The sequence below is a fragment of the Phaenicophaeus curvirostris genome, chromosome 1, assembly GCF_032191515.1.
Source record: "Phaenicophaeus curvirostris isolate KB17595 chromosome 1, BPBGC_Pcur_1.0, whole genome shotgun sequence".
In the NCBI taxonomy this organism is placed as follows: domain Eukaryota; kingdom Metazoa; phylum Chordata; class Aves; order Cuculiformes; family Cuculidae; genus Phaenicophaeus; species Phaenicophaeus curvirostris.
Genome location: NC_091392.1, coordinates 80,069,102 through 81,222,534, shown reverse-complemented (window position 1 = coordinate 81,222,534; position 1,153,433 = coordinate 80,069,102). Strand labels below are relative to the sequence as shown.

The window sequence follows — 1,153,433 nt, the reverse complement described above, 5'->3', positions numbered from 1 at the left end:
GAAGGTGCAAGGAAATGTGATGCGGGTGCTGTTTACCAGGTGCAGTAATGACAAAAGAATGGAAGTGTGAAACCAGATATAGACTACCAAACAATGTAGTCTTTATCTTTTTCTTTCCTAACAGCAAGGAAAACAGCTATTATTGCAATTCCCTAAGGCTCCTGACATAAAGGAAGTGGAAGTGACAATATCCAAAATGTTCTGGGCAAGAGAGACTGCAAAAAAATGTAATTAATACTTAGTGACGGACAGTTATTGTGATCAGCCTCTTGAATGAAGGAAACTGGAGATTTTGCACCTGTGCAAACTTGTTACAAAGGCAGTGATAACCAGGCTTGCACTATGCTCATCAATTTGGTGACAAATGAGCAAAATAAGATCGGTTTTGAAATGTTAGTTTTGTGATACAAACTAGAAGTTTCACTGCAGCAGAACAGTGGCTTTGTACTTTGTCACTACTGATGAAGATAAAAATTAGCAAGTATATTTTTCTTACGTTAATTGTGGTGATTTTTAACTTGTTGCTTTTGATAGATCCATTAAACGGGTGGCCACAATGCAGAAAGAGTAAAAATGTATATAATATTTTAATAAAAGCTCAGGAGGGGCCAGCTTACTGCAAATTATCATGAACGAGTTAACTTGTTTCTCTGTGCAGAACACCTACTATAGGGTTGTTGATGGATGGACGTTAGGCACTAATAAGGATGAGTCTGTGGCTTGTCTTCAAATGAATGTGAAGGAGAGGGAGTATTGTTTGGATTTAGGATGGGGATATCACTTCTTCTGCACTTTCTTCTGTCCACATTACTTCTTCCTTCTGTTGTCTCCTGGAGGTACAAAAGTTCTGACCAAAAATCTAGCAGGGCTCATTAATAGAGCTTTAAACTAGATGTAAAGGGCAAGGAGGATGAAGCCAGGCTAGACAGGAATTATCCTGGAAATGGCACTCCTTTCTATCATCTACCAGAAGTCCTGGCTGACTGTGGAAGTTCCACTTGACTAGAGGCTGGCTGATGTTGAATGGCCTCAAGCTGCGCCAGAGGAGGTTCAGACTGGATGTCAGGAAAAAAGTTTTCATGGAAAGGGCCATCAGACACTGGAATAGGCTGCCCAGGGAGGTGGTAGAGTCTCCATCCTTGGAAGTATTTAAAAGATGGATAGACGAGGTGCTCAGGGACATGGTTTAGTGGCAGACAGGAATGGTTGGACTTAATGATCCAAGAGTTCTTTTCCAACCTCGTGATTCTATCATTCTATCATGCTAGTACCTGAGGTAGAATGCTTATTAGAGGACTGAAGGCACTGTCATAAAAGGAAGTGGGAGATGTATTGGGTTTGACAAACAAAGACCACTAAAAAGCCGGTATAGAAAGATTTCCTTTAGTGTTTTATAAGTTCTGAACTTCAAGGTAAAAGAAAGATTATGCACTAATTTCAAGAGGTATGTGATCAAAACCCCTAAATGTTTTTCTTGAATGATGTGGCTGTGTATTGAAGACATTTTTAAGCCTTGCGCTTTCATGCATTTTTTGATGAAGTATTAATTTTGAAAGCAAGCTAGTGTATTTAGAAGGAGAAAACCAGCATCTATTATTATTCCTTTATATACATATATGTACACACACACGCATACAAACACACACAAATATAGATACATATTCTTTGCATTATTCCTAGAAAGGAAGGGATTTTTCTATCAGATATTCTTTTTCTCAACTTCCTCAATGTGACCCATGAAAAATGAATCAACTTAGAATCTGATAACAGTACAATGTAGCTGGTTTCCTTAACTCTATGTCAATTTGATAATATTGTAGTTAATTGACAAGAGATTGTTGGTCTGGCCTAGGGAAGACCTCACTAATTCCTTTTTTCATAATAAGTATAGACTCATAGAACGCAGTTCTGTTGTCGTGGTTTGTCTATCAGTTGAGATTCCAAATTTGCCCAAGGCCACTATTTTTTATTTTTTTTAATCTGCGTTAAACAAAGAAGCTTTTGAGGCACATTTGTAAGTCTGAGACCTCACTTGCCTGACCAAGTAAACAATGTCATATGTGCACTTTGCCCTCCTGACAAAGTAGGGGAATATCTCATTGCTGTGCTACAACCTATTTAGCTCCTTCCTGTGGGATGTAAGACTACACAACTTTTCCTCTTATGAAAATCCATTGTACCATACAGCCAGAGGTGGACTCTTTTTCTATTGCCCCATGCAGTAACCTTAGATATCTCTTCCTGATGGGTCTCCAGCATTTACATGTTTGGCCTCCATGCCTTCATATTTGCTGTGGATTCGATTTATTTCATTGGAACTAAAACTTTTGGACTATCTTCTCAAGTTGTGTGCTATGAAGAAGCCTTCTAAAGGAGTTTATTTTTTTCTGATTTTGCACAGGACATTGCAGAACAGTTCAGGATTTAGGGTATTGTTGCTATTTGATTTCAATATAAATTCCTAAGCCCCACAGGAGAGGAAGGGAGTAAAGGCAAGGTAATTATGCTTACAGTACTTTGAGACATGTGACTTGTTTAATTCAAATCCCATAGTATGAAACCAGAGAGTCCTATGCAAAGGCATGGTTTCATTGCAGTAGAAAAAAGAGTTACACTAGATCTTTATGCGAAAAGGCAGCATTTCAGTTTTAGCTGAGGAAACCTCTTTCCATCGGGGTTAAATTTCTGAGTGTATATATTCTATCTCTCCCCTTCACCTTTATTGTAATGTCTAAATATTTCTAGACAAACCCTTTTTTTTACAGTGTAATGTGCAGTTTAGATAAGAACTCAGGCTTATCTGGGCAATTCCTATCCATGCATTCTCTTCCCAATTACAGAAATCAACAAACAATAAATACTTGCCATCCATAAAAATAAAAAAAATAAAAGAGCCTGAATTGGTTATAAAGGTGATTAGAAGTCATCCAAACAAACTCTGGACCTCTGTCATTATCTCTTCAGAAAACATATTTGATTCTGAGATAGCATAAGTGAATTTCTTATATAATAAACCTCATGATCCCTTCCTTATTTGAAGTAGTCTTTTATTTAGGGCTGTGAGCTTAGTATTTGATTTTTCTCTCTTTATTTCTCCTTCCTTTCTCTGCTAGAAGGTAGCTATTGACAATTCTGTATCCACATACATCCTGGAGCTTTGTTAAAGCTTTTATGTAATATACAGAATGTATAATGTATTACAGCTGTCTTTGTAAAGAAGTTGCAAAGTACCTTGTTACAGCAGAATGTATTTTACCTGAAAAACCTCTTGCAGTGTGGTTACCCACATAACAACTGCCTAAGTTCTCCATGGTTATAGCTCTTTCAGCTTGCAGTCTCTGACAAGCAAAGGGAGATGTGACTGCTCTAGGAAGGCAGCTACAACTTCAGGTCCTTTTAAGATATGTTTTAATACTCAGGTGGTGTTTCTTGTTTATTGATTGCATCCATAGAGAAATTAAATTCTCTCAGGACTTGTGAGGCCCAGGTCACATTGAAGGCCCACCCAACATAACTTATCTCATAGTGTAGAAGCAAATATATCTCTTCATTACCCCACAAACTTTAACGAATAATTAAGCAAAAAATTGCCATGTGCAGTGGTGCAACCTGACTCAGATTCACTTATCACTTTTATATCAAATTGCTCAGACAGCAGAACATGGAGGTTATGCTGCCTTTTGATTTTGAGCCAGCGTAGTGCTAATTGGAGGACCACAGAAGATGCCTGACCCAGCCTAATGTTAGAGTGGCATGAACAGGTAACTGATCTGGCAACTAATGCTGAGTTGATACATCAGCATTTTGGGAACTAATTTGAACTGGCGAAGCATGCATAAGAAACAAATGCATTATGTCATGCAGGATGTGGCATTTTTTTATCTGACAAAAGAAGCCCTAAAGCCAGAATTGTTTTATTGTCAGATCCTAGTCTGAGGGTGTGAGTAGATAGATGGACCATGCTTCTATTTCATAATTACCAGCACACACAACTCCTGTGAATTCTTATTTACCAGGTTTGTCCTGGTCACCAGTGTTCATGTGCTAGCACAAATGCCTTGTGTAGAAAGCCAAAATTGTCTTATTCTTGAGCTATTTACTTGTGTTTCAGGAAGCACAAGTTTTACCACATCTCGGTGATTCACAACTGAACTTTACACTAGAATAGGTATAGGTATATGAGTATTCCCCAGACTGTGCACAAATCCATTTATCACTTCTAACTGATTTGACTGGTAAGAGTGGAAAGAAGGTGGCTTCACAGGGAATTTAGACTCAATTTGTTTTTCCTCTAGGACTCCTTGAATTTTGCTAGCGAAGATCCTCATAGACCATATTAGGTAATAATTCCCTTATCAACATTTGGCCAGAAGCTATTGTAATTTGTATTATACCATTATGTAAGACTTACCACTGCTATTTTTTTTAATTGTTTGTTTTCAGGAGCTTGGTTTCCAATTGAGAAAATATAAACTAGACATATAGAGGAATTCTAGACATAAGGAGGAATTTCTTCACTATGAGAGCGGTGAGGCACTGGCACAGGTTGCCCCCGAAGCTGTGGATGCCCCATCCCTGGAGGTGTTCAAGGCCAGGTTGGATGGGACTTGGGCAGCCTGATCTAGTGGGACATGTCCCTGCCCATGGCAGGGGGGTAGAACTGGATGATCTTTAAGGTCCCTCCCAACCCAAACTATTCCAAGGAGAAGCAGCTGATGAGCTCTTTTATAAACAGCTGGGATTAATCTCTAGATCAATGCCTCTCATTCTTCTGGGAGACTTCAATCTTCCTGATATCTGCTGGAAGTACAATAGAGCAGAAAGGAAGAAGTCTAGGAGGTTCCTGGAGTGTGTGGAAGACTACTTCCTTGCACAGCTGGTGAATGAACCCACAAGGGAGGGTGCCCTCCTGGACCTGCTGTTTGTGAACAGAGAGGGCCTTGTGGGGGATGTGGCAGTAGGAGGACGCCTAGGACTAAGTGACCATGAGATGATAGGGTTTTCTGTTCTAGGACAAGTGAAGAGGGTGGTTAGTAGGACAGTAGCATTAAATTTCCAGAGGGCAGACTTTGAACTCTTCAGAAGGCTGGTTGGCAAAGTCTCATGGGAGACAGTACTTAAGGGCAAGGGAGCCCACAAGGGCTGGGAGCTCTTCAAAAAGGAAGTCCTAGCAGCTCAGGAGAAAGCCATCCCCATGTTCCGGAAAAAAAGCCGGCAGGGGAGAAAACCAGCTTGGTTGAATAGAGAGATCTTGAGGGATATCAAGAGGAAGAGAAATGTTTATGGGCTCTGGAAGAGGGGACAGGCCTCTTGGGAGGACTACAGGAGGGAAGTGAGATTGTGTAGGTAAAAAATAAGAAGGGCTAAGGCTCAACTTGAAATCAGATTGGCCAAGTCTGTGAAAGATAACAAAAAATCTTTCTACAAATATATAAATAATAAAAGGAGGACTAGGGAGACCATACAGTCCCTATTGGACGCAGAAGGAACAACAGTGACAGGGGATGAGGAAAAGGCTGAGGTACTTAATGTCTTCTTTGCCTCAGTCTTTAATTGTAAGGAGGGTTGTTCCGTCTGTGTACAAACCCAGGAGCCAGAGGAGCAAAATGAGGCTCCCATGATCCAAGAGGAGGTGGTCAGAGCCTTGCTAGCCCGACTAGACACCCACAAGTCTATGGGGCCGGATGGGATTCATCCAAGGGTATTGAAGGAGCTGGCGGATGTGCTGGCCAAACCCCTTTCCATCATCTTCCAACAGTCCTGGAAGACTGGGGAAGTCCCACTGGACTGGAGGCTGGCTGATGTTGTGCCCATCTACAAGAAGGGTCGCAGGGAGGACCCAGGGAACTACAGGCCTGTCAGTCTGACCTCAGTGCCAGGGAAAGTCATGGAGCAGGTGATCTTGAGTGCTATCATGAAGCACATGCAAGAGAACCGGGTGATCAGGCCCAGTCAACATGGGTTCACAAAAGGCAGGTCTTGCCAGACTAACCTGATCACCTTCTATGACAAAGTGACTTGACTGCTGGATGAGGGGAAGGCTGTGGATGTGGTCTTCGTGGACTTCAGTAAAGCCTTTGATACAGTTTCTCACAGCATTCTGCTTGAGAAACTGTCAGCCACTGGCCTGGACAGGCGTACACTCTCCTGGGTGGAAAACTGGTTGGATGGCCGGGCCCAGAGAGTGGTGGGAAATGGTGTGAAATCCAGCTGGAGGCCAGTGACAAGTGGGGTTCCCCAGGGCTCAGTGCTGGGTCCAGCCCTGTTCAATGTCTTTATCAATGACCTGGATGAAGGCATCGAGTGCACCCTTAGCAAGTTTGCGGACGACACTAAGCTGGGTGGGAGTGTCGATCTGCTGGAGGGTAGCGAGGCTCTGCAAAGGGATCTGAACAGGCTGGACAGTTGGGCAGAGACCAATGGCATGAGGTTTAACAAGGCCAAATGCTGGGTCCTGCACTTGGGGCACAACAACCCTATGCAGTGCTACAGACTAGGAGAAGTCTGTCTAGAAAGCTGCCTGGGGGAGAGGGACCTGGGGGTGTTGGTTGACAACCGACTGAATATGAGCCAGCAGTGTGCCCAGGTGGCCAAGAAGGCCAATGGCATCTTGGCTTGGATCAGAAACGGTGTGACCAGCATGTCCAAGGAGGTTATTCTCCCTCTGTACTCGGCACTGGTGAGACCGCTGCTCGAATCCTGTGTTCAGTTCTGGGCCCCTCACCACAAGAAGGATGTTGAGTCTCTGGAACGAGTCCAGAGAAGAGCAACAAAGCTGGTGAGGGGGCTGGAGAACAGGCCTTATGAGGAACGGCTGAGAGAGCTGGGGTTGTTTAGCCTGGAGAAGAGGAGGCTGAGGGGAGACCTCATTGCTCTCTACAACTACCTGAAAGGAGGTTGTGGAGAGGAGGGTGCTGGCCTCTTCTCCCAAGTGACAGGGGACAGGACAAGAGGGAATGGCCTCAAGCTCCGCCAGGGGAGGTTTAGGCTAGACATTAGGAAAAAAATTTTCACAGAAAGGGTCATTGGGCACTGGAACAGGCTGCCCAAGGAGGTGGTTGATTCACCTTCCCTGGAGGTGTTTAAGGCACGGGTGGGCGAGGTGCTGAGGGGCATGATTTAGTGATTGATAGGAATGGTTGGACTCGATGATCCGGTGGGTCTCTTCCAACCTGGTTGTTCTATGATTTTATGATTCTATGATTCTATGATTTGCAAATCAAAATTCATCACATGTTATACTATTGTATAAATCTTTTCCTATAATTTCAAACACAAATATATTGTATTGCCATATCAAACATGTAAATTGTGGACCAAAGACCGAAGCAGCAAAATGAAGTGAAATCCCACACGTCCCTCATCAGTCTGAATGCAGAAGTGTGATTTGGTGGAAGTGATAGCAAGATATTAATCATCCTGGCACTGGAAAGTATTTTAATAGAAAACAAACATTTTGGAAAAAAAAGAAAAAGTTTTCTCTTGCCACTCACTAGATCTCCAGTATTGCTTGTGTAGTACACACAAGTGGTCCTTAAGGGAACAGGAAGTTTTTTTTTATGGACAAAAATTCACATCACGGGCTTGGACACATGTACTTTTCAGATATGCTCCATAATTCTTCCAGCACTCTGAAATCTGTTTTTTAAATGGCACTTGAAACTTAATTTAGTGTCTGTGGCTACAGAGGTATTAGATTTGTTTTTCAGATTTTCAGAAAATGAATGCCTAGTTTTCGTGTAAGAAACTTTCTGAATCTGAGTCTTTTCAACTCCAGAGCATACAGATTTTTATGATAACTCTTCCTCATAAGAATATTCTAAAATGAAAAGGAAAAAAGAACATTTCTTCTGTTCAGAAGAGTAATGTTCGAGCTTTAAAAATCAAAGATAGAAGTTGGCACCAACAATTCATAATATTTTTTGAGTATTCCCTGAATACATTTATCTTCTAATAAATTTATTTAGTTTTTCTTTTCTTTCAAGCTTTGTCCTCTTTTTTTTTTCCTTTTTTTTTTGCTTAATGTTGGAGAAACACCACTATATGTTAAAGGCAAAGGAGCAATCCAAGTAGTAAAACCAACTCCGAACAGAACCTCTATGACTTCTTTGGGGCCAAAATGTCCATTACAGCTCTGGAACTAGTGGTGAAATAACTCTTTATGTTGCACTATTCTTGCGCAGCTACTAAAATTCTTGTTCATTTTAAGAGCTTAACACCTGCTCCACCTTCCGCAAGCTTCCAAAATGGTTTGGCAGACTTATGTGCTCAAACATAGTCAAGGGATGTACTGAACTGACTGGAGAGCCATACATTGGCTCTGTAACAATAGCAGTCAGGTCAATGTGAGGTTCAAAGTCCTCAAGAAATACCTCCTTTTCTGTCTTTCTTCCCTATATAAATTGCTTGTCAGTTTACTTAAGGTTTGTGGCAACTCTCTCTTGTTTATACAGCTGGATGGATCACTACATGAAAGAGGCTTTTTCTTCTGGAGGTGGAAAGAAGGGGAGGAATGAAAGACGTTCAAAGATGATTAAGATCAATATTTTTGAACTTAGATATTTAAATTTTGGCTACCATGTTTTACATCAGGTTTGGTGAATACCTGCCAAATTTATCAAAAGATGACATGATTTATTTTATTTGAAAAACATCCCTATGCTTTGATTTTTATCTTTTGCTATAAAAACCTTGCTCTATGTGCTAGCACTTTTCTTTGAGGTGTCAGAAATGGCTGACATAGGCTCAAGCTGCTTGATTGGTTTAGGATTGGAACAAGCTTTAAGGTTCCTCAGGAACAGTGCTGTCTTAACACTTTTTGAACACAAGGATATGCGCACACATGGTGGGTAAGACAGCTCTAGAAGTTAACCTAAGGAAATATTGCTGAATTTCTGCAAGGGTCTGAATGTCCCTGCTCTGGTATGTGGCTGGAACATCACTTGCTCAGCAACCACCCTCTTCCTACCTCCTTTACTATGTTGGTAAGTGCAGGATGAAGACAAATTACAGCCTTGACTTCTGCAAGACATTGTAATAGACCCTCTGCAAACTACTTCTTCACAGAAAGGGTCATTGGGCACTGGAACAGGCTGCCCAGGGAGGTGGTTTGGTCACCTTCCCTGGAGGTGTTTAAGGCACGGGTGGAAGAGGTGCTAAGGGGCATGGTTTAGTGTTTGATAGGAATGGTTGGACTTGATGATCCGGTGGGTCTCTTCCAACCTGGTTATTCTATGATTCTATGATTCTATACTTATGAGGCAGAGAAGAGGTGGGCAACATGAGGAGGAGCAGTGTAGTCAGTCTTTGCTTGTTATCCTGCCTTCACCACCAGAAACTGCAGTTTGATATTGGTTCCAGGACTTGAACAATGTGATTCTGGAGGATAATCTCACCTGCAGTGCTAAGGAAGAGATCCTTATCTCGTTCAGAGAAAGCTGCTAATGCTGAGGAGGGTCTTCCTATCCCAGGAGCCAGGCAAATCCTAGTCCTGGAGCAACAAGAAGGTCCTTGACTGAGTCCAAAGGCCTTTCTTCAGCTGAGGATGCAGAGAACATACGGCAGGTCCATAAAGATACACCCAAAAAGGTCCTAAGGAGACTCAAAAGCTTAATAGACAGAAGGAGATAACATGAAGTATTGTTCACAATGGGAAACCAGAGTATGGACACATTGCAAAGATGAGGTATGTAGATAACTTGAAAGTAGAAATTAATGGTAAGTCTCCTGCTTGATCTCATATGTATCAGAGGTGAATAATTGTTAGTGGGTTTTTTGATAAATGTCAATAGCAGAATATTGTTGTCACTGGCTGTGTTCAGTCTCCTGATCACAACTATGTGGAACAATATGGCAGTGGAAGTATTTGCAGCTGAGAACAGGATGTACGCAGGGAGGTGTCATGCCACAGAAGCAATTCTGTGACAGCAGATGTGCATAGCTTGAGGTGTATAGCATTGACATTTGATGCTAGCATGAATTCACATTTTGCTTGACAACTGTCAACCAGCTTCATAAGCTGTCTTGACATTGATTTCTTAAAGAAAAAAAAGGTAAATGGAAATATAGAGGAGGGTAAGGTAGAGGGACCTAAGTGGCTAAAAAAAAGAATAAGCTAATGAGTCATACGAATGAGTTAAATGATGTGCCAGAACTCCTGGAAAAAAGTAGAGAAGGCCTTGAATAGGAATTGGAAAAGCTGAGGTTGAAAAATGCCCAGTTGTATAAACAGGCTGCCCGTGAGTCTGAAGACATGCAACCTTTCAAATCTGGTAGCTCAAGGCTGATGACAAACTCAATATTGGATTACTTGATTTAAGAATAAGAATCACTGATAAATGCAAGGGGGGAAAATGTTGCTATTAAAAATAAAGTCAGCATTATTATTTTTTAAGCAGACATTGGTAGAAGGGGATGCACAAAAAGGTTCTGTGAACTGTTTCTTCTGGTGTTTCTTGAAATACAGTGTAAATGACAATCAGGTAATGCAACTTAAGGGCTAGTGGCATAATGTCTTGTTTGGGATATTGTGAAGTGTCAGTGAATTGAGCTTGAAGATTGGGATCTCCAGTTTGTTAATAAAATAAATTAATCTATATCTATACAATGCTAAAGCATTCAGAGCTCTCCAAAGAAATCTTAAACAAGGACAAGTAGGAGCTCACGTTTGTTCAGATGTGTTCTAACTCTGCTCAGAGAAGAAAACTTCTCTGGTGCTGCTGAGGGTGAAAATGGATGCAAATGAACTGCTTCATGGTGAAGTATTTCTTAAGAGGCAATAAAATATAAGTGACCCACCATTCCCATTTTGTGAGGTGAATGGTGTCCTGGCAAGATGAGCAAAGATTCTTGGGGTCACGCTGTCACACGAAGTGGGGTATGAACTGTTTGAGAACTGTACAGAGTTCACTGGGTATTTGAAGAGCTATGGAAATGATCTAGTAGAGTGTCAGAGCCTTTTTTTTTTTCTATTGCAAATGGTGAATTGCTATGCTGAGACTCATTTCAGAACAGTTCCATCTTAAAGATTCTTGGTAAAATGGACAGTTAAAAGCTTTTTTTTCATGCTAAGGAATTACTAAGGATGTACTTCACCATGTGTGCTGTAATTCTTTTAATAGCTTCATTCCATTATCAACTATTTATTGAAAAGATTTCACCACAGATACAGGCTTTATGGAGATTACTGTGCACTGTACTTAATTAACAGATGTTCGGTATGTTTACAGTATATCTGGTATTCAAGTAAACTTCCCTGTGTGAAAACCATTTAAAATGAACAGTTAAAATACCACTGTAAAGCTCTGTATTATAATAACTTGAAATGGAAATTCCAGCTGGGCAGTGTTATGAAACTAAAACTATTAAGAATTTCAGCCTTACTCCAAAACAACATTATTAAACTCCAGTGAAAATGTGTTTTGCTCTCTGAATTTACCTTGTATGTTCAATCCATCAGATAAATAATCACTCACGTGCTTTTCATATCCTTTTAGTTAGTTTATTGCTGTCTTTTTTCAAAACTATGTTAACTCAACTATATGCCTAAATTTGTAACCAAACATCAGACTTTCATGGTCAGGGACTTTAAAATTGAGATGTGCCAAAGCCAACGGGAAGTGTACATTGTCTCAGTTCCATTATATAGCTTCCTTAAAATTCTGATTTTCATACAATTTTTTATAACTCATTAACTTGGACCTCTTCAAATTTATCCCTTTTATGAACATGTGACTAGCAAAGATCTGCAAGCGTAAAGCCAGCCTGTCGTAAGCTCACCTTAGCACCCTAGAAGTGGAGAGATATTTTGCTGGCTGATCTATAATCTTTCTTTCTTTTTCTAATTTTAAGCTTAGTTTTATTCATATTTTATATCTCTTTGTACTGGGCTTTTTTTTTTTCATTGAAATTATCCTTCTCTTTCTCTGTTATTGATCTTGAGCAATTGTAGTCTTGTAGACTGCCTATTGTGCCTTATTTAATTCTGGGCTAAACAAGTCAAGCTGTTTTCCAGTCTACTTTCTATTCCTCTGCTAACACGTTTTTCTGTTTCTCATCTTCATATGACCAGAAGAGCACACAGATTTTCTGCATGAAGTCTTGTGAGTGCTCTTGGAATAAATTTCATAATACTTTTTCAGGGAAACATTAATGAATCTCAATTTATCTTTCCATAGCTGCATCATATCAGCAATTCATAGTCAACTTGTGGTCAATTAAAATAATCAGATGACTCTGCTCTCCTCATTTCCACCTTAAGACCCCCCAGTCTGAATCCAAAATACTTGTCCATACACTCTCTAGAGATGATACAGCGCTCTGACTTTCATCCCCTTGCTCTGATGCCACCAAACACAGCTCAGCGTATACTCCAATTTCTCCCATCCCAGATGTGCAGCTGTGTGTCAAATTGTCATTAACATTAAATTTATTTTTCTGCAATTATCTTTCTATCACACTTGCACAATTTACCAGAGCTAAGCCTGAAATTTCAATGACTGCTTGGAAAATACATCTGTTATTCATGTGCTGGAATAATTGAATCCTACCTGCAGTACTGGCGTTTTCCTCCTACTTTTATCTGCTGCAAGAAGGCCTGGAAGGATCCATTTCTTAATGGATCTTAATATAACCTAATTCTGTAATAATAGTAATGTGTATTTGTACCTATATTCAGCTCCATGTTTCTGTCTATGCTTGCTACTTGCAGTAGCAGATCCACCCCATTGCTTCAGTGAAACTTTTTTTAAAGATCTCTTCCAGGCTGAACCTCAACTGGTTTACGTTTAATGTTGCCTCTACTCACTTCTTTCAAGCCCAACACATACAAGTAGCACACACTGCTATTTAACCTCTCTTTACTTTCATTTCTGATTCCTGTGAACTTAAGGGGCCTGATCTGCTCTCAATGACACCCAGGGATGTTTTACTGTTGACTTTAAAAAGAACTGAACCGGGACCTAAAAAGAACTCAACCAGGACCTAGGTTAGCAGTGGCCCATGGCTGATACCCACACCTCAGTCCTTTCAGCTCTGGGTGTTAACAATCCTGGAAGACCAGCACGATAGGGACATAATGGTGAAAGCTGGGGCAGTGCATTTCATCATTTTTATGTAGGCTTCTCATTCATATAATAGGTTTCATCCCTTGTCATAACTTTATTAAAAAGCATATCACCATAGATACAGCATCTAAAGGGATTATCACATAGTAAATGTAATTACAAATTTCTCAGCATGTTGCCAGTATTTGGCAGTGAAACATAATAGATTTGATCCTTGTTGTATCTTCCTATGTGCCTGCTACAAGTCTCAAAAGCATCAAATTACGTGAAACAAAAAAATTATAAAGAAATTAAGATATAGAGGCGCACTTGTGTTTCAAATATTTTAGCTTAAGGTTTTATATTTTCTTTGCAATGGATGTGGAAGCAGTATAAACACCCTTTGGAGGAATTATTTGTCTATATCACAATAGGATAATTTTTGATTGCGTGTGAATTGTGTCAGAACAATTATTTTAGTAGTGTAGCAATAAAAATAACCAAAAATGCTATGCCTCTCTACTTATGTTGTTCTCTCTGGTTCTTGCCAATAACTAGTTCTTGGGACTAATTTGCTACTTTTGGTCTTCTGAATTAGGATAATCCAAAATGTTCACTATGCTTTGTTATAGTTAAAACAGCTGAAGTCATCATCATAGGATTGTTCATCTGAACTTCAAGACACAATTTAACCACGATTTAAGGCACTTTGCAAGAAATCAAAGCCAAGTGACAGTGTTAGTCCAACATCTGTACTAATATTGTTGGCAGGACTGAAGCAATTTCTGTTCCTGAAAGGTTAGGACTTGTAACATTTTTGGTTATCTTTCATAGTAGTACTGGCGATGCCAATTACAACACTGTTTGAAAAAAAATCAATCACATTTGAAAATAAAAGTAAAAGCATTTTAATACTTATGTGTTCTGGAGAAAGTTTGAAATTTCCAAGACAGGCTCAAAAAACCCCAGTAAAAAAATATAAAATTAGTCTACAGTGGCTTTTTGTTTGTTTTCTGGAAAATCTCTGTAATGCAAGTTACTATGTGCATCACTTAATGTCTAGGATTGGCAAGACTATGTTGTTTCTAACAGGATGCAGGTGAGCTGTTGTTGAGAAATGAGGTAGCATGCTACTCGTGACAGGGGGCCAGGCAGGGTGGTGTGGATGTGGAATTATTAGGATACTGGCAGGAGCAGTAAGGAGAAGTAGTGTTTTGAGAAGTTATCCAGAACGTTATAAGAAATTTGGAAATGCAGCAGGAGGGGAGGAATGTACGTGCTGGAGGATGTTAAGAAGAAGCAACATAATGCTGAAGAACATGACAAGGCACAAAAGGAAAATGTGAAGTGTAGGAAACTGAAGAGAGGAAAATGTGAAAGGGGGCTGTCAGGGGAGAGCACAAGAGAAATAAACTGGGCAGCTGCCTATTTAAACTAGCTGAGGAGGGGGGCCACAAGCGGTGCAATACTCAACCCTCTACCCTGAAAGGATGAAGTGCAGGAGAGTTTATATTTACCTAAGTTATGGCAGCCAGCTGTGTGACGGGATATGTAACACAGAAATGATCGTCTTAGAGTTTGTCTTGTAAAGCTTCTCTTTGCAATGCTCTCAGATGAACATGGAATGAAGCGTGGTAATGTTTTGCACGGGGTGGGAGAACATAAGCTTTTTCAGTAAGAATGGCTATAATTAGTTCATTTGGGAAAAAGACTGTTCTGAGAGGCAACTTCCTCTCTGCCTAACTAAGAAATAGCGTGAGATTTGCTCACTTCTACATAAACTGGGAGTGACGCGGTGACTCATGCTGTACGTGACACACAAAGCCAAGCTGCATGTGGCATAAATGACAGCAGAACAGGCCCCGTAGTGTTTTAGGCTTCATGAGCTGGGAGAGCCTGACAGCTTTCTCTAAAACTAATTCAGCAGTTTCCTTCCAAACTGTCAAGTTTACATTTGTATCTATGACTCTCCATTTCCAAGGCTTATGATGGGGTATTTTAGGTGTCTGTAGGAGGCTGCATGGAATAGAAATTCTTTTGTACCACTGGTACCTTGTGGCTAGTTTTTTTTCCTACCTTTCTATCTTCTTTGTGTTTAAGCTCCAGTTACCACTCCTAAAATCTGAGACTTCAGCTGTATTAACATGGCCACTAACTGGAATTATGAAGATTTTAATTTAGATTTGTCAGCATAGGTTTAACTAAATTGGAAGTACTAAACATGCTCATCTTATCATTTCATAGTTAATTGTCCTTAAGCCCTCACTCAAAACTAGAGTGTATTGAAAGAAGGTTACCCACTTCCACACCACTTCATTTCACAGCCTCTTTTTGGCATGACAAACAAACCCAAGAGATACTTTTCTCTTTTCATTTGCTTTTTTTCCACCCCTTCTAAGTGCAAAGGAGCAGTCAGCACTTCTTTAAGTGAAAAGGCAGGATATCAGCCTTTCTTCATTTGCTTTCCACAAAGAAAACATTATTTTTCCATCACTTTTTCACTACTTCAGAAACAACAAGCAAACCAGAACAAGGGACACTGGATTTCATTGTCTGATGGTTTGGTGACTTTTTTTAGGGGGTCACTTTTGTTATCTTTGCATGTTTGGAAGAACTGCCTCTTCAGGGTAGTGTATTTAGAAACCTTGTATTCAAACATTACCTTTTTAATGCAACTTCTACTTGCTTGTTAGCCAGGCTGACAGAAGTGTTTCTGCTCTATGTTCAGTGAAATGTATCTCAGCTGAGTAGAGATGCCTTTGCAAGCTTAGAGAATAAGATGCTTTGTTCAGAGTTTTCCTGGAAATGTCTGCAGTTGATGTCCTGCCTTATCTTTGCACACTACCAAGAAACACTGAAAAAATCCTGTCTTACTTGCTACTATTTGTTTGTATTTCTTGTCAAATACCTCACAACTTTAAAAAGTTTTTTTAACTTTAAAAAAAAGACAAGCATTTGAGAGTATATATAATACGCATGAAACCCCAATTTCATTGAAATGAATGCAAAAAATCCCTTTAACTTCTGCAGTAGGATCTTGCATCAAAAATGTGGCAACAATTAGAAAGAACCACATCCTTCTTACCACCTTACAGCTCTTCTTAACATTACATCTCAAAACAAAGTTTAATGCAATTAATCTGATGCGAGCCTGAACTAAACTATTTTATTGAATTACTTTCTATCAGACTTTTAGAAGCCTTCTAGAACCAATTCTTGTCTTGGATTTAGATACTAAACAAACTACTTACATTTTTCCCTGTAGCTTGAAAAGGAGAAAGCTTCCATTTACCCTGGTATCCTCTCACATTGAATAGCTCAGTTATTTACATAAGGAGGTTTCTCAAAAAGGAAATTGCATGAGCTCTGGAGTGACTTTTCCACCCTATGTTACAACGAATCTTCCAACTATTCAGTAACTCAGAGGTGTCATTCCTATAGCAACATAAAATACATGTATTCTAAGAAAGCATAGCAAAATAAATCTGATTAATCCAGTGACACTGTATTTCTTGAAATATTTTCCATTTTGCTTTATATGACAAGATAAAAGAAAATTATGCCACTAGGTGCTTCCTAAACAGAATTGTTCGTGAACAAATTTTTAATGCCTCAAATCCACATACACATTCAACACAACATCAGTCAAATGTCAAAACAGCTCAAAACAGCTTAATTGCTTTTTTCACAGCTTTGATCATACTTGTGTTTTACTGTACTGTTCACATTTTCTCTTATAATAACTTGTTATCTTTCCATACAGTTCTGACATGTACCAGCTTCATCAAGATTTTTGTCATTCAACTTCCCTATTTAATTTTTAATCTGCTAAATGAGCATTTCCTTCCTTTAGAAAAACAAATAAATCAAAAGGGTCAATTTGCTTTTGTGTCCTGAAACAAAGCTCTTTTTGTTTTATTACTGCCTTGTCATTTATTATCCACAGCATGTTCGATATATGTGATAATGATTTTTACATGGAACAAATTACATGTGCATCCTGATGAATAAAGCCCCTGTTACTGTGCAGCTAATGCTGGTTGCAAACTTTGTTAATATCTTACAAATATTTTCAGTAATAACACGTCATGCCTTATTTATATTTCCTAGAGGATTAGGAAGGGCCATGACTGGTGTTATGCAAAGAGATGCTAAACTTAAAATTTCCTACTCTCAATTAAAAGGTATGAAATAATTCTTTGTTCAGCTTGGCTCCTATTTACAGCATTTACATGAAAGACAGCATATTGTTTAAAGCAAACACTATAATTATGTATGCTTCATCAAATCAGAAGACAATAATGTATAAGCAGTGTTCAAGACATAATTTGCTTTTCAGATTCATTATAACCTCTTTGGCTTGTTTTTTCCCCCATTGTATATATTAATGGCCAATAAAGGCCCTGATCCAGGAAAGTTTTTAAACACACACCTGCTTAAAATGCAGGTGATCAGATGCCTGAAACTTGCTGTTCTTTGCTGGTTTGCGCTTTAAACAAACAAGCACTTCACTGTTCAGCACTGCAAATCACTTTCCTGACCTGATCTCCCTTGTCTGGAAGATCAGCAAAGGTCCAGCAGAGCATTTCTTTGCATTGGGTCCTCAGTCCCCTGTATCAAGGAGCTGTTGACGCACTCCAGAAACCTCCTGGATTGCCTGTGTCCTGTTGTGTTGCCTTTTAGCAGGCATTGGGGGTGGTTCAAGCTTCTCATGAGGACAAGGGCATGTGAATGTGAGATTTCTTCTTCCAGTAATCTGAAAACGGCTGCTTCTTGGCCAGGCAGATTATAGCAGAAACCCACCACCACAGCTTCTATATTCATCTGCCCTCTAATCTTGACCCTTAAGCTCTCAGCCAGCTCATCATCTGTTCCAGGCAGAGCTCCATGCATTCCTGCTGCTTTCTCACATACTGAGCAAATCCCCCCTCCTTCCCTTCCCAGCCTGCCCTTCCTAAAAAAACCTCTGTATCTAGCCATCGCTGCACTCCTGTTGTTTAAGTTACACCACCACATCTTTATTATCTCACTGAGACAGTAGCCCTGCAATGGCACACAGACCTCCAGTTTCTCCTGTTTATTACCCATGCCATATGTGTTAGTGCTCAGGCAGTAGCCACAGTCTATCTATAGAGCTTGCTTTTAGCGTGGTTGCAGATACACATATACACGTAAATATACGTATCTACACATACAAAAAGATCTATGAGTTGCTTTACCAGATGAAGTGATTTCTCTGTTAGGTTCCTGTATCAGTTACTTTACTGCCTGTTGAAAATAGCACTTGATAGGGTCTAAAGCCTAAACTAGAAATTTAAGCTAGATTAGAGTGTCACTCAAGTATAAACAGCTAATGGGAGGGTTCCAAGGTAGGTTGCAGATCACGTAGTAAAATTAATCCAAGATGCAATACCTCAGTTAAGGCAATACCACAATTCCTTAAATTTGCCCTGATTTCTTCTTGTATTCTAATTAAACAAAGAAAATTGTCAGTTAAAAAGTATCCCCTGCAAGTACTGGTGTCACGTTCTTTTCATATGAATATGGTCTAATTTCTGTGGTTTACAAATACCATATATGCAATTCCGAAAACTTTTTTCAGGCCTGAGGTTATATTCTCAGGATGTTGGACTCAATCCTTACGGGTCCCTTCTATCTTGAGATATTCAAGCTGACAAGGATCAGTGACTAGGTGCTCATTTGACTCTTGCCACTAATTTTCTCTAGTTTGTTTCCTAGTTGCTCAAAATTCCAAGTTTTTTTTGGGAAATTTTTTCTCATATATATAATTGTCTCCATGGTTCTCTGTGACTAAAATACCCAGTGGACAGAGAGCATGAGCCTGTTTTGTGCTGTATGTTATTTGGCTAGGCAGTGAGCCAAATAACTTGTCCAGTCTGAGAGAAATTTTGAAAGTAAAAGGCAGAAGAGGACAGCTGAAGTCAATAAAAGTCTGATATGAAGTGTTCATCTCCCAGATGTATTTTTGCTTCATGAGATAATTTTACATTTACACTTAAGCTGTTCAGGTAGCCAGTGCAGAAATTCCACTGGTTAGATACGAAAGGTTTGTAACCTTGATATGATCTCAGGTTCAGTTCACCATCCATCAACTGAGTTTGGAAATTAAATAGAAATATCTCCTATACTTTTAAACTGGGGCGCACGATAAACACAGTTTTAAACATGACATTTTAATATGATCAAATCCTATACTTGGATGTTCATAGCGGCGCTGAAGATAGTCTCCTGATTGTAATAAAACTAAGTGTGCATTGCAACATCCAGAGGTGGGATATAAACATGTACACATGAAAACTGCCCATGTAACAAGTGAGGGCAGTCCATTGTTGTCTATGTTTTTTCTATGCGTTTCCTGCAAAAAGAAAAGTTGACTCGGTGGATTTCATTTTTTTTTTTAATATTTACTTGTTTCCTTAATGCCTAGAGTGCATAGATCTAGGTGCCTAGATCCTCCCCAAATAGTAGAAATATACAACTCTGATTCCTTCAGCACCTGGGTCTATAGGAAATAAGAAGGGTATTCTCTTTCAGATCCTCTTTATTAGTATTCTGCATCTGTCTGGAAATTGTGCATATGTTTAAATAGTACTTGTAGTCGAAATACAACTTCTATCCTGAAAAGCACTATTATAAACCAAATGTTCCTTAGGGCAATGGCTGATTTATTTATTTTTTTTAAATCATTATTTATTTACTTACACTTTACTTCTGGCCTTCTTGCCACACTGTCAGAAATAAGCAGACCAGCTGAAACAATTGGGAGGAGGGGGTATCCCACCATAAACACTCCTCAGTATGATACAGATGATAGTGCAAAGATGTGACTGAGACAAGCTTTACAATTAAAATAATCTCTTTTACTGTATCCCAATCAATGTGGTTGGGGAAAAAAAACCAGATACACTTCCAGACATACAATTTCTTTCCCAGGTCTGAGGACATATGAGAGCCTAAGTACATAAAAGCATAAAATCTGTTGCATTGGAAAAGAAATTACTGTGCTCTGGTGTAAAAAAGTCAAATGTTCATAAGTTCAGTTCTGCTCTAGTTAACTGTTCTGCAGCTGTCCTAGAAGTTCAGGTATGCAGATGGATGCAGGTGCTTGGATTCGTTGGTTAAGGTCCCCATGCAAGGACATCCTGCTCCTTGGCTCAGTGGAGTGAGGTATGGAGTAAGATAGTGCTCTTCAGGATCCTGGAAATAGAGGCCCTGAGATAAGGAAGTGTTCTAAGAATGCACACAATGTTTGTTATTATAGTAGGGTAGTTTTTTTTGAAAGACTGTCTTAATATTGCTATATGGCTTGGAAATGGAGGCCCCTGCATCCAGTCTATGTGGGAAAGCAATACCAATGTCATTACCATTGTGGTTTGGTTTTTTTTCACAATATGGCCATGTATGTGCTGTAATTCATCCTGAAAGGTCACACAACCTCTTTACAGGTAAAAATAGGTCCCCATTTTAGAAAAAAATCCCTTTCTCTTTCTGCTTTGGCAGCCACATGGAGGCAGCAGTGGAAATTGCATCTGGCAGATGTAAATACAGGGCCACAAAAGCATATGTTATGAACAGCATGCCTAAACGTACAACGTTTCTTACAGTCCTGGCAGTTCCTCTGAAGCAAAGACAGTGGCAACAGAATTATTCACTGTATGAGTTGATGATGTCAGTGGAACTAATCTATTTCAGTCTGTTTAATTATTATTTTCAGCCGTTATACAGTAAATCCTTCCAGTATCAAAAACATAGATAAAAGAAGGCCAACAGCTAATTAAACTTTACCTACTTTAACATATTTTCTTAAAATAAGTAATACTGTGGATTTTTTAAAGTCAGCAATTTAAGACAGTTAATACATAGACTATATAAAATATCAGGATGCAGAAGAAAGAAGTCAGAACCCAGAGTAAATTTGGGTTCACAACAGCCTTTGTTCCAGGTACTGAACAGACATGCTGCAAAAAAAAAAATCAACTATTTCTTGAGGATATCTGGAATACCTAAGCACAAAGGAAAAGAGCTAAATATAGACTTGTGGTTTTAATTTTGCCTTCTTTGGCTCTCCCCTGTTGCCTCATTTTATAAGATTCGCTTTTAAAAAAATTAAACTTAGTTTAAAAATTACTAGAAGTGATGTGTAGCACCAGTCCAGAGGATGACTTGGTTGTTTTTTGTTTACCCACCTGTTTTCTGACTCCTTGAATAATTTATCTTTCTTTTATTTAAAAAAAAAAAAAAAAAAAAGCCTGCTGTTACTGAAACAAATAGGTACTGTAGGGCACTTGAGTCCCAGTCTTTGTTTTGCTGCCTGCATTAGGTGGGTTTAGGGGCCAGATGCACTGAACTTTGCAACAGACAGTCCTGGGACCATCTGTGCAGAGTTGGGGGGTGTCAAAGAAAGGCTGTTTGTGTAAGTCGTGGGAAACGTAGTGGCCTGCCTGCCAGTGTGCTACATGAATTGAACTAATTGAAGATTATACTCTAGAGCTTGCCGTAGCTGAGTGAGAGGATAATCCTTCATCAGCTGCAGTCGCAGCCAGTAATTGGAGCTTATTACAGGGAGGAGTTCCCCTGCAGTGCTGCAGAAACTGAGAGGCCTTAGTGTTTAATTACTATCTTTCAATAGAGATGGGAGGAAGGAAAAAAAAAAGGCCAGGGCAAGAAAGTCCAGGAATAAGGGGAGGGGCAGCAAATGTAATGCAATTTCTGATAGTCTAGGCTAGACATTTAACAAGTGAGAGCGCCTTTTGTGAGAGAGAACAACATTCTGGAATGTATAATGAATCTCTGTTGTTTGTAATTAACCCCCGCATCACCACAAAGCCTTTGTTTGGGATATTGTCTTAAATGGATTGTTTTCCACACCTCCAGTGCAGTTGAAAGACTATAAAGGTCTAATAATGTGCCACATTAAAGACAACCTCACTTTTGAAAAGGTGTTTTGTGTGAGGTTTGTTTTTTTTCTTTTAGTTTATTGCAGCCCTGACTGGAGGCTTTTGTGTCCAGCTCTATATTCATACTGGACACGGATGAAGCAGAATATAAGGCCATATGCATATACATCTTCGTAAAGTCAGTTGAATGATCCTGGACTTCTGGAAGTGAAAATACTGTTTATTTAGCTAAACAGAGATGGTATTAGTATTTTATTACTGGGATTTGGATGTTCCTGGTATATAATCCTTCTTTAGGTTAAAATCAGTGTGATGTGATACATGTGAGCCTTCATGTGCAATTTCTTCCTCTCCAGACACAGCTTTTCCTCACCCCGACTTCTTCAATACTGGTGTTAAGTAAATGAGTCTTATTCAGGGAACTAAGATTAGTCACTTTGTTCCATAATCTTCTGGATTATGGTTTGTGTAACAGTTTCCAAACATTAATGATACTGAAAAACAGGGTAAAGAAGCAAAACAATCTGAATCCGTTTCACCAGTTTAAGGCTTAGGGACCTAATGGACAGATCTGTCCATCTCACAGGTTGCTTGTGTTGATGTGATGGGGTGAAAGAGGGTTCTATCTATCTTGCCCCTCAGCTGCAAGCTACAGGACAAAAGCAAGCTGGGGCAGACCAACAACAGGTTGAGGCAGAGAAGTGGGTTAGAGTCCAGACAGCACTCCGCATAAGTAAACATCATTTCTTTTCAGCTTTTTTTCAACCATATTTGTCTGCATGTTGGCCACCTAAAGGCAGCTCTCTTGGCTTGATTATGACAGAAAGCAAGGGAGACACATTCCAGCGGACACAGCAATGTACTGCACTGTACTGCTATGATTTATTTGCTATAGAACTCTTGAATAGGTGTGATACAACTTACTTGTTTTAACAACAGTGCAAGCTTTTATAATTAGGTAGATTTGTGTTTTCCTTGTGCAGATTGAACAAATGGAAGTTTATTTCTTCAACATAAATCTGCTAGAAAAAAATATTGTTGTGATACTACAGAAGCTACAAAGCATGCCTGCTCCTAGAAAAGTATTGCAAGCCTCATTATATTTGTTTGTCTCTCACAGGCCTTATGAGGAATGACTGAGAGAGCTGGGGTTGTTTAGCCTGGAGAAGAGGAGGTTGAGGGGAGACCTCATTGCTCTCTATAACTGCCTGAAAGGAGGTTGTAGAGAGGAGGGTGCTGGCCTCTTCTCCCAAGTGACAGGGGACAGGACGAGAGGAAATGGCCTCAAGCTCCGCCAGGGGAGGTTTAGGCTGGACATTAGGAAAAAATTCTTCACAGCAAGGGTCATTGGGCACTGGAACAGGTTGCCCAGGAAGGTGGTTGAGTCACCTTCCCTGGAGGTGTTTAAGGGACGGGTGGACGAGGCACTGTGGGGCATGGTTTAGAGTTTTATAGGAATGGTTGGACTCGATGATCCAGTGGGTCTCTTCCAACCTGATGATTCTATGATTCTATGATTCTATGAACAGATTATTCCCTCTCCACACATAGAATGGGGCAGAGAAGAAGGCATGACAATAATTCTGCAATATTTCACAAGCACATACATTCAATACTAAATACAACTATTAAGTAAAGACAATATGCCTTGAAAAATATATACATCTTTCCAGTGGTTACATCTGAAAACAGGTATTGTGAACATATTTAAGTTTTAAGTTTGCATTCTTTTCTTAATTGTGGATTTCCTTTTATTTAGATGCACAGTTAAGTACCCAGCTGTGTGCCGAAGACCTATAGACTTCATTAGAATGTAAGTATGCACTCAAATTCATTAGATCTCCAAATTATTCAGTAATTATTTTCCTTGTCACACCAGATTCCTAGCAAATAGCTGGGAAAAGTGACTATGCCATGAAATACCTCCCCCTTTATTTTATAAATAATGAAACAGATCAAGAATTTACAGTACAGATTTTCCTATCAGAAGTAGAAACACAACCAGTGACTTTTTTGAAATGAAGCTCTTTATTTGTCTCTTCTTACTAAACACAGGCAACAATAATGACCTAAATGAGACCTGCTGAGCACAAAGAGAAAACAAATGCATAGTGGGTTTCTAGCAAAAACTACTCTATCATATTTAATTGGAAATTGTTAAATGCAGAGAGTTACCAATTTATTTGAACAAAATAGCATTCACAGCCTCTTACTAGCTTCAGCGTAGGCACCTGTTGAGTAGTTGTTATCGTGGAACAACTAATTTGGCATCAATACTGACTGAGTAAATATCAGGCCACAATCTTTTTGTTAACTACAAATATCCAAAACCATCAGTGTTTATTATACAAACACAGTATCTGATATATCTGAGAGATATTATTCCTTTGGTACAATGAGGTGAAAGGAAATGAAAAGATTCCAGTGTACAAGGATCTGTTAATCTCCAATACAGAATCATAGAATCACTTGGTTGGAAAAGACCTTTGAAATCATTAAGTCAAACCATACCTGTCCACTACTAAATCAGATCCCTCAGCACTTCATCTACCTGTCTTTTAAACACCTCCAGGGATGGGGACACAACCATATCCCTGGACAGCCTGTTCCAGTGCCTGAGAACCCTTTCCATGAAGAATTTTTTCTTGATGCCTAATCTGAATCTCCCCCGGGGCAAACTGAAGCAATTTCTTCTTGGTCTATCACCTGTCACTTGGGAGAAGAGATCAATACCCAGCTCATTACAACCTTATCACCTAAGTGGTCAGCCTCCTTTTCCCAAGGCTAAACAACCCCAGTTCCCTCAGCCGCTACTCATAAGGCTTATTCTCCAGCCCCTTTACCAGCTTTGTTGACCTCTGGACTCACTCTGGCACCTCAAAGTCTTTCTTGTAGCAAGCGGCCCAGAACTGAACACAGGACTTGAGGTGCAGTCTCACCAGTGCCAAGTACAGGGGGAGAATCACTTCCCTGGTCCTGCTGGCCACACCATTTCTGATACAGGACAAGATGCCATTGGTCTTCTTGGCCACATGGGCACACTGCTGGCTCATGTTCATTGGCTGTCAACCAGTACCTAGGTTTTTCTCTGCCAGGCAGGTTTCCAGCGAGTCTTCCCCAACCCTGTAGCACTGCACAGGGTTGTTGCATCCCAAGTGCAGGACTCTGCACTTGACCTTGTTAAACCTCATCCCGTTGGCCTCAGCCCATTGGTCCAGCCTGTTCAGATCTCTCTGTAGAGTCTCCCTACCCTCCAGCAGATCAACACTTCCTTCCAGCTAGGTGTCATCCATGAACTTACTTAAAGTACACTCAATCCCTTCATCCAGGTCATTGATAAAGCTATTGAACAGGACTAGACCCAGCATTGAGCACTGGGGACACCACTTGTGACTGGCCTCCAGCTGGATTTAACTCCACTTACCACCACTCTTCGGGCCTGGCCATCTAGCCAGTTTTTAACCCAGCAGAGGATGCACCTGTCCAGGCCAGTGGAAGCCAGTTTCTCAAGTAGGATACTGTGAGATACTGTGTCAAAGGCTTTAATGAAGTCCTTACACACTATATTCACAGCCTTTCCCTCAGCCATTAACCGGGTCACCTTGTCATGGAAGGCAATCAGGTTAGTTTGGCAGGACCTGCCTTTCATAAACCCATGGTGAGTGGGCTGGATCACCCAGTTGTTCTGTATGTGCTGTGTGATAGCACTCAAGATGTTCCGTTACATGACCTTCCCTGGCACTGAGGGCAGACCAACAGTCTTATAGTTTCCTAGATCCTCCCTTCAACCCTTCTTGCAAATGGGCATAACATTAACCAACCTCCAGTCAAGTGGAACTTCTTCAGTCAGCCAGGACTGCTGGGAGATGATGGAAAGGGGGTTGGCGAGCACCTCTGCCAGTTCCCTTAATATCCTCGGGTAAAACCCCCCCATCTCACAGACTTGTGAATATCTAAACGGCTGAGCAGATCTCTAAACATTTCCTCTTGGATCACCGCAGCTTTGATCTACTCCCCCTCCCTGTTTTCTGACTTAGAAGGCTAAGTACCCAGAGAACATCTTACCTCACTATTGAAGACTGAGGCAAAGAAGGCATTAAGTACCTCAGCCTTATCCTCATCCTTTGTCACTATTGCTCCCCCTCCATCCAGTGAAGGATGGAGAATTTACCTGGCCCTCCTTTTGCTGTTAATATATTTGTAGAAGCATTTTTTACTATCTTTCACAGAATTGGACAATTTAAGTTCTAGCTGGGATTTAGCCCTTCTGTTTTTCTCTCTACATGATCTCACTTCATCCTTGTAGTCCTCCTGAGATGTCTGCCTCTTCTTACGAAGCTCATATACTTTCCTCTTTTTTTCTGAGATCTACCTAAAGCTCTCTGCTCAGCCAAGCTGGTTTTCTTCCCTGCTGGTTTATTTTTTGGCACATGGGGACAATCTGTGCCACCAGAATATCCTTCTCATAGAGCATCCAGCCCTCTTGAGACTTTCTTCCAGAGCTTTAGGACACTGTAATAGTTGCAATTGATAATTGATAGCCCTAGACTCCATACTGATGATAAGCACATAGAAAGTAAAGTAATCAGAAATGTGGCTTAAAATTAATACCATGAGGAACAAAAAGAAAAAAGAAAATAAATCCCTGAGTGGCTTGGATTAATCCAGCCTTAGAAAGGCAAGAATTCAGCTAAACCATAACATGTCCAAATTGACTAGAAAGAATTAGCTAAAAGGAATCTGAGCCATACTCAAACCAAACAGCTGGAATAAAGCTAAGCAAAACCTTCCTAGGTTTGCTAGGAAAGGTGGCTGAGTAGCTGAAAGGCTCAGATAATTTCTCACTACAGACAATAATTTTACCAGTCCATTCTCTGTAATTTTCCTTATGCCAACCAAAAGAATCTTGAAATATATTGAGATACATATCTGTGTGTATGTGACATTCAAATATATTATACATATAACCTAAATAACTTCAGTTTTATAAACAATTAAATTAATAAAGGATGGGAAAATTATTCTATTCTCATACAAAGGATGGAAAAATTGTTCTATTCTCATACAAAAAAGCGTATTATCTACAAATAGCAAAAATAAGCACCATATTTAGAAAGAACTAGATGCAAATAACCTTTTTTCCCCCAAATGAACTTAACCTGTTTAACACAGAATTTGCTTTGCAGTTTTTAAATATCTAAATGTTTTTATTCAAAATCCAAGAAACTTGTAATAAGTAGGTATTTTATAACTTACAATGCTTTCTTAGATTTCAATAGCTTTTAGGAATTATAAGTTGCTAGATGAAAAGAAACAATATTCTAGTTATGAATTATGAGTATAATAAAAAGTAGTAATGATTCTTCTCTTGCCTCAGGTAGGTCTGAGACCAGTCACGTTTGAGCAGTAGTGATTTTATAGATACATGGCTATTGCACTGCTAAGATGAGTTACACTCAGGCAAGAGCAAACATTAAATGAAGGACATAATTATAGTTTGACTAATGTAGGAAGAAGATGGGCAGATTAGTTCATAGGCATGGAAGTGGCATGTTTGTTCCAGCCCTTAAACTTATGTGACAGAAAACATAAATGTTATTTCCTTGAAAAATATATATTTTAATTACTGTTTGTAGGTTTTGTGGTTGTAGAGAGAAAAGCTGAACCCAACTTTGACTTGTTTCTGAACATACAGATACTAATAAAAAAATCCTACATAAGATATTTATTTTTAAAAATCTAATTATTTTTAGTTCATCGTATTTTGAAGACTGACTGAGACTTTTGAGTACGTACAGCTGGTAACACCAGAAAACTCTGAGGCCATGTGGAGCCACTTCAGTAAGTCAAAAACATGTGAAACTCAAGAATGTCTCAACCAGGATGTTAAATCTTCAGTTACTGGCCTCCTTATCTTCCTCTCCCATTGTGGCCTTTGATGTAGCTCCAGAACCAGATTCTTTTCTTGGGACACACTTTTGTTTGCTTGCCCCTGTACCTCACAGCTCTCTAGCTGAGAATTGCCTTAAACAGCACTAATGTTACAAGGTTTCTTTTTATCCCTGTTTGTTTTTTTCTGGTAAGGCCTTAAAATCATGTAGTCCATCTTCTTTTGGCACTGCAGAAACTGTGTAACTGTCATCATAAATGACCTGGATGCAAGAATTGAAGGTTTACTAACTGAGTTCACTGATAACATGGAACTAGGGGGGTGCTGTTGACACTCTTGAGGGAAAAGAAGCCCTGCAGAGGGATCTAGACAAATTGGAGAGCCGGACAACCATCAACCATGTGAAGTTTAACAAGGACAAGTGCCAGGTTTTGCACGTGGGACATGGCGACCCTGGATATACATACAGACTGGGGAGTGAGAGGCTGGATAGCAGCCCTGAGAAAAGGGATCTGGGGCTTCTGGTTGACGGCAAGTTGAACATGAGCCAGCAGTGTGCCCTGGCAGCCAAGAGGGTCAACTGTGTCCTGGGGTGCATCAAGCACAGCATCGCTAGCCAGTTCAGGGAAGTGATTGACCTGCTCTACTCTTACGCAGGTGCAGCCCCTTCTCAAGTACTGTGTGCAGTTTTGGGTCCCACAGTAAAAAAGGACATCAAGCTACTGGAGAGTGTCTGGAGGTGAAGGGTTTGGATGGAAAGTCATATGAGGAGCAGCTGAAGTCACTTGGTCTGTTGAGCCTGGAGGAGACTGAGAGGAGACCTAATAGCAGTTGACTGCTTCCTCACAAGGGAAGGAGGAGGAGCTGGCACTAATCTCTTCTGCCAATGATGGGACCGAAGGAAATGTAAGGAACGTGTGCCAGGGGAGGCTTAGGTTGGATATTAGGAAAAGGTTCTTAACTCAGAGGGTGGCGGAGCACTGGAAGAGCTCCCCCAGGGAAGCAGTCATGGTGCCAAGCCTGACAGTATTCAAGAAGCTGTTGGACAATGCACTCGGGCACAGGGTGTAAATTTTGGGGTTGTTCTATGCAGGGGCAGGAGTTGGACTTGATGATCCTTGTGGGTCCCTTCCAACTCAGGTCATTCTGTGATTCTGTTATTCTGTGATTCTGTGCTACCTACTGTGTTCTTTTGTGCATTCTTTTTGTTCCCCTGCATTATGCCACACCAAACATCTGAACTAGGCTTTACATCTAGCTATGAGCTGCTGCTTAAAGTGATTCCATAGACAAACAAATACAAAGAAAAAAAACCCTCAAACCTGCTTTAGTGGTTCATAAGAACCATAACTGCACTTCAGTAATGTCCCCTGATACATTCCAAGACTGTGAAAATGCAGTTTAACATTTCACTGACAATACAGCCATAGTTCTTCTGAAATATTCTTCTATTCTACAAATTTAGGGCGTTGCTATAAAAAGCCCTTCTACATCAAGGAGCCAGTAGGAATCCAATTGATGAGTAGTGCCCCAAAAGTACTACCTATTTGTAAGGATCTCTTATTGCTCATAAACTAGTTTTCTGTGAGAAGTCAGAAAATATATAATCATCACATTGCCACTAATAAAATATTGATGTATGTGAGGGGATCTTCTTCTGTCTGTATGATTTAAAAGCAGCAGTCTATAGGATCAGTATGCCCAAATTCATTAGGTGTTTTTATGCTTGCTGCATTTTTCTACTTTCTCATTCTTTTGCCTAGGAAGTACTGGAATTTCTTGTGTTTTCTCAATAAGATGATTCAATTTTACTTATAAAAAGATTCCAGCCAGACAACCAACTTTTTAATCTTTCTGACAGACTTCCTGGGTCACAGAACATGTCACTAGTTAGGTACTGGCTTGCGAACTAAGAGTCTGCCAGGAAGCTCAGGGGTTGATTGCAGGTTTGTTGCCTGAGCTTAAGTAAATACATTACTGAGTACCACAGAAGGCTTGGGGCAGAATTCAGATAACTTTTCAGTTATTCAGTATTTAGGACTGAGCTCTTAGTTCAAATTCATCTAAATGGCAATGAGACATTAATTCAGAGGACGCTGAGCTCACTGACCACTGAAGATTTGTTTGAACATGGATTGCAGACTTTGGACGCAGACTTAGGATCAGCAATACAAAGGAAAATTATGAGGTACAACACACACAAAAAAGAGGCTAAGCTTACAGCTTGGGAAGCAAGAGTGGAAGGGGAGAGGCAAAGAAATTCTAACCTGTCACAGTGCAACAAGGCTCAACTCGATTGCTTCGCCCAGTACGAGTGGATGCGTCTTCAAAGACAGACGTTTTCTAACCCTCAGCTAGAAAATGTCAGTGTGCACCAGCTCACAATGCTTTGTCTGTGAAGCAGTTTTTAGCTAATAACAACATAATTGTGCTTAAGCATCCACCTGACCTGTCTCTCTCTTCCCAAAGATCAAGTCATTGCTCAAAGGAACCCATTTTTTGCCAGTAGAAGTTGTGAAAGCAAAAATTATGGAGACCCTAACAGCCTTTCAGAAAATGATCTGCTGAATTGCTTTAAACATTAGAAGCATTGTATACAGCAATGCTGTATACAGCACATCAACTTAGAAGGGAACTATTTTGAATGTGATCATAGTTGATTTTCTTAATTTGTTAAATAAATAGAGTTACAGGCACAGTCCCGGGTTTTTTGTGTCGGATCTTGTATACTGAACTTCAGAGGCTTACAGTTTTGACCTCTTTGATTGTTTTGACTGGATAAAAGAACCAAGCATTTTGGATTACAGCACTTAACTCTTTTAAGATTGGTTAATAATTTATGGCTTATTAACCAACTAAAATTTCTTTAAGCTCTTACAGTGTCCTAGCATGGCTGGGATACTCTAAACTCCTAAGGAGAATTTAAGCATTTATGGTGTCTTAGCGTAGTTAAGATTGTTTCTCTCATTAACTGTTAACCATGCTAAAGTTCCTTACACAGATTGTAGTTGTTCCTCATTTCCTTCTTAATTTCTAAACAAGGAACATCAATGCAAAGAGTTGTGCAACATGCATTTGAAAGATCAAGCTCTTACTTGAGGAATTCAAGAAGTGGTTAGCCTCAAAGTTAGCTCAGGCATGATGACTGCATGTAGCGTTTTCTTTGGAGAATAGAAACCTTCATCAAGTGGTTCAGAGTATGCTACAAGAGGTAACTTCTGCACCAACAAATCACCATTGCACTGAATTACCTAATTTTTTAGAAATTCCTGATGAGAGTGCCACTCATTTTTTTAACTTATAACAACTATTTTGGTTTTCTTGTGTTTATACATGTACCTAAATTATGAAAATATTCATTAGTTTGCAAACACATCAGTCCTATAGAGTCAAGCACATGCTGACTTTTGCATGAGCAAATAAACCCTTCGGATGAGAGAGACCTAAGTTAGGACAGATTGCTAAGTGGCACTTAGTCCTTTCTCCTCAAGTTCAGGGCATTTTGTTAAGTTTCTGATAAAATTTTATTTCAATTCGTTCATATGCAAAACCAAAGACCATGCAATGCTTGATGTGCATAGAACTTTCATGCAGTGATGAGGAGAAAAACAAGCAAAGAATAAAACTAAGACATTACTCATCCCTAGATGAAACCGGATTTGTAATTCCTATACTGTTCCCCAATTTCATTTCTCTTCAAGCATTCTCTGGTTTCAATGCAGATTGCTGCTAGTGGCAGGTTCACAAACCAAACGAAGGTCCTCATTCTTCAACTGTTCTTTCCTGAAAGAAGATCTCTTAGAGTTTGTAAGTGTCCAGTACGGGTAAGAATGGAACAAAATAGGATCCAATAAAAAGCAGGCTTGGAGGTGAAAGAAGCAAAGTATGTTATGAAGTCTCTTGCCCTTTCCATCCTGAATGAAATACTTTGACTCAAAGTAAAATCACATTAGAGATTTAATAAAAATAGAGGTCATATAGATATGGCAGCATAATGTAGATGTATGATGAGAATGTTAGTTATACGTGTTACTAAAGGGATGGCTTTGTGGTACCAGTGTTATAATTTAATGTTGATTTGGTGCCCATTCAGACCTCACAGTATGTCCATCTATAACATAAAGGATGTATGAAGGGCACTACATTTTTCTGAACTCTAAAAAAATTTCTTCTCAGGTTGACGTTTCATAAAAATGTTTGGTTGTGCTAGTTGAGCAAGGAAGAAAGCCACTTTATTGTTGAGATTGCTGCCGTGACGAGCTTATGCTTGACTGTTTCTTTGAAGCATCAAATTTGATATGACTGAGAATTGTATTTGTTCAATTAAAAAAATCAGGTTCTGTGCCTAGTGGATGAAACAGAAGTGCAATTACCAACATGATTCTCTGGCAGTTCTTTTGGGTCTCTCAGAGTAAAAGAGCTACTTGTCTCATAATGCAAAGTAACTTCAGGATGATTTTCAAAGGTGCTTCAGTATGTGCAAACACTATTACAGTTGCCACAAACTAAAAAGCCTACATTCTTTCCTCTTTGTCCAAGATAGCCTTTGTAGGAAGAGAGAACAAATAATTATTTCTGAAGCACCATTTTGTGGAAGATGCAGTAAAATAACTTTTCTGCTTTTCTTTGACTTATTATTTTGTGGGGTTTTGTAATATATGATGTTACTTTGAGAAAATAATTTGTAATATGTTTTCAGCCACATAGTCAGAGAATCATAGAATCATAGCGTCATAGAACAATTTGGATTGGAAGGGACCTTAAAGATCATCTAATTCCATCCCCCCTGCCGGGGGGGGATGACATCCCACTAGATCAGGCTGGCCAAGGCCCATCCAACCTGGCCTTGAACACCTTCAGGGATGGGGCAGCCGAAAGTTTCATATAAATACAAATACACATACTCGTAAATGACTGACTAACTACACAGGATGACAGTCATAGGTAAAAAAGAGTACCCGTCTTTTACAACAAAGTCACCCTTCCATGATCCTTCTTAAACTACTTGGTTTGCCAAACACTTGTCTTGTCTTTCATAGGAATTATCTGAGGTTAAAAGCATTCACGAGTGTCAGATGTTGAATTCAAGGTTCCTGAGCTTCAGAAGTTCATCGCATTATTATTGCAATTCATATGCCTATGCTGCAATTCTCAATTACTTTAGCTCTAGCTGTGACAGCTTTGTATTTCCCTCAGATCATGTTCTTGAATCTCCAGTCAGAAAAGAAGCACTATATGATTAAGTGTCTAGCTGCAGAAAATATTATTAATATTATATCTCCACCATATAAGATCTCTACAGCAGAAACAGATGTAGTTTGTTATCCTCTAATTTCCATCACTTCTACAGCACTTCTACACAGAAAATAAACTCCAAGGCTCTATTCTGAATGCAAGGCCTACAAACTACCCCTCTCCATTCACAATTTTCTGTTACCACAACATACCAGACATCTTCAGTTTCTGAATACTTGTGGGTGATGCTAAAGCACACAGGAATATATCCCAGCTGTCCTAATGCATCCAAAGTCGAATCTGAATAAGCACTGACATGTGGTACACTGTCTGTCTTTAATGGCTCAGCAGGATGCTCATTTTTATCTACTTGTGGCAGAATGAAACAGCTGTGAATCTATCAGAGGAGCATTTTGTCCTTGCACCACAAGTGTTCATGATGGGCAGTTGCTCGGTGCTGTAAAGCTTTGAATCTGGAGAAAATACAAGCACGCGGCTGATATGATTCATGCTATAATCTTATCTCTCTTTAAATGCACATGGCATTTCTCTAGGAGGGATACGAGGGGAAAACATAATGCATTTATATAACTTTTCAGTTTGACCAGCAATAGTTCCAGAATTTCCAAATGCAAAAGTACATTTTCACGAGCTTATGTCAGAACTCATACCAAATCTTTCAAACCACAGTATTTGTTGTGATACCTATGATTACTACTTAGAAGTTGGTTCTCACAGTCTTGTCCAGATCTGCAACTAGTTCATTTGTTGCTTGCAAGGTTGCTCAAAGGTTGAGCCGATGGCAGCTGTATATTTACGGCACTCTGACAACACAAGCCTTTCATTTGCATCAGGTACCTTTGTAAAATAACACAGTAATGCTCTGGACTCTGTTGGATTGATTGTGTCTCTATGTTGCCTCTATGAAGAAACCAGAGGTTGTTAATCACAAAAGGTACTAAAAAGCATAATGACTGTGCCAAGGATTCATGGAACGCGGGGGCAAAATAATCTAAGAATACCAAAATAGGGAGCAATTGCAAGTTATACAATTTCAAAACCAAGTTCACATAAGCTGGGACTTCATTCACTCTTTATGAGCAACCTTTAGAAGAACTTTGGCACCCATCATGATTCTGGGGATCCTGCCTGTCTTTGTTGTTATGACTTATGAAGCTAAATATCCCAGGGAAGTCACAGTCATAGCAAACTTCTATTTTGTGGCTGCAGAAAATTGATGGCCTTTATATTTGAAAGCCTGGTGGCAGGACAGCCTGGCCTCTTGAAATAAGCTGGATATCAAAGTTGAAAATGCCATGTGTGTGCCATATGTGGATTGTTGAGTACAGCAGTCTTCCCTTGCCCCTACAGGCTCAACCAATATCAGTCCAATACAGGTTTCTCTTCCCAGTTGACTCCCTTTGGCTGTAGGCATTGCAGCTTCTGCTGCAGACTAGTCTTTTCTCCTGATTTCTGAATTAATCAGCTTCTTCCTCTGTGTCAGCAGCAGTAGGTCACTAAATGTACCGGAGAGACAGATACACTATATTTTCTGTTCACAGACACCAGTAATGCCGAGACCAGAGATGGAAGTCTTGTCAGTGTGGATATAACTGCCAGTGATGGTTACTGCTGGCACTGAAATCCAGACCTGGGGTCAAGAGGAATCTTCCTCTCACATCAGATTGCAAAGGACCATCGCCTTTCCCCATAGTCTGTAGTTTGCCCAGCAGTCTGGTCCTTAGGTCACCCTGAAATTTTATTCAATGACTATAATGTTCTAACCAATTCCTTCTCACTTTTTTCTCCAGCTTCTACTGCTTTCTTCCTGTACCAAACTGACAGACTTTAATCTCGTCCTTAATGTTTTCAGTATGTTGTAATAGAGTGGTTTGAGGCCAAGGGCTTGCAGGAGCACATGCCAAGATTGTCTGTGAAGCCATTGGACCTGGACATCTACTGTACATTGGTCATGATTGCATGGGACTGAATTCAGTGCATTACACAGCTCTTTAGGCTAACAGTATTCTAGAGGCTTTTGGACAATGCCCTCAGACACACGATGGAAATTTTGAGGTTGTCGTATGCAGGGATAGGAGTTGAACTCGATGATCCTTGTGGGTCCCTTCCAGCTCAGGTTATTCTGTGATTCTGTGATTTCCAGTCCCAGCTTGTAGTAAATTCATGTAGGCCACAATTTTTTCAAAGGCTTATAAGTAGCCTGTCTTGGGTTGATTTTCACAGGGAAAGTAAAAAAAAGTGTAATTCCTAACAAAATTATTCCTCCCTGCCTATTTCAGGGCAGTGCAAGAGCACAAGTGAGCTTTGCAGTGAAAATGTCTCTGATTTTATCTTTTTTTTTTTCTGTTTTCCTTTATTTTTTTTTCCCATGAGTGAAACAGAATGTTTTCCCCCTACCCTCATTCTTGGAAACAGTCGTATTTTTTTAGCTGAAATTTTCCAACACATCTCAGCTTGAGGCACAGACATTGCATGGAAAATTTCAGCCCAAGTATTTAATGTTTGGCAAACTTATAAGCAACGGGGACTTAAAATGGGAAGAGGCTGGCAATCTAGGATGTGCTAACAGCCTTCTTTCTAATGAACATGCTTGTACAAAGGCTATTAATATCCTCAAAAACTAGTTTGAAAGTTAGAATAGATCAAAACCAATGTTGGTGTTCTGTCTGAACTTCCCAGTCTTTATGGAAAAGTACTTTGAAAGATGATTGGAAAGCAAAGTTGTATGACTAAAACAGATATAAATCTAACTATAATTTTCTGGTAGGCTTAATAGTTGAAATATTGTCTTCAGCTTCAGTGGTGATATTACCAAAATGCAGTGTAGCGCTAGAAAAGCTACAGAAAAGGAAATTGAGAATGATCCCCAGAGATAAAGGAATGTGCAAGATAGAGTAAAGTAATCTGCATGAAAATTGTTAAATTGTTATTTAATTGAATTATATTGGGTCTTACACTTTATAGATAATGTCAGTTTGAGTTACTATTGTAGATTATTATAGACTACTGTATTATTAAAAACAAATATATTATTGAAACAAGTTTTGACAATGTGCTTACCTGGTAAAGTCATCTTCTTAAAACACTCATGCTTTCTAGTGCAGTGAAATATGATAGCACTAAATAAAACCTGTTAAACTTGTGGTTTCCATCATTCTCATTATAGATCTCTCTCACAGGTGCCAAGAACGTGTTTCCAGCTGATTCAGTCTTGTGCAGCAGGCCAATTAATGTTACAATTTCGTGGATATTGTTGATTGATGGTATATAACTATAGTACCGTCAGTCCTTTCTTTTTTTCCCCTGTCTTCTTGTTCAGCCATTAAACTAATTCTGCCAGGTTAAAAATACCTTGTTTTTAAAGCTTTTGGCATGTGTGTTAGTAGCACTGCTCTGCCACGTTCAAATGGAAAAATGCTAAATAATGTAAAACACATCCCTGTGCTTATGCAGTTTCTGTTTGTGGAGGTGATTAATTAGAAAACTGAAAATACAGTATCTGCCACAACATGGTACAGATTTGGTCCACCAAATAAGAAATGCTGCCTTATGAGACAGTACTTTACTGTGTCACATCTAGACAATTGTACAATGCTCCGTTTGAGGCTGACCTGAATTCTGTGATGATTGGTTTAAGCCACGGTGTAGAAGAAAAAAAAATAACTCCCATTTTAATATGTATAATTGTGTGTTATTTGCTGAAAAACTAACTAGTGTTTTGTTTCTTAATCTAGCTGTAGATTTTGACATTCTGTTCTCTAAGTAGTGATTTTATCAGTCTCCTATTCATCTGCGAAATCCTGAAGAGTTGAATGTTGTACTTGAGCTGGACATGTAAGATACTAAATTAATACAGAAATGTCAATATTTCTGTATGCTGTAGGATTATTAGCCACTAGTCACTATATTAATGTCCTCTTGCATTATAAATAAAAAAGCATTGTCATACTTTTCCATGGGTTTAATCTTCTGGGTCCCTTTGATTCCACTTCAGCACTGACAAAAATTGTACATATCCTTACTAATGCAACAGTTAGAAAATATGATACTTCTGGCATACTCTTAATCTCTGTACTCCCAAACAGTGACCTTCCTATGGTTCACAATATTCTAGTCCCTCCTGTGCTGACACACTATATGTTGAAGTGGATCCAGTTATAATCAGTTTAGCAGTGTGCTGGCTGTTGTGAACCATGCCAAATACATAATAATTAGCAACTGTAGTAGTCACAGAACACCGATGTTCCCGATTTTTAGTTTTTGGCAACTTCTCTTTAATATTTCCATTTACTTGCTTGCCATTGAAGGTGTTTTTTAAATAAAAGTTTTTCAGTTCTAGCTTTGTCTCCAAGAATCCAGATAGATTGTGAGCTCTATTGGGACATTTTGCTGTGCAGCTTATCGACATAGTGAGGTCAGGGTGGGGGTAGGATTAAAAAGGCTGAGCATGGGGCTTATTATAAGCCTACCATGATATCAGATGGAGATTTTGCCATTATTTGCATTACTAGGTTTCAAAGTGATACAACACTTTGAGGCTAAATCAAAGCAGTGCTAGAGAAGTCTAGATAGTCAGGCCTGACCTACGACCCCAACTGTGCAGTCAGATCTACTCAGGTGGACCTCTATAGCCCCTTGATATCTGTGCATTTTCACAGAGGTGTAGAAATTCACTTGCCTGGCTCAGTTTGCCATTGGCCGTAAAAGAGTTGCAAAGTGTCCACGTGCACACATATACACAGAAATGCTTAGGAAATTAGGAAATGGTATAAACATGTTCTGCTTCATCATTTTTGGGATTAAGAACCGATCCTTTAAAAAAAATGCATAGATAAGGACTCTCATGCTACTTTTGAAATGAGCAGCAAGTTAGGAAGAATAAAAGGCAGAAACTAAAAGAATCTTCTGGGGTCTTTTGCATAGTGTCAGGTGACACTAGGTTAAGTGGAAAACAAATGTAGAAATTGCTCTGATTGCTACTTCAGAAATTAGCAGTATTTCACTTGCTTAGTTGCTTCAAAACTGTGATGGGTACATGGAGGATTAGGGGCTCCCTGGAACAGAGCTGGAAAAAACAAGACTGAGAATGACCTCATAACATGGTGTTTAAGGCACCAAGGGGCAGGCCCGTATTCCAGCTGCTGGTCAGAGTGCAAGCTTCTGTTTTCTTCTATATGAACATGTGATAAAATATTCTGCTATCTGCAGGACTGGGTTAAAAGGTCTTTTTCTCTCTTGCCTTACTTTTTTTAAAAAACATACTTTTTTTTTTTTTAAAGAAAACATCGATGCCCATACTCTTGGAAAAGCCAGTGACTTTTCTCTTGCAAATTGTAAGGCATCTGAGTCTTCAGTATATCCACCTTTCCAGTCAGTATTTCTTACATCAGCCAGTTAATATAGATCCTATTCAGCTGGAACTTAATTATTAGTCCCATTCTGAGTTGGCCTGAACTGTGTACAGTGCTTAATTGCTCAAGTACTGTCACAGACTCTTGTGTAGCCAGGTGTCAAAAAATTAAAAATAAGTGGCATGTAATCCAGAATTGCAACACATTTTTCCTTTGTCGCCAGCTACCAATTCCAATGTGAGGTGCTGAAGTCTGTATGAATACATTTTTTTTAATCAACAAAAACTACACGTGATGAGCTGTTAATTGTAGATGACATAGGGTGTCAGATCTCATTATTATCTGTTTTAACTTTAGATCTGTTGTTGTGTTTTGCAAGTTTTTTTTTTTAAATTTGAAAGAAAAAGAACTAATGAAAAATGATCTCACCTATGTAATTCTCCTTGCCAAAATTATTGATTTTTGAATAGCAAATTTTCTTTAAGTATAGCAGTGGGGTTTTGGCATGACAAAATGCATGATTCTTATGTTTCTCCCAGTAAAATTCCAATTTGTTCATAATTTCCAGTTGATCTTTTAAAGAAATTCCAACCGTGGGAAATGACTGAAACAATATTGATTTCCTCAAAGGCAGTCAGTTTAACAGGTACCACTAGTCAAGATTTTGTTTTGGGGTTCAGGTTTTAGTATTTTTTTCCCACTTTATCTGCCATGTATGTAACTTTATAAAAAAAAAATAAAAGGGAAAGCAAGATATGCCTCTTAAATATTCTTTCATACACAGGCTTACAGAAAGGAAAATTTGGAGTTGCCATGCCCTGAATCCACAAGCTAAACACTCGTGTCTGGGCTTCTTTCGACCTGCACAGTCAAAGAAGGCGGTTCATTTATCTGTGCAGTGATCCGGAGGCCAACAAGGTCACCGCCCCCAAGGGTGAAATCAAAAGCAAAATTTATTCTGGCTTCGACCAAAATAAGCAGACCAAAATACTCAGGTTCACGGTCTAGATGTGGAAGTGCAACTTCCCAAAGTTGTAGAAAACATATTTCAATCTGTTCAGATTACAGTCTGATCCCTGGGTGCAGCCAAGATCACTTGGATTTGATCCAACATGCACAGATGCCAGTCAAGAAAACACAGTAAGATAAGTGAGAGAGAGCTGGGACAGGGGGAGGAGAGAGAGAGAAGGCAAAAGGAAGGGATCAGCACTTCAGTGGGTATCCAGCAGTTCCCTGGGAACATGTGGTTGCTGCAGCAGCAGCTTCTTCCATTCCACATGGTCCAGGCTGGTCCAACTGGAGTGCATGGCTCCTCGCAAGTGCTTTTATAAAGCCAGTCTGTGCACCATCAGCATGGTGGCCTCACCATGCATGTGCAGAAGCTCCTTAGGGAGGGTGCATCCAGGGCAGTCAGGTGGGTGTGGGGGGACTGCACCCACCGCTGCATCTTCTCCCCCATTGCAGCCAGGTCAGGACTGGGAGCTCAGCCAGGAGAACGGGAGTAGTGCTTGCTCCTGCACCTCCCCTCACATTGAACCCGGGGCCATAGACAAGGCCCTCAGATGATACAAATGTTTAAGGCGGATAAAACAGTAAAGTCAATCTTCACAGGAGCTGTTATCATCGTCAACTATTTCACATATTTTAAGAAATATTTTCACATATTTTAAGAAATAGCACGGTTATCTTCTGTTTCCTGAGACAGTGGCTTAGCCACTGCAGTTTCCACAGTCAGATAAATGCAGCAGTTTTTCTCCATTATTTAATGTCATTTCTATGTAATACAGAGCCCCTTGACTTAGTTTGATTTGGAAGTGACCTGTAGCAAGTGAATAAATATGGAGTGGAAGTTACTAAAGGAAATTTTTGACAGAACTGCAGGCTGCATCTGCACACGTGACTTCTACACGGCTTGTTCCGACTGCTGATCAGGAGGAGGGGCTGATGATACAGAATGGCAGTACGGATCTTTAAGGCAGCCTTAACAGCTCTTCAGACTCGAGCTCCACATTTTAATCTCTAAGCTGCCTAAGGATGGCTCAGCTCTTAAGGACTTGCAAAAATGAAAACAGCTTAACACTAAAGATAATCACTGCTACCCAAATTCATCCATTTGAGCTCTCATGTAACCCATTGGTGGAAAAATGAATGCTCCAGCATTGGTTATGAAGCCATGCTGTACTGAAAAAATTCTCTCCTAAATTAGAGGTGGCATTTTCTTCCCACACTACCGATAAAAACATGTAATGCACATTAGATCTAACTTCGAGATATGAAAGTGCAAGCCACCAAGGTGTATCATTCAACTAAAGCTATACTGAACCCATGCTAACATTTGAAAAAAACTGCAGACTCAAAAAGAAATCCTTTATATGGGATATTAATACAGAAAAAGTCAAGATGAAAAAATGTTAGAAAGTAGTGAGCAAACGATAAATAGAACTGAAATTTTATTTTAACAATGCCATTTTCTATTTGCTGCAATACATGGATAAATATATAGAACAATTTTCAAGAAAGTAGCAATTAGCGTGGTATGTGCGCTCATAGTTTAATATGTTACTAAGAAATTCCAACTACACTCTTTGTCTATAAATAAATAATGATTCAGCTAAACCAGGATTAAAGGTGCTCCACAACTCTTGCTAAAATAGATTGTACTTCACTATTTGAATGCTGTTAGCAGAGTTTTGCTGTTTACTATATTAATTTCTTCAAACAAATGATTAATGTCACATTTCTGCAATCATGAAAAGACTTCCAGAGGCTTTATGTACATACTGCTGTCAACAGGCAAAAAGTCTGCAGACAAACTTAGTTTGAATAATGAAGATACTTATACAAATGACAATGAACATGACTTTTAAAATATTAGGCCTTTCTGTACCATGTGGTAGAGCAAAATACTGTTGATACCTAGGTTAAAAAAAGGCAGTGTGGAAAACATACTAACTTAACATCTCTAATGCTTTCAAGTTTCTTGTTTGGTAAAGATAAAAATATCCTTGAATATAACAATGAATACCTTAGGTTTTAAGATTGATGTACCAATGGTGACTAATTCTTGTCTTTTGTCTATATCCATGACATCCACAAATGCATCTAATCAACAAAAAGTAAATACTACTAGCTTCAATACAAAACATTGTTAATTTATTTAAAAAATTTATGAGACTTCAATTATAGCTATGCCTTAAAAAATGTCCAGTGTATCTGTATTTCCCAGTCAGAAGTGAAAGCTTCCTTTATACTGTTCTGTCCATGTGTAGACATCTAAATCCGCTTGAACATTTTGCCTTGTGAATTAAGCTTTCCCTATACACTGAATGGTCTTACTCCTAGCATTTGATCACTCCAGATTAGATGTTGAGAGAAAAGTTGCATAAATTATGTATTTAATAAATGAAATAGGAAATAAAATAATCTGATTGAAAACAGAGACTGAAGCTCAATTAGAGGGGCAAGAGCTACATTTCACCCAGACCATCATATTTTGGAAGACTGTAGAGTATTTAAAGGATGCCATACTGGCAAGCTACAATTGGGCCCAAATTTATGAACTTAACATCCACATTCTTTTAAAGACTTTTTAAAAATTCATTTATGTTTCAGTTAGCTTACAAGTTTAGCAAATATTAAAAATCACTGTAAAATGTATTATAGTCTTTTTTCTTTTATTCAGAATAGACTTTTTTTAAAAACAATACCTTTTAAAAAAAATTATTGCTATATGGGTTTCATTCCAAGTACAAAGGCCTTGACCTAAGTTTTTGAAGATTTAGTGAAAAGCTCTATTGACAGATGTGTCAAGTTGAAAATGAAAGGACAACCACTGGATGTAAAAGGTGAATGAAATACACAGGAAAATACCACCACTTGACGTCATTATGGAGCTCTGCATAAACTGATTTGACTAATCCTTTAATATGATGCATTCAGAATTGAGGTATCAAATATTTTCTTGTTTTTTTCTTCTCTTGAATTCTGTCTTTCCAGGTTAGAGCTGGGCTCCCTGATCAACCCCCCTCCATTCCAGTATGTCAGGGTGTGCTTGTCCCTGTTGGGCTGCCTTTCTTCACACTGAAGTGGCTGTTATCTTGGAGGGGGCACACTTGGTCATATAGAATCCCAGATCCTGTAATAGACACCTAGGGAACTGCACCGAATCACAACCCAAAGTCACGACCACGCCTTGTAAACTGGTCTAGGAATAGATGTGCTGCATAAATGTAAGAAGATTGTTTTTCAGATGAGTTTTATTTCTCTAACAGGAAATATAGTAGAGAGCCTTTCCGAGTCACTTCAGCACAATAAGAAAACCCCAAACTATCCTTTAAGTGGAAAAAAGATTCACAAAAATCAGTGTTCTGCCGTGGTGACAGCCTTTGTACACTACCTCCCCAGCTCCCCAGCTGAAACCCATGTGGATGCCTCTGCCGCGCAATCGGAACCCCACTTCCATGGGGAATCCTGCTTCCCATGGGGAACCCTGCTCCCACGAGGAGAACCTGCTCCCTGAGGGGAACCCTGCTTCCCACAGGGAACCTCGCTCCCCGAGGGGAACCCAGCTCCCACAAGGAGAAACCTGCTTCTTGAGGGGAACCATGCTCCCATGAGGGGAACCCTACTCCTGGAGGAGAACCCCGCTCCCACAAGGGGAACCCCACTCCCACGAAGGGAACCTTGCTCCTCGAGGGGAATCCCACTCCCTGAGGGGGACCCCGTTTCCCACAGAGGGAACCCCGCTGAGGGGAACCCTGGTCCTCGAGGTGAACCCTGCTTCCCAAGGGAAACCATGCTCCCACAGAGGACTCTGCTCCTCCAGGGGAACCCTGTTTCCCACAAAGGGAACCCCGCTCCTTGCAGAGGAACCCTGCTCCTACGGGGAGCACTGCTTCCCACAAAGTGAACCCTTCTTCCCACGAGGAAAGCCCCGCTGCCTAAGGGGGAGCCCTGCTCCTCGAGGGGAACCCCGCTTCCACTGAGGAGGACCCTGCTCCCACGGGGAGACCCGCTTCCCACGAAGGGAACCCCTCTCCCAGGGGGGAACCCCACTCCTCGAGGGGAACCCCGCTTCCCACGAGGAGACTGGATTCCCACGAGGGGAGTCCCTCTCCCTAAGGGGGACCCCGCTCCTCGAAGGGAACCCCTCTACCACGGGGAAACCTCGCTCCCCGAGGGGAGCCCCACTCCCACGAGTGAAAGCGGCGCCGCCGGCACCACCAAGTTTCTCGTGCGGGCGCTCGGGATAGCGCTGACCCGCCGCATTACAGCTCCCTCCGCTCCAATCCCGCTCTCCCCTCCCCTGCGCCGCCGTCCCCGCCGCCCGCGGCAGGTGCCGCTCCCGCCGCCCGGACCCGGGGCTGAGCCGGCGGGCTCGGGCGCCCCCGGCACCGCGGCCGGGGCAAAGGCGAGTGGGGCGCCGGCGGGACCGGGACCAGGGGGGGGCAGCCCGCACACCGGGGACCGTGCGGGTCTGAGCGGGGAGCGGAGCGGGAGGCGGTGGGCGAGGGAGAGGAGCTGCGAGGGCCGGGACGGAGCGAGGGGGCGCGCGGAGCCCCCCGAGTCCGGGCTGAGGGTCTCCCCGGGAGTCGCGGGGGCGGCGGCTGCCGGCCCGCAGGGGAGGCTGAGGAGGGAGGCGGCGGGGACAGTAGCTCCCGACCCTCAAAGGAGGCTCGGGCAGGGATGATGGGAGGACAGCAGCTCCCAGTTCTAAAGGGAGGCTGGCGAGGGAGGCTGGGGCAGGGATGTGGGGTGACAGCAGCTCCCAGTCCTCCAAGGAGGCTGTGGCAGGGATGATGGGGGCACAGCAGCACCCAGCCCTCAAATGAGCCTGGGGCAGGGATGATGAGGGGACAGCAGCTCCCAGCCCTCAGAGCAGGGTGGTGCGGGGCACGGGGGTGACGGCCGCCCCCAGCCCTCAACAGACGCTGGGGCAGGAATGTGGGGACAGGGGGAACGGCAGCTCCCAGTCCTCAAAGGAGGCTGAGGAGGGAGGCTGGAGTGACAGCAGCCCCGAGTCCTCAAAGGAGGCTGGGGCAGGGATGATGGCGGGACAGCAGCTCCCAGCTCCAAGGAGAGGCTGAGGAGGGAGGCTGGGGCAGGGACGTAGGTTTGTGGGGTGGGGGTGGTGGTGACAGCAGCTCCCAGCCCTCAAATGAGGCTGGGGCAGGGATGCTGGGGTGACAGCAAAATACTGTTGATATCTAGGTTAAAAAAAGGCAGTGTGGAAAACACACTGACTTTACATCTCTAATGCTTTCAAGTTTCTTGTTTGGTAAAGATAAAAATATCTTTGGATATAACAATGAGTATCTTGAGTTTTGAGATTAATATACAAGTAATGACTAATTCTTCTATGACAAAGTGACTCGGCTGCTGGATGAGGGAAAGGCTGTGGATGTGGTCTTCCTGGACTTCAGCAAAGCCTTTGACACAGTTTCTCACAGCGTTCTGCTTGAGAAACTGTCAGCCTCTGGCCTGGACAGGCGCACACTCTCCTGGGTGGAAAACTGGTTGAATGGCCGGGCCCAGAGAGTGGTGGGAAATGGTGTGAAATCCACCTGGAGGCCAGTGACAAGTGGGGTTCCCCAGGGCTCGGTGCTGGGTCCAGCCCTGTTCAATGTCTTCATCAATGATCTGGATGAGGACATCGAGTGCACCCTTAGCAAGTTTGCAGACAACACTAAGCTGGGTGGAAGTGTTGATCTGCTGGAGGGTAGGGAGGCTCTGCAAAGGGATCTGGACAGGCTGGACCGCTGGGCTGAGACCAATGGCATGAGGTTTAACAAGGCCAAATGCCGGGTCCTGCACTTGGGGCACAACAACCCTATGCAGTGCTACAGACTAGGAGAAGTCTGTCTAGAAAGCTGCCTGGAGGAGAGGGACCTGGGCGTGTTGGTTGACAGCCGACTGAATATGAGCCAGCAGTGTGCCCAGGTGGCCAAGAAGGCCAATGGCATCTTGGCTTGGATCAGAAATGGCGTGACCAGCAGGTCCAGGGAGGTTATTCTCCCTCTGTACTCGGCACTGGTGAGACCGCTCCTTGAATCCTGTGTTCAGTTCTGGGCCCCTCACCATAAGAAGGATGTTGAGGCTCTGGAGCAAGTCCAGAGAAGAGCAACAAAGCTGGTGAAGGGGCTGGAGAACAGGCCTTATGAGGAGCGGCTGAGAGAGCTGGGGTTGTTTAGCCTGGAGAAGAGGAGGCTGAGGGGAGACCTCATTGCTCTCTACAACTACCTGAAAGGAGGTTGTAGAGAGGAGGGTGCTGGCCTCTTCTCCCAAGTGACAGGGGACAGGACAAGAGGGAATGGCCTCAAGCTCCACCAGGGGAGGTTTAGGCTAGACGTTAGGAAAAAATTTTTCACAGAAAGGGTCATTGGGCACTGGCACAGGCTGCCCAGGGAGGTGGTTGATTCACCTTCCCTGGAGGTGTTTAAGGCACGGGTGGATGAGGTGCTGAGGGATATGGTTTAGTGTTTGATGGGAACGGTTGGACTCGATGATCCGGTGGGTCTCTTCCAACTTGGTTATTCTGTGATTCTGTGATTCTGTAATTCTTGTCTTTTGTCTATATCCATAACACGCACAAAAGCATCTAATCAACAATAACTAAATACAAGTATCTTCAATGCAAAACATTGCCCATTTATTTATAAAATTTATAAGATTTCAATTATAGCTAAGCCTCAAAAAATTTTCAGTGTATCCGTATTTCCCAGTCAGAAGTGAAAGCTTCCTTTATACAGTTCTGTCCACGTGTAGACACCTAAATCCACTTGAACATTTTTGCCTTGTGAACTGGGAATTAAGCTCTCAATGGAGTCTGAGGAGGGAGGCTGGAACAGGGATGCGGGGGTGACAGCAGCTCCCAGCTCTCCAAGGAGGCTGGCACAGGGATGCAGGGGTGACATCAGCTCCCAGCCCTCCAAGGAGGCTGGGGCAGGGATGCAGCAGGAGGGTGACAGCAGCTCCCGGCCCTCAAAGGAGGCTGAGGAGGAAGGCTGGGACAGGGGAGTGACAGCAGCTCCCAGACCTCAAATGAGGCTGGGACAGGGATGCAGGGGTGACAGCAGCTCCCAGCTCTCCAAGGAGGCTGGCACAGGGATGCAGGGGTGACAGCAGCTCCCAGCCCTCCAAGGAGGCTGAGGAGGAAGGCTGGGACAGGGGAGCGACAGCAGCTCCCAGCCTTCAAATGAGGCTGGGTTAGGGATGCGGGGGTGACAGCAGCTACAGCTCTCCAAGGAGGCTGGCACAGGGATGCAGGGGTGACAGCAGCTCCCAGCCCTCCAAGGAGGCTGGGGCAGGGATGCAGCAGGAGGGTGACAGCAGCTCCCAGCCCTCAAATGAGGCTGGGGTAGGGATGTGGGTGTGACAGCAGCTCCTAGTTAGGGTGGGAGGGAGACTGTGTCCTCAGGTGTCCCCTCTCCCTGGGAAGGGGGATAAAGTGACTGGGAAGAAGGGTGGGGAAGGCTTGAGGAAGCTTCTTTGCTGGAGGAAGAGGAAAGGATGGTGGGAGAGAGCTGCGTGGTGATGAGAGTGTGTGAAAAAGCCGTTTGGGAGAGGGGGTATGTGTAGGAGTGTAGGCTGACTGAGCTGGGCGAGGAGAGAGAAGTGCCTGGCATCCCTTGAGAGGGAAATTAGGGAGTGACAAAGTCGACAACTAGGAGTCACTTTTCCCTTCTGAATGACCTAGTTACCTGCTTTGGATAAGTTAAAATTGTCATATACTAGTTGATCAGAAGTAGGACTTTCTTTCTGTGCTTTAACTTGGCCAGGTGGGGCAGAGAGGGAAAAGGAAGAGGAATTAATTGTCAGTGACACTAAACTTTCCCTTTTTTTCTTAATCTCTCTGTCTTCATGCAGCCCGATGAAGTAATAAATCTGAACGCATTTGTAACTCCCAAGTAGCTGCTAGCAGTGTAGGAGTAATTATTTTTTTATTCGTTCGTTCATTCATTCATTCAATTTTTTCTTTCTTTTTTCTTTTTTTTTCTTTTAATGGGACTTCACTTTGCATTTTGGACCCTGGTTTTGATCTGGTTTTCCTTCTTACAGAACAGGTTCAATAATGAAAACCACTCATTCGTTTCTGTAGGGCTCAGTAATAAGGTCTCTCTCAAGCTGTGGTTAAGACCTGTTGCTAAACTAGCCTGTGTGAACAGTGTATGATTTATATCCCTCTTTGGATGACCATTCTTTTTTTATGTAGTCACGTGTAATGAAGAAATGGATATAAAGTAAGGACAACTTAGTAGTTTGTGCAACTTTATGAGCCCCTCGATATTTGGTCCCTTACACAGGACCCAATGCTGGTGAGCCTATGTTCATATGCATTGCAATAGCAGTAGTGATGTATTTGTTTTGCATGTACAACTTGAAAACATGTTTGCTTTAGTGCTAATTTTTTAATGACTTTAAATGTGACTGAGAATTAATCTCGAACTGCTTTGCAGACATTTTCTATATCTCCTGATAAAACATTCCTGGTTCAGTTAACTAGAGTTTTAATTTGCATATTGTCTCTGACTCAATCACAGATAAACACGTTATGGCCTGTAACACCTTTAATTTGAGTTGACTGTCCCCTGTAAATTGTAAATTACAGCTGCTTAACAGAGTACATGTTAGCTATCCTTTCACAAAACAGTGGACACAAGACAGTCTTACTCTCTAGCTGGTGGGAGGTAATTTAATGAAACCTTGCCTCTCTGTAGGTTTTTACAACAATATGACTGTTTAAAAACATAACTACGTGCCAGTGAAGGTAAGGGATGGTGAGACCTGCAGTGGTTAAGGGGTTGTAGTGGTCAGGTGCCTCCCTGTCCCATGACAGCTGGAGGACAGGACTGCTTGTGAGGAATGTGGTATTACAGCCTCTGCTACATCAACATCCACTCTGCAGTAGTTAGGTTTATGCAATTATCCACTGAAAAGTACAATAATTGTACAGTCTCTTGCAATGTAAGAAGAATAACAAAGCAAATTTTAATTGTGACATGAACTACTTGAAATTTAAAAATAAGTTAGGAGAAGGTTTAGACTTTGAGATTATTTTTAGTTTTATTTCTGGCACCTAGCTGGCTATGATTTTAAGTATATATAAACTGGAAGCTGTGATGTTGTCTGTCTTTTGAAATCTATAGGTTATCCAAAAGCAATAGGTGAAGTTGTAAAATTCAATGACCTGAAAATATCTATTGATTTTTAAAAATAAGACCATGCTGCCATTATTCTTTTGATTGGAATTTCAGAATGTTCATACTGAGACAGTACATGGGTGATGCTTTCTTTTAAATGTTCTGTTTTATAGTATACAATTCATGTAAAATTCAGAGAAGAACTGGAAATTGTCACACTAATGCTGTGTTTCCTCACTCATAGAAAAAAACAAGTCCAAAACCCTAGGATAGTGGTATACACCTTTGCCCACCACATGATTGATGGAAAATGTCTCATTTTTCAGTTAAAAGAATGCATGAGAAGGATGGAACTGGAAGAAAATTGCTTGCATAGTTAAGGAGAGAAAAAAAGTTCTTAGTCAACGTTCTGAAACTAATTATGATGAATATACTTCTGTTATGAAGGGATTTTTTTGTTCCATCTTACATAATGTGTAGTGTATTTGAGGCTTATTCTGGCAAATCAACTATAATGCAGAGGCTACAGTTAATATTGTGTTCTGCGTCAGAAATAAATGTTTTAATTTTTTAGAAAAATAAATGTCAGTCTTAAGGAAGATGTGTAACTTCTCTTGGGCAGAGAGGAAGAAGAATCTACAGTTATATAGAGTGATACCTTGATAAATTCATAGCATGAAAATAGGATGTACAGCATTGCCAGACAGCATAAAACTGCCCACACCCCCCAAAGTGGCTTACTGCTACATTTAATTTATTATATTAAGGTAGGGATATTATGATTTACAAATGGGAAGGATTACCCCTTACATAACTGCACCATCTGAAAATTTACCACTCTACGTGATAAAGCAGGCAGCAGCCAGCACAGAATATTTTTCCATTTCAATAAGCTAAGCCAAATTTTAGCGTGAATGAAGACCACATGTTTAGAAGCTTGACGATGTTTCTAATCTTATGACCTGTGTGCCTCTAGGGAAGTCTTCCAGGAATGCCCCATGTACCTGCTGTGAGGCTATATTCTACCACCTTTGTAATTTGAATGGTTTCTTGGAGATAATGATGGCTTCAGAGAGAGACATAGTGTTTTTACTAGATCACATGCTCAGGTAGAAAGAAGTAAAACAGTCCAACATCAAAGTCTTCTGTAACTAATGTTTGAATATCTCTGTGGTTTCTGGCCCTGAATTACTGCATGCCTCTGTTCCATCCAGATAGAAATGTTTTTTATAAAACTTGAAAAATAGCATGGTCCTAGTTTCAGACATATTTAATTCAACTGATCAACATAGATTTTCTTCAATGATGAATTAAGGAATAGGGTAGATGAATGTTTCCCAAACTTTTTGCAAATGCGAACAGTGTTTGGGCTCATCTGCTTTTCTGCAATCTCCAAGGAAATTTTACTACTATACTACCTTAATTGCTGGCAGCAGCTAAGTTCCTCGGGGTGCTGGGGAGAAAAAGGCATGAAAATCAGCCGTAATTACCAACTGCAGGTGTAAATACTCTTTATATTGCCTGGGAGGAAGTGAGCTACTGCCAGCAGTTTAAGAGTGGCGTAGTTCCCTAGGTAGTGTAAATGCATACAGATAATAATTATAGTTGCTTCTGACTCCCCTGGAGGAAATGAGCTGCTTCCAGCTGTAAATCAGGGTAATTTGGTTTTATTGTTTTCATGTTATTTTTTAATAGATTAATTTTTAAATTAAGTTTTCCCCTACCTATTTATGACTCCCACCCTTTGAATTTTCCTGTTACTTCATTGAGAGTTGCAGCTCAGATACGAGAAACGCTGATCTAGGTTATTACTTCTGTTAAAAAAAACCCAACAGTAACTTATGGTCAGACAGCAACATTGCCAGAACCTCCATTGTGGCTTGTTACCTTACTCTACCAAATAATAGCTTGTCTTGCATAAAGCAACTGATTTGCAAGTCCTATTTTTTTTGGCTTAGTGTATGTTGACTATATGATTACTAGCATGAGTCAATGCTGTTGTTAGGGAGATCTCTACAGCTGAACAGGACTTGAGGATGTGAGATTCCCATTGTAAATAATTCTTACTGTCTGCTAATATCTTCCCAATGCTTCCAGTAAGAGAAACTTTAAAACTTTTATCCAAGGTTCTTTAATATGATGAGGGTAGAGGCAATGCTAAAAGTTTTAACTTTTAAATTAAATTTCAAAATGCAAAGATCCAGCTAGTCTCTTTATATTAGTCATATAACTCCATTTGTTTAGTTCCTACAAATCAGAAGGGCTAAGGCTCAGCTAGAAATCAGATTGGCCAAGTCTGTGAAAGATGACAAAAAATCCTTCTACAAATATATAAATAATAAAAGGAGGACTAGGGAGACCATACAGTCCCTATTGGACGCAGAAGGAACAACAGTGACAGGGGATGAGGAAAAGGCTGAGGTACTTAATGCCTTCTTTGCCTCAGTCTTTAATTGTAAGGAGGGTCGTTCCATCTGTGTACAAACCCAGGAGCTAGAGGAGCAAAATGAGGCTCCCGTGATCCAAGAGGAGGTGGTCAGAGCCTTGCTAACCCGACTAGACACCCACAAGTCTATGGGGCCGGATGGGATTCACCCTAGGGTATTGAAGGAGCTGGCGGATGTGCTGGCCAAACCCCTTTCCATCATCTTCCAACAGTCCTGGAAGACTGGGGAAGTCCCACTGGACTGGAGGCTGGCTGATGTTGTGCCCATCTACAAGAAGGGTCGCAGGGAGGACCCAGGAAACTACAGGCCTGTCAGTCTGACCTCAGTGCCAGGGAAAGTCATGGAGCAGGTGATCTTGAGTGCTATCATGAAGCACATGCAAGAGAACTGGGTGATCAGGCCCTGTCAACATGGGTTCACAAAAGGCAGGTCTTGCCAGACTAACCTGATCGCCTTCTATGACAAAGTGACTCGGCTGCTGGATGAGGGAAGGGCTGTGGATGTGGTCTTCCTGGACTTCAGCAAAGCCTTTGACACAGTTTCTCACAGCATTCTGCTTTGGAAACTGCGAGGGCCGGGACGGAGCGAGGGGGCGCGCGGAGCCCCCCGAGTCCGGGCTGAGGGTCTCCCCGGGAGTCGCGGGGGCGGCGGCTGCCGGCCCGCAGGGGAGGCTGAGGAGGGAGGCGGCGGGGACAGTAGCTCCCGACCCTCAAAGGAGGCTCGGGCAGGGATGATGGGAGGACAGCAGCTCCCAGTTCTAAAGGGAGGCTGGCGAGGGAGGCTGGGGCAGGGATGTGGGGTGACAGCAGCTCCCAGTCCTCCAAGGAGGCTGTGGCAGGGATGATGGGGGCACAGCAGCTCCCAGCCCTCAAATGAGCCTGGGGCAGGGATGATGAGGGGACAGCAGCTCCCAGCCCTCAGAGCAGGGTGGTGCGGGGCACGGGGGTGACGGCCGCCCCCAGCCCTCAACAGACGCTGGGGCAGGAATGTGGGGACAGGGGGAACGGCAGCTCCCAGTCCTCAAAGGAGGCTGAGGAGGGAGGCTGGAGTGACAGCAGCCCCGAGTCCTCAAAGGAGGCTGGGGCAGGGATGATGGCGGGACAGCAGCTCCCAGCTCCAAGGAGAGGCTGAGGAGGGAGGCTGGGGCAGGGACGTAGGTTTGTGGGGTGGGGGTGGTGGTGACAGCAGCTCCCAGCCCTCAAATGAGGCTGGGGCAGGGATGCTGGGGTGACAGCAAAATACTGTTGATATCTAGGTTAAAAAAAGGCAGTGTGGAAAACACACTGACTTTACATCTCTAATGCTTTCAAGTTTCTTGTTTGGTAAAGATAAAAATATCTTTGGATATAACAATGAGTATCTTGAGTTTTGAGATTAATATACAAGTAATGACTAATTCTTCTATGACAAAGTGACTCGGCTGCGGGATGAGGGAAAGGCTGTGGATGTGGTCTTCCTGGACTTCAGCAAAGCCTTTGACACAGTTTCTCACAGCGTTCTGCTTTGGAAACTGTCAGCCTCTGGCCTGGACAGGCGCACACTCTCCTGGGTGGAAAACTGGTTGGATGGCCGGGCCCAGAGAGTGGTGGGAAATGGTGTGAAATCCACCTGGAGGCCAGTGACAAGTGGGGTTCCCCAGGGCTCAGTGCTGGGTCCAGCCCTGTTCAATGTCTTCATCAATGATCTGGATGAGGGCATCGAGTGCACCCTTAGCAAGTTTGCAGACAACGCTAAGCTGGGTGGAAGTGTCGATCTGCTGGAGGGTAGGGAGGCTCTGCAAAGGGATCTGGACAGGCTGGACCGCTGGGCTGAGTCCAATGGCATGAGGTTTAACAAGGCCAAATGCCGGGTCCTGCACTTGGGGCACAACAACCCTATGCAGTGCTACAGACTAGGAGAAGTCTGTCTAGAAAGCTGCTTGGAGGAGAGGGACCTTATGAGGAGCGGCTGAGAGAGCTGGGGTTGTTTAGCCTGTAGAAGAGGAGGCTGAGGGGAGACCTCATTGCTCTCTACAACTACCTGAAAGGAGGTTGTGGAGAGGAGGGAGCTGGCCTCTTCTTCCAAGTGACAGGGGACAGGACAAGAGGGAATGGCCTCAAGCTCCACCAGGGGAGGTTTAGGCTGGACATTAGGAAAAAATTCTTCACAGAAAGGGTCATTGGGCACTGGAACAGGCTGCCCAGGGAGGTGGTTGATTCACCTTCCCTGGAGGTGTTCAAGACACGGGTGGGCGAGGTGCTAAGGGGCATGGTTTAGTGTTTGATGGGAATGGTTGGACTTGATGAGCCGGTGGGTCTCTTCCAACCTGGTTATTCTGTTCTATGATTCTAAGGAAAATGTCTGTATCTGCATTAAGAATGGAACTAAGTATTTGCTAATAAATGAGGAAAAATCACCCAGGCAAGTGTTGATTTTTCTTGCTGGGACTTGTCATTGTCTTCCTTCAGATTATAGCCAGATTATCAGTTTCTGTAGTGGAATAAATGTAAAGGGGAGGCTTCACTCATCACGCTTTTTGTTCTGTTTTGTTTTATTCTAACTTCACCAAAGGCTACTACCCTTCTGTTCTGCTAACATAATACCAGGTGTCACTGCAAAATTGTCTTGTCTAGCTTAAATGTTTTTAGTAAGGCTTTTTAAAAAACAGATACTTATCATTAGTTTACAGAGTTTTGCCATAATCAAGACATAGGCAGTGTCTCTCTTTTGCAGTATGTTGATAATGAATAGTATTTTAATGCATGTTCTTAAGCCTGAATCCTATAATTTTTTTCTGAGACCAAGATGTGTTAATTTATTGCTGCTTTACTTGCGTAACAATAAAATTATCCTCAAAGTTGACTTTAAATACCAATAGAAGTGTACTGATGCTTTTCATAAGCTAGTTCAGCCAACATGCTTTGGCTGTACATGTTGGTTATTTGAAGCCTATGTGTGGAAGTGTTGCCACGTTCTTAGGTGCAAAGCCACTCTGTGTAAAAGCAAGTGACAAATACCTCTTGATTTCCGCATGGTACAGTAGAAGCTGTTCTTGCATTCCAGGATTAAGTTAAGAAAAGTTCTTTTAATTTTTTTCAGAATTGTCACTTTGATGAGCTCAAATAGTTGCTTTCATTGTACATTGTTCCTCTTTTAAGCAGTCATTGCCCCATCCTTCTCAGTGGAAGCCAGTGTTGATAATTTCCTTTTCTCTGTGTACCCTTAAAATAAACTGAAAAAATCCTTTCAGTAGGAATGTCATGTCTAGAGATGAATGATTGCTTAGCTATATATATACTCACAAAGTTATGCTGTAATCCAGCACTCAGTTGTCTTATTTATATAACATTTTTCACTTTCAAGAAGTGTGACAGCTAATGGAGGTTATAAAAACATTGGACTTGAATAATGTGCCAGAAGTGAAGGCTCTCATCTGCTTAGATAACTTGGACAGAAGCTGAGTTATCTATACCCCACTGGTGACAGTGGGAAGAAGCATACAAAGAGAGGTGAAGTGGGTACACAGACTCTGTTCACAGGCCCATTTTTTTGTTTTGCAACAACAAAAGCCAAGTGTTGAAATAATGTAGAGAAGCCGAGGGTGTGTTGGCTTCTTAGGAATAAAGTGTGAATACAGAAATACAGCTTCTGTATTTTTGCTGTCATCCTGTAACTTTTCAGAAGTATTAAAATAACGTTAAGATACTGATATAGCAGACAGCACTGGTCTTGTGCAAGGAGAAGTTAGAACTGTATTTTATTTAACTGGTCTCTACCCACAAGTCGTTAGAATAACTCATGAAATAGACATATAAGCATTCCAAGGGGGCAGCAGAACCTGTTTGCAGAGATTTCCTGCTGCATCAAAACTTGTGCTATCTATAGCTGTACGATGTAATGTCTACATGTAAACTTGTTCATACACTGCCATACTATAATGAAGACGAAACCAGCACAGCGTGAGGTATTTTAAGTGGCACCTAATAAATATGGCATATGCTTTAGTCACAAGCTATATAGAATACAGTCCTAACAGTGGGCAACACAGTTTGTTAATGTCTTCTATGGTGTGCTTTTCAATGCTTGGGAGAGTGAGGGAGAGTTCAGAGAAATTTCTTTTCTCTTTAGCAAAAAAACTATGCTGAAATCCTATACTTTCTCTTTAATTCCAGACACATGAATCCTGTAAGCTGGATTTAATAGCTTTCCCTTTTGAGCTATGTGTACTGGTCATCCCCCGCGCCTCCTCCTCTTTCCCTAGCAAATCTTTGTACATTAGTCCTAATTTTCTGCTTCTGCAGTACTTACGTTTGCAATGTATTGTGCTTCTCTTAAAATAAATGAAGGGAAAATAATATGGCTGTGTTTTCCAATTTGAATGGTATCATCTGTTATAAAACTGAATGTTTCACTCTCTCATTTGACCTATGCATTGTTCAAATTTTAAATTAATCTTGTTGTTGGCCTAAGATCAGGGCTTTTCATCAAATGCTGGAGGTTGAGAAGACAGAAAAACTAATGATGTTGGGTTTTTACATAAGAGAAGTTAATAGGGTTTTTTTGTGGATTTTGCTAAAACATGTGATAGTTTTATGAGATTATGAAATATGACATTAAGTTATTTAGTTACAGTTGCCACCTGGTCTTCTAATTCTCCAATTTCTGTACAGTTCTGGTTGTAGATGTATTGTATGACCCAGAAGTGATATATTAAGGAATCCTCCAGGAATATGCAAGATGGCATTCAACTCTATTGTTTAAGATGATATTAATTCTTTTTCCTCCACTAGGAAGAAGCATAAGAATCCCATGGCTAAGTAAATACCATGAAAACAAAAACATTGATGTGCATGAGTAAAAAAGGCTGAAGCAGTTAAGCATGGAAAGAATTGTACAAATCGGTGCTGAGGACGAGCAGAGTGTGAGGCAACCAGACTGTGTGATAGAACCAAACAACTGAGTTCTGTAGTTCAATGTGCCTGCAGGATTGCTTATGCTTTCTGAGGGAGATGGCGTGGAGCAGTAGAGCATTGGTTTGTATGTTATAAAACGTAATGTCTATTCCCACCTCAGTTGTGAACTTACTATGACATTTTCTGCTATCAGTTTCTATTTTCAGTCTGGGCAAACCCTGTTTGTCTTTCACCTTTCTGTATAGTGCTTATTTATGCTATAAGCTAGTCTGATGTATTTTTTAATTTTATGTCACTGCTTTTATTTATACAGCTAATAATTTTCTCTTTGTAGTTTATCCAAACTTTAAGTGTGCGCAAGTACAATAAGAAAAAGGACACAGTAAAGAAAAGCATTGAGGAGTGGAAGAGAGGGAGAGCACTACAAATAAGGTGAAAACATGGGATACCTTGCAGGCTGTAGAATTTGAAGAAGGACAGTGGTTTGTAGGCAGGAAGAAGTGGTGTATTAAGAAGAAAAGATGGCTATGTGAGTGGAATAGAAGTCCTGAGATAACAGACAACCTAATAGCATCCCTGGGTGGAGAGGGCTAGCATATATATTCCATGATATGGACACTTTGGAAAGCATGGAATATCATTACCTGCAACCACTTCGAGTTGTGAGGCCATGCTTGAAACTACTTTGAGAGCTGCTGCTTTCTTATTATGTCACAAGACAGAGCAAGTTCCTTGTGAATCTCTCTTGGTACTCAGCTGCAGGTTTGTGAACCCACAGGTCTTTCTGCTTTAAGGGTCATAAAAGGCAGTTTTAAAAGCTTTATGGCTATGGGGTCAGTGTGGTTATCCATTTTTAGTTATATATAATGCATGTTCAGATGAATAGGTATTTTGGAACTCTAGGTGCTAACTTCTGTAGCACAACCGAGTAAATCTGATCATACTAGAAGTCCTTTTAAAATTAATTATGCAATCTCATAAAACAGGATTACAATCTTAAGAAATAAAATCCAAATGAGGCAATGTGACTGTATAAAATAGCACAAAACTGTTGACTACACTTGAAAAACTTCCTGAAAGTGCACATTGCTATAGTGAACTAGAAGAACTAATGCTCTAATCTGAATTTCATAGTAGGCATGTTTCACAATTTATGTTGCTGTTTTGCAGTTTTTTACTGTGGAAAGACTTGCTGATTTGTAAGTTTGAGGAGAGGAGAAAGAAAAAGTAAAATATTTCTACTCCATGTATTTTTCATGTAAAAAGAAATTGTATATAACAGATACAAAGTACTTATGATGAATGCATTTCTAAAGTTAATCTTGGGAATCTCTTGTTCATTGTCTTGAAATTATTCTCCAAGGGAGAAAATTAACCTAATTATCCCTAAAATTAGTTAAATCAAGAATGTCTAGCATTTATGGGCTGCTTATTTCCTTAAACATGTATAAAAAGAGAAAAATCATTACTTTAAAAAGTCAGTTGTTAAATGTAACACAGCCTGTTTCTGATGTAACATGGCCTGCTTCTTATGTAGCATTGAATCTTGCTGTTTATGTAAAAGGTTTAAAAGAAAATTTATTTATTAGATGCAGACTTTTTAGGCACTGATTTTCTTCAGCAATTTGCTTGGTTCTAAGTTACTTTTTTCATATTGCTACAGAGCAGTCTGTGGCAGCACTTCGGTTGTTCGACACTTCTTTACGGGGATGATTTAGCACTTTTCCCATAAAGCTCTGATTGTACATTGGTACTGTGGTTTCTGTCTAGGAGCACTTGTTTCCTGCTGAAATAGTGAAAAGTAAGCTTTTAAAAAGCTTGGCAGGTCAAAAGACCATAATTTCAGATTTTCTTTATTGTGAAAGTGGAGAGATTAATCAGTAGTAACATTTATTCTTTATTTTAACTATTATCTATTTTTAATTGGAAAGAAATTAAACTGTAATGAGGTTCTGGTACACTGCTTTTAAACATTAGGTTATGAAATACAATAATGGCAGACAAGAAGGTGTCTGAGGTACTCAACAACCTTTTTGCCTCAGTCTACTGGCAATCTCGCTTCTCATACCTCTCTGGTAGGTGGACTGGAAGATGGAGACTGAGGGAGCAAAGTCCTTCCCGAAATAAGAGAAGATCAGGCTCATGACTGCCTGAGGAACCTGAACATATTTAAGTCTATGTGACCTGATGAGATGCGTCCCAGAGTCCTGAAGGAATTGGCGGAAGTGGTTGCCAAGCCATTCTTCATGGTATATGAAAAATCATGATAGTCAGGTGGAGACCCTGGTGACTGGAAAAAGGAAGGATTGCACCCATTTTTAGAAAGAGTAGAAAGGATGACACTGGGAACTGCCAACCTGTCAGCCTCACTTCTGTGCCTGGGAACAGATCTTCCTAGAAGCTATGTTAAGGCACATGGAGAACAGGGAAGTGATTCCAAAAAGGCAGAATGGCTTCCCCAAGGGCAAGTCCTGGCTGACCAGCCTAGTGGCCTTCTACAATGGAGTGACTACATCAGTGGACAAAGGAAGAGCTATGTATGTTTTCTGTCTGGATGTCTGTAAGACTTTGACGTGGTCCCCCACAACATATTTCTTTCTAAATTTGAGAGATATGGGTTTGATGGGTAGACTGTTTGGCACACAAGGAATTGGTTGGATGGTTGCATCCAGAGGGTAGAGATCAGAAACAAGTAGTGTCCCTCAGGGGTCTATATTGGGACCAGTACTGTTTAATAATTTTATCAATGGCATAGACAGTGGGATTGAGTGCATCCTTAGCAAATTTGCAGATGACACCAAGCTGAGTGGTGTGGTTGACAGTTCTGAGAGACAGGATCTGGACGAGCTTGAGAAGTGGGACCATGTTGAACATCTGATCATGATGTTCAACAAGGTCAAGTGCAAGGTCCTGCACCTGGATTGGGGCAAACCCTGGTATCAATATGGCTAGAGGATGAAGGGATTGAGAGCAGCCTTGCCAAGAAGGCCTTGGGGGTCCTGGTGGTTGAAAACCTGGACATGAGCCAACAATGTGCGCTTGCAGCCCCAGAAGGCCAACCGTATCCTGGTGCGCATCAAAAGGAGCGTGGCCAGCAGGTCGAGGGAGATGATTCTGCCCATCTACTCTGCTCTGGTGAGACTTCACCTGGAGTAATGCATCCCGCTCTGGAGCCTTCAGCACAAGAAATTTATGGACGTGTTGGAGGAGGTCCAGAGGAGAGCCACAAAAATGATCAGAGGGATGGAAGACCTCTCCTATGAAGGTGGGCTGGGGTTGTTCAGCCTGGACAAGAGAAGGCTCTGGGGAGATGTTATTGAGGCCTTTCAGTATTAAAAGGGGGCCTACAAGAACAAAAAAGAAATAAAAAGTGGGGACAAACTTTTTAGCAGGGCCATTTCCAATAGGACAAAGGGTAATGGTTTTAAACTAAAAGAAAGTAGATTTAGACTAGCTATATGGAAGCAATGTTTTACAGTGAGGGTGGTGAAAGCATGGAGCAGGTGGCCCAGAGAGGTGGTTGATGCCTCATCATTGGAAACATTCAAGGTCTGGCTGGCTGGCTGGGTCTCTGAGCAACTTAATCTGGTTGAAGATTAAGTTGCTCAGACACCTCTGCTCACTGCAGGGGACTAGATAACCTTTGAGAGTCCCTTCTAACCCAAAATATCCTATCATTCTATGATTCTAAATCATTGTCCAATTTCCATTACATTCAGTTGGAGAAAGTTGTAGAATTACAGAAAGCACAGCTGAGGAATTGCCTAAACTGTCATTTAAATTGTCACCCAGAGCGGGATCAGCTTCAGTAGTAAGTTTATCCCTGTTTTCTTGGAACACCTAGTGGTAAAAAGTCTTAAGGCCTTCCTGGCAATCAATCCCAGAGTTTAACTGCCTTTACAGTTAAAATTATTAAACCAGTGTATCAATCAAAGCTCTTTTTTGCAGGTTTTTTGTTGGTTCATTAAGCCAGTTGGGAGGGGAAGACAGGGTGGTCCCATATTCAAAAAAACACAGGGGTCTAAGCTCTCATTGAGCTCCCTTTGAACAGGAAGGCCAATGATTGGTGCTGCAGGTTTGCAAATACTAAGCATACATAGCTCTGCACAAGGTCAGAATAGACTGTGATCTCATATGATAAGTATTTTTCTGCAGATTCTACTTAATGGAAAACTTACACTGGACAAAGGATGGTTTACACCTGTAAAATCTAAATTTAAGTGCTAAAATGTATGAATATTAAGGAATTCTGAAGGGATTCTCTGAATTGAAATGCTGAAAAAAAGAGGTCTCACCAGGAAAGCGTTTCTACCAGGCAGAATTACAACTTTAAAATGAAAACCTGAAAACTTCAGATTTTGATTATAAAACCCAGTTTACTTGCTCTAGGGTCCTGGTATCTTAGCTGGATTACATCTTGGAAAAGCACCCAAAAGCAGATACTTTTCACACAAAGAAAAAAGTTTTATCGAAAACCTGTTTCACTGCTGAAGGACAGATTCCATGAAAAAAATTTGATGATGTCTATCTCAAGTGTAAGAGAATAGAAACTTATTCATGTTTATTCCTGAGGCATCCAGAGGTAGGCATTTGATCTTTCTGAAATAGTCGATAAACATAAGTGGAGAGCAGTCAGTATAATAGATTTTCTGTAGAGAATCCAACCTCTGTATGTTAATCTTGGATCCATTGGATAACACAAAGTGTATTTAGTAATAAAGTCTGCCAAGTCTTCCCCTCTGTTCTTCCCCTCTTGGCAGATTACCAGATTAATGTTTGATTTCTTGGATCTTTTGTTAAATTGTTTTGCCAAAGAATTTGCTCTGATTGAACTTGCTGGATAGAAGAAAAAGCTGAAGAACAAGTTTCATTCTCCTTTTTTTTTGTGATTACTAGTACTGGTATTGTCTACTTAAGGCAGTAACCACTATGTGCCATTGCATTACTCGTACTGAACACTGGCTGTTCCAGAGGGGGATGCAATGTTCCAGAGACAGCCCTGGTATGGATGACAGGGAACATCAGGCTGTAGCAGGTTCCAGTAGCAGCAATGCCTTCTTCCTATCTGTCTTTCTCTGTTAATTCCAAGTATGTGATTATAATTCTGTCCAAAGAGAGTGTGTTATACAGTCCTGTAGGTAAAGGGTGAGACATCTCTGTGAAAAGAAAGTACAACAAATTATGGCACAAGTGTAAAAGCAAGAACTAATGATGTGCTTACTGCTCAGTTTTGAAGCCTTATCTAGATTTCCAAATGTAAATTAAATGTATAGATATAATTTAAAACATCTTTTGTTCAGAAAAGTTTGAGAGGAGTAATCCCTTGCAGTAGATCTGCTGTGGTAAGACTGCAAAAAGCGAGTGAGGTCTCAGACACACCATCTTTCCTTCAGGTCTGAAATATAATAGAAGTGATTGTGTGCCTGAAATATTGGTTCCTTTTCCCAGTTGTATCTGTTTGCCTAGTAAGAGTTGTCATTTTCTCTGCAAATTGTCTGCCCTGTGTTCTTAGACTGCACTGGTTACAGTAATGCTATTGCTGCAATGCGTGCCGAGAGGATCTCCAGCTAGGCTTGCCTGCATTGAAATTCTGCAGGAGGTGCCCCTCTCCCCGCTTCTTTGCCTCTTTGAATAGGAATCTTTTCTTGTAAACTTAAAAACAACAACAAAAAAAACAGACAAAAGAGGACTTTTGAGACAATCAGCAGGCCTGTACACTTCACAGAGTTGCAGGAGGGTCATTGCCAGATGTGAGTTGCTCCTTTGTGCTGTCTTTAAAGCAGGGTACACATGCTCTACTTCACCAGACTTCTGTTTGGGAAGCAGAAAGATAATTTGTGTCAGTGCTGTACTTTCCAGTGCTGAAACTAGAGCTTGCCTGTCTTTCCTATTATAACAAGGAATGGAAGAACATGTTTTGCCTAATTTCAAATCCACTTAAAGTTCATGCATTTGAAATTAAAAACAGAACTCAAATTTTAGAGTTTTGTGCTCTCTTAGGAGCTGGCCTTTTGCCAGCTTTAATTTAACTTTTATTCCTGGAATCAAATATGTATCAGTTTGCTACAGTAGGTCATTTGTATTTCTTTGTATTCTCTTTCCTACCTTTTTTATATCCATGTCATTGGCATGAAATTATTAGAAGTTATTAGAAAATTACTAGCATAGGTGTTGGCTCTCTTGTGAGTGCAAGACTTTTGCTTTGCCTCTTCATTTTGTTTTTCATTGTTTTGGTGTTCACAATGTGTGCCTTCTGGCTTGCTCTTCCATATGAGTAAACAAAGGATGAAACCCACTCTATGTGAAAACTGTATTTTGGATGCTGTATGCTTTGAGTATGGAATGAAATAAAACATTGATGACCTGTAGTGAAGGCTAGTTTATCCACCATGGTAGATGTTAGAATGAAAGGTGAAGTGGTCCTGGAAGCTGCACAGAACATTGACGAACAGGATCTTTTCTAATGCAACCATAGGGTTCCTTTTTTTATCTTAAGCCTTTCTTGCCCCTAGCGTAGTTCTCGTCCATGCTGGCTTGCATTATGCAGGTGCATGGAACCCCTGCAGCCCTGATGCAGAAGAGAAAGCCTGCAGATTGATCCCAAATAATCTTTAGTATTGTATTTTACAGGTGAACTTAGTAGTAGTCTGTTGATTCCATATTGTTTTGCTTAATGATGGTTTTCTTTTTTCCTTTTGATATTTACAGCTATTAAAAAAATTAAACTGGGGGGTTGTGTGTATGTACAAACAATACATATATTTGTTGTTGTTGGCATATTGTGTAGTTGCATGTTGGCAGGCATTTTTAAGGGGTAATATATTGATTTAATAAGTTATATCCATGCTTTCCTTTGTGAACAGAAAAGTTTATTTTTCAGTATTTTATATTGTGAGGTGATTATGGGAACCTGCTGTGATTGTAACAGTTCACTTAAATGTAATCTCTTTGATCAAATTTATCTGTGAAGCAGATAGAATTTTCTGAAATTTATTTGTGGGTTTTTTTTTTACAGACATCTAATAAAAAGCCTCTAAATAGTCACTTCTTTAGATATTATGTGAAATAGAGATTCTTTGAATTGCAGAGTGAATTTTGTGATAAATATGTTCTTTGAGTGTAGAAGATAAGATTTTTAACATCAGTCCTTGCGATTGTGAACTTTGAATATTTTTCCATGTGTATTCTGTATTGTTTACTTAGCTATTGCTCTTTGAATAAATAAGCGTACTATAACTCACTGGAATTTCTCAGAAAATGGCACAAGCATGTAGGTACACTTTTTAAACGGGTGTTATAATTATAAATATGTTTTAGGGATAGTTTTCCAGATTAAAAAAACAAACAAACAAACTGTAATGCTGCAGTTTATGGTTGAAAAAGGCATCATGAAGCAGTATTTTTCTTCACCTGAGAAGCTAATGAAAGGCAATTCTCCTTTTCTTTTAATAACCAGAAAAATTACAAAAGATGCAATTACTTTTCCAAGGTTGACACTTTCAGTATTAAATGTTTCATTTTAATACTCTTTTCAATAGATTTAAGCAAAACTTTGTCAGTTCTGTGTACAACTGCTTCAGGGATTTTTTTTACTGCCTTAAGCAGCAGGAGCAGCAAAGTATATGAAGACCTGAGGTTTTAAACAACAGAATTGGGCAGTGTTCAAATGTTCATTAAAATTTCTGCTGGGGTTTTCAGTTGCTGTGTTACAGATGAAAAATATACTAATTGAGATAATCTTACCAACTTATCTTGATTTTTCTCAAAAAGTCAATATTTTAAGACACAGAAATTGGTGACGAAAGAGGCAACTTAAAAAATTACATCAACACTTCTGTTTTAGCTGCAACTGTTACTAATGTCCCACTTATTTTTTTTTCTGCTTTCCTTCGCACTGAGTGATGTATAGCATGAGGTCTGTAATTACAAATTCCACCTTAAATTTTACAGAAGGGTTAAACTGAATGTTAATATACATCTGTACCACCAAAGGCAGATTTTTTTTTTATTTCCTTCCCCCACAAACATTTTAGAATTTCACTGCATTTCTTCTAAGGCCTTTGGATAAAAATTTGCATACAGTTTCTGAGTTTAAATAGCAGATCTTTAATAAGAACTATTCTTCACTGTCCTGCCAGCTGTTCTGTACTGCAGTCTGTGCAACTGATTGTAGTCTGTAGATGCTATAAATCATGTTGTTTGTCCTTTGCCAACTTTGCACCCTTCTTAAGAAAGAAGCTGCCAGTCTGAATCTTAAAAGACCCTCTGTGGAGAGCAGAGAACTTATGGTAGCCTGGAAAAGGGCTTCTTTTTCTCTTTTGGGGCAAGTAAGGGGATCAGCCAGAAAGTCTATTAAGATAGGGAGAGTGTAGAGCTGCTGCTGAAGTTGGAAGCTTTCAACAGCTGCTGTTTATTTTGAAGATGGTTCTTGGTTTGATGTACAAGTATGAGAATGATGGATATGGTACTGGGATGAAGTTCATCTCTTTTTAAATTACAATTAAACAAGGAATTTCAATCACAAATTATGTGTCACCCTGGCTATAATCTACCCATTCACTTTACAAAATAAAGGAGGCAGCTGATTAAATTTAGCCAGTGTGTTTTTTTGCCTGCTGTCTAGACAATTGGCTTGGTTCCCATTCCTCCGGTTTTAGCTTGTTTTCTTGGTTGTAGGCCCACTAGGCCACTTAACCATTCTGCTGTCATTTGAACAGTGTGTTTATGAGGTTGTTAAAGAGTATACAGGGATGGCCTTTTTTTTTAACTCTGAGGTCTGTAACTGAGAATGTGATACTACCAAATAAGCTCACAGGTTTCTCCTAATGCTGAAGGAGTCCTGTTAGAAGGGTAAATAATCAGCTCTAGAATCACCTCTCTTTCTGCTTTGGTGTTCCTAGAACTCAGATGAGCCCTTTCACTTTACACTAGTGCATAAGTGGTGTATGTATTCTTCTCTCCCCAGCTGTGGTTTGTATGTACAGTAGAAGTCAGGGAAACAAAGAAAGCCCCTGAAAACAAAACCAAGAAACGACCCCTCTCCCAACCCCAAACTCAAACTACAAATAGAGATCTCACTTTGAGCATCTATCTCTGGGTTCTTTGCATATGATTGTCCTTTGCATTTACAGATCCTAAGGGTATAGACATTATTTGTTGGAGTATATTGCAGTGGTATTCTCCCACTCTAAAAGTGCGTATACCCTGGTCTTAATACTGGATTTACAGTACCTTGAAGATTCAAGCTGTTTCTATTGGACTGACTATTGTTATTTCTTGTACATAATTTCCAGGTTAGAGATGAGGAGTAATGTATTTAGCCACGGGCTAAATTGGAGTTTAATTCTGAGTAATGTTTGAGAGGTAAGCTGACAATTTAACAAACAAAACCAGCTTTGGAATATTAAATGTTCCTATATGCAGTCTTCTGTAAATGAGGTTAGCCTTATGGTTGGAGATGACTGAATGCAAAACTTTCAAGATATGCCTCAAAGCAGTACGTCTTTGTTAGCACAGCACCAAGCTCGAGCTGCATACAGGCTTTACTTGCAGCCGCCAGCCTGGAGAGCAGGGAGGGTATGCATGCGTTTGCTTACAGAAGTCTGAGCTGAAATGCATTTAACAACCTCTTCTAACTGGGGTGGCCGCAGCAGACTTAGTAATTGTGCTGCTTGGTGCATTTTCATAAGACAGATTTCATTAATGCAAGTTACAGTCCAGCCAGGAAGCAGGGCTTCCTTTGTAGGATGGATCCATGAGGGACTTGAAATTGAAGTTTCAGGAGATACTGTGATGATTCAAATGAAGCAGAGGTTTGTGTACAACCCATCCATAATCAAAAGCCTCTTTTTTCCTCTGAAACCTAAGCATCCCAGTGGATAACTTTTTACCAACTTCATTGTTGGTTTCCATTGTGACTTTTTAACTTTTTTTTTCCCCCTTTAATAGTCCACATTAGTCCAAAATGCTAGATAATCTTTGCCTTTGTAGCTTAAGATGTTTTTTGACATGGCACCAGTAAGATGTATCTCTCATGTGAATACTGGGTTCTCCTTTTCTAGTTATCTGCCTGGTCTGATAAGGTTTTGGGAGTTTTTGTTTTAACTGATGGGCTTTTTGTTTTGTTTTGCCTTTGCACAAGGCTGGGCTGATGCCATCTGGTTTGAATTGAAATTTACTGTATGTACTACTTTTTTTTTTTCTGAACCTGTCAACCCAAAATGTTGATGTCATTAAACTTTTATCAGAATTATGTTTTTCCTTTCTACCCACCTTTTGTTATTTTGTGGTGTTTTGGTTTTTTTAATTATTTTTTGCTAGGCTCCTTCTAATCCTGCTGGATGATCTGTATTTTCACTAGCTCAGGCTAGTCTGCCATTTTGGCCCACCTGTTTCAAAGCGTGAGTTCATACCACAGTTCCTCTGAAAACCAGGTGTTTAAATCCTCAGTGATTTGATGGTCTTTCCTGTGTTTTCCTTAGAGTTACACAGATTACCAATGTCTGGCCTCACAGATGGTTTGCAAAAATACTTTGGACCCTCCCAAGTAGTCCACCATTTTCTTCTTGTTTTAATTGGTTTAATTTTTTTTTTAATGCAAATGTAACAGTAATTCTTTGTTTTCTTTCTTCAGAAAGCAAGTTAGTTAATACTTTTCAGGCACGCTTTGCAATTCTTACATAAAGGAGCTAGCCTCGATTTTGCCATTTTTTGGTTTCGGAGTTGGACATGTGATTCTGCAGAGGTAGTTCTTTGACTCTTATTAAGAAATAAGAAGCATTATGTGGCTTCTGGATATTTTCTGCAAATTATATATGTTCATTTTTATACGATGGAAAGGAAATACTGAATAGTTAGCTTCTAATTCCAAACAAGGATTAATGCAGTAAGGAAGACAATATCCTCTTTAAAATCTATTTTTGTCTTTCCCTCCACTTCTGCAACACAGTTTCCAGACCTTCCCCCAGACCCATCCTGCCTGGCTTCCTGTTACAAATGTGAGGAAACATTTGCACGTATCCTCTCAGGGCAGCTTTACTTACTTCTTGGTCACTGCACATAATTTTCGTGATTTGCAGGTTAGACCTCCCCTAAAAAAGTAAAAATTGGTTTCTCTGCAACAAAATAAGAGTTAATTGGAACTTCTTTTTGGCTTAGAGGCTAGCACAGGCTTACTGCCAGGGGCAATAATGTTTAAAACTGTATCACGTGGAAGGGGGAGAAAAGGCTACTCTTGAACAAAATTTTGTATTGTGTTGTGTGAGAGATTCCACATGTTGTTACTTCATACAAATGTTTTCTTCCAAGAAGCAGAACAAAGTAAGTTATTCAAAAGAACATAACAATGAAACATATGGATTAAAAAAAAAACCCGACAACCCAACTGTCAGCCTCAATGAGCAGTATCATTCTTTAGCTTGCCTCCAGTGGGTTTGAGATGTTCATCGGCTGTTTTAAAATATGAGAAGTTCATCCTAGGACAAAAAGAGTTTTCTGTTTTTTACGTTTTCCTGTGTAAATCATTGAGGGGAGGGGAGAGAAAAAAGGGTGGAATTATGCTCTGGACGCTGATGCCTTTGCATTTTTGGCGTTCTGCCTTGTTACTGTTTTATTGTCTATTTTGGCTGAACTTGAAGTTCCAACTATGCTCCCTGCCAAAAAGAAAAAAAGAAAAAAGTTAGGTCTTTTAAGGATACTGAAAAATGAAGCCAGTTTTTGAATCTGCCACATCCTGTAAGCAAATAAAAATGAATCTCTATGGAACTCAGACGTTACTTCCTGTTCTCCTTTGGATTCCAAGCAGGAATGGAGCAATTTTTCTCTGCATGCAAAAAAAGGAGGGGGGAGGGAATAGAAGGCTTCAAAGCAATAAAGGAGAAGGCTTCGAGAGGCTTCTATGCAACTAACTTTTAAAGTATGTGTAAAATGTTGAACACCTTAAGTAACATATGTCTGTTGGAAAAACGTGCAGCAATGTACATGCACCTGAGGCACTTGTATTTTGTAAGACAATGGACATATTAAAAAATAAAATGCACTTTTTTTTTTTGTACATTTCCCTTTGCTGCTGGTTTTATAACCATGACTTCCTAAGCTTGCAAAGATTGTGGTATCAATAGCATATACTAATTTCTTAAGGCATGTGAAAGTGATCACGAAGATCCTACTTGAGGTTTCCTCAGGAAACCAAAATGAGAGGAGAAAGGGTGGGGGGGAGGGGAGAGAGAGATGCTCTTTGCAGATAAACTAACTAGGATTTTGGTGTAGTAGTTTGTATAGTGTGATAACCAGTTCCATGGGTAAAGATTTCAGTTTTTAGGTGCCGCTACTTTCCCAGTATTTGAATGAATGAATAAAATACTCCGACATAAAAGATAAACTGCTAACACAAAGTAGACTTCTGGATTTTTGCCACTGTAAAATTAGGAGTAACTGTAACCCAAGCAGACTAGCCAAGCTTGAAATTCACTGTGGACAAATGTTCTTTGTGCATAATTCTAGAGGAAACTATTTTTGGTAGTGAATGAATATAAGTAATCATTAACACATGACGGGGCTGCTGTAAAGGCATAAGGCTGAAGCATGAGTGCTTCCAGCACCCAAGAGGTGCCTTTGCATTTTATTTAATAAACTGTCTGGAAAGTGCTAGTACTTATGCGTTTTTGCTTTCTTACTTCTTAAATTTACATTAATAAATTAATTTTAAAGTCATTTATAGGAGAAGATGATTTCTTTTCTCCATAAGAGACAAACTGGTGTAGTTCAAAAAAGTCAGTTAATTACTTTGTTGCAATGAAACAGAGGAAAGAAGGCAAAGAAGAATCTACTGAGATCCCTGAACTTTCTTTCAGAGGCAGTTTTCAATGGGTATACTTACGTGTGCTTGTCTGGGAAAGGCAAATTATCTGAGAGGCAGTTTGGTTTTCTGGGTAGTAGTAGAATTTATTATTACTGGTTTTGCAGAGTTAAGTCTTTGAGATCCCATCATCTTTCTTGCCAACGTTTAAAGGCTTCATTTGATTTCTTATCTTGGTGTACAAAGTGACACAGAAGCCCTGTCATCATTGTAGACACGATTACAGTAGTTTTATGAAAGTAGCTTTTAGCACTACTGTGGCTGTGATCTTGCTCAGTTTCTGGCCTGAGTTTCAAGGAAGGGTTAGAAGAGATAAAAAATAACAAAACAAACACACCAGAAAAGACTGAATTGATGCCCGAAAGATTGCTAGATGGCATGGGAAGCAGTCTGCTGTACTGTACGCTGCTGAGGGCTAGCTCCACTTGTTGGCTAATGAAAGAATGCTGTTGATAACCTAAGTGCTCTCCTATTTCTGTTGCATGCACAATTGGGTATGAGCTTTATTCTATACTTTAATGAGTCTTGTGGGCTATTTACTATGTTTACAATAGGATGTCAAGTAAAGCACAGTGACATGTATTAAACATGTGAGCATACACTATTTCTGTAGAGGACTGGGAAGATTTAGGAGATTGTTGCTCTCTACCTCACACTCCACTTCTCGGTTTGTCCTGTGTCAGATAGTCAATAACCTGGGTGAGATCCCAAGTTCCAATGAAGTCAGTAGGAATTTTACCTTCCTGAAACAGATGATCTGCATACCTTGATTGATTGCCTAGGCCTATGTTCCTTTATGTCTGACAGGGAATAAGGAAGTTAATAGCTTTCTAATGGATGTGGACTTTTTTTTTTTAACACTGAACTCGGAAGGGTTATGCAAACAGTGGGAATAAGATTTACTTCTAGGTGGAGTATTAGATATGAGCTTTACATCTGGAAACATTTACTGTATCAAACCCTATCTGGGATTGTGAGTCAACCAAGGAACACAACAGGAAACAAAGAAAATGGCACCAGTAACTCAGAATATTTTTTTTTAAAATAAGTAGTTCTAAATTTCGTTCATGCAGGTTAATACTTTGCATGATTTTCCACATTAGGGTTTGTGTAACATTTTCACTTGTAACGTTCATTTTAGCTGTTCTGTTGTCTGAGGCTTGTCTTTAATCTTTAGAGCCATTTTGGCCAATGACTCTTGACTGCTTTCAGAAGCGCATAAAACTGGAATGTTAACATGTGCCATCTTCCACGCACCACTGAAATTTTGTGGTAGTTCTATTTTATTTTTAAACTCAAGCTTTTAGACTGCAAATAGTAGTGTTGATGTGTTGGACTTCTGACTTAGTTTTGTAATTTCAGAGAAAAATGTCTTTGAAACAAGTAGTACCCCAAACTTCTATTTAAACCTGATTTTCTAAGGAGATAACAATTACACAGTTGTGCAATGTATGTCTTTCAGGTCTCTGTTAGTAACTTCTGAACTGCTCACCAAATTTGACTGAGATGGTGGTTTTGATACCGCATTTTCACATAAGACCTGCTTAATATACTGTCTAAGACTTGGTGCAGCTCTGCGGCATCAGAAATGTGAAACGCTGCTTTGTCTCCTGTGCAGAACAAGTACAGCTATCAGCAATTCTTCACTTTTAGCCTTAACAACTGATTAGCAATGTTACAGCTACAGCATAGGCTGGTGCTTGTCCAGCAGGGAAGTGAGACAAAAGTATTTTTTGATGGTAAGAATAAGGACTGTTGGAAAGATTTGTGGAATATTGTACTTGGGGGAAAGAAAAGCATAATCCATCACTGATAAGTTAGAAGTATTAGAGGACTATCCATACACTTTAATTAGGCAAGCTTTCAATAGAAGTTTGGAAAAAGGAAGTGCTTGACTAAAGGTAAGAATGTTGTTTTCTTCATTGGGGATGAGTTCAGCCCTTACTGGATGCCAAAAAAAAATATCTTTCTCGTAGATGTACTGTCTCTCCCAGAGACTCTTTGGTGTCTTTTCATGCTGCAACCTTACTGTGCATTGGGCAAAAATGTCCACCTGCTAGCACAGGTTGGAATGTCTTCAGCTCAGGTGCTAGGATAGCTTTTCTGGTTTTATAGATCTTTAACCTAGACATTGTTTAACTAATCTTTTTGACTGTATCTTTCAAAGTTAAAATACACCTATCTAAAAATAAGTGCCAAGTTCCATTCCAGATCACATGTTTGCGGGCAGGTTCCACAACCTATGTTGTTGGACAAATTTTACTGGAATGTCTTAAATAAAGTTACAGATTTTGTAAGGGTGTTCTTGAGTAATATTAAATTTTAAAAAAATGCAAATCCTGCTTTCTTGAAAATATGGGACACTCTTAACACTAACTAAAATTATTTTCCTTTTTATATGCTACCACATGTGATCCACCTGATTTTATAATTCTTTATTTTGGAAAACTAGCAATTGAGAGTGGAAAAAAAAGTGCTTTTAATGATAGCTTACTGATTTTTTAATGATAGCTGTGACCCTGTGTGTAGTTACAGAACTGATTCTGTTGTAACCCCTTATATACATTTCTATTATCTCTCCCCTTGAGTCCATATTTTAACCGAAGTGTTAGGAATGGAGCGCATCTTGGCTCATTTAAATGAGCCTTCCTTCTGAGGAGGGCAGATTGTCTCATAGAGAACAAGGTGCATCTGGCATGTCAAAAGGTGCATCCTTTATGGACCTACACAACAATCTTCCTAGAGGCAGAACAGTCCTCCCTCAAAGAGATTTTATGTTGTCTTGCTCACATATCCATTGAGGTGATTAAATCCTGGTTTTGCAGAGTGAGAGGTTGTGTAATTGTAGTGCTGCTGTGTGAGGTGTGGAGAGAAGGAAAAAAAAAATCAGTGAAAATTATTGGGAAAGGGAAAGAAATGACACAGGATGCAGGAACAGCTCTGAATCACTGCACCAGATTCTGTCAAAAAAAGATATTTTAGAGGTATCTGTTGAAGAACTGTGTGCTTTGGCCATACTGAGGATGGATGTTTGATGGCAAGCTGAGGGAAAGTAAAGCATGCTTTTGAGTTTGGCATTCAGAAAGGTTTATGGTTTCAGCTGTGATCTACACCTTTCAACAAAAAGTTCATATTTCATTATTGGTGTCACCAGTGCAAGCTCCCTGCCTTTAATTAAAGAGGCGCATTAACTTAACCAAACTAGTCCAGCAGCAGCCAAACACCCTGCTCATTTGTACTGCTGATTCTGACTCAGATCTGAAAAGATAAAATCTGTTCTTAAAATCATCAAAATCTTTCACAAAGTAAATGTTTGATGCAATCCAAGAAACAAGCATTGCATAAGATCATTGGGCTTTGCTTAGATCTAACAGAGCAAGTGACTGGAATTCCAGTCCTTATAGTTGCAGATATCTCACCTATTTCTGTTTTCTCCTTCCTTAGGAGTAAAAGTAGTAGCGTTGAAACAGCGTTGGTATGTGAAGAGCTCATGCAATGGATTTGGTAAGTGTGTTTTTTCTGTGGTTTACATGTGAGTAGAGACATTGCATTTCATATTCTTTTTATGCTGGACTTGCAGTTTTTGAACAAACTAAAGTGTGTCTATAGTGTCTCGCATTCCAGATTTTATTTAAAACTTGTCTGATACAGTTTTCCTTCTGCTGCATACATTCTGAAACAATAGGCAGTGCTTCACTGGAATCTTTATTTTGATTAGCCAGCAGATTCACCATGGTAGCTGTTCTGCTGAGGCAGATCTTGAGGGAAGGAAATTTTATTTATTTACTTAGAGGCTGCAGTCAATGGTAGAAGCTTCTGTGAAGAAATACTTGAAAATACAGGATAAAGTGAACTGATAAAGGACACAACAGTCTCCAATAGTTAGAGAAAATTGCATCAATTGCTCTGAAGCAATATAAATTTGTTCCTAGTCCAGGGGCAATACATACGAGTTGTCTGCCTTGGACACAATGAAAGTTTGCTTCTGCCCTGACGTCTCAAGTGTTTCTTATTTTGCAGAATTATTAATGTAATTAGTAAGATAATTAATGCAGTCTGTTAATAATGGGTGATCTTCCTTACCTGCAAGTCTAATATTTCTTATTGTGTACATGGAGGCAAAGTGAAACAAGGAATTTATTTGTATGGGAGAGCTGTATCTCTAATATTAGAAGTATTCTATTGAAACAGTAAGTGGTATGTTCATGTGTGAAAGTTTTCTAATGGCAGGAATTTTGGGTTATTACAGCTTAAGATCTTCAATGAAATATTTGATGGTGCCCTTGGGAAGGGTGTCAGCTGTGATATTTAGTATTCTGTTTCTCTTGTACCCAAGTGGGAATATGATACTCTTATAAATCAGGTTAACTACATCGAGAGGTTTGGAATTAACCATGATGTCATAACATGTAAAAAGTGGTAAACTGGAACAAATTATGCATAAATCCTTATCATAAATCCTACTTAATCCTTTTTATGGTGCTTGTTATAAACAGGCATGTATCATCATATACAGAGATTATACATAATATATATATTCCCCTACAGAGAAAACGTAGTCAGCAGGAGATTCAGTGTGACCTTTGCCACAGATATTTTTAATTACAACTGGGTGAATATGACATGAAGAATCGGCCAATGTTTGCTTAAGTAAAGACTGAAAATTTGCTTTGATGTGCATAACCATTTATATTCATTTTCTGAATATATCTATAAAATCGATATTGTGATTATGAAAACACTGATGAAGGATAACTTTGATGGTATTTGAGTTGCTCTGCATTTTGCACAAAGGTTTTTGTCTGAAGAGTTTGGTGTCACTATGAAACCTTTACTCATGTGTTAAATTGCTTTACATTTTAATTAAAATTTGGCATAAAATCAGAGAATAAGAAATATGAGGTATCAGAGTTTACCAATCCTTGCAAGCAGCAATAAGCATAATCAAGACTGATAGTTAACAAAACCGAAAACCTGGAAACCCAAGATGAAACAAGAAGAGAGGTGTCACTTTTCCTTTTTAGCAAACAAGTTCTTCAGTCATTTTGGATTAATAAAATAATGTTGCCAGCATAATGCTTTGGGGATTTTGCCTTCTATTTATGTACAAACCTTACTGCAATCTCTTATCAAATCATCATTCTGTTTCTGGGATGCCTTTCCTACTAGCAAGTACCTAATTGACCTTTCTGAGACAAGTGAGTTGTGAAGAATAGAGTTCCTCATCTCTACCTACTAATATCTACTAATATCTTGGAATCTTTCAGTCCATGTTTCACTACGTACTCCATAAGGTTTCTTAGGGAAAAAAAATTACACAACAGTTACTATGAAGTGGCTTCCTGGGGCTGTATGTTTTGCTTTATTTTTCTAAGAAATAATAGGTACTAACTCCTGGTGTGCAATACTCATGCAAAATAGGAAAAACTCAGTCTGTGCACTATGCATTTTGGAGGATAACTTATTTGCAGCTCGTGTTTTTCTCAGACTGGGGACTATACTCCAGTTTAAAAACTAGGTATAGTCTACAAAACACTAGGTTTATTTTGTGCTGGAGTCTGCTGGAAATTATTGCATATTTTGTAACATTTTTTAAATGTTAATTTTTACTTTTGCAAAATCGGCTAAAGTACCCAATAACAGTCTCATTAGTTGTGTTAGTATTGGTCACGTATGTTTAATATCCTAACACAAACACTTCCATACGTTGCATTCAAACTAAATGACTAATGCTATCTCATTTGCTATCTCCTATATCCTTTCTTCCTGTCCTGGCTTGATAATATAAATGCATATGAGAGGTGTCTCATTTTCAGCTGAGCCATGGAGAAGAAGGGTATTCACATGACCACTCAAAAATGCTAATACTGGCCCAAAGAAGTTGTGCTGCTGTTAGATAATCAATTTGATTTTCTTCATTTCATTTTATATGCAGGCGTTGCTAAGTTAGCAGTACTAACATTTGCTGCTAATTTTGAAATTGACGTCCATTAAGAATTGATGAAACCAGTGATTTGTTTCATTCTTTAGTTAAAAGCAGAATTGTTCTCGGCAACCCTGCCAGTTTAAGATCAGAGAGTAGTATTTTGACAGATGCTCTTTTGTGTTTTGTATGTCAGTAGCAGGTTTTCATGCTCCTCTTGTCCAAGAAAGCAGAAAATCAGCATGGAATTCCAGTGGCTGAATTGCTTTTTGTAGTTGCAGCCAAATGGTTTATTTGCTTCACATTTTGTTCAGTTGCAATCACGTCTATGCCAGTGCTGTCTTCCCCCATCCCCCAATATGTTACTTTAATGATGTTGAAAATCCATGCTTTCAAAATGTGCTTTTTCAATTGATATGGCATGTCGTAGACAGAAGCAGATGCACTTGATCATTTAATGTTACTCTGTAATAAAAAAAAAATCAGGTAAGAATTGTCGCAGTTTCCTTAAAAATAATCTCTAAATCTTGCATATCAGGCAGCAAGCAGCGTTAAGACCTCTATAATTCCTAATCAAGATTTGGCATAGAACTGCTTACCTGATGTGATTTCCTGAATTCCTTTCCTGCATCATTTCCCATTTCTTTTCCCTGTCTGTGTTATGAGATGCCTCTGTCTCTTTGGTTTGCCTGAACATTCTCCTGGTCCCTTTATTTACTTTTTGCCTTGCTATTTAATTGCTTGTTTCTTGTGCCATCTGACTTTCCTCCTTAGGAAATTCACAGCAGCTATATCTAGTATCTTGTTTTCACTCAGCCTGTAATTATTCTCTGTACTTTTCAATAATCTACTCTGCAATGAAGCCTTCCCCCCCCCGCCGCCTCCCCATGGATGATGGTAAAGAATTAGAATAAGTCTTTGCCAGGGATCTACTCAGCTTACCATCTTTTTCTTTGCATTTCTTGAAGGCACAGTTCTGTTCTTCTTCCAGCAGTAGGAAGAGAGACTTGCTTCCTTTAATAGAATCCTCATTGAAAAGAGTTGTAGGTAAAGGCAGGCTTTGTGGTTGTAGGCAAAGGCAGATTTTGTTTGAAAAATCACAGAAATAATAGGCAAAATAAATGCATGTGATCGCTTACTGCTGCGGTAAAGAAATCATAAAAGCAGACAAAGCATAGGACTGCTATCTCTACCCATATCTGAATCTGTATGGCACCCAATGGATTTGTAGTAGCAAAGTTTACTCTTCTCTCTGCCGGTCTCCCTCTGCCTCCCACCCTTTTTTAAGAAGCAGACTTATTAAAACTTATTGAAAGAGTTGGTAAATTGCGTATTACATCCTGAATTTACCATAACTGAAACAATAAGGGCTGTAAAAGGCAGATAGGAAAATTAGAAAAACTATAATGGTTTTGAGACTTCTAGCTCACTGAGAATATGAGTCTCAGAAACCCTACTGAAGAGGAGAGGACAACACCTATGAATTGTCTTCTCTCTTCAGGCAGTGAAGTGTCCCATTATGTTTCTTGAAATCAGACCAGTATCACAGAAACATGAGTCAAACTTCTGTGGTAGAACATATTCTTACTAAGTTAAGTTAAAATCTTTGTTCACTGATGTCAGATTATACTGATAGATATGCTCTTTGCAGCATATACATTAACACTTAAAGCAAAGTTCTTTTAAATGTGCTGTGTGCGCCTCCTTGGCCATCTTTTTTTTCAATTGAACAGCTATGCATTTTTTTAAAAGCATCTTTTGGGTAATTCTTGTCAAGCTACATGTATAATGTATATACTTTCACTGCCTTGTATGCATCTGAAAAATAAAAAGATTCTTTGGGTTTATTAAGTTATAAAGTTATATGAACTTCCCTCAGACTATGCAGTTTTCTCCACTTATTTTGTAACTAATAGGTCTATTCTTCCCATTGCAGAACAGAGAACGTTCTGTGTTTGTAGTTGATGTTATTGCAACTCACAGCCTTCTATAATATGAGACTTCTCTACAGCCTGCAGATGAACTTCTAAATTGTCTAACCAAGTCACTTAAGCTGCTGGAACCACATAGTGTCTCCTAGTTGCACTAGATGGGGTTACAGTCTGAGCTCTGAGGAGCTGGAGCTCGCAGTCACTTTGAGCCTGAGGGGCCCCTCAAGCACGAATTAAATGATGATACTGAATTCTTCCTCTTGTGGCTGCACATGCATAAGGCACACATTGTTATACCTATTAGATATAACAGTATAGTAGTTCATTTTGTTAGAGGACACTAAGCTCACAGCCATCTATCTGATAACTCACAATCTATGAACAACACTTAAGAGAACCATATGTAAGATTTTGCAAATTTTTAGATTTTACCTTAATGCAGCAGCATTAAAACTAAGTAATGATAATGGAGAGTTCAGAATTCCTGGGTTTGTCACAGATTTAAAGTTAAACCACAATCAAGTCATTTTACTTTGAACCGTTCTGTTTTCCGTGACTAAAAGTGAAGTCAAAGTATTACTGAATGTTGAGGATTTACTTAAATATAGGTGGGTACATGTGGTGTATTTATGCTGTGAAGATTTGTAAACCTCAATTAAAAAAAACCCAACACACTACAAATGCAAAGCTTATCTAGTATTTGGAGATGTAGTGATTCTTACTTTGACTTTAATACTATTTTTAATAAAGGTATTTTCAAAGCGCTTACATGTCCTCTTCCAGTTTGCTATTTTGGGTTAAGTTCAGGTCTAGAGTGGGCAGGTGCAGCACTATTGACTTGGGGTCTGTATGTGGCCTTTCCCCTTTGAATAGCTGTCACTCTTTCACTTTGGAATAGTTACTTTTCCCCCCCTTTATGTGAATGAAAGAATGGTATTGAAACAGCACTTAATGGGTTAGATTATGTAAATAGTAGTTGAAAAGCATATTGATGTTGTATTTTACTACTGCATAGGAAAGCCAGGAATATTATTTTTGTCTCAGAGTGATTATATGTCCAAACATGCTCCAGGGAGTTAGCAATTCTTCCTAAGCACACATAGGCTATACATAGCAAAAGAGAGTCTTTATGGCTAATTGGAGATTAGCTAGACTCCTTTCTACCTTGGTCTTTCTGTGTTTTGCTGCCATTGACTTTCCTGCTTAATGTGAACAGCAAGATTTTCAGTTCTCTTTGTTTATTCTCCAAGGTTATTGCCGTCTGCTTGGTGATTGTGTTCTGGCTATGTCTGTCTAGCTTTTTCCAGTATGATCCTTCCATTATGTCAGTAAACTTGGAGTTTCCTTGCCAAACAGGGCTAACGAAACAGATGTACCTATATGGCAGGTTTTATCTGAGACGATAAATTCAGAATAATTGTGGAAATCTGTGCAAATTGTGATGAAAAATTGCTACTGTCATTTAATTTTGTAATTTAGGTTTGCTTAGACCACCCATTTATTACCTGGCTGAGTATTTGTTAGTGGCCTTTTAAGACTCATAAAAAACATTAAAGGAAAAATCAACGGAAGAAGCAAATGTTGGTATCTGGTTCTTTGTCTTTGGAATTGATACAAAATGCAAACAAGTGTATGGAATAAGTCATTTTATGATGTAAGAAAAAAATTTTTTTTTCTCTGTAGATACTTGTTGATTAATGACAAAATTCTGAATTTTTAGGTTAAGAACACTGAAGTAAACACTTGTCACAAAATTGGAATGTAGAGGCTTTCAGCAAAAAACACAGAAGAAACTATTTCCTTAACCGCAGCATCACTATGATAGTAACACTTCTGGGTGGTAAACATCTTATAGCTACAAATGAGCTTCTGGGACAGTTATTTAGTCATGCTAGACTTCTTGATGTTCTGGAGGGCTCCTTATAGAATTGTGCTGATTATTGAGATCTGGGGGAGGAAGAGAGAGTTGGAACCTATATAATACTAAAAAAATATTAAATTGCAGTTATTAGTTTGGTTCTCTGCATACTGAGAAATAATTCCATTAAATGTGCTGATTTTTGTAAACTTAATTTTCTTGTCACTTCCATAATAGGCCTGTTACATTTTTGGGGTCTCCTCTGCTTCCACAGTAGGTCATGGAATTGGCTATTTCCAGCTGTTGCTAGGAAAAAAACTTTGCTTCTCATTGAGATACCTGTTGGCTTGTTGCAGCTGGTCACTGAGTGGATTTGGTTTCTTTTTTTTTTGTTTGAGTTTTTGGTTTAGTTTGTGGGGTATTTTTCTTCTCTCCATACTTTGTTTTTTTTGTCTCTGCAGTTTTACAGCATATCTGGCACCCAGATTTTGGATCTATACTTTCTTTTGGCCTCAACAGATAGTAGTTTTCCATGTGCGAAAGAACATTCGATACTTTCGATGCATGTCTGCAATTTGCTGCAGCCTTCTTGCATATGCAACAAAGGTTCCTGATTTCAACATTTGTCCTTAATCAACATCTGGCACAAAAGAAGTCTGTTTCTTCCTGATTATTAGGCATGTTATCATGATCTTCCAGAGTCACTGTCAGAATCTTACCTGGCATTTTCCCAACATTCATCGGAAATTATTTCAGTGACCACAGAGTCTGGAAGTGCATATATCTGTTTATCATGTATTTATACTTCCACCTCATTGTTACATTAAATGATATTCTATAAAATTGCTATAGGATCTCCTTGGAGCCTTCTCTTCTCCAGGCTGACCAACCCCAACTTTCTCAGCCCATCCTCATATGGGAGGTGCTCCGGTTCTCTTCCAGTGCCTGAAGGGGCTACAAGAAAGCTGGGGAGGGACTGTTCACAAAGGCTTGTAGTGATAGGACTAGGGCCAATGGGGATAAACTGGAGAGGGGCAGATTTAGACTAGGCATAAAGAAGAATTTCTTCACCATGAGGGTGGTGAGGCCCTGGCACAGGTTGCCCAGGGAAGTTGTGGTTTCCCCATCCCTTGAGGTGTTCAAGGCCAGGTTGGATGAGGCCTTCGGCAGCCTGACCTAGCAGGATGTCCCTGCCCATGACAGGGGAGTTGGAATTGTATGATCTTTAAGGTCCCTTCCAACCCAAACTATTCTATGATTCTATGATATTCACCGGAAGGCACTGTGAAAAGCATTCATTTGCAGTATTGATAGAATCAGTCCTTCACGCTGTTGCTATGTACTGTTCCCATTCGTCCAAATTTTCTTATGTATTTATTTCCTCTCTGTCCTCTGTGTGAATAGCAACAGTTGCCACGTGCAATTTTAAACCCAGGTCATCTGTTATGTAGTTTTGCAGTTGCGTGGTTGAGAAAAGTATCTCCATTTTGGAGCTCCTTTTGGAACAAATTTATCAATGAAATGTACCACAACTCCCAACAGATTTGGAGGAGAGGAGGATGGCATGAAAACAGACCTGTATAAAGGCTTGACTTATTATGTTTACATTAATGAACTTGGTTGAACTGGATTGACCTCAAGGGCGCAGATTTTACTGTGCCATTTGACAGAGTGGTTTTTTTATGGGCTTCACGTGAGACTCACTGCAGCTGCATTTTTTGAGATGTTTCTGGTTTTCGTCTTTAAATTACTTTGAATCTGTTTGTGGCATTCATTCCACCTTAGGAAAAAGCCTTATACAAAAGTGAAAAAACCTCACGTGCAATGATAGTGTTTCTCTGCATCGCTATTAAGAGTAACTGGTATAGTTAACTACTCTAAACTTTGTATAAAATCAATATAAGTTTTCCTGTAACATAAGGTTTCTTTGTCTTCTGTTTTAAGCTGGAATTGGTTTTGTTTGTTTCTATTTGTCAATAGTTCAGTTAATGGAATTGCTGTTCTGTAAACTTCCCTTTGATTTCAGAGGTTTTAGGATTACAACACTTGTGCTGAGAATTTTGGAGGCATAGAATCATAGAATGGTTTGGGTTGGAAGGGACTTTTAAAAATCATGTTGTCCTTTTGTCAACTTCTAATGCTACTTGGTAATTGCACTGCTTTTTCAAGTATTTCTAACCATGGTACTGATGTATTCCAAATTGTGAATTTAGGAATTACAGAAAAGTAGCATATAATGTGACATAATTTTGTGTTATTTCAGTGACTTAGGAGGTGTAAATCTTGTTCTTAGCAGGTAGCCAAGTAAATGAGTTGAAATAGATATCTGTGATAGCTCGACAAGGCATCTTTTTACAAGGAAAGTAGTATCATATGTGATGTGCAGAGAATACTATGTACACTTTTCTGCAGCAAAATAAATAGAATATTGGGCTGATTTGTTTTCCTAGATCAAAGCTGTAAAAGGTCACACTCAGAAACTTCCTTTTTGTTTTCCTGCATTTATGATAAGCTTAGTGTAGTCTCAAAGTTGTTTTCTTAACTACGGGTGTGAAGGAAAAGAAAGAAAGAAGGTGAGTTAAGTGATGTGGTGGTTTTTTGTTGTTGTTTTTGTTGTTGTGTTTGGTTTTAGTTTAAGTATCTTTAAAGAATAGTGTTTTCTGGTTTGGTTAATGAACTGTGTCAGGTTTGTTCTGTTAGTATTGCAGATCACTTTCATCATAGAACTGTGCCAAGTGAGTTTAAGGAGGTGTTAAGTAGGAATGGTAAATAAAGCCTACATATGGGTCAAAATTCAGCATTGCAGGTATCTATCATTTCACTACCAATGCAGCCTTGTTACTGGAATCCTTTGGGAACACATTCCCATCTAACCTAAATAAATCTGCTTTCTCTTAGCAGCATTTTGTTAACAGATGTAGCCCAGAAACTGCACTTTGCAGGTTGAGTAACGCAACTGCGATGTTTCAGTTAAATTCAATAAATGTTAACAGCAGTTAACTAATTGCACAAAAATATATCCCCAAATTGTGAGGAAATAAAGTTACCATTTATGGTTCTGCTTTTTTGTCCTTTTCAACCTTGGATTATCTTGATGTTGATGTTTGAAAGGGAACGTGATGCCATTTGGCTTTAATTTTGGTTACTCGAATCCACAATTCTTCTAACTCCTGCTATTAATGGTTGCAAAAAAGGCAATGTACATATTTGAAAGCAGAAACTGTTGTCAAGTAGACTTGCATGCTAACTTTATTTTTTCAAAATAACCATATTTTTTTAAAACTGTAGTGTTTTAATAAACATTAAACAGGTTGGAAAAAAAAAAGAAAATTCATGTTAAAATTGCTCCAGACTGATGTAAATTAGATGTCCAGCACTTAAGCACTTACCCTGTTCTCATTGACCTTGACAGCAATTACAGAGGCTGTATTTCTCTGTAGGGAACTGGAGTCTGAACAATTTATCCACTATACTAGCAGCAAAGAGACTTCACTTGTTCATGCATGCAACTAGGAGTTTTCGTTTTTAAAATAAAACTGTCTGTGACCATTGCAAATAAAACCAATTTTCATTTATCTTGAGTTCTTTCAAGTCTCATGAAAGAAAATGCCTAAACTAGGATGTACAGTGTTGGTTTTTTTAATTTAACATGAATCTTGTTGAAGGCAGTATTCTGTTGTGTGTCATAGACACTACTCTTCAGTGCGCTGAGGAAAGATAAACAGCTACCCAGCTAAATAGTCCTACTGGAGAATGGGCAAAGAGTATTCCTAGAGCAATAGCAATGTTGAGTATTTAATGGCTGCTTTTAGGCAAGTATGGTTGTAGTTCAGGAAATGTTTCTTTAATACAGGATTATTAAAGGTTAGATATGGTAAAGCAAATGTAGGACCAACCAGGATTTATGGCTTTGTATTTTAACTGTATCCAATTTGTATTGTTGAACATATGCTTTTACGTACAGATTGATTTAAAATAATGAACCTTTACCAACGCCTCAAATTCATATTTAAACAGGCCATGTGAATTGCCCCTTATTAAGCTTAGACACCATCTTTCAGTACTATGTTTTTGACAATATTGATTCTCTTTATTCCTCATTCACTTTTTGCTATTTCACTTTTTAATTAAATTAAATTTATTCTGTCCTTTTCACACCAAAAGTATAACATGAAGAAATGATGGCATGTTTTACAGAGGCCTCTTCCACCCATTTTCATGGAAGTAATACAGTGATGGAGGAATGTTTTGAGTGCCAAAGTAAGGATTTTCATTAGATAGGTGAAAACAAATGGAATTTAACTTTACCTTCAACTATTGTATTTGGAACATCTCCATTGCCAAAGGGGAATAGCTACCCAGTATATTTTCCGTAGCAGCAAGTTGAACCAGTAATGTTTTTTTCAGTGTAGTATGTCTAACTGTAGAAAGTTAAACTCAAAATGCATAAAGATAACTTCCTTCACTTTTTATAGGGTCCTTTATATAGTTTCTTCCTTGAGAAATGCCCAGACTTACTTCCAAATGGCTTGAAAGCTGTAGGCACTTCTCTCACTGACATTTGGGACATTTTTGAGTGTTCTGTCAAAGGGTTTAAGTTAGTATTGACCATCTCTTACCAGTCCTCTGCATGAAGCAGGATTCCTCCTGAAGAACATACTTTTTTTTTCAACCATTTATTTGCCCTTCATTTTTAATAAAATCATGCTTAAGAGTAATGAGAATATCTATCTTCTTTTGGGAGAGTAAGTCTGTATACACTTGCAATTCAGATAAAGAAGAGCCGAAAGCATTTAGTAATACATAGTTTATTTATTTATTTATTTTAATTAAGCTTTCCTTCTTCAAGATAATAATCTGTAGAACATACAGGACAACAACAGTCAATTCCCACACATACGTAGTTAAGATCCTCTTTCTTTCCTAAGATAACTTCCTGAAGACACCAGTTGTGGTGATTAGTTTCTGAGACGTATCTGTTGACAGCAAGGATTCAGCTACAAAATCCATCAAAGTTTTTAGTTTTATTTTATACAGTTTGTGTAGCACTAGTAACTCAATGGATTTCTGCAGATACCCTGGAGACATGTGGATCCTAGCTCCATTAGCATTCCCATGGTTTATTCATGATATATAGATGTCTTAGTTTGTCAAGTAGTATGAAATAGATATCCAAAGGAGGTGTTTTGCCATTACAAAGTAATTTTGGTTGGCAGGTTAAGCTATAATAGCTAATAATGTGAAGGTTTTAATTTCTTCTATGTTGACCTGCTGAGGAAATAACATTTTTTTTTTTTAATTAAAAAGGAGGGAAATGTAAGCTAGCACTTCCTAATTAACTTTGTGCTGGAGAGTGACTGAAAGTGACAACGAGAAATTCCTAAAGATTTTTAGTACAGTAAAAATGTATTTCACAGTTCATGTTCTGTATCTTATAGCATCCAAAAGAGATTAGTTAGTCTGCTGCATTTTAGTGGCTTATACTGAAAAGAACTCATTATCCTGTAAATATTTCAGTAGTTTGTACAAAGTTGAAATAGGCCATGTATTTTTTATGACTTATAATAGTATAAATGTTTACCAAGGTTTTCATTCAGACCTAGTATCATTTTAATATAAACTGTTAAGCTCTTATTATTTAAGATCAATATTTAAGAATTGGATTTAGATATTTAATTTTACAAGATACATAGCTTTACCAAATAGAAAAATATTCCTTCAGTGTGTAGTTTTCACCTTTAAATTGAGTACAAGTTATCTGTTTCTTCGAAGACAAAGTAATAATTTAATATGGGCTCACAATACTTTCCACAGGTTACAACTATGTGCTTTTTGACAGCCCAAGCATGTGCTCTGTAACCAAACCATTTTGGTTTGGAGCTTGAATTCAGTAAAATATCAGAACTTTGAGTGAGCATAGACGTCTTCAGTGTTCATGTTATAAACTGAATTTGAGTTGTCTTCCCATTATTTTTAAATATTGGTGGAGTAAGTATTGTTTAAATATGCAGAAGCATGAGGTCCAAGTTAAGAATAAACAGTTGCCAATGCATTCAGTAGTGGAGAAGGAAGCTGTTTATAGCAAATTAGTTCTGTCACTGTCATGAGTAGATTGCCCCATCCCTAAACATTGTCTTTTGTTCTACTCCATTGACTGTGAGCAACTCTAACTTTGGTTCTGAAGATTTATTGCCACAGATAAATTTTGTGGCAATAGCCTTTTGATCTCCTAAATCAGGATTGAATTATGATGCATACCAGGCTTTTTCAAGGTTTGAGTTCTCAGCTTTAGAGATTATTTTCTTTTTAAAATAACTACCATCACTGTATCTTTATTTTAAAATTACTTAAACTTTGCATAATTTTCTCTAGTCTTTAGGTAGACTGAAGATAAGATTTTTTCACAACCAACTTCTTATTAAATATTTACTTTTAATTGATAATGCGTAACAAGAAGTTGGGTTTAGGTTAGGCATTCATAAAATTTGAAATATTCATGGTTACAGAAAACCAAATTTTTTGTAGCCTTACAAGCATATTTTCCTTGTTTTATTTGTATGGTATTATTTTCACTTACATGACAGATGGATGTATTGGCTAGAAATTCTTTATCAAGCAGTATACAAAAATATGTGGCAATGTACAGTGCCAGGATGATAGATGTTGTTTGGCAAAATGCTTATGACAGTATGTTTCAATCATATGCAGACTTAATTCTTCTCTTCATATCTTACCATTGAACTGGATAAGCCTAAATGAGATGTGCATGTGTTTTGCCCTTTCTCTCACAGCAAAATTAAATGATAAACAGCATGCAAGGGCCAGGTGATTGATAGCATGACGTAAAAGACATCTTTGTTTTCAAACGTCGTGAATGCGGATGCTGGTGGATTTTTTTTCTCTCTTTGGTTCTATTTCTTAGGCCTTGCATTAGGACTGGTAAGACGCCTGACTCGGATCACTGTCTGGAGCCCAAGCAAGCTGTACCAGGATTTCAGCATGATGTCAGGTGTGTGACAAACCCTATGTACTTATGAGAGAACCTCCTCTCGGTGCTGTACTGTTTTTTTTAGAGTAGATGCAACATGCCACCACAATTTCTTCCATATAGGTGGCTTTCAGTACTTGCTTGATCTGGAAGTCTTAGAGCAGTACTTGCTTGATCTGGAAGTCTTAGAGCAGTGCTTCTTGCTGAGCAGACCCGGTATCACTTGTTGGTTTGAATCCACTAAAGTTGGTTTGAATGACCTTTCCTATAGCTGCTGGTTTTATCTGGTTATATTCAGAACTTTTCTTGTTAACACATTATTATTTGTCTTCAAAAAGATGTATTTAGTTACTTAGAAAACTAGGAGAGAATCTAGTTTTAAAAAAGTAATCTACTACAATTTAATTCACCTGATACAAGAAATAAAAACAACAGAAAGGTGCCTAAACCACTTTTTTTTAGAGAAAAAAGTCAGCACAAACTTGTATAAAGAGTAAATACATATTTGAGCTAGCTGAAGGAATGTTTTATCATTCATGCACACGTTTACAGATTTTTTTTTCATTTTCCTCTTTTGCCTTTATTTTGAAATTCATGGCTTGTTGCCTTTCCTTCTAATTACACACCAGCTTTTGATGGAATGGCAGTGAAGTATGAGCAGTATCTCTTTTTTTGTCTTTTTTTTAATGCCTCATTTAACAGAAATATTTCTCATGCAGCTTAATGTAAAATTTAAAGTAATATAAAAATTCTGTCTTTTTTGTGGATCAGTTAATTTGCCTTGTAAAGAAGACACTAAACATCTTTTTCACAAACTACATTTTTCTCTGAATATTTTTAGTCATGTTCTTTCCTTAGTTGATTTTTTTTCCATAAATATCACTTTCTGAAATTATGTGCCTCAACAAAAAATGAAACAAATTTGATTATCATCCTAGAATACCTTCAGAGGGGTTTTTTGCAGACTCTCATATACCTTTTTGTTCTTCATTTTTATACTGGATGAAAAACATTAAAACTTTTAATGTTAAGGCAGAATAAAACATTAATTAATTAAACATTACTCATCTTTGTTACAAAGTGACCTGTTTCATATTCTAGAGTGCTGTAAAGATCAGTATTATGTGCTTTTTGTGATTTTTTTTTTTAATGTAAGATTTCGGAATAAATGTTGGATCTGTTCCAAAAGTAAGATTTCAGAATCTGGCCACCTCTGATACCTCAGACTGGATGTAGATTTTTCCTGTGTCTTTGCAGTGATCTGCAGAAATTAAGATAGTGATAAACAGTCACAGTAACAGAAAACCAGATTTCTGCCACATGGTTTTAGCCATCTGAAAGTTTTTGGTGCCTTCCTCTGCAGTCTGGGCAAATGGTGAGCCATGCCATCATAAAGCAGGTGCCCTCAATAGGCAGAATGAGTTTGCCTTACAGAAAAAGTGCAATGACTACCTTGAAATAGATTCCTTTATAGTTACAGAGAGTTATATATATATATAACTATAACTATATATAACTATATATATATACTATATATATATATACACTATATATATATAGTTATAGTTATATATAGAGTTTGTTCCGAATGTTTTGACTGATCCAGGTGAAATCCCCCTTTGACTGTTCAGGCTCTCAATTATGCTTTCACTGTGTTGTTTTAATAAAAGGTTAATCTCGATTAAATTGTATTTATATCATATAATCCAACAACATTATTCTTCCCTATTTTTTCCTCTTTATTCTCCAATCTCTTGTGGTTTATACTTACTTATTTTCCCCAGCTGAAAAAATAACAATACAAAATGCAGCTTTATTTTTACTTGAAATCTACTGATGTATGCTTATAAGATTAAGTAAATGTTTGGACAAGTTTCACACATCAAAGGTGCATTGTTTCCTTGGTGATGTAATTCCTATTGATTGTCTGCTCAGTTTGGTGGTATGTAGCCAGCCTTGAAGTGTAGACATCCTTGTATTCAAAGCTGCATTGCAAGCCTTAACTGATTTCAAAGTTGCATTCATACGATGAAGTTGCATTTACACTATCAATTGCCGACTGGTATTAAAGGGGTTCTGGAAGTGGTTTGATGATCATATGCTGATTCCATCACCAAGATTAAGTTATTCTTTTTATCCCAGGAGATGACAACCTGTTCACAAAAGTAGAATGCATGCTGTCTTGGTGCAGAAGGTGGTATCATGGATAGTATAGTTGATAGTTTATGGTTTCTGTTACTTGAACTGAGTAAATCAGGGAGCATCGTGACCCCCTGAGTTCATGGGTTTTATGCTATTTGGTATTCTAGCTCAGTAACCAGGATATTGACAAAGGTTTAAAATACGCCCCACATCTGTTTGCAGTTGCCTAATTTTGATGGTGGATTTCCTGGACAGAATTATGGTAATATAAAGAATTGTGAGAGGATTAAAAGATTGTTGAAATTTCCAGCTAGCCTTCTCTTTCTGTGCTTTCTTTTGGATTCCTACTCACTTGCATTAAGGTCAGCTGTTCTTAAAGTACTTACAGGAACAGATTTTTTTGAGTTACAAGAGTCTTTTGTGATGACTCTGCATGTCAATAATTCACTTGTTTAGCATTAAACGATCAGCAAATACAAAGGTTCCCAGGCTAGCTAACTAGCTAGAATGCAGAAATGGATTAGATTTTGTGACTGTAGAACAAATAATTTAAGAATGACAAGCAATTACTTACGCATTTCAGCACTATAAATTTGAAGAGATGTAGCTAATAGATTGCAGTTAACAAACGTATCGGTAGTGTTGACACCTAGGGACTAATGAAATGATAAATTGAAGATTATCTGTTTTTTCTCAACCTCTCATCATTTACTCAGCAACCTACACTTTACTCTTTTTTTACAAGACAAGAGAAAGACTGCAAAATGCTTCTGATGGCCTTTTTTTCAGGCTGTTGATTAAAACCAATTGTAAATTATTGGGATAATAGTTATGATGTTGATCCTGTCACTTGTTGAGGGAGTCTCTCGCATCTACCATGTGTTGTACTGGCAGACTCAAAGAATTTGAAGAATTCTTTTACAACCAATGAGAAAATATTAAAATGTTCACATCAGTGGTAGAACTGTAAACCTAGCCTAATTACATTTTGTGCTTTTTCACATACCTTTTTCCAGCATTTTTTGCTAGTGTGTTCCCTTGCTTCCTCCCCCTCCATCTTGTATAATCTTCTCCTTCCTGAGGAACTTTATATTTTCTTTTTCAGCACATTCATAATAGTTTCCTTGTCTCATTCCCATCTCCTTGCTTTAATTCTTTCCCTGTTCCTGAGACGTTTAAGCTAATTTTCTTATTAAAATTAGCTCCCTACTTTTTTCAAATGAACTTCAAGGCATTTGTTCTGTCCACCAATCTGAAACCCAGAGCTATCTACTCGCTGATGGCCAGTGGTGGTAAGAGTTTCAGACCAGAGGGCAGGGTCAGTTTCTTTGGTTAGTCAAGGGAATTAGCGAAGTTCAAAACCTGCACCTTCTTTCTTGGAGGAGAATGAGTGTGAGAGGCCTCCTTATTATTCTTTATTTGTTCCGGTTGTATGGACTTCAACTTCTGACATCTTCCTATTGCTTCTTTGAAAAAGGTGTCATGGGCTGTATTCTTCAGGGGCTAGGTAAATACATATAAAAGAATTCAGCAATTAACAAAACTGCAGTATCCTGTCTTGTGACATAAATGAATGTAATAAAAGAATATTCCTAGTTAAATAAGAGATCTGTAACTGCTGTCTCAAGAAAACAAAGGTGGTGTTCATTATCCCAGCAAGTGAATTACCTATCTTGTTTTTGCGATTGTTAAAACTTCCTTAAGGGGCTTCAACTTGGGTGTAAACAAGGTAATTGACAGCTTTCTCAAGGAGCACTAGGAAACAATCTTTTGGATAACCAGAATTTTTAAAACCAAGGATCCTTTCCTCAGTTTTGGATGTGAGAGTATGACGTTATATATGCTATTTGGAAAACCTTGCTCCTGGTGCTTAGGAAGTTCTTGAAGAAGGCAATTTTAACACAATTTTCTAGTAAGGCAGCAGCAGTGGTGGTGGGGAATTAAGTAACATACGCTTTGTCTAAATAATACTACTTGCTAATGACTTTATCCTGTTAGTAAACAAAACACAGTTTTGGACTATGAAGCCTTTTTTTTTTTAGAGTTTATCTTCATTCTTAGTTTTTTTTCAGTATTTGTATGATTTGCCTGTCCAGGTCAGAGCTGGTTTTACAGACTGGTTGGAAGAGAAACTAGAACTGCCTCTTTTGGCGCTATTTTTTAACTTTTAAAGAAGTGGCATATATTTTGCCATGCTTTTCCTTCTGCCTGCTTTTCCACACACTGTGACTGAATTAAACCACCATAGCTGTAGAAAAAAACAACACGCTAATGCCTAAGTTAGTGCACAGTATTCCTAAATAACTACAGAGCAGCTCCAAATCTGCCACATGGCCCACAGAGAAAGAAATTTAGGATGGAGCCTGCAACGTCTGCCATCCTGTCTGCCTCTCTGGTAACAATTTCCTGTCTGCGTTCGCCCAGTTGCTGTCTACCACCAGCTGTCATATCTGAGAGTCAGTCTCATTGGTTTGTACACTTGGTTTTATGCTCATCTCGGCCACCAGACAGGTAGGATTGGAAATGAGAAGAACATGGAGTTTGTTCGTAATTGTGAAGCTTCTTGTCTGTCTCTGGAATTTTGGAATTAGAAAGCCAAATCTTCATTTTGGTGGTTGATTTCCCATCTTTGAAGTAAGAGCTGTTGAAAGCTCAGATCAGAAGGCTAGCGCTGAATCTTTTTTCTGATCCCTTCCTGCCCTGCTGCACCCTGTGTGGGACAATCCAGACTGGCAGAATTACACTTGTTTTCATATTTAGCTGTAATTGTCTTAAATGAACATTTTGCTTAGTCAAAGCCCAAGAATAATCAATTGCTCTCTTGGAAATGCCTGTGAAAGACTGAGAATAAGACTTAGATTCCTGATGAACTTTTTTTATAGCATTGGGTGTGTAAGACATCTGCCGATCATAAACAGACTTAAAAGTGCTCTGTCAGGGTATACTGAGGTTTTAAAAATGGCAATAGACACATATTTCAGCACCTGAATCACATTTCCCTTATCACTCTGTCAGGTTCATATTCTCTTTTCTGCCACTTGCAAAGGTTAACTCACAAATCTTTGCAAACACTTGTAGCACTGCCAACAAGGCCCCTTTTAGCCCAGGGTATGCTTGACTTTGCTGTATCAAACACCCCCAGCCTCAGACACAGCCTAATGTAGACCATGTGTAAGTTCACTAGGCAGATGTCCAGGTCAAGCTCTCAGCAGAGTTGCCATCCCTTTTACATATCACCATTACAGAGGTCACAGGTAGCAGCAAGAGACTTCTCATAAAATAGATGAGGCAGAAGGCAAACCTGACTTGATGTTCCCAGCGTCTTGTGTGCATAGTAACATAGTTGGCAGCTGTCACAGGGAAGATGGGAATGTGTGTTTCAGGTTTAGCCCACAGGTGAGACCTTTCTGTGGTTGCTGTACAAGACTCCCAGCAGTGGAGCCTTCAATTGTTCCCCTGGAGCACCACCTAAGGATTGACTGCCATTTCCATTTGAGGAAGTGTAGAGGAAAACTTATGTCGGCCAGAGCTTTGAAGCATACTTTCCTGCATCTTTCTTTTAAAATGTGGTTACAGAAAAGACAGAGCAGCCTAGAGTCTGAATACTGTCCGAGTCCTGTATTGTTTGTAGACAAACTAGAACAAGTAAGTTCTTTATATATAAAAACAGAAAATCACTGTGTTCTCCTGGCTGAGGTTGCATTAAAAAAATGGTTTGAAAACAAATCTCCACTTAACCTGGTGTGTCAGTGAAGGACAGATATGCCTCAGTCTTGTTCTTCATCTAGCAACTTTTCAATGGCTTTTTTTTGGGGGGGGGGAGGTTGCAGTGATTTTTGGTACTGACTGTGCTGGGTCTTAGAGGAAAGTCAGACTTATTTTTATTTAGGGATCTGAATAGGCTGAACTGCTGGGCTAAGACCAGTGACATGAGGTTTAACAAGGCCACATGCCGGGTCCTGCACTTGGGGTGCAACAACTCTGTGCAGTGCTACAGGCTAGGAGAAGAGTGACTAGAAAGCTGCCCGGAGGAGAAGGACCTGGGGGTGTTGGTTGACAACATACTGACCATGAGCCAGCAGTGTGCCCAGGTGGCCAAGAAGGCCAATGGCCAATGGTCCAGGGAGGTTATTCTGCCCCTGCACTCAGCACTGGTGAGACCAGTGTTCAGTTCTAGGCCCCTCGCTGCAAGAAGGATGTTGAGGCTCTGGAGCGAGTCCAGAGAAGAGTGACGAAGCTGGTGAGGGGGCTGGAGAACAAGTCTTGTGGGGAGCGGCTGAGGGAACTGGGGCTGTTTAGCCTTGAGAAGAGGAGATGGAGGGGAGACTTTATTGCTCTCTACAACTACCTGAAAGGAGGTTGTGGAGAGGAAGGTACTGGCCTCTTCTCCCAAGTGACATGGGACAGGATGAGGGAATGGCCTCAAGCTACGTCAGGGGAGGTTCAGACTGGACATCAGAAAAAAAAATTTCACGGGAAGGGTTATGGGGCACTGGAACAGGCTGCCCAGAGAGGTGGTTGAGTCACCGTCCCTGGAGGTGTTGAAAGGACGGGTGGATGAGGTGCTGAGGTTTAGTGTTTGATAGGAATGGTTGGACTCGATGATCCTGTAGGTCTTTTCCAACCTTGTGATTCTCATATCTGATGCCTGGAGATCTTCCTGTTTCCTTTTGTACTGCAAGTTGTCTGTATGCTGCATATGCTCCTACTCACTCCTATTTCATCTGCACTCTGCAGCCTTTCAGCAGCTGAACAGTCTGTGCAACACTCAGAAAAGGAGAAATTCCTACACTTTCCACCTTTCTCCAGAGGTATCCATGTGACCCAAACTGCAGTATCTGGTACAAAGCAAACAGAAATTTCTACCTCTGCCAGCTATATCCCTCAAACAAAATGTAATATTCAATAATGAACAATATATTTTGAACAAATGAAGCAGATACCTCTGCCATCATCAGCTGATTTTAGGAGCCAAAATTATTTTTTTTGTTTGTTTACATTTAGTAGGTAACTCCTGACATCAAACACTGTGCATTTTAGTTCTACCAGAAGTCAAAGGCTTACTGAGTATAAAATATATTTTCTATTTTCAAAAAAATCCATATGCAAAAACTTTCCTGCATACATTGCTCCTAAAAATCAATATTCCAAGGCCTCTGTGGTGTATCTGTTCAAAACTCTTTATGGAGACACTATGTGTTGGCCCATCTTGAAAGAAGTTTAGGTGGTTGCACACAGAAACTTAATGACAGAAAAGCAAATATGAGAGAAAATTCTCCAAGTCTAACAGTCCAAGAAGTCCCCATCCCTTCCTCTGCAGTGTGGGGGCTGTGGTAGAAGTGTTCCACTGAAATATTGTTGATAAAGGTGGGCACTGACAGCCTCCCTGCTCTTCTCTTGCTTTAAAGTGTATACTCAGGCTGGTTTCTGGAGATTCTGTGGGAGGGAAAAGTGCTGTATGACAGACATGCATGGCCTTTTCAGTCCTAGAGAAGTTAAGGGAAGTCAGAAAAGTTGTTTAAGATCAAACTTCACTATTATTATGTCTACTGCACAATTTGCTATGTTGTAAATCATGAAACAGGAAGAAAAAAAGATGAGAAGTCTATGAGAGATTGCATAGACTTAGTCTGGCCTTTTTTTTTATTCCTTAGAGACGATTCTATGCCACATTCTGCTTGCTCTTGTTAAAGACTATTTCTACTTTTTTTTCTCTTTTTTTTTGGCAGTGTCAGCATTGTCAGGAAAAAATAATCCACCAGTAAACGAAGCTGCTCTGTATTTGAGTGCTTTGCTGTCATAAAGAAATTCAGGAAGACTTCTCTCTGTGTATCACTTAATTTTATCCTGCAAAGAACATCGCTGATATTACTGTAGTGGTTCCTGTGAAAAGGAGTTACGCTTTCTTTTTACAGACTGACTTTGATCAGGACTGTTGCCTGTTCAAAAAAATAGAGGTGCCACCATGACGAGCTCTGCTGATTTGCAGGTGATGGGAGAAAGGGGCACGCAAAGCAGGTAATTAACACAGCTGGGGTTTGTGCCTGCCTGCTAGAAACAAATTATAGTCAGATACATGCATGTAAAGCTGGTTTATACAGCACATGGAGCTCTTTTTGTTGTTGTGAGCTCAGGCATAGGGGTATGCAGGCAGACTGATGTTGTGTGGCAGTACCAGATTCCATGTTCAGCCAGTAGTTTTGAGACAAGAAGGCCAAGGCAGCTGTTTCCCTAAGAAAAAGAAAGTTGTGTGTATGTGCGTGCTTGTGCACAAGGGAGAGTCTATGTGCAGTAGCGTAATACTTTGATAAGCTCTCTTCTAATGGGAAGAACAAGGCATGCTCCAGTTTGACTAGTCACGTTTTCCATATTCTTTTCCCTGGTATCTTATGGGATTTCTTTGTTGTGAGTGGTATTTTCCTCTGGTAGAAGAAATGGTCTAATAAATTGAATATGTTTCCTGTACTGTGATGTTCTTGGAGATGCATAGGTTATGGATTGCTGAAACGTGCCTTGAAGGATGTGATAATATTGGTTATGTCTGAGAACTGCAGGAGTGGACATAAGTAACTCCAGGTAAAGGTGTTCCTGGCTTTAGGGTCACCTGGAAGGTTTTGGCAGTTAGGCTAATCCTGCAACATCTCCTAAAGGCCAGTGCAAGAACTGGCAGTGATGGCACTGCGGGGCTACCTATTAATCTATTTGTAAAGTGGGACTAGCCCCTAAGTTGCAGACGGAAGAGCTGGATAAATAAGGGGCAGTTGGTTAAGTGTCCTTAGGCTACAGAGCTCAGAAAAAGTAAGGAGACAATGAGTCTTATGGTAAGAAGTAATGAAATTTTCCCCAGGACAACAGTAGCTTTATGACTTGTCTTAGAAAGCACCCCCTTTAAACAGGGTTTACATACAATAGACATTAAACTCAACTTCTGGATAATATAGTAGTTCTGAAAAGCTAAACATCATCCCTACACATCTAGAAAATGCTACATCTTACTATATCTCTACAACCTTGTGTTTACTTGTCCAAAGGTACACATTAAAAAAGAAGTATTACAGTTTGACAACAGAAACTTTTAACAGCTTTTCAGTATGATAGTATTGGGGTCTTTTTATGAGCATTATTTAAATATATGAGATTGGTATTATGAATCTAAGACCTCTACCTTTTTAAAAATGATTTTTGATGTTGATCAGCAACTGGTTGATCTAAATTTAAACTAAATTAGAAAATCCTTATTCATGAATGGATATTGTTAAGTACTTTCATTCAGTATTATCTTTTATTTGATTCTAAAAAACAGCATGTAGTTTTCTTGCGTATTTCAATGACTGTTCTGTTATGAATGAAATGCAGCATGGTTCTGCATACGTACCTTCACGGAGATAAGATTTTTGAAATATAGTGGTAGCAGCTAGAGAACTCAAGGACTATTGGGTTACCTTGCAGAAGAGAAAATGGTGAGAGCTCTGGCAAGTGTGTGGCACCAAGGAGAACTGCAAACTCAAGATGTAGCAGATTTATAGTTAGATATTACTTTGGTCATGAAAGGCACAATTCTCATTTAGTCCAAGTGTTACTAGTTGGGTTACATTGAAAAATTAAATTTTAAAGAAGCTATGAAGCAAACCAAAGTGAGAAACATTTGCTATCTATTTTTTATTTTTGAAGCAATGTAAATACAGATTTGTGAACCGTGCTATAAAAAATAGAAGAATAAATGTCAGCCTTCTAATGTTTCTTTTTAATTTTGCAAGTTTGAAATATTAATGTTTCCAGGATCATTTAAGGTACATATTTGTGAATTCCTACCCATGTTGCCAACCCTTCCATGCAGTGTTTGTACTGGGTGCTGTTTTGCAAATGTTTCTAATGCGTTCAATGCTGAATAGTACCAGAGTTGTTAGCAGAGGATTACTTAACTGTATAAACATACCATTTGCTGTGTGTAACCTGATAAAGTTAACAATTTTTTTTTAAGTTCAGATAAAGACACAATATATGAAGATTAAATAGTTGACCATTCAAGCTGAGAATAAAATAAATGTAGAGGTTTAATTTTCCTAGAATGGAGCATTATGATATAGAATTTTGCCATGAAAGGAGAAGCTGTAATATGACAGTAGTAGTATGTGGTTAATACATCCAAGGCTATGCAACTAAACTAACTAAATTAGGGTATTTAATATCCTGCCTTGGCATAATTCCAGTGCCTGTTATGTGTTTTGGTACAAATTGTTCATATATATTCACTTTAAGCCTATTCCCCACTGTTTTGTAATACTCTCCCTCTCTTCTTCCATTTAACTAAAGTTACATGAAAACACTATACGTGAAACTGAGAAAGACAGCTGTAATGATATTCCTGGTGATTTAATAAACAGCACAGCTATCAAACACTGATGCCCAAGGCTAGAATTTGCAACTAAATCTGCTAATTAGGTTAAGAGCTAAAATACCAGTAGGTGCCTATCTGCATCTTTAGGCACCTAAGTACTTTTAAAATATGGCCCCTTAGTTTCTCTTTCATTTGTAGGATGGTAATTATAATAATTCCTCACTTAGCAATTATACTATGAAGACAAAGGTTGTGAGATGCCTAAATAACACTATAAAAAAGGGAAGCAAACAAGATCCTAAATCCCAATATCCTTCTTGGTGAAGCCATCCTGTCTTGCTGACATTATGGTGTTTGTACAAACAACTTCATTACTGGTGAACTACTTTATCTTTTAAAGCATAATCTGTGTAGCAAGAAGTGCTGAGATTCAGAGAAGGCTTGTGGGAACAGCTTGCTGTGGTTTTCAATTGGATATTCTTAAATGGTCAATATTTCTTGCTGCCTTTTAAGCCACCATTTTAGGTTGGGGTGGAAAATTTGCAAATCTAATAATACTCTTAAACCAGCTGTGAGTCAAAGCATTTTTTGTACTGTGCTGTCTCTCTAAGCATAATTTTATATGGACTTTCATTGGGATTTCAGCATGCTCTTACTTATTCCACAACACCAACAACTGCTAGCCTTGTGGCTTTCTTGTCTGTCACATAACTTTTTCATGGTCAAGAGATACCAGGTTTTTTTCATTTAATGACTGTTTGCATGGCAAAGCTGTAAGGAATACCTGCTTTATGTATGACTCTTCTGCAATGACAGGCTCTTTTCCACAGTAACTCATGAGCCTGTATCAAAGAAATATGGTTTAAAACTAAACTAAATGGATAACTAACTAAATGGATAAGTGCAGTAATAAGCAAAAGATGAGAATAATCTAAAAAGATGTCCTGAAGAATTTATGAATGTTTCCATGTCTGTGTCTCATACAGGAGGATTTTCTTTATAAAAGAAATAAATTTAGACTGCAGATTTTTATAGTAACTGTGTGAAATTAATGGTTTATTTCATGGAGAAATTTAACCAAATTCTCCTTGTCACACTGATATATACCTAGAATGATAAATGTAGAAGTACTGTTTTGGAGATAGTGTTTACTTCAGATTAATTCTAGCATAATTAATCTCTATCTGGAGACAGAATGTGGATGGTTGTTTTCACTATAAGAAATATTTTTTTCCTCTATAGTCGTAAGGCCTTTACTCAAAGAAAGAACTTATTTTGATGGTGCTACATTGTTTCCCATGTTTAATCATGGCATTTGAAGGGGATAATTAGGTCATTTTATATACAGAAGGACCCAGGACAGATTCAGTTAACTTTATGGAAGAACTAGTAATTATTTTTGTTACAGCAGCTATACTATAAATGACAATAAAGAAGTAGTACTTAGTCCCTTACAGATTTATATGCAAATACCTGCATTTTAGAACATACTTCTGCACATTAATCGTTTGGTTATTAATAGGAATAAAAAAATATATTCACAGCTTTTAAAAGTTGATGCTAAACTTCAAAGTAGGAGTTAAATTTTTAAAAATTTTGCTAGCAGCAGCTCTATAGTTGAAAGAAATAAAAAGATTTTCAGTTTTGCAAAGTTGAAATTAAACTCTTAAATAGAAAAAGAATACTGTGTGAAAAAGTCACTAAGATGACTATTGTCTCCTGCTATGCCCAGACAGAAAACTAGTTCCCAAAGGTTTGCAGATTGAAAACTATTTGTGTTTGACATCTTCAGTCTACATGGTGAACATGAAAAGCAGGATGGATTCCTACTTATCATGACAGACTCTACCTTTGAAATATGAGATGACAAATCATTTAATTAAACCAATTAGTTGGTACAGCTTGGAAAATAAATTTAAAAGTGCATGTAATAAAATCTACTCTAGAAGTTACCCAAGTAGGTTCCTGCCTGCAGAGCTTTGGTAGAGGGGGAGACAGACTAAGTAGAACTGGAAGGGAAAGGATGACATTATTCCCAGACACTGAAAAAGGAGGCAGCAATATGTGGTTGGGGCTGAGGTTGAAATAAGAAAAGCAACCATTTTTTTTCATAAGAAATTTGAAGAAATACTTTAATATGGTTCTGTAAATAACTTGATTCATCTAATGCATGATACTCCATTAACAATAGTTACTTTGTCAGAAGGTTGCCTAGAAACAGAAAAAACAAATGTTAATTTTGCAAACATAAAAATTAATTGGAAGTGCAGAGAATCTCCGAAGTGAAGACATGGGAATGAAAGAGGTTAGTTATGTGAGGGTGGACATGAATAAGGACAGACTTGATAAGAAATATAGAAATAAATTAGTGATGTACAGGTGGACTGACAGGTTTTTCCCCCATCTTCCGTATAAGAATTTAGCAACATTCATAACACAATAAAATGTTACAAACAAAATATTTTACTTTCTTCCTCTAAATCATAGTCTGTAGTTGATCTGAAGTTATTTTTGAGTCTGGTTGTGCACAGAATATTGTTAAAACACAGAATGAAGTTATGACAATGTTATTGGACAGTGGTTTGCTGGTTTTCAGTGCCATACCTCTGCTTTTTTTTAAGATGAGGATGTGTCTTATAGTGCTTAAACATGTAGTCACTTAATAAAACAAGGGAAATTATATGGGATGCATGCATTATAAAAGCTCGCTACTGGAGGTCTAGATCAGATTTAAAATCTTAAAATAAAAAAATCTACTAAGGGTAATAGATTGTACCCTCTTTGGATGTTGCTTTTGACTCTAAAACACGGGGCTGGGGATGGTGTTGAAAGAGCATGGCAGTGCCACAGTGCCAAGGTCTGTGACAGTTTCCCACTTAGGACTGCGAAACGTCAGGTTGTGGCCGGGTCAGAGGGGCGATGCGGCCGTGTAACACGCCTGCGCCAGCCTGCCGTACCCCGTGGGATAATGGAGAGCAGTGGCTCACATCTGCTGCTCTGTTTGCAGCCAGTACCTTGCAGAAATAGCAGCTGCGGCTGAACGGAAGCCAGTTTCTACAGGGCGGGGTGAGCCTTTTGAATGCATTTGTCTAATCATGCAGTCCATTTACTCGGGCTGTGAGCTTCTTCCCAGGGCTAGATTCTGAGAGAAGTTTTTCCCCTTTTGTTTTCATGTTCAGTGTTTTGCAGCCAATTCAGCTTTGGCTACTCCAAAGCCCCTAAAAAATCACTTGAATCTAACAATGGCCCTGGCAGAAACTTCTCAGAGTCCACTTTTCCCCTTATGGTTCACGTAGCGTGAGGCTGACCTATTTACACCCCACCTCTAAGTCTGTATTTGAGTTGGGCTTTTGTTCTCACTGAACAGAGGGAAACAGGGCTTAAAATAAAAATTTTGAGCAAAATATGTCAAAATCAAGATCAGAGTCAGCCCTCTTGTAAATTACAGCTCCATCAATTCCAGTGAGTAAGTGCTTCTCCTGGGTTGACCCCTCTTCTTTGCTATCCTGTTAGGCATATTGGCTATAATCACTCTTTTTTTGCCCAGAGAGGATTTTCCCATACATATACACGTGTGCGTGTACATAAATAAAATTAGGATTGTTATCTTAAGTATCAAGTGACAGCATATATCCACCCAGCTCAAGATGTACCTACTTAGAGTAGTGATAAAAGGTCAGTGTTGATAAAGAGTATTACCTGACCATAAGAAAATTGTTTAGGGAGATTTACAAGGTGATGATGGGTAGGCGACAGATCAGTTCAAAGTTGATACACTGTTTTGAAATATGTGTTAATGTGTGTGTGTAACCTTAAAGAGAACAAAAGAATATCCTTTGCTGGTAAAAGGGGAAGAAAAAAAAAAAAAAGAGTATAGCTTCCAGAGAATTCATAGTAGGAAGAATTTTATATCTGTCATCAGGGGTCATGTTTGGAGATTTAACAAGAAATCCGTGAAATAACTTTCATTGGGCTAGTGAACAGCAATAACTAGTAGAGAACATCCTGCTTAAAGCTTTGACTGCCTGTTTTTCTTGTCAAAGCATGCTTCTTAACACTATAGCAAAACTTTAATGTTGTTTAAAAAGTATTTTCATGTTCCCTTTTTGCAGAGTGTAGCATCCTAGAAAGTAGGATTGAAAGAGACTCCCAGATATTCTGTTCACTCTTTTGCCTGTAGAGAGGTTAATCCGTACATACTTCATTCCCAACAGATGTCTGTCTAACCTGTTTGTAAAACCTTCTAATGAATAAGATCCCACGATCTCCCTGGAAAATTCACAATGATGTTTCATTCCATTCATCTTTAATTTTTCCTTTTTCTGTTCTGTTTTTTTTATTATTATTATTTTTTAATATTCCCCCACCCTGTAGTAGCATATATCTCCCTACATTCATTTTGTGCCAATCTGGAATGCAGCGTGATTTGCTTTTAGAAAACTGTATGAGCAACTTGGCTGCTAGATAATTGTTCAGTTACTTTGGCAGTCTCATACTTCAATAGGAAGTTCTTGCCAGTTCTTTGTGATTTTCATGTCTGTCTTATGATACTTAGTGTTTTTCCCGAAGCTTCAGTTACTGAGTCAGAGACATTCACTTTCATTTCAGAAGAAAAAAAAATTCAAGTGCCTCCCCAATTGCCTCACGAGGAAAATGCTTGCAAAGGCTTTTAAAAAAACCTAGAAGACAAAGAAAAGGAATTGGTAACCAATTTTTTTTTCAAGTTTGCTTTATAAATTTTTGGGCTTTTAAAATACTTAGGCTGCTCATTATTAGAAGTTTTGATCCCACGCTTTTGTGCGGGTCAGCTAGCTTGCCTGGGTTCTGTGCAAGCACCGTAATCAGCCCACAGAAATGAATCCTGGACCTTGGTAATTTATAACTGCAGAAATATTTTTCTATTGCTTGCAGATTCAGCATTGAGTAGAATAATATACTATCATGTAGAGCCTAAGATTAACGGTTAATAAACTGTATTTATGAAACAATGGGAAATACTGTTTGCAATCATAGCATCATAGCAGTATCAAAATGTGATGAGCAGTGTGGTGTTTACTTTAAAAGCATTGAAGGCTGAAGTGGTTCAGAAAGTTTACTAAACAGGGAACTGTACTACAAGAAGGAAAATAGTGAGATAAAATGTTCAGATGTGACAGATCACGCGAATCTTTCAAACTCATTTTCAGGAGGTATATGGGAGGCATTTTTGTGCTTTGTCACATTTACACACTTATATTTAAATATGTGTAACGTCATTTTCAGACATTTTCCCTGTAAACACTGATTTTAATGGCAAATAAAATAACCTCATGTACACGTAAGAAATCTTTAGTTATAAGGATCTATGACCTAAAAGTAACATTAGGGATTTTATAGATCTGCAATGAACTGGATTTGCTTGTTCAGGAAGAGTTTTGTAAAGATCTTCAGAAAATATCTTTAAAGAAGGGGTCGAGAGGAGAGAAATTCCAACTGTCCACTACATATCACATATCTCTTTTATAGGATAGATTGAGTTGTGACCACATGAATTTTAGTACAAAAGTGGAACTTTCCAAGCTAGTGAAATATTAAATGCTGTATGTGCTTTGTCCGTGTATCACTTGTGGATTGTTGCAATGCTTAAAATAGGTTACCCCTCCACCCCAACTGAAATACATCTGGTGTTGGCTTTCTTCAAACGATAGCTGAATTTAGTGCCTTTGACCCTGTTTCATTGTGATTAAGACTGTTAAGATTTTATGGTTTTAGTGTCTGTTTTACAACATTTTCATTACTGTGTATTTTATTAAGGTTCAAGTGGTTTTTATTTCTATGGTTGCATCTGGTCTGTACAAATCCTGCACCAGTTTAAGAAGCTACTTGTCTCAGTACTGGCCATGAGGGAATTTTGGAGTATAGTGGGATGCATATGCGTCAGTTTTATGTTAGTACCTAGAAAGCTCTTTCTCCTGGACTAGCTCATAGTAATCTTCCTAACTAAAGCATGGAAAAGAGTGTGTCTTTGTGTTTGTTCATGCTTGCATGGATATCTTTCATATTTCTACAGTTAAATATTTTGCAATGGTTGTCTTGAAAACAAGAATAGTTATTCTTGAAAGGTCATTCAAAATGCCATCAAGGGTAATTATGTAATGCAAATACACTATTGGATTAATGGATTTTTTAGTAAGTGTTGAAGAAGAAATCCTATCTATATCAAGTCATGGACTCCAGAGTTTAATTTACTATGAAGAAGATACAAGTTTTTTTCCTCAATTATCATAGAAGTTACTGATTTGCTTTGGTGTTTAACTGGCTACATGCTGTATAAACGTTACCTGTATATTTGATTTGATTTATGTTTAAACAGGGAGGAAAAAACCCTCCTATTTTAGTCCTACAGGTTATTATATGTCTAAAATGTTAAATAGGAGAACTATAAATGTAAATCAAAATATTACTGTGTTAAATAACTAGTCTCTGAGACTGTAAATGCACTGAAAAGAATTTTTCCCAGGTCTGTCTTGTTTTTATTATTGTATGCATTTTCAGCTGTTTGTTCCAGACCCCTGAGAATTTGATGGCAACCCTTACCTTAACCAAGAGCTGACTTTCTTTAGAGGTATTGGTCCTGTAAAGAATTTAGTGAAGTATTGAAATATTTCTAATGCAAAAGGATGACAGTTTGCATAAATGTACAAACTTTAAACAAGATGAAACCTTCAGCATTCCATCTGGTAATGTACTTGAGGATGCAGTCGAGACTTCGCTGTGAGTTCTGATGTAGCCTCATCATTAAGTGCTGTATCTGAACTTCATATCCTTTGGTTTGTTCTGCTGTGGCTCCTATGCATCAAAAATAGCCATTCTGAATCAGCTTTTCAAAGAACAGATTGTGCAAATCTTGTTGCTGTTAAATTCTCTTGAAAATTATAACACTTGCTCTTAGTGTACCTCACAACTCCACCACAATTCTTAGTTTATTATTTCATAATTTTTTCCTTTTGCTCCTCTAGCGCTGCCCACCTGTTCGTACCAATAGTCCTTTTCCTGTCCTCCTAAAAGTAAATCTTGTTAATGACTTGAAAGTATTTCAGTATGCCCTATGAATATAAACACATATATATGAACATATATATTTTGTGCACACAGATAAGCATGCAAAATTTTCACAAACTGTAAAATGGAAGTAAAACTTATTAATTGGTGCTGTTAAGGGAACTGGATTCATAAGGCTCTGGTGGTTTCTCATTTCTGCTTTATTTGGTTCTTCAGGTCAGTAAATGCACTCAAGATTTGGAAGTGATTTGTACCAGCAAAGTCTCTATCAGCCTCACAACTTGAAAAAGGCCCTTTTCTGAAAAGCCTCCTGACTTTTTAGTGGAGCAGTGTTTCCAGTGTTGAGGCAGCAGAAACACTTCCATGCAGTCATGCTGGTGTAGTTCAGCATGTACTAGGGGATGGAAAGAACTGATAGAACAGCTGAATTGGAAGAAGTCACAGAATGTGTGTTTTGTTTTGCATATAGAGCTGTACAGATGCTCCACGTATATTAAGATCTACTTGCTTTTAGATTTCTTCAGTTCTTTTCCAAGAGAAGGTACAACATCGGTAAGAAAAACTTTTGTGGATTTTTGCTGGAAAAAGTTATAGCTTAATTACCTGATGTCTCACTTAGGTCCATAGAGTAGGAGAGAACTCAGTTTCTCTTGTGGTCAGCCAAATTAGTGAGACTAAGAAAGGGCTAGTTCGATGCCTTGAAACTGCGAGATTATTTTCCCAGTACGAGGTATGGCAGTTCATTTATGTGCACCTGTAGTTTGAAAATAACAAGTTTATGTCTGCAAAGTTTAGATCTTGTTGACACAGGACAGACCTGACAATGAAAAATATAAAGCCAAGGCTAAATGAACACATGCAGGCCCCTTGAAGAACTCTGCCAGCATCATCCCTGGGACAGATCTGCATATATTGAACTTTAGCTAGTGGCTACTGAAAAGTATGCCCATCTTCCCCAGAAAAATTTAACATGTGCCTTTGCAGGCAGGGGGATGAAACAAAGGTTGCCTGCATAAAGCTTGAAGATAGTTTTAATAATTTGTTTTGGTTTGTGATTGTCCCTAGAACTTAAGGAAAACCAGGTGTGCTGTCCCCTGTCACTAGTGAGCTATGTGCAACTATAGTCCAGGGGCTAATATGAAATGTTAAGATCACTTAATTTTTCTTCTTAGAAAAGGCTTCGTTTACTTTTAGAATACTGGTGCTATTTCAAAGATTTTGCCTACATAAAACTCTTTTCCAGTTTTTGCATTGCTTGTGCCTTACCTATTGTATAAGCATGGTATTTCATGATTTATTAGATTGATAATAATGAAATACTTTATTACTTCTTTCTTAGAGTTTTAATTAAAAACTACGTAGCATATAAAGTAATGCACATTGCACAACTTACTAAACCTTCCTTTTTTGAAACTATATTGGGTTGCATTTTATTTATTATGCTTTTAAGTTGCAGGATAACATTTTACTACTCTTGTGAGTTTTATCAGAAAATTCTCAAAAACCTCAAGAGGAAGTGGTTGCACGTAAACTTCAAGATACAGTGTTGTACTTTGACAGGAATGAATATGAGATTCAGAAAGTTTTATTAGTGCTTGAAAATGTTTTTACATTCTCAATGACCTGGAAAAAAAATGTAATTTTTTAAAACATAAAAATATTAAATGCCTTATTGATATGGCATTTTAGGGGCAGAATTTTTCCGAGCCAAGAAAAGTTATGTTGGTCTCTAAGTACAGGTAGTTGATGATGAAAATTTTTGACTTGGAAGTGTAACAGCACCTGATTGGTTGGCCAGGAAACATGGAAAATAAAGTTCATGTAACAGTAAGTGATATAGCAGAAGACTATCAAATGTAGAATAAGTTTGCTGCCAGCAGATGGCAGCAGAATGGAAAAAAGGAAAAAAAAGCACATAAATAGGAGATAGTGGACAAAAGAACTCAGACTTCTAACAGCTTAGTTTCAGTAGCTGATTTTGACTATGCAAGGTAAGTTAAGGTTGAATTGCAAAGGGGAACTGTCCAAGGCATGCTGATTTTTGATATATAACCTTGGACTGCAGACAAATCTACTGTACTTGTGTAAACACTGATTTCTGGTGGAAGCTTTAAGAAAAGGTTAAGTCTGAATATGTTTACACTAGTGTTTGTCTATGAAACTTCTAATGTTTCACTAGCCACAAAATGTGAAGAATTATTAATTCTGATGTACTGTTGAAAAAACTCATTATAGCAAAGTGGAGAAATATTAATTTTAATTGGGGCTGTCAACATATCCAGTTCAGAAAAGAAATAAAGCCTTTAAGCTGGTTCTCTCTGCACGTATCTTGATTAACATTTGATCACTCAGTGTGAGAAAATGCAAATAACTTATATGCTGTGGATACATTTGGCAATTATTTTTCTGTGGTGGTGGGGTGTGTGTGTGTGTGTGTATGTTCCCAGAAGAGGAACAAGGAGGAGTAACTGAAGTTTATTTTTCGTCTTTATCTTACAATCTGCCTCAGTACCATCTGCACTTTAGGGAGAATATGCAGCACTGTCATTGTTCTGCATGCTTTATGGTGTTCTCTACTGTGAACTTTTACTCTCATTAGAGAAGACACAGGATTGAAATTATAAGTATGTGCCTTTTCATTGTTGGTGTGTATACAGTTATTTATACTGTATTTGTGATTTCTAGTGTTGCCAGGCATGCCATTCCAAAGTTACATTTAAAAAATTGTTTGTAAATAGCATTTTAAGCATAGACAAAAAATTACCAGTGACCCACCAAAGATAAAGAAGGTAAGGGAGAATGTTATTACTTTTGTTTTCTTTTGGAATTTGACGTGGCTGTTTTTAGGAAAAAAATGTATGACTTTAAAATTGAAAGAACTCTGCCAAAGGTAAACTGAAGTCTCAGGAATTGTTTTAACTCTCAAAATCTGCATTGCATAGCCTTCTACTAGTTAGCTGGTGATTTTCTGTATTGCTTTGTGCAAAGAGAACAAAGTGGGAAACTTTTCTCTATCGACCTAGATATCTGTGTATATAGAAAGAGCTGTGCAAATTGCTCATGTGTATCTTGATAATGTGGCACAAGCTTATGCCCTATTGATTTTTTGCCTACTAGGAGTTCAGTTTTATGGGGATTTAGAAGCTTAGCATGACGCATTTGTAGAGTAAATAGCCTGAGAGATACCAAACCCCCTCTGTCTTACTTACACATGCTCATCTTTTGCATGTATTATATTAACACTTGCATTGGTCATACTGCTATTCTAGAGATTTTAAAATATGGAATTTTTTTTTCAACATGTCAAATCACATAGAACGTGTTTTTTTCACAACTTCATTTGGTTCTAAAGGTATGCAATGAAGTAGTTTGGTTTTAATTGACCCCAGAGTCGTTTTAAACAAGTTGTTATCCTGTGCTTCAGACAGATTCCATTGTTTAAAGCACTTTTAAAAAGAAATATCATTTGGTAATTAAAAACATTACTTGCAGTTGGGTGGCTGTCTTATTGATGTGGTGAAACAGAAAGGGCCTGCCCTTACCATAATACAGTAAGCAAGGCACAGGGAATATCCCATTGCAGTTTACCAGCCACGGTGCAGATGAGCAGCCCAAATCTGAGTTTCTTGCAGTTGAATGTTTTTGTAGTGTTAATTTGAAATACTGTCTATTAGTTTATTATCCATATGGAGCTGGCACTCCTTAAATCTAGAAGCAGAGAAAAAAAGAAGTGGAAGTTGAGAAATTCCATTGACCCAGTTAAATATAATTACTGGAGCCAGGATATTTGAGTTCTGCATGTAACGTTTCACTGCTCAGCCCCTTTTGAATGGCATTACCTCATCTTGTATCCATTCAGGAAAAGAGTTGCAAATCCCACAAGAGCAGATCTAAGTTATCCAAGGTCATTGTATGAGCAGAATGTGGACAGTTCTTTTCACATTTTTGTTTGGAGAGGGATCTTAAAAATGCATATGATGCATTATTTTTTCTATTAATATTAGTCTGGGCAAAATATACTTGTCAGACTCAATGCTTTTGCATTGTCTTTCCCATGTGCTTCATGTGTCAGGTGCAAGTGAGCCTGATCGGTGTGTTAGGAGGAAGGAAAGTATAAATACACTAAGGTGCTTTGTAAAATAATGGCTTTATGTGAGCAAATGACATCAATTGGAACAAATTACATACTGCTTCCAATGATGTAATCCAGAAAGTTTGAATTGCTTTTAATGCTTTCAGTCTGAATAAATTCCTTTTCTTTTGAGTTCTTCAGCTTTTATATTGCAAGTACCAGGCTCGACCTCTTGTTTGTTCCTTCATTTTGTAAATTTTGTGATAGAAAAGACAAGTAGGACACCCCTCACCTTGTATAGAATAATTAGTAATTCAGAAATATTTGAAGGTTTAGAATTTTTTAAACCATTAATGACTGAGCTGGAGCAGTATTCTTTTTTTATGTGTGTATTTTTATACTTCCTGCAAGTAGTGATAGAGATAATAGGCTAAGTATACAACTGAAAAAAAAAGCCAGGATTATTATAACATCCATATTCATTTTTCTGTATATAGACTTAAGCATCAATGTAATGAAATGAGGCAGTGAAATGACACATTGTGTAAAATTATAAATGAATGTCAAAATACAGATTTTTAGTATATGTAACATGTGATAATGTGATTAGAAATAAAAAACATGGAATTTTAAAGTGCTTGCTAAAAATTAAATGGAAGCTTTGATCTTTCTTGGATACCTTTTAGATCTTGAAATAACACGCAATGCCATTAATAAAATCTCATAGTTGTAAAGTCAACGTTTAGAAGACTCTCTGCTTTATGCAAGACTTCTCTGAAAATTATGTTACATTCCGTTGTTTTATTTTATAAATTTTGCCCTGTAAAATGCAACTTCAGCTGAGGGATTGGATCAGTTGCTGGGACACCAGCTGTGTCTTTTGAACTGCATTCGTCCAGTAAGGGCTTCAAATTGTAAGTGTATTGATTAACATTTGTAATTTCATGATATACACAACAGAAAAATATTACTAAAATTGCATCCAATTACTTAGATTGAAATTAAAAATAAAATCTCATAAAGACTGCTATTAACATTCCAAGGGCTTTTCTCCCATCTCCAGAGAACCAGATAATTTACTTGTAACCTTCTTGAGTAGCATCTCACATCAGAAGTCATGCCATTGACTCCCCTAGAATATTTCATGAAGATAATGTGATTACATAGGGGTGAAGGCAGCAGAATATAGCTTCAGAAATATATATTTTTAGAGTTTGAAAGGAGAAGCTGTCACAAATCTTTTGTTATTTAATCTTAATTAGTATGGTGGGTTTTTTTTAAATTGAACCCTGTCATCTATTTTAATATTAATTATTTTTGTATGTGCGTAATAGTCTCTGATAGCTTTTCCTAAAACTTGATGATATCTTTATAGGTGTAACAGTCTGCTGTAGTGTGAAAAGTTTCATATACACTTCTTATATCATGTATACATCTATTGAAGATTCTCAATAGCATCATCTTTCCTTGAGTGAGCTTGTTACATTTTCATCATTTTTATCAGAATAGAATGAGTAAAGTTGCATATTTCCTTGTATTTATCTTGAAAGTAATCAATAATAAAAATACATAAGCAACACAGAAAATGCCTATAATTCTGCAGGTGTTATGAAATATATTTCTGAAATTATTCAATTAGATTCTTTCTGGAATGCATTCTATAGGTATGGCTTCTGAAGAAATTTATCTCAAACTTTTTTTAACAGACCACACAAAAGTCTTCCAGTTTTTGTTTTTTCCATAGTTAGACAACTAGACTAGTATAAAAACACAAGATTTGATACATTAGAGATATTGTATAATGTCACTTAGATTTCCAGTACAATATGTTTTATGATACAAGAGATTAAGCAATTTGCTAGAAGGCAAAATATAGTAAAACTGTTACGTTCTTACCAGAAGAGTCTCCCCATATAATCTAAAGGATTAACTGAGATTGAAAAGAGAGAGCATTATCTTTAAAAGAAAATCAGTCTAAGGGATGAATCCTGAAACTGAATCCCTGCTGGCAGATAATTTTTCCTGAATGGATACTTTTCCAAGTCCCTAATTTCAGGTGCGTAAGCTGTAGAGGTCCCAAGGAGAGCAGACACTGAAAAGGTACTGCTTGGTGTGCTGGCAGAGCTGGAGTTTTGTAGAGTTGTCTGTCTGCCAGTGAATGTATGCACACAGACATAGACACAGGTAAAGATGTATTTCACTTTCTCATTTTCTGTCAATTACAATTCAACAGCCTAACATTTACTCCATGATTTCAGCTTCCTGAGTTTCAAACAGCTGCCACTGCAGAAGGGGGTGGAGAGAAAGCTAAAAAAACAATGCTAAAATGTTTTATCCTCCCTCAGTGGACTATGGAATTTCCTGCATTGTTCTCTGTATGTCCAGGGTCTGGGATAAGCAAAATTCACACGTGGTTCAGTAACACATTTTGAATAAATATTTGTGTCAGAGTTTTAGAACCTCATTTTTTTTCTCCTATTTCAGTGCTAGAAAAAAATAGGAGCTTCGCATTGCTGAAAGAATATCGCTCAGTTCCCTTTGGTTTCAAGTCCCATTGTGTTATATTTTTAAGTTACCATGTTTTCAGCATACACACTACATTGTGTCTCTCTATTACTTATTTTACATGTTATTAATTTTAATGTTTCTTCCCTTATGATCCGGTTTTGATCAAATCAGTTTTTGAGGTAGCAGAAACTGTGGCATCTGGTATAATACATGTGACTTGATGGACAAAATGGTAAATTCAGGTGAACCTGTAGGGCTTGTTACTCTAAATGTTGTAAGAATAGGCACACTTAAAGAGTGAGTTATGCCATTTTAACTGCTTGTATTTGGCTACTAAGTCTATAAATTAGCCCTTATCTGATAGTAGAAGTGTCCGTATGGGGGGAACCAGTTGTGTTGTGTCAGTACCATGCTCTTGTTGACGTTCTGTTCCAGGTGATAGGTGTTATAATTGTCATCGTGTCTTCTGCACTGATTTGAACATGTCTCTTCCAAATAGAAAGCCTACAAGAACTGATTGTTCCCATTGTTCTGGTTTTCTGCACCACTTTTGCTTTGTTTCGACTTTCTCCTTCTAGGGAATTTTAGGGGAAACAGTACATGAAGGAAGTTGGTTATAATTATCTGGTAACTTCTTGCTGCCTAAATCTCAGTGACTTAGGTAATTGCTAATTACTGTTAGCTGTTGGAAAAAAAACAACCCACCTTTAAAACTGTATGCACAAGACAATTGGCAGAAATAAGCTGAGCATCCTTGAGTTTAATTTAGACCATGTTGCTATTCTGAGCTTTATGGTTTGGGGTAAAACAAGACCAGATTAAAAGAACTTAAAGATTATTTAGGCTATTTCTGCCCCTTATTGCTCTCTGAACAATGTTTTCCTCAACTTTCTTCCTCATCTTCACCTGTTTCTTCTACTTTTTTTCAGATCAGCTTAGACACTTTGTCAATATTTTCAAAAGCTACTAGCCAGTTACCATGTGCATGAACTTTCATTCAGATCTAGTATTTGGGATTCAGTGTTACCTAGTTCTCAGAAGCCTTATTCCTAAGTAATAGACACACATAAATGCAACTAAAACATCTATACGACAAAGAAACCTTTACTTCTATGAAACTGCTGTGTTTTATCAAATAAATTTGTCACACAAACTGACTGTGTAGCTTTAAAGCTGTGAAATCAAGCTTTTCTCATACGTAGTTTGTTGGTTGGATTTATGTCCCTGCGTAGAAAGAAATTCTGGCAAAAAAGAATTTTCTTTGGCTCGGACAGGCCTGTGCACTTCCTAAACCTCCAGTTAGCTGCTCTTATTTGTTACTGCAGTCAGGTTGTCTCTTTATTTTTGATCCTTTTCAATCTCCACATCTGGCAGGCAGTGAGGCCTGATCAGCAAAGCAGATGACCTGGTTCTGTTCCTGGGATTGTTGCTACCTTGATGGTAAAACATCAACTCAATTCTCTTCTCTCTACTTCCTTTTCCTCTTCCTTGCAATGGGCATAATGATAATGACTTGCTGTACTATGTCTATGTGTACCTGTATATAAGGATTTATTAAAGATTTTGTAGTTTTTGAAAACAAACCATTTTGAAACACAAGAAGTCAAAACACAGAAAAAGCACTCAGTAAAACCTTAAGGACATGCATCTGTCACCCGGCATCCTGTTTGTCTCTCAAATAAGACTGCCTATCAAATACAATTTTGGGCAATGGACTGCGGTTTCAGACATAGAAATTATTTGCCTGGACTTTTTCAGTCAACAGATGTTTACACTGCAGTTCTGCCTCAGTGTCTCTAGTCTGGATGTAATCAGTGATCTCATTCGCACTTAAGTCTCCAGAGAAGGAATAAACTGTACATCATGTCCTCATCCATCTATGTCCTCAATGATGTAATGAAATTGTTGGTTGAGTGCAGTCTAGTTCCTCTGGTTGACTTGCATGGCATCAGTATCAGTGCTAAATCCACTTCATTGCCACTGCTATATTGGCATCCCCCTATGGAAATGTTTTGCAATGTGTTCTGTGTTTTGTCAAGGGACGTGTGGACTGCACTTATGTCAGCTGTCAGGCTTATAGACATAGCCTCTGTATTTTCCTTTACTTTTTGGAGATTATGGTTCTGTTTCCTGAGCCATCTAAACTCTCCAAATGTTTCTTTCAATAGGGATTTTGATGTGCTAGAGTGTAGCCCTTAGTCGTCAGGGTCTTGAATAACTAGTAACTTCAATAACTAGTCATTGGAGCAACAAGTAAATGCAGAGTTGATGAAAGGCAAATCTGTTTCCCAAAACCAATCTTTTCAGTGGCTCAATAGTCATTATTGATGTCTGCCAACAGGCTCATACAGTTTTCGACACACAACTCCACAATATAAACAGCACACCTACTGCTTCCTAGTCTAGTCATTTGAAGACAATTTTTCATAACTGTTCAGTTGTATCATGTGGGAAAATTAAATGCTGTAGAAGATCTAGAACAGGATAATGTACCATTTTTACAGAGCTAAGGAATGGGAGATTACTTGAACAGAGGATTGTCAAGAATTGCACCTGTGCTCTGTTACCCCTATTCAGGGTTTACCTTAAGATCACAGATATTTCAAGGTAAAGTATCTGATCTAATTGTAAGACAGCTAACAGTCATCCTGTCTTCTCTCCTCCCTTATTCAGATAATAATTTATGACCTGGAGCTTGCTGTTCTAGAAACGCTTTTAAGCTTTGGAGCAGATATAATCCAGGGATGAAGGCATGGAATAAACATGCTGACAACTGTTCCTATTCTCTTAACTTTCTTTGCTGACCCCCAGATCATTTCAGCCTGGTGCAAAGCAAACAGAAAAGACTGAAGCAGTGCAAGTATACTGGAAAATGATGGACTACAATCATAAACTATTAGTGAAGCACACTATCGGGTGAGTATGTATTTCAATGAAATGTCTACATAAGAGGACATTGAAAAGAAGTATTAAGATAGGGATCAGTGTTCTTTTGCTCTTTAAATGTTGAGTAAAACTCAGAAAGGTGGACATGGGCTGTGGGCTGTCAGAATTTACGGGCATAAATATTAACTTCACACTTACCTTGTGTAAGAGGCTCAAACTTGTGGACATTACTCCTAAACATCAATCTGAAATCTTGCCAAAATCTGAGAGGTGTCTCAGTGCAATATTGAATCAGCCCTTTCATGCTTTAACCACAACATTGCAAAATCTGGTCTCCTTTCTCATTTCATCAAGGTTGCAAAGATCAGCCAGGTGTGGAACACCACAAAATTGTGTTACTTTCTTTATTTCCATATCACAGGCATAGTAAAATTCTCAGTTGTGTTAACTGTTTCAAGGTAGCACCAGTTTAAAGACATCTATCCTAATCTCTTACCATGCCATCAGGATCTTGTTGTAGTCATATATAGGGCGATAATTTTCAGTTCTCCTGACTTGGCCAGTTCCTCTTAGCATGTAAGATCCATAGTGTTGTAACAATAAAAAAAAAAAAAAAAAAAAAAGTACAAAACTGTTAAGCAATCATCTCTGGTTAAAAGAAACAAATATCAGAAGCAAAGCTTCCTTGCAAATAATACAATAAATTAACCTACTTTACAGAAGTATTGAAGGCAAGGTACTGAGCTTCATACTTCCCTCCCCCTCTTTAGAGAAAATTGTTTTTTCAACACCTACAGAGGAGATTAATTAATTAATTTAAAAGTACTCCTAAAAGTATTGAACAATTGGGTTTTGTGCATTGAGGGAGGGGTTGGCGGTGGAAGTTTGTGGAAATGTGTCTTTGCAAAGACAAGGGTAACGACTGCTTTCTCCTTATGGAAGAAGAACAGAAATTAGACTAGTATCAGATATTGAGTGAAAGGACTATCAAGGGCAAGAATAGTGATTTTGAGAGAGGGATTTTCCCATGATAGAGTGTACCTTCTGTTTTATGGCATAGTCCTGGTGCAGAAAGACATGATGATATGCGAAGATTTTATCAACTGTGGTTTGAAATAGCCTGTATAACTACTTATGATTTTATCACTTGTGAATAATATGGAACGCCCATTCTCATGCCAGGAAAACTTGTGTGGCACCACAAAATGTCTTTTCTTCCAGTGCCTCATTTCTAGAGTAGTAGTAGCATTTAATGATGTACTGTGACTCAGCTAGATGACCTGAGGTGGTGAGTCTGCTCTGTTTTCCTCCAAATATGGCAATGTGAAAATCTTATTAAGCAAAAAGTTCCTAACTTTCCCCAGGAAAACAACAGTTTCCTTAGGAAAGAGTAAAGATTTATCAGAGCTTTTTTTCTTCTTCTTATCTTCATCTTCTGTCTGTACAGACACATGAGCACATTAGGAGTGTAGCTGGGGAAAGGAAGGAGTTGTTCTGCAGAGAATATATCCACATGAACATGCCAGTTAGCATGCTTTCAAATTCTAGTGCAGATGAAGGATGTTGTAATTTAAATATGTGTAGTTGATGAAGATAAAAATGAGTTAGAATGTTAGTTAGAAGAGAGAATGCATCATCCTACTTAACTTGAGGCACTTAAGCGAGAACTCACTTGTATCATCGATGAAGAGGATTAAGCACTATCAGGAAGTTATTCACAGCTATTAGAAATGTATGTCTCTCGACTGCAGGGAATTACAGAGAACCCACTGGGAAGTATGCTCTTAGTTCAGAGGCCTTCTTTAGGTGGGATGATTGTGAGAGTCTGAGGTTTCTTCTCTGCCCATTAACACTTCCTAAAAGTTGACTGTCTTGTTCATGCTGGATTCTTATGCTCTGTTTAACGCATTATTAAAAAGCATCCCTTTTTCTAGTATAGAAGTGTTATTAAAAATGCACAATTATTTCCGCAGGCCTTCCCCCTCTCACATATTAAGTTAACAATTGAACACAGAGAAGAAACTAACAGAAGTTTGTAATATGTCCTCATGGAAACATGAATTAATTTTTTTCCTGTTTGAATTTTTCTGCTGATCCATAGAGACAATATATGATAGATTAACAAAATATCACATTTTAGGACTATGTTTGCTTTTTATGTAAAGTTTTTATTTTTTTTTATATAAAAATCCAATCCATATCTGTCTCAGACAGCAAACTAATTTCTGCTCTGTTAGTATGGATTACGTACAAACTAATGCCATTCTTTAATCAGGGTGGAACAGAGGAGAAAAATAAACTCTGTCCTATTCTGTTCTTTCTCAGCCTTCCTACTTGCATAAATTTGAGTATCTTCTGAACATCTACATAGGTGATTGTCCACTCTGCCGCAAAACGCTGGTAGGATATAATTAAACAGCTGTTTGAAAAATTGCAATGTAATTTTGGTTTGGCATTTTTTTCTGGTATCTAGCAGGTTTACAGTATGTTTGAGATGCACTGCTTACTTGTGCAAGGTTGTAATCAGCAAATCAGTCTTTACTAAAAAGCTTTTGTAACTTAACAAAGTTCAGCAGAAGTTGACAGCTTAATAGAAAAGGTACTGCTCTGTTTTCTTCTTTAAATTGTACATCGGATACAAACCATTTACACTGGGATTCCAGCAATACAGCTTAGGGATCTGAGAAGGCCTTTTCAAAACTGTCCAAGTGGCTGTGCACAGTATTCCTGTGCTTATTTCAGACTCGTGGCAAAGATCTTGCAAGAATGCAGAACATGAAATATTAATAAAGATTTACTATAGCTTTTTCTCCTTCTTCAGAGATTCTTAGAATATTTTACAAGACTCTTGTCAGTGTCTTTTGAAAGCAATAGTATACAACTTGTACGTACAATGAGACTGAAGTGCACAATTCCTTTCACCTGCCACAGAAATACAATGAATCTACAGCGAGGTACAGCAGCTGTTTAAGATCACACAGCCAATCTGCACAAATTACACTCTCTGGGACAGAAAGTGAGGAGTGCAATATCCAGCTGAAATTGCAGGGGAAGAGTTGGGGGATTTTGCACTGGTACTTGGCCACAGCACCACTGTGACTTGTATGCACATTGGATCAAAGAGGATTGCAATTCTCTGCGTTACCCAGATTATGAGTTTTCTAGATAGAAAGGCTGTTGCCCAATACCACCTTTTGGGTTTCTCCAAGAGTGAAAACAGTTCATATATCACCATGTTATACATAAACAGTGTTATATCCTTAATACTCTGTAGCTGTGACAGCTGCAGCACCTTGTGATTACCTAAGGCCAAGCACTGTGTTTCAAGAAGTAATTTCCCCTGAAGTGATTGGTTTAACAGTTTTCTAATGAGCTGGCTCATATTCTTGGCAAAACCTGCATTAAAAGAGAATTTAAATTGAGAATAAATAGCAATGGCTCCAGGCCACAAAACATTACAGAACTATTTTAAGACCTGAATTTACAGAACTGAGGGATTTTAGAATTGTAATGAAACTCTTAAGAAATCTGAGCGAGTCAAAAGATAAATAAAAGTTGATGACATGGCCTCCTCTGTCTCATATTGTCCTTTACATGTTCTTCTGAACACTGCATACAAGTTTCATGTAGACTTTCTTCAGAACCTCTAGCCTCCCACTGTCTTGACATATCTCTCAATGTCCTTTCCTCTGTAGCATGGATTATTGTTCCACCTGTTGGCCATGTCCTCTTCTCCTCTATTCTTCTTCAGTTCTATGCAACCATATGTTTTAAAAATTGTTTTTCTCATTAGATCTATGAATCAGTTATTTTGTCTTGATAATAATAAATTTTGGGTGTTTTTTTCTCTTAAATGGATTTTTTTCAAAAAGCTTTTTGTCCACTGCATCTTCTCCATATCTACAGTGTTGGGGTTTACCTTTGCTTAGAATTAAAACCTTGATATAAGCAGTCCCTGGCATTTTTCACACAAACATTGACTCTAAAATGTTGTCCGTGTAGATTGACTTGTCATGAGGTGGAGGTGGACACAGGGAAGGAAGCTTGTTTACAGTCAGTTTGCACCCCATTTCTGTTGTGGCTACGGAACTTTGCTTTTTGGAAAAATGTTTTAATTGAAGGCAATGTCTTGGTATCTTGAAAGTCCATAGAAGAAACAGCCATTTCAACAGCTCCCATTTTTAAAGGAAAGTCTCTACAGAAGAACAATTCAGCTGAATGAGGAAAAAAAAGCAGTTATTTTTAAAGAATAGTATCAAAACACACAAAACCTACTCCTACAATTTGAGTAAAGCTTGTATATAGGATTTCAATAAGTTTTAACTTCACTAGTCTAATGAGCCTGTTTTGTTCTGCCAACAGTCTTGGAAAAGTGTTGGGTTTCTTCAAGAACCAATTTTACATTTACTTTAGTTTGTAGACAAATTAATTTACTTCTGAGATGGAAAAAATAAATGGCCTCTGGACATGTGTATTGCTTTCCTGTTCTAAGAGGGAAATTTGAATTAGCCACAGCTGGTATTTTTAAATTCCCAAACAGTAAAAAAAGAAGGTGCACCAAGGAAAGAAAAGAAAAAAAAATCTTCAGAAGGAAAAATACCTAGCAACGTTAACAGCCATACCTGATCATTTTGACTCTTCCTGCCTTCTGCTCTGACTGGACATTAAGTACACAACACATTTCTCATTCCTGAGCGATTCTTATTTATACCGTTCTTTAAAGATTTCAATAATGTGAATTCCACAACCTTATTAGGTAACCTATTCTAGTGCATACCTTTATGCTTAGCAAGCTTTTCTAAGACCTAACCAACCAAACGCTCCCGTTCTGTAAATGAATCCTATTACCTCCATGGGGCAGAACTCTGCCGCATCCTGCCATGTGTACATGGCAAAATTGGACAACTGCAAATATATATGCAGTTGTGATAATGTATCCCTTATCTTTTCTTCTTAGAATAAAGATGCCCAGTTCACTGAATTTCAGTCCTGTTTTGTCAGATCCTTATCATTCTTCACATCTTCTGGATTCTATCATTTGTCTGAATCTGTCTGTCATTGTGTGCATTTCCAGGCACAGCGTTTCAGTTGAACTTCTCCAACTTGGTTGAAAGAACCATCCCACTTTGGTAAGGACAAAGTCAACTTGAGTTAACTTTGTGCTTTAAGAAATAGAACAGCAGCTCTCAATATGGTTACTTAATTGCATCCATGTTCTATGTGATGAATAACATTTCCCAAGTACAGAGCAAAGTTAGACAAATGACCTTCTTCCTCGGATGTGGGGGCAGGGGAGAATGTAAGAAGATGTTATAGCTATAAAAGCAGATGTGTTAGTTATTTAAATGGTGCAAGCTAAACAAGGAACAATTAAGGTTAACTTGCAGTGATTTGAGTTCTGAAAACCACATATGAGAACAATGTCTTACACAGAAGGGTCTGATTTAAGTTCAATTGTTACTCTCTAAACTTGTCTGACTTAATGGAAAATAATTTGGTTGGTTGTTCTTTAAGGTGGTAGGTTTAAATAGATATATCTTTTCTATGCCATCTTGTTTCTGTTTTCAATGCAGGCTTTTAAAAATACAGATTCTTGTGAGTATAAACACTAACACATTTATACTAGAATTGTGAGTGATCAAATCCTCTGAAAACTAGGCACCATATATAACTGTCATTTCTAGAAGAATCTCATCCAGTTGCAAATCTTAATCCTAAGTTTTACTTCTGAAAGTTACACATTTTTAGTATTAAAGGTGGTTCTAGAAAGTGAACCCTCTGTGAATGTAGTAGACTTGTAAATGTTAAAACTAGAGTTTCTGAGGCTGATTTTTCATTGGGGCAGAAATGACTGGCAAGTATGATGAGCAATCTGTACATTTATATGTATCTGTAAATCTTGTTTTTCACATACCCCATCTTTAAAGAAGTCAATGAGAGCTGAATGTCTTGGTGAAGATGCTTAATGCGTCCATTAGAATTCATATGCCTCAGATGAATTGTGTTGGTTGGAATTGCATGAGAAATGGGATGTAAGTACTCATCTAACCTACCTTACTGCGTTTGGGTACTTCATTCAGCAAAGAGTGGAAATTCTTTTTGTTGCTACACTATGCAGGGCTCTTCTGGTGATGTGAATGCCTCTTTCCATTGCATACCTCTGCCAAACTAAGCAGTGAGAGAGATGTGGGTGTAGAGTTTGTTCTACACGGAAGGGTGGTTTATGGTGGTTGGGTTCTTTTCTTCTTCCTATGAGAGACCTATTCCATATCTATGAACAGATGTGAAGAAGGCTAGTAATATAAACAAAGCTTGCAAAATACAGTATCTATATAGTTCATGTATGTAAATGTCGTATTTTATACATGCAGTCTGTATTCCAAGTTTAATTTTGCAAAGGTAAAAATGAGGCATGGCATTGAAACAAGTAAAGCAAGGTCATTTAGCAAGAGAGCAACGTATAAGAACAGAATCAAAGTTATCCTGTCCAGCACTCTGTCTGCTAAGATTATCTACTTATTCACCTTTAACTTATGTTACAGGGATATAGTCATGGAGCAAATTTCCTAATGATACCATAACTGATACAGGTATTTATCTTTTAGTTTTCTTTGGGATCAGAGCCTTGTCTAGCAGAAGTCTTCCCCTTCTTGTAGCAAAACACCATTTCACTATGTGAATTTTACATTTCTTTTCTCTATTTATCATAAGAAGAGGTCTAAATATGCAGTATATGCTGCTTTTTGTCAGTTCAAACTCTAACTGCATTCAAATAATACAGAGAATAGATATTTTCCTTACAATACAGTAATATGGAAAAAACAGAAAATATACATGGGGGGAAATCCACCACCAAGGAGAACTTACTAAGAGTTCTAAAAATATGGGAAATGTTTATAAATAAAAATACAATTTCAAGCTGGAACTGTGAATATATTTATTACTTAGGTAGTAATAATGAATACATTTTGATTAACACCTTTAAACATACAGAATTCTGCAGAAGTAAAAAAGAAAAGAAGACAGAAGCTGCTAGAAAAAAAAGAGTTAATTTTTTTGTATATTTGACTCCAGGATTGCAAGGACCTTTGCATGCCCGCATTTTCAGTTCGTTTCCCAGGCAAAATTCTTGTCTGTTCTACACTGACTTTATAAGAAAGGCCAATTTACACATTGATAATGTAGATGTATACTTGTAGAGCCAGTGTCTAGATTTATGTGATGAATACATAATTCTCTGTTTTAATTAGAAATACCTGCGTATTATATTTCTTTTTTTAAAAAAAGAGCTTGAAAACATCAACCAGATAAAAATAATTTTTAAAAATGCAGTAGTACTTCCCACATATCTGCTGACATCCCTGAAACAGAAACTCTGAGAGTCATGAACTTAAAGGTGCATCAAAATGAAGTTTGAGACCATGTGGCAAAGTGTCTTAGCCCATGCTGTTAGGGACAAAGAAACCCAAAGATCTCTCTTACTTTTCAAGGATTGGGAAAAAGTAAGGAAAGTGGAGAATTTCTGGCCTCAACCTTGAGGAGGTACAAGAGGGTATTGTATCTACTAGGTCGAAGGAGAAAGAAAAGCATGTGTTTCTGGTGTTCCAAGTGGATTTGTAGAGCCGTGGAAATTTGTTAGACCAAATGCATAATGTGCTGAAGATTTGAGACTCCTTAATCATTTATATCCTGTCTTGAATTAGGTTCCTGAAAGTGAGATTGCATGTGGCTTTGCTGTTTCACGGTGGTGGTGCTGTGCAGTGTTTCATATGGCACTAGACTGCAGAGGAGGCTTCTGTCCAAAATAAGCTTCAAGTTTTGGCATTTGGATTGTCTGAATATCTGTGTGTAAGAAGGAATTTATGAAAATTTGCTACAGGAAAAGAAGAGAAAGTAGCATCTATGCATAAAGAGCATGTTGGTCAATGCATTCACAAAGGTATTGAACCAGCTTGAAGTCATTCTGAAGAACTGGACATAATGAAGACTTTCACCTGGGTCTTTTACTTTCTAGGCAAGTGCCTAAATCATCAGACTTTGAAAATGCAGGCCAATTAACATGTAATTAAGTATGCAAACTATAACATAAATAGAAAAGAACATCAGGCTCAACACAGCATTTTGAAGCTGCATCTCCCACAGTGCAGACGAGTGCCCTAATGACTGAGCTACTCTCTAGCTAGAATTTTTACCTGATACATGAAAAACCTTCAGAGTGACCTGGTATTTCCAAATGAAACAATGTCACTAGAAAATTCCCAGTCTTGTAGATTTCTGAATTACATGGATGCACATACCCTGAGACCCTTCATAATAGATTGTATGCATTATAAGATACTATAACTGGTTATTACATTAGGTCTAATTCTTCAAGTCCTTGTTAGTGCTCAGTTCTCTTTAAGTCACTTCAACTTTACCTTAGAAATTACAAAACTTTACAGGACTACAGGCTTCAAGGTAAGACCCATTATAGTCTGATTATACTTTTATGGGAAATAACTTTATTTTAAATACTTTGCATGCACTAGGACTCAGTTATTTCATTTAGTACAGTTTCACGTTTTCTTTGAATGTAGAAAGGGAAACGATGACAAAACAGTGGAACACTTTTGAGTTCCTCAGCAATTCTGCTGGCTTGTGCACTGAGAGAAAGAACAGGGAAAAAGTTTTATTTACTGCAATGGGTACTGTCACCTGTCTTTTGTGATCGGGAACAGAGGAAAGAGAGGCCTTTCCTGTGTAGGAGATTCTGTCCAAAGATTCTTTAATGCGTTCAGCAATAATTTGTTGATCAGTTCAAATAATGCATCACATTAAAAATTTTGAAGGTAATTTTCCTATCTGCTTGTTTTCTTGTATTCAGGAGTCATGGTTTCCTCATTCAGAAATACTTTCTCTCCTTCTCACTCCCTTTCCCCTCCTCCATTCAAAACTTTCTGATTTTTCCATCATGTAGTTTGAAGTAACTTATGTTACAGAAGTCAGATGATTTTATGTGAAAACTTTTACTGTTAGACTATAACAATGCATGTTCTGCAAGACTGATCCTTTGACAAGAGGAAGCATTTAGTAAAATCACTAATGAGATCTTTGATAAAGAAAATGCACTAGCAACGAAGTATTCAGTAAGGTCACTCATATCTTTATCAATCCAAATTATGTAATTGAAATCGGGGTTATGTTGTCAATGATGTGTCTTCCTGACTCTGAGTATATGTGAGTCTTGAAGGACTGGCAAAAATTAAGGTAGACTGGACTTAATTCAAGATGCAAAAAAATGTATTTTTCATCTCTGCTTTCCTGACTATTGATATAGTGCTACACTGTGTCAGTATTTGTTCCATGAACTCAGAAGATTCTCTTATGGAAGTAGTGTTTCCATATGAGGAAAAGCAAATTAATAGTACTACTTTGTATGTAATTCATGTAAAATGACATCAGTTTTTCAGAGGTAGGGAAGACACTAGTTTAGAAGCTTGGTATGACAAAGATTGGCCCACTGACTTTAGATTTATGGAATCCTTCAGGAAGTTTGAAATGGACAGTGAGTCATTAGGTTAACTCGGATGTAAAACAAGATTCAACTTTTATCTTTTTCCCTAGTTTTCTTAAAGGGAATCTAAGGTGTCAGGGGCTCTCATCTGGCAAACTAAGGAAGAGATTGATGTCACTGTACTACCTGGAAGTCACAATCACTTACTTGCTCAGCCTCCAACATATATAAGCATGTTTCTTATTTTGCACTGTTACCAGAAATAATTTGACATATACTAAAAAGAATCAAGTAGAGTGATCTAGGAAGTCCTTCTAATTGGATGAAATTATTCTCTACTTCATGTTCTAGATTTGTTCTTGGAAGAGTTTTGGTGTTTCTAATGTATTGAAGAGAGGGAATCCATATGTAGATAAAGACTTTCATCATCCCAGTAGAGGAAGGCAAAAGTTTTTGAAGATACTGCAGGGAAGGGAATTGCAAAGTCACCATTCTTCATTTGTCAAGTACTAAAATTGCTTGGGCTTTTGGTGATGTGAAAAAGTGCAACTTAATCTGTCTCCATTTTTTTATGGCAGTGGGTCTGCAAGGAACACTATGGATGTGAATGAACAGATTTCTTGTACAGTTTGAGTATACAGGTTTTGTGTAAACTCAGGTAACATTTTGCACAGTTTTCTGTGGAGCTAGGCTTAAACATTTCATTTAGTATGTATGAGGTCACCTAACTTCTTGGCTAACTGGACTGAGCTAGAACAGGAAGAACAATATTGACTTGAATGAATCATTCCCATTAGTGGTGGAGTACTCTAGCTGATGAGCTGAAGTTACAAAATGCAGGGAAAGCTGAAAAAAAAACTGGTAGCATCTAAGTGGCAGCTCTTCATATGTTGTGCTGTTTTCAGTAAAAAGAAATTGTATTATTTGTGCTGTAAAACAGTTGGCTGTGTACTCCAAGAATGCTTATATAGTACTTACGGGATCTCACAGAAAACAGAGGTAAAGTATCTGCTCATAGAAAGCTTTGTTCCTCATCAATCTGTTTCCCACCTTAGGGCAGCAACAAAGGTAAGAGCAGTGGACACACAGCCAGGAGTTCAGACATGAATGTCAGGTCAGATTTGCCATGTAATCATGGCCCTGGACTTGAATGGAAGTGTCTCAGATACCTAGGAACAAAACAAACAAACTAATGAAATAAACCCCCCTGAAACACCAAATCCCCTCTTTATTGTAACAAATTAACTAGGGAAGGAAAAGGATAAAGAATATATATACATGTTACACCATATATTGTTAATAACAGCTACTACTAGAAGTTCAGGTTGAGAGAATCACATAAAGGCTAAGATATGTTAGTATATGGCTGCTGTAACAATATTCAGTTTCTTGAACTTGATTCTTCAGTCAGATACTATTCTTTTTGTATCTAACATGCTTCCTTGTATGAACACATACTGCCACTCTCAGTGTTGAAATATAAAAGACAATTTTGAAGGAGAATGTCAGTCAGACAACATTAAAATCACTCATAAAGCTGAAGCCCATTAGCTGAAATGTAATGATTAGTGGAGTAAAGGTAACAGGAGAGTAGAAATAAGGAAGAAGGAAGATGGTTGGTGAATGGACATATGTTCATGGATTCACTTGGTAAAATAGATCCACTTTTTAAAGCAAGCTTCTGCTTTTAATGGATGATATTTCTGGATTTCCAACTAGCTTTTATTTTGTAACTGTACTCTTACTATTTACATGTCTAAGAATAAAAATGAGTCTTAGGCTGCTGGTTGATACACTGTGCCACAACTTTTTATCAGGGGTTCATTAGGTGCATGTTTCCTTTTCTTCTCCTTTGCATGCATTCAGAATGTTACACTTGGATATTAGGTGCCAGATGGACTTCTCTGATGAAACATATCATGCGTTTTCTTTCTTTTCATCCCAGCAGCTGCCGATATCCCTTTAACCCTGTTTGTTGCAGCCAGAGAGAAAGAGTGATAGTACTTAACTAATCTTTCAGGGTATGAGCCAAAGCTGAAATATCTACCAACCAATCAACTCAAACTCTCTTCTTTCTTCCTCCTGCCCAAGAAGACAAGGAAACTGAAAATGGAAAGGAAAAACAGAAAATTGGAAATAGCCTTTAGTAGCTTGCAAGGACTGGCTTTACTCTTAGAAATGCATGTGAGTGAAAAGCAGAAGCTGTAATTTTTAACTGATATTGGCTTTAGCAGGTGGGAATGGACAAAGAGAAGAAGGACAAAGTATTACAAGAATGAAGGCTGAAGCAGTGTAGGACAGTAAAATGGCTGTCCATGTAGATGGTCAGATTCATGTCTTGAAAATCCTGGTGCACTTTCCCCTGGTAAGAAGCATTATAAATCTGAATGCATATTATCTGATTAAACATTCATCAAAGGTTTTAACAGACCTGATTTACTTTTGTGCTACCCCCATATAACAGGTAATTCCCAGTCTTCTATAATTGAAGTCCTTAAAAATACTCCAAACATAATTATTTTCATTATTAAAAAAATTCTAACAAATGAATACTTCACTAGAGTCATTTTTTGACAGCTTGTTTCATGTGAAAACAAAAGCTGTTATTACTGTGAGGTCATTGTGAAAGAGAGGTTAGTGAGGTAAACTAAACATCAGCATCACATGGTATATCTAATGCTACTTGGTAGACAGAAGGCCTATTTACATGACAAGCAAAGGATGGGAGAAAACGAAGGTATTCAGTGATTCTGTAGGCAAAATAGATCACCAGACCACTAAATAGCTAAACTGTCTCACTCCTAAACAGTTATATTAATTCAATAAGTTTGTGAGTTTTTGCATTTGCTCTGTAGAAAGCAGAAGTCAGGAGAGGATAAACAGATTTGTTTGTCTGACTCAAGAGGAAGAACTTGAGCATCTGCCCAAGAATCCTTTATTCATGTTCCTGAAAATAGTTTGCATTTTTTCTTTACTGATAACTAATAACAAAATGATCTGCTTACAAATCGATAAATAATAAGTATACAAACTTTAAAGGAGACATAGCAATAGATCTATGTGTGCCTTAATCCAGTGCCTATTATTTTAGATGTTTGATTTGGGTTTAAAATTCCAGTTCAGTGGACTTGCTCCTTGTACTCTTACAGAGGGAGTAAGGGATAGCAGGAAGCTGAATAATGTTTGATTGGATGCCAGCAGTCTGAGAAAAAAAAAATCAAAGCTTTTAGGCCATTAAATCATGATTTTGGCTTACTTCACGTGACAGCTTTTCAGAATTATTGATCCTGGTTTTCAAAAGTGCAGAGTGAAGTCCTGGGCCTTCATTAAATATGTATGTGTATGTACAGGGATAGTAAAAGCCATAAAACAATGAAGTATTTCTACACAGAAGTGATTATTTTTTCCCCCTTTTTGAATATTAAACTTGAGGAGTAAGATAAGCTTTGTTACAAGTTCTTGACTTCTGTTCCTTTTGCACCTTGGCTTTTCTGGTTTAGGCACCACTGCAGTGAGACAGATATTTAAAGATACTGGCTGGGTAGACACATGTTTAAATTTACTTACAGACTAGCAGCATTTCTTTTGAAATGTAATTACTCTCTTATACTATACTCCATTTCTTAAGAAGAATTTTTTCTTCCCAGGAAATGAAATGAATTCTTAAATTAATGAGGACTTCGCTTTAGTACAGCTTAGGTCACTTACTTGACATAATCTAAACATAACAAACACAATTTCAGCTAAATCAAGACTATCTGGACAGACCTTAGCAGAAATTGTGCTCACATTGTTCGAAACATTGTTGGTAGAAGTGGGAGTATGGACAAGCCAGCTCGCTTTCATCCTAGTCCTCATGAATGGAAAGGCAAATCATCCACTAATTTTGATGAGACCTAGATTGGGCTTTACATCTGTTTACTGACAGTAAACTAGCATCCCATTTTGGTTATGATTCTGTCATTTATTTTTACCATTGAGATACATGGATTTAAAAAAAAATCATTGCTACTTGTTTCAACCTCTCTGATCTTTATACTAATACTGATTTTCTCTGAATGTACTAAATATGAATTGTAATGCTACAGTGAAGAATACACATTCACAAAGGTTTGTTTGTGTTGGGACACGGTCATCTAGATTTAAGAGTTAGATCTCATGTCTTCATTACTTCCTATCTGTTTTCTTGTGCTTGCATTTACTGTACTTAAAACCTTGAACTGCAGTAAAGGCTTTGTTTAATGCTGAAGAAATGAGTCCATTCTTAGCAGAACCACCTGCATCTTGCATCACTTTCCTTAACAAGACACAGGAACCTTTTGGAATTAAACAGAGATTGTGAAAATTACAACAGCGTTTGCATCATAGGATGTAGTTGAATAATTTTATGACAACTTATCATCAAATTGTTTCATTCAGGTCAAGTGATAGTCATCTGTGGTAAGCCATCAAAAAGACAAAAAAAGAGAAGTGGGTGAGGAGAACTGTCAACAGTCTTTAGAATGTTTATCTAAGTGAATGGGGAAACTGGAAAAGAGAGGGTTTATTTTTTATTTTTCTGTTGGCTTGATTGTAATCTTTTTGTACATTCATTTTATTTATGCTTCTTTTTGTATCTCATGCAGTGATGCTTTTGTTTTTCAGTGCCAATAAATGAAAGGAATTGGTTGTTTACATAGGAGGGGAAATGGTAACAAATCAGCGTATCTGTTAGAGACACCAACTGGCACAGTTTGCAGGAGGTGGTAGTGTGACTGCAAGTTTTCATTTTAGAAGTTACTACTAATTTTCTGTCATGTTTTTAATAGCTTTTGTGGCAGTCAGAATGACAATTGTTTTATTTAAGTGTTTAGTGAATGGATTGTATACATCCTGTTTCTTCTGCACAAGCATCTGTATTGCAAAAATCCCCACACAAATCAGTATGACTTGATCCATTTGTTGGCAACCTCACAGCAACTGAGCAGATATGGAGATTGTATAAACTTTATACATTATATGTAGAGAGAAAGCGCGCAATTTTGCAGTATTAAGAAATGATTTCCATACTTCTGGATGGGTTGAGTTGCTTCCCACAGGTCAGGTTTAATAGATGTAAAGAAGAATACATGAATAGAAGGGCAGATCTAGTAAGACATTTTAAATAGTTTATGACTAGAACTGAGGTTTCAGTTCTGCTCACTAAATTCATTACTAAATTCTTTTGGTTTTCTTTTTTTTTGTTTTGGGGTTTTTTTCCCTTTTTGAAAGAGAAGGAGAGAGAACTCCATTTGTTTATATCTCTTTGAAAAGGACCAAAAGGGAAAAAACCCTCTCAATTAGTATGGATATTTTTATTTTCCATAGAGAAAATTTCTTTATATTCAGAAGAGAGCAGTAAAAACCATGGCAAAATCTCTCTCTCTCCTTCTCCACTAAGTTTAGAGATTCTAGTGACTCTTTAGCTACTGAAGACTGTAGTAACCTGGGATAACGAGTTCTGTCTATTATACCTAAAGCTACATGGCTTTGATCCCTGGTTGTGGCAGGTAAGTACTACTGCCAAATAAATTGTAAGGCACAGCTTCCCCCCACAGTCTAGCATTGATTTGTTTGTTTGTTTCCTGGGTAAAATTTCCAGTCACATTATTCCTTGGCTTTAGGATTTCCCATTTTAAATTCGATATGGATATGTAGCATTTTATTTTAAACTTAGTCTTATGGGTAATTTTTGTACCTCTTGGTAGACTTAAAAATCTGAAGTAAGTTTCAGCAATGTAGTAATTCAGTTGGTTTTACAGTGCAGTCCCTGTAATACTTCACATTTTTTCTCAGTAATTATTTTTTGCATTTAGTAAAGCATGAACTCAAGAGTTGAGAGGTATTCCTTTTTCTGTGAGACTCTAGTGAGTTATTGTCCTGCAGAAAGGCAGTAACTACAAAGCTATTTCTCTACCATGCATGAGAGTATTAATTCTTTCCAAAGTGTGTTAATAGTTGGAAGAATGACTAAAAATGGCATCCTGGGAATTTTGTGTTTAATTCATTCCTTTCCTTGCATCTATCTTCGTTCCGTTCTCTCAATGACTTACAGATTCACGTTCTGATAGGTCAGAGAAAAGTTCAATTTGAAAACCACTCTGTGTGCTCTCAGTGCCGCTTTAAGATTCCCTTGTTGGAATTTAGCTGACTCCTTGTAGCTAATGCACACAGCAGAACACGATTCAAGTGCTTTCACAGTCTTGCTGTTGATCCTGTGGTAACTAATGAAACTTTGGGGTTTTTCTTTTTAGTTATAAAATAAGCAGCTGTGACACAGAAATGCTTTAGTATCCTAAGTGCTGAATACCAATATTTATATACTCAGTCATCACATCTGAACAGATATAGGAAGACACTTTAGGAAAACAGATAGGAGGCTTTTTACTGCTCAGCTAACCAGGAATATCTTGGAGATGATAAAAGTCCAAAGTTCTCATCAGGTATCCATTCAATTAACCTTTGTTATTCAGACAGGAAAACAGAAGTTTACAATATTAGGTGGCATTGGGCTGTCTCAGTTTTTAGGAGGTTGCAGTGGTGACTTCTCCAAAGTTCTGGTTTTACCTCAATAACCTGCCTTACTTACCTTCCTTCCACCTTCATGGGTCTGAAGAGAGATGATATTTGTACTGTGCAAGGTACTTGCACATCCCCTGTAAGCCGTTCACTCTCTGAAAAGAAAAACAAGCTCTGTTTTCACCTGAGAAAACCCATGGGGTGCCTTCTGCATCTCAGAATGTATAACTCTGGCAAAGAACAGGGTACCATTCATACCCAAGAACTCATTTTCTCTTGAAACTAGGTGTACAGACATACACCGTCTCTTGAATTGCCTTTGGATTCCCTAAAGAAATACTTTTTTCTTTTCTTCTTTGAGACTTCATGGACTCTGTGACCTGCAGCAGACCCTAGTACAGATGACTATGTACAATTTTCTGAGGTGCCCATTAGCGTTCTGCTGCACTGCTGATACTCAACTCCTGCACCACTGATTCTCCAACACCAACTTCCTCTACTGCACTGAGGAGCCAGGTGCCAGTATCCAAATGCATCTGGAAAACAAAACATCTATCCTAGCAAACTAAATGAGGCTGCAATATGGGTGACTCGAACAGTAGATATTTATATAATGTTTTTAAATTGTAAGTGTGCTCCCTGGCACAGTATTAGTCCACACAATCTCTCTCCTAAACAGTGCTTAAGAATATTTATCCTTCCAAAGTTCAATCTGTAGCCTTTAAAATCAACTGGTCTGCATGTAGGGAGCCTACTGGAGCTCTTCTGCTGACTGTTTTACAGACTTCAGGTCCTAATGGTAACCTCATTTCTTTCATCCAGCTGTCCCTGTTCACAGTTTTTAGGTCTACTTTTCTTTGAATTATAAAGTCAATGGAAGGTGGTGTTGGGGAGGGGCTGTTCCTCCCACCACCGGTATGTCATGCCACTCTAATTGGTGACCAATTTACTAATTGCAAAATTTACATTTAAGAAAAATAATCAGTACTATTTAAGTATTTAGCATATAGTGCTACTTATCTTTTTAGTAATAAAAGGAGAGAAGTGCTTTTCATTCATCTATGCTTGCCCGGTATGATTACCCATTTTAACTTTGTTGGCCTTGTTGACTTTCTTTTGAGACCTTGGAAAGAATTTGGGGTATACTAAAATTGTCAGGTAAATGCTGTATTTGTCCTCAAGACCTAGGCCTCAAGAACCAACTTTATGCCCTAGTGTTATTTCTGAGTTTAGAAAATACAGCATCTTTGATATATGCTTAGCAAGTCTCCCAGCAGAGATAGGTCAGTCGGCAATGACACCTATCAGAAGAGTTTGTAGCCGATGTGCTACCTGACAAAACTGAGGGACTTTGCTGCTCTCTGCCTCTTTTAAAGTATTATAAAGCTTATAGGAAAGAAACTGAAAGTTGCGTACTTTTATCCTGCCAGACTGTAGCTTTACTAAATTTGGTGGGGTTTTTCACTGTCCCTATAAGCTAAAGTATTTAGGTTTGCTCAAGTCACTTATGGCGCATTGACTTAGCCCATAAAATAAGAAGAGGAATGGTAAGCTCTTGTACTTCCATTCTTGTAGCTGAGATAACTCGGTGTAAATTTATTGAATTAACATTTTTTTCACATTTCTTACAGTTTTATTGTTTCAGACTATATCAGAACTGCATGGCTGCACGTATGGTTAGATGATTTGGCTAATGCTTTTATAAGGAGGTCATAGTGAGGAAAAGCACCATTAAGCTGTCCAGCTAAGGATTTGGATTAGTCACTGAACCTTACATTGCCTTTGGACTACGTTCATACAGGCTTCTGTTGAGCCAACCTGATTCCTTAGGCATGATTTTAGTCTTAGGTCTTTGGGGAAAAGGAAAAGTTTGCAGGAGTGTTAATTATATCTGTATTTCTAAGCCATCTGTTGTGCTGGTGATGTTTGTCTCTTCTAAAATTTAGATTTTTTTTCTTTATAGAGGGCTTGCAAATTTTCCCGTATGTTTTCCTTTATTTACATTTAGTCTAGGTTACTTTAAGAAAGGAAATCACTTTCTGCATTTGTAGAATCTTTGGAAGAAATGACCATTTTTGGTGAGGCAGTGCACAGTTTTTCTATGACTGCCTTCACAACTTTGCAGTCAGACTTTAATGGCTCCTGTGACATAAGCTGTCTAATGCTAAAGCAAAAGTTATATTCTACTTTAGAAGTTAGCAGCATAAATTGTGAGTTCAGAGATGCCAAATTCACACCTACTTATAACACAATCAATGCTAAGAAAGCATATAGATACTTACATGGCTGATGAGACTGTATAAGCATGTTTTACCTACATCTGTGCTAACTTATGAAAATTAGCAGTTGGTACTTCAGGTCACACTTATAAGCTTTCCTTCTACCTTAGTGGGACATTTGTTAGTGGTTTTCAATAGTACATGCAGATATTTGAGTGAAACAAATTTGTAATGAGGAGTCCATGGTAAATGCTTCTTCAGTGAAGCTAAAAGTGCTTGTTCATATTTTTAAAACCTATCAAACCAGACTAAATTGTCTGTTTGAGTTCTGCTATACATGAAGATGTCTAGAGGCAGAAGACCTCCACGACTGCTTTCCCATAAAGGCTCTATAGGTGATTCTTTCTGTTTACAAGATTTCTGAAGGTTTAAATTCTTGGCTAACATTGGTAATGACTGCAGTGCCAATTGAGAGAGAGAAGAGTGTTGGAGGAGTGGAAAAACAATGATACCCTGGGGTTGTAGAAAGATGAGATCATTCATGGATATGTTGAATGCTAATATTATGTGACTGCCGATGACCACATCTTCCCAGGGGCAGAATCACTCACTCAGTTTTCAGTGGCTAAAGGGAAAAGTTTCTGGATACAACCTCTAAAGTTGCAAGAATAATTTGTCCAGAGGCAGGTTCATTCTTGTTTGACAGATTTTTTTTTCAGTGCTCAGCTTGAAGAGCAATAGAGTCTAGGAGTTTCAGTATTTAGTAAAACGAAGGAATAAAAGTACATAAAAATAAAAATTAAAAAAAAACCCAACAACCAAAGCATAAAGCTACAAAAGAATGAAAACATAACAGAACAAAAGAAGCTTGAGGAAAAAACCCTTCCTTGTGTATTACAAGTTACTTGCCTGTGCAGCATTTCTTTTGTCTTCCTCCAAAACTGTAAGTTTATATACTGCTGTGTGACCTAGAGGCTGTTTGGGATTTGCCTTTCTCGAATCATTGCAGGTGATGTTGTACAGAAGTGGAGACAATAGAACTTCTGTAGAACACTTCCACAGTGATCAGTGGTAAAACATCTGAGCAAAAGGTGTCAGCTTGCATGAGTGCTCCTCAAATCTCTTCTCTATCATTTGCACATGTGCTTGTTTCCTTGAGGATCTTCACTGCACACAGAGAGCTACTGAATCGTTCAGTTTAAGTCTTCCTGAATAGCATTTTCCTCTTTTCTTTCCAGTACTAACTGTATAACTAGTAGCTGAAGACTTTGGATGGCTTAAAAGACTAACAATTGTTAGTCTACAGTTTTCTTTTGTGGATGACTTCTTAAGTAGTCTCTCTTTTCTCCTAGAAACAATACTATTGATTTGGTTGAAAACAATGGTTAAATGCTAATAGATTATAGTGGACAACTACTTATCAGTCTGGGCAGAAATTATACAATATTCACTTTTATTTATTTTTAGATGTATATTGCTTTCTAGATAAAACTTAACGGTCTTGTAGTGAGGCAAATAACAATGTCTGTTAGAGCTGCAAGTAGAAATGCCAATGAGAAATAATATTACATATGAATGTAGTAGGAGGGACATTTGTAGAAAAAGATATACATGGGTTTTGTTTTCATTTTAGATGGATATCATAATAAAATACAGGCATAAAAGGTAGTTTTTAGGAACTAAGACTTTGATTAAAGAGATGCCCTTTATTTTACCCTATGGTGAATTTATACAGTGGCTTGAACTCAACACTAAATGTACATTGGGCCAGAAGATTGCATAGAAGGGACTGAAATCTGAGTTGAGGGAGGGAAAGGAAAAATTTTTGCTGCTGTGTTCAGAGGGACTGCAGTGTAGGAGTTTAGACCCTATGTCATGATTTCCTAATGAGCAATTTAATAAAACACAAGCACACAATTTAGCTTGTAAAACATAAATGTAGAACTAGAAATACATCAAAAAGCCAAGGAAAAAAAAGCTAAGTTACTGACATCCATTATGTGTAGGGAGAGGATGAAGAGGAATCAAATGTGTGAGTGAAGTGGCAGTTTGGTGGCATCACTGGGAGAGAAGAATATTGATGCAGGTGAACTCACCACACTGAGTTGTCCTTTAACATGTAGAAGTTACATGAGCATCCAGGATGATAAGATGGAAAGACAATATAGAACTGAATGAAGACTGTAGGAGAAAGGCATGAAAAGCTATAGGTTGTGAACCCGTGGTATATATAGATGAACAGAAATTGAGGCAGTAGATATGAATGCTGAGGTATAAACGAAGGAAGAATAAAGCCAAAGATGTTGCTCAGTGACACCATTATCATTATCAGAAGAGAGAGTTCGATGCAGAAATACAAGAAGAACAATCTTTTTAGGCATACAAGCAGTTTTAAGTGATAGGAACAGATTTTTATTGGCTTTACTCTATTTAAAACTAATTTGTGATAGCAGTTACATAAAACAGTATAGAATCTATTTCACACAGATAGTAGTTCATCAAATTACCATTACCTTTCAGCTGAAGTGCAGCGACTCTGTTCCAGCTAGTTCAGTTTTAAAAGTCTTTTCTGAGGCATAAGCAGTAAAGGTTTCTCCCAAATGAATACATTCCTCCTTTTTACCAGTTCTTTAAAATATATTTAAAGAGCTGCAGGCAGTACTTTTCTTGCATTAAATAAAATGTATTTACTAGCTTGAAGAAAAGTACAACCTGGTCCCATGAAAATCATTATTTCCCTGTTTCTGTCTCATTAAATACTGTGGTTCATTTCATGGTAACTTTTAGCTGCTGAAAATTTTGAAAGATAACATGAAACATAACAGGAAGCAAGAGTTTGCCTTTTTTTTTCCCTCTTTGACTTTTTTTCCCCCTCAGAAGTAGAGTTTATACTTTACTGCTCTAGTAAAGCCATGTTTGTTTGGGGAAATTTACAGTTTGACCAACACAAAAGTCTACCCTACTCCTTGTCCACATGCAGTCTATGAGACTTGGGTAATTACTCAGTTAAATACCATATTTAAGGAGAAGACAAAAATGAGCTGTGATTTTGCAATGCCTCAGCAAGTGGGCTATGCTTTTGAAAATAAAATGTCTTTCTTTTATTCTATGATTCTTTTTTCCAACATAGGATACGTTTAGTTCAGGAAATTTGAAGTTAATATTATGGTTCATGTTTGTCGAAGAGTTTTAGGACTCACTCATGTTCTGTGCATTCTGAAATCCCCAAACTGTTTCCTAGTTCACTTTCATTTTCTCTAGTAAGTCCTTGAATGATAGAAATAAACGCCTACGTACGTAGAGAGGGCTTGAAGTAAGGCATGAGGACAGCAACTACTAGATGAATTTCTTCTTGGAGAGTTTCTTATTCTTACTGAGCAGTAATCTCATGTTTTCATAGTAATCTCCTTATGCCCTCTTCCATGACTCTCACATCTTTTTCTGAAGAGCAGAGTGACTTCCAACAACCTTGCTAGTATCCTGGCATCCTGTGGATTAAAGCTGCTATACTGGTGGGTACAACGTAGCCCTGTGCAAGCTGCGGAGAGAACAGAACCTGCTTTCCCACTTAGGGTGTACATAGTGAGGTGCTAACATATTATATAAAGATATGTGGCACAACAGATCATGTTTAATACTGATAATATGTGAGGCTGTTGTGCTTAATGCTCGACTCAATGTGGGCAGTGAACACTGCTTCATGAATTGGCTGCCTCTATGTTAAACATGAGATGAGAGCCAAGATGCTCTCCTTGGCCGAAGTGGTGGTGATTCTGGGAACAACAAAACATCCAGAAAAATAAATAACTAAATGAGCAGACAAGAAGGTGCTTATGGGACTGTTGATATTAAGATGTATGCATAATACCAAAATAGGTAAATAATACCAAAGAGGAACTTTACATGCTGAGTGCTCTTTCTGGGATCAATTTTAGTTATTCCTAAAGATGTGAGGAAAACATCATACTAAAGGTATGATAATAAAAGATGAAAGGAAAAGAATGTTCAATTCTGCTCTATACTCGTAGGTATATCTGAGTCTGTAACTCTTACATAAAATTTCTCAGACAGAAAATGGCTTCCAATATGGGATAGCATTCAAAACACTTAATGTAACTGAGGTTTTAGATCTAATATTTACAGCTGCACTTTCTTATTTACTGCCTGACAATGTTTAAGTAAATACAGCAATGTAGAATAAAACCAGTCACCTCTGAAAAGATAAAGGTAGAGCTCTTCTTCACCTCTTCCTCTTTGAAACAATCCCTTGTGTTATTGAGCAAGTGATGCTAAGAGTAACTAAGCCCACAGAATTCTGGTGTAGCATTAAAGATACTGTTAATTTCAGCTGAATGTATACTTTGATTAAATGTATCGACCCTTCCTCCTAGATCATTGCATTCTGGCAGAATAGAACACCATATCTTTTGGAAGTAGAAAAGTTGCTAGATACATACTGCCAAAACTTGATGGTGAAGAGTTTTTGCAAAGGGCAGTTAGAGTTTCTCTGTCCACTTGGGACAAATCTGTGTGGTGAACGTTTCTAGTTTTAAAAGATACAGAATATGACTGACATTGGGCGACAAGTGACCATCTATTTATGTGGCATACATGGCATGTTGGAAACCAGCAATGGAAATTTTAAGTTAAACTGTTCTGTACTTTAAAAGGCCACAACTTTAAATATGTGTATTAGAATGTTCTGCAGTTTCATATACAGATTTATGTTGTATGGTATTAGCTGATGCATATTTACACTGAGAACAGGCCTGAATTCTGATCACTGAGAAATTACTTGACCTGCAGTCAGTCTCCTCTGTGTATTTACACACTTTCTCTTGTATATTCAAAAGTTTACAATTCCAGTTTTCAAATACCCGATCAGTTCTTTCTGGTGGCCATTTCCAGGTGAAGGGCACTAATTGAATCCAGTGTTACAGCTGTCTCAAAAGGGGAGAGGATTTTTTAATAACCAGTTTATACCCATTTGAACCTTGTAGCAAGAAGTGCTGAGGCAGTTTAGGATGAAGTTGCAGTATTACGTGACGGTGTTATGTGCAACTCACCGTATCTTGTTTGAATTCCCCGTGGACAAACAGGACTTTTACTAGGCCTGCACTCTCAACATTAACTGACATAAGAGTTTCTAGGTATATGCAAGCAGTTATCAGAATTTTCAAATGAATTTACCTCCTGTTTGTAAACTTTAATCTTCCATGTAATTTTAATCTGAAATCTGCATTTGCATCTTTTGTGCTAAAGCATGTACTAGCACTCAAGGGAAAATTATGACAGTCATTGTTATGCTAGAAAATAAACCATATTAATTCCCTTCGGGATGCAATATAGTTGGAAGTGTAGGAGACATGCTGTGATGTGTTAGAATGAGATTTTTATGCACCACTGGTAACTAATAAAGATACAAAGCAAATAACTGCTTGTGATAAACTCACTGAAAGGGTGCAGCATGTGGAATTGTGAGAATACTGCCTGCATTCAGTTGAAGTGAACATGTCCTGCATGGTTCTCCTCTTACTGTAGATGACTAAGAAGGATAGGCCTTCTAATTGAGAGTGACTATGAAGTTTACTTCAGATTTTAAGTATCGTACAGTTACATGTGCTATCTTGAGGCCATGCATAAATTGTGATTTGTTAACTGCATTAATCACTTGTGAGACTAAAGCCAATTCTTAATCCAAAATTACAGCCAATCTGAAACCAGAATCCTTTTAATAACCTTATACTCTTTTCTGAAAAAAAAAATGTGGTCTGGTCAGCACAAGCAGAGGCTTCTGCAGTGTCCCAAGAGTTAAACAGTTTCCTGGCTTTCCCATATGTGAAAGATTCCATGTAGTCATGGGTAAAGACTTTGAAAACTCACTTAATTGTGTTTCCTTCTCAGTGGTCCTGCTATGATTCTGGTCCGTAAGAAAGTAGAGTCACTGAAATGGAGTTGATGTCTCACAGGGAAGGGGGGTAAACAGAGTACCTTTAAGTGAAGAATTCTGCTGTGTACCAGTAAATAGAAACAAAGATCAGTACGTTAGAAGGAGAAATTATGGTCCTGACAATATATTTCTTAATCTTGCAGCATGTCTTTGTAGTTAATTAATGGATACAGGTTTGATGCTGTTGTAGCTGCCTATAGTCTAGTTTCCAGTCTTTTTTTTTGTTCTTCCTACACACTGCTCCTCTACATCAGTGCTTTTTTATTGCTGATCCTTCCACCTCTTTTAGTGCTAATGGAATGAAGTTTGTATTGTGCCCTTTACTTAACTCTTTTGCAGACTTACCTTTTCTAACCAGACCACTTTTGACTTTAGAAAGGAGTAATACCAGTTACTCAAATAAAAGTGCTGCGAGTAGGAGGTGTGCCTATAAACAGAGATTTACTTTTTAAGACAGGTTTGACTTCAGAAAGGACTATTTTACCTAATAATCCCTTGTCTGTACATCATACTTTAAAAATCAAGAGCTATGAGATATTAAACTAACTGTGGTGTAATAGATTGCTTTGGTAAATGATCTTCTATAGTCTGCTTTAGATCTTCTTCCTTACTCACAGCAAAGGTTGGGAAATGTTATAGCAGGTTTCTGTGAAATGTTGATTAGAAAGGCTATCCATGGAGATACTTTAGCAATTCAGGATCTCAGAAACTTCCTCCAAATTGGAATGGATGGAGGTTTTATGAGTGTTTAGAACAAAAAATACTGGCTGTTGAAAGTGTACTATTTCATGAAAACAGAAGGGCCCCTGTTAAACTTATTTTGTTCTTGTGTCATTTACACTGTACTTTAAAAATCCCTAAATCATACCATTCTTTATTTATCATTTGCTTTTATTTCCTGTTTTCCTTTCCCATTTTGAAGTTTCTCAAACATTAAATAAATGTTTTAAAAGCTTACAAATTGAAATACTTCGTCATTTTTGAAATAAACTTTTTACTGAGATCTGTTAACAAACTTCTGAAAGGCATTCTTGTCAAATTGCAGTATAAAAGATTTTGCTTAAAGTTATAGGTAAAATATTTATTCATGTAGTTATTTTCCAGATCTTCCTATTGCCAATTTCTGTGAAGTTAATGGAAACATACCTTCAGTACACAGTAGAGGAGGGCTTCTGATAATACAATGTGTTTAAATAGTACATGTTTTTCCAAATATAACTTTGTCTGAAGTTGAGTTCTGAGTGGAGTAAGTGGAATTTAATAACATGTTGCTTTTAAAAAGAAATTGTGGAAAAACTAAGCAAACAACAGTTTATTCTGCTATGTCTTGTCTATATTAACTCTTTCAATTACATCATAAAAACTTAATGTTATATATCAGTAGAGGACATTGTGTGTTTAGTTATGTCAGCTTTTTCTTGCTTTAATATTACATTTCTTATAGTACAGTCAGTTTATCACTTCTGGCAGCAGTTCTTCTCCTAGTCAGATGTGGTATAGGGTGCTATAGAGCTGTATGCTTCTGCCTAAGATTTCCATTACGCTTATGCTGCTTCTAGATAGTTTACCATACATCTAAGCGTGGTTTTCAATTACTGCCTTTACGCTCTGACATACAGGTGCTGAGAATTTATTTCCATTCATGTGGACAAAGCAGTACTGGAAAATGCTTATCAGATGGTCTGTATTACAAATTTATATAACACCTACCAGCAGAAACAAAAATGTAGTCTCAAGAGCCTGCAGGTATGAGACTTGCTAAAAGAAAGTTGAACATGTTATTTTTCATTTCAGGCAATATTCCTCTGTGGAAAAGGGCTGTAGAAATCCATTGGGATTAAACAAATATCTGTTTTCTACTGAAATTATGCTAAAAGCATATATGCCTAATTACTATGCTTTTTATTTTTGAGAGACTTAATTGATCCTCTGTAATTCTGTGCAGGAACACCACATTTAACTGTTGGTTGTTAACATCATACTCAATGAATATTTTCATAAGCAGTATGTACCTGCTAGACTCAGTTATTAATATTTATTTATTTTGAAAGCAAAAACAGTTTATTTGTCTTTTTCTAGTTAAAATTCACAGTGTGGTCGTATTTGTAAAATACCTCAGCTAAACAGAATTGACCAGCAATCTAAAAGGCACGTGAGTGAATAATGAATTTTGACAACTCCTTAAGAAGAAAATTGAGGATTAAAATTGGCTGAATGATTCATCTGTATACATACATCCATAAATACTTTCATATGTGCATATAAATATATATACATGTATGCATATACGCTCTTCTTTATGGCTGAAGTTGAATGCTGTAACAAACACTGTGCAGCAAAGTTTTATATGGTGCAACGGAAGAGGCTTTGTTTGGAGTGTGTACAGCAGAGATAACATTTCTCGAAGTAACCTTTGTGCTGCTAGTATCAGTGATAAAGTCTGTGGACCGGTATCTTCTAAATATATATATAGCCTATGGGTAGCACTTTGGGGCACTGAGTAAATAATAAACATAAATATATCCTTTTGAGGGAGAAGGTGGTGATTGTAAACAATCAGCATGAATTTACCAAGGTTATTCTTATTGCCTTCTATGGTAAGACAGCTGGATGAGGCTGTGGATGAGGGACAGCAGTAGATGTCATTTATCGTAACTTCAGCAAGGCTTTTTGGACAATGCCTCCAAATATTCTTCTGTCCAATTTAGAATGTTATGATCTGGATGAGTGGACAAATAAATGCATAAAAAATAGTTGGATGATCAGGCTTAAGAGGGTAGTGATTAATGGATCGTACTCAAGTAAGAGGTCAATGACAAAGGGAGCACCACAGGGTTTCTTATGGGACTTGGTCTGTTTAACACTTTCAGCAATGACCTGGAGGAGTCATAAGCATGAATCGCATGCTTATGAAGTTTGCCGATGACACCAAATTGTAGAGACAGTCCTGGGGGTAAAAGTATCACCCGGAATTACTTAGACAGGCTGGAGGAGTTGGCCAACAGGAACACGACAAAAATTCAACAGGAACAAATGACAAGTCCTGTATTTGGGAAGGAAGGATCCTCTTGCAATGATGCAGGTCTGGGGAGAAGCTCTGCAGGAACGGTCCTGGGGGTCTTGGCAGACAGCAAGCTGAACATGAGCCAGTCCAGTGCCCTGGCACTGATGATGACAAACAGCGTCCTTGGCTGTACTAAGAAGAGAACAGTCAGTAAGTTAAGGAAAGCGATTATCCCACTTACACAGTATTCTGTAGTCCTCATCTAAAAAAACTCCATCCAGTTTAGGGCCCTTCATTATGAGAAAGGCATTGGTAAACTGTAGAGAGTACAGCTAAGGGTCACCGCAATGATCAGGAGACGCTTTTGTCCTGGAAGGGGAAGCTGAGGAAACTGGGTCTGTTAACCCTAAATAAGAGGTCAGTCAGATAATAGAACACGTTTCCCAGAGCGGCTGGGGAGTCTCCACATTTTCAAGATTTCAAGACCCAGCTGGATGAAGCCCTGTCACAGTTTAGCCGACCCAGCTAATTTCAGCAGTTAAAACCGCGCAGTTGAATTCCCAAATCCGTCCCCCACCCAGGGAAAGGGGAGAGGAAAATGAGAGGAAAAAGAATTGCAGGTTGGAAACTAAAACTACAGCTTTAATGAAACAATATTAATAATAAAAATAATGATGAAAATAATTAGAAAGTAATAAAATATATACAAATATATGAGACGGCAGTTCCAGCCCACCCCTTGATAACTATACGGCACCACAAATGCTGCAGAGCAGACATGAGGGAATGGGCCCATGGCTAGGAGGGAGTTGAGGTCAAGAACTGGATTCAGGAACGCACGGATCTGGGATCAGGAGCAACAGACAAGGTCCTCACTGGACATTGGCCATCGGAGAAGAGGGCCAAGATCCTCACGGTCTCTCATTTCATAACAGGTATGACATATATGGGCTGGAATACTCTGTTGGTCAGTTTATGGTCACCTGTCCTGTCTGTACCTTCCCGCAGATACAGCCTTTTTCCACCAGCTCGAGGATGGCCTCGGTTACTATAGGGATAAGTATAAGCATTGGCCTTTTTACATACCAATGTCCTGTGTTGTCACTTCTAGCAAGAAACACTGCAGTTAGCTTTTAAAAAAATGAAGTTACTTAGTGAGACTGAGTTAGAGACCAAAAACTTACTCTAATTCAGTTCAAACCACAACAAGCCCTGAGCAACCTGGTCTAACCTAGTAGCTGTTCCTACATGGAGCAAGAGGTGGGACTTGAGACCTCCTGAGTTCCTTCCAAACTCAATTATTGTTTGATTATGTAATAATTGGCTGAAATATGCACAGCTGTACACAGCTGGAGAGGAATTATACTTTATGATTCTTTCTCGGTAGTGGGGTAGGTGTTGCTTCTGAAGCCATCTGAGTTGTTGCTTAACATATGAGCTTACTAACAATGCTTTAACAAAGAGGTTAAATATGGTAGAGAGTTAAAACCTGGAACCTAGTTGTGCAGCACTTTGCAAGCTCAGTACAAATCCATGCCTTGGGCACAAGCTTCAGCAACTTTCTCATGTGGGACAAAAATTGAGCCCATCTTACCATGAGGCTAAAGAGCATCCTTCCTTCCAGTAAAGCTGCAGGGGCTGTGACCTAGTCTGTCCTCAGTTATTCCATCTGTCTTCGGGACATTGTAAAATGCCTGAAGTTGTGCCAAAGAGGCAGGCTTTTTGAAAAAGAGCCCCAAATTCATGTGTATGGAGTGCAGCTGACACTGTAAGGAGCTCCAGCTAAGGCTGCACTTTCATCTCTAGGTATGTGCTGCAAAGTTGTGACACAGTCTTACAGAGCTGGGTCTAAGCGCATGTCAGCTTTTAAGCAGTTTCCTGTCTCTCTTTCGATACTCAAATTGCTCTCCCAATTTCTATACTTTGACTTGTGCTTCTTTATCAAAATATGCCTATTTTCATAATTTTAAATATTTCTAAATTTAGAAATTCATATATAGAGATTGATGGCTATAAAAGTTTAGCAAAAAATGCCCTTTTGCCAGTATAGAACAGAAAATGACAGCATGTTTGGCATATGAAATTACTGTGATCTAGTAATGCATATAGAATTTGGTTTAGTTCAGATATAGTTTCTTTAATTTTAGGTGTATTTTTTTCAGTATCTGCTTAAAATGAAAGTTACACAGATCTTCTGGGCTTCAGCTTCCATCTTTTTATTTGTTCAAGTGCATTGTTAAATGCTCCTTACAACTACCTGAAAGGAGGTTGTGGAGAGGAGGGTGCTGGCCTCCTCTTCCAAGTGACAGGGGACAGGACAAGGGGGAATGGCCTCAAGCTCCGCCAGGGGAGGTTCAGGCTGGTTATCAGGAAAAAATTTTTCACAGAAAAGGTCATCGGGCACTGGCAGAGGCTGCCCAGGGAGGTAGTTGAGTCACCATCCCTGGAGGTGTTTAAAAGATGGGTAGACAAGGTGCTCAGGGCAATGATTTAGTGGCAGATAGGAATGGTTGGACTCGATGATCCAAGAGGTCTTTTCCAACCTAGTGATTCTACGATTCTATGACTTTCTGTAGCTAAAAGTTGTCAGTGTGTTATTTAACTCACAGCTTATCTTTTTTCACAAGAGAAATACCAGCTTGTAAGTTTCTGGTTTCATTTGCCACTTTGGAAGGCCTCTAGCACCTGATTCAAGGCTCACTGAATCCTCTGCAATTTATTTTTATCATTAACTTCAGTGAAAGCAAGCTAAGCAATCCAGAATGAAGCATCTTCAATTTTTCTTCTGTGGAAATAAACGCAAACCATTTTTTGGGCATAAATCAGGATAGTCTTCATTTTTTCTACCCAAGAAAATTAAAGTAGCAGAAAGCAACACAGTCAGGTTACTCAGACCAGTGTTGCCAAATTCTTGTCGGACTTATGCTAGAGGATGGGAGTGAAACCATGTCCAGATAACTCATCACAGACATCACAAACTCTTTAGGTGGTTGTCCAAGGAAACATCTGATGGACTCTTTGGAAACACCAAGAGACTGCTAAGCCCCACTTAGCATTCCTCCATTTGTCTGTAATGCAGTTAGAAAAAGCAGTGATCCCTCCACAATATTTGTGTCATCTTTTCATCTGTGTGAGTTGACCATTTAGAAGACAATGGAAAGTTTATTAAAATTTGCGGCAGTAAAAAAGGAGTTCTTTATTTTTTCCATATGGACAGAACTAGAGTACCTAAACATATGGGTATGGGGTCATGAGAATATATGTGATATATTTTAACTTCCTAGGTAGTAGATGTGAAGCTGTTAATATCATGATTTGCCTGATGGATTTTTTTTCATTGCTTTTACTGAATTTACAGTAAAGCTTACGTTATGGCAATTACTTGTAGTTTGGGTTTGGTATGATTTCCTTTGCTTAAGAGCTTTTCTGAACAAGTCTGAACAATAGCACATGTATGAAGTTGTAAAGAAGGAGCAATTTTCACCTTTTTATTGAATCTCCTTTTTCTGCATTGAACAGCAACAGTGATTTTCTGTCATAGCATTACTGGTTCTGTGCAAGCTTCTAGATGACAATGTTTACCTAATTGAAAAAATCAAATTGCATGTCTTGCCTAGTACTGTTTAATTCTTTGATCCAAGAATATTGATTGTGAATGTCTAACATCTTAACTAATTGTATTAAAAGTTTGCCTTTTGCAGTAGAAAGAGTAGCATTCTTAAAATTTCTTTTAATGCCATATCTGTGCATCATGCTAGCAGAAATGCACCAAATCCTACCTGATGACTGGAGCGTGCATTTTGAAGGAGTTATACACATTTAGATAAGGCCTAACCCTGGTCTTTGGGAGTCTGTGATGGCTGGAGGACCTGAATTTAAGACAGTAAGAGAAAATGATTCCATTCCCAGGTCTGTCACAAACCTCTGCGTGCCTAACACTGGTGAAATTACTTATTTGTAGATCACTTTCCGAGTCTGTAAAACATATATGAAGCTCTTTGTAAGACAATAAGTATTCTGGTGCAGAATTAAAGCCTGTTCTGGAGTCCACCTAGGGAAAGCCCTGTGAACTGCCACAGACTGATCAGGAGGACTCTCCACCAACATCTTCTTAGTGTGGTTTATATCTTCCCACACATGCTCTGTCCTGCTCAGTGTGGGGCTACATCTGCTTTCAATAGGAAGACATAGAATATTACTCGCTTCTGTAAATAACTGCTCCAGAGGAACACTGTGGAGCACAGGCAGGACTTTAATGGTAACCAGCAAGGAAGATTTAAGAGTAGACAGGTGTACTCTCCATGCTACTACAAGTGCAAGTCTGCTCTTTATCAGTATTTCCATAATGGTGGTTTCTATGCTGCTGAAGAAAAATTTTTAAATGAGATTTCTAAGTCTTTGGTGAATAAAACACTTCTTAGACTACCTGTCAAACACTCTATCAGGCAGAAGTAATTGTTTTATTGTGGGACTTTGCATCTTGGATTAGGAAGTCATATCTGACTGGGCATGGTTGTCTCAAGATATTTATGGAGTCCTTTGATTTCAGGTCAGTACCTAGTTCTAAAAAGAAAAATATAGTCATGTTTAAAAGTGACTGTATGGTATTTTGGTTTGCAACCAGTATATGATGTGTCCTTTCTAGTAATTTAAGGTAGAAATTAATGTAGTGTTATTATTTAACACATTAAACATAGAAAAAAATGCATCCAACTTGGAATTATTTTCAATACTTCAAGACAATGACAACAACAAACACATCCCTTTTGAAATGGATTAGGAGCAAGAGATTTCAGCAGGGAAAAGTCAAAACACCTGTCTCAGCAGAGAGTGCTCTGGATGTCTGGTAAGCAGGTGGTGTGATGTGTGGGGAAGAAGGAACCAGAAAGGAATTCTTCATTCTTACCCTCCTCCTTCCCTTACTCTCCCAGCAGTCCGGCTTTCTGAGACTGCATTGGAAAAAGCTGAGGTCTGTGGAACAATGTCCAGCTTCTGCAGACACTCAACCAGCTTGTTACTATTTTACTATTTCACCTGGCCCCAAGAAAGCTTGGCAGCACAGCCTTCCATGTAACAGGAGGTGGAACAGAAAACTGCATCAGCCCCTGAAAAACAGACGCTTGATTTAAATGTAGGATCACCATATGCAAGGATTTTGAATTGGGAAGTTAGCATCCTGTATTAATGTAAGGTTAAGAAAAGCTCTCAAAATGCCCTAGGGGCTTTTGACTGCCTGTGTGACTTGGTTTGGGAGCATTTCTGTGCAATAGATTGAACTGAAGGACTCTAAAATGAGTGGGTCACCCTTGTGCAAGCCTTCAAATATTTCATATGACCAATTACACTGGAGAGATTTAGGGGGGACTGCTATGGTTTTTTTCTTTCCACCATTCTGTATGGGAAAAGTTTCAGTGAAATCAGAACAAGAGAATAAAATGCCAAAAATTCTGAATGTTGGAAATAAGAATCTATTAGTTCACTTTCTGAAGTTTTTATTATTAAAAGCAAACAGAGATCTGATTTTCAAGATCCACAAATCAATTTTAACTTCTGCTGGCTTGACTAGCTATGTAACTTTGAGAATCAGCCCAAGAATCTTCTTCTACACAGCATGCCCTGTACTTAATCTGAGATGACAAATAATACATATTGAGTGTATGCAAAGGCTGGTTTAGGGAGTGCAGAAGAAATGAGGTATCTCAGAAGCCCAGAGAGCTCACACTGAAGTCAGCAGGGTCTCTGTATCTTTGGCCTTTTCTACTTTAATGAAAATGCTTTCTTTGTAGTTTTATGAAATTAGGAATTTATGCTTTTAATCTGGTCCACTTGTGGGTTGAGGGCAGTTTCTGCTGTAGTCACAAAATTAAATAGATGAAGTCATGAAGCTGAATCTTCAGAGAAGCAGAGCTTTGCAGTTTGACTCAGTTTCTTGCAAGGAAAATGTGCTTGTTATAAGTCTCAGGCTAAGTTTAAAATGTATGTTGCAACATGGACCCTTTGCAAAAAGCTTTTTCACAGAAGGAGATTTCAAGTGTGCTCCTTCCATTTTAATGCTTATTTTGGGAAGCAAAATGGTAAAAGAATCCTATCAATCTTTCCATTAGACCTGCTTATTGTAAAACGCAGATTTAGCTCAAAATTTAAATTTGTGTCAGATTTGTCTGTATTTTGTCCTTTTTAAAGCATTTGTAATGATTTACTTTATGCTGCGATTTGCATCTGCTTTCATATGGCAAAGAAGAAACTTACTATGGCATCTGGAGGTCCATTGGAAAAAAGAATGTCCCTGTCAGTCTACTTGTTGGTGTAGTATCTGGGACTAATTCAGTTTCTTGACTCCCAATACTAGTAAAGCCTTTATCATTGAACAACTGAGGAGTTCACAGTTACTCAAGCAGTATGATATTGTAGATCTGGGCTCTACCGATGACAGCAGTCCCAATACCTGTCTCATACCATGTTACTTCACATTAACTTTCAAGTTGCTGTTTCAGGAGTTGCAGGGAGTTCCAGTATGGAACTTTGGTGCAGGGTGAAATGGGAGCTCTGGTAAATTATCTTTTTTCTTCCAAGGTTAGTCGGCCCTTTCAGTGCTTATGTTGACATTGTTTGGTTATAAAAGCTTCCAACTAGAAAATTTTGGTTTTTTGCCTAAAAATACATTAATCTTGCTCTCATCTGTTTTAAAAGGCCACCTCTTGCCTGTATAATAGTTAATACAGCTAATGCCAATTTTTATAATGTCTGACTTCATCACTCATAACATTAAAGATTACATCACTGGAGGGTTTTTTTGTTTCAGTAGTAAAATATTTTTGATTAATAAGAACACTATGGTACAAATAATTTTGCAAATGTGGATATATGATGTTGGTTCTCTTATGCCTCAAACTGAAACAAAAAATATCTGCTAAGTGTCTGGGATTTTGCCCTGCATAAGTAGTAAACTTACTATTTCATTTTAGGGACAGAGCATTCTCCAACTGTTTTATTTTATGGCTGAGAATTTTCTCAAGATTTTCAAGATTTTAAAAGCTTATTTTTACACCATCTTGCTTTCCAGAAGTCATAATTTTAGTCTTTAAACACTGGAAGTTGTGCCTGCCCTCTCCTTGTCACCTTCCCAGTGCACCTTTTAATACTCTAATCTATGGTAAATTTGTCGGAGAGGAGACTAGGGGGCCTATTTTGTGGAATCTGAAATGCTGACAAGTCTGTCGACACTACATGTGCAATTGTCCCTTGGAGCTTACATCCAAGTTTGTTGTACTGAGCAGAGAATAGAATGTGGGAGAAGTTATTCTGAGTGTGTGTGCATGTGATTGCAGTTTCCAAGGAGACCACCTTCTTTGTCTGAACATGTCCAAAGTGATTGCCTAATTGATCTCATCATGTGGGACACTCTGTCTGTCTTTCTGTCTGCTGCTCTTGTGTGTTCTTTCCTCCACATTGTTAATCAGAAAGTAAAAAAATTAGAAGTTACATTCTCAAAAAGAGCCAAACAAAGCTATTAGCCTGCCCAAACAACGAGTTTGGACCGTCCTTTAGTCAAAACCAATTGCTAGTGTGTCAGCAGTAGGGATGTGAAACATGTTGTTGTTAGTATTTCTTCCCTATCTGTGCTAAAACTCATGCATAGATGATGATAAGCATTTCTTTGAAAGAGACAGCTGTTAATGCTACTACTGAATTTCCACTAATTATAAAATGAAAGCACCGGCTCTCTTTTCCTTCTCAAAGCTCAGTATTCTGGTTTCACTGATTAAAAAAAAACAACAACAAAATATCCCCCAAAACACAAAAAGCTCAGGGAAGGAGAAGATGTCATTTAGCTACAGTGTTGAAAAGCATGCCAATGTCCTTTTTTTGTTGCTTGTGGTTTTGTTGGTACTGATGATTTGCTAATGAAAGCCAAAGCTCTTTCAAATTTAGTCCCTTGACACTGAATCTGGAAATGAAGAGCTCAAGTTTAAAAACATTCTTGTTAAAGAGAGGAGAAGATTGTAGAAGGCAGTAAGAATAAGGTGCTGGGGCAAAACTGGAGGTCACTGAATACTGCTATTCATATCACTTGGGATACAGGGGACTTAGGCCAATTGTCACTTCTTTGCTAAGGAAATACATCTATTTACCTCAGGAAAAATTTAACCTCAACTATGGGAAGAGAATATTACTGAGATGGAAACTGAAATTACATCACAATTCAGTATGTAAAAAAACATATTAAAAACATATTATTGAATAAATTAGTAGCTACTGAAAGAAATGCATTTTTAAATCCTCTCCATTTTAAAAAATATTTCTTTTCCCTGAAATTTCAGCCCTAAAAAAATAAAATATGAACATCAGTTGCATAGCATGGGTTTGTTTGTTTATTTGTAATAAGTGTCTGTAATCTGTGTAAAACTGGGGAAGGGGCATAGTGTGTGTCAGTTTATCTGCAATGTGTCACACTGGGGGTAAATACCAGCTGGTACATGAAAAAGGTCCAGGCAAATGTAAGCCAACGGAAGTAAGCACGGACAGCTTGAGGAGCAGAGTCTGAGAAAATGAGTGGAGTTTGCAGCAGCCTCAGCGCTCAACTTTCCTGGTGGCATTTGTTGGATAGAATACAATTAATCTGTCTCTTCACGAAAAGATTTCAGTGATTGTTAGAAGCCAGTCCCTCCCTGCCTTAACTGTAAGCACAAACGAAGATAATAGTATCATGCGCCTTTCATCTAGCCAACTCTTACTCCTGCCTCTCTTTGCTCATATGTGCAGTCCTGTTGAGCTGGTGGGTACAATTAAACATGTAGGCACACCATCAGAGTCTTTGCAATTATACATGACCTTAGCATATGAGGATATCAAAGTAGTAATTTGCACGGTTTACAAGTCTTTTTGTCAGAAAATATTTTCTCTGTGTTTCATAAAGATGAATATTTAGGCCATAAGCAGCTTGAGGACAACTTAAACACCGAGAATTCCAGGACAGAGCATATATTATTTTGTGGACTGAGAACATTAGGTGGGACAGAGCAGGATGCTGCATACGGGGGTATAACAGTCATGGTTAGCTCTCAGCTTAATTGAGAATGGTCTTTTCACAGTATGGTGTGTCTACACGAAGATGCAGTACTGTGGCTATGAGTCCTGAATGTCTTTCACAAGCTCTGTGATTCTCCCTCTAAAACTCTGGGGAAATTCCTAAGCTGTATTTAATTAAAGCATGATAAATGGTGCATTTGAAAAACTAAGTCTTTTTCCCCCTTTCTTTCTTTCCCCTCAAGTTCTGGCCAAAGCCTGAGGACACTTAATATCTCTACTGTTTTGCAAGAGCGAAATAGAGAAGAGCTAGGAGAACTCATGTCCTTTTAATTTTAATGATTTCTGTTTTAGCTTAGATGGAAATCAAATTTGTAGGTACACTGGATTTTTTTGTTTTTAAATAATTTCTGTTTGAACTTACTTGGTTTCCATGCAAACATGGTACTGTTGAACATAGTTCATCTTAGAAAGGCTGAGCCGCAAGGCAGCACTTCACTAAGTTTTCTAGAGAGACCCATTTCCTCTGGGAATCTGACCACATGCATCACAGTGATGATAAGGACAGTGCTTACAGAGTAGCAGAGGTGCTTCTCCCTCCTGAAAGTGAAGCTAAGAAGTAGCTCTCACATCTAGTGCACGCACGTGCACCTACCTGACCTGACCTCAACGAACAAGCCTCCCAAATGATGTGGGCCTATACTTGGAATATTGCATGTTTGGAGCGCTGCACAAACAGAACTGCCTTTATTTGACAGGAAGGTATTTAAACATTGAAAATAGACTTTTCTGACTTTCTTGATACAATAGGTCTTCTAAGCAAAAGGTTGAGACCTGACAATTGGCTTTTAAAGTACACATGAAGAAATCTGATTTCTCTATTTAATCTGTATGAGATTCAGCTGGTTTTGAAACATGAAGACGATGCATCAGTGTATTGTACAGACCACTAAGTCCGGAGTCACAGCAATGCATTGGCACAACTTCCCTGTCACTTGTCCACAAAACACCTGAGCCTTCCAAACATAGCTGCCTGACTTTTGCCCTTTTTCAGTAGCTGCCAGAATAGACAGGCTTAAACTTTTCTTCTCTCCTGTACCCTTGCCTCCCAATCATTATCCTCCCTTCTCTTAGCTCCTCCTGCAGCAAACTACCAAACGATGTTGAACAAGGTCAAGCTCTTCAAGGGTGCTTCTGACTCTCAGAAATTGTATTTATTCAACCAGAGTACCACATGAAAAATCTTTAGTTAATATACCTCCTAATGTGTCTATGCTTTCCAACTTTTAGATTCTTTAGTACAATATTCTGTGATGAACTTAGGCAGAGCCAGTCCAGCAAAGCCTTTCTTGCATAAGTGGTTATTAAACTGAAGTTAGTAAGAATAATAAGAACTTTCAGCCTAAGGAAAAATATTTTTATTGCTGGTTTGTTTTTTTTTAAGTTATACGACTTTGAAAAACAGAATCCTTTTTAGGAACCTATTTAAACTAAAGAAAAGATTACAACAGCACCTCTTTTTTCAATTTACATATAGAATCATAGAATCATAGACTCACCAGGTTGGAAAAGACCCACTGGATCATCGAGTCCGACCATTCCTATCAAGCACTAAACTATGCCGCTCTGCGCCTCATCCACCCGTCCCTTAAACACCTCCAGGGAAGGTGAATCAACCACCTCCCTGGGCAGCCTGTTCCAGTGCCCAATGACCCTTTCTGTGAAAAGTTTTTTCCTGATGTCCAGCCTGAACCTCCCCTGGTGGGTCTTGAGACCATTCCCTCTCGCCCTGTCACTTGGGAGAAGAGGCCAGATCCTTCCTCTCCACAACTTCCTTTTAGGTAGTTGTAGAGAGCAATGAGGTCTCCCCTCAGCCTCCTCTTCTCCAGGCTAAACAACCCCAGCTCTCTCAGCTGTTCCTCATAAGGCCTGTTCTCCAGCCCCCTCACCAGCTTTGTTGCTCTTCTCTGGACTCACTTCAGAGCCTCAACATCCTTCTTGTGGTGAGGGGCCCAGAACTGAACACAGGATTCAAGGAGCAGTCTCATCAGTGCCGAGAACAGAGGGAGAACAACCTCCCTGGACCTGCTGGTCACGCCGTTTCTGATACAAGCCAAGATGCCATTGGCCTTCTTGGCCACCTGGGCACACTGCTGGTTCATATAGTTAATATATGTATTTTGTATTTGACACATACCCTTCCCAGAACATGATTTCCATTGGGATGATAATCAAAAAGAGTTGATATTTTTTTTTCAGTATTAGGAAATACTTTTTAGGACAGAACAACTTACCACAGTATCAGGCAAGTTAAGAAATTGAAGTATTGATATTTGACATGGTCCCATGTCTTCCAGAAGACAAGCAAGGTATGTGCAAACATATAACAAACGCAAAGCAAGAAGGTACCAATGAGATTTTCATTCTTCTTCATACACTGGAAGTAGGAAAGCTTTTGAAGAGGTAAATTTGAATTAGGTAACTCATGCTTTTTGTGTGCATGTGTTTCCACTTCTGTATATGTAATTCTTCCTGTAACTGATTTAATAGGTCTTTTACTTTCTTCTATAACAGCGTAGGCTATTCAGTTTAAATATGTGGTCTGTAAGGGTATGTAGAGCTGAAAGATAGTAGCAAATACCTTAGTCATTTTACTCTATTTGAGTATTTGTCAGCTTTTTCTCTCTCACTCACTGTCTTTCCTAGAACATTTTCTTACATTTGAATGTCAAAGGACAGCACTTCCTGACTGAGGCAAAATCAGAGATGTACATTCAAACCTTTTTGGCCCCTCTTAAAGCTATCTTCCACTGTCCTGAGAGTGTAAGTGCTAGGGGCAGGAGAGCAGATCAACCACACTACTCAGACACAGACAAGAATCTGTATATTAAGGTAGTTTTTTCTTGCTCTCAATTCTTAGTATGTAAACTTTTCCAATCTCAGAATGGAGTTGAAGGGTATAACTTTTGCAAAATCAGAGTTGTGTAAACTTTTCATAACGAGAAGAATTTGGTTAGCCTTGTGGAGTATTAGGAGCCAGAGATGTGTTTTCTGAGACCTACTTACAGTGGTATTAGCACTGTATGATCTTCTGCTTATCTAACAGAGAACTACTACCCCTGTTGATGATGATTAATTTAATTACAACACCTATGGCATCACTTGTTAGATTTCCTTTGCAAATCAGGTATGAAAGTAATACTACTTCATAGATATTTAGAAAGTTTGAAGAAAAATTTTAGTCTCAAAATTATTCCTTCTCTGTTTCCCTTATGTTTTTGTAATTTAAATACTTCTAAAGAAATATAGGAAAAAAAGCATTCATAATGCATAACATATATGTACAAAGAGAAAAAGTGATGATCACTAAAGCTTTTACTTCTGGTAAAAAGTTCCTTCCTTCCTTCTGGTACTTGTCTAAGTTTTGTGGCTGATACGATCCTTATGGCAAATTCACATTGTATATCCTTGTGATCATGACTTCGACTGAATCTTCCTCTTAGGTATCCTTTAGCTCACTCAAGTCTGTGTGGAAGTGGATGTTATGGGCATAGTGATGGTAGCAATTAATTAAGAAATATAATGTCTATCTCCACTGCAACCAAGTCTGTTGTCAGCTGTTGCCAACAGATCTGTGCAGGTGATCTGTGTAAGGGCAGATGTCCTTTGCTTTGTATTCCAGAATCTTGGTCCTGTATCTTGCAAGCTTACTACTTGTCATGACCGTAATCCTGGCAGACCCTACTTTCCTTCTGATGAAAATCCTGAGCATGCAAGTGGAGAGGGAGCTGCAGAGCACATCAGTGAGGTACCTCAGACTTGGATGATCAGGAAACTAGGACTGTCCCTCAATATGGATGGGGTGTGTGAGACTGGCCAACTACACCTAGGACTGTTGCCTATACTTTTCAGTCTAAGCACAGCTGCTTTTTGGCATCTAAGGCTCTGAAGGATAACTTTTTTGCCATGTAGCATCAAGCTTGCTTTGTCCCAGAGTTAAGGCTTTCACTGTCAGTAGAAGGAAACACCACTTTCCTGAGCCATAGTAACGCGATAATTGATTTTTCTCAGTAGTTCTGTAATGACAGTTTATTCTCATGTGTGAGTATGCAATGTTCTCATGTTCATATGTACACACCTATGGACAACATCCATAAATAAACCATTATAGGTCACAGACCTTTGACTGTGTAGCTGGTTCATCAATACATGATCTCTGGAAGAGCTTTCATAATGTCTGCTAGTAACTTAAAGCTACTCTTAACAAGAAATGCATGCATATGCACACATCTCTCTCTGACAGGGAGTTATTTCATTTTCCCCCTGCTTGCATATGTGGAATTTCTCCCCAGAATTATTTTGGCCCAATGCCCAGGAGTCCACAACAATCAATGGTTCAGTGGCATGTTTAAGATCTGCATGAAATAAGCCTTTATGCTGTTGGAAAGGAGAAAGTCACAGTTTTGGGGACACATGGCACTTGTTACTAGTACTCTCTAGGGAAATAATTTTAAAATCATGAGTTTTGCACATTAAAAAGAGCTATACTTGGTTATAGTTAGTGATTTTTCTACTATGTTATTTCTATTTTTCCTTTCATCTCTGAGGGTTTTAAAGGCAGACATACCATATTGCAGGAAAATGGAGAAAAAATAACAACACTCATGCTATTTTCATTGTATGTGCAGAAGATATAATGATGTTGTCTGTGGTGTTACCGTTTTATCGACATTAATTTTTGCAGATCTGTATTGCTCTTGGCTTTCCAGTTTAGGAGTCTTGTGGTTAGCAGGATAACAGAGATAAAGCTGCTATACCACAGCATTTCCATTCTGTGTAACTTCTGCAGTATACTTGAAATGTGTGGATAGAATGTACTGTATAAATTACATCTCTTCTATCTTTAAGCACAAAGAGCAATGAAAAAGATTTATTTATAAACTGGATTATAAATATGCACAACATTTTTTCATGAAGGCAGCTTTTCTATCCACTTAAGTGGAAGCAAAGGGATAAAAATTAATAATTGAAATATGGATGACAATCCAATGCAGATGGTGATTGTTTTCCTAAATGCCTTAACTAAGAAGTCAATTTTATGCAGAGGAATAGGCGGGAATGAGATAGCTTTTCTTGTAAATGTCTGTGTCTTGTATCAGCTTTTCTTCCTCATTACACAGCAGGGGATTTTGGCCTATGGAACTCCTTTTAGAAATGCACTGCAAGCTATCCCAAAGTTTTAATGGACAGAAAAACACTCTGAAGTCTCTACCTTGAAATGACAATCATAGGGCACAAGGGAACTGCCACTAGAGAAGTAATGACCTCGTAATTTTATTTTATTTTATTTTATTTTATTTTATTTTATTTTATTTTATTTAGTGAACTCTGCCTGTAGTGAAATAATCTAGGAAGAATAAGCTAGTGAATAAACTAGGAAGACCATGAAACTAACTTTTCATTACAGATAATCTGAAACAATGGTCTCCCCCATCCTCAGATGTCTGCATTTTAAAACTGAGGAGGAAAACCCAAGGTAAAGGGACACTCATGTGGTGACTGCTCCAGTCAAGTATCAGAATACAAATATTGTACTATAAACACTAGAGTGTTTATATATATATTGTGCCTGAAGTACTTTAATACCTTTTTTCCTGTATAGGAATTATTTTATAAGAGGCAATTTCAGAGGAATAAGTATGAAGAATTTGTCTTTTTCTCATAACAGTACATCTTCGTATTTTTCCAAGACACCACAATACTTACATTAACTAAATTTTTTTGTACTTTCTTACTGTGGCCTGAACAGAAATTCCATGTAAGTACTGAATAACCCACCATCTATCAAGTATTTTTGGGATTTGATGGTGTCTTTTTCTTCTACAAAACATAAGGAGCATAAGTGTTCCAGTTGTGATCTTCTCCAAGTCAAAACAAATTCCAGTAAGATCCAATGACAGTCTGTTAAATACATTAATGCATGTTACTTAAATATAGTGAAGGTATTTGTTGTGGCTACTTATCAAAACTGGAACAGAAGTCACAGATTAATACAGATCCTTGAAATCTGCTTTATGACTTTTTTTTTCATATGACAGTAATAAATACAAAGAAATATGTGTCTAAGAAGGCTGTTGTTATATTTAATACAGAATTCCCCTTTGCATCAGGCAATGCAGGAGTTGTCCTTGGAGGATTTTGCAAAACTTGTAAATAATTTGTGCCACTACAAAAATAAGTTTGTGTTGCATGTAGATGTATGCTCATCTGATAGTGATGGCTATACCCTTGATGCTCTAGCTCACCAAGGGGCCAGTTCCTCCTGTTTTTCCCAGTGTTGTGTTTAGTCCCAGTTCATCCGTCCTCATCTACATTGCAGACTTCTAAAGTTTGATCATATGCTAAAGCCGACAAACTACAGCTAAGTATCTACAGTATTCAAAATCTAGAGCAGAAGCAGGATTTGCAAAACAGATCAACACACAGAAGTTCAGTGCTTTTAAAAATCTGGCCACTCTGTTTCGTGTGTGTGTGAGCTCTGGGTGCTTCTGCCTTGACTAAGAAAGATTCTCTCCTTGAAAAAATGTGACCCTAAAGGGCTTGGCAATATCTATTCCACTTACAGCGTAGAGCTCCAAATTCTTGAGTTGGCTGTTCGTGTTAGGAACAGCCCCTCCTACCCAAGGGAGTGTGGTCTGACAAAAAGAGCATTGAGATAATAAAAATAAAGTGCATTCCATGATCCAAAAATGGGCAGATAGAAATAGTTGTAGGATAAATTAATGCTGCTTTTTTCTGGTAGAGAACATGCTGTGGAAGGATGTTAGACTTTTACCTTGTTTGTGTTGCTTTTTCTCATCTGTTTTAGACCAAAGAAGTTTATAAGTAGCATGACTGAACCTGTAATTCATTAATAGAATCATACTTGTCCCGTGACACACTGTAATATTGTTATATGAGGTAAAGTTAGCCATCCTTCTTTATCTCAGATCAATACCATCAGCATTCCGACATTGAAGGCAGAATACTATGGTAGTTTATAATAAATTCTTACTTTCACAGTAAACAGAATTATTTCCTTTTTTTTCTGTAGGCTTTCACTATTAAACTATTGTTATCAAGGTATCTGATATGCAGTCTAGATAAATAAGACATATGGAAAACTCTTACCAGCACACATGGACCTGACATCCATATGCAGTGATTTCAGCCTTGTAAACAAAGAGTCTGATCCAAAGCCATTTTGATGTTCCTGAAGCACAACTTTGACTTGTCTCATATATCCATGTGTTTTCTACATTTGTGCTAGAAATGAAAGCATGACAAAGCATAAATGTAGTAGTATGAAATCAACCCACAAAAAGCAGAATGGATAGTTAATGAATAGACCTCAGTAAGAAGGCAATGCTGCGTTGCTATTCAGTTAGATTAAAACAAAAAAAAAAACCCAAAAAAATAAAGGATGAATAAACTTTCCAGAACAGAATGTTGTTGAAGAGAGTATGTTCACACCAACGTAGAATGATTTTTGAGACTACTGCATTTTTTTGAGAGTACTGACATATTTAACCTAGAAGATCTCTGACCACTCCTGTAGTTCCCAGTTTAGGTAATGCCTTTTTTAAAATGGTCTTAGCGTAGTATACAGAAATATTTATTTAAAAGACAGGTAGAAGAAGTCATCAGTTAAAACCATCCATAAGATTGTCTACAGCTAGAAAGCATACCATTAGTTCAGTTTCCCAAATAAATGAAATACGTAGATTCATTTTTGGAATAAATAAGGGTATGAATGTTTGCAAGTCTGCATGTAAAACAATAAAGATGATCGTCTGGAGCATGGGCATATTATTGTGCTAGCTTTTCCTGTTGATGGCAATAACTAAACAAATTCGTTCTTGAAATCAGCAGGGGTGTAACTCTGTGTATTTACTCTGCAATTCAGTTTGAGACAGTACGTGATTTTTTTTTTTTTTTGCTTTTCTCCTGATTCAGTTGTTTCTAGTGTGGTTTACCACAATCTCAGAGAACGTAATTTAATTTTATTCTACATTATCATCTGTGAGTGAACAGCCTAAAAATGAAAATGCTTCTCTTCAATGTGAGATTAATTTACAGTATTTTGTTAATGGCCATCTCTGTCAGGGAAATGAGGCATATCAAATGCATGCTCCCTCCTCCTTCTCCCATCATGACATCTACAGTACACTGTGACAAACTGTAAGCTCACAATGTTGTGGAACAGCCTAGGTGATTTACCGCAGCCTAAAGCAGGCGTGGGAAATGCCTTCCACTTCACAGGCATGCAACAAACTGCCTCAGTGCAGAACAATTGATGTAATTGTATTGCTGTTCAAGACAGCATTTGGAGACTTCCTAATGATCCATTCCAAATGTTTTGGCCAGGCACCCTTTTTGTAGAATGAGGTATATAACCCTGTGTTGCTTCCCATTTTGTGGTATTACAGATAGTATCCGTTATGCCTGTTTTGACTGTATTTCTAAAAATAAGAAAGAGCTGTCTTTTACCTCAATCATGAACTTACTTAAGGGAATATTAGAGAAACTATCCAAGCAGAAGAAAGCATCTTAAATTAACAGAATGAATAATCAGAAAGTCTTGGCTCCCTAGTCACACATGTGTGAGTCTCATGCTAATTGTGCAAATCTCTTAACATTTACCCATAAGTTCCTAAAACTCTAATCTATAATTCATGGCAACAACCTGATTTACAGCAAAGACCAGAAATTAAGAGGATGGATCTTTCTTTCATCAGCGGCAACAGCAGAATTTGAACTGACTTCACTGTAGTAGGACAACATGCTATTCCTCAAGATCCATCAATATTTTCAGCATAAACCATTTATCATATCTTTTCCTCCAACATACTGTGATTCAAGTAGTGAACTGTATCAGTGGTGGCATCGGTGTACTATTATTTGTTAAATACATTTGGTAAGTTATTGTAATAGGTCTGGGGCCTGCATGGATCCTAGGTCCAGCACACGCAAGTCTACACTGTGTTACCATTCCCAAAATTGACCTTTGGGTTTACTAATTAAGGATGCTTAGGTTACATTTGTAGTGGAAGAAAGTATAGTCAAGAAGAGGATCCTTTAGATCTTTTGTGATTTTATTGGAGTGGCATAGGATTTCTGTGCTGCTGCCCATGCTGCTGTGTTGAAAATAAGAAAATAAGCTGTAAAATCATTTTGGGGAGATGTTACAATTCATTTTTTGACGAATTATATTGTCCCCTTTGCCTTTCCAAATAAGGACAAACAGCCCAAGGGAAATCCTGTGTATAATTCCATAGAGAATAAATACATTCTTAGAAAAATATTAGCAAAAGTAACTGGGAAAAGCATTTCCTGGAAATTAATACACTCAAACTAGACATTGACCAATTTATATTTTGTTGAAAGAAAATACTGACTGTAGCAAAAGCCATTGCATCAAATGGCTACCAAAAAGAAGTCCAAACAAGACTTCTTACTAAAACACATAAGAACTATTAAAGGTTTAAATTTTGATGATCTGATCAGGCCTGTTAACATTAATTTTATCCCCCTTAGGTTTTATTGTTTAAGTTCATGGGAAATTATTGCTTTTAAGTCCTGAATTAAAAGTAGCCTGAGAGAGTTCGGCTTGTTTAGCTGGAGAAGCAAATGCTCCATGGAGACCTTATAGTGGCTTTCCAGTACTTCACGGGGCCCTAGGAAAGCTGGCGAGGGGTTTTTTATCAGGGTGTGCAGTGACAGGATGAGGGGGAACAGTTTTATTCTGAAAGAAGGGAGATTTAGATTAGATATTAGGAAGAAGTTTTTTACTGTAGGGGTGGCAAGGCACTGGAACAAGCTGTCCGAAGAAGTCATGGGTGCCCCATTCCTGGATGCATTCAAGGCCAGGCTGGATAAGGTTTTAAGCAACCTTACCCAGTGGAAGATGTTCCTGTCCATGGCAGGGAGGTTGGAACTAGATGATCTTTTAAAGTCCCTTCCAACTCAAACCATTCTATGATTCTATGAACATCTGGGTTTTTTCTATATAGAACTCTGGTTTTATGTCTGTTAACATGAGTGACTTGAACTGACAGAACTTCACTAACACTGCTTGTTCCAGAACACCTGCACATCCCAAATCTTGTAGCAAAAGCCTTCCATGACACTCATCCTGGAAGAAAGCCTATCTCACTATCCTTCTAAAACCAAACAGTCACTTCTATCTGTTGCTGGTTCATAAAATCCTGAGAAACACAGTGTCAATATGAGATGTCCCTTTTATGAAAACATTTGCATCTTTCATGTAAATCTCAAGAAAGATTTACCAGATGTAGACAATTTTTTATGGGGAGGTGACCTCTCTCCAGTTATTCACACAAGTAGCCTGCAGTTTTTAGATTGAGAAATGAAACCAAACCCTGTTATTGCTAACAACCCAATCAAAAGCATTGCCTCCAAGTTCTGGGTGATTTCTGGGGCTGAGTCTATACAAAATCTTGTCTATGGTCCCGATTTGTTTTTTACACCTTGTTTCAGCAAGCCCATCTGCACAGATTTAAACGCAGAATTCAAATCTTCTCTGTTGCAAGCAGAAATATCAGAATATTAGTTCCTCATTTCAGAAATGTACTATTTGAACCTTTTTATCCTGGAACAAAATATTGTGTTGAGAGCAAGATTTGCTTTTTCTGTCCTAATGTAGTGTAATGTTCTTCTGTTCAAATAATGATGAGTTAAACTAAAACTAAACAGTGCATGGGAAAATTTGCCAGCCCACTGCAACACAAGAAAAGGGATATTTTCTCACATTATCTAATCAGATGTACTTGAATTGTTTAGTAGTGATAACTGTCTTTGTAAAGAAAGGATACTTCCATACCTGCAGCCTAGAAAATTCTAAAAGGAAAGATCAGTGCATACCTACCATGTATTATGTATCACTTTAATGGTGTAAGGAAGGCAAGATAATAAAATACAGAGACAGAGGTGAGCAGGTAGGTAGTTTAAAAGGAACTTTGTGCATATTCTATCCTTGTTCTGATTATACTAAGGTACAAAAACCTAGTGATCAGAAATTACATAATAAGGCCAAAGTTGTGTCTGGCTATTTCATGGAAAGCAAAGAGAAGCTTATTACCATTCATGTGAAATCTGCCTTGGCAGCAGAGATCACACCTTACTGATGCAGACTGCTATTGCCTTAAAGAGGTTAAAGACAACTGAGCCATAAGATGCTTTGGGTTGGAAGGGACCTTAAAAGATTATCTAGTCCAGCTCCCCGACCATGGGCAGGGTCATTTTCCATGAGACCAGGTTGCTCAAAGCCCAATCCAACCTGACACTGGAAACTTCCAGGGATAGGGCAACTTCTCTGGGCACTCTGTTCCACTGTCTCACCACCCTCAATGTAAAAAATGTCTTCCCTTTGTTCCATCTAAACCTACCTTCTTTTGGTTTAAAGTTGTTGCCCCTTTTCCTGTCACTACAGACCCTGGTAAAAGTCTCTCTCTATATATTTCTTATAAGCCCCCTTTACATATTGACAGGCAGCCATAATGTCTCCCTGGAGCTTTCTCTTCTCCAGGCTGAACAACCCCAATTCTTTCAGCCTTTCTTCATAGGAGACATCTTCCAGTCTTCTGACCGTTTTCATGTGCCTCCTTGGACTTCCTCAAGCAGATTGATGTCTTTCTCATACCGCAGACCCCAGAACAGGACATAGTCCTCCGGGGAAGTACAGGCACAGCAGAGCTGACAGCTGTGCATTTGCCCCTCTTGCTTCAGAAAATATGAAGCTCTCCCACTTGGCAGTGCAGTTTGTTGGTCAACGCCACCAGATCTGTATTTTGCACCACTGACAAACGGGGGCTTAACTGGTGTATCTGGTTACATGGGAACATCATTTCATCCTTAAGTATGTAACAGCAGAGCTGGCTGGATCCATTTTGGGTGGTATTATGGGTTGGGGTCAGTGTCAATGAACAGACTTGGAAAACGGAAGCCTGGAAGCAGCAGCATTCCCATTTTAGGTCTTGGGAACAGTTATCTTGGTTTTCAAGGACCATCTGAAAGCAAGGCCAGGAACTGAATTAAAGTCTTTGGGCCTGTTCATCTGTCTTTAAGAAATGGTAGTATTGTTGTAGCTGTGAAGTCAGGAAAAGAGCTTATATGTCAAAACACAAGTTCTCCATTTTTGCTTTGGTCTCATCTGCAGTCTTCTTAGCTTGTTGAGGTTTTAATACTCTTCAAAGCATTCTGATTAATATCCTTTTTATTTTATATCTCATCTCTGGTGTTGATGATTTCCCCATCTGATATGAAGCAATTTCTTTAAAGAACCCTTGGGCTGAAAAGACAATTTAGTCTGGATTCAAAGTTAGATTGACTGAAACACCTACTCAGGTATTCTTCTTGCAGAATGGCAAATGGGATCACTGAAAAATCTGCTGTTTACGGAAGTGCTATGAAACTTTCTTCCCTCTCTTGAGCTTTGTGTAAGACATGATGTTTGTGAAGTGTCACGTAAGTCACACTCCTCTGGCTGTGCGTTGTTAGCAACCAACTTGTGGGTGTACAAGTCTGTCTTACCACCATCCATGAAAGCCTAAATGGATGTGTCATATCTTTCTTTGCCAGCCGTAAGAGGTTTTGGTGCTTTTTAAAAAGAACAGGGACAGGAAAAACAGAATGGAGAGATTTGTGTTGTTGACAGCTACCAAATTAGCAGCTTTACTCATAATTAGCTGGCTGGTGGAACTTGATGTAGCAGACCTTTTGGAAAACATATTGTACGCCACGGTTTATAGTCAACTATAATATGAATAAATAGCTGAAGGTTAAGTGAGCTTAAAGCCAGGAGGTTGTGCATTATATTAACTGTGCAGTACCCTGAACCGAGGAGGATGAAGGGAGGCTTTTCTATATCTGATTTGATTGGTTTGGGTAGACAGGGTCTCTGTATTTACAACAGGCATTTAAGAAATAATGCGAGACAGCCCTGTGTACCAGAGCAACATCAAAGATAGAGACCAGAGCTGCAAGTTCAGCTTTCAGTTATATACATGTTTTGCCTGCTTTAATATTTTCAGAACTTAGCAGCATAGGATGAGAGTTTTAGAGAAGTTATGTACTTCTAAAACCCAATTGACCCTTTAAGTTCTTGAATGTTAGCAGGAAAATTCTTTTTTAAAAAGCCCACTGCTGTTTTTCACATTGATGCCAGCCCATGAAATTTTCACTGCATTTTAATGTAAACTTCTTTTAATCCGTAGAATAATTTTGCTGCATTATATTAAATCTAAAAAAGACCTTTTACACACCTTTATAATTCTGCATAACTATCTGCTAGTTGTTTCTAAGGAAGAATATTGGTAATTTGGATTCATTCTTCGTCCTTGATTTCATCACATGGAAGGCTATTGCCAACCTTCTGCAACACTAACACTTTTAGGAAACATTGATATAGAAAGCCAAAGGAAGCTAGTCAGTGTCTTTCCTATTCTCATCTTTGCCTTTCTACAAGTCTTAGCCATGCAATATCTATAATACTGCAAATCCTGACAAATTAAAATCAATACCAATGCCACTGAAAAAGTATTTTAAAACAAAATAAAATTAGAAAATATAAACTTTATGCAGTAGTGCGATGAAGAGGCGAGCATCAGTGAGTTTTAATGAAATACCTTTTTTGTTTAACCATTTATAATTTCAGCATAGTGGAATTTATTTTTGGGATGCTTTGTTCCATTAGAACAGAAGGCTAAGGTTAGAAAACTCAGCCTGTATATGTTAAATATCTTTTCTCTTGAGGTCATCAAGGACACTGTTTAATAACTGTGGAGGTAGAGAATGCCTTCTGTCACATCAGAAGACAACTCCTAGCACCCTGCCTTGTTCTGCTGGCTGTACAGGCAGCCCCAAAAGCAAGTCGCACTTGGTACCTAACACAGGCAGCTGCAACTTGTGGGATGAATTCCAGCCTGAATACCCTGTAGGCTGCCACAGGCCAAAATCTTCCAAATGTCCAAGAGAGCTGAGGGATATGTATCTCCTTCCTTAAAGAACAATGACAGATATTCAGTTCATCACTGGGAATCCCTCAGATATGTTACTTTTGCATCTGTCACTGCATATAAATCAGTTATTCTGAAGTGATTCCACATGTGGATAAACTCCATTTTAAACTTCCTAGTGTACACTTACAGAGCAGTTTGGTCCAGAAGGGACCTGCCCCTTCCTGTTCAAATTCAGTAGCCTCTTACAAGGATTATGCCTTACCTTTTGCTGTTAGGTGTTGGAAATGCACGCTTCTTTTGTGCTCTCTCTTAAGCTGTTCCCAGAGTTGCCTCTGCATTTTTTTGTGAACACAGGGGAATGTTTATGAAATGGCTGTATATCATACGCAATTTAATGGAAACTTGAGACAAATCAACTCAACTTTCCTTAACACACTGTCCTTAAAGGCCAGATGTTGAAAAGGTTTCAAAAATGGGTCTACCATGCTCAGAATCTAAGAACTTACACACAATCAATTTTATACACACAAATAGTTTGCTGAATGCAAAAAAACTAATGGCAGCTGCTTGTACAACTAGTGCTGTGGCCCGGATTCTTTCTTCTTTAGGAAGATTAGATTTGGGAACTAAATTAAAGTACCAGATTAGGAGTTTGCTCAGACTAGGCTTCCAGAACAGTCAGTCAGTGATGTGAATGCTCATGAGGAGCATTGCCCCTTTTTCTCCATTGCTTACATATGCATCTGCAGAAAATCAGATGCCTCGGTACCTGAATTTAGGTGGGATAAATTAAATACCTAAATTTATCTGATAGTTTTAAGATGAAAATGATATGGCTTATCTAATGAGTGTTCAAGCAGTGCCAGCACAGGATGAAGTCTAGGGTCAGACTTAATCACTAATGACTCTACCTAACAAACAGCAGGAGCACTGAGATAGCACCACATTTTCCCCTGTGTTACTTTGCTCTTGTTCATCCCTTTCTTTCTGCACAGGGAGTGAGGCTGCTTTAATTGGCCTTCGATGGAAGCAGACTAAGGGATGGCGACTCGGGCCCTTTCAGTCACAAGCCTACGCAGAGTCGAATAAAAGGATAGCAAGGGCATGCAGATACTCAAGAAAAGAGCCATCCACTTTCCTATTCTATCACCCTCACAAAAAGATATTATTTGTTTCACTGAATAAATGTGCTACCGTGGTGCCTTATTTCCTTTCTCTGATAGAAAAGGATTTTGCTGTATTACTATTTGAGTTTGATCTTCCTCATCTGTAGCTATTTTGGGGGCCATATGAAAGCTGGAGAGGTCAATACCTTCAAATATCAACCTTCCCCAACTAAAAATGCAAGAATAATGATCATTCAAAGAGAAGTGTAATGCAGGGATTTTGAGCAGACCTTTTACTCTGGATATGCTCTTTCTCAAAGTGTAATTTAGTTCAGTGCTAGTACATAATTTGTTAGCACACAACCATTTTTCAGACTTTACTATATTGACCTATTGACCATAGATTTGCTTTTAAGGCATGAAATTTGATGGCTAAAGCCTGATCTGACTTCAGATGACACAGTCCCTGATTTTTTCAGTTGCTAATTCCCAGCCTGTTTTTAAAATTGTGCACTCTTCATTTTAATACTTAGATAATTTTAATCCAAATTATTTTTTATTATGCCTTTTTAGGTGAAGAAGTATGAAGAAAGATGGCTCTTTTTTTCTGGCGTGGTCTGCATTTTATGTCTCCGTCAAGTGCTTTTCTAAAGCTGTTTTTCCCAGACTGTGTGTTTTGCATGGGTGGGACAGTGGGTTATTGTTAGCCTGTTAGACACAACTCGGTTTGAATACCCCTCAGTAGTTTGTGAGGCAAGTCAGCTCTATTTGCATTTGTTCCAGTCACAAAGGTTTATAGGTCAGCAAAGGCTGGCTGGAAAAATTCAACATGCCAATGCACTATTCTTCTATGGTTGTCAGGAATTCAAACGTGCTGGTTTTTATATTTCTTCTTGGTCATGAATATATGATAGCACAGTCTGAAGTCGCTTTGTCTCTTTGGAGCTTGGTACCAGCTGGGACTAAGATGGAGGACGTGACTTGATGCCAGCTTTTTTCTCCCCCCCTCTTCTCTTGCCCATACTAATCAGCAGCAAATCAAATGTCAGTACATCTGGAGGCAGTGAGAGGGCAGTGCTCACCAGTGCACTGTATTGCTGCTATTTTTTCCTCTTCTATGAAAAAGAGACCAGCTGAATAAAAGATGACATTTGTCCTTTCGTAGAAAACATTGCATTAGCTTAATCTCCCTCTGGTTTGGGTTTCGGTTTTCTTTTTATGTAGATACATTTGGGTTACATCCTGAAATGTTTCCTGCTTAGCTGCATGCAAAGACTATGCAGAGATCTTCATTTATGCATAGACTGACAAAGAATAGGCATCTTTTAGAATTCAAGACTTTGGAAGCCATTCATATAGCTTTAATGGTGCCATATAAAGATATCCAATGAAAATAATCTTGAAATATCACTGATAACCTGGTCTTTCAATAAATATACAAACGTATATATATAAAGAATATTAAAATATACATAAAAAAGAATGTCTTTCCCGAAGAAAGCATTTCCTTAGCTTTGTTTTTCATCTTCCAGTTTTAGAAGAGGTTTGGCCTTTTGCAGTTCTTAAAATGAAATATAGATTTATCCACTGTAATTTGATTCCTTCAAACTGCATTTTGAATTTTAAATGGTGTGTCTGAATACATTGTGAGGGATACTATTGCAGGTTTGTTAGGAGCTGACATCTCATTTCTAGGCTAGCTTACTGTAGCCCCATTACTCTGAAACCAGTCAGCCCTTCTTGAATTTGATTTATTTAAAACTCAGTTACAAAAATTGTTTGCCTTTAGAGTTGTATCTTGAGTTCTGAGATTTTTCTTATAGAAGCAATAAAATATGCCAGATCTCCGTTTAATATGCTTATTGAAATGCAAACTGTGACCTTTCTTGGTCTGTTTTAAACAGACTTTCTGCAAATAGGGACTGTTTTGAGTAAAAGGCAACATAGGCAAGGAAGGTTGCATCTGTAAACTAGAGAGGCAGCAGCTAAACCTCGTATTGATGCCTCCATTTGAAGCAGCCAGGGAGACCCGTTTACTTTTGAATGCGTGACTCGCTGCCAAGTTGGCACCATCTTTCATGTTTATAGATTTAAATTCAGCACATGGCTTTAACTCTTCAGCTGCACTAGCTGCAAACAATTACCCCAAAACAAATGCTTAGGTATAATCAGTTCATTGTCTTACCCATGCCAAGTTGCATCTGACCCTTTAGAAATACAGTTGAGAACGTTATTTTAAAATGCCTTATTGGGTAAGACACATGCAAATAGCAAAAGCATCTTTTAAATGGAATTGTTTACAAATATTAAACCTTACTGTGAAAAAGCATCCCATACAATAAACATTTTAAAAATCATGTAATCTATTAAAGGGAAGATACAGGGTTTAACAGATGAATCATTGAAAAAGACATGACAGAATAATAGTAATAAGCACAAAAAATGTTGTTTATGAACCTCCTTTCTTAACCTACATAACTACTAATATGCTGTGAACAGCATAAAATGGTCAGTAGTTGGAAATTCATCTGGGAAGAACATTTCATATTTAGTTAGGGTATTTTTTTTTTAATTTTAACTCTTAAAAAATCAGTTCTGTCACAAGAGTGCACTAGTAAATAAAATATTTCAGTCAGTTTTTACTATTTTAATAGGCAAAATATTTTACCATACATAGAAATGAATTTTAAAAACACAGTCATGATTGATTTGCTAAGAATGTTTTCAGCAATTATTGCCTCATGGCTTTAATGGAGTAGTAGTAAGCTATCTGCATGTGTAGTCATGCTCTGAAGTAAAACTAGAATCTTAGCTTCAAAATGGACAAATAAGCATTTAATACAGTGATACGAGTGACTGCCATCCACACAATGAAAGCGTAGGCTGAATCCCATCAACTCCAGTCACTGCTAAGGTTTGGGTATGGACAAAGGAACAAATAAATGCAATTCTGAAGTTTTTATCTGCAGCCATTTATCCTCATCAAACAATTTTTCTAACTTGCTTGTATGCTTCATACTTACAAGCATCTTGGTTATGGCTCTATAGGATACATAGATAATATGTTTGTTCATAGCTGTATTAAGTTGCACAGTAATTACAACAGTCCTTTTTTTGTTACTACCCTTACCTATTTTTTCCCAAAAGTTTGCAAGGCATAAAGCAATTTGCATGTGACAAAACAGTGCTTTCATTCACTAATTATTTCATTCAGGATTAACTTGTGGATGCATGCAAGTAGTGACCTATCTGTAAAGAATACAGCGTAATCAAAAGGTAGCTTGACAAGTCAGAAAGCATGTCTGCACAGTCATATATCCTTTCTGTGGTTTTAAGTATTTTCATAATCAGGGATGCAACTGAGCACTGGGAAGATCCTTGTAGCTAGTTCTGAAAAGAGAGATCAACAAAACATCTAGACTACAGTACAAACATATAAATATATCCTGGTTCTGGATGAAGAAAAAAATCCTCATATTTTTTCTCAAATCCTGTTGAGTGTACTGGAACAGTATAGACTTTCAGAGTAGATTTCTTTTTCTCGGCAGTTATTTTACTCTTAAAAACTCAGTAATTCTCTCCTAGTGTGTCAGATTTACCAAATAATTAATTTCTTGGCATTATTCTTTCAATCCACACACATGTGTGTGTATACATACATATATACTCTTTCATTGTTTCTGGAATTTTAGGGAGGTGAGAAGCACACAGACTGAATAGCTTTATATTCTGTAATGGTTCACTCACTGTAGGATAGAGATTTATTTTATAAAAATACATGCTGCTTTCTGGCCTAGTGTGAAACGCGCGTTCTTTCTACAAATGCTAATGTAGGAAAAGCAGCTGTTATGCCAGTTCCTGCTTCTATTCAGGTGGGTTCCTTCACCTCCTAGACCCCTTGGATTACTAGTAAGTGAAAACAAAAGTTGCAGGCACAGTTTGGATGTTGTTTGGCATCCTGGACCGCAACTGATTCTGTGAGGGTCGCAGCCCTGACCAGCAGAGGAATTTGGTTGTTTGGTTTTATGGAATTGGTTGTGAATAGAGGAGGGAAGAGACAGAAATTGCTTATTGACATTTCTGTGCCACAGAAAATGGGCAAGAAGCCTACTGACGTATCCCAGTAATTTTGGATGAAGACAAATCCTTTAATTAGGTGTGTGCAGTGTGAGGACATTTGCAGAGATCCCATAGATAAGGTTCTTGTGAGCTTTCAGTTTTCCAGAGAGAAAAAATTTAAAATCTTAATAAATCAACTTTTGAGAATTGCTTTATTTTAAGATGGGAAAAGAAGAGGAGATGGGATTTTCTTATCTGGTTCTTTGGTTTTCTTCTACTTGGTCTCTTTTTTTCTTTTTCTTTTTTTTTTTGGACACTGGTTTTATCTCTAAAAATCTTTCAGCTTGTGTTTTTTCTCTCCTGTTAGCTCTGCAAAGGGACTGCTGGCTGCGTTCAGACTCCACAAATCTGCATACTCTAGCTTTGAAGAGGTAGGATGCTTTTGATATTTTACCATTAGAACAAATGGCTATTTTCCTCATTATGTCATTATTCAATTTATAGACATTAAGAAAAGCCTGTGAACATGACAAGTATTTACATGCCCTGATACTGCCAAGAGCCTACTGAGCTTCATTTTCTTCAGGCATGTTACCCCTGTCTCGGGAGAGGCCCTTATCCCCACCACAGCTTGTCCTTCTTCCGCAGCTGTGTATGCAACCCCTCCCCAGTTCCCCTGTAGAGCTCTGACAGCCCATCATTGTCTGCCTCTCTGGATATTACAGAGGCAATTTGCTCACATGGATGCTAAATGATCCCAAGATCTCTTTTTTACTCTGTTTACTTTGCATCTCTCCCAAACTCAAGTCCAAACCAGAACAGTACTGATCATGACCAGGCACTACAGTTTGCAAAGGCTGATCATTGCTAGAATTTTTCTGTGGTGGATGGCAGAGGAGCTAATGACAGATTTTAGTTGTCAGTTCTTCGACAAAAGAATTGACAGGAAATCTCATCTTCTCCATTCACCTCTAGCTATGACTAAGGGAGCACAGTGGGAAAGTTAAAGGACAAATTCAGGTGAAAACCAGAACTTGGATCCCTTCAAAGGAAACATATTCTCTTCTTGTCAAATCTTTGACAGATGAGAAAAAAACTCTTGCTTTGATTAACTTCAGTGTACCCTCTTACATACCTGCTTCAGGACACACTGAGAGCAACCTTCAGTCAGACTGGGAAAATTAGGTCAAATAAGCAAGTAACATGCCAGAAGTTAATGAAGGTTCTAAATTTAATGGTGATCGTTTCCCATTATGAAAAGTTTTTGCGATGCTTCTGTGCATGTGGGCCTCTGTACAAAAATGTACTGTACAGCTAAGCATAGCTTTACTCCCCATCTTACCCCACACTAGTATTTTATCTCAGTATTTTTTCATTAATCTATTAGAACAGGAAATACTCCTGAACACTTGCTCTCATAGAATTCAAGTGCCGAAGAAAGTGGATATTGATTTTAGGGTTTTTGCAATTGAAGTTTTTCAGTTTTTGAAGTTTTTCATAATCAGTTAAGTTAGAAATTAAATTATTTTTAGAAAGTGTTAATCTCAATTTTTTGCACTCTAAAACCTAAAAGATATAATTTTTCATAGTACTTTACTCTTTGATGCATGTCTATGTGGCACACTTGCATTGTTAAATGCGACCTCTAAGAAGATAGGTAATCAACACAACTGAACACTACTGTAAATATATTTAATTATATTAAAGAAATAATCATGGTACAGCTTAATCATCCTTTTTTATTTCTGCTATGTACAGTAGAAGTTTAAGAGTATTTCTTGTGCAGACACAAATAATTAAATGCAAGAGTTCTTTGAGGAATTGGTGTTGAGAACAGTCTCCTTTTGGGTGCCTATATGTGAGACCTCCATTTGTTTGTGCATTTTGATGTAGTTCAAGTCTGAACCGTATACAGTAACAGTTAAGTCTGACAAAGGATATCTTGAATTACCTGGCCATGACAGAGGTAATGAAAGGAGCACAGGAGCCCTGACCCTGTCCCATATAAGAAATTCCTCCCTTGCTAATATTATTGCTGTGCAGTATTTCTTGAGTGATATCAAGAAGAAGAGAAACGTTTATGGGCTCTGGAAGAGGGGACAGGCCTCTTGGGGGGACTACAGGAGGGAAGTGAGATTGTGTAGAGAAAAAATCAGAAGGGCTAAGGCTCAGCTAGAAATCAGACTGGCGAAGTCTGTGAAAGATAGCAAAAAATCCTTCTATAAATATATAAATAATAAAAGGAGGACTAGGGAGACCATACAGTCCCTATTGGATGCAAAAGGAACAACAGTGACAGGGGATGAGGAAAAGGCTGAGGTACTTAATGCCTTCTTTGCCTCAGTCTTTAATTGTAAAGAAAGTTGTTCCGTCTGTGTATGGAGCTAGAGGAGCAAAATGAGGCTCCCATGATCCAAGAGGAGGTGGTCAGAGCCTTGCTAGATCAACTAGACAGTCACAAGTCTATGGGGCCGGATGGGATTCATCCAAGGGTATTGAAGGAGCTGGCGGATGTGCTGGCCAAACCCCTTTCCATCATCTTCCAACAGTCCTGGAAGAGTGGGGAAGTCCCACTGGACTGGAGGCTGGCTGATGTTGTGCCCATCTACAAGAAGGGTCGCAGGGAGGACCCAGGGAACTACAGGCCTGTCAGTCTGACCTCAGTGCCAGGGAAAGTCGTGGAACAGGTGATCTTGAGTGCTATCATGAAGCACATGCAAGAGAATCGGGTGATCAGGCCCAGTCAACACGGGTTCACAAAAGGCAGGTCTTGCCAAACTAACCTGATCGCCTTCTATGACAAAGTGACTCGGCTGCTGGATGAGGGGAAGGCTGTGGATGTGGTCTTCGTGGACTTCAGTAAAGCCTTTGACACAGTTTCTCACAGCATTCTGCTTCAGAAACTGTCAGCCTCTGGCCTGGACAGGCGCACACTCTCCTGGGTGGAAAACTGGTTGGATGGCCGGGCCCAGAGAGTGGTGGTAAATGGTGTGAAATCCAGCTGGAGGCCAGTTACAAGCGGGGTTCCCCAGGGCTCAGTGCTGGGTCCAGCCCTGTTCAATGTCTTTTATCAATGACCTGGATGAAGGCATTGAGTGCACCCTTAGCAAGTTTGCGGACGACACTAAGCTGGGTGGAAGCGTTGATCTGCTGGAGGGTAGGGAGGCTCTGCAAAGGGATCGGAACAGGCTGGACCGCTGGGCTGAGACCAATGGCATGAGGTTTAACAAGGCCAAATGCCAGGTCCTGCACTTGGGGCACAACAACCCTGTGCAGTGCTACAGACTAGGAGAAGTCTGTCTAGAAAGCTGCCTGGAGGAGAGGGACCCGGGGGTGTTGGTTGACAGCCGACTGAACATGAGCCGGCAGTGTGCCCAGGTGGCCAAGAAGGCCAATGGCATCTTGGCTTGTATCAGAAACAGTGTGACCAGCAGGTCCAGGGAGGTTATTCTCCCTCTGTACTCGGCACTGGTGAGACTGCTCCTCAAATACTGTGTTCAGTTCTGGGCCCCTCACCACAAGAAGGATGTTGAGGCTCTGGAGCGAGTCCAGAGAAGAGCAACAAAACTGGTGAAGGGTCGGGAGAACAAGTCTTACGAGGAGCGGCTGAGAGAGCTGGGGTTGTTTAGCCTGGAGAAGAGGAGGCTGAGGGGAGACCTCATTGCTCTCTACAACTACCTGAAAGGAGGTTGTAGAGAGGAGGGTGCTGGTCTCTTCTCCCAAGTGACGGGGGACAAGAGGGAATGACCTCAAGCTCCGCCAGGGGAGATTTAGGCTGGACACTAGGAAAAAATTTTTCACAGAAAGGGTCATTGGACAATGGAACAGGCTGCCCAGGGAGGTGGTTGAGTCACCTTCCCTGGAGGTGTTTAAGGGATGGGTGGACGAGGTGCTAAGGGGCATGGTTTAGTGATTGATCGGAATGGTTGTACTCGATGATCCGGTGGGTCTCTTCCAACCTGGTTATTCTATGATTCTATGATTTCACACCGGATTTCCTTCAGTAATAAGGAAAAGTGCTGTACCCTTAACAATGATAAAAAAATTAAATGTAATGTGTTTTAACTGTGAAGATAGTCCTTCTGTCCCAGAACACTATTTTGTGACACTCGAATGGGGGCACGATTGTGTGCAAAAGGTGGAAGCCACTGGGGAGTGGTTAGGATGCTTAGCAATATAAATTTCATTTCTTTTTTCTTACAAAAAGAGGGATTTGCACTTGTTGCATTTAGCAGACTTGTATTTGCCAGAAATGAAACTGAGTTAGGTATTGTATATAGTACCTCTGGGATTTTGTTTGACATAACCAAAGGATTTTCACTTTACAGGGAATGTTGGCCTGGAATGTGGCCAGCTCTGACCGCTTTGTGTAACTTTTGGGTGTCTGTGAAAAGGAAGATGCAATGCTTGGTTGGGGCTCCTTCTGGCACACTTCGCAAGGAGTGCTTTTCTTCCCTTGGTGGGGTTAGAGTGCTGTTGCTGGAGGGAAAGCTCTAGCTATCCGCTTCTTATAATTTGGAGGGGCTATTAAAAGAATAATTACCATTAAATATTAAAACTGCATTTTAATTACTTTAATGATGGTGAGTCTAATTCTGCAGCCATTTTGTTTCATTGTGTGTATGCATGCATTGCTATAAAATTTTAAATTGCATGAGAGATAGAGGTGAACTAAACAGTTTACTCTCAAAGGCATTTTATAACGCTTTGCTTAAAAAAGAGTACTTCTAAACAAAGTGAAAATGGACAAAAGAAACCCATCCAGAACCAGTTTAGTTAGCTCTTTTCTAGCAGTATGGTGATAACAACCAGATAAACTGCTTTTCATGCATTTTTATTATTAATCCAGCTCTTTCATGACTTCCTCTAAAATCCAAAATTTTCTGTTACCCCAGAAAGGCAGAAATCTAACAGAAAAATCAACTTCTATCACAAATATGATTTATTACCTAAGAATTACGGTAGCTGCAATATTTAGGCTCAGGTCAGTGGCCCAGTTTTAGAGTCCGGTAATTAGGTGGAATAGAAATATTGAGTTTTATTCCTCAAATGACACTCATTTTAGAGCAAATTACAACTTGAGATATCAGACTTTGGAAAATTCTAGCATTCCATTCCATAAGAAGCATCTAAAATATTTTTAGGGAATTTAACGCTTGCTAGCACTCTGATCTTAATGTAGCAAAACTTTTGGTAACTGGTTTTAAAATGCAAAGATTCAAGTATTGCCCAGGAAAAATGTAGAATGCCCTAATGGTTTCTTAAAACAGATTTCTTTTTCCACATTAGGAAGATATGGCTTTACATTAGTTTGTATCATTGTTTCTGTCAGCATTATATGACTCACTTAAGGAGACTCATATCCATAAATCTGGTTGTGCCACAAATATCTTGTTAAATATACTGTGGTTTTAATTATCTGAAAGATGATTTCACAGTTGTAACTCCCACTGTTAGTGAGGGCTAGTTGCCTGGTGCCTCTGAGTTACACACCTGAAAGTCCTGTTTAATGTGCATACCTGGTGATGGTAGAGAAAAACTGTAAGGACTCTGTGATTCTGTTTCTGCAAGGAAGTTCTTTGCCTGCCTCTACAGCACAGCATTTTAACCTCATGCAGTTCCTGACTGCAGGGAAATGCTGTATAATTTTACAGCATTGGCTGATGATAGATGTTATCATACTTCACTCTAGCATGTCAGATGTCCAAACATTTGTTTAAGTAAAATTGTTAAAGATTCTATTGTTATTGTGGCTTATTCATTTCTTGAAAGTATTTTAAAAGTGAAAAATTAATTCACTTACTAACTGCTGGCACATTCTCTGAACACTTCTGAATAGCTGCTGGCTACTGTCTTTGCATACGAAGTCCAACACAAAAAAACCAAGACTATGTCTGTAACTCTTTATTTAACTAATTAAGAAAATCAACTATGATTGCCTTTAAAATAGTTCCCTTGTGAGCTGCCACACACCCGCATATGATGCTGCCAATGTTCAAAGCAACTGCACAGATCATTTCCTGAAAGGCTGTTAGGGTCTTCATTGTTTTTGCTTTCACACCTTCTACCAACAAAAACTGTGCTCCTTTGAGCACCGATTTCATCTTTGGGAAGAGGCAGAAATCACAGGGAGCCACATCTGGTGAACAGGGCAGGTGCTCAAGCACAACTGCTTCACAGACAAAGGGTTTTGGGCTGGCACACACCAACATTTTCCAACTGAGAGTAAGAACACGTCTATATTTGAACACACGTCCACTTGTATGAGTGAAGCAATCAAGTTGAGCCTTGTCTCACTGTGACAGGTTAGAACATGTTCTATAATCATCTTTTTGCCTCTCCCCTCCCACTCTTGGTTCCCAAGCTATAGAGTTCGTCTTGAGGTTTTTTGACCTCTTATAATAATATCTTGGAGTTCAGACAAAATCATCAATGACTCTATTGGAAATTATTGTACTATAAATCTTTATGGGTTTATGCAGGTAATCTTTATATAAGCGGGCTAGACTCTGTTGACGGTGTGTCCCAGGCTTTGCAGCCTTCTAAAGTCCGAAGATACTTTAGGATGTCATTTTACAGATAATGTACACAATAAAGCATCCTTTGGAACTTCAAAATTGGTAAACAGACCCCCTGGATGAAAAGTTATAAATACAACTGTATGCTTTTAGCCCTATGATGTGCCTTAAAGCTTCTCTATCTTAGCTAAATTTTACCTTCTAACTAGTAGTTAGTTGGCAGGAAGGACAAAAGGCCACTAAACCTCTTCAGAGGAAAGGCCTGATGGTTCCTTCACTACCGGGCTGCTCTGCAAAAGCTCTGTATGAATCAGGCATGCAGGTTGCCATCATTTGACATGTTTGAGTTCTGCTTAGAAAAAGACAGGTGGAAAATGAGGAAAAAATGACTCAAATATAAAGGCACAACCCCAGGTTCAGCCTCCAAATAAGTTAAAGAAACCTCAGACTTGCAGAACTCTGCTTTGTGGAGTTTACTGCCATCTCAGGAGAGACTCTTCTGCTGTAAAATTGTGCAAGCAGACACTGTAGATAAGTTGTAACCTAGACAAAACATAACACCTGTTAAGGTAATGTATTTGAACAGTACTTGAACACAAGGACCAGCATAGAAATTTACTTAAGTTCCATGGTTTGGAGGGCATCAGAGAGAAAAGAGAATGTATCTCAATTGACCAAAAAGTGAGATGGGAGGAAAGCTTAACTAATATTCAGGTGGTCTAGGAGAAAAGCAGACAGAGCAGACATCATATAACATTATTATCTGTGTAAAGCATTTTATACTGACAGTTGAGTTCTTCTGGTTGAAGATACTCTTAGCCAAGGCCTTCTGATCTATAACGATCCTGAGGCGGTGAGGAAAGCTGGTGATTCAGGATAGGACTTCTATATAGCATATTTACAGGCAGAAGATGGAGGTGTTTGCAGGTTTATCATCATAACTTCCCCATGTGAAATAGTATGATTTATTTATGTTTGATGGCATAATGCATTTTTTTCAGGCACATTCTGTAACTTGGAAAATACTGTAATATGTTTCAAAAGCTATTTTTGACCATTTATAAATGGTTATATTTAGCCCTTAAAGAGAAGGAAATAGTCTCACATATGGAGGAAAATACTGCACTGCATTTTCCTTTCTAAATAATAGATGAACATTTATAGATCAGTGGCCCTCCCATTAGTTAAATAATAAATAAAGAGATGCATGAGTTTTCTTTCAAATGAATCATTCTTAGTTGCTCCTGATAATCCCAAGCAAACTCAGTTGTTGTGGTGATGGTTGCAAATCTCAACATTGGTATCACTTGACCTCACAATCAACACACAAGGGTGTTATTTGCCCAGCTGTGCTGGAAGTGCCATATGTCATGGTCTCATGATTAGTTTTGACTTACATTTTAAAATGAAAAGGCCCCATGTAATGGGGGAGCACTCTTCGATTAGCTGCATAATTTTTAACTCTCCTTTCCCTCCTCCCCCATTTTTATTTGTATTTACCAATATTTGGATACCTTAACCTTGAAAGAACAACAGACAACACTAAATCATAACATACAGCTCTGGAATTAAAGGGAGCCCTGCTGCTACTTGATTTCCATATTGTGTTCCTGGATTACTGATCTTATTCTAAAGACGGAATTTTCATTTGTTTATCTCTTCATCTTTCTTTCTTCCCCATTTTGCTCATGCAAAAACACTGAATCTGTATGATCACACCACCCTTCGTCACATCCTTAATTCAGTCTTGTCATCATTAATCAGGCTGTTGTCCCTGGTGTTTACCAGCGTGAGCATGGCAAAATGTAAAATAATTGCAGTAACACAGACAAATAAATACAAGAAATTCAATCTGCGTATAAACACAAGCCCACCTGAATGGGTATTGCTCCATCAGAGAAGAGTCAGTTACATCCTTCTGCCCCATTATGTCCATTGGTACTAAATATGTTCAGGGAAAACAAGAGGGAAGATGACTAGTTCCCTGCGAAGTCGAGCGTACTGCTCAAATATGCAGGTAGGTAGCACTGGATGACCATGTTCTTGATCTCACAGACATAATTGCTGATAAAATATGGGCAAGTAGATTTGTCCTAGGCCTGTGCACTTAAATCCTGGACCTAGAACATAAAGGTCTCTCACCTTCTCATCAGCTCCTACACAGAAGAGATAAAACCACAGCAAATTAGGACTGTGCTTTTTATTATCTACGTGAAGAGCTTTTACATGAATTCTACCTTGTGGATGAATGGATTACTTTCTTTGACCTCATCCACAATGACAATCCAGTTTTTCCCTCCTCTTTTTATCCCTGCCCCTCTGTGCTCCCTGCGGACAGGGTTCTAGTCCCATGTGCAGCGGTTAGCGCTTCCTGGGACTCAGCATGAACTGCGACACATCCCCAAATCACTGTTCTTGCTCGCAGACTTTCCCTGCATCGTATTCCTCCTCATTAGTATCTGTATTTCTATCAGCTTCCCAAAGCATGCTCTACCATGTCAGTGCCCTAATATTAAGAATGGAACTGAAGTACCTGTGTAGAGCTAATTAGTATCAACAGTAAATTCTGGACAGCAGTTAACAAATACTTAGTGCCAACAAAACCCATTTATTTCAAAAGGTCACCAGAAGTTGAAAAAACTCTGTAAAGTACTGCAATTTGCAGTCCTGTCTGCCATAGCGCTCTCTTTGCCAATTATTTTTTATAAACAGTGACACAATGTGAAAATGTTTAACCCACAATTGATACACAGTCATTTTTCCATTAAACAGTTCCCTTTCTTTTTTGCACATGGTCTGTGTAGGTGTTCAAATATTCAGTCATGGAGCCTGAATCTAGGCACTAGCCAGAGATGACTTAGAAAGTATGAGCTTGCATTCCTGAACCACATGCTCTCTCCTCCACACCACAGAAATGAACTGAATGACATCTTGAGCTCACTTTCTTCAGCATGATAATCAAACTACATCTAACCTGCCCTCACAGTGATATTTTACTCCAGCCTTGTTCACGCATGGCCCAAGTCGCAGGCTGGTGTGAGACAACCTCACTCTAGTTGAGTTACAGGTGTTCACACCAGCCAAGCAAGCGATCCCCTCTGAAGTCTGGAAAGAGAGGAGCAGGGAAGCTCCTTTCTATACCTCGCTTCATACAGACACGGTTTCTGCTTTGTCATTTTTGTAGCCTTTCCCTTTGCAGTTGAACAAGTGCTTCATTGTGTGAAATCCTGAGTCCTTTCAAGTCCTAGGGAGTAAGACCATTGAATGGAGGGGAGAATGGGACCTCTAGGTCCTGTGACAGTTACATACTGGCAACCATTTGCTTTGCATCCTGTTTGCAACCTTCATTACTCTTCTGAGTCTCAGCAGATAAATGGTCTGTGCGGTGTCCTCTAAGGCTAGCGGCTTCTGGCTGAGTGTTTGGGCAGTTTTGGCAGGAGGCCTCCTCATGGAGAGCTCAGTGCCAGCAACTCTCTTTCCTCTCTGCTAGTAAGCCCGAGCTTTCACACCCCCACTCCCTGGCGCTGGAGTGGTGTGGCGAAGGGAAAGAAGTGATTTCTCAAGTGCTGCTTAAGCCATTTAGCTCGCTCCAGGTGAAATATAACGTCTTTAACAACATCCATGCACCACGCAGTAGCTAGTACCAGTGAGAAAGAATCCCAGTGAGGCTCACGGTAGAAAGGAAACTGTATGAAACTCCCATGTGAGTCATGCACGCATCATTTACCTGAGGTTTTTTCATGCATTTTACTGGGGAAGGGTGCTGAGGGAGAGTGGAAAATATTTTAGACTCTTTTAATTTTAGATTTCTCTATGCCTGGTTTTTTCACCATATGTAACTTTTCACCTTTTTGTAATAAAGCATACATGAAGAGCTGATCAGATGAAAAAGTGATTACACCGTGCTGTAATGTTGAAAATATGCTTATTCAGCTAAACATGTTTTGAAATACTGGCAGAAAAAGGAGCCTGCTAAGTTCAGGCTGGAAGCAGTTTACATAGTTTCTGAGACTATTTCCTCTACTCTTCAATATATCAAGAACTCTTAGTGCTACAGCAACTAATATTTTTCTGCCTTTAAAATATATCTGAAGAACAAAAGTTGTTTCCAAGTAATATGAACTATAAACAAACCTCACACGTGGAATTTTTTTTAATCTTAAGTTTTTCCATTTAAAAAACACTGAACTAAGTACGGTGAGTGTGAGAATACAAAATAAAAGCACCAACTTATTCTTTTCTTTAATTTTTTGCAGTTACCACTGCAAGAAATCATACTTCTAGATAATTCTATGCTTTAAACATTTTTATTGCAGAAAAGGCATATGAGATTTTCCATTACAAGTAATAATGCACTAACTCAGTCAGAATTTGGGAAGGAGGGAAGATTTTAGAGTAACCTATTATATATTTTGAAAAAGGAAAATGTTTAGATTAGTAAATAAAGTGCTGAAGTTCATAGTGGATTTTTAATTAATACTTCATTGCTTGTAGCTGCTCTTTTAACATCTCTGAACTACTGGGGAATACCCTTAAAATGTTACTTCTTCAACTAAAAATAGAGATGGTAGATTACAAATGTGTAAGATTGGTTTTTTATTTATTTTATAAGATGGGCCATTGCCCTAAAGGCTTAAGAATCAAAGTCTTTGTCTTTGCTCTGCACTCAACACAGTGAGGCCCACAGTCACAGTCCTTGCACACTACTGCATTATAAATATTCAGTAATTCTGATCACTTCAAACTCCAGTTTCCTTTAAATGACAAAGGAAAAAAATTCTTTTAGGTTTTAAATGGTGAGTGGTGTTGTATCTTAAGTGAACAGAAAGTACTGAATATAAGAGCTTCAACTTACTTTTTAAAATAATTGCCCTGGTCTTTCCCAAATAATTGCAATTTTCTGTTCATTTTCTGCTAATTGCATGTGCAGACAGATTCAGGCAAAACATCTGTGGTGGCTCTACATAGGATATTTTCCTACATAGCAGTCAAGTTCCAGATGAGTTTTGTCCTGTTTTAAGCTCTGAGATTTTAATCCCTGTTAGCATCTTTCTACAGAAACTGCATACCATTTCATAGGTTGTTCCCATAATGCAAATAATACATGACTATATGAAAGCTGTACAACATTCTGCTGTGAAGAACAAGCTGAACAAAATTCAATGTATCTTGTATTATTTTTGCTCAGTGAAGAAAAAAAAATATTCAGATTTTGTAGCTTTAAATCTTGATATTAAAAAAATTAAAGGTGGATAAGCCATTTCTGGGCTATGCTGTGCTGTGGTTGGTACATTCCCTCAGACTGCACTGGGAAAGATCCATAATTCTCACTAATCTTCACTCAATGAGATTTCATCATAGAACATTCTAAGTAGGTTTAGGTAGGATGGCAGTTTTTGGATTAAAGATAATACATCTTAAAATAGTGAGGTGGAAATATAAAAGCAAATCTAGAAAAGCCAATAAGGCATGAATCATTCAATAAAATAAGATCTAAAGGTAGAATTGTATTATAGTAGAGTTGAAGTAATCTTTGATATAATTTTTTTCATTGCCTGTTAGGTTTTGTATATAAATTCAATAAGTTACAGCTCATGGAAACAGATTTTGATTTGCTAGATTTATATCTGCATGTGAGAGCTTTAGTCATGAGTATATTTAGATTGGGAGCAGAGCAATATAGATTTATTTTACAACACACAATACCAGGAGTCCCATACAAGCTTGTGCATGAATTTCTGACAGATGTATCTGTATAAAAGCAAGCAGGCAGAATGTGCTTGGCCACTTTTTCAAATGTCAGAATCACCTTCAAAATGCAATTAACACTGATTTCACTACTCCACCCCATTTTTAATCATTTATTTTATTTTAAAATAATTCCAAAATTAATCTATTTAAACAAAAAAACACGTGGAAGATATTTTTCAGTGCCAGCATGCATAGTTATGTGGAAGAAACTAATGTGACAAAATGCATAAACATTGTTTATCAAGCAGTCCTATGCTACAATTAAATTCATAAACAAAAAACCATGTTTCAATAGCAATGAATGTTGTGGAAAAAAGAAACAAAAGCTAGGAAAGAAGTTAACACTTAACTAGATAAGTCTAAATTTCTGGTTGGTAGATTTTGACTTTTTTTTTAATTCATTCAATAGAGGACTGTTCAGGGGAGAAAGTGGTGGTGTTCCACTTCCACTATTTTTCTATTTAGGCATCAGCCTGACTTCCCAGGAGCGTGTCTCTTGAACCAGAATGAATACTGCTCTTAGATGGTTTAGATAAGAATATTATGACTTTTATTCAGAGTATAAACCACACTTGAGTAGCTGGGAACCACATTAAGAAGGAAGCTCCAGTACTTTCTCATCTCCTATGCACTTTTTTTTCACTTGCCTTTTCACCCTTCAGAATTAACAGTGTGGATCGTAAATATAGCAACTTTAACTCTTAGTTTTCCTACTTTTCCTTCATTAGATCACTTACCAAAATATCTTTCCCTAATTAGAGAGTGCAGAGAGGTGAATCTTTACCAAAGAAACAGATTTTTAAAAACAAAACATTTTATCAGAACTAAATTAACATCCTGTATGAAAATGAAAGAGCTGCTTTCACATTCAGGTTGTTTGGGTTTTTTCACTGAAAATGTTTGCATGCTAGCCAACAATTCAAGTTGTTTTGGAACATTTCTTCCGTGTAAGTCAGCTCTTCTGACCTATGACTGTGAGGACTTCAGAATGTGATTTTAACATAGTTTTTTTATCAGTGCATTTCTTGAGAACTTTTATAGGAGTCATGAGATGAGGAAAGAATGAGAAAAATAATTTTGCAGGGATTGGAATATCTGGACTGCTTCTCTCCTGGAACAGTTTTTTTCAGTCTTGGTCAAGCTTGCTGTGAGCAAGGTTGGTTTCAGATTATAATACATCGTATGAAGGGCATTCCACCCCAAACCGTCATCACTATTCCACTGAGAAGATGCTGGTCCTCATATTGGGAACTATGTTATCAACATTTTGCCTATTATTATCATAGTTTGAGAGTAATTTGTATCTAGTGTATATTCAGGCAACCGTTTGGTGCTTCACTGAAGTATACTACATCTGCTGCTGGAAACTGTCATCTGACCATGCTTTAGTTCAAGATCTTTGCTGTCTGCATCATTAAGCTATGATGTAGAAGCTTATTCTTCAATCAGTGGCATCCTGCCTTTCTGTTTGATTACCTCAAGGTTTGCTGTTGAAATTAAGAAGGTTCTTACAGTTACATCTCTTTGCAGTGAGTTCTTACAAAATCATTCACCTTGAAAAACAATCTTCTTTTCAAATACACTCACATTTAACTTCACAAATCATATTTGCCATGATTTTTGGATTTATCCCACTTAAGAGTTTTGCTTCCATAGCTAGGCTAAAGCTGTACTGCAGTTGGAGTGTCTCAAAGATGCCTGTAAAAATAATGTTGGCATTCATGTTAATACAGGTTTCTTTGAGTAATGATTTTCAGCTCCAGGCAGTCTTCAAAACTCTTAAAATATTTAAGAAACAAGGATGAAAGTTCAGAAGATGCAGAGGAAATTGCTACTAGAATAACAGTCATCTGAAATAACAACAAATATCTATAGATATCTATAGACTTTCCAGAAAGAGCACTATGGCCTCCCCCTGCTGCCCTGACATGTATCCTCCCACCTCTGGCAGTGTAAAAGAAATGTGCATTCTCTATGACCGTTTAGTCTTCCTTTGGGAAAAAATAACTAGGGAAGTTGATGGTACTTTGGCCTGGCAAGTGTTTCTGATGGTCATTTGGCAGCGTGAGTGCTTGCCCTCAGTACAGAACACCTGAGTTGGTCCATGCAACCACTGAGCAGTCATCAGTTACAGCAGCTGTGAATCATAACCCAGGTGTACTGTATTCCACTTGCAGACAAAAAAGGAAGACTCAGAAGCCCGTTACACCTCTCCCTAAGGCATTACTGCTATTGCCAACTCTACGGTTCAAAACTTATGAGTCAAACCTCTCTCAAATCTTAAGATTTACTTAAAAGAAATATGTTAAGGGATAGAAAACAGTTTTTAAAACTGAGTTTATTTTGTATTGTGTTCTGACACTACAATGCCATAAACCCAAGATTTATTAAACTGGGGTGATGGGAAACATTCCATAACCCCCCTAGCACGTGGTATTTCTTGCTTTAAAACTCTGCCTTGTAAAGAAGGAGGAGTTGTGTGTATTTAGCAGGAATACATTAGGCCAGTTATTTTACTTTTGTTTTATTAACGCACTTGGATTCTAAATCTGTTAATTTTGATTCCTCCTATTCCCATTTGGTTGTGATGGCAAGCATTTGACACTGCCAGTGAAATCTAGGGGAAAGGTGCTTTCAACGTACATTGCCAATATATGCAGCACATTGTAAAGCTGAGTAACTGGAAAAGCCAGGTTCTTCATCTCTCAGTTTGGGCACCCACTATGGATGGGGTGCTTGAGCCAAATTCTTAGTCTTTAAAATGTGGGTAGTATCGCTCCTTCAGCTCACTGTATTTTCGTGAAGATAAATAAGTGGATATCTGAGTAGCGTTCAAGGACCACAATGTTAAGAAGTGCCACAGCAAAACCTTGTAATTCAGGCTCTAGTGGGCAGTTTGAGAAGCATCCAGTTAATAAGACGTGGAGCTGCACCTTGTTCAGCAAGGAGACTACAAAATAGAGTAACTGCTAATAATGGCATTGTTTCGCTCCATCTGTTCAATGAAGGTGGGACCCAGAAAAGACGGAAAACAGGCCTTTGAGTGAGAATTGTATCATACAAGGGCAGTATCCGAGAAATGCTGCTGCACAGTAGATTTTATTCATATTTTTTTCTGTTTTATTCTATACCCTTTAATCATGTTTTAACAGAACTTTAAAACATATGTGTATGTGTGTGTGAATATGTGTGGTTGTGCACATCATTTCTGGAAGTTGGGAGGGAAGTTAAAAGCAAATTGCATAAACAGAGATTTTATCTTGCAGCAGTCTGCTAACATCCAAATGAGTCATCAGAAGGAGTGGAATATTCTGAGCCATCCCACAGTGTCCTGCTACTTGAGCCAACTGATGGCAATAAGAAGATAATTCTCTATTTAAAGCACCTCCATAGAGAAACAACGTAGAGTTGTTGGTGATTCCCTCTTTTCCCTTGCCAATGTCCTGGCTTCTCATCACTGTCTCTTTTCTACCTGCTTCTACTAGCTCCCCCAGCCAAGAAGTCCAGTTTACTTTTGCAAATAGTCTACACGTTTTTTGAACACCTCCAGGGATGGTTGACTCCACCACTTGCCTGGACAGCTTGTTCCAGTGCTTGACCACTCTTTCAGTAAAGAATTTTTTTTCTAAACCTCCCCTGGTGCAACTTGAGGCCATTTCCTCTCATCCTATCATTTGTTACTTGAAAGAAGAGACCAATACCCACATCGCTACAACCTCTTTTCAGGTAGAGAGCAATAAGATCTCCTCCCAGCTTCCTCTTCTCCAGGCTAAACATTCCTGGTTCTCTCAAACGAATTTTTCCTATTGAACTTCAGCAAGTCCCTAGCAAGCGTACATGAACTGAAGTTTTGAAATGTTTACATCCTGGCTATAATGAAGCTTTGAGCCCACTTCCCAAACAAGCTACCTCCCGTTGTAGTTCCTACTCCAAATGTGGGGATGCAGGAGCTTCTCAGAGAAAAGGTTTCTGTAATCTGGCAGCATGCACCAAACAACTAATGCTTTGATAGGCTCATACTTGGAAAGGTCTAAGCCATTTGGCTGCAGATTTTCAAATAAGTTATCCCTGAGGTACACACCTGGTGACGGAAATTTTCAGCCAAACAGTTTAAGTTTGGCAAAGTTTTTAAGCAACTGAAAATGCAGTCTTGTAATAGGAGGTATCTGGCAACCGTAACTGTTGGCAGTTGTGCTAGCCCCACCTATAATATTTTTGGATCATTTAATAATGTGGTGAAGCTTGTGAAGGGGGTATTTTTTCCGTTAGAAATCAGTAAGGTACAACTGTGTAGCTTCTTCACACTCCTTCAAGCTACAAAGCACTGAAAGATCATTTGAAGTAAAGTTGAGTTTGGAAACACTAGCCAGTTCCCATAAGCTTCCTGTTACTGGGAAGCCTTAATTGTAAGAAATGAGGAAAAAATATACTAAAATTGTTACTGACTTTTCCAGTTTTAACATCCTAAATTATTTTTAAAACATATTTTCACATGTTCTATAATTAATTCAAGTCGTACTGATATGTTTCATCCACTCATGTCTGACTGGCCAGTCTTAGCTCCAACAATGTCAGGCTACTTTAAACAAGAGAAAAACAAATATACAGGAAGCTGATGATGAGCATTTTGACATATGCAACTTTCACTTGTTTTAACAAAATATTTGGTATTTGTTCTCATGACTACACTTAGCAAACTTCATAAGAGAGAACAACAACATTTTTATTCATTTTAAACCAAGTATTTATTAACATTTTTATAGCTAAAAAACTACATTCTCTGAAGAATTCTTTAGCCTCTAAAACCAAATACAATGTTTAAATAGCTTGTGCCCACCTTTGTTAACCCTTTATGGGCTAGGATTTGCTCAGTTTTCACTTGTTTGTTTCTTTGTTTACTTTTCGATGCCAACGCAGATGCAAATCATTTGGGTATAACAACTTACTCCTCATACTGCACGGCAGAACATATTTTATTCTGATCTGTCAATGAGGTGAAGATTTTCTTGTTGGTGGTAATTGTAGAATGATTTTTGGTAAATTGCCCAGTGTGGCTTCACCTATTACAAGGCTAAACAGATTACACCCAGTAAAAACTATAATAGAATGTTGATAGCAGTAAGTAAAACACAAGAACTTGTAATCTCTGATCAGACCACTGGTGTTTCAGCTTTCTCCCCAGTCTGTCACTGGAGCAGTTACTATACGCTTAGGAGGAAACTGAGGGACTCCAGTGGAACAGGCTGCCTAGGGAAGTGGTGGAGTTGTTCAAAAAGTGCGTAGGCATGGCAGTGGGACATGGTTTAGCAGGCACGGTGATGTTGGGCTGATGTTTGATGATCCTAGATGATCGTACGTTTCTATGCATATATTAATATATAGGTGGGAGAAATTGTTTTCTAATACCAACCATCTAGTATATGGCATTAGGGTCCTAAAATGGGGGTCTTATAAATGTATTTGTTTCATTTTGCAGACTTTCCTTTCTGTCCTTGCTCAGAACAATAACGTGCTGAATAATACCAGTGTGATTACACCTCATCAGGGAAACTTAGTACCAGGATGCAAAATGAGCATACTAAGGAGATAAAGCATAACCAGCCTAATTCATACCTGGATAAACTCAAGCTTGTTGGAGCTGCCTAGCAAGTAATATCCAAAATTCATATTCTCCACAAAAAAAAAGGCTTTTTGTAAGTCAATTAAAGTGTTCTTGGCTTAACAAGAAAAAGTGATAGCTTTAGTTTAGTGCACCATCTATCTATTTTGCACATCCCTGCTCATCTGCAGAAAAAAAAAGTTGCCAGTGTTTGCTTCTGCTGTATAATACTACATCTTAACCAAGGGGATTGGAACTAGGTGATCTTCAAGGTCCCTTCCAACCCAAACCATTCTACGAAATTGAAGATGAAAAGAGGATAAATAACCAAACAGAGCTTTTGTGAGACCCCACCTGGAGTATTGTGTCCAGTCCTCAAATCCCCAACATAAGAAGGGTCTGGAACTGTTGGAATGGGTCCAGAGGAGGGCTACAAGGATGATCAGAGGGCTGCAGCACCTCCCATATGAGGACAGAGAGTTGGGGTTGTTGAGCCTGGAGAAGAGAAGGCTCCAGGGAGAACTTATAGTGACCTTCCAGTACAGAAAGGGGCTACAGGAAAGCTGGGGAGTCACTTTTCACACAATCACAGAATAACCAGGTTGGAAGAGACCCACCGGATCATCGAGTCCAACCATTCCTTTTACAAGGGCATAGAATGATGAGTGGGAATGGCTTTAAATTGGAGGGGGGGAAGATGTAGATTAGACATTAAGAAGAAATTCTTCTCGATGAGGAGGGTGAGGCACTGGCACAGGTTGCTCAGGGAAGTTGTGGCTGCCCCATCCCTGGAGGTGTTGAATACCAGGTTGGATGGGGCCTTGGGCAGCCTGGTCTGGTGGGACGTGTCCCTGCCCATGGCAGGGGGGTGGAACTGGATGGGCTTTATTGTCCCTTCCAACCCAAACCATTCTATGATGCTACGATTTTATGAAATCCTGGAGTAACCGAATGCAAAAAAAAAAAAAAACCAAAACCAAAAAACCAAACAACTAAACAAAACAACAAGGATCCCAGAACTCAGAAGGGTTAAGCAGGGCAGCCGGGGCGCCAGCGACGCTCCCAGACTGCTGAATCACGCCGGTCACGTGACCTCCCGCCGCGCCGGACCCGCCCGCGCCCGCGCGCGCCCCCGCACCGCGCGCTCCTCCCCCCACCCTCCTCCGCCTTCCCGTCCGTCCCGCACGCTGCCAGGGGCGCGTGCACGAGGCATGCGGAGGGGGGGGGAGGGGGGGGGAGGGGGGGAAGGGGAGCTTGAGAGCGCGCAACCCGCGGCGGTCACGTGACCTCGCGGCGGGCGGGGAGGGGCTGGGGCTGCGCTGCTTGGGGGCGAGGTGGGGGGACAGGCAGAAATCCACAGCCCTTCCCTTGGAGACACGGAATGGACCCCGGCGTGTGTTACGGCTCGGCCTGCAAACTCAGTACTCGTGTTGGGGGGGGGGGAACAATAATCTGAAGTTTAAAGATCTCTGATAAATTATTGTTAAATATTTTGATTGCTGTATACAGCGCGTTTATTACTCGCCTTCATTTATGTATGAAGATCCGAGGCGCTGCGTGCGAGTTAATCACAGCGTTGCAACGCGAAATATTTTCATAGTTTGGAGCACTCGGATGAGTTCAAATTACACATTTTACTGGATTTTAATTGCAATATTTATTTATATAAATAACTTCGTAAATATTCTTTTAACCTCGCTGCATGAAAATACATTAATTTACAATCACGCTAAAATTTATAAGCAATTTTTTTTTTTTTCCAAATGAAAAGCTAATGATGAGTGGATTGCAGCGAATTCTCTTCATTAGTTCGTGGCTATTCAGAGCCTTGCAAAAGGGCTCACGTGGTTGCCAAACTACACAAAAATAGCAGAATTAACATTCACTCCGAGTTCCCAGGCATCAGCCGGGGTGGGGAGGCACCCGGCCAGCCCCGAGGGGCACCCTGCGAACCCCGAGGGGCACCCTGCGAACCCCGAGGGGCAGGGTGGCTTGTGAGCCCCAGGGGAGGCTCCCTGCCACCCCAGGGAAAGGCACCCCCTAAACCCCCAGGAAAGGGCACCCTGAGACCCCAGGGAAAGGCATCCCCTAAACCCCCGGGGGAGGCATCCCGTGGCCCCAGGGAAGGGCACCCTGTGAGCCCCAGGAGAAACGCCCTGAGACTCCAGGGAAGGGCATCCTGAGTACCCCAGGGGGAGGCATCCTGTGGCCCCAGGGAAGGGCACCCTGAGACTCCAGGGAAAGGCATCCCCTAAACCCCCAGAGTAGGGCACCTTGTGAGCCCCAGGGGGAAGCATCCCGCGACCCCAGGGAAGGGCATCCTTCGAGCCCCATTCTGGCCCGGTGGCAGGTGGGAAAGGAGGAGTTAAAGCGGGCAGCCCTTCTGGCGCAGGCCTTTCCCTCTTTCGCCTCTTTCTTCTTAATTAATCATACGCTGCTTCGCAATTTAAATATGGAAATGGCGAGCCGTACGCAATTATTAATGAGCCTCCAGGCTGTCCTGTGGCGCTTCAAGACAAGCTGTGTCAGCCCGCGGGAAACAGCATGGCATCTCCTTTCTTGATGTGTGTGAAATTTATGTGCACAAAGGCTCCTCCTTTATCTATGCGCAAGCTAAATAAATAAATAAAGGCTTTTGTTTGCCAGGCTACTTGCACATGACTGTTTTGACTAAACCGCTCCACGTTTTTGTACTATCTAGTGCCTAGAGAGAAAAAAAAAAGGGTGGATGGGGGAGGAAGGAGGGGGCGGGGGGGGAGGGGGGAGGAGGTGGGCACAGTCCCTGGGGCTGCGTTACCTGCTGGAGCACGATGCTCATGGGGATGGGGAAAGATGGGGAAGGATGGGGATGGATGGGGAAAGATGGGGATGGATGGGGAAGTGCCTGGGGCTGTATTAGCTGATGGACCACTGTGCTCATTGGGATGGGAAAGGATGTGGGGCAAAATCCCCGGGGCTGTGCCACCTGCTGGACCGCGAAGCTCATGGGGATAGTGAAGGATGGGGATGGGGCGGGGGGGTGGTGTGGAGGTCTCTTTAACAAAAATGAAAACACGCACCCGCAGATCTCGCCCCTAGGAGATACCAATATAACATCACCGAACACTAAACTTTGCCCTCGGCTGACCCCCCCCAGCCCCGCGGCGGGCGGCGTGTCGCGCTGCCAGCGCCTGCACCCGGTGAGACGGGGCGGCGAGGACAACATGGCCGGTGCCTTCTAAGCCTCAGCCGCTCCCCGGCCCGTGGCGGGACGGAACGGCTCGGCTCGGCTCTCCCGCACCCACTAACACCTCCAGCCCGGCACACAAGCCCGGGGGGGTGGCTCGGAGGCTGGGCTTGGAGGATTCGGCAGCGGTATCCCTCTATTTGTGTATTTTTAAGCGCCCCCTCCTCCCCTTTAATCTCCTTTTTCTGCCGGTGTGTCAGCAACCCATTCAGTGCAGCGCGCGACTAGGTAAAAAGCAGTAACCGGCAACTAGTTTAATTAATCTGGGGCGGGTTGTTTTTTTTTCTGTAGAGCCTTTATAAATGAGGAGCAGTCCAAGGTGGGAGGAGGAAGCGAGGAGCGGAAGGGACAGGGACGGGGAATGAATGAACGAACGGTGGGGGATAACAAAGAGTCAGGTGCAGGGCTGCATGTGCGTTGCTGACAGATGGGTTTGGGTGTTTGTTTTTTTTTTTTCAAACGCTCCTGTAGCCATTACATAAGCAAATGGAAAAGCTGTGGAAGCAAAAGCCAGCTTTCTGGCGGCAGCTGTGGAAGAGGCGTGTGCGTTGCATAGGGAAGAGCCCGTGCCTCTAGTGATGGAGAAGGTGGTACCAGGCAGTTCTGCGGGGCAGCAGATACCTTTGACTTTGCTTTTCCCGCTGCAAAACAGCCTGCTGCTTCCCTGGGTGAAGGTAACATCCCTCTTAACGCGTTTTTGGTTGCTTGGGTTGGGGTTTTTCGTTTTGTTTTTTTTTTTTTTTGCTAGTTTGCCATGTTAGATAAGAGCGCGACTTTGATGTCTTCTTGATGCAGTTGCAAAGCGAAACAAACCAGGGCAAAGACAGGGATTTCATCTACAGCCGGGATGGGGAGGGGGGGTGGTGGGGGTAAGATCAGGATATGATCAACACCGCTGAAAAAATGGTAGGAGAATAATGTTTACTTTTGAATATATGGCCTGCTGCCAGGTTGGCGCTGCTTTTTAGGTTAGCAGAGGTTGGAGGAAGGGCCAGACTGAGGCGTGGCTAGCTGCTGTCAAGGAAAAAAAAAAAAGAAAGAAAAAGGGCTGCAAATTGCTGTTCTCAGCTTTTTTTTTTTTTTTTTTTTCCCCCCCTCTCTTCTCCCCCCCCCCTCCTCCCGCCCTCCCCTGGAAAAAGGCAGTGCTGTCTCTTAAGGCTATTAAAAATGATGCAGAATTTTAACCATCTGCTGTACCGGGTACTCTTTGCTGGTGCTGCAAAGCTGTGTTTTTGTAAAGGGAAGAAATTGCAAAGCTTTCCTAATTAAAAAAAAAAACCACAAAAACAAAAACCTGCTTTTTTAAAGCACGTAAATATTCATAAAATTGTATCTTTAAAGAAAGATTCTTTTAAATTGTGAATTGACAGATGGGTATTACCAGAACTGAAATGTTTTTAGCCTGTAGTGAAGGGTTTTTTCACCCAAAGGGACACAGGTGTGCGGCTACAGCATGTACCGCTGCTTGGGAGATGTGCGAGCAATGCAAGAGTCAAGACGGGGACAGTGATATAAGCAGATGTATTTATAGACTTGTGATATTTTTGTTTTCAAGGCTGTGGAAGCGCATGAGGTGTAGCCAAATGCAGCAAAGTCATGGCTTGTGCTAGACCATCTGCATATATGCAGACAGGAGTGAAATTATTTAATGAGTAGCACGGAGACTGGCAAATGACCTATGGTATTGATACGGCCTCCTGAATTGTGTGTCCAGTACACAAAGGAAGAGTAGTTTTAAATAATAATAGATGGGGAAAATGCTTTTGAAGTGATGCAGCTTAAAGAAGAAAATATCAGGAGTCTTTAATGTGGTATGCTTAATGTCTCATAAATTAGATTAACTATTTAAGTGCCACGACCAGCAAATTAAATTTCAAATAATCATAAATCAGAATGTAATGTTTGTCTGGAGGAAGAGCTAAGAAAATTGGAGGTTATTGCCTCAGAATTCATTAATGAATTTACGATCAGTTAGCAAGTTATTGGAAAAAGAGATTGTAGTGAAGTATTTGAGACATACATTTCCCTTGAAAATGCAGTTTGGGTTTTCTCTTTTAAGATCTTTCAATACTAGATAGTTATCTAAAGCCACTGGTTATTATTTGTAACTGGGAGGGCTGTATTTTCTTTAAACAAAACATCTACAATTTATAAATGGATGTTAAGAAAGGCATTTACTTTCTGAAGCCAATGTAGAGGCCCAGTTAAACCTCTTCATTCCATTTTAATTGAAAAAATAATAATAAAATTATATTTTAGATGACTTGTCGACCAAGTAAATTTTCTTATTCTTAAAGCTGGAGGTCAGAGGCTGAATTTTGTCACCTGTTGCCTACAACAGAAAGAAAAAGGGGAGGGGGAACAGTTACTGATCATGCGAGTTTTTGCACAGAACTAGCTGTTTGTCATTTTATTGCTGCTCAGTAGAGAAAAGAGCCTCTTTTTTTCCTTTTGCTTGTAGGTGCCGCATAAAATTGTACACACTATGTTTGCTTCAAATAGTGCCCAAGAAGCATTATGAGGTGTTTAGTCACAGTTTGGATGTGGTATTGGGAGAAAACAGTGCGGGAACTGTGGGGTTAGATTTTCAAGGGAATAGACGATGTAATCCAAGGCTGCCTAAATCCCAAACTGGTATCCAGGCAATGCTGAAACACTAAATTCTCTGTTCGTTTTTGGTTTGGGTGTTATCTACTGAACATTTTCCTTTCTTTAAAGGTCTTCACTATGGCTGGGGATTTTGGTGTTGTGGTTTGTTGTTTTGGTTTGGGTGTTTTTCTTCTGTTAACTCTAGTTTGTTCCTCTTCGTGCAGAACACTTTGATAAATACAAATGCAAACAGTCTGGTTTTTCTGACATGGAATACGTGTATGGCAGGGCTTTGCAGGGGGCTGTTACAGACCAGTAAAATAAGCATGTGCTAATATTTTCTTCTACTATGTATTTGGATTTAAAAGTCAGTGTTGTGTATCAGAGCACTCCAGTATGGTGAGAGGTACACATATCATCTACTATTCTGCAGAGAAAAGAGATTTCTGAATTAATAAACGTGTCTACAAATACTATGCTAGTGTCGTTATTCCGCAAGTGAATTGTATTTTGCTGTATGTGCAAAATACAGCACATGTACTTTATCTAACCCTGCATTATTTGGGCTTTAGGATTTCAAAATTGTATATTGGAAATCTATTCGGATGTAACATTAGAGGAAACTGTGAACACCTCTACTAATAGTGAAAGTGGATCATTTGTTTATAAGAGTGGTTTTCTCTGGGTGTGGAATTGTACATGAATAAATATATAGTAGTTGCTGGATAACATTATTTTGGATTTGGTATTATTTAATACGCTACCTGTAATATATGTTGTCGTCCCCTAACACGCATCTCAATGTAACATTAATGTTTTTATTTTAGTATCTGTTTGCTGTTTCAGCAAACATAGTAGCATGAAGCTGTGGATTGAGGTTATGTATTTAGTTCCAAATTTAAATAAACAAGCAACGTATTTCAATATTAATTCCACAGTGCTAATGATAGCTGAACAATAACATCTTTGTGCACTAGTTTGCAAAAAATTGAGCTTGAGTTGCTGAACTCTAAATGCTGTATTTTTGCTTTGTTGTTGAATGCTACAGCTGATTATTTGAAAAGAAGTGAGTATTTTTTTAGATACTGGGAAAAGTTGATTTTATCACTTTGTGTTCGGATTCAATATTCTCTGGTGAAATGGAATATGAAATGTATTGTAATTACAGTGTCATTTAAATAATGAATTAAAGCCAGCAGATGATACGATATGCAAAACAGCTTATAACAACAATCAATTTCCATATAATTCCATCTACTGCCAAATTGTTGATAAAATAAATTTGATTAAATATAAGAATAAGGACATGTTGGATACTATTTATTATGCAGTATCATTAACTGTGTTGAAGATACTGTGATCCAAATCGTGATAGTCTGGGTGAGGTTATGAGGGATACATAAGTCGAGAAAGTTTTACTCAAGGGATTTTTTTTTTTTCTTCTTCTTCATTTTTTAAAAAAAAAAAACAAAACGCAGGGTCAGAGTTAACCAGAACTGCCTGAGTTTCAAATCCACTAAAGAGAGAAGCCCTGGAAGGTTTTTCTAAGCTTGTCTCATGTTGTAATACTGTTACAAAATACATAGGCTTGTCCAAAGGTACTCTGAAAAGCCCCCAGTTTGTGAATTTTTTCAGTACCAGTGTAAAATATGTTATGTTAAATTCTGGAAGGAGATAGAGGGCTTAGTTCTGTTGTCAGTATCGAACACTTCTAATGATGTTTCCTGTGATTTGAATAGAGAGCCATATCAGGCCTACCAAATCTGTTTGACATAAAACAGAAAATACAGATAGATGTGTGCAAATAATTTATTTGTTTCTAATCTGCCTAATTAAATCAGCAATGCAGTATCTGGCGTCCATTAAAAATGTGGTGGGTTTTTTGTTTGGTTTTTTTTTCCCCAGGGTCTGGCTTAGAAAGGATTTTGTGGTCAGTGGAAAAAAATGAGGAAGAGGAGGGTGTGGCTGCCACTCAGAGGACCTGGCCCTGCACAGGGGCACTTGCTTGTGGAGATGCGGTCCTTCATCGTGACAAAATGAAGACTTCTTTTAGGTAAAACAAAAATACTTTATTGTTTTTTAATAAGAAATCAAGTAAGAATGTAATCCTATTATTTCTTAATGCATATTTCTGAAGCATGGTCAGTTATCCTCACTTGGGTTCACTGGCTTTATTCACATCTTGTTTTGCCATAGATTTCTCAGATATTTCACTAATCATGACAAAACCCACAAAAACTCGTTCCTGGAAAGTGGTTTGTTTTGTTTATTCTGAAAATCCAAGAAGGGACTGGTCCTGTAGGCTCTAGAATGTAGCTGTACCCACTTCTGGATTTTTATTTCCATGCAGTTTCCTACAGCATGAGCCCCTGTACCGGCACATATGTGTGTGTATATATATGCGCACACATGTGCACAAACACACACACGCACATTTTTGTCTATCGTTCCTTATATTATGACAGCAATTACAGGATCACAAAAGGCTGGAATGAGCCTTTGAGAATATTTTCACATAACAGTTCGAGGGATGAGATTTTGACTATTTCTAGTAAAACTATATGTATTTTTTTAAGACATAGTCCACGCTTGTTACAAGAGCTTTTTGTTAATCATTCTCATTTACAATCTTGATTCTGTGTAACTTGCATTAATGCTGGGGTTTTTTTCTTCTGCTGCTGCAACAAATATACTTGGTAAAAGTGTGATTTTTACTGATACTGTGAGTGCAGATGGAGCTGATGAAACTTCTTCAGTAGTATAACCACTTAGAGGTGTGGTTATAGAATCTGCTTTCTCATCTCCTGTCTTATATTTGAGCTCATCATCTCTTAATTAAGGCTCCTTGTTTTCCTTTGAAGAGCAGCAGTGTGTGGGTTGTGGTGAGGTATTATCACAGTTTGGATGAATTGTTAGCCACAAGACTGAAGGCCAAGTGTAGCAAACCACCATACAAGTGGCAATAGCCCAGCATCTGACACACATCTTGGAATCTCTTATAATTATTAAATCGGTTTTGCAAACAATGACGTATGGATGGAAAAAAAGATAATAAAATAAACTAAACAAGGAAAGGGGGGGGAGTGAAATAAACAAGGAAACATATTTGTATCATAAAACAATATCTTATAATTTAGGTTCTTGCTAAATATGGGAAGAGGAAGAGCAGGTGGCAAAGTAAGCATATATGGGTTTAAGTATTTTTGTAAAAATTGAGCAAAGCATTAATAGTGTTGTATCAGGCACAGGGGCTAGCTTAGATGATGAACAATTTCACTTTAACTGAAGTGAGCTTTTCTATTCCCTGTTCGTTGCTTTTGACCAACAGGAAACATTTAAAAGTAGAAATTACTGCATTGGATCAAATCCACCATCTAATTAATACTAGGTCTACCCTGACAGTTCTTACAAAGGGTTTATTGGTGAGGGAACGGAGGGAGAATACAACCAACATTTGATCCTTTTGGAATACCCTGTCCTTGTCTTAAAGTGGGCCAGCTAGATCCCTTGGCCATTCCTTTATCATGCCTTTGTGCAAAGGTCTTCATGGTCTTTCAAGTAAACGCTATTTTTGTAGGCTATGAATAGAACTGCGTTCTTTCAGAAACCCACTGATGTTGCTTAATGTTGAATGTGGCACTGATTTTCACATGCTCTGGCTGCACTTTGCGAACTAATGTATTCCCATACTTTGAACTTACCTTACTTAAATTAACTGAATAATCCCCCATTCAAGAATGGAAATAGGTGAGAAAGTCAAACTGATTCCTGACTTTCAACGTATGGATCTCTGTTGTGTTCCCTGTTGCTCATGTGCTTGGTAGCATAAATAGTTTAATCACTTTATGTCTTCATATATGGCAGGTTTTTTGTAAGCCAAATAATTCGGGTCACCTGCCCTTGCACTCCTGTTACTTCTGTAGTTATAATAAGGTAAGGTAAAAAGAACCGTAGATAGCATATACCTGCCAGGGAAATACCTTCACGGAGAGTATTAGAAGGGTAATGTTTTTAATACAGTATTCTGTGGGGTTTTAAGCACGCATCATAAGACTTGGCTTATTTGACATTGCTGCATGTACGTGAGAGCTTATTACGATGGAGCCTAGGTATTTTCTCTTTGCTGAGAATGTCGCAATAGGATTTCCTTAGCAATTACCAAAAAAATATTTACCGTCTTTCACATTCACTCAACTTTTTTAAACCCTTCAGTAACACAAATACATTCCCCTCACTTGTCAATTTTGCCACTCTGTTTTACAGCTGATCTTTCCAGACTATTCACTAAAATTCAAAGCTGATAACAACAGCATAATATCTGCAGGCGACAACTATTAACCTTTTTCTTCTTAAAATGTCTTTTTAGTCCTACATTTTACTTTTGCCTGCTTAACTCATTTTTAATCATGACTCCAACTTTCTGTTACTCCTACTCTGTTTTCTTTATGGTCTTTATGAGTCACATTATCAAAGCCCTTTTGAAAGGCCAAATAAATAATAATTTTTCCTGTGGATGCACTCAAAATTAAAAAAGACATTTTTTTCACTGTTTTAGCAGTGTTATTTTTTTCTCTCCATTATGTAATCTTACATTAAAGTAATAATCTTTTAAAGTAGCTTTTCAGATGGTTTACTGAATGCAAGAATTCATTGGCATGTAATGCCAATAGCATGTGCCTGTTTTTAAGAAGTCCTACCCTTTCATTCCTGATAGGAGAGTGTATTTTTGTGGGAAAACACTGCATCCAGCCTTGAGCTGCTGCAGAACTCCGGCCTGTGTATGTAGAGCTCACTATGGCTTGCCTTTTAATTTATCCAGTTATTTCAGCACTTTCTGGTTTTGTATCTGCTGTTCTTTCAGTATATTTGCAAAAGAATTGATTAATGGGATTTGCTGTCTAGATTGACCAGGCAATTTGATCACCTTGGTATCATAGATTTTTCTACGTGTATTAAGTCAGGTAGCTTCTTTTTAAGCTCAAAGGTACCTTTGGGTCTGTTTGGATTTGTGAGCATCGGAAAAGAATAAGGTGTTATCCAGGAGTACAACATAGGGTCAACATTTCTCCACCTCCAAAACCACCCAAACTATACAAGAATTTTGTGTCACAAGGTCATGTTTCCTCTGTTGTAGTGTTCAAGAGAAGGAACATCTTATTCCATAACTTCTAGGAGTGTGGTTTTTAATTCCCATTTAATTCTTGGAGGGAGAGTACTGCTGGTTGGTATGAAGGTGAAAGAGAACTGGTAAATGAAAGACTAAGAGGTATAATCCAGAATTTCTGCTGGAAGAAGTAGTGGGTGTACAGCTTTATTTTTCTTTCATACACCAGATCAGGAACGCAGCTGACATGAAACGCTAATACGGTCGTACAGGGTGAGAAAGGGTGAGTTTACTCTTTTGCATGACTAAATATCTCAAGGTCATAATCAGCAGTTATCTTTTCTCTAATGTTTTTCCTCCTCTTTATTCAATCCCTTTTTCCCAGTACTATTTCAGACTTGTCAGACAATTGTTGTTCAGTCTTCATGTTTCTAATATATGTCAATAAATTGTCCTTATGTCTTTGGTTCAACCCTTACATTCGCAATCTCCATTTTAAATATTACTTTGTAAGTATATTCTTTTTTCTAGTTGTTTGAGTTCAATGCTTTTGTTTGTACCTCCTTGCCTCAACCTATTACAAAGCTTTCCTCAGTACTCAGACTGCCCTGTCCACCTATTTCTGTGTCTAGAGATTTTGTTACTATTGGTTTTTCCCCCAGTGGATGTACTATGCCTGCCTAATCATTCATGCACAAAAGCAGAGTGTTCCCTTTGAAGTCAATGGGAAGATTCAGTAAACATATAACATGACAGTATGGTACTCTCTTTCCAGGTAGCTTATTTTAAATACCTGCTGTACATCTTATGGTTTTCCCCGAGTGCTTGTGTTGCACTAGATACAGGCTTTTCTAAACTGTCAAGGTTTTCTGACTCCACTGTTCATTTTTTGACTCTTGGTATGTAATAAAAAGCCTACTATATTCATATTAGATTTTGGGAAGCAACAGTCACTGGAAATAATATTGTTAGATTCGGCGGTTCCAGGCACAGAAATGGACAGGTAAGAAAATGTATATGGCCATTATACTGAGTGCCAGCTTTTCACCCACCTGCAGTGGGAGCACCACCCATCATGGTGTGAACACATGGTTTGGAACTTTCTTCTTTACGCTTGGCCGTGTTGGAATCTGTTGTGAGCCATCTGGGCTAAACCCTGTGTTCCCCAGTGGGACATGTATGCTAAGAAGGCTTTCTCCTTTTTGTTTTCCCGATGACAGTAAGTTTTTCTCTCTTTGTGCTGGAGTAAGGAAAGATCAGAAACTGTAGGAGTAAGGAACAGCCGTGGTGGGTGAAGAAGGAAGCAGTTATGTTATTATTGGATTTTTTTTCACTTATGTGTTCAGATCCGTTTAAAAACACTTGAAATGCATGTGTTTCTGCTGTTAAGAAGCCTACAAAGAGGGAAAGTGACTGCTTGAATGTCCTGAACAGGAGTGCAAAGAGTCTTCCTTTCTTTTCCACTCTGATGCTTGAGGATGCAGGGCTAGCAGAAGAGATGAAGGGGCAGAGCATACCAGCGTGCATGCAGGCTAGCTATAATGACACCCCAGCTTGCCACATTTTATGCATTAATTAAATGTTGCTAGAGACTAGAAAGCTAAGTATCTAAGAATTGAAGGACACCCTCTCTCCCCTCCCCCATATAATCCGTAGAACGAACTATATTGTGCTGCTCTAGAACCTTGGTTTTTGGAGTCTGGCACTTCTGGTCCTCCTTTCAAAGTTGCTGGCATGATGGGTGAGCTGGTGCTAATTACAACTGCGTTTAGCCCCTGTGGGGTTTGTCTGTGGTGCTGAGTGCCCTGTGTCAAAACTTTGATCAGCTTGGAACCTGTTTGGTCTTATTCCTGTTATTTTCTTCTGGAACCTTTAGCAATGTTCAGCTTCATCAAAAATACTTCTGCCTGAGGGTGGAGAAGGAAAAATGTCTTAGTCTAGGCCGCTCCCTACCACATGCTCTTCTTCTCCCATCCTGGCTCAATAACTGATGGTAACATCTGCATCCCAGTGAGCGATGTCATCACAGATGAGGAAACCAAGGCATGAAACAAAAATTGGGATCAACCAGCAGGCCAGTGGCTTAGAGGCGAGAATGGAAGGGATACAATCCAGCATGCTGTCTCATTGGCCACCCTGCCTCCTGTATGTTACGAATGCAGCTTTAGATGTTTCAAGAGATGCTTCTGTTAATACATTTCACACTAATAATGATGTTGTATTATAAAAAAGCTGGTAACAGAAAGCTTAAACACCAAAAGAAGTGCTTATTTAGCGTGATTAAGCCTAGCTATCAGCATACATGAATTCTCATAGGCACCGTATTTTCCGCTTAGTTTTTCCTTGTTTCTTTGCAGGCAAACCATTCTGGAGGTAACAGTTGTGTGCAGCAATAGGCAACTTTTCTGCCTATCCATGTACTACAGGATACTTTTAAGATTCGCATATATAATCACTGCAAAGGATTTTACTTTATAATAACAGTTTTAATACCCAAACAATTTTATAAATCAACTCAGAACTTTTCAGAAGTTGATAAAAAAAATTGTAGTGAGGTGGTAGCATTCACTTAAAATATTTTTATAACTTTAAAAATAACTCCAAACCAGCTGGCTAGGTGGGCAGAAATTAACCTGGTATCAGGCCACATGGAGCTCACTCATACTTTTGCTCGGGAGTTAATGTGCCATTGAACCTTGGCAGCTTAAGGTGTCTCTATTTTCAAGGGGGGGTAGGGAGGGAAGTCAAATGATTTAGTGACTGAAGAGAGTTGCCACTTGCGTGAGCTCCATCCCTAGGGATATGACCTTTTTAATCCTCTTTAGTTAATGTATTGGTGATCTTTACTTAGGCAGAGTAAACAGTGCTGTTCTGAACAAAGGGGAGGTCATGCTTCCTGCATTACACTCTGACCCCGGGGTCGCGGCCTTTGTTCACTTCTCAATGGGAATTGCTCTCTGAGGGCCACCACAAAATGGAGAACTAATTTAGGCACGTGCTGGCAGAGAATGGCAGAGTATCAGGTTTGCCTGCCCCAGCCTCCAAGCGCGCAGCAGTCACGGCGAGAGTAAAAGTCAAACTGCTTCAAAGAGGATGTGTTAGCTCTTTACTTACCCATGCCTGTGGCGCTTAATCCCTCGTTGGACTAAATATATTGCTCGGGTCTTCCCCCTGTGCTGACAGTAATCCATTTTCTCTGTTCACAGTCTTGAAATGTTTCTTTTCCCCTCGCTGGACTTTTCCAAATGAAGAAGCTTAGACTAGTGAAAATCAGAGAATTTTTCTCTTCAAAGAAAGAGAGAAACCTCATGAAAATTGCAGCATTAAGCTTGGGCCTCAGAGGTCTCAAAATAAGCATTGTTTCTCAGCCTGTAAGGAAATACGATGCTGTGTCCCAGCAGATCGTATTCATCACCTTTTTCATAACATTTTCTCTGTGTTGCACCAAGTAAATATACACACATTCACGCAGAGTCCTGCAAAGCTGAGCATGGTAAGCGTGGGGTACTAAGCCAAAGTGAACTAGGATGTCCTTACATTTATCACTAATTTTATGCAAAAATGCTGATTTTTTTTGGCTTCAGAAGCAACTGGTGGCAGAATGTGATGCATCTCATTCTTTAGTTGCTGTAACCAGGGAACGTATATAAACATGGTAGCTGAGATAAATCACCTGGAAAGCTAGTGTATAGAAAATCATCACCTTTCACTGAAAGGTGTTTATTGTGGTTTTTTATCTATATACTGTTCTTCACCCAGCAGTAAAATCTGTGAAATACAAGAATGGATCATAAAATAAACTGTAAACACCTCTTCAGTCAAAACACTGCTTCTCCACATTTCTTCCTTCTATCAAAAAAAAAAAAGCCCTTAATTGCTGATGACAGCCAAGTCGTGTAAAACAGCAGGGTTAAAACAGCACAAGGGTTGTGTGTGTATTGGGGTGAACTTAAAGTGTTGGCATTACAAAAAAAAGTAACGCTATGATAGCAAGCTTTGAGGCTTCTGTGGCTGTCAACATGAATAGGATCAAAGTAAAAAATGTGTATGACGGTGGATTTTAGCTCTCAGACTTGGGTATTTCTGGGCTTACTGGTTCTTTTTTTCATGTTTTATGCCACTATTACTGCCTGGAAGACTCTACCGTATTGGTATAATGGAGTAACTTCATGTTACTGCTGATTTAGGGAACAATCCTGCAAATACTAGTTTCTGTGCTGTTTACAGTTGTGTTCCCCTTGACTCCTTTTAGACTGCTCCCATAAACCATCTGATCGATGCTTCTCAGCCTGTCTCCTCTGTACACCTGTGGGTGCCTCTTGTGTCCAGCCCTCCCCTGTGGAGTGGAAGGCTTAACCAATGTTGGAAGTGGCTCAGTTGTGCCCGGGGGTCGGGAGGAGTGCATGGGCAAGAGATCCCCACAACCTCCACCTTGCCCGGAGCATCCTTCTTTCGAGGCTTTGCCAAGGCACAGGGCAGGGCTGGACAGAGAGCCAGAGGTGGTGTTGCTGCATTCGCTATGCAGATTTGCCTTCTGTACTAGCCTTTTCTCTCTGGAGAAGACAGCATGCCACTTAACTGTTGCAGGCTTCCAAGCATTGTTTTTTTCTTCTTCCTCCTTCAGATTATGTGTTTTAATATGGATTTGCTTGATCTAGAATAATGTCACTCTCTTGTGCGTAAGATAGAAAAATGTTCGATTTTTCTCCTCTTTACTCATTTTAATTTGTTTTCTTTGCATTCAAGTAATTTAAAATGTTACACCTTTGCCTTATTTTCTCTGGAGTTGTACTACTTAAACAAACACTTCCAATCACCTTCTCTTAAAGTGCATTCTGCAATACAGCAAAAAGAACCTCTTTGAACAAAAGAAGTGGCCAAGCAACTCATATATCATTCCAGTCTAATGAAAACTTGCATTCGAAGCTGTGCCAAATGTGAGCTGCAGAGAGTTAGTATGTGAGCAGCAAGTGACACTGACTACAGCAGTACTGAAATCAACCCTTCTGTGTCCTTTATTCGTTACTCAAAATTTCCGAAGTCCACAAAGTTTAGATTTTAATGGAAGCCAGTGGGGAAAGGTTTACCTGCTATACTCATTATCCAATAAAAATAATGTTGTTAGGTTAGCATATGTATAATCCTACATGTGTTAATTAGTTATAATGAATACATCTACTAATGAAAATACAAAGTCTATCCCCTTTCACCATGTGTTCTTCAGTAGTATTTCGTTTCTGTTATCTATAGGATTTTAAAGACTAAGGGGAGCGTCAAGGCAATGCCAGTTGTGTTCATTTTTGTTTGGTTTTTTTTTCCCTTAAAGCATTGATACAGTCGTGCTTTGTTTAGAGGTGATGAGCTGCAAGAGAATTTTAAAATGTGGACAGCTGCTCAGAGAAAGAAAAAAAAGAAAGAGAAAAATAGTGAATACTCAGTCAATATTAGTATTCTAAAAGATTGCTTTTCCCAAAAAAAGATATTGGAACTTTGCGATAAATAGGTTTTGCAATAAATAATAATGACTACTTGAAAGGAAACCTAATTTTTCCTGAGTGTGCATGTCAACTATTTCAATATACAATATGATAATCTAAGATGATGTGGTTAGAAGTGCTTCTTCTGAAAGCTTCTTAGTAAGTGGGGCCTTTTAGAGATTTTTTACTTTGCATGTTTCCAACTCAAAAAAAACCCAATTGTTTGGGGTTTTTTGTTTTGTTTTGTTTTGGGTTTTTTGCTTTACTGTTTAAGAGAGATCTTTATCCCTGGCAAAGTTTGGATTAATAGAATGGACGGACAGTAGTCTACTCTGTGAACTTAATTCCTCAGCATTACTATTCCAGTGTTTTCTCTAGCAAGTGTACCTAGTAAAGCTTAACGGTGGTTAAGAATTTTTTCTGATTTTCTAGACCAAGTTGTTACTGAAATTAGAAATATGAATTATTGTATTATTTTTCTAAATTTGCTTTATTAAAAATTGTTTCCAAATTTTCACCCCTGCTGTGAAAACTAAATAAGAACCATTCATAATTAACAACCTCTTCTGTTAATCAACTGTTGTACACCTGTCTATTCTGCTTTTAGTATTAAGCCATTTCTATTAGCCCATTTATTTCCTTGATCCTTTGGATAATGATTTGCAATACATCAGTTTATCTAAGGAGAGAAAAAATGAAAAATTAAAATATAGTCTTATAGAACATGGGTTTATTCAGGCTTCAGATGTACTATGGAAATTACTGAGTCTATTCCTTACTTTTTGAGGATAAACATTTTCCTAAGCACCAGAATGCTGCATATATATTTAAGCCCAGTGTAACTCAGCAAAATTCATTTGAAGCAAATGCTTATTTACCCAATTTGCCTTCTGGTAAAATCTCTTCTGCCTCTTTCCATTGAATACTTGAATAAAAAGAAATATGGGATAGCTTCAAAATGCTGCATGGATACAGCATTTTGGATACAGCATTCCGTACATTTGTGTGTGTGTGATTTTTACATTAATACGAGGATAAGTAGGCAATACAAAACAGACTTCAGTTGCACCTGTAAAAATAAAAATGCTACTTCTCCGTGAAACAGCATTGCTGTATTTTTCTGCAGTACATCAACACCTTCCCTATGTTTTCCACTAGCATTATCTGCTTTGGAAAAAAAAAATGCAGAACAGCCTCAAAATGGCGTTCTCTGTTAGGGAAAGGCAAAGACGAAAGCTGGAATAACACAGTAGTTCCAGCACAAAATTACCTTTTCCAGTAAATATCCAATAAATTTCTTAGACCGATTAAGGTTTTGGCCATTAACTGGCCAGTAAAAGCCAAGCAATAATACATTAAATCTGCTATTCCTGTAAAAATCTTCTCTTGTATGTATGGGATACGCACATGCTCGTATAGCAAAAGGATAAGTACGTTAATAAAGCAAAATTGTGTTTTACATGTCCCCACAATGAATCTAAAGTATCTCTTTTCCTTTCCCCTCTGTGCTGAAAACCCAGAGCATTGCCAGCTCAGTGCTGGCACAACGTTTTGCTGTACGAGTACTTTATTAGCCAAAATCCCTGATCTTTCTGTCAGTCTCCCTAATTGTTTCAGGTCTCATGCAGGAATGAGGTCTTACATTGAGGTAGTCAGAGAGCTGTTAGTTGTGTGTGTTCTCTGAATGTGGAGATGAGTTGTTACGATAATGTTGGAAGATCTAAAATTACTGCTGGTGTAGTGCTGTTATGATCAACTTCTTTTGTATATTTCTTGCTCTATATTTTATATATATTAAGATGCTCTAGATGACATGTTTATTTGTATCACCAAAAAAAAAAAAAACCCGAACCATGCCTTCTATAATTTTTCCCGTTACAGTTCAAATGTAACCCTTTGTTAGTTACCTTCAGGCTGCATTATTAAAATATTGTGATTCCTATTAAGCCATATTATACAAAGAGAATATTAATTTAAAGTCTTACTCTAATAGTATCCAGACTTACTGGGCAGTTATAACCTAAGACCATAAATGCATACACACACGTACATGTCTGTCTCGTGTACAGCTCTGTCCTGTTGCACACAGCACACACGTGTGCAAGCACACGTGTGGAAGAGATGAAGCCTGCGATCGTGTTAAAGCGGGTGTTGGGGGAAGGAGGAATTGTTTAATTTTCTAACAAATAAATGGTGGTATTAATGTGGGCTTTAGATGACAACTTTGATTTTGGTATTTGGCTTCAAAAGTTTTTGAAAAGCAGATGCATTTCTGATTGAGTCAGGGAGAGTTCTCTATTTCAAACCAAGTCTCACTGTCCTGTTGCCAAGAGGCAAAAGCCTCTTTGTCTTCCCTCCACACAATTTTCTTACTAAGTTACTTGTTTGTCCGAGAAAAAACGCTACGCAGTTTTCTTGAAATTTTTGATGGACCAAGAAAAATTAATTGCATTATGTTTCCGTTGATAACATTTTTGAGAAATATAAATTTAATAATTGCTCTTTTAACATTTCAGTGTTTTTATCCTCCATCTCCAGTAAAATGCATTTATGCCCTGGAAAAAACGGTTAAATTTGAAACTTGAAATTTCCACAGACTAGTCACTAGTACCTCTTGGGAATTCTCAGCATTCTGAAAAGGAAGTTTTTTTAAACAACTGAAAAACATAGTTCACTGAAATAGTCTAGAAGCAGCTTTTCACATTCAGCCATTCCCCCCCCCCCCCTTTTTTTTAAGGTGATGCCAGTGTTATCATTCATGTTGCACTTTATTAGTGTACACAGCATAGTAACAACTCCATTGAATAGCTTCCTTATGAGAGTGTTTGCATTGGTTCCATCAGGTTGTAACAAACCTCATTAAAATAAGCTTTATTAAATTATGGGATACACTTACTCTTCATCTTTTAAAAAGCAAAATGAGAAATTATGTAGAATTTTTTGCAGTAAATTTCTGCATTGCTGGCAACACCAGAATGAGCCTCTCTTTAAAGACAATTTCACATGCCACATAACGTAAAGGTACTCTAATGTAAAGGTCTGTTCTTTCTGTATGAACAGAAACAGTTCCTTTCAGAATGCGATGCTGAGTTGAGGCCTTGCTGCTGCTGCATCTGCCTGGGAGTCCCAGAAATGTCCCTCCACCGCTGCAGCTGCGGATAGTGCAGTGAGTTTGAACTTCCGAGGCACACATCCTAATGTCATGCCTCAGTCCCAGCCTGCGTTTGGGAGCGGGGCAGTTGTCCCTTCAGATTTGCTAACATCCTTTCTCTGTATACTCTGTTGGTTTTGTCAAATGTGAAATGTGTGTGTACAGATCATGGAATGCTTAACTGGATCTCTCTGTGGGAATGCATCTTTCTGGACAGAGGAAATACAGGATCACATGTGTGTGTGACATTTTGTTTACTGGAACTGAAAAGTAGCAGAATACTGTTAAAGCCGAATTTGTAAATTTAGACATCCATTCAAAATGTAAGAAATTTAATAATGCAAGTGTGACAACTTTAGCAAGTATAACATGACAGATGGGAAGAAAAAACCCAAATGATTCCCAGGAAGACTCTCCATGGAACGCAAATTCTGTGAAGTATTGAATTGAAGATGGTTTTCTTTTTTTCACAAATATAATTTATACCTACAACTGATATAAGAATGTAGAAGCCTGAATTAACTGTTGAGGCAAAAATGACTTTTCTCAATAAGATTATTCTTCTCTCAACATATTTTATTTTAATGACAATAATGGGTCAATATTATTCCTGTTAGGATTTTTTTTTTCAAGAAGAGGGCTTTTAAATTTACTAGTGCCAATACACACTGTTACAGTTGTGTGTATATATATACAGACTAGTGCTTTAGTTAACCGAGATAGACAGATGAATCTAGGGTCATCTTATGTACCATATATTTTAGTTTTAATAGGCTAAAGAAAAATATTTAATTGAACCATAAAGCTGAAGTTGGCTATATAAAATAGATATGATAGTCAGCTTATAAACAGATTGTGTCCGTATGAATTCTGTACCTACAACCATTTTGCATTAGGTAGCTCCGTGTACCAAATAACTGCAACTATGCTATGAACGTGTTGCCGTAATGGCCATCCCTTTTTATTTTCATATAATTTAGGCATTTTTTTTTTGTCTTTAGTAGCATCTCGCTACCAAAAAAGCCATGGAGGAATTTCTGTTGTCTGTCAGTCTTGTTCCCATTACAATTAATTTTGTTCAGGGTTAGAGCACTCTATTGTAATTAAAAAAAAAAAAAAGAAAAGAAATTCTTGGTATCACAGAACTTGATCACGGGACAATTACTGACTAGTTTAAAATCCTTTAAGTAATTTAAAATATAAAGGTATTTTAATCCCCTTTTTAGACCTAAGAAATTTTTAGTTTTCATCATGTAGATTTGCTTACTTTTTGCGGCTTAGCATTTTCTAGAAATTATTTATTTTTTTTTTTAACAACGTGTTATTTACCTTTCTTTTTGCTCCTTTATTTTTATTTTTATTTTTCCTTTCAAATTCTCTCAACTCCTCCCCCGCCACAGTAGCTATTCCTGCAGGGTTAAGCAGAGGTGTGCACTTAAATAAACGGAGGGCAGCGAGTTTTACAATCCCCTGCCTTGTGGATCCTGGGAGATAACTATTGCCAGGACAGAACAGAACTAGACTCGCCAGTCCCTGCTGAAGGCAGAGCGGCATCGGACGTTCAGAGCCTCGCAGGCTGCAGGCTTGGCACGGGGAGCCCGGCGTTTGCCCTGGGCAGAGGAGGGGTGGGCATGGGGGAAGGGGCTGGATGGGGTGCTGGGCAGGGGGAGCGGCGTTGGACAGCCGGGAAGAGCCCCGGAGAGCGACCCGGAGCGCGGAGCTGCCTCCTCTGCCCCGTAAGTGACATCTCAGAGCCAGGCTGCCTGCGCGGCCAAGTTCAGCTGCGTTTCCAATAAAGCAGAAGTGAGCTGCACGGTAGCCGAGGAGCTCTCTGCTCAGCTGGGCACCAAACTCTGCCACTGCCTAGTTTGCAGCTTGCACCTCCTTCGCAAACATGGATTTGCAGCTGGGTTTGCCTCCAGGAACTTTGCGGCGTGCTCACGGTAAAGGAGCAGAAGCCAGTAAATAAAACTCTGTCCTAGGCTTTGATTTGCTGCTGCTGATGTGAGTTTTCATGAGTAAGCGTGGCATATAAGCAAAACATTAATACCATCAGTTTCGAGTGTACATCTGTACGGTAAAAAAGAAGGAGAAAAAAAATAGCTGCAAGTTAAAATTGTGTTGGTAACACCCTTTAAAAAACTGCTAATGCCATGCACTGTTTAATGCCTCCTTTCTTTAAAAGAAAAAAAATAAATAAAAACCAAAACACTTGTCCTACTGCCAGACTTTCATTCGTGTTAATACCAGTTTAATGCCAAGTTTGCTATAAAACATTACTGCTAAAATACAGCGTATTGAAGGAAAGGTTTTTGCTAAATGCTTCATTGTGTGTCAAAGGGAAGAATGTGGAAATACATCCTTGTTTAGCTTGGAATCACTTATTTCAGGATTGTCTTTGTTTGGAATTTGAACGTTCTCCCCCCATAATTTAATACACTACTGATCCATTGCAATTAACATGAATTATTCAACAGTAGAATAGAACTTTCTGAAGTGACCTGTGCGATGTGTAGTTACTCTCCTTTCTATTAAGTGTACACCAGCTTAAACCCAAAGATCATCTTTGGGCCCTTTAGAGAAAGATTTCAAGACTGTTTTGCTATTATAATTATTATAATTATTATTATTATTATTATTATTATTATTATTATTATTCCCTGGAGAGTGTTTTTAAAAGAAAAACCTCTTTAAATATTAAGTAAAGCTATTCATGGTGTGTTTTTTATAACATGTACTGGAATAATTGATACAAATTTAAAAAAAAACACACCAAAATGCAAATTTATACTTTTCTGGATAGCTTAATCTTAAAAAATTAATATGTTTGATTGGATTATTTTTTAATTATTTATGTACCTGATCATTCTTTTTTTTTAACATTTCTGGAGGTTGTCATATTGGAGACAACCCTCTATTGAAAACGAGCCATAATATTTAGAAAGAAAAAAATAAATCTGCTTAGAGCTGACCTTAGTTTTGATGCTGGTATCACATAAAACTGAGATGAAAGAATAAGACATATCACTCTGAGTTAAAATATAAGCAAATTAACTTGTGCATAGCAGGAGTACCTGTAATGAGTTTTGAATAGACAGAACTTGTGATAAGGGGAAAGAGGTTATAAAATTATGTAATAGTATAAATTGCGGTGTGAAAATATTGGCTTATTACTGTTTACATAACTTGAACTTACATGGGCACGGTGAATCTTAAAAAAATTCTTCCACTTCCCTTTTTGGAATTCCATTTTTATTAAGTGAAGCTTACAAGTTGTACTTAACTTAATTGTTTTCCTCTTTCTTTATTTTTTAGTACTGCGGTAACCTAAACTTAGATGACTTTCAATCTTATTTTACAACCGTGGTGACAGATATAATGCAGTATATATCTCCTTGAAGAATGATAACTTTCAGTGAATGAATCTGAGCCATAATTCTGTAAAAGCGATGCACTTTTAACCCTCCAACTGCACAAGAATTATCTTAGTTATGAGACCAGCAAAATCAGAGATGAAACTTGGCTGTTTTCACATTCATACAAAAAGTGAGAAAGGAAAAGATAGATATGGAGAGTAAAGTACAAGGAGTTCTGTATTTTCACACAGAATGTACAAAAATAAACAAGGAGCTAAAAATAGCATCTGGGGGAAAAAAGAGGGAAAATCATTCAGAAAACCTATTAAATACAATAAAATGCTATCAACTAAGCTATTCATATACTTGAGTCTGATCCTTCCCTAATACACAGATCTGTCTTTTGTATTACAGTGGCTTTAAAAGTTGTTGAATGCAGTATCGCGTATAATCTCTTTTTTTCTGTGTAGGGTTAACAGTCTCATCTGTGCGTATTCTGTTAAAATAAATACTATCATGAGTGTCATGCCATTATTTTTAAACAAAACTGATAAGAGTTTTAGCTGGACATTGTGGCTGACTGCTGCAAAGTCTGTTATCCATAAATTTTGCTTTTGCTTTTTAACCACCTAGAATTTATGCATATACGTCCTCTGCATCCACAGTCTGTATGCAGTAGATACCGAAGTTATTGGAAGAGGTCATAATTACTAGGTGTCATTTTAATCAAATAAAAATTTGTGGGAAAGTTACTGTTTAAATATCTTGTCAGCTATGTCCTGATAATACCTAGTATGCTTTTACTATAAATCCCTAAAAATAAATATTAAAAACATTTTGTGGTTTCACACCATTACAAAAACAAAAAAAAGTCGATAAGGGTAAACCATAAAATATATATTTGGCTCACAAAAGAAATGTTTATTCTCCTCAGAAAGCCAGTGCTTGAACATTGTCTTGAGATCTGAGGCTGGATAAAAATGTGTAGCAGAGGTTCTTTAAATATGCCACTGCCGTAGTCGTTCAAGAAGTGGCAAAGCCAGCCAGTTCGGAGAAACCCACGTGTGCTACCTTGTGCTTTTCTAGACGTGGCTAATAGTGGGCATTTTAACAGAGAAAATAGGATTAAAGTCAGGCCTGAAAACAATGAGATGATGTATAGGTATAAAGTATTTTCTATCAAATACAGTATGTATTCTTAGTAGAGCTTGCTTTTGGCAGCCTTACCAATTAGGCAGAGCATGCAATTGCTTTTAATATTACAAGCTATAATATATTTTAAATAGTCTTAAGTCTTTGCCACTGTCTGTACCACAGCTGAACATTTAAATCCTGCATTTTTTAAAACTACCTGGGTTTATTTAAGGAGGAAATGCATGTTGGAAAAAAAAAAACTATGACTCGACAGACCTCTCTGCTCCATTTTACGGGACAGTGCATTTTTAAGCAGAAGGTTGGAGAGCAGCCTCTTCGGATGGGATCTGAGAGTTGCAAGGGACAGAAACTCACATCTACCGGTTTACATTTTCCATTGCTTTTTTTTTTTTAACTTTTACCTCATGATCAATATTTAGAGGAAAAAAATCAATAAATATCCTTTTCCCTGAAGAATATTTTACAAAGTCTTAGAAACACATGGTATCGACTTTCCCAGTTAGTTGGAACTGCCTAGCTGGTTTGAAAGTACATCAGAAAAGCAGTGATAGCATAAGCAAAACAAATATTAAATGAGAGGGACAACTATGACTTTCCTTAAGTAACCATGTAATCCCTGTTTTCTTATGGTAACATATTTTCCACAAAGAAGACTCTTCAAGGTTGAATCCTGTACAGTCTCCTCCTCCCTCCCCCCCCTCATCCCCCCCATTTAGAGCAAATCAAATGCTTGACATCGTTTTTTGTTAAGAAATCAAGTAAAAAAAAAATTTGAATATACCAATAACAGAAAAAGTATATATATTTTTATTGCAACAAGGAGATTTCATTGGTTGAGTGAAATGGCGAGATGTGACGCAAAAGGACACTTGGACGGGTAGAAATGCTGATGTATGCCAAAGCAGGCGTACCAAGAAATGCTGTTGCTATGAGAGAAACAGAAGGAGAGAGAGGGAGATCGTGAGAGAGCAAGTTGTGGAGGCCTTATTTTTTTTCCTTTTTGGCTTAGAGCAGAGAGGCTGCAACACCTCCCGTTTCTAGGAGGGAGGGTTTAAAAGCTTTCGGTGGGTATTTTCATGAGACTGAGCGTTTAGAGGAGGGGAGGAAGGCGAGAGAGATGCAGGTCACCTTAGAGTACAAAAGCAATTGGAAAGTAGGAGGCTGTATGCACTAAGCCAATGATCTGTGCTATGATAGATATACAAATTAGTATGACAGATGAATCAGCTTAGCTCATTATCCACCTGATAGTATTAAGACTTAGAATTCAAAATTACAAAATTAAAATGCACATAGACACAGACAGACATATATTTATAATGACCCCACCTTTTCAGCTTATGAATTATCCAGCTGGGATACTGACGTCTCTCGTGTAACATTCCTAAAGAGCTGTAATAAATTCACCTTGTGAGTCCATTAGCCAGAAAAGGGGGGAAATAATTTGCAGGATTTTTTTTATTATTTTCTTTTGACTCTCTTCTTCAGCAAGAGGGAAGAAAGTTTGTGCTATGAACTTAGCCTAGCAGCTTCTGGAACGTGAGCCAAGAGGGGCAGGAAGTTGTTTTACAATAGCGTTACAGTGATCCGCCACAAATGGAAAAAGCCAAATGTTGGACTCTGCAAAGAGAAAAAATATCCTTCTTCCCCCTCCTTTCCCTCCTTTTGCCCTTGAAGAGAGAAAAAGAGAAAGGCACGTCGAACTAGAGGGTCTTATTCTTTTTTTGTTTAATTACTTCTTGGAAGTAATGGAAAAATTATCTGACTTGCATATTCCATGGCAAGCACGAGGGAAAGAAGTATCAAAGGGACGTTTAAAAAAACGCACTTGGTAACTAGCAACGGGACTTTTGGCACAATTCCTTGAGTTTGCTTGAGGTTATGGAGGGGGGATGGGAAGAAGAAAAGCAAGTCGACGCAGTACGTTTTCTTTAAAAAAAAAAGGGGAGGGGGAACGGAGGAGAAACTATATAAAACTTTTTTTTAAAAGGAAATGTGTGTTGATCCTCTGTAGCTGAATCCTCAGGCATTCGTGGCCTGTCTTTGCAGCCCGATATGTTTTTTTGCGAGTGTGTGTAAGCGCTCTCAATCCAACAGCAATCATGGCAGCTGTTTTTCTTCCAGCACAGCAGTTGAGCTGTCTCGCCCAAATGCTTATCAGCTTTTGACTCGGTGCCAAGAGAGTTATAAGGGCCAAGCAGCCTGAGCTGGGTTGTGCAGCTGGCTTAGAAGTAAGGGCATGAGAAAAACACAATCAACGATGGTGGGGGGGGGGTTGGTTCTTTTTTTTTTTTTTTTTGTCACATACTGTATTTTACTTTTGCAGGCTTTGAGGAGGGAGAGGTTTTTTTATGTGCGTGCTGTTTCATGGTCCTTGCGGACTGCTGAGCTACAGAGAGACACCGAGGTGCGTGTGAATATAAAGAGAAGCCCTTTTCTCTCCCGTTTTAACCTCGGGAGATGTTTCTGTAGGACCTGCCCCCCCCCCAGTGAAAAGCTCCCTTAGCCCCATGGCCAAGCATTATTGCAATTCCCATTCTCAGCTCCATCCTCCCCACTCTTAATTGCCTTTTTTCTCCCAAACCCCAACTGCACTTTTTCTCCCAACCCCCCTAAACTGCTCCTTTTCTCCTAAACCCCCCAACTGCTCCTTTTTCTCCTAGACCCCCGCAACTGCTCCCTTTTCCTCCCAAGCCCCCCAGTTGCCCTTTTTCCTTTCAAACTCCCCGATTACCCTTTTTCTTCTAACCCCCCAATTGCTCTTTTTATCCTAAACCCCCTCAACTGCTTTTTCTCCTAAACCTCCCCAACTGCCCTTTGTCTCCCAAACCCCCTCCTTTTTCTTCCTAAACCCCCCCTTTTTCTTCCTAAACCCCCCCAACTCCTCCTTTTCCTCCCAACCCCCCCAAATGCCCTTTTTCCTCCCAACCCCCCAACTACTTTTTCTCCCTAACCCAACTCCATTCTCCTAACCTCCCAACTGCTTTTTCTCCTGTCCCCCTCAACTGCTTTTTCTCCCTAACCCCTCAATTCCTTTCTCCTGTCCCAACTGCTTTTTCTCCTAACCCCCACAACTGCTCTTTTTCTCCTAAACCCCCCCAACTGCTCTTTTTCTCCCTAACCCCTCAATTGCTTCTTTTTCTTCTTTTTCTCCCTAGCCCCTCAGTTGCTTTTTCTCACAACCCCCACAACTCCTCCTTTTCCTCCCAAACCCCCTAACTGCTCTTTTTCTCCTATCCCCCAACTGCTCTTCTTCTCCTAACCCCCCCCAACTGCTCTTTTTCTCCTACCCCCCCCGCCCCCGTTCTTTCTCTCCTCCCCCCCGCCGCAGGGCTGTCCCCACGGCGACCCCCGGGCTGCCCGCGGCGCAGGGAGCGGGGGGGACGCTGGGGCTCCGCTCGGTGCCTGCGTGCGACGGGGACGAGCCCGCTCACGCAGGGGCCGTGCCTTCTCTTTCATCATCAGCTCTAACCCTCTGCGTTTCGCTAGCTCACGTCCTCCTCCTCTTCCTTAGCCAGATTGCTCCAGTCGCTCACAAGGGGGAGGCCGGACTCTGGGAAAAGGAGGAGGGGAAAAAAAAAAAAAAAAAATGAGAGAGAGCGCGAAGGTTGCTGCTGCTCGCATTCCTGCTACAAGGGCCTCCCCTTCAGACGGCCTTTGCCAGAGCAGAACTTTTAAAAATGCTGCAAATAAGATCTTCTTTTCCCTCTGCTTTATTTAACCCTCCTCTCCCAGCGCTCCTTTCCCATCTCTCCTGCGCTCGGCTCTACTGTAACATCGCAATGGGGAGGTTAAAGCTCCAAGTATTTTCCCCTCCACTGAGCCTTTTCTCTCTCTCTCTCTCTCCCCTCTCTCTCTTTTTCCCTCCGTTAAAGAAATTGATTTCTTTGAGCGATGAATCGGGGTTTGCTAGTTTGTATGCTGCGAGGATGAAGGCTTTTATTTGTGGGTTTTGGGTTTTTTTTTCCCCTCTCCCGTGTATCACCGCACAGTGCTGCTTATGGAACAAGCCTCTCTCCCTGGCTTTCTCTTCCGTAGGAATATATCTTTCAATGGCTTATTTTTAATGGCTTTAGGTATCTGCGCCATGTGAAATGGGGCGGGTGAGCCCCCCCCCACCCCTCAAACCCCTTGTAGTTTGACCATGGCTGAAATGGAAATATTGGGGGGTGGGGGGTGCAGGGGCTGGGGGGGGTGTAGGGGCTGCACAGGCTGTTTTTCGTCCTTGCAAACCTCTCCCCCCATTCTTTCTCTGCGAGGAGGGAAAAGGGGATGTGCAGTAAAATGCCGTCTCTGGGACAGGTGCCAGCTCCTAGACAAAAGAAGTAAAATAGGCGGTAAAGGGGGGGGGTGTGGGGTGTGGAGAGGAAATTAATAGCCAACAAAAATAGGAATCGAAAATCTCCGAGAGGCAGCGCTGGCGAAAGTGATGGTGCCTAACAGGCCCCTTTTTTCCCCCGAATATTTTCTTAGCGATGGGTGGAAACGAGAAAGTTGCGGCATACTTTTTATTTTCCTCTTCTCTGCAGACGTTTGGAAGCGTGAAGGGAGGGAGGGAGGGTGCCTTTTTCTTTTTTTTTCTTTTTTTTTTTCCCCCTCCCTTCTTTTCCCTCCTTTCTACTGAATTATTCATAGTGTCAGTGGTGAAGCCAGGACTATTAGCATGCATCAGACATGCTGTTTGTCTGTTTGCTAACATTCTTCATTCAAGACTTGTTAACTACCAGACGAGCTTAACGCTTCTCTCTCTCTCTTTTTTTTTTTTCTCTCTCTTTTCCCTCCTCCCCTCCTCTCTCCCTCCGTCTCTCCTCTCCTCTCCCCTCCCTCCCCTCCTTTCCCCTTCCCTCCCGTTCCTGCCACCCCTCGCCGCCGCCCATTGTTGCTGCCGGGCGCTGGCAGCCGGGGGGCACTTTGTGGCAGGGGAGCGGGCGGAGGAGCAGCCGCAGCCGGTTGCTAAGGTAAGGACCGCCTTCCCTCCTCTCTCCCAGGCCTTGCATGCACTTGCGAGGGCGAGGAATGCCACAGCGGATCGCTCAGCGCCTTCTTCTTCCAGGAGACTGCGGAGCTGCAAGGTGAACACCAGCCACCACCGCCGCCCCGGGGGCGGCTGCCCGAGCCTGGGGTAAGATGCTTCGCCACCCGCTCCCCTGCTCCCCTGCCTTTCGGGTTTGCCTGCCGGGCCGCGAATTGCCAAGTAGGAAAATTAAGTTTCGGAAAACTACGTGGGTATCGGCAAATTGGCTCGCTTCTGCCTATTAATTCATTATTAACCGGTACCACGTTACAAGTCCGGCTCGCCCAGGATGCTGGCTACCAGGGATGGGATATCCTAATATTTGCTATTGTTGCTAGGGTTTTTTTTAGGTTTTCTTCTCCCTCTCTATCAAGTCTGCCCCTCCCTTCGCTAGTCTGTTTAAAACCAGCAAGCTTCATTCTCTTAGCAGACAAAGGTCGATCACAGCTTTTATTTCTGAATGCAAATGTTCTAGGACTTGTGCCAGTCTTGCCTTCATTGATTACACTATAGCTCCGTTCTTGAATGGCGCTCCCCACCTTCCCTGTTTTAAAAAGAAAAAAAAAAAATTGAAGGAAGCTCAAGAAAAGAAACAAACAAAGTTGGGCGGTGTGAGGTTTTATATTTATTTAATATTTTAGTCCATTGGGAACATTATTAAACATCCCTGTGCCCAGCAGTTCTAACGCAGCTGCTAACAAGTACGTAAGGTTTAATGCTGTTGGCGTGTGCACGCGTGAGGGTACGTGTTCACCTTTCTCAACTAGTATTTTTTTAAGGTAACTCTGTGACCATCTTCAGGAATTGTGTATCATTACAATTACATTTCCTGATTGTCTCAGCAACGTGAATTTGGACATAAATATTTCCAGGGTTTATATTTAAATTTTATAGCACCCTGAATTGTTCAGGATTAGTTTATAATTACTATTTTTACTATATATTTTTAAAATACTATTTTTTCGTGGCCTTCAAAGGTCCATAAGTGCCATAAGTGTATTTTTGTCTTTATCTTTTACGTGCGCTCACGGGCACATTCTAACGCATACTCACTCTCTTTCTCTTGCTCTTTGGTTCTTAATGAAGGAAATTATTTTAGGTATAATTCTTAAATAGATCAAAGTAGCATGTGAATATAGAGGTACTCAGTTAGGCAGAGTTTGGCAGACGGTTATACCCTTAAGATTTATTACTTCTATGAAATTGCCAGATCTATTAAAATACTTACTTTGTGTTCTTTATATAGACAAGTGCATGTGCAATTCAAAGTATCTGCAAATAAATATATTTTAAATATACTTTATGAGGAAACTAATCCTCTCGTATATGTTTGTGAACCAAAATGCTTTCCTCTGCACTGAAAAAAATGGGGTGATTATCTGAAATGTTTGAGTATTTTCCCTTTAATTTTATTTATATTTATGAATTAAAGTAAACAACAAAAAACCCAAATAAATTTAGGGGTTTTTTTTCCTCCACCAAAAAATATCCTACAAAATAATTAGAATATACCTTATACAAAACTAGTTTTAAATTCAGGCCACTGACAGCATTTTATCACAACCATCTCTGTGTTGGCATTGCATTTGAACTGTTTTATGGCAACATAAACTGAAAAACAACTCATAACTTTTAGTAGTAAAGCACTATTTATTGGCCGATCAAGCTCAAAGTAGAGAATGTTTTAGTGAACTGTGTAGATTAAGAAAGGAATTTAGGAACGTATGGCCTGGTGATAGCTTAAATTAATTTCTTCAAAGTATTTTTAGAGGCCTGTAGTAGCTGCACAGTACAATGCAAATAAAATATTAGTTGAGGGTTTTAACTTATAGTCGTTGTTATAAAATCACGAAGTGCCTAACGCTCCTTACTGAGAAATTTTGGAGCACTCAGTGATATTGCTCCTAATGATGCTGCTTAGATGAAGAGGAATTTTTTTTTCCTTAGGTTCTAATAATTGTTGGGGTTGTTTTGTTGCTGAGGTTGAGCACTTAGGAATATAAAATTGCTTCTGGTTTATTAGTTCATTATTTTGTGGTGGCTTGCTAGAAGTGATTGCTGTGAAAGTAAAAGAAGCAGAATTGTCTTATTACTGATTTATTTCACAGGGAGGATTTCTGTAAGCGTGCCGAAAATGAACATAGCAGTCCGTAAAGATCATGTGTGTGTTAATTGAAGAAGGATTAAAAATCTCTTTGCTAGATTGGTGAATTCCGGGTTTCAAATTTAAAATTATTTTTTGTCTGTAACTTGAAATATAGCCGTTGATAGAGATATTCAGCCCTTCAGATGCATGCCTGCAGGAATTGTGCACAGGAGCTAGGGCATTTACGTTTTGAGTGTTTTGTGTTGGGCTGCCAAGATTCTTGTACAAGATGTTTAATGCCTGGAATAAAAAAAATTAAAAGCATAGACAATAGTTTGCTTAATTAAAAGAATTTTTTTGTAGCTCATTAGGATGAAGTTTTGCATATTTTCAGATAATAATTGAGTGAAACACTGTGAAAATAATCTGAGATGCACTGGTTTTGCTCCAGACTCGGTCGTTCTCCCCCCACCCCCATCCTCCAAGTGGATTTTTATCCTCCAAAAGGATATGTAAGGTGTTGCCGTTAAATGAACAGTCTATTCTTAAACTCCCACCTATTCTGACTAAAAATATGGCTTTTAACAAATGATTCTAACGCCAAGAAAGCAGGGAACGCGAGGGAAAGGTACATATGTTCTAGGCCTATGAGTAATGCAAAGTGCTCAACAGGGAGCACTGTTACGTGCAAGGCAGAGAGCAGCCTGCGATGAAACAAGAGGAGCGTAGTGCTCAGCATTTATTACATATAGGTGGGTTACGATGTGACGGTTGCTTTCTCAGATAATAAATGGGACCTGTGGCATCCTTATTCAGGCTGAACTTTTTTAAATTAATTGGGGTTTTGTCTGGATGAACACTGCCAGGTTTGGATTAGGTTGAGTGAGATTTTATTGTGGGCAACGGAGAGGGAAAAGGGAGGAGGTAGAGAGAAGAAAGGGAATAGAGCAGGAGTTAGCACTTTCAGGTGTGGATACAGTCCAGAGTTCTCATCTCGTTGACCATAGAAAATAATATAAGACTGTGAGGCTGGATTATATTTTGTATGGCTGTATTGGTATAGCACTGCCTTGTAGTACATGCCAAGTATTCATAAACGTTCAGTAGCAGCTAAGGAGAAATAAAAGGAGGGGTGGAAGGAATGCTGTGTTTCATCCGGTTTCCTTTTGAAAATTAATTTCTGGGGGGGGAGGGAGGGAGATAGGTGGAGGCAGGGAGGAGGTACTTCACATCCACTTGGTGTTTCAGCAGCTCCCTTTGCAGGTGGAACCGTTTCACTGTAATCGGCCTTCTTCCAGGTGCCACATATCATGTGGCGTGATAAACCTCAGCCCAGCCTTCTGCCTGGGAGGGCAGCGTTCCAGCTATCCTGTGCTCGTGGGTGCTCAGGGAATGGGCAGGCCTATGTTCGTCACACCTTCCCTCAAGAAAATGGAAATTGTGCCCTGATTAGGCATTTTCTCTTCGAACTGCATCAGTCTCAGCTTGAAACAGGTGCAGGTAATCAGCCCGCCCTCCCTCCTCCTCCCCCTCCTCCCCCCGCAGTGGTGGTGGTTGGGGAGGTCTAATGTATACAACAAAGCAATACTGCCATACGGTTTTAATTTTGATTTATGGTGTCTGTACCTGTCTGAGAAGGAAGGGAAAATAATCTAGAGAGGTGATTGCATGTCTTTGCTTCTCAAATAAGATATACAACACATTTCTTTGTAGCTACATACGTGTTCATACAGCGTACGTGCTAGTACAATGTGTTTGATTTTTTTCAGTGCGCATGCAGCTAGCTAGACTTAGGTTTGCAGCCAGAAGACAAAAAGTTGAAATCCCTGCAGCCAGCACAATAGACGTTCATGAGCAGAGCAATCCCAGCAGATATAAAATGGTGGTGTAGGTGTTTTCAAGTGCACACACAAGTCCTGAGTTTATCCTCCTGTAAGCTGTACTGACTGTGCAACTCTGTACTTGTCTGTGTGCTTGAGTCCATGCCTCATGCACGGCAGGATGAATTCAGTTGAGCTGGAGGAGTTTTGGAGCAATCCTCCTCTACCCAGGTATTCACTAACATAGTACGTATGCACGTTTGTGGAATCGCTGATAAATCTGGCCTATGACTTCTCACTAGCGAGCAAACCAACTTGCGATTTTCCTAGGAATGATGCAGGAATACGTCCACCGATATTCCTGCACTCACATAGAATATTTTCAATTTCCTAGTGACCCCAGTACTAGTAGGATTTCATTAAAATTTGACTCATGATCTCCAAAATAGAACATAATTCTTTTTAAGATGCCTTGATTCATAGGTGGACATGAAGGAATAAAATGCCCAGAATCAGGCCCTTTGCAGCCTGTTGTTTAAAAATATATGCAGGCAAATACAACACCTCATAGTTTTGAGTTGCCCTTTGTGAAAACGATCTTCTTTTCAACAGAAGATTAGTGTTACCAGTTGTTTAGTAGTTGTACATTCTTCCCAGTTGCACACATTTGAAATTTGCAATGCCGTACCTCTGGAAACAAAGGATCTGATCCAAAGGCCTCTGAAGGCGACAGGGGTTTTTCCATTGACTTCAAATGGGATTTGGACGAAGCGTACATACATAATAGTTTGCAATATGACCTGACTGGTATGGTTGTTTTCAGGGTCTTCCACAAAACTTTTAAAAAATTCTAATAAAAATTGTTTAGGCATGAGACTCCAAAATACTCGTCTAAGCTTTGATCGTGTTGTGTTGTTTTGTTTTAAAAAAAGAGGGGGGCCTCCAAGGAGCTTTGTCTTGCTGATGCTCCAAATAAGAGTTTAATGAATAAAAAAGAGTGAATGTTGGTTCCATATATGATGTAGTAGGTGCATTACCTTTTGCATCCTTTATTTAAATCAGGGGAGTCTTTGTGGAAGGAGTCTGTAGATTTGAGGTGGCAATGTACTAATTTATTTTTTTATGCACGGAAGTTTAAATTAACCTCAACCGTCGTATTCTGTTATCTGCCAAGGAAAACGTTTAGCTTCTGTCCAGTCTCTCTGGAGTTTCAAAGTGACTTGCTCTTTTCAAACTTATTAACACACAAATAGAAAAGTAAATTACTTTGGCTACCGATTGAAGATTTTGCAAAGGGGAAGGAAGACGAGCTAAGGAACAATGAATTTATTATTATAATTACCAATATGCCTTTATTAAATATTAATTAAGTCATCATTTTCTGTACCCTTTGATTGATGGTGTTTAAATTGCTGACTGATGTTTTGCAGTGCTTTAAATCTAAGGTACGCATAGCATGTTGCCCATATATTCAGATACCTGCATACAGATATGTTTACTGCGGCATTCATTCAGCTCATGAAATTCTTTTGTCAGTGTAAGCTGATGTTTCCAGAAGAAGGCTGCTTCAGTTTTAATAATAACAGAGTTCATGTGCTTTTATAACTACAGACACAAGTATTTTTAGAATGCCAGATTAGGAAAAAAACCATTATCTGCAACTGGTCTTGTTTTCTTTATTTTTCTCTATTTTATTTTTTTTTGATTGTTTTAGATAATCTCAGAAATAGAAAAGTGCACTGAAAACAGTTGATCTCAGGAGCTGGAAAGCAAGCAGCAGCACCACCAGCTCTTATTCATTTTAATGTTGGAGTGGGGAGCAGCCAGTGGCACTGAGTAGCTTAGAGAAATACGTGTTAGTGATTCTGTTTTACCACCCTGGTAGGCCAAGATACTTCACACTGAAGTTAATTCATCAGAGAGAGAGGTCAGTTAGGAGTTTCTGGGAAGGTGATACACCTAATACTGATTTTTCAACACAAGTTATATTATTCCTGCTAATACATTGCTCATGGAAACTGGGTCTAGAGAGTCACAATATGATAGGTTTTCAAAAAGGCTTTGTTCCGGCCAGAAGATAGAACTACAGAAAAATTCATTTACGTTTTCATCTGCAAGATGTAATAATCATAAAAAAGTTGCAAGTATTTACAGTGTTTTAGATGGACAGTTACTTTTTCAGTTCAGGAGGTACTGAGTTGGTGAACACAAAGCTTTGACATGGACTTTAAGTGCATTGTGAATCTTTTCAGAATTACTCTTGAGTTTTATGGGAATGCATTGTGCAGAAGGGTAGGAAAGCTACTTGGTTGTATCCAAGAGATTTTGATCACTATGTTTGTTTTGCTACCCATAAACAAAGAGCTCTGGTATATTTACTTCTACTTTTGTATATACAGCAAGTATTATTTCAAAAGATTTTACCCTTTGATAAATAATTTTTTTTCTCTTTTTTTGGTATTTATTTTTGTCTTTGGTTGCAGCCTTTTTCTTTTTTTTCTTTTTCTTTTTTTTTTTTTTTTTAAGAAAGGAGAGTTCTCATGGTATTTTTGTTACTTTTGGCAGATGGGATGTATTGTCTTTTTTGTCTATAGGAAACAAAATAGTATATCCAGTCCTGAGTCAGTGGAAAGTCTCCCACAGATATCAGAGAGTTTTGGATTGTACTCTCAAACCACAGTAACACTAATTTAAAAACCTGATACAGGAAGCCTGAACTTAAATGACTCTTAAGTGCGTTTAAAGAACGCTACGTTCTGCGTGACCTTATGGACTTAAGCAGTCAGCTTTTTCACTTTCTTACTTGTCCAATTTAAACCAAGGAATCTTACTTTCTTGTTTTAAGCGACAAAGCAGTGGTATTCTTCCTACTCCAGCATGCATTTATGAATTGCGGAGTGCATGGGAAGGAATTGATCATGTTATCCTGAAATGGATGGAAACTGTGTAACAAGCCCAAAGGGGGTGCACATATAAATTTTGCTGCAGGGGTTCATTATGGGATTTGGTTTTGTTTTTAGTGCTGTGTGGAAGATAGGTGGGGGGGGGTTGTTGCTTGGCTATTATGTGAATAAATCATTTACATCTTTAAATCTATTTTTATTAGTAACCATTTTTTTTAAATGGTTTTCCAACTCAGTCTGCTATGAAGATAGTTGGTTACTTTTTTTAATGGAAGGTTATACGTTTCTCATTCTATAATTATTATAGAAGGAGGAATTAGCATGATCACATGGAAATTTTGTTTCCTAAATGGAGATTTACATTGACGGATTGAAGGTTTAAGGTGCAGATTTACATTTAAATTACATATTATATGACATTTACATTTTAAATTATACTAAAACAATTATTTCTACTGTCTTCTTGGTGCCTCTGAATGTCTCTATAAAATTATTTCATTTAAAGTATAACCCATTCTACAATATATGTTTCACGTATGAGATCAGGGTATTTTTTTGTATAGATGTGTTCCTACTTGGTATAAAAACTGAAGTTGAAGAGGTAGTATTCACGTATACACATTTAAGATGCTATTTAATAGTTTATTTAGGGTGGCAATTACGTTCTGCTCTAGAACATAAAATGCTCTTAGGGAGTTGTGTTTAACAGCATGAACATGGTATCCATCAAATTTTTTGTATTTTTTCCCCAAAATGCTTTCAGGATTCAAAATGTAGTTTCGCTTAAGGCAGCCGGCATGGGGTAGCACTTAGCTGCAGATACAGCCAGCAGAGAGCAAGGTGGTTTAGAGTCTCTAGAAGAACAGAACTGATGTGAGAAAGAAGAGCAAACTGAAAGGTGGTTGTGCCCGTTGTAAGGAGCAGATCAGTATGTAAGTGGGGATTGACAACATAGTATTATGAAGGTACTTCCATGCTTATGGAAGGTACTGTACGTGCATATACATATGTGTTTGCTGGTGAGTATTTCTTCAGTCTATGACACTGCAGTCCACATCTTGCTATCACTTTTTAGCAAGCTGAAGGAACTTAAAGTATGAACTTAATTCTCTTCCCAAAATAGATTTCTTCACATTGTCAGTTGGATGTGCCAGATTTGCACCCATATAAGGTTCAGGGTTGTACACAGAAGCACTAAAATTCCATTATTGTCAAAATAATTGCTGCAAGCCTTTTAACTTTTGATGCCTGCCGAGCTGAATACTTGAAGGAATACACACCCGCCCGGTGGTGATTAGAACTTCACGTGGAAAAGGAGGGCGGTGAGTGAGCCAGTACAAATCCCTGAACTTTGTAACTTCTTGTCATCCCTGTGTTCCTTGTGATATACAATCTAAGCCAAGATACAGATTCATTGAAGGTTCAGCAGGAAGAGCTAACCAGATTTTCAGTCTGTGAAAAAACAGGCCTATGCCTTAACCGTGTGCATTAGTTTTAAAGTTGCAAGTAGTGGGAGAACAAATAGAAAAGTATCACAATTCAGTTAACATTGAGAGATCAAGCTGAAAAAGTACTTTGCCAGTGCACTTGGAGACCTTGTTATAGGACTCTGTATGAGTGTTTTTGAAAAATGCTTATAATGAAATGGTTTACCCAGGTGATCAATGGCAGTGTTTCACATTGCTGTCTAGTGGGTATTGCTTCTAATGGCTACTAAAAAAAACCCTAAAACCATTCTTCACAGAGTGAATTTCACCTCTTTACAGATGACTAGTTCAAGGCCTGCATAGAGTTTAAGTCCCACTCAAACCACTTCAGATAACACCCAGCTTTTTTTATGTCCTTTATGTAGTGAACTACTGCTGCAGAAGCCACTGGGAGAAACACTGCACGCAAAGAACAATTTTTATTGTGCTGTTGAAGTCAATGATGTTAACTCTTTCTGATCAATATAGTCCTTAGTCCCAAGAGTTTGTCTAGTTACCTTTAATATAATATCCTTTAATTTGTAAATTATGTGTCTTAGACATGCTATTATCCAGAAATTAAACCTTGATGTATTCGTATGTGGGAGTTGTGGTGCCCTCATCTGGAAAAATTGGTAAGAAGTTGGGAGATTGTTTTACGCTAAGCCTGGGCTGTAACAGAGCCTCTTCAAGTTTCCTCCTCCTTCTCTGTCTTTGTAAGTTGGAGATAACTCTGATGTTGCCTGCAGTATTTCTTCTGTGAGAAACAGTTGATGTCTGAATAAACCACTTCCAACATATTTGTGGAGAGCACTGAGCTGAGAAGTTGTGAACAGTTTTGAAATGCAGTGCCTGCAGAATTGGAGGGGTTAAATACTGCTTTGCACAAGGCCGCATTTCATAGTTCATATCTGTGTTGCAGCTGCTGTTCTGGTCCTTGGCTTCCTTTGAATGGAGACTTTCGCTCATGGCTTTAGGAGGCGACTCCTCTGGCTCCCAAAATTTGGTAGTGTTCTCTACCAAAGCGGAAGGTTCTGTACTCTCACTTACTTGCTGTGAGGTTCCTTTCATCACCACCATCTTGTAAATTGGTCGCTCTGTTTTATGAATTTATAAGTAGTAGGAGAGATTGCAACACACAGCATGTGCATGGATATAACCCAAATCAAAGTCTAAGTCTGCTCAGAACAGCTCACTAGAAAGGTGCTGTGAAATTGCCTTGTCTGTTGCCCTTCCAGTTTAGGATTCTGCTGTACAAGTAATTAATTAAGATCTGGTATGTTGATAGCATCTTAAGAATGTATGGGGAAATTAATTAGGTCATTGACTGAAAAAAAAAAATGAGTCAACCCCCCCCCAAAATCTCTACAGAATACTAAACAATGACCATGGGAACTACAACTTACAAATCATAACATTTTATGTGCTTGTAGAACAGACAGCTGGGAGGGGACTTTTTAAAATAAAGACACTGGCATATTTTAAATTTTTTTTGTTTGCTGACTTTTTTTATTTCCCTGATAATTGTATTCTTTTTATCCTACTGCTTTCCCGAATGTAGTTGAGTTTATTGTCTGTTTCTTGTTACAGCAGTCTGTCCTCTGTTTGTATTAAAAGTTTAGTTTCTAGAAGACAGTCAAGTGTGCCTGGTTCGTGCAGGATTGGCATTGTGTAGCAAATTGCAGTCAGCTCAAGTGAGCAGGCTTTCTCAGTCACCCTGTCTACAGTTTTCTTTCTCAACAAGGGTACAGCTACACTGGAGAGTGCCCCAGACACACACGTGATGCACAAAGTTGGGAAGCAGACAAGGATTTGACTGAGCGCAGAGAGCCACACTGGTTCCACCATGTGGACAGCTGCAAGCCAGCTAAAGCTGTACTGCTTTGATTACTGCAGAAAGCTGATGGTATTTAAATGAATATTGTAAAAAATTAGGTTCCCCCCACCCCCACCTTTTCTAATAAGTGTGTCTATGACAATCAAATCTTGTATGTGCTGATGCATAGAACTTACTTTTATACCCACTAGTTGTCCCAGACTGCGTTCCTTCCATGTCCTCTCCCTCTTGTACCACTGCTTCTCTTCTCCTCTCATCTGCAGGTGGTAAGGGCTGCATGAAAAATAGTGCTTTGAACCAAAAGTGAAAATACAGGAGACCTATAGCCTGAGTTTCCTGCAATGTTTCATAGTAATGCTCTGCCAAATTTGAGAGCTTTATAGCGTGATTATTGATGGTGCTGAAAATCTTTGGGTGAGTGCTGCCAGTCCCCAAGTCTGTTCTAGTGCTTGAATTTGGGTGTCTCCAGCTGGCTTGTGAGTGCTTCTATAACCTGTCTTCTTGCATTCTCAATATCTGTGGTGTGAGAACACTTGCAATCCAAGCTGTGTGTAGACATCCTGAGCACCAAGGAGGGTAAGCTAGTCAGGGCAGGCAGTATCCCTCTTCAGTTTACTGTATTGTTAGAGGTCAAATGTGAGAAATTAGTGTGATAAATCTGAGGTGAAAAAGAGGTAGGAAAGATTTTCCAGTTTGGACTGTTAAGTTGGGCGGGGTTTGTAACTGCTGAAATAGAGCAAGTGCTCTATTTTTTTCATGCTGTTTGCACAAGATTTCAAAACTTCTGTGTTTGATTTTTGGGTTTTCACCACTTTCTCTTTCTTTGGATGTGAATTGACCTAAAGAATAGTCTTTCTAAAATTATTGGTAGGCAATGCTGTGGTTGTAGGAATTGTTTTGGCTTGTGCATCTCCTGTGTAGTCAGTGCTTGCCTTTGCCTGATACTCAGATCAGAGAAGAAATAAAATGCAAAGTTCCCCTTCCTGTCATCTCAGTAAATGTTACACTCAAAATGATGACCAAGATTGAGCAAACTGAAGCAAAGATGTGCGAACACTCATGGTGTCACAGACATGCTTTGAATACACTTTTTAAGCAACAGAGGTGTTCATTGCTCCAGGAGCTCATTGTCAGAGATCGGCAAGTACATTAGGAATCGTCATTAGGAAGAAGATCAATAGTAAAACAGTGTTTCAGTCTGTAGTCTTGGTATGTCATATCCTTCCTTAAAATCTAATTCTTTTCAGAGGTGGAAACTTCTGCTGGCATTTTATTGAAATGCAGTACTTGAATCGGTGTTGGGAAGATTTTTGTTTAATTTGTGTAAGAAGCCCTTCCAGTAACTCCCAGAACTCTTCACAGCTATTTTCTTTGTGTCTAATTTTTTAAAAAAAGGAAATTTTTACAAGATATATTTTGATTTTATCTCATAGTCAGTAAAACGTTCCTCTTCAGCATGAAATTTACACGTTACAGACTGTTTAACTGGAAGCCAATTTTTATTTTGAGTATCTATTTTATGATTAAATTATTGTTATTGATTATTACTGTGGATGTACTGCTGCAAATAATGCAGTGACCTGTATCTCTGTAGGGGTTTTGCAAAGAGTAACACCATCTAAAAATATCTGGGCACTGAAAAATGGTAAAGACAAAACAATTTTTTTACAAAACCAAGAGGAAAAAAAATCAGGACAGCTGAGCGCAACATATCTTTCTGTTGATTTAAGATTTCATACTTTTATTTTGTCTACTGATTAAGATTCATTTTTTTCTTTTTAGGAAATAAAAATGCATAATTTTGAGTTCCAATTTGAAAAAAAAAAGGAAGCCCTAGGTTTACATATTCCACGTGGTTTCTTTTTTCACTAGTAGTCAATTTTGCACTTGTATGTCATATTTTAAATATAAATTTTTATTTTGAAATCCGTTGCTGTTGTAAATTATCCTTTAAAAAGGAGAAAAAGGTACATTTCAGTTCAAAATACATAAAGAAAATGACATGACTCTGTGGCTGCTTCTAGTGAAAGAAACAGCACGATACCTTTTGTAACTGCAGCATCAGACCCTAAGTAGTTGTATCTCTAGTAGCACCACGTTAGTGCAAACATTGCCAGTGCTGTACTTTTTAGCAGGCTTCTGTTGTGTCAAAAGGTGAGGGAGGCTGCTATAAATAGCCATGATTAATTGTATTGTAGCTAGTGACTTATTTTTTTTTATTACTACAGAAGTTGATATGCTTTGGGTTTTGGTGTTTTTTTTTTCTTCCATCTTAAATAGCATGCAATGCTACACCATTTAGTATACCTTTATTTAATTTGTCTCATCTGTGACACAGTCTCTTCTAAAGAGCTCGTGCTTTAGATTAAAATATAGTTCTCAGGCAGAAAGAAACTGCAGTAAAAGTAGTTGTACTACTAGTTCATCCTATGATTAATAGCAAGACTTTCTTAGAAGTTAGTCTTTGATTTCCTCTGTTTAATTGTAGCCCTAAGTGCAATGGGTTTTTGATTTATAGAAAATGCAAAATTGGGTACAGAAAGTTTTAAATTACAGTAACAGTAAAAAATTTCCCACAATAATCATCCCATATTGTTTCAATTCAAAAGAGCTAAGGCTTGATTTGTGTGGGAAAGAGCCCATAGCAGCCAAGTTCCACATTTGAAACTGGGGAGAGGGGAGGATCACTTACCCTCTTTCAAGGGGATAAAAGTATGCTTGAACTGCCCTGCGTAATACTTCTATCATATATTCCCTCTCTGGAAGAGTGGATGCCAATTAATTGATTTTGAATAGGTATTCTCTTACATGGATACAATGTGAAAGTAAGTAGAAAAATTGTGTTCGTATATACAAGAATGTGGGCAAAAAAGCAGAAGCTTTAGGAAAAGTTACGGCTTATAGTCATGATTGAAAACAAATCTATTTTTCGTTAATAATATTTGCATTATACAGAATGGTTCAGTATACTGTTAAAGCTTTAACAACCACTTTTTTGTAGCAATAGCTTTGTTAACGATAGTTTTAATTCCTAAACTACTTCTTTGGAAGTTTTGCATGGCTGATGAAGTTTTTGCTTCACTATGTTTGTGATGAATTTAACTTTCATTAGACCACAATCACTGTGTATGTTTACAGCGCTAATCCTAGATGTTGAAATTCTAGATAGTTCAAATATGTTCAGTATCTATCATTGAAGCTATTCTGTGGAAAAGAACATCCACTTTAGCAGGGTGAGAACAAATTCTATTCTGTTTACAGGGGTAAATGCTGAAAAAATACTGCTCTGACCCCATGGAGATCTACATCTGTGTTCCTGAGAATGGGAGTTTTGGTCTTTCATGTTTGGGTTATTTTGTGTACCAAAATACAGTTGAAAATAATTTCAAAAATAATAATACATTTATTCTCTGGGCCAACTTGCCAATTTTCAAAATCCTGTTTCACAGTCTCTCCTCACATACAGTTTTTATTTGGAACATACTGAGTTTACAGTTTGAATATAAAGCGCTGCTTCTAGTCTGTTTTATCTAACACGACCAACATTTAAAACCTGAACGTAAAGCATAATATTGATCCATTTATAAATGTTTTCAAACCATACTGCACTTCTTGGATAATTTATTATAGTAGCATTTTACAGTCAGGTAAGCTCTGCTTTTGTGCTAGAGTCTGACAGTTTAATCAAGATACAAATTTAGAAACAAATTAGTGCTGTCTTTTATATAGTGCCTCTAAATCCATGGTAATTGGTACCAGACCTTGGTAAAAGGCAAGGATTGCTGTTTCATGCTACCAGTACCAGTGGGTGTTGCTCCACAGCTGCATCATATAAGAAGAGACGATGCAAGGAAAATTAAAGGATCCCCACATACATTTTTCTGTAATATACCTTTTCCAGAGTATGAGGTTGGTGGAAAATTCCCTTGAATTCAGTATGTTGATCTGCTGTAAATAGTGCCACATGTTCTGCATGCTCTTAAGTCTTACTTTTTGATAGTGCTGGGCTATTTTTAAGTCATCTGTCTTTACCTGGTAGTTTTGAAACACGTAAAAAACTCTAAAAAGATTGTACATAATAAAACTGGAATGAGGAACGTAGAATAAAAGTGCTGGTGGTGCATTTGGGTTATATAGAGGTAACAAATCCTTTTTTTGGGTAGTTTTGTCACATCAGAGCATACCTTGCCATACGAGCTGCAGTGCAGGTTATGTTTCTGCTCTCTCTGTGTTTCGAGGACTCATGCTCAGCTAGAGCATATACGAGCTATAGACTGAAGCTGTACGCTCTGGCAGCACAGATGGAGTATTCTGTCATTAGGACTGTTTGTTGCCTGTTGGAACACACAGCATATTTCTACCGTGGCATCAACAGTTTCTAAGAACTGAGGTCAAAATAAACAGGTTGCAGTTGGATACAGGAACAGTCTGGGGAAACAACTTAAAATTCCCTGCTCAGGCGTAAGCATATTCCTAGATACATGGATAAAAAGCCATTTTTATAGCAAGGGCTTAATTCACACTAATATATACAGATCAGCACAGAGTTGCAGGGGTACAATTAGTAAGTTTTTGTGGATATTGTCATATGTGAAATTGACCTTATTTTAAATAAATAAGCAAATTTAAGCATAGTAATCTTGCACTAGTTCTCCTAGTACCTGTAGTACTTCAGCAAACTGAAAGTGATGTCATTGTGCATGTTTAAAGAAGTACACATTTTAATTAGGCTTCAGTCTTGTCTGCAGCTATGAACGTCACTAATTGTACTGGTTCCCGCATTCCTTTTGAAGTCAATAGGATTCTTTACAGAAGCACAGCTCAAGCGCTGACAGACAAGCTCTGGCAAACCTCCTTGAAGTGGTTTAAGTTGCTACTGCCCCAAACTCCCTGCTCCACCTTTTTACCAGGGATTAGCGCTTCCTCAGCAGAATTTGCAGAAGAAAATGTATGCCTGCACCTTAGCTGCTTCATTGCAAAACTCACAGGTTCAGCTCGAACCCTTCGAAATGCAGGAGTTTCTACTAAGCTGCTGGAGCATGCTTCAGGTCTGCATTTGTCGATTCAGCAGGGAGAGCTGTAATCTCCAGCTGCTAGGTGGAGCAGGCCGCTGGGTAAAGGGACTTTGATGTGTGATGTCAGTGCCTTTTCCATCATGGGATGGTATTTACAGAATCAGCCCATATATAGGCTCAAATTCCAGGTGAAATTTTGGCCCCAGAGAAATGAGTGGGATTTTAGCCAGGGATATCTGGCCAAACCTGTAGTGTTTTAAAAGTCAGCAAATTTCTACATAAGAGTACAAATACTTGTGATGATTTTGGCTTGAACAGAGATGTAAATAGATATGCTTCCTGACAGACCAGCAACAGTCACTTTGAAAGGTTTACTCATATTTCCCTAGTCCCAGTTCATTTACAGTTAACGTAACTCTCCTGTTTGTTGAACGGCAAATACATAAACGCATAACAAGCTGCCAGAAGTTAGATGATGTTCTCATGGGGCTTTTTTTTCAGTGGGAGGGTTAAATGTAACTTGGGTTTCGGTGGTTAAAATTAAAAAAAACAAGGTTATTCTTTCTCAATTTCAGAAATGAAAGGTTATTGAGCTGTATGGCATTCATAATAGTAAATAGCTAATACGGGTATGTGTAGTGGCAGTAGTGAAAAGAGGTGTTGAGAGAATTAAGAGAATTTATGACACTAATCTGGAAAGATGTGTTTAATTCTTTAAAAGAAAGAGTTAAAAAGAAAGCCTCCTCACATTCTTCATTGCTACCAGTTTACTGCCATTGCAATTCTTTCTTCCCATGTCAGGAGGAGTCTAGTGGTCCTTATTACAATGAGACTGACATTGTCATCCCTTCTTACCTTCTGTGTGCTCCTTCCACTATTGTGACAGGGAGAAAGCTCTTCTAGAAAACTTCTTTTTTATGGGCTGATCTTTTTATCTTCACCATGTTTTCTTTGTTCTTGTTGCTCTTCTCCACATAAGGTGCATAACAATGGGTTTCTTCTGTCCTTTACAATGACAAGTCTACATCCTTCTTTATCCTCATCCACCATCTCAGTCCTACTCACAACAGCTTCTAGTCCCACGTTCTTTGCTGACTATGAATGTAGCAGGGAACACTGCCCTCCCCCCCCTCTTCTTTTAAGTTGGCTCTCGAAGCCCACCACAGATGGTCTGTACCTCATACATAATAAGATTTTTTTTTTTTTCTTGTGAGGCAAGTTTCTATGGGTGTAAGAGGCAGACACTCTGGCAAGCTTAGAACTGTGTTTTTATATTTTTTTTCCTAAGTGAGCCTTGAGAGACTTGTTTGTCATAGATTGGAACTTCTTAATAGCTTATGGAGCTCAGTAATACCTTGAAGCCAGAATTAGGAACCTGCTTTGTTAGCTTGATCTTTTCTTAAGGACGTCAACAAAATGAAGTTAGGGCACAGCTGGACAAAAGAAATTAAGCAGAAGCACTCCAGGAATTGATGAAAATTGGTTGCTTTAGGAAGATGATCTTCTAATGAAAATATAGCAGTTTTGTGCTGTGTTTAGAAGTACTTTGGGGTGGCCTATTATATCTGTCTATTCCTTACTACTCACAGAATCACAGAATAACCAGGTTGGAAGAGACCCACCGGATCATCGAGTCCAACCGTTCCCATCAAACACTAAACCATATCCCTCAGCACCTCATCCACCCGTGCCTTAAACACTTCCAGGGAAGGGGACTCAACCACCTCCCTGGGCAGCCTGTTCCAGTGCCCAATGACCCTTTCTGTAAAGAATTTTTTCCTAATGTCCACCCTAAACCTCCCCTGGCGGAGCTTGAGGCCATTCCCTCTTGTCCTGTCCCCTGTCACTTGGGAGAAGAGGCCAGCACCCTCCTCTCTACAACGTCCTTTCAGGTAGTTGTAGAGAGCAATGAGGTCTCCCCTCAGCCTCCTCTTCTCCAGGCTAAACAACCCCAGCTCTCTCAGCCATTCCTCATAAGGCCTGTTCTCCAGCCCTTTCACCAGCTTTGTTGCTCTTCTCTGGACTCTCTCCAGAGCCTCAACATCCTTCTTGTGTTGAGGGGCCCAGAACTGAACACAGTATTCGAGGAGTGGTCTCACCAGTGCCGAGTACAGAGGGAGAATAACCTCCCTGGACCTGCTGGTCACGCCGTTTCTGCTACAAGCCAAGATGCCGTTGGCCTTCTTGGCCACCTGGGCACACTGCTGGCTCACGTTCAGTCGGCTGTCAACCAACACCCCCAGGTCCCTCTCCTCCAGGCAGCTTTCTAGACAGACTTCTCCTAGTCTGTAGCACTGCATAGGGTTGTTGTGCCCCAAGTGCAGGACCCGGCATTTGGCCTTGTTAAACCTCATGCCATTGGACTCTGCCCAGCGGTCCAGCCTGTTCAGATCCCTTTGCAGAGCCTCCATAGTCTCCATCAGATCGACATTTCCACCCAGCTTAGTGTCGTCCGCAAACTTGCTCAGGGTGCACTCGATGCCTTCATCCAGATCATTGATGAAGACATTGAACAGGGCTGGACCCAGCACTGAGCCCTGGGGAACCCCACTTGTCACTGGCCTCCAGCTGGATTTCCCACCATTTCCCACCACTCTCTGGGCCTGGCCATCCAACCAGTTTTCCACCCAGGAGAGTGTGCGCCTGTCCAGGCCAGAGGCTGACAGTTTCTCAAGCAGAATGCTGTGAGAAACTGTGTCAAAGGCTTTGCTGAAGTCCAGGAAGACCACATCCACAGCCTTTCCCTCATCCAGCAGCCAAGTCACTTTGTCATAGAAGGCGATCAGGTTAGTCTGGCAAGACCTGCCTTTTGTGAACCCATGTTGACTGGGCCTGATCACCCGATTCTCTTGCATGTGCTTCATGATAGCACTCAAGATCACCTGTTCCATGACTTTCCCTGGCACTGAGGTCAGACTGAGAGGCCTGTAGTTCCCTGGATCCTCCCTGCGACCCTTCTTGTAGATGGGCACAACATCAGCCAGCCTCCAGTCCAGTGGGACTTCCCCAGTCTTCCAGGACTGTTGGCAGATGATGGAAAGGGGTATGGCCAGCACAAGTTGTTGGTTTTTTTCAGTGAGTTCACTCTGCACTATTTTTAGACTTGAATAATAAACTCTCTGTATCAAAATGTGCCCAGGACCTCACACAAGAGCCAAATGAGCACTTTCAAATGACAGACGGTTTAAGTTCTAGGTAGCTCAACACCATCGCTTCCCAGTTTCTTTGTATATTTTTGCATTTATGTTTTTACACTCTGTGCTGTAGCAGTCATAAGAACAGGTACATGTGTGGAGCTCTATTTCACGGGTCTTGCTCTGTGTGTGCTTTGATTTTCTGCTATGTGTGGAAGCTGCCTGCCTGCACAGGGCTGTTCTTGATCTCAGCAGTGCGCTTTGGGAGCTGAAAAAGTAGAACATACACAGGAAAAAGTAATGGAAATGCATTATACCAGCAGTATTAGCAGCTAAGTTGACCTTCATAAGAAAGGATATGTCAAGGTCACATAGATGATTGCATTTCTTGAAAATACAAGGGAAAGATATCCTAAACTAAGTTGGATTTTGTTCGTGATGAGGAAAATTTTTTACAGCTATTTGTTCATTCTCTGGTTTGCATGTTGATGATATAGGAGGGTCACTCATTACCTAGTCACTGTTACAGTCCAGAATCAACTTGTGGATTTCAGAATATTTGCTAAAATACTTTGCGATTCAAGTGCCTTAAAAAATAGTTGGCTCAGAGAATAAAACAACCACTTGTGTCAGTTAAGACGCTCTTTTGGAGCCTGATGGTTGTCAGAGTAAGGGCTCTAAGGAGTTAACAGAACACATAAAATCCTCTGAAAATACTAGCTCCAGAAAACATGCCAGTTAAGCAGCAATGATCAGCAACACATAATGGTCATCTGTCAGGTTGGAAGGATGTCAGGAGGTGTCTAGTTCAACCTCCTGATCAAAGCAGGGCCAGCTGTGAGGTTAGACCAAACTACTTAGGGTTTCATCCAGTTGGGTTGTGAAAGTCTCCAAGCATGGAGACTGTACGACCTCTTCCATTGTTTGATTGACCTCATGGTGGAAAAGTTTGTCCTCATTTCCAGCCTGAACCTCTCATATTAGAACTTACATCTGTCATCTCATGTTCTCCCACCACTGTCTTGGCTGTCTTGGGGATCTTCCTCCTGTAACTAACTACATTGCAGTAACGCTCAGCAACCTGATGGTGTGATGCAGGAGGCATTGCCGAGGTTATCATTTGCAGGTTCACATGATGGTCACAGCCAGGATAGGGCTGGTGGCTGCGCGTAAGTCATACTGCTCTTGCCAAGCACATCTAAGACAAATGCATATTTTTACTGACCATCAGCTAGAAGCATTGCCAGTTGTTGATGCTGTTGGCTGGCCTGGCCTTGGCCTTCACAGCAGGTTCCTGGGATAATGGTGTGGTGTTACTAATTTCAGGTATTAATTTAGGAAAATATTAGCCTGTATTCGAAAATTCTGAGGTAGTTTAAATGCTAAAAGATGTTAAATGCTGTGGAGTTTCTTTTACTTTGCTGGGTATTTTTTGAGCTGCTGAGATACACAATTTAAACATTAAAACATGAGGGTTAGAGATATACCTAGTCTTAAAAATTATTAAGTGTCATGTAATTGCATAACTGCAGGAGCCAGGACTTTTAGAACAATACTGAATATCATGAAATTTTTGATTTGATTTTAAAATTAAGCAACATGGATAACATCAAGAGTCTGTTGCTTTTGTAAAGCAAATGTTCATCTTAACAAGGATTTTTTCAAATAGCGAACCATGTCTGTGAAGTTCTAAAATGATAGCTGCTATTATGTGCTCATCTGTTTGGCACAGTAATTAAAGTATACATTAATGCTCCAAGACATGCATTTAGAAGTATGAATTGAAATTAATCATCCTGCCACTACATAAATTACTTGCTGAATACAACGGCATATGTTTCCAGAGAAAGTTGTATGATTGTGTATTCTATGTCAGTTCAGTTAAATTTAATGTTTCATATATTTATTTTTATAAAATAGGTTTTAGATGTAAAAATAAATGTAACTTTATATATCTGGCTGTATTTACATATTTCACCTGTCTGGGATAAGCCTTTTTAAAAGTAAATCTTGAACTGGCAATAACAACTAAAGTTAAATTGTCAGGGTAGGCAAATATTGCTCAAGGAACCTTTGAGCCCACCTCAAGCATCTCTGTGAGCAGGGCAGTGGGAATTCTTGTCTCTGCAAGATCTGAATCCTCTGAGATGACTGATTTCCACATTCACACTGCAGGTGGGGATGAGTCTCTTGCAGCACATCAGGCCTGGACCCTCTCTTGCAGAATGGATTTTTACAGAGAGATGAGCTTTTTGGAGGAGACCCTTCTGTGGTCAAAAAGCATGATAATTCTTCAGCCATTAAATAGTTTTATCTTAGATTTAAGCATGTGATGTTGATTCCATCTCTGGCTTCCTGAACGCTACACGCTGAGCTTAGGAAGTCTCCAGTGAGAATTTACAGGCTGTTCAGTTAGGAAGCGAGGTTCTGCCGCTGTTAATAGCACAGTTGCTCTTTGTGCTTGAAAACTTTTGTAATAAATAATCCGCAAGATATTTGAGAAACTGTTTTGTTACTCCTATACTGGACAATTCATCAGATCAGGTTTACTCTGTTATTTTACAGACTACGTGACTTGTGAGTAAAAAAGCAGGTGTCTGTCCTTTTCACATTGCCGAAATGCAGGCGGCATACAGTTCAAAACAATACCGCTGTCCTGCTTTACAATGCAGATAACTTCTTTTCTTTTACAGTTTGTCTCAATGCATAGAGAGCAGTTGGAAACATACATGCACACTGCTCGATCTGTTGCTTTTTCTTCGTGGTACAGTGCAGTCTCCTGACAGTGTTGTTCTGTGCAGTGCAGTCATGAAGTGAATAGATTAAGATAGAGAAGTATCTAACAGCTTGATGATAAAAAGGACATGAAAAGAAGAAAATTGTTTGAGAATTTCTGCCCTTGCAAAGTTAAAGTGTGTGCGCTAAAAAATGTCTTGTTTTTCTCCTCCCTACACTCTGATGTAGGACCCAATTTTGAAAAATGGATGGTTCTGTAAAACTTTGATTTTTAGACTTGTGCCCGTCTACATACCTCTTTGTGTGTTTGAGATCTAAATGCAGCATTCGGGCATCCTTGTTTTTACAGCTGATATTGATGATTCTGCCCAAGAGTTACTAGAACAGAAAAAAAAGAAAACCCTTATAGACGTTTGCTGCTTCAGTTGATACATGTTTATATATTACTGCATGATGAAAGACTTCCTCTTCCTTTTTTTTTTTTAATATTATTTTTTCAGTGTACCAACCTGGATGTCGTCTCCCTGTAAGGCATGTGACATTTACAGCAGAAGAATTACAATTCTACACTGAAAAACCTCTTTCTCATCTTAACTGTCATTCAAAATGCATGGTGAAAGTAGCTGAAGAGAAGTTTTCTATCGTGTCATCTGCAGGACTCCTAGAAGATTCTTCTGAAATCTGGGGTAAGATTTAAAAAACCCTAAGTAACTTAGTTGTAAAGTAGAAACTGATGTGAAGTCTGAAGGCATAATTCTAGGGCAGAGTAGAAAATACTGTTTGTGGATTGGCCTCTGTGCTGAAATGTCTACAGAGGCAGTTTCATGTAAGAAATTTTAATGCAGTATTTGTTCAAATGATGAAAACAAACGATAATAAGACCAAGCTTATTACTAGGGTTAAATATAGATATGTGAATAATTATTTGCTATTCAAAAATGAAAACATGTACTATGTTTTTAAAGATTTTTTAATAATGTGTGCCAAAGTACAGAAATGTTTAACTATGAAAAACAAGTTTTTGAGTAAGAGTGGAAAGTATAAATTGCTAATAAGTATAATATATTTTAGATTGCTTAGCTCCTGAGAAAATCATGAAATATTTGCACTGTGTACAGTTAATGTTGTGCCTTGTTCTTAGTATTTTTGTTTTGCACTCGATAGTGGTATCCATTATCTAACATTTGGTGAATTAAGTTTGTTTACTTATTTATTGCTATATAAATTTAGTGCGGTTACTAGGGGTATTATCAGTATACCTTCTTGGTGACTGTAGTTGTAGTATTTTATATACAGAGGATATTCCGAAGGATATCAGTACTTTCTTGTATACATGAATCTTTTTCTTCTGCTTCTATTTCAGGTCATATAGATATAACTAAAATTTGTGCTAAAAAGACCTTGTTGTCTAAATGTGTATTCAATACAGTTCTTAGTATCGTAGGTGTTTACATTCATGGTACTATAAAATGCTTCTGATGGCAAATAATGACATGCTCACTTTATAGCGTGAGGAATTTTGCCAGGTAATACGAACAATTCATTTTCATTTGTTTACATTCAGACAAGTTTATAATTAAGACAGTAACGGGCATAAGCAGCAGCTTTTGCATCTCATCTTTCTTGTTGACATCAAAGAGAAAATTTGTGGTAGAAAACGTAGAAGCTGGTAGTAGGTGTGGGAGAATCAATAGCATGTGGATTTTTATTTTTTCAAATCTGGTTACCCCCTACCCTCCTATCATTTGAATATCTACAATAAAAGAAAAGCACGCACACTTTTTTCTTATCATTCCAAACACTGTAGATAAAAAGGATAGCTATACACTGATACCATGTTCTGTGCACACACTAGGCCACCAGAGATATTAATGAAAATGTGCAAAAGACTTATATAACCATGACATCAGTGTCTTATTTCTGGAAATGTCTTGTATAAATTCCCCTTTGCTGATGAATCCGTTGAACTGATCTGTAGCCTGCATGGTCTAACTATGGATTAAATCAAGAATGTGATAAAACTGAACAGGAATCCTGGCATAGGATATTTGATTTGCATAGGAAACATATATGTGGGCAGATATATCCGTGTTCATGCATACATGTATATAAACTGTTTTGGATTTACTGTGTCTGAGGACCAAGCTGGATATCTGATGGACCTTTTAGCTTAAAGGGTTGTGCATCTTTTTTGAGACCTCTGAGACAGTTGAGATCAGCTGAAGTATAAGTCCTGGGGGTAACTGGCATGTAAGAAAGTGAGTTGCGAGCAACAGTTTCTCTAAGGGCTCTTTGAGACTATAATTTGATTCCTCTCACAGCTTGGACCAAAATAGCGTGTATTTGTTGGCTGTAAAGCCCATTTATCTCTGCAACAACTAGGGATGGATTTTTGGGACTGTACCTATCTTCTGAAAAGGTACTGGGTGTGTGAGTTTCTAAGCCTTTAAAATAATTATGTAAAGTAATGACTTTGTGATGAAATGTTACCAGTTTACTGATTTTTGTTTAGGTTTATGTCTTGAATTATGTGCCAGTGGTGTTAAAAAGCTGAGATTTGGGTGTCCATTTATTTTACACTGAGTTTAAAACATAAATAACTTGTCATAAGAATCCTCTTATAAAAAGTGGAGAGAGGAAAAAATCGGTCTGGTTAAGAAGTGATTGTTCTAGCTGAGAAAATAGTGAGTTACTATTGCTACATCTGATGTACATAACTCTAGAAATACATATTTCTCTTTAGGACTAGACCTCAGAATAAATTGTAAGATCAGAGACTAATTAAGATCTTCTAAAACTTCATCCTCATGTATTTTTAAGGCAGTAGTCTATTCCTCTAATGTATGATGTCTTATTAAAGTTAAAGTCTCTGCAGGTTGAAGTTCAGTTTTTGAGGAAGAAACACAGTAACGATAAAATCAGGTAATGCCTAATGATATTGTTACAAATAGTTAGTAAAAATAAATTTGTAGTCAGATCTTCAATGTATATGATAAACACTAGCCTCTCTTTGTTGCTATGTTGCTTTGCAGTTTTCTCAGTAATAATGTCATATATTTTGCGAAAACTAACCTTTGTAACTTGGGTTAGCTGGCATTCCATACTCTTCTTACTGTTTTCTCATTCTGTTGATTTTCACTTATGTATTCATAGGAGGTTTGTTTTGAACATTCATTAAAGGCCTTTTAATGCCCAATAAGCCCTCTTCCAAATATGCTTGCTCTGGATACTCTCACAGGAAGTAGAAACTATTGTCCCATGCTTCCCATGTCCTGGATATGTGCAGTTGACTTTGTCAGCTGATGCTGCATTGCTCCATGTATAAATAGAAAGAGAAATCAGTAAATCAGGCCTCAACTTACCTGTTGCAAAATGAGAAATGAAGCATTTTGAAAACAGATGCAAAAACAGATTAAAAGTAAGTTTGCTTATTTTGGTTTCTCAATTTCTGGCCCAAGGAACACAATGTTCTTCAAACCAACAGAGAGGAAAGGCTGACCTGCTGCTTGTTTCGTTTCTTGGGAGTTAATTTATGTGTGTTCAGATGAAGAAAGGTGTTTAGTTGTGTGTTGGGGTTTTTTTGTTGTTTTTTTTCTCAGCCGCAGTTTTCTTTGTAAAACCACAAGAAATTTGCATAATTTGGACTTTTCCTACCAAAAGCTTCAGATCCGCTTGTGGAAAGTAGATTCATTTGTACACAAGAGATATTAACTCGGCTGGTGACGAATGAACACAGAAAATGGACAGCACAGTTGCTCCAATATTAAATGGCTCTTGCAAGCTTTTCAAGGCTGGATTTCTTTCCAGTCCACAGGAAATGACTGATAATCCTTTTTTATGAAACATAAAAGTGGCATGTCCTCAAATTCGTTAATTCATTAGAAAGATATTGACTCCATCCAACTAAAATTAGAATAGTAAAGCAGGGAATGTTAATTGTTGGAGAAGCTGGTTGCTTCATATTTGCACGATTATCAGTTCCTCAGATTATTGCGAAACTCAAAGTATTTGGGATCAGCTTGCAGTGCTGAGCATATTGTTCACATTTACCATGATAGAGCACTTTCAGTCAAAACAGTTTGCTTTTTCTGAGCAGACAGCAGTCTTACCTTTGTTTTTTTTCTGAATTTTGATGACTTTATGCTTTAACTACAGCCTTTTTCTATTCAGTCCTCTAAATATAAATCTTTGTTCGTGTACTCAGTTGACTGCTTGAATCTCCAGCTGAAAAGTGATTGTGAGATCACAGAATCATAGAATAACCAGGTTGGAAGAGACCCACCGGATCATTGAGTCCAACCATTCCTATCAAACACTAAACCATGCCCCTCAGCACCTCGTCCATCCGTGCCTTAAACACCTCCAGGGAAGGTGACTCAACCACCTCCCTGGGGCAGCCTGTTCCAGTGCCCAGTGACCCATTCTGTGAAAAATTTTTTCCTAACGTCCAGCCTAAATCTCCCCTGGTGGAGCTTGAGGCCATTTGCTCTTGTCCTGTCCCCTGTCACTTGGGAGAAGAGGCCATCACCCTCCTCTCTACAACGTCCTTTCAGGTAGTTATAGAGAGCAATGAGGTCTCCCCTCAGCCTCCTCTTCTCCAGGCTAAACAACCCCAGCTCTCTCAGCCATTCCTCATAAGGCCTGTTCTCCAGCCCCTTCACCAGCCTCGTTGCTCTTCTCTGGACTTGCTCCAGAGCCTCAACGTCCTTCTTGTGTTGAGGGGCCCAGAACTGAACACAGTATTCGAGGAGCAGTCTCACCAGTGCTGAGTACAGAGGGAGAATAACCTCCCTGGACCTGCTGGTCACGCCGTTTCTGCTACAAGCCAAGATGCCGTTGGCCTTCTTGGCCACCTGGGCACACTGCTGGCTCATGTTCAGCCAGCTGTCAACCAACACTCCCAGGTCTTTCTCCTCCAGGCAGCTTTCTAGACAGACTTCTCCTAGTCTGTAGCACTGCACAGGGTTGTTGTGTCCCAAGTGCAGGACCCGGCATTTGGCCTTGTTAAACCTCATGCCAAACTGATAATGCAAATATGAAGCAACCAGCTTCTCCAACAATTAACATTCCCTGCTTTACTATTCTAATTTTAGTTGGATGGAGTCAATATCTTTCCGATGAATTAACTAATTTGAGGACATGCCATTTTTATGTTACATACAAAAAGGATTATCAGTCATTTCCTGTGGAGATGAGTGTATGTTCCTTATAATTCAAAGCCTTTTCTGCTAGGTTCTAAAAAATGTCTACAGGCTTAATAAGTATAGCAGTGGTCTTCAGTATGTAGCTCTTTTTTCTCTCTACATAATTCCTGTGCAAGAGGTCCTGTTAGAAAAAGTAGCTCAGCTCTAGCTAACATTGAAAAAATAAATTTTATTTTGAAGATTTAAGGAACAAAAGGAGCTTGCAAGGAATAGTGTAAGAAGGTAATTAAATTCCCTGGGTAACCGGGAGAAAGGCAGTAATGTTATTTTATAGAGTTACTTTATTTCAGGTAAGACGTGATCTTCTGTTATTTCGGCATAAGTAATATTCTTTATTTTCCATATTATGGAAAATATTGTGTTTTTACAGATTATCAAAAAGGTTACTGAATATTTTTAAAGTCTCATAATATTACTTGAATAATTCCAGTACCTTGATTATTTTATTGGTCAGTGAAACTGAATTTTTAAATAAACAGTGATTAGCATATATGAATTCTCATCACTGGAAGCTACATTCCCAGCTAAAGCAAGATCTGAGACAGACAGACATCAAATGAGTTGATAGTTCCTCTGTTTAAAGCACTAGGAACATTATTTTTCTGTAGGTGATCAAATGAGGTGGGTGATTTTTCCCACCTACTTTAAAAACCTGTTCTGGATGGAAAGGTTGTTTCTGTAAGGGCCTGTATCTTCTTCATCAGGTATGGTGAGTGCCTGCTCCTGGGCACTCAGTCTCCAGCAGGTTGAAGTCACAGGAGATGATCCATATTGCTTGGGACGGGAACTAGTGCCTGTAAAATTGACTGGGAAGAGGCATGCTGCTTTTAACAGGAGAAATCGTGACATCTCTGTCACATGCATAAGTGTTCTTGCTTTGGAAAATGCATCAGGAATTATTCTTTCTAATAAAAAATGTTTCTTCATTTCACTGTCAGAAGTAAGAATGGCATCATTATTAAAAATTATTAAATATATGCAAGCAGAAAAATAAAAATTAAACCTGATCATTGAGGTTCTACCAAAAATGTTGACACTGAAAGAAAGAAAATAAAGTCATTATATGCTCCAGATTCATTATTCAGTGCTGAATTTTGAAAAGTCTTGGTGATGAAACTCTGTGTTTTTATTTACACCAGCAGCCTAGTCACTGCAGATCAGAAGAGCATTAGCAATGTGTGGCTCTTCCTGACAGATGCCGCACTGGAGATCAAATTACTTGGGTGATGGCCTATAATGTTTTGTATGTGTATATGCAATTGATGGCAAAGCACCCTCAATTAACTCTAGTGGAAGCAGAGCTGTATAAATCCAAAGCATAGAGTCATTCTTGTGTTTTGGGACCTAAAGCTTTTTCACCATGGGCATATATATAATTTCTATATTAGATGCATTTCAGGTTTTTCCTCTTCGAGCAAGTCTTGAAATAGCAGGATGGCAGATTGGCTGCTGTTGCAAATTTTTCTTTTTTTTTTAAATTCTGTCTGCTATAAAAGCTGATTAAAAACTGGAACTCAGTTGTCTCTTTTTGAGGAAGTAGCAGACTCTACCATCATTTTTCATGCATATGTGTTTGTGTGTTACAGCGAGTGGTTGAAATCCAGGTAGAAAGGGAATGTAAAAAAGATGCCAGTATTCTAAGTTGAATGTTAGGATGTCATTGCAGTTCGCCAGCAACAGACAAATCTGTTATGACAAAAAAACAGAGTTGTATTATCAGACGTTGTTACTCAGTCCTTGGGCTTCTGTGTGGTTTTGAGACTTTCAGGAAAATGAATTTGAGAAGCGTTGCTTTTTTTAGTAAATTAAATGCACCTCAGGGAATCAATAAATGGCTCTTAAAGGCACCTGCTGTCTGCTTCCCTAAGAAGTAGCCACAATTTGAAATGCAGTCATTCTGAACTTTGTTTTGTGGTGAGGAGTTCCTCTGTTAGGCAAATACCAGTATGCCAAATACGTATCTTGTAGCTCAAAGTAACTTATACTCTGCCTCAGTGTACTTGAGATGTATTAGCACTAAACTGGCCTTGGGTACATCTGGTTAAATGTACTGCACAACTTTCATTAATAGATCAGTCTCTCATCTAATGATTCTTACGCTCCCAGTGTTTTCTCCACCCACGCCCCAGTAGGCACGCTCTGTGATAAGTCAGGTTTTCTTCTCTGTGAACGTGTAACAGGTATGAAACCAGATCCCAACATACATGCTACCACAGAACACAGATCAAGTGAACTATTAAAGCTGATTTAAAACTCACCATTAAATCTCACTGCTTTCTAGAGGTCTAAAAGAGTGCTCTCAGATAGTACCTTTAGCACTTGGAGCAACCCACAGGCTGGTTGGAGTGTGGCTGTAGCATCCGTGCAGCCATGGAGGTGTTTGATTAACAACCTTATCTTTGCTCTCATTTACCAGTTGATGCCTAGCACTAACACTTTCTTCAGGTAATCTGGCTCATAAGAAGTGCTTAGTGGCCAGTCTTTAATTTTTCCCCTACACTGGACTTTGAATGAAGAAAAATATCTCTCTTCAGGTGGCATGAGAGGTGAAATATTTTGGGTATGCTTTTAAGAAATTAGGTTTAGATGCTGGGTAAAACCCTACCAGGTTTGAGATCTTTATCTTTTGTCTCATGTTTTTGAAGACTTGAGACAGTTCCGGCCTGATGCGCCTATCAGAGGACTGTACCGATTCTTGAGATTAGTAGAGAATAGAAGGTGGTTTGTAAAGATATTGGAGCCCTTTTACAGATATATCTGGTATTCTTCTATTAAATCTAAGCATGTGATATTCAGGATATGATTCTTATATTTTGTTGGGGTTTCTTTGAAATTAGTTAGGTTTTTTATGGGAGAGAACTGCTCCTGCTATTTGAAGACTCCAAAGCACACGCTGTTGTTCAAAAGTAAATTTAAGAGCATGTTATTTTGAATGTAAATGTGGAACTGCTGTACTCACGGCCCCACAGGCTGCTCTGAATTCATAGGTTCATGCAGCACTACTGCTCTGACTACAAATACCGATTATAGGATAATACTATAAAGAAAGAGCAATATGTCCTTTTCCCATTTTTAGGCACAGTTTAGCAGCTAGACATGAAATTAATCAATGCCATTTCACAACTCGGCTCTCTGTGGAAGAGCTCCTCAAATCACAAGTGAATCTAAGGCTGCTAAGGTGGTTGACTTAATCAGAAGGTACATCTATAAAACCGATATTATACAACCTGAGTTCAGGCAATTATCTAGTCTCTCTACTCTTTTTCTTTTTTTAATTCAATTCTGTTGAGGATTATTGGACAACAAAATTGGGTGTCCAAAAAATTCAGATTTAGTAAATTTCCACAAAAGCCAATTATTTATTAAAAAAGTATGAAAGAATAAATAATTTAAAGTGTATGTTAGATTTAGTTGTAACAGCTGAGTGGTGTACTATTCTCAGACTCTGGAATGAGGCGCTGGGACTGACATAAGTTGCTCTGAGTATTCCCTTTGTGCTGTTTGGATTCTGTTATGAAATGATTGGCATCCCAACAACCATGACGAGTGTATATATTGGCAAGGAATTAGAACTCATGGTGCCTCTGAAGTTTTGCGGGAGGTTTACTGCCTAGGGATGGTAGGCAGTTGTAGCAGTTACTGATGCCGTTCTGTTGCCTGTGTTGCAGCTAATTTCTAAAACAAAGCAAGATTGGTTGCGTGTTCCATTTGGTAATAGAAACTGCTACATTTGGTTTTCTTTGAGTGTTTTCTGACAGTGGAGTTTTCATGTGCTCACTTCTTTTCTTGCTGTTGTTTTGATAATAAATTAAATCTGACTACAAGATCTCTCTGCCTTTAAACCACAGTAAGAGCTGGTTGAAAATGCGTGACCCTCCTAAAATTTTTACCCTCAAGAGGAAATATCTTATTTTTCATTTGTCTTTGATCAGGTTTCATCAATGCAGTTTTACTTCTTCAAACAATTGAGCCTGCAGTTCATTATAGTGCAAGACCCAGAACCCTTCTATTACCTTATTTTTAGCAACAATTACATGGAACCTTAAAATCGCATTGGAAAAAGAAAGGCTTACACCAATCTCAGATCTACACCATTAAAATTTCCTGTCATTTATGCTTCCAAGAGGAGCACCAAAGATGGAATTCAAGGACCTTTTTTCCTCCTGAGAGGAGTTGGATGTGAGATGTTGTTTGGTGGGGTGGCTTGATGCTATTTCGCTGTGGCCAAGTCAAATTAAGCACGCAGTAGCCTTGCAAAACAATTTCAATTCTCACCTCTTTGTTTGCAGTACTTTTACTTACTCTCCTAAAGTGCATTAAACAATGAGTTTACTTCTTTGAAGTGTTATCATTGTTTGGCTGGTGTACTTGACCTAAGGATGCTGTGTCGGTGCCTCTGAGGGTGGTTGTGTGTGACCCATTTTGAAGCGCTGGCTGTCATGTGGATGTTAATGGACACCTCCACCTACAAATTGAGTGTGTATGGTCAGAGAATGCTTTGAGGCTGTGCTTCAGGCAGGAACACCCCAAGGTAGCAAGGCAGTCTGCATCTGCAAAGCAACTTGGACCCACAGGAAGAACTAAAGGAAAGCTCTGGTCCTATGGGTTTTAGCATCTTCCTGGAGCAGATCCTCTGACTATTTTTCAGAACGTATGTATTTGATTAAAACATAGTTTCCCTTCAGCTTGTGGAGCTGAGAAGCTCTTAGACGCGTGAATTAAATGGGAGGTAGGTTGTGGCTGCTACAGAGCAGAGGAGCTGTGCTGCAGAAGAGAAAAATCATTCTGCTAGGTGATTTGTTAGGTTCAAGCAATGCTTCCAGAAATTTTCAAGCAAGACTGTTTGCCCGCAACTGGGACTGACTGATACTGTCGCTTTTTTTTTAGAAACTCGCCATTAGAGAATGTTGTAGTTTTCTTAAATATGGCAGTTTGAAATCCAAGAAAAGAAATGTAATGCTTTACTTAGGCAGGAGGGAGTTGAGAGAGAATACTTAAGGAGGTTTGGAGGTGTCTGCCAAGCTTGTCAGAACAACCTTGTGTCACTATGCCTGTGGGAACCCAACCAGAACTTCAGAAGAGAAGCATAGTTTGCCAGTTTGAAAAACCGAATGTTTTATTCTTCTTTATTCTTATTGCACCTGACTGAAATATCCACATATTGACTATAATAGAGTTATCCAAATAACTGTATTAAAGTTGGCTACAAAAAAATACGGAGCCCTCATGTCATTTCCCTAGCATGGAAACATGGTTAGTATCAGACAGGCTGAGAGAGACCCACAGAGAGAAAAAAATCTGATTAACAGCACCTAGAAATGGGCCAGTTAATCCCCTGCAAGGAACCAGACCACTAGGAATTCAAAAATTCCGGGCCCAGATGATTTCACACATATGTGGAAGAATTGTGTCTGTATATGAACCTGACAAAGGAAATAAAAATGAAGGTACAGCTTTTTTACATTTTCATAGGGCAAAATAAAAGAATGAAATAAAATTGCCAGGAATGAATGCACAAACCCTGGAACGGCCGAGGAAGATATTTGAGGATAATGCACATAAGGTAGCAGGGGGATACTTTCTCTAAATCCAAAAAGCAAGAAGCAGAGAAAGAGGATAGATACTTGTATCATGTTGCTGAGAATTCTGGCATGCACATGTGCTTTGGAAACATGAAAGATCTCCTAATTAGAGACAGGATCATTTGTGGGACATGTGATTTCAGTTTATAGGAGGAATTGCTGAGAAAAAGACATGTAACCGTAAAGGAATGAATCAAAGAACAGGAGCAGCTGAACTGTCCAGGGAAAGGAGCAAAACGATGACTTCTCTTGCAATATGCAGGCTACGCTTAAAATAAATCCAGGAGATAGGGCAGAGCCAGGCTTATGAAGGATGCCACTGTGGTAGGGTGCTGGTACGCTTCTCTGAAAACATGCTGGAAGAGATGTGGAAGTCGTCATGACTGAAGTCTCAGTGCTGTGTGCAGCCTGTTTTGTGAAAAAAAAAGGAGCTGTCTTTAAAGTTGCAGAGAAATTTCCACGATACAGGAAGAAATTTACAGCAAGACTTAAGCAAATTCAACATCTTGAAGCACTTGTCTGTTGCAGAAAGTGGTCACCACATACGTTTTCAGCTACTGATTGCAGCAACTGTATTTGCACTACACTTGTGGATCAGCAGCAACTGGGGTGGTGGTGGGGACATGGGGCCAGGCAGTAGCACTGCTGTGGTGAGTGACACCAAGTTACCACTGGGAAGCAGAGAGCCGGATGAGTGCGACGGGGTTGTGGAGAGGCAGCTATCTGGGAGCAGTGGTGAAATGAAGTCTGTGAGCGATGTGCAAAAACAAAGTAATGTTTGGCGCCAGCAGGGATGGAGTCACAAGAGTGTAACTCAGTAGTGAGCAGTAGGGTTGTGCAGTTTGTGCCTGGCTGACGTCTGCTGGCTCTCCCATCCTTAGCCAGAGATGGAGGAGGCAAAAGGATGACTGGACTTCTGCAAGGTTGAAAGCAAGTTCTGGGTCATCAGGAAATGAGGCTGTTGTGGAGCTCAACGTGTATGAAGGAGTATGAAATCTAACTGGTCCAAGTGGGCTGGCAGTGAAGGCAAGCCCTTTAGGTGTCTTTGGGTTTGCAACCTCTAGTAGGTCTCCAAATGTCTGCATGAAAGCACAACAGCTGTTAAAAGGAAAGTTGTGATGACCCATCTGTAGTTTAGAGAGAGGAGAAGTAGGAAGATAATGTTTGAAAGAGGCACCAGGAAGTTAATTTATCTGAGTATGACCTGAATGTTACCTCCATTTTTTGTGTTTCTGTACACCATTCTCTAAAGAAAAGCCAATTATATTTTAGAAGAATAGGGGCCTCTCATGTTGTTATTCATCATGTGGTACATGAAACACTGACACTGACTCAGAAATTGTAAGTTAACCTTGTCCTTTCATTACGTGTGATCATCTCATCACTAGACTGGTGACTGCTCAAAGCTGCATGAAAATGTTTGGGCCCCAGACAACTAAACTTTTATACATCAGTACAAAAGCAGCAAAGAAGATGAGAAGGAAAACTGATTGTCTCAAGGGACACAGCATAGTGGTTTGGGTAGTTCTGCTTAGAAAGTCACTTGTGGCTTTTATAATGAGGAACTTAAGGTTTGAATTTTCAGACTTATTAGCTGTACTTTTGTTTGGTTTTTATTGACTTAATATACTATGTGCCACATTTTCTTTGGGGTATTGAGTCAAGTGATGGATTAATCCAGTTTGACTCTAAATGCATGGGCTTTCTTTTTCATAGAACTTTGACAAGTTTGGGGTCTCAAATTTCCTGAATTATTTTATTTTATGCCTTTATATTTTTGGTACCGCAGTTAATGTTTTCTGTGCTGTTTCCTTTCTGAGAATATGTATTTCTGGCTAGTGTAGAAAGGTAATGTAATCTTTGTTTGTTCTCATTCTGGACCTGTGAGAGAGTCAGAGTTGTTTTCTTATGTGTGCAGACACAGTTAAACCACTTCAGTCTACAAAAGAATCTCTGGAAGTTGCCAATCCCATAGCTCTCTGCTCCAGTAGAAAAGAAAAACAGGTTTTTAAAAGTCTGAGAAAGTCATGGCTATTAAGCTAATACAATATACTTTATCTAGCTGCTAAAAGTCTTGACTTTTAACAGTGATTAAATAAAATTGAATCAGTAAAGACAGTGTTAAAAAAAAATAAAAGCAACCAACTTTCATCAGAAGTTGTCTTTAGGAAATGCTGATTCCTTGAGTTAAGAAGTTACATGTAACATTGCTGTTTTATTTTGTGCGGTGCTTTGAAAGTTTAAGCGCAGCAATATGTAGAAAGAATAAATAAACCATAGCAGAACAATTACACAGTTCTGAAATATTCTGCTAGGTTTCATTATGTATCTGCAGTATATGTTGGTTTATTCCAAAAGAAAATTGGACATAAAACTGAAAGGTAATGGAAAGATATTCAACCATCTTAAAGATCTGACCAAATTATAAAGATATTTGCAAGAACAAAGCAAATTAATAAACCACCAGCTATGTGGCAGAGAAATTTTTCATTACATGGAATGGAAGGAAGGACTCCTAGTAATTTCAGTTAAAGCTATTGAATTAAAATTTTTTTCCTAGTTTTAAATTTGGAAGGAAAATCTGTTCATTATTTTAAAAGCTGAAAAATGAAGTCGCTAAACATTTTCTCTTATTTTTGTACATTTAAAATCTGATCTATGTCATGTCCTGAACACCATGCAATCTTTATAGAGGTTTTAAAATTTTTCCAAGTTATGTGATCTAAGAAGTTCTTAGACTGTAAGATGATAAGAAATTGAGCAGTGTTGGTATAATGCAGAATACCACGTGCTGTTCTGAATCCTTGGAGCTGAACTGGATATTTGCAGATTTGGTTTTATTCTGTAGATTATGATAAATAATGTAAACTGAAAGAGGACTGTAAAACATTCTTCTGAAATGCTGAAAACTAAGAAACAATCTAGTTCTTGCATAGCTTTGTCACTGCCAATGTTAAATATTACTGCAAATATTTATTGCAAGAGTCTCAGACAAAAGTGTAACACTGAACCCTGTTTGCTTAAAGAATTCATGTACCCCAAATGTGTTTCAGAGGAACAATCATGTATTTTTTAGTGAGTATTCAAGAGAAATGATGATTCTGAAGCAGGGCATGGTATTGATAATAATTCCACTGGGAAACACAGTAAAAAAGTATTTAGCTGTTCCCTTAAACGAAGTGTAGGCACAGTTCAAGTCTAGACATTGAGGTGGCCTGTGGTAAGGTTCTGAACTAAACTTAATGCTGATGTGTCTTCGCATATGGGTACTTTCTGCTTTTTAGTTATTAAAGATACCAAACCCATGAAAATGGGTTGATATTTAGGGCATTTAATGAGATATTAAAACAATATATGTGTAGGTACAAGGTAGATATGCTTTCTACAAAACAGAGATAGCGTGGATGATGAAAAAGAAGTCCCTTGTGAATCTGTTATTCCTATTCTGCTTAACTGTTTGCCTTTTATTCTGAGAATCCCAGTGTGGAAGAATATTTTTATAATCTGTTTGGCATTTTTGGCCCTCATGCGATTTTGATTCACGAGCTGAAATCCTGTTTCCATGGAAATCAGCTGAATTGTTGATCAGCTATGAATTTCTCCCACAAATTAAGGCAACTGGAGGACATCATTTAGGCTGATTCTGTCCATAATATTGGCCATAGCATTTCCCCTTTTATCCCATATGGATGGGAGCTGTATTCTGATGATGATTTAAGTCAAGATTCCCAAATGTAACTATAGCAAACTTTTGTATCAAGAGAAATGCAAATGTACCAAAATAAAAAATAATAAAAAGAAAAATAGTATGATGTTTATATGCATACTCTACACCCTCACAACGTGCAGACAGTTAAGAAAAAAAAATAAAACCCAGGGACAGCTGCAGCCTTCGTTAAGTTTTAGAACCAACCCATCTCATTTCTAGTGAGGTTGGGTTGCAGCTGTAAAGCTTTCATTCATAACCTGTTTCTCTTCCAGTTACTGCTAGGGTATTTGACAAATGTGTTTGAGTACTGAGCATCATCCACAGAAATGCCACTGGATGTAAACCTCACTCGCTACCTTTTGGACATACTGAGCTGGCGGAAAAGCAACATGTGACCAGGTCTTGTCAAAGAGAATAGTAGTTTTTTTCCCAGATTTCTAGAAGACAAATAAGTCAGCAACTCTCAGATTTGTAGAGGACAGAACAGTGTCTGCAGTGTCTACTGATGACCAGTGTTAAAAGCTTATAGATGCGCTACAATCACATATTGTGTGACCATCAGAAGTTCTCAGGAGGATACCCGGGTAATAACAACAGAGCGCTGTGATCTCACCATGTCTGTCCTTTGATCTGCTTGGGCAAATAGAGATACTCTGTTCAGATGGCTCAACCTGACGGCATTCTCAGTAATTTTGTCCAGAAGTGGAAGTTCAGTCTGTGGGTGGTTATTGTCCGGTTGTCAGCATCAAGTGACTTCTTGTGTGACAGCTGTCAACAACTTACTCAGCAGGAGCCAGCAGATCTGCCCCTGCTCCCTACTGTCATTGCTAGTAATGGCCGTAGTTTTTCTCTGATGATTTTCAGAACAGCTGAAATAAAAATAAGCACTTCATCTTTTAAAGAGTAAAAAAAAAAAAAGTAGTGCTTGGTACCTAGCTTGGGAAAAGGGGTTTAAGCTAAGCTTATTTTAATTAGAATAGTAAAGAGTAAAGGGGGAGTAAAACTCAGAATTCCAGCTCAGTTGTTTCTTTAGCTCTAGCTCAAAGAAATGACTGTGGCAGGAATTGGCTGCTGCAGGGAGAGCGGAACATATATATGATTGATTGCTGCTTTGAAAGTGTTTGTTTGTCAGACATGCGGGTGGGAGGGTGGCAGTGAAAACAGACCCTTCCCCGCACTGGAAATGCCAAGTGCAGTACTTGAGCAATATTCAGATTCTGCGTGTATTTCTGGCTTTCCGAATCTTTGATCCTGCCATTGAATCCGCGGGGGTGCAAAAAAATCCACCCACGCAGATCCGATTTCAAAATCCTGGCCTTACTTATTTATGATTTGGTTTGGACAAATTGCTGTTCTCTGTGCAACAACCACAGTCATTACCAGATATATAGAACTATCTAAGACATGCATGTATACATTATGTATGTATGTACATATTTTTTAAGATGTTGCATTTGATATGTTTTGAGGCCTAACTGAAATTCTCATTACTGTGTCTTGCCCTGTGCTGCTTTTCACCTGACCACACGGGCCTGGATCCATAGCAATGCGTTTTCAGAAAAAAATCTCCTCATAATATTTATAACCTGAAAGCAGTCTTATGGCTGAAAGAAGAACATCTAGCTTTATACACCTTGCAACAAGATCCTAGTGTTTTGTTAAACTACAAATGGACCATACTAGCACAAAACAGGCCTTGCTTATTTTTTTAATATCTCTGGGTCTTATTCATAAGGCTAATCCATCTCAAGTTAGGTCATTTTTATCTGCATATAAATAGGCAGTGAATCCTTTATGAAAAAAACCACTTTTAACTGAGGGCAGTAGATTTCAAGAAACAAAAATAAAGCCAGAGTTTTACAGCAAAATAGGATGTGTCAGTGCCATTACAGAGCCTGGAAATGCCAGCCAGGGCCATTCTTTAATTAGAGTAAGACAAGCTTTGTGGCTTTTATGTGTTCCCCAAAGTAATTTTTTTCCTGCTTTTCACCTTTATTTTTCCTGAATTTTAAATCATAAATTGATGCTGGTGTCTTTGCTGTCATAACATTTACAAATGTGTTCCCAGCACTTGAATGTTGCTTTAAATTTGGATTCTTGTCTTAATTTTTGTCCTGTAATAGACCCGTGTCAGAGAAATATACTGCCTTCAAATGTTCATAAGTAGGATATGGCAAGCTCAGTAATTTCAGTTAACACATGTTCTCAGTTGGAAGTCAACTGAAAATTAACAGAAGTGTTCAGGTAATTCCTGTGCCTGCTTAGAATGGTGTAAAAATGAGTTTTATTTGAAGTTAGAAACCCCAGCTTTCAATGAGGTGCTATCCAGGTACGCTAAAACACATTCCTAAATCTCAACTGGCTTATCAGGTCTCAGATTGGCAACAAAATCTGATAACCGCTGGATGTATTTTTCTCAAATAGTTTTCTTCCTAAAAGGTGAGGTAGAAGACTTTCTCACACCTTCCACGTGTTTCTCCAGCCAGGGAGACTGACCTTGTGCTTAAAGCCGGGGGCTTGGGCTGGGGCAGTGAGGGCTGAGCTCTCAGCTGTGCCACAGCCCTCTCTCACGGGTGCTGTAGGTCACTTAGCTCTCTGTATGTTCCTTTCATCATCACGTAATACACTGCTAACTTGTGAAAGGTCTCTTTGTTAATGTTTGTTGTGGACACAGATGTTTCAGGTGGAAGATGATGGAAATATAAAATGCCACTTCCAAATGTACATTCCTGCCAGCAGTGCTTTGAGAAATGGCATGCAAGAAGGCTGTTGCATTTTGTCTAATGAGAGAGTAGCACTAGTTTTGATTTTTGTCAGGTTAACGTATGCTTTAGGATCTGAGATTTCAGTCCAGTGTGCTATGGATGTGGATTGCAATCTTGGTCTCAATGTCCAAACCAGTTCCTAGAGTCACAAGCAATATTCGTTTTCCACTTGCTATTATTGAGGAAAATTAAAAGGCAATAAAAGTATTCTAGAATGAAGGAAAAAACCTTTCTAATAAAAATTGTGTTTATACAAGCGACCTATATGAAAATTACAGAACCTCACAAAGCACCGCATACTTGTCTCCTAGGAAATAATATACTTGCCTTTCAATAAATAGTATCTATAATTTTTAAAAATAAATCAGAGCATTAGCATTTTGCCATGTTATTAAATAATGCAGAAGACTTTTTAGTTCAGTACAGTTAGTTTGTATTTCCAAGTCCTGGTTGTGTTTAGTGCTTATTCAAAAAGAAAAAATCTCTCTCAAGCTTTCGGAATAACATTTTCCAGAGCTTTGGTCCTCTGTTGCAGCCTGTGTTGGGACTAACAGTTTTCTTAGCCTGAAATAAACCTCTTGAAGGGATCCTCGATCTTCTCCTGATGGAAAGTAATAATAAGCTAAAGCAGAGGATCTGTTTAAGGCCTTTAAAGCCAATTATACAGTAGGGAAGAATTTTTCCCTTAATATTATTTTTTCTCCATAGAGTTACCAGATTCTATCATGGATTTTATGATTATTTTAAGACCTGTTTTTAAAGACTGTGAGGCAAGGTTTAGGAAAACAGTAGTAACTCTGGAAATGTCAGTGTTGGAGAACCAAACTGGAGACCTTGCTGATACCCTTTCCAAAGATTTCGCAGCATTTGGCTATGCGCAGGTGATCTACCTATGACGTATCTGAGGTTGGGATACAGAAGTCCAAACTTGTTACATTTAAGCCTTTGGCCTACCTTTTTTTTTTTTTTAAAAAAAAAGAAAATACTATAAATATTCTATATACTTGGCCATTAATACAAAGTGATATCTTCTATATTAAAGAGTTTCCCACAGTAAAAACATTACCTGCACCTATTTCTATATGGGAAATGAAGGGAATGTTATAAAAACAAGAAATGTGTTTCATTCTTTCAAACCACAAGTAGATTGTAGCTTTTTAAAATCTGCAGACTTTCTCTGTAAATTAATCTTCGGGTATCTTTTGTTGGTGTCTCAAATTCTGTCAGCTTCCAGATAGAAAGCTAATGATAATTCATCAGAATTGCACCCTTTTAAAAGAACAAAAGCAGAGTACGCATCTGTACTAATAGTATAATGACACTAAATCAGTTACATGTATGGTGTAGTATTATTTACCTAAATGCTCATTCATTGGCACATAGACAATTTCTTCAATACTTTACCAGTCTGGCGTCATTAGACATCCACCCGCAAGCGTTTTAAAGATTTTTCCACACAGCCATAAAATTGCACCTTCCCTGTTGAATTTAAAATCAAGTACACCTGTAATAACAAAGCAGTGGAATAGTATGCATCTCTTCCTGGATGTTTAACTGCATTGCAGTAGAGCTGTGGTGGTTTGCCTTCACAGACTCGGTGAAATTAAAGGTCGTGTCCTAATGTTATGTCTTCCTGTTTAAAATTAATAGCTTGTAAATGTTTGTCTCAACTAGAAGTGAAAACGTGGTCTACGTTTGTGCTCTCCAGTTCCCATTTTGAAAAAACATGGAGCAAAACAGCTGCATATCCTTTCATGTCCTTCTTTTGCTGTTAAACATTTACGTCTTTGATTTCGGTTCTTTGCCAGGTTTCCCCCTTCCTTGCATTTGGATTTCTAGTTGAAGCTTGCAGTAATGTGTTCTAGATTTATAGTGGGTTACATTGTTTTCTACAGAAAAGAGCAAAAGAAAGAAAGAAATCCAGTGCAGAAGTACTGAGAATTCATGTACAGCACCATACAGTATATAATTTCTTTGTGTTCCACCAATATGTATTTCAATTTGAAATGTATTGAGGCTGGATGGGACTATTTCTATAGAGAGAGAGGACCAAAGTATACAGTATATTGGCTTCCATTTTGCTGGTTTTGGACAGTCAGGGCTGCTTTCCATTTCCTACAATGTTCCAATATAACTAAATCACATATACTCTGTAATGGAGGCTTCTGAGACCTAGGGCTTCTATAAAATGTAACAGAGCAAAGTAGTATTTATACAGTATAATATTTTGATTCGCTAATGAGCTGTGAGGTGGATGTTATCATGAACTACTGTGCAGCAAGAAAGGTTCCTAAAACATGCATCAACTTACTCCATCTACAAATCATTGCAGATAACGCAGTGTTCAGTTTATAATTAAAGTTGTGTTGTGCTAATCCTCGGGAGTGGTGTAAGTGATTGACATTCTGCATTTTCGTGGCAAGTACCAGAGCAGCTGATTCCAGCTCCATGATGAAGCCAGCGTGCAGCTGCTGAGAAAAGCAAAGCTGTTCAGAGAAACTGATTTGCAAGATTAACGCACGCTGATTGGTATGGCCTTGTTCTGGGGGAGAAAGAGGAAATAAGCACACAGTCTTGAATTGGACTAATGATATTCTAGTCCTAAAAGGATTAGGAAAGAAATGTTTTACTGAAAAAAAAACACCTATGCATAATAGTTCACAAATTAATTATTTACTTTGGATAGGCTTTTGCACTATTTCTGATGAGAAGATGAACAGTATTCCTCCATGCCTCAGTTCTCTGTACTTAAAATAGAGACAATTTGTCTCAAGTCCTGTTTTATGTGCATACGGGTGATAAGTGTAACCTCCACTGCAAAATCTTGTGAAATGTTTATTGATGGAACATGCCAAAGCAGCATAGGTATTTTACATGGCTAAACTTATTTCTGAGTAATTTTTGCTGCAAATTTTCTTTGTGGCCGGTATTTTTGGTAGCACAGTTCCACTGTGGAAATAAAAATAACAGTATGATTTTGATATAGACTGTTGCATTGAACTAGATTATGTTATTATAAGGCACCTCTGCTAACTTGTACTCTCCAGTCAGGTCCAAATCCCTTCAGTCAGATTCTAAATGTTAAATTTGGCTTTTTCAAATCATCATCATAATTGCATTCAGCACTAATAAAGACTGTGCTTGTGGCTCTTGGATGTTATTTGTGTAGCATCTGAGTTTTTCACAGTCTTTAAAGCCTTTCAACAATTGAAAGTATCCTGTGGGGTAGAGCAGTACTCTTATGCTCTTTTACGGACTGGAGACAAATGGCTACGGTGAGGTCCCTTGTATGTGTTGTTACAGGCACAGGGCTGACTAAGGAGTGGCGTTTCCTCAGGATGATCAAGCTGTGGCTTGCTGCAAATCCCATCTGCCCTCTCTGCATGCAGTGTTAGAGGCCCTTCCTGGAACAAGCTCCTCGGGTGATTTATCTGCATGAGGTTGCCTGTACAGGATCGTTGGAAAGGCAGATGGGATGCGTGATGGCAGACTTGGACTAGCTACGTTTGGCAGAGAAGAGATCTATGGAGTATGGAAGTCACTTTATGGGTCAGAATTTCTATTTAAATGTTATTCCTTGTGGGTTTCATCTCCTAGTCTAGTGTAAATATTAGTGGTACCGTGCAGCTGGTGGATTTTCAGAGTTGCTAGGTGTGCTCTGGAAGCTGCAAAAGATATGCTTGTACAAATTAAGAAATAAACAAAGGTATTCACTTTTATCTGTGTGCCCGCTAATACTGTTTTGCAGGCTATGTAAATAGAAGTCTGATTTTGCTTTGTCAGTTGATGTTAGGGTGATGAAGGGTAACCCAAACCTGCCATTTACTTCCGCTCTGATATTGTTTCTTTTTTATCTCTCCCAGAAAATGCAGAAAGCAAACTCTGAACTCTGTGAGAGCATTAGGAAACCTGAAAAAAAGTCCTGTAGCATAACCACTCACTTGACCCAATATATTTTAACTGTCTGAAATTGCAAACTACTCATACTGTATTATACTGAGTAACGATTTTTTTCTGCTTCTTTCTTTGAGGATGAAACTTGTCTTGGACTTCACTGGCAGTAAAATCAGGCTTGCTATAGATCTGTATTGTAGAATGTGTCATTTACTTATATTGCAGTTACAGTGCTTTTTTTCCAGTTTCTCTGCCACTGCTGTTCTGGCTAGTCTGTAGGCATTGAAAGGGCTGGAGCATTAAAAATAGAAGGTTTGGGTCCTTTTTCATAGTCAAACAAAATTTGCCATCCCCAGTGGAGTATTTTGTGCTGCCCAAGGAAAAGGATATTGTTTGCTGAACTTTCAAATAACTCAAAAGCTATTCCAGCTCTCCTTGAAGCCACTGGCAAAATTCTGATTGCTTTCAGTGGGAATTTGCAAAAGACCCAGTGTGCCATTTCTGTCATAGCAGAAGCCATCTGTAAGTCCATAGTACCATGCAAATGTAAAACACGTACATTCCCTTTTGGTTTTAGTATAACTAATTCTTTGATTATTTTCTGCAGAGAATATGGAAGTGGTTGGTCACAGAAAATAGCTGTAACAAAGACTGCTGAAACAATTCCTCCAGACAGATGAAGGGGTGGCCTGTAAAACAGGGATTTGCTGTCTGTAGAAAACCAGCCTAGTGGCTGCGTAGGACGTTGCAGTCAGGACTCACTGTTAAAGCATTTGCCCTACCTGTTCAGCAAAACCTGGATGCAAAAAGTGAGCATCTGTGAACATAATGAAGAAACAGTCCTATGTCTATTCTAGTTGCCACCATGTCTTAAAATAGAAGGATGATGAAACCTTGATTTTACAGATACATGTTCCCTATAAACTTGGTGCCATATCATTTGCATGTTTTGGAGAGAACCTGCTCTGGTTTTGGAAGAAGAGTCCAATAAACCTGTTACTCGGGCACTTTTGTGTCATCTAGAGAAAGACAGTGTGTTACTGTGTTCCTACCTGGTAGTATTTTGTTTCAGCTTGTTTTAGAGTGTAGGGAAGGAAGGACTACCTTCTTTTCCTGGATGTTTTCTTCAGTTTGGAAGGTCAGCTACTGTTTGAATGTGTAATAGTCACCAATAAGTCTCTAAATCTAAATATTTACATTAATGAATGGAAGTATCCTGAATAAGTCTTGTGCAAAGCAGAGATTGAAATGTAAACACTTCAAGGAAGATGTCTCTCTCTTTGAAGTGAGTTTTCCCTTGGGCTTCTCCACCACAAGACAGCAGAAGCTTGGCCACAACAGAGGCTGTTCTTTGTGTGCCTATTGCTCACACTGCCTAAGCAGCCGTGTAAAGGGGAACCCAACAGTGAACCATCAGCATTGCTGTGGCCTGTTTGAAGGGAAAAGAAATTTTTCACGTTCACTCCACATGAGACCGTCCTTAAAATTCTCCAGAACAATGAAGCTACTCTGCAGCTGTGAAGAGCCCTAGGACTTTGTCAGGCATTCTTGCCCTTCTCAGCTTATTCTATTTTACCTTGATAGATATAAGATTAATTATTAGATCCTCAGCTTTAGACTCCCTGCAGTTACTCAGTGCACAGAGTCGTCTTTATCTATCCTTTTCCACTCTAGCCTTACAGTTTACTTTAGTGAGATTATGCATTTGCTGCTAATGGCAGAATTTGACTACCAGGAAAGGACATGGTTTTGAACTCCATGGGATATTACTGATGGTGTAAATCTTCCGATCTCTTTCAAGTAGCGGCCACTCTATCACTTTTTACAATATACCTTCCCTTAAGATTCAAAAATAATTGGTGATTTTGGGTGGTCAGCTTCGGGAATCTTCAAAGGGTCCCAAGACCTTCAGAAATTGCTGTTAGGGAAGATTGCATCTTCTAACATCATATTGCCCCAAGTTTTGAAAATTTCAGACTTGCATCAATATTCATGAGAGATCCAAGCTCAGTGATATTTAATGAAAGAATATCTTCATGGGAAGTACTTTATATGCACAGTAGATGCATTTTAGAAACCATTTGGAATGTATGTGCAGATTCTGATTTTACCAGGAAGGTAAAACTAAGCAAACATAAGCATTTGAAACTGGGGACTAACATTTCGGTCTTCTGCTACTGGAACTGGCTTTGAATTAGACCTGTATGCTGCTGTGTGACTTTAGATCACGTAACACATCAGTCTGCCTTACGCTGTAATCACTATCTAGTGATAAGGAGGGGTAGAGACCTGAAGAAGGAGGAGACAGTGGAGACTTGTACTTGTGCCTTTAACAGGCATCTGATGAATAGGGCTGCTTCCTTTTGATGACCGCTGACTTTCATCCAGATGTTTTTTGAAGATAGAAACATTACCACAGGCTAGCAGGATTTGGAAGAAGCAGTGAGGAGGAGAATGCATTTTATTTGATGTTCAGAATTTTGTTTTGAGGAGGCCATATCCAGGTTGCTTCAGCCAGGGAAAGGCTCACATTGCGCTGGGGTCTAAGGATGTCAGGGGGAGGACAGGTTTTGGTCTTGATTTTTGAAAGATGAGGGGAATCGAGGATAATACAGAAAAAGAAGAGCTGAGGTATACTTTGGAAATTTTGTAGCATTTTCAAGCTCATCCAGATTTATGTGTAGCTGTAATATTTGTGTGTGTTGATTTGTCTTTATGTTAATGTTGGTGAGCTGAATCATGAAAATAGAACAAATATTTTATTACTGGTCTGGAGAGAAAAGTGTTCTCTGGTGTTTATTCTAGTGAATCTAAAGATACTTCATGGAGGTTTTCACACAGGCAGCAACCAAATTCTCTGCTTGTATGAACTGGCACAGCATCACTCTACTCATTGCAAGCTTATACCTGTTTATGTGGCAGATAATTTGGCCTCAGTGTACAACAAATGGTTTGTTTCTCATTCTCCCAATTCCTGAGTAACCAATAGAGGTGAAGTTTTCATTAGGTTTTGAGTGTAGTCTTGCTGTAATGTGTATACTCTGAGTGAGTAGTCTCAAGCCAGTGAGGTGACAGTATATCATAATGGAGATGAGGAACTCAAGCTAATACGTTTTTCTAGTTCAACTGAAGAATGGGAAAAGGGAGAAAGGTTGGCAAAGAAGCCACTAAATCCAGCAAAGTGTTGAGCACTGCCAGTAGTCATGAGTGCAGCTCAGTTCAGAAAGTTAAAAAACACTGCTTAAAGGAACAGTGGAAATATTTTTCCATCCTTTTTTGTGAATTTGCCTGGTTTGTTTACTGTTTTTTGTTTATCTGCTCTGCATGATATGTCACGTATATCGGTAAAACAAACTGTAGGGGGTAACAGTACTTAAATGTTTATTTTATGATGGTTTGGTGTTTGCCGTGTTTATTCTGCATTTTCTGACTAAATTCATGCTCAGATAGCTTTTTCTTCTGTTGTTACAGTGCATCTGTCTCAGGCTGTTCCTAAAGCGGTGAAGTAGTAATCTGGCAAAATGAACTCAAGGCACACAAAGAGAAGACATCTGAGACTAATCTGCAAGTTGTTCAGGTATTTGTGCTTTCTGTTATGTGTACCAGTAATTGGTACGTGATTTGGGGTACTCTGTAGTTTAAGCACTTCCAGGAAAATTTTCTTGTCAGCTCTCTCAAGGTGGTGATAAAACCACATAAGATAAATGAAGAAGTCACAAGAAGGATTCAAACTGTGCAGTCAGAATGCCCCCATGCAATTTAAAGATAGAGGTAAGGTTTAAAAAGTAGTGTGTCAGAGTTGCAGCTCAAAGTTCAACACACGCTGATGCTTCTGGATGTTCCATCCCATCTTCTAGCTAAGACAGATTTTACCATCTATTACTACCCAGAGCATTGATGACCATCTGAGGAACAGTGGAGAAAGCTGATGCTTTTCTGATGTTCACTGGAGTAAAGTGAATGGACTGTCCTCTGCTTATGGTCTAAGACGTTATAAAACTCCCAGTGACCTCAGGAATTAGATCCTGGGAACTCTGTAAGCCCTGGGTCTTGCCAGGCCTCAAGGGTTTTTGTCAGATTTAAATAGTGTATATATCCTGTATATATCTGAAAGGAAATAAGGTATTTGCAGTTCTTCCCAGTGTAGAAACGGAACTTCTAGTTGGATAGCAAGGACAGCATAGAGAAAGGTTGTAAATGTCTAGATTATAGGTAAGTAGATCTTTTTTCTACAAGTACGTAAGGGGAAAGTACAGGTCTGGTTAGTCTATGTTATGCATCTGTGAAGCAAGAACAATTGTGTGATTACTCCTCAAAGCTCCTTGTGCGGAGCAGGTGATGACAGACGTGCTATAGATGTGCGTACTGATAACTTAATAGCAACAAGTAATTACATATATTTTATGTATTATGATAATAGTGTAGAGATATTGACTATATTCAGCTTGATCCATTTATAGTTGATTAATTCAGTGAAGCAAATGGGATTGCTAGCAGGCGTAAAGGTAAGAGTTGTGTTTGCGGGATGCATCAATACAAAGTGCTTTTAGAGAAAACGTTTTTCTTATGTAGTCATTACAGTCCTCTGCTATCTTGTTACAATCATTAAGATGTTATAATTAACATTACAAACTACTGTTCGGAATTAAAAATTTTAAACAAAACCAGAAAAGCAGGGTAACCTCTTCAGGGTATATATGTGTAATAGTTATGTTACTAACATGCGAAAAATCACTCCTGTTAAATGTTATACCATCTGTGCCATATGTGACTGTCTGAAAAGCAAATATGAGTAAACATCAGAGTCAGTCAGTATTTTTTTAGTTCCTGAACTGTATCAGCTTCCATATATTTATTCAAGTTCATATTTCATTATGTGTGCATTCCCCTGGTTTTGGCAGTGTGTTCATGGACAGCATTGGTGCACTTTTGGGGATTTTTCTACTAAACTGCTGTTTTGACTTTCTGCAGGTTGCTTCACCTGAGTGAGCCTCAGGTAACTCATATGCAAAATTGATATTAAATCCCAGAGCACCAGGTTTTGCTACACATAATACAGATATAAAACGTGGGGCCAGTGAAAGAAGGTGCAGCATTAGTAGTACTTCCAATTTTGCTGTTTTGTCTTCACTGGCTGCTTTTTCTGACATTGATCTTCCCACACAAGTAGTTGCTACCAACAGCATGGCGAAATGTAAAGTTAGTGGTGAAAACTCCACTTCCAAGTTTTCTTCCAAGTGTTTTTGAACCTTAGAAGAATAAGTCAGATCATTGGCCTTCAGAAATATCCTCAGTCTCTCTTTGGAATTACAGTTTTCTCTGTAAGAGCAGGAAGCTGCTGTCAGAATCTCGTAATGTAGATTTAGAAAAGGTTTCTCTTCAACTTTGTAGAGTGATACTATTTTCCTGTAAGAAGATTAATTGTATTTAAATCATTTTAACTTTTAAGCCTTTTTGAAAGTAAGTACACTTGAGATTAAAAGTGTTTAACTACTCTGTTATGCAGTTCCTTCTGAAGAGTTAACACTCTTAAGACGGGAGAAATGAGCCTTAGACAAATTTTATTGACAATAGCGAGGAAGAATAGTGCGTGAGAACATTCTATAACCTGAAATTAAGCACTAGTTCTGTACCTAAAGATGGAGATCATATCAAACATCCAGTATTTTAGATATGAATTTCTGGTCTTACTTAAACGTTCTAAAACTCTTATTTAAGGGGAGAGTAGGCTTAACTTCAAATTTCAGGTTGTGATCATTCCAGTACTTACAATTTCCTCGAAATAAGAAAAATCTAAAAGTCAGATTTGCTTTTTAGAAATTTCAAGCTATATATGATTTGAATAACTATGAGCAACAGGTTACTTTAGAAAGGCAGATATTTTTCCTTCTTTGGGGAAAAAATTACACTTACTACTCATTGCAAACCTTTCATGTTTCTGACATTACCATGATATGCAATTTTCTAAATAAATTGCAATTGCAATATAACAAAGCTACTTACAAGCCTTACTGTATTTGAGATTTTAATTCATTTTGATTTTCACAGGAGTACTTCTGTTTCACAAATTTTCTGTAATTTGGGAATCTGAAAAACTCCAAATCTGTATATTATCACAGTCAGAATTTCTAGAAGATGGTGACATTTTAAAAGGAACTTTTCCAACTGGAAAACTTTGTACAACTCAGAACCCTTGTCCTTCTTATTCCAAAATACTCTGCATTAACTATTGGAAGCATTAGTATAAAAATACTAATAAAGACTGTGATATAGGATTATTCCAGTTAATTGTGATAACTAATTCTTTCATTCCTATTTGCTGCATCTTGTAACCAAGGCAGTGGTTTCAGAAAGTGTGGGAGTATCAGTTACTGTTTTTGAACATTGATTCTGCACTGAGTGGTGATAGATGTGTCTGGTGCTGTTAAGTTAGTAGTGATGTTTGGATGCCTTTTTTTCAGAATGACAGCTTTGCACCTATTATGTGGCCTAGGCATGAGCAGCTCCTGCTGCAAAGCAAATACAAGACAGCAGTGGTTAGTTGAACATCAGCTGTAACATCTAAACGCAATGAAGACGCTGGGAAGAAAGAAAACTAAAAAATAAAGATGTAACAATGATTTAGTTGACAGCCTTCATGTTGGAACTTGTGGTCTAGAAGTTTGGTTTGTTGGATAATGCTCAAAAATGTGACTTGGTTGGGGTTTTTTTTCTTTTTTTTCTGGAGGCAAGGCATTCATTGGACTCAAGTAGCACATATTTAACAGTAATATGAAGAGGGAAAAAGGTTTCATATGTGAATTAAGCCTGACTTATAATGACTCATAACTGATAACAAAACACTCAAGAAGAGGCTTTGAGACAGGATGAGATGAAATGAGACAAACCATGAAAGAAGTTATCATGAGAGTTTCATGAGTTATCAGCCTACAGATGGAATGTGAAGATATATGAGTGGAGAATGAGATCACCACAGAGAAGTATGCTAGGGAAAAAGGAGGGGGCTCACAGGACAGATCCTAGTAGCCTCTTGTGGGTAGTGGGAGGATTGATTTAAGCCACAGGAAAATTAGTATTAAGAAGTATATAAAGATGGCTTAGATCCCGAACCTCATAGGGGCTTGATTTTTCTCTCACTACACTTAAAAACCCAAAGAAATGACAATTAGGATGACTCTGTGCCTCCAGTAGTTTGTGCTGTGCACCTTGATGGTAATCTCACCTAGCTGAAATCACAGAAAAATGCTTTCAATTTTGATAATGCAAGGCAATATTCAGCGTTTTAAGGGAACTACTGCATTGCTTAGAATAAAGACAGGAGGCGAAATTCTCACCTTTGATCTAAACAATGCAGTAGTTTCCTTAAAACGATGAAATTTGCCTTTCATTCCTGAAACTGAAAGAATGTTTCCAAGTAACTACATTCTTTGTGCTACAGTGCCGCCACAGCATTTCTTTTGGATTATAAATGGTGGAATTGATTGCCAAGTCTACTTGAATGAAATTTCGGTTGGCACAATTATAATCCATTTCAAGATTCGGCATCTTAAAATTTCTGCCTAGAAGATGAAAATAAATACTTGGCTGCTCACAAAGTATGGAATGGCACATACAGAGCTGTGAAGTTTCTGCCTTACTTTAGTCACGTCCACCACCCCTTTTCTAATTTTGTTCTCTTATCCTATAAAGAGTGATTAGGAGGATCTGTTCAGGGAAGTGCACAGAATTCTGTTATTTAGCTGAATCTGGCAGAATCAGTTGGCAGTCTCATGAGAAAAAACTTTCCTGGGGGAATTCCTTCTTACATCTTGTTCTGATAGGAACTGGGAAGAGGCAAAAGAGTGTTTCTCACAGGTTCAATCATTTTTGCTCTGTCTCTTAGCTAAGAATATTAGGGGATATCTGTGCTGCTGGTCAAATTGAATTAGAAGTCATTAAACTTGGTAAATGATGAGTAGATCTTGAGGTAATCAATAAAGCAGTTTAGATTTTGTTGAATGTCATTAACTGCTTGAAATTTAATTTTGAATATACAAGTGAACCACATTAAAAATTCATTAATTCTCTTATTCTAAAAGTGTATCTGCAGCTATTTTGTTTTGGGTGGAACTGAAAAAGTTATCTTTTTTTTCTTAAAACAGAAAAATTAAAAAATGCTGAAAAAGCTTCTGCTCGGTTTGAACCAGTAAGCTGAAGCAGGAATTGGTTAAGCCTCAGTCTGCAAGATGCTACATTTTATTTAACTATTGCTGATGGTGCACTCAACAGCATTGTGCGAGGAGTAGGAGTTCCCTTTAGGAAAGGCTGGAACATCTGAGTGTAAGAATGAACACGTAAGCTTAGTCTCGGGTCTTGTCCAGCAGTGGGTGGATTGTCCAGCCGCTCATACTGTCACCTGTCCTCAGCGCTGGCCAAAACCAAATGCCTAAGGAAGCGTGTAAGAACAAGGAAATTGTATATCATATTTCGAACAAGTAATCCCTTGGTGTTGAGCCATCCCAGAGATGTACACAGTCAGGCATAGTTTCTTTCTATTTAATAACTGCAGTGGATTTCTGGTCTGTAAATGTGCGTGGTCTTCCTCTGAACTCTGCAAACTCCAAGCATCCACATTGTTCTGTAGCAAGGAGTCCCACACAGCCTAACATGCATGTTACGAAGAGCTGATCCCTTTTTGTTTGTTTTGAAACCAGCTCCTGCTAGTTTGAGATGGAAGGATGTTTTATGGAATCTGACAGCAAAGCTGGTAAAGGATTACTGAGATTGTATTTTTTAAATGTGATTGATTTTTAGAATTGAGATTAGTGTGGTAGATAGAACACAGTTAAGTAATCCATAACAGGTTAGCCTTCTGAGTTAAATAACTACTAATCTAAAAGTTCTGTACTTCAAGAGAACTTATGTCTTACCAACTATATCAATTATAAGCATGGCCATATTTGATAACAGCAGAAAAACTCACTATAGGTTCCAGTTAAAGGAAGCATTTAAACATATGTTTAACTCCACTGCTATGTTTCAGACTAGGTATGTGCTAGGGTACTTTACTGAGTCTTTGTGTTATTCTCAAGGTACCTCTCTGCTTCTAAAATTAATGTTTCTGGAACATGTTTCTTGGTTTGTTTGGTTTTTTTAATATTTGCTTGATCAACATCTTATGCTTTTGACTGTGCTATTATTTGATGCGTTCATTTTTGGAGCACTGATTGGGATCTCATTGATATCAACTTGTTCAGTGATTTTCAGCTTTCCAGTGATAATGGTAAAGAAAAGTGGGAAGAGGAGAGGAAAGATGCATGAGGAACTCTGCAGAAGAATATAAATCCTCGGTCTGTTACATATTGAGACACAAGATCTCCTTAGAATGGGCTAATAAATACTTAAATAGACAAAGGAGATTGGAAAGACCTTAAGGATTAAATTTCCTGCTTTTGAAGAGTTTGATGGTACCTTTTGTTTCCTGGTAGAACCAGTGTTTTATAAAAACACCCATGGTTAATGAGTTAGGACGTTACTGGAAGTCACAAAGTGTGCTTAAGGTTAGACTGTTCTTAAACTCTTCGGGGAGTAACAATAAAACACATACAGTGTACTGCAGGTTCCGTGTTGCCTCTACCTGTCACCAAACCCTTGGGCAATGGGATGAAAAGAATGAGCAGATTTAACTGTCCTCCAGAATGGGCATAGCACAGAGTTGGAAATGAGGAAGCTGTAACTGCCTGAGTTGCCTTTTGTCCTCAGACATAGTAGCCCTTTTGTAGCATCTACTGTTAAATAAAAAGAGGTCTTTGCTATGCTTATAAAACACATTAAGAGTTTCAAATAGAAAGCAATGGAAAAAAAGGAAGTATTAAGATTATTTTTTACTCACCGAGTTTTGCCGACTGCTAGGGTTACTCCTGCAAAACCAAATGACCAGCCAAACAGGATACAAAATCATTATACTGTGAGACTGGTTTTAACTAAATCACCATAAAGTCTTGCTGCCTGTGAGGGTTTTTCCTTACTAGATTCAATTTTGAGAAGGATTCTTAATGGAAACAGGCTTGGAATGTTTTAGTCCACTGAAACTGAATCGTATAGCAACACAGAATCATTTGGTTGGAAAAGACCTTTGAGATCATGGAGTCAAGCTGTCTTTAGTGTCAAATCTTCTTTTTGGCAAATTATTATGGCAAATATAACGTATGAGCTTACATTTCATAACAGTGGTATTCATAATTGAGTCTTATAGTAGAGTTCCAGGTTAAAATTCAGGCTCTGTATAGTACGATATTTGGTCGTGTATATCCTAAATTCCTTTTATGCAAAGATAAAACTTGGGAGAAGACAAATAGCTTTTATATATGTACTTATATGGGCATTCTGAACACTGAAAGATTAGGGCCAGAATGTTATGTGAAGTCCTTTTCAGACATCATAACTAAAGGCTGGACTTGAAAAATGCTGACCTCTATTGGTCCTGAGCTATTCCAGATATCTGATTATTAGAATTGAAGCAGAAACTAATTGATGCTCAGCTCACTTGAAAATCTGACGTCAGTGGTGGACTTTCAACCACTGGAAAACAGAGAAGCTGTTTTGAAGATACATCAGTGCAGGAGATAAACCTGGAAGTTCAAGGTTAATCCAGTGTTTTAAACAAAACAAGTCTCTGGGTTTTGATAAGTTTTTTTAAGAGGCAAACAGTAAAGGGATAGGAAACAGAAAGAATAGAAAGCCATTATAATGATAGAGAGAAATAAAAGCAACAGGAGACATGGTGTAAGAAAATGCCACGGACAGTACATTGCTGGCAGTGATATAACCCATCAAAAGAAATGTCAAAAGTAGCTTAAGATGCCAGAAGAGGTAAAAAATGGGAAATGTCATTCCCACAATGTGTTCCTGTTGAGCAGAAATTAGAAGGAAACTATGAGGACCAATGCATTCAGAAAACGGTGCTGCTCATCAAGCCATCATAAAAGGACCCCATGAAACCCCGTTTACGAGATTGGTGTGAGCTGGCAATGACCAGCTTTGTTGTATTAGGAAGATCAGAGATAGTTGTATTTTTTTTGATGAGGTAAGAAATCAGTTTATTTCTAAATTGGCTGGGTACTATTTATAATCAATATAAATGCAGCCTAAGAAAAAAATCTCAACTATAAACTTCTACAGTCAGTGATTTTATGCATCTTCCAGAGGGCACATGTGTCTCGTGTATACTTAAGGTTCATACTGATGCAATAGAAGTATCTCAGCATAGAGTACTTAAGTAATTCTATCTGTTGATTTTCTTTCTTGAAGCTGTGTGCTGCCTTTCAGACAGATTAAAATTAAGTGTTTTTCTGACTCTTCCGACTAACATTCAGCTTTCCTATTATGTCTTATTAAAGGTGCTCTCAAGTTTGAAAATCAATAATGTTAAAATAAAAACAGTGTTTAGAGAGAGACACAATATGATTTGGTTTTCCAGGCTGTTAAGGAGTGAAGAGTGGGAGGGAAGGCAGAGTTCACCACAGGACTGAAGACTGCTTTAGTCCCCTTCTTTATTTGGAAAGGGGGAAAAGTTGTTTATTTTATAGAGAACAAGCTGTATTTGTATTTACTCAAAATATTGATTGGTTTACTGATATTATTGACAGGCACTGGCATGCATTTCAAATCCTTGAACAACAATTTGCAGTAATTCTTTTTTCCTTTGTGGAGATAATTAAGCCACACAGCAGCTGTCTGGCAAACATTAGCACTCTACTACCTGGTCCCAGGAGAGCAGAGGCAAAGCAGGAGTGATTTGACCAAGTGACTGCAGTTACTAGATGGCAGAACTGGGATGAGAATAAAACTTACCAGCCCCTTCAGGGTAAGGTGATGTATGTTATGACTGAGGAGGACAGACTGATAGTGCTTAAAACATTTCATACAGTGTGCTATGCAAATGCAGAAGAGAAAGTAATTTCATGTGTAGGCATAATAATACAGCTGTCCAAAACACTCTACAAACACAGAATAAGAGGAATCTTCATCTTAGTGCTGCTCAGTGTGTCTAAAATTAAAGACCAAAGGCTCCTTTAGATGTCTTTTAAACCATAAAACAAGGTAAACTCTGTCCCAACTGAGCAAGATTTAAGCACATCTTGATTTTCTTCTTGAATCAAGACTGTATAATAGTTAAAGAGGACATCTATTTTTCAATTATAGGTGTAATTTAATGCCATTTCTCAAAGTGTGATGTACGTTGCATTATTTCACAGAATCACAGAGTCATTTTGGTTAGAAGTACAAGCTTCCTAAAACCTCATTTGGTTTGTACAGTATCCTCCTCTATAAATAAATGATATGTGACCTTTGTACTCTAGAAGCCTAGTAAAGACCCTGGCAGGACATCACACAACCTCTTAATATAACTGCCCAGCTATTTATGGAACTCTGCCTCTGTGTCACTGAGAAACAGAGTTGGAGGTGATGGTTCAGACTCTGCATCCTCCTTCCGGAGACTGTTTCAGTCGTACAGCCAGTTATGTATCTTAATGTGCATTTATAGCTTAAGGATTCATTTGCAGTTGAAAATAGTCCTGGACACAGTGAAGATGGACATAGAATGCAGGCAAAGGTACAGCTCTGTTATTGCTTTAAGGTGCTGAAATTAAATGTAAGTTTACTAGGTTTCTCTTTTGGTGAAATTGATAAAAATAATAAATGTGATTATGTACAGTTCAGTAAAGATGCAATTTAGAATGTTAAAATATTTATGTGAGCTCTCAAATGCCATCCTAAGTAGGTGTTGTATTAAAAATGCATGTTAAAACAAAATACGAATTTCCCTTCCCTACTTAATGTCAGTTACTTCATTTTAATTACTGAAAATATTTTTCAGTTTGCTGATTTTTCTCTGCTAAGATGAATAAACTTAGAAGTTTAATGAATTTAAACTTACAACATTTGGTACTTAGACTGCTTTCTGCTTTGATAATTAAAACGTAAAATAAAAATGTGTAAAATGCAGGCATACCGTTTTCAGATGTTCATCCATTTTTCACTGTTCTGGAATAATGCATTAATATTGGAAGATAATTTGCATCCAATTCTAGGTGGGCTTTTTTAAGTCTTTAGTTACAGGGATCCAGTAAGATGTTTAGCCTGGGAGTATGAAATGAGGAAACCTGAGCATTATATTGCACGTACCAGTGGGTTAGCTTTTGTGTAAAGGAGTGGGTTTCAGACATTATAGTTTTCTGACTGCTGAACAAATTCCAAAAGAAGAGCCGCTATTTAGAACCTCTTAAGTCTTTAGAATTCATTCCTGTGTCCTCCTTGGGCCATGTAGTGCGGGTTGTGAGAAGCAGATCTCATGCCACCCATCTTTTTCAGCAGAGTGCCAATAACCTGCAATCTTTGAGAGAAATAGAGGCAAAGGGGATGTGGTTTTTCTAGGCTCTTACGTATAGATCTGCATGTAGGTCACCACATCTAGCTTTTCTGGGTGATGGAAGTGGAAACTGGATTTGGGCGACAGATATACTCATTGCAAGGCTGTTTTTCTCTTCACTGTGCTGCGGTGTTTTTTCGGTGACTGGTCATCACAGGCTTCTCCAAGGCATGGAGAGCCATTCACATGCATAATTTTAGTCATGCGCCTAATCTTCTCAGGTAATTTCTGTATTGTGTTACTGGTGAAAAGTGCAAAGAGCATTTAATTTGTTAGGTACATTCTGCTTTTTCAGGGCAGGAGTACAATTTAGAAGCAGAGATGAGAATACAAGTTCTGGTTGCATTGCACTACTCCAGCGACACTTGCTGAAATGGTGTCAGTTCATGTGCGTGTGGTAAAGCAGCCACTTAATTCAATACAGGATCTTGAAAAATGCAGTAATATTTCAAGTGAAAGCAGTGTATACTACTGGCTAGTAAAAAGCAGAGATCGTAATCTATTTGTAAACTGCTTTTTCCTGAATTTCAGACCGAATTTGTGTTTGAGGTTATGTCTGTGTTAGTGGTATGTATTAGTTGGTGCATCCTTTAGTTTACTTATGTCGTTTACATCCTTGGAGCAAGACACAAGTCTGTTAGTGTCAAGTGTCTACTTTGAGGGTATTTTCATCAGTGATTATAAAAAGAAAACTGAAATTAAAGACTGCCTCTTAAACTTCGTGTTTCTTCGTTATTTTGCTGTTGAATTAATGAATACACAGTGCAGTAGTGCAACTGAAAAATTCAGTTCTATTGAAAGGGAAACTTAAATGTGTTTTGTGGATACTTTGGTTTTCTTCCTTCCTTGTGATTACACAAATAGTGTAATTTGGGCAGCGTGAGAGAAAATTTTAAGGATGGGTCTCCAAACCAGGACGAAGACTTGGTTTAGTAACCAGTCTTCACACAAATTGACTTCTCTTTACTTTCCTCCTTCCCTGCTGTTGGAACTAAAAATGGTTTGCATCTTTTTGGAGTCCCAGACCTTACGACCTCAGTTATGTGGGTATATTCTGTGAGAAATAATAGCATCAGTGGAATTCGGAATTGATAAATGCTACTATTATTTTAGAATTATATATTAAATGTTACCTGTATGACCCTCTCAGGACAACACACTGCACTTCCAGGGAAGAAACATATGAAGAAAATGAGAGCGTATTTAAATAGAATGTTTCCAGGATAGTCTAGGGAGAGATTAAACTGGAATTCAGCTGAAGTCTTTTCTAGGTATGTGCACTAGTGAAGAATTAACAAAATTGGATTGCTAAAGCGATAAGCTTAGCTTGCTGTTTTTCCCCTAGCTGGTAAAATTTGGTGTATAATTTCTAATACAATGTTATTTGAATATTATGCCCTGTTGTGGTCTGCTTTTAGTTTCATTGAGAAAATAATTCCAAGGCTTCTTTTCTTTTCCTGCATTGTGGGACAAGGTTTCTTTCAGCAATGCCTAACTGGTTGACTTACAGGAAAAAATGCTGTGAAATACAGTGTATAAATAAAAAAAAACCAGAAAGGCTTTTCATGTGTTTGTTCCATGCTAACTTCTTTCTGTGATGATAATCCTGGTGATTATTTTTAACTGTATGAAAACAGTGTCTATCTCACTGAATACTGAGAAGATACGCCTGATTTGGTTGTGCATATGAAGAAAGGGAACTACGTAAAATATTTTTCATTCCTCTTGTTAATGCTTGATTGAAATCCATTGAGCATTGTTATTCTTTTGCTGGTAATGCACAGACAAACGAGCCGACTGTCACCAAAGACAATTCCTTAATTCATATTTCAGAGGATAAAATTGTAGAACATATTATCTTATTTCATGGATATATATGTGTGTAGATAAATGTATATTTATAATGGATATAATGGATAGTGCTACTCTGGATAGAGTGAGGCAGAAAAATCCCTTGTGATGTTGCAATACACGGATTGTAGTTACAGTTAGAAAAAATCTGTTTAATCTATGAAATTAGCACTTGCTGTTTGTAGGCATACAAAATATAATAAGAGTGCTGACACTGCCTTTTCTCAGGGAGGCAAGACGTTCTGGTACTGAACGCACAGTAGGACATACGTGGAGGAGATAACCATAAAATAGCTGGCTTTGAGAGTTTGGAGCAAAAGCAACACATTTTATGTGCAAAGGATCAGGCTCGTATTGGATTCTCAGTACCAGCGGCATAAAACTTTAATTTCCCTATAGAACCAGAGCAGTTTGAAGTGATAGGTTTGATGGTGAAAGCCAAGTGTTGGTTTTCTTTTTAATCTATTATTTATAATTTAGAAAGTTGGTATTTATTTTATTTTATTCTACATTATATTTTTAAATATTATTTATTATTTTAAATAGTAGAGCCACGTTTGCAGTACAGATTTACACAAATACATATATATCCATTGTAAAAAAAATCTGTGAAGAAAAGAAAATAGATTAGATTTTGATCTATTCGATTTGACATTGTATGTGTAAGAAAACATTCTATTCTTGGAAGCCTAATTTGAACTGGTGATCATAAAAATAATTTTGGGGAGGCAAAAGACTGTATTCAAAGCAGTTTCTGGAAAATGTCATTAGCAAGACTAAATACTACTCCTCCCTTAAAAATAAAATCACAGTAAAGCACCCTGCAGAGAGTTTTGTTCTTTGTAGCCAAACCGTAACTGTTTATAGGTAACTGTCAGAGTCCAGGAGAGGAATATACTAATCTGTCTCTGCATGGGGGCAAGCCTAGTTAGGCACATGCACAACTTTGCATGATTCGTTAATTCATATGTGCATTTTCTGTGCAGCGTTTGAGGGATAACAAATGTTCAGTACCTGCAGTAGCAGGTGCTTAATGAAAACTGTATCATGAATTATACCTTAGAGCTCAGCTTCTTGGTTTCCTTCCTTTGATTAGAAGGACATAACCAGGCTGATTGTGAATGGGTTTAATACATTTTAAGATGTATCAGAACATTTTTTTCCTAGTGTTATGGTGAATAATTAGTTGCTATTGAGAGTATTTTAGTAATACTACTTTATGTCTTTGGAAATGCAGAAGTACGAGATAAGTTGTATTTTGCAGTTTTCTTTTTGATGACCTGTACCTTGGGGATGGTAAAATAATATGTGAACCGAACAGCAACTACTGCTGGCTGATGATACATTAAAAAGCTGGTGCTTCCTTACCAAAATGGTAGGCACATCACTACTTGGAATTAGTAAGTTGTGAACTCCTAAAAGCGGTAAAACACAAATCAGATGCTTTCATGGCTGTGCCTGCCTTCTTAATTAAAAGATATTTTGCCAATGACATTTACAGGCATTTTCACTGTTGGATACACTGCTGGGTGTGCCAGCAATAGATCTTTGCACAGCTGTCACAGGGGAAGAATGAGGAAACATAAAGTTCTGAAGAGGTATAAAGTGAGAGTTTAGCCACTGAAAAATGAAGGTATCCTACACTGAATAGAACTTAATCTGTACAGAGGATGGTTAGACTTTTTCAGTGTAGATTTTGGCTTCCTTAAAGCAAGATTTGTGGAGTTTTTTTTCCTAACAAGTTTGCAAACCTGACGATGACAGAAAAGATGATAATGTGTCCTCCTTAACAAGAGTGGTCCTAGTTTCCTGAAGCTAAATCTATGTTGTCAACAACTTTCTAACACAAGAAGATGGAGTATTTTTGCTTTTGATACTGGGATGCTTGGAGTAATTACAAACATAGTAAACACTATTCTCTCCATGACTGGATTTTGAAGCTCAGTGATGTAATATTAAATGCACTGAATGGCTCTGGTACAACCTTTAACAGTCCGGAGGGACAGTTTGGGATTGTTTATAGATAACAAAGTATAGTATAAAAGATAGATGATTTTTTTCCACAAGTTAGTTTTTTGCATTCAACGCAACAGGATTTCTTTGGTTCGCTGACTTTTGTTGGATCTTATGGCAACTGAGAAAACAGTCAATGCTGAAAAACAGATGTTATAAGATAAATAATTGTTGCAGAGATCATTGGAATACTATATTCTTTCAATCTGTAGCTACAGTCTGATGTTGCTGTGCAGTGACGGAGATTAATTTTTTGCATTAGCAACTCATATGGACTCTTTCTTAATTTCAATAAAAATGGAGATCAGATTATTAATGCAGAAAATCAAGGCCATGGACCATAATTATATTGATTCTTGGGGTTACTGTGTTGCTTGCTCGCAAGATTCAGTTACAAAAAGCTAAAGTTTTTGCTTTTATTGAAGTATTCCAATCAGTATGAAAGTGCATGAGCCATGCTGTTCATAAATACAAAAGTGACATTCTTTCACAAGGGAGAGTTTATGAAATGGTTGCTGTGAAAATCCACTCAGAAGCAGAGAAAATTCCAGTCTGTTTGAGCAGCATGCCACTGAAAACAGACCTAGCAAGAAAAAACTAAGTGAGCTTCAGACTTTTGGACATCAGCTGAACAATAAGTGTTATGGGTAAGAAGCTTTTGTAGATGAGACCTTCACTTAGATCCACCTGGTGTCTGCTGAGTCGGGATATTGTTTTTGAGAGATCAGTGGGATTTTCAGATATGTCAGTGCTGAAGCTTGTGTTCCTTGAGGCATGGAGAATAAAAGTAATTCTGAAACAAAATTATTGTCTTTCAGATTCACTAATAACACACAAACCAGAGTCTCCTTACCGTTGTCCATTCCAAATACGATGTCAAAGCAAACAAGGAAGATTTGGAAGTAGTGTAACTTGGAAGTAGTGTGACTGTAAAAAGAAGTATTTTGGTAAGTCACCTAATGTGCATTAAGAAGGTGATGAAATGATCTTTCACTTGAACAGGGATTTTTTTCTGCTTCTTCATAGTTAAAATATGTTTTTAAAAATACTGCTAAAAACACCGTAGGCTGTCCACGTTTTGGAAAGTGTTCATGCTTTCAAATCAAAAGCAACACCTCCTTGCAAGGTATACTTAGTTAGAACGTCCCACCACAGCCTAAACTTCTGGAAAACTTCGCAGCCCTTCAGCATTTCATTCTGGTTTTGGTTAAGTGTAACACAGTGCTTTTCCTATCTATGCAGCTTCCACATTCTTTCAGAGTTAATTATTCACATTTCAGTTTCACATTTTTCTTGGTAAGCCTGCATTCACTCAACATGTCAGAAAGAATACTCTCATATTGGAACTCTATTAAATAACATCTGCTTGAGGAGTTTCTCTTTGCCTTCCTAAATATGTATAGATTACAGAAGAATTTAAATAAGTCCCAAAACGCACACCTAATTCTTGTGTATTCAGTATCTAAATATGCTATACAGGCTTTTAATATCTTTCCTGAACTCTTGAAACTTTGGGTTTTTAATGTGGTAGCCGTATGGCTTTAATACTATTAGTTTGTAAATTTACTGATTTAAGAAATAAGACGTATGTACATATATGTACAATATGTACAATTCTCTTATAACTCAAGGGCTGTTTCTCTGTGCTAAGATAACTAACAATATTTCTTGAATTTATTAAAACCTAATAGTGTGTTTAAATGGGATTGAGAGGCCACATCGTTTCCCTTCACATTAGTAGCTGTTGGTTCTGATCTGTATTTTTACATACTTGCACTAACGTACATTACAGCACATACAACTGATACTGCAGGTAATTAAATGAAAAAGCCACGTAGCTCTGTTGTGTCACTAGGAAGTGTAGTACAGGTGTATTACCTTACTCGGGTTAGACTGCGTCTGAGCACATAGATATCACCTAAAGGTAAATTGCGTATACAGCTACAGGACAATTTCTGAAGAGAAAATGATCTTATATTGTCATGGGTTCCTATCCCATTTTAATTAATGTCCCAAATTTGAGAATCCTAACTGAACCAAAAAATGGTTTGTTACTATAATGCCTGGGCATGAGACACGGCACACCCTTTCTGAGTCAAAATAACAGCGTCTAAGAATAATTTGGATAAATTCTTCCTCATTTTTCCATTTTGTAGAACTCTTCTGTCTACACCACCTTCACCCCCTTTTTTTATTGTTTTGTATAATTTGCTATTTTGGTGATTGCTGCACTTGGTGTTATTTATCACTGTTGGGCCCAAGTAATGAGTAGAGACTGGAGACTTGCCCTTAATCATTATGTCTTGTTGCTGACATCTTTGTAAGTAAGGAACAGGTTATGTCTAGTGTTGTACCATTCTTAAGGCATGTGAGTGTCTTACTTCACTTTCTAGCCTTCTTGATGCTGTTCTAGTCACACTGTTCCCTAAGCAATTCTAGTTGATATTACATGTCCTCTGGACTGGTGTGTGCACGTGCTATTCCCTGCCTGTACATGCTTTATGTGTTTAATCAGAACCATAGAAGTCGCCTTGTGCACAATACTTATTGGCACTAGGGTTGGAGAAACACACCTGACATCTGCCATAATCTGGGGTACAGCAAGAAGAGCAGAGGCTAGCCGAAAGGAGGGATTCCCAAAATCTCGGTGCATTTATCATGGTTTGCACATGAGAAAAAAACATCTGAAGAATGCATCCAAACACATTTCTCTTCTGCAAATGCAGAGCCTGGGACAGAATTGGAAACAGCTGTAACCCCTGCCTTAGTGAGGTACAATACAGCTCTATTTCTACAGGGATGCTGTCCCAGCAAAAAAAATTGGGCAACTCCTGATTTAAGGTATTGAACATTTACATTACCAGCACGTTAAAAAAGGTCATGGTTGCTTAAATAAATAACATTGGTATTTTGCAGAAAAGCAATTAAGTTATGAAAGAAGCCTCTTTTCATATAGCTGCTAGCTTTGATCCTTCTTTGCATTATTTAACACCTGAGACTCCGAAGTGAATTCCTGTTGTCACAGGAATTGGAATGTAGCTTTACTGTGGTAAGATCTCGTGTGACCTCCTCGAGCAAGGACAGAGCAGACTGCAGGATGATTGGTGTAGGTGCTGTACTTCCCTATGGTCAAATCCTGTTGGTTGTCTTCATAGCTTCTCTGTTCACTCTCTCCTGTCCTGTCCTGCACTGTTCCTTCACTGGATTCTTCTGGTTCCTGGCAAAGAAGTCTGTGGTTTCAGCTTAATATGTGCCCTCTGCAGAAGCTGATTTCTGTCTCAGTTGGCTTTTCCAAGGCTCTTGGAGCATTTGCTATCTTCCCTGCACCTCCTTATTCTTATCTTCAAATCAGAACAGCACAAAATACTTGGCTTGACATAGGTTCAGTTACATAAATGACCACAGACAGGAGAGTGGGAAGCCTCTAAAGTTGTCAAAGCCAATGAAGAAGTGATAATGTCCCTTTATATTGCAGCTCATCAGAGGAGACTCCAGAAGGGGAAAAGTTACAAAAGAATTCCTTTGGAATTCAGAATTACGTTAATTTTTTTTAAAAATAACAGTTAATGTTTACTGTAAAGTTCTTTTTTTACTACAGACTTAACAAGGAAGGAAACAGAACGCTTGAGTTCTGTAAGGCAGCTACTTTCTCTGTGCCTTTTTCCCCTTCTGTTTAATTCTCAATACCCTAGAGAAACAGTTTTCTCCCTTAGCAGGGACTGTGACCTTAAAAATAGGCAGCTCCAAAGTAAACACAGAAAAAAACTACTTCAGTTGTTTCAAGTATGTGGTAGGTAACAAAACTGCATCCATGCTAAAGCTGAAATTCATAATCTTTGGAGCTGCAAATGAGGTTTTTGGTTTTTTAAGAGTGAGCATTAATTTTTTTGTCTTCACGCTGCATGCCTGCCTCTCTCTCCAAAGTGTTTTATTAAAACTTAGGATGCCATTTGTAAGTAATCCATCACTGCTTCCACCGCTTTTACAAAACTTTCAGAGGGGACACTTCCACATTGGATGAGGGCCAGATAAGGCACCAGACACCTCAGGAAGTGATGATCCCAGGCTGTTTTCATGACACTCTTCTGATGGGCTCTTTTAGTGCTGGTAAACATCATAGCCGCCTGGGGCCAGCTGGAAGAGTTGACCATTTATTGAACAGAAAGCTTTTTTCTGCCACTTTTGCTTCCAGTTTTAAGACTCCATTCTCTGATTTAGCTGGATGAAGGAAGAAGCAGTCCAGCCTGGACCTTGCCTTTGCGTTGAGGCCACTGTATGACCCCATACATAGGCTGTCTCATTGCCACCACTGCCACTGCTGCCTTCATGTCCTTCTGCAGCTGGACCAGAGTTTGTAGTTTTCACAAAAGCTTTTTTCCACAAAAGGGCTTCCCATCAAACACATTTAATGGGGTATCAACCATGCCTCAACCCTAGTACATTAACAGAAAGTTTGTGTCCATATTTAAAGCAGTTGTTAACAGCTGCACTCTATGCTTTATTGAGGAGCCCTTGGTCATACATAACCAGTAAGGACAGAGGGACAGGAGAAGGGATATTCAAGTCTGCAAATTAAATTGCCTCTGACAAGCAAGTATTAACAGAGGAATGTTTTCAGAGTCTGGTCAATGCCCTTGCATGGAAAAGTTAGTCTGGTTGTACAAATACCTCTCACTGGGCAGTAGTGTCTTCTAACCTTGGTTAAGAAGATGTAAAACGGGTACAGATACAAGAGTAACAGTCCATTGGGTCTTCAAACAAATTTCAAACCCTTCTCCCACAAACAAGTAGTGCCTGCACAGAATGCACAGAGATATTCCCTCTGCTTTTCAGGGGCTGAGTTCATACTGCAAGGAGGAATTTTCTACCTCTTCCCAAATGAATATGTCAGCTATATCCATATCATGTAGCAAATATACAAGCGCTTGAGTATCTTCCTCTGAATATAGTCTAAAATCCTTCATTTATTTAAGAAAATGTAAGTTATAGTTTTCTGAAGTCTTACAGTAGGACTGTGAAAGTTTCTCGATTAATGTAGCTTGGTCTTAGGTGTAGGGGAAGCAGGTACAGATAGAAAATGAGCAGAGGGAAATAAGTTAAGGATGTTTCGTGTATTTTTCCATCGAAGATATAGCAGGGTCTGGGAAGGTTTTTTTTTTAATCCTTCATGTTAGCCTAATCCACAGGGAACATTTTGAAATTAAATATACCAACACATTTATGATTTACAAGGAGGGAAAAAATAAAAGCCTTAAAAATTATCTTGCATTTGATCTATTTGTTGCTATGAAAATACTGACAAAAGGCAAAAGAATGGTCTTCATTTAGCTTATTATTGTTGGCTTGCTTTAATGCTTTCTTATTAAGGGTAAATTCCCATTAAGATCTGAGATTAACTCACAGTTGCAAAGGAATAGAAGATGGAAACTTTGAACATAAACTTTGAACATAAAACTCCTGTAAAGAACTACTCTGAATCAGGTAATCTGTATGTGATTCCTACTCAGAAATATTTAACATGACAGAGAGAAGCTTTTAAAGGTAAAAAACATATATGGAATAGTTTCTGCAGGATTTATGCTTCAAAATACTCTTAAAAAGCAGCCTCCTGTGTAGAATCCGGAGCATGGTATTAATTACACAGTTCTCAAAGTATCAGATATGGCAGAGGGGGATGGATGGTGAAGAACATAAAAATCTTACAAACTCTGAGTGTGCATGTATAAAATAAGGGTCTGTCTTCACTGAAGTGTTAACTACAGATCCAACTCAAGTGTTACTGGGTTCTTAACTTCATTCACCCTAGTTTTGTAGAGTGGTGCTTTTCACTTGAATAAGCTAGTCCTCTGGGAGCCTATTTTGAAGAACAAGTGCTACCGACGTTTAAATTGGTAATGCAATAGAGCAGTGGTGAGAGACTTTAGACTTGAGTTAAGACAGTGCATCAGCTGCTAATCCAATCATGCTGTGCCGCTAATCGAATCATCCTGGTAGTCCAAACACTGAGTTTTGGTGTAGTCACTGTCACACAAGTAAGAGTTAGCTTGAAGCCCATGCCAGAACTGCCTCTTAGCAGAACGTATCCAAACCAGCTTTTGGCTGGCTGGTCTGGGTCCCAGGCACTGTCTGGGTATGGCTGTACAAGAGATCAGCTTCGTGCTGCAGTGGCTGCACTGCTGCTAATGCTACCTATGCTCATTAGTTTGAAGTCTGCTTAGGTAGCTGAAAACTCATTAAAGTTGGCAGGAGAAGGATTACCTAGCTCTGGGTTAGTAATGTGATGCCTAATGTTGCAAAGGAAGCAGACTTGAAGTTTAAGCTCTCTGTTGTCGCTTTTTAGAGAGATAGATGTTACTGTTGCCAGCCCAGAATTCCTAAAAGAAATCGCTAATTTGAACTATTTGTTCCATTAAGTACCCATTGAATTATCATTAATAATGAAGCTAATAGTATTGTTATCTCTGCAGTATCTGAGGAAGCCTGTTGGCCAGAATGTCATATGAACAGGAATGTCTGTTGGGATATTTAATTTCATCTCCCTTGACAATGTGTGATTGTTCTCTTTTGTACATTTTCTGTTAACTGTTAGTGGTCTGGATAATTTTGTGCAGCAGGTTGAAGTCACTGCAGGCCAGCAAAAAGCACATGGAAGTCCCTTTCTAAGGATTGCGCAGCATGTAGGGAGAATTTAGAGAGTTAGCATTTCACTCCAGTGAACTAAGATGCTCACATTTTCCTTCCCAGAATTTCCCCAGCAGGCTTTGATTATTTGTACTGACCAATACGCTTCCATGTCTCTGTAATTAAGAGTAAACTTCAGGATTGCTACTTGCACTTCAAGGACCTGATCCTGCAAAGACATATGTCCTTTGGGCCATCTGTGTAGTCTTGTTTGAAGACTGTTTGCTCAGATGTACAAGATCTGCTCTCCCTTGGCACTTCATGAGCCTTTTATCACTACTTCATGTCAGATTTTAACTGATGCCTTGGTGTCAGTAGGTACAGAGCTCTTAGCATTTAAGACTGTATCCTCACAATACTTGTATTGTGTGTTGTGTTATGCTTATTTTATTGGAGTCCAATTAAGAGACACAGGTTTTGATCAGTTTGCCACGGGGACACAGAAGGAAGTTACAAATGTAGGAGATAACGGTAATAAAGCTTGTAATAAGCTGTAAGCTTGTGCTTGGAGTTGTGGACCAGAAATATCACTTCCACGCAAAATTCATTTTGTGTGCAGGGTTCTCATTTTTTAACCTCGGCTTGTTTCTGCATTGTATTATCTTGTATCTTTGGAGTTGTGGGGTGGATTTCTTTGTATCAGGAACCTGCAGGATTTGAAATAGAGGGGGACTTTGCTTTATTAAAACAATTCTTTTAGTTGTCATGGCAACTGGTCTTACGTAAATGATAAAGAGAGGAGGAATGCATATGAAAAGATACATTATGTCATAACGGTAAATCCAGTACTTTTTAAATTAATACAAAGCACTCTGGGGTTTGTTGTTGCTGCAGTTCATTTTATTCCAGATGATTTTTACAACTTCAGTATTATCCAGCTTCACAATCAAAACCCACAGTACTTGTGTGCTCACAGCTGTATCAATTTCATACTTTCTTGTCTATATAACTATTAAGCTCCTCCACTTGGAAACAGATTTGTCAAAAACGGATTTAGAACTATATAATAAAAAGCCAGATGTGGTACTTCGGGACTCTCTGCAAAATATGTTTCTGCTCTTCATTTGCAAAACCACTAAATTAGATGGGCAGAAACTACAGCACTAGGGAGAACGCTGCAGAGCCCATGAGGTGAACTGATCAACCATTTAATGCAAATGGTTAGATTTCTTGCAGCTTTGCTGTGTTAAAGGATAGTTGGAGACTATGGGGGTGGAGCAGGGGATATTATTCTAGGATAAGCATATATAATTTCCAGCATTTAAAAGTGGTTAAGGAATAGTTCACCAAAGAAGTGGAACCCCAAAGACCAAAATTGTGCTAACAGAATTTAAGATTTTTTCTCTAGTGATTTAACAGTAGAATCAAAATTAAACAGTACTGCTGTTTGTTTACTGCTCAAAAAGTTTGCTACACTTGAGAAAAAAATGTGCCAAAGAAATAAGCCATAATTAACATGCTTAGTCTTCTTATCTACATTACCTCTTTTTCGGTATGATTTCTCCCAATTTCGCCAGTCTTTACTCTTTATTCTTATCTGTCTGTAATCATCTCACTTTTCCTTTCCTATTTTACCTTTCTCTTTTTTCCGCTTACAGTCCTTTATTCTTCATTTCTTTCCTGCATGCCTAAATTAACTTTCATTTATTTCCCTTACAAATGTATGTGCTGCGTGTAGATTCTCCCATTGTTGCTGCTTTTAAGAAAAGCACTTTCAAAATCTATAAATTCCCTGCAGAATATGATTATTCCTATTCTAACATATAACAGACCAAGGCTAGTAAATGATACAGATGTGGACCGCTGGTGCCCAAGCGAATGGTGTTCTTCCACACTGATTTCCCTCACTTGCTTACAAGCTGCTCTTTATTGTGACTGGAGCTGCTCAAAGTATTCTGCATCAACAAACTAACAGTCCCCAAATAGCACAGATTCGCACTGTCCTGAACTAATATAATACCCCTCATGGAAGTGACTCCAAGCCATTTCTTTCATCAGCCTTGAAAGCTTACTGTTGTAGAGGAGATGGCTGAAAAGAGCTACTTGAAGAGAAGTACTTCTTCAGAACTTAAATCCATGTGATTGTTTTGTCTTTGACTCCAGTTCTCTCAGTTTAAGGGGAAGAACCAACTTCTCTTTCATTCCCTCCCGACTGTTGAAAGTAAGCCTTGGTAGCTTTGGTGGTTCTAGAAAAGGAGCTGAGATACAGCCTGTGGTGATGGCACTGCATAACTTCTAGAAATCAGTGTGAGTAGTTGCAAGAACAGTAGTGGGCAGGAATATTAACTCAGCAGTCCACTCACAGGTACCTCACTTACGTAAGTCAAAAGTGTAATGCAACTGTGCCTCTACCGTACGTCCCAAATGTTTTTATTTAAAGTGAAGTTGAACATTAGGCTGTCTAGATTTTTGCTTTTTCCAATATCAGCAGGTGAAACCCCGTATATTCTTCGCAGGAGTGCAGGCAAACATTTTTTTCTTAATCTTTGTCTTGCTGTGTTTAAGTTTGCAGCTGCTGGATTCTGCTTTGAGTCTCAAGTTCAAAGGCACCCAGACATTCTTTGTGAAATATCACAGAAACCACTGAACTTCACCTGGCTTTGCAAGGGAATCTTGTCAAACCACGAGTTTCACACACTTCCAGTGTGAAACCTTGTCTGTTAACTCAGAGCTTTTTTCTCCCAGCTCAGACTGAAGCTAGCTTAACTGTGAAAGGTCGTGACCCTTGGGGGACTTCCTCATGAACTTTGGCCTGTTTCCAAGTTTGTGACAAAACTCAGAATTCCTTCCACGATTTTGGGGGTTTCTAACAAAAGCAAAGGACAACTGTAATGAACTGGGGGTGGGGGGGACACCGGTTTGTGACTAGCTGATGTTTAAGGTCCATTCCAAACCAAATCATTCTGTGAAGGCTGCTTTTAAAGTAATGGTTTTAGAGATGGGTTGTAACCTTTGAACACACTGTCTGTGTAGTAAGTTTGGCAGACATCTGGATTTTGGCAGTTTTTTTCGAGTTCTGAAAGAGCTGTCCCACCTGTTGTCACAGCAGTGCAGCAGATTGCTAGCCTTACTGCAAAGATATGGGACACTGCAAAATATGTCTCAGAGAAATAACATCTCCTGTACAACACAGAGGGCTATATTGTGTTGTAAGAGACAGCCTTCATGCGAGCGCTGGAGGGGGGCGTTTAGCAGCTGGACTCTACAGACACGTCTCTCTCAGCGCTTGCTGCAACACAGTCTGGAGTGAGACCTCCACCATATGTTAACAGCATTGCACGTGTGCCTGCCCTGGGCAGCTCTGGCTTCACTAAGGGTGCAGGCTGTGTTAATAATTCTACTCCTGTCCTTTTATATATACTACAGGTCTAGGTGGCACAAACAAATCACCTTACACTTGCTGGATATCTTGCTTGCTCGTAAAGGAAGAGACTGTGCGCAGCTTGGAGCTTTCTCACATGTAAAACCATGGAGAGATACAGTGCTACTGACAAACGCGTCACCCTCTTACATAAATTACAGGCTAAATTCTTCCGTTTTCTGAGAGCATTTTACCCTGCACTCTCTGAGGGCTCACAAGTAGTTTTCTTTCAACACAGTCAGGCACACCAGCTTTCTTCCATTTACCACCAAGGATAAAGTTTCAAAATAAGCTTCTCCAGACTGTCTTTTCCAAGTAGCTGGATCACTTTGCCACCTGCACAGTGGGAAGGGTTACTTGTCTTTGGATTTTGAGTGCCAGCCATTTCTTCCTATTCAATTGCCTGTTTCATGACCTAGTTTATTGAATACTGAGTAGCAGCATCACACTGGAGTGCTAGTCTTCATTAGAAAAGACAAGCAGGAACAGAGATGCATTGCTTTAGCCTAATCTCTTCTAACCTTAATGTATTTCTGTAATGCCTGTGTTTTCAGCATGCCTATGTAATTCTTCCTTACCTGTTACGGTGGTTTAAGTTCTATATTACAAATCCGTCAAAACCAGAGATGCATTAAAATTAATAAGGACTATATTTTTCAATATTGAATTCCAGGGTGTTTGTGGATTCTTTTAAACCTATGTTCCCCTTTTCAAAAATAACATCAGCCCAGCTTCTTAGGTCATTTTGAATCATTAAAAACTATAATCAAAATTCCCTCAGCCATTTTTTGTTTATAAGAGGGTAGCAAAAGTATATGTTTTCTGTCTTAAAAAGCTATGGTATGTTTGGGAGTTGAGTATTTTGATTTTTTGTTGTTTATTTTGTTTTGTATTTCCTCAGGGAACAGTGTAAAAATGTTTGAATCTTTAAACCTGAAATTTGGCAGATACCTAAATCTTTATTGAGTAATATGTGCTTTGCAGTTTTTTGTCTAAAAAATTGCATATTTGCTTCTTAGGATGTGTCAGTTGCTAGTACTTCTAAGAGCAATCTGGTGGTCACACAATTAAAAAAAAGGGGGGACATGTTTAGTGATTCTTGTGGTTTTTTGCTTTTATCATCTATGGTGTTAATTTGTTCTACTTCTGCTGTCCCTAGCTTATTTCACTTTAGATAGTTAAATTTGAGTAAAAAGTTATCTGCAGAGGTGGAGGTGGGTTTCATTCTTTAAATGTTCGTTTGCTAATTGTGTTGCAAGTGCTTTAAAGGCTGTGCTGAAGACTGTAAAGTTCCTGGAGCTGTAATAGGAAACATTAGGGTCTGGACTTTCAAGGAAAGAATGTGGTTAATATTATAGCGACTGAGTCACTGTCAATGGGTGGTCTTGAGTCCATATGGCACACAGTAGACAGGGGCACGGAAGAGCCTTTGCTCAGATAGGTGGTGAACTGCACTCGCCAAGGTGAAAGTGTTTGAAAAGGTCTGTGCCAGACTCTATTTTCCCTGCACGGGGGTAGAATGCGGTCAGGTTGCTTCTCAGTGCGGCTTTGTTTTAACTTTGCTACAAAAATAAGATAAAGGATTTGCTTTAAGGCTCAGCCATCGCAATGCTACACGCTCCTTTTGGCTCTTCGGATTGCTTCTTTTCATTTGGTGCATTTTCATTGTTCTCTTAGGCTTTTAATGAGACAGTTACAAAATGTCTGCCTCTCTCTGACCGCCATTTTGTAGCCTCATTGTTGGATAATGAAGACTGTGAGAAACAGAAAATAAACAGCGTGGCGTGGAGGAGATTTCAAAAGGACTACAAAATCTGCATGTTTTATTTAGATGCTTAATTGTTGCCGACTGGCTGCATTTAAACAAGCGACTTTACAGTGTCTGGAAGAAAACCAGCTCCTGAATTTGAGGAGCTGACCTTGGGTAGATGCCATCAACTGTTCTTTTCTATTGGCACAAACGTGCTGCTGGCAGGGTCTCCCTGTAGCTGCCGTGTCTCACCCAGCTCTGAATCAGAACCTGCTTATGCTGTACTGGGCCACCAAATTATACCACTCATACCGAGTATTATTTGCGACCCCTTCAAGATTTGATCTAGGCTATCTAGAATATTTTTTTTTAAAAAAAAAAAAAAGGACCTTCAAAATAGCCTGACTAAGCTTCTCACACAGAGCAACACATGATGTTGTTCAGAAGAAAAAGGGGGGGAGGGACTGCAAATTTGCTGAAAGCAAAATAAAAATGCATGATGGGAATTGAAAGGACACTATGGAGTTGTTGGTGTGGTCCTCTGGATACAGTACTCACTGCGTGAGGAGTGAAGCTAGTCACATTTACTTGCTTCCTTTATGAAAAACTCTGTTTTGTGTGTATAATGTGGGTAAGGGGGGGATGGGGAAGGACGCTTTACATTCACAGTAGGGTGCAGCTTCAAAGCTGTTTAAAATTCTGCCATATCTTAATGATAATAGTTAATCCCGGTATCAGAACAGTACTTCTATTTTTAAAATGCAATCAATCAATCATTTTAATACATTGCACCCTTAGTGCCAAACACCTCAGAAACGGTGTGTATGGCAGTAAAAATAAAGCATCTGAAACTCCTTCTGTAGAGTCATTCTTTCTTTCTCTCTCACCCATACAAGTACAGCAAAATCTGGAATTACATATCAGGGAGTAGGTCCTCCGAACTAAACCAGGTGGGGAATGCTGAACGAGGACAAGTGGAGAAACTGCCACAGGAGACTAAAGTTTTCTCTAGGAATGCAGCATGTGCTCTTTTGGGTTTTGTTGGGTTTTAGTTTTGGCTTTTGAGGTAGGAGTTGCATATGGATGCTAGATTTTCTTTTCAGAAGGTTACACTTAAAACTGCTTCTTACTCTGTTCTCAGGACAGCTTCGTATGTATACTATAACCTTTCAGAAAGCTGTTCGTAGAAGCATAATAGAGGTTGTAGGGAACTGAAGTTCAGTTTCTGCCTCTGCCGCAGTGATTCACTCAAGTGCACTGAACTGTCTTGTACATACGTTCTTCACCTGCAAAATAAGGATTAATGTTTCCTTATCGTTAGTGCTGATAAATTACTTTGAAGTTCCTCTAATATGCTGCAAATGTACCTATCAGTGTTGTTAGTGATAAAAATGTGTCAATCATGTTAACGATGTGTTAACTCGGGATTTTTAGCACAACTCAGATATAAAAGTACCAGCGCCGTATTCCACCAAATAACCAACTACAGTGAAGCGCATATCTCTACAAACATATTACCTATGTTTTCAAGTCCATGTGGATTTTATCAAGAGTGAGCTGCTTAGGTCAGTCATTTTCTGAGACTGATCCTCACCCATTGTGTTCACAGAAGCCATTGCTTTCCTTAAAGGATCGGCAAGAAATAGTGATGTTTTCAGTCACCAAACTGGTAGAACCATGGCATTGAACCAAAAACGATGCAAATCATCTTACATGAATTATGAATTGATTTCAAACATTCTTGTTGCCCTAACAATAAAGAAAATCATGATGTTCTGGAAGAGATGTTTAGTTTCAGTCAAACAGCAGCCTCCACAAATAGGTATTAACGTAACAAAAAATAACTCGGTGCAAAGCAAGTTTGGATGAGGTGAAAATGGAGGTAAGGGCGCAAATGATCTGAACTCAGATCATAGGTTACAGGCATAAGACATCTGAATTTCCAGTCAATTCTCTGAAGGTGTAAGAAGGAATTAATAAGGTTTACTTTCTTCTTGCAGAAGAGCATTTTTTGCTCAGTGTCTGAAATCTAGGTTCCCTGTGGGATTAGTAAGTGTTTTGCCAGTAATTCAAAATAACCAGCTTGAAACTACGAGGCAGCTTATGGTAGTACTTCCTAGCCTTATGCATTCATAACTGTAATAGCATATTTTTGTGATTTTTATGTATAAATACATCCTTCCTAGGGACAGCTGCCTCAGCAAGCAGAATACAAGCATTCATGCCAAAACTTCTTTAAAATGTTTGCCACCTTGATAGGCTATATCTTAGGCAATATACTAAAGAATTTATTTTTAAAGTAGCAATAACAAGGGCTTATATTTTGTGTTTTTCTGGTCTGCTATGTCCCTTCCTGTACATGTTTCATTTTAACTTCCTGTCTAGATTGATCACTTTCGGATAACAGACCATTCTGAGAGCACTTGTGTTGCTAGAGAAGATATAAATTATTTATTTGTGTATTCTCATACACCTGATTGCATATTGCTTTAAAGATATCCTAGACATTATGTTCCCTTCTTACTCTAGATAATGCAAAATACTTAGTTTATATACTCTATCATTGATCATGCAGCATGGATAGCTGAAGTCATGACAATCCTACTCATCCTTTCTACAGTAGTATTTGGTAGTAGGTTACATTTACATTAGAAAGATCATAGTTTTTCTTACATGAATTAGCAAGTAGGTGAGTGTTACAATTGTTATTCAGAGCTTAGATGATTCATTGTTGATAGAAGGTGGTGTTTCTTCTTAAATGAATAGGCTGTTTATTTGGAACATGCAGTGTTGCAGTTGTCTTTCCAATGGCGACGATTTGGGATTTGGTTTCTTTTTTAGCAACTAAGAATCATTCTAGAAAAAAATATTGGTAATCCACCACCAAACCTTGCAGATTCCTAGTCTTCTACCAGCGCGATCTTTTATATGGACAATATCAGCTATCTTTGGAGGAGGCAGATTAGCATAAGGCAAAAGACAAAAAGGCTGAAATGTCATTAAAGAATTCAGCAAGTCTTGAGAGACTTTTCTGCTGTATCTTTGCATTTGCAAATTCTCATTCACACGAACATTTTGTGTGAAAGTTTGTTTACAATTGTAATTAAAGTACTGTGCATTCAAAACATCTCTTACTGGACAGGCTCACTCTGCCTTCACTGAGATAAATCAGCCACACAGTCCAGCTGACAACGGTGTGCTTTCAGTGTCCAGCAACTAGATGAGCATTCTGGGATTATAGTACCCCAAATGCATTGATCCTAATGTTCTTAGGAAAAAAGATTACTCTAGACTTCTTGTGTCCCAGTCCGTCATCCCCATCTCCATTTTATTTAAGAATGTGTGGCCTTTTTGTTTGTTTTTGCAAAAGTGCCTTTTGTGCACTGTTGATGCCGCAAGACAATGAAATTAGGAAACTTCTATGTTAACATTTCCACAGCACCATAAAAGACAGTGGAAAATCTGTATTTGCCAACATAACTAGTGTCCAAAAAAGATGTATGTACAATATATGGACAAGGAAATATTTAAATATTGGTAGGGAAAGTTAAGCTTTTAGATTTCTTAGGTGTTGTGTGTTTAAATATTTGACTTTTATGTTGTATAAATCTTAGATTTTTCTGTCGGTGGATTTTTTTTTCTCTCCTTGCTTGCTTTTGTATTTTACAGGCTCTGATTTTCTGGCCACAATAGAGCAGACAGAATTACTTGATGTTGAGAACCTTGTTAATTTTATGGCCCATTCTCACATGGAGATCAGCTTTTATTTCCCCTATCACTCTTTATTCTTGATTCAATTGTTAGTCAGGTTTACTGAGCAAAACCACTGGATGTATTGTGGGAAGAAATCTAATCAATGCAGCACCAAGGGACAGTCCTTCAGAGTCCTCCCTGGTGGCTGTGAGCCAGACTAGAGGTTACTACGAGGTTACTCTGTCTGACTTTAACCAAAATACTCATCTACTTCTGAAAAGATTGCTGGCAGCCTTGTACATGTGTAACAGAAGCCTCATTAATATAAGTTCCCAATATATATACACCTGTTATACTAGCCCCTAGCACAGAGCCTGTGTTTCCTATTTTAAACACTTTGCATGTCTGTCTACATTCCCTTCTGTCTGCAGTTGCTCTAGTGTGGTACTGCAGAGCAACTCGTATGTAGTACCTCCAGGGAATGTAGAAGGCTAAATAAAGTTGTGGCAGATGTCAGCGGACTTTGCCAAATGCTATTTTGCAAGTTAGATAGTTTGAAAGATTCATTTGCTAATCCAGACTTTGTGATACAGAAGTAACCTCATTAGTAGCCTCTTTAAGTGTGCATATCTTTACTGCCTGCTCCTTTTTCAGGTATTGGTGCAGATAATTGCATTGACATATATGTAGGAAATCTTTATTTAATTGAAAGAAAACTCCGCTCCTCACTTTCCTCACAAAACCCAACCCTCCTGTTCGTGTATAGAGCTTAATTCTTCTTAGAGTTGAATTATTTGAAAGATACAGCACTTCCTTAGGGCTTTTACCTGTTTTAGCTCTGAGTTGTCATAAATCATTTGACAGCAAAATGACTTTTAAGATAAACTTTCCCCTTTTATGAAATATTTGTTCAGCACATTCCAGAGTATGAGTTTACCTCAGAAGTTACCTATCTTCTTTGTTCAAGACAAAAAAAGGATTAAAGGCAGTAGCAGATACAAATGCTGATTCAGCACAGGAACGAAACCTTAGCCTACCCACTGAGCTGTGTACTTTCTGGCTACCTACCTAGATTTTCCTGACCAATGCACAGGAGTCGTGTGTCAGTACTTCTTCTGGGTCCTTGCCTTATTTTGCAGTAAGTTTGCTTCACATAGGTCTCAAGAAAAGTATCCTTTAAGCAGATCCAAAGATGCTGCAAAATGTTGATGTTCTGAGGCTTTCACCCAGCAGCCAACAACACGCTCTAAGCTGCACACAGGTCGGTCCCAGGGGACACCCTTCTGGTAGTTGTGTGGCTCCTGTTACATCGCTCATGGAGCGAAATTTCTGTAAGCAGGCACATCTGCTGTTGCATTCACAGTTTTCATAATCGTTTTCACAATGCATCATTGACAATGTCTGTGTTTTATTTTTGTTTCCAAAGCTTTTTCCTTGGAAATCTTCGGTAAGGTATGAATTCCGGCACTAGATATTGATGGCTAGCATTAGCCAGCAGTCCTAGTACTGCGCTGTCCTGCAGTGAATCAGAGAGACACTGGAGGAACTGAATTAGCTGTACTTAAGTTTCAGCAGTTCTCCATCTGCAGTCATGTTCCTCCTGCTCATACTATGTTGCGGCGTTCAGTTATGAATTATTATAGCCTGAGAAGTATGTGGCAATTTCACTTTCCATGTATATTAAATAGAAGTTTGAGAAACACAGTCTACTTGATAAAAGTTCTTAAAAATTTAAGAATTAACAGTCTGGACCACACCAAGGATCTGTCTGGATTACTGTCTTGTTTCCAGCAGTGATCAGGAAACTGTAGTTTTAAAATACGAATATACAAGTGGTATGTATGTGAAATAAATAGGCAGGAGTGCTATGGTTATCCAAGTTAGTTACACTGCATGTAGAAAATAACCCTGGGCTATGGTTACCATAAGCCAGAGCATTCTTGAAACCTGCCATTTGTATGGTTGAATTCACAGTAACATATTTTAGTATACAGGCCTGCACAGTGCATCTTCTCAAGTACCAGACAAGTCTGGGGTTAAGTCCACGTATTACAACCATTTGCAAATGATCTAATTGTATTAGCGTTCATCTTCTATGAGAGTAAATACAAGACTGTTCAAATACGATCAATAACTAACTTACTCTTAATTAATTTAGTAACGTACTTCTTTACATAATGAATTTGAGTTGCCTTGATTGTTTCCATATTACGTAAGCATAATCGCCACTCTTTTAGTGTTTGCAGGTATCTTGAGGACTTTGTAGAAGCAATTTTCTATTTTTGGTTGAAGTGGCATCATGTCACAAAAATTTGCTGGAAGTGAAGTTGTGGTCAGGCTGTGGAGTTCATGGGCATAGGAAGCAGCTGTAGTTACCACACCTCAGATGTCCTCTGACAAATATGAATATTTCTAAAACAGATTCATAGCCAACACTTTCCTGAAATGGGAGTAGCAGTGCCACTTCACGGAGATGCTACTTCAGCCTTATCCATGGTGTTTTAGTAGGGTTCTCCTATGAAGCACTGATCATGTAACTGCATTTGACCATAAATGCTATTTTATACTTTTCATATGTTCTTGTAGTTCCACCAAGATTATTTTGAACAAGTGAAGCAGAAATAAGTTACAATGTTCCAAGATGTATTTAGGAGATACTCACTTCTTTTCTCAAAATTTAAAGTTCCATAAAATTAAACATTAAAAATACCAGACCCAGCAAGCTAACACTGAGGACTCTAGATTGTTCGAGGACCATTTAGAGCTTAAATCAGTTTTTGTTCAGTCAGATTCCTACTTCGAGGCAGCAGGTATTAGTTAACCATTTCAGGGGAATAAAACTCTGGTCATGATGGTAGAAGTGATATTTCTGTAATGGGCAACATAGACCTGTACTTCAAGTTGTGATTAGGTTGCTGCTTAACAGTGTGTCTCAGTGAACCAATGCTTTAGTTCACGTGAAACAGAAACGAGCAGTTGTTTCTTTTATATAAGTGCTATTAGTTGAGTAAGTTCAGGATTTTAATTTTTTTGAATATTCTTAGTAGTAATTAGTTGTAACAACACTTTTTCAATGGGAAGCCAGTCAACAAGGAAGTGACACTTTGAAAGTTTCATGTAATACATTAGATTATTGAAACCTAGTTGCTGTAAGTTATGCTAGTATCGTGAATATGCTTCTGAAAGGAAACATTTCCCTAAAGAGAACCACTCAGAGCAATTGCTTCTAATTCTTTGTAGGAATTCACTGCTAATTTCAGATCTCACATTTTCCAGTTAAGAAAAGCAAATATTTTCAGTCCATGAATCAGATAGCGTACACAGGAATCTTTGAGGAGAGGAAAAAAATGTTAAAGCTCCATGAGAAAGATTAGTCAGCAGTCTGACCAGTACAAGGAGGAAGAGGAGGAAAGGAGATCCTCTAAAATTAGCACAGTTGTGAAAATTAGCACAGTAGTCCAGTTGGGGCTCACTGTAAATTACAGCTGACTAGTGTTTTGCAGCGTGGAGGAAATAATCCGTGTAGAAGTGGGGCAATTAAGTTCCACGTTCTGGAAATCAGCTAAGGGTTCATGTAGATTCAAACCTACTCCTCTTTGTGGCAAGTCCTCAAAAAAAGACTTGAATGCTGTTGTTCAAGTGGTCAAAAAAGCCTCTGCAATGAGGTTCCAGTCAGTCATGTTATTTTGGGGGGATGTAATCAATTAGAAGGAAAATTTCTCCTTTCTTTCCCTATAAGCATGCTGCATGGCTATACAGTGAACTGTGGCTTTTCCATTTTAGTGGACCCTATGTCAGTTATACAGTACTTCACATTTTGCACTGCACTCCTGTCATTATGCATAAGAAGTACATTTTTTAAGTCATGTGTTAAAACAATGATCCTGTTGTATTAGAATCATAGAATTATAGAAGAACCAGGTTGGAAGAGACCCACTGGATCATCGAGTCCAACCATTCCTATCAAACACTAAACCATACCCCCCCAGCACCTCGTCCACCTGTACCTTAAACACCTCCAGGGAAGGTGACTCAACCACCTCCCTGGGCAGCCTGTTCCAGTGCCCAGTGACCCTTTCTGTGAAAAGTTTTTTCCTAATGTCCAGCCTAAACCTCCCCTGGTGGAGCTTGAGGCCATTCCCTCTTGTCCTGTCCCCTGTCACTTGGGAGAAGAGGCCAGCACCCTCCTCTCTACAACGTCCTTTCAGGTAGTTGTAGAGAGCAATGAGGTCACCCCTCAGCCTCCTCTTCTCCAGGCTAAACACCCCCAGCTCTCTCAGCCGTTCCTCATAAGGCCTGTTCTCCAGCCCCTTCACCAGCCTCGTTGCTCTTCTCTGGACTCGCTCCAGAGCCTCAACATCCTTCTTGTGGTGAGGGGCCCAGAACTGAACACAGTATTTGAGGAGCAGTCTCACCAGTGCCGAGTACAGAGGGAGAATAACCTCCCTGGACCTGCTGGTCACGCCGTTTCTGCTACAAGCCAAGATGCCATTGGCCTTCTTGGCCACCTGGGCACACTGCTGGCTCATGTTCAGTCGGCTGTCAACCAACACGCCCAGGTCCCTCTCCTCCAGGCAGCTTTCTAGACAGACTTCTCCTAGTCTGTAGCACTGCACAGGGTTGTTGTGCCCCAAGTGCAGGACCCGGCATTTGGCCTTGTTAAACCTCATGCCATTGGACTCTGCCCAGCGGTCCAGCCTGTTCAGATCCATTTGCAGACCCTCCCTAACCTCCAGCAGATCAACGCTTCCTCCCAGCTTAGTGTCGTCTGCAAACTTGATAAGGGTGCACTCGATGCCTTCATCCAGGTCACTGATAAAGACATTGAACAGGGCTGGAGCCAGCACTGGGCCCTGGGGAACCCCACTTGTCACTGGCCTCCAGCTGGATTTCACACCATTTCCCACCACTCTCTGGGCCCGGCCATCCAACCAGTTTCCCACCCAGGAGAGTGTGCGCCTGTCCAGGCCAGAGGCTGACAGTTTCCAAAGCAGAATGCTGTGAGAAACTGTGTCAAAGGCTTTGCTGAAGTCCAGGAAGACCACATCCACAGCCTTCCCCTCATCCAGCAGCCGAGTCACTTTGTCATAGAAGACGATCAGGTTAGTTTGACAAGATCTGCCTTTTGTGAACCCATGTTGACTGGGCCTGATCACCAGGATCATGAAGCATGTGCTTCATGATAGCACTCAAGATCACCTGCTCCATGACTTTCCCTGGGACTGAGGTCAGACTGACAGGCCTGTAGTTCCCTGGATCCTCCCTGCGACCCTTCTTGTAGATGGGCAGAACATCAGCCAGCCTCCAGTCCAGTGGAACTTCCCCAGTCTTCCAGGACTGTTGGAAGATGATGGAAAGGGGTTTGGCCAGCACATCCGCCAGCTCCTTCAATACCCTTGGATGAATCCCATCCAGCCCCGTAGACTTGTGGGTGTCTAGTTGGTCTAGCAAGGCTCTGACCACCTCCTCTTGGATCATGGGAGCCTCATTTTGCTCCTCTAGCTCCTGGGTTTGTACACAGACGGAACAACTTTCTTTACAATTAAAGACTGAGGCAAAGAAGACATTAAGTACCTCAGCCTTTTCCTCATCCCCTGGTACTGTTGTTCCCTCTGCGTCCAATAGGGACTGTATGGTCTCCCTAGTCCTCCTTTTGTTATTTATATGTTTGTAGAAGGATTTTTTGTTATCTTTCACAGACTTTGCCGATCTGATTTCTAGTTGAGCCTTAGCCCTTCTGATTTTTTCTCTACACAATCTCACTTCCCTCCTGTAGTCCACCCGAGAGGCCTGTCCCCTCTTCCAGAGCCCATAAACGTTTCTCTTCTTCTTGATATCGCTCAAGATCTCTCTGTTCAACCAAGCTGGTTTGCTCCCCTGCCAGCTTTCTTTCCGGAACATGGGGATGGCTTTCTCCTGTGCTGCTAGGATTTCCTTTTTGAAGAGCTCCCAGCCCTCATGGACTCCCTTGCCCTCAAGTACTGTCTCCCATGAGACTTTGCCAACCAGCCTTCTGAAGAGTTCAAAGTCTGCCCTCTGGAAATTTAATGCTACTGTCAATTAAAGCCTTCCATGGTAAAAGGGTGGCTTATCCCACTGGCCTTCAGAAGTATTTAGTTAGGTTAAGCTAAAACAGATACAGTGATTTCCACTGTCACGTACTAATCCTTGAGCACCCTTTTAGCACCCATTTTTGGTGCACTGGATTAGTGAGGAGCCACCAGCTCTGTGACTTCAGCTGAAACTCTATGTAGACTCACTTAACTATCTCAGTGTGTAGATACTAAGTGTAAAGGACAATTTTACTCTCTGTTCTAGAGGTGCGTTATCGTTAGCTCACTACGCTCTCAGGCTGTATCACTTAGCTGTCTCAAATGCTGTAGTTAACATACTCCTGCTATTAGCCTTCACTTTTTGCTTTTACTCACAATGTTAAAATAACAGTTCTTGCTAAAGAAGGTCATATTTATTGCTCAAGGAACAATATATCTGATGTTCAGTAGCATCCCAGTTCAGAACAATACATAAACACATCTTTGATTTGAATTCTATATTTAAGTAAGTCATTGAAGCATAGTCATAGTGCATTTCAGAAAACAGACACAAGTTTAATACACATTTCTTCTTGTACTTCCTTATGTTTTAATGGGAATATATCTGGCAACTGCTGCCCTTCTATGATAAATCTTAAGAGTGAGGGGTTTTTTTATTGCCTCTGGAGAAGAAATTCAAGACCCAGTCATGAATGCATGACTGAGTAAAGTTCTTTGTGTCTAAACATCTGCAGGATTGTAGCCCACTGTAATAATGGAATAGTCTGAAAGCCATGTCTATAAAATCTCAATATTGCACTGTATCAACAGATAATCTTCATACAGCAGTCAAGTTTGAAGAGTATCTGTGGCATTTCTATCCCATCTTCTGTCTGGACTATCTTCTGCCTGTGGGTTCCCATTGACCACATGTCTGACTGAGGCTAAAGTTTATTTTTGAGTGCATTTTTGTGCAGTACCTATGTTCTATTTTAAGGAAAAATGTACACATGCATTTTTCTTCTTTATTAATAAACTGAGTGACAATTTAAAATAATTTCTTTCAGCTGTTCAGAATGGTACACAGATGTACTGGCACGTTTCAAAGTAAGTTAAATAGAGAACAAAGTCACCAGTGGAGCAGGAGAAGAGGAGCTGGTCTCTGACCACTAAAGCAAAATAAAGCGGTGCTAAGATGACAGCTTTGAGGGGAAAAAAAGCCAGACTATTCTAGTATTTGGATGAACTATGGAAACAGTAACAAAAGAGAAAAATCTTACAATAGGAAGAATGTGAGAAAAGTATAAAGGTATACTGTGGAGTGAAAGAGCAATACTGAAACAGGTGGGAAAAAAGTAGAAAATCTGTTTGGAGCATAAAGCAAAAAAGGGAAAAAAAGAAGCTAATAAAAGCTGTAACATTAACATGGTTAGTATCTTCCCAGAAAGAGGGGGTTGGAATGAAGGGTGAATAGGTGTTGGTATGAAGACCTGTTTGATATCCAAGCACAGGAGCACCAATCTGAAGTCTTTAGCTCCTTGCAGATTGTGTGTGGAACTCTGATGTCTTACTGTATTTCATTCCAAGGCCAGGTATCTCACAGTGGGTAAGCCAAACCTAAATTTTAGGATTCTTCAGTCTTTATAGGACTTCGCTCTTAGACTTCACAATGAAGAGACTATTCACTTGTGTTTAGATTTAATTTAGGCACATGTATAGGTAATTATTATTCCTAAACTGCTGCTATAAACAGAGAAAAAAGATAAAGGATTGAATCTGGGTACCTGTATTAGGTGTGTACTGCAGATTTATCTATGAAGGACCCCATATCTACTGATACTTTATATGATTGTGTCATCTTAATTCAGACAGTTAATGTGAGCTATATTCTCTCTCTGTCTCTCTGTCTTCCTGTTCTGTAAACAGAAGCAATAATTTTTCTGCTGTGAGGTGCAGCAGCATTCAATAGAAGTTGTGAAGTGCTTGCATAATGTGGTGGTCACAGATTGAGAAATGCCAAAATGGAAGGTGTTTTTTGCTGGAGGAAAAGAGCATTCCAAGGAGATTTGATGGGCTGTTTCATGTATACAAATTTTGAGGACATTGGGGGAAAAAATAACCTTTTTTCAAAAAACAGCAGCAGAATTAGCTGAAGAAAACAAGAAGCGTAAGAAGTGAAAAGATTCAGCATGCAGTCTGATAACAGGCAGAGAACAGTCATAGCATCGCTTCTTTGGAATGATCCAAAATAATTTATCTAGAGTTGCTTCATGTTCTGCATAGTTCTATTACTATCACAGTACAAGAAAACAAAAATTATTTCACCATGTTGTATATAGTTTTATATGTGTTTTTTCTATATTTGACTATGATTACACAGCATATGCAAATGTATTACTGACACAAATGCATTATCAAAAAATCTTAGTGTCACTGGCTACTGAGACTAAGCTGCTGAATACTAAATTTTATTATTAATTTATACCTGATGTATTGATGTCCCTGATTGGTTCATTAGTCTGAGCACAGTTAATCTTTCTACTACTAATCAGTGTAGTAATTTTAAAGGACTGAAAGCAAAGCTGATGTTCAGGAGTAAAAGTTGAAATCTTTTTATCTGATAACTTTTCTTTAAAATTGCTTGGCTATAATAGTAGAGGAGACTGTTGTACTTGAAGCTTTCAAGGTTTCTGGCAGCTAAATTGAGTAGTCTTAGAAATCTTAAGTCATATTAACTTCCCTGAGAGTAAAATCATCCCTCTACAAAGTGCCATTCATGCCCCACTTACTCTCAATTAAGGCTTTCAAAATAAGTTTGAAGTGGGATATTGCCCTTCTACTGAAGTTCATTCGTCACCTGCAGAAAAGACTGTGGAAGGGCTACATTTAATATCTCTATGTCTTTTTCTCATTTTTTTCCCTCATAATGTTAACATATAAATTTTATTCTTTTTCTTCATTCTTTTTTGAAACAGAAAGAATGACTTTCTGGGGAGACAAGTTAGAAGATGAAAGAAGTAAAGATTGGTCATCTATGCAGAGGAAATAACAAGGTATGCATAGCAATCGCACTAGAGATTAATTTCTTGCTGGTACTTAGGTTTTCATGGTAGATTACTTCTGGCAATAAAGTTTAAAAATAGTCCTCAGAAACCTTGAAAAAGATATTTTGAAAAGAACTTTTTTTTCTTCTGTTTGATTGGGGAGTAGGCAAAGTAAGTATTTTTATCTTTATAAATATCTTTAAATACACCTTTAAACTCCAACGGCAGTTGCAGTCATGAAGTGTTTTTTTGGCAGAGACCAGTAAAAACAACCATTCTCTCCACGCCAAACTTAAATCTCTCCAGACACTGTCAGTAGTCATTCCTGAGGCTTTAAAATAATCCTTTCATGGATTCATTTAAATCACTGTACACACAGTGCAGGAGTTATACTATTTTCTCTTTTCTTTGTCATTTATAACCATTACAAGGAGATGTGCTAGTACCTGTTTTGCACTGCATTTAAAGAATTTTTTCTTTTACATTTGTCATCCTGTAGATTTGCAACGTGAGGAATGCAAAATCAGCACTACTAACAACTCATGTCTCTCGAATATTTTCAGTAATGTGAATGTATAATATTCATGCAATGACTGCTAGGAGACTGACACAAGACTATAGGCCACTTAAGTTCTGATGTTAAATGTTACTTCAGTGATGCATAAAATTTGTATTGACCATCTGCCCAGCATTGAACTGAACCCATTAATGAATAAGCCTCACAGTATCACTGTTAGATAGGGAATTATGATCTCCATTTAACAAGTGATAAAACTGAGCCCCAAAGGGCTCATGTAATCATTTCAAGTCATACAGGAAGTATATAATAGAGCCAGCAATGAAAGCCAGCTCACCTGACCTGCTGTCTTTCCTGTTTGGACTTCCCTGAGTTTTATATCCTTTTCCCTATGTTGCGTCACATGTGCAACATGTACATCAACAGCTATGCATCCTTTATGCGCAGTTCTAACCATCAAGTTCTCATGCGAAGTAACTTAAAACACACAGTTTATGTGAACTGTGAATCATGCTCATCCATAAAGAAGAACATGAGACACAATACAAAAAGGCCAGCATAGACAGCAGCAGATGGCCTTCCTAAATTGAGCAAGTTAGCAAAAAATGCCAAAAGGGAGATCTGTTATTGTGACCTCTCTTTCAATTTTTTTCCATGATGTTGAGAGGAAGACTATGCAGATCTTTCTGTAGTGCCGAGAGGAATTGAATTGTTGGTATAGGACGATTAATGCTTTTCCTTTTGTAATCTTGCTGAATATCTCTTCATTTTCCTTTAGTAAATGTCAGGTCACATGTTGGCTGCTTGGATTCTAAAACTGAAGTATAAATCATCTTCTCAAGTGACAGAAACTGTCATTTCTCCTTGCAAAATATTTTTCTAACTATATCTTATATAACTGTTACAGTTGTTGACATTCTTCTTAGAAGCCCTGTTCATTTGACACTCGAGATTCAGAATAAAGCTATAGACTGGAATAGAGGGTTCTTTTGCATTTCCTTGTATCTCTTCCCTTTGCCATGAGTTGAAGAAAGGAATATTATGCATTTCTGACTCCTGCAGTAGAAAAGTATTTTATTTTTAATAGCATTAAAATGTTTAAAGAAGGGGAAAGATAAACCATAGGTGAAACCAAGAGTTAATACACTTCAGTTACAGAAAGCGGCTATTAAATTTTGATGGGATGTTATCACTGATACTTCAAATAAAATGTTGATGTGGTGATTTAGGGAGTGTGGATAATGAGTTGAATGCTAGAGAAAGGCTGTTCATTTTTATGGAAAATATGTATAAAAAATACATGATTCACCCAAAGATGTTCATGTGGATATACCCATAGGAACAAATCAGACAACTTATGTCTGTCTTGGGTTATGCAGCCCTATATAGCTGTGTTTTAGCATAGATAAAGACTTGAAATACTTGCCCACACCTTATGGTTTATTGCACCCAATTCCTGCCTAGCTTAAGGGTGATACTCTAGCGTTAATAGTCTACTTTCCCTCCACTCTTACATGTCTGCATAAAATCATCGATACATCTTCTTGATGGGTCTTTTAATCAAACTTTTCAAATGTAACAATTTCTTAGGAAAAGTGGCTAAAGAATGGGGAGTCAGTGTGAAATCCCTGTTGGCAAGGTCTTTAACTTGCAGCTTCTGCTGGACCAAGCTGAGGGATGAAAGAGAGAACTTTTGTAGGCATTTTGGGCCATTACCTGTGCCAGTCTCACCCTAATGAGCAGTGGATTGAAGTGTTTCCAAATTGTTCTAGAAAAATAAGTTCAAGAAACACTGTGTTGCTTCTGACAGAATGCGACAAGGGTGATACAGAATGCCAGGAGTTTGGTCTTGAGAGTGGGTCTATTAATCCTAGTGCATCCAAGTCCAAATGTTTTAGTTAATTTTTAATCAAACCAGAGACCTTTACAGTAGATGCAGGATATTTTGAGACAACTCTAGAAGTTTGAAGATAGATTAAGATGTCTGTATTGACATAGTCTTAATTTCTCAAAACCAGGATCTAAATTGTTTGTTTAAGTATTCTGTTGTTGTTAAAGAACATTGCTGAGTTTAGGAAGGGAAGTCAGATCTTGATGTTGATATCCCTACTTTATAACAAGATACTGTAGAATAATAACTTACACAGCTAACAACTGAACTCAACACAGACACGTGTTAGAGGGCACACTCGTCACAGTGAGAGGAAGGACTGAAAAGTGCCCTCCCCATTATTGTGACTCGCCAGTCTCTCTACAGCAATTAAACCAACATACCCTGGTATCTATGGTGTCTCATGACAATGAGTTTGGGCTTTGTAGAATCACAATTCCCTTCTTGTCAAAGCTAGAAGTAGGACATGGGTCCCCAGGAGATAGGTTCACTGTATCAGTTTACATACTTAAATGATCTTATCACTGAAGACCCTTTAAGCTGTTTCATGGACATTACAAATTTGTTCTCAGCTCATAGCAGTAGGAACATAATAATATTTTACAGGTGTGGAAGTGAAGCACAGATGTGATGCTTTAAGATGTATGTCCTCAACAGTTGTGGCCAGATATTTAAGAGCATTCAGCATGGGTCAGCTCATCTTGTAACGTTTTCAGGGAGACCAACATCTAGGTTGCAGTTTGCCTCTATAAGTCTGGCTAGTTATTTTAGCATCTAAAGAAGCCAGGAGAACTGAACTTATTTTTCTGAAAACCTGACCTGAATATTTGTCCAAGATCACAAAGGAAATATGTGGCACAGTTGTGAAATGAATCCAGCTCTCTCAAATTTCTGCATATCCAAAGGACCTTTCTCCCTCCCACCTTACTCTCTTCTCCCAAAGATTTCTTCTGCTGAGTTTTTAGAAGGCAACGCAGCTTTTCTGTGGACTGCTCTCGTTAAATCTTTCTTTCTTGTGCTGCAAGCTGTAATAGAGTCGGACTCCCAACAGTACTCTCAGAAAGTCCCGAAATGTGCATTAGACTATACTAGGCCCTGAACATTAAAGTCTCCAAAGGCTTACTGGATGATCTCTTCTTAAGACCCCTGTTGATACCAGTTATCTCAAATTACAAACCATTGCAGGGCTCAGAAATCTGCAAGAGTAGGTCTCCCCAGTTGTTATATATCCCAGGATATCGGCAAAGAAAAGGAAGGTGGTTAAAGTTTATGGCTTGAGTCAGAGGGAACATTTCCCAGTGTTCTTATTATGAGTTTTTTTAAAGGAAAAATATTTGTCACTGACAAGCCTTTCTAATGATTGAATACACTCTGAGTTATGTGTTTGCAAGAAGGCCTAGAGAAACCAGCTTTTTCTTTCTGCTGGAAGACTGCAATCTTTAGCACTCTCAATATTAAGGTCATTGAAGCCAGGGTTCCCTGCTGATGTTACTAAAATGAACTTTAATCAATCTTGAAAAAAGACTTTAGTGACCTGAATTATGTCCCCCAGTGCTAGATCTTCGATAGGAGAGTGAGCCTAGCAGTACTGATTTTCTCATGCTCAGCAGTTCTTCTGATATTTTGCCACTTGTTAGCGATGTATATTTTAATAAAACCTCTGTTTATGATGTGCCTTTTCCTAGCAATCTTTCTGTGTTTAAGTGGAACATTTTCCCATCATTCCCATATATTTTTACTCATTTTAAAGCAAAAGCATTTTTTGAGGAATAGTCTGGATTCCAAAACTAGTCTAAAAATGCTAACTTCCTTCCCTCTCTCAATTAAAACATAGGTCTTGTCAGTCCCACTGGAGGGGGAAGATAAACTAGAAAATAGCATGGATAGTCAACCAAGTTTATTCTTTCATTTTCACTTTTTTCTGTGATGAGGCAAATATTTTTTTTTTTCTTCAATAATGGCATTTTAAGTGCTAGCCTGTGTGTTTAGAAGAACTTAGAGCTGGTTTTAATAAAACAGCTTGGATAGGTTTAGAGAGTTTGCAGCCTTCCTGAAAGAACTGCAAATATATGAAAGGGGCTGCTTTTGGTTTTGGCCAGGAAATCAGATGGGGAGTCCACAGGAGCAGTTTACTGTTCATATGTGAAGAAATATGTTGCTTTGGGCAGGGGGGGGTGGTGGCAGGGAAGCTGAAACAAATTATATTGCTAATATTTCTCTAGGCTTCTGTTCTAACAATGTAAATTACAGCAAAGTCCAATGGTGGCATCTTGTATGTGGCCTGCAGCCTTCTGACCTCCTTCTGAAAGGTGACCTTGTGGTTTGATAGGTTGGCTTTCCATGAGTAAGTTGTTAGTGAGCAGACCACTAATGCTTCTCCGCAGCACTATTGCTGTACCTTTACAGGGACTGCTAAATGATGTGGTATGTACCACAGAGACCACTGTCCAGAGCAGAGTGCTGTCAAGGAGTGAGAGGGGGTTAACCACAAAATATTTAATGTCTTAGTCTGCACTTAAAAAAAAACATAGCTGAAAATAGTATTTTCCTTTAGGGCTCTTTGTGCATTGTGGTTTTAGATCAGCTGCAGAAAAGGTTCCGGACAGTGTTGATTCTCCAAAGCAGATGGCAAACAATGATTAACCGGTTCCTTCCAACTGCTCATTAATGAACAGAAACCAAGTTGAACCAGTTATTCCTATTGAATTAAACTTAAAAAAAGTCATGTAGTTACGAGCATAAATAGTCTCATCTAAATCTAAACTTTCCCAGAATAGTGCGGTTGGGGCTGGACGTCTTTCTTCAAGCTTATTTCTGATGGCAGGGGATATGAAGAAGAAATTATAGAATATTACTCTAGTTCTTAATGTAATTTCAAATTATTCCATTGTAAGTGAAATACTGATGTATAAGGGCAAGACCTCTGAACCACATGCATTTACCAGCCTGTCCTACGCAAAAGCGTCTTGAATGCTGCTGTTGAGAATTACTGTCTTTTCTAAAGCTTCTTTAAGGTTTGAGCGGAAGCACTGCTTTAGCAGTAGTATGAAGGATTTTAGATTTATGGCATTAAGAGCTAATGGGAAGCACATTTGCTCTACATTCACATTCCTAAGCTGTTTTACTCATGGCACTTCAAGGCCAAGTGAGGCCTAGGATAGATGGGCTTTCAAATAAAAAAAATAAATGTTTTAATATTGATAATTTGTGAAAAGGTGTAAAAACCGCCATCAGTAAGAAGATACTGAAACAGGCTGGGGGCCGACTGTGTAGGAAGTAGCTCTGTAGAAAAGGATCAGTGGATCCTGGTGCACAAAATGACGGCAGCCAGTCATGTGCCCTTCCAGCAAAGAGCCAACTGCATCCAGGGCTGCATTAGCAAAACAATAGCCAGCAGCTCTAGAGAAGTGATCCTCCCCTCTTTATAGCGTGAGATTGCATTCAGAATATTGTGTCCAGGTTTGGGCACCCTAGTACAAGAAAGATAGAACCGTACTGGCATGAGCCTGGTGCAGGGCCACCAATCCAGCCGGGGCTGGAGCGCATGGTAAGCAAGGTTTAGCTGAAAGAACTGAAGTCTGTTCATGTAAAAGGACAAAGAGGAGGCCTTATTGCTGTCTGCAATTACCTGATCACAGGGTAAGGAGAAAATGGAGCTTAACTCTTCTCAGATGTACACAGCAATAAAACGAGGACCAATGGCCCCATGTTGGAACATGAGAAGTTGTAGTCAGATACAAGGAAAATAATTTTACCACAGAGTGGTTGAACATTGGAACAGGTGTCCAGAGAGGTTGAGAGTTCTCTGTCCTTGGTGCAGGACAAGGTTCGATGGGATACATGCCTGAGCAACCTGATCCAATTAGATCCTTCTCCATTGAGCAGAAGGTTGGGCTAGATGCTTCCAGAGGTCCCTTGCAAACAGAATTATTCTGTGGTTCTATGATTCGTTCAAGAACAATATTGCAGACTTGGACCAACAACTTGTTGAAAATCAGAGTGGAATTAATAGTATTGTACATCTGGTCACTTCACCTTCTGACATCAAAAGAGTCAGGGGTTTATTTAATGAATTGTTACCTCAGCATTTCTTCTATGTGGTTCTGCCTGAAGTGAAATCACAGCTTTATTCAAGTCAGACAATGAAATTCTCATTGGCTTCATGAGGATCTGAATTCTGTCAGGCTAAATGGAGACTTTAGGAATTTTTTTTTAAAAGTCAAATAATAACAGTTTTAATGTAGGGAGAACTTTAGACAGTATTTTTTAGTTTTTCTGAAACTACATTTCACAACCACCAGATTCCTTTATCCTTATGGATAAAGTTACACTAGTGTTCGAAGCAAAAATATGGTATTTCTCTCTAAGATTTATACTTGTGTTCCTGTAAGCACAAGTATTTAATTGAGTTGCGCTGAAAAAGGAGGAAAAATTGGATGGAGGAAAAGCATCCTTCCCATAGTCTCCAGGTTAGACAGTATTTCAAAGCTTTGAAAACTGCTGACCAGCTCTGACATTTACAAAATACATCTTATAAAGAAAGACTCTGTAAAGAAGTTCAAACCCTATCGCGCAAGCTTAATTACACCCCGACAATGCTTGCTCTTTTGCAACCAGCTGTGATAGAACACATACAACACAGTCTTAACATGTAGTGCAGTATTAGGACATATGTTCATTCATTACGTTTCTGAAGGGGGAAGAGTTTTTAACATTGCTAAGTCTGGCTTTAAGAAATGACACTTTTCAGAAGTGAGTGAATAGCACTGTTACTGCTATGTTTATATGATAAAAAATGTCAAGAGTGTGTTTCCTCGTCTTATCTAACCAACCTCTTCTGCATTATGTTGTTGTATATACTGTAGATTACAATATCTTTAATTGTGTGGATTATGAGTGAAGTACAGATAGTGATAAATTCACAGTGGAGTCTACTTGGCCCATAAAAATTATATGCAGCTCTGAGAAACAGTTACTGTTATTAAGGAACTATTTTGGAAATGAAAGTACCTGTTTCAGCACCCCAGCCTTGATCCTTTAATGCAGTTAGTGTTTTGGGTTTTGCAGGTGTGCATGTAATTATTAATTTAGAATGGTCCAGGAATATTTAAGAACAAAAGTACCTCCAATTTAGGGGTTAATTTATTGTGAATAATGGCTACAGAACAATTTAGTCATTTTCTAACCCAGCCTTCATAATATATGCACTTCCATAAGAACAGCCTGGATTTAAGGAGCATCTGTCATTCTGTTATTACTAATTCCAATATTTGGAATTTGTTGTGATTTTATAGTAATATTAATAACATATTTTTCTTTCTTTTCCTTATAGATTTTATCCTTCAGAACTTGTTTTCTTTGCAGTCTTTCCCTGTAGTCACAAGGGATTTTTACACACTTGTAGAGAATTAACATAACACGTTAGTCCAGTAGCTGGAGCATTAAAAAGCAAGAACATTAAGACTTGAAGTTCTGAGAACTGGTAATACTGCGTTTATGATTTAGGAACTTTTTTTTTTAATGGAACATTTATGTGCTTGCATATGAATCCATTGCATGACATACACCGTGGTTAGCAATAGCTTTTGTGTATCATAGCTCAGGTTCCCATACACTCCTGAAAGTATGTATATTCATGAGATTCATGACATTTTCCTGCATCTGCTCTTATAACAGATTTCATTTCAAAGCAGCACTTCATTGATGTAGTATGCTGACGCATTTTATGTGTGATTGCTTTTCATCTGGTTGTATGATTATTTTGTGACACCTAGTGGATAAATTGATAGAAGTACCAATTTGAGTTCCCTTTGTTTTTTTTAAGATTCTCTTGATAGACTTTCTGGCCTGGAAACTCAAGGTACATTACAAACATGTAGACTCTCTTGCTTTCTTATTTTCTCTCTTTTCTTTTTTTTTTTTGTTTTGTCTCTTAACTTTGCTCATGGAATATCTTGCTCATAGCCAGGGTAAACAAATACTCAACACCAGTCTTGTGGAAATTCCAAGAGTCCCAAAATAATACAAGGTAGTAAACATTTGAAATTTTCATGATATTGTTTAGTCAAGATGCCTACATGTACAGTGTGTGATCTTCACATATCAGATTTTTCTACTGCACCAGCTTTTCTATAGTGTGCTTCAAATAGGCAGTTCCCTTAGGCATAAAGTTATAAAAGGTTACAGAGAAATACTTATTAAGCTGTGAGGACTCTTAGAAATACTCGTTCCCTTACTGTTCTTAGAGAATGTAATCTGATAAATAATTAAAATATTATTCTATACACACAAGAATGTTTTCAGAATATTTACATCAAGAAACAGTCGAGAAATGCCTTAAATACATGACCTACTTTCATAACTAAGATATATCTTGTGAAGTATATCTTAATTTACATGTCATGGATTCTGTGCCTGAAGCTTATTTCAAAGTCATTTCTCCTACAGGAAAATGTTGAAATACTGTCCAGTATGTTTGCTATAAATGCTGTGAGATAGAAAGTAGGTATTTTGATATGACACTATTTTTTTATGTTGATAAGGGAGGGGGAATTAATCAATTCAGTTGCCCCAAGTCTACTTGCTGTGTTGCTGGGTTGATACTATTAGTCTGCATGGTTCTGTCTTCAGAGAAAATACAAAATGATCTTTGCACAACAGATTTTAAATTCTGAAATCTTCTGGCATCCCAGAACAATAGCTTACATGATAGCTAAGATTAGATTTTAGTATTTTTTAAATAGAAGCCCAAAGGATCTGCTAGGCGCTTGAATTTAGAGATATGAGGCTATGTATTTTTCATATGTGGGGAATTGGAATTGAGTTGTGCAGAGTACATCAAGAAATTGATTTTAAAGACCATCTTCGAGATTTTAGGTTTTAGCTTGTCATTCTTCAGAGAAAACATGTTTCATATTTCTACTCCCAAGAGGCTTCAAAATCAGAAAACGTCATACTAAACTGTGTCTTTAATACCGACTTATGAGGTGTTCTTTTCCTGTGCTCTTACTAGTTGCTTATCCTAACATTTCTCTTGTGACTTTCATTTATGTAAAATTAGGGCCTGTAGCAACAGCATCATGAATAATGGACACACAAAGTCTGACACCGTTGAGCTCTGGCAAAGATATGCTCACTCTTCACCACCTGAAGCCGTGCTGAAAGTCCATTAATGAATGTTTAACCAGTGAAAGCTTTAGTCTTGGGTAAAAAGACACAAGAGTAAATCCACAGAGAGCACCGATCACCTGAGAAAACACAAGGTGTTACAGAGGGAGCCAAAAAAGGCAGCACTGTGCATCTGGCCACCCAAGCCCCTCACCTGTACTTCATGAGGAGCACCATATTGGTGCCAGGAAGTGCCATATCAGCGTCACTGGTGCAGTCACTCCTGGTACTCTAAAAGCCTTTCCCCTCTCAGTGCAGGTGGTCACATTGGGCTGTCACAGTGGAAGCAGCAGTTTTCAGTAGTTGCTCCCCTCACTTTTTTAAGACTTGTGGGTCTTGGATTGGGCTAATGAGGCTCGTAATCTTATTAGCTCATGCAGTGAGTGTATGTATAAGACTTCTTTTTGGTGTCTTTCTTGTGCCGGCAGCATGGAGTGCTCTGAGTGGAAAATTACTGATCAGAGCAGAGGCAAAGTGATCATGACAAAAGCGCATGTGTGTATTTTTTTAATCATAACACAACTTGAGACAATATCAAAGGATGGTAACCAAGCTTTTACTGTGCACAGAGATCATCTGCTGGTAGCCAAAGAAAAACAATAACCAAAAGGAAAAAGGGATCTCAATAATTAGCAGTGGTTTTAGTGGCAAGTTCGTGAAGATCCTTGAAAGGTGCAAGCATGCAAGAGACAGGGCTCAGCTCAGGCTCCGGAAGAACAGCACAGGAAGGGGATGCAAGGCAAGATATGGATCTAGGGCAGGCATTTCACTTCAAGAGGCAGGGACACCACCCCAGCTGCGTTCAGCAGAGGCCTTTGCTGCAGCATGCCTCTTGGCTGGTGGAGCCCTCTCACTGTGAGCTGGTGTCCCATGGCCACGTAAAGCTGTGTCCTAACAGGGACATGAAAACGTCTAACAGGGTCTATGAAAATACTTACTGTTGCAAAAGGGCTTTTTTGAACAGGTCTGTAGCCTTCCCTGCAAAACAAAATTCTAACCAGAAAAAAACAGCCTGCTGCAGTTCTGGTTTGCAAGGTCTGTACAGGTATTTTCCTTGTGTTAATGTATGTTAACGTCCAGTCTTCTGCTTCTTTACTATCAGGTTGAACCAAGTCCAGTGGCCTGACCCAAAATACAGTCCAGTCCTTAGAAAATTGTTCTAAAATGGAAATTAGTTTTAAAGTGTTAACAATATTTTAAAACAAACATCCTGCATAGATTCGTGGGTTTATGCCAGCTTTTCAAATAATACCATGAATGATTGTGAATGCTATGGGTCTAAAAGGATAACGACAACTGTAAATTTGTAAAGGATGGATTTTACTTGTCTGCTGTAATGTAAAGCTTATTCATTGTTTGCACTCCAGTAACTTGATCCTCTTCGTTTTCAAGATGTAAATCCATTTTAGAATGAAAATTTCAGTTTTCCAAAAAAGGGTTTTGTTGGGTGAGATTGAAGATGGCATTTTTTTTAAGAAGATGTAAGATGAGTATTGTTTTCACAGTCTTGTGACTCTGGTTAGTGTTATTTTCCTACATAAGGACCTGAAATAAATGACATTAGGGTTCCTGACAGCAGTATTACCTAGGTCAGCTGTGATACCCCACGAATCGCAGATACTCAAATGCCAAATCTAGTTGACTTGAAAGTCAAATGCCTTATTTAGGATTCTCTGTGTAGTAGTTGGGGTTCTATCCAAAAATGCTTAAAAACATTGCTCAAGTAATTGCTTGGGGGATTGCTGAGTATTTAACTAGAGAGATTGGATGGCTGTGATCCTGACTGTTCTCTGCGTCAGTGGGTGTGCCGAGTTGCATTTTTTATTTACATAGGGCTTGAGGGGAAGTGGAAAAGCTGTGGTTTTCAAGAGTTGGACATCATATACCTAGTGAAAGATAAGGGTGCTCAATTTAAGCATGCAGTTTTCTGTTCCAAAATGTTAAGCAAATCCAGGTAATGTCAGCTGAGTTATGTGTGTTCAGCTCTTCCAGAAATAAAGTCCAATCTCCAGCATCCTGAAATAAGCGAATAGTTGGAGGGGGTAACATTAATGTTTCATTTTTGTGTCATCTGCATTAGAGAGTAGAGATGAATTACTAATGTTTAGGAAATGTTTACTGTAAGAAAGGTGTTATGTGCCCCTTTCATTCTTAGCTATCTCTGATAGGATAAAATAAAACTGACACATTTTCTTAGCTCTTTTCTTAACAAGAAACAATCCCCAGTCTGTCACAGCTTCATCTTCTCTTGCTGCAGACATTTGTCTCCTAGATAATCCAGCCCTTGCTTTTGTGTTTCTAGGCTTGGTAAGATACCAAGAGTACCTGTAACATTTCTTTTTCATAAGACACACCTCACTTGCCCTTGGTGGATTTGTCATCTCCACACAGGTTTCATCTTCCCTGAGTGCTGGCCTTACCCTGATTTCTGGCCATGAGGGTCTGGTAAACGTCATTTCTGTCATGGAGAGCTCAGAAATGCAGCCCAGCATGAGTTCCTTTGCTGCTGCTTTTGCAGCCGTCCATGTCGTGCCTGGCAACCATCTTAGACCTGGGCAAAAAGCCCATCGGGGCAAACACAACAACGTGGCTGGGAAGTTAGTAGACGGAAAGATTATGCTAGGAAAACACGGAAGGTGAATATTTTAAGCCTTACAAAACAAATAGCTCATAGTACACTGAACAGTTCTTCGTTCCTTTTGGAATTTATTTTTAAAAAATCTATCTCCTTAAATATTTATTTGCTGAAGAATACAAGTGTAACATACAGAACAGCCAGTGATTAGCCCTGGTTTATTTTCTCTTTCTTGTGGAAGCTTTGAGAGATTCTGTGTGTTTTCATCATTCTCTTGAACAGTAGCCTTTGTGGTTTTCTTGTGTTCAGATATTACCTAAACAAAACTCAGAAATAAATGTGCTAGAGAAATAAAAATTTTGTCAGTGTAGGTACTGCAGTGTGCATGAAAACATGATCCCACATCCAAGAAAAATGAGGTGATGTTCAGATGAAAAGCTGCCTTTTTCCTAATACATTCTGTTTTGAAGCATCTGGTTAACATTCAAGGCATTTTGGAGCATTAATGCTGTGGCATGACTAACATAGATGTACAGGACATGTCTGTGAAGGTGCAGAATGCCTTTGATGCATACCCAGCCCTGGCTCCTTGTCTTTACTGCTAGTCAGTTCTCTGTACACTCATTCAGTAGGTTAAAAGAGCTTTCATTAAGCATATCGTGGGTTTTGATGCCACTGTAAACTTTTTCTGAAACATGCTACATGAATGGCCATTTCTATGGAGGAATTTCCTTGAGTGTTTCATGGATCTACAGGAGAGTAAGGAAGCTTCTGTGTAGGTCTGGGCTGGTAGTCAGGCTACAGTATGTAAGATGCAATTATATAAGCTAATGTACATGCGTGTTTGTGTGTTCTGTTGCCTTTTTGTTTCCTCATACATAAAATGTTCAGGATTTTAGGAGCACCCATAAACTGCTGCAGAGCTCAGAGACGTTTAGCCAGAGTTCTGCCTCATTTCATAGCTGCTCCCTTCCCCCAAATATTTGCAAACAGATAGATACAGACAATGAATTCAGTGAATATGTAAAATTACGTATTAAATAGAACCATGTTACAGTATTTATGATGAAATAAAACAGTAGACAAAAATTATATAACAGATTTTTAATAGAATTAATTGCTCAGTGCAAGTAGTCATTGGCTCGTAAATTCTTTTCTGATGTGCAAGATTTCTGAGGATCCAGAAGCGTTGACTTTAACTTCTGTGCCCAAGGGTTTGTGCTGTACTGGATCATCAGGGCTTTCTTCAAAGCCACTGAGGCCAAGTGAAGGTATACCGTCGATTTCAATAGTGTGTGAATTGCTCTCCTTCTTAAAAGATGTCTCCTGATGACTTTGAGGAAAAAATTCCTGTGCAGAACTGTGAATAGAGTTTGTAGAAACCAGAACAGCGCACTTGAATGTTTTACAGTAGAACCAGGTAGCCTCATTGATGAGCAGATATCACAACCATCATCCATTTGGATGTTATCACAAAGATAAAGAATCATGCATTTGATCTCCTAGTTGCAGTCTGGCTATACTAATGCCTAGTTAAACATATTTTAAAGTTAATGCATGCAGGCTAATGTTCTTCTGAAGCCAGCTGAGAAAGACAAACACTTACACAGAGAACTGTCTAAAGCAGGAGCCAAACTGAATCAAATTTTATAAAAAAAACTGTGCCTGTCCACTAAATGCAGGAAGAGGCTGTGGAGGGTTGGTCCTGTGAGTATTTCACATTGTGCCTGCCTGAAGTTCCAGCAGAACCTGTCATGTATTATTAAACTGCAGTAAAATTTCACAACTGGGAATAGAGCTGTCATTTACCATTTTAGAAGCGGCTGTGTTTCAGTAGTGGGTAAGATCACAGTATGCATCATACTTCACAGGAGTCACAGAATCCGTGTTTGTAGAATACTTCTTGAAGGATACAAGCTGTATGAAGGCAGTGTGTCATTTTTGTTGTAGTTATTTAAACATATATTTGAAAATATTGTCTGTCAAGTTTGCCACATGTAGGCCTCAGGAAACTGTATCCTTCCGTCCGCTGAATAATTTCTGTCTGATATCTGCAGAAGAACTTACCTGCCATAGTACTGCTCTATCACAACCCTGTCCTGGAAGGATGTTGTAGCAGTTCAAATTCCTGTCCAGGCTCTGATCCAGGGCTTTTTGAATCCAGTCAGAAAGCCTCCGTTGGCCTCAGCATCCACCATAGCAGAACCTCAGCCATTTACCCCACAACCGCTCTTGCCAGATAATGTTTGTGACGTTTTAATACTGAATAGTCTGTAAGAGCAGAGCAGTGACTGTGCATCCCTTTGGAAGCTATAAGATAATAATTATATGGAGACGTGTTGGAAACCTTTCTCCTGGGAGCCCAGTGAGGTTTGCCTCTGTAAATCATTCTGAGTTTTGGGTAGAAGGTGCTCAAGCACTCGGTCTGTGTTGTCCCAGAGCCTGTTAATTAGTGAGGCTTTTAATTGTATAACAACCCTACTTTAACACTGTGCTCTTTCCTATTACATCATAGAAATAGCAAGTTTGGCCCTGTGCCTTTTTGAAAGTGACTGCTGAGGTGTTTATTACCATCAGTTCCAAGACATTTTTCAGTGAGCAGTGAGAGTTGGAATATGGAAATGTCATATTTTTCCTAGTATTAAACAGTTGTTAAACTAGAAACATCACTCTTGCCAGATAGTTATTTTGTATGCATGTCTTCTTTGTAGAAGGAAAATGAACATGCATTTTTCTTTAATTAAGTATTTTAAAGTTCATGCTTGTTTAGTGATCTAGTCAATTAAAATAAGTTTGCGAGCAGCTTGTAAGAGCAGAAGACTAATTAATTTTAGGTGTTGGATAAGGCACATTCTTTTCCATTTTTGTCTGCTAATGAGTACTGCTAATACTGATAATAACAGATCGTATATAAAATAGTATTACACAAAGTTTGTGATACTGTACAAATAATTATCTCAATATCTTTGTGAATTAACAAACTACTCTTGGTTTTGTGGGAATATACACATTAAGGCAATGTTATATCACAGCTGCACATAAAGAAAAGTCTTTAACCTTTTATGATAATCGAAAATAAGAGAACCTTTTGAAATAATTAATAAAAGCACACCTATTTTTTTCAACATGGGCAAACGATTTCCATTCTCTTACCTAGCATTGCATCTGAAAGTGAAAGTGAACTTCCTTACTCATTGGTATCAGCCATAAGTGTATGATTGCGATCTGAAATTTCCAGTGAGGGGAGGTATTTGAGTCTGTGGGGTATTTTGGGCTTCTCAATACTGTGGGCACATCCTTTCAATGCTAGATTGGTCCTTTGAACTGTTTTTACTGGACCATCCAGCATAAAGAACTGCTACAAAGAAAGCCTACGTTGTTTTTATTCATCCACTCTAAAGCAAATGCTTATGCAGAAGTATCACTTTGAAGTAAATCAGGCAATACACAGTTTTCCTCCGATTATGTTGTGTAACACTGTTATATTTATATAACGATAGGGTTTGTTTTATACTGAAAGCATTTTCTGTGACTGCACAATTCACAGGTACCCACCCAGCACTGCTAAAATTCATTGCCTTCTGCACAGATTCTTAGCCAAAGCTCCAATACAAATTTTTGGCTCTTAAGAAAAATACCAAGATCTCTGACCATGCATGTGAAGATGATGTTTGTTTTTAAATACTTTATCTAAGAAACACAGGGTTTTTCCCAGGGAATTACTTAGAGAGTAGTTGACTTCGCAGAAAAGCTGACCCTCAGAAAACACAGACGTTTAAAACCCTTAAGTGCATAGAGAAAAATAGCATTCATTCTGGTGCAGAACTTTCCAAATGTGCTTCTTTGACAGTGGCTAGAGAGCAATTTCTGCTACCAATTTTTACTATTTACATTAATGAGATACTGAAATCTTTCATGCTACTCTTTGTGTATAATATATAGAGTATATTTTATATCCTTTTTGGCCTGCAAGGGCATTGACGTTACAAGACATGAAATCCAGGATTGTACAGTATTCCCTCCAGTACAGTGGTCTCAGAGTAGATGGAATTTTACCATTCCTGTTCTCTTCAATGAAGATGAACCGTATATGGCTCACCACAACCAGTAACCTCTTTCTGCATGTGGTCTGAGTCCACTACAGTTAAATGATCTTTGCAGTTGACAGAATATAACATTGCCTTTTATGCATTAACACATTGCTATCTAATTTGTTTAGGTATCTGCGTTCTCCTTATTTTTCTATTTCATTTAATAGTGTATTTGTTTCTTGAAGATGAAGTAGCTGATACCTCTCTCTGCCAGTCTCTGCAATGCTCTTCACATTTAAGTCAATCTAAAAAAATACCTTTTCTATTTTTTTATCACTATACTTTGTTTCTTCCTGTGGTTTAATCATGGTAGTTACAACTGAGTGAGAAAGCTGATGCTGTGCATGGTTCTTCTTGAGAAATTGTAGAAAGAAGCTAATCTTTGCTTTTGCACATGGTCTCACTGACCTTATAATTGTTTCAATGTTCAGTGAAATTAATTTGATATTTGTGTGTTTTCTCTTGCTCTTCTCTTTTTAGTTCCCCATTATGCTGAAAGCAGTAGCAGATCACTTCAGTTACCCTGAAATGTGACCTGCCACCTTTGGGGTGAGATCTGCTTTATAATGAAACATCACTTTAGTTTGTCCATGTGGCTGATGTATGTATCATTTATTGTTTTCTTTAGTTAACTGTTAAGAAAAATTAAGTTAGTTGATTAAGCTAGGGGTTTTGCTTTAAAAGTTTGCTTATTAATTAAAGCAGTATTTATATTACACTATGGACTGGTATCTCAGTTATTTCCACTTTTTAGATCTGCCCTGAATGAGAAGTGTAGTGGCCCTTTAAACCAGGTGGTGGGGCAAAACTACCCCCTCAAACTCTAGCCTAAGTGTAAGAGTAGGTTATACTATAGAGGCAATTTTGCTAGTCATGTCAATCAAAGTCTGTGTAGTATGGTAGGATATATCTGGTTTGGCCATTGATTCAGAGCAGGATTACTGTTTATTGAGGAATAGAATATTGTCTGAGTAGTCCGTAGCTTTTCCTCGTAATCTTGACAAATTCTTTGTTCAGTCTCATGGATTTACCCATGCAGAACTTGGGAAGTGCAGTTACAGAAACCCAGCTCTTCCCCATTAGGATAATAGAGGAATGTCTAGAAGCATGTTAAACAATCTCTCTTAAGTCACTATCTGCTCTCTTACGTCATAGTGATGCCTTTCTTGAAGTGACAAAACTGGTTTGATAAGATGCAGTCATGTCAGACCTGGAAGTACAAAAGTGCATTTATTAAAAATGAATGCTGTATCCTCTTTCCCCTCATGTAACTTGTCACTGACATGACTTCACAAGCTGCAAATCTATTAAATGTTTCAAACATGAAACTAGAGCTCATTAAGCAAAATGTCGACTGGTACATGGCAAACTGTTTCAGACTCAAGACTGTTAATATTTGTCCCCAGAGTTTTTTGTCTTCTAGGTTGTCACCAAGCAATCCAGTTGTCTGGGAGTACAGCTTGTGTTTCATCTGATCAGAGTCTGACTGTCCTTTGGGGTGAGGTAGTAGGTTGTATAGTTTTAGGGTTATGCCCTGCCTGTCAGATAACTATACAATCTACTGTCTTTCCTGAAGTGGCTGTGATATCATCGCTGGATAAGTCTTCAAAGGACAAAGCAAATATTTTTCAACTGTAACGTTCTCTGTCTCTGTCTACATGTTGGATTTGGTTCTTATAGCAGGGTTGTGAAAAAACACAAATCTCCTTGTAGTTTTTAGATTCCTGTATTTCTCCCTCGGGTTCAAAAACAATATCCTTTCCGTCATTTTGTCAGAGAAGGTGGGATGCAAGTTACAGGGCACAGAGGTACAACCCAGTCTGCAATGGGCTTGCTCACGCTTAGTTTTCTCAGACTGCCATGAGAGTGACTGTTTAGAAACAGCTGACCCGTTTCCCCATTACTTGTGGCACTTGTGTTTATATTCAGTGGAAAATGCCACTTTTGATTCAGCAACTGTTGAAATGCATTTTGCATAGACTGTTTGAGAAACTATCAAGTGATGAGTTGGACAAAAAGCAAAGATGATGTCTTCCAGTTGCTCATTGTTCTGCCCTGGAACTGTTAAATGCTTGAGCCCTAGGTGAGGAGGTTTCGTAAGTCATTGTACAAAAACTGATTAAACTTGCCTTTTTATTACATAATGATTGTCTGGGAGGGACAGTGCTTGCTGCTGTGGTCTCTGGAGTCACCCCATCAATTCAGACTGACTTCCAGGAAGAACTGTGAAGGAGGGCCAGCAGGAAATAATTATAGTCATTATGGTCCTTTTAAAGCTAAAAAATATATAGCTAGGAAATGTTCAGAGAATCCTACTTGTAGATGGTGAAATGTTAATTTTCTTCAGAATATACACTTGATGCTCTAACAGGATGAGGTAGTAGGTTGTGTGGTTTCAGGGTAGTGATTTTGCCCCAATCAGGAGATAACTATACAACCTACTGCCTTCCCTGATAAGCAGCATAACAACATCAGTGTCTTAATTCACAGAAAAACAGGGGCTAGAATATACTTCTGTGACCAGCAAAGTAAGTCTACATATTGTTGTTGTAACCCCATGCCTCATAGCTCTAAGATAGGTGTCTTCTATTATTTTTAATAACATCCTACAAATAATTGTCTTTTAAAATTCTTTATCTTGAAAAATTTAATTAAAGAGGTTTTGCTTATTTCTGAGTTTGTCTGCTCTTGATCTATTTCATTTCAGTGGAATTACGTTATCATGGGAAATGATTCCAAATGCTGTGAACTTGCATTTGACATCTAAGTTTGAGTGCCACAAATTTTACTAGCAATGTGCTGGTTTTTGTTCTACCTTACCTCTCCCTCAGGAATCTTCCAGTGTTTTACAGATAATACTAGATCATGTCACACAATGTTCTTCAGCAAGTCGACTTTATATTAAAAATAAAAAGCTGTAGCGGTGAAAATCCAGGCCTAGATTTAAAAAACAAAACAAAAAAAAACCCCACAAAACTAGACATTTATTTTGTACCCCCAGTTTCTCATAAATAGGCTCATTTCATGACTTTTAAATGTCCCCAAAAGAGAATTCTCTGCAATCTAAGAGGTATAAATTGCACCTGGAAAGCCATAGACAGAAAATGCTAAGTCCATTGAAGACATTTTGAGAATAGAGTCTTATGCTAAAAAACTGTGGGGGAAAAAGGGAAACTAACAACAAGGTGCTGGTGTTGGTTGTGTACATAGAAATCATTTTCCCACAAACAAAATACACCAGGAAATAGGAGTCATGTAAGACTTAAGGTTAGCTTCAAGACCAGCAGTGTTGAACTGGTTACGTATAACCATTTAATTTTACAGCATCTCCTTACTGTAGATTGGTGTGAAAATTTTTGTCAGACTTCTCTATCCCTATCTTACATGCTTCACAAAAGAGAGCCTTGCTCACATAAAAAGCATTGCCTTCGTATCAGTAGTCTGGCATGCTGAGACATCCACAGTGAGAGCAAATGAAAAAACTGATGTTACGTTTGACAGCACAACTGGGTATTTTATGGCTTCTCTGGTCTAAAAATATCTCACATATCTGGGTTTGGATGGTATTTCAGGTCATTCAACACCTAAAAACGGGGCCTTTTGTTAATATCTTTAATGAAAGTTTAGGAACATTATTTGATTCATGTTCATAAAGAAGGGATCATGGCTGTTGGTAGAAGAGGAAAAATTGCTGAGTGTCTGAAAGACATAGGAGCACAGGCAATACTGTGGCTGGTTTTAATCTTCTCTTTTCTTCTTGCTGTTTAAAGAGGATCTCTTAATTTGAAACTGCTGTAAGGATACTTACCATTCTGGCCATGTTCAAGGGCTGCGAGACATGCATTGAAGATTGTAAACTCTTCTGCTGAAAATGCAGACTCACAGCTGCAGTGTAGATATCTTAGATGAGCGTGAGTAGTGATTGCATTGTGTATAGCTTAAAATGTCCTTCTCCTCTCCAGGGTACAGAATGGGCTGGAAATATCTAGCTTAGTCTTGCATTCAGTAAATACATAGCAAATGTTCTGTATGGAATAAAGGGGTGACAAGAGGAAAAATCCTCTCCACGTTCTACAACAGCCTGTTAGACCTTGTCTCTGAAGTTGTTTTAAAATCTTTTGGCTCTGCCTGGGTCAGCATTTTGTTCTTGTTAATGAGCTGTGAGTTTTCAGATTCTAGTCATTCTGGCAATCCCATTGAAACAAAGGGCCAAAAAAATCCATAGTGTTCTCATCGCTAGGATCTACAGTAAATGCAAAAACATGTGCCTATATTTAGCAGCGTGCAAGCCTGCAGTTAATCAGGTCTGTCCTTAGCAGTAGGTGTCATTACAGCCAATAGGAACTCCAATAGAAACTTTAAAACAACTCTGTGGTGCCAAATACTTTCCAGAACTGTATACTGAAAATGTTTGTATTGAATTGTAAGTAAGTAGCTTGGGCTGCTGGAATCATGATGAAAAACAAGCTGTTTTTTAAAACTCAAGTCAGCGTTACTTCTTGAGGTCACGCGCTGTTGTGTGGCACACATTAGGTGTAAGGAAAAAGCATAAACATGAGTATGCATAATATAGCATATGATAACTGGATATCATAACATACACTTTATTATAATCTGTGTCTGCTTAAACATCTTTTTTGATTTTTTTTTAGTGTAACAACAGCATTAACCAGTGAGCAAAAGCTTAATACATCTTGCTGGAACAAAGCCTGTGCATTTGCTTATAACAGACCAGAAGAAAAGAAGGGGAAAGGAGAGGGGGAGGTTTCTGTGAGTTCTAGATTTCAGTTTTTAATTTCCCTTTTGTGCCCTGGAGAAAGTACCTGGTGTTTTGACACAAGGTATGAAAAAGACATCAAGCAGATCCCTAACATTAAAGCCATTGTTGTTCAGTTTTAGATCTCTGCTGCATGGATTTGTGGAGCTTTCTACCTCTTCTTCCATGAGCCTCTTCAAGGCTGTTAATGTTTTTGATGGGTTTTTTTAGAGTGAGCAAACCTCCATATCCTCACAAGCCAGATGCCCAGCATGAAAAGTTTGACTTAATTCAAAACACTGAAGCAAAGGTAAATGCTTTTAGCCAATCCTAACTAAAGGCTGTGCTACCAGTCCCACTTGTGAAAAATCTGGTTTTTGAACTGTGCTTAGGTACCGTGAAGTGCCAGCTGCTGGGGCTGTGTCTCCGTGGCTGCTCTTGAGAGGGCAAAGGCGTTGAACACAAGTAGTTCTTGGGCACTCTGCTGAAAGGGCAAATTACAAAGGGGGATTTGTACTGGGAGGGAATCCAAAAATGCAGTCAGACTGTAGCTGGCATGCCAATCCCTGCTGGTACAGATTCAACGTGAGGCACTGCATATTGCTAAATAAGAGTCACACTTGTGGTTGCAGTGAAGTTGCTGGTGTGCATCAGGAAAGAAAAAATGCCTGCCTTTCCTAGTGCTCAGAGAGGTTCCCAGGATTGTGCTCATAATGGGAGACAAATACTAAATGAGAACAAAATAAAACATTAGCAGAAGTCTTCTGTGGTAAAACAGCATGCACCATTCAGAGAATGAGAGGTCTGAGCATATTGCTAACTGCCATGAATGTGATTGTGCACAGTAGTTACCTAGAGGTGGTGTAGCTAAAACCTGGTCGGGCTTGGAGGGGAATTTTGTAACTAATGCTATGCAGTTCCCACAATATGAATGCATATCAGTTATGGCAGAAATGGTTATCGGGATTACTGGTGAAAGAAGGTAATTTCTGTCATGAAATACAGCAGCAAATTGAAGATGGAAAGGGAGGGAGGGGACAGAATTGTATTAGAACTCAAAAGGGACTGGTAAATGGTGGTTATACAAACTGGAAATTGTCCAGGACTCCATGGTTAAGCTACATATGCTTAGGGGAAAAAAGCAACCAGGAATGCCAACAAATGACCATCCAAGCAGGAAGATGCCACCTCTCATAATCTTTCCACCAGGCAAACAGATGGAAGAAGCCCGGTTGTATGGCTTGGCAGGAGTGCAGGAAGCAGCTTCCCACACATGCTGCATCACTGCACACGGAGCAGAGCAACGTCAAAGTACTGAAGGAGTTACCAACACCAAGAAGTGTTTCTATCTTCAAGTCTCTCTGTGTGAGGTGTTTGCTCTACTGGGATTTTCCCCTGTTGCTCTCTACGTTGATCTGAATTACTGTGTGAATTAATACACTCAATGGAAGTGCAAGAGCTGAAGCCCATCTAGATGCATATGGGGGTCAGTCAATAACAGGATGCACTAAATTGCCCCATCCTTGCGGGGAATGTTTAAAAGATTTTTCATAGAATCATAGAATCACCAGGTTGGAAGAGACCCACCGGATCATCAAGCCCAACCATTCCTATCAATCACTAAATCATGCCCTTTAGCACCTCATCCACCCGTGCCTTAAACACCTCCAGGGAAGGGGACTCAACCACCTCCCTGGGCAGCCTGTTCCAGTGCCCAATGACTCTTTCTGTGAAAAATTTTTTCCTAGTGTCCAGCCTAAACCTCCCGTGGCGGAGCTTGAGGCCATTTCCTCTCGTCCTGTCCCCTGTCACTTGGGAGAAGAGGCCAGCTCCCTCCTCTCTACAACCTCCTTTCAGGTAGTTATAGAGAGCAATGAGGTCTCCCCTCAGCCTCCTCTTCTCCAGGCAAAAAGAATGGCACCAACTTCACAAAATTTTACTAGGAAAAAATCCCAAATAATTTGCTCTTGAGTTTCAGAGACTTCATAAGGCTGTTAACTCTAAAATGGCAGTGACCTGTCTGTTTGCCCCAAGAAAGTCCTGCTGATGCCATTGATTTTACACAGGTGCAACTAAGGCAGGGGTGGGGAGAGATGCCCCATACACTGACAAAGTCTGTTTAGCTATATGTAATATCCGCTTAGGGAGTGTGTATGCTCATATGCCCTCCCTTAGAACCCTCAGCCCAACAGCCTTTTGGAACAGTTGCACTGACCTCAAGATGGTAGTGCCTGTTCTTGGCAGAGGCATTTTCCCTAGGACTACCCAGGAAATGCTTCAGGGCCTTCACGCACAGCTTCTAGCCCCAATTAAATACATCCGCAGCTGTCTTCCATAGAGCTTGAGTCTAATATTGTGCTCAGCTTTGGGCAGTAGCACAGCTCAGCTCCTTTATTCTGGGCTCATAGGTACATCTGCTTGCAGCAATGCTGAAGCCTGAAGTCATGCCTGCCTGGCTTATTCTCCTAGTGTCTTGCTGGAGTTTCACTGAGCCAACGTCAAGGAAGCAAATCTGCCCTCCTGCTAAATGGTCTGCAGAGTCATGGGCTTTGCAGAACTGGTAGAGCTGTGAGCCACTGAGCTGCTGATATCCTTGCTGCTGCAATGCAAATGCGAGAAGTGGAATTGGTGTAAAGAACTAAAACTTAGCCCAGTCCCAAGAGCAGCACACCAAGAATGACATGAGTAAAACAAAACCTTTTAAAGCCATCTTGGCATAGCTCTGATCCATGTGATTCAAAACCATCAATGAAGGTTTCTAGGTATTAACTTCCATTACAAAAACTATGTGAGATGGGTGCCTTCGAAGATGTCTGTGAGGATCTGGGATTCAGTGACTTGGATGCCGACATCTCGCCAAAAATCACAGCGCCAGCACTGCTTAACAGAGCAAGACAAAGACATCAAAAATCCTAGGCCAAATACCCACTGATTTTCAAATAAATCTGTGTTCCTAAGTCACTTTGGCACTAATTGTTTCACAATTAACAGTAATGATTACCAGTCATGCTAAGCACTTGATGGTACAAAGGCTTTTGTCTGGTTGTGGAATACAGTTCTTGCCGAGTCTCCAACACAAATCAAAACCATATGAGTAACCAGGTTAAGACACAACGAAGTTCCCTGATGTGGCTTATGTTTGTATTCCAGCCAGGGCCTGAGGCTCTTACTCAAGATTTTCCCTGTCCAGCTTGCATATGCAAATGTAAACAATAATATTTCCATTCTTGAGGAGCCCAAGTGAGCTTCTATAATGCAGACAAAGGCATTAGTGTGTTAAAAAGGTCTCTCAATCCGCTGAAAAAGGGCAGCAGTTTATGTATTAGTATTTGGTTTTAATTAACACTTGGAAGAGAGCAAGAAACACTTGATGCACTTAAAACTAAGACAAATAGAAGTGTCTTTCTTACATGTTTCTCAATATAAACATCTAAACTGAAAATAAAATAATTCCTGATAAGGTAAATAGGCATTTACCACTTGTGAAAGATGGCAGCTTAATCCTTGTCCCTTTACACAGCAAGATGGGTTTTTCGAACATCTCACTTTTGGTGATGAAAACATCACCCTTTCTGTGGAACTGAAGAGTAAAATACAGCTTGCAGCACTCAAGGGTCTAGGAGGTTTCAACCTAATCTCGGTCTTTGCAGTCCTTCCTGAGCAGATTATTCCCATGCTGGCGCGTACACGCTCTTTCTAGATTTAACCTGAATTTGGTACTGTCTCTCTTACATCTGCTAAAAAGCTACTTTGGAAGCTTGACAAATGGTGCTGCAGCAGTGCCTGTTTGAAAATCAGATGGGGAATCCTATTTTTATTTAGGCTTGGCTTGCTGGCTCATTTCAGTGACCTCCACTGAGGTTAGGCATGGTTACAATATAAAAACTTCTTCCCCCGCCCCTTCTAAAATTTAAACATGTCCAAAACTTTCATTGTATTTTATTGTTCTCTCCCTTGTTTGCTGTTTAACATGGGTGAAATAAAATGTTTGATGGCCTAGGATTTAATGATTTACCGTTTATCTCCCCATCCGAGTTGCTTTGGAAGTTCAAATGGACGAATTAGTTTCTATTTCATTCTCCTTTGCAATTCAGCAGATTTTCCAGAGCTTAAGAAGTTGCAACAGTAGCAAAATAACCCTTACAAAGTACATTGCATTTGAGACATTCATCCTATTGTGCTACCCGACAGAAAAAAGAAAGAGTGAACATTCTCAAATTTTACTAAAATTTAAGCAAAATGAGAATTAGGAAAATCTCCCTCAGAAAATTCACACACTTGAAAGATTTTTCACACTGGAGTAAAAAGAAAAGAGATTGTATTACCTAGTGTATGGGAGTGTATCCATAGCTCAAGCTCCTTCCAGATTTCTGACGGAGGAGCTACATCTACATTGGTTTGGGTAAGTGAACACACAATGAGAAACGGTTGTCGCTCACATAAAGCTAAAACAGCTACAAAAGGAAACCTCCCTCAGCCGATGATGGCGTATTTCTGCTACTTGAATCACACTCAGCATCTGCAGCTGGAAGCCAAGATGTGGTTTGACCGTATGCGAGGCAAAACATGTGGTGACTTAGTTTTTATGGATGATAGAGAGTGGAGGTAAACACACACGACGTGACTAGCATCTGAGTTTGCTTCAACCTGTTGATACACAGCTGCATGTGGCATTCAGCAGGTTATTTTCCCCACAGGTAGTAAGGCGCGCTTTTTCCCCAAGAAATGTTTAAAGCATTTCTATCACTATCCAAGCCTGGAGAACGCAAGGAACTTTTTAGTGTGCTCTGGGTTGATTGCAGACCATGCTTTTAATCGTCAGAAATAACAGAGGATGTGTTACTTGTTAGATACTTACAGTTTCTTCCTTAATTTAGATAGCCTGGTGGCTGAGGGAGGGAGAAAACTGGGCGTGCAGAAGGGGCCAGGGCAGCCTATGGGGGTACCTGCTGGCAGTGGATGCGGACTTTTGGACACAGGTCTCTACTAATGGGGAAGAGGGCAGGGTGAAGCCTCTCCATAGCAGTATGGGAGGAGAAAGGCTGTTTCCCCCACCGTGGAAAGGAAATGCCACAACAGGTGGGCTTACCTCAGCCTGAGGGAGGCTAGGGTCTGCGGCTGGCAGGGGCCAGGCTGCTGACACCTTCCCAGCCTCAGCCCCTGCTTCTCCTAGCTAAAACTTTGCCACACTGATTTATGACCCCATCCAAGTGCCTGGGATGGAGTTATAGCCCCTTGTATTACATGGTGCCTTCTCTGTTATTCTTACTGCACGCCACAGATTTATGACGGCTTTTAAGCCAGGCAGCACGTGAAGAAATATGATCTTAACAAAATATAGAAGGGACCAAAGGAGGTCAAAGTGTGGGAACTGAACACTACACAGTGATCCAGGATTTCCTTTTATTTACTGCTCACACCTTTTCAATCTCAAGTGGATTTCGGCTGTCTTGGGCGACTCTTAACCAACAGCTGGGGTGGAGTCTGTAAGTGAGCTGAGTGACTGAGACACTCCTCCATCAGCGGATGTCTTTTATTATGATTCAGCACACACAGGAAATCCCAAAATACCATTGGTGAATTAAATTAATTTTAGACGCAGTGTGGCAGAAAGACGCATAGTATCAGGGTGGTTAGAAGTCTCACATTCATCCAAAAAGGCTTTCTATCTCATGCCATCTCTTACTGTTGCACTGACTTATGCTTGTCTAGGTTAATGACATCCTGCAGAGCTCCTCTGCTTTTGATGCTGAAGCAGAATAATTTATTATTGTCTCTCATAGAGAAGTGGAGCAAAAGCTGTGCCCGATTTCATCAATATGATGGTGTGACAAGAAAAATAATGCTGTAAGTAGTTCTATTTTATAGCATTATTTACACATGTTCATCAATTATTGAAAATGGTCGTGCATAGGAAAAGAAGTGAGACCTTGCAGCACTCACAAGATGACACAAGCACAAGGGCAGAGCAGAGCTGCAGAGAGTCACCTGAGGGACTATGGCCTGCATTAAACACTCTGTGTCAAGATGCAAAGTGAAACAGCTGGCAAGAGGGAGGAAAGCTGTAATTACGGCCAATAAATGACTCCTGAGCCAACACCTACTGTTGATTCCCGGGTCTTGAAACAGAAACAAGAAATAGGAGCTTTTCTCCTCCTAGGTGAGTGCCACAATCCCCTCCAGCTACAGTGTCATTCCCTTCATTAATAAGACAAGCACTGGTCTGCTCCTTTTCACTCAGATTTATTATTGTTATTTCTCTATCTGAGGAAAGAAATTTGTCTGCCTTCTGGTTACAGCCTAGGGCCATAGCACAGCTCCCATGGCATGTGGTTTTTTGTGGGGTTTTTTTGTTTGGTTTTTTTTTTGAGAGGCATCCAACTGTCCATTTAATAGTCCACTTGCTCCTCTAAGCTTCCAGATGAACATACTCTCCGATTCTCCAGCTGCGTAATGCTGGTAAAGCTGTAAGCCCTTTCTAAAGCAAGGAAAGTTAAAACAGGTTGTGCCTTGGATTACTCTTTGATAATTACACTAGCCCCTAGTCCACATCTGGGGCATGTTTTCTTTGGAAGTTTGGACTCTTACAAGATGTAAGATAGACATCAGAACTTATAGTCAACACAAAACTGCCACCCTGGGGTCTTCAGCTGACACTAGTTTACCTGAGTCCAGAAGTGATTCAAGTTAATGAAGTTAGCAGCATGTCTTTAGTTTTCCACACAGAATATAATTAAAGACAAGCAAACCATTTATTGGAAATAATAGGTTTGTTACACTGCGAGAGGTTTGTTACACTACTCAGTTACCCACCACTGCTGCCATTCCTTCCCCAGATGCAGCGCCTCAAAGCCTGGGTCTTAGCCCTAGAAGTTAGCAGCTGTGGATCTTCTTCTTAGATGCATGGTCTCCTCCGAAATGGCATCCAAAGAAGGGGGAGTAATGCAAATTTGCCAGAAGGGGAGATCTTTGTCTTCCTACTAAGCCTGGGATCCTCATCTTCCACAGCTCTCTGTTTTCCAAGTGATTACTGAATTTCTCATGCTTGTTTCCTCACAGTATGTGTTGTTTGTGATGACATCAAAACGAATCTCTTTTTGAAACATTAACACTACAGTGCATGTGCAAGTGTAATATCTAGATCAGTCTTTATGTATTTTAGAGATGGTGTATCACTGACACATGGTAAGACTTGTGCAATATGAACATGGTACTTCTTTTATTTTTTCAATGTTATTTTGATGATCTACCTCGTCAGAAGGTCCTGTGTATTTGCTAAGTGGTTTTCCTCAGCTTAGTCTTTGATTTTTAATGATATGGAGAAGGTGAGCAGGGAACAATTGCATCCTGCCTCGTGCAGTAAGATACCTAGGGAATGGCAAATTCAAATGGATGAAAAAGAGATGTTTTTCCCCAAGCTGTTATGGTTAACCAGTGGAGTTCTTTTCTGTTGAGTATATCATGGTGCCCTTGGCAGCTCACAGAGCAATGGGAGTGAGGGGTGTATGTGGATGATCACAGCAGATGTAGCACTCCTGTCTCAGCTAAGGATGGATCCTTGGAAGGACAGAATCTGATTTTATGATGGGACTTTTTCACTTTAGTTTCAAAGTTGTGAAAGGCTTTTCTTATGGTGGGAGCACCAGCTCAAAAGAGTTTCAGCAAGAAGCTGCCACAGTATTAAACTTGCTTTCGTGTTGACGGCTTTCTTTTTGATACATTTGCCTTGCAGTAGTGACTTGGCTTCAAAAGAACATTGCAGAGATAAACGTGGTGAAGATAAATCACAAAGCCATTGTATTTGTGTGGGCTTCCCCACTTTGGCCAGGGGTAGACTTCTAGCTGAACACAGTCTTGAGTTGACAGCAGACTTTGCTAGGAGTGAAAGTTAGTAATTTTTTGAGTTATGCTTTATTACCTTCATAATGTAAAGTACTTGACCTATGTAAGTGTCACGAAGATGTTCCTCAGATTCTGTTCTTACTGTCAGGAGCCTCTTGCCCTTGCACTTGATTTACAGGCTCAATTATAACCTTTTCAGTGGGACACATAACTCAGATTCTGTGACAGAATGAAAGTATAAAGTCATAGCTTAAACTGTAGTGTGTGTCTCAACAAAGGAAAATGAAAATACTGTACCACCACAGAACAGGGCACATGATGTCTTTATCTGTAGAACAGGGATAACGCTGTATGCTTATACACCAAGATTTACTGTAAGTTTAAGGGCACAAAAACTGAAGTTTTTATTTATCTTGGCTAGGATATGTTGCAACAACTGTCAGATGCTGGTTAACTGTCAAACGGGAGCTGGGGGGACTGAACCTTTCACACTTGCTCTTGCTTTATGCTTAACAGTTTCAGGTGAACACAGCCTCTTATTTCTTATGCAACCGAAGACTCAAATATAGAACCTACTGCTGATAAACTAATTACAGTAATTACCAATCAATTCTAAACTTTGAAAATGTTATTTTTGCTTTTGGTGGCAAACCTAGATCCAGCTTCTGTACGTGGAAGAAACAAAAAGTCCTAAATACAGCTTTAGTTTTCTACTTCATAGCTACAAGCAGAAAACGCCCATGAATCAATAATGTAGGCCTGTAAACACTCTCCTGGCTCTATAGCATATTTAATCTCTACCAGGGGCTGTAGTATACCACAATTCCCTAGCTGCAATAAATGCTGCAGACTCTATAGCCAAGCAAAAAGTTTAATTAAAAGCAAAATGATATGTATAAATCTGCTGACACAATCTCTCACTCTTGCATCTGAAATATATATAGGCCTCTTCCTGGAGACACTGGATGATTTAGACCTCAATTTCCCTTAAGAAGCTTCTCAACTAATACCATCTAGCAAGTGTCTGTTCATGCACTACAGGAAGACTACCTGTTAACTAAATGTATTGATCCCCCATTGCTTTACATGCCTGGCATATCAGCTGATGAGTTATTTGCCTAATTTAAGAGTCTGGGAAATATTTTCTTGTGCTCTCAACAGCCAGGCATCACTGAACTTCTAGGAGAAACTACGTTTGACAGTTAGTGGATATGACAACACAATAAATTACATTTTGGCTTTAAGTAAGCTTTGAAACTTTGAGGAGATGTCTCACTGGTGCTTTAGCACCAGACAAGCTCTGTTCATGTTAGCAACATTTGACAAGCTGTTCTATAAACATTTAATGAAATCCATTTTCTTGTTGATTTGTGTCCTAAGTCTATCCTAGCACTACAAGCTTGAGCTTGAACTCACCTCTTGTCCCTCCATACCCCCATGCACTGTAGCTGTTTGCTGGACACAGTGCTGTAAGCCCTGTAGATGAATCACAGCGAAGTCTAGGGTTAGATGGTAACTCTGGAGATCATGTGGACCAAACCGCTGTTGAAAGCAGCACTTTTAATTAGAATATCCAGGATATCACCAAGCACAGTGTTTACTACTTCCATCAAGAAAGGTGTCACTACTTCTCTGGGAAGCCTATTGCAGTGCTCAGTTGTTCTTTGGCTGAAGAATGACTTTTTTTCTTTTACTCAGAAGGAAATTCTCCTAAAGCAACTTGTGCCCATGGCCTCCTGTCCTGCCACCAGGAATCCTTTTGAAGAAAGAGTATATCCATCTTCTCTTGAGTTGCCTTCTTAGGGTGTTAGAGACACTGAGTAGATCCACCCTGAGCCTTTTCTTCTCTAGGCTGAACAAAAATTCTCTTCCTTTACCCTTTCTTTATATGCCAGGTTCTCCAAGCCTCTAATCATCTTGGTGGCCCTCCAATGGACCCTCTCCACTCTTTCAGTGTCTTGAGCTGGGAAGCCAAAAGTGGACAGTGAATTCCAGGTGTAGCCTAACAAGTCCTGACTAGAGTTACATGTACATTGGCTGCTCCAATTAGTCTGTCCAGGCAGATGCTGGCAGTTTGTGTGGCTTTGGACTGACAATATTTTGATGCTGATTTTTCTGAACAGGGAAAAGGAGGAACACAAGTGTTACAGAACTTGGGAATAATACAGGCTTTGTTGGTTTTGCTTTCTCAGAAAATAAAAATACTTCTTCCTGAGAAAATAAAAATATGTGAAAAGTATACATTATGCTAATGAGTTCTGACATAAAATATATTGAAGCAATATTTGAGAGGCAAAAACAGCTTCTGGCACAATATGAAGTAATCGGTTCTAACTAGCTCTCAAAAGTTAGAGGTCATGTACACTGGAGACCAAATCACAATGCCTTGTATCTTTGAGCAAAATTTAATCTATTCATCTCATTTGGTGGTCTTTGTTGATCTACATCCACATGGTGCTTCGGTTGTTATGCGCTATATTGATGTATCACTAAATGATAGTCAACTATGGAGTCTTCATAGCCAAATCTTTTCTTGCATTCTTGAGGAAACAAGAATATACAAGTAATGTATCTGAAACAAGAAAGAGAGTAATGTATCTGTAACCCATGTGTATGCAGCTAGATTAATAAAGAAAAATCTTGCATTCAAAGATGTATTAGAAGACTTTCAGAAGATTATTGAATAAGAGTTATCCTAATCAGCTATTCTTAAATGAGACAACTGTGTTTTGTATTGCATGGAGGGTTTTAAAACAAACAAACAAAAAAACCACCACAAAACAAAAAACCACTAGGATATCTGTTCATTAACTGAAGCTCTATTTACTGCAGTAGTGATCACACAAATCAAAGCAACCAGGGATACAGCCCACAGTTAAAAGATTTAACTTTACATGTGCTTCAAGTTTGTTTTCATATGGAACAGTGAAATTCCAAATGTGTGGCCTAAGAGAACAGAGGATTAAATCTAAAACTTCTAAAACTCAGCTTAGAAATACAGAATTAATTTCTTTCTGTACCAAACCAAGTTCAGAACCACAGATTAACTCACACCTGCTGCAAGATATTAATACAAAGATGAGACCTCAGAAAAAAACCAGACCAAAAACAAAACAGAAAAAACTACTAATAGCAGTTATTTGATCAAAACATAGGCCTTGAAGCAAATTTTGCTTTTTTCATCTTACTTATTTTGTCTGTTTCCTCTATTCATAGCAGTTGTCCTTCCACAAGCAGAGTGGCAAGGAGAGTGAAGGAGGACGAAATGAGTTCAAGTCATGTAATAAGAAATCCTTGTATTCAAAGCTGTAATATGCTGTAAAATACAAAATTTAATGGAAATTTTTGGCAGAAGATTCTGCCTGTCTCTTCTTACATGCCTTCTGATTCAACAATGGAGTCGATATACTGAAGTCTTTTATTCAGTCGTTTATTTTTAAATTTGCATCATCTAATGTAGACTACCTACTGAACAGTTGTTCCTGAAAAGCAGAATAAAGTTTGGATATGCACTATTGGATTGACATTTATTATTAATGTCTTGATGCCAAATCAAATGTTTAATGGGCTAAAAGTGCTAAAAGCCAAGAAAAGGTTGAAAGCCAATATGATGATACTTGTCCATTTTCTCCTAAAGGAGGAAGGAATCCTGAAAATGGAAAATTAGAAGCAGGAGCAGGGGAGGACATAGGGAGTGACTCAAAAAGTGACAAAAACACAAGTGAGATTGCATATGTGCAACATGATCAGGTTGGAAAAATAATTGAGCTGGGAAAATGGCAAAATGAACCTGTAGTGGAAGAAGGTGGCTTAGTCAGGAGATAGAAATCTGATGCTGGAGAGAGTCTGAAGCTGAGCCTGACCAATCTGATTTGAGCTTTTCAAAATGAAAATTCCTCCTGCTCAACAGGACATCATCTAGTGAACAGAGTATATATTAGATTAAAATAAATCCATTTGAATTGGTCTTCAAACTGAGAGTTTGTCTCAAACAATATCTGAACTCTTGTGTGTGTGAAATTCTGCAAGCCAAGAGAGAGAGGGAGGATCCTCTGCTATTCAATATTCAGCAGCTGTTGAAGCTTTTAAGTTCCTAGTGTGCAAGAGGGAGTCATGGAAAAAATACTCAGGGGAAAAGAGATTTTAGAATCCCTAGTTTTGATTTGCAGGTATAAATGTCCTGAAGACTGGAGTAGAGGGGAACTAGCAGAGCGGAATTGGAGAGAAACATGCAAGCTGCTGAGAACAGTAATGTCAAAATTGTCAATATCTGTATTAAAGATGGTGAGGATGAAAAATTAAATACTGGATTAACATAACACATCAAGCTGAAATAAAAACAATCTGAAGAGAGGCTGGAGAAAGATCAGACTGGGGCATCAGTATTCACAAGTGGGGCTGTAGAAGTATTATATCTAGAGATCCATCAGTTGTATAAAATGAGGACTTCAGCTTCCAAACATTGGGAATTTGGGTACAGCTTCAGCTGCTAGGCTCCTCTGAGATTCTGGAAGATCCATGTGTAGTTCTCTGGCAAAACACCTAAAATATTAGGAAATTTTATTTAGGAAAATCCATAAAGAAGCAGTAGAAATTATGAAGAAAAGCATTTAAACTTCAGTTATGACTTACAAACCCCCAATATGAAACTGTCTTAACATCTTCCTTCCTCACTTTTTATTTATTTAATGTGTTTTCTACTTACAATAGTGCCTTTATACGAAGTTTCAACCCTTTTGCAGCAAGTGTTACTGACTTAATATAAAGCTGCTCTTTGAAAGAAGAGTTACTTTCCCTTTTGGCACTTCTAAATATTTCTGTTTCAACTTTGTGCTCCTATCCCCGCAAGATCCGAGTTGCAGAGCTGCTTCCTTCAGTCCCCGGTGGAGGCCCATTTGTATTGGCTTTGATGTGAGCAGTGAGCTGCTTGGTTTAATTTTAACTTTTCTGTGGAAGAGCTTATTCACAAACAAATTACACAGCATGAAATCTTAAAAGCTACAGTTAGATGCTCGTGATAAAAATGTATAACAGGTTTGGCTGGGAAAAAAATGTTACAGAACTGACATTTTCCTCATCTAAAAAGACAATGTGCTTTCTTGAAGAGAGAAAGGGCAAGATGGAGCAGACAGGCTTCAACACTGACAATGAAGGGGCTGCAGGGTGACATTTGATGTGCCTGGTGGGTGAACTACATGTGCAGGCTGGAATGAGAAACGCTGCACGGGGAGAACAAAAATTCCTGATTTCTAAATAACACATACAGAACCTGGTAAGCTGGACTGGCCACCTTGCTTTTGGGACACTTGGCAATACTCTGCATGGCAACATGATACTGAGTACCTTGTAAGCTTTACAGTGTATTTTTGTCATATCTTTTAACTTTCTGTGGGCATTTGTTTAGTACAAAAAGTGTGCATTGTATTTTAAAGTGGTAATAAATTGTTATGCTTGAGGCTGGGTAGCTCCTACAAGTACTATCTTGGATCCTTAGGCAGCCACAAACCTTACTGAAACTTGTAGACATCACAGCTGCTTTTATCCTTTTCTCTTTATTGAAAGCTGAAGTAGTAGATGCTACCATGACAGTTGCAAATCATCATTTCAAAACTGAGCTGAAGACTCAAAAATAGACCTTGGACTCTGAAAGCAAATGTGGGAGCCAATGGAAATACCATGCAAGATTTTGGAAACTGATTAACAGCCCAGCCTAAAGACAGTCTCACAAAAAAAAAAAAAAAAAAGAACAAAATAATCTTAAATAAGAGCTAGATGTCTTCTAAAAATATTTGAAGTATCATCAGGTGGCTTCCCAAGATGAGCTTATGAGTGACATAGAATGAGGAGATAAAACCTTTGGGGCAGCTACAGAGTGTCTGGGCAAATTAGGAAGCTCAGCTGCAGAGCTGCCAGTTCAGAAGGGCAAGATAGATAGATAGATAGATAGATAGATAGATAGATAGATAGATAGATAGATAGATAGATAGATATAGCCACCAACCAGCTGTCTGCCACTGATCAGAAAATGTCCTACGACATATGACAGAACAGAAAAGCTTGGCTGCTTTGGCTCATATTGGCAGAGAGAAACTGCAGCTGCAAGAAACTTGCAAGAGGAAATAAAAAGATTGTCAAGAAATTAAAAGCTGTCAAGATTCCTTCACATGGAGCCACGAGTCCTTCCAGTATTTCAAATTTTCTTTTACTTTGGATAGAGATGCTAATGTTTGTAAACCCAAAAATGAGTGCCATAAGAGAGAGTGGAAGGTTATTACTATCAAAGTCTAAATTTTCTAGGAACACAGCATCACTTAAGACTGTGTAGAACAATTCTGCTGCTCTTGGCTTGGGAACAATAAACTTGAATAGACTTAAAATATAAAGAGTTGGGGTGGGGATAGGAAGGCTGGAAGTGACTGCTTTACCTTAAAATAACTGGAAAAGGGAAATACTAGCTGTGGAGGAAAATGTTTTATTTCAGCACATAGGTAGAAACCTTCCCTGAAGTTACAAATCCTGTCTCTCTATCAGCCTGATCTTCTCCATAAAGGAAAACTCACCAGCAATTCAAGTACTGCAGGTGTATGAAAAAATGTCACCAATTACATATTGAGTGATTATTTCAAAATTGTCCCGTAAAGTCACTGTAATTAAGCTCATCAATGCTCTGCATACCTGAGATGATTAGGAGTACCAACGCCACATAAAATCCAACAAGAAGGATGGAGATATTGCATTTCTGCGCTTGCAAAACCCAGCCCCAACCCAGCAGGTGGTGGCAGGAGAAGCTTCTGTGGCTGGTCACTAAGTACAATTTTTTTTTACTCTCTTATAGGGTGTAGAGCAACAAGTGATGATGTATTAGGTTCCTTAGAGGCATATATGAAGAGAAATTACATTGGACCTTTAACTAACAATGAGAATTTGCATAATGTCTATGTGGGTCACAAGAAAGCATGGAAGAAAGAAAAATTTTTGGGAGCAGCAATAATGAGTCAGCTTTTCCTGGGAAGGCTGCAGAGACATATAAAATACAGCAATGCAAACAAAGACATTATAATTAATTTGCTTAACAGCAAATTGCCCCATCCCTGGAGGTGCTTAAGGCCAGGTTGGATGGGGCCTTGGGCAGCCTGATCTAGTGAGGTGTCCCTGCCCATGGCAGGGGGGTTGGAACTGGATGATCTTTAAGGTCCCCTGAAACCCTAACGATTGTATGATTCTATGATTAGACACCAGAAAGCAACACAAGATAAGCAAACCAGATAGCTTGATGTGGTGCAAGGAGGGAGATTTGACAGCCTGAGAAGTAAGAATTAATCTCTCAAATTGTGGTGGCTTATTTTTGTGAAAATCATAGAATCACTGGGTTGGAAAAGACCTTTGAGATCATCAAGCCCAACCATACTTGTCCACTATTAAATCATATCCCTAAGCACTTCATCTACCCTTCTTTTAAATACCTCCTGGGATGGTGACACATCCACCTTCCTGGGCAGCCTCTGCCAGTGCCTGAGAAACCTTTCGGTGAAGAAATTTTTTCCTGATGTCCAGACTGAGCCTCCCCTGGCGAAACTTGAGGCCATTCCCTCTCGTCCTGTCACTTGGTAAAAGAGACCAGCACCCACCTCTCTACAACCTCCTTTCAGACAGTTTCAGACAGCAGTAAGGTCTCCCCTCAGCCTCCTCTTCTCAAGCCTAAACAACTCTAGTTCAGTCAGCTGCTCCTCATTTGTTCTCCAGCCCCTTCACCAGCTTTGTCGCTCTTCTCTGGACTCACTCCAGGACCTCAACGTCTTTCTTTGTAGTGAGGGGCCCAAAACTGAGCCCAGTATTCGAGGTGCAGCCTCACCAATGCTGAATTCAGGGGCAGAATCACTTCCTTGGTCAAGCTATGCTTGAAGGAAGTTCTCAGAAATGGCTAAATCAAAGCATTAGGAAATAAGTCCATTAAAAAAACCCCATGATTTATGATTATCGAACAGGGTTAGTAATCTGTTGCAATGAGGTAGAGGAGACAAATTAATGCATGTGCCCAGAAAGCAGCTTTCAGAAGATTGCGTGGGATGCGAGGACTGCATTTCTGCTTGAGGAGCCAGCAGACACCAACTGAGGTGTGTGGAGATGGCTCTTCTGCCAGACTGCACGAGGGGAAACTTGTGGTGTGGGCAGCTGACAGAAGGGCTGCTTACCTATTGGTCCCATTTAAGATTTTGAGGTCTTCAGTGAGACATGCATAGGATGCCAACCACAGGCTGGCCAAGGACACAGGAATTCGCTTCACCCACCATGCAGACATTTGGTCTGACAGTGACACAAGAGCTCGAAACGCTGTGGACTCCCAGACCTCAGCTGATGCCGTCACTTCTGCCTGCTGTGTTGCCTCTCTTTCCACATCCCTTAAAAAAAAAAAAAAAGAACCAAATACGCCTGCAGCTGCAAGGGTTTCTCAACATTACCCTACCAGTAACACACAAGAGGCATCCTCATCCACCATAAATCATGCTCAATCTAATATAAATATTTGTTAATCTAAGGCCCTTTTAAAGCTGTGTTACAGCTTTACTTGTAATTCTCATTAGGCAACACTGCAGCTTGTACCTGCAGTAACATCTAAACCAGTTGTTTTTCTGCAACATCTGTGTTCAGCTGGAGGAGGAGGGAGGCGTACAGTCTTACTGGTATAACCATGCAGCTAAAACATGTTTCTGACTCGGAAAGTTAGAGAAATGACAGCCCTCCGCCAGCCATGACCTCTGAATTGGTGTGTATGGACTTTATCACGTGGAAAAGTTATCTACAAATTATTAGATAAAAACCAAATATTTTTTGTCTGTGAACCACGTTAGCCACAGAATTGCACCATTATTTCTTTCTTCAACTACTTTTCTGGTTCAGTTCCAGTTCAACTCTGCCTTGGCATAATCCCAGCCAGGCTGCACGTGAATTTCAGCTGAACCAAAATCTCTGTTGGTTCAATGCTCCTTTCTTTTTGTGGTACACACATTGTCTAGGAATCAGAGCACAGTGAAGATTGATGAGTAGGGAGATTGTTTTCTGACTTCTTTTGTGTCTCTTGTAGTTGTATCTGTTCCAACCTCTAAGTCTTCATGGCTGTTGGAGCAAGAATGAGGGAAGATCAGAGTGAGTTCTGCATAAGCAAGATAGGACATCAGAAAGACACTAAACAACCCCTGCAAGCACCACTTACAAATGTGGGAGCATATATTAGCAATATCAGAGGCTTATATAGAGATAAAACAAAAATAGACTATCAGTTTTGGAAGTTTTGAAGTCAAAATGCTCCGATCTGGACTGAAACTCTGTGACTCGAACCTCCCTCTGCTGAGGTGAGGATGTATTTTGAAATTCCAAGACAAGATGAACCCCAATTTCAGCTTACAAAAAATAAATCTTTTTTTCAATCAACATCCTGTCATGTCAACAAAACTGGGAACAAATTAACGGTTATTAAAACACATAAAGGAGTGTCTTTTTAACTGGAAGAGGCCAACTCGTGCTTGCTGAAGGATCATTATACAAATTTGCAGTACTAGACTGTATATGATTTGAACACTGTATCTCTAAATAGTTTCAAAGTGCTCGCTTTTCATATCCATGTTTTGCTTCAAGCTAAAATTAACTGTAATGTTCATTTCCTCTCAGCCATCTCAGTTTCTGATATATGTGTACATGTATATACGTATATACATAGTGGAGCATAAATTCTTTATGCATTAATGAAATGCTTAATTTGTAACAACCTAATTGTGTAAGTTTGACCACCGAGACAACAGCAGAGAATCTCTTCCTCATAACAGTACTTAGTGTTTAACACTGCTTGCAAGTCTAGTGAATACAGTGTCCCAAAATACTGTGCTGAAAATGTAGGTTTTATTACTACTGTTATTAATATGCTTTTGCTTATACAGTGAAGCAAGACAGAAAAAAATCAGTCCAATTGAACCTATATTACAGGTGTTATAGCATAGAGAGCGCTGACCTAAATTTCTGCCCTTCTCCCCCATCCTTTGGACCTTGAAGCCTTTCTGCATACGGCAATATTTAGCAAAGGCTACGATTTTGTGCTATCATCTGACTTCTGGGTTGCCTATACTGTTGACATAGTGAGCATCTTGGTGGGCTGAGAAACAAATAGCCAATGGTGTCACCATATTTTTAGTGTGAATCGTTATGTGGAGCATCCCTGTTACTTTGGGAGGACTGCAGACTATTTTGGACTTAGGCAAATTACAACCGTGAACTTTTTGTGTGCCAACTAAAACAGCATAAACGTATATTCCCTCCGTGCCCGGGCGTTGCAAGGCTTTCACGAGGGAAAATGCAGCGATCTAACTATAAATAGCAACTTCACTAAAATTAGATAGAACTGGCAGGCTCTCGTCTATGAATGGGAGCACTGTTAATATGCTCATCAGGTACTGGAAGAGCTCCAAATCTGACAAGGCAGGCTACGGCACAAACTTTCTGTGCCTGGAAAAATGAGCAGAAATAGCTGAATGAATAAGGCTGGGGGTGTTTTCATAACTGGATAATAATGTCAGAGACTGCCTGACAATGCTGATTAAATTTAAAGGGAGTACTGCAAGTAGGGGTATTTCTCCATATTCCTTATTGCATTGCTTTGTTTATGCTAACAGAAAATGTCATTAAATCTAATGAATAAGGAAATGTGGGAAATCATTTAGGGGAAAATTGATACCGAGATCGTTAAAGGGCTTAAACCAAGCCAGGTAACAGTGTAAATTTAAAGTACGTAGCTGATTTTGGATGGTTTCATTCAGAAATGGTTAAGGCTTCTTTACTTTCCTACATGGTGAAGTAATTGGACAGTGAATAATTGGTGGTAGACCAGGTTTTTGGTACTAATCTGCTGCCTGTTCCTCTGCCATGGAAACACCAAAGTGCCATTTGACTTTCGCCCGTTCCAAATACACCCTATAGCATAGAAAGTGCCATTAGAGTCACAAAATGTTAGAGAAACTTGTACTGCACAGTTGATACACTCTGACCTTCTTTCTGCACGTAGCACCATTGAAATACAATCACTTCTGCACCTGCTGTCAATCATCCTATGCTTCCATATATAGCCTTTTTTTGCCCTAAAAAAATTAAGTTACCTCATACAAAAGCACCTTGAGGGCATGCTGTATTTCCACAAGGGGAGTCAGAGCAAAGTAGCTGATGAATTGTGAATTTACACTGAGCTTATTGTACAGTGTCTCTCCCATGTTGATAAACCATTAGTTTACTTCAGTTTAATTCATTTTGAGTATGAATTAAGTCATGGTAATTATGGCCAGCCGCCTCCTAAATGAATGTCCATGGAGAAATTATATGTGCTCGAGTTACATTCACTTTAAATTCGCATCTTTTTTTGTTAATTCACATTGATATCTTGTGTAGGACAAGCCATTAGGTGTCTTGGGCTGATGCCAAAGCACCTTGAAGATAAGGAAGGAGATTTTGAACTCGTCTCAATAGACAGAAGAAAAATCTGGTTATCGGGTGAAAAAACATTGCAGAAACATTTCCATTAATAGAAAATATATAAATGGCTCAAACAGAAAAGGATGTTTGGAAATAACTATGATAATTTAATGTTCTTTTTACTAAGGAACATTAAAATAAAACAAAATAGCACTTGTTCTATGGCCTTCTCTAATTAGTGCTCCTCAACCATAAGGAAAACACAAATTTACTTCTATTATGTCCCAATTAATGTGATCATTTAAATGGACTAAATATTTGCTGTCACAACTGTTTTTACAGAAATGTTTGTGTACCAAACTGTTTTAAATGTACAAAATTATTTGAATCATATGTAATTTAGTTTTAATTCTGGCTTTATGAAATAAATGTAAATTATTCTAACTCTAACCCTTTGAAAGTGATATCGGTCCAAGCCTCCTGCAGATTTGTCACCATCATATTAAAAAGACTGCCTCAGTGGTCTGAAGGCTTCACAAAGTGGTAATGAAAAGTAGGTTTAACCTTAGCTTGCAGATAATGTTTTTGGCTTAGGAGAAAGTTGTGTAAACCAGCACTTTGAAATTTAATCCTACAGTGTTTAAAAATAAGACTGTTGTTTCTCATGAAGCGGATTTAATACTTAGATTAACCACTTGATTACAAAGTTTATGACCTTTGTTTATGGAATACCTTCTGTATTTTTAGCCCAATAGAACTGAAAGCCTGGATGTACGGAGTGCTGGTAGTGAAGTATGTATTTTCACTGGGGAAATGTTATGTGTCAGTTGAAGAGAAGGAATGAAGTCTAATGCGGATCCCAATGTGCTTGTTGAACAACCATGTTTACATCTACAAACTTACCAAAAACTTCCTACATGAAGATATAAAACCTGTTAGAGTGCTGCTGTATTTCTTTTGGAAAAACCTCTTTATGGAAGACCACCCGCAAGGTTCTTAAACAAGAGTAAAAGTTTCAGAAGCAAAAATATCCTGGATTCTGAACTGGGGTCTTGATGGAACAGGTAATAAAAGACTTGACAACGTAACTAATGAAATTTCTGACTTCCCTTCACAATTCCAGCTTACTCTATAACAACTTTTTTTCTTACTTTCCTACTCCCTCACTTCCTCCACATCAAGTATGCTTTCCAGTTATCTGTGAGATAGCTGCCACTAGAGGTCAGATGTTTATCGTTCTCTTTAGCGTCATTAATAACCATAAGTGCTGTATGGTTTGAAAACAGCATCACTGCAACCTGCCTAAAATTATTCTCTCTTATTTATTTATATGTACATATAAATACAAATTAGAGACCAGAGCCAAGACGAATTGTGAATTTACACTGAGCTTATGTGTTCTTTAGAAACCAGAACACTTAAAATTTAGTTTGAATTGCATGTAAGACGCGTAGGTTTTTTAGTGTGCTACATACAAAAATTAGATTTTCCAATATACAAAAAAAATTAATTGATTTGATTTATTGTTGTACCAAAAATAAAAGAAAAGCTATATTTCGCACATTAGTAATGGCAATGACAATAATAGTTAGATGCAGTACTTGTAATTTTTCAGTTGTGTACCGCACTTTAACAGTACTTTATATCATCCCAAAGCAGATGAATATGCTTCTCATTTGGTAACAGATACTCTTGTCCCTTGCATTTAATCTGGGTTCTGGTAGGTGAACAGTGAGATGAAGAGAACCTAGCAACGAAGGCCCCACAGTCTGACTTAAACCAAAATTGCCAGAGGAATGTTAGATTTAATGCAATCTAACCAGTGACAAAGCTGGTGAAGGGGCAGGAGAACAGGCCTTATGAGGAACGGCTGAGAGAGCTGGGGTTGTTTAGCCTGGAGAAGAGGAGGCTGAGAGGAGACCTCATCGCTCTCTACAACTACCTGAAAGGAGGTTGTAGAGAGGAGGGTGCCGGCCTCTTCTCCCAAGTGACAGGGGACAGGACAAGAGGGAATGGCCTCAAGCTCCGCCAGGGGAGGTTTAGGCTGAACATTAGGAAAAAAATTTTCACAGAAAAGGGTCATTGGGCACTGGAACAGGCTGCCCAGGGAGGTAGTTGAGTCCCCTTCCCTGGAGGTGTTTAAGGCACGGGTGGACGAGGTGCTAAGGGGCATGGTTTAGTGTTTGATAGGAATGGTTGGACTTGATGATCCGGTGGGTCTCTTCCAACCTGGTGATTCTATGATTCTATGAAATCAGATCCTCACAAATGACATACAAATTGGCAATTGAATAGTCAAAAGCAACACAGGTTAGTGTTTGCCACTGCAAAAGTGAGCAACCAGCTGGGCAGGCAGCACAAGCATAGGAAGAAAACAGCTACTTTCCCACAAAATGAGGGATGCTGGAAAAGTACCGCTCAGTATAGGACTGAATACAGAAGACACACTGCCAACAGAACTAGAGAAGAGGTGCCTAGCTGATGTTTTCATCACACAAAATGCATGAGAAATCAGGCTTTGTTCATTTTCCAGCACACATGCAATGTTTGTATGTACAGAAATAATTCTACTGAAGTAAGTCCTCAATCTTTCCAGCTTGATCTTGAGCACTTTATTAGACAATTTGTAATACTACCTTGTGTAAAAATACAAAGAATGTAGAAAGTTTATTGTGTTTGGCATTTCCCAATGAATGCAGTGAATATTCTTACAGACTAACACAAACAGAACAATTATTCCAGGTGCAAATCTATAATCTTTTCACAGATCATATTTTCACACAGGATCATAACGTAATGATTTGCTGAGCAAGGCTCAGAAGTGCCTAAGAAAAATAAATTAATTTGTTAAATTAAGATCTTACTTAAATCAATTAATTAAAACAGCACAAGGAGGTGACATCACTGCAATTGTATCTAACTGCAGCACTCCACCTATGTTATTGCACTCCCAACACCAGGTCTCCATAGGAATACTCATTAAATGATCGTATAGTGATGCCATCTATAGGCCAATGGCATGCAACAGCCTGTGCAACAGGTATTTAGTAAGCGGCTTGACAGTCACTGGAAAACACGTGCAGACTATATCCAACTGATTAATGGTGTTTCTTAAAGGACCATAACAACTCAGCAAAAGGAAAGAAACTCCCAACCCAGCCTGTTTCATGAAACTGTTCTCGTTGCACGCCGCTGTTCCACAGCTCTAAGCAAGAGCAGGTCTTTTTGCTTTTTATAGAAGAGATAAAAACCAATCTTTGTTAACCTTCCCTTGTTAAATAAAACAGTCGGGTTCAACGTTTAGTCAGAAACCATTCAGCAGCAAAAACAGAGCTCTAGGCTTTCTGAATGCAGCCTTTTAGATGCTTGTAATCTGCCTCAAGCAATGCTACCATTCCAGCATTTTAAACTTCTGGGTTTGCTAGCTTTTCACTGGAGGAACTCTTCCCCAGGAATATCTGGAGAGAATCCAGCTTCTCTTTGAAATGTTTTCCACTGGATATGCAGAATGTCTCATGTAAACTGCTCGGAAATTATCTTCAAAGCTTACTCTTCCCTTCACTGCCTTTTTCAGAATGCGGTAAATTCTCTTACAAAGATTCCTGTGACAGGAACAGCAACCATTAGACATGTCCCAGAGCACAGCCTTTTATTTACTGTCATCACTGTGTTTTTAAAACGTTTTCCAGGTGTGTTTGAAATGCATAATTTGAATTTGTGATTCAACCTCGTACCTCCATGCAAAATTGCCAGAGACCTTCAGTGCAATGTTTTAGAATCCTGCCAATTTGAGGGTTGCCATCACTGAAAAACTCAAGGCGCACTGATTTGGAATTGTTGAGAGATTCAACTTTATTATCAATTAGATGGACACAATAATGGATTAAACAGTCAACTTCTAAAGGGCCTTACGCTCTTCTCGAGGCAGTTACCCTCTTCTCTTTCTCCTGTTTGATGTTCATTTTTGTCAATAGAGAATCAAGCTCCAGAACAATGAAAGACATATTGAAATTACTGTGGAAAGCCACAGGCCAGAAATTAAACCCCACTTTTCTCATTTTCAAGACCATTGTTCCAAAAATTGCACTTTTCTTTTCAGAAATGCAGGCCACTTCATAATATATCTGTAAACCCATTTTATATATATATATATTTATTTTTTTTTTATCACAGTACCTGACTAACTTCAGGGCTGCTTGAGAGCTCATGGGAGGTCTGCAATATATTGTTCGGGTATAACAGTAGTTAAAAGCTACGCTTGTAATTGTGTTGGTAGCCATCATGACACAAGGGAACATAGAGAAGCAGAAGTCTGTTTCCTTTGATAGCTTAAGTCTCTTCTAAGTTACCTGTTTATATTTTAAAACTTACTTTTCACTCTGTAAAAGGAATCCTGTAACTTCATTAATGTTTCACAGCAAGGAAGAAAGTGTTCTAAGAACATGGCTCTGCAAAAAGATAAGGTCCTCTGCTATTATTTGATTCAGTACTGCATCAATGAGAAAATATGGCTTTTCTTTTTGAGCTTTATATGAAACTTCACTCTTTAAAGAAAGAACATTGGAAATATTTAGAGAAACTTTATATTTGCCAAATGAAACAGCTATAAGATCAACCATGTTCACAGGTGAATCATGAGTTTTGTTAGACAGTTGAAGAATTTTTCATTTAAAAAATAAATTAAAAACAGAAAAGACTTCCGAAGATGGTCATTTCCTGGAGTTACAATTCCAGAAATGCCAGTAAGAGTAATTTTTAAATTGCAGAAACTGAAACAAGACATTGAATTCATATGACGCCAACTTCAAGGTCTAGACATGGGAGGACTGTATCCTACTGGTTTTTGTGCTGGAGCGTTTTATTCTCCTCTGTCTTCAAGAAAAAGATATGCTCAATTTTGTTTCCAAGAATTATGATTCAGGAAAATTTATCATAGGTTCAGATATCTTTCAGAATCTGGCCCTATACAAAAAAAAGCAAACAATATCAGAGATGGATTGATGCTTTTTTTCTGCTGTGAAAGCCTCTTAGGTGATTTCAGAAGAAAGAATAAAAATTGCAAATCTTGGAGGACCGGTCAGATGGATTAGGAATAAAGACTAACTGTGTTTATTGGAGGTTTGAGGAGTTGGATAGTGGGGAGGGGAGGTTGGTAGTAGAAGCAAGTCTTTTTGCCTTTATTCAAAGCACAAATGGATATTCTTATAAGGAGCAGAACAGAAAAAGGTTGCAAGTCATTTTACATCGATTTTTTTCTGAGTGTCTCCATCTTGTTTTTAACATGACTTGATGCAAGGTAACCACTGGTACCAAAGTCCATATTACTCAATGTCCATTTACTTCATGCAAATATTTTTGTGATGATAAAACCATTATTTTAGAAGATGGCACAATTATCCTGTTACTATTTTAAACCAGCTGCTGGTAATACAAAACTATTCACAGTGTACTGTAGAATACTACTTTATGGTTAGCTAAAACTAGATTTAGGGTTTTCTTTAGTGGTTTTGATGACTAAGTTGCTCAGATTCTGCTGTCTGTGCTATAAATCTTTATCTGCTTCTGAGAATGCCTTCAGAAGAGAGACTGCAAAGTTTGTTCCAACCAGAGAGTAATTTAAACAGAAAATATTTCATTTTTAGGTCTAAATAATTTCCAGGGAGGTGTTCTTCGTTATTTGCAGAGAAAAAGTTTTATTGGGATTTAAAAAAAAGAAAAAATAGTTTATGGGAAATCACGTGTTTGTGCTGTAAGACAAATGCAAGGAGAAATACTTTTAAAAGAGGGAAAATGGGTTTTATTAAATCTAAAAATCGTGGCGTGCTTTCCAGCAAATCTGAATCTAATTTTGGTAGACAGTCACGCACCTTCATTTTGTGCAGGTGGTGCTTGTGGAAAAGCCATGTAAACATGTTGAATGTTAAAAGGTCATCCTAAAATATCACCTGTTCTATCAAGCTCCTACTAATTTCTCATCAGGCCTGACATCTCTATAATATATACTGTGCATGGGTTTTACTGATTTCATTAAATAAAAAATTTTCCTAGCACCTTGGTGTATCCTGAATTGTTATACTAAGAAATGTTTATCTGCATGGACAATTTTTCCGCTTGTTTCTTTATAGTACCAACATCATCTCTGCATCCAAGCAGAAGGGCAGTAAGGACAAGAATGTCACTTTTCTTTCTGTACTATGAGCTTAACAAATAGCCGCCTTATTTATGGTGTCAGGACAAGGAAAATAGTGGCAATACAGAGATGAATATGAAAGAATTGCTGTTGTTACAATGCAGTTAAATCCAGCCCATGAAACATCATTATAGATGTCTAGATAGATAGACAGCACAACAAATTCAGCTGTCAAGAGGCAAAGCTGTGTTTCTGAAAACAACAGAAACTATAAATCCTTGTGAATATTGGTTAAATAGAAGTTATATATCCTAATTAATTCAGCATTCGTAGCTTCTGTTTTGCGCAGCTGCTAGATGCGGTGGAGAGTACAGTGATGTGCTTACAGCAGTAAGTTATGATACCGTTTCTTTTGGTGCGGTAGAGGTGTTATTTCCATCCACGCTGTACAGCCAAAAAAGTTCCTACAGAGCCATTTGTGCTTCAGTGTGTGCCATCTCATATGGGGTCTAAAAATGTGTTTTGCTTGAGGTAAACACAATTTTTTTTAGGCTTTTTAACTACATGCAGTCCTTGTAAAACATGCAGTAGGTAAATTCATTTTGACTAGTATCTAGAGGGATGGCTTAAAGAACTCGTAAGCATGACCCGTCGGCCTTCTCAATGAGCTCTGCTGTTTCCTGCAGCACCGAGTTCTTAAAAGTGATTTTATGATGATGACTACACAGACGATACACTTCCGAGTGTAAGCAGTGCAACGTTTCTGTATGTACTAGCAAACAGGAAGAATGACTTTGTTAACACCGGATGATTGCACTTTGTATCGGTGAGCCACGGCCAGTAGTTATTACTCTTTTGTGTGTCTGAAAACAATGCTTTTTAAATCTATTTAATGCTAGCAAGGTTAGTATAAAGCAACATGTTCTCTGCTTCTGCCTCTATCTCCCTATGAGTTCTGGCACAGTTTTCTGGAGGTGAATATATACAAGAGATATATGCATCCATACACACTACCCCGAGAGAGGAATTATGATTTTGTCTTTGTTATGCACTCTGCATGACAATGACCTCCCATCAGCTATCTTACAGGCTGTAATTTTGCTGTGTTGGCCACTGATACTTTTTTTGGTAATGATATGATAAGAAGACAAGAATGTAATTTTGCCATTTGCTGGGTATTTCTAAATAGCTTTCTGGTTTTGTCTCTTTTCCGCACTGGTGAATCTGGCAGGGCAAAAATAATCACCACACTTTGCTCTCACAGAACCCCTGAAGAAAGAGATAAAACTTAGTCCTTTTGTTCAAGTGCTCACAGGATATAGGATGGACGGGTTGCGTGGTGCTAACAGAGACTAAAGGGCAGATAGGTTGATAGCTGTCCTGCCCATAGGCTCCACTGAAAGTTCTTCACTGCTAACAAAGTACAATTTGAACATCTTCATTTCTTTCCTCCATGATATCTCTGCATTTGGTACATCTCAACAGTGGCATTAACAAAATATAAATCATAGAATCATAGAATCACCAGGTTGGAAGAGACCCACCAGATCATCGAGTCCAACCATTCCTATCAAACACTAAACCATGCCCCTCAGTGCCTCGTCCACCCATGCCTTAAACACCTCCAGGAAGGTGAATCAACCACCTTCTTGCACAGCCTGTTCCAGTGCCCAATGACCCTTTCTGTGAAAAATTTTTTCCTAATGTTCAGCCTAAATCTCCCCTAGCGGAGCTTGAAGCCATTCCCTCTTGTCCTGTCCCCTGTCACTTGGGAGAAGAGGCCAGCACCCTCCTCTCCACAACTTCCTTTTAGGTAGTTGTAGAGAGCAATGAGGTCTCCCCACATCAAGCTTTCATTAGGGCTTTATTGTGACCCCTGTGATCCCCCACCTCTTCCTGGGTGCTATCTCCTGCTGTAGCATAAGCTCCTCCGGAAAGGAGCTATCCCTTTATTTGCTGTAAGGCACTCTGCTCTCCCGTGATGAATAAAAAATAACAACAGTGGGTTACAGTATGCACGGCATGAAGGTTGTGGCTGCCAAGAATGAAGGCTTGATCCTTGTGTTCCACAAAAAGAACAGCTCAGTGTATTTAGCACATTGCTCTAAGTGATTAACCCAGCAAATAAAGATGGTGTTTTTTTCCTAAGGCACATGAATAATTTTTAAAAGTAAGTTTTAATTCTGCTGGAGCAACAAAGCCTTAGGATTTAATTACCTTTGAGTTTAATTACTAGCCCTAACTATGATGATTTGTGATCATAAATGGAAAAATTAATATAAAATAGTGGACTACTGTAGCAAATATATTTACTCAATAATCTTTTTTGGTATCCAGGAGCTTATCAGAACCCTCGTGTCAGGTACGGGCTGCTCTGGGTACAGCCTGTTGTTTTTTCGCTGGAGCAGTATCCAGTTCAGCTCTCCAAGTTCAGAAAGCTGCAGACAGGTGTCTATTGCAAGAACCATTCAATATTGATTTTCATATATCTATATTCTCAAACTCCTCTTTTAATGTAGGATTTGTCTGTTCTCCATAGAGGAGGAGGCTACCTACTGAACAACTTCACTGGGTTCAGGCCCACTGGACACTATTTAACGTTGTTTACAGAAGAGAAAAGCAGGGTGTCAGATTAGCAAGCAAATCTGAAACTGATTTCAAAGTACTTTCTCCAGTAGTGCAATACATAACTTTTAAGTTTATGGACATGAGTGGATATTAGAGAAAAACATGAGATCAGCCATAATATTTCCAAAGACAGCTGGACATTCATGAACCACAGGGACAAATAAAATGTGAATATGTTCCTGAAGGAAACTCTGTACCTAGGTCCCAAACGTAACTAAAATCTAACTAGATTAATTTAACATCTGTAGGTGTATTTCTAAATCAGAGCATCATTACTGTAATACATATACCAGCTGTAAAGTTTCTGTACCTGGAGTGGAAAAAAAAAAACCAATGTAAGACCTGGAAACAGAAAATCAAAAAACAATGAAAAAGCATTAATTATTAGTTGTTGAGCCTTTCCAGGAATTACAGAGTTTTTTAAAAAAAAATCATCATCATATTAATAATTTATAATTTATTTTTAATCAGAGATTAATTGGGTTTGGGTTAAATACATTTTGATTCCAATATTATACTCTCATTTCCTTGAATGTATAGCTCACCCTTATTTACTTACTAATACATATTTTCCTATATTTAGTACATGGTATTGATTGTAGGATAATGACTGATTTGAGTCTTTGCTTTTATGAGCAAATGAAAGTTGTTAAACTGTCTTAGGCTCTTTAGGTATGAATAGGAAAGATTTTGACCCAAAGAGCAGAATACTCAGGCAGCAGGAGCAAGAATTCTAGTATAATTATCTTTGTTGCAGTCAGTGAAAGAGTCAATTAATTAAAAAAAATTTTTTGAAAAATAAATAGGACTTTAAGGACTGGCATAAAGATGACAGGGAAGGACAGTGGGTGCTTGTTAAGGGGGAGATTGCCCCAGACAGGGTGTTTGAAGGTGGGGGAAAAAAGAGGAATAATATTAATAGTGGCGCTATGGGAAACCAAATGACCCAATAGTGATTTCAACCACTCCTTGATCTACTTCCAAACAGCCACAGCATGTGGCCTTTACCACCTTCTTCCAAGGTGTGGTTTAACAAAAAACTAAATTGATGTAATACCTTACTTCCTCCAGCCCTCTTCCGAGGTCCTCTCCTTGCCCTTGTGCCTGCTCTGGTGTTCAGTGGCTCCTGGCTGAGTCAACTTGGCTCACCTCATTAACCTATCGAACACTATCCAGTCTTTTGGGCAGGTTATTGAGTCAAATTTTGACTCACTAAGGGGTTTGAAAAATACCAAAGCCCAGAGCTGGTAAGTAATGGAGCCCATGCCTACAGGAAGGGGTAGGAAGAGGGAGTGGAATCTTCCATTTTCAGGAATGCCAAACAGCTACATTGATATTATCTCAAAAGATTACTGTCCTGCCAGAACACTATAAAATGCCATTCTGTAGCCTGAGACACTTCGATTTGAGGATTACTTCCTGATTCAATTTCCAGTCCTAAAAATTAGCCACTGGCACTACCCTTAGTAAGAAAAAAGACACATTTTGACTTTGTGTTGTAGTTAGAGCTTTAATAGGTCGGAAAAAAAGGCTTGGGTTTGTTTTTACTTAGACTGAAGCACTCATCTTATGGCACAGTAATATGTAATAGTTAATCTAACTGTAAAATCTGAAGTGGAGAGACAGCACTTGTAATTCTACCACCAAGTAATTAGGTGATGTCAGCACACTCACACCCTTGGTTGATCCAGCCTCATTTACCCTATAATGACATAACAGTGCCTTGCCTTCACCCCATTTTTTCAGTGGAACAGGTAGCTTGCTTTATGTATATTGCGTTAAAGGCATTAAGTGTGTGTGCCTCTGTGTGCATGATGACAAACCTGCTGACATGCTGGAGAGTGACAGAGCACTTAATCTTTTACAGAACTTCAACAGGTAAACTCCCAGAATGTAAACATTTCAAAATGCAACATATTTGACAGGTATACAGATAGATTTTTTTTTCTCTCCAGGTTAACTAGAAATAAAGTGGAGGTGCACTAAGCTATCAGATACATTTGAAAATTGCAGTCTGGACATCAAACAAACATTTGTAATGCTGAACCCCATGATAAACAGCAAATATTTTGTGTTCTTTAACAAATATTTGCAGTTACACACAGATGAATTAGGTAATCAAAGAAACTGGAATCAGGCAGTGTGACTCAAAATGGATACAAAACTTTAAGACATAGCTCCAATTAAACACTTTTGTATGATGCCTCTTGCACTTAGCTTCTTCTGGAACAGCATTGGTGATCCCCTTGCTGCAGTCTCCTGTCCTATCAATAGCATTATCTAGTGGCTTGGAAACCTTTGGGGTCTCCAGCTACGGCTATTGAAAAAGACAGCCCAGACAACAAGTGTATGCGAACCCTGAGAGGTAGGCAGCTGGCAGGAGACCAGCTTTTGAGTATTTGCTGCTTTATTTTTCCAACATAATGAATTTTATCTGCCAGTTTCTAGAGCCAAATGCACCTCAAACCATAAACAGGAGGTAAAAAGGGAGAATGGAAGAGAATTATATTAATATATGCAAAAGTTAATAACAGTTAAAAAATGAGGGAAGCCCTTTAAATAACTCAGTTAAAAACTAAACATCTGCTGACACTAGAATGCAGAAAAGCAGACCTCAAAGGCCTGCTGCTTATAGAAGTCCTTGTTGCCTTTTTTGAACCGCATATCCAGAATTTTATTCTGGCTTTCGCTGCATTTGGAGTGAATGAAATCGTCTGAGAAAAGGTTTCTTTGTGTGTGAACTTTTTTTAACTGGCAAGGCATTAGCACAGAGATTACTATGAAAAAAACCCCAAACCCTGTTTGAAAAATACACTGAATACTGCAAATGTTATAGGAAAGCTTTGGAAAGCATGCTGGGTTTACACCTAGCTCTGAATGCAACAATATTTATTTCATGCAGGTTCAGTATCAAATTATTTCCATGAGGCTTCCAGAAGTGAATGGAACATTTGAGGCACAGTTTCACTAGAGAGAGCTAGGTCCAGCGCACAAGGATCTGTCATGTGTGACTTTTGTTTACTTCTGCCTGTTTGCTAACCTCCAACTTCAGTGAGTCATGCTATTTTTACTATTGTGCTATCCATTCCATAGGCTTTAACACACTCCTCCACTTAATTATTAACAAAGTCCAAAGGTATATGCACCTCTCCCACACAGATCTTCCAGCTAAACACAGCTCTGAAAACTCTTCTTATTTGAAATTGTTCTTTATGGTTAGAATAAATACAGTGTTAGTAGCTGATGCTTTTGTATCGCTGAAATGACGTGCTTCCCCAGTTCTCCAAGCTCAGAAGGCTTTCAATGTTAAGGCTCCTGCCACTGCTTACATTCCTTCTGTCCAAACAACCAGGACTTGCCTGCGCTCTGGTCCTACAGACATATGCAGGCTTGGGTCCACACGATCCAACTGAAAATCACCTTCTCCAGGATTCCTCATAGCCTCCTTCTAACTAAGGCAAGCCCTTTCCTCTCTTTCCTTATACCTCAGATCACTCGCTACAGTCATCTTCTCTGTTTCTTCGGCCAGGCTCGACTGTGGTTTGATGCCAGCCTGATTTCAGAGGCAATGCAGATAGAAGGAATTCAGCCAGCACTCCTCCATGGCGACACACCACCTCTCTAGGACACAAGAGGTGTGCTGGGAATTAGATCAGGAAAACATTTTTATTTCCTGTTGCTCTTTTTCATTATGTTTCAGCAGAACAGGTCCCCAGATATGGTTCACAGTACGGCCTTGCAAAGAGCTGGAGGTGGGAAAACTGAGGGGTGGTGCAGTATAGCACCAGGACATAAAAGGTGGAACTGAATGTTGGGGAGTTTCTGAGGCCAAGGGATCAGAAAACTGTGGCTTTTGTGCTACCAGCCTGAGCTGAGCCTTTCCTCAATTTCTAGCAAACTTGTTAATATGTCTTATAGCCCAGTAAATCTGTATGTGTTTTCAAATCTCATATGCCACCCTCTCCTGCTTACTTTCTGTGTTATATAATGTCCTGTTTGCAAATTATTTTGTTAAATAATTCTAGAAGAGTTTGCTTTAAAAAAATCTAGCTAGGACTTGGTCATGAGCAGTTCATATTCACATAACAAAGCTGAGCAGCGTGAAGACTGGGGAGAAATATTTGAATGTGAACATAAAGGGGCAAAGTGTGAAGGAAAAACTGGTACCTGAAAAGCACCAGCCCAACTGTCTGTGTGCTGCTTCTTTTGTAAATATGACTTTTAGAAAGGCAGTGATTGAGCAAAGAGCCCAGAAATGAAATATATGATTGTTCTTAATAAAAGGCAGTTCACACGTACGCTCAGTGTATCAGTTGTGAATGCTGGAAAAGATTGGGTGTAGCACAGAGAGTGTTAGTCATGGCCGGGAAACAGAGTAGGAAAACAGTTTGAGCTGAATAGATACTCAGCTGGTTGCTTCGAGTAAGTGTCAGACTCACACACTCTAGAACCCAAACTCAAAATTTTTACCTGATAGCATGAGTCAAATACTTGCCCTTTCTCCAGAGGTGGGGGTGAGGGGTAGGGGGGTAGGAGTGGGGTGGAAATACTAGGGGCTTTCTAAAACTGCCTTTGCAGTCGGACAACAGAACAGGGAAAGAAAATGCTTGCATTAAGGATCCTGGAGGGCTGCAAAATTGTAATTTGGAAAATTGTGCTCTAGAAAATGCTCCGGAGTGGACACAAAGCAGCAGTGCTGCCCAGTGTGTATCCTACCTGCTCACCACGTGCTACCACTCTGAATGCAGCATGCAACCTGTACTTTCCCCTTAATTGCCTCACTAAAACACAACAAAACAGCCTAGCTTTAAACTCACCTGCAAAAGCCACTGGACTTTGCACCAAAACAAATGCACACGCACATGATTCACACTGACTCTACTTGGATGCTCTGGGAATAATACAACTTTTTAAATTACTGCATTGTCTCGCTAAAGAAACCTTTGCTTACGCCTTTGGTGCATGAAGAACTTGGCCTGAACTGGACATATCTAGCAGGCAGGCAAACAGAAGTTCCAGCTTCAGTTTTAATTTCTGCACTTAGACTGAATTCTTTACAAAGAATGAGATCACAGCAAGCTGACATTTACATGGTAATTCCTTCTTGAAAGCTGCATAAAACATGAACAAAGACACAGAGGCTACTGAAGCTTAGATTAAGGCTACAACTAAAGCCAGATAACAATAAATAAGTATTGATTGAAATGTGGTGGGAGAATTTACAAGTTACAGCGTAAACTAATCTAGGCATGCAAGGGAATACATAGATGTTGCAGAAGTATATAGGAGGACGCATTTTAAAGAAAACCAAGCAGAAGTTGCTAATAATTGCATTGAGAAACGCGTTCCACCATACATTCTTTCTTGCTTTTTTGTTCTAGTATGTCTTGGTAACACACAAGCTCTTCAGGAAAAGGGCAGATTTTTTGCATGATTATTAAAGGACAGTGGGAGAGCACAGAGTATTACAGGAAAGAAGAGTTGGAAACTGGAAGAAGATGTCAGAGTGGGGTATGGGGCTGACGTAATAAGACTTGAGAGGGACGGTAAAAGATAACTTTAGCTAGAGAGGGGGAAGCATGTAGGCCAGAAAAGATGTTGCAATAATCAACAAATGATTAAGATATGAATCACAGTATGATGGTGATGACAAGGAGAGACTGATTTAAAGATGTCGCCCAAGAAGAGAATCTCAGTGAGACGGAAAAAACACCAAATGTGAAACTGAGATTGGGGACATGAGGGCAACAAAGACTTCATCGAGGCAACACAGAAAAAGTAGGAAGAAGTGAGAAGCCTGGATAAGAAAAAAACCCCTTTCTTTGAAATCAGAAACATTCAAAGAGTATTCATTGGAAATAGTATCTCAGTAGAAATTGTATTTCAACAGAAATATAGGTATCAATAAATTAAAATGCATGAAACAAATTAATTAAATTAAGAATACATCTGTTTCCAAGGATAACAGGAAAAAACTTACAAATGGCAGGAAACTGTTATCCTCTTAGCAACACATCATGGCAAGTGCCATGTGCATCAAAGCAAGGAGGAAAAAAAAAAACAACCCAGCAACAGAATAACAAAACTTCTCCCTAGCTCAAGATAACTGAGCAGTGATTTTTTTTCTAAAACTGTGTAATTATATTGTAGTAAATCTGATTTTTTAGCAGTTCTAAAGAGACTGTCCTCTGAGGCTGTTTTTCCCCTGTCTTTCAGTTCACCCTTAATGTGTGCATCCTGCATTACTGTAAGAAATGTGCTTGCTCACTGCTAACAGCTTTTTCTTTAAAGAAGAACGTTTTTATTACAACGGAGAAATGAAACAGACTGACATTAATAATGAGGGGAGGGAGAACTTTTAAATTAAAAAAAAAAGTTAATTTGACACTTCTCAACATTGCTGTGAATACTATAGCTATCCGTACCAATGATAACAGCACCAGCATAAAAAGAATATCGGTTATTAGAGAAATCTAAACATTTTGAGGTTCAGAAGGATTAATTGATAAGTTTAAAGCATTATCATTATTTTATGCAACTGTTCATAGCCTTTTTGACAGGGGAAGAGATGTACGGATATCTGGAATGTTTGATCTTGACACTCGGACAAATAAGGAATTATTTCACTTGTAAGTAAGGAGTAATAAGCAAAGTCACATTCAAATATAAATAGAAATTATCTGAATGACTGAGTACATAGCTTACATTGATGGGATGGCATGGTAAACCTCCCTAACAAAAATTAAATATAAATAACAACTTTAATCACTTACTGTGTTGGAAATAAAATCTCAGTTTTTATTAAAAAAATTTTTTTATAAATAATCCAATGTCTGAATAGTGTTATAGATCATTAGACTTGTGTAAACCTGTAACCTGCATTCTGGTTCCATCCAAACACCACCATATTAAAATAAGGCAGATGAGCCTCAATGGATTTATCTTAAAACATTTTCATTTATCACCCTTAGTCTTAGAGCTTTGTTCTAATCCAGCAGAGAGACACGCATCTAAAACCAACCAACACTCAAAACCAATCTGCCCTAAAACCAACCACAAAGCAAAGTAGCACAGGCATTTCCGTAAGAAGACTGCTGTGCTGGCACAGAGCTTCATAATGAGAGGTCAGGATGGATAAATCCCACAGGTCTCTTCTGTTTCACCAGTCTGCTTGTTGGTTGCTGTTTTGTTTTTTTAATGGTGTTGGTTTGGTAGGAGAGAACTGCTCTCTTAAGAATAGTTTGCATACTGGGTACACACGTAATCCACGTATTACCTGAAATAAATCAGATGTAATCCTTTCCTGTTCATTATCACATGAGACTTCTGGCTTCATCTTATTTTGACCAGGCACAAATGGGCAGGATTCAGCATGCACAAAATTATACTCAAAAAGCCTTAAATTACACTCAAATAGTTTTCTATACTTCCGTTAGTCACCTCTGTTCATAAAAACTTGTTGTCTTGTGATGGTCCACCATTTCTTTTCCTTTAGGAAGAGTAATTCAATAATATTGAAATGGTTTTCATCTAGTACATGTTAGTTCAGTAAAACTTCAACAATTATACAAAGAGAAACAGAACTGTAAGTACAAAGTTTAAGCTTATAAAATGCTATCTATGATTCTTGGTCTCTGCAATTCCAGTTCAAATAAATACCCAAATAGGAGGCTCTATTTTACTCATTAAATAGACTTTGTCAGGAAAGTCTTTCATGATGACCCAGCAAAACCGAGGCACATTGTCTGTTAAAACCTCTGTCATCAGATCAGCAAGAGAAACCACAGCAAATATTTGAGCATGGGGTTAGCCCACTTCCTGCATTTTACCCGTAGTTGGAGGAGGTGGCAAAGGCGCTGCCAATTTTTGCTGTTATGGTCTGTTTCCCAAACTTCTGAATGAGTCTGTGCTGGCTTGGATCTGCTTCCACAGAATTGTTAGAGACTCTGTATCTGGCCTTTAAATAAACGGGAAGGTCTTTTTTGTTCTGCAAATGAAAGCATTTTGTGACAGAAAGGCTGCGCATGACCACGGAAAACTCTGACAAAGCCAGCTGGCTACTGGAAAGATGGAAAATCAATGACTGCATAAGTCTGGCTGCTTGTTTCACAAATGTTGAGCAGTTAGGCAATAGTAACATGGTTATTACAAATTAATATAAGACTATTTAAAGCTTATTCCAGCTAAAAGCTAGCAAATAATCTAATTTCTGATTTCTAAAAGCTTGCATATTTAAACAGCTAATAGATGCTTCTAATATTTAGTATGTTATTAAGATTTGAACTGTGATACAAATTTATGCAATCCAATCAGTAATCTACACTTTAAAAGTGCGTTTGGTACAAAAGGAGTCACTATGGTCTCTAGGGTAAATATCTGAAACACAGGCTACATTCTCCTCTTTCACTACAGATGTCTCTGCAGCACTAGGCACTTTTATGGACAAAATGCATGCAACTTCTTTAGAAGAAAATACTTCCAAAGTGAGGATTAAGAGAATTCTTCTCCATCTGTGGGATAGGATAGTCCTTTTTGCTGAGCACGCTGTAGATCGAGGCTTCTAGGAGTCTGGTTATCAACGAGCGTGGGATGGGAACCCACAGCTCATAAACAGGAAACCGCCCACAATTCCTTTTAAAGTCCAATAAATATTTCGTGGCTTTACTGCCTTTGGGACAGCATTAGTGCGTGAGCCAGGAAAAAAATGTATGGAACATGTATTTGCCCCTCAGGAAAGCTGGTCAAACTCGATAGCTAGGACAAAGCCTAGACAGCCTGGCATGCCTCTCACTGGCAACAGCAAAGCCCTGATGTGGTGAACCCCTCCAAATGTGTGAATTCCAGTAACTGTACCAAGGCAAAATCCAGCAACCACAGCAAGATCTTTTGAGAACTGTACTGCAGTGCTTTTACAATGTCACCTCAGGGACCTGCAATACAAGTACGCATGTAAACAGCTGTTCTAAATCCTGTCTGAAAGTTCAACATGGAAACTCAAACACGAGCGTCTTCCCTCTCCAACTTCCTTGTCAAGCAAGAGAGTTTAAAAAGCTGATCACACACCTGAAGAAAACTGATATATATTTGCAGCTGCACAGAAGGTTATTCAGTTTGGATCTTTTTTTCGGGAGGAGGGGGAGGGGGGGGCGGGGAAGGGGAGGGAAGAAAAAAACCCAAACTGAATTAAAAGCTCATCTGCTTAGTTAACATCTTTTATAGAAAGAGTCCCCGATCCTTGGGCTGTGTTACACAGAGGCTGTGGGGAAATATGTAGGTGTTAAAATTGGGAATTAACTTTCTAAATAGCTGATTCTTGCAGCACCTGGTGTTGGCCTGGCCTGGGACAGCCCTCAGATCAGCACTAGGGCTTGGGAAGTCAGGCTGTGACTGGAACCAGCTTGAAATAGTCTGAAAACCCCTTAAATTACTGTAAAAGTGGGGGCCTTTGCTAGCTTCTGTTTACTGCTGTTATTGCTGCATTTATTGGTTCACAGTGATGCATGCTTTCTGGTGGATTTTCAGCCTCTGCTGTTACTGTTGTCTCTGTATGGAGAGCTCTGGACTCCAGGCCCACGTGCTCAACTCAAAGGTTGAGAAACTTGCGGTGTTAGCTACGGTGCTCGCTGCAGCAGCAGCTGAGCCTCCCGATCCGCACTCTCCCTTCCTTCCTTCCCTCCTGGCCCCGCACTTCTATTTTCTGAACTGCCACAAACGATGTTTCCATTGAGTAAAAATAAGCAGAAGCCGCACGTGTCTTTGCGCTCGGTACACGTGAAATAACATCTGAAATAGGTCGTAGTGGTTGCTTTTCCTGGCACAAATGTTATGGACTGCTCGGGTCAGTAATAAAGTGTCTTTTTTGTTGTTGTTGTTTATTTTTTTTAATCTCTCTCCCCCAAATGGAGTAGGAACATGAAAATGAAAATGCAACTATTTGATTAAAAGAAAAAGTGGTACTTTTTGCGCAGCCGTGAGGATCATAAAACACGGAGCAGCCAAAGAGCAGAAATCGGGGTGTGAGGTTGGTGGAGCGGCGGGACCTCATTTTATAACCAGTTTATCGATGCTCCTGCCCCCTCTTCCAAGACTCCAGAGGCTCGGGAAGACGCAGCCTTGTCCATTCGGCCGTTTTGCTGGATGTCAACCTGGATTTCAGGCTTCGCTTGGCAGAGGTGACCCCCCAGCGCCGGGCATCCCTTTATTTCGCCCCTGACGGAAGGAAAGCCTGGGCGGTTCAAGCTTCCAATCTCCCTTCAACCCTTCCCTCCCTCCCCCCGGCGGCTCCGGGGCGGGATGAATGAATGGGCGGCGCAGGGGGAGCTGCGGCGGGGCCGGGGGTGGGATGGGTGGCCGGGGCGCCTCCCCCGGCAGCCAATGGCGCTGCCCCCGCGGGAGGTGTGTGTGTCACCACCTCACATCCGGTACCTGTCACCCCGCCGCTCCACGGGCTCACGCACCGGGTACTGCCGCCCTCCTCCTTCTCCTCCTCCTCCTTCTCCCCCCCCGAACCCTCCGTCCCATCCTTCACCGCCCGCCACTCCCGGGAGCCTTGGCTGCCTGCCCGGCCCCGTCCCGCTGCTCCCATGCGGGCCGGGAGCGACACCGGCATCCCCTCCCGCATCCCTCCCTGCGCCTGCATCCCTCCCTCCCCCTGGTACCCGGGAGCGCGGCCGGGTGATGCCCCCGCCTCGCTAACGCCGTGGCCCTTTCGCGAATGACCTTTTGCTCCTCCTTCCCCCACCCCCCTATTTTTTATATTTTTTTTTTTGATTTTTTTCTCTATCTATTTCGTATCCGGCGTCGGCGAAGGAGGCGTTAGGCAGCCAGGGAGATGCTGTAGCCCATCCCGCTCCTCTGCTGGGGAGGCGGCGGCCCCGAGGGGCGAAAGGACGAGCCTGGGAAGCTGGTGCTGGTAGGTGAAGAGCGGTCGTGGAGGTTTTGTGGGGAGGCTTCGGGGCGCTGGGGGCTGTGGAAGAGGGAAGACGATGTCCTGTCATATATAAAGTGCTGTTCTGTCTTCTGTCTCAAATGCAGCGCGTTTGAGTTGCCGTAGAAAGTTGTCCCGAGTTGGAAGGGACCCATGAGTAGTACAAGAAGTGTTTGCTATTACAAAAAGTGGAATATTTTTAATTTAAGCTAAAGTAGAGTTAAGTTTCATCTTAAGCAATTGTAGTTTTTGAAGGTTAGGCAGAATGTCCCTCTGACTGCGTGGTTTCTTCCTCGGGTAGCATGTTTTCTTTCTCTAGTGGCTGGTTTCTTTCAAGCAGTGTTTTTCCAGACACGGTTCATTCTTTGGAGATGATAATGCCTTGTGTTCTAGTATGGCCTGTGCTGAACAGACGTGTCTTCTGCAATCCCCTCTGTTTGCAGCCTTTCCCTCTCTCAAATGCAAGGTCAAGCGGAGAGCTGGCTCCAAAGCTCCAAATTAGCAAGAGTTTTGACTGTTGTGGAGTTCATAATAACATTAAATTTAGACCTTGGAAAGTGATAGAATATGCATAAGATTTCTGGAAAAATGTAAGTGGGAATACATTCTGTCCCAGCTCTTGTCTCACTGCACGTAATTGATGGAGATCACTCCCTCATGTTGCCCAGGCCTGATAAAGGATGCTTGCTTTCTAAAACTCCAGAATGAATCTTAGAGAGGTTATTTGCCAGCATTTGGGGTATCGCAAGGATCAAGTCCAACTCCTGTCCCTGTGTGGGACAACCCCAACATTCACACCATGTGTCAGCAGGCATTGTCCAAATGCTTGGTGCCTGACAATATTCAGTTAATTAATTATCTTTAATCTGGTTTAAGAAATAAACTCAGATGCTAGGCAGAAAATACGTGCTTGGAAGTTACCTTGATTGGCTTGGTTTGGCTTGGCTTGTTCAGGAAGGTTGTGCTTTCACTGGTCAGCTGGCTCGAGTAGAGTCCTCTGTCCTTGGAGTGAGGAGTAGGTCACTGGGAGCTTCCCAGGTGCTTGCTCTTGTGGTTTGGTGAGAAAAACCTGTTCTTGATTGTCCCTATGGTGCTGTCAGCGTGCTTTCTGAAAAGCAAGTGAAAAAAAGCATTCAAAAAGTAATGGAAAGGAGTGCTGAAAGACATTGCCTTGTATTCATATTAAGACTAAGGCAGCCTCACTGACAGGAGTAGCTGTTCCTAAGCTCTCCGATTGAAGAAGTGTGAGTACAGGATTCGTCGGACAGGATTATCTGGAATAATGACGTGTGGCATTTTGGTGGCATGGGATGCCTTAGTAGTACTGCAAGAATAAAGAGATTGCATAAGTTTTATTGGGAAAGAATGTTTCAATCAAACTGTGCCTGTATGGTAGAACATACAGACTTACTGGCATCTACCACTGATTACTGAGTTTAAAGTCACATGGTCTCTGCAGGTAGGAAATCTGATAAGCTATAAAAAGTGTCTCCTTTATAAATTCTGAATCACTGACTTAATGCTGAGACTACCTGGTCTCATGCTGAAACTGATGGCAGTTGGGGTTCATGTGATGTGGTCACAAGTCTAACTCCAGGCTAAACCAGTATCGTAACCTTTGTTATTTGGCAGGAGCTACCAAGCAGCCATTGGGTCTTAGTTACTTTTAGCGGTAACTTTTTGGATTTTAAGTAACAGGATGTCATGTTTCAAAGGATGAGAGTGTGCACAGACCTTATCAGGGGGTTGTAGAACTGTGTAGCCAGCATGCTCTGTTTCTTTTCCCATGTTTGGAAGGAACACTTGGCATGGTCCAAAAAAAAGTTCTTATCAATCTTCTGATGCCTTATATTGACTCTCATCCTCTGCAATCAGGTGGCATGGAGTGTTTTGGCTACCTATTATAAACCAGTATGTCCTGAAAACTGTGCTGTTTTCTCACTTGCTTGTCAGTAGTTCTTTAGTGTCTTCATTTCCTCTTCATACCCCTCAGTACAGTAGTCCTCTTAAAGGGCATTGGGAATTTTCAACTGTGGAAAAATGGTTGTATTTCAGGTGTGATTTTGTGTCTTTATGCTTTTAATATTTTATTTGTTGAATGTTATAAAAATATTAGCGAAGGTAATGTCCTATGGGAGAGTAGGATACATGGCCTAGGATATTCATCTTGGTCTACAAAATAGGTTATAGTGCTCACTGTTGACCCAAACTAGCCAGGGAGGGCAATGGAAATTTTCTTAGTATTTTTTCTAGATGCAGCTCTTGCTTCAAAATTGAAAACAGCACTTTTTGTTTAGCTTGCCTGTTGAGATTTGAGTTCTGAGTTCTGGTTTTCTTGTAAATCATGTGTTTGTTGCAAGCAGGGGGGAAAAGAAAACACCATCCTTGTCTTGGAAAATAAATGAAGTTGAATTCATATTTATTAGAAGTAAAAACATATTTTCTTACAGTCTTTTGGATTTTTTTCTTTTGCAAAATCTTCCTGGATATTTGATTTGTTTTTCAGTTGAGTGGACAGGGGAGTCAATTTAGTTGAACCATTTCTTATTTTTATAGCTATGTGTGTGTGGGGGGTGTATATCAAAGTAAAATCTCTACCTTTGGAGTTTAAATGGTAATTAAGAGGCCAATTGCAAAGACATCTGGTGGGACAGTTGTGTGTGTGCGCCTTGGAAACCATAACTACTCTAACAGTTTGTCCACATAAAGACTTGGATGCCTGTGAAAATGCTTTTTATGAGTAAAAGTATTTTCCTTTATGACAGATAATTAAAATAGCACAAAGGTTTCACTGTTGTGGTCTTGGTTGAGTGCTTTTGATTTTTTCTAGCATGTAGAAAAAAGATCAGAATTATACTGGGATATACTAGTCATATGTTAGCTAGATGTCAGTGTAGATCTGCTGTAAAACTAGGTGTTGTGTTAAAAGCCTCAGTCATTTAAAAAATAATTTTAGCCCAAGTGAAATTACAGTGAGGGTGGGTTTTTTTCTGTAGAATCATAAAGAATTGTTATAAAAAGCATTGTATTACATTATATCAATATAAAATTAAACTATTAAGTTCTGGGAAATTGTGTTGATGCTTTATTTTTATTTCTTTTAAGAAAGGATATCAGCAGCTTTTTATTAATGAAGAGCCACTTGTTATAACCAATGTGCATGTGAAATGGAAAGGGAAAAGATTCTGGAAAACAACTTCTGTTTCAGCCTTGCAAGATGCTGCATGAAGTGGTGAGTACATACATGGACTGGGAGGCATCTTGGTATCTCGGTTTTTATGAACAAATAGAGAAAAAAAAACATTGCAAGTAGAATTTCTGTGAAGAGTGATTAATGTATTGTCAAATTACAAGGAAAGAAATCCGAGCAGGTAGTGCAAGCAAGTAATTGATAAGTGGAAAGCAGTAGCACAGTCAGAAGAACAAAGTAAGTAAAATTTCCTTATGTTGTGATACCTATTGCTGTGTTAGACTTCTACGTAAAAGTTGTATAAAGGGAGAATTCTGAATTCTTAATATTCTAGAAGTTGATTGCTCAGCATTTCACAGGACCAGGTCTGTAAAATTAAATATTGAATGACTTTTTATGAAGTAGAGTGCTGTATATTTGCTGAATGAAAATGTAGTTATCCAATAGGGTTAGGCTCCAAGTCATCACTAGAATCTCTCAATCTCAAAAGAGTGTAGTTTTCAGCATGTTTTAAAAGCATTAAATTGATATGAGCAGATTGTTGTGTGACCAGATTGCATGTGGCATCAAGATGTTGCCAAATATCATTCCACTTCCTCATACCAGCTCTAATAGTTTCTGCTTATGAAACAATATTTATTTATAAGTACATTGCATGTGTCTTCTAAGTATCTAGAAAGTACAATTTCTGTGCCCAGTGAAGGGCTTCTCATGCACAGATTAATACAAATTATAAAATATAATTCATTGGTATTCTAGGCTTAGTTTGTTAGATGACTGGTTTGTGTGCTTGTTTGCTATATTTCAAAAAGCTGCAAGCATCAGCTGTAGCAGACTGAAAAGTAAGAACTACCAGTCAGGGATATTTTGTTCTGTGGTACTATGTTCATCTATATTAATTGTTTTAAGTTCAAGTTACCTTCTGCCTGTGGAAACACAAGCAGTATGAGATAATTTGGCAAGCATTTGGCAAATTAAATATCCTTTTCTAGAAATGCTGATATATGTATCATGGTTTTTTTTTAAAAAAAACAAACTGAAAGATTATTCACTTAATCATTTTGAATAGTAAACGAAACTTGTTCCTAAGAGTGTCTGCCTCAAGAAACTCAAGAGTAGTTAGCAGCTGCTGAAGTAGTAAGATTCTTTGGCATTTGATTCCAGGTGGCTGAAATAAAAGTGAGTTAGTCCAATATTTTTGTATTTCATATTTTCGTATCTCATTAGTCTGTTTTCAGTTTGTTGATAATTATGTAAAAGGAAACCAGAGCTGCTATTTGGTGTGCAAATTAATTGCTGGTGGAGTAACTTCTTACTCATCTGAGTGTATAAAACACTCAGTGGAGCTGAGACCAGTTATTGTTGTGAATAGTCTATAGACTTGGATGTATTTTGCATGGAAAAATGATACCGCAATCTGTCCTAATGCTATTTAGATTTAACAAAAAAAAAGGATTATTTGAAACTATTCTACAACCTATGATTAAGATTTGGAGGCAGGGCTTACTGTCTTCTTCTTGGTGTATCCATGCATCCAGCACAGTTATGCTGTCTGTTATCTGCCATTCATTTTGTTTTGTTACACAAATAAGAGTTCTATATGCCTGTTTTGTTTTAAATAGTTATTTACTGCAAATGATTGATATCACAATTCACGTAAGAAAACACAAAATATAAATCAGAATGCGAGTGTTCAGCTGGAAAGAAGAACATTTGTCTATTTTCAAAAATCTGAATTACTGTCGACATTTCTTAGCCCCCTATTTGTTAGTGTTACTGCTTCAGCAAGAATGTTATTAAGTACATGGGGCATCGGAGTCTTGGTGCACGTGTGTATTAAACAAAACCAAACCTTCTTGCATCTTTATTCAATGTGTGTGGAAAATGTTCTCTAGAGTAGACTAGTAAGGCTGAAAAATCCAATATGGAACCATTTGTATTTGATGGGGAAGGAAAGGGAGAAGGTGGATGTTTTGTCAAGAGACTGCTTTGGAGAATCCTGGGCTTATTATCAGGCAGTGCTAATGGCAGTCTGTACCACAGGGCTGATAGGTGCTCCATTGCAACGGTCAATGAATTCACCTACTTTGATGTTAAAATAAAATTCATGGCAACCTGCAGGTCATTGTGAATATTGTTGTATTGTTGGCAATGCTCAGGAGAAGCTTACAAGAAGTATGCATTACTAGCATAAAAATTGTATTTATAATGAGGTTAGAAGATGAAGATTAGGAGTCCTAAGAATTATTTGAAAAACTACACAATGTGGCTGTACACAGAATAGTGGATATTGAAGTTTACTCAGCAATGCTGAGTGGCTTTTCACATCTTTTTTCTTAGCCTGTAGGTAAGCATTCTATTTGGAGTAAGTGTGCTGCATTGTGAGGAGGTTTTGGGTTGGTTTATTGTCAGTTAAGGTGCTGTATGGATGCGGTTTCACTATAAGAGAGCTATGTCAACAGGAGAATGTTCTGTGTGCGGTTGTTTCCAACCATTCGGTTGTTGGAAATTTCACTCTGTGAGCATAAGGTAGACTTGTGTTGTTAGGTGGTGTATATATATGTGAAATTAAAAATGGTGTAATGTGCATATTCATATTTCACATAGGTAACCACAGAGAAGAGCACATAAGAAATATGAACTGGTTTTTATCTCTGAAATGAATTATTTTATTTTTCTAGTTATTCTTATCCACCTGAGGACAAAAGACCACTGTGTGCAGTTAAGCAAGCCAGTCTGATTAGAAGCAAATCAAGTAGCAGCTTTAGAATATATGTAACTAGGAGACAAGCTGCACAGCATGCCCAGGATGCTGTCTGTGGAAAAAAACCAGCAGCTGTACATTTTGTGTACCATGCTTCCGCAGAGATGGAACTGTACATAAATAGGCTAATATTTTCAGACAGGTATTAAATGTTCGACTTAAATGTATGTTTTGGGCACCTGATTTTCAGCATACTGAGCTGCTCCTGTTCTAACCAAATATACAAGGAGCTGAAACTTCTCAAGTTTATAAGTACTATAATAAATCCCATCGAAACATAATTGTGATTATCCCTTAAGGATATAGAATTGTTCAGTTTGCAGCTATCATTAATTTTATATCTTTTCTGTGCGGTACATGTGTGTGTCCATGTGTGTGTGTATATATATGAACATACAAATATGAATAAAAAAATATTAGAAAAGGATGTCCCCTCTCTGTGTTGTTCCTGATCCCTGCAAATAGGAGGCTTGTAGCAAGAGGTGTGGTTACACGGCATGGCCTGATCTGATTTAGGAAGGCTTCCTCTTTATACTTCTTTCCTTTTGCTAGCATTCATGCGTTTCTATCCATCCTTTCTGCTGTCCCTTACTGAGTCTGTTCAGCTGTCTTCAGCAACGTTTCGCCTGTGCTACATCTCTCCCAGCTTTATGAGCAGAATTGTTTCACTGCAGCTGTGCCAGCATTGGAGAATGAACGTTGTCAGGGACTTTTCCCTGGGCCTGGAACAAAGTGGCAAGACGACACACACACCTAACCGTCATCATCCCAAAACAGCGTTGTTGTATCCAAACTGCTGGTGGAGAGCAGTTTGCTGCCCCCTTTAACTGGGCCAGTGCATTTTGGTAGAGTGCCGAGCTGGTATGGGCTTAAATGGTGCCAAAGAGGACACTAAATGCGTGGCTCGAGCCTGTGCTCTGGTCCTGGTTTATTTACTATTTTAGATGTGGCCAGAGAGGTCAGACAAGTGCGTGAGCCAGCACAGGCAGCATGGAACTGTGTGTCTGGAAATGAAGAAGTGAGAGGGAACGTGCAGGGCTGACAATGTCAGGGAGCCACTGAAAGGATGTCCTTTTGCTGTCAGGGAGCTACTGTTTTACTTAAACTGGCTTGTGTAACTGTACCCTTAATGTGACTTCATTTTGCAACCAGCAACTTCAAGTTTGGCTCTGCAGAGGGCTGTGAGTGCTGTCTCTCTATAACTGCTTTTTTGAAGTCTGATTCAGTCAGCTAAAATGCCTTACAAAGTGAATTTAAACCTGCTATGTGAAAGTACATATCTGGCTTTTTAAACAGGTTTTCTTTCCTGGCTATTTCATTGGACTGCTGTATTGCTTCCACCTTTCTGTAATTCAGGTGCTTTCTTAGTTAAAAGAAATGGGGAGGAGAAGTGAGGTGGCAGACAGGTGATACTATTGTCAATATGGGGCTGTTAAACTGGTGAGTAGATACTCTTCATGTCACATGAAAGGTGAGCAGAGAGATAAGGTGTCAGGAAAGCAATTCGTTATATTCTGACATTTTTTGATGGTGCAGGATTATGAGGCTTGTGATTTCTATACTGTAGCAAGTGACCTGATTTAGAACTATGAAGTCATGTGTCCTAAGTATATCCTCTATCTGATGTGTCAGTAGCTTGTGAGTACAAGTACTTGATGTCCATTTGCAAAAAAATACAGGTTAGCAGTGCTAATTCCATGTAAACTTTGGTTTTGTGTGAACTTTTTAAGGCAGGAATTTTTAAAACACCAGAACAAAACTGAAAGCCTTTTTCTTAAAACAACAGCAACCAAAAGTGAAAGAATTTTATTTCACATTCCACTCTGCTTACTCTGAGTTGTAGCATGCCATTAAATCAAAGCAGGTTTATTTTTAGCAGTATTTATTTGTTTGTTTGTCGGTTTATTTATTTAAATGTGATAGCTGAGTAACGAGAGCCTGTGAAAATACTTTGAAGGACTGACTAAAATTGTAGTACACTGAAGACTAAGTAAACTGCACAACTCCAGGTGCCATTTATAGAAGACATTAGATTTTGTCTACTGGTAGAAGACTATGCAAGCTAGCCCATTGGCGTTACTCAATTAGTTTTCAAGAAGACACTTGCAAGCAAAAGGGGCTTGAATTTGTAATATCTTGTCTAAGAGTCGTTCTTTTTTATAGGATATAGATCCTTCTGTTAATTTAGGTTATCAAGTATGTCTTGTTATGATGTGTGGGCAAGGGAGTAAAGTTTATCAGTGAAATAAACCTGCCAAAAATACACAGTGGTGGTGTTCTCTGCTAAGAAAGCGGATTCAGGCTTCTTGAAACTCTTCCAGAAACTATTCAAATAGTGAATAATCATGGTCTGTTATGTTTGGTGATGAATCATGCAAAGGGTTGCAGATGGTGAAGGGAGTGCAGCTGTGCAGATACTGGAGGGGTGGAGATAGAAGGCTTAGAGAACCTGAGGGGATGCAGGAGATGATTTGAGGATGGCTTGACATGGCTTATGAAAGAAAGGGATACGACAGCTGAAAGAGTATTGAAGCTGTGTGTGCCAGGATAAAGCCAAAACTGAAGCCTGAGATTTGGGGATGGGGAGAGTGACGGAGTCTGAAAAGGAGGTATAGTTGAGGCAGAAAGGTATTTTTTATTGTTTTCGATCTTTGAAGCAAAAGTTGCAGTGTCAGGTGCCAAAGTAACAGGACTTTGCCCCAAGCCAAAAGAAGGTCTGAGCCTAGATGTGGAAGTTTAAGCTGTAAATGAAATGAGAAAACTAAGAGGTTTCCTTTTAAAGGAATGCTGGTTGTATGTAGGAGAGCTGTTGTAGTAACAGATACAGATGCAAAGTTGTGGGGTTTATTTCAATTGTTCTGAGCAGGACCTGTGTAGTGAGACCAAGGTGGCAAAATTTGGGAGTTTGCCAGGTAAAGAAGTTATGTACTAAAGAAGAGGGGTTGCAAAGCCTAGGTTGTGACTAAAGGTAAGATTCAAGTGAAGCTTTTCACAGTCTCAATCCAATACGCTAAAAGGTCCAAACTATCTTTCAACTTTTTGCATTAAATACTTCTGGTTTAAGATATCTTTGTCCCCTCCCTCCCCTTTTTAAATAAAAAGTATTGTTCAAAAACAATAGGTCTTTATTCAGGAAGAATGTTGTCATTAAGATGTCTGTAAGAATGAGTATTTTTGCCCACAGGTCAGAAATCCTCAGCCAAAGTGAATATTTAACCACTATTTCAAGGACAGCCAATTATCTTTTTCTTAATAAAGGATGCAATTACGAGTCAAAGTGAGGGACCCTGGAAAACTGTAGAATACTTCAAGTGCTGACATAACTTCAGGCATCCATTGTACTGTTTGTGTGTTCTACAAATCTTAGTAAATATAAAACAAATGCTGAAAGCAAACTGGGGAAAAAAACAAAACAAAACAAAACAAACAAAAAAAACCCCAAAACACAACAAGAAGAGGGCAGAAGTCCAGATCTGTCTTTGAAGAGTGTTATGCTCCAAAACTGCTATACTGAAAGCTGTTTTCAGGATTGTTTTCTCTTCTCTGTTAGTCTAGTTACCTAAGAAAGTCAGGTATATGCAGTATGGCCTGCTGTCGTCTCCTTCCACCCAACAACTTTGAACCGACAGGTCTTGTCAAATTTGACAGAGCAGTGGTAGTTGCAAAGGCATTAAAGCTCTGTAATGTTTATGAAAGATGATAACTGGGAAGAAGAAAGGAAAACATATTATTGACCCTACTGAGGCTATGATGCAATGAGAATTCAACAATTATCTGTTCTGTTTGGCCTGTGGGTTGCCAATCACCATAGGAGCACCAGGAGTCGGTTGCAACACATCGCTCTCAACCAGCTACAGCATGTTTGCTGTTTGCATAGCCAGTAGTTCAGGGTCGGCCTGTGGGAAGGGGGAACTGATTGTAGTGAGAAGGGGAAAGAGCAGGGAGACGTGATAGGACAGTGTGGGGTGACAATGGTATGACAATGCCATGTCTTTGGGGGCAAATTGATACAAACGAAAGTTTTTTTTATTTCTTCTCCCTGAAGTTTCCCTTTTCCCGGTGTTTTAATTCTGGTAGTAGTAAAAACTGAGAGGAATTCTACCTTTTGAATCTGTGTAATGTCACAACTTAATGCTTTCATGTTGTTATCATGTAGTTTATCATGTTGTTTAAACTAACAAGATTGGGTACAACTTCAAAAATTTCATTACCAGTCAAAAAACTCAGAACTACTTGGTATTGGTAAAATATTGGTATTGGTAAAACATTATATGGCATAACAATAACATATTATTATTATATATTGTATGAGGCCTCTGATTAGATTGTATTCGGTTGAAGTATTTATGTCACAGAACATTCCTTTGCTTTTCTTGATGGCTGCATCAAAAGAAGCGTGGCCAGCAGGTCGAGGGAGGTGATTCTGCCCCTCTGTTCCTCTCTTGTGAGACCTCATCTGGAGTATTGCGTCCAATTCTGGAATCCCCAACATAAAAAGGATATAGAGCTGCTGGGATGGGTCCAGAGGAGGCTATGGAGATGATCAGAGGGCTGGAGCACCTCCCATACGAGGGCAGGCTGAGAGAGTTGGAGTTGTTCAGCCTGGAGAAGAGAAGGCTCCAAGGAGATCTTATAGCAACCTGCCAGTACCTGAAGGGGCTACAAGAAAGCTGAGGAGGGGCTTGTCACAGGGGCTTGTAGTGATAGGACTAGGGACAATGGCTATGAACTGGAGAGGGGCAGATTTAGACTAGACATAAGGAGGAATTTCTTCACGATGAGGGTGGTGAGGCACAGGCGCAGGTTGCCCAGGGAAGCTGTGTCTGCCCCATCCCTGGAGGTGTTCAAGGCCAGGTTGGATGGTGCCTTGGGCAGCCTGAACCTGTGGGAGGTGTCCCTGCCCATGGCAGGGGGGTTGGAACTGGATGATCTTTCGGGTCCCTTCCAACAGAACTATTCTATGATTTTATGATTCTGTCAAGTAAGCAAGGTTGTCACAGGAATAATTAGTATGCTTACAGAACAAAAGATTACTTAATTATTTCTTATGGTTGATTTTATAAATTTAAATATATGGCAGGTGTTTTTACTTACAACACAGCAAGGACCCAAAGTTCAAAAAAAGTATGTTGCTATCTTAATCCTGCCACTAAGGAATTATCAACAGTATATACCAATTGCTGTCACACATAAAGGTCTGTGGATATAAACCAAAGGGGATTCTTTCATCCTAGTTTATAGGAACACATTTTAAGCCATCCATGCATAGATATGAACACTAAAGATCATTAGAGTGTTACAAAGTGCATCAGTCTTTGCTTGACTCTGTAAGTTAGCAGACATTAGTTTTTTATTCCTTTTCATAAATATTGTATGTCTAAAATTTCAGATTTCTTACTAAGAGTTGCTAGACAGATTTGCTTGTAAAAGTTATGGTGTCTTTCTGGATAGAACAGTCATGTATGTTGTATGTGTGTTTGTTTTTTTTTTATCAAGCACATGAGCAAGTAAAACTCTTGAGTTATAGAGTTTTATTTAATAGCACAGTCAGTTCCAGTTTAATGGAAAATGGCCAAAAATGTTGCCTGGCACTACCTCTGTGTGTATTAGATTATAATTTTAATTGTCAATTTTAGTTGCACAGATGTCTTGAATTTGTTACCCTCTGAAGTTTATTTTTTCCATATGTAGTGAAAATGTACTCCACGGGAGGCTTAGCAGGGGGCTTACATTTTATTTACTTCAAAAATTGATTATATTAGAGACAATCATTTAGTCACCACACTAAAATGCAATTTGTATTTGCCTTCTACCCTCGGATATCTTTATCCTTCAACAAATGAAGTCCCTGTAGATTATCAGGTTATAGTTAAAAAGTTGTTGAGAAGCCATTTTGCATAATCTGAGATGCTGTAGTCGCATGAGTAAGGAAACAATGGCAACATTCCAATTTAGACTTAAGGATCTAGTTTCCAGTAAGCAGCATGTTAGGACAGATGTGTAGGCTGTTTGTAAACACAGTCTATGTTGGAATCAACTTTGACTTCACCACTCAAGCATATTTTTATGTGTTATTTTTAGAAAAAAAAATGATAATAGTTTAGGATATCTAATATGTGCATACAGTTCATAAGATAGTTTTTGTGGGATTTTTGGTTTGTTCTTTTAGCTTCAGATTAGTTTCAATCTGAGCACTAAAATTCTGAAGTTTAATTAATTAAAAATCTCAGCATATCATACAGTATTGCAAAACTTACAAAAACCAGATGACTTCCAAATAAATGGATAGGGAGTTTTGGGACATGTAGGGAAAGTAAGAAAGGTTTGAGTTTATCAATGTGGTAATAAAAATACAGCAAATACCGGGATGACACGTCTGTGTTAACGTGACTTTGGATCAAATAGCAAACACAGAAATGTCATGTTTGAATGTGACCTTGTATTGGTTCAAATATCAATCATAAATCAAATCCTAACTTTTACTATACATATAAAGAAAATCATAAACGATACATGTGATCTTTGTTTCTCAGTAGTTATGGTCTTCACCTGTAACTGTTCAGCAAACACACAGAGCATCCATGTGATAAACACTATATTATTTCAGCTTCATTGCCTGCAAGATGTTGTCATGAATGATTTAGAATCTATAAAAGTCTGAAGCACAAATATGGAGTAATTTGGGGGGAATATAGCAGTGACTTGAAGAGATATTAACATTGAAACACATTGGATAAAGAGCAAAACCTGGAGATTCTTTGGAGAGGGGAAGAGAAAAAGTGGGAGTGTGTTGCAAGCATAAAGGTATATATAACAGTGAAGTGAGGTTTTTATTAGAAACTGGCAAACTGTAAGTAGTATTTGAACTTGAAAGAGAGCATGTATCATAAAATACAGAGTGCTGTATAATGTAATGGTTACTAAGATGTTGCCATAGTTTCTTGCAGAAAAAAAATCCTATTGCTCTTCTGAACCTCTTGTTAAAAAAATATACTTGCTTCAATGATCATGCCTCAAAAATACTGGATATTATTAACTCCAATCTGAATATTTGCTTTACATTCATTAATAACTAATGTCATAAACTGAATAAACTTCCCTCATACAGTTTTCCAGGCTAATGTTTTTGTTAAAATCTCATGTTGTAATGGTATATTTATTCCATAGATTAAGCTTGTGGTAGATTCTCAATCATGTGTCAGAGTTCATTATTTACTATAAAAGTCAAAACAGACAGGATAAATAGAGAAAGAAAAAAAAGAAAAATTGCCATTTTATCAGGATTTCTAGGCATCCTGACAATAAAAGCTGAATAAGAACATTAACACAGTTTTCCATGTAAGTCTTTGACAGGGCTTGCTTAGTTTGGAGTCAGGAATCATGTAGACATCAGGCTGGATTATAACATAATTTTAAAAAACAAAACCAAAAACAAACAAAAAAACTCCAAAAAAGCCCAACCCAACCAACCAATGAAAAAAAACTAAGCAAAGGGAAGACACCACCAAAAACATTGCTTGAAGAAAATAGTGAAGTGAAGGGAACATTATAGGTTACCAATAACTCTGATATAATATAATATAGTTTGCTAACTAGTATTACTGATAGTGAAGTCCTGACTAGACAACTCTTATAGGAATTTAAAGGTTTCAGGAGAGGTTTGAAAGCTTAACTTTGACATATAGCTACTTCTGACTTTAGTTGCAGTTCAGGTTTCACTAGAATGAAAATCATGTCTTCCTATTCCCAATTACAGGAAACACCAAAGCATTCACTTTTTGGATATGAAAACTCACATTTAGAGGATTAAAAAAAATAGATGTAAACTTGAGGTGATAGACCTCTAATTCTTATCTCTGGAGCCTGAAGGCAAAGGTTGCAAAACCTTGATGTCTCGTTACTGATGAGGTCAAATCTGGCTCCTGTTGTTCCAGGAGTTAGCAGTGGCTAATTTAAAGATGAGCTTCAGATCTCATTGTACTGATAACCTAGAACTGTGGTATTCACATGTTAAAGTAATCTCTATCTGCTAGAGGTATACTAAGTCTAATATTGTGGATCAAATACAAATATGTTTTCTGGTCTAATATAAAGTCAGTGTAAAACTGATGTATGTAAATGTAAAGTGTTCTCAACTGAGTTACTTTTTACGACGTTCTTGAGGGTCTTGTTTAATTTAAAATTTCCCATTAGAAAGTAATTTGATTCTAGGTAGGATTTTGTTTTATTTCTTACAAGCTGCTTAAATCTCTCTTTGAGCTAAACTCTCCTCTCAGCTTGAGTTTTCAGCATTGGAATTATAATTTTATTTTGTTTATTTATTGCAACACATTGCTTAAACTTGGAGTAAATGCAGAGTATCTTCCATTTTCTGGGTTACCGTGGGACTTCTACTGCTGGAAGGATAGTGAAAAACTGTGGGATGTGCATGATCTCCCCAGCTTATATGACAGCTCCGTAGCCATATCAAAAGATGATGCTGCTTAAACTAACAGAGATGCTGTCTCATCTGTAGAGCAGTTTTGAGAAGCCTCATCAGAGGCTTAAGAGGCATGGCTGCTTTACTTCAGGCAATGCAAGTGCCTGGTTAACAAGTCTGGCCTGTTGATACAATCATTGAATTCTTCAGAGAGGTTATAGGCGGCACTTACACGTTTGTTGGCCGTGCAGCACATGTATCCCTCCCCCAACTGTTTATTTCTGCTCCTTCCATTGAGCCAGCACAAATGTTTGTAAGGCAGTGAACTGGATCAGGTAAGTGATATAATCAAAAAGTATTACTTTTTATTTGCGGTCATGGCCTCAAATAACAGTCATGGCTCTGGAAAGTCCAATGAGTTCTGCTGAACCCAAACATGTAAGTGAGTTGCTTAACATTAGGTGAGATGAATACCCCTGTGATGTCTGTTTGCTGAAAATCAGTTTCTTCTTTGCAGGTTTTTGTCTCCGTTAATAATTGCATCTGTTCTGTGAAAATGAGAGGGCATGGTATTGGGAAGAAATAGTTTAATTGCCTCCAGAATGGCTTTAGAGCAGAAACGTATTTAAAAGGGGGATGAGTGTCCCTGTTCTGAGACATTTATCTTTCTTTAGTATATTCTAAGCAAAGAGACTCCACTTCAGAGAGTCGGGACCTGTAAAGTAGCTTCTACCCTGTGCCACTAAATCTTGGAAAGAAGCTACAGGGAGATGCCAACAAGGATTGAAGCTGGCTCAGTAACTGCAAAGTAGTTAAATAGTGACTGTTAATGGTTATTTCATTGTTCTCTGTACTTTGTCAGTCTGTGCTTTCCACTCTTTCCTTGGCTGATTAGTTGCATTTTTTCCTATTTTTTTCTGTTTGTTCCTGTGTAGAGTCTACCCAGATTTTCATAGCTGAGCAGTGTTAAGCAATCGTTTTAATAAGTACTCTGGGCTTTTTGGTATTTGTAGGTTGTGATATTGGTGGAAATGCTACATTTTTAACTGTATCTTTGTATATACTGCAATTACAAGCAAGTCAAAAGTCTCTTTCATAAGGAGATACAGTAACATTTTGTCTAGCAATCCAAGATGACTTTGTCTGTCTTGCCTTTAGCCAGGTGTTTTTATAGTCAACCAGCTTGAGGTTTTAGATTTTTGCTTGGGAGGGACATAAATGTTAAACAGATGTTTCTAGAGTCTTACATTTCTATTAATACAGATTTTGCTTTTTGCCTGCTTTGCACTTGAATATTCTGTAAGGAGTCATAGAATCATAGAACCATAGAATGGTTTGTTTTGGAAGGGACCTTAAAGATCATCCATTTCTAAACCCCCTGCCATGCACAGGGACACCTCCCACCAGACCAGGCTGCTCAAAGCCCCATCCAGCCTAGCCCTGAACACCTCCCGGGATGGGGCAGCCACAGCTTCCCTGGACAACCTGTGCCAGTGCCTCACCACCCTCATCGTGAAGAATTTCTTCCTAATGTCTAATCTAAATCCTCCCACTTCCAATTTAAAGCCATTCTCCCGTGTCCTGTCAATACATGCCCTTGTAAAAAGTCCTTCCCCAGCTTTCTTGTACATTCTTTCCAGGTTCCTGTCATTCATGTTTAGTACGGCTACCTCCTCTTTGACAACCGTTATTTGTTTTCTCTGCAGAACCATATTCTGATGTTACATTTTACTGTTGGTAATACTCTTCTTGCTGCAGGACAGGTGTTGCTTATGCCAGTATGGCATTACACATGTTCTTACTTTTAAAAGTGGTTTGCACCAGGGAAAGTGTGAATTTGTAGCACTAACTTGGAAATTATATTTCATAATTTTATTAAGTCATTTTGTTATTTTTACTTTGAAAAGTGTTGGACAACTAGTAGTGGCATCCTAAGAACTGAGATTTCTGTTCAACTAGCAGGAACCTGTGTGCCCAATATCATGTATATTGTATGATCTGACAGGTTGTGGCAACGTCGCTGTGCCTTTCTATATAGCTGGATAGAATCGGTTCCGCATGTGCCACAAAATAAAATTAATTTTAAAATTTCAGCACTTTACCTAAATTAGCCATGTTATCATTACAATTTCATTGACTTGTGGTGGGCTAATAACAGGTGGTGCTGCGACATAGAAGAGTCATATATACTCCTGACAGTCTGACAGAGTGCATCTAGCTGAGGAATGCTTCTGCTTAGTGTCATGTACAAAGTCAGTTGCTGATGTGGTACTATTTGCGCCTGACCTGTCATTAATCAGCACTGCTCTTGTGTGCATCTTCTTACTGATGTCTTACTTGTATAGCATGTTAATTCGTCTGTTTTAGTCCTGTGTTGGCTAATTACTTGTATGGTAAAGTTGATAAGAATTGCTAATTTTCAATACGAAAATCTTGCCTTTAACTCGCTTTTTTGGGATCATGTCTTTTAAAATCCAACGGGGCAGAAAATCCTGGGACCAAAGAAATGCTGCTGCCTGGCTCAGTAAGTTCGGCTTGGGTTTGGCTGAGTAATAGCAAACCAAAATATATTCCAATGTTCGTTTTGCCGCTTTTAGTATCAACCGGGAAAGTATTTGCGGTGTTTCAAACCTTTATCAACTCTTCCCATGTGAGATTAGAAGTGTGTTGTATCTGTGTCTTCTCATGCAATTAGAGAAATATGTTCAGGGGAGAAGAGTAAAACTCATCATGGTCCTCACTTTCTGAAGCCAGTAGATTTTCTTCTGTGACCTGTATTCTTCCTTCAAGAAACTCTCTAATATTCCTCCAGTTCTATAAGTACTTATGAAAGAGGTTTGCCTTTTCTCCTTTTTTTCGTAAGGAAAGATTATTCTTACTTTTTGATCAATCAATAAATTAACAGGTGTTTTCATGCTGCAGACTGATACAGACTAGGTTGCCTTGCAAGCTGTGTCATTCCACTTCTGTTTAATGCACTGACCAATTTTAAGGGGAGTGATTTGGGGAAAGAAGAACATTGTGCAGTATATATGCACATTCTACCACAGTGCATAAAAATATAAGGTAGCATAATCAAGGTCACAAAGAATTTCGTTACATAACTCCTTTTAAGAGCTTAACCTTGCAATTTCAGTATAGTTTTCCAAAACTAAATTATGTGAATTTTGATTTGTTTTAATGAAGAGGTTGCTTATAAGTTGTGTATGATATCTTGGGGTACAACTGCAGAGAGGAAAAATACAAAGTCTTTCTATTTCAGTTTTATCTCGGCAGAATGCAAGTGGCAGTTGTGATGAAGAGGTGGCTCATGAAAAATTTTCATGTCATTCATAGTAAATTCTCTTTGTATTACGTTCCTAATATGTTGTAAAATATAAAATATTACTAGTGCGTAAGGTTACAAAGTATGAAAACTGAATCAAATGTCACAGTATAGAGGAGAAAATATGCATGTTTTTTCGCATAGGAGACTGGACTTAATATTTCAGGTGCCAAATTTTATTTTCAGTTGTATTTTTATGTTCAGTCAGGATATTGCAATTAACCTATAGCTTACATATTTCAGGCTTTTCTTATTCACCTAAGTTTTCTAAAAGTATCTAGTGCAGACACTAGTTTTAAATGTGCTATGCTCAGCCACAACATTTCAAAGTGACCTAGAGGTGATGGTTGTTTCAACTTTAACCTTGGTATTTGCAAGCAAGCCCTTTACACGATCAATTTGTTTATGCAGTAAATCCAGACTTTGTTACTGCTTCTCAGAGACCTTTGCATCTCAGAGACCTGTTTCTTTACAGGGATTATCCCTAGAGTGGCAGATACCAAATGTGGAAGGGCCAGGGGTTGAGTTATCCACAACCCCTTCCCAAAAATGAAGCAAATAATTGATCACTGCATGATTAGGTGGTTTTGTTTGATAAACCAGCTGCGATTTCTTTAAGACCTGTTTCAAGCTCATAGGTGAGTGAGTTACTGGGTGCTTGCAGTGTGGTGGTGGGAAAGGAGACCTTCTGAAAACAGACATGTTTCAGAGAAAACAGGCTGTGAGAGAGCACCAGTAAAACCTGTTTATCCTTAAAAACATAGTTTCTTGAAATTGTGTTCTTATTTTTATATGTCATACTGTCTTGTTTTCAGTTTATTTTGCATGTGCTTGTATGTGGGTGTAGGAAAGGGAGAACGGAGACTAAAATATTGTATGGGAAACTGAGAAAATGCTCTGCCAATGTCTTTGTGGCACAGAATTCTTCTGAAGCCTTAAGAGTAAGTAGAAATCTTGCTTATACAGATGCTTCAGTGGAATCATCATGCTGCCGCTACCACATCTACTGTTGTAACACGTACAGCTTTTTTATAAAGTAAAATACTCTCTGTAAATAATACTTAAGTGAGCTTCATACTCATTACCCTTTTATTTTAAAAGCTTTATTTTCATACAAGCAGGGTTCAATGCATAGTAAGTGAAGCCTGCCAATGAAAGCGTACGCTTGTGTAAACGTGCACAAAAAACATGAGACAGAAGGCAAATGAATTGCATGAATACTAGACATTTTATTTAAAGGTTTTCTGTGCATAGCAAAGAAAATCAATTATAACTTTAAAAGTAATGAAAATATTAGTATATTTTGTCAGTTTTTAGAAACGATTATGTAATGGCTCTGCTTGCTGAGGCAGCTGGTTAATCATCGACAAGAGTCATAATGATTAAGCAGCTGTAATTTGCTAATGGTGTTTGAAGTATTAAAGGGTATGTAACTTAACAGTTAAAACAATAAGCTTCCTTTATGTTGCACTAGCTTTTAGATTGTTCTTGTATAAATTCAGCAAAAAAAGACTGCTGAATTTTAAGTATTTACTTTAGATGTGGAAGAATCTGGTGCAATTTGGACAATATTGGGCTGAAAGAGTTGTCACTGTGTTCTGAGTTCAGTTATCAAGCTTTTCATTTGTTTTCCTGTCAAATTCTGCCTATTTGGTTTCAAGGTAGACTTTAGTGTTCATTTAGTCTTTTAAAAATACTTGTGCTGGACAAAGCAATCATACTTGGAGAGATGAACACGATTTAGTAGGGAACTTGGAGTAGTGTTGGGTACAAGGAGCCCCACGCTTCCTGAGACCTTCCCAGCTGTCCTGGGGCAGAGTACCCTTGCTACGTATCTGCAGAGAAATATAATCTTTCTGAGCCACGAACAACTGTTTTAGCCTGTGAGAATCTCATGTAGAGCACGCTGGAGGAGCAGTGCTGATCATATGCCATTCCTTTCTTCCTTTTTTGTGGATGGCTCCTTAGGGAGACAAATTTGATAGTCTCTTTAGGATTGCTGCAGACTGGTTGTAGGTATTCTCAGCTATCATTACTAGAACAAGTTACGTCAAGGTTTCTTTACACTTTTCCCTCCCCACAAAATAACCATGCCACAGGCATAGCAATTTAACTTTGTTTTCACAAATAAAATACATAAAGCTGATTTCTCCTTTTTGGACTGGAGTATATTATCTTCCAGTTGTAGAAGTAATGGTTTTAAACTAATGGAGGGCAGATTTAAATTAGGAAGAAATTTTTTTCACTGAGGGTGGTGAGACACTGAGACAGGTCAGGTTGCCCAGGGAGGTAGCAGAGGTCCCATCCCAGGAAGCATTCAGAATCAGGTTGAATGGGTCTCTGAGCAACCTGATCTAGTTCAAGATGTCCCTGTTCCTGCAAGGGGGGTTGTACTAGATAACCCACAGAGATCCCTTCTAACCCAAAGCATTCTATGATTCTATCAGGGTATCAGGTACATAATGTAATGTTTTGGACTCCGTTAGATAACTAACAGCAAACCACAGTTAGTTCTAGGTGATAGGTCCTCCCTGGACCTGCTGGTCACGCTGTTTCTGATACAAGCCAAGATGCCATTGGCCTTCTTGGCCACCTGGGCACACTGCTGGCTCACGTTCAGTCGGCTGTCAACCAACACCCCAGGTCCCTCTCCTCCAGGCAGCTTTCTAGCCAGACTTCTCCTAGTCTGTAGCACTGCACAGGGTTGTTGTGCCCCAAGTGCAGGACCCGGCATTTGGCCTTGTTAAACATCATGCCATTGGACTCAGCCCAGCGGTCCAGCCTGTTCAGATCCCTTTGCAGAGCCTCCCTACCCTCCAGCAGATCAACACTTCCTCCCAGCTTAGTGTCATCTGCAAGCTTGCTAAGGGTGCACTCAATGCCTTCATCCAGGTCATTGATAAAGACATTGAACAGGGCTGGACCCAGCACTGAGCCCTGGGTATCCCCACTTGTAACTGGCCTTCAGTTGGATTTAACACATTTACCACCACTCTCTGGGCCCGGCCATCCAACCAGTTTTCCACTTTTTGTAAATGCATGCTGTACCTGCAAAATTACTTGAGTATTCATGAGATTGGAAGTGTTACTTTGAATAAATGCAGATGGTTTAGAGATAAAACCTATGTCAGATACTCTACAATAATCTGTGCTGTTTTCCTTTGGTGTGCAACAATACATTCTTAAGGTAATAGGCTAATTGTTTTATTTTTAAGTAGTCTTTTATTTCTTTATTACTTCATATTATTTCTGGGTTTGTTTTTTCCTTCATAACTGTGGTTGTGTATGTATTTTAATTTCTATTTATGTCTTCTGACAGGCTTATGAGTATCAAATGTAGATATTTCTTAATATTTTGTCAGATTACAAGCTGGCAGGAATTAGAAGAGAAACAAAGGTGGGTTTTGGAGATAGGACTATTGTTGAGCTATAAAAGAAAGTGACAATTGGAATTTATTTTACTAAATAGTTTCAGATTATGGAAATTCTGTAGGGACTATAACTAATAGCAATTGCACTTCAGTCCTTTATGTAAAAGAAGTTATTTTGTTTTGGTTTTCAAATATAATGTTTTGTTAGGTTGTGAAATAGTCAGGCATCATAATCAGTATTGCTTGGACGCTCTTAAAATAAAAGCTGCAGCCTTTCAACTGATCCTTTCAGAAGGAAGTTGAGATGTGCATGAAAACTTTTGTATTGCTTATAAATATTCTATTACAGTGTTGGCAATCCAGCACAGTGTCCTAATGAGTATTTGATGTATCAAATTGGAAAACTTAATTTGACTGTTATTTTTAGATACAGCCAAGCTGTGCATAGTGATAGAGTAGCAATGTGACACATCCAAGTAAAATCAACAGTAACATATCTATTGTCTGTAGCCGGTGTTAGAAATCATGGATAAATTCCTATTCTTAGTCTCGTACATATTCTTATCACCATGTGATATAGACCATAGTTTTCTTTTCTAGTTAATATCCTGTTTCAAAGAAATGGAGCAAACAGATCTTTTCTAAGGGTCCTTGTAGTATGAGTTAGGAAGTTAGTCATAATGACAATATCTGGGGTTTTTCTTACTTAAGGAAGAGTGGAATTCTATCTCGTTAGGTTTATAAAATCAGATATTTATAAATCTGATTCTTATAATATTGTGATTCTTTCCAGTCTTCAGCCTTCAGAACTGTCTATTGTATTTGGCTTCATTTTAATAGTTAAAATAGAGTAAATCTTCTGAAAACTTTGTCCTCTCAGTTGTGCCAAACAGATCCTGAAATCTTCAGTGTTTACTCTCATAAAGAACTCCCATTTTAGTGTGTAAACTGAGTAAAATGAGCACAAGCTCTGCATTTTGCTATGTGTTTGTGTCTGCTGCTCCTTTATTTCTCTTCTTCCTGGTACACGGTAAGCCATTACACTGGGAAAAAGAAAATATGTATCTTTTGTCTACATTGGTATTTAGGCTGGAAAAAAGCGTGCCACAAGCTAAATACCGTAACAGTATTTTTTTTGTGAATTGCAGGAAAGATAATCTAACTGGACACTACTTAAGTAAATTTTTTTAGTCTCAACATAGTTTCTTTCAGAGACGGGTACAATGGTGCACAGAGCTGTAATAAATTACCCAAGGATATATAAAACATATTGTTTTGTTCTAATCATCGGAGTTTATGATTACACTACAATTTCAATCTCCCCTTGTGCCTGAGAGGTTAACATTTTTATGTCTATTCACTTGGCTGAGAATGAATAAGGGGTCCATAGGATGCGCCACTACAGCCATTTGGTATCATGATTAAAAAATTTGGGTACTCTGAAAATCAAAGGAAAATTTTGCCAAGTCTAATGTATATACATTAAATAATGATTAGTTGGTAGAATTCAAATAGTGAAATAAAAAGCCTTAAGTAGTACAGATTTTTTTTAAAAAGCTGTTTTGCCTTACAGTTATCTGATGAACACATAAAAAAACCGCTGTAGGAGTGATACATATGCACCACTGGTTTTCCATAAGTAGCAGGAAAAAGTAGCAGTGTGCATTGGTAAGTGTGCCTGAAAAAACAAATCATTTAAAAGCTGTGTGTTCCTTGCTGGTCGTTACCTAACTTTTAGTCTTGTTTAGAGCAGATTATTCTGCCCTCAGTTATATCTGTGTAATACCTAGTGAAGTTATGCAGATACAATTGAAGGCAGCATTTTGCCATCAGCCTGGACATAAAAGGCTTGATTGTATATATCTTGCTTTGAAATAGTTTGGAGGGTTTTTTGTATAACTGAATAAAAGTGATGGGTGTTTTTTTTCATTAGTATGTAAAGCAGTAGTCAGCACTTCATATTACTTTTAAGTGTACCCTTTTGGTTAATTACATAGCCAAAACCCATGGTTTTTTTCAGAATAAATGTCTGATTTTCATAAGGTGAATCTGCCACAGATTATCAAAGAAAAGTATTATTTATTAATATAAAATGTTTAGTGCCGTATGAATCAAACTAGTTGCTATTTGAAACTTTAAATAACATAAAGGAATAGTTTTTTTAATCGTAATGTAGCACTTTTATTGCAAAATCAGCATTTGTATATCCCCAATAGCCAGTTATTGGCAGTTCCGAGTGTCACAATAAACTGCCATGAACACGTGTTCTTCACAAAGGCCAGCGTTGAGCGGTAACCACAGTAACAGTCAGAGCTTCCCGAAATGCCCATGCATATGGACAAGGCTGCAGCAGTATATGTTTGTGTGCATGCCGAGTATAACACAAGTGGTAGTTACTCAGCATAAAAGATGAGATTCTTTTAGCACCAGTAGTAAAATTCTTGAGTACATGTAATAATTCCTTACCTGACAAGTCAATAGAAAAAGAATTAAAATTTGGTGCTGTTAATCAAAGTTGATGACACTAGTGACTACTTTGGGGGCAACTTTGAAACTTACGTCACTGTAGAAAACAAAACTAATTCTAGGAATTACAGATATTTTGGACTATATAAGTGGGAGCACTCTTGCTGAAGGTATTCTTTGACCAAAATAGGTTAAAAAGTATTGGTTTGGCCCACTTCTATGAAGATTTTGGTATAAGAACTATTTTGTTCTCCATTGTGTCATAAGACCTATTGAAAAATTTAAGAGAGTTGAGAACAAAGGACCAAATCAACATATCTAAACCTCTTAGATAAGGCGAGAAAAGACTTGCCTTAAACATAACATTTATGCATATTGATATTTGTTGTTTTTCTATAAATTTTGGTGGGAAGTGCCTGATGCATGCAATAGGAACGCAATATGTAACTTTTATCAACAAGAGAGAGAAAAACGGCAATCTACAGATTGGTCTTGTTATAGCTTTAATTCATATTGAAGTATCTTGGGGATGGGGTTTTGTTTTGCCCTGTGCTGTTGCTAATTAATGTTGCATAAAGCTTCTGGAGCTACAGAATGTTGTGCAATAGTTTGCTATTGGATTATAATTCATGTATTCAGTGTGCTACAACTGATTCAAATGTTTTAAAAGAATATTCTAATACTGTAATACAGGATTTTTTTAATTATTATTTTTTCATCAGCATAAGGAAGTTTAAGTGACTGCTGTACTTCATCAAAATGGTGGACACTGAAAACCAGCTCTATCCTCTTACTCCCTTGGAGGAGGATGATATAGGCAGCCCTTTATCTGGAGAGTTCCTACAAGATATGGAGAACATTCAAGATCTCTCTCAGTCTCTAGGTGATGACAGCTCTGGAGCTTTAAGTTTAACAGAGTTCCAGTCACTTGGAAACGGTCCAGGATCTGATGGATCAGTTATAACAGGTAAGAAAGTTTTGATTTACCGTAAAGCTTTATTTTATAAATACATACTGATAGAAATTAAAAACTTTTAAAATGTAATAATTGTTGTTTAAATGTAATAATTAAGTGGCACTAGAAATACATAAACTGGTTATAGCATCGTCTTAAAATATTTAAGGCTGAAGCTAAATTATTAGACAAATGTCACTGAAAGATTGCTGTAATGTAAAGTTGCTGGTTTAAATTATCATTAATTCACAGTTTCAATACAGGATAGGGGATGATGTGATTGATAGCAGCCCTGCGGAGAAGTACTTGGGGGTGCTAGTTGATGAGAAGCTCAGCATGAGCCGGCAATGTGCGCTCGCAGCCCAGAAGGCCAAATTGTCTGGGGCTGCATCAAAAGAAGCATGGCCAGCAGGTCAAGAGAGGTGATTCTCCCCCTCTATTCCTCTCTTGTGAGACCTCATCTGGAGTATTGTGTTCATTTCTGGAATCTTCAACATTAGAAGGATATGGAACTGTTGGAGCAGGTCCAGAGGAGGGCTACAAAGATGATCAGAGGGCTAGGGCACCTCCCATAAGAGGACAGGCTGAGACAGTTTGGATCATTCATCCTGGAGAAGAGAAGGCTCCAAGGAGACCTTATAGTGACCTTCCAGTAACTGAAGGGGCTGCAAGAAAGCTGTGGAGGGACTTTTTACAAAGGCCTGTAGTGATAGGACTAGGGGCAATGGGTATAAACTGGAGAGGGGCAGATTTAGGCTAGACATAAGGAGGAATTTCTTCACTATGAGAGTGGTGAGGCACAGGCCCAGGTTGCCCAGGGAAGCTGTGGCTGCCCCATCCCTGGAGGTGTTCAAGGCCGGGTTGGATGGTGCCTTGGGCAGCCTGAACCTGTGGGAGGTGTCCCTGTGCATGGCAGGGTGTTTGGAACTGGATGATCTTTAATGTCCCTTCCAATCCAAACTGTACTATGATTCTACTATCAACATCTTTTTCAAAATAACTTTTAGAAATCACTGTTACTATCAAAGAAGTTACTGTGCATTGTAGTCATAAGAATTCACAATATTGCACTAAAGGAATTCCCCATTTGTAAAGGTTTCTTCAAACCACATATATCTGAAAAGTATTGTGAAGTTTTTGCCAAAGAAAATATAGTCTAACCCTTACGAGCTCACCTAGAATTCCAAAACGTTTTAGTGTACTGATGTCTTGAACATGCTGTTTTCTGCCTCTTCTCAAGAGTAGCATTGTTCAGCTAATGGCTTCTAGCCTGGTTAAAGTAACAATCTTGGAGTGCGAAGACATTACAGTCTTTAGTCAACAGATTTTTGTGAGAGGCTTTGTCTGAGAGATCACAATGGAAATCATTGAAGTGGTACGGGACACTGCAGTAACGTCAGTAAGGTTTTTCCATTTGAAATTGTGGTTTTACAAATCTTTTAGCAGTGGGGCCATTTTAAGCAGTTTGATTAACTTTCTGCTTGGTTTACATTATGTTTTGTTTTGATCATTTCTTACTTTAAATCGATTCACAGGCTGTGATTGCTATTTTACATTACAAAAACTGCATTGATACGACTGAGGTGTGCTGAAATGGTTGAAATGAATAGTATGAGTTTTGAAGGAAGCTGTGAGAGCCACCTCTTGGCACTGCTGCCCAAAGGAACGTCTGTAGAAATATGATTTGGGTTTCTTTTGGTTGCAGACCTTCATTAGAGAGATGCTTTCTACAGGAAAAATTATGTGCTGGGTTTATAATGTAGTCCTGCTGAGACATGAGGGATATTTTATTATTGGTGTGTATGTGTGTGCAAGTCCTACAGTTAATTTAGATCAGCTTCTACTGTTGCCTTCTAATTGGAATATTCAGTATTCACTGCAAAATGTACTAGTTTTGCTGTTAGAGAAGATGGAAAATATAAACTTTGAAGACTTAAATTCTGTAAGGCAAATAAAAAGAAATGAAAAATCTCACTTATAAAAGAATACTGGGTTTTAGGCTGTTCTTGATGACTCTGATGCCTGTGGGCTTGGCAGTGTTGGCAATGCAGACTGGGTGCTATGCCAAGGGGTTTTTTTCCAACATAATACTTGCTGACCTACATTCACGAGTGTTTCTTAATCTTGCTGTTAAAATAACACACCCTTTAATTTGCTAAAGTCTTGTGATGCAAGTTGCAAGATGGAAGATAAAAAGAAATTCTGGCCTCAGAAAATATTTTCCTCAGACAAAGTGGAAATATTATTTCAAATACTTAGGGTTGGAATGTGTTAGTTTTGTAACATATTCATCTACTACAAAAATGTATTTCAGAATGTTTTTTTCCATTATACTCAAAAGGTAAAATATCTGATCAAGGCTTCTACTGCTGGATTATCTTAGAAGCAGACATTCATGTCACCTTGGCTGCCCAGGGAAGTGCGGAGCCTTCATCCCTGGAGGTGTTAAAAAAATGTGCAGATACAGCATTTCGTGACTTGACTTAGTAGAATCATAGAATAGTTCGGGTTGGAAGGGACATTGAAGATCATCCGGTTCCAACCCGCCTGCAATGGGCAGGGACACCTCCCACTAGATCAGGCTTCCCAAGGGCCCATCCAACCTGGCCTTGAACACCTCCAGGGATGGGGCAGCCACAACTTCCCTGGGCAACCTGTTCCAGTGCCTCACCGCTCTCATGGTAAAGAAATTCCTCCTTATGTCTAGTCTAGTAGGCATGGTAGTGTTGGGCTGACAGTTGGACTAGTTCATCTTAGAGGTCTCTTTCAACCTTAATGATTCAGTGATTCCTTGTAATACCTTTTGGCCCTTCCTACTGATGTGAAGGAGTATGCTTTTACTTGGAGAAAATCTTTTCTTTAGAAAGAGAAGTTGTCTAACTGCTTTTTAGGCCTCAGCTTAGATCACTGTTTAAACCTGTAAGTAGCTCTTCAGCGAGACTTTAAGCACATCATCTGGCACTGGACTAAGTCAGCGCAAGACAGGAGCGTGTCTCTTGTCATATCATAGCAATACATCTGATGCTCAGCACTACAGCACAAGAGATGGAAGATGTAATGGCAAGATGAGCTATTAATAATTTTTCTAGAACGAGCAATTGACAGGTTGAACGAATATTGTGATAGAAACTTGAAGTCACAAGGGATTTTGATTCATTGTGGGCCTTTGTTTCTTTCTTTTTATACTTCGTACTGCTTGTCTTGAGTAGTAGATACATGTTGAATACTGCTTTTCAGTTTCAAATTTACATTATTTATGAAGGTGGTGAATTTGTGGTTTCATGGTTAGGAGACTTTTCTTGATTTAGATGAAGTATTAATTCAGGGTTTTTTTGGTTACTTATTCTAAGTTATAGGATAAAAATATTTCATGCTTACATCAAATTGAGAAACCTTTGAAAATTCAAAGTGAAAAATGGAACACAAGGAAATTATTTTGTCATGCATATTTATTAAATCCTCAAGAAACATTATATACCTTCTAGTTCTTGTTATCAGAATAACTTCAGTGAGACATTTTGTTTGTTGACATTGTATGTCTCATCAAAATTAGCAAGGTATACCCTGTATTTTTTGTGTGTTGGCACTGTTAATATAAATACTAATTATTTTTCAAATACTTATGGCCAAATTATTAGTTTGCTTAATGACTATTAACTCATGATTATTTTTTAGAATAAGGTCAATTTTGTGTGTGTAGTTTTAGTATAGAAATTGTATCAATCTTGATAGTATAGTATTTATGAAGTGTTCCTTTTTCTTTTAGACACCCTTTCACCAGCATCCAGTCCTTCATCCATTAATTTTGCCACAGCTCCAGGTAGCATAGATGAATCACGCAGTGGAGCATTAAACATTGAATGTAGAATTTGTGGGGATAAAGCCTCAGGCTACCATTATGGAGTACATGCTTGTGAAGGTTGTAAGGTACAGTCATAATTTTCTTTTTAAGAACCTAAATCATGTTGCTTTATTTACAGGGTTATATGAAGATAAACATTTGTTACATGAATGTTTAATTAATATAATTCTTGCCATTACAATTATTTATTGAATAAACATGTCTGTGATCTTTTTTCTGAAATAAATTGTTCAGATGACTTAACTAGATGCCATAACTCAATACCAGACCTTCATCAAGCAGGGACAATTCGCAATGATAATTTTAATGCAGCTTTTCTGGATATAGTTTGTTACATACTAAAACAATTTGAAACACTAAACTGTAACCAAAAATCAAAGCCTACTTGCTCCACTAGTGTTTTATTTGTGTTGGGAGTATAGCTGTGAGAAGCATGCTAGTTTGCTACGTTTCCATTATAACAGTAACAAATCCTGAATTTCTCATCTCCACCATATTCTGCCTGAATGACCTCTTGTAGTCTTGGGGCCAGTGCACATCTCTGGGGAAAATTAATGCTACCATTAATATATAATTTGGGAGATTATATGGCCCATGAATTACAAGAGTCTTTTCTTTTTCCTTCTAATGTTTTGCTTTTCCATTTTTTTTTAGATTATAATGTGAGGGAAATAATTGTATATGTGTACATTTTTCTTTCATGCACAATGTCAGATTATGATAATTGGAATATAAATATTGTGGAACAATGCTAGAATATCTACTACAGATAGGGAGACAGTTCATAGTCAGGTGTGTCCCACAATCTAAATGACATGTTTTTGTGTCATGTTAAGCAAAACGTTGCAATGTCTTTAAATTTGCTTACCCAATGATTTTGTAGTATGAGACTAACCTTACTTTACAGTATGAAAACATCATGGTAAGATCTGTTGAGTTATAGGCTTTTCTGTAATGCTCATTGTTGTGTCTTTGGCTTTTTCTGTCCTCTGTTGTCATACCCCTCATGTTTGCTGGATGAAGAAAAGATGTGTTAAATCGTGTGTTTGTGGGACTTATCTATATGAATGATGAAAGTTATTTCTGATGGAAGGCACTGAGACAATGCACACAAAAGCCACATGTTACTATTTTGCTTAATCCTTAAGAACAAATCTGCTCAAATACTCTGGGCTTTTCATCCTCTCCTGAGAAAGAGGGCTGAGAGCTGCTTCCTCCTTTCATCTTTTCCATTCTATACATGCCTTTGCACAAAGCACTTCACTGCATAGATTCTTGCCTTTGGACAAGTTATACTTTGTGTATTGTATTACTAGTGACATTGATAAATAATAAAAGAAGAAAGTACACGTAAATTGAATAGTCAACATTCATTAACATTACATTCTGTTTTCTCAAATTTTTATAGGGTTTTTTTAGAAGAACAATTCGTTTAAAACTCATCTATGATAAATGTGATCGCAACTGCAAAATTCAGAAAAAAAATCGTAACAAGTGCCAATACTGTCGTTTTCAAAAGTGCCTTTCAGTTGGAATGTCACATAATGGTAGGTAAGAATGCCCTTAATAATTTGTTTGTTCCTACCCAGAGTCTCCTTTGGGAAGCAGGCACTTGGATAGGATTTTTTACTTATACATGAGTTGAACCTCAGATTGTTATGCTATAGATTGTGTCAGGGTACACCAGTTTCCCTAATGAGTAGCTGATGTAATTGATACACAGCTGCTGAATGTACTCCTATGAGCATTACACAATTGTGCTGGATGTCTGTTTGTCCATATGAATGTTCATTTATTTGCTTTCTTCACCCAGAACTTTGGCACCGTTACTCCCATTGAAACAAATTTCAGTACTAGAAAAACTCTGATCCTAGGACATTGTAGAGGAGTAGGAGAACAACTAGGTCATTGTGGGAGGCAGTGACACAGGATAGGAATCTGTAGGAAAGCAGACTTCATTATTTTTCAGGTTACAGTGCAACAGCTCTTGGGCAGATGGTTCAGAGAGTTGTGCTGAAGAGCTGAAGAGCTGTGCTGACTGTGGAACAGGAATCCGATAGACTGTTTGTTAAATGGAATGGTAAAACATTCAGAGTGTTTAGATAGTTTAAAAATCATGTTGCTGTTTGTGTTAACGATTTGAGATAAAGCTGTTAAGTGTGTGGCTTACAGGCTGATTTCAACCCACCACAAGGCAGTTTTATGCACAGCAGGTAGCTTGCTAGGCAACTTCGGTAAAGACGGAGAGGCTGTGGCATGAGAAAGCACATTTTGGTTTGCCAGATGACAGTGGTTTGCTCTCCCTACATAAGTCTGATAGTGTCAAGGCTGAACTTGGAAGCAGGTGCAGTTAGGGAGTAGGTGAAAAGTAGGTAAAAATGCAGGGCTAAGTGAAAATGCTGGTCTAGGTGAAATGCTGTGGATTAGGGGATGAGCTGCCAAAGGAAACTATGCAGCCAAGACAGCTAGGGTGGGGACATAGCTGGGGAAGCTGACTATGGCATTGTAGTCTAGACTCCTAGCCAGAGACATGGGAAGAGTTGACTTTCTGGTTCTGGGGAAATCTGGCTCCCTCGTGGTGAGCCTTGACTGAGATTAAGGTCCATCAGGAAAGAATTGATAGTGTCTGCAAGACTGGTAACGTCCTTCCTGAAGCAGCAGACTTGAGAGGAGTTTGCCAGCCAACAACATAACAACTCGCAGGCAGGATTTGAGCAAGTAGCTGTGTGGGTTGACAGGAATTAACAAACAGTTGGAGCTGTTTCATCCTACTAAAAACACTAGGCACCTGTGCTTCAGCTGAAGGGAGTAGTAGCAGTTTTGCTTCAGCAAACACATGGGAGGCAGTGGGAGATGACTGCTAACTTGCAGGTGATACTTCTCAGAAAAAGAGCTAGAACTAGATCTACAGCCATAACCTTAAAACTTTTCAGTTTGGAGCAGGTATTCTTCCACTTTTCCAACAGACCCAAGGCCAGATTCCAAACAGGCCTTCCATACTGGACTTCCACTGAAGTCCAAAACTGTATTTCCAATTACGTGTAGAGCGACCTCCTTCTGTCATGTGACACCTCATGTAAAAGTCCCTGGGCATGTTGAGTGGCTAATTCTGCACATGCTTTGAATTGCGCAGTCTCAGCAGTGAGGTTCTGTCCTCTTACTCTTTAGATGCTGAAATACAGTAAGATTAACCAGCTATATTAGCCTTGAACACCGTCAGAGGGTAAGGCCCCTTTTTAAATGGAGCTGGTTTAGTTTTAAATAGAAAAAGGAGGAGGATGTGGACATGTCCATTTTATTGCTAAATGGCATGACCACTTGCCCAACAACTGGGAAATCTCCATACCCAATGGTGTTTCAGACTTGCATCTCCTGTCTCTCAAAGGAATAGCCTAGTGACGAGATTGGATGCTCAAACTCTATTCTCATCTTCTCTTGAAAGTCTAATTTATTGAAAAAAACAAGAAGCATAAAATGCTGGGTCTAGGAGGAGGTTTCGTTGTCTATAGCCTTTGAATATAGATCTGAGCCTTTGGTCTGTTTTGTTCTTACAAGATGGTACAGATATGTTGAAATGAACACTCAGCGCCTACAGAAGTGAATGCCCCAGCAGGTTTACAATCGGCAATGAGATTAGGGCCCAACTCCATTGAAGCATTCCCCGTGGAGTAACTCCTCAGGCAGCTTTCCAGCTGACGTGTGTTCCCTGCTAAGCTCCTGACAGGAGTTTACTCAGTTTTTTAGAATTCCCAAGGTGGACTTTGAGTCTTACATTGGGAGTTGTAGAACAAATAAGGAGAAAACAAGATACGAGACCTTAAGTAGTGTTGAAGGAAAAGTCACGTGTTCTACCTCATTGCAGGTACCAGTTTGTGTTTTGAAATATCTGATTACCTTTAGTTTAGCATATTGTCTTGATAATTACTCACTGACTATGTAAGAGAGGATGAGATTTTTTTTCACTCATGAATTTATCATAATAAACATACTACCATTTGCCTCAGTTTTTCTACACCAAAAGTCTTACTGCTGTAATCAGCAATGGTAAAAGGCATAGGTTTTTGTATAACTTACATTTGTTTTATAATTATGTCTTCTCATCAGCAATACGTTTTGGACGAATGCCAAGGTCTGAGAAGGCCAAGTTGAAAGCAGAAATTCTAACAGGTGAAAATTACATAGAAGATTCAGAAATGGCAGATCTTAAATCACTCGCCAAAAGAATTCATGATGCTTACCTGAAAAACTTCAATATGAACAAGGTTAAAGCCCGAATCATCCTTGCAGGGAAAACTAATAACAATCCAGTAAGTACTTTTGCTATAACTTTATAGTAAAGCTGGCAGGCACATAAGTTGATTATAATAATTTGTTATACTCTTAAGTGTATCTTTTTAGAAAGTAATACAGACATGAAATATGAAAAAAGAATGCCTGTAGTAAATACAGTTACTTTTTCAGGTTTTACTTTTTCTACTATTATCAGAATAATAGGAAGATTTAGGAAAACCAGATGAAACTTGTAAATGGAAGCTTATAACCTTATATTATAGGAGACACAGAAGTGAAAGAAAATAAATTCTTAATTAAAAAAAGTGATGTCTGAATGTGAATACCTCTTGGTATGGGTGGGGGAAATTGTTCCAAAATAATTTCTTATGACAGTGAAAAGAAAAAAAATTATGTTTTTATACCTCAGATGCCAGGATAAATACTGTTATCTTTTAGGGTGTACAGGAGCACTGTATGACTTTTATTTTAATCACAACAATATTAATGACAGGAGGGGAAAGAAAACTTGAGTTTGTAATTCTTTGCGTATGTTTCTGGCCATTTTCTCATCTGACCTTCCTGGTCTTTATTGTATGGTTCCTTTGAAAGGGAGAAGCAAGCAAGGCTGTGAAGATACATATGCTGTAGAGGTTATTTTTCTTTCAGGGTTGTTTAGCCAAGGTCTGACTAACACAATCAACTGCTTTTTGTTTTGTAGCACATGAGATTGTATAACCATTTTAAGGACTGACTTGTTTCACCTTATACATATTTCTTTTAAATTCTGTTCATTTCTATGTTATTTATACATAGAAGTATCATTTTGCCAACATTTTTAATTTCCGTAAAAATTTGCAGGGAAGAGGTTTTACATATGCCATACTAACAACCATGTGACCGTGAGGATGAGAATTATAAAAATTGTAAGGAACCTGTCTACTAAATTATGGAATTTGGCAGATTATAGTCTAGTTTAGCCAAGCATGAAGGCTTCTGCATTAGAAGAGAAACATATGAATAATCTCAGTCTTCTTCATTGGATTAGAGAGATGCCCAGGCTTCAACTTTTTTGGGGGTACGAGCTGAAAGAAGTCTCCAGTAAATACCATGCTTTAACACTTTACCAAGTAGGAATCTGCATAAAGCCCTTTTTAAGCTTGTTACTACATGTCAGAATCACAAGTCACAATATGTAATGTGCATGAGGGATTCTGGATCACCGCATCTTAATTTCTGTGTTTGCATTTGTGCAAGCTAGGCTCTCAGATTATAGTCATCTGATTGATGAGCTAATAGCAGCTTGCATGTGTCTTGGTGAATTTACAAGTAAAAAATAATGAGGAATCAGACCTAGTATGTTATAAACAGGCTGCTTCTTCATTTTACAATATGCGGGGAAGCGAGATGTTTTTTGGCGTGTTTCGTCATCTCTTGGGAAAACAAACATTTTAATTTTCTTTTGACTTTTTAACAGAAAAATAAAAAAATAATCATGGGTTTGTTGTTGGTAATTCATTATCCACCTGTTTCTGAGCAGTACATTAACAGTTGATTTCAGTGAATCTGAATTTTTGGCACCACTATAATTCAATTCAGAATGAATTAGTGTTTTTCATGATGACAAGTTATCATTTTTAAATTTACTTCTGAAGACCTTGGCCGTAGCTATTTTGTGCATAGTGAAATGATGATGAATTCCAAAAAGATTTACAAGAGGGTCTATATCTTTCAAATGCCTTAGTAACATGGTGGGTTTATTGCTTTACTGCTTTCCACTCATATCCACACGCGCATAGAAAGTTCTGTTCTATATAACTGGAAGTACTGAAGTGAGATGGAATGTGTAGTTGTCACAAGCATTTAAAAAGTGAACAACTGTGGGGAATTAGCATGTTTGAGGGTTTTCTAAGTGAACTAACTGAATTCTATGAGTTTATAACAGAAATTGTTCCTCTTTGATATTTAATCTGAGACGAGCAAAAAGTGCACATAAGAAGTACTTTGCTTAGCACTTATGGAACTAGATTTATGTTCAAGGTCAATTGCCATGAGTTTGGTAGGCTGGGAAGCATTGGATTTTGTTGCATTTCTTTCATGAATTATCCTCTGTTTGCTGGCTGCTACTCAAATATGTATCAAAATATTTTTGAGTCCTGATTGTTCTAAATGCTGGGGGTTTTATATGATGTTTTGACTGGCCCATCAGTTTGTAATGCATGTACCTTTTTAAACTACAGAAATTACGGAAAAGGCCATAATCAAGACTGAAATTTGGTGTTCTCTGACATTCTAGTGGGATTCTGGGTTTAGAGATGACTTAGCACTATCTGTAGCTAGAAAGATGAGCTGAATTTCTGTGGAAGATCAGCTTGGACATAATCTAGGAAAATCTGGTAATAACATATAAGAATAGTGCAGGTGCCTTTGTGTGTCATGGTTTAGCCCCACCTGGCCAAACTCTGCAGCTAAAACGGTGCAGTTTAGCCTCCAAATTCCCTTTCCCCCCACCTCACAGGAAAAGGGGAGAAGAAAATGAGAGGAAAAAACCTTACAGGTGGGAAACCAGAACTACAGCTTTAATTAAATTATAATGACAATTAAAATAATCAGAAAGTGATAAAATATATACAAATATATAAGATCGTGCCCCTAGCCTACCTCATGATGACTATACGTCACCACAAATACCACAGAGCAGACACAAGGGATTGGGTCCATGGCTAGGAGGGAGCTGGACTCTGGAACTGGATTCAGGAACACACAAATTGAGTATCAGGAGCAACCAGACGGAAGAAGTCCTCACTGAATGTCAGCCATCGCAGAAGAGAGCAAGACCCTCGTGATCCCTCAATTTATACCAAGTATGATGTATATACGCTGGAATCCTCTGTTGGTCAGTTTAGGGTCACCTGCCCTATCTGCCTCTCCTCACAGGTGCGGCTCCTTTTCCACCAGTTTGAGGATGGCCTTGGTTAAGTAGAAGTGTTGGCCTTTTTGCATACTAGTGCAATTAGCTTCCAGAGAAATGAAGTTACTTACAGCAACTCAGTCACAAAACTGACTCTAATTTACCTCAGACTACAACATTGTGCAAATATGCTGATTTCTATTTAAATGACTGTCTGTATTCCCCTAGGATACTTCAAGAAAGCATCGTGATGTGCATCAAGTGTAGCTAGTTTAGGAATCAATAGGAATGTAGGCAGAATAACTTGGACTTCTGGAGAAGGTAATACAAGTCTTTTGTGAAACTTCTGGGACTTGCTCAAATATGGATACATGCATACTAAGCACAGTACTTCTGGATCTTCACTGTAACAACTACATAAAACTAGATTAAAGATACATCATGCGTATTTACATTTTACTATTTGCACTGTTGTTTGCAGAGCAGACTTGTTCTTAGGTATTGCAGTTTTTAGTTCTGTAATACATGGTTTCTCTTCATGCAGAAATATGAAAGAACTCATGTTTACTGATAGGTGAAGAGTGATGAGCTTGAAAGTTGAAGTTTATCAAAATTCATATTCTTCAGGAAACCAATGGTTAATAACTGAATTGTAACTGAATTGGTATTTTGTTCTCTGTAGCCGTTTGTTATACACGATATGAATACCTTGTGTATGGCAGAGAAGACCCTAGTCGCAAAATTGGTAGCCAATGGAATTCAGAACAAGGAAGCAGAAGTTCGGATTTTCCACTGCTGCCAGTGTACGTCTGTAGAGACTGTCACAGAACTTACTGAATTTGCCAAATCTATCCCTGGCTTCTCCAATCTTGACTTGAATGATCAAGTGACGCTGTTAAAATATGGAGTTTATGAAGCCATATTTGCCATGTTAGCATCTGTGATGAACAAGGATGGGATGCTGGTAGCCTATGGAAATGGTTTTATAACCCGAGAGTTTCTGAAAAGCCTGAGAAAGCCATTCTGTGATATAATGGAGCCAAAATTTGATTTTGCAATGAAATTCAATGCACTGGAATTGGATGACAGCGATATATCCCTTTTTGTTGCTGCCATCATTTGCTGCGGAGGTAAGCACTCCATATTTGTCCTTTAAGGTAGTAAATTTTAAGTTTTTCTTCATCTGAATTAATAGTTTTAATGGAAAACCTTACGTATTTCTTGAAGATTCAGTTCTACCACTAACAATGTCATTTTCCCCGTTAGTGTGTTTCATGGAAGATACTGTGTAACTGTTAACAGTCCTGATCCTGTATTTTCCTCTACAGACTTGTAGACGTGCTTGGAATTACTGTTTAGCCTCACATATAAGAGGGATCTAGTTACTCTGTATTTAAAGGTGGGATGTGAAGAGTGGTAGTGGTTTTTTGTTTGGTGGATGTTTTTCTTCTACATTTAAGGCTGGTTTGAAAACAGTATTTATATCTGCCAGATGGGCAGAAAAATGCTGTATAATGAGACTGGAGACAGGTACAGATTATAGTTTTGCTCATCTTTGGCACTCACTGATTGCATTATGTAATGAGTTCTGCACAAATGCACAGCCCTGTTGATGCACTTCTGGTATTCTGATTTTAATATCACAGGCTCATATAAAAAACCCCAACACCTTACTTATCTAATGAAAAAAAAAATAGTTGATGGTATTTTTAAAAAGTATTTCATACTACTGAGGATACGGGGTTTGTTGTTTGGTTGGTTGGTTTTAAATGCCCATCATTTGAATTCTCTGTGAGTGAAGGAACACAAAAGTCATCCTTTCTTTCCTCCATAAATTGAGGACATCCATATTCAAGGTTAAATTCAAAACTATTGATAAGCATTTTGCAAATGGGAAATTAAAGATCAAGAAAGTCCCAACAACTATTCCCATCTGCCTTTTCTGCATTCTGCCAAGCTCATAGGATGTTTCATTGCCCTGGTTCCATCCTCAGTTACAAGAAAAGAGATACAATCTATAGACTTTCAAAAGCTTCATGTGTTAGTTTAGACAGCAAATTCCCATCAAATCTTGAATTACTTTTGACCAATATGATGGTATTTTGATATTTTCAAAAGTCAAGAGTTCTTCGCAGGCGAAGAACTGTCTATCCTTCTCTTTGGAACTAGCTTAAATTTTCAAGAAAAATACTTAGTCTGTTGCCCCAAACTCCTTATAGAGAAGTTTGATCTGGAGAGTGAAAGTATTTCAGGACTGTCAGTAGCTGAAAATGAGGTTATAAACTAGAAAGTGTGAAACATCCTTAATAGGTGCTCCTCTGCTTCCTGTCAATACCTTGTGCTATGGCAATATGCATTTGGGAACCTAGACTGAAAGCCTAGTGCTGTATTGCTAGCAAACTTCAAGAACTCTCTAGAAATAGCCACATGCCTTTTCCTCAATCCTTTCTGTTTGAATTCTGTTATTAGGACATACTGATATAGAACTGGATTCCTAGGCTGGATACTTCTGCTGTTTTGGGGATGAGAGGGTAGTGTACATCTTTCTTTTGCAGCACGGGTTGTATTTAGTCATATGAAATCTCTCTTCAAATGACTGGGCATTGAAAAGTATTTGGCCTAAGGAATAAGGAAGACTACTGCTTTTTTTTTCTTCTTTTCTTTTAATTTTTCTTTTTTCTTTTCTTTTTTCCTTCTTTTTTTCTTTTCCTTTTCTGCCTTTCCCTCACCTTTCTCTTTCCTTTCTCTCCCCTTTCCTTTTTTCTCTTTTCCTTCTTTTTTTTTTCTTCTTTTTTTTAATGTACATATACACACTAGCCTGCAATATGGAATCTATACAGTAGCTTACTTTAAGGAATAATTATAAAATTATGTTTCTTTTTGTTTGTTTTGACAACAGATCGTCCTGGTCTTGTAAATGTCGGACACATAGAAAAAATGCAGGAGAGCATTGTACATGTACTGAAACTTCACTTGCAAACTAACCATCCTGATGACATCTTCCTCTTCCCAAAACTTCTCCAAAAAATGGCTGACCTCCGGCAACTGGTCACAGAGCATGCACAGCTTGTTCAGATAATTAAGAAGACTGAATCGGATGCACATTTACACCCTTTACTACAGGAAATCTACAGGGATATGTATTAAGGATTTTTAGTATTTTTTTTCCACTATATTTAAAGACGAGCAATACTGATAACAGATGGGAGCAAAACTAGTTGCACACTTATCTGCTGTTCACTCAGTCCAGAGCATGAAAAATCAAAAAGCTGGGCAACTGGAGCGTTACACTTCCTTTGGTTTGGGATCTTTTGTCTTCTTTTGAAAGAGTTCTGCAGAAAAACACTGATCATACTGCTCATGAAGTGTTTTACAATGGTTCTTTTATTTGGAGATCTGAAGATGGGTGAGGAATAAATAAATCAGAAGGTTAAGTAATAGAAATGAACAAAATTGTAGTTCCTCTTGGCTAAGTCACTTTAGAATTAATATAACAAGTTCAGTAAATTCTGTCCAGGTATATGCACAATCATAAAGATTATGCACTTTCAGCTAATGGTAATTACTGAGAACCAACTAACACTTTTTCTTGCAGCAGTCCATCTAGGTGTATCAAATAGCTGAATATTAGGGTACATACAATACAAACTTGAAAGACCTTTGACTGCTGCTGCTTTACTTCAATGAAATGCAGTACAGCTTTCTATAGTGTTACATTGGTATACCTTAGGATTAGCATGTTTGAAAGATGGTTCTTTTATGAAATGAAATGAAATGAAATGTAATCTGAAGAGTTAGCTAAAATACAGCAGAGATGCTCAGGTGCTTCTTGAAGAAAAAATGTGATAAAGTGATGGAACCCTTTCCAAAAAGTGTTCTAAGGAAATATGAAGATGTCCCTGAGGAAATTATATCATGCAATTTGTATTTTGGAGAACTTGTCATAGTTCAGGATGTGGCTTTGACTTAAAAAAGTAGTATTTGGAATTAGCAAGAGTTTTGGAGAGACTGAAAAATTTGATCTTGGCCTAGAAAAAAAGAATTTCAGCTGCGCAGCGTTCTAGTGCAGTGATTACTCTAGTGTAGAGTTACTCTGAAGAAATGATTGTATAGGAAAGGCACCTTCTTTTTTTAACAGTATCTTGGCAATTCGGAGCTGTTTGGACCCATTTACTTCTCTGATGAGTACATTGTTTTTTTCCAGTTATACACTTGGATATATTTCTTTCTATTTCTTCATAGGCCTTGTTGATAGAACAATAGAACAAATCAATAGCTAGATTATTTCACTAAATTTTGTCCTTGTTGATACAGCCATAGTGGCTAAGGTTACAATATTAACAAGAACAGCATTCGTAGGTGTCAATTCTGTAACAAATATGAAGGAGAGCATAGGTGAGAATATGTTTGTAATTTTCTTCAAAGCAGACTCTTGATTTTACACTAGTGCTTAGTCCTACTGCAAAATAAGCCATAAGGAAACTGCTTGATACTGCCATTTTACAGCATCTTTTATCAGAGAGTACTACACAAAAGTGCTATAGTTCAATGGAAGACACTGTCCTATTTCTTATTCTTTTCCTTTTTTTTTTTTTTTACTACAGTAACTTCACCTTATTGTTTCCTTACTGTACTATTTGTTTCATAACACAAAGATCTCAGGAGCCAGTCCTAGCATTTTCACAGTAGTTCAGCTTTCAGTGGGGCAGAAGGACACTTTGTTTTATTGTAGCATGTTTGAAGACTTGAGAATCTTAAACCTTCACTGCAGGAATTAGGTATGATTTACACAGTGAGAACATCACACTATGATTCATATTTTAGTCACAACGTTTGTTTTTTTCTCCTGGCATGGTTAGATACTGGATAAATTACAGGTTTAAAAGCAATTTGGTATTTATCCAGGTGTGGTCATTAGCACAGGTTTTCGTGTCAGATGTATTGAGTGTAACATATTAAAGCACAGGCCTCAAGTCTGATGACCATCTAGGGCCAGATACAAACAATAATGCATGTGCACAAAACTTTCACCCTTTCCTGTTGCCAGTCAGCAACAGGGAGAACAGGCCTTTCGTTAGAGCTATTTCTAGTGCTGCCTTAAGAGAAGGTCGTTTGGTCTTACCAGGAAACAGTGGATGAGAAATAGGTTGTCTTTTGTGTCTTGCAGCAGTACATAGTCTGCCCTCAGAAATAATAAGAGGGTTTTATCAATGATGCTGCTTTATTCTTCCTGTCAGCTGTGTTCCACTAAGGAAATACGGGCTTTAGGTTTAAGACATTGAGCATTGAAATAATTGATATGCAATATTTTTTTACTCAAGAAAGTGTCAAAATACCAGTCGTTCTGTGATAGCATACTGAAACTCTTAATAGCCAACTGCTTTTTATCATCTAAAAAAAAAAAAAGTATAAGCTGATATTCAAAGCTCAGATTTATGCAAAGGGCAAATTTCAGAGTTGTGTTCCATAGTTTGAGTGTACTGAGGTTTCTTGGAAAAATCAGACGCAGTCTATGTAGACAAAAACTGTTTTTCCTGCTCTTGTTCTCAAAGTGGCTAAAACACTTTACTGAAACTTTTAAAAAACAATGATTTATTATTAAGTTTTCAATAAGTCTCAGCAAAACTATAAAGAATTGAAAATTCAGTGGAAGGTATAACATTTAGCAATATTAGCAACTGCTTGTAATGAGTTCCTCTTACCAGCATTAGAAAAGTGTGTAATTTGCATTTTTCCTGTTCCAGATCCATTTTATTTTGTCATTGGAAAACCAGCAAGCATTTTTTGACTATTTCTTTGGACACTAAAGTTTTTACAGGGATACAAACAAGATGTTAACATAGCCTAAAATTCTGGATGGATTCCTCATCCATTCCAATTCATTCTGGATGCCCACAATGCTGCACCATGCACATACCCACAGCCCCTTCAAAGGGTGATGCAAGGCAGACAATTCACTTCTTGAGTGTTAATGAGCAAAAGAAGCTCTTAATTTCTACATTGCCCTTTTAACAAAGTGCATTCACTCCTTCAGTAGGTGACTGCAGCAGGCTTTTGCCAATTAGATTTCAAAACGACTCAATTTGTGTTCAGTTTTTTGAAGTTTGGAATCTGAAGTAGTTTGAGATATGTTATGGAGGAGACTTCAGCATCTCCACCTTGTAGAGATGATGTAGTACTATAGAATACCCATTCTATGGAGGGAAATAAAGTGATCAGATTTTAGGATTAAAAATTTATTAAATATTTAATGGGCTTTTAGGTGTAGTTTTGCTCTGATTCTTATCAACATAACTTATTTTACCGCCATAGCACTGAGGAACCACAGACAGCTTAAGACAAGAGAAGGATAGAGAAAAATCCTAGGAAACAATGGTACAACTTAAATTTTCAGCAAACCTGCAGCTTATTCATTTGGGAGACTTGTTTTGAGGGATGGTTTTTATTTAGTTTTTGGGATGCCCTAGGTACTTTGACAAACAAAGGAGAAAACCCCCAAAGGTTTTGTGTCAAGTGGTAGGGAAATCTATGTTCATTTTCATTTCCTTCTTAAATATTTGTCTTTAAAGGTGCACTGTCTTCAGTGTAACAGCACACAACTGCCATTTTAAAGAAACTGGTTGCTTTGTACCTTTTTCAATTTCAGAATCCCACTTTTATTTTTAAAATGCAAATTGACAGACAATAGATAGGAATGTTTTCCATGTACAGAAATGGAATTTTTCTTTATATTTAAAGAAATATTTTTATTTAATTGCCGTTTCCATGTGCCTTTGTGCTTTGGTTCTAGCCAGCTGCTAGAAGGCCTCACTGTTGCCAAAGAGCGTATTTTATAGAAGTGTATTTTTCCATTATTTCTGGCCCACACAGATTTAGGAAATACCAGCAGTTGCACTAAGTCCATTCTCATGAGAGAGCAAGCACAAGTTTGCAAATTAAAGAGCTTATAATAAGCATCTAAACATTTGTTTGTTTGTTCAAACTGCTAAAACTTGAGGAGATTTAACAATCACACGAGCTGGGTCACAAACTATTCAATTTGAATTTCTTCCTTGTTTCTAATGGAAAGCCTGGATGACTTTCACACCATCTCAGACAAAGCGGTTGAAGATGACACTGTAGCTGTGCTGTGTCTGAAGAGGAATGATTTCAGCTCGGTCTCTCTGTAAAAGCCTCCCTCTTACTTAGTAAAAAATCTGCAACTACATTTAAGAAATACATTTGCAGCTGTTTGATATTGCTGAAGCATAAGGTCTTCAAAAATGCAATCCTTCCTGAGAACCCTAATCCTTTAATAAAGTGTTGAAATGTAAGGTGTAGCGTGGTGTCTGGCACTTGCTTGTATCTCAAGTGCTTTCTTGATAATCAGCTGCATATCATTTTTTATCTAGGTTTAATCAGTTTTATTATTCTTCTTTTACTAGAGATTTAAATTATATGTGGGTTTGATCTAAGTTTATTGATATTGTTATGTATTGTGGGATTTTTTTTAATTTAATGTAATGCCATTTCTTCATGTTTCAATCTGTAAAATACAAGAATATAATTGCAAGGTACAAACTTTCACTAAATTATATTACAGAGGTGCTTTAAGAAAAATATGTAAATTATTTAATTTAAATATTTGTTTCATACTTTATCTTGTGAACCCTTTTGTACAGTGAGGAAAGATTTGCTTTTACGGGGTAAGGATGATGGGCCTGAAGTCAAAGAGAAACTACTATTTATTTTTTGTCTGGTCTTTATTACTGTATCATTTGTGAAGAATTATCAAAAATTTTGCAGCTTATCAGTGTTTGGTATTGACAACTGTAACCACATTTTAAAATATATTTTCACATAGAACATAGACTTCCTTTTATTTAATTTTCATTAAAGTAAGCCTAGGTGAGGAAGAGCTGTAATCCCAAAACTGAGCACGTATCTTTAATGTTTTAAAGTTCACTAATATGATAGTTTATAGAACTATGTTCCTGTTTGCTTTACAGCACAGTAGTTCATTTTCCTTGGAAGTCTGAAAAAGAGAGTAAAGAAGAGCTATGTTCTTAGTTTTCCATTACTGATACTTTCTGAGGAACTGACTTGTGGCTCACTAGAAATAACAAAGTGTATCCAGGATTATTTCCTGCTACCTGCACTGAGGTTGGGCTGCAGTTTTTATAGAAGTAAAATATGAAATTTGGCAGTGCGTAACAAAATGTTGGAATGCCATTATTTGCTTTACTCTAGGAGTGTTCCCTTTATGATTTTAAGTAGAGATGAATTCAGAATCCATTCGTAGGGATCCTGTGATTCAGGTGTGACAATCTTTGCCTACAGCATTCCTGCTAATGAATCCTGGTATAGAACAAAGTTACCTTTTTAGAAGTGCACCTTTTAATTTACTGTAGTCAAAACATAGCATCTGGTAGGAACACAGTATGTTACAAATGTTCCAGCAATTATTTATACTTACTGCATTTTATTTGAAACAGGCAAGATTTTATTTCCCCAAATCACTACAATTTGAAATTTTCACTTGATTGGTGTCACTGTAAAGGTTCATTGCCTACTAAAATGTTTGTGTCATATTTGTAAAAGCTCTACTGGACTTTCTCGTGGTAAACTACAGCTACTTCTCTTCTCAATTTCATAGGCAGCAGTGAATAAAACCTGCAAAAGGTATTACCAGCAATCTCACTTTACACTGTAAATACATGATACAAATTAATTGTTAACTAAACCGATCCTAGGGCAAGGGTGTTTCCTTTTTCTTTTATTTTCTCTAACGTGCTTACAGGGTTTTTTAAAATATTTTTCAGCTACTGTAGCTGGTTTGGATTTTTTCTTGAACTCTTTATTGTATTAGAGGATCTTGTTAGATCCCTTTGCAAGGATTTTTCCAAACAGAATTCCTTTTACAAGGACCTCAATTTCAGATGAGTTGCGTCTGCCCAGGGGATAGGCTGCACGCACAAAAAGAGATTAATCTGATTACAGGCTGGGCCTTAAATAAGGACTGCAAGCTCAAGCAGAAGGTACTTAAAGATGTTTTTAAGTATTTTGGTATATTTTCTCAGGTTGGATATGCAGGTACAGTAATCCCTATTGTGGAAAAGACACCAGCCTTATGATCAATGCAAGAAGCTTCAGGGCATTCTTTACACTTGAAAGAAAAAAAATGTGGTGGTATGGGAAAACTTTAACCAGCCGAAATATTGGCAACATTCAAGTCCTGTGTTCTACTCCTACTGTGTAGGAGTGCTGTATAATCATTCAAAATCTGTTTGTGATGTGCAACGGGAATTGTAAGAAGGTTAACAAATCTTCTGGTGGATGATTCATATGCTAATAACCACACAGAGTGCTGTTCCAAGTCCACCCTTGGTTACCTCTGGCTCATTCGGATACTCTAGGTCTACTTTGCCGCACAGCAGCCTAGGATTGCCTTCATGGACACATGGTGCCTTTGCCTTCCTGGTCCTAGGAGTTGTTCACGGTGCCAGGTATCCACAGGCACTCACAGGTATCCACAGGCACTCCACAGGTATCCAGCAGTGCCCTTCAGCAGAGGGTTCCTGATCAGACCGCTGCTGTTCTTCTGCCGGTAGCATCTTGCACAGATAGCGCAAGGGCACTGCTTCTGATCAAATCATCCCTCTCCCCTGGGAAATGAGTCCCATGGGAGAGGTGGATATGTGATGCCATGGCTCCATCTCAGTAGCCGCAAACACTTTTCCTCTCGTTTCAGAAGTGGAAGAACATTTATGGCTTTAGTTGTTTCTTTAGTAATAACAAATCTAATTAAAGTTTTAATGTTATGGATTTTAACAAGAACAACCCTCAACTGTTTGACAACATTGGTTTTATCAGCTTCTCATTTCATATTGCTCCTGCTATTTCACAGCTTTTATAAACAATTGCTCTGAATTTTCATTAGGAATGTGACATGAGGTTTAATTACATCATGATGTTAAAACCGTTTATCATGTCTCAAATTGTCTGTTATCTGATAGGACACAAAAAGAGCACATTTTTGTTAACGTTGCCAAACCCTAATCACTAGAGCTAACAAGTGTTTAATTAAATCGAGATATCAATATTAAAGAGGAAAAAAAACCCAGATCATTGTTTCCAGTCACCTGTGTTTTTAGGAGGGTTTGGGTATGTTTTATTACAGTGAATACAGAACTTACAAAGAGCAGACATTTCTTGCAGGGAGTAGTCAAACCTAATTCTCATGGAATGCTTGTTTCCTAGTAAAATGCGACTAATTCAAGCCAAGTTCCCAAGTTTCTTTCTGTCAGAGCAATGCAAATGACATTTTCAAGAAAGAATGAAAGCCCTGGTCTCACAGGGATTTATGGGAAAGACAAAATCTCTTGCACTTGTGAATGTAAAAATTACCTATGGCTAAATAAGATGATGGGTTAAAATGTTACCAGCCTACTGATCTGGCATGAAAAATCTTGAACTAAACATTTTTCTTCTTTTTTTACACTGATTTTTTTCTTTTCTGTCTCCTTTAAAAATAAGAGGTCAAATTTATAGTGTTTGTATACAGACCAGTAGGAACCTATGTGCTTTAAAAAAAAAAAGGTCATCCTTTAAGACTGAATGTAAACACAGCTAATTTGAAATATGGTTCTGCCTTAATGGTTTTAAAAAAATAAAGTATTTTTAAAAGTTCATTTAATGACTTGTGCTGATCCTTTATTTCCAGGAAAGTAACTCATTGTAATGTTACAGTTCTGAGACAAACAGACTTCTTACCCTGTTCAGGCTCTTTCTCGTACGTTACCCAAAGCAGCTGCCAAGTCTTAACCGAGTCCCTCATTCAATGACCATGCACGCATGAATAAGTTTTACGCACATGACAGTAGTTCTGTTCGGTGCTCTTGTACAACCACTTAAGATCTCAGCTATCGCTTGTGTAAATGTTTGCAGAATCAGGACTTGGGGACAGCAGAGAGGTGGCACACCTGGAAATGGTGAAGACCGTTGCTCCTTCTGTGATAGTACCAGTGGCATGAATGTGGGTTTTGCAGCTGCATTAAGAACCTCAGTGATTTTGCCTTAACCTCATTTGCCTTAATTTGATATTCAAGGCCCTGCTTCAGAGAACACTTAGCTGCTTGATTTTATACCAGGGAGTAATCACACTCATTTTCAGTAGTGAACAACAGTGGATAACCAACCTGGGTGGGACTGGTGCCCAGATTTTTTGGGTTAGCGTCAAATATCTGTTTACAAATTGCACGAACTATGTTTACTACATAACAAGATGCGTGCATTACAAGGATCTTTTAAAGGTGGAATGATATTTGAAGCACCTTTAAAGTGATGATGCTTACAAATTAACTGTTAGGCACACCTTTTAAATTAGGAATGCGTTTATAACATACATACAGACATTGCATATATAATACATACATTTTTATTTCACTAGTTTGTCTGCTGACTCAGTCCTGTTGTGCCCTTCCATTCTCATTGACTGTGACCAGCCTGAGACATCTGTTGAATTCAACAAGCATTGAATGCACGTCTATGTGAAGTGTAGCATACTAACTAATCTGATGAACATGGCTTCGATTAAATCATTTGGGAGGATATGTCACAGATTATTGTTTCCCTTCGAGAACTTGGGATTCATTAAGCTGGTAAAAGAGCAGTGAAGTGAAAATTAGAGAAGAGGGTAAAGAAACACATTTCTTCATCAGCTGTGCTCATGAGCATTGAAGGTTTGATTTTGAGCAACAGAAAGTACTCAGAGAACCTGATGAAACCTAAATGTAAAGGTTCTGTGTATCTTGACAAGTAGGCCTCATGGCTACTAAGTTTGTGAAATCACATATATATACCAAAACCATTATGAAACACAAAGCATTATGCCCATGTTCAACGGGAATACGAGAGTGTGTAATATGTGGTGATGAAGGAGATGCAGACCTCACAGCATTCTTTAAGCAAATTCTTTTTAATCAGCACGGCATACAGAAGTCACATTAAGAAAGTACTACTACTGTTTCTTCTCCTCACTTCTCTCATTCAGGCAGATCTTTATACAGTTCCTAGGTTTTCCAACCTTCAGACAAACAGGATGTTCTTGGTTTAGTCTATTCCACACTCTTGTTACTGTTCTCAGCTATATCTCCAATTCACTTGTTCCCAGGCAGATTTTTCCAGCCTGGCCTCACACATTCCAGATGTGTCATCCTGTGTGTCTAGTTCAGAACACTTGCTCTTTTTAATAATGTTTATTCTAATATGCTTGGTATCAGCTTCATGCTTTATTTTAGTTCCAATTAATCTTCCATATACTTGGTGTTGCTCCCACAGAAACACATACATTTTAACAGCTGGGCACAGGTAATACTCCTTTGTCATTCCAAGAGATACCAAACTGCACGTAGGTCAGAGTTCCTTCCCTGAAGCATGGATCAAGATGACAGAACGCCTCTGATGACCCTGGGCTAGCGAACCACTTTGTGGCAGTTGCGGGCAGTATGCGTTTCTTCACCTAAGAAGTACGAGTAACCAGGTGACTGGGAAACATACGTAACCTTAACTTGGCATTTTGCATTGCGCTCAAGATAAATGAGCTGTTCTGGGCCAAATTAAAAATCCTGTACTTATAGATTCCACTTGCTCTTAATACTGAACCTACTCCTCCTCCAGTTCAACTTAACAAGTACTTAAAGTAGAGTCATTTCTGAGAGCTTTTAATGATTCTTCTATCATTATGAATAAATGAATTAACTGCATTTTTCTTGAAGGGCACAGAGGAGGCTGAACAGGATGGAAAACAGTTCAGAGACACTAGATCTTTCCCAGCACTTGAGTGGGTGCATCTCTCAATCCCAGGATAGGCCTACATGTCATATAACCCAAAGATACATTCTCATTTTTATTATACTGGTATTTTACTCTAAGAGCATCTACCTTCATAAGTCTGAATGCTGTGATAGTACTGAGATTATAATCTTGAAGAATCTAGGTATTTATGTGGGTATCCGACATTTTCTCATAACAGTTTTATTTTATACTTAAAAATGAAGCTTTTAATTCCTTGCCTACTGTAATCTTATCAGGACAGCACTGTCAGGATAACAATTCATGTATAGTGACTTTCTTGAACGCACCTTGAATTAAGGCAGATAAGTCTATCTCAGATTTTCATAACGCTGCAGGAGTGTCAAGAAAAATATAAATCATTAAAATGTAAAAATTTGGATGTGGTTCCTATGCTATTCAATGCTTAATTTTTTTACTACCAGGGTTTTATGTGGTCACACCAGGTTTGCCTGCCTTTCTTTCTGGCTCTTCAACGCCTTCAGGCCATACTGCTGGCACTGCAATCATTGCATCATGACATTTGAAACCAAGCCAATTGCAAGGCAATGTGTTATTGCATTCTGTAGTAGTGAGCTGATCAAGGTCACTTTAAAAGGAGCAACGTGATAGTCTCCAAAAGCAGAGAGGAGAAATCTCAGCCAAAGAACAGCCTCTCTTGGTCCTTTATGTTCTTGTATCCCTTTTTTCACAGGGAGGCTTCCTTTTATCAATATCTTCTTGTATTTCCAAAGGGAAGGCCTTTAGGTTTTCTTTCACACAGGGGAGGCAGAACCTTTTGGAGTAGAACAGACTGCATTCCTATAAAGAAAATAACATTATTATGTTAGTAGGATACACAAAATGCAACTGCTTAATTCCAGTCTCGCTAAACCTCATTTATATTTAGAATTCTTCTAAATTTAATTCTATAGGTTTAAGTATTCCAGCAATTTTGCTTATTTCTATTCAATAAATCTAACATCTGGTTAAAGCTAACTGGGTCAAAACCAAAAACCGGATCTCTAACAATCACTAACGAAATCAACTACCACATTGTTCTTTTTAAAGCAGTCACTGCTACAGAGAACAGAAACACATTTCCTTACAATTACCTTGTCCTTCAAGCATCATTCATGATTCTCCTGGTGCAATCACTAAATTCCAAACCGGATTTAATGGGTAAGCTGGAGCTGGTGCTGCTGATGGATTATTCTTGGGGATTTAAGTACAAATAAAGACATCGGTTCAGATGGATCAGGACATCATCTTGAGAGTAATAGATTCAATGCATTTTTACTTAAATAGCAAAGTTTTCTTCTGAAGCTAAATCTTCATTGAACTTATGCAGATTTCTCTCTCTTGGGAGGATCTTTCCAGTTCCTGCACTGGCATGCGACACTTGAAGTGCTCTTCCTCACCAGTCTCCACAAAACTGGCCTAAAGGCCAACACAAGCACAAAGACAGCAGGCAGGGGCTGTAGGCTGTCACAGACTTCAGCTGCATCTTTTCCCACAACTCCCCAAAAGCTTACTCTTCTTTTTATAATCTGTGTACTTGTATTGCCCTAGGAGGATACTTAATATTATATCAATAGCAGATAAGTGTCCAATAACCAAAACAGCTAAAAGAATTCAATTGAGCAGAGACAACTGAGATTTCATCCATTTAATCACCTTTACCTTGAATAAATGTACTTGCTGATTGAAAACTAAATCCAAACCTGATGTCTATTCTCCAAATTCTTGATGGGAAAGTATAAAAGCTGTTTTGCACAAAGAAAGTATTTCCCGTGCTCTTGAAATATAACGACACTGATTTGAAATGTTTCATTCACAGCTGATTTTGTCAGCAAGTAAAAGATGCAATGTTTATTTTTTACCCAGTTAGCCTTAAACAGATGTTAGTTATTGACTAGGAAGAAGCAAAAGCGATGGAATATTTTAAACTATTTGCAGCACAGAGTTTGGACAACTGGAAGAGAAGCTTATTAATGCTATATTTCTTCGCCCTGCTGTGTGACTGAAGCCCATGTTTCTCCTGAAGTGCTGATCACTGAATTCCAAATAGGATTTAATGGGTAAGCTGAAGCTGGTGTTGCTGATGGATTATTCTTGGGGATTTAAGTACAAATAAACACATCGGTTCAAATGGATCAGGTCATCTTCTTGAGAGTAATAGATTCAATGCATTTTTACTTAAATAGCAAAGTTTTGCTCTTGCCAGGGTCATTTGTGGCTGGCTTTTCTCTGGGGGCTTGGCTTCGATATTTCCATATTTCTGTTCTTGCTTTTTTTTCCCATGTCACTATTTGGAGTTCAACAGTAGATTCAGCAGATGATTGTATCAAAATCACTGTCAGACTGCCTCTGTGCAACTTTAAGGGCCAAGGAAGAACTTCATCTATTGTCCTTTGCTGCACCGACTGCCAGACACCTTCATATTCAGAGGTATATGAGGTCTTGGTCTCTGAAAGGCCCTGAAACTGGATTGCAGTTGCATAACCTCCAGAGCCGATTGTTTTTTGTCACTTGGTATCCTTAATACTTTAAGCTGCCAATTAAAAATGGAAGATTAGTGTTTAAGTTTGCCCTGCTCCTCTTGTTTGTATTGCAAAATGACACACAGCTCCCCCCTGCCTCCAGGTTAAGTTTATGGCTCCACAGTGATGGATGCTGCACCACTGGTTGCTACTGGGCGATGGAAAGGAAGGGAGAGGGTTTTTTCCCATTCTTCAGATGGCAACTCTGATGTTAAGATGCATCTCCTTACAGATAATACAGGTGCTCAACCTACATTCCTTTAGCTGAAACGGGTTGCCAACTTTTGCTGCTTTTAGCCGATGTAGCTTACGCAAATCATGAATATGAGCCGCTGCACATCTGGATGCTGGGTCCAAGTACCCTTAGTCCTACTCTCCGTCATAGGATTATTCAGCCTAGCTGTTGCTTTAAAGCCCTATGAATTATGCTTATTGTGTGTAGTCAAACACTCTGACCATTATCCTGATAGGGTTCTGGGTTTAATCGGATAATTCTTCAATATGTTTACCCCTTCCATGACCTAGGCAGGAGGGGGCATTTCAATTTCAAACTCAACAGTCCAAGTCAGGCAAAACTAAGCTGCCAAAGCATATTGCCAGAGTTTCTTTCTGTTTTCATACAGATCATATCTGAAATAAATACTCACAGGGATATTATCTTTATCACGCTTGTAAAAGAAACTCTATATAAATAAAAGTTTCTGCCTGTGTCCAGGATTGACCTTATGTGACTGAAAGTTGAATGGAAAGTAGCTGTGGTATTAGATTTATCAATTCATGCCTACAATCATGTTCAAGGTCAGTGTTTAGTCATCTTCTGCTGACGAGAGCAATAAAGGGTGAAACTTGCTCCCTTTCCTCTCCAAAAGCCATGACTTTTTTTCCCTATGCTTAGTAAGCGTTGCAATTAAAAATAAATAACTTTTAAATGACTAACGTGGTCAGATTGTATCATTTCCTCTCCCCTTTTCTGAAAGGGAAACAGGAAGAAAACAACTTGACTTTCCTAAAGACTTTTAAAAACATTTTTATTATCTTACTTACTGAGGGGTTTCGACGTGTTGGATGTTGCAGATCATGACTAGAATTTTTTTCCTGTTGAACTGGAAATAATGGCACTTACCAATACACTGGGCTAAAGATTGGTTCATTAGGGTGACGGGAGCAAATGAAATGAGTGAGACTTTTAAAAGAGTATTTGAAGAAGTGAGTTTATGAACATTATACAGAACAGTGGCGAAGTCTTAACTTTCATTGGCCCAGCAACTCTAAGGAAAGACACTTCAGCTAGCATGGGTGGTCTCATGAATAGCCTAACATTTGATCTGCAGCCAAGCCTCCTTACATACAAAAGCTAGCAAATTATATTAAATCCCTTTGCCAAATTTAAGGTCTGAAAAGTCTTAAATTTGCCACAGGTTAAACTAGCACTATTTTAAATTAACATTAAAATGATAGCAAACTGTCACTGAAAACTTTCCATCAAATTGGTCCAGCTTCTTTTCTAAAGAGGCCCAAAAAAGCACGTTTTTCTTCAGCTTCAATACTTATGTTATAACATTACGGAAACACTCACTGTAGCGATGAGTTGATCTACTTGGGCCAAGCACAAGCAGGAATCAAACCCAGTCCACAGAGATGTTGTCCTACCTTTGGCTCTCTCTACCACCTTGGATAAGGTTTTACTTCTCTGGACTTTTCTCTACATGAAAAAGGAATAGTATGTGTTTACCTACTTTGTAGTGTGGGTGTTTAAAGCACTAATTATAGTTTCTGCAGATGTCTTTCAATGTTACCTAAGCAGTATTGCTTAAATACATTTTGAAACTATAGTCATTTGTATGATTCACTATCTGGCCTGGCCAGTTTGGTAAGAAATCTATTCTCAATTATTTACAATCAAGGTTTTGCTTTGAGTGATACCATTGGGGAAATCTTGAAGACTCAGATAACAACAAGTAAATGATTGACGTATTTCCACAATAGCCAAAGTAGGGAGGAACGTCAAAAAGATTAGAAGAAGCTTCTATTAGCTCGCTGCTAATATCCTCTTACATTGTTATGCCCTAGATTAACTGAAATAATTATTAAATCTTTTGAAAGAAAAGCTCCACCTTCATTCAGAAACGCACATTGTGTGGAAAGATACCAAGGCTGAAATGCTGTATTTCTGACAGATTTAACTGTCAAGACTTGGAAGTACCCGTTAAATCCTTCATACATTCAAGACACTTTGTTAGGGAATGAAAATAGCTAAATGTGTTCAAGTTTGTCCACAATGTGTCTGAGTTGCTAATCTTCTGCTCTTAAAAAGTGGGGATAAATCTGACATGTCAGGACAGGAATCAAGCTCATAAGCCCAGACTATCTGACTAGCTGCACTTGCCTCTTCCTCTGGCTGTGTGTGGGAGGGAATTAACTACCAGCCAAGACAGGGCCATTGCCACTAGGAAGATCTTGCTGACATGTGAGCTTTACCTCCACATAACTGCCTTGAGCTACTTGGCCCTGGAAATTTGAGCCCAGCTATCAAAGACATAACCAGAGAGCACTGGTGCTTCATCTGACTCCCCACATAGTCCTCACGTAGCTCCACAAAAGGAAAAAAGGATCTCAGTTGCAATCTCTATTCTGACCTTTTGGTGATTTTCATGCATTTAAACGACAGAACAGACTTCAGAAATAGGAAACAAACCTTACCAGGAGAAAGGTGTTCTTGCATACTTCTCTTAAGACAGTGGACCAAATCCATCGTGGTGCTAACTCCCTGCAAGCCAGAATAGCAGCTAAACTTGTCCAAGCACGCGAGTTTCCTTGTGGCTCTATCTGTGCAACCCTCTAAATTTTGTCAGTGTAATTTCACCTTTTGTCTTGCTCAAGAGAACTTCAAGTCCTCACACAGAAACTGTCAGGCACTGGCACACAAGCTGTCTCAAATTATCTCAACTCTTAAGTATGGCAGAAGTGTTACTTTGTCCCACTAGAACTGTAACTGGCTACGAAACACCGTGGAAAAAGAATTCTAAATTTTCACAGAGTCTTTAACAGGCCTGTCTGTTTAAGTCTCCTGCTATTAGCCCCTTTTAGTAAAGATCATGCCAATGGAGCTGGCCCCTAACCACTGCAATTAGAGAATGGACTGAAAAGGTTGAATTTGAAAACTGCTAAAGACAACACTTAAGAGTGAGGTGTGCTCTCACACATGCTATTAGCTGCACTCTAGATTTAATCACATTACTATACAATAGCAAATGATTATTTCGAAACAGAAGGCTGCTATTAGGACAATGCTGTCTGTTATAACATGCCATTTTCCATGTAAACAATTTGGTGATGTTTCCTCACAGGCCAAGTCATACATGAGTCTTCATTACTGCATGAGTCCCAATTCTCTTTCAGCCACAGAACTGGCTTGCTGAGGGAAAGGAGTGAAACCTGTCTTCTCAACTCATTGTACTGCCTCAAAGAAGCACGGCACAGCCTCCAGACACTGATAATTCTGTAATAACTTGTCTTCATTTTTGCTTTGAACTCGCAGCAAACAAAGGGACCAGTTATGCACAGAGGAGAAGGAATTGAAGCAACTGTAATTTTACACCCTCTTTCTGGACCTTACTCAGATTTCATAGCCTTAAGGTTGCCTACCAGCTGCTACTCAAATTCTGTCTTCTTCAGAGAGCTATCATAGCATTGGACAACTCCCCTCCCTGCCCACTTTCTACATTACCTTTTGCAAACACGATGGCAGTCTTGTGCTGTGGATGCAAACCTAACAATCCATCAACATTTATATTCCCTTTATGGGAAAAAAAAATAAATCTGTTGTTTATATAGTACAGAACCTTAAATGTTTTGAAGTGATATGTGATCTCCCTTGCATTTTCTTCTGCTGAGAAAATGGGAAAGAGCACTCATTGTGTTTGTGAGGCTGGACTGTGCTCATCTGTAAATAGAACACTTAAAGTTGCTGATCATTTTCATTTAATACAAAGAGCTTTTTCTGGCGGAATGCACAAGAGCATACAATTTGCTTCCACAAAAACATACAATTTGCTTGCCTTAAAAATAGGTTGTTCAGTCTCTCTCTAACAGGTTACTAGGAGTGGAACAAAAAGGAATTATTGAAGAAGCTTTTTTTGCTTGTTACTTACTGTAGCAACACACACTGATCTGTTACACAAACTGCAATGAGACCCAAGGATGAGGAATTTGTCTTTGTCAGGGGTGAAAGGATCCTTCATGACATAGCCTTCTTCCAGAAGTCTATAAGAGAATAATTTCAGGCTTTTAAGGTCAGATTCCACAGCAGGGGAGAGACAAAATGAGGAGATTGTGGAAGTTGAAAACTTTCTACTTGATTTGCTCAACCTGGTGTTGCACATGAGGCAATGTTACAGCTATACACCTCCCTTCCTCTTCAAAACCAACATTGTGGTTGCCTTTAGTCCTATTCTGCACTTTGTCTCCAAAATGAGGACAACTGGTGATACTCTCAACATACATTGAAGTATTTTTTAATCTTCCATTTTTTAAGATAAACACTTCTTAACACAGCCAACTTCAGGACCTTGTCAAGTTATCATTTCAATTGCACAAGTTTTGATTAGTTCTCTCCTTAAGCTGTCTGCATGTGAGTGTAAAATAAAAAGATTTAACTGCTCTCAGCTACGTCCCTCCTGTAAAGCTAAAGTTCGCACCTCTTGCAAGCAGGAATTACTAGCACAGAGCATTACGATGACCTGAAATACGCTTACTTTATGTCAGAGACTGTGCTGTTTGCTTCAGGGTATTAAGGGAGTGGATTTATTAATAATTTGGCAACCTGCTTGGGAAAGACTAAAGCCTTATTCCTGTGAGCTCCAGGCAAAATATTACAGAAGTCAGCTGGGTGTCTGCCTGCACAGGGCACCCTGCAAGGCTGGCGTATTCTTGGACCTAAATCAAGCTTGGATTCTGTAGTAACACTGAGTACAATAAAACTTAAAAGGTATTCTGTTAACTCATACTGCCTTCTCCTTGTCTACATACATATGTGCATCTGTATGCATGTGAATGTATTCCTTTTCCCCTTTCCTCTTTACTCAAATGAAATGGTATGGCCCAAGTCTTCCACTGTTAGGAAGCATGAGGCATCTTAACACAGCAGATCACCTTGTCAACAAGTCTGCTAGTGTACAAAGACTGGATTACTTTTGCAAAGCTCGCTTTGCAATATTCACAGTCTTAATGCAGTCATCATCAGTGCAGCGACCTGGCCATTGTACAAGCCTTCATATCTGGCATATGTTTCCTGCCGCACTGGATTTAGAATATGTGAGTAGACCAGAAAGTAAGTCCATAAAGACAGCATGTAAAGTTATTTCTTATATGCTGGTAAAGAACTGTTATGCTTCAGAATTATTATTTTGCTTTTTGAATCTCAGTAATTCAAATGAAGCTGAGATGTTTACACTGAGCTTGGATAGCCTAAAGTTAAGATTCATGTCCAGCTTTGATTCAGACTCTTTATGAATGGACGTGATGAACAGGTGGGCCATTGCTTCTCTGAGCAGAAGAGGGAAAACCAGTACCACTGTGGGACTTGGAATGATAAAAATACAGCTGTACAAAGAAAAAAGATCTGATCTTGGCCTAAGCAGGTGGTGAACCACACCTGTTCCCACTTCATAAGAAACTGAGTGGTCTTAGTGTGGTGAAATGCTGAGTACCTGCCTGACTACCACTTCCAGTGAGCTCCTGACCATGTTTGCCTGACGGGTTGATTGACCGGGATGGTCTCAAGGGAGCTACTCGTATGTTTAAAGCTAAGTGCTTTGCTTTATGTGGAGTTAGTTTAACGTCTGCAAACAAAGTCATAACAGCATAGTTTCTGGTCAACTATCCCTACTTGGCAGAGATGGAAAAGGCTCCAGTCTCCTAAAATGTAAATATGTACTAAATTTCCACAGACTTTCCTGTCATATAGTCTGCCAAAGAATTGTCTAATTCATGCAAAAAAGCATTGTTGTTCAAAACTCCACATCATGTCAAACAGCTCTTAAAAAGTGTTTTTACCATATGTATGTAATTCATACGGGTTTTATGTGCTGCCCAGCTCACACAGCTGCAAGGGAAGGGCCATTCCCAGAAATGCTAGGCTGACAGTCTAGTAAGAAAAATTATTCTAGTAAGAAAATAACAGCATAGGTAAAAAGTAGGCTGGCCAGTGGGGCTAAGTAATAGGTCAAACAGCAAACCTTTGTATAGTATTGAACCAGGATGGGAAAATTGAATTTTTTTCTTTGCTATCAATGCTGACAATTTTTCAGTATTTCTTCCCTTGGGAAGAAGAAGGTCTTTTAAGTACCAAGCCTCATATTCAGGGGACATACGGCATGTTATTTGGTTCATACAGCGCATCTCATTCCACAGTACAAGACTTCTAACGGTCACAGCAGAAATTAAGTATGTAATATGAAAGATTGTACTTACACAATAGAGCGTCTGTTTGGTGGCTTCTGCCCGAAGTATGTGTAAGGAGCTGTTAAGCCACACAGCTGACAGGTGAACTCTCCAGTAGGCTGAACTTCTTTAGGAACATCCATCTTCAGGCTACCTACAAGAAACACAACAATCTTTCAGCTCCAAAATGCAGTACTGGGAACAGGCCTACAAGAAGATTAAACTGATGTGGGGCATCTGCCTATAGAAATTCAAATCCAATGGAAAACTGACTATTGCAAACCTTGATGAGTATATCTTTTCTCCCAAATCTATTTGGTTTCCCATACCCAGTTAAATGTCAAAATTCCTTAGATAGGTTTAGAAATTGCAGCTCAGGAGCCTAAGTATAAAATATTAATGTAGAACCTGATACACAAAAGCATGCAGATAACAAAGTGTATGGCTGTGCCTGGAAAAGCCTTTGGTCAACCAAGGCCTATGCTCACAAAGTACTTCCCAGGGAAAAAAAACTCCCTGCCTACAGAATCCCAGTTTAATTCTGAAATGCTTGCCTCTTCCCACAAACTGCAAACGGAGATGTGAACAGTCTTGGAACCACTGTTCAGGAGGCAGGTACCAGAAAGGTGGGTGCTGTGATGATTTACTATGTCTTTTTCTCTGCTTCTCATTTACCTTCAAACAGAGCTTTGGGAGCTTAATCGTAGCTCCATGTTCATATTTGACTTTCCATGGAAATACGGCTGATGTAATCAACCTGTGCTTAGACAGAGCGTTGCCCCATTCAAGCCACGCAGGACAGAGGAAGAGGTGCTATCAAAAACATTTAGGCCCTATAACTTCCATAAAAATAAGCAGAAATGCGAGACTTGGCTTTGTTCTCATGGAGGATACCCATATATTTCTATACATCACAGAACCTGCACATAGGAAAGCTACTGTCAATCTGTCTGAAGACTTTAGCTACCCATTACAAAGGTGCAGCTATCAGTTATGAGATATAAAACATCGTAAGCCATGTTTCATCAGCTTTGGTGCTTACAAGATAGCTTGTTTAAACCCTGGGCCACTGATTTACATTTGGGAGCTTATCTTTCGCTGTTACATGAGTAGAGAGACACACTCTGAGGTTTTAAAAAAGCATGGTGTGGCAAGCGTGCTTTTAGGACTGCTTTTGGAATGTATGCATGATCAAATCAAATACAGGTAACCATGGGTGTGCCCAAAAATTGCACCAATACATGAATGAAATGTGATCGCTTGATTGCAAATTGGATACCTTTGCTCACCTGCACCACTTTCTTGAACAGACACATTCACCTTGGAGTCAGCAAGAAAACTCAAGCTTTTTAGCTACAAGCCCTCACCCTTTTTAAGGCATGCAGTTTTCTGCAGCAAACCAGGCATTTTTTTAAGCAAAGCAGAGTTGGCATCAAGCTGTTAGGAAGGTGAGCGCTAGGAACTCTGACTTGGGCAGTATCTCAGCAGTTGGGTTGTGTGTGTTAGCAGGTGAGCAGACACACAGCCTGCCAAAGGACAACACACCATTCCCGCTCTTCTGGATTTGCAGCCATACCCTTCCCCCGCAGAGCTAATTCGGTTCACTAAGACCATGTCTCCATGTTTTAGCTCAGCTCAGGGGTTGTCTTTGGGAAGAAATTGCCTGAATGTCCCTGCTTATCACACTTAGTTTGCATTGTGGAGCAGTCTTACAGCACACAAACTGGACAGTTTCAGACGAAACTAAACTGAGAGATGTTCTCCAGAAGCACACCGAATACCCTCCAACCTGAATGGCCAACTAATGGCCATTCAGTTTCCAGGCTAGGACCTGAAATACAGAGAGTGGGCAGCTGGTATCCAGTATCAAACACCTTGGTTTATGGTTTCAACTCTTACTGCATCACACTAGCTACTGATGTGGTAACAAGGAAAAGAGCGAGCTACTTCTTTTTTTTCCTTCCAACATCTATTTTTCTCTTGTTTCAAGGAACTAAATTAGCTTGCAGAGGAATCCAACAACTGCTAACAGCAGTATGAGATAAGAGGCAAAACTGCACAGCCAGTATTTCCCTCTTTCAATGACAGTGAGCTGCTATTTCTGCTCACTCTGTGTGGTGAAACTGAATCCCTAGAGACACATGCTTCAAAGGTGAACTAGGGGCAAGGTAAAGCAGAGCTCCAACAACTTGTCATCTAACATTCCAGAAGAACAAGGAGCCCAAGATCCTCAAAGGTTACAGAGGCATCATGACAGACACTCAGCTCAGAAAATCCTATCCTATTAAAACCTGAAACTTAATTTTGGGAATTAATCTCCCTTACCCCACTATTCCTTCAACACCAGCTATTCCATTGCCATTCCTGGCATTTCAGTAGTGCAGTAAGCTCTTCAAACGTAACACAAATGGGGCTGGGTACTGATTTAACAAATAAATCCAACTCATAAACACCTTAGGCAACTACATTTTTTCAAAAATGACGTAATCTTTGGATATCATGCGTTTTCCCTACCTCGCAAGGATGCTTGAGGGAATGTAATTAACTGAAGTCTTTCAGATTTTTCAGTTAGATATAAGGCACGTATATGCTAACTGTTTCTCCCTGTATATTAAAACTGGGATTCTTCAAACCATACACAAACTCAACTAAAAAGTCCCCTTTTCGAACCCCGCATTTTAGGTTTATCAGGTAAGTCTCCCAAATATACTCACATTTACCTTTTCTGTAAGTATTCAGTAGTGATACCAAGACACCCACCTGCCTGAATGAGATTCACTCCCTAACATTATATACAACTTTTTCTCATCAACCTTTTTTAAATAAGGGAAATAATTAACCCCACAAAGGTAAGTATGGAAAGTCACTTGAATCAAATACAGATGACCATCACGGTGAGCTTTTTTTCAAAATAAAGCAAAAAAACCCCAACCTAACAACAACAACAAAAAAAGAGTATTTATGGCAGAGATGATCACAGATTATAGAATGAATGTGTCCTGATTCCATGTCAAAATAACAGCCCTGGATTCAGAGCTGAAGTACGTTAGATACAGAAACACCTGCTCTCTTATAGACCATTGGCATGTAGGACAGAATCTGTTCAGTGACTACCACTGGGAAGGAATGGTATCTATGTACAAACAGATATTTGGCTATGCCCGTTGAAAAGCATATGATCCTGCCTGCAAGGAACAGATGAATTTATGATGCTTTCCATTTTACTCTCAGCATACAAGTCACTGGTATCAGCTACACCAAGTTTTATTTCACTGGGAACATCATTTGTCCTGAGCACTTGTCTACACAGCAGCACTTGGGAAAGTTAAGGTCACTAACTCAAGGTGCGACATTAATAGACATGCAGATTTCAGGGTGAATGCTCCCATTCAGAAGTAAAGCTTGCTATATAACAAAATAAAGCCATTTTCCTTCTGAAGAAATTTAATAGCCGATGTAATAAACTTTTAGCTTATGCATGTGCTTCATGCCTTTAGTCTAAACCACCAAGCAGACAAGTCCTAAGATGCATTCTCTCACAAAGCTTCTAGTACTTCCAAAAAGCTCATCTGCAATTAAAAAAACTATATCCTTATGTCAGATAGCAAATACACAGAAGTAGTTTTGATATAAAATCAGATTCAAGACATACACTGGTTTATCAAAAAGCTAGCTCATTGGTTTGGCTGTATACACGACCTTGGCAAGATGCCCGATATGCCAACTATGACAAGGTGTCTGCCTCCCCTCCAAGCAAACACATGAAGCATGAGTGAGAACTCATTTCTCTCTTGGATACCAACAACAGGATGAAGGATCCCTTGAGGAGATAAAAGCTAGGCACTAATCCCTTCATAATCATAAACCATTTGTGATGGTTTGAGTCACTTAGGGTCACCAGTGCTAACACTGGCTTTTTCTCTTTTCCTTCAAAATTTTTGAAGTGGCACCATGTCCCAGTAACATGTCAAATATGTAGCTGGTTAGAACATACTGAAGAAGTCTTTTAAAACAGCTTCTTTAGAACCAAATTCTGTGCAAGCATTTGCCATTTTGGCTGGAAGCCGCAAGGAACTTAAATACATACTTACTTCAAGCACGTGCATAGCTGTCCTGAAAAGAACACAGCTACCCACACATGCTCGATTATGAAGCAGACTCTGAACTAGCACGCTCAGCACAAACCTGCCAAGTCAAGCCCAGAATGCTGCAGGACGTGAGCGAGGCTGGCTCGTGTGTCATGGTGAAAGATAAAACACACAGATTTGAATGCCATACTAAGGAAATAATTGCAGTACAAGGAAGGCGCAGGTTAGACAGCAGTGCTCTAAGAGTGTTTCTCCGTGCTGTGACTGATAGATTATATGAAGGTGGGGAAATGGCTCCCAGTGCAGCTCTCTAGGGACTCCTAAAAACTTCAGGGCAGTTCTGCTCAGAGCATTCTGCTAACAGGCCTGGAAGGCATGCCAGAAATAATAAATCACCATTAAATTGTCAGGGTCAGTGGCAAAGTAGTGGCACAGATAAGCAATCTGATTTTCTTTGCTTCAAAACCTCATTAGCACAAGTCTTTACAATGCATAGGTTAAGCCCCTCTTAATACTCCACAGGAGACTCATGTGTTTCTGAGTCACTGATAAACTAGAGAAACTATACTAGAAACAAACTGCCTACAAACAGATAAGAGCTTTGATTTGAAATTGCGTCAGATAAAACCAACATTGACACATCTTTAATCCTCTCCAATTAAACCCTTGTTTCTTTTCCCTGCCAAGACTTTCCTGCCGTAGCCACTGTTGATGACCATGGCCTCTTAAAATATTCACAGCTTGGTTCCCTATGTGAAGGAGTGCTCTTAAATAGAAGGGTAGGAGCCACCAAGTTCATAACCTGGTAAATGTCAAGTTCTTTTGTAGCGTTTGGTGTGACATAAGATTAAATACACTTCAGCACCAGGAACGCACACACCTCTTTCAAAAATTGATCTGTTGCCTAAGTGCTCACGTAATAGACAAAACAGCAGAAGCCTCTTACTTGCTAGTTAAACCCCAGGTGAACAACTCTCTCCCTTCCATTACTCCATGCTACTGTCCTGAAGGCATGTTTAGGTCACCTGTCGGCTGCCTCCCTGCTCTTCTTTTGAGGTGACTTACCTTGAGTTCAGCATAGCAAATTAGCCCAGGAATGCAATTTCACAAAGCATGGCCATTTGGAACTTGTACCCTTATTACCTCTCCCAAAGATCACTTGATTGAACTCAAACCTTGACTTGTTGCAGCAGTTCCTCCCTTCAGGCCAGGAGGGTTGTGATGGTTTTGCTATGGTTTCTCTGCTCTGAAGGAACAGAGACCACTGCAGCACACAGGCTTCCCACTAGGTGTGGGTCGCATAGCAGCCCCCAAGGCCTGCTTTTTAACAACAGCTTGTGTGGACTCCCTGTGACTGTATGATAAACAGCCCAGGTGGTCATAGATGTGAAATCGAGTTGTAAGGAATGTTTGAACAGGGTGTGTCAGCAGAAAGAGAGAAGACAAGCAAATCAAAGCCATTCCTTGGTAAAAAGGCTTTATGAACACAAGACGAGTCTCAAAAAGCCATCTATCGACACATGATCTAACAAAGCTAAGAAACCAACACTTAAAAAAACCTAGCCCAACTACTCCTTACTTGAATATGGCAGGCAGCCAGCTCTGGATTAGACAGCATTTAATAAAGAAGAATCTCCAATTAGATGAGAATTTAACAGCATCACAGAGGAAGGCTGTGATTAACTGGTATATACCACTGTCCTCTAGTGGACATACTGCCACCGTACAGCCCGCGTATCCCTGTCACCAGCTGCAGGGAATTCTCAGTTCAACTCCTCAGCTGTTTAGTGTCTCAGCTGTAAACGCCCAACTAAGTGCATCACAGAGGAAGAGCGAATGGCAGAATAAAATAAAAGCAAGTTGCCCAAGCATTTACGGTTGAGGCCATCTCCATGTCTGGCTGCAGAGCCACTGCTAATGGTGGATCTCTTTGCTGTATAATAGAACAATCCTGACAGAGGATGGAGAACCAGAGCATTATTAGTCCTTCCTTTCCTCACCTACCCACCCCAAATTAATCTATGATCACAGCTGGTTTTCTGCTCAATTCCGCTTATACCCGTTTCTTCTCCTTCTCTTCCAGCAGGTTTTCCTAAGTAGAGTGCAACACTTATCGCATCATCATACACGATGCCATTTTAACATTCTATATATAAAATGGCCTAGAAATTAACGGAAGACAAAGCAAGTTTGTCACTCTTCCCACAGCACAGTTATAGGCACTTACTGGAGGGGAGGTAACACAAGAGAATCAAACGTTGAAGTGTTCACTGAACATCAGTTCTGGATACAGCTGTTCCTTGCCAAAATGGGGAAACCAGGCCTGAAGTCCACTTTCATTAAATATCCCTTCTGCTATAGCCACAATAATTAAGCATGCTAAGGCCACAGGTTACCCCCTGTCCTGAACTGATTTTGTCTTCCTTGCAAACTGTGGCTCCCTATTATGGCTTTGTTGGATTAATATCCATAGTGGGGAAAAATAAGATGGTAAGGCTCTATTAATATATCAGTGATGACGATTCCTTTCAAGTTGTCCTTTAAGAGAAGTTAAGGAGGGCCACACATGTACCATTGACAGTATCAGCTTGCTAAGCACAGTCTAAACTTAGTGCAACACTTTCCAACAGAGTCTAAAAATAGGAACACCAAGATTTTGTGGAAATACAGGAGGAGAGGCTAATACACTGTTTCAGGAAATAAGACACTGCAACCTGACAAAATGCAGAAAGAAATTAATATAGCTTCAGTGATTTATCTACTGTAGAACACAAAGTTGGTACTGGAAGGAAATACAACCCTTCACTGCGTGGGGTTGCACGTTACAATGCTAAGATTCTGTAATGTGCTTGTTGTGACAGCCAGGGCCCACCTTCCCCGGTGACCAGTAAGATGTTCAGTGCTAACATACTTGGGGAAGAGAATTCTTTCCCATAAAATGTGATTGAGGCTCTTGGTTTGTTAAGACTGAGTTCAAGTTGAGGACTGCATAATGAAGTAAAGCCCTTCAAAAAGAACACACAAAACTACTTGGGGAGGGGGCAGGGTGGTATGGGCTAAGAATTGACAGCTTCAAGAAAGCCTGAGAATAAAGACCTGTACATGCTGTATGTATATGTTCTTATTCACATAGCCCCCACCCACCTCCTTCTGGGTATGCCCATTTCCTCTGAAAGCCGGATTTCTCAAGTTTTGTTACGCCAGTAGCAAAGAAGTCCCCTGTCACTCAACTCTTAGAAAGCTTTTTCTTCCAGGGCAGTTTCTGGGAGTTCTGTCACAGGACTTTACAAATAGGTGCCTTGTTCCACACCTTTACATGGAGGTGGCTTTGGTTTTGCCCCTTTGATTACCGTCTGCAGTGGAAACTACTCCTCCAGTCAGGGGCTAGCAGCTTACACACATGGTGAATTCCTCTTTCTAGCCATGTAGCAATATAAATATGCTATGTGACTTCAGCCAGGCACAAACACCATGAATTTTTAGCATGTTTCCAGATTAGTCTGTCTGCTCCATGGGCAGGGACACCTCCCACGAGACCAGGCTGACCAAGTCCCATCCAGCCTGGCCTTGAACACCTCCAGGGATGGTGCAGCCACAGCTTCCCTGGGCAACCTGTGCCAGTGCCTCATTTATGCATATTCCATTACTTTCCAAGGCCTAATTTTAATGTTACGAAACTTCGCAACAGTCAAAATTCTTGCACATTTGGAGCTGGCTCCATCTCTATGCCTAACCTTGACTTTCAGGTTAGTAAGGATTCCAAACAGAGGCGATTATGTAAGAAGAGACATCCGTTCAGCACGGATCGCAGGGAAAACAAGTCCTTATCGTTTTCAAAGAACAGACAGCGTCTGAAAAACACCCTTTTAAGGAAAACATGCTAAAGAAAACACATTATCAGAGGGCCATCTTTCAAAAACCACCACTTAGTCGAAACTTAACTGTACTTCAGCTTAAATCAAAATAGCCCACTTTGAAATATTCCACGTATTGTATCATAAGGAGAAAGGAAAAAGACCTTTTTCAGATCCCAGGCGCGCCGCCCGCAGAAGGGAGACTAAAGCCTCATCCCATTCATTTTTAAGAACAGCCGCTAATGGCGGCCCCCGCTCCCGAGGGGCTCGGGTGCCCTGCGCAGCGGGTGCCCTGCCGCCTGGCTACCGAGAGGGCCCGGCGGCCCTCAGCCGCCGCCGCCTCCTCCTCCTCCTCCTCCTGCTGCTCCGGAGAGGAGAGGAGAGGGGAGCGGCTCGGCACGGCCCGGCCCGGCCCGGCCACAGCGCGGAGCCCCCCGAGCCGCGCGGAGCCCCAGCCAACACAGCCGCACGTGGCCGCCGCGCGCCACCGCCCCACCCCTCCTTAAAGGGACCGCGGGCACCACGGGCAGCAGGAGCCACCGGAAAAGGGAAAAGGGAGTGGAGGGAAGGGGAGAGGGGAGGGGAAGAGGAGAGGGAATGGGAGACAAAAGGAAATGAAAGGGGAAGAGAAGAGGGAAGGGGAGGGAAGAGGGAAGGAGAGGGAAGAGGGGAGGGGAGGGGAGGGGAGGGGAGGGGAGGGGAGGGGAGGGGAGGGGAGGGGAGGGGAGGGGAGGGGAGGGGAGGGGAGGGGAGGGGAGGGGAGGGGAGGGGAGGGGAGAGGGGAGGGGAGGGGAGACAAAAGGAAATGAAACGGGAAGGGAAGAGAAAAGAAAAGGGGAAGGGAAGGGAAGGGAAGGGAAGGGAAGGGAAGGGAAGGGAAGGGAAGGGAAGGGAAGGGAAGGGAAGGGAAGGGAAGGGAAGGGAAGGGAAGGGAAGGGAAGGGAAGGGAAGGGAAGGGAAGGGAAGGGAAGGGAAGGGAAGGGAAGGGAAGGGGAAGGAAAGGGGAGGGGGAGGGGGAGGGGGAGGGGGAGGGGTAAGGGAAGAGGAGGAGAGAGGGAAAGGAAAGGGGAGGGGAAGAAGAAGGTGGTTGGTTGTGTGCACAGTGAGGGGCGCCTGGTGCAGGGGGGTCTGGGGCACCAGAGCTGCAAATGGGGACTGGGGCTGTTGAGCCTGGAGAAAAGGAGGCTTGGGGGAGACCTTATCCCTCTCTACAACTGCCTGAGAGGAGGTTGTAGCAAGGCAAGTGCTGGTCTCTTCTCCCATCATGGGATGATCGGGAATAGCCTCGACTTGCACCAGGGCAGGTTCAGATTGGACATCATGACACATTTCTTCACTCAAAGGGTTCTCATGCAGTGGTACAGCTGCCCAGTGAGGTGGTCGGGTCACCATCCCTGGAAGCGTTTAAAAGACAGGTAGAGGAGGTGCTCAGGGATACGATTTAGTAGTGGACAGGAATGGTTGGCCTCAACGACCTCCAAGGTCTTTTACAACTGCTGATTCTTTGAAACAGCAGGGTATGCCTAGCCATGCCTGATGCAGGCAGGAATGAGTGACTGAGGGCCAGTGGGCAGCACTGTCCCATCAGCCCTAATGCTGCCCATGCACTCATTGCATGGTGTGGGGCGTGCCCGATTCTAAAGGGTCTGGAGCACAAGTCCTGTGAGGAGCAGCTCAGGGGACTGGGGTTGTTGAGCCTAGAGAAAAGGAGGCTTGGGGGAGACTTTATCGCTGTCTACAACTGCCTGAAAGGAAGTTGTAGTGAGGTGGCTGTTGGTCTCTTTTCCCCAGTGATAGGAAGAGAGGGAGTGGCCTCAAAATGCACCAGAGCAGGTTAAGATTGGACATCAGGAAAAATTTCTTCACCAAAAGGGTTATCAGGCACTGGCAGAGACTGCCTAGGGAGGTGGTTGTGTCACCATCACTGGAGGTATTTAAAAGACAGGTAGAGGAGGTGCTCAGGGATACGGTTTGGTATTCCTGTGCAGGCAGGAGCCTGCACCCTGACTCAGGGCCAATGGGCAGCGCTGTCCCATTAGCTCTAATGCTGCCCATGCACTCATTGCATGGCGTGCCTGGTTCTAAAAAGGCCTGGTGTGGAAGTAACTCCAAGTATATGGAAGATTAATTTGGATTAAGCTAAAGCATGAAGCTTGTACCAAGCATATCAGAAAAAACATGATTAAAAGATCAAGTGCTCCAAACAAGAATCTTTGTTGAGAAATGGCTAAACGAGCAAGGACATATTCCTTTGGAGGAATTGTATAAACAAGCTCCTAGCTGAACAATAGTTGGGAGCGGTTGGCTGTACAAGCAATTCCCTGGTAGAACATTAAGTTTAGCTATAGATAAGGTAGTGTGTTTATGGATGCAGAAACCATAACAGAATGCTGTGTTCTTGAGCATAGTGGTCGCGCAAGATGTTAAGAGCAAAATAGCGTATGACAGGTAGTGATATATTAGTTTAAGGGGGGAAGGATATTCAATATGCATGTAAGCAATGAAATTATAATACGATGATGTAATCAAGTAGAAGAAAAGTATATAACCTGACTCGTTTTGAATAAAGACGGCCTTGCTTTATCAATCACATTGATTTGATCGCTTGGTCCCTCCCGCCGGGGCAAATCTTGAGTGCACGAGAATGCCAGGCTGGAAAAAAAACACCTGGGAATGAGAGTGTGGGTGTGAAACAGGCAAAACAAAGTGTCCTCGTTTTTTCTTAGTTCCAGAATCGAAGAACTGTATAAATCTGCTTGAAAGAGAGAAGCCAGTGTACTTTCTTAACTTGATTTCTGTATGCTGTGCTGATTAAAAGAGGTTACTTAGAGAAAACTGTGAGGTCTGTGTCTCCCTCTTCACCACAGTCTGGAGAACAAACCTTGTGAGGAGTGGCTGAGGGGACTGGGGTTGTTGAGCCTGGAGAATAGGAGGCTTGGGGGAGACCTTATCACTCTCTCCAACTGCCTGAAAGAAGATTGTAGCAAGGTGGTTGTTGGTCTTTTTTTCCCAAGTGATAGGACAAGAGAAAATTACCTCAAATTGCACCAGGGAAGGTTTAGATTGGGTATTATGAATAATTTCTTTACTAAAAGAGTGGTGAAGTATTGCAACAGGCTGCCCAGGGCAGTGGTGGAATCACCATCCCTGGAGATGTTCAAAAAACATGTAGGTGTTACACTTCAGGACACGGTTTAGCAGGCACGGTGATGTTGGGCTGATGGTTGGACTCAATGATCCTAGAGGTCTTTTCCAACATTTGTGATTCTAAATCAATCGATAAAGAAAAATCTGATGGTCTGTTTGTATTCCAAGTGAACTGCCTGAAGAATGCCCCCAGCTTTACGAATAAGAATTAAGGGGTTTGTCCAAGTTTACTGGTCTTCCCAGTTGACTCGGGCAGTTTTCCCTTACAGGAGGTCGGTCACAGAGTAACTAGTGCACAGGCATGGTTTTATGATACAAAAGTCTACTAACCTCTGCACAGGCTATATAATGGGATCTTATAGCTGGTGGTTAATGGCTTCCAAAGTGACACTGTAACCAAGTCTTATGCATACAAGTGCAATGCAGTGATATAAAGCTTTACTTTTAATTGCTGGGTCACACCCTGCTAACTCCTACTCTCTTTTTCTATTCCTTATGCTCTGAAAAGTAAGGGTTTATCTGTGTTTTCAGATCTTAGGCCATTTTCAAAGAATCACAGAAGAGTTTGAGTTGGAAAGGACCTTAAAGATCATGTAGTTGCAACCCCCCTGCCATGGGCAGGGACACATCCCACTAGATAGGCTGTCGGATTTTTTTCTCTTATATTAGCCTATGCTCAGCCAGAGGCAAGAGTCCCACTCAGTCTCCTGAGCTGCATCCTTATGCAGCACTGCACCCGAGTTAAATATAGTTAGTTCTACAAAAACAGCCAACTCTCAATACCTTTAGCCCGCACTTGCCTCATCCTAGGCAAACCAATGATTTGGGACCAGCTTTCAGGAAAGCTGATTGGCTGAATGTCGTTGTGGATCAAAGGCTAGAATGAGTCTTTCGCCCACAAGTAGATATGTTCTAGCTTGTCTACACTGGAGAGCACTGGAAAGAATTACTTCTGGATGAATTGGTTGTAGTGGAAACTGCTGGGATTCTTAGTTCAAAAAGACAAGGTGACTGATGAAATCTTTTGTGAAAATAAAAGCCTTGACTTCAATTTTTGCCCTTTTCAACAAGTTTGCAATTTCATCAGCTTCTAAAGGCTTATTCTGCCTGGTGCCTCTGACTTCAGCAAGTTTCAAGTGCATCTCTCTCATCTCTTCAGCACTCATTGTTTCTTCAGCCAGCTTAATCTCTGAATACTTTTCCTGAGTTAACCATGTAATACTTTTGTGGTGTTTTGGACAAATTGTTCTCATAGCTGAGAAAAAAATGATTTTTAGAATTGGAAGGAAAAACATGTTCTCAGTAAAGGAGGTTACAGATACTAAAAGCCACTCTAGTGAAGTTTGATAGCCATAAGACAAACCACATAATACAATGAAAGGTGATAATATCACAGCAACAGCTATAAGTTGTATCCACAAGAGAGAGATGCACCACCAGCAAAAACCTATATGTGTTGTCTCTTATGAAAGAGTGGGGAGGTAAAGCTAACTGATTTCCTTTCTTTCTGAAAGATGCTTCCTTCTCTGTGTAATTATTACTAAAATTGTAATTTTATGGTGGCCATCTTTGTCAGGCCTTAGCCATTGGAGGGGAATTCACAATTATCATCTGCTCTTCAATTACATTTGCATCACTTTCAGGAACTGTGCAAGCATTCCACTTTTGGGGACCTCCCTTGTTTCTTGTCTTTCTGAAACATGGCAGGCTCTGTGAGTTGCTGGGACCAGGAAGGTTCTCCAAGGGACTAATATTCCTCAATTGTACTGAAGTTTCTGAAAGGCAGAATTTTTGCAAGTGTTCCTTCCAGTCCTTAAGTGAACACACAGAAGGGGTTAACGTACCTTTGGGTCCATCTGAGCCACACCAGGAGGAGAAAGTTCCTTCTGGGAACACTTAAACAAGACAATTGTAATCATTTCCACTGATACAATAACCAAATCACATTGAATTCCTACTGTTAATGATCTCAAATACCTCAAGTGTATTAGAGATTCTTTATTCTTGTCAGCATTAAAGAACATAGTGTTGGCAAGCAAGTTTAATAATAATACTGCTAAACAAGAAAACAACCTTTGGAACCTGCTGAAAGTCAGAATGCAAGCAAAAATCAAGAGCCATAGATGGCCCTTGGTTGGGCTGCTGGTGAGATTAATCAAAAAGCAATCAATTCTGGGCAGAGGTGTCTTAGGGTTTGTAACAGAAAATGTCCTTTCTAGTAAGTATTACCCCTTTTCAAGAGAAAGCCATTTCCTGCATGTAAAGAACTAGATCTTCCCTGTGGTTGTATTCTCAACTTTGACTTTGCTTAAGGACCATCTTGGACATGGGACCTTGTTATTGTGCCCGGACCCCAAAGGAACAAATGTCTCCCGAATCTTTCTTAGTAGTTAAGGGAAAGCTTAGAAAGACAGAAAGCGTGGGTGCTGTAAACAATGGATGTAGCTTGTGCCACTCTGTCCGATGAGCTGAAGAAAGACATCTGCTTTAGTTCCAGCTCCCCAGTGACTATTTGTGTACAAAGTGACCAAAAAGCTCACTTTATCAAAGGGGTTCTTGTCTGGCAGAACTATAATCTTGTCTTTGCTGTCTCTGTCAGCCCTGTCTTTTCTCATGGACCCGAGGGACAAAAAAAATTGACAAAAATTACAAGTATTGTTAAGAGGGTCACTGGGTTTTTAGGTACGTCTGCTATCAAGGTTTTTCCCAGATCTCTTGTGTTGGGAATAACTATTACTTTGGCTGCCAGAAACCCGATGTTGAATGTGGATGCATTTGGCCCAATGTGGACTGATAGACTTCTGCGACTGTGTTTTATACTGCAGATACAGTGTACCCTCTGCCAGTCAAGGAGCCAAGGCTGCTCATGTTGTCTTTCCATAGGCTTTGAGCCACATCCAGAAATAAGATCACTAAGAATGTGTATGGTCAGTAATCGGTGGGTTTGATACCTTAGGACATAGAGTTTCAGCAAGACAATGGAGGTGTTATGGGTGTCTGTACCGCCTCATTGAGCTGTGGCTGTCAGCAATGACTCGGGGAGACAGATAATATCAGGAGACCTAATGTTACAGTCAGCAGTATCTGTCTTATTTTTGCTTGCAGCTGTTGGCATGTTGTGAAAAGCAACACACAAGGCTATGGAATGAGTATGAATGATTCACCATACCTTCGGGATGGGGAGCTTAGTACGTGCTTTCAGGGGTGGTTCTGTTCTGAAGCAATATCAGGCTTTGAGGACTCCGCCTCACTCCAGGTGCCACGCAGCTGATTTGGGGCGTTAAACCTAACATCTGTCGTAAAGGTGTTTATTGAACTGCTCTCTTTTGCAAACCACTCCCTTTTCCAAAATTACAGTGAGTTTGGTATTTGTCATCCACAAGGCCTACCAAGTCCATTTTACAACACTAAGTAAACGTGATTCCCTTTGGTCCTTCCTGTGAATCAGGATCATAGGATGCAGAGCCATCAAAAGCCCAGTTATCAGAAAAACCATCTCTGCAGAACATGCCTCCTGCAATATTTGCCACTACATTGCTGCTCTCATTCTGAACATAAACTTTATCTGAGCCCAAGAACTGTTGTGGTCCTAATCGGGGTTATCACAACAGGGAAATAAAACGGATAAAACCCATAATCTAAAGTAAAACTGGGAATGGTTAAGTGTATAATTTCTACACCATGCATCAAATAAGTTTTTATTGGTTTTGTCCAGGCTGGAATAGTTGTTATGTTCTGTCTAGGATAGATTCTCCACAAGGGCTGGATAGATAAACTGATATTGATGTCTGCTAGCAATCTGACAAAGAGGTAGAAAGATGTCCCCTTTTTCTGGCACAGGACAGAGCTGTGAGGAGCAGGCTTCTGAATCTGCGTGGTGTCTACTTAATAGGCTTCTTTCTGTCAAGAGTTTGGTGTTTCTGTGGTTTTTGCATTATAGTTATCAACTCTGACTCTTAGAAGAGCCAGTGTAAGTGCATTTCTGGTACATTTTGCTCATGTATTTCTCTGGATCAAAGGGTAAAGCAGAGTAACAGACAAATCATAGAATCATAGAATGTCCTGAGTTGGAAGGGACCCACAAGGATCATTGAGTCCATCTCCTGTCCCTGCACATGACAACCCCAAAATTCACACCATATGTCTGAGTGCATTGTCCAGATGCTTCTTGAATATCGTCAGGCTTGGCGCTACAACTGCTTCCCTGGGGAGCTGTTCCAGTGCTCCACCACCTTCTGAGTGAAGAACCTTTTCTTAACACCCAAGCTAACCCTCCCTATGATACTGAAAATGGTGTAAAATAAGACTCTCCAAGACTCGTTTTGGAGTTTTAGAAAACAAGCATCCTTTACCAGGCCTGGGGAACACAAGGGAATGATCTCCATCAATCATGTGCAGTGAGACAAGAGCTGGTTGCTGAACGTATTTCCCACTTACATGCATATGTATAAATTTTCCCAGAAATCTTATGCATATTTTATTACTTTCCAAAGTCTAATTTTAGTGTTGTGATGAAACCACAATAGTCAAAACTCTTGCTAATTAGGAGCTTTGGAGCCAGCTCTGCCTGACCTTGCCTTTAAGATAGGATACTTGAAACAGAGGTGACTACAGAAGAGGAGACATCTATTCAGCACAGATGAAGTGTCTGGAAAAGCACTGTATGAAAGAAAACACGCTATCAGAGGGACATTCTGTCTTTCAAAAGATGCAGTTACTTGGATGAAAGGAGGTCGTAGAGAGGAGGGTGCTGGCCTCTTCTCCCATGTGACAGGGGACAGGACAAGAGGGAATGGCCTCAAGCTCCGCCAGGGGAGGTTTAGGCTAGACGTTAGGAAAAAATTCTTTACAGAAAGGGTCATTGGGCACTGGAACAGGCTGCCCAGGGAGGTGGTTGAGTCACCTTCCCTGGAGGTGTTTAAGGCACGGGTGGATGAGGTGCTGAGGGATATGGTTTAGTGTTTGATAGGAACGGTTGGACTCAATGATCCGGTGGGTCTCTTCCAACCTGGTTATTCTGTGATTCTGTGATTCTGTGACTCTACTTTAGCCTAAATCAAAATATTCCGCTTTTTGTAGCAGTAATCGTGTATCACTGGCTGCAGCTCTGCCTGACCTTGTGTTTGAGATGGGGAGAGACTACAAACAGAGGTGATTACAGAAGAAGAGACATCTGTTCAGCACGGATAGTACTGAACACGAGACTTTATCACCTCCGAAGAATGAACAGTGCCTGGAAAAACACTGTCTGGAAGAAAATGTGCTCCCAGAGCGACATTCTGTCTAACTTTGAAAACCCACAATTACTTAGATGAAACTTTACTTTAGCCTAAATCAAAAATATTCCACTTTTTGTAATAGTATCCACTTCTTGTATCACTCTGGTGCATCTCCTTTAATACTGTGTTCAGTTTTGGGCCCCACCACAAGAAGGATTTTGAGGCTCTAGAGCGAGTCCAGAGAAGAGCAACGAGGTTGGTGAAGGGGCTGGAGAACAAGTTTTATGAGGAGCGGCTGAGAAAGCTGGGGTGGTTTAGCCTTGAGGAGGCTGAGGGGAGACCTCATTGCTCTCTATAACTACCTAAAAAGAAGATTGTAGGGGTGTGCTGGCCTCTTCTGCCAGGGAGGTGGTTGAGTCCCCTTCCCTGGAGGTGTTTAAGGCACGGGTGGACGAGGTGCTGAGGGGCATGGTTTAGTGATTGATAGGAATGGTTGGACTCGATGATCCGGTGGGTCTCTTCCAACCTGGTGATTCTATGATTCTATGATCTTCCTGACCTTCCCTCGGATCCTAAAACGTGCAGGGCTCCTGATGTTGTAAATGTACGTGCTCTTCGGGGAGAAGGGGGCCTCTCCGTGTTCCAAAGAAGGGCAGACGCGGCCCGCGCAGCCTCTGGGGCAGAAGCCGCAGTCGGGATCCGCTCCCCAACCCGCACGAGGCCACGCCCACAGCCACGCGGCGACGGTTGTGGAGACCGCGCCCACTGGAGGCAAGACCACGCCCACCGCCGCCAGCCGCGCCGGCTGCTGTAGGCCACGCCTACTGGCGCACGGCCACGCCCCGCAGGTAAAACCACGCCCACCGCGACGTGACCACGCCCCTTGCTCACGGTCCCGCCCCCCGGCCCCTCCTCCTCGCGGGGTTGCGGGTTGCGCAGCCGGCGGGCGGAAGCAGAGGAGGCGCGGCGCGAGGCGATGGCACCGCTGAGGGACTGCAAGGTGCGAGGCGGAGCGGGCAGGGAGCGTCCCATGGAATGTCCCGTGGAATAACCGGGGCAGGGAGAGCCCCCCCCACCCCGGGACGGAGAGGGGCTGGGATAGATCCCCAGGATGGAGCAGGGGAGGGATCGTCTCCCTGGACTCGGTGCTGGGGATGGAACAGGCTGCCCCGGGATGTGGTTGAGTCACCTTCCCTGGAGGCGTTTAAAAGACGAGTGGATGAGGTGCTGAGGGGCATGGTGTAGTGGTTGATGGGAATGGTTGGACTCGATGATCCAGTGGGTCCTTTCCAACCCAGTGATTCTATGGTTCTATTCTGTGATTCTATGCTACGTCTCAAATCCTGGGTTCATTCTGGGCCCCCCACTCCAAGTGAGGCATCGAAGGGCTGGAACGCACCCAGAGAAGGGGAATGGAGCTGGAGCACAGAGGTTCTGGGAGCAGCTGAGGAATCTGGGATTGTTTAGCCTGGAGAAGAGGAGTCTGAGGGGAGACCTTGTCGTGCTCTGCAGCTTCCTGAAAGGATGTAGGTGCTGGTCTCTTTTTCAGAGTAACAAGCGACAGAACGAGAGGAAATGGCCTCAAGTTGTGCCACGGGAGATTTAGATTGGATATTGGGAAAAATTCCTTCAGGGAAAGGGTTGTTGGGCCCTAGAGCAAGCTGCCCAGGGCAGTGGTGGAGTCCCCATCCCTGGAGGGATTTAAATCCATGTGGTTGTGGTGCTCAGGGACACGGTGCAGCGATGGGGTTGGCAGTGCTGGGGGCAGGATTGGACTCGATAGTCTTAAAGGTCTTTTCCAACCTCAGCAATTCTGGGTCAGCGTGGCGTGGGAGCTGGCCTTGCCACAGCCACTGAGCGTGGGGGCTGCAGCTGCTGTGCCTATGGCCGCTGCTTCAGCCTGGCACGTCGGGATGGTGGGTGCGTGGCTGGGGTACAGTGATCTCCCGTGTGGGTCTTGGGGAAGCAGTGAGAGCCAGGCTGGCTGGGGGGCTGCTGGCCAGCACTGAGTCTGTGGTGGGAGGGGAGCTGAGCCAAGTGGAGCTGAGCTGTCAGGAGGCTGTGGAGAATCATAGAATCATAGAATCACCAGGTTGGAAAAGACCCACCAGATCATCAAGTCCCACCATTCCTATCAATCACCAAACTATGCCCCTCAGCACCTTGTCCACCCATCCCTTAAACACCTCCAAGGAAGATGACTCAACCACCTCCCTGGGCAGCCTGTTACAGTGCCCAAACCTCCCTGGGCAGCCTGTTCCAGCCCTGGCGTGGCAAGGTCATGCAGGTGGGTTTCAGGTGGGATCTGGGGACAGGGATGAGTCACTTCCCTCCCACTGGGGAAGCAAACTTGTGTCTGAATGCCTCTGGATCTTGTTCACAGTGCAGACTTGTCCTGCAGGCACTCATCTGCCCCTTCTTTGGGCCTCAAAAGTGGGTCCAGCCTTCTTTTAACTCTGAACCAGCTTCAAGTCCAAGGGTCTAAAATCAGTGTGCCAGAGCTAGTTACTGATTAGTCATTTGGGTGCTTTCTTCCCAAAAAAGATTTTTTTTTTCTCTGCCACTCTTTTTGTTGATTTTTAGGCAGAGGGAGGTAAAAAAAAAGAGGTCTTGGAAGATCTTCTGAGGGTGTCATAGGTTAGTGAGTGCCACAGCCCTGGAGAGCTGCCATTCAAGTCGCAGATGATGTGCTGACAGCAACCCACAAAGAGCAGATTTCTCAAAGCCAGCTGGGATTCTAGAAGGGACAACAATACAGATAAATGGTCACCAGATCCTGTGATAGAACTCTCATCTTAAAGCAGGAGAAAGGCAAGGATATGGTCTCCAAAAAAAGTGATGAAGAAGACCCAAGTCCGTGGCCCTGTCCTCCAAGAAGCATTACAGAGAAGAGTCTCTTCTGAAGCTAGAGAGGTTGATGGTGGGAAATTAGTGTAATAGAACTCAAAGCCATCTTCTGTGGATAGGAGAGGTGATACTTACTTTACAAACTCTCTGGCTGACTTTTGCCTAATGGCACTCCCTCTGTCGTGAATTTCTTTTGTCGCAGTCTGATACCTGAGTACAGACAAACCCCAAGACATGAGTGTCCCAACTGGTCTGGGCAGGACCATTTGGATATGACCTGGAGGACCTGTGCTCTCACAGGCTCATTGGTTCTTGCTTGACAACAACAGATTAGGTTTGGGGCAGATCTCTTATGTTTCTTAGGAGTGCGCAGCTATTATGTAGTGATTCTTCCTTGCAGTCTTTTATCACGGTGCACTAAGAGAATGAATAGTGGTGTATGTGGTGTGACACAGCCTTGCCGCCATCCTCCTGTTGCTACAGTAGGAGTCTTCCAGTGAAGGGTGAGTTACCTGGGCTATAGCCTTGGCAGAGCAGAGGCTTTCAGGAGAGGATGGAAACAGCATGTACCTCAGCTAGATAAACAGTGTCCTTAGAGATGAATGCAAGCCTTTTTTACTGATCCTAGTTCTGCTTTTTTCTCATGCTTTCACACAGACATTTTTATTCCACTGAATATTAGTATTAACAAGATCTCCTAAAAGTGGGATGACACATCCTACTTGGCAACAACCTTGAGCTGTTGTGCAAGAGAGGCAGTGACACCAACAGCCGCTTCAAATGGAGCTTGTTTTTGACAACTAGTGATGGAAGTGGTTTGTGGCCTATTTTGCAGGGCTCTTGAAAGGTAGCTTGTAAGTAGCAGGCCTAACTTTGCTGCCCTCTTGACTTTTTTTTTCTTCTGTTTCTGGATATAGTATGGATTGTAAAGAAAATTTGTAATTTTACATTCTGGTCTAGTCTTTCAGGCTTGTAATTGAACATGCAAGTGCTTGAGCAGCTGGAATGTGAGCCTTTAATTCAATCACAGTGGCAAAGCTTTAGGATACTATTAGCAAAGATCTCTTTGCCTGGTTACTTAAAGGTTTTGACAGTTCAGTCATTAGAACCAGGAAATACTCTAAAGTGTAAAATGAGATAAACTGAATTCTTGCAGCATTGGCAAGGACTAATCCTCCATTAGAAGGAGTCTGAATTGGCTTGCCCCAAGTCTTTTTTTATATCTATCCTGTGTGTTTTGTGTACAGGAATAAAAGTATTGCTGAAGTGATTTGTGCAGCTCGAGAAATGTGTGTATACTGAAGCAAGAACATATACAGTGTGTAGAATGTAAGTCTGTGCTTGAGAAGCCTATGGGTTTTGAGGCAGTGATGGGTACAGTATAGGAATGCTGAATGAACAATGATTAGTAGAAAAAAATCCAGGTGTTATTAAAAATATATGAATAGGTTGCCAAGGGAAGCACCTCAGCTTGTGAGATGACAGGCTTTGTGGTCATCCTGTGTGGGGGAAGAGGCTGGCAAGCAATTAGAGATCACATGCCTGTTTGTTGTAGGCACACAAATGAATGAGTTAGGCATTTTGAGATAGGCACTGGATTTTTTGTTTTATCGCCTGAGTTATTTAAGAGGGCAATCACAGAGACAACCATGAACCAGGGTGTTGTAGCTGCTGCAGCTTAACTCTACCACTGAGTAAACGGCACATCTGCCTAATGAACTCTTCATTCTCCAGCAGCTAGCTGGGAGATGTAACACCTCCGTCTATGTTACATAGCTTGTTAAGAAACTATGGCAGCCTGATTCTGACATAAAATCTAAAATTTTAGGTTTATCAAATGCTTCTGTTCTTCCCTTTTTGTATGGCTTTTGTACAAATCTGTTATCCAAATTCCTCGTGGGCTTAACTCCAGCAACTTGGTGGATTTTCTCTGCCAGTCTGTTTGGCCTGCAAGTTACTTAAGGTATTGTTTTCATTTATAAAAACCACAAGGCTGTATTTTAAAATATTTCTACTTCGCATGAGGTGTGTCTGTAGCAGAGGGACTAGCCAGAAGTTGAGTTGTAATGATTTGGAGTGGGTTTCTTATTACAAGATGCGTAACCCATCAAGACCTTCTATCACACTTCATAATTTTTTGCTTCTTTGTTCAATTGTGAACCTCAATTAACTGCTCCTTCAGGTGTAACTATGACTGTACAGAAGGTTTATGTGTCTGATCACATTGTCCTTCCAGCTTTTCTTTCTCTTTAAAAAAAAGCATAGTTGAAGAAAATATCAGAACACTGTCAATTTGAAAATCTGTAGGTGTAGTCTGGGAAAAAAGTGTGTAAAATGAGTGGGTTTTGTTTGTTTGTTTTGCAGGCCTGGCAGGATGCTGGACTTGTCCTCTCCACGACCAGCAATGAAGCCTGTAAACTATTTGATGCTGTGCTGACCCAGGTATGGCTAAAAAGTGTAAGAAAATGTGATTTAAAGGGGCCTGTGCATGAAATGGTCTTTGTTGTAGTTGATGTTTTAATTTCTTACCAGCTGGTGGAGCCTCAAAATCAGTCTGCCACAGTTCAGCCATTACTAGCAGGCAGCAGAAAACCCTTGTAGCAGGGAGTTATGCTGGATGCTGCAGCTGTGAGGAAAACTTCAGCCAGTGTACTCGTCCTGTACGGCGTGGGAGAATCAATCAGTTGATGTAAAACACATAGAAACACAGGTTTATTTGTTCAGCTGGTGACCAAACTACCTTAAAGAAAACACTTTTCCTGTTTTCCTACTGTGCTAACCTTATCTGAATGCAGAGTTTGGCTTTTACTCATTTGTCTTGCTTGCTTTGGGATTTTACACACATGCGAGAGTGAAAAGAAGCCAAATAACATTGGAGGTTCACGCAGAATCACAGAATCACTAGGTTGGAAAAGACCCACAGGATCATCGAGTCCAACCATTCCTATCAAACACTAAACCATGCCCCTCAGCGCCTCATCCACCAGTCCCTTAAACACCTCCAGGGAAGGTGAATCAACCACCTCCCTGGTCGGCCTGTTCCAGTGCCCACAGTCCCTTCCTGTGAAAAAGATTTTTTCTTATGTCCGTCCTGAACCTCCCCTGGTGGAGCTTCAGGCCATTCCCCCTTATGCTGTCCCCTGTCACTTGGGAGAAGAGGCCAGGTCCCTCCTCTCCACAACCTCCTTTCGTGTAGTTGTAGAGAGCAATAAGGTCTCCCCTAAGCCTTCTCTTCTCTAAGCTAAACAACCCCAGCTCCCTCAGCCGTTCCTCATAAGATGTGTTCTCCAGTCCCCTCACCAGCCTTGTTGCTCTTCTCTGGACTCGCTCCAGAGCCTCAACATCCTTCTTGTGGTGAGGGGCCCAGAAATTTCCTTGACCTTCTCTCTGTGTCTTTCTTATAGTACGCAACCTGGACTAGTAATGAGAACCTTGGAGGTATTGAGGGGTGTCTCTCAAAGTTAAAAGCAGCAGATCCAAATTTTAGTAAGTATAGTCTTTAATTCTTAGTGTAGAAAGTGCTGGATAACACTTCATACCTTGCTGTTTAAATGACTTTGGGCAAGTGGGAAGTGGTTTGTAATAGAATTCTGTAAAACCTCTTTAGAGCCTAGAGCAGGCTGGGGTGGTTTTGTTAGTGTTTCATATTTGCATTTCAAAACTTTTCTAAATGGCTATCATGAAAAGCCTGTAAAATCTTTAGGCTTACAAATCTTCCTGGACCTGTGTGAGTACAAGTCTTGTTTCAGACAATCAATCATCCCCACCTCATGTTTATGTAGAGTTTAATTACCTGTAGTGCTGCACGGCTCAAGTTGTAATGTGCTGGTTTTTGTAGTAATGGGACATGTCATTGCTAATGGTTTGGAGCTGATTGGCACTGGAAGTTCAGTGCGGCTCAACAAAGAGCTGGACGGTGCAATGAGAACGATGATGACGCTTTCAAAATCACAACCACTGACTGAGCGGGAGAAGCTTCATGTATCAGCACTGGACATGTTTGCCAGTGGGTAAGTCCACTGTCGTGCTGCTTAAAGGACTGGGTAGAGATTTAGCCACACCAAATTCAAGAGAGAGTTGATAGTAGTGTTGCTTGACATCAGCTGACATCTAGCAAAGGATCAGAGTGAGAAGTCAGTTGTTGTTCTTAAATTCATCTCTCCAACGGTAAGCACCACAACCAGTCAGCGAGCAGCACCACAGGAGAGGAAATGCTCTGTTGCCCCTGCTTCATGTCATTAAGCACTCTCTGTTTTAAATCTGTCATAGATCTGTCACTGTAATGTACGGCTTAGAACTAGGAAACTAAATATTTAATTACAGTGAGTTCCACTAAAATATAACACAAACTTGGGTCCACAGAAGCAAAGCAACAGATTTTGCCTCTCTTTTGTCTCCGTGTGTCAGAAACCAATTTCCTCTGTAAAACAGGGAGGAAGCAATGTCAGAAGTGCTTTAGAGGCTCACTGTTCCATTCAATATGATGAATTTATGTGCAATGCAGAAAGTATGAGCTAATGATTCACTTTCACGATTTGTTTGTCAAATGAACAGGTGAGCATGGATTTACCTCACATGATTCTTAGCAGAGGTAAAGAGGAAGCAACTGAAGCCCTGTTACTGTAGGTTTGATTCCCACTAGAGGAGAGGGAAGATGTCTTTGCGCATGTGAAATTAGATTAATTGTGGCAGGTCTTTATAAAATTGATTCTGATCTGTAGGAAATCTTTAGACTCATGGTTTAAGCTTGTTTGATTTTCCTTGTGTGTTTCAGTGGCTTTTTGCAACCCAAGAACATTTCTTTCAAAAGATCTCTCAGAAGGTGCTTAGTGAAGATAGTGCCATTATTACTTTAAAAAAAGACTAAGACATTCAAGGTGGAAAAAAAAAGTAATTTGATGTTGGATTTTATACTTTTCCAAATGGCATGAGTTTAGAACTAACAGTAAAGGTGGGCATGTGTGCCTTCTCTCAGTGATCAATGATTTTTTATTTCTAGCCAGCTTCCAAAAGCCTGTGATCTATGGGAACAGATTCTGCAGGACCACCCAACTGACCTACTAGCCCTCAAATTTTCCCAAGATGCTTACTTCTGCCTGGGATATCAAATACAGATGCGAGATTCTGTTGCTCGGGTTTATCCTTTCTGGACACCTGATATTCCACTAAGCAGGTAGGTTTCATTTTGAAAATTGCTCTTTATCTGATGTGTGCATACTTTGTGTTTTTTAAAGTTCAGACACATCTCAGTAGCAGTATCTGTTGGAAAAAAGCATGTAGACAAAGCCAAGGGCTTAGAGGTGAATCAGGTGACCACACCCAGAATGTCTCTCCTGTATCTCTGTTGACATGCTCTTGAGATTTTTTTCTTAAGTGAACTGTGGCTCAGTTAGTAATTTTTCCTGTCAAATACGGCACATGGCATGTACCAAACAGGATAAAATCATGTCATCCCTGAAAGCAGTGACAAAGCTCCTTTGGGCTTTTATGGGTCCAGTTTTTTACTTTGGGCTCAGATTGCAGGTGATAGAGCACATTAGTGGAAGGAAGAATGGAATTTTAATTTGGAATACCAAAGTGTGGTTCTGAAACAAAACTTTGGCCAATACTACAACAGCAGCAAAGACTGACAGGAAGGCAGAATTTTTTGAGAATCTCTTCAGTTCAGTCCTGAAAGTTTCAATTTCCCAAAGTTAATTCAGGTTAATCTGAATCTATTGACAAGTGAATAGTTAATAAAAACTTAACTTGGGATAATATTAAAATAAAAAACTTATTAAATTTTTGAATGCTTTGAACCTTAAGTAAAAAAGTAACATTAGATCGTAAGTCAAGATGTATATTTAGAGGTAGATGAATAGGCAGTCCACAGGCAACCATAACTTTCTGAATGCTTTAGAATGCTGCTGTAGATCCATGCGCTGTATCCCATATAGAATCGTAGAATCATAGAATAACCAGGTTGGAAGAGACCCACCGGATCATCGAGTCCAACCATTCCTATCAAACACTAAACCAGCACCTCGTCCACCCATGCCTTAAACACCTCCAGGGAAGGTGAATCAACCACCTCCCTGGGTAGCCTGTTCCAGTGCCCAATGACCCTTTCTGTGAAAAAGTTTTTCCTAATGTCCAGCCTAAATCTCCCCTGGTGGAGCTTGAGGCCATTCCCTCTTGTCCTGTCCCCTGTCACTTGGGAGAAGAGGCCAGGTCCCTGCTCTCCACAACTTCCTTTCAGATAGTTGTAGAGAGCAATGAGGTCTCCCCTCAGCCTCCTCAAGGCTAAACAACCCCAGCTCTCTCAGCCGTTCCTCATAAAACGTGTTCTCCAGCCCCTTCACCAGCTTTGTCACTCTTCTCTGGACTCGCTCCAGAGCCTCAACATCCTTCTTGTGGTGAGGGGCCCGGAAGTGAACACAGGATTCAAGGAGTGGTCTCACCAGTGCCGAGTACAGAGGGAGAATAACCTCCCTGGACCTGCTGGTCACGCCGTTTCTGATCCAAGCCAAGATGCCATTGGCCTTCTTGGCCACCTGGGCACACTGCTGTCTCATGTTCAGTTGGCTGTCAACCAACTCCCCCAGATCCCTCTCCTCCAGGCAGCTTTCTAGACAGACTTCTCCTAGTCTGTAGCACTGCACAGGGTTGTTGTGCCCCAAGTGCAGGACCCAGCACTTGGCCTTGTTAAGCCTCATGCCATTGGACTCAGCCCAGCGGTCCAGCCTGTCCAGATCCCTTTGCAGAGCCTCCCTACCCTCCAGCAGATCAACACTTCCACCCACCTTAGTGTCGTCTGCAGACTTGCTAAGGGTGCACTCAATGCCTTCATCCAGGTCATTGATAAGGACATTGAACAGGGCTGGACCCAGCATTGAGCCCTGGGGAAATATGCAGCATAATCTTCTCCCTTTTTTTCCCCTCCACAAACAGTGCAGAGAATACAGACGGAATGCTAACATAGTAACAAAGCTAACTGGGGTAGCCCACAATCTCATGGCACAGAAGGTAGCATCAGGAGTCTCATTTTTGCAGCTGTGTTACATCAACTCAGAAACATCTAAACCCACTGGTTCTTTTTAACTACAAAATGCCAGTTTCATTTGTTGGGGAAGTAAGACAATTTAGCAGTTTTAACTGCATTTATATAAACTTTTCAAGACACAATGATACAAAAGTGCAGATTGTCCTTTTGACTGTAAAGCAATAGGGAACACCCATATGCTGAGCTTTTCTTGAGGTATAAAACCTGGCAAGTACCTCTTCTCAAAATTACAGGCATGTATAGTTACACATTAATTGATATGATGGCCAAAAAAATAGGAAAAATTCAACTGGTATTCATCTTGATCCATGAAGTAAATCAGCTGCAGTTAAATATTTTTTCAAATGACTGTGTCAGGTATGCACATAAGAGCATATAACATTCCGAATTTCACTTTATGTAGGGCCTTTATTGCTTAATGGGGATATTTTGAGACTTTACAATGATGTTAATCAGTTTTAAAGAGTTACTCCTCTAAAAGCACCCTCTTATAATTTTGTGGGCACTGGAAAAATTGCAGAAGACTCCACTCCTGTGTTTCCTTTGAGACGCTCGGGTAACTTTGGTCACAGCACTGTCTTGCTTCCAGCCTTCTAATTCTGTGACAACAGAATTCTGTAATCAGCTGTTACAAAGATCAGCAGGTTTTTCCTTGCAGCTCTTAATTCCAGCTTATCAAAAGCTGTAAATGTCAGTTTTCAAAACACTGTTCATGTGCATCTTGTTACTGTTTCCCATGCTGGTGTCTCCAGGCCTTTCCCTTTCCTATGGGAACTAGCTAGTTGTTCTGTATTCTGAAAGCTTGAACCATCATTGTAACTGACATTGTAAGGACTGTTTTGAGTAAAATGCTGGGATTGATGTTTTTTTCCCTTTTGCTTAGTTATGTGAAAGGCTACTACTCTTTTGGACTTATGGAAACAAACCTTTTTGATCGTGCTGAGGAGCTTGCCCGTGAGGTAAACAGCCTGTTACCAGTACTGAAAGGTTTTAGAACTCTTGAAACATGATCCTGTCTCTTGGTGGTTTGGACAAATGCCATGAACCTCATCATACCAGTTGTTAGGAGAAGTAGCAAAGAGATAAAGCTCAACATGGAAGGGCTCACAGAGCTTCAGAAGAAGCTACTGATAGATATTCCTTAGAAAGATTCCCACATCTATGCCGTACCACAGCAATTTCATCCTGACTATTTCGTTTGCTTGCTTATGAGGTGTCAAAACACCTGCATAAAATCCTTATGTTAGCCCATCTGCTGTTTCCCCCATGCATAATTGGCTGTTTACTCCCATTAAAGAATGTTGGATCAGTTTGATGTAATCTGCCCTTGACAATCCATCCTGTTTGTGTTCCCCCTCCCCCTTTTTCCCAGATGCTTATTCCTTGATTATTGAACAGTTAACTGTACAATGTTCCTGGGGATCAATATTAGCCAGCCTGTTTCCTTTTTATGAAGGTAGTAATTATACATGACCTTCTCCAGTCCTCAGGATTATCCCTGTCCTCCAGGAGTCTCAGATACAATTAATTTCTAGTGAGTGTATTTGCTAAACTGCTGTTACATTAAATTGCTGAAAGTGACAACGGAGACTAAACAGTAACATTTAACATCTACAAGGTTAATGGCTAACCTCACAAAATGCCTAAAACCTAGTGGGAGTTGTTGGAGCAAGAAAGAGAAATTTGGTCAATACTCAGAGCTGTCCTTGTTCTTGAAGAAGAAATGATTGCCTATAAGGCAGTTTGTCATCATGGAATAGATCATGGCTGTGCATGCAGTTCTTTCGTGGCTGATACTGATGCATGTCATTGTGATAAAATGTCATTGGATAATATTCCTTAAAGCCTGCATTTTAAAGTATTTTGCAGATGCTCATCTCTGTGCAGTAGAAGCTGGGAAGTGAAGTCAGCCAATAAACATTTTCTTCCTTTTCTGTCCAAATCAGAATTCCTGTCTGTGGTTAGTTGGAATGGTACAGGGATGTACTTAACATGCAGGAAGAAAAAGTAATCTTTTGTTTCTATATCAGCAATGATAAATACTGTTACTTGCAAGTTTGTAAGCTTAATTACGTTTTTCTTTTTTTCACTCCTAGGCTTTGGCCATAAATCGGACAGATGCATGGTCTGTTCATACTATAGCTCATATAAATGAAATGAAAGCTGAGGTGAAGAAAGGGTTAGAGTTTATGAAGGAAACAGAAAACAACTGGAAGGTAAACGTTCTTGTATAATCTCTGAAAAATCTCCTTCTAGGTCTTCTTTATTACCTCCAGCCGATTTCTTGATTCCCCTGTGTGCAGTTGCTTTCTATCTGCAGACATGATACAAGCCTTGCAAAGTTTATGTTAGAAGAAACCATCACGTGAGGTGCTGTTACTATCCCTTCTCCTTTTGAAGCAATAGGCAGGAAAAGATGGCATGTTATGAGGAACACACACTGTAGACCATTTAAAGTCATCACTATTACAAGTGCTGAGATTACAAAAATGGTGAACCTATCTGTGGGCTGGAATTCACGCGAAGTCAGTTGTCTTACACTGTCTTAGGAATACAGTATTCCCCTAGGAATATTGTAATAAATACTGCTTTACAATAAGTGTGTGATTCATACAAGTGCTTGTATACGTCCCCCCACACTTCCCTAGTTTCTTTGTCCTGGTGGAGCTAATTAGGTGTTTTACATCTCATAAGGACATGGCCATTGTGGACAGGTGAAACATCAGGTGTGAAAACTGTGATTTATTGTGTGGTTTATAAAAGCAAAGTGATATTTTCACAAATTTTTTCTTAGACTGAGGTGGGCACTGAAAGTCAGTTGAGTAATATGGCTAAACCTCTTCACAGGAACATAAGATGGTGTGTGAAATGACAGTCAGATCAGACATTTTAGAAGACTCGTAAAATATTTGTTTGCTTTTGGATGGGGAAGGACTTTTAGAGGTCAATGGTAAAGAAAAGTGAAATGATGGTTCTGTTTCTTTTCTAGTCTACTGAAGTTACTTTAGTTATTCAACAAATCTAAGTATCTCTAGAGTATTGAACAGCATGATTAGTCTGTCATGAGGACCTTTGCTCTAAGGGAGCTTAATTTTTATTTGTGTTGGACAGCATGTATTTTCTCAGTGATTAAATGTGTTGTACTCAGAGCAGAGGGCTGTGCGGTTTGAATTTGTTAGAACCCACAAGTCTATTCTAGTCATCAAAGCTGACCATTCCACCTCACCCAGTGTGCAGGGATGGCTAATGAGGCTAGAAGGACTGTTTATTTTGCACATGGTTTTTTTGGTTGTTTTTTTTTTTTAAGTTAGGCATTCAGATATTGACCTTGGAAGTGCAGGCAGAAACCTCTTGCTTGAGGTTCATATCTGTCATTTCTTAGAAAGCATTTTGTCCTTTAATATGTCAGTTTTAATTAAACAGTGATCAAGGCAATTGACAGTTCAGGTGTTGCCTTAAAACTGCCTCTCAGTTGCTGACTTTTGGATCGATTTTTGAGCTCATTCTAAAACAGTTCCATGCCTTTGTCATTTATACCCTTTATCCAACTGAAATAAAGTAATAAAGTGCCAGATCAGTAAGTAGAATTGTCTGATGTACTGTTGTGCTTGACTCAGTCCATTTAAGATTTGTAGCAGCTGACATTGTCGTAATGATGATGTGTATAATCACTTCTTTTGTGCAGAATTTTTCATCTTAGCCATCATGAATGCAGAGCATTAAAATGTAAGCGCATGAAAAAAAAAGCATGTCTCTCTAAGGGCTTTAATAAAGTCATTTGTATTTTGCCTGGTGATTTGAAATTTTTAATTTTGATTTGATCGTCAAGATTATCTATCTCTACTGTTACAGTGTTTGTACTCCTGTTGCTTTTAATTCCATTTTCCCCTTCCTGATAAAAGTGGCAAAGATTCGGTACAGGTTTTCTTTACAGAGTAGTTTATTTTTTTGTTTTTCCACACCCCTGAGGATAGCAGATGCCATTTGTTTTACCTGTACGTTTCAGCACAAAATCAAAAGGGGCAAATTATCTTACCAGATAGGACCTCTCTGCCAGTGCTGTTTAATGAATAGGAACATTTTTTCTTGTGAGCTGTTGGAATGAGTTCACACAGCCTACTTTTATTTATTTATTTTAGTAACCTGAAGGGCCACTTCTTCAGCAATTTAATTTCATTCAGAACTCAGAATCAGCAGCAGGAAAAATGGTTTTGTCTTATTCACTGAAGTAATCCCGTGTTCATATTTGTATGACATTTGGAATGGTAGTATGCTATTAAACTTGATATTGTCAGTTTTATGCCAAGCATTTAACTACTTGACTTGCTCCAGTTTGGTTTATGATTTAGTATTAGACAAGAAAAGATTACTAGAATGTTTATCTTAGTGCTATAAAATTCTAACATTCACTGGGAACCTTTGTGCTCCCTGAACGTGGGTGTTACAGTTGTCACCAGGAAAATTAAGAAGCTTTTTCCACTAATGAGAACATTAAGTTTAACTGCATCACTGGGAGAGAATGGGAGGAGAGGGACGAACCTTTACGATATTTGATTTTTCACCAAAGGATTGTGGTATTATATTCCTGTTTGTCTACTCTCTGTGCACTCACAAAAATGAACTGGGCTGACCTCTTGAAGTGCAGACTAGGGAAGAATATTTCAAGTTCTGATACCAGCTGAAAAGGACAGTGCAAAGTTGGTATCGTCCAGTAAATGTTCATCATCTCATCTAATTAACTGCCAATACATTTAGCATCTTGTGAAGCTTCTAGAGTCCAGAAGTGATTCCTCTCTGTATCATCTGGATATCTAGATGGGTGGCATGAGTTATTTTGTAAGTAATATTTTCTCTTCTTTCTTTTTTTTTTTTTCCAGAATAGCGATATGCTTGCTTGCCACAATTACTGGCACTGGGCTTTATACTTTATTGAAAAGGTATGAGGTATTTTCATATAGGCGATTTACGGTTCAGATAGGTCATTCATCAAATTTTATTTAAAAGGCAGACGTAACATTTACTGACTTTTTTTCAGCTCTTTATAGATATGTTTTTTGTATAGTAGCACAACACCATTTTTACAAGCTAGACTTTTATTACAATTATTTTAAGAAGTTTTAATTACGTTGGTGAGAGATGCAAGTTCTTTGTTAGAACATTGAAAAATTGCTGTGTGGTTATTGCATGTTTGAATAGTCTCACTAATTACACTTGGCACCATTATTTGATAGAAAGATTACCTTGTATCTCTAATTTTTAGACAAAATTCTCTCAAAATTCAAAACTAATGTGCTGATCCCAAAAGCTGCTGACTAGAAGGGACAGTAAGCTTTAAATTTGGTTCCCAATTATATCAATTATTAATGTTACTCATTCTTATTATTGAAACACTTCAAAAATTTTTGCAATTTTACTCGAACTGTCAGGTTGCGATGCAGAATTTCCTTATATTTAATAACCCTTAGCACTTCTGGGGTTCAATTCAGTAGGGAGACAATTGTGACATCATTGAGAAGGCAGTGTACTTTGGTCAGAAAACAGAGCAACTTGCTTGGGTTCAGAATTATTAGCATAGAAGGAGAATAATTCCTGATAGTAGTGTAATAGCTTGTTTTTCCATGTTCTATCTATACAGCTTTTTATAGCCTGCTTAAAATTATTTTGCTTCCTACTTCTTTGTGTACATTGTGGGATGCACTAATTTTTGCAAAACTCCTTGAAAGGAATATTAGAATGAGAGGTAATGCCTTGTCTTTCTCCTTCATGTGTAGATTACATCAGTACTGGTACCTATTACTAAATGAAACCTAAACATACTGATTATTTTGTCTGGTAAATCCTGGTTTGATCTTAGACTCCACGCTTTCTTTTAATACCTCAAGGTTTTCTTGACTCTCTTTGTTTTGATCAAGTCATGAGTCAGTTCTGGAGTAATATTATGATATCTCTTAATTGTATGTATGTCTTTGGTTACTACCAGTCACTTTGGTTACTGTAGCTGAATGTTAATCGTGTAGTCCTCGTTTACATTTGCAGGGTGAATATGAGGCTGCATTGACAATTTATGACAATCATGTGAGTAGGAGCCTTTTTTTCTTTACCAAGAGTGTGCTTAAGTCCGTGATATGTCCTTTCTTCCTTCTGTATGAGACTGTAACCTATCACGGTGTGCCATACCTGAATATATATTATTTACATCTCTTGTTACAGCTTTTCAGGGAAACTGTTTCTCAACTGGTAAAATGCCCTAGAGACTCGCATGCTGTATAGTCTATATGTTCCTTACACTTGTGTTTGAAAGAGCTACAATGGCACTGTTGGTACTGTTTTTCAGTGTCATATGTCTCTTATTCATCCTGTGTAGGTCTAAATGCCTCTGGAAAAAAAAGCTTTTTAAAAGAATGTAAAATATTTTTCCTATTAAAGTCCAGTTACTTTTAAAAAGAAATTATTTTGCATGTTAGCTACTAAGTCAACAGTAACACGCAGTGTCATTCCTAGTTAATTTATTATTAGAATGCCAGGTTGGAAGCAACCTCAGGGATCATCTGGTCAGGCCTGTTTAGGTGATACATATTTTAAATGAGATGGTCCAGAAACCTGTCAAGTTGAGCCTTAAAAGTGTCCAGTGTAGAGGAATCTACCACTTTCCTGGGGAGATTATTCCAATGTTTACCTGTTCTCATGGTGAAAAACTATTCTAGTTCTTTACTATCTGGATTTCAAAATAAGCTTTTGTAAAGAAGCCTTATCAAATTAGATAGGATAATATATCTTTGTAAAGATTATAAAAAAAACCATGCAAGTATTCTAAAAGCTGCTGTGCAGACTACCATCTACTGACCTTGGCAAAGTAAAGTAATGTTTATGACAGTATTTTGGAAAAAATAAAATACCTTGGTGACCCTCCATATGTCCCGAGTTTGACTTTATAACAGGAAAAAGCCCAAAAATGTATACTTGTTTGTCATTACAAATTACTGTATTCAGGACAGGTGCAGCTAGGGCTACTGTGAAGCAGGTGGTTTTGAATGAACAGGAAGTTAAAATTAATTCTGTGCTGTGAAAATAAATTTGACTCTATGAATAAGTTCCCACTAGCAAATCACTTAGGCAGCTTATGCATGTCTGTGATTACAGATCGCTCCCCGATGTCTGTCAAGTGGAAGCATGCTGGATATAGTTGATAACTCTTCGATGCTATACAGGCTTCATCTGGAAGGTAGGATATCCACCTGCCATTCTTTTTTAAACTGTAAAAGGAACAGTTTTCTTTTTGCCTCACCCCTTCCTCTGCTTTGCAGGTTAGAGAAGTATTTAAAGATACTTACAGAGCAAGCCTGGTCAGTGTTACAGAAGAAATCTGGTACAGAAGACAAATCTGCTCTTGAGAAAAGCTTCAATATGAAATTCATAATAGTGTACATAACCTTATTTCTTTCCAAGAGCTTGTTTGGTTTTTTTCCGTCCCCCATGCCACTGTGGTATTTCATTCAGCTCAAGCCAGTATTGGTCACTTGTTGATGAATTAATTTCTATCGTCCCATGAGACTTGAGGCTGAACAATCAAGTACCTAAGCATCTGAAAAGCTGCAGAGCTTCCTTGAAGTGAATTTCAAGTTAACTTAACTTTCTGGTTTGAAACCAATTGAAATAGCTAGTGCATCTATATTAGCTGCTGACTTTTGTGTACTTTCCTAACTGGCATTCCTTCTTAACCTTTTTAAGCTTGTGTTTATACACTAGAGTTCATGAAAGTGGACGCCTAACACACACATGCTGTTTTCACAGTGTTCTGCTGAAACACTAATGATGCGTTAAGTTTGCGTATGAAATCCATCTTATCACTTTGTATAATTTGATTGCTACATCATGAACATCTCCAAGAAGACACGAGAGGTCTCATATCAAGTTAGAACCTCACATCACCAGTATTCTAGATATTATTAGAGATTACCAACAGTCTATAAACAGTTTGCCCAAATACAGCAAGCTGCAGCTGAGCAGTAATCTACACTTTTTTCCACATCAGGGAATGTTTTCTTGAGTTCAGTAGGAATGATGTTTATGCCAGATAATTGAAAGTATATTGCAAACCATTTTTATTGTGAAGAATATTTTTTATTCTTAGGTGTAAAGCTTGGAGACAGGTGGAACAGTGTTCTCCAGCTCACAAAGAAGCATGCCAAAGATCACGTTCTTCTGTTCAATGATGTACACATCTTGATGTCCTCACTGGGAGCCAAAGACCACAAAACTACTGATGAGCTTTTAACAACTCTTCAGGAACTAGCCAAGTAAGGAAGTGAATTAAAGTACTCTACTCAATAAGTATTTTGTCCTCTGAACTTCAGAGTGATAATGTTTCTGGCTTGCCGAAGCACTACAACACACTCTTCTCTGCTTTAGCATGTCATAGAATTGCAGAATACCAGGTTGGAAGGAACTTCAGGGATCTTCTACTCCAGCCTTTTAGGTTTAAATATTAGGGTTTAAACAAACTTGTCAAGCTGAGCCTTAAAAGGGTCCAATGTAAAGGAATCTGTCATGTTACTGGGGAGATTATTCCAATGTTTAACTGTTCTCATAGTGAAATTTTTTTTTTCTGGAATCTGATGGGGATCTCCCCAGGAGCAATTTAAACCCATTACTCCTTGTCTTTCCATGTAACTCCTTGTAAAAAGGGAGTCCTCATCCTCTTGGCAGACACCCTTTAGGTACTGGTACGTGGTAATAAGGTCTCCCCTAAGCCTTCTTTTCTCAAGGCTGAATAAACCCAGCTCTCTCATCCTAGCTGCATATGGCAGGGTTCCTAGTCTTTTGATCATCTTTATGGCCCTTCTCTGGACCCTTTCCAGCCTGTCCACATCTTTTTTGTATAGTGGGGACCAAAAATGGATGCCATACTCCAGGTGCGGCCTGACCAGTGCTGAGTAGAATTGGATAATGACTTCTTTATCTCTGCTGGTGATGCCCTTCTTCATGCACCACAGCATCCTGTTGGCCTTCTTTGCTGCTGCAGCACGCTGGACCATGTCTGGTTTCAGTAGGCCAGTCTCCGGTTAGGAGATCCCTACAATTGTTTATTTATTAAGTTAATGTCTAGAGAGGCTTTTAATCTTGCTGAGCACAAAACTCTTATGTTTGAGGTCATGAACGCTAACTGAACAGTTGCTGTGGATTTCCTTTCAGTGGGTTAACACTAAGCCATACTATATACAATGAATAAAGTAGTTCACCTGTGTATTAGAAAAGGCAATCGACAATTATGTCAGCTGCCTGTGGTTGTTCTTTTTTGTTCTGGTTTAAAAGAGACTTTAATAATAGAGCATAGTTGGTAGTGATATTCTAATGGCTACTGCCTGATGTGTTGTGAAGTACCTCTGCTGGAAATTGAATTTCAAGTAATGCTGAAGTAATAATAGAGAATATTTTGCTTTCAGATTAAATTCTTTGCAAAGTTTCAATATTGATGTATTTCATCAAAACAATGTTTTCTTTGTGTTCCCTAATGTGTGAGGTAACTGTAAATTGCCTCAATTTGTTGAAGTCATTGATATATAGATGCTTTAAATGCAATTCCATCCCTCTTTCCTCTGTTTTTTCCTCTGTTTCAGCAGCTATTGCTTCCCTTGCCTTAAAAAAGAAGGAAGGAGAACTTGAAATTGTCACTATTTTTTTCTGACTATAATACCTATCAATGAAAAATAATTTAAAAAATGTTATTTTCAAGAATACTTACGAAAACAAAAAGACTGTTAAGTCAAACCTAAACATGTCTGATTTGACTCAAGTAGGAAATCTTCCATACAAGAACATAGATATATGCAAGTTTATATAAAGTATATAAAACTGCACATGCACAGCACTTCTGGGAAGCTGCGATGAACATATGCTATTTATCCTTTCACACGTGCTTCGTTTTGCCTGTGTGTTCAGTGCTTTGGAATAATACAGCTGTACATTTTTAGCTCTAGTTTGAAGTATTATAAAGCTTAATTTATTATGCAAGAAAACAGACTGTGAGATGAAGGGGTTATAGTAATGATTGCATCAATGGATTAATATGTGTGTATCACAAAGATGTAATAGATAAATGATACCTAATGAAACCATTTTGTATGTATTTAAAAACGCAGTCATAAAACTTTGGCACAAGCAGCACTTATTCTTGGCTTTTCATGAATATTTTTCCCCAGTCTTTACAATTTAAAGTTGACAAGAAATTATTTTGGGAAGTATTCCCTGGTGCTCTCTGGTGGTTGGTATCCCATGCTTATTTTCACGCATAGAAATGTTAGTTAATGCAGGGGGTTGTTCTTCATGAATTGATGCTGGAGAGCAGTTGCAAGAGAAAAGAAAAAAAGAATCAGTCTTCCATCTCTGTGCATTGTCTCAGAGAGCTGGAACAATGTTTAAATAAAAAATTATTACATCATTAACTACCTCAAACATCCGTTGTGCAATTCTGATTTTCCAGGATGCTGTATTTTGTTTAATGAATGATAGACACATCAGGCAACACTGGATACTGAAAAATCAAAGTTGGCCTGGTGGAAGAAATGGGAAATTTCTAATACTGACTCAAGAAAGTGAGCACGGAGTATGCTCTGTGTTTGGTGAATTTAAGGTACTAGTGTGGTAGTGTGACACTGAGCTGTCAGTGCAAGCACTCAAAACAGAAGCCAGTGACTAAGGTTCCACAATGTTAAAGATATAACTGGCAAATTTACAGAAAAATATGTTCTAAACAATGGATGGAATTAATAGCATTGAATTGTGTGGGTCCAGAGGAGGGCTACAAAGATTATCAGAGGGCTAGAGCACCTCTCATATGAGGACAGGCTGAATTATGGTTGTTCAGCCTGGAGAAGAGAAGGCTCTGAGGAAACCTTATAGCAACCTTCCAGTACCTGAAGGGCGTCTAGAAGAGAGCTGTGGAGGGACTTTTTACAAGGGCTTGTAGTGATAGGACTAGGGGCAATGGGTATAAACTGGGGAGAGGCAGATTTATACTAGACATAAGGAGGAATTTCTTCACTATGAGGGTGGTGAGGCACTGGCACAGGTTGCCCAGGGAAGCTGTGGCTGCCCCATCCCTGGAGGTGTTCAAGGCCAGGGCTGATGTGGCCTTGGGCAGCCTGATCTAGCGGGAGGTGTCCCTGACCATGGCAGAGGGGTTGGAACTGGATGATCTTTAAGGTCCCTTCCAACCCAAACTATTCTATGATTCTCAGGAATGATTTGTAGTTCTTGGGATAGAAAGCCCTCCTTTCCTTGTATTGCCAACCAGCCTTTTGGCACCAAAATGGCACTACCTCCAAGGCTTCATCACAGTCAGCTTCTTCTGTAGCAGTGCAAAACCACAATTCCACATTGTCCTGTGCAGGTATTGCCCCTTGACTAAAGAGCTACAGTTTTATTACTTGTATTTTTACTTTTTTGAAAATATTGGCAAGGATACCTGCTAGAGAATGTATATTCTTCTGCTGGCACATTGTCATGTCCTATGCCTCTTCCACTTTTAGACAGGTTAGGATAAAAGAACTACAAAATAAAAGAAAATAAAGCATCTCAAGAGCTAGCTAAAATCCATTGCTGTTCGTGGGCCTAAAAGTAGGTTAGAATCACAGAGCAGGCTTTGAGAGCTGTCATGAGGAATACAGTTTGTAATACAACGATGGTGCAGCACTGTGCTGTGGGGTGAGCTGTTTTGCAAGATTATTTGGAGCTGTTTGCAAGGGACTGATTGCCACTTTTGGCAGAGATGAGGGCAGTCAATGAACCAGCAGTAGGATGTTCCATTGAGATCATCAGAAGAGAACTCCGCAGATTTCTCAGTTTTCTAGGCAAAGCTGTTTATTGCAAAGGCAGAAGGAGTTGGGCTTGTGCCTTTTGTGGTTATATTCAGAAGAATGAAAACTGATTGACTGGTGAGTAGCAAGCGGGAAAGCAACATAACCACACTACAAGACAGTATCTAGTTAAAATACTAGAAACATCAGACTTTGAACAGTAAAAAACCTTTCTATCTGTGGCTGGTGACAGTCTGGCACTGAAATATGAATATTTGTAATTTGACTTAAGGGAGTTAACCACTTTCTCTTTCTACAGAGCACCTTGTGAAGACCATGAGCTTTCCCTGGCCCCTCGTTTGGGGTTGCCACTGTGCCAGGCTTTTGTAGAGTTTGAAAACGGAAATTGTGACAAAGCTGTAGACCTGCTGTATCCAATCCGTTATGAGCTAGTCCAGATAGGAGGCAGCAATGCTCAGGTAAAGGAGATCAATAAAAGACTTCTTGATGTTTCTTCACCCTCTTTCAGTAGCCTCCATTAGGCACCTACATTATTAATAACAGTTATTCTTAGAAGTGAAAAACTCTGATGTGCTTATGACTGAATCCTGTTTGCAAACACTTGTTAGCAGTATTAGCTACTTATTTTTTCTTATGAACATGTTTCCTTCTCCAGTTTTTTTAATAATTTGGCAAACAAGATACTGTAACCAACAATAAGTTACTAACTACTTTCTATTTTTGCTGATTTCTTTTTTCAGAGAGATGTTTTCAGCCAGCTATTGATTCATGCTGCTTTAAATTCTAAATCACAAGCCAAACAAAACCTTGCAAGGTGAGCATTTTTCCTGATAAATATTTGTCAAGGTAGTACTGTTACTCAAAGTAAAAAGTACCAAGTATACTCAAACCACTAAATTAAGGTTAAAATGATGTGCATTTCTTAAATGTAGCAACATTTAACTAGGATAAAAAGTGAAATAGCTACCTGTTCCAAAAGTATACTCTTGTGGTCTGGATGAGTGATCTGTATGTGTTCAAGGATAGCTGATTTTCAAACGATGCTATCTTAAAATATAGCCTCTCCTGCCTGTTGAGCAGTGTACTTAATGGACTGCTAAATGTCTGTGAACTGCTGAAAATGAAATGTGTCCTAATGACAACATCTGCTTTATTGGAAAACGAGATTTACAGAGCCTGGTATGTGAGCTCACCTTAGTACGAATCACAAGAGCCTTGTTGGATACAAATTGTAGATGTTGCTCATTGACCGATATCAAGTTCTGTTGAAATGTATTGACTGGGCCTGCCTGTGCACTGTAAAAATGGATCCTTGGGACAATATGAAGCCTTGCCTGTTTGCCTTCTGAGATTGCTTTGCAATAATAAAAAATCAAATAAAAGATCAGAATAATTCACTCTGATCTCTGAATGCTCATACTCAGTCCCTGTCAGAGCTGAAAAGACCGCTGTTTTCTCTAAACTTATTGCCAAGGCCAAGTAAGAGAAATCTGCCCCTCAAGATAAGGTCTTTAAGTACTATTTTCCTCCTCTTCCAGGATCTCTGCTGATGATCTGCCATTTCTCTCCTATCTCTCTTCCTTTCTCAGGTGCCTCCTGAGGGAACGGGATGTGATGAGACCAAATTCACCAATGACGGAGCGGCTTATTAGGAAGGCAGCGGCTATTCATTCACTGGCATAAGTCTTCCCTCTGCACTTCAGCTGCAACAGCAATAGGCTTACCAATCAAATTCTAGGGCCTGGGAGACGGGGGGATGCTATAAACCATGCTAGGGATTCATGGTAGGTAGGAGTACCCTGCGAGTTAGAGACGTGATGATCATTTCCTAAACAAAAATATACAGCTGTTGTGTTTCAGGAGGTTATATCTTAGATGATTCCACATAGAAAGAAGAAGGTAACCTACTGATAACGCACAGCTTTCTGAAGCATCCCAGGACACTGTTTTTCTGGTGTATTTTTCTTAAAGTTCTCTCTGAGCCTGATAATATACAGTACGATAACTGTGCCTGGATTTCAATAATTCATTGGCCCAATTTGTTACTCTGTTAACATGTTAAATAATCAGTAAACTGCTCAGGTAATTTAAATGTACCTTTTAAACAAAGTTAATGGGAGAGTATGAGGCCAGAGCTAATACAGGCATAAACTGAATTCTATACCAACCTTCCAGTCCATTCAGGCATGAGTCACAGATGCTGGCAATACAGATATGCTGGCATATTTTTACACTTCTTCTCATAAAATGTTGAACTTTTTCCTTTCAATTTTAGCACTTCAGAGCTTTCTGAAATTACTATGTGAATTAAGCCAGACAAAAGGGGGAATAGCTGACTGGGACTATTCTAACATGGTTACTCCCTTGGCACCTTTAAATCTTTCAGAAGAACAGAAAAATCCTGAATTTCAGCTAAAACAATATCATCTCTGAATGGCAGTCTTTGTGTGTCTTTGTGCTTATCTCAGCTTTTGGAAAGTCGTGCTTTACTGCCATCTCAATAGTATGAGTCCCTTCGTGTTAGCAAAGTAGGAGTTTAAAACTAATGTTAAAGCACACACTTTATAGAGGCATCTCAGAGCTGGTGAAGACTGGAAGGGACCTTTTCCATAAAAAGAGAGCTAAGAGGAACTGATGCAAAGCTTTGTCCCAGCAGAAGTGACATGACAAGGTTTGGTGCTGCTAATGAGGCACAATGAGCCACGTACGTCCATGAAGTTCTGGTATCTGGATTTCTGCAGCATAGCAGAGCTAACAGGTTGTCTTGTAACAGTAATCCAGATATTCCTAATGAAGGGAAAGATGATATTTTAAGCTAAAACTGAACTAATGCCTCATCTTCCCAAATAGAAATGCCATGCTCTTCAGCTACCCAAGCCCTGACTTTGGTGTCATGTACAAGCTCTCCTGGACAGACACATGCTTGCCCCTCCTTCCTGTCCAGCTGAGACTCTTCCCCATATCCCACAGCAGCACACTTCCACATATGGTTTCCTTCTGACCTGAAGAAAACCCTTTCGTAGCTGGCCCTGCACTGTCCTGGGAATTCCTGCATAGAGAAATAAGCTGCGGCAGCGCCTTGCTGTGACCCTTCTTTCCCCAGCCCTAACTTGGGGAAAAAAATATTTTATTTTTAAATGAAGGATAATTTGTAAAACCAGGTAAGGGTATTGCCTCACACCTGCAGCCTTTTGAATCCTGTGGATGGGCATAGTTCCCTGTCCTTCAGCTTCATCACTGCCTTATGCATCCAGCCATGGCTGTGGTTGGCTTGCTCTGTGCTAAATTTGTACTAGATTTTTGCTATTATTTTTTAATCAATGCATTTCAAGCAATGGCTTTAGACAGGTAACTTTTTATTCAAGGAATATAACAAATTTTATTAAGAAAAAAAGCCTGAGAAATCTGCAGGCTGGCTGTGAAATGTGTAGTTGATATGATCCATTGCTACACAAATTTAAGACTGATAGTTGAAGTAGTTTTGATATACTGCAATTTAGAACCTTGTCTGCTTTACACCAATAAATACAAGGATGTTGTCACTTGAGTAGCAAGTATATGTTTTCTTTGCTAGTATGGATGAAAGGTTTAAATCAGTTATTCAGCCTAAATTTGTAAACTTGTAACAGTATGCAGCCTCCTTGTTTCCATGACTGTGACTAGAAGCTTTTTCATATAACTGGTACTATGCATTTTGCTATAAATGAGAACTGGTTTTCTGCCTTATCTTCCCCTTCTTATCTAAAATGCTGAAACCAACCTTTCTGGTCCATCTGTGCCGCTTCACCATGCTATGCTGAATCATTTTCAATTACCATTATGGGAAATAATTACAAGTGGAGAAAACAATACGAGAGGGAGAACTTGCAGCAGAAGAACTTCACAGAAGACGCTGCTGATTCCTAGAACCTTCCCTTTCTGTATCTAAGCAGAGCAATTGACAAGCAGTTGATATAAACTTTGTATCTGCTGCTTGCAAAAGAGGCACTGGTTTTGCACAAGTTGTGTATAGTTGCTTTTCTTCTAAAAGGCGCAGCAAAGATAAAAGTTAGCAGGCCGTCTGCTCCAGCCTCTGCAGCACTTCTTTATCTCTGTTGAGAGGGGCAGAGGTGACAGTCCTTTGGGCTGTGTGTCAGAACCTGAGCCAAGGCAGAAACCCCCCCTGCTAATATTACATCGGGAAATATCTACTTTTAAGTTTGATGGTATTTTTCATGTTCCCCAGAGTGGCTGCAAGGACAACTGCCCGCACTTCACAAGCCTTTTTTTAACTGCTTGCTTAATCACCTGCACTGAGACCATGTACACCATCAGCTCAGTTATCTCTACAGCTTCTTCAGCATACAGAATGTGCCCTTAGCAAATGCATTTTTAGCCTTTTCTAAACACGTTGCTTCTGCTCCTATTGAATTCCCCAAAAGCCATTAATCAGATGATAACATAAGACTGCTGAATAAGGCAGATAGAGCAGGGCAATCAATAGCCTGCTTTTAGAATCATAGAATCATTTGGTTGGAAAAGACCTTAAAACATATCCCTGAGCACCTCATCTACCTGTCTTTTAAACACCTTCAGGGATGGTGATTCAACCACTTTACTGGGCAGCCTGTGCCAGTGCCTGAGAATCCTTTTGGTGAAGAAATTTTTCCTGATGTCTCATCTAAACCTCCCCTGATGCAACTTGAAGCCATTTCCTCTCCTCCTATGACTTGTTACTTGGGACAAGAGAACAGCCACCTCACTGCAACCACCTTTCAGGCAGTGTTAGAGAGTGATAAGGTTTCAGCCTCTTTTTTCTAGGCTAAACAGCCTTAGTTCTTTCAGCTGCCTCTCATGAGATTTGTTCTCCAGCCCCTTCATCACCTCTGTTGCCCTTCTCCGGACACACTCCAGCCCCTCAAAGCCCTTCTTGTAGTAAGGGGCCCAAAACTGAACACAGTATTTGAGATGTAGCCTCACCAGTGCCGAGTACAGAGGCAGAATCACTTCCCTGGTCCTGCTGGCCACACAGTTTCTGGTACAGGTCAGGATACCATTGGCCTTCTTGGCCACCTGGGTACACTGCTGGCCAATTTCAGTTCTAGCTGGGCTTCAGCGCTTTTGCAATCCAGTCTGCACAGTCCAGGAATCACCAGGGTCTCTCTGTAAAATTTATGGATTCAGTACCCACTGGGCTAAATGAAGGCAAATTGATGCCAAGTGATCGGTCCACAAAGGAATTTATTTGTACAGGCATTCTTAGAATAAGAGTGGTGTTGGCTGCTAAATCTGTGTTAAGGGAAAAGAAAGAGAGAGAAAGGAAGAGAAAGAGAGAAAAGTGCAAAGACACCACCTGGGCTCCAGTCCTCTTCTCCTCCCAGGATGGCAGGTGCACTGCCACAAGTGGTCCCACTTGCAGTGTATTATTTATAGCTTGTTGCTATAAATTACATATAAATATAAAGAATATATTTATATTATTTTTATATATAATATATATAATATATATATTATATATATAATATATATAATATATATTATATATAATATATATATTATATATATATTTAATATATATAATAATATATATATATTTATAGCTTTTTGCATTGCCTGTGCAGTGTTTCTTCTATGAAAGTTCAGGACCTGAGTTTTGGGGGGCTTAGGGAGACTCTAGGGTCTGAGGTGAGTGTGAGGTATCATACTGCCCCTGCTCTCCCTACCAGCAAGATTGCAGCATGACCTCTCTGGGCAGCAATCCAGCTGGCCTGCTTGGGAGAGTGAGATAAAGCTGAAGGACAAGGCCTCTGCTACAGTCCCAACCGTGATTTAAGGCAGCCCAAACAAGTGGTTTAAGGCAGCCAAAAGGAATGGGTCTCTTACAAGCCCGTCTGATTTTCTCTCTGCATGATCTCATTTCATCCTTGTAGTCCTACTGCAATGCCTCTCCTTTCCAAAACTTGTATAGTTTCCTCTTTTTTTTCTGAGATCCACCCAGATCTCTCTGTTCAGCCAAACCAGTCATTTTTTGGCAGAGGGGGATGTCCTGCTCTTGTGCCACCAGGATTTCTTTCTGGGAGTGTCCAGCCTTCTTGGACTTGTTTGCCCTTTAGGACTGCCTCCCATGGAACTTTATCAACCAGTATTCTAAACAGTCAGTACTCTGCCCTCCAAAGTCCAAGGTAGCAGTTCTGCTGACCTCCCTCCTTCTCCAAGAACTGAGAATTCTATCATCTCGTGATTGCTATGCCCCAGGTGTCCTCCGACTGTCAACATCTCCCATGAGGCCCTCTCTGTTCATGGACCACAGGTCCAGCAGGGCACCTTCCCTAGTCAGCTCACTCACCAGTTGTGTCAGGAAGTTGTCTTCTGCACACTCCAGGAACCTCCTTTCCTTTCTGCTGTACTATACTTCTTATAGAATCATATAATAACCAGGTTGGAAGAGACCCACTGGATCATCAAGCCCAACCGTTCCTATCAGTCACTAAACCATGCCCCTTAGCACCTTGTCCACCCGTGCCTTAAACACCTCCAGGGAAGGGGACTCAACCACCTCCCTGGGCAGCCTGTTCCAGTGCCCAATGACCCTTTCTGTGAAAAATTTTTTCCTAATGTCCAGCCTGAACCTCCCCTGGCGGAGCTTGAGGCCATTTCCTCTTGTCCTGTCCCCTGTCACTTGGGAGAAGAGGCCAGCACCCTCCTCTCCACAATCACCTTTCAGGTAGTTGTAGAGAGCAATGAGGTCTCCCCTCAGCCTCCTCTTCTCCAGGCTAAACAACCCCAGCTCTCTCAGCCACTCCTCATAAGGCCTGTTCTCCAGACCCTTTGCCAGTTTTGTTGCTCTTCTCTGGACTCGCTCCAGAGCCTCAGCATCCTTCTTGTGGTGAGGGGCCCAGAACTGAACACAGGATTCAAGGAGCGGTCTCACCACTGCCAAGTACAGAGGGAGGATAACCTCCCTGGATCTGCTGGTCACACCGTTTCTGATACAAGCCAAGGTGCCATTGGCCTTCTTGGCCATATTATACTACTTATATATATATGTATTATACTTCTAGTGGACTCAGAGATCCAAGAAAAGCATCATCAGTGACAAATTGCAGTGCTATTATCACACACAGGCTACTTCAGACTAAAACATGGCCCACAACTGGCAGTCCCAAAAGGCAGTGCTAGGATCACCAGGAAATAGCAAGTATGGTGTCTGCTCAGAGTCACTAGGAATGAAAAAATCTCTCAGTTAGCATGAAAACACGCCCTGTTTTGGTCTTCCCTTGAAGCTGGCTTGTTGTGGCAACAATTGGAACCGTAATTTAGCCCAGTGGCTACAGAACTGCCACACAAGGCATTATTCCCTTCCTCTCACACTCTATGCCCTTCACCAAGCTCAAGGTGCAAACGATCACTGTCAACCTGTAGCAAGCATGGCATTTCTCTGGCAAGATGTTTTCCTTGGCATCAGTTAGGAAGAGGCTGAGGTGCCAGTAGGTGGAAGAACCATCTTTTCCTTTACGCTCCATCCTCCTGCATTCAGAGTATGTTTTTTCTAGCTTGCTCCCATCTTCGGCTCACTTACCCAGAACTGAAGTTCTTGTCTTCCTTCCCTGGAGCAGCTCTCAACTACAGCCTGACCCTCCACGGATTATCTAGCCAATATCCCGTGCACCAGAGAGTGGTACCCCCACCCAGCAGCATTTCCTGCCAGACCCACAGAAGTGCAGGCTTGACAACGTGAAGCACAGCACTTCCCTTGTCCTTCCTCTAGATTTTGTGATTTGGACTGATTTAAGTTGTCAGCATCTCAGTTCAGATTCTTTAAAAATTGCTCATCTAGGTATTCAGGAAGGTACAATCCTCAGAATAAATGAATAAACCTGACTTAGAAAAAACCTGACTACTTCTACATATTAAGCTCTGCTACCACCTCATCCTAGTCTTTCCCCTTTTTATTACTTGAATAGCTGCTCAGAGCAGCTTTTTAATTACATGGAATTCAACCAAACTACCACAGCACCTGATATTAAGGGCACCTTACTTAGAAAGTTCATTTACAGAAATATTCTCCACAAACCAGACTGTATTTTGTCCTTCATACTTAGTTGTGTGTCTACACTAAAATGAAAAGCTACATCCATGCAGTTCTCCAGCCTGAAAACGCAGATGAAAGGAAGACACTGAGCACATGTCTAAGTGCCTCATTCACTTAGGTCCTTTAGTTGTGCCATAAGTTTACAAATGGAGACAAACAGCAAACTAACAAGCAAAAAGTGAGTGAAAACACACTTTATTTGCAAATATGGCAAACCTGAACAATTCAGGAACTCTACAGGCAAACAAAAGAGATCTTATGAAGTACTAAAGTCTTTTTCTTGTAATGCATTACTGACAGGTTTTGATTTAGTTCTAAGTCATTTTAGTAACATTTCCTAGTTTTATACATTTCCTTGTTGTCTTGGTAACTTGCAAACTTTGAGTCGTAGATGTGGTTGACAGATTGGTATCGAAGACAAATAACTGGGAGGCTTTTCATGTTACTGTAAAGCTTATCTAAGAGGAAAAGTTACTGCTCCTCTGTCCTCAGCATGTTTTGTTCTTTAACATTTAGGCTGCCTGAGTAAGACCATCATTGTACAGAGGGTCTGCAGGTCGATTAACTTGCAAACTCCATATTAAAATTCAGTAGTGAGTTTCTATATTTTCTTTTTAGAGACAATAAAAAGCATGTAACTGAATAAAAAAGGGCTTAACCATAGTTAGTAGGATTGTACTCCCCTGACAAAGACATCAACTGCATCAAAAAACTGACCGGGGGAAGCAGTATCCTGGATCACACCCAGCAACCGCAAAACACGACGAGGAACTACACTTGTCAGTGAGTTCTCAGTGAGTTGCCCAACGCAATGTGGGCAACAAAACATGTATGTGAGTGTCTTAGGACAGCAATTCTACCACTGGCCTTGAGAGAATATAACCGTTCTTTTCCAGCCATGTCATATTTCTGGAAAAATGAACATTAACATACACAAATAGGACAGAAAATATCAATGCTTCTTAAGATGTTTCTCCTGTCTTTTAACATTTGCTAAGCAAATGTTCACATTGAGAAATATGTGGCCATGTTTGCTTGAAAGCCTGGCTCATTGTGTCACAGCCTTTATATATTTGTGGCCATTAGTTGCAGCTGAACCATTGAATTTTAGTACCTACTTATTCATAAATTGTGACTTGCACAGTTTCACCTGAGCTCTGTTTTTGTATAGGTCACAAAGCAAGTTACTGCCGATCTGGGAAAAGAATTTGATTCAACAATTTTCTATCCAAACAGTAGCTGCCACTGTACAGATGAAACTTCACTTGAGAATTTATGACATGGACTTAAAATAAGATTTTTATTTTTCAGTTTCACAATTTTAAACTTGAAACTAGTATCAGCATTAATACGAAAACTATGGAAAGTCATTCCTGCATACACTGACTTGTTTAGAGTTGTGGTAAACAAGAGGATCAAGAACAGCCACATTCCACACCGAAAAGAATCCGAGTACCAAAAACCTGAGTTTGCTTAAAAACTATGGTACTGTTAATTTTCCTCTTAACAGAACTAATTTTCAAAGATAAGTCCTCTGTACTTAATTCCTAAGTAAATGCATTTTGCATTTACAATTATTTGCCCACAGAAGTCATAACATTTGTTTCCCCATCCCACATGTCTGATTTTTCTGCTATGTTTATCCAAATCTCTATGCTTCGTGTAAGAGAGAAAGAGGACAACACAAGGCAATTAGTCACAACAAATGCAACACCTACTTTGTCAGCCCTCCCCCGTACTAAAATTCTTTGGATTAACATTCCCAGGAATTTTATTAAAAATAAAGAACTCACTAAGATTAAGATCACCTGCAATATGGAAAATGAGTGATACAAACAGCTCTTGATTACTTTAAGATATAATACATCTTTTTTCTTCCTCTTTATACTCTATTATATATTCTGGGTAAATTTGGTTTTTTTCATAGACAACAAAAATGGAGGGATTTAATTCATCATTCACACAGCTGTCATAGAACTGAAACTTGTGAATAGGCTTTGCTGGGGGGCGAACATAGTTTGCTTCACCTTTAACATATTCTCCAACCAACACACGAGCCACAAACATGGTGTATGTTTTCACTGCAGGCTGACAGAATACATGGGAATAGGAAGCATCTCTAGCGAAGTAATTTCCTAGGAAATTATATGAAAACATGGTTATACGAAGTATGTATAAAATAACAGCAAAAACTAAGCAGCCTCTTGGTTTTTAGGAGGTAATTGATACACGAAGTATGTATAAAATAACAGCAAAAACTAAGCAGCCTCTTGGTTTTTAGGAGGTAATTGATCTATCAGGTGTCCTCATACTGAGTTTACATAATACCACAGAAATTTTTAAAAGAGAAAGGATTTCACTACAGAATTTCCATTTAGAATTTGCTATTTTAGGAAGAATTTTTAAAAACCCGCAACATATAAACCCACTACAGGTATGTGTGTTATGATGAGAGGGGTAGACAAGAAAACATGGGGACCTTCCACAATCATACTAAGGGAATGCACATCCTTGATCCCGGCCCTGCAGAGTAGAAGCCATTTCCTTGGCAAGCTCAAATCACGACCTTGAGCTTTCAGAAGATCCCTACTAGAGCAACAGAGGCTTTCGCAGATCCCTACATTAATTCTCTTACTACCTTGTGGGAATATTTATCCCTGCACGAAACAAATCCTTGTCCTTTCCAGAGGGAACAAAGATCGCAATACCAATCCATACCTCTTTTTTTAATACCCTCTACAATTAAAGACCTCACAACTCAATTGCTCTAGCATCTAGGGGAGTCTAAGCAGGTGTCTAACACTTCCTACGTACCATATCCATAGTTACATCCATTGGTTCCACAAATTCTCCAATCAAAGTTGTGAATGCAGATGGTTTCCACGAAGGAGCTGTTGGTTCCATAGAACAGGAGTCTTTCATTCACTTCCTTTCCTCCATTTTCCCTCTTCATACGATCCTTTTGCCTAACAGAAATATGCAGGGGAGGACAGTGTTAAGAGAAAAGGGAAAAAGGTTTGTTATTTTATTTTTATTTTAAGTGTATGATGTACATTTAAATATCAGCTGGATGAGATTCCCAGTCTGCTATCTCCTCACTGAGCTTGGAAGATGAGACAGACTAGCAGTATGATGAATAACTAGAAGTTTAGCAACATACTGATACCACTGCCCAGCAATTCTAGATAATTCTGGCTTTCTTCAGTGAATTTAAGTAAGCATTCACACTATCACAGTCACCACTGCACCGACCCTCTGCTCCTTTGTAGGGTCCTACTAGTTCTGCTTGAATGTCTCTTGTCTCTTCCCAGCCCTAAACTCTCTGCGGAGCGGAGGTTGTACCAGCTGCAGAGTCTCTGTGCTCCAGCAGTGGGTAAAAGCTAGAGGCAGCTTGTTCTTCATTCCCCTAGTGAACTCAAACTCCCATAAACCTCGAGCTCGTCTCCCTCGGTGGGATCAGTGCAGCTGAGGAGACAAAGCCAGAAGGAGATAAACTGAGCTTTCTTAAACCACTGAAGACCTTAGTGATTTAGACAAGGGTCAGACTGAGCTATGACCAGTGGCAAAAGATGAGTCACAACAGAAGGCTCAACTAAGTGTCTCCCATCACTATTTCACAGCATCCAAACATCCCACTGTTTTTCAGAAGCTGTTGAAGTGGCCAAGACAGTAACCCCCTTCAGGAAGTCATCAGCTACAACGTAAACAAAGCCAAGGAGAGAGGAGAAACCTTCCAACTTGTAAGCTGTGTAAATGAAAAGTTAAGAACAATGGACAGAAATTTGTTCATTGAGAACTCGGCAATGTTAAACTCTGTTAATTGGAGAGGGATAAAAGTATGCACTATTACGTATTTTGAAGTGTGTTAAATTTTGCTAGATGACAGGGTTTTATATAATTATTAGCTGATACCTTCCACGCTTCTGTCACTTTGCAGGTGGAAGTACTTATTTAAGCACTGTTTTTCCTCTCCATTATCATTCCATGCAGTCCTTGAATACTTGCATTAAGTAGCTGTGCTTTTGCTTTCAACTAGACAACTGTTCTATGCAACAGCTCAATCTGCTACCAAATTAACCTGAATACAGTCATTTATTGTCACCAGCACCAACTCAAATCTGTTGGTATCTAGCTTGCCATAACTACTTGGAGTTCAATATCACTGATGCAGAAGTTGAAAACAAGAAAGGAGCTCTGGAATTCGGAGATCATTATGTTAAAGCACAAGGATTCTTTCTCAGTGAATACTGACCTCATCCAGCAAAGGCACTCAAACTCTTGAGAAAGCCTTGAATAAATCTGATTGGAAAAAAAGACTCAAGCACCCCTAACCCTTGCCCGCTTCTTTTTTAGCAAGTATTTCATACACTCCAATGGATAAACATTTGTAACAGACATAACATGTATGCAGGACGCAGTTAGTGTTCAATCCTCAAGACAATACATATTGCTGAGGGTAGCCTCATCCCAATTTTGTGTCATTTATGTCTTTCTGTGTGTACCCCTCCCCCATCTTCCAAGGAGCCATGCATAGGGAACCCCCCTTTGGGAGCATGGCATTCTTAGGAAGGCCTTAGACATTGAAACTGCTCCTGAGAAGGAAATATCAGTCGTGATAAAGCACAGGTGGCAACAATTCTTTCTTAGGAAGAAGATGCAGGGCACCAGCTCTTGGAGACTCCTTCCCTGAGGAAACAAATACTAACCACTGAAATACTTTCCAGAGAGACGGATTCTGAATCCTCTTTATATTAAGGACACTGTAGCTTTTCATAGTCTGTTCAAACATCTGCTTTATTTCATCATATTCAGCGGCTGTATTACTGAGCTCCACTGCCTACAAAATATAAGCCAAAGCAAAAGAAAACATGAGGCTTCAGTTAGCTCATAACACGCTGTGAAGCAGATACTTTCACAAGTGACCCCAAACTATACTTATGAAGGTCAATTTAATGTTTCAGATTGTAACTAGGGCAGACACTTAATATGAAATCAGTATGTCATTCCTGCTTTATAAGGACACCTCATCTCTCCTCAGGAAGGATGCTGAAAGTGAAAGCATCAATTATGTGTTTAGCATCTCCAAGTAAGAGTTGACACTTGTCTCTTTAAATCTCAATGAAACAGAAATTTCAAAAACAAAACTTGACTGACTATTTCAGATATTAGTTTTATATACAAAGCTGATAAAGAACAATAGATGTTATCTAACAGTATCCTTTGTAACCAGATATTTGAGTGAACTTCAGCTATTGTAGATGAAACAAACAAAATACATACAACTGCCAGCATCAGAGCTCCTTAACTTTTCAAAATTAAAACCTGGAAAGTTGCACTTAATTATAGATCAAGAAAAAAACCCTAAATTTTTAAACATAAGAGAACAATTAAAATTCTAATAGAGATGTTACACTAAATACCTACTTAAGCAAATACATTTCCTTTTCTAAAGGAAGCAAAGTCTATTTAATCCATACTTTTTGTGTTAAAAATCCATCAAGAAATCCACATTTTTCCCAAAGTAAAGATAATGCAAAACAGAATTATAACTCGATTCAAGCTCTTCTGCTTGCTTAGGTCATGCATAGATTTTCCTTTTTTTTTCCTACAACATAACCTGTCTTTGATCTTCTAGAATGCGCGGTGCTGGTCAACTGATGTCACTTGGCAATACTTTCCACTTTATTGCTGCCTAAGCCACATGGGGCCACAAGATGACTTGGTGAAACACCCAACATCACACGTATCAGTTGTGTTTTAAGCAGGAAAACTGTGGTCATCCTAGGAGGCAATATGAAATCAACAACTTAACCTGCCAAGCAAAAGCTTTGCACAGTTTAGAGAGGAGATAAAAGAGAACTTTATCAAACATGCAGCTGTGAAATATTTTTCTGGACACTATGTCTTGCTTGTGCACTACGTACTCATTGACAAAGAGGTTTATCATAGGCAAGTTTTCTAAGGATTAAGAATAAAGTCAGCTGCACAAGGAAGAACTATTTATTTGAATTAATAAGCTTTTACAATGCTGAATAAAATTTCACGTCTTAATACAACAGTATTTTCCAAAGCTTCTTTACAACATAATACACAAAACAATTTGGATGTGCAAGTATTTATTATCTGCATGCTCTGTAACACCACAGCTCAACTTGCTTGCCACCACCACCAAGATGAAAATTACGTCACTATATTTCAATACTACATATTTTATTTATACATAAACAATTATTATTTAAACTACAAATACGCTTTTTCTATGTTGCATCTTTTACCGAGGAACTGGAATGGCAGGAAGATGTGCCAGGGGAGGTTTAGGTTGGATATTAAGAAAAGATTCTTCACTCAGCGGGTGGTGGAGCACTGGAACAGCTCCCCAGGGAAGCAGTCATGGTGCCAAGCCTGACGATATTCAAGAATGATTTGGACAATGCACTCAGACACACAGTGTGAATGTTGGGATTGTCATGTGCAGGGACAGGAGATGATCCTTGAGGGTACCTTCCAACTCAGGACATTATATGATTCCATGAACTGTAACCTTTCTGGGTAAAAAAGAGGGTCAGCCACATGATACAAAGTCTAATCCTGTAAGAAAGGTACTCCAAACAACAAAGCCTGTTCTCTCTTACATAAAAATATTGAGGGATTGTCCTTATCCAAGGACACTTTCCCTGCTCAGGAAGAGTAACACCACATTGCTACAGCAGGTTGATACTCCATAACAAAATAACTTATTTAGCTCTTCTCACATTCAGACCAAATGAAGGAAGATCCTAGACAGGGTGAGCATTTGCTCACCCACTATCAGGGAACGGAGCTTCTGAGGTAGAGAAAGAATCACTGCCCCAACAATAATTTCGATTAGTGTACAAGAACTGTACTCTGTGACATCAAACCTCGATCTCTGGTTAACGTAGCTTTTGGAAGCAGCATAGTTTGTTCTAGTGGCAGTGACCCAACTAGAACTAATGTCTACGAAGTACACAAGATAGACTCTTCACATTGCATCAGCTCCCACTCCTATTACAGCACAGCAATCTGGCATGTGTGTTGGAATTCAGCAACATAGCAGCCACACAAAGACTAATCCTCTGACAGAAAACCACATATTCGTTCTATATATTTCTCAGCTGTACATTAAAGAGATAATTTAAAAGCCAGCACGAAGTTCCAGGACAATAGAAATTATTTCTCTTTTTTCCCCCTCCTTCAAAAGATTTACCTACTATTAACTCCTCCTTGTCTTTTAAAGAAAGACAGAAGAAATTCACACCAACCTTCCATTTAGTGTTAGCAATTTCTATTGTGCATTTCACACACTTTACTTTCTATAGAACTATGATTCTAAATGACTTACAGATTAGGACACTGCAACACTCAGAAAAATAACCAATGTTACCAAAACAGAGCTGCTGATGATTTTCTCCCTATCTCATATATCATGTTCCTTTTTAAAATGGATCACTTCCAGCGCAGTAAATTTTTCCAGGATTATTTATCAATTTCTGAAGAGAAGAGAATTCATCAAGCCGTAACTGTCAGATCTTATGATGGTCACCACATGCATGCAGAATCCCAGTCAGTCCCAGTATTACCTACTGCAAAAAAAAAAAGCTTAGGGCCCCACAGAAATATTTAATCTAGCTCAGGTTTTCATTTTTAGCACCAACAGGTACTGTGGGCTTTGTAATTTTTTAGGTACAGAATTAACTTTTCCTTGCCTATGAAAGGAACTCGGTTTACAAATTAAGAGAGAGTTTCCTTTGAGGCCAACTCAGCAAACTAACTGAGATCTGGGAAACAAGATCATAATTCTATTTCACACATCTCCACAAGTAGAATCATTGCATCTTTACAGCTGGAAAAGACCTCTAAGATCATGATGTCCAACCCTCAACTCAACACCACCGTGCCTACTCAACCATATCCCAAAGTGCCACAGGTACACGATATTTGAACACCTCCGGGGATGGAGACTCCACTGCTTCCCTGGGCAGCCTGTACCATCAGTGATACATGGATCTGCACACCACATTACAAAGCCTCTCACACTCACCTCATTAACCCCTAAAACACCCCAAGAAATGGACTCAACTAAAATTCACACTCAAATTTTCAGAGTAAGTAAGGGAAGCAGTTAAGCACATACAACTTGGAGACCTAAAAGGACTATGTTTCTTCCTGGCATTCTTTTGAGAAATTCAAATTGCTTATGTTAATAATTTAAGCTGCTGATAAGCCAAGGGAAGAACTGACTAGCTACATCCTTCATTATTTTGACAGAGCTCAAAATATCATAGACCCAAATCTTCAAAAGGTCTGGCTGCTGGATTCCCACACAAACTCATTATTAGTTCATTCAGTAGGTACTGGACACCTGACACATTTACAATCTTGAAAAATTATGACGTTTTGCTCATTGTAAAAGACAGGCTATTTGAAGGGAGATAATGTACAGAGCAGTTGACTTAGATTTTACCCATTCATTTTTCATCAGAACTGTATGTAGATAAATTTGCTATATATACACATGGCCAGATGTATTTAGGAAGGCATAATCCAACACAAAAGGGTAGTCGGGGTAAAACGAAACAGTTGGCACAAAGCAGAATAACAGAAACCAGTCCACAGAAGCTGAGACACAATATTTCTGGTTCTCATGCCACCGCCAATGTAATTACAAAATAAAACACAAAGACTGAGAAAGGCAATGGAGCACTCTGTCAGTAGAAAGTAGCCAGAAAGAATTCTCAGATACACTGCCTCTGTCTTGTCCCTGGCCATCAAGGTATCTGTGCCAATACAACATGGTCAGCATCATACAATATGTTGTGACACAGCCAACAGGAAAAAACCTCTTATGCTTGACATTATATGCTATTCCTTAATCAGAGTAAAAACTACTACACTGAAAAGCCTTTTTTTTTTCCTAGCATACTGTAGTTCTTCCACCATCTGTGTTGCTCTTCCAGAAGGACTGTTCTTTAATACCATTAGAACTAGTGATTTAAAAAATACCTGCACATTTTTGGCCTTCATAGACCAAATAGGAATACAGACTTTGGGCTGTCAGAGGTTTGTTTTGTTGAAGAGATCACTGCAGTGTTTTCAAATGTTATTGACTGTAATTCTTTATTTCTGCCATTCCTTGAGGCTGTGGTCTGTGCTTAGATCTTTGATGTATGTGACAGTACTGAGCGACTTGAAAGAGCATACGGATATTTCACTCCCTGCATCTCCAATCCTGACTTTATCCAACAACAACCAATGTATAATATCAGATGATTTTTTTAATGCCTACATATAAGGGGTTTGCTCTCAGCCCAGCTTCTTCTGAAGAAATACACAATTTATAGAAGCCTCTTGCTTAACTGGTCCACCAAGTCACCAAGGTAAGCCATTGGTACATTTTTAACAGTGAATCTTTTTGTCTTGAATTTGTCTTGAATTTGCATATAGGTAGATGCCCAAAATGCAGATGAAGTCCATGGGTATTTAGCACCTATTTCTGTAGCTCTTGGGGGATCACCTAGATCTTTAGCACATCCACTCAAGAAATCACTCCTGTCCCTTTTTAGCATCTGCCTGGTTACAATTTCTTCAGAAAAGCAGCATCCTCCTTTGAATAATGCTTTTCCATCAGAATTACAAGAGCGGGGGGGGGAGAAAGAAAATAAAAGAAAAAAACCATACCTTGTACCCCAAGTCAGGCAGTGCAGACTGATCCCAGTGGGTAGGACATGCTTGATTTGGAATAGAAGAATCCCTCTGGCTGTTTGCAAACAGGCAGAAAACATGGTGTCAGTAATTCTAGGCCTACTCTGAACAATCAAATTAGCAACATTCCCCTTGGCCAATATCTGTATTTAAAAAGGAACAAAATAAATCACAAAGAAGCTGGAAAATAGGCTCATTGTCTGAACTGGACTTTGTATGTTGCTGTTCAATTGTCACAATTCTCTTTGCTTCTTTAAGAAACAACTGTCCATCACCAGCCCTGTAGATGCAGTACCTGAAGTTGCATGTATTCCAGAAAACGGGTGGTGCACCAAGACAGCAGTTTGTGATACAGCTTCTGTTCAGTCAAAATTATATATCTGCTTCTAGTAACTGCTGACTTCTTTACACAATTGCTGCCAGTGCTGGCAGCCATTTTGCCTTATATACCTCTGAAAAATGAAAAATACAATAACTTAAAAGAGCATGGTTTACCCTTTCTTTATCTTCTGCACATCTTCAGAGGACACAAACTTTGGTCGCCTGCAGATCTGTCTTCGAGTTTTAGAAGAGGTATTTGTCTGGGTCATTTCTTGAGGAGAAGAGAGAAGGAAAAAGAACTTATGAAAAGGTCTGCAAGATGGGGCCATTAATGAATGACATTCATTGTAAATTCTGTCTGCTGAAGAACAGTTATATAAAGCCTGTGTAAGTTTCTTGCCCTTCCCATAACACTGCTATTTAACTTGTGCCTCTCTTGCTTGCTCACTTCTCATTCATACTCTCTAATTATTGCTCCAACAGCACAAATTGATGCTTGATTTTGCATTTTTACCATCCAAGTGGTTAATTAATTTAAGTTTTACCATGACTTTCTGTGAAAACTACGTGTCTTCTTATTTCTGGTCCTAGGTGAATCTGGGTAGTGTTAAGGAGTAAGAGGGAAGGTTCCTTTTGTGAGGGCTTTTCCCTGAGCTGTCACTACCTCACTTTTCCTTCCAGTGAGTAAATCTGGGAATGTTAGGGAAAGAAATCATAGCTTCTAAAAGCTGGGATGGCTTGAAAGTTAGTCTTTGTAAAACACTGCATAGACATAAATGAAAATCTTTAAAATCCTAAAATAGTTTGGGTTGGAAGGGGCCTTAAAGATCACCTAGTTCCAACCCCCCTGCCATGGGCAGGGATATGTCCCACCAGACCAGGCTGCCCAAGGCCCCATCCAACCTGGCCTTGAACACCTCCAGGGATGGGGCAGCCACAGCTTCCCTGGGCAACCTGGGCCTGTGCCTCACCACTCTCATAGTGAAGAAATTCCTCCTTTTGTCTAGTCTAGATCTGCCCCTCTCCAGTTTATACCCACTGCCCCTCGTCCTATCACTACAGGCCTTTGCAAACAGTCCTTCCTCAGATTTCTTGTAGCCCCCTTTGCAAGTACTGGAAGGTCGCTATAATGTTTCCTCAGAGACTTTTCTTCTCCAGGCGAAACAACCCCAACTCTCTCAGTCTGTCCTCATGGCAGAGGTGCTCCAGCCGTCGGATCATCCTTGTAGCCCTCCTCTGTTCCCATTCCAACAGCTCCATATTCTTATGCTGAGGATTCCAGAAATGGACACAATACTCCAGGTGGGGTCTTACAAGACCAAAGTAGAGGCAGAATCCCCTCCCTCGACCTGCTGGCCACGCTTCTTTTGATGCAGTCCAGGATACAGTTGGCCTTCTGGGCTGTGAGTGAATATTGCCAGCTCATGTCAAGCTTCTCATCAGCCAGCACCCCCAAGTCCTTCTCTGCAGGGCAGCTCTCAATCACGTCATTCCCCATTGTGTACAGAAATCGGGGATTGCCCCGACCCAGGTGTAGGACCTTGCACTTGGCTCTGTTGAACCTTGTGAGGGTGACACAGGCCCACTTCTCCAGCTTGTCCAGGTCCCTCTGGATGACATCCTGTCCTTCTGGTGTGACAACTGCACCACTCAGCTTGGTGTCATCTGCAAACTTGCTGAGGGTGCACTTGATTTTGATGTCTATATCATTGATGAAGATATTAAACAGCACTGGCGTCAGTACGGACCCCTGAGGTGCACCACTTGTCACAGATCTCCATCTTTAAGCCATTGATCACTACTCTCTGAATATGACCACCAACCAGTTTCTTATCCACTGAACAGTCCACCCATCAAATCCATATCTCTCCAATTTAGACAGAAGGATGTTGTGGGAGACCGTGTCAAAGGCTTCTGAAATCCACTGGTCTTCCCATGTCCACTGCTGTGGTTACCCCATCATAGAAAGCCACTAGGTTGGTCAGACAGGATTTGCCCCTGGTGAAGCCGTGCTGGCTGCCATTAATCACCTCCATGTCCTCCATGTGCTTTAGCATAGCTTCTCGGAGGATCTGTTCCATGATATTCCCAGGCACAGAGGTGAGGCTCACAGGTTGGTGGTTCTCAGGGTGGTCTTTTCTACCCTTTTTAAAAATGGGTACAATGTTGCCCCTCTTCCAGTCACCAGGGACTTCTCCCAGTTGCCATGACTTTTCAAATATCATGGAAAGTGGCTTGGCAACCACATTGGCCAATTCCCTCAGGACTTTGGGATGCACCTCATCAAGTCCCATAGACTTATAAATGTTCAGGTTCCTCAGGTGTTCACGAACCTGATCCTCCTCTACAGTGGGAGGGTGTTTATTTACTAAATAAATACCTTTAAAATTGAGCTTGTAACAATATAAGCCAGCCTGGAAAGGCACGGTGGCATCTGCATCTGTTAGATACAAATTCTCAATAACAGCAGAAGATGGTGAGTTCATACTATCCCCTTCTCCCTTTGCAGGGGGAAAAGAACAAAAAAAAGAGAGAGTAATGAGTAAACACAGTCAGGACTAAGCCCTGGATAACTAGCTTGCGTAGAGGGGTAAAAGGGGCAAGGAGTAAAGTGAAGAGGAATCCAACCTAGAACTCTTGTGGCCTGAAATGTGTTTACCAAATATTCAAAACATACACACAAATACATAATTAGTAAGGACAGACACGCATGTATCCCATTCAAATTTCTGTAACGAGTTGTACCAGTTTGAGCCAGGACAGAGTTAATTTCCTTTGCAGTAGCTAGTATGGGGCTCTAGTTTGGATTTGTGCTGGAGATGGTGTTGATAGCACAGGGATGTTAGTTACTGCTAAGCGGTGCTTACACAGGCCTTTTCTGCTTCTCACACTGCCCCACCAACAAGTAGGCTGGGGATGCACAAGACGTTGGGCGGACACACAGCTGGGACAGCTGACCCCAACTGACCAAAGGGGTGCTCCGCATGATATCACCTTGTGTTCTGCAATAAAAGCTGGAGGAAGAAAGAGGAAGGCAGGGGAAATTCAGTTTTATGGCGTTTTGTCTTCCCAAGCAAACGTTACACATGATGGAGCCCTGCTTTCCTGGAGATGGCTGAACACCTGCCTGCTGATTGGAAGCAAAGGATGAATTCCTTCTTTTGCTTTGCTTGCATACTTTGTTTTTGCTATACCCATTAAACCGTCTTTATTTCATCCCTGAGTTTTCTCACTTCTACCCTTTCAATTCTCTCCCCGACCCTACTCTGGGAGGACTGAGTGAGCAGCTGTGTGGGGCTTAGTTGCCAGCTGGGTTTGACAGATGCATTTGATTCCTTGACCAAAATAGGTGGTAGTTTGGTTCTGGTTCCAAACAAAGTAAAGGCCTAGACCATGAACTCTGGTAGTTCTAACCAGTTCTCTGAAAATCCACACAGGAACAGGGTGACATGGTGAGCATTGATACATATGAGCTTCGAAAAGGAACACCAATCAAGTTATTAACACATGAATGAATGCCAACAGCATCTTTGTCAGGAAAGTAGTTATAACAAATCATTCAAACAGAAAGAAAGAATTGTTCATAGTGAACCTCACTGCAAGGAGATAAGACATTTTCCCTTCCCTCCCCTCCAGCCTGTCATTTTTTATCACATCTGTTATAAACATCAGCAGCCTCACTACCTTACTTGACTGTAAAATTCAAGCGCAAGCATTTACTTAATCAACCTTGCTGAGTAAAAGCGAGTGCAGGGAAGAGGCTCCACACATTATTTCAGAAGTGATTCAAAACACAAGACATGGACTCACTCACCTGTCCTCCATATTCAATCCACTGGCCTTGGTCATTTTGCCAATACCAAATCCACTGTGTGGTCAACACAAATGTGGGTTTTGCGACTGATGATGGTGTAGACAGGCGTCGAACCGAAAAAGAACCACGGGTCATTGTCCAGAAATCAATGTTATTTGCTGTGCTGTAAGGACAAATTCAGGTTTTACTGTTAACAGTATATATTTTATCCTCTAATCCTCAGTTTAAGACGGTGCAATTTTCTTTAATATAATGTGACTGCCTCAATGTAATTAAGCCTGAAATATGATTACACATGGTAGCTCTGAAACTGTTTCTAATCTTCAGAAGTGAACTATGGCCTGTGAGACATCGAATACTATCTCAATCGCTAGTCAGATGTTGCACTTCCAGCTTAGCAGACATTCTGGGGCTACATATACAATGTGGAAAAACGTATTTCTGCAATAAATAAGCATGGATACAGTTTTCTCAGTACAAAACTACAAGTTGGTAAGTGCGTGACTGAGTTTGCCAGCAAACACCTGCAGCTTATCAGCTTTGTTCTTTTTGTGTGACTACAGAGGATGCAGTCACAGCTGTGAGTTCTGTAAGTAGCATTCATTAGTGGAGCCATCTGGGCTTTTACTCCTGGGAGTCTCGAAAAAACTGACTCTCGGGCAGAAAGACTTCGGAAGCCGCCTCCTTCTTGAGAATCCTGCTTGTGATTTACACCATCCAGCAGCCTAGTCAAGCTGCAAATGAAAATCACCTGTTCTCTGAAGAGGCATAGGCCAAAATGACTACACCATTTTATTGAGGCCAGACTTGGGGTTCCCTATGAAACCAGGTGGCTTACAAGGGGGTTTTCAGAAAGGAGTTAAAGGGAAAATGCAGTCTCTTAAAATACAAAAAAAAAAAAAAAAAGAGATGCTTACACAAAGGGCATTTAATAAAATTTCTCAAGACACATTATAGATTATATTATATTATATTATATTATATTATATTATATTATATTATATTATATTATATTATATTATATTATATTATATTATATTATATTATATTATTATTATAGATACTAGCTGTATTCGGAAAGGAATAGCCATAGAAGACCAGCTCTGAACTGCTGTTAAAAAGGCCAAACTTAGTTATTATAAATAATGACTAATTATCTGACATACTAGTATTCTAAGCACTAAACCCCACCCACTTCTTTTACCCCATATAGAGTTATAAATATAAGATATTGTGTTATTTTTAGAAGACAAAAGTGGGGTGGTATTTCCATGCAATCACTTTCACTATTCTCATTTGTACATCCTCCCATATTATGAGAAGCTCTGTAATCAGAATTTATGGAAATCAAACATCTTTTGGAAGAAAACAAGTCTTTTTCCTCAGGGGCTCAGCAACATTAGTCTAAGCAAGCAGTCCAGCATCGCTATACCTGCTGTTTTTTGGGTCACAGTAGTCCTTTTCAATTTCCTCCATCATGGAAAGGTCATTCCAGGAGACCCCATTATATACCTGCCATCGATATGGCAAATGATAATGAACCAATCTGCATTTATCTGTAATGAGATCAGACATAATCAAGAGCTCTGCAATTGTAAGACAGAGAGCCAGACAAAAATAAAAAGGAATAAGCATTTTTTACACTCCAGCTTTATTTTTTTTACTCTAGTACGAGCAATACAGACTGCTCAAAATAGAAATAGGTTTGAACATAAACTTAAGTCTCAAGCCTGATCCTAAAGAAGCAGAGAGTCTGAGAAATGTGATACAGGGCTGGAGTAGCTGCTGCACAGAGCCAAAAGTTGTTTCACCATTCCTGACCCTGATGTATTTGACCAAAGAACAAACGAAAACTAACCCCACTTATAAAGACAACATTGTCATACACTCCTTTCTTCCTCCTCTTTGAACAATGCAGGATTGCAGCCTGTCTTGAAAGCACTGGGCTTAAATTAACTTGAAAAGCTGAAGACAAAACTGCACTTGACCTCTCTTGGCCAAATTTCCTTTTTATGGTCCATAAAATACCTGTAAAAGATATGATTTCTTTTTTAAAGTACTTCTGTCTTCAACGTAATGAGAAGAAGAGGCATTATCAAGCCCTAAAAAAACTTACTCATCTCCTCTCAGAAAAGGAGCTTCTGAGAGGAGAACTGCATCTTTACCAGACCACAAACCCACTAGAAAAAATCTAAGTATACACAAACATCTCAGACCAAATGGTTATCGGACAACTTACTGTCCATGTGCCAAGGGAAAGCAAACAAGCCACTGCTATTCCGTACACCACCACTAGTGTAAAATATTGAGTAGGGCGTGTATCTGCAGACACTGCTCTCTGAGGGCAACACTACTTTTTATAAAGCTTACCTCTATGTTTGCAGTACTTCCAGACATAAAACAGGCATATCTCATCAGAGTTATCCTCTTTGCCTTCCTTAAAATCTTTAGCAGGGGAAACATCTTTTTTATCTACAGGAAAGCACAAAACAGTCCTTATTTGTCCAACCAAAATACATCTCTAAGAGAAACACACTGTATTTGATATTTCAGTGCAAAAATAACAAGGAATTGACTGCAGTGGCCAAGTCAAGCACTTTCAGAATCTGACTGCTCCTCATGCAGACCTTACAAAGGAAGAAGTCTCAGTGAAGATGGCCAAGGGCTATGTGCCCATGAAGCTCAGACAGTAAGACAGGGTGTGGCTGACCGCAGCTGTTATAAAGAAGCTGACTTTGCCTCAACACAAAGGAGATAGGGTGTTTTTTGGTTCAGATGACTGACTATGCCAACTGAGTGGATCAACTGGTGGTATAAACGTTTCTCCCTGAGTAAGCCAGACAAGCATGGGGGGACTGAATACAGGATCCAGCCCAACACAGAGTATAGAAACTAAACAACTAACAAAAGAATTTTGAAGACAGCAATGGGCCTGAGCTGTCTCCAATCCATGTATACCTTCCTGGGGATACCCAGCATTGTGATGGTGTGCACATTATAGAGACTGGTAATAGGAATCACATTGGTATTGTGAGTGAACTGCGTATTGCAATTACGATATTTTGGGAAGTGTAACTTAACATTATGCTTTCAGTGTATTTTGCATCATTCCTCTACATCAGAAATCTCATTGTACTAGTCCTGGATAGAATAGCGTTAATCATAGCAGCTCATATGATGCTGTGTTTTAGATTTTTGACCAAAACAATACCAATAATACACTCCTGCCCGAGCGTTTGCTGAACAGTGTTTGCACAGCGTCAAGGCCTTCTCTATTTCTCACCCTACCCCCACAGTGAATAAACTGGAGGGTGCCCAATAGGTTGGGATGGGAGATAACTGGGCATTACATATCATATAACATTATGCTCAGCAATAAAAGGGAAAAAAAGAGAGTTTTAGGAGGGTCAGCTATCTTTTGCTTTTTGGAACTGGCTGGGCATCAGCCTGTCCACGGGAGGTGGTGAGCGACTGCCTTTACGTCACTAGTTTTGCTTTGTTTTCTACCTTTTTCTTCCACCTACACTTCACTCCATGCTCCCCCCCACCCCCTACCATCTTGACCCTCAAGTTTTCTTGCTTTTATTCTTTCTTTCCTCGTCCCCTGTCTTACTGGGATTGAGAGGAAGTGAGCTAGTGGCTGTGCAGTGCCTAGCTGCCCATCAGGGTTAACCACAACAGCTGTATAACATCAACTCTCTTCAAGTAAGTAAATTTGATTCTAAATATCACACCTTCTATGTATGGAATATCAAAAGGAACCTGCTCAGAGAAATTGGACTCTGATAGGCTGTAAGAGCCAAGGCCTTCCACCCAGGAGGACAGGAGATTTATGAGTTCCTAGTCATTCACTGGAAGGTATATCATGACAACCGTGCTACTAACAAAGCTATATCCTTTCCCTGAGGACGCAAGGCAAGGAAAGGCATGACACACACAGATACTACTCTGTCTCCTTCTCAGGTATCAGGTGATGTGTCCAAAACAGTACAGAGATCAGTCTCAGACTATTCCCCACTGCGCTGCACAATGCTTGGGCAGAAATCTCAGCACTCCTCCACAGGCCACCCGGTGCTATTGTTTTCATCGTATGGCAGAGTAAGCACATAAGCTGCACTCTGACTGCCACAGGGAGCTGTAGGGCTGAGTGAAACCAAATACCAATGAGAGCCACTGATCTCAAGACTGGAGGGTTACCTCCAGCTGTCTTTACCTCCAGCTTTTGTTGGCAGCTAGTCTTGGCTCTGATCAGGTACATTGCTACTGGGGCCTCCATGGGGAGACTGAATAAACGACACAGATAGATGGCAACACCCCAATTTGTGTGTTGAGTATGTCCACCACACATAGAATTTTCCACCAGCACTCCACTGCTGATCCACAACAGGTCAGCAATAACAGTTACAAACACCAGCTAGTCACAGTTACCGGAAGTCCTCAGTTCTTTATTCCATGTTACTGCAGTTTCACTTAATAAATTTTCTCTTGGTTTGTTTCTGTACCCTGCAAGCACAGAAGGAATGATGGGGTTTAGCTGTGAGCTAAGGCAAAAATGATTTGTACCTCTATAAAACTCAGAATTCTACTTAAATGCAGTATTTCTTACAACTTACTTGTCTCCTTCTTCAGTTCCTTGTTGAGTTCCACATGCTTGTGATAACATATAGCCTGGATGTTTGAAGCTGTGTTCACATTAATGCCTGCAGCTTCCAACACTCTCAATGCATGGGCTTCCAAGAGGTTATGGGACTTCTTGCATGGAAGAAATCTACATTGCCCTTGGAGAAAGTATTGACAAATATGCAGCTTGTTGCACTTGTTTTGCTGGCGGCAGGTATCATTTCTTCCATTGTAAAAGTAGCAGACCTAGAAGCGGGGAAGAGAGATACAATATGAAATGGAAAAGAACAGTAGAATCAATTTTTTTTTCCTTTGTTCTAAAAGCATGCAACTTTAACAGACGAAAAATGGTGACTAAAATGTGTTCACTGTGCCTTCTTTAATCCAGACAGATTTCTTGCATGGAAGAGCAAGCATTTTCAGCTGATGAGTGCATTTTCAGTTTTGAAGTTGTGTAGGTTTTCTTCCAAGAAAAAGAAAAGCCAATCCAACAAGCATTCATTTTTGGCACTCCTAAGCAAGTCAGTTGCATAACCACTGACTGGTTCACAGTTACTCTGTTAAGACAAAAACAAAAGCAAACCAAAAACCACAACACCCCAAACCAAAAGCATAACAAAGAACAAGTGTCTGCACAAAAACATGTATAGTTTGTAAAATGAGATGCTATTTCATGGAGCTGAAAATGCATTTGCACCTCCAATTTGTAAAACTTATTCTGCATTGAAGATTCAGGGGTCTAAAAATTAGAAAAATGCTTTGAGACATGACAAAAACAACATATTACTTTAACTCCTCATCTCACCAAAACCCCAGATTTGCAGTGAACCAGATCCAGGGAACAAATCACACACCAGACCTCCTTCATACCGCCCACCAACCACCACAGCAACACTCCCACTCCTGCAGCACAAAGGAGTAGCCCATTACAAGGAAGGTCCTTGGAGGAGGATACACCGCTGTTTGGCAGGCAGCCCCAACATCACAGCAGAACTCTCGCAGATCTCCTTCCCAAGCCCTGTTCCAACCAACAGAGATAATTTTTATGCTGTGTTGCAACTGAATATGTAAAGATTCATATATCAGCTACGGAATTAAGAGATTGATGGGATGGCAGTGCTTAAAAGACTGAAAAATCAGGCTACCTTCAACTACAAAACAACACTTTACTGTGATATCCATCACCAAAGGCAAGTTCCTCATCACCATCAGGATCTAGGACTAAGTGACCATGAGATAATAGGGTTTCTGTTCTAGGTGAAGTGAAGAGGGTTGTTAGTAGGATGGTAGCATTAAATTTCCAGAGGGCAGACTTTGAACTCTTCAGAAGGCTGGTTGGCAAAGTCTCATGGGAGACAGTACTTAAGGGTAAGGGAGCCCATGAGGGCTGGGAGCTCTTCAAAAAGGAAATCGTAGCAGCTCAGGAGAAAGCCATCCCCGTGTTCTGGAAAAAAAGCCGGCAGGGGAGAAAACCAGCTTGGTTGAACAGAGAGATCTTGAGTGATATCAAGAAGAAGAGAAATGTTTATGGGCTCTGGAAGAGGGGACAAGTCTCTTGGGTGGACTACAGGAGGGAAGTGAGATTGTGTAGAGAAAAAATCAGAAGGGCTAAGGCTCAACTAGAAATCAGATTGGCCAAGTCTGTGAAAGATAACAAAAAAACTTCCTATAAATATATAAATAATAAAAGGAGGACTAGGGAGACCATACAGTCCCTATTGGACGCAGAAGGAACAACAGTGACAGGGGATTAGGAAAAGACTGAGGTACTTAATGCCTTCTTTGCCTCAGTCTTTAGTTGTAAGGAGGGTCGTTCAGTCTGTGTACAAACCCAGGAGCTAGAGGAGCATAATGAGGGTCCCGTGATCCAAGAGGAGGTGGTCAGAGCCTTGCTAGACCAACTAGACACCCACAAGTCTATGGGGCCGGATAGGATTCATCCAAGGGTATTGAAGGAGCTGGCGGATGTGCTGGCCAAACCCCTTTCCATCATCTTCCAACAGTCCTGGAAGACTGGGGAAATCCCACTGGACTGGAGGCTGGCTGATGTTCTGCCCATCTACAAGAAGGGTCGCAGGGAGGACCCAGGGAACTACAGGCCTGTCAGTCTGACCTCAGTGCCAGGGAAAGTCATGGAACAGGTGATCTTGAGTGCTATCATGAAGCACATGCAAGAGAACCGGGTGATCAGGCCCAGTCAACATGGGTTCACAAAAAGCAGGTCTTGCCAAACTAACCTGATCGCCTTCTATGACCAAGTGACTCGGCTGCTAGATGAGGGAAAGGCTGTGGATGTGGTCTTCCTGGACTTCAGTAAAGCCTTTGACACAGTTTCTCACAGCGTTCTGCTTGAGAAACTGTCAGCCTCTGGACTGGACAGGCGCACACTCTCCTGGGTGGAAAACTGGTTGGATGGCCGGGCTCAGAGAGTGGTGGTAAATGGTGTGAAATCCAGCTGGAGGCCAGTGACAAGCGGGGTTCCCCAGGGCTCAGTGCTGGGTCCAGCCCTGTTCAATGTCTTCATCAATGACCTGGATGAAGGCATCAAGTGCACCCTTAGCAAGTTTGCAGACGACACTAAGCTGGGTGGTAGTGTGGATCTGATGGAGACTATGGAGGCTCTCCAAAGGGATCTGAACAGGCTGGACCGCTGGGCAGAGTCCAATGGCATGAGGTTTAACAAGGCCAAATGCCGGGTCCTGCACTTGGGGCACAACAACCCTGTGCAGTGCTACAGACTACGAGAAGTCTGTCTAGAAAGCTGCCTGGAGGAGAGGGACCTGGGGGTGTTGGTTGACAGCCAACTGAACATGAGCCAGCAGCGTGCCCAGGTGGCCAAGAAGGCCAATGGCATCTTGGCTTGTAGCAGAAACAGTATGGCCAGCAGGTCCAGGGAGGTTATTCTCCCTCTGTACTCGGCACTGGTGAGACCGCTCCTTGAATCCTGTGTTCAGTTCTGGGCCCCTCACCACAAGAAGGATGTTGAGGCTCTTGAACAAGTCCAGAGAAGAGCAAGAAAGCTGGTGAGGGGGCTGGAGAGCAGGTCTTACGAGGAGCAGCTGAGACAGTTGGGGTTGTTTAGCCTGGAGAAGAGGAGGCTGAGGGGAGACCTCATTGCTCTCTACAAGTACCTGAAAGGAGGTTGTGGAGAGGAGGGTGCTGGCCTCTTCTCCCAAGTGACAGGGGACAGGACAAGAGGGAATGGCCTCAAGCTCCGCCGGGGGAGGTTTAGGCTGGACATTAGGAAAAAATTTTTCACAGAAAGGGTCATTGGGCACTGGAACAGGCTGCCCAGGGAGGTGGTTGAGTCACCATTCCTGGAGGTGTTTAAGGCACGGGTAGACGAGGTGCTAAGGGGCATGGTTTAGTGTTTGATAGGAATGGTTGGACTCGATGATCCGGTGGGTCTCTTCCAACCTGGTTATTCTATGATTCTATGATCAGTCCGTATCACGTACAGAACAATTAGCCTACGCAAACTTACTCTAAATTAGGTGGGAGCATGCAAAGCCATGGAACTGATTAAATTGAGTGAGCACTGATGGCTGCTACCCTTGATAGTTCTTAGCCTCTGAAGGAAGCAGAAACCAAAGATGGTTGTCTTCTTTCTTCACCATCTTCCCTCTGTCATTGTGGATACTTTTCTACCCCTAACACCCCGGAAAATGCTCATTTGCTTCTGATATCTTATTTTTGAGATCTGGACTTGTTTCCTTCTTCTACTGGATTATTCTGCTTCCGTCACATCATAGAATCATAGAATAGTTTGGGTTGGAAGGGACTTTAAAGATCATCTAGTTCCAACCTCCCTGCGATGGACAGGGAACCCCACTGCGATATCCTTCCTGCCTGCTCTGTAGGATTTTAGTTTTACTGGATATCTTGCAGATTTTGCTTCTACACATTTTCCTGCACCCTGTTTGTGCAACTATATCACAACTCTCCATCTACCCCCTTGCAGTTAGGGCTACTATTTATATATTTAAGCTAAGCAATCTGTTGGGTGCACATGAAAAGTGCTGGCAGCAGAGGTGGCCTCTGTGAGAAGAAGCCAAGGGGTGCCCTATGCTGGACATAGCTGGCTCCAACAGACACACTATGTCAAGTTGGTGGCACCTCTGGGACCAAGTATTTAGGAAAGGGTAAAATGCTGCACAGTAGTGAGGGAGGGCAGTAGGGAAAGTGTGAGAAACAGTCCTGCAGACACCAAGGTGAGAAAAAGAAAGCAGAAGAGGTGCTCTAGGTGCCTGAACAGAGTTGTTCCTGCAGGATCATCCACAGCCCACTGCTCAGACAGTTTTTGAATATCTCAAAGGGTGGAGACTCCACAACCTCTCTAGGCAGCATGTGCCAGGGTTCAGTCACTCTCAACAGTAAAAAGCATTTCCTGATGTTCAGAGGGGACCTCCATTTTCAGTTTGTGGCCATCACCTCTGGTCCTGTCACTGGGGACCACTGAAAAAAAGCCTTTCTCTCTTTCCTTTACACCTTCCCCTTCAGGTGTTTGTAAACATCGATGAGACCTCCTGAGCCTTTACTTCTCCAGGCTTCCCCCTTTGTCATCTCAGTGGCTCTTCACTGAACTCCCCCCAGTAGCTCCACCACTCTCTTAATTTTGGAAAATTAATTTTAGACCTTTTTTTGAGTTAATATAGCAGGAAGACATCATAAAAAGGGAACAGCAACTTCTAGCAAGGCTAAGCAGTTTACCTGCAGGTCTCAGTTGCAGAGGCCCATATGTTATCATTGTGACAGCCCCATAATGGGAGCATATACTATGTCATTAGCATTGGCTGCCTTTAACAATATAACCTGTGTGTACTGTTTGTAAGAGCTTGTTCCTAAAGAGATGCATAAAAACATAATGCTCTCAGTGAACATGGGTGCATCACCTAGAATGTTCAGTTTTATATGAATAGAAGACTAATAATTTGCGGGGGTTTTTCCAGAAAAATACTACAAAGATGTGAAGAACAGCAACAGTGCTGAACCTCACCATGGATGGGAATTCTGCACAGCAAGACATGGTCCTACCAGAGGCGTCTCTGATGCTGTATTATTGTGGGTTCCCACAACATCAGAAGGAACACATAAATTTTCTTCTCATTATAACCTTTAGTAGTAACCAGCGATTTATTTTCTGCATCATGTGCCTTTCTTGGGGAGATTCAAACCACAACATCTGCCTATGCAAAGCCATTATTCGCTTACTCCAGAATTTAGGGTAAGTCACTTAATTTTTCTTTCCTTCATTTTCCCAACTTTGCCTGTGTGGAATGCAGAAAGGTCTATCATCAACAGAGCACTCCAAGACCTAGGTATCATGAACAAGTGCTAGGTAATGACAAGCAGTCTTGTGGAAGCAGCTTTGCAACTTCAGTCACTAAAGAACTCAAATCTTACACCACCACTACCACTAAGGGACGGTCTTCCTCAGCTGAAGAATGTTGCTCTATTTTGGTGGCCCCATACCACTCAAAGTGTTACCTTCATCTGACATGTACATGCCTCACCTGACTGCCTACCTAACAAGAAAAATAAGTTAAGGCTTCAAATATGCAGCTTGTTTTTCCATCCTTTCATGTGGAAATAACTGTTCAAGTTACTGAGCTGGAAACGCTAGTCTAAAATCTACCAGAGACAGGTAATCAAGCACAAACTAAGGACTATGATATAAACCGTAGTCCTTTGTTTCAAAACAGTAACATAGTTTGCTGAGGGTTTCTAGAAAAACCTAAAATCGCTGCTTTCTTAATAGGTCTTTCTCCAACCCAATCCTCATCCCTTAACTTCAATATCCTCTCCTTTCTAGTGAGTTTCTTCTCCAGGAACTCAGCTAATCAAAACCAAAATTTGCACATGCAGCCTGAAAGTACCAAAAAAAAAGCATAACCTATGTCAGATACAGTTTTCAAGGGCCATAGCATAGGCATTGCTTTTGTGCTTGCATCTTCCTGCTCAAAAGAGTAGGAAAAAATAAGCAACTTAAGCACTGAACTGGGGAGAAGCTGAGAGAGTACTAAAACCACAAACATTTTGCATGGACTATCTGTTACACAAGATATCACTTTAGGGTAATGGACATAGCAGCCACTTAAGTTACAAAGTGAAGCTCTCGCAGACTCAAAAACACTGAATCTGGTTAAGGGAGATTTTGTAAAGCACCTAGCGGTTCACATCACAGAAGACCAAAGTTCCTTCTTGCTGGAGAGCTTCATACATGCCACTTGTCAGCACACGCACAGACAGTTTCTAAGCAAGAAACAGCCAAGTGAGCTTTAACAACTCTCTCCCCAGCTTTCAGGTCTACGAATGCTCTGCATCAATCACTGTTTTCCATTGTTTCTGCTATTTTACTCCATAACAGGTGTGAAGGTGCTTAATTAGATGTAATTAATGATGCCTGCCAGTGGTGAGGGCTGAATAAACTATAGATAAGAGATGAAGAGTAATACCAATCAGTGATGATCACTACTATCTGCTCATTACTGGGAATAATTAAACAAGAAACATTTGAATTTTAGATACAGCTGAGCAGGACAAAAATATTAGCCCCCCTTTCTCATCACCACCATGCTCCTTGAATATCACAGCATATCACAGCACTGTCACAGCGGTGAATAAGAGAACAATAGAACTGTTATGCCCACAGATCTGTGGTGATTATAACATCCAAGAGACAAGGGTGGTAGGCAGTAATGTGTAGGCATAATAGGCTGGAAAAGGAAAAGGGCCCTCACTTTCTAGTCAGCATCATCTCTTGGAGAACAGCCAACAAACTGGTTTGGTCAAGCCTTTCATCCTGTAAGCATGTACAGTTATAGTGATCTTTCACCTCCATCTTGCTTATCTCACCATCTGTAAACCTCTGGTGACATTTCTGACTTATTTTGTCTGCTTGGTGTGAGTACCTTTCTGGCCATCCTGTTGGGATAGCAGCAACACGACACAAAACAAGCTGCAGACTTGCTGTCTGCTTCCTGCTGTGAGAGGGCAGATCTGCCTTCTGGTATTTACATAAGCAACATGCTTCTCAGTGCTTAAATGCTTCATTGATGGTTTTTTTTGGGTTTTTTTTTTTGTTATAAGTATACAGCACTTTTACAACCCTTGTTCCATATTGTTTCTTCCAGTGCTTTCACACACAGCCATTCCCATTCATACTTTGTTTAGACTAACCGAAGTATTTCTGTTACATATCCTAGCAGCTTGAAATTGAGATCAGACCTCCACTTTTTCTTCTGCCCTCTCCCATACCTAATTAACAAAAGCTTCTCTTAAGAAATTGGTACAACTCACATCAGGGAGGAAGAAACGGTCATTTTGGAGAAGCAGGACTCGCAGCTCATTCTCATCGAGGCAAGACAATCCATGAGCCTTTAGAACTTTTCTGTTCTCAGCACTCATGATGTCATGTGAGTACTTACAAGATCTGCAAGAAAATACACAGAAGTATTGTTTACTTCTTCAGTCAAGTTGATTTTAAAAAGAACCTCAGATAACGTTGAGCTTGGGAAACGTCATGAAGAAAGGCAGTTTGGCAAAAGTTTCTGTGGAGATTTAGATCATCTCTGTATTCAGCTACAAAATAGACCAAACAGCATAAAAACTCTGAGAAATACAGTAGCATTATTATCTCCATTTTAAACATTCATGAGGCCAGACCACTTTTAGGAAAGCTTCGAAACAGACTTGACGGCAAATATGTCTAACCCACACTTTCTTCCACTCCAGCAAGAGGGAAGTCATGCCACACAATCTGAACAGCTGGAGGAAAAGCTAATTTTAGAGGAATATGTCAACAATGATGGATGTTGCAACACCCTTGATTTTGTGAATGTAAAAGGTTGTCATCCCAGGGATGTAATGTAAAGAAACATGCAGAAGTCTAAGTGCAATAGAAAGAAATAATGAAGCTGAAACCAACACTATTTGTTATATCTGATAGCTGGAAAGTAAAAAAAAATCCTAGAAAGCTCATTAACTTCCGAGATAAAGAAGCAATTAAGGGACAATAACAAAGATACTGGTGCCACTTACTAACCCAAGAGAATCACAGAATCACAGAATACCCAGGTTGGAAGAGACCCACCGGATCATCGAGTCCAACCATTCCTATCAAACACTAAACCATGCCCCTTAGCACCTCGTCTACCCGTGCCTTAAACACCTCCAGGGAAGGTGACCCAACCACCTCCCTGGGCAGCCTGTTCCAGTGCCCAATGACCCTTTCTGTAAAGAATTTTTTCCTAATGTCCAGCCTAAACCTACCCTGGCGGAGCTTGAGGCCATTCCCTCTTGTCCTGTCCCCTGGCACTTGGGAGAAGAGGCCAGCACCCTCCTCTCTACAACCTCCTTTCAGGTAGTTCTAGAGAGCAATGAGGTCTCCCCTCAGCCTCCTCTTCTCCAGGCTAAACAACCCCAGCTCTCTCAGCTGCTCCTCGTAAGACCTGCTCTCCAGCCCCTTCACCAGCTTTGTTGCTCTTCTCTGGACTTGCTCCAGAGCCTCAACATCCTTCTTGTGGTGAGGGGCCCAGAACTGAACACAGTATTCGAGGAGCGGTCTCACCAGTGCCGAGTACAGAGGGAGAATAACCTCCCTGGACCTGCTGGTCACGCCATTTCTGATACAAGCCAAGATGCCATTGGCCTTCTCGGCCACCTGGGCACACTGCTGGCTCATGTTCAGTCAGCTGTCAACCAACACCCCCAGGTCCCTCTCCTCCAGGCAGCTTTCCAGCCAGATTTCTCCTAGTCTGTAGCACTGCATAGGGTTGTTGTGCCCCAAGTGCAGGACCCGGCATTTGGCCTTGTTAAACCTCATGCCATTGGTCTCAGCCCAGTGGTCCAGCCTGTTCAGATCCCTTTGGAAAGTGAAGGGATTTGCTGCCATCTAGGTTTTTACTCTGCACTGGTGCAGCCCCACCATGAGTACTGTGTGCAGTTTTGGGTGCTACACTATAAAAAGGATATCAAGCCACTGGAGAGTGTCTAGAGGAGGCCACAAAGTCAGTGAAGGGTCATGAGGGGAAGTTCAAGAGGAGTGGCTGAAGTGACTTCAGAAGGATGTTGAGGCTCTGGAGCGAGTCCAGAGAAGAGCAATGAAGCTGGTGAAGGGGCTGGAGAACAAGTTTTATGAGGGGAGGCTGAGGGGAGACCTCATTGTTCTCTACAACTACCTGAAAGGAGGTTGTGGAGAGGAGGGAGCTGGCCTCTTCTCCCAAGTGACAGGGGACAGGACAAGAGGGAATGGCCTCAAGCTCCGCCAGGGGAGGTTTAGGCTGGACATTAGGAAAAAAATTTTCACTGGTCATTGGGCACTGGAACAGGCTGCCCAGGGAGGTGGTTTAGTCACCTTCCCTGGAGGTGTTTAAGGCATGGGTGGATGAGATGCTGAGGGGCATGGTTTAGTGTTTGATAGAAATGGTTGGACTCTGTGATCCGGTGGGTCTTTTCCAACCTGGCGATTCTATGACTTGGTCTGTGCAGCCTGGAGGAGGCTGAGGGGGGCCCTCACTGCAGTCCACAGCTTCCTCTCGAGGGGAGGAGGAGCAGGCGCTGATCTCTTCTGTCCCGAGGGAATGGCAGGACGACGACCCGGGGAGGTTTAGGTTGAATATTGGCAAAGTTTCTTTTCCCAGAGGGTGGTGGAGCCCTGGAACAGCCTCCCGGGGCAGCAGAGGCGGCACCAAGCCCGACGATACCCAATAACGACTTGGACCACGTGCGGAGGCGCGGGGCGTGGGTAGCTGGGCCCGGTAGTCTGGGTAGACTTCTCGTAGTCTGTAGCACGCATAGGGTTGTTGTGCCCCAAGTGCAGGACCTGGCATTTGGCCTTGTTAAACCTCATGCCACTGGACTCTGCCCAGCGGTCCAGCCTGTCCAGATCCCTTTGCAGAGCCTCCCTACCCTCCAGCAGATCCACACTTCCACCCAGCTTAGTGTCGTCCACAAACTTGCTAAGGGTGCACTCGATGCCTTCATCCAGGTCATTGATGAAGACATTGAACAGGGCTGGACCCAGCACTGAGCCCTGGGGAACCCCGCTTGTCACTGGCCTCCAGCTGGATTTCGCACCATTTACCACCACTCTCTGGGCCTGGCCATCCAACCAGTTTTCCACCCAGGAGAGCGTGCGCCTGTCCAGTCCAGAGGCTGACAGTTTCTCAAGCAGAATGCTGTGAGAAACTGTGTCAAAGGCTTTACTGAAGTCCAGGAAGACCACATCCACAGCCTTTCCCTCATCCAGCAGCCGAGTCACTTGGTCATAGAAGGCGATCAGGTTAGTCTGGCAAGACCTGCCTTTTGTGAACCCATGTTGACTGGGCCTGATCACCTGGTTCTCTTGCATGTGCTTCATGATAGCACTCAAGATCACCTGTTCCATGACTTTCCCTGGCACTGAGGTCAGACTGACAGGCCTGTAGTTTCCTGGATCCTCCCTGCGACCCTTCTTGTAGATGGGCACAACATCAGCCAGCCTCCAGTCCAGTGGGATTTCCCCACTCTTCCAGGACTGTTGGAAGATGATGGAAAGGGGTATGGCCAGCACATCCGCCAGACTGAGTATGAACTACAGACAAAGAAAGATTGCCCTTTTTGACATCTGTTTGAAAAGATACTGCAAATCAATAAGAGAAACATAGTCAACCTGTGCATTAATTCAGTGTCGTAAAGTACAGCTTCCTTATACAGCCTTGCTCTTCAAAAGCATGACTTGATACAGCCTTTAGATTACACTTACTCAACCAATAAAAGCACCTATTAATCTATCAGACTCAAGCCTTTATTCCCTTCATCCTTTTAGTCTCTAGTCAGCTCTTGAAACTCTACTGATGAATGGGTTTTTTTACCTCATACTGTGTCTGACCTAACCCTTCTGTGCACACCCTTGTGTAGACATTTCACCCCTCACCCCTACTCACACATTGCTTTGTAAGCAAATAAACAAGAACGCAAAGTTTGAAGGGCAGGAATGTGCCATCTTCGGTCCTAACAAGTGACCTTCTAAGGACACTAGATTCTGCAGACACCCAGTTAACAGCTATAAAGTTAGAAGAGCTACCGACCATTAGAAGTGGAAGCCATCAACAGTGTTCCTCCATGACTAAATTCAGATTCCGCTGACTGTCACATGGTGATCTACATCACTGGATTACATATTTGCAAGTCAAAAGTTGAAACAATCCACAAAAACAATGATAACTGATCAGTTGAGCTTAGTAACGCATACAGAAAAAAAATGCAGTGAAAAGTTACTTGCCAGACACAAGTTAAAAATGGGTTTAACTGGACTGAAATCTTGATTGCACTAACTAGGAAGGCTTCAGTGACTTGCAGATTTTTTTCTTTCTAGAGATTCTAAAACAAAAAGGATGCAAGATCCCAAAGAAAGGCTAGATTTTACCTTATCAGTTAAAAAAAATTCTCTGCCTTGATCCATGTGATCCACCTAGCAATATTTCTGCCCCTTCATTTTAATCAACCTCCCTCTCACAAAAGGGGCACTCTTAATTTTATTAATTATTGTCATGGTTTAGTCCTATCTGGCAACTAATTTCTATGCGGCTGCTTGCTCACTCACTCTTTACCCCTCCGTTGAGATGAGGAGGAGAATTGGAAAGAAAAATGGAAAACTCGTGATGGGATAAAAGACAGTTTAACAGAATAGGAAAATAACAGAAAAATAATAACAAAAGACTATCTGCTAGTAACGCAGAGTGCAATTGCCACCACCCAGAAACCAATGCCCAAGCAGCAGTCCTGCAGCCAACTCCCCCATTTATGTACTTAGCATGATGTCATACGGCATTGAATACAATCTTGGTCATTTGGGGTCAGCTGTCCTGGCTGTGTCCCCTCCCACCTTCCCATGCCCTGCCCTCTTGTTGGCAGGCCAGTATGAGAAGCTGAAGAAAATTAACTGTACTCCAGCTGAATGCAGGACAATTATTAACACATCCAAAGGTGACTTAAAATAATCAGCGTTACTGAGAGGACAGAATGGTTTACCATTACAAAGGGAATTACCTCATTGCACATTTTAGTTCACACTGAATCATCCACCAAGAGTGCTTATATGCACTTGAAGGCATTTCTAATAGTGAATCACGTGGAAGATTGCTGTACTGTTAGTATAGTATACAGGATACAGCCCAGGATACAGTTGGCCTTCTGGGCTGCGAGTCCATATTGCCAGCTTCTCATTAACCAGCACCCCCAAGTCGTTCTCTGCAGGGCTGCTCTCAATCACATCATTTCCCATCCTGTACTGAAACCTCGGATTGCCCTGACCCAGGTGTAGGACCTTGCGCTTGGCTCTGTTGAACCTCGTGAGGTTCGCACAGGTTCACTTCTCCAGCTTGTACAAGTCCCTCTGGATGACATGCCGTTCTTCTAGTGTGACAACTGCACCATTCAGCTTGGTGTCATCTGCAAACTTGCTGAGGGTGCGCTTGATTTTGATGTCTATATCATATTAAACAGCACTGGTGCCAGTACAGACCCCTGAGGGACACGACTTGTCACAGATCTCCATCTGGACATCGAGCCGCTGACCACTACTCTATGAATGTGACCATTCAACCAATTCCTTTTCCACTGAACAGTCCACCCATCAAATCCACATTCTCCAATTTAGAGAAAAGGATGTTGTGGGGGACTGTGTCAAAGGCTTTTTGTCCCACCACGCTCTTTAGGTCCAAGCACACGGTCAGCTATTTTGCTGGGGCAGTAGAGGAAGAATCTGGTGCAGCATCAGCACATTACTAACACTGTAATGACACAAGGGATGAGGTTTGGGGGGTTTAAACTGCAAATTCTCCCATTAGAGCTCACTGCTGCCCTTGATGGCACTGGAAAGCCTCTGGGTTTTACTTCTGCATTTGGATTCGGTTTCCTTTATGGTTTTATTTTTAAACTAGGTTCCATGTTTGGCCTGCCTGTGCCTAAAGGAGCTCTGCTGGACCTACCCTACCCTTCCCGCGAGTCCTCCGTACTTCCAGAAAACGGGACAGGCACACGTGGGAAATCGAACACTTGCCTCTCAAAGAAAGTGACTTACAGCAAAATTAAGAATTCATAACTTTCTAGATCAGAACCAGATAGCACATTAGAAGACAGAACTTCCCTTTTTCTTCCTAGATAAATGTAAACTATTTAATCCAATTGAATAAACCATCAAGAAGAGCAAGAGGCTCCTTCATGAGCAATGAGCACCCAGTACAAGGATGCACCCGAGGTGGGGTAGGATTTGGCATCTCCTTTTGCAGCCCCAGTGGAGACGAGGGGCTGGAGGGGCTGCTGGCTGCCACAGTGGCCACAGGTTCCGTGAAAGAGCCTGGGGGAGCGAGCTGCGACGGGGGGAGTACAAGGTGATGGAGGATAGAGGTGATGGGGGGAGTCAGATGTGAGAGGTGTCAGAGGTGATGGGGCAGTTGGAGGCGATGTGGGGAGTCGGGGGCAGGGTTAGATGTGATGGGGGAGTCAGAGGTGATGGGGGGAGCTGGGGGCAGGGTTGGATGCGATGGGGTGTCAGAGGTGATGAGGGGAGTCGTGGGGGCAGGGCTGGAGGTGATGTGGGGAGTTGGAGCTAGAAGGGAGCTTCATATGATGAGGGGAGCTGAATGTGATGGGGGACAGAAGTGACAGGAGAGTAGGAGGTGACGGGGAGGGGAGGTGTTGGATGTGATGGGGGAAGAGTCGGGTGTGATGGGGAAGTAGGAGATAGGGGTGACTCAGAGGCAAGGGGGGAGTCAGATGTGATGGGGGTGTCGGAGGTGAAGGGGAGTAGGTGGTGATGGGGGGAGTCTGGTGGGGAGGAGGCGAGGTGTGATGGGGGAGTCGGAGATGGAGGGAAGTCAGATGAGATGGGGAAGTTGGAGGTGGAGGGAGACGGGTGTGATAGGGGAAGTCAGATATGTTGGGGGGTTGGAGATGATGGGGGACAGAGGTGATGATGGAAGTTGGAGGTGATGGGGGAGTCGGGTGGGAGGGTCGGAGGTGATGGGTGAGTCAGAAGAGGAGGGAGAGTCGGGTGTGAAGGGGGGAATTGGATGTGATGGGGAACAGAAGTGATGGAGAAGTAGCAGATAACAGAGTGAGTCCGGGGAGGGGGGCAGGGGGGTGGAGGGGAAGGTGTGATGGGGGAGTTGGAGCAGAGGGATCGGAGGTAATGAGGGTATTGGAGGTGGAGGGACAGTCAGGTGTGATGGGGGACAGAAGTGATGGGGGAGTAGGAGGTGACAGGGGGAGTCCGGGGAGGGGAGGTGTGATGGGGGTCGGAGGCGATGGGGGAGTAGAAAGAGATGGGGGAAGTCGAAGGGGGGTTGGATGAGATGTGGGAAGTCAGAGGTGATGGAGGAGTCGGAGGTGATGGGGAAAGTCGGAGGTGATGGGGAAAGTCGGAGGAGGGGGGTCGGAGGTGATGGGGGGATAGAGGTGAATGGGGGAGGTCGGAGGTGATGGGGGAAGTAAGAGGAGGGGGGCCCGGAGGTGATGGGGATCGGACATGATGGGGTAGTAGGAGGAGATGGGGCAAGTCGGGGCCGAGGGGCGGGTGAGAAGGAGTAAGTCGGAGGTGGAGGGAGCCGGAGGCGATGGGGGAGCAGGAGGTTGGGGGAACTCGGAGGGGAGGGGGTTTCGGGTGGGACGGGGGGGACGGCGGGGGCGGCTCGAGGGGGGCAGGAGGCGGAGGCGCCCGCTCACCTGGCGCCCAGGTGGCACCTGCCCATGAGATGGAGCTTGCAGAGGTGCAGCCGCTCGCAGCCGCCGCAGTCCTTGCGGGCGCAGACTCGCAGGGGCGCCAGGGCCAGCACCCCCGCGTCGCCGTCGAGCGGCAGCAGGAACCGCTCGGTGCCCGCCGCCGCCAGCGTGTCCCGCAGCTGCGGCGCCGAGAGGCGGATGATCCGCTGCAGCTCCGGCAGCGTCAGCCGCCCGCCCTGCGCGCACAGCGCCTTGGTGAGGAACCCGCTCACCGCAGGGTCGCTCATGGCCGCCGCTCCGCCGCCTGCGGGGAAGCGAAACCGAGAGCGCGGGAAACCGAAAGCGCGGGGCGGGCGGAGCTACCGGGCCCGGCTACCCACGCCCCGCGCCTCCGCACGTGGTCCAAGTCGTTATTGGGTATCGTCGGGCTTGGCGCCGCCTCTGCTGCCCCGGGAGGCTGTTCCAGGGCTCCACCACCCTCTGGGAAAAGAAACTTTGCCAATATTCAACCTAAACCTCCCCGGGTCGTCGTCCTGCCATTCCCTCGGGACAGAAGAGATCAGCGCCTGCTCCTCCTCCCCTCGAGAGGAAGCTGTGGGCTGCAGTGAGGGCCCCCCTCAGCCTCCTCCAGGCTGCACAGACCAAGTCATAGAATCGCCAGGTTGGAAAAGACCCACCGGATCACAGAGTCCAACCATTTCTATCAAACACTAAACCATGCCCCTCAGCACCTCATCCACCCATGCCTTAAACACCTCCAGGAATGGTGACTCAACCACCTCCCTGGGCAGCCTGTTCCAGTGCCCAATGACCAGTGAAAATTTTTTTCCTAATGTCCAGCCTAAACCTCCCCTGGCGGAGCTTGAGGCCATTCCCTCTTGTCCTGTCCCCTGTCACTTGGGAGAAGAGGCCAGCTCCCTCCTCTCCACAACCTCCTTTCAGGTAGTTGTAGAGAACAATGAGGTCTCCCCTCAGCCTCCCCTCATAAAACTTGTTCTCCAGCCCCTTCACCAGCTTCATTGCTCTTCTCTGGACTCGCTCCAGAGCCTCAACATCCTTCTGAAGTCACTTCAGCCACTCCTCTTGAACTTCCCCTCATGACCCTTCACTGACTTTGTGGCCTCCTCTGGACACTCTCCAGTGGCTTGATATCCTTTTTATAGTGTAGCACCCAAAACTGCACACAGTACTCATGGTGGGGCTGCACCAGTGCAGAGTAAAAACCTAGATGGCAGCAAATCCCTTCACTTTCCAAAGGGATCTGAACAGGCTGGACCACTGGGCTGAGACCAATGGCATGAGGTTTAACAAGGCCAAATGCCGGGTCCTGCACTTGGGGCACAACAACCCTATGCAGTGCTACAGACTAGGAGAAGTCTGGCTGGAAAGCTGCCTGGAGGAGAGGGACCTGGGGGTTTTGGTTGACAGCCGACTGAACATGAGCCAGCAGTGTGCCCAGGTGGCCGAGAAGGCCAGTGGCATCTTGGCTTGTATCAGAAATGGCGTGACCAGCAGGTCCAGGGAGGTTATTCTCCCTCTGTACTTGGCACTGGTGAGACCGCTCCTCGAATACTGTGTTCAGTTCTGGGCCCCTCACCACAAGAAGGATGTTGAGGCTCTGGAGCGAGTCCAGAGAAGAGCAACAAAGCTGGTGAAGGGGCTGGAGAGCAGGTCTTACGAGGAGCGGCTGAGAGAGCTGGGGTTGTTCAGCCTGGAGAAGAGGAGGCTGAGGGGAGACCTCATTGCTCTCTACAACTACCTGAAAGGAAGTTGTGGAGAATCTCTTAGTGATTCTGTGACTGTTTGATTCTCTGAAATCTAAACATCTCAAACCAGACACATGCTGCCAGAAATAATAGGAAGGGATATGGGGGTATCCTCTTTTTTATATATTTTTTTTTAATGCCAGGCTTTTTGCTGTTGGTGATGTTTGGATTTGGTGATGATGAAATTCCATATGTAGTATTGTCATCAGTCCCTATGTATCAAGTGTGGATCCCAGCTAGTCTGCAACTCAGTCCTGAAAGGAGGTTGTAGCCAGGTGGCTGTTGGTCTCTTGCCCCAAGTTACAGGTGATAGGATGAGAGGAAAAGGCCTCAAGTTGCACCAGCGGAGGCTTAGACTGGCTATTAGGAAAAATTTCTTCACCGAAAGTGTTTTCAGGCACTGGCAGAGGCTGCCCAGGGAGGTGGTTGAGTCCCCATCCCTGGAGGCATTTAAAAGACATGTAAACAAAGTGCTCAGGGATGTGGTTTATGAGTGGACAGGTACGGTTGGACTCTATAACCTCAAAGGTCTTTTCTAACCAAACGATTCTGTGATTCTATGATTCTAGTCCCTTCCATAGCATGTATATAGAGCAGAGCATAGCACCAGTATCCACTGAAGGTGGTCTTCACCACTTTACTAACTTATGTTCTCTCTACCTATGTGTAACGCTAACACAAATGTAGTATTAAGCATTAAGCCTGTAATGTAGGAGAAAAACTTAACATACCCAAATAATTCCAGTTTTTATGTAGCAATGCCATTACATTTCTTTCTTCCAGATAAGCAGTAATCTGCTGATCAACCCTGGTAGCATAGGGATGTCTTGGCAGGGACTGTGAAGCCAGAAGTGACCAGTTCTTGTTAATACTGAAATAGGGCTTTGGAGGATCTGTGGCATTCAGGAGGAGCACGGCAGTTACTGAATTGGAAAGACTGGGAGAGGGCTGAGTACTAAATCCATTGGAAATGAGCTGTCAAACTCTTCAGCAATGCAAGCTTAAGAAACAGTAAGTATCAACCACGCCCTCTGGATCAGGAAGTTAGCCTCAAAAATAAAGTGAATGGCAGACTGTGTTGCCTAGCGCTAATGCCTGACTTGAAAGGCATGTGAAACTACATAGTCACGGTAACAGTCACTGTTCAGGTCATAGAAAGAGAACCACCTCAAAGAATGGGACCAAGGTGGCATGGTCTGTCGTTTTACTCTTTCTTTGTTGAAGTTTTTTTGTTGAGTGTATTTCCCCATATTTGCCCTCTTGCTGTGGTGCTTGAACAAATGAAGTAATTGTTAAAAAAGCAGTAGAAAAAGAGTGATAGAAGGAGGAGTTTGCTTTATCAGTTGTAGCTTTAGAATAGTAAAGTGATAATTCTGGGCTGGTTTATGTTCTAGGCATGTGTGTGTACGTGCATTCTCAGGTTGTCAACAGGTTGTTGAGGGTGATAAACTCAGATCCATACTTTATGTAGTTTCAAGACTGACTGATAAGGTAGAAAATTATTTGAACAGTATATTGCCAACTGCAAACATAGACAGTAACCATGCATTAGGCAAACCTTTTAGGCATTTGCTTTTATTTATTGGTCTTCTGGTTTTACCTAGTTCCAATGAAAATATACATTTGTGCATTAACTCGCTTAGAAATCTGAACTATGTGGGCACAGGAGCTTTACTAGATACTTTTTTTGTATTAGTACTAACACAGTATGAAGCAGGAAAGTAAAGTGAAGCACTGCAAGCAGGAAGAAGCTGTAAATACAGTCTTGGCAAGCAAGTTCTATTCCACACTTAAATACACCAGAGAAGGGGTTTGGATCAGTCCTGAGTGAAAGCAAAGAAATGTTACTGGATTTATTCCATTTGTTTATATAACAGTTTGCAAATACAAATGCCCCCAATACTTGATGCCCTTATTGTTTATGTGAAACAAGACAGCTGAGCGAGGCAGAAGGCATCATTGTATTGAGGAGTCCCAAATCGGTATTATTTATATAGGGCAGTGAGTAAATCCAGCCTTAAATATCAGGGCATTTACTTCAAGTCAGAAACCACTGAAAAAATGGCTAGCTTGATGTAACCTCTTGCTGCTGCTAGAAACGTAATCCCTGTACACCTTTTTCTCTGGTATCCTCTAGTTCCATCTCTAAGGTTTTTGTGTTTGCCCCAGCTCTGGTATTCACTTGATTCCATAATAAGCTGAATTAGCTTTCAGAGAATTGACGCTGAAATATTGATTGGTATGCGCGAAGTATAAATGGAATGTGTGTGTGTAAGCAAAACAACAGAACAAAGGTTAAAAGAATGACCTGTGTTGATAACCAATGACACAGTTTAAAGCTGTAAAATTGTTGTTTCTTTCAAACCAGGAAGGCCCACACTCTCGCACAGACAGCTGTTTTTTTTTTTTCCGTCCAACTGGAAGCAAGCCATAGCCTCAGAAACTCAAAATAAAGAAACACAGAAAATGAGCGAATTGCCTGAAATGTGTGGAGCCAAACTGTGAAGCACAAGCATGCCACCATAGTAACTGCTGGCTCCCAGTAGCTTTCTTCCACGCTATTGGGCACCTTCTAGAAGGCCCCTCTAAGTCAGTTTGCCGCGGTCACTGAAGAATGACGTGAGAGATGCCATAACGGTATGATAATTGGTGCCCATTTTCTTTTGCACTGCACAACAGCATGGATCCTGGCCAGACCTGTTGGGCACACACACCTCGGTACTTGTGAATGTGGGACTTGACAGTGTGAATGAAGTTGAATAAATTGAAAGAATGTGAACAAAAGTGGAGGAACTGAGTGAAATGAGTGCATACCTAATAACAACTTCTGTGGCGTAACTGGATGCGGCTGGATTTTGACAAAAAAAAAAGCCTCACCTGATGTATCTACAGTTTGAATGCACAGTATGTTGTTATGCTCAGTCCCGTGGAAGCACTCTGCTGTGTGTGGAGAGAAGGGTATTCCTACTCTAAATAGCCTGTGCCACTCAGCTTGCTTGGTAGCTCTGACCACATGAGCAGTTCTCTCCCTCTGGGTATGGCTAAAGGATGTCAAAACAGCCTGGGAAGGACACTGATAAAATTACTCCCCTCTTTTCTGGCATGTTGCGAGTTCACTTTCTGTCATCGTCTGCCCCATTCTACTTCTTGAAACCCTTCTTTCATGTCTTAGCTTTGGCATGCCTTGTAGTTATTCTCTCTCACTCAAACATTATTCTTGTTCTGGTTTCTCTAGGCGGTTTCAAAGTTTCAGTGGAGTTGGCCAAGGGCGATGTGCCCATGAACCTCAGAGAGTAAGACAGGATGTGATTGACCATGGCTGCTTCAAAAAGCTGACTTTGTTTCAGCACAAAGGGGACCAGAGGGTGTTTTTTGTTTTACATAACCGACTATGTCAGTTGAATGGATCATCTGGTGAATGTTTCTTTCTGGGTTCGTTAAAAGAGTGCAAGTTGTCTCCCTGAGTTAGCCACATCAGCATAAGGGGAGTGAATATGGGCCTTGACTCAACACACAGTAGAAAACCTAAACAACTAACAAAAGAATTTCAAAGAGAGCAATGGGTTTGAACTGGCTTCAACCCGCATATTCTTCCTGGGGATCAGAGATACACAGCATCATGACGATGATCATATTATAGAGACCGGTAACGGGAATCACATTGTCATTATAATAAACTGTGAATTGCAATTCCTGTAATTTGCTAATTATTGTGATTTCAGTATATTTTGTATGTCCTTGCTAAATCAGAAATCCTGTACAGCATCAACTATCTTCAAATAAGTAAATCTGATATTAAATATTATACTCTCCACCCATGGAATATCTAAAAGAACCTGATCAGACTCCGACAGGGATCAGTACTGGGATCATATATTTAAGCTCTTTGTTAAAAATCTTGATGATAGTACAGAGTGCTCCCTCAGCAAGACTGCAGGTGGCACCAGATTGGAAGTAGAAGTCAACACACTGAAGGGCATGACTGTTATTCAGAGGGGCCTAGACAAGCTGGAGAAGTGGGCTGACAGGAACCTACTGGAGTTCAATAAAGAAAAATCCTTCACTGGGACTGCAATAACTCCATACAACAATACAGGCTGCGGCAGACTCCCTAGGAGTCTCTGCAGAAAAAGACCTGGGTTTCCTAGTGGACAAGCAGTTGAACATGAGTTAAAAATATACTCTTCTGACAAAGAAGCCCATCAGTATCCTGGCATGACAGTAACCACCAAACTGGCTGAGGCCCTGCCATATGATACACGAGGAAAGGCCAAGGGAGATGGGTCTGTCCAGCCTGGAGAAGAGAAGGCAAAGAGGAGATCTTTGTGTTCTTTGCAACTACCTGATTGCAGGTTGCAGACAATGCAGAGCCAGACTTTTCTTCAAGGTGCACAGGGAAAGCACGAGAAGCAAAAGGCACCCCTTAGAATAAGAGGATTTTCCTCTTCCAGTTAGTTTGTTGGACATCTTAAATATCTATTCTCTTGTTTGTCTTTGGGAGGATCTGCTTTTGTCCACAGCCTGTCATACATGTATCTTGTTCTCTTCTTTACTCCCCTCAGCAGACAGCAGGTTCTGAACTAAGAGTCCGTATGTTTAACTAAAATTTCAGTGCTGAATGTTTTGGTGAAAGTTTAGTAGTCTCAGCACAATGAAAAGTGAGATGTGGTGGTTGGGGGATGTGGTGGCAGGAGCATGCCTGGGACAAAGCAATCATGAGATGATAGGGTTTTCAGTTCTTGGTGAGGTGAAGAGGGTGGTTTGCAGGACAGTCACATTAAACTTCCAGAGAGCAGACTTCGGACTGTTCAGAAGGCTGGTTGGCAGAGTCCCATGGGAGACAGTCCTTAAGGGCAAGGGAGCCCATGAGGGCTGGGAGCTCTTCAAAAAGGAAATCCTAGCAGCTCAGGAGAAAGCCATCCCCATGTTCCGGAAAAGGAGCTCGCGGGGGAAAAAATCAGCTTGGTTGAGGAGGGAGATGATGGGTGATATCAAAAAGAAAAGAAATGTCTATGAGCTTTGGAAGAAGGGACAGATGTCTTGGGTGGACTACAGGAGGGAAGAGAGATCGTGCAGAGAAAAAATCAGAAGGGCTAAGGCTGAACTAGAAATCAGATTGGCCAAGTCTGTGAAAGGTAACAAAAAGTCTTTCTATAAATATATTAACAATAAAAGGAGGACTAGGGAGACCTTACAGTCCCTATTGGACGCAGAAGGAACAACAGTGACAGGGGATGAGGAAAAGGCTGAGGTACTTAATGCCTTCTTTGCCTCAGTCTTTAATTGTAAGGAAAGTTGTTCCCTCTGTGTACAAACCCAGGAGTTAGAGGAGCAGAATGAGCCTCCCATGATCCAAGAGGAGGCGGTTAGAGACTTGCTTGCCCAGCTAGACAGCCACAAGTCTATGGGGCCAGATGGGATCCACCCAAGGGTATTAAAGGAGCTGGCGGATGTGCTTGCCAAACCCCTTTCTATCATTTTCCAACAGTCCTGGAAGACTGGGGAAGTCCCACTGGACTGGAGGCTGGCTGATGTGCCCATCTACAAGAAGGGTCGCAAGGAGGACCCAGGGAACTACAGGCCTGTCAGTCTGACCTCAGTGCCAGGGAAAGTCATGGAGCAGGTGATCTTGAGTGCTATCATGAAGCACATGCAAGAGAACCAGGTGATCAGGCCCAGTTAACATGGGTTCACTCCTTCTATGACAAAGTGACTCAACTACTGGATGAGGGAAAGGCTGTGGATGTGGTCTTCCTGGACTTCACAAAAGCCTTTGACACAGTTTCTCATAGCATTCTGCTTCAGAAACTGTCAGCCTCTGGACTGGACAGGCACACGCTCTCCTGCGTGGAAGACTGGTTGGATGGGCGGGCCCAGAGAGTGGTGGTAAATGGCATTAAGTCCAGCTGGAGGTCAGTTACGAGTGGTGTTGCCCAGGGCTCAGTGCTGGGTCCAGCCCTGTTCAATGTCTTTATCAATGACCTGGATGAAGGCATCTAGTGCACCCTTAGCAAGTTTGTGGACGACACTAAGCTGGGTGGAAGTGTGGATCTGCTGGAGGGTAGGGAGGCTCTGCAAAGGGATCTGAACAGGCTGGGCCACTGGTATGACGTTTAACAAGGCCAAATGCCGGGTCCTGCACTTGGGGCACAACAACCCTGTGCGGTGCTACAGACTAGGAGAAGTCTGTCTAGAAAGCTGCCTGGAGGAGAGGGACCTGGGGGTGTTGGTTGACAGCCAACTGAACATGAGCCAGCAGTGTGCCCAGGTGGCCAAGAAGGCCAATGGCATCTTGGCTTGTATCAGAAACGGTGTGGCCAACAGGTCCAGGGAGGTTATTCTCCCTTTGTACTCAGCACTGGTGAGACCGCTCCTCGAATCCTGTGTTCAGTTCTGGGCCCCTCACCACAAGAAGGATGTTGAGGCTCTGGAGTGAGTCCAGAGAAGAGCAACAAAGCTGGTGAGGGGGCTGGAGAACAGGCCTTATGAGGAGCGGCTGAGAGAGCTGGGGTTGTTTAGCCTTGAGAAGAGAAGGCTGAGGGGAGACCTCATTGCTCTCTACAAGTACCTGAAAGGAGGTTGTGGAGAGGAGGGTGCTGGCCTCTTCTCCCAAGTGCCAGGGGACAGAACAAGAGGGAATGGCTAAAGCTCCACCAGGGGAGATTTAGGCTGGACATTAGGAAAAAATTTTTCACAGAAAGGGTCATTGGGCACTGGAACAGGCTGCCCAGGGAGGTGGTTGAGTCACCATTCCTGGAGGTGTTTAAGGGACGGGTGGACGAGGCGCTGAGGGGCATGGTTTAGTGTTTGATAGGAATGGTTGGACTCAATGATCCTGTAGGTCTTTTCCAACCTGGTGATTCTATGATTCTATGATTCTATGACTTGTAGACTGCAAGATAAAGGTGAAGAGAGGCTAGTTAGTTGTTTGGTTTAGTAACTAATATCCACATGCACAATATTAATTCTTATAAGGACCATTGCATTTATACTTGCAGAATAACACAGGACATCAGCTTAACACAGTTTATAATCATCATGAAAGCTTTATTGAAAAAACAAACCTTTGGAAGATCTTCTAACCACTCTGTCAGACTTGGTCAACGTAATTGACAGGAAGTATGCTGGAGCTCTCTCCTATGGAAAGGAGATTCTCCCCTTAAGCGTGTTTTATGTATGTGCATATATAAACCAAATACAGCAGCTAGTTCCTTCACAGTAGACTTGTAAATCTTTTTCTGTGGCAATACAGTAACATCGGAGTGTCAAAGACCAAACCTTTAGATATCTTGGGAAATGCACACTATTGTGCTATTGCCTTTTAAAAGCACTTGATGTTAAAACACCCCCAGAACCCGTGGTACAGACTGTACATGGTTAACCTGCTCTTATTGATCCATTAATAGGGACTATATAACTGTTCTTAACTGAAACTATTATATGCTTATTTTGCTGTCAGTTCAGCACCCAACTGTACAACTCAGCAACAGTAACTTCTTGACTGTTGACCTCTGCAGATCCTTCAACTCAGCCTCTCTCAAACAAAGCCGGGTGCTGTTTGTGTAGCCACTAGTAAGTGGTATAAGTAAGAGTATCTTAATGCATTCCCTAGACTAGGTGACCTAAGCATGCCCTCCCCTTACGCAGTACTGTTCCTGCAGCCGCAACTGCAGGGTTAAAAGCAAACATAAGGTCTCTGGTGGTGTTCACCCTCCTACTCCAGAGGACCAACACTGATAAGCAGATGCCTGGCCTTGAACAGAGCTCTCAGAGACAAAGCTGGCAGGTGTTTCCATGGGAGTTGCCCCTACTTCTCCTGGGAAATGTGTTTAAGACGAGAGTTTTGTCTTTCACTGCAACTTGTGCTGCGCTGCAGCTGCATTGCAGCCATGTCTGTGCCTGGCCATTAGCAAGTGATGTGCAGCGATCACTACTTATAGGATCATAGAGTCATTTGGTTGGAAAAGACCTTTAAGATAATCGAGTCCAACTGTACCTGTCCACAGCTAAACCACATCCCTGAGCACCTTGTCTACTCATCTTTTAAATACCTCCAGGGCTGGTGACTCAACCATCTCCCTGGGCAGCCTGTGCCAGTGGCTGAGAACCCTTGTGGTGAAGAATTTTTTCATGATATCTAATCTGAAGCTCCCCTGGTGCAGCTTGAAGCCATCCCCTCTCGTCTTATCACTTGTTACTTGGGATGAGAGACCAACCTCACTACAACCTCCTTTCAGGTATTTGTAGACAATGATAAGGTCTCCCTTCAGACTCCTTTTCTCCACGCTGAACAACCCAGGTTCCCTCAGCCTTCTCTTATAAGGCTTGTCCTCCAACCCTTTCATTGCCCTTCTCTGGACACACTCCAGCACCTCGATGTTCTTGTAGTGAGGGGCCCAAAACTGAACACAGTATTCAAGGAGCGGCCTTACCAATGCTGAGTACAGAGGCAGAATCACTTCCCTGGTCCTGCTGGCCGCACTATTTCTGATACAAGCCAAGATGCCATTGGCCTTCTTGGCCGCCTGGGCACACTGCTGGCTCATATTCAGCCAGCTGTCAACCAACACCCCCAGCACCTTCTCTGCCAGGCAGCTTTCCAGCCACTCTTCCCCAAGCCTGTATTGTTGCACCCAAGCCTTTACTTGTGTGGCTTTGACTTCTCTCGCTCTCCAGCTGCTGTGGTGCATTGGGAAGCCATGGGAAGGGGAGCCAGCAGTGCAGTGTGGCAGTGAGGTAAGCCAGCTGACAGGGAGTCCCAATGCAGAGTGGCAAGTTCAGGTTGGAATCAGGGGTGGAGATAGCAATCAAGGTCAGACACAGCTCAGGGCAAGTGATGGAGAAGGTCCAAGGTCAAGTCAGGAAGCAGAGCTGCTGGGTCCAGGTCAGGGCCAGACTGGCGAAGGTCTGAGACCGACCATGGATGTAGCTGCTACCCAGCTGCGATGTAACGCAGGCAGGGGACAGCAGTTAAGCCTCAGGCTTTTAAGCTTAAAATCAAGGGAAAGAAGAGACAAGCCCACACTTCCAGTTTTCTTCACAACAGCTCTGGTCGGCGAAGAAGCTGGCCTTGGACTCGGCCAACTAAACTCTTCCCCACGACCAACTATATTTCTAGAAAGGAGATGACATCAGGATACTGTGGCTAGTAACGTTGTCCAGACCAGTTCTGTGCCAGGAGTCTCTGTCATTATCACATGGGGTTTGTTTGTGTTCTGCCTTACTTGGAAGAGAAGAAAAATGAACGAGGCAAAGCAACGGTGCCCCCTTATTCAGATGTATTTGTATAGTGTGGCCTCACATTAGCCTATGATATGAAAATCTCTCTTGCTGCCACTTGTTTATTCCTCCACAGCTACTTTCACTTCTTTGGCACTGCTCATGGCTTACATTTGCCTGGAGCTCTTGCTTAACATTGTTTGATTTTCTTGAATAGCTTTCCAGAATGCTCAGATCCATCTTCTTTCTGTAGTCAGTGATAAGACCAAGCTTTATGCCTGAAGCAACGCAGCTGCCACCTTTCTTGCATGTGTTGTTGTTTGGTGGTTTTGGGGAGTGAGAATAGGACACGTTTGGCTAATGCCAATGCCTCAGAATGATACAGCAGTGTGGTATTCTTAGTCACTACAGCTTTTATGGGTTAGTCCCAACAGTCAGCAATGAAAATAAACCACAGTGTTAGGACAGGTGAATCACCACTGAGCCATTCAGGGAGATCCACATGCCTCCAAAGTACCAGGTTGACAAGATGCTGTGGCAGTCATAGCTGTTTTTTTATTTTCAGTATTTTTTTTAATAGAAGAGAGTACTTATTTTCAGCCATCCCAACTCACCACAATGTTAAGCATACTGTCACACAAAGTATACACTTTTTGCAAAGGCCAGTGGAGTCAGCAACAATCAAACCCAATTTTGACATAGTTTTCAGCCATCCCCCTGGTCGTACTAGCAGGAAGTCCCAGATTAGAAGCTTCTTTTGGAGACCAGCCAAGTCTGGCACTAAATAACTCCAGCTCTTCCCTAATGGGTGGGGGATTACCCTTGGCCAGGGTTAGTTATAAAATGCCATCCCTTTGCCACGGTGACCAGTCCTACAACCTCTGAAGAATCTATAGTCACTGTAGTTAAAACTATGCTTTGTCAGCAAGGACTGTGCAAATTTAAGCCTACAATTCATAGGGAAGTCTGTTCAGAAGTGTCTAGCTTGCTTTTGAACTACTTCCAGTCGCTGTTTTTGTTGGCTTCGTGATGGAAGAGAATTTTAATAGCTGTCTTTAGCGACCTTTATTTTGTACATTGCTTATCAATTGGTCTTTCCATTCATCTATTCAGTTCTCTACAAGTTTTTCTAGTTCAGAAAGTTATTTTTTTCTGTTTGTTGTCATTTATAAAGTCTGAATTCCTTTGCAATCAGTAATGATGAAAACTTCTTTTTTCTCTCTTGCTGCCCACTATGGGGAGTACTTGCAGCTTTTCTGGAGGAACTTACATTGTCCAGGGGATGAACCAATTATGCAGGCAACAGACTTTCTACAGCTTCAACTGATGTTCTGCCCAGAGGTTTGACAGGGGATAACAGACAATGCCACAGCTTATAAACAGAGGTTCTTCTCACTGTGTGCTGTTTGAATCTTTGTTACAGGTAAGCTGGTTATAGGCACAACTGTCAACCATCAATAGACCAAACAAGCAGACATTTAAAGAGATATTCACACCATCTAAGGTGAAGCATGTTTCTTAGTGTTTCAGCTGGACACTCGGAAGACTGCACAAGAAGGCTGGGAGGGCTGCCTGAAGCACCCTGTTCTGTGTAATTAGACAGGTAAAGAGTTTAATTAGCATTCCCATGAAATGAGCTGTTGGATGAGGTTTCCTCCTCATCGCTGCCATCACTATTTCACTGTATTTGGATTCTACTGTTATTATTTTGGGGTTTAACTTCCTTTTTTCAGCCAAAGACAGAGTGCCAAAGGTCTAGCGGCAATCTACATTGGTGCATTTGCTGACTGCATACTAACATTCATGGTCTGACTGCTGCTTGGGTTGCCTTCTGTCACAGAAGGGAGAGATAGCTGTTAGAAGGTTGATGCGACTAGGCTGATCGCTGCTGTGAAGGTTGTCTCAGGGAAGAAGTGCTCATTTCAAATAATTTAAATAAAAATCAACGTCAAAGTGGTTTACAATTGAATGAGGCACATATTTAACTGGTTGTTACAGGTGAGCATACGTGTTACAGGTCATTGTTCTATATGTTCAAGATCAATACTTGTGATGCAACAGATAACCTGCAATACAAAATCTTAGTAACTACCTACACATTTCTAAAGATCCTTTTATTTCTAATCCCACACAGAGAGCATTACACAGGTATATGAACAAACTTCTGTTCTCATAGGACAAGCAATTTGCCCCCTCCCCCCACAAGTCCTTCTGGAAAGGAAATAAGGGTTCCCCTACTTGCACCTATGTTTCTCTAGCTTTATGGGTATCTGTGCCATCCTCTACCACTCACAAAATTTCCAGTCATAAAGGATGGAAACTGAATGAAATAAAAACTGTCAGGGACAATAGAGCATTTTGCAGGCTGGATTGTACTCTGCTTAATATCAGACCTACCAAATCTCACGTTGTCAGTGCAAAGCACAAGATTTTGATGATTGGGTGTTTCTAATCTCCTTTTCCAACTGCAGGAGCAGCATCTTGCACAGCTGTGGAACCAGGCTGGAGCTTTTCTCCTCGTGCCACACTTCCTGGTCGAGGAGTTCTGGGAATAGGAACGAAACTAAAGCAGTGGCTGGTAGGCAGAAGACCTTTGGGTGTCAATGGCTCAGAAAGGGAAGGGGTCAAGGACTAGTCAGAAATTAAATAAGGGACCAAATCAGTGGTGATGACATAGTAAAAAAAATGTGTTATGTCACAGCAACACCGCTACTTCTGGGTCCTGGGATAGAAGCCTGGGATAAAAACAGCCCAGTTCAGAGAGACAGCTGCTGGTGAGTTTGTAACCACTAGATGGAACCCAAACACTTTGCATTAATTGCATCAGCTGTAGGGAGTTAATCCTGATTTTAGGCGACTGCCTTGGGTTTGGCTGGGATAGAGTTAATTTTCTTCCTAGTAGCTGGTGAAGTGCTGTGTTTTGGATTTAGTTTGAGGACAGTGTTGATAACACAGTGGTAGTTTTAATTATTGCTAAGTTGTGTTTGTACTAAGTCAAAGACTTTTTAGCTTCCCATGCTTTGCCAGCAGGGAGGTGGACAAGAAGCTGAGAGAGAGCATAGCCAGGACAGCTGCCTCAAGCTGGCCAAAGGATATTCCATAGCATATAATGTCATGCTCAGTATATAATCTGTGGAGTTGGACGCAGGTGGATTGCTGCTTGGGGAGGGGCTGGGCGTCAGTCATTGGGTGGAGAGCAATTGTATGTGCATCACTTGGTTTGTATGTTGTTATTATTGTTATTATTGTTGTTGTTCTTAGTAGTAGTATTATTACTCCTACTACTCCTACTCCCTTTTGCTGTCCTTGTCTTAACACTGTCTTTATCTTAACCCACGAGTTGTACATTTTTCTCATTCTCTTCTGCATCCCATGGAGGGTGGGGGAAGTAAGCGAGCAGCTGCATGGGGCTCAGTTGCTGGCTGGGGTTAAACCACAAGAGAGAGGCTGTTTTTCTGGTAGCTGAGTGTCAACACCTGCGCTCAGTACATAAGGCTTATATGGTGATAGAGCAAGAGCTCCTAAAATGTGAGTGAATAATTCATTCACTCCAGTGAGCATGGACATTCAATGTTTTGTTTCCAAACCATGGAAATGTTATTGATTCCTACTGCATGGCACAAAACCCTCTGATGATTTGATAAAGAGTGCTGGGATATAGGCTACATTAGATAGGCCACCAGAATGTGATTTTGGGTAAGTCTTTTAACCTGGCTGTGGCTTGGTTGTCCCATCACTAAAGTAAGCTTTGGAGCTATCAGCATTGAAGTGTGCTGAGTGTCCAACATGCTATTTGTGAAATGATTTAATGGTCTTAGGTGAGGTACATCATTCCAATACACAGTGGCAGACAAAAGTGTGGTCTAGAAACTGCTGCTCTACCACAAATCCTACGCATTAGTGTCCTCTAGGTTTCTGGGCAGCAGGAAAAGGAGATTCCAGACTTATTTTCTTACAGCCTAATACATGAAACAAACTAAAGGAGAGTTGCTACTCACTTCTGAAAAGGTTATAAAGTTTAATCATTATTAAAGAGTATCCAGTATCACAAAGCCTAGAGGCCCCAGGCGAGATCAAGTCTCTGTTGTACTGTCTTGTACAAACACAGAGTAGAGGAATTCCTTCCCTTAAACAGGATGGAGTCTTCATAGTAAAAGTACCTGAGGAAAAAGACAGCCGGCAGAGCCCTAGTAAATGCAAACAAACCATCAATGTATGTAAGGGAATTCACAGGGAAAAGAATAGCTCGGCAAATGATGTAAAGCTGGCACAGCACCATTGATACTGTGAGTTTACAGCAATTTATATCAGCTGAGGATATGCCTAAGGCAGGTGAGATGTCTTTCATAAAGTCATATTCAAAGTCTAGCCTGGAGTTGAACTAGATCTTCAGAATCCTAATCACAATGCTTTCCTTTTCATGTGCTTGCTTTCCCACCGGCCAGCTCCTGGAACAGCAGCTTGCCTGTCTCAAATTGTGGTCCTCAAGGACTCAGCTGAAACATCATTGCACATAGCTTGTGATATATTGCCGTCTAGCCTCGTATCAGATAATTGAGTTGTGTATTAATTGAATATATTGTTCCAGATGAAGTAGTGTCCTGTAAAAGTCATAAAAGATTAATTTTCCTTACCTGCATTGGAGTGATATTGTGACTGTATTCATAGCAGCCATGCAGCACAGCACAGTATGGAAATATTTGAATCTCTCAAGACACACGGGAGGCAGATGGCTCTAAAATGTTGCTCAACATTTACTTTACCTTTCAAATTAAAAAAAAAACCCAAAACAAAAAAAAAAACCCCACAAAACCAGGAATAGCTGGTAACAGTTATAATAAATGTTTATAAGATATCCAGCTGAAAAGCAGAAAAAATGAAGAACCATTTTTAACAACTTGTATGTATAAGCAAAAGCTACACCAAGAAACCAGTGAAATACACCAGAACATTGAAAATGGAGCAGGCAAACCTGTAGGAGACTAATGGTTCCTCTGCCATACTGTCCTTCAGAGAAAGAAAAGCCAAACTTCCTACAAGAACATTTTGCTAACTGCATGCAGGAAAAGTGGTAGGGAAGTCAGTTCCTAATTTAATTTGCCAGTTAATTGATACCTTATATAAAATAAGTGAATTGTCAGTGGAGCAATCCAAAACAGTGGCTTAAAAGTTAGTAGAGTGTTTAGTCTTTTAGACTTCCAAATTTAGACTGTTGATTTAACAGGAGCAGTTTACAGAAGCTGATCCAAAGTCAGAGAAGTTTCCTTTGGAGGGGTTCAGCTGGGATTGTAAAACTCTACAGAAAATATGACCCAGCAGAGTTGGGTCATATTTATGTGTGACCCCAGTCACACATAAAAGGTGTAGAAAAAGAAAGAGGATGAGCGCTATATGTGCAGAAAGCCAGTCCTGATTCAGAGACTGAGCTAAGAACATTGCATTTCCCAGTTCTGGCATTTTGTGTACCTGTGCAATATCATTAAAGCAAAATGCAAAACATTTGCTTTGCAGTGCTGGTGACTAGAGGAAGACCAGTCACATGAGGTACTGGGACTGAGAATAGCTTTAACGATGTTTTTTGGTTTATTGGAGGCTTGCTCTGCACAGGAATTCTGAGTTTCCGGGCTTTGATCTCTGCTCTTCTTCTGCTTCATAAACACTAACAACTGAACAACAGTCCTCCAGCTCTTGGAAAAAAAGCAGTTTGCCTCAGAGACTTTCTTCAGTATTCTTGGAGGTAAGGGCATAAATGAAATGAAGAAAGCAAATGACTTGTGAAAAGGGAGTAGCAGAGTTGTTGTAGCAGTCTCTGCATATAAAAGAGGCTGTGCTTGCAATAATAAATTTTATTAACCTGATAGAAAGTGGCAAAATTTTAAAACACGAAGTTATATTTTAAGGGCTCATTTCTGATCCCGCTGAGAAAGTAAATAATAAATGCTCATTCAGATCTTCCTGCAGTTTTGTGAAACTGTGTTTTATACTGACCACACAGAAATGTTGTCATCCAGATTGAGAATACTGACTTGTGCCCAATTATAAAATCCCTGTGGTCTTGGCTGGAGACAGTTTTCCTAGACTTTAGGCTTGATTATTTTCTGTGATAGGCAGGCATCTGTTCGTTGGAGGGCACAATTCCCTATTAAGAAAGCCTGTTACTGATGTGCAACATTGACAAGTGATAAAGGCTTTATGTTTAGTTTTAATCCTGTTCCTTCTAGTCAGGAATAGTTCTGCCTCCAGGAAAAGGCAGCTAACTGAATTTGTTTTCCAAATAGCAGTTTAACAAACAACAACAGGTTTAAAAAATAAATATAAAATTGTGTGATTCTCCAGGGGGTCTGTACTCTTACTCTTGGGAAGAAACTAGAAATAGCATGGGGGTTATGCACTACTACAGGGTGCCCTTACCAGCTCTTGGTTATTTTCAGTTCCAGCTCTAGTTTTTCCACAGTCTTCATTCAGATTTTCTCACAATTTGGACAGATTTTTACACACATTATATGTATATAGTTGCAGATGGAGTGATGCACTTCACTCACAAGAGAGAAGGAACAATATATTTTATTGGTATAAAACAGTGAGTTAAGAAAGTTCAGTGGTAAATGGTAGACGGTAAATGGCAACATTCAGTGGCAAGGTACGCTTGATTATTTACTGCATAGAGGACGGGGTAAGTCAGGCACATCGGAGTGAGCCTCCTGCTGAGTCACGGGGTTCAGAGAGGGCCCTCTAGCTTTCTAAACTCCTGCTTGGAGGAGTCTAGGTGTGGCTGGATCCAATCCTTGTCTCAGACTCGTTCAGTGGTTTATGTCTAAAGGTTTATATGTGCACAATGAAAGATATAATCTTTGTGAAGCTTCAAAGCCTAGCAAGCTATTAGTCACATAGCAAGGATCTGTTGCAGCAAGAAATCTCTCAGCCTTGAGGAGTAACCTTGAGTTGCGTCCCTACTCAAGGGGAGATTCTGGCATGCAGCCCACTGCCATGCAGAAGAGCTCAACGGGCCCTGGACTGCCCACTATTTATAGAGTAAGATGATTGACTTGTAGTCGTGTTTGCATACCAGCAAGACGTCTGGGTCACTGCTCCAGACAGCTGTTGGCTGCTGTGTTGCCATCCATCTCCCCAAAGACCAACTTAAAGTTGATGCAGCCATCACAATTCCACTAGTGGTTATTCCTTAAGTTGGAGGAGCACACTGCCACATATCTATACACCTAAATCTAAAGATATACTTAGGGTTGTTTTCAAGAGCTTTTAGATTTTTGCAGATTTAACATAACACTGTCCAGCAGCCGTGATCATCCCATGGCTATGTGGAAAGGTGTCCTTGCTTGTTGTTAGTTATGTGTAGTTCGTAAGCAGCAGGGCTGTTCAGTATCAGAAGTGGTTAGGTAAACTCAGCACCTTTTAGCACTACAAAGATCAGCCTCACCTGTAGGAGCAATTTAAACAGTCTTAGGAAGCAACTCTAGCTATGGGGACACAGTTATCTACCCTGTTCAGTAGTCAGAACTTGGCAGCACCTTTTGGGTTGTAGCAATCAGTGTGTTCCTTAGCAAAGCCTTGGTGTGGTTCACAAGTTAATTTGGTTCAGGGGCCACTCCTCAAAGGAGGTTTGGATGCAATCAGGTTGATTTGGGGGAATGAACTTAACAGTTTGGTTGTTAGCTGACCAGTGCCAGTTGGCAGCAGGGCCTGGGGACACTAAGAGGAGGCTGAGGGGAGACCTCATTGCTCTCTATAACTACCTGAAAGGAGGTTGTAGAGAGGAGGGTGCTGGCCTCTTCTCCCAAGTGACAGGGGACAGGACAAGAGGGAATGGCCTCAAGCTCCACCAGGGTAGGTTTAGGCTGGACATTAGGAAAAAATTCTTCACAGAAAGGGTCATTGGGCACTGGAACAGGCTGCCCAGGGAGGTGGTTGAGTCACCTTCCCTGGAGGTGTTTAAGGCACAGGTGGATGAGGTGCTAAGGGGCATGGTTCAGTGTTTGATAGGAATGGTTGGACTTGATGATCCAGTGGGTCTCTTCCAAACTGGTTATTCTATGATTCTATGATTACTAGTATACACGTTACCTTAGAGTACCAGTTACAGCCTGGATGCACTGGCTAATTAACCTTGCTGGGAATGGGAAGACATTTATCCCAGTTAAATCACTGCACTAACAAAGTTGCAGCACCTCCATTACTTGCAGTGCCCTGGGCACTCGATGTCCTGACAGCGCCGTCGTGACAGCCGCTGTCCAGACGCGTATAAGTTCTGCCTGCCAGTGGGCAGGAAGGCTTTGCATCCAGCTGTTTCTCTCATGGCTGGTGCTGTGTGCCAAGATAGCATATTTTTTAGCATCCTGTCTGTAGACTAACACAGACTTTTGGAGCACTGAATGTGTATGATATAAACAACTGGAGGTTTAAGTGAGTACTTGCATGAACGAAGGCAACAACCCTTTCCTCTGCCTTATAAGCTGTATTGCCCTTAAGCTCCTAATGACATTTGCCAGCTTGCTCTGCTCTCAGGTAGAATGCACCACGCTTTCTCCCAGGCTCAGGCTTTCTGCTCTGCTTTAGACAGGCCAGCAAATTAGCCCCTAGACATATCCCTTGGCTTCCAGCCCTTTCTAGCTTAGGAGAAACTAACAGATGTGCCCTTTTGCTGTTCTGCTCTGAGCTTATTACAGGTTTCCAGTCAGGGGAAATTAGCAAAGTCTCCTTAGCATCTGTCTTTTCCAGCAGAGAAGGCATCACATGCAGACAAACTCCTCAGCCCTGCCTATCTGATCTTATTTGGGCAGGCCACCAACAAAGTTCACCACCAAAGCTGTCCCCTTCCTCTGCCACGTGTACCAGCTCCAGCAGGTCCTCCCAGGCTACCTTTACTCTCACAGGGGAAATGGACTTGCTGTGCTCCAAGGGATCAGTGCCTTTGTGGTGTTGCTCCAGAGAATTTGCAGTTGGTTCAGATGAGGAGTCAGAAAACAAACAAAAAAAAACCAAAAAAAAACCCTCTAAGGCTTTACTTGTATTTCTTGGTAGTAAAAGAAGCCATGGATCTTTTGTCAATCAGTTGCCATGGTTATTAATTTTTCTTAAAGCCTCGGGTCCTAAAGCCCAGTAATTACCTGAAAAACTTGATCCTTGTTTTAAAAGAAATTATAATAACAGCTGTGAATAAAGGCATGGAAATACTCATTCTAACAGACAAAACAAGAAAGTTAAAATCCAAACCAAACAGGGGCATATGTGAAGGGTTGGAGGGGAGGATAGCAGCTGACTGGTATGTGCCACATCTTGAGCAGCATGTCCCCACACCAGCTCATCTGATAAAGAACAACCTTGGTATCAATTCATGTGACAAGGGCTCATGTCTGACCCAGTCATACAATGAAGAAAGGAAACACTGTCTCTTCTGCCAGGCCACACACTGAAGGCCAGGCCATCCAGTTACGCAAGGAAAAAGGTCTCTTCTCCCTCCTCTCCCACCGCTGTGTCACCTCACCTGGCTCCAACGCAGGCAGAGGCAGGCATCATGTTGGGCTTTGAATCAGAGAGTTATGAGCATTTAGTGCAGGTGTCATGAGGCAAGGAATCGTAGAATAGTTTTGGTTGGAAGGGACCTTAAAGATCATCCATTTCCACCCCCCCGCCACGGTCAGGGACACGTCCCACCAGACTAGGCTGCCCAATGCCCCATCCAGCCTGGCCTAGAACACCTCCAGGGATGGGGCAGCCACAACTTCCCTGGGCAGCCTGTTCTAGTGCCTCACCACTCTCATTGTGAAGAATTTTTTCCTTATGTCTAGTCTAAATCTGCCCCTCTCTAGTTTATAGCCATTGTCCCTAGTCCTGTCACTACAAACCTTTGTAAACAGTGCCTCCACAGGTTTCTTGTAGCCCCTTCAGATACTGGAATGTCGCTATAAGGTCTTCTCGGATCCTTCTCTTCTCCAGGTTGAACAACAGTGTTTCAGCCTGTCCTTATATGGGAGGTGCAACAGCCCTTATATGGGAGGACAGGTTAACCTCGGTTCCCTCATTTGGCAAAGCAACATCAAAAAGTAAATTTTGTTGGTGATGTTTTAGAGCTTGCTGGTTTTAAATAAGTGCCTACATAGGGAGCAAACCCTTCATCATTGATCAGACATTACGATGATTATCAATCATGGGGACTGTTAACACTATAAAATGCATTGTGGTGCTGCCTTAGTGAAAAATATATTCTGTAATGTGAGACAACACCTTTGCAGTTCTTGTTTACTCATAGTAACTGCAAGATTAACAATGACTTTTAGAAAAAACTTTATGCCTGTTTTTTTCAACAGGAGAATATTACTGGGAATCAAGATGATACTGTTATGGTTTCTAATAGTGGGGCAATGAGATACAGGAGACTCTTACCTAGGGTGTGGAAGAATTAACTCATGTTGGGGGAGCTTGGAACCAAGAAGGGATATTAATTTTTTTAAGAAGTTGGTCTTATTGAGCCTCAAACTGTTGGAGCTTGGTGCAGGAATTATCAAGGGAAATCTATACATCCTGTGAAATGCATCAAGGTGGACAAGATAATTACAACAAAGGTGAAGTTACTGGAGTTTTCCCTGGTTTTATGCTGATAGAAATCCTTCTATGCTAAGTCACTGGCCTTATTGCAATAGATATCCTAATCCTGTAACTGTTTGCACTTCAGGGGAAGCCAAATAGTGCTTCTTCCTCTGCTGGTTATATTTTTAGCCTTGGAGCTGTGGGGTCAATCTCACCTGCAAACATTAGTATGAAGCAAAGGCAAGTACACTGCGAGCACAAATGGGGCAGCCTGGAATAGATGTTTGCATGACATTGGCTGATTGCTTAAACTCCTGCTGTAGGCAGTAGAGACAAAGAGATGATTTGCCTGTTCCTCTGACCCAATTCAGACATCTGTGGTAGGATGAGATGAACTTCCAGTCACTAAAGCAACGTCTTCCCCTTTCAATGCCACAAAGTGATAGGGGGACCAGTTTGGACCACCCAGCTCTATTGATTGCAACAATTGGTTTTTTATTGGTGTCTGTCAGTGAAGGTGCCCGCAGAATTGAATTCAATTTGAGGAAGGAAAGGGCATCTGAATTCAGTACGTTTTTCTATTTTGAATTCTGTTTGGCCATATTAAGAATTGACCAGCACTGAATGAGTCAATAGAGTTAGGAAACCTAGGAAATATCCTGGTATCAGAACAAACAAATAAGAATATTAATATGTTTATAATTATTCAGACTGTGTGAATGTGAAATTATACAAATAAAAATCTAGAAAGAAAAGATTAATGGGGTAAATTTAACATAACAGTGGTCTCTGTACTGGCTCAGTGGTTGTTCTATGCCAATGGTAACTCCATATGGCTACTGTTGAAACACTACATAAAAGACTTTGGCCTTTTTGTGGCAAATGGAGAAAAATATCCAAAAAGTTGTAATCAACCAAATTATTTAATGGTCAAAACATAGAAAAGACAAAGCTCTCCCATTTAAAATTAAATCAAATGGCTTATAATATGACACAGATAAATACTTTACAATTACAGGATGCAACATTAGTGCCCATAGGGAAATACAGAACAATATATTTCCAATGCCAGACACTCAGGAGACTATTTATTTAAATTGCATGAAGATTTACACTCTACCAATCTCATTATAAACCATACATAGGAAACGGGTTAATGCACATTAAACGTTAAAATTGGACCTTAAAAAACATTCATAAGGATCTTCTTTTAAATAAAGGTAGCAGGACACTTTATATTTTGAAACACCTACCTCCAGATAGTAATACTGTTAGAAAACATTAGTGCCGTTGGACTTGTTTAGTGAGCAATTTCTCTTCCAGGATTCCTTTTTCAATTGAAAGCAATCATTAACACCTGTCAGATCCATATAAACACATTCACCCTTCAAATCATGTGGCCTAGTTGTATTATAGCTCATGTGCATTCTGAATTTGTGTCTCTGAGGGTGGTAAATGTAAGCGACAAAATAAACCTTTTCTCTTATGCAATGATAATAGGTAGTTCCCCTGCTGTCTTTATCCTCCGTACGTGCTCAGCTGCTTTACCACTATTCTCATTCATATTTTGTGTGAAAGCTGCTAACAGAGAGGGGAACTCACATGTGCAAATTCTCCCAGCCAGGTACTAAACCCCAGAGTTTTGTGTTCTTTGGGACTCTGAAGGTAAGGATGGCATTGCGGTATCACACTGCTGATGACAATGTGACAGTTGTGCAGTCTGGCACTCTGGAGTTGACCAGTGCCTCCAGGCACATTGGGTGAATTTATCATCAGCAGTGGGCAAAGTGCCAGCTTTAATTTAAAATTCTGTGCCTTCTTGAAAGGATCAAGGAACATTCTCATCTATTTTATCAGCCCTCCATCACCATTTGGAGGACAAGTAGCAAAGCAAGCTGGGCACTTCACCCATTGTGGCTCACTGCATCCAGGTAATAATGATATTTTTTTATAGAATTATCAGACATGTGGATCTGCCTACCCTCATCATGCCGCATCAGCACACATTCTGTACAGGTATATTAAACTGTTTCAGCTCCTGGAGCTCAGATCAAAGATTTGTGCTTTCCACCTGGTACAAAGAGACCAAGGAGGTTCTCACACAGATAAGCATGTTTCAGCATAAATGCTGCTGGAACATGAAACATGCACACGCCTGATCTCTCTCCTAATTATCTTATCTATAGGATCGCGGTATGTGTACATTCACCATATTGCAATCCAGTCAGGGCCTTGGCAAATACCAAAGTAAGTGTTGAGAGAGCCATAGCAATTAATTCAAGGGTCTGGCTTGGTTCAAAGGCAGAGACCTGCCAAGTGTCACAAGGTGAGTTTGAAATTCATGCTCCTGTTTTAGCAGGCCCTCTTGCAGCCTTTGCTGTAGCTTCTCTGATTTTTGCCCAGGGGCCACCTTGTTGTGCACTAGTGACCACAGACCTGCTGGAGCACCACACTTGGTCTGTGGGCTCTCCAGCCCTGCGAGGCGGTTGCAGACCCACATGGAGGACAGGACAATAAGAAACCTCCCTCGAGTCCAAAATGACCCACTGTGGAGAGGCTTGGCACCTGTCCCATCATGTGGCCAGGAACATGACTTTGGTGACCATAGGCTCAAGAGATCAGAAGATATGGTTATTGAAGGACATCACTTCTGGGGCCATTGTGCCTGTGGCTCTTGCCTGCACATTTATGCCCATTTGTTCTCATACCTTTGCCTCAGGAAAGGTAATATCACAGCCTTGGAGGAGGAAGAGGACAGTGTAGACAGGCAAAGTCCATGATAGAAGTGACTGAATAATACGAAATTTATTAAAGGATGTCCATTGTATTAGACTCACCCATATGCAAAACAGACTAAAATACTTCGACAAGATCAATAGATTCTATTTTCCTTCTCTAGAAAATGATATAAGATTATAGCATTTTCCTTCATGAGCTACCTCCGCTTCCCAAAGAAAATTTTAATTCATAACAGTCTTAGTCCACAGAGAAATCACCTCTTGTACACCTGAAGAGAACCTTCACAAATCAATGTAAGTTACTTTTTTACAAACAGCTTGAGGTGACTTCTTTTCCTTTTGCTTTCACTGAACTATCAATAAATCAAAGATTTATAGACAATCTGGATTTTAAAATGCCAAATTATGAAACAAGCTGGTTCTATATTGCCATAGAGATCCACTTGTTGTAGTAACTGGTATGTACAGTTAAATGTTATTTCTCCCTGGGAGTCCAACAGGATTCTGCTGGTCTTGGTGCCAGCCATTTACCCATTTACCTCTGGAAAATGCTGAGGTGTTATTTCATAAAAGAGTAGTTAAATTTTACTGTATGTTCTTACTTTTTTTCCAAAACAGCCTCTTTTTTTCACAACTGATTTAAATTATTTGATGTTTTTGGTTAAATTAATTCAACAAATATTTTTACATATTTAAATATTTAAAAAACAAATATCTAAATATTTATTGGCCTTTTCTACTGCTTTTTTTCTATCATATTTTTTGATCGGGGAAAGAGGTAAAAAGCTCATAAAAGCCATCTTCTGGTTTCTGTTTTCAGTTGGAGTGAAACACACACATTCATAAAAAATATTTTTTCTTGAGCAAGCTGCAGAAAATCTTGTCACTCATCAAGTACTCATGGCACTGACCTCTAGCATTTTAGATTATTTGAGTTCTGTCTCACACAAACTAGGAAGCAACCTTTCAATCAGCTTCTTTTTTGTATGATAACGTGGCACTTGGCATCAAATGAGGCATTTTAAATAGAGACAGCTGGTAGCAGGCATTTTCAGGGAGGAAGCCCTGGACTTGTGATTTTCTTCGCTTTCCTTGTTACAGATTTGGTGTTTTCAAACTGTAATGCTTAGTGATTTTCCCCATCCTTTCCTCTCTGCTGTGTTGGTCAGACTTGCTGGCTGGTGGACAGCTAGAAGGATGTGGGGCTCAACAAACAATACAGGAGCCAGACTGTTGTTTTGAGGTCTTTGGAGACAAAGGTATTGTAGAAACTAGACAAGTTACTGGGAGCGAGCAGGGGGCAAAAGCAAACACAAACTCCAAAATATTATTTCTGTTGCAAAAATATTCTGAAGTTTTCTGGCTTGTAAGGAAGTTTGAGAAACTCTCTATGTCTTGGGACATTAATCTGTGGGAAGGTGTATCAAGGAGGGACATCTAGGATGTGCCTTCTCCACATTTGCCCTCTGCGCAGGTTTTAATGGAAAAAACATCTACCTGTGAAGCATGAGGATGTGTCATTCAGATTTAAACATGTTTTTACCCACTCAGCTAGTGTAAGACTTAGAGTCACAGAGCAAAAGAATCCAATCTGTTATCTTGGTTACCAATAGGTAGTGTAATTTCCATCAAATATAACAAATGAAGTAGAACATCCATCTCTCAAAAGGAACACTCATCATCTGAGAAAGTAAGCTGCGGCATAGGAAATTTTTTTTTTACGGATGAACTTAATATTCTTTACTGGATGATTAAGTTACTGATTTTTTTTCATTTTTTTTTCGTATTTAAGGCACTGTATGATCAACACTAGAAAACAGCGTAAGCAGTAGTTCCCCCAAAGTCAAATCATGGTGTAAAGAACCAACAGCTTTGCTTGCCACAAACAGTATCACCTGAAGACAAACATCTGTTGTTGGTCCCCAGAGAGGAACCAATGGTAAAACATAAACCAAAATGTTCCTTCACCTTTGAGATCCGTTCCTTTTCACGGCCTGTGACAAGCCAGTTTTGGCCACTGAAAAGCATGATGCAAGATGCATCAGTCTGCCATGGCTTTCTCTTCATCTGGGCAAGTAGCCAGGATCTCTCTTGTTGGTGGAGGTGACAGAGGGAAAGACAAGTTCTGATGTGTCAGGAGCTGCCACTTCAAAAGTGTTTTGGTTTAAAATCTGTGAAGCACACTTCCACAGCAAAATGGTGGGTGCAATGGATGTGATGCTTTCTGCTTGGTTTTGTTCTTTAAACAGATGAGCACTTGGTGGATGGAAGAGTAGATGAGAGAAAGAGGGGGTAGTTTATTTTTAAGAAATGTAGAGATGCCACTGAACTTCTGGTTTTTTTTCAAAGTGGAAAAAAAGGCAAGCTGTTTGGCAATCAGATATGGATAGAGATTCATTTAGAGACATATATGAACTTAAGTCAAGCATACTTTTAATGTCAGCCTAGCATATAAAATTTACACATCTATACAGGGGCCCTCTAGAAAAGGAGGAAAGAGAAATGGATATTTAGAGAAACAATTTATGTCTATATGTGTCACAGATGACAGAGTCCTTGTGCTCCTTATGGACCAATTCAAATTTGTAAAAAGTGAGCATAGTGCTGTTCTCAAATATATACACATGCACCTGTTGGAAACTAGGGACCTACTCAGATACGTACTGTTATATATGAGATAATATATATATGGTACAGTGGTCTCGGTATGGTGAATAGCAACTGTGCATAAAACTATCATTGCATTGGATAGGTTTTTTTCCTACAATGCAAATGGCTTCCCAGTGTGGGCGTGCCATTCATGGTGAGCTGCTATTTGTGTTCATGTTGCTCTAGATCACCAAGCTTCACTGAGAGACAGCAGTGAGAATAAGATCTGTTCTGGCAGAATGGGATGCTGAAGTATCTTTAGTGCCTCTGGAAAGGTTGGTGGGGTATAACAGAGGCCTACACTAAACATGACTGCAATTCAGAGAGTGAATAAAAATACTCTTTGTTACCTTTTCTGTTACAAGAGCCAGTGGCCCTCAGATGATGCTTTTGGGAGCCAGGCTGGGAACAAACAAATGGAGCTCATGCAGGTGCTGGTAAACCTGTGGCACTTCTTGCTTAAGCATGGTGTGCATGCAAAAGCCTTACAGGAGCTCAAGGAGCAATTAGCCAACTACTTGGAAAGAAAATCCATTGATGGTTACTGACAAGTGATGTGAGGTTCAGAAGATGCTCTGAGCTAAAAATAGTCAAAGCCTGAGAAGTAACTTGAGGGAAGCATCACATACATGTGCTTTACCTGTTACTACTTTTCCCTAGGTGTCTGTTCATGGACCCTGCTGGACTAGATGGATCCTTGGTCTGAGCCACTATAGTTGTTCCTATGTTTTTTATATTCCTCTTGAGGAAGACCTAAAATGCCTTATCACCTGCAAGCCTGGCGTCTGATGTGACCATATGGAAATGGGCTGCTTGGGAACTTTTGCTTTCTGAGACTTTCCCAGCCCTAGAAGGAGAAGGATGTAGCAAAACAGTTCTGTTTCCATTGCTTCCTAATGCCAGGCCAACAGGACTACACAGATGTTCTCTAAACAAAGAGATTCTTGGTTAGTGAGAACTTAGGATACTAGCAACCGCAGATCTGATATTTTTTTGTCAGCTGTTTAGAACAGACCCATTTCTGGTGGGGAATTCTGGTTGGGGCACACAGAACAGTTCTATTTCCCAAGAACATCTCAACTGCTACAAAATGAGAACCTGTTCATGAGGTACAGTGGAGCCTTAAACAGTCATTTCACTTTGAGCCCAAGAAATGAAATAGCATTTGCTGGCACTCAGGGGTTATCTAGACGTAGAAATTGTAGGTCTTTAACTACCATGCCATTGGGACAGTAGTTTAACCTTCTAATATGGATTTACAGACTCCTGTATCAAAATATTATACTAATGCCTCTATAGCAATTATCAAGCAAAAAATAGACCATATAATATGGACACATTTTCACTGGAAAATTGTTATCCACACAAAGGTTGCACCATAATATTATTGCATCAAGGGGGAAAAAAAACAAACATAAACCACATCCAGGTTGAACTGCCTTACCAATAGAAAAAATATATCTATGCTTAGATGACATACTGGGACAGCTAATGTCTTACTGAAAGGAAGGGCCATTTCTGACACTGAACCAGCTTCTTTACAGGGTCACAGAGACACAAGCCTGTGTGCTTCCATTTTGCTCCCACCTGTATGCTGCTGTTGCAAACGTAATAGCATCTTCAAAGATACTTTGGAGAGCAGATGAGAAGTTTGTGTCAAGTCCCAATGAACACTACACAGATGAAGCCTTCCCTGTGGTGTTACCCACAACAGTTGGAGGAAAGGTCGTACCAACCTGTCACCTATAAGGAGAGGATGTAACAAGGAAACCTAAATAACAACAGCTACTTTCACTTCAAATGGTACATTGCCAGAATAATCCTCCATCACTCCTGAAAAGCTATAAAGCTGGTACGGTTTTGCAGGGAAGTACCTTGTCATGAGAAAAAGTGAGAAAAAGTTCTCATATTCCAAATACCATGGTGCCTGGTCACAAATTCTTTTTCACTCTTCCAGTTCTTCCCACCCTGTAACTTCTTGCTGCTCTTTGGGAAATGAGCTAGTGGTCTCAGTGAAGCTTCTGACGGGCAGAAGGTGCCCCCCATTGACAAATATCTCTGCAGCAGTCTCAACATTTGTAGTGTCAGTACAGATTGGCATGGATGGACTTCTGTGCAACCTGGCATTTTTATATCCTCATCCTCATTCAATTAAAACCACTAATGAATTCATTGCAGCATCACCCATGCACAAGAGCTAAGATGTACAATCTCTGTTTTACAGCTGTGCAGCTGAGGTGCTGAAAGATAGTATCTTGCACAGGGTACCATGGGAAACACCATGCCAAGACTTCAAAATCAAAACGACCCAGGAAAATCTCATCCCTCAAGAAACATCCTCAAAGCAGGAAACAGCCACCATTCTAGCATGGATGGTGGCTCCTTACAAGGAGTCAGGAGGAGATGAACCCACTGGCCATATGTGCTGGACCAGTGGAAGACCAACACATTTTGAAGTTTTCACCTTTGCATCTTTCACCCAGATGAAATATCTTTACAGAAACGAGCAGACAAAACAGGTGTTGTGTAGAGATGCATCAGAAAGTGTAAATCGCTGTCTCTCTTTACTAGGTGTACTGAAAAGCAGGATTTATCTCACGGAGAAGATGTATGGGGCGGATATTTGAGTTCAGGGTACACCTGCAGATGGAGGGATGTGATGTTGACGATGGCCAGAGGGTGGTAGCACTGCACAGCTGAAGTGCCATGTCTTTCTGCACCAGGAGGAGGGAGCAGAGGGATGATAGAGCCCCTGATGCTCCTGAGCAGTTGAGGAAGAAGAGATGATGAAGTTGGAATAAATGGTAGAAACTTTAATCCCCAAAAAAGTGTTGCTAAAAGTAGGCTTTATCTTTTACACTCCTCTTTCCTGATTCCTTCAGCAGGTGTGTTAGACTGGTTTTCTCCTCTTACTTTGTACTGGAGGATGCTTCTCTGCTTTCTTCAAACTAGGTAAAAATAGCTGTGGCTACATTTCTTGTGAGGAAAAGGAGGAAGAAGTAGTGAGTAAAGGTGGGTTTTGAAATGAAGAGGAACTTTTCCAAAAGCATCTCTCTTTCTTAGACCCTAAACCCCCTATTCTGCCTCCGATAGTACAATTCACAAGCACTGGTGGCTACTTGCTGGGGTCCTACTTTTTCACTTGGTACTCCTTCTGGTGTGGCAGACATACAAATTCTATCCTGTGGCACATAATGACCAAAACCAAATGACCCCAGCAGCGCGGTGGTCACATGCATCTTCCAGACAAGGTTTTCGGAGTACTTTGGGAACCTAAGTATACTTGGTGTTGTGAAAGCCTTCTGGAGTATATAGGTGTGTCTCGATTTTGTAGTTGTAGGTACAAATTGTTACCTTACCTTGTTTGCTTAAAGGGGGAAAACTGAGAAATAACTTGCCTAAGCGCACAGATCACACCAATGCTAGCCTATTGCACACGTGTGCATATACTGGCGTGTCTGCCTGTTAGTATTCCTTAGCTTGTAGTTTAAAGCACAGAGGATCCAAAGCTTATAGCCTCCACCTGTCATTTTACTTGGCATTATGTATTCCAGAGCTATAAAAATTAGATTTGGGCTGCTGACATCAGTCATCTCTTCTCTTTTTCTCTTCTATGCCAATGAGAACTGTGCATCCCTGTCTGTCCTACTCCTGCTCAAGTCACATTTATTGTAATGGTTTTGACTGGAAAAATGTGTTGACCTTGCTGCGTGACCATAAATAGGCAAGTAGCTTTGCTGCTCTAAGCCTCAGTTCTCCTGCAGATGAAACAAAGGTAAAGATGCTTACCCTACTCTGCCAAGGGCTCCAAGACCTCCAGCTGCTACGCAAGTGACGATAGTGTGATTATAATTGCCCAGGCACTGTAAGGACCCACACTCAGTGGTATGTCTTTGTGTGCCTTCTAATGCAACAGCTTTGAAGGGCCACCAGGCATAGTCTCCCTGAGGGTTTTTCTCCTTCCCCATCTCCTTCTCAGTGCTCTTTCCTTTCTTACTGCCTCCTCTCCTCTTGCCTAGGCCTCTCAATAAAATGTACCTTCTCCACTGACCAATTTTCCTCCCCTGGTTTGTCAGCTGCCTTCCCTTCGTAGCCACTCGTAAGGATTGTTACTTCACCACCATCCCCTTTCCCACTCTCCTCCTCTGAAATTCTCCCTCAGCTCTGACACTTTCTCTAAAAACAGCCGCAGGCTATTTCTAACCTTCCTTCTCTCATCAAAGCGCTTGAGAAATCAGCTGGCTTTCATCTCTCAGCAGGGAGGCTGCCACGCCACGGCCGCCACCGCTGCGGTTCACGGACTGGGCTGGGAACTGGGAGCTCCCGGTTGGTGGTGGAGGCACCGCCACTGACTCACCGCTTGGCCCTTGGCGAGCCGCTCAGCCTCTCTCCTCTCCTAGCTTTAAAATAAGAGTGCTAATTATGCACTTACCTCACATGGGTGTTGTAAAAATTTAATTACTGCTTGTAAGATGCTATCTAAGAGTGAAATGTGTCTTTATCTCTCATGGTGGTAGCTGTGACCACTGCAATCTGTACTTGGTTCAAGCCCTGGCACATCAAACTGCCTTCCCCGTGCACCTGAAGCCATCCCTCCTTCTTATCACAAAAGTCCCTGTGTCCACTGACACAGAGGAATCTCCCTGGCCGTGGGCCATTCCCCCTGGATAACAGGCAGGGAGGCTGAATTGCCCTCTGGTCAAGATCACCTATTCAGATGCTCCTCCAATCACTTTCTCTCACTCCCTCCCCGTGAAATTGCTGGTGAAGCCTTTCCTGAACCAAAATCCTGGTCCTGCTCTCCTCCTGACTGCATTTGCCATCCTCACCCATTGCCTCACTCTTCTCTTTCCCTCCTCTATGGCTGACAGGACTTGTCCAAGCTGCCCTCCCTCCTCCTCCTTCCTGGCTGCCCTTAGCCTGTCTCAACTGGTACGACCCAAAACTCAGCTTCCACTTTCTTCAGACAGTGCACGCAAAGACAGATCTGCCTAGTCAGATGCTGTTCACGTGCCAGGGTAGGAAGGGGTGGTGGACCATGTGCTGGGAGGGCAGCAGCAGCGCTGTCAAGCGATGAACTCAGAACTTGTTGAGGACAACAGAAGGCAGCAAGCGATGCCTCCAGAGCCCAAGACCTCCATCCTTTCGTGCATGCATGTGGGGGCTCCACAATCTGGTCCCCTGGCAGCACCCACACCCAACATTAAGTAGGAGCAGAAGCATCCTCAGGTAATGGCCCTGCTTGTTGATACAAAACCCGATGGGACTGATGTTGCCAAGAACAGTGCTCAAACTGAAATCAAGAGGAATGGGCTGCCTGCTGCCCTCCCTCCCCAGTAGCCACTAGAAACCTGTCCAGAGTTGAGCCTGATAAGGTCAGGCCTTTGCACCCAGGTCCACCCACCCCTGTGCCACTTCTCAGTCATCTCCCAAGCTAACAGTGGGGTCAGCTTGAATTTCTGGTCTTAACTACACCGCTTCTTATAAGCACCAAAAAAAATCAGTAGCGATTTGGGCTGATTATCACTTCTTTCCTGTAAGAAAGGATTAGTTTGGTTTGATGGAGATTGCAGAAGATGCAGTGTCTGAAGAAGCTGCAGTTAACCCTTCTGGATGTAGACCTGCTTTTGGAAATGGAAGACAGCAACAGGAATAAAGGCCACTTCAGGTAAGGGCATTCTGAATGATCTGTAACTCAACAGGAATAGAAAAGTTGTCTATTTTTTTTATTTCTTGGCCAAAATCTTTGCTTTTGGGGTATATTTATCAGCTTCTGAGCTGAAGTTATAAAAGGGTGTGAGGATGGAGTAAGACCTACGATTGGAAACTGTTTGCTGCTCTGCTATGGAGAGGCTACTGCCTATCCATAATGCATGCACTCTAAAGTATATCCATAAATGTCAGACATGATTTAATAGGCTATAAAATCCTACATCATGATGCCACTGGAACTATTGAAAATAAAAGCCAATAAATCACAATTCTGTGCAACAAGCTGTACTCATGCTGCTTTTTTTTTCTTTTACTGGGGTTTCATTCTGCTGTTTGCTGAGCACACACTACTCTCACTCAGCCTTGAGTTAAATTTCCTTTTCCGTTTCCAAGCTTGAGTTTCCACATCAGCCCACTGGCTTTGCAGCTGTCTGGTCAAGCCTTTTTAAGCCCCTGCCCCAGAGGGTGCAGGATTGGGCAGAAAGGTGCTGATCTTCCACAGACTTGGAGCAGCAGTACCCAATTTTTTTTTTTTTTTTGCCCAGCAATACCAGGCAATTGTCATAAGCAGATTGACTGCTCTTGCTCATATAATGTTATTCCTCACATTAGATTATGAGCATTAAATCTACTAGACAATGTTTATCTGGCAGGAAAACAATTTGTGTCACTCTTTTACTGCCAGCAAGATATAGACTTACAATGACATGGATGACAGAGTGTGCACCACAACTTGGAATGGGCATGACAGCTGTAATCCTGTCACCCTGTGAAGAAAATGATGCTGAAAAAGGAAGAGGGGGTGGCAAGCCTGCGAAAATATTACTAATGAAGAGGATTAGGTTTTAAGAAAAGTTTTCTTCGCCTCTGCAGCTGAGGTGAGTGAACTGGAGAAGGAAAAAGCACCCATAGTACGTGCAAAATGTAAGTAAATTTGGACTTACTTGACACAGAATTTGAACTCTGTCCCTTCAGCTGCTATTTTTTTGGTTTTTTTTTTGTTTAGAATACTTTGCAGTAGCAGTAGCCTGATGGGGTTTTTGACCTTTACTTGAGTTTCATCATATATGTTATAACTCCTTAATGTTCCTGGTCTGAATCATGTAATTATATATGAAATAGGAAGGCAGATAGGAAGGCAAGAAGGGAGGGAGAAAAATAAATAAAAAAAAAAGAAAGAAGTTTTCTAACATACAAAAAAATTTTGAAAACTTATACTTTACTTGACAAAAACAAGAGGCAAGATAAGAAAATGCAGACTTGTGCAATTTACAGAATTTTCAAAAATAATTTTTCCCCTCAAAATTTTGTTATTTTGGGGTGAGAGGCAACTAACTCATTATTTTCAGTCAATATTAACATATGCTTCACCGTTCTGGACAAGGCAAGAACAAAACATGAAGCTTATATATGAAATGGGTAGCTCGGGATCCAGTGTTTTGCAGAATTGTCTTCCAGAATTCCTATTTCCAGTAACCTTTTTTGCCTTCCTTCATTGACTCGCGGCTTTGTGCACCTTGCAAAGCCCTGCCTTCTCAAGAAAGGAGTCCATGGCAATCTCTTTCTAGTACTGAGAACCTTGGTCCTCAATCTGGCTGGGCATATGCTTGACTGGACTAGCCCCTGCCCAAATTCAGGTGATGCTGGGAAGTTCTACAGAACTGTACACATATCTACAGAAATTTAAATACCGTTTAAACAACCACCCCTGCTAAAGTAGGTAGAGCAGGGACGTTTCTCCTGGTGCAGGTCAGCCTCTTGCCCCGGCTCTTCTGCAGCTTCCTGCTACTGATCTTCCCCCAGCAGACTTCCATCCATTCCTCTCAGCTCTCCTGGGCTCAGTAGCTGGTCTCCCTCCTCTGAAGAGCCTCCACTACAGCCTGCATAGCCTTGCCTGTCTCCAGCCACAGGCAGAGGTCCCCTGCTTTCAGTCTTTAGCCCTTGCATTTCTGGTGGCCCTTCCACACATTGTCAGGACAAGATTTTGTAGGGTTGGGGCAAGAAGCAGCACCTCGACAAGCTTCCCATTTCTTTGGTATTGAGCAAAAGGGCTAGTAGCATGAGTTGAGGGGATCTGCGGCTTTGAGGGACCACAAGCTTCCAGTTCAAGTTGTCGCTGCCTATCTCCAGCTGCTTACACCACAGTGAGGGGAACTGAGCTGTCTTTATACGCAGGCATACACACGCAAAGACAAGATATTCCGTGTGCCTCTTCACAGAGCTACGGGCACCTGCTGGCACATCTGAAGGAGGGTCTGCTGTCATCTGTGCAACAGTGTGGGATGGGGCACTTTTACAAGGCGATAACCCTAGAAAATGTGCTTTGTGATGCCATACTCTAATCAAAAGATCAGAAGAGGTAAACAGGGACTTGGTTATAACAACCTCACCGTGCCATGGTGTTGCTCCACAGTGGTATGAGAGGGGCCCATGGTCCTGTGCAGTTTAGTCCAACTTGATTGTCAGGTTTAACTATTGCCAGGCTGGCGTCACTGGAGTTAGTGCTCTCAAGAGCTCCGTCAGGGCCACTCACTGCCTCATTTTTACATGCTGCAACATGAAAATATGTACCAGAAGTAGCACTGTCAACACGTGCCTAAGTAGTGACTTGCACCATGAAGTCTGCTTTTCAAATGTGACTATAAACTTGTCTCTCAGAAGATGCTGCACTGCTTTAAACAATAAAAAGCAGTTAAAGCAGTACAGTCCGCAATCCCCCTTCCCCTTTCTCCTAACAGAACAGTCATTCTTACAGTGGTAGAAAAATGTTTCTCTTATTTACAAAAGCAATGCACTAGATGATTCAAAACATTCCATTATATGACAATGTGTGAGGATGACATAGCTTCAAGAATCAAGTGTGTTCATGGTGGGGTTTTTTTTAGATATATTTGCTGCTGGATTATTAGGTGTCATATCAGGATTTTTGCATTTCCATTTTGACTGTTGTGGGTTTCTGAAATAGGAAAGCTATGCCAGTGCCTATGTAAATCGTAGAAGCACCTTTATATCAAAATGACTGCAGCTTTAGGGAATACACTAGTATTGCTATATTTATTTTTAAAAAAAAAACACCGAACAATCCTTTTATTAAAATCATTATACTGCTGCAAGTCTTGTTCACAGAGACAGCCTTTAACATACAGAAGACCATTGAATCTCAAGAAAATTAGGCTCTTTGGTAAACAAACAAGAATGCAAACAATATGGATACAGCATTTCTCACTCCAACACCTCAGACTGAATTTCTTATATGTTCCTAAAAACGCTAAGGACTTGGGATGTCTACCACAAGAAACATTAACTTGGTTGGATCTTGGAAAAAGGACTTGCCTAAGAATACGAAATGAAAGTTAATCTTGCTGCTAATGATGAGAAGCAGTATGACTGATACATTCTGGGGCCGTAAAATTTAGGAAGGGAAAAAGAATGGTAGTGCTATATGTGCAGTGAGGATCACTACCACAGCACCTCTGTGCACCAGCTCTCATAGATTTCCTGGTGTGTCCTCAGGACCAAAAATTCTGTTGCCTGCTAACATCAACGTATCCTTGCATGTTCTCAGAATTTGCCACTGTTTCCTACTGTCTTTTATTCCTTAAGAGCTTGATCCCGTCCCTCAATCTGGAAGAGCCATCTCTGTTGAGACTGCGTAATGTCAGCAGACCCATCAAGTCATTATTTGTATCTGGTCAAACATTAAAAGACGAAAATAAATCTAGTAATACAAATGAAGCAAAGAAGCGAGCGCTAAATACGTGAGTCAGTTAAGTTGTGCTGGTAAAGATAAAGGGAAGGAAAAGATAACAGCAGAGAAACAGCAGAATGAGTTAATGACAACCGGGCACTGGGAACTAATGAGTGCCTTTGCACATATAAAAAGGCAAGAAAAATATACTACCATGAACAAGGCCGACTTAGTAAAAGTAGGGTGAAGCCAATGATTATTGCAAATGTTTGAGGTAGTGCTCTACACTGCCAAAACAAGAAAACCAGTACACAAATGAAGAAATTAAAACCTTGGCTTTCAGCTGCATGGAGGTTCACAAGTCCTTTAGGAAGCTGGTTCCAGCATCATTTGGGGACATTTGACAACACTAGTCTAGGTGTTGAGAAAGTGCCGGTCGGAAGACATAATGAGTCTCATGGCTTCCAGGTGAGGCCCAGGTGAGAATCAGTGGAAGCTGGTATGCTGATGCACTGCTTTGGACAGAAAATGAATGGTTCAAACGAATGGTTGGTTTGCCTCTTTTTCCTTAGGGCTTCTCTGTTTTCAGGGACAAACTCCAGACCAGAAAATACAGACTCCAAAACCAGATTTTTGGCCGCTATGAAGAGAAAGAGCACACAGGTTCCATGGGTTTTCTCATCCTGCTCCTGTCTCCCAGCACACCACCCATCTCCCTTTCCCAAGTGAGCCCTAAGAGATGCAGCCGCTTGGCTTTACTTCACAGGTCCGAGTATGGTTACCTTTTGTCATAATTAGCATTGCCACGATCTATCTGAGCAAGAAGTTAGGGAATTTCTGGCTAGAGCACTGAAAAAAGGTGTCTCTGTTGGACTGTAAATCCTGCTTTCAACTAAGTTCCTGCCTGGAGATAAGCTAAGCGGTAGCTTTTAGATGGGAGAGAAGGAAACTAACTGGGAGCCTGTTCAAGGTTTAATACGAGCTAATGCACTTCCTTTCCACTTTGTGCAATCTCCACGCAGAGCAGAGCTAAAGGGGAGCTGACAGCTGGAGAAGCTTTTTCCCCATATTTCCAGAGCAACTGCCCCTCAACCATAGACCATCCTGCTCAGCAGATTTGGTAGCATTTTCCAACTCCTGCAAGAGCAGCTAGGACCATACATGTCCTGAGGTCTCAAGAGATGTAATTAATCAGAGGAACTGTGGGAAACCAGGTCAGAGAAACAAGGGCAGAATAAATCAGAGAAGGTAACATAGTATAAAAAAGTATGGCCCTCCCTGTTCAAAGGATTCAATGATGTTCTCCGGCCACTGTGGCTAGCATCTGGCTAGCATAATTGAGGCATATCTGCTTCTGGAGGCACGAACAAACAAAAGGGTGGTGTGGTGTAGCATGTGTTTCATCCAGTCACATTTCCTTCCCCAGCTTTCTTACAAAAGCATCAATGAGAATAGAGTTTGGCACAGTGTATGGAAAGGTGCTGCACTCACACCTGTGACCTTCTCTACACATTCACCATTTCTCCCCCTACCTTTTCTAGCTACCATCTTTTGCACTCACATTTAGTGGAGCAGCCAAAAGAAGAACAGAGGAGATGGAAGAGAACAGCTCTAAACTAGGTTGTGATCCCAGATAGATACTTGCAACCGCTCATACCCGTCCATCCAAGACAGATCAAGTCCTGTATTTGCAAGGGCCATTAATCAAACTGGGAGGAACTGTAGACATCAGTGACCCTAGAAAGAACAGGTGTCAAAATTCCAGGCTAAAAAATGAGACTTGGGACACACAGCTTCACCACAATCTCTGTGGAGAAAAACAAATTTCAGTTGCACCGCAAGAAGGGACACTGATGAGTAACAGAACCAGATTGGACTCAGAAGGATGGCACATGGCAACTTTTGTACAAGCTTCTGAGGCAACTTGGAGACAAGCTAAACCATGATGGGCTTTTGGCTGTGCCCACAAGGGAGCAGGCAGATACTTGTCCCTAAATGCAGCCATCCATGGACTGACAAGATGATGACCAATGGGATGGGAATCAGAGAGGACCAGTGACAACACTAAAGTGGCTGCAGGGACTGAATAATGGAAGGAGATGAAAATAATGAATGGCAATGGCAAAGAAGTGATACTTGAGTGCAAGGCAAAAAAAGAGTCAGAGAAGAGAAAAACTGTTAGAGGAGTTGTAACCAGGTGTATTTGGGTGAAACTGGACAAATGAAAATATAGGCCAAATATGTCCTGACCACGGGACTTAGTAGACCATGAAATAGTCTCCAAAAAAAAAAGTGGCGGAAGCCCAATTACCTAAGGCATTTAAACTGAAAGTGCATAGAGCAATCAAACATGTGCTGTAAATCCTCTGTCAGCAGGAGGGTGCAGTAGATGACTTCCCATGTCTTTTCCATCTCTAATATCTGCATTTAACACAAGGAATCACAAAAAAAAACCCCACTCAACTTGCCGTAAGACACAGAATAATGACAACACCTGGGGAAAGCCCATGGTAATCATGCAGGTAGAAAGGGAAATGTTACGGTCATAAAGCAGAAAGAATCATGGGGGAGAGAGCGGCATTGTAAAAGCCATAGAGATGCAACAACCCTGCTCCAGGAGTTCAACCACACTGAGGGGAAATGGGTAAATACAAATCCTTTATTACTGAGTTGGTCCTATCTTTAAGGATTACTAGTTGCTAGGCTGAAAGGGAAAAGTATCTTCGCTGCATCTTCCAAATTAATTTTTAGAGGCTGGCCAAAATGAAGTTGTCCGACTGGACATTAGCCAGCAGTGTGCCCAGGTGGCCAAGAAGGCCAATGGCATCTTGGCTTGGATCAGAAACAGCGTGGTCAGCAGGTCCAGGGAGGTTATTCTCCCTTTGTACTCGGCACTGGTGAGACCGCTCCTCGAATACTGTGTTCAATTCTGGGCCCCTCACCACAAGAAGGATGTTGAGGCTCTGGAGAGAGTCCAGAGAAGAGTGACAAAGCTGGTGAAGGGGCTGGAGAACAGGCCTTATGAGGAGCAGCTGAGAGACCTGGGGTTGTTTAGCCTGGAGAAGGCTGAGGGGAGACCTCATTGCTCTCTACAAGTACCTGAAAGGACGTTGTGGAGAGGAGGGTGCTGGCCTCTGCTTCCAAGTGACAGGGGACAGGACAAGAGGGAATGGCCTCAAACTCAGCCAGAGGAGGTTTAGGCTGAATATTAGGAAAAATTTTTCACAGAAAGGGTCATTGGGCACTAGCAGAGGCTGCCCAGGGATGTGGTTGATTCACCTTCCCTGGAGGTGTTTACGGGACGGGTGGACGAGGCGCTGAGGGGCATGGTTTAGTGTTTGATAGGAATGGTTGGACTCGATGATCCAGTGGGTCTTTTCCAACCTGGTGATTCTATGATTCTATGTAAGAGGCTGTGGGGAGTTAGCCTGGGTTTTCAAAACGGCCTGTGGTGGCCCAGCAAGGGGTGCCTACTCGGAGATGCCAGTGGTCTCCTCTTGCAACCATGCATGTGAAGCAGTGCTGCATTCGATGCAAGCATGCCACAGTTAAGCAGATACCATGAAATGAGAGCTAAGGCTTGTGCTAAAACACCATGGAAGGATTCTCTCCCGTTTGCCATTTTCGGTAGCACTGAATCACCTAAAGGAGCCTATGCACTCCCAAGGCACATCTTCCTTAGAACAGACTCCAGAGGTGCTTCTCGCCTTGCAGTGACACAGGTTCACACAGGACAGGGCTCTGAGGCATTTTCGGGATGTACAATAGAATCACAGAATGGTTTGGGTTGGGAAGGACCTTGAAGATGATCCAGTTCCAACCTCCCTGCCATGGGTAGGGACACCTCCCACTGGACCAGGTTGCTCCAAGCTCTATCTAACCTGGCCTTGAACACTCCAGGGATGGGGCAGCCACAGCTTCCCTGGGCAACCTGTGCCAGGGCCTCAGCACTCTCATCGTGAAGAAACTCCTCCTTATGTCTAGTAAAAATCTGCCCCTCTCCAGTTCACAGCCATGACCCGTCCTCCTACCAGTACGAGCCTCTGCGAACAGTCCCTAAAAATACATCCTAAAAAAACCCAGCCAGGACGCGAAAAATCATCCTTAAAATCACAAAGACGCATTTAGACACAAAGAGACGGCAGAATCCCTTTTCTCCTCTCTCTTTTCACCTCCCCCCCGAGGGCTGGGGCTGCAGAGCTGCGCGAGGGCGAGAGGACAGGAGGGCGATCCCAGCGCCGCGGGGGACACGACGCTCCCCGATCCCGACCCTCCCGCCGGCGGGACCGGAGCCTGGGAGCGGGCAGACCCCCCTCCCCGCGGCCTCGTGCTCGGGGCTCTTAAAGGGGCAGCCCCGGCGGCCGAACAAAGGCTGTTGTGCCGCCCCCTCCCCCCCCCCGCCCTTTCTGGCCTTGAACACCTCCAGGGATGGGGCACCCACCGCTCCCCTGGGCAACCCAGCGCCTGCACCGCGGAAAATGGCTACTCGAAATCCTCCCCCTTCCAATTCAAAGCGGTTGCCTCTCGCCCTATCACCCCGTGCCCTTGTGAAAAGCCCCTCCCCGTCTTCCCTGGAGCCCCTTCAGCTACTGAAGAATAAAAGACAATCGAAAACTAAAGACGGTGAAAACTAAACACTCTGAAAACTAAACACGCTGAAAACTAAGGAGGAATTTCTTCACTATGAGGGGTGGTGAGGCACTGTCTCAGGTTGCCCAGGGAAGCTGTGTCTGCCCCATCCCTGGAGGTGTTCAAGGCCAGGTTGGATGGGGCCTTGGGCAGCCTGATCCTGTGGGAGGTGTCCCTGCCCAGGGCAGGGGGGTTGGAACTGGGTGGGCTTTAAGGACCCTGCCAACTAAAACCACTCTACCATTGCACGATTCTAAAAGGACGATGAAAAATAAAGACCGTGAAGAAGTAAAGACGGTGAAAAAGCAGAGACGGAGAAAAATAAAGACGGAGAAAATAAGACGATGAAAAAGACGATGAGAGGCGAAGGGGCCGGGCGCGGCTGCCCCAGCGGCGCGGAGGCCGCGGGCTGCCCGGCCGCCCCCCGGTGCCGGTGGCTGCGGGCGCGGCGCCTTTAAGGGGCGGCGCGGGGTGCCGGGAACACACGTCAGTTTCGGCCCCGAAACTCCGGATCAATGAGCGGCGCGGGGCGGGGCGCAGCGCCCGGCCCGGCCCGGACCCCGCCGCCTTTCGGTTTCTCTCTTCCAGGAAGGAAAACACCGCCGGGGGAAGCGGGAACGAGCGCTGGCGGCGGCGGCCGCATCAGCAGCAGCATCAGCAGCAGCATCAGCAGCAGCGGCAGCAGCCCCCGCCCCTCTCTCTCCCTCCCTCCTTCCCGTTTCCCGCGCGCGCGCCGCGGGGCTCGCGCCGGCGCGGGGCTCACGCGCGGAACCGCGGGAACGCGCGCGCGCGCGCGCGCGGGGCGGCGGGGGCAGCGATCGCGCGCCCCTAGAGGAGCGGCGGAGCCTCCCCCCCCCCCCCCCCGGCATTCCGTTCTCTTCCCCTCCCCTCCCCTCCCCTTCCCTCCCCTCCCCTTCCAGTCCATCCCGGGCAGCTCCGCGCCCGCCCGGCGATAGTGGCGGCAACTTCCCCTTGAGAGGGGTTGGGCCGCGCCGGGAGAGGAGCGGAAAGTGCGGAAAGACCGAGAACTTCCCGTCCTCGGGGCGGGGGGACTTCGCCGCTTCCCTCCTGAGAGATGTCTGAGGCTCCCGCTCAGTGTGTCATCAAGGTAAAGACCCGTCCGTCTGTCCGTCCCCTGCCGCGCGGGACGGCGCTGCCTTTCGCCCGCGGGTTTTGGGGTGAAAAGAACTCTCTATTCCTTCCCTTCTCCTTCTTCTTCTCCTCTCCCCCCCAGCCCCTGAGGTGTGTGTGTCCCCCAGCGTTTGTGGGGCGGCTGGGGGATCCCACCCTCCCGTGTTTGTAGGGCGGGCATGTTGGGGTATCTCCAGCTTTTGCGGTGAGGAGGATGTTGGGGTCCCCCCAGTGTTTGTGGGGAGGGGGATGTTGAGGTCCCCCCAGCTTTCGCAAGGAGGGGGATGTTGGGGTCCAGCCCCGTTTTTGCAGGGAGGGGGTTGTTGGGGTCCCTCCTGTTTTTGTGAGAAAGGGGATGCTGAGGTCCCCCCAGCTTTTGCAGGGAAGGGGATGTTGGGGACCCCCCGTGTGTGCGGGGTGTGCAGCCCTGAGCAAGAGGGGATGCGGGTGCCCGGGGGTGGCAGCCCCACACCGCTGCCCCGGGGCAGCTGGGGTTTCACAGTGACTGCATGCCCGCTGCTTTAGCCGGAGCCCCTGAACCCCAGCTCCTGCGCCAGCAACTTCGCAGAAAGTTTCCTTCCAACAGGGAGATGCAGTCGCTGGTGTTTGCACCCGCCATGGGCTTTGAGGTTGCACTTAATTTTTATTTTTTTTTAATAACATCTATATTATTATTATTTATTTTTAGCCGCTGCGTTCGCTGGCCTCGCTTGTCTGGCTGCAGGTAGGGGAGCCAGGGCTGTGCAGCCCAGCTGCCCTCTGACAGGCCCCGGGAACGCTTTTCCCTGTGGCTTGGCCTGTCGAAGAAGGGTTGTGCGGTGAAGTTTCTCATTTTAAGTGGAGGCGGCGTAAAACTGAGACAATGGAAACAAAACCAAGTTTCCTTTCTTGTCCAGACCCTTCCTATCTACAAGCTTGCTAGAAATAGTGCTTTCCTCTCGCCTTCCCTCGCCCCTTGGTTTTCTTTCAATCATGCGTTCTCTTCAGCAGCCGCTTTGCCTTCCTGCCAGCCAGGAATCTCCCTGCTGCTCACAACTAATTCTGTCTGAGTAAGAGTGCGTAAGAGTTGTCTCTCCCTGCCTGGAAGGAAAAGGTGACTTCCAGACTTTCTCTAAGGGGAAGAGCCTGGAATAAACATTTATTTATTCAGCGTAAAATCGTGATGCTTTTTTGACCGCTTAGTCCTATACGTGTGAGTATATGATTATGGTGGGAGTCTTGGCTTGCATATGCTGTGACCATGATTTGAAAATTTTTGGGTGTACTTTCTCTTGCTGAATTAAATGCTTTCAGGCCAGTGTCCTGTGAGCTCTCGTAGCTTAGAGTCTAGTTTGACTTTTCATAACACAGACGGACAAATTAGATAACGGGAGTATTGTATGTGCATCACAGTATGGCAAAATGCTAGTGCAGGCAAAATGTGTACAATTAACTTAGCAGATCTCTATATTTATAAACTGAAACGTAGCTACTGTTGTTTGTTTGGGGGTTTTTTTTTGTTTGTTTTTTTTTTTCTACTAAACTCTGTAGAATAGTAGACTATGCTCTGGACAGAAGAACACAAATAGATGTCACAAAAATAGTGTCATATTGTGTTTGATTGTTTTCAATGTGTGTCATTTTGAAAATACAAGGTTTACTTATGCTCTTACTCCAGTCTGCAACAAAACTGCTGTTGATAACACGAACAGTAAAACTGTTTCTTCCCTAACCTCACTAAGGTATCTTATAGAACCATATTGTAAGGGATCAGCTGCGTAACGGGAGAGATACAAACAGACTTCTGTTTGAGTCTTGGAATGATTAAATGCCAATTATGCATTACATTTAGAGAGATACTGGGAAACTGATTTTTTTTTTTAAGTGACTTTCTAAACGTTGTGGTCTGAAGTTATTTGTGCGATTTGTTTTTCATGCCGACCTTTGCATTTATCTTATAGAAACTACTGCTGTTCACTTCTCTGTTGGTGATTGTTTTAATAGTTTCAAATATAGAAAACGCATATTTTCAGACAGAAATGTGAATTTCAAGTGATAGTGTTTCTTCACCAGTTAAACCATTCTGGATAATTTTTGCTTTTTTGAACTGCCGTTGTGTTTTGGATGCTTGTTGCAACCAGGCAGAGTTAAAGGTGGTTGCAATCAGCAGCTTGATTTAGGAGGAGTTGTTTAGGTAGTAGTGTGATTAAACGAGTACAATCGATTATTTCTTCAGCTTGCCAGTCCGGCTCATGGTATGGAGAGTTAGGTCAAGGCAGAGGAGCAAACTCCGCACCCAGTTCCCAACTTTGCTGCTAATCTGCTGGAGTGTTCTGAAAAGTAGCCAGGAACTGTGCTGCAAGGGTTTTGCAGACCCTTAAAGTGGAAGTGGTGGTGCTCGTGAATTTATATTGCATCTGCTTTTTTTTTTTCCCCCGCAACAGGGGACAAGGGTGTGTGCTGTAAAAGCCACAGTAACTGGGGTGATGAACCATGGAAAGCTTCTGTGGACGGAGTTGAAGGCTGGTGCTTTGTTTATGCCCGAGCTGTTTGATGCATGGTCTCCCTATCTTGCCTTGTTAGAGGAGCACACTAGTAAGATTTAGGAAAACTTTGAGGTGAAGTTTTGGTATATATTTAACCACTGGTAATCAATACAAACTTGCAGTGGTATCTTGGTTCATGTCAAATACTTATCAGTATGTATTTCTGATTGTACGTTGATATGCATTTGCGCAATTTTTCTCCTCTCTTTTTCCGAGAGAGGAGAAATGTAATGCCTAGTATCCAGATCTTGCCAACACTTGGGTGTGTGCTTGCGTGGCTGATGGCAAGCAGACCCACTGAGGCAAGGTAATAAAGCGTGTGCCTAAAGAGCTTAAAGCTGTTGGGAGAAGTCATCACTTAGGTTCAGAAAATAAGGTCTTGGGGGTCAGAGATGAGCATGAAGGTTGGACCCCCAGTGTTCACCACAATTTTAGAGCATCGGTGTACTCTCTATATGAACTGATAGGCTTTGGACTTGTGGCATATTGCAGCCTGAGAAGGTCTGAGGGCTCAAGTCAAAGACGTGGCTTGGGAAGGGACATCTGGTGTGTTTGTATTCAAACCCCTTTTTCATCTCAGCTGTTGGGTTGTCTGTTTTGTTAGTAAACCCGTTCCTCTGAATCTTATCCGTAGTAGTTAGCTGATTATATTATTGTAGATATTGCCATGATGCTGGCACTCCTGACGGTATTGGCAAGTGATCTTTACGGCCTCACCTCTCCTCCCCCAGATGGGAGAACTGAGACATGGAGAGAGTGTAAACATCTTGGCAGAGGCTTAAATGAGAGCAGAATTACAAAGTGGGACAGGTCTAGAGGTTTGGACACAGATGATGATTTTTGTGATTATGATCTATGTGGTGATCAGTTCTGTTTAAAAACTCACCTGGACAACTCTGCTTGTGAGGACCTCCCTATTTTTTTCCTGAAATGACAATACTTTGTGAATATTGCTGTAGTATCACACGGAGCCTCAAAATTCAGCAGGCAAAGGGAAGGGTCCTACTTCAATTTTTCTGCTGTTGTTTTTATAAATCTGTCGCTTCCAGTTGCTTAGTCTGATTTACCATGCTACCATACAAACGATTGTGTTGGCACAAGTGTGGAGTTGTAGGGGGACCTAAAACCAGGAACATGAGGAAGATCAGCTGCTTCAGATATCAAAGAGCAGGGTTTCTCTGAGCCCAGGCTCCCTCGCACATGGCTGGCTGATGCTTGAGCCAAGAGTGCTTTCAGTGGGCAGCACTGCAGGCACTGAGCCTTCCTGTGAGTCAGGTTCACAACTGACTCCAGCGGAGACTTTATGCAGCTGTGTGCTGGTGGATGTGAGCGCTTTCTCTTGCAGTGAGCTGTACATGGTGGCCCTTGTGATTGTATGGGCACTGCGGGGGTCAGCACAACACCCTCTAGCTCTACAACTTGTCTCGCTGGTCCTCATTTTAGGTTTAAGGATGTACTCTCTAATTACTTAAAAAAAGAAAGGGGGGAAAGAAGGACTGATTGTGTAAGCCAAAGGGGAAGAATCCACATATTGTTCAAGTTTTCAATCTTAACTGGCTTCACTAGGTTTACTTAATTTTCCAGCAGTGCTTTATGTGTCCTAATACTTCATTGATGCTGTTTTTTAAAAGAGCCGCTCTCCCACTTGAAGGCATCCCATGCAGCCGGAACCCTGTTACACTTAAAAAAGGCTGAGTATTTGCTAGTGCAGAGTACGTTCCTGAATGTTTATTATTGAACTTGTGTACTAGGAGAAGGATCCTTCTGTTAGTGTCAGTGACAAAACTCTCATTAAGTTCAGTGGGTGTAGGATTGAATGGGAGAAGACCAGCGTTTAGCAGTACATACTATTTAACACCTGATTAATCACTTAACTCCTTGGCACCAGCTAAATTTAATCCCTCTGAAGCAAAATTTTACTAACACTGCCCCAATTAAACACTGGTCATTACTATTCAGTCTGTCATTACAGGTGAAGTCAGTTTCCTGGGAGGCAACCCTATTAAAACAGCAGCCCCAATCTGAAATGCCCCAATTAAACAGAGGATCCTTTAATGATAATTTGCATGCATATTGTACCTTGCATCTCAAAGTGTCTTTTGGAGGGAGGTGGCTAAGCCAGCGCTCTGCAGATAGAAATGACGATAAGCAGGAGATGTAGTCTTGTACGGTTGCACAGAAGTGGTGTTTCTGCCTTTTAGAAAAGTTATCTGCGTCCTTGAGTGCTTGCCTTCTGAATTCTTTTGACAAAAGCTTTCCTAATAACCTGCTTACTGCAAGAAAATACAGCTAAGGCAATCTGTGTTTTTGGCTAATAGTGTGGTTCTGACCTACAGTCAAAAAATTGGCTAATTTGGGTTTTGGAGTACTTGTGGTTCTGTGCCTTTAGATGGGCATCCCCAGAGCAATGGCAGTTCAAAAGCAAATGCTTCTGAAAGCGTTCACTTTGGCCTTTGCTTTCCTTATCTGTGAAACAGGCATAAAATAATAATGAACTTAACCTATGCAGGGCAGTAGTGAGGCTTAGTATTTGTAATGCAGCGTGGAAACAAATTGTGTTTATTATAGAAAACGGTGACGGAGTGATCTGATTTGTTCCTGGCTTTTTAGCTCACACCTTGTTTGGAGACTGGGGCTTGCTCGTTGTTTAGCTGTTGGCTTTTTTGGTGGGGGCCACCCACCTCTGCTGAGCAGTCAGAGAGAACAAGATGTTACAGCTTCACTGTATCCCAATGGCTGGATCATCCATGTGTGGGCAGGGTGGTGTTTCTGTGCCTACAGCCTGCGTTGAATGTGACTTTGGGAGAGCTGGGCATGTGGTGCAGGTGTGACAGTTCTGCCCCAGTCCTGCTTCTGGCTCGGCAGCCACATGGTGCTACCACAGCGATCCCCATCACCTTCCCCTGACCGCTGTCCTTCCTAGGGCTCCCTGAAGCTGGATGCAAAGCAGGCTGTGTACTTGATTGCCCCAGGTATTTCTTTTTCGTGAGGGCAGAAAGGCATCCCTCTCTGTAAGATCAGATACACCTGCCTCACCTGCCCAGGGAGGTCCCGCTAGCAAAGGCAGCGGCTGATGGCCAGCAGCTAGTGTTGTCACAACAATTAATTTTTAGGCCAATGTGCCTCTTGTGGGGAAAGAGGCTCCCCAGGACAGCTCATGGGCTCCTCCAGGCAGCCCTGAAGAAGCCAAAGTGAGCCTAGGTATGTGCTTAGGTCCAGCCTTGGCAAAGACACTAGACAGGCCCTGAAAACTTCTGTGCCTTTAACAGCTGAGTTGAGGCAACTGATTCCTATTATTGTGGGTTATTTTTTCAGATCTATAACCCAAGCCAAATTTAGACTGTATTGGTTCTGGTGTTGCTGAGTTGTCTTTAGGCCCTGTTTTGTTGGAGCACGACGGACAGCTACTCTCTTTGCCTACTTCTTTAGTGACACATGGAACTCAAGGGTAGATTATACTGATTTATTTTATTTATTTATTTATTTTCTAAAAAAATGCTGCTGCTGGCAGGAAAATACATGAATAAAACTCTGGCTGGAGTTGAACTTGTTTATGGAACGTTCGGAGCAGCGCTAAATAAAGGATTTTGAAAGGAATTAATCTTTTCACTGATAGATGGTATTGCTTTTCTCTAATGCTACTGAGCTCCCAGGTGAACTGGGTTTAGCAATTAAGGAAAGCTACAAATGATTCTTCATTTAAATGATTTTTCTAAAGGTTATTTCTTGTTAAGCCCCATGCAGTTTCTCTTCTTCAGTGTTCTGGTACAGTTTGCAAATTCTGTCATGGTTAAGGGAGTCTGGAGAGAAAATGGTTATGAAAGAGAGATTCTCGCTGTGGTATTTATGTTAGTGTCCTATGGAATGTTTGTACACGGAAATAAATAGCATTGTAAATCATTTTAAGGATGTTAATGATGCCAAGAGTAGTGTTGGGTGTGACTGCAAGAGTTAAGTGTTAGTACAACTCCACAGGAATATTTTGAATGTGACAACCGGGCTTTACATGTTAAACTATTAACAGCTGGCTAATATTAAATCCAGAGGTTTGGTTTTTTTTATTTTTTAAATAAAATTATATGTGGTTATAAATAGGAACTATGAGTGATTTCTTGGTGCATCTTTTTGTTGTTGTTTGTTTACTTGCTTGGAGTTTTTGTTTGGGTTTCTTTGGTTTGCTTTAGTTGTAGGTTTGGTAAGGGGTTCTTCTATTCCATTTTTTTCCTAGCTAGCTCAGGTAGAGTCTGATCAAGCTTGGAAATAACTTGTTTTGAAAAGTTTTGAGATTTTAATCTAGAGGAAGCCAACTGGCATCCATTGATGGAATGCAGCAGAGAGTGTGATTCTGTAGGTGGTTTGTGTTTCAACAGAGTGTGGCTCAAGTGATTTTTCTATTATGTCTTCAGTGGGATTCTCCAAAACATCTATTAACAGAAACTAGGAATGTTTTTTAAGTGGTATGGGATTCTGTGAAAATTCAGGATCTTGGAGTTCTACCAGGTAAACGAAGTGTTTAATAAAAGTGCCAGAGATAGTAGTACTAGAATTCAGAGATGATTAGTAGGGCCACAACAAGGCATTCAACATCTGCGAAGTGCATTTTCCTTTTATTTTTCTCCTTTTTTTCCTAAAAAGGACTTAATGTGAAAGAGGTTTCCATCATTGATGGAGCCCTGTGAATGAACATCTGATATGCTTGGAGGTCAAATGGAGCAAACCCAGTGTTACATTAATATTGGGACGCTCCCTCCCTTTTTCAAGGAACTTGCAGAATCACAAAATCGCCGGGTTGGAAAAGACCCACAGGGTCATCAAGTCCAACCAATTCCTGTCAACCACTAAACCATGCCCCCTCAGCACCTCATCCACCTGAGTCAACCACCTTCTTTTTTCTGGTGGGTTAGTACTGGAGGTGGTTGTTTCACCAGGTTCCCTTTTGAAAGGCAAGTTTGCATCTTAGGAAGATGCCCTGTGCTTTTAAACATGGGCAAAGCCAAGCCTTCTCAGACCTGCTGGGGGGTTGAGGTTAGAGGTGGTAGGGTATGAGGAACCAGAGTTTCATGGGTGAGGGTGTTGATTCCAGTCATCACTGGAGGCTACTGGAAAAAATCTTTTTGGGCAGATGGGTCCTCACTACCACATCTGTGAGCAGCTGCTTGGATATTTCCAGTGGGCACCAGTGCGCAAGACTAGCTACAACCTGAAGCCTGCAGAGCAGTAGGGGTAGCACTGGTGGGCTGTTGTCAGCTATGCCACTGTCTTTCTGCCATGGTGGCTCTGGTCCCAGCAGCCTCACCCCAGCTGCGGAGAATCGGCTCCCTCCGGTTTAAAGCACCATCATGCTGTGTCGGGCAGTGTAGGCACATAGAGGTGCCAGGTGCCCGACTGGAGCTATGCTGAGACTATGTGGATTGACAGACCTGCAGTCTCCTTAGGGGTGAGGAATTGAAGGTCTGAACTGTTTTCATGCAGGGATGATGATGCACTCATTCTTACTAAGTTCCATAGTGCCAGGAAGGGCACGAGGTTGCAGGAACAGGAGTGCCGATGGGTGTAAAAGATATTTCTCAGTTGGCAGTCTGAGTGGTTGTGTCACTGTCAAATGGCTTGAGCAAATGGGTTCTCTGGAGGAGGGCATGGGGAAGACTATGGGAGTGGCTTCAGGGGAAGAAGGTTATGGGCTGTAAAGTATTTCATGGCATGTGGCCTGAGATATGTATCGCACGTTGCGCAGTAAACACTGGGCTCGAGCACACTGGAGATAGTCTTAGCAAGCTACCTCACACCAGCTGAATCATTGGAGCCATCCATGACTGACCGTGTGCTGGCTTTTATTACCGCCCAACTGGGACAAATTACAGCTTCTTTTAAGCTTCAAAATAAGAAGAGAGGGAATTAATAGTGTATGTGCAGCCAATTAGCACAGCCAACTGAACCATTTTGATAGGCAGTGGCTGAGTTCTGCAGGCTTAGGTAAATGGGCAGAAAGGGCAGTATTTTCTTTCTTCTGGTAGTTTTGAATGAGAGATTCTCATGATTCTTCTGCTTAACAGGAACAGAAGTCATATTTTAGGAAATTATTTGGGTGGTAAGTAATAGAGAAAACTGAGCTCAGTTTTCAATTTGGGGTCAAATAGGCAAATAAAACTATGGGAAGGGAGCAGGGATTAAAATAGAAATTATCTATATGTTGCAGTTTGAATCCATGCTGTGTATTGGTTCTGATTACAATGTATTTTCCGGACTAGTAGCAAGGTTTGTAGAAGTGCTGAGAAAGATACAGAAATGAACAGTGAAGTTGTCTGGGGAAACTTCAATGGAAAGAGAAGCTACATTGCTGAGGACCCTTTGACTTGGAAAGGAGACTGCAGAGGGAGGTATAACAGAAATCTATAAAGTTGCACCGTAGTGTAGGGAGCAATTATTTCTGATGGTACAAAACTAAAGCAGGCAATGAAATTATCAGCCAGCAAGATTAGAACAAGTACTTCTTCCATCTGTGTTGAATTATGGAACTCTGCTGCAGGATGCTTTGGAGGCTAAAAGTACAAATGGATTTTGAGAAGAATATGGGGAAGATATTAAGCCTATCAGCCTTTGGAAGGGGGAACCCTGTAATTACGCAGGGGAAAAATTGCTTTTTCTGTCTGTTAAACCTTTCCTGAAACAAAGACTACTTGGCTTTTGGGGACAACATCCCGTGCAAGATAGACTTGCTCTGATGATGTATAGCCATTCAGATGCTTCAGTGTAAAATTCTGCATCCTGAAAGGCTGGTTGCAAGTGTTCATTAGTCTCCTCTGTATTGTTTCCCAAGTCTCAGTCCCAGCACTCTTGATTTCAAGAACACGAGTTAATTTTAAGTGTGATGAGAGCTAAGGAAGAATTTGTGTCTGTGACTCAGAGATTTGTCAAGTCTGGATTGCTAGGACTAGCAAGAGATTGGCTTTGTTGCTTTAATTACTCGGATTCAAATGAAAGAAGGGAAAGCCTTTAGGGAATACACGGAAGAGGAATTAAAGATCAGCATTTGAAGAAACGGAAGTTTTCTGGTTATGGGAAGAGATGTTGTTTGCTGCTAGGAGCCAAATGTGGGTTGAACTATGCTTTTCCAAAGGTCTCCCAATTCCCATTATCACCCACATGAAATGTGTTCCTGAAGCATTAACTCGCTTTCACATATGTGACAAATGGTGTCCCAACTGGAGCTTGCAGCCACAAGGCATGAGTTGCTGCTTTCACTGCCTGGCCAAATGTTGCAAGCAGTCTCTGAACTGTCTGAGTTGCTAAGAAATGCGTTCATTTATACAGACCTTGCATCACACTTTGATTATGACTTCTTTTTTCTTAAACAAAACAGCAAACAAGAATGGAAATACAAAATCAATTCCAATATTGTTTTGCCTGTGTACTTTTATGATATTTTTCTTAGAGAGAGAGATTCAGTGTTGGATAGCCATTAAAACATGTTGATGTGCAGCTAAATATGGCCTTTAACTTAAATTTAGTTCTCCTCTCTGCTAATCTATACAATGTCTTCAAATATCTGTTTAAGTAATTGGATAGCCTAATAGAGATTTAGTTAAGCTTTATTTTGGAAAATAACAAATTACTTTATTTGGGTGATTGATTTTTTTTCTTCAAAAAGATTTTACGTGCTGTTTATGAGGGAGCCTGCACTTGGCTCTTCAGTGAAACATAATTACAAGTACAGTTTTCCCCATCAAAACCCTGAGCATTAAAAGTAGTTCTTAAAAAAAGTTTTGATAATTGTTCCTGATGTATCTAGTATGTTTTGAGGTAATATTCCTTAATAAATAACAAGCTTTTTTATTAAGCAAATTATTATTATTTTTTAATTGCACTGTTTGTGTCTTGTCATGCTGATCTAGTAAATTTTGCTCTATCACCCCTTATTTTTATTTGTTAGCCTGAGGAAGAAAACAAGCTTCGTGTTTCTGCAACTCCAAAGCATTTTTCATCTTCTGGTAAACTAGTCATTGTAATGAACTAATTGACTAAACTGAAAGAGGGAAATATTTTCTCTGTGTCTTTTGCCAAAAACTGGCTTGGCTCTTTGACGGGCTCAGGCTCTAGGTAAATAATAGTGGAGCTCACTTGTTCAAAGGTAGGACTTCCTTTTATGCTTTGGCACAAAGTTTTGTACTTGAGATTTATCTTTAAAATTATTTTCTGCTGTTATAGTTACAAGTGTATTTCAATACACTTCAGTTTCACATTTTTTAGTTTTTTTTTAAATGAAGAAAACCCCTCAACATTAAAATTTTAAAGGAAGTAGCTTAGAAAATTATATGTGTTTAGATGTAATGACTTGAATGCAGTGCTGGTCAGAACCTCTTTCTGTCCTCTGCGTGGTATCCTCTGTACGGAGTTTTCATTTAATGCTTTAGTGTTGCAACTCATCTTTAGCCATGGAGGGCTGAAGCAGTGGAAGATCAGCTGATGTGAAAGGTATTTCTCCAGTTTAGTGTGAAAATTTGTCTTTGCAAACACAAGGGGAAGCCATCATAGATGCAGAACAAATCTCCAAGTGAAACCAAACCCTTTACGGTATTGGTGCTTTTTGGAAAGAAAAGGCTCTGAAAAAAACCCTGTTTTTAACACTCCTCATGTAGTAGAGGTGTCTGTATGCCTTCTAAGATACTCAAAAGTCTCCACTAGCTCAGTATTTTAATGTGTTGGTTGTCACAGGCAGTTCCCTGTGAGGTAGGGAACTAGGATTGCCCTGATTCACGGATGAGGAATAGAGTGGCTTCATGTGGTCTCTTGCTACCTACAGCTGCTGCAAAATAGTGTTGTGCTCTCCCAGTGTGATCTCCTTGGACTCTTTGCCTGCTGCCTACCTAGGACTCCCCCTCACTGTTTGCTTGGCGATGGTATTGTGCTTAGGCTGGCCTGTCCCATCGCTCATGCTTGCCCTTCCTTCATTGGTCATTGGGCACTGGAACAGGCTGCCCAGGGAGGTGGTTGAGTCACCTTCCCTGGAGGTGTTTTAAGGCACGGGTGGACGAGGTGCTGAGGGGCATGGTTTAGTGATTGATAGGAATGGTTGGACTCGACGATCCAGTGGGTCTCTTCCAACCTGGTGATTCTATGATTATATGAACTGGGCTTGTGTAGTCTGGAGAAGAGGAGGCTGAGAGGAGACCTTATCGCTCTCTACAACTACCTGAAAGGAGGTTGTAGTGATGGTGGTGTCCATTTCTCCTCTCAGGTAACAAGTGATAGGATGAGAGAGGATGGCCTCAGGTTGCAGCAGGGGAGGTTCAGATTGGATATCAGGAAAAATATTACTTCAGCGAAAGGGATGTGAAGCACTGGAACAGGCTGCCCAGGAGAAGTGATTGAGTCGCCATCCTTGGAGGTATTTGATGGAGGTATTTAAAAGATGTCTAGATGTGGTGCTTAGGTACATGGTTTAGTGGTAGACTTTGCAGTGCTAGGTTAACGGTTGAACTTGATGATCTTAAAGGTCTTTTCCAACCCAAACAATTCTATGATTCTGTTATCACTTCAGCTAGTCCAGTTATAAGGTGAACTTAAAAACTGATGAAAGAGTTTCCCCCAGACTAGAGAGGAGTTTCCTAATTCACTGTCCATTTTCCATCATTATCCACGGAGTACTGCCATATGCAAAGTACTTACTCAGCTATATGAACCTTGGCCTCCTTTTTGCTGAAAGAGAGGAAAAAAACCCCCTCCTACAAACAGCAACTGAAGTTCTGTCACTTTCTTAACCTCATTTAAAAACCAAACATAGGTAGACCCAGGTTGTGAGTGGGTAGTTGGCACAGTGGTGAAGAAAGTATGAAAGCTATGGATCGAAGATATAGAGATAGCTCCTTTGATTTGTGTACAAAGGAGCAGCCGACCTGGAGTAGGGCTTGTTTTTAAAACTTGTTAACTTAAGCATTATAGTGAGCACACACATTTAATTTTTCATCTCCTAAAGAGTTTGAAAAAAAAAACCCAAACAACAAAACCCAACAAAGCCCAAGATGAATTAAGGGAATTTATTAGCAGAGGTGGTTAAAATTATGACTTTTGAGGATGGAGGAAGTTCCATTTTTTGATTGCTTTCTATGTAACCTGTGAGGTATGTTTTTGGACTGGTCATCAAAATATTTCTTGCTCACTGTTCAAATTACTCACTTGTAAGAATGAATAGCTTATTTCCAGAAGCATGGATACCACCTAAAGCAGTTACATACACTTGGGAAATAGTTGGGTTTTGTTTTTTTTCAGAATTTGTCCCTGTGGATTTTCTGAGAATTTTTTCTTTTTTAATCATAGTCTCGGAAGCTGCAACGAACTGGTCATCTGCACGTTTTTCTAGACACCTACTGATGATGATAACATTTGAGGAAAGCAATCCTGCACTTCAGGGTCAGAGCCTGTGTCTTGTTTTCCACCAGAGCTCGCAGAGCATGTTGCTCTCAGCCCATCCACTTTCATAGCCAGACACATAGAAATTTAAAGATACTTGGCACTGCTGCAAGATGTGAGCTTTGACGTGGGGTGTCTCTTCATGCCTATGTAGATAGGGAGCTGTCTGAACCAAACAGAGATCTGGTATCTATAGTTCTGTGCACCTACTCTAAGGCATGGGCCTGGAGGTTAGTGGAAGAAGGCAAATAGGAGCCAGAGAAATAGCTTGAGACTGAGAGTGAAGGAATTAAGAAGTGAGGGGGAGAAGTTTGCTGTTGCAGCAACTGCAAACAGGTGGGCCCATGCAGAATCCTATGGGAATCATAAAAACTTGCTTTAGAAGGTCATGAGAGGCAGAGGCAGGGGTAAGCTGAATTAGGAAGGGTTGTTTCTAATTGTATGAGAACGGGGGGGTCACATGGAAGATTCTGCTGGTTTTAAACAGGGGGAGATATGTTTTCACACAACATGCATTGAAGTTACCAAACTTACTGCCAGGAGTTGTAATGTAGGGCCAAACAGGTAAAAGGTTTTAAAACACAGTTCATACTAGATGGATCTATTCAGGACTATTAAGTGCGAAGATACAGCTATAGTCCTTGCCTCAGAAAGCCCCTGATCTGTGGGTTGCTGGGAGATTAGGCAAGGGAGAGTTTATTTCTTGTCATCTTACCCTGAGCACTTCCTGCTGGGTGTTGGTGGAGATGTGGTACTAGCTTAGACAGACATTTGGGCTGACCATAGCTACTCTGTTTTTCCATTTCATTTAGGGCTTTCATACTTTGGTGTGGGACTCTCTACAGACACGTCTGACAAGTGGAAAAATAATAGTTGAGAAAACATCTCGTGAATCGGGCCTTCTGCTCTGTTTCTTGATCTTGTGTGTTTCCTTAGCAGAGGTAACTTGGCCATCTGAAATTCACGAGATTAGTGTTCTTGAGAATATGAAGGAATTATCAGTGAATTTTGTTTTGGGGAAATTCTTATGAATTTTCCTGTCCTTGACTCTACTTTTGGACCATAATGCCATTTATTGGCATAAAGTGCCCCAAGCTATTTCATTTCTCTAGTTTTTTACCAAGATTTGGCTGACAGAAGGTGGAAAAAATAATTAGATTCTTAGATAATTGGAATGTTATGTGCCATGTCAGCCTCACCTCTCTTGATGTCTGATAAGAGACAAGTGAACACAGTTCCTTGCAAGATGAGGATGTGTTTGGATGGCACAAACACGTAACCGCATGACTGTGTGGCTGATGAACAGGTGTTATACAATACAGGGACAATTCCAGCACTTTCATTAACCTATTCCATCAGCATGCATGAAACCTGCTTTGGAGTGACTGTTTTGATCTGGTAGTTCAATCTCTTTGCCTTTCAGTCCCTGACTCTTCTTTTCAACTTCCTAATAGCTGAGAAAAATAAGGAGGAAGTGTTGTTTACTGAGTGCCTGGACTTCATTTTTCTACACGTAATCATTAAGAAATCAATAAGCTGGCAGACAGGACCTTCTTGTGGGACCCTGTGTTGTTTTCCTTCAGTGCAACTTGCGTTATTTCTCAAACTATGCTTACCTTGTGCAGTTAGTGGGCAAGTAGAACTAGGAAGGTGAGCAAAAACAAAAAGCAAAAAAAAACAACTTGCAAATTCTTATATGTCCTTTGCCAATGCGTAGAGTGGTGTACTACGGCAGGGCAGATATCATAGTAGCTTGCCCTCATGTGTTACTTGCGTGTCTTTAGGCTGAACTTAGTTGGGGTGTCTGTGCTGCACAGCCTGCTCCCTTTTAACTGTCTCTTGAGGTCATAGAATCATAGAATGGTTTGGGTTGGAAAGGACCTTAAAGATTATCCAGTTCCAACCCCTCCTGCTGTGGGGAAGAGGAGTTGACCAGTCTGCTCAAGGTGCCATCGAGTCTGGCCTTGAACACTTCCAGGGATGGGGCATCCATGACTTCCCTGGGCAACCTATTCCAGTGCCTCACCACCCTCATTGTGAAGAATTTATTCCTAATGTCTAATCTAAGTCTTCCTCCCTCCAATTAATAGCCAATCCCCTTCGTCCTATAACTCTGTGCCCTTGTAAAAAGTCCCTCTCCAACTTTCCTGTAGCCCCCTTTAGGTACTGGAAGGTCGCTATAAGGTCTCCCTGGAACCTTCTCTTCTCCAGGCTGAACAACCCCAACTTTCCCACTACATCAGCTTGAATAATCCTTCTGGGGATGGGCTCTTCCGTTGCCGTTCCCAAGTGCTGGCTATAGAGCCTGAATATCTGAAGACATACCCATGACTGACAGAGTAAAACAGAGATTTCCCAAAGATTCTAATAACTGAAGGAGTTTTATTTTTGTGATGTTAAATACAAAAAAGTTAATTTTATTGTTCTGTACAAAAGTGAATTAAAGCATGTCTGTTACCACATGCAGAGTCTGGACACGTGCTTTCCTAAGCCAGTGCGCAAGCACAGCAGTAACGTGATCCTGTGACCAAATGCTGTATTACTTACTGAGGTTTTGTAGATCATCCTCCTTAATTTCTTACTGATATCCTAGCTGTTTGCACTCAGCTGTTTTAACTCCTGAATTTCTCACTCAGGCTTTGGATATCAGTATGGTTCGTGGTGCTGCAGGACTGGGTGGTGGAATACCATCTGTGGGCAAGTGAACAGTTAATGATGCACTCTTGAACCCAGCCCTCATTTTAGGCTGGGTGAAGCAGGGCATAAGTTTTCCCATGCCTGCCTTTTCTGGTGCTTGGCCTGCCCCCTTCTCACATTTCCAAATGGATAGCCTATTCGTTCATGTACAGTCACTATGCTGCATTGCCTTCAGGTCTGTGCCTCACGTTTTGCCTTGCCTTTTGCAGTTTTGAAGCCACAGTCCTTAAAAGTAGTGGTGACAAGGCCACGGGGAAAACACAACCCTTGGGGATTAGGAAGTCTGTTTGTTCTTAGAGTTGCTTGAAATAGGAGCTAAATGATGTGCCTGGCTTTAGAAAGCAGCAGTATTCTATCTGCTCTTGTCCTTACAGTGGAAAAAAAGGCAAGGATTTGATAATCTATATGGCAGGACAGTGGTAAACTTGGAGTGATTTAGGCCATTAATGGAAAGTGCTTTAACTTTGATTTCTTAACAGTGTGTCAGATGAAAGGATAATCCTAGCCTGTCTGAATTCCAGTTGCTGCTGCCTCGCATAGCATCTGCCAAAATTGAAAAGGCAGTGCACAGATCCCAGCGTGCAAAAGTAGCATGCGGCCAAGTCGTTAACTTCCTTCCTTCCATTTCTCACTCTCAGGTAGCACTGCCATCCACTGTTAATTATTCTGGCTGTGGGCTGTTAAGAAGCCCTGAAAGCCAAGGATTTTTTTCCAGGCACGGGTCATCTGTGCCGAGAAATTTGTTTTGCCCATGGTAATCTAGTGTCTAGCCTCCTGCTATTTTGCCTCTTACATGTATGCTCTGTCATTGCCCTTTTCCCCAGGTAAGGGTGTTCTTCCTAAACTCTGCCCTAACTATTCCTTGGTGTGAAGTGTATGTAGGGGTTTGCAGGCTATATTGGCTATGCCACAAGGTGTTTTCTGTTGAAGCACAGCAGGATTTGACACCAGAAGATGTGAGGCTCTTTAGGCATGATATGAAGAACAGTCCTGCTCAAGATATGGTGAGACAAGTGAAAATCATGACTTGAGCAGGGGTCTTCTGTCTTCGTCCTAGGTTGTGCCTGCTAGTTCCTGAATTCTTCTATGATGTGGCTGTACGGTACTGTCACACTATCCATCCCTGCCTCCGGCAGTGTCTCTGTGAAGGAATATTTGCCCATATCAAATTTTGGGCTGATGAGAGGCTGATTACTCTCCACAGATTTTTAACCATTCTTTAAAGGAACTGCAGAAACACACCATAGTTATTTTGCTGAAGTAGTTTGATGAGACTCTTCATTCAAGATAAGGTGGTAGCACCCTGAAGGATCTTGTCCCACCCTTCCCCTTCCTCCTCCCGTGGGCTGGCACAAATGCTTGGGCGGGTGTGTGTTTCATAGGTCAGCAGATCAGGATTAAAATGGGCAGCTTGTGCTAGAGCAAGGCAGAGTGGTGTGGAGGTGGGAACAAGAGGCTGGGAACAGGAGGAGGGTGGGGCGTGTTTCTTCAGTGGCAGTACCAGTTGATCAGGGATTAAAGCATTGATGACGCTCAGAATAAAGGTTTGGCCAGGTCTGTGTTACCTGACATCAGAACCAAAGCTTTTAAAGATTCATGCCAATTTTCTCTACAAGGGGTGTCCCTTTAGGCTGGATACAGTAGCTGCAGGAAGAGTGGTCACTGCCTCAGGAAAACATGGTGATTCTTGTTCTGAGAAGCCATCTCTCCTTTTCTTGTGCCAGCAGACACCAAGGGTTAGAAGCAGCATGGGTTGTTCTTCTAGTGTCAAGGGTAGAGCTGTTGCCTAGAGGTATGAATGAGCCTTCTGGTATCAGTGTGAGGCCCTGCTGCTGTCATGAGAGGTGTCCAACCGTGCTATGACTTGCTTTGCATTTTTGAATGCACCTTGGCTGTTCCATTTATTTTTGGTTGTCGGAGAATGCTGCTTTAATAAAAGGATTTACTTACATGTATTGAGTCTTCTGAGACAGACTGAAGGCACTGAATGCCACTCCTCCACCGCCCCATTTTGATTGCAGATTTATGCTGTTCTTTATCACTGGTGCTGACAGGTGGTCTGGACCTGTTTAACCATGCAGCAAAGCATGAAGCCTCTCTTGATCAGGGGAGGAAGTTCGTCTCATGTGCCCAATCTAGAGGTCATTTCAGAGTTTTAATTATCTGTTAAAATAGTGTCCTCGAAACATGCAAACACTGAAAGATACATTCAGTCCACAAATGCTAGCTCTTTATGAGCTGTGCTCACCGCAGCTTTCCTGGGAACTTGGTATACATGCTCTGTATTTGATTTGGTGTGAAAGGTATTTGTGGTATCCTTTCTGTAGAAAACTAGGCCAGCTCAGATCTTGGTTTATTTTTCTTACATCTTCTATGCTGGCCTTGCAACATGCTTATAAAAATATACCAGCCTGGCACATGTGCTCATTATCCTGGACAGGGAGGATAGGCTTGGGTTAAAGGTGCTGTATGGAGGAGGAAATTTTAGTTCAGTCCCTGCTATGCTGCTGCATTTTCTGTGACCTTAAAGTCATTTATTCTGATTGCGCCTCCATAAAGCATTAACGCCTAGCAAAATGGAGTCAGATCATGGGTGGAAACTGCTTGTGCCTTTGTGATACAAATATTTAATAATTATCTTGCTGTAACCCCTTGATGGGATAATTAATATTCCAGGATTATTGGCAGTAGGACCAGAGGGGCTGATAAGAAGCCATAAGCGGAGTCCATAGCATCTCTTTAACCAATGTTTCACATCTTAACCTGTAACACTTGGATGAGAGGCAGATGACAAACCCTCCAGATTTTTTTAATTCTTCACCCACCCACCCATCTGTCCATATCTCTTGTCCAGTCTCAAATGCTGGCGACTGCCTGAAACTGTGCTGATATTGTATCTCTGGAGTCTGCTTGATACTTCTGTCTCACAGGCAACCTGTTTGGGGACAGGGGCGGCACCTGTCTGTCCATTCTTGCTTCCAAAGAGTGGGAAGCACTGATGCTGTTGCTTATCTGTAGCTGCAAGGGGTGACTTGCTATCTGATTACCTGTCTCCTCTTCTGCACCAGCTGAATACTTTGCAACTTGAGGCTCAACAGATTTTAAGACTGACCTTGCCTGGATGAGTCATCTCTGATGCGTGTGCTCTATTGAAGGGAGGGAAAGGAGGGAGGGATACTTGCTGGCTGTGATAAGACTGCTGTCCACTGCCCTGTCTCAGCGCACCAAGTGGAGGCATCTTTTCTTCATGAGGCTCTGCATTGCTTGCAAGTTGGAAAACTGATTGAGCTGATATACTGAGGAAGGGTTTGTATTCCCCTCACTTGCCCCCCCGTCATAAGTAAAACATTCAGAAAGTCTCTGACAAGTAAGAAATTGATGCAGGAGCTACTTCATTAGTCTGGTTGACTGCTATCCACCTGTCTTCCATTCATTTGGCTATTATTTTATTGTCAGTTCCTTGTGTATACTGTGATTGGAAGAAATTTCCTTTTGTTGTTAAATCCCTTTCAGATTCATTTAATTCAAGTGCTTGTCTGTCTTGGTTTTGCCTCTTGTCCCATCTCAGAGATGTGATTTCCCCTTTCTTCTACCAGCCCTTATCAAATGTGTTGCACCATACGTCGTCTACCTTGGCACCTAGGTACCTAGTAGTACTGTAGACCCTGTTCAGCATGGACTGAATGGAAATCAGGTCCAATGTTGACTGCTTTTCTTTTGTTTAATTTAAGAAAGAAAAGTACCTTAGCATGAACACTTCCCTATGAATAGATAGGCATTAGCTTTTGTAACATTACAATTACCAGAGAGAACTCCTAAATATCTGAAAGTGAGATTAGCTTTTTAATTAAGATGATTGAAGTGCTGGGGGAGGGAGCTCTCTTTGACTATGTATGTTTATCCCTGTGAAGAACTGCTGGCTCTTAAACGCTTTGAGAAAGGGCAGGGGGATAGGTTCCTGGAAGAGTTCTTTTCCTGGGGGACCCCTGAGGAATTTTGATTGCACTTGTAGCCACTTTGCAGTGAGTACAAATGCACCTCACTGCAGTTCTTGGAACGGGGGCTTGCTGACCACTTACAACTCCGGCAGTGATGCTGTAAGCTTTTGTGTGCCCCTCCCGACTCCCACATTCCTGTGGCTGTGGTGGATTTTTGGCCACCTGTGACTTCAAGCAGAGTTGCTGAGGACTCTGTGTATGTGTGTGCGTGCATATGGAATTAGAAAATGAGAGGTTGAAAGGCTCAAACAGCTTCCTGAAGGTGTGGGAGGACAGGCCAAAGAAAGGAAGAGAAATCTTTTTGAAGTTGTATCAGTGCTTTACACGGACAAGAATAGCAGACAGAGTGAACTGACAAAGTGGTTTGAGGATAAATATGGCTGCGTGGCAAAGCGTTAGTGCTGTAAAAAAAAATCACTGCTGTCTATTAGCAAAACAAATTCTTCTAGCACGAGTGCATTTTCACCAGTATGGTTGGGAGCACGGTGTGAACTTCTGCTGGCATAGTTAGGCTAATCAGAGCTCATGGGCACTGGTAGATCTGCACATGTCTGTAGCACACATGCAGCCCATCTGAAAATTATAAAGGAGGTGTGAGGGACAGCTCAGATCACATCTTGTAACATACTCTGCCCCTGGAAAGAGAGGTGAGATAGCTAGGTATTCTCCTGCTGCAGATGTGTAATGTCTAAGGTTCGAGCAGGCGTGGGTCCATCAGTGCTTGGATCCTTCCCACAGCCCAGGTACTTCCTGAGAAACGTTACACTCCTTGCCTTAAAGCTTGTAGTGCTGAGTATTGGGTATGTAAGAGACTGATGTGGACAGTGAGACTTTCTTCTAGCTATTGTAGCAACCAGCACCCTAACTTTTAAGACTTCATTTACCTCGCTTTGCTCCTGAGCTTCCTTCTCAAAGAGTTTTCCTGAACTTTTCTCATTTGCATCTTACAGCTCAGGGTTGTTCACCAAAGGGTGTTAAAACACTAACTGTTTTTTTTTGTTTGTTTGTTTTCTGTATTAGCTTTTCCCTGCTTTTCAGAGCCCATGACTACTTGCCTCTTTGCATCCCTTGTCTCCTGGATTGGGCCAGCAGTACTCTATTGTCTTCTTGAGTGAGTTCCTTCTCCTTTTTTATGGAGCATGTCTTCCTGGATAATGCAGTAACAAAACTATGTTTGCATATTGCACTGTCAGAGCAGGCAGCCCTTCCTTATGTACCCAAGTAGCAGCTGAATAGACAGGGGTCCATTGGATTTTTTTTTCCTCAAAAAAATACCCAGGCCTTGGGTTCTTGGTGAAGTGAGGTCCTGCTTTCATTTCATGTTTCAACTGCTGTTTCCAGAGGCTTTACAAAGGACATCGTGTTATTTTCTCTGCTTTTCTAATAGGGTAACTGAGGCAGAGAGGAACAGTGGTTGAAAGGCAACAGTTTATTCAATATTTGCCATCCTAAGATAGGAATAGCAACCTGTTTTATTCTAGCCTAGTGCATTGGGCACTTGTTCAACAACACATTTAAGCACATGCTTAGTGATAAGCATGGTGATAGCTCCGTTACCATTCCCTCTTTTCAGAACATCATGAACTGCTCACTGAACCCAAACTGCAGGGCCATTTGCAATGCTGATCCATTAGCATCACACAAGCTGTTAGATTGGAGAAAGCAGCGTTTACTGGTATAAAAAATGTCAACATCTGTCCTGTAGAACCTACCTTGTCATTAAGGATGCAGGAGGTGGAGCAAGCATTCATCTTTACAGTGAGGAAGTGTTACCAGATGCATTGCAGGAGGTGGAGACTAACTTGTCCTGACACTTGGCTCTTGGATGGAGTTGACTTGAAAAGAAACTCTTGAACCTCTAGGTGGACTCAGAACAGTCACACAGAGACAGCATGGGGTCACCTAGCAAACACTTTCATGCAGCAGCGCAATTGCCCCATTAGTCATACCTTGAACATTTAAGTGATGTACTACCTCCGTTTAAAAAAATAACCTAAACCAACAACAAACCCCAAACCAAATAAGCAAGGACTGTTCCAATATGACTGCTTTCCTGTCTTCAAAGGGAGCTTTAGTCTTCATAACCATCCTGGTGTAAAATGTTTCATGATTATGCTAAAAGGCAGACTTAGGTCAGCGTTGGAAGCTACTTTAATGAACCCAAAGTTCTGACAGCCAGCCTAGCTTTTGCAAGAGCAGCAATTTATTGTTGCCAAGAAAATTACCTTTTTGAAGGTTTCAGTTCAGGAGCTCTTTGCAAAGTGGTGGGATTGCAGTGTCTAGAAACAGTGTTACAACTCCATTTGCTGCTTGAGTTCTTTTCATACATTGTTTGAAACACCATTCTTTTTTGTTTTCCTACGTAGGCCAACTTCAGTTCAGTAAGTCCGTCAAAGCATTTTCATAGAATCATAGAATCAACAGGCTGGAGAAGACCTCTCGGATCATCGAATCCAACCATTCCTATCTGCCACTAAACCATGTCCCTGAGCACCTCGCCTACCCGTCTTTTAAATACCTCCCTGGGCAGCCTCTGCCAGTGCCTAATGACCCTTTCCATGAAAAATTTTTTCCCAATATCCAGTCTGAACTTCCCCTGGTGCAGCTTGAGGCCATTCCCCCTTGTCCTGTCCCCTGTCACTTGGGAGAAGAGGCCAACTCCCTCCTCTCCACAACCTCCTTTCAGGTAGTTGTAGAGAGAAACAAGGTCTTCCCTCAGCCTCCTCTTCTCCAGGCTAAACAACCCCAGCTATCTCAGCCCCTTCACCAGCTTCGTTGCTCTTCTCTGGACTCACTCCAGAGCCTCAACATCCTTCTTGTGGTGAGGGGCCCAGAACTGAACATAGGGGCGGTCTCACCAGTGCTGAGTACAGAGGGAGAATAACCTCCCTGGACCTGCTGTCCATGCTGTTTCTGATCCAAGCCAAGATGCCATTGGCCTTCTTGGCCACCTGGGCACACTGCTGGCTCATGTTCAGTCGCTGTCAACCAACACCCCCAGGTTCTTCTTCTCCAGGCAACTTTCCAGCCAGACTTCTCCTAGTCTGTAGCACTGCATAGGGTTGTTGTGTCCCAAGTGCAGGACTCTGTAGACTGCTTGTCTGCACCTCAGTATCCCCTGCACAGAAAAAAAACCCTGGAAAAATGCTGCTCTGTTGCCTTGTAGTGCTTGGAGACTTTAACTGTGCTGCTTCTTGTACAGCACACAGCAATCTTGAAGCATTGTTCCACATAACTTAAGCTCAAGCTAATAGCAGTGTTGTCTGTGATGTTTGAAGCAAATAGATAATTTGGTTTCCATGGAAAAGAAGCAAATCCTATGAAGGATTGAAGAGAGTGAATTGATGTCTAAACATGAGTGAGAGGTGAAAGGGAAATATGATAAATGGAAGAAGAACAGAACTTGGTCAGTGCAGTAAAGGTACTACCAAATCTGGAAGCATTGGGTTAACATCTAATACCATAGCCAGAAGGGTTAATAATTATTTAAATAACATCTACATAGTGATTTATTAAATGGTTAAAGGGTTTATTAAAAGGTTAAATTAATTTTATTAAATGGTCAGTAGAAAGCTGGAGCTGTAATACAGGGAATATTTTCTCATTTTTCTTTTTTGAGAGATGCATGTGGAGCTCATGATTCAGAAAGAGATTGCTCATTTCTGTGAGATCTCAGAGGGTCAGGATTAGCAACTAATTGAGCGCAGCTCAAAAATGAGAAAGGAACATACTTTCTACTCTTAGAAACTTGCAATTTGTGATGCAGATTGAGGCAAAGCACATATATCAGTTTTGAAATTTTTCCTTAGCTCAGCGGGTAATTGCCATACATGAGATTTACATAAAAAAATCTGCTAAACTTTCATAACAAAATTATCAGAATTGTGCAAAACGTGTGTGATCTAAGGTTTTGTGATTTAGGCCTGGGTCATGTAAACATGTACTGAGACTTTTGGGACCTGAACTTAGTGTTGGTCAAATACAGGTTGAGCATCTTGATGGTTTGAGGGTGGAATAATTGAAAACTTTTATGTTTACAGTGATGATCATGGCTAGAAGACTGCAACAACAGCTCTTCAGCTGAACATTCCCAAATTTGGAAGTCTGAAATCCACATCTGGTTAGAATTTTTAAATGGAAAGATTTTATCCTTTAAAAAAAAAAAAGTAAAAATCAGTGATGCTTAAACAATCGCAAATAGATCCCTCTGGAAAGACACAAGTGAATTTTTTGAAAGAATTTGACTGCAGCACTTGTCACCTTGATGTCCTCAATTCACGCAACTAATTTTGTATTTGCTTAAGTTAAAGAGGGTGATAGAGTAAAGAAAGATGTCTGTCAATGTTGAATGTTCTCTTGAATAGCCTATCGGTGAGAAAGTTAGGGGTTAATAACTTGCTGTGTCAGCTCTTGTAGTATAGCTGTAGCCTTCTGAGGACTCTGTTCTACAAACGCACCTGTGTCCCACTGGGTTTGGTGGGATTACTTGTGTGTCTGCGTGGCTGCAGGCTTACAGTTTGGTTTTATATGATTATTTATTTCTCTTTTAGAATCCTCTTTAAAAATACATGGGGATTAAGCAGTTTCCTTTACACAGTGCCTCAGCCAAAGTCCACTGAAGTTATTGGGAAGGCTCCCACTATTTTTTAGCTGGCATTTGGATCTATTCCATATTCCTTATGTCCTGGTCTACTGGGTGTGTGTATGAGGGTTGTAAAACCATCTTGGTTCTTCTAGAAAGCTACTCTGCGGTAACTTAGTTGCTGTGGAATAGATTACCCACTTTACCAGCAGCATAATTATTCTGGAATAAAAATACTTGGATTCCAGAATAGTTTCTATATGGAGAGTTACTCTGTAATAAAAATGGGGTAATTGCCTTATCAGCAATAGCTGTACTTTTTTGGTTGCTTTCTGTAGGCAAGGTGAAGGGCAGTAATGTAAATTCTTTTTTTACGTCAGCACGGTGTGTCTACTGTGAATTTTTGCTGAGTTCTAGTTATGATAGTTTATAAAACAAAACACCAAAACCCCCAATCCCCAAGTGCAGACTGTGGACAGCCCTTACTATGGACTCTAGACAAAATCCTGATCTCACAGTCAGGTGGACCTCTGCCTGTGACATTAGTGGAATGCTTTGTGCATGCAGACACCCACCTACAGAGATCTGATGGCGGGATTGTGGCTCCACACTAGCAAGGATGCACAAATGTTGCCCTTCTTTTAGGGATAAGTGCATGGAGAATGTGAACCATGGCTTGGGTTGCTCAAAGTGTTGTAGTATGTTGTCTTCGAGATCCCTGAGCAAACCTGCCCAGTCTGACATTTTAATGGAAGCCCTATTTATGGAGATGCTGATAAGCAAACTGAAGGAAAAGCTTTTTCTGTTGTTGCTTTTATGCAGTAGTAGAAATGAAGCAAAACACCAGACTCTTCTTGCAGTGTGTGTGTATCCTATGAATGGACTTGAAGCAGACTTTGGGGCTGGGATTTTTACAGTTTCCATGTTGGCTGCCTGAACCCATGGATTTTGAAAGATCTGTAGGCCTAAGCATCTTAGGCTCTTTTTAAAGCTGTTACATTACTTGTCTCACACGCTGTTCCTTTAACACCCTAACTTTTCTATTAACATGATTATTGGCTAAGACACTGCACATATGCATGTATACAATATGTATTCCAGACACTTCATAAGACAATTTTTAGAAATTCATCCACATGATGATGTGTTAACTTTAAAGCATCCACTTCAGAAATAATGAGGGGTTTTTACTAACCAAAAAAAAAAAAAGGTTAAAGTGAGATTTTTTCAGTCCCATTCTTTATAGAACATACATTCATGCACAAATATGGAATTGCAGGAAGAGACGAGTTAGTGTTTCTCTGCTTTTTTTGGTTTTTTTAAATTAACCAAATAAATTGAATGTGGTGCATGTTCGCATCTGTGTAGTGTGCTTATGACATAGAAATGGAACTCATTAAGTGGCATCTCCCATGAAAAATGTCTAATTTATTTTTTAATGGATTTTTTTCTTTGTAACAACGATGAATGTATCTGTTCTCAGCAGAAACACGTTTTTCCATAAATACAAGGACTTATTTTGTTAACCATAAACAGAAAATCTCCCACTTCCCATGTTAAGATCTCTGCTGTGAATGTCTGTCCTAAGAACTGTTGAGCGTCTTCCGCTCTCATCAGTGAAAACATATATAGAAACTTATCAGCATGTCACTATACTGGACTTAGAGAAATCCAGTTGAAGACCTGGTCAGATGTGATGTTCTGGCTGCTCTTAATCTGGATTGAAGAGGTGTTGCCTCAAGTACTTATCACCATGTTATTTGTCCCTTCAGCCTTCACTTTCCACCTGCTGAAAAGAGGCTCTTATTTGCTCAGGTTTGCCTCTGTAGTTGCTTCCTAATCCAATTCTATCAAAATTACCAGTTTCTTTTTCTTCTTTTTTTTTTAGTGTATTCTGGACATCAGATTTTATTTATTTATTTATTTATTTATTTATTAATGATAAAGTTGTCATTTTCTTTAAATGGTGAAATTGGCAAGCTGAGATTCCTGCCTCAGTGGGATTTACCTCCTGCTGGTCCTGGGGTCTGTTGCAGTTTCTGAGCCAGATTTTCCCTGTATCTGAAGCTTATTTTCTTAGTGGCATCTACATATTGAGGTAAAGATGTTGATTAAAGAACAAAGAAGACTGCAAACTAATTCAGTTTTAAAAATAGCAGAGAATCAATTTTTCCATTATAGGGAAATATGTAAAGCAGATGGTGGGAATTTTTGGCAGTGGGAGTTACTTCATTTGTTGGTGGAAAAGGCCTTGTTCTGGAGAGGGTGCATGGGGGGAGGGCCTTGATTCATGCCCTTCAGTGCTGCAGAGCCATCCCAGATGTATCTTGACCCACGCTGTGGCCAAAGCTAGATGCAGGTCAGAGGAGCACCCTAGATGAGGTATGCTGGGCAGCAGTATGCCTTCTTGGATCAGGCTTTTCTAAGCTAAAGCCAGCCCAGAGCTTGCTGTCTGTGAAGCCTCCATCCGGCTCATGGCTTGGTTTAGGAGCTGCAGAGCTGAGGTGTCAATCCCATTTGCCTATAGGCTGAGCTTCAGGCGATTGAATTATCCTCTAGCAACTTGAATCAGTGGTTAGGTCATTGCCATGATGTATTCTGCGATCCCAGCTGGCTTGGTTGGGCAGAGGTAAAGCTGAGGGTCAGGAGGTCTTCCCTCCAAACCCAGGCTACTCTGCCTCTCCAGCTATCACGTATGTGCTCTAGATGTTAGTGTTTATCACCCTGTATCATGAGCCTTGCAACATCTGCTTGGTTCACTTTTCATCCCCCTGCCTAGCTAGTGAGGAAGTGACTGTGCTTTCCAAAAGGGCAGGGGAAGGAAAGGAGGAAAAGCGCTAACGGTCTTGTGAGCCTGGTGGTGCAAAGCGTCCCTTCTTTCAGGCCCTCTCTTTTGTACTATATTTAACTGTTGTTGAGAATGAGCAGGCTTGTGCTCGGCAGCAGAGTGTGGTGCATGAACCGTCTCTGTTTCCTGCTGATTTCATGTTTTGCTAGGAAGGATGCAGCGCAGGACTTGAGTCGGTAGGATTAAGCAATGGGCATGGCCGTTAGTGGAATGACTACAGCAAGAGACAGGCTTGTTCTCACTCTCAACTCTGTCTGAAGGGAGGGAGCTGTGACCTATCATGTAATAACAGGCTCTTCTGTCAGTGTTTGAGCCATTCTCTGGTGCCTCAGTTTAGCTGCCTCCTGGAAATTCGTGGTGCTGAAGGTTTATTAAGGGCTCCATGATCAGATGTTTGTGGTTTGACAGAAGAAGCTGACGGTGGTTTAAAAGGAAATATGTTGTAATATTTCCTCCACGGAGCCACCGATGAGAAACTTCGGACAAGATTTTTACTTGTCAAAAATTCTGCTTTGACATAGTTGAGAGAGGCAGCAAGTTTCTCCTGTGGCTTTTCATTACAAATGACATCATCATGACAGCAGTGTCTTTTGGATCTTGAGAATCTGTCTGCCCCTGCTGGTAATTCCTCACCTGAAATCTTAACTTACTGTGTGTGATAATAGATGCATTTCAGCAGCAGCAAGCTGTGAAGAGAAGTGTGAAGAACCATCCCTATGGGTGTTGGAAATATAGAGGACTCAAACTTTAAGTCTGTGGTTCAAGTACTTTTAAAGGGATAGAACTATGTCCAAATTATCTGGAAACCTATTTTCTGCATGAAACTTGAAGAAAATGAGGCCAAAGTTCAGGTAGACTTTGGGTGTTTACAAAGATGAGGGAAATCTCTTGCATCAATGCAAGTAAAATTTAACTCAAGAAATAATTTCTGTTTTCTTTCCTTCCCTTTTAGATTCCTCCTCCCCCCATTCACTTAGATGATCTTTGAATAAAGATTTGTATTTCTAAATTCTAGCTGAATGACAGCAACAAAACAGTGTGTGACATCTACTGTTTGTACAGTCATGCTTGAAATTCTCATATATCACATAAAATAATCAGGTGTAGATAGGTTTGGTTTTTTTTATATAGACTAACTACACTAGTGTGGCAAATAATAGTTAGCGTGGGAAACTACAGTCTTGTGTCTATGTTTAGACATTAGGCATGACTCTCTGGGTGCTGATGATTTACCTAGTCTTGGCCTAGATTTGGCATCAGTGTGTGTAAGTGAACAAAGCTTTTTTTTTTTTTTTCCCCCTTGTCTGAAACAACAGTCTTTGATAAGTAGAAAAAGATAGGCCAATAGTCATGTGGATGCTAATGCTCTTTAATGTTACAAATTGCCTCTGTAAGTCTGTGTCAGGGAACAAAGCACTCGTACCTGGGATTACCCTCATCACTGTACAAGTTGTCTGGCAGGAATTTAGGAATAATCTGTGGGTATTGGGGAAAGGAGAGGTAGATCTTTGAGATGTATACCTAATATGTGAAAACAAAGAATTTTATTGCTTGTGTTAGACTTTTTGGAGTTGGGGAGTGTGGTGTGTTTTGTTGTTGTTGATTTTTTTTTTTTTAATAGTGGTGTAGATTGCATGCCTTAAATAGCATACTTTAATGGAACACATCTTGAGTGATCATGCACTAAAGATGTGTCCTCACTGCTCTGACTGTATACCCTGTAGCTCCAGTTTCCCCCCTACTTTCTCTCCTGTTTACATGCCCATCCTTACCTCAGTAGAGTGTTGCTTTCTCTTGAGCTCAAGCAGTTGAAACTGTCACCAAAGCTCAAATTACGAAAGTAGTGGAGAGCAAGCAATCCTAGTTACATTAACTCAGCAGCTGCTCATGCAGTCACTGTGACTCTGTTTAGCCAAAGGGTCACTTTTGCTTAGGTTCGAGCCCCCAGTAGCTTCAGGTAAGCCCCTGAACTTTGCTCTGGAGCAGATAAAGAGCACTTATGCATTCCTTTCTCCCTAGTCTGCTTCAGCGTGGTAACTCCTGGTGGCAAGATGGTAAGGAGCCACAGTTAAACCCCTGCAATTGTTTACTAAGCTGTGAGCTTTAATTAGACGGGAATTTGTTGTCCAAATGAAATGAAGAGATTGCCCATTGGACTAAGACAGCTCTAAAATCTACAAGCCAGCATGTGCTCTAGGACTTCTTTGGGTGATTTTCCTAGGCCAATACACCACTTTGGAGAATGACAGCATGCCATATGTTTGGTGCAGGATCTGTGGAATGTCTGTTCTTGTGCATACTGAGATAAATTAGTTTGAGTTAATACAGGACAACCCTCCCCCTTCCTCTAGATGACCCAAAGCATAACAATGAATTTTATCAGGAGAACAGCATTGGGTTAACTCTGTGTAAAGAAGGGGGTAGGCTTTCTTTAAGTCAGCTGGTACTAATGGATCCACAAGAACTAAAAAAAATCTACCTATTTTAGTTTAATCAGAAGGACTAATTTTGCCAAGGTGTGAGGGTGGAATAAAATGTTTTTCTTTTAAAAAAACAGGCCACTTTTCTTCATCGTGGTAACAGGGAACTGTAGGTATTCTAAATAGTGAACAGGCACATGCTTTGGTCTCTGTTCTGTAGGATTTGCTGGGGTATTTGAATTTGTGTCTGAAATCTGTGCATCCAGTTCCCTTAGAACTTTGGGTTTCCAAAGAGAGAGAGGAAAAAAGCCCACCACTTCTAATAAAAAGATATTTATGGTTTTTATGGCTTTCATTGCTTTCACAAATAAACCCTGAAGGTGAGAGTCTCTGCTGCTTCTACAGACCAGGGAGCTTGCGGAGTTTCCTCCCACTTGCTCTCATGGGTGCCTTGTGTTTCCTTTCCATCCTCATCAGTGAGATCTGATTCTGTTCTGTGTTCTTTGCTGTATCTGGGGCTGTCACTGTTTCTGAGTTTTCTTTTCTCACATATGCTAGAGAACTTGTGCCCCTAAATTCTCACCTGTCTCTCAGTAAAAGGCTTCCTCATCCTCTACCCTACTTAGGAGCTCTGTGTACATCTAGTCATCATTTCTGTTGTGCCAACAGGGCTACATGCATCCTCCAGCAGGTTTGATGCAGGTTTTTTTCAGCCGTTCTGTGATTATGGGCTTAGCTATGGCAAGAGGTATTGTCATGCTGCAGTGTATCACACACTGTCACTAGGCAGCTATTGCAAGTAACAGGAGCAGGTAGTTCTGCTCATTAAAGATACCAGTATCTCCATTTCCCACTTTTGCAATTTCAAGTGTTCAGCAAAGCCTCTAGTTCCCTCTGTCAGGAGGAATGCTTGTACTTGCTTACAGTTATTTTTTTAAAAATTAGTTCATTTTACATTAGAGAGTAAGATCTTGCATTTATTTTTGCAGGCTTGCAGGTTGAGATGCATTTCAGCACAAGTTCCTGATAATTACTATAAATTTTGGTCTTAAGATTAAAGTAGAAATAAGTAATGATAAGCATATAAAAATATGGGTATGTGCACATATGCACACGTGTGTTGAAAGATAAAGCTTTGCCTGGAAACCTGTCCACTCTTCTGCTTATGTCGGCTGATCCAACAAGAAGTTTTAGGTTTCTGTACAAACCAGGCTGTTCTGCTTTTAAATGTATTAATACCTTTAGTGTATCCAGTCGAGCACCTTGGATCGTTGTGTTTTTAGTGCTAGGATTCCAGTCTTGATGGGGATAGGAAGAAGCTTTTTGGGGTAAATAAAGAAATAGTTTTTTGTGGCAGCTCACAAGGTTATGTAACTTTAGCACTGAATTAGCAGGCAGGAGGCAAGTGGAGTGGTTGCTGGTTACATTACAAATGCAGTTTGCATGGATATTATTCCATAGCACATAAAGTGTGCACTGCGCTGTCTCATTCAGATTGGATTCTCCTCGTGCGAGGAAACATACTTGCCATCAGTGGGATGTCAGTATGTCTGAGCCTAAAAGTTGCTTCAGGATGCGTGCTGTAGAAGAGGAGTCTGTGTAGGATGGCTGCATTGTGCCTGTGGAGTCTGAACCACACAAGTTTTAAGCCTCCAGGCTGCTACAAGGTTCCTTTCTCACACTGCTATGTGATTACGTATGTAGATATTGCTGCTGAACACCTCCATGGTGGCCACAGAGGGAGCTAGACCAGCTCAGACAGTTTACAGCCACAGGGAATGGTGTTTCTGTGGGGCTCACAGGGTCAGGGGGAATGTCTGTTCTCATTTAAGCTGATTTTAAGGGCTCCCAAACAGCTGTCTGTCTTGTGTAACTGGAACCTGGTGAATGCTTTTTTTCACTTGCAGGTGTGTAAGTAGTGGTGCCCGTTCACTTGTTGTGCAGTGAGCTTGTAAATCCCTCATAAATTGTTTGTAAATCACTCTGGGATCCTTCTGGCTGTCAGGCAGATCCTGCATGAGCAGGAGGCAGCCCTGCAAAGCCCAAGCCTTATGGAGCAAAACCAGTTGCCAAAGAAGCAGGTGTAAGCTTGAACTTTGCCCGTTTATTTGCTTAAAGTTTTATCTCATCCTTTATTATACAGCCCAATGAACATGAATATTTACCGTGTCGGTTAAACTGCGGCCATCTGAGTGGCGGGTTCTGTGTGTGCTCGGTGGCCTCACAGGTGAGAGAGCAGAGCGATGCTTTCTGTGCTGTCAGAGAAGATAGGGACACCTGAGCAAACAGTGGGCACCCAGGGCTGTGTGGGTAGAGTGACTGGTTTGGAACACTGGATTGCTTTTTTTTTTAATTAATATTTTTTCTTTTTTTCTCACGCCCATAGCATTTTTGTTCTGTGGAGAAATTCTGGCATTAGAGTAAGACAAGAGCACTCCGACTGGAAAGCTGAACTTGTGTGTTATTTTTAATTTTGCTTCAGGATTTTGAATGTAGATAGCAAAATTAATACTGAAACAGAAATTTCTTCTGAATCGAACACCAAATGTTCCTCTTGGAAAGTGTGCTGTTGCTGTGCTTGAGATAAGTTATTCTGAAAAAAACCTAACAAACCTCAGAATTAAAAGAAACTCCTGTGTAGTAATTGAAAGAGCTATTTTTGGTGCAATGTTTTGATTTTCAGCAAGTTTGCCTGTATTGAAGAAAATATTTACTATGAATTTTATTACCACTTCTGGTATTCAGATCCCTGGCAGTAGATTTACAACCAGGCAGTTGCAGTCGATTATTATTTTTTGACTAGTGTGTTGCAGGAGGATAAAGCAGCATAACTTAGTAGAATTAGGAGCTGCTTGGTGTTGGAGGTAAGGCATCCATACCCACATACAGTAGCCTCGCCTTGCATGGGAATTAGGTGTGTGTATGTAGGGGAAGTGGCGTAACCTAATATGCAGGGTGCCACATGGAAGCTCAGGAGATGTGCTCTCTGTCCCTGGCTCTGCCTACCCTAAGCAATTAGCTTGACTGCTTTGTAAATCACTTGGTGCCTCAGTTTCTCATTTAATCAGTTGCAAAACTTACCTATTTAGATGTTAAACAGTTTAAAATCAGACTTCCTTTCATGGCTCAAAGCAACTGTTCTACTTCAGCACAGTCTTAATATAAACATCCAGAATTGTGGTCCTCCAATATTCAAAATAAATTTAGGAATGGTTAATTTTTTATTTTTTGACTGTGTTACCAAGGGTTGATCTTTGGACCTATATAACCAAACTTTTTCCTTATTTGCTTTCTGTTATTCTGCCTTTCGAAGGACTTTGTGGAAAAGAAAGCAGCATAAAAATCACAACCGGTTTGGCAGGTCCTGTATAAACAGGAGAAATGCCAGGAAAAGTCTCATGTTTTTGTTGCCAGCTTTGAAAAAAAAAATTCCAGTTAATTTTCCCCTAATGAAAACCTCGGCCATTGCTCAGTGTGAGCAGGACTGTGTGGAAGGGCATGTGGTAGAAGGGGCTGGGCTATGCTTGCTGGAAGGAACATGTGTGTCCTTAAATGCTGGGAATGTTCTTATTCTTGGGCAATTGTCCCAGTCAACTTCTTGGCTGCAGGAAGAGAAGTAGTGTTTTTTTCATACTTGTAATCAGGTTTGTTGTTTGGGTGTTTTTTTTTTCCTTCCCCCATCTCCTCTGACAGTCTTTCAGCTCAGTTTGAGTGTTAAACACACCCTGCTTGATTAGACAGGGGTGATTGATGCCCCCCTGTTTTGCTTTACCTTTGCCAGCAGAAAGCTGTGCTGGTTTTTAAAGCTGTTTAGCTGTAAGTTTGGTCTGGTAAGGAGACCTGCCTTCCTAACTGATCTGTGCCATTGCGTAAGCGTGGGAAGGGTTGGAGTGCCTCTGTCCTGATTCTTGTGGCAGGGGAGGGATGAGCTTCTGGAGTAGGTTCACAGCACTCTTCTTATGCAGACTGTCTCTGCTACCACTTTGGAATCAAAAAGTTTCAATCAATGCTTTGACAAGGAGGAGCATTGGAGATCAGAAGTGCTCATGAGGAGGGTATTTAAAATCAATGCTGAAAGGCAAAATTAAACAATGCCTTCTCAGAGGTTTTTTTGTGATGTCCACGTCATTTTACATCTCTCTTATGTTTCATCCTTCTGTTTCCAGAGCAGTAACGTAACTCCAGAAACACAGCCATGTGGGTAGAGGGTCAGAATGGGATTTAGGCAACTTGTTCCTTCTCCCTGCACCTCTGTTGCCTAGTTGTAAAACAGGATTCAAAAAGATCCTTCCTCTGGTGCTTCTGTAACTTGATTATTTTGGCTTTGAGCTCTTCAGGGCTGTCCTCTGCTTGGTATTTCTGTGGTGCCTTGGACAATGGCCACATGGTTTTCATCTTGTCTGCAAGTGCTATAACTACATCAATGTCAAGTCCTAGTGGTTGGGTTAGATCCCGACAGAGTTCTTAGGAAAGAATACTATTTTCTAAGGTGTTGAAGTAGGTTTTTGCTCAGCCTTTGTGCTCCTGATGAGCCCACCTCATCTGCATATGTTTTGGTGGCTTGTAAAGGTGAGTGTTGTACTGCTTGTCGCACTGCTTGTCGTATTGCTAAGGAGCATGGTTTAGTGTTTGATAGGAATGGTTGGACTCGATGATCCTGTGGGTCTCTTCCAACCTGGTTATTCTACGATTCTATGATTCTATACTTCTCTTCATTGCAGGACAGCGGTAAAGATATTACAAGCACATTTAAATAGTGTAATGATGAGGTCCCTGGACAAACTTTCGGATTGAGTCAAAATGGGCCCAGGTCTAGCATTTTACTCTTTTTTCTTAAAGATGGCTGCAATTTACTCCACTTCAGCTGGCTACGTTCCCAAGCTTGTCACTTATGTAGTGAGGCAATATTTGCAGCTTATAAGCAGCCTTACAGTAAGGGTGGAGTGGCTGTCACTACAGTGTCCATTTAGTTATGAACCAGCAAGGCTTAGCTGTGAAAACAAGCCAAAGATAACCAGAGTGAAACTTCAGCACTTCTGTTCTGCCAGGAGCAACATCATAACCAATGATTCGGGATTATGAGGTAAAACAAAATAATAATTTGAGGAAGAAAGGGAGAGGTTGAAAGGAACAATTAAAACAATTGAGAACTTAACGAACAGGAAAAGCTGTGGCAGAAGCAGAGCAGCCATCCCAGGACTTGGCAGACCTGTGGGCTCAGTGTTATCCCGTTGCCTTGTAGGCACAACCGAGGCAATGAGGGCTGCAGTAATGCCACAGCTTGTTCTGGAGAGTCAGTCAGCAGGTCTGGGAGCAGACTCCTGTCCTTCTCACTGTTTCTATTCAAACCTTTTCTGCACAGCTTGTTTTTTCCTGTGTTTTGTGGTGCAGCATCTGCTGCCCAGCCCCGTACAGCAGCAGTATGCAGGGGTGATCCACTTCTCTTTTCCTGTCTGAGTGCTTAAGTGCCACTGGAATTTCCAGACTGAAGGAATAAGGGCTGTGTCGGGTGTACCCTGTCACATGGACAGGTCGTACCTGGAAGGCATCTCTTGTTTTCAGAGCAGTTGGGAAAGGATTGCTAATAGCTCTTCTTACACAACAGAATATTCACCCGCTTAGTTCATTACTTATTAGCTCGAGGCAGGGACATTGCAGATTTGTTAATGGTAATGGCCAAATCTTTAGAATGTGCAGCATTAATGGAGGAGAAAGCATTTAATGAAGACCCGGCACTCGACCCTGTCATTGTCCCTGGAATACAGACCATATTGTCAAGTTCAGGCTCTGCTCTCCTTCTGTCACCTACCCTTTCTTAAAAGGATGGCTTGCTCGGGAGCTTCAGTGCCTTTTCAAACACATGTGAAGGCTCAGCTTTTCTTCTTTTGAATCGTATATGCTGCATCTTGACTGGCAGTTTCTGCACAACGTATTTTAAAAATCTCCTTAAAGTTCTGCTAATCCTGATGGTTCTGTGCTGAAGGACTGTTATAGAGGGAATAAAAGATTTTGGTGTGCCTCAGGCTATCCTCCAGGTGGTTTGTTTACTTATTCTGTGTGATGCATTGATCAGCAAAAGGTTTGCTTTCTTCCAGTTCGTATTCTCATGCTCATAGACTGCTGACTGAAGGGACCTTCCAAAAGCTGCTGAATAGCTTCTTAAGTAAATTGTAAAAAATCACCTGATTCTTGTCCAGGTTGACCTACCTGCAGATTTTATTTCTTTTAATGTAACTCATCTGCCTTCAGTGGTCTCCCATTGGATCTTAATATTTTAGTCACAGCTTCTCATTAGCTTGTCCTTCTGCAATATGTCTTCCAGATTATCTTCGCTTTCCTCTGGCGTTATTTCCTTTTGGCTGTTGAGCTGTATCTGTCATATTGGTCATCATCTCTGTAGTTTCTTTATTCCTTCCATATGAGCTAGACCTTCTGGCTATCTAAAACTTGTCTATCTTGCATATATTGGGTGGGGTGTGTGTGTATCTGATGCAGATGAAGAGCCTGAAAATGTGCAGGATGCAATATTCTTAGTGAAATTCTAACAGCTGTTTTTTATATACTCTGTCGGCTAAAGTTTCCTTTTTAGTCACACTGATCTCATATTGTTCATGTTAAAGTGGCTGGAGTCAGTCAAAGACAGGTTGAGGGAAAGAAAGATTATGATTTGATGTTTCTTATATATCCAGTTTCTCTGCAGTAGACAAGTTCAGTGCAAGTATGGTTGCTTTTAGAAACTCCCTCTGCATTTAATATGCTGGGGGCCAAATAACCTGAATTGTTCCGATATTTCATAGTGATAAACATCCATCGACACTTGTTTCTGGACTAGCTTATTCCAACAGTCTTTGAGAATGAGTATTTTATTTGGCCGTTTTTCTCTCTTCGTGGATTCTGTTCAGTTTTCTTGAGCACCCAAATGGATCTGCCCAAGTTTTCACCAACCACCCTTGTTATAGCTATTTTCTTCTTGAGCTGGACTAGATTCCCTCTGGAAAGTTGCCTTCACCTACACAGAGGTTTTGTTGATCAAGAGGATAGAGATAGCTTACTCCTGCCATGCTGTGTGTGCTGGGTTACTTTTGCACCACTTGAACCTTTAGGAGCAGCAACTGTGAGTTGTAGAGTTAGACCTCGTCATGGCACCCCCATGGCACTGTGTATTTGGTGTGTCCTTTTTTTGTGGGAAGTCTACCAGAAGTCTGAGGTATGATGAAATGCTGGCATGAAAATGCTGTGGCGCTGTGTATGCCAGTAGTGTTTTGTCAGTGAGGAAAGTTGTAAGGATGTCAGACTTGCAGGGTTAAAGTATTGTTTCACAGGATAATACGTAGGTGCACCAGTTCTCTAATCTGACAGTGATCTTCCTGTGCCAGAACCCAAGCCTGCGATGAAATTGTCTTCTCAGTGCTCCAGTGGTGGCAAACTTTTCTTTGCAGAAGAAATGCTTACCAGGGAAGGTGCCTACATGATCACAGTAACAACTTTTTTTCCAGTTTATTATAGCAGATAATTTTGGGATGTGCCTGTATTTTAAAATTGTAACAAATGTAAGATAATTATGGCATATCATGATGCAGTTTGTTTCCAAACAAGCATATGTACACTCTTGTGTTCAAACTGATTTCATGTAGACAAGGGGAGAGAGAGAGAGTAAACTTTTTAAGTGGCTGGACTGGAGAAGATAAAGATTGAAGTCTATATGTGGACTTAAATTCCACCAATGTAAATCAGGACCAGAATCACTGTTTAAAAAAACTTGCTGGAGAATTTTACAGGTATAGATGGGAGCAGAGTCCAGCTGTGCAATGGGACTGAAAGTGGTAATTTCCTATATTTTAAATAGTATTTAAAAAATATGTATTTCACGGCATTGTAGCTCCCCAGAAATTTTGTTTCTATTAGTAACTGGGGATTAAAAGAAGCTATGACTTCTGTGTGAATTACTCTCCCATGATTTTTCCGCTACTTAACCAATGGGCATGTAGATAATTCACGGCAGTGAATGAGTTGACCTTGTTCATGTGACAGTACTGACCCATGGTTCATGCTATGGAAATACTTGATATCTGCTGTTGTGAAGGACCCTGTTCCCAGTAATTGTACCGTCAGTTAAAATGTTCAGAAAGCAACACTTATCCCATGCAGAAAGACCAGAAATAAGGCTAGTCCTTGGAAATGTGTGTGAATACATAGGAGTATTGCAGCTTGCCAGTACATTGACAGCTCCATAATGCAACCAAGTGAAAACACTTGTGCTGCCATGCCAGCCCTGAGCCCAGAGTAGCTCCAGGATTCTCCTTTCCTGTGACGCATGAGAGGGCAGCTCCCTGGACACTATTTCCCCTTAGTTTTCCAATTTGAGTTTCATGGCCTCCAGAAATTTTGTGCTGAAATGATTAGTGCATGACTCCAGTCACGGGTGTGCAGGGTGTGAATTCCCATGCGTACAGACAGGGTTGTACAACCACTGTTTGTTGTAGACATGAGGCTCTCGCAGCACTCCCTGTTTTAGAAGAGAGAACGTGTAAAAGATGCAGTGAAGTATCTCTGATGCATGGGTATCTAAGCCTTGGAAAGTCATTTTCTATGACGTCCCTGGTTTTCTGTTGCTTACTCACTGGCCACTGTATTTCAAAGCCTCACATGGTGTTTCTTTTTCTAGTTATGCAATAAACTCTCTCTTAGCCTTCTGTGGTGCGAAGCGAGCTTGCTAACAAAATCATGGCGTAGGTGCAAAAGGGTTTGTCCTGTGGATAAGAGCAGTGGCCCACCTTTCTTTATGCCCTGGCTAAGCAAAGATCAGAGACAGGTTCTTCAGAGGATTGTACACTCCATAATGCACACAGCAACCTACTCTGTAGTGCAAATTTTGGAGTTACATTTGGAAGGGAGATGTAGGCAGATAGTTTCATCAAGCAGCCACATCTGTGGTTGACTTCTGTCTTGAAGTAGTAGGTCAGGTGGACCAAGTTGCAGCTTTACTGCTCCCTCTTGGAATCTCGCTGCAGAAGGCTTGGTAGAGGAATCTCCCACTTCAGCTTGGTAAAGCTTTACTCCCATTTTGGAGTATGATGATTTCCACTTGTAAATTCTGAACCAGAATCTGACTCCAATATACGTTTTGTGCTGCCTAACTGGGCTATCTGTGTATAACATTCTTTATTATTCATATCAATGAATAATCCTTTTTTGAATCTTATTAAGCTCTTTGCCTTGGTATCATCTTGTAGTTTAACCTGATATTGTCTTCCCACAGCCTATTTCTACCCTGTTTCCCCATCTTATCAGTGACCTCGGTGAAGAAATGCTTTTTGAGTATGTGGTTCAGATAGTTTCTTGCTTCATTTATGTTTGTTTATGTGTGATATTTTGCAGTGCTTAGACAATAGTGCAGCCATATCATGGTACTTCCAACAACAACATTGACCTCCGCAAGCTGCCTTTTCACAACACTTGAGTGCATTAATATTGCTGTCTGTACGATTTTAATTTAATTAGAACAGTGGCTGTAATCATTTTGGGAGAAGCATGAATTTCCCTGCTGGCTCCTTTCCCCTTCCCTTTCATGATGAGCTGTTGTACCTTCGTGGAGTTTTTCTTACTTGCTTGAGTAAGGTTTCAGGCATGAAAGGGTAACCATCCCTTGCCCCTGTGCCAAGGAGGTTCGTCAGAGGCAGACTGAAAGGAGGAGGCAGGGAGCAACTGAACTTCACAAAATCACTAAGGTCACCGAGACAATCTCTGCTCTCTGTACTCAGGAAATGAGATGTTAATCTTTTCCCAGTGCTGCTTTGCATACGGCCCTTTCCAGAGAGCTGTGTTTGTTTTAATTTCTCTAATTACTGATAGTGTGCTGATTATGCTGCTATAGATTTGACGTGAATTGCTGTATTAATGGGATCAAAAATGAGGAGAAGTCTGCCATGGAAATTTAGACAACAACAGCAGCTGGGGGAGGGAAGAAATACTTGAATTCATACCCTGGTTCTGCAGAGGTCTACTTTGCTTTTTCGGGAGCCTGATCCTTTGTCCCTGGCAGAAGAGAGAGTATGCCAGCTACAACATTGACCAGAATCCCAAAATGTTTCCATTGTGTACCTGATCCCATACAGTCTATTAGGAGGTCTGATTTCACCCTCTTCCCTATGTTAGACCCTGTATCTCATCTCAGAGCAGTTCTTAGACTTTTGTATCCAGGTATAGTGTTGCACACAAAACACTGGTGAACACTGCGTATGTCTTCCTTCCCTTTCCTTTTTCCTTCACTTGCTTCCCTAATGATTAACAAACGAATCTCCTGCTGTTGTGCCCCATGCTATTCTGTTTGCTGGCATGACCCTGCGAAGTACCCAGACGTGCTGGGCTTTCTGAATCTTTCCTGCAAGTACATCATTCGCCTCCAACAACCCTCTTCTCTAAGGCCATTTTTTCCCTTCTACCTTGCCCCAGGTGCCTACTTCTAAAAAGATCAACAGTAGCAAAACCAGACACACTTCCCCTCACCTCTCACCTTCCCCAACAGCTTCCCCTTGTTCCGGCTTCCTTGGCTTGTCTTTCCACTTTCCCTGCCTCAGTGTGCTTGCTGAAAGCGATAGCAGCCCTCATCCTGTGCCCTTGTAGAGTTGAACATCCTCTGTCATTTGTGGCATATGGTGTTGTGTCCAGATCACTACCTTTCAGAGTCCTCAGAGCTAGAATCACACATTTCAAACCTGGATTTGCACACAGCAAGGGCATGTTTCTCGGGGTTTTTTAAGCCTAGGGCTTCCTCAGAAGTCTAACTGGGCACCAAAACATCTGCACACCTGTTAGCACTGTCCTCTCCGAGCGTGCATCCCACAGGCAAGGAGTTGAAGAAGGATGGTGGGATGATACAATGATACCCAGGGAACTGGAAGCTTCCCTTTAAGCAGCATCCCACTGTCACTGTCTTGTGAGTAAGGAAGGATGTCCTGAAAGGACAGTACAGGTAACTTTCTCCCTTTTTTCTTCTAGCAGTTGGTTTCCTGAGAGTTATTGCAGCACAAATTGCTGTATCTCTGCCTTGGGTGATGCCTACTACTCTGGGGCGCAGAGGGAGTCTAGGCCATTTTGAGAAGTGAAGATGAACTGCAAATGCAACAAGACAGGCGCAGAGTGGCTTACATACCTCAGCAGCCTTGGGTGCAAGTGCCAGCTTTCACTCTTGGTTAACTTTACCTTGTGCAGTACCATCACACGCAAATAGGAGTAGGTTCTTACACAATGATAAGAGGCAGCTGCCTTTTATGTCCAACATAAGGTATTTGCAGACCGTGTTGACCATTCTGGTTTACTGAAAACTGCTGTGTATGTAATGGATTTCTTTGTTTTATCAATTAAAAAAGTCATTTTAGTATACTGTCCGATGCAGCTACTGAACTAGTCATGTCATTTGACAACATGAGGATTTGCTTAGCATGTTTTCTTATATATTTTGTTTTCATTTCTGCAAAAACATAAGTCCTTTGTGCCTGCCATCTGGAATCGGTAAAGGTACAAAAAGATTCCAAGCTGCAAGCTGGATAACACCTATGAGGAAGGATAGTCCTTTTGGAGTTTAGAAGGGCATAATTTTAGAAAAAGTATGGAGCTATTTTTACTTACAGCCTATCTCAATCTCAACTATTAGACTGTTTCTAAAAGGTGACTACGAATTTGATTTTCCGCTTTTTTTTTTTTTTTTTTAGCAATATAAATTATTTGTGTCCCTGACAGAATTTTACAACTGTTCAGGTAGATTTTGTATGTAAAGGATCTACCACAGTTCTTCAAACAGAAACCAGTGTGTGCTTTGATGGAGAGCTTTGGGAGCCTAGCCAGCTGCTGCGTACACGCCTAGTAGATAGTCATGATCAATATAGTTTTGAGTTACCTTCCTTTTTCAGACAGGATGGTTTGATCTAAGGTTTTCTCAACACTTGGATATTTAGTGTTTTGTACTTTTCTAGTACAAAGAGAACAAAATCATATCTTCTTTTGATTCTTAACTGTGTATTTCAATCTGTCTCTGCTAGGTCAGTCTGGTGATAGCAGGCCCCAGTCTAAGCAGACCTGGCTGGTTGTCTAAGTGGCACTGCTGGAGCACCAGCCACTAGGAGAGTCAATCCTAAGGAGGGTCTCTGTAAAGGCTGATGTAGACATCTCTTCTATTATTGTGGTCAAGGTGAAATTTCATGGTGAAACTTTCTTGACTCACTGTGAGTTGAAGAAGCCTTTAAAAAATGATGACAGCAAGCAGTATGCCAGCTGTTTTATCTACCTCATTGTGGCTGCTGCTAAAATACTAGGGAGCTGCTATTCTGAAGTTGCTTGTAGATGTCATTTGTTTGGGGTTGAGCATTTGGTCACTTGTGGGTTTAAATGTTTTTAGAGTCCCCTAGCAGGCGGCGAATCTGGAATGTGGTAATGCCAAGCTCTTCCCTAGCACTCATCACCAATAATCTCAGAGGATGAGATGAAATGTGTATTTACTTGGTCTCTTTTACCAGTAGACTAAGCTGCAGCAAGGCTGTTAGCTCAAGTATACACAAGTTTCATACTGGTTCTTCTACCAGCACTGCTTATCCTTCCTCCCAAGCTGTTGCTTGAACAACCCTACCATTGAACCATCTGTTCTTGACCTTAATGCAAAGGGATATATTAAGCTGACTGGTTAGGAACTCCTTGAGAAAAATTCCTAGTAATGGAGTATCTGGTTGCATAAATCATAGAATCGTAGAAAATTAGCATTGGAAGGGACCTTAAAGATCATCTAATTCCAACCCTCCTGCCATGGGCAGGGACATCCCTTTAGATCAGGTTATCCAAGGCCCCATCCAACCTGACCTAAACACCTCCAGGGATGGGGCAGCCACAACTTCCCTTGGCAACCTGTTCCAGTGTCTCACCACTCTTATGGTGAAGAAATTCTTCCTAATGCCAAGTCTAAATCTGTCCTTCTCTAGTTTATACCCATTCCCCCTCGTCCTATCACCACAAACCTTTATGAATAATCCCTCTCCAGCTTTCTTGTAGTCCCCTTTCAGGTACTGGAAGGTCGCTATAAGGTCTCCTCAGAGCCTTCTCTTCTCCAGGCTGCACAAGCCCAACTCTCTCAGCCTGTCCTCATATGGAAGATGCTCCAGCTCTCAGATCATCTTTGTAGCCCTCCTCTGGATCCATTCTAACAGCTTCATATCCTTACGTTGAGGATCCTAGAACTGGACACAATGCTCCGGATGAGGTGTCGCAAGAGAGGAGTAGCGGGGCAGAATCGCTTCCCTCGACCTACTGGCCACACTTCTTTTGATGCAGCCCAGGATATGGTTGGTCTTCTGGGCTGCAAGCTCACGTTGCTGGCTCATGTTGAGCTTCTCATCGACCAGCATGCCCAAGTCCTTTTCTGCAGGGCAGCTCTCAATCATGTCATCTCCTATCCTGTATTGAAACTGCAGATTGCCCTGACCCAGGTGCAAGACCTTGCACTTGGCCCTGTTGAACCTCATGAGGTTCTCAGAGGCCTGCTTTTCTAGCTTGTTCAGGTCCCTCTGGATGACATCCCATCCTTCCAGTGTGGCAACTGCACCACTCAGCTTGGTGTCATCTGCAAACCTGCTGAGGGTGCGCTCAATCTCGTTGTCAATATCATTGATGAAGATATTAAACAGCACCGATCCTGATATGGACCTCTGAGGGACACCACTTGTCATGGATCTCCATCTGGATTTCAAGCCATTGACCACCTCTCTTTGAATACGACAATGCAACCAGTTTCTTATCCACTGAACAGTCCACCCATCAAATCCATATGTCTCCAATTTAGAGAGGTGGATGTTGTGGGGGACCATGTCATAGGCTTTACAGGAGTCTAGATAGATCACATCCTATGGTTTACCTGTGTCGACTGCTGTGGTTACCCCATCATAGAAAGCCACTCTATAACCTTAGAAGCATGAGATACCAGCCATGCTTTTGTTTGATGGCTTACATGCAGGGAAGCACTGGGCAATTTTGGAATTGTTTGGAGGTGTGAAGATTAAAAAACATTCTCAAGCAAAGCTGTTCTCAGTAGCGTGTGCATAACAGGTACTTCCTGGAAGTGCGACTCTAAAAAGACTCAAAAAGCCTGGAGGAACAAATGTGACCTTGTGCATTCGTATGTCTGTGTGGGCTGGGAGTTATGTGTGGCTTAGGTTGGTTGCAGAGCTGGACTGATCTTTGCAGTTCTGCTTCCAGCTCCGTGACTGACTCATGCTGCAAACAGGGGTGAAGCTCGTTTTTCCAGAGGCTCAGTGCGTTGACCTCCCTGTGCCAATACCATTCCACACCTTATGGATATCTGGCCAGGACAATAATAGGGGCTACTCTATCAGGATGCACTTGTTAAATGTATCGCCCTTGAGAGGTACACACTGTCCTTTTTCAAGAGAGCTTAACTCTGAAATTAGTTAGCTCATTTGAGCTTTGCTCATTCTGAAACTCAGGTTGTCTGTGTGTCTAATAAAAAGAAAAAGACTTACCTAGTATCTGTAAATTGCTTTGATATTTGGGTTAAAGGTGCTGGAAAAAGAAATGCAGGATTAGGAGGAGAGGGCATTTGAAACGCACTAATAAGAGTTGGAAAGCGACTCCTCTTTGTGCCTTGTAAAATGTGTTCTGCAAATATTACTAATTCACTGATTAATGTGGACATCCAAGGTGCGTGGAAAAAATTCCACAAATTCTTTTTCATTTTTTGCTATCCTATTCATAGGAATTCTAGGAAACAACAAGTAAAATGTGTTCAGTTATAACAGTAAATCTAAATGAAGCTGTCTTGCTATAAATCAGGTTGCCGTATGCCTTTAAGAGGCTGATCAGTGCAGAGAGAAAGGCAGAAAGTACTGGAAATACAATGTCTTACTTCAATACAACATCTCCTGTGTGTTGAGGGAAGCATGTGGGATTCTGGATTTAATTTCATCTTCTGCTTGTTGGCCCATGAGAAGGCCCTTTGAAGCTGCTTAGCCCTTGTCTTGCAGTGGTGGTTCAGTATTTCTGTGACCATGAAATGTGACCTAAGGTTGTACTTTATCCTGCGTTATTTGGGAGGGAGGAAAAGGACCTAAGGCCTCCCATCTATCCCCTATTGCCTGTTTGCAGAGACAGGCATCTGTGTGGCTATGTTTCAAAGTGTTCCTCTTTTTATAAATACCTCATACAATAAACAAAATGAGCAGATACAGTGTGGTTTCATTATCTGAGCTGTGTATCGCAGCAGGAAATGCTAAGAAGTGTCTGTTCTCCTTGCAAATTGCTTGTGTTGTGCACCAGTGATGAGAAGGTGCAAACGGGCAGTGAGACTGCAGAGTGGGAGCAGAGACCTGCACTTCTCAGGGACGTGAAGCGTAGAGTCAGCTGTTTCAGGTCAGGGAAGGAATTGCATAAGTTGAAAGTACAATAATGTTTTGTAGCTCCAAAGGTACATCTTTCACCATGTCTCAATGAATATTGCTGTTTGTTAACTGAGAAAAACTAAATTCATATGAGCTAATGGATTACTGTTGCCTGGATGGTGTTGAGTACAAAGAAAATGAGTGAACGCAATAAGATGTTAAAGGGATTTGTGGGAGACGGGAATATAAGATTGAACAATTTCTGGTTAAAATGTACTAAGCCGAAAGCTGTGGAGGCTGTGCTCACATAATAACAACGTAGTGGTGGTGGAATGAACCAAACCAGTCTTCCCACTCCATCTAAACCCTGAACAGTTAGTGTTGAGGTGGATCATTTATTTTCTGTGTGCTGTCAGTCTTCCCTGCCACGACTGTCAGGAGTGATGGCTATAGGGTAGTTGTAGGGCTCCAGATGTTGAAGTGAAACTTCTTGTTCTGCTTGAGCTCCTGAATAGTGAGCTGATAGCAGCACCTTGTGCCAGAGTGAGCTGGCCTTGATTTGAAGTGGTGGCTGAGAGGTACAAGACTTTCTAGGTATGCTCGATGTTGCATTTCTTTCTGGACATGTCACCTACTCTTCCTAAAGAGTTCTCTGCTTTGGTACATTTAGTTATTTGCTCGTGTTGTACAAACCTCTCCGTCGCTCTGCTGATGGTGAGAGTGCAAATATTACATTCTGCAGGTGCCTCTATCAGTCTCAGTCTAGTTCCGTGCCACACAGCTGTGATAATGTTCTGGTTTGTAATGGAAGTAATTGCCTTCTCTTGCTCCAGCACCAAATTTATCTTTTCCATTTGCCAGAGATCAGAGTCAGGGCAGGGAGTTGCACATGTACTCTACTGCAAATGCTCAGAAATGAATGTAGCTCCTTTTGATTTTGTGTGTATGTGGATGTAAATCCATGCTATTTGCACTGCCATCATCAAATGTCAGCAGCATGGTTTTGCAGAATAACATGCATTGCCTTCCAGGAAGCATATGATAATGATTTTTTTATGCTCCTGTAAAATTGTGGCTATGTTTATTTACAAAGGGTATATTTTGTGCTGTGATTGGAGTACAGGCTTAGAATGCAAAAGAATTTTCCCATCGGATCAGATGAAATTTCAGTCTCAAATTCTTGCCAGATTTTTGCAGAAATAAAAACCTAATAGTGATAATTATGAAACTAATGCAACATTCACAAAATACCCTTTAACTCTGTCTGACTGTCCTTGAATAGCTGCTTTCTGTGTTATTACTTACTTATTTATTTGCTTTCTTACTTGTTTGGTTGCGAGTTAAAACTACCTCAGAGAAAGTGGTAGTAACTAGCTAGGCAAGAAAAAAAGTTCTGCGTTACTTGATGCTAAACAGAGTAGTTTTTAGTGATGCATATGGTTTTCTACAGTAAAGACAAAACTAATTGTTTAATGTCTTTAAAATGGTATGAAAGAGTGAAGTGTTTAATACTTAATAATGCATTCAGATCATGACTGATTTGTTAGCATAAGATTATGTGGTTTTGTTGCTTTCTATGATGGTACTCATGCACGTATTGTGGAGTTGCTGTCAGGTTTTCATCAACATAAAAACCTCAGTCTCCCCACTCATGCGTCACTTCCCTTTCCTCCCTTGGCAAATTTCTGAGAAACCCCTTAGAAACTTCATGCTCCTTTTGAAAATTAAACCTGTTGCCCTAAAAGCCGTTTGGCTCCTGGCCGTGGCACCAGGCAGTGCAGCACCTGTGCAGCGCTCGTCTCCTGTGAGCCCTGTAGCTCCCTGAGCAGCCTGGCACAATGCTAGCGCATTGTTCGCCCTCACCACGCGTGCACACTTCCTTCCTTCTACCCACTTCCCTCTCACCTGCCTTGGTTTCACACCTCTGTTCCAAAGTTCATGATGCCCTTTCTCTCTCCCCTTCCTTGCTTTCTTTTTAACAGGAGGAAAGAATTTCATACACACCTCCAGCGAGCCCGGCACCAAATTACACTACCTCGACACCACTACATGTCCCAGTGCCTCGAGCGATCAGGATGGAGGAAGAGGCGATCAGACTGCCGGCACACCTGCGTGAGTCTCAGCATGGAGGCTTCTTATGTTCTTGGATTGAGGAGGGCGTGGGGTGGGGCGAGGAGATATTTCCATTTTTTTTTGGAAGACAGAAGATATCTAAGCCCCTGGCCTTAGAAAAAGCTCTAGCTGGTTTGGTTTTTCTTTTTAACCAAAGGAAATTACTCTTCAATATGGTACTTTGCCCACCATTCCCTGCACCCCCATCAAGGATTTAGCTTATTTCTCATAACAGGCACAAATGTGGCAGTTTTATTTTGGTAGGAAGTACTGTGTTTCTTTTCACAGTTATAGGAATTGCTCAGCAATATGCTGTGAAACAAGGTCAGAGTTTCATAAACTGTGGCAAGTACAGTGCCTTTGTGCTGTGGGTACTTTTTCAGGTTGTTATGGGTCTCGGCATTAAATGCTCTTGATGCCCAGCGTCTCTACTACAGAGCTCGTGTGGTGACAGAGGCAGTGGGAAAGGAGGAAGAATGAGCTTAGCTGTGCACAAAATGATGCTGCAAAAGAGGAAGGGCATATCACTGACACTGGAACGAAATCTGGAGCTGTGGGCAAGGCGAGAGCCAGGCACTTCATTGCTGAGATGTTTGAGGAACAGGAAAGGCCAAGGGCTGTCGGCCAGTAAGAGGTGAATTAGTAAGATAGGATGGGGGGAAGGAAGAGTGGAATTTTCCTTTTTGGAGGGGAAGCAGTTTTCATGTAAATTGAGAGATTTTAAGTAAACTTTTGTCAGGTGTTACATTCCTGAGGTACTTAAACAACAACTAGCAACGGGGACAGGAGCAAACATAACTTTATGCATTGACATCTGACAAATGTGTTTGAGATTTCAAAGTGGAGGGGGAAAGTCCGTGTTTATCACAAAACATCCTCATTCCTGTCCTCAGCTGTCTTCTAGGCACACTCCTTTTCTGGATGCAAACTGTGCTCCCAGCGCTTCTGTAATCCTGTGTTTGTTTCCTTGCTAGCCACCGTGTTGCTCTGCCACAAGGTTACTCATTGCCTATGATGTTTGGCATGGTCCCATTTTTATCCTGCTGCTGCCTCTTACTCTTTTCTGCCTGTGGTACAGTGTAGCCCAGGCTGTACCTTTTCTGTGCTTTCGGATGGGAATGGGAGTTGGTGCTGCAGCATTTCTGACTGGTTGCTGCCTGAGTATCTGTGAGCTCCCAGACCTGCTTACCCATGGTGTAGCTATTGGCCTCTTTCCTCAGGACTTGCTGTCACACTTACAGGGTATTTATATACTTTGCCCAAACTGTAGATGGGAAAATCCCAACACAGAAGTTCTTCTCCAGCAGCTCTTTCCCACACTATGGATTTAATCGCCAACATCTTTTTTTTTTTTTTTTCCCCTCATTGCATTAGTTGGTTCTGTTTACTTCTGCTGTGGGAACCACTGTCTGTCCTCCCGACAGCTAGGATCATGGCACAATGCAGGAAGGCAGGGACTCTGGATACTGGAAGGGGTGGGGAACTGTGTTTACTACCTGCTTCCTTCCCGTCAGCTAGCCAGCATGCTGCATAGCATGAGTCTTGTTAAGTTTCCTCTCAGTGAAAACTTTTCATCCAATATTTTTAGGTGTGATCAAACCTTTTTACCTTGATTTTTTTGTTTTATTTTTTTCTTCTCTTTTGATTAGCACATTTCTAAACTTGCAGGAATGCTTCTTTCCCGTTAGTATTTCCACACCAGTCTGACTTGTTGCAGTGTAAAAACACAGATGTTTAATCATTAAATATGTGTGGAGTAGGCAATGTCTCAGGTCATAAACAACACGGCACAAGTTTACACAGCCTTACTAGTTGTGGCCCATGACTCTGTAGTATTTTGTAGCTCAGTGTGCAGTCAATATCAACCCAAACACTGTTAGAACCACTGTTTAAAGTATATAGATTCATAGCTAGGCCAGAAGGGACCATTATGAATTCCTAAAATGAACTCTGATATAACCAGTTCCAGAACTTCACTCAGTAACTCCTGTGTTCAGATCCAATAACTGAGTCACAGCACGTGATGCAGAAAGACTTTTGCTCTTAATGTAAAGACTTCAGTGATGGGGAGGATATAAGATCTCTGGATGTTCTTTCAATGCTTAATTATCCTCCTTATATGCTTTTTTTTAAGTGTCCTATTTATAGTTTGAATTAGTCAAGCTTCAGTTTTGAACTATTAGATCTCATTATCTCCTTTCCTGCTAAATATTGTCAAAAGACTACTCTTGATATAGGTGCTTTTAGATAAAGTCACTTCTTAACCTTTTCCTGGCTAAACTAGAAAGGAAGAGAGATTCTTAAGGTTGTCAGTCTTCCTGTAAATCTTCCAGCTTTCAAATTCTGTTTGTATCATCAGTGTGAACGTTTTCCACTTCAGACATCCTTCTTAAAATGAGGACAACAGAACTGAAGAGTGTATTCCAGGAGTAGTCTTCCTAATATGACGTATAGAAGTAACTAAGTGCCTTTTGGATCTCAAGTCACAATGTTTAAGAGGTATTAACATAGGATTTTGCAATTCCTGCGTGGGCTCCTCTCATTGGTTTTTTTTGAGATGTGCCTGTAAATCCAAGATGCCTTAAAAGTCAGGCAAAATAGCTAATTTCTAGTTCCAGCTGTGGCAGAATATGTGAAGATTGGGTCAGTATCCACAAAGTCTGAGGGTTTTTTTAGGTCTGAGATTTTGTTTGTTTCCAGCCTTATTGGTTTTGTTGATTAGGTGAAGCATAATAACCTCCCTAGACCCTCACTGACTCCAATGCAGTAAGAAGATAAGGTAAGTTTCCTCAGCCATACACAGCACTGATAGCTGGACAGTATAGATGTCCACTTATTCTCTGCTTCGCTGACCTTCTGATGGCATTCACTGAAATAAAGGCGGAGTTTGGTCCTAACCCGTATGTCTTCGTTTCTACCAGCCTGCACGTTCAAGAGCTGTGCTAGAGGTGCTGCTGAAAACAGCAGTCTGCCCAGATCAAGGTGGAACTAGAGACAAACATTTCAGGTGGAACATGAAGAGTACTCGGGATTCAGACAGTGTTTTATGCCTTCCTGTTAGAAATTTCACTGTTTCTAATGCTTAAGAGCACTCTAGGCACTAATAGCCAATAGTATCAGGACAATTAGTAGAGCCATTTCATTTGGTGCAATAAATTATTTCTCGCTGTTTGGTGAGCAAATGGGTCTCAGCTATGCTGAACTGATTTGATCCAGGCACTGGAAAAGGGAGAGGTGCAAAGTTTAGAAGGGTGAAATGCAGATCCCTCTTTGCTACAAGCCTGCAGAGGACTCCTCCTCCTCTTTGGTCAGCACAACTAGAAATAGATAGAGAAATCCCTTTTCCTGGGTGTGGTGTGAGGGCACTTTCCCCTTTCTCTCACAACCTTTCTTCTTTTAATTAGCTGCTTTTTTTCTATTCTGCCCTATTCGTATAGTATAGAAGCACAATGTAATCCTTCTTAACTTTAAAGCTCTGGGAGAGTGAGTATAATTTTCTGGTAATACACACCTTTCTCTGATGCTGTATATCTCTGCAAGGGACTTTTAACCCATATTTTTAAACATGTTTGTCTAACATCCACTTCTTCCCTAGTAAACTAAGTACTGGGGGCATTGTAAATGGACTGTCAGCAGGGAGCTGGAGAACATGTTTTCCTCTATTTTAGTTCTGTGGGCAAAAAGTGCAGGGATTCCCAGTTTTCTCTTTGTCCCTGGTGTGTATGCTGTGGTAGCTTTGCTGATCTGATCTCTACGAGACTGCACTAATGTCAGATAGGAGGAGCGTTTCAAAAATGGAGATATTTACCAAGGATTCAAGACAAGCAAGTTCAACTCTCACACGAGACTGTGCTCTTTGTGCCTTCTGTGACCTTGGACATCTTGTTTTAGTTTCTCTACTGTAAAATGTAAAAAAAAAAAAAAGAGAAGAGTGCAAAGACTCTTAAAAGTCTTGAAAATTAATACAGTGACTGCTCAGATGTTGTGATAGTGAAGAATGCTGAGATAGCTGAAAGTACTCAAACTATTTGCATAGCCCCTGTCTCTGCAAAAACTTACTCCATGTTACCATGGGGAGAAAATTATCTTTTTTTTTTCCCCTCTTTTAAAGTTTATTAAAACCAATCTTTTTTGTCTTTTCTGGTACAATGTCATTAGATACTCATTTTGTGCTATGGCCAATACCTTGTGGTAAAAAATTCTTGGCACTGAATAGAGGATACATCATTTTAAGAGATGGGTATGAGAACTCGTCTCTGTGTCTAATAATACGCTCTGAATCAGAGAGAAAATAGTTTTTTTCCTTTTTTGTAATATACAAGATGAAAATTAGATGGTTTGCCTTCTGCAACAGCAGTTGTAAATACGTGCTAGAGGCTTCATGGTTTTCTTTGTCTTCTTCAACATAAAACTTGCTCAACAACAGACACAGAAATACCAGTGCTGAAAAAGGACTCGTTGCATGCTCTGACCCTGTGCAGCAGCATTCCCCCTTGCATGTTTCTGTTGATTTCTGCAGTCTGATTTTTATCTCTGAAGGGCATCTTCCCTTGGGAATGTGTGCGCGCCTGTGTGAGTGTTTGGGGAGGACAAAAATTTCACAGTGTCCTCTGTTACAAGCATGGACAAGAGTTCATTTTTCCCCCTTGAACTAATAACTCTTCTTTCTTTAGTGTTGGCATTCTTCATATGCCTGTAGCCCATTGTCATAGCAAGCCACACTGCACGTACTTTTCTCTACACATGAAGCAATTATTCTCGGCAGCAACTAAGATTTTTTGGTGGTGTTTTTTCTGAACTGCCAACAGCCTGCATTGATGTTCAGAGTAAAATGACACTTTAGATCAAGGTACATGCATCACCTTGCATGGGTTAACTTTTACATTGGGACCGCAGTGTTGTTGCCTTGACTGAACTCACTTTTTGAGGGGCTGTGGGGAAAGCTAAGGACCTATTTGTAACATTTTTGTTACACTTTTTGTTTCAAATGTAAGGTTGGATTTTGATCTTTGTCTTTCCACTGTGCAGTATGTTTCAGGCTACAGCTAATTTTGATGAGCTTCAGGGTACACGGACCTGGTCACATAGTCAGATCACACTTTTTATTTCAGAGTCTCTGTGTCCCTTGTGATAACGATCTGTTCTACTGCCCTCATTAAGAACAGAAGGATAATTTGTTTAGTTTTCTGCAATTATTATATTAAAAACTTTAAATTTTCAGCAGGTGTTTCAGAGGACTCTTTCTGCGTGCCTATTTATATTGGCATTTGATACTCTGAATCAGTGGGGACCAGTCTGGTGGCCCTGTATTAGTGCTACAACTCTGTGATCCTGCCTGTACCACGTTCTGCAAAAAGCCAGGGTATAACTCGTGAGTGTGGACATGAGTAGCAGGGCAGGCCAAGCAGTTGGGCTCCGGGTTCAGCACATTCTTTAAACTAAGACGTTTATCAGACCTGGAAGCAGTTTATTATGTGCTTTTTTCTCCTGAATGCATATTGTTGTTTTTATGCATCATTTGTGTTTTAAGGGCATCAGTTTTGGTTTTTTTCTTTGAGGAAATGCAGGAAACAATTAGGAGGAGGAGGAAACAACACCACTGTCAGGGTTGTCAAGGATCCATTTTTTCTGTATAGTCTCTATTAATTATGCTGCTCCTTTTATTAATCCTTTGGCACCTGTTAATTATTCTACAATTTTATCGAGCAGCTGGAAAGCCACTTTGAAGCATTAAGCATATTGTTATTTAGTTGCTAGAATATTCAATGCATTGAACTGAAAGTATGTAGTGAGATGGGAAAAAAGCCCTTCACCCTAAGCCACATTTAGAACAGCAAGCAATAAAAATATTTGCTTTGGAAGAATCTTTGTGGAACAAAACTGACTGACGCACATACAGGGAAAATAAAATAAAAGCTCCATAAGACAAAGGGACTGCGAGAGGTGGCCAGAATGTCAAATTAAGGATTCTGAGGCTATTCCTGGTCCCTCTGAAATGAGTGCTTAGATTCCCACTGATTTTTGTGGAATCTGGACTGGCCTCTTTTTCAGATGTTTGGCTTCTCCAGCCCCCTCTTTGCTCTTCTCTGACTTTATGGCCACTTAAGCCTCATTCTTCCCTCTTACTGTCCTTTAAATGCTTGCCTTTCCTCCTAATCTCCTTTTCATCTTGTACTTCATTCTCTGAGTAGCCAGTACTTTCCTAACTGATCCCAACCTGCTACCGAAGCCAGAGCAGTGGCACTGCTTGCTTACCACCTGACTATTCGCAGCGTTTATTTTTTTTGGTGTTGCATCTTCATCTTCCATCGTGGGCTTTTCTTGCATTTTTATGTTGAGTGATGCAGAACAGGGCCCATCTCCTTCTGCTGTTCAGCAGGGCCTCCTGGTCTTTCAGTTCGTAACTCCTAAAAATCTGCTGACCGGCTGCCTGGACTGCAGAGGTCCCAGCCAGACATCCTCTCAGCCTCAGTGACCATTAACTTCGGTGAACCCTAATGAAGTGACTGGGCCATATTTCATGACTGCGAATTATATCCAGTTGTTAGCAAATGGTATGAAAATCACGAGCCAAAGAGAATCCAGGTTAAGTGTAAAAAAAATATGTCATAAAGGGCCAGTGCTGTGAACTGGTTTCTACTTCTTGCGAGGCGGGTTTAGTCGTGTCTTTTTTTCCTTTTTTTTTTTTTTTTTTTTTAAAAAAATGTACCTGGTTGTTACCGAGGTGGAGTTAACAGAGCAGTTTCCTGCACTGACGGGGTTGCCAGTTGCCAGTGGAAGTGTGTATGCGTGTAGGGATGAGGTCCTTCCTGCCCTGGTGGGAACTTGGAAAGCTGTCTTGAGGTGGGTGAGAGGACCTGTGCTTCAGGGTATGGAGAAATGGTGGTGTGGGAGTCCAAGTGGTGCTAAGCCAGACTTTTACCCTCCTGCAAAGCTTCACTTCAGGTTTTTAAATCATAAAAATGAAGACTCGCCTGTATTCAGAGGGGAAAGGAAGCCATGTCACTTTAATCTGGGATTCAAACCAATCCCTTGTGGAATTCCCGTGGAAAATGTGGGGAGGGATAAGAAGCAAAAGCAGCAGGACATTTATGGTATTGCTGGGTTTGAAGCATTTTTAGCTTTGTCTTAAAGGGAAACCGCCAGGATCAGTGAACCTAAAATTAGCTTGCTTTCCTCTTTCCATTCCAAGTGTGTCTGTTTAATTTTTCATTTGTGTTATGTTATAAATGCTTCCATGTTCTTTTTCTTGAGAAATAAAATTAATGTAAAGAACTCAGTGTTCATAAATAGCCCTACAATTAAAGAAAACATAGAAGACAAACTGCACTTAAGCTATGACTCACAACTCCACAATAACAAACCATTGTGTGGTGAGCGCCTTGCAACAAAACACAAGTATGGCAGAAAGCCCCACAGAAACAACATAGCGTGCATGTGATGTCCGCTCCCCTGATAAAAACATGGAGCTGAGCCTCTGAACAGTGGAAGAGAGTACCACTGTCTGGCATTGAGAGGAGGATATAGTGTGTGGGAGAAACCCGCTGCAGCTTCAAGGTATCAGGGATTAATGCAGTTGGTCACGTGTATGCATATACACAAAGAAAACAATTATTTGATGTCATTTATAAAAGGCTAGGTTTCCTTCTGCTGTACTTGTATATCTTCTCTTCCCTGTGCAGGCACTCCCTCTGATACTTTTCAAATACAATCTGTCAGAATCTCCATTAATCAGAGTTTTACATGGATTTTACGACTCCCTGTTTTACTCCTGAACCAGAAGGGCAAAATGTTTCATAAGTTTGTTGAGGAAATCTTTGGTAAAACGGTTCCCGCAAGACTTGGAGGCCCAGTCCAGCACTTCAGCCTCTTCTCAAGATCATTTTCCAAAGATGCTTGGGAGGGGGGAGCACTTGTGCGTCAGCCATTCCAATGGTGAGGGTGCTTGTGCACTATCTATCTTTTATGGGATGAGTATGTCACGTAGCAGTGATCTTTGTTCAAGAACTTAGGAGTTATTTATATATTTAACAGGCACCTGGTTGGTGGTCATGTAAGTTAATAGACAGTCACCATTGATTTACTTTCAAAATGTCAAAGCATTTGGGATACTTGCTCAGCTCCACATCTTTGTTTATGAGTTGTTAAGCATAAAAATCAAACCTTGGGAATAACCGTAAGCACCCTGCTTCTTTTACTGCAGGATACCTCTCTAGTTTTGACCTTCATATACTTTTCTATCCCACTGAAAAATCATCCATTCTGCCCTGGCAGTGGGGTCAAGTAGCTCTGTTGCAGTTATACAGACAAAATGAAAATGTAAAGTTACACTGTGACAAGTTAAAATTAAATGAATGTCCTAATATTAACCAACATATTCTTCCTGCCCTTAGTGTCCACCTACATAGTGTGGGGTGTTCCGCCGTCAGTGGAGAGGTATCGTGAGGGACTCCCATGGCAAAATCTTCAGTGTTATGGGACTTGATTTGGACGCAGTGCAAGTCTTCCTGTAAGAGAGTTTGAGTGAGTCCTTGTAGCTGGAGGTGCACTATTCAGGTCCCAGAGTTACCTGTAGAAACAGATCGCGTGTGCTGCAAAGATATGGACCTATCTCCTGCGGGAAGCAATATCCAATCCCATGTCATACACGGCCTTTGCCCTGTTGTGATGCTGTGACACGGGAAGGGATGGTACCCCAACACGAGCTTTTAGCATCACATATTCCCTTTTCAGAGGAAGAGTGGTAGTTTTACTGACTTATGGACTGTGCACCCCTGGACATGCCCTGGGGGTGGAGGAGGAAGCAGTGCACTGGGCGACAGGAGTTCAGTCGGGAGAGTCTGAGAGCTGTATGACTGCAATGAAGACCTGGCCTGAACAAACCGGTTGTAGTCAGCACAGCGAAAGTCAGCTCTTTGCCAGAGTGATAAATTTTGCAAATGCTTTCTGGTAAGGATAAGCTCTAGGTTCACACTGATTTCAGAAGAAAATACTGTAATGTTGGTAGCGAAATTGCACTCGGCATCCTGCGAGAAAGGTTTATTTTCTTAACTTATTAATATGTTCTCAGCATCCTCCTGCTTTCAGTTCTCCAGAAACATTTTTTATGTTTCCCTCAGGTGTCCTAAAGCTTCTTGTCTGCAGAACAAACCTCCCAGAGGGGTCATGACCTGGTCAGAGCACTGACATTTTATTTTAAACCCACCAGCAGAAAAAAAACACAGAATATTTTTGAAGGGAAATTTCCTTTTTGGGTTTTTGTATCCCTGAAAGAATTTCCGATGTAGGCAGACAGTAATTCCCAGCTACATACTTCCTGATAAGGAAACAGCTCCAATAAATGCAACTATAAATAGCTACCTTTTTAAAAACCTAGGGAGAATTGTTTAGCCTTTCTTTCAAACTGTTGGAAGAAAGGGACAGTGTAGCATTCAAATCTTAGGTTTGGCACCCATCGGCTCTCCGGATCCACAAATTAAGATTTTACTCTGCATCTGTACATTCAGTTACATGAAGTTTAGATGTCTGGGGTTTTTGCTCATCATTTTCACAACACTGTAAAAGGAAAAAAACCCTCTTTTTATATGGTGAACGTAAATTGCATGTTGCCTTCCTCATGAGGGAGAAATATTACCTGCTCTAAGCAGAATTCTTAATGCCTTTGCGATGTGTTTATACTTTAGTGCTTCTCTTTCTATATATAATTTGTTAAGGTGCCTTGTCATCTCAGAATAAGAAGTAGGATCTTCAACTGCATTTTTTCATGTTTACTGTGGATGCGTTGTAGGAAATTCATAGTTAGACATAAATTCCCCTGTTTCTTAAAGTAACTTGCTGGGACAATTTTGTGGTGTTAGTTTATAAACCTTCTGAATTTTCTGCATTATCCCCCCCTTTTATGATTGTTTCTTGCATTTTTAATTTCATGCCTTTCACTTTGGGCTCTTGCTAAAATTTTCCTTTGCCAGTCCTGCTTTTCTTTGTTCTTTTAAAAACACCAAACAAACAGTACCTTCAGAAATCCAAATAATTATTTGCCTACACAAAAATGTATAGAGATGGATATATATGGTGCAAGGGTTAGCATGGAAATGTCTTTGCAGGTTAGATTTCAGGCCAGCTGTATTCAGATTACAATTGAAAATGTATGTGTTTGATAGCTTGATTGTTTTATGGAGAATGAGTTTGCTTCATAAATCACCATGATCAGCACTTAGACCTTAGCTAGACCTTGATTTCTGTCCTACAGTGGGGAAGGGTCCATGGGTCTGCTTCCAGACTGGCATGTCCTGACTGCTGCTCTTGGGCAGGTGCCTCCAGCCAAAACCCAAGGCATGTCTGGGGACAGGCTTCTTCACAGAGATTTTAGTGGCTGGGTCATCCTCTTTTCTCACTTGTTCCTGTCAGGAGCACTCTCCCTAGTATTTCTGGGGGTAGTGAGGTACCCACGATGGACTCCCTGCCGTGCATGGACTCAGTTGCACTATGACCAAAACCCCTAGAAGGGTAAGAGTGCAACTTCTTTGGTAGTGGAAGAGTTGAGGTGGAGTGATGAGGCCCAGCACAGCAGAGGGGGGAAGTCAATAATCTCTCTTTTCCTCCTTCTTTCTCATTCCAGTGATTTCACAGGATCTTATGACTTATGGCCAAATCCTACCCGCAAGGGCATTCAGCTGCCGTGCACCTCTCCTCTTGGCCCACTGATTGTGCTCCCAGCTGGCTCAGAGGCAAACAGATTGCACAAGGGTGCAGCTGGTGGAAGATCCCTCCTTGCCCTTATCGTTCTTTGTTTACTGAAACACTCTGGCAGGACTCAGTGCATGCCCCTCTGCAAATGTTGGTTGCATACCCCTGAGTGCATTGCTTGTAGGTATCTGAAGGGGTTTTACCTTCTTCCTCCTGTGCACCTCTCTTGGGTGCACTGGGAAGGTTGATCTGCTTGTGCAGGACTTGCCACACCTCCTCAACAGGCCCATGGAACATGCACAATTAATGCAGTATTAGTTAATTATGGGGAGAAGTCGCTGCTGGCACAAGAACCAAGGCTTGCAGCTAATAAAGTGAATGCTTTGATGCTGATCTTTAAAGAACATTTCCATCAACTCAAGCCAGCAGAAAGATTCTGTGATATTTAAACCCTCCCTTCGTACAGACTCCAGAGCTCTCAGTTCTGCCATCCAGGGCACTAACAACAAAAATAGTGGTGGCAAAGGAGGGTTCAGAAAGCACAACTGGGGAACGACCCTTATGAGTAAAATTGCATGAGTTCTAGATGGAAACAGTGGAGCTAAATCAGAAATATTTTGTCAAGCCAGCTTGATAGATGATTGCAATATGAAGAGTGACCTCCTGGAACTGCTGAAATGAACAGGAGTTGTCTCACTGACTTCAGCAGCTGCTATGGTTTGATCCAGAATATGTGTGTGCATGTGAGTAAATGTGTAGGTTTGCACTGTGCTTCTACTTCTTTGGCCAGTGTTTGCGGGGAGAGAGATGAGAGGGAACGACTGTGACTGTTTTTATGCAATACTGAGAATTTCTCCCTTTCTACTTCCTCCTTCTCGGTAACACTGAAGGAAGTAGCTCTGGTCCCTTGCCGGTCCACAAACCAGTTACTCATTTCAGTTCCACCACTTGAGTGAATTCTCATGTATTTCCTAGTAGGGGAAATCTCCCTTTATGAATATAAGTTCCTCCTTCCTATTCTCTCTTTTGTTCTGATTTCTTCCAAACAACCTCTCTCCTTCAGTTTTTAACCTCCCTGCTGGCTTTCGCTTCCTCTCCATGCTTCAGTGAAGGCATTTTGTCAGAAACCCCCCTCTGCACACAGATACTTCTTTGTTCCCCATTTTTTTTTCTGTGTCATACTTCTTTGTATCTTGCTTCCTTAGAAACTTCCTTAGTAGTCTTATTACCTCTGGGCTTTTAGCTGCATTACTCTGAGTAGTCATTACTGTGTTTCTGGGTGTGTAATTGTTTAAGGCACCTTGATCTTTTTATTAGAGGTATTTTTTTTTTACTGCTCTTTAAGAACTAACAGGCAGTGGTGACAAACATTGTTAATAAATACACAGGACTTATTTCATCACTGCTTTACGGCTTACTTGGTGGTTTTCACTTGTTGAAAGTGAGCGTGACCAAATCACGGGAGTTGTTCTCTACTTCCACTTTGTGTTGTTCTCAGGGATGCAATGCACAGTGTCGGGTAGTGGTGAATGGGTCACATGCAGTACAAGTTGTTCAAAGTTTTGGTGCAGGATTGAAGCCTTGAAGATTGACAATACAGGAACAAGGGATTCCACTTTATGTCTGTAAGAGCCCTGGAACATATACAGCCCTCCAGTTTTTACACCCTCTCTATGTTGAAATCATGCACAACAGAACACAAGTGGAGAGACTGGGAGTGACAGCAAAGGTAACTGTGACAGCAGTACGAGCTGTGTCTGTGATGGGCAGAGGGGCTAGGCCATTAAAGGAGTCAGAGTTTGTTGTTGGCCTCCTGCCACACCGTTATCAGTGAGTGCAACAGCAACGCTAACTCTCAGAATGTTTGGTGGCTGATTCAGTTCAACAGAAATCCCAGAAGTAAATCCAGATGTCTCTGAAATCCATTGAATATACAGTGTTGTGGTGAGTTCTCCTCAATTATGAGTTTCTTGTGACAGTTTGAGAGAATCCAACTAGTTCAGAATAACCCTGAGAGCACAGCTTCTCACCCAGAGCCTTTCTGGTGCTCAGTCATTTGCAGTGAGAACGTGTGCACAAAAATCTCCACTGTAACTCAGAAAAGAGTTAACAATAAAACTTTATTTCAAAGCTGAGAAGTTTGATAGGAATGGTTGGACTCAATGATCCAAGAGGTCTTTTCCAACCTGATGACTCTATGATTTGGATTTTTTAATTTATTTTTTTTTTTTAAATCCGACATGTTATAGGTTTTCATGTACACCTACGTGTTTAGATCCTGCAGAAAGGAGGCTTGCTCACATGCTTAGTTTTAATACGCAGTCTGCTACTCTTCCATTTTTTTTTTAAGCTAACACTTACAACATGTTACAACCATTTCTTTTAGGCAGAGTTGTAAAAGTACCACCTATGACCAGAAAAAATGGATGCAGAAGATGGTGGTGGTGGTAGAAGGCACCTTTCATTCCATGTGTGCAGCCCAGTAGGCTCGCAACGGTGTCCCCCCACCATCTCTGCTGCTTTAAGCAGGCACCTGAGGATTAGCTGGTATTTGAGACTTGAGGCTCAGGTTTAAACTGGTCTTTCAGTCTGTTTTTACTGGATCTGCTGTACTAAGTCAGCGGTATTGTGTATGGCTTGAAATCTGTAAGTTGGCTTAAAATTATAGATAGGGCTCAATCGGCTGCATTTAATGCTTTCTTACTGAGTGTGCTCTATGGGCCACTTTGTGAAGACTGCAGGTGTGAAGGCTGTTCCACAAACGATCTTGGCACCACATTGGAAACTGAAACAATCTGTGTGGTCTAACCTGTTGTGTGTAAGGGTAGCTTACACTGATAATTTCAACCTGCAATGACTGGACCCCCACTCTGAAGCCGTTTCACAGTACAGTTTTATAAGTTGATGTAAGATCAACAGTGCATAGGCTATAAAAATCCAGATAGTGATACGAATGCTGACTCTTAACCAACACTAAATTACACATATGCTTTGTATAATTTGAGCCTCAGGACAGCCGCACTTTAATAGATCCTGACAACTGGAGGAGCAGGGACATCATCTTTCTCTGTATGAACAAAATGCCCAATGTGTCTTTACCACTTGAAGTTATGGTCAGCTACTGTTTCCAGTGTCACTGGGAATTGGGATGAAAATAAATTATTCTTATTTTAGTAATGTTTTCTCACTTGTTCTTGAGAGGCAGCAACTCATTCATATGGCCCACAGCACAGGGAAGTTTCATCCAGAAGGATGTTGTGGTTGTTCAGCAGAAAACAATTTTTGATATGAGTAGCTCATGACTTTTTCGTGTGGTTTTACAGTAAAACCTGTGAATGTCCCTTGACAGAGGGACAGATTTAAGCAAAGATCAAATCAAAAATCAGTCACCACTCTCAAATTTGTTTAGCAACTCTGCATTGATTTCATGACTTTGCACCAAAATTGTAAGGAGATTTGAGTTCTAACAGTCTTGTTGGAGCTCATGAACTTGTAAAGAGGTTTCGAAACACCCTGAGTTTGCTCAGACTCAGTCCCACTCAGGGTGTGGTGGTTTCATCCACATGGTCATTTTTAATACAACAGGCGACCTAGCTAGCATAGAGTGTTTACCTAGTTTTCCCTTTTCCAGGAGAGTAGATGAGGGGACGGGACTCTGCAGTTTGAGGAAAAGGTAGTTTTGCAAGTGAATAGTTTGGCAGAGAGAACGTTATCATGTGGCTATGAAATCACACTTGATACAGAAAAGGTGGACAGGGAATGATTATTCACAGTTCCTCACAGAACAAACCCAGAGATCTGAGACAAATCATTGGGTAACATCTCTAAAAGAAACAAAGATAAGGATGCATTATTGCGTGAAAGAAATCATTGCAGGAAGATGTTTTAAGGGCTGAAATTGTAAATGTTTCTGTAAATGTAACCAGATAAACCTGTGGAGAAAGGGATTGTCCATTTGGTCAGTATAGAAACAGTGGGCTGGATGCAACCACAGTTCCTTACATCTTTAAACCACAGATTACCAGAAACCGAGATAAGCAATATATACAAGGCCTGGCACAAAAAACCTCCAAACCCTGAGACTGTTACTCTTTTTATTTAACAAATTAAGAAAATAAACTATGATCACCTTCAAAATAGTCCCCTTCTGAGTTGACACACAGCTGCATGTGATACTGCCAATTTTCAAAGCAATTTTGCAGGTCATTTTCTGAAAGACTGTTGATGATCTCTGTTATTTTTGCTTTCACTATTTCTGCTGATAAAAACATGGGTTTCTTTGAGCACTGACTTGATCTTTGGGAAGAGGTAGAAATTGCAGAGCCAATTCTGGCAAATAGGATGGGGTGCTCAAACACATTGGTGGTGTTATTAGCTAAAAACTACTTCACACAGTATTGTGGGATAGTGCATTGTCTTGGTGTAAAATCCATCCCTTTCTCCACAATTCTGGTCATTTTCTTCTGATGCGTTCACACAATTTCATCAAGACTTCAGTGTGATGCTGCTAATTTTCCATCTGGCTACTGGAACTCACTCTGCCATTCCACTACCCTGGATATCAAAGAAAACAAATCAACATGGCCTTGAGCTTCGAACAGCTCATGTGTGCTTTTTTTGGTCTGGGAGATGTTACTGACTTCCACTGCACTGATTGTCACTTGGTTTCTGGATCATATGTAACTATGCAAGTTTCATCACAAGTAAATACCAAATTCAAAAAATCTAGTTCATTCTCTATGGCATTGCAAAAGGCCCAAACAATTCCACTGCTAACAGTGGTTTTGAAACTGTTTTTGCACAAACCTTTCTTCGTGTTGAATTCTTCCATTAGAATGTGTTGAAAACTTTTCCTGTCCAAATGAACTTTATCAGCTACTGCTTGAACACCCAACCTTCCGTCTTTGAATCACATCTTGCACTTTTTCGGTGTTGTAACTGGTAACGGCTGTGCATGTGTAACCTGGGCAGTCATCATCTTTCACGCTTTCTCTGCCTTCTGAAAATTGTGCCTTTCAAAAACATGTGCACGAGAAATGCACTCTTCACCGTAAGCCCCAGGCAATAACTGAAGTGTTTCCTTTGTGGATTTCTTCAGCTGCACAAGAAACTTGATACTAACTCACTGTTCACTCTTGCACACTTGATGTTTTTCAACTGAGGGTAAGAAAACATCTGTATTTGAGCGTACATCCACTTATACTGAGTTAAACGATTGAATTGAGCCTTGTCTGTGACAGGTAAGAACATGTTCTATAACCTTCTCTTTGTCTCTCTGTTCCCACTCTTGGTTCCCAAGCTATAGCATCAGTCTTAGAGGTTTTTTTGTGTCAGACCTTGTGTTATAGAAGAGATTGCTTTGTGTTTCCTTATACTTTTTGCTAATACAGCCACTACTGAAGACATTTGGCTAGGTAGGTCGGCGATCTTTTCTATTATGGCAGTTTTTATATTTTATGCCATCTTGTAACCATCTCCGGTGATTTGACAGCAGTCTGTATGCCATCCAAGCAGATATATATTCAGGATGCATATGCTATGCCAGAGGGCTTCTTTTAGGTGATAACTAACTCATCAGCTAGAGGCCACGGATAAAAGTTAAGTTGGGGGATTTGCCTTTAAGCGGTTCTGACAAAAGTCTCTTTACACAACAGCTGACTAAATCACTGAATGTAATGCCAAGGGCAGCAGTAGAAAAAAAGGCATGTAAATTAGCTGGCGAGAGAACAGGGCAAAGCTATCTGGTGAAGGAGGGAATGGGAGAGGAGGACAGGCAGCCACCTGCTGAAGCTTTGGCTTCAAGGACCAGATCTCCCCCATCAAGTGTTTGAAAAACAAATTTTGAAGTTCAGACTGAGAGGGAGACATAGAGAATCTCTGTTCCTAGTGTACAGACCTCTAGAGGATTGTGATCACCCTGTATGAGATTCTGTTACCCCTAGCACTTGTTTCTCCCATGTGCCATCAAAGGCTTGCTTTAATTTTCCTGTTGTTGTCCGGTCCCAGATCCAGTTTGGCCCATGCCCCTTCTGTGGCCCTATCTTGTCTATTGAAGGTGTAACATGGATTTCATTTCTGCTTCCTCTGTTACCCGAAACAACAGTTTGGGTTTCTGAGCGTAGTCATAAAGAAAGTTATGATTTGGTATTGGGTGTGATTTGAAACGATAAATAAAATCTTACTGGAAGTCTGGCAGTGCTTCTGAGTTGTGTTACCTTTGCTAAGGTGCTTCATGAAATATTGTATGCTGTTATTCACTCTGGCCTGTATGTTCTTGGCTCTCTCCCACTTAATGATTCACAAGATATCTATGAGATTAATTTTTGTAAATTTGGTTCCCCCTCTTCCTTCTGTATGTTCTCTTCTCTCTCCTCCTTTGCTTGTGAGTCTTCACTGCAAAAAATCGTTAAATAAAACCCATAGGATATGTAAGGGATAGAGTGCAGTCTCCAGTGTGCCATCGGAAGAGTTCTAAGATATGGTGCAAATTTCCCCCCCCCGATTTCCAAGTAGGGGGTTAGAGTAGTTTGAGAAGTTCTTCTACAGCTCCCCCTTCTCTTTCTCGGGTCTCTATGTGTGTCCTGAACTGAGAGATTTTTTGCTAACAGAAGCTCAGCAGCTCGTGTCTTCCATATGTTTCAGGCTGTCTTTGGGGAGGAGAGAGCAGGAGAAAAGCTGGGTGAGGTGGGGGTCTCCGCACGCCTGTGTGAGGGGAGAGCCTCTGATCCCGGCATGCTGATGGCAGTAAGCAGGCAGGGGTGTTTGCAGGGCTTGCATGCCAGAGTCTCTTCAAACAGCTCTGCTCAAAGGCATAAGCTGGGCTCACTTCTGAGGGAAATTTCCTTTTTGGGGAAGTTGCTGCAAAGGAATTTCCTGTGTGGGCAGACGGAGCTTCCTGACTTGAAGGCTTCTTGGAAGGGAAACCGTTTCATAATGAAATGATAAATTAAAGACATACCAGCCTGGTTCGCTTCAGAACAGCTATTGAGAGAGCTCAGGCAGCGCACTATTATACTCCCGCGCAGAATGAAAATAAATTGCATCCTGACAGGATTCTCTGTAGTGGAGCATATCCTTCCCCCCAGCCTTCCTCCCTTTACGTCTCGCTTTCCTATCCTCCCTTCCCCTTTCCCCCTCTGTTGCTTTTTGCTGCCTTCTCATCTGTCTTTTGCAGTCCCTTCTAACCAACAGGCAAAGGAGGGTGATGTTGGGAGATGGGTTGCTAAATGTATTCCTTTTGCCATGGAGCAGGCAGGTCTGGTTTAAGCCCTGTGTTGCTGACTGACACAGCAAGGGCCCCAGATCGAAGGCACAGAAATGGCACATGGTTGCTGTGAGAAGTGGGTGCTGTGGCTGCTGATGTAGTTGTGGCAAGGAGAAATTAGGGGTACCAGCACAGTTTCACAGTTTAAGTTCGTGCCTAGAATAAGGAATGTCTTGGCGTGGTCACAAAAATGGCTGGGAGGAAGGGCTGCAGATATCTATTTCCTGTTAAATAAGAGGAAAAAGGGACCTTTGCTCCATCCCAGCCAAGACACAATGGAGGGAGGGAATCCCCAGAGAGCTTAGGCTATTACAGCCGAGTTTTCTATAGGCACAAACTGGCTGATATTATTTCTCTGCTCTGCACCGTCCAATCCATTGAAAAGTGCAGACAAGCGCATGTGGGTCTCCGCGCCCTAGAAGATGCCTGTAGCTGCGAGCTTGGGTGAGCTGAGTGAAGAGCTTCCATTAGGCTGCTTGGGTTCCTGAAGACATTGCACATGCAGATGGAGAATATGATTTCAGATGGCATGGGAGCAGGGGGAACAAACAAGCAAGAGTTTCTTCTTGCCTTTCTGTCTCAGCTACATTGTCTATAAACTTCATGGGTGGTTCTGCTCACAGTACCGAGTTCCGTGAAGTAATCTGGCGTGTGTTGCTAAAGGTGTGGCATCAGCATTTTATTTTCTCCCTTCAGAGAAGGCCTTTATTCCTTGCCTCCTTTTTGGCTGGGAATTAAAGCTGCTTTAATACTTTGCAAGAGTACCCTGAATTTGTGTGAATTATGCGCTTCATGCTGCCAAGGAGGCCTTATCCCTCTCCAATGCTTAGGGAGTTTCTTAGGAGTTTTGAAATGCTCGAACTGGTGGCAGAACATTGCTTTCTGTTATGATTTTACAGTGACTGTTGCACTTTTGCTAAGTTTTTATTAAAAATGCATCTATTGGAATCACGTGAAAATGAAAGAATCTGAGTTTTTATTTGTGTTTTTTTAAAGCAAGTCTCTGGCCTGCATAAAGAAAAGCAAGAAAAAGTGATTGACAGGACTCAGAAGTCAGATACAGAGGACCTGGAAGAAAAACATGCATGTGTGTATGCTTGTGATCATATGCATATGATTTTTTTTTTTACAGCTTTAGAAGTTTTTAGCTTCTCTGTGTTGAAGGCTTCTTGCCTTATTTTCAGGTTCTTGGAATTGACAGTCCTGTAGGTATTCGAGAAACAGGACTCTGGTATTGATCTGGGACGTTATCTTGTCAACAACAATATTCCTTATATTGTACAGATATGCAAAGCATGAAGTCCAAGATGTAGAATTTTGCTTGTCGTGATTGGCACATGCCCACGAATCATAAGAGCACCATGAAGGTAAATCTAACACTGCTGTGGCCAGGGCTGTGTCGCAACCATCCAAAGAGATGCTGCTGCTTCTTAAGTGACAAGAAAGACCTGTCCTGAGGAGCCTGGACTAGGGACATGCCAGTCTCAGTGCTGCAGCATACAGGACTTCTTGGGAGAAACAGACTTCTATTATATGGTACTAGCCTCTGTCCTTTGTACCGATGTATCATTGGGCTAGACTGGATTGAAAACTGAACAGTTTGGAGCTTGCATTTTGAAAATTTCTCTTTCCTAAATGGGTGAAAGTTATGTGGAAATACTCAAATGGCAACGCTCAAAATAGTTACTTGTGAGTGGTGCTGGTTTTAAGAAGACAATTTCTGCAATCAAGATACATTTGAGCAACAAACAGTATGGAAATATCTACTTTGTTTTAAATCTATTTTGTAAGACACCTGGTAATTTTTGTGTGTAGTGCGCTTGCTTGTGGAAGTAGATGTAGAGTTGAGGACAGCCTTACATGCCAGATACAGTGCCTGTTCTGCTTGGAAGGTCTTATAGGCTAAGTTGTTAGCATTTGCCTAACACGGATGACATACCTTGGAGGGGGACTTGTGTGGGATGTTTGACAGCCTTACTGCTCAGCCTGTTTCATTTTGAGTTGTGATGTGTGCAGAAATGTGCTAGGCAATCTTAACTACAAAGGGTGGATAAATACTGGACTCAGAACTTTTATGGTGTCACCACCTTCTGATAGCATTAAATTAATGATTAAAATCAACATGGCGTGTACTGTTTGCATAAGTTGCTCCTCTTTCTGCCTTTGCTAATTCATTTTGTTCGGCTAATCTCCACCTCAAGAAACTTCATTGTTTTCTTTATTTACTCCCTGCCTCTTTCTTAGGCTATACCTCTCTCTCTGCCTGCTTGTCACAGCCTCAACCAGTTCTGGTATTTGCCATCCCTCCTTCCCAAACCGTGGACTCCAAACCTCTCATCTTTCTCTCCCAAAGAACATGGAACTCATTTCTGTTTTGTTTTGGTTGGGTTTTTTTGTTTTGATTTTCTTTTTTAGTGAAAACTGAAGATAATTACTTCTAATCTACTCGGAACTAAAATCTAGGTAACATCCTGCAGTGGCGGCAGCCGTAGCCACGCCAGGAGGAAATCTGAGTGGGAGCACAATTGTTGAGCTGCACGTAGGACAGAACAGTTCCACCAAGGTTTTTCTTTGGTAACAAAGGTTTGCGTTGTTAATCAGGTGCCACTCCAGGCTCACTGTTCAGCTTAATGATAGTGAGTTCCAGTAAAATGCAGGGGGGAGGACACTTAATTTGTGCTGTTAAACGCACACACTGTTTGTTCTTGGCATAATATCAAAAGAGTGCTGGAAGGAAATGAGATAGAAAAAGAACATGAAAATCACAACTGCGTGACTGATCGTTAAGGGTACTGTTCCTACTTCCATGTGGAAAGCCCAGAGATTTCTAGTAGACGTTCTTGCTGGGCTGGCAGAAGACGGAAATCTTATATTTCACTTTTGGCAATAGTGGGTCAATAGGGATTTCTCTAATCAGCTAAAAACTAGCAGTGATGGAGTTTAAATAAATTGTAGGCTGTTATTCTTTTCATAGGAATAGCTTCTACAAGGCAAGGTCTTTGAGGAGAAAGGAAAGACTGGAGAGATGAGGTAGGATGAATCTTACTACACTTGCTTCTGCAGGTGACATTCTAGGGCCTTACCATTATAGGACCTCTGTCCCTCTGTGTAGCGTGTATTTCTGCGTGAAATAAGAAAGCTGGAGATGGCAAGGGGTATAGTACATGTCCCCACTCCAGAACAATTAGTTTCATTATATCTTTGTCCAATTTCTGTGACTTCCCTTGTGAGACAGTTAAGCCTCACCCTTAGGAGTCTGGCGTTCAGCCCATTTCCCTTTGATCAAGCTCAGTTTCCATGTTCTGAATTACACTGACTCGAATTACTTGAAATCTCTGCTCATGGGGTGCCTATACCAAATATTTACAGGCATTTGTCACTACACTGTCTCCTTCTCCTAAACTGCTGCGTGAAGTATGTACAATGTTTTTGAAAACTCAGCATATTTGGCGTTGGAAATGTTGGGAGAGGAATGTGTGAGCCAAAGATCATTTCAGGGTAGCCATTCTTTGAATTCTTTGACTACTCTGACTCGCAGTCTGTTGGGAGAATAACTGGGATTTTATCAAACTAGTTCTCACCCTGATCATTTGAAATGCTTCCTTTTTCACCTCAGTGTAATTTACAATCACAGATCTGTTGCAGGAAGACATGTTAACAGGAAAGAAATGTAAACACTCTGACTGTGTTTGACTTCCTCTAAATATCTATATGTTTGTGTTGAGGGAGTTATTAAATAAAGAATAAAATAAAGCTTTCCAGTCAACCTAACTTTGAGAGGGGTTCGTCTCTTGGGGACGTGGAGGGAGTGGATATTACACGTGCAGCAATGCTAGTTGGTGCATTGCCCAGGCTGTCACTATGACAGCATTTCAACATGGCATCAGAGACAGCTAGGTTTACACCAGCTGCGTTTGCTTCCCATGAGAAAGTGGATTGTCATGGAGAACCCTAAGGTTGAAAGTGAAAATTATGGACATGAGTTTCCTCTCTTGCACAATCCCTATTTAGGGGTTTTCAATTGCTATGCTTGATTGTATATGAAAATACTTAACTCCTTAAGTGCTGAAGGATGATGTAGTGATTTTCTCCAGGAAATCTGTGTGTCGGCATTTGAGCAAAGGTGACTTGAAGGGAAAGGGTGAAAAGATGCAGCTCGCTACATAGTTCGCTTTTAGTAAAGTGTGGATAGCATAGTGAATGAGTGTACTCCTTTCTTTTAATAGTGAAGACCTACATAAAAATTCAGCATAAGGCACAGGCAAAGTTGGACTCTTCGTAGTCTTTAGTAATTTGCAGATTTTTTTCAATGTTTCTCTTTTTTTTTTTTTTTAATCAAGGTAGGTGGCAGCCAGTATATAGCTAAGCAAGGCATATCAACAGTAGGTTTACTTTTTTGGTTATCTTTCAAAGCCTTCTTGGATATAGTTCAAAATACTCCTTGAAATCCAGAAACCAGAGTTTGAAGTATTTGTCCTTTTAACAGAATGCCTTCTCAGTTCAGCAGCCTTGGGACTATAGCAGGATTGCTGGAGTTGTGGCACACTGAAGAGTAGTCTTAAACCAGATACAGAGCTGGAATACTTTTAACCATAATCACCTGACGTTCCCTTGTACCTTTTACACATATCAGAGAGTCAACTCTGCCCAGCTAGACTACTGTGGCCATAACTGTCTGGTTTAAATGTTTTTCTGATTGTTAGTCTTTCTGAAGCAGGTGAAGAGAAGCGTTCTTTCTCTTCACGCTGAAACTAATTGCTTATACCTGAGAAAAGCTGTAAGAGTGAACAAAGTGATATTTTTCATAGGGAAATTTCCTTTCTAAGGAACTTAGTCATATAAAATTATTATTATTATTTTTAAATCCAGTATGAGTTGAGGGAGTGCCCTGATTACACATTTCCTGGAAAAGGCCGTTGGTGACGTAGCATTGACTAATGAAAGCTTGCTGGTTAGAAGCAGCTCTTTTCTGTTAACTATTTAACAAGACGAGTATTTTAAAAGTATAGGTCTTTGACATTTCCTTGTTCTTTCTTTTTCATCCTGCCAAAAGTGGGTCCATTTACATCATTAGCAGCTACGGATTCATGGCCCTGATTGGAAAATACGAAACTATTCTGATCTAACAAAATAAGTAAAATCAAAGTCCGCTTGACATTGTTTTGCCAATAACGTGGCTGTGTAGCTTAATGCCACAACCTAAAATGCAGGAAGGAAGAAGAGAAACAGAAGGAGGCACAACAGGCATGACAGCATATCAGTCAGATTTCCCATGAAAATCAGGATGATGCTTTAGCTGCTGGCAAGCGGCAGCCCTCAGAGAGCTCTGTAGTCCCTGCCTAATGGTTAAGGGTGGAATTTCGTGCCTGTATGAGAAATTCTAGGCAGGAAAGAGAACAGTAGTATTGAACTTCTGTATTCCATCACTACTAATACAGGTTTTCCTAGCATATGTTAAACCACTGTCCAGGAAATCTAGGAGTGGATGAGCCAGAACATCTAAATACTGTTTTAGCTGTTCTAAGACACTGGCAGTTGCCTTGCTTATGCTAAGAAGAGCATGATTTGTGACTGGAGTTTGTTCAACTCAAAATGACCTCCAAGCCTTACTGGAAGTCAACTTAAAAAAAGAATCCCCCCCCTACTTACACCAAAAGAGATTTTTCAGTTTTAAAATCGTCATGGTGCAGCATTTTGAGTATAAGCCCACAATATCAACATGACACAATTATGCAAACAAGGAAATTTCCACGGGCTGAATTGCACAACTTCAAGAAATGGTCTGAGTTATTAAATGAAAGTGAGTGCTGATGCCTTACCATTGATGTTTGTTTGTGTGCAGCAGCAATCCACAGGGGCTTTTTGGAGGGCTAGTGCATGAGATTTACTGTCCAGTCAAAGAAGTAGCACGAAGAGGGAGATACAGGCAATGCTGCTATAGATGTTAAAGCCATGCAATGAGAGTCTAAAGTGTTTCCTTGTGCATTAAAGATTTTTCTTGGTATTTTCATAGCATTCTGTATGGTCTGTGACAAGAGCTTGCTCTAGGATATAATAATAATTTCCAGCTCCATCACAAAGATCCCTGTGAAAGGTGCAACCCAGGCACCAACCCAGCCACAATCTGCATTTCAGCTTTCAGCAATGTGCTGGTCTTAAATCAGATAGCCTTATATTCTCACCTAGAAACCTTAAGCTTGCCCACCAGGTTACATTCTAGGTATGTTCTCATGAATTAACTACTAGGCTGTGTTGTTTTACTGGTGTTTCCACTGTATAACTTCACATCAGGCCCTGTCATGCTTGTTATGTTTGTAAGGGCAGAATAACCTTTTCATCTTCCAGTACTACAGATTTCATTATTACAAGGGTGCTCAGCTATCGAAGGTGTAAGTATTACAGAAATTAAGGTAATTAGATGATTAAGGTAAGTAAAACTCAGTACCAACAATCTGATTTTGCATGAATGAAAATCAAAACCAGTGATGGCCATGAAGAAATTGATCTGGGGTATTTAAGTTGCATGTAAGGTGTATATCTGTCAGAGGAGTGAGATTCTAGAGGAGCCATCCAGCAGGATTAATGTCTCAAGCAGTCTAAGCAGCTGAGGGAGCTGCTATGGTTTTAAACAAGATTAATAATAGAGAGGATTCAATTTGGAGGTACTTTCTGAAGGATAATTCATTTAGAGGTCCCTTCTAAACCAATGCCTTGTGGTCTTAAAGCTCTTTGTGGTACTTGCACACATCTGAAGTTCTCAGTGAAGTATTCCAAGTCAGGAGTTAGACGTGTGCCCAAGATGTGTACAAAACCTGGTGTTTATTGACTTTATCACATGCCTCAAAAGTCCTTGTCCTATGCAGACTGTGGGTTTGTATATTGGTGGAAGGGATTAGAGTTGAGGCCACGAAGATGAGAGAGGTGAGGTGAGTAAAAGGACTACTTGTGGAGTTAGGGATTTATAGGGTAGCTGTTTCTGTGAAACCAAGAGGGGAGGGAAGGCAAGATCCCTTCAGTCTGCTTTGTGAAAAAAAGAACAACGGAGAACCAGGCATAAGTTACCCACATTAGGATGAAGGAACGGCATATTTGGGATCATGTGACTTGCAAATGTGTGCAAAACACATTATTCCAGCAGAAGCAGTTGATTGTCTGAAGGCTTAGTCAATGAATATGAATGAATCAATATACTTTTACATTTTATTGGGTGATAATCAACTGCTGAGACTCATCAGCGGAATGACAGATGTGGTTTCTTTATCTGACTGTCATACAGAGTTTATGTGTCATTCTTCACTTACGTGAGTTTGCCCAAGGCTTGCATTATTGGTAAAAACTGTCCCATTTGCTGTATTTAATGACCTACAGGTTATCAAGCCTTCTGCAATCCTTTACCAGCTGTGACACTTCGTTGCATGGTGCTACTTACTTTCCCTACCTAGAAAAACGTCGTTTGCAAGGATAAACACATTAATTCTTAGAAAATATTTTGAAATCTGCTGATGAAAGATGCTTCTTTCCACTGTCTCCAGAATATTAGCAATAATTCTGTCTGAATATATGGAAAAATAGAGAATATGGGTCAAAAGGCACTGTCAATTAGATGTTTATCTGACAGAAAAGCGTGCTTTTAGTGTGAAAGAGCTGCGATCATTTGAGGAAGGGAAACTGAATGCAGGACCATGCCTTGCACTGAGCAGTGCTGAAAGAGGCTGGAGTCCCATAATATCTCACTGCATCTGTGCTTCCAAAGTCTGCCCTAGATGGGTGGCAAGTCAATAGCATACAACAATAACTTGGGAGAGTGGACAGAGCTAACAAAATATCCAAGGATATTTTTCCTCATTTGTAGTTATGAGGACTTTGAATGTGGCGACGTTGTTGTTGGTGGCTTAATTCTGCTCCATGGTCCATCCCTGTAATGGTCACAAGAGTCTGCGTACACTGAAAAAGAGGATGGCTACATCTTGGAAAATGTTCTGGTGCAATTACTGTAACTGAGACTAGTTAGCTTGGTTTTTTACTTTTGCACATGCTTGTCAGAAGGAGCAGCTCTGACATTGTTTCCTGTGTGGGATTTTGTTGCAAATTTCTGTTCAAGTGCATAAAAACAAATGCAGATTTTGTAATTTCCAGGAAGTTTCTGTAGTATGACAGGGAATATGATCTTAATTCATTTTGACTGAGTTTGATGTAAAGGTGGTTTTGATCTTGCTGTTGTCATTTCAGAAGGATAGCTTTTGAACATACCTGCAGCATTGCAAAACTTGTGTAAAAGGAAATGAAGAATTAAGCGTGGGTATTTGAGAGCAGTACCAGTATTTATCTTTTGTCTTATTTTGAAGGCCTTTACATGTACTACACTTAATTTCTTCTTTTTTGTTACGTCACATTATTACTGACCTGAGTAGTTTCTATTAAGTGTAGACTTCCAACTGCGTGTTTTCCAGGTAAATATAAAGAAGACTGCTAAACATAAAAGTATAAAGAGATGGCTATTAAAAGAAAGTAGCTGTCTTTGAAAAACCATGTTCCTTGGCAGTGCCACGGAGGTGTCTTCAACTTTAGAGAACTAATTGAGTTAGGGAAGATGTAAAGTTGTTGCTAGTTGGGGGCTGTCAGGTTGTTTTAAGTGAGACTCAACAGAGTCAGTCCAGCAATGCATAAAAATTTCCAGCTGAAGTAAGCCATTGTAAGTGGAAGACATAAGCTTTTCATAGTCTGGGTGTCTTCAAGAGCTTTAGAAAACAATGAGAACAGTGTTGCCAGTGTTGGTTCAGAGCCAGTATTTCCAGTCTGCTCTTTCCCATGAACCTCTCCGGTGTTCTTAAGGTTACAGAGGAAGAGGAACTTCAGTCTGTCTACTACTCTTGTGGCCCTGGTTGTCTTGGACCAAGTCCTGTTTCATCATATTCCATGCTTGTTGGGAGAGAAACAAGGTAGTGAAACTGGAATCTCCTTTGCAGAGGTAATGAAGATGAGGAAATGTCAGACTGCACTGGAGGAATTGTTCCCATGAGATGATCCATGTCTTCTGACTCTTTAAGTCTCTCATACAGCCATAGACAGGGACACTGGACAACTTTAGCTGATTAAGCTCTGCTTGTAAGACCTGAAGCTGCTTCTTCAGTAGTTTTTTCTGACTCATCAGTTTCCTTCCTTTCCTCCCATACACTCAAACACACTGGATTTCAAATGTGTTTCAGCAGTGGGGTTCCTTATGCCTTAGTCCTCTTGTATGTTGGGTTTTGGAGTCTTTTAACTTTTTTATTCTGTCCTTATTGGTATAGGCTTTGTTTGCTCAGCACCACACCAACTCCATTTCTCCAAAACCCACAAGATGGCCTAGCAGATGGGGTAAAAAACCCACAAAATGTATATCACAGAACCCACTCAACATTGATTTTTATTCTAGTCATGGATCAGTCTAGGGGAGAAATGGGGGTTGAGGGGGGTGGCAGAGAGAAGAGAGAAAAAGCTGGCTCAGGGGAACGCTTATATTTTTTGTTTGAGTTCAGATCATGCTAGCAGTGATTGTAAGTAAACGTTTAGGGGTGATGCAGTGGCTTCTGTTAAATGAACAAATGGTCTCTGTCCTGCCCTCAGTGAAGAACTGTCTGTGCACATCCATCCCACATCGTTAAACCAACTCTAGGTGTAGCCTTGAGGTCAGGGCTAATCTGCCAGGCCTGGGGGAATCAAGAGGAAAACAGGTTTCTCATGGTTCACAATGGCCTCTCTGTGTCAGGGTTAGAACCTGGATGAGGCAAAGTCACGTAAACTAGTTCTTCTCTAATCTACGTGGTAGAGGCCTTGTTGTTCACACTGTTCTTCAGAGCTGGTACTTCACGCTTTCCCACAGCACCCATTTCCCTAATGATACAGAAAGCGATAGAGAAAATTTAACTGAATGATACAGTATCATAAGGGCGAGAGAAGCCAAGAAAAATCCACTTGTCAGCTGAACAAATTAAAAAAATTGAAAACTCAGCATTTTGTCAATCACTCCACCCCCCTGGCATTTCCTTCATGGTTAGGACTTTAATCATCAGTAGAACAATAATAACAAAACATGTACAAGGAGTCCAACCATCAACTATCATAATTCTCTTCGACACAGCAAGATGCTCTTCAGCAAATAACCATTAAGAGATTAAGCCTCTTTTATGAATAAATTGTTTGGTATGCTGAATGCAATTTGTTTGACGTTATTTTTGCAGGATTAAGAAGTTGAAGACCTTAGCCACAGGCTAATTGTCTGTACCTGGCATAGAAGCAATATTAAAGCCTGGGTAATGCTCCATACCATTGACAAAAGTAGCATTCACAGGAGATTGTTTGCGAATGTGGTCCTTTGTTTGGCTGCTAATAAAAGGATGTAAGTGCATATTATGATGAAGCTTTTCGTCCTAAGATCCCCATTTTTGCTGCAGGTCTTCCAAAACCTATACAGCCCCCCTGAGGAAGGTGGTATTAGTGTTCCTACTGATGCCCAATTCACAGAAGAGGAAATCCAGGCTGCAGTTTCCCCACATACTATAAACCACAGGAACGTAGTGCCACTGTTGAAAAATGCCACTCCTGCCCTCCCGTTGCTCTGGCTGGTCTTCCCACCTACACGCTGCCTACTGCCAAAATCTTTTCCCCACTCTGCAAATATTCAGACTGAAAAGTTCCTCTGGGTTAAAAGTAATGTGGGGACAAAATAGGATGGGTTTTTGGGTTTTTTTTTTATTTTACCTGGGTAATTTCCTTGATAAGACTGCTTATACAGCCATTTGAATGCTAACAAGGTTTCCAGGGAGCTGTATGAAAACTGGAACATGAGATGGGAGTAGACAGGACTGATTTATTGTGGCAGTACCACTTTAAACCAACCTAAAGTACTCATAGAACTGTGGGCCGAGGTACAGTTAAATAGTCTGTTTAAGGGCTTGCTCACACCACTCTTGTGGGCTTCCGCAAGGCAACTTTAGCCTAGTGAGCTGGCATGCACAGGGTCCTGTTCAAATTGAGTCTTTTGCTGCTGCATCTGAATTGTAGCCAGCATGGCTGTCCCACACCGGCTGCAGCTGAAGCAGTGAGTTCAGAGCAGAGATGTCATCAATAGAGCAAGATGCAGAATTCAGTAATTCTCATTTGTGTTCTCCAGAACAGTCAAAAACATTCTCCCTACAGCCTGATAATTACTTAATTGATTATGATGTTTTTGCATCCTTTCTCAAACAGCTGATTTACAGGCGTGAAGCCTCTACTCTTGAAAAGTAAGAGCAGGGAACAAAGGGGTAAGGAAGCAATTTTTCCTGCAGCTTATTTCCTGGCAAGGCACGTTTTTCAGCTTTAGAAGGATATATGGGGCAGAGAGAAGTCCTGTAAACATGTTCACATTTGCCAAAGCTCCTTGAGCTTTTGCCTTAGTCTAAATCTCACAGGATGCACTGACTGGTTCATTGTCCTCTCAGAGGAACTTGGTATTAAATTGTAAATTCCATACACACACAAAGGAGAAAAGGAGAAAAGAAGCGAGGCTGTATCAGATCTTGTGAAAAAAACTGTCTTCATTATTTCCCTCCCCCCCTGCTTTCTGCAATATTTTTAATCTAAAAATCATGGAAGCTGAGATCATCCCAAGGAAAGTTAGAATAAACATGACTGGAAAAGGCCCCTTGGGAAGACGTCTCAATCTCCTGCTGCTGTGAGATTGTAAAAGGCTTCCGCCTTGTCTGCGCAGCTGAATAGGTATCAATAAAGTACACAGCTGAGAAGAATGAGACAACTTCAGTTTCTTAGAAGCATGATGGGGGATCAAAAGAAGTCAAGTGGCAATAAACTCTATGTCAGCGATTTTCTTTGCTATGAATCTGTCTAGCATATGCCTTTTTATTTTTTTTTTAAGTGTACTGCAGGAAAAAAACCTGCTACATTGCTTTATTCAGGCCAGGTCCTTGTTTTGCTGCATTATAAAAGCACTGGCTGGTGCATATGTGAATGGTCTGTATATTGGTGTGGGCATGGGCATCTTTAACAATGAACATTGGCTCTCAAAGTTCTGACTTTTGCTGATGACGCTAAGTGAACGTCCCGTCCATCTGAGCTGGCTGTAGAGGCAGACACCACACACAGAGCCAGCGTAGATGTCCTCTGCAGCTTGTCCAAGGAAGCTCTGAAATTCAGGAATTCATATCCCTGATGCTTTATAGTCAACCTCACCAAATCTTGACCGTGTAAATGAGGGTCATTGTGGTTTTTAACTGCAAAGCTGACCCCTATGCTCTGGATGCTGGCTGTTGGTTCTGGCTTTTACCCTTACATGTACTCTGAGGGAGACTGCACACCTTCTCTTCTGGTGTGATTTCTGGCTACTTTTGGGTTTAGGTAGGAGTAACAGATTTTAGGAAGCAGAGAATAGATAGGTGAGGTTTTGACTTTGAGATTACAGCAAGGGACTTATTTCCAAGTGACGTCCATCAGTGTAACTCATCAGTTGGGAAAGCCAGTCCTCGGAGAGGCTGGAGGATGTGGGCATTTCTCTTAAGCCCACTTAGGATTGTCAGAAGAACACTGCACTGAGCTCAGGTATTGCTGTGGGTGGGATGGTTTCAGGGAATAAAAGAGTAGGGCAGGGAGCACTGATGGCACTGGACTACAGCAGCCCCCAGCTAGCCATCTGGGGTTTACAGCTATTGAATCCTCCTGTTTGTCACTGTCTGGAGTTCAGCTCAGGAGCTCTCCCGTCTCATCTGTCTGTCCTTTCCAGCTCCTTCACTCTAGGACATATACAAGTCCTTTGCAAAGTGCTGTTAGGAGCAGAGAATAAAAAGCTATAGTATTTTCCTCCTACCAGGCCTGCTTCCTGGTGGTTTTCTTGGAAGGACACGTTTTGGTGGTCCCAGGCTGTAATCTTCTAGATTGCTATACCACATTCTGAGAACATTTCTTGCAACATAACCTTTGCTCAGAGCTCTAAACGCATTTATGTCTCACCGTTTGTTCTGCCCTTCAATTCAGATACTTCGCTTAGAAGTGGTTACGACTGTTAGCAGTAAGCTTTGACCATTAGGACTTTAAACACCAGGAGGCTTGTTTTTCTGAAACAAGAACAGGGTGTTAAATGAGGTCAGCCTACCTATAACTCTTCTTGCTTATTGATTGTCTGATATGTGCATTTATCAGCAGCTGATAAATAAGTGAGAAGGATTTTGTTGTGATGTAGATCACAGTAGGTCTCAGAGTCAGACAGCAATTTTTTTGTTGGTGGGAAGGAGTGAAGAGGTTATCAGTTTATAGACCTAATATGTCCATGTTCTTGGTTTGTAGCTGGATGTGCTAATAGAGTTCTTTAGGTCATTCAGTGTGTGCGTATGTATCTACTTCATCAGCTGTTGGTGATTTGCAGAAACTTGTTGCTGCTTACTGTGGATTTTAAAAGGTGGGTCTTGATCAAATAGCCGGTCATCTTCCTGGCTACCTGATACATTTCATCTGTGCTGTGTACTATGCCCACTTCAGAAACTGCTGTCATCTTCATGCTCCTTTGCAGTGTATTTCTCTTTCTGTATTTACTTGCAGATGGATGTGTTTAAGTATATATTTAAAATTCACTGCCTTTATGTCTCACTGTCTGAGAATGGGAGAGGAAGATAGGGAGCTGCCAATGAGGAAATAGTGTCTGAAAGCAAGAAGAATGGAAATAGTGAGAAGCCAGACACATTTTTTAAGAGATGTAATGGGGAAAACAAAATCCTATTACAAATCTAAATGTCCCTAAAAGTCTTGGAACTCTGAGTGGAAACTAACCCCAAGTACTTGCATATGTACAAATGATCTGTATATCAAATTCCAAGTCCTCTGTGGATTGTACAGTGCCCATGGCAAATTATTCAATATGTGTAACGGTAATGACTTCTACTGGACAGAATGCAGCACTGGCACTTTCAACATAACAAATTGAAATAGCAAAATATTCCAGGAAATGATTCAGTTGTGTATTCAAAGTATAATAAAGAGATCACTAAAGTTTTCATGGCATTATTAGATGTTCAGGACAGTAAGTAAGCACTGAACTCAGTGAAATTGTTGTCCACCTGGTACTTGTGAGTGCCACGGGCTGCATCTCTGTTGTAGGACTGCATCTCTCTTTATCACGCTGCCTTCCTTGGAAATGGGAAACAACTTCCATAGTACCTCCTGTTTTAGCTGTGTGACACTTCTCCTTACTGCCTTGAATGAAGAGCAATGAAGCTGGTGAAAGGACTGGAGAACAAGTCTTATGAGGAGCTCCTGAGGGAACTGGGGTTGTTTAGCCTTGAGAAGAGGAGGCTGAGGGGAGACCTTATTGCTCTCTACAACAACCTGAAAGGAGGTTGCAGAGAGGAGGGAGCTGGCCTCTTCTCCCAAGTGACAGGAGACAGGACAAGGGGGAATGGCCTCAAGCTGCACCAGGGGAGGTTCAGGCTGGACATCAGAAAAAGAAATTTTCACCAAAAGGGTCAAAAAGAAATTTTCACCAAAAGGGTCACCAACAGGTTGCCCAGGGAAGTGGTTGAGTCACCATCCCTGGAGGTATTTAAAAGGTGGGTGGATGAAGTGCTCAGGGACGTGGTTTAGTGTTTGATAGGAATGGTTGGACTCAATGATCCTGGAGGTCTTTTCCAACCTAGTGATTCTGTGAATGGCTGAGGATTTGCAGAACAAGGTACAGCCAGCACCCTGATGTGGGAGAGAGGCTGAAGTCTGGCTACTGTGCTGATACCAGCACAGTGCATCAGGGTTTGCTTAGTGACTCCCCAGAAAGACTGTGTTGTAGTTACATTATCTCTGAAGTCTCTTGCATTCCCTTGGGGATTTTCTGATTTTTCTTTCTTTTTAATTTCGGTGTCTCCTCCTGCCCCCCCCCCCCCCCATTTTTTTTTTATTTTTCCTTTTTCTTTTTCCTTTCTTTTTTCCTTTTTGTTTTTGCAAAGACCTTCTCCAAAGCAAATCACCTCTAGAAAAATAAGATTACTTGTTCTTTATTCTGTTTTCCTTAGAGGCTAAAAAAGCTTTGGCTCAGAACCTGCATGTTTGTACTCTACTGATCTTGAGTGACCTGATCTAATGTTTGATATTAGGATGTAACATTTCTGTTGGAGGCATGGAAACGCATCATTTGTTCTGCCTTGGTCTCCCAGATATGCCAACAGTATCCTGGACTGCGTTAGGCAGAGCCTTGCTGGCAGGTCGAGGGAGGGGTTCCTTCCCCTCTACTTAGCCCTGGTAAGAACATATGCGGAGCGCTGTGTCCAGTCCTGGGCCCCCCATTTCAAGAAGAAAAGTGGATGTACTGGCGCAGTGCAGTGAAGGACCATTAAATTGGTTGAGAGACTCGAACATCTAATGTGTGAGGACAGGCTGAGAGAGCTGCAGTTGTTTAGCCTCAAGAAGAGAGGATTTGGAGATACCATATCAGTGCATATCCATACTTGATAGAAAAGAGTCAGACTCTTCTCAGTGGTGTACAGGGACAATGGCCACAAACTGAAATGTAAAGTATTCTGTTTATACATAGGATCTTCTTTAGTGGGAGGATGATTAAACACTACAACAGGCTACTGGAGTCTCTGTCTTTGGAGATGCTCAAAACCCAAGTGGATGTTGGGCAACCTGCTCTCACTGACCATTTTTGATCAGGGGCTGAGCTCAGAGGGGATCTCTGAAGATGCCTTCCAGTCTCAAGTGTTCTGTGATGATGTGATATGTGCAGGCTGCTGTATCCTGGTAAAAACTAATAGTAAGGAACCTCAAGCTACTGTTGACTGATACCCTAATCTGCTGGGAGCTTAAAATAAACCAAGCAAAAGGAGTTGATAAAATAGGGAGGAGAGGACTGAATGGAACTGTAGTTGCTCACCGAGTTTCAGAACAGTCTGGAATCATGTTTACTAAGTTATTTGAAAACCTAGTTTACAGGATATCGTCTGTTGCCTTTATTTTCCTCATTCACTGATGTTCATTCAGAAGTTCTGTCTTTTAGGTGGGTTAGTAAGCTTTAACTCTCTACTCTTGCCATTTGAGGAAAATTATAGGCTGAAGTAATGTCAAATTAGAGCTTTAAAGGATAGTAAGTCATATTTACAGAGATATTTAGGATCACAGAGTAACTCAAGTTAGAAGGGACCTCAGGAGGTCTCTACTCCAACCTCCTGCTAAAAGCAGGGTCAGCTATGAGGCCAGACAAGGTCCCTCAAGTTGGGTCTTTTAAACCTCCCAAGTATGGAGATTGCACAGTGTCTCTGGGCAACCTGCTCCAGTGCTTGAGTGTCCTCATGGTAAAAAAAAATCCAGTACAAATCTTTTCCTCTTCATCTTCTGGTTTTAGGTGAATGAAAATAATAAATTGCTACCTTTGGAGGTTTTCAGGAGTGCATAAGCAAGCTAGATCTCTTACTCTCTTGGGCACATCCAGAAGCTCCCCTACAGCTTAACCTTTACTTTGTAGCATCAAAGTACATCTCAAAATCTTACCCAGTGTCTCCTGAACTTCATAACTTTTAAGAATTTGGAAGCTTGAAACTGAAATCTCTTCCTTTTCCAAAATGTTGTTAACTTTCCTTATAACAGGCCTTATGAGGAGCGGCTGAGAGAGCTAGGGTTGTTTAGCCTGGAGAAGAGGAGGCTGAGGGGAGACCTCATTGCTCTCTACAACTACCTGAAAGGAGGTTGTAGAGAGGAGGGTGCTGGCCTCTTCTCCCAAGTGACAGGGGACAGGACGAGAGGGAATGGCCTCAAGCTCCGCCGGGGGAGGTTTAGGCTAGACGTTAGGAAAAAATTCTTTACAGAAAGGGTCATTGGGCACTGGAACAGGCTGCCCAGGGAGGTGGTTGAGTCACCTTCCCTGGAGGTGTTTAAGGCACGAGTGGACGAGGTGCTGAGGGATATGGTTTAGTGTTTGGTAGGAACGGTTGGACTCGGTGATCCGGTGGGTCTCTTCCAACCTGGTTATTCTGTGATTCTGTGATTCTGTGATTCCTGTGTTTCTGAGCAACTACTTAGGATTTGTAGAGTCTGATTACAGGAGGGTATTTGCTAAAATATAACCAAAGCTTTTCTTTTTGAGCATTTCCTTCTGTTAACTTTGCTGATGTTAGTAACAGTGAGGTAAGATCAGAACAAGGGCCATAATTGCATGAACTTGGCAAAGAGAGAAAAAATTCAGAATTCCTTTCACACTGCCTAGCACATTTCTAGGAAAATGCATCAGTAAAATGATTTTAAAAGGCAAAGAAAACGTCTGTGAATAATCTAAAAACACTCCATCTGTGTGTATCAAACAGGATTTAGTTGTGAATAATGTCTAAGGTAGAAAACCTCACGAGCTGGCTCCAGTAGCATATATTTTCATGTGTGACAGAGGTTAATTTGGTCGTGCTTGTTGCCCTAACCATAACTGCTTTTTTTTTTTTTCAGTAGTGCTTGCTTTTGCTCTGTCCCTTTCTTGTTGTTCCTAAGAACAGATATTTGCCAAAACAAATGTATGTGAGTGATAAAAGCCAAGAGGAATGTCTGTTGGACCACAGGAAATTTCCTGTGCAGGAAGAGATCTTGGGAACTTCCTGTGGACTAGAGCATTGTGGGTCTTTTGGCAGAAGTCCCTTTACCACAGCTGTAATTAACTAGAATAGGGTGGAAAATAATCGGCACTGCCTTTTGCAGGCATACAGTTAAAGAGGAGAGCCTGAACTAGACACTTAAAAAAAACACTGCATAAGCAAATGTTAAATCAGAGTTGTGGACTTGCAGGTAATTACTCTTATAACCAAAAAACAAGCAACTAAGAAGGGTGCAGGGCTACAGGTCACTTCTGTTCTTACTTCCATACTTCGTGCCCACCTTATGGACTAACTTCGTGTACAAGGGAGTACCCCAAGGTTTGATGCTGCTAGAAGAAGACCTCTTCAAGCTTTGTCCCATATGCCTGAGAAGGAATTGTCCTTGGTCCCTGTATTTTGTACACCACTATAGCCTGGTACCTTGCAGGATTTGTGTGACATTGCTAGTCAGCCTGTACTCTCCAGCAGGATTTTCCCATGTCAGTACTGTCCCTGCACCTTCCATGAGGCTTCCTGGTGGTTACTTCCTGGGCAAGTTCGAATCTTCAAGCGAGCTGTATCCGTGTGTTGTATTAAATCTGCCTGATCCCAGAAACTTGTGTTGACTGCCAGATGTTCAGCAAGAAAGACCATTTTTTAGGTCGTCTCTATTTTTGCCTGTAGCAGATGTGCATCTCTTTCCTCTCCTCTCTGAAATGACACTTGCAGGGGTCAGGGGAACTGCTTCTGGAGAGAGGAGTGAGGAGACAAAAACTGAGGAGGGGTACGGAATACTGACATAAAATACTACAGTAAAAAAGGAGGGGAGAGGCAACTGGATAATAGGATGAAATGAGTATAATTCAGAGGACAGAAAGAAGAGGAGAGAAAGAAAAAGACACTAGAAGCACAGATTTTATAAAAAGGGAAACTGGGCTGTCTGGGGACAAATGTATTTTTTCTAACAGTACATACAGAGCATGATTAGATCCTACACGAGGGAGGATTTCTGTGGCAGGGGGTGTCAAACCCATTATTAGGTGATGGCAAAGTAAGCTTGATATGGACACTTAGCAATACATCCTAGACTGCAGTCCTAGTTTCATCTGTGAAGCCTCTGCCTGTGCCCAGTCCTTGCTGGAGAAGGTGCCATAGAAAAGGCCACTGAAGTGGTGCTTGAAGTTGTGGTCTGTGCTGCCTGCAGCCGTGTGTAAATGCGGCATTAACGCTGTTTGTCTCTCTACTGAGGGATCAAACAGGAGCTGAACATACCATCTGAACTTCAGTGTTGTAAGCTGAACTTCATCATGATGGTGATTTCTAAGCCCCAGCCTCTCAGGTAGCATGGTTCTCCTCACAGAATTTGGGTACTGTGACCTAGTGCCCGTGCCAATGCTGTTTCAGCATTTGGTGTGTTTCTTACAGTTGTATGTGTGTGCGCTTTTCTTTTGTAGCAAGGAACTGTTTATTTGCTTACTAAGTGCTTCCCCACAGGAAATTTCCTGTGATGGAAAACTCTGGGGAAGCTTCCTGTCAGAAGAGATGCTGCCGGGGGCAGATAACGGAGATGCTCGAGCCTGCAAACCGCAGCAGCTGAGGAAGCATTGTCACCTGGCATTTTCTGCTGGAGGAGGTTGGACGACAGGAAGAGTCAACCACTTTCTTGAGTGATCTGGGGCGATAGGGGGAGGGAACTGCTCGTTAGAAACCCCACAACTGCTGTTGTCTGATGAGTCTTTACTAAGACTGAGGCCAATAAGGTGCCTGAAAATGACATACATCCTTCCACAATTCTTGTCATTTAGCCCCACGGCGCCTCAGATTCTTCATCTATAATGTCACCATGCTAGTGTTTCTTTCTGCCCTGACTGCCATCTCCTCTTGTCTAGATCAGTGGTGACTGACTGCATGAAGAGGTAGGACTTAAGAGTTATTAGTCTGTCAGCACAGAAGTGTGCCTGCCCCATAAACAGTTGTTTGAGCTTCCCTCTCATCAAACTACCCTCTGCTCTCCACAGTGGCCCTTCCAACTCTTCAAAATTTTTTCTCTGCCCTGACAATATGTCAGTTTTCCATGCTGTCTGGGATATTATTCTGTACCATACAATGATTTTTACACTTCCCCTCACAAAATTGCTGATTCCTGCTAACATTTCTTAAACCTCCTTTTAGGTAGTACTGTTGTCTTCTTTTATGGTCAGTTGCCTAAATATTGCTTCCACAATAGGGTTTGTTATTTGCATGTAATTCTTTTGTACATTGATTTATGCCAGGACTGATGGCAATTTAATGCCAAAAGATGGAAAGGAGAATAATCTTCCAGGCATTTTGACCTGAATGTTCTTATTTTTCTTCAGAGCTCAGCCTCTTGAGTCTGGTGAAGGCATTTCATTTGCTTCACTGCTTTTCTGTTTGTCTTACTTTAGAAATTCAGGTTGAGATCAAATTAAATTTAACTAAGAGTCCTGAAGGAAATTCTTTAGGTCTGCTCCCCCTAGAGTAGGAAAGGCAGATGTTTTGAACTTTTAGTTTTCCATATGGCGTAATTTCAATACAACCTTCATTCAACCAGCAGTGTCTGTTACAGTTTGATTCATGCACTTTACTCCTAAATGTGTGCATGCTGTCCAGCTGGCTGTCATTTCTTGATGGAGGACCCCCTAACTGCAAGGGCTGCTTCCCAGCTACAGGGCAGAAAGGAATGAGGCACTGCTTTTGGTCTCCTGATAGGGCTAAGAAACAGCTTCAGGGTTATACATAGTCAACAGTTCCCTGTGTTGTATAACCTGCCATGGATCAAAGGCATGAATGGTTGCACCACCTGTTTTTCAGGTTTCCAGACATTTCCCATAAGAATCTGGATTTGATAGCTTTACAATTTTCCCCCTTTTAAACTGCTGTGGCTGATCATTTCTTTGCCGGGACAGAGAACAATACGTTAGTATTGAACTCTAAAATGTCTAGTGCCCCAAGATCTGGAACAGATGTGAAGGAAGAGAGGTAGTCTCTCCTGTGCTCTGGAGACCGTTCTGCTGGGTGATGCGGATGGGAGAGGCATCTGCCTATTCACAGGTGAAAATGAGAAGAGCTCAGACTCAGGGGGTGGGGGGAAGCTCCTGGAGTAAGGAGGCTGGTCAAGGAGACTGGCATTGGGCACTGGCACAATTAAAAGTGGAGGGAGAAGGATGTGGAGTTGAGCTGGGAGGATGGGTTTCTTTATCATGCCCTTCTTCTGCTGTCACACACATGTGCACGACCGGCTGGCAAAATGTGTCAGGGTTATGGCATGATGTCTCATGCCCTCCTGCCAGTGCTGGTTCCTGTAACAAGTGACAGTGTATTCCTGCTGCTGTCAGTTGCCCCTCCTAGCAAAAAGTGGCAGAGGTCTCTAGGTTCAATCTAAAAATGCTCGCCCTGCTGCTGACCCATGTAGGTTTCATTATGACACCATGGTGGAATTTCTGAGTGTTTTTTTTTACCACTATTGGTAGTTTGAAAACAAGGGAAAAAATTACACTCAGTATATATACTCTGAATTACAGCTGCTAAGGTTGTGAAGATGAGGAAATGTCAGAATTGGCGTTGCTTGTATGGACATTGATCATTCACTTACCTGAGCTTTGCATATGAAGTGTCTAGCAAAGTAGGGACTACAAGGACTGGATGAATAGCTTTAATAAATACTGGTAAAGAGGAAAAAGGAAAAAACCTAGTCAGTAGAGAGAATAGTTGCAATAGAAGACAAGTAAGGTCAGAGACTCTTGGTCTACTCACTGGTATCTCAGCATGAATGGTGTTTTTGCAGCTCACAGGCTGCCCATAATCACATCAGCTTTGGTAACTGCAGCTGGGATGAAATGGTTGTCTTGAAGCATGTGAGAGTTTCTTCCTGGCTGCATTCATATGTGCAGGTTTGCTAGGTCAGAAGTGGGTTGTACTAAATCACATAGGAGGCCTACGGCTGAATTCAGGTTTTCTTGATCCCTTGACCAGTGTCTTCCTTGCTAGAAGCTTCTTCCTTTTACAGCAGTGCACAGACCTACCTTCCCTTCCATTCATGTTCAGAATCCCTGTGGCAAATAAGTCAGCTGTTTACATGGGAAAGTAATAGTAGGAAAGTATTTATTATATTTTTAGAAGTCTGTAATGTAATTTAGCAGATGGAAAAAATGAGGAGGAGAGCCAGCTTTCTGCAGGCCACCGATACGTGCCTTGCAGACTGGAGCTGGAGAGTTGGTAAGCTAAACTAGCTGAGACAGTGCAAAGGTTGCTGAACAGATGCAGATAATATCAAGCTGGAAACACAGTTACGAGAAGACCTGCAGTTAAAATCACTCAAATCAAGAGTAAGCTCTTGCACCAACTGCAGAAGGAATGGTATTAGGTCTTAGGACGTTTGGTGCAGAGATGCGCACAATATAGTATGTGTTTGTAAAAGCGTGTTTGTCATGCTGTGGAGGTATTACATAAACCTCACCATGTACTTGGACAAACTGAGTAAGTGTGCTACGGAATGTCTGGGATAAAGCGTTGTATTGTTCATTCAAAAAATGTAATTGGTTTTAATAATTTATAATGCTTAATATGACACTAAGAAATCTTCTGTAATAGATTCTGTAAACATAATGAAGTATTAGGAAAATTAGTGTTAACTACAAATTGGCTATTAAATATTTTCAGTGCAGTAAAGTGAAGCAGCTTAAGGCTCCAAAAAGTGATCCAGCTGGCAGATCAGTAAACTGAGAATTTACACTGTTAATATGTAAGTAGATACAGTGAAGTTCAGAAGAGATATCATTAATAGAGCTTATCTGTCCGTGAACTTTCCCGACATTAATTTTTAATACTGTAAAAGCAGCTGTCTTTGAAACAAAATTCTTCTTGGAAGAGGTCAACACTAGAAAATTTTTACTGTTACTCCAAATATTTTAAGTTGGGAAAAAGAGCTTTTAGCAATGGTTACCAAACTGACGCACGTAACAGTTACGAAAAATTTTGCTTACCCCAAAACATAGCTTACCCCAAAACTTTTACAGTAAGTAGTCTGAAACCAAAGCACCAAAGAGTGGTTGCACCTTGAATACAATGGATTAAGGCCAATCTTGAAATATTGTACATTTTATTTTATTTTATTTTCAGTTGATCTGATTTTTTATACTCGAACAAACTTTGTTAGGGTCTCACCAGTCTTCTGAGTGCCATGAATTCTTTTTTTTTTTGCTTTTTTCCCTCACTTACCACGTGTGGAGACTAAGATGCTGCCTCCTATAGCAAAATTTATGATGTAACTCAGCTTTCATGAGCTGGAGATTTGGGAAAAATACCAATAAACTGCATCCTCTTAATTGCTCTGCATAGAAATTACAGTCTAAGGAAACTCTCTGGAGAAAAGTATCAATTCTCTTCTGTTTGTATGCATTACCAAGCACACTGGGGTCCTGGTTTATGATTGCAACTGAGATAGTATGATTACGCAGCATAATAATGCAGGCCTATTGAATTAGATGATGAAGATCATTTGATTTCAATTAGGACAGCACCTCCTGCCCCTTCACATGGACCAGACTCTTATTGTGTGAGCTGCTGTAGTTAGTGAAAGAACTGTGTTCTGTATGTCTTTACAAACAGGGCATCAGGCCCACTGATTTATAGGTACTAGATATTTTTAAGCTGCTATGAAACATAAGGTGAGGGCTTGTTTGCTTAGTGAGAACTTCAGAATGTGTCAAAATTTCAGCACAATCCATTCCAGAATTAAAAAAAAAAAAAAGAAAGGAATTAAAGAGACACACACCCCAACTTAAAAAATATGTATTTTTAAAGAAACAAACGTAACCCAGAGAAGGACAGATTTTTCAGCCCGTTCTTTCCCTGGAAGGCAGTTATCCAAGTGAGACAGCCCACTAAAATCACTGGAACTGCTTGTGTAGGAAAATACTTACACGTATATGGGTGAAACTGTGCAACCCTCAGTGTCTTGTTTATTACTTCAATGTTGTATTTACTTTAATTGATGCACTTTGGTGTCCATCTTCCTTTCTACTATTTATGAAGGCTTCTTTGCAATTTTACGTTTATCTCATTTTTGACAGTACAAGTGTGAATATCACTTATACTTTTGTTCAGAATTGCTTTGAGTTTAAACAAATTCCAGATGTTTCATTTAAACAAATTTAATAAGGAGGTTTTAATTTAAAAGCAGAAAAGAAGCCCCACAGTGATTTTGACTGAATGTGAAAGAAACCTGTACAGAGAAAGCAGAATTCTTTTGGCACTAACAGCACAATTTTCTTTATTTAATGTTGTGCAAACAAGAATAGATTTAACAAAATGCACACCAGCTTTTTACAAGAAATAAAAATAAATCAAGAAGTTTTGTAATAGAATGAATATAGGATGAATTAATTACATATAGAATAAAATGAATTCATTACAGATAAGGTTTTTGAAGGGCTTCTCTGACACATGGAGAAATGTCTGAGAACTGATGGAAAGAGAAGATGGAGAGGGAGAGAAGGAGAGAGAGAGGCAGAGGGAAGGGATATATGCAAAGTCACATCAGTAGAGTTATGCAAATGACATTATCAGGGCAAGCAAAAGGCTTTTCCATTGTGCCTGCCAATTAGGAAATATCAGCTATGGACATACTCAACTCCCTCTTCCTGAGGAGATGTAGCTTTAGCCTGTAATGTTGGCAACCACACCATGAAAAGAGATTAAAAATTCTCTCCTCCTTTATGTCTTTTTAAGAGGTTGGGCAGAGATGCTAAATGAATGTGGATGGGGCAAGCACCCTTGTGGTATCCCAGTGCCAGTTTTTCCAATTTCATATGGATTCTATCAAGAATCCAAGACAGTGAAGAAAGTACTAGGCTTTGACGGGGTACAGATATAGTCCCATATTTCTTTGAAGGCACTGGTGTCCCTCCATCCTGACTCCCATTCTGAAGAGAGAAGGGAAGAAGAAATACTTTCTGCTGTCAGCTCAACTCAGCCTGCCTGGTCCAGGTGTGCTGCTGTCTCTTTCTCTTAACTTTTATTATTAAATCCACTCTCACGGTTGGTCAGGCTGAATGGAAATACAGAAAAGCAGCATCTAATCTTATATAGCGTTTTCCAAACATCAGTCTGTCAAGATTTATGACCTGTTTTAAAAAAACAAGAGGAAGAGGTTTCAAAATGAGTAAAATGAACCTTCTGGTACTCTGGGAAATTTTACTCTCTCTTTTGGTGTCTTACATACTACAGAGTGGCTAAATTGTCAAGATTACCACTGATTCCACAGGAGAGGCAGACGTGCTTTTTAGGATTGAAAGTCAGTGTTTTCAAAACCTTGAGCAGGCATTAACTGGTCACTTGTTTAACATTAGTCTGGGTGAAGTCAGTTTATGGTCACAATGGCGTGTTCATGAGGATTTTTCATAGCTGTATTTTGACTGTGCCCAAATTATCTGGAGGCAGCCGAAGTGTACAGTCAGGTGAATGGGTTGGCTGAAGTGTTAAGCTCTGGTTTGGCTGCACACCCTGAGGGTGCGTCAAGTGTGTTCATGCTGCTCTAGTCAAGTCATTGCGTCCCAGGCTTAAAAGATAACCACATGAGTAGCGTTACTTAGGCAAGATGGCAAAGACTTGAAGAACCGTTGTGATTTTTCTGCTCGTGAAAGCAGAACAGCATGCAAAAGAAAGAACCCAAACCTTTTGTGTTTCTTTCGTTATCCTCATAGTGGGAGAGAGAACATCGTGGGTGGAAGAACAGGAATTGATGGAGGCTAATAGAGTCAGCAGAAATGTGTGTGTATTGGAGCTGCCAGAGTGCAGGGCTGTGGGACCAGCCAATCTGGTGGGAAGCTGCAGGGAGAGGCATTTGTCTGTACCCAACAAAAGTTCTGAGCTTTGAAGGTCGGTCTTGTTGCATGGAGATGCACGTAGTAAAAAAAAAAAAAAAAAAAAAATTAACATGAGCCTTCAAAACAATCAGTGAACTAAACTAGAAAGAAAACTAGGAAGTTTGATGGAGAAGAGCTCTGTTCCCTCTGTCCCGCCTCTGTGAACAGTACAGTCTGGGGCATGTGTTCATGTACGTATCTTTGGCAAAACTGAAAACAACAGAGAAGGAGCCAATGTCTCAAGAAATGCTGGTAATTTGTGTACAGCTTTGGGCTAAGTTCTCTGCTGATTTGCCCTCTGCTGTGAAAAACCCTTCTCTGGACGCAAAACTGAAGAGACAGCAATAGCAATATGCCCAGCTACACAGAAAAATCCTGGTGTGCACTGTCTTGGAAGCTCTGGCCTTACTACTGCATGTCTCAACTCATTCTTCTTGATCTCTTCTTTGTTGTTAGGTTTCAAAAATCTTTTTTTCTTCAACACTAGTTCCTATATGGAGTTTTTAACACCCCTTACTAAGAACAACCTGTTTCCTGATATAATTTCTTGAAGTTAGCCATTGTTATAGTTGTTGCAAGGTTGCCATTTAGCAACCGAGGGCAGTGAAGTGATACTTGTTCTGCATGCCAGCCTTTTTCTTGCACACAGACTCGCCTATATTTCTGGGAGGCAAGGGGGAAAACCAGAATAATAACGCTGCGATTCTTTTTGTTCAACACATGCCGCTCACTCCTTGTTTTCTTTCTGATAATACCAAGGTATTTACGTGCAAACAAAAGACTCCTCTTGCTGAAATCAGCCTCCTCCTCCTACCTGATTCCGTCAGCAGAGTTGCAAAAGCATGACTGTGATAGCACTAAATGAATAAGGGTGAGGTTGGACTGACAAAAGAAATCTCCTCTTTACGCAGTGTGCATGCCTCAGGCAGGGGTAGTGGTGGGGGAAGAGGAAATCTAGAAAAAGTTCAGAATGAGGCAGCAACAAAACATCTTGTTAGAAGTTAATCATGTTGTTTTCTTTTGAGAATTAATGTTCAAGTGAAGTAGTTTTTCAGGACCTAGATTAGCAAATTTGGCCAGAGCAGGGAAGAGACAATATTGTAATGGACCAGCCTAACAGTTGCCCGTTCCATATGCTTCAGAAGGTGGTGTAAGAAAGAAGTGCTGTAATCTGTTAAGGAATAAACCAACCCCCGAAGGATTTTTTTCTGAATTTCTGTTGTTTGGCTCTCCAAACACCTGAATAACCAGGGCATAAATCTTTTCTGAAATTGCATTCCTGTCGTCATAAACTCTACACGGTGTCAAACACAGAGGACTCAGTTTCCATGGACATACAGTATTTGAGTCCATATGCTCTATGTTTATTATCAGCCTCAGTGGTGTGAGACATCTAGAGTCTGCAGATTTTTTCAGGGCTTCATGGAAAAATTTTTGGCACTTTGCATTCCCTAATGTCATTTTGTGTGAAATTGCCGAAGACGACTTCTCCGCCTCTCTCAAATTGACAATGTACCCATGTCTGCATTTCTGTACCATGCTGTCAGTGCTAAGCCAGTTGACCCCAGTCATGTGAAAAAACGAAAATCATGTTAATAAGCAAGGCATTTTAGAAAAGTAGATTTCCACTTGTAACTTGTTAAGAAGAAAGGAAAGACCTGGAATGTCTCCTTGTTTTGCAATGGCAATGCGTATCTATTAGCTTAGTAATTTCTGTAATGTAGGAATTACAAAAACTGCCATGAGGGGAAAAGTTAGGGCAAGCGGAAAAGTTAGGTCAGAAGGTATCCTTTCTTCAGAAAATAGCTCACTCTCCTTCCCTAATGCACATTTGCTTCCTACCTTCTTTCTTCTCGAAGCTGGGTTTCTCCTTGTCCTATTTCCTGCCATTTCCCTCTCATACACGTGCACAATTTGATCTATAGCCTGAGAGGCTTAGAAGCTGTGCAGTCCTGTTGCGATCTGGAATTGACCCCTGTATTCTTTTACCAAGAAACTTCCCTTCCTCCGATCTACTGAGCAGCATTTCCAAAAATTGCTATTGCTGATACAGTTGGCAAAACCAGCTTTCATGGGTACTTAATTTGTGATGCAGTCAGCTAATCTAGAAAGAGGCTATCCAGGCAAGTGTTTCTTAGTAGGACAGCAGAGACTGCGTCAAGGATGGCCAAGTTAAGTCAAGTCCAGGCACATGACCAGTAGGTTCAGACAGTGGAGTTTTTAAAAGATGTTCTGTCCTGTGAGAGCTGGTTGTGAATCAGTCTTCCCGGGAGAGCAGAAACTTGAGGTGATTTGGAAGTTATAATACAAAAGAATGAAACTAAACTGGTTTGAACTTTGTAAACCAAGCAAGTCTTGAAGCACTGAAAGAAAAGAAGAAAAATTACTACTTTATAGACACCTCTATTGCTTTTCCAACTTCAACATAATTGTGATTGTCTTGAGTTTTTGTGAGTAGAAGAGGTGTGTGAATAGATACGCCTGTAAATCTGGGTGTCTGCAACAGATAAGATACATAATTTGACAAATGTCCTTCACAGAGCTGGCTGAAATTTGACAAAATATGCGGGAGCACTACTATTAAACTGTTGTTTAGACAAGTTGATGACAAAATATTTCAACAACATTTGCACAATATCCGCTTAGTAAAGAATGTGTGGGGATTCCAGTAGTTTCAGTGAATTCCCAGGGAGACCAGCATTGTATGCACACCATCATGCTGTTCGCTTTGCTTGTACATTCAATCCCTTTCCTCTCCTGTCTGTTTATATTGTAATGTCCTCCAGGCAGGGACTCATCCTTATTCAGTGTTTCATCCTACCTGGCACAACTGTCAGCCATGTAAAGAAGCCATTAGATGTTACTAAATATTTCTGACAGATGATATCATCTGATTCTCTTTCACAATACTTAAACAAAGAAAAATAAGATTGCTACTCCTCACTCCTTCAAAAGAAGGGGCACTGCTAGTGGGGCTGAGAAGTGCAACTTATTCAGCCCTCCCTGCTGTCACAGGTCCACAGCCAATCCCACCTATGCCAGCATGTGATGCCCCTCTCAAGAGACAGGGGACCTCTTTCCACTGGCACTTCTGCATCAGTTTGTTGGTGATTGCAAACACAAGGATGGACACCCTTCCTGTGGGAAGGGAAGGCTGGAAAGAATGACAGCACAGGACAGCTTCACCAGTGTTGGGATCACTAGGTATTTATACTAGCACAATAGTTTTACAGAGTATTAAGAATTGTGAATCTGTGATGGTATCAGTTCCCATCCTTACAAGGTATGCACTCTCTCTCACAGCACCTTTACTTTGCGAGAAACCTGAAAAGCAGGATGAGACAGAACCTCCTTGTGAATTATCTCATCCATTTGTTTTCCATTTCATTCAAAACCTGATCCTCTACTGGAAATGCGTAGGTAAATTATTTGCCTTTAATTGCAATGATTTTTCCAGCCCTGGAAGCAACCCTTTCTCAGTGACATCATCAAGATTAACCTCAAATAATACACCAAGCCCATGGATTTTTGAGTGACATAGCATGTTCTGTAACAATCCTAGCTGAAGCATTTCCTCCTTTCTCAGTCACCACATCCAGCTGTTATTCTCTTTTGTAATTTGCCACCTCCCTGCCAGCTGTGTTGACCTTAGTGCAGTTGTGCTCTTAATCATCTTGGGATCTGGCAGAAACCAATGTACATATATGTTTATAAACAGATTATCTCTGTCATTGAGATCACAGCATAGCTTCTCCACCAATTGTACTGGCACATTGAAAGGGTGACCAGGAAATAATACTAAATCAGCACTGCCACTAGGTATTGTCTGAGCTGTGGCCTGAGAGGAGTTTGTTTGAAGGACATTGTAGTGATCACAGACACCCCAGTACTGAGATAGAAATTATCATCTTTGTTCTGACTCCTTCATACCAGATGAAATAACAGAAAGGGATTCCAGTATACCCAGTTCGGGAGGGATGGGATGTTTTACTCAAGTACAGGACTCCACCAAGATACTTGTAAAGCTGGAGGGGAGAAAATAAAGAGTGTATTTCTGAGATCTGAGGCTTTCACAGAGAGAGATAGTCATAGCTGACAAAAGCATGTATCTGCAGTACAGTCAGAGGTGAGTCAGTGTCACAGGTGCCTCAGAATTTGCCAAAGCCGCAGTACCCCTAGACCTCAGCATGAACTATCTACCCTCGTGTCAGGCAGGCTGTGCTGAACATGCAGTATATGCTCAATTCCTTGTTGTCATTGGCCTCTCAGGGAGCTAGTTCAGAGGGCACCCCAGGGATGACTGGAAGGGCTGCAGCCATCTGCATACACGTGTCTCTGAGACACACAGCACAGTATCCTAGCTCCAGTCTGACAAGCTCCCAAACAGTCCCAGTTAATGAAGTTGAGTTCTGATTCCTTGGACAGTATTTTCAAGTGACTCCAACTGTAAATAATGCCTTAACTTCATAAGGCTTCCACAGAAATAATAAGTGGAACCCATTTTTTTGAGGAGGGCTCATATGAGAAGGTAGTGGGTATGATAACGAGCTTCAGAGCAAGCAGGAGTTAAACCCTGGAGAGGAAGTAATTCTCAAGCTGCAGCAAAGATAATCATGATAATTTATCATCTGATAATCAAAGAGCACACACTTAATTTGTTCTCATTATCAATGTATTTCAAGCACAAGTGCCTTCGTACAAGAAGCCTTTCTGTGCACAAGTTGCACTGGAAAAGTAGAGGTAAAGGGCCCCATGCAAATGCAATGCAGTTACTTCTGTATGGGTGATATGTTGTAATGCAGTTTGGAGTCCATCTCAGTGGCCTCCCTGTACCCTTGGATTTGGAAAAGGACCCCTGGCATCTAGAGCTGTTGTTTGAAGCACTTAACCTTTCTCTAGGACAGCAGTGTCTTCTTGGAGAAATGATTGACAGTTTTTAAGAGCTGCAGGGATTTGGTTCATTAAGGAACCATCAAGAAATGAAGTTAAATCTGAAGTTTTTAACCATGTCAGAACTCTGATTTGCAGCATCTTGGGAGCAGGGAATGTCTGCAGCATGCTAAGAGCGGGTTTTCACCTCCAAAGCCCAAGATGTGGTTCGGAACTGAGCACAGCATGCAATCTCCAGAGCTTTAATTTGCACCATTTCCCCCAGTTACTTAATATTTAATGTCACCTGAAGGCAGGTCTTCACATAAAGCACAGAAGAACTCGTATACTTGGGCTGAAGCGGGCTTTTGTAGCGCTCCTGGATTAGGAGTCTGAAGGAGAATATCTGCATAATGCAAGAGACAGAGGTCCAAAAGTGAAATCAGTTAGAGTAGACGCATGACAGGCTTTTACCACATGCTGGTGGTAAATTTTTTCTACGCTGATTTGCTTAATGGTTATAGGCGGAGTAAGCTATGGTTCTGGCTGCACTGCCAAAATCTGCTTTTACAGTAGCAGCACAAGTGCAGCTGCATCTGACGAGGCTTGGAGCCCCAGCATGAAGGAAGCCAACAGATGACATCTTGCTGTCACAGCATACACTGTTCTGTAGTGGAGCTGGCCTCACATTCCCTGGAAACAGCCTGGAAAACATGCTCTTTGTGTACATGCTCCCCCCCTCCACAGCTCTCACAATCACAGTTGAGTTAGGAAACAAAGTCTCAGCCAAAATTCAAGGACAAGGGATCCAACTTCTTCAGGATGTTAGCCTCTGAGAACAAAATCTCCTTGTGAGAAGAAAGCAGTTTCTTAATACCAGAGAACCAGCTATGTTGTGGTAGTGGTGTTTTCTTGGTATGTGAAACTGAAATTTCAAAACTTTCCACTTGATTAAACTGTACAAAAAGGATTTCCTGACCCCTCTCTTCTGAAATGGTAGAATCACCTCTAAGTTTGCAGCCACTGGAAGACTGAGGTGACTTAGCTCATGATAGGTGAAAGTGATAAACTGCTGAAAGAGCTGCCTTAATTTTAGCAGCTATGTTCATTGGAACTAGCAATTATTTCTTCAATTTTCCATATATTTCTGGTGTGGTTATCAGGTACATGATCCATTGCCAGTATTACTGCTGCATGCTCTAAGCATGCTAGTAATCTCAGCAGCTCTCTCCACTGTACAGCAGTTAGGCAGCAGGCGAAAGACAAGTAAAACCATATGTAGGTCAAGACTACCAAGATCAATTTCTTTCCAATTACTTAGAAATCTCTGACACCTCTGCCAGGAATCAAGGCCATATTGTGTGAAAAGAAAAAAACAGCATGTATGACAGTTCATTCTAATACAGTTGGGTTTTTTTACCTTAAAATCACTGTTGCCCGGATGCACCAAGTGAATGACGCAAGAAATGGGAAGGAAAAGTAAGTGTTAAGGATGTAAAGATGCTCAGCATTTGTCCAGATCTAAAGAGGGGCAGAATGTAGTTCCTGGATTTGATCCCTCCTGTAAGAGATTCAGCGTATGGGCAGGTGTCCATTGACTTTCTGCCTCACATCTATAAAACAGATGTAACAATCTAATCTGTCTATAGTTGAAAGGCACTATGTAGTCTAGGTGTGCATGTATTACTATTAGTAGTATCAGCCATATTCAATACAGGAGAACTGTAAAGAGTGTTTGTTAGACCTGAATTTTGGCCTGGATTAAGATAATTTGGGTTGAAAAGGTAAAGAGTTGCTGAAAAGAAATGTAAAGGTTTTGTAATCTTCTTGCCTTGATTTCTACTTGCAAAAGTGCTTGCTTCTGGCAGCGTGGTCTTTTGAGCTAGCTATAGTCATAGCTCAGCTAGTTTTGTTTAGGATATAGCTTTTGCACATACAAGGAAAAAAGCCACAGAAGACATTTCTTTCAGCTCCTTTTGGAAAGGAGCAGTAGGAAAGCAATGTCTGCTTCATGGAAAACAGCCAAAAATTGGTTGAGAAGGAGTCAGGAGTGGATTAAAACTATAACTGGGAGTGGATCCAAGCCAACATTTCCCCATTCCCCATCCCCCTCGCAGCTGCTTGTGCTACACAAGCCACTTTGGTAGGAATCCCATGCTCACCTGCCCTCTTTGCCTTTGGGCACAAGAGCAAAGAGAGGGGTCATCTTGGACCCAAGCAAGTTTTTTCCTGAGTACAGCAGCTGTGGTAGTGGCTGAACGGCTGCAGTCAGCCTAATGACATTGTGTTGTCCACAACTCACTGACTCTTTTATGCTCTGGCCTTCTCTGAATGTGGTGCCCAGATGCAAAAAGCCAGCCTTCACTCTGCTCTGGAAGGAGAGCTCTTGTCAGGCTTCCAGGAAGGTTTCACAAACAACATGAAAGAAAGCTGGAGCTGTTCTGCACAGTTCTTGAAAGCCCTTGGACATGGCTCATGGAATGAGAGCCTAGAAAATAGGCTGGTCCTTTCATCACCTCTGCGATTGCTTGCTTCTTTGCCCGGTAGCTTTTCCCTTACAGAATTTTAAACCCTGGTCACTACGTCATATGTGCCAGCACCATTTATCTGAACTGGTTTGCCCTGTCCTGGGTAAATTCAATTTTCAGACTGCTCCAGCATTGTCTGTGACTGATCCCAAAATGGGGCAGCTCACAGACGAAAGAGAGCTACATCCTAAAGTCCACTTTTTCTGCAAGCTAACTTCAGATGATGCAGGTGGAAGCAGAAGGGAGAGGCGGCTCCTATGGGTCGCATACTGGTTTCAGTTACAAGAAATGCCGCACAACTGGCTGCCTTAAATCACTGGGGTTACAGTTGAGGCCTTATTCTGACATCAGGTACAATTCTAAGGACTACAGGAATTGCTCTGTAGTGTTAAGGAACTTTTCTGACTGTTGCTGGGGCAGGGGGTCTTTGGCATAGCTGAGTAATTTTGTGTAAGAGAGTTACTTCATTTACTAACCTTTATCTGCAAAGAAAAAAGTTCAGCTATAGAGTGAGAAAGAATATGTCCTGTATGTTCAGTTCTGTAGAATGTGGCCTTTCCTCCCTCCTTTCCTGCTTACACAGACTTCGGATTTTGTGGGGGGTTTGTACTGGTGACTTCGTCTGCAATCATTAATCAGCAAGCTGCCTGAGCCCAGGAAGCTGATTTAGAGTCCTGCTTGTACATTTGATCAGCAAATGCAAACCATGTGTAATGTCAGCAGGTCAGGGGAGGTGATGGAACATGGGATTTTCGCCTCAGTTCCAGAAAGGGCCGTAGTTGCTTCCAGGAAGCTGAGCTTGGCACCGAGTGTGGGGAATTGAAAAGATTTATTTCCCTGTATAAGAGCTCAGAGGTTGATCATTCTAATCAGGCATTTTCCAATCAATAAGTTTCTTACTGGCTTTCCAAAAGCTGCATTAAAAAAGCAGTTTTATTTATTTTATGACCGTGAAGCCCTAAGGGATTTGGGTGTGTCAGCTTTCCAGGGTCTCTGCACAGACAGGGAGAAGAGAAGGGCTGGGTCACAGGACACCATGCTAGCAAAGTCAGCATGGCAGAAGCCCAGCCCATTGCTTCACTAGGTTTGTTTCTGTAGATGTCTGCATACACAGAGGGCCCAGAGCAGACATGGTGCACAGAACATTACCTGCACTTGTGCTCTACCTCTGATACCCTGTTCAACAGGACAGCAGGAGACATTTGAACCTATGCCTTTTATTTCAAATTACCACTGAAAAAGCTGTCTTGCACTCTGTTCCCAGCAGTGTAGGAAGCTTCCCAAGGCCTTGTCATTCTGAGTGCAGGCAGTTTTAGACCTTTTTAAAAGACACACAAGCCTCACTGGGGTCTCTTTTCCTGCCCATCACACAACTCGTCTATTCCCTATCCAATATTTTTCTCCTTAACAAGACCTGTAAAGGCTCATTTTCATCTGCTGCTGTCCATTAGCCTTGTACCAGTTTGTACTTGCCTCCTAAATAATTCTTTCTGAGGATTAGCCAGGATTAACCTTTTCTTCCTTTTCTGCCTTTGCTTATCCCTGGATCTTGAAACTGCACAGCCAGCTATCTACTGCAGGATGAGGCAATCCATGTGACCCAGCAGCAGTGAATGGCCACTGCTTCTCCACCACCTGTGTCAAGTGGCACCTGCTGGAAAGAGCAAGTGGTTGGGCACATCACCACATATCAGACCTTTGTCTCCTACTTATAACAACAAATTTAGGGACCACCAGCAATACAGGGTTTATCCTGCGATAGGGCTGCATCTTCCACAGGTATGCGAACTCAAGAGCAGTCCCTGAAGGCACTTATGTAGGATGTCCATCTGCATGTGGATAGCTAGGCATGACACAGCTCTCTGTCACCCGTTCTGGCCCTCTGGAGAATTAGAAAGGCTTCCCTGGAGAAGTCCTTAACCTTCCTGCCTTACCTTCCATAGCAGAGGTAGCCCTGAAATGCTGCTGAGTGCCCTGTGGGTGGGAGCCTGTCAGCGCTGGTAACTGTGGGGAAGGCACTTGTGGAGATGAGCGCAGCAGCTCCAGCAGAGATAGAATAAAATTGCAGTGCCCAGCTTGGGCTTTAATTTGAAAATCCTTTCAGTATGATTGGCATTGTGCTGTTGAACTCAACACTGCAGCCCATTTCAGGGAGTTGCACATTTTGGTTTGTGCTGTCAGGTTCAAGCATGATACTGGGGCAGGGCCACTGATCTGCAATAGCAATTAATACCTCCAAACAGGGAACCAGAAAGCAGCAGAGAGCACCACCGGAGCAGTGAACCATAGTCATTTGAAGCAGCTGTGCAGCATTTTGGACTTTAGAAGCATTTTAGGTAGTAACTAGCCAAAGCCACATGACAGCTTTTGCATTTTCGTAGTCTAGCTTTCCAAACAAAGAAGCAAGACAGAAGGAGGAGGCTTTCTAAAAAGTTGCTCTGGCAGAGCCTAGGAGAAGGATTTGAATCTAATTCTGTGGTTTTCCTCCAGACTATGTTGTCTTTACATAGAAATGAAGAGAAAACCACAACCTCGTGCCCCTCTCCTGCTTGACGTACACTGTCATAGGCAGAACTTCATGTTACGCTTTATGGGTAGCATGGAAGAATTTTATTAATTAATAACAAAAAAGAGAGCTTCAGTTCCTAAGGAGCTAGCTGGTAGCAGACTTTAAAGTCTTCTGAACTTCCCCGGAGTTGTGTTCCCAGTAAAGGCTGAAGCACTGTCCTATAGTCAGAGCTGGCCTGCCTGATGCTGCTGGTGATGATGCGTCTATCCCTGGGTGTTTGGAAACCAGCTGCTGATTTGCATGCACTGTCCCCTTTGCTGTTTGCCCAACTGCACTAAGTAGTTTTCAGCGTGGGAGTGAGAAAAATTCTGCCTGCCCTGCAGAAGGCAGGGATAAATGAGAGGTCTGTCTTTACCCCCTTCTCGCCTCATCTTCCGGCCTGCCAGGCAACCGGGCGTAAAGGATGGAGTGCCCGGCCAAAGCGGAACAAAAAGTTAGATGAAACTTACCGTGAATACTCTTTCCATCATGCATGCTTTTGAGCAGCTACGTCCTCATATTGAAACTAAAACGGAACAGCAGCTCTCAGTGGTACTGCATTTTGCATTGGATTTGTGTCTTTAGGTTGTTTCAAAATGACTCAATGTGAAACATTTTACATTATTAAATGTATCTGTTATAGACACTGTTCATAGCAACTTATACTGTAAAATGCGTGCCATGTCTTCCAAAGCAAAGTAGGAGATGCTGGGCACAAGTACTTGGCGAGATTCAAGATTGCTGCGTCTCTTCAAAAAAACAAAGTTGTAACCCCACCAGAAGTTTCTGGTCAGACACAAATATTTCTGGCTGTGTAGTTTTTCCAGTTTCAAAGCCTGACTGACCACGCTTGATTTTCCTGAGGGGTTTAGAAACCATCAGCTTCAATTCCTCTTCAACAGACCAATATGTTCTGCTGCATGCATGTGTCTTCTGTTCTGCTTGAATGCACTTACACAATTCTGTGGCTACTTCAAGGTATAAATTACCCCATCGGCCCCTCTTCATCGTCCTTGTTTATGCTTTGGATAGAAGGGAGCAGAGTGGATTTCTTCTGCAGTCCAGATGGTTATCAGCTTGTGCCCTAGAGCACAAGAATTAATCGCTTGTATTTATAAGGTAGCTAGTGTAACAGGTGTTAGAAACAGGACTTCAGGTGAGGAACAAGCAACAGAAGTAGATAATTTATTAAGACACCAGTGTGCCAGCCTGCAGCATTAGAATGGTGAGCATGAATTTTGCTCCCTGTTTAATGCATGTGAAACTGTCGGCTTATAGACGTGTCTGTAAATTATTGTACTTTACTCTGCTGGAGAGGTGCTTTGAAGCTGACAGAAGACAGACTAGAGAATATGCTGGGATCTTGCAGAGCTGGATTTGAATGGTTTACATGGCTTTGTCTAATCAACTTTCAGTTATTGAGTTCAAGAAGGTTTTGTTATTTGCTTTCACACTACACAGATAGGGAGACCAAGGTTGGGAATGCTTGCAAGATTTCAGCCAGTGGAGTGATGGCACAGATGGGAGCAGAGCCAGGTCCAAGTCCCAGGTCAAAACTCACCCTCTGAAGTCTGTGGAGATACTGGCCACTGGGAGGGCAGACTGGGAGAAAGGCAACATCCCCTGCATCTGACCCACATGTACTGAAAGCAGCAAAGTCTTCCCACTGATTTCAGCAGTTGGTTCAGCAGGCAAAACTCTATCCTCATTTTGTAACACAGCATTCATTTTCCTTACTTTATTTTACTTGGTAAATATCTTTGTTAGTTGAAGACAAGACTGTTAGCTTTCACAGAGAATAGAAGTGGAGAGATAAAAAAAGCCCATTTTCTTCTGCTGTAAGTATACAATAAAAGAGAAGATGGAAAGGGAAAAATAAGAAACAGCATCCCTAAAAGAAAAATTGTATAAGCAGGATTAGTTTTTCTTTCATAGAGCATTTGGGAAAACATTTTCAGGACCTACTGATAGCTATGTGTGCTGTGCTGTAGAATCCCTTCAGCTCCAAAGGCAACCCGCTCGTGCCCTTGTTTTCACAAAAGTTACTGCTTCATTTTAAGAAAGGCCAAAGAAGGTGGGATACAAGTCTAGTAAATGCTGTATTGCACATGAAAGTATTATCTTTTGAACAGCCGTTTCTGAAGCGCTTTTGGCAGCACCGGTCTGCACCCCCAGAAAAGCCTCCTGCGACTGAACTGGTTCAGTCTCAAAAAGCATATGGGCATGTAGTGGGGGCAGGTAACTAAAGAGGGGGTTTTGGAGAAACTAACTTCCCAGGAAAGCAGCAGGGCAGGGAGGGAGGGAAATGAAAGAAGAGGTAATCCATCTAGGGAAACGCAGTTAACTTATTTTATGGTGCTTTTTATCTTCTAAACACAATGTAAGTATTTAATGATGGTATCACCCCATGGGTGGAGAGATGTGGCGCATCCACCCACTCATTTCAGCAACAGCCAAACTGAATTAGAAAGGCTGCTTGCTGATTCTCAGTAACTAAAAGACAAGTGGTCCTAGGTTGTACTATTTTGGGGCTTTTCTCACAAACTTCAGAGATGCTGCTGAAACCCAGCAATGACCTGACTCGCAGTGTGAAGCATTGGGTCTGGTTCAGAGTTGCCAGAGCGTCACACGTGGCTTCTCCCAGTCTGTAGCTTATTTGGCTGTTCTGGGTCTAGTGCCAATCAATCTGAACCTCTCTGTGGACATGGTACTTTTGTATTAGTTGAACAGAAGACAAAAATACGCTATCACCAGCACATGGGAAATGTTGATCTGTGTTTGTACAGGGTGTGATTTATTTATTATGTTATCTATATGGGAGCATGCACATCGTGAAGTTATCATAAAGTTCTGTTCTTGACAGTCTGACTTTCCCAGTGATGTTTTGTTTTGTGCCTCTTCTTGTGAAGTACACTTCAGCTGTCCATTTAAATTTCCACATTGGTGAGTGTTTGGGCAATTTATTGCTTGCATGGCATGGCAAAGGGGGAGGCAAAACCACATGTGAGCATTTCAAGCACTCCTCCAATGGTCTTTTAAACCTTTCGTAAGTTGTGGCCTGGCTGCATCAAGTCTGACTTCTTTCTCTTTTAGCTGCAGCCAGTGTGTGTTCTGCCCATCAGTGGACTTGGTCTAGAGCATGTTTTCTGCAGGAATAACCCCATACTCAGTAACACATGAAGTTGATTGGGAATTTAGATGACAGTATAACTGTCTCTGAGCAGATCTACACCTCACCCCAGTCCCTTCAAAAAGAAAGGTCCTACAGAAAATTCTGACCCTCATAGTCAGACCCTAATTCAATAGAGGGAAGAGAATTTAAGACCTTCATAAATAAATAAATGCTACTTCTTGTTTCTGCGTGGCACATAATGCAGTGCTATGGGAGAAGTTGAAAGACAATGGAAATTTTTGCTTCTGCCATGCAAACGTCCTTCTGACCCTTTCTCAGGCTCAATTCCTTTTCTGACTGAGATTCAGTTCTTTATGCAGCTGTAGCTCTGGGACTTTCCAAACCCACTGTCTGGGAATCTGGCATATGAGCAGAATGCAATTCACTGTATGTGATCTCTAACTAAAACAGAAAAAAAGAGTTGCCTATCTGTTAAAGGAGGAAAACCAGAACGATACAACTCTCACAGGTTTCTTTTAGAGCTTGGTAGGAGAAGGGTAATCACATCTCAGAGAATGGTGTGCCAGGAAGGAAATTTCTTCCCATGCACAGCATACAATCAAGCCAGGTGCAATATGAGGAAGGGAGGTTCATCTTCCTCTGAAACATAAGGTATTAGCTCCTGCCAGAGTCTGTGTACCAGAGATCTGATCAGATATGGCAAATTTTATGTTCCTATGCACAGTGTAAGTTTTCATTTCTACGCACCACTTTGTAGCAAGTCAAACAATGAGTCATCTTAAGAGGGGGAAAAGGAAAGAAAGATATTATCTCCTTGTGGATTGGAGAAAATCCCTCTACCTGGGTGTAAACAGTTCTTCACCTTGCTGCCTTCTCTCCAAGGGGGGAGGCTATTTTAAATTTGTCAGTTAAACATGTATTGAATTGTCACATCTCCCAAGCCTCTCTCTGCCTGGGCCAAATAAAGGTAGCAGGCAAAAGGTCTTTGACTTTCCTGGTATCTTAGTTGGTGCCCCTCTGAGTAAACACAGCAGTCCATGCTGTATATGGTGCATGAGCTGGCTGAGAGAAAGGGAGTGCCAGATTCTCCTTGGAGCCCTGGAAAATCTGTGCCCAAACCTGTTGTTTTACTGTAAAATGACATACCGCCCTTAATATGGACAGAGTTACATTGCTAGTATTTTATCACTATGCAGGAAACACAAGCTAAAGCAGTGGTAAAGGTGCCACAGCCTCAGTGCTCATTTTCCTCTCCAGGGTGCGAATAGCATCTGCAGGAGGGGCCAGTTTGAATACACTTTTCTCAAGCATACCCACACTGATAACCACTTACAGACATGCTGTTACAGAGGCTGTGTGAAGCAGCCCTTCTTACAGACCACAGCCACCTAGAGGGAAGAACGGCCTTGGCTCTCTCTCATCTGAGTACTTCTCATTATCCTTAATCAATGACTTTACAAGAAGCATGAAGAGAGACCATGCTTGTTTCCTGTGAACGGGTACGCACTGAGGATGAAGGAGTCCTTCTGCCTGCTTCACACCTCAGAAAGGGCAGCTGAAGGAAGATCCCATTTCACAATGGAAATCTAGAATGAAATAGTGTCCTGGAAGCTTTTTTTAGGATGCTGAGGTAGTTCTTGTTTCTCAGCACGTCACAGATAAACCAAGTTTCCTAACTAATGAAGTTTTTCACAGTTCAGTGCTTAGGGTAATTCTGTGTCATTCCCCTCCTACACCTTCCCTTGAGACTTCGCACATTGTAGTGTGGGCAGAATGGGGGGGTTCACTGATGTTTGCCTATATTTCCATGTCTTATCTCAATTTGGTGACACAGTCGTGGTCTCTTCCTGCCACAGGTTTGCAGCCCGTTTACTGGAGCAGAGATGATGTGGCACAATGGCTCAGGTGGGCGGAGAAGGAGTTTTCCTTGAGGCCAATTGAGAACAACACTTTTGAGATGAACGGCAAGGCTCTGCTGCTTCTGACCAAAGAGGACTTTCGATACAGGTCTCCTCATTCAGGTGAGGATTACTGAAAAGAGAGAGGACGCCACAATGAAATCTAGAGAGGGTCAGAGGAGGAAATAGTCACATTTCTTGGCATGGACTGGACAAGGGGAAGAAACGGAGGAAAGAGATACTTTGTATGGCACAAGGACAGAAAGGACAAGGAATGAATGATGTACTGATACACCTGAGTTGTAGGCAAATTCGAAGGCAATTCCAAACCCTAATCCAAACATCCAGCCTTTTTCTAGGTAAAACTCCCTGCAGAACTCCCAGAAATCAAGTTTCTCTGGCAGCTGTTTGTGACTTCCAGCTCTTACCTGTAAAGGCTTATCGTTTCATAGACCCAGCTACAGCAGCAAGTTAATTGAGTGCTCCAGCCACTTAAGAAGCCCGTATTAGCATTCTGCCTCACAGTTGGCTTGGCTGACATGCTGCTACAAGTGACTGCAAAACTCCTCCCTGGGGGATCTTTCCTCTATTTTACAGCCCCTGTGGGCTTTGCTTTACTTTACCATATTCTCTCACATGCTGGGGTCCAGCCCAAGGCACAGCACAGACAGGTGTGTGAATCAGTCTGCCTATTGCTCAAATTATGTCTTCATTTATTCACAAAGAAGATTTAGATATGTGTATGTTGCCTGCCTGTATTTATATCCCCTGTGGTCCGCCTGCTCCAGTTTTACAGTCAGAGTAGGCCTCTGCCCTCCTTTGTCAGGGATGTTTAACTAAATAGAGTTACTGGTTTTAAATAAGAGTTGTGAGCTCTTCTTTTGTGACCATACAAGGTACTCCTGTTAAATATAAAGGTTAGTAATTCAATCACCAGAGATGATCAAAGAGTTTGGACCAAGCAGTGACAGAATTGCTGTTAGGAGGCTTCCAGTGCAAGGCTCACTGGGTGCAGAAGTACAGCTGGTGCTGCTTGGATCCAGCTGATAAACAAGCCGTGGCAGTAATTCTGCATCAAGTGGCTTGGCAACTCCCTTGAATGCACTCCCACAACTACTCTCCTGCAGAATCTGCCTCACAAGCTGTGACTTTTCTTTACTGTATACAAAGTTTCTTAAGCATGTGCTTCACATCCAGGACTCATTTTGTGTGGAGGAGATGCCATACTTTAATGTCTGTTGCCAGTGTGGTACATTAGTGAAAACAAATGCCTAGAAATGTCTTTTTCTTTTTAGTTCTGGTACATCACTTTCAACCATTTCACTAAATAAAGTAGCCCTGCTTAGGTCAAAAGGTCAAAAGGAATATTGAAAATGGGAATGTGGGCAAGGACTGTAAGGAACATATTTGTGTATCTTCTCTGCTACTACCCCTGTCATACCAGTGCCTTGCTGCCTGTAAGTTATGCCCCTGCTCATCCCCTTGTGTGGTGTGAGGGCATTTGAGATGAGTAGGATTGAAATGTTTGTAGGCTGGAGACAGAGTGTTCCCAGAGAAGAGGCTCTAGCTTGCAAATCCTCACTTTATGCAGAAGGTTAAGCTCTTATTTACCTGAATTTGGAATGAAATAACCAAATTAAAGACCTCCCTCTTTGCTTTTGCTCTCCTCCTTCTCTCCAGGTATTCCCCACTGATACTAAATCTTTCAGATGATATCTGAGTCAGTCCCTAAAAATTTAGGTGACTGTAGGTAAAGCCACACAACCTCAGCCTTTCCCAGAAATTAACTATACCTGAAATTTTAAGAACTATGAAACAATATTTGCCATAAAGGCATTAAGTTTTCAAAAGTGTAGCTACATAAAAGCTGTATCCTTTCCTCTCATGGTTAAGCCAGGAGAACCACATCCACACAATAAAGTGGGCTCACAGCCCCACAGCTGTTCTTCTGTTGAGGTCCGGCCAGGGAAAGGAGGCAGTAGAGGAGGGAGAGAGAGTGAAAAATGCTTTTCACCTTCTTAACTAGCATTACTGCATCTTAGTGGTGCTGAAGCATAACTGTTCTGTTAGAAGACAGCCAGTTTTATGGATGTTTTCCCTAGTCTGTCAGGCCAGATCAAAATATGTACAAATTTGCTGCTTTATTGCTTGGAATATCACAGCACTAGTTATGATTATGCCACTGTTGCATTCAAAGATGCAAATTATGTGGTAAAATCACTTTTTAGCCTTTTGTGTACTAAACATGGAAAAGATAGCTGGGTTCTCGAGGCTTTGTTTTTAATTAGACTTTCAGGTATTACAATCACCTTTTATAAATGCCCTAAAGTCACTGCTGAGACAGAAGAAGCCAAAGTGCTAAAAATAAAGGAAGCTGAACTGTGGAAAGCAGGATGGCTTTAACTGTTTCATGCTAAGACACTAGACTTGCCCATAAATAGAGCACTGGCAGTTTATAGAGACAAGGGACAAATGGTGCACAGCTTACAATCTCATACAAAAAACTACTAAAAAGAAAACCCCAGACTTGAGAAAACTCTTCCAGAAAATGTAAGGTTTCCTAAGTGAAGCTTCACTAAGCTTTTCAGATAGCGTGTTATTGCTGCAATGTTTTCCTTTGTAATATAAGCAGTGACAAACAGAAGAGAGCAAGCAGCATTAAAAGTTCAGGGACTTCTACCGTGGGTTGTACATTTTCACTTTGAAATGTGCAACCAGTTACATCAGACAAAATGTATAAGTACCTAGGTGTTTCATGTAGGTGGTGTTGGAGGAAGAACATCAGTAATACAATACATGTAAGGACACAAAATAAGCAGTTAGTCCATTGATCTACTAGATAGCGCATTGATGTGTTCCACTGAGGACAGATATAACAATTCTGGTACCAGGGAATGGCAGCAGGGTGAGGAACAGCCTGTCTGCACCCCAGAAACAAACTAGTATCTGGATCAATTCACACAAGAACATGTCAGCTTGGCGCAGTGCAATTTGCCACACACATTTCTGTGGGAGAGTGATACAATAGCAGCTAACAGACTATATATGCCCATACTGAGCACCAAGTCTGCTGCATTTTGTTCCTTAGTCTGCATCATCTCTGTGGCCTAATATTGCCTGTTGCTGTGTGCTCCATACAGATTCCAGTAGCTAGAAATAACTAGCTTTGGAATCCCATTCAGATCCCATTTGGGATCCCTATGACACCAGGGGTGACAAACAGAAGTTCCTTAGACTAGCATTTGACTGTCTCCAGGAGTTGTCACCACAGCAAGGGTGTTCAGGATAGTTAGATCTCTCAATTCTTTTTGCCTTTCAGTCCATCCCAAAGTAACTTTTGAAGAGTTCTTCCTCCTGTGAATTTCCTAGAATGGAGCATCTTAGTAGCACACTGCCTCTGGCCTTGAGACACCGATGTTTCATGGAGAGGCCTTACAGCATTTTCTGTCTCCTTTCCCCATAAAGCCTAAATTACTAAGTTAAAGAAGAGCACCATCTTTGCTCCCAGCAACTCACTGCATAAATCATAGGCTCTACATTTAAGAATTCTGTGTCTGAAGGTGTCTATTTAAAAAACTAAGGCCGTAATGAGAAGCTAGGACACTGAACTAACTACTGCTTGTAAAGGTTTGGAGCCTTTGGACGGGCAGTCATGTAGCCTGAAAAAAACTCTGCATTGGGGTACTAAAAGCCATGTCTTGTCATTCTCCCGTTTTTCCATAGTCACATATAGATGCATAATGTGCAGCTTTTCCTTTTTTCCTATCAGGGAAGAACCTTGCAGAACAGTGAAATGTAGGATTTTACTGCAAGCACTTTTGGGTCTGAAAATAGCACCCAGGAGCCATGAATTCATGCATCAGATGGCTAAATGAGTCTTCTCAGCAGTATGTAGGTTTTCATTTCCTTTTTCCTGCTGTTTGTCTTTCAGGTGATGTTTTGTACGAACTCCTTCAGCATATCCTGAAGCAAAGGAAAAATCGTATGCTCTTCACACCTTTCTTCCACCCTGGGAACTCTATCCATTCTCAGCCAGAGGTCATATTACACCATAATAATGATGAAGGTAACTCTGTCTTATTCTTATGGGACCTGCCATTATAGAGGCAAGTAGGGTAAGGCTGTGAGGAATTCTGTCATTTTCTTGCTCCAAAGTTACTTAAATAAAGCTACTCTCCTCCATTTGTCTCCATAGTGTAAGGACAGTCAGTTGGTCTAGGGAATGAACTGTCCATTCTCCATTTCTCTTCTATTATTTTGTCCTGCTGACAAAGCCTGCTTAAAAGCTACGGCAGGTGCAGGCTAAAAAAATATCAGAAAGTTTTATTGACCCCATTGATTCATTTTTCCCTCAGTCACAATTAGGTAGACAAAGACTTTTCATGGACTTTTAGTATCTTGGAGATGCAACTAGGTGCAACTGTTTGCAGAGCAAGGGAGAAGGCAACCTCAGAAAGAAACATCTGACTCAAAATTTCTTCAACTGACAGTCTGTCCTTGCATCGTGCTAGAGAGCCTAGCACTGGCCCCATCTTGTTGCTCGGCTTTTGAGCAATTCATATGGAAAGAAGGCTTCTTTTTTTCTGCAGGTTTGCTCTCATTTTTACTATCAGAATTACTTTATTGAGTTATTAGTTAGCCTTCTAGTAGTGCCCACACATACCATGCCTGTCAGGGTGGTGAAGAAATAGTAGATATGTTTGTGGAATTGCAGATTTGGGCTTCTTCTGCTCATTATTAGTGCGGATCAAAATGTAAGTGTGTTTCCCTCAGTGGAAAATAGAGTTCATTTTCTTTAAAAATACACACACTGAAGTACTGCTTAGTTTTCTCCAATAACAGAAAAATATAAAGCCTAAGCCTTTTAAAAGATCCTTTCCATGAAAACATCAGGCAGAATTCACTTCCTCAATTTAAAAAAAAACTGTAGAGAAAAGTAGTGTTATTCCTTCCTAAGTAAACAGGAGAGCAGAAATGAGTTAGAACATTGCCCTACTCTCTGCTTGCTAGAGAAGATATGCACAAATTATTTCAAGATTCAATGTAGGATTGCAAGAGTAGGTTTAGAGTTACTGTCAGACCTATGCAAGTTGCCCATCCAGAGCAAGCCAGAATCAAATGGCACCAGCAAAATTGTGAGACTAAGCCAAGAGCAGGACACTCCAAAGTGTTTCCACACAGCTGTGTAAATATTTCAGATTAGAAAAGGGTGCTGCAGGTCAGGATGAAGTTGAAATGGCAGAATTGTGTGAGGGAGAGTCACCTAGTGTATCAAGATAGGCACTTTCCGGAGACCATAACAAAAATCTCTGTTTTTTCCTGAAGATTCACCCACCCACAATTGTTCCCTTTCTAAATTTCAAACAGAAATACTAACTGCCCTCTCAGGCACTCCGACATTAAAGAAATGGAGCAATTTGCACTCTAGAGAGGATTTCACAGGCATGTTGAGTTGGCCTTTCATTGTGTCACTTAAAACATAAACCCTTGGCAATTTAGTCCAACTTCTGTCAGAGCACATGGTGATTAAGAAACAACTCTGATTTCTTCCTCACGGTTCTCTGGCTACCGATAGTACCACTGTATTTGCTTTGAGATCTCTGTGCTATTAGTTAAAACTTTTCTTTATGACAAAAATTAGTTCTTGTTTTGCTGTGAGAGAGAATTCAAAACAAACAAAAGAAACTATAGCTTGCCTGCTGCAGGACTGAGCAACAGAAAATCTTTGTATCAAGAATTTATAGGCAGGTGAATTTATTTATTTATGTATTTTGGCATTGATTCTGTCTTCTTCCTGTTCCACAGAGTCACTTGGGAGAAACTAGCACAACTAAGTTTACCTTTTTCCCTCAGCAGAATGCAGCTTAGTAAAGAAGGAGAATGAATGTGAGAAGCAGAACTTAATCCTGCCTAACTCACAAGCTGTAACAGAGGGGCCAAATGTTGCTTTGGCACAATTTTGAGTGGTTAAACTTCATAGGTGATGGATTTTTTTTAGAATCCCTTCTTAGTCCAGTGATAGTTTTCCATTTCCTAGTAGATTATCATCCTGCTTCTAAATGCTTTCGTTTTAAGTTAGTTGATCAAGAATCAGATGAGAACAATGTTTACACCTCGTGACTTTTTACAAGCTTAAGCAAAGTGGGTTTAATTGTTTGGAATCAGTTGACAGCAGTTTGGGGTATCTCCAAGATGCATTGGCATTGGCTTGGAATCTGGCCTGTGGGCACTGGTCTCTGTCCCTGCAGAGGGATGAGCAATGGTGAGTGAATTACCTGCATCTCCAGTGGTCTTTCTGATGCAGCACTGATTCATTTGATGGGACGCCTTACAGGAAGCTTACGTTGTCATTCCCTGCAGTTCTTTTATGGGTAAGCAAAGAGTGCCAATTTCTGGGATTGTCATGCCAGCAATCACTCATTCCAAGAGTGAGTGTGGCCTCACCCATCCCTATATGGATAAGATAGGTCAGCAGTTTTCCTGGGAGCTGAGTTCCCTCTCAAGAAAAGAGTGTTGGTCACTCAGAATGAAGAGCCAGGTTGATGAGTCTGTTCCTGGAGGAAATTACATACCACCTGTGCTCAGCTTACAGTCATCAGATGTGCCATGGAATGAGTGTGATGAGGATTTTATTCTGTTAAGGGTCATTCATGGCAGTGGAACTGCTCGGAGATGAGTTTGATTTGTTCTATGGTAAATAGCATCTTCGGACATGAGGGAGTTCTCTAGTTAAGTATTAAAGAGAAAGGTCTTGGAGGAAAGTGAACACTAGTGTGTATCCATTTGTGGTTTTCCCTCTTGCTGCTTTTTAAAGAGTCCCTTGGTCCCTGCCTTCTCTCCACCCTGTCCTGGTTCAGGATTACTATGATTTAGGAGAAGACAGGTATATCTGCTGCTGTTTGTAGCTTGTCGGAGTCAACTTGTTTGCAGAGAGCTTGGTGGAAAGCACACCAAGGCATTTATTTTTGCTTTCAAGATAGCTGTTCCCCACAGCCAAGGCACTTAAAATAAGTAGGACAAACCATACGGTATACTGGTGTATATTTACAGGCCAAGAATGTGCACAGTGCATTTGAATGTACAATGATGGGGGAGGATGGTCTGTAGAAGACAGGACACTGAGTAACATTGGGGGTTGGTTTTCTCTCTATGGTGGCAAGAAAGGAGACTTTAAGGAAAGACAGCAACAGTGGTAGGTACAGTTCTAAATTAATTCTTCTTCTATCTTTGTATTATTTGGGCTGTTCCACATTAGCTGGCCACGTTGTATTTAAAACTGTTTGGATTTAAACAAGAACAATATATAGCTCTGGAGTTTCATGTTCTCTGGCTGTTTTGTTGAGTACCTTAAATAATTCTATGAATGCATTTTTCTCATCTGGGACCCCAAGCTTGTGACGTAAGTGTTCTGGATCCATGAAGTTCTGTGTAAAATTTCAGGTTTTCCTATAGAATTTAGCATCCTTCTGTAAGTGAACAGCCCTTTGAGTAAGCAGAAGGGTCGGTACTGCGTTACTGTCTGGTACTACATATTCTCAGGACTAGAGTTTTCCCTGGAGGTGTTTAAGGGACGGGTGGATGAGGTGCTGAGGGGCATGGTTTAGTGTTTGATAAGAATGGTTGGACTCGATGATCCGATGGGTCATTTCCAACCTGGTGTTTCTATGATTCCTCTTCAGGCCTTTCCCTGGGTAAGTGCTGATCCCTCTCCTGATGGGTTCCAGGGCAGTGGGAGCCCCTGAGTCTTCACCTCACCAGGGTCTTCAACGAGTATCACTGCCTTGACAAGACAGTAAGAGAGTCATTAAAAAGAGTCAGAACAAATAGAGTGAACAAACAGGGAGCCACAAATAGGCAGCTACTTGTTTCAGTTGTTGAGAAATGTCCAGCAGTTCCCTTCTCTTGTCATCCAAGCCTTTCCACAAACAGCACTGAAATTTGATATTGTTTTTCCAGATAAAAACCTGTTAGTCATTGTGCTCTGGTGGTATTTTCCTCTGTGTCAGTAATTTCCTGTGTCAAAATTTATGGTCTTAGCTAAGCTGAAAGTTTGCACTATTTATGTGAAGCATTTAATTTTGTGAGGGGATTCTTACTACGTAAAGACATTGACCTAGAGCCATTATTTATCTCCTCTTACTGCTGAGGAAGTATGCTCATGCAAAAGTGACACTAGAAGTCCTCCTGATGAAGAAATGTAAGTGCTTATATGGGACAGCCCACCAGTAGTCAGCACAGACTAAATAAAACAAGGTGAAAATATCCTTAGGCAGATGTTACATGCTCTTAAAATTAAGGCAGGGATAAAATTCAGCTGGTATTTCACAAAGAGCTTTCTACCAGTGGCTGGTTTTAGATTACCCAGTCAGTATTTTAGACTAAGATATTTTCTGCCTCGACCCAAGCCTCCACCATCTAAAACTTAGTACCCAATATTTTCCTCAGGACATTTTCCCTTTTTAATCTCTTCCCTCTACCTTGCAGTGCTCATCATGTAGAGACATGAACGGCAGGAGTTAAGTTGCAAAGCATTTGCTCAGAAACACAGTTAGTACAACTGAATCAGACCTTACTTTCTTCATATGTGTTCCAGTCAGCTTCTCAAAATGGGATTTCTCTTAACATCTTTCTCCAGCAACTACTGTTATATGCTGATGGAGAGAGATTGTTTTCATGGTACTGATTTCATTCTGTATAGTAATAACTGCCTGCATTTATATGGCATTTTTCTAGGCATCTGTACGTATGACATTTCCAAGCTGACAGCAGCAGCTGGTAAGCCCAGCTAGCAGTACACGTTGATCACACCATAGACAATCTGTTCTACTTTTTCTCCACAGATGGCTTTGTCCAGAGACCTTCAAGACCATCGACAGAAACAGTACATCACAATCACCCAACCATTGAACTGTTGCATCGTTCTAGATCACCCATCACCAACAACCACCGTCCATCACCAGATCCTGATCAGCGGCCATTGAAGTCCCCTATGGACAACACTATCCGTCGCCTATCCCCAGCTGAAAGGGTGCCGGGGACAAGGCATCAGCAAGAGAACAACCACCAGGAGTCCTATCCTCTCTCAGTGTCCCCAGTAGAAAACAACCACTGCCCACCTCCTTCTGAGGTACTCCAGAAGCCCTCCAGCCCTCGCCAGGAGAACACCAGGGTCATCCAGCTGATGCCCAGCCCTATCATGCATCCTTTGATACTGAACCCCAGGCACTCCGATTTCAAACCACCAAGGTTGTCTGAGGATGGACTGCACAGGGAGGTAAAGCCAATCAACCTGTCCCACCGAGAAGAGTTAGCTTATATGAATCACATCATGGTGTCTGTATCCCCTCCGGAGGACCATGCAATGCCAATTGGAAGAATAGCAGGTAAGCAACATTCTCTAGGCTATGCAGAAGTTTATGCTCTTCATTCATAACTAACTATCCTGTATATTATGAACTTCTCATTCCTTTTTGCTACTCAGCAAACTCAAGAGTTTACTGGCATTCTGCAAGTTTCACCACATCTGTGGTTTAGGCAGTTAAATATGATTAAGCCAGTTTCATGTCAGGTAAGCAAAGGTGCAGAGTGACTTGCTTGTGACCGCAGAGAGCGTAATTGGTATTGAAACATTTGTGTCCTGACACTCACTGCCTCCCTACACACTAGCAAACCAAGATACCTGTCTCTAAAGCTTTGTCCCGCAAAGAGGATATTTTCCAAGAATTGCATTCACTTTAGTGTCCAATCCTATGGAAAGAAAAATACCCTATCAGTGGCCTTTGCAATAACACAGTGTCAAACCCATTATTGTGGAGATGGAGGGAGTAATGAAATATGATCTCGGGGTCCTACTTCATAGCTTTCCTGTGCTGTTCACACTAGGATTGTCCCTTTTAACAGAAAGAAGGTTGCCTTTGTCCCACGCAAACCACAGGCATTGTCTCACTTTTGTTATCGTAAATAACTGACATCATAACGGCTGAATCAGGAAGCTGAGGTTACACAAAATGTTTTTTGTACTTGAAAGGGAACTGTAAATAGATAGAGAGAGGGGGAAGGGGAATCCAACCACTTCAGAAATATGCTAAATGCCCCAGTAACCAATTTCTTTTGAGAGATGTAAATACACACCACACCCAAAAAACATTCCCTGCATTTATATTCAGCAGCAAACTAATGTTGATACCCAGCTCCTGTGGGGTATTGCACATATCCACAGAGGTACAGTTTTAAATGCCTTGTTCTTTTTTGCCCTTACATGCCTTAAATTTGTTACAGATGTTTTGCTGCCTTAGCTTTAATGAGGAAGATCATCTTTTTTCTTAAGACCTACCACTTTAAATTAAAAAAGGTACATGCATATCTCACCTTCTAGAAAAACAGCAAGCGCAACAAGGGCCATAATCCTTTGACATAAAAGAGAGATGAGTTAAAAAAATTAATCTTTTGACATTTTTGCCTGGCTGACATTTGGCTCTCTCTGTAGCCACTCCAATCTCAGCAAGTTAAAAATTATCCTTCCTGCTATGGCAGAGAAGATACCCTACTGGTGGCATCACTGTGGATTTCCTTTCCATAAAGTACTATTGGAAGATTGGTGGGGTGGGGGGAGATGTTAATTGTAATTTTTCAGAAGGAAACGTTCTCTGAGAATGAAGCCCAGGCTGAAAAGAATATAATAAAAAAATATGCGAAGCGGGTGGTGGTGTAACTTTTTAATATAAACTGAGGAGATTCCTTACGTAATTGGGAATCTTTGGTTTCTGTATGTTGTGCAGTGAGTCCAATGACACCAGACCTGTAACTACATGCTTTCCATCCTTATGTTGTTTGCAGGGCAGCAGAGCCCAAGCCCATGGATATTTGGGCCTAGCACAGTTGCTTGGCAAATATGTGTAGCAATTTCAAGTGTTACACACAGGCTATATTTGTGTGCATAGCTGCTTTCACTGTCAATCTCCTGGTTTTGTTTAGACCCACCATCATGGGTGGCATGTCTTAAAAAGAGCCGGTGAAGTATTTCGTACCAAAAAGACCTGAGGTGTGCTCCAGCATTCAGTTCCAACAAGGGCAGTGCTTTATGGCCAATGGTTGGGGATTACATAATTGGCAGTTGCTAGCGTCTTAGATTTCTGTTCATAAATTTGCCAGGGTACTTCCATTAGTATCCAATGTCCTTTAAACGCCAGTGAGCCACACTTGCTTTCCAGGCACAAGCTAGTGCTATTCTAGTTGAGTAGTAATGGCTTCTGAACTGTAGCTGGACCCTGTGAAGGTCTCACAGCCAATTTAAAGGTGGCAAAACTGAAGTTCCTACAGAAAGTGTAGACAGCCCATGTTTCATACCTGAAGTCAACTTTATGGGTGCTATTGAATTAAATGGCAGCATGCTTAGGACCTCTAGAAAGAAAGTACACACTTTTCTACCTGCTACCCCCCATCTCACGGCCTTCACTTCAGTGCTCTTGTCACTAAGTGATTTCGTTATGCGAGCATTTCTTTTTTATGTCAGCAGAGATCTACTTTCCACTTCAGAGTCCTTATCTTCAGACACTTCTATAGTTAACATGGAGGCTTTTGACCAACCATCGCTTGCCACTTTGGTTTGAGAGAGCCCATGTCAATTATAACACTTAGCTCTTAAACTGCAAATACACATCAGTACAGATGTATTGTTAAAAGAGCTTTTTAAAAATCACTGGCATTATTTCCATTTTATGGATGAGGAGGACTGATCAGTTGGGTAATTAAAAGATTTACCAATAGTCCAGTGCCAGAGCCAAGTACTTATCTGTTTACGCTGGTGAGAAGAGAATCTTGGCTTTCTACTGGTTTAACCGTTTGAGTGCAGGCAATTTTCAGGGGAGATAGCAATGAAGAGCAGCTATCGGGGAAGCCCTGTGGGCTGCTAACTGAAACATTGGGCTGAACTCCAAAACATGAACTATTCCCAGATTAGATATTTTAAATTACAAAAGGAATTCTTCCTGGACTTACAGCCTCATAAACGTGTTTACTTGTAAAGTGAGTCTGTTTTTAAATGCAGCAAGCAATTAATTTGTGCTGAGAAAGAAAGCAATGTTTTCACTTGCTGCTATCCACAAACAGTTTTCAGGAGGTCGATCAATAGAGCTCTGGACTTCCTGTCAGACAAAATAATGACCTCTGCTCACTGGCTGACTAATCTTTCCTACCTTTTTATGTAATATGGTTTCTCAAAATATTAATTTTACTGGCAAAGCACTTTCCCTTTTACAGCAAAGAATTTCAAGGTGAAGGTCTTAGTTCCTTTTCCTCTAAGGCCATTTGACACTTTTCTAGCAAAGCAAAAGGCACAAAGTATATTTATGTTATTCATTGAAGTCCTGTATATTATTCATCAATGGCTAAAGTTGATTTTAAAGGCAATGTTTTGCTATCTTCTCAACAGTATACCTGAGTCTTTCTGTACCTTTGTCAGGACTAGAGTTCATTGTGTTGGGATGATCCAAAAGAAGACTTGTGTCTCCTATAAATACACCAGGCAAAGGTTAAGCCAACTGACTCAGGCATCAACAGTAATCTAGCTACAACAACACTTAAAATATTAAAAAGACCTCAGAAGGGGAGTTTAGCAAAGCAGGGTAATAGACAGTTTTCTCCATTGGAGAAATCACAGTTGCAGTTTCAGTCGAGAGGCACCTGAAATTACCTATTCTGCAGAATGGAAATTCCACACCCTGTACACCTCTGACTGGGAGGTTTTGTTATCAAACATTTTAGGACTTTGGTATCTCATAAAAGGTACTTCCCTGAGGTACAAGGAGAGGCAGGTGTTATTGCGTTGGCAGACATTTGTAGTGTGTCATGTCTGAGGCATGCACTGCAGCCCTGGTGGAACCACAGCAACCAGAAACCCTCCCTGCAGCCCTCCTGCAGTTCTTTCCCCATGGCTTTCCTTGGAAGCTCTGCTGTTGACTTCAACGAGGGCAGATTTTCACCACAAAACTTTATTTAGGTGTCAAAAATGTCCTTTTTTCAGATATCCATGTCCATCTCAGCTTGTTAGCATGCAGGAAAATGGGGAGTGACATATTAGATCTCTCCAGAAACCTGTGAGTTACTTAAAGGAAGACACAGGAGTCCCTGCAAGAGGCAGTTACAGGATTATCCGACTACAACAGGGTTAGTTTCATCCTAACTTTCATCACACAGAAATTGGCTTAGAAACATCGACGTTGATCCAATGACAAGCTCATATTTACCTCACTTTGGATTCAGTCACTTAAAACTTATTAATAAATTCTGGATGTTTCTTGTGAGGGGAAACATGCTGCTGAGCAGATTCCTGAGATTTCCTGCTCCTGATGTCTTTTTCTGTATTAGCTCTCTGGGATTGAAAGTCTTGTTCACTAATCCACAGCAACCATTGGCCCTGAAACTTTGGGATGCAGTTTGTACTACCCCCTTGCTCGAGCACTGCCTAGTGCGGATGTTAACAAAACAACTACACAGGTGTGAAAGGCTATGTACCAGGAGCAGTGGTAGGTGCAGCTGAACTCCTCCCCAAGGGCTCCCTGTCCCATTGCAGCCAGGACTCAGTAAAACCCATTAGGGTCCAGGTTCACTCTGTACATGCCTGAGGCAGACCTACCCCATTCATAACACAGCTTAGAAGGATGAGCATTGCTGTTTCTCCACAAAGCCCCACCCTGCCTATTGCTTGTGGTTGTGCTCTGCATTTGGCAGGGGGCAAAAATCTAAAGGCAGTTGAGTCTTGTGCCTGTTGTTGTATGTTGTTCTTATCAGCTGGGTTATCTTAGCAGCTGGGCTGTATTTGACTTTATGAGCTGCCAGATTTATTTTTTCCCCTTTAGGTATCTGAGGAAAAGCCAGGTAATGATTAAACCATTCAGAAGCACATTGTCTACCACTGTATTGGTTTGGCCCATAAAAGTATTGGCTGCTGCTGGAATGAGGACAGGCAAGATTCTTACCCTGGTAAAGTCATGAAAGAGATACCTCCAGCTTTGCTCCTGACTTGCCTCAGCCCTTTGGTGTGCCACACACCCAGGGAGTACAGGGGCATAGAATGAACCCCGAAGGTTTGTAGTAAGACACATATAAGTGATGTCTCAATAAAAATAGTCTGATGGCCAAAACTGAAAATGCAATCCCCCATTACAAGTGCATCAGCTATGAATGATTCACATTCTACTAAAATCTACAGAATACACCATTATGATGAGTGTAGGCTGTAAGGAGGTCTTTCACCCCAAAGCTCTGTAAATACTTCAGTTGTTTTGTGTGGGGAGAGAGGAGGGGAGGGGGAACAGGACCAGGGATTCTCCTCTTCCTTTGTTTGAAAAACTTAATCACTTCTCATAAGTGTGGGAGGGGAAAAGACAGGAGGAGTTAGTTGAGTGAATCCTTTCACAAATGTATTGCTTAAAAAAACTGCTAATCAACTGATACTTAATTTTTTACTTTGGAGTTGAGCTGGAAAGCTTCTTTGAAAGGAAAAAATAAAGTCATCTGATCCAGCTATTAGATTCATAACACTAGGCATTTAGAGCTTAAACATCGTAAGTCACCACTCTTCAAAACACAGCCCCTTGGTCATCAGTGTCTCCTCAACTTATCTACTAGGACCAGAGCCCCAGTGCCCACATTTGCTCCATATGTATCGATATGACATTTATGACTGTGTCAAGTTGTAGGATGGTCTTTTTTTTTTTGTAACTAATATACCAGCAAAATCCTTTGTGAAAGTGCAGTTACACCATGTTAATTTCCTTTCTGTACAAAATAACTGTACAGGCACAGTTACCATGTGATGGTATATGCCAGGTAGTGGAGAGGAAGGGTGGGAAAACAAGCAAAGAATTATGCCTCCATAGTAAAGGGGGTAAAAGCCAACAACAAAGCATAACTTAGAAGTTTTGCAGCAGCTAATACTGTTAGCCCTCACATAAAGGATGCAGCTTTCTCTTCCATTTGATTTTTAGTATTTCTGATACAATATTATCTCTAGGTTCTATTGTGCTACAGTCCCTGCCTCAAAGAGTTTACTATCCAAAGAGACAAAGTAAATATAAAGAAAGGAAATGAATGCAAAGGTGAAAGTTGTTTTCAAGAGCTTCAACAATGATCAGAAGCAGAGCTGCAAAAGGAGAGCTATATGGCATAGCAGAATAAAATTACACATTGCAGTGTATCAGTAGACACTACCTGACAGGTCCCCTCAGAAAATTTAGTTTCAGATTCTCTTAGACTAGTAACACCTTTTGATGAGATATAATGCCTCGCGTTTACATGTTCCAATTTATTAAAAATATATATTATCCAATTTAAAATTGGAGCAACCAATACTCAGGACTGCTGGTCAGTCTGTTTTTTCCCTGATTTTGTTCTTCACTAGACATCATATTGTGACAGCAACTCGAGCTAGTCGTAAACTGGAGTTGCTGGGTACAGAACTCATGCCCCAGCTCTGTGCTGCTGCTTTTGTCTGTTGAAGCATTTAAAGCTAGTTGTTATGTTTCTGCGAAACAGTCACTTGTGTGTCAGTGTTGCAGTCATGTCCTCTAAGCAAAAGCAAAACCTGCCCAATTGTGCCTATGTGCTAATGGAACAACAACCTGGATTCTTTAACCCGGATCAGTATCATTTTCGGGGAGGTATGAACTGTCTGCATGTGTAATGCAGTGATCCCAATAAGTGATAGTAGTAAACCTAATTTCCTCATACAATGGTTTAGTGGTTGCTAGGTGACTTTATTCCAGAAAGACAACACTGCTTTGCAAGTAGAAACCTTCTTCTAGAAGAAAAGGGACTTAGTACCTAAAATCTGCTGTGGTACTTCATGTGAAGAAAAGCCCACACTAGTTAAGTTCTCTGTGTACACCAGCCCTCAAGCTTACTTTCCATCCAGTGATGTGCATCTCTGTTTGATTCATTACTATGCCACCCTTCCAGAGTTGCATCATGAGCTTCACCCTGGTGAATTCTTATGTAAACCGAAAATTATTGCTCTGGGATAATATTTTATTGTATATTATTATATAATGTTGTTATTATATATTATTATATTTTTATTATAATGTAAAATTATTGCTTTAGGATCTCTGAGGATGAGTGCTGACATCCAAGCTGTAGAGATGTAGCTTTTGTTGTGTGCTTCATTAGAGGTATTCCAGATTTTTAAGACAGCAGCTGTCATTGCTAATGCTATAGGTGCCTATCTGTATAGATGCCTGAGACTGCCAAGGGTGACTTCACTGAAATTAGGCATAATCCCAGCAAGGTTTGACAACTTATAGTAATCACCAGTGGGCTTTTGGGAAGCAGAGACTTTGGGAGCAACTGTGATGAGACAATCTCAGCAGATGCACAGTTGTAAGTTACAGCCTGGCAAACTATAACAAGCCAAAACAGTGGTTCACTTTAGCATACTGAGTTGTTAAGTGGTAGGGGTGCCCTGCCTGCTTTCCAGGCAGCTGACCTCCTTCTTGTAGGGCAGCAGCTCATGCAGGCAGATTTGAGCCTTGAAAGAACCTGGGAATCTTGGTGCAGGCATGGCATGTCACTCCCATTTGGTTATGACAGTGATAGTGTCACTGGTCTTGTTTAATCACTTGCCCTTGCAGTCATGTACACTTTTGCATTTGCAGTATATGCCACATCTATTTCAAGCCCCTTGTGGAAAGCCAGCCTACTTTAAAGAGACTGAAGTATGGATGAGAGTCAAGCTCATAGTGTTCATATTCGTAGGAGAAATTTTCATTATAACCTTGAGAGTCATCTTAACATGGCATTAACAATTAATTTCAGCATGAAAGTGTGCCTTCCCTGCCAATTTAACTAATGACACTCAAGCAATAGTTGAATGGCAATAGCATGATAGGTGGTTGCAGATCTTCTGTGAACTGTCTTGCTTTACAGCCCGCCTGTCTTCCAATTGCTCAATTACAGGAGCAGAAATTGCAGTCAGGGCTTGTTCAGGTTCACTCAGAAGCCTTAGGACTGACCAAGCCACAGGAAAGCTCAGTCATTTACATTTATCCTTCTCATTACTGTAGTGCAGCCATGGCTGCAGATGTAGTACATCTATATGCCGTGGCTTTATAGATGTGGTAAGTGGGTTCAGGGTACCCATAGCCTCTGTTGAGGTCAGCACAATGTTAAAACACTTTTAATGAAAACATGCCTCTTCTTTTCCCGGTACATTGCATACTTTCTTCAGTTGGGTCAGTAGCTGAGATTTTCTCTTACAAAGCAAACTTGCACCACTTTGAACCCTCTTAGTTAAAGCAGGAAAATACACTGCAGCATTGACACTACGCTTCATTCTCTACAAAAACAGGCTTATTTAAGTCTGGTTTTAATACTTATTGACTAGAAGTGGCATACAAAAACTTAAATCAGTTTGTGTTGATTCAAATGCACACCTTTAAACTGGTAAGACTAGATATAAAGAAGGCCCATCTCTCATGAGGGAAGGGAAGGAGGAGAGTTAGAAATTGACCATGTCTACATGTGGAGATTTAACACCAAGAAGGTGAGATCACATTTCAGTTTCTGCCAGGGGCCTATCAGAAGTGGCAAGTTTACGGCTTATTAAGAAGTCCCTTCAGGAAGGGTTTCCTGAACACACCAGGAGCCACGTCCTGAGGATGGACTGAGCTTATGACAAAAGATACTGGGGATTCTCACATTGTAAGGTCAAAAATTCTTACTCTTGTTTGGAATGACTTTACTGTAGTTCAGTCATGCCTGCTTTTTCTTGCTTCTCTAAAGTAGAATTCAGAAGGTGAAGCTCCATCCTTAATTCTTTAATTCCCATCACTGAAGTGTTTGACCATTTTTTTGATGTCAGGGTGGTTGTGAGGTGTTTGTAGAATATGTGTGTTAACAGACAGACATTTGCCTTTTTCTGGTCACTTCCTTCCATGAGCAGTAAAGATGAGGAAAAGCCATGGGACAATCAGAGGGAGATTTCTTTAGCAAGATAAATGGAAGAGTGCTTTCTGCCATTGGAGCAGGAAAAGAGCAACAGGTGCAGCTAGTAGTGAAAATACCTGTCTGTGTGGTGGAAATGGAGGAAGAAGTGGGAGAACAGGGTGCAGAAAAAAAAAAGAGGTGTTTTTTAATAAAACAGACTATAGCTTGCAAAGTGTTCATCTATCAAATGGTCCCTAGCCCATCAATCACATATTCTTTGTGATTTGAGTGCATTTTCTACTACCAGATGAAGGATGTGAATGTTTTGAATCCTCCTTCCCGTTACATGTTTTTATTACCAAAGACAGAGGTTGACCTTATCATGCTGTGTTACTTTTACAGCCTCATAGCAGAACTGTTTGCAGCTTGACAGTCACAGGTTTTTGCTCTCCTTCTGCCTGGTCTCCCACTCAGCATTTGGGTACAAGACAGAAGCAACATAAAACTGTTGTATTGTGTGATCTGGCACCCTCTTTCCTTGGCCCCAGCATGAATTTACTAAGCTGAACAAACAGTTGTCTGTCAAGAGGTTTCTCCGCATGGAAGCATTGGCTTTACTGTACCAGCTTAGCATCCTGCTTCCATCAGTAGCCAGCATTCATGGAAAGAAAACTCTTTTTCCTCAGTAACCTGGGTGTGTATAGGGATGAGCAGGACTGCTCCATCTCAGAATCAATGGTCCCTCAGTCCGCAGAGCCATTTATCTCCTTCATCATGAGACTTGGTTACTTTTTTCTTGTAGTTTTATCTTCTAAATTATGTCATGGAATTAGATAGATGTTGAGGCTGGTTTATGCCTCAGCACAGCACTAATCCTACTGTAACATATCACTTTCTCAGTGTGCTGTCTGTTGGTTTCCCAATTATTTTGGGTTTGCCATGAAAAAGGTTTTCAGCAAGAATATGATTTTTTGCTGTATGTCTTTCCTCTCCTTTGCATTTATTTTCCTTTCCTCTCCCATTTGTGTGATGAGAGCAAGTTAACTGAATAGTTCGCACTGTACTCCTGAAATACACTGTCAGCCAGCCTGACTAACTTCATGCACCACTTAGACAGCCTGAAGGTCCGTTTGACTTGTCCAGAAAGTTCTGCCTGTTGCACAGTTTACAATGTGGTTAAAATGCAATTAGAGCTAATCTCAATGACAAGCCTAAACCAAGTCAGGACTTAGGAGTTGTCTCTCAATCTTTTTTATTTTCCATGCAGGTGAACAGCCGCTAACCTTTGTGATTTTTAGGTTCTGGCTGCAGTTTAAACAACTCCAGATGCCCCAACGTAGTGTTACCTTCTCAGAGATTTATTGACTTTCTCAGGCAAGGGGGTTGATCACAGGCAGTAGGCTGAAGGTCCACAGGACTTTCTGGGTCTCTCCTTCTTTCCTCCATGTCCTCACCTGCTCTGCCAGTGTAGTCCTGCCACCTTCTTTGTGCTTGCTTTAGCACTCGCTAGATCTTCTGCACGCAGATTCAGCTCTCAGATAGCAGAAAGCTGGCTGGTATGTTTTGCAGGGTTTGTTTTCTTACATTTAAGTGATTTAAATCAACTCATTGAGAAATCTTAACAACAGAGCCAGCACAAGGTAAGCAGCAGGCGGAAGTGAAGATTAAATGGAAGGGAGATTGGGACCTTGTTCTTGCATCTGTGGGCAGCTGAATTTTACCAGTTTGTCATTTTGATACTGTGGGCATTGCCATACTAGCTATCCTAACCACACTTCAAGTGTGTTTATGGAAACCAGAGTATCAGAGAACTTCCAGGGGAGTTCTCTTCATTAAGCTTAGTTGTGAACAGCCATTGTTTGCTTCACTGTGAACTAATGCAGCTGAAGCACAAATCATCTTGTAAAATGAAGGGGCCCAAACCTGGAAGAACTCTTCAGCTGGTAGAAATCATAGAACCATTTAAGTCAAATGATATCATGCTGGAGACATTTTAGGCTAACCGACTCAGCAAGGGGTAAAGCCTCAGCTGATGTCAGAGGGAGTATGACAACGTTATTTTGGCATGATCTCTTCCTCTGTGAAGCCATGTTAGTTTCCAAGTCAGTCATCAGCCAGGCCGAATGTATTTTATATAATGATCTTCAGTGCAAGATGTGGGTGGGTCTCACAAAACATTTCTGTGGTTAAGAGAGGATTATGGTAGTTAATACTCGAAGAGAGCCAGCTCTGCTTCTGCACCATGAGCTTCACTTAAACAACAGAAGTCTCAGATGCACTGTGTGTTTTAGAAAATATTGAAGTGCAAGGGAATGTTACATTCTGAACAAAAGGGATCGTTAACATGTATGTGTCTATACTGTTAACAGCATTATTTAGTATAAGGGAGCACAGATGTAAGACCTCTCACCAGTGCAACATTGACACTACCTTGGCCAAATGATACTAGAGGAGTCATTCCTATTGGCTGGACAAGCATCAAAATACTTGGGACCCAAGGTCCATAATGTTAAATTTATAGATAATTCTGAGATGGTATTTAAGTTCTAAGGGATGTCTGTATTACTATCATATAGCCATTAGGAAGCATTTATATGCCAGTTTTCCTTGAGGTGTGTATTCAGAAGACTGTGCCTGTAGACTTAAAGAATATTTGAAATGAAGAATCTATAATACATGTTTCCACTCACACAGTGTCTACTTGACTGTCACATGGGGTTCTTCATGACGCCCCTCGCTACAAGAAGGATCTTGAGGCTCTGGAGAGTGTCCAGAGAAGGGCAACGGAGCTGGTGAAGGGGCTGGAGAACAAGTCTTACAAGGAGCGGCTGATGGAGCTGCTGTTGTTTAGCTTGGAAAAGAGAAGGCTGAGGGGAGACCTTCTTGCTGTCTACAACTACCTGAAAGGAGGTTGTAGGGAGGAGGGAGCTGGCCTCTTCTCCTAAGTGACAGGGGACAGGACAAGGGGGGACAAGGGGGACAGGATAAGGGATAGGACATGACACGGAAGGGGTCATTGGGCACTGGAACAGGCTGCCCAGGGAGGTGATTGAATCAACATCCCTGGAGGTATTTAAAATACGGGTGGATGAGGTGCTGAGGGGCATGGTTTGGTGATTCATAGGAATGGTTGGACTCGACGATCCTGGGATCTTTTACAACCTTGTGATTCTGTGATATTACAGTCACCCCTTTTTTGTAATCTTATCAAAGCAGTTTTGTAAGTGTGGGCAGAAAACAGAGCTTTTCAGCCAAAGAAGTGAAGTCGGGTTTTACCATGCCTAGGAGGAGTGGCTGAGGTTTGGGCACTTCTGCCATATGTAAAGAGGCATTAAAACTAGAGTCGGGAGGCAAGCTTGCTGCTAGCAGTGGGGTTTAAAGCCAACAACTGCTGTTTATGGGAGAGATTTCTTTCTACTCCTCAAACCCCAAGTTCACTCTCTGCTCTCACCTACTCTGTGCAGGGCTATGCAGTTGCCTGTTTCTCTTGTGCCTACTAGTGTCAACCCTGGCAGGCAAGCAGCAGCCAGGAGACTGAGTGGGCAGATGAGCCGCCAAGGACACACTAGTTCTGCCAACCTTGAGGCTGTACAATAAATGGCTTTTATTAGCATGAGTGTGAAACTGTACATGTAGAGCAGTGCTTATGGAGGAAATTTTGAGAGCCAGCTAAGTACTCTACACCTTATCACTACCTTGTGCCTAACTCTAAAAATCCCTCTAGAAGCATTAGCTTCGCAAAGAAAGTTGTGGCCGTGCCCCTCCATTTGAAGGTACCATTTGCCCTAATTCCCAGCTAATTACATAGTTCGGTCTTGCCCTGTAGTACAGCTGAGAAAATGGTGGGACATAGAAATGCTAGCTTCCAGGAGCACTGCCACATTGCTGAGAGCCGTTCACTGCCTTCCCATTTTGTCTAGGTTGGTTGACATTGTATCACGTTAGAGCCTCTCAGTCCCAGCTCTCTCCACAGCTAAATCCCGTTACCTCCAAATTGTACAAAGCTCAACCATCTGAGTTCACTTTAACATAAACTACATGTGTGTGTGTGACGGGGAAATGATGTTTCTTTGTGCTACGGAGACATAGTTCCTTTCTAAGTAAGTGTATTTTAGCCAACAGGCAGGAAATTGCAGCATGCCCAAGCAGTTTAGGTACTAGCACTGAGTCAACTCCGCTATTGAATCTCCCACACTTTTAAACTTGCTGGGCCTCATCAACATCCATGTGCTTTCTTGCTATCGCTCACTAGCCAACACACACTCCCTGTGGAGACTTCCCCCATGTGACTGCTCTTTTGGAGGCCTTGTGACAGCCCAAGGAAGTGATTGAGTCTTCATGGAGTCATTCACATTATCTTAACTTTCTCAAACAAGTGATTTACACTTACAAAAGAACCATCCACATACAACTCCCTCTTTTCAGTGTCTCCATCCTTCCTGAAAATACAAGTAACAGTTTTGAGCTTCCTGGAGGATGCTACTTTCTGTATTGTCATCACCAGCCTTCTGTGGACATGTCTGTTGTCCCAGTGGATAAGCTCCTTTTAATAATGCATTCTAGCATTTCTTTTCCCTGGATTTTCACCAGGTTCATAGGCTGTGGTTTACTCCAGATGGGCTCTACTATAGTCCAATTTTTTGCACTCACTAAGAGTTATCAGGTAGTCTTTGACCCGTAGCCTCTATTGTCTTATTAGAGATGGTCGCTGCTGGCTTAGTGATGGTAGGTTATTAGTTGCTGCTCCTTTATCAGTCAGAGACCCCTCCAGAACCTCATCGGTTTTTACCATGCAGTCTGTGGCGAAAGATACCCATGGTATAAATTACTTGCGATTAAAAACGAAAAAAAAACCTGAGTTCCTATGCTCAGATTCCTAAAGATCTTCCATGTGAAACTAAAAAGAAGACAAATTGATTTAGGTACTCTGCAAACAGAGCTCAGAAATTTCACCTAACTCTGCTGCCAAGCATGAACTGGTCCATGCTGACTATCCATGCTGATAGTCAGTATGCTCATAGCTTTCAGCAGAGTGAGAGGAAGTGCGGTGAACCTAAATCTTTTCTCCGGGTATTTAAAGCTAATGCTTTTTGTTTTCTGTTTGCAGGGGCTTGAGACTCAGTTGCCCCGATTGCATTTATGAATGCCAGCTTGTTGTGTTATTGCAACTCAGTCATATATCTAAATCTGCTGATAGGCAACTGTAGCTTTTGAGACAAGTTTTTAAGTGGTTGCAGGAGCCAAGTGGAATTTTCAAGAATTTTAATTTTCTTGTTGAAGCAAACAGACATTTAGAGGTCTAAGGTACTTGGGTAGTTGGGGTTTTTTGCAAATTCACTAGCCTGCTAAATACCACTGCAAGTCTGAGCAGCTCAGTCAGTTTAGAAGATGGGATGGGGCCCTTGATTGTTTGGGACTTTTCTTGTGAAAATCTCAAGATGCAGATCTGAGTTCTTCACATTTGAGGAATATTTATATTCAAGCTTAGGTTAAATCCAGCCTAAAAATTAAGTGAACATCTAAAACCAAACCTGCTCTTGAACTCTGCCTCTTCTCAGTCTCAAACTCTGTAAGTCCAGTAATTTGCCACCCAGACATCTTGGGCTGAATTTATTTGTGTGGTTGCTTGTGTTTGTGAAGGAGGGGTGCAGAGTGTGGGGGGGGTTGGAAAGTAATGACAGACAGTGGAAAATAATCTAATGAGGTTTGACTGGAATTTACTTGATAGCCACACTGGCATGAATGGGCAGTCCTAGCACAGTGTGATAGATGTTGCATGTTTGATTCCTTCAAAACCATCAGCTCCTGAAACTTTTCCAGAGGCCACTGTACAGAAGATATTAGGGATCTGCCATCCCTATCGGTTAGTGCTGTATTTGTACACTTGGAAGTTTTCTAGAGCATAGATGCAGCAGTATGCTACTGATTAAAAATAACATCACATATTGCAAATAATGAGGTGAAAGTAAAGTTTAGGGTAAATCATCTCTCTGCAGAACTGTAAATATTAGCTATAAGTTACTGTAATCAGGAGGGTGTCTCGCCTGGGCTGCAAGTTCAGAAATATGACAGAGCCTGACACTGACTTGCCTGTGTGGGAGCACCATCCCTCCAGCTGACTCCTCCTTCCAGGACTAGCAGGAGAGGCACAAGCAGAACCAAATGACAGATATTTGGACACTGAATTCCTGCAGCACTCTCCCAGTGGGACTGTACACCAACTAACCACCAAAGCAAACTTCCAGCACAGTCTGAAAGCAGTGGTTCAACAACAGACACAAATGTCCTTCCTCTCTTCCCTCAGGTTTCTAAGATATTACTGCCTTGGCCATAAAATGTCTCTTTTTTCCCCCCTGATGAGTATTAGCTAAGTAAATATTTTGCAATTTGAAAATGTTTCCACCAAGACAGACCTCTCTTGCAGATGAAGTGGGCCCAGCCCGAGCCGAACAAGAGTGTTTAGCCCAGTACTGCCCACTAATTGTAGTGGTGGATGATTCACCGCTACCCCAGACAGTCATATCACCTTAACTGTGATTTTATTGAAGGGCTGGACAGAAAGAAAGCATGGAGATCTTTGGGGAAAGATTATATAAACCAGTGAATTCAGCATGAATTATTCACATAAACTATGCAGGTTTTATTGTTAAAGATATCACAGATTATGCAGGATTATGAAAAACATTATAGTTTTTGGTATGTAGCAGTATTACAAATTCTTATCAACTGATAAAATATGCCCTGGGGAGTCAGAGTATTTAAGAATTTTAAAAGATGATTAAAGTTTTTGTTTGTTTGTTTGTTTGTTAATTAAGATTATTCCAGTAAAAACCCCATTTTCTATACCGTCTTTCATTAAAAGAGTTCAAGAGTGAATTGCATGCGTATCAAGGAACCACTTATGTGGCCCTTACTACATTACTACCTGAGCACCTCCCACATTATTAAAAGACATGAACAGCAGAGCAATATTATCTCCCGTCCCTTGTGCTTTATAAATGAAGTCTAGAAAATAAGTATTTTTCCACTATGTGCACGTCTAAGAGACTTCAGAGAGAGAGAGTGTGTGTGCATGTGTGTGTGTGAGTGCGTGTGAGAAGTTTTTGATGGAAAGCTGGTGGAAGAACCAGATTTTGTGAGAGGAAAGATGACAGAAATTGAAGTCCTAGTCTGAGACTTATGATTTCATGCTTTTCTACAGACCTGCGTAGTCCAGGGGAAGTCACTTGTGCCCAGAGCGACTTGGGGTGGGGAGACAGGGGAAGGAAGGCTTCTCTGCATCCATGTGCCAAGAAGGGACCCATCTAGGCTAGTCATTGGCAAATGCATGTGGAGGAGAATTTTTTTCTATCCTGATATCAGCTGCAGGTGCCTTATTGTGGGTGAGATGGAGGAGGATATCACTGAGCAACGTTTGCATCCATTACTGAGAAAAAAAGGAAATGGGTTTAACTTTTTAAATTAAAATCCAGAAAAATTTCAAATGGGACTGGATATTTTTTGTGAAAAGTCTTAAAGAAAATGAGGTTTTTCCAAACAAAAAAATCTGACTGCTTCTTTCCTTTCACATTCTTCCTCTTGTAGGTATCACAGATGAGGTGACCAGAACAGAAACCTGCAAATTTTGCCTTATGTCATGTCTTCAAAACACATTGCTTTGTACTCCACAGGACTGGCAGGGAAAGTCTATAGTAAGGGCACTGGCACGCTAAGCTCAGGTTTTAGAGACAGTACAGGTTTCGGAGGTACTCTTTACAGTTCAAAAATGGGAAATATCATCAATAACAGTAAAATCTCTAACCGTGTCAGGTGTGCTCATTAAATGTGTTACTCATATCCCTTTTCAAAAATCATTTTATATTCTCATACTGAACATGTCATCATCCCCATTTGAACATGTGCCAACTCCAGACAGACAGGAATAGAAAGAGAGGCTGACAAGAATCCATTTTAGCACCTAGACGTCTTTGGTTGCTTGCCTTTTAACCGCCCTAGCAAGGCTTCTCTCAGAGATTGGTTTTACTTTCGAAGTAAAATGCAACTCCATGGCCATCTTAGGGGTCTGAGCAGTTGAGCTATAAAAATCCTGTTGTTTCTTGACAGCAGCAGAACACCCAGCTCTGTGCAATTTGCTTTCCATATCTCTTAGTTGCCAGTTACTATGCTGTGCTGTGCACACACACATACGTTTCAAGCAGGAAGTAGGAGCAGCTCAGCTCTTGGCTTCCTCAGTCTCAAGAGACTGCCATGAAACTGAAAAACACTAAACTAAAACCTAAGTATCTGTTAGACCTTTAATTAGCGACCTAAGGAGTGTTTGCCAAGAGGAAATTTGAATTCAATTATCCAAATAGAAAGTATTTAACCTCTCAATAGCACTCAAGTAATTATTATACTTGGTGGGTTTTTTTCAGGAACCTTAAAACATAAAACAAGAAGCAAATTAAAAAATGGTAGAAGGTGTCAGATTTCTGTCACATGGAGTATACAAAGGAAAGCTGTAGCAGTGCTCATGGTTCAGACCCCTCATGTTAGAACAAAAAAGGGACAGCAGCAGCAGGGAGAGGAGGTTGCAGGATTTTTATTTCCCCACTGAAGCAGCCAGCAACAGTATCAGGGCCAGCAGTGGTGGTTTTATGTGCATCAGTATGACAATAAACCCCCAACTAAGATCAGCAGGTCATCTCACACAGCATTTAATATGATAAAGATGTTCAGTCAGTGTCAGAAGGACTAGAGTGTATCAGAAGAATCTGTATATTCCAGTACATTTTGCAAACATCCGTCGATACCAACCAAGCCATTTGCATTTCAGATTGCAGCAGCTCTTTCAGCCCTGATCCCAGCTGTCCTTTTGCTACACATCCTCCTAATAGTTTCCAGAATTAATCCTAAGGAAAAAAAAAAGTCAATATTTTCTTGCTTCTCTCTTCACAGACTGTAGGTTGCTTTGGGATTATGTTTATCAGCTGCTTTCTGACAGCCGGTACGAAAATTTCATCCGATGGGAAGATAAGGAATCCAAATTATTTCGGATAGTGGATCCCAACGGGTTGGCCCGGCTGTGGGGAAACCACAAGGTAAGGAAGCAATGCAGTTTTCCTCCTGCAGCACATCATCTGCTGTAACATCACAGGATTCACTTATAAACAGAGAAGGAAGGAAGAAAGTGTGTGCATATTAACTACTGCTGTAAAGTTGTAATCTTTAATTCTATGCACACTAGAACATAAAGCGTAAACCTGTTGGTTTGGTTTAAAGGCACTTAGTTATAAATGCATTTAATTATAAAATTACAAGGAGTGCAAGAATTAACGGTCCTTGTCTCTCAAGGCATCTCATTGCTTCCCAAAACTTGATGCTAAGGATGTTCTGATTAGATGTGGTCTACAAGGAACTGTATACTACATCTTGGCAGGAGCTTTCTGTCTGTGTTCCTGTCTACTCCAACGTTCAGATTTCACACACTGTCCTGTGACAAGACACCAAATGCTGCAGGATTATGTATTTCCTTCTAAAATGTTAATTGTGCCTTCTTATTTGGAAAGCAGTTACTGATTTTTACAGTTTGGGGTTGAATATAGATATATCTCGATGAGTATATGCATTTTGTATATTCACATATGAGTAGTTGGTATGGATTTATGAAAGGGAGATCATGCTTGTCCACTCTGATATCCATCTACAATGAAATTATTAGCTCAGTGGATGTAGGGTGGACAGTAGAAGTAGCTTATCTTGACTTTAGAAAGGCTTTTGAATCTGTCTCACAGAATATCCTCATAGACAAACTAATGATATATGACCTAGACAAGAATACAGTGAAAACTGGCTGAACTGCTGGGCCAAAAGTTTTGTAATCAATGGCACAAAATCCAGATAATAGTGATGTTACTTTGGGGATTGATTCTGGAGCCAAAACTGTTTGACATGCTCATTAATGACCCGGAGGATGGGACGAAGCGCACCCTCAGCAAGTTTTCAGACAATACAAAGCTGAGAGGAGTGGCTGATACACCCGAGGCTTTTGCTGCCATCCAGAGGGACATGGTCATGGTGGAGAAATGGGCTAACAGGAATGTCATGAAACTTAACAGTGAGCAATGTAAAGTCCCCTGCCTGGGGAGGGATGACCTGAGGTGTGGGACTTTTTTACTAGGAAGGTTGTCGGCCGCTGGAGCAGGTTGCCCAGAGGAGACTCTGGAGTCTCCGTGCCTGGAGATGTTCAAAACCCAACTGGACACAGTCCAGAGCAACCATATCTGGTTGACCCTGCTTTGAGCAATGTCAGTGGACTCCAGGACTTCCAGCCTCAGCTATTGTGTGATTCTCTATATGAGTATAGATAGCCTAAAGTCTTGATAGTGTCACAGTTTTCTCATGTGACTCGTGGATTGCAAGAACATCTGTCTTAGAGGGCTCAGGCTGCAACACTAGCAATGGAGAGTTCTACTCTTACCCCACCTCCATGCTGATAATTGGGCCTTGCCATCGTGTGTCATGCTGTGTCTAAAAGCAAAGCTATTTCAGACCTCTAGACTCTTGGGAAACACAGTGGCCTTTTAGCATGTAAGAAATGGGAAAAACACACATGGTATTTCAGGGGATGTTTGAATTAGCAGAGTCTAGATTTTGCAGGGAAGACATTGTCGTTGTTTGCGTTTCATTGCCATAGGAGCTCTTTAAGTGGCCTCCCTTGCAGAGCTGTTGCTGTCAGGACAAGGAGACGAGATCTGCTCTTATGGGGCATTATAGACAGGCAGATCAGTCTCATTTTGTAAAGCCAAGTCAACACTGCCTAACTCCGCCTGATCTTGGACTGAGAGAGCTGTGCCAAGCCAGACTCCTAACATGGAGACTCGCAGAGCATCAGCGTGCTTCTACTAGTTTGGCATGATTTGCCTGTGGCACGGCGGCTGCTTTATACTCATGCAAACACAGCTTTGCCAGTATAGTTGTCTGTTTCCTAGGAGTTTCTTTTCCAGAATAGTAACCAGTGCTCCTTGTAGGAGAAAAATGCTCTTTTTTGTAGACCTAGCCTAAGGGATTGATCCTGCTGTCCCGATTCAGTACTACAGGGGCTGCCCACAAACAGCTCTGCCAGTACCCATCACTTCTGCCTTGTGATACTTGACTTCATCAGGGCCATCCCTCACTCACTCTGCCTATGGTCTCCCAAAGTGAAGGGGAACTCGTCATAAAAGCAGATGTACCACCAAATAGGCTTCTTAATTTACACCTGTATAACAAGAGGAGAAACAGGTTTTCTGTCTCCACAGAGCTCTATAAGCATTAACTAGTTAATGGAGGGGAATCCCAGAGGAACAGTGCTCTTAGCAGGGATTGCTGACAGATGCAGTCTATTAGCCACTGTTCTTAGGCTTTTACAAAAGGTGGTTTCATTAAGAACAAGCCTGTCATATCCCACTTGGCACGAGCATCTTCCTCCATCTAAAATCTCCTCTTATGGTTGATGAAGCCTTTTGTTATCTGTGATTCAAGAAAGTGTAGAAAAACCTCACTTGGAATTTTTGTTAGACTTTCTCGCTTAAATTGCCTTGAATGAAAAGAGACCCACAAAAATTTGGTCATGAAGGCTGGAGGGGCAGGATGGGCCTGCATAACAGCAGAAGAGTGGAAAATGTAATTTCTTGAACTGTCTTGGTTACTTTAACTAGCTGTGATAGTTCTGCAACTCCTTTTGGGGCTTAGGAAGGTTTTTAATTAATCACCTCACTACGTTTTCCATTTTTCTTTTGAAAAAACAGAACAGAACAAATATGACTTATGAGAAAATGTCCAGAGCCCTACGCCACTACTACAAGTTAAATATTATCCGGAAGGAGCCAGGACAAAGGCTTTTGTTCAGGTAATTTTTTTCTTTTTTTGCCATTCCTTTCTACAGACAATTGGTTTCTGAAGATGGAGGATGGAGTTGTATATGGGATACTTCATTGCCACAGCTATAACACAGGTGGCAACAGGCATATGTTTGTTAAAGTTGTCTAGACCAGTGCTTCCCAGCTTCCATGATAAATGCACCAATTTATGAAAATACAGGCCTGTTTCAATAATAAGTGGAGTCAACAGAAGTCTTTTCAGTTACTTCAAGCAGGCTGTGCTACCTTGGCTAAATGGTTCATGATCTCAGACAAATTGCTGGAAAAGCCACTCTAATGTCACTTCTGGATCAGAGCAGCTGATGGAAAGCTGGGCAGGGATCAGGCATTTCCTCAAGCATCACAGAAGAGAAGTGCTCATGACCGTGTCTTCAGTAGTGCTGCCTTCCAGGAAGAGAGGGACCTCCAAGAGCTGTTCATAAAATCTAATGCATTGGATTCAGTGATCCAACCAAGAATGTAGGAAATAGTGCCTTAAATAGCATTAAAGCAGGGAGCTACTTGTACAAACTTGAGTGTGGCTGTCAGAGAGCAAGAGTGCTCCAGTTCTCTTCATACAAGGCCAGTGAATATGTCTGTGTGTATGTCTGACCCACAAAGCACTGAACTGAGACCCAAGACTGCTTTGATGTCAGTGGTCTGGATCTAGTAATGTACTTGGAAATTATATCAATAGGAAGGCAGTCTTGAAGGTTTTTTTCTTAAATAGCTACCAGAACTGCATTAGCACTCAAACTATCTACAGCTAAAAAGGTTTCTGTGGAATGTTTTGTAGATGTCAGCTCTCAGGAGGAGACTTAGATGGGGGAAGGAGAGTGAGAGGAAGAAGGAATCACAGGCAAAATCAACTACGTGATTTTTATTTTTTTTTTTTTGTGGAAAGTTAAAACAAGGTTGTTCCAGCAGCAGCAGTACCAGGGGAGCCTAGATTATGTGAAGACTGCGCTGCCCAGGCGAATTCTGTGATGCTGAGCAGTGAACGTGCTTATTTTGGGGCCCCTCCTTTGGTGGGAGACAAACAAAACCGGAGTCCATCTCTTCTCAAACAGGCTGCCTATTTTGTCAAAACTGTAGAAACTTTTTCATCCTTGGAGATCTCAGTTGCTCTGTTAGACTTGCCCAAAACTGACCAACAGATTCAAAGGTCACCAGAGAGCTTAAAACATGAGTGTATAAACCTCATTTCCTTTGGAAACTGGGAAAAAAATAAAGAAACAAAGCATTTTTTGCACAGTTCCCAATAAAAATTTACTGATGTTCATTTCTTAGACCTAATTATATCTGAAGAGAAAAAGAAGAACAGCTGCAAAAAATCAAACTATTAATGTGCCTTTTTTGGCTATTTCTCACAAGCACAGAAATAGTAGGAAATGCGGCTGTATAACTAACATGCAGGCAGTTGTCTTCTGCCGATATCTGTACAGAGCTTTAAGTAAAATGGAGTCAGAGAAGGATTTCTAATAGTTTGCCTGACCGTCTTCTGCAACAAAAAAGGTCACAGATACTGTTTCTTCATTAGCTTGTAGCTCTGTGCTTGTATTATTTTAAATTTAATCAAATGCTATTACTAATAGCATGGTGTTAGTTACTTGACATGACTTAAAACACAGGCCAGAAACCATACCTGAAGTACTGTGGTACACTTCACATCGGCCCGTTCGCACGTGGTTTAGGAAACAGAGCAGGCAGGGGGATCACTCTCTGTATTCATTTCGTCCTCACAAAACATCGACAAGACAAGCACAGGATTTAAATCAGGGCACAGCCTGGCCTGTAGGCTTTAATGCGTTTCCACTGTGCAGCTAGGGACTGATTCACCACTTCTGTATGCTGGTTTTTCACCACCGTAACACCATTTATATCAGTAATGTTCTTCCAGCATACAAAAGGGAATGACACAGCAGTGAATCACAGCCTTTTTTTTTTCCCCTAAATGCATATGTGCACATGATTTCCAAAATTAGAAAGAGTGGCAAAAGGTTAGTTCCAGGCTGCGCTGTGTGTTTGCTGAGAGACTTGAGATGGAAAGCCCTCGGCTTTGTAACCTCAGAGGCAGGAGGCAAGTCTTGCCCATTAGCTTCAGCAATGATTTTTCTGGGTCAGTGATAGTAACAAGGCTCCTGTCAGCTGGTTTTGTTTTCACCGAGGCAAGGATACTGAGCATATCGTCAACCTGAAATAAAATCGTCTCCTCTGATTAACACATTTTGAACTGCTGAACGTTGGCCAGTACATCATTAATGAAAGACTGTGAAATTTTGTAACAATTCCAGCATAAACGTCTTTGATCCTAATTTCTCCAGAAGTACTTAACAACTTAGCAAAGTAATTTGTGTTTAAACTAGGATTTCATCCTTCCTGTGCCACTCTCCTCCTACGCCATTAAATTCAGAAAGAAAAAGCAGAGCTTTTCCATACTACCTCTGTACAGTGGTACACAAAAGCATCCTGGCAAAAATCAAGACTGCAAGACTTGATCCACAGGCTGGTGGATGTCCTTTCCCATTTCCTACTGCCGCCATGCCTCCCCAGAGACAGTTTCTGTTTTTAGCCCCCTGCAGACTTACTGCATCAAGACATTAGTGTTGGGAGCTGTGGCATTCAATTACAGAGGATGCTGCTTCATTCTAAGTACACTTGCTGCAATCACACAGGAAGAGACTGTCTTTGCTCACAGTTCCCTAGCCCAAAATCTTTTTCTTTCAGGGCTTTTTCCATTTCCCAGAACTTGTTCTGACTTGGTCCTTGGCTTTTCCACCGCTGTTCCTGTCGTGTTTCATGTTCATTCACCTACACACAAGCCTGTACAAACCAGTAGCCCCTCTGCCTCTCCACATCTTGCAAGTACATATGCTTTGAAATGCACTACCCATAAAGGTCTTTAATGTTTCTGTCACCACACGCTATAATTGTGGCATACAATCATCTTATTTGACAACAGCTAACAGTATGAGGGAGAACAAGTAAATACCATTCTTTGCAAAAAACGGTGGGCTTTGGTTCAAATTTGGACTATCAAGGAGCAGGGGTAAATGCCTATAATTTTTCTTTGCAAGTTATGGAGTAAGGAAGACACTAGCAGGCTGGGGAGAAGCTGAGAAATAACTAAGTCATTGGAAGGATACAGCAAAGATGATTCGTGGAGCTGTAGAGCTTGGGGACGTCAATGTCTTGGTGAAGATAAAAGCTGAGAGCACTGGGAAATCCACTTGTTTCTGTTTTGTAGGTTCATGAAGACCCCAGATGAGATTATGAGTGGCCGAACAGACCGTCTCGAACACCTTGAATCCCAGGAACTGGATGAACAAATATACCAAGAAGATGAGTGCTGTGGGTCCATGGGAGAAACATCTGCCCAGATGGCTGGCACAGTTTGAGGAAGCAACAACACAGAAGCAGTACTTGGGGTCACCGCTTAGCTTGAAGACCACGCAGGACCTGAAGCACCTTAACAAAACAGACTAACAGGCAGAAGTGGTGCTGGCAGAGAAGTAAAGGGGAGAAAGCCTGGACTTATGCACTACTTCACTGTTCCTACAAAGTCTCCCTTGAGTTCTATCTTGCTTTTTGGTTTGTTTCAGTTTGGGGGTTTTTTGTTGGTTTTTTTTCCCCTAATAAAGATGCAGTTTGACTTTCCTTATCTCACATAGGACAAGACGTCAGATTATGCTTTTTTTTTTTTTCTGGAAGGCTTTCCTATGGAAATAGAGCGCTCTTGTTTTCTGTGCAAATCTCATGATATAACACTGCATAAAACAATAGCATCACTGAAGGGAATTGTTCAAGGGTTCCTGTTTGCTCGGATCAATTTACATGTGCTGCCACTGGGAAATGTGTTGAAGCTACCAAAAGAATTTACCACACGTACCTGCCAATTGAAGAGGATTCACCTTTCACGTGTAGGCTGGGGTATCATCCCAGTATAGCTCGGGCTCACCACAAGTCCTGTGAGTGGCTATTAACTGCTGGAATATGGACCAAAACCAATCACCTAAGTGCTCCAGGGAGGAGGAAAATAAATGTAACAAACCTCTGCAATAGACTGTTGTTGACACTTTCCCTCCCTCTAGCAGAGAAGTGATAGAATGGAGCAAGAGGGAGGGAGAGCAGGAACAAATACATATATATGTGTATATATATAAGCGTTTCATATATATATATGTATATATATATGTAAACACACACACCCCCGCCCCCAATATATCCACAGTGGAGAATTTCAGCTCAAACCTTTCTGTGAAAAGGCAAAGGCTGAAGCATCTGTAATTACAAAAGGGAGGGATGTTTCTTATACCTTCTAGCAATTTTGGGGTGAAAGGTGAAGGACTGTTCCTTACATTGTAGGGAGAAAGCAAAGGGACCCATCACGTGGTTTCTATTACTCAGAAACCTCTCCAGGATCATTTTGTGCTGCTGGAGAGGCAGATGATTCACCCGTCTGAAAACTGATGGTAGAGAACTAGAGACCAAATAGCTATACTTATATCTCGTAATTGATTTTGGCTTTGTTTTGGGATTTGTGTTTTTTTATGCCTCCCACTATCCTCCCCCACCACTCTGCCATCAAGGAAACTCATCTCAGCTTGCCCGTTGTTAACATGTTTTAAAAGACAAGAAAAAAAGGAACCCTACAGCCGTGTTGCTTTCTTGGATTTTGGTTTGATTTTGTTCTGGTTGCAAGATGCCCCATTTTTTACACCCCTGATTTGATTTCCTGCACTGAGGGTGCTTTGCATGAGGTGAAGAGCTATGCCTAGATTGGTCACAAGAAACTCATCAGTCCTTGATGCCCAATACAAGAGAAGCTACTGGCCTTTTTCATTTCACATTGCTTGGGCCACCATGACAGGAAAGTCCGTGGTGTCCAGGTGTGCAGGATCCATCATCAGTGGGCCTTTCAAGGGAAGGAATATCTAGCAACAGAAATGATGCTTGCAAAGAGAGATGTGTAGAGAAACTGTGCAGGAATCACATGGTGTCTGGAAGAAAGCGTATCCACGTCAGTTCATTTAAATCAGCCTCTTCTATAGGAACAGGCATATTAGAAATTGAAAAAATCAATGGGCTAATCTAATCAGTTTCAACCAAAAAACAAGGTACATTCCTATGACAGAGCTTTTGTCAGCTAGTAAACAAACACAACATTTGATCTTGCCATGTATTTAACAAGAGGGTTTATCTACCCAGGAAAAAAATTGGCAATCTGCAATAAATAGTATCCCCTATGTCTGAACATAGATAGTCAAATATCACAAAAGGTTTAATATTGAGTCTCAGGTCACACAAGAAGCAGTTTTGTTAGGCCTGTAGATAGGCATCATGCAAAGAGGAGATATGTTTCAGAGCGAGTATCTGGTGAGGAATGGCAGGGTGTACATCTCTCCCTACGCATTTCCCAGCCAGATTTTTATTCATAAATCGTAGTCAATACATTACAAGTCCCAGCATGCCATTTACTTGACTTTTTCTGCCTCAAAAGAGGCAGGAGTATGTACTAGAAAGGTGGGCAGGCAAGCTGTTACCTGATTCTGCCGTAACTGAAGTCTTTGGAGCTCAGGAGGTGTGAGATTGGGAGACATTGAACAACTTCAGTGGTCACAGATCTGAAACCAAAGGTCCCTTGAAACCAAGGGGCCAAGGAGTTACTCTCCTCTATCACCCTGCTCAAGGTCACCCAAGCTGGGACCATGTCTGGAAGCTGGGGTGAAGAGGGAGTGTTGAAGAGGTGAAAATGACAGAGGAAAGGTGATCAGAGGTATAGATGTAAAGAAAGGCTCTTGCTGGTTTCTTGTGTTTCTTGGGGTGTTCAGTGGTAGAAATGAATCCAAGTGTGTGTAGAGAGTGATTCATACCCTTTACTGCTCTGGCTGTGACAACTGCATAACTGCATTGTTTCCTTTTGCCTGCTGCAGCTACTGCTATGAGATGGTGAGGAACAAAAAAAAAATAACAGGGACTTTCTATATGAAGTGCTCTGGTGAGCCATGGGTTTTTGTCACGGACAAGGTGCACACTGCCGAATGCAGAGAATGAGAGAATCCACCGGACCGAGCTAGCAAACAAAAGTTCATCCTCAGCACTGGGTAGAAGGGGAAAAAGCAAGGAATCCTGAAATCACATGTCATGTCTCATAGGGAAATTTTCTAGGGCAAGTTTCCTAGAAGAAATTTTCACCTTTACCAAAATGCACTCTCTCACCTGCAATGGCTGAGTTGAAGGGGAAAAAAAACTGATGGCTGTTTGAAACTCTTCCGCTTAAAGGACATCTTAAGACAACTTCTTTTCCACCACCACTGCAGAAAATAACTTCTCTTAAGGCTCATGCTAGTCAAATTGAAGATGGCCTTTGAGCTTGGAGCAGGCTGATCCCACAGAGGCCATTCCTGGCTGGTGCTGTCCCCTGCCTTCCACCTGGTCTGTGTGGTGCAGCAGCGAGTGCAGGGGCTAGGGACCTGATGTGGGAGCTGCAGGATTTGAACTGCTTTTGAGGTCCTGGAAGCAAGTCTACCTGCTATGACTTAAAAAAAAAAAGGATAACAATAAACCCAAATAAACCCAGACTAGAGCTGCTGCAGTAGACAGGTTCCCTTCTACCTCACATCCAAATGGCAGGTATCTGGAGTGCAAACCGACCGTTAATGCACTGAGCTATGGGAACCCATCTGAGCTAGCACAGGTAACGCTGTCTTTCCACCAATGCTGACACCCAACTCCCCTCCCGAGTTTCTTATTTCCATAAAAGCAGAATTTGCCAGAAGCAAAGCAGCCAAATTTTCTGTCTTTGCTGTGAAAGCAAGTAAGAAAAGGAAGAAAGAGCCATCCTTGGAGAGAGGCAAAAGCCAGCTGGACATGGTCCAGGGCAGCCAGCTTTTGGTGGCCCTGTTTGAGCAGGGGGGTTGGACCAGATGACCTCCAGAGGTCCCTGCCAACCTCAACACCCAACAAAGGATCTTCTCACTGTGCTGTTAAGTGGAACCTTCATTACCATAAGCTTGCCACAAGCCTGAAGAAGCCACAAGCTGGCCAGGTAGGATGCGCTACAGTTCCACAACAAAACATTTTCTTGATTTAATTTGGAAACCTTTTGACTGTCTCTCCACCCAAAGAACACTATTGGGGCCCTTTCTTGTAAACACTAAGCCTCTGCCACCCTCCCCAGATTTTAAACTCCATGCATGCATCCTTCATATCTCCTTGTCAGACTGCAACCGTGTGCAAATCCAGAATGCATCAGTTTGAGGTATTTTTTTTTTTAAATAAAATTCTAGTCTGTTTTTATTGATCATGGCTTTTTGTTTTTTTAAGGTGTGGGGCTAAGGGGCTGAATCGAATGAATGTAACAAAACAAAAACAAACAAAAAAGCCTATTCTCAGGGCCAGTGAGTTGCAAATAATTTTTTTAATGCCTGTAATTACATCATCTCAATAAAAAAAATTTAATATAAAAGTGGGAATGCCAAATTTTGTTGGTGCAATCGTTGTTACAAGGTTCTTTCCTTTTAATAATTATGATACCTGAATATCTACAGCACATAGCAGCTCTTTTCAATCAGGAAAAGAAGCCTGCAGGTTTCCCATGTCCAAATGTGCATGAACAGAGCCTTGATCTTCCCTAGGAAGCTTTGTTTGGAAAAGTTAAGGTTATGCCTTAGAGTATTTAATTTGCTGGCTGTCCTTGGAGATGAACAGAGCACTTCATTAGTGCCTAGATGCGTGTACCTGGCTCTCCCTTCTCTTGGTGAGGCTGTAGAAGGGAAAAAAAAACCCCAAAATTAAGCCATTCAATAACTCTTGTTGCAACTTTTTTTTATCCTGCTAAACAGGCCAGGTCAAGGAGTTTGAAAGCAAGAGTTTTTCCTGCAGTTTTTCCTGGTTTGTGTCTTTGCAAACCAGTCTAGAAACCCTGACGCTTACACGCTGTCCTTCCAGCACAGAGGGACCTTATTTTCCTGTCTTCACCCCTAACCAGGCAAGACACAGGGATGTTGGTGCCTAGGGGACAGCAAGGTGAGGCAGCACAACTTGCCACTGTCTTTCACTCCCTCTGGCAGTCCTTCTCTCCTGTGGAGTAAGGTTGTTCGTGCTTGAGGCGACATGAGGCCTGTGGATGGTTTCTTAATGCACTGCCAGCAAATGTCATGGTGAACATATCTGGTCAGCGAGGCCCGGCTGTGGCACATTGGCGATGCCTGGTGCTCTCTGGTGGGAGCAAGACATTCAGATCTCAGCTACAACTCAGAATAAACCCATGACAGCCTGCCTGATGTGCGGGTTACCCACGCAGCTGCCTCTTAATCAGTATTTGTTCTTGGTTTGTTTGTTTTTTTAATTTGTTGTTTTTAAACCACAAGGTGAAGTAACAAGCACTAAATAAACCCCTCTCTGAATCAAGACTTCAAGCAAGGAGAACAAAGTGTACTGCTCCACAGTTTAGTACCTTCGGGCCACTTCCCTTCATTTTAGAAGAGGAAGAAGATGCATCCTTACCCTCTCACATCTTTCTGTGCGTGCTGAACACTGCAGGTTGAAGGCATATGGAAGAAGTTATTGGTGGTTTTGGTTATCACTCCAGTGAGGATGAGGCCAAGCTCAAGAATTAGTCTTGAGGTTAGACAGCATCCGTTGGAAGCTGCAGGACAGAAAAGGCCTAGCAGCTCATGCTCTATTTTCTTCCTCTGCCATTTTAAAAATTAATTCAGCTGTAAATGAAAGCTACCAGGCCAACACCAGCACGGGGATAACGGATGATGCATACATTTCCAGGCAAGACAGAATGTGCTTCTTCAGTAATGCTCCTCAGCACTGACTAGGAGACATTTTCTAAGAGTGTCAAGGAGGACCTCTGTCCAAGGGCTCCTGGGATTTTCAGAGGCTGCTGGTGAGGTACTGACAGCAGCATTTTTCAGTTGTGTAGAAATCCATTTTAAAGTAATAGTTAGCAGAAGGGTTTTCATTTCTCCCAGCTGAGAGTCCTGGATGAGCTGTGGACAAGCAAACACAGATATGCTTTTTTCTCTCAAAAGACTTAAACTGATTCAGACAATCATGACAATTTCAGATCCAAGCATCTTCTGAGCAGCACAGAAAACAGCCACGTATATGAATAGTGTGAGAGCACGAGGATGCACTAACACGGTATGAAGCCAAAAAGCAAGTGTGCTTTATTAATCACCTGAAATAAAGGTTTAGTGTAAATATTCTAATATCACAGGACCACGTGGATCTACCGTATGTCAGCTCTCTCTGTATTGGATCCCGATGCAGCCAGGAATCTGCCAGCTGCACTGGATTCACCCCAGGCAGTACCTTGCCAAGTTCTGCTGCAGACAGTCGCATCCCTTCTCACCTCATACGAAGTACAGCAGGACTGGAAATCATGCCAAATCATACCTACCTGATAGGAGAAAGGTGCCCAACTTCATAAGCTGCTTCAGAAGAGGTGGCTGAATGCACTTTGCCATCCTGCCAGGCCCAGCATGGGGGAAGGGGCTGGGGAGGGAGAAAGGAAAGGGATGCAACTCGGTTTAAGCTTTCCCCTCACTGGACATACTCCTAAGAGCCCAAAAGAGGGTCAGGTGATGCTAGAGGATGAGCTTCCCAGCAGCTGCTTCCAAAAGAGGTGAGGACGTGAGATGCCAACAAGTCAATGCCAAGGAAGCAGCACAAAATGTAAGACAAGACTGAGCCTGCTGGTGAACAAAATCACATCAGTTTCTTCATTCTAGGTGTTCCTACCAGTTTACCCCATACCAGCCCCTTGCTCTGGACCCAAACTAGGTCCAGAGGTGGCAATGTCACTGGTGAATAAACCAGCCTCTTCCCTCCTGCCCTGCAGCAGTAAGGTTTTATCCTTGCTGTAACAGCCCTCATTTGCTCAAAAGGGCAGCACTAACTGCTTAAGGACTATCTGTCTTCCACAGTTGGTCATGATAAGCCAGGCAACTGGTTTGTTTATTGCCCATTTCTCTGCCCACCGTGCACCCCTGGTTAATTGCCCGCTGAAGGGTAAGGCCTAGGTTGTGTGTAATGGCTCACTCTGCAGGACGCCAGCTTCTTCTTGTGGTTCTTGTCAGACTGTGGTAGGCTAAACATACAAATGGAAAAAAAAAATAATAATCTGGAAATTGCCCTAGAGAATTGGGGCAGTGCACATGTTTACTTCAATGCTGTCCATTTGTCAATAAAAGTGGGCACGTGTGTCTCTACCAGCCTCAGGAGAGCATCAGCACAATCCAGCACAGGAACCAGGCTGAGGTACCAGTTTAAGACCAGGCAGACCCTCTTTCTATGGCTGCACCGAGCTGTTTCCCACAAACTACAACCGACATTTAGGGGAAAATAAAGAAGACACAACACCTTCACATAAGACAATAGAGGTCATTATGACCGATATGATCAGTTGTAAAACCTGCAGGGACACATCAATCTTTCTGCCTCCTGCAAACTCCTATGCATGAAGTTTCTCAGCATCTCAAAGTGCTGGGAAACAGCCGCGACAGGAAGAACGATAACTGTTCAGGAATTAGAATTGATCTCCTGCCACCTGATAAACATTGTTAGCTTGGGGTTGTTGACTTGAAGCCAAGCTCTGCTAAATGGACAAAGATTTCAAGTCAACCCTTCCTGGTGTTTGACAAGGTAAAGGGAAGGAACTGGAGTGAAGACAGCTCGAACAAAGCAGGTATTGTTTCCTATGGCCTCCATAAAGAAGTGAGTGCATGACCCATCAGAAGAAAATAAGGAAAAGAAGCAGAGATAGCATGAAAGCTAAGGCACATAAAGGGTCAGTTCAGATGCCTATGAAGATGACAGCTGGGCGTGTCCACCACATGCCTTCAAATTGCCGACCCATGGGCAGTGCCAAGGCCAGTAACTTTCACTTGGCTGATGCGTGCTTGCAGGATATGAACCAATCTCAATTCAAAGACCTACAGAATGAGGACTCCACCTCCTGTGTACCAAAGGTTATTCATCCCTGCATCAAAATCTGTCCCTTCCTTTCCGTGGAACTATATCTTAATTCCACTCCTAATCATTAGCTGTCTTTACACTTCCTTCACTAAATTCCTGTGAACTGCAGTATTTCTACCCATACACAAAGATCCTCACTGGCTGCAATCAGTGCAACTGATACTCCTTTTTTTTTTAAAAAAAAACTAAATAGGCAGAATTCAAGGAAAGAACTGAAGCTCCATGGCACAACAGCTTCCTGGAGGGGCTGCTCCAGACTTAGGGAGCTGCAGGATGTAGCCACACTTGTTTCTTGGGGTGCTGTCTGGGCTGTCTCTGCAGGAAAGGCTCCAGAGAGCATGTCCATTCCTTGGAATCTGACTGATGTGAAACAGAATGGGGAAAGGGAGAAACCCACACTGAGGTGCTGTTTCAGTCCCTGAGAGCCTAGGTAACCCAACAACCATGCTTCTTCCGAACTTCCAGCTAGAATGGGAGGCTTTCCCTCTTCCTGGGGAGGCTGCCTGCAAATACAGTAGCAAATGCATCAGCAAAAAAGTTGTCTGGTTTGTTATTTCTTTTCAAAATTTTCTTAGTGTTGGTGAGTGCTCTGGAGAACGATAACCTCTTCAACCAAGCCAATTCCCACCCTGGAGTCAAGAACATAACAATCTGTTTGGACGGTCCTTTGCAGAGACCTGGATTCAGTGTTAACATCCATCAGCTTCCAACACAAATGAACTGACAGCATAAAAATCAGGCTCAAACCCAATTATCAAGGACTTATGTGTCCAGGGTTGTCCACTCATGTGTTTCCCAATTAGAAGAGTTTAATCAGAAATGTTTTCATATCAAAGGATAAGTCTGGTGTACCGAGAAGAAAGGCTTCATAAAATTAAGCGAAGTCCATCACAAGACATAAGAAAGTACTGCCCGAATTCCAATTTTCACAGGTCTGGTGGGACCTCCTGGAGACGTGCATCCTTCTGGTTTCCCAAATGCTTCTTGCTTGGGAAGCACACATGACAAGACAAACTAGCAAGGCAGGATAAATCCACCCTTTAACCTCTCTGGCAGGCACGATCCAACAGAGGCCATTTTAGGTAACACTTGAGAGAAGAAATGGTGAGTTGCCTTGGGATGAACTCAGCCTGGTGCTCCAGACCATCAGCAAAATTGTCGTGGGAGATCCCCTAAGTGCAACATCTGTGGCCAAAGCGGACATGCACAGCATGGGGAAGAGTGGAGAAAGAGATGCTTGGTCTCTGCTGAAAAGCAAATGACAGAGCACGGCTACGGGTGCGAGAGGCTGATGGCAAAAGGGTAAATATTTATCTGAGAGAATTTTAGAAAGAAGGAAACATTTTTCATTTGTTCGTAAGTCTTTCAGGAAATTATTCATTTTTCCAATGAAAACATTTTCTCTAAATTAAAAACAACTGTTTTTCTCCTGGCTTTTGTTTATGAAAGAAGGAAGTGTTTCAGATCTGCCCTTTTTCATCCGTCCTCCACAAAATGTCAACCAAGCCTCACATCCTAGGTTGAGAAGTCATTTTTTCAGAAAGAAAATAAATTAAAAAACCTGTTGTGAGACTTTGCTGAGCAGCTGTTGCTGCTGCTGCTGTGGAGAGGAGGGCAGAGCAGTCCTGCTCCTCTCCATTTCTTGGGGATGGGCACAAAGTTATCTGTAATAGAGCTTGTTAGAGCCAAAAGCTGACTGCCAGAAAAGAAAAGGGGAAAAATCATAGAATCATTAAGTCTCGAAAAGATCTCTAAGGTCAAGTCCAAGAGCCATTTAAGCAGTCCGAGTCCTAAAAGGAGCATCTTCTGTCTGTAGTTCACCCCTGCTCTTTCTACATTGATACTTTCTATGTAAGACAGATGCCTCTTGCAGGTCGCAGCCACAGGGGGTCTGTATGCAATGAGTGAGCGATTTCCAATCCACAAAATACCTGTCCTGTTGTCTTTGGCTCTTATATTTCTCATTTCATAGTGGTATTGGCAGCATCCCTAGGAAGCCACAAAAAATGTTCACAGGCCTTGTGCTATGACTCTAGGCTGGTAACTCAGTCTATCACTAAGCCCAAGGAGCTTGTTCCTCAGAGGTCACATCTGCCCCTATCCTCCACTGGGACTCCAACCAAGAGGTGTTACCTCCAGCCTCATAGATCATCTCAGGTGCTGTGGTAATAACATGACCAATTAGGCAAACTATTTGGTTGTAATTTAAATATTATGAATGTGTAAATAAACCAAAATTGAATATAAATCACAGGCCATTGACACAAGAACTGTGCCTGAGTGTGTAGGTCACCTATTGCATCTGCGAAAGAAACAATGTCTTAACATGAAACCAAACCAAGAACAAATCCATCCAAATACAGGAATGGATGTGCCTGTGTGAGAAAGAAGAAGTGTCAGCCCAGGAGCAAGCATGAGTTGTTACAAACCAGCAGGAGACAACACACTGCTTCCAAGAGCAGCTGCAGAAACATGAGGCTTATGCAGCTGCAACTGAGGATAACAAGGTCGGCAGGGGGGGGAGAACCCAAATATAGTAGAGAACCAGCTTCTCAGCTCTGACCACTCCTGTGACCCATCTTCTGGAACAGCAAACGCAACCTGGCTTACCCTAATTAACAGCAACGAGCCTCTATTCCACATCTTCAGCCACAAATGTTAGTCTGGTAAACCCAGGTCCTCCCTTGTGTTCCCTCCCAGTGCCAGCACCAACCCTTTGGCAGCCACTGCACACACTGAACTAGGTGAAAATAACCTGAATAGAAAGAAGAGGCTGGTTTTCAACTGATTTAATGCCACAATCTGACCAATCTGGCTGTGCAAAGAGTAACGCTGCTGCAAGGTAGACAGTGGGATCACGCATCCCAAAGAAAAAACAGGGCAAGACTTTGGCCTCCTTGATGCAACCGGGAAACTGTAGCCCAGCTAGATCCCATCTTGGGCTAGTGAACTGGTTTTGTCTACTTCCTGTGGAGCTCCACGGTGCCATTTTCTTTGTGTTTTCTGTCATCTAACTACCCATCCCTACCCAACAGAACTCCACAGTAGTTCACTTTTGAGCAAACCAGGCTGGAAAACTGAATCCCTGAGGTGTGGCATAGTTTTCACACACTGCAGAATAATAAAGCTAGTGGCTGTCCTGCTATTTGAGCAGATGCAGGCAACTGGCTAGTATGCTTCAAAAGAGCTCATAAGTGCACAGCTTTCCAAGGCTTTCAGATGCAGTCTTCACCATTTATTTTCTCTGTTTCAGTTATGCCCCTCCCTGTAATTGTCCCTTGCAGCCATCTGAGAGTGGCCAACAAATCCAACAGATTGGCTTCAAAAGAGCCTATACCTCTTCTGTCCTGAGGTTGATGCTTTTTGTGGCCTTGCGCAGCACCATGGCTGAGGCAGAGGAACATTAAAGGCACAAGCAGCAGCACAGGGCACTCCCATGGTTATACGGGAAGCCTCAGCTCACATGGGTGGACTCTGTTGTCATTCAAAGTCAGTGCCCCTTGACCTACCAAGGAGTACCACATCTTCCCAGACAACATTGTTGCCCTCCATTGGTGGTCTCCAGCGGCAAGACCACCCTATGTGCAGTCTTTAGAGAGAATCTCCATCCTTTTCAAGATAAAAATCCACCAGAAAGAGAGTTCACTTCAGTACAAGTTGTATCTGATTATCCAAAACACATCACAGTCTCTTGGCTGATTCCTTGGCACCAGGACGCGCACTTCCAGCACCATCCAAAAACCAAGCTCTTTCGTCTTGGATAAGGAGTTGGCCACAGAATTAACCACCTCCACACAAGATTGCTGTAATTCCCAGGCTCTGAAATCCCCAGGATATTCACTTGCCAGCTCCTGCCACTATTTTGATCTTTGCAGTATCAGTGAAGATGAGTTGGGGAAGATGATGGGTGTTGCAAGCTAAATGGGTGTTGCTCTGCTTATGGAGGCAATGGGTACTTTCCTACTGTCCCTGACTGCCCCTGAGCAACTCCCCCTCTGCTTGAAGGGAAATGAAAGGACCTTATGGTCCTTCGCTGCATGGTGAAGTCCAAGAAAAACGTTGAGGGGATTTTGGCGGGGCTCAGTATTGTCATTTTACATCATGTGAGGAGCGCCCATTACCACAACCTTGTGTGGCAGCTGCCTCCAGAAATCCCCTAAGCATGACCATTTGCTTTTGCAGACACCATGCAGGGAGCACAGCACTGAGACCTCTGTCCTGAGTATTTCTCCTGGTGTGCACCCCAGCACCTCCTGCATCTGGCTTATTCAAGCACACAATGAATCACTTTGCCAAGCCAAAAATGCAACCAAATAGACCTGGCTCCTGGACCCTTTGCTCTGTTTCTTCCCTTAAATTTATCACTTCCGTTAATTTAATGTAACCCTTCAGGTTGCTTAAGTTTTTTTGCACTTTTGCACAGATACTACACCAGGCGTGCAGGCCTTTGGTTGCATTTATAGCTGACAACTTCAGTCTCCTCTTCTGAGCCCTACAGAAAAGCACAAATGCTTGCCAAAGACAAATTGTTTTCACTCTCTTGCCTCCCTCTATAAGGAGGTGAGAAGGATATTGCAATAGGTGTTGTACTCCCCACCCACATTTTTTCTCACTGCCAAACATATTGCATCAGGAACAAAGAGAAAAATCTTTCTTTGTGTGGACTCTTAGACTATAGATAAAATGCAGAAGCAGTTCTTTTCTTCTTAAAAGCCAAGCAAAACAAAAAACATGATCTTTGGACCAGCTTCCAGGGAACCAGTTTGGCTGATAAGGTGAGGAAGCCTACTAGTGGCATAGCTACAGCCATAGATGTATGGCTGATCTCCTGGCCATAGTAAGGGAGAAAAGGATGCCCAGGGGCTGATTATTCCATCAAGGAGACAAAGATACAAGGAGAAAGAGCATTTTGAAAGTTACAGCTGCACACACTCACTGCAGAAGGAGATTCTGGAAAATGCAGCCTAGGTCTGCAACAACTTCTGCTTCTGCCAGTGCTGGTGTGTTGCTCTCCAAAGCACCTTCCCAGGAAGCAGGGCCCTGTAACTCAGTGTGATAAACTGGCACAGCAAGAATGAAACCAGGTTGACATTAATCAAATATCTGACCCAAGGTGGGAACTGCAACATCCATTACCATCATTGCATGCAGAAGCACAAACTCAGCAGACATCAGCATGACAGCCCAGCTAAGATAGGCGTGTGGTGGTTATCAGAGAGACTGAAAGCAGTAAGTGACAATTCATTTCCAGACATTCAGGCAGGTGCAGGCAGTGCCCTTCCAAAGCAACATCCTTGGCCAGAATTGGTGCTTTCTCTGTGATCTGAGCTGTGTCTTGGGATGTATGGCCCAGACGAGAGAGCACGTGCATAGCCTTCCATAAACAGTTGCAGCAAATATTTCAAATGATATCTTAATTTTGTTTCATGCAGTCACTCATTCACGCTGTACTCAGCTCTGTGCTGCAGACCCATAGAAAGTATTCACTAGCTCCCACTGCCACCCTGTCCACAAACAGCAGGTCTTCACAGGAGTGTCAGTTACCTGTAGCTGCAAGTTCATACTCTTGAGGTCTAAATGGAGTCAGAAACTCCACTGGCATAGGGCCATGGGCTGGATGTGGACAACCAGGGATTGTGAGGGATGTGAGTGCATTGGCTAGATCCAGCTAGAGGTGAGACCAGAGAGGTAATATTTAGCCCCAGCTCTGTATCCAGGATCCCCAGGAGATTCATATCCTCTATCCTGATCGAAGTCAGGTTTTGTTCAGAATCAAATATTTGTGGGATCTACATTCCAGAGGTATAGCTGTGATGAGGCAGAGCTGAGCAGAGCAGAAGCCCTTGCTCACTGTTCACGCACATCCATCTCCAGCCCCTGGCCGAGGGCTGAGCCCAGCAGCCTTCACTGCTGAGCTGCTGTGCCTGGGCCATACAATCCCCACCTTGCCAAGGGGCCTTGGGGTCCCACACTTCTCCAGCTCCACCTCCAACGTGTCCCCTTCCAGCACTGCTGGCAGCAGCAGTGATGGTGGCTCCAGCGAGCAGCAGAAACCCATCTATCACAGTGGGTTATCACTTTCTTTCCTTTGACACAAAATAACACTCCCCACCTTGCTGCCAGCAACCCTAACCACATCACAAACAAGGAGGAATCTACAGAAGTATTCAAAACATCTGTATGTTGTGCCACCGAGGCAATTAAATCCACACTTACTTTCTCACACAGTGCCTGGGGGAAAACTGACTGCCTGGCGGGGCAGAGGAGGACGTGCCATAGTAATCTCGACTTCCTCGCAGCCCAGCTCCATGCTGCAATCTCTGAAATCAGCCTTGGTGATAGGTCTTGCACCAGGTGGCATGGTCCACCCTCTCCAGGGTAGGCTCCCACTCTTTGGAGGACAAGCCAGACCAGAAACAGCCCTGTGCTCTCAAGGGACTGCAACACCCAGCGCTGCCCTGCCTCACCTCATGTCTGCCTTTAGCTGCTTTTTTTGGAGTGGAGGTGAAACAGCAGCTGAGCAGGGCTGGAGAAATGTCCTCCTAGGCATGGGCAGAAGGTTCGTGCTTTGGAAGATGGCTGTGCCATGCTGTGCTCCTCTCTCCTGCCCAGCTGAGCCCCCTGCTCCAGAACCCTGGGTGAGCGAGGAATTCAGTGCAGCTGAGGTGCTCACAAGCACTCTCCCTCTCACAGCCTGCCAGAACAGGTCTGTCCGCTCCTTCCTTCCCTCTGTGCAAGGCAGAGCAGGGTTCTCCCAGCTGCCCTGCCTGGGGCCAGTTGGTACCTGTGTGCCAATGGCACCCCCCATGGAAATTTTCTCATGAGCCTTGTTTCCATCAGAAAAAAAAGGAGTTTGCCGCAGTGTGACCTTCCTGCAGCAATGCCTTAACTTTGGTGGCACCTTAGTGGGCAGGAGGCAGGTTTCCACCAGCCCTTTGGGCAGCCCAGGCGTGCTGCTTGGGTCCCTGCTGCCTGTGCTGCCTGTGGCGCAGTGGGGCTGGCCCGAGGGAGTAGTTGGGCTGTCTGACTTTCCAACTTGCGTGCTGCAGGCTCCTGCCTTGAAACAGCCAAAAAAATAAAATCCACTTGGATAGTCCCCATTACCACCATCAATACTCTTTTTTTTTTTTTTTGCTTCAGAAACACAACAGAAAACAAAGAGCAAAAGGGGCTGAAATGGTGATTTGTAAATGGTGGGATGGAATGTCAACTGCAATGTGTTAGAAACAAGATTAACAAGTAACATAATGATAACGACCCTTATCTTCTTGTCCTTGAGATTGACCACTCAGATATGGCCATACCATAACAACTCTGGGTGGGATTGATCTCCTCCCCGCTGGATACGCAGTGAGGTTCCAGGAATGAAGTGTGCTCATCATTTTGGGGAAAGCATGGATACACAATTCTGTGTATAAAGTTCTATGAAATCACTGATCAGCAGAAGCACTCTGAGGACAAATCCCAAGTCTCCTCCAGCACTGAATAAAGCGTACCTGCCTTAATGGTTAAATTAAAGTGTTAAGCGTAAGTTTCTTTGTTTCAGGGCATTTAATCAATCACATTTTAATGTCCAGTCACCAAATTTCCAGCAAGGGAGTTGAGGAGAAGAATAGCACTGCATTGAAGCCTGGGAAGAGTTTCCTTCTGGAGGGCTGCACAGAAGCACCCAAGCACACTTCCTTCCTGCTTTCCATGAACAAAATGCCAAGCCAGCATCCCAACATAGCTTGCATTGCCTCCCAGTCTCCAATACTTAGGATCCTGTTGCTTCCAGTGCCTTTGGACAACACACTTTCTCTTGATTATCTTTTCAGCAGAAGCTTCTATCTTATTTGTATCCCACAAATGCCTTTTTGTTCCAGCTGATTTCATTACCTGGTAGAAATATGGTCTTTACACTAGGGATAAGTTTGGCTTTACATGGATGTGTGGTGCCTAATAAATCAGGGCCCTGCTTACTCACTGGAGTTCCTAGAAGTTCGTTCAATAGAAATAAAGAACAATTTGGCAACTTGGCCACCAGGATACAGGCCGCCGGCCAGTTTACAAAGCAGCAACCAACTAGATGAGACTAAAATCTTCAGCTGGATGAACTATTTTCGTGAATACTGTGTTTTCAAGGGAAAATGGAATTTCAGATGGGCAGATAAGAACAGCAAGTTCAGATAAAGTAAAGCGAATAGTTCCAGGTGAAAAAAAAAAAAAAAAAAGGCAGAAAAAAAATTTATAGCATGGAAAAAGTTTAGTCTGGCAGACTTGGAAATTATTTGCTCCAGAAATGTCAAATGGAAACTTATTGACTTTTCTCTTCAGAATGGAAATTTTCATTTAAAAATTGACTCAAATTTGTAAAAGGAAGATACTAAATAACAGGAGTAGGAGGGAGACTATACCAGTATGGCTCGTGTTTAGCATTTTAAGACAATAAGACGTATTTGGGATTCTTTTTTTCATTTTTAAGGGGGGAGGGCAGAATGTGATCTTCTTTGCCTTGAAACAGCACTTGTCCCAAAAGCATTCCCCTTAGCCACTGAGCAAAAACATGATCATCTTTCCACTGGGTTTCACAAATATTAAGAATCGCTTGTAGCATATCTTCAAGGTAAGTGCTCTTGTTGTGGACGACCAGGACCACAGAGAAATGAGCCAATATGTTCAGGGACGTAGGATGGGCAAGGAGAGCCAGGAGCAAACTCTAGGTCTTTTGATTCTCATTTTTCTTACTTACACTGTGTCTGTCACTGACTGGTATGTTATTTTCTTCGGCTAAATGATTGCTTAACTCTCTTCCTAGGGTCCATTTGAGGAACATTTTAGAGTTGCAGCATTACCAACATGGGAGAATTAAACGCCAAGAGACTTTTGAGCTGTGTTTACATAATAAACAGCCTGCAAATTTGGGGCGCCTGTGTTTTTGGCTGACTTCAGATACCCGCAGCCTGATTTGCATGAGTATTATACACCCAGAACTCCCACTGAGATCAAAAAAACCAACTTGGTGCCTCTGAAAAAAAAAATGGTTGCTGGCATCCAAAAACAGAGGCATGCAAACTCATCTAATTTTTCCAAAATCTGGGTCTGCACCCTTCGCCCGAAGCAGCTACTAAGTCAAATACAGAGTTCAGCCTCAGCAGTTCCTGGAAGAATCCAACCCAATTTCTACCTCTACTCCAGCAAAACCCCTCCTGCAATTTCGGATGCTGCCCATCATCCTCTGTTCTCTGTTCTCTGTTGTGGTTTTTTTTTTAAACGTCCCTGATTTAAGGCACATTTTCTAGGGTGTAGAAGTACTAAAATTGATTCACACTCACTATGGGCCACCTATATGTGCATACACATACACAAGATACAGAAGCACAAAAGCAGACAATTTAGAACAGACAGCATGAGGATTTGCCAAAGAGCCCGCATGCACCAAAACTGGACAAGGAGCCCATTTTGTCCATAGGCTTTCACCATGCTCACCAAACTCAGATGGGTGGTGACCATGATCAACAGCTCCAGGGTTATCATGATCTGTGTGCTTACCACTCCTCCATCAGAAAGCTGCAGCAAACAGAAGTAGACGTAGACAACATCCATCAATCTGTGGCCAAAAGAAAATAGAAAAAAGATTTAGCAACACTTCCTGCTTTTCTGAGAGCCAAGTGGACTCAAGAACAATCTGGAGTTGCCTGCCTACAACTTCTACCAGTGGGTTTTTGCATGTTGGGTTTTTTCCTCGAGTTGATGGAGGCATCTATATTTGGCTCAGGGAAGAAGAATGCATTGCCAGAGTTTGGAAAGAGGCCATGTCATGCCCAGGTAGTTAGCCTTAAAATGACGGGGCTCCATCAAACTGCAGCAGGACTGCTGGGTGGTTGCTTTCATGTGCTTTTCTTTTCATGTTCATCACCCTGGCATCTGAGCAGTTTGCACCTTGGTTTAGCAAAGGTTTAACCACAAGAGCTCTCTTCATTGCAAGCAGGGGGAAGGGCAAGAGGCTGAGTGCTTTACAGCGGGTGGGGTACAGAAATAAGCTGTGCAGATTATATCTAGCCTTGTTTCTGACTCTGACCTTCATCAAATGCTGCTTGATAGGCAGGTAAATCTGCTGCAGCCTGTGGAAACACAGTGGCAGGGTCATTGCAGTGGGATGGTGGTGCCCGGGGAGGGTGGGCCAGGCTGGGCTGCAGCAGCAGATGCCAATGATGCAGGAGGACCGTTTCTGGAGGTGCTCGGCAGTATTTACACCCTTTGCTTTTGTCACAGGTGGTGTTAAAAGCCACACTTCTCTTTGGAAGAGAAATGACAGACAGAAAACCAAGAGAGGGTGTTAAGACTGCTAATCACTTATAAAAAGCAGCTTAACCCAGGTGACCATTCACACTCTGACAATCTGTTCTGGGTGAGAATTGTATTTCCTGAAAGGTTTTTCACTTATGTTAGTCTGTGTTTCAAATCAGCTTTGACACAATCTCAGTGACAATGGCTTTGAAGCCTGAACTAAATGTGCTGCAGAGATCATTATTCATAGGCACTCAGACAGAGAGGGAATATTTTCCTTTTGAAAGGTCCTGCCAAACCTGTCCTGTGCTTTGTTTGCTTTCAGAGGCACCATGGTCATTCTTTGGCAGGGAAGAGGATGGAGGAAAGAATGGACGATAACAGTCCAGCAGGGAAGAGCCTTCAGAAATCAGTGGTCAAAATTTCACTAATTAAGAAAGTAGAGGGACCATCTCAGCTGGAAACCAGTGGACTTTATCTGAAGGATCATTGTGCAGAACCTTCCCCAGGGAGCAGTCTTGGACCCAGCTCTGTGACACCTTGATCTGCATCTACTGCACTGAGAGTTAAGCTGCTGAACTTTGTAGGTCAGTGGTTCTATTTGCAGTGTCAAGGTGCATTCCAAATAGCAAATGTTTACATACTTGGAGAGCACAAATCCAAGTCAGTCTCCAGGGAGATCAGTAATCATCTAGGATTTTACAGTAGAGGGATTGGCAGGGTTGGGGCTGTATGCATGCATCTCCAGAATGGCTTTGAAGATGTATAATTTTTACATGGGAGTTATGAGAACAAGTTTTGGCTAAAGTTCTGTGTAATAGTAATTTAAAATGCCCCAGGGCCCAACCTGCTTCTGCTAAAGTCCCTGGAAAGACTCCAAGGCAGCAAGCTGAGACCCTTGCTCTCTGTGCCTACTCTTCTTTTACTGCCTTTCCGCTGTTCATTTGTGCTCCACAGATTTGGTTTGGTTGGTTTTGGGTTTTTTGGTTTGGTTTTTTTTCCCTTTCTGAATATTTCTGTTGCTGGATTCACCCTTACCTTCCCCTGGCACAGTGTCATTCCTTAAAACATTGTCAGCATTTGTTTCCTGAATACACCCTCTTCTCTCCTCTGGATTTGTCTATTTAGGGTCTTCATCTCAAGCTTTTTAGTATAGCCAATGGCCCACCTCCCCCAGACTTCTATTTCGTATCGCTTCAAATGCTTCTTACCTTCATGGTGGCTTCTACCTGCCTGCTCACTTACAAACAGCTCTCTGATAAAGATCATACTGCCTCTTGCTGTTCTCTTCTCTTTTCCTTCAGTGTTTCTTCTGTATCTATCTTCCTCCACTTCCGCCCCTTAAGTTCAGTTCTGCCTCAGGATCACCACATCCTTCCCACTACCTTTTCATCTCCTGTTTTACCTTTCCTATCCCCATCACCTCAGTCCCCTTATACTTACGTCCTATTAGTTTCTGTCTTCCTTGTCACCTTCATATGAGTACCTGCTTTTCTTTCTCTGCTACACACATTGGTCCCCAACACTATCTTTCTAAAGGGAAAGGGAAGGAACCTCAGGGGGCTATTTTTATTATCTAAGTTAGATAAATAAGCTCCCTCTGCAGCTGGTGTAGGACAACTTAGGAGGTTCATTATATGTCATCTTTTTCTATTGACTCTGTAGGGAGCCTAACTCGCTTCACCTAATTTAGTAGCCTGAAATTAATGAAGCCATGTGAATATCGTCTGCACAATCTCACTTTTGTTTAGGCCCACATGAAGGAGAGAGGGAAGGACACTGTATCAACAACAAAAGGAAACTATTTGCCAGTGACCAGGCAGCCTCTGCTCCTGGTACACCTGGGAGGCAGCAGTAAGGCAGTGGTGTTTTTTTGGAGATCCAAAGGAGAGGAAAATGGTTTTGCAGATGATATCTTGGGGGAATGTCTCCCATTCAGAATGGGGCTATGAAAGCCAGGTCACCTTTGAAGAAGGGCCACAGGGAATAAATCATTTAGATTATAAAGGCAGTCAGCCAACTTGATGGACTTGTAAAACAAAAGTGGGAAGAAGTTGTCCAGCAGAAGGAAGCAAAGAAATGAGCACATCGTCATCAAAGCGCTAAGCCAAAAAAGGATGTTTTCACACCATGTTGCTTAGGAGTCTTGAGAGGATCAGTGTCACAGGCACTCAGGCCACTGCAGTAGCAGTGAAGGAGGGGTGGTCATACCAAGAGCCCACACCTAGGTTTTCATTGTGTTGGCTGACTGACAAGGAGATGGTGAGTTTGAGAGGCGATGCAGGCAAAAGCCCCAGGAATGGATAACAGCCTGGATGCTGGAGTCCAGTGAGACAGCTGAATGAAAGGTGAACAGCTTGCTAATTTAATTCCCCACTCTCGGGACCTTCCAAAACCATCTGTGCACCTGGGTGTACCTTTTAATATTTACTCTGCTTTATTTTCTATGTCTCCATCAGATCCTGGGCTACAGCTGCTCTTGTAACACTTAGTATGTGTTCACTGAGGACAGAGCTGAACAGAGTAAACCACTGCGTCTGTTTCAGGATTATAAAATACTGCTCCAGACAGGATACTGTTTGGGAACCTATTCTATAGCTTCCCATATTTTTCACATTGTTTGCCTTGACAAGCCCACTGAAGTCCCCAAGCATTTGGATGAGTGAAAAGGAATATTAATCTGGGACAACACAAAAGCTGGAGGACAGAGAGTAGAAAATACAAAGGCTGCGTGTGCACCCTTTCACAGATGATATCTTTATTCTTCCTGCAATTTCTTTAGATGACTTCCAAAGCTGTTAGATAATATTCTCTTGCCAAAGCCAAATAATCTGTTTTGAACTGACCAAACCCACCCCAATCCTTCACTGAGAATCACTTGAAGGTATTTGCATTTGACCCATGTAGAAGTGAAGCATCAGCTTTTCCTTGTTTTTTTTTTTTGTGGTTTTTTTTTTTGGAGGGTTCTCTGTACTGTGCTACTGAGAAACATCAGGATTTTCCAAACCAACTAAGAGCCAAGAGGTGCAAGCAGAGAAATATAATGGCAACTATGGGTATTTCAAAAGACAATCGGTCTTTGCTTTGAGAAACACACCAAAACCCGAGAGTCTTAAATATTTCCTAGGATGTGTGTTTTTCCTCCTGCCCTGCTATTTTCCCTCACCCTCAGCAACCGTACACAAGCATCTTCAGGAAGCGTTTAAGAGAGAATGATGCATCCAAAATGACTCCAGAATAAAACAAGAAAAACCTTTCAGGACAAGGACTTGTGGAAGTGGGGGCAGAATAAAAAGCTTGAACACCCTATGAGAGACTGAGGAGAAGCTGCTTTGAATGCGCTGAGAGAAGGAACCCTAACCCTTTTTATGAGGCTTTCTTAAGGTAGCTGCAAAGCTGCTCTCTGACTGCCAGCCCTGTGAATTTCCACTCCAGCCTTGCTGCTTACAACCAGTACACAAAGCCCTTATCTTCCAAGCACAGCTTTAGATTACAGGGAGGGCACGCTGTCAAGAGAGACTGTCAAGGCTAGTAAGCATGAGGTTAAACCAGTGCTGCAGCAATGGGACACCACTGGAGCAGCTGCTCAGCAGTGGGGCTGGGTTTTCAGCACATCCAAACACTCGTTTGTATCTGGTTATTCCCTCTCACTCCTGTTGCTCTGAAGCTAAAGCTTGACCACCTGATCTCTGAATATCTAGGCACCAATGAAAGCTTTTGGAACCCGCAGCTTGCTGTACCCCCACAGCCACAAGTGCTCAACGGGATGGGAGGCACTGGCACAGATGGCTGATGCAGGCTTTTAAAAACATCCTGGCTACAAACTCTTTTTGGTGTGTGTATATCTTTGTGTTTGTTTGTTGGTGGGTCTTTGTTTGTTTGTTTGTTTTTATGGATAGCAGGACTTTTAAGCATGCCAGTTAAATAACCAGGGCAATTCACATTCTGGCAGCTAATTTCAATGGCAAATGCAAGCAGCTCACATAAACCATGTGAGAACACTGAGCTTCTTCCCAATGCAGTAATGAAAGAGAATCCCACTGTGAAGACACCCACAAATCCAAAAAGACAGCCTTCTGCCCTATGTTTTTGCATTATCCAGCCAGAAAGTGAGATTTTTCATCAAAACTATTGCTTATCCTGAGAAAAAGCCTCCCATTCCTCTGTGCTTTAAGGCTACTGCTTCACAGTATGACTTAGGAAGGGTGAAGCTGGTAAAGTGGAAAAAGAAGAGCAACCAGGGAATAAATTAGACTATCATCACTATAAATGGAAGGCAGCTTAAGACTGTTGAACGTGGAAATCACAAACATCCTGGTACATATTTTTCCATTCATATCATACATTCAGATAAATGGAAAGTGATCTTTTGTATCATACTTCCCCCGCCTATCCAATGCAGTCATTTCCTCTAATAAACTTCCTAGTGCTTTGTGTGGTCAAATGTTAGATGTCCCCAAGGGATGAAGTTTCCACCACTTCCTTGCAAGGCATTGCATATCTCTCCATCAAGGAGATTTTTGATCTTCAGTTAAATGTTCCTTTTCTTGATGCACTCCCATTACTCCTGTTTATCCCCCTGTGTACAGCCTTAAGTATATCTGCTTAGTATTTGCTTCTTGCTAACACTGAGAACAACTACCACATTCCCTCTTTTTCATCTTTTCACTACTTTACGGAGAAAAATTATGGGATAGCATATTCACAGACAACCCCCTTCATCTTTTTTTTTTGTTGTTGTTGCTGAATCCCCTCCAGCTCTGTCTGCCTAGAAGTGCAGTACCCAGGATTCACAGAAATATCCCACATGCTCTGCCTTCCCACATGTGAGAGGGTGCCTTCCCACGCATTGCCCTCTCCTGCAGCTTGAAAAATATCACTTCCAATCAGCTAGACGCTATCATTCCTCAATCTCTTCAATGCTATTTATTCCTGCTGCATATCTGAGATTCAAGATGTTTTTCTCCAGTTTGCATTTTTCCAAGTTGGAACTTGCATTGTTGTTTTCCAGCCTTTCTTTAATCTCTGTTTAATTGCTTCAAATCAATTCTCTGTCTTTAAGTGTGTTCACAACCTTTCCTAGTGCAGCATTGTCATGTCTTTCACTTTTTGCAAAAAAAGTTTAGAAGTGTGTATAAAAAAACATCAGAACACCTAGATATCTGCAGTGAACGACTACATTTGCCCAACACAGAAGATTCTCTACTCCTTCTCTGCTGCTCTGCTTGTTTTGTAATACTTAAACCACGACAAAGGACTCACAAACTGTTCAAGAGAATATATCACAACTGCAAGTCAGAGCAGTCATAGATCACCCATGGGTTTCGCTCTGTTTGGCACGGCAAAGCCACCACAACTGCCACTAGAGCTGCTGTTATAACACCATAAAGGCATTCACATTGATAGAGCTCATTTCTGTAGAATTACAAAAAAAAAGTTTAGGAATAAAAACTGGATGTTCCCCACAGAACACGTGAAGTCAGTCTGAATTTACCACTGAACCCTGGGGTTGTGATTGCACACCCACACCACACCAGTCTGATGCCAGACCAGCACATTAACACAGTCCAGTCCTGGTGTTGCAGGCTGGCCTTGACCTCGCAGCTAAGATGACTGTCTGGGGCTAACTTGAATGCGGACAGTGTGAATTTGACACCTGATGATCAGAGCAGACACTCCCCGTGCAAAGCACTTGAGGCAAAATCAGACCAGCTTATCTTCCATCATTCTCCTAAAAATGTGTTTTCGTCTCTTAAAAAATATAGGCAACCTCAGTCATGTCATTTAGGGTTAGCATTTTGAGGTCTTCTGAGAACCTCTGCCAACAGAAGACATTAACTACTATAGTAGTTAGTGAAGCAGATTGCATATCCATTTCTGCCTTTCTGGAACACTAGTTTACCAGTAAAAGGACTTTTTGTCAGGTGTAAGCAGAGGACTCGTCCAGGCTGACACGCCTTTGTGCTCAGTACCTTAAGAGTATACACCATGCCTCAGAATAATTACAACGCTAGGTCTCCAGCCTGAAAACTATTCATGTATTACTTCATTTCATGCAAACAAGTGGTACCTATGAGACTCTGTATACACACAGGGCAAAATACACGCTTAGTATGACCATGGTACGGTTTGTCAGCTGTATGCATGGACTCAAATTGGCTTTACATTTGGTGTAAGAAGTGGCAATCAGTGCTGTGATGCCATTGAAACACCTGGATGACAGTGAGATCCACATGGCTACACACCTTCAGATTTGCAGCGCTATCTCTTCAGACAGACCCACCCCTGAAACTGCTCCAACCTGTAGCCCCAGCAGCACAGATGTACCCTTGGCAGCTACTGTCCCGCTGAGGCTGAGGAGATCCATGGGTAGCTTCAGGGTGGTCTAGGAGAAGGAGCTCAATTTTAGTGCTCACAGCAATACACTTCCAGTGTCCAATGTCTGGATACTCACCCATTTAAGTCAAAATCATTACCTGAAATAGATCTATACTTGTGTCATGGATTGCAATAAGAAAACCTGAGTAGGAGAACAAAGTGAGAGTTTTCTGAGTACACAGGTAGCTGCTTCCCCAGCTTGCAGGCACCGAGGGATTTTTGCTGCTTTGCGTTGCAGTGGCCTGAGCACCATTACTCATATCTGGCCACCTGCCTTGTCTTTATCACTTGCTACGGTCCTGTAAACATCAGCTTGGCAATTATTCTTCAGAAGGATGTACAAAGTTGTGGCTTTATTGATTTTTATTCTTTTTTGGGGGGAAGTGGGAGCGGGGCTGGGGAGAGGTCAACAAGTAAAAGAAAGCACCTGAATAAAGCATATGTACTCCTTTCTGTTGTCATGAGAGGAGCAAGTCTTAGAGCCTAGAGGAGACTGGGCTTGCATGATATACGTCCTTATGGACAGCCAATCAGCTTTTTGCAGCAAGATAGTAACCACCAGCATCAGCTTCAGAAATAACACCACTTTTCCATTCAAATTCACAGGCACACTGAGAAAAAGGATCCTAACGACATGAGATTTACAGGCAAGCAAAATGGAAGCCAGCTTTCTCCTTCCCTCCTTTCCTTTTCCCAGGGGCCACCAGGGCTCTCCACAGGCTGCTGTCCTGCTCTCCCTGTTTTCACTCTCTTTTCTTCTCTGCCATGCCCTTGCTGGCTGAAGCATTTCTCCCCATGAGATGAGTGTGCTGCCCCACAGAGCCTGGGAAAGCAATCCTTGCTGACTGTGAAGTAGTCACATGCTTCTGGGGGACTTTTTTTGCTGGAGGTGTTTGTTCATTTACATCTTTCCTATCTTTTCTTCTTCTTTTTCCATTTCCTAGAACCCTTAAAGATGTGCAGCTCCCCACCAGTGGAGAGCAGCTCCAGCTCTGGAGTAGGGCATAACAGCCAAAGAGCAACATTATCAAACAGTTTGGAGCCAGGGTTGAGGAGAAATATGTCGTCCAGCAGGAAGAGGTATATAAGGAAGCAAACCAAATGCAGGCACCCAGCCTAGGACTCAAACAGGACAACACCCTTGGTGGTTTTTCTTTTTTTTTTTTTTCAGGAAAGTTACCAGGAAATGTTTTGCTACCACAAAGCAAGAAGAACTTGCACCCAGGCGGGGAAAGCTTGGGCATCTCAGCATCTCCCCGGCACCACGCCATGGCAGCGCTGGCAGAATGCACAGTACCACCTACTGCTTAATGGGATCACTGCCTGAAATGGCTTTGGCAGCCTGTCCTTGGAGGCCTCCTGTCCACGCTCTCATCCAGCCCAGCACAGCTTAACTTCTGACAGGATCACAGCGCAGGGATGCACATGCCCGCAGGCAAATCATCACACCAGAGACTGCAACATGACAGTGCTGAGAATTCACCTAACCACTAAGCCTGCTTTGGATACAGCTCTCTGTCATCTTGTGGCTCCCAGAATTAACAAACTTAGCAGTGCAACATGATGGCCACGTAAGCGGGATCATTCACACCCTCCTCACATCCACAACAAGACGATCAAAGCAACATGCTGTGTTGAGGTGTTTGTGCACATCTGCCAGCCTACCTGTGACAGGCAGCCCGGAGACCGGCAGCACAACAACATAAAGGGACAGAGTATGAACCAGGAGACCTAAGCTGTAGTAAAGTGGAAGAAAACACATTAACAATGTTGTGCTGATCTTACCTTGCAGCCATTGCTGCTGATTTATAGAGCCAGCACGATTCATTTATGCAGACTACCTTAATTTTATAGTTATTAATTGTTACAAGTTTTTTTGGCAGGAACAGGGAAGCTTGTCTGATTAAAAATAGCTTTGGGGACAGTAGCTGGCAGAGTCACAATGAGAGAAGGATCCAGCTCCAGATCTTTTCAAAAAGAATGTGTTCTTAGCAAGTAATTGGATGCAATCAAATGCAGAGATAAATAGTAGCACTTCCCAAGGTGTAGCTCAAGGCTCGATCCTGCTAGTCACAGAACCAGCGAATCACTAGGTTGCCAAAGACCCACTGGATCATCAAGTCCAACCATTCCTATCAATAGTCCAACCATTCCTATCAATCCTAGTCCCCGTTTGCTGGCAAAAACTCAGAAAGCCCAAAGGCCTGCTCAGGTCTCTGCAGACTTTCTGTCAGGACCAGTGCACAACTGCTTTGCAAGGCTGAAGAGATTTTTTCTACATAGACAAGGATGCCTTAGCAGGGTGGGGTTTCAGATGTACGGAATACATCACAATGGTATCAAAAACATGCACCATCAAGGGCTGAGCATCTGGTTCCAAGAATGTGCAATGTATCTTTACTCTTTGTGGCTGATGCATGTGTTTCTGCTGTGCCCTCATCCCCATGCTCCAAACAGCTTCCACTGCTCTCTCGCTTTGCATTTTACGTTCTAGTAAATTTCCACAACCTAAAAGGAAAATTAGCAGCAGGAAAGAATTGACACTCTTAACTGAACAGCTAGCATGTTAAGACCTGGAACTTTTACTCATTTTTTATGTCTACCCATCATTTTACTGCAAATTCTTTCTCCCCATTTCCAGTTCACACACGTATCCATTGGACCACAACACATTGAGCTTGTCTGTAAGACACAGACATTTTTATTTCCTCTGCCTGATCTACCAGTGCGATGTTGCAAGGATGCAGTTTCAGTGAGCCAGTGCTTAAAATACAAGAGGGTTATGCTAGTTGGTTTTGGCTAGTGCAGTCCAAGATCCTTGCTATGGGAATCAGCAAGCCAGCTCTCCAGCATCCAAGTGCTAACACCATCATCTAGCTTCACTTCCAGCGAAGCCAAAGAGCAGCAGGACTTCTGGAGAACTGCCCTCATCAGTAGCCTTTGAATTTCTCATGACAGTCTCTGCAGCCACCACTGCCTACCAGCTCTCTAAAGCATCTGCTTCTTGCAGTTCTGGAGGGCATGAAAATCGTGTTACACAGCCCCACAGATCAGGCAGGCTGGCCGACCTTTAATATGTTGGTTTCTAACATATTTCTGTGCTCACTTCCCGGAAAGTTTTGGCAATCCGGGAAGCTCTTTCTTTGGAAAACATCTCACACTGTGTCATTAGGTGCAAATGGCCTCCGGAACAGCTGAAAAAACCAAGGCATTTGACCACATATCCTATTTGCAGGAGGAAAGTGCCTCACTGCTGCTTTTTTTAAGCCCAGTGTATATGATGAAAACATCTGAAACTGTTAGAATTTATATAGGCAGATTCTGCAGTCTTTTGAGATTTAGTTGGACTGTGACATACAATTTAATCTTGGAGCTGCTTGCTTGCTTCCTGCATGTGCGCTCTGTAATCAGACCAAGTTTTAGCAGCTCAGACAGTGAGCACAGCCGCTGTGGTTAGCTTGCACTGACAACAGGCAGATGCTCATTGCTGTAAACCAATGCAGCTACACTGAAATCAATAAACCACAACAATGTATACTTGCTGAAGTTCCAGCCCCGTATTTTGATGGGTTTTGTTGGGGTTTGGACTTTTTTTTTTCTTTATTGTTTTCTTTTCTTCCTTTGCCGCTTTAGCACGTTTGCTCAGGATTGCCTTCATCAAACACAGAACATCGTGCCAGAGAGAGGCTCAGCCCTGAGCCAGAGCAGAGAGTGCCACCTACTGAAACCCCAATTTTCCATGACCGGTTCCTCCCCCGCCCCTCATCCCCCCTTTAGCTTCCTCCAGGGCCTGGGATACACTTCCAAAAGACACATAAGAGCAGGAAAGAGGATTAAGGTTGTTTATGGGGCCATCACCCCTATTTTAACAGGCAAAACCTTGGGGAAGGGGAAAGAAGGGGATTTGTTTTCCAGGTTTTTAGTCAGCCTTAAGCAGAAAGGTACACAAAGAGAAAAAAAGTCCCAGCTCAAAAAACATTTCCTTTTAAATGGCATGATATGCCTTTAAGGGGAAAGTAGCAGGCAAAGATCCATCTTCACCACACACAGACTTGCCTTGTTCTTCCATTTCTGGCTGAGTGATAAAACGTTAAATGTAATTTCCTGTATCAGTGGTTAACCACTAGATGCTGGATCAGAGATTTACCAGAAGTGCGATATTCAAAAGTGGACCTGCTGCTTTCAATAACCCTTTCTTGCACCCTGTGGGAACCATTTAACCTTTGAGAGAGAGAAAACAAACAAACAAGCAAAAGGACCCTGGATTTAGGTAAGGAGATAACTCTTAAACTTTGTGCCAATGGCTCACACTTCATACCGGCTGTCACAGGGATAAATCCTTTCCTGGCCCCAGTCTGGCGCAACACTGAAGCTTGTGAGAAAGTGAGGCAACTATGTGGGTTGTTTCTGAACCCTTGGTTCTATCGTCAGCAACTGGAGCTCAGGCACCGGGGGACACAGCTGTTTGTTTAGCACTGATGTTCTTCTACTGAAAGCCAGCACATTTAGTAAATGGACTGACGCTGGAATCCAAAACATGTACTCCTTACTAGCCCGTATTTTTCATTTATTTTACACTGCAGAGGTAAGCAGTTTATCTGCCCAGGCTGTATTCAGTTTATTATCTTCATCACCATCAGTTATGGGTTTGAGGGGATTCAAAATATTTTTGGGAAAAGCAGCTGAGAGACTTAGGAGCAAATAAGGAAATCTCAGCTGAAGCTACATTTCCAAAGGCTGAATTTTGACCATGTGATTGTGCAATTGCCTGTGCAAATAGAGAGTCATTTTCCTAATTACATAATATTTGTGAGGCACTCAGAACATAAAATGGCTAAGCAGACATCGAGAAATACTAGTTAGAGAAAGTTGTGGCCAAATAATGGTGACAAGCACATGTAAATAATAGAAGTGGGTCCTTTGGACATACACCTGATGTCTAAACTGCCTATGCAGGACCCTCAGTTGCAGCAATTATCCCTTGCTTTACCCTCCGGCCTGTGTATCATCTCAGTGTCCCTGTTCTCAAAGAGCTCAAACAACTCAGCTCAGCTGGAGAACGCCCTTTTTCAGGGTGGGGAACAGCTCTGTCTTTGCTGTCTGTATGTGCCTCATGTGACAGAGCCCTTGTCCCTGAAGACAGCCTGCAGGCAGTATTGCAAGTCACATAATAAATAGTTATAACCTCAGAGCTGAGGTACCTCACTGCTTTCTTCCTCAGCCAACAGGAAACCCCCACATCTTTTCTGTCATTACGATTTACTCATTTGCGCTGCAGCAGCACCCAGCTGACTCAGTCAAGGACCTGAACCCAGCCATCACAGGCACTGTGCAAAACACTCTCTGGCCATATAGTTCCTCTCTCACAGAGCTGATGATCTCAGACATGAAAGGAAAATGCTTGCAACATCCCTGACCAGGCAGACCTTGACCACTGGTACTTATGCCATACACAAACTTTAGGTGCCAGAGCACATGAACAAGAAGGCAAAAGGGATTGTACGCTTTGAATCCTGGTCTTTCCAGCCAAATGAGGGCAGAGAAGAGTATTTGCACAATACTACTTGCTTTGCTCTTGAGCAGTATCCACTGGCCACTGAATAGTGTTGAACAAAGCAGCACTGAGTCAAGAGGAGAGGCTTTCTGAGCTGCTCAGGGAATAACTGGTGTGGTGGAAGATCCAAGAAGATTCCTCCAAAAGGCGACACATTTTTTTTCTTCACTCCAAAAGTCACAGGAAATCTCCAGATTACTCATCCTTTCCCAGGAACCCTGACTGGAAAAAAAAATCAAGGGGCCTCACTATTTTCCTACAAACACACACACGCACACACACACAAAGGAGCCCTGCAGAGACCTTAACACCAGCTGTGCTTGCCCTTGCCAGAACTTCCTGAATACACCCCCGTTTACCCTAGCTTGCCAAGCAATGCAAATATTTGAGAGGCCATCTCGTTTCCGCAGTGTCTGATGTAAAAATCCACATCGAATCCAAGCGGTAAAGGCTGTGACTCACAGTTACTCGGCAGCCAGAAGTCCTGTCAGGCAGGCCAAGCTTTTATATAGCAGGAGGTCACTGGAACACACTCTGGCTCACCTCTCATCGATCAAAAGAGTGCAACCACTTAGAAACATCTCCTCATTGCCTTCACTTTTTAAAGTCAAATGCTGCTTCCTCATAGGCAGAGAACAGGACGACACCGATACAGTATCTCAGGAAAAGAAAATTAAGTTTTGTCTTAGCAGATACTGAAACATAAAGCACGAATGAGTTTTGCCATGTAACCCGGAGACTGCAGCCAAGAGAAACTTGAGTCAGAAGACCTGATTTCAGTTCCTGTCTCAGCTACTGCCCCACTGTTTGATCTTGTGTTACTCACTTCACCGCCCCTGGAAATAAAATCCTCCTGTGATGACTAGTGCTTAGGAACAGCCTGGACATAGGCAAGAACATGGAAGAACCAGGTGACATCTGCAGCCAAGTTCCAGACCAGCAAGAAAGTAGCAAGTGACAGCACATTGCTGCAAGATCTACCAGGAAGACAGGTGGTGAGGAAGGAGTGAGATAGAATCCAGTGTTTTGATAGCTATCGAGGTGTTAAAAAAGAATTAGCAGAATGGGGACATCTCCACACACACACATACATTGGGAACGTAGATCTTCCAGGCTTCCAATATGCTGCACAAGCAAGACGCCTCATCACAGAGTCCCCTGGGAGGTGACTTGCCTTTCATGCATTAAGGGCAAAATCTTTGACCACACCAGCAATCCCACACATTCAGGAGCCATGAATCAGGGCTTCAGAAGCTGTAAGTATGACTTCAAATCCCCAAAGTTTTCAAAGCAAGCCCTTGCATACTTTTCTTTTTCTTTTTTTTTATATAAGCACCCTTTGTTGTCCATATTTAACTAAGTCCAGAAGCTGGAACTAATGATCTATTTGTCAGACCATATAATTCTCAGGAGAGTATGGACCCCTTCATAACTGAAAAGCTTTTTCTCCTACTCTCTAGTTCTGTAATGGGCCACACCTACTACATAGAGGAAATAATTCCTGACTAACTAAAGATTAGGAAACACACAATCTATTGAGGGTTTTTTTAACAATCTTTTAGGTCTTGTTTATACCTCAGGATTGTACTGGTTTTAAATCAGTTCATGGCAGATTGAGGACACAAGAATTAATTAAACCATGTCAAATCAAATGTCTTGATTTTAACAACATCTTAAAATGCATACGGCCTTGACCAGAAGTGGCAAATTTAGCCCTGGACACTCACATTTTCATACATGACCTTTCAAGGTGGTTTCTCCACCTTTCAAAAGCTCACCTTGCTTACTTGCACACAGCAGACAGTTGGAGGCTTAAACCTCAAGCTTGACTTTCCCCTCTGCTCATCCAAATGAACTACACAGATGTATCACACTGCGTGAATGTGCTGAAACTGGTTCACCGTGATCTTGCAGCAGCTTAGCCAAATTCTGATCCAGCCCTCCTTCTCCATCTCTTCACATCTATCTTTCCAAACTCCCATCACATCTGTAGGAAGGGGTTGTGTCGCCATTTGAAGGAATTGGGAGGCTGAGGCCAAAAAAACCACAAGGTGAGGCTGCCATACCCCTGTGGCTATCACAAGTACATATCCCTTCAGGTCGGCTTTGAATAGTACATAAAGGAATGCAAATCCTCCTTGTCTGGAGGCTGCTTCCACAGGCAGAGTCATAACAATCCCCCAAGGAAGAGCAGGGAAAATCTGACAAGATCATGTATATTCGTGAAGATTTAACCTTGTGTTGATGTTCTCCTTCGAGGCCCCAAGCTGAGCTGTGGTGCTTTTCTCTCCAGCAAAAAGAAACAGTAGTAAGCAACCTGCTGCATGTCTCGTCCTTTATACACTGACATAATTATATACACTGCTACAGCATGTAAACCTTAGGTGCATGCTGGTCAGATGGCCAAGGCTCCAACATACGACAAATATTTCAAAGGCAAAACACGGACTTAAAACACTCCTCTCCATGTTTGCAGGAAGTCCGAAATGCAGCACCATGGTAATCCCTAGAATGGAAATAAGTTTCTTGATTAACGGTTTTTGATGTAAATAATTTTAGCATTAAAATATGGCAGGTCTGACTGTCTTGAAGTTATTAAGCTATGGGACTGAAGTGGGTGGTATCTGAATGAAATACAGATGAGTTATGCTTGACAAGCACATTATCAAATTTTTGAACTTTCCAATGGAAAGTAAAAATTGTGTTATGGGTGAAAACACAGAGCTAGGTGTTTCTTAAGAAAAATGTCTTGCAGAAGAGATGCACAACTGAGAGCTTATACTTTCAGAGATACTGAAAATTTTCATTTCCCATGACACTCTCTATAAAGGGCAACATTGGTGACCACTTTTCATTGCTACAGACCATGCTTTGCAGCAGGTCCATGCCTACCACTGTGCATAGTGGCAACTGGTTGTTCATAGAGCACTATAAGCTGTGGCCTAAGCAGACAAAAATGTGCTGAAATGTAAACTGATACATTTGGTAGAGATGTAACATGAAAGACTTACAGAGGTTATTATAGTTTTGTACATATGGACTCAACAGAGAAGCAATTCCTTCCATGGTGTTGCAAACCCTTAGGAATTTCACATTATGAATTGGCTCCAAAAGCTAAGAGACAAAAATAACTCCCATAATATTTCCTTTTCTACTTGCCTTCTGCAGCTTGCATTTTCAGGGTTTTCTCTTTAAGCACAAGGGTTATGAGTTTACATTAACAATATAATGGAAGCTTGATCACATGATTCCAGGAACAAGGATTTTATAGGGGACAAAACCTAACAAATTTTCCAGTATGTAGCTCATACAAGATAACCACCAATACTTTGAAAGTAGTGTTGCTTGCAAGTAAATCCTGGGCTGCATCAAAAGAAGCGTGGCCAGCAGGTTGAGGGAGGTGATTCTGCCCTTCTATTCCACTCTTGTGAGACCTCATCTGGAGTACTATGTCCAATTCTGGAATCCTCAACATAAGAAGGAGATGGAACTGTTGGAATGGGTCCAGAGGAGGGCTACAAAGATGATAAAAGGGTTGGAGCACCTCCCATATGAGGACAGCCTGAGAGACTTGGAGTTCTCCAGACTTGTTCAGCCTGGAGAAGAGAAGTCTCCAAGGAGATCTTATAGTGACCTTCCAGTACCTGAAAGGAGCTACAGGAAAGCTGGGGAGGTACTGTTTACAAAGACTTGTAGTGATAGGACTAGGGGCAATGGAAATAAACTGGAGAGGGGCAGATTTAAACTAGACATAAGGAAGAATTTCTTTACCATGAGAGTGCTGAGGCACTGGCACAGGTTGCCCAGGGAAGTTGTGGCTGCCCCATCCCTGGAGGTGTTCAAGGGCGGGCTGGATGGGGCCTTGGGCAGCCCGGTCTGGTGGGACGTGTCCCTGCCCATAGCAGGGGGGTTGGAACTGGATGCTCTTTAAGGTCCCTTCCAACCCAAACTATTCTATGATAACCTAGAGACAAAAACTAGTAGACCACTGCAGGACATGGGCAGGTTGCTGGGTAGAGATGAAAGAGGTAAATTGGGCAAAACCAGAATGGCTAAGAAAAAGGAGATGCCTGGGAAAAACTAGCAGGGCAGGAGCAGTAGGGTGACCTCTGTGGAAGGAGGCCATGAACAGTCATTGGCCAGTCATTGTTGTCCCCTGTGGTTTTGAAACAGATGGGAGTAGCGCACAGTGAGCTAAAACTCCAAGCAAAGGACCGCATGGCACCTCCACTCAGAGATATTATATAAAAGACCAAATGGCAGCCAGTAGGAGAGGAGTTAAGTGGGGAGATGTGTTTGGAGACGGGAGAAGAGATACAGAGGGAACATGGAGAAGACATGAGGTGATTATATGGTGAGGTGCACTAGGAGAACATCGAGGCAGACAATGTTGGGAACATGGCTGGAGACACAGTCTTCAAGAAGACGATCCACACCGCGGCAGGGACAACACTGAGGGACTGCAGCTCATGGAGGGCCTACACCAGGGCAGCAACACTGGGAAGCCAGGAGGAACATCCACTAGAAGGAAAGAGCCACAAGTGAAAACACAACACCAACATCCTGTGCCACCCATCACTTCACTGAAAGGACCGGGAGGGACTGAGTGTAACCTGCAGGGAAAACAAGGAGAGTTGAGCCTCAGAAAGGGTGAAGAAAGGTGTTTGACAAAAGATGAGCCATGGGAAAGGGGAGGAAAGGTGAATCCTGCTAACCTGCTGGTGAATGATGAAGGAGCAAAGGATACAGTTCCTTTTTTCTGTTCTTAAAAGAAAACCAAATGGCACACAGTTTATCCACCTCACAGTTTATTACCAGAGCTGCAAAATTGTTTCATCCTGTTTCCTGTCTCAAGCTGGTGCAAAACGCAATCATCTGTTATGCCCTTCTAGGTCTACTCCTCTGAATTTGGTGAGGCCAAGTAGCTATTCCCATATAAGGTTCACTTTGCAGCTACCCACTTCTTGTGATGCCTCCCTGCCTTCCAGCTGTTTTATTTTCCCAAACTTTCCTTACTTCTTTACAGCAAATAGGGTAAAGTCTCCCAAGTAGCTTTGTTTCTTTAAATTTGGCACTCATTCCCTCACAGACCTGAAATTATAAACAGCTGTCTACAAAAACACAATTGCTTCTAGAGTAACCAGTGTTAAGGACGCACGGAGAAAGGGTTATGACTTCAGCCTGTGTAGAGAGAGAGAGAGACAGAGGTGCTGGAAACAAAGATCCTGTTTCAGTGCAGATTATCCCAGCATGAACAACAGAGAGACACATGAGATGTGCAGCCAATTCTTTACAGAGATAATGCCTCTCAGTTTGTACAGGGGGCTCCAGAAAACCAAAAGAAAAGAAAAAAAAACCCAGCAAAGCAAGTTCCCTGCTGCACCCCCAGGTGCCTGTCCATGTGATGGAAGGAAAAGCTACGCAGAGCCACCTCTGCAGATGCCCACAGAGCTTGCCAAGGAGCAGATGCCTTGGGGGTGGATTAGCTTCTGTGGCTTGGACCCTGCGGCCATATAACTGCCATTCAAAAATGCTGAGATGAGGGGAGACAGTCACTGGCATTGAGCACTACCTAGGGTAGCACATGGCCATGATCAGCCATTTCAGAAAGAAATGCTATTGCATTAACCCATTTGGTGCTCAGGAGTCAAGACTTTCCAGACTTAAGCCAAAGCAAGAGAAAAGCATAAAGGATATTTTTGTTAGGAAAAAAAATATCTCTAAATAAAATCCAAAGTTTCCTGTAAACCTTCAGAAATATCCTGTGGAGAAACACAACTGCTAAATGAGAAACGTGATTGACTTAATGTGTATGCTTTCAAGGCTTAACTTCTGTGTAACTGTTTAAATGAGCATACTAATTTGAACTTGGTTTTTTCCTACTAGTGCATTGATGACTCTGGCCAAGCAATACTCAACATTTCCCATCTGCTAGTACCCATGTGTCCTCAGCACTCCTGTTGACAAAACCAGTGCCCACTCTGGTACTCCTGTCTGACCAAGGAGAGCTCTTCCCTGTGTCAGGCAGCCACAATGGCTACATTATAAGCTTGAAAACAGAAGATCTCAATTACAAGTGCTTTCAGCAACAAACAGCAGCTGGATTACAGAGCAAAGTCTGTTGTCTGCTTTCACTCTTTAAAAATGCTATATTTTCACTGATCAGATAAAGGACTTAATCTCCTGCAAAAGGTATTCCCTACATGTGAACTGCTGGTTGGTAGGTAGATCTATGTAGCAAATTCTTTTTCTGAAAGAAATGGGCATGTGTTTGTTTTGTGTGCAGGAAAGACAGGCAGGCAGATGAACATATGTACCCCATTCCCTTTTTCACACATTCATTTTATAAGTTTTGAGAATCTTGGAAAATATACATTAATAAAGGACATAGAAGGCAACTAAATTCTAAACTGTGATGTTGTGGGACTTCGGATGCAGGTTTCATCAAAGTATCTACAACAATGTAACTGCCTTATGATAAAGATGACTCCAGCCTTGGATGAAACTTAGCACTGTCTGCAGAAGAGCTGTTTTCCTTATGTTTAGACAAGCCATTCTGTGAATTGTAAAGAGAAGAAACATCTGTTTTCATCCTATAATCTAGTAACAAAGAAAGAAAAGAACAAAAGCAACATCTTCACACCAATCAACAGGACACCTTTTCCCTCTCTCTCTCATTCCGGTCCATCTGCATCTTGCCGCAGGAAGGGGAGAGGGGAAAGGGAAGTGGAAAAGACTTCTCCATTTAATGGTGCAGCACTAGAAAAACAATCCCAGAATAGAATGGCCATATTTTAAAAACTGACAGGTTTGGCGGTTTGGGTTTGGGGTGGTTTTTCCTTTCTTTCTTCCTTTCTTTCTTCCTTTCTTTCTTCCTTTCTTTCTTCCTTTCTTTCTTCCTTTCTTTCTTTAAGTAAAAAGAGTTTTGAGTATTCATTTCAAGGGGAAAAAAAACATGTTGTGAAGGTGCTATTGCTACTACCATCTCCTCCACTTCTAGCTCACTGGGTAAGTCCAGAAATGTTTAGGTGTGGAAGATTAGGTGTGGAAGATTATGTCTCAACAACTTTCATGTCAAGAGCCCTTGGGGTATCTTTTGACACACAAGTTTCTAGTAGCAGTTTTAGCTGATGTGGACACCGTGTTCCCTCCTCACCCACGCTGTTTGTTCCTGTGCCCAGGCCAAGTCCCCTGTTTTGCTTATTCAAGTGTTTGGACCAAGGAATTGATCCCTCTGAAAACTAACATCCCTTCCCCCACCTTTTTCCTAGGCACTCAGCGAGATCTGATCACTGTGCAATCACTGCTTCACTGTGCAATCACACAGAGTAGTGCCAGCAAGTGGGGGGTGGGAGGCAAGGAGTGGGCTGTTCCTCTTGGTGACAGTGACACCACTCGGTCTGACAGTGGAACTAGGGCATAGGCAGACACAAGCCACCACTAAAAGAAAGAGAAAAAATCCAGCATTGTCTCATACTGCTGGACATCCCGCTCAAGGCAAATACTCATAGATTCTGTATGGCAGAGGGAACTGCGTCACATAAACACTTTAGAACAAGATCAAACTGTTTTGAAATGGACTGACACAGCACATCCCTGTGGTAGCGCTCCATGAGCCTCTGGCAAAGATGAGGGAAGACCACACACGGCTGTGGGCTGTGAAAGAACTGTGCAAACTTCTCTGGATCTGCTCTTCCACAGAGCTTCTCTGCTCCACTATCCTACAGGGGAGGTCCTTTATGTTTTATTGACTGATCCAGCTTGGTAGAAACCTCCTGGGGCAGGGGTGGGGGCATAAAGAAGGCAGAATTTGATCCTAGGAAATCTGTGGTGTGAGGCTTTAAACTATAATTGGTAACAAAAGAGCAAAGCACAAGACCTGAATGGACAGCAGGAAATGTCAGCCATGACTGCGGTGTGCGAGAGCAGGAGTGGAGGGGCTGGAAAAGCAAACTGTGGGTACACACACTTGTAAAATGTGTGGGAAGGGAAAATTTCTTTACTGGTGAAGCATTGGAACAGACTGCCCAGAGAAGTGGTGGAGTCACCATCCCTGGAGATGTTAAAAAAACATGTAGACATGGCACCTTGGGACCTGGTTTAGCAGGTATCGTGATGCTGGGCTGACAGTTGAACTGGATAATCTTAGAGGTCTTTTCCAACCTTACTTATTCTATGATTCGAAAACAAGGTGAAATCTTCCTTCCAACGAAGGAAAAATAACCCCACAAGTTCTCCACTTTCTCTCCCATCTCCCAACAACAAACTGCATCAAAGGGAAAGTCTGTCTTCTGAAAACAGGCCCACCATACAAGCAGTTTCTCCCACATGTTCTCCACAGGTTTTGCAATGATGCAATGCAGTTTGAGAGGGATTCCGTGTTCCTCAGTGGTCTCCAGACTATGTGTCTGTGTCTGTTTCTGTAACTGAAAAGCACCAGCCTATGCTCACAAATGACTGACCCTCCCAGATCAGAGAATCATACAAGTGTAGAATCATAGAATCATAGAATCCCTAGGTTGGATAAGACCTTTGAGATCATCAAGCCCAACTGTTCCTGTCCACTCTTAAATCATATACCTAAGCACTTCATCTAACCATCTTTTAAATACCTCCAGGGATGGTGACTCAACCACCTCTCTGGGCAGCCTGTGCCAGTGCTTGATAACCCTTTCAGTGAAGAACTTAGTTTTTTCCTGTCAGTGCACTGATTACTCCGGCCAAGCGGTACTCAACATTTCCCATCTGCTAGTTCCCATGTGTCCTCAGCACTCCTGTTGACAAAACCAGTGCCCACTCTGGTACTCCTGTCTGACCAAGGAGAGCTCTTCCCTGTGTCAGGCAGCCACAATGGCTACATTATAAGCTTGAAAACAGAAGATCTCAATTACAAGTGCTTTCAGCAACAAACAGCAGCTGGATTACAGAGCAGTCTGTTGTCTGCTTTCACTCTTTTTATTTTCACTGATCAGATAAAGGACTTAATCTCCTGCAAAAGGTATTCCCTACACGTGAACTGCTGGTTGGTAGGTAGATCTATGTAGCAAATTCTTTTTCTGAAAGAAATGGGCATGTGTTTGTTTTGTGTGCAGGAAAGATGAACACACAGGCAGATAAACACGGATGTCCCCCCATTCCCTTTTTCACGCATTCATTTAATAAGTTTTGAGAATCTTGGAAATTACACGTTAATAATGGACACAGAAGGCAACTAAATTCTAAACTGTGGTGTTGTCGGACTTTGGATGAACCTCCCCTGGCACAACTTGAGGCCATTTCTCTCATCCTATCACCTGTCCTGGGAGAAGAGACTAACATATGCCTTGCTATAGCCTCTTCTCAGGCAGTTGTAGACAGCAATAAGTCTCCCCTCAGCCTCCTTTTCTCCAGGCTGAACAACCCCAGGCCCCTCAGCTGTTTCTCATTAAGACTTGTCCTCCAGCCCCTTCACGAGCTTTGATGCTCTTCTCTGGACACACTCCAGCACCTCGATGTCTTCTGCCTCTCCAAAACAACTCTCAAGTCTCTCACAGGGACATTGCTCCTCTGAGCTAGCAGCACCCCCAAGGATGCCCTTGCTTGTCCCTTCCCAGCCCTGTGTCCACTGGCGCTGGAGGTGCCTCGGGGACCGGGCAGCATCTCTGCAATTTCTGGTGCAGAGTGCCTGGTGCCGCCAGGGGCAGGCATGGCAGGGACCTCTCCCCGGTAAATTGGAGTGGAAAAGTTATTTTTTAAAAAATTATAACTAAATTTAGGGGAGGGGCATAAATAATCAGAAGCCTGAGTCCCAGCTTTTACTGAGTCCTCTTGATATTCAGTAATGATGTCAAAGCAGTCGCATCACTTTAGAATCATAGAACCCCTAGGTTAGAAAAGACCTTAGAGATCATCAAGCCAAACTGTACCTGTCCACTACTAAACTGTATCCCTAAGCATGTCACCTACTCATCTTTTAAGCACCTCCAGGCATGGGGACTCAACTACCTCACTGGGCAGCTGGTTCCAGCACCTGAGAATCCTTTTGGTGAAGAAATGTTTCCTAATGTCCAATCTGAACCTGCCCTACTGCAAATCGAGGCCATTCTGTCTCATCCTATCACTTGGGAGAAGAGACCAACACCCGCCTCACTACAACCTCCTTTCTGATAGTTGTAGAGAGTGATAAGGTTTCCCCTCAGCCTCCTCTTCTCTAGGCTAAAAAGCCCCAGTTCCCTCAGCTGCTCCTCATAAGACTTGTTCTTCAGCCCCTTCACCAGCTTCGTTGCCCTTCTCTGGACACGCTCCAGAGCCTCAGTGTCTTGGAGAATTCACCTTGAGAAATGGCAAATTAAAGCACTTAAAAGAGATATCACTCTTGCTAAAAATTTTACCAGCCACCCAATGTGTTAAGAAACGTAGCACAGTCAGATGAGGCTGCCTGGCTGAGTAACATCCCGAATTCACAGAGGAAAGCCCTGAAGAAAAGATGTTCATCCCCAAAACCAAGAGGACTTACTGTCCCACATCTCACCCTGCAGGTGCTGCATGGGAGCTGTGCTGATTTTTCTATATTTAAGTAGTGGAGAGTGAAAATTGTAAGCTGTGTTTGTAGCAGTGAAATATTGTATGCATTATTACTCAGCAATGAATTTCATTTTTCTAAAGCAGGATTTAAAAAGTGTGGTGCCTAAAGTTTGATATGTCAATGGACCCAGCCATATCCAACACTGGAATTTCCTAAGTGGAGCTGTAGGCCACAGCTGAGACTTCAGCAGAAGAAAGATGGGATCAATTTCTGCCCGTGGTTCTGTTGTGGCACCCAAATAAACACTCCAGACTTGAGGATAATGATGACAATTCCAGATCCTGTGGAAATAAAATATAGTTCCTGCAGGTCTGAGGGAGAAAGCTGAAATGGCCTTGGGTGCAATTCAGCTTCCAAATGTTGTGCTGCTACAGAAGACATTGATCCACTGCCCTGCCACCTGCATAAGGATGGTGTCTAGCACACCATGCTGCAGGTCACTAAGAAAAACAAGAGAAACAGACCTTTTAAAGCAACATTTTCCAAAGAGAGAGAAACATTTGATTGCTGTCTTGGTCTCTGTCCCTGAGTGAAGTCAGTTTTGAAGATATTAATACCAGGAGATAGACAGGGAGATTGCAGGACATGAGTATCTTGCTGTAGGAGTAACTGCTTCATTTATCTCTGTGCCTCTCTCTTCTGACTTTCTCGGACACAAATGAAAGAAAACAGAAGAGATTATTTTTTTTCAGGCATCACAACATCAAAATAATAATTCATTCAGAGCAGTTGATTCTGCTTTTGGAATTTGCATGTTCTCTTCCCTTTCTAACGTCTTTGATCAGCATCAAAACAGTTGATGTTACATTCAAGCAAATACTGGTCATTCAAATTCATTCTCAACAAGGAAAAAGGACAATGTTCCGTGCTCAATTGCTCCAACTATTATAAGTTTTGTATGTGTGTTTCTTTAACCACAAGATAAGGTATAACATGAAGCTGCAAGATTTAAAACAAGCAGAAATATTGTAATAAATTTAATTTAAAATACAAAATATTCTGTAAAATTCATTCAGTAAAAGTCCTAGAAGTTCCAAATAGGAATCCAACATGATTTGAGCATCACATTAGAATCAACCAAGAGAAGTGGCTGAAGTAAAGAAATCCCCAGGAGCATGTGCTTTCCTGGTAGGTACACTCAATGAGTCAAAGCCTGTTAGTATCAAAAGGCTCAAGCAGGTAAAGGTTGAAGGGAAGGCCTGAGCATATGATATAATTGGTCACTTCTGGCCTTGAACACAGAGGCTCCTGAAACATCAAGAAGCAACAAGGGATAGGGAAAGAAGCTGCTCCCTAAAACAGGACAAGCCAGGAGCTGAGGGTGACCATAGTACAGGCACTGCACTTATGCACCCCAGGCAAAGTCCCACAGGACCTGAGCAGTGTCCATTAACAGTCCCCAAAGAGGTGATGTGATGAACCAGCTTCAGGGTCCATTCAGAAAGCCTTGGTGAGGAGGTGAGGCCAGAGACAAGGCAATAACATAGGCCCAAGGTCTATCTAGAAGACAAAGTAACAGATAGGTACAGCTCCAGCATAGCTCAGGCAGGCATACACTATTGATTTCAGGCACTACTGAGAAGAGTTTAGCTCTGCCTTTCACATACTTGTGGGCAGCTGTTAGATAACATCTAAGACTCTTCCTTGCTGGATCAAACATGCTCATCTTTCTCAACCTGTCTTCATAGGACATGAAGTCTGGGCTCCTTACCATCTGATACCCTTCTGTTGAGACCCTCTTCAGTTTCTCAGCGTTCTTCTTTGGACATACTGATCCTGTTATGAACTCAGCTGCAGTTAGCAGGAAAGGATAGGTACTTATTCTGGTCTCCTGGCCATGTCCCTTCTAATGTGATCTACTGTTGAGAATGCCTTGCTTGCAGTGAGAGTGTCCTGTTCAGCTCATATTCAACCAGGGATCCACTGTAATCAGCAGAATCATGGCTCAGCCAGATGCTGATATGTAAGGCAATTCTGCCCCAGTGTGGAACTTTGCAGGAGTCCTTGCTGAAGTTCCACTTTAGGTCTTTGTTGGCCCTTTATTGAGGCTACTGAATCTCTCTGGACTGAGGCTCTGCCATTTACCTCTGCCACTCTCCCTGCTCTGCTCTTACCCACACAGAAGGTGAAGGTGTAGTCTGTGTTCTCCTGGTCACTGCTAAAGGTGTTGAACAGTATCGGCTCCAGTATTAACTCCTGGGCTACTCATTATCAACCACGAGTCGGAAGATGAGCCACTGATCACTGTCCTTTGAGTCTGGAAATCCAGTCAATTTTCCCAGCAATACTTTTATTTTACTCACACTTTCTTACCTTCCAAATAAGAATGCTGTAGGAGACACTATAGAGAAACCTCACTAAAGTCAAGATCTCTCCAGCACCATCTCCTCACCCACATAAAGGGCCATTTCCTTGATGCCCGCTGCTGGCTTTATGGCAAGCTGAGCTTTAGTTTTCTGTGTTTTGTGTCTAAGTATGTGCTTTTATAATTTCTCTGTTGTCAGAGCATAAAACGCCTCTTGTAAAATTTCCTGTATTCCTCAGTCACAGGATGATGGTCTCTGAGTTCCCTAGAATGTCTCCTTATAAAACAGCCAAATCTCCCTAGTGTCTTTCTGCTTCACAGCTGATTCCCAGGAATTCTACCTTGAAATTCCGTAAGTGAGGCAAAATTCACTCTCCTGAGTGCAGCATCCAAACTGCTGCTCACCTTCCCAGCCTCCCTCCAGTTCCTGAACTCCAGCAGAGGGCAATACGGGCAGCTGAGACTACTCCAGCCTTGAGTCACCACAGCAGATCAAATTCCTCAGCAGATAACAGCACCAGCTTTAGGACAAACAAACAAACAAAAATATTTAGTTAAGTTATACCAATCAGAATTTGACTGCCTTTTTCTCATTAGAAGTGGCACCTTTAAAGCTACAGGTGGGCAGCAGTAGAGCTGATTTGTCAGTAGGGGAAGAAAGCAAAATTCCCAATGAATCCTCAGACGAGAAAGAAACAAGAATGCAATGGTTCTTTAATGCCCAGGCTGTTCATATGGACTTTGTAGAGGCAAAATCAATTTTCACTTGTCAAATTATTGGCCACTGTATTTAATAAACTGGTAAAAGATGCTATTTGTTGTGTAGCCCTTGGGCTGTGATTAGGGCTAGCAGTCCAACAGCTTCCAGGAGCTTGCCTCATTCACCCAGTAATGAGCCCTGCTCTGTTGTATGGAGCTGCAGCAGAGGTAACAGAAAACACACTGCACTCAGGGAGACAGTACTGTTTCTGTCTCCAGTACGCTGTGTGACCTCTGTGAATGCGTCCCACACCTCCTTTTTGTCTTGTCTGCTAAGGTTTCATGTCAAGGATTGCTGGTTGCTACAGAAGGTGATACAGGTGGACTTCAGTGCTGGGTAAGCACTTATTGACACTGCACCACTGCAATAGTGTCAAGATAGCAGATGATGAAAATCAAGGTGCCAGACCTAAGTAAAACAATGCTGCATGGTGTACGGGTTTTGTCCAGCTACTAAACAGGCAACAGTTTTGGTTCTTGCTTCCTTCCTCCTCGCTAGGTCCCTCATACAATCCTTCCTTCTGCCATGAACAGGCTGAATCCATCTTATTATTCCAAAAGGTCTACTAGGCAGAACATACAAGGAACTAGGGGAAATGCTGTCATTAGAAAACCTTCACTATCAGTCCTACTGGCACAGAAATGTCTATTGACAGAGCAGGAAAGCAGCAGCAGGGACTGTGCTTGGATGTGGTGAACCAGGTGTTCCTCCTCCTCCTGAGATTAAGAAATACAATAGAAGATCCTAGTCATGCTGCAATGACTGCAGTCTGAATAAAAGCTACTAGCAAGTTACCCTTTTTCCCTCTGCTGTAATACAAGTACAAAACCAAGTCTGTTGCTAGCTCTAGAGTGAAAAGGTTGATCTTTAAAACCAGAAGGCTCAATGGCTGTGGGAAAGGGGGCCTGTGTCTTTAAAGCCAGGTGTGGAGGAGGCTGCAGCTCATTACTTTATCTTTATAGGTATTATTATTTTCTGGATTGTTTAACAACATGCAGATGTTTGAAGGGCCTATTCAGCCTTCAGCAAAGAGAACAGTTTATTTTTCATCGGTGACTGCAAGATTTTCAGGAAAGGACAAGCATCCTCTCATGTGTGAACAGCATTCAGCGCATGATAAATATAACTTGAATATAAATTTATTTGTATGAAAACTGGTAGCAGCCTGACTTGGTTAATTGCACTGTTCTTACTAAGAAATTCTAGACTTTCTTGATCCAAAGAAGTGATTTTTAAATATTTAATAGTGAATCTTTGAACTTTATTTCTTTAATATCCAAGGCTGGATTGAGTCATGCTTCTATAAGACGTGAGGATAAATTACTTTAACCATGAAAGCAACACTTATGTTAAAACCAGAATTTTTTTTATCTAAAGCATCCATTATGAAGCTAATCTCAAGCAGCTTTCAGAAAACCTCTTCAACAGTTTATGCATCTCTATTCAGTGAGTAGAACTTGTTGCATGTCTCTTTCTTTTTACAACCTATTAAAAAAAACCAAAAAAACCAAAAACCCACCAAAATTGTACAACCCACTGAGAAACAGTGACATTCAGAAATCCTAGAAGCTGTCAATTATGAAAAATAAATTAAAATATAACATTCTCCTTACATGTAGACACAAAAAAATCTGTTTAAAATAAGTTGAAAGTCACTTTGAAATTCATATAGTTCTCACTATATCCATCAAGAGGTTTGAGACTTCAGGACAGAATTGACTTATACCTTATTCTACCAATTAGGTCAATTAGAAAGTCTTCTCCTAATTAGGACCCTAATTTCTGCTTTCAGTTCATTGGGCACTGCAGTCTGTAAGTTAATTCTGAAAGTGAGACTTGGTGTCTTGAACATTTACGAATGTAAGTGTTGTTCTACCAAAAAAAAAAAAAAAAAGCAGCTGCAACAAGGCACAGCACCTTTGGACATAGAATGGGAATTAGGACAAATGCAAACCAGAGCTTCTGCATTGCAGGAAATTCTTTACTTCAGTATCTTGTTGGATGGAGGGCTGAAGACATTTTTTCATATAATAAAATATTTTGGGTCAAAGCAAAACTAAGTATTTTACTGAACTGCATTGCTATGCATTGCCCCATATAGCCTCCCTACAGCTCTCAACAAGCCCAGCCAGAGGGGAGAGGACCTAAACTACAATTCCCATGAAGCAAAGCAACACAAGGCAGTGCAATTATATTTCGATGTAATTGAAAACATATGTCTGAACATACGTTAGTCCAAGGAGATAAAATACAACAATCTGGACTGAGAAAAAGAAGTTTCATTTCAATCTCATATCCCCTTTCAAGGATTTTTTTCAGGTATTTGGCAAAACTGAAATAATTTTAGTAGGAAACCACTTCCCAACTTTTTGGGGGAACAAGGTGCTACAAGTGTTCTGTATCTGTACCTAGGTAAATCATGTCATTAAATAACTCTCACAAAGAGCATTAGATTCAGTTTTAAATGACAGTAAACCACGTTATAATGCTCTGTGAAGGTTTCCTTTTCACCTCTTGAGTGACCAGACAGTCCAAACGTTATTGAAGAGATAGGCTCTTCCTTGCCATCACCAACATCTTAGGGTTTCCACATGGAAAAAAGTGTGGAGGACAACAGTGTTATCAGGAGTGACTGTACGTCAAGCCTCAGATCCACTTACATTTTTGGGAGGCCCTGCTGATTTCTGAGGTTGCAGCTTGAGCCCAGTGATCCACTCACTTAAATTCATTTGCAGAATGAAGGCCATCATTGTAGCAGGGAGTTTTTTGAGATTTACAGCGCTACAGGAGTGCTAAGTCTTATGATTAATGGACTAGCAAATGTCAGCAAAGTAGGAAGACTGGAAACACAGTATCTCTGTCTCAGAAGGAAAGACCCTTATGCACACAGATGGTAGGTTTTAAGTTAAATGGAAAAAGCAGCTTTTACTGTTAATGTAAAAAAAAAAAAAAGAGGTAGTAATTCCCAAAGGATTGCACAAAATGGAAAACCCAAAATTCAGAAACCATGCTTCTTCCTGAGGAAGCCAAGGATTTTATTCCACATATTCCTTTGGGATTTATTATCATAATTTGACACAAAATTATAAATTCTTAATCTTTTAATTATTGAGGCTTATAGATCTGCCATCTGTGTTATCCACCAAGGCTTTTTCTACCCTCTAGTAGCTGTGCAAAGCACAGCAGTTCAGCTCATTCTAGGGTGCTTTTTATTCTGATACAGTGTTTTTCTCTGACTGGAAATCTTGCTAAAATACCACTCTTTTGGAGAAATCCCGATTGAAGAACTTATTCCATTTGACCTGTGAGGAATAACTAAACAACACAGACTGTAACCAACTGCATTGGCCTTTGATCCTCTTGATTCATATGGTTTCATACAGCTTGTGTTTTCCAGTCCCATACATGCCACTCAAAACCACCTTTGCCTTCACAGCCATTAGCTGCAGTGAGTCAAGTGTATAAGAACACAATTCACATTTCCTACCTGAAGTTTATGAAAGTTTTTCAACCTACAAAGGAAGAAATGTCTATGCATACTTGCACAAGGATGTGTTCATCTTGCTTCAAATGCCACACCTAGGAATGTCCTGAAACTTCTTCAATGTGTATGAAGTAATTAGACTTCAAGTGGAATCATAGAATGTATCACAGAAGGGTTGGGGTCAGAAGGGACTTCCAAAGATCATCTAGTCCAACCCCCCTTCCATGGGCAGGGTCATCTTCCACTAGATCAGACTGCTAAAAACCCCATCCAGCCTGGCATCATATACTTCCAATGATGGGGCATCTACAGCTTCTCTGGGCAACATGTTCCAGTGTCTCACCATCCTCATAGTAAACAATTTCTTCTTTATGTCGAATCTAAACTTATTCTCTTTCAGTTTAAAACTGTTGCCCTTTGTCCTGTCACTACAAACCCTGGTAATAAGTCTCTCTGTCTTTCTTACAAGCCCCCTTACAGTATTCATAGAATCACAGAATAGTTAGGATTGGAAGGGACCTTAAAGATCATCTAGTTACAAGCCCCCTGCCATGGACAGGGACATCCCACTATATCGGGTTATCCAAGGCCCCATCCAGCCTGGCCTCAAGGTCTCCAGGGATGGGGCATACACAACCTCCCTTGGTAACCTGTGCCAGTGTCTCACCACTCTCATGGTGGAGAAATTTGTCCTAATGTCTAATCTAAATCTGCCCCCCTTCAGTTTATACCTGTTCCCCCTAGTCCTATCACCACAAGCATTAATGTATAGTCCATCTCCTGCTTTCTTGTAGGCTCCTTTCAGGTACTGGAAGGTCGCTATAAGATCACCTTGTAGCCTTCTCTTCTGAGGCTGAACAAGCCCAACTCTCTCAGTCTGTCCTCATGTGGAAGGTGCTCAGATCATCCTTGTAAACCTCCTCCAGACCCATTACAACAGCTCTATATCCTTCTTATGTTGAGGATTCCAGAACTGGACACAGTACTCCAGATGAAGCCTCACAAGAGAGGAAAGACAGGGGCAGAATCACCTCCCTCAATCTGCTGGCCACACTTCTTTTGATGCAGCCCAGGATATGGTTGGCCTTCTGGGATGCAAGCACGCATTGCTGGCTCATGTTGAGCTTCTCATCAACCAGCATGCCCAAGTCCTTCTCTGCAGGGCAGCTCTCAATCATGACACCCGCCATCATGTACTGAAAATGGGGATTGCCCTGACCCAGGTGCAGGACCTTGCACTTGGCTCTGTGAAACCTCATGATGTTCTCTGAGACCCACTTCTCCAGCCTGTCCACGTCCCTCTGGATGGGGGGACACAGTAAGGTCTCCCCAGAGCCTTCTCTTTTCCAGGCTGAACAACCTCAACTCTCTCAGCCTGTCCTCATAGGAGAGGTGCTCCAGCCCTCTGATCATCTTCATAGCTCTCCTCTGGACCCATTCCAACAGGTTCATGTTTTTCGTGTGTGGGGACCCCAGAACTGAACACAATACTCCAGGTGGGGTCTTACAAGAGCAGAGTAGAAGGGGAGAATCACCTCCTTCGACCTGCTGGCCACAATACTGAAAAATAAATACTCAAAAGTATGCACAAAAGGAACGTACAGTTGCAGATAAAACAAGCACCTGAAACAGCTCAGTGACATCAGGAAGATACTCTTCTGTGTGTGGGAGATTTGTGGTAGCACTAGTGTGGGTGCATTATACACAATGTGTATATTGATGTTCTGGTTTGCCAGAACCACAGAACTGCTAAGGGGATAAATTCATACATTTGGTGAAGGATCTGTATGCCTCTCAATTGCCACGCAGGCCTGTGGGGTGAAATTCTGCCCTTCCCAAGATGAATTTCACCCCAGCCTGAGGCTTTGCCCACACTTGGAATGGGCCCTGAGCTCAACACAGGGCATAGCTGCTCCACTGCAGACTCCTGGGGTTTTTAAGGGTATGTATTGTGGTGTTGTACTGAAGAACATACACCAGTGGCCTGGTTGTACTAACCCAATACCTTAAGGTTTTCCTTAGTTTTGTTAGACACTGGGCTTTATTCTGCACAGTTGATGCCAAAGGCTACCTGTCCAATAGTTCAAGTGTGAAAATACTTTCCAGATACAGTTGTATATGACTTTTTATTCTATGACTAGCTCATATTTCACTATTAATCCAGAAACTTAAACTTTTTGTGGTTTTGTGGAGGTTTTATTGTTTGTTGTTTCTTGGGGTTTGGGTTGGGTTGGGTTTGTTCCTTATAAATAAATAAAGGAATTAAGGAAAACTTGCTTAGAGGGTATTTTGGCTTGATGGAAGTTAGGCAAGCTCTTCTTACTGCCTTATTGAAAAGGCTTAGAGAAAAAGAGGGCAATACTCTACCCCTGTAATGTTCTGCTGACTCCCAGGCTCTGGAACATGTGCTTGGTACTCAGAGCAGACCCCAGACTACAGGATCCTAAACCAAACTGGTATAAGGACAGGGTAGCGGGAGACAGAAAATAGCATCTTTACCTCATACCACGTGAACTGCACTGAGCCGCTAGTCAGGAACTGGACCAGGAGTGGTTGTAAATATCAAGAAATACAAAAGAACACAGATTTTGTTTTTTCACTTAATCTAACAAGATAAATGAAGCCCATAATTATAATACTTTTCTACTGACACAACTTCAAGGCACAACTTGAAGATCTGTAGAATGCCTGAGAGCCACCAGAGTTGGCTGCTTCATAGGGAAAAGAGGGCTGGGAGCTGAGGGTGTCAGCAAACAGTCCAGAGAAGCATCCTTATAGGCACAGGGCAGCCCCACAGTACCTGTGCGAGGCAAGTAGAGCAGGTTGAGTGATCCTAACTGAGCATGGTTGGAAGTCCCATGATTCCCAGCCATGTCTGCAGCAAAGAGGCAGGTGCAAGGTCAAGTTAGCTGGTCAGAGTCAGGGTCTGGACTAGTGAGCATGTGGCCATGCACAGACAGAGCTGCAGGACCAGGGGAAGATGCAACACCTGAGCAAATTCAGGAGGCTCACACCAAGAGTCTTTCCCCGGTCCTCGGTCCAGAGTTACTCTGCAACAGAGCTGGCCTGGAGCATCAGTGCCAGGTCCCATGGAGGAGCTGGAGGAAGCCAGAAGGCTAAAAGGGCAAGACAGCAGTACCTCTTTGACCACAGAATCCCCCTGCCTCCCCACTCACTCCATTGCAGTACACAGTAAGAAGCAGAGACAATGCTCTCTTGGAAAAAAGCTGTATCATGCTGCAACTTAAAATAAAAATTATTTTCCATCTAAACCAACTGAGCAAGAGTAGCAGCCCTGCTCCAAAACAAACCTTAACACCCAGTGCAGTTTTGTGCAATCTTCCTTCCCACATTTCATTTCAAGTTTTGCATAGCTCTACGTGCCCACAATGAAACACGGCCGTCTTTCAGTTCCTTAATCTTCTCTAAAACTCAGGCTTGGTTTTGCACATGCAAACATCAGCTTGGTGGTCTCAGGCACAAGAGCCAAATACCATTCTTGCCTGATTGGTGGCATTATTTTCCAGTGATGCTGTCATCAGAATCGTATCTCATAGATACGGTTGGACTCGGTGATCCGGTGGGTCTCTTCCAACCTGGTTATTCTGTGATTCTGTGATTCTGTGATTCTGTGAATCACTAGGTTGGAAAGTACCCATTGGATAATCAAGTCCAACCATTCCCATCAGTCACTAAACCATGCCCCTCAACAACCTCCCTGGGCAGCTTGTTCCAGTGCCCAACGACCCTGTACGTGAAATATTTTTTCCTGATGTCAAGCCTGAACCTCCCCTGATGGAGCTTGAGGCCATTCCCCCTTGTCCTATCCCCTGTCACTTGGGAGAAGAGACCAGCACCCTCCTCTCTGCAACCTCCTTTCAGGTAGTTGTAGAGAGCAACAAGGTCTTCCCTCAGTCTCCAACCCCAGCTCTCTCAGCTGCTCCTTGTAAGACCTGTTCTCCAGCCCCCTCACCAGCTTCATTGCTCTTCTCTGGACCCGCTCCAGAGCCTCAACATCCTTCTTGTGGTGAGGGGCCCAGAACTGAACACAGTATTCGAGGAGCGGTCTCACCAGTGCCGAGTACAGAGGGAGAATAACCTCCCTGGACCTGCTGGTCACACCATTTCTGATACAAGCCAAGATGCCATTGGCCTTCTTGGCCACCTGGGCACACTGCTGGCTCATGTTCAGTCGCTGCCAACCAACACCCCCAGGGCCTTCTCCTCCAGGCAGCTTTCCAGCCAGACTTCTCCTAGTCTGTAGCACTGCATAGGGTTGTTGCGAATGGTTTGGCCGGAAAAGACCTTTGAGATCATGAGGACCAACCGTACCTGTCCACCACTAAACCAGAGCCCTGAGCATCTCGTCTTTGAAACACCTCCAGGGATGGGGACTGGCCGGGGCAGAGGCTGTCACTGTTCTCGTCACCATCCATTTGTCCCAGGGCACCGGTGGCAGCGGGAGGCGCCGCCGGGTGTCGCTGCCCGACTCCTTTTCATTTCCCGGCCCCATCCCCGCGGGTGCCGGCAGCCTCCACCACCGCCTTCCCAGGGGCAGGGCTTCCAGATGCTCTGCATCCCGTCTCAGCTGTCATCCTTTCCACCCTGCAAGTCGGGACTGACCTTCCCCGCTGCTGCGCGTCCCTAGACCTGAGCTGTCCGAAACCCCGCAGTCCTCTTTTCGGAGCCCTTTTAGGTCCACAGAGATGCGGGTGTTTTTTAGCAGATGATGTGTGGAGGCAGCGCTTACCCCCCCTGGGATCAGTCCCCGCTGTGCCCAGCTTGTGCAGGCACTCGAGGGCCCCTGGCACTGCCAAAAGCTCCTTAAATTCATGACTCTCTTCTGAAGTTTGGCTCATGAGTGGGGTAAATCGATCTGCTTGCTTTGATGTTTTTTTTTTCTCTCCTGCCCTTCTTTGGTGGAAGGAGCCGGTTGCTAGATTCCTCAGTCAGAAAATGCTCCACTGAGTAGAATGACCTGGCCACGTTATCCTCTGCCATTTTGAACTCACAAGGCAAGACTAATTAATTACTGAAATTAATTTATACCTTTTCAACTCAGGATGGACAAATTCTCATGTTGTTTTCCTCCTGGATTTATTTTTCCCTCCAGGAAACATCTAGTTTTTCTCAGCAGAGATCACAAGCTTTCCCCCCAGTTTTTCAGGGAAATATTTTTATACTTCTGGCTCAATACATATCATAAAAATCAGTTCTCACAGACACTCTGAAAGTGACTGGAAACAATGAGGTTTTTTATAAGTATCCTTTTACAGACTGTGCAAATTGAAGGTTGGGATAGCAAGGATTTTAGACTGGAAATTAAGTAGAACAAAAACTGAAACTAGTTTATAGCTGTCCTAAATTTGCCAAAGTTGGAAAAATATAAAATCCTTGAAGCAGCCTTTGGAGAGAAGAGCAACATCATATGTCTGGCTGGGTTAACCAAAGGTAAATGGGGCCATTATAACAGAGCTAGAGGAGTTAGATAAAATAGGTGGCAACAGAAAAGGTAAGAACCCTAATAATATGAGCAGACTCCAGGAAATTAAAATCCATGATACAAGCAGGATAGAGAACCTAGTTGGCATCTTAATGTGAGAAACATTATGAAGGGACTGAGAACTCAAAAAGAAACCAAATGTGAACCTCCTGTAAATCATGGAATTGTGCTGCCGTTATTCAAAATTATTACACTTTCAGGAAGGGCTATTAAATTACGCTTTCCTAGGCAGGCAAAGCAGTCAGGGGAAAACAGAGACGCACAATGAAGCAAAAATAATTAAAATTCACTAAAAATTTGTCATATTGTATCTATACATATATTCCCTTACGCATTCACTGTGCCTCCTCTGGGACTGTTCCCAATTCTGTTTGTTTGAAAAATCTACTACCAAAATCAAAAAAGAAGTCCTGTCAGCGAGAGCCTTCTTTTACATCCGCATATGCCCAGGCTAGCTGTAACATACTTAGAAATATCCCTGTTCTGCATATTACTCCATAATGGACAAAGTCTGGTCTCTCTACTCAGACATTTTAGGAACCCAGAGCTCCAGCCAAGGCAGAAAATTTGCTATGGCTTTTCCTGCATGCAGCAAGGACTGACAATTAGCAAACACAGACTGTCATACCCTCTCTTAAATACCACTAGGGATTTAAAAGAATCCAAGTATTTTGATTTCTCAGCAGTTAAAAATGATGATCAGAATGGATAGCATCAAAGGTACAGGGATATTCTGGTTCTGAAGTAGAAAATGGCAGAAACAAATGGAAGTGATGGGTCGAGTGAGTAGCTTTATGTCAGGGGATGTCGTTGCTCCATGGGTAGTGATGCTGCCGCAACCAAACCAAGTCAAATTCAACCAAATCAAAACAAAGTAAAGTTTGACTTTGCCAGTATATTTCAAAAGTTATGCAGGGCTACACATCCAGCTCTGGTTAAAAGGTCAACACAAATGCTTGGTGGAAAATGGCCAGGTTTTGCCTGTTTTGTCATAATACAGCACAGAACAACAATGCAATCATTTCTACGGAGATAAAATAGATAAAATGAAGCAGAGTTGATATTAGTTTGTTTTTTTCTCAGTCATCTCACACAGCACTTTTAAGGGGGTGATTGTTTAGGTCTTTTTTTGTGCTTCCAGCAGGCTACCCTCCCCTTTCCTGGGCCTCAAATACCATGGGGTTCCCCCCCCCACCCCGCTCTTAGCAATGGAAAAAGTATGCTCTGTGTTGGGGTACAGCATGCGTTTGAAAAGAAAATGAAAATTGAAGTTTTTGCAGTCAGGCAATGGCAGATCATTAATAATCCATAATACCCAGGCTTTCAATCTACTATTATTGCTCTCAGGTCAGCTGGCCCTAGTAAAGCAGGAAGGAAATAGAAAGCTTCAGTGAACAGGAACAAAAAAGCTTCTATAAGCTTGCAACATGTAAGTGAACTCCAAGCTGCTATTCCCTGGAAATGCTAAAGTTGGCTCTGCTTACATTTCTGTTTCTGCTAGTAAATATCTCCCTTCACAGGATAGGCACCAGACAGATCTTTTCTGTACAATGATCTCAGAGAAAGGCACAGCCTCAAATGCTTTTGTTCCTGGAAGGGACCTCCTCCCAGTCAGAATCCACACTGTACCTCCTAAAACACTTTCTCTGCCACAGATAAAGGCAAGAGTTTGCCCCCCTTCAGCTGTTTCATGTGCATCAGGCCCCTCCTAGCTTGCAATTTCATATACAAGCTTATTTCAAAAGTAGATCACTGTCACGGCGAAAATCCCCCTTAATATGGATGTGTGCTTCTGACCCAGCTACCTTCAGGTTAGTTACATAGGTAATGAAATTTTGGTCCACAAGTTACAAAAGCAATACCGTATCGCTGTTGCAAGTATTTTACCAATCTTATCAAACTAATGTTTAATGATTTTGGAAGAAAATGCAACAACATGAAAAAACATAGACTTGTTGACCGTTATTTATAGAAGAAGAGATGTAACTGTTTTTGAAACACTTAACCTTCTGGTATCAAAACAGTTAGTTGATTCAACCTGCACCATGGAGAAAAAGAGGGTTTGGAAGGAAAAAAAATAGCATTTGGCAAGAAGCCCCAAAGATCAATAGACATTTTCTCCCTTTCCCTAGTGCGCTGCTGAGAAGTCACGTGCTGAAAGGGCCAGCCCTACCCTTTCTGCTTTTTATAAGTGAGTTGACACGTGTGAACATTGTTCTTGTAAGGAAGTACATGAGACACTTTTTTTTTATTGCAAGGGCAGTGCCCTTCTTAGTGAAAGCTTAAGAACACATGTTTTGATGAAAGACTGAGAATATTAAATGAAAGAACTGAACTTCAGTTTTCTGAAGGGAAGTGCTGTGCTTGCAAGGCTGGCTTTAGCAAGACAAGTCTAGGCACTGGAAAGGAGGAGGAAGAATTGAGATCCACAGGCACTCAAGGCTGCTGGTGCAACAGACCAGGAAGGTAATACAAACCTCTTTTCTTTGCTCAACTTTATTTTTCTTACATAATGTTTGGCTGTCTGTAATGCAGCACAAGACGCTCTGAATCTTAGTTGCATATGGGTAAAATGGTTGTATTCATGATCGTTCATCTAGGTACCGAACACTGTACTTCCAGGTTTAGCTGTGGTGTCAAAAAAAGAAATAAACTGCCCTGGGACTTTTGTAGCTGCTGTACTAGCTTTGCTGCTGTTGGCTGTACATCTTTGAAAGAAGTTTGACATGTCTAGCCAAGAAGAGCAAAGTCATTTTCTTCCAGCCACACTACAGATAGTTACAGAAAGTTGAATTTAAAATTTGAGACTACCCCAGTGTATTCATATAGACTCAACTCCTCACCATCTGGCTCTTACAGACCAGCTCAAGCTAGAAAGTCCGTTTGTGGTAAAATGCCTTCATTTACAACTGAAAGAAACTCTAACCCAAGCAAGTAAATGGTGAAGGCATTTAGCAGGTGTCATGCTCCCCTGAAATCATCAGTAAGCAGATCTGTCATTCCTTCTCTTGCTCCCAGATGCTTGCTGCGCGGTGACAGCTGATTTAGTCTACTGGAGTTCATAATGTGCCTCAGCATTTCTGCTGGTGCTGGAAACCAAGTAGTGCATCACTCTTCTACTAGAGATTGAGTCTTTGGAAGCCTCTCAGCTTTGAATATGTGAAATACTTTTGAACAGCTGCAGACTAGGAGACAACTTCTCTGTTGAAAGACTTGTATCAGAATAGACCTTTTTATATGGCATGAATTGATCTGTTGCACAACAGTGCTCATGAAGAATCTGCTGCTTCTAGGGATGTTTTTCTTATCATTCTCGTGTAACTCTGCCTTCACTAATTATGTTGTATCTTATTTAGTTAAGATTAAATAAGGAGTGCATAATCCTCCAGTCTGCAAGTTATTGCTTTCCGTCTTAGAGGCAGCTGTTGTGCTACCATGTGGAGAAGGACTTTCTGGTGGGCTTGTGTGTAAAACTAGCTTTCCACAGCATCTGTACAGCCTAAAGCTGTTCCACCACTCTTGCACAGAAAATAGCTATCCATTAAGGGTTTTAGGAGAATGGCTGACTCAATATATACAAAATATTTCTTCTGCAAAGTGTATTGCTTACAGACTAATGAACTCTGGAGACTCATGATGGTTCTGCTTTTCTCCGTGAGAACTATCAGTCAATTACGGTCATCCACTCAGAGGAGAGGATCGAGCTTTAAGGGCTGGGAGAAGAATCCTGGCCTTTGCTTCCCCTTGCACAGGAGTCTCCGTTACAGAATCACAGAATCACAGAATCACAGAATAACCAGGTTGGAAGAGACCCACCGGATCATCGAGTCCAACCGTTCCCATCAAACACTAAACCATATCCCTCAGCACCTCATCCACCCGTGCCTTAAACACATCCAGGGAAGGTGACTCAACCACCTCCCTGGGCAGCCTGTTCCAGTGCCCAATGACCCTTTCTGTAAAGAATTTTTTCCTAACGTCTAGCCTAAACCTCCCCTGGTGGAGCTTGAGGCCATTCCCTCTTGTCCTGTCCCCTGTCACTTGGGAGAAGAGGCCAGCACCCTCCTCTCTACAACGTCCTTTCAGGTAGTTGTAGAGAGCAATGAGGTCTCCCCTCAGCCTCCTCTTCTCCAGGCTAAACAACCCCAGCTCTCTCAGCCGCTCCTCATAAGGCCTGTTCTCCAGCCCTTTCACCAGCTTTGTTGCTCTTCTCTGGACTCTCTCCAGAGCCTCAACATCCTTCTTATGGTGAGGGGCCCAGAACTGAACACAGTATTCGAGGAGCGGTCTCACCAGTGCCAAGTACAGAGGGAGGATAACCTCCCTGGACCTGCTGGTCACACCGTTTCTGATACAAGCCAAGATGCCATTGGCCTTCTTGGCCACCTGGGCACACTGCTGGCTCATATTCAGTCGGTTGTCAACCAACACCCCCAGGTCCCTCTCCTCCAGGCAGCTTTCTAGACAGACTTCTCCTAGTCTGTAGCACTGCATAGGGTTGTTGTGCCCCAAGTGCAGGACCCGGAATTTGGCCTTGTTAAACCTCATGCCATTGGACTCTGCCCAGCGGTCCAGCCTGTTCAGATCCCTTTGCAGAGCCTCCATAGTCTCCATCAGATCGACACTTCCACCCAGCTTAGTGTCGTCCGCAAACTTGCTAAGGGTGCACTCGATGCCTTCATCCAGATCATTGATGAAGACATTGAACAGGGCTGGAGCCAGCACCGAGCCCTGGGGAACCCCACTTGTCACTGGCCTCCAGCTGGACTTAATGCCATTTACCACCACTCTCTGGGCCCGGCCATCCAACCAGTTTTCCACCCAGGAGAGTGTGCGCCTGTCCAGTCCAGAGGCTGACAGTTTCTGAAGCAGAATGCTGTGAGAAACTGTGTCAAAGGCTTTGCTGAAGTCCAGGAAGACCACATCCACAGCCTTTCCCTCATCCAGCAGCCGAGTCACTTGGTCATAGAAGGCGATCAGGTTAGTCTGGCAAGACCTGCCTTTTGTGAACCCATGTTGACTGGGCCTCATCACCCGGTTCTCTTGCATGTGCTTCATGATAGCACTCAAGATCACCTGCTCCATGACTTTCCCTGGCACTGAGGTCAGACTGACAGGCCTGTAGTTTCCTGGGTCCTCCCTGCGGCCCTTTTTGTAGATGGGCACAACATCAGCCAGCCTCCAGTCCAGTGGGACTTCCCCAGTCTTCCAGGACTGTTGGAAGATGATGGAAAGGGGTTTGGCCAGCACATCCGCCAGCTCCTTCAGTACCCTAGGGTGAATCCCGTCCGGCCCCATAGACTTGTAGCTGTCCAGTCAGGCTAGCAAGGCTCTGACCACCTCCTCTTGGATCATGGGAGCCTCATTATGCTCCTCTAGTTCCTGGGTTAGTACACAGACGGAACGACTCTCCTTACGACTAAAGACTGAGGCAAAGAAGGCATTAAGTACCTCGGCCTTTTCCTCATCCCCTGTTACTGTTGTTCCTTCTGTGTCCAATAGGGACTGTATGGTCTCCCTAGTCCGCCTTTTATTATTTATATATTTGTAGAAAGATTTTTTGTGTCCCAGTCTGCTCCTTTGTACATGAGAGCAGAGCTGAAGGGAAAGACCTGCACCTGGGATGAGTCAGTAAGGTAAACAGTGGTGCTTTTGTTGTTTGTGCCTTTCTCCAGCATTCTCTCAAAAAAGAAAATGTTTTATTTAGAATAGGCATCCCAGGCAAGCAGCTGTCTTTCTGTCTCTGCTGGCTGAGGGAGAAGCATGGGACCAGACCTGAACAGCTTGGGCTAACAATCTGTTAGTTAGGACAAGAGGAAATGACCTGAAGTTTTACCGAGGAGGTTTAGTTTGGATATTGGGAAAAATTTCTTCACTGAAAGGGTTATCAATAGCTAGAACAGACTCTCCATGGAAGTGGTCGAGTCACCATCCCTGGCAGATTTAAAAGATGCATAGATGTGGTGCTAAGGATATGGCTTATTGGTGGGCTTCACAGTGTTAGGTTTACGGTTGGACTTGATGATGTTAAAGGTCTTTTCCAGCCTGAATTATTCTATGATGCTATGATTCTATGATCATTTTTCAGGGGCCTCTTTCACTTCTTCTTTCTGCTTTGTCTATTCAGCCTTTCAGTGCAGGTCCTGCCTCTTGCAACAGAACTATCTTCAGCTACATGTGCTTCCCTGGGGTTTACTAGTCCTGGCAAGAGTGTATGTGACAGGGGATTGAGACAAACAGCAGGGTCAGCAACGACATTGTCATAGTTTGGTCAAGGTCTCTGAGCCTTTTGGAGGTAAATTCCATGACTGTTAGTGAGGCAGGGAGACGAATCTTCATGTGGAAGAAATAATGGCAGAGCTTGTCTATGCTCTGTGGGGACCTGAGGAGGAGCAACAGTAGGCATGCCAACAGCAGCAGGAGGAGAGAAGCGGCTGGGAAAGGATGAGTGCAGCACCCGAGTTTGGGCTCAGAGGGAGTTTGTGATGAGCCAAGTGGACTTGTAGAGTTATCCACCACATTGGTTTGCAGCTGTACATGCACCCATATATTAACACATAATACCAATACAACAACTGTTGAGAAATGGCATTGCCAGTACACCACTTGGTCCAGTTTTGCTGAACACAGGCTGATAGCTGGATGTCCTCCAAATCAACATTTATTTCATCTGTACTTGAACCTCCAGGCTACACTTCCTCCTAACAAAGATTAAACAGTCACGTTTCTAGTTTATCTCTTTTTAAGGGTCGTATTTCTCTATCCTGCCCACTCAGCCTCATATAATAAACTTCACAAGCTTTTAGTTGAGTATCATTGCAATTGGTCCGGGGTATTGTTACAGTGCTACAAGTTTAGGGGGTATTTTTGTGGACATGTGCAAGTTTAGCCAGTACTGGCTCTCAGAGACTCCACAGGAAATCAGGTCTTGTGGTCGTGCCGTTCAGAGAAGTCCATATGTTTTTTTGCCAAATTTCTCCATCCTGGCAGATAATCCTTGAAGTGGATGGTGGGTTATAGCTAAATATACCACTATGAGTGTCAACAGTTTGGTTTCCATTTTCTGGGAAACAGAATGTGGATGTGACAGATGACAATGGGAGAAAAAGGTATGGAGGAGAGTAAAGAGGGAGAGGGAAACACTGCTCCCTCAGAGCCTGCAAGCTCCAGAAGGTAAATAATTTAGACCAGAGTTTTCAAGTAGACAGAATGAGACCATGCTGCTACTCTCCATAATCTGATCCTCTGAGTTTCTTTTAATCATCCTAGGAAATAATATGCAGATTTGGGTTTTAGCAGGACTTCCAAGAATTTGTCAAACCAAATCAATGCTTGCATTAAAAAACATTCTTTATAGAAACTCATTTCTGAGAGAGAGTTCATGCAAAGCAAGTGGTGCTTCTGCAAAATGCCTGGCTCATCCCTGGCCAACACCAGATGGGATACTTGAAATACAACCATGGTTATAGTATGAAGAAGTAAGTCTAAAGAGACATGTAAGTCACCAGTTAAGATTTCAAACTTTAAAATGAACTGAAAAGCAAATTAGCTACCGTATTCTCTGTTGTAAACACTCACCAGCACGTGGTGCTAACTCCTTTTCTTGCTACCTGCAGGTAATGGCATAAATAAGCTCTGACTCTTTGTTCCTTTTTTATGCTCCTCCAGCCTCATTGTGTATCTGGGGTTGAGATTTCTCACCGAGATGTCAGTGCTGAAAAAAAGTCCCAGTAAGGAAATTCCTATACCACATTTTTACCAACATAATGTGTTTCATTTCTCAGAGGTTCCCCAGGAGAGTGAGGTACAGGCTTAGCTATACAGTTGAAGTGCTTATTTGATGTTACATACTAGCAAGCTGTAATAATACCCTACTTCCTGCCATCAGTCTGCTCTTAGCCTTGTTTAGGAGACCAACCTTTGAACTCTTATTTGATTTTTATCTGTACAACCAACTTGGGTAGATCTGTTCTCAACATACTGGTAATAGCCCAGTGTATAGCGCTGTAAAGTTTCTTTTAATTCTACTACTGGTAATTTCTCTTGTTGTTTGAGAATGAATTTTTATATTATTTTATGTAACTACTTTACAATTTTTATAGGTTTTCTATAATAGTTTATCTATTTTTATGTTGTTGTTTATATTTTTATATTAGTGAAAAACGAGCACATCTTAATTTTACATTAATTATTTTAGATCTATAAAGGGTACCCATGGTGGAGAAAGCTGTGCTTTTTTAAGTAGTGTCGGTGTCTGATCTGAAAGGTGAAGTTAGATCTTTTCAGGGAGGAACCTGAGTTTGCATAGAGTATTAAATAGTAAAAAAGAATGGCATAGCCTTTAAAATTTTATCTCTGTTTCTGAACAAACTTCAAAATGAAATAAATGCTTGGTCCAATTTCCAGGTCAAAGGGTATTGCCTGTTCCTGTGCTCCTTGACTAGCTGAAGGGGTTTGCTGTAACCTTGCTTTCTGTGCAACAGAGAAACGAAGAAGTGCTGTGCAGCTTAAAACACTCTTTCAGCTGCTTTGGTTTGCACTGGAAGGTGTGCTCATACAATCACAGAGCATGGAAAAGGTCTTACCTTTGCTCCTGAGGGTTGTATGTATATCAGTGCTCCCTTCCTAGACACAGCAAGGAAGAAGCAGCAATCCCACACTTGCCTTCTGTAATTTCAGTTCTCCTTTTGTTCCTCAGTATTTCTAGCTCCCAATTCTTTTTCTCCACTTAGCTTTTTTTCTTGTAAAAATCTCTTGCTAACTTTTTCCTGCTGGGCTTCCAGTTTCCCTTGCAGGTTCATTAAAGCTGCCCACACAAATGTTGTGAGAAGACACAAAGCTCCTGCTGACCCTTTGAATATCTCAAGGCAAGAGAAAGGAAGCCTCTCCTCCAGCCTCCAAACTGCCCCGGCCACATCCAGCAAAAAGGGACTCAGCTTGGCATGACCTTATAAGCAAGAAGTTTCACTGCAGTGCTGGGCCCTTCACACGATAGGGCTTCTGCTGAAGCCCAGGAGGTTGTTCAAAGACAATGTAGTTGCTTGTACCTTGGATGCTAACGGGATACATTCTCATCCAAGCATAGTGAGATGTTTTGCCATGTGAAGTTAACTATAGATACCTAAGCACTGAATTGCAGCACACTGCTAGCAGAAAACTGAGTAAGCTGACACTAAGGCTGGCACTGGGAAGAAAATTTCAGAGGCTGTTGCCATGTGTTTGAGACAGGTTGTTGGAGGCTTGGGTTGGTGCTGGGCCAATACCTTAACTTGAGCACGATTGGGAAATCATGTTTTAGCTAACTCGTGGGGTGACTTAACATAGCAGATCTTTGAGAGATAAACAAGTAACCTTTCTTTTCTTTACCAATGGATGTGCTGGATTGTATTTCCCCATTTTTTCCCCCCTTTTCCGTATCACACTCTTCCCCCTCTTATTTCTTTAGTGACTGTCCTAAAGTGAAAGTGGAAGCCAGTGATATCCCAGAGTAGCATCTGGAACCGTCCTGTCTCTTGAGGGACAAACAGAGTCCCTGTAAGAGGATGCAGACTGTGAGTTGCATAGATGTGTTTAGCAGTGCAAGGTTAGAGGAACTTTCACATTGGACCTATGATGTGACACTCCCAGGTTTCTTCCTCCTCACCCTTTTCCCTTTCTTCTTTCTTTTTCTCTTCTCCTTCCTCTATCTCTTTTCTTCCCCTTTCCCAGTAATGACAATGCCAAACTAAGAATACATCAGTCATGGGTTTGGAGTTGGTCTGATTTCTTACACTAACACATTTGGTGAGGAGGGTTTGGAGGTCTTATATGTTCTCTTTTTTTCCTTCTGTTGTCTCAGCCACACTAGCAAAAAAGTAAGGGGCTTATCTAAATTTTGTTTCATTGGTTGCTTTCTGCAGCTAAGGGCAAAATAGCACAGAGTGCCACAAACTCTGTTTTTCTTAATTTAAAAGGTTACAAATGTGAAACTTCACCAAAATCAAGTTTAAAAAATGCAATAAAAGCAGTATTGAAAACAAGGTGACAAATAAGCTAAGCTTTGTTTCTTTCCATAGCTTGCTGGGGCAGTAAAATATTTTGACTAATTAGTCACTTCAAACTTTTTTATTGTTCCCCTTTAAAGTGTGTCAGTCCTAACACCACGTATATCCAGATGATTAATGGCATCCTTTTTGCCTGAGCAGTGAAATGAGTTGCATGTGCGAGGCGGGGAGGGGGGTGTTCCAAATAGAGGTGTTCAGAAGTTTAAAGCCAGGCTTTGCTAAAAGTGAGCCAGTATGCTCCTGTGGATTTTCATGGAATTAGGATGGTTCACACCAAATGAAGAGTTGGCAAGTCATAGATACCCACTTGACTTATTTCACCTTAACACTTAGGAAAAATGAAGTTTTAGGGGCAGTAAAATATGAATCATAACACCACAACATGTAGTTTCCTGGAGTTTGAAGGAAGCAGATGATGACTTCAGACCTCTAACTGCCAAATGTGAGTCTCCATTAGTAGTCTCTACAGGTCCTGCTGGAAACATATGGGTGATACTCTTACATTCAAGGTGGCAAATCCCTGAATAGTAATCCAGGCAGGAAGAAATTAGCTTAAATTTGCTTCTATCAGTCTGAGGGCATAGTGTGAGTGAATTTGGTGCTTGTTTAAGAGAGGGCAGTGAGAACAGAAGCCCCCTATTTCAGCTTCTCAGCCCCAGAGACCCCCAGTGACAGTTTCTGGATGTGTGCATAGTTTTGCTTGACTATATGTGGGTCACTGAACAGAGACTTTGCAGAGAACCTGTTCTTGGCAGTCTGGGCTGCCTGCCCAGACATTTAAAACCTTATCCAGGCTTTGCAGAAGGCAACTTTTCAGGAATAAAAAAGACCACAGCAGCTATGTTGCTTTATTACAGCTCATCACTCCTTTCTTCTTGTTGTTGCTCTGGCTTCAAGGAGGCTGGGTGGCAAATGGATCTAGCAAAGACTTAAAAGTGCTTTGTGCAGTGTCTTAATGAGCTACAATGCACAGGGAAATAGTAAGATGTAAAAACGCATGTGCATGCTGTGGGATCCTTATGATTGTTTAGACAATAGCGAGTTATACTACCTAAGTGCCACCACACCACCCACTGCACACAGTCAAATATGAAAGATCGTTGACTCATGCCCCTAAAGTGAAATGACAGTTGAGAACATTATGATAGGTAAATATCGTAATTTTTCCTAATGTTTGGGCTAGTTGTTGTTTACTTTCCTCCCTAGAGCACTCAGAGCCTAAATTTGTCAAAGCTTCCTCTGAAAGCACAATTCTTATGCATTTAGGTGCTTGCTCATTCAAGCCACAGTATAGGCTTTTCCTTTGCACTCTTTTGATAAATAAGTTTTTCTTCCATCCCAATAATTAGTTATTATTGTCATGGGCTTTCCTCTTTTCCTGTACTGCACTCCAACTATTGAATAGTATTTTAATTTCCTCATCTTTCCTGCATTTCCTTTAAATGCAGTTAAGAGCAACACGGCATATAACTCATTCCCATTCTTTGATTGCTTTGATTACTGCCTGAGGAATTTCTCAGTAATCAAATTGTCTTTCTAGAAAGTAGTGCTTCTCTGGCTTCCAAGTGCTGCAGTATTCTTCACATCACTGAGATTTGTAAGGTGTTTGGGGAAAGGTTCTGTAGAAATGTCAAGTACTGGTTGGTTCTCCTGAAAACCAGTGTTCCCTAAGCCATTAAAACTTAGAATATGTTCTTGCAGGAACCAAGATGTCTTCACCAAATGATGTCAGTATGGAAGAAATACCACTGGAAGATGACGAGCGAGACAGCATAGAATACAAGATCCTAATGGCCTATGCCCAGTGTCGGTTGTCTGTCAGCAAATACAGGAAACTTCTGAAAAATTAGGCTAATGTGCAGAAACCATCATCCTTCATTAGAAGAAAAGTAAAGACAGACCATCCAAGGATAAAGATGGACCAATCGAAGGGGCAGTTTAGGAGAGCGGTGTGGTGCAACAGCACAGCAAAAAGCAATTGAAAAGAAAATCCCTGTCAGGATATTGTCTACCATTTTTCTGCAGCAGAGCAGAGCAGGAAAAGCCCCCAATGTCACCATTGCCCCAAGGAGGAGTGTCATGTAGGTTCGTTCCTGAAGAACAATCTGAAAGATTTCAAGAAGGGAATTCTCAGCATCAGAAAATTACGTCCTAATTCTTTCCTTTTGCTGTTTGTCTTTAAATCTCTCTCTAAATATCTTAAATGGCTGGTGGCCTGTGGAAAGGCAGGAGGAAGGTGTTTTCTTACACTTTTTGGTCACCTCTTACATTAGCTGTTTGTTTAATTTGTCCTGGCTTGATACTGTTGGTGTCACAGCAATTGCTTTCCCCTTTCACTGCATTTAAGCATATACCTAAAAATCACCCATGACCGACTTCTCCAGCCTAATGCCCCATCCCTGATCAATTTAACTGTCCAAGGGCAGGTCCTACCCACCAAACCTCTCTCCTGACAGGCCAGCTGCATCTCTTAAGAAAAGGTTCCTGTCTCAGCCCAGTGCCTTTTGCTAGGAGGATATAACTACAAATTTCCATTGCTTGGTTGCCAGGTACACATGTCTCCATCAAGGTATCTATTTTATTTTCATATTACCAAGGAAATAGCTTGAGGGTTTCAGTGCAATCTTTTGGTGGCCCTACCAATTAATCACCATGTTTGCTGCAGCATGGGTGGCAGCATGACTTTGAGGTAAAACTTCCCCAGGCTGGGTGTTAACCTCACGGAGGATCCTGCCTGGCGTCAAATTTGGGCTTTATCTGCCCTCCAGCAAGTTGCTGGAGGAATTTCTAAAACATTATTATTAATATTAACAGTATTAATATTTATCACTTATGCTGCTAACAGCTGCTCTGTAAGCTTGCCTAGGCCATTCTGCAGTAAAAACGGTTGGGTCTGGGGATTATTCATCTAAATCAAAGACCTGTTTGGTTTTAAACCAGTTGCTTAATCTTAAGTTTCCGAAGTCACGAACAGCTTGATCCCCTTCCTAGAACTTTAGCAGCTCCCTGACAAACTCTGCAGGTAGACAAAGGGATGGAAAAGTCTTGGGGTTAATTCACCAGCATGGAAATACAGTTTTTACAGGCTGCATTAACCGCTGCTAAGCACACAAGCCTCTTGCTTCTGAATTTTACCCGTTATGGATCAGACTGCTGCTGAGCTTGTCTCAATGTCTGCTCGCCATGCAGGAGCAGTAGTGGGGAGATGAAGTTTCACATCCCGAACTCTGTGAATTGTAGGGAAGAACACTTTTAGATGAAACAAACCTTGTAACAGATCTTCCTGCTAACTTTGGTACAGCAGAATCCCTGCTGGAGTCCCGTCACCAACAGATGTCTTCAGCCAGCAAGAATCCTGAACAGGGTCATTATGCAAGGTGGATAAAGCCAGTCTGGTTGCTGAGTTCTCACAGTATTCATCTCTGCTCAACACAATAGAGTCAAGGAGGCAAAAATTGTAGTGCTTGATGTGCCTGTAAAGTGAAGTCTGCTTCCCCTCAGCTCAGCCTGTGTTTACAAGGAAAAGGCGTTCAAACACACCATCATCTCTGAATCTGGACCTACAGATGCACTAATCATGGGCAATATCGCTGTCACAGTACAGACTAAGATTCACAGTCCTGTAGAGCAGTACTCTCACATTTCTTAATACATGGTGTACTTCTGGCTTGCAAGGATGTACACTAGTGAGCAACACTCACGCTTGCTTCTATACAGCCCCTGTATAGTCAGCTGCTGCTCAGACACCAGAGAGGGGTTGTACCATGTTACCATGTAAACAAGTAAATCATTTAATTATTTCCTGAAGAGATTAATTGCCTTCTTTATTTCCCATCCTCACTCCCAATCAGGTGAAACAGCAGATGTCAACCACATTGCAGACAAACTCGCCCAGCTTGTTACTTCCAGATCCCAGGAACCTCCTTCAGATGTGTCATTCAAGATAATGCTTCAGGGTCCATCTCAGGAGCAAGATGATAGCTATCCTACTGATGGAAGTGAGGGCAAGGAACATGGTAGGGGTGAAGAATTTAATGCTCACAGGCAATATATTGGGTTGGGATTGCACAGAAGTATTTTCTCTAGACATAGTGGAGAACTTGGGACTTCTGCAGTAGGACACTGAGAAGAAGAAATTTTGTCTGCTGGTTCTTGTTCTGTTGCTCACATTTCAAGGACTGCTCTTGCAGTCCTCTAACAAGTCCTGGCTGGTACTGCAATTAAAGGGAGCATCCTTATAAGTCCAAGGAGATGTGACAACACTGCTCCACAATCTCCATTATAGATCTGAACTGCTTGCCTTCCATGATGTCTTCAGAAACTTACTTTAATGCAAGCTTTCTAGGGACTTCAGGTGACAAGGGGGGTCCTGCCATAGCTGCATTTTCTTTAATCCTTGACTTGGAGTATGTCTTAAGACTTGGAGTATGTCTTAATGAGTTGCAGAAAGTATAAATGGTAATGATGAGGGAGGGATTTTTTCCCTCATTTTAAGTCCATATTTGTGGACTTCCTACAGCTGTTCTTTTGTTCTGGCTCGTTACCAGACATACCTCAAAGCCCAAACTGTTGGCAGTGGGGTGTTAAAGACCCTGGTCTTCCCCAGACTCTTAACTGGAGCAAAGCATCAGGCACATGGAGAAATAGCATTGCTTAATTCCATGCAGAATAGAATAGTAAGCTTCTGCTTAAAACATGGATACACAACTCATTGTGAATTTGCCCCAAAATACCAGCTCTTTTCATGACTGAGTGACACAAAGCCTTTTGGCATAGTTTGCTATCTGGATCCTACTAGAAGGCTGTCATATTTATGCTACTACAGCTTTGAGAGTTGCCGAAGGGAAATAAATCTTCTGAGTGCATTTTGAAAGCCCTGCCCAAAACCTTTAGAACCTCTCCCCGTGTGAGTTCTTTAGTTGGAGTGGATGTTTTCTTTATTAAATTAAAGGTACTTGTTCCCTTTACTCCTTTCTTTAGCTGCCCCTTCTGTTCTATAATGTTATACTCCCTCACTGCAGACATTCTCAGCTCCTGCAGCAGAGGGGTACCCATATGCAGTAAGAAGCATCACAAAGACCATGACTGAGCAAACGGAGCTCAGCATGGCAGCTGTTCAGTGCTTCTTATAATTTTGTCTTTACTGTCATCTTCCTGACACACCTGTATTCCCATGTCTCCTTACCCACAGGTTTCAATATCGGTGTCACACTTGTTTTGCTTTCTCTCTCTGTTTCTCTCATTCAAATGCAAAGAAACCCTGAAGACTTTTTCAAGCAAAAACCATAAATTCACCGCTTTGCAGTGAGGTGGGGGAGTTGTGTCATCTCTTGCAGTCACCACCACAACTGGACTATATTGCATGTGTTGCCTAGAGATGCTCTCCTTTCTCAACGAGATGGGGAAAGCAATTCCTCGATTTAACCAATCCTTATTCTCATTTCTGGATCAAGAAGGACAGGGTTTTCTATCATTATTTTAAAGACATGCTGTCCTACACCTTCTTCAAGAGGATCACTGATTTGTTTCTGGAGGATGTCTCAGCAGGCTCAACAAAAAAGCCAGGAGGCCAAGTACAATGCACAAAACTTGTTTTTACAATGGAAGTTGTCAACAGACTTACTGCTGTGGACAACCACCCTATGAACTTAGTCTTGGGCTTCAGATTAAACTACCCCAGAGAACACTTCAAGCCATGGATTCAGGATCAGGGTGGCTGGGTATGTGTTTTGCTCCCTCTGACTTGTACGTAGCCTAAGGCACATTGAATCAGCACACTTTCACAGAACTAACATGGGTCACGTGCAAACCAAACCAAACTGCATGTTCTTTTACACAGCATGTGCTCCAGCTGTGGAATCATTTGCTACGAGACATCTTCTGTGCTTCAGGTTTTTTATTTACATAGGTCTACACATCAGTAAAAAACATTCATGGAGGATTATTGAGTATTAAAAAAACCCCATTCCTGGCACAGAGAGTCTCTCCACCACAAACACTTGAAGGCTGGAAGACAGACTAGGAAACTTCACACTTGCTCTAAACTCTTATACTTCTCTAGAGAAGTCTGCTGTTGGCAGGTTCTGGGGACAGCACAGTAGCTTAGCAGTTCATACAGCCTGCTTTTATGGTGTGGTATGCTTCCACTTTACCTGCTCACAAAGGCATTTATTTATCTCCATATTCCTCTTCCAAAGTCGGTTGTGCAAGCTGCTCTTTTGCCAGCAGTGCTGCTGAGCTCCTGCCCTTCGTAGTTCATTTGCCTGGATTTGCTGCAAGGCACTTGCAATGGAGATTCTAATCCTTTGCGCTTCATGAAATGAATGGAAAAGTTCAGCTGCTGTACAGTCCACATCCATTGGAACAGGTAGCACGTGAGTTCAGGAAATCCTACTGGTAAACCTACTGACAGTCTCGAAACTAGGATGAGTCCACATTGCTTTTACAATTTTTTCTTTCTATGTTGCAGGAGAAGGCTTTGACTTCACTGGATCAGGAAGAAGTAGAGTAATCATGACTGAAATCATTCTTCAGGGTGCATGAGACTTCAATTAAGGAACACATAGGATCTTACCATAACCCGATCGCAGAATGAATACTGACTATGTATTTTTATTATTCCATGGAAGGTTGGAGCGATGTGTGGCTAACTCCAAAGGGTACAATTGCACTCCCTTAAAATTTGTATTGATGTTGAAGTGTTCTTCAGTGGATGTGAAGGCACTTCCAACTCCCCTGGAGCACTGAGACCCATGGATAGTGATTTCAGGTACCTTTCTGAGTAGAGATACTTGCTGCTACTCCTATGGATAGATGTTAAAGTGTAAAACAGAGAAAAATATCAAAGTATGCCATTAAGAACCACTGGACTGTGATCAACCATCAATGAAGTGACATAAGTACTGCCAGCTTTGTGTGGGTCACAGTGGAACAATCTGTTATCCATTCCACAGTCCCTCTTAGATGATACACCTATGCGCTGCCTTTGGTTTCCTCTCCCTCTCTCCATCTTTCTCTGATTACGTTCTCCAAAGTACTGATGACATTTTGTGTACCTGAAAGGGACTGCTTAAGGTTAACGAGCCCTTTCTACTCCAGTGCCTTTCCCATAACCCCCAAGAAAATAGACTTGATCTACCTATAGATGTTTTTAATTTGCACTCTCTTGTTTTAAACCCCTTCAAGGCACAGTGCAACAAATGCTGACTTTTACAGCATTATTTGTCCATTAATGTGGAAGTTACAAGCATTGTGAGAGCTTTGTAGTCCAGGAAATTCAAAAATTATCCTACTGTGTCAGTTTTCATCCTTATTCAAAAGGAGCTTGGTAGTTTGTGGAATTTCAGGCTGAACTGGCTCTTCATCATTGAAAACAAGTGACCTGAACAAAGTTCTTGAATCTGTATGTGTGACACTGGAAGGAAAAAGAGTGCATAATTTAGAGCAGAGGTGGATACCAGTGAAAGTATTCATGATTTTGAGCCTTGGTTTGTGGCCCATTTAGTTAATGACTTTTGGATTTTCACCCCCCACAAATCCCCACAGGAGAAAGAGGGAATTCGAAACATCTGCTGAAGTTGTAAAACCATGGCATCCCTTCTGTGATTTTCCAGTACAAAGAAGTAATTTTTTTCCTGAAAAGGCTTTCTGCCTCTCAGTAAGATGCCCTTCTACTATGGATACTCATTTTGTATGTACAAGTACGTTAACTGCAAAGAATGCATGAAGAAGCTATTAACAACTCATGAATTTGAATGAAAGTGATAAAAAAACATTTAGGTGGATATGTAAAACATGCAATGCTATAAAAAATCAAGTATTTTTCTAATAAAATTTAACCTTTCAACTTGTGTAGCAAACTCTTACTCTGTTTGGACATGTATGTGAGAAACTGAAAACAGAAAAAGTTGGAAGAAGTTACCTTTGTTTCCCATCTTCAAAAGAGTTGGGAAATACTTGATCTATCTCTAGACTGTAAATCTAAGATTCTCTTAGTTTTTAAGAACATCCACTCTTTCCATTCATGTCAGATGTCCCAAAAGAGAGGATGATTTCCAGGGAGAGACAAGCACTTACCTGAAGGTTCAAAATGTCGTACATCTCCTTCCCTCTCTTTCTCCAACATCTTTTTCCTATGGAAAAAAACAGTTGTGAGGTATTGCACCCTCCCACATATTGAAGGCTGCTGCTTTATGAGAAGTTTGGTTGGTTTCTAAAGCAGGCTTGTTAGCTAGATCTTATCTCTGAAGAACTAAATCTGAGTTCATTTCAATTAGATTGAGATTAGACTCTGCTAGCACACACCAGTTCGCTATTAGTTGAGCATGGCTGATGGAAGTCACTTTCTTTCATTCTTTCTGATTAAATAACCATCTGCTATTTAGCGAGGTCTAAATTCTGTGTTTGTGAGTGTGGTTTTCCAGCTGAAGGTTTAGCAACCCTAAACCCACACTTATGCCTCATCCCCTGTTTTGTACCTCAGGGCCAGTTTCATGCCAAGAGCGGAGCCAACAGCAAAATTGACTTGAGTGGAAATGTGAAAACTAACCATCTAAGAAGAGATATTCAGCTGTTTTTTATTTTTCTCTTGGTTGTTAAGAGGGATTTTCTTCAGTAGCTGTAAGGGCCAAAATAGGAAATCAGCCAAGTGAGCTGTTTCTTATTTAGCCATTCTTACATTTCTCATCTGCAACAGTTAGATTTTAAGAGCAATCTGCTCCTTTTATGGCAGGAATCCGTGGTAACCTTGCTGGAATGATGACCGGTTTATTCTAAGAGCAGTCAGCAAGGCTGAGCACCAAGTTGCTGCCACTGTTGCACAAATTAACATAGCTCTACTACTGGCTCGACCAGTTTCCATCTTGCTGTCTGTTTTCAATCTGCGATGACTAAGCCAGCAGCAGATGAATGCGTGTTTTGGGTACATATGGAAACAGAAGGGATGTTGCGAGGGTGGGTGACTGGTCCTGTCTTTGTTTTATGTTAATCTCTCACAAGTCATCTTTGGTTTTAGCTGTTGGACGCCCTCTGGCACCAATTTGGGATGTTATTGCAAAAGACAGAGAGGTTTACTCTTAAACCAAGAAGTGTCACTTGGGACTTTTATTATTGTGTGTCTACTCAGGTCAGCATCAAGTTGTTTGTTAGATCAGCAAGTTTAATTTGAAAACAAGCTAATTTCACTCTGTATTAAGGTTGCAACAATAAAGTTTAGCCCTGCACAGGTGATGCTGGGAGTTATTTCTAGAAGACACTAGAAGTATTCTGTATCTGTCTTCTGTGCTGTGTTAAAGGGAGTCAGTCCTCCAAGCAGCCTGTGTTAGCACAAGGAAGCTGCCATCTCAGCCTAACAACACCCTTTAAGAGCCAGGGCTCCAGCAACAAGCGGGACCTACCCTGGCTGTCATTCCCTCGAGCAGCTCAAGTGTCAGACAAGAAGATTCTGCTGTCCACGTGCACACACCTGCACAGCGTTGCTTTGCTCTAGCTCCTGGCTGCAGTGCTCCTTGGTCCAGTGAGTAAGCAGAAGGCAGAAGTAGTAGAAAGCAGTCTAGAGTCTTTGCCCCACATACCAACATTTTACTTGTCCATTGCTTATGTTTGCCTGTTGTCAGGGGGCTGGATTTCTTCTAGCTCTCAGGAAATGCTAGCAAATTCAGTATTTCTCTAAAACAGGCTGACAAGGCATATGGAGGCATCCTTGGGTCTTCTTACTGCATTGCATAGTCACCTTCTTTTTTAGTTGCTGCTCCTTTCTCTCCTTCCCACAGTAACTTGCTGCTACTACCAATACACACATTTGAGCAGACAGAAAAGCAGCAGGTGGGCAGAAGGTGAATTGTACTGAAGCATTGAGGGGAATGGTTCAATAGACACCATTGTGTGAAGGTGGATTTACCACCTATGGCTTGTCTGCTGTAGAGGCTCACAATCTGGAACAAGTTCAGGGTTAAAAGTTCACAGCTGAAGCATTGTAGAGAGTGAATGGTGAGAACCAAGCAGAACACATTAAAGCTGATTGCCTTGCTTGTTTGTTATCTGCTGCTGTGATGCTCTCCCCAGGGATGGTGTGAACCCCAGAAAGGAGACTGAAACCCTAGCTCTGATGGATGACACCTAGAACAGCAGGTTGTGGGTGGGGTAAGGAGACGTTCTGGACTCAGTGCTACCACGATCCATCCTATTCAACCCACACAGAAGGTTTCTCCTGTGTCCCATTACTTGCTCCACTGCATATCTGCTGCAGCCAAAGCAGAAAACTTCCCTGTGCAGATGCAGGGACGATGCATTCTTCTACCCGGGGAGGTATAAATGATGTGTTGTAAAATCTTCTTCCTGTAGTCAGCAGCTTTGCTGACTGACATAATCTCCGTGGTGACATCCACAAGAGTTTTCCCTTGTCTTTCCACCCCAGGGTCACTTTTGACAGATTCATACCAAACATGGCTCTTACCACTTCTCTAAAGGGAAGCTCAGATGCTTTCCAGACCAAGACGGCATGCTAAATGGGAAACCAACCAAGTCCATGAGTAGATAGTGGAGATAGATGGAACTTAAGGTTTTAGGAGTTTAATACCTAAAGTGGAATTCCCTGCATGCCGCTGCAGTGGTTCTGCTTTAAATATTCACTACATATAGCACTGCAATGGAAAACTTGGGTTATGCTTATGTTATCTTCCCTAGAGATCTGAACCTCAATTTTCTTGCATGCCAGCTAGCTGTTCCAACCCATGTCGACGTGGGTAACACTATTACTAATAATACCACCAGTATCATCCTCTCTGCTCCCTCTCTGCTCTCAGGGGAGCCTCTGCTTTGTGGCTCCTGTTTGCTGAGCAGGCAAGAGGACAGCCTGCACCGAGAAGCTCATCATCACTGAGGCTGAGGGCTCTGCTATGTCTGGTGGCAGAATTGCAGGCAAGTACAGGACTTTTTCGTGTAAAGTAAGGCCTGAAGGAAGTCTTCAGTGATGCCAGAGGTGCCAAAATATTCAGTGTAGATGCCTGCAGTGAAATGAAAATCTTTTGGTGGGTCAAGTCTCTAGGACTAGCCAGAGGCAGGGGTATGAACTGTATTGGGATACCAGAAAACTACACGTGCTCTGTATTTAAAGTAGCTGTGTGTGCCTGGCTTCAGCTCGTTTGTTCTTTTTCTTTCATAGAACTTGAATGTCTTTGTGTCTTGGAAAAGGTGGCTTCCTGTGAGCACCTGGGTTACAAAGATTTTCTGTGGGGTGGGGGATACAGGAATTGCTTCAGGCATTATCATCTTGTGAAGCATCAGAGAAAAGGTGAGGGTGACCTTGTGACTGACCTTGCCTGGCAAACCTGTGGAAAGCTGTTAATAGCAGCCAAGTCTTGTGCTTTGCCTTGCCAACCCCAACATCAAAAAGCCCCGAGTGAGCTCCTCCACCTCTCCCAGAAAAACCCTGAAAGATTAACCCCCTCAGGAGATATTCAAAATTGTTGTGGAGGCTGGGTGTCATATTCACTTTCTGTATTTTATCCTTTCATGTAAATGCAGATCACTTGGTTACTTTCTCTCCAGAAGCAGGAGAGAGAAGGCTTTTAACAGAAAGCTGAGCTGTCTGATCCCACCCTCTCCAGGGGCTGGAGACTATGCAAAATGCTGAATATTATGTAAAAGCCATAGCATTTAGACTTGAAAAATTCTGGTGTACTTTAGAAACCAGGTACTGTAGCAGAGATGTATTCCATTGCACTGAGCCACAAACTCTCTGTAGAAATAATTATATAAAAAACCACACTGCATAAACAGGCTGCGTGGGCAGACATTGAGGTGCTGAGGGACATGGTTTAGTGATTGATAAGAATGGTTGGACTTGATGATACTGTGGGTCTTTTCCAACCTAGTGATTCTGTGATTCTGTAATAAATTGGCTGAACAGTTGCACTCAGAGAGTTGTGGTCAACTGCTCAATGTCCAGCTGGAGAGTGGTGAAGACTGGCGTTCTGCAGGGGTCGGTATTCGGACCGGTGTTAACATCTTTGTTGCAAACGTGGATAGTGGGGTTGAGGGCACCCTCAGCAAGTTTGCTGATGACACCAAGCTGAGTGGCATGTTTATCATGCTGAAAGGAAGAGAAGCCATCCAGAGGGACCCCAACAGGCTTGAGAGATGGGCCTGTGAAAACCTCACAAAGTTCCACAAGGCCAAGTGCAAGGTCCTGCACCTGGGTCAGGTAAATCCCAAGCACAATTACAGGCTGGGCAAAGAACAGATTGAGAGCAGCCCTGCAGAGAAGGACTTGGAGGTGCTGGTAGATGAGAAGCTCAACATGTGCTAGAAATGTGTGCTTGCAGCCCAGAAAGCCAATACAATACTGGGCTGCATCAAAAGAAGCGTGACCAGCAGGGTGAGGGAGGTGTTTCTACCTCTCCATTGCACTCTCATGAGACCTCACCTGGGGTCCTGTGTCCAGTTCTGGAGTCCTCAGCACAGGAAGGACATGGATCTGTTACAGCAAGTCCAGAGAAGGGTCGTGAAGATAAGCAGAGGGCTGGAGCAACTCCCTTACAAGGAAAGGCTGAGAGGGTTGGGCTTGTTTAGCCTAGAGAAGATGAGTCTATGGGGAGACCTTATAGGAGACTTCCAGTACTTAAAGGGGGCCTATAGGGAAGATGGGGAGGGGCTCTTTATCTGGTAGTGTAGTGATAGGACAAGGGGTAACAGTTTTAAAATGACAGAGGGGAGATTTAGGTTAGCTATTAGGAAAACTTCTTTACTGAGAGAGTTGTGAAGCACTGGAACAGGCTGCCCAGGAAGTGGTGGAGTCTCCATTCCTGGAAGTGTTAAAAAAAAATGTAGATGTGGCACTTCAGGACATGCTTTAGTAGGCACAGTGGTGTTGGGCTGGCAGTTGGACTGGATGATCTTGAGGTCTTTTCCAATCTTAATGATTCTATAGTTCTATGAAATGGGTTTCTGCCCATCCAGAGGCTTGAGCCCTCAAGCCAGAGGAGGTCATGCAGGAGGTGGTGTAGCTACAAAACACACGTGCCCAAGTAATTGTTCGCTCAGCCCAAATCTGCTCCTGTTTTGAGCTGCTGTGCCCAGTGGTACCACCCCCTGCACCTGTTCCCTCTTCCCTCACTGCCAGGTGAAGAGCAGACGGGGCAGCGGAACAGTCTTACTGAAGCAAGGAGGAGCCTCCTGACTATTAAGTGAAACTTGCTCTTAAAACAACAAACAAACAATGTTGGCCAGCCAGGAGCTTGCATGTGCTCTGCTGAGCCTTAGCATGAAACGACGTGTAAAAGTATTAGCACGGAACAGGGCAAAGTCCAGAGCAGAGGTCAGTTCTCTGCTTTTAATTAAGGCAAGCAGGAGTCGGGAAAGACAATATCCCAGTATTGAGTGGGTAGTGCCTGTCATGTTAGATGCAATGTCTGCATTCAATTAAAAGAGGCAAATTAGCCCTTAGTGCCAGAAGAAAAAAACAAAATGAGAGCCAGTTTGATGGATCAAAATTAAATGTGAGACAGGAAGAATTTATCATCCCCACAAAAACATTTGGAATACACACTGGAAAAAAAACTTTAAGAAATCCATGGAAATGCTTTGAAGGGGAGTGACTCACAATTACTTTGAAGACTAAGTTTTCTTTTTACTTTCTGCTTTTGAAAAAGGTTTTAAGATTCATAAACTGTATTTTGCTCTAAGTTGGGGGGGGGGAAAGCGCTGCGGTGATTTTCTTCTTGCTCCATCAAATCATAGAATCACAGAATGGTTTGGGTTGGAAGGGACCTTAAAGGTCATCCAGTTCCAACCGCCCTGCCATGGGCAGGGACATGTCCCACCAGACCAGGCTGCGTAAGGCCCCATCCAACCTGGCCTTGAACACCTCCAGGGATGGGGCAAATGCTACCAAGCAAACTTTATATCCTCTTTGCTTACCACTGGGCCCTTGACCGTGATGCTCAGGATCCCATCCCGGGCACTGTTTTGTAACCCCAGCAGTGCAAAAAGCAAGCAGGCAGCTACAGCTTTCTCTTCTGCTTAGACAGATCATAGGACTAAACACAGAAAAACAAGCAGATAAATCCACGTGGATATGTACACCAGGGTCTCTCATACAGTAAAAAGGAGCAGGGAAACCTGCAAAACACTAATTATCAGCATTAAGCAGCCTGCTTGCCCCACCACTACCAAGGTTTTCCAAAAGGAATGGTTGGAAAGTACTCAAGGAAAGCAAGCTGAAAACCAGTATAAGAACAAATTCAGTGCTAATACTACACATCTGAGTTTACAGTTCATTCATGAGGATTTGGTATGGACATTATCAAGCATCTCAGCTCAAAAGTAAGTCAGCTAACTACCTTCTGGCCTCAGGGCCTCTCTTCCTAGCAGCCCAAGGATGGGTGAAAGTTTGTTCTCTCACAGCTATTGCAATGTTGAGTATTTTGCCGTAGTATTTCCCAAGAGGGATGGACTGTCAGCCTCATTTTGCAGATACTGAAATAAAAATATACATAAACCCAAAAATCTAGTACTTTTTTCCTGAAAAAATGGCAATGAAAACAAGCGGGGGCAGCTGTAATTATAAATGGGGTACTGAGATCTTCTAAGTATATACAAATGTGTTACATATCTGTATACATATGAATATATTAAAAAACACACATCTGTAAATGATACATCAGATCACTGAAACCGTTTTTTCTGGAAGGAGCAGACATGGAAATCCTTAAATACAAAACAAACATCACAGTTGCAATACAGCAGTGACAGGTAGAGGGGTAGATTCCAACTCTTGATGCTGCATGTGAAATTCAATTCCTTTTCAGGACTTCTAGACTTAAAAGTAGCAAAGCTCCTTTGGGCTGAAGGGAGGGATATTCACATATGACACAATCCTTACCTGCAATGTGTTTTTCTTTTACTCCAAGCCCTCTTAGCTCTACAGGTGCTTTGCCTCTTGCCTTTTACAGTTATGCAAAAAAAAAAGGTTTTATTATCAACATAAAATTAACTCAAGGAAAGGAACAGCCAGGGAATGAGGATTACGTCTCTTGCCTGTCTTTTTGCTCCTCTCATTTTGGAGCCCTCTAAGGCTGAAGGATGATTAAAACATCAAACAAGAAGAGAAAAAAATATGTCAGAGAAAGAGCCAAGTTTCCTAAAGCAGCAGCAAACCCAGCTCTCTGTCTCTCACCCATTCCCATACCCCCCATGCTGACAGACAGACATATGCTGTCTACAAAGTCTCAGTAAAACCGAGGCCCACTCTTCCTTGCCTGGTGCCGTTCACCACATAACTTTCCCTTGGACTCTGGCTTTACAATCAGTCCATAATTCTGTCTAACTTTTGACTTCTGAGATTTTTTTTGTCTCTTTTAAGGAGAAAGAGGGATGCAAGAGAAGGAGACAACTGGTGTCCCTTCCCCTTTTTCTTCAAAATTTGAAGAAATACCTCTTTTATGTTAAATTACTCAAGTTTAACTGATGTGCCTCGTGCTACTCTTACTACTTGTCTCACTACCATTCTGGCTTCTTTCTCTCCCTGGGATGGAGCATTTGCTGCACTTCTCTCCCCACTACGTCAACTCCTGTGCCTGAGCAAAGTCCAGAGCCCAGGGACAGTTGGACTTCTGTCCTCGACTACCACCTGAGGTTGAGCAGGCTGCTGAGTTGCTCCTCATAAGCAGCTACTGTCAGCCCTCTGAGAGCAGCCCAGCACTGGATGCATTGCCACATGAGTGGCTAAAACCAAGAGGGACAAGGCAGGGGAGCAGGGGAGTTTTGGAGAGGTGGACGCAACACAGAGGCAGCATGGAAAGGACATATGGGCATCACACTGGAAGGACAGGAGAGAGTAGTACATTCTTTTGTAAAAAATCAGCCTTCATTATTAGTGCTGCTGGTGGAACAACTTTTTATTAGAACCATCTGAAAGTGGTTTCCTTCCATCAAGTAATTCATCCCTAACAGTTGTGTTTCAGAACAACAGCCCGAGTTAAGACATCCATGCAGTAATGCTGCAGCCACAGGGTTTCTCAAAACATTCGTGGGACAGAAAGAAGAAAGTGGCGTTGAGGGAGGAATCATTCTTTCTCCAGCAAAAAACACACCTCCAAACTGTAAAGTTAGGAAAAATACACCAACGGATGTGTTGGGTTTTTTTTAAAGCATTTATTACCTCATGAGAGGTTTTAAAAAAGAAATAATCTACAAACTCCCTCCCCATCCACAGCAGGGACTGTTTTCTGATCTTTTCTCACTAGGCTTTTCAGTGCTGGGCGTAGTTGCCTAAAATCTGGATCTTTATCTGCAGGAGTCACCTGCTGCTCGCTCGCTTCCCACCTGAAGTCAAATTGGTGTGTCAGCAACACTACGCTCATTTCTATAGAACCAAATGCGATTTCACAGCAAGGACAATAGCAGCCTCCGTTAAGGAATGAGCCACAAAAGCACATTACATGCCTTGGAGGCCAAGGTCTGGTTTTCATTAGGCGCTGCACGTAATGAGAGCCAGGGGAGGTGCAAGACAGGAAAGAGGCCATACACAGCACAGCTGACGGACTTTTATAACACTTTCCATGAGCATCAGTGAGTGTATGGGAGGGCAAAAGGGCTCGCGGCACACAGCAGCATCTCAGCCGATCCTGATTCATTGCCCCTGTCATGATTTCCTCCTCCAGCTCACCTGCTGCCCTCTGCCTGGCCCCAAGCCCTGGAAAAATGACTCCTCTTCCCAGCACGATGGTACCTCACTGCTGAAAACCACAGTAGGAGCAGTGCTCGAGAGGGATTACCCCCACCAGAAAGCCCTTACAGTCTCACAAAGCCGCCCAGAACCACCATGTTTTCCACCCCATCAAGCCATGCCACTGATTTCCAGACTGCTGCTCTCATCTTCATGACAAAAGCAGTGCAGCTGGCTTGGTGCGAACCATATCAAGGAAGGCCTGAGCAGAAAACAGCTTCTCTCACCACGTTATCATCACTGGCTCCCTCAGCCATGAAGAGCTGCCTTTCCGCACTCCCCCACTGGCTGGTACCTTTACCAGGTGAGGGAGGGGAAGCAACAGCATGGAGGGGTCTCTGGCTTCACTTCAGAAGAGACTCTTTGTTCCAAGGGTGTTTTCTCCTCCCGCTTTAAAACCTGGGAGGCAGAGAGAAATGGAATATGTCTCCAAGGTCACAAAATCAGCAAAGTCTCACACTGGCCACAGACTCTGAAAGGCTTTATCCAGTGCTGGCCCTGGTCAGACCTGGCATCTTTCTCTCCCACTCTCAGCCACTCTCCCCTTTTCCCTCTTTTTTCCCACCCCATCATTTTGTTCCCAGTGCCCAGGGTACAAGCACATCATCCTGCCATCTCAGGCTCTGTGCCAGACCAAGGACCAGCCTTGCTCTCACCATCTGCGCCTCACAGTTCGGGGTGCCATGTATCCCCAGCCAGTGGGGTTGCAGTAGATGATCTTTAAGGTCTCTTCTGACCCAAACCATTCTATGATTCTGCTTGTCTGCAAGTGACATTTAGGCAGAAAGCAGCTGTGTAAAACACTTACCACCCACCTAGCACAAAGTGCACGCGGATTTCACACATCGTGATAGAGTTAGAGCGCTGAAGTTATTTTAGAAACCAGTTGAGAAACGTTCTTTTTTATTTGTTTTAAAAGAAGACCAACCTAGGAAAAAGCTTCAAGGTGATCGGCTATAAGCATGAAAGCAAAGGCATGTTGTCTCCTACTTAAGCAAATCTCTTCTCCCTCCAACCCTGTACTGAGATGTGGGGGAGGAACAGGGATGTTTGTGTCCTGTTTTCCTATATTGGTCCTCTCCCTCCCTGATACAGTACTGGGGGTGTAGGTGGGATGGAAGGAGAGGCCTCTGAAATTGTCTCCTCTCCTCCCTCCTTAACTCATCTTGTCTGGCCCCGCCAGGAGTCAGGCCCCTTAATGGTTATTTCATTCCTAGCTCAGATAGGGTGCAGGAAACACAGGACTCTCCTGGTTTTCTGCCACACTTCTCTGGCTTTTCACCCTGAACTGCCCAACCTGTTCCTTTTCTCCACCTTTACCATGTTATACCCCCTGTGGTCCCTGCCATGTCAACCAGGCACACTGTTCTTATGGCAATGCTGAGGAGCAACTTCAGAGAGCCACCTGTAACATTATCCTCTCTTTTTATCACCCCATGCTTTCAGGACTCCTCCTACCACATGCTCTGCATCCTTTATTCATCTTTTTTTAAGCTTTACTTTCCTCATTCCCCTCCATGCACATCTGTGGAGCGGAATGATGAGTCTGGAACACGAACTCTACGCCCTTTGTCATCGCCCCTTTTGTTTCTCCTTACAGACTTCCCAGCAACACTGGCCATCTCTGCCCATTTCTGATGTGCAACATCTTCCTGCTACTCATTCCCTGCAAAGGGATCTGGCCCAGGAAAGAAGTGGCAGCTCTTATAGCACGAGTAGCAGGCGAAGGCTTCTGGGCTTTCCTCCTGGGACAGCCAGGACACCCCAAACACAGGTTCCTGGCACTTCAGAGGCCATTGGAGCTGCCTGTAGCCCTTTATTCAGCAAACCACCGGCAGGGATCACCAGGGGCTGAAACTTGTTGCTCAAAGCATCAGGGGGTCACTTAGTCATTCCTCCCCAAACAAGTGCTCTGCAGGTTAAGGTGGTCATTGACTTCTTGACAAAGAGACAGAGCTAAGAATTTCGGCACCTCTGACAAAGAGAAAATACCACACAGTAACCTTTTCTCTCCTCAGACCCAAACAACATTCTTTATACACCCTCAGAGAAGCAAACTTCATAGTTTTTCATAGCTTTCCCCTTACAATCATGAAAAAAAGTATTTTGCTGTAAAAGTGAAGCTGCAGTAAGATCACTGCTGTGCCACACCAAGCCAAGTAACCCTAGCATGAGACCATTTTTATTAAGAAATTCCTTTATGCAACAGAGTGTGCAAGCAGGAAAGGGGTGGCAGCTTCCAATCCTCCCTACAAAGATGGAGTTTGCCTTTAGCTGGCATCATAGATCTTGTGGTGAACAAGGGCAAGATAAAGCTTATTTACCCAGACACCCCATTTGTACAGGAGAAAGGCGGTTTTTTTTGTTGTTGTCATTATTTTACTTTTTCAAGTCAAACACAGCAATGTGTATCTTGCATTTCCAACCTGATGCACCAGGAAAAGTGATGCAGGAAGAGCTGCCACTCACAGGAGGTTTGATACAAGGCAAACCTTTCCTTTGTCAGGCGCCTGCTTTTCACTAGGCAGTTCTACAAAACATGCCTTGATTCCCATGCAGACTTAACTCATCTAGGTACAAATTTTCTGCCGTGAAAACAGGTTAAACACGTTCAGCATTTCCCCTTCAGGAACAAGCCTGTGATTTTGCATTCTAACCTTCCTAGGGAAGTACTGCCAATACTGGCAGATCAAACAAAAAAAAAATCTCATATTTTATTCTCTTAACGAAGCATTCTACTCCATACTGAAACAAAGACACCGTGTGTCATCCCTCCTCTAGTATATAATGAATGGCAGGATTCCAGTGCTCGCAGTCACCTCTGCTTGTGTGCACATGTGCAAGGAAAGGCAGAATCAGGCAAAGGAGATAAATTCTTCTCAGGCAGGCAGGCAATATTTTCCTAAATGATGGAAAACACTCCAGTGTCCCTTACTATGCCTGCTGCCCCTTAGTGTCTGGCAAACACAATTTTGGTAGCTCTGCCACCTCTGAAGGCTTTTATTAATTGACACAGATAAGACACATGGTGGAACTACAGCTGAAACACAACTTATTTCTGTTCCCTGAGCTACACTCTCCCTCTAAAGAGCATTAGTTTTCTTTAGAGATTTACCTCAAGTAGCTCATTGATAGTGCCAGTCCTGCTCTTTGTGGAGTCCAGCCGCACGCACAGCCTCCCTGGTATGTGCTTTGAAGAACTGCATTTGAGATGCACCCTGATGCTTAACGTCCGCATCTGGAAAAGACCTTTTGCAACCCAGCAGCAATTCACAACTGGCATTTTTAAAGAGAAACACAGCATCTAGCAGCTCCAAAGTAATGGCTCATTTTCCAAGAAAAAATATAGCACCTTAACATAAAACATGCATGAAACACCAGCTGAGAACAAGTAGTATTTACAGTTACATTTTGTGAAACGGATAAATGCAGGCCCCGTTTTTCTGATATGGACTGCAATTCTTGCTTGTCTATCTCCATGTAGAATAACTGGAGATAGAAAAGAATCTTAGTACAGCCAGATCCATGCTAATACAAAACTATTTTTTCAACAACCAGTGGATGCAAGTGGAGCAGGAATTCCTGTGCTGAGCTTATAAATTCAGAGCTGCTTCCTATCCAATTACTGTTTACAGCAATAGGACGGGCAGGGGCGAATTTTAAAGTTTAATTAAACACTTAAACTTTCTGCAGCTTCCAAAATCATCATTAGGCATCTCTTAAGTCCAAAAAGGATTTGTTTGGTAAAATTGTCTGGTTTGTATTATTCTGTAAATCAATCTAAGCAATCAATAATGGAGACTTTCAGCTTTAAAATTTATCCAGTTACACTGCAGAATGATGGAGATCAACAGAACTGCTCGAAGCATACTATGTGTTTCAGGCAAATATATCAGTGTCTGCCAGGTCTGCCTACAGCATCAGAAAGTTAAGCGCATTCTGGCTTTTATGGAGAGCACATGGACTTGTACCTTTAATGACCTTTCCTCCAGAACATGCTGAAATAAAATGACAAATACTCCTCCTTTTTCACTCTTAGTTTTATTATAAAAATCAAATTTTCATTTGTTACAACTCAGTTTATAGTAATAATTGGAAAGGATTTTTGTACAAGGTTTATATACACCTTACAAGTAAAGCACTTTATTTTACAAAAAAAAAAAGTTAGTGAATGAGTGAATAGGGCTGACCAAATGTTGGTCATTATAATATAAATACATCCTTGCAAAGCACCATCGTACCAAAGTTGATGAACAAGAGACACCAGCTGGCTTTAAGACAATGACAAACAGTGATTAAAGCTTACAAAAAAAGAACAAACAAAACAGGAAAAAAAAAACCAACCCAAAACCAAGATTAACAATCTGAAAGCAGCACCAGATCCTTCACTTGCAAACAAGGCTGGTTCAACTTAAGGCTGGTGGTATCCTCTTTACAAAAAGATACTTTCATTTTCCCTTGGTGACTCTTAACTGCCTGGCTTAAGGCTACAGCCATTTTAATCAGGAGTTCAAAGCCACTCCTTGTTAATTTAAAAGAGGGGAACAAGACTGCTCTCCAAAAGTTTCCTCATACTGTGTGCTAGGAAGATAATTCCTGGATCAGATCAAATATGGCCAGTTTACTTAACCTGCCTAGTTTTGGAGTGGATCATCCAGTCCCCATAAATGCTACCTTGGCGTCATCAGTGAGCTGCCCTTCATAAAGATGGAAAGAAAAACGCCCCCTTTTGGATCACTGTGATATTTTACCATTTTTAGGGAAAAATGCAATGTTTTGTACCCATTTTCAAGTTATTAGGTAATTTCTAACTTCTTTTCAAGGTGTATCCGTCACCTGCCAATTAAACTAAATGTTAATTTTCAAACAACAACCCCACCTCACTGCAATTAAAAAATTCCCATGGCTAAGAAAGCAGTTTCTGAGTAACAATGTTCAAATTATTTTTGCACGCAATGAACCAGAAATAGGAAGTATCCCCCTACATGAACAGCACACATTCAAAACCAGATTCTGTCTGTAACAATATTGTGTGACACAAACACTAGAGACATCAGGAAAAAAAGTGATTGATTACTTCTTAACCAGGGAGTTTTGCAGCTCAAGCAGTTCCCCCAAAATGGAGGTGATCAGTTAATTCAAGGAGATTTGCCAAGCAATAAGGAATGGAAATACTCAATATTCAAGACTTTGGCCTTTTCTCCATGAGGCTTAACTACTCTAATGTAAAACAAGTGAATCTACATTTAATACTCACCAGTTGAGCCACTTCTAGAGAAGGGGCAAAGATAAACAAGAGAAGCAATGCACCACTTGAGACCAGAACACCAAAGCCTATTAGTGCAATAAATAGGGATTTTCTGCACAAACTTTCACTTGCACTGGATTGTAGTGACTGCCATGCCAAGCAGTTTGGGTGCAGTTGTCTTCATAATTACAACAGGACTACAACAGATTGATTTTTATGTGCCTACAGGAAACAGAAGAGTTCTACTGATCTCAAAATGGACTCCAAAAGGGTGTGTGTATATATATATATATTAAAAAGTGTGCTTCTTTCCTGTTTGGAATGACAGAGCACAAACTATCCAGGTTTAAAGTAGCAAGTATTCTGTTGTTTGTCCTATAAGCTGGACTTCTTTTGGCAAGGTTATGTGAGACAGCAGGATAACATTAGCACTCTGAAAAGGCAGGGAGGCTGAATGTGAATGTGTATGCATGAGAGAGGAAATCATCATCTTTGGGTACGTGCACATTATCAAAGATACACATACCTGCATACATATACTTGTACATGCACGAGGGGGAAAATGCTATGGCAGTAATCTGGAATTCACAATACTGAAAGGTACAACTCGCAGCAAATGAATCCTTTGATATCAACTGGCTCATTTATGTATTTTGCATTACTGTAAATATTTCATTTAATGTATATGCACAGGTTGCATGAATTTACATTCATGGAAAGCATTCTTTATTTCAAATGCAAATGTTATGTGCATGTTCCATTTATCCTATCTAAGTTTATTTCAAATAAGTATCTTGGTATCCAAAAACAATGGAGGAATGAGGAGTATTCCTTAGGAAGGTATAAAATACACTCAGCGTGACATGGCAGGTATAGTTTTAAAAGGCAAGATTAGGTCTCATTAACGTTGCCATTTAAACATGCTAAGCTCCTGCTGAACATGCAAACGCTGAAATGTCCTTTTTTAACTTCTTTTTTTTTAACTACAAAGGATTGTTCCTTTCCTGACAGAGCATGCCAGCTATTTTCCATCACCAGACAATCAGCAACGAACACTCAGGTGTCTACATAAAGCAAAAAGTGCACAATGAGTATCTGTGCTGATGCCCCACTGTGTGGGTACCTGATGCTGTAAGATAAGGACATTCGTGCTTGGCACAAAGACTATGAGCAGTTTCATTGACATCAATAAGACCACTTCCATGCTAATGCCTCAAACCCACTTCAGCAATCTCCTGGATTGACATGCATGTCTCAACATCACAGTCAATTTGAGAACTGGGAGAAAGCAGGATCCTCACTGAGGGAAGGAGGAAATATGAATCATGACCAGCTCAGTGGCAGAGAGGAAAAGAGAGAAATTGTCCAGTCTCAATGCTCAATCCATCTATGGTTTATCCACTGGGAATGTGTCAGCTGTGCATACAAGTTGCACCAATGCTTTTCTAACTTGGAGATCTGCCCAAGGGGAGCTTCACAGCTGATCAGCTCTTTCAAAAGTTTACTCTAGATGTACTAGGAAAATACTTGTACTTGCAAAGGCAGATCACAGCTTCCCACTAAATAAATTCTTTCGTTAGTCCAAATGAGAAACAGCCTTCCCCCTGTGCTGGTCATCTTCAGTGAAAAAAGTCGCTCCACCTTCCCCTTTTTCATGTGAACCTCCCACAGGCAGGTAATTTAAAATACCTGATGCACAAACTGGAGCATATGTATAAAAATGACTTAATCAAATCCTACATTGAATTATATGTTCACCCCAATGACTTCAATTTGGTTATGCATGGACCAGAAGGCAGGGAGCATCGTCCATATGCAGAGAACATTTTCTTCTGAAGAACCCTTGCTGTAATTAACACACTTACAATATCACCTGCAGGAAGTCCCCTCCAAGAGGACCTCTCAATGAGGCAGTAACCCACACCAGAAAGAGGATACCACTTCTTAAGTTCAACCACCTTAAAATTTTTCAAACAGAAATTGGCACACTGAAAAAAGTATTTTGCAAGAAGAGACCATTGCCATCGCAGTACAAGCACTTAGACTGAGATACAACAATGCAATATTCTTCTGAGTTCATTAGTGCAAGTTTCCAAATGTGAACCCCACACGGAATGCTGCACATGAAAAAATGTAAACAACAGAGAAGTTTCTTTTCTCATCGGCGTGCCAGCCTCAACACCCCCTGCCCCGACACACCCACTCTCCCCCCCTTCATATAAATGGTTCGAGTTCCCTTATAGTTCACAATATCCTCCTCAACATCCATCTTGCTGGAGAACACAAGCTTTTTCACCAGCAAGGAAGAGTCAGAAGAACAGCTACCATGATTCCTAGATACCTAAAATGAAACTGGGCAAAAAAAGCCCTTAGTATGCCAGATCCAGAGACCAAATGCAATAGCCTGAAGACCACCAAGGCTTTTTAAAGCCTCCCCAGGTATCCTGGAATACTAGAAAGATCCTTTATTACAGCTGGAATTCCAAATACCATGGTTTTCCTTGGAGCTGAAACCGAGTGAGGCTCCAGTACTCCAGATGAGCGGCAGCACTAGCAAGAATTACCTGTCATTAATTCTGTCAACAGCGTGACTAAAGCCCATGCCACATTTTCAGACCATTTCTCTTTTAGTTGAAAGTGGTTGAGGAAACAAGCAACAGAGAACAATAAAACCAACAGGGCACCTCTGAAGAGTTGTTACACTAGCACTATGCCCGATGGATAGGAGGCAGAAGCTCCTCAAAACCTTTGTTTTGAAACAGAAGACTCAGAGGCTAGCCTTGGAAGGCATCAAGCACCTTCAATATGGATTTGATGTCAACAGAAGGTGCAAATGCATAATGCCATCTAGGATCAGGTATACTGTGAGCTCCAGTACAGTGAAAGCAAATTCAAAACACTGCACTGGAGTCAAAACGGAGTTAATAATATCCTATGTTGCCCCTCAACCTATACAAATAATGTTTTCACTTGATTATATATTCTCCCTGTCAAAATCACCATGGTGAGTGTGAAGGGAGAAGGTGCTAAATATGATAATATACAAAAATAGAGATGCAAATATAAAATGGTTTGGTTAAGAATATCTTAAAATTTGACATTCACAGCAGTTAATACTAGAGTATTAAACTCACACCATGCAATACAGGAGGTATGTCAAAATCATATTGAGAAAAACTGTCTTTACCTAACACAAAGAAATCATGAGCAGTTAATACAGCATGGGAACCACTTCCAATGATCAAAACGTTTATTTTTTTTATGGACAGTTGCTCCACTGAAAGTTAAATGCTTCCCTACTAGGAAAAAGTAATATATATTTTTATATATATATGATTTGTATACTGTGTAATCAATATACACTGAAAGTACTGCAAGGATATATTATTCATTTACAGTAAAACTAACAATCCACAGTTAAATTTATAGTTTATAAATATGCTGTCTATATTATATGTGGTATAAAAATATTTGACATTTTGTGGGCACTAGGTCAAAATAAGGTTTTCCTTTCTTAAGGGACTAAAAATCATTCAGGTATATGCATATTACCCTTGTCAATTACGTGAAAATCGTACTGACCTGGTACAAAACATAATCCTACTGCACTTGCAAAATGAAGAAGGCGATGTATTGTGTGATACTCACTGTATGACAAGGCTAATCAGGAGGAAAAAAAGAATTTACAGCAGCCCAGTTCTAGCAGTACTTTAAATAAGGATATCATGATTTAAGGTGAGACAGGCAGGAAGAGAGTATTCAGAAGAGCTGGGAAAAGCTAAACAGGAGAAAAAAGTGAGATTTAAAACATACCCAACAAAAATCATTGAAATTCCAGAAGCAAAGAAAGTGCTCTAAACACTCTAGTTTGGTAAATGCATTAAGGAAAACCAGAGGTGTATTAATTTAAAAAAGTGTATGATTATTTTTCTGGATTCACTGCTACGATTGCTGTATTCCTGTAGAAAACAAAGCCCTTTGTGCAAGGTCAATATCTGTCCTGACTGCGTTTTCAAGTTCAGCTTTAGCTGCTGGCCCTCCGTAGTTAACATAGAGGCTATTTGGCTACTTCCAAGTATCTATGGTATGCTGCTCTAAGACGGACTTCTTTATTATTAGTTACTTTAAACATTTTTGGTATTGACAAGCCCCACATCTCACCTTGCTGGACAAGTAGCACAACCCGGTCCTTCCATTTCCTTATGTGCTCAGTCACTTCAATGGATTAAGGCATGTTTTTGTGTTCCATTTGCAAAAATAAAAACTTTTTGTACAAATGTCTGGGTTCTTTTATACAAAAATTTTTCTTCTTATGTCACAAGCAGCAGTTGCTGTTTAAGAAAATATATAAATATCCTTTTTTTTCCTTCTGTACAAATATCTTCAGTATTCCTCCACCTCATTTAATAACATTTAGCCATTTAACTGTACACTGCCCTACCTCGTCAAGAGCTCCCTCCCCCCTCCCCGGTAGAACATTTTGTATTTACACTTTCACGGCGGAGGCAGGTAACGGGGTGGGGGGGAGCTACCCCTCATGAAGAGTCCGTGCAGGGGGACGGCGGTGGCGGGTAGAGATGGTGAGAGTAGCTCCGCTCCGTGTACGGAGAAGGCGGGCAGCTTTCATAGTTCTCCTCCGCTGACAGGTACTGGCTGCGTGGAGTGGGTGGCGGGGGGACGGGCTCTGAATCATAGTTCAAGTCACTTGTATAGCCCTTGGCTGTCGCTGCTGTGACTCTTCGGCTGGGGGCATAGTCACTGTCACAGACATCCGTGCTGCAGGGCGTTGTGGGAGGTGCAAAATGCCGGTAGCTGTAAGGCCTGTAGCTGCAGTGTGAAGATTTATGAGGAAACCATCAGCATATGGAAAGACTCTGCAGTAAATACACAGCATCACACTCTCTTCTGTCTGACACCGCATCACATGCTCCTCCCTCTGACACCGCAAATTCACTAATGCCCCTGCAGAAGGCCCACTTCTGCACTACAGAGTCAAGTTATGGCAGTTAGTGAAAGGGATACTAGTTATTAATTATCTATTGAAAAAAGGCTCCCTTAAAGCCTTAGCTGAGGTAGAAAAGTTGTCCTACGGCAGTGGGCCTGGAAGGGCACAGCGGGGAAGGAATAGCTGTGTTGCAATTAAATGGAAAAGATATTCCATCATCCAATTTACAGATACTAACTTCCAAGTCCAGACAGGGAGACTGAAAAATCTCTTGGCACATTCATAGCACTCAGGAGAATCACCTGCCAGAGCAGTAACTGGGATGGAATTCCCAAAGGCTGTTACTACAAAATATCTTTTATAAATGAGCCTAAAATACTTGAAAGAAAACAAATAAGAAAGGGAGGTGCTTGGTAGCTACAACTACCAGCATCAAAATCAGTTGTTGGAGGTGCAGCTTTTCTATATTTAAGTCAGAACTTTAGGAAAAACTGAAAGATCAGAAGCAGTAAGGCCAGGATTTATTTTTGGATGGGGGAGCATTCAGAAAACCTTCAACCCTATGCTATATTCCTAAAGCCATTTATAATGCTAAAAGTCACATCAGCTAACCAGCAATCAGCATGATTCATGCCAGTGCCAAAAACCAGGTTTATGTCATTAGAAGATTACTCATCATTTTAAAAGATTTTTCATATGGCTGCAAGGGGACCATTATAAACATCTGGTCTGACCTTCTGCACAACAGAGGCCATATTTGCTGCTAATAGAGAAGAGATGTCTTTTAAGCCCCAGAGAGCTCATTATCCAAAAACCCCCAAAGACTCTGTGTTACGGAGGCATTTCTTTCAACAGACTAATACAGCACTCTTCTCACCAACCACATCTACTAGTGATTTGGGACGGGAAACTTCACACCCTTGGGTAGAAGGTCTCTCTTTCTTTGTTTTTGGTAACTGGTTGTAAAATAACCAACTCTAAACAGCATCTTGTAGGGAGGGTGAGAAACATACATTCAAGTAAACAGAGATAAAGCTGTCAGAGAACATAAGCACAAGGCTAGCAACCTTTTTCCAATACTAACCGTAATATGTTAAGTTAGAATTTCTGAGCTTTACCTACGTGATGGTATTAATGTTACTTCTGACATACTAGCCTTTATATTGCCAGCTTTCCTCGGCACGGTGTTTGCGTATTATTTCTGATAATTACATAACAAATTATTTATGACAGAAGCCTAAAAGAAGGCAGAGTTCATTCCAGGGTAATTACTTCTGGCTCAAAGTTATCATGGTGCCAGTTTTCTTTGGGCGTTTAGCTAATTTTGTGATGAGTGTTGTCATTCCCCTTAAAGCAATATACCCAAGAGATGTACCACTAACCCACTTATGGTATGGTTTACCTCAAACAGTGCTGAATTTACACGCACGCTTCAGTGACACGATACATGTGAACCCATTTAAGCACCTGTTTTAGTGCTTGCAGAATCAGGGCCTTTGATTGCAATTCTTATGGAGCAGAGGCTGCCTTTATTATGCATTTTCTACACAAACTGCTTTGATCCTGACGGAAGCTATTGTAATAATAATTACCTGTAGGATCTATGAGTGGATGGGCTGTTTGAAGAATAACCGAATTCCATGGTATAATGTGAACGTTCAGTAGCTGGTGACGGTGGTGGGTTCAAAATCTAAGGGGGAAAAAAAAGAAAAAAGCCACAGTTTAAAAAAAAAAGATGAAGGAGAATCAAGAAAACATCAGGTTATAAATTTCTTTTTACTACTGTTTAATAGGAACTTCAAGTTAAGAACTGCATGCATAGCCTCTCCCAACAAACAGGATTTTTCTTCTGATTATTCCCCAGTTCTTTAACAGACACTGGAAATGCCGCTTGTTACCATTTCCACAGAAGCTATTATTACACTCTTATCAAAACACGTTGACTGCTATTGCTATTTTGACATACTTTGTACCGAAAAGTACAGTTGAAGCTAGCTGTTCAGCACTAGATTGTCACTAGGGATACCACCGCCCGAGGCAAACTGGCAGATGTCTGCTCCTGCTAGCTTGTAGTCCCCAAGTATTATGCTGTTTATAATATTTGAAGCATGCTGCCCAGTGCAAACATTTCTTCCCCATACAGGCATGCTCTTACAGCAAACACTATTCTCATTTAAGATATAACACAATGAGTTGATTCTCGGAACTGGAAACACACAGTTGGAGATTTCAGCCCACACTGACCAAGAGTGTAACTAACAGTTGATAGCGACTCAGTGGACTTCATGTAAAAATAGCTAAACCAACAACCACTGATTCTAGAAGTAATGAGACAGGGAGCCCTCGAGGGCTGGTACTGATTTTAATACAGCATCTAGCGCAGCACACTACCTATTTGTGACTAGAGGAATGCTATGGAGTTGCAAGACACTATTTATTTATTTATTTGTCACTCACAAGACACATGATACAAAACTTCATTTTCATTCCTTGAAAGGTCTATACAGAATCAACCACAGACTTACCTCCAGAGGCACAAGCCACATTATAATGAAAGCAGATCGCTCTGCCAGAGCTGCTCAACACTTATAGGGATTTTTTTCCATCCCCCCTGACATTCAGTCTAACATCTTTTTCTGGCACTGAGCTCTCTTTTTAAAATGAATAGAAAATTCTTATACTGTTTTTGAAGAAGCAGGCTCCTCTCTCTTCCCTCTCAAAATCACTTACTCCATATTCAAACAAGTTTGTTAGGCTAGAAGTTTAAAATAAAACATTCATCTATCAATTAATTATCCTCAGAAAGACACTGGCACTTCCCTGAAAGCTACTAGAAGTCTATGAATAATAAAATGACTTACTGGAGGAAAGTAAGTGCCTTTGGTACTTGAAGAACTACTGGAAGAGGCTCCAGTGACATGGGCTCTGTCATAGGGGGGCCCGCTGCTCCCTCCCATAATGCTGAGGGAGCTGATCACAGATTTACCTCGAGACATCCCTAAAGAAGAACAAAGATGTATGTCAATATTCAATTCTTTGAATCAAACAGAGAAAAGAAAGATTAAAATATAATCTAGAGGATAAAAGCAGCATAAGCACAGCTTCTAAAACCAAAATTAATCTTCTTGGTATTAAGAGCAAATTTAGTACTTCTTGATGGACAACTGGAATGAAGACTGTCAGGGAATAAACGTGTTGGCTTTGTGTATGAGCTACTCAACTGCAGGACCGAGCACTGGGCTATATCAGAGCTGTGTGAAGAGAAATGGATTTCTTTCACCTGAACGGCTGGAAAAGATTTGAGAGAACAGGCATTCAGGCACTATTTCTATACCTCAGAACAAAACATGAAACTGACTGTGACCACCTCAACTGAGCAACTGAAAAGTGTGCAAGACGAGAGGGTTTATGTTCTTCCATATCCACACTGTTAAGTGAGCTTTTGCTACTGGACTGAAGCACGCTGGCAGAGTCCAAGTGAGAAATGAAGAGGTATGCCACTGTGCTGGAATTAATGGTGAAAATTCTGCTCAAGGACTCTCATTATGAAAGCAGGATATTACAGAAAGCAAAGAAATTTGGTGCCTTATTTTAACCCTGTAACAGCCTCACAGAACCTCTGCGCTCTGACTGGAACCTGCTGAATCCAAAGCCATAAGTTACAGTACACATTTAATCAATATATACAGAAGCACCACGTATCAATGAAGAGCAACACTGTGGTTAAATCTTACTTTTTAAAAAGCAGTAGCATCATGCACTTGGGTTAGTGTTGGAAACTTCAACATCAAATGAAACAAACTGAGACCACGGTTATTGGTGCTCATTACAGGCTTTACAAGAAGTTTCACAAGAATACAAATCCAGTCTGCAAACCTAACATGAATAATTACGTAACATTTAAAGACCCATGAATATAACTCTGCGTAATTTTACTCTGTACTGTCATGACACCTTGCTGATGCTGTAATAGCCCAACAAGAAGTTTCTTCAGTAGTAAAAGAGAACTCCCACGTTATACGTATCTATTTGAGCTTATGGTCCTGCTAAGTATCTAAACGCTCATGAGTAGCACAGGTAAAATAGCAGTTCATTATTATAAAGAAAGATGGTGACAAGCCTTGACACCCCTGGCTTCCAACAGCTTCCAACTATGCATCTGGAACAGACTTCTGTTCATACACACACAATATCCTCAGCTACAACTACGTGGTGCCAAAGAGCAGGACAAGTATCACATCATTTACTCACCAGGAAGTGACCCTGACAAAGAGCTTGGGTGAGGCACATAACCAAGAGGTACAGAGGCTGGTCCATGCACCACGTAATCATTGGTCATTGTTTCCCCATCACCCTTCATGCGTGGACACAGCACCCTCTGGCATATGAAGTACATTGCTCCAACCACAAAAACTGTAAGGATCACACCAATGATGGAGCCTATGGTGTTGTTGGGCTGTGGCGCAGGTTCCTCCGTTGTGTCTAAAAGGTAAAAGGAAAATTGGACCCTGGAAATCAATTCAACAGCTTCATGTACCAACATTAGTTCTCCTGACATCTTTCCATGCAAGAAAAACAGAAGCCTCGTCTTCTGTAGGCAGACAACAGCTCTCAAATTAATATATGGGAGGAACAAAGAGGCACTATACAAGTCTGTTTAAAGACTCTGAGCGATGATAAGGGCTACCTGTGCAGGAGATTACCTCCATGCATGCAGAGAGGTTTTTGAATCACAGTGACAGGAAATGAAGAGTATATGCATGTGCAGGGAGTGCAGTGAACGAGGTCTTGATTTTGCTTCATGCTGAAAGGCAGGGCTATCCTTTGAACTAGACAAACAAGACCTGCAGGCATGGCTCCAGATAGCACAGTGCTGGGGACTCCAGTTACACTTTTTCTTGTCATTAAAGATGACGACAACTACTTTTCAAGTTGCACCTCATCACTCATTATCACACACAGATTATCACTCAATGTAACAGACTAGCATTCCCTTTTCTCAGCTGTGTAACATTCACTTATGCTTAACAGAAGAGGTGATGCACCAAAGATGAATTTTGGGTTTGCTGGCATTTATTAAACTACCTAGCCTACTCCATATCTGACCCACACTGATGGTTACAGATACAGCTGAGCATCAGCTTTAGAGGTGCCATTCTTATGAGGAGTCTGTATCCGAAATGATTATTTAACAGTCAAAATGAGTGGCTTTCCCTACAATACCAATTCTAAGCAATGACATTTCTGGGAATAACTGACAACCCCCTGCTTGTGCTTCATGAATTTGACAAGAAAAGCAGACTTTAAAGTATTTTCCTGTCCTAGTCAGTGTTTTACATCTTATCCGTTACTGAGAGTCTTTTCCTTAACACATTTTGTTCTCCCTGAACACCAAACCACACTTTAACCAGCTTGTCACAGTCTACAGAGATAAGTAAACAGACTTCTCATCATTCTGGAAGAGGGACAGTGACAGTTGCAATCTTACTCTGGGTGGGCTAATTTTTCATCCTCTGTTACAAAACCAGAAAATATATGAACTATAAAGAAGATAATTATACACGTCTGTGATAATGTCACTAATTACTTGGTAGCATAACAGAACATCTCCTTTTACTCCTTAAGAGGAAGGGTCCAACTCTGGCTTTGCATTTTCAAGTCACTTGTGTATCAACCATGATGTACAGGTCTCTAAGACAAGAAAAGATGTCCCTATTTACAATTTCTTTTAAAGTACCAACAGTGAAAACGAACTTTCAAGTTGGAAATCTAAAGGCAGTGAATTTCTTGCAGAGCCCTGGAGATTTCAAGGTAGTGGGTATCACATGTTACAAATCATAAATCAAGCTCAGAATTACATCTTTTCAAGATACAAAGGAAATTTTAGAAGGTTAGTTCTGTAAACAGAGCGCTCCTCTGATTCTAAAAGCACCTGCTATCAATTGTCTGGATGAGAAAACCATGAAGCAGAGCAGTTTAAATATAAAAGCCTCATGCTGCTAGAAAGATTTTTTTTTTTAACACCATATATCTCAGCATACTAACAGGTTATAGAAAACCAAATCTCTTCTTTCTTTTAAAAGTTTTAAAAAGGTATGTGGAAAAATTACTAGACTGCTCTGCCTCAGAGACTCCTTGTTCAGAATACTAGTTGTTTTTGTTATTCCTATTCCACCATGTTCTGCATTAATTGCATGACAGCGCTTATGAAAAGCGCCATCCGTTTTGGGAGCAATTAATTCAGTCTAGTTGGCAGAATAAAGTCTAACTCATAGAGAAGGTAAGAAATAAATTTTGGGTGCTGCAATCAAGTCTCTAGTATCAGGTTCTACACTTACAGCATCCTTGCTCATCTGAGCTGTCACTGCAGTCCAGGTTGTGATCACATTTCTTGCTTTTCCCAATGCACTGTCCACTGGCACAGCGGAACTGATCAGTTAAACAAAGCACTGGAAAGAGAACCCCCCCCCAAAATGAGTCAGCAAAGACTTCAACTCTTTAAAATCATGAAGAAAACAAGACACTGAAGCAATACAGTCAGGAGTATCTTGTGAGAACTTTGCTTCATTCGCTGAAGTAGCCAGTGGCATATACAAGCTCTTCATGCCAACCATGCAGAAAAAGTGATACAGGGTTCCACTGAGGATATTGCACAGTGGGTACTGGGGTCCTTACTGCCTGTTTACAGTAAGAACACTACCAGATAAAGTTACTTGGACTAAAATAACTCAGAAGCAGAAGGCCACTGAGAACACAGGCACGTACTGCAAGACACAGTTATTGCAAAATTACTATAAGAATCCCCAACTCTAAGCTTTTACTGTAATATAAAAGAGAAGAATTAAGTTATTAAAAATAAATCTACCAAACAATGATGATAAAATTGTCTATGACAAATGTGGTTTCTCAATGCCCTTGTGCCCTCCCTGTAAACCAGAAAACTCCTTGATCATGGGACAATGTATTTCACTTGACATTATGTTTTTAAACTGAAATGAAAGACAGAAGATAAAACTGGAACTTTGCCAGTACACAAAAAATAAACTACCACTTTGGGAAAAAAGGTGCTGCAGGCAAGGTGCTGGCTGCTGTTGTTTACACATGTTTTTGCCTACTGTTTCTCATAAAACCAGAAATTCTTTCTGACTTCAGTTGAATTAAGAAGTTAAACTGAAGGCTTTTCTGATCTGTAATCACCTTGAACACTCTGAATAACAGGGCCACTTTGAAGCAGATAAACAGCCCCTGGTCTGATATCTCCAGTCACTGGATGACAACTGGAAAGCTAACTTACACATTATATTTTCAGATGTCAGCATCTCATCTGGCTAACAATCATCTTTCATTGCACAGGAATTTCTGCTCTGGTCTGTATGTTTTTGTTTGAGCTAGAGCACATCTTCTGGAAAGAAATCCAGCCTTGATTCCAAGATCATTAGACAGTCTCTTCAAAGAAGAAAAATGTACTGAAAGGGTACAGAGAAAAGGCATCCTTTCAAGCTTACAAGTTGTCCCTACAACTCCTCACTACTTGCACAGGGGAAAGGGTGAGTTTGCTCAGGTTTCACATTGTATAGTGGTGGGGTTGTTCAGATTCCACCAGCATAACCTGTCCCTTCCAAAATTAAAATAACCTAATTCTCATTGTGTTGGCAATAGCACTTCCCTCTCTAATGGTGGCTTAAAAACACCTCTTTTACTGTGCTATATAGGAAGAGGTCTCCAGAAATCTCATCTGTCTCTCATTTCCATTTTTACACAAAAGCTCAACTTCATTTTGTTAGGTGTTATAAAATAAATAATCCCAAGACCTTTACTCAGTACAAGTGAAAAAAAGAAATAAAAAAAACCCTACAAGAATATGCTCCACTCCCACATGTGTGGGAGAGAATATGCTACTCTCCCAGCTGCAAGTTTTGAGAGGTTAAAATTATATCATCTTTTTAATAGTAATTTTCACAAACAGAGCTTTATCAGTGTTCAGGAGATCAGCGTTATTTCTATCTCACAGAGTCATGAAATAATTTCCCATTCAGTTTAAAAGCTAGCAGAACCTCAGATCCTACCATATCCTACTCAGCAATAACTTTGGTGCCTATCACAGTGTCCCCATGACAGCTTTATTTTTATTATTCTCAGAGAAACCCTCTGTACCTTCACAGTTCTTCTCATCCGAGTTGTCCTGGCAATTTGCTTCTCCATTGCACCGGAGGACACTTTCTATGCACTGTCCACTTTCACACTGGAACTGGGTGTCTGAGCACACTGGACAGTTCTTTTCATCACTGTGGTCTTCACATTCAGTGAAACCATCACAGCGCCAAGCCACTGGGATGCAGTCAATCTCACCTGTGAAACAGGTGAACTGCTGAGGGGAGCATGTTGGTGGTTCTTTAAAAAAAATCAAGAAAACAAACAAAAGTTAAAAATCCAGATGAACAAACAGCAGATCAGGGCAGGTAAGGACAAGAAGAGCTCAGCTGCTTTCATTTATCAAGCAGCTGATAAATGTGCCCAGTCATAAGTAAATCCCACCCCCACTGCCTCCACAGTCATTTGTGCAGATCTTGAGCCCCATGTGACTGATGCAGGCTCACATAGATGGAGGCTCTTTAGACAAAGAACAAGAGGAACAGAGAAACACACACACATTAAAAACACTGTCATTTTTTTCCCCTTCCCACTTCAGCCTCTTCTCTTAGTAGAGCTTCAGAAGTCTTCATTCAAAGTCAACCTGCTTTTCTACTCCCTCTTGCCTGCAATACTACTGTATACACACAATTCAACAGCTCACTTTTTTTAATGTTCACAAGTCATTGTATAGAAAACGTTAGAAGGATGTAATGCACTGCAGATGGATGTACTGTGACTCAATGTCTAGTTATGTGCCCTCAACTGCTCTGTTCAGTCAAAATTCTTTTAAAACAACAAAAAATTGCTCCATCTAGCTAAGTCCCACTACCTCAACACAGCTGTTAGCTGTTATTTAACATTTACTACAGCAACTGTTAATCTCACACAGTAAGTAAGCATGGATTTTTCGCGCCTCTTTTTTTAATCCCCCTTTCCTCCCCCCCTTTTTGGCCTGGTATTAAACTTGCTCTGAGAAAATATCTGGATTATGTTAGCTCTTGTTCCATTGTGAGACCACACGTCGCCTTGATGGCAAGAAGATTGCATAATAAATCCCTTCAGTATGGTGGCACAAATAGACCCAAGCACCAAAGTGCCTCTCTTCTCTCCTATTTCAACCCCACCCTTGGAGACACAAGGGCGTAGGCTACAGCAGCTGTATCACCACGGAGGAGGCAACTCGCCCTTCTGGGACTGCAGTTCAGAAGAACACACACAGGGTGAGTTTGAGTACAGCAGAGAAGAATAAAATGGTACAGACATGGTGCAATATGCCAGAGCATGAGAATCTACCACTATTTCAAAAAGGAGAATATACAGAATGACAGAAAAAGCATGTAACAGAAATCATACAATTAAAAAATCAAGTTGAAACAATTCAGTGGTTTTAAGTAGAAAGGGTGAACAGAAATTCTTGTTCAACAGGCAACTAGTGATTTTTTTTCCCTCTTATTTCTTACTTGTACATTTAGATCAGGGGGGAGGCAAAGAAGTAAGTGCGTTAAAGCGTATAACAGCATCTGATGCACTGTCACATTATTCTGCTCAGAAGCCACCCCTGAAGATGAAGATTTCCCCAACCCCGCCCCCAACCCAGAAGAGTCTTCAGTGACAAAGAGCATGGGAAGGACTTACCACCACAAGACAGCTCATCCTGCAGCAGAACAAGGTGGACTGGGCATGAGCAGCGTGTGGTGCCATCGCCCTTTACGATGCAAATGTGTGAGCAGCCACCATTATCTTGAGAACAAGGATGTTGCCCTGTTATTTTAAAAATAAGAAAGACAGGCACTGACAAGAAATCCCCACCTCTTTCTCAACCTTTCAGTGATTTCTTTGCATACACAGCACTCCACTACTTCCTTCCCCTTGGGGCGAGCACTACTAAAAGGAACTCTGAAAAGCTGTGTTTTGTGGCATCTATTTTTTCTCCTTTACATGTATCAATATTTATCATGCACAGTGATCATTGTCCATGATCTGAAGCACTGAAAGAATCACTCCATGTAGTCTACTCAAGCAGTAAACAGTACTGAAAACGTTTTGCTTCTTGGGCAAGGCAGAAGTAGTTCTGCAGCAAAAATACTAGCTTTAGTAATACAAAAATGTGTCTTGGATTCCATACTTCATTTTGTCTATCAAAGACCATTAAAAAAGTAAACTTTTCTAATTTATGAATTCTGAAGCTTCCATACTGCCTGTGAAACAGAAATTAACATGCTCTAGATAAATATGTCTCTTCATTTTAATGTTTAATAAGGACAACATACTTCTCTTGGAACTCCTGACAGATTTACTGAGATTAATAGCAAACAAAACTAGTAGTAGTCTGCATTGATGCTTTAATTAAACATCCCCAGACATTTTTCTACATATTTCTCCAAGGCATGCACCACAGCCTATTAACCAGGCCTATTTCCTCCAGGATGACAGCAGCTCTACTGCTTTAACCATCCAGCTCCCGTCACTTCAAGCACATGTGTGGGGAAAAGCTCTATCCTGGTAAACAGAAAACTTCTAAAAGCGCAGCCGTGTTCAACACTGTCATTTAATACACGCTTCTTTTGTGCAATGCAACGTTTCTCTTCTGGCATTTACTTTCAATATTAATTGCCAGCAACAAAAATTGTTCTTTTTGCCTTGAAGGCAGGCAGCCCATTGAAACATTTAGTACTAATAAAAGGCCCTATAAGCTGTGCTTGGCTAACAAAGTAAACACCTAACAGCGACTCACTACCATGTTGCAGCCATAGCTGTCTACTAGGAATAACAGGACGTCTCCATTGTGCCTATAGACACTGAAGTGCCAGGTGCCTGTATGAGCCTACCAATAAAGCTGTCATCAGCAACAAAATGTAATGCTGCGTTTGTGATAGATTTTCAGTCCACTGCCGACTGCCTGAAGTAAACAAACTTAATTGCAACCTGGCAAAATACAGACACAAAACAATATCAACTTTTGGCCCTCTCAATCTGCACCGATGTCGATCAGCAACAAGGCAAAACAGGCTCATCTCTCTGCAGCCACTCCTTTCCTCAAGCCCCACAGGCACTGTTTGCACTGGCAGACTGGGATTGCACTTACTGTATTCCTGAATGTTGAACTCTTTCACAGCATGGATGTCACTGAGTTGTGCAATACGAGCTTGGACCTTTGTACGTCCTTCTCGACCAGTCATATCAATCTTTTCAATCATCTGCTGTTGCCTGTCAATCCAATACAGCCAGTTTTCAAATACAGTTAGTCCCACAGGCTGCAAGATATTAGAGTCTTCTAAAACAATCCGGTTGGCACCTGCAGAAAGGAAAGAGAGGTTTTAGTTTTCCAACTGATTCTAGCTGAGCTATCACAAAAATTTTCTGCCCTACTCACATGACTATTTGCCACTACTTTTAGACTGACAGGTAAAAACACAAGCCTGAGTCCTCTGATGCAAGACTAATGCGCTTTGCAGGCAGACCACCAAGGTTTTTTTTTTCCAGTTTCATCAAGAACACATCTTTTGTGCTTCAAATGCATTTACTGTATTTAAGAAACATCTGGAGTTGGAAGCTCTGCTCTCATGAGCTTATCCAGTCTTTTATTGATATGATGAGAACTGGTAATTCTTTCGTTCTTCTATCCTGTTTTTGAGAGGTTAACTGCTTTGTCTTGGCATACAACAGGGAATAAGAAGATGGATTATTAGCCTGAGTTAACTAATACAAGATAAAATCCAAGCGAAGACAAGGTAGTCAGTACTTTTCACATGAATTATGAGATTAAGGTAAACACTTGACTTCTGACTTTCTCATATTCTTTTGTTTCAACTACACTATCTTCACTAAGGTTTCCATGCTAAATTGGAATGCTCCTTTCCTCCTAGCAACAAACACTCTCAAGAGTATTTGTTCAGTTTTATGCTAGACTACCTGACGTTAATTATAGTCAAGAGCAACTGCCACAATTCATGGTTAACACTCCATATAAACAGAAGACAGCCTCCAACCATTTTAAAGCTATCATTAAAGACTGCCCAAAGACACTGAAGACTCTGTAACTCATTCACAGAAGGAAAATATATTATTATATATACACTCAATAGTGAGGTTTAATCCATGCTTTGTTTATTTTACATGACACGCCACGGTCATGAACACTCAAATATTCTGTGAGATTTATCAGACATTGAGCATAAAATTACTTACAAATTTAAGGACGGTACTTCAATTCTGAAATGCTGAAACAATATCACACAGTCTAAATTAAGCCACAGCTTGAAAATCCTGGTGTTTCAGATATATGGACTCACTGCTATGCTTTGTTTTCACTTGTAGTACTGTAGATAACAGCTTTGCCTATGTTCATCCACAAAACAATTTCCAATATTTTTTTCGTTTTGTGTAAAAATATACTGGTACAACTGAATGCTATACAGAAATTCTATCACGTCTCTACTATTCCCACACAAGACAAGACAATGTTATAGGACAAAAGACATACATTTCACGATTTTATAATTTCAGCAGGTTCTATCCCTCTGTTTTGATTAGTATCAAAAATGGGGTTTGGCTTGTTGAGAATTTAATTAACAGTGTATCAGTGATGACAACTGACAAACAAATACAGCTATGTAAAATATATTTATCTCCTTTTCACTAAATGCATACAGACCTCAGAAGTTAAGTAATCTTTTAAAGAAGCCGTAGCATCGAAAGCAGAACACAGAAATTCAAATATTAACCCTCAGCTAGACTAGGCTCTCGCCCACCACTTTGCAACAACACCAGCAATGACCCAATTAAGAAGACGTTGATGGATTCTGAAGGAGGCTATACCCAGACTGATGTAGAAATTAACAGACTGAGTGATGTAAGTCAAACTAAGCAACTGCAGCCATCTATTAACCCCCATGAAGGTGACTCATTATATAGGGAAAAGGTAAGGAACAGCAACCTGCATCACAATCAGAAGAAAAGCTAAGCTAGGAATAGGAGAAAACAATGATAACAGGAAGGAATACAGTTTAAGCTAAGACCTTGAGCTATCCAGATGGAGTCTGTATGTGCCCTGACTCATGTCAATCAGCATGGCATGTCACAGTACGCTCCTGGAGCTTAACATTTTCACTCTCATAATGTCTTAATCTTTCCTTTTAACATTTGTCACCAAGTGTAACTACTTCTGACTAAACCAAGACACCGAAATCCCTCCTCCCATAAACCAACAATAAAATCTGAAACTGGCTCATCAGGGTGCTAGTCCCCTTTATTGGTAACGTCAGATGAAAGGGAGATGTGATCAAGAGGAGCTTTGTCTCCTGGCATCACCACTCTCTTTCCAGCAATACCTTTTACAAAAAGACTTAAAACCAAACGAACAAATATAAAAATCAGGACATGCCCATAGCTTGTTCTATTTCCAAACAAAAATTACTTAATTCCAGAATCATCAGAGGTTTCCACATCACACTAATTATTCTGGAATAGAAGAACTAATTTCCAAATAGTTTACATGGTAGGGAGCCAATTTCAGTCATCTTTTCATAAACAATCCCTTTATCATGCGAAGAAATTGGTTAGCTTCAATGGGATCTCCCATTTGGGCAGCATAACCAAGTCCTAACCCCATGCTTGAGGAACAGGGAGGCAGAGAAAGACTTCATCACATAAAAGGCATTCTAGCTTTTCTCCTCTTTATGGATACTGGCATTTATAGAGTTGAAAGAGCAAGAGACTGTGCATGTTTTCAAGAAGCTAACATGCAGAAAAATTACTCTGCTGGTCAAATGAGCCTATTAATCAGCATTCCTAAGCACAAGAATGCATCTCAGCAGTTAGCAATTTATTGTGGTGATTACAGCAATCTATTTGCAGTGCAAATGCCAAAAAGGAAGAGAGGTTTTGGAATGATTGTTCTTCATGATCTTCGAAAACAAGGCAAGCTTTTACGACATGCCATTGGTGATCCAGCATCCACATATTTTTAAAAAAAATGCAAAATCATTAATAACAGACTAGTTTAGAATTTAGACCCATGCCCTCTCGTGTCCTAATTTCTGGCAGACAACAGACATAAAGAGAGAAACAAAGTGCACATGAAGTTCTGCTGCTGCCCATTACTTTTCTCATGCAAGATCTTGGATGTGGGACAGCCTAGAACATATCAAGCTACACCACACCACTTTTTTTTCAAAAACAAAAAAATTCAGTAATTCAATTCAGCTTATGTCCTGCATTTTAAGAGCAAGCAGCTGGGATATTGCTGCTTATTAGTGACACTGAATCTTCCAGCAATGCACCACATTAATCACTGAAAAAAAAATTACTATTTTGCTCAGCCTCATTTATCTAGAAAAACTGAAATGTTTTCCAAAACAAAAGCTTATTCTAGCAGCTTAATAAAATGCTGAAAGTCACACTGGTTTCAGTGGAATTACAGACTGATACTTTGAATGAGGGTATCATGTCAGCAGTGGAAGACATTACTACAAACTACCACACTCTTGTTAAATTTCCAAACTTGCTCACAGGTTGCAAAGTGCGTTCTTATTTCCTTATGCGCGTAGTTATGCTTCTGATAGTAGAATAATACTTCAGTGAAGCATAAGGACATGCACTATTTAAACAGGGAACAGACCTTCTGCAGAGGAAGGAGAAATGATGCCACTGCCTTCCACTTGCAGCAGTGTGAGGGGGCACATACCCGTCACCTAACAGAGATGGGTATGTATGTGCTCAAAACTCCCTGTCACTCCTGTTGGCAACATCCAGCTCAGCTCGTATCACAACAAATTACTATCCAAAGCCACATGAGACAGCTCGCTGATCTGACAGCTTGCTGATCCAACAGCTTCCTGGCTGTGGCAAGTAAATAAGAGACATCGTAGTCTCTCTCACTCAACCTGACAGCATGATTTTGGCTTTTCCCTTGGTCTAGTTCTGGTTGCTTAATAGACTCTTGGTGAACCAACTCAGCTTTCCAAACCAACAGAACACCATTCTTTATTTCTCTTCTTCTGTATATTGTTTTGCTTATGTGATCAAGTAAGCTGAATCAACTCAGAGGAGGTCAGACAAGCAGCATAACTAACTGCAGGGAGCAGGCAGAGAGAATTCCATAGGTTGAAGAGGGAGGTTTTTCCCTTTCGAGAATCAAGATATGTTAGATCTGCTCTATCCTTCTCACATTATTTCACCCTAAATAACAGGTACGTAAGTGACCTGCCCACCTGCTGTGTTAATTCTGCAGGAAAGATTTTTCCATGAACAGGAAACTTTCCTCTGATTGACAGAATACTGCACCAAATGAATTTACAAACAACCCTCTCCCTCCCCTTACCAAAAATGTTGAAATTCATTTTATGAAGAGACTTTGGGAAACCACACAAAGGTCTCGCAGTGAGAAGCTGAAGTAAATAGCATGTGTAGCAATTAATAATGCAAATCATTGATAGAGGCATGAGACTGAAAGGCACACTGTATGAATCATGCACATTCCTTAACTGGGAATTTAGGGAGTGATTAGAATCACAGTACAGACTGTTTATAGTAGAAAGGAAGAGAAGACACCTTTCTCTGCATTTCCCCACGCCCACATCACACAAATGAATCACTGAATTAAAGTGCTACTCTACCTGAAAGGTCACTGCTTTCAATTCTTCGCAGGTCTGAATCAGCCCAGAACAACTTGCCTAGCTGGCTGTCAATAGCTAAGGCTATGGGCTTGCTCAAACCACTGAAGAAAAGGACCTCTCGTTCAGTCCCATCCAGTGCTGCTCTCTCAATTTTAGGAGACCTTTCCTGTAGGTTGGTGAAATACATGTATCTGGAATAGGAACGAGCAGAGCGGAAAAAAAAGGTTTATTCGATCTGTCCACATTATTGCTATATGACCAAGATATCTTAACAAATGTCAAAGATTTTTTTTATTCTGACAAACAGAAACCAACCAGCAGCAAGAAAACAATTTGATTCTCAAGACCTGGAGCCTGAATTTCCCCACATGACTATTTCAGCTACATACCCTTTCTCTGGATTCACCACAATGGCCCTGGGCCTGTCTTGATCTCCTCTGAGTACCACTCCCATGGGTCTCCCATCCAGGCGTGTCACATTGATCACATTAGTAGCTTCACAGGTCCAGTAGATATAGCGGCTGTAGATGTCAATGCTCAGGTCATAAGGCTGCATATCTAGGTTCTGATTGGGAACTGGACTTGTCACAACAGTGAGGCTCTAAAAAGGAAAGAAAAACAACCCACAAAAAAGCATTTAATCTGATTCAATGTGAGCAAAAAGAAGTGGCCAGAATACACCAAGGTCTAGTTGCCCCACCAATACCTCTGATCAGGTATAGATACTTAGTCCTGATGGTTTGTTGCAATGGCAATCATAAGCTGATTGCAGCTCATAAGGCTTAGCAAGTTGGACTAATAAATCCAAACTGTCTCTATGCTGAAGATTCAGAGTCAGCTTCTGCATTTCCTCTGCTTTCTTGACAACTCAGTTCAGTTTGGATAGACCCAACAGCAGCACGTTTAGCACTCTACAACAGAAATGCATCCATCACCACTCATTCCCAAAGATGCAGCTGAACAGATGAAAACACAGGCAAAGTGAGGCCAGAGCACTTGAAATTCTTGCCTCATTCTTCTCCACCATTGCTGCCATCACAGTTGGGGGACAAAACATAAGGATGAATAATAGATGAGAAGGTAACTTTGCCAAGAGACAGAAAGGACATCCGCTAGCATATGATAGTGACTTCAGAGCACTTCCAGCTAACACCTTTCTGCTTCAAAGTTCTTGCCTTTTGGTCCAGACCTCTGGAGTTGACATGTTTGTCTTTTCTTAATTTATCATTTTTATAGAAAGAAACTGCATGGTCTCCCTATAGTGAAAGATGAGCCTAACTGACATCTATGAGCTTCTCAAAAAATCTTAAGGCGATTGATAACTCACAAATCACAGCCTTACGTAACCTTTTTTGGAAAATTTTTTGCTTTTGAGGTAAACAACCTCCACCCTCTCATCCTCAAATTAAACTTCACCATAAAATTTGCCTAACTTTATTTGGCTTGTCACCTCTATGAAAGGGTGCGCCTGCAAGTTTTACATTTGTTTATTCTGCTGAAGCTGGAAAAAGCCTACTGCCTTTGATTAGTTTTGGGTGTTAATTTATTTAGATATTCTAAAATTAAAACCATTGCTAAATTAAGAGTTAAGACTGAAGGGTGTTTCAGCAGGATCCAACTACCACCACACCCACCACCAGAAATCACACTCTCTTACAAATTAAACCGAACATAGCACCTCTCCCTCTTAAGGGAGACCTTAAGTCTCCCACTCCTCCTCCATTGAAGAAATCAGGGAGAAAACCATCTATTTTAAAATGTGAAAATGAATAAGCAGCCATTGCTCACAATTAACCTCACTAAACCTGTATCACCTCCTGCCTTCTACCCCATTCTACTTTTTCTGTATTTCCCAAGCCTGCTATATCTCTTACAGGTCACTAGTTTCAACATCCACGCCCAGTGTCTTGGTGGTTGACAACAACCCTCTCCCTAACCCCATCAAGACCTGGGAGGCTTCAGACAGCTGTGCGCTCACAAACTCCCACCCTCTATTTCCAGAGTCAATGCCCCTGCACTGTGCTCATTTGCAACTCTTCCTTCTCTCTGACATGCTCCCTTTTTCCCAAGAACCTTCCCAACCATGTTTTACTTCCCTCAAATATGAGTTTCCAACGCCCCCCCCAGCCAAAAGAAAGCATTGTGCAAACAGTGCACTCTATCTTGAAGTTGGCCTTACTTTTCCATGCTGCAACTCCCACTCTAGTAGCCGAGGACTTGTTTTGCCAAGTGACAGCTAGTACTCTACAGGAAGTCCATATATCTAAATTATTTATATACAATCATTCATTGTAGGGTGCAGGGCATGCCTTCTTCATCTTTTAGTAATTTTACCACATGCAGGATACCTGGCTGCCATCTTCCTGTGCCTTCCGGATGATGTTCTGCCGAGAATCGATCCAGTACAGTTGCTTATCCAGGGGGTCATAATCAATGGCTCGGACATTTCTGAGACTATGGATAGGGAGTATGATATCTGGACTCTGCTGCTCATCTATCACCATGCGATTAATCGCATTCTTCTGACTGAACAACAGGAAGGTCGTAGGAGCTTGATGGGTTAAAAAAGAAAAAAAGAAGGTGAAATAATACATACACATAGCAATAATGTTGAGTATTTGTATGTTCAATTACCACTACTATATATGTATGTGAGGATTTCATTCCCCATCTCCCTCTTCCTTTGCCAAAAAAAAGTCACAACATAAAGATCCCAACCTTGGATCAGTTCGGAAAGCCCTTCAGATGACCTCTTTCTGCTGTAAATGACTGAACATGGATGTGACAGGCAAACAATTTTCTGAGTTGCAGGACTAGTGAATGTTAAGACTTCTCTCAAAATCATCTAAAGAAGTCAGCAATGCCTCTTCAAGAAGCTGCCAATTTTCCTTCAAGAGGAGTTCCAGGGGAATGGAGCTCTACTATTCTGAAGTTGATCCTTTTGCTAGATATATTTCCACTTGCAGAGGAAGCTGAGAAAAAGCCAGCACTGATTCCTTATTGAGAGGTACCAGGGAACAGAGACTGCCATTCGAGCGGCTCAGTCCTGTTGCTCCCACAAACCATCTTTCTGCCTCCATCACAGTAAAAGAACTAATTCACATTCCTAGGCCTGCATTTCTGGAGAAAAATCTATTCATTCTTCTCAAATATATTTTCTAGTTTATTTCTAGGTGCTCATCTGGAAATGCTAACCTGTAGTAACAAAAAAATCTTTTTCATTTTAAATATCATCAGGTATCAGAAAATAAGACTTCCCCACCTCAAATAACTGTGGTTTACCAGCTGCATCTTACAGTAAGTGCACAAGGCATTCAATACATCATTAAAAAGAAATTACACCTGTATTACATAACTGAGTCAGAAAGCAGAAGAGATGGCTAAAGCATTTTCCCTTTTCACAGCGTTCTTTTCAATAATAGCCTCCTGGAGCCACTGCTGTGTGAGACAGCACAAAGAGCCAGCAGCCAGAAATGCAGTTTGCAGCCTCCCTGAAGTTTTACAATCAATTCTCTAAAGCACAAGTCTGGAGAGATTAGCAGTAGGACACTGCACTTAGTCAATCCAGACTGTAAAACAGGTAAGGCAGCACCTTGGAAAGGGGATGCAGCAGAAGTCTTCCAGAGAACATCATCACTTTGCTTTGTTATTTTAGGCATATGCTTTGAAGATTTATTCTGGCTGCTGGGGAAAAAAAATGGGGGGGCGGGGTTGAGGGGGAGTGTTGTTTACTCAGTAACTAACACTCAATCCTAATATTCTATAACAATCAGACCTAATTGCAAGGTATTTACACTTTCTGGAAAACCTGTATTTCCCCTCCAAGGGTTTCTCGAATAACTTAAGCTGCATTCTCCTTAGCTCTAAACTACAGAAGAAAACACAAAAAAAAAGCAAAGCCAAGTTTTTATGAATGTGTACAGCAAAACAATAAATTCAGAAAACATCAGAATTCTTACCAAGTAGTTAATAGAGTCATGGAAAAGGGAAAAAGCTTAAGGTAAAATAGTGTAGGTGAGCATATCATCATAAGCACCTAAAATTCTTCCCACTCTTCCCCAAAAACACCCTCTCACTATCTAAGACTACCTGACTTCCAACTTTGAACTGATGGCTTATTTTAGAAAGCAACAGCCAAACGTTCCCCCTCGAGTCCCCACATTTTTGAAATAGTACCAATTTTAGAAAACCCGTCCCAGTTTTCATCCTTCACCCTCACAATAATCACACATTTTAACTATACTTTTGGCAGGCAAGTGGAATGCAATGAGCATGTCCCTTGTGCAACACTGCCTTCAAACTGAGAATCATAGAATCATAGAACAATTTGAGTTGAAAGGGACCGTAAAGATCATCTAATTCCAACGTCCATCCCACAAGAAGGGACGCGTCCCACTAGATTAGGCTGCCCAAGGCCCCATCCAACCTGGCCTTGAACACCTCCAGGGATGGGGCATCCACAACTGCCCTGGGCAACCTGTGCCCTCATCGTAAAGAATTTCCTCCTTATGTCTAGTCAAAGTCTGCCCCTCTCCAATTTAAAGCCATTCCCCCTCATCTTATCACTACATGCCTTTATAAAAAGTCCCTCCTCAAACTTCATGACACATGGTAGGTATGATGAGCTGTAAGATCTAAAAGCAGTGGATCCTTTCTGTAATTAGAATTATCTATACACGCATGAGCAGAGGAAAGAAGGAATTGGTCTCTAGACAGTGCTTGGACTAATAATAACGTTCACGAGTACCTAAGCAAGTAAAACAGCCAAGAGAAAGCTAAAGAATTCATGCTCCAATTATAGTGACCAAGAGAAAAATTAAATTATATGCAGAGAAGACTAAGTCTCCAATTACCTACAACTAAGAAGCTGGAAAGTTCCCAGGTCTGAACACTGCAGAAGAAAAACTCCCAGTACCTCACAAACGGCTCTGAATTGTACTGCGGGGAAATGATTCTATTTGCTCACAATATGTTTCTGGCATTTCCTCCTTTCTTTGTTAACAAGAGCATTTGCAGGAGAAAACATGACCTTTGATCATTTTACTACTTATTCTCTGCTGGAAATCAAATTCCTCTACCTACAAAACCACAGTCATCACTAGAGAGATGCCAGCCATGCTTTTAACTCACAGGAAGGTGTGAGAGTCTTAAAATTCCAAAATCCAGTTGTCATGCAAGCACCCTTTATAATAAAGAAAGGAAAGGAGTAGCGCAAGACCCATAGCGGGCAGGAAAGGCAAAGTTCTCCAGAGAGCATGATTTTCAAAAAATGCCATGAGGTGGCATTCGTGGAAGAAGCTGCCCTGCTTTTGGCTTTAAAGCAGCAGTTGGCTCTCTCTACTCATGCATAATGCAGACAAGATACAATCTGTCTCTCCGTACCATGAATCTCTCCACCTACTGACTAATCTGGATAACACCAGTGGAAATCAGCCATCCAGTGTGACTGCCAAAATCCAGAGCTTCGCTGGCAGCCAGTTATTGAAAGACAGATAAATTATTTGGTTAGAAACTAATTACACGCAGCCTGAGGGGCCTTGCAGTTCAAATTCTGCACAACAATTAAAAAAAAATAAAAAATTGGGGCTTGGCTGCACTGAGATCAAGAAATCTGAAATGCTCTGACCATGGAGCTAAGCCTCTTCTCACTGAGGAAGAAACACTTTTGGGGGTACGACAGTGGCCCACCTCAGCATCTTACCAGTTAGCAAACAGAATTAATACAGAACTAAATCCTGACCCACCTAAAACTAAGCAAAGTCCAGAACGTAGACCAAACTATCACATATCCTTTACGTCAGGCAAGATTAGAAACAAATAAGCAAAGAAACAGAGCACTTTGAGAGTGTTAGACAAATACAAAACCAAAAGCATTCTAGCCTTCCTGTTTACAGATTAGCCGAGTCACTAAAAAGATTAACTAGAGCCATTCTTTATATTTTACTGTGATACTGTCTTTTTTGCTTTTAATATCCTGACTTCTTTGACAAGCCAGTAGTATTTCAGTATTAGAAAATTACGTTAAAAATTCTGTTACTAAACATCTGCTTCTCTGTTTTATATTCATTCATTACAGCTTACCACTACAAGTCCTGTTGTCAGAGTTCAAGGAATAGTGAGCTGGGCAGCCACAGACAAAACCACCAACAGGGACTGCTAAGCACAGGTGAGAGCAGTGACCATTGCTAGAAGCACACTCATTCCAGCCTGCCTGCCTGGAGGAATGGAAGACCAAGATGTCCATAACGTAATCCAAATGCCCTTGGATGATAGTTCGGTTCTGGCCACTGGTCTTGTTGGCTCGTTCAATGCTACGCCGGCTCCAGTCTGTCCAGTAAATGTAATCCTGATACTGAGTCAAGCCAAATGGGTGAGGTAAGTCATCAGCTATAATCTCACGGTCCAGGCCTGTTTCAAAAAAGGAAGGGAGAGAAAAAGCAAAATTATACAGGGACAAACGAAATGCTGCTTCATGCTGTTGGACAGGTCCCCTGCACAGAAAGGTTAACACATAATTACTTTAAAGTTACTATTTCATTATTCCAAAAGTGAATAATAAAGTGACGTACAATGTTCAAAAGACCATCCTAAAGTCTCAGAGCCTATCACAGAAATTATCAATCATAGAATCATAGAACAATTTGGGTTGGAAGGGACCTTTAAAGGTCATCTAGTCCAACCTCCAAAATGCTGCTTGCAATTCACAGAAGAGAATGTATTTTACTGAAGAAAAAAGTCTCAGCTTTGAAAATTATCAGAGTTCTCAGGAAGATTCTGTCCTTTCCCTCCTCCTTGAATGAAACAAGTTCCCTCTGAAGGAGATGCAGGATCCTGACATTCCCAGTTCAGCATCTCTTGCACCACATTTGGGTGTCTGCCCATTGCTTACAGAGAGAATTCTTATGAGCTTAATAAAACTCTACATTTTATTATGACAAAAATTAAATGCTCTAATCTGTCTCTGGAACGCTGTAACAGGAAGAAACAGTCAGAAACTCAAGGCAGGAAACAGTTAAGTGTGTATAACATGGAAATGTTAAGAGACCTTAAGAAGCAGGGCATGGTGGGGCTGGGAAATTATTTCAGCCACCTCATTACCACAGGACGCCCTGCTGTCTAGTCACAGAAAATGAATGAAAGATAATGAAGCAAGAAGTCATTCCCTCTTTGCACAGAGAAGACGAGGATGCATAGCCCCCCCGGCTCTGCCATCACTAGCCACAGAGAAAATGGAGTTCTAATGCTCTGTCCCACTCCACAGCACACAGGGGAACGCTGAGCCAGCCTCAACAGCACAGAAAAATACGTGAGAAGCTGAAGCCTTTATATTACATGTAACTCCTATAATGCATTTTCCTGTTTTGACCTTTTTCTAGCTTTGTTCCACCACTGCAGATATACTTTTTAAAGCAGACTAACTCCTTCAGCCTTAAAAATTAGCTAGTGGTCACGTTAATCAGAATAATTTGGCATACAACAAGACAGTCCACTCCTGTGGGGGCCAAGAAGTTATAAAAAGATACTGTGGAAACATGAGAGGGCTTGGGTCCTCAGCACAGTACTCTGGGACAATGAAAGAATAAAATATTCCACCTCCATTTAGCTGTAACGACCAGTTTATAAAACCATCACACAGACCCCAGCATGAGAGTGTACCACCCCTCAGTGACCAGTACTAGCCAAGAAAAGCTCCTCAGTCTGCAAAGGACACTGGGAGGAAATGCCTGAACCCTGAGGATACAAAATAAGATCAAAAACCAAATTGTATTAAATTATGTTGTGGAAAACGTCCAATAAGTTTTTGTTATCTTGGCTTTCTCTCTACTTTTCTACAGATGATGAAGTGTTTGCTATGTATTTGCTAGTGCTCTTCAGAGCAGCAAAACAAGGTTCTCTAGAACACTGAAAGCTGACAGCTTTGTCCTACATATAACTGAAAACATGTACAGCTTGTATAATTTTAACTTTGTGAACAACTATATTATCTACAAGAAAATCAAGGCTTCATTAAATGCTGTGTTACATAAACATCAATTATAGAAGCATATGTTAAAGGTGTGAGTTTGGAAAAATCTATTTTGGTCTTAAGATATTTATCTTTGCATTATTTAAGCAATAACTTGCCACAAAGAACTGTGAAAAAGCAGCAGCATCCCCACGACGTTGCCCAGGGCTCTGGGGCTCACCTAGCATGTTGGAGGATTCTATCAGGTTGGTATCAAGGTCAGTCCAGTACAGTCGTCTTTTAGCATAATCAATAGTAAGGCCGTTAGCACGTCCCACATTCGGTACCAAAGTAGTCCGCTCAGTGCCATCCATAGCAGCTCTATCAATCTTTGGCTTACCACCCCATTCAGTCCAGTACATAAACCTGATTAAAAGGACAAACGGAAAAAAAGATCACCTTTATCCACATGAGAACTTAAGCGGAGAAACAAAACAGAATAAAAATCCATAAAAAGAATGTGAGAAAAACAAGAGCCATGAATCCGAGCATTTATTAAGCCCCATTCCACTCTTTCTTTTTTACAAGTAAGGAAGCTGAGTTTTCTCAAAATGCTTCCATAATTATATTTTCCACTTGGAGCTGGATTTTCACCAGCAAGTTCTGTATGAAAATACTTCATTCTTAACTAATCAATGCATGCCAGTGAAGAGGCAAAAGGTTGGCACTTGGGTACCTTCATTTATACCTGTTATTTAGCAAGATATTTTCCGCAGTATTCAGCTTCTGTTTCTATTCCTTGTCCATCAAATGAAAGAATACAAAAAAGATAGATACACAGTGTACTTCCATTAACAGATGCCTCTGCTCATCGCCACACAACCCAGTCAGCTGTGTAACACTGTTACATTTCAACCAAGGGCAGAACAATACAAACCTGTATGGCATTTCCACTGGTGAAAAAGCATGAACTACTACATACTTATGTGCCAGTTTATGCCTCATTTGTCAGAAACAGACTTGTACATGTTTAAGTTTTCTTTAGGCACTGTACAGTAGAGAGCTGTATATTGGTCATTCAGTGTCAAGTAAAGTCACTTCTTCCAAAATATAAAGCCATTTTAAAAATGAGTGAGACACAGCAAGCCAACATGTACACACTTTTACCCTATAATACACTTAACACTTGCAAAAAGCTTCTCATTTCAACCAACCACCCAGTGGGAAAAGTTGCCTCAGAAACTGATGATCAAGGCAGAGATATTTTTTAGACACCAGGAACACCTGCCAATTGTCCTTGAAAAATTCTGCAAGCATTTTGTGCATATATTTTGCAAGTTGTACACAGTACAGACCTCAGTGTTAGAATTGTCCCCATGGTAGCAATGCCATGAAAACTTCCATATAAAGTACAATGACATTGCTCAGCTATAAGACAAAAGGGAGAACAGGCATTCAGGCTCAAAACTAAACTAATTTTTTTTTTCTGGTCTCTGGTGAAGAGACAAAGCATTGAATTATAATAATTCTTGGAAAAAGCTATTCCCAGTGTAAAACCAGAATCATTCGTAGCAACCTTTTGTTACAACTGAGAAACTGGATCTAACAATCTGGTCTTAAGACGCGCTCCAATGTACTTGTCCAGGCAACTCCTGGCACATCAGGGCCTAACCCCATTTCCATGTCCTACTGGAGGCAGAACAGAACTCTGTTCAACTAAGCACTGCCACAGTTGCCATCGCTTTGTTGAAATGAAACAGTAGGACTGCTTGAGTGCTGCAGAGTTCTCTGCATTGCGCTAACTTGCAGTGTCACTGGAAATGTGATAATTCCATAACACTTGAAAACGAAAATCCCTTATTTGTAAAATAAGACTAATACAATGCTGGTATAACCTCAAAAAGGTTTTGTAGTAATTAGGTAATGTTAAATAAGCATTTCATAGCAGAAGAGCTACTTTGGAAGCAAAATTGTTTTGCCTGGCCTTGCCCTACTCCTTTCTCCCTCCCCCTGCTTATTGCTCTACTTCTACTATTACATTTTAATCCAGCTGAGAAGTTTCTTTCTCAGGAAATCTTTCATTTTTGGGACAGGCAGATATAATTGTTTCCACTCTGTCCTTGCTTCTGTTGTCCATACCAACTAAAAAGGCTCCCTTATCTGAAGAAACAAACACCCTCCTTATTCACAGACAATAAGCTTCACTCCCCCACTCTCAAGTTAAATCATTTAATACCTTTATTGAACCTTAACTTGTGATTAAAAGGATCCTCATTTTTAAAAGGACAAATATTTTCTTTTCAAAGCTACAGCCTTTTCTAATTAATGAATTCCATACACCTAAAACTTCTTTGATTCTGTGGTTAATTAAAAAACTAAATATAAATCCCTTTTTAATGAGCTGCTCTCTTTTTTTTTTGTAGCATTCTTAATGATTATTCAGGACATACAGAGCGTATTCCTCCAGCCCTTGTGCTAAATTACCAGGTTATGTTTCCCAGCTCAGTTCTCTCAGGATTTATATGCAGTGCCTAACTAACATGCCCTAGAGGAAGAATTATGATGTTGTTTTTCACAATTCATAAACATAAAATTAAATCAGCAAGTTACCCTTCAGCAGGGTCTAACGCCAATGCCCGGGGACTGTCGAGATCTTTCCACACTAGCACTTGACGATGCTGTCCATCCAGCTTTGACACTTCTATACGATTTGTTCCAGTATCAGCCCAATACAAGTTCTTCCCCAGCCAATCTACAGCCATGCCTTCCGGGTAATCCAAGCCAAACTCCACAACGTGTTCCAGTGCACTGCCATTCATAAATGCTCTACTGATGGTCTGTAGGGATACATAGACACACAGGCAAATTAGAAATTTTACCAGTCTGTCATTGGGCTGGTTGTTTTCTTTGTTGCACTTTAAACACTTTCAGATTTCAGGCATCTCGCAGGAAAGAGGATCTGACAATATGCTACTTATTTGCAAGGCGAACAATGCTGCTATTCAGAAGTAATGATTTACTGTACTCCATGAACGTATTCTCTGTCAATTACAACAGCGTTTCACTGGGGAAATAAATGGGATAACTAGTCTGGTTCAATTAAGCAGTCTACATGCCAAAGTGACCTTAACTCAGTGCCAGCTTCGAGGGAGAAATATTTTGGCTCTCCCAGGACTATACAAAAGTATCGGTGTTATAGCATGGAACAATATTTAAAGCAGCTTAATGAAAAAGTCCAGGACAGAACAGCAAGAACCTAACGGCTGATCAGCTCAGCAGTACAAGTGCTTCAGTGCCGATATTTTAATTTAATTTCACTGAGTACCATTTCTTCTTGGTCATTTATTCAAAAATAATTCTTTCAACTTTTGCAGTCATGGACCAGCCTGCCATAGCAGACACAGCTAGAATCATGTTTTGATAATATATCAGAGTTCAGGCATCCCCTGATTTATTTTGACCACTTAGAAACCTGAAAGTCAAGCAGTAACATTAGGGTGGAACCAAATTGTTTTTGGCAAACATGGGCTTCCTTTCTGTGCCCTTAATATTACCTTCCACACAAGCTCCCCCATACTCATAACCCATTAGAAGTCATCTCAAGAACTTTGTAACAACTTAATAGTCAATATGGAATAAACCTCCACCTTCAGTGAAATGTCAGTCCAGTAAATTCGATTGTCTGTCACATCAAAATCCAGAGCAGAAGCCTCCTTGACCCCAGTCAGTGGAATAGCCACATTGTTGTTGTTAGTTTCTAAAGAGATTCGTCTGATATCCGCTCGCCGAGAAAACAGCAGGAAAGCTTCTGGGACGATGCAGGTCTTCATATCACTGATAAGCTCTAAGCCTATGGGGCAAGCGCAGCGAAGGCCTTGTGGTCTGTACAGACAAAGGTGGCTGCAGCCTCCATTATCCTCTGCACAAGGGTTTGTACCTGGAGTATACAATAAAAGCAAAAGCAATCATTACAAACTGACTTCAGATGGAAGATGAAGCCAGTCTCAGAAGACTGGATCTTGTTGTATTCTCTTGACCTCTTCTTGACCTCTTGTTGTATTCTGCCATCAACGACACTGAGTCCTTTAAGATACACATATAGCTTTCTTGGAATTAATTCACTTTTATTCATTTCCTGTAATTTTTTATATTCCTGTTACTTTACGCAGCTGGAAAGCCACCAGTTGTTTTCCTGATCCCATGAAACAAACTCAGCACTAGGGAAAAGATCTGGACCCCAGTAGGTGCTGATATTCTTGATGCGCATCACAAGCACTGAATGGATGTTAACTATGGAAACAAGCAAGTGTATGTTCTGTTGCCTTTTACAGTACACTGGTTCCAACTGTGTTCCTAAAAATGGAAAATTTGCAGATCTATTTTCACATCCATTCAACTGCCTCTTCTCTCCAGGATGCTAGTAAAGCAGCTCTTTAAAATACTCACTCGTGTACCTTGCACATGCTGGAAATCCACATACTAAGAGAGGCTCAGCATTACCAAGGTCAATCAGCCCAACAGTTTGAAAGAGGGCTGCATTTAACACGCATGCACCGCAGGGCATCTTGTTAACGTGGTAGCAGCAATGCAGAGATACACCTCAACTAGATTTGATTAATTCCCTGGGGTACAATCCAGACATGGTAGAAAGGAGCTGCAAGCCCCATACAGCAGGATTTTCAAGGAATGCGATGAGTTCTGCAATGCCACAACTGCACCGCTACCAGTGTTTGGATAGCCAATGATACCCAGTTTAAAGCTAGGTCCTGCATTTTCACACCACAGGCACCACAGGGCAAAAAGTACTTCTAGTTATTTTTAAAGATGATTTTGCAACATTAGTGTGAAAAGCACTGAACAGACTAAAAACAGCTCATTCTTAGCTTTTGCATACCAGGAGCACATGTGCAGATTGCAAGATGAAAAGCTGCTACAGCTGCAGTTTCATAAACAGCTGGGCTAATCTAATAGCTGGCTGTTACAAAGAGAAGTTCTCATTTTTCATGATCCTTCTTCTCCCCTTACTGGATCCAGGGTTGTTCAGACCTATGAACTGCTCCAATTCCTTAAAGCAGCAGAAAATTATCCATTCTGGGGGGTATCTGGTTGCTTTCCAGCTGGTAATCTTCCGAGTTGGAGAAATCAACTACTTCACAAAAAAAATCCACTCTCTCCCATCAAACTGCAACCTGCAGTTATCATGAAATAAAATTAAGTTCTACTCATTTCTAAAAACCAAAAAAGTGTACAAAGTGGTACATGCAGAACAGCACTGCTAAAATTTTCTATTGCATTTTACTTGCAGCCTCACTCACCAATTATCTGGCGGACGTTTGTAGCTTTTAGGCCCATTAGATCAGGCAGCTGATCTATGATGATCTCTCTCTCTGCTGTTCGCTTATGCACACGTTCAATACTACGTCTTTGCCAGTCTGTCCAATAAACATAGTCTCCCAACAGTGTGAATCCAAAGATATGAGGCAGCTTGTCCTCCACCAGAACTCTTCTCCCAGTTCCATCAGTGTTCATGACCTATGGATACACATGAACACAAGCTTACTACATGTACAGAGTAATTCTTTCACCATTTATCAGAGATTTATTAACCAGCTGCTCCACACTTAAACTTTAAATTAAAAAATAATCTCCTAGACATCAAAATGCTATCAATGTTCTGCAGAAGTCTATTTCAACAGGTATTTATTCTAAAAACCACAGAGGACCACTTATATATAAGGCTATTCTCATAAGCAGATTGCATCTTGAAATTATGATACAACATTCCTCATATTTGCTTTATGAACTAATATTATGTGTGCCTATTGGAGGTTGCCTCTCTCTCTCATGTCTGACTTGCGTCTCTTGATTTAGTCTTAAATGGGAGACACTACATTTTAGTCAAATGAAGACAAGCTTACAATCTCAATGAGTTCTGGCTCAGAATCTTGCAATCCACAGAGCCTCCCAAGTGAACTTCGCCCAGGTTACAGCTAGCAATAAGAGGAGGCCCCACATAAACGCTGGGAGGCAAACAGCCAAGATCTATAGAATATGCTTATATCTCCAAGTCTGAATAAAGAACCAGTTTTACATTCTTCAAAATGAAGTTTAGTATTTTTTTGTACTAGAAGGAACAGCAATAGTCTGTAAATAATTGCATGCCTTTGATCAAGACACTTGAATTCACTGCGTCATTTTTCTTTACTGCTAAAAAGAAGTAATACCTAACTTCCTCAAAGAGGCACTGGAAGGATTAATTAAACATATGTGTGCATGTTCAAGTGATCAAGTATCTTACGAATGCCATGTATTATTAGAAAAAGTACCATACTGACAGGAGCAACAGCCCTGTTTCAAAAGAAGCTTAAAAATGATTCAGCACTGTAATTTTATACAAGTTCTTTCTGAACTACTTCTACTCAAGTACACAGTTTAAGTTTGCAGCATGCATATTACCCTTCCAAGAAAAATACCAACCACCTTACTGTAAAAAATCCCCAAAATAACATGATTCATAAAAGTCAAGGTAGTATTCGAGTTGCTGAAATATTAAATCATGTTTCCCACTATCAAAGGATGTTCCAAGTCAAGGACTTGGAAAAGGATGACTTGTTAAATCACTGTTTTCAAACTTCTCTCACTTCCCTTGGTGGAATAGAGAAGTCTGTATGATTTCCCATTCTTCCCATGGCTCAAATCCAAAGACTTTGCAATGACAGCCTTCAGGATCAATTGGTTTAGTAGATGGCTGATGCTCTGTGGTCAGAAGAATTTCCTAGCACATGAGAAACAAGAGGGCTAGTCTGGAGCAAGTCCTGTCTTTTGACAACCCAAGCACATCTGAGAAGGGAGGAAAGGAATAGGAGTTTCAGTTCCGTTTCTCCGCTTTTCTCAGCATACAGTATGATGAGCATGGTAATATGCCAGTTTTAAGTTCACTAAAAAGTGGAAGAAAAGGCTTTAATCTTCACAATAATTCAGCTTCTCCTTAAAACTATTCCCTGTCATAAAATTCCAGATAATACTGCATTTACCCTCAGTAGGTCAGAATGGGAACTGAATGTGCACATTTCCTACCGAAACATGAAAGGGCTTACTTGTTCATGTGTAGGAATAGGCTCCATATTTACTTTGGTAAAAAAACCTCATAATTACTCTGTGGAACTGGCTTACTGAAAAACATTTGGTGTAGTCATCTACAGCGCACTTCCACACATGCACTAACGCACATGCATCACAAAGATAAGATGAGCATCACTAGAAGTATTTATTCCTGCATTCTCAGTTAAACTCTTTAGAAAGACAAGCACAGTACTTGCAGCTTCACTTTGCATTATGCTGCATTTAGAATCATATAATCATTAGGCTGGAAATTACCTCAGAGATCATCAACTCCAACTGTACCTGTCTACTACTAAATCGTGTCCCCAAGCAACTCATCTACCTGCTTTTTAAACACCTCAAGCTTTACCATCCTAAAGCTGTAGCTTATATCCTTTACACTGATAACCAAGTCCAAACACAGCTTTTCCTATCACAGACTGTTGAGATGGGCTCAGTGCCCAGCATAATTGCCTTATTTCTGGACTTGCTTTCGAAAACAAGCTCTGCTATTCCATTTATTGTACTTCAGACAATTTCAGCATCTGCTGGCTCTCTCAATTCCTAGCAGCACGCCTCCTACACTCTGTTTTGACAAATAAGGTTGCTAAACAACAGGCTAATGGTTAACTTCAGAACCAGGGATACAGATTTAACATCCATAAGATAAACTCTGAGTTCCAGACCTTAAGCCCACCATCCCCTCAAGAAACCACTACCAAGCAAAAATGATCATCCCCTTTCCCCACCACCTCTTCCTAACAATAACACAGTCATTGTGTGCTCCTGCAATAACTTGTTTCTCCCCCCTTAAATTACAGAGATGAGCCATTTGCTTGCAACTAATGAATATATGGCAATTAGTGCTTGCTAGGCAGCCCAAACAGAAATACAGAACGAACAGATGCTGCAAAGTGAACCGACTAAAACCACACAGAAATAACCACCAAAATATCAGTACCATAAAGCAGTACTTTTAGATACTACGCTTTTTGCCTTGTACTTACAAGAAGGAAGAAGCTTCTGTATTTAAGGGGGTACTTGGCTACTGGCAAAGAGAATTAGTTGGAAGGTGTATGATACCAGATGAACTTTCTTTTGCAAACTTTAAAAGAGGAGGTGTTCAAATAAGCTTTCTCTTATACTGAAAGTCAGGAAAAGAGAAGGGAGGATCTTCAGGATTAAGCATCTGCTTTCAATTTTGGTTTTTTCCCCACATACAGGTTATTTTGAAAGATAGTTTTACGTCATCTAGACAAAACAGGCAACTACTTGAAAGCACTTACACATACCTGCCACCCTACTCCCACAGCAGTCTTACATGAGCACATCTGTGCAAAATTACTTAATTTAAACATTTGCCAATTAGCAGCTGGGTAACTCTGTATGAATAGCTCCATGGCACCACATTGCCTGCCTCACTTCAGCTGCAATTTAGAATATTTGAATATAATTCCATCCATAGACTACAGAACCAGTCAGGTATAAGGCAGAAGGAAAGTGGCAGAAGATATAGGAACGATACATATAATCAGCACAAAAAAAAAAAATCAGTAATAAACCAACTTCAAAGGATTTCAGCATCATCTTTTCACATACTGAAACTCAGGTGACAACTGAGTCCCAGCCAATACTGTTACACATTCGTTCCCCCTCCCCAGCCCCAGATGGATCCGCTCACAGTGAAGCCCATGGCCACAGAATCCCCCATACGAGAAACCCACCTTCTCCTACCACGAGGAAGTGTCTCCAGTGGTTTACGCTGCTTTAACCACAATGTGGTGTGGGTTTCACATTCTGAGGCCATCCCAAATACTACAAACCACAGTGAGAATACAGACCACAACAGGAAACAGATGTGGTATAACCACAAACACTACCTTTACTAAAAGAGCAAGTAGCTCCATGAAAAAATATGAAGCTAAGTAGAAAAATTAACTCCTTGGGAAACATAGTAGATATACTGCCTGTAGAATAAGGGCTTCATTTATCTTAGAATAATAATGAATACAAGCCTATGGCCTCATGAAAATACAGCTTATTCAAAATAAATTAATTAACACAGAAAATGTGGCAATATTTTAAGATGCTGCACTTAATGGCTAGCAGGAACAATAAAAGCCTCACAAACTTTTAAGTATCACTTCTATTTTAAAATTACAGACTGGACTGCACAGTGTTATATTCTAAAGGTCTTTCCATCAGATAACTTGGATTCAAATTCACTCCTGAATACCAGTAATAAACTGTGACAAAAAGCCTAATGCAGTAAATTTACCTTTCTGATACTCTGGGACTTAAATGTACAGTAATTGAATGTACACTTGTAATTTGCTTGGTTTTAGTCTAGAGCTCAATTATTACACCTTACAAGTCTGTGAAAATAATGGTCAGAGCTTGTGCAGGAGCCTTGGCAAAGGTATGCAAGGCCCAAACAGGACTAGGAATCTGCTCAAGTCTAGCAGACCAAGGCCACAGGCAGTACAGACTAGGCTGTTCCACACTAGCTCATATCCATTTGCTGTGGAAAATGGCATTAAACGCTTCACAGAAGTCCAGGTAAACACTACTCTTCCCTCTTCCTGCAGAGAAGGACTTGGGGGTGCTGATTGATGAGAAGCTCAACATGAGCCATCAGTGTGTACCTGCAGCCCAGAAGGCCAAACTTGACCGGGGCTGCATCTGTAGAACTGTGGCCAGCAGATCGAGGGAGGGATTCTGCCTTTCTATTCCTCCTTTGTGAGACCTCACCTGGAATATTGTTTCCAGTTCTGGAATCCTCAACATAAGAAAGATATGGAGCTGTTGGAACGGGCCCAGAGGAGGGCTACAAAGATGATGACAGGGCTGGAGCACCTCCCATAGGAGGACAGGCTGAGAGAGTCAGGGTTGTTCAGCCTGGAAAAGAAAAGGCTCCAAGGAGACCTTAGAGCAGCCTTCCAGTACCTGAAGGGGGCTACAAGAAAGCTGAGGAGGGACTTTTTACAAGGACAAGTAGTGACAGGACTAGGGACAATGGATATAAACTGGAGGGACATACGAAGGAATTTCTTCACAATGAGGGTGGTGAGGCACTGGAATAGGTTGCCTAGGCAAGTTGTGGCTGCCCCATCCCTGGAGATGTTCAAGGCCAGGTTAGACGGGGCCTTGGGCAGCCTGATCTAGTGGGACATGTCCCTGCCCATCACACGGGTGTTGGAACTGGATGATCTTTAAGTCTTCCAACCCAAACTATTCTATGATTCTATGTTAACAGAAAATGTTATTTCATTGTAGAATGTTTACCCTTTGTAAATCCCTCTCAGCTTTTCCTAATCACCTGCATCATTTGGCTTGTGAAAGGCTTCAGGACTCTTGCATTGCTTTCCTAGGGACTGAAGTAAGACTAATAGGCCTGCAGTTTCCTGGGTTCTCTTGTGGATGTAGTTATAAATAACCAGGGAGCACTTAAGTATCATGCATGCTGAGCTCTCTCTCAGCAGGACTTGAACAGAGGAAGTCAATAAATTGAAGTTTATAAATTGAACATTTATAAATGACACGACAGCTACTAACTCTGTATCTTAAGAAAATTAAAGATTACTTATAAGAACGGAACAGGCCTCTGTGATGGACTGAAAGCCCTCAGCTCCAATACAAGATGGTGCCAGACCTTTATTTATTTCACAAATATATACGTATCAGTAAACCAAAACACAAAAACCTCCCAAAACTTCATTTCGTAAAAATCCACGAACTGTTCTAATGTCAGATACGAACATCTCATAACCAACGACTAAGAATAACTTGAACATAAGACCTGATTTTAAAAGCTGACAGACAATTTTTGGACAGAGACCTTCGCAGTCTCTTGATTCCTGAACCTTCACCAGTACAAGCTTCCTGATTCTTAGAGAAGTCAAGAGACCCTACTTAATATACAAGACCTCAATTGCCCTGCTCAAGTATCACTCTACAATATTTCTAGCAGAGACCACAGCTAGGAACCATCTCTCCTCACTGACTCAAAGGAAGGATGAAATTGAAAAGATAAGGAATAAGAGAATGTTCTCACTCCGTGGCAATATTTTGTGTGTTACATGCTCCACAAATGCAGAACACACTATCTTGTTATTTTCATGCTGAAATGTACTCTCACATGTGGTTTACCTCTCAGCACAATAAAAAAAAATCCACGACCTTTTGGCACAGGAACATCACAGAAACTCTTCCGTAGCAGACCTTAAACCCTTAAACTCTTGAATTGTTCTAGTGACAAGGTGGGTTCCTTGCAATAGTTTGAAAGACAGCAGAAAAACGTCATAAAGCATTGCCACCTTCACAGTCTCAGCATGGGTCATACCATGGCAATCTAGGAACAGATACAGCTAAAAAAACAGTTATGTGAATAAGTGAATTTCTCATGAGTTTTATCATTAACACTAATAATCATGATCTGTGTAAGATGACTGCAAACATCTACTACTGTAAGACAGCTCTGAAATATTGAATTCAACACATGTATCCCAGATATTTCAACATACCATGGAAAAAGCATCTTGAAAAAGGCCTATATTATAGTTTAGGATTCTTAAAGGTTTAGGCCTAGTTATTTCAGCCCTGATTATTCAAGGATAAATACTTACATGTGCTGCTTATTTGATGCACACATATTGACTAAGTCATGACACTATAAATCAAGAATATGACTGTTAATCTTCAACCTAAACGTACATCCTACTATATCAGAGAAATGAAAAACAGCACTAACTCATTCAATTTATTTAGTTAAGGAAAAAAAAAAACCTGTGGCACCATATGTCTCAAAAATAACTCTTAAAGATAGCTAGAATGCTTTCTGAACACTACATGAACTTTTTCCAGACTGGGTTTGAGAACTATGTATTTTCAACTTGCTTCTTTAAGCAACATAAACAGAACAGACCACAATTATTTTACTGCAGTAAAGTCATACAATTAACACATCTACTATAAAACAGAAGCTCTAAAAGAGGAAAAAAGGGACATCTTGTCTATGTTTCCCATTGTATTAGTTGTCTCCTCTAAAAAATGTCCTGATCTACCCTCCCTGATGAAGCAATCAAAACTTTTAACTTGAGACAACTATGCCATTTATGTCATTAACTTACTGTTAAAAATATTTTCCCTTCATTCCAAAATGTTAAGAAAAGTTTTACGTATGGGATGGGAGGCCAACTCTTCACTGCACTGAAATCCTGGGAAATCAGTAGAAGGGATACCTGGAACACTTCATATTTGCTTCAGAAACCAAATGCCTCCAGCCAACTGTACAATTTCTTACTGTTAATTGTTTTATAATGGCTATTACCAATTTCTAATTTAACAGCTCCCCAGTATCCTCTATTTACTTCTGAGCTCTAATAATTTTTCCAAAGAACTCAAAACATCATCTTCCTGAGCATGGATAATACTCCTAATAGGACTGCAGCGAAGATAAATATGTAAAAAAAAAAACCAGAAAAGAGATTAACTTAATAAATAGCCTTTTCTATCATGCCACAGACACTGTTATAATCAAATTTCTTTCACAATAGGACAACTTTCCTAGCTCGCTGATCAATCAATGCCAACAACAGAACTGTTTTCTCAGAGATGGAATTTAATTTTAGAAACAACTGGTTGGGTTTTCAATGAAACAGCTCAAGGCAGGTGAAGTGACAAGAAGGCAGGGAAAGGAGTTTATAACTACTGTGACAATCAAATATGACTTTTAGGCAATCTCATGCAGCACAAAACCCCTCCCTGCATTTGTAACGAACTGACTACAACAAAAAATTGAGCTGAAATTATGAACAGGATGAGAAGAGAGGTTTTTCACAGGAAAAAAAAAAAGAGGCTCCTCTGTGACGATACAACTGAAAAACAATCATCAGTTGTAAAACAAAGTGAATAAAGATGCTTGGCTATGGAAATTAGTTTTGGTATGTTAATACATAAAGTGGAGTGACAACAGTCTCGGGGTATTCTGCTATGTTGTAACATGCCTATGCCCATTTGTCAACTAAGTCCTATGAGCAACCACATGCTTCACAGGAAGCAATGAACACTAGCAAAGACCAACATGAATCCCCATGGTGGTTTGCAGAGCTTACGAGACTGAGTTCAGCAACACAATTTCTAACGTTCTTCTGTTCTCTCCTTTCCAAAGTCACTTTCTTTCAGTACTTTACTCCAGGAACTTCCTACTTGTAATTTGTTCTCTACCTAACTTAGTGCTTTCCAGATTCCTCCATAAGCAACTATAACTGATTTTTTTTTTTTTTTTTGTAGAGGGAAAAAGTGTGGAAAGTTTTCTGCTATTTTGGCAAATCCGAATAGTTCAGGGAACAGTCCAATGAGTGACTCAGACAGTGCAAAGCTAGGGGAGGGCTCTGGGATACTTTCCACTTTTGGCAGTAGTAAGCTATTAAGTTGATTCAACAGCTCCCTTTGATAAATCGCTTCAATTCCAAGGGTCTCTGCATGTCCAAAAGCTTGGTTTTCCATCATAGGTATTTACCTGCCTAATAAAAGGTATTAACTTTCTTATAAGCCTTTTCTTGCAGACATTTGCAAAGTTACATCATGAATGGTATCAGAAAAAAAGTTTAGGTTAGGACTATAAAATCTCAGAGTTAAAGAAAAAACCTGTGTGAAAGCTGAGTAACTACTGAGAGGGATCAGAAGGTCACATCAATGCTCCTGAAGAACCCCAGGTCAAAGATCAGTACAATCTTTTTTGCACAGTAATGCAACTAAGCTTGGAAGAAGGGAAAAAAATACGCCAGAACATTGGAGAGTAAGGGGTAATAGCAGACTGACAAACAGCACTCAGCTGAATCAGAAATGCAGGATATGTCTTCACATGACTCCCTAGCTTACCTTCAAATATTACCTGAAGTATGTCACACTTGGTGAGGTCAGCTGATGGCTCTAGTTCTCTCAGTTTGGGGAAATGTTCTGTTTTCCCTAAGGTAACTGATACTAACTGCCAGGAGAGGCTTCTTACTTTCTAGATGAGACAAGAACATAAACTAAAATATAGTTTCCAAACTCAAACAGGAAAAATCTAGGAAGCACGTATGAAACATCAGTGGGATCCAAATGTATTTCAATTAGAAACATGCTAAGCCATTGGGAGGCCCATTTACACAGCTATCATCAGCAAAATGGGACTGCTGAATTGTTAGCAAAGCTTGTGAGGTAATTTCCAAGGTGGAAAGTATCAGTCAAGCTTCACAAATGTAAGCAACCACCAAGTCTGAGAAAAGTAAGCTTTCAATATTGATGATAATGTTCAAAAAGGTTATAGAACTAAGCACAACCTTCTGCTCAGATGCATCTCAAGTGCGGATATGTGTCTTTGACATCACAACCCCCATCCTCTCCTTAGAGTTAACAGAGAAGAATATGTGCTTTTAGAGGAGGACTCATCCAATCTATTCTAAACACTTACTTTAGGGTAAAGGAAGACACACTGCAGAAGTGCTGACTTCTAACATTTTCTATAAATGCAACATAAGGCAATTTACTGAAGTGAAAGTATCTACATATCATTGAATGAAAACCACCCACAGATTTCAGAGAAAAATGCAGACCATTCGAGACTGCAGAACCATTTTAAATTCATACGTCCAAGTCTTCTGTAATAAAGTATAATTCTAGGGCAGTAATTTCACTTCTTAGAAAAATACCATGCTTGGTGCCCAGATCACAGAGCCAAGTTAATCTTGAACAAGAGTTCTGGCTGTATCTAACCTTGTTATCTTCTTCCTGTTGCAAGGTGCCGGGAACCTCTCCCTGTTCCATTATGGGTAACTGTCTGTTGATAGCAGATCCCTCAGAACTTCTGAGATTCATCAACATAAGTGGTCTGTAATGGGCGCCTCAAACTTTTCACCTTTCCATTTTATTTAGATATTCTCAATTTATCAAAAGGCAGTAAGGAGTTGACTTTTGAACATTCACAAATCGAAACTGGCATGAATATCTTAAATATATTTCTTCTTTTTTTTTTATACTTCAACATTTGGAACAGCTGCAATAGATGCATGCCTAAGACACAATTCTGTAGAGATAATTCTGAAAAAAAAAAAAAAAGCCAGGAGGTCCTGGCTCAGCATTCAGAATCCACAGATAAGATGCCACTCAAATTCTTGTACCTGGCTCTTCAGTAGTCAAGAGACTTTATCAATACGTGGTCGATGCCTGCCACTTGTTTTGTTTTGTAGTATAGTTTTCCTATTGTGGTCTGCATCATGACATTTAATTCTTCCCTAAGTTCATTCGGAAGTTCAAAAGAAACCTCTCAAATAGATGTCATTCAAAGTATAAACTATGTTTTTGTAATAAGCCCTTACATTACTACTAGTTTCAAAAATCTGTATTTTTTTTCTTAATGAAGGTCTAGCAGGCATTAAGAAGCAATTTCAAATATTTGTTTCAACTACCTCAGTTCTCATACCTGCAAAAGCTTAGTGTAAGTACACAAAAGCAGCTGTGTTCAACAGCTAGGAATTCAATGGTTGTTTCTTCTCAATTTTCAAACCTCTGTTTCAAACTAAGGTGGATGAGATACGATCAGTAACCAGGCTTACAAGTCATCAGCATTTCACAATACGAAGCCTAATGCTATGAGACAAAATTTCTCAGTTGGAAATTAAATGGTGAATGCTTCAAAAACAAAATTTCCTTATTAGGGCTGCAGTAAAATTGAGGGAGTTGTCATCAGAGGAAAATATAGCCCTGCAATTTCAGGATTAGAATATGAATTAGAGCATTCTCTAGATGCCAAGCTCTTAGCTCCTGGGTCAAAGACAAAAACGTCCTCTCTGTTCATGATTTTTGTGCTCCGAAAAGTCTTAGCAGCATCCACTTTCTGTTGTCCGACAAGGCTGGGTTTTGAAGACTTGCGTGTACTTATGCTGAAAAACAGCAGGATATAAGACTTTCCATATTAATCATGAGGATTACAGACAGTAATGCCAGGCAAGGCTAATAGATTTTGGAATGCAGAAACACTTCAAGTTAGAGCTGCACTCAAAAATCACTAGATAATGATTGGATCTGTATAGGAGGCAGAGTCCCTTCTTTAAGCTCACCACTAGTAGGTGTAAGTGGGTATCATCCCAGGCTCTGAGAATGGAGAGCAGGAAGAAAGACGAATAAAGAAAAATGAAGCAAAGACAGAAAAACTGTGAGAAATCAGCCATATCATCATTGTTTCCTCTTAAAGCATACATACATACACACACACAGAGCTATTTCCAATTGTCCTATCAATACAAGCTTTGCTTACCATTTAAAACCCAACCTACTCCTTAAAACAGGTAGCGTACGTGCTCAGAAGACAAATATTCACTTGAGCAGGAAAACATAAGACCAATTCAACAGAGCATATCATACATTTTTAACCTCATAGCACGGCAGGAAAATGCTTTAAACCTGTAGCAAGTCAATGAGAAATCTTCCCTACTGGTAAGCACAATAGCAGCCATCCATTTCAATAGAAGTTTATCAGCAGTGAAACCTGACCGAGATAAATGACGAAGCTGTTGAGCCACAGCCTGCTTCTGCCTGCTGCAGGCTGCCAGATAAAATGGGAACAAAAGCTCCCTGCTGTACCCCCTACCAGTCTCCATTAACCCCTGCTGATGCTTTATTATCGTCTGGGGGCTCCAGAACAGCATAGCATGAATCAGTGTGTAAAAAATAAATAATAAAAACTCATATGTAGCACAAACAAAACAGACACATAGCTTGCAAGAAACATTTCATTTTGGTAGCACAGCAATCAAATAATGGTTCTGAGGAATTCACATACTAGGGGAAAAAAAAAGGTACCATGTATGTAAAATCATATATGAAAAACTACACAATAGAACAATTGTGTAGAACAATTGGCAATAGAACACAACTACACAAATGTGTCTCCTGCTTTTACCCCTCCTCACAAATATATACAAACATAGACAAGCAAAGTGGGAACCAGGATACATTCTGATGTCTTCATGACCAACTGCAAGTTTCATCTTTTGATCCTGTCGCAAATATACTCTTTGTTGCACCTCCTCCACTGTCCTTCCTCCAAATATGAGTTTAAAACATTTACTGAAGGTCAAAGCATCTTTCTTCTACTAAACCGATATCAAAAAAATGGATGAGAAGAGCAGGGAAAGTGTTACAAATCTCCTCAGGATTCATGGTTGCCATAGGAGAGGAAGGCAGTGGGAGGAAAAGCGAATACTTGAAACGTTAGTAATATTCTAGCTATCATAGATTTTGATAGTGTTATTGCAGCCTGAGATTTCTGTAGCCTAACATAACAAAGTCAATCTCTCATAAAAGATTACAGAGAGACCACACAAGATCCTGAGAAAAATTCACTAAGATTCATCAGTAAAAGAAACTCACTTCTACATTTGCATCACTTATTACTTGTAGGGGGAATCTACTTTAGACCTAACATTCTCTTGGATGAACACTCCCTCTTCATCCTTTAGAGCCTTTCCACGCTTTACTAATTACAGAAGCTGTACTCAACTCACACCCTGCTCTGTCACTCTCAGATGTCATAGATTTTTAACCCATTTCTAACCCTCTGCAGCACAGTGAGCAAGCAGCAATATTGTATCTAAGGAAGATTATGAAGTTCTTCCTAAAGCTAATGCAACAAGCTAACAGAATAAAGACTCCTCAACCTTCAAGGAATAGAACAGACTCAACAGAGGAAAAGAGAGAGGCTGTATGAGTACAATCCAAAGGTCCACCCATCCCGGTATCCTGTCTTAGACAAAACTTAGACTTACAGAGCAGCGTAACAAAGCAAATACATACTGAAACTTTTCAAAGTTTTTTTCATTCTGCAGCAATTTACAATTCAGTGATCTGTGGTCCATAAGGCAATTCTATCTCAGACTTACCCAATCCTCCTAGTAACACATGTAAACTTTTAATATCCACAACCATTTCCACAACTTACCACATACTGTCTGAAGAACCATCTGCTTTTGTTTGTTCTGCATTCATCACCTACCAGTATCACTTATGAACGCAAATTTCTTCTATGAAAAAAGGTGAGTTTGGGGAAGGCCTGGTCGCCTTATACATAACTTTCTTGATTTTATAGATCTGTCACATATCCCCAAATTAACACCTTCTGCAATTAAAAAAACCCCACCCAAATCCTCAAACAAAACTAAAATCCAAAACCAAAGAAAAATTGTGGGAGAATTTTTTCCCCATGTCTTCAAAGGTTTTACCCAGGCATTTTCAAGATTTTCTGCACATTTATGTTAATAGTTACAAAGTGTTAACTTTTTATAAAAAGCACTAACAGTAAAAATATAACACTTCAAGCCTCACAGGAAAAAAAAATAACTAGAAATACTGAAACCTTATGATTATAAATCTTGTCCAATGCCCTGTATACAGATGTTACATGACAACCTGGAACAAACTCATCGTGTTGGCTCACAGTGGTTTAAAAACAATGAAATGGAAATTGTCCTAGCAGACTGTGCCAGATCTGATATCTTCTGTCCTGCCACAGACACTGTAATGTTGGCATAAACGTTATATCATGTGTTCTAGCCAGTTTAATAGATATTCAGCAGCAAGCTCATGCCCAATCTAGATGAAAACTTCCAACACAAACTGATCCAGCACTGTACATACTCATTATTAATCAACATGGAACCATGATCTGAGTAAGACTGAAGCACATGAGAAAAACTCAAGTGTTTTGGCAAGCATGGGAGTGGAGAATGCCTAACTTTCCTTTTGCAAAATACATTCAAGTCCAAGACAGTATCAGGGCTGAAATGCTCAATCTGTTATAAATAAATCTCTAAGCACAGCTAAGACTTTTCCCTTCTTTTCTCAGAGCTGATATAATGTTAGACGAATTACAGACTATAAATCTTGGTTTTAGGACCAAAAAAACCATGCATCCCAAGGCTCTCCCTGGGAGTGCTTCAAAGCCATTTACCTTGGAGGACTGGAGCTACCTTGACTCTGAAGGAGAACAAACAGTTATGTGACCTTTCAGCACAAGACTATGACTTCACATGGACTTATTTGTAATTATAAATAAATCAAATCATTTCATAAGGCTAGAAGATATTATGCCTAATACGATACGTGCTGAAAATTATTTGCAATGGTTAAGGATTCACTAAGAAAAGCTATAACTCATCAAAAGAAAAGGTAAATCTACCAGGACATATAGCAAAGGCAAATAGTGCTATTATGCACAAGGTAGTAGCCGGTTCCCCCGCTTCCTGATAATCTGTTTTTTGATGGTGAATGGAACAAATACTAAACTACACTACTTTCTCAGAGACTGGCAGAAAGATAATAAATATCAGATTTATTCCATAAATGTTACATAACAAAAGAAACAGAAGATTTTCAATGTGGGAGAGAACAGTATTTTTGTTTTCAATTAAAAATCTTTGGCAGAACATACCAGAAAAAGGGAAATCTATCCGCTCACTGGCACCCTTATAAAACAAGGGAGATGCCAAGTATAGAGGATTTGTGGAAGTAAAATAATTATACATGAAAGGAGATCTATTTCTTTAGAATATGTTCGACTAATGTTTAAGCTGAGCAGTGCAAAAAGAGGAAGATTTTTTTTAACCTGCAAACATTACTCCCAGTAAAAGCTTTTTTCCTGATGATCTAAGAAATACCTTATTTAACAAATCCTTATCACACTGTCTTAAAATGAGGGCTCTACTACATGGCTTTTGTGTCCATTTTACAAACAGAAAAAAGGAGGAAGAACAGTGAGTAAATTGCCCAAAGACAGAATAATTCTTTTTTTTCATAGCACAAATCAACCATTGTCCTATTGTCCTTTTTGGGCTGCATCAGAATTTAAATACCTAGAAAAGTAGAGTACATACATTCTCTAACTCCATGGAGTTAAAAAAGCAAGTGCAATTACAAACCTCTATTTTGTCTGTTTTGGCATCTCCCCAGTATATTTTGCTTTCTTCATAATCCAACGCCAGTCCATTTGGCCAGCCAAGCGAGGTATTCACCAGCACAATTCTGTCTGAGCCATCTAATGCTGCCCTCTCGATCTTTGGGATTTCTCCCCAGTCAGTCCAGTACATGTACCTGCAAAGGAAACAAAATCTTAAGAACTCTTGTTAACCTAAACTTTCAATACTGACACAGCTTCTTCTGGACTACCGTTCCCCGAAACCACACCACACACAGAAAAGCACGTTTCTAAGCTAAATACATTCCCTTACTTCAGTAAAGAAGCCCAAACCATTCAGAAAGTATCAGTATCTAAACACACTGCCCCTTCATACAAAACTCTTATCATCCTCTCAACCAGATAACATAACTAGTGCTATTAGCTACAGTAAAGAAACAGGTCAACACAGTATCCCCGCAACACACTTTTTTTAAACAGGAGAATAAAACCTAAAGACAGATAAGATCACTAGCCAGGCAGCCAAAGGGGAGCAGTAGTTCCTGTGCCTCAGAGCCTTTACTTCGCAAGAATCCCAGTATTCTCATTTTGAGGACTCAGGAGTTTAACGTTGCATCTGCATAGACAGATAGTTCACATCTGCATACAGGCAGACAGAGGTATCTTCTTTATATGACTAATGTTTTTTAAATGCCCATGAACGGCTGCTTACCCAACCATAGGATCCAGCACAATAGCTCTGGGTTCTTCCAGGTCTTCTGATATCAAGATTTTTCTCATGGTTCCATTAAGCCTCGTAACTTCAATACGGTCTGTGCCAGTGTCAGTCCAATACAGATTTCGGGCGACCCAGTCCACAGCAATGCCATCAGGATGCGCGATCTGTGCTGTGACAACAAACTGACTACCTGACCCATCGATGAATGAGCGGCGGATGGCTCTAACTTCATCATCGGTCCAATAGATGTACCCTTCCAGAGGGTCAAAGTCAATGGCAATGGCATGACGGATGTCCTCCAGTGGCAAAACGATGTCAGTAAAATCTGGGGTGTCTAAGGAAATTCGCCTCAGATCTGTCCGGCGGGCTAGAAGGAGCAGTTCAGTGGCACCTACACGAATAAGGCAAAACCACAACCACCTTACAGAATGGTTTTCTTACACTGTACAGAAAGCCTATAAGCGGTGAACCCAATTCTGCACGAGGTGGTACAAGGTAATGTAGCTACCTTGATTTCACCAGACCTAACCAAACTGATGGGCATCAGCAGTGAGTTTCATTCAAAGGCTGCAAATATGAGGTTATTCTTCCACAGAGCAAGTGAGATGTGTTGATAGAGAAAACTCAGTGGTCATTTCCTCGTCCAAAATGTATTAAGTTAGACATATTTTTGATCCCTATAATTCTTTCCAAAGATACTGAAATAGATATGCAGTGACTATGCTGCTATTTTATGCAAATCAACAGATGGCCTGCAGCCTCTTGGATGAAAAATTAATTATATAAATAATTTAATGACTGTTTGCCGTTGTTGGTATAGGGCTTCTCCTGTATTTGTGGAGAACCAACTTATTGAATACATGAAGATAAATAACAGTGTGTCTTATAAAGTCAGTTTGAGCTGAAGCATACCAACGCCTTGCTGGCTTTTAGGTCAAAAGCCAGAATCACAATAAATAACTAAACACAGCTTGCACTGTGGAAGATGTTTTCACGCAGAGGAACACAAGCTGTTTAACAGTACACGTGCTGGGCAACTGATCAATAACAGATGTACTTATTGTCTATACTAATTCATTCTCATTTCATTTTCTATTCAATGTCACTAGATTTCAGGGTAATGAAGGATAAACAACCACCACACCCCATTCCAATTAAATTGGCTTATCAGTTTGGAGTCTCAGGGAGATAAGAGCAGCTCAGGCCTCAGGGAAGCCTGAGCTAAGGTGAAAAAATGTGCATCCTAAATGCAGGGAAAGTGCACTGCAATGGCTCTCCTCATACGGTGAGGGGAAAGGGACTGATATAGGTATGAGGACAGAAGGGGGAGGATCAAAGGAGGGACCAGAGAAGGTTTAGGAAAATATATGCATCAAGATTGCAGTGAAAAAGACACATCATCAAGCTACATTCTGTCCACAACTTGATCTTGTAGAGGTATAAATAAGGGCTTGAAGACTAAAAGAGGAACACCTAAAGCAAGTAGATCATTGATGAAAAAAAAAAATTTGGTGTCTGAGGACAAATGTATTTTTTAAAAACTCAGTAACTGTTGGTGCTAGATGAAACCTCACGGTATTCCAAAATCTGGAGAGATGCCAAAGCAGCCATTGCTTCATTTACAGCAAGTTGAAGACATTAAAAACACCTAAGACACTTCCACAGTGCTGCAAGAAACAGCACCCTTCAACAACTGAAGTTGAGAACATCATTACGAGTGCTCCTGATTGGTAGTCCAGAATAGATTAAGATCAGTTTATGGATCATCTGTCCTAAAACACCTCATGTTCAGAAACACATGTAAACACTACTCAATTGTTCTTCTAGAGAATAACTCTTAGGCATTAATATCGGGAAGGAGGAACCTGTAATTACGTGTCTATGCATCCTTCAAAATAATGTAAAGCATGGGACACAGTAAGTGGAAAAAAGGCATATTACTGAGAATTTTTTATAATTACAAAAGCAACGAATCTTGTCACAGCAGTCTACATGTACATCTGTATTTATCGCTACTAAATATATCTAAGAATTCAGCATCAAGATCCAAGCATTCAGCTGCATTATGGTCATATAAAGCATTAATATGTAACTAACCCCAACTACTTAGATTCAAGTAAGAAAGAAACCTCCAGCACTTTCCTTCCAACCTCATGGTCATTTATCCAACTTTCATTTTAAACAAAACTATGAAAATTATATTTAAAATCACAAACAATAACACCTTTTTTTCTTTATTTAGTAAAATAAAGGTTGAGTAAACATACTAATCTCAAATTTCTAAACAGTTAGAAAGCTATATGTAGGCTACCATATACTGAGAAAATGTAAGCCATAATTTAAAAATAATCTGCATGCTCTAGCTGAAATTAACAGCCATTCTGAAGAACCAATGCCAGGTCCTCAGAAAGACTCAACTGAGTACAGCCATGCCTTTGCTGACACTCACCCTTGAAACTGACCAACGGTCCTTCCAATTCCTCTCAAAAAGGTCTCATTTCAACAGCTTCAGTATCATTTTGGGTTGCAATGCTGTTGTTTGGTCAAACAATGCACTGCATCTAAGCTTCAACTCAACTCTTGGAAACGACTGGTTTTCAGCAAACCCATATTTCAGCCTGAATCCCCGAGCTAAGAATTTCATAGCTTTTATCTGAGGGCTTTGCTAAAATTCCAGCCCCCACCAAAACACCACCCCTCACCCCTCCAATCAAGCAATAAAAAGTTTAAGGCTTACTTTAAAACTATCACCCACTCATCTGCAAACCAACACCTCATCTGCTGAGTGAGATCACCAGTCCTTCTGTTCAGGAAAAAAACTTCATTGCAGAGAAGCATGTCACCCTCAAAGCAGGTAGGAAAAAAGATCACCCTGAATGCCTTCAGGCTCGTCCTGACAATAGCAAAAATAGCAAACGCAAGAGCTGGGCACATTTACGGAACTGATCCCATTACCACTTTGATAGCAGTCAAGGACAAAAAGTCGTTCTCAAAACCAAAACAATTTGCTCTCGTGACAAATATCAGCTGTACAAAGTTTACCTGTCCAGGCACTAATCACCACTCAGTCAGAAGACTGCTCAAGGTACTCAAGTCTGCAAGGACATAAGAGATTTAGTGCATTTCTGTTTCAAAGACCAGTCATGATGCAACAGCTAACATCTGAATGTAGGATGCCCAGACTTCTTCACTCTGCCTCTCCATGAGGAACCGTGCCTCTAATGAGTGTGATGGAGCAAACCAGGGGTACAGAATAGTATTTCAAAAAAAGAATGAAAAGGCAGGTAAAGATAATGCAGGTTGCATGCCAGCACAACTTGTTCCAATTTATCACCACTCACTGGGAGGGTGGAATGAGCCATGGGTAATAGTTTTAAAACACCTCAATGCACAACTGGCTCAAATGCTTTCAAAAGATGCAGACCTCAGCAAGCATAGGCAGTTTTCCCTCTAGACACCTTGAACTGCACATGTAAGAATCAAGTGGCCTAGACCAACAAACAATGGACTTAGGAGCAGAATTTTATCGCTCACACTGCTGACTTCCCTCCAGCTACTGGCAATCTCCACTGCACTCAACATAAACGTGGCTGTAGACACAAGTGCATCTTGAATACAGTGCTGGGTTTGAGGGCACAGACCTTCAGCTACGCCAGGCTGTATGCTCACAGCCTTCAAACCACTCTGTGCAAAGGTCACATGAAAAAACTTGCGCACAGAGTAAGCATATGGCTGTCCCGTATTTAAAGTCAGGTCCTTCTCCTCACCCCGACCTGCGGATCTCCCACACAATCCTAAGCTATTTTAGCAACCCATAACTTACTTCTTTTTAAAAAACCCTCCCAAACTATTTAAATTGGGGACTAAGTTCAAGATTCTCTCTAAACATGCCTTAAGTCAGGGTAGTCAGGATAGCTAGCAATTTTTCTAATATCAAGTCCCTTACTTAAGATGTCTAAATATGTATATAAAAGCTTTACTCCTGACTCTTAACTTTGAGAGCTTTAGCCTACTTTTATTAAGTACTTTGAAAGCCGGGATTACAAGCTCACAGATGATGCATTACATTAGTCCTGGAACTAATACTTTCCTCAAAACATCACTACTAAAAAATAAATATAATTTAAAGCTATGTGCTAGCTGAAGTCAAGGGAAGGCAGAGAAAAGGAGAAACAGAGCAAGCATGCAGATACAAGCAATAGCAGAGTTCTAAAGTCCGATGTCTAACGCTAACCTTGACAATTAGTTACATCTTATCTGTAAGCTACTGAACTTTAAGCGGCCCATAGTTGCCGAAGCTGGTACAGCTACACTACCACATGCTCAGGAACTCATATATAAGAAGCACTAGATCTAGAACATGTAGAATGCATTCTCTGTATCTGAGAAAACAAGATTATTAATACATGCTCAACAGAATTACCACATATTTGACAAAAATATTTCTTTCTTAGATGTCTTACCCCAATTGTAAAGTTGCTATTGTCAGAGAGCCCCTCATACTATGACACAAACAAAAGGTTTTTTCACCCAGACAAGCTCAACCTTTAAACTACAAAGGCAAAACTCCATGTATCTGTAAATTAATCCTGTATTTCTCCTTTCCTGTACATAAATGAAAGAATTAGGGTTAAATTAACATCTTAATCTGTGCAGCCAAACCAGGATTTAGCCTTAGGGCAGTAATCAGAAATTTGCACTTCCATGCACCCATGGGCAAAATAAAGACACTTTTCCTGGAAAATAATGGAATGCTAAAAGCAAGGCTGAAACGGAAGTCTGAAACAGTGCTTTTTCTTCATGAGGAAACTTGCATCTCCTTGCTCAGCTCAAGTTATCATTGGTTTTCTCAGTACAATCATACATCCATATTGGTAGTAGCAGATGCAGGGGAGAAAGTAAAATTCACTACAGGCAAAGACAGAAGCTGGGCACATGGACAGAGATCAAGCACTAATAAGAATGTAACTCCAATGACAAACTCATAAGACAAACCTAAATTTTCTTATAAAAATGACTATAAAATAGGTTATTTAAACATAGTTATACAACTGTTTTGTTTTGTAGGGGCAACAGAAATTAAGACATGAACAACCAGCTAGTATTACCAGTTATTAGAAAATTAGCTACTTCTATTTCCAGTAATCACCCTTCTCTGAAACAATACGGAAAAGTGTTTCTAAATTGAAGGTGGGGAGGCGTATATTATATTCATAGCTCTCACAAGAAATGGAAAAACAACTTTTCTAACGTGTGATGAAAAAAGAACCTACAAAAAATCCGAGAAACTAAAACTGGGAGAAAGGAGAGGGGAAAAAAAGACTTCCTATAAACCAAGATTATTCAAAAATGCTCGGTTGTCATGGAAACTGCTCAGGGAGGGTCAGCCAGCCTCACCTTTGGCTGCAAGGATCATCTGTCAATGCCAAAGCACTGCAAACACCACAAGCATACTCAAAATTCACCCGTCAAAAATCTTTCCAGTCCAGGCCAGTGCTCTCATCACCACAGCACGAAATGAAGTTTTCTCCTCAAAGAGGCTCCTTTCAGCATGAAACAATTTGGTTTAGGAACCAGTGTGATTTTAGCCTACTGCTAGAAAACAGAACAGTCTTACAGAAGAGAAACTTCACCTCATTTTTCACCTTTCTTCACCTACAAGTCATTTCCCCTCCTTCCTTTCCCAATGTTGTTCTAATTGCAAATGGAGATTTAATCACTTGGTGTGTCAGTCTGTTGTAGCACAGTAGATATAGACTGAAGTCATCCAAAATAGAAATGTTCAGTTCTCAGGGTTCAGTTCTACTTTCACAGCAGATAAACAGGCAAGTACAAAGAGAAAAAAAAAAACAACCCAAGAGACCAGAACCATCTCCCCCACTCTGTACCCATGAAAGAAAATAAATTTACTTCCCCAGTGTCACTGAACAGCCTAAGAAAGGAAGTGAACACACAAACACATCTGGATTTACATCTCAAAATCTGGTCTGTGGCTATTCTGGCTCTGTCTGACTGTCATGCCCTCCACCCTTCCCAGAATCAATAGTGGCAGCCTTCGCAACTAGGAGAAGAAATTCCAGTGAATCTCTGCCTTGAAGAGTTCCTGGAAAGTTACAGGTCACTCACAAAAGGCTTAAGCCTACCAATCCACACCTCTCTTCACTGAGAGGAGTGAAAAGGGAGTCAAAAATATTTCATTATTTTGGGGTAAGCTCAACTCCAAACGCTGAATGTGAAGCTCCTTCACACTCCTCCCAGAAGTTTCCCCTGCACAGCGATCACTGAAGTTAAGTGAAAACAATGGATCCGATGCGTAGGTTGTTTCACCTGGGTTATGTGCTAACTCGTTTCAAAGTCCAAGAAGCAGTGCTATGCAATACTCACTGACCTAAATAAACACAGACTCAATTTTCTGCCTGCTTTCCCCTCTGTTTTTCTTCTTAAGAAGGGAGGGGGAGACTGTTTTGGAAAGAATGGTAGTTAAAAACGCAATACTATATTGATAAATAAGTGTTCTTTTTGCATTCCAACAGACTAGATGCTGTAATAAAATGGTTAACAAAATCTCTGTTACAATGGGAGCTACATTTTGTAACTCAAATATACTTTGAGGTTGACTGGAAACATACAATTGTGAAAGGAGCAACAGCTATGAATTCTGAGATATAAGGAGCGGCTGCAAACGTGAACTGACAATTTTGAGGATCTCTGCATAAGAAGTTGAAGTTCTTTTAATAATGTTTTGGGGTTGGTTTTTTTTAATACCATTCCTCTATCTGTCTTTGGTAATTTACTTTCATACAAGCAGACACAGCCAGTGGGATTGAGGGCACACTCAATGATACCACATTGTGAGGAGCAGTTGACATGCTGGAGGGAACGGATGCCATCCAGAGGGACCCCCACAAGCTCAAGAAGTGTGCCTGAACAAACCTCGTGAAGTTCAACAAGGCCAAGTGCAAGGTCCTGCACCTGGGTCAGGGAAATCTTAAACACAATTACAGGCTGGACAATGAATGGATTGAGAGCAGCCGTGAAGAGAAGGACTTGGGGGTGCTGGTGGATGAGAAGCTCAACATGAGCCAGCAATGTGTGCTTGCAGCCCAGAAAGCCAATACAATACTGGGCTGCATCAAAAGAAGTGTGACCAGCAGGGCAAGGGAGGCGATTGTCCCCCTCTGCTCTCGTGAACCTTGACCTGAAGTAGTGCATTCAGTTCTGGAGTCCTCAGCACAGGAAAGTCATGGATCTGTTAGAGCGAGTCCAAAGGAGGCTACAAAGATAATCAGAGGGCTGGATCACCTCCCAAGCCTTTGACACAGTTTCTCACAGCGTTCTGCTTGAGAAACTGGCAGCCTCTGGCCTGGACAGGCGCACACTCTCCTGGGTGGAAAACTGGTTGGATGGCCGGGCCCAGAGAGTGGTGGGAAATGGTGTGAAATCCAGCTGGAGGCCAGTGACAAGTGGGGTTCCCCAGGGCTCAGTGCTGGGTCCAGCCCTGTTCAATGCCTTCATCAATGATCTGGATGAAGGCATCGAGTGCACCCTTAGCAAGTTTGCGGACGACACTAAGCTGGGTGGAAGTGTCGATCTGATGGAGACTATGGAGGCTCTCCAAAGGGATCTGAACAGGCTGGACTGCTGGGCAGAGTCCAATGGCATGAGGTTTAACAAGGCCAAATGCCGGGTCCTGCACTTGGGGCACAACAACCCTATGCAGTGCTACAGACTAGGAGAAGTCTGTCTAGAAAGCTGCCTGGAGGAGAGGGACCTGGGGGTGTTGGTTGACAGCCGACTGAATATGAGCCAGCAGTGTGCCCAGGTGGCCAAGAAGGCCAATGGCATCTTGGCTTGTATCAGAAACGGCGTGACCAGCAGGTCCAGGGAGGTTATCCTCCCTCTGTACTCGGCACTGGTGAGACTGCTCCTCAAATCCTGTGTTCAGTTCTGGGCCCCTCACCATAAGAAGGATGTTGAGGCTCTGGAGCGAGTCCAGAGAAGAGCAACAAAGCTGGTGAAGGGGCTGGAGAACAGGCTGGGGTTGTTTAGCCTGGAGAAGAGGAGGCTGAGGGGAGACCTCATTGCTCTCTACAACTACCTGAAAGGACGTTGTAGAGAGGAGGGTGCTGGCCTCTTCTCCCACGTGACAGGGGACAGGACAAGAGGGAATGGCCTCAAGCTCCGCCAGGGGAGGTTTAGGCTAGACGTTAGGAAAAAATTCTTTACAGAAAGGGTCATTGGGCACTGGAACAGGCTGCCCAGGGAGGTGGTTGAGTCATCTTCCCTGGAGGTGTTTAAGGCACGGGTGGATGAGGTGCTGAGGGATATGGTTTAGTGTTTGATGGGAACGGTTGGACTCGATGATCCGGTGGGTCTCTTCCAACCTGGTTATTCTGTGATTCTGTGATATGAGTACAGGGTGAGAGAGCTGGGATTGTTCAGCCTAGAGAAGGCTCTGGGGAGATCTTATAGCAGCCTTTCAGTACCTAAAGGGGGCTACAGGAAAGTTGGGGAGGGGCTCTTTATCATGGAGTGCAGGGACAGGATGAGGGGGAACAGTTTTAAGCTGAAAGAGGGGAGATTTGGAGTAGATATTAGGGAGAAATTTTTTACTGTAGGGGTGAGTGAGGCACTGATTGCCCAGAGAAGTCACAGATGCACCACCCTGTGATGAGGCTGGATAAGGCTTCGGGCAACGTAACCTAGTGAAAGGTGTCCCTGCCCACGGCAGGAGGGTTGGAATTGCATGATCTTTAAGGTCCCTTCCAACCCAAATCATTCTATGATTCGATTCTATAAATTAGAAAGGTGTCGTTCAGCGCTTCAGCACAGGGCAGTTAACCCGCACAGCAGATTGTCTCCCTGAGGACATGGGGTTGAACACGAGCAGGGAAGTAGGTAGCTAAGTGACACAACTACCTGTTCCTTGGAAACCAGCATGCAGGGAATAAAAAGATTAAGGACCTCTTGCCTGAAGCCCCTGGCCCTTTTCTGATCAGCAATAAGTCAAAGGGAAGCAATTTTTTTCTCTGGATCCATCCAGTGCTTGTTCCAGCTGTTGTTCTCAATTCTTCAGCCTCTGCTGCCTTTCTGCCTCTGCTTGGCAGGTGACCAAACCTTCATCACTTCCCATCCCCACATGGACTTTTTGTGCAGCTCTGCTTTTAGAAACACACCTAGATTTCCTAACAATTTCTTTAGCTATCTACTGCCACAAAGGAGTTAATCTGTGCCCATCAAGTACTTTTAAAAAAGCATGTGAATTTCTGTCACGTTCTGCCTAAACATGGCTAACCCGGAGAAGTACTATTGCTTTTCATTGTAGTGGCAGAAATGGGAGAAAAATCTCTTGTGCATGTTTTGGTAAATTCTTACAATCCTGCAAGGCTCAGGAGCTGCTTTGGAGCTTCTCACATAGAAGCAGCAATTTATTTTAGCAAGGCTCACACAGACACAAATAGCCACACAAAAATAATCAGCAGAAAGTATGAAAGAGCATGAAATTAAATAAAACACTGAACAGCAACTGACAAGCCTAGAAAAAGTTAAAATATAAAACTACAGTTTAACAAAAATTATTGATGTATATATTTTACTCAGCCTATTTACAGTAAATTCTGCTGTATTTTTCTGCTTCTTCCTCCATTTACCTGCATAAAGGATGGTTATTTATAAGTGAGGTAATTATCTTCCAGTGTTTATTTTGATCCTGTTAATGCACTACAGCAATCACAGCACAACATCACAAGACCTGTACTTACAAAATATAACAACCGAAAATCACACACACTAGCCCACACTGAGACACTCACTACAAGCCGATTGGCGTGAGCCCTAGCAGCCCCAAGTCTTGATCGCATCTTGGACTTTAAGGCTGAAACATTCTCAACACCTCTAAAACCCACACCATTCTTCTTAGTTCCTGTGTGCATACGTAGGTGCCTAACTTTATGCATTTGAACTGAAAGAATCCAGGTATCTATGCATATAATAAACCAACATCACTTTTTTTTAAAAAAAAAAGAACTGCTTTCATTGTACAATCCTATTATCCAAACACTAATTAATGAAAAACAACATTAGAAACATTGCAGAGACAAAAGAGTAGGTAAGTATCATTTTCTTTAAGAAAAGGGAACAAATGAGCCCCCCAAAATCTTGCAGAGAGTTACTGACAGAGACAGAATTACAACCTAAATTTTATAACTGGAGGTAACCTGCTTTTCAGCCATGAGGCTCTTATTTGAAAAGTAGAGGGCATTTTCCAATCCCATCTGCATTGTAAAAGCATGCAGATGCCCTCCTATTATGCATTATATAGTGAAGCTGAAAGAACCCCTTTTCCCTCCAAAATCTATTTTGCGCTTAATCTAAAAGGATTTTTAAAAACAAAGCCTACCATCTTTGCAGGTCTTTCCATTTTCAAGAAGTTTCACACCAGTAGGGCATGCACACTGATAAGAGGGCTTGGTAGGAGACATCAAACACAAGTGGGAGCAGCCACCATTATTAATTCCACATGGGTTTGTAGCTGTTAAACATAAATCACACAGATTAATACTCCTGATAACGAATGACCTCATCTCATGTGTTAAGACACATACAGCGTCCGAGTGGTAGAATTGATGGCAGCAACATAGATTAAAGAAGAAAATGATAAACACAGAACAAGGAAAAATTAACTCCAAGTGTTGAGTAGTGAGGTATTTATGGTACGAAAATGCATGGAGATGCTGTATGTTTCCTTTCTTGTGGAAGCAGCACTTAGCTCTAAACAAGAGCCTTGTTTCAGCTCTGCCCTTCTCATTTTCACAAACTGTTCAGCATGTCAGTGCTGACTATATAGTATGTTGTATATACAAAACTAAAATGCAAACACAGTAAATTAACACAATGGTTAAAACAGCAGTTATTAGAGTGCCAGTCTTGTTTAATATCATCTGCCAAATTAACACTACTTTCCATTCAGGAACTACTACTTGGAAAACACAAAAATACTATGTTGCCTAAAGTTATGGCACATGAAAAGGAATAGGACAACAGGATAAATGTAGCAGGCAGAAAAACAGATGGTTTTTTGCACTTAAAAAAAAACAATGTAGAGAATATTTGGTTTCTCTTTGGCTCTTTTCCTAATCTCTGCATTGGAAAAACTGCATCATGACGTGAATGAAGCCACCCACTGCCATACAGAAAGATTAATTAAGAATTTTGCAAATCAGTTCCAACTTGCAGTTAAAAAAAGAAAGCAAGACAGCTTACCATTTGGCTGCCGCTTTTGGCTGAAAGCATGGATATCCATGGGAGAGAAGATGTTGGAATGTATTTCACGCAGGTCCTCCCCAGAGTACTTGCTACAGGCCAAGATTGAATGCGTGTTCCAGTCAGTCCAGTACAACGTGTCCCCAAACAGTGTCAAAGCAAAAGGATGTGGAAGGGAGCCTTTAACCACCGCTTGCCTAATAGAGTACAGGGAAGAAAATGAATTCTCAAATACACTTAGTGCTACAGTTCTGCTTGAACATAGCTTTTGTGAAAATAAGTTTCACACTGCAAATACTGTTGAACAAAACCTTCTGTTTAGCTGTAGGAAATAAACATAGTGCACTGAGTTCAGCGAATTATGTGGGGAAACAACATAGGAGTCCTATTTCCAGGCTGCCAACTGATGCTGAGAGGGCCGAGAGATGTCAACTGAAATCCTTACTTAGGTCTGTGGCTATTTCTTAGCACCCATTTAACAACAACTGCAGGGCTCTACGTCACCATATGCAATTGGGAAAAACACCAGCTGATTTTGTACAAGTCTGACTGCTACCTGCTGATTTGTGGTCTTCATCATTACCAGCCTCAGCAGATTTCAAACCAAGACAGGATTTGATCAATTAGCAGTTCATCCATCCCTTCCAGTTTCACTCTTTTGAGCCATCAGAAAAATACTCCAATGGCAAAAAGTTTCACTATAAAGAAATCCTTAAAAGTTACTTTTCATGGTTCATTATTATGATAATTATTAAGCTATTGTTTTTATTATAAGGAGTGCCATTAAACAGAATTCTACTGATCTTCTGCCACAGCAATGGTATCATTTCTGTGCAAACTGGGTCACCGCCTGTCTCCAGGTTCATAAACAAAATTAAAGAGTATACCCATATATTTTATGTATATATACAAACACATGCTCATTAGCCATCACAAAAATGCAGCACAAACATTACTGAAGACAGTTTTTCCAGGTTCTTGTGATGTAGAAACTAATTACCTGTACCCAGGTTCCTCAGAACTGGAATTAATTCTTATAGATATTTTATTCAGAATCATGGAAAAACTTAGCATGGAGAGGACCCTGGAAGTCATCTGGACCAACAACCTGCTCAAAACAGGGCCACACAATTATCATTTACACAAGTGCTTCTTCCAATCTTCTTAACTGTGTGGGTGTACATGTGTTCACATGTACCCAAGCTGCCACTGAACAGTGAGGATGAACATCCCCCTCCCAGTGTGAAAGAATAAGGGACTAACGCACACCACTACTCCTTCAAGGATAGGGTACACTATGAACACCAGCCTCCCAGTTTTCCTCTTCCAAGGAAGGGAGTAATTATCTGTATATTTAAGAGAAAACACCCCCACACTGCATGCATCATTTTTGCACAGAGGTGAGTAACTGAAGTGGTCTAGCACGGGACAAAAACATTCTTATTTTCCAAGTATTTTCTGTTAAAATATAACAGAAGAGTATATTAAAGCAAGAAACTTGAAGGTGCCTTCTGCCAATGATACTGAGTACAAAGAGACTGCAGTCATTACTGCTCTTTCACCTTAGCTTCTGGAAAAAAATGCATTATCTTTAAAGCTTCTATTTTGTTCTGCTCCCAAGAAAAACACATACGTTCCTTTACTTGTCACTCTAGTGTTCCAATTCTACACTACACAAAATTTTCTATTTCTTGATATTTTGCACTCAAAAGTAGGACATACTATCTTTTCTTTCTTATCTCTATCTCAAGTCAGGTATGTATTTGCTTCTAATTAAATGCACCAACTAAGCAGCTTACAAAAGACTACTGTAATACAATTTATAGCTGAAACCTACCAGTCAAACAGTGAAGCCAGAATGGCACAATATGCTCCTGCATCACGGATAATGACATGCTAATTCTGTAAACATTTTTACCAACCCCATCCCCAAACTCTAAATGCCACCAGACTTGAATAATTTTAGTTTACAGCAGGCTTGGAGAATATCTAAGTCTTTATGACAAATTTGTTACGTTTGTCCTATGGGACAGAAGCAACCAAGTCCAAAGCTCCTAGGAATACCAAACCTGCACCAAAGACACCATTCCCATGCACAAGAGAAGCCACATTTTTATGAAGCATTCTGACCATCTTGCTGTTTTCCCCTGATTTTTTTAGAAGTATTTTAAATACTCTTCTCCCAAGTGACAGGGGACAGGACAAGAGGGAATGGCTTTAAGCTCCGCCAGGGGAGGTTTAGGCTAGACGTTAGGAAAAAATTCTTTACAGAAAGGGTCATTGGGCACTGGAACAGGCTGCCCAGGGAGGTGGTTGAGTCACCTTCCCTGGAGGTGTTTAAGGCACGGGTGGACGAGGTGCTGAGGGATATGGTTTAGTGTTTGGTAGGAACGGTTGGACTCGGTGATCCGGTGGGTCTCTTCCAACCTGGTTATTCTGTGATTCTGTGAAATGTGATTGGTATCCAGCACTCGTAGTGAGAATATATCTTTGAGTACAATAGACGCTGTTAGACATGCCCAGCTTTTGGACAACCATCTATTCATATGACAATGCGTAAGGTGAACTGTGACCTTATTTAAACGAGCCCTTCTCTGGAGAGGTTCAGGACTACTTCATTAGACTGCACCATCAGCCATCATCCTTGAACTTGAGTAATTTTTCTCATCAGATATAAGGTACCGTCACATGAAAATGGCTTTGGGCTCAAATACAACAGTATGTATTTCTGGCACCTCATTAAGATGAGTATTACCAGTAACACGCACTCCATATCCTTTGTTTCCAGCAAGTCATTACAAGGCAATAGCTCACTCCCAATCAGCAAAACCAGCGGGGCTTTTTTCCCCTCCTAACATACTCCATAGGCCGCACTGGCAGCCTTGCAGAATGGCAGTCACAAGAAGTGTGTCCGCATAGAAGCAGTGGCTGAGTTGCAACAAATGAGCTTCCTCAGCCTAATAAGGAACAGGGGGAAAGGACTGGGGAACCGAGGTGCTAACAAACCAAAAACTGGAAGGGGAGAAAAATTGGATGGCTGCTGTGAAGCAGTAATATTTTAGAGCCATCTGCGTTAGGAAATGCAAAGTTCTGGTTTTGGTGGGTGAGAAGAGGGGTCCTGAATTCTGCCTTGAGCCGTTATTTATTAAATTACTGCACATAGTTGACAGGAGCATGCGCTTCCCACCTACAGGGTGTTTCACAACCACCCACGTGGGGCTGAAAAGCAGGCAGGTCTCCGTGTTTCTGGCCTTGCTAATAAAGTCACCAACCTGGGTACTAGGTACGGTGCTGCAGGTGTAATTGGACTGACACAACCTGACAGCTCTTTGGTGGCAACTACCTTCAGCCTCTACATTATCAACCTAGGCTTGATTGGAACAAGCGATATGACAGCAAAAATCACTACGCCCTATTATCCCCCAGTAAGCTCTTCAGTTCCTTCAAGCTGCTGTACTGGTATCATTAGCTTCGTTAAAAAGAGACACCAGAGATGATGACAAAGTGAGAGATGAGGATAAGGAGTAATGTTATTCCTTCAGGAGACATCTCTAGGGTTTCAGCAACATGCAAATTGGCTACATACTAGATAGCGCTAAGCACATACTAACTTGAATAATCTTCCCTGCACTAGGCATATAATCACACAAATTTGCCTTAAAAATCTTGATGGTGATTGACATTTAAAACATCAGCAACTCCACTCTTGTTTTGTTGGCTGGGAAGGAAATGCAGAAGGGAACAGCAGAGAAGGAAGGTGGGAAGGAAAAAAAGACAGAAACCAAACAGCTTCCACAGAAATTAAATTTCATCTGTGCTGTGTATTCCTATTTCCTAAATACAACTATTTAAAGTATTATAGAAATCAGAGACACAATTACTATAAAAACTTATCACACTAAGAAGTTTTCTACTGCTTGAAGAAAACATAAATCCAATTTAAATACATTCACCTTTGTTCTATTCTTATTCTGCTTAAGAGGCCTGTGAAATACTTTGGGAAGATAAAGAAAAAGGAAACAAATAAACAAGTTAAAGAAGGCATTACGAAAGGGGCTACTGAGCTCTGAAATGGAACGCATACACAAAAATTCATAGACACTCTACATAGTTTTATACTAACAATGACAATAAAAAGCTCTTGTTTCAGGATAATATGCATTTCAGACAGCATAAACTTGCTTGTCATAAAAATTAACAGTAAAATGATGAAAAGATCAACTTTAAAATCACATCTTTAATCACAACCAGGATCTCTTCCACCTGTTATTTCTTTATCAAGTAATACTAGCATTCAAATCCAAAGATAGATTAATATTTATGAACTAAAAGAATTCTTTACACGAAAAGAAAAACACCAAAAAAATAAAATCATGATAACATAAATTTAAAATATCAAGAGAATTATAACTGTTTTCCCCTAGAATTTTAACAGATAATATTTTATGTACAAGCTCTCGGTAAAATACACAAGCAAATACTTTCCTTTAACCTAATACCTTCTAGTCTGGTTGCAGTTCTGATTTTAAAAACTGATAAGAACACCTTAAGCCTGGGGTACTTTAGAAATCCCATCCTGTACATCTCTAAACAATTAACACTCCAGCTTCACAGAAGCAGAACTCCCTTCAGGTGACATCTACGACCTCCTGTGCACAATTTCCAGGGCAGGGTACAAGAATTTTCACATTCATGTTTCAGTCTAGTCCACCAGTGTCCCTCTGGAGGACCCCACACTCATCACCATCTCCTAGGCAATCAGTGAAGAAAATGTAAAATATTTTACTCTTATATATAGTCTTTGCAAACCCATTTCAAACACAACTGTGAAATTAATTCATTTCAATACTATATTCTCAATGCATACGAATACAAGAGATAAAACTGTATTAAGCTCTCTTGCACCTCTAAACTCCTCTCACCCAAAATAAGAAGGCTAAGTAGGGACATACAATGAAACTGAAGGATTAAATCAACAGGAAAGTAAGGCACATGCACATAGGCAATTCAGTTACCTAGACTGAGGATACAGCAGCATCTGGATGAAAGACCACGCTGAGAAGCTATGGGCAGGCTCAGGGCAGCAAACTCTTCCACCAGCAGGACAAATTCTGTAGCGGGATGTACATCCACAGCCTAAGCCAGGAAGGATCAACCACTATCCCAAACATGTTTTTCAGAAAGCACAGAGAAATGCCTGATGCTTCCCTGATCATTTCCACTATCTGCCTTAATTTCATAAAGCTAATCCAATTCTTCAACAGGAAGGCCCTCCACTAGATCAGGCTGCCCAAGGCCCCATCCAATCTGGCCTTCAGCATCTCCAGGGATGGGGCAGCCACAGCTTCCCTGGGCAACCTGTGCCAGTGCCTCACCACTCTCATGGTAAAGACTTCTTCCTTATGTCTAGCCTAAATCTGCCCCTCTCCAGTTTATTTCCATTGCCCCTAGTCCTATCACTTAGAAGCCTTTGTAAACAGTCCCTCCCCTTTCTTGTAGGCCCCCTTCAGGTACTAGAAGGTTGCTATAACGTCTCCTCAGAAGAACGATCAAATATTTTTAGTGTAGATATGCCTTCGTTTTGCTTGCTAAGTAATTTGGAACAGATTGATTCTGCCTGCAAAATGAAGAAATGCATTAAAGAGATACACTATGCAATCCCCATAATTAGTGGCCAGAGTTTTAAGTAGCAAAAAATGGGACAGAAGCATAAAATGGAGTGGACATTTAAGTTTTCATCTGAAGAACATATTCAATTACGTGTGGTAACACTACTAAAAGAAGTAGGTGCAGAGTTTGTACTGTTTATTCTGAAGAAGTGTACCACGATTTTCTTTCCTCCTGCTTTTTCTTATACCACTTACATTCTGGAGGAACACACCTCCTTACTAGCATCTAGATACGAGTCGGGCATTTCTAGTACAGAAAAATGATTCCTAACCTTTCCGAGGGAATACTCCCATGTAACCAGGCTTGAACCTTTCTTGGGATCTCTCCTTGGTCTTTTTACTCCTCGAATACTGTGTTCAGTTCTGGGCCCCTCACCACAAGAAGGATGTTGAGGCTCTGGAGAGAGTCCAGAGAAGAGCAACAAAGCTGGTGAAAGGGCTGGAGAACAGGCCTTATGAGGAGCGGCTGAGAGAGCTGGGGTTGTTTAGCCTGGAGAAGAGGAGGCTGAGGGGTGACCTCATTGCTCTCTACAACTACCTGAAAGGACGTTGTAGAGAGGAGGGTGCTGGCCTCTTCTCCCAAGTGACAGGGGACAGGACAAGAGGGAATGGCCTCAAGCTCCGCCAGGGGAGGTTTAGGCTAGACGTTAGGAAAAAATTCTTTACAGAAAGGGTCATTGGGCACTGGAACAGGCTGCCCAGGGAGGTGGTTGAGTCACCTTCCCTGGAGGTGTTTAAGGCACGGGTGGACGAGGTGCTGAGGGATATGGTTTAGTGTTTGCTAGGAACGGTTGGACTCGGTGATCCGGTGGGTCTCTTCCAACCTGATTATTCTGTGATTCTGTGATAAGAAAACCCCTATTCTGATGCAATCACAGCAACACTGACATTATAGTTATCAACAAACAGAAAAAGCAGAAACTTATCACTTATTTTGATACTCCTCAATTCCAGCCCTTACAAGCACAACAAGGCAATGTTGTTGAACCATGACATTGTATGCTAGAAGGCAATTTCACATACACTGCCAAAATGTTTTGGCATCCAATGACAATACAACATTAAAAGCTGGAAATTCATATGATCTAAGGGTAAAAGCTCTCTGATTAGTCTACACATTGTTGAAAATGCCCTTATGGGATGCTCATATCTGCATTCTACTGAATTTTTAGTTATTTTCCTTCTTCTGCTATACCAGGTCCATTTTCAGTTAAAAATACCTGGGAGCTATACTCTTATCAGGCTTTTTTTTTTCCTTCAGTATAAGAAAAACAAACCAGGAAGTTGTTATACTGCAATTACCATCACATCGTCCTTCACGAAGGATTAAAAATGTAAAAGGCTCGTCTTCTGAACCTTGCTTTTGATGCTCATCAGGTCAGAGAAAACATATAACAGGTTTGCATAAAGCAAATTAGAATACTTCATGCAAAGTCATAGAATAACCAGGTTGGAAAAGATAATCATTGAGTCCAGCCATACCTATTTGCCACTAAACCATATCCTTAAGTATCTAATCTAACCATCTTCTTAATACCTCGAGGGATGGTGACCCAATCACCTTTTAGGCAGCCTGTGCCAGTACCTGATGACCCTTTTCGTGAAAAATTTTTTTCCTAGTGTCCAATCTGAACCTCCCCTGGCACAGCTTGAGGCCATTCCCCCTTGTCCTGTCCCCTGACACTTGGGAGAAGAGGCCAGCTCCCTCCTCTCCGCAACCTCCTTTCAGGTAGTTGTAGAAAGCAATAAGGTCTCCCCTCAGCCTCCTCTTCTCCAGGCTAAACAACCCTACCTCTCTCAGCTGCTCCATGTAGCACCTGTTCTCCAGCCCCTTCACAAGTTACGTCACTCTTCTCTGGACTCGCTCCAGAGCCTCACCATACTTCTTGTGGTGAGAGGCCCAGAACTGAACACTATTCGAGGTGCAGTCTCACCAGTGCCAAGTACAGCGACAGAATCACCTCCCTAGGCCTGCTGGCTATGCCATTTCTGATGCAGGCCAAGATGCTTTTGGCCTTCGTGGCCACCTGGGCACACTTCTGAGTCATGTTCAGTTGGCTGTCAACCAACATCCCGAGGTCTTTCTCCTCCAGGCAGCTTTCCAGCCACTCTTCCCCAAGCCTGTGGCACTGCACAAGGTTGTTGTGCCCCAAGTGCAGGACACAACATGTTTCTCTCCATCTACAGATACTTACAGCTTGAGCATCCAGGAAATCCCAAGAATTAAACGGCTCAGACTTGTGACAACTGGAAATATTAGCAAGTGGCCAAAACACTTACAGCATGAATCCCATGTGCTATCAGATGAAGCAGGATGACAGACCAAAAGACAACTGTGTAACATCACACCAAACACATTACAAGGAAGGCAGGTAGCTCTGGTTCTACCAGAAGATTACAAGGTCACTTGCAAGAAGCTTACTCCTGCAAACCTAACAGAAACATTTGCAAAGAAAACCTGGAAAATTAAGCTGGATTTTTACCATGAATACTCATTCAAATATTCCTATCAGAACGCAAGCCTGGTTCTAATTACCTGAGAAAGTAAACAGGAACCATGAGCTGTGGAATACAATACTGTCTTTTAAAACCATAATGTTTTCTTTTTTGCCGCTTCTTTAAGCCATGATTGCCATGTGTTTCCAGAAAGCATATGTAACAAATAACAAGTCTAGCAATGACACTTCAAACCCTACCTTCAATGAAAGTCTGAAAAAGTCAATGAGAAGTAAAACTGTAGTTCTGCGGGACATTTTTCAGGCAAACACCATCATGACAGTCAGTGTAGATGAAAGGCCTCTAGCAAGAGAGGAGGAGCCTGCAAAGCCAGCAACAGGAGATGAGGGAGCTTGGAAGGAGGGTGCCCCAGTAGAACTGTTGACTGCAGAGTCGTCTATGTGCTTCTTAACTAAAGCACTAAAGCTGCTCATCCTTTGCTTTCAGCAGGCTTGTGGTCCTGACCTAATTCTGCATTTGCCATCTCAAGTCCTGGAAGCAGTACTGATGAGCTGCTCCATCAATCCATCTAGGCTACTCATACATATTTTTAAAGTCTAGAAATAGGAAGAGACTTGTGACCTAATGACTGTGTGTGTATTGCAAACAGCCAACTACATATATTTTGAAACTCCACCTTTCCAGCATTTCATTTCAGAAGCATGTTTTGGGGAAGAACCAAGAAATTCACCCTAACTCTGTGTCCAAATAATCTAATTAATTCTGCTGATGTAGGCTTCTCTAGCAGTTTTAATTGGGACACTATTCCTCTTTTGCACTGGCCTGCAACATGTTCGTATGGTATTGAAATAGGGTTTTCATCATAGACTGGTTCCTCTTCACTGCTTGAGGGTACTAAGTGTTTTTATCTCACAGAAATATAAAGACATACACAGAACACAACATTTTATACCTTACACAATACCATATATTGTACACATTATACGCAAATAATGAAAAAGAAACTCTTCTAAATGAGGGACACAGAATGTTTAGTGTCTCATCAAATCCTGAACTAATCATCTGGCAGACAGACATGAACTGATGCTTGAAAACAGAAACTACAAAAATCAGCGCTTGAGCACAAACTTAAGAATTTACCTCCTCACAAGAGCTTCCTAGCTTTCTGACAGTTGCTGAAAGTATGTTTTCCTACAGTGGCCTCAAAACCCATCTCATTAGCACAAACACTTCCTGGGGGACCTTGTAAGTGCACTTCCCTTCAGCCAATAATGTGTTAACTTATTAATTAGAACTGCTGCTGCAGGGTAAAGGAAGAGAAAATTAATTCAAGAGCTGCCTTAGCAGGCCAACCTATCTCGGGTACTCTACTCACAGGAGAGCTGTCTGCAATTCAGTTTTGTTTAATTAGTCCCACAAAAAGCAACTGTTCACTCTGATAAGAGTGGAGCGAGAGCTGGAAAAAACAAACCCATCTCTTCTATGCACCAATTTAATTTTAAAATTATTACATTCTGACATAAAAAACTGTTCATTCCTTTCTCTCACTGACAAACCAAGGGCATTAGTCATCAACTTCTGCGCTCTTCTTCTTTATTCTAATGAACCCATCACTGGAGTAGCTAGGGCTAATAAGTCCCAGGGCTAGCAGGTAACAAACTATACATCATCCCCGTAAAATTTGCTGTAGAGGCTCTCTCATGAATTTACGGTTCTGCCACATATTTACTGAGTGCTACTGCCAGCGCTGTCATGCTGCTTACTAGTTTTGATGCAGAGGCTCACCAACTCCAAAGAGAGCCTATCTAGGTCCTGTCTGAAGAGGTGACCAAAAAAAGTAAGAAAATCAACAACCCAAACAAAACAAAACAAAGAGGTCTCCTTTGTTCCCCCCCCCCCCACTGCCTACAGTGCTCTTCCACTATCCAGACCCCTGCAAGCAGGAAGCTGAGCATCCATGCATATCAATGTGCTTTTCTGACATATAATCTTTAAATTTTAATTCTTCTGTAGTGCCAGGTGTAGAGACATGATAGTCAGACTACAGGGAAAGACAAAAAATTTACGCATTTCTTACAGATTTAGAAACATGCCAAGAATGTTTCCCTTTCACTCATTCCAAATTTTAGACCATTGAGGTCTGAATCTCAACACTTTAATACTGTCAGTGACACTAATTAACATCTTTTCTTATTTACATTGTATTCTCTCTCACCATCCAAATGACAAAAGCAGTTTTCTTGGAACTGTTTGAAATACTACTTTGATATAAAGATGTTAGGTCCTCTAGCTATTTCTTACTTCCCCCAAAGCAACTAAACCTCATGTCATCCTGCTTTACACAAAGCTTTTACAATCACATTTATCTGCTATAGAGTCTTTCCCACCACATGTTATGCAACACTAAAAAACTTGACACAGATAAAATCTTCACCCATCTGCTTCCCTTACAGAAAGTTACCAAAACTATTCAGGTCTAGAACACCATATTTTTATGAAGCTGTATGTCTTTCAATAACTCAATTGCCTTTTTCATTTCTTCAATAGCTCCGCTTTCCAGAAGGGTATTTTCCCCAACATGTTGACAGCAGGCAAAAACCAATTTTAACTGAGAGAAATTTAGTTAGCAACAAAAAAATTAAACTTACTTTCTAAATATCAAGAAAAAAAATCACTGAAACTAGCAATTTCTAAATAAGCCCAAAAGTCTGCTCTAAGTTATATTATGCACTCAGTTATGAACTTGTCCTCTTCCTTCCTTTCTTAACTCTTAAGGAAAATGACTCTAACAGGTAGGTTTTAAAAAGTGGTGGTGGAAAATAGTTGGCCTAATCACACAATGTCATCTTCTCAGAGGGAAGCAAAGCCCTCTGATCATTCTGGTTGTATCTGTTTAGTATCCACCTTTAACTCCATACACAATGATTCTTGTACCTCTTAGCTTACCATTCAGGAAAGCAGGGATCACAAAAACATTTTTACTTTTCACAGATTTTCTTTTATGAATGGATGGCTTGTGAAGATGCGATTGCCTCGCACTCCCCTATATTTGACCTACCTGACAAGAGAAGCACCTGGAATAAGCTGCACAGGAAGACTTTCTGTAGCTGCCAGAACTAGCAGGAGTGCACAGGAGACACAGGCAGGAGCAAGGGATAACACTGGGTGAAGGAATATAAGGAGCCGTGGGTGCATTTGAATGATGGCAAGTAGCAGCGAGAAAAAAAGTCAGGAGTGGGGTGTGTATGCATGCACACAGGGCACAGGAACATACAGAAAGAAGCCAGAGGGACTGCTGCTGGGGTGGAGGGATAGATAGAAATCTTTCTAAACCCAGGTGTTACTGGATCTACTGCTCACAGAAAAATCTGGTTAGACTTTCTTTCTTTTGGGGGTGTGGGGATGACTAGGATAAAAGACTGAAGTCTGTGGGTTTAAGGGGTTTTGTTTCCCTCTTAAAATGAAGATTTCAGGGTGGTGTTTTGTCTGTAGTCAGAAAAAGTATTTTCTTTTTTTCAGTATTAGAAAATCAGTTCTTGAAAAAGATAAAATAATTAAGACCGAAAATGCAGAATTACAGCTGTAAAACGTCACACTGAGAAAGATGAATTTGCTAAATAACTGAAAGACAGTTACTCAACCAAAAAAGAATCACTTTAGACAGCCCCAGAAGATCTTTTTTCTTAAAACAGGCAAAGGCTAAGAGGTCATAACAGAAAAAAACCCACATAAAACTCCACTGTAGAACAGCTTAATTTCTGCAATTCTTTCCTATTCCTCTCCCCAATGATGTAATTGCAAAGAGTAAAAAATAAAACAAAAATGTATGGATACAGATGTAGACTATTTTCTGAATCTTCAGAACTTTCTCACATGCCTAGGGAAAAACAGGTGTTGTTAGAAGTGGCGTGCACTTCTGAGCACTTAAGGGAAGTCATATGTGCTTTCCTCTCTAAAGATTTCCCTTTCTCCCCCTCAAACAGTAACATATTAGCATATTGCTGTGAAATATTTCTGATCCATTTCAGTATCAGTTTAAAAAAAGAAAGCCAACAACTTTTAAGTATTAGTCTAATTGTTTTGGTTTTAATGACTATGTAAGAGCAAATTAGTAGATCTAAAAATCAAAATTACTTGTCTGTGCAGGATTTTATTATAGGTTTCACCAATTCCAAAAAATTTACTCTGGAATGAGGTAACTGCTGGGGCCCAGGTGACTTCGTTTCCATGTCATGAGACACACCTGTTAGACAGAGCTCTTCGCAGACAGACAACACTGGTCAGCCCCTCACAATAAGAAAGACTGGCACCTTCACAGCTTCATCTTTAGAATTAATCACTTCCAGGTAAGCCAACAGCAGATCAGGGAATAAACACCATCAAAACAAAACCAAAACAGCAAACCCAAGTATATTTACAATCCTGTCCAGCAGACCAACAGTAGGGGGAAAACTGTAAAGAAATCTGTAAAAAAAGGAGATTGAAAATGCAGTAGTGCCAGCAGGAAACACCAAAGTAGCTCTGGAGTCAGAAAGACTGGAGACATGAGATAAGACACGGAGGTTCATGCTTCATGGGAGAAACAAGTACAGATTTGGATGGTGCTGGTGGTGATTTTTGATCAGTGGACAGTTTTCAAGCAATTAACATTCAAAAAAGTTATCTCTACATCCTGCACAATTTTCTGGGGGTGCTATCAAAAGCAGCACCATTTAATGTAGTGCCTGATATGCTCTCTTTTCCTAAGAGGGCACCAGCCAGACTGCAGTAGTGTGTTATTCTACTAAGGCAATCCTTTCCCCCTCATATAAATAGAAAAGAACAAAAAGGGGTGGACTCAAGAATAAAACAAGACACCAAATTACCCTTGTTGAAGAAAGCCACAGAAGTGCATTTTAGGTGTGATCATATCTATTAGTCATTTTGTAGTGGTACTTTCTTTTCACTGGCTTTATTGTTCGAAGGGTGGGGTTGTTTTGGTTTTGCTTGTTTCCTGTTACACCTACAGCAACTCTAACATTTCATATTTGTGTAAGAAATCCACATTCAGATTGTAATTTTTCAGGTGGCGAGCTGTTACACTGAGCCCCATACGTGATTGCTTTCTGTAGAGACAACTCTCTTTAAAGGTCTGTTACACACCTGGCTTTATGATCTCTCTATTCTTATCATATGGGACAGACAACATTATAAACCCTTTATAACAGAGAAGGAGATTTCGGGGTATCCCATTAACCAGCACCAATTTAAAAAAAAAAAAAAAGACTCAAGTTATTATTGTACATGACAATTCCTATCTCTTTCTCTCCGTTACTTGAAAGCTAATGTGACAGACTTCCTTTTTTTACATAGTGTATCAGCATGGAATATCTCTCTCTTTTTGGTACTATTAAGTTTTCTTTCTTGTGAAATAAGCAGCCAATGAAGGATTACTTCAAAATAGATATCTGTATCTCCATGTTTTGAATCAGAAAAGCTAGTTTTAGTATTTATATCCAAAGACACAAATTTAAAACAGCATCCAACTCCTGTTACTTTCTATAAACAAGCACCATTACAAAAATACTGCATGACCTTTCAGTCTCTTAATTTAAGAGGGAAATGAAATAACCTTTCAAACCAGTGTTACAAGAAACTGTGGAGTTCAAAATAAATACCGCAGGCAGATAGTGGATATGTTTCATGCATGCTGCCTATGTTCCTACTCAAGTCCACACAAAACACCTTTCTTGTCAATATGATTGATTTCTTTGTGCCAGATTAACATTTGTGGTGAAAGAAGGGACAAGTCCCTAGGAGGTCAGACCAACGAGTGTAAGAAAGCATATTTCATGCCTAGATAAACTGAAGCATCACAAAAACTTCCAACAGATAACCTCAAAAAATCATATCTCTATCCAATAACTTGGGCACAAACAAACCGTGATCCATTTATATGTGCAAACAGTACCCGTCAAAGCTATCCAACTTAATGAAGAGGGTCATCACCCAAATTAGGGCTAAATACATATACATAAGGTATTTAAATGAGGAGTAGGCATGACTGCATTAAAAATAATTATATCATCACTACAGAACTGTTAAGAGGAGAACAGTCATTTTAGCACAGTTCTCTGTAAAGACTGTTGTCCACTAATTCCCCAACCTCTAGGATCAATGAAACTGAAACACTAGTATACAACGATCTGTTAGTTCAGATTATTTTCTGCATTTAGAATATCACAACAATAGAGCACAGAAGTTCTATCAAAAAGTCTATGTTTTGCTACACAGTCTTACACTACTAAGAATAGGATTCAAGGATTTCTTTATTCAACTGGTTCTGAGAAAAGACTTAGTGAGAGTCACAGGATACCACAGAGCGCACACTCAATGTTGAAAACAGGAGGATAGGGAAGGAAAAAAACTTTTGATAGCACTAGTTCGTCTAAAACTTTGAGAGTGCTAACATGACAATTCCCTGCAACAGAGCTTATGATATTTGTTCAGCAAAATCTTCTAAGAAAAGCACCACATTATATAGATCAAACAAAATCTTCTTACCTATGGCTTCCATCCAAATTTGATTTGTGGATGAAATTCAGTTTAGCATCTGCCCAATAAAGCTTCTGTTCCTCATAATCCAAAGTCAGTCCATTTGGCCAATATATGTCTGTGTTGACTATAATAGAGCGGCTTGAACCATCCATCCCAGCACGTTCTATCTTTGGCACTTCTCCCCAGTCCGTCCAGTACATGAACCTACAATAATTTTAAAAAGAGAAAAGAAAACAGCGAACCATCACTTACAGATCTACAAGTGGAACACTAGACACAACTTTCAGTAAAGGTAAACATGGTCTCTGTTCTGCCAAGACAGTGTCTGTGGAGCTCTGTTCTGCTGGGTAAGGTACATGTCCTTTAACACACAACAGAACAAAGTTATTTGACAAAAAGGTGAAGAAATTCAACTTAAGACAAATCCACAGTACCACGTACTGTTTTATTTCCATAAGTTTGTTTCTTTCCTTGAGACAGTCAGGGATATACAATACATCTTGACAATAACCTTTGAATCACCATTGAACAGTAAAGACAGGTATTACAGCCTACCACAGAAGTACAAAAGCCTCTTTAACATGGGTCAGAGCACTGGGGGAAATGGAAAAAAGCAGGTATATGGACTTACACTGGATATTGCAGTTGCATGTGAGACAGTGAAATGGACCTGACAGAAGACCAATTCATGTTCTTTTTTTCCAGAGAAATTCAGAGACAGGCAGCTAAGTCAAGACATTTAGAAGCACAGTTTACACCTAGTAGCTGGGCAAAACACTCCATAAAATCTTTTAAGATTGGGAAGGCAAGTAAGTTTGAAAGTATGTTAGCATATACTGGCACATGGTTAAACATTATTTAGTTGTAGGTGGGGGAGGCGGGAGTTACCTAGTTGCATTTAAGATGAAGCAAGGAAAACCACTTTATTATGGCTGGAGACTAGTGGAGGGTAAGAATGTTTGTCCTTTTTCTGCAGGTGGTACAAAATGGATTTACTTTTCTGGGTTGTTAACAGAATGCAAACTAAACAGTACTAACATATAATATAAACAGATCAGACACCACGGTACTTGCTCTGTTCTGTTGTTGCAGCTGGGACAGACAAGGAGACTACTGTCCTAAACTGCTTCTCATAACCTCCCAACATCTGCCAGTATACCTGCTTGTATCTGTGCTCCCTAAACTGATTCAGTCAAAACAATCCGAATTAGGAAAGATCTGAAGCCTTTAAACTAACTCAGACCATTACTTTACCACAGTGTGTCACGATATGGTACCCACATGTGAACAGGCCTGGCCACCCATCCTTTAAAGAAAAACAAATGTGCAACACATGTAAGAAACATTTGCAGATGAAGTTATTCTTGGCAAAGAATTATTATTTTTATTTTAAAGTGTCAGGAAATTCCATGTCATATTTTCCCCCCTTAATTCATGTCTACAGCATGTTTGTCTTAATGCACAGATATATCTGCGGACAGAAATGCAGCTGATTAACACAAATATTGCCCTATTTGATCCCAAGTGAGTCATTCAGAGCAACGTGCCTGTCTTAAACACAGAGCACAAATATCTGCAAAGAACATGTGAGATTTCTGTAGACATGAAGAAGTGCTACAGAGAAGCTGGTTCTCCATCAGGAAGAAAAGAAAAAAGAAACAAATAATTTTCAGAGAGGAAGCACAGCACCAAGCCACCTGGTCAAGCTATGCAATAAGAGAACTACATGCATGAAAAAAAGAAAAGTTTAGAACAGTCAGGCAGCATTTCACTAGCAAGCACATGTTAGAAAGAAGAAAGAAAAATAGAAATTTGTTTAAACTTCTTTAAAAAGACCCTTCTTTGCCCCAGCAGTCAAGTCACAGCCTTCCAAATACTTCATCAAGGTTAATGGGTTCCAAGGCTCTGGCCACCGCTAGACTGATTCTTCAGAGTGAAAACAGCTCATTAGTTGCTGAACAGTCTCATCTCCTTCCCTGTCTCCCTCTCACCTCTCATGCATGCTGCAATTACTCAAGCAAAAACAGGTAAGGGAAGTTTGGGAACAAAGAAAAGCCTTCCTGGACTTCACAAAACCAGCCTTGTTTCATTTGTCAGAGGAGTACACATGCACACAGAGCTGGCTTGAAGGTTCAGTAACATTTCCAATCAGCTTACGTGACCTCTGCTCCATTTCTCCAATATTTTATCCCCCCACTATCACCTGTTTGTTTTCCTCCACCTTGCTTGAAAGCCTACAGCTTCTAAAGTCTCCATTAAAACTCTTTGAAACCAGCCATGCTCTAGCCGACAGCATCAAGGGCTGCGCCTCACTTGGGAAGTGGGGCTTTTCAATACACAATATAGCTTGATGACCATTTCTTTCAGTAACAGTTGCTATTAGGCAACTTCTCGCAGATCATGTTTGTTTCCAGTACAGGGCTTATATGGCAATGGAAGAAACTGGATTCAGGGAACAGGTCTGGGCTAAAAATCAGTCATCAGTCTGAATGCATTCCAGTTCACAGCTCCATGAGCACTTCCACTTGCACACAGGATCTAGGTTTCTATGGCTGCCTCAACCAGCACAGGTACAAACAACAGTCACTTGCTTACTCAGAAAGCACACTTAAGCCCTTTCCTGCAACAGCTGAGCAAGTACAGGGTATAGGCAGCAGTTACAGGACCAGGAGGGGATAGGAAGAACCTTGTAAAACAGCTTGAAGGAATCACCCTATCATAACCATACTTTAAGTTGACTACAACTGCTACAAGGTGAGGGAGACCCAGCTAGCAACCAAGGGAGGGCGAGAGGGACAAATGCAACTCCCACTGCTCCAGAGGTCTCTCTGTAGATTTTTCTAGAGATCTCGGGTCCCTCTTCCAGGTAATATCAAACTGTTCACATATACGTGCTGACACCTCTTTTCTAGGAGGCTTACAGATTCTTGTTTCATTATATAATGGTTGGTAAAGAATCCATACCAAGACTACACAGAAAGGAAGATGTTAAGACATATATACTTATAGAACAATAGTAAGCCAGCCATACAGACATGGGTCATTCCTCCTCCTCTCCATTCTCTTAAAACATGTTTAGTTGTTTGCTTTCTTTAAATGGAAAGCAAACAAACAAAAAAGCACTCAAGCCCACAGGACAGAGCAAAAGTAATGTCTAGTGTGGTCCCCCACAACAGCCAGCCTTCTCTCTATATTGGAAAGACATGGATTTGACGGGTGGACTGTTCGGTAGATAAGAAATTGGTTGGATGGTTGTATCCAGACAGTAGTGGTCAACAGCTCAAAGTCCGTATGAAGATCAGCAACAAGTGGTATACTCAGGGGTCTGTACTGGGAACTGTTCCCTTTAGTATCTTCATCAATGATATAGACCGCGAGATCAAGTGCATCTTCAGCAAATTTGCAGATGTCACCAAGTTGAGTGGTGTAGCTGCCACATTGGAAGGACGTGATGCCATCCAGAGGGACCTGGACAACCTGGAGAAGTAGGCCTGTGGGAACCTCATGAGGTTCAACAAGGCCAAGTGCAAGGTTCTACACCTGGGTCAGGGCAATCCACAGTTTCAGTACAGGATAGGGGACGATGTGATTGAGATAATAAGGAAAAAAACCCACTATATAGTAGCATGTTTACTGTACACTGGTACCAGCACGGAACAGGGCTCCATGCTGGGCAATCCCAAACCCATAAAGATCCAGAGGGCAATACACAGATATGCTGTAACTGACTTCAGCAAGCCTGTTCAGGACCAGAAACAGGAAAGCTTTCTCATGCTGCTTAACTCTGGTTGATAATACTGTTATTCCAAGTGGTTACAGCAGGGACAGGCTGCTAGTAGACTTGTCCAGCTGGTTGTTACTGCTTCCTTGCTGAAGATCAACCCTCACCAGGGTCAGCAATGGGAGTTGCCAACTCCAGAACTTGCTGCTCTACTTCACAATCCAGCTATTTCATCCAAACTCATCTTTGAAAGGATTTTAAAACCAGCATGGAGAAGCTGTAGCATAGCAACACAATCAAATGTAAAAAGTACAAAACTGAATAAATGTATCCTATGCCTGGGGATTTTTAAACACACATGGCATACTTTCTTACCTAACAGGAGTACCAGACTTAGCAGGAAGAGCGTCTATTTAATATCAAATCAACTCACATAGAATCATATATCTCTTCAACCTAATCAGAAATAATACCACAGCTGATTAAAAATGATCCCATTAATCTAGTCTTCTTTTTCATACTCAAATAATTAGTCACTGTACTTTAAAAACATTTGGTTTTAATAAAATAACCTTAATATTTTGAACTGCTTTGTTATTTTTCACCTTTTGTATTTTCTCCATACTGTTCAATGCCATCCTTGTCAGACTTTACCAGCAGATGTTTTTAATGGTTGTGAGCTATTATAAAAATTAACAGAAAAAACAAAGTGTATTCCTATTTACTTACACTTGCAAATTTAATACTAGGTACTCATGTCAGGAAATTACCCACTCCTCTCCTCACCCCCTTAAGGAATTAAGACACATTAAGCATTTGAAATACACTTATAGATAAAAGGAAGGTTCTTAGACAACAGTACTTAGCTAGTATTTCATTTGACGGTGGCCCAGAATGCTGGTTTAGAAGGATACACCATCCATAAAAATTAGGAATAAATAGAGGATGAGCTTTAACATTTTTTTTCCTTACAAACATTTTTGATGCATCCTTAGATTCATTATTGTTTAAATTTTGTATCTTGGGTAGGTAAGGGGAACCCAGGCAATAAAACTTCCTCTTAAAATGCATCAGGTATCACCATGCATTGTGCAAATGTAACTTCACAGTTTTGTTTTACCACACAAACACACACACACAAAAAAAAGAGAAAACAGCATTTCTTGGCTCCATTCTGTGTGGTGAACAAATACAATATATAACAGAGCTTCTTTTCTAAAAAGCTCATAAAGTCTAGGCACACTGACAGCAGAATATCCTACATACATAGAAAAAAAGCCTGCAGACTACAAATGCCAAGATGAATAGGTGTAATTTAGCAGTGATTTCCAACAGTACACAGAGGGAGAGAAATTCATCACCAGCACCCATCAGCTTTGCAACTTTCTGATCCGCATCTCTCCGTAACACTGGTGCAGATCCTTTCAGCCCTACTATCCTACACATAACTAGGCCCCTACTAGGAGTGTCATTAAAACACCAGCCCCCATTGAGATGCATGCAACTGTTTCACTCATTGAACAGATACACCCCACACGCCACTTAGCTGACTTTAAGGCAGTTAATTGGGATACCCTAAAGGGCAGGCAAACGTTTACCTTCCTGAACATTATTCAGTGGGAAGTGCAGCTGCTTAATTGGGACAGCCAATTATTTGGTGAGGCCCTTCACAGTCAATGCTCCAACTTTGCAATTATGCTCGTTTCAGCTGGTAAGAACCTCTGAGCTCTACAGGGACCCAAACAGCCGCCAAACCTCTGAGCCTGCAAAGGTTTCAGAAGTGCAGCAACCCCTGTGGAGCTCATCAGCTCTGCAGTGGTCCTTGTGAAACGCAGCCCACTCCAGCTCCAGCACTAGCAGGACTGGCACTCATCTAACAAAGAAATATAAAGTTAAATGTTAGGTGCTGGAGTAGTGCAGGAAAGTTACACACAAAAAATACGTGTTCGGCTATCAAAAATAGCTCTTGACTTAAGAAGAAATGTCCATGGCTTTTCAGGACTTTAGGACATTTGAATCAAGTGACCCTTAACAGAAACTCCTTGAGGCAGGTTTACAGAGGTATGGAAACTGCAATCCAGAAAGACATAATAAATCCTGACCGAAACAGAAAATAGATATTCAAATAAGGAGACTAAAAGTACCACAGGAAGGTTTTATGACAAAGTTTCTCAACGGACTGCAAAATTCAGGAAATACTTTCAGTCCTCCAAGAGAGGCAAAAAATGCACATCACAAATTAAATATGGAGATAATACTTCATAAAAGAGAGGAAGAAATACCCCTTTGGGATATAATCAAGATAAACATGAGAAAGCAGATATTCTTACCCAGCTGACAACTGTACTCTTTTATAATAGCTTGTCTCTGTGTATAAGTAAGTGCACTTGAATGCAATTTTCAGAGGGGCTGTACAATGATGTCTTACGTTACCATGCAGTGCACTCAGGACCATTTCTTGTGCAAGCTAACTTACACTGTACAGCTTTTCAGCTGCCTAAACATCATCTTGCATGTACTAAGAGCAGCTAATGTGGGGAATGGGTGTGAAGTAAGTAGTGAACTATTAATATCCTAACATAATGAGTTGCCTTGCCTTAAACTTACTGGTTTTAGGAGCACATGGGCTCCAACAAAGCTGGAGTTTCTCATTTCAGCTGGCTCAGAACCACCTATCTTAACCACTGCAACACACAGCAGACAAAAACAAAACAAGATTTCTTTCACTGAAAACCAACCTTTTTCTATCTTACTCTCCTCAAAAGCAAGTGTGCCAAGCAGATGGCTAAACAAGCCAGATGCGCTCAAAATGTTCAACAAGCAAGCAGCAGTGGACCCAGGTGCATCTTTTTAACATCCACCCCCGGAGCCCTGTCCCCTCTCCCCTTGCATCCTTTTGAAGGCTGGAGGACTGGCAGAACTCCACAAGTGCTTTAATCTCAGCTATCCCATTTCACAGCCCTGATTATTACTGCTCAGACTATCAACACTAGACATGAGTTTGTCCAGTGACTTTAACCCAATGACTTGTAACAGAGACAGTAACAAAGCAGTAACCTTGTGCAGAAACAGAGGTCAGTAAGGAGTGGCCTCCATAGCCAATCTGTCAGGGACGGTCAAGTTAACACTCAACAAGAGGGAGAAATCAATGCACAAAATTCCACACCTATGGATGCCTACCATACACATGAAAAAGGGTCTACTGGAACATGTGTTTTATAAGGCATACAAATATTTTCCCAGTATATTCTGGTTCCCTCAAGAGGAAGAAGCTGTCCTGGTGATAGTAGCTTAATGCAAAGACTGCGTTTATCCCAGGACATCAGGCACTATACTAATTGGGCAAAGACCCACCTGCAACCAGTATGGCAATATGAGGATTTCCATTTCAGAGCTGGCTTTAGTCTCCTAATCAGACCTTATCTAGCATGAGAAAGAAAATTATCACCAGAGCTTCCCTCTTCTTGGACTTTATTTTCTAAAATAAGGGATAAAGACTCCGGTTTTGGAAAGAAGAAAGCCTCTGATGAAGTGATCAAAAGCTGATGCTTTGTTTCTAATTCAGTATCAACAACATGGTATTCAACTAGAATAATTTGGAGATGGTTTTCACAAAATCTGAAAAGAATACCTTAACAAAAACACCGAAACCCATTCGTAAGAAATCAACATGATACTCTTATTTCATAAACAAAGAAACAAGTCAGTGTGCAAAATTATCTCTCAGCCATCACGCCGTCTGTTTTCAGGTATTCTGGTTTAAAGAATACACTGGGCAATCTGACAAGAAAAACACAGACGAGAGATTGTTTTTCATTTTCACCCAGACATTTCTGAGAGTCCGTGGGAAGGAAGATTTGACTTAACTGTCAAACATATGCTGATGTACACTGCAGTCACATGCATGTGGTTGTCCTTTCAGTCACAGATACCAAGGAAAAAGAGAAAAAGGTTCATTAAAAAAAACAAAAAGTAACTACTTTTGCTGAATGCTCACAAAGGCAGAATTTCAATTGTTGGAGCAGGTGGAAAGGTCTCTTGCTCCTTGAAGTTGTAAATTAACCTTTCCTATCTCCAGAAAGAAAAGGTCTAACAATATGCCTTCTAGAGTTGCTGAATAGAAACCATTTTCTGGTTTCTCCTAGAGCAATCAGGAAATAAAGCCTGTCAGAACTCAGCATCATTTAAAAAGAAAAAAAAAAAACCACATTTGAACACCAGTTTTCCCAGTTTAAACCAATTAAAATAGGAAGAAACAATTTCCCCTTTCTGTTACCTATTTAACACCATCTCTAGACCATAGCAGACTACAAGACAGAAGCAAGAAGCAGACATGCTTTGGAAGACATCAGGCAGCCCTTTGCACAGGAATCACTCCAGATATAAGACACCACACCCTGTGCAATTCAGCCAGCCTTTTAGTGGCAGGTAAGCCAAGAGAAAACTAAATCATAAGTTAATGTAACAGGAGATGGACAAATTAACAAAAGGAAAATTATTGCCATCCAACCTACTCTGGTTCTTCAACTTTAACAAGAAAATAGCAGAGGAAAGCAACCAGCTGCTGGTTTTGACACACTAAAAAAACAAACACACAACACCCCCCATCTCAAAACAACAACTATACCACAGTCTCTCAAGAGACCAGGAAAAACAGGCAGGACTGCAGGCTGCCGCTGGGTAGCTCTTCAGGGCTGAGCAGTCTCAGAGGTCTGTCCTGGCCATGCCTTGAGCTGTAGTCGCTTAGCATTGCCCTGGTGGAGCCTGCATGCACAGAACTATCCATCTGAACTAGCTCTTTGAGACCCTATTAAAAGGCGCAGATCAACACACCCGTGAACTGAGCAAAATACTGAAAACAAGTATAAAAGAATATTTAGCTACATTAAAATACAAGTGGTGGAGAGCTGCGAGAAAACAGTGGGATCACTGTTCACCGTCTTTCCCAGATAACATTTAAGTTCTTTGTACAATGAAAAAATAATACGTTTCATTAAAAGGGCTAGCACTAAAAATGCAAACATTTGTACTGTAAATATTTAGTTTGTACATGAAAATTTAGAATTTGGTAATTTCAAAGAGCCTTGGGTTGATATTACACTGTTCAACTGCTACTATGGATTTTTGCTTCTCTGATTTGACACACAGGATCTTTTCAGTTCAGTCATAACCAAACTTGCTGCTTATCTTTCAATAAAAGAATGAGAATTCTTCTTTTTATCTCCCTATACACCCTAAATACAGGAAGAGGAGAAAAATGTTCCCTCTACTTGTATCTCAAACTGAAGCCCTAGGAACACATCCACGTCTCCACAGCAGGAGAGCATAGTCATACATCCTAACCACGCCAGCCAGTGAATGAGCGCAGGAGAGAGAAATCTGACATTTGGCAGTCAAGGCCGTTTCTTACAAGCAAAACTCTAGTGATTCTGCTGTACACCACTGCACAAGACTGAGTTATGAACTGCAGACAGGGAACTACACAAATACATTAGCTACAGTCACATTAAACACAATGTGCTGGCATAACCATCCAAGCAGTCCTTAATGCAGATGTGCAGCTTACAAGTACAACAGTTTTTATCCAAGACCTACTCACTGGACTTCATTCCCTGTTTTACTGGATTAGGCTGGGGCCCGATCGACTCCCTGCAGCGGCTCACCACACCAATACGTGGGTACCTGTGCTAACATATGAGAAGGCAGGAATGGCACAAGCCAGGAACAAGACAAGATAAGATTAGCTGAAAAAGCTATTGGGGAGATGCCCTGTCTTCCATCAACTGAAACTGGAGAATGGCACGTTCAGTATTGAGATCCTTCAGCAATTTTTCCTTAGTAAGGTTCGGGGGTTTTTTTATCATTCCAAGTAAGTCTTTAATCAGTAAAATACCCCCTAGTTACCCAGCTCCTCTCTCAGTACACTACTACCAACTGGATCATTTCTATGTTCTAGATTCCCGACTCCTCCAAGAAACCCCAGTGAACTTTAATGCTCTACCAAAGCCGGTGCTTACTCTTATCACATTTCTAGCACTCAATAATTCTTTTTTCAGTTTCTATCCTATTATTTGGTATGTAAAACAGGCTTGCTTATATGTAGCTGTATTAAATGAATTCACAATGACATTTAGAAGTTCGGCACATTTTCAGTGTAGTTCCTGTCCTTGTGATTTGCTTATCGGTTTGTTGATATGGAAACCAGTCTGATGCCCTCAGTAAGGAACATGCAGACAAACAAATAATTAAATTTCAGCTTTTCTGAAATTGCTTTATTTGCCTTGACTATTTTTTTTCTTCCACACTTTGATCATCCAGTAGACTAAATAAACACTTAACTCTCCTGTAAGAAAGTGGCATGCACCAATTAGTCTTTCCATACTACAAAATTAAAAGAAATAAGGCCTTATTTTTAACCCTCCAAAAGCTACATGATATTTATTCACTACAAAATAAACAAAAAAAAGAAAAGAGGGGACAGAGCAAAAAAAAGTAGAAGTAAAAAGGACAAAGGGACACAGAGTAATTAATGCATAATTAGACAGGCTATCTTAGACTTGAAATTTGGTTAGAGCCCTAATTCTGGAGACACACATCTAGCTGAATTTGGCTTTTACTAAGAAGCAGCAATGTTTTCACAGAGCATGTAAGAAAGGCCCAGTAAATGTGATCTGAATACTGGCCAAACACTTCAGACTCCGATGAAATAAATACCCTTTCTTTTTTATATTGAAAACATTATTGTCAAATAACTGAGATTTCTGAGACTTCACTCAATCTTTTCTCCAGGTTAGAATTTGCCATAAAGGCAGTAATACCACTTTTACTTTTCCACTGCTAATTTAAATAGCTCAGTATCAAAGTACTCACATTCAATTTTCACAGGAACAGTAGCTATGCATTTTACACAAACTACACTTCTAGTATTTTTGCACCTGGAATTCTGAAGTTAAAAATCAATTAAAAGAGCTTTAAATCCAAGTCATTAGTATTTCTCCCTGCAAGCCTCTTACAGGTCATTCACCTGCTCTTCTGGTAAGAGCCAAGATTAACCATGCATGCTGCATACAAATCACTTTTGGCACAGAGATGCATTGAAGGAGGGAAAAAAAAAAAATCCAAAATTCTCCCCCAAGCACAGTCCTCACTCACAAAACACTTTCTGATAAGGCACAAAAAAAAATGCCCAACAAATTATTGCACTAAGGGGAGAAAACCCATGTATGCTTCCAATCACTCAGAAGCGTCAATGTAAGACTTTCATAGAATCATAGAATAACCAGGTTGGAAGAGACCCACCGGATCATCGAGTCCAATCATTCCTATCAAACACTAAACCATGCCCCTTAGCACCTCGTTTCAGCACAACCCTGAATTGCTCAGAAGAGAGGAAAAAAAAATTGCCATGAGCTCACAGAATTTAAAATAATTACACTAAACGTCATTTTAAAAACCTTTAAAAATACAGGCTGTTTTACAAACAAGCAGATAAGTGTTCTTCCTTATTTTCACTGGGAAAAGAAAAAAAAAAAGGATCACCACCTTTTAAAATTGAACCATTTAGCTAACTAAACCCAGAGATATTGAACCTCAGCTAGTGCTTGGGAAGGAGAGGGGGAAATGGATACTACAGAAATTATACAATACTGAAAAATGTTTTGGGAAAGCAAAATCTACATTTCTTTAGCAACAATGTAGGAACAATCACATACAGAAGCAGCCTCTAGAAATTGCACATTTAGAGGCCCAATGCCTCATGGCCACCACTTTTCCACTATTCCTGCATTAATGCAGAAGCGGGGAGCGACTCATGTAGCAGGAACCAACAACTCCTCTCCTTAAACCTCCTGGCTGTCTACTTTCCTCTGCACTAATAAATGTACTTCAGGACCTCTCTGAAGTATATGTTTCTTTTTTTTTCTCCTTTGTATCTCACGCACATAGAAACCCCAAGCAAGCTAGCTATTGCCAGCCCAGGCAGAAAAGATTAATAACCCTCAGCTCAGAAAACATCGTCTAGCCCAGGTTTTGTGAAGCATGGAGGATCTTCTTGTGCTGCACCAAACCAAGGTGGTGAAGGCAGTGCAAAAAGGGCCTGCTTGGTCTTACACTCAGAAAACCTCCAAAGAGGTGGAAAAGAGGTGTTGGTGACAAGACAACAGGAGGAAAATGTAGAGACGTGCAGAAATCCCAAGTAAAGTGCTGACACCAAAGGAGACCACTCCAGGCCAATCCTATTAGCTTCTGTTTTCAAGACCAGACCTTTTACTTAGGGTTTACCCCCGATTCCAAAAAACCAGCCAAACCCAACATTACAAGGCGCAATTCAGAAGAATGCAACATGACAGGGTTTTAAAACAGCAAGAAACCACACAAACATAACAAGACCTGTTGGATTCAAAGCTTTTCCTGCAGAAGATATTAAGTTGAGTGGTTTTACAGAAAATGCCATACAACTATTTTTTAAGTATTTCAACAAAACACATCATTCTTTGCATTTAACTTGCAAAACCAGCTGTCGTGGTAAACAAAAAACTAACCACATATAAACTAGATTATATACTAGTACATGTAAAATAAGCATAAGAAAAAAACTTCAAATAGATATCTTTTCTATATCTAAATATATTGTAAATTGACAGTCCAGTAGTTTGAAGACTCGCTGTTAGGTATGAGACATCCTTCTAGTATACAACTGTGTTATATTAGAAAGCTGTCGGTCTCTAGCTATAAAATGCTCCCCAATTTTCCATGCAGGAATAGAAAATGGCAATTTAAACATGGTTTAATCCAATACAATATTTGTTGCTGTGTTTTCACTGACTGCATTTAACCTGTTAAAAATCTGCAGGAAAAAAGCCACGGAGAAAATAAAAAGTTGGGAACATGAAACCTGAGCACCGCAAAAGCCAGCAATGCCCATGTGGGGAAATTTCACACTGCTCCAAACCACAAACTTACTCAATGAACCCAGGAGCACAAAAGCTCAGGCACCAACCCTATTCAAACATATTATGAGATGGGAGTCGGGAAGCCTCAGAAGCATGTCTTTTACTCCACTCCTTCCCTTCCTTATGCTATACTTAAAGACCTTTACAGAGCAGGGGAACAACACATCACCAACTTACAGCTTGTTAAAAAAAAATTAGTACCTGCTATATTTGTGATTTTAGTAATTTTGTGGATACTCAGCACAATGATGGTTAATTTTACACGCATGATATACAGACCATAATTTACCCTTCAGAACAGCCAGTTGGAGACACCACCTTTATCAGTCATTCTAAAAGTGGAAGGGGAACAGTCACTCTCCCAAGTGCAGCAGGATCCAAGCCAGCACAACACACAACAAGGCATTTTTGCCCATACATAGATACTTATTGCAAACTGTTTTTTAGTTCTGATTTTGCTCTAGGACCAAACTTATTGTTTCATTTAACAGGAAGTGAACACATCCAGCTAACTCAAGAATACATATTTGGAAGAATAACTTAAAATATAAGAACACTCAGAGGGAACTGAGAAGTTCAGGCCCAGAATGCTTGAAACCTGCAACACAAAAGAACAAGTGATGCATGTGTTCATATACAGCTGTTGATATCACACCCCAAAGCTGCCGGTGATTTTCTGTCTTTTAAACTTGGTGTTGTGATGTTCCCTCACTTTTATATGCTTTATTACCAGACTTTTCATAGGGAAAAAGCCCACAGTCCTGTGTGCAATTCGAGCTGTCCCTGAAAATGTAGGACATAGCAACTGAATTTTCAAGTGAGAACCTAATAGATTGGACACTGAACAAGGTAAATTGAGAGTATGCTCTGTTCTGAATTATAAATGTGCCACTGAGAAACAGATACACAAATTTTAAATGCTATAGAACAAAACTGGACAGCAGACTGTATCTGAATTCTCATGTGAATTACTGCATAAAGTAAATTTAATTTGCCAACAGAAACTATTGTACTAGAGAACAGGCGAATAACATGGTACAGATAAAGGACCCCCCCCGTAATCGTCTACATTTTTGTCCATGGCCAACAGCCCAAGCTGAGGCCACAGGAAAAAAAAAATAGAGGGTAATAAAAGAAGGGAGCAACCCCAGGTACAGGGGTACACAAAAGGTTTAGATCATTCCTGATGGTGGTGCCAACATCAGCTAAGCTCCATCCAGAACTGAATACAACTACGACAGTACTTACTGACACTTCAGGAGTTTGCACTAGATACAAAAGCTTCAAGGGAGCAAAAGCAGAGAGAAGCTCATGGGAATATAGGTGCATTACATGTAGCAAAGCACACATGAAGAAAAGCTGGTGGCTGATGACGTCTTACACCCAAGTCCAACATGCTGAAGAAATATTACCACCTGGACGTGGAGGAGGTTGAGTCTTGAAGATAAGAGTGCAGAAAAACATTTAAATCTTGCCAAAGTTACCTAAATAATTTATACGTAAGAAGTCAGGAACAATGAAAAGAAATCTGCGTGCCACTAATAAACTCTGAAGAAGGACAGCGTTAGTATCCTTTTTTGAAGAGGACAAAGCATTACTACTCCAAAAACTCTTCTAAGAGTCACAACTACAGTCTTAAGGGTGAAAAAGATTGAAGCTGAAAGACAGCTTCATTAACAGTAGCAGCACTGAGCATGACTGCTGACAGCTTGAGACTTGTGTCCAAGCCATGCATAATTTACAGGTTTCACTGTATGTGATTTCTGTCCCAAGGCAAAGTACAATTAATTCATCTAGGTTCTGGGTTTTCCTTTAAGCCTACATTTTCCATGCAAAGTCAGTAACAGGCTCATCCAACCCGACCCCTCAAAGTTTTGTGTCAGCCAGCAATTATAACAAAAAAGTAAGAAAGTAAAGTCACAGATTATGTAAGCATAAGTATGAATATTCTTTTCCCCAATAGCTGAGTACATCAGGGATGCACTCAAATCTCAAATCCAACAATTTCTGAACACTATCTTTGTGTGCTTCAGAAAAAAAAAAGTATTTTGCTCTATATTTAATTTATTCCTTTCATATCGTGCCCAATTTAGCCTGTCCATTCCGTGGTCTGCTTCAGATAACAATAGTTTCTTTTGTTATAAGTCACGAACAGTAATCCCTTCATGCTTGTTATCCAATTTTACCAAAGGCTTTTATCTGCTTTATTGACAATTACTGTTGAACTACTCTTCTCTGAACTACATTTAATTGTAACAGAATGGATCTCCACTTCCATAAATGACTAAAAAAAAAAAAAAAAAAAAACCAAAAAAGGCTTGGGATTACCATTGAGGACAAAAATACATTTGGAAAAGAATTATAGGAAGAAATTCAACTGAGAGAACAGAGCTATTCTGACAATACACAGAAGTGGTGGCAAGGCTAAGACTTGCCCCTAAAGTGTGGAAGAAATAGAGACGTTGAATTGATACAGGGGAGGCTTAACTCTCCATAACCTTGCTCCTCTAGTTTTTCGTAGACTGCACTGTGAAGCTGCCAGAACGGGTTGATTTTGCACACTAATAATAGTGAGGAGGCTGAGGATACAGAGAGACCAGGGAAGACTGTGATTCAATGGCACCTGATACAGATTGACAAAATCAGGTCAGTTGCACAAAAGGAACAGATAGACCAGAAAGCCATACTCAGTTACTTGAGAAGGGAAACAAATGTTTATTTACTTTGACTCATTAAAAATCCGAGAATATAGGCACTTCAGCTTTTTCACAGGATGGGGAAAGTACGTGAACTTATGGATGGCAGTTAGGGCTAGCCCTAGCTGCCAAAGGCTCCTCCTAACCAGCTCCCTTTCAACACCAATAATAACGTTATCTCTAAGGCACAACTCAAAGCTGAAGAAAGGGGGTGGAGGCCTTGAGATATTTCTTCCACCTCGAGTCTAATTGTGCAATGTCTTCAGGATCAGCTGAATGAGCTGGCATAACTACTTGAGAAAGCGCTTTTTTCAGCCCAGCAAGTATTCATTCTGTAAACAAGTCATTTTCTAGGATGGGAACTTAAGCTATATTCAATATCATGCTCTGTACTCAGGGAAGCAAAGAAGATGAAGTTCCAAGTAATACACAAAATTACAGGGTTGTACATATTGATGGTTTTACTATCACCTCAAGATTTTTCAAGACTAGAATCATCTCTACTGAGAACACCCCCGTGCTCCTCTGTGTTGGGCTGCAAAGTCTAATAGAAGGTTTTCTGAATTTGCTTTGAAAACAAATGCTATAACAATCATGAGGACTTCTACTAAAAGGAAAGAAAACGGGGAAGAGACTTGCGTTCATCACAGTTTTATCAGGAACAGCGCTTTAACGACTGCGAGAGTCTAAAATATACACAAGTCAGTCTCGTTATACTGAATCATGATGCATGTCCATTAGTCCAGGCATTTCTACAGAAGACAATTTCTACAAAGCTCTAGTTTCTTCAACTGGAACAGTAGAGTGATATGACTTTTTTTCTCAGTCTTTTACATATTAAGAAGTTAGCCAATAAGCTCACATTTAGAGTGTTCTATTTTAGGATGGGATTTTTGCTTTTAAACTCAGTTGTTATAGCTCAGTTGTTCTTTAAAACAAGAATGTACATTTTTGTCTCCTTCCTTCTTCCAGTCCATAAAAGCAACTGCACTTACCAAGTTGGTCACTGAAACAAATTATTATTTCTAAATAATCAGAGAATCTTCTGAGGAGGGGCAGCATTAATCACAATGTCCAATTTTAGAACCCAATTCCTAAAGGCAAGCTCACCAGCTAGGCTCCTCAAACAAGAGGTAGAGAGAATCAGCAGGTTCCTGCAGAGGTTACAGTGCCACTCTGACTCAACCCAAAAAGAAAGCCTCCCCTTCTCTGCTGTCTGTAAAGAAAGCTGAGCTGGCTCGCTCAACTCAGTCAGTTGGGTACCCAAGTATGGCATTGGAATAATAGCTTTCTCTGGCTAACTTTCAAACAGAAACATACAAACTCACTTTGGTAACAGTGAAAGAAATATGGCTCTCCCAGCTTGGCAAGAACTCAGCTTTCACTGAGTAACAAGAGACATTACTATGTGGCTTTCTGTTCTTTCCAGAAGCAAAGTAACCAACCAAACCACTGCCAGACAGTTATATCTGGGACTAAGAAAAGGCACCAACTTCTGCTATTTAAGCAGAGACATCATCTCCTCCTCCGCAGGTAGCTCCTCCTGAAGAGATACAAAACTTCTGTCAAAGCAGAAACTAGGGTTTTTTTCAGCACAAAGAACAAGCAAGCTTTTCCTAAATCATTTAAATAAACCTTATACGTATTGACTGTTAACGGACATGCATGATGCCACCAGGCTTCCAACAGGAGGTGAAGCTGTGGCCCAACTTGACTGAAACTGAGCAATAATTGCAAAGATCAAATTAGGACTTATTTTCTGACTTGGGCTCAGATACTCACAATATTCACACATGCATCTTATGTATCAGCTACAAATGGTGCTTGTCTCTATTTTTAGGCTATTGTCAGCTCCTAGATCCATCATATTTTTTTGCATGTGTGTTCATCGCTAGCTTAACATAACTCAGTCTCATACAATCAGTGTAAAGAGCTGTGAACACTGCTCTTTACAGCTATGCAGACCTCAGATGCAAAACCTTAACCTCAGAGGAGCTAATTAGGCATACAGCAAAGTTCTGCAGCAACCCTTTTGCTTAGCACTCGTGCACGTGACCCAAGATTGGGAGTGGAAATTGCCACCCATCACCAACTCTCCCACCCTTGTAACATATTTTGGCTTTTAATCACATCAGCAGAGGTACCAAGAGACGCCAAACACCTATGGCATGAACTATGTGTGAAGCTAGACAGCTAACGGAGCTGTTAGCAAAGCTGCTTGTACAGAGAAACATCAGCTCTTGTAATACCACTGAAGGGGATAGCTTACTGCTCCTTCAGTTAAACCCTACAATGGAATCACTAATCTGTGCCAAAATTATCAGAGAAAACAGTTATTAGTTTGCAGTACCACCTGTCACTAATTCTGCAGCCCCACCAAAATAGTATCCAGTCCCTACAACATTTAGCAGGTCAAACATTTTGTTAAGAGCAGTCTTGATGAGATTAGAGCTGTAGAGGAGACCCATGAACTATTTGTTTTGGCACTATAATGCTGCTACTTCTTTTCTATCCTCCCAGTCCCACCCCTAGAAGTAAGAATGCATCCTGTGCCAGACAGCAATGGAGTAAGAGTACCCATCAAATGATAATAAGGGTCTGTTAAGCAACTGTGTATATTTCCTCTTCTGCTTCTGCTTACGTACTGAAAGACAACATGACTTTCACAAAGTAAGCTGCTTGGTATTCAGACAAAAGATGATCAAATCAAACTGAATTAGAAAGCTGCTGGTTGCAATTTAATGTCACTGCTTTTGGCAATAATAAAAAAATGCTTCTGCATTTCATTGTGTGGACTTGATACGTGACCATGAAAATCAGTCCTTTAATAGGCATGAGCAAAAAATTTAAAAATGATAGATAGCTAAGTAACTCTTAAAAAAAGACTACCTCTGAAAACAATTAATGGATAATTAGCACTCCTATATGATCACTAGAACCTACAACCAAGGCTATACAGCACCAGAAGCTAAAACTTCTGACAAGGGGAAGAGACCCCACCTCTCCTCAGCTGCTCTGTTCCTTTCTCCTGAAAAAAAACCCCACAATATTTTTCATCTATTATTTTTCTCCCCTCTATATTCTTATCACTTGCTTGCCTCTTAGGGTCTGCAAGACAGCTATTAAAACTCTAGTGACAAAGACAAGCAATACTCCAACCTTCCATGTAGGCAATACCCAGCGTATTACAAACTATACTGTAAGGACAAAAAAGAGCTGACAATGGAAAAAGGACTGGGGAAAGGGCAGTATTATTTCTTTTAGTAGGAAGCATTGCACTCTCATTTTAAGTCCCGCTGATATCAATGAAACAAAACTGAAGTTTACAAGATACCACTGAACTGGAATAATGCTTGACAGTCACATTTGAAATTGAAACATCTACCCAGAGAGAAACACCCAAGAACAGCAAGATCACAAACCTATCACAGCTGAAAATCCTCAACCATTTCACCAGTATACAGCTAGCTAATGTGGGATGACTGCAACAGAGCTGGAAGCTGAAGGCTGCAACCATGTGAACCATGATGACAGCCTAATGAAAGTTGTCAAAACACTTCAATTCTAATGAACCAGCATTTTCTACAAAAAATAAATTGTCAGATAATTCCATAACAACTTCAGCTAACCAGAAATCCTTTAATAAAAGCTTTATTTCTTAATTTATCACTTAACGTAGGTTTTATAATTCATCACCTCAAATTCAGAAGGCAGGTCAGCACCTCTATTTCTTTACAAACAGTTCAGCAGCACATTAGCACCATGTTTTTTGCATTAGGTGATGCAGCAATGGAAAGGAGTGCACTTATCACAAACATTCCCTGAGTCTGTCTCAGCATCTCCCAAAGTCTTCCCTCAAGTGTTTATACTTATTCTAGATTTTGAAAAACATTTTGGCTTCTCCCCTTTCAATTTGTCTGAATTGTTTGACAAGCAGTGCTGTTATAATGAATGGGCAACAGCACAGCTGCTGCTTCAAATGTTTTAAAACAGAGTCACAAAAGGCTGGCACAGCACTGGCCCACGCCTATACCATTCAGGAAAACAGCATTTCAGTACCTCTTCCAGCAGGCATCTGCAGGAGTGGGAGGAAAGAAAAGGAAAAGCAGAGACACTACACTGTGCTCACAAATCAACTAAATAACATCAAATGTCTTGAAAAACCAAGTTACATCAGGAACAGTGATTTGTCCAAGATTCCTCATCAAAACAAATAAAACCCAAAACCACACACCACAACAGGAAAAATCAGAAACAAAATCCTCAGTCATCCATCCCTTGAAAAAGTTTAAGTAAGCAGTGCTTTGCTTAGTGATACAAAATCATTCATTTCACCTAGCTACAGTGATAGGGCAGACTGCAACACTACCAAAACTCTTGTCTTTTTAGATGTATTGCACCACTGAATGCGTAATGCTTTTGTAAAGTTACAAGCTTCTAACTATTGCCATTTTATGGCATAAAGTCTTCAACTAAACCTCTGCATAAACATTCCTTACCTGAAGAAGCAAGCTCTGGAAGCTTGGATGATGCAACCCAACCATATTGGGAAACGTTATTTTCTATGCACTGACTTTACTGCGGTAAAACATCCGTTGACGATTTAAGAAGCCTGGCTACACTGACTTGATGCCTGTTATTTTATATCATGCTCTGATTCGCTTTAAACACAGAAGTTCAGCTTTCATTATGCCAAGGGTTATGCACAGAAACCTCCCCTTTGAGAGATCACCTATTTATCTACGCAAGCAGTTCAATGGCTTTTAACTTTAAATTAAATAGCACCTCATCCTCAACTAAAATATCCATTTGCTAGGCTTCCTGACTCCATACTACCACCATTCCTCTGCGTTTAGACCTTTACTACACTGCAAATTCATACCTAATGCCCTTATAGATGTCAAATCATCAATTAAACACTCCCTTAAATTACGGTCTATTTTAGGCTTTGTGTAGTATTGCGATTTTTAAACTATCATCTATACACTTAAAGTCAGAGGGGAAATATTTACCTTATGAACAAGGCCACACATACATCACAACCACCACCTTTATGTTCTGCAACATCAACAGCTTTCTGCAGAGTAAATAGCAGCTACCATTTCCATGTGTTGGTGTACACCACTCAACCATTCCACAAACCACACAGCACTCTACCTCAGTGTTTCTATGCAAAAAGAAGCTAATGATAAAAAAAAACCCAACCATACCTCCCAAGTCTCTGTGACTTAATATCCTAGCACAGTGCATTTTCCCCTTCTCACAATCACCTTGGAAACTGCCACAAACTGGGGAAGACAATTTTGTAACCGATTACCTATGCTGTTACCATTAAAATGCCAATTCAACTGAATGATATTTTTCTTCTGGCAGCAACAAGAGTTTGTCTGTGGGATCATTCAGCTTACTTCAGAAGCACAAGAGTGGGCAAAACGTGTTGGCAGAAGAGACACAAAAGAAAATAAAAGAACTGCTTCTCTAAACAAATTCACCCAGTGCACTCTGAAACATGTCAAGAGCGACACAGACAATGCTACAATACAGATTAAAGGCTGAAAAAGCAGAGGAACTCTTAAAAAAAGTGATTGGCAAAACAAAAAGTTTGCTTCCTTTTATGACATGAGAAACCAACTCTGCTTCTGGTAAGATGAACAGCAGTAAAATATTTTAGCTGCAAAAAAGTCATAGTAAGGAGAAGAACAGAGCCTGGTGTTCATGTGTTTTTGTGGAAGACGCTTTCTCAAACCACATTCCTCAGTACCAGTCATTTTTATTTAAGTTAGAAACTCCTCTCTTTCCACTCCACTGTCATGCCTTCCCACTTTAACAGTTAGCAGAGTAGCAGACACAAACATAAAAATTGAAGTATAAAAGAACACACAGAACCCTCTTAGTATTAAACTGCAGTGACCTTTGCTGAAGGGCAACTCTATGCCCCAAAGCAGAATGCTGCTCATGCTCACAACTGTCTCTGAATTCACTGGCAGACCACAGAGAATTCAGGTTTTCTTGAAGAACTTCAAGAACCTGAAACCTAGAGTAACGTATCTATCCATGAAAATAGGTCTTGAATAAATAAGACACTTAAGCTCTGAAATAAAATTGGGCATGGCCATTCTTGTCAACAATTGCTATTGCTGAAACACTAAATAAGTGTTGTAATCAAATTAACTATATAACAGGGCATGTCAATTGCATAACTCAGCCTACAAATGTCTAAGTGGAGATTGCACCAGGCCATAAATTACCACTTTATTAACTTAAATTATTTCTTGTTGTGTACAGAAACATAACTACCTTAAAACAGTGTTGTCTTCAGTTACGCAATACAGGGTGATTCTAGGTGAAATAAAACTATTCATGGTCAAATGGTTTGTTCCATACATAGTTTGCCTACGACCTTTTTGTTGAACCCTTGGATACAGCAACTATTCATATTGTTTTCTGATTTTGGAGCATTTTAATTAATTCTTTTTCGAAGACTGACAACTCTACAATTCACCACGCAAAGAAAACACCAAACTAACCCTATAATGATTAATACATAGCTCATGACAGTACTGAGAAAATAAATTTCCAGAACTTAGTGAATTTATAATTCCAGAGGGACAGGCTGAAATGAAGAAACAAGTCACGTAAAGTCTTCAAAGTCAATCATAAAAAGGTTAACTACTCCCATAGATTTTTTTTTCTTATTGTTTCTAAAAAAGGATGCAGAATTTTTCCATCAGAAAAACATGAGTCAAGCACTAACTGAACATATGTTTGACAAGCTGCAGCTTACATTCATGTGAACTTCCTAATCACGATCATGCTAAAGGAAACCTACCTGGAAGCAACAGAAAATGATGAAAATAGCCAGGCTTGTGGTTCACCAGAACAACCTATTTGCCAAGAAGATGCACAGGGAAGAGAAAGGTAGCCACTCTTTTGACTAAAAATATAAAAATTAACCAAGCGCAAATTCCACCTGATACTGAACAAGCACGTGCTTTTTTTCAATTTCTCAGCAAAACTCCATTTTATTAACCCGATTCAGCATATATTTACATAGGAGAGAACAGTCATTGCTTATATTGTTTTAGATGTCATTCCTTACTTTACTGAAAAAATAAATAGATTAAGCTTACTCATATCTTTTGACATCTCAAGGGAAAATTTTTAAAGCTAATATTCAGCAGTTCCCAAAAGGAACTTTTATATAGCTTTTAGGTCCCACAGTAAGAAAACAATCGTTAAAGTCTGAACACTGGAATGTCACAAACACTCTTTTTGCAAAACCACTGTTCTCTACCTAGGCAGCATGTTCAACACTACGATGGCAAAATAACTATTAATGCTGTGATTTTATCTGTCCAAGCTTCACTGTCTACTGCAACAAGCTAGCCTGAAAAAACTCACAGTTCACAAGACATATTCCAAGAACCAACTTTAAGATCCTTTAGAAAATAGCACTTCAGAAAGAAAAAAAATTCTTTAAAAGCCCCAGAGTATATAGCTAATGTTTACTTTATATACATTCCCTCCAAAAGTTGGATGTAAAGCATACTTTGAAAACTGAAAGACAGAAAAGTGGATGGTGTATGTGGCACAGGCAAATATTGTGAAGAAGGAGAGAGAGGGGGAGATAGAGAAAAAAAGGGGGGGGGGGGAGAGAGAAAAAATGGGGGGTGAGAGAAAAAGAGGGAGTGAGAGGGAGGGAGAGAGATGGAGAGGGAAAGAGAGGAAGGGAGAGAGAGAGAGGGAGAGAGAAAGAGAGGGAGAAAAAGGGAGAAAATCTGGCTCTGCAGATTCTTTCATTGGCACATAATAATATTTTTTTTTCTTACTGGAGCAGGCAATTGTGAATGCAAGAATGACAATCCCCAAACTCAGTCAGTCATAGAAATCACAATAGCAGAGTCTTATATCAAATCATTCATGAGCCTGAGATTAGGCTTCATAATCTGCAATATGACAGGCAGCACTCAAGTCAAGCTTTAAGCATGACGTTAACTACCATAGATGACCTTCTACTTGATTTCAGGAGTGTTCTCTTTAAGCTTATTTAATTTTTCAGGGATGCTTTCTTTCCTTTTGCCTAGTTTTAAATATAGGACTTCTGCTAGCCTACAAAAGAGCTGTTGGGCAGCTTTCCCCAGTATGACAAATTTCACTTCTAATTTCACAAAGTTCTTTTGAAATATCTTAAGAAGTTTTTTTCTCCTCCATCTTTTTACCCATTCAAAAAAATACCAATAGCTACTTCAATCTCTGCTCCAGGACCACAAGCTCCTACATAAGTGTTCAGACTGGGTCCTGCAGAAGAGTCAAGTACATTTTTAATTTTGATGAGCAGTCTTGTCAAGATCAACAGAGCAGTTACAAGTAACACATTCTTATGAGGGTCACCAGATAAAAGTCTGAAGGTTTTAGCCTCTGAAAGGCCTACACCCAAACAAAGTACTTCCTGGAACTCCAATCCAGTTTTCATGGTTCAACTGCTGTAACAGGCTTCAGGCACTTTCTCATAGATTGTTTGGTGCAGGTACTGTTCATATTTACACTGGTGAACCCTACAGACAAAATATCCACACACACTTACCCATGCAAAGAGCCAAACACATGCACATGTGGGCAAACATAACGTAGTCCATCTTTACAAAGCCACAGGACTTCATTCAAAGTTTTGACTGATGTTCTGCATTTCTAGGGTACAACATGTCAAGTTCCCTAATGGAGCTTTTAATATGTCATTTACAAGGAAGATGAAGGGAATGAACACGATGATTTGGGAGATTTAACAAACCATGTAGGTGGGTGGGGGGAAGAGCAAAATCCACAGTCTGTCTCGTGTTGGGTGTTTTGGAGAATCACAGAAGACAAGTAATACTTTCACAGCCACACATGAGAAATTCAGCTCATAAGATTTCAACTTCAGATTACTAGCAGTTGTTTGCAGAGGGCTAGGCTTCAAAAGAACAGTGACAGAGACAAAGAACTTAAATAAGAACCAGAGCTCAAAAATCTTAATCTTCCCACCCTGTTGCACGGGTGGCCCTTTGGCATCTGTAATCCTATTCTCACTGCACAAAATGGGAAGACTTCTGTCTCTGTACAGCTCCCAGATGACCATAGAGCCTATCAAAACTCAAAAATCACTAACTCTCCCAGTCATTGCTTGGCTTCATTTCAGATATGTCCAGATAAGCTAAAGCATAGAAATCCTCTGTATTCTGACCTGGTTTTTCCCTTTTTAACCTTCATTAGCTAATTATTTGTGCAAGACCAGATGATAGCATCCATTTTATATAGAGAGGGATACTGAGAAAACAGAACATGCAACAAGAGAGCCACAGGCCACATTTTATACGGAATCTGCTCCAGATAGGGGTATTTGGGACTGGGAACAAAAAGCTCCCCTCTTTCTGCTTTACAGTTATCAACAAGGCTGCCCTTTTCTATTTACTCAACAGTGGGCAAAATGCACTGGTTACATAAACTGATAAAGATTTCACCGATTTTAATGAGGCTATAACAAATCGATTTATATAAAGAAAGGTAAGTTCTGGTTAGGAACTCACAGCTTTGAGTTTCATTTCTGCCTTGAAATGGAAGAACATTTTTATGCAAGGAGACAATTCTCCTCTAGTTAAGTAACAAAATTCTGTCAAACCTCAAGAACACACTGTACTTTCATGCTTTCATAATATCCATCTTTTTAAATCCAAATTTGGTTTGTAGCTATAAATTGTTGATTAGGACTATATAATTTATTTAATGCTAAAGCATTTAGTGGTTATGAGCAGCAATCAGACCTTCACTAAAACAAATCTCTGGTTTCACTATTGACTGCTTGGCCAAGCTGTTCTGGTTCTGCATTTGCCAGTTGAACGATGAGTGCTGGCTTGAACACTACATCCAGCAATGCTTCTCCTCAGTCAAGTGACTACTTTTATGCATGTCTAGGGGCCAATAGAAATTTTGAACCAGAACCTCCAGCCATCACTTCTGTCCCTAACAGACACATTATTGAACACTGTTTAAAGTAGCACATCAGGATATCTCAATAAAACAGCAAATTGTTTAATCAGGAAAACACAGTAAAATCAACACACTAGGTGTACTTTACAGAGTTAACAACACGTTTGTGCGAGACCTCACTATCAGGTGGAGCACTAGTTTACCAATATACACATGACCAATCGAACTAGGTGACTATGGATAGTTACCAACTCAAGAACCACCATATTTCAAGTGTTTCAAGTAAGAAATAGGTGAGTTTTGTTCTACACATTTGAAGGCATTCTTCCAGGATCTTACAATTTGAGACCTACCTTTACTTTATTAACCACATGCCCCTCAAGTAATTCTTTTTCCCTCTCAATTATTAGTTTAGACTAAGCAGGCTTATATCAAGATCTAAAAATGCACTTCACAGAAAGGTGTTGTCTTTTTTTAATGTACACAAGAAAAATGCATGCTGAAAAGACAAGAGAAATATCAAAATACTGGTTTTTATTTCAGCGTACTCAGAAGTTTGCCAGAGTTTAACCTAAAAGTTAGACAGGTAAGATACAGTTTTATTCTATGACAAATAAATGAGATTTTAGTAGAACCCCCTTCTACTCAAGAACTGAAGATATTGCAGAAGAATCATGCAAGCTTAATTTGCAAGGTAGTTTTCTTTCATTTCAGAGTAATTTTTAAACAACCTGCTGGAGCAGAGATAATACTTATGCTTTAAATAAGAAAAATAAATTTCACACTTACATAGATTTATTTAGAAGAAAAGCTCTACAACTTAACTGTTCTCTTAGTTGCATAATCTCCTATCTTTACCATGTCTTGCTTGAAGTGACAGAGAAAACTTAATACAAGTAATACTTTATGCTGAAACATGGAATTAAGATGTAAAACTGAGAAACGACAAGGTTCCCATGAGAAATGAAAATGTAAAGTATGTGTTAAACAACCCTGGGGAAAGAAAGGAGGCGGGGGAAGAGAGGTCCAGAATGGATGCTGACTTTTATTTCCTTCTTTTTTTCTCCTTTCTGTCCCCTCTTTTTTCTCACCACCACCCCTCACCCCCCACCCCCCGAGCGTGGTATTAGAAGGTTAGTAATTAAAACATTATGGTCCAGAAACGTGTTACTATTCTTTATATTTCTAGTCAGCAGTCCAAGGAAAAGAAGTTTCCACATTTATGGGGGTGTGTTTTGTTATTTGGCTTCTTTGGGGATCTTTTGGGGGTTTGTTTGGTTTTTAGGTTTTAAGGTACAACACAATTAGAATGTTCTAAGTATAAGATACAATTAACTAGACCGAGACACCACAAATACATATTACATATACATTCTCACCCACACATATGCATTTTTAAAGCACACAATTTGAAATCCAGAGCGTTACTGTGGAACAGCATCATTGGCTCATCTGAAGCGACTCTGCTCCCACAGACAAGGCTCAGGTTTTCTTACAGCTTTTTTTCTTTTTAATTATGAAACACCCACAACAGAGCCAAATGTTTTAAAAACAGCCTGGAAGGGGGCATCTCCTACCAAAGCAGCAGACAGACAAAACAGAAGCTTGCCACGTAGTACAACAAAGGGTTAAAAGTAGTAATTCCTTCTCCAAGCATTAAGCAGAAATCCAAAGCATTAACTTTTGCTTTGCCCAGCTCATCTTCAGGTCTTTTATCACAGATCCTGAAATGGTATAACTGTACTGCTTCAAATACAGAACCAACTAACAAGCCTGGCATGTGAACTGTAACATGAACCACCTTCTCCTGCCCTGGGGTCACCGCACAAATTCTAAAAACACTTAGGTATTTTATTAGTCCACTTCACAGTTTGTGTCCCTGGTATGTCCTCCTTTCTAACTAGTTGCACTGTAAAAGCGGCATTTGCTCAATGTCATCTGTACAATGTATTAATCCATGACATTTTATCCGACCACTCTACAGAGATGACAAGTACTGGAATACACTCATTCTCCAGAGGGACAATCTTATTTTCTCCAAGAATGCAACCAAATAAAAGATAATTATCCTATAGACTTTGTGAACCATGCCAAACTTTCATACAGCTGAGCGCTATGATTTTCATTTTTTAAACAAATGCAATCCATAATTTATTTAAAAAATAATATTGGTCTACTTCAAAGCATGCTAGCAAGTGGATTTATCAGCTTTGTTCAAGAAATAAGCCATAAATTAATATCTTTTTTGGTCAAGAACATAAATCCAAACAACTTCATCCAGAGGTACAAACGTGACTTTCTGCTCCATTTCCTACAACACTGATCAAAACATTTGATCTAAAGTTTGGACCAAACTATACTCCAAAATGAACACATTTCAGTCACTTCCCAAACCACCAAGGTAGGGAGGGGAACCTATCCCACAACTAGCCAACCCTACCTTGATTTATATAAAGACAAGGTAAGATTTTTTTCCTCTGGCATTCCTCTTTCCATCTGTTCACTCCACAAGCCCATGAACAAGCAGACTCGTTAATGATAAGGGTAGACACTGCCACACTTCTCATATCCACTGCAACTCAGGCTAAGTCTGCACTACGCGTTTCAGCTGCAAATGCATTTGTTAGGTGTACAATGTCTTGGCCAACATATTGCAGCAAGAATTGTCAGCTCATGGCTATGTGGTTTTGACACTGAAGCCTATTTAGGAACACTTGCAGGATGAACAAAGACAGTTTAAACCATGCTGCCATAAACAGTGTTCACTGAAGGCTAATTTTGCCAATAAATTTCTTTCAGAGAAGACCTGCTTTAACACATGTAGCCTGTAAGACTCATCATCATTTAAAAAAAAAAAAAAACTCCTCTAAAATATCCTGCCTTGAAATAGTAAAGAGATTACAAACAAAATTTGTCCCTAAAATGAAGTATGAAAATAATTTCTTGCTGCAATTTGGAATTAATAAGCAGAGTCAGCTGCAATGGTTTTGGGGAGCAACTGAAAGCTTTCTCCAACAAACCTTACTAGATGTCATGGACTCTGAAGTAATAACCTCCTGACAAACACTACCAAGTTATGCAAGTTATATCTGGAGAGATAAAAGGATTATTGCACTGTTTTTTTAATTCTAGCCTCTTCCCCAGAAACAGCACAGATGTTCCCTTAAAGCCACTCGGCTTCCTTAGTAGCACTGCCACTTGGAAATTCTCAAGCAAGAACACAGAACGATATATCAGATTATAGCTCTGCTGTAAACTAACATGGCCCCTTTGAGTTCCTGTTAATAGTTATTAAAAGTTGACTTATGATTATTTTAATTTTTAAAAGTGTGTGAACAGATGTTTTTTAATTAACACGTAGCTAGTAATGGTTACTAGAAGCCTAAAATAATGATTTTAAAAATCACTTTCCTTGTGTTCACTCCGCCTAAAGCTTCATTCAAAATGTTGTTAGTGAAAACTTGTTTGTTCACAGTTTATTTTTTTAAACACAACAGGTCTTCGTAGTCTAGACTTAGATGCTAAATTATAATTGCAGAGACAGAACATGCAGATAGACAGAAGCATGCCCAAAGACTCATCATGAGAGGTTATTCACACAGACCAGAAATTACTGCCTCAGTTTAAATACTTAGGTCTGACTTACTAAACAAGCATTGCATGCAAGTATCTGAAGTATACATTGATATTTTACAGCAAGCCGCATCAAGTTTACTAATTCTTATCACCGTTATGACTGCATGCAGTAATGGACGAGCCAAATCCTCCTCTTGAATATTACCTTAAATTTTCAACAGACTATCATTTAACATACTATATTCACGTGCCTCTGTAGAACAAGCCTGAAACTGAAGGCATAAAGTGAAAATAAGCCAATGAACTCGGTGTTTCAACAAACTCCAGTGTTTCAAGATACTACTAGCTTATTCACAGGAAAGCTGGCAGAAGGGAAAGCACAGCCTTCAACTGACCCAGCCACAGTCTTGATTTCCAGCCCAAGCACTGAATGAAGTAGATAGAAGTGCAAGACTACATTCAAACTTGCCTGCACCTAAAAGCATCTACAACTTTATGATACCTGAGTCTATAAGAAAAATTTTTGTCCTGCACAAGTCAATTCTGTGCATTCTCCTTTGATTTTTAACAAGCCAAATCTCCCCCACAAAGAGAAAACCAGGTCAAACACCTGAAAATTAAGGGAAATATATTAGCAAATATGTTCCTCTGAGCTCCTGACAGTAGGGTGAGGACAGGCAGTCAGTGGCAGTAAGATCTAAAACCAGCACAGCAAGATTTACAAGAGAAGTCACCTCTCCAAGCCTTTACTCTGTTTTAAATATGTGGGTTTCTGGTTACTTTCTGGTTACCTTCCTTCACCTCTTCCTTCAGATGAGGCAAAAAGAGCAGAGGAGAAAGAGATTAACATTGAGCTGTGCAATAAAATGACACCTTTACAATTTTAGCATCTAGCTACATGGAAATATCTTAGCATCAGACTGGAAACCAAAAGCACGTGAACCATACATGACTAATCTCAAACAAATTTTGCAAAGTTTTGTGAAAGAACCTTTCAAAATGAACAGACTGCCAATGAGATTAAAACAAAACCCCCAAGACTAAATACTCAGTGCTAATATAGCAAGCAAATATTGTCTGATGTTGTTCCCAGAAGCCACAAAGACCTTCACAGGACCAAGAGGCAAACCTTATACTTCAGAAGCAGAGAGAGGTATAGTACTTCTGAGGCAGAAGATAGCAAGCATGTTTCAGATGCCATGCTACTCTCCTGCAGGATGAAGTGCTTGCTTTGCATACTGTCAGGTTTTGAATCATGCAACCTTCTCTCAATTGTAGTCTCCCATGCCTAGAGATTCAGGTCACCAAACAGTCTCTGTGCAAAGGATCATCCACCTACTCGCAACATCAGTGCTGTATTTTAGATCTTCCAAGAATTACATGCAGCTCCAGAGCCAAGGCTGGCCACTCCTGATGCAGTGTCATCAGGACAATCAGTGCAATACTACTGCAATCTTCTGTGTTAGCTTCATTATCTTTAGGCCACCAAAAGAAATTCCTTTGGTTTTTTGTTTTGGTTTGGTTTTGGTTTATTTTAATACCCTTGCTGTTTCCACAATTTAGTGATACATTTGCAACCAACAACATCTGATTAACAGGGCCTCCTTAGGTGAAGAAAGATTAAATACACCTTATAAATCTATGTACCAACACCACAGCAATCTGCAGATTTCATATCTGCTTAATACTTGCACATAAGTCACCTATAAAATCTCAAAATTAACTCTATACAAGCACAGACCAGGCTATATAGCAAATTATTAGCTGAGTGCACTAATCTGCTGTCTGTGAAATATATTAATATCAGCAGAGGAGCAGCAGAAAGATTTTCAGCCTGAAGCAATCTGCTCAAGGGAGAGGTGGCATTAAGCAAGAGAAGCTACAAAGCAAAGCCTTCAGTTATTTGGATTATTTTGGAAATTTACATCTAAGGTAATATATAATATTAACTTGCGTGCAAAGAAAACATTCACTGGACGAGTGAATTTACAAAGAAACTCAGGATTATTTCTTTTTTTAAAATGTTTTTCCCCAAATCAAAGATACTGCAACTGTTACTAGACCTGTCTGTTTTCCTTTCCTTATACTGTTGTATAGGATCTACTGCTCAGCAACAAATAACTACCAGTTCCCATGAATCTTTTGTTACGATGTGCAGATGTGAAGCCTGTACTACAATTGCTTTTGTGCTTGCCATGCTCAGATGCAAGTTTCCAACTTCCAAAGAAACAAAAGAAGTAAGACTACAAAGAAAGAAAGTATATATTATCCCTGCAAAGATTTTGCATGGTAAAAATAAGAGTCCACTGCGGGAGGGGTACATGTTAAATCTGAGATCTTCCCCAACATGCAAAGTACTTGATCCAGAAATCAACTTCAGCTGTCATAAAAAGTGGTGCAGCTCTTTGTATTCCAATTCCATTCATTAACTGAAAACATTTCAAACTTCCATAAAGCTTATGGGAAGAACAATGAAGGTAACTCTATAGAGTCACTTGATTTAAAACATGTCCTGGAAAGTAAGCAATTAGTCAACGCTTCTAGGAGGCACTTAAAATGCCCTTTGTGGTGAACATCTAGAAGTGAGAAAAGCCCGTTCATTTTGATAGTGCTTCTTGTGAAGAAAGCTGATCAAGCTGCCTAAAGGGTAATTTTTGGGGAACAGTAACAATGATTGTAAGTCTTTTCCCTGAGGACAAGAGGGCTGTACAAATTAACAAAATAACAAGAAAACAGCAGTACAAAATATATTACTGCACTTTCAAGAAGTACTTGCTCAAGAATATGAATAGTTAAGCTATTTTGTTCATCTTAAGTGCTGAAGCAAAAAAAACCCCTTTTTTTCTGCTTGCTCAACTTTCATGTGAGCAGTTCTTAAATCTGCTGCTCTTCTGCACTTGGTGGTCTAACACTTGGTCTTCTCCTGGCAGAAAGTTAACATTAAAGTGTCAGAGCATGTGTTACTCCCAGCTACTGATCTTAAGAGGACCTCATGTTTAACACAGGTCAGGAATAAACAGTTTCAGAAAGGATGACCAGAACTAAGAAGCCTTCCTGAAATTGCCCTGAAACCTCACAGCTCACTTCAAAAAGAAAGCTGAACAAGCACTCCATTCCTTTCCTCTTTATCTGATGGTCGATTCTCCTCTCTCCTAGTACACACATAATGTTTTATTGAGTATCAAGGCAACTAAAACAGAAAAAAGTTGTAGTTAATTAGTAGGACAAATGAGAAACTCAAAACTCAAAATGTACATAGGAGATGGCCAGTAAGAGGACTTTAGACATTTAAGATTCTTATGGCTTCCTAAACAAAAATACCAGAGTAAAATTTAGACGTGGCTCCTGTGTCTCAGTTTTCAACTGAGATACATTTTCCATTACTGAATATTTTGCACTGCAAATTATTGACAACAACCATGGGAACCAAGTCTAACTTCTAATTCAGTATTTCAGTTATACCTACAACCTCACACACAATTAACAGTTTTGGCAGTGATAGCAAAGGCTACCCAAACCAGTTATTCTTTAATCACTACTACTATTGCTATAAACATGCTTTTAAAGAGTCCAATCATATTCCTCCAAACTATCACAACAGCACCAAACAGAGACCTTCAGAGAAGAACTGATGAGTATCCTACAACAGACAAGTTACTAAGGAGTCCAGAGCATAGACAAAACATTTAAACTGTTCTGCATGGCACGCTGCCATGAAAATGCATTATTCATGACTACAGATTTCTGTTATCTTATACGTCTGTTTCATTCCAAAGAAGGCATTCTCATGTTTTCAGTAAGATACATACATATAAGAAATACACGTGCACACACAACCGCAGATCAGAGGGGTAGTTTGGTATTTAAATCAACTTCATTGTGAAACATTTGATGTATCCTACTTTAGATCAACCACATTTGACAAACTCTAATGAAAAACTGAACTTGTGGGTTACAATGACCTTAGTGTAAATTTGGCTGCTAAATCTTTTCTTTTTGTGAATTGCAAAAGCTTATAAAATTGCATCTGGAATAACGATCCACTAAGCATAATAGGAGATGGATTAGAACGCAGGAAAATTAGAGATGTTTTCTTTTCCAAGTTTCAGATTTTGTTAACTCTTCTTAGATCCTTTTATAGCTTATTCCTACCACTGTCTGCCAGGCAACACTGTGAAACCAAAAGACATTTACAGGGCTAAAGAAAAAAAAAAGCATAAATATTAATGAAAAAAGCACACATACAAGAACAGTTTGGGGATTTTTTTTTTTTAAATATTACTGATACCACCCTTCCACCTATGGTTCAAGTTTTGAAGGAAGTTCTGAAACGTAATCAGATTTATTAAAAGCCCAAAAGATTTCTGCCATAAAACTGCATAACAGAATTGCAATTTTTGCAACTGCAATATGGTAAGATAGAAAGTAGTTCTGTTACTGTATTGCGCGCAGACACATGGTGTGAATTCTGGGGTCACCCTATGCAGGAACAGGAGCTGGACTCGATGATCCTTGTGGGTCCCTTCCAGCTCAGTTGATTCATGACTTTACCTTCCTAAAACATATTCATATAGCAACTCAGAAAGAGACCTCTACAAAGACTTAGAAGAAAAACAGATGTTGTCTTTCAATTACAGCTCTTTTTTGGTTTGGTTGGAGCTTTTCTGTTTGTTTTGGGGAAGGGTGGTGCTGTTCAGGTTTTTTGTTTGAGTTGTTCCATTTTAAAACTAGGTGTATTGAAGTATTTACTTCTACTGCTTTAATAGACCATCAGTATGGAAGAAGTTATGAGTTCACTTGACCTTTGATCTATTTAATTTTTCTTCTTGTAGTTTCCTCTTCATGTAAAGTATTATGAAAAAGTCCAAGAGTACACAATCATCTCATTTTGATCACTGAGTGTATTACTATACGTATTCAGAAAATACAAATACTCTTCTAAAAAAGACCAGCTGGCATGGTAACAGCGCATTATTCTTAACTAACAAGAATCTCTGTCCCTCTGGCTACAAGCCAAACCAAAAACACTTTGACTGTGATTTTCCTCCTTTTCCTCTTTCAGTTTTGGGATGGTGGGCAGAAGAGGCATGAGTGTTACATCTTTTCTGGCATTCTTAAAATGGTTTTAAAATCTAATAAAACTAATGCTAGCACTGGCTCCAATTTATAAATTGTAAAGAGATAGGAAAAGCATAAATCCATCCTTTTGTTATTTCCAAAGCTGAAAATACTAGTAACACAAAGGAAATATCTTTCTTATTTATATATTGTCAAAGGCGTATTGAAACTGTGGAAGAATATATTCAAGATATGGTATTTCTATGAAGCTCAGGAAAGAAGCCATGTTTTACAAAGAAACTTTATTGTTCTGGAGGAAAAGATTGAAATACATGGGTTCAAAAATCATAATGTAAAGCTGCAAGCAGCTAAGATAGCGCCTCCCCCCCCGTCTTTCCAAAGAAAGAATGCACTAATTTCTTCCCAAAAATAGTTGGCTGAAAAAAGTATGTCAAATGGCAGCAGAATAGACTTTTCCCCTGAACAAGCAAGAAAATTAAAGATGTATAAACAAGATCTATCCTACAGATTAAAAAAAAACAAACATAAAAACAAAAAAAACACCAATCAGAAGATTACATAGCATCAAGTATTTTCGATTAGTCTTTCACTTCAGAAGATGAGTTACAGATGTCTACCTATGAGGTAACCTCAAGCTATCCACTTACATAGCATCACCAAAACCACCACTGAATTTAGCATTTCTGGCAACACAGCTTTGTCCCCAGAACAGAACAAAAAGATTATACTGTACGTCACGTTCAGAGACTGAAATGAGAGCTGAGAAGAACTAAACCTGTTCTAGAATGGGCTAAGCTAAATGTCTGATGTTTCCTACTGTCCATAAACCAGTATGAATGCAATTTCTTAAATGAAAGTTGTTTTCAAAACACACTAACAGAAAGAGAAGCAAATAACACAAAATAGCATAGGATAATTTCAATAACAATATTATTTCTTATTTAAAATCACTCAGCAAACAAGAAGTAGCAAAAATTTTAATATTTGTAATAATTTTGTTGTAACAATGACTTACCCTCTTGCAGGATCTAAGGCAATTGCTCTGGGTTGATCTAATTCTTGCCAAAACAAAACTTTTCTCAGTGATCCATCCAAATTAGAAACTTCGATCCGATTTGTTTCAGAATCTGTCCAGTATAATTTCTCTCCCAGCCAGTCACATGCCAGCCCATCAGGTGACAGAAGTCCAGAAATGACCACATTTTGTACACTCCCAGATTTATTGAATTCTGTTCGTTTAATGGCTTCTTCACTTACATCACTCCAGTATATCAACCCCTTTACAAACACGAAGTCCACTGCTGCTGCGTCCTCTAAGCCACCCACAATCACCGTGGCATTCTCCTTCCCGTTTGCAGCATCCACCAGTCGCAGATCACGTCGGTTCGCATACAGCAACAGTGGAGCAGCTTTAAATGGGAGAAATAAGGGGGAAGGAGAGGAGACATAGACAGATGCATTAACATCACTCATATTAAGCATTACGATGCATCAGGCCATAACTACTAATTAAAGAAATCTCAGAAAAGTAAAAAAGAGTGGGGGGACATTTTGAAGTTTGACTAAAAAGCACTGATTCGAAGCCTTTCAACAGCACTGCAACTCAAGATAGTAGCTTCGTAACGGGCACCTCATTATTCTGAGACGTGTATTATTAAAATAAGATTAAAGAAAGGAGAGAACAAAGGAAACAGAGGTTTGAAGTGTCCGAATGACACTGTTCTGTAGCGAAGGATTCTTAAATAAGAATCTGAAAGACAAGGGTATTTTTCTAAGCACTCGGTGCTGGTCCACCTGAGGAAAGATTCCTTCTTGTTTTTCTGCTAGAATGTAGTAATATACACCCCACTTCTATAAAAGCATAATTCATGTCAAGCTATCAAAGCCACCTGTAAATGGATACTCTCCAAAATTACGTATCTTGGACATTTTACACACAATACATACAAACACAAAACTCATCGTATGCATGAGATGAATGTTGGTTTAGAGTGTTAAACCTAGTATGAGGAGATGAGGAGGTAAGGAGAAAAATAAATCTACAGGAATGAACAACACTGAGTTCTTTCAAACTCAGCTCTACCACTCTTGTTAGTTGCCTGACAAAAAGCATTTATTTAATATGCTTTATTTGCATGCTCTGTCAGCTTGCACCATCTGTATATTTTTCATACAAAACACTCAAGAAGACTAATGAAAAGTAGTAACCATGAAAACAGTTCCTGAAATATAAAATGGCTGTTCAGTTGCCCTTAACCACAAGCTATACATAGCATTAGGAAAATTTCAGCCTCATTCCCACTTGCATTTCTACCTTTACCTGTGGTTACTCCAGCACTGTAGCAACAGAGCTGTAGAGCAGCATTTTGAGACGTACTGTGATTTGCATACTAACTGCTCCTCTACCTGTCACCACACAAACTTAAGAAAAATCTTGCAGATTTATTCACTGGCAAAGGAGAGCATTTTAAACTTCTAGTAGCATTATATGGTTCTAACAAAGACTTACATTTATAAACCAAAGATGTGCACAGCTGAGTAATGTCAAGAGCTACACTGTCAGAACAAATACTGTTCCTTGTATGAGAAACTCACTGAAATTAGAAGTACTAATACACACTTCAGAAAATTCATAAGCTAGCTTCCAGGATCAGACTACTACCCCCTCAATACCACAAAACCATTTATCAAAGACAGTGCCACATGAGTATTGGGAGAAACTGAAGGAACTAAGAAATTCCTTAATCTGACCCTAAATAAACAAGCTTTGCTATGTATGTCTGGAAGCTTTAAACCTATTTTCTTCCCTTTTTTTTGAAAAAAGAATAATAAAAGGTAAACTAAATTGTTTACGCTGTCATCTTACTTTTTGAACATGGAATACAAACTGATTTTACAACAAACTTTAGATAAAAAGTTTTACCAAAATGAGGGAATGGGGGAAGCTCTGTCCCCCTTCCAGAAAGCAAGTTTTTATTGCGCAACAAAACATTCAGCTTAGTGATTATATTTCCATGGATAAGTAGTAGACTTCTTTAAATCAGCAAGTAGAATCCCCATATTAAGTCGGTTTCTTACCTTGCTTTGCTATCTCCTTGCCTTCCTTGCATAATTTCCTAAAGATTTCATTAATTAAAATAAATTATAGTATTTTCTTGAAGTGCAGGTTGCTTACCATGACTGCATTTTTCAGAAAAAAAGTATTCAGAAAACTCTAAGTGATAAAAAACATATATGCAATAAAACCCTCTACTTTTTTAAAGCCTGCATACAATTGTAATCTGAAAAATCTATTTAATAGCCAGCCCAATGTGATCTGGCACACCACGGGGAAATGTGCAGCCAACTGGCAGAGCTCCCTCTAATAAGACAGCATGCCCAGCATTTGAAAAAAGGTAAATCCACACACAAATGAGTACAGGTTCCATTATTATGTGCAACACGAAGCAAAAGTACCTATGCACACAGCATGCACTGAATTGGAACACCAGGCATGTCAAGAGTAATCACCGAGGCCTGAAGGCACTGCTGAGCCTAACACAACTGCACTTCATAGGTTATTCACACCTTGCAGGAGCTCAGATCTGGCTGAGGAAGGACTGGAGAAATGAATGATGCAAGTCATTTGAATGATGGCTCAGAAAAAACACAGCTACATGGTTACACTTGGGATGTGTAGCTTCCTGCAGATTGATTCAGAGCCACAACTTGTGACACATCCTGCAGGGCTGGCAGATGAGGATATTAAGCGTTCCAATTTGTTGCGAAATTCAGGAATGAAGCAGGCATCATCAAAATAATAAAAAACAGGTTTGTTCCCCACCCCCAACAGCTTTTCCGGGAAAACACAGAGGCTTCCATATCCCATAAAACTGATCTACTGAGGTTAGTAGTATTTGTACCTATTGTCGTCTTTGCCAGTTACTTGACTCAAGCAGCAATGCTAAAAGGAAAACTGTGGCAGAAGATCCTATCCTGCCCCATATAAGTCATTTTAAAATAAGAAGCACAGGACTCTGAAAAGACGTCTTTCTTGACTAACACAGTTATGAACTATACCAATAGCCTAAGGCAAGAACTCCAAGAGAGACTCTGTTCAAAGCTAGGCAACTATTTCACAGTTTAAGTTACAATGGGGCAGAGATACAACTCAGGTTACCTTTTTAAGTAATACGAACTGAAATCTTTATGTATGTTTCTATTTGCCTTTATATAAATATCATAAAAATACATAATTTAACTGCAACAAACTATAATGCATTAAAGAAAAGTACACATTTTTAAAAGAGAAAACACCTATCTTGGAAATCACCAACTAAAACAGCAGTGAATATTACCATGTCCTTTATTAACTGAGGTCTACATGTAGTTTATTCTTCTATTTAAAGTGTCCAATACAGAGTAAAAGCTATGCTAAATTATAAAATAAGCTTCTTTGTATCACCAGCAAGAACAAACATTTGCTTAGAGAACACAAAATTTACAAAAAAATAAAGTTTAACACATTTGAACTGCAACAAAAAGAATTTAAATCATAAGAAACACCTGCCAGTAGTGAGTCACTGAGCCTAACTGCTTCTGAACCCTGATATGGACATAACACGTTTCCCAAGGTTACCCCACTCAATCCAGCCACCAACTTTTTTGCCCTGCCTTTACAGCTAGAATTCTACATCAACATCCTCTCCTCACCACCGCGTTTGAGTTCTTCTACCAAATAATTCTCTTAGTTACAGCTGTCTCTCCCCCTAGCATACTGAAAGTTGCCAGTCCCCAAGTTACTTAAGTTTGGTTCCACTAACACTTGTTAACTTGTACATCTAATTCATGAGTGTCTGATACTGGCTTAAAAGTACTGCAGTCCACAGGACACAAAGTGAGCAACCAACATTAAAAGATCACTTTAACAACTAACGTTTTTCAGGGTTTTTGGTGTTTAAGTGGCTACTTCAAGCTGTCAGAATTCATCCTGCTTTTCTTTAACTAGTCCAGAGGCCTTTTCCACTTTCCACAAGTTCCCACTTGCTCCCTTTCCACTTTCAGTGATCCGTGACACCTCTGGTTACCACAAGGCCAGTGCTAACCTTCAGCATACTCATTCCCTTTCACTGATGTGGAATTTAGCTCAGTTAAAGCAATTAGTGTCATCTCATTTTCCCCAAACCCTTTTTTCTCATTCCCGAAGTCCAGCAAAGCTGTTCTACCCCCTCACTTAGTTAAGGGCCCCTCCCCAAGCTGATTAAAATTATTACGTCAGTGAAAAGTTTGACGAGGTTAGCAAGTTGAATTGACTCAAGAAGTGATCCAGCAAACTCCAAAACTAACATAAGGCAAGCAGCAGGGAGCTGGAAGGAGGAACAGCTCTCCCCCTTTCACTGGCAACGTGCTAGATCCACTCAAGATGCAACTGAAGCCACATCCTTTCTTCCCAGCTCCACTTTCAGCTGTTGGTTCCCAATTTCTCTTTTTCATTGGCAGTAGAACTTGTCCCATACCATGGCAAGACAATGCAGGGAGCTAAACCAGCACAAGGCTACTGTGCTCTTCCACCACCTGTCAAAAAATAGTTTAGTACTACTGGTTCTGTATCCAAAACTAGTTCAGAACATCAGATAAACCTAAGTGCTAGCACACCAAGGAAAGGGAGGACCACATCAGCTTTCACAAATTAGTTGAACCAGGAGCTTGTGAACATCCAGTTTAGGAACAGAACTCACCAGACTACAGGTGACCACCATAACTTGTGGCAACCTGCCCCAGAATCCCAGTGCGGCCCAGCCCGTAATACTAGGAAACAGCTCACATGGTGGAAATAAATATCCAGGCAGTCCACTGATAAGAAACCCATGGAATGTTACACTGCAAGATGACGTCCTTCAGCTAGGAAGATAAAACTCCCTGTCTTGTAAAAGCCTTGCTGAAGAACTCCAAGTATCTAAAAGTGAATTGATACTGCCAAGTGTACTACCACGAGGATGGCAAACACAAGGACTGGAAAAGAGGAGATGCAGTGATGAGATACGCTAAGCAAATACAGTGTCCTGGATGAGGCAGAGAAAGCACAAGGGAACTGCCAGACACCTTGAAAAAGAACTTGGACCCACATTCAGCCCACAAGAGGAGGAAAAGCGGATAAATGGGTATAGATAACCAGCAAAGAGCATTAATTGCAACCTCCTCAAAACCATTCCATGCACAAAATTCCTTACACATAAGACAACCCTCCCCATCCACAAGACACCCCAGCGAACCAACGCAAGAACGTAAGAAAGAATCTGAAGGGATGCAAGGGTTATGGTACAGTCAGTTGTGAGGACCCTTCACAGCTTTCAAAATTCTTCATCATTGCTTGTGTACTTGTGGTATATTTGTTATCTGGGAACATTTGAGTTTGCTGCTCAGTTTGGAGCAGCAAGAAGGAATAGGTTGAGGTAGTATTGGGAATACTATGGGAGGCTTGTATCAAGTCAGAAGAGAAACGAGTTGCAAATTAAAGACTCCCTCAAAAAGCAGGGACCCAGCCTCAAGAAACTTTTACAGAGATGGTTCCTACTTCCAAGCAAACAAACAAAAAAAAATCAGCAGGAAATACATAGCAGTTTCAGCACAGAAAGCAGGAGGTGACGATTTTGCACTAAGGGCTCCGTCACAGCACCTTTCCTGATTTATTCCACACAATTTAGAATGCCACACAATTTTTTTGAAGCAAATTAATAAACTGTCTTCCCAGTAGTCCCCATTCCATCTTCACTGTGAATGGAGAGCTCTCTTCTCTCTGAACTTTCTTATTCTTACAAATACACTTGCAGGATACAGCAGGCAACCAGGATTTCAGGACACAAGCATAAGGCAGCCCAAGCTTCTCAGAAAGGACATTTCATCCTCTTTTCAGCCAATTTAAAGTGTATTCCACATGCTAAAGCCATCCAAGGGCTGTTCAGTTCATAATTCAAAAGATAAGAATGAGATAAGTAACAACATTAATGCAAAAGCAAAGACACCAAGCAGCAATAACAGCACTTGGATTCTGCACCAAGCTTCTATTGTTAGTTCCGCAAGAACTTTGGACTCGCTTGTACAAAGGCAGTAAGTCATCCTTTAGCCTTCTGAATAACAGGAAAAAAAAATTCTCTTACTAAAAAAGAGCTAAACAGATGGAGGCAAGAGAATTATAGGAGGCAAAAAATAGCATACAGGGAATGGTACCAGGTCCAGGCATAAAAACCAACAGACCTTGCAGATAAAGCAAACGCACACATGACTGAAGTACACTAAACACTCCAGCACAGCAAGTCACTTTCTGAATGGCAGGCACCGCCCACCAAATCATCGGGTTGGCAAAAGAGTGATAGAGCCAGCCACTGATGAGTTCCAAATTACCACAGCGTGTCTCTCAGGTAGCAGACTCATGTTGACCCCCTGTCTCAGCAAGGGCAAGGTGACTCAGTTCACCTTTCTGTAATGTTGACTCTCCTTCTCTAAAGTTCTTTCCATTGCACTCTCATGGGGATAAACCACAATACTCTGACTGGCAGTTTACATCTTTATAACTTAATATGCTGAATCCATCTTGCTGACAACAGCCTAGGATGATCAGAGTGCTACGCTCCCTGGTCAGGCATCTGGTTGCAGCTGCATTGCCACATAACATTATAACCTGCTTCCATTACCCTGTTGTTTACAAGAAGGAGCCACAAAGTGGCAAGAAAATAAAGCTGACCTGGCAGCAGCACAGTACATCTTCCAGCACAAGCAGCAGACTCTGGAAAGCAAGAAGCCTCAAAGGGATGTCTGACCAAGTAGCACCATGATCCATATTAACATCTGCAAAACCTCAACATTACACTTCCCATTTCCTTGGGTAGCCTCACAACCTCCCTTCAACACTCTTCCTGTTTCTCAAACAGTTGTCAGAACAGCGCACAATGCTGCAGGTGAAGCCATACCAGTTCCACGCACAGTGGCAATACTTCCCTAGTTTTCCTGGAAACACATATGCTTAAATTGACACGATCCGTTTAACGGAAAAGTTAGTACGCACGCAGACAGCTGCAAAGCATCTCCTATCTGCAAGGCACATTTCTGACAGTTTTCCCAAGCAGGCACCTTTGCTTGTGCAGAAAAAGAAATCTTGGTTTGCTATACTGCACCAATTAGAGTCCTATATCTGAATAGGGATGATATTTTGCAATCCAAACTTGAAGCCCTGTGATGACAGATAAGATGACCTGATCACACTGAAACAAAACACTACCCTGCACACCTTCTGGCATCATCACTTCCTACAGAGCTTTGACCAGTAAGTAAACAAACCAAAAGCCTCTACTACATCCCTTATGAAGCTGTTGAAAGACTGCACGCTGTGTAAGTCCCTCCACTGAATTAGAGCACTGAGACACAACGTTGTGATGCTGTGACAGAGGCAGCCCATTTCCCAAAGCCTAGGAAAGCTAAAGGCTGCAAGAGGAGAGGAGGGAGCTGGCCTCTTCTCCCAAGTGACAGGGGAGAGGACAAGAGGGAGTCGCCTCAAGCTCCGCCAGGAGATGTTCAGGCTCCACATAAGGAAAAAATTCTTCACTGAAAGGGTCATTAGGCAATGGAACGGTCTGCCCAGGGAGGTGGTTGACTCGCCTTCCCTGGAGGCGTTTAAGGTGCGAGTGGATGAGGTACTGAGGGGCATGGTTTAGAGATTGGTGGGAATGGTTGGACTTGATGATCCGGTGGGTCTCTTCCAACCTAGTGATTCTATGATACACCTTGTACACCCTGGCAGGTTGAGACGGGAATGCTCCAAAACTTGTTTCTACTCTGGAGCAACCAGAGTTCATGAGCTGCTCCAGCCTGGGCAGCACACGTTTGGAGATGCATATCCAGCTGAAAGTGGCCTGGAGTGTTTGCCTTTCAGCCACACCTCTGTCCTCAGTCACCATTTGCCTCCATAGCTGGAGGACTCTAGTTACACTGGCAGACATCGTGTGGTAATAACTTCAGCCAAGGGGTCTCACCCAGATTGCTAATGGATCCACATGGACCAAAAAACATCCGTGCCCTGAGAAGCAGCACACTGGTTTGCCTTTAAACTAACAAAGCCTTTTTCCACATTGACAAGAAGTTCATAGACACTGAGCTGCCCTTAGATGACTTTCAGCAATTTATCCAAGCTGGCATGTCTGGTTCTTAAAAAATATTCAAGTCTGTCATTTGCCTCATAAGGTTAAAAAAAACAAAAAAAAAAAACAAAAAAACAAACAAACCAGAACACAAAACAGCTTTTAAATGTGTTTATTCTGTTTTGTGGTTGAGGGTTTTTGTTTGCTTAGAGTTTTGAAGCACTATCAGGAAGTAGCTGTAAGACAGAATTACCCATAATACAGAAAAAGCTGCCACCACTGACAAGTACACCACAAAAGTAAGTGGCAGTGCTCAGCTGGGTCATAATAGTGGGACTGATTGGGGCAGAGGGAGTGGGAGGAGCAGCAATACTGCCTTGAAGGCTTATCACATTTTCATCCCCAATTCCCTGCAGTTCTTCAAAGAACACATAAGGTATCCAATGATTTCTTTGTGGCATATTTTCCAGACTAAGCTTGGTAAATGGCATCTTTGTCAGTTCATCCATCGTAACAAATATTGAGAATAAAATAAGCGATACCTCCAAGCCGTAAAACTATTTCCCTGATGTTTTTCTTCGTGCAAGTAAAATTCTTAATCCAAGACAAGACAGCGCCAGCAATTTTTCAGAAATATGAACACAACTGAACTAGAAAATAATTCTATAAGAAAACTGAAAGAAAATACTCACAGTGCAAGTTTAAAACAACTTTTCATCAGCAAAAGGGGAAAAGTTCATAAACTAACATTACACTTTAAATAGTCAGATTCTTAAGACTATTAAGCTTATTACAGATCAATATAATAAACTACAAGTCCAGTTCAAATGAACAGTAAGGGATTCTTTTTAAAGCATAAGTAAAGATGTGCATAAACTTCAAGAATTATGAAGATTACTGCACACTTGATGTTTTCCAGAAGCACACCTACATGATTTTTACTTTTTTCTTTAAACTCTCAAAAACACTCACATTCCCAGTGCTACTAATGTCAAATCTTGAACAGGCTCTTTTTGGTATTGATAATGACTGATTTATGGTAATCCAAAAGGAAGACAATCAAATCCATAAAAAGAAGCCCGCTCAGCCAATTATTTTACTTAAAAAATTTACCATTACCTACAGGGTAAAGGATAACTGTTAAACCTCAGTTAAGTTTCTGAGCTATTAGAACACCAATGTATTTTTCAAATGGACATCATAAGAGTCACTACAAGGTTTACGAATTCTTACTCTCCTATTATTCTTAATATTCCTACTCTATTACTCCATGTGGGAAAAAGAGGATTCTTGGATCTTCAAAGTGTTAACATTTTAATTAACACTAATGCTATGAGTACAAGCCAGAGTTTTCTTCATCACTTTGACAAAATAACAAAGGGAAAACGACTGAAATGCTACGACACCTGACATTTCTGCTACCTTCCACATACTCCTAACTTCCAGAATTCAGGCAAACATGTCAGCCACCTTCCAGAAGCCTGAATTCTTTAACAATGGACAGGGGAGAATGCTTATTATTGACGAGTTCTGGATGCATAAGCAGTTTTTTAAAAAAAAAAACCAAACACACACACACAAAAAAAAGCACAATATGAAGACTGTTTTTCCTCTGGGATCAGGTTGGGTAGCAGGGGGAGGAGTAAGAGGAAAATAAAAAGGGGAAAATAAACTCACACATGGCCCTTATAAACAGAATTAAAACTATAATCCCATTTCTGCCCCACTGATTATATCACAAGGAAATAATTCTATTTAGGTAATGTGATCCTGTAACAAGATACTTAAAAAAAAAAAATCTGCACAAATGTTGCCATTTTCTATGTCTGTTTTTAATATAAACATTTTCTTATTGTTCTCTCTGTATAAATAATGAAGCTCAGAAAGCATTCCACCTTTTAAACTGACATGCTTCTTTCTCCAAATAGTCTGTAACATTTTGCAAACAAAACAAAGTATTATTAACTAAACCATGGCTTCTTTTAACCTACATTTGAATGGTGTGTTCTTAAAGCTCTAGTATAAAACAAACGAGAAAAGCCTTCGCAGTATTACTGTACTACTGGCAGGTTTGACTCCATTTCAAAACTGGTGGGGGACTGTGCCAATTACACTGAAACAGAAAGGTCTGTAGCAAGATAATCACCAGGAAAAAAAACAAAACAAAAAAAAAAAGAAAAACCACCCTGTTTTCGTAATGGTCTACAGGAGAACCTACGGAAAAGGCAAAATTACAAGCAGCTTATTTCTATTTGCAAACACCATCACTGTGTTCAAAGTTCTGCCCATGCAGTGCAAATATCGAGCCTGTTGACACCTTGAATCTCTTGCCATAAATACATAAACTACACGAATATTTGGAGAGCTTAATGACAGTTCTCTATATCAGCTTGCCTGCTGAATACATAGGCAGGAAAAAGTTACTTAATAGTTAAGGTGTCAATACCCAGCATTTATGTACAACCCATTATAGATGCTTTCCTCTTGCAAGTCCTGGACAATTACCACAAAATGACACAGCTTCTTTGTTTATAATGCTGTGTATTCTGTCACTTTTCAAGAGGTATACTACCCGAGTGTAGTTTACTAACCAAATCCCTTTCAGGTGACCTGACTGAAGCACAAGGGTACCCCAGCAGCAGAGCTGAACATGCCCCCAGGCACAGCAGAGCCATCACTTTGGGCAGGAGGAGCAGCAACACGCCACAAAGGTTTCGTAACAATTGCATTTCTGGTACCACTCAACAATGACACATACCTCTCGTTATAGTACAAAACAGTGCCCTCTTTTGAAGGAGCCACCAGCAAAGCAATCCATATATTTAGAACTACATATTAAATTAATGAGGTTAAATAAGCTGGGGACATAGAATATGGTGTTTAAGCCTGCAGACTGGCTGCCAGAGGAGATGAACAGTGACAGATCAGAAACTGAGACCTGTTTCTCCCTCTTTTCTTCCCCTATCCTACTTCCTCAGAAGATAAATAAATAAATAAATAAATAAATAAATTCTTTGCTCTACTTGATTTGAACTAAAAAGTAAATCCCACATTCCGTGCACTGCAGCAGATATTTTTGAAGCTGGCATTTTTGAGATGCGACATCATCATAAAGGTGGATTACAGATGTCCAAAGGAATCAGATTTCTCCAGCTGCCAAAGAGAGAGTTTACAAGGCTCCTATGCTCCAGATCCTGATCTATCTTCCTGCAAAGTAAAACAGCCTCCACCCATTCTACAGCTACTAGCCAAATTCCTTACCTAGAAACTCAGAATGCAGACATAATCGATTCATTAGGGACAAAGGAAACACCAATATGATTAATCTAGGAAGAAATTCTTCACAATGAGGGTGGTGAGGCACTGGCACAGGTTGCCCAGGGAAGCTGTGGCTGCCCCCTCCCTGAAGTGTTCAAGTACAGGTTGGATGGGGCCTTGGGCAGCCGAGGCGGGTGGGAGGTGTCCTTGCCCATTGCAAGGGCGTTGGAACTGGATGATCTTTAAGGTCCTTTCTAACCCAAATCATTCTATGATTTGTGACCCTCAATCAGTATTAGTGTGAAACGTGAACAAAGCTTTTCACCTTTATATAACTCCCACTGAAGGGCACAAGAAGCCCATCATCTGAATACACTTCTGATCAGATACACACAGTTTCACCCATATACCCAGAACTTCTGTTATCTTCAGTGCATCTTGCAAAAAAATGCTACTTCACACAGCAAAAAAATTCATCAAGCTTTCCAAGTCCTAATTTTTCAGTTTTAAAGAAAAGCTAGAGGAATTTGATGATAAGTAAACTATATCACAGAGATGCAATTGCAAAAACTATTAAAGTAATGGTGGATTTTGTAACACCTTAGATCACACTAATTTTAGACTGTTCTACGGAGAGATGAAAGAGGAAAATGCATTGGAAATCACGGCAGACAAAGGAACACTGATTTCTGAGGAATCATACAGTGAAAAAACATGACTAGAATATGGTTAATTCAAGCTTGGGTGAAAAAATAGGATATGATGATTTAAAAAAAAAAAAGCTATTTCCAAGGCATATTGTCAAAACTCAGGTATTGTATAGTCCTAGGTGAAGAGACCCGTTGCCTGAAGGCAAAAATGTAGCTCAAGCTGGAAAAACCATACTTCATCTCCAATCTGAATGCTTCAAAAGTAAAAAAATATATTCCTTGTCCCCTTCCCTGACTTCAGTAGAAAAACATGTGCAAACACCTCCAGTCACAGCTCAGCAAGTTTTGAACATTAAGCTCTACTAAACTGCATGCAAATGAGTCTATCTAAAAAGATACAAAAAAGCAAAGACGATCTGTTTACCAAATGTAAGTAACAACAGATTAAAAACAATTAAGCCAGTAACAATATTCAAACAACAACAACATTAAAACAAACCCTGTTCTGAACACATAAGAGGGAAGCAGTAGTTCTAAAATGCCAAACAGACATTATCATTTCTTCACTAACAGACCTTAAGCACAGAGGTCTTCAGTGTTCAGCATGTCTGCACAAACATAATTTATAAGATTCCTATTCAAACAAGAGCTTTATGCACTGTCTGCATGATCAGGGTTTAAAACCAAAATAAAACAGCATTGCATGCTGACTGAAGAGTTACTTCTGTAAGAAAAGTAAGACACGAATACTAGTCGGAGGAAGAACTCTTTATGACTTCATTAAAAAGTTGAAACCTCAGTTTCACACTTATCTGTAGCTCTCTGACAGATGTGATGCCACTTCTATTGCCTCTTTGCAACTGTCAATTATCTAACAAGATCCTGATCCGTTTCACAGCTGTCAAGAAGATATAGCAAAGCTGCCATGAAGCAGCTCTAACTCACTCCTCCATACGTACCCTCAGGGAGTGGCTTCAAGAAACACTGTTGGTCAGAGAGAGGAGGAAGACCAATCCCCCAGATAAAACCAGAGGCCGAGAAAGGAGAACAGAGACTGGACTGGACTGGGGGTCAAGAGGTTCCTGGAAAGTGAGTCTTTTCTTCCATAAGCCAGAATATTAAAATAAATAAATAAAAACAAAACCAAAAAAAACCCCAAGAACAACCCAAAATCCAAACCTCAGACCACAGAACATCCACAACGCACTGTGATGACAGTAACTGCCTGCCTCTTAGAAATTCAAATACCTGCCTTGAAAACATCATCATGATCTGGCTTATTGCAGTCCCTGGATGACTCCAAAGGACAAGTGTCTTGCCCTGTACATCCATTTCTGGCTAGTAAGGGCCTGGTATTTCTTCAATTCTTTATTAGCTTACAGGGCTCTGCACTGCCAGGTTACCAATTTTGTTCCTTCAAGACCAGTAAATGAGTTTACAATAGATGCCACATACTAATAATCACAGTTCAGTTGTTGCAAAACTCTGCCCATTTGCCTTTTTAAAGTCAGCGAGAACAAGGAGGCTAGTTCTGTAAGCCAAGGATGCTGCAATTCACAAGTATACACTGTACAACATTTTTTGAGTTTCAGTACCCAGTACTGTTGTGGCTTGAAACCTTTCACAGCACTGAATTCACTAACAAAACAGTGAATTTCATAACTTCATCTCTACTTTCACATATGCAGTTATTCATACTCATGCTAGCACTGCCTCTGCATCGCTGAAGAACTGCTGACATCTCTTCTGAACTCAACACATCTTATTCAAACCAATTCTGCTTGCATAGGTGTTGTTTATTAGCGAGTATGCATGCATTAAAGTTTGACTTTAGTTTCTTCAGAGTTCAGCTGTTCCTGCTGCTTATCTCTAGCTAAGGTAACAATTAGCCAGTAGGAAAATTACTATCGTGTCAAAACAGAAGATTATGAATTCAAGTAGGTGATCAAACAACAGGAAACCGTGAATACAGAAGAAATAAAAACGCTGTTCTGATATAAATGTCTTTGGCAATAGACAAAGATGAGAGACAACAAAAGAAATGACACTTTGGAAGGTTTATAAACTGAATGTTTCTTCAAAGCGTCTTACTAAGCATCATCAAATCTGCAAAGGCACACATCACTATTTCAAAATTAATTTGAAGAAATTACAGTAATAATATAACACGACACTACATACGACAGAGATTTCCCTGCTGTCATTTGAACCAGGCTGAACAGCAAGTTTGAGCAAAATGAATCGTCCATGAACAGTGGGTACCATCACTGGTTAACAAAACTAACTGTTTGGTAAACAGTTTCTCTCTACACTCCACTCCAGGCCTCAATGAATTTTTGAAAACAGGGGGTCACCGCCACAATAGAATAATGAACATTACACAGCCCATTTAAATAAGTATACTTATATCTTTGCAAAGAGGATACAATATGGCAAACAGATGCATAAGAAAAAAAAAGAAGGTATGGAAGCAAAGAAAATTTTTGTTCTCCAGAGTACTGAGCAATTGGAGATGGAACAATTACTTCAACCTAAATGACCTTTACTCTAGTTTTCATGGAAACACACTATTGTTGATGTATTTTCTAAATCACAGCATAGTTGATTAACTGTTAGCAACTAACCTCTTCCCAATCTAGTATGAAAAAATACAAGTAAACAGTAAAATGATGTATGCAAACACCACCAGTGATTTCTTCCCTGAAACACTGAATGCTTAACACTGAACAGTTCATAGAATCATCACAGAATCACTGAATAGTTTGGGTTGGAAGTGACCTTAAAGATCACTCAGTTCCAAACGCCCCCTGCCATGGGCAGGGACACCTTCCACTAGATCAGGCTGCCCAAGGCCCCGTCCAACCTGGCCTTGAACACCTTCAGGGATGGGGCGGCCACAATTTCCCTAGGCAACCTGCGTCAGTGTCTCACCACCCTCATCATAAAGAATTTCTTCCTGATGTCTAGTCTAAATCTTCCCCCCTCCAATTTAACGCCATTTCCCCTCATCCTATCACCCCATGCCCTTGTAAAAAGTCCCACTCCAGCTTTCTTGTAGCCCCTTCAGGTTCTGGAAGGCTGCTCTAAGGTCTCCCCGGAGCCTTCTCTTGTCAGGGCTGAACCCCAACTCTCTCAGCCAGTTACTGCATTTTATTTCACAGCATTTAAAAGAAAACAGAACTGTCCTCAGTTTTCTCACCAATTGTGCCTAAGAAGACAAGAAATTTTGTTGGAGAGAAGTGGAATAAAAAATATTCTCAGCTATTTTGACAAGCCCTCGCTCAAGACACTCAGCTGCAGATTTAAAGCTGCATGAACATCCATGGCAGCTCACCAGCGAAATACAAACTTCTCTCAAGTCCCAGCACAGAGCCAAGCACAGCCGAGAGGAGCATTCATTCCTCTCCTCTGCAACTCCTCACAATCACTCTGCTTCCAGGGAAACACAGGCACTTCCCAACCACACTTCATCTCCAACCTGAACATCCAGGAGTGAAAAAAAACAACTATTCCTTTTCTATTGAAATCAGGGAAAGGAACAAATATACAGAGAAACCTCCAGCTGCAGCTCAGCAAGTTTTGACCACACCACTCCGTGGTGAAAACGAGAGGCTTTGCACTGCCCCCTCAGCACCCGGCAGGATGAAACCCTGCTCCCAGGGGAGAAAAAGAGAGGATCCTGGTGATGGGAACAGCAGTACTAGCCGGACATCATGGGGGTGGAGGATGCGCTGGTTTGGGTGGGGAGAAGAGGATGCGCTGGTTTAAGGGGTCGGGGACAAGGGGGATGCACTGGTTTGAGGTGGGGAGGGAAGGGGAGGGTGCACTCGTTTGGGAGAGGGAAAAAGCGAGATGCACAGGTTTAGGGGGTGGGTGACAAAGGGAACACGCTGTGTTGTGGGGGAGGGAAAGGGGGGGTGCACTGAGTTGGGGGGAGAAGAGGGGAATGCGCTGGTTTGGGGGGAGAGAAGGGAGAATACAATGGTTTGTGGGGGGAGAGAAGGGGAGGAAGGGATGGTTTGGGGTGAATGTGATGGTTTGGGGTGAAGAAAAGGGAGGGATGCGATGGTTTGGGGTGAAGAAAAGGGGGGGACGCGATGGTTTGAAGAAAGAAAAGGGGGGACGCGATGGTTTGAAGAAAGAAAAGGGGAGAAGTGACGGTTTGGAGGGAAGAAAAGGGGGGAAGTGATAGTTTGGAGGGAAGAAAAGGGGGGGAAGTGATAGTTTGGAGGGAAGAAAAGGGGGGGGAAGTGATAGTTTGGAGGGAAGAAAAGGGGGGGAAGCAATGGTTTGGAGGGAAGAAAAGGGGGGGAAGCAATGGTTTGGAGGGAAGAAAAGGGGGGTAAGCAATGGTTTGGAGGGAAGAAAAGGGGGGGATTCGATGGTCTGAGGAGAGAAAAAAGGAGGGTGCACTGAGTTAAGGGGGAGAACAGGGGGGATGCGCTGGTTTGAGGGGGGGAAGAAAAGGGGGGATGCAATGGTTTGGGGGGAAGAAAAGGGGGGGATGCGACGGTTTGGAGGGAAGAAAAAGGGGGGATGTGACGGTTTGGAGGGAAGAAAAGGAGGGGATGCGATGGTTTGGAGGGAAGAAAAAGGGGGGGTGCGCTAGGTTAGGGGGGATGCACTGCTTTGAGGGGGAGAAAAGGGGAGATGCGCCGGCTTGGAGGGGAGAAAAGGGGGGAAATGCCTTGTCTGTGGTGGAGAATGGGGGGATGCGACAGTTTGAGGGTAAGAAAGCAGGGAGATGCACTGGTTTGGAGGGGGCAGTAAGGGGGTTGCGGTTGTTTGGGAGGGACAAGGGGGGATGCACTGCTTTAAGGGGGGAGAGAAGGGGGGATGCACTGGTTTGGGGGAGAGAAAAGTGGATGCGCTGATTTAGGGGGGAAGAAAAGGGGGATGGGCTTGTTTGGGGGGGACAAGGGGGGCATGAGGTGGCTAGGGGAAGAGAAAAGGTGGTGGATGCGCTGGTTCGGGGGCGAGTTGGAGACGAGAGACGCGCTGTTTGGGGACGTAGCGGGAGAAGCGGGAGCTCGTTTTGTTTCCTCGATTAAGAAGCCAAACTTGCCAACAACAATGGGGCGGGGAGGGAAGCGCCGGGCTGCTCCCGAGGGCCGGGCCGGCGGGGAAGTTTCCCGGGATCGGGGATGGGGGGGTCGGGAGCCACCCCCGCCCGGGGCCCCGCGCCGCCGCACTCCCCCCCCCCGCCCCCGAACTTCACACCTTTCCCCTGGCCCCGCGCTCACCTCGCATCAGCGAACAAAACCCGCAGGCGAGCAGGCAGCGCAGGACGGCCCCCATCTTCGGTGCTGCCCGCCTCTCAGCGGCGGGGCGGGCGGCGGCAGCCCCGCGGCCAGGGCATGTTCCAGGCGGGCGGCGAGGGCGCCGGGCGAGGCGCGGAAGGGCGCTGCCTAGCGCGGCCCTCGCCCCGCCGCGCCGGGGCAGCCGCTGCCCTCCATGCCGGCTCCGCGCGCCCCCCGCGATCGCCCGCCCGGCCCGCACAGGCGCAGCGAGGCTGCCCTTCCTCCTCCTCCTCCTCCTCCTCCTCCTCCGCCCCGAACGGGCCCCCCCCGGCAGCGCCCGCCCCGCCCCGCGACGGGCAGGGAAGGGAGGGAAGGGGCGGCCCCGCGCGCGCACGGGCACGGGCACAGGCGGGGGCGCGCGCGCACCCCGCTGCGTGCGCGCACGTGCGCGCGCACCCACCCACACGCACCCACCCACACACGCACGCCGTGCACACCCCGCTGTATGTGCGCACACGTGGATGCACGCTCCCCCGCTTACACACACGTGAACGCCCCACTGCACGCGCAGACATGCACACACGCACCCGCGCGCACACACGCGCACACACAGGCGCACACACACAAACACACGCGCACACACGCGCGCGCACACACGCATACACACACGCGGACACACAAACACACGCGCGCACACGCGCACACACACGCGCGCGCACACACGCACACGCTCACACAGACACGCAGACATACGCGCACACACACACGCGTGCCCGCGCGCACACACACGCGCGCACACGCGCAAACACATGCACAAACACACGCACACACATGCGTGCACACACGCGTGCAAACACACGTGCACGCGCGCACACACGCGCACACACACGCACACAGAGGCGCACACACACGTGCACACACCTGTGCACACACACCCGCGCACACACGTGCATGCACACACACGCTCACACACACGCTCACACATGCGTGCACACACACGCACACACGCGTGCATACACACGTGCACACACATGCACACACACATGTGCACACATGCACACACGTCACGTGCACACACACACGTGCACACACGCACACACACGTGCTCACACACGCGCACAAAAACATGCACACACGCGCACACACACGCACACACATGCGTGCGCACACATGCACACACACGCACACCCCCTCCTACATACACCCCCCCCACTATGCACAGGCACGCTCACAAAGGCACACCTGTACAGACACACTCAGGCACACATGCATGCACACACCCCAACACACACACGTGCATGCACATCCCTACACACACGCATAGCCACATGCACACACACCGATACACACACACACACGTGCATACACACACCCCTACACACAGCTGCCTACTCGGGTGCACACACACAGATGCACACACAGAGACGCCCCCCCCCATACACACCCCACACACTACATACACACAGACACACGCACACCCCCTTACATAGACACACGTGCACACCTCACTACATATGCACACATAAACACACATGCACACGCACACCTACGTGCACCTACATACACACACATGAACGCCCTACTACACGCACATGCACCCCTACACACACACCCCACTACGCACACACATGCACACATACAGGCACACAGGCACACACAGATGCACACACACAGCACTACACACACATTCATCCGCACACCCCTACACACACACATGCACACACAGGCACACGCAAACAGACGCAGGCACACACAGATGTGCATATGAACACGTGTGCACACACCCCCCCTTACATACACACCCGTGCACACCCCACTATTTATGCACGCACACACATGCATACACATGCCCCTGCTTACACACACATGAACACCCCAGTACACACACACGCATGCATGCACACACACAGACACATGCACACACAGGCACATGCATACAGAGACACACACATGCACACACAGGTGCATGCAGACACACATGCACACACACCCCTACATACACACACACCCCAGTATGCACACAGAGTCACACTCGCATAGACACACACGGACACACACGGACACACACAGACACACGTGCAAACACACACCTCTACATACATACACAAACACAGATGCGCACACACACACATGCATGCACACTCACTACACACATGCACAGATACACACACACACAGATGCACACACACCTTTACGTACACACCCCACACACTACCTACATGCACACGCACCCCTACATACACACACCCCCCACTCCGCACACACACACAGGCACACTCACAGATACACATATGGATGCACACACCCCTACACACACACACAGGTGCGCACACAAATGCATGCACACACACAGACACATGCACACACAGATGCACACAAACCCTACTACACACACACGCACACATGCACACACAGGTGTATGCACACAGATGCAGACATACACAGATACACACACAGAGACACCTCTACATACACGCATGTGCACACCCCACTACATATGCACACATACACACACACGTGCACACACACACATGCCCCTACATACACACACATGAACACCCCCACTTCACACACACAGACACATGTATACACACACCCCTACACAAACACACAGACATGCACACATCACTGCACACACACACACCCCTACACACACGCACACAGACATGCACACATCGCTGCATACACACACCCCACACTATGCACACACAGGCACACTCGCATAGACACACACAGATACACACCCATACACACACACAGAGATGAGCGCACACACACACGCACACCCCTACACACATGTGCACACATGCACACATACAGGCACACGCACTGGCACACAGACACAGGCATGCACACAGATATACACACATGCATGCAGACATGCACACAGACACGAACACACACCGCTACATACACACACACCCACACTACACACACACAGGCACACTCAGGCACACTCGCATAGGCACACACATGGACACACACAGGCACACATGTATACACACACCTGTACACACACACATGCACACCCCTAGACACACATGTGCACACATGCACACATACAGGCACATACACTGGCACAGACACAGGCACGCACACAGATATACACACATGCACGCACACCCCACTAGACACACACCCCCATGCATACACACACCCCTACACACACACATGCACACACAGGCACACGCACAGAGACACAGGCACACACAGATGCACACACACACATGCATGCACACACACGGATACACACACCCCTGCTTACATGCACATACACGCCCCAGTCTACACACACATGCACACACACAGACACATACACACACCCGTACATATACACACCTCCCACTACACACACGCACGCACACAGGCACATACATACATGCACACATGCATGCATGCACCCACACAAATGCGCACACACACATGCACACCCCACTACACACATCTACAAACACCCCCCCCACACAACATACACACAAGCACACACACACCCCTACATTCACATACACAGACACAGGCACACACAGATGCACACATACAGGCACAGACATGCACACACCCCCTACATACACACACGTGCGCACACACAAGTCCACGTGCACACTTATGCATACACACGCCCCTAGATACACGCACACAAACACCCCACTACACACATACCTGCGCACACAGGCACACTTGCACACAAATGCACACACACACAGACACATGTATACACATATCCCTACACGCACACACAGACACACTTACATAGACACACATGCACAGACACTGGCACATATACACACACAGAGACACACATGCATACACGGACCCCTACACACACGCATAACCCACTACACACACACGCAGGTGCACACATGCACACACGTACATCCCATTACATATGCACACACGCATACAGATGTGCACACACACCCTTCATACACACACACACATACACACACAGTCTACACACACATATATGCACAGATGCATGCGCATACCTCCCTACATTCATACAGATATGTGCGCACACATATACATACACACACATATGTGCGCACACATACATGCACACACAGACATGAATACACCCCCCCGCATACACACACCCCACTACACACACACTACACCCCCCACATACACCTACATTCATGCACACATATATATACATGCACACACACACCTTACATACACATACAAACACCCCTACATACACACACGCATACATGCACACACATACACACTCATAGACACATTCATATATACACACACCCACGCAGAGCCCACACACACTCATATACACACATTCACGTAGTCATACACACCCATATACACATGTATATATATTCATACACTCACACACGTACATACACACACCTACACACGCACACCTACATAGTCATATAATCTCATACGCTCACACACACATACACTCATACACATACACACCATCACACCTACTCATACACTTGCACACACTCATACTCTCTCACACACATATACACACTTATGCACATTTACACACACATATACACACTCAGTCTCATTCACATACTCGGTCACAAGCACACACCCACTCATACATACACAAACTCATACACACACTCATACTCACTCACACACACACTCATACATGCATACGCTCAAACTCATACACACACGCACTCACACACTCGTGCACACATACACACACATATGAGCACACTCATACACCTCCCCCCCATACTCACACAGTCACTCACACAGACACACTCGCTCACTCACCCACACACACGCACACATAGACACACACGCTCGCTGCCAGGGGCGAGGACACACTGGGTCGCGGGGGCGCCCACGCACGGGCAGGGTTGAGGCGGCGGGAGTGCGGCAGGGATCTCCCGCTTTGCCAGCCGCATTCCAAGGGGACTACTTTTTGACCAGCACCCCCTCCGCCGCAGCGATGCGGTCCGCGGAGCAACGCGGGGGCGGGCGGGCCGGAACTCCTTCCCGCGGCGGCGGCACAAAGGCGGGGGTGCGGGGTGGGTGTAATTAAGCACCTTGGTAAAATGACGCGGTGATTTCATACCCACAGCGTGGGGATTGAAGAGCAGGAATCCTGATTTTTCCCAGAGCTAGCAGGCGTTCCTTATCAGTAGGGCTCGCTGCTTGGCTGATGGGATGGTGCGTGATTTATTTCCGAGCGCTTTCAGGGGTTTTGTCCCCCTTGCTAATCTAAATGTGAGCTGGGTTCGTGCTGCTCGGGCTAGTAGTTACAAATGAAAATTAAAATGAGTGGCCAGCGTGCTGCGTTGAAACTTAACTTGCTGTTTTCCCCTATGGCACCCATGCAAACGTGTCGTTTTCTTCCTGAAGTTCAAAAGTTTTGCGTTTGTAGTACACCCTCACTGGGAAAAAGCTTCCCTCCTTAGCTACTTTGTTCGTTCCTAATACAAAAAGCAGCTTTCCTGCGTTTCCATCAGATCAGAAAGTCTACTTCAGGATTTCTACAAGGGTCATCAAGTCTGAGTGTCTGTGTCACATTCTCCCTCTCTTGTAGAGTGTCACAGCAGGTTAGTGGGACAAAGCTAGGCAGAACAACTTAGAGCAAAATTTGGGATTCAGAGGTCTGTATTATTTTCAGGATTATTAGAAACTTATGGAAACATTTAAATTTTAATTTTGTATCTGTTGAACATATATTTTTGTGGCGTTTCTTGTAATTACAGTAGGAGATAACATCTGGGCCAGATTAAAGACCCGGGCGTTGCAGACTGACTCTAACATCAGGCTCCTGGAGTCATGTGATAATATCAGATTCTCAGCTTTTACTGAGCTGGGAAACAGCTTTTTATGAAAAGAAGTGTATTTCCAACTTTCAAGGTTGGAAGAAAAGACCGATTTTGAAAATGTAAACAATGCAACTGGACAGCAATACCTGCCTGAGGCCAGGTCTGCATTACAAAATGTAGTTCTGGACTCTTTGCCTGGTAGAATAGCCTCCTCTGTTACTGTGCTGTCAGGGAGGATTAGCAAATTCCAGCAAGATCCACGTGGATGGTGGCGGTGAAAGGTTTCCTGTGCAAAAATGTACCTAGACAGTAGGTAACCCACATCTAGCTTCTGCTATCACCCCTAGATTTTGCAGAAGCAGGCAGAAGGTGCACACCATTCTATTTATTTTCACTGGTTAATGGGAGTCACAGCAGAAAAAGAGGTTTGTGGACATGTGTTTGTATTTCTTCTTTATATCGTACGTTCGTAATGTCACACCATCTGTGATTAACCTCTTAGGAAGTGTGGCAGATCTGTAATGAATTCTCCATATCTTTATAGCGCAGTGCACTGCTGAGGAAAACCTCAAGCCTGAACCCCTGCATCACAGAACACATTCCTCTATGTGCTGTGCCCTCTTACATCTTATCTGTTTTGCTGGAAACACGCTAGTGTCTCGACTCTCTCCCTTAGCCACCTGATCCCCTGCCTGGTTGTTCTTACTCTTAAAGATATCTTCCCTACTGTCTGAGCTGACTGGTTTTGTTTTTAGCTTTTAAACATTATAATCTGTCACCCCTCAGATTGGTGCATTTCACTGTTTTTCTGTAATTCTATTTCCTTTCCTGCTTGGATTTCCTTTGAACGATCTAAGGATTATTGGTTTCAGCTCCCTCAGCCTCGTCCCTTTCCCCTCAACCTGCACAGAGACAATCCTCCTCTCTCTGTTCCAGCCCAGGCAGCCTTTTGTGAACCCTTTTTTTCCCCATCAATGCTTGCGATTTAAGATCAAGCTTGTGCCCTAACTGCTTCTCAGCTTTACTTCTACTTCATACATGTAGAATTAACTCTATGGCAGAGGTTTTTACAAAGAAAAATGAGAGGCAAGATTACTGCAAACAGAAAAGCCTCTGATAAGCAAGGTTCCTCTGAGATGATTATGTTCTTTTATTTGAGCTTAAAGTCAAAGTAAATGGGAGCAGAGAGGGAATGTCTCTTTTTCCTAAGAGGCTCCCCTTGTTGGATACAGTTATTTTTATTAACCTTTGAGAGAGAGACCTTGGTTTCCTGGCTCAAATCCAGTCTGAGGCTCCAACTGCTAAGAAACCTGCACCTTATCTTTACCTCTGGATTTAGATGGCAGTTCAATGATACAAAAGCTTTCAAAGTTGTTTTTTTTTAATACTCTGGTTAGTTCCCTGGTTTGGTTGGTGGCCCAGGCTCACAAAGCAGTTGTGTCAGCACACAGAACAGCAAGGGATGACAGCTGGAGCTCCTGAAACCAGCAGTGACTGCCAAAGTGACTCTGTCATTGAACTGTGCCCCAAGTTCCAGTGGAGTCAATGGGATCTTTTGTAGGACCAGGACCGAACTCCCTAAAGAGCAAAAGCTGTTAAGAGAAGATGGCTGCTCAGCAAATGAATTTGTGGCTGCCCACATCACAAAAACCACTATCATAATTAGCTCTCTCACTGAATGTCTCAACAAGAACTAATAGGCATGGTGTGGTGAAATCCTGGTCCCTCTGAAGTCAATGGCAAAACTCTCACAGACTTCAAAAGGCCAAGGCTTCATACTGAAACTCTGGCTCAAGTTCTCTCTTGCCCCCAGCAGGAAAGTCTGCAGCACTGTAGCTTAGGAAATGAGAAGTGAGGTAGTGATGACTTCACCTATATTGCCTGTTACAACCATTTTGCAGATAAAACAGGACACTTCGACGTGTAGTACCGTCACCTTGCCACTTCACCTAGGTCATACAGTTTATGAACAAAAATGTTTCATCCAACTCTTTCCCAAAACAAGGTCAGCTCTAATAAATGTGATAGATATGCCTGACAAGGTTTATCCTGTTCCAAGAGTGTGAAGGGTTCACCATGGTGTTCCTCCTTCAATGAATAGAATACCAGATCCTGTAATCCTTCCTATAGTTCAGCAACAAGCAGACACATCTTTTTTCCCTTGCTTTTACTTCCATACCGTATGAACTGCACGTTTCACCAGGACACAGGCAGCCTACAAGCAGATTTCCTTGGACTGATAGTTGTGTCTCTATTCCAGACATTTCTTCTGGGCGATGAGACCTCATTTGTCTTTGCAGTTACTATCTGCAGCGTCCTCCCCCAAACCCCCCAGTTTGTCAAACCACAGCAAAAACTAGCGCTCCCACTACTTCTGTGGCAATTTTCCCATCAAACACCACATCAAGTCTCTTTTTTATCACATACTGAGTTGCTGCTTCTTGCATTTCAGTACTACCCCATTACATATAAGATCCATTCTTTATTTCCCATTTCATCTACCAGAAAAGGTTGCTCAGTGCCCAGGATAAGAACTGTGTTTCTTTGTGACTAAAAAACAAAAAAAATCCTTGCAACAAAAAACTTCAGAGGAAAAGGTGCTCGAGTTCAGTAGCCCATGCAGGCAAGCTAGTCCAACAGGAATCTGGAGATATCCCCAAGGGGTAATATAAAATAAGATGACCTGAAAGGCTTGGGCATTTTCTTTATGCCTTTGGAGGAACACTTGGAATCCTGCTGATGGTGCATCCAAGGTCACACTGTCTACCTACTACCTCTTTTCTCCTCTTCCATCTCCCAGGGAGTTGAAAACAGCAGTGCCTGAGGATACACTTCTCCAGTGGTCGTGTTTTCAGTGTGAACCATGTAGGATTCCAATTTTAATTTGGCATTGCCCACCAGACCACAGGGCAAGTCCTTATGAATACTTAGCTGTGGTGCAATTCAAAGCCAAATTATAGAAATGTAATTTGAGAAAGTTACAGTTCTAAAATTTGTAAAGTACTTTAATGCTAGGTCAATACAGCAAAAACATCCTTTTAAAAGAGCTCACATTTCAGGCTGACAAACACCAAAACACTATTTTATTTTAGTTTGCTCAGATTTTCAAAACCAGTCAGCATCTGGGCTTTATTAATCATAACGTGTGGGCCTTTTAAGCAACAACAATTTAAGAATATTTCCTTTTCAACCCCCTTTCATGGAGTTCAACATTTTGCAATACACATCCATAATATTTACCAGTTCAGCTTTGCACTGCAGCCTTTGAAGTTTAAAAATTAGTTACTGGTAAAGCATTGTACATTTGCTTGCACTCTCTTAGTCCCAGGGATTAAAGACTAGAATTTATGCCTATGGCCAGAAAAGGTAAGCCACTGTGTCACAGTAATTAGCAATCTTTCTTAAAACAATTTTCAATCTTTATGTAGTATACACAATGTGACACACCATCTGTGCATAAGAGCGAGTTCATTTGCAACTTGAAATAGCCACTTCTGGCCTGCATCATGGAAATACCCTGCTTGCCAGTTTACGGCAAGCAGAAAGACTCATCCGTCTCCGGTTCAAACTGTGGGAGGAAGAGCCATATTCATATTCATATTCATATCCTTTCTGTTTATATATAAATTAGTCTGCAATTCAGCCAAGACACGAGACACCTCAAGAATACGGCTATGGATTATCCACCACGATACCTCTTCAGGGGGTTGTTTTTGTCAACTGTTAAATCTAAGTTCTCAAAATAAGCTGGAAAAACAAGACAAGTTCCTCAAAGCAGAAAAGAGTGCCCTCTAATGGCTAATCTTTAGGTTTAAAGTCTGTGCTGTTTTATGAAGACCTCTTTTTTGGATTGTAAGGTAGGGTCACGCAAATGCAAGATGTTGGAATATCTTATTATTTCAAGGAAAACCCAAATCTTTTTTACCTTCTTAATTGCTTTATAGGTAGTAATTATAAATAAGGATGGAGGCATATTCTTGATAACATTTTCAGTAAATTACTGTTACCCAGGATTCCTCAGAGAAAAGTCAATTCCTCTGACAATTCAAAACTATTACTTGTACTCTATTCTGTAAGTTTTGTGCTTCACTGTGGCAAGTGTGTTTCAAGACCTGGAAAGGCAGCATGCAAGACACATGCAAGTCCCCAGTTAATTTCAGAATCATAAAAATTATTGTGAATGCCCTAGAGCATGGCATAACTATTGAATGACCTAACTTCAAGGACAAAAGACTTACCATTTTTAAAAGAAAAATCTTTAAATCAGTTAATCACAATGCAGGGAATTTTAATTAGTCTTTTCTCACTTTTCAACCAATGAAATTCCAAGATAATTGACAGTGGCTGATTCTACAGTCTGTCTTTTTAAGAGGCCTTGTCAGTAATTTAGTGGATTCCTGATGTACTAGAAACATTGTGAGATTCTCATTGGAGCTATAGGACTAGGAAGGAATGGCTGAAGTAGAAACAGAGTGCCAAATTCTGCCCCCTGCCCTGCTACCAACAGACAGCAGCACTAAGAGCACTGGCTCATTCTACGAATCTATGATTCTAAGTGCAGGGTATGCTGTAGCCACCCGTACCTCCACAAAAGACACTCAAAATACAGGATGGCAAAAAGTCCCACATACAGTCACCCTGGCCATTAGCTAAATTGTCTCCCATTGATTTCATTGCCTGTTACAGCAGGGATGAATGTGGGTCCTTAAGCTTGCACTGGCTCCATATATCAAGGTTTCCACGGCTTATGACCTGTAACTCATTCTTCATATGATGAGAGGATGGAAGAGGCAATTATATATGATTGAAGTCTCATTTGCTGCTTCTCCACCTCCATTAGTTCTTTGTATAATTTCCTTACAGTGTGGGCTTCAATAAAGACTCTTCCAGTACAGCTGTCAACTAAATGTAGATTAGTGACAAAGGAGAACAAAGAGAAATGCAGACCTACTCCCCTAATGTATTTGTTAAAACAGTTGTGCCTGCTATAAAGATATTGTTGAAGGACCATCATATTACATTTTGGAATATTTTGACTCTATTTTCTTTTCTCAAGGAAAAAAAAAACCTATTTAGAATGAGGCTATCCAATCCACTCCTCATCCCTCCTTCTTTCCCTCCCTCCCCAGTCAAACCCACAAAGGCAGTATTTGGTCACATGGATCTTTGAATAAAAGACAGGGAATTGTGTCTGAATAGCCCTGACTCATAAAGCTCTTTCCAATGCTTTTTTCAGCATCAGAGCTTTGCTGCTAATGCAACTTCTACTAATTTTTTCTTTCCTACAATTGTATAAAATCTAATACCTTAGAATGATCTGAAAAGAGCTTACACAGAACAAAATCCCCATTTAATCTTAGCATATTAAGAAATCTTTTCTTTGAACAATACATTTAAAATGCTATTTTCCCCAAACTTTTTTTTTTATTAAGATAAGCAAAGCTCTAAGTGTTGAAAGAAATTATGATTTAGAGTCCTATCTTTATGTGCAGTTTAGGAATCCTGGCACTTTAACTGGAGGAAACATTAGTGAGGATACCTGCTTCCTGTGGTACACTGTGGCAGTAAATGATGAACTCAGTATCTCAAAAGGTGTTCCAGTCACCATGATAAAAAAACAGTGGGAGACAAAGACCCAAACAACTTAAAGATAGGAGAAAAAAATATTTGCAGAACATTGTACATTTCTGTTATTTAGTTGTTGCTCCCACTTTGTGTTCTACCCCTCGCTCAGAACACAGAACCACAGAATGATTTGGATTGGAAAGTGCCTTTAAAGATCGTCTAGTCCAAACTCCTGCCATGGGTAGGGACATCTTCCACTAGATCAGGTTGCTCAAAGCCCCTTCCAGCCTGGCCTTCAACAATGATGGGGTATCCACAGCTTCCTTACGTCCAGTCTAAAGCTATCCTCTTTCAGTTTAAAACCATCACCCTTTCTCCTGTTACTTACAGGCCCTGGTAAAAACTCTTTTCTCGTCTTTCTTGCAAGCCCCCTTTAAGTACTGACAGGCCACCATAAGGTCTCCCCAGTGCCTTCTCTTCTCCAGGCTGAACAACCCAAACTTCAGATTCAGAAGGATGTCTTCAAGAGCAAAATGCACTCAACATTATGCAGTTCTGGGTCGTTGACATATGAGTCACTCACTTATTATTTTGCTACATAAATACCATTTCAAAAGAAAGTTTAGAACATCAAAATTCAAGTTTAAAATACTATTCTGTTTTAAACAAGAAGACATGAAAACTAAAGCAAAACACAGCCTTGCAAATAAAAGGACAAAGGACTGTTTTCTTTCACTGTACAAACCCTCTACTCTTGAACAATATCAGATAGGCAAAGGAATAGCTGTGCAGAAAAAGAAGGTAGAAGACAGGTACTGAGTTTTCACAACTGATGTTAATAGGGTGAAATAAGTATGAATTGAGCTGAGTTAAAGATTCAAGCAAGATTTGTTATATTTTAGGTTAAAAGCCAAGTGAGAAATACACTAAGTCTTCCCTAGAGAGATTTGTCTTGTTTTACTTGGTCCATTATGAGATCTGCACCCAAGGTGGTTTCTAATTAGGACTTAATCAACATTCAATCAGGTGAAAATTAGCAAAAGGAAAAAAATCAGGGTCAGTAACAAGGTTGTAAACTTTACCCCCAAAATAAGATTCCTCTTTTTAATTCGCCTTTCAAGCCTCCTTTCCTTCTACAGCCTCCACTGGAAGGTAGGTGTCAGAACGCAGCAGAACAGGTACAAGGACCAGTGTCTCACTTGCCGGCTGGTGCACTGTGACTTCTTGTTGTGCACAATGGAGGACCCTCACTGCTGCATCTACACTCTTGAACTTCATCTGGATTGCTGCCCACAGCAAACTTCTTCTGTGTTACCAACACATGATGTTTTACAAAGTCAAGCGATGCTCCAGATAAAAGGAAGCAAAGTGTATTGTAACTGCTTGTAGCACATGTGCATTTATTAGTTGCTCTTGTTGCTGTTGCTGGTGTACGCAGACTAAATTCCTGGAAATCACTTTTGTTGTCAATTGATGCGGTAGCCAGTGGAGAAGTTTGTTGTCACCAGCGGCAGGTGAACTACCCTCAAACTCCCCGTTGGTATGGGAACTCCCAACATATTTCTGGAAAAGCTTACCTGCCCTCTCTCTGGTAGACATAGCACATGGATAAGCTTCAGCATTCAGACCTGTCGTTTTTCAAACTCTACCATCCTTTCCAAGGTTCACTCACATCGGGTGTGCCCTTGCTTTATGTATTTGTCAGTGTAGGAAAGCTACATGTGTATCTTGTTAAGTTTAGTAGCCAGCAGCATAGCTCAAGCTGTTCTCACTTGTTTGAAACTATACCTCGCAAATAAATTCTTTCTTTTTCCTTTCTAAAACACAGTGCTCTGCAACGGCAACATATAGCACGTGCCAAATCTGGAGACTTCCCAGAAATAGTGCCTGAGTTATCACATGGTGAAAAAACATTTGAGCTCCTTATTGCATGCCTTGAAACAAGATATGGACATCATTGTCATAGTTAAATAATCGGAAGCAGCTGGGAAAGTGGTTTTGGGATTCTCTGAGAAATTTTACCTCTGGGCTGAGAAGTCCTTTCATCCTATAAGGCAATTGTTTTGGAAAGTTATGAGCCACCAAGTAGGAGTATTTGACTTTGAGCTATAAACTGTGTGCTGGAGGACCTCCCACTGACATCAATGGGAGTTGCATGCACAAAGACAGAGCAGTATACGTCCCCTGAAGTAAAGGGATCATCTTATTCACAACTTGCTTGCAGGATCCAAACTTACTTGGATCCTTACTTGAAGGATCCAAATAACTTACTTAGAGGATCCAAATCCTTACTCAGAAAGATTTCAGTAATATCAGTGGAACTTGGATTTAGGGCTAGGGAAAAAAAAGGCTCTCTCATGAAAGCAAATGAAAAGCTTAAAGACTAACTAAACAAGCTAAAAAAAACCTAAATAGGCAAGCCTGTAGGAAATCTGTGTCATTGTGAGGGGTTTTCTACAACAAAAAGTGTTTGAACTTGGTGCATATTTTCAGTCTAGGTATTGTTGAGAACAGATGCGAATGTCAAAATGTTAAGGTCCAAGCACCACTGATCACATCACTTTCAGAGTAAGTGGGGGACAGGGAAAATCAGGTGCTGCTCCCAGTGGCTTTTGAACGTTCAGCCAGAACTCAGCTACTTCTCGGTGTGGCAGGTAGCAAAGTACCCTACAAGCACTTAGACCTCATATAGCCATCCTTACCATCCTAGCACTTTGAAGAAATGCCTTTGTGGTCTCCAGAGTGACTGCTCAAATCAGCAAATATTTCAAAACATGCCTATGGTTTAGCCAGTCCAACCTTCAACATCTTGAAGTTGTACTAGATGTTAACTGCTTATTAAATTTCCCTGAGAAAAAAGAATTATCCAATGCCTATTTCTGGGTGATCTCAGTAGGGTGGAATTTTCAGCTTTCTACTAAAAAAAGAGCAAACCAAAAGAATGAAGGATCAGAACACCTCAGACATGGCATATCAAAACTCCTTTGGCACTTAAGCCAGTGCCATTTTATAGGTTGGAAGGAGAGAAGTAGCAGAATAGAAGTCAAGGCACAACCCTTTGACTTCTTTTTTAAGTGAGCTAATACACAGAAAACAGCAATTCCCCCAAAGTTGTACTGAAATTTAAAAGTACGTTTAGCCATTGTTTATAATATCTACCCAGCACAAAGGAAAATGAGCAGCAGTTTTATGCTTTGCACCTTGAAACCCTTAAGAAGTGTAGAGATCTAGAAAAAAAAAAAGCAAATTTAGACTGTAGGACTAGGTGTGAGTGTAGGGTTCCTGAAGATGAAGAAAAATTTCCATTTACATCCCAGTCATTTGGGAGACCTACCCATCAAGAGGCTGGTAAAGCATCTGGGAATAGAATGTACACCCCTGAAAGGATGCGCAAGGCTTTTGAATGTGGAGGATATGCAGCTATCCAGTAACTCCCCACGAACAGGCAGGCAGCAAGATGTGTAACCTATAGGAGGAGGGAATGAGTGAGGCACAGGAAGGGCCCAGCAGCCCAAGCCAATTTCAGGAGTGCGACAGAGCACAAAGTAGAGCTCCGCTGTATGAAAGGGTGCTGGGTAGAAACTGTTGGCTGCAATAATAGCACTTTAAACTCCGTGTTTGTATCAGCATGGAGTGTGAGATGGCAGGATCAAAGCATTATCTAATGGTGTCATCAGATTCAAATCCACTAAGATGTTTTTGGAGGAGGAGGAAAAATAAGATTCATTTTTAAAAATGTTTTCTCATGTAATTATTTTAGGGGGTTGTTTGCTTGTTTGTTTTTATTGGTTGGTTGGTTAGTAATTTCACTTGAAAGAATCCTGACTATAAGCATTTCCTACTCCTACAGAAATTACAATAAACTGAAGCACTGTTTGAAGAGAACAGGCCAGACTGGGTTTGCAGTCCTTTGAGGTAGGGGCTACGCGCTCTTCTCAACCGTCTCAAATATATCTCCAATTTATTTCTTTATGATTGTTTGCAGAGGTTATAAAATTTGGGCTTTCTGTTTGCCTTAACTGTACAAACCCACAGAACAGTTTTGTTCATGGCAGTCTTTATTTACACACATTGTGTTTGCTCAGCACTATAAAGCAACAACATGAAAACAAGCAGCTACAGTATTTATTACACTCTATGGGTGATTAAAGTCAATCAGCTTTTGGCCTCAATCCATAAGATAACTGGTTACCTTCAGAAAGAGCCACCCCAAATGCACAGGTTGCCATCATATTGTGGTGGCTGATGATTCAGTGAAATTCAGTTGAAAGAATGATGACAGGAAATCTCTCTCTCCAGCTCTGTTAACTGGCAATGCTAGTGACTAATGGTGTAATCTGACTGAACATTATTTAAAAAAGAGAAGTTAATATGCTTTGTTTTGTCTTCTACAGCTTTTTACTACCACTATGTAATAGAGTAAGAAGTTTTAAAAGCGTGCGTATATAATCCTCTACTCTGAACATTCCGATAAACAAAAGAGCTTTCCTACAAAACAATTTTGCAATGAAATTGTTATTGATTGGAAAATTAAAACCCAAGCTAATAAAACCATTTAAACTGGCATGCTTGGAAATTTTAAATTCTATTTAATAAACTGTTGTTGCCCTCTAGTGTTCAAACACAGCTTGTAAATGCCCCTCCAGAAGGATCCATACTGGTCATCTAACAATTCCCCATCTACTCTTCATCCAATAAGAAAAATAGCTGGGGGAGGGTGGAAGGTAACTGTTTCAGTACAGCTGCCTAGAACATATTTTTTTCCTCAAGCATACAAATGAATTTTTAATATAAGAACTTGGAAAGTTGTTTGTTATATTAAAAATTTTGAAAGGCCACTCTGCTCAGCATCCTCACTAAATTAGTCATGGTACCCGTGCACCTCTCTGCTTCACTTCTGTCACTCACCTTTTTTGATATACGGTGCTGTTCAGTTTGGAGGGCAATGTCTCTAATGATACTAGCCAAATACACGCCCAGTGCTCTGAATGAACCCAAGATATGTCTGCCTGCTGTCTCTTGAATGTATCTCTGCTGTATTGGACTGTACCAATTAATACCAACCATCTCTCCCTCCAACAAATTTGTTATGACAGCAGAAACACACAGAGAGGATTCAGGGGTTGTTCTCAGCACCTCTCCTTTATTAAGCTGAGGTTAAACAGACAAGCTGATGAACTGGAGATACTTTAGCTTTGCGATTTTGTTCATTTTTAAAAGGTTATTCAGAATGTTTTTCGATTAAGCATTGCCGGACTTAAGCAGTGCAGAAGACCAGCTGGTTTTGTATCTATAAAGCAACTTGCAGCCCCCATATAGTAAGAATTCAGCTTCTTGACATAAGGAACACTGACTTTTCTTTGATCTTTGGAAAATGGAATTTTTAGAGAATTTTCTGCATAAAAAGTTGTTGTTAGAAGTCTCAGAAAACTTGCCTTGAGGCCATTTTTGGATCATGCTTGCTTCCCACTGAACTGAGCTTGACAGATCTAAGAACCTCTTGGACATAAGTCACATTTCATATTTTGTAATAGAATTATTTCATTGTATTCATGAAGGCACCCTCCCTTCTCTGTCTTGATGCTGTTGTCGATTATGTTGTCTGCCACACAGATATTTTGAAATCTAGAATTTCATTCTAAAACCAGGTTTAGACCAGATTTATGTGAAGGGAAATGTTAATAATATGAAATAGAAGTTGTATTGCAAGCAGCAAATTACATGCATACTCTAACTTGTCTCTTGTTCCAGAGGCAGGGTAACATATAGAACAGCTATGCTTATTACCAGTCACATGAAGGTGACCCCAGAAGTGGTGTGCTCTGAAAGCCAGTAAGAGCCCTGTGAATTCAGGAGGGACAGCAAGTCCAGCACTGTTGCTCTTTTGAGAGCCATCAGCCTGGTGAGGGAAGAACACTAGAAGCATGAAGATGATGCAACCTTGTTCATCTGCTCCTGCTGACTCCAGGAAACCTCTTTGAAGTTGGCATGTTCCTACATAGCCACCATTTTCCTTTAAAACTTTCTTACTTCTCTTCAGTCCTTTTAGGTGTTCAGCAAATGGAGACCTCACCTTTTCAGAGAATCATTAGGTTGGAAAAGACCTTTGAGATCTTCAACTCCAACCATAACTGTTCATTACTACAGCATTCTGCGTCTTCTTCTTACAATACAGCTGTTGTCTTTGCTAAGCTCCCTCAAAAGTTTCTGCCTGCTCTCTGGTCAGGTGTTGAGTCTCAGCTGTTAGGGATTAAGGTGTATTAGAACAGATTCTCTGTCGTGTATATGCCAAGTCACTCGGTCATCACATTTGTCATGAAAGACCTTGACTGCAGCTTGTTTTACTTTGATATGACAAGAACTCTTTCTGATACATACTGCAAAAATCCAATGTGCTACAGGGTGGTGAGCTCTTTAGGAAAGGAAAACTCAAATTTGCATCATGTGGTTTTAAGGATAGCTTCTGATGTATGCAGAAAAAACATTTAAGATACTTACATATCCATAAATCATATGCAGCTAAGGAAAATTAAGCCAACTATGTTATGTGTACTGCAATTTTTACTCTTTGTACATAAAACCATTTGGATGCAGAGCTCTACTACCAAGTATTCCCTTAAGGCTACAGATAAATAGGATTGCCAGACCGTTGTGTATCACTAGGGCATTTGGGTGCAAATAGCATGGAAACCACTCATGTTCCGCACAGGTACTCAATTTACTAGGTGTACTTCTATTCCACTAATCTTGTGATGGTACAGATTAAGCTCTTCAAATGCTTTTTCTCCTTAAATATTAAGACCTTCTTAGCTTAATTTGAATTTTAGTGTTTATTTTCTGGATTTAGTAGTAAATAAAAAATGACAGACATTACAGTTCAGCTTAGAAAAAGCAGGTTTCTTTCCTGACAAATCCATCTGCCACTTTCCAATTAGTGGCCGAAAAAAAGGAATTTATCTTCTTCTGAGATTTCAATATCCACTGTTCTGTTTCAGAGTTGTCCTCTCAAAGATGAGAGATGCTGCTCACAACCTTATTCCCTCTCCCCATCATACATCAGCATAAATTCCATTGATCAAGTAATCCAGCCTGGTATAATGTCTCTTCTGAAGAGATTCGTGTATTTTCTTTCCTGTTAATGCAATAACTAGTAACAAGAATATCACCCCAAAAAACAAAGCTGCTACAAGGCTGTTTTTTTCTCCCAGCTGAATGACACCTTTACCTCTCAGAACATTCTCTGGCAGGTAACTTTCTAAATCAGATGTGTCATAACCCTGAGAGTCGTTCTGGGGAGCTGTGGAGGAATCACTAGCAGATAGAGTGACACCTGGAAAAGAGAGGAGGGTAACATGGCTGGTACCATTGGAAGAGACAACTGTCGGCTCAAGAAGGATGGCTGGAGTTCTTAGCCCTGATGGGGTGGTAGCAGATCTGGAATTCGTGGTCACCTGCTTGGTTGTTGAAGTAGAAGCAGAAGTTGTGGGACTGAAACGAGGAACATGAGTAGCAGTGATAGTTGCAGGAGGGATGCCAGGTTTAGCTCTAGCGTCTGCAGTACGCAGAAAGATAGCTGTGGTAGTGGTGACAGCAGTAGGTCTAACACTACCAGCAGGGACAGAGGTTGTACGAAATTGCAGTCTGGTGGTACTTGTAGGCAGAGGACTAGGAGTAGTACTACTGGGTTCAGGAACGCTAGACTGAGTGGTGCGGAATGAAGCAGATGTGTTTCCAATTTGAACAGTGGAAGACGTATTTGACCACAGGTTAATTACTTTCTGCCTTGGGATGGAGTCTAAGGTCTCGGGATGTTCTGCCCTTTGAGATTCAGCAAAAACAGTATGAACTTCACTTTTGTCTAACTGCTTGGCCATATGCTTCAGGAGTTCAGATGCCTGATGAAAGACAGGTTGTTGCGAAGCAGCTGTACGATTCTGCTGAGTTGTCTGACTGTGAGAAATAAAGGCTCCATCATCTGAAGGCAAAGAATACCCATGTGAAGAAAAGTCCTCACTTTTGAAGGTTGTGTCCTCCAGGGCATGGGTGTCTGAAAACAGAAAGGAAATACAAGTATTTAATTAATAAATCTATTTTTGACTACCACAAGGTTACTCTAACAATCTTTATTTCCTTTTAAGAGAGATATAAGGGGGCTCCAGAAAGTAATGGCTAATGAAACTGAGGCATCAAGGTCTTCCTTTCTTTAAAATATGCTGGGTGACTTTTAAATTCTGTCATACGGCCTTGAGTCTTAGACCTGGGCACACCAGACCCTGACTGCTGCTTCTTACAGAATTTGCCTGTGCAGAGTGAGCATCTCAATCTGAGTGTTTTATACTCATATTGCATGCATATAAGTGTTTTATGTAGCACTGCAATGCAGAGCAAGGGGGCTCATTGCCTTCAAACCATTCTCAACCTGTCAGTTAAGAAGCAGATATTACCAACTTCACTTTTATTTGTCAGAGGTACACATTTCCACCTAGCTAAGATGGTTATATACCCCCCTTTCTTGTAATATCCAAGCTCCCTGTGATTGGTTGATACAATTCACATGCAAAAATTGTCTTATGATACTAGGTGGCAATGATGCCCCCATTTTACATCATTTCAAACGCGTAGGGATTTGTAGGAAAGACTTGAGCTCCTACTGCCCATGCTAGAAGACAGACACTGCTCCAAGAGTCTCCAAGGAATTTGCAAGGAAGGCCTCCACAAGAAGCAGACTGTATGTGATCATTTGTCCAGGAGTGAATATTTATTGCTTGCAGATCAGGTGGGTTTGGAAGCAGAGCAACAGCATTATGCGACAGAAATTCCACACAATTGATAACCCAGGCAGCTAGCTGATTCCAGCAGGTATCATAGAGAGACTGGGTCAGCACGAGCTCTTGGGAAGACTGGCTGTTAACATTCAGATTTCATATATATATATATGTATGTATACACATACACACACATGTTGCATATGTGTGCCTGTATAAATGTATATAATCATTATCATTCAGTTACTGCACAGAACATTTAAAATGGAACATCACAAGTAATTCTGACACTCACTCATCTTTTTAATAGAAATAAAGAGGTTTGTTGACTGCACTGGAACTGAAATAAATAACAATAAGTCCATGATATTTTCATTGTCACTTTTTTCTCAAGTAGAAACTCTTATCTAGAGGGATGGATTTATCTCAGTTTTAGTATACACACAAATAAGCCTACTTGGCTGCTTTTTTAATATATATTTCCAAGCATTAAGACTCCACAAAAAGATGAAATGCAAATAAACAAACAAACAAAAGCAAACCAGAAAACTGGTAATGCTTTAAACGTTTCTATGATTAGAAAACAAACTTCAGGTTTGTCACTCTTTAAAACAAACTAAGCAGCTCCTGAGAATACTTTGCTAGAACCCACCAGTATCTTAGTGGGGTGAAAAAGGCAAATACCAAAGCGGTATGTGAAGAGCAGAAACCAGAAATGTTACTTCTTTTCAGCAATAGGTCTTTGTGACTGGGACCAGGAAATGTTTTACTTCTAGAGCCACACATTGTTTCCATTAGTTACCACGCAACAAGAATAGTTACAAAAAAAAATTTCATTACTAACACAAGATCAGTATTTTAAGTTGCTGTATTACCAATAGAGTATCTTTGGCCCTTTTAGTTTGGTTTTCAGTGTAACCACATGCAGATTCTCATATGAAAAAACACAGCTTGCAATGCTTTTAAGTGCCAACACAAAAACTTATTAGGAATGTAAGGTAAATATGCTAGCATAATCTTTCCATAATTCAAAGTTCACAGAAGCTAAAAAATGCAAAATGAAGAATAGATGATATATGCAATCACCTTGTTAACTGAGCATTACACTACATGCAGGAGGAAATCACAAGCATTTCTTTGTATGAAACCCTCATAGTCTTCCAAGGGAGATAAACGAGAGGAAAGAATAGTTCTAATGATAATTTTACAGGCACGCAATTCATTTGTTGCACATGGCTTTTGCCTAATTCCTGTCTGATTGTGCTCACAAATATTTCATGACATTATGTGAATAAGTTTTCTACATATCCTGCTGTTGCTCCTTGCATAGTTTCTCTGGGAAAAGTTCACTTTTTTTTAGCAAAAGTTCAGCCTCTGGAAGTATGAAATTTCTGCTCTCTCAAAGAGCCACCCTGAAACCACCTTGCGAACTCTTGGCAGGAGGACAGTGTGACTACCAGTCTCTTATCTGAGCCATTCAAACAGGTCTGGTACAAGTCAATGTCAGCCAACAAGACCTGCTATTAAAAATCCCACAGCACATGACAGATAGCAAGATATTTCTGAGCGTGCAGCCTACATGTCATCAAGTTTTGAGCTCAGTCTATTTGCATCTGTGCTTCAGCTTCCCTAACTGAAAGCAGGAAATCATGATTACTACTTCCAGTTACTCAGTAACTTCACAGTGGTTCTCAAAGGCATGCCTAATGTTTGCTCGGTGTTTCTGCCTGTGTGTACATGGTATTCATCAGCATAGCAGGAATCTGTCGAATACACAGCTACATGGGCATTGTACTTCCATTGCTTTCAGCAGCATGCACAGAAAATTTTCCTTCTTGAATATATTAAGTTAGAAGCAGCTCCTTTTTGCTTTAAGCAAGGGAAAATTGCAAATAGTTCTAAATCTAACGTGAAGGAATTCCGTAAGGGTCAGGATGTTATTCTAACTGAGAAGCTGTGCCCACACAGGAGCTCACCACACAGCTGTCCGTCCACCTCCCACAAAGCAAAAGAGCAGCATTTTCAAATTACAGTGCTTGGCTTAGAATATTTTACTAAAAATGCAACCCTCCAAAATTTTCTGATCACTAGAGGAAAGTCACAGGTGCAAGGTCATCTAGTGTGGGGATCGGTGGCTTTTACTGTTATTTACCTCGAGTTATCTTGTAGCTCACAAATCCTGTAGCAGGTTTCATTGGACAGGCCTCTGTGCTAGGGCAGTAAAACAGGTAGCAGTTTGGATGTGCATTTGTCCTTCGAATATCAAAAATCACCAAATTACACTTTTTGTCTCCTGCAAAAACATGACACACAGATATTTCAGCAATAAGAACTTTTATAGCATCTTGACATTAATCTCTGGTCTGTTAAATTAGTTTTTCCTAGTGTAAGAGGAAAAGTACGAACACGTAACGTTCCTACAGGAAAAACAACCCAGGCCTGCAAAAGAATGGCCCGGGGCCAACATAAAAAAGGTCACACCTTCCTCTTCCTGTACAGATGAACTTGGGGAAACAGTCTAATCCCTCCCCCTTTCCTCATCTGCACCACACTGGCACCACTCAACATAATTTCTTGCTTACAAATCCTGATAAATCTGAAAACCTCCTTGATATACCCACAAGAAAGGAAATTATTTATACACTTTTTCCATCACATCCCACGAATCTTTTGGCTTGTTGCTGCTTGGAGGGAGGGTACTTTTACCACTGTCATTTCTACTTGCTGCTGTACCTCCTACTGCTCCATGAGCTTGGTGCAAACAAGCGTCTGAGAAGGGTAAACGCTCTCATTTTTGTCTAAAATTAAATTCAGTGCAAAATGGCAGTTACTTCGTAGTGCGTCTACTAAATGCATAGAGTCACAGAATAATTGGTTGGAAGGGGCCTTAAAGATCATCCAGCTCCAACCCCCCTGCCATGGGCAGGGTCACCTCCCACTAGATCAGGCTGCCCAAGGTCCCATCCAAGTTGGCCTTGAACACCTCCAGGGATGGGGCAGCCACAGCTTCCCTGGGCAACCTGTGCCAGTGTCTCTCATCGTGAAGAAATTCTTCCTTATTTCTAGTCTAAATCCGTCCCTCTCCAGTTTATACCCATTGCCCCTCGTCCTATCACTACAAGCCTTTGTGAACAGTCCCTCCCCAGCTTTCCTGTACTTTTCCTTCAGGTACTGGAAGGTCGCTATAAGGTCTCCTCGGAGCCTTCTCTTCTCCAGGCTGAACAAGCCCAACTCTCTCAGCCTGCCCTCATAGCGGAGGTGCTCCAGCCCTCTGAGCATCCTTGTAGCCCTCCTCTGGACCCGTTCCAACAGCTCCATATCCTTCTTATGCTGAGGATTCCAGAACCGGTCCCGGCTTTCCTGTCTTGGATCTCCTGCTTCCCTGCGGGAGCCGTTCTCCCGAGCAGCCGGGCTCCGGCCCCTCGCTCCCTGCAGCCGCCGCCACGAGGACCAGGGCGGCCCCAGGAGCCGCTTCCCAAGCGCAGGAACAGGGCAGACGGGAGAGAAACCACTTACCTGGCGGCTTGTCCCCCGAGCAGCAGGCGCGAACGCAAGCCTCGGGGCTGGGGGCAAACACGGGCTCTGCCCCGCGGACTCCTCGGGGCAGGGACAGGTTGATATCGACGAGGGCGTCGCGCAGAGGCTCGGCGGCGCACTCCGGGCCCGGGGGCGGCGCGGCGGCCCCGCAGGTGGTCAGCAGCAGCCAGAGCGCCCAGGGGCTGCTCCCGGGAGCCATGGTCCCCGCGGGGGGCCCTCCCCGGGACGCCGACCCGGTCCCGCCGCCGGACGCCTTCCCGAAGCGCGGGCAGCCGGGAAAGCTGCCGCCCGGGCGCCTCCTCTGCCCGCGGGGCGGGGACGGCTTCCTCGGGGCACCCTCGGAACCGGACCCCGCGCCAGGGGACCTGCCTCCTGACTGGTCCTCCTGACCGGCCCTGCCCGCCCCCTGCCCTTCCTCCTGCCCTGCCCCTGCTCTTGAGTGTCCCCTGCCCTCTCTCCTGCCTTGCTCCTGCTGTCCTGAGTGTCCCCTGCTCGCCTGAATGTCCCCTGCCCTCCCTCCTGCCTTGCACCCCCTGCCTGTCCCCTGCCTTCCCTCCTGCCTTGCCTCTTTTTCTGTCCCCCTGCCTGGACCCCACCTGTCCCACTGTCTTGCCCCTGCCTTGCCCTCCTGCCTGCTCTCCTGCCTGTGTCCCTGCCCTTGTGAATGTCCCCTGCCCTCCTTCCTGCCTGCCCTCTTGTCTTGCCCATGCCCTCCTGAGTGTCCCCTGCCTTGCCCTCCTGCCTGTGCCCCTGCCCTCCTGCTTGTCCCCTGCCTTTCCTCCTGCTTGTCCCGTGCCTGTCCCCTGCTTTCCCTCCTGCCTTGCCCCTCTGCGGGCCCCCTGCCTTGAGCCCACCTGTCCCACTGTCTGGCCTCTGCCTTGCCCTCCTGCCTGCCCTCCTGTCCTCTCTCCCCTCCCAACTTTCCTCCTGCTTGTCCCCTGCCTGTCCTCCTGTCCTCCCTCCTGCTTGTCCCCCTGTCCTCCCTCTTGCCTTGTCCCTGCCTGCTCTCCTGCCTTGCCCTCCTGGCTGTCCCCCGTCCTCCCTCGTGCCTTGACCCCTGCCTGCCCTCCTCCCTGCCTGCCTGGGGGGCTGCAGTGGTGCCCCCGCTCCTCCAGCCACTCACCAGCCCCAGGGCCTTGTCCCTAGCACAAAGGAAAAACCTCCTGGTGAAACTTCAGGTCATGGGGCTGGTGGTGATGCGGTTTTGCTAGTAGGCTGGCCTGATTCTTCTCTGACTGAGAAGAGCCCTCTCTAGCTTTGGGGGGCTGTAATGGAAGCGATTAATATGCATATCCTGATCTAAATGGACACGTGCATATTTTGATGTCTGCGTAAGTGTCTCTTTTCTACCTGCACAAATCATAGCCAAGTACAGGGTGTTTGCAGAATGGGAGTTGTACAGGCAAGCCTGTCTACTGGGAGCACGGACTGGCAGATTAGTCCTTCTTTCCCTCAACTGCTTGAGTGCAATTGCTTGCTTAAGTAATGTTTTTATTTAGAATTATTTTCATTTCCTCTTTTAAATTTCCTTTCTTCTTATTTTTGGGGCAGTGTTTAGGAGTAAAAGTGGCCCAGAGAAAGAAGTGCAAGAAATAAAGAAGTAGGAAGATATATTCCTTCTTTTTCAGGCCTCACCCTGCAGCATATTTAAAATAATAAAGTTGTCTGTAAATAAAAGACATTTTCTTTCTAGGAGTGAAGTGATACCAAAGGACAGGTTATTTCCATACTGTAATGGTTAGAGTAGAATAATAAGAGCAGGGGTCTGGTCCTGTCTCTGGCAGACACCTGCTGTCTACTTCAGAGAAAGAAACTTATAACTGAGGTGAGATCTCTTGCATCTCTGAGATCCTTTGCTGGAAGGGGCGCAGTGCTGGCAGCAGTGGCAGCAGTGAGGGCACATCCTGCTTCATGCTGTCCTGGTGCCTGCCCCGTGAATGCCTCACACCATGGACACATGCCAAGGGATGGGTGGCTGACTTGTTCTTCACGCCCAGCCAGTCCTCGTCTCCCTTGTTAATACAGCTGCGTGTTGGCTTTTATTTGGATGTAAGTGTTGTAGGAGGCTGAGCCTGTCATCTCATTTCATGTCAGATGGCCAGTTTGGGGCAACTCCTAATATTTTGTTGTGATTCATGCACACTTGGTAGTTTTTTTTCTGAAATTTTCAGCTGCACTAGTTTAAGAAAATGTTTATTTCTAGCCAGGTTTTCCTCTTTTAGTGAACTGGTAAAATTGAGTTAAATATTAATAGTTAGGTTAATTAAATTAATAGTTGAATATTAAAAGTTAAATATTTTAAATACCAGACAGTTAAAAGAAAAAGCTGTAAGAGAATGTGAACGTTTAAGGTGTCACCTCTTAACTGTATCACACAGCGAATGAACTATGGGAATGAATACTGAAAGCAAGCACAAATATTACCTGTGTTATGCCTTAGGCAGAGTTCCAGCTGCCACCTGCCTTTGCTTACCTAGTGGTGGTGGGAGAAGCTGAGCTGAAAGAAATTCAAAAAAGGCTGAAGGTCTGGTTGGGGTAGTTGTAACTGGAGGATGAAGAAAATGGTTCTTCACCAGGTCTGTTGGTGTTAAGAGTTAGGGGTGCTGGGGTAACAGCATGATAGCGTATGTGGAGACCTGCGCAGAGACAGGCTTAGGTGATTATAGGAATACAATAAGGGCTGATGTGACAATATGGTATGAGCATAACACACAAGATACCATGGGATGATATGGCTGCCCTGGCCCAGCCACCACTGCTTCTTTCCCCTCTTCCCTGAAGAGAGCAGATGCAACTCAGCCAGGTTGCTGAAGTACAGAGAAGCTGAGGGAAGCCGTTCAGAAACCACTGCTGATGGCTCCAAAGAGCCAGCCCTGCCCAGTGTCTGCTGTGCTTCCCTCCCCACTGACATGGGAAGGAAGGGATGCTGAGGGAGGGGAGGATGGCTGAACCCTGTCAGCCATGTGTCACAGTACTATGCCACTAAAGGTGTCTTCCTACCTTGGTAAAGCACCTCTCCTCTTGGGAGCTGGTGCCCTACAGGGTAAAACACCTGGGCGCAGATAGGAGGAACTTCAAATAAATATATGTAAGTACGTTTTTGGGTATTTACACTCATATACCCTCACATAGGTAAATCCCTTGCCCCCAAACTAATAATTGTAAATGAGTTTTGGAGAGTCCAGGAGCACGGCTCCTGACCCACTGTGCTCGGTGGCAGCAATGAGGCCAAGCCTCATCTAATCAGGGGTGCCCACCAATGTGACACCCATGGAGCTGGGACAGGCAGGTCAGGGCTATTCCTGTGCCATGTTACCTCCGTGCCCAGCTTCTGCCTTAAGCCCTAGCCAGGCCCTTCTGAGGAACTTGCAGCTACATCGTAATATACCAGACAGTTTCAAATAATCTGCTTATGTTCAGCACTGAATATACAGAGTAAGTCAGAAAGGAAAAATGAAACTGATAAATGATACAAAATATTTGCCAAGACCCTAAAGTTGTCAGGTCATGGTAATACAAACATCAGATTTATATGAACTAATGCAGATAGGTACAACTGTACACTTATAAGTACATTAATTTAGTTACCAGCTGCACGACACGACCAAGGACGTGTTATAGCCATATTCAAGGCAAAATAAAGAATTCACTTACAGAACTAACACATTAAAATATGCCTTTATTTTAAAAATATTTTAAATAATAAAATTCCATGTGCTAGACACATGTGGTGCTTGACAGGTAAATTAAAACTCTTCTGGGGTGGTGATATACTGCAAATTCATACTTTCATAATAATAAATGAAAACAGTTCAGATAGGAGCAAGAAGTCCATTACACAAAAGTGGAAAGGACATGAATTGCAGTTAAATGTGCTGCTCCAGTGCAGCTAATTCTAAATTTGTCCGAGACTGATGGACAGTGTCAGATGACATTATGTCAAACACTGGTCAGGCTGTAGTCCTACAGACGTTGCGCACTTCATCTTTAAACACAGCATTTCTCTTGAAACAAAGCAAGTCCTTCCTTAAAAGCCACTATGACTGCTCTCAGGTGTGAACTGAATCTTATGTGGGCATATTGCAGATTAGGAACTCAAGTCTGTGAACTGATTTGTGCCAACAACAATTTGTTCTTCCCCAGAATAATTACATTGCTTTCATACTATTTATTCATTATTTTGACAGGAATCAAACAGTTGTCCAGGTGGTTGAAAGACAGTTCTTCTATTATTAGTTTACAAAAGCACAAAGTACAGCCTACAGCTAACAGAAGTGGGACTGGGATTGTTGTCTTCCTGCAGCCTTGATCTTGGTAACAGTTGTTAAGTGCAGTTCCCATGAGATAGAGGCATTACTTTTGTGTTAAATTCAATCTTGGTGGCACTTAGCAAAGGCAGCCAACTAGATCGATGGTGAGTTCAATGCAGAGCTTCAGATAGCGCTGGGCATCGCACGAGAATGGGGAACAGGCTTGTTCGGGCTAGCACATACCAGCACTGTTCCATACTTACAGGTTATTGTGCCGTCATGGACAACTGTGTGGCTTCTTTGCTGATATATTGCTGTCACATATGAAAATAATAAGAATGAAATCTCAAAGTATGTCCCCTTCTCCTTTTAATTTGTTTGGGTTTTTGTTTGGTTGGTTTTTTTTTCTTGACTTGAGTTGCCTGTGACCTGTTTGTCTGGGCTGCTTTTACCTGGCTCCCAGCGCAAGGACAAACGCCGCAGGCAACAGCCGTTCCCCACATTTCCCGCATTGCTGGGTGCCCAACCATGGCAAAGGGGTGCAGTTTTGAGGCAGTGATGCCTGCCAGCCCAGAGAAAGAGTCACGGAAGAACAGTGTGGGCCTGCCAAGGCTGGCGTCATCAGGCAGTCTGGGACACAGAACCAGCACTTTCACAGAATCACAGAATCACTAGGTTGGAAAAGACCCACTGGATTGTCAAGTCCAGCCTTTCCTACCAACCACTAAACCATGTCCCTGAGCACCTCATCCACGCATCTTTTAAATACCTCCAGGGATGGTGACTCAACCACCTCCCTGGGCAGCCTGTTCTAGTGCCCAATGACCCTTTCCGTGAAAGTTTTTTTTCTGATGTTCAGCCTGAACTTCTCCTGGAGGAACTTGAGGCCATTCCCTCTTCTGTCTCCTGTCACTTGGGAGATGAGGCCAGCACCCTCCTCTCTACAACCTCCTTTCAGGTAGTTATAGAAAGCAATGAGGTCTCCCCTCAGCCTCCTCTTCTCCAGGCCAAACAACCCCAGCTCTCTCAGCTGTTCCTCATAAGGCCTGTTCTCCAGCCCCTTCACCAGCCTTGTTGCTCTTCTCTCAACACACTCAACGTCCTTCTTGTGGTGAGGGGCCCAGAACTGAACACAGTATTCAAGGAGCGGTCTCACCAGCGCCAAGTACAGAGGGAGAATAGCCTCCCTGGACCTGCTGGTCACACAGTTTCTGATACAAGCCAAGATGCCATTGGCCTTCTTGGTCACCTGGGCCACTGCTGGCTCATGTTCAGTTGGCTGTCAACCAACACCCCCAGGTCCTTCTTCTGCCCTAGTCTGTAGCACTGCATAGGGTTGTTGTGCCCCAAGTGCAGGACCCGGCATTTGGCCTTGTTAAACCTCATGCCATTGGATTCTGCCCAGCGGTCCAGCCTGTTCAGATCCCTTTGCAGAGCCTCCCTATCCTCCAGCAGGTTGACACTTCCTCCCAGCTTAGTATCATCCACAAACTTGCTAAGGGTGCACTCAATGCCTTCATCCAGGTCCTTCACAGAATCACAGAATGGTTTGGGTTGGAAGGGACCTTAAAGCCCATCTAGTTCCAACCCCCCTGCCATGGGCAGGAAAATCTCCCACCAAACCAGGCTGCCCAAGGCCCCATCCAACCTAGCCTCGAACACCTCCAGGGATGGGGCAGCCACAGCTTCCCTGAGTAACCTGTGCCAGTGCCTCATCACCCTCATCATGAATAAATTCTTCCTAATGTCTAATCTAAATCTTCCCCCTTCCAATTTAAAGCCATTCCCCCTCATCCTATCACTACTTGCCCTTGTAAAAAATCCCTCCCCAGCTTTCTTGTAGCCCCCCTCAGGTACTGGAAGGCTGCTCTAAGGTCTCCCAGGAGCCTTCTCTTCTCCAGGCTGAACAACCATGACTGTCTCAGCCTGTCCTCGTATGGGAGGTGCTCCAGCCCTCTGATCATCTTTGTAGCCTTCCTCTGGACCAACAGTTCCACATCCCTTTTATGGTGGGGATTCCAGAACTGGACACAACACTCCAGGCAGGGTCTCACAAGAGCAGAGCAGAGGGGCAGAATCATCTGCCTCTACCTGCTGGCCACACTTCTCTTCATGCAGTCTAGGATACGGTTGGTTTTCTGGGCTGTGAGTGCACATTTCCAGCTCACATGGAGCTTCTCATCAATTAGCACCCCCAAATCCTTGTCAGCAGGGCTGCTCTCAATCACATTGCTCCCCATCCTGGACTGAAACTGCAGATTGCCACAACCCAGGTGTAGGACCTTGCACTTGGCCCTGCTGAACATCATGAGGTTCACATAGGCTCACTTCTCCAACTTGTCCAGGTCCCTCTGGGTGACAGCATCCTATCCTTCTGGTGTGACAACTGCACCACTCAGCTTGGTGTCATCTGCAAACTTTCTGAGGGTTTGGTGGGTTTGCCTTTGGGCAGAAAAACTAATATCCATAATTTAGAAAAACATGAGTGTTGCTTTGCTGCTCAACCTGTGTGCACTCACCACCACTCCATTCTGGCAGGTCACAGGAGGGCAGAGGGGAGATCATAGAATTGCTAGGTTGGAAAACACCTTCGACATTATGCTAGCTTATTTACCTTCTGTTCGTAATAAGTTTTTGTGTTGATACTCAAAAATATTTCAAGCTCTTTTTTTTTTTCATATGAGAATCTGCATGTGGTTACACTGAAAACCAAAATAAAAGGGGGAAAGATGCTCTATTGGTAATACAGCAACTTAAAATACTGATGCTATTTCAGTAATCAGAATTTTCCCCTTTTAGCTATTCTTGTTGCTTGGTAACTAATAGAAATAACGTGTGGTTCCAGAAGCAAAACATTTCCTGGTCCCAGTCACAAAGAGTTATTGCTGAAAAGAATTAATATTTCTGGTTTCTTCTCTTCACGTCCTGCTTTGGTATTTGCCTTTTTCACCCCACTAACATACTGGTGGGTTCTGGCAAAGTACTCAGGAGGCGCTTAGTTTGTTTCTAAGAGTCACAAACCTGAAGTTTGTTTTCTAATCATAGAATCGCTAGGCCAGAAAAGACCTTTCAATTAAATCATCAACCCCAACCGTACCTGTCCACTACTAAGCCAGATGCCTGCACACCTCCTCTACCCATTTTTGAACACCTCCAGGGATGGGGACTCAACCACCCCCCTGGGCAGCCTCCGCCAGTGCTCCATAACCCTTGCGGTGAAGAAATTTTTTGCGATGTCCAATCTGAACCTTTCGTGGTGGAGCTTGAAGCCGCTCCCTCTCCCCCTATCACCTCTCCCTTGGGAGAAGAAACCACCACCCATCCCGCTACAACCTCCTTTCAGGCAGTTATAGACAGCGACGAGGTCTCCCCTCAGCCTCCTCTTCTTTAGGCTAAACAACCCCAGTCCCCACAGCCGTCTCCCATAACCCTTGCTCTCCAGCCCCTTTCCCAGCTCCGCTCCGTTCTCTGGACACGCTCCACCCCTCCATGTCCGTGTGCCGAGCCGCCCCAACTCGCACCGCTCCGCACGCCCTGCTCCCCGGCCCCAGACCAGCGGCGAGCGCCGCCCCGCGCCGGGAGGAGCCGGGACCGCACCCGGGCGCGGCCGCCGCTCGCCTCGCCCCGCCCCGCCGGAAGCCCCGTGGGCGGCTGTGGCGGCAGCTGCAGGGGGAGGAGCAGGAGCTGGGGGAAGGGGGGAGGGAAGAGGAGGAAAAGAAGAAGGAAAGGGGAGGAGGGGAAGGAGAGGAGAAGGAAAAGGAAAAGGGGAGGTGTCAGGAGAGGGAGGAGTAGGAGGAGAGGGAGGAGGAGGGAGGAGGCGGCGGCGGCGGCGGCTCCGCCATGGGAGCGGAGCAGAGCGCGGAGGCCGAGAGCCGCCCCGGCGAGCCCAGCGGCTCAGGTCGGTGCTGGCGGGGCCGCGGGGCGATGGGCGCCGGGTGGCGGTCCCCGCGGGGGGACACGGCTGCTCCTGCGGCTCCGGGAGGGGGATCGGAGCCCGGATCCCGGGCGGGGTGCGGGGCGGAGGAGCGGGGAGCGTGTCCGCCGTGCGGGGGCGCGGGCTGAAAGCTGCTGCTGCTGTGTTCGGTTTGGGGGCCTCGTTCCAAGGACATTGAAGGGCTGGAGCGTGTCCAGAGAAGGGAACGGAGCTGGGGAAGGGGCTGCAAGAACAAGGGTTGTGGGAGGAGGCTGAGGGGGCTGGAGTTGTTTAGCCTGGAGAAAAGGAGGCTGAGGGGAGACCTCATCGCTGTCTACAGCTGCCTGAAAGGAGCTTGTAGCGAGGTGGGTGGTGGTCTCTTCTCCCAAGTGACAGGTGATAGGACAGGAGAAAACGGCCTCAGGTTGGACATCATGAAAAATTTCTTCACCGAAAGGGGTCTCGGGGAGGTGGTTGGGTCACCATCTCTGCAGGTATTTAAAAGACATGTAGAGGAGGTGCTCAGGGATACAGTTCAGTAGTGGGCAGGTACGGCTGGACCCGATCATCTCAAAGGTCTGTTCCAACCTAGCGGTTCTGCGAGAGGTAGCAAGGAGTGTGCAGAGCTGGACCAAGTGTCCCAAGTGTGCTCGTGATTAGTCTGTGGAAGCAACCCTCGCTTATGAAGATATATAACGTTAGAAAAGAGCCTTGCTGCAGCGGAACACTGACCAATAGATAGTGTAGGTGTCTCTGCCCATGGCAAAGGGTTTGGAACTAGAGGGTCCGTTAAGGTCTTTTGCGACCCCAGCCATTCTGTGAAGCGTGTTGGATTATCCCTGGTGTGAGATGACAACATGTCTTTCATCATCTCATACCTGATTTTGAAAAAAAGTGGCTGAATAGAAGAGTTTCACAGGCAGTGGGTACGAAGGGAAAGTATCACATCCTAGAGTGATCCTAGAGGTGTGTTCATGCTATAAGAAATGTACCTCAACTATGTTAAACATGACAACGTTTGTTTCGAGTTAAATTCTGATGGTATCTGCTCATTAATTTGTTGGCTCCCTCCTCCATATCCTTCCAGCATCTCCATCACCAGCCAAGCAACGAGCAAAAATGGATGACATCGTGGTGGTAGCCCCAGGAACACAGTCCTCCCGGAATGTCAGCAATGATCCAGATGTCATAAAGCTTCAGGAAATCCCAACTTTCCAGCCCCTTTTGAAAGGTAAGTGATCTTCATCTGTTTTTAAAGGCCTGTTTTTTTGTATGTAATGGAGTGTGTGCTTTGTGTCCTGAGGTTCCTACTAAAGTTCACATTTCTGTCCATATTTTTCACTACTCTCCTTATTTTAATCCTTAATTTCTTTTGTTCTTTCGTAATTATTCCCAGCCTTTTAAGTGGTGTGTGAACTGTTTAGAGGTGTGTTAGTCATGTCATCTGCAGTGGAACCATCTGCTGTGGAGGCAGGATAGCTCCAAGCATGCCAGCTTGCCCTGTACCACTGGTTGATGAGGTGTGTTATGTTGTATTCTAATATATAACGGACCACAGTCTTCAGTTTTGCTCAAGGCTCTTAAAAACATCTGTGGGTTACTCTCTTGAGTCATAGCTACCTGTGTATGGATTCAGTTGCTTGAAGTCAAGATATCTTGTGGGGATTTCCAACCCAGAGCAGATTTGGCTCTTGTTTTTTGAGGTGGGGTGGGTGGACTGAGACTTGCATGGGATCTTGTGCCCTGTGTTGACAACATCTCTTCATATCAGTGGGCCTCTTAAATTCCCACAGTGACTCTCTCCTTTCTTTCTTTTCCTCCCAGATTTTATTTCTTTCCTCCCCTGCACCCATTCTTGGTTCCTCATATTCTGTTCAAAGGGAAGTGAAGATTTTTATCTCATGTGTCAAGCTTACAGCTTCTTGTGGCCTGGCTTCTGGCTACCTCTTTTTCTGTGTGGTGTCCTTGATATCTGAAAGTCTCTTACGAAGGAAGATGTCTGGAGCAGCCTGCACTAATTTGTTAAAAGTAACCTTCTGGGCTCCTCACCCTGGAACAGTGTGGATCATCAAACTTGTGTGAATGTGCTGTGTAGTGGATGCTTGGTGAGCCACTGTTTTTTTGAAAATTCAAGGTCTACTGTACATGTGTATTTTTGCTGCAGCACTTGCACTTGCCTTGTAGGCCTGCTATGACAGAGAGTCAGGAGCTGGGATGTTTCACTCTGCTGTTACTGTAAGAATTTACATGGCTCATGCAGTTGAAGGTTTAGGCATAACTGGTCTGAGTGTCACTGATTCATGCAAGGCTGTTGGAAAGATATGACAGTCACTTTGCCTTGCAGGCAGAACTAGGGGTGACATAACATCTCAACATCACTTTTTGGACAGAAACAGGTTTTTTTGTGTGTCTACTCCATAAAGACCCTGGAACAGGACTAGAACTTCTGGGCACTATGACAGCCCAGTGGCATTTTATTGGGTACTGCTGGGTAGGGGTCTAGATGTGCACAGTGCTGACTGCTGTTTTCAGCAAAAGGGTTAGAAAGATAGGGAGACTACTAAACTAGAGAAAAGCAAACATGGATATTATTGGGGCTGGTACTGGAGTCCTTCTTGACCAATGAGAGTGGGTGTGCTGTCTATACACCTTTTTTTTTTAAAAAAAAAAAAAAAGCAAACCCAACCTTTACGGTGGTGATGTTGTAGAAGTCTGTATTTGGTTTATTCCTGACACTCTTACTGCCATTTTAGGATGGACTGTAAGATTACCGATGTTGGCACAGCATTCATGTCAGTATGAATGCTTTGCCTGAGTCCTGCCTTGTACAAAAGACAGAACCAGGGTCTTGCTGGCCGCGGTTTGGAATGTAAATGCTGGAACCCAGATTCACAAAAGAAGTAAGGAAGTTTCAATCTGAGAGTCCAAATTTAGAAGATGCATCAACATGTGGCACCGAGGTTGTTGTATATGTATAAGAGCGTGATGACAAAGAATTTCAGTTCCACCGAGCCTCCAACCGTGATGAGTAGACCTGGGTTGCACAAGAGCTGTGAGAGTCCTGTGAAGTGGGGTGGTGATTGTTTCCAGAGATGGTGTTCCCGCATCTGTTGCAGAGGAGCGAGGATACAAGCATTGAGGTGGGAAGTGAGAAAGAAGAAATAGCCACAGCCATGTGGCTGAGGTAGAAAGGTTGGGAGGCACAGTCCAGGTCTTTTAATTTCTAAACATGCATGCGTTAAGGTGTTTGTTGGGAAGTTGTCTTGGTCACTGAGTTGCTTTTTCTGGTCTGTCTTCTGACTTTAAGCTGTGTATGTATGATAGAAACCTTCTTTACTATTTCTGTCTCTTTGCCTGCCAAGTTTCTCTGCAAGTCTCTTGAGATGTGGTGACATCTGGTGAGTGCTTGGGAATACTGCATGCTTAATCGCATTCACTTTTGTGAACAGCATTTTCAGCCTTTAAGACTTGTTATTTACTTGATCAACTGGACTGTGATTCTTGAGTTTGCTACAGAAAAACATGTGGTCTGTTGAGTGAGTGGAGTTTTGAGAGACCCCAGATGTGCCCCAGGCTGGCTCAAGAAGTGTTTCTGTTTTGGACTGGTCTCTTCTCTGTGTTCTTCACATGCAAGGTCATGTACCTGGAATGGATGAAGAAGGGTGCTAGAGATCTTTTAGAGTTAATCCTAAAAACTTGTGTCTTGTGATCTACCATCTTGGAGAGATGAAGACTTGAACTCACAGCCCTTGTGAGCTTCATTATTGATTTCAGTTTCTCCTTGGTAAAGCAAAGCTGAAGGGTTTTGTTTTGCTTTTAAGTCTCAGAAGAAGCCTAATAGTTAAATTGGTGGACTGGGGAAGCACATGGTCGTGAAGAAACTGCATGCTCTTAAGAGGCAAAGCGTCATGTCCGTTATATCTTTCATACTAGGTTTTTCTTGATGTCTACAGCAAAAATAGTGCCTTACAGCTATGGTTGCGTAGGGTCCTTCAAAGCAGTGTTTGCCTTCTTTGAAGTACTGTTGTTGTTACTGGGCATGCATAACAAGCAGTGTTTGAGAGGTCAGCATTTAAGCATCTGCTGATTCCAATGTTTGAACCTGTTGGACATACCTGTTTGGTGGGGTAGGCGCTACTGTCTCCAAGTGGTTGTGTAGCACCCACTACAGTGAATTGAGAACTTGACTATCTTTTTTTTAATGCCAGAAAGTATCTTCTCTGGTGCTATATTCCTGTGGACAGAAAGGGCAGAGTGTCCCTTATAGAGTGGGGTTAGGAAAGCATTGCAGGTGGTGCCTGTTATATTGCCATTTGTAAACGTCAAATCCCAGTCCCACACAGACTAATAGAAGAGGAAAACTACTCTTAGGGGGTACACCTGGAATTGAACTGAGTTCTTGTTCTCCAGAAACTGCTCTATAGTGGGCTACAGGGACATTGTGCATGCATACTTTTATTCCCTGAATGCAAAAAACCCCCTTATAGTAGAAACACTAGCACAGAACCTCATTGTTTGATGAGACAAGAATTAATTTTTGGGTGTTTTTTCATTTTTATTTATGTTAAATGGGAGGAAAGTGCATAATCTAGACTCCTGGGAGCAACAGAGGGAGTCTCCAACCTTCTCCCTGGTTACAAGCATCCCCTGCAGGCATCTCTTTGTAAGTGACAAAGTGTTATGTGCTGCTTCTTTCCTTTGTGTGGCTTCCTGAGGATATTTGCATGAAAATAAAGCTTTAGTGCCCGTGGTTCTTGCCGTCTATTCATAGTATGAAGTCAAACCCAACTATGTATAAAATCAGTCATCTTTGTGTAATCCAAAATGGTGATACTTCTGTAGCTTATGAACAAATCAACCCTATGGAGGTGTTTGCAAAAAAACCGAAAAATACAATTTTCTATGTCGTCATGACTATAGAAGGTTGACAGTGTGCTACAGTGTGGAGTTCCTCTCATAAGAGCTCTTGCTGGATCTGTAAAATATCACCTCTAACCAGGGATTCGGCTTTTATGACTAGGGGAACCTGTATGAGGATTGAGAACTGCTGGCAAGAGATGGGATCCACTTGACAAAGTGCAGTTAGAGCATTTTTACCAACAGGCAGGCCAACCTGAAAACAAATTAGGAATGATTATGACACTGTTAAGTGAAGAAGCAGGGGACAGGGTTGAAAATCAAAGGGTGAATATTCTGGGTTTGGGTTGGTTTTTTTTTGCCCCGTGGAGAAACTGTTTTTTTATAAGGAGAAACGGTTCGAGAACTAGTCATACAGCTGCAAATATAATTCCTATTGTGTGCGAAGGTCAGCAAGACCTAAGACAAACAAGATGCTGTGAGCTTGATGGCAGGAACAAAATCTTTGACTAGCGTGTCTACTAATTTAACAATCAAATTAAAATGGTTTCATACCAGTAGTCTTACTTTCCTTGACTGATCAGTTCTGAAGAAGGGAGCAGGACATGGGTGAGGTTAGAGGGTGTGTGTCTGGGGCTCTGTTTTGGGCTGTTGTTTTGCCTCTAGGCCTTGTAAGACGGAATAAATCTCGTCTTTTTGAAGGAAGGCGGCGTAATCGGTATCCATTTGTAGCGGTATTTTCTTGCAGGAAAATGATTTAACTTTCATTGCCAGTGAGTTAAATGAAAAGCAAACAATTCCGAAGTTTGTATTTCAAGAAAAGTCTTGTTACCTTTAGGTACTAAGCATGAACTGAGTCACAGATTCTGAACTGTCAGTGGTTTCTGACAATATTTAATGTCAGGTTGGTTATCTGTTTTGGAAACTTAAGATGCAAAAGGGGATAGAAAGGGGCTTGTGTGATGATGCCTCAAATGATTTCCCGGCAGCAATCCTTCTTCCAGGCATGTATCCAAAAGAGAAACTTGAAAGAAATGAAATCTAGAACAGAATCACAGAATGGTTTGGGTTGGAAATGACCTTTAAAGATTGTCTATTCCAAACCCCCTGCCATGGGCAGGGTCGTCTTCCACAAGATCAGGTTGCTCAAAGCCCTGTCCAACCTGACCTTGAATGCTTCCTGTGATGAGGCATCCACAACTTATCTGGGCAACCTGTTCCAGTATCTTGCCACCCTTATTATTAAAAAAAAAAAGTCTTCCTTTTGTCTAGTCTAAACTTACCCTTGTTCAGTGTAAAATCTTTGCCCCTTGTCCTGTCACTACAGGCCTTGGTAAAAAGTCTCTCTATTATAAGCTATATTTGTTCTGTGGAGGCTTTTATTTGGAAATAAACTTATTCCTACTTATGGCTAGAATGGTAAAAGGTCAAGCAAGAGAAACAGAGGTTATTGTCTGACTTCAAGGCATTTTCATATGCAGTAGAAGCTTCCTTGTATCTCTGTGCTTCCTTATATCCCACCCCCACAGGATTTTGTGATTAGTTTGCTCTCCAAACTAATCTCTCTCTTGTTTCATGATAGTTGGACTGGATGATCTTGGAGGTCTTTTCCAACCTCAACAATTCTATGACTCTTATTAATCTATGGAGGAAATTTTAAACTAAAAAAAAAAATAATCATTTTTATGCTAACTGTTTAATTGTGGAATCTGTTGCTGATCCCTGCTTGGCTTCTTATACAGGAATGTGATGATACTTATTTTGTTTCATCTGGCAGTCTTGAGCTTCTTGTATGCAAGTTCCCTTGAGGGCAGGGATCATTATGTGCATTCGGCAATGTGCTACTCTGTACCTGGAAACTGTTCTGAACAGTTTGGGAATGGGTCCTGTGCTGAGACTGCTGATTGCTTTTGCAGAATATCTTTTGTCAGAGGAGCTTCTGATCCCTCCAGCGCTGACAGAAACAAAGTTAGCAAGGGATGCTGAGGTTTGCTTCAGGCTCACCTGCATTCCCAGGTGAGGAGAGAGGTGGGTTCTCTGCAAACCTGTGGCAAGTTACTTGTGGTGTGCTCCATTCCTTTGTCAAACATGCCTGGTGTGCACATTGTAGCCTGTAGCCATATGAAGGTTTTCATGTGGAGATCATTAGCGTCCCCTAGTCCGGTATAACTGGATTCTTGTCCTACAAATACTACTTCTGGTTTTGTAAGAAGAGCAAAGCATGGGAAGAGGTTGCACAGTAGGGTTGTGGCATTTCTGTCCTTCATGTTTGTAAGGACATGTTAAGCAAACATCTACCAGGTATGAATTAGAAGTAAATGAATAGGTTATGACTGACCCACTGAGGTCTTTCTTTACCATGCTGCCTGCTATGCATATTTACATTGCTTCATTATTTATTAAGAAAGGTATTTCACAAAGCGAAACTTGAGGCCTTTACTCTCAAGAGTCTAGGGTATGGTTTACCTGGCAATAGTGTAAGAATGACACCTAAGTTCTGTGGCAGAAAGGGTCTTGCAAGATAGGTCCAGCGTGAGGAGTGTCCTTCTTGTCTCAATATGTTTGGAAGTAAAAATGACGTTTTTATTATAGCTGGTACACATCTTCAGCAGAGCAGAATGGGAAGATGATGAGAAATCTCCTATGAGTAAGAAAAGTAGTGAAATTTTTGCTGGTATGACAATCTTCTGTTGTCCTCCAATTGCAAGAAACATATGCTTGTGTTAGGTAGCTTGGAAGGGTCGTTTATCCCTGTATAATATTTTAGATGAGGTCACTTCTCGTGCAGAAAACTACTTACTTTTAAAATATTGATCTATTTTTCATTCTGTGGCAGCATGTAGAGGAAGGGTGGATATTTAGAGTCTGAGCCTTTAAAGCAGTGGGTTTTGTCACATCTCACTCTTTGGTATTTTCTGGTGACTGATTTACATCCTCCACTCATTCCCTTACTTCACTGTATGCTATTTCTTCCATTTATTTTCTAGGGAATTTAGCTAATAGCATGTGTCAATGAATTTCATTCCTATCATTCTCTAAGTATTGCGGTACTTGAATCCTTTTTAATTTTGGCCCTGTGCCTTACTAGGAGGACCCTTCTTAATAAGAAATGTCTGCCATGGTGGAGGAAAGGAGGATAGTAATTACATATTTGAAACATCATCTTAATGAGGAATCTCTCTGCTTGTAAATATGACAGATTTTTCTGTTGCCATCATTGGCGGTCACTTTAGTTATGAAAAAGTTTGACTTCCTTTTCTTCTGGTGTTGAAAATCTAAGATAAACCATAAGAAGAGTATAAGTTAGATGTGCCAAAGGTCCCTTTGCTGTTACCTCTGGGATGAGTTTACTGTTTGGAATCTGTGAAACTGTAAATAGAAAACAGGAAGGAAAGAAGTCTAAAATCCTTCCGAGATATTCCCCACATCCCCCAGACTTCTACATCCATCCTGAAAAAAACCCAAATGCTAAACCTCAAAGTGTTCTGGCCCAAAGTCTCTCTTCTAGGGCCCTGTAGCTTGACACACATTCTTCCAGGTACCTTTCCAGCAAAGATCAGGGAGCACTACACTTCCCAGTGGGCGTGTGGCTGACTGATGGAAAGCATCATCCAAGAGTGCACGGTGCTGTTTAAACCTCACTCATCCCCAGTACTGACTTGTATTGTATGCAGTCGTAGAATCATAGAATAGTCTGGGTTGGAAGGGACTTTGAAGATCATCTAGTTCCAACCCCCCTGCCATGGGCAGGTTGGTTTTTTTTTTTTGATTTCCAGCACTGTACATGGAAGTTTGAAGATGCACCGAACACTCTTGTTTGCCAACAGTTTTTATTCTAAATTGTGCCTACCTATATATGCTTGTACTTTAAATACTGTTTGGTTTAAAATATGTATGTATGCATATACTATGCATACATGCTATAGGTAGCATGTATATACTGTACCTACAAATGATTATATGTAGTATGTGTTTTCTGTACATACCACACATGTATAGTTTACTACTTGTGATTCTGCTTGGCCCCCTGTTAATGTTCTTCTGCTTGACTGGTGGCCATTTGTGGAATGGTTGTGCTGCTCGACCAACAATAGTGTTGCAGTGGATTGCTTTTGAAAAATGAGTGTTCCTGTTTGATTTTAGGCTTTGCAGGAGTTAGTAAGTTTATCCAAGTCCAGAAGATTATTTGGTTTTAGGCCAGTCAGTTTGTTGAGAAAGGTTATGTTTAACCAATGGGCACAGTGTAAAACTTTATGTTTGAAATCCTAGTTCTTGATTTTAAATTTTTTGTTTTCTCTAATGGGTGCAGATTCAGTTAAGTAACTATGGTCCAGGTAAAGGATGAGTGGATACATCTGTATCTACTGCCTGTCTGCAGTTAACTGTACTTTCTATAACATCACATTGTTCAAAAGCTCTCCTCTTGTCTTTATTTCCCTGTCCAGACAAATTTAACAGAATAAAAAGCAGATTCCAGAAAGTTGTATGTGTAGGTAATACCCTTTCTAATTAAGAGTTTCTAATACCTTTTCTAATTAAGAGTTTTACTTACTAAAATTCTGTAAAATAAAAAGGTTATTAAGGTAGAAGTGAAAAAAATAAGTCTACTCAACATTGTTATCAAAGCAGTGTGGTGGGAGCTTAGCTTAATCACGTTCTCTCTGTATAATTGTGTAAGGTGAGATCAACAACTGAGCAATAAAACACAGATCAGCAAGCCCATTGTTATAAAACCTTGAAGTTTATAATCAAATTTGATCTGCCTCTATTTCTTTCTTAGGGTAGCTTAACAAGAAGGAAAATAGGAGTTTAATGCTTCATTTGGTTTGAACAGTGGGGTTTGACATACTCAGTTTTGTAACATTCCCTCTACTTTCCATGTGGGGCTGGTCGTGACGTGCCTGGGTTAGTCGTCAGCACCCTTGCATAAGTAAACCAGAAGATGCAAATTTGCAGATTACATCTTGAATCCTGGTATGCAGATGATGTGTGGGAGGTACCACTTTTCAATTTGCAATAGTAACAAAATTACTACCAGTAATGTTTGGTAGGATCTGGAATTGGTACCTCTTGTAGTTTTACGTAAGCACCACTCTGCCAGTGTGCTGTGCAGCTGCACTTGGAAGACTACATCATCCTGAGGTAGTGGTCAGAGAACTGCATTAGTCAAGGATAAAGAGCAGGAACAGATGTACCCGCTATAAAACAATGATTTGTTTCAGTAATATCTGTTTGGGGTAGTGATTTTGCTGAAGATGAGGGCAAAGGCAAAGGTCCTGTCGGTTCTAGCAGAGTGAAGATTTTTTTTTTTTTTGTCCCACAATAGCATGCATTTCTGTATAGAGTTTAATTTTGTGTGGTAGAGTGCTAAGGTTGTAGTTTGAAGTTTAACAGTAATAAGCATGTTCTGAAGACAGTGAGGAAAGCTGTACGATTAGGTTGTTAGACTTGACATCTCCTTAAGCTAGATGCATAGAGGACATGGTTGTTCAGAAGATGGGGGCATCCTTAGGGGTTTTGTGCACACTTGCTTGTCTGTGTGCTTTTTGTTGAATAACCATAAGGCAGAAGGCATTTGTAGCATAGGAAAAGGGATCAGAGACCAGAATCCCCACTACCTTGTTTGCTCAAGCTCCTTGCTAACCCCTTTTATTTACTCGCCTTCCTCTTGGCTATTCCTTGGTCACGCATGCTGAGCTGAGGGGCTCCAAATAGTCTTTGGCATGAGTGAGATGCTGCTGAGATGCTACTCAGCCTCCATAAAGCTGTGGTCATCCTTGGCACAAACTCTATAGCAGGATTTTAGTGTTTAGGGAGACTTTTTTTTTTTTTTTAAAAAATGTTAGAAAGTCTAACTTCCAGCAATGTTAAGACACTTGAAGTTCTGGAGATTGCACTGCAATGATGTAAGAACCTTTTGTGGGCTGATAACTTGGATACTTGTGGAGTTTTTTGTTTGTGGTTTTCTTCTTGGTGTGCAAGTGGTTGAGTTTCCTGTGTACTTTTACCTGTTTTGCCCATCTGTCTCTCATGTTCCAAAATGTTTAGTAACCAATTCTGGCACGTAATTTCAGAGAAGATGTGATAAGCCCTGGCTGGTCTTGATGTGTTCATTAAATGTAAAATGTGAGGCAGTGTGAAGTCTCCTGCCTGATTGGCTCTTGTATTAGAGATCCACTTCGAGCTGTTTTGAAACACTGTATGATTTTTTTTCACCATATGATTTTTCACTTGATTAAAGAGTTAAAGGGTCAAAGTAAGTGCACATGCTGTTATGAGAAGTATTTTTTAATGAGGTTAAGATTAAACAGTATAAATACTTGACTGCAGTTTGAATTCACCTGTTTGCTTTTTTTTTCCCCTTTCAGTAGCTGGTGCATATAGAATTTATGCTGTTGAAATGGTATGTGAGTCTGTTCTAATGCATCGAATATGGACTTTGTGATCACAGTCCTCTGATTGATACAGTTGAGATATCCCTTAGAAGTCACTTGCTTAACTGGCACAGGCAGAAATATTGGAGTGCAGACTGAAGTTCAGTGTTGCAGTGGAGGACCTGAGAAGCTAAGTCATTAGAACTGGATTCTTTGCACCGTGTCATATCAGCCTGGCACTGATGTACTGAGCCCAAGAGAAAGGTGTAACAGCGGGTGCGGTACTGCCTTTGAATCTACCTGCTGAGCTGCTCTACAGAGTGGAGGGGACAGCGTCACAAGCTGCTAGTAACTCACTCCGCTGCTGTGCCTCATTACTCCTGAGGCATGAAATACCCAGGTTTCCCTTGCACAGCAGCCCTTCAGCTTGGTGCTGCGGCGTTCTTCCTCGGTTTTCTGATTTGCTGTTCTTACCCCCGTAGTCCTTTGTGACTACTGAGGCTTGGCTAGACTGCACTCTAGGTAACTGCCACAGGGTGTCACTGGAATACAAAAGGAGTGGTAGATGTGATTGAAAAGGGCTGCAAACTTTGCTGGAGCCGTGCGTGGGAAACTGATTTCTGAACAGAATAGAAGAAGGTCTTTTCATGAACGTTTGTGTCCCAGTTCCACTCTCTGTACTGGGTGACCAAGGTGTTGGTGGCCTTGCTGGCAAGTTGGGCTTGGTACCTGCTGGACCTGTGACCTGAGCCACACGGTGCTTAACTGAGAGGTGACTAGGGGCTGAAATAGTACTGGGTCTGTGGGGAGGAGGTGGTGCAGAGATCTTCAGCTGAAAGTCTTTCAGAAGTCTTCATAATCTTGAAAAATAAAAATACTGTGTTCCACTTATTATCAGTTATTGATACTAGGGGTTCTGTAAGTGTGTATGGTAAGAAAATGAAAGTATAGATCAGCATTAATTCAGATGGAAGCACTCGAGGTCAGTTCCTCTACATGGGTATTGATCTGAACCTCAGTACATCATCTGTAACATCTGTGACCTGGAGTTTAATAGTTTTATTGGCAGCACTGTTTTGATTGAGTTTTGCTAAAGACTGAGGTGTTCTCATCCAAGATACTGTTGCATGGTAAATTTTTACCCAGTGGCCCATTGTGCTGGGAAAAATTTTCATCCATTATAGGTAATGGAACTGAGGAACTGGTGTGTTTAGAAAGTGACTGCAATATTCACTCCTTCTCCCCCAGCCCAAGCCCCAAAATGTTCAGCTCAATCAGGTCTTCTTTCCAATTTATCACCAGCCCTACAAATGAATGTTTCTGCTAGAGTGCACAGCACAGAATGAACTGAGACCCTTCAACTAATGTGTGAGGGAAAAGGCAAAATGGGCTAGGGGAAGAAGTGATGGCCTAAAATTCTGGACTTTAACCCCACCTTCCTAGCGTGCTGTGTACAGCTGATCTCATGTAAATGAGCACATTTATTCGGGGAGAAGAGTAGGCATTTCTGATCAATAGAATGTAAAATCCAATGCTTTGCTAATTCCCAAGTTATTCTTAGGAGGCAGTATGTGGACCTCCATTGCTGTGCCCTTGGAAATGTCATTAAGATATTTTGTCTCCAGTCTAAGCCTTTTGACTTTGGAAGGGGTTTCTGGGGCTCCCATTTCATTAATGCATTAGTGTGTGTGTGTACCATAACACCTGGATGTCAGCTGGAGAGTAATGACCTTCACTATATGCCTTCCAAACCTTTTGGTGTTTGGGAATGTGCTGGTGTTCACCAAGAACTTGAGGCTATAACATATTTGCATATAACTAGTTTTTAAAAATAAAAAGCTACTATAGGCAACCTTTATGCTTGCCTAAACTTGTATTCAGTGAGGCACCATATAAAATTGCTTGTGCATGTTCTCCCCCTGATCTCGGTGTTCAATGTGAGGTTGCCAGCAAGACATGCCTCTTCAGCACTCAGATGTTGATATGAAATTACTGGAGTCTGAATTTCCTTATTTAAAATTCAGTGTTTCTGCAAACTCATGTGCCAGCTACGAGTGATGGGAAGCTGAGTTTCAAGTTAAACCAGAAGTAGAGCATTGAAGAAACCCCTTCTGAAGAATCCCTTTTTCAGATATTACCTGGCTCAGACAAGTGACCATCTCTTCTTACTTGATTTTTACTACGTTATGTCCTTATTGGGGTGGTTTTCCTACAGGAAAGCTGGGGGGCTCTTGATCAGGGAATGCAGTGATAGGATGAGAGGCAATGGTTTTAAGCTAAAAGAAGAGAAATTTAGATTAGATATTAGGAAGAAATTTTTTTACTGTGCGGTGGTGAAGCGCTGGAACAAGTTGCCCAGAGAAGTTGTGGATGCCTCATGCCTGGAGGTGTTCAACACCAGGTTGGATGAGGCTTTAAGGAACCTGATCTACTGGAAGGTGTCCGTGCCCATAGCAGGAGGGTTGGAATTGGATGATCTTTAAGGTCTCTTCCAATCCAAACCATTCTGTGATTCTATTCTGTGAGTATGATTTTTTGCTGTGTGTGCAGGCAATCCTTCAGGGACAGGATGTGACTGACCCTGCCCAACATACCTTGTCATACTGAGCCTTCTCTGTGCCCCTTGTGCGTAACTGGAAGCTGACGTGGAGTGCGCTGTGCTGCAGATACTGCTTGCAGTTGTGGCAGTATAAAGGTTTCCAAAAACCTTCCTAAAAGGTGTGATCTTCTTATGGATCAGGGCATTATAAGTCCTAGTGATTAAGAGACTTCAAAAAACATTATAACATTTATCTGGCTGTGTTCCAGTGAGTAAACCTCTTCTGGTTCTTGGTGAGTTCAAGGTGGTGTGATGGTGCTCCAAGAAGCAGAAGAGGGGTGCTGCAGTACGTATCCTGGTGATATATTTCACAATTTTTAGATACAATTGCTTATGTTTTAAAATGTTCCTTTTGATATGATACAAACGAAAAATAGAACTGCTGGCAAGGCACTGCTGACACTCTTTGAGCTAAGTGATCTCTCTTTGCAAGAACTGGATTGTGGATATTCAGCGGGCCTTGGAGGAGGATGGGCAAGAGGTTGGTCAGGGTTTTATCATTCCCAAGAGCAGTCTTGGAGGATTTCTGTCGGCCAAACAAAACATAAACCTAAAGGGAAAGCTTCGATTTTCCTTTTGTTCTTTAGGCCTCTTCATTTCACTTGAGTAAACAGAATTTTTATCTGTAATAGGAAGTGAAAGAGATACTTGAGATGGAACTTCTTAAGTAATGCATGCTGCTTTACCTCCTGTGAGATGAAAACTCATTTTCTCTGATATGGAAGTGGCAAAAACCAGGTGATTGGCATGTGAGTACATGTTTGCATTTACTACTTCTGCACAAACAGGATGACTTAGAATAGAATACTCATCCTGTTGCTTTTTGTTGACTCCATTGCATGTCTTAACACCAGTTTTAGTATTATCTGAAATTTGGAGTCAGTTTGTGTGGTGGCTGAGCGGCTCCCATTGCAATAGTTTGAAAATCTCCACTATTCTATGCTTCTGTAGTTATCCATCTGATTTATTACATTATGTGATACAGAAGGCACTAAAGGAAGCATGCATTAGTGATTCAGATTGGAGATTTCATTTCTTGAAAATTTGCATACTTTTTGGTTTTGGTTAACTGAAATCATTCCCAAGCTCTGAAGCGTGCTTGAATGTATGGGTGTGTGGTGGCAGCAGGAAAATTGCTGTTTTATCAAAGATGAATCTAAGCTTCACACTGCTTTGTAATCTTTGGAACTAAGAGCCTAGTGGAGCTTTAAAAATGGAATTGACTGCAGCTCTGCTTTCTGCCAACACAGGGTGGTCCAGAGACTTGAGATGCCAGCATGGACTCACTGTGACTGACCTAACACGAGGTGCTGCAGGACCATGCTTTGGAGGGGACAGGGATTTGGCTGTGGCTTCAAATTCTCTGGGTTATTTGGCCTCTTACCTCAACCTGGCAACATAAATGTTTTATTTTTTTTAAAAAAAGGCGCAAACCCATGGTTTTCTTGTCCATATTGTCTTTCACATCTTACCAGTAAAACAAAAAGCCAGCAACACGTGAAGTGTCCTAGGAGTAAGGATTGCTGCAGGCAGTTGATGTTTGCTTGCTTCATTTCCTAATAAAGACAGCAGGAGATAAAAATCAGACTTTGGTCTATGTATTAAATTGGTCTCAAGTTGTAATCATTTCAAGGGTCCAGATGGCTGGTTTGTTGGATTTTATTTAGGTAGTTATTTATTTTTCCACATTGTGAGTCTAATTAAACTAATTGTGATCCTGGCTTGGACAACTTGTGCACTGATATTAGGTGATACAGCTTCTTATCGAATGACCAACAAAAAGAGAACAATAAAATGTTAATCTCTCTCAGTCTCCCATGATACCTAGCTGCCAGTGAAGCAGCATTACGTCGGTGTGCTGCCTACCTATTGCCCTGTGTTAGGAGATAAATGTGATGTTTCTGTCTGTCCTTGCTTAGCTGTCAAGTGTTCTGTCTTTAACATCTGGTTGTTGGGAGCCTCTGTCAATATCTTTGTGGGCAACAAACAGAGCAAATGGTAGTTATTAGCAAAGTTTTGTAAAAAAGATACATTTCTACTCCTGTCAAAAATATTGCTGTTCCTTGTCACCTTGTAAACTGTTGCTGTGCTGCTGGTTTGAACAACAGGGGGTTTCGGTGTCTTGCTTTTAAAAATTATCTGCTGCTCTAGGGTACTTGTGTGAATATACCTTCTGTGTGAAAGACCAGACTACTACAAAGCTCTAATTAAAATCTAGTTAGATGTGTGCTCCAACTAGGTGTTGGGTTTTTGCTGTTGCCGTCTTTAAGTTAGGAAGAATCAATAAAGCTCACGCAGTCCTGTTCTGTGTGTGGCTTTTTCATATACACATAGAAGCGCATTGTCCATGGGAATGGCAAGGCATTAACTGGCCCTAAATGTTAAAATAGGTGTGTGAAGTATTTCAAAGTCTGTTTGCTAAAAGTCTAGAAACTTCTGGAAGCTGATGAGGAGCTTGATACAAACCTAAGTCTTGCATTCACTAGGTTGTAATTATTACAACTGTAGTAAATAAAGAATTTGATCAGTGCTGAAATGGATGTCATAACACTGAATGTTTAATGAAGGCTAGCACATTAATAAATTAGTGTATTAGATGTCAAAGGTGCCACAGGAAACAAAAATTAACAGACCTGAAGCAATAAAGCCCGGCAGGCTCTTCTGATGTAAAATGCAGACAGTTGTCAGGAGTGGATTTGGACTGATTTTTAAAACTGCAGGAAATCTGTTTTACATGATTCTTCAGTTTTAGGTATACTGATGTGCCAGACCCTTGTAGTGGTGAAGGGAGATATGGGGTTTATTGAACCTGGAAGGCAGAGGTTTTCCATGTCATTGACCTTGAGTTTCTCTAAATCAGCTTTTAAATATATTACATTCAGTATTTTTGTTTTTGAAAAGTACATGTTTTCCCATTTTAAGAAATTTGGGCCAAAAGTGTAAAAGCATTTAAAAAAGCAAAAGCCATAAAAGCTAACCAAAAAAACAAACAATAGAGCCCTGCTGGTTAAAGCTATTTGCCTGAAGTATGTTTCTCCAAGCACCTCAGTGTATCAACTGATATTTGAGCTGTAGTGGTGTTTAGAATTTCCCATTCTTTACTTCATTAGTATCCAAATCCAAATACAATGTTGTCAATGTTTGCATCTGCATTTGGATGAAGAATGTGAAGAATCAGCCTAGCCACTCATGCCAGGCAATGAGACAAATGTGGAAAGAGTAGATTGACTTTGCACAGCCAAATGCCATGACAGGAAAAGAAAAAACTGTGTCGTTCTTTCTGCCTTGGTAAAACCTCAGCTTGTGGAGGAAAGCATCTACAAAGGTGCAAGTTAAAGTTTTGATTACATCAACTATTTAAAATTCGAAGTAAAGTTGTTTTCCTCCTGTATCAACAGGAGTGAGTTAGATAGGGAAGTGCTGTACTGTGGCAGTAGGACTGAAGCGGGAAAGGTTGATATCTCAATAAAGATATAGAAAACTGGTTGAGGGTGTTTGTTTTCCAACCTCTAATCAATTAATATTTAACCAGTGGTTGCAGACTCATCTCTACTATCTGTTCATTATAAATGCAATTTCAGGATGAAAGAAAAATAGAGTAATCAGCGTAACCAAGGAGCTAGCTGGGAAGTAAAAAAGGGAAAATGTTTCTTGCAGACTAGGAACCTGAATTGGTTCGTCGTGGGATCTGGCAGGCATTGGGGCTGGCTTGGGGGGAAATCCAATAGATTGTGGAGCCAGGTCACATTGGGGCCAGCTGAGATTGGCTTTACCAGTTGTGGAGCCACAACCTCTTGCAGTTGAGTAATGCTGGAGGGTACAGTCTTGCAGCTGTGGTTGCTACATAATTCTTTGTACATCCATCACAGAGATTTCCATCTGGAAACATCTGGCACCAGGCTGGTTCAAACTAGCTGTCCTGGCTAGGTACTTCAGAACTAAGGAGATGCTTGTCTTGGTTGTTTTTAAGGCAAGTGTGTTACCAAATTAAGTTCTGAACTCAGTGTAGAGAAGGTAACATGCACCAAATTTATTTAGATGCGCAGGTTTCCCATAAAGTGTCTTGGATAGATTTGCTTCTATGCTTTGCCAACCAGCTTATCCCCTGGGAAGTGTGGAGCAGGCTGGGAGGGTGGCTGTATGGAGGGTATGGGTGGTGGTGTGGTGGCAGGAGCAGAGGTCCTGCTGTCTCAGCTGGACTAGTGGACTTACACTTCCATGGCTTTCTGTACAAATGTTTGGTACTCTGCTTTTTGGTTCCATTTCATTTAGTGATTTTTCCAAAAGCAGGGGTGAACAAAACAGGCTAAGCTAGTGATTTTGGGGCTTCTTCCCAAAAGCAGCAGAACTGGTCTTTTCTTTGGAAAGCTGTTACCAGAGGGAACTGAGGTTGAAAAAATTAAAAAGTTCTGAGGCTGTTCACAAACTTTGAAAACTGTTTTGATGCTGAATATTTTCATGCTTTTGATTTTCCCCCCTTCCCTATTGTTCTTAACTGAAGGAGCTTAACAGGAAAACAATGTCTGTAGGACCACTCATATTTGACCTTACTGAAGGTTTTCGGAAGGCAGATCCCAGACTGTACCGTGCTAAATGGCCTCTTAATTATCCAGATTACTAAGCTTATTTTTCTTGCTTATCAGAATAAGATAGAGTGAAATTGAGATGTGTATTGTATCATTCAATCCCTGAATATCAGAAAATAAAATTAATCAATCTTGCTATGCAGTTGAAAGCCTCAGAAATTTCTCTGTCATTTCCCTAGCTTCTAGTCTGTACCACCATGCCTTAAGTCAAACTTGTGTGCGTGAGTTCCTGTCTGACTGAAGTCTTTGTGGGTGTAAGAACAAAATGAATGTGACTTTTTCTCAAGTGCTTTTTTCCTCCTGTGGCCCACCACACTGGTTACTTCCCCTTTGAAATATTTCCTTTGCAAAATGAAGCCACAAATGCACCCTTGCGTGAAGTAGACGGGATTTGGGTTGATGGCTTTCAGTTTTAAAAAAACAAAATAGATTTTCTAGTATGGGAATTTTTAGAAGCAAGGGTGCTGCTCAGGCGTGAGGTGGTTGAGAGGCCAGGCTAACGGATAATGTGTTAAATCCTGTGTCATGGTATGCTTAATGCTTTTTTTTTTTTGTGTAAGACTTAAGTATTGAGATGTTTCTGGAATTAAAAGCAAGCTGTATACTTTATTATTACTCATTTTATATTAGTTATAGGTAAAGCCAATGTCTCAGTAAGGTTAGAGCGGGAAGGAGGAATTGACTTTAGCTCAATATTTACCAGTGCCCCAAAGGGTTTTATTCAACTTAACGTGTCAGGGTTGGGGATTGTTCAGCCTAGAGAAGAGAAGGCTCTGGGGAGAACTTGTAGCAGCCTTTCAGTACGGAAAAGGGCTGCAGGAAAGCTGGGAAGGGGCTCTTTTTTAGAGGGTGCAGGGATGGGATGAGGGAGAATGGTTTTAAGTTGAAAGAGGGGAGATTTAGAGTAGATATTAGGAAGAAATTTTTTACTGTGCAGGTATTGAGGCACTGACACAGGTTGCCTCAAGAGGTTGTGGATGCCCCATCCCTGGAGGTATTCAAGGTCAGGCTGGATGAGGCTTTGAGCAACCTGATCCAGTGGAAGATATCCCTGCCCATGTCAGGGGGCTTGGAACTGGATGATCATTAAGGTCCCTTCTGACCCAAACCACTCTGTGATTACAAACAAATATTTCATTGGTACTCATGGATAGTAAAAATGAGAATCGTTTCACTTTTCTTTCAAATACGTGGTAAAAAGTTTTTGTTCCTCAGGGTAATAGTCTTTATGTGACCACACATAATGTTTAGATAACTTTTTCCTCCAGATGTTTTAATGAAATAGATAAGTTTCTCCAAAGCATTTGTCAAATTGGCCTTTTCCGTGAGCAAATCCAGAGCATGTATTCATTGGTGTGCTTTGATTGCTTTCACTTAGCAATAATATTTGTCTTTACTTCCTCCTTCTCCAAACTCACTTCACCCTTGTTGTTAATAGGGCACTTTCTGGAGAGCTTCTGGGAGAGAAGCAAGACTCCAGGCATGCTGTGACTATTCCCTAGGAGGCTGCAGAGGAGCAGATAGGTTGCTGCCTCCTGAGCCACAGTTTGCTGTGTGCCTTGTGCCACGCTGTGGCAGAGCAAGCACAGCAAAAAACAACAAACAAACAAAAAAAAACCCTGGAAAAGCAGGATGGGGTGGGATGCAATGGAAAAAGGGCCAGATCCCCTTTGTTGAGCACAAGGGAAAGAATCTGTGCCAGAGTCCTAGCTGTAATATGCCGTAATATACTGATACTGACTCTTCTCTAAGTACATTTCCACTCCTTTTGTGTAATGGTAAAACAAGGTAATGTCTCCATTCACAAACTCAGCATACGATCTATGCTGCCATCAGTTTGAAATGGTGTCGGTGTAATTTAAGGGAGGGACAAGAGTTCTGCTGCTGAGAACTTAAGAGCTGTTTCATTAGATGTTGGTATTTTGCTCAGACCTACTGCTATACTACTTTACATTCTCAACTGTAGGACATTTTCTCCCGATGTGAAGCTAGGATTTGTTCACTTGCACATAGCTGTGAGCAAATACATTTTGTTCCCTTGGGTCTCAGTTATCAAGGTTTGGAATCAGATGTACCTAACTTACATCTAATTTTGTCAATTAAACACACTAGACTTGTTCCAGCCAGAATGTTGGTTGTGAAACACAGGGATAAGGAAATTTTAAACTTGAAGGAATTTCTAATTCTTCCACAGGAACTGTAATAAATGACTTTAAAATAGTGCCTTATCTCATGTTTATACTGAACTTCAACTCTTGTTTGTCTACTTTTTTTTTTTACACAAGGAATAAACATTTTGTGAATCCCTATGGGTTAGGGAGCTGAAGGAGTCCTGAGTTCACTTGTGTTTTTTCCTTTCTGTTTTTTTCTTCACAGTGACATTTTAGATCTTACCTAAAGAGCCTTATCCTTAAAACAATACTTTACATCAGGATGCATAGTGGTGGAAGAGCAGCTGCTGTCTGTGGAGCTTCTTGTAGTTCTAGGGATGCTCAAAGCTAGAGGTGTTGCTGCTGGAGGAGCCAGGTCCTCTTCTCCAGGGCTGCTCCCTTGCAGTTGCTGACACATGCAAGGTTGGGGGCAGAGATGCGCTCTTCTAGAAGTGCTGCTTTACACTGACATGAAGGCCAGAGTTTTACTGATATTTTGGGTCAAAGGAGGTAATTTCTTATCAGATCAGGTTCATTGTTGGGTTTTGATGGGTTTGGGGATTTTTTGGCTTTGGTTTCAATAGTGAGCCTTTGAAACAAGACTCAGGATTTCTGATGCCGTCATTTTGCTTAATAAAAAGCAAAATGTTAAGTAGCTGTATCTGGTTTTCATAAATACATAGATTTAAGTAGAAGTGGATAATCAGGTGTTGTGCACATTAGAAAGCAATAAGGCGAGTGATAGTACCCACCCGTATTTCTTTCCCCTGTTCTTTAACTATATGCCCATGATGCTATGAAGCAAAAGACTGAAGGACAGGCCCTTATGTTCAAAATGGCCTCAAGCCACACTGTAGTAGCTTTTGATTCAGAGGTGAGATACGAAGCATTCTTGTCCTTGCAAGTGTGGACCTGGTAGGATACTGTTGTGAGTGTCTTCACTAGAATGACCTCACAGTGGGATGATGCCATCAAAGGCTGCAAGGTTTTAACGACATTTGTTGCCTGGGTGTAGGTAGGGGTTAATAAATTGTAACATTTAGCTTAGTTCAAGGGATTCAGACTGTCCCATTCCCTTGGGAAACGGCAAAGATATTGAGATGATGTCTTCTGTCCAGGAAGGCGTACTGTCCAAAACAAAAATGAGGGAGAAGGAGCGGTTAGATTAATTCTTTGCTCTTACAATGCAGAAAGCAGTTAAATGTTGTAGCCCTGGAGAACTCTACTCTTCTGAGGTGTCATGGAAGAGTTTGGCATGATATTAAATATACTGACCCTCAGGCTTGTTCTTGTTATGTAGTTAGTCATGTACTCTAAAGGTGATGTTGTAGCTAATGGAGTTTTTTTAAAACCTATATGGAGGTGTTTGTGCTCAGCTTTTATTGTGCCCACTGCTTCGGGATAATAATCATACGTTTGTGTTAGAAAATGGCTCTGTATTAAGAAACATGTTCCTAGAGTGAAATTTATAGACCCTTGGCATATCTCTGGTTAATGTACTAATTTTGGAATTTTGGGGCTTAGGGGCTGTGTGGGTGTATGTGTATATATATGTGTGTGTGTGTATATGTGTGTTATATACTTGCATATATTTGTGTGTGCATATTTTTAATGCTTGTGCTAGGTTAGATAATACATGGCGGGATGAAGAAGAGCAGACAGTGTTCCATGCACTAGAGCAGATGGACCAAGACTCCATAGCTTATCTAATTCTGGCTGTTTAGATGTTATGAGAAGTAAACCTTGTTGCTAGCGAGACACCTGCTTTCTATGTAGGAAGAGATTTTAAAACTACTTTCCTATACTTCAGAGGGAAAAGGTGATATTTTCAAGAGAAATCAGTGATGTTGGGACATTTTGGATATTCTATTTTAATAATGTCTTTAAACAATCCTAAAATAAAGGTCCCTTTCTACAAGCCACAATTCTTTGTGGTGTCTTAGTAATGAAAGCATCTCTGACGTTTCAGGCTGCAGCTCTGCATGTGCTGAAGGAGCAGCTGTGAAGCTTGAAGGGGTTTATGCTGCTGGTCATTGTACTAGTAGCATGGCTGGTAGGACAGGGCTGCCACAGGGGACTATTGCAAAAGGCGCCTCTACCTGACCTACCATCTACTCCTGTTACAGCAGGTTCTACACTGTCCCCTCCATCTGTCCTTCCTTCCTCCCACTGATCCTGACTTGGTGGACCTGCAGTGAACTGAGGCAATGAGAGCGGATGGATTTGCTTCTGGGCTGGGAAGTTGGATGGTTCATGGAGGGGCATCTAATGAGTACTAATGAAGATGGGACTGCCTAGTCAAGAGCACGGGGGAGGTTTGGGGAAAAGGCACTTACTTTTGTAGCTGTGGACTGTTGGACTCGTTCAGCTGGTGGGTTTTACTGTATGGTCAAAGTAACTAGGTGACTGTACACATGTAAAGAAGAGTCCTGTGATCCATCATTTTTTGCTGTCTCCATTCCTGGGAATAATAAAGTCCCAAAAGGCTGTTTTAAGAGCATCTTAAACCATTGCAGCCTTTTATTCAGTGACTATCTGTCCCTTTTCAGTGAATGTTAAAAAAAATCCTGGTCACAAAGTTGAATTTTCACTGTCCCCTGCTTCAAATGCAAATAAACACCCATTGCATAGCTGTCTTCTGAGGTCTTTGAAAGGAAGATATTTCTGCAAAGTGAACAACAATCTGTCTCTATATGAGCAGCACTCCAGTGCCTGGCTGAATTGCTAATCAATTCCTGCTCAGAGAGGATGCTTGGAATACAGTTTACAAACATTCTAGATTTCTTAGTAGAGGGCCTGGAATTATGCATCAGTTTTTGCTTTTTGGCTATGTCTAGGAAACTAGCACCTCATGGAGGTTTTTGAAAAGTAAAATAAGTAAATACACTGGAGTTAGTTTGTTTTTTTTTCTTACATAAACATTTGATTCCTATCAAAATGACATTCGTTGCCTTGAAATTGTATAACCCTCTTGTATTAAACTGAGGCAATCACTGAAGAGCTACAGGTTTAAAGGATATTTGCTCTGAAAGCTTGCAGAAGGCAAAATTTCTCTGCCTTGTGTGAGCAAAGTACTTGGCTTGTGCTCTGCCTGTAGGATAAGTACCATGGAATTAGTTGTCCACTTATGTGCAGGTTGTACATATTTTCCTGTAGTTTTGTTTGCCTGTGCTGATAGATGGGAGAGCATTAAAATGATGCTGTACACAACTGGGAAACTGAATGCAGAGACTGATGGGGTGAGGTTGATGTCCTCTCCAAGGCAAAGTGAGACAGTCTGGCTTCTCATGGTCGAGTTATGCAGTGTAGCTTGAGCTGAGGTAATAGCTCCCTCTTGTCCAAAGGAGAATATGCTCCCTCACATTCCTCCTCTGCGTGCCGTTCCCCTTCTATTCATCCTCAAAGGGTCAGATCAGAGTTGGGCTACGTGAAGGCTGTTTGTCTTGCTAACCTGGCAGAAAACTACTTGTGCCAGGTTGATTTTTTCCACTGTTAATAAGCTGATTTGGTTTACTGCTCTATTGGACATGTGTGAGGTTTGGTAATGGAGAGTAGGTAGATGCAGGGCCACCTCTTTCTGATGGTGGTGAACCATTAGGTGTGAGCTGATTCACCTTCATGCCAAGGCTTTGCTCCTGTGACACTTAAGCAAGTGTTGCTGCTTTATGACCTGGTCTCTTCCCACCTTTCCTTTGTACTGGCTCCAGCACTTAGAATGATATAGTCATTGAGGTTGGACAATACCTCTAAGATCAAGTCCAACTGTCAGCCAAACACCACCATGCCTCCTAAACCCAAAGTGCCATGACTACCCACTTTTTGAACACCTCCAAGGACAGTGACAGCCTTTTCCAGTGCTTTACTAACCTTTCAGTAAATAAATTTTTCCTAATATCCAAGCTAAACCCCTCTCCTGGTGCAACTTGAGGCCATTTCCTCTCATCCTGTCACTTGTTACTTGGGAGAATAGACCAGCACCTGCCTTGATACAACCTCCTTTTAGGGAGCTGCAGAGAGTGATAAGGTTTCTCCTCAGTGTCCTTTTCTCCAGGGTAAACAATCCCAGTTCCCTCAGCTGCTCTTCATAAGACTTACGCTATAGACCCTTCACAAGCTCCGTTGCCCTTCTCTGGACATGCTCCAGAACCTCAATCATAGAATCATAGAATCACAGTATCACTAGATTGGAAAAAGACCCACTGGATCATCAAGTCCAACCATTCCTATCAAACACTAAACCATGCCCCTGAGCACCTCATCCACTTGTCCTTTCAACACCTCCAGGGAAGGTGATTCAACCACATCCCTGGGCAGCCTGTTCCAGTGCCCAATAACCCTTTCCATGAAAATTTTTTCCTAATGTCCAGCCTAAACCTCCCCTGGCGGAGCTTGAGGCCATTCTCTCTTGTCCTGTCCCCTGTCACTTGGGAGAAGAGGCCAGCACCCTCCTCTCTACAACCTCCTTTCAGGTAGTTGTAGAGAGCAATGAGGTCTCCCCTCAGCCTCCTCTTCTCCAGGCTAAACAACCTCAGCTCTCTCAGCCGCTCCTCATAAGGCTTGTTCTCCGGCCCCTTCACCAGCTCTTCTCTGCTCTTCTCTGGACTCGCTCCAGAGCCTCAGCATCCTTCTTGTCGCGAAGGGCCCAGAACTGAGCACAGTATTTTTTGGATGGTGTGCTGAAACACATCAGCATCTAAACTGATATGTAACCATTATCTCCATGTGTTATGAAGGAGCTTTACCTGTTTTTAATCTTGGTGAGGTGCATGTTTTGCAGAAGACCGTAGCTCTCTGCTGGCATTAGCCTGGTAGGTGCATACTGGCATCACTTGGAACGTGTCTGTCACACTGTTTGCCCACGTATTCAGCTCGGAACTCCAGGGTGCATTTTTGCCTTTAGAGGAAGTCGTGCCTTCCATGTCTGATTGCAGCTTTTGCTGGCTAAAATCAGTAATAGATTGTACTTCTGCCACTTATGTTGTTGGTGGCGTGGGTATTGAGCATTTCAACTGAATTATTTTATTTTTCTTTTTTTTTTCTGTGCTAGCAAACTGCAGTAAGAAATTTGGACCCAACAGTAAGTCTCTAGTGGAATGAAACTAATATTTTATTTTTCTGGCCATGACTGTAATTGTTCTGGATATCAGACTCTTCCTGATTCTTTTTTGTTTTAAAAGTCATTGAATAGCCTGTTCTTTCTTGGCCGTTTTCTTCTATTCCTCCTCCTCTCAAGTGATTGCACAACTTGACATTAAAATCAATAATTCCTCATTGATAATTGCTCTCAGGCTATGACATCAGTATTTTCTGGAAATATAAATTCCTAGTGCTGATAGCAGACTATATGATTTCATTCTGGAAACTGGCCAGTACAGTTGGACTCCCTGATGTACAGGATGCAAGGGAGGAGACAATACAACATTAGTGTGCGTATGTGCCTGACACATTTGGTCTGTTTTCTATTTTGTTTTCTAGGGATGGCTGTGTTACAAGAGCACGTCTTTAATTCAGGTTTGCTCTAATAAACCAGTATATCTCCTTTCTGTTAATCATTTGAGTATTTTGTTGTTCTGATATAGCTTTTTTATTTTCTGCCTTTGCATTATTTATTTTTGCCTGACAGAATGAATTAATTACTCCTTAAAAATATTGCTGCAGGGATTAGTATGCCACAGGCATTGTACTTCTCACCTTTCTGCAATTCCTCGTGGTCTAATATGTGGGTTTTGGAGGCCTGATGAAGACCTGCATTGAGGCAGCACTCTGCTCTGAAGCAGATGTGTTCAAAAGGATTATCAGACACATTCTTCATTTGCACGTGGGTGGAGTGGGCTCAGTGTTCAAGTGAGAAAGACCATGGCAGGCGGCTCCAGAAGTTAGGAATTGCAATTAGATGCTGGAACAGTCAACCACAGGATGCTGACAGGGCCAAGAATTTAACAAGATTCAAAAAGGAGTTGGATGTTTGCTTAGGGGTTAGGAATAGAGGGAGTTGTCAGGATAAATGATTACCAAACGTTTTGGAGGGAGTATTAAACCTTATGTTTTTGAGTCTGTTCTGGTTTCTAGGTATCGGGCTAGGTTACCCAGCTTCTGCTGATTCTGAGGCTCTTAATATTGCAGATGAGATGCAGAACTAGCCAGATCTCTGGTTAGTGATCTACTTTGGCAGTTCGGTGTTCAGAAAGCTATGCCTAAGGCTTTCATGGATTGGGAACATCTGTAGATTTGGCTTGCACTGTGGTGTCCTCTTGGTTTCAAACGTTTTCAGGACAGACTGGGGAAGGTATTTGCACCCTCAGCAGTAGTACTGTTCCTGTGCGAGCTCCCACAGTGCCTTAGTGAGGAGTATTGTGTGCTAGGCGTTGACTTAGTCAATGCAAGGCAGTGTCAGGGAAACTCAAACCAAACCAGTGAGGCAGAATTATTTTCAGGTAATAAAGCTTTTAAGTGCATCCCTGAGTTTGGGCTGTACACCTCCTCAGGCCAAAGTCTTTAGCAAGAGACTGACTGTACTGGGTTTTGTAGCTGTGCTTGGTGAATCAGTGTTGACTAGTACCTTTTGACCAAAAGCTTTTTATTTTTAAACAAGTTTTGCCTCACATGTGCATTGTGCATTGTACATACCTCAGGCACTGAAGTGGCCTTTTGAGAATGACATGAACACAACAGGTTTCATCTCCTGATGTTCAGGCTGGCTCACTAAATGCAGTTTATGCTTAAAGCTGGTTGAAGGCTGTCTTGTCTTCCCTACTCCCTTCTGCTGTCCCTGCCTCTCATGCAGACGGACAGGGAGTTCAAAAACTTAACTGGAACTTAACCCTACCATCTCTAAAAATAACACTAGTTTTCCTCAATCTCTGTTCCCTGAACTAGCTTTCCATCTAGCTGTAAGACCACCAGTGACAATGTAAAGGAGAGGTCAGTATAACGTGATCAGTTGTATAAGGCGGTTTGGGACAGCAGGTTTGTCTTAAATTGTATGCTCAGATACTGTATTTTTTCCTGCAGTCCTAAAAATATGCAAAGCAGTAGCAAGTGGGTATTTTATGCCCCACTTTTTTTAAGAAAAAAGAAACTTGCAGACTTTGAGGTTGGTCTTCTGAACTGTCTTCATCTGCAGAGTTTATTTATTTTGCTACCAGTTTTAAGATAAGAGAAAATTGGTAAAAACATCACTTGAATTTTAAAGTTATCCCATATGTTGATTCCAGTGCTTTTGGATAAAAATGAAAATGAGAGAATTTTCATCATCTTCCTATGTTAGCTGGAAAAATCTGTTGCAAACAAGGGTGATGATATTGTAAAGGAATGCTTATTAATTTTCTTTCTCTCTAGCAGCGATATAATTTCTTAATTGCTAAATGATAGAGTCTAACACTGTGCCTCTAATGGTTTTAAAAGTATTCTGTAGAAACTTCCAGGACTGCAGTATGTACAGCACCATGGATGAATGAGTGAAAGCTTGCACCATATGGTCTGGTGACTGTTGAAGAGTTGGCATTTGTGTGTAGGGGAGGCCATTATTTTTAATCCTTTGGATGACATGAGTGAAAGACAATGTTACCTTCAATAAAGCATGGCTAATGCCAGGAAACTTAGGAGTTTGTTGTGATTTTTGTGCTGCAGCCATAGTTGAGAAGTGGTTAGTTTCTCCAGAGAAAGAGTTTCTGCCCTGTGGGTTTTGTTTTGAGCCTGCCTGGGTATCTGGCAGTGGTTGGGTGAAGGTTAGTGTCTGGTATGCAAACTGCTTGCTCTCTTCCAGGTTCTTTGCTGAGATCACCCCCCTCTCTAAAGGGACTATTGCAACGAGACCTGATGCGCCCTGCTGCAAACATAACTCCTTGACTCATAATCCATCTGGTTAAACCAGGACAGATTGGCTCAAACATGCAGAGAAATGATGGGGCAGTTATTGCAAAATGTACAAAGGCTTGCTTTCTTCTTTTCAGATTTTACTGAGACATCATTGTATTCTGGTCTTAGAACTGGTGGAGCCTGTGAAACATGTTTTATGGTATTGGCCTGATGGAGAAGCAAGTATATTCTTAAAAACTGAAGGTGAGGAGGTTGAAGATAAATAGCTATGAAGCTTGATGCACTCTAGGATGGTAGAGATTGGGATAAATGAAGCAAAAGGAGTAGCTTTCTGACCTAGGGCTCGGAAAGCTCTTGGTAAAGAGGACCAGAGAAGGCCTTATGGCCTTTTCCCTAGAGGAGGGGAGGGCAAAGCTGCTCTTTGTAAAAGGCTCTGTATGAGTGCTGGAGCCAGTGGGTGTGGATGACAGGTTGCAGGGGTGGGTAGCTGGTTCCTGTGTAGCCTCAGGGAAGCGTTCCTGTTTACTACAATTCTTGATGGTAGTCATGCATGATTTTTAAGAAATGCGCATCACAGGAATTGTATGTTGAAACACCTGTGTTTACCTTGGTTATCTCAAAGTAAGGACTTAGATCGAAGTGTTCCGGTTGAATGACAGCTGTCTTTATTAGCCTCAAGCATGAAGAGTTGCATGCTAACCACAAAAAATTACCCCTTAGGAATTTTGCTTTTTGTACAAAAAATCAAAAGGCAAATGAAGAAATAGGGGAAGAACATATGTTTTCAAGCTCTCAGCAGCCAGGATGTCTAGAAGTACAAGGGATAATCCTGTAACTTTGCTAAAGCTGTAAGAAAAAATACTAAATGCTGTGAAACTTGCAGTGCAGTTCTAGGAGTAGCACGGAGTCTAAACATGTGGGATGAGCGCGTGCGTACATTCACACATACAACAGTAATTACAATAGCCTAAAAATCATGTCCCGACCACAATGATGTTGTTCCATTTTTCAGTAACTAAGAAAGGAATTTGGCCTAGTGAATGTGTTTGAAATGCTCTCGGTTGGCCCGAGTGATCCAGAAGCATTCCTTCATGTTATAAGAAACATGTGCATTTTTTGTTCTCAGGCAGTGATTGCTGTACACCAGAATGCAAGCTGAGTACTTCTTGCTGCTGTTTTTTCTCTAACTCAGACTAGACTTGACTAGGTTAACCAAGTGGAATAAAAGAGACACAGTGCAAGTGCTGAGTTTGAGCTGGAGTAAACTATAGTCCCTTGTAATAGCAATTCTTTGTCAATCTCTGTCAAAAGGATATGGTATGAGCCTACTGCGAAGGGGTAATGTGCGAAGTAGTTTTATGTAATCCCTAGTGCTCTGGAAAAACATAATAAGTTCTTTTTACAAGACATTGGTGCCCTCATGAAGCTTAACTTTTGCCTTTGCCTGTTGTTGAGAATCACTGAGTGTGGCAGGTGCCTCTGGTGACAGTCTAGTTCAATTCCCCTGCTCATAGCAGGGTCAGCCAGAGCGGGCTGTTTAGAGGTTGTATGGGGTTAAAAACTGTATCAGTAAATAAAGACCCATAAAACTATTGCTAGTTTAAAAATACAGATAAATTTTGCTGGAAAAAGGAGATTAAAAATAAGTAGTAATGGAAAAGCAGATAGAGAAGGCTGCAGAAGAACAGAAAGGAAAAAGGAGATATGCAAGTACAGTTTTCGTTGGAAGGTGAGTTCTGCTAATTAGCTGTGGCTTAGCTTTTCCTTTGCCTATAAAAGACTTTCTAAGTGTGGACTGCTTTTTAAATTATTATTTTTTTTAAAGAAAAATATTTCGAAATGATAGGAAGGAAAAGTTCACAATCTGGTTTGGAGATCTTAAAGTTGCTCAAAACCCCTGAGCCTTCCCGTGGCTCAGTTTCACGAGGACAACTGGCTGGAATCAATATACTGGATTCAAACCCTTGTTGTCCCCATAGGAGAACAACTTTCCTTTGATTATTGTTGATTTATACAAACTTTTCTCTCCTGAGTATGGGAAATGATCCAGTACTTAATAATTAGGCATCGTGAACCTTAAGGTTATGCATGTTATGTACACCTTTATCTCAGCTTGTTCTGTTTAAATTGATACTAATTGGTTTTGTTGAATGCAAAGCTCCTGATAAGAAGTCTTGTTGTCAGTGTTCACGCTAAGCTAATTAAACCCCTGAGAGAGCACTGCTATATGTTTTGGGTTTTCTTTCTGCTATTAAAAAAGTGTTTATTTTGTTCATAGGCATATGAATTCCTGTATTGCAAGTATCACTTCTCTTCTTACATAAGGGTTTATCTTGCTGAGAGGGCAGCTCTGGCGAATTCTGCAGTCAATGTATCTGTTGAGACAAAACAGCCAGAGACTCCCAGAGAGGTGTTGGTAGGGCAAATGCCACTATAATTAGATGGTTAATTATAGTCAAGGTCATTTGGAATTAGTCCCTATTTGTTTTTCTGTGACCAAACTTCCTGTGTCCAGATACTAGAAATACTTGTGTGAGTATCATAAATTACAGTACCCTAGAAAAAATCTCAACCCTAAAATTAATGTGAGTGGGAATATCGCCTGGGTTTCCTATGTCCCTGTGTATCAGGCAACAATTACTTTGCCTTTAGGACGGTAAAGAAACCACTGAAGCAGTAGGATCAAATGGATCTGTTTGCATACCTTTAAAGGAATTCTACACTTTCCACCCAATCTCTGACCACTGAATTAAGATACATTTTCGTGCAAATGCTTGTAATTAATTTGGTGCCAAGAATATGTTTTATGTATGCTGGAAAACCGCTCTGTTTTTAAATGTAGTTTAAGACTGGCATATGTTGTCTCTGTTTGTGTAGGTTTTCTATGCATGCTTCCCTGGAATGATATTACATGTTCAGTTACAGATTTGTATTGTTGTTTCTGTGTAAATTATGGCTGGCTGTTCAGTTCTGAAAAGTGAGAGGATTACTTTGAAGGCAGTCTATTGCAGTAATGATGTAGCATCTTATAAGATCTTCAAGGCAAGAGGAGAATTTCCATTCATTTAGATGGCTGTCTTACTGGGAACCCCCACTCCCTTTTCAATAAGTAGGACAGATATAATATGTATAAATATAATATGTACAAATAAGTACAAATGCATCTACTGGACCCGTCTTTGCAAAATACTTATTTGCAGGCTAGCTGATGAATTTATTTTTTTACTACTACTACTATTTTACAGTTTAAGATGAACTGTTACGTAAAGAGGAAATAAGACTTTATATTCCCCATCATCTTTCTTAAAGATAAGCAACCTTGTCACTAGAAACTATTTTAAAATATGTCTTCTTTGTTGTTTAAAGTGTATTTGAGAGCCTTGTATGTTCCTTCGTCATCATTCATTTGAGAACGTATTTCTTGCCTGACCTCAACTATGGCTGTTACTTGTACTCTGCCTGCTTGTTGAGGCACTGATGTGGAACTTCAGTGGGAGCAGTCAAGGCTTTTAGAAAATGAGGCTATGAGTTGGGGAACTGTCTTGTTTGTTAATGTATTCTGTCAGAAATAGAAAACAGTCATTAAATAAAGGAAGCATTAAAATAGTGAAAAGCTGTACAGGGACAGATTTTGCTGTTGTGTAAGAGGATGCTGCAGGTAGCCCTGTGGCAGCAGGTACTGCTAATGTGTGTGAATTTGCAGGAATGGCTGGATCCACCGAGAACTGGAGAGGTTGAAAAATGAAAGGACAGGTTGACTGACCTGTTCCAACACTAGTTTCTTATGCTTTCTTTTAAGCCAGGTCATTGCTTTGCCTTTCTTCTTCTAGAGGACTCCTCTAAGTGATGCTGTCAGGAATTAATTTTCTATGTCAGTTTTCCTCTGTACTTCTAATGCTCTCCTATGGTTGGTATGTGTTATGTTAACCATTTGAAAGTAATTTTTTTTCTTCACTTGCTTTCTGAAGGTAATTGACCTTCATTCTATTGCATATAAGTTAAAAGGACAGAGTTTTTATAAGCTGTTCAGAACAGCTGCAACCTTTTCATGAACACCAGAGGAGGTTTTAGTGCTAATTTCCTAGAAAAGTGGGAGTCTGTAGGTTGGTGCTACCAGAACATCTCCTTCCAATTACTGCAGACTTTTTCCTTCTGGAAAACTGTACAAATGGATTTTTCTTTCTCCGTGATGACCCAAGGAAGAACATAGATGCAATATATCTGTCGTCCTATATGCATAAGTTACTGTAGAGTGCTTCCAGTGGAGTTGTAGATGTGAGCCATCCCAGGCTAAGAGGTGGCTATTTTCATTCTTTGTTCACCGCTGGACATTTCAGGGCTTTTGACTTTTACTCAGCCCTTTTTGTTTTATCAAAATCTTCTTGCCTCCTTGCTTTAATAAATTGTCCATGAATTCCACATTGCTGGGAGAAATAGTAATGCATTTCATTTAGAACTAGTTGACTGAAGGCACAGGTTGATGAACTTCAGCTTGGGTAAAATGCTAGGGGAGTGTGTGAGGAAAAGCATTGTCTGTTTCACTTTGTTCTAGAAAGTTGGTGGCTTGTAAGGTGAGATGAAAAAAGGAAGGAGGGGAGAACAGGTTAAAATCTGAAGTGCTTTATCAGGTTGGGGTGAACCCAGAAGCATGAGACAGCATAGATGCCAGATTTGAGCAAAAATATTGCTGAGTCTCAGTGGAGAGTGCTGCTATGCTAGGCAAGGGTAGTACATCAGCCCATTAATGAGCTATACTTCTTCACTAACTTTAAAGCATACTAGTGAAAGATGTAATAAAATCTGTGCAAAAAAAGTGGAAACAAAGGTCAGAAATGCGTACTTCTGCACTCCTGAATAGCTTTTTGCACATGCTTTGTTCCTACTTTTTTTTTTTTTTTTTGCTTCTCTGCAGGATCAGCTTTTTATTGTTCATAGACAAATAGGCTCTTGTTCCAGAGGGAAGGGGGTGGCTGGAAGGCTCGGGTAAGTGGGGGGGGGGAATGTCCTGTTCACTGCCTCACTCAGGCTGCAGGTTGAAGACATGGAGGGAATATTTCAATGTACAAGGAGCAGTGAAGTGTCAGAAAACAAGTGACAATGAAAACAAAGCACAGCCAGTAACCTTGGGGCTCTGACACTGAGAAAATGTTTATCAGAGGAAGATTCTGTTGGACATCACTGGATAAGAATTAGTTGATGTCACTCTTGGCAAGGGTGGGAGCTCGTTTTTTTCCATAAAACCAGCACAACACTGCAAGGGGAAAGGAGAGGGAAGGGTGGGAAGGAGGAAAAAGAGGAAGAGGAGAAGAGCACTGTTTGCTATAAACTAGGCTAATAAAAATATATAAAAGCGTGGCTTGTTTTGTTGGAGTCTCAGTGCTGAGACATAAATAGATAAAGGTTAAGGATGCTTCAGGGCTCCTCCTACACTGCAGCTCTGAAGATCTGTACACAGATTCCTGACAGCCATTGCATAATTTGCTTTGACTTGCTCCCGGTCCAGAGAGTACTATGGACTCATTCCTATGGCCCTCATTCAACAAATCCTCGCTTGGCTTTAATGGGAGTTTTTGCTTGAATAAAGAAGTTCAGTTTTTGTGTCCTCTGGTAGCTTCAGTGCCTGGCTGATGAATAGGAGGACCTTCCCTTGCCCTCAACGCCTGCATAACTTTCTTCTAAAACTTTGTCATACTTTATACTTAAAGTAATGCAAAATTTTCTCTGCAGAAAAAGACTAACACCAGACAGGCAGCAGAACTGCAAAAGGTGCCTTCCAACAGGTACCACTCTGAAGCTAAGTAGTAGCTACAGGTATTTAGTGAATTTGATGTTGTGTGGTGTTGGAAAGCACCTCAGAAAAATCGTAGATATAATGAATGAATGTTGCGATAAAGCAGTTTTTCTTTAAACTGCTTCTGAAAAGAAAACAAAGAGTCTTCTAGAACCTAAAAGGAATGGGAAATCATTAACAACATCTAATCTGCAAGCTGTCTAGAACACCTACTGCTCGTCATCCCCTGTATAAATGCTCTTGTAGAGCACAGAAGTCACACAGGTTTTTGTTTATTTAGTTTAGTTGTTTTTCCGAGATATGACTTGGTCTAATAACTCTTTTCTTTCTTTCCTTAACAAAAGTAAGAGTTGAGTGGTGTTCGCTCCGTTTGTGTTAATGTATTCTAGTTCAGAGCAGACTGCTTCTGAAGTGGCATGAGTTAAACTAGAAAAGACCTCTCCTGGACTGGAATAAGTGTCCGGTATAGATGTGAGGTGTTTTCTGTCCTGTATCCTTTCCTTCCTCATCTCCACCACATATACAAGTTGCTACAAGTAGCCTACAGCTACCCAAACATCAGTAAGATATTTGTGTAGTTAGCAAACAGCTTTTCAGAATATTAAGCACTTGTGGGAAATTGGGCCATTACTTTTCAGAATGTAAAAGGTTTTAAAATCTGGATTGTTTGGGGCACAGACTTTACAAATCAAATCAACTATGTAACATATTCAACAGACTGTTATTGCCGGGCTTTTAGAGCTACTGTGGGTGTGCAAGGAGGCAAAGCTTTACATTTGACCCTCTTGTTACACAATTTCCTCAGGTATATGTGACTCTCCGGAAACTTTTCAATTTGATGACTTCCTGCTAGTCCACATATCTCATTCAAAAAATTCTGCTAACGTGGTGTTGATTGAATAGGTTTGAGTGCTCTTTGTTGAATGGCCTTTCTAGATGTGCACACTTCAGATGTTTTTTGGAATGACTCAGCTCTGTGTATGAGCGAAGAACAGCACCTCAGTCTTCAAGGCAGTCTGGCCAAGGAGAAGCTGTTACTTTCATGCTACAGCCATTCAGAAATGCAGGCAGTGTAGCTGGGAAGGAGGAGCAGTCAGTTTTATTCTATGCTCTACTACTTTATTGAAAGCTACCTGAGTCAAACAAACCATTTAACTGCTGCTGCAAGTGCCATCCTCTCCCTAAATAAAGTTAGAAGAGAAAAAAAAAACCCAAAACATATTTATGAATTAGAGAGTTGAATGAAAACATTTAAGGTACTAATACATTTCTAAGAGTCTTAGGATTCCAGTCTTTCAAGTTCTAACATACTCTAGATTGTTTTGTACCTTAATTTTAATTTTAAGGCTGTTTGGGGAGTTAGATACTGTTGGATGCTACTGTCACTTACGTGTTTTCTGTGGAGTTAGTTTTCCTAGTCTTTCTGCCCTAGCCCAAGAAGAGATGTGTACATGTCTGCACTACCACAGGTTGTTTTAATATTGCTTTTAGAGCTCTTTTTGTTAGAGTGGAGATGGGGAGGCAACGTGTTGCTGTGTATTTATATTAGCGAAAACAAGAAATGTCTCATGATTTCAGAGCAAAAAAAATGGTAAGGCCTTACCATTTTCATATCATCAGTCCTGTGATTACTGATTCTCAGATGATCAAAATTATTCCTCTGCAATTTCTATAAAAATTGTGGCTGATTGTCTTCCCTGTTTGTTTCCTTTAATCTACGTCTGAGCCTATTTTTGTACAGCTTGAAAAAGCAGTGCTAAAGTCATTGCAGAAGTGGGTATGCTTTTATGCAGAACCCTATAGCAAAAGGGCATATGGAACAGCTACTTTCTGTTAACAGCTGAAGATCATACAGCCATCCTGACAGTTACTGGTTAGCCTAATGTGAACAGAGTTTTAAGCATGCGAAGTCTATCACCTTTATGAGAGACCTAAGGAAGTATAGGTTGCGTTCTGTAAATGAACCTCATGTCTTAACCATCTTACAGTTGATGAATCAGTGGTCAATGTAATAGTTAGAGGTCACTTAGACCTGAATTTATTGTTTAATGGACTTTGGTATTCTGCTAGGTTCAGTATTAACTGGGCCTGAAGGAGGGTTTTCTGAAAGTTAAGGGGAAGCTGGGGAGACTGCAGACTGCCCAGGAACAAGCTGCTGCAAGTATAGAATCAGCGTAGGCTGGCTGCTCTGCAGCAGCTACCTAGACCTGTAGTAGTGAAGCGAGGTGGCCTCTCTCTGTTCGTGACAAGTAAGCAGCCCTACCTTGCTTTTTCGAAAAGGAAAGAGCCTGTGTTCGTGGCTTAGGCCAGTCAGGAGGAGAAGCAGTTCTGCTGAGAGGGGGAGACTTCTGTTGAATCAACCAACTTGAACCAGTATGTCCCACAGCTGTGCTAGTGCTAAGCTTGGGAAAGAGGATGCTGGGCTTGGGGGGAGGGACACAGCCCTTTGGGGAGAGGGTGGGTGGATGGGCGAGAGAACGAGATCCCCTTCTAGAGCCCGTTGGATACCCCTAACCCTGCAAATACCAGCACAGGAGCTGAGCCTACCTCTGTTTAAATTGCTGTGGAAGAGCAGGCCAGCCCTGGCTGGCAGCACAACACGGAGCAGCCACTTGTAAGCATTGGAGTGTGATCCTTTCTTCAATAAAAAAGACAAAACAACTGTTTCTCACCTCTATTGTTAAAATTGCAGTGAATGCTGTTATTGTCCCACCAAATGCTTGATTTTCAGTTCTTCTCATGTATAATCTTGAAAAATTGGTTTGGAAGCATTGTGCCTTTCTTCTTTTGTTTTTTTCCTCTCCTGATTTTTATAACAAAGAAGAGTATGTGCCTGGCAATAAGGCTGTCTTTGGCTTTACAGCTCATCCATTCCTGGCATTTTATTTCTTATCTGAAGTCAGAACCTTCTGCACAGAATATAAGAATAAATTGCTGTCAGTGTCACAAACAAAGTTGTTTCAGATGGTGAGTGAAGAGAAACTGAGCTCTATGGGCATGTATATATATATTAATATAGAGTAATGTAGTTTTCTTGAGGTTGCCTTTCTGCCCAGCGATATGCTGTGGAGGGGGAGAGGTGTCCAGCAAATTCTCTCCTGTTTTAGGGGCTCCTTCTGGATGCTGCAGGATCCAGGGCCCTGGGTGCTGCTATCAGAGCAGTCCCATAGCAGCCAGGTGCTGGGGGCTGAGGAGGTGAGTGCTGCCCCTCCTCTAATGCAGGAGGCCTGAGCTAAGGGAGCAAGCTTTGCTTCTCAGTGTGGAAGCTGTAGTGGCTTAGTGTTGCAGCTCTGCACTGCAGTTCAGGTCTGTTAATTGTTAGAAAGTTTACAGAGCCAGAACCTTACCAGAAGTTGTAACTAGTGTTGTGGACAAGCAATGAAATGCCATTAAGTCTCTCTTATAGTAAACCAAGTCAGAAAGTCTGGGTTTTGTTTGTCGTTATTTATTTTTTTTTTAAGCTGTAGCAGATAAAATACTCAACAACTGAGTAACTATTCAGTGTTTTTAGTTTTATTTGGCTATTGTGCATATTTACCAGTGTTACAAGCAGAGTTGATGGATGTTCTTATGCACTTGCAATTACTTTAACTGGTGATATTCTGATGCTGTACATAGCCACAACATGATGTATTTTTATTTATCTCTCAGTGTAGTCAGAGGATGCTGAGTCCTGTGCCTTAGGTTACAATTTTCCATGCTAGGCTCTGCCCCTGATGGAGGAAGGCTGTGTGCCTGTCTCCAGGTCATTGCCAGAGATGTGCTAGGCTGAGAGAAGGAAGGTGACACTTAGGACTGTGTGTTTTCTGCTGCTTCTGAGGCTTGTTGGCCCCTTATGAGCCAGTGTGGCTTGGTGGGCTGGTGGGGAGATAACTGCAACAAGTGGGTAGTTTTTGGTTAGACTGGTGAGCTTGAATCCATCTGTGGAGGGGCTCTTGGAGAACCAGAACTGGTACAAGGGTGAGGTCTGGCCTGCGTGGCGAGAAAGGGTGGCAGAGCAACAAAATTAATCCCCTTTTCAGTAGCAGAGCTCTCTGAGATCAGCTTGGGATGTCATTCTGCAAGGGTATGTACCCTCTTAAACAGGGATAAGGGGCTTTTCCTGCCTGCCAGGAGGCTTTCCAGCTATAAAGACTTCATACACCTTGTAATAGACCTTATAAGTATCTTGAGGAAGATGTGATTTAAGATGGGCAGAATTCCACCTACCACGTATTTAGAAACATTATGATGAGGAAGTGAAATTTTACTACAAAATGACTGATATTTTCCATGACAGACTTAGGAAATAGGTTCGTGCTGTGTGTGAGCACACCATCAGCAGACTGTATATTAAAAAAAAATATAGGGAGGGATGTTTTTACAGCTGCACTGTTTTGGGGGAGTTAAACGGAGGGAGAAATGAATTGTATTCTGGATATCTCTAACCGCCGAAGGAGTGATGCGCATGCTCAGTGGAGCTGGAATGTGGAAATTGTTGGGGCTGGCCCTGAGATGTGTCTCCCAGGGCTGATGGCCGTGCTGAAACTTGAGTCATTGTCTTCTAGCATGGGGAGCCAGAGCTCAAGAAGCTCCAAGGCTCGCTAAACCCTCTGCTGTTGCCTCTTGTAGCTGATAAAAGCAGTACCACTTTTACAGTTACCTATGGATTTCCTATAAGGACAGGATCACACAAGTGCCATCATTAGGTATTCAATACTTGCTTAAGTAGCAGATTATTTTATTAGTAAGGTGATGCTCTTTCATGACATTTTACTAGTGAGTTCATTTACTGAAGTGCAAAGGGAATGTAAACTGTCTACAGCAGAGGAGGTGCAATTTGCTTGATTCCACCACTCCCCACCCCCCTGGGGATTTTAAAGCAGTTCATGCTAAGGATTCGTTATTGTGCTTTGTCTTTCTTCAAGGCACTTTGCCACTTGACAGTGTTTGACAGGAGATGATAAACATGGAGGTAATATAGAGCACAGCAGGCCACTTATTTCTGTGAAACCGTTGAATGTTTTAGGTGTCTGAATAAGCCCCATAAGTCTGAAGGATTACTCTTTTAACACTGTCAAAAATAAGAAGTATGTGTGTGTTCTCTTCCTTGTCTCCCCAACTTCACATTTGAGTAATTCCAGTATTTTAAGTTTAGTTGTTAATAATTTCATGCCAGCTCTGTGTTTCCTTCTCACCATGGAAAGTACCCTTATATTGCACTGTAATGCTGGCAACAGTAATAGTTATGTAGAAACTAGTATTACTGGGAAAAATGACATCCATTGTATCCCTTGAGTTACTTCAAAAATTAGTTCTAATGGAAGCGGGGAAAGAAACAACACGGACTGACAAGGAAAAGTAGAACAGTGCTTGAGTTTGGCTACCTTGAATCAGGAACATACGAACAAACCCCAAATATTCAAATGCAGGTGGGAGAGCTGGGACAGGGATGAAAGTATTGGTTCAGACTTTGGAAGCAGGTGTTTGCAGGCATGAAAGATTTCACTGTGGTGTGTATGCTGGGACAAGCAGCCGATGTGGTGGCATACCCGCGATACTAGCAGCAAGCACAGAGCAAACGGCCAGTGTTCTCATGCTTGCTAGCTTGTTGAGACCTTGGAATCTTTACTAAGACCCGTGAGTTAATAAGAGAAGAATGCATTAGACGGAAAACATGAAGATAAGGGGCACATCTGTGGTAAGTAGTGGGTTGCACTCTATCACTGTAACTGCGGGTTTCTCACAAGTGGAAATTCACTGGGATAGCTGCTGCCTGGATATAGAAACACTATATAAGGTTTGCATCCAATCAATAAAGGTGATCTCGCTTGTTGCCTCATCAACGGGGTCCATGCCTTAATCGCTACGGGTGTTCATAGAAGAAATGTTAGATAATAGGATCATTTAAATAGAACATAGCTCTCCCTGAATAATTTTGTGCTGTTTAGGGCAGTGGGGTTTCCAAAGAAAGAAGTTTAATTGTCTGAGGGCAGACAGGTTCCCGAAGTGATGCTTCCTTACTTTGTACTAAACAGGAAAAACGTGGTGGGTAGACTTCTGTCTCCTTTAGTCATTTGGACTTGCTAGTAAGTAACCACTTCCACTAATAAGCAAAATAGCCCGGTTAAACTTGTTATATGAAAATGTAAGGGCAGTTACTTAATTTCTGTGAAGTATATGCTGTATAACTATATACATATGGGTTGCATGGTTTTAAAAGTTTCATCAGACCTACTTGGGCTTTTTTGCTCCTGAGGAGTGCAGTCATTTGTAAGTCATGTTGGCAAAGCCTTCAGAGAACAACTTTGTACCATCCACAAATCAGGCTTTTTAAAAATGTGGTGCTTGTATCGACTTAGGCAATATCAACTTTTGGATCATGTTACTGCAGCAATGGGCTATCTAGTTTAAGAAATTAGTGTCACTCAAATTAAAATTTGGATGTGGGATAACAGGCCACATTACTGGCGAAATGGCTGAGTGGTAAGTTGGGTAACATGTCCGAGAAGATGATCAAGTAACCAATGTCCACTGTTGCTTTTGCAAATGTCTCTTGTTCTTCTATAAATTTTCCTGAATGTGCATAGTAGAGATAAATTACTATTCCTAGTAACTGTGGCCAGAAAGCGTCAATAATATGTTTTAGATAGTGCTTTTTTATGTATATTTTAGATAGCACTCTTGGACAAAAGCCATGTTGTTAGTTTTACTGTAGCAGTGTGCCTTGGCTTAAGCCTTTAAGACTTGTAGTTGAGGGTGTAATGTTTGTCAGAAGTGAATGATTTTAAGCTTAACACTTGGCTATATTTTGATCTGATACAGAAAATCCCTGTGAGGAATGGTGAAGAAAAAAAACCAACCAGTTGTCTACTTTTTTGTGATGTGGCAGTAGGTGGACGCCTAGGACTAAGCGATCATGAGATTATAAAATTTTCTGTTCTAGGTGAAGTGAAGAGGGTGGTTAGCAAGACCGTAACATTAAATTTCCAGAGGGCAGACTTTGATCTCTTCAGCAGGCTGGTTGGTGAAGTCTCATGGGAGACAGTACTCAAGGGCAAGGGAGCCCAGGAGGGCTGGGAGCTCTTCAAAGGGGTGGTCCTAGCAGCTCAGGAGAAAGCCATCCCTGTGGTCCGGAAAAAAAGCCGGCAGGGGAGAAAGCCAGCTTGGTTGAATAGAGAGATCTTGAGGGATATCAAGAAGAAAAGAAATGTTTATGGCCTCTGGAAGAAGGGACAGGCCTCTTGGGTGGACTACAGGAGGGAAGTGAGATTGTGTAGGGAAAAAATCAGAAGGGCTAAGGCTCAGCTAGAAATTGGATTGGCCAAGTCAGTGAAAGATAACAAAAAATCTTTCTACAAATATATAAATAATAAAAGGAGGACTAGGGAGACCATACAGTCCCTATTGGACACAGAAGGGACAACAGTAACAGGGGATGAGGAAAAGGCTGAGGTACTTAATGCCTTCTTTGCCTCAGTCTTTAGTCGTAAGGAGGGTCGTTCCGTCTGTGTACAAACCCAGGAGCTAGAGGAGCATAATGAGGCTCCCGTGATCCAAGAGGAGGTGGTCAGAGCCTTGCTAGCCCGACTGGACAGTCACAAGTCTATGGGGCCGGACGGGATTCACCCTAGGGTACTGAAGGAGCTGGCGGATGTGCTGGCCAAACCCCTTTCCATCATCTTCCAACAGTCCTGGAAGACTGGGGAAGTCCCACTGGACTGGAGGCTGGCTGATGTTGTGCCCATCTACAAAAAGGGCCGCAGGGAGGACCCAGGAAACTACAGGCCTGTCAGTCTGACCTCAGTGCCAGGGAAAGTCATGGAACAGGTGATCTTGAGTGCTATCATGAAGCACATGCAAGAGAACCGGGTGATCAGGCCCAGTCAACATGGATTCACAAAAGGCAGGTCTTGCCAGACTAACCTGATCGCCTTCTATGACAAAGTGACCCGGCTACTGGATGAGGGAAAGGCTGTGGATGTGGTCTTCCTGGACTTCAGCAAAGCCTTTGACACAGTTTCTCACAGCGTTCTGCTTGAGAAACTGTCAGCCTCTGGGCTGGACAGGCACACACTCTCCTGGGTGGAAAACTGGTTGGATGGCCGGGCCCAGAGAGTGGTGGTAAATGGTGTGAAATCCAGCTGGAGGCCAGTGACAAGTGGGGTTCCCCAGGGCTCAGTGCTGGGTCCAGCCCTGTTCAATGTCTTCATCAATGATCTGGATGAAGGCATCGAGTGCACCCTGAGCAAGTTTGCGGACGACACTAAGCTGGGTGGAAGTGTCGATCTGCTGGAGGGTCGGGAGGCTCTGCAAAGGGATCTGAACAGGCTGGACCGCTGGGCAGAGTCCAACGGCATGAGGTTTAACAAGGCCAAATGCCGGGTCCTGCACTTGGGGCACAACAACCCTATGCAGTGCTACAGACTGGGAGAAGTCTGTCTAGAAAGCTGCCTGGAGGAGAGGGACCTGGGTGTGTTGGTTGACAGCCGACTGAATATGAGCCAGCAGTGTGCCCAGGTGGCCAAGAAGGCCAATGGCATCTTGGCTTGTATCAGAAACGGCGTGACCAGCAGGTCCAGGGAGGTTATCCTCCCTCTGTACTCGGCACTGGTGAGACCGCTCCTCGAATACTGTGTTCAGTTCTGGGCCCCTCACCACAAGAAGGATGTTGAGGCTCTGGAGAGAGTCCAGAGAAGAGCAACAAAGCTGGTGAAAGGGCTGGAGAACAGGCCTTATGAGGAGCGGCTGAGAGAGCTGGGGTTGTTTAGCCTGGAGAAGAGGAGGCTGAGGGGTGACCTCATTGCTCTCTACAACTACTTGAAAGGACGTTGTAGAGAGGAGGGTGCTGGCCTCTTCTCCCAAGTGACAGGGGACAGGACAAGAGGGAATGGCTTCAAGCTCCGCCAGGGGAGGTTTAGGCTAGACGTTAGGAAAAAATTCTTTACAGAAAGGGTCATTGGGCACTGGAACAGGCTGCCCAGGGAGGTGGTTGAGTCACCTTCCCTGGAGGTGTTTAAGGCACGGGTGGACGAGGTGCTGAGGGATATGGTTTAGTGTTTGGTAGGAATGGTTGGACTCGGTGATCCGGTGGGTCTCTTCCAACCTGGTTATTCTGTGATTCTGTGATTCTGTGATACAGAAAAGGTAGGAAATACATGAAAAGTGCTGCTACATGCCAGAAAGAACATGTATTTCATGTGTATAAATGATGGTTACACCAGAATCCTCACTCCACTTTGTTTGCAAGTGTAAATCATTGATGAAAAGTTTCATCAACAGATCCTGTGACTTACTTAAAAGGAACTCTTTCAGTGAAAGGAACTCTTAAAAATTTTCTCTGCCACTTTTAGAACAGTGTTCTGCATCTCTGAAAAATAAAGCTCAAGTCTTGGACTTGCTTACTCTTAAGTAAATGGCCTGTTCATCAGTCTTGCTCAGTGCCATGCTGTGGCAATAAAATGCAAACAGAAAACTCTCAATTAACATCTGACCTGAACAAAGTTGGAGAAAAGCAACAGACAGCAATATTGGTTAATCTAATAAAAGGTGTTACTCAAAGAAGTGTAACTCTTTTACAGGCATGTTATAGATGTAATCTGACTCTGTGAGAGTGAAGTGGCTGTCCCTTTTGCCTTAAATCGTCCTTCCTGTAACGCGCTGTCAGGCACAAGACATATGAATAAGTTACCATGGAGAAAATTAGGTTGTGAACTCAGGCTTATAGCACTTCATCTACGCTGTAGTAATTGCTGGTGTGTGTGCTTGTGCCTCTTCATAAAAGCAGCACAATGTACTCTGCCTCCACTGAATTTACTTAGGGTTGGTGTGTGTACACATGCTGGTTATTGTGGAATAGCACATGCGCCCCAACTTCATGTGGGTGCCCTTGTGCTGAGATGTGACTTCAGAGGTCACCTTTCCTCTAAGATACTGAACACTAGGTTTTGGGCTTTTTCTGCTAGTATGTGCTGCTTCATGTGTCTGAATATCCGTGTGTTTCTGTCCAAAATAAAATCAAAATTACCATGAGGCTACTCTTTATTACTAGTAATAGAATCAATTAAATGGGTTTTAGCTTGTAGATTTGGGTTTTTTCAAAATTTTATTTAAAGAAATTGAGTTTATTGGCTCCTGCTGTCCCTTTTCTCTTCCATCTATAGCCTAGAAAACTTTGTATCTGTTGGCGAATTTCAACCAAACTTTGCAGATAGGAAAGGTAGTTAAGGTCCTATTATTTCAAAGAAGATGGGTGAACAGGTAAAATTGGACTCTCTCAATGCTTTTCATGCATAAAAATGTTGAACTGACAGCTTACTGTTGCTAAAACAGAGAAGTCCCCCTCTGTTCTTCCCTTCCCTCTCTCCCACCTCTCCTGGGACTAGCTCTAGTTTTTGCTCTCCAGGTTTTCTGCTTCCTTTCGTTACCCTAAAGTAAAATAAACCCACTAGATCAGTTCTCTGGTTTTAGTGAAGCGAATTGTTTTCTGTACAAGAGCTGTGGTGCGGCACGTGATGAGGAAAATGGGAGCTGGACCTTTCTTTTTGTGGAGCATGTGTGTGGATCTGTGCGGGAGAGACCGTGTTGATGCTTAGTGCTGAATGGTGTTGGTGCTGTAAGAAAGAAGGCTCTGCTGCCACCTGTCCTGTTGGCGTTTGGTGTTTGAGGCTGAGAGACGGGAAGGGATGTTCTGGCAATAAAGTCATTAGGCTGAGGGACAGTAGTTTTCGTGTGGTCTCAGCGAAATGATTTAATCTCCTGGTGCTTCAGTTCCTCATCTTATAAAATGTTAGTCTTCTGGCCTTTGTGTTTGCTGAATACTAAGGATAATGGGGTCAGTTGTATATCTCTTGATGGGTTTTCCAAAAAAAAAAGAGAGACACAGGACCATTGTCTCTCACTTCCCTGTGAATTATCCCATCTATTTTTCCGGTTTTGTGCTTTTTATACTCTGTGACAGGAAGCTGACCATACAATATTGCAACTGCAGAGGCAAAACTACTCTTTTAAATATTAATTCTATGCTCTGAAAAGTAAAGAAATCAGTGGGGAAATGGAATGGGTAGGATCTTGGCTGCTTTTAGTTGGCAAAGTGCAGCCATGTGCTTTTCTTCAGAGTACATTGTATGTACTTCTTTTGAAGCTTGAGGTAGGAAAAAAGGTATCAGTAGATTCTTCCAATTTTATGGATTTTTGCAGGAGATTGAGTGTTACACCTACTTAGAAAGGCATATGTGAATAACTGCAGACTGAAATCTTGGGGCATGCAGACTATGCACCATATTCCCATTTTGCACGTTGGGGTTTCTAACATTAGAAATGAGAGAGAATTTGTGATTTGTTTCTCTTTTGTTTCTTTTTAAGTGGAAATTTTAATTGAGAATTTTTTTGCATCATCAAAATGTTTGTGTTTTGCAGCAGTCTTCAAAGTCCAGGCTGTGATCAGGCGCCGTTGTGCTCACCACTGTACAGATCATGCAAAGTATGGGGCAAAAGTCATCACATCAGAGAATTTGCAAGCTTCAGTGGTGCAAAATATTGTGTGTGCGTTACTGATTGCATATAGCCATCTCTAATAATAACAAACCCATTCTGAATCACAGTTTCATGTGTGTTCTGTGACCTTGATAGGTGAAAATCTGTAAGAATGTGTGGGTTTTGGCTTAGAATTGTAGCAAACCACATTTTTAAAAAAGCCTAAATGTCTTGGATCTTCGTAGCGTTTGTTTTTCTAAGACAAATGGTAGACGAACAAAAGGGACAGTGATTTTTGTATCTTGGTGAGTGATATCTTACTGGCAGTAGCTTATTGTTAGGAGGCTGAGGGGCAGTATTTGTACTGAGAGCATATTTGAGCTCTGTGGTCAGAAAAATTGCCTGTTATACGATGTGACAAGATGAGTGTCTTCAGCCCCTATGTCACCCATGCAGAAGTAAATGATCATGTGATAACGACTCCAAAGTAGAAGGAAAATCTGCTGTTACAGCCAACATTCCTTGCCACAATACAAATATGTTCTTTGCTCACATAATAGCTATTCATCTTGCCTACAGTCATCATGCTCCCCCATTAAAGTTCAAAGGAGTTGAAAACACGCAGTCCACAAAGCCAACTTTTGTCTAAGAGTGAATACGTATTTTATTACAAGGTGTTTTATCAGTGAGATTTTTAGAAAATAAACTGGTCTGTGAAAAATATCATGTGGTCACCCACATAGCCGCATTTAAGCCTAAAGGTTTCTGGGTGAGTTAATTTTTTTTTTCATGGTTTGTTTTAGCTTTTCTTTTTTTTTTTTTAGCTTTTCAGTCTTTTTTTTATTGTCTCTCATTTGTCTCTTTTTCATTTTCTTTCTTTCATTGTCCAAGAAAACTGAACCAACCAAAAAAACCCAAACAAAACCACCTACAACAGAACAACTCCCCAAAAGTCTACTTCGTCTCTTCAGGGTTTGCTGAAAATGTAGCCTTCTCTTAGTCTTCAGGAATGGGAGAGGAATTACAGAACTAAAATTCAGAGCACTCAATCAATGAGAGACCTGTAAATCCGATTACCTTATCTGCTTGGAAGTACGTTAATGCCTTCTATTGTGCTTTTCTTTTCTGTAAGTAATATTAAAGTCCTTCTGCATGGAAATGAGCTCTCTATCTCAGCTTGTAGTAAGTTACTGCTTCCAGACTTGTGCAAGCAGTAATGGCCAAGAAAGAAGACTCGGTCTCTAGGGTTGTGATTTCATCTGTTTCTTGTATGGATTGATTTTTTTGTATTTTGGATACCTGAAGGTGTTAGTAAAACAATGTCCTCATGCAAACAGCAACTATGAAAGTGACTGTAATAGTTAACCAGTTGCCACTGAGGCCAGATTTTATTTACATAGCCGGCCAGACTGGGTAGCTTCTACCGAGGAGCTTTAGAAATGCTTGAAGAGGCAAGTTGTGGGGTTGATAGTTTTTAAATACTCTTGGAACACAGGAAAATTCCTTGAAAAACACTAGTGCTTTTTAAGCTAAAAGTAATGTTGTTTTAATGAGGGTAAATGAAATGACTCAATGCTATTATATTAATAGTAATCATAGTCTGCTCAAATTCAGTGAGGACCAGAAGAGCTGAAAACGGTTTCCTGTCTTAAATTAAATGTATGAAGCAGAGTTTCATAAAAAATGAGGGTAGTAAGAGGAGAAGTTTGGAACAGCTGAAATAAGCTAAGTTACAGTCAGCACAGGTGAGTTTTGAAGGGTGGAAGTGGAAAAAACAGTGTAGTTTTCAAAAAAGAGTGGAAAAAAGCAGTGTGAAGGAAACTGTAGGCATTAAGATAACCATACAAAAGTGGCCAAAAGAAATGCATGTTAGGAGAGCAAAAGATCATAAAACTGTAGCTGATTAAGTAGGAAACAACTAAGAGACCAAAGTAGGAATTCCTTGAAAACAGCTTTCAAACAGCATATACTTAATAAAAGCTTTTTAGATTCTTCAGGAGTTTGCTGAAGAGTCTGGGGGATTGTCTTCAGAGAAGAATTTCAGTAAAGCAAAATCAGTCATTCCAAAAGTAGCATGTTATTCTTTAGAAGGATGAATGAGATGTGTTCACAGGAGGGGTTTTAGAAAAACTGGCAATGTACAGAGTAATAAACCTCCAGAAACGGGTACCAGTGCTGGGAATGCCTCTACATTGACAAGCTATTGCTAATCATAGCGTGTAATCTGTTGCTTCAATTAACCTTACTCTTGGGCGAAGAGGCGAAGGTGACATGTGCAATACACTGTAATGCATGCTCTTAAAACTGGCCCTGCAAAGGAGTAGCAATTACAGAAGCAACTGGATTGTTGAGACTGTAAACCTTATACATTGTAAAAGGATTGACTTGGCTTTCAAAGAGGGAATTCAGACCTTGGGTTAGAGGCCTTTGAAGATGGTACAGAGAAAGTCAGAACTTAAGTTTTCTGGGGTATGGAGGCTGATCAGTAGGGTTCTTGTGCTTGGAAAAATGATGAGAGAAAGTACACTTCACTCCATGGATTCTTGTTTTGTCAGGGCATAGTAACTACAGAGTAGCAAGCGTAAAGTTAGTGGAAAGACTTTTCTTCATGTAATGTGTAATTAGGCGTTATTACTCATTGGTACAGGATATTTCGGAGATAAAAGTATACCTTTCAAGAAGGATTAGTGAAATTCAAGTATCATAGCTTCACAGAGCACAGTATTGTGCCTAAAATTTTTATTAATAACTTTTGGAGGCAGGAAGACAAGGCTGTGGAAGAGGAAGAAGAACTGATAAAGACATTGTTTTCTAAATGTCCACTGTTGCCAAATGTTGGAAGCTGTATTTTGGGCAAGGTAGGCTTCTGGTGTGATTAAATAAGGAGCTACTTTTAAAATCCTCTCGTATGCACCACAGAAAGATTGGTTAGCTGATGACAGCAACCCTTTCTGGCCTTAAAATCAGTAACAAGACCACAGTATCATGTGCTTTGCTGCCTGTAATAATAAATTAACAACTGCAGACCTCTTGGTTTTCTTTTTGTAACGTCTGCTCTTACTGGTTGAAAAAGGGGATTGACAAGTGGAAATACAGGAGTCAAAGAAATAGGAATGCTTTCCAGGTTGGAAAGCACTCAAATTGTTGTTAGGGTTGTTCATTAGAGCAGCAGAACAGAATGGTGGTGGGTTGCTACGTTCTGTATTTATGTAGAATTGGTATAGCATGTAAAGCGTTTTTTCGAGAACTTAAAGTCATAAAAATGCTTTTTAAACTAACTAGCTTTCTTCTGCTCAGTAGGATGTGATTTGTTGGAAGTGTATGTTGACCTGGAACCAACAAGGAGATGACTAAGTAGGAGGAAGATGGTTTTAACATGCCTCTGCTTTGCCAAGGAATATGGAAACAATAACAGATTTGTCAAGTCTGTGGGTCAGCTAGTCTTGTAGTGATATATGATATTTTTCTGTGCACGACATGCTTGGTGTATTGGGTTGTTTTTTTCTAAAGTACTATTTAGAAGCTGAAATGTGAATCTTTCTTTGTTCCAATTGCTGTTTATTACCTTCATGAGCATGTTGTTTACTGATCAGATGTATCCAGAGTAGATGGGAGATCCTGACTTTCCTTCATTTTCTTTTTTCATTTTTTCACTTTTTTTCATTTTTTTTCCAGCCTTTCTTTTCTTTTTTGTGTCCTTTTTCATGTCCTTTTTTCATTTTTAACTTTATTTTTTCTTTTTTCAATTTCTTCCGTTTACTTTTTAATTTTATTTTTTAATTTTATTTTACATTTTACTTCTTATTTCCTTTCTTAATTTTCTTATTTTCATTTCACTTTTTCTTTTTTTTATTCTTTTTAATTTTCTTTTTTCATTTTTTTCATTTTCTTTCTATTGTCTTGTTAATTTTCTTTTTTTTCCTGACTTCTCTTCATTGTGGCAGGCACATAATGTGGTCTGTCTTTTGTTTTTCAGTGTAATTCGATAGCCAAGACTGCGTGTTTGGCAGTTGCCAAAGCATTTTTGGTCCATGCACTAAAGCTCTGCAGTAGTCCTTCTTCTGTTATTCTGTTTTTACTTTCCCCAAGCCATGACATTCTCTGTTCCCGCTTTCTGTATGGTGCTGGGCTGTGTTACATCACTCGTCATGTGCCAAGTAGTCTCTTCTTGAGGTTTTAAGCAGTGCAAAGATGATTCCTGGTGTGCTTCCTTCTTTGGAAGAGAACCAGCAACTTGAAATTTGAGTATTTGATTTAACAAGAATTTAAAACCTCTTCACATTTAAGAACAGAACTGTGCTCTTGGGGGTGGGGAAGGAGTAATAATCACACAAGCAAAATCACAGGAACACCTTGTCCTCAGTGAAGAAGAGGTAGCTGCTCAGAAATTAGTTGCTCTGAGATGCACTGGTGACCAGGTTGAAGTTCTGGCTGTTTCAGGAGTGAGCCAGAACCATTCAGTGACCTCTGCCTCTCCTCCTTTTGGCACTTGTAAGACTGACCAAATAAATATTTTGTTGCAACAGATATGATCTCATATCCTCTTACAAACCAAGTGTAGACCAGTCACTTAGGGATGGCCCTGTTCAGCGGAGAGTTCAACATGTGGGACAGGGCTTTAAGAAAGAAGCATTGATTCACAGTGCTGGCCATCTCTCTGCTTTAAAAAAGAAGTGTTCTCAGTGCTGAATTTGTAAAGGCTTTTAGATATCTCCTTGACTTTCTGTTAGTATAGAAACAAAGGACACTGGCAATGCCCTTTTAAACCCCCTTCTCTTTTCCGTCTCTCGTGTTTGGTTCAGGGTTTTTCCTGTGGGTCTCGAGTTTTTCATGACTTTAGGGAAGCGTTGCAGTATAGAAAGTATTGTGCTAAACCTGTTTGCGGTCACTGTCTGCTGCTGGAGAGGGGACGACAGGAAGAGATCTAGATTCTGTGGCACAGGGGTGGTTCTTTCTACCCCTGCATCTCTTCCCTGCATGTCACCGATAAAACCTCTCTGGAATCTGAGTGGTTGCAGTCTCTTTTCCATGAAGTTTCAAGATGACTTACTCTTTTGGAGCAAAGCTACTGCCTTTCTGGAATCCAAAATACAGTGAATTAATGAAGTTGTGGAATCATAGAATGGTTTGGGTCAGAAGAGACCTTTAAAGATCACCTGGTCCAGCCCCCTTACACTAGATCAGGTTGCTCAAAGCCCCATCCAACCTGACCTTGGACGCTTCCAATGATGGGGCATCCCCGTCTTCACTCGGCAACCTGTTGAAGTGTCACATCACACTCATCATAAGAAATGTCTTCCTTATGTACAATCTAAACCTACCCTCTTTCAGTTTAAAACCATTGCCCCTCATCCTGTCACTTATAGGCCTTGGTAAAAAGACTCTCCGTCTTTTTTGCAAGACACTTTTGAATATTGACAGGCCACCATAAGTTCCCTCTGGAGCTTTCTCTTCTGCAGGCTGAACAACCCCAGCTCTCTCTGTCTTTCCTTATAGGAGGGGTGCTCCATCCCTCTGTTTTCACGGCTCTCCTCTGGAGCTGCTGTTAATAGGTCCGTGTCTTTCCTGTGCTGGGTACCCCAGAGCTGCATGCCATACCCCATGTGGGGGGCTTATGGGTGTCTCAGGAGAGTGATGTAGAAGGGGATGTTAATGTTAATAAAATGTTACTATTTATAGCATGGGTAGTAAGTAGTTACTGTGAATGACAAAAATGGTGGATTGACTTTTTGATAATGGAAATTTCTGCCAGGTAGAAGGCTGCATGGCCTTTTTTCATGCTGTTGTTTACTTTTACCTTTCTTGCAAGCTGAAACATTAAGCTAAATTTTTCTCTGGCATTGTCAGCACGAGCCCTGAGGTCGTTTAGAAGCCAGTTCCTTTGGCTTTTCCCTACTGCACCACACAAATTAATACTACAGTCTGTCTTGAAGTGGCATAAGTGGTTTGTTTTTTATCACTTCTCCAAACATTTGTACTGTATTGTAATTCCACCTCTGCCTTCTTACAAAGGAATTCCAGCTGAACAGTTAACGTCTCCCTTCACTCGAGCTTGTGTTTTTCTGGACAGTGAATTAGAGGTTCCTTACAGTTTATTAATTTTGCTTTTAGCATTATGTAACCTGTTTGTAAGTACATAATAAAAGTCTGAGTAGTGTGTTCCTGTATAGCTCATTTTACAGTCCTTGGCCTGTTCTGCTAGAAAATTCTCATAGCCAGCGTAAGCTGGCCAAAATACACACATCACATTAATTATAAAGAGTCTAATTTTCTTCCACCTCTTGAAGTTGGTGAGAGATTAGTAAGAGAAGTGAATTAATTGGTTGGTGGTGTCATGTGTTTGGTTGGTGCAGAAGTAGGATGACTGCCTTGGGTATATGGTGAGCTCCTCGGTCTTGTGAGCGTTCAACATACTGAAAGTTGTCAGCGTTGTTTGAACATTTATCCTGACAAGATAATTTTATAGAAGATCAGAATTAACAATCTGAGGAAACACTAGAACATGTACTGTATATGTTTACAAAGAGTCTTTTTGCCTCAGTGGCTTTGCTCCCATTGAAGTTTCGCATTTCAGCTGAAAGTAGTCTCTAAAGATTAGCAATTGATATTGCTGGACCTAAGATTTTGTTTTGAGATGATTCCTTCTAAAACATAAACAATAATTTGATGATTGCTAATACAGAGTTTTGAGAGTAAATAAGTCATTTATTTTCTTTTCTTTTTTCATTTTTCTTTTTTATTTTTATTATTTATTTCTATTATTCATTTTTTAGTCTTTATTTTTTAATTTTTTAAATTTTTAAAATTTTTTAGTATTTCCTTTTTTATTTTTTCCTTTTTAAATGTTTCATTCTTTAATTTTCAATGTTTCTCTTTTATTTTTTCTCTTTTTCATTTTCTCTTTTAACTGACTAAATGGTTCAGTGTCTATTTCCTCTTCTGACCTCTTGACTCAGGCAGAGCAACTGTAATGGGCAACAAGTCAGTAAAACAAATTATCTTTTTTTTTTTTCTGTGAAGGGTAATTGAAAACATCCTGACAGAATACAATGTTGAATCTTGATGGAAAGTAAACTACTTCATTGGATCCAGTGAAGTTGCTGATAGAGTTTTCATTACTGTCTGCAAATTTTTTCATAGGGTCTAACTTTCTCAAATTTGTAAGATACTTCTGACTTATGTCTTGGTTTCTATCTTGTTCTTGTATTTTGGCGAGAACTCTGTCACTAGCTTCCAATAGGCATGGGGGCCATTCAAAATAGTTTCCATTTCCCACTGAGGTGCGTTCTTAGAAGAACTTTCTCAATCCAAATAACTGGCATTTATTACTTTTTTTTCTTAATTGCTTAGTGTGATACTTGCTTACATTTGCTGTTTTAATGTCTTTTCCTGTCTGTAAACTGAGAGTCCCAAAGGGCACATGCGTGCAGTCCCTGAATTCCGTTTACATAGCTTGATGGATGTTTTGAGAAAAGCAGATTGTGCGTATGTGCTATTTGTCACAGATGGTATCCTAACAAGAAAAATGTTGTGCTAATGAAAAGGAAAATGGTCAGTATGGCACGTGTATGATTGAGCTCAGCAAAAGTTGCACTGTGTAGGCGGCAAACAATGGGTAGGAGAAATTTCTGGGACAATTTTGCTCCTCTGGGTATGACCAGCCTCCCAATTTTAAGTCTGATTCTTTTTCTGGTGACCTTTTTGTGAAACATGGTCATGTAAATAGGTAAGGATTTTAATTCCATTAAAAAAAAAAGAAAGTATGTTGCTAGTCTTTGAGATTGTAAAGAAAAATCTTAGAAGATGAAAGGGTTCTAAAGCTTTAAAAAAGCTTTAAAGTGGCTTTTCTTCAGGATTTGTTCTGCTGCCTCTCTTCTTGCAGCTGAACTAGTTAGACGAACAGTCAGATTAACCGTGGTTCTTCCCTTGCCTTGTAGGACTCCTCAGTGGGCAGACCTCGCCAACCAACACCAAACTGGAAAAGCTGGACCCCCAGCAGGTGCTGCAGCTGTGTCTCCGGTACCAAGATCATCTTCACCAGTGTGCAGAAGCAGTTGCCTTTGATCAGAATGCACTCGTGAAGCGGATCAAGGAGGTACTGCCTGCAGCATGCCTGCTTCTGGTGGGAAGGGCTCAGCGCGTCCGCATGGCCGACTTGCGCTGTGAATGCGGGTGCTTGCTGTAGATGGCTGTGGGTTGCTTGCAGCAGTCCATTTCAAAGTAAACTCTGTAGAGAAACTATGTGACTGTGCACTTCAGGCCAAGTTTCCTGGCTTTCTTTGTGGTTACTGTTATGTTAAGTGGTATGTTTATTGGTTATGCTCTATGATTCCTGGCTGGAAACCGTGGGTGTTCCTCTAGTATGGCAAGTGCTGTAAGTAACTATTGAAGTAAAAGATGCCTGAAATTTTTAAAGGTAACATTCTTTAGATTGATGCACTTAAAATTTTATTATGGATCATGGTTAAGTGCTAATTTGAGGAAAGAAATGGTTATCATAACATCTTCTGTGGTTGGAGAAGGTAGTTTTTCTTTCTTCAGTGGATTTGTAGAGCTGACTGTTTTCAGAGCCTAGAACGTGCTGTCTGTTCTCCTATCCGTGTGGCTGCTAAACAAGATCTTCCTGTGCTGCTTTTTTTTCCTTCTAAACCAGGGTTTGAAAATCACTTATCTGCTTAAATATTAAAGGATACTGATGAGGAGGAAATTAATTTCTAGGCTGAGCATCCTACAATTGGATTGTCTTTCTGATGTGTGTAAATACTGGTATCGGAAGCAGTAGGATGGCTGAGAATTTTTTTTGCTTTTTTTTTGAAGTCATGACAGATTGGCATTAGAGAAGATGCTGTTTGAGAGTATTTTCTTACATATTCTTAGATGTGTAGAAGAGCTGTTGAATGCTACATATGTTAAAAGTCTGTGAGACCAAATACCTTTCAATGTAAAAAGAAAAATTTTTGCGCAGGTGGTTAATTTTTATTTGTGCAATATAAACGATGGCCTTGATTCGTTGTTCATGTATTGGCTTAGAGTTAAAATCCTACATGACAAAGCAAAGAATAAATTTGATTCATGGGCTGCTTTGAGAAGTTGCTGTCATCATGAAGTTTTAAGTCCAAAATAATGTGCAAGCCATTAAAAAGGCCTTTTTACTTTGGTGTATCAAGATCTGAAGCCAGCTATTACACAAGATGTAAAGATATTTGCAGATGTTGGTGACTCAGATCACACAATCTCAGAAATGGGATTTAATTGCCAGCCTAATGACAGTGTACTGCATTAATCCAAGCAGATTGTAATTCTTTTGGCTGTTAAAGTGTGAGAGGGAATATCAGCATGAATTATAGTTATGGTAGATGCCACCAGTGCATTCTGCATTAGTTGGATTTGCCTTCTATGGGGCAAGTGGCAGAGTCTCTTCCAAATTAGCAAAGGTGATGTTTTCTTCCAGTTTGTAAGACTTATTTAATGTAAAATAAACAGAATGATGACACTGATATTGTCACTTAGCTTCTTTTTCACTGACTCCTTTCTGTGATGGGCAGGACTGTAACTCAAGCAGTTGGGGTTTGTTGTCTTTTTTTTTTTTTAATTGTCATAACACTTAAGTAACTTCAGATGCTTTCAATCGCTCTGCCAGATCTGGTGGGTTTTTACTGTTCATTTTCCTAATAATTTTTAAATGTTTTTCTTGCATTGGCTGTTCTGCGTGTGTGTTCTGCAGGAGCCGGGTGGGACCCACTCAGCTTAAATCATTCTTTCCAAATTGTTTGGGCTCTCCTTGGTGCACTAAATTGAACCGCTGTTGACAGTTGTTGACAGCAAGGGGTGCAGCTGAACTAGAGCAGGGTATGTCTCTTGTTACAAGTGTAGACAAAGGAAATCACATTTGGGTGCACCCATTTTTGAGCAATGATTTCGTTTCGCTGTGTAGACATAGCTTTGACACTTGGTAAGGCGTAAAAATGGAAGAGAAAATCAAGTGTATTGTGAAAAGAATAAAGTGTGCATGAGATGAGCAGTAAATCCTCATTTTAGTAGTCAGTATTTTCCTTTACTTTTCCTCTCACACTGTACGCGTTGAAGTGTTTTTCTTCTGGTAACTAGACTTATCAAGTGATTGATGCTTTTAACTTTCCTACAAAACATTGTTGAGCTTCAGTTCCCAATTCCTGCCATTTGTCTGAGGTACGTTCACTTTTCAGACTGTCACTGACTGTACTCAATCCTATAGTGTAGGATGCTACAGTCGTGCTGCCAGCAGTCAGGATATTTTTTTAGTCTTTTCTTGACAGAATGTCCCAGGGCAAATACCTTTTACTCATTGTCTCTGTGGCCAAACAGAAAATTTCCTAATTTCTGGTAAAACTCAGAAATACTGCTGTAAATTCTACTGGTCCTCCATAACACGTAATTGACTGTGGTGGTTTGTTAATGGGCACACAATCTGAGTTGAAATGGTTCTTAATTGGAAAGAGAATAAGCTAAGGAAAACAAACTTTCACGTCAGTAGTTACTGCAGATCTGACCTGTCTGCGTTCCCTTACGTTGGGCACCAACACAGTCCAGCTTTGCTCTCTGTTCCATTTCCCAGCTGAGTCAGAATTTCTTTGCAGTGTGTTGGCTGGATATGTGTCTGCTCCTAAACGTAGAACCTGTGCAGCTTCCAGGTTGCTGGGACTGTTCTTTCAAGAATAAATGTTTACCCAAGAGATTTCTTGAAAGGGTAAGAATTGAAGATATGATTGAAGGTCATTGACTCAGCTGCCTCTCTTCAGCAGTTACACTTATTTGTACCCAAACTGTTGGTTTTGAAAGGGATTGTTTTTTATCACAATAAGCTTTGTCTTTACTGCCAAAAGAAAAAGGATGTGCTTGCATCTTTTTATATAAAAATAACCACTATGCATTAAATATTATGTTTCATATTAATTTTTGGTGACTGACTCACCATCTGTTGCAATACTGCATTAATTCCAAGACCACTGAAATATTTTGGATTCTTTTTAATTTCTTCTCCTTATCAGTTTGAAAAACAACAGAACAGCAACTTGGCGATTTATGTATGTGTTAATCTAGGCATCTCACAAAATTTGAGTTTTCAAGAAAAAAAAGCCCATGTGCAGCATTTTCTGGGTAATTTGTTTACATTTTGGTATTTTGTTGGATGAAATTTTTTAGCTTATCAGACAAATCACCACATTATTGGCTCCTGGGGGCATTCAGGCGGGTCTGAGGGCGGAATCTTGTCAGTCTGCTGGATCCATGTGAGCTTGTTATGTGGATGCCAAGAAGAAAAAGTGCATTTTTGAAAACCATTAGAATCACTTACTATAAAATGCTAAGATATAACAGGCAATTACAGGTAGTTAAAAGGTTAAACTGATCTTACTGCAGCTTGGAGCTTTTTTGTGTTTAATGATGGGGACAGTTGATGACATACTTATGGAGAAGGTGAAGCTTCAGACTAAGAATTGTGGGGCTGAATCATGACTTGCTAAGTCAGGATAAAAAAAATCTCATTCTGCCTATTCTTGGATGTTGTGTATGTTTATATATATACACACACATATATATATAAATCTCTAGTCTATATCAGCATGAGGACAAAAAGGCTCAATTGCAGTGTTTTCCCTTTGTTTCTCTGGTGGGTTTAGGGTCGTAGCTGTAGACAGGAGGACTTGCTGCATCCCGTGTCCATCCCTGCCATGACAATTCTGTGGGTCTGCGTTATAACTTTTTTGAAGATTTGTGTAACTTCAGCTGCTGCTGGGTTTATGCGAGCTACCTGTGCTCTTCTGGCCAGGAATGTCTGCCTCAGTTTTGTCACCTGTAAAATGGAGGATTTCTGCCAAGAATAGTTTTAAGGCAAACGTTGACCAGCCCTAAATACTAGTTATGACTGAGGCATGGAGGCAAATGAAACAGGAGGTGTGCTAATTTACATTAAGTCCTTACCAGTGGAGGATATACCATTTGAGTGGCAGGGAGGTAATTTGGAAAGTCGTCTGATAAGGGATGATGAATAACAGGGAATGGGAAACAAGTAGGATAGGTAAAGGCTGGAAAACAGTGCTAAATTTTCAGAAAGAGGCTATGATTTTGTGTGCCTCCAAAATTGTTGTTTCCATGCCTTAAAGATTATTTTTCTTGCAGTAGGTGCTAAACTTCTTAAAAATAGCATCCTTCAAAATATCTGAAGCTAGGTATCCAAAAATTCCTAGTCATGCTTGAAAATTTAAGTCTGACTTCTTTTTGTGAAAGCAAAAGAGAAAGCCATCTACAAGGTCCTTTCAAATCAGCTTTGAAAGAAAAGATTTCAGCATTTCTTACTAGCTTCCTGTATTGGCAAAGAGGATGTGATTCTCTAAGTATCCTCTGTACCCTTAAAGGCAGTTCCTGGATAAGTGGTTCTTAAAATATTTGAAAGTTGATTATTAGAAGGGCTGTTATCCTTTACCCTAAAAGCAAGCATTGATGCAGTATTACCTGTAGCTTTTATTGCCACAGACATCCCAGACTGGCAATAATGCTGAAAACTCTTTTTACAATACAAAAATCAATTAAAAATATCTTAGTCTAAGCTGACGCATGCCTACAGAAAAAGTTAATACCTTTTCAGATAATAAACATTACTTTTCTATTCTAAGCAAATGTGATGGTGGAATAGTTAAACAAATTTTTGTCCAGGTAGGCATTAGTATCAGTAATTGGTTTGCCATATAGCAAATGACAGTGTATGGCTTGTTTCATTCTTGTAAATTCCTTTGAGGGAATGGCTCATTATTTTGAACAAATATTTTAGAATAAGAAGTGTTAAGTTAGTTTTATTTGGGGTTTTTCTTCCCCTTTTCTTTTTTTACCAGCTTGCTGCAAAAAGTAATTGTAATGGGCTTCTCTAGTATGTAGTTAACATGTCCAAATATACATCCCTTAATATTTCACAAGTAAATGATGTTTGAAGCCACACATACATCACATGGTGTCTCTGTAATACATTTCAGCTGTTTACAATTATGGGTAGGAGTTAAATCATTATTTTATATAAGCAAACAAGTCTAGTGCGTTTGACACACCATCAAGAAAAGCATTTGTTTATGCAGGCATTACGTATTGGCACATTTTAGCTTATCCTATGCATTTAAGACTAATAAATTGTGATTCAGCCATTTATGTCTCCATCCGCATGAAGTAAAACATGCCCAACGATTTGGGGATTTAGGAATTTCAGTTTATTTTTTATTAATGTGTTGTAGCTTTTTGACCTTTATGGCAACTACGTTGTTTCTGTGACATTTAAGGCTTTTTTTTTAATTGAAAAGACCTGTCACGTAGTGGGAAAATGTGCTGGGGAAATGCGGCCTGCAGAGGTCATCAACATGGTTTTGTTCCACACTGAGGGAAGAATGGGTTTGCTGTGGGCAGGACCTGTGGCTTTGAACCCATCTCGTTACAGAGGTGAGAGGACTGGCAGTGGTAGGCAACTTGTAAAGTTTTGATATTCCCCTGTGGGGATTAAAGGACAGGGTGTGTTGAGGGTGGTGATACAAGGAAAAAGCTCTTTAAGTGCAGGAAGCAGTTCCATCACCAGGAATGAATGAATGCTGGGCCATACATCTTAGAAAGACATTGCCTGGCTGGGGTCTGTGTCGATGCAGTGTAGGATCCTATTAACAAGGCAGCAATTAGACTTGGGGTGTGTGCTGCAAGCATTCATAGTTTGTAGTGGGTGATACACCACAGTCACTCATTTTAGCTTCATCCCTCTCCAAGCAGAAAGATTTGGAACATCTAGGATTCCTCCAATGCTGCAGCCACAGTTGACCAGCGTCCCTTTGGAGAATGGACACAAATGTAGGGCAAGTTTTGTGGAGATGGTTTTTGTTCATTTTTTGGTTTTCTTTGTTTTAGTATTCTGATGAGTATGGTGTTTGTGGCCATTACTGTTAGTTTTGGTTTCCCTGTAGGTGGTGAAACCTGTTTTCAGCAGACATGCCATGAGAATGACACATCTTCTGACTAAACTCAGATAGTCCAGCAAAATATGAGTAACCTCATCAAGTCCAAAGTGCTACTTTGACTTCAGGCCTTTGTTCAAGGTGCTTGTATGGATCAGACCACTAGTAACCTTTCATCCCATTAAAAGGAAGGACTCGGGATCAAAAGAAAGCCTGGCAAAAGTGAAAACGGAGATAGGTTTCTTTTGACACAACAAATAAAGACTTTCTAGATGAAGCTGTGTTAACTTTCAAGCAAAATTGAGCCTTTTGCTTTACAGAGTTAAATTGGCAATGCTCCAAATCCAGGGAAGGAGGCCTGGGAATTCCCTGGGATGTAACATTTGTAGAATGGAGAAGAACCTGGCTTGAAATTTTATTTTCAGGGGGTTTAATGCTGTGCAGCCATGCTTGTTTGAAAAGCTAGGGAATGTAACATTCTGTGAAGGAACAGTACCGGAAGTATAGTCTTTGGCACCTTGGAATTATAAAATTGAGGAGAACTGTGGCGGTCAATCAGGCTCTTTATTTGACCTCTCTTCTGTGATGAGGTATTATTTATAAAGATGAATTTTAACTCGATGAGCAGCATAACGCAGAAATAGATGCGCAGGGCTATTAAGCTGGAAACTACCTTCATGTCCTTTAGTAGATGTTGCTTGTTCTCCAGCCTGATGTGCAAATAGTTTGAATTCTCAAGTGGTGGGGTGATACCTTAAACAGCCAGCATCAAAATAGGAAACTGCCTTTGGAAAAGCTTCACGATTATTACTTTAATACATAGAATGAATGTCTTGCTATGTATGCCCAAGGCAGATGGCCATTGCTTTGTTGCACACAAACTTTATGAAGTGATCTAGCAGTTATTAAGGAAGATGAAAGATTGTTTGCATTTGTGACAGCCTGAAACCTGTTGTGTTAACATGCAGTGCTTCATTTAATATTGTAAAAAATACTCATCTCTCGCTCCTAGAATATATGTGTGAAATCGTTTCCAGCATGTTCCATTCTCTTGTGCTTTGGTTTCTTATGGCCTTTTGAGAAAAAAATCTAAACTGGAATCCTTTCCACCACCAGATTTCTAAGAAAGAGTAGAAAATTAAACTTAATCAAGCATCTAGTGGTCAGAAAGATTTGTATTATAGAATGAATGTAGGTGCTTAAGGGACCAGTGTTAGAGATCGGAAATCTAGTGTGCTAGGCCTTACATTAACATTTTCATCAAATTTTGTACATAGAGTTTATGTTTATCAGGTGCCAGAGGAATACTGTGCAGTTTCTTCTCGCAGTTTGTTTAAACTAGGGAATTGGGTTTCTTATTCTAGTGTTGTTTCCCCAGGTGGAAAAAAACCCCAAACAACAATAACAGAACAAAACACATCCCCTCCCCTAAACATTATAGATCTTCAAGTAGGAGTAAGAAACACCGATGTCCATTCGAGAGTTAGCAGACTTTACATTGGATTTGAGCATGAAACAGCTTTGAGGTATGAAGAAAGTAAGCATCATTTTGGGGTGTATCACACAAGGAACTCCCATGAGAAACAGGAGCATACTGATTGTATTTCACAAGGCTGTGAGATGATCTCATCTGACACGCGGTGTGAAGCTTTCGCTGTGTTCAAGGAAGGCGAGTTCATAGTACAACAGAAGGGCTGTAAGGATGCCTGGGGAGTGGTTCTGAGAACCTCTGGGAGGAAGCTAGAAGATCTTTGTGTTCAGCTTAGTCAAATGAAGACCGAAAGTGGTGTGATTTCTCTTTCCAAATAATTCGTGTAGCTTGAAAATGGTCTACTCCTGCCCTACTGGATTGTCTTGGTGCAGGAAAAGTCACTGTACAGGCTTACACTCTTAAAAATTGCTTCATGTTTCAATGTTGAACTGAAATTTTCAAAGTGTCAACTCTGCTCCTAAGTGAGAATTGGGGGTGGGTAGGTGTCAGGAATGTGAGCTAAAAGCTGTTCAGCAGTTTGATGATCCTTATAGATAGGTTAACCAGTAGTATTTGCAAATACTTGGAGTTGTACTGATGACTTAAAGATGCTAGGTGGTAGGCTGAGGGAGTGGAGTTGACCTCGTGTTAGCAGCCCTATAATTAGCGTTCTGATAACAATCAGATGTGATCTGCATAGATGACTTCATGCTGAAAGTATTACAAAGCCCTAGTACTAGTAATCTGTCTGTCTTGCTTTTTGTGAAAGGTTTCCTTAATGTTTCTGTGCCATTGAGGCATGAATGTTTCTATATAAGAACATTATAAGCCATTATTCCAACACTGTTGTAGGGGTATGGAACATACCATTTACGAGTAATTAATTCATGTGGGTGTTGTTCCTGACTGGATGCGTCATCTGCCTCTGGAAACCTGGATAAAATGCTGCATTATAGTGTAGTAGAATACCCTGTAATCAAGTGTATGAACTGTGCCCAACTGTGGTAAAATGGACAAGAAATAAGAAATATTTTAGGGTTGTGGGTTTTTTTTTTGTTTTTTCTTTTTTTTTTTTAACCAGAACAGATGGTGACATATCTGAAGAGCAGTTGCAAGGAGTGGCAAATGATCTAAACAATAAAATTCCAAATCGGATGAATTTCAGCTAAAAAAGGTGCTCAGGTAGTTCCAAAATAAAAATAAAAATCAACACAACAGCAGTATATGTCAAGGAATTTATAATGAGTTTTTAAAGTCAGAAAAGATTCTTGGGTCGTAACCTTTCCTTTTGCTTAATCCAGACCATGCAATTTAATCCTTGATTATGCCTGACTTAAACTACATACTTTTCAATTACAATTTCTCCTGCTAGGTCATGGTGTAAATTTTCACATGCCTTTTCTCTTCTAATCAGTTTGTTCTGAAGATCTACTTGTTGACATGAACAGGGAGACTGAACTATGCAGCCTTACCTGAAGCTTGAGGCCACTCCAGCTCTATATGATAAAGATGGATGTGCAGAGTGGGTTAGAGTTACCACCGCTCTCTCACTGAACTTTTATCTGAATCATAGTTCCTTGGTGATGGTGTGGACTCCTGTTATCATATTTCAAACAATAGCTTATAGCCTCAGAAAAACTTGTTATGGAAATGATTTACAGTGCTCAAGATTTCCTTGAGGCTTTCATGAAGCCAAACATTACTATCAGATGTTTTGACCTCCAGAAAAGTGCTGGGACATTCGAGCTTCAGCACTGTGGAAGTATGGTGAAGTTGTCTCGAAGGTGGCTCTTCTGGGAAGTAGGTCCTCACTTTCTCATCATCACTGGGATGTACTTGGCTCATTTCATGACCTGTTTGAACATGAAAGAGCTGATATAAAGCTTAAAAAACTTCTGAAAAATCTTTTTGATTGTCAAAAATCTGTTTGATTGCCAAACACTGTTAAGTTGATATACCTTTGAATTTCCCTGGTGAGAAGCTGTTGATTTGGACACTTCACGTGAGAGCTGTGGTTGTTGGGGAGAGAGCAAAAGCATCACTCAGGCTGTCAGATATCCAGGAATCCATGATTACTGACTGCTGATCTTGTGTCCCTGCACATCTCATGCTTCAGCCTTCTTGCGTATATACAGCCCATCTGCACAGCACATGGGAGGTAGATCTGATGCAGCCAAATGTTGTTGTACTGACTGTGTAAGTGCAGCATGGTGCTTGAACCCGTATTTGTCTGACAAAAGAAGAGGGGGAGTCCTAAATAATGCTTTTACCCCTCCACGAACTGTAGGAAATGGTTAAAACTCAGCTCCTTTGCCTTCTTTGAGAATAGATTTAAGAGCTTTTTCTTCTTAAGTAGTGTTCTCTTCTGGGAAATCTTTCTTCTAGTATGTCTAACCCTGACTAAATGTGGCAAAGATTAGCATCCCCTTTTGAAAAATTTTGAGAGACCTTCTGTAGGACATCTGTAAAAGAAAACCTATAGCAAACAGGTCCAAGTGTGAGGCTGTGAATAATATAATTAGATCAGATGGCTTGCAAACATAATGATGTTGATGATTTAAGATGGCACCTTTTCACTCTGAAATGCAAAATGGTGGTGTTTTCTGAGAAACGTCTCATTAATGATACCTGTCATCTCTCTTCAAATTGAAGCTTCTTCTTGATAGGAAAGCCAACTTAGAAGTAGTCATTCTGACATGTTGAAAATACAGAACTGAAATTTATGATAAAATAAAACCCTAGTGGTATAAAACGTGTGCAGGTGCTGTTGGTCTATAATATTCAGGCTCTGGCTGGATATAGGAATGCTCTGAATGAATAATACAGTAGCAGTGTAAGATCAGGAAATGAGGAAACTGAAGGCTATGTCTTCTAGCAGAATTATTAGGTAGTCTGAAATAAGTTATGCAAGTTATCTTTTAAACAACAGCTCTGTCTGTAACATACAGATTTGTCTTTCTCCAGGATCAGCTAATTAAAGACAGGCTAGAAGTTTCTTATTTGTTTCTGTGAAGTTGTACTCTGCAAAAGAGAGTTTTTGTGAGGACTCTGTGCACAGAGGTTAATTTATCTTATGTATTGTCTGGGTGTTTTTTTGTTATTTATTTTTCCTTAAACTTCTTCATTTAGGAGAGATATGGAAGCATTTCTACTGCTTTGAATGTAACGTAACCTGTTTTTAGTCTTGTTGAATTTTAGAGATGACTTTTTCAGCAGATGTAGATTGTTCTATGAAATTTAGATTGCTCTAAACAATGTTCTTACCTGTTAAAACCAATAAGCTAGAAATTACTATCATCTTTTTTTTATGACAATTTAGAAAACTTACTGATAAAATTGGATACTTCTTCCCCCTCTTCCCCCCTGAATTTTGTTGTGTGTTTAAAAATCTGACACAGCCACAGCAAACACTGAGGTAAGATCTAAGAACACATGCAGTGGGAGAGATGGTGCTTCTCTCTTCGTGGTGGTCCTGCCGCTTCTGTGACTGTCAGGCTGATAGGTCAGTCAAGCAAGCTGATGGCATAGAAGACCAAACAGCTGAAGAAGAGAGCACCTGAGAAGACTAGACTTGTTTTGTTCTCCCCTGCTGACTTAGTTGCAGAGCTGAGCCTGTGATCATGAAGCTAATTTGAAGGAAGAGGGTAGGACTGCTGATTTGCAGCCTGGGGTCACGTTGGATTTTGTGTAATGTCAAACTGTGTCATGAGTTTCGCTTGCTTGTGTTATATTTTATCTGTTTTGGAAGTAAAGGATAATAAGCAGCTGTGGTGTTGAGAGAAGTTTTTAGTAAAGAAAGTCCAGTAGAACAGGACTGTGATATGATGCGTACCCCAAGCTGGATAGCTGACTGTAATTTCTACAGTACCGCATTCCAGATGGCTGCTGGTTGTTGGGCTTTGTTCTCAGTGTTCTCCCACCTCTGTGAAATGGGGCCCCGATTTTTTCAAGTGCTTGGAAGTCTTACTTGTTCCTTAGTGCTGGGTGAGAGGTAGGTATTGTTTTAAATGTAGCTTTAGGACTCTTTTTTTAGCAACAGTTAGTGATAGCAGCCATAACTTAAACTTGGGGGGCTGCCATTTGGCAAAGGGATGCTGAGGGCTTTCAGGCAGGGAAGGCTTAAGTCTGAGCTGAGAGAGGCATGGGCTGTGGAGGTCAGACTGTGAGGTAGCAACAGACATATTCTGTCCAACAACGCAATACGCAAGAAGGTGGAAAAGCTAATTTCAGGTATGAATCTTCTAATGATTTTTAATTCTGAATTCTTCTGTGCAACCCAGGGCCTCCCAAAATGTTTAAATCTTGATGTTAGCAGTACCTCATACTATGAGGTACTATAGATCGAGGGGACCAGGTATGGATTTAGCTGTGGATCCTTTGAAATAAGTAAGGGCCCTAGTATGCCTGTTAACATTACTAAATTAATATTTCTAGAACTAAAACTAATAAATATTACTCAATGTTAGAGCTGATCAAAATGATTTCTTTCGTTCTCTAACTTGATTCTGATCTGTGCAGTGCTTAGACAGAGTAACCCTTGGCAGTTGTTTACAGCCACGACAAATTACAGAGGGAGCAAAAAGAACATTTTGGCATGGGATTAGGTCTTGGATGTGATAAGGAAGACTTAAACTATAATTGTCTACCTGATAGTGGTGTGGAGAAAGGCTACTCTTGAGACCTGTATTCATGACTGATGCTGAAGAGGACGCGTGATCCTTGGCTGGGTGTTTCTGGTTTTCTACCTTGGCAAAGATGCTACCCAGTAAGTTTATCACTTAGCGGTGTGTGGGATAAGTGAAAGAAACAGAGGATGTTCCCCTCATCAGGAAGTCATCACAATCTACTGTGCTAACTTTGCGTGATATTATCAAAGCACGAGAGGAAGAGGGGGAAAAAAAACCCCATTCATTGAACACATTTGTTTTCAAGCAGTACAGAAAGAGGAGCTGTCTTCAGTTTTAAGTGCATTGATTGAGAAGAATTTTCACACCAGCATATCGTGACTAATATTCCATGCAGTCATGTTCCTGCCTGTTGCTTTCTGATGTGGTTTTTGTGCAGCTGCAGGAAGGAGTTCATTTAACCCCAGCCAGGCACCTGACAAGGTGAAGGGAAAGGCTGGTTTGTGCTTGGAGCACTGTTCTAGCAAGTGAACTCTCTGGAATGAGGATTGCACTCAAAATGGTGTGGGTTTTTTTGAGTGGCAGCCATAGGGTATGGGAGCTAGCAGCAAATCATTAGGGCAGAGGGACATGGGACAAATGGATGTCTAGCTGAGCTTTTGGAGACTGTTGCTGAGTGGAGGGGAAGCAAAATGTCTTCTTGCCTTGTTGGCATTTTAAGGAGGGAGTGGAGAAGCTGGGAATAACAGAGCATCCTTTTATGAGATGTATTTGTTTTGTTAGGAATGTCAGCAGCGCCTCTCTAAAAATTTGATTTCAAGCTTAAAGAACTTCTGATTGTGTTTGCATGTTCTGCGAACAGAGAAAATGTGTCTAGCTGTAATTTTCAGTCTCCGTCATTGAACTCAGATGATGTGTTCCTGAGAGCTCAGGAGACTTACATGCCCGTGACAGAGGTGCTATAAACCTATGCCAGGTAAGAAGTAAGGGCACTGGTTTGTTTTCAGTGTGGTCTCTTGAAAAGAGTTGGGCAGTGTCCAGTGCTGACCTCAGTCTTTTTGTGGGCTAAATTAATGTCTTTATTCTGCTTGGCAGTGTGGGCCAAGAAGAATTCTAAAATGAATGCAAGAATTTGTGGTGTGCAAGATGTCTGAAAGACCCCTCAATTGTTTTTGTGTTTCATCAGTGTGGTGTTACAAATGGGCCTGTGTAATGCAGAGGAGACCTTACTGGTTGACTATATGAATGGTGTAGCAGGAGGTGCTGTGCTGGAGCCTTTTTAAGAGGAAGGGTAGTAACCATCTTGCACTGTTGTTGGAAGTAAGTATGAATTTGTTTACGTTCGAGGAAAGAAAAGCCCAGTAGAATGTAATTTCATTTTTAAAATGAGAAGCTGAGGCATAAATTAGTGTCCTGCTGCTGCTGAACCACGGAGGAGTCATGTGCTTTGAAACAGAAACAGATACAAATTCTGAATGTCACTAGCTGCACAAAATAAGTATGTCATGCTATGTCACCTAAAAGAAAAAGTGAAAAAAACTCTTCCATCCTTTTTGACATAGGAAGGGGAAAAATCCTGCCTTCTGCTCTGGGAATGTCTAGCCTCAGGTTAGCTGTTTTAACAGGACAAATTATTTTTTGAAAGAAAGAAAATGTGCATTAGGAACTCTCACCCCTTCACTGAGAATACAACCTTTTTCCTCAAGTCCAGGCTGAGCAGAACATCTTGTTTTGACGAGAATTAGGACTGGAACTTTGTGTCTGAGCTTTGCCCTCTGGTTTTCATAGAATAGTTTGGGTTGGAAGAGACCTTAAAGATCCTCTAGTTCCAACGCCCCTGCCATGGGCAGGGACACCTCTCACTAGGACCAGGCTGCCCAAGGCCCCATCCAACCTGGCCTTGAACACCTTCAGGGATGGGGCAGCCACAGCTTCCCTGGGCAACCTGTGCCAGTGCCTCACCACTCTCATGGTAAAGAACTTCTTCCTTATGTCTAGCCTAAATCTGCCCCTCTCCAGTTTATTTCCATTGCCCCTAGTCCTATCACTTAGAAGCCTTTGTAAATAGTCCCTCCCCAGCTTTCTTGTAGGCCCTCTTCAGGTACTGGAAAGCTTTCTTCCATTGCTTCCTAACAGGCTTCAAGTCCAGTCTTTTGACTCTAAAGTCTTCTGTACCTGTATGTTGGGGGTGATGACAGCTTACTCAGTGGTGATGTTTGGAGGTGATGGTGAAATCTCAGTGGTGATGACAGCACAGCCCCACATCTGGCATGGCTTATGGGTACAGGGTGGTGACCTGCCGATGAGGGAGTTGCCCACAGCCGTGGTGGCCTGGCATTGTAGGAAGCTTGAAGCAAGCAGAGCAGAAACAATGGCTCAAACACTTGCAGATGGTTGTAGGGCAGCAGAAGAGCTGCTGCCTCTGGGGCATCTTGTTGGGCTTTCCAGAGAGCTTCTTAGCCTGGGGTGGGCAAAAAGGCTGAAGTGCAAGTGTTTTTTGGGGGAGATTGTGGCAGGGCTTCATGTATGGGAGGTGGGATTTAATGGAAGCTGCTCAGAAAAGGCAAATTCACTCCTCTGACCCTTGAGGGTGGCTTGAAAAGCATGGACTTGGTTGGCTGTAGGCAAGTGAGCATACTCTTTGCCTAAGCTCCCCACTTCCAGATGTTTTTTATTGCTACTGCATGGAATTAAATAGATGAGAATGAAGCAGATTCTTAAGCGCCTTCCCTCTTCATTGCAAATTCCCAAAGGACAATTTTGGTCTCTGTGGTGGGTAAGTAGGGCTGACCCTCCAAGTCCTACAACTGAAGGCCCTGTCTGAGTGCCAGAGGAATGGGACTGCGTGCCAGGAGAGGTAAAAGCACGAGGTCTGGCACTAGAGGAGCTCACTTGGAGGAGGAGGAGGCAGGAAGGATGTAAATGTGTATTTAGGCCCGCTTGAAGGAAAGCTGCAAAGAGGAATTGGCATTTATATACGGGAGTTAACATGTGGGGTTTTTTTTTAGTGGGTTTTTTTTTGGCTTTTTTTTTTTTTATGCCTAGTTAAAAAGACTGGGTTGAGTCTGAGTGAAAATTGGCCTTTCCTCACAATTACTCAACTTCAGTCCTTGTTGTGTTGCTGGCCGTGCAGCTGCTGTGGCCTCCTGCAGCAGACAAACTTGAACACTAGGTGTAGGGAAACTATAGGAAATGCTCACTTCCACCCTTTCTCTTTTTTGTGAGGCAGGTGTTTTTGGTTGTTTTTTTTTTTTTTTTAATAGCCTTTGTGAATGTGTCCAAAAGTACCAAAAAACCTTGGAAGGCCCCTCTGCATTTCTTCTCTCTTTTGCAGGTCAGCCAAACTCTGTGTTCTCCTCCAGTAAGTGGACATTACTAGTATTTACACAAGGAGCCTGTAAGTCACCAGATGGAATGGCGAGAAATAGGGGTCTTTGGATTTTCTGTTTCAGAGCTTGGTAGACATGAGCTTTGCCTCTTGCACAGCACTATGAGTCTGTGTGGAGAACCTGCCTGTGGAGAAGAACTTCAGCACCAGGGGAGGTTTCTGCCCAGGTACCCACACTGCTCAGTTTAATGAGACGTGCTGGCTCTTGGCAGGTTTCTGACTGGCTATTGCCCCTTGCCACTGTCTCTCATTAGGTAGGATGTTTTTAGGTGCTGGATTGAATTTACTTCCATCCTGTGCAGACCTGGTGGTGGTCTGCTTTTTACACACTCCAATTTACAGAGCTGCTGCCAAGCTACTAAATTATTTAGCTGGAGGTTTAATAGAAACCCCTGTGTAGGCTTAAATTGTTTCCACTCTCTTTGGAGTTTCCTGCTCTGCTGGGTTTTATTTTGTCCCATGCATGAAAGTGTGGAGGGAGGAATTCACAGGAAAGCACAGAGGCAAAGAGGAAGAATTTGGCCTGATAGCATTAGAAAGTACAGACAAAATAAAAGGTTAATTGGTACTGTATCCAGCTCTGATGGAGGTGATGGGGAAGCAAAAATGCTTCCTAACCCCCATGGCATTTCAGCAGAAGCTTGCATGTTTGTTTTCAATGCTGTTTTTAACTTAGGCTTCCCAATAATGTATTTTCATGCCCTACTATTTTTGTCTTAACCCCTTCCTTAGGGCCTGAAGGGGACGTTTGTCAGCAAACATAGCTCCTCTAGTTTTTTCCCCAGTGTCAAATGCTGCTGCCTCCAGCAGGGTGGCATTGCTGGGTTGAGTTGTACTTTTCTCCTTGTTGGGAGGTGTCCCTTCCAGCTTTGCATCATTTCCACCCAATCCTTCCCTTGCTGCAGGCTGTCCTCTACAGCACCACTGTGTACTGGGTCAGGATTACATGTACTGATTAAGTACTATGTAAGTCAGATCTGGTAAACCTGTTTTATAGCACTGGCACTGATAGATTTGTGTTATCCCTGATGATGGGTACTGTCACTGTCCTCCAGCGAATGGGTTAACTTAAAGCTAAAGTGAGAGATGTTGTTTGAATGTCCTCGTAGATCAGGAGTTCTCAGCACTGATTACTGATGGCTGCTTCATTGCGAGTAGTATCCTCTTTCCTCTGGGGATACTTAGATAGTAGAGGTTTGGAAAAATGCTGGTAAGAAGTGCCAGTGGACTAAAAATGGTCAACGTGTTTCTATTCCTGCCCTTTGCTCCACAGCCACTGTGTGCATGTGGCATGTCCCAGGCGAGGAGACTGCTTGCCATGCAGATAGAGCTTGGTTGCAGGATGCGTGCCCACTGCTCAGACAAACCAGTTTGAGGAGCCAGTGGGGTGACTAGAGCTGTCAAGCACAGCTATAGCTGAAGCAACTAAGTGTCAGGTGTGTGCTTGAGGGCTTGGAGCAGATCTGTTACCAAGTTCTCTGAATATATGGTATGTCTTTTAATGTGTAAAACAGCTTAAACTGTCTGACTTGGCTCATGTACGTATACTATATTCCATACATCAACGGAATCTTGCCTGGAGTTTGCAGGTCTGGCTGAAGAGAAGGTTGGGCTGTGAATATGTTATAAAGGCTACCTTCGTCACTCAATGGCAGGAATAGCACTGCAGTTCCTGTCATTGTCATCATGCTCAAGCCACGTTTGGGTACTTACCGTATTTAATTGCATGACTGATTTACTTAATGTCTCTCCTGGGGTCACTCATAACACATTTATTTTTAGAGTTCGGGGAAACTGGGGACACTAGTGATCCATTGTGGTTCTCTCTCAAGGCAGGAGTTTTCCAGATGATGATGGTAATAACAACCATGGCTTAGTCACAGAATAACCTGGATAGGATGTTGAAATTAGCACTGGCAAGGATGGTAGAGCTTAATGCTTGCAAATGAATGATTTCTACTGAAAATATACCACAGGTGTAGGTGCAGACCATGATTTCTGTCACGTTGAATAACTTGGAAGATACGTGTGGTTTATTAGGAAACCCCTGGCAGTGCCTGTTGGCTTTCAACCCTCTAAATAATTTTCTTATCATACAGAATGCTAGAATGGTTTGGGTTGGAAGGAACCTTAGAGATCATGTAGTTCCAATCCCCCTGCGATGAGCAGGGACACCTTCCACTAGATCAGACTGCCCAAGGCCCCATCCAACCTAGCCCTGAACAATTCCAGGGAAGGGGCATCCACAGCTTCCCTGGGCAACCTGTCTCATTGTGAAGAAATTCTTCCTATTTTCTAATCTAAATTTTCCCCCCTCCAATTTAAAACCATTGCCCGTCATCCTGTCACTCCATGCCCTTGTAAAAAGTCCTTTCTCAGCTTTCTTGTAGCCCCTTCAGGTACTGGAGGGCCGCTATAAGAACTCCCTGGAGCCTTCTCTTCTCCAGGCTAAACAATCCCAACTCTCTCAGCCTGTCCTCATAGCAGATGTGCTCCATTCAGGGTTTAGGTGTAGAACTGAGATGTTCATATGTTCTCCCTGGTATGCAGCTATGAATCATCCCATTTCATGACAAACTGGTCACGTACCTACGGGGGAGCTCCTTTATATCTGGCTGGTAGCTCCCGTGGGGGGGCCCAACGTGCTTCTTGGTTGCTTTTAGGAAAGACAGTGTGCCGAAAGTCCTGTGGTAACAGTTGGCCTAATGTGCCTTGCTCTGCTTGTTTATTTTTAAACAGATGGACCTCTCTGTGGAAACTCTTTATAGCTTCATGCAGGAGCGCCAGAAGAAGTATGCCAAGTATGCGGAGCAGATCCAGAAGGTCAATGAGATGTCTGCTATCCTCCGCCGTATACAGATGGGCATCGACCAGACGATCCCGCTGATGGAGCGGCTGAACAGCATGCTGCCGGAGAGCGAGAGGCTGGAGCCCTTCAGCATGAAACCCGACCGGGAGCTAAAGTCTTAGCTGATCCAGCAGGCTCCCCTCCTCCCCTTCCATGCTCCAGCATTCAGCACAGACATGCTTCCAACAGGCAGGACTGGCAGATGTTTGAAGTGGATGGCAGTGCTGCCTGACTCTGTGCCAGGGCATTGGAGGAAGAGCAGCGTCAGCTGCCAGGACTGGACAGCCAGGAATCCAGAGGCTCCCTGGTCCTGTCGTCTGGAGAAGATGATTTACTGTTCTTTCATCTCCCTCCTTTTGCCCTCCTGTCTCTTTTATCACCACCACCGCCTGTGCAGACATTTGTTTCATTGCTGTGTCTAGATTGGGCCTTATGGAGGAAGAGTCTTCTTTCATCTGATTCTTTTTTTTACTAGAAAAATTCAAAGGGATACAGGGTGTGACAAGCCCGCTAACATGGTTTTTGTGCCACTGGAGTTTAGACAATTAGATGGCTGCAGGTATTTCAGAGATCTCCCTGGCCTTAGAAATAGGTGTGTTTTTTAGGTGGAAGTGTGTGAGCCAGGAGCTGGCTTATTAAAATCTGCCTATTATCATAATTAACATGGTTTGCATGGCAGGGTTTTGGCATGTCCTCGTTGAGGCTCCTGTTTTTATAGGCTCACTAATTTATGAGGCTATAAAGGAGTAACTGTACCAGATATGTATGTCTGTTAATGTTAAGCGAGCCTTAGTGTTCATCTCCCTCTTGCTCCGGAAATGTCCCCGTGGTCCAGCTGGTGGTGTTTTGTGTCCCTCACAGTGATTCTGACAGGCACTGGCACCAACCTACTCACTTTGCATCCCACAGTTGGACACGGTGTCTTTTTTTATTTTTATTGGGACACTCCAGTTATCTTGGTGCTGTCTTTTCTACCAGAGGGATGCAGGTGTTTCTTTACCTTCAAGTGTATGGCGTTGGAGGGGAAATGTATGAGAAGTCCTTTGGGTCTTTGTATTGGCTTAGCTGCTGTCGTGCTGAGAGCTCGCCAGAGCACAGTGTTTAATGAATGAAATCCCATGGCGCTTTGGGACTGCAGTTGGCAAACTGCCCCAAAACCAACAGGATGCTTTTTGCCTCTCCCAAGCAGAGATCCCTGCTGGAAGGCAGGCAGCATGTCCATGCCACCCTGGTGCTGGGCTGGCCCGTAGGCAACTGGTTTGCTGCCAAGTCTGCCACTGGTCTGCTGGCTGCAGGCAGTTTGCAGCACCTCCAAACTTTGGTTTCTCCCCATATAAAACAAGGGGATATTTTACATCCTGCTGTAAAAATGTTAATGCATCTAGAAACAGGGTTTAACAGCCTGCATGACCATTGCATAGCAGCTTGTCTGCACCAGGAGGAGTGTGAAGCCGAAGGCAAAGAGTTTGCTGGGTCAGGGGTAAGTTTGTGTGTTACATTAGTCCCGGGATGGTGTGGCCGGTGAGGAGGCTGAAGCACGCCCATGACCCTCAAGGGTGGTTGTATGTCAGGAGCACAATTCCAGTGGTGGGGACAGCCCTCTTTAAAAGAGTCACTGCGACAGCCCATCTTCCAGTACAGCGCAAGCCTAGGTGACTTGCCAAAGGCAACTTGCCTCAATACCTGTTAATACTTAAAAGTACTTAATCAGCAAAGGGTTGTCTTTGAGCATTTGGGAATAAGAGCGCAGTAGGTTTTTGATGGTAGTAATTACTGTGTGGTGGCAGGAACCAACGAGCTGTTTCCTTCTTGTATTCCCAAAGGCCATGTGGCCTGGAGTGAATTTTTGTGATGCAGACTGCAGCCAATTTACATGTGTATCTGAACCACAGTGGTGATTGGGACCCTAGAGCCTGCTTAACACTGTCTGAAAGCAGAGTCCTGTAGAAATCGAACCCTCTGGAATGATGCCCTGGGAGGAGCGATTGACTGCTTGAGAGATGGCAGGGAACTCAGCAAATTTTCTAGTTAAGGCCGCAGAGTAGAGCTGGCTGTCTACTGCTTCCACCCCGGAGTTGTTACATGGTTATATATATGTAGGTGTATACTGTATGTTGCTCAGGATGTAACATCAAGCTTCTATCCTTGCTTGTGCTTCCTGCAGTATTTTACACTTGGTTTGTTAAGAGCTTACACAAGATGTAACAACCCACGGAAAGGAGCTTGTCAAGGCCATGCCCATGAGGGTCCTCATTGTCCATCATGGAATATGTCTTTGCCTCCAGCTATCAGACAGACCAGAATATTCAGCAGCTTTAAATAGCAGCTGCAGGCATTTTTGCCCTCCTTGTCCAGATGATGCTGTCTGGAAGTTTAGAATGTGCAACATTCACCCGTCTGCCAGATGGGATCATGAATGTCCCACACTCTGGCGGGCTGGAAGCCTATACCGGTGGGAAGATCCTGATACTGGATCTGGAGGCAGGGGCTCAGCTGCAGATGCTCTCTCCTGTAAAGCTTCTAAACATTTGGCCTCATGCTATTAAGTGTCAAATCAAAGCATTGCTCCTTGTGGTGCTAATGAGGGCAATCGAATAGTAGTTCTGTCTGAAGGCTGCAGGTACAAGGGCTGCAAATCAGTTCCTTCCTTATTTGCTATAAACCACCTAGACATTGGGCTGATAAGGGGAGAAAATGCTTGTTCCTGTGAACAGTGGCCATGAAGCTTGTGGATATGCTGTTGGGCCTCCCAGGTGGAGATTTCTGAGCAGCAAAGGGTAGATTGTGCAAAATGTAATAGCTTAATAGAAAGAAATCAGAGCCGCAGTGTGAAGGCTTCCAAAACATGCACGTCATTACCTTCTTTCCACAGGTGATGAAGTCTTGTACAGGTACTGTAAGACACCATGCACCCTCTAATTGTTCTCAAATGATGGTTTACAGTTTTATTTAAAACATTGTCACTGGCTTCATTAACTGTAAGTCTTTGGACCTCTCACTGAGGGGAAGACATTTCCTGCCACGCAGTCCTGAGCTGCTGTTTGTTGCTTGGTTGCTCCTTGTTTGCTTTGCTCTGCATGCTGCTTTCAGCTCATCTCAGATGTAGGTGATGCTCAAGGTGAGACTTAAGTTTTATTGCTTTACTCCCTATTCTACTTTTCAGCAGGAGATTTGAGATATGACTGGAATTACCTTTCTGCTTATGAATTTCCTTTTCCAAGTCTGACACTGTTGCAGAAGGCCTCGGGGTATCTCTCATGAATGTACCAGCTGTAACTTTTACAGCAAAGTTAATGCTGTGAACAGAGAATAATCTGGTGCGCTCCACTTGAAAAGAAATATTTCTTCCCTTTTTGCACTCCGAGGTGATGCAAAGCTGGGGTGGAATCTGGAGTGCAAGCTAAGCTACTCGATATGAAATTTCCTGAAAAGCTGCAGAACCAGGCTAGTCTCTGGGGCTGTAGTTCTCTGCTGGTGTGAGTTGCTCTGGTTCTTCCCCTAACTCTGCTGTTGCAAGCCCTGCTTTGTGATATCACTGGTGCTTCTTGCATCTTGCATTGGCTCTGTGTGCTACATGTGCAGAAGAGATTTGCTTTGTTATGTCCGTTGTTTTTGTAATTTAATGCGTTGACAGGGTGCTAAAGTGCCAACCTATTTGCAGGACAAGTGCTGTGAAGATCTGTTGAAGGGGACAGAAAATAAGTTTTGTTTTTTAAAAAATATATGTATTTTAAATTAAATATATTTAATATTTAATGTGTACTTTTCCCTCCTCTGAGCTCTCACGCAGAAAGAGTAGAAATGCACTTTTTCAAAGGCCCATTCATTGCATGGGCCAACTCCTCTCTATCAGCCAGTGGTTTACTGAGGTACCTTCCCTTGTAACTTCCCTCTCATTCCCCAGCTGACAGAGTGTATTTTGGTTACAAGCCTTGTGGCCGAGCACTACTTAGTTTATGGGTGGTAATGCTGTTTATCCTGTCTACAGACTCACTCTGCTTTCAGCTGCCTACATGCTACATGTCCTGCAGCTCCAGCATTAAAACGTTTGGTATTGCTCTTCTCCAGGTGTGGTGTTTCTCAGAGCGCCTCGCTTCTTCTCTCTTTCCAGCGTACCACTTCTTGCTGTAATGTCTATGGACAACACGCACACTTTAGTGAGTGAGGTCGTATCTTAGCTTTACGTATCTTAGCTTTACGTATCTTAGCTTTAGTCAGCTTTAGCTGACTTTGTAGACAGCTGTGGTCAACCCACTTTTGCACCATGGAAGTGGCCGGTTTCAGCTGCCCCGGGGATTGTAAGGAAATGTGTGCCCTGAAATGAGTATAGAAGTTGGGGTTTTTGGATGCTGTCCCGGTTCAGGTTGGCACTTATGTCCAGTTGAGATAAATCATGTATGCAGCAGCGCTTGTGACTCAGCAGCAGTGGATATGAGACCTTAGTCCAGCTGGCTGCCTACCCTTTCTGTGGGGGTAGCCTGTTTGAGGTAAAGACTCAGACACTTAGGTTGACTGCAGCTCATCTGCACAAACCACTCATGGTGTGAGACACTCTTGCCTGTTTTGCAAGGGCAGTTGCACCCTGCGTGCACCCAGGGGCTTTCCTAAGTTCAGTGGGCAGACTAAACAGGAGCAGAGGAGTATTTTTCATTCCCACCCACTATCATCTCCCTGTCTGACAGAGACCGTGTCCTGACAGATGCTTTACATAGTTCTTCGCCACATCACAGAAAGAACTGGAGGTGAGCACCTTTGGGCAGCTTGGCTATCAGGGTGGCCCCTGCTCTGCTGGCTGCTCATCTCCTGATTCTTCACTGAATGGGTCAGTTTGCACTTGTAGCCAAACTTCAGCCTCATTAGAGCTGGTCTGTGATACTTCCCTGGGAGTTGTTGGCTTGCTTTCAGCTGCCACATTTAAGTCTTAACTTCTTCATAACATGATCTCGTGTGGGTCAACTTGATCCTCAGCAAGGTGACACAGACAGGAGACTAGCTCACCCAGTGGTCCCTAAAGCCAAGACAGGTCTGAGATGGTGAGAGGTGTGCTCAGGGCTGTTGATGCAGTACAGAGCTCATCGTCCTAAGCTGTGGGACAGGAGAGGAACATTAAAAGGGCAATTCTTAATGACAGCTGCTGAAAATAACCCTTTTGTCTTTTTAAAAGCTTTGTATATTAACAGACCACCTGGGGAAGCTGTGGAGGTAATCACAGAATCGTAGAATGATTTGGATTGATTACCTAATTCCAATCCCAGCTCCATATCCTTCTTACATTGAGGATTCCAGAACTGGACACAGCACTCCAGATGAGGTCTCACAAGAGAGGAATAGAGGGGCAGAATCACCTCCCTCAACCTGCTGAGGTTCTTTGATTCTTTTGATGCAGCCCAGGATACGGTTGGCCCCAGAAGGGCTGTGAGTGCACATTGCCGGCTCATGTTGAGCTTCTCATCAACCAGCACCCCCAAGTCCTTCTCTGCAGGACAGCTCTCAATCACAGCATCCTGAAATACGATGGCCTCCTGTAAGACCAGAACGTGACCACAGAAGTAAATGGGGGTGGCTGTAGATTTTGTCAGTACCTTGCTGGGGGTGTTACCAGTGTCCTGTGTAGCAGGAATCAAATGAAGCATTTGATTTTGTTCTCTTAATTGTGATGCAGACTGAACCACTGTGAAGCACAGCGATACTGGAGGCTCAATGGAGTGTTACAGGGGCTGTTAATGATCAAGCAAGCAGCCTTCTGTAAGCAGATAGCTAAACTTTGGGTTTTAGAAAAGCAAGGGGCAGCTGCTCTAATCTAACCTGATTTCTCCTTGCTGAGGGAAGCTCAGCTTTGAGAACATCCTGTGATGGAGCAGTTTCCTGCAGTAAACAGGTTATTATAATAAACTTAGAAAAATCAGTGGTTTAGAGGAGCAGAAGTGACCAAACCTGCAGCATATGCTGCTGTCCTGGTAGTGGGAAAGCAAAGCAGTGATGGGCTGTTGCCTACTGCACAGGGCGAGACAAACAGAGAGGGAGACAAACACATGGGGTTGAGGGGTGCAGTGTTGTTTTTAAAGGGATCGGATGCTGCCTCTGATCTATCCCACTTGGGCTTTGTACAGCAGTGGTGCTTGGTGAGGGTCCCTGTAATCAGCAGCTGAAATCCACACCTCAAAGTGAGCAATCCCTTCCAGCAGTTCCCCAGATGTCTGGCTCACAGCATTTTCTGTGCTAAAGCAGCCCCTTCCCAGAGGGCTGAGTCTTGCAGGCTAGAAATAGCTCCCTTTCCTTTATTTATTTATAGTGGCTCTTGTTAATATTCTTGAAGTGCTGAATAGCCGAAGGCTTCGCTTCAGTTTGCCTCAGAGCAAAAATTTGGGCCCAAGAAGTTCTCTCTAGGCATGGTTCAAAGGTAAGGGCCAGTTGCCAGGCTATGCTGATGTATTGTGAACACTGTTCTACATGAATTCCCAACCGCGGTTTTCTGTGCGTGATATAATACAGGTATCACATCAATTCTAGGAGGTCTGAGAGTACTCAAATAAGTGTACTTTTATCTCTGAAACTTAACAAATACAGGCTCGCAAGGTGGTCAGGGAGGGTATGGCTATCGAATTAAAATGTTGAGGTAGGTAAGTCTTGCTAAACCTCACTTATTTCAGATTTAAGAAGGGACATTAACAACCTTACTAGGACTCCCCTGCTGTCCCCAGAGAAGTGCCAGGCCACTGTTCTGGGCTTTTGAAACCACCAGTTCATCACAGAAATCCATGTAAAACTTGGGCTGTGAGTCAAAGCATAATGAGCTGCCCCATTGATGAACACACAGTTTGTAAAAACAGCAGCTCATATAATGACCACACTTCTACTTTCTCTATTAGTCCCACACCCCAACCTGCCCCTCCGGCCCCCTCAAAAGCTGGGCTACCTGGCCTATGCTGGTGGGATATTTGCCCTGTTTTCAGTTCACTTCACTCTAGGAATGTAACTGGGATGGTTAAATCAAGAGTCCAGTGACCTCAGGGGCCCCCTTCCCAGTGATGGCAGTCAATGAAATGGAAATTAATTGTTGCTGACATGCGTGAGACATTTCAGTTGTCTCTTGGGTTTAACTAGAGATGGAGTTAGACTGTTTCTTCATGGAGGCTTCTACTGGCTGGGGCAAGAGCAGAAGGATGGAGGAACAAGAGCAGAGGGATGGAAGAACAAGAGCAGACGGATGAAGGAACAAGAGCAGAGCAAGTCCTGCAAAGCAGGCAAAATGAGGAGGGTTAAAAGCTAAAGTGCATGCTCAAAAAAACCAAACTTGAGGGAACAAACAGATAGTCTGACCTACTGGGCTCAGAAGTGGACAACAGAGTCCAGAGCAGACAGATTAATCTTAGAAGATTGTCAAGTCAACCTCTTTTATATGATAACAAGCTGATGCCATCTAGATCTAGTATTGTGCATGGTTCTTGCTTAGCGTGCGAGAGCTGAAAGCTTTCTGTGTAAAAGCCAGTACATCTTGTTTGTAGAAACAAGAAGCAAAGAAGCTCATGCAGGTTGTTACTTGTACTCTGGCTGATGGCCTCTTAGAGAGGCCAAAGATCCTGCATTTCCCTTTCTGGAGCTAAGCTTTGAAATTGTTTTGTGTTAATTAATAATTGTTTTGTGTCAACCCCTATCAACTGATTTAAATCAAAGACATGGGCTTTTACTGTTTTTTTAAAAGAAAATGCTTGTTTGCTGCACCTGAGGTTGAAGGCACTGTTACACAAACCCATACACTTTGCCATCCAAGGATATAACCGTAGCAGCCCTATTCAACTGCAGGATTTAATACACGCCCCATTTGGATAAGCTGTGCTCTGAAGGAGCGATGAGGGTAAGACCCCTCCCTCAGCAATCGGAAGTCGCTCTGAATGCTTTAGGACTGGCAGAATCAGTCTAAACAAGTATTTAAACAAGTAATTAAATTCTTCAAATAAGAAGTCTGGGAGAAAAGAACAGACCCATGGCGTTCATCCTAGGTAACGAACTTGAAATACTCGCTTCAGAAAGACCAGCACAGCTGCCTTGGGAACAGCTTACTCACAGCGGTATTAGATGTAAATTGTTAATTTACAGAGAAGTGCCATTGCTGCTGCTTCAGGGAGCAGAAGAGGTGGGGTAAGCAGAAACAGGGAAGAGGCTGAAACTGTTACTGGTGCTGTAAAATCCCCACTGCTTGCGATAAGCAGTCCAAAGCTGCCCAGCCTGTGTCATTAAGAGACATGACATGCATACGCAGAGAACAATAGGTATAACAAAGCTGAGCTCCCTCATGGTCCTGGGTGCTGGGGAGCAGCTCGTACTGCAGGTGGGTTACGCGGACTCCATTGTCAGAGGCACACAGGCTCCCTCCTCAGCCTTTCTATATAAACAGGTACCATTTCTGATTTTATTTCATCATAACATACAGGTAATGCTCATGACACAAGATGAGAAACTCGCATCTCTGAACCATTTAAACAGCTTGCCATACACCAAAGAACATTATATTCATATTGAACATGTACACATTTACCCCCTCACATCCTCCACTTTGCTTTACAGTTCAGACAGGAGACAGGACACCACCCTGTGCAGGACATGGGGTTAAGGCTTCCTCCCACAAGAACCTGTCCCTAAGAATACCGAGCCTACAGCTTTGATTCATTCAGTGACCATTGCGTTACTGGAAATCACAGAGCTAGAAGACCAGATTTCAGTTCCTCAGAAGGCAATTAACCAAACGAAACCCAAACATACACATTTGTACGTATAGAAGGGGAGTGAAGGAGCACAAAAGACAGGGAAGTTGGTTCTTTATCTAGGGACTGTTTTGTGTTAACCCCTATCAACTGATTTAAATCAAAGACACAGGCTTTTACTGAATCTGGTTGAGAGGAGCACTGCTAAATCATCTATATATGTGTATATACACACAGGGGGTGCGTATATATACTGAAAATAGTTGTAATCGCTTTCACTTGATATGTAAACAGAGAGAAGTGGCAGGCATGTTTAATGACTAGCCAAGACCTGACATACTTTCCAGTGTGGTGTCAACCTATCCTTTGCCCAGAATACCCCTTCTTCCAGCATCTCTTATGCACATCACAAGCACAGCCTCTGGGTTCTGTTACTCCTGGTGCCGCCGCTTTCTCTGTGCCTTTTGCACATTTTAGGATCAAGTTAATCACTGTTGTAGCTTTCAGTGCTATTTTAAAAGAGTCAGCTGTAGGAAATTAAAGTCACATCCTAGCCACAAAACAATGACAAAATCTTCTCCGCTTTTCAATATAGTAAAACCTGAGATTTGAGTCACAAACTAGCTAAACTTACAGTAAAAACAAAACATAACCCAAGCTGCTGACTTTAAGAAGGGCTTCAGTTTGCCGCTGACATTTTTTTTTAAAGCTGTTGGCCAGAGGGGTGTTTGTCACATGGGATTTACAATTTTCAGCTGCCTGCACTAAAATGGGACAAAACTACCCATTTCCCCTTGATAGGCCTGTCCTCGGGGTGCTGGGCAAGAGCAATATCACCCCTGTGCAGCTCCCATGGAAGCAGCAAGGATGAAGCTTTGCTCCGTGCCTCTGGCAGACCCATCGCTGACCACAAACCTCTTGCAGCGACGCAGCACAGAACAGTGTGAGCAGCAGCCGCCAAGGCACTGCATGAATGGCAAAAGCTGGAGGGGAAGCAGCTGGTTCACTCTCAAACCCACCACAACGAGGGCTGGGGCTGAGCTGCCATGAAACAGCCCCACTGGCAGCAGGGGAGCAACAACTCCTTGAGCTGGACAAGTTTCTGGGGTGGTGAGGACATGGTACCAGCCAGCAGCAGCACAGCTAGACAGGGCTGCAGCCAAATCAGCATGCTGGGAATCCAACACCCTACACTGGGACAGAGAACAACGTCCAGGACCACGTTCCTTTGGAGCCGTGACCACAGGAGGTAAGCAGGCTTCCAGCTAACACTGCCTCTTCTCAAACCCCCTTCCTTCCACACCATGAGATGGGGTGCTGGAGGGCCGCCTTCGGGCAGCCCAGCCAGACTTCTCTTTCTCAGATGAAGGCAGCAGAACTATTGAAAATTTTCTACCTCCAAGTCACCATGGTTGGGATAGAGACGAAACCCCAGCCACCTGAATTACCCCTACCCCACAGGTTACTGGAGCCAGAAAAGAAGAGCAGTTCCTTAATGGAAGTGAAGGACAACAGCCCAGTTTTAGCTTTAAAAACAAACAAAATATTTAAGCTGTCAAGAGCTGTCTGTTCAGTTGGCAAGAAGAGGCTGTTGGGACGTTGTACCAGCCACTGCTCTTGCATGGAACCATAAATATTAACCCCTTCACTGCAGCTTAAAGCCAAAGCAGCTACCCCTCTCCCAGAAACTGGCTTAACACAAAAACCTACAAATACTGCTTATGTTATGTTTCAAAAGGCTGGAGGAGACAGTAAGTAGGGTTCATTCATCTTTTTTAAGAATTACTGCTCGGCCAACTGCAACACTTGTGCGTAGACAGCTTTAAAAAAAAATAGAATCCAATGTGGCTACTTGTTACTTATTCACATTGCTTAAGAACTGACTCCCAGCATCTGGCAGCCATAAAGCCCTAGTTTATTTTTTGTATTTTTGAGGTACTGTTTCTTTTTCTTTTCTTTGAAGCAGCTTTCTAGTGAACCACCTAAAGCCTATCCAGTAGAACAATAGTTAGACCAGTATTTACATTTGTCTGAACTGTCTGTTCAGCCCAGCCTTGCTGTAACCAGTCCCTACATCCTTTGGAATCACTATATGGGGAAAAAGGTCTCCCTCCAGAGGTTGGCTCAGTGTCAGGGCTAAGGTGCACTGGTGAAGACGTGGGGTATGAGAAAGGGAGAACAAAACTAGCTCTGATGGGTAGGAACGTCTTTCAGTGGAACCAGAGAAAGGGTTTGATATCAAGAGAGCTTCCTTTGTAAAAAACACTGAAAGGACATGCAATCCACTGCATATAATTGCTTCCTCTGTCAGGGAAAGATCTCTGAAATGTTCAGCCCTTCTCCAGGAAAGGGGAAGAGGAAAATCCAGCAGTATGCTCAGTCTCCTCAGGTAGATGTTCACTTGTCATTTCTCCGCTGTATTAACCTAGTCACTGTGTTCACACTGAAGCCTCGCATTTCTTCCCTCCCCCACCTTTTTGCATGAAGTTTGTTCTTTTCAGATTTACAGGGACCTTTAAAATGCCGGGGGAGCAGCCTTGGAGGGGGAAGCAACTCCGATACAGTCACACAAGTCTGCTGCCCCTCACGACACTTCAATGATTTCCATGCTGCCCGAAAAGCTTGACTGACTTCCTACTTTCCCCAGTTCTTCTCTGGATCTGTTGTCTGACATGATGCTCTCCCCAAACTCCATCTGGCAGCTTCTGCGCTTAAACTGCTTTTCGAAAGAACTTTCCTCATGCCAGCTCCGCCTGGAGTCACCTCGATCACCCTGCTTTGGTCTCCTGCGCACGGCACAGGCCTGGTCACAGCCCGTGGGCAGCTGACTACAGCTGTAGGCAGAGTAAGCAGTGCTGTTCCCATAGATGGCAGAGGCAGAGTAGAAATGTGAGGACTCGGTTGCAAAATACCAGCTGTTGGTAAGGGACGTAGCCGATGTCTGAGGAGCCAAGATGTCCGAGTGCCAACCTTTGAGGCCCAGCCCAGCAGCAGACTTTGCCAAATGCTGCTGGCTGGTGGACAGACCAAACAAGAAGTTCGTTTGGTAGTTGTCTTCCATGCTCCCGCTCCGGTGGAGAGGGTACAGGAGTGACCGCTGAGTGGTGGCGCTGCCACTGGTTCTCCCCAGGTGTTGCCGTTTGCTCTGGCTCTCCAGCTGCCAAGTATTCTGGGTTTCCTTGGGAGGGTTCGCTTCCTCTTTGTCAGGGCTGGTTTCTGGGGTCTGCTCTGAGACCTCCTGGACAGGGGAGAACTGACACAACTTGCTGCTGCCCTCTAAAGCAGTCGCATGTTTGTAGTACTCCAGGGTGTCTTCAGATGAGGCAAAGCCCTGAACCGACGCAGTCACACGGTTGCTACTTGCTGAGTAGGACACGGATTTGATATCCAAAGAAAAGGAGCGCTTCAGCCGGTTGCTGTCCTCCACCTTATCGAGGGAGACGTGCAATCCGTTTATGCCCTGTACCAGCGGGCCATCTTCCAGAGGGGACAAGTGCCTGTGTGGTGCGCCGCCACAGTCCATCGGCTTCGGCTCCACGATTTCGGAGGTAGCGGTAATGCAGAGCTGGCTAGTGGAAAGGCTGCTCTGCCCCCCTTCTGGGACTACCACATGCTCGCTGCTTTTCTCCAAATGCAGAAGTTTCAGTTTACTAATATGTCCTGGTTGACTGCTCTGGTTCTTGATCTTTTTCTCAAAGTCCAAGAGCTGGCCCAGAAAGTTGAAGTTGGGAGAAATGGTTGGCCTTTTTTCCTTCACAAATCTAGAAAGAAGGGACAAACAAAACAGGAATTAATTTAGGGATCTGCTTGCTCATTCCTGAAATAACTCTAGAGTGAGTGTTGTGAATACTACAACTTGTCGGGATGCTGGGACTGAGGTTCAATCAAGCATTGGTAACTTATGGATGGAGTAAAAAAAAGGCAGCTTTTAAGCAAGATGATGCTGGATATTCACAATTCTATCTATAGCTTACTTAAAGGTGATTAAAAAAAGGAAAACAAAAGCATTCCTTTTACCTCTTTCTGATGTCCACAATAAGGTCTGAGGGAATTATTTCCCTTCTTTTACTTTACCAGTGGGATCTCCACTACCCTGGTTTCTGACCAGAGTTGAGTTCCTCAAGTTCTGCATGAACTTGCCAAGAGACCTTCGCTTCCCTCATGCTGCAGGAAACAGGCCACCCTTCTCACTATTCAAAGGGAAGAAGCCCCTTGTTCCTTCACCTCTCTCTTTCATGGTGCTGTTACTGCAGTGAGTGCTTCTTACCCTTTTCATTTGTCAAGTAGGTTACTCTGATACATGCTGACTTGACACGGCAAACACCAGCAATTTCTACTGCCCATAGGTATTGACCACTGCTATGATAATCAAAAAGTAAAAACAGAAAGCACCTAACGCAGCATTAAAACAAAACCGCTTTCTCCAGCTCTGAAGGTGTTTAGCGGTAAAGGACAAGAGTATTATCAAACCACTGGGACTCCTGGTTTCCTGGTGCTGTAAGAAGCAGCCTGATGCACACACACATGCCAATCTACACATGCACTTACACACATGGTTGAAAATGGACAAGGTGCAGCGCATACTTCAAATGTTTTCCTGAACCAGAACTCTAAATGTATGCAAGACCAGTATCAGAAGGCATGTCATGTACTTCAAAGGTTAAATCCAAAAGCAATACTACTTGTCTGATGTGCAATATAGCTAAATAACTACTGTACTCCTTTTTACAGGCTGTACAACTGAAACAGCCCAAATCCTTCATCCTTTTTTTTTTTTTTCCCTTTTAAAAAGCTTTCCTGGAGCTATGAATGTACCAGATGACAAGGGAATTAACAAGGGAAGAAACCTTGAGGAGCTAAATCTAATACAAGTACACATATAACCTATCACTGGGAAAATTAAATATTATTAAAAGCTAAGATAAACCTCTCTGGGATGTGTACAAATGGTGAGTGTGCAGTCATTAAAAGCAGCATGAGGAAACCTCAAAGGTGTACTTGTGCGTATTTGTATACACTAGCACAAAGGCAAGCAGGCACATGAGAAATACCAGATAAAAAAAGCAGCATTCAGTTCTTTTTCCTTAAAGCTGCCAAACAAAAAACAGTAGTAGAATAGCTGAGCTGACTCGATGACCTGGAAGATCAGACTGTGCAAAATAATAGTGGAAACTTCCACCATGAAGTGCCAACACTGGCAAATGGAGAAAACTAGCAAGTCTTTTCAGAAGAGATTCTTCAGGTTGATTTCCTAGCATTGAATCTGGGGGCTTTTACTCCAGTGTAAGCCATTCACTCGCCAGGAATTCACAGAGTCTTTGTTCATTCTTTTCCAGTCAAAGCGAATTGTACTTGTTATTGGATTTATTTAAAGCAAGATCCTTCTGGACAACACTGAAATTTCTGGTCTGTGTTCCGGTAGCCTCTCCCTTCCACTTTCTCCTTGTCTCACCCTAAAAGATTAGGCAGTCCTAAATTTGAAACAAGCTTTTTAAAAAACAAAAAGGGTTCATGAAATTCTGCTGGATCCCCCCAACAAGTTTTAAGGCTCTGCAAACTTTTTCATTTCAAAACACACACTCTTTTCTCCAGCTGGAAAACGTGCATATAATTTAATTTTGATGTTTGTTTCCCTTATATGACACAAAAGAAAAGATTAATAAAGTTTTATTTCCTTGGGTTTTTTCACTTCAAGTAACAGTGTCACCTTTTTGGTTTTGTTATAGTGTCAGATGAATTTTTTATCTAATGCCTTTCATGAACTTGGAGAGAAGTATTCTTCTTCCATGCTCTGTCAACAAGAGATCCCAATCCAGTGAGCGAAATGTGCTGTGGGCCATCCTCACAAAGCCATATCAAAAGAAATACAGCAAAACATAACCTAAAATTCACAGTAGTTCTTCAGTATTAACAGCACAAAGAAAAAGAGGCCTGGGATGATTCATCCTTCACACTCCATTGACACTTCTGGTTAAGAAACAAACTAGAATTTAACGCAGAAACTTCATGTATGAATTTATAAGCAGCACTTTACAAGCTTCCGGAAGCCTGTGCATTTTAGAAGTGTTCAGTACTCTACAGGTCTAACCTCCAGACCACCACAGCCTAAGACCAGGCAGTTTTTTAGTGACTCAGTGACACATTCACCAATTCCTCTGTATTATCTACACCTGAATAACTGAGTTTTCCCCTATGCCTCTTGGCAAAACATGTTTTGCCATACACACTGAAAGTACTGCATGGCACCAAATTGTCAGCAGGCCCTACTAAAAAACTGTGGAAAATTTCTAAAGGCAATGGGAGGCATTTCAGGTGTGTCTCACATGGGCTTTTGTTCAATGAATCCATAGTTATGTTCGCCAGCTTAAAAAAAAAAATCCCCATGGAAATCAGGCTCCACAAAGGAATATCAAAGACAGCTGGGGAGGGACTTTTCAGAAGGGCATGTAGTGATAGGATGACGGAGAATGGCTTTAAAGTGGAAGGGGGAAGACTTAGATTAGACATTAGGAAGAAATTCTTCATGATGAGAGCGGTGAGGCACTGGCACAGGTTGCCCAGGGAAGTTGTGGAGGCCCCATCCCTGGAGGTGTTCAAGGCCAGGTTGGATGGGGCCTTGGGCAGCCTGATCCAATGGGAGGTGTCCCAGGGAGGGTTGGAACTGGATGGTCTTTAAGGTCCCTTCCAACCCAAGCCATTCTATGATCTTTCTGTCCTCATGAAAGTTTTGGAATTTTGGAAGGTACTCCTCTCCACCTGCTCCACCGCAATTGTTCAAATGGCTTCTGCATCACACATGTTATAGTGACACATCCGCTACGCCAACCTGCCACCATTTTCTGTACAACACAACAACACAGGCTGTTAAATGAAATGAAGAAGTCATGGTAAACTGCAACCATGCCACATGGAATCTAGTAAAGTGTTGACGATCCATGTACAGAAACATGGGGTTTGAAAGATTAAAAAAGGGTGTGTGTGGTAGGGTGGTCCTACAAAAATTCCCCAATGCCATAAAGAAGCAACACTTGAAATACTTTCCGGTTGAGTTTAACAGCAAGAAAGAAGCCTTCTTAATTCCTAGACATTTTACCTGCAGGCAGTTAACCTTAAGAGCATTACCAAATACCAGACTGAAGTCGACAGCTCCAGCCTATCAGTTGTCATAAGCGTGATTATAAATATCCTCACTTCTGTTTCTTTAACCCTATCCATTCCATTCTCTCTCTGACTTACAAGATACTGTTATATCTGTGGTATAGCTGTGTGTGTGAATGTATGTACATACAGACACATTTAATAAGCAGTCTGAACTCCTGCTTGGAGCAAAGACCAACATCAGCATTTTACACATGGGGAATTAATATTAGGTGTGCGATGTTTACACACCGTCACCAGTTCATTTATGGAGGAAGCCTACATTTAAGACTGTGCAGAGGGCAGTGAACTACCAGTTAACGTGTCTCCTTCTACCCTTAGTCATACAACCTTTTATTCTTTACCTTGAAAACAAGCCAAAAGACACAAGAATTAATTTGAAGGGAAATTTTCTCCTTACCTGTAAGCTTCGTCTAAGGACATATCCATTCTCTTCATGATATATGCAATAGCGATTGTGGCAGAACGAGATATTCCAGCTAAACAGTGCACTAACACATGGCCATTTGATGCTTTTGCTTTTTCTGCATAGCAAAGAAATTGGCAAGTGTCACACTCAGCAGCATTATACCACAATGAAGAGTTTGCAAAGAAAGGAACATTATTTAAAATTGTTCAAAACTTCAAAATAAACTGTTAATGGCAAATCTCACGGAAGCTTTAAACAAAAACCACTTATTTTCTCTAGCACTGTATAGCATTGAGTATAGAAAAAGCACGTGACCACACAGGAAACATACTGCAGTCACAGCACACTGCATTTTAACGTGCACATAAACAACCCTATTTAGATGTCTGAGAAAGGTGATAATTTCTAATTTTATATGCAAGTAAAAAGCAAGCATTCATGATGGAACAGTTTGGTAAGTTCAAATTTGGCCAGCTCACTTCTGAAAGCTGAAGACAGGATCTGTATGTGTGATTCTCTAATTCACTCTCTGCAGACCCATATCAGGCATCTACGAGGTTGCCAGAAAGTAGAGTTGTGCTCTTAAAAAGTGTCTTTGTTCCGTAAATGCTGGAATACACAATGGCAGGATCTCCTTACATTATTTTGAGTCTGTGCTTCTAAAGTGATGGTCATCGTGTATGTAGATCCTTACGGTACTTTCATACCACCCAAAAAGCACTCATGTCTTCTCCAGGCAAAACAGCAAGGCAGGTACACAAAGGAATCCAGAAACTGCTCTAGAGAGAGAATTTAAATTTCCTTCTCACCTATAAAATCGACTGATTTATCCAGCCAAGGCAAAATTTTCTCACAAAAGCTGTCATTCACAGGCACTCTCAGGAAATGGGATTCTGGAATAAAATCAGGCTTTGGACAAGTATTGCTGGCATTCAGTACGTAGCAAATATCATTCTGCTGCATCAGCTCCTAGGAAAGAGAGAAAGATTAAGCCTAGAGATGTCAAATGGTACCTTTGGCACATTACAAAGCTGAAATCCAAACTAAAATTAGTCTTGGAATTGCTCTAGCTGTTTTCAGGGTACTCATTGTGAAAAAGACAACTCTCCAGCTTTTAATTCTTCAAATAACTTCTAATGAAACATCCTGTGTGTCCAAAGAAAGTATGGACTGGAAAGCCCATAAAAATCATGTGAACAAAGAACGGAAGTAATGGTGGGATACCCTTTGGTACTATGAAGCATCAATTCTAAGAGAATGGATTTTTTTGTTACTTTGGTTAAATTCTCACCATGCAAGCTGTCAACATAACCAAGCTCTTCCCACACGCAGTTTGCTGATCTGAATAAATGTTTTCTGGATCATGTATCTAAGCCCGAGGTTGCCCCATCACAGTGGAAAACTCACTCAAAACCTTGAAAGAAAGAGCTGGGTAAGAGCTGAAGACCTTGATGCAGACCATTTTCACACAACACTAACTGCAGTTTTATATAAGTCCTGCTTTCTGAATTACAATTTAGTTGCTCATATTTCAATTTTCAGTCTTTAGTCCTCTCACATCCCAGGGATTATCACAGCAACAGGCAAAGAGATCTAAAGTGTAAGAGTCAACTGGGCTTTTTAAATAAGTCAACCTTCATGACTGCCAATAAAAAAAGACACCTCTTTTTTGTACCTTGCCGTACTCTTTGTATTTGGCTGTGCAAAATAGTATCTGATGCTGTAGATACCACAATGCCAAAACATGTGAAGCAAGCACTAGAAAACTAGGGATGGCTCTACCAAAACGATCAAGTCTCCTGCAAGTAAGCATCTTGTCACAGAAAAGCAATTAGGCAGGTCTGAGTAATACTGATCAAAAAAATCTTCTCTGTTTCAGATTTGGCAGTAAGTGACATGCATTAGCTCTCCTGGACAGTAGTTAAGCTGAACACAAACACCAGGGAGCTTTCGGCCAGATTTCTGTGGAAACTGTCTGAAACTAAACTGGAACAAAAAAAGGCCAAAAAAAGTCTGATCTTAATCATTTTGCTTTTATAGTAATTATATAAAAAAATGCAAACTTATGATAATCAGATTTCAACTGGAGGTCTACCAGTATAAAAATACAGTCATAAAGCCAAATGGTCACTTCTCCCCGACATGTATTTTTTTCTGCAAGCGTAAAGAAGTTTTGATGAAGAGAAACAAGGATATGGCTATTTAGCTGAAGAGTCAGAAGTCTCATTTGGTTCAAATCAGAGCTGTTTAACAAATGTTTGATATGTGGTAAACAGGTACATCACCTGTATGTTATAGTGCGTGTGTGTAAGGGATGAATACTCACACATGCACATATACACATGCACAAATTAGAAACCAAAGGACTGCAGGGGAGAAGGGAATCCACTTCAGTCATTTACAGAGGGTACTCTATACAACTGCTACTGGCTGCATTTTAAATTTACATGAACTTCTGCTAGTGAGCTGCTCATTTTCTTTTCTGGCACGTAATAAGCACCACCTCTGAAATTTCATCGAAAATCCCTCACATCAGCACATTTAGAGATGCCTGAAGGTGTGGGCACCTTAAACTGATGAACACACATTATATTGTAAATATACCTATCCAAGTGAAACAGGAGATGAGCAGCTACTCACAAAGCAAACAATCAGAAATAGAATTTGCAGCAATGGTCAAAAAAAAAAAAAAAAAGAGGGGAGAATTGCTGCTTATCCTGATTGTTTCCTAGGTCACACTCCCAGTAAATGCCAGCTTCTCATCAATGACAACAAATTCCAACATATCACCGATTTCCCCTTCTCCCGTCCTTCACATCTCCCTGAATCAACCAGCAAGCTCCCTTCAGCCCTGCATTGCCCTTCATAGCAGACTCTGTCACACCTTCCTTTACCATATTTAGCTCTCACACAAACAAATGGGCTTCCATGATGGCCATTTGTTCAGAAAATTTCTAAGGGATGCTGGGAGAATGATGATGAGTTAAGAAGAATAGAAAACCTTACTAGTTGTTTGGTTTTTTTTTAAAGCATAAGTGCTGGTGGGCTGCACAGTCCAACCGTCACAATTCCACAGTTATGCAAGATTTCTTTTGTGGAATTGATTATTCAAATGGGAATAGGAAGGCTGCAGCCGACAAGTCTGCAATCTCCGAGTCAAAAAAACACCCAGAAATGTGTTAGTGCTTGTCTTCGAGACTAAGGCTAAAGAAAGAAATTATGCTTCCTTCTGTTCTAAAGTATCAATCATTCCCTGTGCAACATGCTGCAATATAATAACCATAACAGTGCCTTCATTGTACGGCACCCAAGAGGAAGAAGTGAATTACGATGGGAAGAAGATCCAGAAATCCTAATACTAACAACTTTGTAAAAAGAAGGTAAATGCTCTTTTGTCAGCTTATTTACATTTTATGACTTGTTTAATCTGGAAATTAAATGGCACCCTAAAATGTTATTTTGTTCCAGGAAATAAAATCCAGGTCTGGAAGAAAAGAAAAAAGAATAGTTATGTAAGCACCAAAGTAGAAAATTTTATAGCTTAAATACTAGTACAAAACACGAGATGTAAGTAGGAGGCTTATTCAGGCCCATAACCACAGAATTTAGTTCATCTTTCTTTCACAAAGAGCAACAAAGATCTGTAATACTAAGTATGCTCTTGCAATACCACCAACATATCACATTAAGATGGGTCTTTTTGGGAAAAGTGACATGAACTTTTCTATTAGAACTTTTCTGAAGAACTTTTTAGTATTTCAACACTGCAAAACCAGAAAAAAATCATGAGCATTATTTCAACACTGCCAAAAAAAAAGAAAAAATTATGAGCATTTTCAGAATTAAGCATTTAGAAAACCTGTAAAGCAAAAATACAAAGAATCTCTGAAGACTTTTCTGAATTATTCATTAATTTTGCTACAGGACACAAACCCAAGCAGTCATGTTTGCATGTCATTCATAAATAAGGCATTATCAGCAGAGGTATCAATGGCAAAGAACGTTAGTATTCTTAAAAGGTCATGAATACAGATTGTCCTGCAACAAGACAAGCAATTCCCTACCGGTTCACACAGAGCTAAGCTTATAAAGATTCTGAAAAGATAAGCTCATCTTGATAAAACACGCTGAAAATTCACATCTTTAAATCATCAAGTTAAACAGTAGCACAGATAAAGAGACCTTTTTGCAGCGATTTGAGACAATTTTTAGATAAATTGATATGTCTGGTCAATGGAAGGAATCATGGGAACTTGCAGATAGCATTTGATGGCAAAATAAGGTCAGCATATACAACTACATCTTAATAGTTCTGGGAATTTTACTAGAATTTCTCAGAAAATTACTTAAAACCCCCTCCCCAAAACTGGACTTGAATAAGAATCAGCGCCCCCTTCCCTATTCTAATCCTAACAGAAAGTTGACTTCTTGTACGCAGTAGCCAACTAAGCAGCAAGGCCACTAAACCAGAGCATGCAAATGTAACCGCTTATCAGTGGACTGTCCTAACAGAGCTTTACTACTTATCCTTGGTTTTTGTTTCTCACCCTCTCCTTTTGAATGTTCTTCATGTCCCAGCTTTTTCTTACCATGTATTGGTATTTCTGGGCACTTGTTGTAGTAAGAGACGTTCTCTGTGCTCTCCCCCAATGCCCCTGGTGTAGCATCCAGGCTTCTCCAGAACCAAAACAAGCAGCAGAGCTCTGCCAGTCATGTTGCTAGCATGCTGATCTCCAGCTACTGCTAATTTTGAGTTGAATCAAGGAACTGAATAAACTCAGGAAACTGAGAATTGCTGATAGCTGGGAAAATATTGAGTGGGTTCTAAGAGGCAGAAACTGTAATTTTTTCCTACAGCTTCTTTAGTTTAATAAAGGTATCAATATTAAAGATGGAAGCCATTTCAGATTTTCCACAGGGAATCACCAAAACTGAAGAGGTAAGATAAGCTACGAAGACACTAAGGTCTACTTTGGTGCATCAAACAATCAACATGCTCAGAATAAAGTATTATGTCATAGTTTAGCCCTTAGCTGGCAGCTAAACAGCATGCAACTGTTCTCTCATACCTCCCCACCTGGTGGGATGGGGAGGAGAATAGGAAAAAAAAAAAAGGCAAAACTTGTGGGCTGATATAAAGACAGTTTTAATAGAACAATTGGAGATGATGATGTTGATGCTGCTGCTGATAATCTCATCATCATCATCATAGATGTAAAAGAATATATTCAAATACAACAGCTCACCATCAGATGATTAGCCCATCCCAAGAAGCAATTTCAGTGAGTGCAGCAACAGCAGTGAGCACAGACATCAACATTGAGCGTGGAGATAGCAGAATGCAGAAAACCAAAAATCAGAGCTCAGATCACTTCACTGCCCCAAATGGCCAAATTCCCATTTCTATATTGAGCCTGCTGTTTGGTATGGAACACATGACAGGCCAGCTGGGCTGAGCTGACCTGGCTCTGCACCTGTATGCTAGCAAAACACAGGAAACCAAAAAATCCTTGATTTCTTAGCAACAACTTAAGACACCAGTGTATGATCAACAGACTTCTCATACTACATCAAGCAGCTGCTGGGAAGAAAATTCACTCTATCCCAGCTGAAACCAGGGCACAGTGCCTGCTATTTCTTCAAAGTAGGAGGACAAAGGCAAAAGCAACAATTAGAAATTGTAAGATGTGGTTTTGTCCTTAAATGGGTCAGAAATCTAAGAGATACCTTAGTCCTCTATGGAGGAACTTCCAAAAGATTAACTGTCAAGGATAACACCGGGCAATAAGAACTTACTGAACTTGCTGTGGATTTTATGCTGTCATTTTTGTGGTTTTCCCTAAAAAAAGGAATATACAGCAACCCTTGATAGTAATTCCCCAGAATATTTGAGGAAGTACAAACCTGATCAACTGCTGAGTTTCCTACATTAATTCTAAAGTGTCTGCAGCACTTCCTGATGTCTGAGGGACTGAAATAATATCGAAAGTATCGATTAATAGGCAAGAGAGCCACCACCAGGTCTAGGTTCTTCCTGTAGACGTCTCTGCCACACTTAGGGCTCACTAGTAGTATATGGAGTTTTAGTTTCTTCTGGCTCTATAATGAAATTCCTGACTGCTATAAATTGGATTTCTTTCCTGGTGAGGCAATCGCACGTTGTGCCTGTGCCCAACACCTATTCATAGGTGCCAATTTACTGCAAGGAAAGGGAACAGCCTCTTTCATCCCTCTGGGATTATTCATCACTTAAGAGCCACAGCACTGGAGTTCCAGTCACAACCCAAACAAAGCAATGCATCCCAGATCCTGGAGGAGAACAAGTTGCTCCCTCACCCCCACGGTGACCTAGGATAGCACTTGACATTCACACATGGAAACAAGCTGAGAGAGCTGAGGTTGTTTAGCCTGGAGAAGAGGAGGCTGAGGGGAAACCTCATTCCTCTCTACAACTACCTGAAAGGAGGTTGTGGAGAGGAGGGAGCTGGCCTCTTCTCCCAAGTGACAAGGGACAGGACAAGAGGAAATGGCCTCAAGCTCCGCCAGCGGAGGTTTAGGCTGGACATTAGGAAAGAATTTTTTACAGAAAGGGTCACTGGACACTGGCAGAGGCTGCCCAGGGAGGTGGTTGAGTCACCTTCCCTGAAGGTGTTTAAGGCACGGGTGGATGAGGTGCTGAGGGGAATGGTTTAGTGACTGATAGGAATGGTTGGACCCGATGATCCGGTGGGTCTTTTCCAACCTGGTTATTCTATGATTCTATGAAAGCATTTTTCTAAGACCCCACCATGTAAAGCATGGATTTTGGTTTTTTAATTACTTAGTTCCTGCTACCTTTTGTCTATGGATTGCAAATTACTTCTGTGGTAGGAGAAGTAATAAGTTGCTTTGACATCCAGCATAAGCGAATAAAGTTTGAATTGCTGACTTGCTGCCTGGCAGTACAGACATGGAAGATTTTAAAAGACAAAGTAAATACATTGACTGCTGACTACCCTCCATAGAAAAGATTTTCATGTGTGCAATGAAAAAAGCACAGTTACGTTCCACATGATTGCTTGCGTGTCAGACCCCCTTAAAACAACTGTGAAGAGTCCAAAAATAGCCTATTAATGGCCAGACTGGGATGGAGTAAAAGTAGAAGAAACCAGTGAAAATGATGGCCAAAGTATATGAATTTGATCCAGTTACAGAACTTTATTAGGATAATATTCCTGTTTTAAGCTTTATATATGGCTACAAACCACACATATAAGCCTTGCACATAATTAAGGCAATATGTTAGGGTCAAGCACTCCTCCTCTCTCCTCCATGTACGTATTTAATGCCAACTTACAAAGGCTATGGGAGATTCAACTAATAAATAGGAATGACAGACGATATGGGAGACAAGAAGGCATGTGCAGCAGAAGTAATAAACTTGTGAAGGGAGCCAGGATGTAGATTGCAAGCAACATGAGTTGGTCTCCTCATGGAGGCAAACACCCACGGAAACATCTGTGGATACACAGACCTGTAGCAATTCGAGAAAACCTCTCGTTTCAGACATCTGATAGTCCAGTCCCCTGAAAGTGCCATATTTGATAACTTTGCTGACTATTTTAAGAATATCAAAATATCTTTAAGAACATAAATTACTAAACACGCATGTATTTAGAAACAGTAGAAGTTATTAGCGCAGTACTACCATAAAATCTCATTTTAAATTACCTCACTGATTGTCCAGGTCTGAACATTTTATTAGGTGTGCAAAGATTTATTTGCAGTAGTCACAGAATCATAGAATGGTTTGGGTTGGAAGGGACCTTAAAGACCATCCAGTTTCACCCCCCCTGCCATGTGCAGGGACACCTCCCACCAGATCAGGCTGCCCAAGGCCCCATCCAACCTGGCCTTGAACACCTCCAGGGATGGGGCAACCACAGCTTCCCTGGGCAACCTGAGACAGTGCCTCATCACTCTCTTCATGAAGAAATTCCTCCTTATGTCTGGTCTAAATCTGCTCCTTTCCAGTTTATATCCATTGCCCCCAGTCCTATCATTACAAGCCTTTGTAAAAAGTCCCTCCCCAGCTTTCCTGTAGGCCCCCTTCAGGTACTGGACCCTATAATTCATGTCCCTACAATTCATGGTATTTAAGTGTTATTTTTTCCAGCACTTGAAGGAAATACTAAAAAACAATATTCCTTTGTCCTACTGTAATCATTAATATATTAACATCCAAAACTCATCAAAACAAACCAGTCGCAGCAATACACAGGAAAGTACCTGACCAGGTGAAATGGCAGATTTGATAGCTGGCTGTTGGTTGATAGGTTACTGAGGAACTTGGTTGATAGGTTACTTCTTCCCAGAGAAGAAGGAGAGAGGAAACCAAGTTACCTATTACATGACACATGGATTAATTATGTGGTCTGTACATCATTAGTTCTCACATAGCTTTCCAGGGCTTATGTACAGACAGCTATTATGTACTTTAGATGTTTTATAGCTGTAATGATGCAGTATGATAGAAGCATGGATGAAGACAGGCGGAGATAATATACTCATCCATGTAAACACCATGACACACAGAACACTCACCTTGTTGAGGACATCCCTCTGACATCCTAGATAGAGATGAGGCAGGATTCTGGTTGGGCCAATGTTGGAGACAGGTAGGCAGGGTTGAGAAATGCAAGTAGGAACGAGCGTGGATTTTCCTTCACAGAGACCGGGGAAAGAGCTGGAGAACTCAGCAAATCCACCTGAGAGAGGAATAGTACGTATTTAATATACATGCAGTGGTGTAGGCAATGATGCCCATACTAATTCTTAGAAAGCAGTATTTGTTGTGTGAAGTGGGCAGTTGCTAAGGGGCAGCAGGAATGCCTTAACAGAGAAACTGTCTATGTGCCTCTTCCAGAGGAATCATGACCGTGCAAAACAATCCACAGCAGGCAATGCTTGGCTGCATATTCCCACTCTGCCTGGACAGTTTATTTCTCTCTCTCTCTCCATTCCTCATAAGTTTTTTAATGCTTCTTCCCATTCTTGATGACAGGTGGAAGTGAGACTTCAAACAGAAGCCACAACATCCACCACACCAAAAGCTCACACACCTTTCCCTCCCCACCCAGCAAACAGTTTTCTAAACACCTCCTTCTCCTGTCTTAGGCCTATAATTAGCCTTCATTAAGAAAAAGTCATGTCTACTCAACTTAGTAAAAGAATCAAAACGTGGTTATTAAGGTTTGCTTTTAAAATCCTATATCCTTATTTTTAATTAATTAATATATTAGTATATGCATAATATATTATATGATTACTATATTTCATCCAACACACTGGAAGCGTCTTCATCTTCAAAACCACACCAAGCCAAGGCTTCTCCATCTCAAGCTGGGGAGGTGAGGCAGAAGTGGGACTGAAGGGGTCTTTGCCCAGCCATGGACTCATCTAGCAAATCAACATCTCTAATCCCTTTATCGCTAACTTGTTCTTCATCTGCACCCATTATTAGGCCCTACCCTTATTATGGCCCCAAACCCTATTTTCATCACCATTTCCCACCACTGCATTAAATTCATTTCCTCAGGAAAACTAGAGTGGAATGACTGATTACACAACTAATCCACCTAAAATCCCTGTGGCCATCAAAAATGCTTCTAGGCTGTTTCCCTATCAGCATGGCACAGCTGCATTCTGCTTGAGAAACTGTCAGCCTCTGGCCTGGACAGGCGCACACTCTCCTGGGTGGAAAACTGGTTGGATGGCCAAGCCCAGAGAGTGGTGGGAAATGGTGTGAAATCCAGCTGGAGGCCAGTGACAAGTGGGGTTCCCCAGGGCTCAGTGCTGGGTCCAGCCCTGTTCAATGTCTTTATCAATGACCTGGATGAAGGCATCGAGTGCACCCTTAGCAAGTTTGTGGACGACACTAAACTGGGAGGAAGTGTTGATCTGCTGGAGGGTAGGGAGGCTCTGCAAAGGGATCTGAACAGGCTGGACAGTTGGGCAGAGACCAATGGCATGAGGTTTAACAAGGCCAAATGCCGGGTCCTGCACTTGGGGCACAACAACCCTATGCAGTGCTACAGACTAGGAGAAGTCTGTCTAGAAAGCTGCCTGGAGGAGAGGGACCTGGGGGTGTTGGTTGACAACCGACTGAATATGAGCCAGCAGTGTGCCCAGGTGGCCAAGAAGGCCAATGGCATCTTGGCTTGTATCAGAAATGGCGTGACCAGCAGGTCCAGGGAGGTTATCCTCCCTCTGTACTCGGCACTGGTGAGACCACTCCTCAAATACTGTGTTCAGTTCTGGGCCCCTCACCACAAGAAGGATGTTGAGGCTCTGGAGCGAGTCCAGAGAAGAGCAACAAAGCTGGTGAGGGGGCTGGAGAGCAGGTCTTAAGAGGAACGGCTGAGAGAGCTGGGGTTGTTTAGCCTGGAGAAGAGGAGGCTGAGGGGAGACCTCATTGCTCTCTACAACTATCTGAAAGGAGGTTGTAGAGAGGAGGGTGCTGGCCTCTTCTCCCACGTGACGGGGGACAGGACAAGAGGGAATGGCTTCAAGCTCCACCAGGGGAGGGTTAGGCTGGACACTAGGAAAAAATTCTTCACAGAAAGGGTCACTGGACGCTGGCAGAGGCTGCCCAGGGAGGTGGTTGATTCACCTTCCCTGGAGGTGTTTAAGGGATGGGTGGACAAGGTGCTAAGGGGCATGGTTTAGTGATTGATAGGAATGGTTGGACTCGATGATCCGGTGGGTCTCTTCCAACCTGGTTATTCTATGATTCTATGGAACATAAAGGGAATAAAAAGCAAGGCTGATGCTACTTGAGTCACACAAAGAACACAACTCAAGCTCCACTTCTGTTTCTTTCTTGGCAAGTTCCTGGCTTCCCTCCAATCACAAGGGTTGTGTTATAAGTCTGTGCTATCGACTGTGGTCCAACTGGCCTTACCCATAGCTAGAAAACAAAACCAAAGAAACCTCCAGCAATGAACCTCTACTTTAGTGACTAAACATGTTATCACAAAAGTCAGCCAGCTTTTTCCAAGCCTAGCTAAATCCCAGGCTTGACTCATTCTTTTTCATCACATCTTCATCATACTTCATCTTCATAGCCTAGTCCGAAGGAGAACCAGAGGCAGCTGCTGAAACTCGTATGTTATAGGCTTATCTTGACTGTTTTCACCATTTAACAGCTAACCAGTAAGGGTGAAAGGCCCAAACCACAGTGAAAGTCCCCAGCTATTTCCTCACATTAAAGCATAGAGACAAGTGGAATTTTAAGTGAAAGAATAATTATAACCTGTTCAGAACAAGGCACCTGCTATGTTCACTATTATTACAGTTTGCAGTCATGAATTAAAATTAATGATGATGAAGACAATGTGGTGCTTTATCAAGGCTTGCAGTACCATTGCCTGAATTTTGCCTATTCCTTGGATTTTTAAATCTGTATCTTTAGTAAATGTAGCAAAACACAAGGTAACAGCCATGAATGTAACAGGCCATTTTATCGGATGGAACAAAAAAGCCAGCAAGCAGTTTTCAGAAAAGAATTTTTATAAGCAGTTTTCTGACTTAGGAAAAAATATCCCAAAACAACATGCCACCAAAAGGGTAATTAAAATATCGGTCTTTGACACTTTCATTTGGTCATTCTGTATTGCTTGGGAAGATTGTTGGCTCCTTTCTGAAGCTTCACTGACACAACTGGAAATAGAGAAGTGACTCTTCTTCCTCACAAAGAAGCAGCACAGGCAAAGAAAAGATTTTACTCCTGTGCTTTCTTTGCAAAAGACCACATGGGCAAAGTTAAAAAACAGCAAAAAAAGAATTTTTCCAGCTACCTATGGATTGGCGTCTCTTCTGTATGAACATTGCAACAAGAAATTACACCAGAAGCTAATCTGCAAAAAGCTGAGATTTTGGGAGATAGAACCCACGCTCTGTCATCATAAGCGTAAAGAGCAATTTTTATTTTTATTCTAGGACTCTGTCAAGGCAAGCTTGAAGTGATCCAAGATTAGATGCTTCAACACTTCCTCTGGGACGTTCATCCTTTCAAAGTCATGTTTCTTCTTTCTACTCACACTTTCCTAGTAACTCATTGCTTCAGTATCTTTACAACATGAATTACAACCACAGAATTCTCAAATCAGATACCTCTGATGCTATCTTACCTATCTTTACACACGTTCCCAAGTGAGCCCTACTTTCCTCTGAATGTATTTTAACCTGGTATTAGTATCAGTAGTGAACTGACTTGTAAAAGAAGGAAATCAGTGACTTGTTTCAAATATTCGTCCATCTTTCCTGTCATCTTCTGTAACCGCTTCAGAAATGTCAGTAGCTTCAACAAATGTGGCTTTGATTTATGGCACTTAACATGTTCTAGATCAGCGTATGTTAAAAAATTGCTTTGAAAAAGCCAAAACCAAACAAAACTCATACCAGCAAAATATACCCCTGCGTGCAACCTGCTAAATTACCAATTTATTCTAGTGCAACAAACATACTGTCAGGGGATTGGAACAACAACATCCATGCCTACAATCACTGGACTGTTGTGTTATTACGAGAGTAACTTCTGTTCTGAGGAACTGTACCCATCACTACCTGCTTGCACTGACTTACAAAATGTATCTATTTTAAGAAATATACAGATATGTATATTAAAAAAAGTAACAGTATCTGCAGATGTATACACAAAAATGTATTTATTTCACATGTCTGTTTTTGAATACAGATTATGGCCCCCTAAGTCCCCAAAGCTCAAGTCTATGCAAAGTCTACATCAGGAGCCTCTTATCAAAAAAAGTGCTTTAAGCATTCAGACTACCTGTACACTTTGGCTGTAACCAAAGCAGACCACGCTCAACAAACAAACTTCAAACATCTGGAAAATGAATTTAGTGTACAGGTGGAAAAGTAGAATAGAAAACTGAGCCTTAAAAGAAAGAAAGGACTGTTTTGGCTTCGAATTCTATAATTTGAGGATGACTTTTACATCAAGGCAAATTCCACCTTTGGATCTCCTTACCTGCCTCAGCTGGAGTAGGGCTATTGGCAGCACAGTGCAGTTTGTTTTAGTAAGAGAAAGTATGCTTTTCTTCTGGAGCTAGTTTCTAAATAACACCCTTCTTCCATCACTGCTCTAGCCTCTGCAAATAATAAATCATTCACAACAGCATGTTGAAAAAAAATCTACAGGTCATTAACAGAGCTACTCTTAATAAAGTTTCACTGAGTTCTTCAATAAATGTAACTGGGCCCTGAAAATAGATGAGTGACAACTAACTCCAAAATATTCTCTTCCAAACAGCTTATGAACCATACAGGTTTTGTGTACTCTTGATGGTGAAGGTGAGCTGGAACAGCTCTCCTGACATTCAACAGCATGAAACCACTTCTTATCTATTTGAATGTTATGGATAGGGAAAGAAGGATATGGAGTAACTTGATATATGTATAATACAAACTATAAAATTTCACTTGTATTTAAAAAGATTCCATCCCCTCCCTTCAGCAGGCTTTTCAAGTTTTTCACTCTACTTTTTCTAATATTGATGAATTAAATGGAAGATTCTTCCACCACCACTCATGCAATAGTTACATTACATTGAAAACCTTGAGGGTCAAACAGGATAAGCAGCACAATGCGTCTCCTTCTGTTTTAAATAGGCTATTGCTTCTGTCATGACTGCACAGAGGTAAGTCATTGTCTCCTTTGGCTGGCAGCAAGTACCTAACAGTATTCCAGTCTGCCACTTATGTAATAGGCCCTACGCAAGTTTAAAGGAAAAATCTTAAGGGATGATGATTTCCATAACTATGGGAACAACTTAAACCAGTATGAGATGGAAATTATTTCAGACTTTAGTATATTTTCCAGCATCAAAGTAAGAGATAGCAAACAAGCAGGGGTAAATTGTAATGTTCAGTTTGTTGTACTTAATGTTTCAGAGACAAATAAAAATAAACCAATTAGTTACATTCTGCTCTAATTGTAGATGAAGCCGATTAGGGGGCTGGAGAACAGGCCTTATGAGGAATGGCTGAGAGAGCTGGGGTTGTTTAGCCTGGAGAAGAGGAGGCTGAGAGGAGACCTTATTGCTCTCTACAACTACCTGAAAGGAAGCTGTGGAGAGGAGGGAGCTGGCCTCTTCTCCCACGTGACAGGGGACAGGACAAGAGGGTATGGCTTCAAGCTCTGCCAGGGGAGGTTTAGGCTGGACATTAGGAAAAAATTTTTCACGGAAAAGGTCATTGGGCACTGGAACAGGCTGCCCAGGGAGGTGGTTGAGTCACCTTCCCTGGAGGTGTTTAAGGCACGGGTGGACGAGGTGCTGAGGGGCATGGTTTAGTGATTGATAGGAATGGTTGTACTCGATCTGGTGGATCTTTTCCAACCTGGTGATTCTATGATCCATCAGAGGACAACAAAGTTCTTTAATGGCCCCAAGGTAACTCAGCTGCTTGCACAGGCAGCTTGTTGAAATGAATGGGCTAGTGAAATGATTTTGGTTTTAAGCAAGTGACAGGCCACACCACATTTAGTAAACAGCAGTGCTGTACCATGTTTTAGTGCTGACTTCTTCTGTTCACTTCTCACACAAGAGTTTCTATGAAACCCTGTTAAGGCACCAAAAGCTTTCAGCAGTTTTGCAGCCTAAACCCCTGCATGTGGCAGACAACCCAACACGTCCCAGGTCTTTACAGCACAGCCCACGTTTCTTGCTTACCAGTCTCCACACCCATTAGCAGAAGTTTTGCAGGATCCCACAACCTACTCAACTAGCCTCAAAGTGGTGACTACATATTTTCCTAACTAACACCATTTCCTAACTACTATTGTGATAGTTAAAGAAATCTTGGTATTGGAAGTTTCGGCTCCTTTTTCAGCCAACTCAGGAAACAAAATGGGGCCAAAGCCAGAAAGGATAAAAAAGTTTCAGCAACTTCCACGACAAAAATCATTCTTTCTTACAGATTCATCGCATAAATCCTTGTATAAATGAAACTCCCCACTAACTTTCCCAGCCAACAGGAAAAGGAGAGAAAGAGGAGATGGAATCAGGTGGCAACAAGCGATAGCCAGACAATATTGTTTTGGGAAGAAGTACCATTCATTAAGGGAACGGAATCCATCCAGATCCTTATGACTATTTAGTTTAACTATCGTCAGAGACAAACCCTAAAATAGTACAGAGGAATAACTACTGAGAACCATGAGCATTTACATCAGCTCATTTCATTTATTTTATATGGAAACATACCAGGAGAATTCCTCCACATTGCCAGATGTCATGCCACAGTTGCATGGACAGTAGCTCTGTAAACCACTACAGAGGTCTACAAGTGAAAGGCTAGTTAAGCCCTAAGCTCGTCATTTGAACTTAATACAGAGCTGTGAAGCGCATGTAACATTTTACTGGCTTTATCCAATGTTCAATAAAACCATTCCGGTTAAATGACATCATAATAGGACATGAATTAGACAGGACGGGTAGAAATGGTAGATGTTTCCTATGCTCCTTTCATAGAATCATAAAATAACCAGGTTGGAAGAGACCCACCGGATCATCGAGTCCAACCATTCCTAACAAACACTAAACCATGCCCCTTAGCACCTTGTCCACCCATCCCTTAAACACCTCCAGGGAAGGTGAATCAACCACCTCCCTAGGCAGCCTCTGCCAGCGTCCAATGACCCTTTCTGTGAAGAATTTTTTCCTAATGTCCAGCCTAAACCTCCCCTGGCGGAGCTTGAGGACATTCCCTCTTGTCCTGTCCCCTGTCACATGGGAGAAGAGGCCAGCACCCTCCTCTCTACAACCTCCTTTCAGGTAGTTATATAAAGCAATGAGGTTTCCCCTCAGCCTCCTCTTCTCCAGGCTAAACAACCCCAGCTCTCTCAGCCGTTCCTCTTAAGACCTGCTCTCCAGCCCCCTCACCAGCTTTGTTGCTCTTCTCTGGACTCGCTCCAGAGCCTCAACATCCTTCTTGTGGTGAGGGGCCCAGAACTGAACACAGTATTCGAGGAGCGGTCTCACCAGTGCCGAGCACAGAGGGAGAATAACCTCCCTGGACCTGCTGGTCACACCGTTTCCATATTACGCTTGTTTCTCTTCTTCCTCCCTGTCTTTCTATTTCCTTCAAATAAGTCAAACCACTTATAGATGTGACCAACCAAAATTAGACAAGACAATTTCACAGGAAACAGAATAATCCTGTATTAGAAACTAAAAGTCTTTTTCTTTGCTTATAGAAGATCAACTACTTGTTAGACTGATTTGGTATGGGAAACACCAAAAATAAGCAGAAACCAATCTACTAAAAAGTAAGTTTTCAAAATGCAAGCATTGTTCTTCATTCACATCAACACATGCCCTTTATGCACAAAAAACACAGGTTACCTAGCTTTGGCTTTAAGATACTGTGGCTGGTTCAGTGAAATTTTGCTTTCTACCGAGCAGATCAATATCTGCATCTACCCAGCACACCTCACCCATCCATCAGCCAAATACCTGCTTTGTTCACCTGCCCTCTGCCTGCCCTAAATACTTTTCCTTTTCTGCAGGGCACTGGAAAGAGAGGAGAATGCAATCTTCTACGCCTACCAGCTTTCAAAGTTCACCTTGAGCCGCTCTCTGCATCTCACATGACACACCGCAGTAACTGGGCTGTTGGCTGGTTGTAATTACCAACTAATATGTTAGCCAAAGACGCCTGTTTCGGTGACGTCTCCCCCATCCGTTCATATTTAATGTCTTTCCTTTGCATTCATATTGAATGTAGCACAGATGTTCCCTCATCCATTCATCCTGTGTCTGAACTTGCACATACATTCATCCTATGCTTTTAACACAGAAAAAGCAATCGTGAGACAATACCACTTTAAAGTTGCTTTTAAAATTACGGTTGAAACAGCTAATTCTGTAATTCCTTACCGTTCTCAAGTGTAGGCACAGATCTGCACCTGTAGTTTCATCCTTGATCACCTAAAGACGGCTACTTTGGAAAATCAGGCAAATGCATACTGATGAAATGCAGAAAGGACAGAGACCTGACTGCACCTCAGAGAGGAGGTGGATTAAGGTTGGGTTTGAAATTAAACTGCAATAGCCGACAAGCCTACAACTCTGCAGTGAAAGGGAAATATGAAAATGGGACCTCCCCATTAGGTGCAACTTGATTTTTGTATGTAACTGTCCAAGTATGGAGACAACTTCTAGAAAGATGAGAGCTCCATGCATATACAAATTCAAACAGTAAAAATCTTAACCATCAAGCTTACACCGCATTTGTTCTGGGAGGACTTCTTACACTACTTCTTTGTAAAGGCAATCATAAAATGTAACTTGGAATGGAAGAAAGATGAGAAAACAGGTGTTCACATCACTTCATGTGTTTCCTATAAAACTCTTTGCTAAAGCTTTAAGGGGAATGCCAGCAATTGCTTGTCATGCCCAGAGTCTGACAGCAAAGCTGAGGTGATGGGGAGAAAAGAAGAGGTTGATAACAGAGATTAAGGCACCAGCCAGCTTCTCCAACTAATGGAGACTGATCCTAAAAATCGGAAGAGCAGCCTTCCATTTCTACAGTAAGAAAACATGTTTTTTCAATCATGTAATTTGAGGGGTTGTACAAACTGAAGAACGCCACCTGCCACTGGTGCATCCTTGGGAGCCTGAGCTCCCAAGGGCCCATCTTGCATCGCTGGAGCCCACATGGCACAGCTGCTTGGGCACACCAGCAAATCCACAACCAGTTCAGCTCAACTTGAAGCTACTTTTTAGGGAGAGACACTAATTTGAGGGTCTGCACTGTACCAGTGCTCATTTCCATAGGGCTTACAAGAACTTCCATTATTTTTTTTGTTTAATTACTCCTTTTGTCAAACCTTACTGACCAACAAGCTTAAAAATCTTTTGTGGGTGACAACAGAGAAATAGACAATACGACAACTCCTGTGAGCTTGGCTTCTCTAAAACTCCACACTAAGGAAAGCCTATGAAGTGTTTTATACAACATCCCCGCAGATCCAGCTGGTCCTGCAGCTCTGCATGCTTAACACGGGATGCACAGAAAGATCGTGTCTTGTACTCCTGATGGAGAAATAAGAGACAGTGAATGTGTCTGTTTTTCACAGCTCATGGAGTCCGCCAGAAAAGCCCAAAGACAATGTACACTGGTAAGAGAGCAAGCTTTGGCATTTCTCTTAAGTGCCATTCAAATCAGGTACTTCTCCCTTTTCTCCCCCTCCTTTGGATTCTGACCATTCAGAAAACACCAAAGGGAGAAATTAGCTTTCTTCAATGAGTCCCTGAAAACAGATTGAAGCAACTTCCCTCCTTTTCCCACAAGACCTTATTGCTGGCCAGTTCATCAGTGTTAACTCAGCGGCAAACACGATTATTTTAAAGCAGGGAGTGGAAAACATCTAAGATCCAAGTGATGAGTCAAAAAACGAAGACTGCACTAGGATAGGATTGCAAGAAGGAGACTTTAAAGCTTGTGGATTTGGCACAAGATTCCATCACCTTCATTAAATTTGCATCTTCATCAATGGCAATAATTATTCACAGATGTTATCACAGAATCATAGAATCACCATGTTGGAAAAGACCTCTTGGATCATCAAATCCAACCATTCCTATCTGTCCCTAAACCATGTCCCTGAGTATATGTAGTTATGTAGTCATATACCAATAAATACTACAGTGGTACGTCTTTTTAAAGGAAAAGAAGAATAAAAAAAGCAGTGAAATTTGCAATATTTAAAACCTGTAGTTTTAAGTAACCCTTATCAGACTTCTGTATTCATCAAAGGTATGCAGTGTAGAACAACACACTTAGCATTAATTTTTTCTCTTCTCCTAACAGCAACTTAGAATTTCCTACTGTAAACACTGATTAGTGCCAGGCACATAGCATAACATTACTGAAAACCATGCTGGAAAAAATATTAATCAAATTTAAACAGCGCTATAGCAAAGACAAAATATACAAAACTTTAATTTTAATGTATAGTTTGCCTCCAGTCAGAGCACTTAACAGCATTTTCACATTCACATTCCCATCAAATGTTAAAATGTTTACCTAAAGGCTGCAGTATAGATTTTTCCCTTGCCGCAAGGAAGGAAAGTTGTAAACTTTCTGACTCAAACGTTTTATGAATCTACAATGTTTCCACTCTGTTTAAACGAGCTGCAGACCTCCACAGGCCATTACAATTCACGCATTCCAGCTCAGCTCCACAGGGATGCTTGCCATTTTCCATTACACAAGCTGAGGCTGGAGAGCCTGGTTAGGAGTGCTGCCATCCCCGCCCCTGCCCTCCCTTTCCCATCCCCTCTCAGCAGCCATGGGAAGCCCTTCCACCGGATTTAAGGTTTCACGCTTTGGGAAAGCTAGAGTTTTTTTATTACGGCAACATTCAAAAAGCGGCCCCATTATGCCAGGTGTTTTACAAGCACGGTAGCAAGGGAAGTTCTTTGCCCTGGAGGGTTTCTGCCTTTGGTAAGATGAGGTTAATAGGCAGGTTAAGCAAACAAGGCTTGGGGGTGTGGGGGCTGAAAATGGGTCAAGTTTCCCCTCCCACTCAAGGGACATATGGAAAAGGCAGCCTAACGACAAGTAAAGAGAGCATATTGGACACTCACGCTTGTCCTTTACATCTTTAAAGAAAAAAAAAAAAAAAGAGATACCCTCATCATAATGCCAGGCAATTAAGTTTCACAAGGATCCAGAGGTATCCAAAACAAAAGCAAATTTTAACAAGTTATTTTTGGGTTTGAGAAATGTTATGAGAGCTCTACATTAGTCAAACTTTGCTCTCTCTCAAAAGACAGCAAGTGGATGCACATATGAAAGTAATAAACCCAACTCCCATTTTTCAAGTGCTTAAAACAATCATAGCACTAAACGAACACTCAAAATTGCATTTTAAGTATGAAGAGTGGGAGGATATTTGCAGAGGACGGGCTGTAGCCAAAGGTACTAGCTTTTCTGTGCTCTTGTTAAAAATTGATAGAGAGGGAGAATTTCAAAGTGGATGATTCAGAGCTAAGCTCCTCTCTCATGCATGCCTCCTCTCCACTAACACTGGCAGTACTCCATTGTTTACGGGATCACTTAGGGAATTCCACGTTCCCCCTACAAGAATTCCACCTCTTTCATTAGAGGTTTAATTCTAAGGGCATCACCAAGCTAGGCACATCAGGGAAGACAGCATCATTGTGCAAATATCGTTCCTTCTCTAAACACTGGCAGGATATTTAACAGGTCATTCTTGTTATAATTATTTCAGCTTGCATATAAGTCAATTATTTAAAATTGATGGCCAAAGTGTGTTCTCCTTGGGGCCTTTTGCAAAGACTTACTTACAAGGAACGCTCAGAACCTCAGTTGGCCACAACCAGAAGTTATTAAGTTCTGAATTCAAATGGTAAAAGCTGTCAGAAAAAAACACTCTGGGAACTACCCACCTGGCAGCCTCACCTCTGTGCCTGCGAAGATCATGGAAAAGATCCTCCTAGAAGACACGCTAAAGCACATGGAGGATATAGAGGTGCTTAGAGGCAGTCAGCATGGCTTCGCCAAAGACAAGTCCTGTATGACCAACATAGTGGCCTTCTACGGTGGGGTAACCACGTTAGTGGACATGGGAAGTATGTAATCTATCTGGACTTCTGTAAATCGTTTGACACAGTCCCCCACAACATCCTTCTCTCTACATTGGAGAGATATGGATTTGATGGGTGGACAGTTCCGTGGATAAGAAATTGGTTGAATGGTTGCATTCAGAGAGTGGTGGTCAATGGCTTAAAGTCCAGATGGAGATCCGTGACAAGTATTGTCCCTCAGGGGTCCATAGTGGGACCAGTGCTGTTTAATATCTTCATCAATGATATTGACAGTGAGATTGAGTGCACCCTCACCAAGTTTGCAGATGACACTAAGCCGAGTGATGTAGTTGCCACACCAGAAGGACAGAATGTCATCCAGAGGGACCTGGACAGGCTGGAGAAGTGGGCCTGTGAGAACCTCATGAGGTTCAACAAGACCAAGTGCAAGGTCCTATGCCTGGGTCAGGGCAATCCCCGATTTCAGTACATGATGGGGGATGACGCGATTGAAAGCTGCTCTGCAGAGAAGGACGTGGAGGTGCTGGTAGATGAGAAGCTCAACATGAGCCAGCAAGGTGCACTCGCAGCCCCGAAGGCCAACTGTATCCTGGGCTGCATCAAAAGAAGCATGGCCAGCAGGTTGAGGGAAGTGATTCTGCCCCTCTACTCTGCTTTTATGTCCAGTTCTGGATTCGTCAATATAAGAAGGATATGTAACTATTGGAACGAGTCCAGAGGAAGGCTACAAAGACGATCAGAGGGCTGGAGCACCTCCCGTATGAGGACAGGCTGAGAGAGTTGGGGTTGTTTAGCCTGGAGAAGAGAAGGCTCCAGGGATATCTTATAATGGCCTTTCAGTACCTGAAGTACAAGAAAGCTGGAGAGGGACTTTTTACAAAGGCATGTAGCAATAGGGCAAGGGGGATGGCTATAAATTGGAAAGGGGAAGATTTAGACTATACATTCAGAAGAAATTCTTCACTGTGAGGGTGGTGAGGCACTAGCACAGGTTGCCCAAGGAGGTTGTGGATGCCCCCTCCCTGGAAGTGTTCAAGGCCAGATTGGATGGGTCCTTGGGTGGCCTGATCTAGTGGGAGGTGTCCCTGCCCATGGCAGGGGGGTTGGAACTGGATGATTTCTAAGGTCCCTTCCAACCCAAGCCATTCTATAATTCTACGATTCTACAACTTGAAAATGAGACTAGTCGTTCTTTCCCAGTAATCTTTACTTCATCCATTGAAGGATGCCAGTTTTGCCTCCAACTGTAAACAAATAGAAAACTATACAACTTTCTATGCAGAACCTTGATTACAAATTGGGTAGATGCTATTTAATGAGAGGCTCGGCTCCAAAAGAACATAGTCAAATACAGATCTACACCTGTACAGCATACAGGCAATGGGAGGTAAAACTGTACAGGCAATTCTAGAACCTCACAAAAGGCTTCCCGTACATTTAACTCCCCTTCTGCCTATTCATTTTATGATCTAGTAGATTATCTAAGTTTTCCATGCTGATTGTTTTCAGTGGCACTGAATACCAAGGTACATCAAGTCTACATGGCAATTCAGTGACACAACATAAAATAACCCCACAGAATAAAAACTACACTTCATCTTCATCACAGGCAACATCTGAAAGGTAACCATCATAAAGACATCTGTGCTTGCACAAGTAGTAGCAAGCCAGATTAAGAGAAGTAGGGAAGAGCAAATATTTTAGAAGAGTAGACGGTTAATGATTTCCATTGGCATAGTGGAACAGAATTTAAACAAGATTATTGGTGCTTACCACCTTAATAATACTAATTCATCAAGCAAGAATCGGTAGTGTCTCTTAATGTTCCTGCAGAGCAGGCTGAAACTTTATAAAAAGACTGTAAGTAGGGAAAAAACTCCATAGAATTAAATCTAGTTCTCAAAAAAATGGGAAAAGAAGGCATCAAGTCACATCCCTGCATTTAAATCTTATTTAACTCAGCAGAGTAAATGCAACGATGGCAGCAGGGTTAAGCCTTCAGTACTCACATTTCAGTATTTTCCGTACTGTTCAAAATTAAGAACCAAAACAAATATTTAAATTCCTGAGAACATTCCCCACCAGATTATAAATATTTTTATGAGGTTAGATCAAGAGCTTAAACTAATTGGTAAGAGTTCCTTTGAGGTCTTTACATTAGTTACTTCAATGAAAAACAACCTCCAGGGCAGAGCATACCTTTATGCACAACCTGAATAAAAAAAACACCAAAAACACCTCACTCAGTGCTCAGTAATGGGGGGAGGCAGGAAGAACAGATGCAAGAATTTCAGATATTTGTTAATTGCTCCTTATTCTATCCCAATAAAAAGATATTTTTCTAGTCCAATATGTTTATTTAGGGTCACTGTTTTAAATAAACCAGACTGAGTGGCATAGGGAAAACTCAAGTCCAAAGGTTTTTCTTTTTAAACAGCGCACTGACCCCTACTCTCATTATGGGCCATAAACGTTTATGAGAGTTCGTCATCAGCTTGCTGAGGCAACATGTTTTATCTAGCTTCCTAGAGCCACGTATCAATAACCTTCAAGGAACTTTATGTAAGATCGAATCTAGCACCCTCTCCACCCCACATCCAGAGATCTTTTGTGTGTGCGTATTTGTTAATTAGCTAGCTTTTTAATAGATATAAGAAAACAACAGGACTGTAAAAGGTATTTTCTTATGGCAAGATTAGAGGGAAAGCAAACTCACTATAGAAGAAGGAAATGGGAGAGAGCTGAATGAATAGGGTCGACTTTCATTACTTTGGTACTGATACATCTTAGCTGGGTAGATTCCACGAAATGAGCACATATCTGCAATAGATAAGTTGTAAACATTTTCCTTACATTCCCCTTTTTTTCTTACGCTTCTCTACCATGAGTTTTAAAGCCCTCAGTTGTTTCTGCATTCATAAATATCCCCATCATTAGCTATTTAATCAAAAATAAGATTAAATTAGTGTTTGATGGGAACGGTTGGACTCGATGATCCGGTGGGTCTCTTCCAACCTGGTTATTCTGTGATTCTGTGATTCTGTGAAATTCTCACATCTATTCTTTGCTAAAATAAATGCATTTGACATACTAAATTTAAAAAAAACCACCTTTCTACGAAAATGGGTTTAATATATTAGATGCCCTTCCTCTGTTCAACACCCAAACCAATCCTTACCAGCTGCACATGGCAAAGTTCACTTCGGCTAGTTAATTTGTACTAGTATCTTGCATATGGTTTAAATTGCATTTTGGGCTTGGACAGATAACTACCATGTACTTGAAATCAAAACCAAAAGAAAGCAATTTCTCATAGTATCATTAGGATACAAATAACTAGTGTTTGTCCCTTCTATGCCCTAGGGAGCTGGGGAACACTCCCTTTCTAGAACTGTCCATTCCTACAGGAGCCACAGGCAAGTCTGAGGATGGAGCCACTCTGAGCCACATTCACGGACTCCAGGACAAGAACAAGATCAAAGCCATGCCTCACACAACTAATCCATACAGAGACAGTAGAAGGAAGAGAAGTTTTGCGATACTGTCCTTTGCCTGGTCTTAAAAAGGATCGCTTAACTTTTCCCTGAGGTCTAACGCTAAGCTATTAGATAGCTGTGTCTCTTTCCACCACGAAAATTAAGTTGAGGACAGTCTGTATTGCTGCATGGAGCTGAAATACGCTTCTGGTCATTAAAAATCTCAGGACAGGTGAGGAGAGTTGAGTAAACAGTAAAATGATTTCTTAATAGGTATGAACTGCCCTAGAGTGGCCTATTTTTAAAAAATAGTTTTAAATTTAAGTAAGTTAACCATATATTTAATTGCTGTTACATTAAGTGCTTATTGTGCCAAGACACCACAAACTTACTTGGGTGGCTTGAATGGAAGGATTAATCTAATATTGTAAGTCCACAACCCACAGGTGTAATTCTTGCCAAGAGAGCAAAGACAGTGTAATCACCAAACAGGCAAGGCAAAACTCTCCTTAGCTTTCTGTACGTATTATTCACATGAGCGCCAAATGTAGACATTTGTCCAAGTGTAGGGATTAGTGATTTTCCATGTACCCACAATCAAAACAGTCTGGGAGAAGTTGTCGCAATAACACAACCACCTCCCTACAAACCTCAATGAAACCTTTCCTGCTAAGCAGAAGCATCTCACTGGAGTTCCTTCCCTTTTCCTCATCATTATTCAGTCTCTGACCGTAGTTATAACATTTCAGAGAATACGTATACACTTCATTAGATCACTGATCAAGTCACTGCAATGGATTCTCTAGTTGTATTCGTCATCCCCACTTCTTTCCACCCTGGATCTACTCCATGCTCCTCCTTGTGAACACTGGGTCTACTATTCCACAACAGAAATAACACAAGCACACATTAACACCAACAAATCCTGTATTATAAAGACTTGAATTTCTATGGATGCTTTAACCTGGGATTTAAAAAAAGAAGGAAAAGACCTAAGCAGAGGGCTAGAACCTCAGAAGCTGAAGTTTAAAAAGTCACACAAAACAATCTCCATAACTCTGGGAAATTATTTCTCTTGTTCTTATTGTAATAATTACCAGATCATCAAGGAAGAGGTTTTCCTCCTAGCACGTACAATAGTAAAAAAAACCAGGGAAGCACAGTCGTCATATTATTTTTGACCCTAAAATAGCAGACACATGCATCTAAAATCCTACACTGATCGATTTCTATTTACACAGCACTAATGGTGAGATGCAATGTCTAAGCATTATATGTATTGTGAGTGCCACTGTATTCATAAAGAACTACAGAAAAAGCAAAGTTACTGAAGTTTATAACAGCACTGTTGAAAACTGTGTATGTGTCTGCTATAACAACAGCATTTTCTTTCTTCTCCTTATTCAAATGTTTTTGTTTTTATCTTGGTACATCATACCTGAAAGGAGATACACAGAGTTGAAATTCTTCTCCAGTTTGCCCAGAAGCACAGTAAGAAAGCAATCAGATGAGAGAGAGGTCACATCTTTAGAGCTTTGGTCATACACTACCACTTCCTGCTTGCAATCAATTTCAATCTGAAACACAAGTAATTCAGAATAAGATAGAAGGGAGGAAAACGATAAAAAACACCACATTATCATCTGCATCAGCATTCCCACATATCTTCTATGCAGCAGTTCAAATACCTAGATTTCTTACATAGCTGTACACCAAACAGTTTTTATTTTGTATTTAATATTCCTGATCAGATTTAATTCCTTTGAGAGTCTATAAATTGATTATTTACTCCAAGCTGAAGCATACTCTTTAAATTTTGACCATTAGGTCATTTAATGCTACTTGTACAATCCTTTACCCTCAGCTGGGTAAGTTGGTTTGTTTAAAGACTAAGGTTTAAAAAAAAAGGTCTTACCTCAATTTCTGCTTCTGGGTTTTTTGGTATATAAACAGTCAAGAAATTCTAAACTACCTAAAGCCACACATACTTTAGCCATCTATACAACTTTCTGAATTAAATATGCTTTTGATATTAGTAGCAGTAATAATAATAATTTTCAAAAAGCCTCAGTTTTTAACATGTCAAAGCAAGAATGTAATAGATTATTTTTGTAACTGAAACATTTGAAACAAGTACCAATGGATTAAAAAACAAAACAAAGCACATATAGATCCACATTAATTTTAAAGAGCTTAGTTATTTTCTTTACATTAGTAACTCTATTTAAAAAAACAACCAATCAAAACCCCATCAAACTACTCACACAAAAAGTATTTTAAACAGCATGTAGGAGCCAGGATTGACAGAGCTACAGTTTCTTTGCAAACTGTATGATCACTTGCTAAGCAATCCTGGCCACCACAGACCCCAAAGAATCCTTCCAAGTTTAGAATGCGAACGTTTCCTGCCTTAATTACATACATTTAAGGGATTGTACTTTGCAAGACATACAAGAACCCTGAGAGCATTCTTTCTCAGTAATTTCTCAATTTCTCAATTCCTCCCTATTACTCTGTCACTTAGGTGAGAGAAGGCTACAAAGAATTAAAAAGATAAACTTAGTAGTAACCTTGCCTTCTAGGCAAGAGCTCAGCAAAACTCAGTCAGTCAGTTTTGGGTTTTTTTAAAACTTAAATACATAATAGAAAACTGTTACAAGTTTCTTTCCAGTCACTCCTTTAAACAACTACAAAGGATAAGAAGAAAATGACCCCTACCTTGTGTTTTGCCGAATGCTGAATGAGCTCTGTAATCAAAACTTTGTCCTGCTGCAGCCTCCGCTTCATAAGCTTGGAGCAGTTGATGTTGATGGCATCCAAGATGTGGGACGTATTGTATTCCACAAAGGGACGGCTGTCAATCAGCAGCAATTTTCCTGTACCACTCTCCAGCAAAGCCACCAACTTCTCGGCGACAATGAGTTGAGTCCTGATCATCTCATCGGCCATGACAACAATTAGGCGTCTTTCACCACCTCCCTCTCTAATTTGCTGCGATGATGTAATGGCTGTGTACTCAAAGGCTTAGCCACACCATTGTACTAGAAGTGTATGAGGTCATGCTGGTAGTGACTGGCAAAAGAAAAGTTAAACCCATTTTCAGAAAGAGCTCTTCAACTGAATGTCTCGTCCTGCTTCCAGTTGATGTGCTGTTACAAAGGGTTCATTCCACAAAGCAGCCCCTCACATCTGATTCATTCAGAGATGACTATGGAGTAGCCATTTCACATTTCAAACAAAAGATGCTTTCTGGCTGCCGCTGCATTACATCATTCTTTACCTTTGCTCTCACCCATCAGCTTTACACCGGACTAAGAGCCTGTAAGAAGGGGAAGATAAAAAAAAAAAGCACAAACCAGATGAGGCCATGAAAGTTTGCAGAACAAAACATTCAGCTCTGAAGCTAACTGCACAGTAGTCTGTACTGTATAATAAATACACCACTGAGAAGCTCCCTACTCTGCTGTATACACCAAACACCTAGAGAGAGGATTTGCAGCTACTCTCTGAATCTATTCCAACAATCTTGCCTGGACAATTATCTTGTATTTCAGGCAACGTACTCTGTCTTAATTGCAGACTTACGTTGCCACTTCACTTTGTTAGAATATAATTAAGAAATACTGCCCTAAATTATAGTATTCCTTTCAATAGCAAAACTAATTAGATGTGCTTCAGCACTTCACCACTTAATAAGAATTTATAAAATTAGTTAAGATACATTTTTATAAGTTTAACGCCGGGGAAAGTATTTCACAAACCAGCACGGCAAGTTGGGAAACTGAAACTGTACAAAAGGAAGGGCAAAACTTACATCCACCTCTATCCCTTAACACAGTTGAAGAGAAACCAGAAGAGCAAGATGCTACATCAGGACACAAGCATTTTGTTTTAATTAATCACGAGACAGAGCAGTGCTGTGAATACACTACCGAAAGGTAAAGCAGCACTGTCTCTGGCCCTTCTGGAGCAGGTGGTACATGAAGTACGTTACACTTTCACACATGCGCAATATACTATCTGAAGCAAACTATGCTTTTGTAAGATTCAATCCTGACAGCAACCAAGCCACACACATCACCCGAAAAGGCAGCAGCAACAGTGTGGTAAATAAACCACCTGAAATGTTTTACTGTCTATTTGCACTACTGCCTCACAGCTGTCCTCAGGATTTTCAGAGTTTCCCAAAATACACTCTAATGGAAGGAGTCCTTGTAGAAACACTTGTTGGAAAGGAGCCACCACAGGCCTTACCTGTAAGGGATTTAGCTGCATTTTAGTGCATTTAGTCCTGCAACTAGAGATGCAACAGGAAATATGAATCACTGAATCACAGAATCATAGAATAGTTTGGGTTGGAAGGGACCTTGAAGATCATCTAGTTCTAACCTCCCTGCCATGGGCAGGGACATGTCCCACTAGATCAGGCTGCCCATCAACTTAGCTTCACAGCTGAAAACTCGGTCTTTTGCTGCAATCATAGATATCTACAGAGACAGATATCTACATAAGGCTGCAAACAACTCCAGAGGAAACAAAACCTACATATCTGGCTGCTTCAGTAATCAGCTCCAGCAAAAGGGGACAGCTTAGGGTGGTGACTTCTTCAACCGAGGTAGTGGCACTCATGGCCTGTGTGTGAAAGGACAAGCCTGACAAGAGCTCCTCATCACGTTACCACAACAGTTTAAAACTGAGCAAAACTGCACAAGGCAAAGTGTGCTTCAAGTGACCCTCATGTCAGTTCTGGACCATGCCATCCAGCCTGTGATCCAAGCAGCCCTTCTACCCCTGTTTTTTGCTGGCTGTGACAAAGCAAAGTAACATAACTGTCACAAAAATGAAGCGCCCAGGTGAAGAATATAGAAATCCAATTGATTTACATTTCTGAGGCAGCAAAACACTTGCAAACAGAAGCAAGTTTCAAGGATGCATTTCCCTGGATTCTTAATGCACATACAGGCACATATGATGATGATGATTTTAAATATTTTAAAAAATATATAATTTTACATCCTTAGTTTAACAGGCTCAGCTGGAAATCTCATGTTTTACTTTGGAGCACTGACTTGCTTCAGTTTAAAAAGTTTGTTATGCTTCAGTTTAAAAAGTTTGTTATTTAACTTGATTGCAAGAAAAATCAGGAATTCATACTAATTTGTAGATAGTTTATTAAAAGTTCTGTTACAGCAACAGTTCAGTTGCATTCAGCCATGGGAAGTTCCAGGTCAGCAGATGTTTTACTTGTTAGATATATTACACAAATCAACGTATACAAAACCTTAAATAAATTAAATTCTGGAAAAAGTACAAATTTCACTTTAGCAACATTAAAAAGAAAACCTGAAAAAGCTTGTTTTGTGAGACTTTCATGTAGCAATACAAAAAACCCCATCAGGTTTCACACAAACAGCCCCTGGGCTGACAAAATGTGATTTTTCAGTTTGCCCTGACTCTACTGCTATATACCCAGTGCTTTTAAGTTTGTCCAGGTAAATGGAAGCACATAACAGTAAAATGCATAGTGTTCTAAACTACAAAAATTATTGGAAAAATCACTATATCAAGCTTTGACTAAACATATTCTATGTGTCTTCATCAATGACATTGACAGCGAGATTGAGTGCACCCTCACCAAGTTTGCAGATGACACTAAGCCAAGTGGTGTTGCCACACCAGAAGGACGGGATGTCATCCAGAGGGACCTTTACAGACTGGAGAAGTGGGTCTGTGCGAACATCATGAGGTTCAACAAGGCCAGGTCCAAGGTCCTATGCTGGGTCAGGGCAATCCCTGATTTCAGTACATGATGGGGGATGACGTGATTGAGAGCTGCCCTGCAGAGAATGACTTGGGCGTGCTGGTTGATAAGAAGCTTGACATGAGTCGGCAGTGTGCGCTCACAGCCCAGAAGGCCAACCGTATCCTGGGCTGCATCAAGAGAAGTGTGGCCAGCAGGTTGAGGGAGGTGATTCTGCCCCTCTATTCCTCTCTTGTGAGATCTCATCTGGAGTACCGTGTCCTGTTCTGGAATCCTCAACATAAGAAGGATATGGACCTATCAGAATGGGTCCAGAGGAGGCTACAAGAATCATCAGAGGGCTGGAGCACCTCCCATACGAGGACAGGCTGAGAGAGTTGGGGTTGTTCAGCCTGGAGAAGAGAAGGCTCTGGGGAGGTCTCATTGCGACCTTCCACTACCTGAAAGGAGTCTACAGGAAAGCTGGAAAGGGACTACTCTTAAAGGCCTGTGGTGATAGGACAGGAGGGAATGGGTATAAACTGGAGAGGTGCAGATTTAGACTAGACATAAGTAAAAATTTCTTCACCATGATTGTGGTGAGGCACTGGAGCACATTGCCAAGGGAAGTTGTGGCTGCCCCATCTCTGGAGGTGTTCAAGGCCAGCTTGGATGGGACCTTGGGCAGCCTGATCTAGTGGGATGTCCCTGCCCACGGCAGGGGGGTTGGAACTGGATGAACATTAAGGTCCCTTCCAACCCTAACTATTCTATGATTCTACTTAAAAGAAAATAAACCTGTCTTTGCAACCTGGCTTGCAGGTGTGCTCACCCCCACAGAGCAGTCATTATATACTGGCCTCAGGCTCTTTGTAGGTAGACTGGATGGTATCAAAGGACGATGCTATTATGCAAGGAGGGAAAAATGAAACTTGATACTTGTGTCCATTTTTTTCCTGAGAGAAAAAAGTATTCCACTTCTTTTTTTTTTCTCTTAACATGTCCTCTCACGAATTTTGATTCCCTCTTACTCATATCAAAGGCTGCCAGATACTAAACCCACTGAACTCAATGAAAATTTTTCCACTGGCTCTAGTGGGAATTGGCTCTGGCTCTTTTGCAAGCTAGACAGTTTGTTCATGAACTAGACAGTTTGTTTTGATGGGTAAATTGCTGACTTAAGGTCCAAGTAATAAGAGGAAAATAAAGCAGCTGAGAAACTACAGAACTCTAAAACAGAGGCTGTTAAAAATATATAATCTTTAATTTGCAACTTTCAGTTTGGGTTTATTTCTTGTCTTCCAAATGCTTATTGCTTGCTGTCTTAGCCTTCACAGAAGTTTGTTTCAGAAGACCCTTAAAAAACACTCAAACCAGTCAGACATGGTGTCTGCATGAAGAAGACGTAGAGAACGTAAGGCAAGAGGTCTACTAGTCAAGAATTCTTTTAGATAACACTATTCGCTTGAAGTATAGCTATGTGTTGAGTTTCTAAAAGCATTCTGCCCAAGGCTCAAAAGTAATAAACTTAGCAGTAAACTTAACAGTAAACAAACTCAAGTTACTGTAATTGAAATCCTGTTTTGGCAGGAACAGTTCCATTGAGCAGGGGAGGAACAAAATTTTTATCAATTGCAGGTCTTTGTTTTGCTTTAATTCTCTCTGTCTGGTATTATCAACTTTGGGACTCTTACTTGGGACCCACCTAAACAAGAGAAACTGGCAGCCTCCTTTTTTAGGTAAACACTAGAGCTGTCCTCCCCTTCCTGGTGACTGCTTGTATCGTTCAGCTACTATGAAGTGTTGAAATACACGTTTCATTTCTAATCATAGTTTGCAAAAACCTAAAATTCAACTTCTTGACTGCTTTCTGTCCGCCGCACTACTTGTGACTGAGATCGCAATGGTATGCATTGACTCCACAGTGTCTGGTAAAATGATGCAATATAACATTTTGCCCTAAATAGGCCATTAGGTTGCTGATCTTCAAGCTAAGAAACAGACTTAGTCACAGGATATTCTACACTGAAATCAGGATTATGGAAAAGTGATTCGTAATTGAGATGCGAGAATACAGCATGAAGTCACTCACAGACACGCTGGTAATACTGCATGGCTTCTTTCTCCTTGTAGATGGACTGCAATACATGGCTCTGCTTGTTACGTCTTCTTTTAAAGAAGAAAACTAAACTTTTAACTCACTGTAAAACTAAAAAGATTGTTCCACACTTGCCCTGTATCTTTACAGTTTCTCCATATTGTTCAAAGAATGAAAAAACAAAACACCTACTATCTTCCATACAAACACCAGTGGAACTCTAGTATGTATGTATAATGCCACCACTGTATACTACAGGATCCATCCTCACCTCAGGGATTCCTGTCCCCATCCCAGATGGCTCAGATGGAGTAAAGCAGGCAATCACAAAACTGAAAACCTGGCACTTAAGTAGTATGTTTGATTCTTCAGTCAAAAGAACTCACATTTTTTATGCACTCAAAATTTCTACTTGTACCACTTTGACCTTAAGCAATTCCCTTACATCACAGCAGGAAGTTATAAACAAAACTTGAATTCTACCTTGGTTAAGGAACTAACAAAGAGCTTCCCAAAGCCTTGCTACAATCTCTGAAAGACTTCTAGTTCACATAAGATAACCTTGAAGCTGAACATAGGTGTCATAAATGCTCAGCAATTTTATTCCCGGCATCAGCAACGCCTGCTTTGTCAGGTGCCTACAGCAATGCTTCCACAGACGTCATTCCTGCGCAGCAAAACTCCAACAAAACAACTTTACAGCACCTGAATAGTAGAAGGTCCTGAAGGGCAACTTTTGAACACTCATCCTGAGTCACCAGAAAGTTTTGACTTTTAAACTCATATATTTTTCTACTTTCTAGAGACAAAATCATGCAAATATGAGGAAGAAACACTACTGTCAAATTTTCTTTCATGCTTCTCAGGACGGACACTGTTCTGGTTTGAGGTAAAGCAGAATCAGTTTTCTACGTTTTTAGCTAAGCCTCATGTAAGTAACTTCATTTTCTGAAAGTCAACTGCATGTTTTTCACAGTGTTTCTCTCTAGGAGTCATAACACAGGGCACTGGTACGCAGAAAAGGCCACTGCTTATATTTATTCCTACAGAAAGCAAGGCCATCCTGGAGCTGGTGGAATGCCATAAGTGAAAGGGGTGAAAAAGGGTTGCACCTGCAGGAAGCGACTGACAGGACAGTTGACCCAAAACTGACTAAGACGGTATTCCGTCCCATATACATCACACCTGGTATAAAACTGAGATCACGAGGGTCAAGCTCTCTTCTTTGATGGCCTGCATCCAATATGGACCTCAACTAGGTTTTATTTGTCCTGATCCCAGATCTGTGTGTCCCTGAATTCAGTTCCTAAGTCCAGCTCCCTCCTACCACCGAGTCCAGCCCAGGACCTCTCCACCCACCAATGCCTGTTCTGCAGCATCAGTAGCAACATAGTCATGGGGGTGAGGGGTGGTGATCTTGTATATTTGTATGTATTTTGTTATTTTCCTATAAATAGTATTTTCCTTATTATTATTGTCTCATTAAAGTTGTTTTAGCTTCTAACCCATAAGCCTTTTTCTCTCATCTTCCTTTCCCCAGGGTCAGAGGGAACTGGGATCAGAACTGCTCTTGTTTAGCTGCCACTCAAGCTGGGCTGGGGCTAAACTGTGACAGACACCAGCCAAAAAAAAAACCACCAAACCCAACAACCTAAAAGGTGAATTAAAACACAGAGGCAGGAATTTCTAAACCACAAGACGCAGGCCACCGCTGGCACATCAGCTGTTTTCAAAGGAGTATTTGGCTTCTGTGTTAGTGAGCTAGGAGCAGCCAGTGCCAATATCATCTCCCCCAGTCCTTACAACCACAGCCACAAGTGATACTCAACAAATAAGCCTATGCAAACTCCTGCATCAGAGAGGATCTCCTGATCTAAGGATCACAGGGTAAATTCCCACTCCTGTGAGATGTTCTTCCCCCCTCAACATCTACGACAACTATGGCATTCCCTCAGCAGCCTTAGAAAGATGAACAGAAAGCTTGTTCTGGACAGACGCTTGCAACCTATGCTACTGCAGACTGAGTGACAATCAAGGAGAGAGAGGGCCGATCCTTGTTCAAGTTGCTATTTATCATTAGCGAGAAACACATAGCATCTGTGGAGCATGAGGGAAATAAGTTTTCTAAGTGAAAGTGAGGAATTGGCTGTACTTCCGAATTCAGCAAGTGAGCCAATAAACTCCAGAGATCGACAATTGTGTAATAAAATATAAAGTCTGGGGAAAAAATGTAACTAAGGATACAAGAAGCCCATGTCTTGCCCAGCATTGCGCAGACCACACAGGAGTGAGATTACGAACGCTTGTGACTTCAAAGAGGTCTGTTTACAAGGGCTCACGTTCCTCAACTGAGGGGAATGAGGGTGTCTTTCGGCTTTTCAGATGACTAAAGCAAGTGTCATCGTGTCATAAGCACATTGTTTCCTCACGTTGGTTTGGGGGGTGGAAGAACACAGACCTCATCCTCCTGAGCACACTCCACTTCCACGCAAGAGCAGAGAGCAGGAAGGAAGCTACTCAAATAAAAAAACCTTTTTTTAAAAGAAGTCACTTTTGTACTATTTTCATAAAAGAGAACAGGTTTTAAGAATTCCACACTGCTCTCCTTTGCTTATCTGTATGATCAGAATGGCTGCTCTCTCCTCTCCTACTTTCAGCATGTCTGCACTTTAGATCTATACATGCAGTCAAAATGGAGTAGTGTTAATCTTCTCTTCATTGTAGAAACAGCAGCCACATGGACTTTAGATTATACACAGTATATTCATGAGAAAGGCAAGTACAATCCATTGGAAAAAACAGATGAAGGAGAATCTTCTGTCCAGTACTCTGCTGTCCTTCATCCTGCTTGACTAATTGCTCAGTTTTGATTACTAGCTCTAAAGAAGCGTCACCCTATTTCACTGCGCTCACCAATCTGAAAACTGAGGCATGGAGAGATAAAGTTAGAAAGGAAATAAACTTCCTATGAATAAGCTGCATAAAATACCTCTGGTTTGGATTTTTAAGCTCACTATTTCTACACCTACTGCTCAGTGACATGTTTACCACCAGCACTCCAAGGCAGCTGTGCTAAGCAAGATGAACGCATCTTCCACTTCAATAACAGTAAGGTATTGCTTTTCATACAAATAGCGGTATTTGAAATAATGTATTCTACTAGCAGAACCAAATAAAATCCAAACACGCACCACCAAAACACCACATTTTGCTGACCTGCTCAACACAGGCCTGAAGTACGTGCAACAATCTTGCAAATATCATCCATACACCACCACCAACGTTAAGCAATAAGGCAGATTATCATCACTTGCATTTACCAAGAAGCCAATCTCTTTCACATTCACTGTGGAACAATAAACACCTATTAAGTATTATAGCAGGGAAATCTGACTGATCAAATGTGAGCTCATGGGAAGTATTAGAACACACTGTTGATATGTTACATCACTCCGTTCAGCTCAGAGACTTTATGTGGGGACTCCCTTGCCCACCCATACAAGCAAGAAGCTCTTTCCATTTCAAAATACTTTTTCATTGCAGGTTCACAGCATTTAGTTTGATGACACCCAGAATGAAAGCTTACCTTATCTGCTCCAAACAAATACAATAATACATAACATTTTAAATTTCCTACTGCCTGAGACACTAGGCAACCAGATAAAGTGTCAATGGATACTTAAAAGACTATTCTCCCTGTATAACTTCTAAGTCAAAGTGACTGAAAATTCTGGAGTACTTTTGTATTAATTCATTATTGTTTCATGTCAAAACCAATTACTTACTTACATTTAAGTCAAAATCTAAATGGGCTGAACAGGACAGAGGGTGGTCCACATACATAGGACAGCAGAGAGAAATACCTAAACACAGGAAATAAAAGCTAATCCTTATTACAAGACAAAAAAACCCCAAACCAAACCAAAAAAAACCAACCCAGAAAATGGATTTCACACTTTCAGTGCAGTCATTTGCTATGGAACTCCCCCAAACATATGAAAATCTAGGTAAGAATACTGACATTCATTTACAAGGGTCTGAAATACAAAGTTATGTTATACTGATTTTCTAAAAGAAATTTAAAAAACCCACAGGAAATCTCTCCACTACCTTTAAAAAGGTTGGAGATACATAAGAAAAATTCAAATAAACAAAACCCCAACCAATAGTAGCCTTCGAAACAATTTGATGCATCTCCCTGTTAGAAAACTAATCTGTAAATAGCATTCACAAGTGATACATGTGCATCAATTCAGTTCAATCAAATTCATAAACTCTAGTCTAGTATCGATTAATAAAGGAGATTGCCATAAGTAAGTTTGATTACAGTTATATTTTGCATGGATGAAGACTAACAAAGCAGAACATCTCCAGTAATTAATTCCACCTCTCCACAAGCTAAAAAAAGTCAACCCTAAACTGGTAATGGTGGTGTCACCAAACATTATGTGTAGTCATATCCATACAACCTCTATACAAGGCACCTGCTGGTCCTACATGAAAAAACTAAATTATAACCTTTACACAAGGAAGTAAAAATAAGTTGGTGTCAATTCCAAACAGTTTCCTGGGCAGCTAAAAACAAGATTCAGATCATCGCTATCAAGAGATGACAGCTCCACTTAATTACTGTAACATAAATCATGATAATAAATTATTGCCAAGCACTGCCTTATTATGAAATCCAGGAGCGGCTCCAAACCACGTAGTAAATGATATGACAACCATGAAGTGCCACTGCAGCACAGGGCTGAGCACATCGCCAACAGTCATTGAGCAGATTCAAAACTCACATCAATTTGTATGGGAAGGACCTACAAGAATCGCCTCTCTGTCCTTAAGCAACTGCTCTAAAAACCTCACCAACGCCAACAGAAGATAGAATATGGGGCTAGAGCCCTTCAGACAGAGTTTGCTGTCTAGATCACGGTCTGCTCACTGGGATGGACACCTTGACCAGGACCAACGTGTTTGCGGCTGGAGATTCTCTCACTTGTCCATCACTAACACATGGGGTACATATGAAAGAACAGCAGGGCAGAGAGGTGGATGAGAAGATCTGTTGAAGAGTGTGCCAGGTCCACGTCTCCCTCTGTCTGCTCCAGCAGATAACCTTTCAAGCCCCAGGAAGAGGCTCTGCAGATCTCCCTTGCTCCCTCCCCCAGTCCAGATCAGAAGCTTAGCAGAAGGCTGTGAAGAATGAAGAGAAAAGCTCATCCCATTCATTGCACTTGTTGCCACTCCCTTTTTTAATGTCATCCATGGAAATTAAAACTAACATAGTGCTTAATACTAATTAGGCTCTGCCCAGATACCCTATGATCAGAGAACACCTTGTGACAGTCCAAGGAAACAATGTACTGGGACAAAAAGCATCTCCCTTTTTTGTCCCTTAGTGCTTCATGCTTCATGTGCAGTTCCTGAAGGCTCTCTGAAAACTGCTAGGTAATCTTCACATTCTGCCATCACATACCTGCCATCCATTCCTCTTCAAAGTCCTTACAAATAAATTGGATACCACCTCAGGAAACTATATTGTGTATATTTCCCACCTTAATGAATGACAGCAAATCAGGACTTCAAAGCAGCCCCTCAAGAGCCCTCATTTCACCATTGGATGCAATTAATTCTGCTGAAGAGCAGATGAGAAACAATGCATACACTCAATTTCAACGCAGATTACTGGAAGGAGGTATCACATTTATAGAACAGGATCTGCTCATGATTGAAGACCGAGCTCGGCAAGTTTGGCCATATGCAGTAAGTGCATTTGGAAATTCCCTGGCAATGCTGCTAAAGGAACAGACATTTCCTGTAATTTTCAGAAGCATTTTATATCTCCCCTCCTCCTTTTTAGCCTTGGTGGTAAGAAGGGGGAAGGAGAGAGAGGACACCATATTACCATTAAGTGAAATATGAATGAGCCACCCAAGTTTAAAGTGGAAACTTCAACTATTCATGCTTAAGAGAAAGTTTAAATAAAAGTCTGTAAGACATCAGTAAGAAGCCAGGATTTTTCTGCTGACTTCAGGAAAAGAAATACACATCCTTTAATTTAGGGTGAATTACAAAAGGATATAAACTTGCTATTTTACTTTCTGGCAAATAAAAAGTCCTCCAGGCCTTATTTAAATACCTTTTTCCACTTTCCAGAATTAGAAATGGAAGACTTTTGTTCTCCTCTCTTGCTCAGGGCATTCCCTAAAATGCCGCTAAACGAACCCAACCAGTCAGGTCACACAGGCAGAGAGTTGTAGTGCTTCAGACAAACTAGAAGCTAGGGAGAGACAGAGCAGTCAAGCATAACAGCACCCTTCTAAGCACCTCAGCACCTACCTCTCCTTTCCCCAAAGTTTAATCCTGTCCTCCCATAAAATCTAGTCTTGCATGAAGTGTCTGACATAAAATTTATAGATTTTATAATAAGTTATAAAATTATTTTATTTATCTACGTAATGAGTCTGAATAGACCCTACTCAAAGCCACAGCACATAAGAATTCACAAACCCAATTAAGAGCAGAAAACAGCTGCCTATCCTTATAAAATACATCACAAGTGCTATTTGTTTGAGTCCTGTATAGCGAAGAGTCGTCATTTAGTTGTGACAACTACGAAGTCTATGCCTACCAGTCTCTATCAGCAATCATATTTTAGCATTTGACACAAAGTACAAAAAGTACTTTTGTACAAAAGTACAAAAAAACTTAAAGGCTGAACTACATAGATCTTCAAGCTACGGAAATTTCAGATGCTTTATAGCACCCCCTTTCGTGACACCAAGGTTTCCATCTACTACACAATCTGTACATCCTGAATCGACTGACCACATTTCATGTACTAGAGACCAGTAAGGACAGTGATTTGTATCTTACTTGGTCACCTTTTTGCTTAGAAACACATTGAAAGGAGGAGTGCTGTGAAGAGTAGCGCTAAACTAACATCAAGCTGTAATGGTCCATGCTACTTCTCTAAAAAAGTTTCCCATGAAAGAAGATAAGATGGGACCTCAGAGCCTTCAGATAATGGTAAGCCTAAGCTTAAGGCCTTTTTCCTAGTAAGAGACTTTAAAGGGGAGATGTCCAAATAACATGGGCCTGCAAATAAGGAGCCAAAAATTTAAAAAAAAAAAAAAAAAGAAAAATATGGCAAGCAACTGATCTGCTTTGTGGTCACCATATAATGAAAACAGAAGGTGGATCTGAAGCCTTCATACAAGAAGCAGTACAGATTAAAGGCAGAGGATAATGATGGCAATTTTATTAGGGAAATATATCAGAATAGCTTCTGGGCAAGGCAGGAGTGAATTTCTTGCAACAGACTTTTTAATGACTCTTCTCTTAAATTAAACCAAATGACTAAAGATCACAGTGAGTCAATCTCCTTTAAGAGCGCAGATGTGTAAACTGCTTCCACGGTATGCTGTGGGTTAAAATGTTCTGGTCTTTCACCCATTTGAGGAAATGACACCAGTTGTCCCGGAAGGCAACATGCACATTCAACCCCTTCATATCAGGGCATGAGAAAGTTTGGAAGGAATTTCTTCTTTTTTAATCTTTTTTTAAACTGTCAACATTAATACTTTGTTTCTTCCTGCTTGTGTCTCAAAATACAGTGCTGTGCCGCGCTGCGTGCGTGTGCTGTCAGCTGTACAGAGAGACACCTAGAAGTTTTTAAGAAAAATACTCAATAAGAGTACTTAAATCTGTTGTCAATCTCATTTTAAAAACTCTCTGAATGCTCAAAACAAAACTAACATTGTAAGCAGCGTGTGCTACTGAGCGATAAAAGCACACAGAAGCATCTTCAGAAGGGATGATGGGCCAAATAAAACATTGACATTAAAAATACGTAAGCTCAGACCTACTCAGTAAAGCAGTGAAGTTTAATTGGGTTTCTCCTTAAATGATATTTATATGGCAAGGCAACAGATGTGGAAAACAATGAGTCCACAAGCATGGTACAGCCTAACTATCTTGGGATAGGAGTAGAGAAGGAAACCTAGAGTTGTGTAGTACACAGCAATGGATCTCAATTAACATGGTGGGATAATCCAAGTTGCTAGGTGCTCCTGGAAATTAAACAGTTGCAGGAATCCTATTAAGAGTTCTCCCATTCCAGGCTGTGGAGTAGGAAGGGGTCCAGGCTATGACATGGAGTGACTGCTGAACTGCAGATGAAACCCAGAAAATAAACTAACAAACTCCTAGATTGAACTGCTTGGGATCCAAATCTCTTCCCATGGTGTAGAACTCCTGATAGCTCCTGGGAACAGAACCCATTTGCATACTTAATGTGCATCCACAAAGGTGATTCTCGTAGCCTGCTTATTACAACAGCTTTCAAATTTTTATTTAATTGACAAGACGGTACCAACTGGGCCTCAGTTCAGGAACACAAGCAGAAGTCACGGTATCTCACTGAGCTACGCCACACATAATGTGCCCTGGTACATGTTTCCCAAAGGATCTCAAGTGTTTCTTTGAATTCAAATCATGTTATACGAGACCTTCAGTGGTGCCAAAGCCACATTTCTAGCGTGGTAACTACTACACAGCTGAAAAGAAAAGACATATGTATCGTTACAACAGGAGGAGAGAGGAGAGGGTGACTTATGTTCCCCAGCTGTGCCTCTTACAGCACTATAAACATTACCATTTAAGCAGAGGAAGAAGAGTGACATAATCACATAATATACTAACCTCTTTAAGAGCAACTGACAAAATGTGACTGCCACTACATCAGTTCGCAAGAATTAAAAGGGATGAGAATCTTTTAAATTTTGATGAGAATAAGCACGTGATATCAAACCAAGGGAGCAAATGCTGTTGTGACCATTGGATATGTATCTGAGTCAAAGACCAGGGTCAACAAGACATGTTTTGTACAAGCCTCAGAGGGCTGCTAAAAGGATTTTGAACAACAAAGAGGAAAAAAAAATTGTATTCCCTTAAATTACATTTGTATTATCCTGCTTGAAGTGTTCTTACATGTATGCACAGCTCTATACAAGCCAATAAACAAGATTGTGTATTTCTTTTCTTACATAGTCCTTTAAAAAGCAACCAGAAAGGCACTGATCTTTGTCAAAGTAATCCCAAGCTAGGAGAGTTCAAAGTACTTCTGCAGTAACTGAAGTAATATGTCAACTGAATTGATCAACTTCAATGCATGGGAAGTCAACTAATAAATAACTGGAAAGAAGTATATCAACTGCAAACTGTAACATCCTAGTATTTCTTAGGCATTCAGCAATGGAAGAATGACCACAGATACATCAAGAAACAATACTGATAAGTTTTATAACTTACTGTTTATACATAAATTCCTGTTGATACCACTGGCAAGTGTTCTGATTATTTTCAGAGACTTCCAGTCTGCATGTGAGCAGCTCATAGGAACAAGTTAGGTTTTGGTATACAATCCTGAGGTTTTCACCTTCAGGAAATTGATCCTGGAGGATAAAGGTATATGATGGGTGGTCCTTAATCACTTCCTCTATGTGAAGATTGAGGTCAGAGTCAAAAAAGAGCCAGGGAAGGAAGTCTGCAGCACCCCTCAAACATACACCTTCCTGAATAACTCCTTCAACATTCTAGAAGGTTAACTTGTAGTTTAAATTAAGTAGTCAGAGGTTGGGATAGAAATAAACAGCTTGCACAAGCAACATACTGTGCTATTAAGTTCTCAGAAGTGACTTAAAAATTAGGTCAGTCTAATTTGTGGCTGATACTTTGTTCTTTCACTACTATGAACTCACAATGATGTCAGTCTCATGTTCAAACATGCCACATTTAGCAGTGTACAGGCTTCCTGAGAGACTCTCAGCCTTCCTTTGTGCAAAAGGCTTCTGCCAGATTCTTAGCTCATACTTCACTGACTCAGGCGTGCCACCCCAATTTCAAGGCAGCTACACTGGCTTCCCGTCAAATACTGCACAGCTTGAGTGTTTTTTCCTCCTTTTCATCCTTTTTTTTTTAAAAAAAAACCCTTTACTGACTAAAAGTTTAAAAACATGTGGACACATTCAGGTTACCATTTCAGACCTCACCTTCATTAGACAACATCTAGAAGAGAACTGCCCATTAAAAGGTGTTGGAGTGGGTGTTTTTAACTAAATCAACCCACCTTTCAATACTTAAAGCGGGGTTCTAAGAAAGACTGAGAGAGACTACTTTTTACCAGGTCCTGTAGTGACAGGATGAGGGGCAATGTTTTTTAAACTAGAAGAAGGTAGGCTTAGATTGGACACAAGATTTTTTTTTTTTTTTTTTGGTGATGAGGGTGACGAGACACTGAAACAGGTTGCCCAGAGAAGCTGGGGATGTTCCACCATTGGAAGCGTTCAAGGTCAGGCTGGACAGGGCTTTGAGCAATCTGATCTAATGGAAGATCCTCATAGCAGGTGGGGTGGACCAGGTGATACGTGAAGGCCCCTTCGGACTCAAACCATAATATGATATTCCCCCATCCTCACCTGATCTAAAGAAATCCTAGATGTCCCTGTATTCTTCCCAAATTTGGCTAACTCTTGAGGATGTAAAGCATCCCACTGAATTAAGACTTCATACAGAAACGCTTCTTATGCAGTCACCCCAAGAAAATGAAGCACATTCACATACCGATGCTAATCTGTTTGCATAAATTTTGATGTTCAAAGAAGATATCTTTTAATTATCATTTCTGACACAAAACTCGCCACAGGCTTTCTAAGTATGTTAGCAGAGATGACAGCTTGTGAAGTGAGAGGATATTGTAAGTTTGTTTAGGTACGAAGCTTCAAATGAGCCTTAGATCCAGCAGTAAGCTTTTGCAAGCATCCTTAGATCCAAGCGAAGCAGCTATTTGAAGCACCACTGCTCCTTGTTTTGCTTGAATGGCTAAATTAAACTGAAAAAGATAAAGGAGAGATTTTAAAAGCAGTTATTAGTCCCTCCCACTTCTCACCTGCCAGTGAGAGACCACTCTGCATCTCCCCAGCTGTTTTTCCCCTCATCCTCTCGGACAGGCCCAATCAGCCTTTTATTTGGCTGATCTCTTAATTTGAGGGCACAAAAATCTCAGGTAGGAGTACAGGAAACCCATCTAAAAACATAACAATAAGTTTAAAAAAAAAGTGTCACTGTTTATAAATGGCAAGAATTAGGCTTACTAGTAACAAGCTTGCAGATGGCCATTTTCATTGTATTTATACCCATCACCAAGTATCTAAACGTAACATTACTTGCAGTGTAACTGCAGTCAATCTATAAGTTTCCCACTGCAGCAGCCATCACAGAAACTCCCCCTTGCAAACACACAGCTGGAGCAGAAGCAAAAAAGGTGACCGTTTATATACTACTAAAGCATTTCTCTTGGGGCTCCACTATGAGAGATGTAACATTAACCCAGACTATGCCACTCTCTTGCTCACGACACTGTTTAACTGATACAGGCATTTTTTGTTTGTTTGTTTTATACTGTTATGTCAGCATATTCGAACTTGTATTGTGCATTCACAGAACAATGCTATTGCATGAATTCATGGCTAGAAATCATTGCACTCAGTCTCAGGAAAACACGCAGTATCTCTTGGTCATTTCCAGCACTACATCAAATTCCAGCTACAGTATGAAAGACAACATACAGACTTGGTTCACAAGATTGCATATCCCCACTACTACTGCTGTATCTGCAAATGCCCAAGGATACAGGAAAGGCAAGTCTTGTAGGGAGAGGTGCATCTTTTATGGGACCGGTTAATACGGAGCGATAAGGAGAGGGAGGGCACGAACTCCAGAATGCACAAGCCCTTCCTCACACACACAGACATGAAACAGAACCAAACTGACACAGAAACAAAAGCTAAGGCTTCCAAAATATCTACACATACAGCATGTCCCTCTTCCCAAACAGGAAAAGAAGTAGTCCAAAGCACATCCCCAAGTATGTCATAAATTATCCAGTGAATCATATTCCTCATGGAAACTGCCTGGCTGAAACCACACCACTGAAAATACACAAGACAAAGAAACCTAAAAGATATCCTCAAAGAAAGAACACTCCCCTCTCTGTGAATCCTTGGAGTTAATACCAAATCAAGAAAATACTAGGATCATCACCGAGTTACCAGATTTATCATACATTTTCCCCATAAACAAACTTCTCTCTGGATTATCAAGTTGGTTTTTTATTATTATTAGCTCAAACTTAACCTAGATTTAGCCTTTTATTCACTGCTTTTGCTTCAAGTAGGGTTCATGTTCCTGAAGCCTTGCCTGTCTCCCCCAAAGTTAGTTTAAACATAAAAAATAAATCACTCTCCTTACACACTTTTCTTAAAGCCTGTTTGAAAAAAAGTTCATTTTTTCTGAAAGAAAACCCACAAAACAAAACAAAATACACACACACAAAGAACCCCTCATACAAAAATGAAAGTTTCCTTAAAACTATCTTTCAGGCTACTGAAAAACTTTGGCCTTTTCTAGCTACAAATAAAAATGTATCACATTACTGAAAATGACACAACTAGGTTTCATTCTGCAAAGCTATAAGAAGTAGATTTTGTACAAAATTGATTTTTATTTTAAAAACAATTTCCTCCAGTTCCAAGATGACTTAAAGGTATCAGTGACAACGATAACAAGTGAGATTAGATGCACTTGCCCTTACAAAGTCATGACAGTGATGGATAAAAGTCAATGTGTTTGTTACCCTTTTTTTTGGTCTGCTTGTACTTAATTATATTTGAAAGAAATGTTAGCTAGCTAGTTTGCCACCTGGAGTAGTTTATGGAATTTAACTTCTCCATTGAAATTCCAAGTGGCATGAAAAGACTGACCCTGGTGGCTTGAACCACAGAATGCAGGGAGTCATGGCAAAAAGACGCCTGAGAAAAGTCAGCTTCTACCAATGCACTCTGAAAGCATTTCAGATGCACAAACTTATGCAAGAAATCTTTTCCAGAAAAGACTTCATCCTTGACTGCAACTGCCCTCTTTGACAGGATTATAGCACAGGTCAAAATGTGCAGGAAGAGAGTTTTAACACAACCACAGAAGCAGAGGCCACCAGGAAAAAGGGGAAGGAGCAGCACTCCTCCCACCCCCTTCAGGCTTCTTCCTCCGCTGCCACACCACCAGGCTGCTCAAGCTAGAGTAGTAAATGCTTAGGTACACACTTCTGAAACCAAACAATCCATAACCTGGGAGCTGGGCAAAGTGAAGCACAAGTTCAAATAAGTTTTTTGAACATCCAAATTTTAATTTAGCTTAGACCGCTTCAGAACAGGCAAAATAATAATAATAAAAAAAAAAACCCATATCAAACATTTTCTTCTAGATCTATCTCGTCAACATATACTAGAATGTCTCCACAAAAATAAAACATTCTTCCTAATCTTCTTCTCACCATCAGTTTAAAAGCATAATTTTGCCAACATTCAGCTTTCTGACAGCCTACTGAAAGCATAACCCCATCAGATCTTCTTGAAAACCAGCTTTAGGCTTGGCAGGGTGACAACCTGGTATCAAAGCCATACCTTTTGGTATGCCTATGGCTATCTATGGACTCATCTACAAAGAATTCCTGCTTTGATGGTACAAACGGACTGTCCCTGCTGCCTGGCTCTGAAAACCCAAAGCCCTGTGCAACTGCTGGAAGTGCACCATTGCCTGTTACGCTATATTGCTGAAGATTTTTGGTGTGTTTAAGGTGAAACACAAGTTAGTAACTCCTTTCAGCACATGTCTGTAGAACCAAGTATGAGAAAACATCAGCATGATGATTGCTCACACAGTCTCAGCACACCATTCTTGTTCTTACAAAGCACGATCAGGACGTTTCTTAGATAAGGACCTTCCTGGGGCAGTACTCGCTCAATTACAGAGTAATTATTTAACCATGATCCCATCTGCTTTACATCCCCGTTAAAGAAAAACTTATGCAAAAGGTAAGAGCCTCGCTATGAGTCCTTGGCAGAAACATCCTCTTACCAGTGCTGTGCTGCTTGCCAAGTCATTGCTATTTGTACTTTTGAAGGTTGCAGCAGACCGTGCTAAATTTGAAGAACTTTATCATTAGAAGAAAAACTTTAAGCCTAACAGTAGGGAGTGCTTGCCATGCTTCACTAATCTTGTCAAACTATACTGTACAGACAACTACAATTAATAAAAATATTCTTAGGAAGCTTAATGACAGCTTACGAGCCATGGTTTCTTTGCTTCAGGTAGAATGGAATGAGGAAAACAGTGGGGAATAAAATTTCTCTATACTTTAGACTCCCACAACACAAAAAGCACTCCCAAGAGAAATTGCCCCACTCCAGACAGCATTTTAAGTAGCACAGATCTACCCAGGTGCATCAGTTTCTCTTTCTGCCTACCCATGGGAAAGATCTTTACTACCAGCACCTGAGCTAATGATCACAGAAAAGCACAATCTTGATCCACATTATCTACTTAAGGCATTTGAGGTGTTCCTTCTAAAAGGAGAGAATGGACAAAGCTCCAAAAACATTTGAAAAAACACTCATGCTATCACTAATCACCAAAAAGATATATAATAAAATAGCCTGCTCCTTCCCTGCATTTTGTACCTACTATTGTAGATAAGTCCCAGGACTTAAAGCAGTGGCTCCCAGATACTGTCTAGGTAGGTATCTTTTAGCACATTTCTATTTTGACAAAACCATGGTCAACTAGCATCAACTAAATGACTTACTGACTTAGAATTCATGCTTCTTTTTAAGGATACACAATCACAAAGGACCAGACTAAAAACTGAAATATGGGTACGTTTTTTCAGTATTTTTAAGGCACAATCAAACCCTCCTGGGGCCTGTCACAGACTGTCAGCCTATCCAGTATGGCTAAAGGCAATTCCCATGGCACTCCACCCAGTGCATTTAAATGCATTCAGATGTATCCATATGAAAGAGCAAGTTCCATGTCTGAACCCAGCAATTAGATAACCAATAGTTTCAGACACATCCATCTCTAGACTACTGATGCCCCAAGCAGGATAGGTCAGTTACATCCGCTATGGCAGAACCATTCAGAACTTTACAAAAAAAGCAGCCAACGTGCAAACAGCCTGGAGGTAACATTTTCATCAGGTTTACTGAGATGGGCATCTTCTGCTTGTCTCACAACAATTAAGAAAACCTTAAGGTTGAGTAATTATGAAGAAGAGCAACCCTGGGCCACCTTACATGCTTCACAGGTGTCAACTAAGCCATAAAGAATAAGAGATTAAGTCTCATGGAAGGATTGTTAATTTTGTTACTTTATTTATATTATTATCATGATCCTTTCGGTCTCAATTTTAACTAAGGAGTTACTTAATCCATTATAAAACTCTAAACATAGCTAAATTGTTTGGGGCTGAAGGTCACACTGAGAAATAAATGAGTTTGTGGCATATTACACAACCAGTTCAGTGAAAACCCCGTATTACCTCCCAGCACCTGGTGGGCTTTTAAAGACACAGTCAAATCTGAAAATGCAATCAGGAAACCTGACAATTTGTTGCAGCTTTGAGTTTCCAAAAAAACCACCCTGAAAGCAAATCTCAGTTTAACACACACAAGCACCACTGCTCGAAGTTCACAGCAAGCACCATAACAACAGTGGTCAAGGGGATGTGTCCTGTTTGAGCAGAAACAAGTTTGCACAAAGTATGCTTTGGGGACTGTCAGGAACCACCATGTGTAAACCCCACCACTTCCACAGCTCACCCCATCTTAGACTGCTGTCTCAAAATTTAGATCTGTTAAAACTTCCACAGCAAATCTAATCATACGTGAAGGAAACAGCCACTGCTTATAACGCAGTCTCAAGAGAAAAAGCAGAAAGGCAGGAATTAACACCAGAAGTTACAGAAGAACAGTGGTTTTGTTTAAGACTTACTTTGAAGATGTCATCTTGTGCATGCCAACTGCTGGCAGTCATCAACAAAAATAAATTCTTGTTGTTAACCGAAGTAATTGAAAGGACAGGCAACTTATGATGTTACTATAATATTCTTCTGGTTTTTAACCACCGCACGTTGCAATAAAAATGGTGATGGAAAGTAAACCTGATTAACTGATGACCAATCCAGAAAAATACAGCGCTAATGGCTTCACCTACAAATTAGGTAAATACATATTCAAATAGTTTCTAGCATCCTACTGAGAGGATTCCCTTTTTGCACACCCCTTTCCCACCGACTTAATTTATCTCATGACAGATTTCTCCATAGATGTCTACATCAAAGCTAGAGTTGCACCATGCCCATTTTCCTACTTGGTATTAAGATAATTTGAACGACGGATGAAAAATGCCTACCTAGGCACGTGATCTCTTCTTGCCAGTAGCACAGTAGCATTTCCTTTGCCCTTGCCTATGCTGCTCACAACTACACAGAACACTGCATCAAATGTAATTTTCCAGACCTCTTCTTTTGACCAGATGAATGCGTCTTTATTTTCTTTCAAAAGCCACATGAGATAACATGAGACCCCCATCTAACTCTCACTCCTTCCAAACATTACCTCAAAAACACTGCTTTGCCACAACATCTAGAAGGACTTTGGCATCAGTACTATGACTATGATGTCAAACAGAATTGGCTAGGTGAACACTCCTCCTCTCTGCCTCTGTGACCACCAGGCACAGAAAAAACCCTGGTCTGTGACTGGCCTCCTGGGGTCTGTTATAAGTATCTGCTTTGCTGCATGGAAGGGATACTCTAAAAGAAAGTGGATATTAAGTAAAAATAAGCTGCAACTTTGGTTTTAGATGCCAAAGCAAACAAGATTAGTACTCCATAAAGAAAATAACTGAGTTATTTACCACTTTGGAGCTCTACCAAGTATTTGATATAACCAAGCTAAAGCCTAGGACTTTAGTATGTTTTCATTCCAACTTGTTTTTGAGTAATTTGCTCTCAAGACAGCACTGATTTTCGCAGAAGAAAGATGCAATCTCTAATACCTTTTCTCTACTTCTGGAGTAACACTTCTTAATCACTCAATTTCACAACAGTGACTTAAAGAAAAAAAAAGAAGAAACAAGTTATTTTGATACGGTGTTCTCTGTGCTTAGTGTTTCATAGCAATTTTATGCTTGCAGAGATGCCATGTCATTCCGAACAGAATATATTTCAAAATTGAAACCTATCAGGAAGGAATTTAGAGAATCATGCTCCCAAAATGAAGGGAAGACAGCTGATACAGAAGTAGAGAGCATACACTGCTATCGGTCCATCCTTCCTTATTCCTTTAGTTGGCGAAGGGCACTGGTATTGCATTTGAAGTCAACTTAAGCACTCTGTATACAAGGAAACATAAGTTGCCATGAAGACTGATGAAGACTGTTTTCCCAGAGGAAAACAAAACCAAACAAACCCTAAGAAGTCTGTATATGGCTGTTAGGAGCAGGGGAGGAACAACAGGAAGGAGCAAGAAATCACTACAAATCTAGTGTATTTAATTCAGGAAAACATCAGAGCTCTTACAGTTCCCACAAACTAAACGAGGAATCACACTGTGGAAAAGGGGGAAGAGTCAAGCCAACTCTGTTTAGAGAGGGAAGTAAGGGGAGCACCATGCCAAATACAAGAGAAATTTAATTTGACAAAGGAGAACTTACACTTCAACTTAGCCTTTGAACCATGGCAAGACATGTCAAGGCACATTTTTGGTTCTGTGTTTGTTCTTTACCTAGAAATAAGAAACTAAGCTTTCCTCTTGCTCCTCACTAGGGTAATCTTAGTACTACATTGGAAAGCTGGTTTACTGTTTGTGCTAGCTCACTACTAAATGACAGTGGCCATAATGCAACCAAGTTCACTGCATTCATGGAAGAAATCCTATCAAAACTAGTACCATGCTGTTACATTTCATAAATGGGCATTAAGACCCTGCCAGTACAAAAGATCCTCAATTCATGAAGAGAGAGGAAATTAAAAGCTGCATGTTTAGCTCCCAGCTGAGTCTGAAAGTTGCAGAAGGTATACATACCGCTTCACAAGGAAAGGGAACAGGAAGCTAGGGAAGAAAAGAGTCATTATGTTTAAATGGTAACATTTTTGTGAGGTTACACAGGCCAAATGAGCATATCCCAGAAAAATGTGAATCCAAGCCTGGGTAAAGAAACAGAAAGCAGAATAAATGACAGCAGACTTAAAAAAAAAAAAAAAATTCTTTAGCAGAACAAAGAGTATCAGATCAGAAAGACATATCAAAATAATGAGAAAAATCATAAAAGCACAAAAATGGAAGGGTGATATACAAAAATGTGATACTAGCAACTAGATAATAATAGCTGAGAAAGCTGCATATCCCACATAGGATGCTGGCAAAAGTAAGTTTGAGCTAGACTAAGATGACCTACTATCAGGACCGACATGTCAAGCGAAGAAAAAAAAAAACTGACTAACTATCTAGTAAGTCGCCATTTTCTCAAGATTTATGAGGTTATTAGGGAACATAAGGGCTAAGCAGATAATAGAAATATTTAATGTTCATTAAAATCAGCTATCCCAGCATAGGTACGAAGTGTGTGTAAAACATCGTATAGATAACAGAAAAAAGAAAGGGGTGAGGGTGGGGGGTGGTGGAAATCAATAAACTTCAGTACCAGAAAAACTGGTTTAAAAGTAGCCACACAGAACCTCTGTCAGATCTGTTGACAGGCATAAAGGAACATAAGGCAAGAAACAGGGAAGGACACAGAACCACTTTTCTTCATCTGACCTAAAATGAAATTTGCCTGTGTGTCTTTGACCACATCAACTCTGTACAAAGGAACTGTATACAAACTTAGTGCAAAGTCTGTTTTGTAGCCTGTAACAAAAAGAAACTAAATTTTAAGAGGAACTTATTTGCAACCATAACCACACAGCCATCCCTTGACACTGAGGAGACAGAAAGAAAACCTTAGAGGATCAGCAGACAAAAAAGAAGGGACAAATGGATGTTTCCATTGATAAAAACAATATTGGATAAAGTTATTGGAAATTAACCACGTTTTAGGTGAATTCTTTAGCTTTGTACCTGGCTGAACAGTAGAGCTGTGTCAACAGACAGGCTACTTCAGTTAACTTGTTTGTACAAACTGACATGTAAATTTGATGCAAGTCAGCAAACCTCATTCTGCATAGTCTGCAAAAAGAAAGAAAAAAAAAAGCCTCTTCTCTCATGACAAAAGCCCTCAGTTGCCAAAAGGCCACCAAGAACAACACTAATATTGACATGGCAGGGACAGCACTTTCATCAGTAGGATGCTCTGGGTGTGTACCTGCCCTAGACATGATTTTCTGCAATACCATCTCTTCCTGCGTGGATGCCATGCATTGCAGGAATGCTACAACCGTACAGGAGCAGAGCTACAGCTAAACGAGCAGAACCCTGTTATTCTAGGCAGGACCCCAAGAAGAAGATACTGGTGTCAGCATACTATTACTCATAGTAAATGCAAAGAACACTCTAAAACCCTAAATGATTTTGAGATTGAAAGTATACAGACCCCACAGTGTTGATATTAAAAACGTCAGAAGTACTCCCTGAAGAGGAGCACAAGTACTAAGTAGAGTTGAATCGATGCCTCCCCCTTGAGCAGCAGGGAGAGAAAACACAAGCAATTAACAAGTGAGGAAAATGTGAGTTCCATATGACTACTCTGAAGACACTGGTACTGTATAAATTAATATGAGGTGAAAAGGGAAAAAAGAATCAGGTACAGTAAAAAAACAAATCGGCATTACTAGACATACATTCTCAAAAGAGAACAGTGATTTTTCATTTTACCAAGTAAACATGATATCAAAGAAATGCTTTCAAGTTTTTATATAAAGGGATTAGGTGTTCGTTTCCACTTCCTTTGAAAGGCCAAGTAATGATTAGAAATCACAAGCGTATTCAAGCAGGTAAATTTTGCCCTAGACATAGCCTCAGAAGCTTTATCTGCAAGGCTGTTTTGCTTTGCTGGCTCATTAATTGTTTTTCTTATCATACAAAATATAGTGAAATCATTTTGAATGAAAGCATTATAAGACATAAGCTGCACTAGACAGACTGTATATGCATATATACATATATGAGTATGAGCCCGTATATATAGATAAGTAGTTTGTATGCAGGTATATGTATAAACACACACACATATAGATCCTGCCACTGTTTCAACAGAAAAGCACCCTCATAGAACTGAAGTTCTAAACCTGTCAGGTAGCAAACAAGTAATTGTTTCTAATGGAGAACAAAGCTCTTGGAGGTCCAGGCAGCCAAGACAAGCCAACCCAGCTTGAATGCAACTTGAACCAAAGCTTCCAGCCTTAGTTTCCAGTGGGCAATTCCATGTAATGAATATGCCTCATGCTGCCTCTGCAGAAGATGAGTTTGGAAAGGGATTCCTCCAAGTTTCAACAATTCCCTCCTGACAGCCACGAGCTGCAACAGGTTTATCTGCTCTGCAGGACATAGGTAACTCCAACTCGTGACTTGGCCTGTGGGCCAAGCGCACAGGGAAGCCCAACAAGGGGTAAAAGACAGGTCTCTGGAACAAGAAGGAACTCCTTTGCTGGAGCACACCTGGCTAGTAAGCACTAAGGCCATCCCTACCTGCTCAACAGGCAGCCATGGGAACATGAGAGACACCCCCATCATACCTTTGGCTGATCCAAGAACTGCTGTTTCAGAGCCTCACACACCCACCCAACGAACAGGGCAGACTGAGGGGGTACGCTCCATGGCAGCTTAAAACAAACCAAGTCAGGTCTACCAGACAGCAACCATGTCCCTTATGGCAGCTCAGATGTTAATTCAACTAGCTGACTCAAGAGCTAAATCAGTCCCAAACTAACCGTACAAGCAAGTAGAATAAACAAACACATAAATAAACCACATCCAAACAATTTTCAGCCATTTCTAGTTCCTGGCTCCAGCTCACTGTGAAATCTTGAAAGCCATTAGAAGAGTGCATTTGCAGTGATGGTGGGAAGACAAGAAAAGAAGCACAGTAACTACTCTGAGCATTTGGTCCTACCTGCCACAGACATGGACACTACGCTGCACTAACTTGAGAGATCTCCACCAGTTTTAGTGGATCCATGCTAATTTCTCCCATATCACTTTTACTGCTTCTAAACCTATTTCTTTTGATCAAGAATGTCAATAGCAAGTCAGGCAGAACATAGAAGAACGAAGAGGATGGTCCACAGAGTATTCTACTGCTAAGGCTTGTCTGTGTGTCAAAAAGGAAGATAATTTAAGGTCTGGCATGGAGCAAATGACCACCTAGAGGCTACAGAGCGAACACTATGATGGATTTCTGGTCTCCTTCAAACAAAACACAAACAGGTTAGCTCAAAAAGAAGAATAGGCTACTAGAGAGTTCATTCTCTGACTCGACTTCAAGTGAAGTATGAGCAGTCATAAACACTACTCTCAGCAGTGGACTCAGGGCAGCAGCTAGAGGCAGAGGGGTTGTGTCAAGCAGCTGGAAATGAGCTGTCAAGCTCAGTAACATTTTCTACTAACACAGCTGGAAAAAGACACTTTGTCAATAGCCTTTAGATTACCATTCTTCTGCTTTCTGTACGTAGGCTAAAGCTCCTTGCAACACTGTCTAGTGGTGCTTACAAAGCACTCGCACCAATGGCAGCACATAACATTAACCAAAAACGTTAGAAGACAAATAGCAGGGTCCTGGGAAAGCTGGTACATTCATATCTGCAATGCAGTTAGAGGACATCAACCTCTTGAACCAGACACGTTCTAGAAGCAAACGCCGCATCTGTCAACTTTTTTTTTTTAAAGATAAAGGTTTCTCCTCCCTCTAGAATAGCTACATACATACCCAGTTCAAAAAAAAAGCAGCCAACAATGAATTACTAGTAGTGTGAAGAAAAATAGCAGTTCGCAACAGAAGCGTTCAGAGAAGTCATTTTCACCACTCCTTCCCACCCTCTCAGCTGCATTGGAAGACATGTCTTTATGTGGACTCAGGAGCACACTATTTGAAGGCCAAACGTCTGAACCTTACAAATTTCCAGCATGAAGATATGGTCAATCAACCAAGTCTATGCAATTTTTTAAAATAAACTCATTCTTAAATATTTATTACAGAAATGTCTAGCAATTAAGACCAAATATACAAACCCACGCAACAGTAGTCTCCCAATAGCCGCCACATTCTACACCAGCATTTCTAGTTTCTAATATGTCTTTAGTTATATGAATTATAAACGAAAATACAGGCTCATAAAGACAAAATGCACAACTTATTAATGTTTACCGATATTTAGAACATATTCCCTAGATGCATAAATTGTATTTACTCCCACAAACCCACTGAGGCTACACCTTTCCCTGTACTACCTGTGACTTATCATCAGCCTTCATTCAGCCAGCCTGTCAAATGGCTTTTACTCAAACATATAGAAAATACTTCTTCTTTTATCTACTACTACATGATTAGCATTAACTAGCCAAAGTGGAATGGTCCCATCCTGTTGTCATATTAGGACTACGTTGTCTGTCATTTAAAAGACTCATTTCCACGTGCAACTAATGCAGACCTTTTCTTTCTTTTTTTTTTTCCATCTGTTGACTCTACTTTCTCATTTTTTCCTTTTAAAATATACTATTTAAAATGTGTAAATGTAATATTTTATTATATTTTTCCAACATCTGATCAATATCTCTTCTTTGTGATTATTCCCTGTTGATTTCTCTCTCCATTTCTGTTCCTACACACATCTCCCTTTTCAAGTATTTTCAGCGACAAAAGTTGACACTCATATTACACAAATTTTGAAACTGGATGTACTATTTGAAACTTCAGCTCCAGAAAGTGGTAAGCCTGAATATATTTCCACTGCAGTGCAATTTAACCACATTTAGAGTAAAAGCAGAAGGGTCACAGCTCTGTCTACAGACATGAGAGGATATTAAACATCTAAAAGTAAATCAGAACTCATTCTGCAGAATTCTGAATTCAAGGAAGCCTGTTTTACCGCTGGTGGAGAAGCCAAAAGATGTGGTTAGATGTTGATGGTTTCATTGCTTTACCTTCATCTTGTCCCAAAGCAGCTGATCTACTTGATGCCTGTCCCACACTACCTGTGCAAAAAAAGTAATGCTGTTTTCTACCAATACGTAGACTTCTCCAGCTGTGCTTTCATGTGTAACAATAGACATTTGAAAGGGAGAGGCCTTCCAAAGAGGAAGCTATGCCTGCAGATTCTCACTTTGCCAACAGAAATGGAAGAAACGGGTAAAGAAGTGATAAATGGCTAAGCCAGAATAATGTTCGACTGTATTGAAAAGCAGTATCACCAGTTGGGACAAATACTATGCACTCAGTAGAACTGCCTTACTTTGGTGGATATAACAAGAAGATTTTTGTAGGTGTACTTTATAAGTTAGTTAAGCAAAGATACATTAAAATGTGCTAATATCAGACATCTACTTCAGTATCACGCAGGTTCCAAGCCAGGGAAAACATAATATTAAATGATTATCTTTTTTCCCTTAGGACCTCTAACATCTATCACATCCTTGAAGTTCTGTATTCATTCTTTTTTTTTTTCAAACCAATATTGAACTAGAGAGCACGCATGTCAATACTGAGGTATAATTACTTGCTGAGCACATACACACACAAAAAATTAAATGTTCAACATCCCCCCCAAATTAATCCATAACAATTTTTTTGCTTCGAAATATTTGAACACTTAAATCATCAACACAGCCTTGAAGTTTTTAAATTATTCATCAAGTCATGAAAGCCATTTTTCTGCCAAAGTAGACAGCCTATTCAGTGAAAAGGGGGAAGAAAAAAAAAAGAGGAAAAAACACCACAACTTGGCAGCCTTTAAAAATTCCCAAAACAAACACTGCATCTCTCTGAGCTAGCATTTGCTAACAGTGTCACTGTACTCAGCGTTTTTTGTGTCTCTGCCACTAAGCAGCACATAAGAACAGATAGTCCTGAAGCTTCCCAGAAGAAGATGACCTGAAACTTTAACCTGAATCAGTGCCCCTCTTCCCCATCCACCTTCCCCCCATTGCGTTAAGTCCTTATTGTTGACTGAAACAGTAGACAAAATCACCAACTGAAAAGAACATTTTGCCTATTTTAGTGCAAAACCTTGAAAATCCTCACCACAGCTCAATTAGAAAGATTAGATGATCATCGGTTGAACCCTCTCAAACTCCTGTAACTAAAAGAAAATGATTTAGCATTAAACAGCAGCTGTATCGTCACTTAGCTCTGCAGACATTTCATAGCCACTCTGCCATACTGGCTTATGTATGGGTGTTTGAATAAAAATAGCTAATGTACTTGCTCACTCTGCCATTAAATAAAGTGCCAGTACTGGTTTTGCCCATGAAAGGCAATGGTCACTCAGCTCGCATTTGCAGAAGGGTGCCAGAGGAACAGCATGCTTGAGCTCCCTCCAGTTTTCTATAGGTTTAACCATATGTGAAGGAGCAGGGGGAAAGCCACTACACGTTTCTTCGTTCCAGAACAGGTCACACCTGTAGGAGAGTTGGCAAGTCATGCAAGCCTCAGTCAGAGAAAAACATCAGTTCTGTATATTTGAGCAGGTGGAATGATGTGGTCCCTCCATGGAAAGAGTATCTTTGGAAAATCTACAATGGTAGTTAATTTTGATGCTTTTTTGTTGTTGTTGTTGTCCTGACTAATATCTTGGAGATCTACATTTGTATTACTATTCTTTTTCATCCATTTTATGCTTGATGGAGTTAACTTTCTCTCAGTAATACTTTGATAGGAAATGGGCAACAAATGGGCTACTCCTACAATCACGTCTGGGCTGGATAAACAGATTTTTCAGGCATCTTCAAAGAGGCCCACCTCAAAAATCACAGCAGACAGATGGAGTGAGCCACACTGAGGAAACAGGATTTGTTAACTGGATGGTATCCAAACATGGATCACCTAACAAGCAGAATGGAGGACTGAGAAGTTGATAGCATGTTCACAACGTGTCAACCATGAGAAGCCAGAGATTTTCACCAGCTGGACAAGAGAGCTCACTCCACTGACCAGGAAATATATATCACCATACATATTCAGAATAATAGTTACAAGCAAGAAAAAGGAAACCAGAAGGAAAATAAAGGGAGATAATGAGAAAGAAACAAGGTAGCAGAGGAAAACACAAGTACCAGCAGTTTTATCTGTTTGTCAAAACATTTCCTAAATAAGTCTTACCAGCTAGGAGTACATGAAGTTTACCATCTGTTATAAGGACGGTGACAGTTTGCCTTCAGCTGCCATGTCTTCCAAAGATATGGGACTATGAACCTATAGATGAGTCATTGTCCATCACCTCTCTTCATCAAGGCCTCAGAGCACTCACTGTAAAACCTGACAGCTTTTAGGAAATTTAAATGACATAGGAGTAGCCTGGAAGAAGGTGGTACTGCCTCATGCTGCTATTAGAAGAGATTTGCCAGCAATGCAGAACTCCAAATAGACTATTGGATGAGAGACTTTCACAGCCCATCCTCAGTTTGGAGCACACCTGCCTTGCACTCAGGGCCTTGGGACAGGCAGATGGAGCCCTACTAGAGTCATGACATCATTTGCCTTCTGATAATCTGGATTCAATCTAGTGCATACTTTCAGACTTATTTGGACCAACAACACGTCAACCCAATGCAGTTTTTGCTGGAATACTCTTTGTCCTTGCTTAAAAAATTAGAAAGCTTTATGAAAACCTGCTGAAACCAAGATGTAGCTTATTCTGTTTGCTCCCCAAGTGTTCCTAGCAAGAGGTCTCTCAAATTCTTTTATTTTTGAAAGGAGCTTCTGAGTATGAGGAGGTTAGAAAAGAGACATGTAATGCAAAGCTTCTTCCCCCTCCAGCTCTCGTCCCTCCCAGTTTTCCAGAGTTCAAACAGAATCTCATGAAACTGTCAGGGAAAGCAGAGCTGGAAAGCAAGAGCAAACACCAATCCCCACGCATAATTTCAAAAGAAAGAAGGTATGAAATCCCAACACATAAATGGGTTCTCACCTGTAACAACATCCTTGTGGGAACTGTATAAATGATAGATGCTATAGTTACTCCAGACAGCATTAAAACAAAGAGCAGAAAGTACTGTCACGCCTGTCCTTTAGGCAAACACTCTTGGTGCTTATGGCCCACCCTTGAATTTAAGGCTTGTGGGATGGCATGCTGAGAGAAGACCTGTGAAGTGCAGTTCAGACTCTTTGCATGTATTCAGAAGACGGCATTCAGAAGAGGATGGCTTCCATGCTTAAGGGGCTGTACAAACTTCATGAAATAAACACCAAAAAAGACACTCCCCTGCAAGCACCATCTCGCATGTAGAAACCCAAGTCCAGACATGGCATTTGAGTCTTTAAAGTCTAGGGTGAATGATTCTTACGCCTAGCAATCAAGAAGCAAAAGCATCACTTTGGGTTATTAAAAATGTGGTGTTTATATCCCTAACGTTATGAATTATTCAGCCTTTAAACATCTATAATATGCCAGTAGGAACAAAATGCAATACTGAATCAATTTTATTTGGTATAGTTGGAGGGGGAGGGAGAGTTGCTTTCCTATTTTGAGAGCAACATCTATGCTACACATGCAGAGCCAAAGCCTTCTAATCCAGCAGGCTGAATACATACTAGTTATTCAAACTCAAGAACGTGTGCATAAAAGGAATTTCATACAATTAGTCTCTGTTGTCCTCCTCATTTTATGCTCTCTGTAAAGTTATCATTCCAATGTTGCTACATTAGATACTCAGACCCATCTTTTTACCTCCCACAATGCCTTCAGTAACATAAAAAACATTTGACAAGCAGGCGAGGACATGTAAAAAGAGAGTATTTGTACATGCCACTGATCTACTATTTAGTCAACAAACAGGCTCAATTAATAGATTATTATAGTAAAGCAAAATCAAGTGATTCACAACGAAAACTGGTAACACTGTTCTAGTTTCAACATTAGAAACCGCGTGATATAGTTTTTTTGCCAAACTAATGTAACGGGACACAGTTATGATTTTATGAAGAAAAACTTCCATACTATTTTAGCAGATTATCCCTTCGGATAGCATTTAAAAAAAGACCTCAGGGAAGAAAAAAAATTACATTCATTCTCAAGTAATGAAAGCCTCTGCACACCTCCACTAGTGTAACTTTATTCAGTGAGCAACTGACAGAAATTTATAACATAAGCTTGAGATCAAAGAAGAGCTCACATTTAAGGAGGTCTGTGCAAGGAACTGATCCTAGTTTCTGAGAAACAGGATGAAAACTTGTACTACAAAGGTCAAAATTAGTTCCCAAGAACACATTAAAGAGAAGCTGTGTGAGTTTCTGTCGATATATGGCTCATAGTGTGACCAAGAAAGAACAGAGATAACTGACTTCCTCACAAAGAAGGACCTTATTTTAGCAGTTCCTTTCATATATTCACACAGCACAAACTTTGCAGCTTTGGATGCTGCAAGCACAGAAAAGGAGTAGCACAGAACCTCAGGAAGATCCATGGACAAAGAGACCATCCTTCATCCCCACAGGACTCCTCCTGCCACCGAGGCAACACTTTTCCCTCTTTCTTAGCCTGCCCAATTACTACTTTTGGGGTTCTTTTCAGTTGCAGAAGCATTTTGTAGGGACACAATGTGGAAAGCTGCCAGCCTTCCCACAGCCAACTCTGAGTAGGTCAGTCTTGGCTCAGCAGCAGACCACATAGCACAGCAAAAAGAAACACAAGGCCTTGAACTCATGCCCATCTTTCCTCTCATCCTCCGTACACACACCCTAAACGTAGATTTTCTTTGATTGCTGAGGAATCGTAACTCACTGTTGGCCAACATCATCTCAACTGGAGACCATGACAGCTGCCAGTGGGTCCTATCCATAAGCACAAAGAGAAATTAAGATGCCAAACTTTACCTATAATGTGTACTTTTGGCTTCCCTCAGGTGGTACGGGAAGTTACAGAATAACTATCGTGGAGACTGCTTATTTGGAGCTGCCAAGCTTTTACCAATATAAAGGTCAGGTCTGGCAAAGGAGAGAGAGAAGTGACGATCTGAACTTCCCTATTCCCCTGGTTGTCTTCAGCTGGCAGCAACATTGCAGTAGCATGGGGCATCTCAGCTTCTAGCCTTGCTCCAGAGCCAGTTTCATCACAATTAGAGTTGCATCAGGGTGGTGATGCTATTATACTAGTGGTAAAGAAAACCTTGAGGATAGCCCCCCCCCGCAAAGTAACAACTAGAAAGTAGACCGAAGCTACAGCGTTCACTTCACCTTCACGCAAATGCACGCGAATGACACCAGGTCTTCAGTTAATTGTTGGCTTTAGTGCAGGCAGATATCCTGATACACATCACCAGGCCACCCATCATCTATGGCTTTTAATTCATGCAAAAAGTAGAGGCCACGTATGCATTCAATAGCCCTAAAGAATGCCACATCACCCTTCGTTTATGAAGGAGGACACCTAATAAATCAGAGAAATATTACAGATTATGACATGATACGTCACTACACTAAATCTGGAAGCAATCTGCAAGGAACTGTAGGGAAAGGGAATGTACCATTCAATGCTACTTCCCTATTACCCAGAAAAACATCATCTTGATAATTCCTGCTTAATAATCATGGATGTACCATTACACAACCACGCACAAGATACTATGAGACTGCAAGAAACATTTAGTCATTTGATGAGCATAACAACAAATCCATACAGATAGATTCACAGGCCAAACCCAAGTTTTCTTCCCAGGGGTGAAACAAAAGTGAAAAAGGAAGGGATGTGCCAGTCCTTTCACGCCTCATCCTCTGACAGTAACCACTTTACACCATCTGGCTATTAAGGATTGTCAGCACTTGAAGATTACCCATGATGCTCTCCTGACTGCTCTTACAGGAAAGAAAAAAAAAATCAGAAGTTATAGAAAATTCAAGAGACACTGTAAAGTGAAAGCTATCACGCTGTCTCCCTTTTCTTGAGGTAAACAATGCTTCAATTGTACTTACTGTATTTCTTTGAACATCTGTACTTTGCAAAGAGTGAATATTCCTGAATAGGTCTGGGGATTAAGGAGCTGAACTTTAAAAAGATAAGTCACTGAGCAAGGCCCTCTCACTGCAAAACACATTAAAGCAGAGCTCACTTGAGGCCCAATGCAAGCAACAGAAATCAATCAATAATCTGCCTATTCAGCATTTCTTATGGAGACCAAGAAGAGAGCCTGAATTTGCCCTCCATGGGCTTCTTAAGGGCTCCATGAATCACTTGCTCATCTTAAAGTCAGAAGGGTGGCTGAACCATCCCACCATCCGGTCTCTAGTAACTCCACACAACTTCATTCAGCCCATCTCCAACTGCCGGCTGCACAGATCTCCCAGGGCAGGGTCACTTTGCCAAGGAAGGCACACAGGCACATGGCAGATACAACCACAACTCCTCCCACAGGCTGAGGGCTGGCTTGGGAGACCGAGCTCCTAGTGAAATCCATTTAACACATTCCTGTACAGCTTCTGCTGATACTGTTCCTATGGTCAGTTAAAGCTGTTCTAGCTAAAAGCAAACATCCTTGCCGGGCTAGCTGTCCTTGCTAAAAGAACAGCATGCATTTTACAGAAACAAAGATAAATTGAGCTCACTTTCTCCTACAGAAGTTTTCCCGATGTGATTTTGTTTCATTATATCTGCTTAGGTAGCTAACAAAATCAGAGCAACTGGAGCAGAAATGTATTTACGTATTTTTTAACCAAGATGTTGTGTTTTTAAAAGCTTGGTTGTGCTTGCTGGACCTTTGCATATATATTTAACCATACAGTATTTTGCCGCTACCACCTCTAGTTAGCACAAGAACTGGCATCTCCTCTGCCGCTTAACTTATTTGTTCACTTAAAAAGAGACTTTGAAATTGTACATTCAGATATACTGAGGCACTGTTGGATTAAACAAGAATAACGACCAGAATTTATTACACCTCAGACATTTTTTATAGATTCCTTCCCAAAATATTAATAAGCATACTTAGTAAATGCAGGCTTTACTTTCGAATACCACTCTCCTTTGTATCTTTTGTCATTAAAAACTAAAGCTAAAAATAAGCATACACCCCCCTCCATTGCATACTTGCTCCACATTCACATAGAAACCCCTAAACAACCAACATAAACAACCACGATGAATGCTTCAACCTCCAATGGGCAGTGGGATGAACACCATAAAAAGAAAATGAGACTTACTATTTTCCTGCCTCCCCTCAAAATACAAGAGTCTAAACCAACTCCTGTTCAGTCAGTTGTGACTTTGTAAACTCTGTATCTACCAAACCACACGCTGCCAGGAATAGCATAAATCTTAAAGCAAAAACTACAAAACCATTTTGGGGTTTTAGTTCGTTTTAGGGTTTTTTTTTTTTTCTTCTTAAGAACCCCAACACACACAAGGAGAAACAGTTCATTCTGGTTTTAGCTTCCAAACCGAGCACACATCTATTTATTCTGCTGGGTATACACTGGATGTTTGAACATAAAAGAGAAGTTAGTGATAGGTCAGACAATACAGCTTGCTACGACTACACCCTCTCACTTGAGGAAAAACCGAAAGATCGATTTTCTGTTTCAACCAGCTGAAGCGACAATAAAAGAAAGTAAATTCTCCCGGCTTTTCTTTTCCAAGAAAACCCCCCAACTTTCCTTCTGCTACCGCACCAAAGGGGTGTTTTGGCCGCTGGAGAGCCCTGCCATTGGTCAGGCTGTGCAGCACGCACATCCATACACCTTGTCCAGCACGCACTGATGTTCGCTCGGCTCCTCATCCCGGCTGCTTCAACGGGGAGGGAGGGGAGACAGAAAGTCAGGCGAGGGGACCCGTCGGGCCGCCGCACCGGTGACGGCCACCGAGTCGTTATCACTTTCCCCAGGTTAACAATTCGCTCCGCCGCTGGGCTCGCGCGGCAGCCCTCCATTTTGTCATCTGCCTCGATTTAAACGACTTCCAACGCGAAGGTAGAACTCGAACGCTTCCCCGGGAGCCCTTCGGAGCATCCCCGGCCGCTCCGGGCAGCCCGCGGGGAGCCAGCGCTGCTTATCAGCAGCTCGGAGCCTCCCCGCGCACCCCCGGGGCGCAGGGACCCTTCCCCGCACAAAAGGCTTCCCACCCCGCCTTCCACGCCTTCCCGAAGAGCGGCAGGTGGATCTCTGAAGGTGAGAAAGGCGAGGAGGAGGAGGAGGAGAGAGAGGAGGAGGAGGAGGAGGAAGGAGCGGCCGCGGGTGCCCCGCAGCAGGTAGGGGGAGCGCGGAGGTGCCGGTGATGCCAATGTCGGTACCGTCCCCTCTTCTCCCCTCTCACCTCGTTCCTCACCGCCCGGGCTGGGGCAGCGACCTGTCCTCTGCGGGCTCTCTCCTCCGGAGGTGAGGGGGTGGCGGAGAAGGGCATGCGGGGAGGAGGGAGGCAGAGCTCCCTCCTCCTCCTCCCTCTCCTCCTTCTCCTCCTCCTCCTCCTCCTCCCCGCCCCGCCCAGCCCTGCCCGCCCCCCGCACCCTTCCCGAGCTGGTCCCTGCGCTCCCCCGGGCACTTACAGCCTCCCCCCCCGCCCCCACCCCCGGCTGTCTGTCTGTCTGTCCGTCCGTCCCCTCGGCAGGGATAAAAGTTGCTGCCACCAGCCTCGCCGCTGCCGCCTCAAACAACTTTGTCTCCTCCCAGCTGCTCCCGGAGCTCCTCGTTTTCCTTCTTCATCAATAAAAAAATAAAAATAGAAAATAATCAATTAAAACAGAAATCAGGAAAAAAAAAAGTCTATCCGGCTCTTTCTTAAGAGGGGGAAGCGAGAAGGTGGGAGGAGAGAGGAGAAGAAAAAGGAAATATTTGGAGCCTATTTCCCCCTTTCTTTCCCCCCCCAAGATGGCTTGAGAAAATTAAAAGGGAGCAGCGAAGCGGGGGACACGACGACAGTGAAAAGCTCGGGGAAGGGGGGAGAACGTTTGGGGTGGACTTTTTTGTGGGTTTTATGTTGGGTTTGGTTTTTTTTTTTCTTTTTGTTTTTTTTGTTTGTTTGTTTTAAAGCCTTCGGTTCGCAGGACCCAAAGGGTTTCAAGCAAACGGGCAGAGCAGGCGAGGGTCGAGGAAGGGAGCGAGCGAGAGAAAAAGAGTTTTTGCTGGTCAGTAAACTTCAAGCTGCGGGGATGAGGTCATTGGTGTAAAAATAAAGCGATGGCGTCATTTGAAACCAATCCCAGTGAATTAACTCAGCCGGAGGGGGTGAAGGTGGGGCGAGAGGGAGAAAGAGGAGGAGCGGGGAGAGAGGATCTCTGCGGGGAGACGGAGCCGGCAGCCCCGGGGGCTCAAACCGAACCGGGCTGTCACCGGAGGTGGGGGGGGAACCCGCTGTACCCGGGAGCAGCCGGGACGGCCCCTGGGAGGAGCCGGGGGAGCGATTCAACCGAGCCGCGCATCCCCGCCCCGAGCCCGGCAAACCAACCCCCGAGACTCCGCTGGGAGTTTTAGAAAAGAAAGCACCCCCTCCACCTACCCACCCCCCACCCCTTTTTTTTTTTTTTTTGTTTAAACTCAGAGAGTATTGGTCACTGGCTCGAAGTCCAGATGGAGATCTGTGACTAGTGGTGTCCCTCAGGGGTCTGTACTGGGACCAGTGCTGTTTAATATCTTCATCAATGATACAGACAGCGGGATTGAGTGCACCCTCGGCATGTTTGCCAATGGCACCAAGCTGAGTGGTGCAGTTATTGCACCAGAAGGACGGGATGTCATCCAGAGGGGCCTGGACAAGCGGGAGAAACAGGCCTGTGCGAACTTCATAAGATTCAACAGGGCCAAGTGCAAGGTCCTACACCTGGATCAGGGCAATCCTCAATTTCAGTACAGGATGGAGGATGATGTGATCGAGGGGGACTTGGAGGTGCTGGTTGATGAGAAGCTAAATATGAGCCGGCAATGTGCTCTCGCAGCCCCGAAGGCCAACCATATCCTGGGCTGCATCAAAAGAAGCATGGCCAGCAGGTTGAGGGAGGTGATTCTGCCCCTCTGTTCCTCTCTTGTGATGCTTCATCTGGAATGCTGTGTCCAGCTCTGGAATCCCCAACATAAGAAGGATATGGAGCTGTTGGAATGGGTCTGCAGGAGGGCTACAAAGATGATCAGAGGGCTTGAGCACCTCCCATACGAGGACAGGCTGAGAGAGTTGGGCTTGTTCAGCCTGGAGAAGGGAAAGCTCCAAGGAGACCTTATAGCAGCCTTCCAGTACCTGAAGGGACTACAGGAAAGTTGGGAAGGAACCGTTCACAAAACCTTGTAGTGATAGGACAAGGGGCAATGGGTATAAACTGGAGAGGGGCAGATTTAGACTAGATATTACGAAGAATTTCTTCACTATGATTGTGGTGAGACACTGGAACAGGTTGCCCAGGGAAGTTGTGGATCCCCGTACCTGGAGGTGTTCAAGGGCAAGTTGGATGGGGCCTTGGGCAGCCTGGTCTGGTGGGACGTGTCCCTGCCCATGGCAGGGGGGTTGGAACTAGATGATCTTTAAGGTCCCTTCCAACCCAAACTATTCCATGATTCTATGATTTATCAGGCCTGGGCAACACACCCTTGTGTTTAAGCTAGGGAAAGACTACAAACGGAGGTGATTATAGAGGAAGAGACATCTGTTCAGCACAGATAGTACTTCACAAAAGACGTTACCATCTCCAAAGAATGAAGAGCCTCTCCCTCAGCAGCATCCTCTCCCTAAGGTTGTAGTTTAGCAGCTTTGTGCTCGGTGCCACCAGCTAAAGTGACTTCAGTGCCACCATGAGCAACCTTAGTCTTTCCATAAATACTGATCTTGTCTCCTAAGAAGTAACCCTGTGCACTGTGATGGAGAACCATCAACCTGTGGGAGCATGGCTTGTGTGTGGAGCACCCTGTTGGCGCTCCTGTGGCCCTGGTTACATAGCACATTGAAAGCCTCCAACCTTTTAATAACCTTGTTAGATAACAATAAAAAACCTCAAATCTAAAATAATTAAGTAGAGGAAAATAAAAATTTAGTCAAAACAGATATACAGAAGTATAATTATTTTATCTAGCACATATCCATTCTGGTTAGTGCCAATGTTAACTAGTGAGATACATGCATTAGGGGTTTGATGGATCCTGTCTATCTTGTGCATTATGGTATATCTGTTGCAGAGGCGCCACTATCCTCTCTAAGCATTGCTGGGTATGCAGGACATCTTATGTGGCAGAATTCAAACCCTGGTCAGTCTCCTGTGATGGCTTTCAAATCTCAGTGCCACAAACCCTTGTAAGACAGCGTGAGAAAGAGGATTAATCACAGGGATCCTTACGCTCTTAGTGGCTGTCTGTTCAAATGAAGTGCCTTGGGAAAGGCACGAGACTACCACCCATGGCAAAACAGCTTGTGTGGCTGATGTTTCGGGAAACTCTGAATGAATTATATGGTGGTGGGCAAAACTGACCAAGATCCACCTTGACAAGAGGCTGGTGTAAGGAATTGAGAGCTGTCTCTTATGAGGAAGATGTGTTGGCAGTCAAGAGCCATGCTCTTCTGCAAGGCACGAAAGAGTGTGCAGGGGATAGAGAAGTCCTAGGAGAAGCCTGGTCTCCATAGGACAGTGACAAAAGAAAGATCAAAAGCAGTGAAGGAACTGTGGTGAAGAAATTCATGTCAGTACATTCACCATTTTGCATGTCTGTCTTGTAGCAGCTGAAGGCAGGTTTTTTTTCTCAATTAACCAGTGGCCCTGAAGATACCTCTTGCAAACCTCCAAACTGCCCACAGTATTTAGTCTGCGCAGATGAGCGCTGGTTAGCGGAGCTAAAACTGACCCATTTTGACAAAGGGGATTGGAGAGCGTGCCAGAGAAACTCGAGGCGACAGCCAGTGCCCCAGCTCATTCAGACCAGAGAAGTGCAGGAACAAATAGTTCCAGCATGGTTATCCTCACAAAGAGAAGTGGGGAGCAGCAAAGAAGGGCGCATGGTGAGGAGGAAAGGCGGTTCAATTCTCTCTTTTTTGTCGTCTCAGCTCAGGAACACCTTACATAAGTGCTCTTTTGGTTTTTTTCAGTTGGGAGACAGAAAGTTTCCTCACTGTAGAACTGTAAGAATGAAGAATATTTACGATCTTTTCAGAATTTTTTTTTTTTTAGGTGAAAGAAAGGATATATACAGAAAAGTCTGGGACAGCAAATTAAAGCTTTTTCAATATAGTCAGGATTATTTTTTCCTAATATAATAAAAAGTGTGACTAAACCACAGTGCTATTGCAACTAACTCCTGCAGGCTGAAATTATTACTAAGAATAACTTTTTATTTTCAGCCAAGCTTGAGCTGAGAAGCCTGATCTAGGAGAGCAATGCAGGGAGAAACTGGACAAGTTTGTTGCTAACCTGGAGACATAAATGGAAAGAGCCTGGAGGACGCAAACACAGCAGCATCTGACCTCAGTTCATTGAGATTAGCGACCACGTCCTTTACCTCCTGTTTGCAATGGGCAAAGCGTGCACGTGTTGGCAGCTGACATGCCTCAGTTGGCAGGTGGTCACTTGTAAAGGAGCAGTAATTCCTTTGCGTGTCAAACTCCAGGCTTAAGGGTTTTTTTCCCTTGAAAGCCTTTCGTTCCTCCCTTCTCCTTGCACAGCAGGCTCCTGGAAACAATCTGTACTGCAGACACAGAACAGAGAGAGAGTCAGGCCTTAGTTTGGTTAACACCTGAACCATCTGGGAGAGGGACTGCGTGGCTTCACTGCTATCCCTGGCTGCTGACCTTCCCTCCCCAAGTTTTCAAAAGCCCATCAATTCTATGAAAAGTATTTTGCTGCATTTCTGGTGATGGAGTTTTCTGGCCCCAGTGCTCACTGCCCCATTTCAGCAATGCAGTACTGAAAGCGTTGATTTTAGCATCCCTTTCTTGAGTCTTCTTAAAATTCATAAAAGAAGAAAACCTGAAGTGTCCATATGGGGTAAAACAAGGGCAAAAGACATTAGGGTGACTATCCAGCAGGCTATGCAACAGCACTTGAACTTCGACACTATCCCATGTCTCCTACCAGTTCATGCTTCTGGACCTGTAAGTGTGTCACCCCTCACTGCCTTTGTTGCTGGGGAGGTGGAATAGTGGGTACTTTCAAGAGCTGGAGGTTATGCACCTTGTTTACAAAGGTTGCTCTTTGTTTGTTCATGAAAGCTGGCATAGCTTTTTGTTCCTTTTCCAGATAATGGATTTTGTGGCACTTCACCTGGTTAATCAGTTAGCAGTGGTTAAACAGGGGAAAGATGAATGATAGCCTGAGTAACGTCATTGTGTTTTCTGAGCAGTGGAGAGGAGTGTTTTGCCAGAGGAATCTCTTGCGAAATAAACAGAGAATTGAACTCAATGCACAGAATTTACCATGCTTTAAAATCCCCTTGTGGGTGCTCACTTCCTCTACGGGCTGAAGTGGGATTGCTGAGGAGGTTACCATTCCCAGCAGCTCCCAGTCGCCATCACCGCGGTCTTCGGCCAAAAGCTACCACCTCTCGTATCTACCTGCAAGCTGCTCACACAATCCTTCCCAAACTTGTTTCAGCCAAAGTCAACTAGAGTAGCTTAAGCAGTTTAAATAGTAGATGTCAGCTGAACAGGTTTGTTTTGGTTGAAATGATTTAGGGGAAACCCAAGTCAGCAGATGGGAAATAGGGTGATGACCTTTTCACGGACAGCTTCAGGGGCACTGGGTTGTTTGGCCTAATCTGCTTTCAGAGCAGACTGCTGTACCAGACATAACTGCTACCAATAGCTCTTCAGGGTATTTAAAAATAGAAGGGTTGCTGAGATACCCACATTGAAACATTCATAGCATTTTTAGACACTACTAGCCTTGTTGGCAAAGACAACAGTGTACAGCAATCAGAGCAGCACAGGTTGGTGGCAGAGCAGCAAGGGGAACAGGAGAATTTGGAAACCAGTATGTATAGAATATGTAGGACTGAAGGTGGGGAAAAAGCAGAAGACAGAAAAAATTGCAGATAGTGATCTGTGGGAGAACAAAGAGCTCAGTCTTCAGAGGAAGAATTTCAGTGGTGTAAGAAATGCAGGCATCAGAGATATAGGGTGCAGAGTAGCAATGCTCAGGAGAAAACAGTGAGTTGAGATCAACCAGTATCTCCCCATTCTTCCCTTCCCTGTCTGTGACAGACCTTGGGAAGCCGTACCCCTCTGGAAAATGCTTGGATAAGAACAGCCTCACTATTCTGTCACTGCAGGTAGTTTTCATATTTCTACTTCCCTGTAGCTTCTCCAGGACTACCAGCCTCATAACAGTCAAACAAGCTGGGATGCAAGTGAAGAGGTCTACGTTCAGTGCAGATATATGGGTTTGAGCTGGGACAAATGTAAGACAAGATGGAGCAATATTCTTGTTCTCTGTAGGACAGCAGTGGATGATTTGGAACAGTGGAACAGAAAGTGAGAATCACTGGGACCAGAACAGCAGAAAGTAGAGAGAAAAAGGAAGGAAAGCATCAGATGTCTGCTTCCCTACATTTCCTTACTTTATAAACCCAATATCTGTTACTCAATAAGAATTTACGTGATTATAGAATCATAGAATCACCAGGTTGGAAAAGACCCACTGGATCATCGAGTCCAACCATTCCTATCAATCACTTAACCATGCCTCTCAGCGCCTCGTCCACCCGTGCCTTAAACACTTCCAGGGAAGGTGACTCAACCACCTCCCTGGGCAGCCTGTTCCTGGGCCCAATGACCCTTTCTGTGAAAAAATTTTCCTAATGTCCAGCCTAAATCTCCCCTGGTGGAGCTTGAGGGCATTTCCTCTCGTCCTGTCCCCTGTCACTTGGGAGAAGAGGCCAGCACCCTCCTCTCCACAACTACTATCATGACACCATGTTTTATGGATATAAGAGTGAGTTACTGAGATAAAATCAAAGTAGTCCAACAAGCTGGTTGCAGATCAGAGAACTGAACCAAGTTCTCTTAAATTCCAAATCTAACAACTAACTCATCCCTCTCCCTCTCCTCTTTTCTGTCTCTTAAAAGAAACAGTAACTTTTTCTTACAGTCTGAGCAGGCACATTTGGTAAAATGAAGTGCTTGCAAAAAGTTTCTTGGCTTAGTTTGCAATTAGACACACATGAAGGCTAAGTGAGACAATCAATAGAAGACAATGAGAAAAGAAAAAGGAAGAAGTAATAATAACAATTTCTGATTCTATCGATGGCTTTATAAAGCTTAGGGGCATTTGATCAATTCTAATCACCTTTAAACAGATAAAAAAACCCCAGCTATTTTGATGGTTAAGCCATCTCTGTGTAAATCAGCAAGATTAAGTTTTGAGAAGACATTTGAAATCAGAGATCATCATAAATACTGTTTACAGAAAAGGAGCATAATAACATGTTGTCATCAGGAACAGAATAATGAAATACTGTTCTCAAGAAACACCAAGTTCAGACAAATCTACAGCAATTGAGAAACTTAGCTAGTAATTTTTCTCACTTTTCCATATATCTAAAGAGAAAATATTTAAACAACAACAACAAGGTGATACATTTAAAAAAAAATCACAAACATATGCCAGAAATTAAGATAATTGTCAGAATAATCTCCCCCCTTCCTTTCTTTCAGTTCTTACTCACTGCTAGAAACTTGTCTGTAGCTGGTGTACTTGTATTGAAATCAACTGGTAATGGGCTGTAAGCACAAATGGTGTAAATCATCATTGCTCAACTAACACTGGGGTTGGTATGCCAATTTATACTATCTGGAGAGTAGCTCTGTATTTTCATATTTTGTTTGTGGCCAATCACAAATCAGAACTAAAATGTATTTGTGTTTATTATGAGGGCAATATAAAATGTGTGAGGTCTTTGACTATTCATATCCTTCTTTTGAACTGCTTGCATACTTTTAAATGATGTGAGAGAATAGTAATTACCAACCTTAAATACATTTTAGACTTATTTTTTCTCATAATGAAATGTTTTCTTGCAGGTACCAAGGAGTCAATGAAGAGGACTACATCCATAAAGTGTTATGAAGTTGTGATATGTTAAATATATATCTGGATCAATATAAACCATTAAGTACAAAGCTGCTGTCTTGATAGCATGCTAAAGTAAGCTTACAATCAGGAAACTTGTTTAAAATTATGAATGAATAACGTGCAGTATTAAAGACGAGTTTATTTTTATTTATTTATTTTAAAATATTTTTATTTTCAAGACAGGTACACAGGAGAGGAAATTTTCTAACAGTTTTAGAGTCTTCACTGTTTTTCCTAATCCATTTTGTTGATTCTGCCTACCTTTAACAGTTCCTAAGACCTATGAATATCCTACAAATGTGATAGGTTGCTGTTCATTTTATTTCTATTTCCAAGATGCAGTTTGAATGTTGTTGAATATGCAAGTGAAAATATATTGCTATTTAAATGGATTATGAAAGAGATGGATTTCTCTTCTGTGGAATCATTAAAATATACTCACTAGATAAACAGAGCCTCATGTGAAAAAAAGGAAGAAACTGACAAACCCGAATTGGTAGTGAAAAAAACCTTGAGTTCTTAAAGGGAAATGAAAGCAGAGTTAACTACTGGTTGCTGTTGCTGTGGGAAAGAAAGGCATGAACACCACAATGACCTGCATTTATAAGCTTTCATTCATATAAACTTTTAAGTGGATAACACCCAGAACATCAGTATTTTGGCCTTAAAGTAAAAACATTCACAAGAAAAAAAAAGACTGTTAACTCTGAAGAGTCTCTTGTTTTGTTGAATGCACTGGTCAGAAAATTGTCAGTCTGGTACTAGCCCAATTGTCAAAAACAGACAGCAAAGTCTGTCGAGAAGGACAGGTGAAAATATCAGGTTGCACGGAAAAGAAGCATGTGAAAATTTCAGAGCGTGTAATTTTTTATTTTTTTAGGTTTTTTTTTTTTTAGCATGCAAGGTTAGAATATGCCTATTTTAGTAGCAATCTGAGTTCAAAACTACAAGGTGGAGGTGAGGTGAAGGACTACTTGTTTATTTTTATATTGCCTTCTTGACTTCTCTGTCAATGCTCAGGAACAAGCTGTCTTCTGTGTATAAGATATGGGGACAGCTCTTTTGGCTCTACAGGAGGGCTGAAAACTAACACTAACATTTCTGCTTCAAAATAGTTTGCCACTTGTTCTCCTTGGAGCCAAGAGAAGAATCATTAACACATTAAAAATGTTTAAACCCTTGGTTTATGTTCAGCCTGCAAAAAAAAAAAAAAAAAGAAAAAAAATAGAAAAGAGAAGAAGATTAGAGAGGGTAAAGCACAGGGCTGCAAATCCAATGTTTTATTTTCCATGTGAAGATCTACCTCAGACTTCTGATGACTTATTTGAAGCTGCAAACACTTACCTCAGATATAAAATTGGCTAGTTGACTCTCTGGTCATTAAAAATCTGTTTCAAGTCACTGATCAAATGATGATTAGTCCCAGATGAACTTATGCTGAAGAATGCGTGTCTTTGTGACCCTTTAAAATCTAAATGGGATATTATGAAATCAAGTAGGGCAGAAAATTTTTCAAGAGGGGGAATTTCAAGTAGAGGACATGACTGTTCAAGACATTATTTCTTGGCAACTATGTAAGCTCAGAAGAACTTCCTAGACAGGAACCTATGAGGGCAGATTCCTTTCTGAGCCAGTCAGTTGAGACTTTTGGGAAAATGGTAAATGCAATTTGAGTTCCAGCATATAAAAGGAAAAGGAAGTCCCTGTTAGAATAGCCTGTCTAATTAGTAAGTTGCAGAAATAGTATGTTTATTCATCTGTTATTTTGTACAAGGACTTACAATTAAATGATGTCAACTCCAGTTTAAGAAAAATGGTTATTATAACAGGTGATTCATTTAAAATACCTTCTTACCATATAGTGTCAGCAGGAGATGAGGATGCAGTTGGACAAGCTCTGTAGACTGGGTGTCAGTGAAGGAACAGCTTGGTCACCGATTTGGTTTACAGCATGTGAATGAACAAAGACTTAAGCCACTGCAGAGGAGATGGCAACATGGGAACAAAGATGCACAGCGATCAGTAGAGTAAGAGTGAGCCAATGTGTGTCAGTGGCAGTTCTCTACTCACAGCAGGAGTGTACAGAGCTTGAGAAGATGCAGGCAGATGACTTGGTTGAGCCCATCTAACAGGTTGTGGATGCCAAAAGGAGATGCTCTAGCCGTTTCCTGCGCTCTGCTTCTGATTTGGATGCGGCATAGTTATTATGCAACATGGGTTATTTCAGCTTGCTAATCCAACAGTAGAGTGAGCTACTCTTTTTGGCAGTCATTAGGCTGATGTTTGCTGTCCAATGATCATAGAATCATAGAATAGTTTGGGTTGGAAGGGACCTTAAAGATCATCTAGTTCCAAACCACCTGCGATGGGCAAGGACAGCTCCCACTAGATCAGGCTGCCCAAGGCCCCATCCAACCTACACTTGAACACCTCCAGGGATGAGGCATCCACAACTTCTCTGGGCAACTTGTGCCAGTGCCTCACCACTCTCATGGTGAAGAAATTCTTCCTTATGTCTAGTATAAATCTGTCCCTCTCCAGATTATAGCCACTGCCCGTAGTCCTATCACTACAAGCCTTTGGAAACAGTCCTTCCCCAGCTTTCTTGTAACCCCTTTCAGGTACTGGAAGGTGGCTATGAGATCTCCTCGGAGACTTCTCTTCTCCAGGCTGAACAAGCCCAACCCTCTCAGTCTGTCCCCGAATGGGAGATGCTCCAGCCCTCTAATCATCTTTGTAGCCTTCCTGTGGACCCATTCCAACAGCTCCATATCCTTCTAATGTTGAAGATTCCAGAACTGGACACAATACTCCAGATGAGGTCTCACAAGAGAGAACAGAAGGGCAGAATCACCTCCCTCGACAATTAGAAAAGAGCTCCTTACAATGAGAGTGATCAAACACTAGAAGAGATGCCTACAGACCCTGTGGGATTTCCATCCTTGGAGATGGTCAGCACTGGAATGGCAAATGCCTGGAGCAACCAGATCTAACTTTGGAGTTGGGTTTAATGTTGAAATCAGCTCTACCGTGTACAGGGACATAGGACCAGCTGGCCTCCAGAAGTCCCTTCCAACCTAAATTATTGCATGGTTTGGAGGGGGCAGTCATGATTCCTGTATCTTCTATCCTTATTTTACACTAAGAAATCTCAATGCATTAGTATCTCTGGCTGAAAATGTATCTGTGAAACATTAAAGCAGTCATGTCATAATTATGAAATTTCAGTGTATATAGTTCTATGTATAAACTTACATGAGCAAAGCTATTTCATGAGAATTTCTGTTTGGATAGCATAAGTCATTATTTAAAAAATCTAGATATTGTAGAGTTGATCTCATTATTACTCAACCAAACATTATAAAGTCAGGTGATTAAATAAGAATTTATACTGTATAAATTACTGACGTAACATGTACAGAGTTAAAGTTTACGAACAAACCTCTACTATAATCATATGATCATACATGATCATATGATAATACATAATATATTTTAATTCATTCAGATTAATCTTAGTTGACATTAAAAACATACTCAGATTCTGTCCCTACTTTATCTCTCTGTGGCTTGTCTTTGATGCAGTGTGGCTTCTGGATTTTATTGGACCAATAAAAGTTATTGTTGTGCTTAGAAACTGGACACTTTTATGGTAGCAAATTACATCTACAACCATTTAGAGGCCCTTTCTCATTGATAGGGGTGTGAAAAAAAGACCCTGGCATAAAATGAGTCAAGGCTGTCTATAAGTAATTGAAGGAATGGAGGTATGAAATCCTTCAATTGCTTTCTACAACTACCTTCAAGAACAACAAAATCCCGAGTAACAAATACACATGCAAATATATCTTTAAAAAATACCAGAGCTTTATTCTCACTCACCTCCCTCTCCATACTTGTCCATAAGATGATAGTGTAGCTGCATAGGGCATATTTACTTCCAGTGAAATTTTCCTCAACTCTTCTAAAGTGCTGCAAAAGGGCTGTATTGTACCATCCTCTTATTTCTTCTCAGTTGTGCTACCAGATTATGAATGTCATAAGCCAAACCCACAAAAGACAAAGCAACAAAGCCATTCAAGTATTATATGAATATCATGCCAAGGAGCCTTATAATTTTTTGAAATTATCTGTTTTATACAGACTGTCAGCACTATGGAGATCTATATGCTGAGTATGTCAGCACAGGGACATCTGTCTTTTGCATTTGAGGGCAAACCAGTACAGCCATATCCTGATCAGTTAGGCAACTACCTTGTTTTCAGTGTTTTATGCAGGTATGCTCAAGTGGTTTAAGACTCTAGTCTTTCAAACAGACTTTTAAATAGGTCTGTGCTTCCTATGGCACTTCAGTGTGTTTTGGTGGGAACCTGGCCATAGATTCCACATGGAGTTCAGAAAGGAGGGCAAGAACAAATGCAACCACACATGAAATTGCTTGGCACTAGGGGTTTTGGACTCAAGATATGCTGAACAGGTCATGCATGTGTTGCCCTACAGTACCCACCAAATAAATGTATTGCAGATCAATTTGCCTGAGGCTGTTTGCCTGCACAGATAATTTCTACTACACTGGCAGCAATCACAACCTGTCTGGAACTTCATGTTCTATGCAGACATTTTGTTTTATAACAGACATTGAGTTTCTCCAGGTACATACACAGCAACATTTTCATAGGATTCCTGGATGCCCTGTGACAGATGCATTAAAAGGAGTATTCTGCTGCCAAAATTGATACAAAAAAAATCAGGAACCAAGACAGACGAGGCCTCCAGTGTCACCCACAAATTCCAATTTCACTCTTTGAATTAATGTGTAGGACATTAGTCACGAACTGAAGTGGTGAATCAATCATTCTTTCTTGAAACTAGGAATTAAAAAATTGTTTGTTTTATTTGGATTTCTTTTTCAAAATCCTGATTGTCTCCAAAACACATTGGGTGTTATTGCTAACTCGGAGCAGCTAAAGATCTAATTCTTCAGGGGCGTATCTGTGCTGCCTCGTAGCTTCTATACTCAGTTGATGATTATGTCCAAGTGGGAGTCAAATGCTGACAGCAGAAAGTAGAAAATTGGATCCTGGCAGTATTCTACATTTGTCAGTCTCTCTTGAATCTCGCCAAAGGATGTGTGGATGATGACTGAAATTGTTAGAGATTCTGCCCCTAAACCTCCACATAGAGCAGAGACGATAAGAATCAGGCTTGCTCTTTCAGCACATCTGTCTGCAAATAGCTACAGTGTAGTACAAACAGACATAATAATCCAGTTTATTTTGGATGATTGATTAATGGGAACATTACTCATATACTCAGCGCATGACATTTCTTATTACATGTTCATATCATTTGAGAGTTAAAGGATATAAATACTTAGGAATTTGCCACCAGATGGGTTGCCACCTGTCTGCTGAACACATTAAAGGGGGAAAAGGGTGAGTTGTATTCCATGTAAGAATGCTGGTAGCTATCTGTGGGACTCTGAATAACATATCTGACACTGTCAGGGGAAAATTTTCCATAGCAGTCTCAACACAGATTCAGCAATAGAACCTTTTCTCCCTAACACAGCCAGACATTTAAAGGATGTTAAGAAACGTGGAGGCAAAGGGAAGGGAATGATTTCACTGAAGCAAGTTTACAGTGCTCCGAGGCCAACATTTCTTTCAATGAGACAAATCACTAGACAGCTAAGGACTAGAGATATACAACCAAAGTGAACATTTAGCAAACTACCGTCAATCTGTGTATAGATTCATTGCGTCTTTGGTTAATGTTTATACCTGACATTGTAACAGTTGGTTAATGAATAGCTCATTTGCGTGAAGAACTGGAGATGGTAAAACCAAAAAAAGTTATACAAGAAACACACACACACACACACAAATCCCCCACCTGCGTTTTTTTTTCTTTTGTGAAATACCGGTCAAACCGATGGCAAAGCTATTCTGTAGCATGACATCACTTGATCCTGTGAAACGACCACTGAAGGGTCTATTCACAGCATCTATAATTAGCTACTTACCTCCAAGTTTCAGTGATTTCGAGGAGCAGACTGATGTAAATGCTTTAAATCAGCCTCTGGAGATGCCTTTGAAACCAAGCAGACTGTTGCCTAACATGGGCATCAACACCACATACTTACATCAGGCTTTCTCCTGCAGCTTAACCTGGGCCTTAAAATCACGGAAAATGCATGGAGAAAACCCACCAGTGTCATATTTGGACACAGATAGCGGTGGATCTCAAGGCATCCTGGGGAGGATGTACTCTCCTCTTGCCAAAGGTTTACTGCCCTTTAATTACCTCACAGCATCATTTAGCTCTTTTCTAGAGGTATGTGCTTTTAGACAGGAACCACTAATGGTCTTCTGTGGAGCGTTATAGAGGAGGAACTGTTCAAGAATTAATAAAACTTTAACGTACGCTGTCCCTGGGTCTGACAGCAAAACTATGAGAAAACAAGAATGTGCAAAAAAGGGGTACAGTACCACAGAGAGCATCTGATGGATGCAGAACCACTCTGCACAGTCTGACCATGAATGGTTTATAACTCAAGCCAGAGGAGACATAAATGAAGTAAGCTACTTATTTTATAATAGCTTACTTCATTTATGTCTCCTCTGGCTTGTGTTATATAGTCTTCTAAAACTCTAGTGTCAGTCCCCAGTTCTTGGGGGACAATATTGGCCCCAGTCCCAAATTCTTAAGGGAAATCCTGAGGCAGAAGTTTAAAAAATAAAAGACCATCTGCTTAAAACACAGGTACCTTGATCCTAGTATTTACTAGTGTTTCACAGAGCCCATTGCCTCCCCTCTTGATCAGTCTTGTCTGAAATGTGTTTGCCAGTATTGTAATGTTCAAAAGAAAAAGACGGAAGTCCACAGTGTGTTTTTTGATTTAAAATACGGTCCTTTTAGACACAGAAGGAAACTCCCAGATCTTGTACTTTAATGCTTTTTGGAAACTAGGCAATATTTCCTAATTTTCTTATAATTACTTTTAATCCTCTAAATCTTCACAGAGTCGCCACAAATCAATTACGCTTTCAAATCAGAGCTAGTCTGGAGCTTAAAACTATTAGGCATATATACTTATACAAATGTGAACAAGGAGGGGAAAATTAGTGGTTATTTATGTGCATTTGTAGACAATTTTCTTGATTGTTACATTTTTTCATATGATACTTTGAGAACTTGCAATCTGACTTGCAAATTCAAATGCTATTTCTCCTAGTGAAGTCAAGACTGAAGTAAGCAGATTCAGCATAGCAAAAGGCTAAAAGTGCACTAGATCCTCCAAAGTAGCTGTATTGTGCCATGTCTCTGGGGACACCTACACTAAGGTGGTCTCTCATACTTGAGCAAATCCTGTGGTCTCACACTTAAGCAAATCCTGGTCCCCCATCACATAGCTTCATGCAATATGACATTGCTTCTGTCAGGAGCATGCATTCAGGTTCCCTTTGCATGGAAACTGGAGAGGAGAGAAAGGAACGGGCTCTTACCTAGGTCTCGCCTAGCTGCTGGATGTCATTAGGTTATATGCCAGACTCAGGAGCTTAAGAAAGATTCTGCGTCTCTCATTTCAATTGTTACCTAAATTACTCCAAATGCCTGAGAAGCAGTTCCAATTTGCTGTAAGCTACCAAGAGAAGCATGAGAACATTTACATTCATTGCTTAGATGTCAACAGTACTTCCCAAGGAAGGTGACAGAGTGTCAGATCTTGTGAAATTAGAAAGAGAAGTTCAAGAGTATCTGCTTTTTTACTGGGTCACACGTGATTGACTTGATAGGGAATATTTTGCAACCTCACTGAAGTGAAATGCAAAATTTGATCAGCCTGTTTTTGTAAATGCATGCTTTAAAGTAATTTGCTCTAAAGCCAACTTACTCATGTCAACTCATGTCTAAAGTCAACTTACTCATAACTACTCGTAACTGCATAACATGACTACTTACTTACTATAATAGCTCCAACCGCGTTAAAAAATTGCTACTTGGTGTTGTTGGGCGCCTTTCATTTGACCCATGTTTACTGAGCGTGATCGTGTCCATCTGCAACTACTGCCAGGTGCTATCACGGACGTGTTCGTCAGCAAAGGTTGGTTAGCTCAGCCAATTCAAGCAAAAGTTCATTCAGAGAAGTGGAGTAGATGGTTGGCCAGGGGAAGGGCAGGAGAGACAACATGGACAAGGGAAGAGAAGATTTGGTGCTTGTTACAGGAAATGTCAGTGTAGACATTTCAGTAAGATTCCGAGAGCTGAGGAGAAAGGAGATAATGACAGGTTAAGGGTCTCTGCACTTTCTTCTAGATCTTTCTGAAGCAGCACATTTTTATTTCCCCTGTATGGATGAGCAAGGCAGGCAGCTTGCCAGCTTCCAATAATCTGCTGCTTATTTTGCCTGTTGCCTTGAAACAGATCTGTGAATACGTTTGTGTTATCCAGAAGTGTGTTCTTGATTTACATCCAGTTAATAGAACACTTCATGGTGCAGCCTTTGATGTTGTAGGTAACTTCAGTTCACATGAGCAGTGTCATTAAACATAAATCTTTTAAACACATATACAAGCTTCATTAGCAGTCACAACAATACTAGGAAATCCAATATGCTTAAACACCGTTGCAAAACAGAAGTGTCTGATATGATGCTGACTTAAGATGGAGTGAATGGTGCAGGCCAAGCAAGGGAAAACACTGTATTTGATGACCAGATCCTTCACATGAAACACAATGACATTTCATAAAGCAGTCAAGGTCATCATGGAAGTCCTCTGACCCAGTTACAATGCAGATCAAGCCTGCCACAGAAGTGCTTCATTTCATTTTGTGCTCAAGCTACGCAGAAACCTTGTTCGTGTCCTTGAACAAGACAACAGTATCAGACTTAGATTAGTAAATGTTTTGAGTGTAAGCACAGTCCATGCCATAGAATTTGGGTCTGGACAAAACTGTTTAAAATTGTTTTAAGAGTTATGGAAAGCAACCAGAAATACTCCTGCCAGAATGGTCAGCTACAGGCAGCAGATTTCGGCTGGGTCTAATAGGTATGCATATGCAGGCATATTTGTTTGCGTAGGCCAAAGGGGAGAAGCATGTTGTGAAATATCTTAAGAACAAAAATGACACTGAGCTGAAGTGGATTTTTAAACCTTTTGAGAATGAACAATATGCTTTTTCACTAAACCAGCTGTGCATGGAGATCAATGTACACAATTAAAAGAAAAGGACTAATCCTGCTGTAAGTTCACCTCAAGTATTTCATGAATTTCACATGATCCACCCACTTTTTCTCTGTACCTCTGCAATTACCATATCAGCAGCAATAATTCTCTGTTGTTCAAGTGCCAGATACAACATGGCTCTCACACTTCTGAATGTGGCATACTGTGCTGCTCTGTTTGTTTGTTGTTTCAGAACAAGATTAAATTTTACTCACTTGCTCACCACATTGGCCTACTCTTTGTCATATTCTTACGCAGCAATTTGTTTGTTGTGCTCTTTGGTTCTTAGTTTAAAATCTGCATGAAATCCATCTTATTCAAATGCTTTTTTGAACCAGTCCTCATTTTCATCTCTTATCTTATTTGGAATTATCCATCATACGCATGAAGTTTAGGAACATCTGCCTTTTTTTCTCCCTTCTACCAGCTGTCTAGAAAAATAAAGTAGCTCCTTTCCAACTGCAGCATGAACATTTTTATGCACTATTTTAATTTACAAATAGTCTATCCATTCAGCAATATCAAAGCTTAATGAGCACCATTTAAAGATTTTGGGAAAGTTAGTTTGGCTAGATAAAACTGTAACTTTTCCACGTCTGTGTATGCACAGGAGAAGCATGGCTTGTTCAAAATTAAGTTATTTTGAGCCCATTTTACTGGAAGAACTCCCCTTGTAGACATGACCTCAAGTATTTATAGCTACAGAAGGCACTCATCTTGTCACAAAATAGAACATTTAGCAAACATGACAGCAAATCCCTTATCAACATTTAATTATACAGTGTGTATCAAGTAGTCACAGATCAGGCTCCTAGTGTGCTCTGCTTTGTCAAACATTGATTACATTTTAAAAATCAGCTTTCAAAGAGATTTTATTTTAAATTGAATTTTCTTTTAATCATACATAATCATACATAAGGGTACATAAGCTGATCAATCACTGTACTTGTTAGCATGTGCTGTTTATATGTTTAAAAGGTCTTTCAGAGCTTTAAAATGTATAGCTGATTTCTCTAATGTAACATAAAAATCTGGTATAATTTTATCATAGTTACATAAGTGACAATAAGATATAGAATATTATGTAAATAAACATTTTTCTGTCGCTTTCTAGTGACAAAATATAACTGACGGATAGAAGTGAGAAGTTGAGGGTGTTCTCTCTCAATATCAACAGTCTAAAAGCTGAAATACAGCGTTTCTTCTTGTATTTCCAGAAATGTTTCTTGGGTATCAGACTGAAGGATGTAGGAAAATGCAATTCCTTTATTGGCTTTACAAAAGACACTGAGGGACTGAAAGACAAGCTGTTCTTGCACAATCTTTTCATCCATGGCAAACAAGTTACCATTTCTATTAAAGCAATCGGCATCTTGGTACATGTGGAAAACAAATAAAATATCTTAACTGCATCCTTGTTTTCCCATCTATGACTGAACTAATGTCAAAGGCTTTGAATCTGTGAAGACTCCACAAATGGACAGTGGAGCAATTTCACCAAACTGCTGGGTCTTGATACAAACATGTTGCCAGAGGAACAGATTTCCATTTGCCCAAATTAAAACATCTACAGTTCTAGAAAAAGAGAATAAACACTTCTTTAGGATGTGCTGACATTACTGTAAATTCAAGCACATGGTGCAAAATCACCCCATGAGTTATATCTCTTTTTGTAGTCACATTGACGTAAGCAGTGATTTTAAAACTATTGCCTGATCACCAAAACCAGTTTATTTCTATACCTCAGAGTCTCACTGGATTTCAGGAGCACAATCTTTCTTTTAAAATATATTTGAGCAGAAAACTGCCAACAGTTATTTCATAAGACAATTTGTGACATTGAGTTTAATACAATGTAGCTTTTCCTTGGTGTGTAGCACTATGATTTAGCAATAAAAACATCAGAATGTCTCAGAGAATTGCTTAGGAATGAGTACTTACTAGTGAAAACTGTGACTTGCAGTTAGTGAGGGTGATTTGCTCTAGTACACAGATCATCTGCCTTTACTTTAGCCAAGGAAGATTTACTTAAAGATCTTAATTCACTTGTGAATGTTTGAGGGTCAAAATAGTGACCTCTTAGACAAAAAAAAAAAAAGAAAAGCCCTGCTGCGTCAGACCATGGGTCCAATTAGTTCAGTATTTTGTCTCCAGGAGTGGCAGGAGGAGACACTTTTTAGGGAGAATATACGAACTTGGCCTTCTGTACTCTGCGCCTCTCATTTATCCTCAGTGTCCCAAAATGTTAGATTGGGGATGAAGGTCAATACTTGCTTTTAGTACTTCTTTATGGAACATGAATCTGTCTAACCCTTTTTTGAACATGTTGTATTCTGCCTCACAGCGTCCTGTAGCAGTAAACTCCAAGAGTTCACTACTTGCTCTGTGAAGAAGTACTTTCTTCTAACTGTTAAAATCAGTTTAGAACGTCATAAGCTTATGTGCTGCGTATGTGCATAAATATAATATTCAATTCCATCCACAACTGTTCTTTCTGACAGATTCCCATTGAATTTGTGATTCTCTGATTCTGTAATTTGCGTATTCGTATTCATCCAGGGGGACAGCATAGCTGTAGTGGAAAAGAAGGCTGAAATGTGTATTTTTAGTTGTGCTGTGCTAAAACATAGAAGTTCTGAAGTGTTTTGGTAGAGAACCTGTGCTTAGCCTGGTCAGGAGCTGAGTGCTCTGCTTCTAAAGTGATATAAAGCAGAATGGGTGGTGTGGATAATCTAGTGGAGGGAAAAGATGCAGCTGTGACTTTAATTTGCTGGTTAAAAGGATTCTAGCCTTTCTGAATCAGCACCAGGGCTCTGTCTAATCTCCTTCCTCCACTCATGTTGCAACAGAGGGTTGCCTAAGTGAGCTATGTTGGCTCTTTGCCACTCAATATTTTCCTTCACCAGGGAAACCCCCCAACTGGCTTTTAAAGCCAGCTTTATGGCCCCAGGATAGTGCCAAAGGTGCTACAAGGCGGCTCACCACCTTCTTCAAGAATTTGAAGGCAAAAATGTGGTGGGGGTGGGAATCACAGGAGACAACCTGGGCAAGCACATAGTGTGCTATTCCTTCCACTTTATTAGCTGATCCTTCTTGGTTAATATGCTGATTAGTCCTTTTCTTTTTATTATTATTATTTCAGGAGCAGAGTTGCAAGAACTGATTCATTGGGTTTGGAAAAGTGAATAGGAAGCAGTGTGCAAACTGCCTTGTCATCGACAACTGAAAAGCATTTAAGCTTATAGAAAAAAAAGCTTCTAAAAGTGCTTTGTCTCTGCCATCCAGAAGGCATATCCCTCTAAGAGGAAAGTCTGTGATTCAGGGGGAAAATCCCATGACAAAGCCTTTAGCCCTAACAATTCCATGTAAGAGAGATTAAGTCATGGGAAATTCTTGTGAATAGAGTTGCATGAATAAAACGAAACATGCAGCAACATGAAACATGCCTAACTTCAGGTTTGACTGCAAACATGAATCACAGACCATGTTTACAGAGTTGTTTGCTGGGGTACATGCATCTTCTGGGCAAGCAGGGGCCTAATTTCAAGTTACCAGGTGGGTGTTGGGGTGGGGGATGGGGGGTAGCACAGCTAGGCTTTGCATCAAAGATGTTGTTCTGGTTTGAGCTAAAGCAGAATCAGTTTCCTAACTTCAGCTAACCCTCATGTAAGTAACTTCATTTTCTGGAAGTTAACTGCATATTTTTCAGACAGTGTTTCTCTCTAGAAGTGATAACACAGGGCACTGGTATGCAGAAAGGCCATTGCTTATGCTTATTCCTATAGAAACCAAGGCCATCCTGGAGCTGGTGGAATACCATAAGTAAAAGGGGTAAAGAAGTGTCACACCTGCAGGGAGGGGCGGACAGGACAGGTGACACGAAACAGACCAACAGAATATTTCATTCCATGTATTTCATACTTGGTGTAAAACTGAGGGATCATGAGGGTCAAGCTCTCTTCTTTGATGTCTGACATACAGTACAGACTTCATCTGTCATTTTGCCCTGATCCCGGATCTATGCATTATTGAATCTACTTCCTTAGTCCAGATCCTTCCTGCAGCTGAGCCCAGCCCAGGACCTTTCCCCTGCCTACTCTGTAGCATCAGTGGTGACACAATCATCGGGGTGTGCGTGTGAGTTTTGTATATACATGTTATTATTATTATTATTATCATCATCATCATCATCATTGTTTCATTAAAGCTGTTTCAGTTTCCAACCCCCAAGTCATTTTCTTTTATTCTTCTTTCCCCTTTTCTTGGGGTCAGGGGCTAAATGGGAACCCAACTGCTTGTGAGCCTCATGGCAAGAGCTCCATGGCAAGTGTTCAGCATTAACCTTTTCTGGTCTATGTCTGCATGAAGAGGAGAGGAAACCTGGTATCCTCAAAGGATCACAGGGACTGCTTCTTTAGACTTGGAGTGGCTCAGAAGCTCAGGCCCAGTACACCATGCAGCATCCAAGTGAGCAGGAAGACTCTGTTCTGTCTTCAGAAACTCTAAGGGCAAAAGCAAGACAAACAATAGCAGAAAACATGATTTATTTATTTTAATGCTCGAGCCATTACAGGGCTACTCAGCCAGAACCTCGATGGCTCTGTGACAATCACCAGAGGCTGCCGTGCTGCAGGGCTGCAGTCAGGCGTGCCAGCTAACTCAGACACAGAATCATAGAATGGTTGGGGTTGGAAGGGACCATGAAGGTCATCCAGTCACAACCCTCTGCAGTGGGCAGGGACATCTTCAACCAGATCAGGTTGCACCGAGCCCCATCCAACCTGACCCTGAATGTTTCCAGGGATGGGGCATCCACCACCTCTCTGGGCAATCTGTTCCAGTGTTTCACCACCCTGAGTGAAAAATATTTCTTCCCAATATCTACTCTAAACTTCTCCTCTTTTAGTTTAAAGACATTGCCCCTTGTCCTATTGCCACAGGCCCTGCTCAAAGGTTATTCCACTGTGGTGGCGGCCATATCAGTGGCAGGAACAACTGAGGGGCAAATCAGGGCTTGGAGCTCAAGGAAGAGTGGGAGGCAGGGGGAAGCCAGGGGCCAGCATCAGACACCCTGTGACACCTGGTTGGCCACCCGAGGGTGCAGGGATAATCATACCTCTGTGGGAGGGAGAGACGAGGATGACTGGAGGCTGAGGGGAGACCTTATCACTGTCTACAACTATTTGAAAGGAGGTTGTAGCGAGGTGAGTGCTGGTCTCTTCTCCCAAGTGATAGGTGATAGGATGAGAGGGAATGGCCTCAAGCTGCACCAGGTGAGGTTCAGATTGAATACCATGAAAAATTTCTTCACCAAAAAGGTTACGGGGTGCTGGAACAGGTTGCTCAGGGAGGTGGTTGTGTGACCATCCCTGGAGGTATTTAAAAGACAGGTAGAGGAGGTCCTCAGGGTAGGTTTGGTATGGTTTAGTAGTGGACCGGTATAGCTGGACTCGATGATCTCAAAGGTGTTTCCAACTAAATGATTCTACGATTCTTTGAAACAGCAGGGTATGCCTAGCCATGCCTGGTGCAGGCAGAAATGAGTGACTGAGGGCCAGTGGGCAGCACTGTCCCAACAGCCCTAATGCTGCTCATGCGCTCATTGCATGCTGTGGGGCGTGCCCGATTCTAAAGGGTCTGGAGCACAAGTTCTGTGAGGTGCAGCTCAGGGGACCGGGGTTGTTTAGCGTAGAGAAAAGGAGGCTTGGGGGACACCTTATCGCTCTCTACAACTGCCTGAAAGGAGGTTGCAGTGAGGCGGGAGCTCGTCCCTTTTCCCAAGTGATAGGATGAGGAGAAATGGCCTCAAGATGCACCAGAGGAGGCTTAGACTGGATATTAGGAAAAATTTATTCACTGAAAGGCTTATCAGGCATAGACAGAGGCTGCCCAGGGAAGTGGTTAAGTCACCAGCCATGGAAGTATTTAAAAGACGATAGACAAGGTGCTCAGAGATCATAGAATCATTGATTGGAAGGGATCTTAAAGATCATCTAGTTCCAAGACCCCTGTGATGGGTAGGGACACCTCCCAGTAGATCAGGCTGCCCAAGACCCCACCCAATCTGGCCTTGAACACCTCCAGGGATGGGGCAGCCACAACTGCCCTGGGCAACCTATGCCAGTGCCTCATCACCCTCATAGTGAAGAAATTCTTCCTAATGTCTAGTCTAAATCTGCCCCTCTCCAGTTTATACCCATTGTCCTATCACTACAACCCTTTGTGAACAGTCCTTCTTCAGCTTTCCTGTAGTCCCTTCAGGTACTGGAAAGTCGCTATAAGGTCTTCTTGGAGCCTTCTCTTCTCCAGGCTGAACAAGCCCCTCTCTCAGCCTGTCCCCATATGGGAGGTGCTCCAGCCCTCTGATCATCTTTGTAGCCCTCCTCTGGACCCGTTCCAACAGTTCCATATCCTTCTTATGTTGAGGATTCCAGAAATGGACACAGTAATCAAGGTCGGGTCTCACAAGAGAGGAACAGAGGGTTTCGCGGTGGGCAGGTACGGCTGGGTTCTATGACCTCGAAGCTCTTTTCCAATCCATTGCCCCTGTGACCCGGGGCGGAGCGGGCAGGCGCCCTGAGCCTCCTGGGAAATGTAGTTCTTCCGCCCAGAGGGGCGGAGGCCGTCTCCGCGGTGCTTTCTGGGAGTTGTAGTCCGCCCCCTTCCCGAGTTTCGCAGTGATCAATGGCGGCGGGGCTGAGAAAAGACTACCGTTCCCAGCGCGCCCCGCGCGCCGCTACCCCGCCCTCCCGGCGGCTGTAAACAGGGCGGCGATGGCGTTGGTGGCGGTTCTGGGCCGCGCTGTGCGGCTGTGAGCGCTGGGGCTCTGGTGCGGGGCCCGGGCTGGCGGCACACATGGATGACAGCAAGGTAAGGGGCTTCCCCGCTGCAAGTTACATGGAGGGGCTGGAGCGCGTCGGGAGAAGGGAATGGACCTCAGCAAAAGGGTTCTGTGACCGGTGAGGGACCTGGGGGTGTTTGCCCTGGAGAAAAGGAGGCTGAGGGGAGACGTCATCGCTCTGTGCAGCTTCCTGAAAAGAGGCTGTGGTGAGGTGGGTGCTGGGCTCTTTTCCCAAGCGGCAAGGGATGGGATAAGAGGAAATGGCCCCAAGTTGCTCCAGGGGACGTTTATTTTGGATAATATGTTATCCTCAACATAAGAAGGATACGGAGCTGTTAGAACGAGTCTAAACGAGGGCTACAAGGATGCTCAGAGGGCTGGGGCACCTCCTCTATGAGGACAGGCTGAGAGAGTTCGGGTTGTTCAGCCTGGAGAAGAGAAGGCTCCGGGGAGATCTTATAGCGACCTTCCGGTACCTGAAGGTACTAGAGGTAAGCTAGGGAGGGACTGTTTACAAAGGCTTGTAGTGATAGGACTAGGGACAATGGGTATAAACTGGAGAGGGGCAGATTTAGACTAGACATAAGGAAGAAATTCTCACTGTGAGGGTGGTGAGGTGCTGGCACAAGTTGCCCAGAGAAGTTGTGGTTGCCCCATCCCTGGAGGTGTTCAAGGGTAGGTAGGATGGGGTCTTGGGCAGCCTGATCTGATAGGATGTGTCCCTGTCCATGGCAGGGTGGTTGGAACTGAATGATCTTTAAGTTCCTTTCCAACCCTAACTATTCTATGATTCTGTGATTCTAATAGAAAAAAAATCTTTAATGAAAGAGTGGTGAAGCACTGCAAGAGGCTGCCCAGGAATGTGGTAGAGTCTCCATCCCTGGAGGGGTTAAAAAATTGTGTACATGTGGCACTTTGGGATGTGATTTAGCAGGCATAGTGGTGTTGGGCTGACAGTTGGACTGGATGACCTTAGAGGTCTTTTCCACCCTTAATCATTCCATGATTCTGTGATGCTACTTTTGGCTTTTTCTTAAAGCTTCAGGCATGGTCCAGAGCCTTGGTAGAAACCAGTGATCTCATGTGGTGTAGATCATGTGCCTGTACCACACTGAATGCCTTAGATAAATAGGAACTATGGAAAAATGGTAAGGTACTGAGATAGGAGCTTGAGCTGCAGACTTTCAATGAGTGATGGTGCTTTGGTTCTTCCTGAATCTTTTTGCAAGAACAGCACAGAGGCATCCCTGAATATTCATAAGTCTGTGGGGCTGGATGGGATTCACCTGAGGGTGAATTTAGGGGAACATTAAGGGAACTGGCAGAGGTGTTCACCAAACCTCTTTCCATAATCTACTAGCAATCCTGGCTGACTGGGGAAGTTCCATTGGACTGGAGGCTGGCAGATGTTGCAGCCATTTACAAGAAGGGCTGGAGAGAGGATCCAGGAAACTACAGACCTGTCAGTCTGCCCTCAGTGCCAAGGAAGGTCATGGAACAGGTCATCTTGGGTGCCATCTAGCAGCACATACAGAACAACCGGGTGATCAGGCCCACTCAGCATGGGTTTATGAAGGGCAGGTCCTGCCAAACTAACCCGATCACCTGCTATGACAAAGTGAGCCGCTTAATGGGTGAGCGAAAGGCTATGGGTGTAGTGTACCTGGACTTTAGTAAAGCCTTTGACATGGTATCTCACAGTATCCTGCTTGAGAAACTGGCTTCCACTGGCCTGGACAGGCGCACCCTCTGCTGGGTTAAAAACTGGCTGGTTGTCCAGGTCCAGAGTGTGGTGGTAAATGGAGTTAACTCCAGCTGGAGGCTGGTCACAAGTGGTGTCCCCCAGGGTTCGATGCTGGGTCCTGTCCTGTTCAATATCTTTATCAATGACCGGGATGAGGGGATCGAATGCACCCATAGCAAATTTGCAGATGACACTAAACTGGGAGGAAGCGTCGACCTGTTGGAGGGTAGGGAGGCTCTACAGAGGGATCTGAACAGGCTGGACCGATGGGCTGAGACCAATGGGATGAGGTTTAACAAGGCCAAGTGCAGAGTCCAGCACTTGGGACACAAAACCCACGTGCAGAGCTGTGGGCTCTTCACTTGTGGATGCCTGCATAACACTTCATGAAAACTTAATATTTTTCTTAGCTTATTCTTTTTAAAACAGACCATTTGGCAAAGATAGTAGTCCTTACACATCTGTGCTAAAGATTATCTTCTTAGTACGTTAATTACTTTGCGTGGTTAGAATTTTAGGATTGATTTCTAATGACTTATCTGCTTAAGACTTACAAAGTGTTTGCTCACTAAGTAGTAGTTTACATTTCCAGATTATTATTGGATGCTTTTGTCTGCCAGTGAAAGTTAACTAAATCTGTGTTAAGTGTATGATATGTCATCCACTGCAGGACTAACCAGCGTACTTCGTAGTTGGCTTTTATACTGCTGCTGTGAATGGTGTGCTTTGACTTAGCAGATGAGATAACCTAATCTTTATTAGACTTGTGACTAGCTTCATTTGACTGCTGATTTTGAGAAACTGTTCTCAAGCATGAATAGGTTCTTCTGCCCTCGACTGCAACAAATGCAATGCTTGCATTTGTTTTTATTGCTTGCTAATAATTTTTATAGTTTTATATAAATTCTGTAGATGCTAGTCGGCTCCATGCCAGGGGAAGGTTTTGCAGCCCTACACCTTCAGCCACTGACACAAACAAGAATCTGTTTAAGATGATTTCCTGGGCTGGATCTCAAGCACTGGCACTTAAAAGCTAATTGTCATTCTGTGAATGTGCTAAGAGCTGCTGGAAGGTACTGAACTGGTCAGTGTGATCAGAAGTGCTGATAGAAGTGCTTCGGGATAGCGTTGTTTAAATCTGCCAAATTGTCTAAAACCTGCAGATGTCACAGTGAGGCTGGCTTTATCACAATTTTCTATGCAGGCGGTTCAGTTCTTCAGGGGTGTGAATGCTAGTAGCCAGGTTATGTATATATGTCCTTTCAAAGGAAGACTTCTTCATCGTGTGGTCTGGCAGTGCTTTTGTAGAGAGCTTCTGAGTCCCTTTTGGAAGAGAGTGGCATGTGTAAATAAAAAAAAAAACCTGGAAACCTGAGGGCTTTTTCTATATCAAGGCAAGTAATGGAAACCATTTCCAATTCAAAGCTGAATAATTTTGTACCTGAACACTGATGCTAGGCAAGAGTGACATTAAGATATTATGATTTAAGTACTGTATTAAAAAGGGAGAGAGTTAGGTTCTTCTATTTTCTGAAGTGTGAGTGAACCAAAATAGGAGCTTAGTTGGATTTCTGACAAATGTGTGTCATTATTAATATTTCTGTGGCCAATTTTATTATTAGTATTGTTCTAAGTCTTCATTACTTATGACTCCCTGAAAAAAACCCACAAATCCATGCTGCTGAGTGCTAATAGACTTCATGTCTTTATAAACTCCAGAGGAATAAAAAGGAATGAAAAAAATGTTTGCTTGCTTGTTTTCCTTCTTGGTCTGCTGCCATGTTCAACATCAACTAGCACTTCTGCTTTGTCTTCTGTCTATCACATCAACATAGCAAATGTGTAGGCAAACGTGACTAGATGCTGGGGAGATATGATAATGTGACATGGTAGCAAAGGATTTATCAGGCCTTTAGGAGCTTCTATATATCAGTGAGGATGAACTGTTAAGGATGCAGGATTTGATTAATTAGCTAGCTGTGCTAAGAGCCACAAAGATGGTACAAGTCTTCTGGGTGATGTGAAGACAGATTATGAGGACTTTGTTATATCATGTCAGAGTTAAAAGAAATAAAGCTTTTCATTATTTCCATAGTCCTGCTGGTTAGAGTATTGGCAAGTGATGACCCAAGAGGTTCAAGCCTTTTTACTCCCATAAGAGAGCTTGGGTGCAAGGCTGCTGCAGTTGTAAAAGAGCTTGGAGAAGAAAGCAACTGGTACACCTGTTAGTAGAGAGCTTTCTAGAGTTACTGAAGGGAAAGCAGTTAATTGATAACCAGGGATCCAGGATGCATTTGCAATGTGCAAAGCAGGCTGTACAAGTGTTTTAATTTCCTTGCAAACTACAAAGTGCCTTTAACTGTTTTATGTCCACATCTCTAGATCTGACCATAAAAGTATGCTTTTAAACTTAGGGTTTGTTTGAGCTCACTTGGTATCTTATTGGCATAAAGATCCAATCTCCCTTGCTCTTTGTATGTTTTCTGTGATATGACCCATACCTTACAAAAGGCAACAGCTGCATATAAACATACACGAGATGCTTTAAAATAACAATCCTTAAAAAAAAATGGTGAGATTGTGGTGTTGGATGGATTTAAGTACTGTGAGGCTGTGCTGCTTGCAAGTGCTTTTCATTGCCGGTGCCTGTCCAGCATGCTGGCTATGGAAAGGTTGGGTGCTATTCCCAAGTAGCTTTAACTTGCTGCTTGTAAGAAACAGCATGATAGCAACTGTTAGCCTGCCTGACATTCTTGTGAAAGGGCATGGCTGTGGTGTGCTCCTGCACAGAACTGTGACTTGAGTTAGTATGTTCTTCATAGAGCCGTGTGTGGTGTGCTGGGATTTGAGTACTAGCCCACTCTTCTAGAGGGTCAGAACTCAGAGTGGCAGAGGTTTTTTGAAGAGAGACGGAGTGTATGTCTCTACAAGACCTTATCTAGCTCTTCAATTTGCAAATTTACTTTAAACTAACTTTCTTTGGCACAGAGAAGTCTTGAGCACTAAAAGTCTTTGAGAACTGCAGTACATTGACTGTAGTGTATAACGTAATATCCAGAAATCTTTTGAGTGCCAGTAATAATAGATAGCAAACTGCGAGTGCCTACAACCCCCCCTTGGAAGACTGTGTATTTCTAACTCCTACGGAGCTATAAATCGCCACACAAAAATAGGAGTCCTGAAAGGGGACAATCGCTTTCCTTTCTTTGGAACTTATTTTACCCTTGGCTGTGGCTGTTTTGTTTTTATATTATTTCAGTGAATGTACTATGTGAACTAGAAGATCTTAAAAAGAACACCTTGGTGGAGTGAACACATTATTCAAACTGCATTTGGCAGTTCAAATGTAAAAGAGATTGTTGGGGTTTTTTTTGCTTTTATGAATGTATTATGTTTGTTTCATTATTGCTAGATGTCCATTAAGTACGCTCTGTTCCCTCATTTGCTTATGGTGGGCAGTTACTCCTGAATAAATTAGGAGAGGCAGTATAGAGGGTAGGATTATGTTGGCATGTGATTGTTGACTCACTTTCCAAAGAAAGAATAGGCTCAATTGTATAATACTTTTTTCCTTCATTCTAGCACATCAGTTCACTATGTTATTGTTTTTATTGCAGCCTGCTCAGTTTGTAGAACAAATGACTTCTTTGATTGTCAAAGCTCGCTTATTTTGTAGCATCACACAATAAAAGTGCCTTTCTTTATTATGAACTCTGATATTTTGAACACTGCTATTAGTAAAAGTCCTGTCTACATACAGTATGTCAAAACACTAAGCTGGCAGTGTAATTCTTGTATGTAGGTGTGCATGTTAGGTGTGTTTCTCCACACCCCCTCCATTCAAACAGTGTGGTCAGAATGCAAATAGAGAGAAATCCTCACTTCAGAGGGGAGGTAGGTGTGTGGCTGATGCAATGCTTACAGGGCGATACTGCCCGATGCCCACTGTACTGAATTTCAAACCATATTTAACACTTCAATGTGCCATGCTTTCATGTTAGTAGTAAAATATTTGGGCGGGGAAGTGTAGAGTAAACATTGAGGAACCAATTTCCTTCTTTTCTGTTTGTAGCAAGAGAAGCTTTCTGACCTGTGAAAAAAGGAGCCACAAAGAAGAGGGGAAAATAATTGCAATATCTGCATGACATAGGCCAGGAAACTAGGTGGTTACATTTCTGCAAGGGAGTTCTAGAATAGGCACTTGGGAGAGTTGATCACTGAGATAAGCTGCATGAGTAAGCCTGAGGGGACAGTTTTCTAGGCTGTATAAAAATGTTTTGAAGGTAAACCTGGTCATAGTGTTTAGGTACAACTGGAATACAGGCGCAGCAGAGGTAGGGCTCAGTGTAACAGTTCCCTGTTTAGTAAAAATCCTGAGAAGATTCCTTTGAAAGAAATTTTAGACCTTTTTAGAACAGGATCTTGACTGTACTCTTGTTTTCCAGGTGGTTGGAGGCAAGGTAAAGAAACCAGGAAAGCGAGGTCGTAAACCAGCCAAGATAGACTTGAAGGCAAAACTTGAAAGAAGTCGTCAGAGTGCAAGAGAGTGCAGAGCCAGGAAGAAGCTGAGGTACCAGTACCTGGAAGAGCTGGTTTCAAGCAGAGAGCGAGCCATCTGTGCTCTCAGAGAAGAGCTTGAAATGGTAAGAAACTACCATTTAACCTAACCCTCAGTATTATTTGGGAACCTGTCCTCGTGGACATTTTTCCCCAAAATCACTGTGACTGAGAGTAGGATTTGGCTAGCTGTAAGGTATCAAAACATCAGTAACAGATGCATTCAGCTGTTTGCCTACTTTGCATGTTGAATATGAATCTCATGTCACAGTTATCTGCTGGTTTTCAACGAAGCAAGCAAAGGTGGTGCCATTGCATGAGTCTGTCTTTGAAATGTTTGTTTTGGAAAACTTCTGATGGAGATAGAGAGAGGTAGAGGATGGAAAGAAATGTGTTAAAATATAAAGGGGGTCATGTATCCAAATTTCACTGGAGCTGAGGATATCTCCTTGACTTTGCCCAAGGTTTGTTTGAATAGGCACAGCTAATCATCACAGGTGTGTAGGTTTAGGGTTGGGTGGAAAGTCAGCCCACTGACCACAAGGTTTTCAGTGTGCTTCAGGGTTTGCCAATGAAGCATTTAAGATGACGGAACTACTTACGTGTGCTGTAGCTGTGCCTTGCACAATCAGAAAGGACCCCTTAACAGTCATTCGGCCCCAGAGTCATGTGGAATATTTGTTTTTAATAGGCCATGAACTGGAACGGTATTCTGGCATGCCAGCAGCAAGAAAATGCACAAAGTGTTCCATGTTGTTTAATAATTACAGTATTGTGTCTAGTGCTGCCACTGAGTAGCATTTTATTGACTGAAACAGGACTTACAGAGGCCAGGTATGCAACCGTGGACACGTGCATTGCTCATTAGGGCTCTGCAGTTTTGTAAGAAGCTTTGACCCAGTACATTCGAACCTTAAATGAATATACCGGAAGGTAAAGATTACGGCTCTGTTTTGTCTACTAATGTGGTCCTGGCAGTTTGCTAATGCCTAATGCGTTTGCGTATTTCAGTACAAGCAGTGGTGCATGGCCATGGACCAAGGGAAAATCCCCTCTGAAATAAAAGCCCTGCTAACTGGAGAGGAGCTGGGCAAAGCACAGCAGAACTCAACCAAACTTGCCAAGGCTGGGAAGACAGAAGCAAACAGCAGCAATCTCTGTAAGTATCCAGCCTATGATTAATTCCTATTTTGTCACATCTTTTGTGGCGTGGGAGGATGGCTGTGGTGTAGGAAGAAACATAAGGATGTGCTTTTGAGCACAAATAGTTGATTGAAGCAAAGCACTTAGTGGGTGGCACAAAGACTCTGTATAATATTTACATGGACAACACATGAATTACACTAGCTAGAAAGCCGGGCAGTTATTTAAAAGAAGACGCAATCTTTGTGTTTCACCGAGACTTGTGAAGACCTGAGACTTTAATCTCTTAGAGCATTTTCTGTTTTCCTAATGCAAAAAAACATAATTGAATTTTTAAAAACTGCATCAGAAAACTGTTCTAGCTGCAAACACTCAAAACTGAGAAATACTGGACTTGGAATTGCGTATGGAGTCTTCTTTCTGGCTTCATTTGTGCTTGTCCAGGGAATAAAATAAAGTTCTTCTAGGGACTGAAAGATGAAAAGATCATGTGATATAAAGTCATGTTCCTGATATGTACATGTGAAGGAACAGAGTTAAGGTATAGCATGGGCAATTCTATATTTCATGTCTTCTAATTTTGTAATTTTTCATGCTACAAGTTAAATTGCGCTTCACTGTAAATCCTTAAAAAATAGGAATTCCTAGCTTTGTTTTTAAGAAGCAACATGAAAAATAGATTTGTAACTGTAACAATCTTCCCCCATGGTGCGTTGTTCACAGGAGGCCAATGCAGAACCTTTCGCACTGCAGCAAACATAGCTTGGTAGCTAACAGAAGAATGCTGTTGTCAGAGAAGTGGATGCATCCCTGGGTGCAGGGGGAAGGATCCCAGCCTGCTGTCTTCTCTTTGCTCCTCCCCACATGAATATCTTTGATTGTGGAGTTCCTAAGCCTGCATGGAGTGAGGCTTTTGGTGTGATAGGTCTTGGCGTAAGCAGAGTGTTGTTCTTCCTTTCACTACGCCACCTTCCCCAAATACAGCTATGGCAGCTTCTGGGCCTTCCCGATAGGAGATGGGGGCTGCTTTTGTGTCGGAGTCCACTGGCTTTGTGGTCAGTAGTTATGTGGTTAATACGTGGGAGCTGGAGAGGTTCTGTAAAATAAAAACAAAAGGAGGATCTTTTAATAGCATTGCTAAGCCAAATGGAGTACTCTATGTTGAGGAGAAGGGACTGGATCAAAAGCTTTCAGTAAGAAGGCTTATTCTAATGTAATTTGTAACCTAAATAAAGACATAGCTTTCAGCATCTTTTCATAATGCAGCATGTCTTCTTTGTTATTGGGGCTCTTCAAGAGATGTACTAGATATATACCCTGCTTCTGCCTATTCTTTCACAGAATGTATTCCCCCCACCTCCCCTACCCTGAGCCCCCTGCTTCTGATAAGATCGTCAGAGCATCTCCCTCCACCCTGCTTCCAGCAGTGGAACAGCTGCTGTCTCCTCCCACCTATCATGCCCTGCTATCTTTCCATATCTGCCTACACTTTGAGCTCTGTTATCTTTCTAGTTTGTGATTTAATAGGAATTCTGCTGTGCTATCCTGGTTTCCCAGAAGAAAAGATAAAGCCAAGAAATGATAGCAAGGAAAATAACTTGCATCAATTTGGTCTTACAGTAAGAGAGGTGATGGCAAATGTCTTGTGGATTCATTTAATCATCCAAGATCTTGACAGACAACCTGCCACTTCCCTTAAACTGCTCTTTCTCCTTTATTTGCCTTTTTGCGTGTATGTGATCCAATGAGGACAGTAAAGCTCTCGGTATTTTCGGTGGGGGTTTTGCTTGCTTATTCTGTTTTGTTTGCGACAGTACCTTTCTCTGTATTTTGTGAAATACGTGAAACATATTTTTAATCTTATGTTTTCTTGTTTATTTCACAGAATAAATATTATAATGAATGACTTTGCTAGACTGAGTGTTGCCTTCTTTTATTGAACTAATTGGGTCTGTTTAGCATTATCTCAATTCAGGATTAGTCAAAAGCACCGTATAAGTGCCGTATTTCAGTGTGCAGCTCAGTTGTTCTCAGAATTCTCTTCTGAGCACTTATATTACTCCTTAAGGCATAGTTTTAAGTTTATTCACTAGATCCTCCACACATACTTCACCACTGCTAGGAATGTTGCGTAGACATGGAAAACTATTGTGAAAGGTTAAGTAATACTGAAGCAGAGATGGGGAGGATATGAGGGTTCCCACCAACCCTGTATTTTAATTTCTGAACTGCAGTTCATCCTGAAGGATAGGAACAAAGCCAACCTATAAGTTTTGGAGGTTTTGTTTGTGTTGAATGCTTGTCTATCCCTTTTCTGGGTTCTCTTGGGGAGTGGGGGAAAATCCCAACTAGGCCAGATGTCCGTAGCTATACTCTGTGAACCCTGCAGTTGGATTTTTGTAACATGATCATGCCAGAAGAGCAATGTATTATTTTTCGTTAGAATTAGACTTGCAAATGTAAAATATGTATTGTAATTAAACATATATTTCAGAGGTTATTTGTATACTTTAGTGCCTTTCTGAATCAGGGATGTAGAATACATGCAGATGAAATACAGTATGTGTGACCAGAACAACTCTGCATTGGGTTGTGTGACAAACACAGCTCTGATCTCGCCAGAAATACCCTAGTTGCTCATTGCCCCTAATTTCTCATTGTGATGAGCAACAGCTTTCATCTGTTCCTCATCACAGTGGCTTCTGCTTCCTGGCTTTGCCAGCAGTTGGCCTTATAGGATTGCATTTGACAAGCCTGGGCCTAGCTCTGTGGCACAAATAGTGGCATGTGTGTTCTGAGAAGTACTTTGTGCAGTCTCCATCATCTTAAACTGTTTCCATGTTAGTCCTGCAAGCCAAAATAAGTGCAACACAGATTTAGAGGCTCTAACTGAGATCTTCGTAACTGCTCTAGATGCTGTAGTTCATTATGAAATGTAGGATTCCCAGCGATGGTCATTAATTAGATAAAGTTCTCTGGCTTCCATCACTTGGTAGATTGTGCTAGAAATGTTCTGGGCTTGGATGGATCTCCAAGAGTCCTTTATTTTGGAGTTTCAAGTTCAGCAGTCCCCCTTGAAAACTAACAGAAATGTTTGTGGTACGTGCACATTTGATACTCTTAACGGTTGCAGTCTTCATTCATGTTGAGATGTCTCCTAGAAGCAATAGAACCTGGTCCCCTGTCCAGGAGTCTCATATAATACCCAAAGTAATGGAGGGTGGCTGAGTCTTACCCTTTCTTTGTGTAAGATGGGTACAGCTTTTCACTCATTTTTCCTGCAGTGAGTATGTACAGCTGGTTCTTTCTCACAAACATTGAAGAAAGGAAATAAGCCTGGAAATGCTTCATATTTCCTACTTGCCATGGAAATGTAATGGTCAGCTAGAACTATTTGCCCAGTTAAAGGTGGGTATCTCTTGGAAACTATCCACAGTCTTCAAAACATGATGTCTGTAGTATTTGATGTTTATAGCAGTTCTAGGACTCTGTTACGATAAGGTGTAGTAAGATTGAACTCAATTGATGCTGACGGAGCAAGCCCTATACAGTTGCACTCATCCTTTTGGAGAATTTAACCCAAGGATTTACCAGATAGGAAAGACTTGGTAAGAAAAAGATGTAAGGAGTCTCGTCTTTTTAATCCCAAATATGTGCTTGGGGCATAGAATCCTGAAAAATGGAAGTGGCTAAATTTAAGAGACATGTCACTTAACTGAGAACATGTTGTAACTATGTGTTAAGAAACCAACTTAAAATATGATCTACTTTCATAATCTGGTAATAATGTTTGCCAAAGAACCTGCATTCTATTAAGTGCTTTTCAAAAGACTATTATATCAGAGGTGTTTGGTTGTCGGGTTTTTTAATGCATTGGATACATTTCAAAAAGCTTTTCTCTTTCTTGACAGCTGAAACTATGACTAGATTTGGGAGAGTACCTGTCACTGACTTGTTTTTCTTTTTTTCCCTTTTACATTTTAGGGTGAAGATTAATCTACATCAATAAGGAATCTAGTTATTCCTGGCATCCTATGAAAGGTGGAGAAGATTTGGCATCAGAGTCCCATCTGCTGCTTTCCAAGAAATTATAATCTACCTAATTAGCTATAAAACTACGGTTAACAAAAGGACCAAATGTGGGCCAAATGTTTGAAACTAGTCTAAAAATGTAGAGAAATCAAAAAGAAAAGCTGAAATAAGAACCTCAGTCCTTCTTATTATGCTTAAGAGTTACAGCATGAGTGACACAGGCTGATGAAGGAGTCCTTGAAGTAGGGAAGGAAAGCAAAACACTGTCTTGTGAGTGTACTGCTGTTACTACTCACTGAGCATTAATTTCATTAATTAAGTTTTGTCAATAACTGAATTTCTTGTGGGATTCTGCTGTGGATTTGTACGAGAAAACGGACGCTTCTAATCTGTGGTAAAACTGAGGAGTCCCATACTGAGTAGTGCACTTGTGGACTAAAATTCAACTGGTGCTGTATTTATGGAATGTATAGATTTGTATATGTAGATATAGAATTAGAATTTGTAGTGTCAGTTATAGCCAATGCCTTAAGCAATTTTGGCAAAGGCTGTTGCTTGTTATTATTTATACCATTATTTGTATTTTCTTTATCTTACTCACTTTAAATTGTAACTAGAAAATGCTGTCATTGTTCAGCCAATGATTTTCAGTGACAATTCATTAAAGAAAAAATAAAAAAACTGATCAACTGTCTTTTAGTTTCTTTTGTTCCTCCATAAAAAGTACTTGGGATGTGGAAGTTGTGCTTCTAGTGTGAGATTAGCCCTGTTTCTTTGTGTGTCTGCCTGTAACTCACAACTGGCTTAAATGCTGCTTCAAGCAATTCTTGGGTGTGATCTCTACATATTCAGCTGAATAGTGGTGGCATTCTTAACCATGCTGCATCTGATAGGTCTTCTGATGACATAAATTTGTGAGTAAAAGACTACAAGTGCGTTATAAAAATGTGTGATTTCATGTGTTCAAGTAATAGCTTGCTGTGAGAGAGGACTCTTTCCCATAGCTTCTTTATCATGACAACTTTCAAAATACATTTTCATCAAGTTATACAGTGCTGACAACAGCAATGCTGCGTATTCCTGTGGAAGAGTGTACCAGCAGTGTCCTCCAACTTCACCATGTCCTTATGTGGCATGCTCTGAATGCTTGCTGATGTAAGAACACTTCTTTCCTACTTCCTATCAAACACAGATCCCGGCGTGTTGCTAGGTCAGTGTTTTCTGGTTTGCATTTCTGGGCTTTCCCTTAAGCAGTACTTTTGACATCTCCCACTTTTCAGTATGCATTCCTTCTTCTCTACAGAAAACGTGTCTCCTGTGAATTGCCTTCTTTCATAAGTGGTCTGATAGCTGTTCTGAAAAGCTGTCAATGAAGGTTCCTTTTCCAGAGGGCTACGTAAAAACATGAGTTATTCTGCTGTTTTTATCTGCCTCTGCACACATGCATACCCAGCAGCTCACACTGCATTTTAAGCTCTCGGTAACATCTGAGTAAATACCCCTTCTGCATTGCAAGCTCTTAATAATATCACCACCCTTTCTAGCTCAGGAGCCACTTCTTGTTTCTCCTCATAGCCTAGTGGAAGCAGTGCTGATACCAGTTCACCCCCAGGTCTTTTTTCGCTTGTTCAAGCATTCTTCTGTTTAGCTATATGATCAGCAGGATGGCAATATAGTTTGTCTTCTGCTGCCACTGTCTGCTATGATGACATCATTCAGTTGTAAATGTTCACAGGATCATAGAATGCTTTAGGTTGCAAGGACCTGAAAGGTCATCTAGATCCAACCCCCATGTGGTGAAGCAGTTATGCTACTCATAAACCTTTAAGTCTTCTTTCCCCTGAAATGTTGAGATTTAGATTATTCTGTTACTGCAGAATTTCTGTGAAATTCCAAGTTGCTGAGTGCTTTCACTTGTGACAGTGTTTGCAAACAAAAGGCTAAATTCAAATAGGGTTCCTGAAAGACTCTACGACACTGGGGGTAGAATTAATTAGAGAAAGAGAAAATTTTGGTCTGAAGGCCTTTATCTCATAAACGTGAGCCAGAAGACATTTAACCAAAGAAAAACAGAGTAACGATGTTATTTTTCCATTTAAACCTAGAACCCTGTATGTGATCTCAGGCAGAGAAAGGGGAGGGAGGTATCGCCTAGGTTTCTTTCTGATCAGCTAATTACTCTTGTGGCAAGCATTTGTGTAAACCTTTCCAAGGTGATAGCTTGCTTATACCGCAGGGATCTGTTGATGAGAACAGAGGGCCTTACCATTCTCACTTCAGCAAGCTGCATTTCTCCTTACTTTATTCTTAGGGTTTCTTGCCTTCCGAAATAAAACAGCAATTAGCTTTTTAATTACTGGAATACCAATGGGACCAAAGTGAATTGCTGCGGGTGTTTGAGAAACAGCCAATTAACTACTACAGCTTTCTGGATTTATGTAATCTTGAGTCTTTTTGCAGTAGCTGCTTAATGTTGTCATTGTTACAATCCAATGCCACTAAAGGAATGGCATTGTTAATGGAGCTGATATTGTCTACACGTGCTGGCAGATGAAAAAAGCCTGACTGACAGCTGGAGAACAGCGATAAAGGTTGTCCATTTTAATCCATCTGCTGTGAACTTGTTGTGGAATGAGCACAATTCTGTGGCTGCATTGATAAAAAGACTTAGGCAGAATGAGGATTTGCCTCTTGTGATTGCATTCACCCAGCATTTTTTTATGAATCACGCTCTTTTGCATGAAATAAGTCCTATAAACAAAACAAATTGTGCCTGTAATTAGCACAGCTTTGCCTTGATCTGTCAGAAATACCATCACTATCTGTAACTTTAAATATCACCTGTTAACGTGGATTAAAATTATTGTTACTGTAAAATCTCTTCTTCCCTGTCTGCATTAGTACGTAATTTAGTTTTAGACATCAGTGGGAATTTTATAAAGTAGCAATTTCAAGTTGATTAGAAAGGATGGGAAGAAGTGCAGGGCTTGTCAAGGATGCTTTTAAGTGGAACTTCTTCCATGTGTGCCATTTTTCCATCAAGCTCGGTTTGAAGCTCTATATGGAGATGGTAAGGGTAGAGTGGAGGATCAATACTGATGCACTCCAGTTTCTTTTCTGTTGTGGGGGGATCTGACTGCCAGCCTGCTAAGTCTTCCAAGGAGCATTGGGAACTCTCGCGATCACAACTTTATTATAGCAAAGACCAGGGAAAACTCAGCTAGCAGAGTTTCTCCTGCAGTGATCAGGCTACAAGAAAGAATCAAGTGTGGGGCCTGTGCAAGCATTTGTCTTGTGTGTTGGTGACATTTGGAAGCCTGGGCCCCTATAAACTCCTTGTCTGCCCTTCAAAGAAATATGGAGCTTGAGTTGCTTTTCATTAAACAATCTAGAGTTTCAAGCTCTCCTCCTACCTGTATGCTGACTTTTCTTTTCCATTTAAATGTGTCTTGTAGCAAATGGTCACTTTAGCTCCCTTTTTTGAAGATTACAATATTTTAATCTATGTCAGAGAATATTTCTGATATCTGGGACCACTGAAGGAGTGTTTTCACAAACTCATTTTCCTTTGTCTTTGATTGGACTGGGCCTATTTAGAGTTAGTTTTTATTTCTCATCTGAAAGGCAGAAGCTTTACTTAAACTGTCCCAATCTATACACTTAAATTTAATAGAGAAGCTCATAGCTAGCATTACTAGAACCCTTTAATTTTGCTGCAATGTTCCATTAGTAAAGGCCCTACAGTCTGATTTCCTTTTAGTTTGTGATCTTTGCCTTACTCTTCCTTTTCCTTTGCTCAGTAACTACAGCTGCTCCCCTTTTGGTTCCCTGAGTGCTGCTGATGGATAGGCTACAGCCAGGCTGTGGCTGGCCTTCAGGGATGCTTGGAAGTTGAACATGAGCCAAAGCTGGCAGCCAAGAGAGCCAACCATGTCCTGGGGTACATCAAGCATGGCATTGCCAGCTGGTCGAGGGAGGCAATTGTCCCACTTTGCTCCACAGTTGTGTGGCCCCACATATTGTGTGCAGGTTTGGGCACTGCAGTATAAAAAGAGTATCGAGCTACAGGATAGTGTCCAGAGGAGGCCACAAAGTTGGTCAGGGGTCTAGAGGGGAAGTCGTATGAGGAGTGGCTAAAGTCACTTTTTTCAGCCTGGAGAAGAGGAGACTGAGGGGAGACCTTGTTGCAGTTCACTGCTTCCTCACAAAGGAAGCTGGAGGAACAGGCACTGATCTCTTCTCTCTGGTGACCAATGATAGGACCTGAGGGAATGGCAGGAGGATGAGCCGGGGAGGATTAGGTTGGATATTAGGAAGAAGTTCTTCACTGAGAGAGTGGTGTAGCACTGGAACAGCTCTCTGGGAAAATAGTCGTTGCACCAAGCCTGACAATGTTCAAGATTTTGGACAATGCACTCGGATGTGGTGTGAATTTTTGGGGTTGTCCTATGCAAGGATAGGAGTTTGACTGATGATCCTTGTGGGTCCCTTCCAACTCAGGTCATTCTGTGATTCTGTGACGGCACTGGCTGGTTGGAGTGCTGCCCCCAGAGTACAAAAATGGTGATGAATGGAGGTCTGTCTTGCTTTCCCCTGCAAGAAGACAGGTTAGTCTGATCAAACTTAGATCATCCAAATTGCATTATCTTTATGACTACCCTTTCAGCTTGAGTTGAAGCTGGCAAAGGGACTCATAAGTTGCTGATGCAGACTAACTACTAACACAATTGCGTAAGACCAGGCTGCTCAAGGCCCATCCAACCTGGCCTTCAATGCTTCCAGGGATGGGGCATCCACAACTTCCGTGGGCAACATGTTCCAGTGCCTCACCACTCTCATTGTGAAGAATTTCTTCCTAATGTCTAACCTAAATCTTCCCTGCCCCAATTTAAAGCCACCCCCCTCATCCTATCACTCCATGCTCTTGTAAAAAGCCCCTCCCCAGCTTTCTTTTAGCTCCCCTTCAGGTACTGGAAGGCTGCTATCAGGTGTCCTCAGAGCCTTCTCTTCTCCAGGCTAAACAACCCCAACTGTCTCAGTCTGTCCTCATATGGGAGGTGCTCCAGCCCTCTGATCACCTTTGTAGCCCTCCTCCGGACCCATTCTAACAGTTCCATATCCTTCTTATGTTGAGGATTCCAGGACTGGACACAAAACTCCAGGTGGAATGCCCTGATCCAAGTTATGCTCTGTGGTTTTATTATGCCAAAAGTTTGTTACTTTAAGCTAAAAGCCTTAGGGAAACAAACTGTATTTTAAGAGAAATTTAGAAGAAAATCATCCTGAGAATTAAGGAGGTAATGCTACTGGTCTTTCAATCACAAGGAAATCACAGGGAAGAATACTGGACGTAAAGAATGAGTTACAGAAAGCGCTCTGTAATGAGTGAGGAATGTTCCTCTTTCTAGATCAGTGTGGCAGGTGAGTAGTTGGGCTCTGTGAGGAGTTTTTCTCTGTAGAGATCATTATTTCTCTCTTCAACAAGCAGGAGTTTAGCTGGGAAGCTTTCTGCATGCCAACAATGAGGTTGTACTGAAGTTGCTTCTGTGTTTGTGCAGAGTGAGCTGGAACTGTGAAAGGTCGGTGGTATTGGGTGTCCCATGCACACTTCACTCATACTACAAAAGCCACTGCAATAAGTACACCCTTTACACTCACACAACTGCTTTAAATCTGTGGAGAGTTTTGGTAGACTGCTGAAAGGGTAATTTTCAGTCAACAATGTTCCTCCTCCTGCGGCCTTTCTCAAGCAAAAATTCCATGATGACATTAAATACCTGAAATATAATACTTAAAAATATTTACTAGTATAAATAGATTTTTTTTTTTAAATGAGGGCAGAGATATTTATTTCCCTTGAAGACAAAACTCCAAATGCTTTGTTACCTTGACAGGAATTTCTCGTAACAGTTAAGATGATCAACAAGTGGGAAGTGTACTTTGAAGATACAAATAGGTAACTTGACTGACAAAAATGTTGTTTGGCTGTCTGAAGCTGGCTAGTAGTAGTGTTAGGATACCCACGTAGTAGCTGCTGCATGGGGGCAATGAACAGTTTTGTGGAGTGGTAGTGGGAAGGCAGAACGTCTGTCATCCCACCCAGGACTGGACCTCTTAGGTGAGACTTACAGAGGTGCTGTTGTAGTTTCAAAAGCAATTTGTGAAGACTCATCTTCTGCCCCACCCTCCCTTGTAATATTTTGAAACAGCTCTTTATACGCCTGTCTGTTTTCTGGCCTGTACTGAAGTGGTGGCTGCCTTCTGCTGGTGTCCTAAGGTTATGCATGGCTTAATTCTGAAAACTCAATGCTTTCTGCCACAGGCTGGTGCTAGCGGCACAACTCCTGGTATCAGAGCCACATCCCCAACATCCTTCTTATGGAAAAAAATGTACAACTTCAAGAAAGATGTCCTAGCTTACTATGAAAGACCAAATCAATAATGTGGCAAGAACTTTTTCAGAGTCCACAGAAAGCCTGACAGCAGATTAGCTCCTGTTAATAAGAAAATAAGGGCTGCTCCTGCTGCATTTATGGCTGATAATGAAATAATCTGAAATCTGGCTAACTCTGGATAACACTTAATCATTTTCCTTTCTGCATTTTGGTCAATATTGAGAGGAACTCTGGAAAGTATGTATGGCAGGGGAGACAGTAAATCTCCAGGGCTGAAAAGAAGTGCTGTAGTGCCTTTGGGAATAAGATGGGTAATGACACCCATCCGTATGTAGCCTCTGCTGCCTAATTCTACATGGCCTTAAATAAATTAAAGACCTTGATCAGTCCCTCCCCACCAAACCACAGAATAAAAGTCTATTGCTCTTAGTTGTCCATGCAGTGAAAAAGATGTCTGGCCTTGCATGAGGACAGATTAAATTCTTTAGTGACATAATATTTTTTTTTTCTTATTCCCCTGCAAATGGAGGACTGAATCAAGAGCTGGTCTAAAATGGTTGAGATGCTGAACACAAAAAAATTACTTCTATTTATGTCACTTCTAAATTTTATCCAGGGACTGGTTTAATGAGAAACCTGAAACAAGACTTTGTGTGTCAGCAGTAGTGTAGAATAAACCTGTTTGAGTTCAGACTGCTCATCAGAAAGTGGCATTTATGTAACAATCTTCCAGTCGGTGTGTTACATTTTACTAGAAGCCAATTGAAATTAAGCTTATGTAATTTATAAAGGCCAATTCCACAACACTTGCTAGGTTGAAAAGAGCCCACTAATAAAGACGTATTAACTTATGGAATCACATAGGGAGCTAATAATCATTCCTTTGAGCATATGGGTCTGGCTTTAATAAAGTTCAAATCTGGTTCTTGTTCTTTTAAACAGGAAGGATCTGATATTGAGAAAGGCTGAGCATTCAGCATTTCAGCTAAAATCGATGGCATGCATTCAACACCTTAGAAAACCAAATCCTAAATCAACATCAATTAATTCTGAAGTGAAACTGGTTGAGTTGAGGAGACTGGAAAAAATCAGGGGATTCTTAACTGGGCATATGGAAACTCTTAAGTTTAAGTATGAGTGATAGCCATCTCGCTATCACCTCCAAGAGGTTGGCAGAAAAACAGATTCAACAGTGTGTCTTTGCTTCTCACTGGTCCCACCCCTGAACTGGAAATTTAAAAAATCTATTTAACTGAAAATCCTACTTTCTCCTGAAATAAAAGTGGGGGGGATGTAATTTGACAATTTGTAATACTAATTCCCAAGTGCAAGCTACTTAATACAAAAATGAACAGCAGTGATGGAATTTGCATTTAACAGGTGACCGCTTAATGGAAAAAAAAAGGTTTAATGGTTGATGTTTTGTCATGTTCCTACATGGAAAACATTTAAGACTACGGAGGGGATGTGCTGGAGATCTAAAAGTCATCTCTCCCAGACATGCCTCTTTGCAGATGGGGTTGTGAACCAGGAGTTTCTGTTTGCTCAGTGCCAAAACTGCCCTAATAACTTCTGCTGGCTTCAGCCCACATTGGCATGCTGGTTTCCTACTCACTTACAAATGTGCTCAGGGATACGGACACATACCCACACAGTAGCAGTGGTTGGCAACCCAGGCATCTGCCCAGCCATTCTGGGGTGCAGGGTTATCTCGGGAGCTGTATGAAGCTCCGGAGGCAGTCACTGGCTATTCCCACATTAAAGTGTATTTCTTTGAGGTACCTTTCTCTGAGAAGCATTGCTTGATTTAGTCCTAAAGCTTTCTCACCTCTCGTTAACTGTATTGTTGCTTTAGATATATCACTGAAGCAATCTATTGGCAATGAGGAGTAGTAAGGGAATGTAGAGAGATTTCTTTGTATTGATCAGGCAAATCCTGCAGTGTTTTCCATTTCTTGTTTAGATAATCCATGATCTTCCTACTGAGTCTCTGGCACCTCTGGGGCCTTTGTAGACCAGGGAGTACCTGGCAGTTGATGCTATCAAATCCATCCATAACCTGCCCTAAAATGGTGGAAGGAGTGGAAAGGATTTCTGCTTGCTCTGGCATCAGGTTAGCACTCGTCCATTTTATTACAGGTTTCTGAAGTCAACCCTAAGGTTGCTATTTCACCTGTCAAGCTGCCAGGTATTTTCCATCTTCAGCACTGATGTAGCACTGTATCTTCTTCATCTCCCACAGTGTCAGCACCAAATTTCCAGTGGCCGGGTGTCATGACAAGCTGGAGCTGCCAGAATGGCTTGGGCAGGCTTTCCTCAAGCATGGTGTTCACCAAGGTGTGAGCCTGGTCAGCAGCCACAGATGTTGGGATAAAGAACTGAGAGGACTGGCAGGAAAAAGGGAAAGGAAGGAGATAGGAGTGAGCATGTATGTATGCACCTGATGCATAGGCACATTGTGGCTCCTTTCACTTGTGCTGCGTGATGAAGGCTGGCTTTGCAGACCAGAGGTTCGGTTGGCTAGCTAGCGACTGGAGCAATGGATTTTGTTTGATTGTTCTGGGTCATTTTTTTAACCATACCAAAAGCTGCATCATATGGAAGTAGAAATCAGGAAGGTTTATCAATATAACAGCATAAAGGGACAGCTGCACAGGCAAATTCCTCCAAGTTCATAAGTAGCTTATATTAATGAGAATGTGTTCTTACCAGTATAGTTTTGGCTAAAATAATCTGTATGATCAAGGTCATGCTTACTCTGATAGAACTGTGACAGGGCTTTAAGGAAAAAGGGCTCTGATACAACTGTGACAGGTGGTTTAAGGAAGCCAGCTTCCAGACTGGCAGGGCAGAACTGCCAATGTTGTGTCCCTAACTGTGGTATCATTGCAGTCCTGGACTTTTCCTGGCCAGCTTGTGTAGTTTTACAGCTTCTGGGAGGTGAGGAAACGCGGTTGCGTTCACAAGAGGAAAAGTTGCACAGAAATCTATGGTTTCACACCTTCTGGTGAGTTCTTTGGGCTTCGTATGTGAAATGACACCTGGCAGGCTGCTGGTCTGCAATATGGTGCCAGCGCCTTAGGGCTGGACTGTCTCTCTCCCTCCCTGCCTTTTCAGCAACAAAGCAAAGCCTGAAGGCAGCAGCTCCTAGATGTGGTGGCTGCAGCAATACTTTCCTTTGGTATCTGTAGTGGTCTGAGACCTGCTCCTCATCAGTGAGCTGGAAGGTGTCTGTGTACAGGCAACACCCACTGGAACATCTTTGGTGTCTGCACAAGGACTCACTGCCTACAGCCTCTCTAGATACACCTCAACAGGACAGTGAATGTTATGGCCTGTCATGTCTGTGATGCCCAGATAACAAGACTGCCTCATGCACTCCCATTCAAGTGTCCTGGGTCCCTCTCGACTCAGATGCAGTGGAAGGTGGGTAGCCATGACCCTGTGGTCCTTTGAGACCTCAGGGCTCATCCTGTTCAGTCCCATATCTTTAATAAAACTACTAAGCAAAAGAGCAGCTGTTGGGTTTCAGTCTCACAACCCAACATTAAAAATAACATTACAAAGTTGACCTGACCTGCTTACCATAAATCTGATTTTACTTTGTTGAAGGTAATTAAGCAGCAAAGAAAAACTAAGGCTATATATAGCCTTATATATAGCCTTATATATAGCCTTATATATAATAGCCATAGGCTATTTGGGCTGCTGCCTCTTGCAGAGTGACAGGATGCACTGACAGTACATCCCACTAGTTTACAATCATCAGGATTACCTGTGACAGAGTAATACCTGTGGAGCCTGTAAACTAGATCGAAAAGAGCACGATGGACTGCTTTTCTTCCCTAAGTTCCCTTCTTGTCATGTTCTCATGATATTTCTTCTGGTAAGCCCAATCTTCTGTGTGTGTCTGTTCAGCCCTGGGATGTTTTGTTATGCAGGTGGCTAAACCCCAAAATTGTTATAGGGCTGTAGCACTCAAATAGTACTTTTTTTTTCCTGTTATTTTTTTTCCTAAAAGCTGCTGTTTCCTGTCTAACCCCAGTTCTCTGCAAACATGTCTTTGAGAAGACAGGAAATTAGCAGCCTGAAGAGCAAAAAGTATGAAGCCCTCTGTGAGGCATGTGTGGACAGCTAAGGGGTGGGTGCCTACAGAGGAAGATGAACGGCTGGAGAGGTATCTGGAGAGGTGGCTCTTGTGTTAGAGCTTTGGGAACAGAAGGAGCAATACCTGAACGGGAGAAGGCTTCCTGTGTGCCAGCCTTCAGCAGAGATGGTATGTTTGTGTTGAGACCTGAAGTATTTGGTGACATGTCTCCTGTAGTGGTGGTTTCTTCCCTGTGAGTAAAACAGAAGAGGCACCAAACTCAGATGCAAGTCATACTACCTTTTGGGATTCTTTCTTCCTTAGAAAAATCCAAAGTCATTCAGCAAACTGCCTACAGGGTGCAAAACTAAGTGCAGTAACATGGACTTTTAACTACCCTGAGCACAGGATTGCTCTGGCTGAACAGCAGTGGCTTGTTGTATTCTTTTAAAAAGTAGATACTCTCTGATTGACCAATGTGCTCTGAGATTCTTGCATTCCTGAGTTATTTTTCCTTCTAATGGAGCAAAACTGATTACCTTTTCTACTATAGGATCTGTACTCAACGCTACTATTCCTAGGTGGTACTGAGATCAGAGCTGTGCCTTGATTTATTACCAAGAACCTTAGTGTCTATGGCCCAGACTGTTTTTTTCTTCTGTAGGCAAGTCTGGTTTTGATAGCAGAGACTTTAACTTTTGCATGATGAGTAATGCTTCTAACAGCAACACAAGTGTGAAAAGCTCAGCGTAGGCATGACTCTAGATGCGTCTGAAATGAAAGTCACTAGAGATTCTGTATCTTCATACATGAGGTACCACCAATTCCGTGTCCCCATTTTCTGATATGGAAAGGTGTTCTGAGAAAGCCAGTGTCCAGTCTTCACTCACAGTGCAGCAGCGTGGGCTGGCTCTTCCATGGCTGTGGCTCAGGGGAGCGCACTGATCCAGCAGAGAAACTGAGGGGAATTCATCAATGGGACGCTAGTGTTGACTTCATTTGGGGAATAAATAGTTACATGTTTTCCGATGGCTTGTTACTGTAATTCTGGGAAATACTACAGGAATTAAGAAAATAGATCCATATTCCATACACAGACTCAGTCCCGTTCTTATCAATGAAGGTGACAAATGTATTACAAAAACATCCTAACAAAGGCTGTCCATGGCAGGAAGTACAGGTGGCTTTGAGAGATTTTATGCATGTATACACCATGGCAAATGGACAGGGTTCAGCAAAGCATTGGTTTATCTTTCCCTTTTTTCCCCCTTCATACAGAGAGCAAAAGAGCTTTTCTGTTTGTTTTTTTTAAAAAAGTAACAGTCTTGCTTTAGCGAGAGTAGTAGAATGTACTAAAAAAGCAGAATCTAACTGAAATAAAATACACCAGACATATGAAAATCAAGACATTTAATAAAATAAAACATCTTTTTTTTCTTATTCCATAGAAGAAGTGTTAAAAATATGTAAATACAAATTGATTCAAAACCGAGAGAAAGCTCCTTGTTCTGGGGCAACATAGTAATTTTTCAAACAATGAGGCCAACTAGACAAACGTATTTGGAGGATTGGACTGAATAGGCCAGGCAAGCTTTTTTTCCTTTGCCTCCCTGTTAAAAGCATCATAGATGGAGTCTTTGGTGACAGTTTTGACGGGAGCTGGGATTTCTGCGATGCCAACGTGATTTTTTTTGGCTATCCTGGAACTGGTGGTAATAGTGTATGCATTGCTTCTGTAGCATTTCATGGCAGACATGCAAAAAGTTTCTTTCATCCCTCTTCTGAAGTTTGCATTATAGAGGGAGTAGAGAGTTGGCTTAGTGGCTGAAGCACTGAAAGAGATGCAGGTGATGGCCAGGAAAACCAAGGAGCTCTTTCTGTAGTCTGCTTCCTGTGGGTGCCACAGCTGTACCATGTAAAAAGGGAGCCAGGCCAGGAGAAAGAGAGAGTTTAACATTAAGAACATCTTGATGGTTTTCACTTTTGTCCTTGGGACGATATTCATTGTCCTCCTGACAGTCCTGCCGTCAGTGCCTATTCTCCAAATGTACCTGACAACCTTCTGGTAGAAGAGGAAAATGAGGATGCATGGGATCAAAAACACCCACAGGAGGTGGATGATACCATAGGTGGCTCCTTCCCAAGAATGAGGGAGGAAAAAGTTGCAGTGGTTGTTACTGTTGGAGCCATAGAAAAAGAGAGCTGGTGACGCAAATACAGCGCCAACTAGCCAAGAGGCCAGAATCATGTTCTTGGCTTTCTCCCTCGACACTTTGAAGCTCAAGGGGTAGACAATAGTGTAGAATCGATCCACAGCTATTGAGAGGAGCACATATATCTGGACGCCAGGGGTGAGGTGCTGCATGTAGCGTATCAGCTTGCATGTCATGCTTCCCAGTGTCCACCTGCCATAGGTAAACTGGAGCAACAGGAAGGGTGCGCTTGTGACACTGATGAGAAGGTCTGCACAAGCCATGGACACAACAAAATAGTTCGTGGTGGATTGTGTCCTTCTGCTCCTCTGGATCACAACGCAGACAAGGGAATTTCCAAAGACAGAAACCAGCCACAACACTCCCCAAACCATGCTGATTGCTGCGATTTCCCCCGGCCTCAGGTCATAGTGCAAGAGAGTGTGGTTCCTGCTTGAGCCGGGTACTGTGGGTGACTCTGTCTTCTCATAGCCAGCAGGCGGGCTGGAGATTTCTGGGGAGCTCTTGTTCTGCAGCAGGAGCAATAAGGTAGGGTGAACCAAAGGACTGCTGCTGTTATCCATGCTGTAGGCGAACATGGCCAAGTCTTTTGCTCAGGCTGCATAAAGAGAAAAGCGAGAAGGTTCTGTTTAACAAGTGTGCGCAAAGATCCTACTTTAACCAAGGGAAGATAATTCTAAGTAGTGTGCATCCAAGTGACAGTGATAGATTTCAGAGAAACACTCTATATGTGAGGTTAACTGGTGGAGCAGAGGCATTTCAGGTTAATTCAGATTTCTGTTAACAGAGCATGGAACCTCTGCCCACAGCTGTGTCCTGGGGAAGCCCTTGCTCAGCTATGGGAAGGGATGAAGTTGCCTTGTCTTGGCCTTGGGATATGTCAAATTTGGGAGCTCAGGAATCCTCTGTTGACGTGACCTGCTGCCACTGAGATAGTATCTATGGCCCAACCTATGTTTTTCCTCTGTGGGTAAGTTTCTTTTTGACAGCAGAAACTTACACTTCAGCATGATGAGTAATACTCCTAACAGCAACATGAGGGTGAAAAGCTCAGCATGTGCAGGGCTCTGTATGGGTCTAGGGTATGAGTTACTAGTGATTCTGTATCTTGCCACATGAGGTAGCTCCAATTCCTGTGTACCCATTTGCTGCATCGTTTATTGAAACATGTTTTAATTGTTAGTGAACTACTGTTCAACCTGCATGTATCAGATGCATAAGAAAATAATGATAAGTTCATTAGCCTCCCTCTGACTCGCCAGGGGGAAAAGAAAGGATGTGAAATGACTTGTAATTGTCAAAGAGGTATTCCCTATGTTACATTTTCTGTTTTATAGACCTTAATTTGCAGTTTCAAGATCCAAACACTCAATTTTTAGAGCTATCCCTTTGGATTGATACCGAAGGAAACACACTCTTGTTAACTCTCCAATACAGATCTTCTACTTAGAGATGAAGCATGTCAGCCACAGGAACCACTTCATATAATCACTGCCAGATCTACTTTGCTGTTGCATGATGCCCTTATGGCATAGTTACTATGTACTTGCATGTTTACCATCTTGTCTGGAAACGTAGCATCCATTGCACTTTGAAGGGTAAAATCTACTAAACTTTGGAAGAGTAAAACCTAAACAACTCGGGTTCTTTGGCCTGGAGAAAAGGAAGCTGAGGGGGGCTTTGTCATTGTCTGTAACCACCTGAAAGGAGAGGTTGTAGAGAAATGGGTGTTGGTCTGTTCTCCCAAGTAACAAGTGACAGGATGAGAGGAAATGGCCTCAAGTGGTGTCAGGGTAGGTTCAGATTGGACCTCAGGAAAAATTTCTTCACCAAAAGGGTTCTCAGGCACTGGCATAGGTTGCCCAGGGAAGTGGTTGAGTCCCTATCCCTGGAGGTGTTTAAAGACAGATAGAGGAGGTGCTTGGAGATCTGGTTTAGTAGTGGACAGGTATGGCTGGACTCAATGATCTCAAAGGTCTTTTCCAACCAAATGACTCTATGATTCTAATAAGATATGCAAAGGAATGCAATAAATGTTATTTTTAATACTTAATTCAAAGAATAAACATTTCTTTCCCCAACCACTGCTTTTTGAAGATTAAGAAGACACATTACTTAACCTAGCACTAGCAGAGCTATTCAATGTATGTTATCTCTCTGCATCGTAACTGTAAAACACCAAGTAAGCTTCAGACCAGCAAATTATTTCAAAAGTGTTAAGCTGGTAATTTACTCCATGAACTTCTCTCTCTGACGAATACCTTGGGAATAGCTGCCAGACTGGAAGAGGAATGCTTTATCTAACTGAGTTTAATCAACATTAGAAGTGGGAGTAAATTGAATCAGAATGAGGAGGCTTCTGTCTGGGTGTTAGATGCTAGAAGGTGATGTTCATCTCTGCATAAATTCAAATTAACTACCCTGTGCATGCATCGTCCCAATGTAAAAACAGAGGAGCACAAAGCACAAAGTCTTTTAACCTCTATGTGTTTCTTGCTATGCAGAGACGACTATGTGCATATTGCGGCCATTTAGTACTTTCACTTCCCGGCGGAGGAATGTGGACACACATTTTATAAGCACACAGATTCCCTGCCCTGGTCTAGGGCTCATAAAAATGCTCAGCTGTCCTGTTTATCTTATGAAGGCTTTTCTGTTCTCTGGGCAGCTCTTCTGAGCAAAGTCTGAAAATCTCTTGAGGAGAAGTGTATTCTTTCTCACTCTCTGCATTACAATGCATGGGGATAGAAAATATCTGTCCCTCTTTTATCAGAATAAAATGTTTTGGATGGAGCAAAGCTTTCAAGATCCACATCCCTATCTCATGTACTGCTGCCCGCTTCCTGGCTCTACACAGCTGGTGGAGATTCCTGTTCTGCAGCATGGGTAGCTAAAGATGACTAGAAGTGTGGATAGGCTGTTTTGTGGATGAAACTTTCAGGGACAGTGTGGTCTCAGCTCAACTTAGGGTAAAAGCTTCTGAACTGAACTGATGATGTAAGTTGATATATGTTATTGCATCTTATATCAGCCTCTGAGAGAATAACTTGAACTGCAGGGTGAGATCATGGGAGCAGGTAATATGGACAGAATAAAATAAAGGAAGGAAACGTTCTTAATTTCCAGCACATCTAAAGAATATATGTTACGCTCGGCTACTGCATAAGCATGAATCTAAACAAGATTTTTCTGCTGTGTGCTTGAGGAAAGTAAAGGCAACCAGACAGTCACTTTGCCAACAACCTTCATTGACTCTTCCTGTTCTTACCTGATTATTTTAACAAGGTATTAAATCCACTTGCTGGAATTGGGGCCAATTTATCTTTTTTTTTTACTAGTTGCTTAAGGAAAAATTCTTTCTCCACTGTATCCCTTTAACAGAGCTTAGGAAGTGATAAGCCATGCAGTAACTACCTAGGCCAAGAACAGGGTGCACCTACTGCTTCTGGATCTGCCAGCTCATGTGAAGCAACTACTCTGACTGTGGACCTGTAGCACTGGGTCTGAGACCTGTCCAGGGGCAAATCCGTGGGGCATAATTTTGATGAGCAGTCAGGGTTCAAAAACATGCATAAGTCACAAGTTACTGCATATTGGCTGAGTCTTCTTAGAAGCAGCTCATTGTGGTGTTAAAGGTCCTGGGAGTAATGTTTTTTTCCTACTTTTGAATAAAATGATTTTTTCTCATGTATTGATGGTGAGTAAAGACTGACATGTAGGCAGTTACTGTAGCTCTATTGACCTGAGGTAGTTGCTAAGACACAATAATTTATTCATGCACCTAAGTCCTAAAAACACATCTATTCTCTGTTGGCAGTGGGAAGGAACAGTACCTGCCTATTCCCATCATCATGCTCTGGTTCAGAGGCAGGTAGTGGTAAAGTAAGAGCCAGATTTGCGCTCATTGCTACCCAGACAGACACCCTCACCTCATTGGCATCTGCAGAGCTAGGGAACAGGTGTAACTCTTCAATCAGGGCTTTGCTGAAGCACATGTAGAGTTTGAAGCTCTCAGATTTGTAGAGAGAATGACCTTTCTGGAGAGACAGGCAGGGTCACCTACAGCAGTTGGATCATCTGTATGGTCCAGGAGAGACATAGCCTTCCTTCCACAGACCTGGGCTGTCCCAAATGAATTGCTGGGTTTGCCATGACCTTTTGACAGTCTGATTTTTCTGTCTGGCTCCTCTCTTACTGTCGATGGTCTGGTCTAGCTAATCACTGGAGACACAAACAGCACAACGCTCTGTCTACTACCTCATGAGCATAGTGAGTGCAACACACTGTTTACAAACAGGTACACAGTGGGTTTGAGTCTCCTGTTGTAGACGTGGCTCTTTTTCCCCAAAGACCCTCAGAGTTTTAAATGTATCAGAGCTTTATTTTATCCTCCTACTGCTGTGACTAATAGGCAAACTTCTAGATTAGCACTGATCTAAAAAAGATAGCAGAACCCAGACTTATGCACACTGTGACCGTGGGGGCATGAAAAAGTGGGAGCAAGGAGAAGAGGGACCGACCTAATTACCAGCTCTGCTGTCAAAATGCATTACACCTACTTGAGTTGTCCAAGAAGACTGAGGAGAAGGTGGAAATATACTTTTGCAGGCTATTTAACTTCCTTAGGGGATTGAGTCTGTCGTTGGACATGACTAGGCTGTACTGATTCACAGCTTAAAAAATAGGTGCTTTCTCCCACACACTTACATTAATTTTTGGCAACACCAGCCATTGCCCACAACACAGCACGCTCTTCTGCTTGACACGAGGAACACAGTGCTTACCAGGGCGGGTTTGTCATGGTGGGTGTTGAGAGCTAAGTTGTGGTGAATCGCATGCTTGGCTGATTTCTCTTCCCATCACTTGGAAATGCTCACCCTCTCCCTGCCAGGTGTCCTCTCCCCCGCGGGGAAAACATGCCAGCAGCTTCAGTGAGGACTCTGGCAGTTTAGCTCTCCCTCTCACTAGCAGTGAGCACAAATTTTCCTCCTAGGAGAACTTCAGAGGCTTTTTGTGGCTTCTATGTAATAAGATCTTATAGAAATGAATTATTGATATCAAATCTTGTAAAAGCTACTTCCTCAGCACACAAGTAGTTAACATAGTAATAGGATTTTTTGCACTGATTCAAACATTTATGCTGGGATGTGAGAGTGCCTTGGCCCTTTTTTTAGTAATGTGGGTCTAGTTCTCCCATGACACAGGTTACCTGTGCCAGACATAGTGACAGAGAGTGGGATGGCACTGGTGTCTAATAATCATGCCAAGGACAGAGTTGCTGGCTATTGCTAAAAAAACCCCAAAAACTAAGCATATGATGAAGTCAGCTGTTGAGCATCTCTATGTTCTGGAGGAAACCCTGGGGGAGGGTCAATGTCCTTACCTTGGCCAGGAACCTCCCAAGCAGCAATTCTCTCTCTGTGCAGCTGTGGACTCAGGCTACCATGTGGAACCTGTCCTCCACCAGCCTGAAGTTTCTGCAGATCTGTGGGTGACCCAAGCACAAGTGAAGCAAACAAAGAGTTGCCAGGAGCAACTGACCCCAACACAGAACATGGGACCTCTTCCCACAGCTGTCTCCTGGGGAAACCTTTGCTCAGCTCTGGAAAGGGACTCAGTTGCCTCAGTCTTGGGCTTGGGATGAGGCAAATTTGAGAGCACAGAAGTCCTCTGTTGACATGCCCTGCGGCTTTGCAGAGCTGTGGTGATTGCCAGAGGACTCCAACCCCTTGACTTTTGAAATGTCAGTGGCTCAGCTTACAGTGCATCCTTTCTATTTTTCCTCTTTTCCTTTCAAGTAGGTCCCCTTCTTTGCTTGCCAGACCCTTGCAGGCCTCCTTCATTCCATCCCCTGTACAGATGTGACCTTGCCTGGGCACTGGTAACACTTAACTTTCACGGCTTTGAGGCTCGGTACTGAATGTCACCAAATGGGTGAGCACAAGGCCAAAGAACAGGTTAGACCTGTGTTTCGAGGGGTTATACGGCTCTGTTAGCTGTGAAACTGCTAACTAGTCGGTGGCCTGTAGTTGAACTTGGGGGCCCCTCATTTTTTCCCTCTCTAAAGCAGCACAGAGCAACCACCCAGTGGCCTCATTGGTGACTCCCTCACCAATCCTACAACTAACACAATCTGTAATCCCTCTGCTTTTCAGAGGGTGTTTGTCACCTGCATGGATGCAAGCATGACCTCTGTATTTCTGGGTGAGCACCACGGTACAGATTCTGGGATCAAACTGCAGTGGGTCCTTTTTGGCAGTGTTGTACATCCTGTGGTACATGACAGTCGTACCAGGACAAGAAGGAGACAAGAAGGAATCTGTTGGTTGGTTTTGCATTGCAAGACTTTTGGTAGCAGGGCTGCTACAGGAGTGGCTGCTGCTGGAGGCTGCTGGAAGGCAGGGCTGTCTGTCTCCATGGAAGGCCGGCCTCCGGCCGAGGCCAAGCCAGCAATAAAAGTGGTAACAGCCCATTGGGGAAGGGGAGAAACCAGAGTAGGGGGCAGCAACAGCAGATGGAGAGAGAAGAGATGTGGGAGAAACAGCCCTGCAGATAGCAGATGTAGAGGAAGAACACTGCAGACATGCCAGGCAAATAGCAGTGCAGATAACACAAAGTTAGGTGGAGAAGAATGGAGAGAGAGCATCCCTTGCAGCTCCTGGAGGAGGTTATGGTCGAGCAGGCAGTCTCCATTGGCCTTCTTGGCCACGTGGGCACACTGCTGGCTCATGTTCAGTTGGCTGTCAACCAACACTCCCAAGTCCTTCTCCTCCAGGCAGCTTTCCAGCCAGACTTCTCCTAGTCTGTAGCACTGCATAGGATTGTTATGCCCCAAGTGCAGGACCCGGCATTTGGCTTTGTTGAATCTCATGCCGTTGGTCTCAACCCAGCTGTCCAATCTATTCAGATCCCTTTGCAGAGCCTCCCTATCTTCCAGCAGATCGACACTTCCACCCAGCTTAGTGAGAGAAACTGAGGGGAATTCATCAATGGGACGCTAGTGTTGACTTCATTTGGGGAATAAATAGTTACATGTTTTCCGATGGCTTGCTACTGTAATTCTGGGCAATACTACAGGAATTAAGAAAATAGATCCATATTCCATACACAGACTCAGTCCCGTTCTTATCAATGAAGGTGACAAATGTATTACAAAAACATCCTAACAAAGGCTGTCCATGGCAGGAAGTACAGGTGGCTTTGAGAGATTTTATGCATGTATACACCATGGCAAATGGACAGGGTTCAGCAAAGCATTGGTTTATCTTTCCCTTTTTTCCCCCTTCATACAGAGAGCAAAAGAGCTTTTCTGTTTGTTTTTTTTAAAAAAGTAACAGTCTTGCTTTAGCGAGAGTAGTAGAATGTACTAAAAAAGCAGAATCTAACTGAAATAAAATACACCAGACATATGAAAATCAAGACATTTAATAAAATAAAACATCTTTTTTTTCTTATTCCATAGAAGAAGTGTTAAAAATATGTAAATACAAATTGATTCAAAACCGAGAGAAAGCTCCTTGTTCTGGGGCAACATAGTAATTTTTCAAACAATGAGGCCAACTAGACAAACGTATTTGGAGGATTGGACTGAATAGGCCAGGCAAGCTTTTTTTCCTTTGCCTCCCTGTTAAAAGCATCATAGATGGAGTCTTTGGTGACAGTTTTGACGGGAGCTGGGATTTCTGCGATGCCAACGTGATTTTTTTTGGCTATCCTGGAACTGGTGGTAATAGTGTATGCATTGCTTCTGTAGCATTTCATGGCAGACATGCAAAAAGTTTCTTTCATCCCTCTTCTGAAGTTTGCATTATAGAGGGAGTAGAGAGTTGGCTTAGTGGCTGAAGCACTGAAAGAGATGCAGGTGATGGCCAGGAAAACCAAGGAGCTCTTTCTGTAGTCTGCTTCCTGTGGGTGCCACAGCTGTACCATGTAAAAAGGGAGCCAGGCCAGGAGAAAGAGAGAGTTTAACATTAAGAACATCTTGATGGTTTTCACTTTTGTCCTTGGGACGATATTCATTGTCCTCCTGACAGTCCTGCCGTCAGTGCCTATTCTCCAAATGTACCTGACAACCTTCTGGTAGAAGAGGAAAATGAGGATGCATGGGATCAAAAACACCCACAGGAGGTGGATGATACCATAGGTGGCTCCTTCCCAAGAATGAGGGAGGAAAAAGTTGCAGTGGTTGTTACTGTTGGAGCCATAGAAAAAGAGAGCTGGTGACGCAAATACAGCGCCAACTAGCCAAGAGGCCAGAATCATGTTCTTGGCTTTCTCCCTCGACACTTTGAAGCTCAAGGGGTAGACAATAGTGTAGAATCGATCCACAGCTATTGAGAGGAGCACATATATCTGGACGCCAGGGGTGAGGTGCTGCATGTAGCGTATCAGCTTGCATATCACGCTTCCCAGTGTCCACCTGCCATAGGTAAACTGGAGCAACAGGAAGGGTGCGCTTGTGACACTGATGAGAAGGTCTGCACAAGCCATGGACACAACAAAATAGTTCGTGGTGGATTGTGTCCTTCTGCTCCTCTGGATCACAACGCAGACAAGGGAATTTCCAAAGACAGAAACCAGCCACAACACTCCCCAAACCATGCTGATTGCTGCGATTTCCCCCGGCCTCAGGTCATAGTGCAAGAGAGTGTGGTTCCTGCTTGAGCCGGGTACTGTGGGTGACTCTGTCTTCTCATAGCCAGCAGGCGGGCTGGAGATTTCTGGGGAGCTCTTGTTCTGCAGCAGGAGCAATAAGGTAGGGTGAACCAAAGGACTGCTGCTGTTATCCATGCTGTAGGCGAACATGGCCAAGTCTTTTGCTCAGGCTGCATAAAGAGAAAAGCGAGAAGGTTCTGTTTAACAAGTGTGCGCAAAGATCCTACTTTAACCAAGGGAAGATAATTCTAAGTAGTGTGCATCCAAGTGACAGTGATAGATTTCAGAGAAACACTCTATATGTGAGGTTAACTGGTGGAGCAGAGGCATTTCAGGTTAATTCAGATTTCTGTTAACAGAGCATGGAACCTCTGCCCACAGCTGTGTCCTGGGGAAGCCCTTGCTCAGCTATGGGAAGGGATGAAGTTGCCTTGTCTTGGCCTTGGGATATGTCAAATTTGGGAGCTCAGGAATCCTCTGTTGACGTGACCTGCTGCCACTGAGATAGTATCTATGGCCCAACCTATGTTTTTCCTCTGTGGGTAAGTTTCTTTTTGACAGCAGAAACTTACACTTCAGCATGATGAGTAATACTCCTAACAGCAACATGAGGGTGAAAAGCTCAGCATGTGCAGGGCTCTGTATGGGTCTAGGGTATGAGTTACTAGTGATTCTGTATCTTGCCACATGAGGTAGCTCCAATTCCTGTGTACCCATTTGCTGCATCGTTTATTGAAACATGTTTTAATTGTTAGTGAACTACTGTTCAACCTGCATGTATCAGATGCATAAGAAAATAATGATAAGTTCATTAGCCTCCCTCTGACTCGCCAGGGGGAAAAGAAAGGATGTGAAATGACTTGTAATTGTCAAAGAGGTATTCCCTATGTTACATTTTCTGTTTTATAGACCTTAATTTGCAGTTTCAAGATCCAAACACTCAATTTTTAGAGCTATCCCTTTGGATTGATACCGAAGGAAACACACTCTTGTTAACTCTCCAATACAGATCTTCTACTTAGAGATGAAGCATGTCAGCCACAGGAACCACTTCATATAATCACTGCCAGATCTACTTTGCTGTTGCATGATGCCCTTATGGCATAGTTACTATGTACTTGCATGTTTACCATCTTGTCTGGAAACGTAGCATCCATTGCACTTTGAAGGGTAAAATCTACTAAACTTTGGAAGAGTAAAACCTAAACAACTCGGGTTCTTTGGCCTGGAGAAAAGGAAGCTGAGGGGGGCTTTGTCATTGTCTGTAACCACCTGAAAGGAGAGGTTGTAGAGAAATGGGTGTTGGTCTGTTCTCCCAAGTAACAAGTGACAGGATGAGAGGAAATGGCCTCAAGTGGTGTCAGGGTAGGTTCAGATTGGACCTCAGGAAAAATTTCTTCACCAAAAGGGTTCTCAGGCACTGGCATAGGTTGCCCAGGGAAGTGGTTGAGTCCCTATCCCTGGAGGTATTTAAAGACAGATAGAGGAGGTGCTTGGAGATCTGGTTTAGTAGTGGACAGGTATGGCTGGACTCAATGATCTCAAAGGTCTTTTCCAACCAAATGACTCTATGATTCTAATAAGATATGCAAAGGAATGCAATAAATGTTATTTTTAATACTTAATTCAAAGAATAAACATTTCTTTCCCCAACCACTGCTTTTTGAAGATTAAGAAGACACATTACTTAACCTAGCACTAGCAGAGCTATTCAATGTATGTTATCTCTCTGCATCGTAACTGTAAAACACCAAGTAAGCTTCAGACCAGCAAATTATTTCAAAAGTGTTAAGCTGGTAATTTACTCCATGAACTTCTCTCTCTGACGAATACCTTGGGAATAGCTGCCAGACTGGAAGAGGAATGCTTTATCTAACTGAGTTTAATCAACATTAGAAGTGGGAGTAAATTGAATCAGAATGAGGAGGCTTCTGTCTGGGTGTTAGATGCTAGAAGGTGATGTTCATCTCTGCATAAATTCAAATTAACTACCCTGTGCATGCATCGTCCCAATGTAAAAACAGAGGAGCACAAAGCACAAAGTCTTTTAACCTCTATGTGTTTCTTGCTATGCAGAGACGACTATGTGCATATTGCGGCCATTTAGTACTTTCACTTCCCGGCGGAGGAATGTGGACACACATTTTATAAGCACACAGATTCCCTGCCCTGGTCTAGGGCTCATAAAAATGCTCAGCTGTCCTGTTTATCTTATGAAGGCTTTTCTGTTCTCTGGGCAGCTCTTCTGAGCAAAGTCTGAAAATCTCTTGAGGAGAAGTGTATTCTTTCTCACTCTCTGCATTACAATGCATGGGGATAGAAAATATCTGTCCCTCTTTTATCAGAATAAAATGTTTTGGATGGAGCAAAGCTTTCAAGATCCACATCCCTATCTCATGTACTGCTGCCCGCTTCCTGGCTCTACACAGCTGGTGGAGATTCCTGTTCTGCAGCATGGGTAGCTAAAGATGACTAGAAATGTGGATAGGCTGTTTTGTGGATGAAACTTTCAGGGACAGTGTGGTCTCAGCTCAACTTAGGGTAAAAGCTTCTGAACTGAACTGATGATGTAAGTTGATATATGTTATTGCATCTTATATCAGCCTCTGAGAGAATAACTTGAACTGCAGGGTGAGATCATGGGAGCAGGTAATATGGACAGAATAAAATAAAGGAAGGAAACGTTCTTAATTTCCAGCACATCTAAAGAATATATGTTACGCTCGGCTACTGCATAAGCATGAATTTTTGCACTGATTCAAACATTTATGCTGGGATGTGAGAGTGCCTTGGCCCTTTTTTAGTAATGTGGGTCTAGTTCTCCCATGACACAGGTTACCTGTGCCAGACATAGTGACAGAGAGTGGGATGGCACTGGTGTCTAATAATCATGCCAAGGACAGAGTTGCTGGCTATTGCTAAAAAAACCCCAAAAACTAAGCATATGATGAAGTCAGCTGTTGAGCATCTCTATGTTCTGGAGGAAACCCTGGGGGAGGGTCAATGTCCTTACCTTGGCCAGGAACCTCCCAAGCAGCAATTCTCTCTCTGTGCAGCTGTGGACTCAGGCTACCATGTGGAACCTGTCCTCCACCAGCCTGAAGTTTCTGCAGATCTGTGGGTGACCCAAGCACAAGTGAAGCAAACAAAGAGTTGCCAGGAGCAACTGACCCCAACACAGAACATGGGACCTCTTCCCACAGCTGTCTCCTGGGGAAACCTTTGCTCAGCTCTGGAAAGGGACTCAGTTGCCTCAGTCTTGGGCTTGGGATGAGGCAAATTTGAGAGCACAGAAGTCCTCTGTTGACATGCCCTGCGGCTTTGCAGAGCTGTGGTGATTGCCAGAGGACTCCAACCCCTTGACTTTTGAAATGTCAGTGGCTCAGCTTACAGTGCATCCTTTCTATTTTTCCTCTTTTCCTTTCAAGTAGGTCCCCTTCTTTGCTTGCCAGACCCTTGCAGGCCTCCTTCATTCCATCCCCTGTACAGATGTGACCTTGCCTGGGCACTGGTAACACTTAACTTTCACGGCTTTGAGGCTCGGTACTGAATGTCACCAAATGGGTGAGCACAAGGCCAAAGAACAGGTTAGACCTGTGTTTCGAGGGGTTATACGGCTCTGTTAGCTGTGAAACTGCTAACTAGTCGGTGGCCCGTAGTTGAACTTGGGGGCCCCTCATTTTTTCCCTCTCTAAAGCAGCACAGAGCAACCACCCAGTGGCCTCATTGGTGACTCCCTCACCAATCCTACAACTAACACAATCTGTAATCCCTCTGCTTTTCAGAGGGTGTTTGTCACCTGCATGGATGCAAGCATGACCTCTGTATTTCTGGGTGAGCACCACGGTACAGATTCTGGGATCAAACTGCAGTGGGTCCTTTTTGGCAGTGTTGTACATCCTGTGGTACATGACAGTCGTACCAGGACAAGAAGGAGACAAGAAGGAATCTGTTGGTTGGTTTTGCATTGCAAGACTTTTGGTAGCAGGGCTGCTACAGGAGTGGCTGCTGCTGGAGGCTGCTGGAAGGCAGGGCTGTCTGTCTCCATGGAAGGCCGGCCTCCGGCCGAGGCCAAGCCAGCAATAAAAGTGGTAACAGCCCATTGGGGAAGGGGAGAAACCAGAGTAGGGGGCAGCAACAGCAGATGGAGAGAGAAGAGATGTGGGAGAAACAGCCCTGCAGATAGCAGATGTAGAGGAAGAACACTGCAGACATGCCAGGCAAATAGCAGTGCAGATAACACAAAGTTAGGTGGAGAAGAATGGAGAGAGAGCATCCCTTGCAGCTCCTGGAGGAGGTTATGGTCGAGCAGGCAGTCTCCATTGGCCTTCTTGGCCACGTGGGCACACTGCTGGCTCATGTTCAGTTGGCTGTCAACCAACACTCCCAAGTCCTTCTCCTCCAGGCAGCTTTCCAGCCAGACTTCTCCTAGTCTGTAGCACTGCATAGGATTGTTATGCCCCAAGTGCAGGACCCGGCATTTGGCTTTGTTGAATCTCATGCCGTTGGTCTCAACCCAGCTGTCCAATCTATTCAGATCCCTTTGCAGAGCCTCCCTATCTTCCAGCAGATCGACACTTCCACCCAGCTTAGTGAGAGAAACTGAGGGGAATTCATCAATGGGACGCTAGTGTTGACTTCATTTGGGGAATAAATAGTTACATGTTTTCCGATGGCTTGCTACTGTAATTCTGGGCAATACTACAGGAATTAAGAAAATAGATCCATATTCCATACACAGACTCAGTCCCGTTCTTATCAATGAAGGTGACAAATGTATTACAAAAACATCCTAACAAAGGCTGTCCATGGCAGGAAGTACAGGTGGCTTTGAGAGATTTTATGCATGTATACACCATGGCAAATGGACAGGGTTCAGCAAAGCATTGGTTTATCTTTCCCTTTTTTCCCCCTTCATACAGAGAGCAAAAGAGCTTTTCTGTTTGTTTTTTTTAAAAAAGTAACAGTCTTGCTTTAGCGAGAGTAGTAGAATGTACTAAAAAAGCAGAATCTAACTGAAATAAAATACACCAGACATATGAAAATCAAGACATTTAATAAAATAAAACATCTTTTTTTTCTTATTCCATAGAAGAAGTGTTAAAAATATGTAAATACAAATTGATTCAAAACCGAGAGAAAGCTCCTTGTTCTGGGGCAACATAGTAATTTTTCAAACAATGAGGCCAACTAGACAAACGTATTTGGAGGATTGGACTGAATAGGCCAGGCAAGCTTTTTTTCCTTTGCCTCCCTGTTAAAAGCATCATAGATGGAGTCTTTGGTGACAGTTTTGACGGGAGCTGGGATTTCTGCGATGCCAACGTGATTTTTTTTGGCTATCCTGGAACTGGTGGTAATAGTGTATGCATTGCTTCTGTAGCATTTCATGGCAGACATGCAAAAAGTTTCTTTCATCCCTCTTCTGAAGTTTGCATTATAGAGGGAGTAGAGAGTTGGCTTAGTGGCTGAAGCACTGAAAGAGATGCAGGTGATGGCCAGGAAAACCAAGGAGCTCTTTCTGTAGTCTGCTTCCTGTGGGTGCCACAGCTGTACCATGTAAAAAGGGAGCCAGGCCAGGAGAAAGAGAGAGTTTAACATTAAGAACATCTTGATGGTTTTCACTTTTGTCCTTGGGACGATATTCATTGTCCTCCTGACAGTCCTGCCGTCAGTGCCTATTCTCCAAATGTACCTGACAACCTTCTGGTAGAAGAGGAAAATGAGGATGCATGGGATCAAAAACACCCACAGGAGGTGGATGATACCATAGGTGGCTCCTTCCCAAGAATGAGGGAGGAAAAAGTTGCAGTGGTTGTTACTGTTGGAGCCATAGAAAAAGAGAGCTGGTGACGCAAATACAGCGCCAACTAGCCAAGAGGCCAGAATCATGTTCTTGGCTTTCTCCCTCGACACTTTGAAGCTCAAGGGGTAGACAATAGTGTAGAATCGATCCACAGCTATTGAGAGGAGCACATATATCTGGACGCCAGGGGTGAGGTGCTGCATGTAGCGTATCAGCTTGCATATCACGCTTCCCAGTGTCCACCTGCCATAGGTAAACTGGAGCAACAGGAAGGGTGCGCTTGTGACACTGATGAGAAGGTCTGCACAAGCCATGGACACAACAAAATAGTTCGTGGTGGATTGTGTCCTTCTGCTCCTCTGGATCACAACGCAGACAAGGGAATTTCCAAAGACAGAAACCAGCCACAACACTCCCCAAACCATGCTGATTGCTGCGATTTCCCCCGGCCTCAGGTCATAGTGCAAGAGAGTGTGGTTCCTGCTTGAGCCGGGTACTGTGGGTGACTCTGTCTTCTCATAGCCAGCAGGCGGGCTGGAGATTTCTGGGGAGCTCTTGTTCTGCAGCAGGAGCAATAAGGTAGGGTGAACCAAAGGACTGCTGCTGTTATCCATGCTGTAGGCGAACATGGCCAAGTCTTTTGCTCAGGCTGCATAAAGAGAAAAGCGAGAAGGTTCTGTTTAACAAGTGTGCGCAAAGATCCTACTTTAACCAAGGGAAGATAATTCTAAGTAGTGTGCATCCAAGTGACAGTGATAGATTTCAGAGAAACACTCTATATGTGAGGTTAACTGGTGGAGCAGAGGCATTTCAGGTTAATTCAGATTTCTGTTAACAGAGCATGGAACCTCTGCCCACAGCTGTGTCCTGGGGAAGCCCTTGCTCAGCTATGGGAAGGGATGAAGTTGCCTTGTCTTGGCCTTGGGATATGTCAAATTTGGGAGCTCAGGAATCCTCTGTTGACGTGACCTGCTGCCACTGAGATAGTATCTATGGCCCAACCTATGTTTTTCCTCTGTGGGTAAGTTTCTTTTTGACAGCAGAAACTTACACTTCAGCATGATGAGTAATACTCCTAACAGCAACATGAGGGTGAAAAGCTCAGCATGTGCAGGGCTCTGTATGGGTCTAGGGTATGAGTTACTAGTGATTCTGTATCTTGCCACATGAGGTAGCTCCAATTCCTGTGTACCCATTTGCTGCATCGTTTATTGAAACATGTTTTAATTGTTAGTGAACTACTGTTCAACCTGCATGTATCAGATGCATAAGAAAATAATGATAAGTTCATTAGCCTCCCTCTGACTCGCAGGTCAATAAGACAGTATTTGAAATGGAAAAAGTAGAAGTAACATACAGCATATATGTGTGGCCTAATTACATTTTCATTTAACAACAATTCTTCTGTTTGATTTTCCCTTTTAACTTATATATCACTGATCTGAGTGAAACGATATTTTCTAGTAATTGTGAGTCTGCATGGATTCAGCAGCATCAAAATTTTCACTTTTTATTTTGAACATTTTAGAGTGGCAATCCTTTTAATACTGATGCAAGGACTTCCCGTATTGCTTTTTAAAATCCTAATCTTGTACGTTTGCCGGGGGAAAAGAAAGGATGTGAAATGACTTGTAATTGTCAAAGAGGTATTCCCTATGTTACATTTTCTGTTTTATAGACCTTAATTTGCAGTTTCAAGATCCAAACACTCAATTTTTAGAGCTATCCCTTTGGATTGATACCGAAGGAAACACACTCTTGTTAACTCTCCAATACAGATCTTCTACTTAGAGATGAAGCATGTCAGCCACAGGAACCACTTCATATAATCACTGCCAGATCTACTTTGCTGTTGCATGATGCCCTTATGGCATAGTTACTATGTACTTGCATGTTTACCATCTTGTCTGGAAACGTAGCATCCATTGCACTTTGAAGGGTAAAATCTACTAAACTTTGGAAGAGTAAAACCTAAACAACTCGGGTTCTTTGGCCTGGAGAAAAGGAAGCTGAGGGGGGCTTTGTCATTGTCTGTAACCACCTGAAAGGAGAGGTTGTAGAGAAATGGGTGTTGGTCTGTTCTCCCAAGTAACAAGTGACAGGATGAGAGGAAATGGCCTCAAGTGGTGTCAGGGTAGGTTCAGATTGGACCTCAGGAAAAATTTCTTCACCAAAAGGGTTCTCAGGCACTGGCATAGGTTGCCCAGGGAAGTGGTTGAGTCCCTATCCCTGGAGGTGTTTAAAGACAGATAGAGGAGGTGCTTGGAGATCTGGTTTAGTAGTGGACAGGTATGGCTGGACTCAATGATCTCAAAGGTCTTTTCCAACCAAATGACTCTATGATTCTAATAAGATATGCAAAGGAATGCAATAAATGTTATTTTTAATACTTAATTCAAAGAATAAACATTTCTTTCCCCAACCACTGCTTTTTGAAGATTAAGAAGACACATTACTTAACCTAGCACTAGCAGAGCTATTCAATGTATGTTATCTCTCTGCATCGTAACTGTAAAACACCAAGTAAGCTTCAGACCAGCAAATTATTTCAAAAGTGTTAAGCTGGTAATTTACTCCATGAACTTCTCTCTCTGACGAATACCTTGGGAATAGCTGCCAGACTGGAAGAGGAATGCTTTATCTAACTGAGTTTAATCAACATTAGAAGTGGGAGTAAATTGAATCAGAATGAGGAGGCTTCTGTCTGGGTGTTAGATGCTAGAAGGTGATGTTCATCTCTGCATAAATTCAAATTAACTACCCTGTGCATGCATCGTCCCAATGTAAAAACAGAGGAGCACAAAGCACAAAGTCTTTTAACCTCTATGTGTTTCTTGCTATGCAGAGACGACTATGTGCATATTGCGGCCATTTAGTACTTTCACTTCCCGGCGGAGGAATGTGGACACACATTTTATAAGCACACAGATTCCCTGCCCTGGTCTAGGGCTCATAAAAATGCTCAGCTGTCCTGTTTATCTTATGAAGGCTTTTCTGTTCTCTGGGCAGCTCTTCTGAGCAAAGTCTGAAAATCTCTTGAGGAGAAGTGTATTCTTTCTCACTCTCTGCATTACAATGCATGGGGATAGAAAATATCTGTCCCTCTTTTATCAGAATAAAATGTTTTGGATGGAGCAAAGCTTTCAAGATCCACATCCCTATCTCATGTACTGCTGCCCGCTTCCTGGCTCTACACAGCTGGTGGAGATTCCTGTTCTGCAGCATGGGTAGCTAAAGATGACTAGAAATGTGGATAGGCTGTTTTGTGGATGAAACTTTCAGGGACAGTGTGGTCTCAGCTCAACTTAGGGTAAAAGCTTCTGAACTGAACTGATGATGTAAGTTGATATATGTTATTGCATCTTATATCAGCCTCTGAGAGAATAACTTGAACTGCAGGGTGAGATCATGGGAGCAGGTAATATGGACAGAATAAAATAAAGGAAGGAAACGTTCTTAATTTCCAGCACATCTAAAGAATATATGTTACGCTCGGCTACTGCATAAGCATGAATTTTTGCACTGATTCAAACATTTATGCTGGGATGTGAGAGTGCCTTGGCCCTTTTTTAGTAATGTGGGTCTAGTTCTCCCATGACACAGGTTACCTGTGCCAGACATAGTGACAGAGAGTGGGATGGCACTGGTGTCTAATAATCATGCCAAGGACAGAGTTGCTGGCTATTGCTAAAAAAACCCCAAAAACTAAGCATATGATGAAGTCAGCTGTTGAGCATCTCTATGTTCTGGAGGAAACCCTGGGGGAGGGTCAATGTCCTTACCTTGGCCAGGAACCTCCCAAGCAGCAATTCTCTCTCTGTGCAGCTGTGGACTCAGGCTACCATGTGGAACCTGTCCTCCACCAGCCTGAAGTTTCTGCAGATCTGTGGGTGACCCAAGCACAAGTGAAGCAAACAAAGAGTTGCCAGGAGCAACTGACCCCAACACAGAACATGGGACCTCTTCCCACAGCTGTCTCCTGGGGAAACCTTTGCTCAGCTCTGGAAAGGGACTCAGTTGCCTCAGTCTTGGGCTTGGGATGAGGCAAATTTGAGAGCACAGAAGTCCTCTGTTGACATGCCCTGCGGCTTTGCAGAGCTGTGGTGATTGCCAGAGGACTCCAACCCCTTGACTTTTGAAATGTCAGTGGCTCAGCTTACAGTGCATCCTTTCTATTTTTCCTCTTTTCCTTTCAAGTAGGTCCCCTTCTTTGCTTGCCAGACCCTTGCAGGCCTCCTTCATTCCATCCCCTGTACAGATGTGACCTTGCCTGGGCACTGGTAACACTTAACTTTCACGGCTTTGAGGCTCGGTACTGAATGTCACCAAATGGGTGAGCACAAGGCCAAAGAACAGGTTAGACCTGTGTTTCGAGGGGTTATACGGCTCTGTTAGCTGTGAAACTGCTAACTAGTCGGTGGCCCGTAGTTGAACTTGGGGGCCCCTCATTTTTTCCCTCTCTAAAGCAGCACAGAGCAACCACCCAGTGGCCTCATTGGTGACTCCCTCACCAATCCTACAACTAACACAATCTGTAATCCCTCTGCTTTTCAGAGGGTGTTTGTCACCTGCATGGATGCAAGCATGACCTCTGTATTTCTGGGTGAGCACCACGGTACAGATTCTGGGATCAAACTGCAGTGGGTCCTTTTTGGCAGTGTTGTACATCCTGTGGTACATGACAGTCGTACCAGGACAAGAAGGAGACAAGAAGGAATCTGTTGGTTGGTTTTGCATTGCAAGACTTTTGGTAGCAGGGCTGCTACAGGAGTGGCTGCTGCTGGAGGCTGCTGGAAGGCAGGGCTGTCTGTCTCCATGGAAGGCCGGCCTCCGGCCGAGGCCAAGCCAGCAATAAAAGTGGTAACAGCCCATTGGGGAAGGGGAGAAACCAGAGTAGGGGGCAGCAACAGCAGATGGAGAGAGAAGAGATGTGGGAGAAACAGCCCTGCAGATAGCAGATGTAGAGGAAGAACACTGCAGACATGCCAGGCAAATAGCAGTGCAGATAACACAAAGTTAGGTGGAGAAGAATGGAGAGAGAGCATCCCTTGCAGCTCCTGGAGGAGGTTATGGTCGAGCAGGCAGTCTCCATTGGCCTTCTTGGCCACGTGGGCACACTGCTGGCTCATGTTCAGTTGGCTGTCAACCAACACTCCCAAGTCCTTCTCCTCCAGGCAGCTTTCCAGCCAGACTTCTCCTAGTCTGTAGCACTGCATAGGATTGTTATGCCCCAAGTGCAGGACCCGGCATTTGGCTTTGTTGAATCTCATGCCGTTGGTCTCAACCCAGCTGTCCAATCTATTCAGATCCCTTTGCAGAGCCTCCCTATCTTCCAGCAGATCGACACTTCCACCCAGCTTAGTGAGAGAAACTGAGGGGAATTCATCAATGGGACGCTAGTGTTGACTTCATTTGGGGAATAAATAGTTACATGTTTTCCGATGGCTTGCTACTGTAATTCTGGGCAATACTACAGGAATTAAGAAAATAGATCCATATTCCATACACAGACTCAGTCCCGTTCTTATCAATGAAGGTGACAAATGTATTACAAAAACATCCTAACAAAGGCTGTCCATGGCAGGAAGTACAGGTGGCTTTGAGAGATTTTATGCATGTATACACCATGGCAAATGGACAGGGTTCAGCAAAGCATTGGTTTATCTTTCCCTTTTTTCCCCCTTCATACAGAGAGCAAAAGAGCTTTTCTGTTTGTTTTTTTTAAAAAAGTAACAGTCTTGCTTTAGCGAGAGTAGTAGAATGTACTAAAAAAGCAGAATCTAACTGAAATAAAATACACCAGACATATGAAAATCAAGACATTTAATAAAATAAAACATCTTTTTTTTCTTATTCCATAGAAGAAGTGTTAAAAATATGTAAATACAAATTGATTCAAAACCGAGAGAAAGCTCCTTGTTCTGGGGCAACATAGTAATTTTTCAAACAATGAGGCCAACTAGACAAACGTATTTGGAGGATTGGACTGAATAGGCCAGGCAAGCTTTTTTTCCTTTGCCTCCCTGTTAAAAGCATCATAGATGGAGTCTTTGGTGACAGTTTTGACGGGAGCTGGGATTTCTGCGATGCCAACGTGATTTTTTTTGGCTATCCTGGAACTGGTGGTAATAGTGTATGCATTGCTTCTGTAGCATTTCATGGCAGACATGCAAAAAGTTTCTTTCATCCCTCTTCTGAAGTTTGCATTATAGAGGGAGTAGAGAGTTGGCTTAGTGGCTGAAGCACTGAAAGAGATGCAGGTGATGGCCAGGAAAACCAAGGAGCTCTTTCTGTAGTCTGCTTCCTGTGGGTGCCACAGCTGTACCATGTAAAAAGGGAGCCAGGCCAGGAGAAAGAGAGAGTTTAACATTAAGAACATCTTGATGGTTTTCACTTTTGTCCTTGGGACGATATTCATTGTCCTCCTGACAGTCCTGCCGTCAGTGCCTATTCTCCAAATGTACCTGACAACCTTCTGGTAGAAGAGGAAAATGAGGATGCATGGGATCAAAAACACCCACAGGAGGTGGATGATACCATAGGTGGCTCCTTCCCAAGAATGAGGGAGGAAAAAGTTGCAGTGGTTGTTACTGTTGGAGCCATAGAAAAAGAGAGCTGGTGACGCAAATACAGCGCCAACTAGCCAAGAGGCCAGAATCATGTTCTTGGCTTTCTCCCTCGACACTTTGAAGCTCAAGGGGTAGACAATAGTGTAGAATCGATCCACAGCTATTGAGAGGAGCACATATATCTGGACGCCAGGGGTGAGGTGCTGCATGTAGCGTATCAGCTTGCATATCACGCTTCCCAGTGTCCACCTGCCATAGGTAAACTGGAGCAACAGGAAGGGTGCGCTTGTGACACTGATGAGAAGGTCTGCACAAGCCATGGACACAACAAAATAGTTCGTGGTGGATTGTGTCCTTCTGCTCCTCTGGATCACAACGCAGACAAGGGAATTTCCAAAGACAGAAACCAGCCACAACACTCCCCAAACCATGCTGATTGCTGCGATTTCCCCCGGCCTCAGGTCATAGTGCAAGAGAGTGTGGTTCCTGCTTGAGCCGGGTACTGTGGGTGACTCTGTCTTCTCATAGCCAGCAGGCGGGCTGGAGATTTCTGGGGAGCTCTTGTTCTGCAGCAGGAGCAATAAGGTAGGGTGAACCAAAGGACTGCTGCTGTTATCCATGCTGTAGGCGAACATGGCCAAGTCTTTTGCTCAGGCTGCATAAAGAGAAAAGCGAGAAGGTTCTGTTTAACAAGTGTGCGCAAAGATCCTACTTTAACCAAGGGAAGATAATTCTAAGTAGTGTGCATCCAAGTGACAGTGATAGATTTCAGAGAAACACTCTATATGTGAGGTTAACTGGTGGAGCAGAGGCATTTCAGGTTAATTCAGATTTCTGTTAACAGAGCATGGAACCTCTGCCCACAGCTGTGTCCTGGGGAAGCCCTTGCTCAGCTATGGGAAGGGATGAAGTTGCCTTGTCTTGGCCTTGGGATATGTCAAATTTGGGAGCTCAGGAATCCTCTGTTGACGTGACCTGCTGCCACTGAGATAGTATCTATGGCCCAACCTATGTTTTTCCTCTGTGGGTAAGTTTCTTTTTGACAGCAGAAACTTACACTTCAGCATGATGAGTAATACTCCTAACAGCAACATGAGGGTGAAAAGCTCAGCATGTGCAGGGCTCTGTATGGGTCTAGGGTATGAGTTACTAGTGATTCTGTATCTTGCCACATGAGGTAGCTCCAATTCCTGTGTACCCATTTGCTGCATCGTTTATTGAAACATGTTTTAATTGTTAGTGAACTACTGTTCAACCTGCATGTATCAGATGCATAAGAAAATAATGATAAGTTCATTAGCCTCCCTCTGACTCGCAGGTCAATAAGACAGTATTTGAAATGGAAAAAGTAGAAGTAACATACAGCATATATGTGTGGCCTAATTACATTTTCATTTAACAACAATTCTTCTGTTTGATTTTCCCTTTTAACTTATATATCACTGATCTGAGTGAAACGATATTTTCTAGTAATTGTGAGTCTGCATGGATTCAGCAGCATCAAAATTTTCACTTTTTATTTTGAACATTTTAGAGTGGCAATCCTTTTAATACTGATGCAAGGACTTCCCGTATTGCTTTTTAAAATCCTAATCTTGTACGTTTGCCGGGGGAAAAGAAAGGATGTGAAATGACTTGTAATTGTCAAAGAGGTATTCCCTATGTTACATTTTCTGTTTTATAGACCTTAATTTGCAGTTTCAAGATCCAAACACTCAATTTTTAGAGCTATCCCTTTGGATTGATACCGAAGGAAACACACTCTTGTTAACTCTCCAATACAGATCTTCTACTTAGAGATGAAGCATGTCAGCCACAGGAACCACTTCATATAATCACTGCCAGATCTACTTTGCTGTTGCATGATGCCCTTATGGCATAGTTACTATGTACTTGCATGTTTACCATCTTGTCTGGAAACGTAGCATCCATTGCACTTTGAAGGGTAAAATCTACTAAACTTTGGAAGAGTAAAACCTAAACAACTCGGGTTCTTTGGCCTGGAGAAAAGGAAGCTGAGGGGGGCTTTGTCATTGTCTGTAACCACCTGAAAGGAGAGGTTGTAGAGAAATGGGTGTTGGTCTGTTCTCCCAAGTAACAAGTGACAGGATGAGAGGAAATGGCCTCAAGTGGTGTCAGGGTAGGTTCAGATTGGACCTCAGGAAAAATTTCTTCACCAAAAGGGTTCTCAGGCACTGGCATAGGTTGCCCAGGGAAGTGGTTGAGTCCCTATCCCTGGAGGTGTTTAAAGACAGATAGAGGAGGTGCTTGGAGATCTGGTTTAGTAGTGGACAGGTATGGCTGGACTCAATGATCTCAAAGGTCTTTTCCAACCAAATGACTCTATGATTCTAATAAGATATGCAAAGGAATGCAATAAATGTTATTTTTAATACTTAATTCAAAGAATAAACATTTCTTTCCCCAACCACTGCTTTTTGAAGATTAAGAAGACACATTACTTAACCTAGCACTAGCAGAGCTATTCAATGTATGTTATCTCTCTGCATCGTAACTGTAAAACACCAAGTAAGCTTCAGACCAGCAAATTATTTCAAAAGTGTTAAGCTGGTAATTTACTCCATGAACTTCTCTCTCTGACGAATACCTTGGGAATAGCTGCCAGACTGGAAGAGGAATGCTTTATCTAACTGAGTTTAATCAACATTAGAAGTGGGAGTAAATTGAATCAGAATGAGGAGGCTTCTGTCTGGGTGTTAGATGCTAGAAGGTGATGTTCATCTCTGCATAAATTCAAATTAACTACCCTGTGCATGCATCGTCCCAATGTAAAAACAGAGGAGCACAAAGCACAAAGTCTTTTAACCTCTATGTGTTTCTTGCTATGCAGAGACGACTATGTGCATATTGCGGCCATTTAGTACTTTCACTTCCCGGCGGAGGAATGTGGACACACATTTTATAAGCACACAGATTCCCTGCCCTGGTCTAGGGCTCATAAAAATGCTCAGCTGTCCTGTTTATCTTATGAAGGCTTTTCTGTTCTCTGGGCAGCTCTTCTGAGCAAAGTCTGAAAATCTCTTGAGGAGAAGTGTATTCTTTCTCACTCTCTGCATTACAATGCATGGGGATAGAAAATATCTGTCCCTCTTTTATCAGAATAAAATGTTTTGGATGGAGCAAAGCTTTCAAGATCCACATCCCTATCTCATGTACTGCTGCCCGCTTCCTGGCTCTACACAGCTGGTGGAGATTCCTGTTCTGCAGCATGGGTAGCTAAAGATGACTAGAAGTGTGGATAGGCTGTTTTGTGGATGAAACTTTCAGGGACAGTGTGGTCTCAGCTCAACTTAGGGTAAAAGCTTCTGAACTGAACTGATGATGTAAGTTGATATATGTTATTGCATCTTATATCAGCCTCTGAGAGAATAACTTGAACTGCAGGGTGAGATCATGGGAGCAGGTAATATGGACAGAATAAAATAAAGGAAGGAAACGTTCTTAATTTCCAGCACATCTAAAGAATATATGTTACGCTCGGCTACTGCATAAGCATGAATCTAAACAAGATTTTTCTGCTGTGTGCTTGAGGAAAGTAAAGGCAACCAGACAGTCACTTTGCCAACAACCTTCATTGACTCTTCCTGTTCTTACCTGATTATTTTAACAAGGTATTAAATCCACTTGCTGGAATTGGGGCCAATTTATCTTTTTTTTTTACTAGTTGCTTAAGGAAAAATTCTTTCTCCACTGTATCCCTTTAACAGAGCTTAGGAAGTGATAAGCCATGCAGTAACTACCTAGGCCAAGAACAGGGTGCACCTACTGCTTCTGGATCTGCCAGCTCATGTGAAGCAACTACTCTGACTGTGGACCTGTAGCACTGGGTCTGAGACCTGTCCAGGGGCAAATCCGTGGGGCATAATTTTGATGAGCAGTCAGGGTTCAAAAACATGCATAAGTCACAAGTTACTGCATATTGGCTGAGTCTTCTTAGAAGCAGCTCATTGTGGTGTTAAAGGTCCTGGGAGTAATGTTTTTTTCCTACTTTTGAATAAAATGATTTTTTCTCATGTATTGATGGTGAGTAAAGACTGACATGTAGGCAGTTACTGTAGCTCTATTGACCTGAGGTAGTTGCTAAGACACAATAATTTATTCATGCACCTAAGTCCTAAAAACACATCTATTCTCTGTTGGCAGTGGGAAGGAACAGTACCTGCCTATTCCCATCATCATGCTCTGGTTCAGAGGCAGGTAGTGGTAAAGTAAGAGCCAGATTTGCGCTCATTGCTACCCAGACAGACACCCTCACCTCATTGGCATCTGCAGAGCTAGGGAACAGGTGTAACTCTTCAATCAGGGCTTTGCTGAAGCACATGTAGAGTTTGAAGCTCTCAGATTTGTAGAGAGAATGACCTTTCTGGAGAGACAGGCAGGGTCACCTACAGCAGTTGGATCATCTGTATGGTCCAGGAGAGACATAGCCTTCCTTCCACAGACCTGGGCTGTCCCAAATGAATTGCTGGGTTTGCCATGACCTTTTGACAGTCTGATTTTTCTGTCTGGCTCCTCTCCTACTGTCGATGGTCTGGTCTAGCTAATCACTGGAGACACAAACAGCACAACGCTCTGTCTACTACCTCATGAGCATAGTGAGTGCAACACACTGTTTACAAACAGGTACACAGTGGGTTTGAGTCTCCTGTTGTAGACGTGGCTCTTTTTCCCCAAAGACCCTCAGAGTTTTAAATGTATCAGAGCTTTATTTTATCCTCCTACTGCTGTGACTAATAGGCAAACTTCTAGATTAGCACTGATCTAAAAAAGATAGCAGAACCCAGACTTATGCACACTGTGACCGTGGGGGCATGAAAAAGTGGGAGCAAGGAGAAGAGGGACCGACCTAATTACCAGCTCTGCTGTCAAAATGCATTACACCTACTTGAGTTGTCCAAGAAGACTGAGGAGAAGGTGGAAATATACTTTTGCAGGCTATTTAACTTCCTTAGGGGATTGAGTCTGTCGTTGGACATGACTAGGCTGTACTGATTCACAGCTTAAAAAATAGGTGCTTTCTCCCACACACTTACATTAATTTTTGGCAACACCAGCCATTGCCCACAACACAGCACGCTCTTCTGCTTGACACGAGGAACACAGTGCTTACCAGGGCGGGTTTGTCATGGTGGGTGTTGAGAGCTAAGTTGTGGTGAATCGCATGCTTGGCTGATTTCTCTTCCCATCACTTGGAAATGCTCACCCTCTCCCTGCCAGGTGTCCTCTCCCCCGCGGGGAAAACATGCCAGCAGCTTCAGTGAGGACTCTGGCAGTTTAGCTCTCCCTCTCACTAGCAGTGAGCACAAATTTTCCTCCTAGGAGAACTTCAGAGGCTTTTTGTGGCTTCTATGTAATAAGATCTTATAGAAATGAATTATTGATATCAAATCTTGTAAAAGCTACTTCCTCAGCACACAAGTAGTTAACATAGTAATAGGATTTTTTGCACTGATTCAAACATTTATGCTGGGATGTGAGAGTGCCTTGGCCCTTTTTTTAGTAATGTGGGTCTAGTTCTCCCATGACACAGGTTACCTGTGCCAGACATAGTGACAGAGAGTGGGATGGCACTGGTGTCTAATAATCATGCCAAGGACAGAGTTGCTGGCTATTGCTAAAAAAACCCCAAAAACTAAGCATATGATGAAGTCAGCTGTTGAGCATCTCTATGTTCTGGAGGAAACCCTGGGGGAGGGTCAATGTCCTTACCTTGGCCAGGAACCTCCCAAGCAGCAATTCTCTCTCTGTGCAGCTGTGGACTCAGGCTACCATGTGGAACCTGTCCTCTACCAGCCTGAAGTTTCTGCAGATCTGTGGGTGACCCAAGCACAAGTGAAGCAAACAAAGAGTTGCCAGGAGCAACTGACCCCAACACAGAACATGGGACCTCTTCCCACAGCTGTCTCCTGGGGAAACCTTTGCTCAGCTCTGGAAAGGGACTCAGTTGCCTCAGTCTTGGGCTTGGGATGAGGCAAATTTGAGAGCACAGAAGTCCTCTGTTGACATGCCCTGCGGCTTTGCAGAGCTGTGGTGATTGCCAGAGGACTCCAACCCCTTGACTTTTGAAATGTCAGTGGCTCAGCTTACAGTGCATCCTTTCTATTTTTCCTCTTTTCCTTTCAAGTAGGTCCCCTTCTTTGCTTGCCAGACCCTTGCAGGCCTCCTTCATTCCATCCCCTGTACAGATGTGACCTTGCCTGGGCACTGGTAACACTTAACTTTCACGGCTTTGAGGCTCGGTACTGAATGTCACCAAATGGGTGAGCACAAGGCCAAAGAACAGGTTAGACCTGTGTTTCGAGGGGTTATACGGCTCTGTTAGCTGTGAAACTGCTAACTAGTCGGTGGCCCGTAGTTGAACTTGGGGGCCCCTCATTTTTTCCCTCTCTAAAGCAGCACAGAGCAACCACCCAGTGGCCTCATTGGTGACTCCCTCACCAATCCTACAACTAACACAATCTGTAATCCCTCTGCTTTTCAGAGGGTGTTTGTCACCTGCATGGATGCAAGCATGACCTCTGTATTTCTGGGTGAGCACCACGGTACAGATTCTGGGATCAAACTGCAGTGGGTCCTTTTTGGCAGTGTTGTACATCCTGTGGTACATGACAGTCGTACCAGGACAAGAAGGAGACAAGAAGGAATCTGTTGGTTGGTTTTGCATTGCAAGACTTTTGGTAGCAGGGCTGCTACAGGAGTGGCTGCTGCTGGAGGCTGCTGGAAGGCAGGGCTGTCTGTCTCCATGGAAGGCCGGCCTCCGGCCGAGGCCAAGCCAGCAATAAAAGTGGTAACAGCCCATTGGGGAAGGGGAGAAACCAGAGTAGGGGGCAGCAACAGCAGATGGAGAGAGAAGAGATGTGGGAGAAACAGCCCTGCAGATAGCAGATGTAGAGGAAGAACACTGCAGACATGCCAGGCAAATAGCAGTGCAGATAACACAAAGTTAGGTGGAGAAGAATGGAGAGAGAGCATCCCTTGCAGCTCCTGGAGGAGGTTATGGTCGAGCAGGCAGTCTCCATTGGCCTTCTTGGCCACGTGGGCACACTGCTGGCTCATGTTCAGTTGGCTGTCAACCAACACTCCCAAGTCCTTCTCCTCCAGGCAGCTTTCCAGCCAGACTTCTCCTAGTCTGTAGCACTGCATAGGATTGTTATGCCCCAAGTGCAGGACCCGGCATTTGGCTTTGTTGAATCTCATGCCGTTGGTCTCAACCCAGCTGTCCAATCTATTCAGATCCCTTTGCAGAGCCTCCCTATCTTCCAGCAGATCGACACTTCCACCCAGCTTAGTGAGAGAAACTGAGGGGAATTCATCAATGGGACGCTAGTGTTGACTTCATTTGGGGAATAAATAGTTACATGTTTTCCGATGGCTTGCTACTGTAATTCTGGGCAATACTACAGGAATTAAGAAAATAGATCCATATTCCATACACAGACTCAGTCCCGTTCTTATCAATGAAGGTGACAAATGTATTACAAAAACATCCTAACAAAGGCTGTCCATGGCAGGAAGTACAGGTGGCTTTGAGAGATTTTATGCATGTATACACCATGGCAAATGGACAGGGTTCAGCAAAGCATTGGTTTATCTTTCCCTTTTTTCCCCCTTCATACAGAGAGCAAAAGAGCTTTTCTGTTTGTTTTTTTTAAAAAAGTAACAGTCTTGCTTTAGCGAGAGTAGTAGAATGTACTAAAAAAGCAGAATCTAACTGAAATAAAATACACCAGACATATGAAAATCAAGACATTTAATAAAATAAAACATCTTTTTTTTCTTATTCCATAGAAGAAGTGTTAAAAATATGTAAATACAAATTGATTCAAAACCGAGAGAAAGCTCCTTGTTCTGGGGCAACATAGTAATTTTTCAAACAATGAGGCCAACTAGACAAACGTATTTGGAGGATTGGACTGAATAGGCCAGGCAAGCTTTTTTTCCTTTGCCTCCCTGTTAAAAGCATCATAGATGGAGTCTTTGGTGACAGTTTTGACGGGAGCTGGGATTTCTGCGATGCCAACGTGATTTTTTTTGGCTATCCTGGAACTGGTGGTAATAGTGTATGCATTGCTTCTGTAGCATTTCATGGCAGACATGCAAAAAGTTTCTTTCATCCCTCTTCTGAAGTTTGCATTATAGAGGGAGTAGAGAGTTGGCTTAGTGGCTGAAGCACTGAAAGAGATGCAGGTGATGGCCAGGAAAACCAAGGAGCTCTTTCTGTAGTCTGCTTCCTGTGGGTGCCACAGCTGTACCATGTAAAAAGGGAGCCAGGCCAGGAGAAAGAGAGAGTTTAACATTAAGAACATCTTGATGGTTTTCACTTTTGTCCTTGGGACGATATTCATTGTCCTCCTGACAGTCCTGCCGTCAGTGCCTATTCTCCAAATGTACCTGACAACCTTCTGGTAGAAGAGGAAAATGAGGATGCATGGGATCAAAAACACCCACAGGAGGTGGATGATACCATAGGTGGCTCCTTCCCAAGAATGAGGGAGGAAAAAGTTGCAGTGGTTGTTACTGTTGGAGCCATAGAAAAAGAGAGCTGGTGACGCAAATACAGCGCCAACTAGCCAAGAGGCCAGAATCATGTTCTTGGCTTTCTCCCTCGACACTTTGAAGCTCAAGGGGTAGACAATAGTGTAGAATCGATCCACAGCTATTGAGAGGAGCACATATATCTGGACGCCAGGGGTGAGGTGCTGCATGTAGCGTATCAGCTTGCATATCACGCTTCCCAGTGTCCACCTGCCATAGGTAAACTGGAGCAACAGGAAGGGTGCGCTTGTGACACTGATGAGAAGGTCTGCACAAGCCATGGACACAACAAAATAGTTCGTGGTGGATTGTGTCCTTCTGCTCCTCTGGATCACAACGCAGACAAGGGAATTTCCAAAGACAGAAACCAGCCACAACACTCCCCAAACCATGCTGATTGCTGCGATTTCCCCCGGCCTCAGGTCATAGTGCAAGAGAGTGTGGTTCCTGCTTGAGCCGGGTACTGTGGGTGACTCTGTCTTCTCATAGCCAGCAGGCGGGCTGGAGATTTCTGGGGAGCTCTTGTTCTGCAGCAGGAGCAATAAGGTAGGGTGAACCAAAGGACTGCTGCTGTTATCCATGCTGTAGGCGAACATGGCCAAGTCTTTTGCTCAGGCTGCATAAAGAGAAAAGCGAGAAGGTTCTGTTTAACAAGTGTGCGCAAAGATCCTACTTTAACCAAGGGAAGATAATTCTAAGTAGTGTGCATCCAAGTGACAGTGATAGATTTCAGAGAAACACTCTATATGTGAGGTTAACTGGTGGAGCAAAGGCATTTCAGGTTAATTCAGATTTCTGTTAACAGAGCATGGAACCTCTGCCCACAGCTGTGTCCTGGGGAAGCCCTTGCTCAGCTATGGGAAGGGATGAAGTTGCCTTGTCTTGGCCTTGGGATATGTCAAATTTGGGAGCTCAGGAATCCTCTGTTGACGTGACCTGCTGCCACTGAGATAGTATCTATGGCCCAACCTATGTTTTTCCTCTGTGGGTAAGTTTCTTTTTGACAGCAGAAACTTACACTTCAGCATGATGAGTAATACTCCTAACAGCAACATGAGGGTGAAAAGCTCAGCATGTGCAGGGCTCTGTATGGGTCTAGGGTATGAGTTACTAGTGATTCTGTATCTTGCCACATGAGGTAGCTCCAATTCCTGTGTACCCATTTGCTGCATCGTTTATTGAAACATGTTTTAATTGTTAGTGAACTACTGTTCAACCTGCATGTATCAGATGCATAAGAAAATAATGATAAGTTCATTAGCCTCCCTCTGACTCGCAGGTCAATAAGACAGTATTTGAAATGGAAAAAGTAGAAGTAACATACAGCATATATGTGTGGCCTAATTACATTTTCATTTAACAACAATTCTTCTGTTTGATTTTCCCTTTTAACTTATATATCACTGATCTGAGTGAAACGATATTTTCTAGTAATTGTGAGTCTGCATGGATTCAGCAGCATCAAAATTTTCACTTTTTATTTTGAACATTTTAGAGTGGCAATCCTTTTAATACTGATGCAAGGACTTCCCGTATTGCTTTTTAAAATCCTAATCTTGTACGTTTGCCGGGGGAAAAGAAAGGATGTGAAATGACTTGTAATTGTCAAAGAGGTATTCCCTATGTTACATTTTCTGTTTTATAGACCTTAATTTGCAGTTTCAAGATCCAAACACTCAATTTTTAGAGCTATCCCTTTGGATTGATACCGAAGGAAACACACTCTTGTTAACTCTCCAATACAGATCTTCTACTTAGAGATGAAGCATGTCAGCCACAGGAACCACTTCATATAATCACTGCCAGATCTACTTTGCTGTTGCATGATGCCCTTATGGCATAGTTACTATGTACTTGCATGTTTACCATCTTGTCTGGAAACGTAGCATCCATTGCACTTTGAAGGGTAAAATCTACTAAACTTTGGAAGAGTAAAACCTAAACAACTCGGGTTCTTTGGCCTGGAGAAAAGGAAGCTGAGGGGGGCTTTGTCATTGTCTGTAACCACCTGAAAGGAGAGGTTGTAGAGAAATGGGTGTTGGTCTGTTCTCCCAAGTAACAAGTGACAGGATGAGAGGAAATGGCCTCAAGTGGTGTCAGGGTAGGTTCAGATTGGACCTCAGGAAAAATTTCTTCACCAAAAGGGTTCTCAGGCACTGGCATAGGTTGCCCAGGGAAGTGGTTGAGTCCCTATCCCTGGAGGTGTTTAAAGACAGATAGAGGAGGTGCTTGGAGATCTGGTTTAGTAGTGGACAGGTATGGCTGGACTCAATGATCTCAAAGGTCTTTTCCAACCAAATGACTCTATGATTCTAATAAGATATGCAAAGGAATGCAATAAATGTTATTTTTAATACTTAATTCAAAGAATAAACATTTCTTTCCCCAACCACTGCTTTTTGAAGATTAAGAAGACACATTACTTAACCTAGCACTAGCAGAGCTATTCAATGTATGTTATCTCTCTGCATCGTAACTGTAAAACACCAAGTAAGCTTCAGACCAGCAAATTATTTCAAAAGTGTTAAGCTGGTAATTTACTCCATGAACTTCTCTCTCTGACGAATACCTTGGGAATAGCTGCCAGACTGGAAGAGGAATGCTTTATCTAACTGAGTTTAATCAACATTAGAAGTGGGAGTAAATTGAATCAGAATGAGGAGGCTTCTGTCTGGGTGTTAGATGCTAGAAGGTGATGTTCATCTCTGCATAAATTCAAATTAACTACCCTGTGCATGCATCGTCCCAATGTAAAAACAGAGGAGCACAAAGCACAAAGTCTTTTAACCTCTATGTGTTTCTTGCTATGCAGAGACGACTATGTGCATATTGCGGCCATTTAGTACTTTCACTTCCCGGCGGAGGAATGTGGACACACATTTTATAAGCACACAGATTCCCTGCCCTGGTCTAGGGCTCATAAAAATGCTCAGCTGTCCTGTTTATCTTATGAAGGCTTTTCTGTTCTCTGGGCAGCTCTTCTGAGCAAAGTCTGAAAATCTCTTGAGGAGAAGTGTATTCTTTCTCACTCTCTGCATTACAATGCATGGGGATAGAAAATATCTGTCCCTCTTTTATCAGAATAAAATGTTTTGGATGGAGCAAAGCTTTCAAGATCCACATCCCTATCTCATGTACTGCTGCCCGCTTCCTGGCTCTACACAGCTGGTGGAGATTCCTGTTCTGCAGCATGGGTAGCTAAAGATGACTAGAAGTGTGGATAGGCTGTTTTGTGGATGAAACTTTCAGGGACAGTGTGGTCTCAGCTCAACTTAGGGTAAAAGCTTCTGAACTGAACTGATGATGTAAGTTGATATATGTTATTGCATCTTATATCAGCCTCTGAGAGACTAACTTGAACTGCAGGGTGAGATCATGGGAGCAGGTAATATGGACAGAATAAAATAAAGGAAGGAAACGTTCTTAATTTCCAGCACATCTAAAGAATATATGTTACGCTCGGCTACTGCATAAGCATGAATCTAAACAAGATTTTTCTGCTGTGTGCTTGAGGAAAGTAAAGGCAACCAGACAGTCACTTTGCCAACAACCTTCATTGACTCTTCCTGTTCTTACCTGATTATTTTAACAAGGTATTAAATCCACTTGCTGGAATTGGGGCCAATTTATCTTTTTTTTTTACTAGTTGCTTAAGGAAAAATTCTTTCTCCACTGTATCCCTTTAACAGAGCTTAGGAAGTGATAAGCCATGCAGTAACTACCTAGGCCAAGAACAGGGTGCACCTACTGCTTCTGGATCTGCCAGCTCATGTGAAGCAACTACTCTGACTGTGGACCTGTAGCACTGGGTCTGAGACCTGTCCAGGGGCAAATCCGTGGGGCATAATTTTGATGAGCAGTCAGGGTTCAAAAACATGCATAAGTCACAAGTTACTGCATATTGGCTGAGTCTTCTTAGAAGCAGCTCATTGTGGTGTTAAAGGTCCTGGGAGTAATGTTTTTTTCCTACTTTTGAATAAAATGATTTTTTCTCATGTATTGATGGTGAGTAAAGACTGACATGTAGGCAGTTACTGTAGCTCTATTGACCTGAGGTAGTTGCTAAGACACAATAATTTATTCATGCACCTAAGTCCTAAAAACACATCTATTCTCTGTTGGCAGTGGGAAGGAACAGTACCTGCCTATTCCCATCATCATGCTCTGGTTCAGAGGCAGGTAGTGGTAAAGTAAGAGCCAGATTTGCGCTCATTGCTACCCAGACAGACACCCTCACCTCATTGGCATCTGCAGAGCTAGGGAACAGGTGTAACTCTTCAATCAGGGCTTTGCTGAAGCACATGTAGAGTTTGAAGCTCTCAGATTTGTAGAGAGAATGACCTTTCTGGAGAGACAGGCAGGGTCACCTACAGCAGTTGGATCATCTGTATGGTCCAGGAGAGACATAGCCTTCCTTCCACAGACCTGGGCTGTCCCAAATGAATTGCTGGGTTTGCCATGACCTTTTGACAGTCTGATTTTTCTGTCTGGCTCCTCTCCTACTGTCGATGGTCTGGTCTAGCTAATCACTGGAGACACAAACAGCACAACGCTCTGTCTACTACCTCATGAGCATAGTGAGTGCAACACACTGTTTACAAAC

General features: G+C 41.2%; 16 protein-coding genes, 2 long non-coding RNA genes and 2 pseudogenes across 31 annotated transcripts; 7 read left to right on the top strand and 13 right to left on the bottom strand.

Annotated features, from left to right (window-relative positions):
• Positions 1-183,657: 183,657 nt before the first annotated feature.
• Positions 183,658-888,146, bottom strand: LRP6 (LDL receptor related protein 6). Of its 2 annotated transcripts, XR_011337960.1 has the most exons (24): positions 888,014-888,146; positions 870,768-871,161; positions 835,773-835,970; positions 821,104-821,300; positions 820,241-820,372; positions 809,836-810,232; positions 809,128-809,299; positions 794,386-794,602; positions 792,718-793,007; positions 791,681-791,907; positions 789,312-789,496; positions 787,207-787,533; positions 783,474-783,676; positions 781,515-781,726; positions 781,126-781,316; positions 776,595-776,804; positions 775,145-775,270; positions 773,531-773,767; positions 771,715-771,825; positions 769,628-769,858; positions 768,238-768,374; positions 766,969-767,066; positions 760,864-765,258; positions 183,658-183,672 (listed from the first exon to the last, which is right to left on the bottom strand). XR_011337960.1 is itself a non-coding variant. In XM_069863528.1 (23 exons), the coding sequence occupies exons 1-23, from the start codon at positions 888,066-888,068 to the stop codon at positions 764,967-764,969; spliced, it is 4,839 nt and encodes a 1,612-aa protein (XP_069719629.1). In that variant the 5' UTR covers positions 888,069-888,134; the 3' UTR covers positions 762,238-764,966. The 2 variants fall into 2 exon arrangements, 1 of the variants encoding a protein (XP_069719629.1); XM_069863528.1 differs by lacking the exon at positions 183,658-183,672 and having other exon boundaries at positions 762,238-765,258; positions 888,014-888,134.
• LOC138716710 (uncharacterized) lies at positions 198,354-211,590 on the bottom strand. Its single transcript, XR_011336714.1, has 3 exons — positions 211,148-211,590; positions 200,353-200,447; positions 198,354-198,586 (listed from the first exon to the last, which is right to left on the bottom strand). It is a non-coding gene; the product is annotated as an uncharacterized lncRNA (long non-coding RNA).
• LOC138724938 (uncharacterized) lies at positions 212,152-318,099 on the top strand. Of its 2 annotated transcripts, none has more exons than XR_011338136.1 (7): positions 212,152-212,225; positions 214,807-214,940; positions 236,330-236,515; positions 260,455-260,560; positions 275,077-275,205; positions 298,751-298,828; positions 315,541-318,099. It is a non-coding gene; the product is annotated as an uncharacterized lncRNA (long non-coding RNA). The 2 variants fall into 2 exon arrangements; XR_011338135.1 differs by lacking the exon at positions 212,152-212,225 and adding an exon at positions 214,465-214,776 and having other exon boundaries at positions 214,872-214,940.
• On the top strand, positions 358,666-404,996 carry PPARA (peroxisome proliferator activated receptor alpha). 5 transcript variants are annotated; one of them, XM_069864439.1, is made up of 8 exons: positions 358,666-358,779; positions 361,900-362,026; positions 383,052-383,296; positions 387,051-387,211; positions 388,555-388,693; positions 391,251-391,453; positions 395,009-395,456; positions 397,226-404,996. In XM_069864439.1, exons 3-8 carry the CDS (start codon positions 383,089-383,091, stop codon positions 397,471-397,473), a joined length of 1,407 nt encoding a protein of 468 aa, XP_069720540.1. In that variant the 5' UTR covers positions 358,666-358,779; positions 361,900-362,026; positions 383,052-383,088; the 3' UTR covers positions 397,474-404,996. The 5 variants fall into 5 exon arrangements, with proteins under 5 accessions (XP_069720540.1, XP_069720558.1, XP_069720549.1 ...); XM_069864457.1 differs by lacking the exons at positions 358,666-358,779; positions 361,900-362,026 and adding an exon at positions 375,611-375,691; XM_069864448.1 differs by lacking the exons at positions 358,666-358,779; positions 361,900-362,026 and adding an exon at positions 376,956-377,130.
• CDPF1 (cysteine rich DPF motif domain containing 1) lies at positions 406,264-424,518 on the bottom strand. Of its 3 annotated transcripts, XM_069865276.1 has the most exons (5): positions 424,227-424,518; positions 423,943-424,059; positions 416,151-416,274; positions 413,831-413,942; positions 406,264-407,958 (listed from the first exon to the last, which is right to left on the bottom strand). In XM_069865276.1, exons 3-5 carry the CDS (start codon positions 416,261-416,263, stop codon positions 407,824-407,826), a joined length of 360 nt encoding a protein of 119 aa, XP_069721377.1. In that variant the 5' UTR covers positions 416,264-416,274; positions 423,943-424,059; positions 424,227-424,518; the 3' UTR covers positions 406,264-407,823. The 3 variants fall into 3 exon arrangements, with proteins under 3 accessions (XP_069721377.1, XP_069721386.1, XP_069721369.1); XM_069865285.1 differs by lacking the exon at positions 423,943-424,059 and having other exon boundaries at positions 416,151-416,270; XM_069865268.1 differs by lacking the exon at positions 423,943-424,059 and having other exon boundaries at positions 424,227-424,516.
• On the bottom strand, positions 428,199-430,607 carry LOC138717591 (polycystin family receptor for egg jelly-like; annotated as a pseudogene).
• Positions 430,617-431,233, bottom strand: LOC138717506 (polycystin family receptor for egg jelly-like; annotated as a pseudogene).
• On the top strand, positions 433,370-457,675 carry TTC38 (tetratricopeptide repeat domain 38). The gene is made up of 14 exons (XM_069864488.1): positions 433,370-433,428; positions 437,640-437,717; positions 438,680-438,761; positions 439,114-439,285; positions 440,275-440,448; positions 443,201-443,276; positions 444,414-444,533; positions 447,195-447,254; positions 448,354-448,392; positions 449,458-449,539; positions 450,449-450,614; positions 454,432-454,591; positions 454,874-454,947; positions 455,723-457,675. The coding sequence occupies exons 1-14, from the start codon at positions 433,405-433,407 to the stop codon at positions 455,814-455,816; spliced, it is 1,401 nt and encodes a 466-aa protein (XP_069720589.1). The 5' UTR covers positions 433,370-433,404; the 3' UTR covers positions 455,817-457,675.
• LOC138724927 (protein mono-ADP-ribosyltransferase PARP12-like) lies at positions 462,415-495,676 on the bottom strand. Its single transcript, XM_069865329.1, has 13 exons — positions 495,386-495,676; positions 487,979-488,111; positions 480,673-480,925; positions 478,430-478,531; positions 477,492-477,615; positions 477,222-477,224; positions 476,060-476,222; positions 474,626-474,746; positions 472,420-472,516; positions 471,901-471,979; positions 466,911-467,041; positions 465,019-465,170; positions 462,415-464,339 (listed from the first exon to the last, which is right to left on the bottom strand). Exons 1-13 carry the CDS (start codon positions 495,667-495,669, stop codon positions 464,056-464,058), a joined length of 1,926 nt encoding a protein of 641 aa, XP_069721430.1. The 5' UTR covers positions 495,670-495,676; the 3' UTR covers positions 462,415-464,055.
• Positions 537,272-679,878, top strand: ETV6 (ETS variant transcription factor 6). 2 transcript variants are annotated; one of them, XM_069863366.1, is made up of 8 exons: positions 537,272-537,436; positions 584,299-584,425; positions 642,763-642,927; positions 646,736-646,870; positions 651,645-652,187; positions 669,664-669,806; positions 672,495-672,595; positions 675,853-679,878. In XM_069863366.1, exons 1-8 carry the CDS (start codon positions 537,404-537,406, stop codon positions 676,001-676,003), a joined length of 1,398 nt encoding a protein of 465 aa, XP_069719467.1. In that variant the 5' UTR covers positions 537,272-537,403; the 3' UTR covers positions 676,004-679,878. The 2 variants fall into 2 exon arrangements, with proteins under 2 accessions (XP_069719467.1, XP_069719459.1); XM_069863358.1 differs by having other exon boundaries at positions 584,296-584,425.
• On the top strand, positions 730,581-745,085 carry BCL2L14 (BCL2 like 14). Its single transcript, XM_069850952.1, is given in 7 exon segments — positions 730,581-730,880; positions 740,159-740,359; positions 740,362-740,598; positions 742,306-742,473; positions 742,634-742,668; positions 743,911-744,177; positions 744,927-745,085. Coding segments are annotated over 6 exon segments (942 nt in total). The 5' UTR covers positions 730,581-730,880; positions 740,159-740,166; the 3' UTR covers positions 744,969-745,085.
• On the top strand, positions 883,770-995,471 carry BORCS5 (BLOC-1 related complex subunit 5). Of its 2 annotated transcripts, XM_069865206.1 has the most exons (5): positions 883,770-883,776; positions 919,709-919,781; positions 920,884-921,027; positions 973,363-973,520; positions 991,607-995,471. In XM_069865206.1, exons 2-5 carry the CDS (start codon positions 919,724-919,726, stop codon positions 991,835-991,837), a joined length of 591 nt encoding a protein of 196 aa, XP_069721307.1. In that variant the 5' UTR covers positions 883,770-883,776; positions 919,709-919,723; the 3' UTR covers positions 991,838-995,471. The 2 variants fall into 2 exon arrangements, with proteins under 2 accessions (XP_069721307.1, XP_069721298.1); XM_069865197.1 differs by lacking the exon at positions 883,770-883,776 and having other exon boundaries at positions 919,691-919,781.
• On the bottom strand, positions 906,147-911,847 carry MANSC1 (MANSC domain containing 1). The gene is made up of 3 exons (XM_069863343.1): positions 911,613-911,847; positions 910,249-910,389; positions 906,147-907,378 (listed from the first exon to the last, which is right to left on the bottom strand). Exons 1-3 carry the CDS (start codon positions 911,830-911,832, stop codon positions 906,381-906,383), a joined length of 1,359 nt encoding a protein of 452 aa, XP_069719444.1. The 5' UTR covers positions 911,833-911,847; the 3' UTR covers positions 906,147-906,380.
• Positions 995,472-1,000,032: 4,561 nt separating the features above from the next.
• Positions 1,000,033-1,071,381, bottom strand: DUSP16 (dual specificity phosphatase 16). Of its 3 annotated transcripts, none has more exons than XM_069864041.1 (8): positions 1,071,283-1,071,381; positions 1,043,723-1,043,800; positions 1,034,818-1,035,418; positions 1,033,538-1,033,676; positions 1,016,568-1,016,731; positions 1,008,794-1,008,953; positions 1,007,976-1,008,099; positions 1,000,033-1,004,178 (listed from the first exon to the last, which is right to left on the bottom strand). In XM_069864041.1, exons 3-8 carry the CDS (start codon positions 1,035,046-1,035,048, stop codon positions 1,003,002-1,003,004), a joined length of 1,995 nt encoding a protein of 664 aa, XP_069720142.1. In that variant the 5' UTR covers positions 1,035,049-1,035,418; positions 1,043,723-1,043,800; positions 1,071,283-1,071,381; the 3' UTR covers positions 1,000,033-1,003,001. The 3 variants fall into 3 exon arrangements, with proteins under 3 accessions (XP_069720142.1, XP_069720159.1, XP_069720150.1); XM_069864058.1 differs by having other exon boundaries at positions 1,034,818-1,035,171; XM_069864049.1 differs by having other exon boundaries at positions 1,043,727-1,043,800.
• Positions 1,071,382-1,094,977: 23,596 nt separating this feature from the next.
• Positions 1,094,978-1,107,234, top strand: CREBL2 (cAMP responsive element binding protein like 2). Of its 2 annotated transcripts, none has more exons than XM_069865245.1 (4): positions 1,094,978-1,095,102; positions 1,101,263-1,101,460; positions 1,102,386-1,102,533; positions 1,106,502-1,107,234. In XM_069865245.1, the coding sequence occupies exons 1-4, from the start codon at positions 1,095,088-1,095,090 to the stop codon at positions 1,106,504-1,106,506; spliced, it is 366 nt and encodes a 121-aa protein (XP_069721346.1). In that variant the 5' UTR covers positions 1,094,978-1,095,087; the 3' UTR covers positions 1,106,507-1,107,234. The 2 variants fall into 2 exon arrangements, with proteins under 2 accessions (XP_069721346.1, XP_069721356.1); XM_069865255.1 differs by lacking the exon at positions 1,106,502-1,107,234 and adding an exon at positions 1,103,241-1,104,423.
• An 11,257-nt stretch (positions 1,107,235-1,118,491) lies between these two features.
• LOC138716709 (probable G-protein coupled receptor 19) lies at positions 1,118,492-1,120,215 on the bottom strand. The gene has a single exon (XM_069849878.1). The coding sequence runs from the start codon at positions 1,119,820-1,119,822 to the stop codon at positions 1,118,578-1,118,580; it is 1,245 nt and encodes a 414-aa protein (XP_069705979.1). The 5' UTR covers positions 1,119,823-1,120,215; the 3' UTR covers positions 1,118,492-1,118,577.
• A 6,427-nt stretch (positions 1,120,216-1,126,642) lies between these two features.
• LOC138716707 (probable G-protein coupled receptor 19) lies at positions 1,126,643-1,128,441 on the bottom strand. The gene has a single exon (XM_069849877.1). It carries the CDS (start codon positions 1,128,047-1,128,049, stop codon positions 1,126,805-1,126,807), a length of 1,245 nt encoding a protein of 414 aa, XP_069705978.1. The 5' UTR covers positions 1,128,050-1,128,441; the 3' UTR covers positions 1,126,643-1,126,804.
• Positions 1,128,442-1,132,927: 4,486 nt separating this feature from the next.
• On the bottom strand, positions 1,132,928-1,134,758 carry LOC138716706 (probable G-protein coupled receptor 19). Its single transcript, XM_069849876.1, has one exon. The coding sequence runs from the start codon at positions 1,134,332-1,134,334 to the stop codon at positions 1,133,090-1,133,092; it is 1,245 nt and encodes a 414-aa protein (XP_069705977.1). The 5' UTR covers positions 1,134,335-1,134,758; the 3' UTR covers positions 1,132,928-1,133,089.
• A 4,744-nt stretch (positions 1,134,759-1,139,502) lies between these two features.
• On the bottom strand, positions 1,139,503-1,141,333 carry LOC138716705 (probable G-protein coupled receptor 19). The gene has a single exon (XM_069849875.1). The coding sequence runs from the start codon at positions 1,140,907-1,140,909 to the stop codon at positions 1,139,665-1,139,667; it is 1,245 nt and encodes a 414-aa protein (XP_069705976.1). The 5' UTR covers positions 1,140,910-1,141,333; the 3' UTR covers positions 1,139,503-1,139,664.
• Positions 1,141,334-1,148,019: 6,686 nt separating this feature from the next.
• On the bottom strand, positions 1,148,020-1,149,561 carry LOC138716704 (probable G-protein coupled receptor 19). Its single transcript, XM_069849874.1, has one exon. It carries the CDS (start codon positions 1,149,424-1,149,426, stop codon positions 1,148,182-1,148,184), a length of 1,245 nt encoding a protein of 414 aa, XP_069705975.1. The 5' UTR covers positions 1,149,427-1,149,561; the 3' UTR covers positions 1,148,020-1,148,181.
• Positions 1,149,562-1,153,433: the final 3,872 nt, after the last annotated feature.

What these genes read in the sequence shown, in the direction of transcription:
- PPARA (XM_069864439.1), top strand. Translation starts at nt 383,089, where the DNA reads ATGGTGGACACTGAAAACCAGCTCTATCCTCTTACTCCCTTGGAGGAG. An exon ending in TGATGGATCAGTTATAACAG is followed by an intron (nt 383,297 to 387,050) that starts GTAAGAAAGTTT and finishes TTTTTCTTTTAG; the next exon opens with ACACCCTTTCACCAGCATCC. An exon ending in ATGCTTGTGAAGGTTGTAAG is followed by an intron (nt 387,212 to 388,554) that starts GTACAGTCATAA and finishes AAATTTTTATAG; the next exon opens with GGTTTTTTTAGAAGAACAAT.
- CDPF1 (XM_069865276.1), bottom strand. Translation starts at nt 416,263, where the DNA reads ATGGATGTTCCTAAAGAAGTTCAGCCTACTGGAGAGTTCACCTGTCAG. An exon ending in CCAAACAGACGCTCTATTGT is followed by an intron (nt 413,943 to 416,150) that starts GTAAGTACAATC and finishes ATTCTCTTATAG; the next exon opens with ACTTCTGGAAGAAGGCTATG. An exon ending in GATCAGTGTGTGTTGCTACA is followed by an intron (nt 407,959 to 413,830) that starts GTAAGTAACAAG and finishes TTTTCTTTATAG; the next exon opens with GAATGCAGTCTGTTCTACTC.
- TTC38 (XM_069864488.1), top strand. Translation starts at nt 433,405, where the DNA reads ATGGCACCGCTGAGGGACTGCAAG. An exon ending in CTGAGGAGCTTGCCCGTGAG is followed by an intron (nt 443,277 to 444,413) that starts GTAAACAGCCTG and finishes TTTCACTCCTAG; the next exon opens with GCTTTGGCCATAAATCGGAC. An exon ending in ATACAGGCTTCATCTGGAAG is followed by an intron (nt 449,540 to 450,448) that starts GTAGGATATCCA and finishes TTTTATTCTTAG; the next exon opens with GTGTAAAGCTTGGAGACAGG.
- LOC138724927 (XM_069865329.1), bottom strand. Translation starts at nt 495,669, where the DNA reads ATGAGCGACCCTGCGGTGAGCGGGTTCCTCACCAAGGCGCTGTGCGCG. An exon ending in TTACAAGCTCAATTTTAAAG is followed by an intron (nt 472,517 to 474,625) that starts GTATTTATTTAG and finishes CTTCTCCTCAAG; the next exon opens with AAATGACCCAGACAAATACC. An exon ending in CTCTGGAAAGTATTTCAGTG is followed by an intron (nt 465,171 to 466,910) that starts GTTAGTATTTGT and finishes TATTTCTGTTAG; the next exon opens with GCAAAAGGATCGTATGAAGA.
- ETV6 (XM_069863358.1), top strand. Translation starts at nt 537,404, where the DNA reads ATGTCTGAGGCTCCCGCTCAGTGTGTCATCAAG. An exon ending in GGCTGTGGGGAAACCACAAG is followed by an intron (nt 669,807 to 672,494) that starts GTAAGGAAGCAA and finishes TTGAAAAAACAG; the next exon opens with AACAGAACAAATATGACTTA. An exon ending in GGACAAAGGCTTTTGTTCAG is followed by an intron (nt 672,596 to 675,852) that starts GTAATTTTTTTC and finishes TCTGTTTTGTAG; the next exon opens with GTTCATGAAGACCCCAGATG.
- LRP6 (XM_069863528.1), bottom strand. Translation starts at nt 888,068, where the DNA reads ATGGGGGCCGTCCTGCGCTGCCTGCTCGCCTGCGGGTTTTGTTCGCTG. An exon ending in GTGGTGAATCCAGAGAAAGG is followed by an intron (nt 781,317 to 781,514) that starts GTATGTAGCTGA and finishes TTCCTATTCCAG; the next exon opens with ATACATGTATTTCACCAACC. An exon ending in TGAAAGCAGTGACCTTTCAG is followed by an intron (nt 776,805 to 781,125) that starts GTAGAGTAGCAC and finishes TCCTTTCTGCAG; the next exon opens with GTGCCAACCGGATTGTTTTA.
- MANSC1 (XM_069863343.1), bottom strand. Translation starts at nt 911,832, where the DNA reads ATGGCTCCCGGGAGCAGCCCCTGGGCGCTCTGGCTGCTGCTGACCACC. An exon ending in CTCGGGGGACAAGCCGCCAG is followed by an intron (nt 910,390 to 911,612) that starts GTAAGTGGTTTC and finishes ATGTTTTTGCAG; the next exon opens with GAGACAAAAAGTGTAATTTG. An exon ending in GAGCTACAAGATAACTCGAG is followed by an intron (nt 907,379 to 910,248) that starts GTAAATAACAGT and finishes TTCTGTTTTCAG; the next exon opens with ACACCCATGCCCTGGAGGAC.
- BORCS5 (XM_069865206.1), top strand. Translation starts at nt 919,724, where the DNA reads ATGGGAGCGGAGCAGAGCGCGGAGGCCGAGAGCCGCCCCGGCGAGCCC. An exon ending in TTTCCAGCCCCTTTTGAAAG is followed by an intron (nt 921,028 to 973,362) that starts GTAAGTGATCTT and finishes CTTGCCTTGTAG; the next exon opens with GACTCCTCAGTGGGCAGACC. An exon ending in TCGTGAAGCGGATCAAGGAG is followed by an intron (nt 973,521 to 991,606) that starts GTACTGCCTGCA and finishes ATTTTTAAACAG; the next exon opens with ATGGACCTCTCTGTGGAAAC.
- DUSP16 (XM_069864041.1), bottom strand. Translation starts at nt 1,035,048, where the DNA reads ATGGCCGATGAGATGATCAGGACTCAACTCATTGTCGCCGAGAAGTTG. An exon ending in AGAGGGATGTCCTCAACAAG is followed by an intron (nt 1,008,954 to 1,016,567) that starts GTGAGTGTTCTG and finishes TCTCTTTCCTAG; the next exon opens with GAGCTGATGCAGCAGAATGA. An exon ending in TCCTTAGACGAAGCTTACAG is followed by an intron (nt 1,004,179 to 1,007,975) that starts GTAAGGAGAAAA and finishes CCTTCTTTCTAG; the next exon opens with ATTTGTGAAGGAAAAAAGGC.
- CREBL2 (XM_069865245.1), top strand. An exon ending in TCAGAGAAGAGCTTGAAATG is followed by an intron (nt 1,101,461 to 1,102,385) that starts GTAAGAAACTAC and finishes TGCGTATTTCAG; the next exon opens with TACAAGCAGTGGTGCATGGC.
- LOC138716709 (XM_069849878.1), bottom strand. Translation starts at nt 1,119,822, where the DNA reads ATGTTCGCCTACAGCATGGATAACAGCAGCAGTCCTTTGGTTCACCCT.
- LOC138716707 (XM_069849877.1), bottom strand. Translation starts at nt 1,128,049, where the DNA reads ATGTTCGCCTACAGCATGGATAACAGCAGCAGTCCTTTGGTTCACCCT.
- LOC138716706 (XM_069849876.1), bottom strand. Translation starts at nt 1,134,334, where the DNA reads ATGTTCGCCTACAGCATGGATAACAGCAGCAGTCCTTTGGTTCACCCT.
- LOC138716705 (XM_069849875.1), bottom strand. Translation starts at nt 1,140,909, where the DNA reads ATGTTCGCCTACAGCATGGATAACAGCAGCAGTCCTTTGGTTCACCCT.
- LOC138716704 (XM_069849874.1), bottom strand. Translation starts at nt 1,149,426, where the DNA reads ATGTTCGCCTACAGCATGGATAACAGCAGCAGTCCTTTGGTTCACCCT.